This window comes from Carcharodon carcharias, chromosome 11 (assembly GCF_017639515.1).
Source record: "Carcharodon carcharias isolate sCarCar2 chromosome 11, sCarCar2.pri, whole genome shotgun sequence".
Lineage (NCBI taxonomy): Eukaryota > Metazoa > Chordata > Chondrichthyes > Lamniformes > Lamnidae > Carcharodon > Carcharodon carcharias.
Window position 1 is genome coordinate 151,926,476 of NC_054477.1, and position 1,153,433 is coordinate 153,079,908.

At 43.2% G+C, this 1,153,433-nt stretch overlaps 1 protein-coding gene across 4 annotated transcripts; it reads left to right on the top strand.

Moving 5' to 3' along the window:
- Positions 1-348,970: 348,970 nt before the first annotated feature.
- Positions 348,971-895,800, top strand: LOC121284082 (dachshund homolog 1-like). Of its 4 annotated transcripts, none has more exons than XM_041199130.1 (12): positions 348,971-349,931; positions 549,839-549,954; positions 612,303-612,467; positions 770,202-770,357; positions 772,966-773,138; positions 784,957-785,092; positions 790,255-790,389; positions 866,616-866,761; positions 869,464-869,611; positions 869,765-869,908; positions 870,214-870,282; positions 892,541-895,800. In XM_041199130.1, the coding sequence occupies exons 1-12, from the start codon at positions 349,348-349,350 to the stop codon at positions 892,576-892,578; spliced, it is 2,010 nt and encodes a 669-aa protein (XP_041055064.1). In that variant the 5' UTR covers positions 348,971-349,347; the 3' UTR covers positions 892,579-895,800. The 4 variants fall into 4 exon arrangements, with proteins under 4 accessions (XP_041055064.1, XP_041055065.1, XP_041055066.1 ...); XM_041199131.1 differs by having other exon boundaries at positions 612,321-612,467; XM_041199132.1 differs by lacking the exon at positions 790,255-790,389.
- The last annotated feature ends 257,633 nt before the right edge of the window (positions 895,801-1,153,433 follow it).

The following is a 1,153,433-nucleotide window of genomic DNA, read 5'->3' on the forward strand; positions in this document are numbered from 1 at the left end:
AGGCATAACCTCCCAACTTTTGTATTCAATTCTCCTTGCAATAAATGATAATGTTTTATTAGCTTTCCTAATCACTTGCTGTAACTGCATAATGGTCTTTTGCAATTCATGCACCAGGCCACCAAGATCTCTCCGCATCTCAGAGCTCTGTAATCTCTCACCATTTAGATCATATTCTTCTTTTTTATTTATCCTGCCAAACTGGACAATTTCACATTTTCCCACATTATACTCCATTTGCCAGTCACTTAACCTATCTATATCTTTTTGTAGCCTCCTTATGTCCTCTTCACAACTAACTTTCCTACTTATCTTTGTGTCTTCAGCAAATTTGGCAACCACCCCATCCATCCCTTCATCCAAATAATTTATATAAATTATAAACAGTTGAGGTCCCAGCACTCTTCCCTGTGGCACACCACTCATTACATCTTGCCAACCTGAAAAAGCCCCACTTATGCCTATTCTCTGCTTCCTGTTCACCAGCCAATCTTCTATCCAAGCCAAAATTTTACCCCGTGTGCCATGAGCTTTTATTTTCCGCAATAACCTTTAATCAAATGCCTTCTCGAAGCCAAGTATAATACATCCACCAGTTCCCCTTTAGCCACAGCACATGTTACTTCCTCAAAGAACTTCAATAACTTGGTTAAACATGATTTCCCTTTTACAAAACCATGCCGACTCTGCCTGGTTACCTTGAACTTATCCAAGTGCCCTGCTACAGCTTCTTTAATAATAGTTTCTAACATTTTCCCTATGACAGATGTTAAGCTAACTGGCCTGTAGTTCCCCACTTCCTCTCTCCATCCATTTTTGCATAATGGAGTTACATTTGCTAACTTCCAATCTAATGGTAGGAAAAGTGATCCTCAAAGATCTTTGGTGGGCAGGGCCTTCTATTGAGAGCTCTCCTCCTCCTCCTCCTTCTGTGCATAAGCAAAGCACCCCTGTCTGCTGCTTGTGCTTCACTTCCATCTCATGGTGCAACCCAGGAGGAATTGTGACCGAAGCCCCATCACTGAACCAGGGTTTCTGCTGACAGGGCAGAAAGCTCCTCTGACCTCCATGTTAGGATCTAGCACCACTCCCTTGAAAAGGCAAAAAAGCTGGCTGAACACTCCTAGGAACACCAACACATTGCTTCCACAAACTCTGCACCAGTAAAAAATGAGTCAAAAGCACTTCAGCTGCAAGTTGATTGTTTATCCCTTTAATAACACAGGCTGGGGCTGGTTCCCTCATGCAGCTAAACACATGTTCAAGATTTTTTTTAAACTCAGCCCAGCTGAACAGTGAAAAGTGTGAAGAAAATATTAGTCCATAATGACACTAACCTAGTCCCAAAGAAATGCTCCACATAAACACATGTTCAACTGGGACTGATTATGAGAGGGAGTTAAGTGGACCCGCATGATCCAAATTGGAGATTGTGAGCCAAATTAACCTGAGAGGCGGTGCAAGTGTTATGGGCACTATTATTTCACTTTAGGGCTTACATTGAACTGACACCAGCCCAATATCACAACCAATAAATCCAAATGAGAATGTCTTTCTGAAAATTATGCACTGGCTGGTTCATTAACTATTTAAAGTCACAGTTAGTCAAATGCAAGTATGCAAATCCACACTTTGGTATATTTTTATAGATAAATTGCATGTACAACCAAATTCTTATTATATTTCAATCTTTACTGATAAAGCCTACAGTAGTATAACTATTCCTTTTTTTATTCAAGTATATATTTATAAGCAAAAAAAACTATTCCATCTGTAAGATTCCTTGGAATCATATCGATAAATTCCTCTCTGCAGATTTACTGTTTTCGGTCTGGTGTTTTTCTTTGAACTGTCCTAAATCAAAGAGCATTTAACAAAATAAAAGCAAAATACTGCGGATGCTGGAAATCTGAAACAAAACCAAAAATAGCTGGAAAACCTCAGCAGGTCTGACAGCATCTGCGGAGAGGAAGACAGAGTTAACATTTCAAGTCTGAATGACTTCATCAGAACATCTTGGCATTTAGCAAAACATGGAAATTCTGAATTCATAGTACGATCTTTACCAAATTGTAAATCAATAGCATCTGATATAAATATTTTTGAAACTAGTTACTTCAATGTTCCAAAATCATGATAGATTTTCTCCATGTATATGGTGCTGTTGCCTTTGTACCTTCCTTTCTTCATAGTAAACTTGTTAATTTATCATGAAAAATTATGAAATCTTAAATAACAAACTTTTGAGGAGGGTAACATAATGAAATATATCACAGAGATTTCGAGCATGTCACTTACTGAAGAGTATTGCTCATTATTACATGAGGCATATCGTGAAGAATTATTAACTGGGGTACTTGCCACAAGATGAAATGTATCAGTTGGAGTGTTAGAAGATAGTGGACCAGTTGTCCACTTAAGAAGGTTCTCAGCTGACGTAGGCCTGAATGGTGACATTCTGTTTTTTTCTGGAAGACAAATGCTGGAGTAAGTAGAATCTGCCTCACATTCACTATGGTAACTGGACTTTGTGAAACAGGCAAGTGTTTTGTACTGTTCTTGTGTTCCTGCGCTCCTTTGGTTAAAGCCAAAATGTACACCAGCATCACAATTAACAGTGATGTAACCCAAGCAGCCATGCTGGTAACTTTTTTTGTTGCACTGAGGATGCTAGACATTGTAGAAAAGGAAGGCCATAAGCAAAACCCTGCTACACATGTACAATAAAGTGAAGGATTTTAAAAAGCATCTTCCCAGGAAAGGGGGTAGAATTGACAAATTAGTGCTTTCAATACAGACCTTTTTATGATGGGTTTGGGGATGGAGTTAAGCTCATTTGGCTTGATTTTCCAAATAAAAACGGATGGAAAATAGTGTAGGATGTGTTGATCTGCACTCATGAATTTCCAATGTGCACTCTAGTTACACAAAGCGCAGAACTAGAAGTGTTAATTCAAAAAGTTTGCATCATATATATATGTAGATACATGGTAGAATCTCAGCACGAATGTGCTTTATGTGACTACTTGCTTTACTTTAACTTTCTGCATTGACATGTTAACTGCGGCAGCATCAGTGTGGTATTAAAAAGGTCTGAGAACCTTAACTACTTTAAATAATTATAATTATTCCTGGTTTTATGGAGTCATCAAAGTTTGTCTTAAAACACAAGACAAAGGTTGAGACAATAATGTACAGACATTGGTAAGAAGGTGATGCTTTGCTTGGTGAAGCGATAAACTCGCCATCTAACAGGTCTCCAACACTTAGCAAGGTGACCAAAGGCACTAACAAAATGACCAATAAACTGGGAGGAAAAGTGCCATCAATAACAGTGTACCTGGTGTTTAATGCCTACATATGAAATGCAGCGCACAGAAAGCATATTAATATTGAGGTTGTTCCAAAATGCCTAGTGTCAAATACCTCTTTAGTTCATTCTGAGCATTCTGAAGCATTCTAGAGATTGTATCAGCTGGACCTGGACAATTTTTCCTGAGGCAAGTGTATTGATGGTTACAGAATGAAGGAGAATAGATGGAGTTGATATACAAATCAGCTATGATCTAATTGAATGGCAGAGCAGGCTTGAGGGGCTGAATGGCCTCCACTTGTTCCTATTATAGTTGCTAGCTTCCAGGCCTCCAGAATTCTGTTTGTCTTACTGATCTTGATCATGACAATTGTAATACTGTGGGGTAAAAATGCATCACCTACAAGGTGTCCCTTGAAAACAGGACAACCATTTTCTCAACACAAGGAGAGAAATGGAAAATCATTGATGAAAATAGGAACCAAATCCCTGTTTTTCATTTTGTTTATTTCTCCACTCTTTACAGAATATTGGCCAGGGGACCTCTTGATTAAAAAGAGAACTCCTTCCAGTCTGGGAGCACCATATCTTACTATATATGACATGGTACCTGTACCTGTATCTTTCACAATCTAAATAGCAGCTCAGCTCAGCAATATTCCTGTAGCTACATTGAGCTTCTTAACCAGGCTACTAGACCCAGCTTGAAAAACATTATTTTGGCTGCAGTAACACAAAGCTCCCACATGGAGGAGTTTGGATGAAGTCATTGAGAATTTATTAAGTTAGTGTAATGTCTATCTGCTGTTTTGATTCTGCCATTTATCCATTTTCTAATCAATATTTCTCAATGATTATGCTCACTAAGGTGATATAAGTTAACATTTCAAAATAGTTATACTTGGCATTAACTTGATACCAAAAATAATAAGGTATTTCATTTTGGTACACTGATGTCCTTCAGTTGGATAAACACAAGGGTTTTGTTTTTAACTGGGGGTGCATTTGGGACTGGTGTGGGCTGGGGAGGAGGGGGCAGTGGAATGGGAGCCGTCCCAGAGGGATCTCAGCATGAAGCCAGTGCCATTTTAGCTTCAAAGCAGGTCTCATTTAAATAATCTGGGACAGTCTCCCAAAGGAAACGAGCAGCACTGACGGCAGGGCCTGGTAGGAGTAGAAAATCGTGTCAGGAGTGTTACAATGCCAGGGTCAAAGAAATGTTCCTCTGCACAACCTCAGCTTTGGGCCAGGGCTTTGGCACCCAGTGCCAGGGAAATGAAAGGCTGCTGGGAAGGCCCAATGATTCCTTATGGGGCCTGGTGGTACGGGAGGCCTCTTCTGACCCTTGCCTACAGCGGGAGCCTTGGCCTACTCCAAAGTCGGTCACAATATGATGTCGCTGGGCAGGAACAGAGTGGCTTTAGGCGGGCAAGTGAACTCGGCCAAATCAACTCTCCCCACGTGCCATTCTTGCTTGGCAAAGTGGAGTGGGGAGTGGGGATGGTGGGCTTGGGGTTAAAATGGAGATCAAAATATCACTTAAAAAAAAACATGCTTTTATAGATTGGGGGCTTTGTCCAATTTTACTCTCAAAATATTTTGCATGTTAGCAGAGGCAAGATCTGCTTAAGAAAGAGTCCTGCTGGTTTCCGAAGGGCAGTTGCGACAGTAAGTTATTTTTAACTGAATAAATCAGTGTGGTTTTAATGGACTTCTTCATCCATTTTGTAATAGCATTTGCTATTTTTAGTATCAATGGCCATCAACTTAAATTCCTTGATATTAAGTACCATCTGCCATTCATCTGTCCAGTTGCTACATCCCTGCAGATCTCTTTCAATTTTATCTTTCTCTAATGTTCTGTGATTACACATAACTTGGCATCATCTGAAGCCTTTGCCATTCTACTTTTAGTAACATCAGCCACAAATGTTAATTCATTGCATTGGTCACTACTGTCCAATACAAACCTCTGCTATTGACCCCAACTTTGTGTTTCTAAATATTTACCCAATTTAAATTTCTGTACTTGATCTAACTAAGGGCATCTTAGAAATCAAGTTACATGAATTGAACATGTACCAAATTTGTTTACAGCATCATAGCACTTCAGTAAGTTTATCGTACACTGGTTCTCACACTCATTTTGCCTTGTAATTATTGGCTTCATTTTTGTTAAGTGGGCTTCCTTTATAACAGGAACCAATATTCAACTACAGATGACTGGCTAAAGAGCTTATATTTCCCCAGATCATTGCTTCTAACCTTTCGCAAAAATTTGAGTAGCGATCATTTTGACTACCAATCCTGTGCGCAATGAGCAGTGAAACATTCATGTTACAACTCCCCTTCTCCTGCACTCATTTCCTGAAGCACTTTTGAATGCATTCCATCTGGTCCTGATGCTTTAAGGATATTCAAGTACTTTTTAATGACTGTTGCAACAATAACTTCCAGTTTTGCCATCCAAACATCTGCCCAAGCTGTATTAACATAGTAGAAAAGAGTGTATATAGCCTTGTGGAGCTTGGCAGCTGTCTGATGTTGGTAGTGATTCAGTTGAGAAGGGCAGTGTCTTCGTAGGCGTGCACCATATTTTGTATGCCAATTAGAGAGTGAGAACTGGTGGGTACGCATTCATCAAGTCATAAAGTTATAGAGTCATTCACTCAAACTCTTGCAATCTAGTGGAGGGAGCGTGTGTGTAACTTGGCTGATACTGGCTTCAGAACCTCATTATGTCTTCTGAATGCCATCCAAGAATGAAAACCATGGCAACACTCATTAAGCCAGTGATGTCACATAAACACTTTCACAAAATGCCAGGCTACAGGGTTGCCTTAAAATCGCCAGATTCATTTTCACACATAGGAGTTAATCAATTAGCATAATCTGCTTATAGAAAAGGAAAATAATATTTGTGCTTCATATTTAAAGCATTTCATTCTCCAAACACCTTCTCTGTCAATACAGGTTTCACTGGATCTTTCAGTTACATAACCCTGGTTCTTCTTTGTTGAAAAATAAAACTGATAGCTCAGAACAAAGCCCATCAAAGGGCTTTATAGATAATAAAAAACTCCAAACCTGTTGAGTGAGCTCAAGTTGAACAATCAATAAGGAACCCATAGTGCTTTTTTGGATGCCAGTGCTGAGAGTAAGGATCTAATGTCGGAGTCACTAGAGAAAAGAAAAGGGCCAAAAAAAAGTATGCTGACAAGTCGAGGGGCCCAGATTTCAGTACTTAAATTTGTATACCCTGCCAAAAGCCATCAAAAGGGCAATCAAATTCAAACAAAGTAAATTTTAAGGTTTTGAGAAGTATGTTGCAAAATGGTAGCATTAAGTATGCAGATTTGTTGCTTGGAAACAGGAGATCATTTTTTTCCAAACTCCGTATTCATTGTTCCAATGTCCCCAATTACACTTGAACACATTAGATTATGGGGAAGACTATCAAGATCCCAATATTCTGACATTGAGGCAGCTGAGGAGCCAATGCATTCTTCCATTTTTGACCTCAATGCATTAATTATCTTTACCATGATGGTGAAGTATGTGGTAAAATGGCAATGGGGGGGATCTATTTTTCGAGGTAACCCTAATAGATTGGTTACCAAAAAGTAGGAGGCCTTAACCAGCAAATTAAACAGGATTTTGAAATACTCCTTTTTTATTCTGGAGCACAAAATTGAGGCAGACACTCCCGGTTCAGTACTGCAGGAGTACTGCTCTGTTGGGAGTATTGTTAAACAGAGGTCCCATCTGCCTTCTCAGGTGGATGTACAAGGCCCCACATGGAAACATTTGACGAAGAACAGAGGAGATCTGCCTTATATCCTGGTCAATATTTATCCCTCAACCCACACCGATAAAGACGACCTGATCATCATCAAGTTGCCATTTGTGGGAGCTTGCTGTGCACAAATCCACTGCCGCATTTCCTACCTTATGCCAGCAACTGCGCCCCAAAACTATTTAATTGCTTGTAAAGACACTTAAGTTATGAGGAAAGATTGGAGAATTTGGGACTGTTTTCCTTAGAGAGGAGAAGGCTCCGAGGAGATTTAATAGAAGTTTTCAAGATCATGAAGGGCCTGCACAGGGTAGATAGGGAGAAACTGCTCCCGCTCGTAAAAGGATCGAAAGCCAGAGGGACACAGTTTTCAACTATTTTGCAAAAGAAGCAAGGGCGAGGTGAGAAAGAACTTTTTCACACAGCGAGTAGTTAGGGTTCGGAATGTGCTGCCTGGAAGTGTGGTGGAGGCAGGTTCAACTGAGGCATTCAAGAGGGCACTGGATGATTATTTAAACAGAAACATTGTGCAGGGCTATGGGGAATAGGCAGGAGATTGGCACTAAGCTAAAATGCTCAGAGAGCTGGTGCAGACACGATGGGCTGAATGGCCTCCTTCTGCACTGTAACAATTCCGTGATTCTGTAAAGTGCATTGGGATATCCTGAGTTTGCTCAAAGCACTAAATAAATGCAAGTCCTCTCTTTATCTTTTTCATTGACTCGTTCTTTCATTCTGGGATCCTTGACTTTCAATTTATCACTTTCTCTCAGGGCGGCGAAGAATGTGGCGCTAGTCAAATCTGCTTTCTGGGGGAGAAAAGCATGGCAGAAATCCATGCGGACCAAAGGGTTTCCATCCTGTGCTGAGTTGCCTAATTTCAGCTATTATATAATGCATGTATCATAAACGACTTGAGCATTATAAGGGAGGGAGGGAGAAAAAAATTGAAAAAAAATGTAGAGTATGGGCTGCATTTTATGTGGCCCCCCCGGGCACGTTTTGGTTGGGCGGGGGGGGCATATAAAATTGGTAGGATGGCTAGCCTACCACCTTCTGACCCACCTCCAAGCTGACCCCTATAATTCGCTAGGTGGGGGCGGGCAACGAGATCAGCAGCCCACCCTCCATATGTAAATAAATAATAGGTCAATTTGGCTTGTTCGCAAGTCTACTGACCTGGATAACACTCTGCCCACACCATAATATTGCTGGCACAGACAGGTGAGCAGGAGCGGGCAGGCTGTTTTCTTATGGCCTACATGATAAAGGGCGGGAAGGAAGAAGGGGCATCTTATTTTAGTTGGGGCGGGGGTGGGGGGGGGAGTGCCCTACGCGCATCGGGAACACATTCCGATAATGTCACCTTCTGCGCTGCCTGCACTCCAAAACCTGGCCCCCACCCACCTCTCATCCCTCCCAGGGCTCAAAGACCCTTCCCCGCCCTAAAACCCTGAGAATTACCCTTTCTGGGCCAGCCATGCTTTGTCCTCCTTCCTGCAGTCCCAGCAGCACCACCACAGATTGGCTGGCAGCTCCTGAGGGTGGGACTACCTCCCACCGAGGGGCAGAAGTCCCACTCAACCAATTTAGCCCACCCCCCCCCCCCCCACCCCCCCAGCTGCTTGTTCCAGTCACGTCAGCTTCTGGGGGGTGGGGTGAGCAGTCGGCCCCTCCCCCCGCATCCCTCCTCCCCCCGCACCCCTCTCCCCACCACCCCCCCCCCCCCACCCACCCCCACCCCCGCCATAAATGCAGCCCTATGTCTGGCAGGTGAGAAGACAATAGGACTTGAGTCTGGTTTGCTCCATTACTGAGTAACCTGGCTACAATAAATAGGCAGGCGCTTGTAAAAGTGACCAAGTGGATGAATTAATGCAGGGCTACCTAAAGTGATGGAGTTCTAAAAGTCAGTGCCTTCAGGAACAAAAGAAAAATCAAAACCAAGCTCAACATTCGAACTTTGGACTCAAGGGCTAAATTTCTAGCTGTTAATTTTGGACAAGGGCTACCCAGGCAGGAGAGTTTGTGTGTGAAGCTCTGGGAACTGGCATTGATGTAGTGTCCTGAAGACCCAGCAGTGATTTTTTTTAATAAACTTGGTTTCAGTGAAAGTAAATCTTTTGCTGTTACTCTGAGCACAATCTTGAAACAGATTGACAGCCTGGCTATATTTCTCCGATACAGTGATAGGAGGACCCTGGTGTGGTAGCCTGTTCCCGTCAAATGCACTATTTACAGGACAAACTGACTCACGTAGCTTATGAATAGTTCTCCCTCTGTACATGTTTTTTAAAGAACAAACTCACTTATTCTGGCAAAACATCTTCAACAATGGCGCATCAGGGATTGCTACTCTTTTAATTAAGGATTGCTCTGGGCAAACCTTTTAGTGGCTCTGAAGTCACAATGCCCTTCAGTATGATGTTTCTTTGAAATGAAGTGAATAATTCATGCCTACTGTTTCCCTGACAGGCATCGATATTTTCTTGCCTCCAATCAGGGAGAGAAATATCTTTACCTGTCTCTGATTTAACTGTCAAAACCAAGAGACATCAGCATCTGTGGCTTGAAGACAGAACGAATGTGCATTTATATAGCACCATTCAGAACCACAGGATTCCCCAAAGAGTCTAAGGATCCTTGATGAGTTCCTGCAGTGCATCTTGTAGATGGTACACACTGCTGCCACTGTGCACTGGTGGTGGAGGTAGTGAATGTTTGTGGAAGGGGGGCCAATCAAGCAGACTGCTTTTTCCTGGATGGTGTCAAGCTTCTTGATGTTGTTGGAGTCATAGCCATCTAGGCAAGCAGAGAGTATTCCAAAGCACTCCTGACTTGTGCCTTGTAGATGGTGGACAGGCATTGAGGAATAAGGAGGTGAGTTACTTGCAGCAGCATTCCTAGCCTCTGATCTGCTCTTGTAACCACAATATTTATGTGGCTAGTCCAGTTCAGTTTCTGGACAATAGTAGCCCCAGAATGTTGATAGTGGGGGATTCAGCAATGTGATGCCACTGAATATCAAGGGACGATGGTTAGATTCTGTCTTGTTGGAGATGGTCACTGCCTGGTACTTGTGTGGCACAAATGTTATTGCCACTTGTCAGCCCAAGCCTGGATATTGTCCAGGTCTTTCTATATTTGGACATGGACTGCTTCAGTATCTGAGGAGTTGTGAATGGAGCTGAACATTGTGCAATCATCAGCAAACATCCCCACTTCTTACAATATGATGGAAGGATGAAAATTGATGAAGCGGCTGAAGATGGTTGGGCCTAGGATACTACCATAAGGAACTCCTGCAATGATGTCCTGGAACTGAGATGATTGACTTCCAACAGTGACAACCTTTTTTCCTTTGTGCTATGTGTGACCCTGACCAGCGGATAGTTTTCCCCCTGATTCCCATTGACTCCAGTTTTGCTAGGGCTCCTTGATGCCACACTCGGTCAAATGCTGCCTCGTTGTCAAGGGCAGTCACTCGTACCTCACCTCGGGAATTCAGCTCTTTTTGAACCAAGGCTGCAATGAGATCAGAAGCTGAGTGGACCTGGCGGAACCCAAACTGAGTGTCAGTGAACAGGTTATTGTTAAGCAAGTGCCGCTTGATAGCACTGTAGATGTCCCCTTCCATCACTTTACTGATGATGGAGAGTAGACTGATGGGGTAGTAACTGTCTGGGTTTGATTTGTCTTGCTTTTTGTATATAGGACACACTTGGGCAATTTTCCACGTTGCCAAGTAGATGCCAGTGTTGTAGCTGTATTGGAACAGCTTAGCAAGGGGCGCAACAAATTCTGGAGCACAAGTCTTTAGTACTATTGCCGGATATTGTTAGGGCCCATAGCCTTTGAAATATTCCAGTGCCTTCAGCCATTTCTTGATATCACGTGAAGTAAATCGAATTGGCAGAAGACTGGCACCTGTGATGCTGGGGACCTCCGGAGGAGGCCGAGATGGATCATCCACTCAGCACTTCTGGCTGAAGATGGTTGAAAATGTTTCAGCCTTATCTTTTGTGCTGCTGTGCTGGGCTCCTCCATCACTGAGGGTGGGAACACTTGTGGAGCCTCCTCCTCCAGTGAATTGTTTAATTGTCCACCACCATTCATGACTGTATGTGGCAGGAATGCAGAGCTTAGATCTGATCTGTTGGTTGCAGAATCACTTAGCTCTGTCTATCACTTGCTGCTTATGCTGTCTGGCATGCAAGTAGTCCTGTGGTGTAGCTTCACTAGGTTGACACCTCATTTTTAGATATGCCTGGTGCTGCTCCTGGCATGCACTCCTGCACTCTTCATTAAACCATGGGTGATCCCCTGGCTTGGTGGTAATGGTAGAGTGGGGGATATGCAGGGATATGATGTTACAGGTCGTGATTGAGTACAATTCTGCTGCTGCTGCTGCTGCTGATAGTCTCCAGTGCATCTTGGTTGCCCAGTATTGGGTTGCTGGATCTGTTTGAAATCTATCCCACTTGGCACAGTGATTGTGCCAAATCGATGGAGGATATCCTCAATGTGAAGAGGGGACTTTGTCTCCACAAGGACTGTGCAATGGTCACTCCTACCGATACTGTCATGGACAGATGAATCTGCAGCTGGCAGTTTGGTGAGGATGAGGTCAAGTATGTTTTTCTCTCTTGTTGATTCCCTCACTACCTGCCACAGACTGAGTCTAGCAGCTATGCCCTTTAGGACTCAGCCAGCTTGGTCTATGTTGGTGCTACCAAGTTACATTTGGTGATAGACATTGAAGTTCCCCATCCAGAGTACATTCTGTGCCCCTGCCAGCCTTGGTGCTCCCTCCAAGTAGTTTTCAACATGGAGGAGCACTGATTCATCAGGGGGGCAGTACATGGTAATCAGCAGGAGGTTTCCTTGTCCATGTTTGACCTGATGCCATGAGACTTCATGGGCTCTGGAGTCGATGCTGAGGAATCCCAGGGCAACTCGCTCCCAACTTTAAACCACTGTGCCACCATCTCTGCTGGGTCTGTCCTGCTGGTGGGACAGGATATACCCAGGGATGGTGATGGTGGTGTCTGAGACATTATCAGTAAGGTATGATTCCATGAGTATGACTATGTCAGGTTGTTGCTTGACTTGTCTGTGAGTCAGCTCTCCCAATTTTGGAACTAGCCCCCAGATGTTAGTAAGAAGGACTTCGCAGGGTTGACATGGCTGCGTTTGCCATTGTTGTTTCTGATGCCTAAGTCGATGCCGAGTGGTCGGTCCGGTTTCATTCCTTATAGACTTTGTAGAGGTTTGATACAACTGAGTGGCTTGCCAGGCAATTTCGGAGGGCATTTAAGAGTCAACCACATTGCTGTCAGTCTGGAGTCACATGTAGGCCAGACCAGGTGAGGATGATAGATTTCCTTCCTTAAAGGACATTAGTGAACCAGATGGGTTTTTGTCACAATCGACAATTGTTTCATGGTCATCATTAGACCTTTAATTCCTGATTTTTATTGAATTAAAATTCTACCATCTGCCATTTGAACCCGGGTCCCCAGAGCATTACCCTGGGTCTCTGGATTCCTAGTCCAATGACAATACCACTACGCCATCGCCTCCTTTTCACTGCTGACCCACCAGGCCAAAGTGGGCCAGCAACGGAAAGAAAGATACTTCCCAAAGGCACAGGCCTTGCAAAAAGGCCTCTGACACTTTGACCCTCTCTGAGATGGATTTTTAATTGTCTTCATAGCCAGCTTGGCTGTCTTTGAGCTTCATCAAAGTTCCCTCCATCTGGTTTTCAAATAACCAATTATTACCAAGAGATAGATCAGTTTCTGCATTCTGGACAATGTTGGGTAATTCAATGAATCTTGCCTCTCTCTCTTTCCCTATGCTTACGACCCATCATTTTTAAATCTCTAACTCTGATTTTAATAGAAGTCGTACAGACAGGGTCCTTGGGGAGACAGAAAAGTGTCTGGCCCTCCATAGAGTGAGGCCTGAAAAATTGCAATTCCAGAGCGTTATTGACTTGGGCCCTGTCTGCCTCCTGTCCAGACCAATGAAAAACACAATTCTGTCAGCAGACGGGAATGGGATTTTGGGCAGCATGAGTCCACCATTGTGAACCCAAAGGGACTATCACTCAATCCCTATCAGATGTACCCCTGGAAGTATGGGAACCATGGTTACCATCTGTCCTGGGATGTTCCTCGGTTTTAACAACATAATAGATTAAACGTGTTAACGTTTGATTCTATAAAGATGGGGGTATGGGACTAGCTGAGTTGCTCTTGCAGAGAGCTGGCATGAAGACAGTGGGCTGACTGGTCTCCTTCTGTACTGTGACTATTCTATGTTTCCATGGGAATCGTCGCGGGCAGGATGGAAAATTAGACGGGCCACCCAGAGGTCCGTTGACTTCAGGCGGAAATTTCCGGTCCTGCAGTAATTGGGACTGGAAAATCCCAGCCTATGATTCCAAAGAAGAATTAGGTTGCCCACACTAGGGCTTGCTTAATGGATTTGTACTCTCGCACAGAGTTTCACATGCCACCATCAGTGCACGCCATCAGTGCATGTCAGGAGTTTGGGAGAACAGGTCAAGGTGGCTAGCTTTAACTTAAATGGTTAGAAAATCCAGCAAGGCAAGCTGACACCTGATATGTTCCAGTAGACAATGCCCTATGCTGGGAGTGCAATTTTAAAAATAATTTGTTCATGGGGTGTGGGCATCGCTTGTTGCCCATCCCTAATCACCCTTCATTGCAGTTAAGAGTCAACCATACTGCTGTGGGTCTGGAGTCACTTCGATGATAGTTTCATGATCACCATTACTGAGACTAATTTTTGATGTTTAATTTTGTAAATCTGTAGTAGAAATTTAGATCACTGTTTGGGGTTAATTTATCTTTTATGTAAATCATTGTGGTGAACGTTGTAATTCATTCTGGAGAATGCCATCAGCTGTTTTTACCCTGGTCCTTCTCACTTCCCTATTTTGAACTCTCCAGGGTATCTCACTTAACTCTGGTTGCCATTCATTGGTCTAATCCCTGGAGCAGTGGCAGGATTGTCTTATGTGGAGAGATTGGAGACGGGGCCTATATTATCTCGGGTTTTGAAGAATGAGAAGTGATCTCGTTCAAATTTACAAAATTTTTACAGGGTGTGACAGGGTAGATGTCCTTAGGATGTTTCCCCTGGATGGTGAGTCTAGAACCAGGGCACGGTCTCAGAATAGGGGGCAAGCCATTTAAGACTGGGATGAGAAGGAATTTCTTCACACAGCAGGTGGCGAGTCTTTGGAATTCTCGACCCCAGAGGACTGTGGAAGCTCAATCATTGGATATGTTCAAGATAGAAATCTAGATACTAATGACACCAAAGGATATGGAGATAGTGGGGAAAAATGATGTGGAGGCTGGATGATCAGCCATGATCTGTTTGAATGGCAAAGCAGGTTTGACTGGCCAAATGACCTACTCCTGCTTTATTTCATATGTTCCATTCACCCACTTCTGCTTCCCAGCTCCTGTTTCTTGTCTTCAGTGACTGATGAACCTACTTCTCAATCGGTTGCCTTATCCATGAGAATATATAATGCAGAGCCAGTGACTATACCATTTAAGCTCAAGTCAGAAGTGTGCTTGAATACTCATCATTTGCCTAGGTAGGTACAGTTGGAGGAACACTAAAGAAACTTGACTCCTCCCAGGGGAGAGCAGTTGGGTTAGTTGACACCCCTGTCGCAGGACTCAATCTGTCCTTCACCAGTGCATTATGTACTGCAGCATCTCATCCAGATGACTTCAAAGCCACTGTCCTCCTCTATGACTGTCACTCAGGAGGAAAACAGCAGCAATGGATATGGGAACACCATCACTTCCAAGGCACACAGCGACATGACTTGACCATAGATTGCCTTTCATTCAGAATCACCGGGACAATCTCCTGGATAATGCCCTGTGGGCACCACCAGCACAAGCACCACAGTGGTTTAAGAAGGGAGCCCAGCAAGACGTCAGGACAAGCAGGGACAGTCAATAAATGCAGCCTTTCCAGGATTTCCAAAATTATTTGTAGGAAGCTGGATGACAGAAACTGTTTATGTCTTGGTAATAGTATCTTTCCTGATTGCTTTCATCTATAAAGCAAGTCAGAGTTAAGGAGGTTGTTATAAGAATTTTATATGTGAATGATATAGTCAGGCCATTCCTTGTGACACCAGTCACCTACTTATTGTCCTTCAATTTTATTTTTAAATCTCTAAAATTAAGAAGGTTGATGGATATCACATTACAATTTAATATAATTTAATATAATTCATATAAATATGGTGTTTAAAAGTCGGAGTAATTGACTTATACTTGGGTACATTGTTCTTCCCAAGAATATTAAAAAATACATGTGTACTGAACATTTACTATTAACTGCAAACAAATCCAGGCTACAAACTAGTTCATATTCATTATATAAAACTTCTAAAGACAGGAAATTAGTCTCAATACAAAGGCCCACGATCAACTTTTCGAAAAAATAAACCCATAGAATGATTACAGTCACCGCAGAGAATGACAAGTATTATCAACAAAAATTAATCTGGCACATCTTTTAGTGAACTCAATTAATAATGTGCAACAACGGGGCTCCTTTCTCAGATGAAAATTAATTAGTGGAGGTAAGGTCACTTGGAGACTCTGACATCACTCATCAGAAGACTCTGGCAGCTCTAATTATTTGTCTTCCAGGCTTGGGTGATCAGAAATTATTGCAATACCTGAGCAATGTTTCGAAAAAGCTTTGTGCAAACCTTTTTTTTTAATTAGAGCTGGTATTTGATTAATACTGAGGAGGCATTCGGAGCAATCTCTTATCATGAGTGACTGCTACATTTTGGGTAATCTTACTGTGAAAGCAGGTCACTGACCCACCACTCAACTCTTTCTATCTCCTTTCTCATCTTTTTCTCCATTTCTTCCTTTCATCTTTTTTTCACGAGCTCTTTCATCAGGTTTTGTCAGCATTTCTGATGGGGGTGAAGTTTGATGGGTGGGGAGGGGAGAGGCAATGGTGGACAGTGGGTTTGCTGGTTGCTGAAGCAATGTCCTGTAACAAACTCAGCCTTATGTTCACAGATAATCACAACACCAAGGAAGATTACCAGACTTTCATTTCATGCGCTTTGCAACAAATAATTGGCCTTTGCAAATTTCTTTTTGGGGTTGATTTGAGAAGTGCCATGAGGCATAGAAAGTTCCAAGAAGAAGCTCTTTTATATGAAATAACTTTCGATGAAGAGATTTTTAACTTTTCTTTGCAATGAAATGAGATAGAGTGCGAGATTTTTCCATAATGAAACTTGGGGCAGAATTTCACCCATGTCGGATGGGGGCAGGCGGGAAGCTGACCGCGGCCCGCGATTTCACGCTAGCCGGACAATTAAGACCCGCCCAGTGTGAAACGCTGAGTGGCAGCGCTGCCTGTGTGGGCGGGCGAGGAGAGCGAGCGGGGCGAGGAGAGCGAGCGGGGCGAGTGCCCGAGTGCACGCTTCACAATCTCCCTGAGGCACAGAGCTTCCTCAAGGAGATGAAGCGTTTTTAAAAAAAAAAATAAAGATTTGAAAAATGTAATAACACATGTCCCCTCATGAGCAGGGACATGTTAGTAATTCAATTTAAAAACTTTTATTTTATCTTTATTTGCTTTTGGAAACTTCACCTCGTTGGTGGATGAGGTTTTCAAAAAAAATGTAAAGGGCGCTTCGCCTTTTCGCCAGCCCACCGAACGCAAGGTTGGACGGGCAGCGAAAAATTTCAGTTAATTGATTCATTAATGGCCTTACTGGACCTTTTAATTGTCGGTGGGCTTGTTGCCAACTCCAGCACTGGCCCACTGAATGACATATCGCGCGACTGCGTGCTGATGTCAGCACGCTGAGCTGACTTCATCGTGCATCATTTCACACTCAAGGGAGATTTTGCCCTTGGACATTTTGAATTTGATCATTGAAAACTTCAAAATGTATGAAGAGTGTTAGAGGCCTATTATAACTTCCAAAAGAAATATAAGGAAACACTTCCATTTAAGTAATGCCTCTCATGACCTCAAGACTTTATCCCAAAGCACTTCACAGCCAATGGAGTCCTTTTGAAGTGTCGTCACTGCTGTAATGTGGGATATGCAGTAGCTAATTTACTCACCAACAGCAAAGTGATCACGATCTGATCACCTGCTTAATAGTGTTAATTAAGGGCTAAACATTGTCCAGGATATTGGGGAGAGAAGTTCCCTAATCTTCTTTGAAATTCTGCTACGTGACCTTTTACATCACCTGAGAAAGCAATAGTTTAATGTCTCATCCGAAAGACAGTGTAGCGCTCTCTCAGTACTGTGCGCATATATACCCACGCATATATATATATATATATATAAAACTTTAATGCAGTTACGGGTGAAGTAATCTTCGGCTGCTGTTGTCTCTGCATTGTGGATGATTCCAATGAATAGAGACCTCAGCTCTTAGCACCTCCGTTTTAACGGCCTCAGCTGCACTCTCTGCAAGTCTAACGACATCAATTCAAATTACCAGCAAATTAACGGAGCAACACTTTAAACCTGAGAGCAGATTTGATCCAAATAGTCTTTAAATGCCATTTCTGTTCCTATTAACCTACAGATCTGTGTGGTGGAAATTTTAATGCAGCTGTTCTAAAATACAGGGTGTTAATGGCTGAATTGTGACAGCACAATTCATGATGATTTATGATTCTGTGTATAACTTGATTACTCCACTGCTGACTCTGAATACTATTTCAATTAGTGCACTGAAGGTCACTTCTGAAATATCCCTCTATAATCTATTCCTATTAACACTAATACACAGACTATCCAAATCTTTTCACCCTTGTTGATTCAAATCATCTGCAGCTCTAACAATAGACATGTTTACAGATTTACCAGTTTCGACATCTTCACAGATGTTCGCATTGAATCACTTATTAAGTTTCATTACTGGCTGCGGTATGATATGCTTCTTAAAGGTACCATTCCGAGAATGAGCAGATTCCTTCAATCCACAAGCATTTCGCGTGAATGCAGGCTGAGTTAGAAGCACTTGGTTAGGATATTGTTCCCATATGTCATTAAAGTTCGCCGGATGCTACCAGCCAATAAGCAAAACGCTACAAGCATTTGGATGGTTTGAATGTCACCTTATTCTGACAAAGCCACAGGGCAGAACTTTACCAGCGGTGGGAAAGGAGGCGCGTGGTGAGGGGACTCCTGTATAATAACAGACACCTACGTCAGGACAGCTCCAAGATGGCAGGCAATCTGCATAATTAAAGGCCCTGTGAAGAATGACACCACCCCTGACATTTTGTCAATGGTGGGGCAGCACCTGCTGCTCGTAGAAGTCTCCAGCTTCAAGGAGGCGGTTTTCCTGCAGATCAGGAGACCATCGGAGCCAGAGGCCCCATGGCCTAAAGAGCAGGTAGAGGGCATGGAGGGAAGCTCCATGACCCCCGTGATCTCCTAGAGGGGTGTTCCCCAAGGATGAGCATGCTCTTCCCCCCTCTCGGCCTGAATTTTAACTTGTGCTCACCTCCACCTTGAGGCCTCACCCCCCCCAAGATCTTTTACCTGCACCAGCAGTTCCCACCTCTCCTGTTGGCGCTGCTGAGGTTTTGCAGCTGCTGGCCCTCTAATTGGGGCTGGTGGGGTCGAGAGTCCTCCTGCCATCCTTACTTTGATAGTGTACCCACAGGCAGCCAATTAGGAGGCTGATTGCTGTAAAATTACCAAGGCAGTCCTACTGCTGCCAAGTGAAGCTTTAGGATTGCGTTTCAGTCCGCGGTCGGGGTCCTAAAGCCTGCGGTAAAATTCAGCCGACAATGTAAACTGTGGCTCAGTTAGTAGCACTTTCTTCTTCGAGTTCAAGGGTTGCGGGTTCAAGTCTCACTCCAGGACTTGAGCCCAAAAATCAAGGCTGACACTTAAGTGAAGGACTGACGGGAAACTGCACTGTCAGGGGTGCTATCATTTGGATCAGTCATTAAACAGAGGCCCTGTCTGTCCTCACAGGTGGACATAAAAGATTCCATGGCCCTATTTCGAAGAAGTGCTGGGGGGGTGGGGGGGGGTGGTGTTATCCCAAATGTCCTGCTCACCACTTATCCCTCGACCAACATCCCAAAAATAACAGATTAGCTGGTGATTACTGCATTGCTGTTTATGGGAGTTTGCTGTGTGCAAAATGGCTGTCGTGTTTTTTATCTTACAATGGTGACCATACTTCAAAGTACTTCAGTGGCTGTATAACACTTTGGGTTGCCCTGTGGCTGTGAAAGGCACTATATAAATGAAAGTCTTTCTTTTTTCTTTCAAAAGATTCCAAAACCTCCAGACAGACTGCTGGGATTTCAGCCTCCCTATCGCCCAAATATATCCTTTACTGCTCAAGATTTTCAACATGGTCTTCCTGTCATCATTGATAATGGGGTAACATAAGGATAATACACCTTTACTACATGTAAAAGAGAGTACTGGACAAATTAACTGTGTCTACCATCTACAAGATGCACTGCAGGAATTCACCGAGGCTCCTTAGACAGCACCTTCCAAACCCACGATCACTGCCACCTAGAAGGACAAAGGTAACACCTGGAAGTTCCCGTCCAAGCCAGTCATCATCCTGACCTGGAAATATATCCCTGTTCCTTCACTGTCGCTGGGTCAAAATCCAGGAACTCCCTCCCTAACAGCACTGTGGGTGTACCCACACCACATGGACTGCAGCGGTTCAAGAAGGCAGCTCACCACCACCTTCTCAAGGGCAACTAGGGATGGGCAATAAATGCTGGCCCAGCCAGCGAAGCCCACATCCCATGAATGAATTTTTAAAAAACATCAGCAAATATGGATTAAATTTTTACAAACTTCATGAGTACTTAACTCTTGCAGGACTGTGCCTTATTCTAAAACACTAGCATATCACCATAACAACCAACTGGTGATCTGATTATTATCATGTTGCTGTTTATGGGAGCTTGCTGTGCTCAATTTGGCAGCTGCATTGTGCTGTTCAGGCTGTACAAGTGAAAGTGACAGCTGGGATCCAGTGACGACATCTGGGGCTGAAATGCACATATTTAAAAGCATTTTGCTTCCTTTGAGCAGCTGTCCCTGCACCCTCTCTAGGATAGTGGGTGAAAATCTGAACCGGTCAATACTTCACACTGCACAAATCACATGACCAATTTTAATTGCTCATTTGCTTGGTTTCCACTAGTTTCAGTCCATCTAGTTCACAAAGCCACCATCAACACCCTGGGGGTTATAATCGACCAGAAACTCAACTGGACCAGCCACGTAAATATTGTGTCTGCAAGGGCAGGTCAGAGGCTGAGAATTCTGCGCACAGTAACTCACCTCCTGACTCCCCAAAACCTGTCCACCATCTACAAGGCGCAAGTCAGGATTTAAAAAAAAATTCTTTCACAGGATGTGGGCATCATTGGCTAGGCCTACATTTATTGTCCATCCCTAATTACCCTTCAGAAGGTAGTAGTGAGCTGCCTTCTTGAACCACTGCAGTCTACGTGTGTTGTAGGAACACCCGCAGTGCTGTTAGGAAGGGAGTTCCAGGATTTCCAAGCCCAGTGACAGTGAAGGAATGATGATATAATTCCAAGTCAGGATGGTGTGTGACTTGGAGGGGAACTTGCAGGTGATGATGTTCCCATGCCCTTGTCCTTCTAGATGGTGGAGGTTGCAGGTTTGGAAGGTGCTGTCGATGGGCCTCGGTGAGTTGCTGCACTGATCTTGTAAATGGTACACCTTGCTGCCATGGCTTGTCAGTGGTGGAAGGAGTGAATATTGAAGGTGGTGGATGGCGTCAAGTTTCTTGTGTATTGTTGGTGCTGCACTCATCCAGGTAACTGGAGAGCATTCCATCACACTCCTGACTCAAGCCTTGCAGATGGTGGACAGGCTTTGGTGAGATAGGAGTTGAGTTACTCTCTGCAGGATTCCCAGCCTTTGGCTTGTTCTTGTAGCCACAGTATTTATATGGCTAGTCCGGTTCAGTTTCTGATCATGGCAACCAAGTGATGTTGATAGTGGGGGATTCAGCGATGTTAATGCCATTGAATGTCAAGGGGAAATGGTTAGGTTCTCTCTTGATGAAGATGGTCACTGCCTGACACTTGTGTCTTATGAATGTTATTTGCCACATATCACCCAAGCCTGAATATTGTCCAGGTCTTACCACATATGGACACGGACTGCTTCCAGTTTGATGGAATACTCTCCACTTGTCCGGGATAAGTGCAGCTTCAATAATACTCAAGGAACACCATCCAGGACAGAGCAGCCTGCTTGATCGGCATCTCATCCACCACCTTATGTATTCATTCCCTTCACCACAGCGCACAGTGGCAGCATTGTGTGGTACCATTTACCTGATGCACTGCAGCAATTTTCCAAGGCTCCTTCGACAACACCTTCCAAACTTGTACCCCCTGCCACCTCGGAGAATAAGGGCAACAGATGCATGGGAACACCACCACCTGCAAGTTCCCCTCCAAGTCAATGATCCTGATTTGTAACTATAGTGCTGTTCTTTCACTGTCGATGGGTCAAAATCCTAAAACTCCCTTCCTAACAGCACTGTGAGTGCACTTAAACCAGATGGGTTGCAGTGGTTCAAGAAAGCACCTCACCACCACCTTCTTAAGTGCAATTAGGGATGGGCAATAAATGTTGGCCTTGCCATTGATGCCCACATCCGAGGAACAAATTGAAAAAAATATTTTCTTGGTACATTTATAGCTTAAAGAACCTCAGAAAGGCTTAAGGGCCTTGATCATTTTAATTTAGAACACAGCACAGCTGATGAAGTTCTATAAAATAATTAAAGGATTACCGTTAAATATATGAGGGAGGAACATGAGTTTAAACTATGCATGAGTAGGATTAGATTGGATATTAGGCAATTCTTCTTTTATCAGACAATAGTGAGCATCTGGAATGCTTTGATGTGTTGGGTCCTGTCCCTGCTAGCAAGAGCAGGATCGGTTCTCGGCTAGGACAGAGATTGTATCATGTAGAAGCTAAGGGGGTCATTTAACAGAGGAAGAAAACAAATGGATGAGATTGGGTCATGCTGGACGTCCTCACAACTGGAGTATTGGTGCCCAATCCTGAGCATCACACTTTAGGGAGGATGTGAAGGCAGTAGAGAGGGTGCAGAAAAGATTCAGAAGATTCTAGGGATGAGGAACTTCAAGTTGCACGGATTGATAGAGTAGAGAAGCTGGTGCTGTTCTCCTCAGAGAAGAGAGGGGATTTGATAGAGGTGTTCAAAATCCTGAAGAGTCTGGACAGAGTAGGTAGAGAGAAACTGTTTCTATTGGCAGAAGGGTTGAGAACCAGAGGGCACTGATTTAAGGTAATTGGCAAAAAATCAATGGCGACATGAGGAAAGAACCTCTTATGTTGCGAGTAGATAGGACCTGGAATGCTCTGCCTGAGAGTATGATGGATGCAGGTTCAATTGTGTAATTATCTGAAGAGAAAAAGTAAATTAGAGGGCTATGGGGATAAGGTGGCAGAATGGGGCTAGCTGAGCTACTCTTGCAGAGACCTAGTCTGGACATGATGGGCTGAAAGGCCTCCATCTATATTGTAAGCATTCCATCATTTTATGATTCTACGATCAAAGTGTTAAAAATCAAATTCCCAACCAAAACCTGTCTCAAACCCGAGTATTCCTACTTTTGGAATTTGGTGGTTGGGTTTACCGATCCTCAGGAAACCCAGCAGCTACATCCAGATGAGGACTGTGAGTCGGATCCAGGAGGTGAGATACTTTCCACCTACTTGCTGGATTCAGGCAATGTGGGGATTGCCCATGGTTGGGCCAATCCCTGCAATCAGGCCTTCCCCACGAGGCGTCTGACTTTACTCCCATCAACCTGATCCCCTAACCCCAGGGCACTGAGATCCTGCAACACACAGCCCAACAACTTCCCCACCTCCCACTCCCCCAACCTTCACCTCTTCCTCCTCAGCCCTCTGATCCCCTTTCCAGGTCTCCAACCTCCAAGGCTTCAGACCTCCCCCCAGGACCCTGGAAGGGGCAGTGCCATCCAAATTCCCCACAAACTCAACCATGTATGGGGTATTAAATGTTATATGCTTCCTTAAATCCAGTTTAGCTGTTGGGTCTGATCTAATTCTATTTGCACAATTTACTTCTAAGAATCAGTTAGCTACCACATCATCAACTCTCTTCATTACCTTAATAACCTGACTCATATTTCCGTTCAATCTTCTTTATTTAATGTGTGTATAATTTAAGTTCCTTGAATTTATCTTCACAACAAAGAGCCCCGGATCCAAGAATCATTCATCTTCTGCTCTTGTGCTCTCTGTGGTGTATCTACTGCCTTTTGGAGGTAAAGTGACCAGAACTAAATGTGATTTTTAAATGATAGTTTTACTAATGAGTTACAGAGAGTTGTTATAACTGATTTTGGAACCTAGGCCAGGATTTTTCCTATGGTGGGCAGGCTGGGGTGGGAACAGGCAGGGTCAGGTGTGGAGTCGATCGCTGCCTGTGATTGGCTCCGTGTGGCTATTTTACATGAGTGGGTCAGTTAAGGCCCGCCCGGCATAATACGCAGCTGGTAGCGCTCAACGCTACCTCAACACATGTGCGCGAAAGAGCACGGAAATCCCTGCCTCAGGAAGATTGAATGGATATTAAAATAATTAAAGAATTGATTAAAAAATTTATTTAAACATGTCCCCTCATGTGACAAAAACAGAATTACCTGGAAAAACTCAGCAGGTCTGGCAGCATCGTCGGAGAAGAAAAGAGTTGATGTTTCGAGTCCTCATGACCCTTCGACAGACCCTTCTGAGTTTTTCCAGGTAATTCTGTTTTTGTTTTGGATTTCCAGCATCCGCAGTTTTTTGTTTTTATCCCCTCATGTGGCTGTGGCTGGGGACATGTTTTTATGTTTATGAAAATTAATCAATTTATTTAACAAAAGCTTCAGGAAACCTCAGCCCACCCATGGATGAGGTTTCCTGAAAAAATGTGAAGGCCGCTTGGGCTTTGCACCTGCCTGTCAACCTTAAGGTTGAATGGGCAGCATTGTCAAGTGGCTCAATTGATTTATTAATGTGCTTAATAGGCCATTTAAATTTCGACGGGCCCGCAGCTGACTCCGGTGTGCATCCGCCGAACAAAATATCGCGATGGCGTGCGAAGATGTTGGGACGCATGCCCGATGCCATCGCGCGCCGGTATGTCGGGCCCACCCCCCCGACCACCGACCGGAAAATTCTGCCCATAGGATTGTGAGCAGGCCCTTCAGTCCCTCAAGCCTGCTCTGCCGTTCAATTAGATCATGGCCGATCTGTATCTTAACTCCATCTACCTGCCTTAGTGTCATATCCCTTAGTACCATTACCTAATAAAAAATCCACCAATCTAAGATCTGAAGATTTTAATTGAATCTGCATCCACCACACTCTCAGGCAGAGCATTCCAGGTCCTATCTACTCTCAACATTAAAGCTTCGTTCCTCATGTCGCCATTGGTTTTTTGCCAATCACCTTAAATTGGTGCCTCTGGTTCTTGACCCTTTTGCCAATGGGAACAGTTTCTCCCTATTTACTCTGTCCAGGCTCTTCATGATTTTGAATACCCCATTTATGTCTACTTGGGGTTGAGGTTGCCAGAATTTTATTATCTTTTAGGTAAAGGAGTGTGTCCAGGCATCACCATGAACTGGCCTAGCTCTTACTTTAAGTTTATGTCCCTTGTTCTGGACTCCATGAATAGAGGAAATAGTTTCTCTCTGTCTTTCATATCAACTCCCTTAATCAACTTAAACACTTCAATTGGATGATCTCTTAATCTTATGCATTTGAGTGAATGCAAGCCTAGACCATGTAGCCTATCTTCATAACTTAATCCTTTTAGCCTTGGTATCAGTATAGTTTGACTTCTTCTGTGCATCGTATCTCACATTGTAAACTCAGCTATGGGGCTGAATTTAACATAGAGGGGGCCAGTGTACATTTTTTTCACTGACAATCAGATCTATTTCATATTGAGGTATATGACTTGTTTTTAGTTCCACGGTGAGGGGGAGCATCCTAAGCAACACAAGGGTGGCAGATAGGAAACGGATTTCAATATGGACAATTATGAGGCGTTCTGCTCTGGACCTGAAAAGGATAGAACAGAGTACTTTCTAAATGTTGGAAAGCTGTAAACAGCGGAGGCTCAAAGAGACCTGGGAGTCCATGCACGATGGTCATGAAAATAATCACCAACCTTCTGCTGCCTTCTTAGATCGTCAGAGCTTTTCCTAAGCCCCCATTACTTAAAGTCTGCCAACCATAGCTCTTTTCCTGTGTGGAGCTTCTTTCTCTGCACCTAGCTCGTTCTTCTTAACTGGAACCTCTCCCTGACCCTTCCCTGGGCTGCTTCCCTGAATATGGTGTCCCATCCCTGGGTCACATGACCCCATTTTCGAGCCGTTTCCTTTTTTTTGTGTGGGGGCACTGGGTCCATCCTTGACCAGAAGGATCACAAAATGCCGAATTATTCATGCGCTGCCTGCTGCTGCACGTGTGCAAAGTTGCTGAGGCATTCTGGGAGTTGTGCTTCCAACCATGTCCGCCCACCAACCACCGCACCCCCCCCACCCCTCCCCCCCCCCCGACCCCTTCACCAATAAGGTAAGTTTGGATCTTGTGACACAACCCCCTGGTGAAAATTGGATCTGTTCGAAGGCAGCTTTGCTTTTACATGTGCAGCTGACTCCGTGAACCAAGGATGTGCAAACTACAACTGTCCCTCGTTCCCCCTCCCCCACCCCACCACCAGTGAAAATGGTGGGTGCCCCATATTCAGGGAAGCATCCCAGGCAGGGGTCAGGAAGAGGTCCCAATGGAGGAGCCCCAGGCAGGGACAGGGAGAGGGGACAAGGGAGAGGTCTCAGTTAAGAAGAAAGAGAGAGGAGCAGAGAAAGAAGCTCCACACAGTAAAAGCGCTGCGGATGGCAGACTTTAAGTAACAGAGGGGCTTAGGAAAAGCTCTGAAGATCTAAGAAGGCAGCAGAACGTTGGTGATTATTTTAATAACCATCGTGCAGGCCTAGCCCTGAACGCAAGCCTTTAGTTTCAACCCAGCAACACTGGTACATTGAGAGCTCCAGTGTAGAGAGGGAGTATGGCAGAGAATCATTAAGTCATTCACGGCGAGTTCAGACGGTTTAAGTGCCAGATTAGAAATAAATCCACCTGCTCTGGAAATAGGCAGCTCATGAGGTCTGTGAGTGGAGGCCTGCATAACAAAATCTTTTCAGAAAATCTCATGATAATTATGTGTGCCACTGACAAAAGCTAGCTTTGAAAATCTAATAAGAAAATTGAAAGTGATCCATGAAGGAGGTGAAATGATGTCCCAGTCACTTTAACTCCTTTTTCCCAATGAAGTGCCTAACTTGGCTAAATGGCACCTCTGTATATAGGTACTTTATGACATGATTTTTAATAACTGTTGATAGAGGATAAGTGCTAGATCACAAACCAGCATTTTTGGGACGTAAAGCCATGGAGTGGTTCTAACTGCAAATCTCCAGAGAACAGGGTTATATCAGCCGCAACATGAATAGTTTATTTTCTATAAGCCAGTGCAGCCTGCAGAATGTTAGGCCAAAAAACAGCTTAAATTTGATGGCATTTTGAGGCAGATTGATAAGTGTGAATTTGGCAGGGGACTACCAAGTGACACAAATATCATTATGTGAGACTGACTGGAATCATTAAGAATTCAAGGGAAAAAAATAACAATGTTAAATGAGGGTGATCGTTTACAAAAAAAATCCTGACTGTCCTGCTAGTTTGAAGCACAAGCACCCGGCAGGAGGTTAGTGGAAGCCTAAGGTGGAGCAGTTAACCCAAAGCTTTATATACACAGCTATTGCGTAAATAAACTCACAAAAACCCCTTCGACATAGCATCTTCCAAACCTGCAACTGCTACCACCTAGAAGGACAGGGGCAACAAATCCATGGGAACACTGCCGCCTGCAAGTTCCCCTTCATCACCCTGATTTGGAACTATAAAGCTGTTCCTTCACTGTTGCTGGGCCAAAATCCTGGAACTTCCATCCTAACAGCACCACATAGACTTCAGTGGTTCAAGAAAGTGGCTCACCATTACTTTGTCAAGGGCACTTAGCAATGAGCGACAAATGCTGACCTTGTCAACGATGCTGTTGTCCCATGGAAGAACGCTGAAAAAATATAATATCAACAGGGATAACCAATCTCCCAATAATTTCACCAATTCCTGAAACAAGTCTGAGCACTTCTGAGCTGTGGTCTGGTGTTCCTACTCCTTAAGGTAAAAACCCATGTTACCATCATCATGAACTATAAAAAGTGTGCAGTTATTTTTGCTGCTACTACAATCAAGCAGACTGGGCTATAAATGCCAAGACCATGGCTTTGAAATTTACTGGTGAGCAGGAATGCTGCAAAGCCAATGATAGATCTGTCCATGAAGTGGGAAGGCTTGACCAGTCCTACATGTCACTTGCCAACTCCCCGACCAAAGTGGTTAGGAAATCAGTGGGCACCAGCCACCCACCTGATCAAATAGAGCCAATTATTGGCTGTCACCTTGGATCCAGAGGAAATGCTCCCCAGTAATAAGGTAAATGAATAGCTGGGGTGGCGTATGGTTCGGGGTGGGGACTGTGTTGCGAGGTGGAGGAAGAAAGCCCCAGTCACTCAGGCAGGGCTTCCTGGTAAAGAGGCCCAAAGTTTCCTTGTGGTGCTTATCCTCCTCTTGGTCAACTTTAGAATCAAAACTCAACTTCTGAGGAAGAGTAACTTTCAATGTGAAACACTGGGCTGGATTTTCACTGAGTCAGGATGACTTGGGAGCCTTTTCAAAATGGCGGCCAGGACACGGTTCTGGCATTACCAATCCATTCCTGGAAACTATGGTTTTTGGGAATACCTTTTAAGGGTGAGGGTTGGTTTAGGTCAAATGCACACACCCTGTTCTCCTGGCCTGGCTGCCTCCATTGCGGGGTTAGGCATGTCCTGGCCCTCTGCAATTTTCATGGAGTTGGGTCAGGTTTTCAATAATCTGCATGAGGAGACATTTTAAAATGTATGTCCAAGAGGTCCTCCTCATGCCCCCTCATACAAAGGTATCCCACCAAACAATCCCTATGGCCTCCATGTCAAGGTGTGCCCCCCCAAACAACCCTTATGACCCCTCATTCTCCCATCCAAACTATGCCCATCCACCTACCACCATGGTTCCTCATGCTCCCTATACCATGTCATGCAGAACCATGCCCGTTGACCTACTATAAACTGCAAACAACCAATGAACCCTATGGTTACAGAAGGATGTGTAAAAAAAGCTTTAGAGGTAATTGTAATTCATTCATAACTTCCCACTATATTTTAAAAAAAGTCCTTTTACTAGAGAGCAATAAAAGTGTCAATCATCCAGACCCTTTAAAGTTTCAATAGCTGAAATGCAAGCACTTGTAACCTCTTAACCTTATGTTAATAAACCTTGTACAACTAACAGCAGAGATAAGAGATGGGGAGCTGATCATTGCACAATGGTGAGATTTGCATATTTAAAGAGCACCCTGCTTCACGGTGATGTCTACTCTCCCTGAAATTTGAAGCGGAAATTGATCAGACCTGCCTGGGGAAATTATGGGTAAGTGGAAGCAATTCTGAGAAGGTTTACCAGGCTGATTCCTGGGATGAAGGGATGTCTTTTCAGGAAAGGCTGGGCAAGTTGGGCCTTTCCTCATTGGAGTTTAAACGATCGAGAGGTAATCTTATTAAAACATATAAGATTCTGAAGGGGCTTGACAGGGTATATACTGAGAGGATGTTTCCCCTCCTGGGGGAAACTAGGACTATTGGGCACAGTTTAAAATAGTCCCCCATTTAATACAGGGGGAGGAGGAATATTTTTCCTCAGAGGGTTATTAATCTTTGGAATTCTCTGTCACAGAGAGCAGCGGAAGCTGGGTCATTGAATATGATATATGTTGAATTGGACAACAGTTTGATCTACAAGGAATTCACTGGTTATGGGAGGCAGGCAGGGAAGTTGGAAGTTATCACAATCAGATCAGCCAGGCTCTTATTAAATGTAGAACAGGCTCGAGGGGCTGAATGGCCTACTCCTGCTCCTATTTTTTTATGACCTTAAGCTCCCTGCTCTATTTTAAGTGCTCGTTGGTCCTATCTGATTAAAATCTGTACAAATGCTCTTCATAGGAAGTATGAATGCACTATTAGCTACAGTTGATTCTGCATCAACGAAGATGAGGTGCTGTACACAATGATTTGGTGCAATATCCAACTCTTTAAAGCTCCATTTTGTTTCCTATACATTCTATTTAAAGCATGGGATAATATTCAGTCTACCCTGACCTGTAAATCCAAACTGAATCCAATTACCAAAGCATTACATTACCACCTGCTGTGAACCAGGATTTACACTAGCTGCTACCAGACTGCCTGCCACAGCATCAGTGGCCTATTAGGCAGCACAGGAGGCTGGTGGGAACTGTAATAAGATTACTCGTACCAGCCACAGTTAAATCTGTTTGCTTTGGAGCTGATTTTATATTGGCAGCTGGTGGCAAGAGTTTTAACGCTGATTTAAAGATTGCCTGAAATAAAGTGGTAACATTTACATGCTATCCACTTTGAATTGTAGATAAAAACATACCAGGCCGAAACACAGAATTCCCATCCATCAAATTATTTCCCATTTACATAAATTACGGCACATCAAATTCACATTTTCACAAGAAGCTGATTATAGTAAAACCATTGCTTGCTATGACCTAAAGCACCAGCATATGATGGAAATAAATTTTTCCACACATTACAACTTCCACAAAAGGATCACATTTATTGACTTTTTTTATAATAGAACATTTTGTGCCTTTTATTTGAGACTGTATTGGAATGAAAGGCATAATTTAACTGCTTTGAGGTGAGGATGTAATGCTGTCAAATAATATTAAGAGGGAACTGATTAATGTAGTCTGGAATAAGTAGCTCCCTATTGGCCAATGATGTGGTCCTTCTGGCTTAAGGTCATCAAAGTGTTAGCTGGGGCTCAGTGAGTAGACCTCTTGCCTCTGAGTCAGAAGGTTGCAGGTTCAGGTCTTGCTCCAGAGATATGTGTGTGCAATTTGGATTGGCATGGCAGTGTAGCACTGAGGGAAGGCTGCACTGCTGGAGGTGCTGTCTTTTGCATGAGTCACATGTCCTTTCAAATGAATGTGAAAAAAAAACCCATGGCACTATTTGAAGCATTCTTCCCAGTGTCCTGGTGAATAATTATCCCTCAGCCAACATCGCCAAAGCAGATTACCTAGCCTCCATCATTGCTGTTTGTGGTACCTTGGCTGCAGAGTTTCCTACATTATAGCAGCGACTACTCTTCAAAAGCACTTTATTGGCTGTGAAACACTTTGGGACATCTTGTGGTCACGAAAGGTGCTATATATATGCAAGTACACCAAAAGTAAACCATGTGGTGTATGGTGAGCTGTTTTTAACCCAATTGGCTTATGATTCAATACATTGAAACAATTTTGGTGTAAAAGTTTGAAAGCACTTCCTGGTTATAGCATTACTTCTTGTATAGCTTATATTACAGAAAGAATTGGTAATCCCAGTGAGGCTAACATGTTGGTCGGACTTCGATGAATTTTGACACTGTTTGAAATATCCTTGCTAAGTTTGAATGAACAGTTTTTGACAGATCAGGTTATTGAATTTTCAAATGCCACAATCACATGGAACATGACTGCACGTGAGGGTGTCCTTTCAACTGAATCTGGGAAAAAAACCAGGTAACAACAAATGCCTACCTCTCCCCATTAAAAAAAAGGCTTGTAAAGAATCTTGTCAACTCAATGGAAAGTATGGTTTCTTGATTTTAGCTGTATAATCTTAAGAAAATTAACTTTGAGATTTTCTGCTCTATTCCATTAATAAAAGCACTTATTTCTCAATTATTTGCTCTACTACAATTGCCAACATAATCGAGGACTATTTTCTTGTGCAGTCAGGTGCTTCAAACAGAACTAATTGGAAGGAGAAGTAAAGTCATTAATGGTGCACCAGTATGCTTTTATCATTGCATGAACTACAAGAAAATGACTACCACTTAGTATTTTAAATGTCTGTTTCCATGCAACTGAAATGGTGACCTAGCTGTTACAGACACAGGAGAGGTAGGGAGACGTGGGAGAGATCATTTATATTCATGCCACTCATCAGCTGAATAAACCATGACATTTTTGTTTTTTTCGTTATCAGGAACAAATAAGGTTAAAGGAATAAAATTATAACCAAACTTTCAATCGCCTGGCTGAGGTGACATTACGCTTATTAAAAAACTCTGCACCATTCCCCAAACCTCCAGTACTTATCGAGCTCAATCCCTGTAATGTTCTCCAGCCCTACAGTCCTACACAAACTTTGAGCTCCTCCAGTTCTGGCTCCTTATGCATCCTGATTTTCCTTGCTCTACCACTGGTGGCCATGCCTTCAGTAGCCTCAGGTCCTAAAACCTAGAATTTACTCGCTAAACCTGTCAGTGCCTCTATCTCTTGCTTTCTTCCTTTAAGACGCTCCTTGAAACCTACCCCTTTGACCAGGCATTTTGTCACCTGCCCTGCTATATCCTTATGTGGCCCCGTGTCAAATTTTGTTTGATATCCCTCTGTTGAAGCACCTTGGGATGTATTACTAGGTTAAAGGCGCTATATAAAAGCAACCTGTTGTTGGTGCAAAAGCAAAATACTGCAGATGCTCGAAATCAGAAATGAAAACTGCAAATTCTGGTACTAGTCAGCAGGTCAGGCAGCATCTGTGGAGAGAAGAACAGAATTAACTTTTCAGCTCTGTGACCTTTCATCAGGATTCAGTTGCCCTAAGGTAGCGGCACTTGGGATAAATACACACAACAAGCGGGTGAGATGAAGGGAAAGGACCACAATGAAAGCAATGTTAAATAAACTCAGACACTTAAAAAATTCCTGGAATAATCTCAGAAAAAGGCTGCTCCAAAACTCAGATAATGAAGTTAGCGATACTGACAGAATTCTGAGGCAAAGCTGGCAGATCAAAGGTTCTGGCCTAACTGGGTGACCACTGCTTTGATTGATCCTTGTAACTCTTGCTATTGCCTGAAGGAATCCTTTGATGCAACTGCTTCTGTTTCAGACTGTTTCTTCCCTGTAATTACTTGATATTTTAGCTAACATGAGCCAAGTTGGTGATTTGTTAAAGAAAGACTTGCATTTATATTGCAATTTTCATGTTCTCAGGATGTACCAAAGTGCTTTACAGCCAATGAACCACTTTTTGAAATGTAGTCAGTGTTGTGATGTAGGAAATGTAGCAGCCAATTACTGCACAGCAAGCTCCCACAAACAGCAATGTGATAATGACCAGATAATCTGTTTTCCTGCTGATGTTGATTGAGGGATAAATACTGGCCCTAGGTGCTGTGGTGTATTGAAAATTGCATTGTGTTACCAACTGAGCCACAACTGACACCTTGCTAATGTATGTTAGTTGGAGCCAAATTACAGAGTTATGATCCCCACACACTGTTATTGCCCAGACTGTTGCTGACAGTTCCTGCTCACAGAAGTGGACAATACAAGCCAGGAAGTGATCATTTTGATTGACATTTAAAGCATCTCTTACAATGCTTCCTCACTGCTGCACTCAAATGTCAGCAAAGACTTTGTGATCAAGTGTGGGGATTGAACCCATGACCTACTGGCCTGGAGGCGAAAAAGCCACCGGTGAGCAAAGGCAGGCACCTTGCGTGGCATTTTGGTGGGTGCAGATAATCAACATTTGCTGGCTGATCATCATAGTATACCAACTTTCATGAGAAACACAGCATGCTGTGACTGTCTTGTTTCTGAAGTATAATGGTTAGTCAGCGCTGTATTCTCCGAAATGATCCTTGTTCTGAGTTGGAAAGTTCGCAAGCACTAATCCTCTGGCAAGGTAAGATTATGTTCACCACGGTCCACAGATGTTGGTATACAGGTGGAAGCAGATGGGGATAAGTCATACCTGACGTACCTTCAAGGGCTTTTCTCTTAGTACAAACACGTATGGCAGAAGATCCTTTTTAAGCAACCCATTGATGCTGCTACTGATGACGGTAAAAGTTGAAACAATTGGCGGAAATCCTCATAAGAAACTAAATGCCAGCGAAAAGGGATAAGGAACAGGCCAGAAATTACTGAACAAATTTCAGGATTAAATGCTCTTCAATTTGGTTCCATTATACTTCTGAATGGCTAACAATTTATATTCATGGTTATCATGTGGCCAGAGTAGATGCTGGGAATTGAAGTGCATGGTGTCATTGCATTTTGCTTCAGCTGGGAATTTCCTACACTTCGTTGCATTTCTGTCAGAAATCCAAGCTATGGATGGCCGAAATTTGGAACTCCCTTTCCCCAAAAGGCTGTGTGTCCTGGGTTAATTGAAATGTTCAAGACTGAAGCCAATAGATTTTTATTTGGTAAGTGCATCAAAGGAAATGAAACATAGACGATTAAATGGAGTTGAGGTACTGACCAGCCATGACCTAATACATTGGTCAAACAGATCGTGGTCAATCTCCGCCAGATGACATAATCTACCGAGCTAGTATAACCTACTAAGCTAGCAACTTCTTCAAAAGCTCAACCAAATTGATAAGGCGCAGGGTGGAATCATCCCAGATTTGTACTGTTTTGTAGCAGGTGTGAAAAAGGACGTTTTACCCGCTGGCTGCAATGGCGGCTTTTCGTGCCGTATCATCCAATCCTGCCTCATTAATTATGCAGCTACAGGAAACATGCCGTCTCACTGGTGGGCAGACTCGGATTTGCCCGCCATGTTGTCACCCCACCGTTTCTTCAATGCTGGGCGCCATATTTAAAGTGCGCACACACCTTCTCAATGCTTGCAGTCCAGGAGGGCACCAGTGAAGACATGGCCTCAAAAGCCAAGAAGAGTGCAGCCCCCCCAATTCAGTGACGCATTCCAGGGACACCTTTTGGATACCATGGAGGCCTGCCGCAATGTCCTCTAGCCTTGGTCTGGCAGCAGGAGGCCCATCAGTCTCACCATTCCAGCTTGGGAGGGGGTGGCAGAGGTGGTCAGTGCCAATGCTGCACACAAGAGGTTGGCCATCCAGTGCGGAAAACGGATGGATGATCTCATCTGTGTCACCAGGGTATGGCAACCATTTATCACTCTAAACTCACAAGGCCATTCACACATTCACTGGCATCTCACTCACTGCCAGCTCAAGGGACACCACCACTCACTCTCTCACACACATACTCTCACATGCTCATCTGGCCTCAACTCCTCTGCAGACTGCCCCCTCAGCCTTCACCATCTTGAGGCCACTTGCACAGTTCAACATGTGTCCCCACACACACCCTGGGAAATCCTCCTTCCCCAATACAACCCTTGTCCTGCAGCGCCTTCCCTTGCCTGAGGCCACTTCTCCCCCTTCCCCAAGCAAGCCGTGCAGCTGTTGAAAAGCCGCTCCCGCCTTACAGTTGGCCTGGTAGATAAAGACTGGCCCTAGAGTCCCCCTGAAAGTGATATGGTGCTACCTGCGAAGCCTGGCACTAATGACCGCGAGTGCTCACCTGAAGAAAAGTAGGCAAACATACCTGGAAGTCCCGAGCGAAATGCAGCTTGACAGGTTCACGGCGCTTATGTACAATTGTGAAACACGTTGGCGTACAATCACACCGACGTGCCCGGTTGATCCAGCGTGGGGGAATGATCCAGCGAGCAGGGCTTATAAGGTCATGCAGATGTATTAAGAAGACATTACCGATGTCCAGCGTCAGGAAACACAGGCCCACCTTTGGCGGGCAGAGCGGATGGTCACAAACTGGTTTCACAACATTGCGAAACTGATGTTTGGCCTTCCCACCATATTGCCCGCTCACGCCTGCCATGACGCCCAATGCCAACGAGGATGAATAATTCCGTCCGCAGTCTTTTCTTTCAAGACGCCATGTTGAGTGACTCTGACAGCTATTCTCTACTCGGGCGACCATACAGAACCCGATATGTGAGATCGGGGAATTATCTTATGAGGAAAGGCTGGACAGGCTGGGCCTGTATCCACTGGAGTTTAGAAAAATGAGAGGTGACCTCACTGAAACATATAAGACCATAAGGGGACTTGACAGGTTGAATGCTGAGAGGATGTTTCCCCTTGTGGGAGAAATCAGAACTAGTGGACAGAGTTTAAAAATAAGGGGTCTCCCATTTAAACGGAGATAAGGAGATATTTTTTCTCTCATCGGGCCATTCTGTTCCCCAGAGAGAGGTAGAGGCAATGTCATTGAATATTTTTAAAGGCAAAGGTAGATAGATTCTTGACTAATAAGGGAGTTAAAGGTTATCAGGGGTAGGCAAGAAAGTGGTGTTGAGGCCACAATCAGATCAGCCATGATCTTATTGAATGACTGAGTAGGCTCAAAAAGAGTAATGGCCCACTCCTGCTCTTAATTTGTACGTTCGCTTGTAAGGTAGAAATTTGTATGCACTAGGCCAATTGTACATTCCGCATAGCGTACCAGTTTGGCAGTGGGGCAGCCTGTGCTTGGTTTCGGCAGGTGTTCGTCCTCCTGGCTAATTTGTGGGGCTGCTTTTATTAATAACTACCAGTAGATATTTGAAAGAAAGGTTAGGCCCCTTGGATATGTAAATTGGGGGGCCTATCTTCTGTTAAAGGACCCCTGTTGGAAATTTGGCAGTGAAGAGTGCGGCAGGTGTGTTCACTTATAACATGTCCCTACTCATGTGACAGAGTCACATGAGGGGACATGTTTTATAACATTTCTCACATCTTTTTCTTGGAAAACTCAGTCTTCTTCAGTGTCCCCGACAGTTGTCAACGTGAGATATTAAAATTATTTTCCCTGGCCCTGCAGCAGCTCCGAAGACCATTGTAGCCCCCATCCCCTTCCTTGATCATCACCTGATCACCTCCTTCCCTACATCACCTCTTCCCATCTGATTGTCTCTTTGACTCCTCCCTCAATCTACCTGCAGTTTGCTGCTTTCTGAAATTTATATCTACTTCGCTAGTGAGCTGCCTGGGGATGTGCAGTAGGTGGCTGCAGCTCAATGATCTAATTTAAATAAGGCTTAAGGCCTGATTTTGATTGGGCCCCAGGACTTCTAGATCACAAGAGCATAAGAAATAGGAGCAGGAGTAGGTTATTTGGCCTGTCGAGCCTGTTCAGCCATTCAATAAGATCATGGCGAATCTGACGGGAATGGGACATAAGAGTAGTGACATTTTACTGCAGTTGTACAGGGCATTGATGAGACCACCTTTGAAGCACAGTGTACAACTGTGGCCTCCTTACTAAAGAAAGGATGCAATCGCATTAGGAGCTTAGAAAAGGCTCACTCGACTCATTCCTGGGATGAAGGGCTTATATTATGAGGAAAGGTTGGACAGGTTGGGCCTATACCCATTGGAGTTTAGAAGAATGAGAGGTGATCTTATTGAAACATATAGGGCAAAGTTTTTACCTCAGCAGGCGGGCAGGCGCCCAACCTGCCTGTGCACAAGATGATGCACGTTGATGTTGGGCCAGTGTCCCGTCAACGCGCAGTCATGCAATACTTCAGTCAGCGGACGCGCGCAGGAATTGGTAGCGTGCCCGCCGATAAGTAAAAGGCCTGTTAAGGCCATTAAAGTCCCAATTAAGTTAAATTTTTCACTGCCCATCCAACCTTACGGGACGAGGTTTCCAACATCAAATAAAAATAAAATAAAATATTTTAAATTTCACTTATAACATGTCCCTATTCATGTGACAGAGTCACATGAGGGAACATGTTTTATAACATTTCTCACGTCCTTATTATTTAAAAAAAAAACTCTTCATCTTCCCGAGGCAGCTCTGTGCTTCGGGGAGATTCTCAAGCGTGCACTCGAGCGCATGAGTGAAGTCTGTGCTCGTCCCGCTCACCCTCCTCTCCCCTGCCACCCTGCACAGGCAGCGCTGAGCACTGCTGCTCATGTTTCATGCCAGGTGGGTATTAACTGGCCTCAATCGCGGGTGGTGGGCAGCTTCCGGACCACCCCTGCCTGACCTGCCAAGCCCACCTGACAAGGGTTAAATTCTGCCCATAAGATCCTGAGGAGACTTGACAGAGTGGATGCTAAGAGGGATTTCTCCCCTTGTGGGAGAGACTAGAACTAGGGGGCACAGTTTAAAAATAAGGGGTCTCCCATTTAATTTGGAGATGAGGAAAATGTTTTTCTCTCAGAGGGTCATCAGTCCATGGAATTGTCCTCCCCAGAGAGCAGTGGAGGCATGGTCTTCGAATATTTTTAAGGCAGAGGTATTGATTGACAAAGGACTCAAAGAATACAGGAGGGTAGAGTTGAGGCCACGATCAGATCAGCCACGATCTTATCAAATGGCAGAGCAGGCTCAAGGGGCTGAATGGCTTACTCCTGCTCCTAATTCATATGTTAGTTAAAAACTGTCTAACTCAGCCTTGAAGACATTCAATGACCCATCCTCCACAGCTCTCTGGGTAAGAGAATCCTGACGATTAACAATACAATTTCCACCTCAACATTCCTTATGATCCCTCGAGCGTCTTGCTTGAATTGAAGTCAAACTAATGGGCCCACGGTTCTCTGATTCTGACTTGTTCCAAAATCTAAAACATTTAGTTTAAATATAGTGGGGTTTTTTCTAAAGTTGTGCCACCTGCGCAGCCTGAGCAAAACTTCAGTACAATTTTACTGAGTTTGGGCAATTCACACACTTTCATTAGAAATCCTCCATCGCTGGAAAACTGGGAACATGTTCCTGTCATTGCAAATTAGACCAGCATTACTAATAAATGGAATAAATTGCCAAACACTGACGGTCAATTTTAAAACAAACCTCTTTCTTTTCTCTGTGATGGTTTGTTATTACGCACAACTGATGTACATGATGTGTACAGCTTGTTTAAAAAAAAAAGGCTTTTTCTTGAACAACGTTGACAGCCTGTTTAAATGTTTGTATTCAGGTGAGGGGTCTCAGCTTGTATTCAATTCGAATGTTGTGATTTTAACTCGAGTGCGAACTAGATAGCCACAAGCAAAGATGCACACGCGAAGTTAGCAGTCAAAACCATTGGCCCAGAATATTAAGGATTTTTCAGTTCACGTGTCTTTACAGAAATATTTGCTGGCATTGAAAGGGACACTCTGACTGCAGTTGTAAGATCTATCTTATTTAAAGAGTACAGTTGCACATCTAACTGTGCTGAAGGTTATTTGTAGACTGAAGGTCTTTTCTTGTCAAGAGATGATGAATACCGTGTGCATAGAGAGAAGAGCATTGGGCCCTGCATTAACCGGAAAAGCCACTGATCTGTGAATAACTTAAAAAAGAAAACCTGAAGATTAGCAGTGTTGCTTTTTAAAATGATCCATCAAATTCAACTAGCACATCCATAGAGATGAATCATCTGCAGCCTTTGATTTGTACTGAAAAGAGAATCCTCATCTTTTTTCGTTAAGGAAATATAAACACAAACAAAAATATAAAAGCAAAGACCTCTGTCTGCTTCCTGCACTTCTTGAGGATTATATTTCATAGGTATATCATTTCTCCTTTCTTTCATCTAATCTGAAGAGTATTGGATTGTAGAATCAATCTTCTTCCTAAAGCTTTTTTCCATTTATAGGAATTCTCCTGTGTGTAGCTTTAGCTTTACAATGCACTGCGGGATACTTCCACAGCTTGTTTGAGAGCTCAGGAGCAAGAGAACTCAATGGGAATCAGTGCGACTCACATTATAACTTATGCTTTACTTCAACAGTGGAATAGGAGAATGCCTGTTCGAATCTTACGTAAACACTTGAAATTTGCATTCCAACATTCAGAATGGGCTTGACTTTAGGGGCTGTGTTTCACACATTCATTGTCTAACTTCTTTGCCAGTTCCATTGGAAAGTTGAGCTGGCATTATAATGAACAAGCAGTGGGCACCTACAACAGAGGGCAAGAACACAAATCAGTGTTAGCTGGCACTAACTGTACCCAACTGGGCTATTTTCTTATTCCATTTCATAGTACAAAATTGAAGATTGCTAAGACAAATAATGCAGATAGGGTGCTAAACCACCTTTGTTCAAATAAACAAAAGAAAATGAGGGAAAATTTATTCTCCCGTATTCATTCAGTAGAGCAATGCAATCAGAAAACAAATCTGGTGTTACTCTGAGGGTGCAAATAACATTGGGATCCTTGAATTTCTGTCACTTTGGCCCCTCTTTACATGCACAGAATGTTTGCATGGATCGAAAACTAGAGATGTAGCTTTAGTAGAATAGACAGATTTCTTTCATTATTCTCTTCTTATATTCTGGCAAGTCATCTAGTTGAATGAATAAGATCAAGAGTTCCATTTTATGTTCTGTCAGAATTGAAGAAAATACCCCCTTTCATTCTTACAGTTGATTCCACTAATAGCTAAAGTTCAGTCAACTTTTGTTTCTAGTGATTTAACAATCCACTGACCATTTCTCACAACAGTAACATTTTGGTTTCAAATCAGTCTGTGTGATATTAAATTTGCAATGAATATGATCATATGTTTGTATAAAATTGCTCTGTCCACTATTTTAATCAACGATGTTAACCCACCTGAGATACAAATAGATGAAATTTGGAAGTCTCCAGTATTAATAATATACAATATGATTTGGGCTGTAAGTGGTAAGTAACATTTGTGCCACACAAGTGCCAGGCAATGACCATTTCCAGCAAAGTAAAACCTAACCATCTCCCCTGATGTCCAATGGCATTACCATTGCAGAATCCCCTACTGTCAACATCCTGGGGGTTGACATTGACTAGAAACTGAACTGGACTGACCATTTCAATACTGTGTCTACAATAGCAGGCCAGAGGCTGGGAATTCTGCAGGAGTAACTCATCTTCTGATTCCCGAAAGCATGTCCAATATCTAAAGGCACAAGACAGGAGTGTGATGGAATACTCTCCACTTGGCCTGGATGAGAGCAGCTCCAACAATGCTCAAGCAGCTCAACACTGTCAGTGATGAAGCAGCCTGCTTTACCCCATCCACCCACTTTAAATATTCACTCCCCCCACCACCGATGTACAGTAGTAGCAGCAGTGTGTACCATCTACAAGATGCACTGCAGCAACACACTATGGCTCCTTTGACAGCATCTTCCAAACCCAGGACCTCTATCACCGAGAAGGGAAAGGACAGCAGACTCATGGGAACACCACCACATGCAAGTTCCTCTCCAAGCCACATATGCTCCTGACTTTGAACAATATCATCTTCCTTTATCCTATATCGTCCCTTCCCAGATGCATCAAAATCCTGGGAATTCTTTAGGAGCAGCACTATGAGAATACATACACCACACTGACTGCAGAAGTTCAAGAAGCTAGTTCACCACCACCTTCAGAAGGACAATCAAGAATGGGACAGTAAGCGCTGGGCTTGTCGGCAATGCTCACCCATGAATGAATACATTCATGAATGCAAAAAAAATGTCCTTGGTTGCTATTTACCCAAAGCAGATTAAAAAAATGGACAAGGACAGTTTGTGTATTGGGGATGATTTGTACTCAAGCTGGATTTTTGTGATGTGGAGGCTGAAGTGGATGCAAAGTGTCTGCTGTTTTAATTCCTGGTCCTCGCTAATGTAATTCGACAATGACCCCTGCCTGAAGCCGGTGGGAATGATGTCACCGAGGTTTGGTGGGGCAATAGGAGTAAGGCTGAAGGCTAGGGATGGGGTTTGTCAGTTTGGAGGAATGTTGGGGGACACTGTGGTCAGTGGAGTGGGGAGATGCAAGGTAATTTTGTCGAGCCATGAGGAAAGTTTCTTCTCAACCTGGCCCACAAGGACCCTTTTTGTAAAGAAAAACACTGCACCTGTGCCTGAAGTGGCCGAAAACCTTGTCATAGCTGGAGGGCATGAAATCATGTGCCTTTTAGTTGGCCTAGGTCCCCGTGACATCATCAGGATGCAGCATTACCATCTAAATTTGGCCCCTGCTCCACTGTGATGTGTGACTTTCCCATCTCTTAATTTGGGCAAGTTAAATGATATGGCAAGGTGGGGAGGGGGAGTGCGGGTGAAGTTGGTAGGTGCTGGAAAAATTCCAGAAGCCCTAGGAGCATTATAATCATCCACCACATCATCTGCCTGTTCCTTTTTACTCATTGATGGGATGTGGGCATTACTGACTAGGCCAGCATTTATTGCCCATCCCTAAATGCACATTTAAGAGTCAACCACGTTGCTGGGGTCTGGACTCACATGTAGGCCAGACCAGGTAAGAATGGTAGATTTCCTTCCCTAAAGGGCATTAGTGAACCAGATGGATTTTTATGACAATTGTTTCATGGTCATTATCAGACTTTTAATTCCAGATTTTTATTGAATTCAAATTCCACCATCTGCCATGGTGGGATTTGAACTCCAGAGCATTACCCTGGGTCTCTAGATTACCAGTCCAGTGACAATGCCACTATGCCACCACCCCCACTGAACAGAGGTGGGGGAGGTGCTGGGAATGAAGTTGGGAGAGGTGGGGAAGGGAATGGGTTCAGAATCAGCTCCCATTGAATCAACTTCAAACTGTCCCCCGCTTTCTTAAAATTTCGAATTGGTGTTTAACTGACCACTGACATCACGATTAGTAAAACGTGTAAATGGGATCAAACATCAACCGACAAGCTGACACTTTCATCGTTGACCCAAATGATGTGCTGTATAGCTGTTTCAGTATAATTATTTCCATTAGAAGCTGTTCAAAATATCAATTTTGATTTTAAAATTGGACTATAATGCAGAAACATTTAATAAGCAAGCTATGTATTTAAATCTGGGAACTAAATACATTGTCACCGTACACCCTGGTTAGTAAATCATTTGCTGATGTTTACTACGGATCTCTTTAGAATTGTTAATTTTATATTAGTTGTGTTGAATTGTATGCAGGTGGTGGGCATTAACCTGTGCTCCTTTGATTTGATCTGAGTTCAGTGGGATGCCTGAGGTGGTGGCTGCGACAAAGGGTGGTGCGTCCCGCAAGGCGGCGAAACAGTCGCTGACTAAAGTCACCGAGAAGCCGTCCAAGAAGCGGAAGAAATCTCATAAGCAGAGCTATTCCACTTACGTGTACAGGGTGCTGACCCAGGTCCACCCTTCCATCAGGATCCCGCCCAACGCCATGAGCATTATAAACTCCTTCGTTGTTAACATTTTTGAGCACATCATCTACGAGGCCTCACACCTCATTCACGACAAGTGCCACGTCATCTGGGCCAGGGAGATCAAGAACAGCGTCCACCTTACGCTGCCAGGGGAACTGGCCAAAAACGCCATCTCCAAAGGCACAAAAGTGGTCACCAAATACACTAACTCCATTTAGGTCAATCGTTCTAAAGATTATAAATAGAGGCAAACTGATTCTGTGCTGATTGGGTTAGGTGGTGCATGTTTGTAAGGTGCAGCTATGAAAGTAAAAGCTTATAAAGTGTAATGATTGGCTCCAGTTCTATCCTCCGGAGCCTGTCTTTCTGGAATAGAACAACAGTTACTGACTGTTCCTGTTTAAGACAAGTGATGTGACAATCTTTATGAGTAGTGGACCAACTAGATCTTGAAAACATTTTGCCAAGAGACCTATTTCTAATGTAACCAGCACCAAGTCCCAATAATGACTTCTATTCACAAAGATTTCTCAACCTGGTACATCAAAGTTTTCTCACATGTATTTCCCCCACAAATTGTGCCTTTTCACCAAATGATCTTTTCAAGTTAATGCTATCAGGTAGCATATTGTACAATATGCAGTTTAATGCTAACTAAACTATGTCCCACTGTATTAATAAGAAAGAAAGGACTTCTTATAGCACCTTTCGTGACCACAGGATGGTCCCAAAACGCTTCATAGCCAATGCAGTACTTTTGAATTGCAATCACTGGAGAACGCAGGAAAGTCAGTGGCTGCCAGATTACGCACTCTGAAAGCAATATGGTGGATGATCTGTTTTAGTGATATTTGAGGGATGACTATTTGTATCAACCACATCTACAAATTCTGATCTTGTCCAAGCCTTACTTTGAACCCCAGGGAATCGCTTTCTTTCAGCGATGAGATGGAAATTGTTTTCTAGATTTCTTGTAAGGGATGGAGTCACGTGTAAAGGTGAGCATCAAAGGTCTTAGTTGGCTGTAATTAGTCTGAAGTTATCTCTTCTTTGATAGGAATCTGATCCTGAGTTTTAATTAGTATTTCACACAATCACAGAATCACAAAATCACACAGTGCATAAGAAGCCCTTCGGCCCATCAAGTCTGCACCGATACGTGACAAACACTCAAGCGCTTGCATTTTAGTTAATGCTCATTACTAATGCTTTTACAAACTAACCTTTAAACATTACAATAAAAGCAAAAAACTGCGGATGCTGGAAATCCCAAACAAAAACAGAAATACCTGGAAAAACCCTGCAGATCTGGCAGCATCTGCGGAGAGGGACACAGTTAATGTTTCAAGTCCGAATGACTCTTCAACAGAAGTAAGTAAAAATAGAAGAGAGGTGAAATATAAGTTTACTTAAGGGGGGGGTGGGACAAGTAGAGCTGGATAGAGGGCCAGTGATAGGTGGAGATAGCCAAAAGATGTCACAGACAAAAAGACAAAGAGGTGTTGAAGGCTCCTCTCACCCACTCTAACCTGTCTCTCTCTGAACTTGCTGCACTCCGCTCTCTCAGGTCCAACCCTGACATTGACATCAAACCCGCTGACAAGGGTGGTGCTGTTGTTGTCTGGCACACTGCCCTCTACCTCACAGAGGCTGAGCATCAACTTGCAGACACTTCCTCCTACCTCCCCTTGGACCATGACCCCACTGCTGAACATCAAGCCATTGTTTCCAGTACTGATACTGACCTCATCTCCTTTGGAGATCTTCCTTCCACAGCTTCCAACCTGATAGTCTCCCAGCCTCGGACGGCCCGCTTCTACCTCCTACTCAAAATCCACAAACAGGACTCTCGCGGCAGAACATTCGTGTCAGCCTGTTCCTGCCCCACAGAACTCATTTCTTGCTATCTTGACTCCATTCCCTCTCCCCTTGTCCAGTCCCTTCCCACCTACATCCGTGATTCCTCTGACACCCTACATCATATCAACAATTTCCAGTTCACTGGCCCCAACCGCCTCCTCTTCACCATGGACATCCAATCCCTCTACACCTCCATCCCCCACCAGGATGGTCTGATGGCTCTCCGCTTCTTCCTCGAACAGAGGCCCAAACAATCCCCATCCACCACTACTCTCGTCTGTCTGGCTGAACTTGTTCTCACCCTGAACAATTCCTCCTTAAACTCGTCTCACTTCCTCCAAATAAAAGGTGTGGCTATGGGTACCCGCATGGGCTCCAGTTATGGGGTATGTGGAACATTCCTTGTTCCAGCCCTACTCCAGCTCCCTCCCACAACTCTTTCTCCGATACATCGATGATTGCTTTGGTGCTGCTTCATGCTCTCATCTGGACTTGGAAAAATTTATTAATTTTGCTTCCAATTTCCACCCCTCCATCATTTTCATATGGTCCATCTCTGACACTTCCCTTCCCTTCCTTGACCTCTCTGTCTCAATTTCTGGTGATAGACTGTCCACCAATATCCATTTCAAGCCTACCGACTCCCACAGCTACCTCAACTACAGCTCCTCACACCCCGCTTCCTGTAAGGACTCCATCCCATTCTCTCAGTTCCTTCGCCTCCGTCGCATCTGTTCTGATGATGCCACTTTCAAAATCAGTTCCTCTGACTTGTCTTCCTTCTTCCTTAACCGAGGTTTTCCACCCACGGTCGTTGACAGGGCCCTCAACCGTGTCCGGCCCATCTCCCGCGCATCTGCCCTCACACCTCCCTCTCCCTCCCAGAAATATGATAGGGTCCCCCTTGTCCTCACCTATCACCCCACCAGCCTCCGCATTCAAAGGATCATCCTCCGCCATTTCTGCCAACTCCAAAATGATGCCACCACCAAACACATCTTCCCTTCACCCCCCCCGGCAACATTCCGCAGGGATCGTTCCCTCCAGGACACCCTGGTCCTCTCCTCCATCACCCCTACACCTCAACCCCCTGCCTCAGCACCTTCCCATGCAACCACAGAAGGTGCAACACCTGCCCCTTTACTTGCCCTCTCCTCACCGTCCAAGGGCCCAAACTCTCCTTTCAAGTGAAGCAGCATTTCACTTGCTTTTCCCTCAATTTAGTCTACTGCATTCGTTGCTCCCAATGCGGTTTCCTCTACATTGGAGAGACCAAACGCAGACTGGGTGACCGCTTTGCAGAACACGTTCGGTCTGTCCGCAAGCATTACCCAGACCTCCCTGTTGCTTGCCATTTCAACACTTCACCCTGCTCTCATGCCCACATGTCCGTCCTTGGCCTGCTGCATTGTTCCAGTGAAGCTCAACACAAACTGAAGGAACAGCAGCTCATCTTCCGACTAGGCACTTTATAGCCTTCCGGACTGAATATTGAGTTCAACAATTTTAGATCATGAACTCTCTCTTCCATTCCCCCCCTTTTCCAATCCCGCCTTTTTTTCCAATAATTTATTTAGATATTGTTTTTCACACCTATTTCCATTATTTTAAAATGTATTTCCATCCCTTGTTTTATCTCTACCTTTTAGCCTTTTTTGATTCCTTCACTCCACCCCACCCCCACTAGGGCTATCTGTACCTTGCTTGTCTTGCTTTCTACCCTTAATTAGCACATTCCTTAGATAATATCACCACCTTCAACACCTCTTTGTCCTTTTGTCTGTGACATCTTTTGGCTATCTCCACCTATCACTGGCCGTCTATCCAGCTCTACATTTCCCACCCCCCCCCCACCCCCCTTAAACCAACTTATATTTCACCTCTCTTCTATTATTACTTAGTTCTGTTGAAGGGTTCTTTGGACTCGAAACGTTCCTCTCCGCAGATGCTGTCAGATCTGCTGAGTTTTTCGAGGTATTTTTGATTTTGCTTTAAACATTAAAAGTCCTCACAGTCTTTTGTTCCTGCAGCAGCATATACCACTGTATTCATTCTTATTTGTCATTGGTTTGGATTCAAGCCTCAAGGGCATTTCTACATAAAATGCCTTGTTATCAATGATACTTTCCTGTTCCTGGCTTTCTTCCATTTACTTGATATATCCCTGAGTAGAGCAAGCCATCAAGATGAGAACATTAGTGCAATAACAAATTTAATTGTGCTTATCAGTGGAGGTAAACACTTAAAAAAGACATGACCTTCACACAACAATATTGTTTTTAATTCCAACACAATAATGGGATGCCTTCCATTTATATCCTTCATATATGAAACACAAATTCAATTTACCTAACCCATCCAATGAATGCAAAATCCATCAATTATTTTGGCAGAATTTTATCAACAAATGTCTTAGCAAAATGTAGGCTTTAAGCGTTGGTCTCCTCAAAATGTTTCTAATGGAAAAATATGCAAGCTGTTCAAGGTCTTGTCATTGCATTGAAAAAAAAACAAAAATTGATTCTTACTTCCTACCGAAGTCTTTCTGTGCATTTTGCTCTCTTAATTTCTCTCTAAAGAATATAATCAACCCTTTACATGTTCTTTTTATGTCTCTGTACCTCTTTTTGCCATCAATTCTTTTTGACATGCAGCCTTTCTTTCTCATACCTAAGCCTGTTCTATTGATCTCCTCTCTCCTGTATATTTCTCATTGTGTTTGTATGCATTTTGCACATGATTTAATGGATTGGAGTTTAACTTCTTGATTGCTGGCAGCTTGGGGAGTCCAGCAGTGTGTGGGGAACTTGAACGTTTCAGCGCAGTGTTTGGCAGTGGCTTTTTAACCTAGCCCCTGCATTTGCATTAGGTTTTTGGATTTCCTGACCAAGTAGCATGAGTGGGTAGGATGATGACCTCAATTTCAGCTGGAATATTGGAAAGGACCCTGGCTGGGATGACCCTCGATGGGATCCCCAGAATCAAAAGAGCACGAAACTGCAGCAATGGACTCCCAACAATGCAAGGCAGTCGACCTCACTACACTGAGGTGATGCTGTTGACTGTATCGGTCCACAGGAAGAAATCCGCCAAGGGGAGTAAGAACGCATGGTTGGAAATGGCTGAGGAGATCAGCAGCATGAATGTGATGCCATGTTCCTGGGTACAGTGCTGGAAGATGTGTAATGAATGACCTGATCAGGAAAGGTGAGTACAATAACTACATCCTGCTATGTACATTGTACCAACCCCCTTAATCTCAGGGGAGACAATGGAATAGTAGCAACCGGACTAATAATCCAGAGATCCAGGCTAGTGCTCTGGAGGGCCAGGGTTCAAATCCCAACATTGCAGCTGATGGAATTTGAACTCAATTAATAAATCTGAAATATAAAGCTGGTCTCAGTAACAGTGACTATGACAACTATCAGCCATTGTCATAAAAACCTACCTGGTTCACTAATGCCCTTTAGGGAAGGAAATCTGCCATCCTTAACTGATCTGTGACTCCAGGCCCACAGCAATGTGGTTGACTCTTAACTGCCCTCTGAAGTGGCCTAACAAACCACTGACTTTGATGGCAATCAAGGGTGGGCAATAAATTCTGTCCTTGCCAGCAATGCCATATCCCATGGAGGAAGGAAAAAAATCTCTACCTTCCCAAGTTTACTCTTCTAAAACGCTTGTCATTCCACTTACCTTACAGATACACCCATTCCTCTCTCTCTATGCACTACTTTACATCTCCATCTCAACATCCACCACTGACACTCACTCTCATCTTAATGATGACAGAATTAAATATTGCACAGCCGCATGGCATTCAACACCCACACCTGTTGACTTGATGTCAGCCGCCAGTGAAATATGATCACATGCAATAAAGTAACACCTTTTTATCTTGACAGTTCCAAGTCAAGTCTTTCATCCCCCACAGGTCCATCAAGTGTTCTGTAGGCGATGGTACATGAGCAGGATGAAGGTCCTTCAGAGGAGGGCAATTACTTTGAGAATGCCTAGTCAAAGGACTCACTGCAGACTGTCCACCCATTCAGATACACGTACCTTGGAGGGACTGTCAATATGGGCAGTTGGGTTCTCATAATGTGCCTCACAATGCGAAATCAGAAGGAATACAGAATTTTTCTGATTGTTCGTGACAGAGTTTTGCTGTGGCTCATTTGGTAGCACCGTTGCCTCTGACGCAGGAGGTTCTTGGTTCAAGTGCCACTCAGAGCTTAAGCACAAAAGTGAGGGCTGAGGTGTTGTCTTTCAGATGAGAAGCTAAACTGAAGCCCCATCTGCCTGCTTGGGTCCATGTAACTGATTTCATGATGCCATTTTGAAGGCAAACAGGGGAGATAGCCTGATGCCCTGACCGATATTTATCTCTCAACCAACATCACAAAAACAGATTATCCGGTGATTATCACATTGCTGCTTGTGGCATATTGGCTGCCACGTTTCTGACATTGCAACAGCGATTATGCTTCATTGGCTGTAGAGCATTTTGGATGTCCAGTGGTTGTGAAAAGTGCTATATAAATGCAAGTTTTTATTTTTATTTGCTTTGGAAACCAGAGAAGAATTGCTAGGATCTGAGTGGGGGAAGAGTAGAGTATTGCTATTGAACAACATTTCAAGTTTGAGGACAATGCACAGACTTACTCAATGTCAGTTGCAGATCGGTCAATTTCCTGTGCGTAGATCTTGCTGCTTCTCTGTTTTAGTTCGTACAAACAATCTGTACAGAACTCAGCAAATCAATAGACTTGAGTTCTGACAAGTATTCAGTAACCTAAACTGTTAATTCTGTTTTTCTCTCTCCAGAGAAGCCACCTGGCCTGCTGAATATTTCCAGCAGGTTTCTGTTTTCAAATGAACAGATTTGTTGGTCCCAAGTTTGAGGAAGCCTGCCTTGCCACTTAAAACCTGTACAACTGGCAGCAGGATCAGACTGTGGGAAATGGAACTGGGAGCCAGGAGAGCAGCAGAGAATGCAGTGGGAGAATGGATCTAAAGACAGTAAAAGCAGCAAGGATTAAAAACTGCAGAGTACTTGGAACCAGAATTGTTCCCAAAACCATCAGAGGAAGGGGCAGAATGTTAGCAGTAGGTATGTCTCTTGGTGAAAATGGTACTGAACTGCCCATAATGGGCCCAGGAAAAAAAAAAATTGAAGTACAGCTGCGGACAATGCAATGGGTTTTTATGGGATCAGGGCACAGCTGGGATGCTTGGATGGATGTGGAAGTGAATGGAGCAGTAACCAGGTCAAATAGTGAAGCTCAAGTATGGAAAGATTAGATGCTTGCAGACTTGGTAAAAGGACCATGTTTAAAGATTCAGAGAGGGGTTCAGGAACCATTTGAGGTAACTGAAAACTTGTAAAAAAAATATTTTTCTCGCAATCTCATTGATCAGATGCTTAGCATGGCTCTATCTGTCTCCTTACGGAATCACTACAATCTTGCAACCATAACCTTTTATAGACAGGCAGAAATTAATTTTGTATCATTTGTGAAAAAGTTCCAAATAAGAAGCACATGAAATATTGAAACACTTAAATAACAGTTACCCTTTGGAAGTATAGGCACATGTTGGTCTTTCGATTGCATAGAAAATCAAAGGCCAATACTGCCATAATACATTTCAGATGGAGCTCTCCTTTGTCAGTCCAGAAACTTGTAATTCTTATAAACACTTATAACCAGACCACCTTGAACATTGGGTGGAACTTTCTGTGCCCGCAGGCGTGGGCGTGATCGGTGGTGTGAGCGGACAATATGGCGTGATCGGTTTTATGGTTGGCGATCATCCACTCAGCCCGCCAATGGTGGGCCGCACTTCCTGTCATCGGGCATCGGGAACCTCATTGTAATACATCAGCATGTCATTATCAGGCCAGCCCACTGGAATCGGTCCACCCCCCACCCCCCCACCACAACCCCACTGGGTCGTCCATCCACGTTGGCAGGAAAGCACGCCGACGTGTTTCACAACAGCACATAAAAGGTGTGCACTTTGCGGCCTGCACTTTGAGGGGAACTTGGAGGGGAGTACACGGTAACGTTGTGCAGTGCTCACCTGATGGACTTAAAGATTGAGGGGCTCTGGGAGGGGTCAGGGTTAAGGGCAGCCCTGGCGTTGAGGCGACTGGTGCTGGTGGCAGGGGTGGGGAAGGGGGGGGCAAGGGCAGCCCTGCCATTGAATATAGCGCACAAGCATTTGGGGTGAGGCGGTAGGAAGGGCGAGGGAATTGGCTATGCATTAGGGAAACCTGTATAAAGTGACCATTCCTCTGTAACTGAGACAGTTCAGGCGCAGCCACAATGACATGATTGGGGTCGGGATCCTAGCTTACCTGCCCACTCAAGCAATGCAGAGGCATCAAAGTGCCACCAAGTGCTCCAAAGCAATCCCCCCCTGCCCCTCATGAGCATTTTAGTGGACTGCAGAACAGTTGGATGACTGCACATGTTGTACAATCTCCTTGCTAAAGCTGCCCATAGAGCAGTCATTGATGGAGCTGCTCACAGCCCTTTGCAATGTCATCATTCCAATTTGGACCAGTCTCCCCCATGGTTCAAGCTAACAGGGCAGCCTTGCAGCGCACTAATCTCTGGCCATTCAAGTGGTGGCCAACACTCTCCAGGAAGCATTAAGGGGCTGTCACACTTAACCAGGACAGGTTCTTAGTACACCCAGGCTAACCACGTGTCTCTCTCTTTCATCCTGCAAGAGGAGTACATCAGGATCATGGAGCCTGGAGAACTAGCTGTATGCTTGATGACCTACAGAGCGTGAAGATGATGGAGGAGAGTGACTGAGGCTCCTGGCTGTGCAGAGGCAGGAGCAGCAATCTCAGGGAGAAGGGGTGACTGGGGCTCTCACACACGCCACCCAGGAGCCACAGCGAGCCATCGCTGGTCGGTGCCTAGCAACACTCAGTCTATAGATGACCGAGAACCAGCGTTGCTGAAGACTGAGCATGTCTAGGGAACTGGTCAGTCACATCTGCCAATTACTGCAGGATTTGGAACCATGGGGACATGGAGGGCATCCACTGTTAGTGGCTGTGAAAGTGACCTCGGTGCTCAATTTCTACACCAGTGGCTCCTTTCAGGGATCCTCAGGTGACCTCTGTGGGATATCACAAACCTCCACCCACAAATGCATCCATGAGGTCACAGATGCCATCATTGTGAGGGCACACAACTTTGTGCGTTTTGCCTGGGACTAGGACAGCCAGGATGCAAAAGCGATTGGATTTGCCCAGATCTCAGGTTTCTCACAGGTGCAGGGTGCGATTGACTGCACTCACATGAAGCTCAGATCTCCGTCGCAACACACGGTTGACTACATCAATCGCAAGGGGTTCCATTCGCTGAACGTGCAGCTCGTGTACGACCACCAGAAACACAGGTCTGCGCAGGGTTTCCAGGGACCGTGCACGACTCCTACATTCTTAGTCGGTCACAGATCCCTGGAGTCTTCCAGGGTCTGCAGAAGCTGCAGGGTTGGCTCCTCGGGGATAAGGGCTACCTGTAGAGACTGTGACTGATGATAACCGTAGGGCGGCCTCAGACTGCAGCCGAGCGACAATTTAAAGAGGCTCATGCTGCAGCTCACAACTTGATAGAACAGACCATTGGGTTCTGAAGATGCAGTTTCGGTGCCTGGACCGGTCTGGTGGAGCCCTGCAATATAGTCCACAGAGAGTGTCACGCATCATTGTCGTCTGCTGCTCCCTTTACAACCTGGCGCTCCAACGGGGAGACGAGCTGGCTGAGGGGGAGATAGAGGAGCTGCATGATGGAGATAAGGGCGAGGAGGTCCTCGGAGGTGACAATGACAGGAATGAGGCCCTTGCACTGGCTAGGTGAGTCAGGCACACTCGGGAGGCCCTCATTGCTGCTAGATTTGTGGAGGATGATGACAACATGCAGGTCCTCACATCGCAGCTGTGAATGTTTGTCTCCAGTCTGACTTATGGCAGCGTGAATATCTTCTATGAGAATGCTCCTGTCATGGAGATACAGTGGAAGCTCTAATAGTTGCTCAATTGCAGGAGGATGATGATGACCTGCAGTGAGGACACTCCATAAATCTTCACATAACCTCTGAGAATGTCTGACTCCTGTGTGGCCGAGGGCAGCTCGCTTGCGCTTTGTGATCAGGGTCATATCATAGAGACGCAGCCATGAAACTGTAGAAACATCTGATCCTTGGCCTGCCTTCAGCACCTGTCCCCTTCAGGAGCACAGCGTCACTGGTCACAGATGCTGAAGAGATGGGGACCAGCCACTTCTCAGAAGTGCTGAGAGTACCCAGAGAGAATGATGGAACTCTGTGACACCAGCCCACAACATTCTGGCAGCAATGACAAGCACCATCAAGTAATGTTTCCAGGAAGTGTGAGGCCGAACCATCACTTTGGTCTGTAGGTTGCACAGAGCACAGGGAAGAGGCCCTGAACTGAGATACCTGTGTTTATCTTGTGCCAAAAGGTTTCATATTTGAGTGACAAGAACACTGCTCATCAGAACAAGGAGCCATAGGCAGGGAGACATTCTTGGGAGTTTATTGACAATAATGAATAGTAAGCACAAGTGATTAACACCCATGCCCAGGCTGTGCAACTAATTCTCCTTAATTTTCCTATCCGTGGTGCTATATCTTGTTGCTTCCCGGATATCCACGGTGGAGATAGAGGCAGGCTGCAGACTGCGACGCCCTGTCTGTGATGACCTTGGCAGGCGTTCTCTGGAGGGTTGAGACCTGGAGAGCCTCGGCCTGTTTTCAGGGCCCTGCTGTGTGACAGTGGTGTACTCCTCAGCCTGTGGAGCTGGAGCTACTGAGGTCACAGGAAGAGGGGAGTCCGATGGGCTGGACACTCTTGGAGTCACCTGGATGGATGGGCCCGGAGTGTGCACCTGCTGATCGTCCTCCCTCTGGGTGCCTTGGGGCCCCAGGCTGACTCCTTGAGGAGAAGGGGTAGCTGGAGTCAGATGCAGTTGAGACTGCACAGTAGTGCAGAAGCGCAGTCCTGGATGAAGGTCTCCATTGCGGCCACCATCCTACCAGTGTTGACCTCAGTGCATTGCCATGCCGGCGCTATCATCTCAGAGTGAAGGAGGACCGACTTCTCCAACGCGCCTTGCAATCTGAGGAGTGCAGCAGACATCCCTTCCTGATGTTCCCAAGCTTGCCTTTGCAGCTCCATCAACTATGACATGACCGAGTCTGAAGGTTCTTCATCTGACTCAGACTCAGCAATGTTCTGGCCTCCAGCAGTCCTCCGAGTGCCAAAAACCTGGGAAGTCCCTGCCTCCACCTGCTGTGGATCAGACAGTGAAATGTGCCCACCAGATTGTGATCCCAGGGCTATTCTAAAGCTGGGTCCCACCAGTGTGTGTGTCTCTGCGCTGGTAGAGGGTAAGGGTGAGCGCTGTGACAGTTCTTCAGGGAGGGTGCTCCAGATTCCTCTCCAGAGGTTTCTTCAGAGTTGATTGGAGACTCTGGATTGTGGACTCCATTGGCTGTTTGGCAGATGTAACACTGGAAGCAAGGGGAAATAATCAATGCATGTCAATCGCCTGTGAAACAGGACACATCAGTCACAGCATGGTTGTCTGATGGATGTTGTACTGCTGGACCCTCACTTGGCAGAGCATCGCCGACCTCACCATCAGCACAGGAACGGTCCAGATCCTCACCCAGCCAACTGGGTGGTCTGTTTTCAAAGTCCATGAGGACCCTGATTTTGGGCATTCTACCACCGGTCTGCGACCTCTTCCTCTTGCTGTGTGCCAGCTTGTGCTGCATGAATAGAGATGGAGGAAGTCTAAGCAGGATGCCTGCTAGGCCAGGTGATAAGTATGCCTGGCATGTATGGGTGGTGGGTGGTCCCACGGACAGGATGAGGACAAAGACAGTGAGCATGAGAGGGTGAATGGTGAGTTCCCTTGAACCGGCAGTGAGTGAGGGTCCTGTGGATGTGTGATGGGTTTGTGAGTGTGTGAATTGAGGGTAATGAAAAGAGTGACTTACCCTGGTGGAATGGAGGAGATCATTCATTCTTTTGCAGCACTGGGTGGCTGTCCTCTTTTGAAGGGCATAGGCACTGACCACCACTGCCACTGCCTCCTAAGCCGGGTTAGTGCTGTTGCTGCCCATCCTACGGCCAGAGTATGGGTAGAGGACATCCCGGTGGGCCTCCACAGCATCCAAAAGGTGTTCCAGTGACGCGTTGCTGAACCTGGGGGCTGGAGTCTTCTTCAGTTTCAGGGCCATGTCTGCCATGCAGCAGTGGTGGGGCTGGAAGCACTGGGATGTCCGCTTGTGGCTGGACTTTAAACATTGCGCTTGGCGTGATGCAGCTGTGGGGTGATGGTGGGTGGGCAGGCGAATGAGACCCCGCTTGCCATGGAACCGGAATGTTTCCCGGGAATGCATAAATAATGTGGTGGGTAGTCAATTGAATTAATCAAAGGCCTATTGAGGCTTATTGAAGGAGGCCAACTACGATTTTCCAGTTGGTCTCCAGGTCCCTGCATGCGGCGGGGGTCAGTTTAGCTGCCAGGAGGTAGCCTTCCCGTGGCATACCAGGGGTAGTTGGGAGACAATGCTCCATGCAGACTTAGAGACCCTTGCCTGCCTGGGTTTAGCAGTAGCCATAGGATGCCCTGTAAAAGGGATTGATCTCCTCTGTACTGTAGTACCTGGCTGCAAATAAGGCCATTTATTATTTTGAGTTTGAAGAAGTTGGAGAGAGGGCGCCTCTGTTTTGAAGTACCCTCTCTCTCACTTACCTGCCACAGCTGCTTTCAAACTGGGGAGTCTCCTGTTGGCCCTTCAGCTTCAGAAGCCTGCTCGCCATTGCACAGTGAGACTGCCTTCTGGCTAATAATTGGCCAATCATGGAAAATCAGAGGTAAGGGTCTGTTTCCCACATACCGTGCAAGGTTTCCAAACCCCATTTGAGCTTGACAGTGGAGTTCAGGAACCCGAGGGAAAATTCTGCCCAACAGAGTTCTGGTTTGGATTGTAATAATGGCACACGGTAAGATTTAATGCATGCTAATGTTTCTTGATTGCTTGTTGACTTGATTGCTTGTTAAGTTGGTAAGGCAAACGTGTGCTATAAAGTTGTGTAAATCAAAATTTATGCCCACTGGTATGATGGCAGATCAGTATGCAGTGGTATTTAAATATATCATCAATTACCCTACTTTCACTCCGGCTGCTATCTTTCATCCACTGGGGCAGAATTTTCTACTTGTCGAACAGGCGCATGCCTGACCCGAGCGAGTGTAAAGTGACGCGCGATATTTCAGTTGACGGGCACGCGTGGGAGTTGGCTGTAGGTCTGCCGACAATTAACAGGCCTATTAAGGCCATTAAAAATCTAACTGGATTAAATTTTTCGCTGCCCATCCAACCTTACGGTCGGCGGGCAGGCAAAAAGGCCAAGCGGCCTTTGCATTTTTTTTTGTGAAACCTCGTCCAGGGGCCGGATGAGGTTTCGATCCATCATTTAAAAAAAAAAAAATTTTCATGCTAATTTCTAACGCATCGCTTTTAATCATTTTTAAATTCTTTATTTTTAATTTTTTATATCTCCGGCTCCCTGAGGCAGTTCAGTGCCTCAGGTGGTTTTTCCTGTGCGCACTTGCGCGCATACAGAAAGTTCCCCACTAGCACCCCCCCCCCCCCCCCCCCCCCCCCCCCCAATGAACCCGCCCGATGAGGGCATAATCCTGGTGTTGGTGTAATTGATAATTGCAATTATCAGACTACCCCAGGGAATCTATCCTCTGCCCTTTCTGACCTTTCGAGTGAAGCAACCAGACCACCTTTCTACGATCGTTAATTAGTCGACCACCAACTGTATAACAAAAGCAAAATACTGCGGGTGCTGGAAATCTGAAATAAAAACAGAAAATGCTGGAGAAAGCTCAGCAGATCTGGCAGCGTCTGTGGAGAGAGAGAGAGAGAGAAAAACAGAGAGCGGAGTTTAATGGCCCTGCCATGGCACAGGCGGTGTCGGAAAACACGGCGAGCTGTCCAAAGGTCCACTGGGCAGAATTTAGCCCTCGATGGGCGGGTGGGCCCCACCGGCTCGGCGGCGGGCGGAGAGCCGAACTCCGCCGCCGAAACGGGCCCCGTCGCCATTTTGAGTGGGTGGGCCGCCCGACAGGAAGCGCTATGTGCTTCTTGTGCGGGGAGTGGGGGAGGGAGTCCCCATCTGTTAAAGTACGCTCTTTCACCCATGCACGCAAGATGGGACATGTTAATAAATATGACATAAACTTTATTAAAGTTTTTAAAAACGGACATGAAACCTCATCCCGCCGGTGGATGAGGCTCCTGGCCTGCCCGCCAGCCTTAAGGTTGGACGGGCTGCGTCTTTAATTACCTTAATTATCCTGTCGACGGCCTCAATTGGCCATTGACCGGTCAGCGGGCGGACAGCTGATCGCGCTGTGCCCCCACCTTCCTGAATATTTAAATGGGGCGGAATGGCATCGGGGGTTCCCTCTGACGTCATCCCGCGTCATTTTCGTGTCGGCGAGTGGGCCCCGCCCCCAACTCACCGACGGAAAAGTTCTGGCCATTGACTTCGGCAGGACTGGAAAATCCTGCCGGCGGGAAGGGCTGTAAAATTCCACCCAGAGTTAATGTTTTGAGTCCAGTACAACTCTTCTTCGGGGTACTACTGTGTGTTCTGTCAGTAATGCCTTTTCTATAGCTTTCTTTTGGTGATAATTCATCAGTCTCCCCTATCTTACTTACATGTGAGGTGACAGGTGTTTCTTCACGGGAGTGAGGGGGGGGTGCGGAGTGGGGGGAGGTGGTAAAAAAGCACACTGGTTGAGGCTTCATCAGCAGTGGAGTTTTCAACATTTCCTAAACTTTCAAAATAGGAATTAAATCTCCTGATGACTGACTTGATCTTAAAAAGACGACTTAATGCTCATCATGCAGGTAGTGTGCAAACAACCCAAGCCACGGGTATTGAATAGCGGAGCAGGCTTGAGGGGCTGAATGGCCTACTCCTGCCCCTATTTCTTATGTTCTTACGTTCAAATTGGTATAGACGTAAGCAGATTAGGGAGGTAAACAAGTGGCTGAAGGAGTGGTGTGGGAAAGAGAGGCTCCAGTTCTAATGAAGAGTCATACGGACTCGAAACGTTAACTGTCTTCCTCTCCGCAGATGCTGTCAGACCTGCTGAGTTTTCCCAGCTTTATTTGTTTTTGTTTCAGATTTCTAGCATCCGCAGTATTTTGCTTTTATCCATTTCATGGGACACTTGCTCCAGTAGCAGGATAGAAAGGAGCTGTATCATTGTGGAAAATCTCCACCTGAACTCAGCTGGAACCAGGATAAATAGGGCTATAAATAAATAGACAACAAGTAAATTGGGGGCAGGGAGGGCTCATGCAGGTGGAAGAGACAGTATAAACGGCAGTCTGGAAAAGAAACAAAAGGAAAGAGAGTAGAGTAAGAGTCAAAAGTTATGCTTCAGGCACTGCAAGTGAAGGGAAAACTAAAAGATGTAAAATTATTAAACTAGAAGAGAGAAATAGGGAATTTGTGAGTGAAACATCAGAGCTAGAGAACAGGTAGTGCTTGTGGGTTTAATAAGCATTCTTTATACAAACATGTGGAGTATAAGGAACAAATTGAATGAATTTCAGGCACAGATTAAATCTGGAGGATATGAGATGGTAGACATAATGGAGGTATTGTTGCAAGATGATCAGGTCTATGAACTAAACGTACCAGGTTATAAGGTCTACATAAATATGGGTTCACCTTGTTCACTAATATCCTTTAGGGAGGGAAATCTACCATCCTTACCTGGTCTGGCCTACATGCGACTCCAGAGCCACAGTAACATGGTTGACTCTTAACTACCCTCTGAAATGGCCTAGCAAGCACTCATTTCAAGAGCAATTAGGGATAGACAATAAATGCTGGCCTTGCCAGCGATGCTCACATCCTATAAAAGAATATTTTTTTAAAAATGGGGAGAATGGTAGAGAGGAGAAGTAACCTTAATGATTGAGGATAAAATCACTTCCATGATTAGAGAGGATATAATAAGAGGAAAGAAGGTAGTGGAGACGAACTGGGTAGAATTATGAAATAAAGTAATGATTTAAGACTGCAGCAAGAGTTGTGCATAGGACTCCTGGTAGCACCTGTGAAGTGGTAGCTTGTATAATTGCTGAGATTGGACAAGCCTGTAGTAAAGGCAAAGCATTTTTAATGGGAGGTTTGAACTTCCATATAGATTGGGGTAAGCAGACTTGCATATGTCAGAAAGTGAATTTCCTGAGTGTTTGTCGGATCATTTTCTGCAGCAATATGTTCCAGAACTAACAAGGGGATAGGCCATATTAGATTCAGTAACTTGCAATGAGGCATATTGAGTTAACAGCCTAATGGTGGGTGAACATTTATCTAGTGTTTGAAAGGAAGAAACATGAAACAGCTACTAAGCTTCTGGATTCAGGTAAGGCTGCCTTCAGTGGATGGGACAGAGACTTGGGCAAACCTGTTAATGGGTAAAATGACAGAAGATCAGTGGGAAGTATTCAAAGAAAATTTTAATGTGATACAGAACCAGTTTATACCCTTAAAGGGCAGAAGACCTATTTGCCAAAAGTGACAGCTACGGACAGCTGAAGAGGTAAGAGACAACATAAAATTATGTTAACTGGTGCATTCTCCATGGCAACACCTCTACCAATCAGAGCCCACTTGCCAACCAGTAAGCACCATCTTCTCATGCAATATAAATTGTTCCCTTTACATGTGGTCTTTTAGCGAATTGTCCGCATGAATGTAAGACAAAAAGCTTTGACAACATGTGCCTTTTTTTCAGCAATACTCAAGTCCTGTACCACCAAATGACTATATGCGTATAAAAATGCAAAAAAATTGAACAGATCCTGGTGAATGGGAAAGATACAAAGAGCAGCAAAATGTGACAAAAAGATGGCACAGGTTATAGAAAGGGAGTACCCAAAGAAACTTGCCAGAGATATCCAAATCAGGACAAGAAAAGTTTTACAATTACATTCAGAAAAAAGAGGGTGGTCAGAGGCAATGTTGGCTGCTTGAAAGCTAATGATGGTGATGTTGATGATAACCAAATGGCCAACATGCTGAATAATTGCTTTGGATCACTATTTACAGCAGAGGAAGAGGTCAGTCTGCCAGATATCCTGAGGAAATTATTGAATCAGGGACAGGGGCTCAACAAAATTAATGGAAACAAGATAACAGTAATTGAGAAATTAATGGCACTAAAGAACAACAAATCCCCAGGGCCATTCTCTTTCCATCCCAGCGTTTTAAATGGAGGAGTTGAGAACATGTTAGATGCCTTAACCATAACCTTCCAAAATTCTCTCGATTCATGAGGGAGAATTTTACTGGTGGGGGGTGGGAGGTGGGTGGGAGGGGGCTTTTCCTCAACCTCCCCCGACACCGTCCCAAAGAAAAGTTGGTCAGCAGCTTACCAACCTTAAACCGAGCTGGCCCACAGATAGTACACTACGGACAGCCTTAATGATTTTAGAGTGGGACTTCCATCCCTCAGGCACAGGAAGTCCAGCCCTCAAGAGCTGCCAGCCAATCAGACTGGCCGGCAGCTGAGTGCCCCCGGCAGCACCAGAACGCACTAGTGGGTGCTACTGGCGCCACAAGAGGGTCCTGAGAAGAAGATCCATGAATATCGGGATTCAAGGTAAGTCTGGGTCTTTTGGTTGGGGGGTGCTGGTGGGGGGGATCTTTGTATTTAGGGCAGGGGAGGTGGAAAGAGGCCCTTAAGGGCTAATATGCCTAAGGCTGTGTGGGCTGGCTGATACCTTACCCACCCACTGTAATATGGGAGGCAGATCGGGGGGGTTGGTGGGAGGGCGGGGGTGGGGTTGGGGGCAAGAAGTTAGTGGGCTGGCCACCCACTTTATTATATGCGTACCCTGCCTTCAAATACACCAGTGGGGTCAGGGGGAGGGGCATAACGTTCTCCCACAGGAACAAATCCTTTGGCTTGGAAAATTGTGCATGTTACTCTGCTACTTATGAAAGGTGAAAGAGGGAAACTAGAGAATTACAGACCAATTAGCTTAATATCTGCTGTCAGGAAATTACCAGAGTCTATAATTAAGGATTGGATGACTGAATTCATTGAACATTTTCAGCTGATCAGAGGGACCCAGCATGGATTTGTAAAGGATATGTCATGTTTGAACTCTGATTGAATATTTTGAAGAAGTGGCTAAAGTAGTGGACAGGGGGAATGTTTTTGGACGCTATTTATATGAACTTCCAGAAGATATTTGACAAAGTCTCCACAAGAGACTGTTAGCTAAAGTTGGAGCTCATGGATTTGAAGGCAAATTATTGGTCCGGTTGCCAAATTGGCTGAGCAGCAGGAGACGAAGGATAGGGGTAATGGGCAGGAATTCCGATTGGCAGGTGACTAATGGCGTCCCGCATGGATCAATGTTAGAGCACTTACATATTCCAAAATCTATCCTTGCCTCATCTGCCAGTTTTCCTGAGGGCAGCCAGGGTTGAATATGACAGATTAAATGTCAGGCTCTCGGCCTCATAATAATATGTAAATAGTGAACTAGGGAACATGGTGGCTGTCTGTCTCCTGTCCTGTCTCCGTTGAACTGGAAATGCGCAGAATCGGGTCGGCTTTAAGGCTTTAAAAAGTTTAAGGCTTTAAAAAGTTTTACATCTCACCTGACCCCAATCTGCCTGTTTCTTGGGGTTAACATTATTAAACAGGGATGTTAAGAAAGAAAAACTTCCATTTAGATGGCCCTTTATTATCCCTTTCAGAATCATCTCAAAAACGTTTATGTTCATTGAATTACATTTAAGTGCAGCCATTATTGTTAGGTTGGCAAATGAGATAGTCATTTGGCACACAGCAATATGACACAAACAACAATGAACTGTTTTTTTTAAATCGTGGTTGAGGGCAAAATGTTTCCAAGGCTCCTGTGAATCCATCAGTCTCTTTGAGTTAGTGCTGTCTGATTTTTAAGACCACTGGAAAAGTCAGAAAGAACTTGAATTGAGCCTCTCATTAGAAGATCATTCCTCCAACCATTTGGCACTCCCTCAGTGCTACACTGGAATGCAAGCACAGATTTTAAAAGCCGAAGTCTGTCATTCACGGCTCAGTTCATCGCACTTTTGCCTCTGAGTCACAAGGTCGTGGATTCAAGTCCCACCCTAGGTCTTGAGCAGAACAGTCTAGGCTGACACTCCAGTGGAAGTATTGAGGGAATGCAACAGTGTCAAAGGTGGCCTCTTTCGGGTGAGATGTTAAATCGAAGCATCATCTGCCTTCTCAGGTGGATGTAAAAGATCGCATGGCATGATCTCGAAAACAACAGGGGAGTTATCCCTGGTGTTTTGGCAAATTGTGGTGCCTCATTTAACATCCCAAAAGCAGATAATCTGGCCATTATCACATTGCTGTTTGTGGTAGCTTGCTGTACACAAATTGACTCCTATGTTTCCTGCATTACAACAGTGACTACATTTTAAAATTATAGTGCTTTGATACACCCTTAAGCCATAAAAGGTGCTATATAATTGCAAGTCTTTTATTATTCTCATAATTCTTCCAAAGGTAATATCTTGTGGTGTATGAAATCTGGGCTCCCATCCAATGCTTTTTCACCTGGTTTTTATTTTTCTCATTGATCCAAGGGCACTGGGCCTATTTGTAGTGCGTTACCTTTGGCCTAGCTATATTAGTTAACTTTGAAGCAGGCCTGTTCGGCTCTGTATGGCTTTGTTACATATTATTAGCAGGATTTTACGTGTTGGCGAGTGGGGGCGGGGCCTGCTTGCCGATGCATAAAATGAGGCATGGTGATGTTGGGGGGAACTCCCGATGTCACTGCACCCCATTTAAATTTTCAGGGAGGCAGGAGAGCAGCAAAATCAGTTGCGCGCACACCAACCTGCCAATGGCCAATTGAGGCCATTGACAGGGTCAATTAAGTAGGGTCAACCTTAAGGTTGGCGGGCAGGCCAGGAGCCCCAGCAGGAACTAGAAAAGACATGAAACCTCATCCACAGGCAGGATGAGGTTTCATGTAGGCTTTAAAATATTTTAATAAAGGTTTTGTAAAAATTATGGATATGTCCCAACTCATGTGACATTGGTCAGGGGTCATGTTAGGGAAATTTTATTTTTCTATTTTTTTTATCTTTTTTACGTTTACAGCTGATTTCCCTGAGGCTGCACTTAGCCTCAGGGAGATGAGTGTTCTCTTTTGTCCACATGTGTGAAAGAGCGCACTCTCGATTTTGGGATTCTGCCCTGCCCGCACAGGGAGCGCATAGCACTTCCGTGCAGACATCATGCTGGGCGGGCCAATTAAGGCCAATTAAGGCCTGCCCACGTAAAATGGCTGTGCGCCTCTGATCGGGGGCGCCGACCGGAAGCACGCCTGTACCCACCCTCCCTTCAACATCTCCCCCGACGGGGGGGAAATTCAGCCCTATGTTTCCAATTAAATCATGAGCGCACTAAACTCTTTAATCTTTGAAGAGATTTAATTTGACTTGACCAAATCAGCAGTGCTGACTCTGTAGTGATGCTGCTGAACTGCATCAAACCAAGCTTAGAAGTGCTCATGTCAAACCATACAATATGGAGGGCTCCATACATCACAAGTTAACATTCTTACGGTAAACAATCTGATAAGTTGGCAAGACAAAAGCTAAATACTGCAGATGCTGGAAACCTGAAATAAAAACAAAAATGTTGCAAATACTCAGCTGGTCTGGCAGCATCTGTGGAGAGAGAAGCAGAGTTAATGATTCAGGCTGATGACCTTTCAGCAAGACTCATTCCGATAGCTAAGGCTAACTTTAGCTATTATGACAGTCCTAACACTATCATGTAGAAGTGTTGCTTCCACAGCCATCAGATACAACACCGCCAAATGAAACTTAATTGACTCACATATGTTACTTCTTCCTTTCATAGTAGGTAGGCATTCAGCTATTTGCTGCAGACTCCTTCAGCTTCATGTTTTAAAAAATAGTTAAGTTTCACTTCTCCATTATTACACGCCTAATTTAATTTGATAATGTGGAAGTTTTTTTTAATGTTTGCATTATCAGTAATTATTATTAACCTCTTTGCAGATCTTTGTTGCTGCTTCACCTCCAAGTTGTCCTCCCTCAGCTAAGGGTATTCAATGCTGTAGACAAAAGGCTTCTTCCCACTTGTTGTCATTTGGCTACAAATGAGGTTAGCTCTAGGGAAAGGGGTACCTTTCTCCCACCATGCCATGGGCACAACTGCTTCTAGTCTCCTCTCAACCAACAGACTTTTCAAAAACCTCTGAACCAGCAAAATCCTCACATTGCAAATAGTTCCTTCATACACAGACTCTCAGTGCTCTGCTTCCTTGTATTTGGAATGATATATGCAACATATGCACTAGGTAATTGAAACACCTTGTCCAGAAAGATACATGTTAGCAGCATTGCCATTTAATTTTGTAAGTGGATGGGTTGAGTATGCTCGCTACCTTCAGTAAAAGGAATAGCAAGTAGCAAGTTAGCACAAAATTAAATGCTGAAGGACACCTATCACTACAGACTCTGTGTAGTGCATTTTTAGTACATAATAAAGCTACTGTATGACTGACACTGGGGGTTATTGGAATTACAATAATATGGAATGAATAACTACTGAACAGAAAAATTAACAGCACAACAATGCATGTACTTGACTTTTTAAGATGCAATATAGGCACAGTTTATGGAGTGATGGCTGCAGTTATTTAGGAACATATTTATTGGGAATTGCATATACCTAGGAGGCACATTGCAGTGCATCAGCACAAATTGTTCTCCTTAATTTCATCAGTGTCTGTAAATGAAAAATAATGATGCTGACACACATGATTAAGGGTGAAAAATGTAGATTATTCTAATTACTTCCCTAAAAACGAAAACGTGATCTAGGTGGCCCTCCTATTATTTAGAACTATTAGATAAACCAGAAAGAAAAATTTTATTTCAGTCAGACTCAGAAGAGAAGTTAGAATCTTTTTGTGATAATGTTCTGTTCAGCTGGGAATTTATTGCTATGCATAATTATGCAAATGTGATTGCAATTAAGCATGAGATCTGTTGTAGGCTTCTGTAAATTTATTGCAAAGCTGGCATCTGCATTACTCATGATGAATTTTGGCAGTACTTATTTGGAGGTGCAATGACATTCAAAAATGGTCAGACGCAAAGGACTATTCTGTACATCAATTAATTTTCTTTACATACCCTAGGTATAATATTATAAGTAATAGGTAGCTATCTTAAAACTCAATTTCAATTATTATTGTATGTAACATAGACAATGCTTATCCTTTTGTCTCTCGCTTCCTTATAGGAATGTGTTTCTCAAGCTATGCTACATTTAATGCTTTTTAATGTAAGCATGTGCAAGTTATAGCTATATAATGACACAAAGTCTGCATCCTTGAAAGAGATACATAGTTATCAAATGCATTGTATTGAATATGTTGTCCTGATCTTGAAGTATAATTCATGAATGATGAAGTCACATTTGAATGAAGTGGTTCTGGGTCAGGAGTGAGAAATGTTCAGCATTCAGAGCTGCTCCCATTTACAGTATGCCTTATTCTTTTAAAGCGACGGTGTCATCTCCTTATATTTATTTGCCTGTGGCTTCATAAAATGATTTGTTTTGACACTTTTAACCGCAGTATATACTCTTGAGGAAAACAGTAAAGGTATGAAGATGTGATCAGGTAATGCAGTGCGTGTGGCTTGGCATTCCAAGGGTTGCTTCATTAATTGTCATGTATTGTACCCATGGCTGTGTCACACCAGGGTTGCTCTTTTAATGAACAGATGTGATATCCCATGTGTGTTATCTAACAACTCTACAGACCACACACAAGTTATAAATAGAAATACCCATCAGCAAGCAAAAAATGGACATTTCGTTATACACTCTGCGGTAATTATTAACCCATGAACTGCTACAAAACATGCCCTTCAGGGCAAATATCCAAAATACTTTTGGAAGTAATGGCCTTATGTCAATCTCATCAAGGGACCTTGTATTCCCAGTGCATAACAAAAGGAAACAAATATCTACTATCATTTCTCGATAAATCCAAGTAACATCTTAATGATAAATTTTGATTTTATTAAGAAATGTTAATATTGATCAAAGGATGTACATTAGGACAAATAGTTGTGTCATCATAGGCCTTTATTACAAAAGGTAGAATGGACTTCTGTAAAAATAAAATCTTATTGGACAATAGGAATGAAAGCAGAAGTAATTTGATAAACTGATTTGGCCCAGTAACTAATTTTGGGTTAAACTGCCAGTTCCTAATTTTGTCCAGTTTGGCCCATTTTGAAGTCTTGTTGTCCCCATTAACAACATATCAGGTAACTATAAAATGCAGAGTGATACATTAGTGTACTATGTATTGGTGCTGTTGGTATCCACCACGGGTGGTTTTAGTGGAAGAAACGCCAGCCCCTACCCTCTGCTTGTCCGATTCCACATAAGTAGCTTGAGATTACAAGCTTAGGGGAGTATAGAATTGCTTATCTATATCTTCAGTCTGTGGCAGCTATGTGTCCACTCTTTTCCTGATGTGTGGTGGTGTAATCAGTCCAGGGCATGGAAGGAGTCTGCAGCTAGTGTTTGGAGCATATGGGTTAATTTGTCTGTTTCCCATGCCATAATAAGAAGGGAGATAGATCCTGACAGCCTAAGAATTTTTACATGAGCAGCTAAGGCAATTTGAAATCTTCTAAGCAGACATTGAAATAAGGAACTTGAAACCTAAGTGCTCACTCCTACAAAGCCACCTAAGATCACTGTGGAACAGTACAATGAAAAACACATCATGTGTTTATAAGATTCTTTATAAGTCACATTCGTGTCACACAGCTCAAACAAGAGAGAATTTAACCATCTCCCCATGATATTCAATGGCACTACCACCACTGAAGCCCCCACCAGCAACATCATGGGAGTTACCATTGGAACTTAATTGGACTAGCCATATAAATGCTGGAGCTGCAAAAGCAGGTCATAGGCTGGGAACTCTGTGGCAAGTAACTCAGACCCTGACTCTCCAAAAGACTGTCCACCATCTGCAAGGCACAAGTCAAGAGTGTGATGGAATACTTTTCACTTGTCTGGATGAGTTCAGCTCCAACAACACTCAAGAATCTCGACATCAATGAGGACAAAGCAGCCCACTTCGATTGACACCCTATCCAGTACTTTAAACATTCACTGCCTCCACTACTGGCACACGCTGGCAGCAGTGTGTACCATTCACAAGATGCACCACTGGAACTCGCCAAGGCTCCTCAATAGCACCTTCCAAACCCACAAACTCTACTGTCTAGAAGGACAAGGGCAGCCAGCTCGTGGGAACACCACCACCTGCAACTTCCCCTCCAAATCCCACACCATCCTGACATGAAACAACATCACCATTCCCCCACTGTCACTGGGTCAAAATCCTGGAACTCCCTTCCTAACAGCATGGTGACTGTACCTGCACTACATGGACTGCAGTGGTTCAAGAAGGCAGCTCACCACCACCTTCTCAAGGGCAATTAAGGATGGGCAATAAATGCTGACCAAGCCAGTGCACCCTCCTGCCAGGAATGAATTAAAAAAAGGTTATGAAGAAACTTTACTGTGTCAATGCATTTAGTGAATTAGAAAAAAAAAATCCAAGGAGAAAGTTTCCCTGAGCATCCTTGAAAGAAATAGCAACAAGTTAAAATAACAAATATATGAATTGAAGGTAACATCATGTGAACACCAGTAACATAAACAGACCACTCAAGCTGCTGGTTTGCACTGTTATATTTCCTGAACTCCCTGGTGAAGTTCCAGTCACACTGCTGACCTCTCAGCTCATTTGACCTGCTGAATGTGCCTCTAAGGTATTTTCAACCATTCACTTGAATGGCATTAAAATGATCCCATCTCCGTTACAGATATAAAAGTGAACTTGATGTTTAAGACAGAAGTAAGGATGTACTCATTGTGTGATAGGTGGTGATGTCAAGTATTTCTTAGCGCAAAGAAGCATGAATGATGCCTTTGCTGTGTCACTGCCTGTGTAGCTCTGGTATTCTGGTGTGAGTGAGTGTCTAGTTAGCTTTTGGACTGATGTAGCACTGATAGAGCTGATGGCGGGGATGCAGGAAGCTCTAGGCTGCATGTTTTCCTCTGACTGAAAAATAGTCATAGATCAGCCAACTTGTTTTATCGGCAGAATTTTCCCATAATGAAACGAAGTCCAGTGGCAGGTGGTTTTGGCAGCACCCAGCCCGCTGTCGTAATGGTGGCAACTTGCACTCGGATTCTGCGCTTAGAGCCTCATTAATTATTCAGAGGTGTGTATCGGTCTGAATGACCTGGTGGGTCAGGACCTGATTTATCCACCAGCCGCCAGCCAGTGGATTCGAAGGTCCGGGCACCACGTTTAAAGGCCAGTCCAACACACAACCTCACTCTCTCCAGCCCACCAGAGATGCCTGGCAGCCAGAGAGTCTGAACAGGGAGGCAGCACCCCGCTTCATGCACCAGGCCCTCCAGGACTTAACCAGAGGGGCGCAGGCACACAGGCAAGTGCCCTATCCCAGGAGTGGCTGCAGGAGGCGCAGCAGCCTCACCTCTCCAGCCTGGGAGACCATCGCAGAGTGGGCCAACATGGCTGGTACCTGTGCCCGAAGTGCCACCCAGTGCAGGAAGAGGATGAATGATTGCGGGACAAATGCAGATGTACACGGCATTGCCCCTCACTCATTTGTAAATAGGAGACTGTTGTAGGGGTGGCACAAGTACATATTTTTCAAGCCAACATAATATTTACACTGGGTAAGGAATTTGCAAGTCCAGTCTTTCAGGTGGTTTCCTGGTACATGTGGAATGTCGCAGCTCCAAAACTTCAGATTCTTTGTCAGGAACCTCCCTTTCTGACGTTGCCTGAACATCAGGTGCTTCGGTGGGCACTTGCAGCTCTGTATCCTCAACCCTTACAGGAACATCAGACATGTCAGCCCTGGGTTGGAGTATCCTCAACAGGAAACACAGACCCAGTCTTTGTCACTGGTGGAACCAAATCTTAGTGATTTGTCTCTCTCTTCCTTAAATGATCCACATGTTTCCAGATGATCTGGCCTTCCACCTCCTTGTGGTAAGAGAGAGGTCCAGTCACCACTTTGGTCCTTCTCCAAAGTTCTTCACGTATACTGTCTCTCCCACTGTAAATTACCTCTCACGACTATGCCAGTCATGTCTAGCTTTCTGGCTAACCCTGACTCCTTTCCACCTTCTCCTCAAAATTCAGCATTATTAAGCTCAGTCTCATCCTGAGACGACATTTCAACAATAACGCTACAGGTGTGACACCTGTTGGTATGGGAGGGGTAGTCCTGTAATGAAAAATAAAGCATGCTAGCTTGGTTGCTAAGGAATCTCCAGTTAGCTTTTTCATGCCTGCTTTAAATGTTTGAACCATCATTTCGGCCAGTCCGTTTGAGGAAGGGTGGTATGGTGCAGTTTTTACGTGCATGATACCATTGACACTGACACTCGTAAATGCTGTGCCATTTTCAGAATCGACTACTTCTGGTAGTCTGCAAATGGCAAAACTTTCTCAATTGTGCAGTTGACATTGGTGACTTCGCCTCATATATGTCCAACCATTTTGAATGGGCATTGACAATGAGCAGGACATTGTTCCCAGGAAAGGTCCCACGTAGTCAATCTGTAACCGCACCCAGGGTCTACCTGGTCACTCCCATGGATATAATGGAGCTGTCACTGGCAACTTTTGCAGTTCTGACATTGCTCTCAATGCTTCACCAAACTCTCTACTTTGCCATCCATCCCAGGCCACCATGGATAGTTGCATGCTATGGTCTTCATTCAGGAAAATCGTGGATGTGCGCTGTGTAGTTCAATTAACAGTTGCTCTCTCCCCTTTGGAGGAACTATCGCTCGTGTTTCTCACAATAAGATGCCATCCTGGCTGGTTATTTCATGTCTTCTGTTGAAGTACGGTTTCATTTCATCAGATATGGGCTCCTGTGACCAATCATGTAGCACTTGTTCTCATACAGGTAGGACTGGGTCCCAACTTGTCCAGACTCTGATCTGTCGAGAATATCTCGGTGAGGAATCTAAAAAATTTAACAGTAAAACAAGTTCCTGTGGGACTGGGACATGCTTATCACTTTCTTGTAAAGGCAAATGACTAAGGGCATTGGCATTTGTGATTTGATTGCGAGACTTATGTACGAAAGTGCATTCATATGCTGCCAGAATTAAAGCCCATTGTTGTATTGTTGCTGAGGCTGTGGGTGGTATAACCTTGTCCTCACTAAACAATCCTAGCAATGGTTTGTGGTCAGAAACAATTATAAAATGGTGGTCGTGTACGTACTGGTGAAATTTCTTGACACCAAAGATGATGGACAGGCCTCTCTTTTCCTATCAGCGAGTCTCCCTTTTCCGCTGTGGTGAGCGTTCTTGATATGTAACCTATTGGCTGTTAAATGTCATCATCCATCCAATGAGAGAGCACTGCTCTCAATCCATAAGGAGATGCATCACATGTCAGCATCAATTCTTTTGTCTGGTCATAATGCACTAAAGGATTGGACGAGTGCAACAATTGTTTCACCTTTAAAGCTTCTTTCTGGGACGCCTCCCAAGACCAACATTAGTTCTTTTTGAGTAGAGAATGCAGGGGGGCCAGCACTGTAGGAAAATTGGGTCAGAACCACACATAATAATTGATAATTTCTTGGAATGATTTGAGCAATGAGGCATACTTTGGCGCAGGTGCCTCTCTTGTGGCTCTCACTTTCTCCTCAACCGAGTGGAGGCCCTGTGAATCTACCTGGTGACCCAAATAGATTACCTCCCTCGCTTGGAACTTGCACTTTTCTTCTTTTAAACGCACTCCAGCTTGCAAGAAACGTTTTAAGAAGACTTCTTCTAAGTTTGCCAAATGGTCTTTTTCAGTAAATCCTGTCACCAATACATTGTCTAAATAGACTACAACCTGGGGCAGTCCCTGCAGTAAGATTTCCATTGTTCTCTGAAAGATGGCTTTGAAGATACCAAAAGGCAATGGTGTATATAGGTACACACCTTTGTGGGTATTAACTGTGTCAAATTCCTGTGAGGCATTATCCAGCTCTAGTTGTTGATAAGCATGACTCATGCCAAGCTTTGTGTACGCTGTCTCTCCTACCAGCTTGGCATACAGGCCTTTGATTTTTGGAAAGGAGTGCCTGTGTAATTTAGCTACTTTATTAACAGCCAGTTTGTAGTCTCCACAAATTCGGACACTTTGGTCAGGTTTAAGGACGGGGACAGTGTGTGCTGCCCATTCTGAGAACTACACAGGTTGTATTACGCCCTGTCTCTCTAGTCTGTCCAGCTCAGTGTCGACTTTTTCTCGCAGTGTGTATTGTACCGGTCTCACCTTCATGAAGCGAGGGATTACTTGCGAAGTAGCTCTGGGAGCCCACTTACTCTCAACTGGAAAATTTCAGACCAACCTAACTTAATCTCCTTTAACCAATTTCACCCCAGGAGGCTTGGCCCTTCAACTGCTACCACCATCAAGGGTAGCTTTGCTGATTGACTTCCATGGTGGACAGTTACTCTGCTTGTGCCTTTTACTTGAATATACTCACCCATGTATGCTTTTAGCTTGGCAGCTGTTTCTTCTAAACTTAATTGATGTTCACCATTATTCGGATATCTGAAGGTATGTTCCCCAGTTACTGTAATGGAAGCTCCTGTGTCCACTTCCATTCTAACAGGTTTGACATTTACTTTCACTGAGACAAATATTGGTTTGTCTTTCCAACTTCCGGATTAAAGTTTACAAGCCTGTTTGAATCTTTCCTTCCATTGCCTCATCATATGTCCATTCCTGTGACACCAATAGCATCTGATCTTTATAAACTGCAAACCACTAAAAGACTGCCTGTTTCCACCTCTATTAAAATCATTCTTTGATTTTGCTGCTAAGTTATTTTTCTTTAATTCTTTGGCTTGCAGGAACTGTTTTCTGCTTCTCGGCAGAGTCTTGCATTTTCTCGTCCTTTTTGGCTGGGGTTTCCAGCCCGATGTGGAGGGTGGCACCATTTTGTGCACCCTGTATGGCTTTTGAATCTCTTGCTGCGCTTTCCATAGCTAATGCCATCTCTAGCGCCTTCATGAAATCCAAATTTACTTCAGACAATAATCTTTCTGAATCGTGTCCTCATTCACACCACATGTTAAAGGATCTGTATTGAACTCCCAATGCTGTGTTAGCTGCTTCAAGTTTGCCATATAACATGCACTTGTCTCACCTGGGGTTCTATTTCACAAATTAAACCTGAACCTTTGCATCATTAGTGAGGGCTTTGTTTGATAATGACCCTTCACGATGTCGACCAATTCATCAAAATTTTTCGCATCTGGTGCATTGGGTGCCATCAAACTTTGGATCAAACTATAGGTTTTACTCCCACAAGTACTTAAGAGGACTGCCTGTTTCTTCTCTTCCTCCATAATCCCGTGTGCTTGAAAGAAGGATGTGAGGCATTCTATGTATTCAGACCAATCATCTGTGGCTGGATTAAAAGGATCAATTCTCCCAAATTGTGGCATTTTGAGAGAGGATGACTATTTCAATTATAATGGTGCTTGCTATTTACAAATATTAGACGATGTACTGTGCCAATTTTTTTTTAACTTGATTTCTTCTGTTCAATCCTGTTTCATCCTCATTACCAGTTTGTTGTAAGGGTGGCCGAGTTGCTATTATTGATAATAGAGTTGGAGCTGCAGACACTTCTTAGGTGGAAGCATTGGGCAGAATTTTGCCCTTGATGGGTGGGTGGGCCTCACTGGCTCGGTGGTGGACGAGCAGCCGATTGACACCACCAAAGCGGGCCCCGCTGCCATTTTAAGTGGGCGGGCCACCTGATGGGAAGCACTTTGCACTTCCTGTGCAGGGTGGGGGAGGGGTGTGGGGGGGAGCTAAGGATTCCCCAACTCTCAAAGTGCGCTCTTTTGCGTCATTTTCGTGTCGGCGAGTGGGCCCCGTCCCCAACTCGCCGACAGAAAAATTCTGGCCATTATGTTTATTTACAGTACTCTCAGCAGCAACTACACAAACATACTTTCAACTCCAACTCTATCTCTAGCCTAAAACAAAAACAGAATTACCTGGAAAAACTCAGCAGGTCTGGCCGCATCGGTGGAGAAGAAAAGAGTTGACGTTTCGAGTCCTCATGACCCTTCGACAGAACTTGCGTTCGAGTCCAAGAAAGAGTTGAAATATAAGCTGGTTTAAGGTGTGTTTGTGGGGGGCGGAGAGATAGAGAGACAAAGAGGTGGAGGGGGGGGTGGGGGTGTAGGTTGTAGGGACAAACAAGCAGTGATAAAAGCAGATCATCAAAAGATGTCAACGACAATAGTACAATAGAACACATAGGTGTTAAAATTAAAGTTGGTGATATTATCTAAACGAATGTGCTAATTAAGAATGGATGGTAGGGCACTCAAGGTATAGCTCTAGCGGGTTTTTTTTTATAATGGAAATAGGTGGGAAAAGGAAAATCTTTATAATTTATTGGAAAAAAAAGGGAAGGGGGAAACAGAAAGGGGGTGGGGATGGGGGAGGGAGCTTACGACCTAAAGTTGTTGAATTCAATATTGAGTCCGGAAGGCTGTAAATTCCCTAGTCGGAAGATGAGGTGTTGTTCCTCCAGTTTGCGTTGGGCTTCACTGGAACAATGCAGCAAGCCAAGGACAGACATGTGGGCAAGAGAGCAGGGTGGAGTGTTGAAATGGCAAGCGACAGGGAGGTTTGGGTCATTCTTGCGGACAGACCGCAGGTGTTCTGCAAAGCGGTCGCCCAGTTTACGTTTGGTCTCTCCAATGTAGAGGAGACCACATTGGGAGCAACGGATGCAGTAGACTAAGTTGGGGGAAATGCAAGTGAAATGCTGTTTCACTTGAAAGGAGTGTTTGGGTCCTTGGACGGTGAGGAGAGAGGAAGTGAAGGGGCAGGTGTTGCATCTTTTGCGTGGGCATGGGGTGGTGCCATAGGAGGGGGTTGAGGAGTAGGGGGTGATGGAGGAGTGGACCAGGGTGTCCCGGAGGGAGCAATCCCTACGGAATGCCGATAAGGGGAGTGAAGGGAAGATGTGTTTGGTGGTGGCATCATGCTGGAACATTCCTTGTTGCAGTCCTACTCCGGCCCCCTTCCACAACTCTTTCTCCGGTACATCGATGATTACTTCGGTGCCGCTTCATGCTCTCGTCAGGACTTGGAAAAATGTATTAATTTTGCTTCCAATCTCCACCCCTCCATCATTTTCACGTGGTCCATCTCTGACACTTCCCTTCCCTTCCTTGACCTCTCTGTCTCAATCTCTGGTGATAGACTGTCCACCAATATCCATTACAAACCCACCGACTCCCACAGCTATCTCGACTACAGCTCCTCACACCCTGCTTCCTGTAAGGACTCCATCCCATTCTCTCAGTTCCTTCGCCTCCGTCGCATCTGTTCCGATGATGCTACCTTCAAAAACAGTTCCTCTGACATGTCCTCCTTCTTCCTTAACCGAGGTTTTCCACCCACGGTCGTTGACAGGGCCCTCAACCGTGTCCGGCCCATCTCCCGCGCATCCGCCCTCACGCCTTCTCCTCCCTCCCAGAAACATGATAGGGTCCCCCTTGTCCTCACTTATCACCCCACCAGCCTCCGCATTCAAAGGATCATCCTCCGCCATTTCCGCCAACTCCAGCATGATGCCACCACCAAACACATCTTCCCTTCACTCCCCTTATCGGCATTCCATAGGGATCGCTCCCTCCGGGACACCCTGGTCCACTCCTCCATCACCCCCTACTCCTCAACCCCCTCCTATGGCACCATCCCATGCCCACGCAAAAGATGCAACACCTGCCCCTTCACTTCCTCTCTCCTCACCGTCCAAGGACCCAAACACTCCTTTCAAGTGAAACAGCATTTCACTTGCATTTCCCCCAACTTAGTCTACTGCATCCGTTGCTCCCAATGTGGTCTCCTCTACATTGGAGAGACCAAACGTAAACTGGGCGACCGCTTTGCAGAACACCTGCGGTCTGTCCGCAAGAATGACCCAAACCTCCCTGTCGCTTGCCATTTCAACACTCCACCCTGCTCTCTTGCCCACATGTCTGTCCTTGGCTTGCTGCATTGTTCCAGTGAAGCCCAACGCAAACTGGAGGAACAACACCTCATCTTCCGACTAGGGACTTTACAGCCTTCCGGACTCAATATTGAATTCAACAACTTTAGGTCGTAAGCTCCCTCCCCCATCCCCACCCCCTTTCTGTTTCCCCCTTCCCTTTTTTTTCCAATAAATTATAAAGATTTTCCTTTTCCCACCTATTTCCATTATATAAAAAAAACCCCACTAGAGCTATACCTTGAGTGCCCTACCATCCATTCTTAATTAGCACATTCGTTTAGATAATATCACCAACTTTAATTTTAACACCTATGTGTTCTATTGTACTATTGTCGTTGACATCTTTTGATGATCTGCTTCTATCACTGCTTGTTTGTCCCTACAACCTACACCCCCGTCCCCCCTCCACCTCTTTGTCTCTCTATCTCTCCGCCCCCCACACACACACCTTAAACCAGCTTATATTTCAACTCTTTCTTGGACTCAAACGCAAGTTCTGTCAAAGGGTCATGAGGACTCAAAACGTCAACTCTTTTCTTCTCCGCCGATGCTGCCAGACCTGCTGAGTTTTTCCAGGTAATTCTGTTTTTGTTTTGGATTTCCAGCATCCGCAGTTTTTTTGTTTTTATCTCTGTGCTTAATTGACTGCCACTGCTTTTCAAGAAATGCCTACCTCCTTGAAGAAGTTCTGTTCCTCTCTGCGACAAGATTTCCGTATCTCTCTGTTGTCTTGCTCACCTTCTTTGCTTTCCATTTCCCTCCTAGTGTTTGATAAGGTGTTTACTAAAACCCGCTTTCACAGCCATATCTCCTTTCTCAGTGACTGTCTCCGTCTCCGACTTACCCCACGTGGATTTCAACTGAAATTCCACCCCTCATGTTTCGAACCCACCCAGGATTACAGGTACCTCCGGGACATAAAACATTTCTCGGACTGCTGTTCCCGTCACATTCTGAAATCCACACTCAGTGCCATGCGCCGCCATATGAACACACTCGACCTCTCCCTCCAGCAGCACCGCCATACCCTTTTTCAAAGCTGCGCGTGCCCCCAGTTTCATTTTATCCTTCGGCTCATCCGACGCCTCAACAAGAAACTTTTTCTCTTTCTCTCAAGTGCTAAGGAACGCAAGCTACAACAACTCATCGACACCAACACCCATCTAGGACCCCCCACCCCTGCCTGTTCCTCCGTCCCCACCCTTTCTTCCAATCCCAACCCCAGCCGTGTATTCACTATACCCCCTGACCTTCCCCTCTCCGATGCTGAACGTTCAGTGCTCAGCAAAGGATTTAGTTTCATACCCTTACGCCCTCACCTCAATGAATTTCGGGCTCGGCATGATACTGAACTCTTCTTCCGCCGTCTTTGTCTCCGGGCTCACTTCTTTGGGCAGGAGTCCTTTCCCAGTTCAACGGATCCTTTTACCCATCTCCAATATTCTCCCTCCACCTGGACCCCTCTCTCTGGATTCTTACCTTCTCTCGATCTTTTCATTGAGAACTGTCGGCGCGACATTAGTCGTCTCAATTTCTCTGCTCCTCTCACCCATTCTAACCTGTCTCTCTCTGAACTTACTGCACTCCATTCTCTCAGGTCCAACCCTGACATTGTCATCAAACCCGCTGACAAGGGTGGTGCTGTTGTTGTCTGGCGCACTGACCTCTACCTCGCGGAGGCTGAGCGTCAACTCACAGACACTTCCTCCTACCTCTCCCTGGACCATGACCCCACCACTGAACATCAAGCCATTGTTTCCAGGACTGTCACTGACCTCATCTCCTCTGGGGATCTCCCTCCCACAGCTTCCAACCTGATAGTCGCCCAACCTCGGATGGCCCGCTTCTATCTCCTACCCAAAATCCACAAACAGAACTGCCCCGGTAGACCGATCCTCTCAGCTTGCTCCTGCCCCACAGAACTCATTTCTCGTTATCTTGACTCCCTTCTCTCTCCCCTTGTCCAGTCCCTTCCCACCTACATCCGTGATTCCTCTGACACCTTACGTCACATCAACAATTTCCAGTTTCCTGGCCCCAACCGCTTACTCTTCACCATGGACGTCCAATCCCTCTACACCTCCATCCCCCACCAGGATGGTCTGAGGGCCCTTAGCTTCTTCCTCGAACAGAGGCCCGAACAATCCCCATCCACCACTACTCTCCTCCGTCTGGCTGAACTTGTTCTCACACTGAACAATTTCTCCTTCAACTCCTCTCACTTCCTCCAAACAAAAGGTGTGGCTATGGGTACCCGCATGAGCCCCAGCTATGCCTGTCTCTTTATGGGGTATGTGGAACATTCCTTGTTGCAGTCCTACTCCGGCCCCCTTCCACAACTCTTTCTCCGGTACATCGATGATTACTTCGGTGCCGCTTCATGCTCTCGTCAGGACTTGGAAAAATGTATTAATTTTGCTTCCAATCTCCACCCCTCCATCATTTTCACGTGGTCCATCTCTGACACTTCCCTTCCCTTCCTTGACCTCTCTGTCTCAATCTCTGGTGATAGACTGTCCACCAATATCCATTACAAACCCACCGACTCCCACAGCTACCTCGACTACAGCTCCTCACACCCTGCTTCCTGTAAGGACTCCATCCCATTCTCTCAGTTCCTTCGCCTCCGTCGCATCTGTTCCGATGATGCTACCTTCAAAAACAGTTCCTCTGAAATGTCCTCCTTCTTCCTTAACCGAGGTTTTCCACCCACGGTCGTTGACAGGGCCCTCAACCGTGTCCAGCCCATCCCCCGCGCATCCACCCTCACGCCTTCTCCTCCCTCCCAGAAACATGATAGGGTCCCCCTTGTCCTCACTTATCACCCCACCAGCCTCCGCATTCAAAGGATCATCCTCCGCCATTTTCGCCAACTCCAGCATGATGCCACCACCAAACACATCTTCCCTTCACTCCCCTTATCGGCATTCCGTAGGGATTGCTCCCTCCGGGACACCCTGGTCCACTCCTCCATCACCCCCTACTCCTCAACCCCCTCCTATGGCACCACCCCATGCCCACGCAAAAGATGCAACACCTGCCCCTTCACTTCCTCTCTCCTCACCGTCCAAGGACCCAAACACTCCTTTCAAGTGAAACAGCATTTCACTTGCATTTCCCCCAACTTAGTCTACTGCATCCGTTGCTCCCAATGTGGTCTCCTCTACATTGGAGAGACCAAACGTAAACTGGGCGACCGCTTTGCAGAACACCTGCGGTCTGTCCGCAAGAATGACCCAAACCTCCCTGTCGCTTGCCATTTCAACACTCCACCCTGCTCTCTTGCCCACATTGTCTGTCCTTGGCTTGCTGCATTGTTCCAGTGAAGCCTAACGCAAACTGGAGGAACAACACCTCATCTTCCGACTAGGGACTTTACAGCCTTCCGGACTCAATATTGAATTCAACAACTTTAGGTCGTAAGCTCCCTCCCCCATCCCCACCCCCTTTCTGTTTCCCCCTTCCCTTTTTTTTCCAATAAATTACAAAGATTTTCCTTTTCCCACCTATTTCCATTATAAAAAAAAAACCCACTAGAGCTATACCTTGAGTGCCCTACCATCCATTCTTAATTAGCACATTCGTTTAGATAATATCACCAACTTTAATTTTAACACCTATGTGTTCTATTGTACTATTGTCGTTGACATCTTTTGATGATCTGCTTCTATCACTGCTTGTTTGTCCCTACAACCTACACCCCCGTCCCCCCTCCACCTCTTTGTCTCTCTATCTCTCCGCCCCCCACACACACACCTTAAACCAGCTTATATTTCAACTCTTTCTTGGACTCAAACGCAAGTTCTGTCAAAGGGTCATGAGGACTCGAAACGTCAACTCTTTTCTTCTCCGCCGATGCTGCCAGACCTGCTGAGTTTTTCCAGGTAATTCTGTTTTTGTTTTGGATTTCCAGCATCCACAGTTTTTTTGTTTTTATCTCTATCTCTAGCCTGTCTGCTGAGGTAGTCCACGCTACTCTCCTATTGGTTACTACAGATCATGTGATCTTTCTTAACAAGCATCATTCTTAAAGGTACATTGCACACTAAATAAATCTATAATTACTACAGAGACTCTTGGCTGATAAACCCTAGGTCTGGTGAGTCACCGCCGTTGTTGAGGTCTCTTCTCCTGACACTCCTGTTCGTGCTGTGACTCTGCTTCACCATGCCCCTCCTACTGAAGCTGTGTGCAGAGTCACCTCTCCTTCCTTCACCTCCTCCCTTGCATTAGGACCATGGCAAAGGCAGCATTGAGCCCTGGATCCATATCTGCTTTTGCCTTCTTTCTGAAAGGAAACATTGAAGACATTAATGATTTAGGTGCTAGAAAGCGAAGCTCAGAAGGTGACACATTTGGAGACTGTAAGGGTTCATAGTTTTTCCTGACGTGCTTGCATGACGGCTGATGCTATCTTGTCTCTGAGACACTAGCATACACATTGAGGTGACCAAGATGGCATCACAGATGTAACATCTTGAACCCTGTGTGGGATGCTAAAGCTTCAGTGAGATGAGTGACCCAACCTAGCTCTGTGCTCCAATCTCTGATGTGGCATATTAATGACCAATCAGTTGCTCATGGTCAGTGAGCGGATGACCTTTGGCCCATTAGAAGCATCACATCTGGTGAACACGTGACAGGCCTTCATTGATGGAATGTCACAAATGATACAGCTGTGTCTCCCTCACTATTGCCTGCATTCCCAAATTCTACATTCCAATGTGTTAATCTTAAGATGCAGCGACTGTGATGTGTAGCCACTGAGTTTTGAGTAGCCCTTTAACAGCGCTAATGAAGCCATTTGTTTTCAGTGGCTTTCATCGCAAGGAGGTCTTCCTCCTTTCTTTCTAAGCAGACTCCTGCTCGCTCATGCAGCAACAAGATGGTGACCCTAGAAAGGCACCCATAATGTTCGCCCTTCCCTCTCAGTGCCATCGCAGAGCTTTCCGTCCTCCTTGCCCCCATTGTGTTTGTCAGCCTGACCCTTGCCTCACAGCCCTTCCCCAGCTGAAGTGCTGGTCTCTGAAAGTGGAGGCCTGCATGAGTACCACAGCACAGCAGTGTTCCTGGGGACAATGAAAACATAAGAGAAGGAGCAGTCCAACCCTACAGCCCCAACAGAGTGGTGACCATTGCAACAAAACCGGCGCAGCTCTATGGTAGGTATGTTCTACTCAGCTCGAAGTTACCGGTGAGCTGAGGTCTGACTTGCACACACCACTGTCGTGACGGAAGGCTGGAAGGCGTGGCAAAATTCAGGCAAGCATTTTAATGAGCGTTAATGTTTTAATGAGCATTCATGACATGCTAATGAATGCGAATGGAATTCGCACCGCTAGTTGGCGGGATAACTGACCCGCCATGAACAGACCATCGGGAGAATTGCAACTTGTTTTTAACGATGGCAGATTTGAGACTTTTTGCCTGCTGCTGGATTCTCCACTCCCGCCCGCCACAAAACCCACCACGGGTGGGATGGGAAAATTCCGGCCATAGAAGCACTAATTTCTTTTTGTTTTCTCTCCCTCTCTGCAAACCCTGTATCTTAACTCCGTGTGGTTTCACAACCACCAACCATCATCTAGCATCCCACCCAAGTTGCCAATCATTCTATAATATATAAAAGTGTAAGAAATAAAAACTGGAGTAGGCCATTCACCTCTTTAAGCCTTCTCTGCCATTCAACAAGATCATGGTTGATTTTCTACCTCAACTCTACCTTCCCACACTATCCCTGTTTTATATTTTATCATTTGGATCCAAGATAACACACCAGCCCTACGTGTGCAGGGACTTTATTCACAAAGGTTTTGCACCATGTTTGCACCATGCTTCTATCCCTGGTTTCGAGGGGCTGTATTTTACAGTTTTTGGTGGAGCGGGGGAATGGCGGCTGAACTGCTTCAGCGCCCACCCTACCTCCTCCCACCCCCCCTCCCAGAAGGGAAGTTTTTGACAGTCGACACACCCGAAAGAAGCCACCCCCCCGCAGCCCATAATACGCTGCGGGTGGGCTAAGCTGGGTGCTAGCAGGATTTATGCCACTCCTCAGTGGGAGGAAGCCCCTCTCTCAAGAGCTGGCCAGTCAATCAGAACGGGAGCAGTGGGCACTGTCAGGACTCCAAGCAGGCCCATGGTGAAGAGAAGTTAGATGCTGGAGCCAGCCAAGTTTGGGCAGCTAAGGATTGGGTAGGCTAGGGAGAGGATGAAGAAGGTCTGGTGCTGGTTTTGGAGGCCAGGTGGGAGGGGACGGAGGGATGGTAATATTTTGGGGCGGGTACCCTGATGTGCACACGGCACCCCCAAAGGATGTACCCCCTTTCCTTCCTGCCTTTTAAATGCTTATGTTTAGAAAAATAGCCTCCCACTCCCCCCTGCTTGCCCGTGCCAATCGAAATATGGCGTGGGCAGTGTATTATCCAGGTCAATTTTCTAGTTAACAGGCTCAATTGACCCTTAGTTATTTACTTAAAAATAGCAGGTGGGCTGCCGATTTCAGCGCCCACCAAACTACCGGGTTATTGGGGACAGTTTAGGGGGGGTCGGATGGTGGTGGACTTGTTACCTGTTGCATTTTACATGCTCCCCCTCACCCCCCTGCTGAAAACACACCGAGTGGTGGGTGGGGGGGTTGGGGGTGCATAACAGGAATTTCTTTTCACCTCGGCCCTATGTGGCCGACCTATTATTCTGAGACGATGACTCTTATTTCTAGATTCCCCAGCCACTGCAAACAACCTCCTGGCATCTACCCTGTCAAGCTTCTGAATAATCTCATGTGCTTTAATTAGATCACCTCTCATTCTTTTAAACTCCACGGACTATAGGCCTAGTCTATTCCATCTCTCCTCATTGGACAATCTCCTCATCTCTGGAACCAGTTGGCTGAATATATATATTTGGATTGGATCTGGTTTGGATGCACTCAGTGATGCTTGAATAGGTAGTATGTGATGATCACATCTGCATAGAAGTTTACAGTACTAAAGGAGGCCATTCTGCTCATTACGTCCATGTGATAATTTCCCAAAACTTAATCAAAGCACAAAAATTCAAATGCCTCAGGTCCTGCAAATCTGAAATAAAAACAGAAAGCAACAGAAATGCCTGGCAAGTCTGGTAACCTCTACGGGAGGAAGCACAAAAGTTAATGTTTCAGGTCATAATGACCCTTTGTCAGAACTGAAAGATGCTGTAGAGACACTATACTGATTCCTCTTAGAGTATTATTCTTACCTCTGCTCCAAATATTTAACCACTATTCTTTTTAAAGGTGTAATGGCCTCTTGTTTTAAATACTCTCTTTGACAAAGTATGCCATACTCTAACAACTCTGAAAAATAAAAGAGGCAAAAACTATATTGGGTTTAATTTTTATGAGTTTGGCACATATGGAAACTCACTCAAGGTGAATTCCTGGAAATGGCTCCACTGAGGCACCATAGTTCAGGTCAAATGCCACATATGTCAAATTAGAATAAGGAAAATAGTGGCACAGCCCCAAAATACAGTGAAGTAGGTGTATTGGATGAATAGCAATGCTTACTCGCCAGTAAAATTCTTAAAATATAAGGCATGTCCTGCTGCACCAGTGTAATGTTTGAATTTCTACATTTCTTATCCATCTGGTCTTTGTGGGTGAACTTGCTGATCAGTGTTACTTATTGTTGAATTACATATTATATTGCAATTATATGAAAGATTACAGAGTTCTGAGATTCTTCTCAGTTTCTTCACTGTTGCTTGGTCAAAATCCTGGATCTCCATCCCCAACAGCACTGTGGTTGTACCCTATATCACATGGACTGCAGTGGTTCAAAAAGGTGGCTCACTACCACCTCCTCAAGGGCAATTAGGGATGGGCGATAAATGCTGTCCTTGCCAGTGATGCCCTCATCCCATGAATGAATAGAAAAAAATTCCAAGGGATCTGGGTGTCCTAGCGAATGAATTGCAAAAGGCTAGTATGCAGATACAGCAAGTAATGAGGGAAGCTAATAAAATGTCTTCATTTATTATGAGGGGAATTGAATACAGAAACAGGGAGGTTATGCTTCAGTTGTACAGGACACTGGCGAGACCATATCTGGATACTGTGTACAGTATTGGTCTCCTTATTTAAGAAAGGATGTAAATATATTAGGAGCAGCTCAGAGAAGGTTTATTAGACTAATACCAGGAATAAGTGGATTGTCTTATGAGGAAAGGTTAAACAGGCTAGCCTGTATCCACTGGAGTTTAGAAGAGTAAGGTGACTTGATTAAATCCTTTAAGATCCTGAGTGGTCTTGACAGGGTGGATGTGGAGAGGGTGTTTCCCCTGGTGGGAGAATCTATAACTAGAGGTCACTGTTTAGCAATAAGGGGTTGCTCATTTGAGACAGAGATTTGGAGAATTTTTTTCTCTCAGTGGCTAGTGAGTCTTTGGAACACCCTTCCTCAAAAAGCAGTGGAAGTAGAGTCTTTGAATATTTTTCAGGTAGAGGTAAATAAGTTCTTGATAAACAAGGGGGTGAAAGCTTATCAGGATTATGCAGGTGGTTACAATCAGATCAGCAGTGATCTCATTGAATGGCGGTGCTGGCTCGATGTACCGAGTGGCCTACTCCTGCTCCTAATTTGTATGTTTGTATACAATTTCCCGTTGGAGCCTTATGCTCACCAAATGTCAGGTTGGCACTGTCCAAATGCATTTCACTTCGGACTTACAGCCATAAAAATGGAAAAAAAAAGACTTGCATTTATTTAGCGCCTTTCATGACCACAGGACTCCCAAAGTGCTTTACATACAATGAAATATGTTAGAAATGTAGTCACTGTTGTAATGCAGGAAACACAGCAGCCAGTTAGCACACAGCAAGCTCCCACAAACAGCAATATGATAATGACCAGCTGGTCTGTTTTTGTGAAGTTGATTGGGGGTAAATATTGTTCAGGGCACAGAGGATAACTCCCCTAGTTTTCTTCAAAATAGTGCTGTGGGATCTTTTACATCTACATGAAATTGTAGGTGAAGCCTCAGTTTAACACCTCTTCGAAAGACAGCACTTCTAACAGTGCAGCACACCGTCAGTACCACACTCGAGTGTCAGCTTCAATTTTTGTGCTCAAGTCTTGAAGTAGGACTTGAATCCACAACAATAAGAGAAGCAAAACTTGACACCAGTAAATAAGTTGGATTTAAATCAAGGTCTTAGAACCAGAGAGATAGTGGGGTCCATTCTGTGATTCCTGGAATGACTTTTCTTGTTCCCCTAAGATGGAAAGTTACCTCCCTAGACAAAATGTTACCTCGTTCAATACAAACTTCAATACTAACATCACATGGAGTTTGCACTGAAAGAGTTAACGCTTTGGGATTGTACATTTGTCACATATTTGGTTGATGTATTCAAGTGAAAAACCTCTTCACTATTTTGACAAAACCATTAACCTGTTTAAAGTACAATAATCTTTAGTCTAGAGATTAATTAATTAATCAATATCTTTAAAAAATCCTTACAAATAACATTGCATAAAGTTGTACTGTTTTAACCGTTAAGCACCCAGCAGAAGTATTTTCATCAAATTAATTTCAGTTACGGAAGTAAGCGCTTTTTGTGTCAAATATACTTTTTGGTTTAACCACACAATATTTCTAATCTAAACAAACCACCAACCTGAATTGGGTTTGTTCCTAACTATTTGAAATTTGCAGTGTTGGACTGCACAACTTTGGTCTAGTGTCAACCTGTAAGTCACATGTTCTCGCTTTTTTTCAATTGATGGAAAGCAAGCAAACACCTCATATAATGTCTTTGACCACTGGAGATAAGGACAAGTAGTCGGATGTATTAGAACATATGAACTGCAATGGGAAAAATTAGAGCGAAGAAGAAACAAATGGAACCTTGTATATGAAAAAGACCAATAGGAGAAACGTGTGGGACTGAGCTTTAATCAGCATGTTTGTATGGTATCCATAAACTACTCTGATGGCTTAAGATATTATTCAAATATTTTGAAACTGTTTCAGCCTTGAACACATGATCCACTCTCTACTATTCTCTGACATGTCTAAATTGGAAAGTCAGAAATACCCGAATCCGAGGTCAATGATTGTGAGTGGGCAAATAATGGTGAGTTTCTAGAACTTTCTCTATGATCACTGGATTACCTAGCTTAGAGCAAATATTAAAGGTGATCATTTATTTGTCAACTGATGTTCCATCCAAAGATCAATCCTGTATTCATTTTACACTTGCTATTGAAGAAACACAATAAGAGTATAGGAAAGTAAAATAAAGCCTATGGCACCTGACAGTGATTCTATAAATAACTTTTCTGTCATGTACACAGAAGCTTAAGATATTAATCTTATAAAAAAGGTGTATGCTCACCCATGTAATTTGAAGTTGTTGGAGTGTATTTGTGCAGTGACATTGATGACCGGTGAACTACTACTGAGTTCTGTCTCCTGATTGACCAGAACCCAGAGTTGAATAATGGGGTTCAGCAGTGTAAATATGTATCAAATACTGTTGATATTGTTAGGACCATGTGAAGAGGGGTAAAATATGACTCCCCCATCTTACACCCCAAGCCTGGCCATAACAGGGTTTGTTGAGGATTTAGAAGAATGAAGGAATTTTACTCAATGTTTGTGTTTAACTATTTACCCACTGACAGGCTTCCTTGAGGTTTAAAACGAAAAGGGTTAGATTTTATTGAGTTAAAAGCCCACCCAGGTAAAGATCGCAAAATATTTTAAAAAGTAAATCCACATTTCTCGAACTTTTGCTATCCACATTCACACAAGCATGAAAAATGTACCAGTTATACTGTAGGTAGTTACTTTCTTAGCCAAATTGAGGTTCAATGCTAAAAGATAAAGAAATTGAGAGTTCACTGTTTGAGAGTCCTTGGGTGCATCACTGTGGCTGTGGCAGAGATTTTTCCAAGTTGCTTTAGACTCCAGGAGTTGAATTGAAGCTCATGTAACTGCAATTGCCAGAAACAATTTCCTTTTAATCCATAATCCGTCTCTCCCAGAAGTCAGTGCGTTTTGCACCTGAGATTCCTTTCGATGGAAAATTCACTATCTTCGTGCTGGATTTTTAAACTATAAGAAATAGGACCTTAACTTGGGAGAGGAGAGAACAGAGCTCCTACTGCTCCATTGGCAGTTTTTCCAGACTACTCACATTGTTTTCAGCTTGCATGCCATTTTAAAGAGATTTCAAAATGGTTACTTTTAGTCACATGACTGCTCTTCCCCCATAATAATTTCAGAAGGTGTTTGTTTATCTGATACCTGAATGATTTTATTTCATGACCGGGTTTCTGAATGGATCTTGTAATGCCCCACCCCTGAAGAGACATTATCCACTTGGTGAGATAGGAAGCCATATCTCCATATAGCCATTGTTCTAGCAGACTTTCAACTCTGCTGGAAAGGTAGTCTTATAGAAATGTAAATGCTGTGCTAAGAATATTTCAGTAGATCCCTTGAAATGGTTCTTGACATCCTCAGGTGTGAAATTCCAGAGAAAGATGCACGCATGAATTGTATTCTACATTGGAAATTTATAGAAACTGGTCACTGGCAATACCAGACATCAAGTCATTTATGGCAGCCATCTTTAGTCAGCATCTTCTCTTGTCTTTAAAAAGTCCTTTTTAAACAGTTCAACATTTTTTTGGTCAGCCAGTGAAATGACAGAGTATTGCAAAAAAGGCTTTGCATCTTGGGCTCATCAGGATTCTTTGCAAGGGGAAAGAACGATTTGTACTCTCTGTGAAGAGAGTGCTGATTGGTTGGCATGTGGACTCTGGTAGAGGTGTTGCCATGGAGAATGCACCAGTGATGGTGACTGACAGTTAACATTAAATTGCAGATTAATATTACTCATGTGCAAGGCACATCATCGTGACAATATAGATTAGAATTGCAAAAGACAATTGCAGTAGAACCCACAAGCGCTATCATATTTACAGAGGGAGCTAATTAATATTAGCTAGGTAGGGATGGTCACTGTTGGTTTCTGAGCTGCTTAGACTATCGGAACATCAAGAAACTGACTGGTCTGCAACCCATCATTTAACTTGAATGATATTCAATAAGTTTCAGGAGTTCTGTTTGATTTGCCTTCGGAAGATGGGGAATATGTTTGCAGAAATTTTCATCAGCAGGTGATGTGGATGAGGAAGAAATCATGATAATGTAAATAATATATGATCTACTGAGGTATTGTGTTTGATGGACAAAATTAACTTATTTCACATCCAATGTCTTATATTCTTGCAGTAGCAGAATTACTGTAGGAAATTGATTTTAAAAATTACTTATCAACATTTTGTACATCTGTGGTTCATGGAGGCAGTTGTACATGGAAAAATGCAGCTGCCTTCAAACAGATTCAATTTTGACTAGTGGGATGTCCAAATACAACTTGTGGCCTTTATACTTTTTCAGAAGAAAGTCTAAAGCTGCTGGAGTTATTTGGAGAGAGAGGGTACCCTTTTGGATAGGTCCGGGAACACCTTTGGGAGAGGTCAAGTGCCCTTTGGGATTGATAAAATTAGACATGAATGCATGTAAGATGTAGATAAACTCATTGGAATTGTCAAGCTGTCAAGGCATTTAAATCTCCTGGCTATTAAATGTTTTTTAAAAATACATTCTGCAGTTTTTAAAAAAAATCAGTGCTTGATATTTTACTCTGCCTGCTTCCATAAGCCTGAGAGCTATCATGACAGCATTTATGCTGCATGACTGATTTCACAACCTGTAATATCATTATCACAGTGGGGTGCCTGTCAGTTCACAGTTTGATTGACAGCTCCAAGTGGTTATAAAGTCTTTTGATGTGGGGTTGTGAATAAAAATGCTTGTTTTGTGGCGGATTATGTACTTGAATGAAATGTTTGTATTTATAAGGAATTATGTAGTTGAAAGTGTGTAAATGTAATAAGTGGGCTTTTATGAATGAAAGTGTTTCTTTTAGAAAAGGAAGTCTGCACTAGACGTTTAGAGCTTTATTTTATTTCATCTCAGCATGAGTCCTGAGGTCTGCCCATAGTGGACACTGGGTGAGTTGGCATGCAGGGTGTGAGGGCCAAGGCTGGCAGGTGAGTCCATGAGTTGGTACTAAGTTGGCATAGTGGCTATAAATGGCCTGGGGGTGGTGGGTAGAGGGGAATAGTTTGGCACGGAGGGTATTAGGGGCCATAGGGGATGGAGAGAGGGGCACAGATTGACATAGAGGGTATGAGGAGCCATTGGGGTGAGTGAGGGACATAAGGTGCACGGATTGGGTATGGAGAGCGATGGGGTCGGTGAGGGGTTTGAAGGGTGAGCACTGGAGGCTTTTCTTTTGCAGTGTATCAAGTCCTGGATCACCGAATTGGGACTTTTAAATATCTTGTCTCTGCCACTCGGCAATCCCTGCTTCTGTGACCAAACTCTTTCCGGGGCCGGCGGACTTGACTCCTGTTAGCCACCACCCCTCCCCCAGCACCTGAAAATGAGACAGTCCAGGGCACTTCATCTCAAGTCAAGTTGGGGAGTTGGGAATTTTCCTGCCTCTGTGCAACTGACCCTGGAGTGAAAATGTGGCCCAAAGTGAATGCTCTACTTAGCTTCATATTTATCCCCAGATTTAACAACTAAGATAGAACTGTGTCATAGAGCTTACTGTCACATAGACACTAATCTCATTTACATAAGGCACAGGCCACGGGTTTAAAGCTTCTTAGCGTTTCACAACTTTTCTGGGCTTTATTTCCATTGAGGGGCAAAGATGGACAAAAGAAAAGTTGCTGTAAGTAAGCAAGACTGGTAGAAAGAGGCAATGGAGTTTTCTTCCGTTTTCACCTCTACTTGGTCCACTTTACGAATGGTAGTGAACAAAAAGACTTCTTGAAGTAGTCAACCACAAATTCATTCATTTGGTTGTATGCATAATTCCTTTCTTTTCTATATTCATAAATGCCTCTCCTACCCGTCTATAGAGCGGTAGACTGCACTCTGCAGGTTCATTCATTGAGCACATGAGCTGTCCCTAGAAATTATGCCTGTTTAAGGAGTCAGGTTGGGGACAAGAACTTATTTACAGAACTGTAGCCATATCTCCCCTCCATCCACCAATGTTTTTGGCTGGCTAACCCTTCAACTTGAAATAGCATCATACACTTCAGTAAAGCTATCTAACCCTGCCTTAATACGGTCTGTAAAACAGGATTTGAGAAACCTTTAGCGGGTCACTTCAGCTAGGATTTACACACTCCAACAGCTGGGTGAGTGAAATATTTATTATTTATGCTAATTATCTGCCAAATTAAGTGCTTGAGAACTGTGAAAGCAGCATTATTACAGATGGGTCCCGATTAGCTGATATCCTTTCATTAACGCTAATGGATTTAGATTGAATAAAAAAAAAACCTTAGAAGCAAAATGGCGCATACCTGCCATTTTCAATTGGGCTCCTTGTCTTGTACAATACAGGGAAAGAATTAGTCTGATTGCTACATCCTAAACTCATTCTTTATGATGTTGTGACACATGGCAACCACAGCAATTCTTTCCCCATAAAGAAAAATAACCTTTTGTTAAAAAAAAAACAAAATATGCACAAGAATACAAGAACTAGGAGCGGGAGTAGACCACACGGCCCATTGAGCCTGCTCCGCCATTCATTGTGATCGTGGATGATCTTGGGCTTCAGCTCCATTTTGGATTGAAGGGCCAAGCATCAAAAAACCACAATTTAGGGCTAAATATTGGTGGATGGAGGGAAAATATAGCTACAGCTCTGTGAATAAGTCCTCGTCCCCAACCTGACTCCCTAATCCTGGCAAAATTTCTGGGGACAGCTCATGTGCTCAGTGAATGAGCCTGCAGAGTACAAGTCTACCACTCTACAGATGGGTCGGAGAAGCAGGTATGAACATAGAAAAGAAAGAAATTGCACATACAACCAAATGAATTAATTTGTGGTTGATTACCTCAAGCAGTCTTTTTGTTCGCTAACATTTGTAAACATGTTTACATATGGACCAAGTAGAGGTGAAAACAGAAGAAAACTCCATAGCCTCATTCTACCAGTCTTGCTTACTCACATCAACTTTTCTTTAGTTCATCTTTGCCCCTGGATGAAAATAAAGCCCAGAAAAGTTGTGAAACACTAACAAGTTTTAAACTTGTGGCCTCTACCTATGTAAATGAGATTAGATGCCTATGTGACAGGAAACCCCATAACATAGTTCTATTTCAATTTCTTTGTTAAATCTGGGGATAAATATGAAGCTAAGTAGAGTATTCACATTGGGCCAAATTTTCTTGCCTGCTCCCCATAATCCCTTAATTCCCTGAGATACCAAAAGTCTGTCTTTCCTAGTCTTATATGTATTCAACGGTGGAGTATCCACAACCCCCTGGGGTAGTGAATTCCAAAGTTTCACAACCTTTTGAGAGAGGTAATTTCACTTACACTTATATGTAATCATCTGTAATATCCTTGCACGATTTGTGTATGGGGCATACAATTTGATAATTAGAGCGATTGCAATTCAGTGATTTACAATTGGCAAATTCAAAAAACAATGAATTATTTCAGATGTCAAACAAATGGCAATGCTCCAGGGCTGCACCCTAAACAGGGCTGTTTCCTCAGACTCGAGGCAGTGGGCTTGGAGGGGGTGGGGCTGGGAAAATAGTGAGGAGCCATGTTGGGATAGCTTCCCAGCACAGCCCCACCGCCATATGCAAGTTTCCCCAGCTGAGTTGGCTGTCTGCTGAATGGTGGCGGGCAGCCCATTTAAATAATTAAAACTCCTATTGAGGATGATTTTCTCAGGCTACCGACAGCAGGGGAGCCATTCCCTGCCTCATCTGGAGGTTATCAATTTCATGAAGGCAACCTGCCTGCAGCTGTCTGGAAGGGCCATTGGAGCTGGAGGCTCCGGGCCTCAAAGAGAGGGCCGTGAGCATGGCAAGGCAACCCCAATGGGCCATCTGGAGGGGCCTGGCTACATGGCCCCTCTAATCTTTGGTTGAATACTCAACTGCCTGGGGGCATCTCAAAAGGCCCTTGAGTTCTCTGAGCTGCCTCCGTAGCGTGCACTGCTCCTTCTGCCGCTACCAATGCTTCAAAGCTGCTGGCCCTCTTTAATTGGCCAATTATGCCTCCAGAGCATTTGTGGAGCCGGTTCCACTGCTGGTTCCTGTGTGCCAGGTATCTTATCGTAGGTTTGTGAATTTCCTTAATCTTTCATAAAATAATTTTATCATTATTTTTATTAGTGGTGATCGTTTGAGGGTTGTGAGTAATTCTGGTTTCAGTCGGTGATAACATTGAAGTTTTCACTCTTCCAGCCAGGTTTGATTATTTATTGGTAGGTTAATAGGTGTCAGCCCGTGAGGATTTATTGACCAATTGTGAATTGTTGTAAAGCAAGAGTGTTATCTGTGATTCAGTGAGCTAATGATTGGCTAAAATTTATTTTCCGCACCATAATTGACCAATAATGAACTTAACACATGGGTAATCTCATTGTGATTGTTTTGGCCTAAAATAACGTGAAATATTAAAATAGACAATAAAGTAATGTAATGAAATATATAGCTATTTTAATTCAATTTTAAAAATTATTTTAAAAGCAAAATGCTGCTGAAGCTGGAAATCTGAAATAAAAATAGAAAATGCAAGTAAAACTCAGCAGGTCTGGCAGCATCTGTGGAGATAAAAGCAGGGTTAATGTTTTGAGTCCATATGACTCCTCTTCAGAGCTAAAGAGAAGTAGGAATGTGATGTATTTATACTATTTAAGAGGAGGCAGAGCAGGTGGAGCTAAATAAAGAGTCAGGGATAGCTTGGAGCTCAGGAGAGAGATTGACAAAGTTGTCATGGACCAAGACAAAGGGTGTGTTAATGGTAGTGTTAAAGACTAGAGAGGTGCTGATAGTGGCATAAAGGTAAGATAGCAGAATGTGTTAATAGCAGAACAAGAGTCAGTGCTCTGCGAAAGCACAACATAGAAACAAGTGACAGATGGCCTTGTTGGGGTGCTGGAGGTGAGGGGGGAGATGCGGGGTGAGGTAGTTGTTGGTTGGGGTGAAAGGATAAAAAAGAGAGGGTATAAAAAAAAATAGAAAGTAAAAAATTATTTTTAAAAAATGAATAAATATATAAAAATAAATAAATAAAAATTAATACAAACATTGGATTAAAAAGGAAGTACAAATGGAGCAGCGAGTTCATGGTCTGACATTGTTGAACTCAGTGTTAAGTCTGAAAGGCTGTAAGGTGCCTAATTGGAAGATGAGGTGCTGTTCCTCCAATTTGCATTAGGCTTCACTGGAACATTGCAGCAGACCAAGGACAGACATGTGGGCATGAGAGCAGGCTGGGGTATTGAAATGGCAAGCAACAGGAAGGTCTGGGTCATATTTGTAGACTGAGCGAAGGTGTTCCGCAAAACGTCCACCCAGTCTGTGTTTAGTCTCCGCAATGTAGAGGAGACCACATTGGGAGCAGCGAATACAGTAGACCAAATTGAAGGAGGTGCAAGTGAAGCGGTTTCACCTGAAAGGAGTGTTTGGGGCCTTGGATGGTGAGGAGGGAGGAGGTAAAGGGTTAGGTGTTGCACCCTCTGCGATTGCATGGGAAGGTGCCGTGGGAAGGGAATGAGAAGTTGGGATTCATGGAGGAGAGGACAAGGGTGTCATGAAGTGAACACTATCTACGGAATGCTGATGGGGTGGGAGGGGGGGGAAGGGGAAGATTTGTTTGGTGGTGGCATCATGTTGCAAATGGTGGAGGATGATCCTTTGAATGCAGAGGCTGATGGGGTGAAAAGTGAGGACAAGGGGGACCCTATCATGGTTCTGGGAGGGACAGTAAGGGGTGAGGGCAGAGATGTAGGAGATGGGTTGGATACGGTTAAGGGTCCTGTCAACCACAGTGTGGCGGAGGGAGTGGGGGTGGGGGGTGGAATCCCTTGGTTAAGGAAGAAGGAAGACATGTCAGAAGGGCCATTTTGGAAGATAGCATCATCGGAACAGATGCAACTGAGGTGGAGGAACTGGAAGAATAGGATGGAGCCCTTACAGGAAGCAGGGTGTGAGGAGCTGTAGCCGAGGTAGCTGTGGAAGTTAATTGGCTTTTAATGAATATTGATAGATAGTCTATCACCAGAAATGGAGTCAGAGAGGTCAAGGAAGAGAAAGGAAGTGTCGGAGATGAACCATGTGAAGATGAGAGTGGGGCGGAAATTGGAACTAAAATCAATAAATATTTTCAGGCCCAGACGAAAGCATGAAGCGGCACTGATACATTCGCCAATGGGTTGAGAAAAGAGTTGTGGGAGGGGGCCTGAGTAGGACTGGATAAGGAATGTTCCACACACCTCAAAAAAGACAGACATAACTGGGGCCCTTTTGGGTACCCTTAGCTATACCTTTTATTTGGAGGAAGTGAAAGAAGTTAAAGGAGAAATTGTTCAGTGAGAGAACAAATTTAGGCAGGTGGAGGAGCATGGTGGTGGATGGGGATTTTTCAGTCCTTTGCTATCACAGAGCGCTGGCCCTTGTTCTGCTATATTATCTTTATGCCACTCTCAGCACCTTATTTAGTCGCTAACACTACCGTTAACACTCCGTTTGTCTTGTATCCATGACTCCTTTGTCAAATTTCTCCTTAGCTCCTGCCTATTGCCAACCTTCTATTTTGCTCCACCTGCTCCACTCCCTCTTAAACAGTATAAAATCCATCACATTCCTACTTCTCTTTAGCTCTGAAGAAGGGTCATACAGACTCAAAACCTTAACGCTGTTTCTCTCTCCACAGATGCTGCCAGACCTGCTGAGTTTTTCCAGCATTTTCCATTTTTATTAAGGAAGGACCAGATTGCCTCTCGACATGACTCATTCTGGACAAAATGAAAGATTGAACCACAATTGGTGACAGATGGAAGTGAATGGCCTCTATCTTAAAACGCTTTCTGACATCCCATTGTGTCGCGATGATTGTCTCAAACCCCCAGAAATGTTAACCCACAACACAGGATGTGAAGTAAACATAAACACCACCTCTGATTTGGAAAAGGACCTGAACTGGTGAAAAGCTATGCTTTTGTCTAGTCTTGAGAATCAACTAAGAGCTGTTTGGAAATAATCATCAGTCATCAGTCATTAGTTGGTCAGACCACGAACTAGCTGCAAATCATCAAGCAGCCAAGGAAATTAACAGCAATGCCTTGAAAGCAGGAGATCCCAAAAGAGGGAAGGCACACCCAACCTATTCCACTTAAAAGTTTGCCTGAGAATCAACCTCCTAGCTATGTAACTGCAACAACCTTCACAACCAACTGCTGTGAACTCTTCACTTTACCAGGCCCTCCCTTCAACTTTAAAGCATCAAAGAAACAATGGGTCTGCGACACAGGCCACTGGAGATCATAAACCAGAATCTGAAATACTTGTAATTTGTATAAGCACATGACCTCTGTCTTTATGTAATCTTTGTGTGTGTGTATGTATTTGAGAGAGAGAGAGAGAAAGAGGGAGAGAATGTATCTGACATTGTGCTTAATTCAAGGTAAATGTGTGAGAATAAATAGCCTCATTTTTTCAGCTCACACAAACTTGCTGCTGAATTATTTAATTGGAATGCAAGCTTCAAAGGTAAGAAAACACACATCCCTTTCCATACAAAACATACTGATCATGCACAGTAGGAGACCACATACATTCTGCCCAGAGGGCAGACAGAACCTTGACTTAACGTCTCCTCCAAAAGATGACACAATCGACAATGCAGAGCTCTCCCTTAGCAGTGCACTGGAGTGTTTGTCCAGATTATGTGCAGAAATCCTCAGGAGTTGGGACATTTCATGACAGCCTTGTGAGCTGAGAATGTTACCACCGAGAACAGTGTAATGGCACTTTCATTGTGGTCTAAAAGGCTTGGCACAATCCACTTGCCCCATAACTGAAACAAAAAACTACAGAGGTGAAGAATGTGTTTTTAGCTTATTGTTGTATTATCTCCTTTGAGACTAATATAAAAGAAGCCGAACGGTAGGCAAAGAAGTTGAACACATTGCTTTAATGGAGACCTGTTGATGCTTCAGCTTACATGTGTTAACTGACTGTGCAGGTGAACGGGACCACATGATATGGCGTCACTTCCTGTGATGACATACAGATTAGCATAAACATATATTTAAATGATTATATTTAACATCATGACAAAAAAGATTATTGCAATACTTATCTGCGTAATAAGTTAGGAATTGAGATGTACCTTTAATTGTTGGTTCTCTAACATGGATTGCTTCTTACAATATGCGTTACAAAGAAATGCCTCTGTTGTAGGAATGGTTTTGCATGCTAATTATATCCCATATCTTCGAGAAATAAGGCTATAAATCTCTTTTTGTATGAAAAAGGAAGGCATGGTGGATGTTAGAATTCTTTTATCAATGTCATTTAGTTTCCCTGCTTTATAAAAGGTAGTTTATTTCAGCTGCATAGAAACTAAATAATGCCCAACCTCACCTGAACCTTTCATTATTGAATTCCATTCATTACCATAGCATAATAGACGTGTTCCTCACCAGAAATCCAAAATACTTCTCACTAAAAAGTGTGAGATAACAGCAATGAGAATGCAGGAATGCACAGCTTTCAACTGTAGGACTTGAGTTCATTGGAGTCAACTGAAAATAGCAGGGAATCATATTGCAGTGGCAGTAATGGCCCTTTAATACTTCACAAGTTTGATGATCCAGCTGCAGTGAGTGCAATTGTTAGCAAATGTGTTTGAATGTCAGAACAGCTAATGCTCAGGATTGGAGCCATACATTGCAGGTGGGTAAGAACTGCCTCCAAGCATATGAAGCAGATGTAAAGAATGATAATACGCCTCGGTGGGCCTTTTGCAGCTTGCTAAGAGAGCCACAGAGAGTGGATGTGGTCTGATGGCATGGCTGTGTAACAGGAAGGAGAGAAGAGCCTAAGACAGGGGCCAAAAAAATAAAGATATAAGTACTGCTCACCGGCCTAGTGTGCAGCCAAAACACAGAATGGCACTGAGAAAATTTAAATTACAGAGGGCATGGTTGAGATATGTTTTGGTTATATGCCTAGGACAACAATAAAAAACGATCATGTGAATGAAATCATTTAACACTTTGGCACTCAATTACTTAATAAACAATAGTTAAACTCATTCTGAAGTGACAAATCCTACTTGATCCAACTACTTGGCATTTTTGCAGTGACATCCAAAGTGAACTGTAAGAAGCCCAACAAGGTGGTCTACATTTCCAAAAGACATTTAATTTCCACACAAATGTTTATTAGTTAACTCAAAATAATGGAGAGCCAGGGTAAGTCATAGGAATAGATTTTTTAAAAAATGGTGGAAGTGTTCAGAGCAATTTTAAACAGAGACAAATTTTTCATTGCGGCTTTCTTCTGACATTCTACTACTCTCTGCTTGCCTATCTTTTCACTATCATTAACAAAAACAGGATTATTAGGTTGTAGATATAGGAATGTAGGAACATAGGACATTGAAACATAGAAACATAGGACATGGGGACAGGAGTAGGCCCTCTGAACCAGCTCCACCATTAGCTAAGATCATGGCTGATCTGGCTTTGGTCCCAACTTCACTTTCCTGTCTGCCCCCATAACCCTTGATTCTCTTGTCAATCAAAAATCTCTCTAACTCAGCCTTGAATAAATTCAATGACCCAGCCTCTATTGTTTTCTGGGGAAGAGAAGTCCACAGACTAATGACCCTCTGAGGGAAAAAAAAGTTTCCTCAACTCCATCTTGAAAGGGAGACCTCTTATTCTTAAACTGTGCAACCAGCTGGTATCCATCCTTTCAAGTCCCCTCTGGATTCAATGGGTAAAGATACAATCTTTCAACTTTTCTTCATAAGGTAAGCCTTTCATCCCAGGAATGAGTTGAATGAACCTTCTCTGAATGGCTTCTAACACAATTGTATCAGTTTTCAAATAAGGAGATGAAATTATATCAGTTTTCAAATAAGGAGATGAAAACTGTACACAGTATTCCAGATGTGGTCTCACCAAACCTCCGTGTAGCTGCAGTAGAACATTACTTTTATATTCCGTTCCCTTTGCAATAAACGTCAACATTCCATGTGCCTTCCTAATCACTTTCTGTACCTGCATACTAACATTTTGTGATTCATGTACCAGGACATCCTGAACCCTCTGTACCACCGAGCTCTGCAGTCTCTCTCCATTTAAATGGCATACTGTTTTTCTAACCTTCCTGCCAAAGTGAACAAGTTCATATTTTCCCACATTATACTCCTAGTGCCAAATTTTTGCCTGCTCACTTAACCCATCGATATCCTTTTGTAAATTCTTTACCTCCTCTTGACAACTTACTTTCATATCTTGGTGTCTTCGGCCAAATTCATCTCCCATGCATTTGCTTCCTTCATCCAAGTCATTGCTATAGATTGTAAATAGTTGAGGCCCCAGCACTGATCCCTGTGGCACCTTACCAGTTACAGCTTGTCAACAAGAAAAGACCCATTTATTCCTACTTTCTGTTTCCTGTTAGCTAACCAACCATTTATCCATGTTAATATGGTACCCCCTACACCATGAGCTCTTATTTTGTGTAATGATATGACACCTTATCAAATGCCTTTTGGAAATACAAGTACACTCCATATGCAGTTTCCCCTTTATCCGCCTTGCTTATAACTTCCTCAAAGAACTTAAATGGTTAGCATGATTTCCCTTTCACAAAACCATGTTGACCCTGCCTGATTCCATTATGATTTTCTAAGTAATCTGCTGTAACCTCCTTAATAATGGGTTCCTGCAATTTTGCTATGATATACGTTTAAGCTAACTAGTCTATAGTTTCCTACTTTCTGTCTCCCTGCTTTCTTGAATAAAGGGGCAGAATTTTGCCCTTGATGGGCAGGTGGGCCCCACCGGCTTGGCGGCGGGCGGGCAGCCGATTGCTGCCACCGAAACGAGTCCCGCTGCCATTTTGAGTGGGCTGGCCAAATAAGCCCTGCCCAACGGGCCAGCCAGCGGGAAGCGCTATGCACTTCCTGTGCGGTGGGGCGGGGGGGGGGTGGGGGGGTGTGGGGGGAGGGACTCTCCAACTATCAAAGCTCCCTGAAATTAAGTGCTGTCTCAGGGAGAGCGCTGAAAGTTTTATAAACTTAAAAAATAGAAAAATAAAAAAATTATTAACATGTCCCCCTCATGTGACATTGTCACACGAGATGGGTCACGTTAATAAATATCACATAAAGTTTATTAAAGTTTTTTAAAACAGACATGAAACCTCATCCCACCAGTGGATGAGGTTTCATGTTTTATCAGAAGCCCACTGGGGCTTCTGGCCTGCCCGCCAGCCTTATGGTTGGATGGGCAGGGCCTTTGATTGGCTTAATTATCCTGTCAATGTCCTCAGTTGGCCATTGACAGGTCGGTGGGTGGACAGCTGATTTTGCAGTCCGCCCGCCTTCCTGAATATTTAAATGGGGCGGGATGGCGTCGGGGGTTCCTCCTGACATCATCCCGCGTCATTTTCGTGTCGGTGAGCAGGCCCAGCCCCCCAACTCACCGACGGAAAAATTCTGGCCAAGGTGTTACATTTGCTATTTTCCAATCTGCTAGAACCCATCAAGAATCTAAGGAATTTTGGAAGATTATAACCAATGCTCTATTTTCTTTGCAGCCGCTTCTTCTAAAGCCCAAGGATGCAGGTCATGTGGTCCCAGGGACTTGTCAACCTTTAGGTCTAATAGTTTACCCAGCACCTTTTCCCTGGTGATGGTTATTGTTTTAAGTTCCTCCCTCTCTTTCTCCTCTTGATTTTCAAGTACCTTTGAGAAGTTTTCTAGTGTTGGCCAGGGGCTGCAGCCGAACAGTTAAGAGAGAATTGACCCTTCTCCTCTTTGTACTAAGCCAATAACCGTTATCGGTGACCTCCGGCAACACTAGGTCTTCTGTAGTGAAGACAGACACAAAATACCTGTTCAACAACTCCAGCATTTCCTTTTTTTCCATTATCAATTCCCCAGCCTCATTTCCTGGAGGACCAACACTAGCTTTAGTTCTTCTTTTCCTATGTAAATGCTTGTGGAAACTCTTACTATCTGTTTTTATATTACTAGTTAGCACTCTCTCATACTTTACCTTCTCCCTCTTTATTTTTTTTTTGGTCATTCTTTGTTGGTTCTTAAAATCTGAGCAATTTTCTGACTTAACACTAATATTTACAGATTTGTAGTGTTTCTTTCAATTTGATTCTATCCTTAACTTTCTAATTCAGCCACAAATGATGCATTCTTCTCAAAGACTTTTAATTATCAATTGATACATTTTTGTTCTGCAATATTAAATATCTCCTTAAAAGTCTGCCACTACATCTCTACTGTCCTTTCCTTTTGACCTAGTTTCTCAGTTGACTTTAACTCACTCTGCCTTGATACCCTTATAATTACTTATATTCACATTTTTAAAAAAATCGTCTTAGACCCCATTTCTCACCGTCAAACTGGACATGAAATTCTATCATGTTATGATTGCTGTCACTTAGAGGCTCTGTTACCATGAAATTATTGATTAATCCTGTCTCATTGCACATTGCCAGGTCTAGAACAACCTGCTCCCTGGTTGACTTTAGAACGTACTGCTATAAGAAATAGTCTTGAATACAATCTATGAACTCATTTTCCAGGCTACCTTTTCCAATCTGATCTGCCCAATCTATAGGTAAGTTAAAGTCACCCATGATTATTGTGGTATCTTTCTTAAATGCCCCATTTAATTATTCCTGTATATTGTGTCCTACAATGTAGCTACTGTTAAGGGAGCTATAAATTACTCCCACAAGTGACCTCTTATTTTTCCTATTCTTTATCGCTATCCAAACCAATTCTAGATCTGGCTCTTCTGAACTAAGGTAATCTCTCAATACTGTTCTAGTGACATCCTTAATTAACAGAGCTACTCCACCATCTTTTTCCTTGCTTCCTGCATTTTCAAAATGTCAAATACCCTTCAATACTCAGTTACCAGTCTTGGTCCCCTTGCAGCTATGTCTCTGTAATGGCTATCAGGATATACATATTTATTACATATTGTTCTGCTATTAACACCTTCTGCTGTTTTATCTTTATGCCACTATCAACATCTTCTTTACTCTTTACCACCACCATTAACACTCCTTTTGTCTTATGTCTATGACATCTTTGTCAATCCCTCCTTAGCTGTCACCTATCATTGACCTTCTATCTTGTTCCACCTGCTCCACTCCCTCTTAAACAGTATAAAATCCATCACATCCCATTTCTACTTCTCTTCAGCTCTGAAGAAGTTATGCGGACTCAATATGTTAGCCCTGTTTCTGCCTCGACAAATGTTGCCAGACCTGCTTAGTTTTTCCAGCATTTTCTGTTTTAATTTCAGATTTTCAGCATCTGCAGTATTTTCCTTTTATTATACATATTTATTCATATTTGTGCTAACAATTCATCCATTTTATTATGAATGCTGCGCACATTCAGATACAGAACCTTTAACTCTGTCTTTTTTTAACATTTTTGCAATCTCTGGCCTTATGGGCTGGTGCACTCTTAAGTTTGTTTTGCTCTGTCCCTTTCTGCCACACTCCGGTTATCATTACCCAAACCTGTACCCTACTATATTATCTAATTGTTTCCCTTTGATATACCACATCTTATCTCACATGATCCCTTCCATCCACCATTTAGTTTAAATCCCTCTTTGCCTACCAGCTTAAACATACAATTCACCAGAACACTGGTCCCAGAACGGTTCAGGTGAAGACCTTCCCAACAGTACTGCTCCCACTTTCCCCAGGACTGGTGCCAGTGCCCCATCAATCAAAACCCATTTCTCCCACATCAACCTTTGAGCCACACATTCACCTCTTTAATCCTATTTACCCTATCCCAATTTGCTAGTGACTCAGGTAATAATCCAGAGAGTATTACCTTTGAGGTCCTCCTTTTTAATTTAGCCCTTAACTGCTCAGACTCCCTATGTAAATCCTCTTTCCTAGTCCTATCGATGTTGTTGGTACCCATGTAAACCATGACAACTGAATGCTCCCCCTCCCATTGCAAGTTGCTTTCTGGTCCAGAGCAGATGTCCCGAAACCTGTCACTGAGCAGACAACTCAGCCTTTTGGACTCTTGCTCTCGGCTGCAAAGAACTGTGTTTATGCCCTGACTATACCATCTCCTACTACCACTACATTCCTATTTTCTCAAATGGCTTGAGTAATATTTTTGGTCCAGATTCTCTAATAGTAATCTTCATTCTGCAGAATTATTACACTGCTTGACATTAATAGTCATGATTGTTAATTGCTCTTACCCGCAAATACCTGTCTAAAATTGATCAATATCTACTCATTTGTTCCTTACACATCAATATATTGGTGGCTAAAATGTTGATGACTAGACCTCTCCACGATACTTAAGTATGTTTTAGCAGAAGTACCAACTTGATGGTGATGGAATTACATTGTCCTTGGAATCAACTTCTGGCATCATGCATTTTCAAACAAATTTGGAATTGCCGTCATTTCATTGTCACGTAAACGTGACAGGGCAATGACAGTAGTAAACTGTCGGTAAAAAACACTTTTTTTGAGGAGTTTAAAATTTAGTAACTCATTAATAGTCTTTCCAAATACTTTAATGGAAGTATCGGCAGTAAACCGTCAGGTCATAGAACATAGAGCATGCAAAGTAGAACTAACCAGTGAATAATAATTAAAGGAAGAACTTTCATTTATACATCTTCTGTGCCTCAAAAGATTCTACATCTAAAGAATTGCCTTTGACGTGCGTTCACTGTTGCTCTTTAAGGAAACGTAGCACTAATTTGCACAAAGTGCCACCAACGACAATTGAGTTAAATGGCCAGTTTGTCTGTTTTTTTTGTTGGTTGCAGCTGAGGGAAGTATTTGGGACTAATCTCTACCTTTCGTTGAATAGTCCCATGAATCTTTTGCAACCAGCTGAACAAGCAGACGGGGCTTTGATTTTGCATCTTCTCTGATGGATAGGACTTTGGAAAATGCAGTACGCCTTTCTGGGCATGTAGCGCTGTGCAGCATCCCTCAGGATGGAGGTATTGGCTTTGGAAAGGGTGCAGCTCATATTCAACAAAATGCTACCACGGCTGAAAGGGTTGAACTCTGAGGATAGGGTGCACAGACTTGACTTGTATTCTCTTGCGTATAGAAGACTTTTATTTATTTATTCATTCATTCATTCATTTGTGTTCTGCCTGAAGGCAGGTCCTTAGCTCTTTGCTGGGGCTTCATCCTGAGTGGCTTTCTTGGCAGTTTTTTTCAGTGCTAGTTTGCCATTGCCTTCGATTTATAGAAGATTAAGGATGATCTATTTGAGGCGATTAAGGTGATTGAATAATTTAATAGGTTAGATAGAATGAAAGCATTTCATCTGCTGAGGGAGACCAGAACAATGGCTGCATCTACCAGTTATAACAAGCAGCATAAATCCAAATGATCCTTGATCTAGCAATTTGCTGTCAGATTATATGCCCTAGATTTTCAGAGAGTTGTGGAGGCTCCACAGCTTATCCAAAATGCACTAGGAACCTACCCCCATTTCTGACACATCCTGCTTTTGCTGGAAGGGAAAAGGGGTGGAACGTGACTCACCTGAAATCAACAAGGCCAATGGAACTCAGTGCTGAATTCAAACAGATCCTTTTATCGCTGGAGAGAGGTCCTTAGTTCATGACTTATGAATTTTTAGAATAGACGTAAATGCTCATGAAGGGTGGAACTGTCAAGCTGTCAAGTTTAAATTCTCTGCCCTTTAAATTTTGAAAAAAAAAGCCTGTCTGTGCCTTTGAGTTGAAAAAAAATCTGTGCTGCAGTTTCACTAAATGTTTGTTGACATAACCCAAAGTGCTGTCATTATAGCATTGCGGAAAAAAAGAGACAGTTTTGTAAAAGTTTTTTGTCTGGCACTCATCAGGACATTTCACAAAATATGTCGTCTATGAATTCCAGTGCCAGTGTGATGCTAGATGTGTAGGCAGTACATCCCAAAGACTGGCAGACTGTATCAAATGGCAAGTCCCTTCCTCTGATCACAATGGGCAACATACGGACTGTATCCAATCCGCCTGTGCTTGCAAAAATCAAAACGCAGTGTCCAACATAAGATGTGATTCTGCGATTGGACAACATTTGCTAAATATTCCTCAGTGTGCTAAGAATTACGCTGACAACCAATTTAAGATTGTCAGTAAGGCTCGCAGTGTGGTGCATTTGCATGTGCTGGAAGCCACATATATTAATACACAGGGCTCAGTTTTTTGCAGGCAGAAAGAGCAGTTGCAAAGAAATTGTGGGAGGTGAGTGAGAGAATGATGGGACTGATTTAACCACTAAAGTGCTGTCAATATTCTGCTAGGCTATTACCTGAAATGCAAGCAGATGTTTTGCCTGAATTATTGCCTAACTGAATTAAAAAGTTGCTGTGTGCATGAAAAGCAGTTGTTATACCAGCAAGCACTGCCCGTTTAAATTTGCAGTTGCACGGAATGATGTGCTAAAGTAATGTTGTACCTATTTCAGCTAAACAAAATAAGTGACAGCCACTTGCTGGTTCATTCTTCATGCCAACTTATGCCAATCCATTCCTCTTTGTCCTTACACCCTCTATGCCAACTCATCCAGTATCCACCATGGACAGAACTCAGGAGCATGCTGAGATGAAACAAAATAAAGTTCAAAGTATTTATTACAGGTTCCACTATCTGAAAAAAACTCATTCATAAAAGCCCATTCAGTACAGTTAAATACCCTCAAGTGCTTAATCCGCAATAAGAGTCAAGCTGAATGGTTTAAATTTCAAACAATGCTTGGCAGTTAACTGTAAGTCACCATCAACTGGTACATTCTCCATGACAATGCTGCTACCAAACAGAGTGAACTTGCCAACCAGTCAGCACCCTCTTCTCATACAGTATAAATTTGTGCCTCCCTTGGATTTGTATTCTTGTGAAATGTCCTGATGAGTGCTTGATGAAAAGCTTTGACAAAAATGTCCCTTTTATCAGCAATACTCAAGTCTTATTACAAAATGACCATTATAGCATTATCATTACTTGACAGCTTTTACAACCTTCCATTATCACAGTGGGGGGCTGTAAATTCATAGTTTGCTCGACAACTCCAAGAGTTTATTAAAGGGTTAGCTCTCTTTGATGTGGGATTATGAATACAAATGTTTATTTTTATTGCGGATTAATACTTGAGGGTATTTAAATGTATTGAATGGGCTTTTATGAATGAGTTTTTTTTAGATAGTGGAACCTGTAATAAATACTTTGAACTTTATTTTGTTTCATCTCAGCATGCTCCTGAGTTCTGTCCATGGTGGATACTGGGTGAGTTGGCATAGAGGGTATAAGGACAAAGAGGAATGGATTGGCATAAGTTGGCACGAAGTTAACATAAGGCTATAAGGAGTCATGGGGATGAGTGGTGGATAGGTTGCCATGGAGGGTATTAGGGCCATTGGGATGAGTGGACAGGCATGGAGGGTATGAGGCGTGATGAGGGATGATGGAGTTGGCAAAGAGGGTATGAGGGACCATTGGGATTCAGTAGATGGGCATACTTTGGCATGGATAATATGGATGAGGCATGGAGAGTGGGTGAGTGTGAGGGGGTGTGAAGGGGTGAGGGCTAGAGGGCCTAACAACACAACTGGACCAAATCCCAGGGAGCTGGTCTTTTTAACTAGCTTGCCTCGTCATCTAAGCACTCAACTTTCTCTGTGGTTGCCTCTGATCTGCATCTGAGATGGCAGGCCCATCTCCAGCATACACCTGTCCCCCCAAAACAAAGACCCCACTATTCAAGTCACTTTGTCCTGTGACAGGTGTGGTAAGCTGGGAGATTTCCTGACACTGTGCACACTCACCTCAGGAGTGAAAATCCAGGTCTATGTCTCCATTTCTACTCCATTTTGAGCTGATTTCCACACACTGAACTGGCTCAGCACGTAAAAGCAAACATGATCCAAAAAGAATCTCATCCATACTAGGAATGCACACAATCTTATTTGCTTCGAAATCTATTTTTTTCTCTAATCACTAACATTAATAAATGGTGGCAAGCAATAAGTGGGTAAATCAAATGGGAGATCTGAAGCCAAAGAAAAATGTAGAAACAGTTTCCCATGTCCATTTGTGAACATCTTGGATGTCTAATGGTTATAGTCAGAGAGAACCATTTTTCTCATCGAGCTCCACCGTTGGCTGCACGTTACCTTTTCTTCCCAAGAGTTGTGAATAGCTGATCTACTGAAGTGGCGACAGTTCGATTGAAGGCAATCCATGAGCTTAATGTTTCCCTTTCCCATGTAATCCTCCCAGTCAGAAACAGCCTGCTAGGCACCCATTGATCCTTTTACAATAGCAACCAGTCAATCATACAATGAACCACTTGTAATTTATTGGTAGGTAAGGAAAGGAAGATCTTATGAATAGTGAGGAAAGAGTTAAAGTCATGTCTCAATGAAAGGTGTCCCCAGTGAAGAATGTCTAAGCACAGTTCTGCATATCAGCAAACACTTTGGTGAGTATGGGAATTGAAAAAAAAAAATTAGCAAATGAACCCTATGTTCTTCAGCCCTTAGGCATTCCGTTTGTGTGATGCAGTGGGTGATTTTGCTTGTTCTCCTAAAACTTCTCCTCTGTATTGCCTAAGGCTTATCTCTGCATATCAAAGAAGTCTGGTGCAACCTGTCCAAATTGATGTCTCTCTGATATCCCGGGGAGATTTGAAATTCATTGCATTTATAATACCACTGGCTTAAAGGCACAAGCTGCACTGCACACATCATTGTCAATTATAAGTTAAATATCTCATTACAAAGCAATGCCTCTCACTAGTTGCTCGCGACTATTGCAAACTGGAGTAATTGGCTTCTTGGAGGCACAGCTAGTGCTTTACAACATTGTCCTGGAGTACAGCCCCTTGCGCCTCTGACTGTGGAACCCACAGCTGCCCCGTTTTTAAACAAATAGCTCCAGGGAGGATTATCTTTAAACTACTCTGTTTACCCCATAGCCGCTTTTCAACCACAGGCTGGGTCTCAGGGGAACGACCTAAATGCACCGTTCTTTTGAATTAATGTCTAAGTAATGAAGTTGGTCTCCCTGCAAACTGACTGGAAAAACATAAGGTTCTGGTATTTTGCATAATGATAGTTTTGTCAGTGTCTATGTGCAAAGTACTCGAGCACAAGGAACGTATCCATGCAATTTATATATTAAATAGGTTGGCTTACAATCACAGTTCATTTGTGCATAAACTTGTGAAATTATGAGCTATAACTGGAGTCTTTTAAGCACTATATCTTAGCAAACCACTTTGGTGTATATCAACCTCTTGGGCCACATATAATGTTTACTATCCATGCTCCTACAGAGAGTGTTAAAAAGATGATTGGATAGAAAAAGAGAATGCAATATTCATTATGTACATGGATTTTCATAAAAGATATTCAATAAGGCATCCTTCAGGAGAAGGTTGTAATGAACATCAAATGTGTACTATCAGAGGTCATGTAGCAGATGGCTAGAAATTAGCCTGATGGTCAGGAAATAAAGAGTTAGGATGCACTACTTGGGTTGAAGAGTACTTGGAAGTGCTGTACTCCAGTGCCAATCAATGTTATGTCCAGTTTTGTTCTAAGTTTTATACATGATTAAGACTTGAACATAGAATGCACAATATTGACATCTGACCACACAGAAGTAGAAGGAACACCAAAAGGACTGTAAAAATACATCAGGAGGATAGAGATACATCAAAGGAATTGGCACATGCAATTGAACATGGACAGTTTTTGGTATCCTAAAAATGGATAGGATATTAAAACCATTGAGATCTGGAACAGGAACCCTATCCTCCTTTTCATATCCTTCTCTGCTCCAGTGACAATAGTTCCAGTAGTCTAAGTCGCTCCTCAGATCTAAAGCTTGCAGTTCCTGGCATTTTCTTGATGAATTGCCTGTTCCCAAGTCCAAGACTAGGATGATAGCTGAGCCAGACTAGCATAATTTTGCTTAGTAGAAGTCGGGATGATGGTTGGAACTGTCTTTAGTACCCCTGGGTGAGACAAAACACAGGGGTGGCCAACGGCCATGGATCTGCACCCTAGCTTTCGGAGAGAAGGAGACCTAGGGATAGGCAAAGTAAATCTACCCAGGAAGGCAAAGAAGAAGCTGGATTTGGCAATGAGACAAATAAAACCTTTTACTTCAAGGACCACAGAAATGTTATAAGCACCCACCACCAAACTGTCAAAGGTAGTTTAATGTCAGCTAGTCTGAAAATAGGCCACACAACATCTTGAGCTCAATCATGCTGATGGCACTTTAGGTCGGCCCACTCATACTGACACACATGTGCTGCAGGCTTATATTGAGCAGACACTCCGGTTATCCTGGTGCTCAAGCAAAGCCTTTTCTACTGGATACTTTGTATAAGCCTGGTGAAATCCCACAAATGTTGTCAGAATATCCAGCACAAATCACATTGCAATTGGCTTGCTCTTGACTGGGCGGAGATGGTTGGAATTGAAATTAATTCTGACAATTCTCTGTGGTCCTGAGTTCACATTACAGAACCTCAAAATTGGTGTAAATTATAATTCCCTTCTATGAGCCCATGTGGTAGATTGTGTTAATAATATTGTGTTTTGGAGCCATATCAGTACAGCAGGAGTTCGCTTTCAGTTTGCAGTTGAGGTGCATTAAGCAATACCAAATGCTCCCAAACCTGAAAATGGTTGGCTGGTGACATCAATGAATAGTTTTTTAGAAATGCTATCTCTTACATTGTGAATGCTAGTGTGTGTATATATGTAGGGAGATATCTCTATTTCTCTTCCTATGTTACTCTAGTTATCTATCTTTCTATCTACACCCACACACACATGCACACACACACACATGCGCACACCCGCGCACACACACACGCACACACAGGAACGCGCACGTGCACATGCGCACATGCACAAAGAGACACATGTAGACTAATTGACCATAGTAAAATATCAGCTTTGTACCAACAAAGGAAGAAATAATTTGAACTGGTGGGTATAATATTAATAAGAAACAAGGATGTCATTAAAGCTGCTGGGAAGATTAGGTCATCCCGTTGTTGTGGTGCAGGGAGTGCTCTGTGGGAAAGAAGATCAGATATTCCCTGTGTGCAATTTCCAGACCAGTGCTTCCAGCAAAGAATAGCTCTCAATGTTGGTTATTACCCAATGGTGAATCAATATTGTGTCATGCCCAGGACAGGCTTGAAGGTGTTACAAACTTTAAAGCTACATTTTTTAAAAAGTGGACACCAAAGGCTGTTTAAGCTGGCTGTAGCATATCATGTGACTTAGTAGGGCTCAGCTCCAGACAGTCTTGAGACTCAAGCAAATACCTAATTAAAATATGGACAATCACAGCTACTTGTGAAACTCACACACCTCATTGTTAAGGATGGTCTGTCAATAGAAAGGACCATAAAATACCAGTGACTCATCCTTCTGCTTCACCATGGACAATAGAGACATCAAAAATTAATGGGGGCTAGAAAAATATGAAATGGATCTCATCAACATTTCAATGTATTGTGATGTCTCCTCATCCAAAAGACAAAGTCTGTCTGTTTGAAACTCTCAGGGCATGAAAATCCACAACACAAGATGTTTACTGGTCTAACACACCACTTTATTTGGCAAAGGACTTTAGACTTGAAAAAGGTCACATGGATAAGGTAGCCATGTTTGTTACTTGCTTTTAAGAGTAACATCAGAAGTTGTTCTGGAACAGATACCATAAGAAACACCACGTAAGCCATCAAATCAGCTGCAAGACAACTACACAGCCAATGTAACATACAGCCTGTTCCAATTTCAAGTTCATCTGGAAGCTGATCTCCTAGAAATTCAGCTACAAGAAGCCTCGCAGCTTACTGAGAATCCTCTGCCTTTACAAGAACTCCACTCCAGCCAAAGCATCAAAGCATCCAAGAAACTACAGGCCGGCTACAAAAAAGACTGAAATAATTCCAGATTGTGATCGTATTTTTTTTTCTTAATCTCTATCTAATCTTTGTGTGTGTAAGACGTCACATTTAAATCTCCGGGGCAAGTGTGTGATAATAAACAATCTTTTTTATTTTTAAATTCACAAAAGATTGCTGCTGGAAATCATTTAATTTTGGACAAATCACTCTGAAGGTAAGAAAACACACTAATCTCACACATTAAACCACTTTGAGCATGGAAACTAATAAAATACATAAACTTTGCCCATGACATGTTGGATGCTGCAGTCTGGGATCAAGTTATTATAAGGGAGCCAAATCTGACATTAAAGAAATTGTAAGTAGGAGGGAAAAGTAACATAAAGTCAAATTTGTTGAAACGAAACACAAGCAGTAAGCTTTGTGAGTAGTAACAATAGAAAATAAGCTGGCCACTTTTGATGTGAAAGCTTTTTTGAAAGAGGACGGTTTGACTTGGCAAAAAAATAGCATTCCTAAACATAGAACAGCTAAAAACTGTAGCTAAGCAGGTAGAACTTAATATATGAAATAAAGCATGGAGACCTGATGTACTAAAGATGCTGCCCAAATATTTGGCCCTCACCCCAGTTTTGGAACAGGTAGAAGAAACAGAACCTGAAACACAGCTAACCAAAATTCACCCAGAAGTGCAGAGACTAGAGTTAGAGTTTCAGGCAAGGAAGGATAAAGAAAAGAGAGAAGCCCAGGAGGAATGGGAAGCAAGGGAATTCCAAGAGAAATAAGAGGAATGTGCTTTCCAGCTAGTAAAGTTTGAGAGAGAGTTACAGGCACAGAAAGATAGGGAATTGAGACAGAATGCAGTAGTTAGGCTAAACCTGACTTTACCTAGTGGCAATTTAAATACCTTTCGCCCAGAGACAAATTTTGATTTCCTGAAGCATTCCTGATTTGTCCACAAGTTTGAAGAGGAAGATATGGAAACTTTCTTTACAGCCTTTTGGCTGTAGAAACTGGCAGCTCAATTACAATGGCCAACAAGAGTTTTTGGACACTCCTAACACAAGGCCAGCTAGTCAGAAAACTCCATAAGGTTTATCCCATTGTGTCTTGTTGACCACTCTGCTAGTTACCATCAGATAAAGGCTGCTATTCTCAGTGCATATGAATCAGGGGCATACCATCAACAATTGTGGAACTCCTGTAACCTTACTGGAATTTGAAAGAATTAAACAATTCTCTTTTGACTGTGAAGGGTTAAGAGAAATAGTGCTGCTAGACAAACTTAAAAACTGTTTCCCATAAAGCCTCAGAACTCACATTGAGGAACAAAGCATTTCCAGAATCAGGGACATAGCTATCATGCCTGATGACTGCGATTTAACCCATAAACCTCTAAACCAAAATGAGATTGGATCTAGCTACTCTTCCAGCAAATGAAAGGTAAAAAGCTTTCATTTTTGAAATAGACTTCTGAGGAATGGAGGGTAGAGAAGACAGGGTACATCAATCCCCAGGGAGAGAAGACAGGCTACATCAATCCCCAACTTTAAAAGAAAGAGCCTGGAAGGTAAACCAGCAGAACCACATCCTGCTTGCTTCCAGTGTGGCAAACCAGGCCACATAAAAGAGAACTATTGGTTGACCAAGAAACCAATGGGGCTGGGGGCGGGGGGAGGGAATTGCAGTCAGAACCATGTCCATAGCCTTGAAAGTACCAGGCCCAGGCGCAAATGGACATGGGGTGGGACAAGGTACCTACCAAGGCTTATTGCACAAGGGGACAATGACTCTTTCTGCATCACAAGCTCCCAGGAAAGAAACAACTATTTTCTGAGACACAGAGTGTTTTCAAACACTGCTTGTAGCGAAGTTTGCTGATTTGCCATCCGAAAGTAGGGCAAACACCATCGTGCTGGTAGAGAGGCTTACTGGCACATGTTTAAAGATTCCCCTAGTAAAAATTCACCTACAGAGTAAGGGGGTCACTAGGGTAGTGGGGGTTATGCCAGGCTTACTGACAGGGAGAAAAGACCAATTATAAAAACAAAAAAACTGCGGATGCTGGAAATCCAAAACAAAAACAGAATTACCTGGAAAAACTCAGCAGGTCTGGCAGCATTGGCGGAGAAGAAAAGAGTTGACGTTTCGAGTCCTCATGACCCTTCGACAGAACTTGCGTTCGAGTCCAAGAAAGAGTTGAAATAAGTTCAACTCTTTCTTGGACTCGAACGCAAGTTCTGTCGAAGGGTCATGAGGACTCGAAACGTCAACTCTTTTCTTCTCCGCCGATGCTGCCAGACCTGCTGAGTTTTTCCAGGTAATTCTGTTTTTGAAAAGACCAATTGTTGGGAAATAACTTGGTGGGACTCCAGGTACCGTGTCCAGGGGGTCAAATACGGTCCACAGGGACTGGGGAAACAGTAGGGAGCCAGAAGAAAAGCTATTCAGCTGCAGAAAGCCGAAGAAGATCATAACATCCTACAGGAAATGATAGAGCCAATAAGGATTTAGGAACTAGAAGAAAAGCCTGAAAACTTCCTGGAGGCCAGGAGGGAGTCTTCTGAAACAAAAGGAAGGACCTATGGAATTTAAAATCGATGAAAGAGCTGAATCAGAGGTCTGGTTAGCAGACATCTTCTTTCCAGATTTAAATAGGGACAGAGGAAGTTCCCAAACCAGCAGACAGGCAGTGAGGGAGGTGCCTCACCCAGTTGAAGTGCCACAAGGCACTTCGGAAAGCAGAAGCTGGCCAGCTACCTGTGGGCAGTAGTGTTCCAAAACATATGGGGCAGATTGGGGACCAGCCTCTCCCTAAGTAACAGAAACGGGAAGGTCAGTATCCCGTAAGATAAGCCGCAATTATTGAAGGCACAAGGGAAGTAAAGTACAACTAGCTCAGGATTAATCACAGAACCATCAAGAAATCAGGTTCAAAACTTAAATCCGCCAGAACTTAGAAGTTCAAATTCCAAGGCCACTGACAATAGGATGAAAGGGGAGAACCCAGGCACTTCACAGGGGTCTAAAAACAATACACCCCTTGCCATTACCTCGAAAGACAAATCATCAGTGGACTAGGATAGAAATTAACAGGCTCATGGATTATGGAAACAGCCATAAAAGGGTTAAGAGCTTTGCAGACATCACAGCAAAGCAGGCGCAATAATTTACCTCTTAAAAGCTTCAAACAAAGTACAGCCTGGTGAAACTTGACCTTCACCTAGGGCACAGCATGGAGTCTGAACTTTCCTTAACTGTTAACTGTTTTGAGACTCATATATCTAATAGTGTCACCTTCCTGAAATTTTGTGTACAGCCATTAGTAGACATTCACCAGTTAAAAAGTAACTGAAACCTGTAAGAAAAGGAAATGTGACAGAGGACACTGTAACAGTGCTGAGTTGCTGGGTATGACTATCTGAGTATACGTGGAGACTGGATACATATATAGATTCTCTTGCTCCGCAGGAAAACCATGTTAAAAAATGTTATAGAATTCAATTTTCCCCATGGGATGGAGGCATGTCATGCCTAGTACAGACATTAATATATTACAAACTTTAAATCTATATATATATTTAAAAGTGGACACCAAAAGTTGATGGCTGTAGCATATTGTGTGATTTGGCAGTACTCAGCTCCAGGCAGTCCTGAAACTCAAGCAATTGCTTATTTAAAATATGAAGAATCACAGCCATATGTGAAATTCACATATTCCTTTGTTAAAGATGGAGTGTCAACAGAACGGACAATAACAATACAGCAAACTCATCTTTCAGATTCATCATGGACAATAGGGACATGGAAACTCTTGGGTTCTAGATGAATATGAAATGGATCTCATTGATTTCTCATTGTATTGTAATGGCTCCTCATTCCAAACACAAAGATCTTGGCTGTGTGAAACTCTCAAGCTCTGAAAATCCATAACACGGGATGTTTAACGATCTAACACATCATCTTATTTGGAAAAGGGCTTTGGACTTGTAACAGGTCACATGGGTAAGGCAGCCATGTTTGCTACCTGCTTTTAAAAATTACAGAAGCTGTTCGAGAACAGATACCATCCGGAACACCATCTAAGCCATCAAGCCAGCTGCAAGTCAACTACACAGCCAACGCACTATACAGATATACCTTAGAAGTGGGAGAAAAACTCTTCTCCCCAATTTGTTTTGAAGTTCACCTGAGAGCTGACCTCCTGGCAATTCAACTACAAGAAACCTCTTGCTTACTGAGAATCCTCTGCTTTTACAAGACCTCCACTCCAGCTAAAGCATCAATTCATCCAAGAAACTACTGACCTGCTACAAAAGAGACTGAAACAATTCCAGATTGTAATCGTATTGTTTCCTATCTTCATCTGTATCTAATCTTTGTGTGTGAGATATAGCATGTGTTAAAAAACTTTGGGCCTTCAACTTCCACAGAACGGTAACCAGAGTCAGATTGCCACTCCACTCCTACTTTTTAATCTTGAAATCTTTCGGATCCTTTCTCCCCCAACCTTCCGGCTCAGGCCAGGTGAGAACTACACAGGGTAGCACATTTCTGGGGCCTCCTGTTGAAAGGTTCAGAGTCGGACATAAGGAGGCAACGCCCCCTTTTTTACAACACCGGCTGCTGTAAATCAGGTGAGTTTAAAGGTCCAGCCACTTTCAAGCCAGGAAGAAGGTAGAAGGGGGCGGGGTCAGGCACTCGGAGGTGGGATTGGGCACTCTGGGGGGCATTGGGCACTTAGGGAGGGCCATCAGTCAGGAAAGGGGGTCTCTGGCAATTGGGTGAGGGGTGCGGGCACTTGGGGGTTCGGACAGTCGGGGAAGGGTGTTGGATAGTTGGAAGTGGTGGGGGGGTTGGCCTGTCAGTGTAGGGGGGAGGGTTGGGCAGTCGGCGGGGGCAGGGGAGGTTGGGTTGGATCAGGTCAATTCAGGCCTGGGGCGGTGTTTGGGGGAAGTCCCGGAGATGTCGTACAGGGATATAGGGAATAGTAGTCGGGGGTGGGGGTGGGGGGGTGTGGGGAGGGGGGGAAGGGGGACGGGGTGAGGGGGGGCGGTGGGGGAGTCCAGTGGAGACAAATCCTGTTGGGGGGGTAGGTGGGGGTGGGAGGGGAGTCCTGTGGTGGTTAGTCTGGAAGGTTGGGGAGTTCCACTGGGGGTGTAGTCGGGGGGCAGGGGATGCTGGGGGAGTCTCATGGAGAGGGTAGTCAGGGGGTGGAGGTAGTTGGGGTGTGGGGGGGACTCCTGGAGGATCAGAGGTTCAGGGATGTGGGAGGAGTCCCATGCGGGTCATCGGTGTGGGTTTGCACAACAGTTACCCAGAAACTAAAACTGATTTTAATTCTTCTAACATTTTCTGGATAACTATTGATGTAAGACAGCCAGAACCATCCAAGGCTTGCAAGTTAAATCGCATTTTCGGATGGGACCCAGTGCAGGGCAATTGCCCATCAGGAGTTTGCACTTTCTAGGCAATTGATGTGTAAATCTTAACTGGGAACTTCTGAGGGGCAGCTAGGAGTGGTGGGGGGGGGGGCAGTTCTCCAGTGCATCTTAGGGTACCCCCTGAGTTACACTGCCTTGGAGTTTGGATGTTACAGTCCCTTTGACTACGGACGACGATATTACACATGAACTCTGTCCATGACAGTTTCAAGCTATCTTTGACATTTATACAGCACAATCTACTAAATCCCCCTTTTAAATATATTTAAAGGTAGGAGAAAAATGGGGCCTAAAATCGCCAATTTCATGGGGTTATACCCTTCTCCCCAAAGATGCCTGAAAATGGTCATATTGGCCTCGAACAATTTTCAGGTTTCAGGGCAGTTGCCTGATATAAGTGTTAGGCCTCCTTGCATCCACTAATGAAAGGGACTAATGCCCCTTAGTGCCCCTCAGCAGTCCTGATGGCCGCTGCCAGCTATGGTCGACCAACCCCCCCCCAACCTTTCCTGCTACTCCAGAACCACTGGCCTGTACTTGCTGCATGATCAGCCCCTCTCGCCCATTATCCAGATCCCTTCTGACCTGCATTTGCCCCAAGAGCCATTGCTAGCGAGGCAAGCAGTTTGAAATTGGTTGTCTGAAATGGACAGGCTGTCTGCGGGGGTGCCACTGGCTGCAGCCACTGTGTTTAGGTTAGGCCCAAGGTCCAAGTCAGGTGGACAGGAGGGGCCTCCCTGGTTAAGCCGTGTGTGCTTAAGGGTGATGATAAAAATTCACAAATTCCGTATTCAACATATTTCAAAAATTCAACTCGGCTAAATAAATAATTCATGATAATAGTCTTAAATATTGAGATGCAACTTGATCTCCATCACAATTTACATTACCAGACATGTAGTTGCATGACTTTTTACCTCCAACCACAACCTCCCATCCCAGTGAAACGCTTTTATTTTCTATCTCCAATATCTTTGTAACTATTGAACGGAACCACTTAAAGAAAATGAGAATTTTTTTAATGCTGCTGTGATTCCCGTCCCAAGTTGCTTGTAACAGTGTCCAGGGACTTGATCTTTAATTCTTGGAGTCTTCAAGACAATCCTGGAAGGTTAACAGACAGACGCTTGCCGGGTGGGCTGATTACCCACTTTCCCATCCTATCTGCATTCTTGTGATTTCTGGGACCGGATTTTGAATCTGGAGTTGGGAACCGAACCAATGCCGGGATAATTTCTGGGACCAGACCCCATACCACACAAGCGTCACTTCCCTTGTGCGATGCAGTTGTCAAATTTAAGTGCCCTGATTGGGCCGAAAGTGAGCTCGACGCCCAATTAGTGGCACCGAGCATCGTCAGGAAGCAGGAGCTGCCTGCTGAACACGGGCAGCAAATGCAGTGGGCAGCCATGATGGAGCTTGCCGTTTGCCTTGCAGAAGAGAGGAGGCAGTAGAGCGGTAGGCCAGCAGCCTAACCATGCATAAAAGTGGTCAAATGGCCAAAGGAAAGTTCGGCACGTGATCGGGAGCAAGATTGCCAAAATCCCAAAATGTTTCTACATAAAAAACCGCTTAACCTCTGGCTGTATAGAACCCGACTGCTGTGGATTAATGTGTACCAGGCTGTTTGGGTTTGGTGCTTTACAAATTGAAAATCATTTTCTCACCCTCCTTGCCTGTTAACGAACTCTTCAAAGAGATTAACAGGCTGTTAATTGGAGGTGAGTGAGTTTCCTCACCCCATTTTGAAAATCCCACCTCATCCTGGGGGCACTGGGATTCTGGCATGCAATCCAGGAGCACTATTTTCAATCCGTGCCCACTCCTGTTCCGGTCACCCAAGGACTAATTGAAAATCCAGGTTCTTCTGACCAATTAGCTCCCTTTACCTACCAGAGCCTCCACATAGCCTCTCTCTTTGTTTCCACCCCCCCACCCCGTGACCACCCACCCATTGAACTGAGTATTCCCTGGGTTAAAGTAAAACAAAATTGGCCTTGATTATCCTGGTTACTGTGAAGAAACAATGGCTGGGATTTTGTCAATGTGTCATTCTCGATGTCATAACCGGAATTGTGTGCCACTTCCATTTTCTTTCTTTCAGCCCTTTTCCACGTGACTATAATTAAAATTCTAAATGCCAGCAGAATGCCTGCAAAACACTTGCAATCTAATGGCAGGGGAAAGCTTTTCTTTGGTGAAAGCTGCTGTCCGCAGATGATACTGCATCTAGGGACAGCCTATTAAAGCGCCTCCTGGTCAAACAGAGAGGCTGTACTTCACGGCCCACAACCTTCCTTCCCAACTGTATTGTTATTAGCACAAGACTTGAGATCTCAAAGATGGCACAAAATTAAATTTCACTTGTAAATATTTCACATTATGTCCATTCCACTTTATTCATGTGTGCATCATCATTATTTGTTGAGACCAGCTTAGTCAGAGAGCTAAATGTACTGGCACGCATCGTGGTTGGAACACATTAACGGTTACAGGGGAGTTCGGGGCATTTCCTTTATTTACTGCGGAAGAAACAGTGCTGTGTTTTCTTTTGTTCACTCTTAATTGAATGTTCATATCTCTGCCCAGTGTTGTACTCACCACTCTGTGGGACATGGCTGAACTCGCAGGTTCAGCTGGCTCTCCCTCCTGTGCATTGTAAAGGATGTTGTCAACAGGGATCATTGAGATGTTATAGGTGAACTCAAAGCCTTGGTAAAAGACTCTGCCAGACTACACCCTGAGGTGGACCCACATGTGGACAGTACTGACACCGCCCTTTAGGCCCCTCATTTTCTTACCTTGACTGACCATCCACACCAGCCGCCCACACGCAGGACGCCAGGCCCTTCTCACACGACTCCTCAATGCCACCGACCCCACCCTCTGTCCTCCCCTGGATCCCTCTTCCACTCCTCCATGCCATCAACTCCTGTCCAAGAGCCCCTCAGCACTGACTTACCCTTGCTGGTCCCAAGCCTCCATGCAAGAGTCCGTTCTCCTGCTCCCCTCCCTTGTGCTGTAGAATTAAACAAGGAAACTTATCCACTGACCTTATGCACAACTGTACAAAGCTGACTGCTGCACACCACTTTAAATTATTGTTGTGAACTGGGTGCCGCCTGATTCTTGTGCACCGGTGACTTTATCTGGAAGGTAGGACAGGATTTTAAAAAAGTTTTATGCTAATGAGTACCCATGATGTGCCAATGTATTACAAGCGGGAACCTGCCACAGGCCCACATAATGCTCACATGCTGCAAACACGCTGCTGAGTTTATCTCTGCCTCTCAACCCGCTGTCAGGAAATCAAAATTTCCCATCCCTCCTAATTAATTCACCCCACCCTCTACCTTTCCCACCCTGCAGGGTTCCAAAAATCTACCTCCTGCCAATGTCACTACTATTCTGACACTCTAAGGGCAGAATCATTCCAGATTTGCACCAAGTGCAGTCGCGGGACACGTAAATCAACGACTTACCTGCCTGACACAATGGCAGCTTTTCAGGCCATATCGTCCCAAACCTGCTCCATTAATTATGCATTCCCAGAAACAGGTCGTTTCCATGGTGGGCGGGCTCCGATTCGCCTGCCGCACTGTCACCTCACCGCTTCATCACATCAGGCACCACATTTAAAGTGCTTCCAGCCCAGGACTGCAGCAAAGAAGACATGTCCCCTCCGAAAGGCAGCCCTCGAGTGCCTTTTGGACGCCGCTGTGATGTCCTCTATCCCGGCTCTGGCCTCAGGAGGGGCAGCTACATTACCACTCTGGCTTGGTAGGCAATGGCAGTGGTGGTCATTGCCAATGCTGCACAGAAGAGGTTGGCTATCCATTGCAGATAGAGGATGAATGATCTCATCCATGCAACAAGGATATGGCAACCATCTCATCACTCTAAACTCACACATTCAAGCGCATCACACATTCACTGGCATCTCACTCACTGCCACCTCAAGGGACATCACCACTCACTCTCTCACACACACCCTCACATCTCCATCTGGCCTCATCTCCTCTGGAGACTGCCTCCTCAGCCCTCACCATCTTGAGGCCACTTGCACAGATCAACATGTGCCCCCACACACACCCTGGGATACCCTCCTTCCCCAGTACAGCTCTCAGCCTGCAGCCTCTTCCCTTGCTTGAGGCCACTTCTCCCCCTTCCCCAAGCAAGACCTTGCCCTGCAGCAGTTGAAAAGCCACCCACATATGGCATCTGGTAGGTAGAGACCTACCCGTGATGCCCCCTAAAAGTAATGTGGTGCTGTCTGTGAAGCCTGGCGCTGATGACTGTGAGTGCTGCCTGAAGCAAGGTAGGCAAACAAACCTTGAAGTCATGAACGAAGTGCAGCCCACCAAGTGCAAGCCTCATATATGCTGTTGTGAAACACGTTGGTGTGTCTTCCCGTCAACGTGGGTGGGATCCAGCGGGGGTGGGATGAGCACGTCGGACTGGCCTTATAATGATATGCTGATGTATTACAGTGAGGCTCCTGACGTCCAATGGCAGGGAATGCGGCCCGCCACTGGTGGGTGGAGCGGCTGATTGCAAACTGGTTTCATGCCGTAGTGAAACTGATTTTTGGCCTTCTTGCCATATTGTCTGCTCACGCCACTGAACATGCCTGAAACCGGCGGGCACGGGAAACCCCGGTCCAAGTGTTTAAGCACTTCTACATTGTTCTTTAAGGCGCAGAGACACAATAATGGATCGAACTGTTGCTCAAAGAATTGGCTTTCTGCTCTGCTACCGCACTTGCAAGTAACAATGGTGATCATGACAATGATGATGTAATTAAAAAGCTTACAAGATTACCAGACCTACACATTTCATGTTCTAAATCCTGTTTGAGTCAAGCAAGACATGATCACATCAAAGGCAGCAGCATGTGGATTTTCTACACTATTAACTCGTAATTAAGGAACTTGTCTTTGCCTCATTCTGCAGTTACTTAGTCCATGTGTGTCACCAAACCAATTATTAACACACTGTTGAGATATCTCTTCTCACATAAAAGTGTTTGAGGATTTTTGCATGTACTTCCTTCCACCACCACCACCACCACCACCACCACCACCACCACCACCACCCCCCACCGCGCACCACCCCCCCCCCCCCGCCACAACCCCAGTAAGAAAAATTCTGAAATGGCTATCAAGTATTGATCATAAAAGAATCATGTCTAAAGTCTTACTTATTCATTTTATTATGATCGGTGTTCAGGAAAAAAATGAAATTATGAACAATAGCATGCCAATTTTCAGAATGAGAGCCACAGATGAGATTGAAGCTTTTAACCACATTTTACATACTCAAAACTTGAGTGGCCTAATTATGTTCAATGAGTCCTGATCCCTGCTACCCCTAACCTCCATAGGGAATTGGTAAATGTTTGATCAGAAGAATACTTATCCCATTTTTATTTCACGGCCGTGTGCACCATTTCCTCCGGGAAAACTGTCATTAGGTTATTAGAAAGAAAATGGAGCTGGTACAAGCCACTTGGGCTCAAGCAGAATCCCACAACAGTTTCGGTTTGAGGTACGTTGACACAATCTCGAGATTTGATAGATAATAAATAGAGAAATGATGTCCAATAATTGTATAAGCTTCTGAATTTGGGTAGACTAAGAGACACAAAATTTGATTGAAACCTTGTAAATACATTTTTGTGACTATCTTGATGCACTTAACAAAGTAAGCAGAGCATTGGGTACTTCGGGAAGCAGACCTTTGAGTGCACCTCGTAAGTATCTACTACTGTTAAGTGGACTTTTTGCATTGTTTCACTGAAAATCAGGGTGTTTTGCTGCATGATTGGTCAAATACTTGGGATAATATACTGTTTTCTGAATAATTTGGGTTTCAGGATCTTTTGTCAAGCAACAACACACTTCATTGACAATACAATCATATAGAAAATTATCTCTACTTACAGGTTGTGACTGATGTTGGGATATAAAAAAACAAATGACTTGCATTTCTGTAGCACCTTACCCATCCTCGGGATTTCCCAAGGCACATCTCAATCGATGGATTCCTTTGAAGTGCAGTCACAATGGTTATGTGGGGATCAATGGTGCGTGCACAGTGAGGTCCCCACAAGCAATAAAATAAATTAATCATGGGGAAATCTGCTTTCCATCCTAAGCCCAATCAATTGTAAAATTAAAAAAATAGCTTTTGAAACATTTGTTATCAATGCTTTATCCAGACTTTCTTTTCCTTGTACTTGTTTGGAAAAAAGTTTCATAACATCAGGTAATCCCTTCAAGAGTACCATGAGGCAGGCACATAACCCAGTCCCAGTCTCAAAACACTTAGCTGAGTGGCTTTTGACTTTTAACTAAACCTGTGGGTTATAAGCGGATAAATGCTTAACATGCTTGCGTGAGATCATTTTTAACTGTGAAAGCAACAGAGGAACGGCATTAACTTTTGTATATTGATATTCCTACAGTGTCATTTGAGGACTTTTATGCCCTGGGATTGGTTTTGAAGATGGTTGCATGAGATCGACAGCCAGAATTTTACGTTGTTTGAGCGAGTGCATGCCCGACCCGACAGAGCACGAAATCACGCAAGAAGACGTCGGGCGCAAGTCCCGATATCATCGCGCGTTCACGTGATATTCCACTCAGCAGGCCTGCACGGCGGTCAGAAGCACGCCCGCCGACAATTAAATGGGCAATTAAGCCCATTTAGGAGTCAAATGAAAGTGATTTTACGTGGCCCATCCACGTTTACAGTTGGCGGACGGGCCAATCGGCCAGGAGGGCTTCACGTTTTGGCTACAACCTCTATCCGGGGAGGGATTAAGTGTCCGGGGTGAAGTATAGTAAAAAAAGATGTCTGTTGACTGAGGTTTTTTTTTTGAGTTCTGCTGTCAGGTGTTTGAATGTGTTGCACAGACACAGTTTGCTGCGTTCTTTTTCTCCTCATTTCATCTGCCCGGCTCTTCAGCTCCCCGAGGCAGCTCCGCGGCAGCTGTCTGTCTTCAGGCAGCTCGTAAAAAGCCCCCGCCCGCAACGTCACTTTTCTTGGCACCAGCCCTCTTCCCACAGCACCCCTGACAGCGCCAAGCCTTTCTTAGTGCAAACGCGCTGTTAATTGGCCAGCCAGTGCAAAATTGCGTTGGGGGGGGGGTTGCTGATTGCGACCGGAAGTGATTTTCCCGCCCACTTCCGAGCCCACTGATTGAGTGTGCCCGACGAGCACAAGATTCAGGCCATAGAATGCTACAGCACAGAAGGAGGCCATTTGGCCCATCACGGCTGTGTTGGCTGCTTGGAAGAGCTATCCAACCTAATCCCAGCCCAACACAAAAGCAAAATGTTGTAGGTGTGGGAAATCTGAAATAAATGCTGGAAATACTCAGCAGGTCAGGCAGCAGAGAAACAGAGTTAATGGGGTGGATTTAACCCTCGCCAATGGGTTTGATGGCCGCCAGCCATCCCACCTCCCACCCCGACCCTAATGGGCTTGTTAAACTCAGGTGTTGGTCTGTCCACTGCTTACCCACCCGCACCTGTGCCCACGCCAATTATACCAAAGACGGAGGTAATTGAGGCCCTAAAGCAGGTAATTAATGCCCTCTTAAAGGCCTCATCCTGCTGCTGCCAAGATTTAAACCAGCAGTGGGAGAAGCCTGTGCTAAGGCCAAAGCCTATCCTAGTCCGGCAGGTTTCCCTATACTGGCTGGTGGTGGGTGGGAGGCGTTCACCCTAATGAGTGCCCTGGGCCCATTGGAGGGCTCATGCCAAGGTTTTAGTCCCTGCATGGCCTCTCAAACCCCAGCCTGCCACCCCCTCACCCCATCACGACCCAGCGCCCCCCCCTCGTCAGGACCTGCCAGCCAGGGATTCGGCGAGACCCCCAAACGCATCCCCAAATCCTGACCCAACCCTGCAGGCCCCTCTGCCCAAACCACTGGAGAGTTTCTCGCCTCCAGTTGGCTTGCAGCTCTCTGAGGCAGGACTTCCTGATCCAGAAGGAAGGAAGTCCTGTCTCAATCAGCCAGCATTCTCCTCAGCAGGCTCCCCCCTGGCTTTTTAGGGGGCTGGGGGTTGTTGGTGAGGGGTGGGGGGGTGGGGGGTGGAGGGGGGTGTTGGTGACAAGGAATCTGGTGCCTTGTATAATTCAGCCCAATGTTTCCAGACTGTGCCCTTTCCTCAGAACTATTGGTCCCTTGCTCTTTTCCCCATGGCCCTGTAATTTTCTTTCCTTCGGGTGTTCTTTTTCTGAATGTTACCATTGGATCTTCTTCCACGACCCCTTCAGCCACAGTCATAGAAGCATAAGACTAAAGTTTATGGTGGGGGGCACCCCTCTGCTGGGCATGAAAGTGGTAGGGACCCTGCTCCAGTGGGCAGCAGGACTCGGGGGCACCATATTGCTGGTGGCAGCCAATTAAAAGGGGCCACTGGACCATCATCCAAATGAGGATGGTGGCCCCCCCCCCCCCCCCCACCCAAGAGCTGCCAGTCCAATCAGGGGGCTGGTACTTCAGCAGCCTCAGCAGTGCCAATGTTGATGGTAGCCATCGCTGAGGCTGCAACTTCAGGATGAATTCTGCTCAACAGCGAGGAACCCTTGAAAAGTCAGTAGATTTTGTGCAGTAAGATGGGGCTGGCCATTGCTGCCAGAGGGCCATGGAGTGCCCCTAAAAGAGGGTTCCCCCCCACTCCTTGGAACCCATGCTCGGTGGGTGGGGGGGAAGGGGGAACTGGCTCTTAATTAGCCACTTAATTGATGGAATTGGCTGCACAGTGGGATATGCCATGACATAAAAGCAATGTGCCATGGTGGCGGGAATACATCAGACGTCCATCCTGATGCCTTCCTTTGTTATAGTGCCAGCCATCCCACCTCCCAGAGTGACCCTAATGGGCTGTGAAAATTCAACCCATAGAGTCTTTCCGGCACAGAATAAGGCCATTCTGCCCACCAAGTCCATGTTGGTTTTCTGTTGAGCCAAACAACCAATCCCATTTCCCTGCTCGATTCACAAAGCCCTGCAAGTGTACTTCCCTAAAATTCTTTTTGAAATCATTCATCATCTCTGCTTCAGATCACAACCTGATGTATAAAAAAGCTTTTCCTCAAGCAGCCTCTGGTTATTTTGCCAATCACCTTAAATCTGTGTCATCTGTTTACCGATACTTTCGCTCCTGGAAATAGTTTCTCCTTATTTATTCTATTAAAACCATTCTTGTTTATTTACTGATTTATATACATCTCAGTACTCTATGACAGAATCACAGTGCAGAAGAGGCCCTTCGGCCCATCGAGTCTGCACCAACACGTGAGAAACACCTGACCTACCTACCTAATCCCATTTACCAGCACTTGGCCCATAGCCTTGAATGTTATGATGTGCCAAGTGCTCATCCAGGTACTCTTTAAAGGATGTGAGGCAACCCGCATCCACCACCCTCCCAGGCAGTGCATTCCAGACCATCACCACCCTCTGGGTAAAAATGTTTTTCCTCACATCCCCCCTAAACCTCCTGCCCCTCACCTTGAACTTATGCCCCCTTGTGACTGACCCTTCAACTAAGAGGAACAGCTGTTCCCTATCCATCCTGTCCATGCCCCTCATAATCTTGTACACCTCGATCATGTCACCCCTCAGTCTTCTCTGCTCCAACGAAAACAACCCAAGTCTATCCAACCTCTCTTCATAACTTAAATGTTTCATCCCAGGCAACATCCTGGTGAATCTCCTCTGCACCCCCTCCAGTGCAATCACATCCTTCCTATAATGTGGCAACTAGAACTGCGCACACTACTCCAGCTGTGGCCTCACCAAGGTTCTATACAACTCTAAACGAGGTTGTACTTCTGCTTCCCACCAGGTCGCCGTTTCTTAGTCATGTGACATTGCATCGCAGTTACATCAATAGCTACAGCAGTATCAGGTGCTTCTGATGTTAACCCTTTAATCTACAGTTAGTTGGCTACTCACAGATGTGTCAAACAAGTGACAGAGGCCTCATTTCCAAAGTGTAATATAATCATTTCTTTCCCTGTGGAATGGAAGCATCAGTTTACCAGGGCCCAGAACTATTTCCAGACCTATAAATTACACAGGATAATAAATGATATTTGCATCCTGAATTTGCAATCCATTAAACTTGCTCAGTACCTATTGATATACAAAAGAACAAAATCTCTCATGTTGTCCCAGACACTTTACATTCAAGGAAGCACTTTAAACCCAAAATCAGTGCTGTAATGTTGGAGACACAGCAGCCAATTTACACATGGCGAGGCCCTAGAAACAGCAATGTGAAAATGACCAGAAGATCTGTTATTCCTTGATAAAAACAAAAAAACTGCGGATGCTGGAAATCCAAAACAAAAACAGAATTACCTGGAAAAACTCAGCAGGTCTGGCAGCATCGGCGGAGAAGAAAAGAGTTGACGTTTCGAGTCCTCATGACCCTTCGACAGAACTTGCGTTCGAGTCCAAGTTATTCCTTGATGTTGATTCAGGGATAAACATTGGAAGAATTCCACTGATCTTCTTCATAATAGTACCGCAGAATTTTTTGTGCCACACCTGAGGGAGCAGATGGGACCTTGCTTAATGTCTCATTCAAAAGACAGCACCCCTGCAAGTATTGCACTGGAGCATCAACCCAGATTTTGCACTCAAGTGGGACTTGATCTCATGAACTATCTGACTCAGAAGTGAGAGTGGTATGTATTGAGCCAAAGCTGACACTTCAGGCAGGCTAGATTTTGAGGAATTTTGGCTAACATTATTCATAGATCTATCCCTACAGAGGAATTGATGCTCGTGCAAATCAGTGAAAACATAAACATTGGGAAAATAATTGCACATTGATAGAAAGTACTTACAGATCATCAACTTCACCAACATTGAAAATGGAAACAAAGTGAAATAAAAACTTCAACTGGGAATTATTCCAAATAACAGAGCAATAAAAATAATTATACCGATGTTGATATAGGTATAACCTATGCAGATTGAAACCAGCTATACTTCTGTTCTCCAATTGTACCATAATCATAAAATAATTCCACTTTAACAATTAAAAACTGAGACTTTTAAAACTGGAAATAAAACAAATGATAAGGACAGTTAACACTTAAGGCAAACTAAATGCCTGCACTTCATTGTTAATTGCTATTTTAAAATGAATCCTTATTTCTTTTGGCAAGAACATTTACCAGGAATTAATTGATTTACAGTTAATTGAGCAACTTAAATAGTTGCAAGGCCTGTAAATTAATCACTTTTAATAGATGTGCAGTGTACCAGATTACTTGGCAATTCAGTATAAATTTGCTTTGTAAATGAGAAAACAATTGCATCCACAATAAAGCCTGATATTTGGATTATTTTTGTTGTGTGGTCTCATTCTTTACTGTAGTCAGGATTTCTTTGAAGTAGCTGATTGCACAGCTTTGTAAGAACTAATAGATCTTTCTAAGGCAGTCTCACATAAAGTTGAAGCAGAGAGAGCATAGCATCTCAGTGGTAATGGAAAATTAATAATAGATACAGGCGGCATTACATTCAGGAGCAGCAATTAATTCTTCCCATCACATAACAATGCCAGAAGCAGATCAAACAGCATTGCGTTTACATTAGGAACCCAGGATTCATCTTCAGTAAATGGCGTGCATTCTATTCCAAACAAGCACTCCTCTTTTGATTACTGAATGCCATCACTGTCATTAATCGCTTATAGTGAGTGAAAAAATGAAAATCTCTCTAAATGGGGATGATTGTACCATTTAATTAAATTGTCAATTAGCTTAATGATAAAATTAATACATAAACGTAAAACTCTTTATATGTGAGGTACAGCACTTGAAAGAGTATTATTGGCAACCCATTTACTCGTAATATTTTCTCTCTAGTTTGCTTTTAACACGTTAGATATTAAGTTTGTATCTTTACTTGTTCTTTTTGATAGTTTTGATAAACCACAGGTGAGTGTGTGCATTTGCGCATATACTCTATGTGTTTTTGATAGTTTGAGAATTTTAGTACTACACCTCTGATCGCAGGATGAGTTGATTCAAAATAGAAGGATGCAAAGGCAGGAGTAGGTCTTCCAAATAGCAACAAGGACAGCTGGACTCACTAACTATTATTAGTCTTTTCCCTCCCACTAATTATAATAGGCTTCCAGCATGGCATTTGGAAGGGAAAAAAAATCAACAGGATTGCAAAAAAAAAAATGTTTGAAAGGAAATCAAGGAAGTCATGTATATGCACTGCACAAGTGCCAGGCAATGACCATCTGCAACAAGACAGAAACTAACCAGCTCCCCTTGACAGTCAATGGCATTACCATCACTGTGTCCCTCACTATCAGCATTCTGGGTCTCAACCATCACTCCTAGGCTCAACCACCTTCAGCTGCTTCATCAATGACTTTTCTTCCATCATAAGGTCAGAAGTGGGGATGTTCGCTGATGATTACACAATATTCAGCACTATTCACAACTTCTCAGATATTGAAGCGGTCCATATCCAAATGCAGCAAGACCTGCACAATATCCAGGCTTGGGCTGACAAGTGGCAAGTAACCTTTGCACCACAGAAGTGTCAGGCAATGACCACCTCCAACAAGAGAGAATCCAACATTGCCCCTTGACATTCAATGGCATTACCATCGCTGAATCCCCCACTACCAACATCCAGGGGGATTACCATTGACCAGAAACTGAACTGGACTAGCCATATAAATATTGTGGTTACAAGAAAAGGTCAGAGGCTAGGAATCCTGTGGTGAGTGACTCCCAAAAGCCTGTCCACCAACTACAAAGCAAAGGTTCAGAGTGTGGTGGAATACTCTCCAATTGCATGGATGAGCGCAGCTCCAACAACACTCAGGAAGCACGACACCATCCAAGACAAAGCAACCCGCATGATTGATACCTCACCTATAAACATTATTCACTCCCTCCACCACTGTCGCACAAGGGCAGCAGTGCATACCATCTTCAAGGATGTTCTGTAGGGATTCACCAAGGCTTCTTCGACAGTACCGTCCAAATCTACAACTGCCACCATCTAGAAGGACAAGGGCAGCAGACACTTGGAAACACCAATACCTGGAAGTTCTCCTCCAAGTCAATCAGCATTCTGACTTGGAAATATATCACCGTTCCTTCATTGTCGCTGGGTCAAGATCCTGGAACTCACTCCCTAACAGCACAGTGGGTGTACCTATACCAGATGAATTGCAGCAGTTCAAGAAGGCTGCTCACCACCAGCTTCTCAAGGGGCAATTAGGGATGGGCAATCAATGCTGGCTTAGCCAGTGATGCCCACATCCTGCAAAAGAACATATTAAAAAATTATGTAGAGTCTTTCACAATCACCAGATGTCTCAAAGCTCCTTAAAGCCACTTTTGAAGTGTAATCACTTTTGAAATGTATAAAACACAGCAGTCAATTTGTACGCAGCAAGCTCCCACAAGCAGCAATATGATAGTGACTGTTTTAATGATGTTAATTGAGGGATAACTATTGACAAAGGCAGCAGGGATAATTTCCCTACTCTTTGAAATAGTGCCATAGGTTCTTTTACATCCAACTGAGCAGGGAGATTGGACCTCAGTTTAACATATCAAGCAATCTGGGAAAAGCAGGACTTAAATAATTCTTTTTTATGAGTTTCAACATTTCTGGAAGCTTAACAAGATACATAGTAGTTTGAATTAAAGTAGGAATTTAGAACACCCTTTTAATCTTAAGAGCAAAATCAGTATATATTAAGGGACAAAAAGGTTAGTAATATAATGGACATTAATTACTGTACTATTCATTGTTGTTAGTAAAATTATGATACCAAGATTATACCAGCTCACTAGCAATGATGCACATGTCTGTAGACTAAGTAAGGAAACAAACCTGCATGAGAGCAGATCAGTGTGAGAAGGGCAGTGGCAGCGAGAGATAAAAAGGTAAAAAGATAAAAACCGGTAGCAGAGAGCCCCTTTGACCTGTTTCTATCTATCAGAGCCAAAGTGTAACATCAAAGGAAAACAGGTAAGGTGATTGGCTGGTTTCGCTTCTGTGTCTCTTATGATCAGTCAAGTGGTTTAAATCAGGTGATGTTATTACAGCTGAAGAGTACAGTTAAGAAATTCACTTTTAAAATATTTAATATCCAAATTAATTAATTGAATAGAATAGAGATGGCTGGGCAGTCGATGTGTTGCAACTGTAGTATATGGGAGCTGGTGGACGTCGGTGTGTGACCACATGGCGACCACATCTGCAGCAAGCGTTGGCTGCTTGAGGAACATAGGCTCAGAGTTGATGAGCTGGAGTCCGAGCTGTGGACACTGCAAAACATCAGGGAGGGGGAGGGTTACCTGGACAGTGTGTTTCAGGAGACAGTCACACCCCTTAGATTAATTATATCAAATTTGGACCATGGGCAGGGACAGGAGGGTATGACTGTGAGTGAGGCAGGTAAGGTGGTCCAGAATTTAGCTTTGGAGGAACCTCAGCCAGTGCCCTTGCCCAATCGCTATGAGGTTCTTGTTCCCGGTGTGGATGAGGGCACAGACTGCAGGGAGCACTGGCACCAGTAATGGGGAAGGAGGGAACCATTCCATTGGGCTAGGCTTCACTGAACCATGCTGGTATCAGTGTCCTGGCAAACGGTATAACGAGGGTTGTATATAGGACTTTAAACTAATTAGTCGGCAGGGGGGTGGGTTTAATTGAAGGGAAGTTTAAAAAATCAAAAAGAAACAAGGGAGCAGAGGTGCAGGGTTGTGAGGAGGTGAACAATAATCAAAGTGTGACAGGAAGAGACAGAAAATATAAGCAGAAGAGTGCAGCAAAAATCAGAACCAGAATGAGAAATAATGGTAAAAAGTCAAAGCTTAAGGCTCTTTAACTGAATGCACATAGCATTTGTAACAGGATAGATGAGTTGATGGCACAAATAGAAATAAATAAATATGACTTGATAGCTATTGCAGAGATGTGGTTGCAGGGTGACCAAGACTGAAAGCTCAATATTCAAGGGTGTTTGACATTTCAGAAAAATATGCAAAAAAGAAAAGGACGTGGGGTAGCTTTGTTAATAAAGGAAGGTATCAGTGCAGTTGTGAGTAGTGACATAGGTGCAATTGATTGTGAGTGGAATCAGTTTGGGTGGAAATAAGGAATAGTAACGGGAAGAAGTCACGTGCGAGAGTCATCTATAGGTCCCCAAAGAGTTGCCTCACGATAGGACAAAGTATAAATTGGGAAATAATGGAGGTGTGTAAGAAGGGCGCTACAATTGCCATGGGCAATTTTAACCTGCATATTGACTGGGTAAATCAGATTGGCAGGGGTAACATGGAAGACGAATTTGCAGAGTGCATCAGGGATTGTTGCTTAGAGCAGTACATTGCAGAACCTACCCGGGAACAGGCTATTTTAGATCTAGCAATGTGTAATGAGGTGGGTTTAATAAGAAATATCGTAGTTAAGGATCCTTCAGGGAGTAGCGATTAGAATATGGTAGAATTTCAATTTCAGTTTGAGAGCAAGCAACTTGCGTCTCAAACCAGTGTCCTCAACTTAAATAAGGGCAATTACAGAGGTATGAAGAAAGAGTTGTCTAAAGTGGCCTTGGAAAATAGAGTATGGGGAAGGTCAGTGGATGAGCAGTGGCAGATATTTAAGCAGATATCTCATAATGCTCAGCTAAAATTTATCCTGCTCAAAAAGAAGGATTCGATGAGAAGGATGAACCACCCATGGTTAACAAAGGTGGTCAAGGAGAGCATCCAATCAAAAACTACGGTATACAGAGTGGTGAAAACTAGAGGTAGGCCAGAGGATTGGGAATTTTCTAGGAACCAGCATCGGATAACTATAAAGCTAATAAAGAGGGAGAAAATTGATTATGAAAGTAAATTGGTAAGAAATATAAAAACAAACAGCAAGAGCTTCTACTGGTATATAAAAAGAAAGAGAGTACTAAAATGAGCGTGGGACCCTTGGAGAATGCGACTGGAGAATTGATAATGGGGGACAGGGAAATGGCAGATAATTTAAACCAATATTTTGCATCGATCTTCACGTTGGAGGACACTATAAACATCCCAAATAAGCAAGATAAGTCAGATAAGCAAGGACTTAAGGGAGGAAAGATCTTGTAACAGTCTCTATCACGAGGGAAAAGTATTTGACAAACTAATGGGACTAAAGGCAGACAAATCACCAGAACCTGATGGCCTGCATTCAAGGGTTTTAAAGGAAGCGGCTGCAGAGATAGTGGAGGCATTGGTCGAAATATTCCAGAACTCACTGGATTCCAGGAGGGTCCCAGCAGATTGGAAAACTCCAATGTGACGGCCCTGTTCAAGAAGGGAGGGAGACAAAAAACCCAACATCTGTCATTGTGAAAATGCTAGAGTCCATTATTAAGGAAGAAATAGGACATTTAGAAAAGCTTAACACAATCAGAGTCAACGTGGTATTGTGAAAGGGAAATCATGTTTAACAAATTTGCTAGAGTTCTTTGAGGATATAACAAGCAGAGTTGATAAAGGAGAACTGGTAGATGTAGTGTACTTGGATTTCCAGAAAGCATTTGATAAGGTGCCACATAAAAGGTTATTGCACAAGATAGGAGGCCGCGATATTGGGGACAATCTTTTAGCATGGATTAAGGATTGGTTAACACACAGAAGACAGAGAATCGGGATTAATGGGCCTTTTTCAGGTTGGAAAGATATAACTAGTGGAGTGCCACAACGATCAGTACTAGGGCCTTAATTATTTACTATCTATATTAATGTCTTGGAGGAGGGGGCAGTGTGTAATGTATCCAAATTCACTGATGATACAAAAATAGGTGGGAAGGTATGTTATGATGAGGACATAAGGAATCTGCAAGAGGATATAGATATGTTGAGTGAATGGACAAAACCTTGGCAGATGGAGTTTTACATAGGAAAGTGTGAGGTAATGCACTTTGGTAGGAAGAATCAAAAGGCAGACTATTATTAAACTGGAGAGAGATCCAAAATATTAAAGCACAGAGGGATCTGGGTGTTCTTGTGCATGAAACACAAAAAGTGAGCATGCAGATGCAGCAAGTAATTTAGAAGACAAATGGAATTTTGGCCTGTATTGCTAAGGTGTTGGAATTTAAAAATAGGGAAGTCTTGTTACAACAGTACAGGGTATTGGTGGGGCCACACCCAGAGTACTGTGTACAGTTTTGGTCCCTGTATTTAAGGAAGGATATACGGGCATTGGAGGCAATTGAAAAGAGATTCACTAGGCTGATTCCTGGGATGAAGGGGTTCACTTATCAAGAACGGCTAAACAGTTTAGGCCTTTATTCATTAGAGGTTAGAAGAATGAAGGGTGATCTTATTGAAATGTACAAGGTTCTGAGGGGGCTTGACAGGGTAAATGTTGATGTTGAGAAGATGTTTCTATTAGTGGGGGAATCATGAACTCAGGGACATGGTTACAGAATAAGAGGACACTCATTTAAAACTGAGATGCAAAGGAATTTCTTCTCTCAAAGGGTAGTGAATGTCTGGAATTCTCTACCCCAGAGAGTTGTGGTGGCCAGATCACTGAAAGTATTTAAAGAGGAGGTAGTTAGATTTTTGAAATATCAGGGAGTTGAGGGCTATGAGGAGGGTGAAAGCCCGCCATTGCTGCAAGCAGGTAAAGTGTCCCTCTTCCCACCCGCTACTGCACTTTGTGCAAATCTGGGACGATTCCGCCCTGGGGGAATATGAAAAATAACAATAATGCCCCACCGCCTCCACCATCAAAGTAATCTTTTGAAGTCAGTGTACATTAAGGCCGGGAGAATGTGTAATCGGCGGCTGACCCGATATTGCGCGAAGTCGAAATTGTCTCCACGGAATCAGAAAATGCAGCTTTTCCTATTCTGACACATTTCTAACATACAAAGTTAGAGGCCAGTGGCCAAGATATTCCAATCGGCTGTTGATTAATACTGTCAGAGTGGACTTTAGCCTGCGGTGTAAAAGCTCCAAAATATTAAATCAAATTGCAGGGTTGTCGTTGCTTGCTTTTGAATTAACTCTGCCTGCTTTCATTCCCTTCAACATCACAAAATAGAGACGCACTTTTTTTTAACCACAAATATCACAAGTCTGTTCCGCTACAACAACAGCTTATATTTGTATCGAGCCTTTAATGTAATAAAATGGCACTTCACAGTAGAATCATAAAACAAAACATGACACCACGCTATCTAAGGAGATATCAATTGCACCATACAACGGAATGGTTTACGTCACCAGTCCTGTCATAAACATCTTGCCATTAACTACAACCTGCGTTTATATAGCACCTTTTAATGCAGTAAAACGCCCCATGGCACTTCACAGAAGCATTACCAAACATGACTTGATACTAAGGGAAATAAGGAGATAGCGGGACAGCTTTGTCAAAGAGCTAGGCTTTAAGGGGTGTCTTATAGGAAGACATAGAGGTTGAGAGATAGAGGTGTTTAAGGAGGGAATTGCTCAGCACCAGGCCTACGCAGCCTGGGAAGGCCTTCAGCCGGGGACTGGTGGAGCAATTAAGATCAGAGCTGCCCAAGAGTTTAGAGTTGGAGGGGGGCAGAGAGCCTGAGGGGTGCAAGGCTGGAGGAGGTTAGAGAGCTAGGCAAGAGAAAAACCACGGAGGGATTTGCGAACGCGGAAAGTTTTAAAATTGAGGCAATGCTCAGCCGGGAGCCAATGTTGATCAGTGAGCACAGGGGTGCTGGATGAATAGGTTTGGTGCATCCATATCACGGGTTCTGAGTAATCTGAGAGAGAGAGAAGTGCTTCAGCACCTTACTTTCCTCACTGAGGTGTACATTCCTGCCTTAACAGCACCAGACGCACAGGAAACCTGCGGGTGTTTCTGATTGATACAAGGTATAATTTTCACTCCCATCTCAGGTTTTGATGAAATGTAGGCAAACACACCAGGCACTGCGAACAAAAGTCAAACACTTTGAGTGCTGGAAACCTGAAATAAAAATAGAAAATTCTGGAAACACTCAGCTGGTTCAGCAACATCTGTGGAGAGAGAAACGAGAGTTAATGATCCAGGGTTTGTGATAGCAATGAAAGAGGATATCAGCGTTCACTATCTGAAGCTGTTGAACTCAGTGATGAGGTCAGAAGGTTACACTCCTGCCAAAGCTGGAAATAAAGCCATCCTTTCAGGGTTACAGGAATATGTTAGTCCTTTATCTGAACACTTCAAAAACTCCAAACAGAGCCTGTATATAAATCTTTGCCATGTGAATTGATGAAGCAACATCAATTTTCGACTGCTGGCTAAGCTGTTTAAGAAATGGATGAGCAACAGAGGACAATCTCCTGGGCACCTTGGTACCCGCTTGCCTGCCTGATTCAATCCTCTCAGCAGCCCTGTACGTGGGCAACAAGCACAGGTGGGTGTCTCTGTTAAAGGTGCAAACCGGGATTTAATGCATGGCCATCATCATACACCGATGGAAGGGTGCCGACAGTGACAGTAATAGGGCCCCAGTTACAATCCATAATGAACAGAGCATGCGGCTTGCATGCTCATCCCTGTTATACTGAGTATTGAGTGACCTGAAGGGGACCGCTAGTGAGGCTGCCCAGGAAATGATACACTTTTAGGGGTGATTTGAATTCAGCAGGATTTGAGAGGGCAGATGGCTTAAATCCTCGCAGATTTCACTCCCTCTGGCCATGATTTCTACTGGGCAGCTTTTAGTAGTCAGCCAAGTCGCCTGAATTAGGGCCCTAACATGCAATTGGGACCCCAAAGTGATAACTGAACTCCAGCCAACACCCGGCTCAGTAACACCCAGGTGGGATTGGTCCCTCAGAACCAGCGAAGCAGTGCCTGACAGGGACACTTAGCTGCAGGTAATCGGAGCATGAACATTGTGTGCCATTGTGCTCATTGAGTTTGGCAAGAGTGCTTCCAGCTTAAGATTGTTTCTTTCATGATACCTTTTGCTTTGTTCCCTTCAACGAACTCTACCTGTCAATTATTGCCAATTTTGAGGTAGATGGAGAGACAGTTGGAAGCAAGAGGAGCAGCAGTAGCAGCCGTAGCCTGCAGCACAAGAAGCAACTAGATCTGTTAGGGTATCGTGGCTAGGGTGGGGGTCACTGCTCAATAAAGGCCTTACCCAGGCTGCAGGCTCCATTGGCCAAGAGTCACTGGACATCACAAAGTAGCAGGATGTCAGGAGGCTGCACTTCACTAGTCAAGCTGCTACTGACCTCTGCAGTCTCTTGCATCAGGGCTTATTGCCTGCTGGACTCGGGGCAGAGGTGGGGGTAGGGATGAAGGAGGGGCATGCTTTGCCAGTGGCTGTTAAGCATACTACCACCCTTAACTTCTGCCATTGGATCCTTCCAGTTTACTACAGAGGCCTCTCCCTGTTTGCAGCACCAAGCTACATCAGGCAGGATACCAAATTGTTTGCCAGGGCTAACCATCATATCACCTTCTCCATTTCCCTCACTTCCGCCCTCAGCCCTTCCTCTCCCTTCCAGAACCAAGATAGGGTTCCCCTTGTTCTCACTTCCCACTCCACAAGCCTCTGCATTCAAAGGATTATTCTCTGCCATTTCCAGCATAATGCTACTACCTAATACATCTTCTCCCTTCCCCTCCCCTCGCCTGTCAGCATTCCAAAGGAACTTATCCCTTCATGACATCCTGACTCACTCCTCTATTACCACCAGCACCTCAGCCACTTTCCATGGCACCTTCTCAGGAGGCCCCTTTACCTCCTCACTATCCAAGGCCCCAAACATTCCTTCTACATGAAGCGATTTAATCTACTTTGCTACACATAATTCAGTCTCCTCTACATTGGGAACAAAATACAGACTGGGTGATCGCTTTTGGAAATACCTTCAATCAGTCCGCAAGCACGACCCTGACTTTCCTGTTGCTTGCCATTTCAATTCACCATCTTGCTCTCAGGCTCACATTTCTGTCCTCAGTCTGGGGCAATGTTCCAGTGAAGATCAGCGCAAACTGGAGGAACAGCACCTCATCTTCTGGTTAGGCAATTTACAGCCTCCTGGACTCAACATTGAGTTCAACAGCTTCAGACCATGAACTGTATCCTCCATCTTGGACTTTTCTTCCCAAGTGCCAGCCTATATCTTATTTGCATGTTTTGTTTTCAGACAGCGCTGAATTTTATTCCGTTATTAACACATTCTGCTACTTTGCTTTCAGACAGCGCTGACATTTATTTTGCTATTAACACCCACTCTGGTGTTGTTCCTTTACTATGACCATTACCACTCCCTTCACCTTTTGTTCTGTGACAACTTTGATATTTAATTTCTCCGCCCTATAACCTATTTCTGACCTTCCCTTTTACCCCACCTGACCCTCCCCACTTTCTTGACAGGATAGAACCCATCACATTTCTGCTTTTCTTCAGCCCCAAAGAAAGGTCATATTGGATTCGAAACGTTAATTCAGTTTACCTCTCCACAGATGCTGCCAGATCTGCTGAGCTTTCAAGTACTTCCTTTCTTTTATTTTGACGCTGTTGCAAAACTACATAATGTTGGTACACCATATGTCTGGCTACAGTCCATACTGTAATCCAACACATTCTCAATGAGATAGGTCACCTGCTTGCCAAACAATTACTTTTTCCATGGGTGTTCAATGACAGTTCACCATGCCAGTTTACCATATATTTTATGGGGAGGCAATGAACTAGTTAGCATTCATTTTCTGTTGCTATTTATACCATAGGCCAGGAGAAAGGCAGATGCATCTCTCCTGGTGTGTTTACCAGGAATTCTCCTTTACTCTTTAAGTGTTTGTTAAGGCCATGTTTGCCACGCCATTCGTCAATAATGAAAAATGGGATCAATGCTCATTTTTCATTGTAACTAGCTACCAATTGACTAAATTGAAAGAATACAGAACTTTGAAACATGCTTCCTGGGACATATGTTTGTTAGTGGTCATTGAAAAATGATGCAATAATAATCCTGACCAGTATTTATCTCTTGTATATTTTATATATCTCAGAGCAATGCGGAGATGACATTAGTTTCTAAGTGTGCAACAGGTTTATTTACAACAGTCTTAAAATAGCTCTGCAATCACAAAATGTCTGCACTCATGCTTACAGCTGAGCTTCTAGTAGTTTCTGTGGTATCTGTTTACTTCGCTTTGAGTCCACACCCAGGATTAACAAATCAAGCATAGTGAGCATAGATTAGTTAACAGACTCTCATTACCAAGCTTAGAACAATTGAACAACACGTGATCCTACAACCAAAACCTCAAAACAGATTATCTGGCCATGGTCAGGTTGCAGTTTGTGGGCCCTCAGTGTTTGTAGGAGTTTGCTGTGTGCAAATTGGTTGCCAAATTCTATAAATTGCAACAGTTATTACACTTCAAAAGTACTTCATTGGCTGAAAAGTGTTTTGGGATGTCCTGAGGTTAAAAAAGGTACTCTAGAAAGGTAAATCTTTTCTTTCTTTCATTAAGGCTTCTCTAACAGTTAACAAACTATAACCGGTATCAATAATGAAACAGCATAAAAATCTAGGTATGAAGTGTACAATCTATATTACAAATTCCATTCCTCTGTACATACCAATAAACTCTGTTACGGAGAAACACAAGCAGATGATTGTATGGGAAGAATATGCAAAGCATAAGGATGTGTCACTGAAATTACCATTGATTTCAGCCACTTGGATGCTCTGGAAGGTGGAGGACAGGATTGTGGATGGCGTGGGAGAGGTGATCAGGGTAGGTGTGGTGGTAACAATTGGGAGAGAGTTGAGGTGATTACTGCTGGGGCTGTCGGGTGGGGGGGAATGTTGATCTGGCAGTTAGGGAGAGGGAAGCCAAAAACATTGATCAGGAATCCGTGCCGGTGTTGATTGGTATGGGTATGAATGTTGGCTGGCAGTGGCAGGTAGACTTAATGTGGCGATGAGAGGAATACTCCTGTAGCTACATTAATTTTTTTTTTAACATACATGCCTCTCTGGTGACAACCTCCAGTGGTCCTTTTAAGGACTACTAGCTAGATCACATGTAGACCAAGGTTTCCTGATCACAGCCAGCCCAGTGCTGGCTGTGTTCACCTGCTTGGTAAAATAGCCATCAAGCAGGCTCGGGCCTCTTATTTGTGTTTGCAAAGGGCCGTAAAGCCTATTTCAGGTATGGGCTCTTTTGGTGCTTCCACCAGCATAGTGGCATTACACGCCATATTGTTCGCTTTGGCACACATTTGACCCCTGAAAAATTAAGGCTGCATTTTCAAATTTATAGGCCTATAAGCTTTCAGCCTGCATGCAAATATGGTGAACTTTAATGTAAATATCGAGAGCCACAAATATATTTTGAAATCGCACATGCAGTCCAGTTCCCTTGGAGTGGAAGGGTATGAATCGTACTGAAAGCTCACCGCACAGCCAGTCACCGACCCCGGTCATTGGGGTCAAGAGTCAAGTGATAATGAGGCAAAGCCTCACAGCGAGGGGGATAACATCGGATGAAGTTCAGTTCCTCTCATGCACCATCCAATATCAAAGGGCAGAGAAAAGGTCATTGCTAAGTCCTCTTGATAGTGAGTGAGGAACTAAATTTAAAAAAAGACAGGAGATAAATAAATTGAATGAAAGACACACAAAATGAATATTATATTGCTGTACCTTTGCTGCGGTTAATTGTGAAGTGGGGTACTTAAGGTACATATCAATCTAGAACTGGCATTTTAATTTCAATGTCAGATTCCACTCGCAGAAAAGGGAAATCATTCACAGCAATGAAAATGGAAAAAGGGGACATTCGTCAATAATAAGCCCTGGCAGCACATTAGACAATTGATTAATAGAGTGCTTAACTGAGATTTTCATAAATATGTCTCTCCCTGCTAAATGAAATGTGCAGAAAACATTTCGGTATTGCTTGTTCCAACATCTGAAATGTTATATAAATATTAACACAGCCTGACTATCAAAGATAATTTCCTCCAACATTAACATTACCGTATCCTCTACATTATCCTAAGTAGATTCAAACCTTCTTTAATTCAACCCCGCACAATATTCTTTCACTTATCTCAGCATGCTTAGAAAATTTGCAAGTATTAAATATAGTTTGAAAAAAAATGCTGATTTATTTGATTTTATCTTTTCTTCCGCTCATAGATTCTCTCCATGTCAAAGCCAAGAAGATTGATTAAATTGGATCTCTATGCCTGACTGCTAGGAAGAGTGTGATAGGGATTCTGTGGTAACGATTGCTCGGACTTCTTCCCCACAAATATGGAAGAAACCGGGAGGCACCTGCTGCTTCCTTTCTGCAGGTTGGCTGAGAAAATAAACTCACTGTGTGGGCAATAAGAGGCAGCCTACCACTTTGCCGCAGCAAACTGGTTGTCAATGTTTTGCATTACCACATAACTCATGCCGTTCTTAATTTCTCCTCGCGCGGTTCTTATTTTCTCCACCTCACACTTAATTTTCTGTGTCACATTAATCTTCTGATGTATGTCACCTACGACACTGCCAGCTACAACTCCATAGAAAAAGTCAACAGCCACATAGGCCTGGAATGTTATAACCCCAAAAAGCACAAATTCACTTGTTGCAGGTACATCACTTTCTCTATTGACGTGTGCTATAGAAATAGAAAAATCATGATCTTCAGATGGGCTACCTCTTCAAGGATGGGTAAGAAAGTGGAAATACCTGGAATATTGTCCCAAAGTATCCTATTTTGTGTTTACTACTGCTATTCATCTCTGTCTTCTTCCCATTTCATTCCCCATAAGCAAGTTGTGAGTAGACTTCCACCAGTACTATTCAGACTTGTCCTTGGAATTTCTCCCCTCTATTGTGAGGAAGGAATCCTGCTTCATATTTCTCACCAATGCACAGATCAGTCCAAACATTTGCCAGTGTGGTTTTCGTGGTGTGTTAACAGTTCACCCAGAGAGGCCAAGTTGCTGTGGCAACATGCATTTTTATGTGCTTGTTGTAGTCTGGGGCTATGGATTGTGATGGTAGAGGCGTCATTATTTTTTCCATCACATGGCTAACCAGGAATCCCTCCTACTGCCTGCCATTAGCATGTGTTGAAAGGATTTGGAGGTTGACACTCAACCTTTTTCACCTCCTTAATACACCTTCATTGACCACCAAGTCCTGCAGTGGGACTCAAACACAGAGTCTCTGGCTTGGAGGCAGGGATGCTACCCACTACACCACAAGACCTCCACTCATCAGTGTAAGGATCCCATATCCCACCACTGTGTGGAAACTGTCAAGGTACAGACTATAAACCAAGATGGGTTGGAGGTTGAAATGCTTGAGAATATTTCAAAACAACAGAAAATATTTTTCAATTTGCTTTGAGAAAAACACAGTTGTTATCTTTTGACACCAGACTGCCAGAACTTATACAGTAGTATATGCACCCTAAACTCTGTCTTAGTAAAGGAATCAGGTAAAAATATGCTATATTGTACCCCAGGGATTCAATCCTTGGTCTGGGTAGAGATAGTGGACCAGTGGATGGGTTTTGAATGGGTTAAAATCAGGCTCAACTAATCACAGCAGTGTGTTACTGAGCGTATTGTATTCTGTATCAGCACCTTGAGCTAGACAGGGTAAATTTCCTTCAGGGTCCCCACTCCTTCTTGCTGTCTACTGATCCCTGCTGGAAGCAAGTGTTGGGTTCAAGCAAGACTGTGTTGGCCCATAACGGTCTGCTTCTTGAGATTCAGTCTCCAGGCTCACAATATAAGGAACGCTCTCTTGCCGGAGGCATGCTCTTGCAGATCATCATGAGTTGCCAAGCTTCAGGAACAGAGCAACAGGAGGGTAAAAAACAAAGGGAAGACCAGAGGAGGAAATTGCCTAAATAAGTAATCACAGACTCTTACAAAGGAGGAGTATTGTGGTAGAAAAAAAATGGATCTTTTTGAGACATGAGCAGCTATTAATAGTAATGCCTTTTATATAAGCTCATCTTGCGATACAGTTGAATGAACGAGTATATTGATTTTTTTCTTCCCTCCTTGACAGTGCTGCAGTGTAAATGGAAAATATCAGACTTGGCAATCACTTAAATCATGCGAAAATTTCATAGACTGAGGAGTACTTTTGTGTGTCCCCAAATGACCAAATAGAAAGATTTCTACGTTTCTCCAGATGTGCTCTTTGACAGCTGGGGAGAACAAACCTCTTTCTGTTCTTTGTAATAAGCCAGCAATTCTTTAGCCGAAGCCTGATCCAATGCTTTTTCTGTCACAAACTGAAAGAAGATGGAAGACCTGGACTTGTATAAATGGCCTTGCCGAACCATCAGTCTTTTAGCTGTGCAAGGCGGCTGTGCCATTTACATTAGTTTGCGCACCAAATAAAATTGAAGTAAGTTAGCTGTGACCTTGGCTTTGACAGTTCAAGTAGAAATGAACTGTACTGACAACAGAATCGCACAGTGACAAATTTGTCAACTTTGTTCCTTCCCAACCTACACAACATTCGGAATCATTTTGAGAGTGCTTTTTATTTGTTTGGATTTTTTTTTTTGTTTGGTCCAGTGAAATTCTGGCTAAATCTAGGCACTGACATAACATTTAAGATAATTGGCAGAAATGCCAAAGGAGCGATTAAGGAATATTTATTAAAAAAAAAACCCAGTATGGTGGCATCTGTCCACCTGGGAAACCGACGGACTGTGCCCAGGGTGTATGTCACTTCTGGACTGAACACCACCTGATGTGGCTGTAGAGGCCGATTCGTGACTGGTCAGTCCCTTCTGCAGCTGGCACAGGATGAATGGCGTCGACCCGAGGTCGGCTAATGCTTTCTCCTTCCGCCAGGCTCTCTTTTCCGCCATCTGCTCATTTCTTTTTTCCCTTGCTTTTTCCACTCCCTTCCTGACTGCTTGTCTCCAAGTTCTCCCGTCAGCAGCAAGAACAACTCCGATCCCGGTCAGCTTGAAGTCTTGCTTGCAGAAGTCCATGTATGGCAGACGTAGGCGACCTGTCGATCTCAGGTCGATAGCAAGTTCACTCCAGAGCTTGTCTTTGGAGATGTGGCCGTCATCCATTCAGCTCACGTGACCCAGCCAGCAGAGATACCACGGACTCAAGAGGGTAAAAATGCTGGGGGTTCCTGCATACTTCCATATTCGGCACTCAGCCTTGCCAGGAGATGACCAATATTCATCTGAGGCAGCAGAGGTGGAAGCTGTTCAGCCGCTTTTCTTGGCTTGCATAAGTTGTCCATGCCTCACTGCTGTAGAGGGTGCTGCTGAGAAAACAAGCCTGGTACACAAGCCTTTGTATTTTCGGCTAGTTTGCTGTTCATCCACTCTCGCCTTCTGAACTTTGACATGACAGCAGCAGCCTTGGCAATCCTGGTGCTGATTTCAGCATCAAGGGACAGATTGCTGGTAATTATTCATCCAAGGTATGTGAAGCTGTTGACCACCTCCAGAGTGAAATTGCTAATGTTGATGTAAGGTGGAGTCGCTACGTCCTGGCCCATATCTTTGGTCTTCCTGACACTGATTATTGGTCCAAACTTCTCATAGGCCTTGGAGAGCTGATCTACAACCCAGCAAATTGTTTTGATTTGGAAGGCATGTTGGAAGATGATTCAACGGTAACTTTCAGCAGGGAGTTGGATAAATACTTGACGGGCAAACATTCATGGAGAAATCGAGAAAGGGCAAGGTACTAATTGAAAAATTTTTTCAAAGAGCTGGCACAGGTATGATGGTCCTTCTGTACTTTATTGTTCTATTATTCTATGGCTTACAGTTATCAAATATTCCCTTCTCTTATTTTGTATCTGCCACCTGTTGCTGAACAGTGCATTGATGGCCTTTTGCCTCTAATGTTTTTCCCTGTCCTTATTGCAGAGCGTAGAATAGAACCATAGAATCATAGAATGGTTACAGCACTAAAGGAGGCCATTTGGCCTGTTGTGCCTTTGCTGGCTCTCGGAAGGAGCAATTTGCTTAGTGCTATTCCCCTGCCTTCTCCCTTTAGCCCTACATTCTTCCTTTTCAGATAACAATGCAATTCCCTCATGAATGCCTTGATTGAACCTGCCTCTACCACACTCGCAGGCTGTGTATTCCAGATCTTAACCACTCACTGCATAAAATAACTTTTTCTCATATCTCCATTGCTTCTTTTGCCAATTACCTTAAATCTGTGCCCTTTGGTTCTCAATCCTTCCACTAATGGATGGTTTCTCTCTATCTATCCTTTCTATATCCCTCATGATTCTGAATACCTCCAACGAATCTCTTCTCAATCTTCTCTTTTCCAAGGTGAACAGTCCCAACTTCTCCAATCTATCCACGTAGCTGGACTTCCTCATCCCTTGAACCATCCTCATGAATCTTTCTCGCACCCTGTCTAATGCCTTCACATTCTTACTAAATTGTGGTGCCCAGAACTGAATGCTATACTCCAATTGAGGCCATACATGTTTAATATAATGCCATTGTTTTTGTACTCTATGCCTCTATTGCTAAAGCCCAGGACGTTGTATGCTTTATTAACCTGTCCTCCCAGCTTCATTGATTTATGCACATTACACCCAGGTTGCCCTGCTCCTCCACCCCCTTTAAAATTGTACTTTTTTCCCTTACTGCTGTCCTCACAGTACATGCTGGGGAAGTCAGGAGGAATTCTTTCCTGACTATTGTTTGAATTCTTTATTAAAAATGAGACATTCTGGCTTATTCCACAACAATCCTTTCGTCCAACGGTGATCATTTTTATTTTTTAAAGTTCATTTTAGGGAATGCGTGTATCGCTGGCTATGCCAACATTTATTACCCATCCCGATTGCCCTTGAGAAGGTGGTGGTGAGCTGCCTTCTTGAACCGCTGCAGTCCATGTGGTGTAGGTACACCCACAGTGCTGTTAGGGAGGGTGTTCCAGGATTTTGACCCAGCGACAGTGTTTGGATTTGTAAGGTGCTGTCGAAGGGGCCTTGATGAGTTTCTGTAGTGTATCTTGTAGATGGTACACACTGCTGCCACTGTTCATCGATGATCGAGGGTGTAAATGTAGATGTGATGCCAAATAAGTGGGCTGCTTTGTCCTGGATGGTGTCAAGCTTTTGAGTGTTGTTGGAGCTGCGCTCATCCAGGCAAGTGGAGAGTATTCCATCACACTCCTGACTTGTGCTTTGTAGGTGGTGGAAAGGACATGGGAAGTCAGGAGGTGAATTACTCACTGCAGGATTCCTACCCTCTGACCTGCTCTTGTAGCCACAGTATTCATATGGCTAGTCCAGTTCAGTTTCTGGTCAATGATAACCGCTAGGATGTTGATAGTGGGGGAGTCAGTGATGGTAATGGCATTGAATGTCATGAGGCGATGGTTGGATTTTCTCCTGTTGGAGATGGTCATTGCCTGGCACTTGTGTGGCGTGTATGTTACTTGCCACTTGTCAGCCCAAACCTGGATATTGTCCAGGTCTTGCTGCATTTGGACACAGACTACTTCAGTATCTGAGGAGTTACAAATTTTGCTGAACATAATCACCAGCGAACATCCTCACTTCTGGCCTTATGATGAAGGGAAGGTCATTGATGAAGCAGCTGAAGGTGGTTGGGCCTAGGACACTACCCTGAGGAACTCCTGCAGTGATGTCCTGAAACTAAGAAGATTGACCTCTAACAACCACAATCATCTTCCTTCGTGCTAGGCATGACTCCAATCAGTGTTTTCCCCCGATTCTAAGTTCTCCAGTTTTGCTCAGGCCCCTTGATGACACACACGGTCAAATGCTATCTTGATGTCAAGGGCAGTCACTCTCACTTCACCACTGGAGTTCAGTTCTTTTGTCCATGTTTTAACCAAGATTGTAATGAGTTCAGAAGCTGAGTGACCCTGGCGGAACCCAAAGTGAGCGTCAGTAAACAGGTTTATTGTTAAGCAAGTGCTGCTTGATAACACTGTTGATGATCCCTTCCATCCCTTCATTGGTGATCAAGAGTAGACTGATGGGGTGGTAATTGACTGGGTTAAATTTGTCCTGCTTTTTGTGTACAGGGTGTTCTTGGACAATTTTCCACGTTGTCGGGTAGATTCCAATGTTGTAGCTGTACTGGAACAGCTTGACTAGAGGCGCAGCATGCTTTGGAGCACAAGTTTTCAGTATTATTGCTGAAATATGGCCAGGGCCCATAGCTTTTTCAGTATCCAATGCTTTCAGCCATTTCTTGATATCACGTGGAGTGAATCGATTAGGCTGAAGAATGGCATCAGTATGCTGGGGACTTCTAGAGAAGGCCAAAATGGACCATCCACTCGGCACTTCTGACTGAAGATTGTTGCGAATGCTTCATCCTTATCTTTTGCACTGACGTGCTGGGCTCCTCCATCATTAAGGCTGGGGATATTTGTGGAGCCTCCTCCTTCAGTGAGTTGTTTAATTATCCATGACCATTCATGACTGGGCATGGGGAGAAAAGTGGAAAAGTTACATTTTTTGTCAATTTGTATGAGGGTTGGTCACTATGCTACTTTAAATAGGCTATAGGACTATTAATACTGCACTTTAAGTTCCTCAATGATGCAATTAATATATGACTAGTGGCAGCTGCCCTTACATGTAAAAAAATCACTCCGTGTAACTTAGACATCATGTTATTACTGATAGCTAACACTGAGGGATAAAGCTGTCTGTCTGTGGGAAATCATTCCCATGCATTAGTTGAAGACTTACCATGGCTTGTGCAGGGAAATGCCTTGGAGCAAGCTTTTTCCCCTCAGTGGGACTATCCTTGTCAAAATGCAAGATGCTTTCACAGGACTCCATCCTCAGCTCTAGAACTGTGAGCCAATGATTGAACAGTTCTGAGATGTGGGGACTTCTTCAACAACCACATTTACAAGATATCATGATGACAACATCTAGGTTTGGGCTAATAAGCATCAAGTAACAGTCATGCCATGACAAGTGTGAGACAATGAGCATTCCAACAAGAGAGATGCTGATAGTGGTACGACACTATCTGCTATCTTACCTTTATGCCACTATGAGCATCTTCTTTAGTCTTTAACACTACCATTAACATGCCCTTTGTTCTGTGCCCATGACATCTCCTTAACCACCATCTATCCCAGACCCTCTATTTTGCCCCGCTTGCTCCACTCCCTCTTAAACGGTGTAAAATCCATCACATTTCTACTTCTCTTTAGCTCTGAAGAAGAGTCATACGGACTCAAAACGTTAACTGTTGCTCTCTCAACAGACGCTGCTGGATGCACCGTGTTTTTCCAGCCTTTTCTGCTTTTATTTTATATTTGCGTAAGAGAGAACCTCATCTTGTCTGGACATTTACCAAGCCCTCCCAGGTCAGGTACAGTACAACAACTGTTCCTTCTGTACTGATTTTGCAACTTAGTCCTAACCTTAGAAAATCTGAATACCATTTTCAGTACAAACAGCCTGTAACCTTGCTGATGAGCTTGCCAATTTTACTGCTAAAGTGGGACAGTTATAAAGCTCCCACCAGGAACTAGATCAGACTTTCCAAGCTTATATCGTACACAACTATCAGATGGAAACAATTTTCATCCCATAAGTATGGCTGGATTTCAACCTAGAGGGAAAACACCAGAGTTTAATTCATTGCAACACCTGGTCTAATTTTTTTCTCAGTGCCATCTGCCTGGCATGCTGAATGCGGGGTCATGTCTGATTGGCATCAACAGAAATCATTCCAGAAAAAATAATGCACCGTAGCTTTTAGTTTGCCTTCTGTATCAGCCTCTAAGGACATCTCTGTTGCATACCAAAGTCAGAAGTGATGCAAAGAAAGAGAAGCAGACAAAGTGAAAGAACACTAAGAAAACTGAACAGATGGCTTCCTGTACCACACACACCAAATGATTCCACATGAAGCTTTTGATGAAGTCGCCAACCCATTAATGTAAAGTCACTTCTGATGTAAGGAAATGCATCTTGCAATCATTATTGTTTTATTGTTCAGCTCCATGTGCAAAACCGTGCAATTCACAATGTGGACATAATTTATATTTGTGTAATCTGAAAGGTAAACCAATGTATCCAATAACTTGAATTTGACTCTTGGGGTTCTTAGGCTCAAGTCATTTTGATGGCATGGGTGTGGATCCCATTCTGTCACTATGTTGTATGATTGTGTGTTGTCTTATAAAGAGGCCTAGAGGTCTGCATGGTTGAACAGTAAATACTTACTAATAACACAGAACTATATACATATGTACAGTCCTGACTAAGTGCTATTTTCATGCCGACTTCTGCCAGACTCACCACTACACTCTACTACACCCATGTGGCTCTCTACATCATAAATTGGCTGTTCCCCCAGGCCCACATTAATCCCTATCGTCCTGAACAACTTAATTAGCTTGAATTTGACTAGTGGGGTTAAGAAGAGGAGGTTGGTGGCAGTGCATATACTGACTCATTCTTTGACCTGCTAATTACAGCAACTACAGCATCACTCTTACCTGTGATATTTGGTACCTACAATGTCATTTTGGCTGCCAATGTCAGATTTGTGACTTATGGCCTAAGCAAAGCTGAGAACAAAACAAATTACAATACAAGATATTCTACAAACTAAAAAACACCAAATATACCCATCCCACATTGCTCTTGTTTCCTATTGAAGAAAAATTGTAAGTTAAATTTAAGAATTCAAGATTTAAAGTAAAATACTAGGGAACTGCAAAGTACAGCAAATAAGATGTTGTTCACTGAAAAATGTGCAAGTATCTCTCTTTCTAACATTTAACATATGTGACATTTCAGCACTTCCCTTTGTTATGAAATGTCTGGTATGGATTTGCAAATATTGGCATTTCAGAAATTCTGACACAGAGGTTGAAGCCATATAAGAAAAACCTTTCACACAACAAGCTTGATCCTCCAGGGGCTGACATCATGTGAGGACCAGCCCTTCGTGTGAGTGCTCTCCATGGCTGGGTGTCAGCTATGGCTCAGTTACTGGCACACTTGCCCCTGTGTTACATGGTTTCTGGGTTCAAGTCCCACTCCAGGGATTGAGAACAAAGGCCAAGGCTGCAACTCCAGGGCAGGACGGAGGGAATGCTGGCCCCATCTGCCTACAGGTACATGTAAAAGATCCCAATTGCTATTTTGTAGAAGAGGAGAGCTACCCCTGGTGTCCTGGCCAAAATTTCACAACATCAACATCAAATTTGTTGAGTGAAAATTAGTTGCCATGTTTCATACATTATAACAGTGACTGCACTTCAAAAATGACTTCATTGGCTGTAAAGCTTTGAGGTTTCTGTTGGTCGTGAAAAAACACTACATAACTGCATGTCTTGCTTTTGTTTCTTTTTCATGTGCATAGACCTCACACAAGCAGTGCCTCTGGGATGTAGTCAGTTCTCTTGTTTATTACAATAAAGAGCACTATGCTTAGAGGTTTCGATTGACTGCCAATTTTTAGTGACTATTCTGCCAACCTGATCTGCAGATTTGTTTCAAATGCTAGAGTATCCAGTCCGAGCATTAAACTTCATCTTTATTGCACAACAAATAATTAAATAATAATGTTATTTCTAGTTACAAAGTGCATAAACTTGGGCTTGGTGTGGTACAGAATATAATTCTGTTGGGACACCCCCAATTTACAATCAGGTTCATGCCAGTATCAGTGCAAATCTGGCACCAGATAGATTACATAACACCCTGGTATACCACTTCTGGAATCATTTACACTTTCTATAATAGACAGGAGAGGAGTGTTCTGGGTCTCCACTCCTGTTCTGTATGCTCAAGTATAACAGTTAATGCCTCACTGGCCAACCTAGATAAACGTACAATTTATTATCCCACTCCCATCTACTCAAATTGGGTACCTATGCATATCTTTTTTTTGAATAAGAGCTAGCAGTGGTTATGCTTTGGTGTTCCATGGACTATTGAATTTTAGACCATTTTCATTAGGCGGTCTGTGCTATCATGAAATGCTCAACAGCTAAGCACCTCAGCAAGATCCGATATGCACTTTCCAGAGGTTAGAAAATGCCGCAAGCCAATGTAAAGTGAAACTGCCTTGAACCCAACATTTGCAGAAGCCATTTTACATTGCCAGTTCAAACAAATTTGGGACAGCACCAGGGGCACACTGGTCCATTCTGGGGGCAGATAACTAAAGACAGTTAGGGGATACCAGTCGCAAATGTGGGTAGCATATGGACATGGCAATCAGAAATCTGGAGCAGCAGAACTTCACGCCAACTAATATCTCATTTCAATGTGCCTTTGAAAACACGAAATTCAGCATTTCAAAACAATTCCTGCTGCCAAGGAATTTTAACAAAAAAAAAATCTTTTTCCCTAAGGCTCAGCTATAGTTGTCAGTTAGCCCCACGCAATTGAGATGCAGAAAGCCACATAGTCAGACTGAGAGACCGTCATAAACCCAATAAGGAAAACTTGCACATTCATAAAGAAAATCTGAAATGGCCCATGTTTGGGGCAAAAACAGAAGATGCTGGAAAAACTCAGCAGGTCTAACAGCATCTGTGGAGAAAAAAAAGAGTTAACATTTCGAGTCTTTATGACTCTTCAGAGCATGTTTGGGGCACTCAGGTGCCAGTGTGAATCAGGTCTTATTCTTCAAAACAGCGATGCCCATGTTATGAAGTGTGCCAGGCAGATCAAATCCATGAGGCAAACTTGATCATGCGATCACAACGGTTTTGTAATTAATTTATTTCGAGATGCGTGCCCTGAATTCTGAAATAATAAGTCCACCAAGACTTCAGAGATTTTTTTAGAAAACTAAATTAAACATTTATTAACAAAAGCACATACATAGGTCTACAAATTACTACTATAATAACTCCTTAAACCCCTAATTAACCTGGCTTCTAGTTACACCCCCATTAAGGCAACGGTAAAAAAAAGGTTTTAAACAGATCCAGGCAAGTCAACACAATGCCCTGGATAGTAGAATTCAAAGTAGCTTTTCCCAGCTTTGGTTTCTGTAGACAGCAGGCTTAATGCACAAATACTGGAGGCTTCTCACACTTGTGTTAGATCTTACAATGCCTTCTCTGACATATGGCCTCATTCTCTTTTACATATGTTTCTCCCTAATCATATAAATCCCATTGCTCCCATATGTCTTTGGAACTTTACCTTTCTCATAAAATAAACCTTTTCATGGAAATAAACAGACTGCTTCGCCTAGCTTAACTTTGAAATTCAAACTGCCCTGATTTATCTAAAAATGTAAATTCTCCTCACCTTACATTCTAGGACCTCAGCCATGTTTACATCTTCAGCATTTCAAACCTAGCTTCTTTTGATGAATTAAAGCCTCCAGACCAGCTGTCACCAATTCAATTAAACCACACACACACACACACACACACACACACACACAGAAACTCTCCAAACCCCACAATTAACCTGCTTATACAATAAATCTCTGCTTCTGTATTGCTTTTAACACTGCAATATTATGAGGATTATTGTACTTTCATGGCACCCAATTGTCAAACTGAAAAGTATAGTATCATTTTTGGCATTAGAGTGGTCTTAATGCTTTTTTTTCTTTTCAAACCAAGCTCTGATTTAGTTGAGCTGTCATTTTGTCGAGTTTTAACAAAAATATTCTCTGCTTCTGTATTGCTTTTAACACTGCAATATTTAGCCCTAACCAGTTTTACCAGTGGGGAACATATTTGCTTGTTTATACCTTTATAACCATCGTCAATCCAGGTTTTAGAAGACTAGATTTTACAACCATGTCATTGTAACTGAATGCCGTTCTTGATCTGACCTTCCTCTGTTTGTCTAACACTGCAATTTTCACATTTGTTTTATCATAGTCACTTCGTGTATCCTGCTGCCTGCTTCACTATTAAAGCTGCATGTGCTTATTAGCCAGACATTTTCCAGCATACATTCCTAATCACAGCCTTTTGTTTGTCACTTCCTCCATTTTCTTTACAGTAATCTCTAGCTGCATATGTTCTTCCTTATTCCCCTCTCTCTAATCGCCTCTCAGCACTCTAAAGCTCCCTATGCACACTCCATTATCTATTTCTTTCAACTTTTGTCCACTTGAACTAAGTTATTATTTTTTATATTGTCATCAGGACCAATTGAACTGTGGGTCATTTGTTTCTGATGTTATTGTTTCTTAACTAAATATCTCATACAAAGTCTCTTTGTATTACATCACCTATTAACTTAGTTCCTGTTTTATTATGTACCTCTGATGTTCTAAAAAGTATGATAGCATAGAAAAAAAAAATAAATGATGTGTGTGGTTTAGGCTTGCTAACAGTTTTGCACAATTCTTGTACTTCAACAGAACTTGACTACACACTGAAGTATTGAATTGGTTATTCTAACTAATCTGTATAAGCACAGATAGCCTAATGTTCATCCATTGGAGATAGAAATATTGCATATAATTCAGAACATGATCCACCCCTGCCTTTGCCCCTCCCAACAAGATTCTCCTCCACCCTAGCTCTTAAACTGCATCTTTCTCTACTTTCTCCTGTCCCCCCTCACACCCCTCCCCGAGCTCAATCTGTTCTGCCCCTTGACCTATTCCCATAGAAATGCAGAGCACCCAACTTTCCTTCCTGGCTCCCACACCAACTGACATTGTAAACAGGTCCCTCTCATCAGAAGCTGTTCCACCACATTTCAAAACTATTGCCATTATCAAGACTAAAAGTACCCAATCTGCTTGACACCATGCACTTTCCATATCAGTGTCATCATCAAAGGCATAATATAAAGATCCATATGTATGTTGATCACATCCTGCTCTATGACACCACCACCTCTCTACCTCACCACTAAATCTCTACCTCACTATCAACCCTCTTCCTAACCACAGACTATCTACCTCAGCACCTACTCTCTACCTCACCGCCTACTCTCAATCTCAGCACCTACTCCCTACCTCAGCACCTACTCTATACCTCAACACCAACTCTCAACCTCAGCACCTACTCCCTACCTCAGCACCTACTCTATACCTCAACACCAACTCTCAACCTCAACACGTACTCTCTACCTCAGCACCAACTCTCAACTTCAGCACCTACTCTCTACCACAGCACCTACTCCCTATCTCAGCGCCAACTCTCAACCTCAGCACCTGCTCGCTACTTCAGCACCAACTGTCTACCTCAACACCAACTCTCAACCTCAGCACCTACTTTCTACCTCAGCACCTACTCTCTACCAAGACACCTACTCTCTACCTCAGCGCCAACTCTCAACCTCAGCACCTACCCTCTGCGTCAGCACCAACTCTCTACCTCTACATCAACTCTCAACCTCAGCACCAAATCTCAACCTCAACACCAACTCTCAACCTCAATACCAACTCTCAACTCAGCACCTACCCTCTACCTCAGAGCCAACTCCCTAGCTCAGCACCTATTCTCTACCTCACCATTAATTAGCCGATGATTGTACAATGTTCAGCACCATTCATGACTCCTCAGGTACTGAAGCAGTCCCTATTCAAATGCAGCAAGGCCTGCCACAGCATCCAGGCTTGGGCTGACAGGCGACGAGTAACATTTGCATCGCACAAGCCCCAGGCAATGACCATCTCCAACTGGAGAGAACTTAACCATTGCACCTTGACATTCAATGGCATTACCATTGCTGAATCCCCCATTATCAACATCCTGGGGGTTACCATTGAACAAAAACTGAACTGAACTCGCCATATTAAAACTGTGGCAACAAGATCAGGTCAGATACTAGGAATCCTGTGACGAGTAGCTCAACTCCTGACTCCCCAAAGCCTTTTCACCATCTACAAGGCACAAGTCCAGAATGTAATGGAATACTCTACACTTGCCTGGATGAGTGCAGATCCAACAATGCTCAAGAAGCTTGATGCTATTCAGGGCAAAGCAGCCTACTTGAAAAGCACCCCATCAACAAGCATTCAATCATTTCACCACTGACTCACAGTGGTAGCAGTGTGTACCATCTGCAAGATGCTCTGCAGGAACTCAACAAGGCTTCTTAGGCAGCACCTTCCAAACCCATGACTGCTACCATGTAGAAGGTCAAGACAGCAGACAGTTGGGAACACCACCACCTGGAAGTTCACCTCCAAGTCATTCATCATCCTGACTTGGAAATATATCGCCGTTCCTTCACTGTCGCTGGGTCAAACTCCTGAAACTCCCTGCCTAACAGCACTGTGGGTGTCCCTACATCACATGGACTGCAGTGGTTCCAGAAGGCAGCTCACCACCACCTTCTCAAGGGCAATTAGGGATGGGAAATAAATGCTGGCCCAGCCAACGAGTCCCACAATGGATAAGAAAAAACTCTCTAGTGCCATCCATTGCCTCTGGATGTCTGATGTCCAGCACCGATGTTTGATTGACATAAGCTGGGATATCCCATTACATTATGATGCTGTGAGCCTGGCTAGAGATAGCCATTACAATTTTTTGTTCCATTAGTTGTGCATTATTCCCAGTTTGAGGTGATTTGATGTGGAAGTGGGTTTTATTGAGAATGTAACTGATGAAAGCTGGAGCTGACATGTCTTTCTCTCTGACAGGTGAGGGAAACAAACTTGTTTCTTCACTGAACTTCCTAATAGCTGTATATCCATTGGGTCTTAATTTTTTCCAGGTGGTGGGTATTAATTGGTGATTCACCTGTGCTACATGTATTTAATATTGGGACAGAATGCAAGAGGTGTTGTTAGTTGGAAGCGCAGGATAATTGACAATGTTCACCCGTCCCTCATTTCCTGACAATGCTCAACCCTCCCTCACATCTCCACCTATGCTCATCCCTCTCTCAACCCAACAATGTTCACCTCTCCCTCACTCCTCGCTTACCCTGCCAATGCTCACCCCTCCCTCACTCTTGACAACGTTCACTGCTCACTTATCCCTACAATGCTCACCAGCCCCCCGACGATGCTCACCCCTCCCTCAGCCCTCCCTCACCCCTCCATCACCCCTAACAATTGTCATCCCTGCATTTCCCCAACAATGCTCACCCCTCCCAAACCCCTGACAATGCTCACCCCTGCTTCATCCCAACAGTGCTCACCCCTCCTTCACCCACATCAATGCTCACCCCCCGACAATGTTCAATCCCTGACAATGCCCAAATTCCCCCTTACCTCCTGACAACACTCACTCCTCCCTCACCCACTGCCAACAGTCACCCCTTCCTCACCCCTGACAATTCTCATCCCTGCCTTGCCCTCTGACAATGCTCACCCCTGCCTCGCCCTCTGACAATGCTCACCCCTCCCTCACTCCCTGACAATTCCCACCCCTGCCTCACCCATGACAATTCGCACCCCTTCCTCACACCCCCGACAATGTTCACCCTTCCCTCACGCCCCCAACAATGCTCAACCCCCCTCTCACACCCCTGAAAATGCTCACCCCTCCTTCACACTCAATAACGCTCATCCGTCCCTTATCCCAACAATGCTTAATCCTCCCTTACCTCCTGACATTGTCCACCCCTACCCCACCCTGGTGCCGCTCACCCCTCCCTCAACCCCCCTGACAATATTCAGCCTGTCCTCAACCCCTGACAATGCTCACCCCTCCCTTATCCCAACAATGCTCACTCCTCCCTCACCCCCAACAATGCTTACCCCTCCCTCACCCCTGATAATGCTCAACCCTCCCTCATACCCCAACAAAGCTCATCCTCCTTTAACCCAGCCACCCACCCTGATCCAGCGACAATGAAGGGACATCGACATAGTTCTAGTTCAGGATGGTGTGTTGCTTGGAGGGTGGTGTTCCCAATCATCTTTTGCCATTGTCCTTCTAGGCAGTAGAGACCGCAGTATTGGAAGGTGCTGTCGAAGGAGCCTTAGTAAGTTTCTGCTGTGCATCTTATATATAGTACAAAATGCTGCCACTCTGCACCAGTGGTGAAAGGAGTGAATGTTTAGGTTGGTGGATAGGGTGCCAATCAAACTGGATGTTTTGTCCTGGATGGTGTTGAGTTTCTCGAGTGTTGTCGGAGCTGCACTCATCCAGGGAAGTGGAGAGTATTCCATCACACTCCTGACTTGTGCCTTTCAGATGATGGACAGGTTTTGGAGTGTCAGGAGGTGAGTCACATCACAGAATTCTCAGCCTCTGACCTGCTTTTGTAGTCACCGTATTTATATGGCTGGTCAAGTTCAGGTTTGTGGTCAATGGTAGCCCATAGGATATTGATAGTGGGGGAATTCAGTGGTGGTAATGTCATTGAATGTCAAGGGGAGGTGGTTAGAGTCACTGTTAATGGAGATGGTCACTGCCTGGTACTTGTGTGGCACAAATGTTACTTGCCACTTATCAGCCCAAGCCTGAATGTTGTCCAGATCTTCTGCATATGACACAGACTGCTTCAGTATTTAAGGAGTTGTGAATATTGTACTGTGCAATCATCAGCGAACATCTCTACTTCTGACTTTATGATGGAGGGAAGATCACTGATGAAGCGGCTGAATGTTGCTGTTCGCTATGTCCAATTTGACTGTCATGTTTCCTACACTGCAACAATTCAAAAGTACTTAATTGGTTATAAATTGCTTTGGGACATTCTAAGGTCATGAAGGGCACTTTATAAATGCAAGTGTTTCTTTCTTTATCAAGATGGGAACTTTACCGTTAATTAATGACAGATCAATAGCATAATAGCAATTCATTACAGTGCAGCAGCTATTTTCTGTTGGCTGGTGTAAGTCTGATATTTGTCTAAAAGATGCCTAATGGGAAATAAGAGTGCGGACTATATGGAAACTGGAAACCTCCAATCATAAATGTCCATGACAGCACCCTCAATCTACTGCCGGGTATGAGATTCTCACTAATAACAGTTTTACAGTTATTGTATGATCTTTTCTCAACATCTTTTTAACCATGCAACCTTTTCTTTGAAAAATCTCTGTAACACTATTTTGACTATTTTGATAGCTTCACAGCTGTTCATTAACAATGATCAAACACTGTGAGTATAAGAAGAAATGTATCCTATCCTGATTAAAAAGACGCAGTCCATTTTTCAGAATAAGGTCACAGTAAAAATTATCAATATTAGTGAGAATGACTATAGTGAGCAGTTCGGCTAAAAATATGGATTGTGTTTTAAAATCAAATCTCAAAATATTTGCAGCAGTACAAACTCAGCTGTGTGCTGCTGTTTATGAGCTTATTAATACCAATAATGTTAATTATTTAACATGGAAATAAATCTCCTATTATACATTTTCTAATTTCAGGTTAAATAAAATATGTCTTGTTCTGTTTGTGCTTAGCAGGTAACTGAAGATCAATAAGACCAATTATTGAAAAGGGTAACTATTTATCTTGCCATTAAGACTGCAAAATTGATTTCCAATGCTTTTCATTTTCCACATTTAGATTAATCTTGCACCATTTTGTAAACATTTTTCATTATGACACTCAGTCAAATCTACAGCAAAGACCATCACGTTGTTAAATGTCAGACATCTTCTTTCCAGCCACCATTTTACAGTATAAACAGCTAGAAATAGATGTTACATCATTTTTAAAATGCAATATCAATCGGTAATTTCTGTGTATAAATATTTCCCTATGTTTTGAAATCTGTATCCTCTAAAGTATGTGTGAGGGAAAAAAAGAAATACAGGGCTAGAGAGGAAAGGGAAGTTGACGTAGGAGGTCAGTTGTGAACTTATTGAATGGTGGAGAAGGCTCAAGGGGCCATATATGGCCTATTCCAGTTCCTATTTCTTACGTTCTCACTTGCTGGCAGCTTTAATCAGTGTCATAACGTACTGTTGGGGATAGTAATTAGGGATAATTGTCAAGCCGAACGGAAACCCATGATCTGAATTAAACAATTTCAGATATATGCTTGGCCAGTAACATTTGGCTTAATTTGGACCATTTGGATCCTTATAATAATGGTGCAAGGCAAAACCAGATAATTTGTGTGCATCACATATTTTATTGTCCCAATTTCCTCAGTAATAACTTCCTACTCAAACTTCAGCTCATGGATAAAACCACTTAATTATATGCATATTTAAGTGTCACTGTGTTTATCAACCTTCTTTAGCTTGCTGAAGCTAATGTATTAGATATGTAGAGCAGATTAAACTGTGCTCAAGCACATGGTGCAGAACATGTTGTTTTGACTTGTTTATTAGTAAAGCAGAAAAACTGTGATTTCTAAAGCTATATTTGTTGAATGCTGCTTATTGAACAGTTCAATATCATTTTAGTTGTTTTCTGCTATAAAGTGTGAAAAGTACAGTAAAACTAGGCTAATGTATTTCAGAACATTGCTGAAACATTTAATGCCATCAAGTAATACCTTTACATAGAAGCAGAAGCAGGTATTCAATTCCTCAAGCATGTTCTACCATTCAATGAAGCCATGACTGATCTGTGGCTTTAGAATTATATTTGTATAAATATTTGCGTGTGAATATATGCTGAAAAAAACATAAAATATAGGAGCATGAGTAGGCCTTTTGGCCCTTAGAGCCTGCTCCATCATTCAATACAATCATGGATGACCTCCTACTTAAATTCCACCTCCCTGTACTTTCCCCTTAATTCCCTTAATATTGAAAAATCTATCAATCTCCATCTTAAATGTGCTCAATAATTGAGTAACCACAGCTCTCTGGGATAGGGAATTCGAAGGATTCACAACATTTTTGAGTGAAAAAAATTTCTCTTCATCTCAGTCCTAAATGGCCAACCAACCACATATTCTGAGATTGTGACCCCTATTCTAAACTCCCCAGCCAGAGGAAACATCCTTCCAGCAGCTACTCTATCAAGCCCTCTTAAGAATTTTATGTTTCAATGAGATCAACTCATAATGTTCTAAATTCCAGGGAATATAATACCAATCTAATCAGACTCTCCTCATATGACAATCCCTTCATCCCAGGGGCCAGTCTATTGAACTTTTATTGCACTCCCTCCAAGGCTAGTATATTCTTCCTTAGGTAGGGAGACCAAGCCTGTACACAGTAACTTCAAATCTGGTCTCACCAAGGATCTATGCAATTGCAATAAGGCTTCTTTACTCTTGTACTCTAATCCCTTTGCAATGAAAGCTAACTTACAATTTGCATGTTAAACAAGGGTAAACACAGGTAGAAATGATAGAATGCTGGGTGAAATATGTTGATTTCTGAGCTTCTTAGAGCCATGTCATATCGAAGAGGGCAACATGACAAGGACATATGATATATGATAAAAGGTTAACGTGTATTCTAACCTTTTAGTTTGGAGACAAGCAATCGTGACTTTAGCCACTGAGCTGCAATGATGTTTGTCAGCTACATGGGCATGGGAAGTGAATGTCTTAATTTCTGTATTACTGTATCAGTCACTTAAGTATAACTTAGTGTTAAGGTGTGATATGTTGTGCAAAGAGATACAACCTCCTCGGTGAACTGTGATTTGGCATTGCAACCTAAACCCACAAAATATGAATTTACACATTTCCTTGGCAAGTGTATGACAAACTGTAGCTACAACAAATCTTTTAGTTAAACAGCCCATTGTTATATTATCAATATATTTCGTTCAGATTGCATTTAGAAGTATTTTAAAGGTAATTAATCAACTTAACAACCTCTTTCTTCATAATCACTATATTTTGTCTGAACGTCATTGCTGTAAATCTGTGCCTGCTAATTAAAATGGAGATCTATTAGCAAGTACACAAATTAAGTTCTGTCATTGGGATTGCTTTGACTATTGGTCATTTCTAAATGCCTTTTTAATCCCCTAATTTATATATTAAAATGCAATAGCTTTACGGTTTTAATCACTCTGGGATCAAATTTATCATTAGCAACAGGAAACCAGATGGTATAATTTTGATTTACCGGAGTTAAGCATGAATTAATGTACTGAGTGCCGATAATGAATACATCAAACCTGATATAGCCGAATCTCATCAATCTGGCATATTGAATTAATAATACACACTATGCACGGACTGAACATAATCTCATACACAACTGAAAAGCAATTTATTATAATACAACATCGTAATGTTTTCGGTCCTACTTTTGGGACAGTGTTTAATCATCTTTTTCAACCAACAGTCCAGTAAAAAATAATATAAACACAATAGCATTATGGACAAAAAGACTTTGAGCAGTTACTGTACCCCAGCCTACTGTTGACCCTTTTTTCTGGTGCTGAACCTAATCTAAGACTAAATGTAAACCTGCGATCAGTTAGCACTGTTGCAGGAGAGTTTAGTGCCAGGAACTAATGACATCAAATCTACTGAATAATTGATGAAACCAATAACATTCTCTGCGCTGACAACTACTTTGCGCTATTCATCCCCGCAGTCTAAATTGATTGGGTTTTAAATTTTTGCTTGTCGGCATTTTTTGCGTAGCTGTTTGGTAAACCCTTTTGTGGTTAAATAAAAACAAGTGAACAACAAAATAAATATGAGAAAAAGACCACCAGATTCTCGCAAAAACATTCCTAGGAGCATACCTTGAGAGAGATATTTAATTTCACTTATATTTAAGCAGGGTGCAGTGGTTAGCCAAATCCTCTTTTGGAACTTGCATGAGACCCGCTGATGGGAAATATTTCCACTTTTTATGTTACTTATGATCCAGCAATCCTATTTATTTGTGACTCCTGGTCAGCTATGTTACCAAAATAGTGTCCCAACTTGACAATTAAAGAAAGGGCAGGTGGAAATGTGCAATATTGCCCCATCTGCAAAATAGAAAATAGTACATATGGGCAAGATTTTTCAGGTGTCAGTGCTTCCTGCCCTGCCATTGGGGAACATGTCCCCTCTGGTCACGGCGGACCCTCAGTGAGGACCGTTGGTTGGCTGGAGACAGGACTTCCGCCCCTTCACTCAATCTGATTGGCCAGCAGCTCTGCAGTCCCAGCAGCTCCAGCACCAGCAGTGGCCAGAACTGGGACTACAATCAGTCGCCTGATTCAAAGGGCTGAATTTTGGCACTTGAGTCAGGAAATTTCCCAACTCAGCAAACCCGAATCAAGAGAAAGTGCCCTGAACTGTTGGATTTTCATTTGGGGAGAGGGGGGTTGCTAACTGGAGTCAGGCCCGCCAACCCGGGAAACAGTGTGGAGGTGACCACAAGAGGTGGCCACAGGGGCAGCCGGGTGCTAAGGTGGGCTGGATAAAAGGCCTACCGTGGTGTTCTGGGACTTTGTCCCAGTTGTAAGAAAAAGAGTAAACAAAAAAACAGCCATCTAGCCCTCATCCCTCACAGCCCCTAATCCTGCACCCACCCCCCCCTCATCCTGCACCCCCCACCCCCCACCCCCACCATGGTGCTTTATAGCCCCATGCCAACTTATGCCAAACCAGGACCCCACCCACCATCCTTTGCCATTACACCCTCCTTGCCAAGTCACCCAGTATCCGCCCTGGGCAGACCTCGGGGGCCATGCTGAGATGAAATGAAATAAAAGCCGGAACTTCCTAGCCCCATTGGCGTCGGGCATCATGGTGGGGGGGGGGGGGGGGGTGGGGGGGTGGGGGGGGCGCGGAGGGAGGGGAGGACAACACAATATGGCGAGAAAGCAAAAAATCGGTTTTACGCTGTCATTAAATTGGTTTGCAATCTGTCAAAGTCCGGCCGCATTTCCCGGCACTGCACATTGGGAACGTCATTTTAATACATTAGCATCTAATTTCAGCCCTGCTTGCCCAGCAGTATACCTCATGGCTTACAGAGATCAGAAGAGAAGGAGAAGAAGAGAGTGGCAGAGGGACCGGGCTCAGCAAAGGGAGGAACACCACCTCAAGATGACGGATGGCAGGGCTTGCTGCGCATCGCAGCTGAAGATCTAGAGACAGCCATTACTCATAGGTGCCGAGCTAGACCCAGGGTCTTTAGACGGCGCTTGTCATGTCTGCAGATGACAGACAACCTGTGTCGCCGAAGACTGCACATGTCTAGGGAACTGGTCAGTCACATACGCTGCCCGCTGTAGGATTTGGTGCCACGAAGACATGGAGGGCATCCACTGCCAGTGGCCATGAAAGTGACCGCAGGGCTCAATTTTTACATCTGTGGCTCCTTTCAGGGCTCCACAGGTGCCCTGTGCATGAAGGCTTGTGAGATCCCACACAAGTGCATCCAGGAAGTCACGGACGCAAACTTCACGTAGGCACAGAACTTTGTGCATTTTGCCCAGGATCAGGAAAGCCAGGAAGCTAGAATGCTGGGGTTTGTGCAGATCTCAGGTTTTCCATAGGTGCAGGATGCCATTGACTGCGTTCAGATCTCCCTGGCAACAAGCAGTCAACTATATCAACTGCAAGGGCTTCCACTCGCTGAATGTTCAGCTGGTGTGCGACCATGACAAACACATCCTACAGGTCTGCGCACGATTCCCAGGGAGCATCCACAAATCCTACATTCTTAGCAAGTATTGGATCCACGACATCTTTCAGGGTCCAGAGAGGCTGCAGGGTTGGCTCCACAGGGACAAGTGCTACCCAGAGAGAATGTGGCTCACAACGCCTGTGCAGCAGCCCCAGACAGCAGCAAAGCGACAATGAAAATCACCATCGAGGTGCAGGCATCACTAATGAGTCCAGTGAGTGTGAAGCGGATCTTCATTTTGGTCTGAAAGTTACACATTTCACAGGGAAGAGGCCCTGGACTGAGACACCTGCCTTTCTTGTATAGGGATCAAGGTTTCACATCTGAATGACATGACACTGCTCATCAGAACAAAGAACCATTGGCAAGGAGATATTTTTGGGACTTTATTTGCAATAATGAATGTTTTGTACAAATGATTAACACCCATGCCCAGGCTGTGCAACCTAAATAGCCAAGTCGTTATGGTACTGGGTTTGTAACCCCAAGATCAAGAGTTCAAATCTCACAATGGCAAACTGTAAAGCAATGTAACTTCATCTGAAACAGATGGAAACGGGTTTGTACTCAAAAGAGTTACATCTCCTTAACCTTCCTAACTCTGCCGTTATGTCTTGGTGCTCCCCAACATCCACAGCGGAGTTGGAGGCAGCCAGCTGACTGCCATGCCCTTTCTGTGATGACCTTGGCGGACATCCTCTGGAGGGCCGAGACCAGGAGGGCCCCTAGTTGCTTTCGTGGTCCTGCTGTGTGGCAGTGGCACCCTCCTTGGCCTGTGGAGCTGGAGCTGCTGGGGTCACAGGAAGAGGGGATTCGGATGGCCGGACACTCCTGGAGTCATCTAGGCAGATGGCCCCAGGATATGCACCTGCTGATCCTCCTCCCTATGGGTCCCAACGGCCCCTGGCTGACTCCTTGAGGAGAAGGGGAATATGGAGTGAGATTGGGCTGCCCCACACCCCTCTCACATACACACTGTTGGTGGCCAACTATCACGTCAGCAATGGAGTTTTGCCTGCACAGCAGTGCAAGAGCAATGTCCTGGACCAAAGTCCCAATGAGGACAGCCATCCTACCAGTGGTGACCTCAGTGGATTGGCATGCCAGCGCTATCACCTCAGACTGAAGGCAGATGGATTTCTCCATTGTCCCTTGCAATCTGAGGACATCCCTTCCTGATGTTCCTGAGTTTGCCGTTGCAGCTCCAGCAAATGAGAACTACAGAGGATCCTCATCTGGCTCAGGCTCAGCAAATTTCTGGCCTCCAGAAATTCTCTGAGTGCCGGACACCTGGGAAGACCCTGCCTCCACCTGCTGTGGATCAGACAGTGTGATGTACTCACCAAGTTGTGACCCTACTCTAGAACTACGTCCAACCAAGGTGTGTGCCTTTGCACTGGCGAAGGGTGTGGGTCAGCGCTGTGATGGGTCTTCAGTTAGGGTGTTATCAGATTCTTCTTCCAAGATGCCTTCAGAGCTTGAGATGAGGACCTGGCTTGTGGATCCCGTCGGCTGCTTCCCAGATGTGCCTGCAAAAGCAAGGAGAGATAATGAGTGCAAGGCAGGGGACTGCGGAATTGGGGAACCGACTCACAGCATGGTTGTCTGATGGACATTGCACTGCTGGATCCTCGCCTGGTGGAGCAACACCGACCTCACCATCAGCACAGGAATGGTCCAGGTCATCGCCAGCCAGCTGGATGGCTCTGTTTTCAAAGTTTGTGAGGACCTTGATGTCAGGCATTCCTCCACCGGTCTGCGACCTCTCCCTTTTGTTGAGTGCCAGCTTGTCCTGCATGAACACAGATGGAGAGAGAGTAAGCAGGATGTCTGCTAGGCCGGATGAGAAGGATGCCTGGCATGTGTTGGTTGGGAGTGGTGCTACGGAGGGGATGAGGGCATGATCTACAGGGCAGATGAAGGTGTGTGTGAGAGAATGAATGGTAATATCACTTGAATTGGCAGCGAGTGAGATCCCTGTGGATGTGTGATGGGTTAGTGAGTGTGTGACTTGAGAGTGATGAGAAGAGTGTCTTACCCTGGCGGAACGGAGGAGATCATTCCACCTCTTTTGGCACTGGGGGCTGTCCTCTTTTGCAGGGCATTGGTGCTGACCACCACTACCACCGCTTCCCATGCTGGATTGGTGACCTTGCTTGCAGGTCCTCGCCCAGAGCTGGGGTAGCGAACTTCGCAGCGGGCCTCCACTGTGTTCAATACATGCCTGAGGGAGGGGGCTGGTAAATTTATGGACAGCATGTTTCCTTCCTTGAGCAGCTATGACTTTCCAGCAGCTTCGGATCCCTTACAGAGTCCTAGTCCTGTGCAGGAGCGCCCTTTAAATATGGCACCCAGGTTACTGAAGACCTGAGGTAATGGTGAGGCAGGCGAATTGGGCCACCCCGCCAGCGATCTGGTGTGTTTCCCAGGAATGCATTATTAATGGGACAGGACACGCCGGGAATGGGACGATTTGGCACGAAAACCCACATTGCAACTGATGGGTAAAACGTCTGTTTTCCTGCCCCTACTGCATTTGGTGAAAATGTGGGATAATTCTGCTCAAAGTTCTAAGAATCTATTATGGACTGTTTTATATAAAAAGAACACTCTCATTGGTAAAAGACCATTCGATACATTTAAATTCATTCAAGTACTTTATGCCTTATAAAAACAAACCAATCTATTCATAGCCCCACATCAAACACAGCTGATCTATTTATAACCACTTAGAATTGTTAGTCAAACTATGAACTTACATGCCTCCCGCTGTGATAATGATAGGTTGTGGAAGCAGTCAAGCTATAATATTAACCCTCATAATTAAGTCAACAAAGTGACATTGCAAGAACCTTTTTTTTCAACCCGGAGGCTTTTTCTTACATCAAATATTTAAAGAGCAGGGGATTTAAATAGCTTGACAGTTCCACAATCTTTATCCATTTTTATGCACGTTAAATCATGCCTACTCTTAACAATCTCAAAGAGGTCTTGACCTCTACCAAATGATACCTGACCCCTGCCAAAGGACACCTTACCTCTCTAAATGACTCTGGCATGTTTAGACTTTTCCCTCAAATGTGTAAAGTCCATGATTCATGTTTCAGAAACTTGGGTGACTGAAATTGCTTCTAAGCGAAGGCAGCTGCACTTTTAAATGAGCTGAAGCTGGATCTTTACCTGTTATGGTAACTGCATCTATGATCCCTTCCTATCCACAAAAGGGGACTTTGTAGATAATTACTCTGCTGCAAATGTTTTGGTGCTGTAAGCAGTCAAGTTGGAGTAAGCTTTGACTTAGGAACAGAAGTCAAACCCAAATAAATGAAGACTTGGACTTTTATATTTAACTACACTGAGGTATATCCCAGTTTAGATCTGGACAAGTTGCCAAATCAGGCATCGATTTATAACGTGGGCTGTTTTTGCACACAGAGGGTGATTAGATAATGGAATATTTCATCACGTGGTTTTTGAGGAGCAAGCTATGACTTCAATTTAAAGAGAATTAGGATAAGTCTTTGGAAAGGAAGAAGAATAGCAGGAGTTAGCAGTCAAATGGCCTCGTTCTGTGTTTTAATTTCTATGATGCTACGAATTCATCAGCCAGGTGTTACAAAATTGTTTCTCATATCACGTACACAGATCAGCTCATTATCTCAAAATCAATATGCTGTGGTTGCTGGCAATCTGAAATGAAAACACTGAATGATAGAAATACTCAGCAGGTTAGGTAGCCTCTGTCGAGAGAGAAATAAAGAGAAACAGGGCAGGTTTATGCTCCCCCAGGAGCAGGTGAGCAGGCATAAAATTGGGCATAACATCATGGGTGTCTTTGCCAGTGCCTCTCCAGCTGCCCCTGACCCCACCACAATTTTACGTGCAGTAGTGGAGGCATTGGGCAGCTCTCCAGCCCTTCAGCCACTTGAGGCCCTGAAGTGGCCAACTGATGGCCACTTAAAGACCTCTTCCTGCTCCACCGAAGTTTTCCCTGAGACAAGTGGAGGAGGGTGCCAAGTTTGAAACGTCTCGGGCTATGGGGGGGCGGGCAGTGGGGAGGCAGGTGGGCCCTCTCCAAATGTCTGGTCCCCCCTTGGGTTTCCCCTCTCATACTGTCCTGAGCACCCTGGCCCGCATCATCTTCGACCCCTCGCTAGGATCTCCAAGCCTGGCTCCCACCAAACTCAACAGCCACCTACCCTGCCCACTTACCTCCCCATCTGGTAATCTTCGATGGGGACTGGGTGCAGCCACAGCAGCGGCTGCTGCTCCCAATGGGGCTACTGGGACCAGAGAGCTGCCGGCTCTGACTGGCTGGAGGCTCTCAGAAATGGGACTACCCTCCTGGTGGGAGTGGGGGGTGGAAGTCTTACCTTGAGCTAATTAACACCCCTCCGAACAGTAAATGGCTGTTGGAGCAGAGTGTGGTTCGCTACCAACATTTTCACTGGGATGGGGGCAGTGGGAATCCCAGCTCCACGTAAAATCCTGCCCAAAATTTCAGGTCGATAAGCTCTCGTCAGGAAACCTATCATGATGGACTCTAATTATTCTTGCTGAGATCTGTCTGTGATAATTAAAATGACAGCTTGCACCGTATGAAAAATGATGGAAAATACTAAAGGACCACAAGGTTGGCAACCCATCAAGGGGGATTTTGAGTATGTGGAATCATTTCACATTGTAATGCATACCAAGCCTGTTTTGGAATTGGTTAGACATTTCTCAGCTTGTGACTAAGCTCAATGAGAAACCATGGCTGACTCACAGTTATATAACCCCAGTCAAGATCTTGCTTAAAAATTAATTATCTAATCAGCAAGCCTCTACAAATTCATGTACCACTGCCTTTCCCATTTGCCTATTGTCACTCATACTGAAATAAATACTTTTGGGCATTTTCTTACCCACTTTACTTTTGTGTATCTGTTAAAATATAATTATATGCTCCCTAAGAAGGAAAATGTCAGTATATTGCTATTACAGTGTGAAATACAGCATATTCTGGTATGTTTGCTATTTTCTACAGTGCATAACAATTCAGCACTCTCTCCATTATTTACAAAGCAGATTTAGTATTATTGCTGCTTTCTACAAAGTATATTTCTGTATTAGTTATGTCTTCTATAGCTATTATAGGAACTTGTTTAATACTATTTACTATATCATGGTACTCCTTCATGTATCATTAGCAATGCAGAGGAAATTCACTTGTAATATTGTAAAATGACAGAAACTGTGTAATACTGTATCTGTGACATTAGCATCACCTTTCCTGTTTCATTCTTTGGTGTCACACTGTAATCATCACACTTATAATATTTTTCATAAAACACAGTTCTGTATTGTTTGGTCCCCCTCAAGAGGAAGATGTGGCAGAGATTCTTCCTACTTGCCTCCCAATGACCCTGCTAACCACACTCTTGATGGGTAGGGTGGCCATTGTTGGACATGCAGTGAGAAGCTCACAAGCCTTGTGTAGTTTATTTTTATTCTTTCACAAGATGTGGGGCATCGCTGTCTAGACCAGCAATTTCAATGATACTCCAGCAATATTAAGCCTTTTTGCTAACCTACAACTGCCTTCGGCAAAAACGGGTTTTGTCCTCCTTGGGGAATTTACTGGCGGGCAGGGGGTGGGGGGGGGTTAGTGGGGGGGGAGCTCTATTCAGCACTCCAGGTCAAGTAAACCAACACTGGAGTAGAAATTGATTTGAGAGAGTTTTCAGGTGCTGGAAATGGAAGCCCATGTTTCTCGCCTTTGGGCCTCATTGTAGCCACAAAGCCTCAAAATCTTGGAGATCCAGACCTTCATCATCATTAAAGTCATTGGAAGGAGGCTTATTATTCATTCATGGGATGTGGGCATCGCTGGCTAGGCCAGCATTTATTTCCCATCCCTAATTGTTCAGTACTCTTCAAAATATAAAACTGGGGGTTTACTGTTAATTGCCTAATGCAACACACGTGGATTTAATGCCACAAAAAAAGTCAAAATCAAGAAAACTTAAGTAGAACAATTAGCATTATTACAATTCCATTGGAACAGTGTGTGTGTGTGTGTGTGTGTATGTGTGTGTGTGTGTGTGCGTGTTCGTGTGTGCATGTGTGTATTATTTCATTGCCATCTCATTGCAGTTACCTTTTGAGTTAGTGGGGCAGTGTCGGCATGGTGTAACGGTCAATGGGGGCCGTGAGTGTGGTGTGCAGGGCAATAGGCAAAATTTAAACTTTTTTGTTTCCTCTGTAGGGCTGGTGGAATGGAAGAAACTATACAGAGCATTCAGGGGCATGCTCCATGTCTTTGTGAATATTGCATAGAGCCCTGAAACAAAGCCCCTCTTTGCATATTTAAATTGGGCCAACACTCTGTTCAGGTGGCCTCCAGGGTTGCCTAAAAACAGCAAGGGCTAATATGACATCAGCTACGCTGCAATTACAGTTTAGGTGGAGGGCCTTACGCCCAGAAATTGGGTAAATGTTTTGCTTGTTTTATGCTCAATTAATGGCCACAATGCAGAGCCAGTTGTCACCCAATCTATTTGTACAAATTGCTTTTTACTGTTGGCTGGTCCTGCTGGAGTATTGTCATGAGTTTCTTCCTAGGCCTGAAACTTGGCTAACCAAAAAACTCATAGTCCAAGTAAAATACATTGCTTGCAACCCCATGGTTTGTACTTCTGAAGACCTGGATCACACCCTCCCACATGCTTATTTTCTTTAATGAAAGTAGATTCAATCTCTGAATCTTCCCCCAGTAATGAAATCACCTATATTGTTCCTCTTTACTCTACTAAAAATAATCACAGAATTAAATACTTTGCCAATCATGTAAGCAAAGCTAAGATAATCAATTGACCTCAAGATACATTGGCTCAGATCTTCCAATTTCCGAATGGTCGTACCCCAGAGGTACTACCCAAGGTGCACTGGGGGATCCCTCGGAGGTCCCCACGCACTGATTACATGGGAATTTCCTGGAAAGCTTGAATTTCCAGGAAAAGGAAGGATGAGCAATTACCCTGCATTTAGATCCCTCTGAAACTCTGAGTTAAAGTCGGAGACTGCAGGTGGTTCTGACTTGCTTATCAGAATAGTTACCCTGGAAGTTAGAAAGATTGAAACCAGTTCTAGCTCCTGGGTAATGATACAACTGACATCCCCACCCACCAATTCCCTCTGAGGAGGCCTGGCTTGGAAGTCCGGACACAAAATGTGGAGCTCCGGTGCAAGGTCTGTAAATGGAGTAGTGTGGCTGTCCGATAGTGATTGCCATACCTTGGAAGATTTTCCCCAATGTTGGTCCTCAATGGTCTGGGAACTAATCTGGGTCCATTTTCTGCCTCAGACTCGCCAAGCTGTGACCAGAGAGTGCCTGAAACAAGAGGATTGAGGATCAATGAAAATTGGTCCTCAGGTCATAGAGTCATAGTCATAGGGTCATAGAGGCCTACAAGCACAGAAAAAGGCCCTTTGGCCCATTGAGTCTGCACCAGTCAAACAAGTACCTAACTATTCTAATGCCATTTTCCAGCACTAGGCCCATTGGCCATGGCATCGCAAGTGCACATCCAAATACTTCTTAAATATTATGATGGTTTCTGCCTCTACCACCCTTTCAGGCAGTGAGTTCCAGGTTCCCACCACCCTCTGAGTGAAAAAATTCTTCCTCACATCCCCTCTAAACCTCCTTCCCCTTACCTTAAATCTATGCCCCCTGGTTATTGATCCCTCCACCAAGGGGAAAAGTTCCTTCCAGGTCTCGTCAAACCCATTCAGGGCTAGTGGTGCCTCTGCAGCTGAGACAAGGCATCAATGTCAGGTATATCCAGGGGAAGGGGGCAAGGGATTTGAGTGGAATATTGTGGGGCCTGATTGCCACTCCTGATTGTCAATGGGAATTCACCTGCCCACGTGTCTCCACGTGATGGGTTTTCAATATTTCTTAATGTATCCAGATTTAGTGACAACCAGGGCCACTGAAAAATCCAGTTCTTGTTTCGCTCATTGTCAATTAATCTACCAAGTACCCTTAAAAAAGGGGTTCTATGGATTTAGGAGTGGGACCAGTGCCTGCACAGACTAGATATGGGCCCTCCCACTGCAAACCTTGCACGTTTTGCACCTAGTTTTGTCTGAACAAAATGCATACCAATTTCTACCCCAATGATCTTTGTTGATAATAGTTTTATTTTGATCCCGTGCTTTAAGTGGATCATACCAGAAATATTTTCCATTTCCACCCTTGATAATGGATACCCTTACATCATGTACAAGAATTTCATATTCCAACATGAACTACTTTGCATTTATGTTTGCATTCAGATCAACTGGCAGATTCCTTAGTGCATTTGTTTATTTGGATTGGTTCTCTTTTAATGACAGCAGTCTTATTCATACTCATCGCATTACCACATAGGCTAGTGTCATTGACAAAAGTAACAGAAGTAGATCCAAGAACTTAGCGCTGCAGTAATTTGTTGTTTTTGCCCATCTAAGCAAGCTTTTTACCACACGTTATCACTTTCTACTATGAAGCCAGGTTTCAATTTAACTAGTTAATTTAATACTAGTTCCATGAGATGCGAATTTCTTTCAACACCACAAATGTGGGATTTTTTTCAAATGCTTCCCAGGCTAAGTAAATTATACCTATCCATTAGTGTAGCTACCTCTTCCAAAGAACTCCTGTGCATTAATGAAGTGGAATTGGCCTGTTCAAAGACTACTCCTTACGTGATTTGTGCTCTTTAGGTAAAGCATGAAAAACTCTTTCTCTCTAGATAAACATAAATTGTATTGCATAAAACACTCTCCAACATCACCATACTATTAATGTTAGATTAACTGGCCTATAATTTGCAGCTTAATGTCTCATTCCCTCTGTTGAACATCAGCATAAGTTTTTCCATGCTCCCACTCTTAAGTTTTTGACACTTTAATCACATAAAATGCAGTCTCGCCAAATGCTTTATTCATTTCGTTGAAGCTTCTAGATGTGTCTATCCAGGCCAGCTACATTATAGATACTTAAAGAGAGAATTTCTGCTTGACTGGTGTACAGGAATGAATAGACAGAGATATTTTGGGCTGGGCTGGACAGTTTCCACTAAAGCAGTATGTCAGTCCTTTAATTCCTTGAATTTCTTCACAACACATAACAAACCTGTAGCATTTTTGATTTTGCTATAAAGCCTATGTAATGGATTTTTGATTGAATTATTTCTCAATGGTCACGTTATGTAAAAGATATACTTTATGGTTTGATATGGTGTAGACATTAAGATGTGCTTGTGAATGGTCTTATTTAATATGTGGATTCATGTGGAACAAAAGATGGTTTATTATGCTAATGTTAGTTGAGTATAGAGCCATGAGTAGCATTCTATCCAACAGTGTCCCTGATAACTGTGTGGATAAATATCAATTCTGTAAGATTGCAGGTCATCAGCTTGAAAGAATATTAGAGATCTTAATTGTCCAACAAATAACCTTGGTATCTGGAAACCCATTAATGTCTAAATATAGTTGAGGAATACCATCTTGAGCGTTTTTATTTCTGCATCCTCAGTTGTGAAGCTATAAGGCCGATTCCCCAGCTGAGCACATCCAGAGAGGAGCAGCATTCACAGGGAGCACCCATATAAACCAAGAACAATAGGAATGTGTAAGGAAGCTGTAGTAGCAGGTAGCCACAACAGAAGAAAAGAAATCTTGTCAAGGATCAGTTTAATGCTGAATATCAGAAGGTATGTCATTGTCCTTGATATTCTGAGAACAGTGAAGCCTGCAAATTATTGAGAGTCTACCATTTTATTTACCTGTTTAATGGTCAATAAATCTGTCCGCTAGTTTAGAGTTTAAATTATAGTCTGAAGGAATGTTTATTCTCTGTCTTCCAAAGTCAAGGGCATCACACAGTGGCAGAAAATGCATACAGTAAGCAGGCCAATATACAGTGATAGGGGTTCGGTGTTAAATTCCTGGTGCTACATTTACCTCCATACTGGGCAAATATATTACATAACGGGATACATTTTCCTTAAGCGAATGGTCAGTAACACTGAATCAAAAAAGGAGCTGGAGTAAAGACCCAAAATGAAACAATCTGATTTAGTGACCTCATCATGTTTCTGATTCCCGAGTCAAAGTAACTGGATCAGAAATTTTCACAATCTTCAGCTGTGAATCCAGTTAAGGCGCCTGTAGTTTCTTGGTCCTCTATAATATGTCTATTATACGTGATCCCTTGTTGGCTATTATAGGTGTAAGAGGTGAAAAGTAATGTTGACTTATTGATTTTCTGACAAAATACGGCTCTGTGGAAATATTTTATAGCAATCACGATGGCTAGTTAAGAAAGCCATATAAAGTATAAGTGTTTGATATTAAAGCAGTTGTTCAGCCAACTTGCAGGTCTGAGTGAGGCAAATCAAATAATAGGTCGCACTGTCCCTACAAAATCAAGAAATTTAGCTTCCATCAAAATGTAGTAAAGCACAATATATACGGAAGTATATTTAATGATCTAGGTCATTAAATACTCTGAGTTTATACTGAAAGTGAAGAAATTGTAGCAATTTTGGGAGCTGGGGAAAATGCAGAGTAACATTTTGCATTTATGCATGGATAAATGAAGACTTATCATTCTGCTAAGTTTTGTTTCAATTTTGCTTTCCGGAATTATCTTTACAACCCCATTGCGATAACAACTGATGTGTTAAGTAGCAGTTATAAGTTTGCTTTGTTGCAGCACTGGAATGCATATGGAGCTGTGAGAGAGCTGTAATGTCCAAGCACCACGGGGCTGAATTTAACCATGGGTTTCAGGGCCCCGAAGTTGGGGCTAAGCCTCACGCTTGCCGGCAGCAGGGCCATCACAGTGATTTTCCCAGAGGCAGCCACATAATTGACCACCTCCCGGCCTGCCAACCAAGTGGGTGGGCTTCTGATGCTGCCGGCTCAATCAGAGGGCTTCAACATGGAGGTGCCCTATAAAATATTGAGGATGGTCAAGCAGACGGGCCCTTCCAGTCGGAGGAGAAACCTCTCCAGATTATTGACCGGGGCCCCGAGGGTTGTCTTCCCTCCCCATGGCCCTCTCTTTAGGGGTAGAGGCACTGGCTCCGACTGCCACCTGGGCTGGCGCTGGTAGGCTGTCCCCATGAAGCCGGTAGTCTCCGCAAGGGGCAGTGGGCTCCCTGCCACCGGCAGGAAGCTAGCAACCCAGAGAAATTGCTCTAATTAGGCACTTAATTACTTAATTGGCTGCCTGCCACCATTCCAGTTCCCAACCCTCGGGAGGGAAATTTTCCTGGTGGACGGACTGTAAAGGGGAGCTGTACTAATGTGGCTCTCCACTATTTTTCCACCCCTGAACCCCATCGCCCCCCACCCACCGCCCCACCCCCACCACCACCCTGGCTCCAAGCCAGCCATCAGGAGACTGGTAAAATTCTATCCATGGGGCTGCATCTTCTGGTCAGCGAGCAGGGGGCGGGGCCCACTCGCCGACACGTAAAATGACACGGGGTGACGTTGGGCGGGCTTCCCGAGACCACCCTGCGTCATTTACGTTTTCAGGTCGGCAGGCGCGGAGCTGAGTCGGCTGTGTGCCCGCCGATCTGTCAACGGCTACTTAAGGCCATTGATAAATTAATTTAAGTAATCAATGGACCCGACCATCCAACCTTAAGGTTGGCGGATAGGCCGGGAGCCCTGGCGGGCTTCAGAATAAACATGAATCCTCATCCACGGGCGGGATGAGATTTCATGAGGGTATTAGAATTTGTATGAAATGTCTAAATAAAAGAAATTGTCATGTCCCAGCTTATGTGATACGCAAGGGGACATGTCAGTAATTTTTTTCTCTCATCGTTATTGAAACCTGAGCTTTGCCTCAGGGAGATCTGTGCCCTCTTTCGTGAAAGAGTGCGCTCCCAGCTGAGGGAATCCCCCCCTCGCCCGCACTGGGAAAGCATAGCACCCGCTGGTGGATGTCACGCTGTGGAGGCTTTGATTGGCCCGCCCATGTAAAATGGCGGCATGCCCCCAACCGGGGGCGGGGGGGGGGGGTGCAATCGGGAACCCGCCCTCCTGAGCCCGTTCCCGCACAGCTCCCCCAACGGGGGAAAAATCCTGCCCATAGTGAGTGTCATCAGATTGTTATGCAAGAGCCCTCAGTCAGTGTAAAACTGATCCAGAGCCAGCTTTATGTACATACTTATATACTTTGTCCATCTGCTTAGCGAGGGGAAACACTGCTTAACCTTTCCTTGGCTGATTTCCTCATCCTGTCAAACATTTTCCTCATTTGCTCCCAGGTCCTTTGGATATTGAAGAGCATAGTCATCCTTTGTGAGATGTCTTCCCATACGGCTGACTTTGTACTGTGAACAGGGTGCCTTGAATACGAGAAAAGGATAGTCCTTTCTTTATCCATATGTTGTTGGGTGAACTTCATAGATCCATCAATGAATGGAGGTGTTCAACAAAACCTTTGACCAGATTTGGGGCCAGACATTTTCTGAAGGCCTAACAAGGACAACAGTAGCAAACTTTAAGAGTTGCTGAGCACAATTTTGTACACTCCATTTTAACAGGCATAATCCAAACAGCAGTTTACCATGGTGACCCTTTATAAAACATTAATTTGGCCTCCACTGGAGTATTGTGATTGATGCTGGACATCACACTTCAGGAAGGATGGGAAGACACTAGAGAGGATGCAGAAACGATTTACTAGAATAATTCCAGGGATGAAGATCTTCAGCTACGAGGATAGACCTGAGAAAACTAGGGTTGTACTTTCTGGAGAAGACAAAGCTGAGAGGAGATTTGATGGAGGTGTTCAAGATGAGGGGGTCTGGACAAAGTAGATAAGGAGAAACTGTTACCATTGGTGGAAGGGTCGAGAATCAGAGGGTGCTGATTTACAAATGATTGGCATAAGAACCGACAGCACCATAAGGAAAAACATTTTTGCACAACAAGTGGTTAGGATCTGAAATGCACTGCAGCAGTGTGGTGGTGGAGGCAGATTCAATCGTGGCTTTCAAGCAGAACTGGATCATTATCTGAAGAGGAACAAAACTTGCAGGGTTCCAAAAAAAGGGTGGATATGTGGAACTAGCTGAGTTGCTCTTGCAGAGAGCCAGCATGGATGTTGAAGGGTTGAATGGCCTCCTATTGTGCACTAATCATTTTACGATCCTATGAGTAACTAATAAGGCTGGTGCTGAAAAATCACTAAAGGTTACCGATTTAAAAATATAAAAGCGTAATGTTCACAGCACTCACATTTATAGAAAAACAACCATAAAGTATAATTTCAGTCCACCTGGCATCCCCTGAGCAAAAGAATGTCACAGCACACCCTCAAAGCAAAATGCGAAATGCTATACACCCAGTGAATTATTTTTGAAATGCAGTGGCCATTGTTTTGTTGGCATTTGATCACTTTGCATATAACCAAATCCCACAAGCAGCAGGTCAGATGTTAGACCAGTTATTCTGTTTTTGATGGAGTTAGATGGGGTGGAATGTCGGCTCGGACGTCGAGGGAACTCCACACTGTTCGTTGAACAGTGCCTTGGACTTTATACATCGGCGTAAAGTGCTGAAGCAGATAAACAGGGCCTGAGTTTGATGTCTCATTCACAAGACACTTGCTTCAGTGACGTGCTTACGTGTTAGGCTAGAACATTCGTTCAAATCTTGTGGTAGGGCTTGAATCCATAACACTTGCCATTGACTGACCAGAGCTGAAATGTAAAAATAAAATGAAATGGTCACGTGTTCGGTATCAGCAATTTCAACCATTCTGTTCCTAAGCTAATCATAAATATGTTACAGTTCTTGCTTTGAAAAAAGTTACATCATCAGTCATAAAGATCTCCTCTGGCAGACCAAGGGGACTGCTAATAGCAAATGTACTTCATGAAACATCTTTAGAACATAATGCAATCCCTATAGTCTATGCATTTACAATTGTGAAATTAGTCCCTAGTATTAAATATTCACCCTTTTTTGAACAAAATATAGCCCAGCGTTAATCTATAAATTCAGAATGAAAAGCTACTAAAATGTTTGAAAGAAGTCATAGTTGGCTAATTAATAATGTTATGATCCCTGTGGGGAAACCATAAAGCAAAATGATCAAATTCACTAAATGATCCCCAGAAGAAGAATTTATCAATAGGATTTCACTTTTTGTAACTTTTACTTCAACTCAAATCGGGACCAACATAAATTAAGCATGAATTAACAGGTAAATTTCACTGGCAGTGAGGTGCTGGGATGGGGGTCCTCTGAACATTGCAGTCCATATTTTAAATTGTTAACATTTTGTTATTTTTCAAGACCTGCCTTACCAGTCAATATAACAAACCATGAGCACCTACATCACTCCCTGCAGACATGTCACGCTACATAGCTCCACAATATGCTGCCATTTATCCAGGCAAGGTAGGTCAGAAGTCATTTTGACGTCCAAGATTCAAGGGTATGCTTATCATCAGCAAGGTACACTGCTACAAACCCTCCCTCCTTCGAGTCATGTCAGTCCTGAAAATGTAACTTTCTAGAGTTCCTCTTCAACCAATAACACCTCGGTTCATGGTTTGGCCACTTCTGGGAAAACACCCAGTTCATTGGCATCTCCCAACTATTCAGAAAGCTTTTCAGGCATTAGACCTTTTTAACCAGCTGGCATGTTGTCTTCAAGAGTCCTTATGTCTCTCTTTCGGCCAAATAGAAAAAACTGACACCTTCCTGAGAGTGATTTGCTTCTTCTCCTCACAAGGATTATCTGGCCAGAATTGGTTGCAATGACAGGGAGCCTCTTTGTCATTGCAAAAATGGAGGAGTCCAAATCCTGAAGTCCGACGCCGGAACATGGCACCGACCATTTTAACGGGGGCAGGTTGGGATTTGTGTGTGCTCATTTTGTGGAAGCAGCTGCCTATATAAAACAAGAGCTGCCTTCAGTCATGTCTGATTTTAGTTAGCCAGGAGTGGGAAAAAAATGTGCAAATTAGACCTGCTAGGAGGGGGTCTAAACTTTGCAGAGTCCTTGGAGAGGTAGGGTACCCCTATAGATATGGTCTCAGGACACCTTTCCAACTACCCTTTGGGAGAGGTCATCTGCCCTTTTGGAGAGTTAAGCTCCCCTGTTTATATCTGTCCTTTGTGTCTGCACATCTCCTTTGTGTCTGGCCGCAGGGTGCCCACATCTTAACTTCCTTCCTTTTGGTAGTGGCAGTGTGTCCTTTGGAATTGTTAAAAGTGGACATGAATGTGCATAAAAAGTGCATAAACTCATTGGAACTGCCAAAAGGAACTGTTAAAAACACCTATAAAGCTGTCAATGCATTTAAAACTCCTACCATTTAAATCTTTGAAAAAATTGTGTGCAGCTTTTAAAAATCATTTCTTGCTATTTCACTCTTTCTGTTGACATAAACCTGAGGGTCATCATCACTGGGTTTGTGCTGCATGACTGATTTCACAACCTTCCATTATCATAGTGGGTTGCCTACCATTTCACAGTTTGATTGGCAGCCACAAGTGATAATAGACTCTTTGAAGTGGGATTATGTATTCCATTGTTTGTTGTTATTAAGGGATTAAGCACTTGAAAGAAATGTTTATTTTTATAAGGGATTATGTTACTGAAGGAATGCACATGTAGTGAATGGGTTTTTATGAAGTTTTCTTTTAAAACAATAGCTGCATTAGGCACTTAGAAATTTATTTTATTTAACCTTAGTGTGAGTCCTGAAGATATGATGGATACAGGGTGAGTTGCCTTGGAGGGTGTAAGGGCAAAAGGTGGTGGGTGGGGAGGAATGGGTTGGCATGAGTTGACATCATTTTGGGGCTACCCACCATGAGAGGTGGGCAGAGGGGCATATGTTGGCAGGGAGAGTGTGAGAGGCCATGGGGATGGGTGAGGGGCATGAGGTGGCATGGGTTGGCATGCATGGGCATGGGGAGTGTGTGGAAGGTGAGGGGGTATGAGAGATGAGAGCTTGGGGGCTCTTTTATTGTTTTTTTTTAAAAATTCCACACCGTGCCAGTGTATCGAGGCAGGCTTTCTGTCCAGCCTGCCTCTGCACACAGCAACCTCTGCATTCATTCTGGAGTCACCCACTATGACTTCCATTTTCACCTGCATCTCCAGACCAAAAATTCAACCTTCCAGGGCATTTTCTCCTTGGCTGGGTTTGCGAAGGTGGGAATTGTCCTGACTGTTCTCCTGACTTGGAAGCAAAAACTTAAGTCTCAGTGTTGCTGTTTCTGCCTTTGTCTACTTTCTCTTTTTGCCTGCATCTGGACCTTCACCCTTCAGCTTCCCTGTTTATAGCTGTCCTTTGTGTCTGCACGTCTCCTTTGTGTCTGGCCGCAGGGTGCCCACATCTTAACTTCCTTCCTTTTGGTACTGCTTCCGCGTCAAATGTTGCCAGGTCACATGGACCAGTATTTCTTATCATCCAAGAAAATTACAATTTTTAAGAATCCTTTCACAGGGTGTGGGCATCACTGGCTAGACCAGCATTTATTGACCATCCCTAATTACCCTTGAGAACGTGATGGTAAATCACGTTCTTTAATTGTTACAGTCCACGTCATGTAGGTACAACCACAGTGCTGTTAGGAACGAAGATTCAGGATTTTTACCCAGCAACAGTGAAGGAACAGTGATATAGTTCCAAAACAGGATGGTGTGTGGCTTGAAGAGGAACTTGCAAGTGGTGGTGTTCCCACACATCTGCAGCCAATGCAGGTCACAGGTTTGGATCACTTTACAGTCGATGCAAACTCTTAAAAGTCCTTTACAAACATTCTTAAAAACAATTACTAATTCCCTCAACAAATTTTTCTTAACTGTGTCAAAGGTCATTGTAGTAAAGAAAATGAATGCTGATTTCAATAATGGATTTATGAACCCAAAATAGCAAAACTGGACAGTGAATTCTAATCGACTTCAGTGTTTATTCACTCTACTGACCTGGCAATATAAAGATAAAATTTCTTGGTGGCAATTGTCGCTCGGTACTGGGCACCATTCCTTTCCCCATCTCATGTACACTGTGATTCATCTGGTGAAACCCTTCTCAATATCTGCATCCTCCAGGGTACGTGAAACTGTGCTGCTGGTTGCAAACAATGGTGACAGTGCCGAGGAGCAGTGTGGCATTGGGTTTCTCTGGGCCACTGACAATGTTTCCAGGCTTTTAGAGTACTGACTTCAAGAGACACTTTAAAACAGCTTTGTATTAGGAACAACAGCTGACCTGGCCATTGGGCCCTTCCTTTTCCCTCCTCTTCTGCCCTCAGAGAGGCAGGCATCATTCGAATTTTCCAGGCGCCTTTTGGGATGGACACCACTGGTGCCTCACTACAGAGACCATCACGTCCCTCCATCCATATAGATGGCCCCAGAACGCAGGTTGGACAATTCGTTCTGGGGCCATCCATAAGACCATAAGACATAGGAGCAGAAATTAGGCCCTTCGGCCCATCGAGTCTGCTCCGGCATTCAATCATGGCTGATAAGTTTCTCAACCCCATTCTCCCGCCTTCTCCCCGTAACCTTTGATCCTCTTACCAATCAAGAACCTATTTGTCTCCGTCTTAAATACACTCAATGACCTGGCCTCCACAGCCTTCTGTGGCAATGAATTCCATAGATTCACCACTCTCTGGCTAAAGAAGTTTCTCCTCATCTCTGTTCTAAAAGGTCTTCCCTTTACTCTGAGGCTGTGCCCTCGGGTCCTAGTCTCTCCTACTAATGGAAACATCTTCCCCACGTCCACTCTATCCAGGCCTTTCAGTATTCTGTAAGTTTCAATCAGGCCCCTCCTCATCCTTCTAAACTCCATTGAGTATAGACCCAGAGTCCTCAAACGTTCCTCATATATTAAGCCTTTCATTCCTGGGATCCTCCTGGGATCTTTTCAGGGCCAGAACATTCTTCCTGAGATACGGGGCCCAAAATTGCTCACAATATTCTAAATGTGGTCTGACCAAAACCTTATAAAGCTTCAGCAGCATAGCCCTACTTTTATATTCTAGTCCTCTCGAAATAAATGCCAACATTGCATTTGCCTTCCTAACTACTGCGTCAACCTGCAAGTTAACCTTAAGAGAATCGTGGACTAGGAATTCCAAGTCCCTTTGCACTCCAGATTTCTGAATTCTCTCCCCATTTAGAAAATAGTCTATGCCTCTATTCTTCCTACCAAAGTGCATGACATTACACTTCCCCATGTTGTATTCCATCAACCACTTCTTTGCCCATTCTCCTAACCTGTCCAAATCATTCTACAGCCTCCCCGCCTCCTCAATACTACCTATCTTTGTATCATCTGCAAACTTAGCCAGGATGCCCTCAGTTCCTTCATCTAGATTATTAATGTATAAAGTGAAAAGTTGTGGTCCCAACACTGAGCCCTGCAGAACTCCACGAATCACCGGCCGCCATCCTGAGAAGGACCCCCTTATCCCCACTCTCTGCCTTCTACCAGAAAGCCAATCTTCTATCCATGCTAGCATCTTGCCTCGAACACCATGGGCTCTTATCTTACTGAGCAGCCTCCTGTGCGGCACCTTGTCAAAGGCCTCCTGGAAGTCCAAGTAGATAACATCCATTGACTCTCCTTTGTCTAACCTACTCATTACCTCCTCAAAGAATTTTAACAGATTTGTCAAGCATGACCTCCCCTTGATGAAACCATGCTGACTTTGCCCTATTTTACCATGCACTTCCAAGTATTCTGAAATCTCATCCTTAATAATGGACTCTAAAATCTTACCAACGACCAAGGTCAGGCTAATCAGCCTGTAATTTCCCGTCTTTTGCCCCACTCCCTTCTTAAACAGTTGGGTTACATTAGTGATTTTCCAGTCCTCTGGGACCCTCCCTGACTTGAGTGATTCCTGAAAGATCACCACTAACGCCTCCACTATCTTTTCAGCTATCTCCTTCAGAACTCTGGGGTGTAATCCATCTGGTCCAGGTGATTTATCCACCTTCAGACCTTTCAGTTTTCCTAGCACCTTCTTCTTGGTAATGGCCACCATACTCACCTCTGCCCCCCGACTCTTTTGAACTTTGGGAATGTTACTCCTGTCTTCCACTGTGAAGACTGACTCAAAGTACCTATTCAGTTCCTCTGCCATTTCTTTATTCCCCACTACTACTTCTCCAGCGTCATTTTCCAGTGGCCCAATGTCCACTTTTGCCTCTCTCTTGCCCTTTGTATAGCTAAAAAAAACTCTTGCAATCTTCTTTTATATTACTGGCTAGTTTACCCTCATACTTAATCTTCTCCCTCCTTATTTCTTTTTTAGTTGTCCTCTGTTGGTCTTTGTAGGCTTCCCAATCCCCTGGTTTCCCACAGCTCTTTGCCGCATTGTATGCTTTCTCTTTAGCTTTTATGCTGTTCCTGACTTCCCTTGTCAGCCAAGGTTGCCTCGTCCTCCCTTTAGTATGCCTCTTCTTCCCAGGGATGAATTTTTTCTCTGTCTCCCAGATTACTCCCAGAAACTCCTGCCATTGCTGTTACACTGTCTTTCCTGCTAGGCTCATCTACCAATCAATTCTGGCCAGCTCCTCCCTCATGCCTCTGTAGTTGCCTTTATTCAGCTGTAATACCGTTACATCTGATTCCAGCTTTTTCCTTTCAAATTGCAAGGTAAATTCTAGCATATTATGGTCACTTCCTCCTAAGGGTTCCTTCACCTTAAGCTCCCTTATCAAATCTGCCTCATTACACATCACTAAATCTAGAATTGCCTGTTCCCTTATGGGCTCCACCACAAGCTGCTCCAAAAAGCCATCTCCATTCCTTTTCTTGGGATCCACTACCAACCTGACTTTCCCAGTCTACCTGCATATTTAAATCCCCCATGATCACTGTAACCTTGCCTTTCTTACACACCTTTTCTATCTCCTGGTGTATCTTGTGCCCCACATCCTTACTACTGTTCAGAGGTCTGTACATAATTCCCATTATGGTTTTTTCACCTTTGCGGTTCCTCAACTCTACCCACACAGATTCTACATCCATCATTTCTTACTATCGATTTAATTTCATTTCTTACTAACAAAGCAACCCCACCCCCTCTGCCAACCTGCCTATCTTTTCGATAGGATGTATATCCTTGGATATTTAGCTTCCAGTCCTGATTCCCTTACAGCCATGTCTCCGTGATGCCCACCACATCCATATGAACAGGGGGTGGTGATGGTCCCTGTAAAGATATGCCAATGGTGTTCATCCCAAAAGGGCAGAGATTTGGTCCACTCTACCATTTTCCCCCTGCCAGAGAGACCTAATAGGAATTTCATGGCCTTGGCTTGATGTGGTTAAAATGTAAATATATATATTTTGACTGACAAATTTCATGGGCAGAAATATGGTTTACACTGGTGTGGTGTGAGAATTGAATTTCTAAGGTACAGCCTGATATCATTCTGTCTGTACGTCAACTCATTGACTTAATCAAAATGAGCTGCTATGGACAACTTCAATAGAATTTTTTTTTGCCCAAGGAATAAAAGGTATAAAACACAAATCTTTCAGTGACTAGCAATACTGATACAATGCTGCAGCATGTTTAACTGTTTTCAGCTCTTATCATCAGGTTGCTAATGTATTATGAGGTAGATTTGAAGAATGCTCATAGCACAGAGGTTTAACCAAGAAGAGTACATATTGATTATTTGAGCACAAAAGCCTGCCCATCCTGATATTATTACAGTTCTATTAAACTACCATCCAAAGGAGGGCAATTCTGTTAATGCACATATCCCTTGAGAGTGTACTGGAATGTCAGGCTAGATTATTCACTCTAGTTCTAAAGCGTGCTTGGAGCTCACAGCCTTCCAACACACTGGTGTAACCCTCATAACTCAAATACATTTAGCTGCCTTGGCCTTAAGCCCTGGATTTCCCTCCCTAAACCTCTGCACATTTCTACTTCTCTCTGCTCCTTTAACATGCTCCTTAAACCTACCTTTTTTACCAAACTCGTTTTAATACCTCCTTTTGCGGCTCAGTGGCAAATTTTGTTTGATAACACCCCTGTGAAGCAATTGCGGCCTTTTACTACATTAAAAGCACTATTTAAATCTGTTGGTGACCCTCATCAATAGGTAGTGCAGTTAGAGATGGAGGTGAGGAGGAATTTCTTCCCTGAGAAGATCATTAACCTTTGGAATTCTCAACCTGAAAGAGCAATGAAGGCTGCGCCATTGAATATATTCTAGGCGTGTTAGACAGATTTAGTCAAGGATTATGGAGGGCTGGCTGGAAAGTGGAGAAGGCCATGATCAGATAACCATGATCTTACTGAATGGTGGAGTGGGCTCCAAGTGTCAAATGGCCTATGCCTGTTCCTATTTGTGGTGTTCTTATATTTGTCCCAGTCTTCCTGTAAACTGTGTTCGTGCAGACAGTGAGGGAGGGTGAGCTCAGGATTACTGTGTTTCTTGTTAATGGCTCAGTAGCCTAATGTTGATATTTGAACAATGGTCACCATATTGAGGTATGAGGTGGTTGCATGTGCTGTGGAACTGCACCACAAAATGAGTCATTACTTTGACAGCGAATGTAATAATAACGTTTAAATGCTGACCACTTTTTGAAATTTGGTCCTTAATCAACTGGACATGAACCACAATCATATAATTTTAAACTCACAGTTCTAAAATTAAAACTAGTGACTGTCACCAAAAAAAAAACACATAATTTTAGAGAAGCAAATCTCTGTAACCTAATAAGCAAAATTGGCCTCTTTTGTTTGATGTCTTCTCTGTTATGTTACTCAGTCATGGAATCATAGAATGATACAGTGCAGGAGGAGGCTATTTTGCTCTTCGCATCTGCACCATCTCTTTTGAAGAGTAATCCAGTTAGTTCCGTGGCCCTGATCTCTTCCCACATCCCTGCAAGTTTTTATGCTTCAAGTGATTACCCAATTCCTTTGTGGAAGCTACTATTGAATCTGCTTCACTAGCCTTACAGGTGCATTGCACCAACAAAAATGTGCTTCCTCATGGTTCTTTTGACAATTACTTTAAATCCATGCCCTTTGGTTATCAGCGCCGCTACCGTCAGAAACTGTTTCTCTTTATTTGCTCTATCCAAACCCTTCATGATTTTAAACAATTCTGTCAGATCTCCTCTTTTCTGCTCTAAAGAGAACAGAGCAACCCCAGCTGCTCCAGTTTGTCCACATATCCGTAATCCCTCACCTGTGGGACAACTCTAGTAAATCTCTTCTGTACCAAAGCCTTCGCATCCTTCCTAAAGTGGCACCCAGAATTAGCTACAATACTCCAGCTGAGGCCAAACTAGTGTTAATCTCAATATTACCCCAATAATTGGGGTAAATGATGTTCCTGTCTGAGCGCTCAAAGCAAAGTCTGCCTGATGGAACTGCTAGAGCCCAAAGCTGCTTTGCCAGCTATTGCAATGAACTCGCATTCAGTAAGGATCTAGTGGAATGGCTGCTAACTCTCCTGGGACCTGATTACACTGGATCCCAGACTTACCAAGGAGTTTCTGCCTAGCCTAAGTGTCTGAATTTACTTCCCCTCATTTTAATTAAACATTTTAATTTCACATCTTTACAAAAGGGGACCAAACATAACCGTTTCTGGGGACATCTGACCATCCTCTTCACTGGCCTGCACAATAAGGTTGTATATTGTGGCATCCTCCATGCAGCCGGGCATCTGGTGTCCCACTTTAAATGAAGTGACCACCCATTGGCCTCACGGACCCCAGTGCCAGATGTTGAGAGTGGGTGCAATCCCTATGTTTGTGGCCTAAGCATTTTGAGGCCCACAGAGACTACTGGACATCATAGAAATCTGTGGGAATTAGTCTGCTTCATATTTTCACATCTCTGCAGATTTTATCGAAGCTGCTATAAAATCATTAACATCTGTATTATGTTTCTTCAGACCGCACCACTATCTGCCCATATTATGCTTCTGGCACACTCGAATACATACCTAGTGGTTTAGAATATTTAAAACCCAAGAACATGATTTTCAATGCCAAATAGCTTTGAGAACTAGAAATCGAGCTAAAATATTTAAGGTTATCTGCTACGTCTGCAGTCTGTCATTCATTTTCTTTCAGTTCCACTACACTTAAGTGTCCTTTCCAAGGTTTCATGTTGCAAATACAATTCAGGTTATGTTTTTCTTTAAATTCTCCCATAAATGAAGACAATTTTACTTGGAGATTGCTTCCATGTCAGGTGTTGATCACCATGTGCCCCTCAACTGACTTCATGATGCGAATCTATTTATCACAGACTCGCAGGACTTTTCCTCAGTGTCAATAAATCATTGAATTCACAGATAAATTATTGATTCTTTAAAATAACTTATTTACTGTCTGTACATTACTACAGATGTTTAAGCAAAACAAGATGAGAGAACAATGCACCACTACAATTTATTAAACAGCAGACTGCGACTAACAAATACACTTTGATCAGCATGAATGGAGCACTTCCTGGCCGTTTTGTTTGCCAGTTCACAGTCGTGAAACTAAACTGCTGTGACAGGGCTTCATCCTTTTTCAAGCAAAAATACAGTTCTAAACAAGAAAATGCTTGTGCGGAAAAGTGGATCCTCAGCTGGTAGATTAATAAATAAAATGAATGTAGACATAAAAATGTGAAATTTCTTAAAAGGAAACTATACTCAAAGGGGGGTGTCATCCTTATTCTTTGATTAGTATCTTTTGTTCTCCTTTCTTCTCTGATTACAGTTCTCTGCTTTTGTCAGGTTTGTAGATAACACTGCAAAAGTCTATTTAAAGATGAATTGACAGGGCCAGCTCAACCACAATGTGAAGCCATTTCAGATTTTCTCCCAGGCTTACAGACCACTAGGTTCCCCCGACCATGCACTGTAACTTCAATAGCGCTATGGTTTGAGGGACAAATTTGTACTGAAACCAGCACAGGTGCCTCGCTTTTAATAGCAAATTGAGGCCTGTGCTCACTTCAGGGCCCCAAAATAGCCCTGAAAATTTAACAGTAGTCCCAAAGCTCCTTCTGTTGCACCGCATCATTGTTGCATTTGTTCTATGACTGTAAATCGAGCACAATGATTTATGTATTATGCCTCTGAGATATGCAGAGATGACACCAGTTCCTGTCTAAACATGAGTTTTATTTGCAGTGCATTACCGGCTTGACAAATAGCAATGGCACAGAGAACAGTCAAATATCAAACAATTGAATACAACTGTTCTAAGATGTTTGCTCCATTGCTAAATTCATCAGGGCTATTTTTAGACCAGGAAATGAACACAGGCCTCAAATTGTGACTGAAATGAGTGTCCTGCACCAGTTCTAGTTCAAATTTGTCCCTTATCTTTTAGTCCCATTAAAGTTGCAGTACAAGGTAGGGAGAGCCCCTTTGTCCATTTGTAATCCCTTCATACAATTTTTCCCTGGATACCGACAAAGACAATGATGGAACAACATCAGCTTTACTGAGCCTTTTAATTAGTTTATTGCTCCATTTTGTAACCTGAATGCTATTCTTAGAAGTTTAACATCATTGGTGTAATCCTCTGGGAAAGACATTAAACTGTGAAAAATGTTTCAAATGACCTTGTAATCAGATTCAAACAACAGGAATAACTTGAATGAACAGGTTCTTAAAGGGATATTGTACTCATCTGAATCCCCAGAAAATGATAAAGTGAGATGGTTATTATATTTTGGGGCACATAGACTCTCTTTGTTTCTGTGCTTTGCGCTTTAAAGCTTCTGGTCAGAAACAGGCTTGAAAAATGATTTTTTTTAATACTTGCCCATACAAGAGCATCAGGCAGACATATGGGAGCGACAGCTGATTCAGACACTGTGGCTTGGTGCTTTCACTTTTCAGTCATGCTCACTTTAATATCTTTCACCGGCGGACAATTGAAATATCATCACCTATAGTTACTTCATCATAGTGCTGCAGAGCCATTTACCAAACTGGACAGAACCATTTTAGAACAATTAGTTCAGCATCTCTAAAGTCTACCAAACTCTCCCTGTGTCGTTGCATCATATAGTTAAGTTGATATTATTTTGTGACATCTGTATATTCAAAAGTAGTAATGATCTGCCTAAGGGCAGGTTTCTGCTCATTTCTCTATGCCCTGGGGTCTTGCACTTTCCTTTTCAGTTGCTCCTAGGAGCCTCCCATCTTCAATTTTACTGAGCAATAAGCAATATGACTAGGGAAAAGAATGGTGGATTCCCATTGCCTTCCTCATGTGCACCTAAGAGGAAACACAAGTCCTCTTCCTGATGGATCCTCCACTTGTAAGCAGCCGTAATCCCTTGAGGTGTCTGTTCTTCCACTATATCACCAAAAGTCTGTTTGTTCTCCTGTTGGCCAGATATGGCTTGTAAATCTGAACCCGGGATACCTCGGCCTGGGGTGACTCACAAAATGGCAGCGAAGACCACTCTTTGAGGCCTCAAATGGCCCTGTTATTTTGTAAATATCTTTACATAAATGCCGTCTGTTGTGATATTGTTTGGTATGTATCATCACAGGAAGTGATGCAAGTTAACATTTGATATTGTAGTTAGAAGGAGGTCTTGTGGCGCATTGGGTAACGTCGCTGCCCCTGAGCCAGAAGCTCCAGTTTCAACCTGTAAATCCTTCCAACGTACATCAATGGCAAGCAGTGAGAACCGGAGAGATTCCTGATCAGCCATCTGATGGAAAGAATGTTGGAGCCTCAACCAACATTATCAATAGCTCCAAGCTCCAACATGCATGTAAAAGTGTGTTTCCATAGCAGCTCAGAATCCCTGTGGGCTCGTTTAGCTGGACGGCCGATATGGATCAAATTGGTCCCAACCGCATAGAGTTCAATCCTTGGTCTGGCTGGAATGGATTTGGGGTGCCTCTTTGCCCTACCTGTGGTGGAAATCGCAGTGCTGTGGGTTGGACCTGCCTTTGGGCGGGCAGAGAACTAAAGAAAATAGTAGTTGGAACAATGCTGATCAGTAGGTAACAAGTGAGTGAAAAGCTCTCCTGGAATCTTGCTATTCTTCAATAAAGAACCCTTTTGTTTAGATCACCAATCATTGTCAGAGTGTTTGTGTAAATAACCAATACTTTTCTACTGAGAACTTGCGTTATTAAGAACCATTACTTTTTAATGGCTTTAACATTCATACTGTTTCGGGATAGGCAAACAATGGCCTATAGACCACATATGGCCTCCGCGAACTTTGCATATCGCCCTCGAGCTGCATTGCATCTGTAAAGACTTGTCGGGGGATTTCAGAAAATATTCTGAATTCAAGAATTGGAGACTTTGAGGCGGGAAGAAACTAAGATCACCTGCTTTTATCTGTGTAGACTGACCTTTAATGAATGACCACAGGAAACGATCCAAGCTAAGCCAAGCATCAGTGACCAGAGGCAGGAGTTCTGTGAGGTGGAAATGGAGTGCTACTGCCATTTGAGCAGGAGAAGTGGACATGGAGGAGGAGTGAGAGCAGCATCAAGATTTAGAAGGTAAGTAACCCTCTGATTGTCTGCTGATTTCTGCTGACTTCGTGTTAAACACTGGAACAGATTGAACTGACGTGGTTTAAAGTGTCAGTGGGCATAGTATAGATAGGTAATAAACTCTACCAGTAAAAATGCCAATCAAATATTTTCATTGCTCTGGTAAACTTTTATGTTGTTCTTAGTCCAAGGGTTTATTGATCAATGATTATTTCATCCCTATCCATAACACAGAAAAGCACACTGGGGGAGGAGGGGTGGAGATGAAACCTCATACCTGTAAATAAATCCTGTTTTTTTTAAAAGCTTAATTAAAATACTCCAAGTTTAAATATAGCGTGTTCATATCATGAATATTGTACAGATTTATAATGAGGGGCCTATGAATTGCTAATCTAATCTAACTAGTTAACTAAACTAAGAATGGTTCATCGTACAGTAAATGCCACAACAAATTTCAATAGTAGCTGTTATTAACACAACTCATTACTTTGCGCATGGCCCTTAATAGCTGACCAAACTTTGTTAAGTGGCCCGTCCAGCCATTTGATTGCCCACCCCCGCTGCAGATGAATTTATCAATCCAGTGTACTTGCTTATTTATCATCAGTCTTAATCTTTGCCATATTCCATAAAGTCTGCTGCTGTGTGCTGAGATTGATTTCCACTTTGGCCCAGAATTTGTTGGGGAACTAAGGTGAGTTAATGTCCTTGAAGGTCTGAAGGACACTGGCCATCAGCCGTTTTCTGAGGGTCAGGGGAAATGTAGCCTGCATGTATTTTGAATCGGCAGTGTGCTATGTTGTAGTTCTTTACCACATCGTCCACAAGGCCATTAGTACAAAGTGCAATGCTAAAATGTGGGTATGCTTATGCATTTGAAAAGAAAATCGGCAGCTACTGAAGTGTTGTGCATTGTCCCTCAAACTAATGTCGTTAAAATGCATTTGTAAGGCAGCATTGTAAAATTAGACAAAGCGTGAGCACACCCACTGGGAAATGTGTTTCCTTTTTTATCCCTGGCATGCTCCTAGATTCTGGTTTTAGGAGAAACAGCTTTCAGTTTTTCTGCTCTTTTAACCCAGGCTGCTCCTGCTCTATTCTTCAAAAACAAATGCTCCCCTATTTCAAAAAGTATGATCTCCGCCAGGCGCCCCCTGCAAAAGGAAGTTACAGCTTACAACTGAGCTATGGCAATGGCAAGCGGTGAAAGCAGGAGAGATGCCTGGTCAAGCCATCTGATGGAAAGAACATTGGAGCCTCAGCCATCACGATCAATAGCTCCAGGCTACAACATGTATGTAAAGATAAAAGCAAAAAACTGCGGATGCTGGAAATTAAAATCAAAAACAAAAATACAGGCCTGTCCGCCATTGGGTTAACACCAACGACAGTGGGATGAGCCCTTCAGTGGTCATTAAGGGCTTCAACTGGCAATGGGAAGGGCCATCCCACCCCTGGCTTAATTCTGGTGGAGGCAGGAAGGCGGTGGAGTTCAGGCATGCCACTCGCCACTAATTAACTGCCCTTCACGCCACCAAACACGCCATGAGAGAGGCCATAAAATTCCACCCTCGGAGGGATAAAAAAAAATAGGAAAATAATGACTTTCTTATTTAATAATTCTTAGTTCTTAGAATTACAGTGGGTGGAATTTTCCGTGCCTGTTAGCGTCATGATGGGTGTGAGCAGACAATATGGCAGGAAGGCCAAAAATCAATTTCATGACGTTGTGAAACATTTTGTAATTGTCCGCTCCACCCCGTCAATAGTGGGCCACCTTCCCCATCGCCAGACGCTGGGAATTTCATTTTAATGCATCTGCATATTATTATAAGCCCTGCTCGCCAGAATCATCCCTCCCACCCCCACGTTGGCTCATCCAGGCATATCGCTCAGAACTCCAAGATTTGTTTGTCCGTCTGTTTCTTTGTTTGCTTGCTTCGGGCAGTGCTTTTGGTCATCGGCGCCAAGCTTCACAGGCAGCACCACATCACTTTTAGGGGAGCTCATGGGCAGGTCTCTATCCACCAGACCGGCGTAAGGCCTTCCAACGGCTGCAGGACTAGGGTTTACTTGGGGAAGGGGGGTACCTCAGAGTGTGTGTGGGGCAGGTGTTGATCTGGCTTTACAATGGTGAGGAGTTAGTGTCCAGAGGAAATGAGGCCAGATGGAGATGTGAGCGTGTGCATGAGAGAGTGAGTGGTGATGTCCCTTGAGCTGGCAATGAGTGAGATGCTAGTGGGTGTGTGATGGGTTTGTGAGTGTGTGAGTTTAGAGTGATGAGATGGCTGCCTTACCCTGGCGGGACAGATGAGAGCCTTCAACCTCTTTCTGCAATGAACCACCACTGACACCACCTCCCAAGCCAGAGTGGTGACACTGATGGGCCTCCTTCAGCCAGAGCCGGGGTAGAGGACATCGTGGCAGGCTTCAACCATGTCCAGAAGGCATTCCAGGGATGCGTCATTGAATCAGGGGCTTAAGTCGTCTTGCCTTTCGGAGCCATGTCTTCTGTGCAGCAGTCCTCAGCTGGAAGCACTGAGAGATGTGCATACGGCTGCACTTTAAATATGGTGCTCAACATGAGGAAGCGGTGTGGTGATGGCATGGTGGGTGAATCGGAGGCTGCGTGCCAGCGGAAATCTTGTTGGAGAGAAGAGCAGTGCTTCTTCAAGGTAGGCGTTCCTGGAAGGGAAGTGACAGTCAATTAAACATTAAGATAAAAGCAAAATACAGCAGATGCTGGAAATCTGAAACAAAAACAAATATTGCTGGAGAAACTCAGCAGGTCTGACAGCATCTGTGGAGAAAAAGGCAAGAAATTCCCACTTGTCTCTTTTGCCCTGTTCACCTTCATTGCTTTCCATTTCCCTCCTTGTATTTGACAAGGTGTTTACTAAAACTCACTTTCAAAGCTATATTTCCTTCCTCAGTGACTGTCTCCATCTCCGACTTACCCCACGTGGATTCCAACTGAAGTTCCATCCCTCATGGTTTGAATCCATCTAGACTCACAGGTATCTCTGGGACATACAATGCTCCTTGGACTGCTGTTTTCATCGCATCCTAAGATCCACACTCAGTGCCATGCGCCATCATATGAATACACTTGACCTCTCCCTCCAGCAGCACCAACTCACCCTATCTCTAAGCTGTCCTTGCCCCCAGTTTCATTTAATTCTTCATCTGATCCGACGCCTTAATAAGAAACTTTGTCTCTTTCTTTCAGGTGCTAAGGAATGCAAGCTTCAACAACTCATTGATACCAATGCCCATCCAGGACCCTCCACCCCTTCCCTTCCCTCTGACCCCATCCGATCTTCTAATCCCAGCCCCAGCCGTGTATTCACCATACCCCCTGACCTTCCCCTCTCTGATGCTGAATGTTCAGTACAAAGCAAAGGACTCAGTTTCATACCCTTACGCCCTCATCTCAGTGAATTCCAGGCTCGGCACGATGCTGAATACTTCTTCCGCCACCTTTGTTATTTCTTTAGGCAGAACTCCTCCTCCTGTTCAATGGATCCTTTCACCCGCCTCCAGTATTCTCCCTCCACCTGGACCCCTCCACCTGGCGTCTTACCTGCTTTTGATCTTTTCATTGACAACTGTCGGCATGACATCAGCCATCTCAATTTCTCTGCTCCTCTCACCCACACTAACCTGTCTCCTTCTGAACTTGCCACACTCCGTTCTCTCAGGTCCAACCCTGACTTTGTTATCAAACCTGCCAACAAGGGTGGTGCTGTTGTTGTCTGGTGCACTGACCTCTACCTTGCAGATGCCGACGCCAACTCGCAGACACTTCCTCCTACCTCTCTCTGGACCATGACCCCACCACCGAACATCAAGCCATTGTTTCCAGGACTGTCAATGACCTCATCTCCTCTGGAGATCTTTCCTCTATGGTTTCCAACCCCAGTCTCCCAACCTTGGACTGCCCGCTTCTACCTCCTCCCCAAAATCCACAAACGGTACTATCCCAGTAGACCAATCGTATCAACCTTTTCCTGCCCCACAGAACTCATTTCTTCCTATCTTCACTCCATTCTCTCTTCACTTGCACTTCCCTCAGTTTAGTCTACTGCATTTGCTGCTCCTAATACGGTTTCCTCTACATTGGAGAGACCAAACTTTGTGGAACACCTTCGGTCTGTCCGCAAGTATCACCCAGACCTCCCTGTCGCTTGCCATTTCAACACTCCATCCTGCTCTCTTGCCCACATGTCCATTCTTGGCCTGCTGCATTGTTCCAGTGAAGCTCAACACAAACTGGAGGAACAGCACCTCATCTTCCGATTGACTGAATATTGACTTCAGCAGTTTCAGATCATGAACTCTCTCTTCCACCCTCACCCCTTTTTGATTACTTTTTTCAAATATTAATTTTATAATTTATATATTTATACATATTTTTCCCCCACCTATCTCTAACATTATTATTTATAAAATGTATTCCCATTCATTGTTTTATCCCCACCATTTGGCCTATTTTGATCTTTTCTCCCACACCGTCCCCTCTCTCACCCCACCCCACTCGGATCATCTGTCACTTGCTCATTCTGCTTTCTACTCTGAATGTCACCGTTCTCACCTCCTTTAGCCAGTATCATCACTGTCAACCCCCCTTCAACCTTTTGTTTTTGACATCTTTTGCAATCTCTCCTTTGCCTCCCCCTATCACTGGCCTTCTATCCGGCTTCAGCTGTCCCACCCACCCTTAAAAAGTATAAATTTCACCAGATTTTTACTTCTCTTTAGTTCTGAAGAAGAGTCACATGGACTTGAAACGTTAACTCTGTCTTTCTCTCCACAGATGCTATCGGACCTGCTGAGTTTTTCCGGCGATTTTTGTGTTTGTTTTATTATTTTGCCCACTTAAGATGTTGAGGGATGGATATCTACAATAGATAAATGACAACCACATCATTCAACATGTCACTGGAAGTTTATTAAATCCCAAGGCAAGGAAAGACATTTTTGAACAAATAAGGAATTGGAGCACAGTGATGACAATTATCTGAGATATGAGTGCTGGAATAATCCTGGATTAGAATGTTGGCAAACACCCAATAATGTAACAGTTGAAGACAGGAAGTTGAGCTTTGAGAGTCCAGGGTTGAGCTTTCCTTCAGCAAAAGATAATATCCAAGGAATCTACCTGAGATGAGAGGGTTGTCCTATGATGAGAGGCTGAGTACATTAGGCCCATGTTCTCTGGAATTTGGAAGAATGAGAGGTGATCTCACTTAATTGTACAGGATCCTGATGGAGCTTGACTGTGCAGACACTGAGAGGTTCTTTCCTCTGGCTAGAGAATTCACAACATGGGGCCATGATGTGATGATGAGAGGTCTATCATTTAGGGCTGAGGTGAGGAAAAATTGCTTCACTCAAAGAGTTGTGAATCTCTGGAATTCTCTATCTCAGGGGGTCCTGGATACACCATTATTGAATATATTTAAAACTGAGATAGACAGATTTTTGGCTTCTCAGGGAATCAAGGGATTATGGGGAAATGGGTAGGAAAATGGAGTTAATGTTGATGATCAGTGATGATCATATTGAATGGCAGAGCAGTGTCAATCTGGTCTACTCCTCCTATTTCTTATGTTCCTACACTAATCACTCACTTTTACACCAGTGACGTCCTCGCTACTCTGCATGGTAAATTCTCTGATAAGATGTGCTCCACAGTGCTGTCCTAGAAAGTTACATCCCCAGTGATGTGTACTCCTGCCCCAGGCTGAAAGAGCACCTTGCTCCATAATAATTTTATTGCTTGGGGAAAAGCAAGGTGGGGAATTGTGTGGTATCAGCCTGGCCTAAAGCTTATAAAGTTACTTAGCAATTTGCATTTGGCTCATCTTACCAGGCATTTTCTCAGTCAGCTTTTAAAGAGTTTGGAGGTATTCATAGGAAATATGCAAATTGACATGTACATCCAGATCACGAGGTTGCACCTCTGAGTTACTCTATTCTATAGGTATTGGGAAATCCATAAACATAGGGCACACTCAGACCACAAAGGGTTGATCGGCGCTTCCACGCCCATTGAGGTATCGAGGACAAGACTCTGACTTTGCAACAAGGATATCTACTTAGATTTAGCAGCTTTGATTCTTATGCAGTTGCACTCTTGACCAAGCCGCAAGTGGCTACAACAGTGACACCACATCCAACCATCACCAGTGGGTCCTGGGATTTGATAGCGCTCTGCAATATCACACGCTCTCAGGCGAAACTTGCCGAGGGTAGCCAACATCTATTGCTGTTGATAATAGAAGGGTTGGCGCATTGAGTATCTTCCTGTTAATCATTGGCACCAAAATCAAAACAGCAAAGCACCTGATAAATAAGTGGTGTAACTTTGATGAGAAGGAGATTGTGACCAGCCACCAAAGCAAGGTTTTAAGACAGTACGGGTCATGTTTTCCCCTTTGCAAAGGAAATATTACTTATTTAACATACTTAAATGAAGTTGTAGAATAGAACATGTGATTGGCAAATGTACTTCAAAATAGATGATGGTAGATTTTGATAGGAAGTATAAGGAGGTCACATCCTTCTTGGAAAGAAGTATCTAAAAGTATGTTATAGAGTTGATCTTCCAGGCAGCTTTTCTGGGTGCAGGCCTTTAACTTTATTTACAAGACAGCAGCAGCAACATGAGTGCATCTAACTCTATAACTAAAGAACCTTCCCCTAGAGGTTCCCTGCTCTGCTAATTCATTGGTTTACACACATCATGTGACCTTACAACACAGGATTATTCTTAAAGCTTCAGTCCTACGCTTATCAAAACTATAATTACTACAAAGTGGCTGAGGAACAGAGAGATTTGTGGTTATAGCGACCACTAAAAATAGTGACAAAAGCCATAAACCAAGCAAATAAAGCACTGAGGTTCATTTCTATTGGGTTTTAATTGAAAAGGAGAAAGGTTATGTTAAATTTGTATTGAACTTTAGTTAGATCACACTCGGAGTTACTGTGAACAGTTCTGGCCTTCATATTATAAAAATGACAAAGGAGCACAGGAAAAGATCCAGAAAAGATGTGCTAGAATTATACCAGGAAAGATAGAAAAGGCTGGGTCTCGTTTCTCAAGAAGGGAGAAGACTGAGAGGTGACCTGATAGAGGTTTTCAAGATTACAAAGGGATTTGAAAGTGTAGATGCAGAGAAGATGTTTCCATTTGCAGGTGACACCAGAGCTAGGGGCCATAAATTTAGGATCACTGTCAATAAATCCAATAGGGTATTCAGGAGAAACCTCTGGCAAGAGGCTGCTTATAATGTGGAACTCACTACCACGGGGAGTAGTTGAGCTGAATAGCATAGATGTAGTCATGGGGAAGCTAGATAAGTGCACAAAGAAGGAATAGTAGGATAGGTTGATGGAATTCAATACAGAGGGGTGAGGGGAGGCTTGAGTGGAGCATAAACATCGGCTTGGATTAGTTGGGCTGAATGGCCTGTTTCTGAGATGTGAATACTGTACAATGTGCTACTTAAGCTAAGGCTCAATATATTGACTAAAATTATATGTAACTGAAAGATGTGCTGTTGAAGAGAAACTAAACATCAAGTCAGCAATTTCAATAGATCTGTAAAATGTATGCACTGATGCGTTCATGAATGCATCTTTGTAATGCACCACAATTCATGATGACTTAATACAAGGTGATGCAAGGTAAAAGCTAAACTGTGTCTCAAAACAATTGTGTTGCTAATACTGAACAAACCGTAACTCAGGGAATGCTTAAAAAAGATATCGTAAATCCATTTGTCATGTCATTATCTGGAATATAAGTGTGTACTATTTGTCCTCTCTGACATAGCAACATTTTAGGATGGAGCACGTTAATAAAGCTTATAAGAACATAAATGGGATTCTAGGCTTTTAAGTTCAATAGCAAAGAGATAATACTCAGGCCATTCAAATTATTAATTAGACCATGGTTAAAAACTAAAAGCTGATACCGCATTCTCTGTTTGGAGGGCGATCTTCTGCTATTGCTGCATGTGTCATGAAATTAACATATTTCTTCTAATATATTATTGGAGTTTATTGTAAAATTGGTTTATGCGGTGAGTGTGGATGGTTGTCTGTGCAGCTGACTTAATTGAATTAGAGTCAGATAGACAGCAAGCTTGAAATTGTCAAAAGAGGTTAGGGGTAAAAGGCATTTCAAATGCTAATGAGTAAACATGGATAAGGTCTTGGCATGTAGGGTGTGAAGGAAATATTCATTTTTAGGTAAGTGAAGGGTTGTTTAGATTTCAAAGTGATGATGAGTTGTTTACAACTAACAAGATAAGCAAGGCCAAGCCGTATGTTTATTTTTCCCAAAGGCACTGACCATAATGGCAATATGAAAAATTTTTATATGATGGCAAAAGTAAATTTCCAAAGACATATCAAACAATGGAACTTACTGATTAAAGAGAGAGAAACATATATAAAGAGAATGGAAGGCTACGCTGGGTGGGGGCAATGTAAAATCTAAAAGGATCATATAAAACAGCCTTGGGGAAGCCTCCAGCCATTTTTGCCAAAGTCTGCCGTGTCCAGTAGCCAAAGGTAGAGGAAAACCTTTGGAATTCCACTGTCAAGAGGGTGCTGTGGTAAACTTGCTAGCTTGCTATTTAAATTTAAAATCTATTTTGGACTGTTGACTTAAAGCAGGTGTGTCATTGGGAGTCAGGCTAATTAGGAATTTTGGGATTTGTTATGTATTAGATAACTGTAATCTTATGTTTGTGCTTGAAATCTTTTCTTTTGTTAATAAATGCTTTAATTTAGTTTTTAAAATCCCTAAAGGTCTTAGTGGACTCATAACTCCTGAATTCAGTGCACAAACCTTCTCATAATAAATACAAGTTGCAAAACTGTTGTTGGCACCTACAGCATGGCCAAGTTTCCCTTGTGGATTTGGTCTGTCTGGCACACCTTGCCTGCCACATCATAACAATGGAATCAGGTGGGTAGCTCTCTCCCTGCGTAGTTGCCTCTGAACTCCTGGTTCCATGGTGGGAGTGTTGGGGGAGTGGGGGGGTGGGGTGGTGTGGGGGGAGGGAGGTAAGCAGTTTCATTTTTTAAGGCATACATAGACCTGCAAAATTATGATAATGTCCTCAAGATGATGTGCCACCACTAAAAGTTAGCTTGCTGTCTCTGTACAAATTGCATTTTAACTTGACAGAACACAACACTCTGTATGTTAGAGCCAGGGTTGCCAACTCTGGGTGGGAGTATTCCTGGAGGTTTCATCACATGACCTACCACCTTGAATTGTCTCACTCCCCACACTCCTGCCCTTGGTCCATCCTTTAGCCTCCCCACAGCCAATTGGAAAACAAATAGATTCTTTGATACCCATCTGATTAATCTTGGCTGTCTTTAAACAGATCTTTTACCACCACCCCTCCCCATCTCCAATATCCCTACAACTAATAAATGAAAATGTTCAAGGAAAATGAAAATAACACTGTTCTTTTTACTATCCCTATGCTTTTTCTCCCTGGTTTCTCACAGCATTGTCCTAGAGACAATTCATTTAATTGCCAGGAAGCACTCTAGGATAATCTGAGAGAGTTGGCAAACATAGCTGGAGCCAGGCTGCTGTGGTACTGAGGGAGTGCAGCACTGTTGTAGGTGCCATCTTTTGGATGAGGCGTTAAGCCATGGACCCACCTGCTCCCTCATGTGAACACTATTCTGAAAAATAGCAGGGGATTTATCCTTAGTATACTGGCCAAGGTTTATCCCTCCATGAGCATAGCTAAAACCAGCTTAATCACATTTCTGTTTGTGGGACCTTCACAATGTCTCAACGAGCTTTACAGCCAATGAAGTACTTTTTGAAGAGTAGTCGCTGTTGTAATGCACCAAAATGCAGCAGTCAATTTGAGCACAGCAAGCTCCCACGGGCAGCATTGTGATAATGACCAAATACTCTGATTTACTGATGTTGATTGAAGGACAAATATTGGGCAGGACATTGGAGATATCTCCCCTGCTCATCTTCAAAATAGTGCCATGGGACCTATAACATCTGCCTAAGAGAAAAGCCAGGGACTTGATTTCATTCGAAAAATTCTGACAGGGCAGCACTTTCTTGGTACTGCACTGGAGTGTCACCTTAGGTTTTTGTGCTCAGGATCTGAGTGAGACCTGAACCCACAACCTTCTGACACAGAGACGAGAGATAACAGTGTGGAGTAAAGAGAAATGAACACAGGCAAAAGAAAAAAATACAAACAACTGATATATCCGTAAGTGCAAGTATCATCGATACTAAATCTGTTGTAAGTCTATTTGAACGCACAGTAGAAATCCATAATTGGCAGGTGAAGGAAGGGTGACATGCAACATTACATCAAGTCATTGCTGCACACCAAAATGTAAATTGGATATAATAGAACAGAACAAATAAAGCCACGATGAATATTTTCGCAGTTCTAGTCAAAGTCCCAGCTGCCAGTCAAACAAACTTCACTGGCACCAGCTGTGATATCATGTGTTAATATCCACAGTGAAATTAGTTTGGGCAGTCTCAATCCAGTTCCTATGGATGCCTGTCCCTATCACAATTATGCTCATAATCCCACTCATAATTCAGCAATAATTGAGCATTCTCAATTGGACAGGTCATAAAAAGATATACGATGTGTAAAAGGAGAATATTAAAATGAAACCAAAGCTAGGTTTTTACAACTTGCAACTCCAACAACTTATTTCTCCCAAAGTTTACTAATAGAGTTTTGAAATGCAGAAGTTGCTTGTTCTCATGTCAAGGTGCCTCTAGAAACAGTAGACGTCTGAAGAAACTTGGAGGTCCAGGTACATAGATCATTCATGGGAACACCATGGCCTGCAAGTTTCCCTCCAAGCCACTCCTAACTCAGAACTCTATCTTCATTCCTTCACTGTCACTGGATCAAAATCCTGGAACTCCCTTCCTAACAGCACTGTGGGTGTACCTACACTGCATGGATGGCAGCAGTTCAAGAATGGGACTCACCATCACCTTCTCAAGGGCAACTAGGCCTGGGCAATAAATATTAGCCTTGGATGGATTATGACATTTGTATAACAGCACAAGCGGTAAAGGTCATTTTAATGATCACTCGGTTGAGATCACAAACATCTCCGAGTTGCTTCTCATCGATGTTGGAGCAAAAATATCTATTTTGAGCGACAAACACTACCGACAGTATTTTTTGCAACTTTCTCTCACTCCTGCGACGGACATTCTTCAAGCTTACGATGATTTCGATTTTGGGAACAATCACAGTTCCAGTGCATTAAAAAAGCATCACCCTAGACAGGTTCACATTCTACGTAGCCAAAGGCACAACCTTATTGGGTAAACCTTATCGATAAGATTGGAATCGAACTTGAAGACTCTACCAGAGCACACAATAATGTGATCAACGATGCAGACTATACACACCGGCAACTTTCCTTATTTACTGGATTTGCAAGATTAAGGTCATGCACTTTGTGTCGACACATCAATTCCACTAGTTTCACTAGATTGGTAAAGGTTTCCCTTTGCAATCCATGCTGAAGTGTCACAGGTGCTGAAACAATTAGAAGCAAACAGTATCATTGAGGAAATCAACTCATCAATGTGGATATTGAACCTAATCAAACGCAAAAATGATGACCTAATGCATTTGCCTTAAGGCTAACAAAGTTATCATTCTAATCAAGTATCCACTTCCTACAGTCCAAGAACTATCAGCATCATTTCATGACTCCAAAGTCTTCACAAAGCTCGGCATGCAACGGAGCTAGCTTCAGATACTACTAGTAGAGCAAAGCTAATATCTTACAGCTTTTGGTATTCAGAAGGTGTATTTAAGGACTGCAGAATGCCCTATGGACTAACTTTATCACCTAGTGCATTTCAGAAGATCGTTTTTTCAGCCTTGTCAGATGACGAGGGCGAATTGACTCAATGACATTGTTGTCCATGGAAGAGACAAAGCAAAACTTGAATAACAGTTATCAGAGGTGCTCATTTGACTTGGACAATACAGTTTGATGCTCAACAAGGAAAAATGCACATTCGCGGCACGAGAAATTGACTTTCTAGGATACAGAATGATAGTGGCTGGGGTAAAGCATGCACATGACTACATCAAAGCCATTCATGCACTTCCAGCCCCAGCTAACATGCAAGAGTTGGCATTGTTCCAACTTTTATCACAAATTCATTCCTAAGCATGCAAAGATTATGGAGCCTCTTCAGGAGCTACTGTGCAAAGATGCACAATGAGAATGGACAATTGTACAGCAAACAACGTTTGACACACTAAAGATGAAGCTAGCGTCTCCGCCAGTCCTTGCACATTTCAACCCACATGCAGAAACGTATGCAACAACAGACGTATCAGGAAATGCGATAGAAGCTGTGCTCCCTCAGTAAATTGAAGGAAGTGAACAATCAATTTCTTATACATCATGCCCATTGTCAGAAACTGAACACAAATACTCTACTGGAGAGTGGAAAGCACTAGCCTGCATCTACACATGTGAACCTTGGCACGTGTATCTCTATGGTATAAAGTTCACATCCCACCAAGCAATGACTGCATTGTTAGACACATCAGGATCTGTTCATCTGCATCTCTGCATCTACGGGTGGTCAGACCGTCTTCATTATTCCAACTTCAAGGTCGAGTATCTCAAAGGTTCACACAACAGAATTGATCACGTGGAATCACAACCTCAAATTCGCAGATCTAAGCATAGCCGTTATAGAGCTTCATATCTCAAAGACTATTTCTTTGCTTAGAGAAAACTGACAAACTGAAGTGATTCGATGTCCATGTGCTGTTTAGGATGATTGAATTTAAAATAAGGGTCGGAATTTTCCGTGCCCGTTGACATCGAGCATCATGGTGGGTGTGAGTGGACACTGCGACAGGAAAGCCAAAAATAGATTTCACGCCGTCATGAAACCAGTTTACAATTGTCTGCTCTGCCTGTCAATGGCAGGCCGTGTTTCCCGCTGTCACACATTGGAAACTTCATTGTAATACATCTACATATCATTATAAGCCCTGCTTGCCAGAATCAGCCCCCTCCCCCCGCCCCCACCCCTCCACCACGCTGGATCACCTGAGCATGCTGGCATGATGTGTTTCACAACTGAACATAAGCAACATGCACTTGGTGAGCCGATGAGCTTCACTTCATTCAGGACCTTGACGTTTGTTTGCCTACCTTGCTTCGAACAGCGCTCACGGTCAAAGACCTACCCTTGAGCTCCCCTAAAAGTGATGTGGTGGTGTCTGTGAATCCAGGCACTGATGACTGCGAGTGTTGACTGAAGCAAGGTAGGCAAACAAACCGGAAGTCTCGAGCGAAATGTAGCATGTCAAGTGCATGCCTTATATATACTATTCTGAAATGTGTTGGCATGTTTTCCCGCTGATGTGTGGGAATGAACCAGTTGGGGCAGAAGGGGGTGTTGAGTCCGACAGGCTGACCTTATAATGATAAGCTGATGTATTACAATGAGGTTCTCGATGTACGATGGCGGGAAATTGGCCTGCCATTGGCGGGCTGAGTGGACGATTGCAAACTGGTTTCATGCTGTTGTGAAACCAATAGCACCATGTAGTCCTCTCACACCACCAAACACACCTGACATCAGTGGGCATGGAAAATCCCAGCCTAAGTATCTATTTCATACCACAATATTGAGAAAAAACCTCTCATTGATAAAAACCCATTCAGTATATTTAAATCCATTGAAATACTTAATCCCTGATAAAAATAAACATTTATATTCATAGCCCTACATTAAAGACAACTAATCTCTTTATAACCTTTGGAATTATCAGTCAAACTGTGAACAGGTCCAGCACTGTGATAATATGTTGTGAAAGCAACAAAGCAGCACTAAGTCTATAATGATAGCCTGCGGGTTTATGTCAACAAACAACTACTGAAATTCCAAGAATCATTTTTTGTTCAACTGGTGGTTCTTTCCAAAACTTAAAGGGCAGAGCATTTAACTGACATGACTGTTTGACAGTTCCATACACCTCATCCACTTTTTTATGCACATTTATGTCTACTCTTAATAATCCCAAAAGGGTAGTTGACGTCTCCCAAAGGAGTATGTGACCTCTCCAAAAGGGTACCAATGATCTCCAGAAGGATACATTACCTCTCCAAATAACTCCAGTAGGTTTAGACCTTGCATTCAAATGTGCAAAACTCACGAGTTTCAGAAACCTGGGTGATCAAAATTGCTTTTGTTTGAAGGCATAGCCACTGCCTCCTGGAACTGCAGATGTGCAAAATACATCCCACCCTGTACCCCCTCCATAAAAATGGTGGCTGCTAGATCCAGGGGAGGGACTTTGAGCCCTGTCACCATTTTGGCTAAGGCACAGAGCCCTTCCTGCCTTGTGAAAATTCAGGCCATAGCGTTCAATTGTTCAGTTGTTGTGTGTTTGATTGTGAGTGTGTTTACTATTGATGTCCATAGTGTTTGATTAGTTAAGCTTGGGTATGGACTCAGAGAAAAGTAAACAAACTGTAGCAGTTGCTGGAAGCTAGGGCTGTAAGCATGGAGCAGACACTTTAAAGTACTGTGAATGAATTCCTGTTACACACTTAAGCTGGTGTAAATCTAAAATTCAGGCAGGCACTTCACACCATTTGCTGATCCTTATTTTAAATAGTTGAAAAGTCAGGTGAAATGCATGCTTTGGTTTCTAATGTATGTTTCTGGTGAAAAAGGTTCCCTCCTGGAGCACGAATTGAAAAATGATCATGCACTTTTGATTTGACTATTCAGCAGTACAATGTTGCTTAACATAATCATTAACAAGTAAAAAATATGTTCCTTTCAAGTCTTCACATGTGCAGGGCTAGGACTTTTTAAAGCAGCACTTTCTGTGAGGGAATAGTTTACTTTCACTTGTTTCACCACATGGCAATGCTTTTTACACATGCCTACCTTTTGGCTAAAATAGGCCAGTCCACAGACCTATCCTGAGGTAGAAAATGACAGCATCACTTGTCTATTCTAGATGTCTACTACAATTGGGCAACACTTGTTGAACAATCCTGACTGCGCTAATTGCTACTCTTACAACCAATTTAAGATAATCAGTTGAGCTCGTAACATGGCTCATTTACAGTTTCTATAAGTGACATACATTCATACATATGGACCCATTCTCTGCAAACAAAGGGAATAAAAGGAAGAGCTTTGTTCCTTTTTTGAATTACCCGGGAGCTTTGGGCGCCTATAGTTCCCTGTAGCTTTCTCCATAGCATCGCCTTGACCAATCGGAGTGGACTTGCCAATCAATCAGCATCCTTTTTTCCCTCCTGCAGTATAAATTGTTGTGATCATTTGAAATTTGGTATTCTTGTGTTTGTCCTGATGAGCGCAAGATGAATATTATCAGCAACATGTCTCTCTTGTCTGCAATATCCAAGTGCCAGTGTCTGAAAACATGCATTACATCACAGCTCCTATGGCTCATGTCATATTTTCTTTAGATCCAGTGCTTTCAGTTGTGTGTTTGTATCACTTAGCCATTGGCCTGTGCTTTATAAGCTCAAATAAATGAAGAAAATGGAATCATTGGTGACCCTTTTCTTTGATAAGGCCCCCCTCCCCATAGCCTCCAATGCCCTTCCCACTGAAATGAATGAGAAGTGGAGAATAATGGGTGCTGTTGGCGTGAAGAGATGATCAGTACTGAAGGCAGTGGGTTTCTCTGCTTACAATATTGAAGCAAGCTGCAATAATTCCAAATTTAGGGTTGGCTTTCTACCTGAGCTCAGTAAACGTACTGGCCAAAAAGGGACTGATGAGCAGTAGATTTTGTTGAGCAGCCACAGTCTTTAATCTCTTTGTCATTGCCTCTGATATTCCAGTAGGTGCCATTAGCATTTGTTTTGGCATAATGCTGAAAGGTTCTAAGATTAATCTTTTCTGAAATGCAGTAGGAATTTAAAAAAAAAATTTTTTTGAGATGCAAATTTTGACATTTGCCACTTATATCCCAGATCTGTTTATAGACTGTAAAACTGTGCATACCATTAACTGAGAGCAAGTGAAACAACAATGTTTACGCAAATACACTTGGATATAATAAAAATCTGATTTATCGTCCCATATAATAAAAGTTTTACTAGCTTTGATTTATGGCATGTGCTGTCATTAATTTTCATGAATCTAGTCAATGCATTTTATAGAGTTTCCTTTGTGTTGTGTTTTGAACAGTACCAGGATTAAGACCTACACAGACGCAACCTCCACAAGAGAGCTCTCCCCCAACTGCCTCCCTAGCACCCCCACCCCTCCCCCCCACCGAAACTGTGTCAGCAGTTTTTTTTATACCTTTCAAGTCAACTTTTTGAAATCTATTAGCATTCTTAATTGCATCAGTGCAGTCGTTCATTCCAACTGGCAAAATACCCAGTAGTCATATCATTTCCATTTTTTAAGACTGCAGATATGCAATGGGAGATTTAAGTCCAAAAGCTAAATCATTCCGCAGTGTGCCAAGTGTGCAGTTAAGTTTCCTGTGGAAGACGATAACTGCTTTGCCCTGATTACTTTCTTAAGGGGAAAAAACAAAGACCCAAGCAAATACTGATTAAAGCAATTAAAACTTTCCCCTGCTTTTAAAAGTAGCTGAGGTTCTTTGGGAGCTGTCTGCTGCGTGTACAGAGCTTCAAATTAGACAATAGCACAATGGGATGGAATCTGTCATGCATTCTGTTTACTGTAGACATGCTGGCTACTTAGTTGAAACAAGACACAAAGGCATATACATGATCATCACATTAGCATGAATCCATTTTGCATATTCAAGCTTTACATAACCCCAGGAACGGCATCCGTTCAGTGTTGAGATACCCCAAGAAGAATGTGATCCCCTTCAACCGATTTTTGAAATGAAATCTCATTCCCTAATCCCACCCATCCCCGTCAATTTCTCCATGGAGCATCCTTAATTTTCTGAGGATCACTGAACTGCGGCAAGCACTGCAATTTTAGTACCAGGCATGGTGAGGAGGCAGGTCCCAAGTTTAACTCAGCTGGAACAGGGACTGAACCCAGCCCTGGTGGTGTTATTCTGAACCCTGTGCTAGCCATCTAACCAACTGATCTAACCAGTATAAAAGCAAAAAAACTGTGGATGCTGGAAATCCAAAACAAAAACAAAAATACCTGGAAAAACTCAGCAGGTCTGGCAGCATCTACGGAGAGGAGCACAGTGAACATTTCAAGTCTGAATGACCCTTCAACAGAACTAAGTAAAAATAGAAGAGAGGTGAAATATAAGCTGGTTTAAAGGGTGGGGGGGGCGGTGTTGGTGGGGAGGGAGGGTAGAGCTGGATAGAGGGCCAGTGATAGGTGGAGATAACCAAAATATGTCACTGACAAAAGGACAACGAGGTATTGAAGGTGGTGATATTATCTAAAGGAATGTGCTAATTAAGGGTAGAAAGCAGGACAAGCAAGGTACCGATAGCCCTAGTGGGGGTGGGGTGGGGGGAAGGGATCGAAATAGGCTAAAAGGTAGAGATAAAACAATGGATGGGAATACACTTAAAAATAATGGAAGTAGGTGGGAAAATAAAAATCTATATAAATTATTGGAAAAAACAAAAAGGAGGGGGAAAATTGGAAAGGGGGTGGGGAGGAGGAGAGAGTTCATGATCTAAAATTGTTGAACTCAATATTCAGTCCATCGAAACGTTACCTGTGTTCCTCTCCATAGATGCTGCCAGACCTGCTGAGTTTTTCCAGGTATTTTTGATCTAACCAGTACCCCTCCCAACAAATTAATGAATAAACTTAAGGGCTACAGAATAGCTCCTTAATGTCCGCGATGACTTTCCACCAATAGTTAAAATGTTTCGGATATATAGAGGCTTGTCAGAACCTCCTACATCACATCCCCAACCAAAACAGAAAAGGGGCTACTGCAAATGCTTTTCTCTTTTATCAGAAAGTTAGAATTATATTTATCTCCATCAGAATTATTTTTTTCTCTCTCTCTCACCCACAACAGCTGCACACTTGTTTCTTTTGTGAATGTATAGTTATATTGCAGTGGAAAAACACCCAATGCGAACTCACAAGTGCCGTAAGTCCAAAAACTAGCGAGATATAGAACGTTGGCATTCGAATAATCTGACGATACCAGACAATAAATTTAAAACGATGCTGATAACATGAGCAATTGGACAAACACTATCTGTATAGCTGCCATGAATAGTTTAACAATTAATAACGATGCAAACTGCATAGCAGGGTGAGTTGGCATACTGCCTTTCCATTCGCAAAAAGTCAGTTTAAATCCAGGGGGATTGATGAGATGACCAAAACACTGAGGACATTTCTAGAGAGTTAGAATTGAAAAGCTGAGGAATTATGTCAAACTTATGTAGAGCCTTGGTTTGACCACACTTGGAATTCAGTGAAAATTCTTGTCTCTGTGTTATGAAAAGGATGTGGAGACATTGGGAAAGGTATAAAAAAAGATTCACTGCATGAGTGGGTACCAAAACTCAAGAGTTTATATCTATCAGGAAAGGTTGAACAGGCTGGGCTGATTTTGCCAGAAAAGAAAACACTAACCAATTTCCCGCGAGTGATCTTCAGGATTATGAAAGGGTTTGATAGAGAACATGATTCTTGTAGATGAGACCAGAACCAGGGATCATAAATATAAAAGTCAATAATAATAATAATAATAATAATCATTCAGGAGCAATATCTTTACCTGGAGATTGGAAAATAGAACTTGCTACGACAGGAAATAGCTGAGGTGAATAGCATATCTAGCTTCACTTTAAATTCATCTAAGTACAAGGGAGAAAGTAATAGAAGGGTTGATAGGGCTAGATGAAAGTAAACAGGCAGAGGCTTGTGTGAAGCATATATCCCAAAATGGACCAGCTAGGCTTGATGGCTTGTTTTTGGCAATCACCGTCAGATTGCCAGCCCCCTCCTTTTTACTCACTCTAGGCTGGAGCTGCACATTTTTCACATGGACCTTTGACCAGGACCTGCTGAGAAATGTGTAGCATTACCGGTCTGGGAGTCCCTTCTGTGCAGGGCAGCAGTGTCAGAGGAAATGGAGCCATGCCCCCTTTTTACAGCACTAGCTGCCATAAGCCGGTAAGTTTAAACGCCCCAGCCACTTTGACAGAAGAGGAGCTAAGTTTGTAAGGTAAGTGCTTAAGGGGGTTAGGGTACCCAGGTGGGTGTGAGTGGGAAGTAGTCGGGGGGGGAGGGGGAGGGAGGGTGGGCAAGTGGTTGGGAGGGTTTGGGTGATCAGAGAGGTGGGGGTAGTCAGGGTGTGGGGGGGGTAGTTGGGGGTAGGGGGTTAGTCGGGCGCCGGGGGATAGTTGGGGTGTGGGGGGTAGTTCGGGGTGAGGGGGATGGTTGGAGGGGGTCATGTGGGAGGTTAGTTGGAGGGTGGGTTCTAGTCGGGGTAGTTGGGTGGGGGTGAAAGAGTCAGGAGGTAGGGGGGATAATTGTGGGTTAGTCAGGTAGTCGGGGGGATAGTCAGGGCGGGGGATAGTTGGGTGGTCAGGGAGGAATAGTGGGGGTGGGGGGGGTGGTAATCGCTACTCCAGTAGGGGGCTGGGTGGGGTGGGGGTGGTCAGTAGTATAGTCACCCAGGGGTTAGAAGTGATTTTAAACCTTCTAACTTTTCCTGGGTACCTATTCAGCTAAGAGAGTCAGAACCATCTGAAGCCTCTGATCTAAATTGGAGTTTTGGATGTTCCAGGCACAGGGTAATTGCCCAGCAGAAGTTTAAATGTCCCGGGCAATCTCCATGAAGTTCTTGGATGGTGACTTCCTTGGGGTCTCCCAGCGCATCTTCCGGGGTACTTCCGGTGTACAACACCACCCCTCCCACACCCACCCACCCCCGCCGCCCTCCCCCCCCACCCCTCTTCCTCCCCCCACCTGGGAAACAATATCTCTGGGCCAATATTTTGAGTTGTTTCTCTCCATTGATACTGGCTAAGGGGAGTTACAGTTTCTCCAACAGTCATTTTTGGGTGTATAATACACACCCATGTCCACATTTCAATCTTCAGAATTACTCAAATTCCAGTTTTATTTTTATGTTGTTCTGTTTGCTTAGTGGAATTCAGTGCCACCAGCATTTAGAAAGATCAACTCTCAACATTACTCCACTAGTGATGTAATGGTGCTGTGAACTGATCGTTTTGCAAAGCACTAAATGCAAATAGACAAACACAGAAACATTAAATTAAAAAAAATGGAAATATTAATGGGGCCTAGCAGAGGAGGGCCAGTCCCTGGAATATCCATTGCTGCTCATTTACTTTTCTTTTATTAAATAGTAACCCAAATCAATTTAAACATTAATCTTATTCATACCAATCAATACAAACCTCGTACATGCCATGATTCAATTCTGTGCAGCGATCCTTTTTTTCTCTCATTCCCTTTTAGGTTCAGTGTTTCAAATGAGATCAAAACTCTTTCAATTTTCTCCCAAACAGATTCCAATTTTTAAATTAATGCGATAATCCACAGTGAAGAATTTGTGCTAATTCTACTTTCCTCCAAAATTAATACATTAGGCAATTTAGAAAGATCAGCGCTCTAAAATGAGCAATATTGCTTTTGTTTATATTAATTCTATTTACTTCAGAGCCAAGCTAACATGGAATGAAAATATATCTTAAATTTGGCAGAACCAACCCTTACTCATATGTCCTGGCACTCCTCATTCAATCCTCCATCCAGGTTTCTGTCTAACCTATGTGAAGATGGGTTTTTAAAAATATTTTGGGGAATATGGTGATATTCTGTAAAGAAGGATGTGTGTGTGTGTGTGTGTGTGTGTGTGTGTGTCCATGATTAATTCAACTGGCGGTAAAGCTAGTAAAGATAGCTTGTCTGTGGGAACTAAGAGATAAAAGGGTAAACATGCTAGATGCATGCATTTGTAATGACAGTCCCTGGTTAAGTTGGATTTCAAGTAAATAGGTTGGGCAGAATTTTGCCCTTGGTGGGCGTGCAGGCCTCACCGGCTTGGCAGCGGGTGGACAGCCGATTCCTGCTGCTGAAACAGGGCCCACCGCCATATTGAGTGGGTGGGCCAATTTAAGACCCACCCAGCGGCCTTCCCGTGCAGGGGGGGAGGGAATCCCCAGCTGTCAAAGTGCACTCTTTCGTGCATGCGCGTGAGAGAGCGCACTGCTCCATGAGACTAAGTGCTGTCTCAGGGAGATTAGTGAGATTAGCACAAAAGTTAAAAAATAGAAAAATAAAATTATTATTAACATGTCCCCCTCATGTGAAAATGTCACATGAGATGGGACATGTTAATAAAAACGACATAAACTTTATTAACCTTTTAAAAAACAGACATGAAACCTCATCCCGCCAGTGGATGAGGTTTCATGTATTATCAGAAGCCCGCTGGGGCTCCTGGCCTGCCCGCCAGCCTTAAGGTTGGACAGGCAGGTCTTTAATGATCTTAATTAGCCTGTCAATGGCCTCAATTGGCCATTGACAGGTCGGCGGGCGGACAGCTGATTTCGCTGTCCACACACTTTCCTAAAAATTTAAAGGGTCCGGGATGACATCAGGGGTTCCCCCGACATCATTCCGTGTCATTTTCCCATTGACGAGTGGGTTCCACCCCCAAATCGCCAACCGGAAAATTCTGGCCTTTGGGTTTGAAATTTATACTAGGTGATAAGTAGGGACTTGACTTTACAGCTGTTAAATTTCAAAGGGGGGTTTAGGAATGACAAGGGACCTTTATACAACTTACAAAGGTTTCCAAGTAAACAAGGGAAAGTTATTAAAATTTACTTGACCCAAAAGTGGAGGCAATAGGAAAACATGAAAGGTTTGTATGTTATGGAAAAGTTGAGCTCAAAGAGGAGCTTAGGACAATGGAATCTAAGATGAAAGAGGCAAAGGGTATTTAAGGAAAGATGTGGAGCTTAGTTGTGTGAATGTGTGTAAGTTGTGAATTTGAAGCAGCCACTGAGTTTTCAAGCCAGAGAAGTCTTTGTTTTCAGAAAGAAGACTGATTCTGAACCTTTCTTTTGGATTTCCACAGCAGAGTGGAAGAGAGTGAGAAGTCGTTTGGCATCCCTTTTACTAAAGTGACAGCAATTATTGCCTTGGCTAATGTCACTGGATTTTTATGGTTAAAAATCTGTAAGGGAACTGTTGCCAAGTAGTTTACTTGTGTGCTCTGATCAAGAGGATTTTTTGGGAGGGATGTTTTGTAAAACTGTCTTTATTGTGTAACTTTAATTGTGAGCGCTTAAGTTTTTTTTTTCTTCGTGTTAATAAATCTTTTACTTTGAAAAATCCTAAAAATGTTACTGGAATTCTATGCCTCTGGGATCAGTAGTTCTTTCGCTCATTTTCAAAATACCAAAAAAAAGGTTATGATCAGTAAGACAAGTTTCCCTCTGGGATTTGGCTTGCTCAGCAAATAACATCAGCTGTGGCCATAACACTAAAAATAATTGGAGTAGAGTTTGGGTGCAAAGGGGAAATTGTGCCAAAAATGTGCTTGAGATGGTGGACTTCAGATTACACTTCAAGTTTACACTAAAATTAATTAGCATGATCACAAATGTAAAACCTTCCACGAACGAGCACAATCAGGCTGTGGAAGAGAACATAATGATTTATTTCTTTTCATTCCCTTAACTTATACTTGTAGCACACTGAACAAAATCAGAAATAACATCCTGTGTGACTGACTCCTCTCTCCTTATCATCTCTGTCTCCATCAACTACTCCATCCTCCTTCAATCCCTCTCGTCTATAATTCACCCTCACTGCATTTCTGTCTCCTGATTCTGCTCTTAGCTGATGCAGGGCAGATATTACATTGCTGCCTGTTTAGTGAGGGACTTCTTGCCCCAACTTGCATTGTCCCAGATCTGCACAGTGGCCTTAATGACTGGTTTAAACTTTACAAAAATTATCTTATGGGTGCTTATGCACACTAGTAGTTTGCAACTATGATCCAACAGATAATTGTTAATGTGAACAGTAGAAATTTAATACTAGAAAGATCATGTTTTTTCAGGTAATCTTAACTTTTATTTATTTCACTGAACATACTTGTATACCTTAAATATTTTTCTATATGCCTTATAAGAAATGATTTAAGGTATATCATAAAAAGCTGGAAGTATAGCTAAACCTGGATTTATAAAAACATCCCATTATGAAAATAGTTAAATTTAATTGAGACATGAACAATATTACAATGATAAGAGAGGAAAGCAAATTTGCTTTAAAATTATAGATAGATCTCAAAAAATAGGCACAGCACTCTTAACCAAAAGAAAAGTCAAAATTACGTTGGCAGTTGGAAAGTATACATGTTCTGAAGTCTTACACGATACTTTCTGGGGCACACTTATTAGTGACCAAAGAATCCATTATGCTTTAATAGTTGTGTTTCAGGAATTTAACGTATGCCATTGAGATTTTGTTTGGTGGGGGGGTGGGGGGGTGGGGGGGGCGAAATTTTGCACTCATCACGGCAGTAAATGTTAACATTGTGGAATGGATCACTTTGGATTATAGGCACTCAGTTCTAGAATGCAGCACTTTCAGATCAGGAACAACGTGGCCAACTTCAAAGCAAAGCTCCCAAACTGTGCCTTAACCATCAGATCAGAGGAACATCTCCATTAAATTTTGTGAAGTTTTAACCAGGGCCACCAATGTGAATGCTTCCACTTGCAACATTTCTAAAGCTTTTATCAGTGAGATTGCTAATTTGGTGACGATTTAAGGACAATCTTGAGCTTTCCCGTTCATGAAAGGTATAGGAATTCCACCCTGTAGCCCCACTCATAAACTGCATCCTAGAAAACCATCACAAAATTATTATATTCTATGAAGCTACATAGCTGTGAAATAGACTTATTGGAATTTACCATTAGAATCTATCATTGTGCCAATGATGCAAATTTAAATTAACATTACAAGAGACGATAACTATGACAAGTGCTGGTCGGTAAGGTTGGCCGTAAGGTAAGGGAAGGCTTTACAAAATTATCCAAAAGCTTACTTGCTAAAACTCTATTATTTCATTACTAATGGTACTATGCAATCATTCCTCCTTCACTTGGTTATGAGCAATCACACACCGAAAGCCAGAAGAATATGAAAAAAATAAACTTAATTATTATACAATTGGGGACCATTAAAGTCAAATTCAGTGCCAATTTAAAAACTCAAATTAATTACTCGAGAAAATCAGTTGTGGAGGTGGTGGGGAGGCGGGAGGGGAGTGGTGGGAATTGGACCCCAAAAAAACTTTGGAAGCAAAGTCAGAGAAAATTGGTTTAACAGACGGTTCAGAATGTTCAGCAGTAATAATAATGAGACAGCAGTGTTCGCCATTTTTACTGCACTGAAGTGAATGCAACTTTCGGCAGTTAAACACAATAATCAAGCAAGATAAAGGCAAAATATTGCAGATGAAAACCAGGCAGTTGCTGTGGGTGATATTCTGCTTCACCACGGTGTGCTGTTACAGTCTTCACAGATTTATTTAGAAATCACTGAATTGTCATTATCCTCAGCTATATATACACTATTGTCACTAAGAAGAAATTATGAAATTACGGGTGGAATCATGCCTAAGTGCGGGTTTTCATGCTGTATCATCTGAATCATGCCTCATTAATTATGCATTCCCAGGAAACACACCATTTCGCTGGCAGGCGGCCTCCCATTCGCCATCACCTCACCGCTTCCTCAAGCTGGGCGCCATGTTTAAAGTGCAGCCATGCGCATACCTCTCAGTGCTTCCAGCCCAGGACTGCAGCACAGAAGACAGGACCGCCAAAGGCAAGAAGATTGCAGCCCCTGATTCAGTGACACATCCCTGGAGTGCCTTCAGGACACCGTTGGAGCCTGTCACGATGTCCTCTACCCCCCGCTCTGCCTGCAGGAGGCCCATCAGTGTCACCACTCCTGCTTGGGAGGTGGTGTCAGTGGGGGCCAGTGTCAACATTGCACTGAAGAAGTTCATCATCCAGTGCAGGAGGAGGATGAATGATCTCATCCATGCCACCAGGGTAAGGCAACCATCTCATCCCTTTAAACTCTCACACTCACAATCCCATTGCACATTCACTGGCATCTCACTCACTGCCAGCTCAAGGGACATCACCACTCACTCTCTCACACATACCCTCACATCTCCATCTGGCCTCATGTCCTTTGGAGACTTACTCCTCAGCCCTCACCCTCTTGAGCCACTTGCACAGATCAAAATGTGTCCCCACACACAACCTGGGATACCCACCTACCCCAGTATAACCCGAGCCCTGCAGCATCTTCTGTTGTCTGAGGCCACTTGTTCCCCCTTGTCCAAGCAAGCCATAGCCCTGCAACCATTGAAAAGCCATCCCCTCCTTATGGGTGGTCTCATAAGTAGAGATCTGCCCATGATCCCACCCCCAAAAGTAAATTGGTTCTGCCTGCAAAGCCTGGCACTGATGACCACGAGTGCTGTCCGAAGTAAGGTAGACAAACAAACTTTAAAGTCTTGAGTGAAATGCAGCTTGCCAGGTGCATGTTGCTTATGTTCAGTGTGAAACAGCATGCTGACATGCCCGGGTCATCCACCATAGGGGGGATGATTCTGGTAAGCGGGGCTTATGATAATATGCAGATATACGAAAATAAAGTTCCTGATGTCCGATGGTGGGAAAGGTGGCCTGCCATTGATGGGCAGGGTGGATGATCGCAAACTGGTTTCATAACTTGTGAATTTTTGGCCTTCCCGCCCTATTGTTGGCTCACGCCCACCATGACACCCGATGCCAACAGGCACGGAAAATTCCGCCCTATGTTTCATTCAATGAAGAGTTACTGAGTGTTTTATGGAATATTAAGCCATAATTACAGATGAGCAACCCTCTCAATCCTTGACAAACTAATATTACAATAGTGGAGTCTTATTCTCTCAGGTGAACATTTAAAAAGTATAGACCTTCAATAAGATAAGTTTAGATTTTTTAAATTTAATGATATTTATGTTTTTCCCTTAGTCCCACATGTATGTCCCAATCTTTATTTTGCTTTGTGGTACAATGGTTTAAATGTGATTTATATTCCCTTCTTTTTACTTTCTGTTTTGCCATCTATGAGAATCCTTCTGTCTGATTGGTTGATCAGTCTGCCTGCTGCCAGCCCTGTTGCTGGATGCCCCAAATCCACTGGAGAAGGCACCAAATTCAAACTGACACCCAAAAAGAGGAAGTCCACACTATAGAGCCTGTTAAATCTTTATGGGCAGCTTTTGCGATGTTGGTGGCGAGTGCTAACCCTTCGCTACTGACTGCAAAATCCAGGCAATTACATTTTATTTTGAACATAGCCAAAAATAAAGAAAGCAAACAGGGACTTAAAAATACAGTCAAGCCAGAGGAAAACCCCTTGATATTTGCAGATTTCACAGGCAACACTTATATGGGGCTCACTATCAAACACTTCCTTAGCCCCTAGGTAGGTTTATTTTTAAATTGAAGGGCCTGTCCTTTTTTGGTTTAGCCCCTGGCACTTGGTGTTGGAATGCCAAAATGATTTGTACCATACGTGAGGAAGAGTTGTGGTATTGCTTCTAGTGACCAGCACCTGAGTGTGACTGGAATCAGCACTTAAAGGCCTCATGGGACTATCAGCATCATAACTGTGCTTGTATGCAGCTGTCCTTACTCCATAACTTAACTGGAAATGGAAGGTAGATGTCTGTTGCTGAGTAAAGAATATAATCCCCACTCCCACTCAAGATCTAACAAAAAACACCCCGCCTTCTTTTGAAAAGAAGACCCTAATTTTGTGCTGCCTCTTCTGCCAACAAATGGTGTCCAGACATGTATGAGCATCACACCATATTGCCACTGTGCAACATGTGCCAATATTAAAGGTGCAAGAGGTTGGACCTGATTTTTTTTGTTCATAAATGTAGGAAATTTCACACAAGAAAAGGCAGGAGATTGGTACTAGTTTAAAATGTTCAGGGAACCAGTGCAGACATGATGGGCCAAATGGCCTCCTTCTACACCATAACAATTCTGTGATTTGGGGAGTGGGTGGGAGGTGGGGTGGGGAAGGATTCTCCTTCAAATTCAGCTGGCTATTTTGATATTTTTTTCACCAATTCACCTGATGGGATAGGTCTCATTTTAATTATCTCCCATCATATTGTGCTATCAACTGGTTGAGGCACCTTCAGAAGGCCAAAGGTCTGCTTGTTCACACACCAAGTGGAGTGGTATATCTTTATGATTCTTCTGTTGAAAGAAGATAACAGGTGAATATTAGTAGCTAAGCTCCTTCAATTTTATGGCCATTTAATAAAAAAAAATAAAATTCCATGGATGAGATATCTTAAAGCACTGTTTGAAACTGCTTTTAAAGATGTAGGGAAAAATGTAAAATTGTATAAGGGTCAGGAAACTCTGACCCGATTTCTTTTGGTCCCCTAGTTAAACAGAGATCTAACATATTCCTGTCCTGTGAAGCCTACTACTTGATCTAATTGGCGAATGTTGATTAAGTTTGTTAGGAACATAAAGGCTGAGTTCATATTCTCCAGAAATGTTGCATTCTGGTAACTTGACCATTCTAAATCACAATCACAAGTATTCAGTTTACTTAAGCTATCTCTTTCATTTATGCAGTACAGTCAAACTTTGCTCAGCCTAATCTCAGTGGAAATGACAGGTGGTGAAATGTCCGCAGTCAACAAAAAGACTAGCCAAGCACGTACTAGATAAAGCTCTGAAAGACAAATAATGTTCCGAGGCATTGTCAGCTTGTGCTTTATCTCGCAGTAATAGTAAAGACAAGTAGAAGTAAATGCAGTGAGCTGAAACTTTCTAAACCATTCCAATCCTGCACATTTTGAATCATCGGTGACAATGTTGGCTTTGGCATGTTAATAGTTGTGCATCAGATAACGTAACAAGACTGCAATATCTGAATTTGCTGAATCTGTGTTTGAATATGAGAGGAGATAGCTGGCTCCTTCTTTGATTCATTTGAGAACTGCAGCGCACATTGTTTGGCACATTATTCTTCTACAGTTATCCTTTTTAATTATATAGCGAGAGTTGTTTGCCTGTTTGAAGCCGCCTGCAGATTTGTTTTGGGTGGTGAGGGAGCTATGTTTTGAGAATCTTGATGACAAAAGATAAGGAACATGTTTACTCAAAACAATCTGAATATACCCTAGGTTTCTTCTGGTCATGTGCTTGACTCTGGCGCTTTGAACCTCATCTTCAGTCATCTCGCAACATCTGTCTCAAAACAAGGGATGGAATTCAGTAATGCTAAAGGTTTGGATGTTTCCAAACATAAGAAGGAACTTATCTCACTATGCTACTGAGAGAATGGTACAGTGCACTCAACAACGTATCAGTTCAGCAGATTATTATTTTCATTTTTTTCTAACATTTGGCATATTATACAAGTCATACAATTATTATATGTTGACTTCAATGGAAATTTATACCAGGTGTGACATAAAGCCAGCATTGCACCCAATCATTCCACACACCCAACTGGAGGGATAGGATAAAACTTCGCACCCCACCCCACCCCACCACCCCCCCTCTCATTGAATAGGATGTAAAATCAGTGTTCCTGTGGGATTATCACACAGCGGGCGGAAATTAATGGTTGACGCGAGAGCCTGTCCACTGGTTGGAGAGCCAGCGGCAACTCTACCGTGGCCCTTCCTGTGGCACCCCCAATGAGACTAAAAGCCAATCAAGTACCTACCTGGTTGGCAACAGGATTCCCAGGGCCTAAATGACAGATGTCCTACCTCTGAGAGCTGTTAGCCAATCAGAGGCTGGCAGATCTACAGTGTCAGTCATGCCATAGGAAGCGGTGGCCATTTTTGTCACTGTGGCCAATTTCTCAGGGGAGCAGCAGCCATGGAGCCCCGAAACACAGGTAAGTGAGGGGGCATGCTGGGGCCTGTCAGTCAGGCCCCGGTGAGGGGAGAAAGAAGTGATGGCTTAGAGGGCAAGGGAATCTTCTTGCAGAGACGAATCTCTCCATTTGTCACAGGGTTCCTGAGCAGGAGGCACTCGCCCACACCTACCCCCCCTCCCCCTCCCACAACACACTCAGGCTGCAGGTAGGTTCTCTAGGGACTTGGCATGGGCCCCCTGCCCCTGGTAGAATACCAGCGATGGCAGGCTGAGGCAATTAAGTAGCTCTACACCCTGCACCATTAAGCACTTCCCCCCACTCCCGCACTGACCACCCCCCCCCTCCCAACCCCACCTCTCCACCCCCCACCCACCACCCACCACCCCCCCCCCCCCCCAAAAAAAAAAAAAAAAAAATTCTCCACAGGCTCCTGGCCTAATCCTGGGCAAGGCATTAAATCCCAGCTAGTGAGTTACATTAAAATTGCCCCCATTGAGTGCACAATTGCAAGATTTAAACGTTGTTATTGTTCTTAAGCTGAATAATTTTTCATAATCCAATAGTCAAACAGGTCAATTCCAGCATAGTTGACTTGGTACAAATTCACATAAGCATTTTTAGGTTTAGGTTTAGAAATTTAAGACACGAGTTGTCATGAAAGGATGGATTTTCCTCCAAAATCATTTTTATTTCTGAATCAGAATCTGCTTCATCGTGGAAAGCTTTGTTCACAGTTGGGAATATTTATGTAAATGTTGTAACCTGTTCCTTTCAAAATTATGGCCTTAAAATAATGCTGTGTGCTTGCCTGCCTGAAATTTCTCTTTCCACTACTTAAACAGGACCATTAACCAATCGATTTCAACTGAATTAATGCTTCAGTTTCAGTAGCAGAAAGGAGAGTTTCAGATTAATGCATTGTTAATTTCTCACCATTCAATTCCTGGGCTTAAGTTTTATGATGTAACTTATACATTTTGCAATATCTGAAAGCTGGGCAATGAGTAATATGTAGAGGTGAAATTCCTCAATCCATGGCCAGAAGCTTCTGCTCAGCATGTGGGGGTGGGCCCCACTCGCTGACACGTAAAATGGCGTGCGCCCCAAGGTCACTGCGCGTCATTCTGCTCTTCCGTTCGGCGGGCACGCACCGGAGTCGGCTACGCACCCGCTGAACTGTCAAAGGCCTGTTAAGGTCATTAATTATACAATTAACCCTATTGAGAAAGTTGGTGTCATCCATCCGAACTCAATTCAGATGCATATGGTGTGAGTTTGATTCCTGCCCATCCAACGTTAATGTTGGAGGGCAGGCGAAGAGTCCAGGCAGCCTTCGCATTTTGCACGGAACTTCGTCCAGGGGTGGGGATGAGGTTTCACAAAGGTTTCGTTAATTGAATAAAAATTTTTATGAAAATTCATGAACATGTCCCAACTCATGAGACACTGTCACATGAGGGGACACGGCTAAATAATTTTATTTTTTTTTATTTTTTGCAAGTTTATCACTGAAGTTAATCTCCCTGAGGTACGGAGCTGTCTCAGGGAGATTTCTGCACTCTTTCGCCTGCGTGCGCGTCAATCGGCTCCGTGCCTATCCGCACCCACTCCCCCATGTCTCTCTCTTCATAACTGGAGAAGTCAGCATTGGGCACAAAAATGGGAGCTCCTATTTTGTACTCCCACCAACTATTTCAGTACATTCTCCGCTCCTCTCTGAGAAATCATTGGCTGGGCTGAGTAATTTCCTGTATGCTTTGTGTATGTGTTGGAAAGCAGAAGCGGAATTCATCATGTTTCATTACAGTCCTTGAGGAGGCCCAAAACAATTGCAATGTTATTTTAAATAGTTTTCTTTCCATTCTTAATCAGATTTATTGGCCCAAGACTATTTGACAATCTTATAAAAGCTGCTAGAGGTCTTGGATATACACAATTCAGCAAAAAAATGGAATAAAGCAAATGGAGATTTTGGGTTACTAATGTTGAGCATTTGCAATTCAGAAACATTTCTGACATACCAAGCCATTACATAAAATATACAGAACTGAAACAGGCCATTCAGCTGAACAATCCATTCTGGTGTTGATGCTCTCCATGTTAGCCTCCTCCCATCCTTCCTCATCTGAATCTATCAGCATAACTCTCTATTCCCTTCTCCCTCATGCGCTTATCTAGTTTCCCATTAAATTTACTTATGCTACTCACCCCAACTACTCTCTGTGGTAACAATTTCCACATTCTTACCACTCTCCGGGTAAATAAGCTTCTTCTGAGTCCTTGTTTGTTTCCTTGGTGACTATCCTCTATTGATGACATCTATTTTTGCTCTTCCTCACGAGTGGAAACATTTGGTCCATGTTTATCCTATCAAAATCTTTCGTCATTTCAAAGACCTCTATTCGGTAAGCCTTCGGCCTTTTCTTTTCAAAAGAAAATACCTCCACCTTCTCATCCTTTCCTGATAGGTATAACTTTGCAGCTCTATTATCATCCTTGTAAATCTTTTATGCACCCTCTCTAGTGCCTCTATGTCCTTTTTATAATATGTTGACCAGAACTGCACATAATACTCCTAGCGTGGCCTAACCAAGGTTCAGTGTAAGATTTGAATAACTTCTTTACTTTTCAATTCCATCTTTCTAGAAATGAACCCTAGTGTTTGGCTTGCTTTTATTGTGGCTTTAATGACCTGCACTGCAATAGTATTAATTATTGGAGATACTGCAGATATCTGAAATACTGATCCAAAGATTTTAGAGACTAGATTCTGAGCAAAACAGGATCATGGTGAAAATTCATAATCTCTGCCTTTTCACCTTGTGCAAATTTCCCTTCCACAGTCTAACTTTAGTGCTCCAATGTTTGACAATGCCAGAGATGTTACAGATTGATTCAGAATGCCACTAAACGCTGTGCACAAAATTGATTAACATTCCATGCTGATCATGAACAGGGTACATCTAAAACAAATCTCAATAGGCAGAAACATGACCTGCAATTTATTTCTCTGCATGTAAACACACCCTTTAATAATTCCAGCCAAGGTGAATTGCAATTTGAACAATTTTCCCCCTGCTAATTTTTTTTTGTAACACGTTGATCAATTTGATTAAGAACAACTGCTAAAAAAAAATACATTGCATTTTACTTTAGTGGCTCACATTGCAGTGTAAAGGGTTTAATGTGGATATGTAAATGAGACAGTTTGCATCATGTTGGGGAAGTGATGTAAGATCACATGACTATCATGAGCAGGTTCTCTTTGGCAGCCTCATGGCAAGGATGGAGTCTCAATCTAGATGTAGTTATTCTTTGTTATGTTTTGAATAAAGTTGATCTCAGAAGAATCCAACAATAGTCATTAACAACAGCTCGAACACGAGAATATTAGACACGCAGGCCATAATAAAGCACGCCGAATACTAGTGAGCAATGGCTAAAGCCAGTATTGGGTGGAGTTGATTACAAAATTGCAATATAGGTTTGGACGTAGAAGAATAATTTGGTTTCTTCCTTCCTAGTGCCTTACCTTGCAGCATCTAGCTGCATAGCTATTGTTTCAATATGTGACATCAGGGACATTGCTGGCCTCAGCTTTCCAGTTCACACCAGGAATGCAGATCAGGAAATTGCACGCCCTGTGCTTTTTCCACCCAGTAATCGACAAAAATTATATGCTAAGCGTGCACAATCACCCAGTATGTGCTTCCAACACATGCCAGGAGAGCTGAAGTAGAAACTTGCCCCTACAATGCCATAATTCAGTATGCTTGAACAATATAAGCAGGAAAGTAGCACAAACTAAAGCTAAGATTGCTCTGTAAGCAGCTAATCAGAGGTCAGCAATTTAAAATCATTGGCAAAAGATCTAGAAAAGAGACGAGGAGAAATGTTTTCAGAGCTCTGAAGAAGAGTCATATGGACTCGAAATGTTAACTCTGTTTCTCTCTCCACAGATGCTGCCAGAGTTTTTCCAGCATTTTCTTTTTTTATTTCACTGGATTTTTTTTGTTCCTGTTCCATGGTTCAACATCTGGGCTACAGTGAAATTACTATTGATAACATTATATGAATGATTAATACTTTGCATGACCTCCCTGTTGTGAATTGCACGAACACATGCTCAGCTAAGGCAGTCATTATTGAAGTACTTCATTTACACCTCCTCAACAGAGAGGGCAGTATAACAAAAGGCTTTGGTATTGCAATATATTATGGGGAGAATTTTCTCCCGGTTGGGGGTGCTGATCGGGAGCGGGCATGGTTGGGCGTGCAGCCAATCACCTCCTGCGATTGGCTGTGCACCGCCATTTTACAATTAAGGCCCGCCCAGCGTGACGTGCACCTGGAAGAACTGAGCGCTCCCTGTGCGGGTAGGGGGGGAGTAGGCTGAGCCGGGGCCTGCAATCTTTCACGCATGCTCGTGAAAGAGCGCAGAAATCTCCCTAAGGCACAGAGCTGCCTCAGGGAGTTTAATTTAATTATGCAAAGTTTAAATAAAGACAAAAAAATTCACACATGTCCCCTCATGTGATAGTGTCACATGAGCTTGGGTATGTCAATGAATTTTAATACAAAAATTTATTTGATTTATAAATCCTTCATGAAACCTTATCCCGCCCGTGGATGAGGTTTCATGATAAATGCAAAGGCCGCCTGGGCTCTTCGCCTGCCCCACAACCTTAAGGTTGGACAGGCAGCTCCTTTAATTCTCTTAATTAGTTTTTTAAAGGCCTTAATAGGCCTTGGACAGTTTGGCGGGCGCACAGCTGACTCTGGTGCACACTCGCCAAACTGAAAATTGGAATGACATGCAGTGACGTGGGGACGCACGCCCGACATCACCACGCGTCTTTTTACGCGTCAGCAAGCGGGGCCCATCCCGGCACACTGACCCGAAGATTTCTGGCCTACGTTTCCTCTGTCTACTGTTTTGGTGGTTGTGTTAATCTATTTAAAATAAATGAATTAACATCTCTGGTTAAAATAAAATCAGATAGGAATAAGTCAAACAAATGCATTAAATGTTTAGACATCAATATCCCAAAAATAATTTTTGTGATTAGATGACCTAAGTGCTGGTTCAAGATCATTTAGTAAACAAGACATGGGATGACAACAAAAAGAGTGGATATAATTTAATCATTGCTTTTTCTAAGAACAAAATTTTAAATTCACTTTGAAATAGTTTCCAGCTCCTTCACTCCTCTTCTTGTCACTTCAGATGTAACCCATGTCATGTTACAAGTCGCATTGACTAAATTGTTGGCAGGAGTTGCTACTACTGTTGAAATTATTTTGGTTCTGGTTTGATTCAAGGCCAAAAAGATCAATAACACAGGTTATTAAGTACATAAGGGCATTATTATTGAAGTGCCAGTTCAAAGCAACATTTACTATAAGTTTAAAGCTTCCACTATTGAACTCGGTTCTCCAAGATAAACACACACTTTGTAGGATTCAGTCACCTGTCCACATCGAATAACTGATCAGGTGCCAAAAAACACATATATAGTTAAAACCACTATGTACATGGAACATTCAGTAGCCAAATTATTATCTCTTAATTTGCTCATACCTTTTTGGTGGGACAATAAAAGTTCTGATTCTTGCAATCCATCAGAGACACAACCCAAGATTTTCTGTCAAGTTATGCTGGTTCCTAGCTATAATTCAAAGTCATAAAGGCAGGAATTTCTTCAGGGGCTGCTGCTTCTGTTCCTCTGCCACTTGAAGGAATTGGAATGTGGAAAGTGCTTGCCCATGTATGGGTGTGTGCATTGTGATCATGCATATAGGGTTCTGCCATTATGTTGTGTCATTTTCACCATTCTGTTGCTGGCACAAGAGGGGCCTGTTCGACTCTGACAACCAACCGTGAAATAGTTAGTGAAGGGACCATGGTTACACTTGGTTAAACACCTATTTTCTTTTCTTTTGCAGGCAGCTCATGGACTGTCAGCCATGCTTTGCTACAGCAGGCATTCCATAGTTAATCCTTAACCGAGGTTTTCCACCCACGGTCGTTGACAGGGCCCTCAACCGTGTCCGGCCCATCTCCCACGCATCCGCCCTCACACCTTCCTCTCCCTCCCAGAACCATGATAGGGTCCCCCTTGTCCTCACTTATCACCCCACCAGCCTCTGCATTCAAAGGATCATCCTCCGCCATTTCCGCCAACTCCAGCATGATGCCACCACTAAACACATCTTCCCTTCACTCGCCCCCCTGTCAGCATTCCGTAGGGACTGTTCCCTCTGGGACACCCTGGTCCACTCCTCCATCACCCACTACAACTCAACCCCCTCCCACGGCATCTTCCCATGCAACCGCAGAAGGTGCAACACCTGCCCCTTTACTTGCCCCCTCCTCAACGTCCAAGGGCCCAAACACTCCTTTCAAGGGAAGCAGAGCTTCACTTGCACTTCCCTCAATTTAGTCTACTGCATTCATTGCTCCCAATGCGGTCTCCTCTACATTGGAGAGACCAAACGTAAACTGGGTGACCGCTTTGTGGAACACCTTCAGTCTGTCCGCAAGAATGACCCAAACCTCCCTGTCGCTTGCCATTTCAACACTCCACCCTGGTCTCATGCCCACATGTCCATCCTTGGCCTGTTGCAATGTTCCAGTGAAGCTCGAGAAACAGCACCTCATCTTCCGATTAGGCACTTCCGGACTTAACACTGAGTTCAACAACTCCAGATCATGAACTCTCTCCTCCATCCCCACCCCCTCTCCGATCCCCCTTTTTTCTAATAACTTATATTTTTTTTAATATATTTTTTTCCCATCTATTCCTATTATTATTTTTAAATTTATTTCCATCCATTGTTTTATCTCTTTTAGCCCATTTCGATCCCTTCCCCCTATCCCACCCCCACTAGGGCCATCTGTCACTTGCTCGTCCTGCTTTCTACCCTTAATGTCCCCATTAGCACATCCTTTAGCCAGTATCACCACCATCAACACCCCTTTGTCCTTTTGTCTATGACATCTTTGGCAATCTCTTCTTTGCCTCCACCTATCACTGGCCCTCTATCCAGCTCCACCTGTCCCACCCCTCCTCAAACAGCTCATATTTCATCTTATTTCTATTTCTCTTTAGTTCTGATGAAGAGTCACACAGACTCGAAACGTTAACTGTCTTCCTTTCCACAGATGCTTTCAGACCTGCTGAGCTTTTCAAGCTATTTTTGTTTTCATTTCAAATTTCCAGCATCCGCAGTATTTTGCTTTTATCCCATAGCTAATGTCTGCCCTACCTTTCCAGCCTGTCTTCCTAGCAGAGGCCAGGGAATCCACGTACAAATGAAGATCACCATGATATTACGATATCGCCCAGAGACTGTGGTGCACCCTTCAGGCAATCCTTGTCGTACTGAAAGTGCACTGGCATTTCTTACAAGTTGTAAACTCCAGTTGCACATTCTTCATGATACATCTTTGAACCGACAACAAAAGGGAGCAACCGTGCCATTCTGACGGGCTGACCCTTTGTCATTTATTGCCTTCTTTGCCCTTATAGCCTCTTCTTACATCAAACAGAACTCCCACAGCCAAATTCGATACTAGAGCTCCCCCAACCCCAAATCTCTGTCCCTCTTTCATGACATGTACTCTTTTCCCTCTTAACTTTATATTAAGCCTAGTTATTCCCACACTACCACCATGAACAAGGAAACTCTTGTAGCACCTTGCTTACATTGCTGGATGACACAGAAGAGAGAGCTTGTTTTGTAGCAATGCTTCTTTTGCCCCCGCCCTCCAAATTTTCATTTTCTTTTGTAACCTCATTTCTCTATTTTTCACCAAAGCTACAGATGGCTGGCATTTAATTTTTCCACTCTTGTTTTTCCTACGCAGCAAATGAGCTGTTTTATCTTTCCCTCGTGTGCCGGCGTAGAAATTAAGAGCCAGCATATAATGTCATTCTCCATTTTCCTGTGAAGAAGGGGAACAAAAGGCTCGAGATGAAAGATAGATGACCCATCATATAAACAGGCTTTTTACTCTGCCCTTGGCGTGGTTTGGGATTCTGTGGCCATTGTTCCTACGAGAAAAACTTGGACATAAGCAATGGCAATGTGTTTTGGGCAGAAGTTTGCCTGATGGGGAATAGTTTACCCAGTGAACCTCAGATTGTAATGACTTACGCAGGCAGACAAGAGCTACATAGAACATATAACGCAAATTAGGCTATTCGGCCAACTTGACCATACCAGTGTATATGCTCTACATGATCCTTCCTCCAACTACCCCATTTTATCTAATAATATTGTTCTATTCCTTTCTCCCTCATGTGTTTATCTAATGTTCCCTTAAATACAGCTATGCTGTTCACCTGAATAATTCCTTGTGGTAGCAAGTTCCACATTTGAACAATGCTCTTGGTAAAGAAGTTCCTCCTGAATTCCTATTGGACTTATTGGTGCAGACTTATTATTTATGGTCTCCTCTACAAGTGGAAGCATCTCTTCTATGTCTAGTCTATCAAACCCTTTCATAGTCATGAAGACCTCGATCAGGTCATCCTCTCAACCATCTCTTTTCTGGGAAAAAGAAGCGAATTAAAACTGCGATGCGCAATTGTTTTGCGCAGATTCCAAATAATGGCCCATTTATTGGGAATATTTGGTCACTCATGTGGCATCCAGCAGCTTGGGGTGGATAAATTTCTTTGCTGTCTGATGTATTTAAAGGGTTACTTTTAAAGAATTAACGCCAACACCAAAGTTCTGCCAAATAAGGCAGCAGAAAAGGTGCGTAGGAAGTAAAGTGGTAGTGAGACTGAGAAGGGAATTAAGGGAGCAGAAAGAATGTGAGGGAGAAATAACTTCCGTATTACTGGTAAGACAGATCACACAACAAATCCATGGCCTGAACCTTGGGCTTGTCGGGCATGTGCCATTGGCAGATTGGCAGGCCCAAAACACACTTCACACTTCCAGTTGCAATCGCTCCCCCCCACTCCCCGCCACCAGCCCCCCCCCCCTACCCCCACTGAATGCAATTTCACGCTGGCTGGCCAATTAACAGCCAGCCAGCGTGAAATGCGCACTGAGAAAGGCTCAGTGCTGTCAGGGGGAGGGGGGGGGGTGCGGTGCGGGAAGAGGGCAGGTGCCAAGAAAAGTCAGGGTGCCGGCGAGCGCTTCTAATGAGCTTCCTGAAGGCAGACAGCTGCTGTGGAGCTGCCTCAGTGAGCTGCAGACCCGGACAAATTAAATGGGAAGGAGAAAATGCAACTAAGTGTGTCTATGCAGCACATTCAAGCACCTGACAGCAGAACTCAAAAAAACCTCAGTCCCCAGACACCTTTTTTTAATTATATTTTGCCCTGGACGTTTCCTCCCAGCCTGGATCAAGGTTGTAGCAAAAGCGTGAAGGCCGCCTGGCTGATTGACCCGTCCACCAAACTATAAAAGTGGATGGGCCATGTAAAATCACAGTTAGTTGGCTCTTTAATGAAATTAATTGTCAGCGGGCGCGCTTCCCACCAAGCGAAATATCGTGCGAGTTGCGTCGATGTTGGGATGCGGACCTGACGTCTTCTCGTGTGATTTCCCGCTCTGTTGGGTGGGGCGTGCACCCGCACAAGCGATGTAATATTCTGGCCCATCTTTCTTTGTCAGGGTAGAAGCCTCCCAAGTGGACCAACATGCGCTGTCTCTTTATTTTTGCAACAGCTTCGAATCACGAATATGAAATTGCTCCAAGTAGCTTTCGCTGTGCTCGCTTCTCTGCTACAATGGAATAAAGCAACTAATAGGCAATGACGTCTTGTCTACTGTCTCCCTTTGGAAAGATAAAAGGAGCGCATTTGTTTAAGACATAACGATGTAATCCACATCATAAAGGAATTTCATTGTTACACTCCTGGGGTCCCATTACAACACGAGTTTGTACAGGATGGTGGGAGTCAACACATCTTTTCAAAAACAGCAGAAAGCTAGGTTCTTTCTTTGGATCTCCATAAAACTGTGGAATTTCTTGCTTTTATTGCAGACCCAAACGTGGTTCTAACGTAGTTCAGCTTGTCTTTTCCTCTTTTTATGCTTTGTTTTTTATTTGTTCTTGAGGTTTGTTCTTATTCGTAGGACGTGGACACCATTGGTAAAGCTGGTGTTTATTGCTCACCTCTTATTGCCCTTGAGAAGTTGGTAATGAGCCACCTTCTTCAATGCAACTGAATGGCTTGTCAGGCCATTTCAGAGGGCAGTTACGAGTCAATTATATTGCTGTGCGTTTGGAGTCACATGTAGGCCAGAACAGGTAAGGACAGCAGATTTCCTTCCCTCAAGGAAATTAGTGAATCAGACGGGCTTTTCATGACAATTTCATGATCACCATTACTGATACTAGGTTTTTAAGCCAGATTTATTGAATTAATTCAATTCAAAGTTCTTCAGCTGCCATTGTGGAAATTTGAACTCCTTTCTTTGGATATTTAAGCCAAGCCTCCTGATTACTAGTCCAGTACAGTAGTCACCATGCTACAGTACCACATATGTAGACAACATGTGACAACAACATACCTATTGCTCATTCTTATTATCCTAAGGACATGAAGGTGGACTTTCTTCCTAAGCTGCTTGTGGTGATGGCGCTCCCACAATGGTGATAGAGAATTCCAGAATATTACAATGAGGGAATGGTGGTATATGTCCAAGTCAAGATGGTTTATTGTTAGTGTTCCCATGACATTGCTACTCATCTTTCTCTGGAGTAGATATCACTAAGGAGGAAACTGCCACCAAAGTAAGTTTGCTGAGTTGCAGAGCATTCCATCACACTTCTGACTTGAACCTTGTGGAGAAGCTTTGAGGAACAGGAGTTATCCTGCTCTCGCAGCCATGGTGTTTGGTATGTGGTGTCTCAAGTCAATGATAATGTCCGAGATGTTGATAATGAGGTTACAAGTAATGATGGTGATACTGAAGGCCAAGAGAAATAACTGTACTTTCTTCTTTTCAGGACAGTCAGTACGTTGCATGAGTAATACCAGTTGCTTGTCACCCAAGCCTGGGTGTTAGCAACAACCTAGTGTAACTTGGCAAGGGCAGCTTCAATGTCAAAAGTGCTGGGAATAGAGCTGAATGTTATGAATCTATCATCATTCAGCCCGGTTCTTGACCTGTTAATGGAAGAAAGGTCATTGGCGAAGCAGTTGAAGATGGTTGACCCAAGAATGATTCCCAGAAAAACTCCTGCTGTAATGTCTTGTGGCTAAGGTGCATTACAATTCCCATAGAGACGGATGGCATTGAGAAATAGATTTGAACTTCCTGTTAATAGCTGAAAAGGATGACACAGCAAGATTTCACATTTTAAAACTTTACTTGTAAGAAATCACTAAAACACGAATGACTAAATACTACTTTTATAGATCAATTTACACTTTAAACTACAGCGAAGATGGTCCCCCTTTTATACTTATCACAAATTGCACTGTCCATGGGCTTACTACAGTCCTTACAGCAAGAGGTCTACTGTTGCTCCCAGGTTCCATAGGTTTGTATTTCGCCATTTTGCTGAGTAGTAACATCGAGTGACCATCTCCAGGCACTTTCCTTAGTTTCCAGAGAGTTTCCTAAATTCACTACTAACTATCAATCCTTTCCCGATTATTCTACCCTCTGGTCACACCAAGATGAACCTATTGGAATCCTTTGATAGTTGCCGGATGTGTTTCTTCGGATAGAGAGTTTTTCCCTCCTGCATCCAGTTGTGGTGGCTCGCAATGCCAAGTGGTCTCTCTCTGTTGATCACATAAAAACTGCTGTCTGTCTGTGGTATTCATTGATTTGTAGGGATGCCTGTTAGCTGATCTCAAAAAATCACTTCCCTTACGCACTTTTCCATAGCATGTGAAACACATTAGCCTTGCATCCTGTTAGAAATACTGATTAGTTATTCTTGATGCCAACTGTCATCATGGAAGCAAATGGACAGTTTACAGCACAGCTGTTTACAGCCGGATACTTTCAACACTTTCTGGGACTGTGGGACACTCAGACTCTACCCATTATGTACTTAGAAAATGTGGCCATTGTCTCCAACATGAACACCTTAACAGTAACACAATATGGGTCTCCCTTTGATCTTTAACTACCCCAGATCTGTTGTCAAGCAGACTTCAGAATAGGTCACATGATCTCCTCCTTTTACTTTAAATTGAAGACACAGTTCCATAACAACCTTATAAACTTCATAATTGTAACAGGTGATTGGCCTCAAAAAACCTACGGCTTCTTCCCAGACCAACTATAGTTGGTATGACTGCAGCCACCAGACGATATTTCCTTTGAGCACCATTGATCTCCAATTTGATCAATTTTCTTGCTATTATTCTCAATCAAATGCTCATTGACATTGAGGGTATTTGTTCTCATCTCTCCTTTAGGATTCAGCTCTTGAATCCACTCTGCATCCAGATTGTGCTGATACAGAAAAGAATAACATTATAGGGAAGATTTAACAATGGTCCAGATTTTATGATAGCAATGGCTTTGTTGTCATTATTCCTCTGAAAATGAGAGCAACTTCCGGAATCCACACATGTGCCAATAAACACAGAAATACAGAAGCTGCTGTCGGTAATGTTTTGTTTTTCCATTAGGTCCACTGTTGAAATCCCCCCACACTGCAATCAAGTAGAAATCACTGAACTGATTAAAACTTGCACTTTTACGCTATTTGTTTTGTTGAATGAGGTGTAACTGAATTTTTAATGGTACATTAACTATGTAATTACTCCTGAACAGTTTACATGTCCTGAAAATGGATTTTATATATCTGGAATGTCAAGTTTCTCCACTATGAAAAAAATATACTTTTTAAATAGTTTGTTTGAATGTTTGTTAACATTTCATCTTCTAACTTAAGTGATGTGCATGTCCCAATTTCACTCTGTAAAACTGTACTGAAAGGTGGACAATTTAGTGGTGTTTGTTTCCTGGTTTGCTGCCTGTAAGAATACTTCAATGTGATTAGCTGCTTCCCTTGCTTGATGACATCACAGTTGGATGTCTGGAGATCCCCTTGACTCAGTGTCAGTTTCAAATTGATGTTGGGAAAGGGGAAATCCAAACCGGAGTGAATGTTATATCTTTGTAGATGGATTTTCACAAAGTTAGCTGTGAGCTGACTGCAAAATCCAGACCAATGTTATGAATGTTGAATTTTACAAGGCAGTTATGTATTAAGATGTTTTCCTTAGAAATAGAATGTTCTCATTAGGGGTGGGGGGGTTGGTGGTCATAGTAAACCTCTGCCCATAGACAGGCTCATGTAATCTGGTTGTCATGGGAAAGAAACCTAAACTGAAACCTATTGAAAATCAAGTGAAAGTTTTCATGCCTTGACACAATATCTTACAGTAAGAGGTCAACTGCTCTGGGAGATGGGTATAAGGGCATAGAGAGAGAAAGAGAGAGATAAAAGTAACTACTGCTGTGAAGAGCAGGGACAGACTGTTTCCGTGTTATCAACTACGCAGGATGCTGGTGAGAGCTAGTTCTCTGCTTGAAAGGAAGAAGACAGAACGAATGGAACTTCTGGAGCCTGAAGGAACAAGGAGTGGCCATGGTGGGCCTCACTCATGGAAGCTTATTCTGAGTATTCTGAGGAATACTCAGGCTGAGTGGAATGATTTTTGAAGGTCACTATAAGATTCAACCTGGTAGTGGCAGGGAGAAGTGAGCCCACTGGAAAGCTGGGAGTAACTTAATCATGCATTGCTGCAGATCTACCAGAAGTGTGGTGCACAGAAAAAGGAGTTGTAAGATGTATCTTAAACTACATCAATTAGTTAATGCATAAGTACCTTTTCTTCTGTTTGGTGTATTAGTTACCTGTGTAAGTAATGTTTTATATATGTAGATTTGAGTTTGCATTTTTCAGTAATACTCTGAAAACAAGAACAGTTGTCCTTTGGTTATTTCCATTGATCACTGAGAATTACATCTCTTTTAAAAAAGTTATCAGTCCCTGCAGAGATTGTAACACCTACACAACTAACAGAAAGCCATAATAGACTACTACTTATTGTAAGATAGAAATCCTTGCAATGGTCTACAATATTCTATAACCTGGATCAATAGTTAAACAGCCACCAACACATTAATCAATACTGCTTCCCACAGTTGCGGTGAAACACCATAATGTAATGCATGATTTATTTTGTGTATACAAAGTCTGTGTCTGTATATACAATGACTGCAGTGGTTTCAGATAATAGAAAAATAACAGTATTTTAAATTGTTTATTTCTAACCCTTGACTTAAAAAATATATTTTAAACCGTTTTTCATTTTAATTTTTTTGCATCAAGTGCTTATATACTATTTTGGAATAGCATGGGTAAATTTTTAACCCAACTCTGCCTTGTGACTTGGAATATTTGATTGAAAGTGGTCCCAGAAGCTTAATTTATTTGCAATGTCGATTGACCATAACTCTTTGATGAGGCTGTTACTTAAATAGTTGTTTAAATTCAATGTTCCTCCTCCTTTAGGTACCATGCCCTCTTAGACAACCATGGACATCTATTGGATTGGTCATGATTATGCTGAGCAAAATACAGTGGTTCCCTGTTGCCTTCGCAAGGAAACTTCCCATTCTTAGGCATAATGGAAAGATTTACAAGCTGATAATCAACCCATTGGGCTACGTAATGAACATACTTTTCATAGCCATCAAGTCCTGATGTGGGATTTGAACTCGGAGTTTGGGCTAGAGGTAGGGATGCTACCACTGCACTACAAGACTCAGAAGTATCATTTGCAGTTGCAAATGGAAAACTGAGTCACTCCAGTTTTTCCAGTCTAGCATAATTTCATGGGTCATGGTTTCAACTGGGCTATATAATAGCCATTGGAGCATGTGCACATTATCACTTTTCTCCTTAACATTTACACAGTCATACAGTGTTTTCTGTGTTAACATTTCATGTATGCTATTCAGGATGCATTATTTAATACCTAAACCTGGCTCCTATTCGTCAGCTTTTCTGTGATTCTCAGTCAAAAAAATGTCTTCTACAGCTTTTTCATTCAGTGTCTTTGCTTTTGGACAGGGTTCGCCTGGATTTTGCATTCAACAGTCTCAAAGTTCAATGTGACTGATTATTTGAATTAAATATTAATCCAAGCAATACAATTGCAAAACAATGTTGTCGATTTACATGTCAGGAATTAGTGCCCAGTTCGAGTTTGCGTGTAGAATGATTAAAATCGTTCAGTTAGGAGTGAAAACACAGATAGGAAGGACAATTCAGAATTCATTTCCAATTCAGCTAATACTTTAAAAAAAAAATTGTACAAGACGTAGCTTTTCCTTCTGCAGCTATCGTCAATCTGGGGGCTCTTCTCTTAAACATAGCCTAGGTTTTGCATTTGCAGGCTGATAATCAACCTTTTTGGATCCATTACGAATGCACCTTCCTTAGCCACCAAGTCCTGAAGGAACTTGAACCTGGAACTTCTGGTCCAGAGGTAGGGGTGCTACCATGAATCTTACAGTGACCTTCAAAAGTCATTCCACTCATCCTGATTATTCCTCAGAATAGACTTCTACCAATAAGACCCTTAATATATAAGGGACTCTTTAATATAAAACCAAAGTACTGCGGATGATGGAAATCTGAAATAAAAACAGAAAACACAGGTAAAACTCAGCAGGTCTGTCAGCATTAGTGGAGAGAGAAGCAGAGTCACCATGTTGAGCCCATATGACTCTTCTTCAGGGCTAAAGAGGACTCCTTGTTCCTTAAGTCTTCAAAAGTCCTATCTGTTCTGTCCTCTTTCTGGACCATTGGCAAGAGCAGAAAGGTGAAAGATAGATTCTGAGCACTTCACAGTATCTTTACAGTGCAGATGGAGGCCATCTGGTCCATTGAGTGCACCGGACGTGGGGTGAGGACCTGAAAATTCACCCAACAATGGGGTTCCAGTCCCAAAATAAAAATCTGACACCTCAAGTTTCATTAAGCAACTGAATCATCCACGCTCTGGAGGATCCCAGCTTTGATCCCTATATTGTGACTAGTTGGCTGATATAAGTTGAGCTGGTGGATTGAAACCTGCATTTGGCCTCAGCACCAAAATTCAGGAGAAGACTATCAGCCAGAGCTCGGGCAGAACTTCTTGCCAGAAGCAATGAGCGAATGCTGTGAAATATAAAGGGAGGTGCAGTGGTTAGTAACCCAGGAATGATCTGGAATTACATTCCAGGCTTTGAGTACAAATTTAATGTTAAATGCCTTGGAGTTTGTGTTTGCCTATAAGGAGTCCAGAATTGGTATGGTTACTGATGCCCTGTAAGGCTAGTTCTGAAACTGTCAATGCAGGGTTTGTGAGGAATCTCATGGGTACTGCTCCCTTCCTGAATTTGCTATAGGGATATAGCTGATCTGAGTTCACACCTGGAAAAAGCTAGTTGCCATGTTTGTCCATTAGCTTCTGTTTCTATTTTAGGGTCATAGAATCATAGAGTTTTACAGCACGGAAAGAGGCCCTTCAGCCCATCGTGTCCATGCAGGTCATCAAGCCCCTATCTACTCTAGTCCCATTTTCCAGCACTTGGCCTGTAGCCTTGTATGCTATGGCATTTCAAGTGCTCATCTAAACACTTCTTAAATGTTGTGAAGGTTCCTGCCTCTACCACCCTTTCAGGCAGTGAGTTCCAGATACTCTCCACCCTCTGGGTGAAAAACATTTTCCTCAAATCCCCTCTAAACTTTCTGCCCCTTACCTTAAATCTATCCCCCCTGGTTATTGACCCCTCCATTAAGAGGAAAAGTTTCTTCCTATCTATCCTAACTATGCCCCTCATTATTTTATACACCTCAAGCAGGTTCCCTCTCAGCCATCACTGCTCTAAAGAAAACAACCTTTCAAAAAAAACACAACAATTTTAGAAAAACCCTAATATTTGTTTGGAGTACTGGACATATTGCACATAGGTCTTAACCATTTTACTTTAAAAGTAGAAATAAGGATACGAAAGCAAAACATTGGGGATACTGGAAACATGAAATACGAACAGAAAATGCTGCTCAGCAGGTCGGGAAGTATCTGTGGAGAGAGAAACAGGATTAATGTTTCAGGCCTGTGAACGTTCATCAGAACTGGCTCAAATTAGAGATGAAATATTTGAGCAAGGGAGAGGAAGGGAAGCAGAACAAAAGGGAAGATCATTGATAATGTGGAGGAAAGGAGAGATTAAATGACTAAAGGTTTCATGGTGCAAAAGCCAAAGGGAGTGGTAATGGGGCAAGTAAAGAATCAAAAGATGTATGTAGATGAGGTGTGAATGGCTGTATACCAGCTGCCAGAATGCAAAGTAAAGTGATTAAGAAAGAAACAAGAGAAGAAGCTGAACTAGTGAAAAAAGACATGAAACAAGATGGTGTAGTATAAAGGGTTAACAGACGGGATATGCTAATGTATGATATAGATGATGATGTACCACTGACACTAATCAGTCATGTGTTAGACTCTCAAGAGGTTAGATTCGTGCCTAAGAGCTTCATGCCTACTCTGTAAACTGTTTAGAAGTAGCACTAATAAACAAGTGCTAAGCAGGTACCAGACCAATCTCAGAACTTGCTGGCAGTACGAACATAAGAACATACAAATTAGGAGCAGGTGTAGAGGAGGCCACTCGGCTGCTTGAGCCAGCTCCGCCATTCATTAATATCATGGCTGACCTGAAGGTAGCCTAAACCTCATATACCTGCCTACCCCCGATAATCTTTCACCCCCTTGTAAATCAAGAACCAAGTGAAACATCGGTGTCATCAAAGGAACCATAGAGTGAAGAAGCAGTTCAATAAATTTTGGTGGTAGAAGGAAGCACGCTGGAGAGAGGTAATGATGGCCTTACTGAGTGAGCAGTCACTACTCTTGCCTGCCAGTTTGATTGCCATGAGTGTCCGCAGAGAAGCCAGAAGTGGGAGTTATGGTAACACCATTTTATCCAGTACAAAATAGTGTCAGATTTTCAAAATTCAAGTTAATTCCTTTTGTTATGCAATAGGTCCAGTAGCAGACGACATTCTTCAGAAGGGGTGTGCAGGAGTCCACTGCGAATTTAAATCCAATATTAAAGCCTGAGACATCTTTATTAGTCTGAAGCAAAATTTAGTAATTGAAAGAGCACATGTTAGCCAGCGCTCGCAACGACCTGGGGGAATCGATTGAATTATTTCTAACAAACCTATATCACTTAGTTAGTTCTTTAGAATACAGGGCGCTGAAGGACAAGCTAATCCATGATCGCATAGTCATGGCTGCTCGGGATGAAAACTCTCCAACTCTCTGCAGGCCAAAGATGATTTTACGTTGGATAATGCAGTCCAGTATGCAAGGCAGGCTGGGGTTTGAGCATTTAACTGGGCTATAATTTATGGAGAAACTGAGGCTTCACATGAATCTGTAGTTGGGTAGGCCCCACAGGCAACGGCCCCACCCAGACGAGAGGCCACCAGACAAACTGAAAGGGCAGGAAACTCCACGCTAGCAGCCATTTTGAGATGTTTACATTGTGGCACAAAAAACCCAGTACAGACAGCAAGACTGCCCTGCAGGAGGGCGTGAAATGCTTCAAGTGTGGCAAAAATGCACATGTCAAGTGTTTCTGCAAATCCAGCAATTTTAAATGAAGTCACAGATCAACAAATATTTATGAAACATATTCCTTCCAAGAAGTCGGAAGTCCAGGAAATGCCAGCCCTGCAGAGTTCCCGGGGGGGAAGTATATAGTTTTAATCCAGACTACTGGTCAGTTGCAGTCCAAGTTCAAGGCTTCAATGCTTCTTTTAAAATTGATACTGGAGCAGCTGTTAACATATTAGCAGATAACCTCAATCGGCTTCAGCCAATGACCCCTTATCCATCAGGCATCAAGTTACAAGGTCCAGAAAGCACTGAGCTTTAAATTAAAGGCAGGATTATTGCTCCCCTTAGCTACAAGTGTGACAGGTCATTGATTCTCTCTGTGCTCTTCACAATCAACATATATCCTTGTTGAGTGGTGATGATAGCATACTTTTAGGAATCCTAGAAAAAATAGATGATGCTTATCATTTAAAAAACTTGCTGTCCTTTGTGCAACAACCTTCAACATTTTATTTGGAAGCAGTAGAAATTCAGCCTTCAGCTGCTGATGAAGTTTTTGCGCTCAGGAGTAAGTTCCTTTCTTTCACAGAGACACCAACCACTAGACCCAGGGCGAAGGTGGAAGTTATGGATCTTTCAGTAAGGCCAGAAGTGGTGGATACAGAAGGCACTGCAGTGGACGCTGACCATTCCCAAGAAGACCTGCTGGACCTGAATTGGCTCTTCCTAGAGAGAGTGAGGGGGAAGAATCCCTTGCAGTACTGAGTGATGTCTTGGAGGTTGAGGTCTAAGAGAATGATTTGTCTTTCCAGTTGATGGATGCAGCTTACAGAGCCTGTGTTGTCTTTTTAGGAGAATCAGCTGTGGTTTTAGTGGCTGAGCAGCATTCAGATTTTAATTTCATTGAACCTACAGATGTATGGCTTACTTTATCCCCTGTTGTTCATGAAGAGTCTTCTACCAAGAGTGCTTGGCCTGAGTTCAAGTTAGAGCCCATAGAGGATCACACTATTAGAGAGCTGCTACCTTCCCAGGGCGAAAGTCAATTGACATCCATGCTTCAGCTGCAGAGGAAAGTCTTCCTCTGTTCAGAGCTTGAGGTCAGCACGGAAGCTGCAAGCAGAACCTTTAGTACTTCTGAAGCTACAGAATCCTGTACAGCAATCATATCCCCGAGTTGATTACCTACAGGAAATTCCTCACATTACAGAAGTGAGGCTGTCTTCTCTCAATGTTCAGGAATTCTTCCCATTGCCCAGAGTGGAGCAACCTCTGGGTTAGTAATCCAGAGGCCCAGGCTAATGATCTGGGGATGTGGGTTCCAATCCTACCAAGGCAGCTGGTGGAATTTAAATTCAGTGAATACATCTGGAAGTGAAAGTCAGGCCGGAATTTTCAGACCCGGGTTGGCGTCAGGTGTCATGGTAGTTGGGGAGAGGGACACTATGGTGGGAAAGTCAAAAATAGGTTTCACATCGCCGTGAAAACAGTTTGCGATCGTCCACTCCGCCTGTCAGTGCTGGGCTGCCTTTCCCGCCGTCCAACGTCGGGAACCTAATTTCAATGTATTTGCATCTCATCATCTTGCCTGCCTGCCGGAATCGTCCCTCCATGTCAAATTTACCTCCCACGTCCACATGACATCGGAACAACGTGATTCACAACAACATTTAAAAGGTGCTGCACCTGGTGAGGGGAACTCAGAGATGGGTGCACAGTGACGTTGCACAGTGCTCGCGCAAGAGTCGCCCATTCGATTTCAACGAAGAGGCGCTGCGTGTTCAGGCGAGGGCACAGGCAAGCCGCTTTTCCCCGGCTGGCTGACAATGCGGTGTCGAGGTAAGGGCTGCACTGCGGTTGGGACAAGGTGCAGGGGGAGGTGCAAGGCAGCACAGTCTGCTGGTGTGCTCAAGCAGATGTGAGGGGTGTGGAGGGAAGCAACCATACATTAGGGGAACCTTGTATAAAGTGACCATTCTCCCGTAGCTGAGACAGTTCAGCATTGATATGATTGGAGTTGGGCCTCTAACTTATCTGACCACTCTAGCAATGCAAATGCTCCTCAACTTTTTACGCAGATGACAGATTAACAAGCGTTTTAGGGGGCTGCAGAACAATTGGACGAGAGCAAGTTGTACAATCTCCTTGCTAAAACTGGCCATGGAGCAGCCACTGGTGGAGGTTCTCATAGCCCCTTGCAATGTCTTCATTAAGGTTTGGATTGGTCTCCCCCATAGTTCAAGCTAACAGTGCAACCTTGTGGGTTAGGAGAATGCCTGCACCTGAGCTGAGAACACAGCTTGCAGTTCAGTGGGTGAAGCTGCCGCTAATTAGTCAGGTGGAGTGGGGCAGAGGTGAGTCAGGTTTCGGGCAGCCATATACTGCACTAAACCTTGGCCTTCCAAATGATGGCCAGCACTCTCCAGCATGCGTTAAGCGGCCTTCAGACTTAACCAAGAGAGGTTCTTAGTACACGAATGCTAACCCGCGCCGCTTTATCTTTCATCCGGCGGGAGGATTTCATCAGGAGCACGGAGCCTGGAGAACTAGCTGCATGCCTCGTGGTATACAGGGAGTGGAGACAAAGGAAAAGAAAGCAATAGAGGTGCCTGGCTGGGCAGGAGAGGAGCAGCATCCTCAAGGAGAAGGAGCAGCTGCAGCTCCTGTGTGTGTTGACACCGAGCTGGATCCAGGGTCTATGGACGGCGCTTGTCATTCCTGTAGATGACCGAGAACCAGAGTTGCCGAAGACTACGCATGTCCAGGGAGCTAGTTGGTCACATATGCCACCTACTGCAGGATTTGGTGCCATGGGGACTTGGAGGGCAACCACTGCCAGGGCCTTGAAAGTGACCGCAGTGCTCAATTTTTACGCCAGTGGCTCCTTCCAGGGCTCCACAGGTGAGCTCTGTGGGATCTCACAAGCCTCCACGCACAAGTGTATCCAGGAGGTCAAGGACGCCATATTCACGAAGTCACACAACTTTCTGCAATTTGCCTGGGATCAGGAAAGCCAGGAAGCAAGAGCGCAGGTATTTGTGCAGATCTCAGGTTTTCCACTGGTGGAGGGTGCCATCGACTGCATTCATCTGGCGCTTAGATCTTGGTGGCAACAAGCGGTGCAGTAAGTGAACTGCAAGGGCTTCCATCCACTGAATGTTCAGCTGGTGTGTGATCACAACAAACACATCCTGCAGGTCTGCCTATGATTCACAGAGAGTGCCCACGACTCCTACATTCTCAGTAGGTCTCGGATCCCTTCCAGGGTCCATAGAGGCTGCAGGGTTGGCTCCTCAGGGACAAGTGCTAGCTGCAGAGGATGTGACTAATGTTGCCCATGCGGCAGCCTGAGAGTGCAGCAGAGAGAAGGTACAACGAGGCTCATGCTGCAACTTGCACTTCGGTGGAGCAAACACTGGAGATGCTGAAGATGAGGTCTGGACCATTCTTATGGAGCCCTGCAAGACAGTTCACAGAGGCTGTCACACATCATCATTGCCTGCCGTGCTTTTCACAGCCAGGCACTGCAATGGGCTGAGGAGCTGCCTGAGGATGAGATGAAGGAGCTGCACGTTTCCTCCGATAAGGAGAAAATCGACAGAGATGGGAGTGAGGAGGTCCTCGAAGATGATGGCGATGTGGTCATCGCGTAGCCCAGGTGAGGCAGACATGCTCAGGCGGTCCTCATAGCCGCTAGATTCATGGAGAATGATGATGACATGCAGTGAGGACACTCCAGAGGTCCTCACATTGCATCTGTGAATGTTTGACTCCTGTCTGGCTGATGACAGTGCAATGTGCTCACCAATTTGTGACCCCCTGGGCTACTCTAGAGCTAGGTGCCAACGAGGTGTGTGTCCCTGTGCTGGTGGTGGGTGTGTCTTCAATTAGGATGTCATCAGATTCTTCTTCCAAAGTGTCTTAGGACCTGGATCATGGACCCCCTCGCCTGCTTCCCAGGTGTGCCTGCAAAACCAAGGAGAGATAATTAGTGCATGGTGGGGGACAGTGGAACAGGGGGACTGACTCACAGCATAGTTGTCTGATAGATGTTGCACTGCTGGATCCTCACTTGGTTGAATACCACCGACATCACCATCAGCCCAGGAATGGTCCAGATCATCGTCAGCTATTTTCAAAGTCTGTTAGGATCTTGATGTCAGACATTCCTCCACCAGTCTGTGACCTCTCCCTTTTGTTGTGTGCCAGATTGTCTGACATGAAGACAGATAAAGTGTAAGCAGGACACCTGCCAGGCCAGATAAGAAGGATACCTGGCATGTGTCGGCGGTGAGTGGTGCCATGGACACGTTGACATGAACTGTAGGGCAGATGAAGGTGTGTGTGAGAGAGAGCGAATGGTGATGTTCCTTGAACTGACAGTGTGGTGAGATCTGTCAGGAAGATACGATAGTTCTCATAATGTTATTGGAACTTATTGTAAAGTAGAGTAATAGTGGGATGTGTGTATGCGTCTATATGTGTCTGTGTGTGTGTGTGAGACTTATTTGAATTAGAGGCAGCTTACTCTGGGTGCTTTGATGTAAGAAGAGAAGTTAGGTTTGACATGTTAATTAGGGGGAAGTTTAGAAACACAGGTGTCAAGGGAATATTGCATTTTTAAATAAACCAAACTGGATTGTTTTCAAAAGAGGGAGTGAAATGTATCACCTGGCCAGGTGAAGTTTAGAAAGAGTGTGTTTATTTTTCCCAAAGATTACTGGTAAAACTTAGTGCTGTGAGAGATGTTTATTATCGGAAATATAAAATCCAAAGACATAGTCAAACTGTGGGAATTTTCATTCAAAGGGGAAAATATGTATAAAGGAGCGAAGGCTGTGTGTAAGGGTAAGTAGTCTAAGATTCAACAAATGTGAAAAGCCTTCAGCATCTATTCATCATACTGCTGCCTTCAGGGACTGAAGTTAAGAGAATTCACTTTGCATTCGATCATTCAGGGTATAGCTTACTTTGGCTGGGTCTTTTAAGTTCTATATGCTTTACTGTTGCCTTAACAAAGGTATAACTGGGAGATTAACTAAGGGATTTAAAAATTATTACAGCAGTAACTTATAGACATAAATATATACACTTACAATCTTTTCTTTTATTAATAAATGTTTAATTTAGTTTCATAAAAACTTCTCAAGGCTTGGTGGTCTTATTATTACTGAATTCAAAGCCCGCATCACGAAACATACAAATTGAAAATTGGTTGTGACAGTTGTTTCAAGTTTCCCTCTGGGATTTGAACAGCTCAACATTTACCATCTGCTGTGTCATACAGGTCCCTGTGGCTGTGTGATGGGCTTGTAAGTGCTGATAGTGATGAGAAGAGTGAATTATTCTTGCGGAACGGTGGAGATCATTCATCCTCTTTCCACATTGGGTGGCTGTCCTCTTTTGCAGGGCATTGGTGCTGACCACCACATCCACCGCCTCTCATGCTGGAGTTGTCACCTTGCCTGCTGGTCTTCACCCAGGCCAGGGTAGAAAACATTGCAGCAGACCTCCACCGCATCCAGCAGGTGCTTGAGGGAGGCGTCGTTAAATTTGGGGGCAGCATGTTTCCTCCCTTTGGCAGCCATGACTTTCCAGCAGCTTTCAATGCCTTAGAGAAAGCTAGCTCTGTGCAGGGGCTCCCTTTAAGCATGGCGCCCAGATTACTGTAGGCCAGAGTTGATGGCAGGGCAGGCAAATCAGAGGCCACCCCACCACCAACCCGGCGTGTTTCCCCGGGAATGCATTATTAATGAGGCGGGGCATGCCAGGAATGGGACGATACAACGTGAAAAGGTGTCATTGCAGACGGCGGGTAAAACATCCTTTTTCCCGTCTGCTGCTGCATTTAGTGCAAATCTGGATGGTTCAGCCCTTGGTCTTAGTAATGGTGACCATGAAACTATCATAAATTGTTGTAAAAACCCATCTGGTTCACTAATGTCCTTTACGGAATGAAATCAGCCGTCTTTATGTGTTCTGGCCTACATGTGACTCCAAACTCACAACAATGTGATTCACTCTTAACTTCCCACTGAAATGGGCTAGCAAGCTGTTTCAAGGGCAATTAGGGAAGGGCAAAAAATGCTGCCTTTACCAGTGATGCCCACATCCTATGAAAGAATAAAGAAAAAAAATCCTTGAACAGACAAAAGTGTGGTTCTCTTCCTACTGCCTGCAGGAAGTAGACAGTCCTCTTGGAAAATCATCTCTTCTTCTTTTCCTGACAGTCTGACAGGAAGTTGGTTGTTTTCCATTGTTATTTAAGTTCACTGGAATCACAGACCTTCAATGTCTTTTCAATTTCTGACACAGCAGTGAGCGACACAGCTGTGACCCCCCTTTCCAAGAGTTGAAGATCATTCCTCTCCTGAAACCTCTTCCCACAGTCCTTCAAGGGCACAACAAGTTCCTCAGTGTTCTGCGTTCTTCCCTTCTAGTCCCAGGGGGTCCAAAGTTCAATTCCGTTCAGTCTTCCCTTTTGAATCAGTCTTTCATTGAAAAGTCTTCATTGTGCTTACAGTTCAGTAATCCTGCAACCTACACTCTGCTTCCCAGCTACGCTGACAGTAATGCTGCTAGTGTTGTCCTATTCTGTAGTTGATGAGGTCCTACCAGAAGAAAACCCTTATATACCCAAGCGTTCTTCCCTCAAGGGAAGAGAATACTAAGAGAGATTGAATTACCTCGCACTGTGACTTGGGGAGGGGAAGAGTGGGAGTTGAATAGAATCTGTGGTTATAAAAAGAAAACGCAATGTAAAAAGACATAGGCCGGAATTTTCTGTCCCTGTTGGTGTCGGGCATTATGGCAGACGTGAGCAGACAACATGGTGGGAAACCCAAAAATCAATTTCACAATGTTGCGAAACCCATTTGCAATCGTCTGCTTCACCCGTCAATGGTGGGCCATGTTTCCCAAAGCCTGATGTCGGGAATGTTATTTAATACTTCTGGATATAATTATAATCCCTGCCCACCAGAATCACCACCACACATTGGATCATCAGGGCACGTTGTCATGATTGACAACTGTACAAAAGCAAAGTGCGCCTGTTGAGCTGCACTTCGCTCAGGACTTCGAGGTTCGTTGCCTACCTTGTTTTGGGCAGCGCTCGTAATCATCAACGGCAGGCTTCGCTGGCAGCACCACATCACTTTTAGAGGTCTAATGGGCAGGTCTCTACCTACCAGACCAGCCATAAGGAGGGGTGGCTTTTCAACAGCTGCAGGGCTAGGTCTTGTTTGGGGAAAGGGGAGAAGTGGCCTCAGGCAAGGGAAGAGGCTGCAGGGTGAGGGCTGCAGTTTAGATATGGCACCTGGAGTGAGGAAACAGTGCGGTAACACCATGGCAGGCGATTCAGAGGCCATCTGTCAGCAAGATGGCGAGTTCCCTGTAGCTGCATAATTAATGAGGCATGAAAAGCCGCCATTGCGGCTAGCAGGTAAAACATCCTTTTTCCCAGCCACTACCGCACTTAGTCCAAATCTGGGACAATTCCACCAATATTTTCATGTTGTTGTAAGTAAGATAACATACTTGGGAGAGGTATAACATAAAGGGTTAACAAATGGGATATGCCAATGTATGACATAGATGATAATTTAGCACTGACACTCATCAGTCATGTGTTGGACTCTCTCTCCCCCCTCTGCCTCTGAGAGAGAGAGAGAGAGGTTGGAATCGTGCCTAATAGCTACATGCCGACTCAGTAACCAGTTTAGAAGTAGTACAAATATACAATTGTTAAGCAGATACCAGAGTACGTCTATGGTCTGTATAAGGATCAAGTCCCACGGCTATGGTCCAAGACAGAAGGATCTAATCTTAGAATAGACAGGGGCCGATGTTATGATCTAAGATCGTTGAACTCCACTGTTGTATCCCGAAGGTTGTAAGTTGTCAAGTTGAAAGATGAAGTACTGTTCCTCTATGAGCCTTATTGGAACACTGTAGCAAGCCAAGGTTAGAAAGATCAGAATGGGAGCAAGGTAGAGAATTGAAATGACAAGCGACCGGAAGCTCAGGATCATGTTTGTGGACTGAATGGAGGTTTTTTGCAAAGTAGTCACCTAGTCTGTATTTGATCTCCCTATTGTAGGGAAGACCACATAGTGAGGAGCCAGTGCAGTAATATAGGATAAATGCTATGATGGAAATCTTAAATAAAAACAGAAAATGCTGGAAAAACTCAGCAGGTCTGACAGCATCTGTGGAGAGAGAAACAGAGTTAATGTTTTGAGTCCGTATGACACTTCTTCAGAGCTCTGAAGAAGAGTCATACGGGCTCAAAACATTAACTCGGTTTCTCTCTCCACAGGTGCTGTCAGACCTGCTGAGTTTTTCCAGCATTTCCTGTTTTATTATATTATAGAGGATAAATGTTTGCTTTCTATTTGCTTATGGAGGAGGATATAGAAAAGGCACCTAGTAATAGCTGCGGGTGTACCTATGCCACAAGGACTGCAACGGTTCAAGAAGGCAGCTCACCACCACCTTCTCAAGGGCAATTAGGGATGGGCATTAAACGCTGGCCCAGCCAGCAATGCTCACATCCCAAAAATAAATAAGAAAAAAAATTGCCCTTCTGAACAGAATAGCTGAGACCAGGAACAAATCACCTTATAACTGACTAAACATACTGCCATCAGCTTGGAGCTGAACTGGAGCTATCAAATATGATTGTTATGTAACATTAAGGGCAAAGATTGGTACTTGCGTAGTTCCTCCCGCAAATCATACGGTTTCTGCGTGTAAAATCAATAATATAAAGTGTTAAATCAACGCAGAATTAATTTGCTGTCTTTAGATCCTTTAAGATCAATTCTTCAAGATTTCATGAATCTAAGTGGTCCGATTTTGAATATAATTGAGTCAATTACTACCACAGAAAAGATCGTCACAGTGAGCTCAATATGTGTATTCGAAGTGAACCCTAAGTTAGGACAGTTTTCAAACATACGCTTATTGTCGAGGAGTCTCTAACATCGTGGCTTGAACAAAGAATTGGACGCGTTATGTTGGACAATTGTAGCTCAAGTTTGATTTTAATAGGGCAAGGCAATCTTGTCAATGAAACTTGCTGTCCACCTTGGAAAGAAGGGTATGACGGTCGTTGCAAAAGGTGCTTAGCCAAAGTAGCATGGTCAGCTGCAAGAGGGAACAATCGGCAAGAGGTTGATCATTCACTGGGTGTTCGTATGTATGATTTCTTGTAACATATTTGTGGCTAATGGTTGTATGGCTAACAGGTATATTGTAATAGGTGAATTGTATTGCTAACTAGTATTTACATCAAGTCTAGCAAAGACATCAATGTTTAACTTGAGCTTTGAGTTTTTTTTTCCTTATTTCTCGTAATTCTCCTGTTCCAACCGTCACGGGCGAAAGGTTACTTCTTATGGCTCAAGTGGGTGAAGATCAATCCTATAAAGTCACAAGATTCTGCATGAACTGAACTCTTCTCTCTATAAAAGATATAATTTCACTGCAATGTGGACTGTAGATTGGCTGCCAAAATTAAACCATTTAGCCGTTGCTTTATAGGCTTTTTTGACCAAGTGATTGTCCTACTCTCCCGATTCAACATTCTGAGGGATACGAACTGCGAAGTGCTGGGAAACACGCAGCACAATATGGCAGCGCCTGTGGAGGGAAACAGGGTTATTGTTTCAGGTCACCAGAATGGGAAAAGTCAGAGACGTAGCAGGTTTTGAGCAAGGGTTGGGTGGGACGAGGAAAAACGGAAGGTAGGAGAGATTGAAATGACGGAAGAGCCAATCTTCGGGATGGGGCAAGGAAAGAAAAAAAGCAAAAGGTGTCCCTGGGGCAGGTGTGCTGCTGACTCAAAGAGAAAAAAAAACACAAGAAGCAGAGAAAATGAAACAAAACGGAGCAGGGATTAGGGTCTGAAATTGTTGAACTCGATGCTGTGTCTGGAAGGCCGTGAAGTGCCTAAACTGAAAGACGAGGTGCAGCTCCTCACGTTTATAAGCAATGTAAGCTTCAGGAACAGCACCTCATCTTTCCATTAGGCACTTCACGGCCTTCCAGACTCAGCAACGAGTTCAACAATTCCAGACCCTAATCTCTGCTCCGTTTTCTTTCATTTTCTCTGCTCGTTGCGATTTCCGCCCCCCCCCCACTTTCAGTCACCTGCCCCAGGAACACCTTCTGTTTCTTTGTTTCTTTCCTTGCCCCATCCCGAAGATTGGCTCTTCCGTCATTTCAATCTCTCCTACCTTTCGCCAAGTCACGGACCTTCCATTTTTCGTCATCCCACCAGGCCCTTGCTCAAAACCTGTTACGTCTCTGACTTTTCCCATTCCGGTGAAAGCTCATCGACCTGCCACGTTCACTCTGTTTCCCTCTCCACAAACACTACCATGACCTGCTGAGTATTTCCAGCTAGCACTTTCCCTTTTTGATTCAGACTTCTAGCATCCGCCGTTCTCACCGCTTTGCAACATTATGAGGGGGTTTAGTTAGTGGAGATGGGGAGAAGCTGTTTCCATTTGCAGGACGTTCAAAAGCCAGAGGGGACAGATTTAAGATAACCAGGAAAAGTGGAGCCTTCTTTTACACATAACAGGTTATGATCGGGAATGCAGTATTTGGGAAAGCTGGTGGAATTACTGAGGCCCAAGCACTGATCCATTCAGTACCTGCTGGTTACCCCCAAAATGACCCATTTGTTCCTATTCTTTTCTCCGTTAACCAGTCCTCAACCTATGCTAATATTTTGCCCTCAACTCTAATTTTGTGGGAGAGCCTCTTATGTGGCAGCTTTTTAATGCTGTCTGAAACTCCAAATGCACTACATCCACTGGTTTCCCCTTTTCTACTCTGCTAGTTGCAACCATAAATCCATGTTGATGTGTCCTTATCGAGCTATGATTCTTTAAGTGCTCTGTTACTGTCCCTAATAATTGAGTCTAACATTTGCCCATGATCTGAGACCTGAGCCTCCTAATTTTGGCACATTTCTACTGAAAATGTCTGTCCTACACACCTATTCCAACACCTTTTGTCCCTAAGTACTTTGAGTGACTGTGGATGCTTTGTTAGGAATGGCTGGTGGCTCAGTCCAAGTTTGACTAACAGAGGCTGCAAATGCTGCCTGGTCCCTATGGCAACATCTCAGATCTGGGCCTTAATCCCCAGCTCCACCTTAAATGGTTACAAGCAGCTGGCAGGTCTTATATAAGGGGCATGACCCAGGGCCACACAATGAGAACCAGGATAACACAGAAACTGCAAGCGTGGATAAAACACAGCAAGGGGGTGCAATCTGTGCACTTGTGTCTGAGAGTGTGACTAGAGAAGAGATGAAGCCAAGGGCGGTGATAAAATGCATCAAAATCTTCAGAAGATATCAAAGAGGCATCGTTTTCAATAAGAATAATTTAGTTCAAGTATTAAAATGTATAGTAAAATGAATAGTTTAGCGGAGGAGCCATCGTCTTAAACTTCAAGTAGATTGATAAAATGGACCCTACTATGAATTTATTTTCAGCTACTGTGGAGAAGATAATTGCTGAAACTGATGAAGTCAAAAACCATCCGTCAAATAGAAGAGAGGATCACTTCAAGCAAAAACCATGTGCAACAGAGAGCTGTGCACACCACCTTAGAGCGGCTGCTGAAAGTTTACTCAACACAGTGGCATGTCGGCGAGGGTATGCCTTGAAATATCATGGGGACTCAGCTTGGAAGGCTAGTGCAGCACTCTGTAGATTATTCACTCCCAGTTCAACAGATGGCCCTGGACCCTGCCTACATCATCCTGTCCAACCAATTATCATCTGAAGGCGCCAATCTGGATCAGCACCAGGAACTGTTAGGTGTTCTGCAAACACTCCAAGAAACAGCCAGTGAACCTGCTCAAATGTCGTTGCACTTATTGTTAATGATCAGATATTCTGTTGTGCCCTAAATAAAAAAAAACCTGGATCTCACACAACTGACTTGACAACTATCAACAGTTTATCGCAAGAGAAAGGGCAAATTTGCTTGACCAACCTTATTGGATTTTTTTGTGGAGGTAACAGAGAGAGGAACTGGAGAGGGTGCAGGGAAAATGTACAAGGAGGATATCAGGAATACACCAGGATACAAATCAAGAAAGAATTGACAGTCTGGGTCTCCTTTCTTTTGAAATTCAGCCTGGTGGGGTGGGTTGGTCTCGGGGGCGGGGGGGTGGGGGGGTGGGGGGGGGGTGGTGGTGTTGGGTGGGCGGGAGGGGTGTGAAAATCCTTCTACTGGATGACCTGCAGCTGCTGCACTGCCCAGGCCAGCAGGGAGGACCTCCAGGCCTTCCTGGAATGCTGTCCCTCTCACCCCACCACCACCTCCATACCCCCCACCCCCCCCCCAAACCACCCCCACTCTGCTACTGTTAGTCACCCAAAATGGCTCCTACTGCCCGCGGGGACCAGCTGGAAAATCTCAGTTGGCCTCCATTAACAGGCCTTAGTAGGCCATTAATGACCTTAATCAATCACCTCAACCCTTGCCGCCCTCGATCCCTCTCGGGGAAGTGCCCGGGAACAGAACGGAGCCATGGGACCATCACACAGGCCAGTGGCCTAATTCCTTGTACTTGCTCACTTCCGTCTCGGTCCCTGGTTGGGCCTAAAATTCAATCTCCTGGTGTTAGTGCAGTATGCCAGAACGAAGCAATTTAACCACTACTATTATTGCTCAGGCAAGGTGATCTAGCACAAACACAAGCCATATACAGAAAGGAAATGATGGAAGGTGTAGAAAATGACTATTACCTAGTGGAGGTATGTTCAAATGAACCGTATATTAGTACTCTGTTGGAAATAGCAGTAGAAGACAATGACAATTGGTTTGAAATTGTTGGTATCAGTATGTGAGACCCCCAGCAAATCACTCAACCTCATACCTCGGCACTTTTTCTTTATAACATCATCAAGCAATGAAAAATGCTGACTCGAGGCATAGGTCTGACTATGTTTGAATGTCTTGGACAGTTGGTAACGTATGATTCATATTGACTTTACTTAGAAAAGCTGGTATTAATTCATACATTGAGCCAAATTATGATTTTATTATTTCCAATGACTTGGATAGCCATAACACATATAGCAAGAGTTCCATACTGGAATGCTTGTTTGTAGTTTGTTTATTATAGTTTAATCCTTATGATCCATTGGACATAGTCTTAAAGTTGAATAAACCATGATTATAATTATTTTTGTAACAATTGAAGTTTACATACCATTGGAGCTTGAATGATATGACTCATTAGAGAGATGTGGAAACTCATAACACTGCAGTGAGTTTGCATTATTCTACCTGATTAGTTGTTTAATGTGCTTGTACTTACATGAGTGATTGCACTATTATGTATTAAAGCAAAGGCCACTCCCTCATGCTACTTCAACCTATACACTGTGTCTCCTATTCTTTCTTTCATTTAAGGCAAATACAGCCCATCATCACCGCCTTCCCTTACTCACCTTGCAGACACTTGCCAGCACTTCAGTCAGAGTTGAAATCGGCAGGCACTGTTGTGTCTGCTGAGGCAGGCCTTTAATTCTGCCCACTCAAGGGTCAGCCCTCCTCTGTTTCCACCTCCACTGCCTCATTAGGTGGCAGACCCATCCCTATGCACATTAAGGCCCTGGTTCTGGTTCCAGTTTCCCGATGCTATTCAGTATTTCTTGGCCACATTCCATTCCTTTCCTAAAAGGGTGGTCAAGTGACTTGCTCCCATGGTCTCTCAATGTCACTCTTGAGCCAGTTGTTAAGAGATACCTGCACCAGTGAACCAGGGATAGCTCACCCTCTGGTTGTTCCTCCCTTCCTGTGGAAAAACACCCGAGATCACCAATTAGTGTCTCCTCTTCCTGGAGTGACTGATACTAGCTAACTCACCGAGCAGGAAATTGTGAGCTTCTGTGCCACAGAATATTGGAGCATATATACTCTGTGCGATTCAAATGCCTGTGATTTGACAATTTAATTTGTCTAGTGAGGATTCTAGCTGCCTCTAGCATAACTCACTGAAAGCAGCTCCTGATCCTGCGGTTGAAAGGAGTTCTGAATCAAACAAAAATCCATACAGCCAAGTGACCTATAATACAGGAAATCAACAATTTATATAGTCATAATTAGAGCTACTCCAGTGGACTTCACACTGTGCCATTGAAAACAGCAAGTTGATCAAATATGAGAAAATTCTCTTTAGTTGTTGGCAGGCAAATTAATTGTGGTAATGTGCTCTTACATTGACTCTTGTTAACTTGCATCAGAGAAATAGGATCCGTGTGTAAGCTCCTCACACTTAAATTGCCATATCTAGGTTCCTGATTTCATCAGCAGAACTACGACACTACAAGAAGATGGATTCTGTCATCAGGAGGTGGGATCCAGTGTTAGATTAGTAAATACAATCAGCCACAGCTTACAGAATGCCAGTGCTCTCCAGCAGTCCAGTTAGTGTAAATGTAGAATTGCCTAGAGACATTCTACCGATTTCTCAGCCTTGACCCAGGCATCAGTAGGTTCAGTCCAGTTGACCCTGCTCTCTACCATCTTGAGTCAAGCAACAGTCTGACGTGGTCATACTCATGGAATTATACCTATGTTCCAGGCTTCTCCATCGCCTTGCCTGAGTATCTCCTGTCCCACCAGCAGGACAGACCCACCAGATGTGGTGGCACAGTGATATACAGTCAAGATGGAGTGGCCCTGGGGGTCCTGAACATTGACACCAGGCCTCACGAAGTTTCTGGGATCAGGTCAAACATGGACAAGGAAACCTCCTGCTGATTGCCATCTAGCAATCTCAATCAGTGATTCCTCCGTGTCAGACACCATTTGGCAGAAGCATTATGGGTACCAAGGGTACACAATGTAGCCTGGGTGGGAGAATTCAAAGCCCATCAGCACCAGTGGTTTGGTAGTATCACCATTGGCTGAGCCGGCCAACCCTGAAAGATGTAGCTGCCAGACTGGACTGGAGGTAGGTGTTGAGAGAACAAGGGGAAAAACCTTCACTACATAGCTTTAGAGAGCATTACATCGTACTTAAAGTACAGGCACAGGCCATTATGCCCAGTAGGTCCATGTTGATGCTTATATTCCACATTAGCTTCACTCCGTTCTACTTCACCTAAGCTCATTGATATGACCTTCTACTTCTTGCTCACTTGTGTGTTTATCTAGCTTCCCCTTAAATGCATCTCTGCTATTCACCTTAACTACTCCTTATTGCAGTGAGTGCCACATTCTAACCAATCTCTGGATAAAGAAGTATCTCCTGAATTTCCTGCTGGATTTATTAGTAACCATGTAATATCGATCCTAGTTCTGGTCTCCCCACAGCAGTCCTCACTAATCTACATGTCACAGCTGTATCTGTCCATGACAGTACTGATAGAAGAGACTGCTACATAGTCCTTGTGGAGACAAAGTCCTTGTGGAGACAAAGTCCCGTCTTCACAATGAGGATGGGCTGAATGGCCTCCTTCTGGGCTAGATAATTCTATGATCCTGGTTGCTGCCAGTAAAATGTCGATGCTGGTGGCGCACAAATAATACTGTTACTGTTATAATGCTCCATGCTATTATTAATTATTTTTTTATACTGTGGCTCCCCCGACCCCACTGCTTACAACGCTTTAAATTGCTTGTGGGCTCCTTAATAATCATTGTGATTTTTTAATCAGAATGTATATTCAGGGGCTTTGATATGCAAAAATAGCCATTGAATATTGTATAATGTTTCTGAAGTAAAACTTGCTTCTGCAGAGTGCTAATCTTGCTGATCTGAAAATAGGCATGCCACCCTGCATTGAGAAGTGATGGACATAGCTGGCTTTGCTTCCGTGTTCTTTGCATAGACAGGTGAAAGACGTTTTTTTTTTTCTTTTTGTTTAATGTCATCCATAATCAAGTTTGACCTTTTAAGTCTGCTTGTCATCAGAAACAATTGTTTAAATCTTCCTCTTATTGTGCGGCCTCCTTTCACAAATTTATATATAAACTGGGACAAGTCCAGCTAACTGGGATGAAAATTGTTGCGTGTTAGAGTGGGTAAACATTGTAAAGTTCAATGTCAAACCTCTGTTGCCACTCGGTCCCCGGGCGAGGTCTGCCAATTTGTTAACTTCCCCAATGGGACCCCAATTTGGTTATGCTCCCAGGCGAGGAGGAATGAGCTGGCTCCCCTCCTTTATTCAACTCCCTTGGTTGGTCGCAACAAGGTTAATTTAAAAGAGATCCCACCCCCCGTGGATACCTTTTCCTAGTCCTAATCTATGTTTGTTTTAGAAAGCTTTACTGAGTCAAAGAAAGAGTAAGTTTATTAGTTACTAAAAACCCGAGGAAAATAATAAAAATGCAACACACATACACACAGATCAGAAATGAGAAGTTAAGAGTCAAAAAATAAAAGTTAAAAATGATATATGAATCAGTCTTTGGCTTGTCTGTCAGACATAGATGGTGATACATTTCAGCTGTCAAGCTGGGTGATTCCGGTAGCTGACTTTGGCAGTCGAGCAGTTGGTTTGGAGATACTTGGTTCTGCAGGCTGGCTAAAGAAGCTGTCCTATTTCCTTTTTGATTGTGGCTTTGCTGAATTGCCTCCAGCAACAGAGAGAGAGGGAGAGAGACTTTGCCTGCAACTGCAGGGATGACTAGTTGACCTTCTATGCTGTCACTCTCACAGCATACTAGCACTGCTCTGCAGCTAGCTTTTTAAACCCATTTTTCCCCTGTGCATTCCTGTAAGGGAAAAAAAAACATTGCCTTGCCCCCAGAGTCTGTTTTCTTTGATCTCTGACCATTTTACATTCACATTCTGAGATATAAATCAACACGAGATGGAGTTTAGATGCCTGTTGCGACGTGGTAATCAGTCTTTTGTCTCTGCAACCACAGGAGATTAAATTTTAGTCTTTTGCATCTTTTCTATCTCCCTTTTAAGCATCTCTGCTTGAAGAAGGCCATGACACCTTTTCAGGTGTGACATTCCATTATCTCTCAGGACAGGTGTGTCAGTATAATCTACATAGGAATTTTCCAGAAAGTGGTCACTTTACATTATCAGCCATCTTTTGCTCAGTGTCCTTGTTTATATTTCTTTAGAAACACACACAGATTCCTTAACAAGTTCAGTATGCCGGTAAATAATTTGTGGTTGTAATTGGCTTTTATGACACAACCTTGAATACTTCTATCTTTAATATTTTGCTTCTATGATAGAACACTGTGCAATGTGGCTGTAGGAATACTTACCACGCTGTACAGTTTCTTCATGTTGTCCGTATACTAGATCCAAGAAAAAAATCCAAGTCAGCTTGGCAGTTGTCTAATGTAGCAGCTTAAATATAGGAACATAGGAACTAGGAACAGGAGTAGTCCATTTGGCCCCTCAAGACTGCTTTGCCATTCAACTAGATTATGGCTGATCATCCACCTCAGCACCATTTCCCCGCACTATTCCCATATCCCCTGGCATCTTTAATATCTTGAAATCTATCTATCTCTGTCTTGAATATATTCAATAATATATGATATATATGAAATATATGTAATATACTCCTAATTCCTATTTTCCTACATAAATTTGCTATCATATTTTAAATAACTCTATCAAGCTACACTGGCTAGTCCCTTTCAGTTGGGACTCAGTTGGTAGCACTTTTGTTTCTGAGTTACGAGGTTCTGGGTTCAAATCCCTCTTCAGGGCTTGAGCACATACATGATGGCTAATACCTCAGTGCAATACTGAGGGAGTGCTGCACTGCACTGCTGGAGGAGCTGTCTTTCAGATGAAACATTAAACTGCCTGCTCGGATGAATATAAAAGAGCCCATGACAATATTCTGAAGAAGGGCAGGGAGTTATCCTAGGTGCCCTGGCCAATATTCATTCCTCAATCAACTTCTCAAATACAGATTATCTGTTCATTATCATTGCTGTTTGTGGGAGCTTTCTGCGTGCAAACTGGTTGCCACATATCCCACATTACAGCAGTGACCACACTTCAGAAGTACTTCTTTGGCTGTAAAGTGCTTTGAGAGGTCTGGTAGTCATGGTATAAATGCAAGTCTTTCTATTTTTTCTCTGGATTTAATGTGCAAATCACAATAAATAAGTGAAAAGTAATTTAGTCATTCCCAGTCAATGATTTTTTTCATGGCCCAGCAGCAACTGGGAGTATAGATAGCTTGACTGAGCTGGATGGTTGGAGATGGGAAGTCACACGATGAAACCTCCAGGAATAGGATCAACCAGAGTTGGCAACACTTAACACATGGACAGATTTTCGGTTTTGCACTCACCTGATTTTCTTGTCTCTTGACTAGCAGGTCTAAAGCAGGCGACGACCGTGATATCGTCCATTTTCCACCACTGTCTATGGCTAATTTCACCTCCAGTGTTTTATGACCATGCAGTTTGCTTATTGGTGAAAATAGAAAATGCTGCATAACGTGCATCTTCCTCAGGTGCTGGGTGAAATATTACATTGTAAGCTTTGGACCTAAATGAGCCCTGATCAGGTAGTGATGGATCAGAGCATTTAAAAGAAAGCCACCTTGAAGCTGCAGCATCATAGCTAAGGCGGCAGACATTGCTGCCAGGGGTCCCCTCTGTGGGCCATGGGGCAGCATGCAGGATGCTGCCCACCCCCCCCCACCCCCCCCGGCCCCGGGAAACCACCTCCAGAGTTTACCTGGATGGGGGCAGGAAGTGGCCCTTAATTGGTCCCTTAAGTGGTTCAATTGACTGCCAGATGGGCAGCTGTGCTACCAGAGTTCCCACCGTTGGTAATGCGCCATGGCAACGGGAAGGCGTCGGCCCCTCATAGCACCCGCCCGACTCTTTCCTCCACCATATTACCAGCCGTCTGACCTCCCAGGCCTTTGGGAGAATCCACGCCATTGTCTTAATACAGTTTTGAGAACTCTTGGCAGTTGCTGTATGGAGCAGTGGTTTGCAAAATGAAGTCCCCCCACCTCCCCCCCCCCCCCACCCCCCCACCTCCCACCACCTCCCAGGGCCTGAATTTGAGCTCAGTTTAATTGCATGGCGGTATCTTTTTTGCCACTAGGACAGGGAGGCCACATGTCCCATCCCTCAGTTCTGATATCCTTTCTGTTATTGAGCAGAAAATATTCACCTGGATCAACTAATTTCAAAAGAAGGGGAGTGTTTTCACCTGCAATAATGGGACGGATTCTGAATGGAAACAGCAAAGGCCAACAAAACCTTTTTAAGATCAAAACAGAATTGAAACTTCTAGCTACTAGGCCTGTTTTGTAATGTTATTCCTGTCTAAAAATCTGAGTGCCCCTCAGGCTCTAAAATTACTCTTAGCAGGCAGATCTAAAGCAAATTATACCATAAAAGCTGATGGCTCCGTTGTTTGTTTATATAACAGGCATTAATATAACAGGCTAGAATCTTCCAGCCCCAATGTGGAGGGTCCGGCAAGCCATTGACATCGGTTGTTCTGGGAGACCCCACTGGCCTGAGGGACTGGAGAATGCCAGCCTAAGTTTTTATAAATTCATTCATGGGGTGTGGATGTCGCTGGTTAGGCCAGCATTCATTGCCCACCCCTAATTGCGCTTGAGAAGGTGGTGGTGAGCCGCCTTCCTGAACCGTCTGCAGTCCGTGTGGTGTAGGTGCACCCACAGTGTTGTTTGGGAGGGATTTCCTGGATTTTGACCCAGTAGCAGTGAAAGAATGGCGATATAGTTCCAAGCCACGCATGAAGATCTGGATCTCTTAGTAGATGTTGCAGAAATGAGAGTGGAAGCTGTATTAATTCATTAATTAACTTGTATTCTAAGTGACCACAATAATTGCAAAATTGTATTAGCCTGATGTATTCTGCTTTGAAGTGATGACAACAATCAAAGTGTACATCGGGATATTGGCAAAACATTGCTGCATGTTGGTTTAAACCTCAGTGTATTTGTTTTTAAGAACCCACTGCTTCTGGTTAATCTAACTGTTTACATGTTTCATTATGATTCGTGCCTTTTTCCAAATTAAAGAACAGCCTCATCGAGTTCCTATCAACCAATAGAGTTCAGGGCCGTTAGGTTTAGAAATGTACCAAGATTTTCCTGTGGGAATGGGAATGGGCAGGCTAGATGGACCAAAGATCTATTGCTGCCTGCAATTATGACTATGATCATATTGCATCCCAGCCATTAATGCCACCACAGTGCATCATTATCTGCAAGTGACAGGTGGCTTTGTGGACTCAAAGTCAACGCATTATATGTGTCCTTGTCTGCAAGTATTAAAACTATGTTGTTATATGCTGGTGATGGAATTTTCCAGTAAATCAGTTACCAATTATTGTTTGATCAATTTGCAATGACTTTATAATTGGAACAGCTTCATGCATCAACAGCATGGAGTACACTTACCATTGACCTTTCCTGAAAATTGTTGTTCAGTTAAAAACAGAGCAAGAACAATGAATCCACCCTTTAAAATTGGTGCAACCTACAAATGACATGTAGGTTGAATTGTCTTATAATGTAATCAAAGGAAGAAAGGCTTGCATTTAAATAGCACCTTTCACAACCTCAGGAAATCCTAAAACATTTTACAGGCATCAAAATAGGTTTGAAGTTTACTAAATGTTCTAGTGCAGGAAATGCAGCAGGCAGTTTGCATACAGCATGGTTCCACAAACAGCAACGTGATAATGGCCAGTTAATCTGTTCTTTATGATGTTGATTGAAGAATAAATATTGGCCAGGACATCATGGATCTGTACTTTACTCTTCTTCAAAATAGGGTCATGGGACACTTCCAATCACCTGAGAGAGCAGACAGGTTTAACATCTCATTTGAAAAACAGTACCTCTGACAATGCAGCAAGCCTCAGTACTGGACTTGAAAGTCAGCCTTGATTTTCGTACTCAAGTCTCTGGAGTAGGACTTGAGCCCATAATTTGCTGTCTTTAAAGGCTAGAGTGCTACCAACTGAACTATGGCTGACACAGAAATTTATTAAAGGGTCCAGGTCTTACAGCAATTCACCAGTCATCCCATTCTGAACAATGGGGTAGATTTTCCCTCCGTACAGTTTTCAAGTGGTTGGCCAGCCACTCTCTTAGTACTGGTGGCAGGCTGTGTACATTTTTGGTGGGCAATGGTTGTAAAAATAATGCCCCTAGGGCAACCTACTCACTCTGGGCTTCCATAGCAGGATGAAATGTGGGATTCAGTCAGTGTGCAGGTAAAGTCAACACACTTCATGATGGGGTGCATCACATATAATTGAACTGTGAGATGCGTTTTATTGCTTTTAATGGGCTCAAAAATGGAATAATAATATTCCGATCTTTGCTGTACGATATCAGTTTGACCATAACTGAATTACGACTCTATATAGTCATTACAAATTCACAATAATTTATACTAGGTTTTTATAATACATAAGAACTTAATATGAACTCATTTATACTGAAACTATTTCAAGTTATAAAATGTTCAATTAATTTACATATAATGAAATAAAATAAACCTCCTAGAGATAGGGTAGATTCAAGCTGTAAATCATGTTTAATTCTTCCTCTGTCCTTGTAGAAAACTACTGACAGCAAATTTTGGATTTTCACTTTCAACTGCACATGTGCAGATTCCAGAATTTGCTGTTACTTTCAGAGGAGTAGTGATGGCAAACCCTGACAGTTTCACCACCATTACAACTGCAAAATCTGGCCCATTATTGTTCATTGTTGTTAAATGAGCATTCCAAAGAAAGAAAGGTTTAGCTAGCAGGCTAAAACTCCCCTTCTCTTTTGTGTGAATGGATATATGTGAAAAGAAACCCATAATGTTTGCGATTTCTGCTCTACTGAATTTATGGCAATCCGATTTGCAGGTCCTAGATAATGAAATAATATTTGGTGCGATGTAGATCCATCAGAAAATACAAACAAATGTTTATCTTTATTTAATAGCAAGCGCATACAATATTAAGAAGTAAATATTGATGTACAGTATTTTGCCAAGTGTTGTTATTCATTTGTGAGACAGAATGTCAAAAGACTACTTTGACCACGATTGGTACTACAACTGGAACTGAGCCTGTCCTTCTTCAACAGTCTCACATTTTACTTTCCAACACTGGATAGTCTTTAGGAGAACACCTGGCTCATTTTTCACCGTCATACTTCGTCAACACTGAGATCAAGTGTAAAGTCTCACAACAAGATCACCAACTCAGTGCAGGATACGGTCCAGATTTCCGCTCTTGGGTCGGGTCTGCAGAGTTGGGAGAATTTCCGGCAGTTCCTTGACGGCTTGAGAGTTATTTGACAGCTTTGACACTTCCAACAAATTTATGCAGCTAGTCCAGTTATCGCCACTGACCAGCTATATCATAAGCTGCTTGAGGGACTTTGCGTCCCTTCCTTCAGAGAAACCATTTAATTTTTCCTCTCATCTTGATGTCTTTTCTCTAGCTGCATGTGAGGTGCATGAGGGGAAATCTCAATGTAGATTTAATTGATTAGTCACCTCGAAGGAACCTTACTTGGAGGCTTGCATTTCATTTCGTAAAGCTGAAATAGACAGGGCAGAATTTTTCCGTTGGCGGGCCCCACAGGCATGCACATAAAATGACATGTGGTGACGTTGGGCGAGTGTCCCATCACCCTGCGCCATCGCAATATTTCGTTGGGCGGGTGCATGATAATCTACTATGTGCGCCTGCCATTAATTAACGGGCCACTTAAGGCCCTTGAGGAGCCAATCAACCGCAATTTTTTGGGGCCCGTGCAGTCTTCGAATCATTGCACGGGTGTAATGGGCAGGCGGGTAGGACACGTTTGTATAAACCTCATCCACAGGTGGGATAAGAGGGCTCAGTGAGGTCATGAGTGTGCTCTGTCACATATTGATATTTCAAAGTTATTGATACTTGTCTGTGCGATCTGCAATACTTCAAAACGCAGACCAGCTGCTTGGTCTGGACTCACAACCTTCAGGTCAGCACTCTGCAGTGAGGAATCTTTTTTTGGGCCTGCATGTTTCAGGAAGCCTTCCCTTAGCCTGGGAATGGGAGCTGAGCTCTCCACTGGAGGCACCTCCTCTGAGAGGAAGGGAGGCCTAGAAGGGGGAGGAGGCCAAGAGTGCACATTCAGCCTCCAGGGGAGCCCCCTTTGGGAGGTCAGGTGCAGGCACAAGGGGCGCAGGGCCAAGAGGTTGGCCAAGGTGGAAGGGGCTGCCGAAGACGCCACTACCCTGCTGCCAGGGTATACAGGCGGCGAAGCTGCTACCTCAATATGACTGAGGTGCAGTGTCGAAGGAGGCTCCATCTCGCAAGGGAGACAGTCAACTATATCTGTCAGGTGATTGGACCTGAGATCTCCCCTAACTGTGTGGGTGGACACCCCATGCCAGTGGCTCTAAAGGTCACAGCTGCCCTCAACTTCTATGCTTCTGGCTCTTTCCAGGGTTCGGTGGGTGATCTTTGCGGTGTCCCCCAATCAGCTGTCCACACTTGTGTCAAGCAGATTACAGACGCTCTGTTCAGGCGTGCATTGACATTCGTCCACTTCCGCTGTGACTAGGCAAGCCAGACACAGTGAGCCAGAGGCTTCATGGCCATTGCTGTCTTCCCCCGTATCCAGCGGGTGAGCCCGGTGCCTTTGTCAACAGGAAGGGCTTCCACTCCATGAACATGCAGATAGTGTGTGATCACAGGATGCTGATTCTACAAGTCTGTGCAAGGTAACCAGGCAGCTTCCACGATGCCTACATCCTCAGACACTCCCAAATGCCGGGGCTCTTCAGTGCTCCAGCCCGGCTGGATGGTTGGCTGTTGGGTGACAGGGGCTATCCCCTCAGAAGGTGGCTCATGACACCTCTCCACCATCCAAGAACAGAAGCTGAGCAGCGGTACAATAGGAGCCACGGCACCACAAGGGCTGTGGTGGAGAGAGCCATTGGGCCTCTCAAGATGCACTTCCGATGCCTGGACTGCTCAGGGGGCGCAATCCAGTAACCCCCAGATCATGTGTCGGTGATAGTGGTTGCATGCTGCGCTCTCCATAATCTTGCGCTGGAGAGGGGGAGCGCAGTGGACGATGAAGACATTGATTCAGTGGCTGCGGCTGCACACAATGAGTCCAGCAGTGAGTCCAAGGATGTGCATGCACAGGGAAATACTGAGGGGGTAGACGCTGACCCAGGCATACTGCAAGGAGGCAGGGACACCCGGGAGGCTTTAATCCAATGAACCTTCAGCAAGCACACCACAGAAGGACCTCCAGACAAGCCTGGGCTGTAGGCCCCATACTCGATACCTGAGTGCAAAATCTGCCTGGTTAGGAACATTAATTAAGGTCCTTGTTAATGAATGCCCCATAAAGCACTCATTACATTATTGGAAACCATCCACCTGCGGAACAAAAGAGGCAACAAACCTCAGCCATGGTGACATGTCTGAATTTAATATTGCAACCAAAGTAACTTAATGAAACAAAATGAAAAAGCTGTTAAAAATCACACCAACTCATAAAGATCTCATTGCGATCCAACACAAAAGCACCAGTGAGAAACCCGTGGTGTTCCTAAGGTGCTTTATGTTTATGTTTTTGGGTGTTAAGTGTTGGTGTTGCCCCCTTTCCGGGAGTGGCTTGTGAGACAGCCTGCTAACTCTGCTGTCCTGTTGGCCTCGATGACCTTGGCGGTCGTCCTCTGGCCCATGGAGCCTGTGCTGGCACAGCCTGGGAGGGAGCTGCCAGTTCCACAGCTGGCATCTCCCCAGTCATCGCAGCCTCACTGGATGCAACAGTCACTGGCAGAGGGGCAGACAAGCTGCCGCCCTCAACCAGAGCTCCCTAAGAGGTGCCCACAAAGACAACAGGCAGCTGCTGTGCCAACATGAGGTCACTTCGGACCTCCCTGCTCACCATGGATGGATGGGCACTGGGCTGGGAAACTTGGTGCCCAGACCATCTCCCCACACTGGCACTGACCAGCTGAGGTCAATGCTGTTGTGAGGACTTGCTGGTCCGAGTGCATCCACAAGAAACTTTGATTGGTCTCCTGGAGGAGGCTCTCCACGAGAGTCACTAATCTCTCCATGGAGAACGCATGTCGCTCGGAAAGGTGGCTCAATGCTTTGGTGATTGTCCACATAGACTCCTCAATCACGGACACAAAGCTTCATGTACCTCCCCCAGATGCTCCCACACACCCGGCCACATTTCCTGCAGCTGCTACGTCGTGGATGACTCCAGAGGCACATCATCAGGCACCGACTGAGCATGTGCCTGGTCCCCTGCAATCCTCCGACTGCTGGTGCCATGGGCACTCTTTGTCTCCGCCAGCTTCTCCAGCGACTGTGAAGTGCCCTCACCGCTGTGCCCTGGGACACTAGCCGATGTTCCAATTCCCACCGAGGTGCTAGTATGTGCGCTGGTGCCTGCCTGGCAGAGATGGTGTGACACTGGTGAGCCTTCAGGGCCCTCAGGTGTGAGAGGTGCTGCTCCTCCTCCCGGCCCTGCTCAGCTGATGCTGAAAGGAAGAACAAGGACATTGGATCAGTTAACGTGGAGACAATGTCAATGTGCATCCCTGTCCCCCGGATCATTATGCGCTCATCCTTCCATAAGCAATGGTCAAGCCATGTTGCAAACTTCAATCACTGAACATTCAGCACTGCCATGGCTGTTGGGAGAACAATGGTGACCTCAGTGCTGGGCAAACATACCTGCCCGTGGTACCCCAGCCAACACTGGTGGACCTGGGCACATGGTGCCTCTCCAAATCTAGGGCCTCCTGCTCGAAGCGGCTGAGAATGGCTAACTGGGCCGGCCCACCGCCAGTCCTCACCCGCTCGGCGGCATTATGTACATTCTCCTCCTGAGAAGGAGAGAAGAGCATTGATTATGCTAATTGTACCTGGACTCTTTGCGGGCGGCCCACCCCAACCAGAGTGGGACATTGCAGGGCTACAGTGCCTCCTCACCCCACTGCTGCCAAACACTCACACAAAGATGCCAGGCTTGTCCTCCCCCTCGCCCACCATCCACTTGGCCAAATGCTGCCGACATCACATTAGGTACCACATGGTCTAATCTTCCATGGCAAGAGGCGCAAGCACGTGGAGCGCAGAAGGCAGCAGATCGATCGATGCCACGCCATCTTGAAGCTCCCCTTCCAGCATCTCATCACCCTGACTTTGACATGTCCTGGAGTTCCAGCACTGCGCCCAGGTGCAGCTCCTCCAGGTTGCCCCCAATACAATAATGTGGGTCTCAGTGTACCACATGCTGCGGGGGCGGAACCCATCTCTTCACCACCCTCTCAGGGTGACCTCAGCATGGGCAATATCTGCTGGCCCACCCAGTGAAGGACACATGCTGTCAATGATTCAATGCAGTCACTACACTCAGACTTTGGTGGGGGGGGTGGTGGGGGGGGGTGGGGGGGGGGGGGGGGGGGGGGGGGGCACCTGGGGGGGAAAGCCTACCTGCTGGGTTAAGTGACCAATGCCAACATGGTACTCACCCTTCCTGAGTGCAAGAGGTTGTTGAAGCGCTTGTGACACTGGGTCGAGGTGCGCCGCACCACATCGCCGGAGCTCACCACCCCCGCCAGCTCCTCTCAGGCACGTTTGGTCATGTGGGGGAGGGGCCTCCTCCTCCCATCCTGGGGTAACAGGACCTCCCGCTGTGCTGCTACCTCCTCAAGGAGGGCAGCAAGGCAATCATCGGAAAAACGAGGGGCACAGTGCCCCCCTGCCCTGCCCTCCTGCCTGGACTACTCACCAGCAGCACTCTGGGGAGCCCTTCCACAGGCCATAATTCACAGCCTTGGAAAGGCTGCGGCAACTTTTTAAAACAGGCCGCCGGGTCACCATTGGACATGGCAGTCATTGCAGTCCCACTGCCGCCCACCCACTCCCGCTGTCCTTGGGAGCCACGATTCACGCTGGGCGGGCCTTAATTGGCCTGCCTGCTTAAAATGATCAGGTCCACACCCGCCCGCACCCGGTTCCTGGGAGTGCCCCCCAGCCAGCCAGAAAATTCTGCCCCTAATCTTCACAAGTACAGCATGCAGTGATGAACAGCAATGATAATACATTGCTATTGTCAATTTTATCATCGCTGGACTAGCATGAACTATCTGAAGCCATCAGTAGTTAGGTTGGTTAGGAGCACTATATGCTGGAACACTCACCATGCACTATGGGGTGAGAGGATATCAATTTACACCAACAACTTTCCCTGTTACTGAATACTCAATCCGAACTACAAGGACCAACTTGAGGTCATAATAGATTGATAAAATGTAAACATTTCTGGGCTAATCTTCTAAGTTCTACTGGGTGCCTAGGGATAGAATTCATAGCATCGTAAAGCACTAAAAGAGGCCACTCAGCCCATTGTGTTTGTGACAACTCCTTGAAAGAGCTATCCAATTAGTCTCACCCTCCAGTTCTTTCCCCATTTGTATTTCCTACAAATTCTTCCTTTTCAAGTAGATATCCATTTCCGTTGACAGAAATTTCAGACCAAGTCACTAGCCTTGAGAGTCCATGAGACAATACAGAAGAGATTTACCAGAACGAAGGATTTTAGCTACAAGGTTAGGATGGAAAAGCTGGTGTTATTCTCCTTGGAGCAAAGGAGATTTGATCGAAGTGTGCAAGAGTATGACAGTGTGGACGTGGTAGACAAAGAGAAACTTTTTCCATTAGCCAATTGGACAAGGTTTAAGGTTTTGGGAAAGGGATACAGGGAAATGTGAGGAAGAACCTTTGTATGCAATAAATGGTAATGACCTGAAACACTCTGTCTACAAGGCTAGCAAAAGCAAAGATGGTCAATGTTTTCAAAAGGAAAGTGAATTGGCATTTGAGGGAAACAGACTTGCACAGGGATAGAGCAGGGGTATGGGATTGACTGGCTTGCTGTACAGAGAGGCGGCATGGACTCAATGGGATGGATTGCCTCATTCCATGGGGAATGGCTTTAAGAATATACGACCTGCCTTCCAAGCTAAAGACCACCTATTGTTCGAGATGACCAGGGAATAGGAAATAAAAATGTCAGAACTAGGAAGTAAATCAGTGGTTGATTTAGAACTATAGAACAGGTGTTATTGGATTAACATCAGTTGCCTTTGCCTTTTTCTTCAAGCATTCCCACAAAGTGGGTGATAATGTTTCTGCAGATAGAAAGGATCTCCATCTTTGTGAAAATGGCTCCTGGGTCGGAGTCCAGAGATCCTGCAACCCCCGCACCACCCCCCACCCACTGAACCCAATTGCCACCATTTTCATGGGCGGGCGGGAAGGGGTTGGATGGGGGGGGGGGGTTGAACTTTGCACACCCATGATTCACGGAGGCAGTTACACGTGTTAAATTACAGCTGCCTTCAGGCCAATCTGATTTTCACAAGAAGAGGATGGGAAATAAAACTTGTGTACATTAGATCTGGTAGGTGAATGTCTAAACTTACCAGAGCTCTTGGGAGACGTAAGGTACTTTTTCAATGTGGCCCCAGGACACCTTTGGGAGAGGTCAGATTTCCATTAGGAGAGGTAAGATACATTTTTGGAGAGGCAAGGTATTCTTTTGAATTGCTAAAATTAGACATGAAAGTGTGTAAAAATTGGATAAACCCAGTGGAACTATCAAGCTCAATGCAACTGTCAAGGGAGATGTCAAAGGAACAATCAAGGGAGCTTTCAAGGAAACAGTCAAGGGAGCTATCAAGCTGTCAAGACATTTAAATCTCTTGTTCTTTAAACATTTGAAAAAAAAACTGTGCTTGCTATTTTACTCTGTATGTTGACATTAAGCTAACAGTTACCATTATAGGATTAGTGCTATATGACTAAGTTCACACTATATCATTATCACAATTGAGTGCCTGCTGGTTCATAGTTTGATAGACATCTCCAAGTGCTTATAAGGTCTTTGAAATGGGATCATAATTAAAATTTCTTGTTTTCATAAGGGATTAAAGAGTTAATTGCAGTGAATGGGTATTTATCAATGAGAGTGTTTTTTTTAAAATACATACTCATCAATAGACACTTAAGAACTTTACTTAATATTAGCATGGGTCCTAAGGTCTGCCCATGATGGATACTGGGTAAGTTGGTCTGCCCATGATGGATACTGGGTGAGTTGGCATGCCCATGGTGGATACTGGGTGAGTTGGCATGCAGGTTATAAGGGAAAAGGGTGGTGTTTTTTTTTATTCATTCACAGGATGTGAGCTTCACTGGCTGGGCCAGCATTTATTGCCTATGCCTAGTTCCCCTTGAGAAGGTGGTGGTGAGCTGCCAATGGTTGGCAAGAGTTGGAATTAAGTTGGAGTAGGGGCTATAAATGGCCATGGTAGTGGGTAGAAGGGTATAGATTAGCATGGAGGGCATCAAGGGCAATGGGGGAGGTGAGTGGATGTCATGAATGGGGTGCCATGGATGGGGCATGAGGGGTGTGAGGGTTGAGCACTAGAGGGATGTTTTTTGTCTGGTCTTTTACTCATAGTTGGGACAAAATGCCGGATTGTGGAGGCCGGCCTTTCGCCCAGCCCATTTCCATGTCCTACAGCCCCTGCGCTGCCCCATGAGCACTTTCTGGGGGCAGCAGGCCCAACTCCTGTAAAACCCGCCTCTCCAGGATGAAAATCAGAACTTCCGGACACTTTCTCAGGAGTTGAGATTGTGGAGCTGTGAATTCTCCTGACTCCACGCACCCGACATGAGAGCGTAAATTCAATCCACGCTGTCTTAATTGAACTTAAAACAGAATACTTCAACGGCAATGTGCAACAGATCAACTGCATTGAAGTGGAAACCACATTATTCCCTTGGGGCCACCTATTCAATGCACAGCTCCTACACCCATTCAGCTGCAGTTTTGCGAAGGAGCTTACAGAATTGTTGCGTGGGGATTCACATTGTAAAATTCAGCGGATTAAATCACTTACTAAATGCAGATAATTTCTGCAGCACTGGATTTAATAATTCCCACTAGATATGCAACTCTTCACGAAACAGTTTCCTCCCTTGTAACATCTGCTCAATGATTCTCCAAGTCTCCAATGGCAAATGCAACATGATTAGGGTTTTATATAAAGTTACTGTAATTTGAAGCTGGAATCAGAAGGAGAAAAAAAAATGCAATTTGCATTTTGGAGTTGAAATTGTGCACGTTCAAATGGTTATTGAGATGTAGTTGTTGGTTTTACTTTCAGGAAGGAAATATTGTACCATGCCCCAGATTCATAACCTTCATAAAATTTGTCTGATAGCTGCAACAGGACATTTCGCTAATTAAACGAGATGCAGAAATGCCACCATTATTGAATGCATTTCCTACAATCCGCAACAAATGTCCTCCTTGGTCTGCAATTGAAATGTGATTGTTTTTAATCAATCAAAGGGGTCAAAGAGCAGCTTCTGTCTACGTTTTTAATGGAGAGGTCAAGTGGGATTCATTTAAATCATTCTGGCTGCCTGTGCATAAGAACAACAGCCTCTCTCAATGGCAATGTAATTACTTGTATTCATCCAGCTTCTCTGTTAATTCAGTAGGTCATAAATTCCAGTTTAGTTCAATCGTGGCTGGCTGGTTTAAAAAATACTATTCACACATCGTGATTGTTTTAAAGAGGCATGTGTTTAATTGGTGCAGTTTGTCATGGATTCCAGTTGTGACGGTTTTTCTGTAACATAGTACATGAAGCTTGCATCTCAACCTGTTGATGAAGTATTTGGACTTATGCTCTGGTTTAAAAGACACGGTGATATCCCATTATAAGGTGTTTATAGTGTCCTTTGCAAACTGCAAACTTTCGATTTTTCCTACATTCGTCAGAGATTTAAACCCTGATGACCTCTGTTGTTAGTGCCCTCATACAAATCTGTGGAAGCCAATTGCAGTGAAATGTCGAACAATTTTTCTATATGATACATGTCCCATTTTGCATATTATGTTGTTTTAACATGCACTTCAAAGGAATACCTTCTGGATGAAAGAAAAAATGGATTTCCAGTTATCCCAAAGCATCAATCAAGTTTCTCCAGTAAATAAATTATATATATTTTCCAAATGTTTCTTGTAAATTTCTTCCTATCTTGCTTTGAATAAGCTTCCTGGAATGCCATCACCTGCAAGTTCCCCCGCCAAGCCACACATCATCCTGATTTGGAACTATATCACCATTCCTTCACTGTCGCTGGGTCAAAATCCTGGAACTCCCTTCCTAACAGCACTGTAGGTGTTACCTACACCACATGGACTGCAGAAGCTCACCACCACATTCTCAAGAACAGTTAGGGATGGGCAACAAATGCTGGCCTAGCCAATGTTGCTCACATCTTGTGAAAGAATACATAAAAAAAAACTACTTTCTGATCGAGGCAAGTTACTGGGGATATTTTCAATACATCACATTTTCAGCCATTATTTTTGTCTAATTCTTGAAAGTGTCAAAGGACATTCACTATAACATCACTGTAATAGTTGATAGCTATTATGGACTGTGCAGGTCCCAACATGCTGCCCGCAGTCTCTCACAGGGTCACCACCACTACCCCCACCCCACTCCCTCTACCCTGAAGAATCGAAGTAACCTGTACGCGAATGGATTACTCCCTCATTCACTCCCTTTGCGATGTTGGCAGAGAAAGCAGGAAAGGGAGCCTTGGCTCCTTTTCACCTTCCAATTATGATGCTCCATCACTGCTGCAGCTAGTATCAGCGAGTTCAACACAGACTGACATTGGTACCTTCCACATCTGCACAATTAGGCCACTTAGTACTTACCTAATCTATCATGAAAGCTACTCTCTGTAAAAGTGTGGACATACTGGAAGTATCAGCCGTGGCTCAGTCGGTAACACCCTTACCTCTGAGTCAGAAGATGGTGGGTTTAACTTTGACTCATGGACTTCAGCTCAAAATCTAGGCTGACAGCCCATTGCAGTACTGTATTGAGGGAGTACTGTGCTGTGGAGGTGTTGTCTTTCAGATGAGATATTAAACTAAATAAAGGTCCTGTCTGCTTTTTCAGATTGTTGTGAAAGACCCCACAGCACAATTTCAAAGAACAGGAGGAGAATTCTCCCTGGTACCCCAGCCAACATTCTTTGCCCAATCAACACCTAAAAACAGATCCAATCATTAACACATTGCTGCTTGTAGGACTTTGCTGTGTGCAAATTGGCTACCACAGTTGCTACATTACAACTATACTTCAGAAGTACGTCATTGGCTGTAAAGCATTTGGGACATCTTGTGGTTGTGAAAAGAGGTATATAAGTACCCGAGTGTCTTTCTTTCATATGTTGTTGTATTGCAGCACTGAGTACTAAATACATCAATGTGTTGTTGCACAGACCCATGTATGTGTGATGCTTTTAATTTGCTACTAGCTGATTGTTTACGGCCACAGAAGCTGCTTCATAATTTGCAAATAACGTGGAATGAGTTGGTTTGGATACAGAATCGTCCTTGACTATTCACTCAGATGCTAAAGCAAAATACCCTGGATGCTGGAAATCTGAAATTAAAAACAGAAAATGCTGGAAATATCCAGCAAGTTTCGTAGCATCTCAGGCTGATGACCTTTCATCACAGCTGGTCTGATGAAAGGTCATTGACCTGAAATGTTCGCTCTGTTTCCCTCTTGATTATTCACCCTCTATCTTAGGGCGCTTCCCAACATGCCAAAATCTGCTAATATGCACACGATTCATAATCCCTTCAGTCAAAGAAGCAAAATGTGATTTTATAGAACTTATTGATATGCTTGCACAAGTCATGTCAGAACAACTAATCCTTCAGAGTGAACAGCACGTCACATCAACAACTCAAAGCTCAATCGTAGCACCAGCCCTGCTGTGAAACAAACTGATCAAAGGCAGAATATAACGGTCAATTTACAGAAATAGAAGTAAATATCCTGAAGTGACTTCAAGGCAGAATTGAAAACCTGAGTGTTACAATCATCGAGAGCTTTTTTCTTACATCATCATCTGAACCGTAGGCATTCCAAATATTCATTGTTCTGTACAAAAACGGCTGGTCTCTAATGCTAGAGAAAAATTTTCACTTGGCCACAAATAGGGTCCAGCAGATATATTGATTTAATTAACAGCAACCTACTTGTTGCTTTTTCTGGGTACAGTTTGTGGATGTATGCATTATATGCTAATAAGGAATATTAAATTGATTAAGCAATCCTGTGGCAGTGTGAGTCTTTGAGCACCTTGCCGCTCGTAGCACGGATAACAGACCTAGCATTATGGAACATAGAAACATAGAAATATAGAAACTAGGAGCAGGAGTAGGCCATTCGGCCCTTTGAGCCTGCTCCGCCATTCATTATGATCATGGCTGATCATCCAACTCAATAGCCTGCTCCTGCTTTCTCCCCATATCCTTTGATCCCTTTCGCCCCAACAGCTATATCTAACTCCTCCTTGAAAACATACAATGTTTTGGTCTCAACTACTTTCTGTGGTAATGAATTCCACAGGCTCACCACTCTCTGGGTGAAGAAATTTCTCCTCATCTCAGTCCTAAATGGTCTACCCCATATCCTGCATAATGTTCCATAATGCTAGGTCTGTTATCCATGCTATGAGCGGCAAGGTGCTCAAAGACTCACACTGCCACAGGATTTGCAGGCTGTGACCCCTGGTTCTGGACTCCCCCACCATCGGGAACATCCTTCCTGCATCTACCCTGTTTAGTCCTGTTAGAATTTTATAGGTTTCTATGAGATCCCCCCTCATGCTTCTGAACTCTAGCGAATATAATCCAAATCGACTCAATCTCTCCTCATATGTCAGTCCCGCTATCCCAGGACTCAGTCAGGTAAACCTTCACTGCACTTCCTCTATAGCAAGAACATCCTTCCTCAGATAAGGAGATCAAAATTGCACACGATATTCCAGCTGTGGTCTCATCAAGGCCCTGTACAATTGCAGCAAGACATCCCTGTTCCTGTACTTGAATCCTCTGGCTATGAAGGCCAACATACCATTTGCCTTCTTTACCACCTGCTGCACCTGCATGCTTATCTTCAGCGACTGGTGTACAAAGACACCCAGGTCTTGTAGCACATTCCCCTCTCTCAATATATAGCCATTCAGATAATAATCTGCCTTCTGTTTTTGCTACCAAAATGGATAACCTCACATTTATCCACATTATACTGCATCTGCCATGCATTTGCCCACTCACTCAGCTTGTCCAAGTCACACTGAAGCATCTCTGCATCCTCCTCACAGCTCACCCTCCCAACCAGCTTTGTGTCATTGGCATGAAGAGCAGTTTGCATATTTTATAACGTCTTTCACAGCTTCAGGATGGTCCCAAAGCAATTTACAGCTAATTTAGTATTTTTGAAGAGTAGTCACGGTTGTAATGTAGGAAAGCTGACAGCTAGTTTGCACACAGCAAGATCCCAGTAAGAGCATTGTGATGATACCCAGGTATTCTTTTTTCAGTGATGTTAGTTGAAGGAAAAATACAGGCCAGGACATTGGGGAAAGAGCCTCCCCTGCTCTTTTCCTTATGAAGCATGGCAGTTAATTAGCACGGCATTGAGGCACACCTAGTGCACGCTGAGTGGAATGTTTGGAATGCATCAGGCCACCATTAAAACGGTCCTGTTACCGAAGAGGGAATATTGACTACATTTGTCCAAAGACATACTGCTGTACTCGAAGATGCACCTTTAAAAATCCTGCTGCGGGAGATCTTGCTCAGAATGGTGCGTGCCTACTTGTGACAAGCCACCGCCAAGAACATTACAGACAGAGGCTGGGGAAAGAATTAATTTGGTTGCCCCACAACTCTTCAGCAGTCATACCAGTGTCCTGTTATTAGCCATGGAAAATAGCCGAGATGAGGTTGCACCAGGCCCCACCATCCACATATCACTTGAGGCCAGCAAGTGGAGGTGTGCCAGTCTCGACACTGTCAGAAGTCTGCACCATCAAAGGGCTCCATGCCATGGAAGCACATGGAGAGGATTGTGGTAGATCAGTGGCGCAAGCGCTTAACTAAAGCTGTCATTCATCAAAGCTAGACTAAGGCCTCTACTAACTGATAGGTAAGTTCGGCAGACGTCGCTGCTCTTGTGGACCAAGGTTAAATCCTGCAATTGATTGAGGGCTGGTTCTACCTGCATTGCTGTATTTCATCTTGGCTGGGCAAAATTGAATAAGGTGCAGCAGACCACAATAACTTTTAATATTTTGGTCAGGATACAATGCTCAGGATCCTTATGATCAACTGTGCATCTAAACAATTCTTCAACACCCTGATGGCCTATTCCAACAAACTATTGTAGCCAAGTGCACTTCACTGAGGTCACTCCAGTTGATGTCGGGATACATGACAACTATCTCTGAAGTTCAGGTGGCAAGAAAAATTAAAGCGGCAGCCACCTTTGCAGTCACTGCCACAGACGCCCTTGTTTGGGCAATGGTTTATAGATCTTGCCCTTGAAGACGGTGTAGTCCTATAATGTGCCAGGATCTTCCTTAGATCTGCTCCCACTCTGGCACTGAAACATCAGGGCTTCCACTGCACTTCCAATGAAAATACAATAGCTCCAAGGGAATTCCAACTTTCCTAGCTTCTTTGTGAATTATACCCAATATGTTTTTCTTGGATATGTTGAGCTACAGTTATATTGACCAGTGTGCCAGGTTACATAGTGAGGGCAGTTATGTCTAGCACAGGTAAGGTATAAATGCATTTTTCTTGCATGCTTCCTTTGATTCTTTGCTCCTGTCTCTCGAAGCAGCAGATGGAATCAGATAGCCATGAATACTTTTAAGTGTCTGGACAATGAAAGTACCATTGTCAATCACCATTGATGGGGGATAGGGTGCAGTTGTAAGAAAGTAATAGTTGCTTCAAAAGTGGAATGAAGTAAACAGACCTTTTAAAACTACTTTTCTAGTAATCTGATTCTAACATTTGCTAAGAAGACTTGCCTTTAGAAAGACTTACTTAGAGGCTTCCTTGTGTCTGATGACACATGAGGCAGACAAAGCATGTGCTTATGTTCCATGACTAGTTTTTCCTGCTGCAGGTCACCAGCCTGTCACCAGAAGCTGCAGCTTGAAGGGTGCCAGTCCACATCAACACGGCTAACCAGGTGACTCTCCCACTCTGACTACCTGCCATATGTGCATTGGAGGGATTTGCAGATTGATAATCAACCGGTATGGCCCCGTTATACATCTTCTTGGCCTTCAAGTCCTGGGGTCGAATTTTCCGCTCAGCATGCGGGCGCACTTCGGAGACGCTCGAGCGTGAAATAGTGCGCGATAATGTCGGGCGAGTGTCCCGACATCATCGCGCACTCGCAATATTTCGGTCAACTCTCAGCGCTGCCAACTCTCGCGCGTGCCTGCCAACAATCAGGAGGGCTATTAAGGCCATTAAAGTAGCAATTGACAGCGATTTTTCACTGCCTGCCCAACGCTACAGTCGGCGGGTGGGCGGATCTGACAGGCGGACTTTGCCTTTTTGATGAAACCTCATCCAGGGGCGGGATGAGGTTTCCACTGAGATAAAAACAAAAAAACTGCAGATGCTGGAAATCCAAAACAAAAACAGAATTACCTGGAAAAACTCAGCAGGTCTGGCAGCATCGGCGGAGAAGAAAAGAGTTGACGTTTCGAGTCCTCATGACCCTTCGACAGAACTCAGTTCTGTCGAAGGGTCATGAGGACTCGAAACGTCAACTCTTTTCTTCTCCGCCGATGCTGCCAGACCTGCTGAGTTTTTCCAGGTAATTCTGTTTTTGTTTTTGATGAGGTTTCCGCTATTAATTTAAAAAAAATAAAAATGTTTGGGCAGAATTTTCATCATCTATTTGGCCGTGTGAGTGAATCTGATGTGTGGACGTTTTTTTTCTGCAGTTTCAAATCTTTATTGATTGGCTTTAAATTCTTCAGCTCCCTGAGGCAACTCTCTCTGCCTTCAGGGAGCTTTCATTGCGCGCTCCCCGCGCCCACACATACTTCAGCACTCACCCTCCTCCTGCCCCCACCCCAGCAGCGCTAAGCCTTTCAGCGCGCGTTTCACGCTGGCTATTGGCCAGCCAGCATGAAATCGCGGTCGGCTGTCCATTCCCCGGCTGCTCTGGGGCCTGACAAGAGTGGCCGCCCACTGACCCAAAAATTCTACCCCCGGGGTGGGATTCCAACCATGAGCATTTGGCTCAGAAGTGGGGACGCTACCCACTGGGCCACAAGATTTCTTCCCTTTTGGTAGAGAGGGCCTAAAAATTGCAGATCGTTTCCATTTTACCAGTTCCTATTTTAGATGGGTGTTGCATGACAGGGGTGCATTCCACAAACTCTGACCACGTTATTGGGCCATCAGTTTATCTGAAATATTTTGAGCCCCTCAATGAGCTTAGAGCATGAGGTGCAAAGGCTTTTTAGTGTCATATGGGCCCAGATATTGGCCAATATTTTTCCTATGGCAGGTGGGCTGGACAATGGGCTCCACGCCGCCATTTTACACGGGCAGGCCAATTAAGGCCCGCTGAGCATAATACACGGCCGGTAGCGCTGAGTGCTACCTCTGCGGGCCGGGGGGGGGGGGGGAGGAAGAGGGAGAGTCGGGGCCAACGCTCTTGCGCGCAAGCGCGCTAAAGAGCGCAGCAATCTCCCTGAGGCATGGAGCTGCCCCAGGGGGATTGAATGGATATTAAAATATTTGAATAAATGATTTTAAAACTTGTTTAAATCTCTTGTCACATGAGCTGGGACATGTTTTAATATTGGTGAAATTTTATTTATTTATTTAATAAAAGCTTCAGGAAACCTCATCCCGCCCGTGGATGAGATTTCCTAAAAAATATGAAGGCCGCTTGGGCTTTTCGCCTGCCCGCCAACCTTAAGGTTGGACGGGAAGCAATAATTGCTTTCTTAATGGCCTTAAGAGGCCGTTTACATTTCGGCAGGCACGCAGCAGACTCTGGCGGGCGCCCGCTGAATGAAATATGTCAGGACACACGCCCGACTTCACAGCACATTATTTTACACGTAGGCGTGTCGGGTCCACCCTTGCACGCCAATGGAAAAATCCTGCCCATTGTGGCGAAGGAACGAATGCTGCTCGCGGTTCTCTACACTGACAGTAACTGGTTGTTATCAGGCATCTGATCCAGTACAGCGCCTCCCACAGGAGAACTGTGGCATGTGTGAGCTGGGAAGCAACAATATGGCTCTTCAGCCAATCATATTGAAGAATTCTCACTGAGGCACGCAAAATCCAACCCAAGAAGTATAAATCAGATTTAAATTGTGCACAGAAAGCAAAATAAATAGAGGGATGAAACGCGAGATTAAAAGAGACAGAAAGAAAAAGTAAAGATAATTTTTTTTAAAATCACCAATTAAAGCACAAATTAAAATTCTGATGCTTGTAAAATTAGCGTTTAGGTGCCAGGGAGATTCTTTGCAAGTTTCTATCCAACTTACTCCATAGTTTTAGTGAAAGCTGATAGCCTCTATTATTACCAGCATAAAATCTGGGTCAAACACTTACTGGTCTCAGCATGGAAGTATGCAGAACAGGCCTAAAGATAGAGGACCCATTAATCCGGATCACAGGCATTCAACAGGCATTCATGTACCCAGTGGGCCTCTCGCCCACTGATTCAGCCCCGATATTTTTGTAGAAGTTTAATTGTATAAACAGACAATATTGAAATGAACCATAAGGATGGCATCCAGGGGAGAATCTTTAGCTTGGTGGGCAGGTGTGCTCCCGACCTGATCGGCCACAAAAATTGCGCGAGGTGACGTCAGGCGAGCGTCCGGACGCCACCCCCCCTCCCCCCTCCCCCCACGATATTTCGGTCGGCGGGGACGTGCGAGTGTCGTCAACAATTAAGAAGACAATTAAAGTATTAAAGTTGTTAAAGCTCAATTATCCCTGATTTTTTTGTGGCCCGTCCAACCTTACGGCTGGTGGATGGGCGAGTCTGCCAGGCGGACTTTGCATTTTTACTGAAACCTCATCCAAGGGTGGGATGAGGTTTCCATTTCTAGACGAAAGAAAAAGAAGGACCAATGGACCAATGTGACCAGATCACTGACTGTAACGCTTGGACATTTTTTTTCGCGATTTTAAATACTTTATTTAATTTTTTTTTGAAGTCTTCAGCTCCCTGGGGCGTCTCGCTGCCTTCAGGGAGCGTTTAGTCTGTACTGGCCCGCCCTTACGTCCACGCCCACCCTCCTTCCACCCCCGCCCGGCAGCGCCGAGCATTTCGGTGCGTGCTTCACGCTGGCTGGCCGGTAATTGGCCAGCCAGCGGGAAATCGCAGTCAGGGGGCCCATCGCGGTCGGTGGTCCAATCCCCAGCTGATCCTGGACCCCGCTGACCGTACCCGCTGGCCCACTGACCTGAAAATTCTGCCCCCCAGTCACCGATGTCGTCACAACAAGGTCCTGCAGGCAGGTATTTAACATCCTTGACACAGTTTCACCCGGGTTTTATTTGGACTAAATTAACAACGTGGCTTTGCTATTTAGTCAACATCGGACCTGTGTGGATACCCAAGAAATAGTCTGAAGTCTGAGTTCATCGATCATCCAACCCATCATCGGTTTTTAAGCACAGGGTACGTTACTGCCATTTATTCACTCACTGAAAATGTTTGGCTTCAGTTAAATATTTTTTACTTTAAAAGTTACATTTTGTTACATACTGTGTTTTTTTTTAACTGATATTATGTCCATCTGTGAGTCTATATTTTCACAAGAACTCACAAGATACCCTTTGCCCATATTTCAGCATTCAAATGGGATGTGTTTAAATTATTTATGTAACTTAAGTATTGTGTAGGTATAAAAATAAACAAGCTGAGCTTCCAGTCCTCACCACTCCATCTCAAAGACGGCCCACTTTCATCTCTGTAACATCACTCACCTCTAGCCCTGTCTCAGGGGAGGTAGTGGTGTAGTGGTGTTGCCACTGGACTGGTAATCTAGCGTCCCAGGCTAAAGCTCTGGTGAACCTGGGTTCAAACAACAGTTGGTGGAATTTGAATTCAGTATTTTTAAAAATCTGGAATTAAAAGTCTAATGATGACCATGAAGCCACTGTTGATTGTTATAAAAACCCATCTGGCTCACTAATGCCCTTTAAGAATATCTGCCATTTTTACCAGATCTGGCCTACGTGTGACTCCAGACCTGTTGACTCTTAAAATGCCCTCTGACCAAGGCCAATTAAGAGCGGGCAATAAATCCTGGCCTAGCCAGTGAATGAATAAAAAAATAAACCATCTGTCAATGAAACCCTTGTACAATAAGTATTTGTTACATATCCAGACTAGACTATCCCAATGGTGTCCCCCCAGTTGCCCATTCTCCATCCTTTGTAAGCCTCAACACACCCAGAATTCCTGTCCCATGTCCTACCCTGCATTAAATCCCACTCATCCATCATTCATATCCTTGCTGACTTACATTAACCCCCAGTCCAAAATTCTCGCCCTTGAGGTTAGATCCCTTTTGAGGACTCGAAACGTCAACTCTTTTCTTCTCCGCCGATGCTGCCAGACCTGCTGAGTTTTTCCAGGTAATTCTGTTTTTGTGTTAGATCCCTTGATGGTCTCAACTCTCCCTACCTCTATAATTTTCTTCAGCTGTACAACCTCCCTGCCCCTACCAAAATCTCAATTCTTCTTATTCTGATCTTTTGTACCAACCCCAGCACTGCACCCCCCCCCCCCAATCCCACCCCCCCACCATTCCCCCCAACCTTTGGCCCACAATTGTGACCGTGCCACCAGCTTATGCTGTGGAACACCCACGCACCTGCCAAACATTTTCACCTCTCCACCACCGCTCCTCCTTTAAAATGCCTCTTAAAACCCATCTCGTTCAATGTTCACAGTGGTGTGAAATGATTTGTGATGGCTTCAATGTTAAAGTGCATAAATACACGTTGCCGTTGACTAGGGCCATATTACTATACATCACTACCTTAATCATAAAAATAGGATCCATATTAAATGGATGTGGCCTTCACAAAAAGCTGTTTGTTAGGCAAGGAATAGTACTGCTACCCTACACTCCTGGCAAAGTCTCACACTTGCAGGGAGCACTAAAGGTAAATGGCATTTGCTTTCCTATGCATGTTGCTATAATCTATGTCTGAATCTAGAGACTAATTGATTTTGTCTCATTTTTCATCCATGGGCTGAAATTATTTGTCCACTTTTCCTTTTATTTCAGTGGCTATTTTTCTGTTTACAACTTTGTCCTTGCCGTAGCTCCATGGCCCTTTATTACCACCTTTTTGATGTTATTAAGCCTCTTTCTACAGTCCACTAGATTGCGTTTGATTTCTGAAAGGTTATTTATATTGTGGATGCTGATAGCCCTAGCCATTTCGAGAATCAGTAACTGTAGTTAAATAGCTTTCGGCACTCATGATATCTTCTCTCTTTTAATGAATTCCTTCGGTACAATTTGAAGCTTGTGCTCTCTGAAACGTGACTTAGATCTTAGTGTGGTTGAGTGAGTCATTTTCGTTCTGTTACATCACAACAGAATAAGTTACACTCGTTAACAAAGGTCAGGCAGGTCAGTTCCAGTTGTTAATCTATTTAATATGTATTATTACATCTTGTGTTCCATTGGGTGGTTTAACTTGCAGTTAACATGCAGAAAAGCGGAAAATGGCATTTTAACAATTGAATAGTAACTGTGGGTAATTACCATGCGTTAACTGCCCAAATAGTCTTAACGGCTACAGACTGGAAGATCCAGCGGCCTTTTTTTAAAAAATTAAAGCGCTGTAGATGAGACTCAACTTAAAAAGAACAAACTGGAAACATAAAACCAAAGCGCTGGACGTTGCACACATTGATATCAAGAATTAGCATATATCAAAGATCACTGCATGTTTTTATTAAAATCATACAATTAAATATTCAACTAATGAAGACTGCTGTTTGAAGGATCTTGGTTGCGGCAAATATATTGGCCAGGCTATACTCCAGCCCTTTATCAAAATAATGCCATGAGACATTTTACACCCACCTGGGAGCCTTACTTTTAAATCTCATCTGAAAGGTGGCATCTCCAACAGTGTAGCAGTCCCTCGGAAGTACACTGGAGTATCATTCTGGATCATGTACACTAGTCTCCAGTGTGGGATTTGAACCCACAGCCTTCTGGCTGAGAGCTACTTCCGAGCCACAACTGCATCTTGAGGAATGCAAGCTTGCCTGTGGTGATGCAGATGTACTAACAGCAAGAGAGCCATTTGATGCTTCTAAATGGTTTAGAAGGAGGAGAATTTAGCTGGAGAGTGAGGGACAGCTGTGCAAAATAGCTAAATATCAGCAGCACTAAATCGGTTTTATTTGCAGGGCTGGGGAAGCAGTTGTAGTCCGATGTCATGGTTAACAATTCGTTTGCCAGCTTCAGCTGATGCAGTATGAATGGTTCTGATGCCACCAGGAATGGATCTGTCGGGGCAGGAGTTCAGTATATGGATGATGGCCTGACTTGAATGGTCACAGTCACAGTTTGAGCTGCCCCTCATGTTCCACTTGAGGAGCAAGTGGCCACACTTTCCCTGGCCCGCCCTCAAGTGGTTGAGGCTTGTCCAGATATTCAGTGGAAGGTTGAAACCTGAGACTTCACCACGTGGGTCAGTTACCAGGTCTCACCTAGCGCCATTTGCAGTCAACCAGGAGGTGCGCCGTTGGGAGGTGGAGCTGTCAGCAGTTTGTAAGGTATAGAATTGGATCCAGAAGGGCCTGCAGGATTTCAGATGAGTGTGCTTTCTCTTTTTTTTGAGGTCCCGTGCCAACGGGAATGGTTCGCTAACTGTCAGCCGGTGCTGTCCTTTGAAGCAGATGTTTTCTCAGGAAGTCCGACACGTGCTAGCACAGAATGCCACTCGAGCTGTGATGGTCTCAATGTCGGCCCTGTGAAGAGGATCTTACAGGTGCAAAGAAGATAACACTGTCAAACTAAAGGATTGCCTAGACGAAATGGGCACCAATTCTCAAAAACCCGCATCTCGACCTGGATTGACTGGTCTGATGCTCCTCATTACAGAAAGGATGTAATTACATTAGAGAGGGTACAGGGCAGATTAACCAGGATGTCGCCAGGACTGGAAAATTGCAGCTATGAGGAAAGATTGGAGAGGCTGGGGTTGTACTCCTTGAATCAGAGGAAGCTGAGGGGAGATTTGAATGAGGTGCACAAAATTATGAAAGGCCTAGAGTGGATGAGAAGGGCCTATTTGCCTTAGCAGAAAGGTCAGTGACTAGAGGGCATATATTTAAAGTAATTGGTAGAAGGATTAGAGGAGGGATGAGGTTTTCACCCAGAGGTTTATAGGGATCTGGCACTCAATGCCTGATGAGGTAGTAGAGGCAGAAACCCTAAACTCATTTAAAAGGTGACTGGATATGCACCTCAAGTGCCGTAACCTACAGGGCTACGGGCCAAATGCTAGAAACTGGGTTTAGGCTGGTGACTCGTTTTCCAGCCAAAGTTGACATAATGGGCCGACTGGCCTCTTTCTGTGCCTTAAACTTCTATTATTTCGATGATTCTATGCTGGATCTTGCTGAAGTAACAGAGTTTGCGTTGATACAGGGCTCCAGTTGCCTCCCAACTGGAGCAATAAAAGGTAAAGTAACTAATTCTTGAAATTATCCCTATCAGGTGTCTGTGAGGTCCAATAGGCATCAGCATTGAAAACAGAGGTAAGATTAATTGCCACTGGCACGGCATGGCAGATGTTTGACTGTCACTGGGGCTCTGCAAGGACCAGTGCCAACTCAGTTATAATCTCCCTGCTGAGCCTGTCCTTCCTAAAGCACTGATTCTCTGCCCTGTCCAGGAACCAAAGCTTTTTGGAACTTTGTTGCCTGATTTAATATTTACTACAACTCATGAGCCTCCCTGGCACCAACCACTACTACTACAGATGCCTGCAAAGCTTGTCCATAATTGTCACTAATGCTTGATCTGAAATTACATTAAATAATATCCAGTAGTACTCTCCTAGCTGTGGAATGCTATTTTAATTACTTATATATGACCTTTAACAATTCCTTAACAAATTCCAGCAATCTTTTCTGCAACTTTAATAACATATTTCTATTTTTCAGAAGGATAATTGGAGAATGTAAAATTAATCCATTGCCATTTCACCAGTCATTCCAACATTCCTTAATTGTATCTACTTTGCATAAAATTTCCCAAATGTTGGCCCTGAGTTTTCTATTCCAGAAAGCCATACTGTGAAGGATAGAACTGCAGCCTAATCTTTAATTACTTTTTAAGCTTTTATTTAGTGAGATGGACATAACAAACATGCACCTCCTAATCCAACAACTACAATTTCAGTCTGCTCCTATTTATAGGAGCACAAGTGAATCCCCGGTTAATGTCCCACCACCTGAAAACAATTAAACACCCAATTAATTTACAATTAGCACTAGGAGTCTAGAAATAGGAATATGTAAATATATTTTTGCTGTATTAGGTGTGTGAGAATAGCTGTCTAAACTAGTCATTACTCAAGATCATAACTAACAATAACTGAGCAAACTGAGACTAAACAATCAACAAAATCATGCATTCAAGTTTCAAAGCTTTAATCACAAATGATTCAATGTGTTGATTGCAATTAAAAAAAACTATTTTATTAAGCAATGTTCTTCTGATCCTTTACAAGCAGCAAAAACAAGTATTAATTTCCTGTTGGTTGAAACTGAGATTATCATTGCATCCATTGACTGGCAAGCGCATTGTTCTTTTTAATCTGTTACGATCCCAATAGAGACCTATAGCTTTAAAAAGAGATTCAAGTTTCCAGTTGACAAGTGAAAGAATGGCATGACAGGATTTCACATTTTAAAACTTTTACTGTAACAAACGATTAAAAGTATTAATGAAACAGTATTTTCTTTTTTAGGCATCTTGAACTTTAAAACACAGAGAGGAACCTTCTCCTTTTATACTTATTTTACATTTCTCACTCCAAAGAATTATTGGCTGTTTATTGAACAGATAGGTATACGTTGGCATGGAGAGTGTGTGAGGACATGAGGGTGGTCAGGGGAGCATAGGTTTGCATAGAGAGTATGAGGGGACATGAAGGTGGGAAGAGGGGCATGACATGACATGGAGGGTATGAGGGACAGGCAGAGGGCATAGGTTGGCATGGAGGGTGTGAGAGGCTGTGTCCATAGTTTGGCATGGGTTGTCATGGAGAGTGTATGGGGGGATTAAGGGGAGTAAGAGGTGAGGGCTGGAGGGAAGTTTTATGGTTCCCTGTGTTTTTAAAAAAACCTTCAATACAGTGCTGGTGCACAGAGACAGGTCTTCCACCCAGCTTTTCTCCATACCGGGCACCCTCCAGGCACATTCTGGGGTTGCCCTGACCAACTCGTAATATAGCCCACCACCCCAGAATGAAAATCTGATGTTTGGCCAGGCAATTTTTAGAAGTCAGGTACATGGAGCTGGGAAATCTCCCGACCCCTGTACACCTGACACACAGTCAAAGAGCTAGGCCTATATCTCAAAAGTTAATAGACAGATTTCAACAAAACTTGGTGCACAGATTGGGTATAGTCCAAAGAAGCGCTGATTAGTATTTGGCAAAGATGTGGATCTGGATCTAGGTCCTGGAATTTTTTAAAGGGCCCATTAACATTGGCAGATAGGGTGAATTGTTTTTTTAAAAGAATATAGTGGGTTGTTTTATTTAGAATGTTGTTGATTGTTTTAGAATGTTGTAGTTCATCTCAGCTGCTGAAGTGGAATTAGTCACAGCTGTCAAAATGTGAGCAGAATTTTCAGAGCAGGTTGTTGGATGTGGATTGGCCTGAAGCCTTCTCAGTGAGATGGAAGCTCTCAATAAATGTATTTTTTTTCAGCTTTGTTGTTACAGAGCACCAACCAGGCAGGGAAAAGATATTATTTTTCCACCCAAATTAGGAATATATTACCTTGCAATCATGAACTGTTGAATTAATTCTATGGAATGGCCTATGGTGCTTGCATTTTATTTATTAGTGCATTTGTACATACAAGTTACAAGAAAAGTCAAGAATCTATGTGACAGAATAATTATACAGGGTTTATTTTTAAAAATTGTTTGGGATTCTGGTATTATTTATGTCAATGTAAATGGTGGTTGTTCTGAAGATTAAGAAACACCTTTCTACATTTGATGCAGGGTGAAGGGCATCAAATGCTTCTTCCAAGTGTTGCATTAAAGAGGCCCAAGTTGCACTTTGATCCATAAAGTCACGGGCTTGTTTGTTAATCATCGTAACTCTTGCCTAGATATTTGTTGAGGTCTCTAGTTATGCAGGCATAAAGCAGGCACCAGAGCGTTCAATAAGGCAGGCACGCTGCACGTGCATATTTCTCACTACCACATTAGGAAAGCCTCCAGTACTGGAGTCCAGACCCACAGAACAGAAGCTCTAACTAGTTTAAATGAATTTCACCAGTGATTCTGGGAATGGGCACATGAAACTCAGTTTAATATGGAAAACCTTGGGAGTTTTGTGCCTTGCAATTGACCTCACAGACGCTATGCTACGAGCCTCAAACCCATTTACCAACAAAAAATGCTTTTTGATGATGCATAACCATTTAAGCTGTACTCCCATCCCCCAACCACCCCATCAGTGACAAGCTCACAATTGGAGGCAGAAACACCCACAAGAGCTTGACTTTTATTATTTAATTGAAGCTGACACTGGAACATTTGCTGGGTCAGCACTGGTTCATTAGAGTGAGGACTGGAAATGAAAAGCTGTAAAAGTGACCATAAAGCTATCAAATTATCATAAAAACCCAACTGATTCACTTATGTTCTTTAGGGAAGAAAACCTGCTGTCCTTACCCGAGCTGGTCCTACACAATGTCATTGACTCTTAATCATTACTCTGAAATGGTCTAGCAAGACACTTAGTTGTATCAAAGAATGTGGAACTGCAGCAGTTCAATGAGACAGCCTCCCTTCACTTTCACTAGGGCAACTAACAGTAAAAATGGACAATAAATGCCAACCTCATCGACAATGTCCACATGCGTAGACTGAATTTTTTAAAAATCAATCCGATTCTTGGTTTCACGAAATTTGTGTATCAACTCTAAATTTAACAGTGATGGAGTTTGAAAGCAAACAATTGTTTTCTAATTCTGTTTTATTCCAATTTTCTCCATCCCTAAACGTAAGCAAGCAAAGGACATTTAAAGCGAATGTTTTTCAATTAATGCACTATTGATCATACATCAGATCATAATCAGTCACAAAAATCAATGTTTACTTGTACAGCAACTTTCACCGTTTTTACTTTAAATATCTACAAATCCTAGGCAAATGCCAATATGGGGAGATAGACTCACAATTCATTGTGAGCACTGCTTGGAAGTCAAGCAGTTCAAAATGATAAAAGTCAGTGTAATGCAACGCAGCACAATTGCAGTTTAATGCTTTAAGTGGAGGACAGTGATGAAATTAATCTCTTGCCACAGCATTTCCAATTCTCGAGTTTACTTGAGAAAGGAATCCTTTGCGGCAACAAATCCAAATCAAGATACTCACGTTTCAGCTAAATTTCTTTCCGCTAGAGTGGGAGCAATAAAGCTCCTTGTGAACATCCTCAGCAGGAGGCATTTGAAAAGTGCTGTTGTATCAGTAGCTTTTATGTATTGGTTAACTGTACTCTGGAGACCTGCAAACTATGTATTAATATAGCAAGCAATCTCAGTGTGGGAATCTCATAATTCTGGTTCATGGACTATAAGGTTATTGATTTTGCAATTAAACCATACAGCATTAAGAAAATACATAGTATCCAGCTTACGACAAGAGATCTATTGCAGCACAAAAAGAATAACGTCACCTTTTGCTTTCCCCTGATTACAGTTTGCTTAATGTCTGGTAGAATTGCTGGATTGAAAAGTTTACGAAACCTCAAGGAGATATAAGATCGTCTTCTCATGAAACATGCAGAAAATTTTTGTACAGAAATGTCTGCTCACCAAATTCTATTTAATAGCGGGAACAGATAATCCATATATGGTTATTCCTTGCCACGTTTAATACAATTTAGCTTCTTTTTTGCACCTAATAAGGGTTAGACAGCACACTTGTACATTAGCATTTACATAGGAAATTTGTCAGCCACCAAATTGAGTGTCTGCTGTTTTATGTACAGCAGATCTGCCAAAGGCAGATGTTCACTCAAATGCCATGGTCATTTCAAGGACTTTGAAGCAACGTTGTCATGTTAACCATACCAAATATCATTTGGTTACATGATAATCGCAACATGTGTGCAAACACTCTTGTTTGCTATTCCACTATCGCATAGTAACTCTTTTTTACCCCCAGTATAGTCATAAAAATGCATAGTGCGGTATTGTAACGTACAGAAGACACTGAACAGTATCGCAATTCACCATCAATAATAGCCTGGAGTTCAGTGAAATTCTTAGTCATGAAAGTCATACTCAATAAAATATTAAGTTTTGCAAAACAACTTTAATTAATTTATCAGTGAAAATAAATAAATAAACAAATTGCCTACAACTGTGACTACATTTCAAAAGTACTTCATTGGTTGTAAAGCATTATGGGACGTATTGATGTAATGAAAGGCACAGTAAAAATGTAAGTCTTTCTTTTTAGAAATTATCTACAATGGTGGAGATTGTGAAGCAATCATATGACATCATTAGAACATTAGGTCACTTTCCCGATTCTTACACTGGATTACCTCCCTGCATATTGCCAACAACCACTCAGTAGCTTTTAAATATTTTGACATTTCATATACTTAACAATTGCTTTACAATGTGACTTTTAACATGTGCAGACTGCACAGCTACTTGAAGAGCTGCCACACTGATTTCTACAATAATCAAAACTACCTCTAGTGGGTAACTAACCATTATGATAACAGTAGATAACTATTTGAATGCTGTAAAAGTAATAGTGATTGTGTGGAGGAAGAGAGAGTGACAGCTCTACATTTTCCACATTGATTATATAGTAGACTATAAATAATGCATCTGACAATATGGTGCTTCACTGGGGATGATGCACAATTTATGACAAAATAGGACAACAGCTGGAACGGTAGCAAGTGAAAAATAAATCAAAGAGCTTTTAAGAACAGGCACATCAATATCAAATTTTCTTTTCCACATTTTATTAAATCTTATTGTAACAAGGTTAACAAACGTTAATCAGACAGATATTTAAAGATTGCCCAAGGTCATCTGATACTTAAAAAAAAAAATCTTACGAATTTAATGTTCTTGAAGTGAATGATGGTACTAATTAACAATCTTTACATGCTGTCTGTAAAACTCTTATTTACAATTTCTGTTGTTGCTGGATTAATAAATTATGCCGTATGATAACTGACATTCCAAAATATAAATTAAAGAATTACTTCAATTAGATTGATCTAACATTTAAATTGTCAAATGCAATAATAAAATTGGTATTTTGTTAAAAAAAACTTAGGCTGATGTGGAACATATGGGGACTGTTTAAAGACTTGCTATGAGGCTACATGTTTGTTCAGTTAATTTTTCCGTTGCATAAGCAAGAATTAAGGTTTGAAAAGAAACCTATAAATAAAAGATGGCAAAAGACATAGGATACAATGTTCTGAAGATTTTAGCTGTTGTGTTAATCAAACAGAGACCAATCTGCCTCTGAAAGAACTAAGTAAAATACTGGGGATAATTTTCTCCCCATCGGGGGGATTGGGCGGGACCGGATGGGCATGCACACAGCCAATCACTGCCTGCGATCGGCTGCGTGCCACCATTTTACATGGGCGGGCCAATTAAGGCCCACCGAGCATGACGCGCATCGGGAAGTGCTGGGCCCTCCCTGTGTAGGCGGGGGAGTAGGCGGAGTCGGGGCCTGCACTCCATCGCGCACGCACGCAAAAGAGCGCAGGAATCTCCCTGAAGCATACAGCTGCCTCAGGGACATGATTCGATTTTGAAAAATTTTAATAAAGGACAATAAAATTTAAAGACATGCCCCGTCGTGTGACAGCGTCACATGAGCTGGGACATGTCTATGAATTTTATTAAAAATTTCTATCAATGTTTTAAAGCCTTCATGAAGCCTCATCCCGCCCGTGGATGAGGTTGCATGTTAAATGCGAAGGCCGCCTGGGCTCTTCGCCTGCCCACCCCCCCCCCACCCCCCCCACCCCCCCCACCCCCCCCCCACCCCCCCCGCCCCCCCCCCCAACCTTAAGGTTCGATGGGCAGCTCAGTTAATTATTTCAATTGGAACTTAAAGGCCCTTAATAGGCCTTTGACAGTTTGTCGCGGGCACAACCCGCTGAACTGAATATCTGAATGACACGCGGTGACATTGGGACCCACGCCCAACATCACCACATGTTATTTTATGTCATGCGTGCCTGCCCGCTCCCGCCTAACCCCCCCAACAGGGAGAAAATTCTCCCCAATATTTTATCTAGTTCTTTCAGAGGCAGATTGGTCACTATTTGATTAACACAACGCCTAAAATCTTCAGAACATTGTATCCTATGTCATTCAGCCCCGCTCGCCGACCCAAGGACTTGTGCCCATTAAAAAGACTCAAATCCAATCCATTCTGACAGAATGAAAAGGTTAAATAAAGTTAGGGAATTGTTCAAAATGCAGTGCAGGTCAGGCAGCATCTGTGGGGAGAGAAGTATTAACATTTCAGATCGATGACCTTTCATCAGGATCAGAATGGGATGAAAGCCTTCATCTCTTGGCAGTGTCTTCTTTAAGATGAATTTGGATAGTCATAATCAAGGTACTCGTGCGTGCAAATTCACAGCACAAGACACCCCATGGTTTGCAGGAATAGATATTGACAGTCTCAATTAGCAGATAGGACAACAGTGAAAGTATCATATTTAGTTGCTTGGTAGTACAGAACTTGACTATTGCTGAAAAAAGAGACATGTTGTCGAAGCTTTTTGTCTTGCACTCATCAGAAACAGGTGCAAGAATGCCAAATTTAAAAGGGAACAGCAATTTATACTGCATAACAAAAGGGGTACTGATTGATTGGCAAGTCAGCTCCGATTGGTCAAGGCATTGCCATGGCCAATGCATCAGGGAGCAGGTTCCTTCGGCTGTTTGCAATAAGCAGAGTACTGACCATACTCAACCAATCCGTGCTTGCAAAACTCAGAACATAATGTCTAATGTTAGATGTGATTCTGCGATTGGACAACACTTCCTGAACAATCCCAAATGTGTTTAGAATTACACTAACAACCAATTTAAGAGTATCAGCTGGGCTTGCAATGTGGCTCACTTATGCTTGATGGAGGCATATGTAGGGACCATCCTCTGCGGGCAAAAGAAATATGTGAGACATTGCGCCTCTTTTGAATAAACAAAGGCATGTGGGAGGGGCCGCAATAGCTCCTTGGTGTTCTTCTGAGATTGACATTAAAGCACATTCATCCAGAATTTCCTATTTTCTTGACAAAACCTCTTACCTGTATATCTCTGAGTTGATGATTTATTTTTCATAACCTTGATGTGCCCAGTATGGCTACATATGACATATTAACCAGCATATAGGGCAGGATTTTATGCGTTGGCGAGCGGGGGCTGGGCCTGCTCACCGACATGTCAAATGACCCGCGGTGACATTGGGCGGAACTCCCGATGTCACCGCGCCCCATTTAAATTTTCAGATAGGTGGGTGCTGAGCGAAATTAGTTGCGCGCCCGCTGACCTGTCAATGGCCAACTGAGGCCATTGACAGAGTCAGTTGAGTATTTAAAGGACCTGCCTGTCCAACCTTAAGCTTGACGGGCAGGCCAGGAGCCCCGGTGGGAAGTAGAAAAAGCACGAAATCTCATCCACGGGCGGGAAGAGGTTTCATGCAGGTTTTTAAAAATTTTAATAAAGTTTTTGTAAAAATTATGGACATGTCCCAACTCATGTGACAGGGTCACATGAGGGGACATGTTAGGGAAATTTTATTTTTCTATTTTTACCTTTTTTACATTTAGAGCCGAACTCCCTGAGGCAGCACTCAGCCTCAGGGAGATGAATGCGCTCTTCCGTGCGCATGTCCGAAAGATCACACTCTCAGGTTTAGGGATTTCCCCCATCCCCCCCCTCCTCCCCCACCCGCACAGAGAACGCACAGCGCTTCTGTGTGGACATCACGCTGGGCAGGCCTTAACTGGCCCGCCCACGTAAAATGGCGCCATGCCCCCAATCGGGGACGCCGATTGGAAGTGCGCCTGTGCGCCCGCCCGCCCTTCAACTTCACCCCCTGACGGGGGGAAAATTCAGCCCATAAAGCCTACTTCTAGAACAAGATCTTGTTACACAACTGATCATGTTTGACTCTCAGGTTATCTTGAAATAAATTGAGTGAAATGGTTCAAATACATTTCAGTTAGAACCTGCAACAATCACAGAGACAAGAACATGATTTAATCTAATGTGTCCTTAAACATGGGCCACTCAAATCAAAGGACACTATTCTCATCCACATCCCCACCCAAGTCCCCTCACTGTGGCGTTCCTTAAGCATGTGCATATAAATGTTGTTCCTGATTAGTCTTTTGTTTGTGAAAATTTCCCATTGAGTGTCACCCTATTAGATCACATTCCACTGATTGAACTACAGGGTTTGCGTAACACAATTGGCTGACAGAAATAAAAAGAATGAAATATTATGGGTTGGGAGTGGTGGCATTTAATAAGTCAGCGGATTATGTTGCATGTTTTAGCGACGATTCCAAACCAGTTACTTACTTCACAAGACTGGCACTGTACTGGAGACAGAATTGGAGCAGAGATAGTATTTCAGTTCCATCAAAACAGATTAAGTCAATGGGTGAGGTCAAAATATTGTTTCAATGAAACAGAGACAAAATAGAAATTGTTTTGTAGCAAAGTGAGGCTTGCTCTTGTTAAGGACCTTGTCCAACCTCATTGTGGTGGGAATTGATAATGCTAGAGGCAGTGGGAGATTTACCTATGTTGTGCTCAGTCCAGCTACTATATAATAGAATATTCTAGTTGTGCTTCAGGAATGCAAGTATTTTTTTAGCACAACCAAATCTTGATTCCTTACTGTGAACAAATGTTTTTTCTCTTTAAAAGCATCCAAATGCCTTAACTGTCCTGGTCTATCATTCAGCCCCACTTCACACCACAAATGATGGAACTTTTGAAGTTGCCAGATAAATGGCCTGTAAAACAGAAATGTCCTTAGGAGATAGTTAAGCATTTATTTTTAGACAAGGTGCAATCACTGGGGAGATAATGGTCTTGAAATTTGATTATGTTGCATTAGTTTTCCAAGCATATAAGCGTATGGGTCCAACATGTCAGGCGGTGTGGGGCCACTCATTTTGCACCAGAAAGGCACTGCACGCTACAGTGGTTTGGGTTGCTCCTTCAGTGCCCAGAGTGCACGTTGAAAGTATTAAAAGGACTGATTAATATCATAAAATAAGTGTCCTGAAGGACCCCCTTTGTCAAAATAGTATGCCTGACTTTTCCTGTGATAAAGCTCACCCGGTAAATCATGGCACCAACAGTCAGAAAGGTTCCTGCTATTTAAAGGGCTCACACAGGCTGGTTTCTGGTTTGGCCCCTCAGGTTGTTGATTACCCGCTGCGCCTCCAGTTGGTCAATTTTCTACATTCCATAAATGAATGCTGAATTCAAGGAACAACCTTGTGCTGGTGCTTGATGGCTTTTGTCTGCTTTGGAAACAGTTTATTTCAACTGGGGGTACGGTAGAATAGTGATAATGTTAGTTGACTAGTAATCCAGAGGCCCAGCAACATGAGCTTCAATTGCTTTGAAACTGCAATTCTACAAGCGTTGAAATTATCTGATGTCTTGGATGAAACTAATATTCTTAAATCACTGAATACCTTTCCGTTCTTCATGCAGTTTATTGTGAACGACGGCAGAAATGCTCGATTGGCTCCAGGTCAAGCAGCCCCTCAATTTTAAAATATTCTTCTTTTCAAAGCCTTTCATGAGCTTGTTCCTCCCTAGTTCTGTAATTTCCTCCAGCCTCTTAATCCTCTGAGACGTCAGTGTTTATCGAATTAAAAAAAAATATTCTTCTACAATATGTGGGTGTCACTGACTAGGCCTGCATTTATAGCCCATCCCTACTTTCCCTTGAGAAGGTGTTGCTAAGCCACTTTCTTGAACCACGTGGTGTAGGTACATTACAGTGCTGTTTGAGAGGGAGTTCCAGTCTTTTGACCCAGTGACAGTGAAGGACCAGCAATATGGTTCCAAGTCAAGATGGTGTGTGGCTCGGAGGAGAACTTGCATGTGGTGGTGTTCCCACCTGTCTGCTGCCCTTGTCCTTCTAGGCGGTAGAGGTCGTAGGTTTGGAAGGTGCTGTTGAGGTAGGCTTGATGAGTTGCTGCAGCGCATATTATAGATGGTTCATAATGCTGCCACTGTGCATCAGTAGTAGAGGGAATAAATATTGAAGGTGGTGGATGGGGTGACAATCAAGCGGGCTCTTTTGTCCTGGATGGTGTCGAGCTTCTTGAGTGTTGTTGGAGCTTCACTCATCTGGGAAAGTGAGTATTCCATCGCACTCCTGATTTGTGCCTTGTAATTGGTAGACAGCCTCTGGAGTGTCAGGAGGTGAATTAATCAGCCTCTATCCTGCTCTTGCAGCCACAGCATTTATATGGCTGGTTTAGGTAAGTTTCTGGTCAGTGGTAACCCCCAGGGTGTTAATTATGACATCTTGAGCATCCCGATTTTAATCGCTCCACCATTTGTGATCGTCGCCTTCAGTTGCCAAAGCCTGAAATTCCCTCCTAAACCTCTCCAACTCTCTACCTCATTTTTTTTTTTGCTTTCAGACGTTCCTGAAAACCTACCTCTCTGACCAAATTTTTTACCATCTGTCCAAATATCACCTTCTGTGACTCAGTGGTCAAATCATGCTCATCTGACATGCCAAGCAATTTTTTTTATTACATTAAAGGTGCCATATAAATAACAGTTGTGGTTATTATTGAAATAAAGAACAGAATAGCAATCATTATAATGAAAAACTCAAAATCCTGCTGGATCTATTAAAGTGCCCCACTGAGCTACTTGAAGGGTTAGGGATATTCCTTGAACACTTTCTAACCATTTTCATTTTAATCTCTTGGAGATACCCTGTTATTCTTCCTTAACTGAGAGCAATCAACAGGAGATCTGAAGACGCTCACTAAAAGAGCACTTTCAATTAAAACCTTTCTGCCATCCCAAGTTAAAGGAGGACTGTGTACATGCAGAAACATCTTCCCATTTTTCCAGACTTTACACATAAATCTTTCATAATACATTGTGTTCACAAAAGCTAATTAAGGGAGTGTTTAGCTTCCACACGAGACCCCTACAGGCAAATTGCAAGGCCCGATTAGGCCCTGCTGTGCCAAATTGCATGACACTTATTTAATGTAACAATAATCCTGCCTAAACAAGCCTTGCAATATGATACAAACCAGCAAACATGATGAAAAGCTGAAGGTAGAGCATCAGAATTGAAGTAATGAGGAAAATGGAATAAAATACAGTCGTCATTTACAAGCAATTGATCTAATTAATCAACAATTACTTTAGCAAGCTACATTCTATACCTGCAAACCGGAACAAAGAATTTCTCTCGTATCGCTAAACCTTTCACAGTTGCCTGAAGAATTTTTTTTATATTTCCTGCAGTGTCCAGTTCATATTTAAAGCATGTTCTTGGGCAGCATTTTCACGTTGGCAAACGGGGGCGGGGCCCGCTCGCTGACATGTAAAATGATGCGCGGTGACGTCGGGCGAGTGTCCCGGTGTCACCGCGCATCATTTAGATTTTCAGTTTGGCAGGCGCGCAGCCGACTTGGCCAGCCAAACCATCAAAGGCCTATTAAGGCCATTTAAAACCTAATTAACTCAATTTAATGAGCTGCCCGTCCAACCTTAAGGTTGTCGGGCAGGCGAAGAGCCCAGGCGGCCTTTGCGTTTATCATGAAACCTCATCCACGGGCGGGATGAGGTTTCATGAAGCATTTTAAAATCTAATAAAAATTTATACATTTATTCTTTGACATGTCCCAGCTCATGTGATAATGTCACATGAGGGGACATGTTTTAAAAACCTTTATTTAAAAGTTGAACATGGAAACAAATCTCCCTGAGGCACCTCCGTGTCTCAGGGAGATCTCTGCGCTCTTTTGCGTGCATGAGCGAAAGTGTGCAGGGAACCATTCAGGGAATCCCCACCCCCTGCCTGCACAGGGAATGTACAGCACGTGCGTCGCGTAAAATGGTGGAGCGTGCCTGCCCCGCCCACCCCCGTACAAACCCCTCCCCCCCCTCCCCTCCGACAGGGGGAAATTTCTGGCCCTTGGACAACTCAACAAATACATTAAAATATCGAAGTGTGCATTTGTAATATAAACACACAAACTGCATTTGTCTTGTGCATAGGACTGCCTGCACACACATTGACAACTTGTTCAATGCACCATTATTGATCCAACATTTCCTTTACTTATTTTATGCATCCACATGCACTCTGTGCCCAAGCAGAGGCTATAATTTTTGGATCATGCCCCCTGCTCTTGGGCTCCGCAATCAGTGGATTGAAGTGCGTCTATGTAGTTAAGCATTTTTTTGTGAAGGTACGTTTCCAGCCCATGTTCCAACCAAGCTCAGGAGGGTAGATAAGGGACCTGTTTCTGGGCTTCCAGCATATCCGCTCTGACACACCCAATAGCAAGTGTCCAAAGACAATCCAATGACCTTCCCTACAGTTACTATTTCGACTGATTGCGGAGCCTAAAGAGCAGGGAGTATGATCCAAAAATTATAGCCACTTCTTTCGAGAGTGAAATTAGGAAACACTTCTTTATGCAATGGATGCAGAAGTTTGGAACTCTCTTCCACAAAAAGTGACTGATGCTTGATCAATTGTTAATTTTAAAACTGAGTTTGAAGAGATCCTTTCTCTAAACCAAAGATACTAAGGAATATAGGGAAAAGGTGGGTACTATGAAGTTAGTTTGCCGATCATCCATGATCTCACTGAATGGTACAACCCTCTCAAGGGGCTAAGTGGCTTCCTCCTGTTCCTATATGTTCCCTGTCTGAAAGCATGAAACAGAGAGTGAGAAATTCCCAGAAGCAACAACGCATAGCAATCCACAATGTGGGAGGTCATAGAAGAATGTCAAGTCCCACCACTTTGCTGTACATTGGCATATTAGAGAACTCCTGGAATCATGAATACAGCACATGAGTCCATTCAAACTGCCGTGCCTGTGTCGGCTTTTTAAGAAAGACATCCATTACTTCCAACCCCCTGCTGTTTCTCCATAGCCCTGGACATCGTCTTCCTTCAAGTATTTATCCAATTCACTTTTGCAAGTTATTCTTGAATCTACTTCCGCCATCTTTTCAGCTGAGCATTCCAAATCACAACGCACTGTGTAAAAAATATTTCTTCATGTCAGCTCTGCTTCTTTTGCCAGTCACCTCAAATCTGTGTTCTCTCATTACCGACCTTCCACCACTGAAAATGATTCCTCCTTATTCACTCTTATCAAAACTCTTCATGATTTTGACTAACTCTATCAAATCTCTCCTTAACCTTCTCTGTTCTAAGGAGAACTGTTGTGATATAGCTTTGTAGTGCATGCAGTTTAAAATATTGATTAAAATACTGCTGAATATGTAAGTAGTTTGGTCTGCATCATCGCTGGTAGTTGGAACAGTGTTAATTAGCAGGCAACATGTGTATGAAGAGCTCTCCTGGGCTCCTGTTATTCTTCAATAAAGAATCCTTTGGTAAGATTACCAATCATTGGCCTAGCGCTTGGTACATTTCTGTTAAAAGCCAATAACACAATAAGAACAAGCCCAGGTTCCCCAATCTCTCCACATAAGTTAAATCCCTCATCCCTGGTACCATTCTAATAAATCACTTTGGCACCCTGCCCCACTTTTATGCCTCACCAAATCGACATTTCATAAAAATGCAAAGGATTACCTTCCCTTCTCAACTCCGTGTGTAGATGTTTACTGTGCATAGATGTCAGTCTGCATTCAGACATGAGCCTTACATGAGCCTTCAAATAGAAATTTTCATTGGAAAGTTTTTTTAAAATCAGAGGATCTATTGGGAACAATCACATCAGTGGTTGCAACTGATCAGAGTACACTGACGTTTCCAGTGCAGGAAACTGTTGTTCAGAAACATCAATTATCCAGAACTTTTTTGGAGCAGAACCAAACTACTCCCAGGCATCACGTTAGTACACTCCTTTCAGAGATGCAGTATTTAGATAGTAATTTTTAAAATTTATTTTTGTTGTTGTGGACAGGGGAGGAGAGATAAACTGAAACTCCCAATCCCTCTTCTTTACTTTCCATAATGAGCATGGTTTTGGAAAGAGGGGTGTATGCACCCATTGTGCCCCATTGTGTAAGTAGTCAATTTGAATAACAGCAGCAAGCTTTTGTGGGTTTAAATAAAGAGGATTCTTTATTCACACATTCATACCCAAAGTCTATCCACTTCACATTAATCACTCAGTGCTCAGCACTCACACACACACACACAGACAGACACACACACACACACAAACACACATGCTCGAGTTAAAGAGAATAGGGCACTTTTACAAGTGTAGACAAAATATTAGTTCATAGTTCACATGTCTGAATGTCGCAGGAGAACAGTTGTTGTGACCTGGTAGAGAAAAGAGTCTTTTAAATTCTTGAGTTGTAGTTTAAATGAATTAAAATTGCTAGACTCAAATATCAGGATTATTGCAGGATTCCCTTGAAAAGATGGCTTCTCAGCTGATCATGGAGTCGGCTTCTTGGGGCTTTCTTACCAGGAGGTCATGCTTTGTACTGGTGGACATTTTGGAGAGAAAAGGAATCAGGTTTATAGCCTTCTAAGATTTGCATAGCCTCCAGGTGCTTAAAGGCAAAGATGTCCCTGCCATTTTACTGCTGCTGTTCTACAGCTTTTGGTGGTCTCTGTAAACTGCCCTAAAAGCCTCTTCTTTTAAAGGATGACCAACATGGCCATGTGCCATCTGGCCCTTCAGAGCTGTCTTCCAAATATGATGTTGGAATTCAAACCTGGTCTTTGTGTTTGCAGACAACCCCCTGGGGTTTTGAGACAATCATCATCTTGGTCTCAGAATGACATTTAAGTCAGAAAGGCAGTCAGGATGGTTTCAGCATGTGGGGATTGTTATGTCATTAAGACATGAAAGAAATACAAACTATGTACATAAGATATTATTCTTTTTGCTATTTTAAAATGGGCTTTTGCTGAACCACGAGATGGCTGCTCCAGGTCACATGACTCACAAGATTGGCCATCTGTTCTAGAAGTTTCCAACAGAGATTACAAGAACAAAAGTGTTCCACTCTCATCCTTGTGGAATCTCCCACCCCATTGTAAGGCCACATTATAATAATGAAACTGGACGACTAACAGGTGAACTTATTCCCCCAGCTGGGATGATAACAAAGACAGAAACATTGAAACTCTTTATACCTGAAGAAGTGTTAACAGTCACCATTTTACTCCTAAGGGGAAGAATAGATTTTGGATAGAAGGACAGAAATTGCCTTCGGGGCTGCAATTAACTCATTAATGGGTCATGTCACATGACCCCATGCTTCTAGCCTTTTGGATCATTTTAATATTACCGTTCTAACCACACAACTCAGACTGCTGCTTTAACACCAATGGGAAAGAACTCCAGCAGATCTTCAGGCTGACCAAGCAGCCAACCACCATCGATCAACTCCTCGAAACATGTTTGACTTTCAAAGTCTCTGATCATCACCTACCAAGCGGTCTAAGCACAGAAATCCCATCATGCTGCATCATCATTCATTTCAAGGATTTTCATGTCGCTGTCTCCAGCCAGAAACTTAGCTGGGTTGAACTCCACCATGAAGGAAACACCCTCTGGACTTTGACCTCTCGAATTTTGGAAATCACATGAACTAGGATTCATTTCTATGGTTCTTTTACTGTTGTTGCCCATAGTTGTTAACCTTCCTCTTTTCTATTCTCCCCTCCTCCACCTTATTGTATGTTTGTGTGTGTGTGTGTGCGTGTGTGTGTGTGTGTCTGTGTGTGAGAGTGAGGCTGTGAACATTCCCCCTCCCCCCCACCCCCAACTCCCGGGTTTGAATGTGGATAAACTAACCTTCTGAGTTAATCATCATATGAGGTTGCTGCGAGTTACTTTGGAATTGGATCACACAAGCTGAGGGTTTGGGGAAAAACATTACATACGACTTTAAAACTAATTCAAAACCACCTCTGCTTATGGACAGACAGAGAAAGGATAGAGAAGTTCCTTTTCTCTCTCTCCTGTCCATAACTGTATTCACATCTCTTTAATCCTGAATGTCCCTTTGTCCTGTCAAGGCAGTCGGGCAGTGTTTTCTGGGATTCACAGACTGAGGGTCAGGTGACCCTTCAGACTACAAGTGTCCAGGTTCAAAAGTAAGACATTCCCAGAAGCTTCCACACGAACACAATCCATATTTGAAATTATGAATAGGACATGCTCCACTGGGCATGACTGCCTTATAATGTTTTACCACTGCTCTATGCTTCAGGTAAATATTTATATCTATAGTCTTCACACACTTGTGATTAGACATCCTAACGTCATTCCATAATCAAGAAAATTCCAAAACCCAGAAATGACTTGGTCCCACATATTCCGGACTGGAGAGGTAACAGTATATTAGTATTTGCTTGTTTATTGTGCGTAAAGGTATTATATCGAGGATTTTTCTATTTCTGTTGTCTGTTAATATGGAGAAAGAAACAGGCTGCCTAAGTGAAACATATAGTTTACATAGCCTGCAAAAGTACAGTACATCATTACAATGATCAATGGGAGCTGACGGTAGATAGAATGTAACTTTAATTTTGTCAGCTATGTTTAATATGAATAAATCTTCAAAGTTGCTACTAAATGTCACTATTCTGATGATCACTTGGAGAAACGATAAAATCAGAGTGTGTGGTAATTGGAAATGTCATGCTACTGAAGCTTAGGGTTAATGCATATTATAAGGGGTAATGCACAGCCAGCTCCTGAAATTGACCAGACCTGTGCTAAACAATTACTGAGGGTAATTAATGGAGTGACTGTGGGGTTAGCGCCTTGGCCCTCAGCAATCTCTCACCTTAAAAGGCAAATAGGCACAAATGACAAGATCAGTTAAAGGGAGTTAGAGAAAAGTGGAAAAAAAGTCTTAACGCTTTAATTTAAAAAAAAAATTGGCTTGATTGCATGGTTTCAATTATACTTGTTTCCCCTTGTGGGAGAGACCAGACTAGGGGACACAGATCAAAAATAAGGGGTCTCCGATTTAAGACGGGGACAAGGAGAATTTTTTTTCTCTCTGAGGGTCATGAGTCAGTGGAACTCTCTTCTCCAGAGAGCGGCAGCAGCAGGGTCATAGAGGTAGATAGGCTCTTGACTAACAAGGGAGTCAAAGGGGACCGGGGGGTAGGCAGGAAAGTGGTGTTGGGGCCACAGTTGGATCAGCCAAGATCTGATTGAACAGTCGAGCAGGATCAAGGAAGGCAAAAGGCCCATTCCTGCTCCTAATTCAAATGTTCATACTGACAGCGCCTCAGTGTTAAAGCTTAGGAAATGTCACATTTTAAAGTGTGAAATTAATTGAATTATATGGCAATTATTTTTTGCTTATTAATAGATTCTCTTAGATTTTTCGAGATTGGCAGCTACTTTCATAGCAGACACCCAGGATATTAATGTCAACAGTGCCTCTGTTAGCTTGCTTTCCTTAGAACAAAACACTCAGCTCACCAAACACACAACTCATTTTATTACACAAAACCTCTCTCTTGAAAAGACCTGCAAGATTGGGTGAGATTCTGTCTAGTTGTCCAAATTTTTCTTTTGGAAACAGACCCAGTTTTTACAGCAACCTCTTTTTGAAATACAGCCGTACTTTTTAATTTGAGTGGATATTTATAGGATTCTTAGTGTTTTACCATTCTTACAGGACAGAAAATAGAGCAGTTATTGGTATCAGTTGGTTAAACTAGGTCCACGATAATTTAGTAGATAATTCTTTCCGAAGGTGACTTGAGAATAATCTTTTGATGCATTATTCCATGGGGTTTTCTTCTGGCTGCGTGGGCTTCAATTGGCTGTTTTTACACCTCACAATAACTTTACCTCTCTGGCCGGAATTTTCCAGCCGCGTTGGCTTCAGGTGTCATTGGCTGGCGGTGGGGGAGGGGTTGGTGGTGGTGGGTGCAGTATGGTGAGAAAGCCAAAAATTCAGTTTTACACCGTCATGAAACCAGTTTGCGATCGTCCGCTCCGTCCGTCAATGGCAGTCCGCCACATTTCAGGAATGTCATTATACTACACGTGCATCTAATTACAAACCCTGCTCGCTGGCATCACCCCCCACCACCCCCCCCACCACGCTCCCCCCGCCCCACCACAGTGTCACATTTAACGCCCACGTGGGCGTGACTTCAGTGCTTCACGACTGCCTTTAAAAGTCGTGCAGCTGGAGGCCTGAACTTCGAGGGGAACTTGGAGGTGAGGGCGCACAAACTTGCGAAGTGCTCGCGAGCATCGCCCGTAGGACATAAAGGGAGAGGCGCATTCACGGGGAGATGCAGGCAAACCGCTTTTTCCCAGCTGGCTTTCAGTGCGGTGCTGGGGCAAGGGCTCCAGTGTGGGTCAGACCGGAGTGGCGGTGGTGGGGGGGGGGTGGAGGCTGGGTTTGTGGGGGGGGGGTGGTTAGGGTCAGACAGGCTGAAAGAAATACTCAAGCACGTGCCTTGGGGTTTGGGGGGTGGGGTGAGGGAAGGATGGTGACGGAAACAGCCACGCACTTGGAAAAACTTGTCAAAAGTGAGCATTCTTCCACAGCTGAGACCGTTCAGCTGCAGCTCCATGATGGCTGGAGTTGGGCCTCTGAAGCTTTACTGCCCACTCAAGTAATGCAAGAGCATGAAAGTACCATCAAATGCTCCAGGACTTTTCACGCTTCCGGTGCATACTGCAAATGAATGTGTGTTTTATGGGGCAGAAGAGTAACTGGCTGACTGGGCAAGTTGTACAATCCCCTTGCGAAAAGTGGCCAAGGCACAGTCACTGGTGGAGGTGCTCAGAGCCCCTTGCAATTTCTTTATTAAGGTTTGGACCAGTATCCATTATGGTTCAAGCTAACAGTGCAGCCTTGCAGTGCAGGTTAGGAGAAGGCCTGACCCTGAGCTGAGAGCACAGCATTCAGTCCAGTGGCCGAAGCTGCCACCTATCAGTCAAGTGGAGTGGGATGGAAGTGGGTGGGGTTTTGGACAGCCAATGAAGCACACTACACACTGGGCATCCAAGTGGTGTCCAGCACTCTCCAGCATGCATGAAAGAGCCTTCAGACTTAACCAAGAGATGTTCTTCGTACACCCATGCTAATTCAGGAATCTCTATCTTTGATCCTGCAGGAGGATAATATCAGGAAATGGATCCTGGTGATTTAGCAATGTACCTTATGGCTTACAGACACCAGAGTAGAAGAAGAAGTGTTCAGCGGAGACGCCTGGCTCAGCAAAGGGAGGAGCACCTCCCTCAAAATGAAGGGGCAGCAGCGCCTGCTGTACACACAGTTTAAGAGCCACAGCGAGCCATGGCTCGTAGGCACCTCACTAGACCCAGGGTCTATAGACTGTGCCTGTCATTCCTGCAGATGACTGGGAACGAGTGTTGCCAAATACTGCACGTGTCCAGGGAACTGATCGGTCACATATGCCACCTGCTGCAGGATCTGGCGCCATGGGGACACGGAGGGCACCCACTGCCAGTGGCCGTGAAAATGACCGCAGCGCTCAATTTTTATGCCAGTGACTCCTCCCAGGCGCCACTGGTGAGCTGTGCCAGATCTCGCAAGCCTCCATGCACAAGCGTACCCGGGAGGTCACAGATGCCATCTTCGTGAAGGCACAGAACTTTGTGCATTTTGCCTGGGATCAGGAAAGCCAGGAAGCAAGAGCGCTGGGATTTGCGCAGATCTCAGATTTTCCACAGGTGCAGGGTGCCATCGACTGCACTCAGGTGATGCTTAGATCTCCATCGCAACAAACGGTCAACTACATCATCTGGAAGGACTTGCACTCGCTGAATATTCAGCTGGTGTGCAACCACCATAAACACATCCTACAGGCCTGTGCATGATTCCCATGGAGCCTCCACGACTCATGTCCCTTAGCAGGCCTCAGATCCCTGGCATCTTCCAGGGTCCAGAGAGCCTGCAGGATGGGCTCTTCGGGGACAAGGGCTACCCGCAGAGGACATGGTTGATGATGCCTGTGCAGTGGCCTCAGACTGCAGCAGAGCGATGGTACAATGCACTTATGCTATGACCCGGACTTTGGTGGAGCAAACGATAGGCATTTTGAAAATGAGGTTCCGATGCCCAGACAGATCTGGAGGAGCACCGCAATACAGTCCCCTGGGGGTGTTGCACATCATCATCAATCACTGCGAGCTCCACAAGCTGGTGCTGCAAAGGGGGGAGGACCTGGCTGAGGAGGAGATGGAGGAGTTGCACATATCCTCTGATGAGGAGGACATCAAAGAGGATGACAGTGATGAAGTCCTTGAAGGCAAGGGTGCCGGAGATGAGGCCATCTCACTGGCCAGATGAGGCAAGCACGTTGGGAGGCCCTCATACTGTAAGACAGGTGGAGGATGATGACGAGATGCAGTGAGGACAGTCCTCACCTTGTATCTGTGAACATTTGACTCCTGTGTGACTGATGGCAATGCACATTCCCTCATTGCTCAGACAATGCAGCGGAGATCCTAATAGTTGCTATATTCCAGGAGGATGATGAGGAACTGCAATGAGGACACTCCATAGGTCTTCACATAGCCTCTGAGAATGTCTGACTCCTATCCAGCTGAGGTTAGCTCACTTGTACTCTGTGATCAGGGTCATATCATGGAGTTACAGCCTGATCCTTTGTCCAACTTCAGTACCTGAACCCTTTAGGAGCACAGCGTCACCAGTCACAGATGCTGAAGAGATGGGGGACCAGCCCCACCTTAAGATGCTGAGAGCACACAGAGACAATGACGGAACTCTGTGATGCCTGGCCACGATATTTTGGCAGCAACAACAACCATTGAGGAGCAGGTATTACTAATGTGTCCAATGAGTGTGAAGCTGGACCATCACTTTGGTCTGAAGGTTACACACTGCACAGGAAGGGGCTCTGGACTGAAGCGCCTGCCTTTATCTTGTGCAGAAAGGTTTCACACCTGAGTGACAAGGAGCTATGGGCAAAGAGACCTTCTTGGGAGTTTATTGACAATATTGAACATTAAGTACAAGTGATGAACACCCATGACCAGGCTGTGCAACTACATCTTCTTAACCTTCCTAACCATGCCTTGGTGCTCCACCGACTTCCACAGTGGAGGTGGAGACAGCCTGCTGACTGCTATACCCTGTCTATGGTGACGTTAGCGGGCATCCTCTGGAGGGCCCCAACCTGCTTTCAGGGTCCTGCTATGTGGCAGTGGCACCCTCCTTGGCCTATGAAGCCAGAGCTGCTGGGGTCACAGGAAAAGGGGATTCATATGGGCCAAACACTCCCGGAACCACCTGAATGGATGACCCCGGGGTGTGCACCTGCTAATCCTCCTCCCTCTGGGTGTCCAAGGGCCCTTGACTGACTCCTTGAGAAGAAGGGGAGGATGGAGTGAGATCAACCTGCCCCATACCCCTCTTGCGTTGACACTGTCGGAGACTAACAATGGCGTCAGCAATGGAGTTCAGCCCGTGCAACAGCAGTGCAGGGCCGAAGTCCTGGACCAAGGTATCCATGGCAGCCAACATCGTACCAGTGTTGACCTTGGTGCATTGGCAAGCCTGTGCTATCATCTCAGCCTGAGTCGTGCCTTGCAATCTGAGGAGTTCAGCAGACATCCCTTTCTGATATTCCTGAGCTTGCCTTTGCAGCTCCAGCAACTGTGACATGACCAAGTCCAGAGGCTCCTCAACTGACTTGGACCCAGCAGATTTCTGGCCTCCAGTAGTCCTCTGAGTGCCAGAAACCTGCTGCCACCTTCTGTGGATTAGGGAGTGCAATGTGCTCACCAGATTATGACCCGAGGCTACTCTAGAACTAGGACCTACTGAGGTGTGTGTGTCTCTGCGCTGGTGGAGGGTGCGGGTGAGCACTGTGACAGGACTTCAATGAGGGTGTCATCAGATTCTTCTTTCTGCCTTCGGGGTTCAAGTCAAGGACCTGGATCATGGACCTCCTCGGCTGCTTCCCAAGGAGAAATAATTATTGCATGGCAGGGACTGTGGAACAGGGGGACTGGCTCGCAGCATGGTTGTCTGATGGATGTTGCACTGCTGTGTCCTCACTTGGTTGAGTACTGCCGACCTTACCGTCAGCACAGGAATGGCCCAGATCATCATCGGCCAGCTAGATGGCTCTACTTTCAAAGTCTGTTAGGGTCTTGGTGTTGGGCATTCCTCCACCAGTCTGCGGCCTCTCCCTCTTGTTGTGTGGCAGCTTGTCCTGCATGAACACAGTTGGGGAGAGTGTAAGCAGGGTGCCTGCCTGGCCAGATGAGAAGGATGCCTGGCATGTGTGGGTGGTGAGTGGTGCCATGGACAGGATGAGGATATGATCCACAGGTCAGATGAAGGTGGGTGTGAGGGAGTGAATGGTGATGTCCCTTGAACTGGCAGTGAGTAAGATCCCTGTGGATGTGTGATGGGTTTGTGAGTGTGTGGGTTGAGAGTGATGAGAAGCCTGATAGAACAGAGGAGATCATTCATCCTCTTTTGACATTGGGGGCTGTCCTCTTTTGCAGGGCATTGGCACTGACCACCACTGCCACTGCCTCCCATGCTGGACTGGTGACCTTGCTTGTTGATCTTCGCCCGGAGCTGGGGTAGAGGACTTGCAGCGGGTCTCCACAGCATCCATCCAGCGCTCAAGGGTGGCATCACTAAATTTGGGGGCAGCATTTTTCTTCCCTTTGGCAGCCATGACTTTGCAGCAGCTTCTGATCCCTTAGAGAGTGCTAGCTCTGTGCAGGGTGCCCGGATTACTGAAGGCCTGAGATGACATCAGGGTGGGCGAATCATTAAATGCATAATAACAACTTTAGCTGTGATGGCGCACTGGAGAAGCCTCAATTGCCACATACCCTGGTCTAGATTTTATGCTGGGAGTGGGTTGGAAGGTTGGCATAAAATTGGGCGCTATGCCATGGGTCCCATTTCTGGCGTTTACCCATTCCCCCTGCCCTTGTTGCAATATTACACAAGGTGGGCAAAGCATCATGCAGCCTCCCCACTTGTGGGTCAAAAGAGGCCACAACTGCACCCCCTGGTGGGCAGAGGACCACACCTAGCGGAAAACCCAGTGGCTTTTACTGTGCAGGCTGGTGGCAGGCAGAGCTTCCTGTGTTTACTCTACCCATCTTTGGCCCCATTGTGGTGCTCCCCCGGTTTCCCTTCCCCCATGGTTTATTCACCTAGCCTCTCACTCCCCTCACTGGAGCCTGCCTTCCAGGCCTCTGTGATACCCACCCACACTTACCTTTATGTCTGGTTCCAGTGATGAGCTGTTGGTGATTGAGTGCAGTCCCAGCAGTGGCCACCACTCCCACCCCTAAATGCCCTTGAACTGAGAGGCTTGCTGGACCATTTCAGAGTCAACTTGTGGATCTGGAGTCACATGTAGGCCGGACAGCAGATTTCCTTCCCTAAACGACATCAGTGAACTAGGTGGGTTTTTATGACAATTGATGATAGCTTTGTGGTCACCTTTACTGAAATTAACTTTCAATTCCAAATTTTATTAATTGCATTTAAATTCCACCAGTTGCCAAGGTGGGATTTGAATCCATGTCCCAGAGCATTACCTTTGGATTACTAGTCCAGTGACATTGCAATTGTCCCCCCATATCACTGGAGCACCTTGGTAGGCCTTCCAGTACCTTGAATAATTATTTGTGTGAGGTAAACAGTTTTCCTTTCATGGCTGTGCTCTGGAAGTCTGCACCTCTGTCCTCCTCAGCAAAGCTGGGAGAGAATCTTCCCTTCTGCAGAGTCATGTTATAGGTTGACTTTGGTGCCAATATTGGCTGCTACTCACTAGTGCCAGGCATATGTTACCATGTGCGGACTCCTTTAACTCATTTTTGCATATCAATCACTGTGCTGGTTCTTCATCAGAAGGATTGTCCTACTCTCAGATATATCTTCTTATGCAGAATCTTGCTGTTGAGAAGGAGCTAAAGAAAAAGGGGACGAGGGTTAATCTGGCACTGATAGGCTGCACAGTGGCAGAGGACAGACTTCACAATGCAGCTTGCTGTTGACAACCTGCTTGAATGTTTGTTTTTCTGAGCAACAGAAAGGGGTGCAAGTAATAATCAAAGACCCGGTTCAGAAAAGACCCAAAAGCCTCAAAGTCTACAGTGTGGGCAGCAGTTGAGGGGCCACTGATGTCGAGAGCTTGCAGCTCCGCTTGGAGACAATCATGATGTTGTATGTTCCAGCCCCTAGTCTTATTCCCCCCTCTTGTGCTGTGCTCTATGTTCTCCTTCAGAAAGGGTTAATGAGAGGCTACCGAAAAGGAGGGTGCACATGTGAAAGGTTTCACCTTGTGCATATGCTGAGCGGTAGAAAATGCAACATGCAAGCTGGGTGGAGAGGTATCAAATGGAAACTAAATGGCTGGAGTGTGAAGTGAAGAAGTAGTCATCAGAGGAGTGCTTTGTTCTGCAATTGCTACCATGTGAGAAAAGAGTTAGTAGCTACAGTGAAAGCAATAGCAAGGGATAAGTGTGTATTTAGACTGAGAATAAGAGGTGGCAGACGACCAATGTAATGGGTGGTGAAGGATGTGTTACAGAGGAGAGAATTATTCAGACTGCTGAGGGGGAACTGTTTTTGGAGTCATTGAGAGAGACAAAGAAATGAAGAGTTGTACTCACCACTTACTCTTGTTCCTTTTGTTAGATCATTGAAAACTTTCCTGCAGTGCACCCAGATCCCAAGGTGTGGTGCTCTTAGAGATGATGATCTTAACAACCTCCCTTTAGGCCTGGTGATGTGTCATTTTTGAGTTTTTCATTCCCATTCCTCTGACAGAGAACTTTCCACTTCGCCCTCACCTCCTTCTCCAGGGAAGCTTCAGAAAACCTTGGTGTTGCTTAATTTGACTCATCTTACTTGCATTTTACAGCACTAAAAGACACCAAAAGTCAGCGAAGTGACTATGACCTCCCTTTAAGAGGTGCATGTCCGCTTTAAGTAGATCTCTGGATCCCTCCTGTTCCTAACTAGCTTAGGAACCAATAGTGTTGTAAATCCCTATGAAATGTGTTCTTGGAGAGGCCTGCTCCTAAATCAGAAGCCTGAGGCTATTCCTGGAGCACTCTGCTGCAGCTTGAATTATTGGGTTGGGTCACAGAGTGACAGGATTGTTACAGTGCAGGAGGGGGCCATTCAGCCCATCATGCCTGCACCGGCTCTCCGAATGAGCAATTTACTTTGAGCCATTCTCCTGCCTTCTCCCCGTAACTCAGAAATCCTTCCTTTTCAGGTAACAGTCTAATTCTCTTTTGAGTGCTTCGACTGAACCTGCCCCAAACTCAATCTCAGGCTGTACATTTTTTTTATTCTTTCATGGGATGTGGGTGCCATTAAGACCAGCACTTGTGTCCCATCCCAAATCTCCCCCCTGCCAAACTGAGTGGCTTGCTCGGCCATCCCAGAGGGTCACCAAGGGTGACGTTTACACGTAACGGTTTTGGTTTCTCTTTATAAAGCTGCTGTCCATACCAATAAGAGCAAACCATCCCCTTTGTTAATTTGGCCTCAGATTGTAGTAAAGAATCACTCCACTTTGGCTCTATGTTGAAAGAGCGCATTAGAAATTCCCTCAACTCCTTGCAGTCCAGGAAGGGAAAAATACAAAAACCTATGTAGTAACTGAATACATCTTCCGTACAAAATCAACTTAAACCATCAATTTTTTCAGACCTTTTCTGAAGTAAATGATGTAATTAACAACGTACAAGGCAATTGTTCTTCTTTTAATGGAATTTACATTTATTTTTTTAAATCTAGGTCTTTTCAAGGTACCTGTCATTCCAGCAATCAGTCTCCTTCCAGGTAAAGTATGTATCCTTTAAATTATGCTAAGGTAATTATTCTGACAAAAAGAAAATTGAGTCTTATATTCATGTTTATTGCATGTTACATGTTCACATGTATGACAAGTGAAACTTTCACAAATGCCAAATTTCATCATGGATGTTGGATCTTTTCTACTGTATTCTAAACAGTTGCAGCAGCTGCCTCTCTTTTACCTGTTTAATCTGAGAAATCAGATAACTACGATTCTTCATATCGATAGACTTGGGTAAGGAAAATATATTCATTAGTTATCTGGGCATCAATTAAAAAATTTTCTGTGGAGAGATTGCTGACGAAATTTATAAAGAAGGATATGAACTATACTCCCCTGCTGCTTCTGGACCCTGACTTCAGTGTCAAATGGGGGTCAGAAGCATGCACTGTGAGGGGAACATTCACACGGGGGTGATTCTCTCCCAGCTGGTCAGTTAGTGGCTGGAGGGCAGGTTCCCGATCCAATTAAGGATGTCAGGCTGATTCCTGAAGCTGAACGGCTAATCGTCCAACACTGACGAAATAAAAGCTTGTTTTTCCATGTAAGAGAGAGAGAGATGGGGTGTCTCAAAATGGAAGTGCCCACTCACCAATTTTTTTTCAACCTTTAAACTAAAAAATCCCCTCAGCAACTGGGTCACCATTATGGAGGGGGAGTCCTTCCTCAGAGCAGCCACAGGTCACAGCTGAAACCAAGCAGGCAAGGGAGGACTGCAACTGGAGGACATTCGATTGGAGGACAGGAATAAAGAAGTCTTGCTACAATTGAACAGGGCTTTGGTGAGACCACATCTGGAATACTGTGTGTGGGTTTGGTCTCCACATTTACGGAAGGATATACTTGTGTTGGAGGCATGTTAAGTGCAGGTTCGCTAAATTGCTCCCTGTGATAAGGGGATTGTTCTCCGCTGAGATGCTGAGTAAATTGAACCTTTACTCTCTGGAGTTTAGAAAAATGAGAAGTGATCTCATTAAACCATACAAGATTCTAAGAAGGCTTGATAGGGTAGAGGCTGAGCGATTGTTTCCGCTGGACTAATTCACAGGGGCACAGTCTCAGGATCAGGGGCCAATCATTTAGAACTGAGGTGAGGAGAAATTGCTTCACTCGAAGGGTTGTGAATCATTGAAATTCTCTACCCCAGATGGTTGTGGATGCTCCATCATTGAATACATTTAAGGTTGGGATAGAGAACTTTTTGGTCTCTTGGGGAATCAAGGGATATGAAGAGTGGGCAAGAAAGTGGAGTTAAAAGCCCATGATCAACCATGACCATACTGAATGGTGGAGCAGGCTCAATGGGCCATAGGTCTACTCCTGCTCCTATTTCTTGTGTTCTTGTGTCCAGGCAACTGGACTGTTTCTCAACTCCTCAGGGGGCCCTAGAAGCCATCTGGAAAATTCCAGTCAGCCTCTGACAGTAGACCTTCAACCATTGTTAAGTGGCCATCAGCCCCTTGCGCGTGGGTAGCCCTGCCGTCTTCAATCCCAACTCCAGGAAAATGACCCAGGGATAGGATTGAGCTGGCAACCTGGCAAGCTGGCTGGCAGCACGAATTTTTGCAACCCAGTCCTCACATACTTGGGGGGTGGGGGTGGGGGGTGGGGGTGGAGGGGGTAAAATTCCTGCCCTTGGGATACATGTTCTATGCCTATCACACTTCCTGTGCACACTTTGGTTAATTAGACCAAATTCCTGCATCACACATATTGACTACAATTTCCAATTCATAAAACAGTGACGATTGGAACTTAAGGGCTAGACCAAGTACCAATCAGGCATAGCAAACAGAAATGAAAATGAACAAGTAGCAATTTCAAAAAAAATTTCCAATCAAAATCAGCAATCAACAATGGCTACCATTGACTGGGAACGGAAGGGAAGCCAAAGCAAATTGATTGTGTTCCTTTAGAAAACTTTCAGCCACCACCTTATTTTCTTTCCTAAGGTAGAAGTTGTAGCCAAATGGAAATGACATTTGTAACATAATAATAATAATAATAATAATACCAAGATAACAATTTTTACAAGGATAGGAGTGAACTCACCTTTGAAGTGATATTTGCTGCATTTGCAATGGGTTTAGCTCCGTCTTCTTCAGAGGCCAGTGCATGGTGAGATGCCTGCTGATTCACAGATCCATCACTGTCACCCAAAGAGCCTAATCGCAGCAGGCCACAGTTCCCAACATGCACCTCGTGTTTGGTTTTCTCTGCAACTAGTAATCTGCTCACGAAATCAAGCTTGGCTTTGCAGCATGATGATGCAATTTCATTAGTGGATCATTAATCACAGTGAGGAACCATTCAAAGAGGAAATTCTGTTCTAACGTCCACTGTACCATCAAGATGTTATCGTGTCCTGCAAGCACCAGGTTCCCCTCACTATCTTATTTTGAACTCAAAATGCTCTCATGACTAAAATCTGTCCAAGCTCGTGGTAACAGTCGCAAATGCAGAACCAGAAAATCTGTCCAGATAACAAGAAACAGATCATACAAATCTCCATGTTGGAATCCTGGATATCTGAAAATCCCATTGATTTATAACAAAAGGACACAACTAACAATATGGTGCATTCTCCTAGTTCACATCGGCAGCAGGGAGTACCAGACACTGCCAGGAAATTTTGGGCCTTATGCCTGAGATTTCCTGATTTGTTCAGCCAGCCAGTGAAGTTCTGGCTGCTAGCTTGTAAGCAGGAAATTGGTGCAAGAAGTAAGTACTTACTGAATTGGCTGTCAGCCTTAGATAATACTGAATCAAGGTCTTTTGTAACTGGTTAATTTTCAATGCAGTGTTTTAACATCCCTATATTTTCACTTTTGTATCATGACATATTTTGTCAATAGCAGTTAGTTTTTATTGGTTCCAATCTAGTTTGTGTATCAGCCTATCCATTTTAATGTTTTGCTTTTCTTCTGTGATCTGTTTAGTTTCCATTTGATTTTGAAGTGGTATTTTTCATTCCTTATTTTTTCCCTCCCCATCTTCTCCACTCCACCCCTGAAGGCATTGGCGTAGGCTGAGATAATTTCCATGATTCCACAGATCTTGTGTGCCTCCAATACCTCTTAGCCCTCCATGTAAAACCAAAACAGTGAATACCAGTTGCTTATTTGACCATGGAATCACCAGAGCCAAGCCCAGTACTACCCTCATGTCACATCCACACATGCACACTAATGTGAAGCTGCACCGCTAAGTATAAAATAACCTAGTATACAGGCATGGGCTCATTATAACTAAGTAATTGCTTCTGGTTGGTAAAGTGATGATTTATATTTAGGGAACATTAGAAATTCCGGTTAGTAGAGAATTCCGGTTGGCAGTGTGCCGGATAACACAAAGTCAACTGCAGTACCAGAGAACTGGTGGGCAGCTTGTATAGCTCCTAATGTCAAGAAGGGAGATAGAACTAATCCAGTAAACTGAATTCCAGTTTGATTAAAATCAATAGTACAAGAGGGTACAATGATCTTTGCTGAAAGATCAGATTACAAAGAATCTAGGGATGGTGATATTTTCCCTAAAAGCAGACTGGATTTCTTAAAGGCAGTTCATGTTTAACCAACCTTATTGAAATTGTTGAAGAAATAGCAGAGTGGATAATGGCTATGCATTAAAAGTAGTATACATGGACTTCAGAAGGCTGTCAATGAGCTACCACATAAGACACTCATGACAAAGTTCAGGGAAAATTGTGTCAGGGGTCAGCTAGCAGAATGGTTTGAAATATGTCATCAGAACAGAGTATAGGTCTTAATGGAAGTTTCTTAAATTGGAGAAAATGGTGTCCCACATTAATCCATGCTGGGATTATTGTTGTTGTCATAGATGATTTGGACTCAGGAATTGGATTGAACAGATTAGCACTGTTATTTCTTGAAAAGAGAAGACTGAGAGGAGACATGATAGAGGCCCTGAAGCTTAAGAAGGTAATTAATTACAGACCAAAAAGTCTACTCTCAACAAAGTGATGGAAAGCATCGTTGACAGTGCTATCAAGCAGTACTTACACAGCAGTAACCTGCTCACTGACACTCAGTTTGGGTACCACAAGAGCCACTCAGATCCTGACCTCATTAAGCCTTGGCCCAAACATGGACCAAAGAACAGAATTCCAGAGGTGAGGTGGGACTGACTACAAGGCTACATTTGACCAGGTGTGGCATCAAGGAGTCCTAGAAAAACTGAAGCCAATGGGAATCAGGGGGAAAACTCTCCAGTGGTTGGAGTCATACCTAGCCCAAGGGAAGACGGTTGTGGTTGTTGAAAGTCAATCATCTGAGCCCTGGGAGATCGCTGCTGGAGTTCTTTAGGGTTGTGTCCTAGCCCCAACCATCTTCAACTTTTTCATCAATGACCTTCCCTCTATTAGAAGTGGGGATGTTCGCTGATGGTTGCACAATGTTCAGCACCATTCGCAGCTCCTCAGGTACTGAAGCAGTCTGTGTCCATATGCAGCAAGACCTGAGCAATATCCAGGCTTGGGGTGACAAGTGGCAAGTAACATTCGTGCCACATAAGTGCCAGGCAATGACCTTCTCCAACAGGAGAGAATCTAACTATCTCCCCATGACATTCAATGGCATTACTCTTGCTGAATCACCCACCATCAACATCCTGGGGGTTACCATTGACCAGAAACTGAACTGGACTAGCCATATAAATGCTGTGGCTACAAGAGCAGGTCAGAGACTGGGAATTCTATGGCAAGTAACTCAGCTCCTGACTCCCCAAAGCCTGTCCACCATCTACAAGGCACAAGTCAGGAATGTAATAGAATACTCTCCAACTGCCTGGATGAGTGCAGCTCCAAAAACTTTCAAGGAGCTCAACACCATCCAGGCCAAAGCAACCCACTTGACTGACACCACCTTCAACATTCATTCCCTTCACCAACAACACACAGTGGCAGCAGTGTGTACCATCTACAAGATGCATTGCAACAGCTCACCAAGGTTCCTTCAACAAAAACTTGCCAAACTCGCAACCTTGATCACCCAGAAGGGCAAGGGCAGCAGATACATGGAAACACTACCACCTGCAGGTTCCCCTCTCAACCACACACCATCCTGGCTTGGAACCATGTGGAGAAATTTTCACTTGGCAGGCGGGCACGTGCCCGGCCCACCCAAGCGTGAAATGACACACATTGACGTTGGCCGAGCGTGCCGATGTCAATGCAGTCGCGCAATAGTTCGGTCGGCAGGCACACGCCAGAGTCTACAGGATGTCCGCCAACAATTATAAGGCCTATCAAGGCCATTGTGTAATTAATTACATTAAAATTTTCGCTGTCTGTCCAACCTAACGGTTGGCGGGCATGTGAGAACGCCAATCGGCCTTTGCATTTTTTTGGAAACCTCATCCGTGGCGGGATGAAGTTTCCAAAAGCAAATAAAAATAAAATAAAAACTTTAATTTTTCATTAATAACATGACAGAGTCACATGAGGAGGCTTGTTTCATTACATTTTTATTATATCTCTTCATTTCTCTGAGACAGCCCTGTGCCTCAGGGAGATTATGCAGCACTCACTTGCGTGTATGCGTGAAGTTCGTGTTCAGCCCACTAGTCCTCCTCCCCCCACCCTGCATAGACAGCGTTCAGTGCTGCTGCTCGCGTTTCATGCTGGGCTGGCCTTAATCGGCCCACCAGCGTGAAATTGTGGTCCAGTCCTGATCACGGGCAGCAGGCAGCTTCCCAATTGCCTCCACCTGCTCCCTCCCCACCCCATGCCGAGCACCCCTGTCAAGGGCAAAATTCTGCCCTATATCTCTGTTCCTTCACTGTCGCTGGGTCAAATTCATGGAACTCCCTCCCTAACAGCACTGCGGGTGTATCTACACCACCTGGACTGCAGCGGTTCAAGAAGCGTCACCACCACCTTCTCAAGGGCAATTAGGGATGGAAAATAAATGCTGGTCTAGCCTGTGATGCCTGCATCCCATGAACGAATAAATTAAAAAAACAGGTTGCACGTGGAGAAACCTTTTCCACTTGTGCATAAATCAAAAACAAGGTTTATATATAAGACTGCCACAAGCAGATCAAATATAGGGCTTAGGGGGAACGTATTTACACAGAAAATGTAGAACTCACTGCCCCATGAAGTGGTTGAAGGAAATAGCATTGACACATTTAAGGGAGCCTTGATTTATACATGAGATGCAATGGAATAGGGGGATATTGGGGTAGGGTGGAAAGACATAATTAGATTGGGAAAGGCAGAGTATAAGCATTGGCATAGACCAATCGGGCTGAATGGCTTGTTTCTGCACCGTAGATTTTATTGAGATAAAATTAGATAGATTGGTAGATTGATGAGGGCAAGGGTCTTCTGTTGGTTTTCTCAATAACTGCTGCAAGCCTAGTCTGGCAGATATGTCTTCCAGGGCTTGGCCAGATTGGTCAATAGCAAGGCCACTGATCTTGCTCTTGGTGATGGGCATTGGAGTCCCCCACTCAGAGGTTCCACCACAATCTGTAACCTTGTCACCTGCATTTCCCTCACTCTACCATGACCATCAAGCCAGGTAACCAACCTTGGTTAATGAAGCACACAGAAGGAGCAGAACCAGGTGATCAGGATGGCCAAGGCAGGAAGCAGTTGAATCAATAAAGCCTCCTTGAAACAAAATGTAACAAAGAAAACTTTGTTCCATTGAAGAACGTGTCTGAATTTGTCACTGCCTTATTCTCATGCCCCCTTCCCAACAACCTACCTAAGCTAGGTAGCTGAATTATAGCGGATCGTTTTAACCCAGCTCTGTTGGTAGGAATCCAGTGGGTTTTGGGTGGATTTGCTGGTGGTGGGTTTGCTGGATTTATATCAGCCAGTATTAATCTCCATTGCATTTATCTCACCAGTTTTGTGGGGGCTCTATATTAATGTACTTACTTTAGTCAGTCTCTCTGCTTTGGGTTTGCAAGATGTAAAGAAAATATAATGGGACTTTCCTAAAGATAATTAGTGATGGAGAACTTATATTGCCTAATGCACCTCAAAAAGGTTCAATTCTGAGTCAACACTGAGGTAAACAATGCTATCAGGTAGACTGTTTTGAAACTTCAACATGGTATTAACTTGAAGTACAGCATTCCAGCCAAATACACTTCATCACGAGTAGTGCTTCTGTCAGTCAAGAATGTAATTGAGAATTTCAAGTGTCTTGTGAAAAAAGTTTTTGAATCTCCTTTTGATTAGAAGTAAAAGACATTGAATGTACTTTTTTAGAAAGCTAATTCTATTTTGATTGCATTCCAGGTACAAATTTGTTTTATCAAATATAGAGTCTGAAGTATTAAGTTTTGCTCGCACTCCCCTAACATGTGAACTGATATGCTGGTCAAGGGTTCACGTTGGTTTTTGCCCAGCAGCTCATGTGTCTTGGAATACAATCAACTTATATACATTATAAACAACATGATGGGACAACCTTTAGTGAAACACTTCCTTTGGATCATCCTCCAGAACTGACACTATTGTCAAGTTTGCTGGAAATGTTTTTGTGTGAAACTTGCTGATGTTTTTTCTTTCCTCCAATAAGAGAGAGGGAGGTCTGTTAAAGGCACTAATTCCATTTGTCCAAATTTTGTCCGATCATATTGTATATAATGTATAAATCCATGGCCCTTACCATTTATAACAACGGCAGCAGACACATGGGATCACCAAACTGTAAGCTATACACCATCCTGGCTTGGAACTACATAAAGTGTCTCACCACCACCTTCTTGAGTGTAGTTGTGCATTGGGCAACAAATCCTGGTCTTGCCTCTGACGCTCACACCCCATGAATGAATAAGAAAGAATAAAAGCCAATAAAAAAAGAAAAAAATCTTGCATTTTATATAGCGCTTTTCATAATCTCAAGATATTCCAAAGTATTTTACAACCAATGAAGTACTTTTTGATGTTTTATCAGTGCTGTAATGTAAGAAATGTTGCTGCCAATCTTTGCATAGCAAGGTCTTACTAAGAGTATTGAGTAAATGATCATATAATTTGGTCTTTAATTATACCCAGGGGTAAATAGGAGGAGAATGAGTCAGACTAAAGTGTGTGCATTGATTGTCAGAGACTAAAAGGAAATGTAGAAGGTTGGGGGGGGGGCGGCATTGTGAGTACAGTATCTGCAGGTGTGAGAAGAAAATAATCAAGATGAGAAGTAAGATTCTTACTTTGACAACTCTTGTGAGGCCATTGAACTTTTTCTTGAATTGTAGCCATGTCCTGGGAAGCTGCTGGCATTGACTTCCTCTTCCCATTGGCAACAGATGTGTTGGCTGGAGGGCTTTCTGATGGCCTGGTCCAGGGTCTCCAAAGTTGCATCCAAGGACATGAGTGCACGCTCTAGACCTTTCAAAGCTACACAGCATTTCAATATCTCAATTTTAAATTTATCATTCTTGTTTTCAAATCTCTCCATGGCCTTGCCTCTCCTGTAATCTCCTTCGCCCATAACCCTCAGACAAATCTGTTCTCCTCGAATTTTGGTCACTCTTAAGCATCCCCAATTTTAATTGTTCCTCCATTGGTGGCCGTACCTTCAGGTGCCTAAGCTGCAAGCTCTGAAATACCCTCCTTACACCTTTTGGCCCCTCTATCTCTCTCTCTGCCTTTAAGACATTCCTTCAAATTTACCTCTTGGACCAAATTTTTGATCATCTGTCCAAATATCTCCTTATGTGTCTCAGTTTGTTTTATAATGCTCCTGTGAAACACCTTGGGATTTTTTTTTATTATATTGGTAAAAATGCTATGCAAATACAAGTTTAGGTTGTTATTGTTATCTGCAACTAGAATGCCACTTCTCTTTACGAGATGCTGGCTGTCTTTAAACTGTGTCAGTGAAGCTCAATTTTGTGACCTTCCTTCCCCCATCCCAGGAGTACAGTCAATGGACAGCCCAGGTAGCTCAGCCAATCTGGTTCATTATATTTTAATACAGTTCCTGAGACCACATGAATGTCGTATGCGGTATGCGAATATTTTCCCTGTGCGACCATTTCCATGCAGCTTGGAACTTCTGTGTCTACAGTCCCAATTCCACAGATCAGTGATTAGTGGGAACACAGTGTACTCGCTTGGGTTACTCATTTGTCAAGTTCATTTCCATTTGCGCATTTCTGAAATTCCTGGGATTTTTTTGAGGTTACTCATAAAGATCAATAACTTTTATTTGTTTCCCTGTCGCTGTATTGCATATGAGCAATGCCTCAACATATCCAGTAGATTCCCCTCCGGAATTTCATGGTGGAAGTTGGGCTCCAGGATGTGATCACATGATTGAGACGTCATTAAATGCACATGTCATCATGCAATCTGTTCAAGGACGTCACAAACACACTCAACTTGAGATCCACTGGGATCAGGGAGAATCTGATCTTTAAAGGTGATCAGTAGGCTGAAATCAATGTTTACCAATCCATTAGCTACAGAAAAATCTCAGAATTTCTCAGTGACAATCAATAAAAAACTGATTTTACAGGTATCTGTGTATAGTATGGAGAAATTGAAAGGTGACACAAATATTTAGTTGTGCCCAATCAAGCCATACTTCTGGTCTAATTAACTGTAGGCAGTTCACCTAGGTTTGTGGATATAAAGCAGCGGTATTTCTGCACCCTGTCTGTGACGATCATGCCAATCATAAATCAACCAAAACTGACCCACAACACGAACCAATAGATACAAAAAAAACAGTCACTTGCATTGTGTAGCACTTTTAATGGTGTAAGATGTCCCAGGGTACTGCATAACAGTGTTATCACACGAAAACTGACAGCATGCCACATAAAGTTATTACGACATGTGATCAAAAACTTGTTCAAAGAGGTAGTTTTTAAGGAGTATCTTTAAGGAGGAGAGAGAGAGGCAGAAAGGTGAATGTTAAGAGAGTCATTTCCACAACTTAGGGCCATAGGCAGCTGAAGGTAGAATTCAGAGAATCAAGGATAAAGAAAAGGTCAGGCTTGGAGGAATGCAAAGTCTCTGTAAGGTTATAGGGCTGGAGAGGTCACATAGTTAGGAAGGGATTTGGCTACAAGTGCGAGAAGTTAAAATTTAAGGTGTTGTCGCACCGGAAGCCAATGCAGGCAAATATGTCCAGGGATAACAGGTGAACGGGATTTAGTGTGGGTTAGGATGCACGCAGAAGTGTTTTTGATGAGCTGCTGAAGTTAATGGAAGAACGAAAATGAGACCCTCAACTCTGACAACTGACAATTCAATAATACCCTGAATATGAAATGTGAAAACAAATAGTTACACTGAAAGTGCAGTAGGTTACAAGTGTGTTATAAATTTAGCTGCAAGTATACTCAGCATTCCAATGTTCCATCGCTTGTTTTGAAACATCTGATTTTAAAAAATTATTCGTTCGTGGGATGTGGCATCGCTGGTTAGGCCAGCATTTATTGCCCATCCCTAATTGCTCTTGAGAAGGTGGTGGTGAGCTGCCTTCTTGAACCGCTGCAGTCCATGTGGTGTAGGTACACCACAGTGCTGTTAGGGAGGGGGCTCCCGGATTTTGACCCGCGACAGTGAAGGAATGGCGATATAGTTCCAAGTCAGGATGGTGACTGAATTAAAGAACATAGAAACTGTTAGATGAAAAAGATCCAAGGCCTATGAAGTCTGCCGCCTATCATCCTGGTACAACAATACATGGAGTTGTTGATTAATCAGGGTTGTCAATTTAGAAATGAGCGTAGGTGGGCGAAAGATTTATTTTCCAGACAGGCCGCAGACACACAAAAATAATAATTTGAACCTTGTATTTGGTTCATTGGCAAAAACTTTGCAGCCTACTAATAGTTAGCTTGTGTTAATGGAGCATTGCTACCTCATGAACGTTGTGCTTTGAGTACGGTCACCAGTCTGGGAATGAGGTTTCAGCACCGAATAATTATTCTTTAATTATAGATATTTTAAATATTAAAATAACACAGTTGTCCATACTTCAATCCAACTCTGCAATGATCCAATTCCTTCCACTGGGAATTTAACCCATCTGTGGCGACTATTATTTCAGATCCAGCATCTGTTTCCCTGTACTTTTCAGTTCAACAACTAGGTCAACTTACATTTAAATTTCACACTCCTCTGCTGTGTATGAGCTGAATATACTTTGGGGTCCAGGGTGTGAGCTAGGATTGGATGTATCCACCAGGACAACTTAATGTCTATTAGTTGGAGAGGATGGGAGCTGAGTGGAGGAATCTGCCTGATTGCACCAGGAACTTAGCGAGGTAGACCAACATCTGAATTGCTGTTTATTTTATCCCTCGCCATGAATCACTCACTTAAATATTGGTTTCAGTCATGCTGCAATTAATATTATTATTTAAGCTATAATTATCATTTTTATTCATGGAAATTAATGTTTTTTAATCACACTTCAGTGAACTACTGAGCTTAATCATACTACAGCTAATAGCTTAATCACAATGAACTGTTTAAATTCCTAGAACCTTCTGTGCAGTCTGAGTTCAGTTGAATCTCTCACTCAGCTGTCTTCTGCTTCACCAAATGTCCCACAAAACCGGAAAGCCATGTAGTGTATCTGCTGAAGAACTGAGTGGTGCTGGCTAACTGGATGACCTCTGAGGAGCAGAGACAAAGTGGTAATAAATCGTTTAATTAACAATATCAAATTACGGAGAGACAACAGCTAACGATCTTTCACCTTCAAGCCTTTAAGACACCAGAATCATATAAGAAACACCATTGCTTAGATGGGAAGGCATCCAGTCCAGGAACGCACTTCATTTCTTCAAAGACAATGGAGCATACAATGTGGTTCTAAAACAACACCGGTGGGACCTCCAGTCCTGGGGTGCTATTTGTCTCTGCATGAATATGCAAGGCCAGTTTGTTTCCATAGCTTGGCATTGGGAGGGGGGGTGTGGCAGTGGGTATGAGGGGTCATGAGAATAGGTGGAAGGGCAGAGCTAGGCAATGGGGGCAAGAGGGTTTATAAGGAATGGATGGGGGGGGGCGCTGAGCTGGCATGGATGGGGCATGTGGAGTATGTGGGTGGGGGTAAGTGGGTGTGAAGGCAGAGAGCCAGAGGACCTTTGTGTTTTTACCTGAGCTGGAACAAAGTCCCACAGCACCAAGATGGGCCTTTTAAAGAGCCCACCTCCACAGCCTGCAGCCACTGTGGTTGCCTTCGATTTTTTTTCCTGGGTGGGCTGGCACAACTCAAGCCCACATCCACATCCCCCAGCAATGAAAATCCCGCCTTTGTAGTCACTTCCTTCCAACGTGGGGTAAGCCTAGAATTTTCCTGACTCCCACCCCCTGCCCCAAGGATGAAATTCCAGGCCTTAGGTTCTGGTAGGAGCACACAATCAGAAAATCACCCGGTCATCTAGTGAATTCACACAAATGAATTTTGGATTTGATTGATCTTAGCTAAACATATTGGATTGCTTAATCTCAAATATGATCGAACCCCACTCCGACTGCAGGACTATATGTTAATTCCATCAACAATCTATTGTATGGAATTGGCCCTCTCTAGTTATTGAAAGGTGCATTCTTAATCTCCTTTCCCTTTTAACTGTGCCCACAATAGCACACATCATGCTTCCAACTCTTGTTTAATGCCTATTCATTGTCGTGTGATGCAGAGAGACATGTTGAAACAGTGTTGTTATAACCGAACAGGATAAGATATCACCACTGACATTAAATTTAAATTAGAAAGCTCAGAGATCAAAGAACTAAACAGGTCTCTTAAAGGATATTATTTCAAGACTTCCAACTTGCGAGGAAATTAAGATTATTTACTAGTGAAAAGTATTTTAGAAATTAGATGCATTCTCAGATTCCTGACAACTGAAACTGAGTAAGCAAGTTCAAACTTAATGCACATTCAATACTCTTTATGGAGGATGCAAATTTCAATGGTTTCGCTTTGGCGTTGATTCAGCTCTGAAAGTATATCACTAAACTGTATGATATATGAGCAGAATTATGGTGGAGACACATTGATGGATGATATAATAGTGTGGAATTCATCCAAAGAAGAACATGACAATAGACTTCATAAAGAATTTGAAGTTACCAGAAGATTCAACCTGAAATTTAAAAAAAAGACAAATGTGCATTTGGAGTCGCTGAACTGACATTTGTGGATGACATGTTGACTAATGAAGGCATTAAAACTGACAATATAAAGGCCTTAGCTATTGTCCATGGTGAATGAAAGACACACGAAGATTCCTAGGTGTGGGTAATCGTTTGAGCCAATTCATATCTAATCATTTGGAAAAGCTACTACCTCTTTTATTCGACTATTAGAAAAGACTACTGAATGAAGCTGGGAGGGATAGGTTAAAGAGGTTGTTCACTGTAAGAACTAGCATAGAATCAACAACTCTCGAAGACCTTTAGAAAATTTCAGCGAATGCTACATGCTACAGCACGGAATGAGGCTATGTGGCCCATTGTGGGCAAGTTGGCAAAGAGCTATCCAATTTTTCCTACTCCCTGCTCTTTCCCCATAGCCCTGCAATTATTTTCCTTTTAAGTATATACTCAATTACCTTTCATAAGTTACTGTAGAAACTGCTTTCAGGCACTGTATTCCTGATCATAACAACTCGCTGAGTAAAAATACTTCTCTTCAACTCCCACCCAGCTTTTTTGACAATGATTTTACATAGAAACATAGAAACTAGGAGCAGGAGTAGGCCATTCAGCCCTTCAAGCCTGCTCCACCATTCATTATGATCATGGCTGATTGTCCAACTCAATAGCCTGCTCCTGCTTTCTCCCCATATCCTTTGATCCCTTTTGGCCTAAGAGCTATATCTAAGAACTTCTTGAAAACATACAATGTTTTGGCCTCAACTACTTTCTGTGGTAGTGAATTCCACAGGCTCATCACTCCCTGGGTGAAGAAATTTCTCCTCATTTCAGTTCTAAATGGTCTAACTCGTATCCTCACAGACTGTGACCCCTGGTTCTGGACTCCCCCACCATCGGGAACATCATTCCTGCATCTACCCTGTCTAGTCCTGTTTGAATTTTATAGGTTTCTGTGAGATCCCCCCTCATTCTTCTGAACCCCAGCGAATATAATCCTAACCGACTCAATTTTAAACCTGAGCCCCCAGTTTACCAACTCTCCTGCCAGTTGGTTTCTCCCTATCTAAATTGTCAAAACCCCTCATAATTTTGAACGCTCCCGTTAAATCTCTCCTTAACCTTCTCTATTGTAAAGAGAACAATCATGGATACAACATGGATGCTACTGTAAAATGATTGTGTTAATGCAGAGATTCCAAGCACAGAAAAGAACAACATCAGATCAAGCAAGGGTTTTATTCTTCATAAATATGCACCACCACTTCCAGGACAGAAACGTGTTATCGTGTGCCTTAGAAATCACACCAAAAGCGGATGGGCAGAGAAAAGTACAGCAGTGACTCAAAACCGGAAATGTCAGGAAAAAGGCCAGGCTGGATTTCGGACCTTGCCGGGTTTCCAACCAAGAGGTTCAGACCATGGGTAGTTCAGGTCAAGTCAGGTTGGGCGGGGTCAAGGGCCGTTTGGAGCAAGGGAGTAGCCTGGTGCCCAAGTAGCAGAGCAGATAAGGTCTGATGCCACACCATGCCAATGTAGCACCTAGCTGAATTGTCTAAGTAAGTTTGATTTTTTTTTTATTTTACTCAATTAAAATTGATGCGCGGCTCATTCTAAAAATGTCTGGTTTTCAGACAACTCCAGTTTTTTGACAGCGGATTTGAGACACTACACTGTATCATCAAAGCCATTGTCAGGTGCAGCTAATGGGAAGAGAAGCCAGAAGAGGCCCAAAGAAATACATGTTTAATTTTTTTTTTAGTTTCCTTGTGGTGTCCTTATTAAGGCCTCCCCTGCCCCGCGGTTGGTCATTAGGCACACTGGAAACCACCTCCACCCCCACCTCATCCCACCAACCACGCATCCTTCCTCTCCACCCCCCCACCACCACCCCTGCCCCCACATGCCTGAGTGCTGGGAACTGTTTCTTTAGTCTTTTCCAATGGGGACCTGTCATCTGACATTCTGGCCTCCATCCAGCTGTCACTTCCCATGGATTTGAGCCAACAACTGACCAAGCACATGCAAATCACACCCAGGCGTTAACATCACCCGCACTTCATACTGTCGAGGTCAGTGAGAGTTGCAGCTTTCCCCGGCCCTGGCCCACCCTTATTTTCACCTTGAGCTGAAATCGAGTCTTGTATGTTTATACGTACAAACTGTTTTAAAATGTTAACTTTTTCAGAAGAAAAATGCCTTTTAGTAAATCACTCGCACTTCATTCTTACAAATTGTGATGACAATTCAACCCATCAAAGTAACATATTCCAGACTTTGTGTCATGCTCTATTTAACAGTTTATGCAAAAACTATCAGTGGCAAGGACTGTTTTAATTTGATATCCATCTCATTGTAAAACAATGGGAAGTAAAAAAAAAAAAAAAATCGCTTGGTATTTACACGACACACATTCTCATGCTATAAATGCACCCTAAAGGATGTAGAAAGAAAAGCAATTGTTATCATTGGTATATGAATGTTGCCAACAAAAATTGTAATCAGAAGCGGTGAAGGTCTCTCTGTTCCTTACCATTGTCTCTGAAGGGCAAAGTTTTTATGTGCTACCTTGCGCTGCTATGGACTCATTTTTGTTAAAGCTAATGTTTCAAAAACAGAACCACAGATCTGATTCTTAAAGACTGAATTTTTTGTACTTTTGTGCAAGTTTGTTTCAAACTGTTGAATGGAATGTCTCCCTTTAGGAACGGAGCATCCCCAGGTCAGTTACAATGTGGCCTGTATTGTGTTTTATACCTTGGAGATATGCAGAGATGACATACACCACATTCTATGTTTGAACAGGACTTTACTGCGAACATTTTGTAAAAGCAGCCAAAAGCTTCCAACTTATTTTCAGTTTGCGCCTCTCTGTTAACACACCCATGGGTCTGACTAACAGCACACAGCACAGAGAATAGTAAACAAACACACACAATCAAACACTGAGCAATTGAACACAATAGCCTGGATGCAAAGTAAAGCTCCCTCAACCACTTTCATAAAATATGCCTTAATCGCATGCTCAGGACAGTAGCGTTAAGGTACATTCACAACAGCCTAGATTCCCTTCACTTCAATTCTAGCCATTCCTCTGGCTTCTCCTGTAAATGACAAAGGTAGGTAGGAAAGTAAGACACAAAGATTCTGCAAGGGGATATAGGTATGTTAAGTGAGTGGCAAAAAATGTGGGAAAATATGAGGTTGGCCACCTTGGTGGGAAAAATAGAGAAGCAGAAAATTATTCAAATGGAGAGACAGTCCAGAATGCTGTGGTACAGAGGGATCTGGGACTCCTTGTACATGAATCATGAAAGGTTAACATGCAGGTACAGCAAGCAATTAAGAAGGTCAATGAAAAGTTAACCTTTATTGCAAGGAGGTTGGAGTATCAAAGTACGGAAGTCTTAGTCAGCATGTAACAAGCCCAACAAGAGGGGGTGCAATTCTAGATTTGCCTTAGGAAATGAACCTGGGCAAGTGGGCAAAGTAGCAGTTGGGGACCATTTTGGAGATAGTAACATAATACTGTTAGATTTAACATCATTTTGAAAAAGTACAAAGATAGAACAGGTGTGAAAGTTCTAAATTGGGGGAAGACAAATTTTACGAAGCTCAGAGGTGAGCTGGCGAGAGTGGACTGGATACAGCTATTAGAAGGGAAAGCAACGTCAAATCACTGAGAGGTATTCAAAAGCAAGATTCCACGGACACAGTGTAGACGTGTCCCCACAAAAACAAAGGGTGATACTGACAAATCTAGAGCCCCCTGGTTATCCAGAAGCAAACTGTCCAAGATAAAGCATAAAAAGAAAGCCGATGACAGTCACAAAAGACTTAATACTGTAGAAAGCCTAGAGAAGCATAGAAAGTACAGGGGTGAAGTAAAAATGGAAATTAGGTAAACAAAGAGAGGAAGGGAAAAATTATTGGCAGGTAAAATCACAGAAAACCCAAAGATGTTTTACCAGTACACTAAGAGCAAGAGAATAGCTAAGGAAAGGGTAGGGCCGATCAGAGATGCACATGGTAATTTGTGCGCTGATGCTGAAGATGTGGGCAGGGTTCTCAATGAGTACTTTGTCTCTGTCTTCACTAAGGAGAGGGATGATGCAGACATTCTAGTTAATGAGGAGGACTGTGAAACATTAGATACAATAAACATAGTGAGAGAGGAAGTACTGGAATGGCTGACATCTTTGAAGGTGAATAATTCACCAGGGCCAGATGGATTGTATCCCAGGCTGTTTTAGGGAGGAAATAACAGATGATCTGAGGATCATTTTCCTGTACCAGAGGATTAGAGATCTGCAAATGTTGTACCATTATTTAAAAAGGGTGCAAAGGATAGGCCAGAAAATTATAGACCAGCCAGTCTGACCTCAATGGTGGGCAAACTATTGGAATCAATTGTGAGAGATGGGATAAACTGTCACTTAGAAAGACACAGGTTGATCAGGGACAGTCAGCATTGTTTTTTTATGGGAAGATCATGTCTTACTAACTTAATAGAATTTTTTGAGGAAGTAACAAGGAGGATTGATGAGGGGAGCGCAGTGGATGTTGTCTACATGGATTTTAGTAAGATATTTGACAAGGTCCCTCATGGCAGACTGGTTAGAAAAGTGAGATCACATGGAATCCAGGGGAAGGTGGCACGCTGGATCCAAAATTGGCTCAACAACAGGAAACAAAAGGTAATGGTCGATGGTTGCTTTTGTGAATGGAAAACAGTTTCCAGTGGTGTTCCATAGGCCTAGGCCTTTGCTTTTTGTTGTATATATTTGGACATAAATGTGGGAGGTATGATTGGGAAATTTGCAGATGACACAAAAATTAGCCATGTAGCTGATAATGAAGAGGTTAGCTGTTGTCTCCAGAACGATATCAATGGTTTGGTTGAGTGGGCAGAAAAGTGGAATTCAATCCAAAAAAGTGTGAAGCAATGCATTTGGGGAGGGCAAACCAAGTGTTATGATGCCGCAGATAATTTGTGCCAGGTGGATCAAATCCATGAGGGAAATTCGATCCTGCTATCATAACAGTTTTGCAATTTGTATTTATTTTGAGATGCATTCCATGAATTCAGCAGTAATAAGTCCACCAAGACTTAAGAGTTTTTTGAGAAAGCTAAATTAAACATTTATTAACAAAAGAAAAAATTTCAAGCACATACATAGGTCTACAAATTATAATAATTCCTAAAACCCCTAATTAACCTCGCTTCTAGTTACACCCCTGTTAAGGCAATGGTAAAAAAAAAGGTTTTAAACAGATCCAGGCAAGTCAACACAATATCCTGGACAGTAGAATTCAAAGTGGCTTTTCCCTGCTTCGGTTTCTATAGACAACAACTTAATGCACAAATACTGGATGCTTTTTGCACTTCTGGTAGATCTTACAATGCCTTCCCTAATACATAGCCCCATTCTCCTTTATACATGTTACTTCCCTTTAATGTAAATCCCATTGTTCCCATGTGTCTTTGGAACTTTACCTTTCTCATAATATAAATCTTTTCATGGTGCTAATATTATCAGTAACCTTTGGCCAAAATAAACACACTGCCTTGCCTAGGTTCTCTGGCTAAATGTAACATCCTACCATCTCTGTGAAATTCAGACTACCCTGATTTATCAAAAAATGCAAATTCTACTCAGCTCACATTCTAAGACTTCAGCCATGTTTGCATATTTAGCATTTCAAACCTAGAATCTTTTGATGAGTCGAAGCCTCCAGACCAGCTGTCTCCAGTTCAGTTAAATCCCACACACACACACAGAAACTATCCAAACCTCGTTATTAAACTACTTTTACAATAAATCACAATAATTTTTTGAGAATTATTATACTTTCATGACACAAAGCTTTCTTTTATTCATGGATCTGTATAAGATGCTGGTTAGGCCACAGCTGGAATTTTGTGTACAGTTCTAGTCACCACATTACAGGAAGGACATAATAGCTCTGGAGAGAGTATGGAAAAGACTTACAAAAATGCTGCCAGGTCTTGAAAATTGCAGCCTTGAGGAAAGATTGGATAGGCTAGGGTTGTTTTCCTTAGAGCAGAGAGGGCTGAAGAGTGACCTAATTGACGTGTACAAAATTATGAGGGGCCTAAATAAGGTAAACCATAAAAGTTGTTTCCCTTAGCTGAGGGGTCAATTACCAGGGAGTGTAGATTTAAGGTGATTGGTAGAAGGATTAGATGGGACATGAGGAAAAACTTTTTCACCCAGAGGGTGGTGGGCATCTGGAATTCACTGTCTAAATTGGGGGTTGAGGCTGAAACACTCAGCTCATTTAAAAGGTACTTGGATCTGCATCTGAAGCGCTATAACCTGCAAGGCTACTGATCAGGTGCTGGGAAGTGGGATTAAAGTGAACGGTTAGTTTCTTTTTCATCTTTTTCTGGCCGACACAGAGGAGGTGGGCTGAATGGCCTCTTTCTGTGCTGTAACTTTTCTATAGCTCTATGGTGCCAAACAGACCATTGGTGAGGCCACAACTGGAGAAATGAGTACAGTTTTGGTCTCCTTACTTAAGGCTGATGTTATGGGCCAGAGATGAGATTAATTTAAACAACTCTGGTTTCTCCTCTCACTACCCATCTGTAAACAGAAAGGCTTTTTTGATTTTTGATTTCCCCCTTTATAGTGGTGGTGTATTTTCCCCAACCCATCAGTTTTGGAGTTATCCAACACTCTATTAATAACCCCACAGCCAAATTGAGATAAGATAAATAAGAAGGTTAGTTTATTATACACACACACAAAACATGGGAAAGGGGTTTCGCAATGTCCACCCATTTTTACACTTATTCAATAAAAGAGGGAGAAGGGAAAGAAAGGAGTACAGGGCAAGACCATGATAAAAAAGAAGAGTTATGGTCTCACGTGAGTCCAGAGCCCAGAATCAAAAGTCCAGTTCCTTCAGCGGTTAGCAGACTGAACTGTTGCAGAGTGATCCAACTTTCCAGATTTGAGGACTTCCATGATGGGAGAAGGCACGTAGAGATGAATTAGTCTTGATGGCACAGATACAGAAATTCCAAAGTTCCACTTGTTCACAGTGTAGATGAGGGCTAGGCATATCACCTGGACAGAGTTCTTTCTGCTACTACCTGTTAGATAATAAAATTGTAGGCCGAGGCAGGCTGCTTGCCTGGAGTCCTGCTTCTCTTCTGAGGTCAAACAGGGACTGAAGATAAAATTCAAAAGCTGTATAATTAAAGGAATTCCAACAGTTCAAATCTCGATCATGTGACAGGGTGGTTTTTTTGGGTCAAGATATTCAGCTAACGAGGTGCCTGGTTGAAACCCATTGTGTTTTGGAGACGATAATGGTTGGGCCATTAGCACAACGTTGGAGACTAGGAGTCATAAATAGCTCCACCTTTCTTCGTAGCTGGCTGGTGCAAACTTGTCATCTACGAATCCCTTGTGTTGGCTTGGCTGGAATGTTTATACAATACAAGTCACATTCCAGGATGATGAGGGAGCTTTTGTCCATTGGAACAGCTTAAAATCTTCCAGGAACCAGCATGTAATCAGCTGCAGCTATTTTTATCAGCCCAACAATTGTCCATTTTGAAAAACAGAAAAAATAGTTTTACAAAGTAGCCAGGCTGACATTGATATATATATATATATATATTCTTCCTGTCCCTGGATGGGCAACTGACATATTTACATTGGAGACATTTCAGGGAAGATTCACTAGGTTGATTTCTGGGATTAAGGGGTTGTCTTTTGAGAAACAGTTGAACAAATTGGGCCTATAATTCATTGGGATTTAGAAGAATGAGTGGTGATTTTGTTGAAATATATAAGATTCTGAGGGGAGCTGATAGGGCAGGTGCTAAGAGGATGTTTTCCCTTTGTGGAAGAATCTAGAACTGGGAGCAAAGTTTCAAAATAAGGGGTCTCCCATTTAAGATGGAGATGAAGAGGAATTTATTCTCCCAGAGGGTCATTAATCCTTGAAATTCTCTACCCCTGAGGGTAGTGGAGACTGTGGTCAATGAATATATTCAAGGCTGAGTTAGACAGATCTTTGATCTGCAAGCTGGGAGTCAACGATTATGAGGGACAGGGAGGAAAGCGGAGCAAAGGCCACAATCTGATCCATCGTGATCTTATTATCGGACTTGAGGGATGAAATGGCCTATCCCTGCTCCTATTTCTTATGTCCTTTTCTTTTTTATTTTCTTTATTCTTTCTTGGGATGTGGGTGTCACTGACAAGGCCAACATTTGTTGCCATCCCTAATTGCCCCTGAACTGAGTGGCTTGTTAGGACTTTTCAGTGGGCAGTTAAGGGCCAGCCATTGTAGATCTGGAGTCACATGTAGGCCAGACCAGGTAAAGAGAGCAGATTCCCTTCCCTAAAGGGCACATAGCAAACCAGGTGGGTTTTTACAACAATCAATGCTAGTTTCATGATCACCATTACTAAGACCAGCTTTCAATTCCAGATTTTATTAATTGAAATAAAATTCTACGAGTTGCCATTTGAACCCAAGTCACTGGAGCATTAGCCTGGACCTCTGGATTACCAGTCCAGTAACATTACCAGTATGCCACCATCTCCCTTGGGTGTTATGACCTAACCAATGAAAGAGTGGCAATTCAAGGGTTAAATATTACTGAACCAACATCTAAAATTAACAACCCTTTACCTCATATCAACAGGAAACTGATCGAACTATAAAAGTGAAATATGGAGCTCTCTTAATGTCTTTTGGCAAATGCAGTGTCTGATTAACATGGAGCCATGCAGACCAGGGAAATCCCAAGTTCAGTTGCTGGGCTGTGCGATGTTAACTACAGTTGACTTCAGTGAACATGGCCTTGGCAGAGGGAATCAGCCTCACATCCAGTTACTGCTTTTGGAATATATACAAATGTGAACAGGTCAGAGGGTATGAATCCTGTGATGAGTAACTCACTTCCTGAATCCCCAAAGCCTGTCTGCCATCTACAAGGCACAGGTCAGGAGTGTGAATACTCCCCGCTGGCCTGAACGAATGCAGCTCCCACAACATTCAAGAAGCTTGACACCATTCAGGACAAAGCAGGCCGCTTGATTGGCGCCACATCCACAAACATTCACTCCCTCCATCACCGACGTATAGTAGCAGCAGTATGTACCATCTACAAGATGCACTGCAGGAATTCACCAAGGTCCTTCCACAGTATTTCCAAACCCACATTCACTATCATTTAGAAGGACAAGGGCAGCAGATAGATGGGAACACCACCACCTGGAAGTTCCTCTCCAAGTCACTTACCATCCTGGGTTGGAAATATATTGCCGTTCCTTCACTGTCACTAGGTCAAAATCCTGGAACTCCCTTCCTAACAGCACCATGGGTGTACCTACACCACATGGACTGAGGCGGTTCAAGAAGGCAATTCACCATCACCTTCTCAAGGATAACTAGGGATGGGCAATAAAATGCTGGCCCAGCCAGCAACCCACACATACCATGAATGAATTAAAAAAATTAAAGTGAAGAAAGGATTGACCTTGACTGTGATGATCCCTATAGTTATCAGTTAACACTCTCCAGACTCTCACATGAAGAATGGCCAATTCGGTGAGGTGCCAACCGTTGGCTTGAATCCTGGGAACAACACACCAGATGAGACATAGGTCATTCTGCTCTTCAATCGTCAGTGCTGTGTTTCACACCTGAAAAACGAGACGCAACAGAATCCAAATCATAGCCCTGTGTTTGTCGGAGCACAAGGAAAGTAATACCAGCAGGAGTAAAGCTCCCCAAAATATTACACATCAGGTAAACTGTAGAACAATCCCACTGCAATTAGTCCTGAGTTGGGAAATTTCCTCAGAGCTGCTCTCGCTCCATTACTGCAACTTTACACATGCAAACAAGATTTGAGCCTCCTTTGTCCCTTTGTTTTGTGTCCATGACATCTTTGTCAATTTCTCCTGAGCTCTCACCTATCCCTGACCTTCTATTCTGCTCCACCTGCTTCATCCCCTCTCAAACAGTATCAGATCCATTGCATTTCTACCTCTCTTTAGCTCTGAAGAAGAGTCACAACAGACTGAAAATGCTAACTCTGTTTCTCTCTCCATAGGTGCTGCCAGACCTGCTGAGTTTTTCCATCATTTTCTGTTTTTATTTTAAGATTTGCACCCCACTTCCACCAAAGCTAAATCAGCAGAACAGGAGTGGCACCAGAAAAATTCCCAAGCCTCTTGGTTTCAATGTCACTACCTCCCAAAATTAAGTCTCTATCTGTATTCTGTTACCGATTGACTGAAAAAAAAACACAAGGCAGCGTGGTAACCTGAGGTGTAATACACCTTTAAAAGACTATGAGCAGATTGACCATGTGACTGCAAGACCCAATCGCTGTGTAGCACAGGCTACCATGTTAATGCTAATGTTAGTCTAAAGTAGGGTCTGGATGGAGAAGCGTACATCATGTTAATGCTCTGTTGTTTGTGTAAATTAATAGTATGTCTAATACAAGTGAAAGGTATATGCAAGATTCTAGTGCAATACGGAGTCCAGTCTGCTAACCTACCCTTGATAGTGGTAGCAGGGGAGGGTCCAAGTCTACTTGGTTGGAACTGGCTTCGGGAAATAAAATTGGAGTGGACTGAGATTTTCCAACTCAGAATGAAAGATCCACAAAAATTGTTACAGAAATATGCTCCTGTATTTAAGGAAGAGCTCTGGAAGATTCAGGGGCTGCAAGCCAAAATCCACTTGGAGCCCAGAGCAAACCCCAGATATTTGAAGGCGAGGCCAGTCCCCTATGCATTACGAGAGAAAGCTGATGTTGAATTAGACATACTGGAAACGCTGGGAGTCTTACAACCTGCACAATTTTCCAAATGGGCAATGGCCATAGTTCCAGTACTGAAGCCTGACCAGAGTGTATGAGTATGTGGGGATCACAAGTTGACCATTAACAAAGTGGCCAGACTTGATAGGCATCCTATACCAAACATTTATGAATTGTACTCCCAGCTGGCAGGGGGAACCGCATATAAGAAACCCGACATGAGCCACGCTTACCAGCAAGGCGAGCTAGAAAAAGCCTCTCAGGTTTTTGTGACTATCAACACACATCGGGGGTTATACCCGTATACCAGGTTACCCTTTGGAGTCTCATCGGCTTGTGTCAGTTTCAAACAGACTGTGGAAAATTTTCTCCAAGGTCTACCCCATGTGGTAATTTATCTCGATTATGTCTTAGTAACAGGACTAACTAAGAACACCTGGCTAACTTGGAGGAGTTATTGAAGCATTTCTCACAAGCTAGAGTACGCTTGAATCGGGAAAAATGTATCTTCTAAGCAAAAGAAGTGATTTACCTGGGCCACAGAGTCAACTCACAGGGCCTTCACCCAGTAGAAAACAAGGTGAGAGTTATGTGTGAGGCACCAAAACATGCCATGGAACTCAGGTCTTTCTTGGGAATGATTAACTACTATGGTCATTTTCTCCCAAATTTGTTGACAGTGCTGGCTCCATAATATGGGTCACTCAAGAAAAACCACAGGTGGACTTGGCAAGCCCCACAACAACAAGCTTTTATGATGGTAAAGCAGTTACTACATTCATCAGCTCTGTTGGTACATTTTGACACAAGCAAAGAATTGGTTTTAACATGCGATGCACCCCCTTACGGAGTAGGGGCAGCACTCTCCCACCGGATGGCGGATGGCTCTGAACGGCCCATTGGCTACATTTCAAGAACACTTAGTGAGGCAGAATGAAAATATTCACAAATAGAAAAAGAAGGCTTATCCACCATGTTTGGCGTTAAGAAATTCCACCAATACATAACATGATCGCCACTTCACCATAGTATCCAACCATAAGCCATCAGTAGACTTGTTTGGGGAAGAAAAGGCAATATCCCCAATCGCCCTGGCATACATCCAATGGCGGGCGCTGTTTCTAGCTGCTTACGAGTATACTTTTATCCACAGGCCAGGAAGCCAGATTGCCAATGCTGATGTGCTAAGCTGATTACCGCTGAAGGATAGCAATGTGAATGTCACCATCTCTCAAGAACTTGTCTTGTTATTAAAGTTTCTGGATTCATCACCAGTGAATGCCAAACAGATCAGAAAATGGACCAACTGCGATCCAACTTTGTCTCATGTCAGGGAACAAGCCTTGCAGGGATGGTCTAACGAGCCAAAGTTAGGGGAAATGAAGCCCTATTTTAACAGAAGAAAAGAGGTCACCTGCCAGGATAGCATCTTACTGTGGGGAGTGAGGGTCATTCTGCCTTTCAGAGGAACCATTATTGATAGAATTGCATAGCGCTCACCCCAGCATTTCCAGAATGAAAATGTTGGCCCGCAGCTACTTATAGTGGCCAGGGATGGACACTGAGATCGAAAACATGGTCAAGAGCTGCATGCAGTGACAATGGGTGCAGAAAATGCCTCCTTCTGCCTCACTGCATCCTTGGGATTGGATCCGCCTCCACATTGACTACGTGGGGCCTTTTTTGGGCACAATGTTTCTCTTACTAATCGACTCCCACTCCAAATGAATGGATGTTTATGAGGTGAGATCACCCACATCTGCCGACACCATAGACAGATTGCATCAGATTTTCACAATGCATGGCTTGCCATAGATAATAGTGTCTGAGATAATAGGGAACAGCATTCACTAGCAGGGAATTCCAAAGATTTACAACTCTCAATGGCATAACACGTGTCAAGACCTCACCTTACCACCCTGCTTCCAATGGGCTGGCTAAGAGGGCGTTCCAGACCTTCAAGGCCAGAATGAAAAAAATTAAAGGGGGACTCTATAGCAACAAAGTTATCATGTTTCCTGCTCGGCTACAGAACCACACCACATACATCCACTGGCATTACCCCCGCAGAGTTATTAATGAAGAGACGTCTCAAGACACAGTTAAGCCTCATAAAGCCAAATTTAGGAGGGAGGGTAGAGAGAAGTCAGAAGGCCCAGAAAAATGAACACGATTATCATTGGACATGAAAAAAACTTCACTGTAGGGGAAGCTTTTTTTTACAAAGATCTTTGGAGATGGGCCCAATGGCTATCAGGTGAAGTCAGTGCAGTGACAGGAGCCCTGTCCTATCATATCTTGTTTGAACGTCTGATAATCAGGAGGCACATAGATCACCTCAGGAAACGGGAAACAGATCTACAAGAAAAGATGTGCCACGCATTCGCTTTGGAGTCTACACCACAGCTGTAGTACTAGTGCTTTGGAAGTACCTGCAGAAGCTGTTGAGCCTGAGAGAGTCGAAGAGACAAACTTACAGGTTCCGAATGGGGAACCCAGTGGACAGGTAACTCCTGAGAGGGAGGCCTCAGATAAAACATCCCAAGTTGTAGGACTATGACGGTCGACACATTTGAAAAAGCCTCCAGAGAGACTGAATTTGTAAATAGTTCATTTTTGTAAATAGTTAATATATTGTAAAATCTACTTTCAAGTTCAGGGAAGGAATGTGGTAATCTGAGGTGTAATAGACCTTCAAAGACTGTAATCACATGACTTCAAGACCCAGTCGCTGTGTAGTGTTAGTCTGGAGTAGGGTCTGGTTGCACACATCATGTTAATGCTCTGTTGTTTGTGTAAATAAATAGTATGTGCGTCATTTCATATTGGTCTCTGCATCTGCTGTATATTGTAATCAACTCACCTGCCAATGGATAAGTCTGCAACCAATTCATGAGCAAAGTGAACCATAGTCAAAATATAACAGGCAGCTAAAGTATAAAAATATTACCATCACAACATCAGATGGATCAAAGGAATAAAATGAATCTGTGGCCACACTATGGAACTGCAAGTAAAGCATGTACTAAGATTTTTAAGATGATATTGGAATGTCCATAGCACATTTAACCAGCAACAGCTGATACAATGGCTTTTAGGCCTTTTTTTTATTAGCCTACATTTGTCAACTGACTTAATATTATTTCTTCATTAGTACACTAAAGTTTACGCAAAGGAGCACCAGAGAATATTCAGCTTGATTCCTGTTTGCTCTGTCTTTATTTTTCCGGTTCCAACCTGACAATCCGTCAATCAAAGGTACCTAAACCACATAAAATGGAACTGGAGTTTCATCAACATTAGTTCAAAAATAACCATGCAAAGACAGATAAAGAACTTTCTCCAAATCTCAACTGGGCGATAGGGTTAAAACAACCAATGACGAAATGTCTCATCCAAAAAGGGTAATCTATCTTTTTTTTTGAGGTGCCAGCTGACCTCCTGTTGCTTCCAGCACTTTCTGATCTTATTTCAGAATTCCAGATTTTCTTCTTGCCTCACATTCTAGCATGAGACATATCTCTCCATTTGCCTCCTCCTCATTCCATCACATTCTTTTAAACAGACAGCTGGAACCATTGTAAACTTAAGTTGTTGCCGTCAGTTATTTCTGCTGTAACATGTTCTGGGCATAGAATTTCTGAGCAGTTAACCAGAGCGTTTCTTTATATGTATCACGATTGCCTTTAGCACTCTCTTGATAATATTGTGCTGCACTGCAGTCAGCTGTCAATTTACCTCATAAGCCTGCAAAGCTACTGAAAACAGTAAACAGTACCTCAAAATGTCTATCTTCTGTCAGCCCTTATTTTATTGCAGTCATCAGCTGTGGAGGGATATTTTTATTCAGCAGCAGACCAGCAACAGGCTAAAAATAATTGAAAAACAGTGGTTGATATGAAACTTGTCTGCAACTTACCTTGCTTTATTCAATGGTGTAATGGGACGCAGCTAGAATTGAGGAAAATGTTTCACAAAATAGGCTGCGATACTTGTTGAAAGGTCCAGTGGGGTCCGTGCTAGAGTATCAAAGTTCATGCACAGATTTGCCCAATGGCTCGCCTTATGCATGTTGCAGCAACTGTGCTGTAGTAGGTGATTGTTAAACTTGTACCTGAACCTCTTGCAGCAAGAAACAGAGCTCTAGCTTAATGAGATAAAAACAAAAAAACTGCGGATGCTGGAAATCCAAAAAAAAACAGAATTACCTGGAAAAACTCAGCAGGTCTGGCAGCATCGGCGGAGAAGAAAAGAGTTGACGTTTCGAGTCCTCGTGACCTCTTGAAGGGTCATGAGGACTCGAAACGTCAACTCTTTTCTTCTCTGCCGATGCTGCCAGACCTGCTGAGTTTTTCCAGGTAATTCTGTTTTTGTTCTAGCTTAATGAGAGTATCTTCAGGGGAAATGGCATGTAATGATTTGCTGCCAGCAACTCTAAGTAGGCTTTCGGAACCGACACAGAGTGTTAAAGTCTAAGCAACTCCAGTATTCCATATATAAATGTGTAAACATGTGTTATTAGTTGCTGACAGCCTCTACTACGATCTTCTGGGGAACTGACAAGACTGGCCACATCTCTGACCTAATGTGAAAAATACCTTTTCAGCTCAGCTTTGTTTTTCCACGGTCCAAAGTGGATTTGGCACTTGGAATCATAGAAGGGTTACAGCACAGGAGTCGGCCATTCAGCCCGTCACGTCCATGCTGGCTCCCTGCAAGATCAATTCAGCTGGTTCCACTCCCTTGCCTTTTCCCTGTGACCCTGCAAATGTTTTCTCTTCAGAGAAGTGTCCACATCCCTCTAGAAAGCCACGATTGAATTTGCCTTTAGCATATCCTCAGGTACTAGGTTCCAGATCCGAAATAAAAAGTTTATTTCCTCATGTCGGGCTTTCTCCTTTTGCCATTTCCCTTAAGTTAGTGTCCTCCGCCGATGGGAACAAATTCACCCCATCTACTGTCCAGGCCCCTCATGATTTTGTCACCCCTATCAAATCTCCTCTCAGCTTTCTCTTCTCTAAGGAGGACAGCTCCAGCTTCTCCAATCTATCCACATAACTAAAGTGCCCCGTCCCTGGAACCAGTCTCATAAATCTTTTCTGCACCCCCTCTAATGCCTTCACCTCCTTCCCTAAATTGTGTTGCCCAGAAGTGGACACAATACGCCAGTTGAGAACAGTCCAGTGTTTTATAAAGGTTCGGCATAACTTCCTTGATTTTGTACCCTACGCCTCTATTTATAAAGATCCAAGATCTAGTATGCTTTATCACTTTCTCAACCTGCCCTACTGCCTTCAACAATTTCTGCACATATGCCCCCAGGTTCCATTGCTCCTGCACCCCTTTAGAATTGTACCCTTTATTTTATACTTCCTGTCCTCGTTTTTCCCACCAAAATGTATCACATCACACTTCCCAAGGAAATTTCATCTGCTACATTTCCACTCATTTCACCAGCTTGCCTTTGTCCCTTTGAAGTCTATTACTGTCTTCCTAATGGCTCACACTACTCCCAAGTTTTGGGTCATCTGCAAATTTTGAAATTACGTTCTGTACACATCCAAGTCTCGGGCTGGGATTTTCCAGCCCTGTCATGGTGGGACCCACTGCTGGAGATTCGGTGGCCCAGTCAAAAGCCCATTGACTTTCAGTGCAAGCGGATGATCAGCTGACGAGCAGGGCCGGAAAACCCTTCCCAAGGTCATTAATATAGATCAAGAAAAGCAGTGGTCGTCATTCCAACCCCCTGGGGAACCCCATTATACACCTTCCTCCAGCCCAAAAACAAACGTTCGCCACTACCCTCTGCTTCCTGCCATGCAGCCAGCTTTGTATTCACGCTCCTGCCGTCCTATTTATTCCATGGGCTTTAACTTTGTTGACATGCCTGTTATGTGGCCCTTTATTAAACATATTTTGGGAAGTGTACAAGGCATCAACCATATTACCCTCATCAATTCTCTCCAATGCCGCATCAAAAAAATGGTAAACATAATTTACTGTTAACAAATGTGTGCTGGTTTCCTTTAGGTAATCCACATTTGCCCAAGTGAGTGTTAATTTTGTCCCAGGTTATTATTCTAAAAGCTTTACCATCATTAAGGTTAAGCTGACTGGCTCGTAGCTCCTGGGTTTATACTTGAACCCCTTTTGGAATGAGGGTGTAACATTTTAAACTCTGCAGTTTCTCTGGCACAATCCATGTACCTAAGAAGCATTAGAAGATTATTGCAAGGGCTTCCACAATTTCAACCTTTACTTCACTTATTATACTTTGATACACCTCGAACAGTCCTGGTGATTTATTAACCTTAAGTGTATCCATCCTTTCTAATAACTTCTCTTTATCAATTTTTATCCCCCTCTAGTGTTTCAACTACCTCCTCTTTCACTATGACTTTAGCAGCACCTTCTTCCTTGGTATAAACAGGCGCAAAGTATTCATTTAGTATCATATCCATGTCTTCTGCATCCATGTATAAATCCCCTTTTTGATCCATAATCCATCCTCCGACTACTCTTTTACCATTTGTATGCCTATAGAAGTCTTCTGTATTCTCTTGTATTTTAGCTGCCAGTCTCTTCTCATACTCCCTCTTTGCTTCTATTATTTATTTTCCACTTCCCCTCTTAATCTTCTATATTCAGCCTATTCTCACTTCTATTAACAATCTGGCATCTTTCATATGCACTTTTTTTGCTACATCTTGTTCTCTATCTCTTTACTTATTCAGGGAACTCTGCATTACTTTCCTGCCTTTCCATGTAATGGGAATGTACCTCAACTACACCCAAACCATGCCCTCTTTCAAGGCAGCCCATTGTTTCATTGCAGTTTTGCCTGCCAATTTTGATTCCAAGGTAAGTGCTTTTCTTTAAAAAAGTCCCTGCGTGAAACAGATTCACTTATGCAGATGTGAATTAATCTGTCCCTGCATCCATTTTAAAGTTTAAGGGACAGAAATTCACAGGTAATCATTTTCAAGCTTGCAGGAAACAGGAATTATTTCTGTAATATAGTTATTTCCAGCTCCCAAGCTTATTTCCAAATTATTTACATTGTAAAACTTGCATTTTAACCACTTATTATATTGGTGGGCTGTTCCTTCTCCCATGGCTTTGTTTGCTGTGCCATATCACTTCAGTCTTTCCCCTCATTTTATCTATTACGATGACGATTATGCTTCAAAAAGTACTTCATTGGATGCAAAGTGCTTTGGGATGCCCTGAGGTTGTGAAAGGCGCTATATAAATATAAGTCTTTGTCTCTTCCTCTCTTTCTTTCCTGCTCTGGCTGGGATTTTCCAGCCCCACTGTGGTGGGATCTTGCTAAAGGGAACAACGAGCCAGCCAAAAGTCCATTGACTCTCGGCGGGACCAAAAGATCCCGGTGGTGGGCAGGGATGGAAAATCCCGGCCTCTCTTTCTTCCTTTCTCAACAGTAACTGTCCTATCACTCGAGTTTATTAGATTGAGACTGGCATCTGGGGAGTGAAATCTGGACAAAGGTCCACTACCAATGTACCTTATTACTGTAGAGAGCTTCACACTTAGGTAGCTGACTTTTAGTGTTAGGATGGAGCATGTGGGATGTGTCTGACTTTTACTAAGATTAAAACCATATGCGCCCTTGTAAAGAAGGTCTGGAAAGCAGTGCATTTTTTTTTGTTTGGGGTACATCCCAATTAGCTCCATGACCCAGGGTTCTGTACTCTACAGGCATTACCCAGAGACACACACCAAGACAAACATCAGGACTGGAGGACTATCAACTCGGTGAAAGATGCTCTTTGGCCTGCACAAAATTTGCTGGTCTTCCAATGCGTGGAGCTGTCCACAACTGAGTGTTGCAGATTGGAACATTCCAAGGTTCAGGACTACCCACTCAGGGACTCGCTGAAGCTTGGGGCAGCCACCGCAAAGGCTCAACGGGGAAAGGCCACAACCTAAGGCCCTCCCACCATTTACACATGTTCAAGCCTCTTAGTGCTGCTTGGAATGTATACACCGGGAAATGTTTGATATGAAATGTAAGTATACATGGTAAATGTAACCTGTAATTGTAACTGTAATGAGAGTCCGTCAGAGTGCCAGATACTGTACTGAAAGATATTGAACTGTTCTGAACTTTATATAAGGCTCAATTTGAACTGTTATGTACTTTTATAAAATTTATGAATAAAGTATACTTTTTGGGAAAAAATATAGAAGGTAAGCATTAAAGGTGCCCAAGAGATTGATTGGAGTCATATTAGGTCCTGTGTTAATTCAGAACCGTGCAAAATGTTCCTCTGGTATGTTTTTACATCATCTGGTTTCAGCATTCTTGTCAGTCGGAACAGGACCCAGTTCCAGGCCCACTACACGATTTACATATTGATGCATAAACAACTCCTTTGTACTGGCAAGGAATGATCAGTGTAATCCTACAGTCTGTATTTCAATAAAATAGTGACATTCATCGGAGTGATGTTTTTTGACAATCTGTGCAAGAACAAATTGTCACAAACTGACTGATTAAGTCTAAAGCTTAAATGAAGAGATTGAAACATGTCACAATGGCAGTTTTACCATTTGTTTAGAGGTATAGTCCATCATATATGTTTTGATTACACAACAGCTTCTCTTGGACGTCATTTATTCATTTGTGTGCCCTGGGACTAATTTCCTACTCTACTTAGTCTGTAGAGCTGCCTCAATTAATGCACTGAAAACAGTATATTTTAATAATGAGTCATTTGGCTAGCTTTATTTTATCTCAGTACCTTGTTAGTCCTATAATTAAAAAATACATTTTACAATTTGCAATACAAGGAACTTAAGTGTTGCTAATAGCTAGATGTTTCATAGCATATCAAAATAGAAAAACAAATATATATATATATATATACACATATATATATATAGCCTGAAGGATCAATTGGTGCAGTTTTCTGCTACTTTTGCCTTGGTTAACGAAAATGATAACACAGCTCCAGAGTGAATTCCGATTTGAATCCCGAATGGAGTGGAGTGAGACCCAAAGAGAAAGGCTGCCTCAAACCACTTGAGTTTAAAACCAGGTAAAGTCTAAATCTAACTGCGGGATCAAACCAGGATATCAAATTACTCAGCTGGTCGGTTATACTTCCTGGACATTCTCTAAATTTAAGCAGAGTCTTTTTAAGAAAAAAATATTCCTTGAAACCAAACTTTTCCTGCCTGCACTCTCTAAGTATGCTGCTGGCTGGTGAGCGGCACCTTTGTACATTCCCACATAGAGGTCTTTTTTGATGGTCATATCTTTTAGTAGAGGTCTTGCCAGTTGTGTGTTTCCCTCGGCACCGAGGGACCTCTGAGTGGTCAATGTGAGGTAACCACAGCAACAGGGTCAAGAAGCTAGAAATATTAACTTACCCTGCAAGAACACCTTAAACTGTATGCTATTGCCAGTAATTGTTTTAACCCCTGCTGACATAATCTTAAGATGGTGGACAAATGTCCTGGAAAAGGGTAAACCACTTCAGATGGGAAGCAATGATGTGCTTTCTGTGTTTGCAATGGCCTACACTACGGGCGTCTACCTAAATAAGGTTGTCAACATCATTTGGATGTATTTCTGGAGCCTTAAACTACCCCCAAACTCCTGAAATTGGTCCATCTACCAGGCAGCCTGCCTTCCCACACCAATTGAAAAGCAAACAGGTACTTTGATATCTGATTGGATTCTTCTTGACTGTCAGTCAAACAATGCTTTTCCCCCCAATCTACAATATTTTTTATAATTAATGGTTGAAATTGCTCGAAGAAAATGAAGAAGAAGCACTTTTTCCAATGCTCCTCTGATGTTTCCCCTGGGTCTGCTCACAGCAGTATGCTGGAGATTAATCTTCAATTCCTGATGACTCCAGGACATTCCTGGGGTGTTGGCAACCCTATGCCAACATCATGCGAGCTCTGTCAACTCTTTTGAGGGTGAAAGGTAGTTTTCTTTTAATCTATAAAACAACAACATTCTAAGCGTTAGTAAAATCACCTTTTAGGACCATGTTCTATGAAATGCTCATTGTAAAATTTGACCTTCATGACTTATAATATTGGCAGCAGGTTTGAGTCGGAAAGTCAAGAGCCTGGCCGTTGATTTACAAGGTATCAAACTTTCCAATCAGTGATATGGGTGTAAATGCTGCTGCCATGTTGCCAACATATGTTGGCCCAATATAATATTTAAATCCCATTAAAAGAGTCCCATGCTAAATTCCATGTCTTCAGCCAGACCTCTGCATGAGCTTCACTCAAATGGGCCCTGGGAACTGGTTTGTTCTTTGGAGTGGTGGCAGGGAGAACGGGGTGGAATCCCACACTTCAGAGGAGGAGTAGGAAAGTGCTGGGGGACCACAAAAGGCAGGTGCAATGACTCATGAGGTGTGTTGGCCACATCTGTTACTACCCCAGGAATGGCTCTAACAGACTCCTTCACATCTATCTGAACATCTCAGAGCAGAACTATCTTTGCTGCCTTTACTTCATAAGACACATAATTGCAGCATCTACTGCACACTGATCTGCAGGCACAACCTGAATCCCTCCTGTACAATTGAACGTTCATGCCATATCATCCTTCCTACTAATTAAGGGGACATGAATCACATCACACACATTTATTAATTGAATAACAATACTATATTTGTGAGGTGCAACTTTTTTATTGCTTTGAGGAATGAAGACATCAGTTGGACAGACTAAAAACAAAAAAACTGCGGATGCTGGAAATCCAAAACAAAAACAGAATTACCTGGAAAAACTCAGCAGGTCTGGCAGCATCGGCGGAGAAGGAAAGAGTTGACGTTTCGACAGAACTTATATTTTGGGTAGAAGGTAGAAGCGGGCCATCCGAGGTTGGGCGACTATCAGGTTGGAAGCTGTGGGAGGGAGATCCCCAGAGGAGATGAGGTCACTGACAGTCCTGGAAACAATGGCTCGATGTTCAGTGGTGGGGTCATGGTCCAGGGAGAGGTAGGAGGAAGTGTCTGTGAGTTGACGCTCAGCCTCCGCGAGGTAGAGGTCAGTGCGCCGGACAACAACAGCACCACCCTTGTCAGCGGGTTTGATGACAATGTCAGGGTTGGACCTGAGAGAATGGAGTGCAGTAAGTTCAGAGAGAGAGAGATTAGAATGGGTGAGAGGAGCAGAGAAATTGAGACGACTAATGTCGCGCTGACAGTTCTCAATGAAAAGATCAAGAGAAGGTAAGAGTCCAGAGGGAGGGGTCCAGGTGGAGGGAGAATATTGGAGGTGGGTGAAAGGATCCGTTGAACGGGGAGAGGACTCCTGCCCAAAGAAGTGAGCCCGGAGACGAAGACGGCGGAAGAAGAGTTCAGCATCATGCCGAGCCCGAAATTCATTGAGGTGAGGGCGTAAGGGTATGAAACTAAGTCCTTTGCTGAGCACTGAACGTTCAGCATCGGAGAGGGGAAGGTCAGGGGGTATAGTGAATGCACGGTTGGGGCTGGGATTGGAAGATGGGGTGGGGACGGAGGGACAGGCAGGGGTGGAGTGTCCTAGATGGGTGTTGGTGTCGATGAGTTGTTGGAGCTTGTGTTCCTTAGCACTTGAGAGAAAGAGAAAAAGTTTCTTGTTGAGGCGTCGGATGAGACGAAGAATAAAATGAAACTAGGGGCGCGCGCAGCTTTGAAAAAGGGTATGGCGGTGCTGCTGGAGGGAGAGGTCGAGTGTGTTCATATGGCGGCGCATGGCACTGAGTGTGGATCTCAGAATGTGACGGGAACAGCAGTCCGAGAAACGTTTTATGTCCCGGAGATACCTGTAATCCTGGGTGGGTTCGAAACACGAGGGGTGGAATTTCAGTTGAAATCCATGTGGGGTAAGTCGGAGATGGGGACAGTCACTGAGAAAGCAGATATGGCTGTGAAAGCGGGTTTTAGTAAACACCTTGTCAAACACCAGGAGAGAAATGGAAAGCAATGAAGGTGAGCAAGGCAAAAGAGAGATACGGAAATCTTGTCGCAGAGACGAGCAGAACTTCTTCAAGGAGGTAGGCATTTCTTGAAGAGCAGTGGCAGTCAATTAAACACAGAGATAAAAACAAAAAAACTGCGGATGCTGGAAATCCTGCTGGAAAAACTCAGCAGGTCTGGCAGCATCGGCGGAGAAGAAAAGAGTTGACGTTTTGAGTCCTCATGACCCTTCGACAGAACTTTAACAGTTGGACAGGCTCCTCAGCTGTCACAGGGCTCTCTTCATTGAAAAGAGTCACATATGGTAGCCATATGGGCATTGGGGCTCTTGTTTATAAACACCAAAGTTATCACTATCAGAAAGAGTTTTCAGTCAATTAATGTTCAGATGATATCTGACCACAGAAATATAATTGTACACATCAGTTGCCATTATCCTGGAACAGCCACAATGTCATTGTTGTCCAGCGATGTTAGATTAGAAGGAAGGGGTGTGAGAAAAAAGTTAAATCAGAGGAAGCAGTCAGGAAATATAAAAGGAGTTTGATGAAACTGGCAAAAAGGCAGGTCAGTGGTAGAAAAAATTCAATGAGGACAAGTGTTTATTTATTCTTTCATGGGATGTGGGCATTGCTGGCTATGCCAACACTTATTGTCCATCCCCAGTTGCCCTTGAGAAGGTGGTGGTGAACTGCCTTCTTGAACCACTGCAGTCCATGTGGTGTTGGTACACACACAGTACTGTTAGGAAGGGAGTTCCAGGATTTTGATCCAGTGATAGTGAAGGAACAGAGAAATAGTTCCAAGTTAGGATGGTGTGTGGCTTGGAGGGGAACTTGCAGGTGGCGGTGTTCCCATGCATTTGCTGCCCTAGTCCTTCAAGGCAGGAGAGGTCACAGGTTTGGAAGATGCTGTTGGAAGAGCCTTGATGAATTGCTGCAGTGCACCTTGTAGATGGTACATACTGCTTACACTGCAAGTGTAAAATATTAGATATTGGAAGGAAATAAATTGATGTTACAGGTACAGTATGGATGGTGCAGAAATAACTAAGATTGAAGTTGAAAGAGTCTGGGGTAGTGATAGTTATCATATTTAACATGGTCAACAACTATAAATCATAAAATGAATGGAATAATTAATTATTTCAAGGGATTGGTTGACAATAAATTGGAAGGTGTGCTACTCAGCTTCCAGCTCCAGTACTGGGCTCAATGTTAATCAAAAGACAACAGGGGAACCTCCAAACCATGCATGGAAGAGATATGAGGCTGATTCCTGACATCAAAGTATTACAGTGCAAGGTAACACAAGCTTTGAAAGAGACAATTGAGAGGAGACTACATAGAAATACACATGACATTGAATGGTATAGATAACAACTTTCAGTTACTTTTAATATAATACATTCCAAGGTGCTTCACGGGAATGACTATATTGACATAAGGAGACAAAAGGACGGGTAGCCAAAACCATACTCAATGAAGTAGGTTTCTAACAGCACTGTGGGTGTACCCACACCACAGGGACTGCAGCGGTTCAAGAAGGCAGCTCACTGCCACCTTCTCAAGGGCAATTAAGGATGGGCAATAAACACTGGCCCAGCCAGCGATGCCCACATTTCATGAAAGAGCTTTTTAAAAAGGGGCATCTTAAAGGAGACTGGAGAATTAGAAAGGTGGAGATGTTTAGGGAGAGATTTTCAGAGGTTACAGCCCTGCGCTGAAGGCCCAGTTACCAATGGTGAAGTGATGAAAATTGGGGGTGCACAACAGGCCATAATTGGATGGACAAGGAGTCACATAGCGACTTAGGGCTGAAGACAATTACAGAGATGGGGGAGGGGTGGTGAGGTCATGGATGGATTTGATAACAAGGATGAGAATTTAAAAACGGAGGCTTTGCCAGAACGGATATTGTTAAAGGTTATCGAGCACATGGTTAATGGGTGAACAAAACCTTGGTCAGCAGTTGCACACAGGTGAGTTGGGAGATGAACAGCAGATCAGATTAATCCAGAGCACTCTTTCAAGGGAGAATAAAAAAAACAGGGAACAATAGGTTAAATTTGATGAAATTAAGGACATTTTAGGGACTGTTTGTTTACTCACGGAATGATGTACTTTCGAGAATGGTGTTTGGGGTTGGAGGGTGAAGGTAAAAACCTTGGATTTAACCATTACACATTTAGATAACTTGATAAGGAATTTGTATGGTTTCTCTATTTGCTTGTTGGACCAAGATGAAACAAATAGTTGAGTTTATCTTGTGTGTGTCACATTTTAATCCGAATCTAAACAGCTCGCTAAAATAAAAGATGCTCATTAATCAAATCTATGTTATAAAATTGTCTAATTTTCTCTTGGCTAATGTGACTTGCATGAGTTTTATCAAATAAAATGGAATACTCCGGGCATCTGAAAGATTTTGCAAACATGTATTTTTAAAATAATGGGCACAAAGGGAACAGTTATTACCCTTGTCCTGTAGAGGTCGCTTTTATCTCATCATTATGTTTCAGCCTCTCTTTAGGAATCAAACGGACAGCAAAATAAAATCCGGAATCAATTATTTCAGAAAATTACACCTTGGGAGATATATGACATTCGTTTCAGAAATATCACTTTTTTAACATGTCTTGTGAAAAGTAATATGTGAAAAAACTAACGTGCAACAAAAGTTAAAACAGGCAAAAAGTAATGATATCCATTTAAAAAAAACGCTTTTTAAATTGATTATAAACAGCAAAATGTAACAGGAATTAAAACTTTAAAGTTTAGCACTAGCACATTGTAAGAGTGTTTTATAATAAAAACGATTGAAATGCAAACAAAATAACGGGGCAAATGTTCTTCAGCATACAGACTACAAAGTGAGACCTCTGAATAAACGAGCAGAAACGCATCAATTGACTACCTGAGAGTGGATGGACTTTCCTAAGAAATGGGCGCTGACGAACTCATAAAAATCGGGAGGTTGGACAATGGAGAAGGTAATGTCGAAAAGGCTTGAGACGTGATTTCAAATTCAGCAGAGCTCTGTTTAGTATGATTAATTCTCGAGAAAGGTCGCTTCGTTGCAAGCGATAAAAGGGAAAATAAAATCAATAAACTCCCTCGTGTTTGTTTACTGTTTAATGCATTCGATGGTGCCTGCAAGTGTCTCACTTTCCTTTCACCAGAACACCAAGACTGAGACTTCGGGACCTCTTGGGGCTACGAAAACGAGACACCTTCTACCATTGTGTGTGTGTGTGTGTGTGTGTGTGCACTTTTTAATTATTACAGCTTTGCAGTGTTCCTGTCACTTGCAAAGTTGCCCCTGTAAATATGCACATTGTTCTCATTGTACAAGGAACGAGTCAGCATTAATTCGACTGCTGTCTGCTGTACAGAGTTAGAACTCGGTTCTGCTGACCCTGATCTTTAGTGGCCGGTCTTGGTCAATGAAGGAACAGCTCAACCATGTGTTCACCAAAGGTCATTTTTCTTTATCCCATGCCACGTAAAATTAGACTGATTAGGGGTTTTCAAAGCTAATTTCTTGCTGACTGCAGTGTTCGGAAATCTGTAAAGCCCGAGAATTATAATCTTTCATAGGAAGTGGTCACAGCGGATCAAATTTAAATTGACACATCTCCATCCTTGAATGTTCCTGCTTTAAAGGCAGCATTAAACCTCAAAAAATTGCGTCGACTTCACTCCAATAAACGCCTTCCTTTTAAACCTAAAACCTGCTTCTTTGGAAAAGTTTACACGCGTCGGGTTACAGTTATCTGCCCCTTTTACCAGCCCCGCTCCTGGATCGGTCATTTGTCCAGGAAACTGATTTTGAAACCGACGAGAAAATTACCTCGAAAGCGCTGTAGTTAGGGACAGAAAACGATGAGGTAACAGTCCCAGCTTTGAGCAATCAGCTCAAAACAGTCGTGAATCACGTCTGCAAATTGGAAATTAAAGAAATCTCCCGTTTTAATGAGAACCGGGGAGGGGGGGTGGACAGAAAAAAACGTCCAGGAAGATCGTATCCATTCTCTATTTCGTTTAATTTCTCGTTCAGTCTATGTCAGGTATGAATCCTGGCCGCTCAGGGAGTTGTGCTGAATTCTAACATCTCTACAGCCCAGGCAGCTGGTGCATGCTGATGAAACTGACAAGCAGCGACCAGATCCTTCAGGGACGTGTCGAGACAAGATGGACCTGTTCACAAAATGTGTCTTTTTATTTGTTTGCCCGCTGATCTGCCACAAATGCTGGAGATGGAAAAATTAACATGTTCTTTCACTCTTGTCGATTACCTTCACTTTCTCTGAAAGTTAATGATGCCTTTGTAGAAAACACTTTTTTTTAAAAAAGCCCTCTTATTGTGCATTGTTATCTGCAGTTTGCAGTGTTCCTGCGAATTAATGATCAATTTAACCATTTATATATATGTGTGTGTGTGTGTGTGTGTGTGTGTGTTTACGTTAAATACACATTTACTCGCAGTGTGATTGGTTAATGTTTATTGCCTGTTAAGAACCAAATATCCAGATTGCAATGCTCACAAAGATCCTTAACAAGTGTCGTGCTGGTCAACGGCTCGTGAATGCACTCTTGACTAAATAAATGACAAAATTATCTACTTGCATGGTCAATGAGTAACTGTGATTTTATTAATGAATTAACGATGGAAATTATTTATTGACAGAGCATTTTTGGTAGAGCATGACTGAAAGTGATGGAAGATTGAATAGGAAATATGTTCCACTGGTTAAAACAAATGTCCTTCCCACTTCAGCAATAAAGATAGAACCTCATTTCCAGCATCCGCAGTGTTTTTTTTTCGCTTTTATTTTTGTTTTATCCATTAGGAGGAGCTTAGTCACTTAACATTGCCGAGTGTGACTTGCGACCTTCCCCGAGCGAGCAAGCGCGCGTCAGACCCGGACACAAATGAGTATACTGTAGGTGTCAGTGGCTACTTTAGGAAAAACGCTCAACGAAACATTTCACTTCCTTTGCTGACTTTACCTCCTCCCTGAGTTCCTGTCAACGAGTCAGCAGCATTCAACCCGTGCAGTCAAACGGTGTGTGTGCTGCACTTTATTTTTCATATTGTAACTGCCAACCTAAATAACTCTGAATTTGCGACCAGCCTCATATCAGTGAGATTAGTGCGTATTGGTGTGGGGGTGTGTGTGTGTGTGAGAGGGGGGGGGGGGGGGGGGGTGGGGGGGGGGGGGAGAGCGCGATAGACCCACAACAGTAGCACAAGATTGTGCATCCTGAGGCCATGATGTTGTTGTCTGACTGAAGAAGCGTGTGCTTGAAGTGTTGGCGGGATAACTTAAAAAGCAAGTTAAAGCCTTTATCCCTCAGTTTCTGGCTTGTTCCGCAAAGCGGTGCAGTTCTAATTTCTCGCCCGCGACTCAGCTGCTATTGCTCCATCTTCCGACCGACGACAATTCCGCACACCGGGAAGGCCGCGATCTGTGCGGCTGAGTGTGCAAAAGCCGTATGATTTGTGCCTGCTGTGGCGCGGGTTAAATGTGTGCTGTTTTTATTTACTGCTTCTGTCGATATGGTGAACGCTGCCTGCTTTGTCAGACCCACCTCGGGTCTTCATCTGCATATCTGCGGTCAACACGGCTTTTATTTTTAATATCCCTTCCACATGAATTGAAATGCAAGTTCTGGAAGTGCCCTGGCTTCAATTAAAAGCAAACACAATTACAGTGGGTCGTGCTTGGAATACAAGTTCGACACTTGCATCTATTAATCATGAAATCTTCCCGGACGCTATTTAAATGAACTTCAAGTTTGACTGTCAGCTGCAGTGGGAGCTTTAAGCCATGTTTATTCACAGCTCCTGATCTCACAATGTGCAGCCCTGTTGTCTAAAGGACACTCGTTTTTTTTGGGCCACATATAAACAAGCCGACCCTCTCCAATCTAATCATTCCGTTATTGGAAAGCAAAAAGTAACACTTGTATAGGGGCGGGTGGACGGATGGGGTGGGGGGAAAGACTTGTTGAAAAAAGGGATCTGTGAAACTTTTCTGTCCTAACTGTCAAATTAGGAGCATCAAACATGTTTCATTTTTGGGGATTCCCCCCGCCCCCATCCCTTGACTAAATTTAAACGACTTGTCGCACTTAACCAGCCGCTGCTGTATTCCCAATACCTTAAATTGTGAGGCTGTTGCAATGAGCAGTTTTATCCAAATCTCGGAACTCCAAACAAAAGCTGTTTGTGCAAGACCTGGCGTTCTACAAGCTGTCCCATTGGAGATTGGAAACTGCGATTAGGCTTTGTCAAGGACAATAGCAAACGGACAAATTGAAGCCGTTGTCTCAGAGTCTCTGAATTTTAAATGATCTTATTGATCTATTATTTGTGTGTGTGTGTGTGTATGTGTGTGTGTATGGCCATCGCCGTTTCCGCACTCGAAAGGCTGGCAAATTCTTTATGTTGAAATGTCATTTGTGGCCACCGTTTTATCTAATAAACCATTAAGATGGGGGAAGGAAAGTAAATATCTTTCATTTTGACTGCAAATTAAATTTCATTTGACTTGGGTTTTTTTTTGCGTGTGTGTGTGTGTGGCCGGGATGATTACCCCCTCTCCGCACTGTGAAAACCAGCAATTTGGGATCAGCTCCCCCGTTTAATTCGAGAGAGGGGACAAGGCTGCACTGTAAACAATTTGCTCCTTCTGTGAGCATGTCGTTTCGTTTCTGCCTCAAACTTTCCCCCCTGAACCACGTCTCTTCCCAGCAAGGTGTATTTCAAAGCAACACTTGCACACTTAATTGTGGTCACCGGAGGATCAGAGAGCGGATTTGCACAAGGGAACAAAAAACAAAACTGGTGTAAATTCTATTGTGCTGGTGCTGACCGCATGAATGCCATTTGATTCCTATGCTACACAGAATATCTGCACATTCCGGAATCGATCTTGTGCAGTTATTTGCTTGATTCGATTGTGTGTGTGTGTGTGTGTGTGTGTGTGTGTTAATCGTTAAGAAAATGCCTTGGCCGAGGTACAATTTCCATACGGAGGGCCACTAACCGTAAAAAAAAGTCTGACCTATTTGTTCTGTCCTGGTGTGTTTTTAATAACTTTGGTATTTCTTTGTGTTTCCATATAGAATGACAGGGGTGGGGGCGGGGTGGGGGTGGTTGTGTATTGTTTAATCCCTAGGTCTGAACAGAGATTTCTCGAATTAAAGACTTACTTTAATCAGTAAAGTTGCGTGTTTTCCCCCTGTTATTAGGGAAGCCTTCAATATACAACTGAATGGGGAGCAATTCGTCCCACCGATATATTGGTGATGTAAGAGTGACTAATATGCAGGATCGCTCTAAGATCTAGGTAGACACACACATACCACCCTTGCTAAACCGAGGGCGTGGGGGGGGGGGGGGGGGGGGTGCACAGTGTATAAGGAATCTATTGTAGCTCCAAAGTTGATCTGCTGATTTCCTCCTGATGTTTAGCAATGATGCTGTCAACGCATTGAGAGTGGGGAAATGAACTGCTTTAATTTATTGGATGTCAGTGGGATGAGGGGCGTTTTCAGTTTGACTGGAGTGTAAGTTTGGGGGTGGTGGGGGTGAAGGTTAACATTCCGGAATCTGCTCCACGGCTCTTCTGATGATGTTCGGTGGGGAGATTTCCAATACCTGAGCCACTGCCGCCTGGCAAGTTGATCTCTCTCGGTTCCCACTGCAGGCTGCAGTTAAGCAGATGGGAGAAGCGATTTATGGTCAACTTGCCCTCGTTTTGGCTTGGCAGGGCTCGCTGTGTCCAGCGCTGCTGGGTCCGAGAAGGAGCGTCTGTGCCTCCCCCCTCCCTCCCTCCCTCCCTCCCTCTCTCTCACTCACTCGGTGCGAGTAGGAAAGGGGGTGCTATTTGATATATTCCTGGCTGGAAAGTTAATTGCTCCGCCCCCGGGATACCGTGTGACATGTCATTTCTCCTTTTGATGTTTATGTGTGTGTTATGTGTGTGTTTGTCCGACAGTGTTTCTCCTTCCCTCCGCTCCTGTATAGAGAAATAACAATAATAATAACTTCAGCGGGTCAGTGGTGGACTGTAAGGACAGGAGACAACTTTGGCCAGCCACAGAACCCACCTTGAGTTATTTTTTTTTTGTTCATGAGCGTGTGTTGATTTTTATTTTGCTAAGAGGAGAACACCGTGGGGAATTTGTCTGTCTGTCTCTCTCTCTCTCTTTTCAATTTCTCTATGTGCCAGCGACCATGGCCGTCCCGGTTGCTCTGATGCCACCAGCCCCGGTGAATCAGACTCCAATCTCGGCCCCTTCATCCTCCTCCTGCTCCTCCTCGTCGTCCTCCTCGTCGTCCCCCGCGATCTCCTCGATCTCGGCTTCCTCGGCGGCTGGAGCGGCAGGGTCGACAGGGCAGAGTCTGTTCCGGGCGGACGGCAGCAGCAGCGGCGGCGGCGGCGGCGGCGGCGGCAGCAGCAGCAACAACAACAACAACAAGCCGGTTTATTCCACGCCGTCCCCGGTGGAGAACACCCCGCAGAACAACGAGTGCAAGATGGTCGAGCTGCGAGGGGCTAAGGTGGCCTCGTTCACCGTGGACGGACACGAGCTGATCTGCCTGCCGCAAGCGTTCGACCTCTTCCTCAAGCACCTGGTCGGCGGGCTGCACACCGTCTACACCAAGTTAAAGAGGCTGGATATAACGCCCGTGGTCTGCAACGTGGAGCAAGTTCGCATTCTGAGGGGGCTGGGCGCCATCCAGCCCGGGGTCAACCGCTGTAAGCTCATCTCCAGGAAGGACTTTGAGATCCTCTACAATGACTGCACCAACGCCAGGTAAGAGGTGCCAAGCAAAGCAGGCAGGGGAGGGCAGAGAGAGGAGAGGAAAGGAGAGGGAGGGAGGGAGTGGGGTGGGGGGTGGGTGGGGTGGTGGTGGTGGTGGATAAGAGTGACCAGTGCACGGGCTGGAAACCATGGCCAGGCGCAAGGTTGGGGGGGGCGGGGGGGGGGTGCAAGATCAGCCTCCACTTTTATCAACTCGCCCCTTCGCTGCCTCCGCACCACCCCTGTCAACTTGCCCCCCATCCACCCATCTACCCAGCCAGCCAGCCAGCCAGCCAGCCAGCCCTGCCAAGTGAAAGTTTTTTTGCACTCTTATTTTTCGAAGCAGCCCCAATATTAACGTTCAGCAAAAGCCAGAGCGAAGTTTTATTTTTAAAAGTCTGTGACACGTTGGGGATGTTGTGTTTCTTGTTGTTATCCTTCACTCACGAACCCCCGAGTATCTTCAATACCTTAAATTGTGAGCATGTCGTGACGAGGAGTGACAAAGATTAAAGTTTAGGTGGCTCCCCTAGATTGTACTCCCCCACCCCCACTCTCTCCCCACCCTCAGAACAACCCCCAACTCTTCTCCAATCGGACGCTTTCACTCTGAAAGCGAGAGTTTCCAAACGGGAGTTTAAGTCCCTCTCCCCGGCGATTTCACTGCACCCTCGGTAGGTTCAACCAGCTCTGGGCAAACCCCGTCAAAGCCTGCCCCGGGGTTTCTGTGGCTGCGGGTCTGTACTCATTCTAACGCGCCACCTGTTCGGTCTCTCCGCCTTTCCTCGTCTGTGTAACCAGTCCTGGCGACTAACGTATCATTACTGATATATTGATATATGCACGTTTAAAAAGACACGCTCCTGGGGTTTAGTTCTTCCAGATTACAGAATACATCAGGCTCAGGCTGCGGATCTCGCCGGTTAACACCTGCTGATCATGTCAGAGAGCCTAAAGTGAGGTGATATTGGCGATCCCACTAGGCAGTGCAAGTGCCTCTGCTCGGATAGGAAGGGTATATAGTAACCAGCAGTGATCTATTTTTAGATGGGATCCACCTGAGTGGATTTTCTGAAAACTTCGACCCGATGTTGAAAGATTAAAGTTTAGTCAGAGACACTCTTCCGATCCAAGTGTCTGCATTTGCTTTAAACCTCATGCTGTTGTGCGAGGGACAAGCTCAGTCTGCAGTCCTGAAACTTCGCAATAGTACAGTGCTCTTTAAAAATAAACTAACTTGTATCAAGTTTAAAGCAGAGTCAAACCCAAATGATAACTTTAGTCCCTGTGTGTGTGAGTGTGTGTGTGTTTCCCCTTCTAAACAAATAAGCTAAGTTATAAGAAAGGCTAAACAGGTGATTCTCAACCTATCTTACTGAGAATTTCACATTGATCTGTAGCTACTGTAGCGCCGATTCATTGTATCTCTCTCACACATGTGCCTTAGGACGATAAACTGTTCCATACAATTCCTTGGACAAGGGCGTATGTGCATGCAACTGCCCCCCGCCCCCACCCCAGCCCCACCACCCTCTAGACAGGCAAGACTAACTTTCATGTCAGCCCCTGTTCCAGGAAACCCAAAATTGCACACATGATGCATTCTATAGTTAATAAGCCTTGAAATCTTTCACAGAATATTGTCTCTACGGTTTTTTTTAGTCATCTCAATTCAGCCCTCCTAAGGTTCAATCTTACAAAAGGATTCAATGTATTACCAGCCCTTGGGTAATTATTAGTCACATCAGTTTAAAGGGAGATAAGGTGTAATTGGCAAAACCTCTTGCTTTTATACCCTACTACTAAACAAGAGATTTTCATGAATAGACATTTCAACTAATACATAAAAAAATGAGTGTACCCTCACTTACATGATGTGTTCTAAAATAACAGGCTGTACCAGATGGCTGCAAACAATTGTGCTTTTACACCGCCCGTTAATAGTTTTACTTTGATCTTTTTACGCTTTAGAATATATGGCACATCATTGAGTTCTTACATGTACGTTGTACTGTGCTCTTTAATGATCCATATCAATTTAAAAGAGAGTCTTGCTGTATCACATGTTGCAAGGGCAACATTCACAACACCCACATTGATAACTCATTCTTTGCCCTCATCAGGTTTCTGTTGATTTAAAGTAATCGAACCAGCTTCCGTGTTTTTTTTTCTGTAAGCTAACTTTTGCAACAACAGGCTGAATTCATATTTTAAAGGAATATTAGAGTTAAAATAACATCTGTTACCTACTATCACTTAGCCTGATATGTTTTAGTCTATCTGAAGGATCCATCAGTGAATTAGAAGTGTTGGTGTATTTTCTAATACAATGTAGTCCAGTGTTCAGAAGCATGATCTCATCCTATGAAAGAGTTACTTTAAAATATGTTACCTTGGCAACACCCTTGCTAAAAGCTATCATAGCTTTGTTATATGTAAGGTTAAATAGATTAATCTTAACCTATCTTACTGAGAATTTCACATTGATTTGAAGTTACTGTGGTATGGCTCTACTGGTTTTAAACTGAGAATTAAAAGTAAGGTTCTTTGTAGAAAGAAAATGTTGCATTACACAGTTTTAAAAGCAATCAAATCTTAGAGAACTTATACTCATCAGACAAGGTTACAACACCCTGTTTAGCCACCTTTGTCATTTAATACTCATTGATGCATAAAGAGGTGCAGAGTCAATCTACCCTTCAGATGGTCAAAACAGTTAATGCAGTGGAATTATTAAAATGCTTCATGGACCAGTGACTACTGTTTCAAAAACCACAACTTTACCCACCTCCTGTTGACAACAGTATTCACTTTTTTTGTTGTATATAACTTTGTGATTTCTTTAGATCCAGTGATAGAGCATAAAATGTTTACTGAATGAATGGGGAATCTTTATCCGCCATGAGTGCCACATGCATTACTTTATATGACAACAAACTTAACCTCAATGCAATAATATGGGATGTGATTGGTGCTAGCGAACACATAATTGATTGATGAAATATTTTTAAAATTATCATTTTAAATGTTCATAAAAAGATCTTATTATCACCGACTACAGCTTTATATCTTCATGATCATTAAATCTTTGGGTAGTCGAATGGCTCTGCAAGTTTTAAAGCAGTGTTGTACACAAGGACCCTCACATGGAATTGGTCTGTTTAGTATTTTAATATATGCCATTATTGGCTGTTACATTGTTAAAGTGCACAAATCATTTTTTAATCAGGGTTAATTTTTAACACCAGAGGTATAACACTTAAATTAGAACATTTTCTGGAATGATATAATCTTGTTCTAAAGCAATACATTATAGCATTGTTCAAATCGAATATTCTGCACACGTTACTTGAATAGATAAATGCATAATCAAAAGTATCAATATTCTTTGATCATGTATGTGAGCTTGAACAGAATGCATCATATGGTATTTAACTGGTGAAGCAAATTGTACACTACCCATTGATTGGGTCCAGAAATTATACTTTATTTAAGGTGCATAATATATATATTGTACAAGTTTTGTCTCATTAGTAAAGTGATATCCAAGGTTATTATACATATTGATATTAGTTCTTGACTTCAATACTATACATTTCCATGTGAACTATTTTTCTTTTGGTCTACAATTTTCAAATTATACCTCTTATGTATACAATAAATTCTAAGGAAGCCAAATTATATATTTGCTGAATTTCTGTCCTGAAACTTTCAGAATATCTTTAAACCCTTCACTTGGGTTCTCCATATAATTTCAAATTTATGAAGTTGATGTCTGGGACTTTGTAATGTCTCACATTACTGAGTAAATTGATAATCAATGCACAGAACAGGCAGGGACTATCCATATGGACTAACAAATGAAAATTTGTTTCCACATCATGTTTTGCTATTAAATAAATGTTACTGTTATCCATTATCACATCCTACATTATAAGCACAAGCATTTTATATCCTTTACTCACAAAAATAGTGCTGCATTATGATTTGAACAGTGAGGTATAAACATTTCAAATCCTTCTGCTTATCAAAAGTGTGCATGTTTTCTTCTTAAAAGCAATTTCTAAAGGATTACTTTGTTTAAAAGGGAAGGTGAACAATTTTAGTGAAAACCAAATCAAAGCAACACAATGTCCAGTGCATAGTGCATAAAGCCTAAGTAGGCACCAGAACAGGAGTTTCCCATTAAACAGATTTGATGGCATGAGTTGAACTTCTATGAGAAATGCATTATATTAAGTGGCAGACCACAAAGGGAAGATTTTTCATTATATCTAACTGAGGCTTACAGGTTTATCTAATTTTTCACGTGTGATCCAGTGTGTTGCTCAGATTTGTCATTCTACAAGGGAGAAGTGAAATAACATTCCATGGATTGATACGTGTAATGATACCCTGAAGTGTGTTACTCTTTCAAGCCTGCTAACTACACAGAGTCTGGTTTATTATAAAGGTGAATGAGGTAATAAACTAAAACAGAGATTTGTTTTTCATGTGCAACTTTTTTTTGCTGATAATGTGACCAGATGCTCTGTAGGTTTCCTGCGCTCAGTTCAGGATCTCAAAATGAGAAAAGGGGTAAGAAGGATATACTTGCGATATTAATGGCAGCATTATTGAAACGAGACGCTATATTTTATGCTGTCACTTGAATGCGACATAAATTGACATATTATTGTAAAACAGATATTGGAAGGGGAGCTGTGTTTATGATTAAAGAAACCACAACTGACATTGGGAAGCAATTAAGTCATAACTTTGAGTTACTGCTTGATCCCACATGCTGGAGTCTTATCTGATTGATAGCAACCCAGTTTGATGCAGGAACAAAGAATACCTTTTAAAATAATAAAGGTAAAATGAAAGTTTGGAAAGTTGAACTACAGAATAAACAAAACTTACTGCGGTTAAACTCTGAAACTGTCGAGCACACATAGGATATGAACAGCCATAATTTGTTAATAAGGACTATGATGCCCTGCTGATACAAAGCTCGTCATGCCAACAAATATTTGAACAGACTGAAGGACTGCCTTGCATAGTGAAGTCCTCTTTTATAATGTTTACTGGAGTTGACCTTAACTTATTCTCTGTGATTTCTGAAATAATCCACTTTATTGTTTCTTTTTGTGTCCAAAGTAAGCAGTTGCTTCCAGAAAGCGCAATGGGAATGTATCTGATGTCAAAGGATTTGCTTAATTCCTTTGGAACAAGCAAAGGTATTGCTACATTCCATATTTCAACTAAATGGGCTTTACAATAACATGCTTTGGGAACCATCATACCATGCGTAGGGAAAATGCGACGAGGAACATTGAGAGTGAAAGATTTCTGAGGTCTTGAGTCCAAAGAACTAAAGTGTCAGGAAGTTTTTACGTGACTTTTTTTTACTGAAGTTGAGCGAGGACCAAGTCCCTTAAAAGTTGCTTTCAGATTGTAGAACAAACATTTATTTTATAAACCCTAATAAAAGCTATCTGTTGTCATCAAAAAGCTGGAGTCTTAAGGGCCACGCTTTTGATCATATCAGCTGAGAATAATCAGCATCCACAATTTAATATACATACTTCCAAAGTCTGATCATTTCAAAGTGAAGTGCATTTAGATTAGAATCAGCACTGGAACAATAATGAGGTATTGAGCAATAGGGGAACTGTAATTCTGACATAATACTTGTAATAAAACTCTACGTGTGTGTATGTGGGGGTGGGCCGGCCGATCTTAAAGGCAGTGATACATGGGAGTTTAATGGCAGTAAGGTGCTTAGCTAATACTGGAACACACAGGCCTGTAATTGCCTTTCAAAGCACCTGGTAGTGGCTGTGTCAGATTGAAATCTATCACTTTCACAATCGCTCTGAACTAGTTCACTGCTGAAAATGCAGGCGTCCACATAATAGGAATTAAAGGCATCTTCTGTCAGAGGGTGAATGGTCTGGATCCTCCCGTTTGTAACAGGTTTTAGGTAGCTATTCCCCTTTCGGGGGAGGGGGGGGGGGGGTGCTGCCAACTCATTTGTTGTTTGAGATGGCAGTTGGTGTCATCCGATAGCTTGACAGCGATATGCAACTGCTGTCTGGAAGTGTCATCAAGAGGTCATGGTTTTTAAGTAGCGTTTCAAATCATATCACTTCGAGATTAAAGGGACCACATCCTTTCTGCTGGTCTGTACAGGGTGGCGTCCCCAGCTACCAAAAATTTAAACAAAAATTCTATTGTCCTACGTCGTTATCTCGTGTAAGGTTTCCGAAGAAGTCATAATGGCCTCGAAACAATAACTCCGTTTCTCTCTCCGCTAACGCTGCCAGGCCTGCTGAGTTTTTTTCCCCAGCACTTCCTGGTTTTCAGTTATTTTTAAAACCGTCAGACAGACAATATGAGAGTACTTATACAGCCTTGGCTTAAAATGCCACACCTGCTTGGGGATTGAGACTTCAAAACTGGAAATGTTCTTCGGGGACTTGCAATGTTAAATCAGGTGAACCAAAACTTGAATAAAACGATCAAATCGCTGTCAAGGCCACCCCGTGACTAAAGCACGATTCCCCAGCAACCCTTCCACCCCCACACCCAACCCCGTCAGGCCAACCTCTGAACTGAAGCAATTATTTGATCGTAAATCGACTATAACCAGAAAATTGCGTTCTGCGCCCGAAAGTACAGTTATACCAGTCCTAAGTTCGTCAACTTTGCGTTGGTTGCCTTACTTTATGTGAAGGCACAACTTTACTTAAAAGGGCCGAAAATGAGGAGAGGTCAGTGTTCAAGAAGAGGGTAGGGGTAGTGGGGGTGGGGGGTGGGGGTGATGTGGGGAATGGGCAGGAATAATGCCACTGTGGTCATATGATATTGTTGCTTTGAACTGATTCTATTCTCCCTTCAGTCTCGCAACATGCAGAGTTGAATGAATCTTCACAGGAAAGGGGGTGGGGGGTGTTGCGGGTTATGGGGAAGGCACTTGTCCGATGTGCATTTCACATCAACAGTCTAGTGGGGTTGCATTTGTTCTGGTGAGAGAAAGAAGAATCGGAGGAAGGGGGAACCAAAGGCAACTCCCCCCAACGCCCCCCCCCCCCCCTCTGCCTGATCCATGCAGATGTTTATTTTATGAGGAAGCTGTGTGTGTGTGTGTGTGTGTGTGTGTGTGTGTATGTCGCCCATGGGAATCGCTGGATCAGATTCAGATCATTTCGAGTGGAAATGGGTGCTAAGATACCAGTCACCCAGCAACCGCATCCAAGCGGGAATTGGGATAATAATAACTTCAAAAAGGGACGGCATAAGGCTGATCAGGGTGGGAACCAAACTGCAGGGAAAAATGAGACAGTGCAGAATTCACTCAAGTGGCCTTAATGCCAATTAAGGCAAAATGGCGCAGTCTGGGCCAGTGGAATGATTTTTTTTTAAAAATCGCTTCGTAGTTTTGAGCTCGACCTCTTAGTAGACAGCTCTGAAAACAAACATCTCCACGGAGTCTTTAAACATGGTCCCTGCTGTTACTGTGTTAACTGTGCTGCACTTTTCGGAAATAGAGACTGATACAATTGATATTTACAAATACAGCTTGCCTATGTTACAAAGTAGATAGAACTGAAGCCATAACAGCGTGTAACTTTATTCTTCTAAGTGGACTGCATTACTATTCAGCTTCAAGCTGCGGTGCACAATCCTTTCTGGTAGCGGTGAAATGGGTTAATACTTACCTCCAAGTGTTTACTGTCTCACAAAGCCGCCACTAACCCTGTGCTTCAATGAGACACAAGACCCGTGGTCGGTGCTACCTTTAAAGAGACAGTGCTTCCCAGCCGCCCCTCCCTCCTCCTTTTCCAATCTGTTTAGGCTGCGATTCACGCCCATGAATAATCCAAACAGCATCAGCAGTACCTTTTTATCATGCAACGACCTTCTCAAAATGTCCAATACACTGTCTTTAACGACTCAGTTGATGGGCTGTGAAATAATATTTCGGGGGGGGGGGGGGGGGGGGGGGGAGAGATGGGAAGATGACTGCTAATTGCATTGTAATATTACTGTCATGTTTTTTTTTGAATGTATTACTTCTGGAGACTGAATTAGTGAATAATCAATTGCAATGGCTGAAGGCAGATTCTGCTGGTGTTTCAAACTCGCTTAAACCAGGAGGCGAGATAAAATGTGTACAAATGTGTAGAACGGACCTGGATTATTTGATGGGGGGTGTTGCACCCCCCCCCCCAAAAAAAATACATCTACATGATACTCCCTTTTACTTCTCTATCGTAATGCTTCCTCCACATAGCTTGACATCCGAAAAGACTTGAAGGAGACAGGACTCGGGTCTTAGTTCGACTTATGTTTAATATGATCACGTACAGAAATTGATTTTCTTCAGGAATTAATTAATTTTTCATATCGCCCTAAGCTGCAGTTAAAAAGAGTGCACACTTGCCTGTTTTTTTTGCAGAAATATTGCCTAATCATATTAATACGATCGCCCGAAGGATGGAAAGATAATTGTACAAACGCATTTGGAAATATGTATCACTGAGTATTTATGATTAAATTATGCAAATCGCCCATCTCCCGTCCTTTCCAGCCCCAGATTCTCTAATTAGGATTGATATGCTGAATGGATGTTGCTCAATCTAGATACAAGCATGACCAAAAAGCATAAAATTGGAAATGACAGGGCTGGAATTTAAGAAAGTAATTCCCCAATTCCTTTGCAGACTTGAGTGGTGTGGGCTAGCTACAGGAAGGAATGTCCCAGTGACCTGTCATTGTCAGCAGCCATTGTTAGCAGTGGGTAGTCAAGTCACTTTCTAGCTCTGCCGGCTCCTGCTTCCCATCTGCGACCCTGATGAATTGCCGTGTTTAATACATTTCAGCTTTTGTCTGACTGTCTTGCGGGGGAAAAAGGACAGACTCAGTCACGAGTTACAGCGGCGATTACAGACACAGCTCCGCTCCTTCTCTCTCTCTCTCTCTCTCTCATACACACATGTAAAAGCCTGGGAAGGTGAAACTCGGCCCTCGGCTGATTGGCTTTGGAGCAACGCGCGTCGACCCCGGTGTTAACCCTTCATTTTTTTTTTTGAAACGTGCAAGAAAGTAAGAGAAGGAGCTTGTCAGCGGAGAGCTCGGAGGGGTTATTAACGACCTGCAGACCGGCCGGCCAGTGCTCCGGCAATGCTTTGCCCTACAGCCCCACTCGCTGCTGAATAGATCGCCTCCAACGGCAGTTTCTTTTGAAGTTTGTGCTCTGCAATCTCGAATGGATCTGAGAATATCTCGACATAAAAGGGGGAGGGGTGCGGGTGTTGTCTGGGTAACAGAGGGAGAAACTTGGTTCCTCTCGCTGAAATATTCAAAGCTCCTGTTTACCTTATAAACTTTACTAAGCATACTGTCAAAGACAATGGTGTGAATAGATTCTGTTGCATCTACAAATTGCTAAAAGTCTTAACTAGGGAGATTTTGCCTGTCTACTCGCTCTTACCCTGCTGTATAAACAGAAGCTCCATATGGTTAACACAGTAAATGCTGCGATTAGCGCTATAAAGGCGAAAGCTGTACAAACATCTCATTCAGGAGGGCTGAAGACGGCTGGAGTGATCCCTGGTAATAGAGTTACGAAGGCCAGGTTTGGTCACTTCTGAAACATCTAGCCGGCGCACGCGCACACCAGCCTTATTTGATCCGAAAAAAGAAAATGATGAAAATGTGAGTCCTGGAGAGAGGGAAGTAAAAAAAAATATATATAAAAATATATATAACGTGTCCGTTTCTTAAACAGCCCGATGCCATTGGCTGAAATGACAACAGCTTACAGGATGATTTAGAAAACTTGGTGCCCTTGCTTCCCATTGGATCTGACCATCAAGTTACTTGGACAGTTGCCATTCGGTTATTGGGGCTGCCTTTGCCAGGCCGCACTCTCAAGGGTGGAGTTTTTACACTAAATGCCTCGGTGCGCCTGGGCAATAATGATGGAGCCTTTCCAGCCACTGACCAAGTCGGGGTGGGGGATATTGAAGTGCTGTCTGATAATGGAAGCCTTCAGTAGACCCACCAACCCCCTCCCCTCCTCCTCCTCCTCCTCACACCATCTACATGTGCATATCCGCCAGTGGGGAGGGGGTGCGGGGTGGGTTTCTCAAAGGGTGCTGCGGGTCTGGCTACCACCCGGGAGCATTGAAACTCCTCCAACAGCATGAAATTCCGAAGGAAATGTCCGGCTTTTTGCGGTGGGGGGGGGGGGGGGGGGTCTCTAATATGTGGGCTACAGCAATTTAAGGATTTTGAAAGATAGAGTTCCCTAAAGCCATTGCTCCAGATGATCAGAAGGTCCACTGCAATTGTCATCGTAACATACAAATACTTACATTTGACAAGGGAACGATTATGACGTTGGATAAGATGTACTAATATTGACTCGTATAAGCATATGAAGGAATCCGCCATCTAATTGTACGGCTGTTTTATCCGTGTACATTACAATAGCTACCATATTTCCCACTAGCAATTACTTGCTAATGAGCAGTCCTACTTGTGTAATAATTATGAAAATAGCACGAATAGATGATATGAACACCAGCTGTAGAGAGAATGGACATCTCCGCCACCGCTCATAACAAGCTAGTGCAGTTATGCAGTTATTAATGAAATCCAGGATATTAGTGAATGTTGGGGGCGGCCAGAAAGTTTTCTGGAGCTTGCAAATTGCAATGATGACCTTGGGAGGAGGGGGCAGAGAAACGCGATCTCATATTTTAACAACATTAATAATCGTAATGGGAGAAAAAGAACGTGGTTGTTTAATGACACGATAGAAGGTCTGGATAGCTATTTTTTTTTTAAATACTCAGCAAGTTAGAAGCGAGAGCCTGACATCAAATCGTTTAATACGTCAAAACGAATGCGAACGGAAGAAAAATGCTTAAGCAATCTTTTGAAAGTGCAATGGGGAATAACAAAAAATAAAACATGATAAATAAAAAAAAAAAGTCTCCAGTCATCATTCCCCAGTGCTCTGGAGAGCTGCTTAGATGGACTTTCTGCAAAGCTTAATGCTGTCCCATCGGAGATTTCAGTCCCGGCTTGGTAAATATAACGTGAAATGTATCGCTGGGAAATCAACAGCAGAAGTTTAAAAAGGTTCACATGATCCTTCAAGGCCATCATTTAGCCGAGTGATTTATCTCGTGTCGTCCGCGGACTGCAGAATCTAGATTGGTTATTCTGAATGGAGAGTGAATTAAATTGAGCTGACATGACATGCCAATAAGCATTGTTTCATTATTGAAGCGGAATTCATTTTTGGAGCCCAATGATTTATTGCATGATTTGCAATTATGAGCAGATGACCTAGTTCTTTGGAGGAGAACACAAATGATTTTTCATGGCTCAAAACATTTTTTTTTTTGAGACCTAGCTTTTTCCTATTACGTTTTCTTTCGGGGAAAGAAATCTGCGGCTTTAGTTGGTTCAGTTTTGAAGGAGTCTCAGTGACACATGGGGGGGGGGGGGGGGGGGGGCGGGCGGTGGGAAAGGTGAAGTGGAGCCATATGAATTCCGACAGGGCCTTAAATGGAAGCATTGCGCCAAAGGGTAGTATCGTACAACATTGTTTTGCCAAATGTTCTACAAAACGACAGGCTAATACGAGAAGGAAATAGAAAATATTTAGACTCCCTACATGGTTTATTAAGGGGGCGTACAAAATGGAGATGCTTTCGAACACGTGAGGAAAGAGTAACGTGATTGGTTAAGGACATGGGCACCAAGGGATTTCATGCCTGACATTTTTTTTCATGTAGGATGTCTTAAGAGTCGCCTTGGTACTATGTCAGTCCCCACATCATATATTCTCAATGCGAAACAGTTGAAAAATAATCCAATGAGGTCAGTTTCTGGGTGTGAGACGGAGTGCTGGGTAGAGCTCAAAATAGTTCAGTGGATCTTCTAAATGGTTTTCAAGATTGTCCAGCCACAGAAGTAAATATAAGAGCCAGCTCGACCACCCACTTTCCATGTGCTGAGAGTAGCAATATGAAATACCCTGACAGGGAAGAAAAACAAAACCTCCTGCAGCCAGAATTCGTTTCCTTTGTATTAAAACAAAATATTCATTTTACAGCTTCTCGGTGTTTAAGCAATTAAAGAATCGTCACCGACCTTATAATTTTGCTCTTGGAATTAGAAAGGAGGTCTCACTTTCTCAAAGACCTCAAAAAGTTCTGGAGATCAAATAGGGCTTATTACAGACTAAAGAGAGTTTTGGATTCAGGTTTAAAGAGGGTTGTCAGTCTTTCATTGAATTTATGTCAGCCAGGGATGGTTTGTGGTGTTTGGTTTCCCACAATAATACTGAGACAGTGAAAGAAAGATTCAAATTTTACAACGCTTTTCAGAAGTTGTAATGTAGGAAACGTGGCAGCCATTTTTACACAGCAAGCTCCCACAAACAGCAATAGTGATGTTGATTAAGGGATTAACATTGGACAGGATACCAGCAATACCTCTTCTGCTCTGCTTGGAAACAATGCCATGGGATCTTTTGCATCCACCCACCCAAGAGGTGTAAGACAGGTCTTCGGATGAATGTCTCAACTGAAAGAGGGCACCTCCAAACAATACAGCACCTCTTCAGTACTGCACTGGAGTGTCAGCCTTGATTTTTGTGCTCAAGTCCTGGAGTAGGGCTTGAACCCAGAATCTTGTGAGTCAGGAGTGAGAGTGCTACCAACTAAAACACAGCTGTCGCACAAGATGGTTGAAATAAATTCAGCTGGAACACTCAGTCCCTGTTACCTCTACTAATCTTCAAAGGTCTCCTCTAAACCAGCATCTTCCCCAAGTTTTGTATTGCCTCCACTACTCTGTTACAACTGCTCCATCACTCTAAAGGCTTTAGGACATTTACAATATTAAAGGCCCTCTATAAATCTAGCTTGTCCTTTGCAGACAGTTGGCATGCCTAGTTAAAAAATCATTTCTATTTCTCAGCTTGTGTTATGAGGGTGACTGGACAAAGATGGTGTCTGACTTCTTTTACAAAGACTATGTAACTTTTAATTGTTATTCAAAGAACTTGAATATTACAAACACATTAGGGCAAATATTGTGTAAAATGAATTATTAAATCCAAGACTTTCTATATATGAATGCTTACTGATAAAGCATTACTAATTTCTAAATAAATCAACAACCCATTACATTAAAAAGGGTACCCTTAAACAGAGATCCAAAGCAGACAGTCATTAAAGGAAGACACTTGTCTCCATGTGACAGTATTGCTTAGTTATGCAACCTGATGTGGGAAGACTAGCAAATTAATTTCTGTTGGACGTGTGCATTAGAAAACGTAAATTTTGCTTGCTGACTGCCTCGACAACAGGGCCTCAAAGCAGTCACTCTTCATTGTTCCTAAGGAGCTGGCTGAGTAATTGTACAGGCAGAGTGAAAAGAAGCACAGCTCTGTAACCAACCAACCCCCCCCCCCCCCCCCCCCCCCCCCCCCCCCCCCCCATACACCCCCCCTCCACATCTACAAAACAAAGTCATTTTAATTAACAGAAGAGGACAAAATTGGTCAAAGGTTTCTCTCTGTTGAACAGTGCTAAATACTTCGGGAAAATGTCACCCATTGTTAACTGTAGCCATTGCACAATGGAAAGTTGTGGAAGACACCACAACAATGCATTAAAATCACACAACTGGTATGGAGTAACGTTTGTGGAATAGGAGCAATGTCTGCTTGGAGAAAATGACAGCCTAAACCAAAGTGTGCTCTTGAATACTTTTAATATTGTTTGCTTTGTCAGACATCCACTTGCCACTCACCTCACTTGCGAGTTTCATTTCATCTCCTCTCACACAAAGGCTTTTCCAGTAGAAATTCTTTTCACCTGGTTTCTAAAATGCAGTAATAATAGGCTTGAATGTTGCATTGAAAGTTAGTACTAAGGTTGCATGTTGCAAAGATAAAACAACTTCTTAAATTCTTACAGACAGCAAATTAGATGCATTAAGTGCCCTCAGTCTTTGCCAAGACGAGGGTCCTTTACTGACCTCAGGAGGTTCAGAGATAAAAACAAAAAAACTGCGGATGCTGGAAATCCAAAACAAAAACAGAATTACCTGGAAAAACTCAGCAGGTCTGGCAGCATCGGCGGAGAAGAAAAGAGTTGACGTTTCGAGTCCTCATGAGGACTCGAAACGTCAACTCTTTTCTTCTCCGCCGATGCTGCCAGACCTGCTGAGTTTTTCCAGGTAATTCTGTTTTTGTTCAGGAGGTTCAGACCCTGGAATGTGCACTCTCTGTCAGTGAGTATTCATTTCCCAGGACACCTCAATGTTTGTTGGACAATTTATGAATTTTCCATATAGAACTGGGAGGTATGTAGCTCTGTGTGGAGAGGACCTTCACTTGAACCACACCATTACTGTTTCTGCTGACATTTAAACCTCTTAGTGTGGAGAGGACTCAGCTCTGCAACATACCTTTAAGACGGAGGACAAGTGCTTCTAAGTGCTGTCATAAAATTATAGTTGCTGGAGTTGCTGAATATACTGCCAGCTGCTTTGAAAATTTGCCATCACTTAACCTTTCTTAATGGCTGGTTTCAGATACTCAGAGTGGGGTAGGGCTAAAATTACAGTGTATTTTCTTGGATATTTGGTAAGCATGCTTTTAAATCTGAAGTAGAAGCTCACTGCTCCCATTGAGTCTCTGTGATAATTGAATTAAGTAAGTGATTGTAAATCTTCACACTTTTCTCATCTACGGATCCAAAGCCTACCATTGCACCCTGTTTGTAACCTTGCTTCCATTTTTTAGGTGACCCAAGTACATCAAACATCTACCCATGATGCCTAATGTCATTATTTTGGCATAGGAGCCAATGGTAGAGCAACATAGTAAACACATCCACCATTTTAACAGAAAAATACACTTATTCAAGCCTTGAGTACCAAGTCATACCCTTGTCTCTGAGTTGCAAGTTGTGGCTTTATGCTTCATCTCCCAGTTTGATCTTATAATCTCACTGACACAGTAATACATTATCAAGGGTATGCTGCAATGTCAAAGATGATGTGCTGTAGATGTGGCATTGAACTGAGGCCATGTCTATCTCTTCTGGTGTTTCAGGAGGGCATTAAAGATCTGAATCACTATTTAAAACAGGAACAGGTCTGTTGGCCAATATTTCTCCTGTGGCTAATATCCCCAAGAAGAAAAAAACAGTCATTCATTGGATTTTGAGACAGGTTTAAGGTTCAGCATGGTTGCTGTGTTCATCCATATAATAGCAGTTATTGTACATCAGAAGTAATTAATTGCTTGAAGCACTTTGAAATGGTTTGATCTGATAAAACCCTAAATAAAATCAAACATTATTATTTTTGTCTGATTCAACTGATCAGTTTTGAGTTATTTGAATTTTCTTGGAATTTCAATGACCATTTGTATCTTATAGGCAGCCTAAATTTCTGTTTGGTTTACTTAGCGTTTTGAAATGGATCACACAGGAATGGTTCTTGAATAGAAAACGTTAGATGAACCATAAGGTTTTCAAATAGGTAAAGCATATGATGTTTATTTTGGTACAAAGATGACATGGTCACATGACAATTTGACCAATTGATTTGTTGTTGCGGCTGAACTGACAAAACTGGCAGATTTTATATTACGCGAGCAGTCTGTTTTTTTTAAAACAAAATACCCAAAACACAACTGTTAATTCTTTGGATCTAAAGCTGGGCTATTATTTCCAAGAAAACTCATCATAGATTCCAGATTTCCTTGAGCTTTTCAGTGCCAATGATCCACAAAGAAGGACAAGTTGAGAAAGTTTGCTAGGCTGTTTGATGTAATGCTACAAATGATGGCATATTCGTATTGATTTTTTTTCCCAAATTGGTATCCGATCCTTGATCAAAGGAGACAACATATAAAACCAGTCAATAATTATAAATATTCAGAATTAGTTCTCTTTATTTTATTAACTTCCATTGTGTAAATGCTTGACGGGCAAATCATGCAGTGGAGGAAAAATGTTAAATTAATTAACCTGAATAAATGGAGAAGAGGTGTAGCACTGGGAGGACAGCCTTTTCTTAAAGCTTTCTTATAGTGTCTAATGGTAAAAGTACCTGTCGGTAAATATGACAGATTTTCTGAACCACAATTTGTTGTCCTACAGTTAATCTGGACCATGAGACAACACTTTAAGGAGTTAAAAAGTTTGTCAAATCTTGTAACTTTCCTAATTGCGCAGCAGTTAACACAACCCTTATTTTAGATGGGTCAAAGTATGTACTATAGTGGTGGAAGGTTGATGCTGCGCTAATTTACGGTTTTCCTTTAACCTCCCCTACAGCCGCAATAACAACTCCGTTTAGCTCTGAGCGCTGATAAACCTAACTAGATTATCTTTACTTACTTGGCTTAATTCACCAATGATAAACGCACATGCAATTCAAGAGCCAACATTTCGATTGATCTTAACTTGTGTGAGTCGGTAAAAGCTTGTCATTGAAGCATGCACTTGTTAGGGTAGGACTCTGACAAATTTTTGATTTATTTTTCAGAACAAAATTAAAACCTGGAGCTGATTCAAGCTTTTGCTTTGCCATTGAGTGAGGGAATATTAATTTTAATGGTCTGGTTTTGATTCAAATTGGGCAATATTCTGGAGCTCATGCTTCTGTGCTGGGTAATTCACTCAAACTTATTTTGGACGTCACCCAGGCCTAAGGCAAAAATTTCCCTTCCTCTTGGTTGAAGTTCCTAAACGAAATGAGTGCAGATATTAGCAATCCATTTCCTGATAGCTATGAATCCACAATAGCACACACCTACTTGTGATTCAGCATTGATTCAATTGGGCAATTTCAGTGAGAGAGAAAAAATAATGATATGTGTGTGGAAATGAAAATATTACATCAGTGTTGTGTGAATGTTTTTATGAGTTTGGGAGCTTAGGCATTGTTGTATCTGCATCTAGTAGTATTAGCTGATTGAAGAAGTGAAAATTGAAAATGTTTCAATTCCTGATGCTGTCATCTCTCACTTTAAGAATATCACTGATCTAGAGTATCACATTATCTTGAGAAGGGGAAGGGAAATCAAATAGTCATTTTGGTATTAGATAAATCAGCCATTTACAGAATGTTGATTCTCAGTAACTGCAGAACAAAGGTACATTTCTATACCAGGGTATTACCACGATGGATAGTTTATTCTGCCAAACTTAATTTATCCCAGAATGGAGCTCATACTTATTTGGAGATGAACTTTGTAATCTGAGGTGTTCTGTCTTGCTTCCATCGTAAATAATTTTTCCTAAAAGTCCAATTCATTTTAGCACTCCAATTTCATTTTGAAAACAATGGAATAAACTGGAAAGGGCATTTTGTGAAATGACTGCAGTATTTATCAGCTCTGTCCTGCTTAGTTGTCATTTGCCGTTGGCTAATGGAAATCTCATATAATTGTCTTTCTATTTTTGTGTTAAGTTAAAATTCAGTTGGACTAACATAAGAGCAATTCATGTAGATAATGTGGTGTGTCAGAAATGCTTGTGTGATGACAGACATCCCACAGTGTTGTCACAGCAGGAAGACATCAGTTAAAGTAACAGATACGGCCCTTATATAAAGTGTGGTCAGCAGTATGGACAGGGTTTCACAAGATTATAAATCACCCCAGGGTCGCTTCTTTCCCACCAGAAGGACTGGGCTGTTGTTTTATTATTGTAATCTAATAAGTGAAGCAAGCAGGGGACAAAATGAGCCTGTTGCCCTGACCTTCGCTTGGCTTTCTTTGAAAGTAAAGTGTACAGTTACCTTTCCTCTGATGTTGTGTAGGTTAATGTACAAAGGGGTTGCTTTGATGCCAGTTGCTCTCTCATGACACAAGGAGAGAGTAAGAGCCCATAACATTTCCATTTGTTGTCTGAGGAGACTTGCTTGGGAAAACGATAAACCCTATCATAAAATCCCATTTGAGAAAATACAAAATGAAAGCAGCTCCACTGGCACAACTTGGGGGAAAAATGGTATTGTGCAAGCATGAACAAGAATTGGAATGCACTGATGTCATGGTTACAGGAGACTTTTTAACGGATATGTTTTCTAAAATTGTTATCTTGGTATTAAAATACATATGATTTTGTTTTAAGAGCTCTATTATCTAATGTTTGGGTTGCGTTATAATTATAAATGATTCTGCAGGAAAAGTGATTGTTGGAGGCTGTGGATAAACATAGTCTTCAGCGATCTTTAAATGTATCGACCAAACAAAGTTTTTTTCTACAAATGTAAACTCAAGAGCTACTTTAGCACATGACTTTGCTTTGCACATGGAAAGATTATGACAGAATCCTATGCCCTTGCTTAGTATTCCCAGGATAGTACATTTAAAAAAAATAATTTTAGTCAACAGTACAATTCCTCACAGAAAATATTTGACCAAATAATATGGCCCATAAACTCTTGACTTCAGTTTGAATCATGTAGAGTGACAGGGAAGACTGTGTCTATTTATTTTTTCTCAGCGAAACTGCTTTTTGAGAAAGTATGGGGTTGAGTAAAATGTGGTTTGTCTTTAGTTTTTCTCAGCGTATTAAAATTTCAAGCCTTATCTGCTCAGCTTTGACTGTCAAATGGGTTATGTTGGGAGTCAAACTGACCCCTGGAGATAAACTCTGTCAGATGTTAGGGTGATTTATTAAATTCAGATTTGTGCAAAGCACTTTAACGTTGAGAGAATGAAAATACATTGCAGGTGGCTGACAGCTCGAGGCAAAATTTGTGCTAAATTGCAAACTCCAAAGGCAAATGAGACAAAAAGCAAGGAGGAAAATTGTTAGATTTCAGCAGTTTGTTGTGGGATGAAGTTGAAAATTGCTTGATCTAAAAATTGGCGCATATCATGATCAGTTTTTTTATAGAAATAGCATCCTTTCTATTTATTCGGAGCCTTTCAAAGAGGTGGTGTCTTTTTTTTTAAAAGCACCACTGCTGTTCCATTTTTTTGAAGTTGCTACCTGTACATCTTTCTAGTGGCGGTCTGGTAGTCGTTCACAATAGACTGGTTCAGCTTCTTAAGAGTTTCAGTGCTGACGTCCAAACTCAAGTTGCTCACCAGCTTAATTTTGCAAGCCTCAGCTAGGCCACTAGATGGAGCACTGTATGATAGAGGAGGGCTTCACCACACAGGGGGCAAGGGCACACTCATTCTGGTCATGGGCCAAAGGCCTATCTGCTCCAGTGAGTGCTGAGAGTTGTTGAAGAGAGATTTAGCACATAAATCTACTTGTAGTTAACCGTGCGGGAAAGCAACTGTAACACTGAAAGTACAGTCTTCAAAAAGTTACTAATATATTGATTGCTCCTTGGTTAGGAGCCTGGTTTTGAGTTTAGAGTGCTTGCTGGAACAACCCATTACAATGTCCAAAGTGTGGTGTTATATGATAGTGATGCTGAGATTTTTTTTTTAAATCCATTTCATTTTAAAGAGAGGAACTGCTTTTTCTTTATTTTCCAATATAGCTATTACATCTAAGACAAAATTAAGCCAAATGGGACATGGGAGAAAATGTTCAGGGTTCTTGCCCTGCTAAAGCTTTAGCCTGCCCTTTCATTAAAATTCCCAGATGCAATATATTTAATAATAATTTCCCTAAATTGGCTCTCTAATCCCCAAGTCTGAGTTCCAATATCCGAGCTAATATTTGTGAGTTTTGCTTTGACTCTGGGTTCTCAGAAAAGGAAATTTTAAATATGACCATTGAACACGATGAATAGATTTTTAAACTTCAGCATATAAACACTGTTACACTATGCAGAAAAGAACAAAGCCTCATAAATATCTGAAAGAAGGCATTTTCTCTGCACCCTCAGTGGCTCAGCGAGTTTATCTGGTGGGTAGCTGAACCATCTGGGTCAAGAAGATCCCAAATTTGATTCCTGAGCAAGTGTCACACTCATTGAGGTTTCTTGAGTTACTAGGCTGCTCGTCACCCAGTAGCTGTACTGGTAGAATGTTGAGCTCGCAACAAGATGGTCACGAGTTTGAACTGTAGCTGTGGCTATTATTTAAACTCTATTCTCTTTCAAGCAGCTGGAGATGGAGCAGTGGCCAGGAGTGGAAGAAAAATTATAAGGATGCATAAAAAATTTAAAATGGGATTGAGAGTAGAAGAATCACAGAATCACGGAGTCACACAGTGCAGAAGAGGCCCTTTGGCTCATCGAGTCTGCACCGACACGTGAGAAACACCTGACCTACCTACCGAATCCCATTTACCAGCACTTGGCCCATAGCCTCGAATGTTATGACATGCCAAGTGCTCATCCAGGTACTTTCTAAAGGATGTGAGGCAACCCGCCTCCACCACCCGCCCTGGCAGCACATTCCAGACCGTCACCACCCTCTGGGTAAAAAAGTTTTCCTCACATCCCCCCTAAACCTCCTGCCCCTCACCTTGAACTTGTGTCCCCGTGTAACTGACCCTTCAACTAAGGGGAACAGCTGGTCCCTAGCCACTCATAATCTTGTACACCTTGATCAGGTCGCCCCTCAGTCTTCTCTGCTGCAATGGAAACAACCCAAGTCCATCCAACCTCTCTTCATAATTTAAATGTTTACTTTTTGTTTTCTATTTTCCTCTCCATTTCTGCAAGAGCTGATTCCTTTGCTGGGATATGGTCCCAGAAAGTCTTATCCAACAGGCGATTCTTCGTTTGTGAGGCTAGGTAGAAAGCGTTGGTAGATTTTTTTCTTTTGTGGAGAGAGTGGGTGCTGACATCACAACTGAGCCCAACTTCAACCTCTGCCTCCATCCACAGATGTACACTTCCAGGATTGGCTGCTGGATTCCGGTGCCCTCTCATTAATAAGAAAATCCTGTGGCCCAACTGTAACATCTGTATTAACTGAGATTAGTTAACACAGGGATCAAACCTGGCATGATCTTGGCCTAGATGGTTCAGCTGTTCAATGGATATACTCACTGAGCCATTGAGGGAGCAGAGCAAATGCTTCTTTCAGGATATGGATAACCTTGTTCTGTAATCACCAAACAAATGGTTTCAATATTTTCTCTAAAATATATAGAGCTCTGCAGAAACATTCATTCAACGTTTGCCAGGATGCAAGAAAGGGCTACACTCGACATTGAACCTTATTTTATTTCCAAGAATATTGGAGCATGTTATTCGACTGGTAATCCACAAGCAAGGATGAGTAATCTAGAGATGAGTTCAAATTCCACCATGGCATATGGGGAATTTAAATTTAATGTTTAAGGAATCTAGGGCCAGATTTTCACTATCGGGAAATTGGGAAATTTCCCAACTTGGCAGATCCACCTCGGTTTAAAGCACCCAGCCATGCACAATTTTTGCTCAGGTTGTGGGGGAGGTGGGTTGGGTGCCGGATAGAGTGGGGCCCGCTGACCAAGGAATCAATCCTAAGTGGCCACAGGGGCAGGCAAGTGCCATGGTTGGGTGGTTAGAGGGCCTGCTGAGAGAAAAAAAATCAGTTCAGAAATAGCTTTGAAAAAGTACCTGCTGTTCCGACAACTGGATGAAAGGGTCAATCAGACAGGCCATTACATTATCAATAGCAGAGGCTTCAAGCATTTCACATCTCTTTATCTTGTCCAAGTAAACATTGAGACATTGACAAAAGAAGTCACTGAAAGATCAACTTATTTTAGCCACTTAAAGATGTCAATCAAGTAAAGTCAACAATTCACTTCACTTATCAAAACACATTTCCTGTTGAGCTAATGCTTTTGTTCATTTGGGCTCTCAACCAAGCATGAATAATGAGGGCAGGTGGGCTATGGGGAATGTCTGAGGGGCATGTATTGGCATGGAGGGTATGGCAGAGGGTATGGAGGGGGGTGGGGGCAGAGCATGGGCAAGCCTTTTTACCTTGCCTTTTAAAAGGGTCCGGAATCCAGACTGTGGTTCACAAGCATGAGTCATGGAGAAGCTGGCCTGATTCCATGAAAATTGTGGTGGGCTAAGAGATGACTATCCCCGTAATGGAGCCAGTCAGGTCAGGAACGCAGGGTGCAGGCTCGTTACCTGCACCTTTATCCCATGCTGGCAAAAATTGCAATCTCTGGGAATGGGAATCCCAGACTCTGGTCCCCTCCACCATTCTTAAGTAGCTCTGGAGTTTTTTTGACCCCATGGAAATCCAACCCCGAGTATCAGTAATGGAGACCGTGGAACTGTAGGATTGTTGTAAAAAACCAACTGGTTCACTCATGGCATTTATGGAAGGACCTTGCTGTTCTTATTCATTCTGCCCTATATATGAGTCTATGCCCATAGTAATGTGGTTGACTTTAACTCCACTCCTGAATGGTCTTGCAAACCAATAAGACAGCCCACTGCCAACATCTCAAGGGCAATTAGGAATTCGGAATAAATGTTGGTCTTTCCAGTGATGCTCACATTCCATGAATAAATAAATAAAATGTGCAGCTGTCGAATAGAATTATTACTGTCTTTTGACAGTTATGAATATCTTCTGACTGCATTTGTATATCTGTGCTGTAGCAAAAATAACACCCCTTTTTGAACTAGATATCCAGGAATTTCCTATGGCTTCCCAGTTTCCTTCTGCTTTGTATTAGGACTGGAAATATAGAGGAAGTTGTTTGGGATGTTATGACAGAAAACATCCCACGTGTTGAAAGCTACCATTTGGGCATCCGGCGCTCCAAGGGTGACGGGACCTGTTCTCCCTCTCCTGCAAAACAAAATCTCTCAAGCTAATTCGATGTCTTTTGCTGGTTACTGTCTGTCTGTATCAGTGCCGCATTGCTGTGAGGTAAACAAGTCACGCAGGGGTAGATCCGGTGTCCGTTCTAGGATTCCCACTTCTCAGGGCAGATCTTGTGAGGTAGACTGTCTGCTCACAAAGTTTTCCGTAAGGATGTTGCACAGACTCACGTTGATATGGTTACGTTGAAGTGAATATTCTGGATGAGAAAACAATCTTTAGAGGTGAGCAAGCTACTCATTTGCAAGGAATCACCAACATCCCATTTTCTTAAATATAATAATAACCTCTTCATAATAACATTGAAGAATTCACACCTACTCTTTAACTTAGTCACTATGAGCGACATGATGCCTCAGCGCAAGGAGAAAAACCCAAAGTGACACCATCTGAGCAATGAAATGAATTCGATGCTGGCTATCATTTTAAACTGATTTAAATTGATCTGAATTAGATTTATCCACAGAGTGTTGGACCTAGGGCAGATAGGGATTTAGATCAATCTGCTTTAAGCCTAAACTCAAAACCATCTGTTACACGGAACTTAAATTGATCTTAAAAATGCTGATGTGCAGACATAGCACTGCAGAATATGATTACTGTATGAAGCAACAGATCACCTCTCAGCAGCTGAGACCAGACACAGACCTGAGTATTGAACACTTTGCTTTTTTCTCTCTCTCAGCAAGACAATGGCAACATTCGTGAATTCATATGGAAATTATTGTCGTGCTGGAGCCGAAATTGTCAGTTAGCAAAGAAAGCAAGTCTGACTGGTGGTGTTCAGGCATTAAAATTAAATAACACACCATTTTGAACAGGCACAAAATAAACCTTTTATTGCATGCGTGTGCAACTTTATACCAGCCACACTGATGAATATTACATCAGTTCAAATGTAAACCAAAAGCATTCACGTTAAAATCAAATTGATACTAAATAAATGAACAACAGATTGAATCTCATGCAAATAACAATCTCAGTTCATGATACACCTATTTGTTTTTATTTGAAGGTAAACATCATCTTTATATTTTTACCCTCTGGGACGTGTATTGCTTTTGAGACTGATTCTGGGCTGCTGTGAACTAGCTAGTGGACACTTGCATGTAAGTTGGCTAGAAATGACTGTTCCTCTGTTACTTTCTCCTTGTCCTCCTCAGGGTAACACTGGAATAACAGTAAACTTATCAGCTTTGGGGAAGGAACATGTGTCCCGGTGTTTCATAGCACCATACATTGATACAGGAATGAGCCTGTAGATCCATTTGAGGCTATTGCAAAGAATACTTATTGGGACTTGTTATACTGTCAGTTTGCTGTTGGCAATAAGGTTGTCAACCTTCCAGCACTGTCTTGAAGTTAAAATTAATCTCCTGGGCACTGCTGCATGCAACCTGGGAAAAAAATCATAAGTGTACTTGTAAAAGAAAAGTGTTTCCTTTTCCTTTTCTTTGAAGATTTTTGTTTAGTTGTAAAAATGTTGGAGATGGGAGGAACATTGTTTGAATTGACAGCCAAGAATCACTCAATTGGGGAATGAACAGTCTGTTAGCTTTACATTTAGGCATGGGAATTTGGCAAACCAGCGGGTGAATATGTTGGGCAGCCAATGGCAATGCTCGGGGCTGAGCGGTGTGATTGGAGGAAGGGGGTCATGTGATGAAACCTCCAGGAATATGTCCAGCCGGAGTTGGCAACCTGAGTAAGCAGAGCCTACATAACAGAAATCAGAAGATGTGGCTTCAGCTAGAACGGGAAGAGCAGAGTTCTCATTGAGCGAGTATTGTTGGGTTTCACTTAGAAATGGCGGCAACACTCTTCAACTCAGGGCAAGTGAAGGGGAACAGAAAGAGCTAATATGATCAGGAGTCTACTGCAGGGCCATACCTCTTAACAGAATATCAAATGAACAAAATTTTATACTCTCCTGGAAAGGTGAAAGTAGAAAATTACTAGATGTACAATTTATAGGAAGAAGTGGAGGGGAACCTTGGTGCATGTGATGTCATTACAAATTTTTCATTGCCATTATCACCATGTCAGCAGATCATGTCTGGTTTAGCTAGCGCTACCCATATAAATGTTGGCTGAATACAGATGTTAGTTTCTGATGATGACACAACCAAAGTAGAAGAAAAAAATCGAAGGATAGGACACTGTTTTACAATGTTTATATTTGCTTTCAAACCCCTCAGTGACCTAATCACTACACATTTTCTATAATTTCCTTCAGTTCTACAAACCTTTGAAAACTCTGAGCTCCTCCAAATCTGGCCTCTTGCCAGATTTTCGTTGCTCCACCATTGGTGGCCCATCTCTTCAACCGCTTAGGCCCCAAGCCCTGGGATTCCCTCCTTAAGCCTTTCCAACACTCTTACCTTTCTCTTTCCACCTTTGAAACTTAACATTTTGACCAAGCTTTTGGTCATCAGTCCTTATATCTACTTAAGTTTCTTGTTGCAAAACTTTGTTTAATCATCCCTTCGAAGTGACTTGGGATGTTTTGCTACCTTAAAGGTGCTATATAAGAAGTTGCTGTTGTTGACAGATTTGATATTTGTGATTTCAGTCACACACACACACACATGGAATTATGAATCTCAGCAATATCATCATGAAGACCAAGCGCTTCCTTTCAAAATGAAGGAAAATTGGGAAGAAAATCAACTGACGTTCCTCTTGTAACTTTCCAAGTCACCGATTATGAAGCGACATTCAAATAAATCTTTGAATAGGTGCAAAAATGCTGGAATGACATTGTATGTCAGTCAGCATATCTCAAGAGAAAAGGTCAGCTGCTTACTTGTCGGCTATGTACCCTGAAAAGAGACATACGCCCAAAACTTCAACATCCTATTTATTGTCTTTACCTATGCCATTGACCTGACATCCATCTCCATCATTTCTGTTTGCATTTCAAGAAACCTCCAGCGCTTTGCTGTTCTCTTTATGTCGTGTGGCCCTGGAGTTTGATAGGTGGAGATGTGTGGTGCATGGAAGAGAAATTATATATTATACCATAAGTACAAGACAGCTGCGTGAGGAAGTACTCAGGAAGTAGGGATGCATTTCATGGTTACAATTAGAAAATCAATTTACTTTTCTTTAACCAATTTTTTCAGCAGGCGTGCTTTAATAGGCATTCACTTTTATGTAACAGATCTTGAATATAAAGCATGGAAAAACATCTGTACTATAATTGCTTGTAACAACTTCATATTTCTATATTCTCTTAAAAAATAAACATTAAAAAGAAATCAAGATATAACTAAGACAAGACAAGACAAGTTAGTATATTTTGTACAAGAGCCAAGCATTAAAGATGCTGGGAATCTAAAATAGAAACAGAAAATGCTGAAATTGCTCAGCAGGTCTTGGCCCTGAAACACTGGGTGGAATTTTATTCTCCCCGTGGTGGTGGGCTGGATGCAGGGGGTCTGTTTAATGGGGAGGTAAGGTGCAGTGTAGAGACTCTGTTGCCTTCCCGCCTCTCCTTGATTAAGTTGCGGGCAGGAAGGCTCATGGATGGCCTTCTCACCCGAATGTGAAGCGCCTCATCTGTTTTTTTATTCATTCACGGGATGTGGGCTTCGCTAGCATTTATTGCCCATCTTTTGTTGCCCTTGAGAAGGTGGTGGTGAGCTGCCTTCTTGAAATGCTGCAGTCCATGTGGCGTAGGTACACCCACCGTGCTGTCAGGAAGGGAGTTCCAGGATTTTGACCCAGTGAAAGCGAAGGAACGGCAATATATTTCCAAGTCAGGATGATGAGTGGCTTGGAGTGGAATTTCCAGGTGGTGGTGTTCCCATGTATCTGCTGCCTTTGACCTTCTAAGTGGTACTGGTCATGGGTTTGGAAGATGCTGTCTAAGGAGCCTTGGTGAGCTCCTGCAGTGCATCTTGTAGATGGTACACACTGCTGCTACTGTGCATCGGTGGTGGAGGGAGAGAATGTTTGTTGATGTGGTGTCAATCAGGCAGACTACTTTGTCCTGGACGGTGTCCAGCTTTTTCAGTGTTGTAGGAGCTACACACATCCAGGCAAGTGGGGAATATTCCATCACATCCCTGACTTGTGCCTTGTAGATGGTGGACAGGCTGTGGGGAGTCAAGAAGCAAGTTACTTGTCGCACGATTCCTAGCATCTGACCTGCTCTTGTAGCCACAGTATTTATATGGCTAGTCCAGTTCAGTTTCTGGTCAATGGTAACCCCCCAGGATATTGATAATGGGGGATTCAGTGATGGCAATGCCACTGAACATCAAAGGGCGATGGTCAGATTCTGTCTTGTTGGAGATGGTCATTTCCTGGCACCTGTGTGGCGCAAATGTTACTTGCCACTTGTCAGCCCAAGCCTGGATATTGTCCAGGTCTTGCTTCATTTGGACATGGACTGCTTCAGTATCTGAGGAGTCGTGAATGGTGGTGAGCATTGTGCAATCATCAGCGAACATCCCCACTTCTGACCTTATGTTGGAAGGAAGGTCATTGATGAAGCAGCTGAAGATGGTTGGGCCCAGGACACTACCCTGAGGAACTCCTGCAGTGATGCGGGAGGTGATGGCATAGTGGTATTGTTGATGGTATGTAACCAGTGGTGGATGGTGGCCACAATATGAGTCCAACCTGCCAGGCAAATCCTGGTAGGTATGCCTGCAGCGTGGTAGGGGCAGTCAATGTTGATTGGAGATAGGGCCAATCACAGTTGAAGACATCTGCCTGCCCTAAATACTAATTCCCCTCCCCACCCACTTTCACTGGGTCTTCCCTACCTGACCCCAGTGAAGCTGCCCCACTTACCATACTCTTGGGGCTCCATTGCCAATCCTCTGCCTGTGCCCCCCTGTAGTATCGGCAATAGCTGCTCCCAGTGGCACTGCTGGTACTGGAGAGCTGCCAGCCTCTGATTTGGCCGGTAGCTCAGGGGCAAGAAACTTCTCCTGAGGATGACAGGGATTTGATTCTGAGCAGGTAAGTGCCTAAATGGCATTAAATTGGGTGGCATGGGATGGGGAGGGTGGGGACGGGGGTGGAACAGGCGCGGCTGGTTTGCCACAGGTTCTCCTGGTGGATGGACTCACCGCCGCAAGTATTAAATTCTGATCATTAACTCTGTTTTTGTCTTCATAGATGATGCCAGACCTGTTGAATATTTGCAGGGTTTTCTGCTTTCCTTTAATATATGCTCTAGTAATTTGTAGGCCTCCATTAATTAAACTTCTGGTTCAAACAGCATTCGCAATGATGGAGTGGTGAGATGCTCAGTTTATTGCACTTGTCACCTAGCCACCCAGAGCAACAACAGCATGCATTTATGTAGCATCTTTCACATAGTAAAATGCCTCAAAGTGATTCGGAGGAAAATTAGACCCCGAGCCACGGAAGGAGATATTAGACCAAATGACCAAAAGCTTGGTCAAAAAGGCATGTTTCAAGGAGCATCTTAAAGGAGGAAAGGGAGGTAACGAAGACTTAAGGTTTAGAGAGGGAATTCGAGAGCTTGGGGCCCAGAGAGAGAGGAAGGCACGAACATCAATGGTGGGGCAAAGAAAATCACGGATGCTCGAAGAAGCCAGAATTAGAGGAGCACAGGTGAGATCCCAGAGGCTATAATCCACTGTTTTCCAGACATATACCTGTCCCCCATGCATTTCATAACATAAATCTCGGAGGAAGAAGGCAAAGCTTAAAGCTGCTGATTGAGAGAGGAACTCGGAAGCTTTGATTTATCATCTCTGACATCAGCTGCTCTCTTAGAAACAAAATGAAACTAATCTGCACCGAAGGACTATGATGTAAACATCACTTTGATTATTAGCAACAAACCATTAAATTCTGGTGCAAGTCCCATTTAAACCATAGGTTTCAATCACGGGGCTGCATTTCAGACGGCAAATGCAGCTCGTGAGGTAACGGATGAAGAGCCTGTGGATCGGTATCTCCGACAAGCTGTAATTAAAGAGACTGTTTGCAAGGTTACACAGAAGGTGTTTTGTAGTTATTAAAACTGAGATCTGTGGAACATCCTCAGAAATGTGCATGCCCCTGGGCAGGTCTTAAAACTATTGCTCTTTAAGCAGTGTATTCGGCTGCTGATTGATTATTCTCTGTTCCCTTTTATAAAAAAAATCACCCTTTTCAGGAAAGAATTGGAGGGACCCTCGCCTGCACATGTGCTTGTGTGCAAGCATGTGCATACTTGTTTGTGCACGTGCCTGCACACATGGTTACGTGTGTCCGAGCGAGTGCTTGGATATCTGCTTGTGAGTGTGTTTGCATTTGCGGGATTTCGTGTGCATTTGTGTGCGTAGGTGAGTGTGTGTTGCATTCTCATGTGCACATGGCTGCATGTGGAGGGGATGTGCACATGTGGGTACATAGCGCATGTGTGAGAGTGCATGTGCATTGGCACGAGTGCTTGCACATGTGTGTGCATTTGCATATGCTCACAGTAATCCGCACACACGCACATGAGGCTGAATTTCATTTCGCAAGCACTAACTAATGTGAAGGTGATCCCAGGATATTCCAATCCAGGACTTTGGATCAAATTTTTCTGGGAGAATTTCCAATGGAGCAAAAAGTGCTGAAACCCAACGCCTGTGAACAATTCAGCGTGCACCAAGAAAGAACTTGTGCTCACACCCAGAGATTTCACACACACTTCACAATGACCTCTCATCACGTGGAAATTTCCTGTCTTTCATTTTTGAATGGTGTTTATGACAAAGCGCAGAAGAGGCAGACGTTACAGAAAATGTGCAGTGCAGAAATAGGCCATTCGACTCAACTGATACTTGTGCTTCACAAAAGCCTCTATCCATCCATCTTCATCTAACCCTATTGGCAAAACTTTCTCATTTTTAACCAAAGTGCCTGTTTATTCAGGTATGACAGTCCGTCAGGCCAGGGGTAAGGGTAGAAAGATACTGGTCCCCATATTTTTCGTGCAAGAGTTCCCGAGTTCAAAACATCGATTTTTACTGGTTATGATAAAAGAATCTGATGAATATGGTTGAGATTCAGGAGTCTACAGCTTGTTCGGGATGGATTAATGTCATAATGGAGCACCGAACTAACCGGGAAGGGGCTGGGGCAAGGTGATGAGGAGGGTTGGCGAGTGGTGGCCGGGTTGGGGGGAGGGTGGCAGAGGTTGAGATCCTCCTGGTACATTCTTGTTAAAAGTTTTAAGTATCTGAACTTTGAGAGTCTCAGGACCCTGAATAGTGGCATCAGCCACATTGGCTCTTGTCATAAGTAGCCAAAAATAAGAATCGACAGACGGAAAGTGCTTACACAAGTAGTTATCAAAAAAATTAGAAACCCTGAAGTGATTTTTTATTGGTTTATTAAAATACTGCCTCCTTTGCATTAACAGTGCCACACTCTTTGATTAAACTACGTTGAGAAGATTAGTAAATTGAAAGGAAAGTTCATGGTGTCACATTTGGTTTTCAAATACTTTATTAGTTCCGAGCTTTGCAGGAGGAAGTTTCAATGATGATTTTGCAGGAACTACTTAAAGAAAGCTTTTGATACCTTTTAGGTTAAAATAAAAGTAAAAGCTGATTTCTTATTAACTGGTACCTGTCTTTCCATTCCCCCACACAGCAGCCCCCCCCATCCCCCGCAGTTAACGTTCACGCAGGCTATTCACAAAATAGGTTGTTCAGGATACACTTGTAAAAGTTCAATGCAGTCTGAATGCTTGGAATAAGTATGCACTTAATAGAACATAAGAACATAAGAAATAGGGGCTGGAGTAGGCCATTTAGCCCTTTGACCCTGCTGCACCATTCAGTAAGTTCATGGCTATTTTTTAATCCTCAACTCCACCTACCCCCATTGTTCCCATATTTGTTAGCTCCCTCAGCACTCAATAATCCATCGACTGGAAATACTCAATGACTGAGAATCCAGAACTCTCTTGGGTAGAGAATTCCAAAGACTCTCAACCCCCTGAGTGAAGAAATTTTTCCTCATCTCATTCTTTATTCTGAGACTGTGACCCCATGTTCTACACTCCCCAGCCAGGGGAGTCTCAGCATCTACCCTGTTGAGCCTCTTAAGAATTTTATATACTTCAAATGGATCATGTCTCATTCTTCTCAACTCTAGGGAATATGGACCTAGTCTCCTCAATCTACTCTCAGAAGACCAATCCCAGGAACCAGTCTAATGAACCTTTGTTACACCCTCAGGAATGTGTCTTTTCTTCAGTAAAGAAATCAAAACTGCATGCAGTATGCCAGCTAGCCTCACCAAAACCCTGTCAAATTGGGGATAATAGATAAAAGAAACACACCATATGCTGGAAAACACTCAGCAGGCCAGACAGTATCAGTGGAGAGCAATAGGGTTAAATCTCCAGCTCTATGACCTTCCATCAAACAACCATGCTGAAAGTTTGACGACCTGAAATGTTGGCCAGGATTTTCCAGTCCCCTCTGGGATGCGGGATGGGAGGTAGGGAGTCAGGGTTTCAGGGGTGGTTGGGGGAGGAAGTCAGTGAAATCGCGGGGAGCCACATCGGATCGGTTTCCCTATGCGGTCCTGCCAAGGGGGCATTTTCCCAGTGCCGAGGTCAGAAGCAGAGACTGCCCATTCCTAGGAGATCCGCGGTTGATTATCATACTTAACGGCCCAATTAATGGTCATTGTATGTGCTGTCATCTCACTGAACCCCCTGCAACTGCCCCCCCCACCATTGCATGCTGAGGTAGCCCTCTAAATGGAGGTATACTCCCTGCGGTAGGACGAGGTCGGGGTCAGGCACGATGGCGCGTAGAGGGAGCCATTGCCACAAAAGCCTGGCCCCCACAGCCTCGACAGTTTCCCCGGCGGGGATTCCCCTCAACCACTTGGTCCCGTGATTTATTCATTTTATTTTTGCTCACTTGTCCAAGGCCTCCTGCCTGCCTCAGCGGCGACCACCTCTCCCGGTGGCATTGCCAGCCCTCTGATTAAGGTGGCAGCGTAAGGAGCCTCCCCACCTTCCTAACTGGACAGCAAGCCTGCAGGCAGCCAATTAGGAAGCCGCCAGCGGTAAGTCAAATTGCCCCAAGCAGGCCCAGCTACCGGTAAGTGCAGGCTTGGGACTCGCTTTTTACTGCGATGTTGGGCCCCTAACACCCGTGGTAAAATTCAGGCTATTTTGAATTTGTTTCTCTCCCCAAAGGTGCTGCTTGAGCTGCTGAGTAATTCCAGTGTTTTCTGTTTCTGATTCAGGCTTCCAGTATGTGTAGTACTTTGCTTGTTTGAGAAAATAATTCAACAGATGATAGATAGGACTCTGCAGTTCTGATTTTCTAATCTCCTAAATGCATCCCTGATGATCAGAATTGATGGATTACAATTAGAAAGTTCACTGAAGCACCTATGCTGCTTTTTGATTGAATTATTCCACAGATACTGTTATCAAGGAGTACGCATTATCAGGTCTTGGCTAGAGAAACAGCATCCTAATGAAAGCATATTGACCTGGAACGTTAACTCTGTCTTTCTCTCCATGGAGGCTGCAAGTCCTGCTGTGTAGTTCCAGCACTTTCTGTTTTTATTTCAGATTTCCAAGATTCGCAGTATTTAGCTTTTGTCAAGTCTCGACTCTTGGGTTGCCACTAAAGCTAAGCTTCAATTAAAAGATCACAAAGATGATAATATGCTACGGTGTATTGCTGGGCTTCACATGAGGTGAATGGCAGGATCAGAATGCCCCAGAGTGTATGAGTGTATGAGTTTTTTGTCGTGTCACAGACTTATCCATTGAATTGTACAACTCTGATATACACTTTAGTTGAAGTGATGTTTTTGGTGCATATTGCAAAACAAAGGTAGGGTTTTAGTTGCTTTAAATCTAGGAGCTAATTTAGGTCAAAACTAATTAGCTCCTTTTGACTCAGGACATTTCTCACAATTGTAAAATTGAATGAACGATGATGGCAAGCAAACACTAACAAGAGCTTGTGGAAATGCGACTCTGTGTCATTTGGTCTTAGTCTGCCAGGCTTCTGAGGGCCCAATAGGATTTAGCTTAGCAATCTATATGGATTGTTATGGCTTCTTGTAGTCATTTAGAATCCGAGCAGTGATCAGCATGATATGGACAGATTTGCTAGTGCTGATCTGGCTTTGTCCAGACTCCTCTCCGGAGATGTCCATCCAGTGTCACATTTGACAGGAGCTTTTGCTGCTTGACTGGCCTTCTGAAACTGTATGGAGATTCTGAGATGTCTCTTTGTGAAGGGAGGCTAAATAAAAGGAGATTAGGCTAATTAAACTGACGCCAGTCAAAAGGCTCTGACAGAAACTACTTTGGCTTGTTGTCCATTTGATAGCTTGCATTGTTATGTTCTGTTTCTGATACCAGAAAAATAATTTATTTCAGTGACATTTGATTATGTTAAGAAGGTCTATAAGACTGAGGGGTTCCGCTTTGAATATAGCCAGCAATCTGGGCACAAACTGTGCTCAAAATTGTGCTGGTTTTCCAAGTTGGACTTTTGTTCAAGTGCCCACACCAACCCATTGATATATCACCCACTGTTAAATCCCATGAACCTATGCAATCAAGCAGCATTTTACAGCATTTCTTTTTACATTAAAAAATATTCCTTGTTTTATTTAAGAGTGGTGACCTAATGGGTTTATTGCAAACAAATAACCGTTTTAATCAGAATGTCAATTAACCTGATTTTACTAAACTGAATTTGACTTAAAAGCTATACACAAGCATTTACATAGGTGTACGGTAGTCAGTTCTTAGTAAATTAAAAGAGCATAATACCTAAAAGCTTTTAAAAGGTGCCTATTAGCATCCTTGAACCTAAAGGAAAAGCTTAATTTTAAGAGCTTTTTCAAAGGGCTGCAATTGGATGCAATTAGCAGAAATTCGCAATGGGGGTGTGGCCAGTTTTGAGGGCGGGACCAATTTCCAACGCAATATCTTTTAAATAAGTGCAAAATATCACGATTTGCCAAAGGTAATAACGTGCACTTGAAATTCCTCAATCTTTTCCACTGTTTTAGACATTTTGAGGTGAATTGAATTGCCGAGTGGAAAGCCCAGGCTTATCATTTAACTGTTACGTACAAAATCACCTTTGGAAGTAATATAGATTTGTTCTTAAGTGATTATTCCAAAAAGAAGAGAAGCTCAAAGTGACCTGATGGGCCAGTAAACACAGGCTCTGTGAACAAAAAAATAACAGTTTTGTGGGTAATTATGAACCTTAAAATCACAGGACTGTGCAGCATTGAGATGTGCGATCTCTGAGAATATGACTGTTAATCGGTCACTAATTACGGCCAAAGACACTTCCCCCGTTTTTTGTTTAGAGGAACCACAGCCCCCCGTCGAATAATGTATTCATAATGCAAACCCTCTCACAACAGTTTCAGTCTGTCTTGATTGATGCCACTTAATTGCTATTGCTGGATGCATCTGTCTCTCGTGGACTCTGTCTTTACAGACAATCTCATTTGGTCAATAGCAAAGCAACCTCAGTGGTCTTATTAAATATCTGCAGCTCAAACTAGCTGTGCTCTCCGCTGAACATATGCAAGTATAGGAGTGGGAGTAAATGTCAATGTTACATTCGTTAGGTCTTTAAGATTATGAAAGGGTTTGATGGGAAGATCTTTCCACTTGTGAGGGAGACCAACACTAGATGTCATAAATAGTCACAAATAAATTGAATAGGGAATTCAGAAAAAAATTATTCTTTTCTGTGCTCTTTCATGGGACGTGGGCATTGTTGGCAAGGCTAACATTTGTTGCCCATCCCTAATGGCCCTTGAGAAGGTAATGGTGAGCCGCCTTCTTGAACCACTGTAGTCCATCTGGTGTATGTACACTCACAAAACTGTTAGGAAGGGAGTTCAAGGATTTGGACCCATTGACAGTGAAGGAATGGCGATGTAGTTCCAAGTCAGGATGGTGTGTGGTTTGGAGGGGAACTTGCCGTTGGTGGTGTTCCCATATGCATCTGCTGCTCTTGTTCTTCAAGGTGGTAGAGATCACAGGCTTGGAAGGTGCTGCCTAAGGAGCCTTGCTGAGTTGCTGGAATGCATCTTGTATATAGCACACACTGCTGCCACTGTGTGTCGGTGGTGGAGTGAATGAATGTTTAGGTTGGTGGATTAAGTGCTGACCAAGAAAGCTGCTTTGTCCTGGATGGTGTCAAGCATCATGAGTGTTGTGAGAGCTGCACTCATTCAGGAAAATGGGGAGTATTCCATTACACTCCTGACTTGTGCCTTGTAGATGGTGGACAGGCTTTGGGGAATCAGGAAGTAAATTACTCGCCACAGAATTTCCAGTCTCTGCCCTGCTCTTGTAGCCACAGTATTTATATGGCTAGTCCAGTTCAGTTTCTGATCAATGATAACCTCAGAATGTTGTTAGTGTTTTATACAGAAAGTGGTTTGAATGTGGAAATCACTACCACAAAGAATAGTTGAGGTGAATAATATTGAAGCATTTAAGCAGAAACTAGATAAACACAGGAGGGAGACAGGAATAGTGGTTTACTGTTAAGTGTTAGATGAAGTACAGTGGGAGGTGGCTTATGTAGAGTATAAGCACCAGCATATAAGTGTTGGGTTGAGTGGTCTTTCCCTGTGCTGTAAGTACCCCGTAATTTTATGTAATAAGCTCTATAAGGAAAGAAGTTCTATAGAATTATAAAAATGTTTTTAGTATTGCTGAGAAAGAACTCATGTCGAAGCATTTCATCTTGCACTCTTTAGGACATTTGCAAGAATACCAGGTGTAAAGGGAACAAGAATTTATACTTCATGAGAAGAGAGTGCTGATTGGTTGGCAAGTGGACTGTGATTGGTAGAGGCGATGCCATGGAGAATGCACTAGTTAACTGATGATTGATAGTTACCTGCCAAGCTTTGCTTAAATTCAAGCCAAGCAGGTTCACTCTGATTGGTCACAGTGGTGCCCTGAGGAATGAACCAGAGAGTGGCTGTCACCTATTTTGTTCAGTTGAAACAGGTGCAATAATCAAGCCAGGATGTAGGTAAACACTTGTTTTTATTTTCAAAGTTCATCAACAAACTTGGCTAATTACCAAAGAACATTCTGACTATGTTTAAATTTTAAACTATTTAGACCTTCATACAGTTGGCATATTTGTTTACAAGCAGAATGACAGCACAATGAAGTGAATCTGAGTGTTGGTTCTGTGGTTTTTTTTCAATACGAGCCAGGGAGTAGCTCTATGACATTGATATTAGTATGATTGGCAGGACTCAAACTCCAGAGTTAAACAAACATCTTGGGCCGGATTTTGGCTATCGAAGTGTCGGAAAATTTCCTGACTCTTTGCACTGACCTCAGTTAAAAGTGCCCTGAAACATGGGATTTTCGCTGTGGAGTTGGGGGCGGTGGGGGGGGGGGGGGGGGGGGGCGGTGGGGACGGTTGTGGGGAAGGGAGGCCGGGGTACAGATTCAGGCTTGGGCAGCCGACACTAGAAGCTGAGCTTAGCTGGCCATGGGAGTGGGCAAGTGCCACTGCAGGCTGGTTAGAAAGCCTGCATTCATTCTCTGGGACTTTGTCCCAGTTGATTTAGAAGTTGCTAAGTCCTCTATTCCCCACCCTTCACACCCCCCTAACCCCATCATACAACTGACCCACCACCAATGGCCCTTCATACCCTTCATGCCAATATGATGCCAATTCAAACCCCACCCACACCCCCCCTCTCAAACCCTCCATGCTAACTCCATGGCCACTAAAGCAGTATCCACCATGGGAAGACCTCAGGAGCCATTTGGAGATAAGGAAAAATAAACTTCCAACAATCTAATGCATCTCTCATTCCTACACAATTGATGGTGGGGGCAAAAAAGCACCCATTCCTAAAATTCTTTCAAATTCTTTTAAATCTCCTGAAGTGGTTAATATCTGATGAAAACAAACAAATTTCCAATTAGTCATCACATCAAAGGCAGCTAATCTTTTAGTAGCCTCTTTAAGCCATCAATCAAACTGTGAACTCAGAACCGCCTGCTAAGATAATTAAAGCTTTTGAAACTCAGCCACTGATTCATAATATAATGATGACCCTTGGGGAACGAAAGAGCTCTATTGAAACTGCGTGACCCGATGCTACTTTGTTTTCTAACCTCCACCTTTCAGTCAAAGCAGTTCAGCAGAGGGTTTCTTTTTAACTCTCACTGACAGCAGAATTCTTTTTCTAAATTTAAAGAGCAGGGCATTTAAAAACAACTTAAGATTGTGACAGTTATAAGGATTGTATCTGCCCTTCAAGAGTGTTTACATCTACTCCATCAAAATGGGGCATTTTCAAACTCAGCACTAAGTTCAAATGGCCCTGCTGAGTTTGAGTTTCTTGCTTGTGTGATTCATAGCCCACCCCCTTCCAATTTTTTTATCGATGGTGGATGTCAGAAATGGGGGTAGGACTTCCACATTTGGGAGCCCCCGCACCCACTGTTTGTAAAGATCAGCCAAGTCTTCTCAATATATGTATACATATTTCATACTTTATTCAGCTGTGCATCATGTGATAGGTTTTTAACTGTTTTAGCAAAATTAAATTATGAAAGCACGCGACAAAGTAAATGGAAGCAGACTGTTTGCAGTAGTTCAGGGGTTCAGCATAAGGAGACACAGATACAAAATCAAAACAGAGCAGAAGAACCTTCTTTACACAGATAATTGGGAGTGGTACATGGATATGACCTATCTCTGGAAGTGAGAATTAGTGATTGTTTCTGCTTCAATGTCAACATTCCAGTTTAGATTATATAGGCAGTTGACAGAAGAGGAGCTGGAAGGATATGAGCACAAGGTGGTTAAGTATGATTAGGACCACATGCATGGAGAATGAATGCCAAAATGAACCTGTTGAGCTGAATGGTCTGTGTCCATGTTGTAACTTTGCAAAGTCACATAGAAATACAAAGATGTTCTACATCAGTTACACCATAAATAGATCAGTGGGTTGTGAGTAGCACCCTCATTTATAATGTTAAGGGAGCAGGGCTTTCAAATGTTTCAGCAGCTTCTGGCTGTTACCAGGCTGCTCCCAGCTAGTATTCTGAAAGTATTAAGCAGAGTTACAAGAGGTGACCAGGAGGTACCATAAGTGCACATGTGTCACTTTAATAATGCTTCGGATTATGGCACAATTTGGTAGACTGTACTTCTCCTTTAACTGGTAATAATGTGATTGACAAATCATCTAAAAATAGACGTGTCTGTTTGGTCAGTATCAGATAATGAGTACTTCACGGATAAGCAGATTTTCTTTCTATCTCTTCCTTCGATGGTTGAAATGTGAATACAGTGAAGTACATTGACTAGATCACATTCAGCTGGGCATCATGTGATAAATTTCGAAATGGTAGCATAGACACTTTATAAAAAGGGACAGGTTAGTAATTTAGTCACATATCCGTGAGGACATATATTTTTTAATTAGTGTTTGCTGGACCTGAATGCTTAATGTGGGTAAAGTAATATTTGCATTGTACAAAAATTACAGCAACATCCTTATATGAGGAGCATTTTACTTTCCAGCACAGGTAACACAGTGATGACTTCCACTTGATAACTTTGCAATGGACAATGATGCACAACCCTGATGATTCCTCTCCCACTTCTAAAGAAAATCACAAAGGCTCTCCCGTTGCTATTACTTTAACTAGTAGTACAAAGAAATTGTGTAGTGAAAAGCTAAGATAATCAGACAGAAAAGTAAGTGATCTTATTACTTTTGTCCTTCTGTTGCATCAAGAATGGTGATAAAATGACTTCTAGTGAGATTTAATCATAAAAACAAAAAAACTGCGGATGCTGGAACTCCAAAACAAAAACAGGAATACCTGAAAAACTCAGCAGGTCTGGCAGCATTGGCGGAGAAGAGCAAAGTTGACGTTTCGAGTCATCATGACCCTTCAACAGAACTAAGTAGAAATAGGAAAGGGGTGAAATATAAGCTAGTATAAGGGGGGGTGGTGGTGATGGGGAAGGGTGTTGGTGGTTGTTGGGACAAGCAAGCAGTGATAGGAGGAGATAACCAAAAGATGTCACAGACAAAAGAACAAAGAGGTGTTGAAGGTGGTGATATTATCTAAAAGAATGTGCTAATTAAGATTGGAGAGCAGGACAAGGAAGGTAGCTCTAGTGGGGATGGGGTGAAATAGGTGATGGATGGAATACATTTAACAATAATGGAAATAGGTGGGAAAAGAAAAATCGATATAAATTATTGGAAAAAAAAACAAAAGGGAGGGGGAAGAAACAGAAAGGGGGTGGGGATGGAGGAGGGAGTTCAAGATCTAAAGTTGTTGAACTCAATATTCAGTCTGGAAGGCTGTAAAGTGCCTAGTCGGAAGATGAGGTGCTGTTCCTCCAGTTTGATGATAATCAATTTGAGATATTAAAAGGTGTGGCCTTATCCATTTTTGACTGTATTAAGATAAGATATTGGTTGGCCAATTCCAGCCTCATCATTCACATAATTAACTCGTCATCTGTGTCTTGCAATCATGAAATATAGTACCATTACCATTGTCAGATCCCCCACCACCAACATTCTGGAGGCTCACCATTGACCAGAAATTTAACTGGGCCAGCCACTCAAATGCATGTGTGTGACTCACCTCCTGGCTCCCCAAAGCCTTTCCACTTTCTACAAGGCATAAATCAAGAGTGTGATGAGTGAGTGAGGTTCCAACAGCAATCAAGAAACATAACACCATCACAGGATAAAGCTGCCTGTTTGAGTGGTACCCATCCACCAACCTAGATATTCATTCCTTCCACCACTGGCTGCAGTACAGTGGCTGCAGCATCTACCATGTATAAAAGGTAGCCTCATCTACTTGCCAAGACTTCTTCGACAGCACCTTCCATACTGCAACCTCACCATCTAAAAGGACAAGGGCAGCATGGGAACATCAAAACCTGCAAATTCGCTTCAAGTCACACACCGTCCTGACTTGGAAGTATATTTTCAATCATTCTTCATCCCTGGGTCAAAATCCTGGAACAATGCCTTGACAGCGATGGTCACATCCTGTGAATGAGTAAAAAGAAACGATTCAGTCCTGTTCATCATCATAAGTATTGATCTCTTGTTAAGCTTCTGATATCTACATATCCTGGAATGAAAAGCTACCACACTAAAAACTGCACGTGTCCAAACAAACTGTATATCACCATTTGTAACCTGATTGCAGAGAAAGCTTTAATTTATTTATCTCTGTTAAGTATCCCTCACCTTTGAGAAGATACATGGTCAAGCAGCAATGATGATTCTGGAGATTAGGCATTTAATCTTTGTGGAAAGGTGAAATGTGTTGGGTTTGTCTTCTTTAAATAGTGACTTCAACTTGATCAAATAATGTTTTTAAAATCATAGCAAGAATTGATAATGTTATCCAAGAAAACTTTCACTGTGGTGAAGAGTTTAAATACCAGGGCATGCACTAAAAAAACTAGGACGTTATGATTAAGAAGGGATGTCCTGTAAAGTTAGGCTGAACCTGTTCACATTTGGACTAAATTAATAGATGTGGTAACTACCATGGACATTTTAAATAGAATTATAGAATGGGTACAGCACAGAAGGAGGCCATTTGGCCCTTGATGTCTGTGCTAGTACTCTGGAAGACCAACTCAGTTAGTTTCTCCCCCCTGCCCTTTACCCATACCCCTGCAATTTTTTTCTCTTCAGATAACTATCCAATTCCCTTTGGAAAGCCACAACTGAATCTGCCTCCACCACACCCTCAGGCAGTGTAACCCAGACCCTAACCGCTCACCCCATAAAAACAACTTGTCCACATGTCGCCTTTGGTTCTTGATCACCTTAAATCAGTTTTTGAGTCTTCCAATGGGAGCAGTTTCTCTCTAGCTACTCTGTCCAGATCCCTCATGATTTCGAACATCTTGATCAAATCTCCTCTCAACCTTCTCTTCTTGAAGCCCCAGCTTCCCCAGCCTATTCACGTAACTGAAATCCCTCAACCCTTGGACCTCGCTCTCTAAAGCCTTCACGCCCTTCCTAAAATGTGTGGTGCCTAGAATTTGACACACTACTCCAGCTGAGGCTGAACCAATGTTTTATAAAGGCTCACCATATTCCCCTTGCTTTTGTACTCTGTGCCTTTATTTATAAAACCCAGGATTCTGTACGTCTGATTGACCACTTTCTCAACCTGCCCTGTCACCTCCAATGTTTTGTGCACATGCACTCCCATATTTCTCTGCTCCTTCACCCCTTTTAGAATTGTATTGCCACTCCTCATTCTTCCCACCATTCTGCCCATCATTTTACAGTATTAAATTTCATCAGCCACACTGTCCACCCATTTCTGCAGCTTGTCTATCCTCCTACAGTTTGCAATGCTTTCTGGTCTTGTGTTATGTGCAAAATTTGAAATTCTGCCCTGCACACGGAAGTCTAGGTCGTTACTATAGATCGTGAAAAGCAGTACTGACCCCTAGGGAACCCCACAGTGTAGCTGCCTCCAGTCTGAAAAACAACCATTCACCACTCCTCTCAGATCACTGTCACTTAGCCAACTTTGTATCTGTACTGCCATGTCCCATTTCTTCCATGGGTTTTGAATTTGCCAAAGCGTCTGTTATGTGACACTTTATCAAACCTCTTTTGGAAGCCCATGTACATCACATCAATCCTCATCAACTCTCTCTGTCACCTTCATCAAAAGACTCTTGCTCTTACGCAGTCCCTATGGGTTGAGGATGACTTGCTTTCACTCCAGCCTGATGGGTTCTAATAAGTCCAATGTACGATCTGCAGATTCTACCACATGCGGGGCAGGTGGTGCTTGAGAGGTTGGGTAGAAGGGTTATTTGGGGTTTGTGCATTCCCTCTGATTCCTTGACTTTACCTATGTGTGTACCCGATGAAACATCTCAATGTGTTCTGTGCTTTCCCGAATAGCACTTCTCCATTTTGGCCAGTCACAAGCCAGGGTCTCCCATGAGTCAGCAGGGAAATTTGACCTCTTCAGGGATGTTTTGAGGGCATCCCTGAAGAGTTTCCGTTGCCCTTCTGGGAGTCTCCTGCTGTGACCAAGTTCTGAGTAGGGCAGTTGCTTTGGGAGTCCAGTGTCAGGCATATGGATGACATGTCCTGCCCAGTGGAGCTGGTTGGGCACAGGGTGACCAAGCAGGAGGGAGCGACCCCTGCAGGTCACTGGCAGCCTGTCAGGGTTTGCCGGGTGGCTTGCCCACATGGCATGCCCTCCCCTGCACCCCAGGCTGAGGCCCTTGAGAGGCCCATAATTGGCTTCTGTGTGGGAAAGTCATCCTCAACCCTTCCCACCCTGGACTTAATTGACAGTTTTCGTGAAGGTGACAGGCTCTTTACCCTTGCACCTTCCCGCCCATTAAATGGCCTCCCAGACTGCTCCAGGATGTTGTGGGAGGTAGGGGGAGATGGTGGGGGGAGGGGGAGAGGGGGCATTAAATTCTGCCCAACATTTCCAAAAGCTTCCCCACTATCGAGGTTAAGACTGGCCTGTAAAAGTTAGGTTTATCCTTACAACTCTTTTTGAGCAAGCGTGTGACATCTGCAATTCTCCAATTTCTCTGGAATGATCCCTGTATCTAAGAAGGATTGGAAGATTATTGCCAGGGCTACTGCAGTTTCAACATTTACTTTCCTCAGTGTACTCTGATACATCTTATCCAGTCCTGGTGATTTCAACTTGAAGTACAGCCAGCCTTTATCATGTTTTATCTCATCCAATTTCTCAGCTTCCTCCTTTTCCACTATGGCTTTGGCAGCATCTCCTTCCTTGGTAACTTAGTGCCTCAGAATTGCCCTTCTTGCATAAATTCCTTTCTTGGTTGCCAGTTGGCCCCCTTTTACTAATTATATATCTATGGAAGATGTTTGTCTTCCCTTCTGTATTAGCTGCCAGTCTCTCCTCATACTGTCACTTTTCATCATTTATTACTTTATTCACTTCCTCTCTGATTTCCTATATTCAGCCTGGTTCTCACTTGTATTGTATTATCAATCTAACATCTACCAGACAAATCCTTCTTTTTCTTTTGCTTCATCTTACTGTCTTTCTCTTTCGTTATCTAGAGAAGTCTGGCTTTGCTTGTCCTCCCTTTTCCCATCTTGGGAAAGAACACTGACAGTACCCAAGCCATCTCTTCTTTAAAGGCAGCCCATTGTTCCATTACACGTTTTGCTTGCCAACCTTTGATTCGAGACCAATGGAAAAAAGGAGTAGCTTTTTGGCCTGAAAACCATCCAAAAATATTTAATGTTCCTGCAGTGATTTCCCAAAAACAAAAAGGATACTTTTATTTTTCAATTGCCTGTGCACAGCATAATTTGGCTTGTGTGGGACGTCAGTTTTGTGCCCTTTCTTCTGATCTCTCTGTCTAAAGCAAAAGAGGTTTGACAAACTTTTGTTCACTATAAGCAGTGACCTTTTAATGGCAGGACACTGAACTGGAAAAGTCAAGGGGTATAATCACACATTTATTATACTTTGTTTCCCTCACCCCCATTATTAACACGAATATGAGATTATTGCTTTCTTCCCTATTATGTTTCTGAGGTTGTGTTATCATGTAGTATGTCCTTGAAAAGCTGATGTGTATAAACGTTCAGTCGTGGTGTTCTATTTCCATTTCTCCCGCATGCTGTGGAAACAAATTTGGATTGACCTAAATTGAGGGGAAGTGTAACTTAAGCTGCTCCTACAATCTGCGACCCCGGGCAATGCAAAACGCAGGTTTATTAAAGAACCAAACAGGAGGTCAGCTCAGCCAGGCCTATGCCTAATGTTCTCTTCCTTCTGATTTCGCCTTCTGCTAGACTTCCTTTGTCTCCTCAACATGGCTGCTCCCCGATTTCTTTTTGAGATTTTTTTTTCCCTCTTGCAGCATCTACATCTGATTCCAAAAATATAAATAGTTTGGACTCTGGGGACAGCAGAGCATTTTTCACATGCAAAATCGTGTTTGTATTTCCAATGGGATTACAAACAATTGAAATAATTCTGAATGACGGAATCAGTCAACTTAAGTCCCTGTTCTACAATTAGAACAGTACTTAACCTGGTACAGGCCAGGCGCCGAAGCCTACTGACTGATCCCATTGAAGATAGAGTCGATCTAGATTTAAAGGCATTTCAACTACTCACTGTGGCTTGTGGCAAGAAATATACCAATGAAAAGAACTGTGGTCGTTTTTGCGGCTGCTTTTACATAAATGACTTGTTTCAGTTGACCAGGATTCTTGTCTCTGAGTCAGAAGATTAAGGATTCAAGCCCAATGCCAGATACTTAAGCACAATATCCAGGTTGACACTCAGTGCAGGGCTGCACTGTTGGAGGTGCTGTGTTCTGGATGAGATGTTAAGCCTTTCCTTTTGGGTGGGCATAAGAGATCCCTTGGCACTATTTCAAACAAGAGCAGAGCTCTTCTGTGATCATGGCTAACAAAATATCTGTTTGTGGAATCTTGCTGTGCACAAATTGGGCATTCCCTACATTACAACAGTGACTACACTTCAAAAGTATTTATTTATTCTTTCACGGGGTGTGGGCATCGTTGGCAAGGTCAGCATTTGTTCCCCATCCCTAATTGCCCCTTGAACTGAGCGGCTTGCTGAGGGCATTTCAGAGGGCATTTAAGAGTCAACCACATTGCTGTGGGTCTGGAGTCACATGTACGCCAGACCAGGTAAGGATGGCAGATTTCCTTCCCTAAAGGACATCAGTGAACTAGATGAGTTTTTACAACGCCTGACAATAGCTTCATGGTCACCAACACAGATGCCAGTTTTCAAGTCCATATTTTATGAATTGAATTTAAATTCAAGCAACATTACCACTACTCCACCATCTCCCCCAAAGCCATCATTGGCTGCAAAGCATTTTGGTACATTCTGAGGTCGTGAAAGGTGCTATATAAATGCAGGATTTTCTTGCTTACTGTTTTTGCACCCTGTTTAATCTTTAAAGATATGCACTTGTTTTTATGACTGTGAAAGCAATGGCCTGGGGTGACTATTAAAGAGACAACTACCTTTTTGTTGGCCGCATGCTACAAAGAAATATAAATCAAACCTCTTCAATATTCACTTTTACTTTAACTGTCATAAAGTTCAAGGCATTTTAATTATATCTAGTCAAGATGACAGTTGTACTGCTGAAATCAGCTCTCATCTTTATTTATGGTTCCATAAACATTATCATGTAGCAATCAAACTAATTTGCTTTTCAAAGTGAAGACATGCAAGCAGGCTTGAGCACTGGTGAGGGGGAGGGAGCAGAAAACGATGCAATATGAGGAGATTTAATCTTTAATAACACAGGGAAGCATTTCGTAGAATCTCAACAAGCCAAAGGATCAGGAAATTGTCCTTTACATTTAAAGCTTGCTCCCCTGTTACAGTGCAGTGTGACCTCGAATACAACGTCTGCATTATGACGTATATACCACGGTGTAACCTAACCCCGCACTGTCATGAAACATCTCACTGTGAAGACTTGCATTACAGCAACAGCTTCTACATCCATCCCCATAAATTAATAATTAGCCTTACATACACTAGCACTTTAACCAGCTGCATTGAGATGAATGTGAGGCATGTGACAGAGCTTACTTGTGGCAAAGCTGGACATCTGGCTTGTCAAAATAGTTTAAAAGGAAACTGTGTAAAAATAGAAAATGAACTAAAGGCTTCCTTATTTACAACTGAGATGATAAGTTATTTCGAGTTTTGTGCCGGGAGGAGAGAAAAAAAAGCAGAATACATTTGCTTAAAAAAGCAGACAGTGCAGGGGATTAAAACGCTCTCTAATCAGATAGAAATGGCTTGGCCACTTGATTAGGGCTGATTTCCACCATCTGGTGATACTTAGGGAGGAGCTACCCTTGCTCATTGAACACTGTAGCTGCTTAATTTGTGCAGTTCCTAGACATTTAAAGCTCTCTGCAAGCAAATTAACAAGAGGGGGGTTAGCGTAATAATGGAGTGCTTCAGGTTTTGTTCATGCAGACAGATGGATGGAGTGAGCTCAGACTGAATTCAGTCTTAATTGCATTGTGTCATTTAAAATTCTATCTGCTCCGTGTGTTTTGTTTACAGGTTCTGAATCCAAAAACCTTGGAAGTTTCAATGCAAAGTGAGACAAAGCACTGTGTAATGCTCTACGACTAGGTATTCATTACCGCTGTTTGCCCTGGAGGCGAGAATGTTCGAAAGGGCATAGAATTATTGTGTATGGGGCATTGCACACGGAGCCGGAATGTTATCCACTCCAAAAGTGTTGATTTAAATCAAATTAGCAGCTTGGAAAAGTGGTGAGATGAACTTAAAATTTGCCTGGCGGTACAGTTTTGGAAGAAGGTCACTTTACAAAGAGACAGTATCCGTTTTTTACACCTCTCTCCACTTCCCAAACCCGCCAAGGCTATGCTTAACAAAAAAGAAAAATAATTTGAGCTCATTTAGGTGATCGATTGAAATAAATACATATGTTTAGCTCACAAATTCTGAACGTGCCCCAGTGCAAAATTATTTGGTGCCACAAGAAATTTATTCTACAGCAACCCCTAGTTCCAGCAACACATTCCGAGCACTTGTTAGGTGCATGAAACTCCACCCCAACCTCTTAATGAAGTGCACAAGGAAAGAAACCACTGTGTTATATTTGGCACCAATCTCACTTGTTTATGCATTGTTAAATTTAAATCGCCTCATTTATACCTGTTCTAATGAATGAAATTATTTTTTGAAATTACATTGAACCACAATCAGCAGAAAGATATCCAGCCTGATTGCACTGAGACTTTATAAAACAGGCTGCAAACATTTTGCCAAATTGAAGAGACACCCCTGTACGTTCCAAGTGACCCGCTAAACAGTAATCAGAGACAAACAGCAAAGACAAAAACAAGACAGTGAAAATAATAAAGTACTACCTCACAAAGGAAAGGACAGAAATGGTACATTATTTATAGGAATTAAAAAATAATGTTCTGCAAATGGGAGTGTATTTGTGATTGAGTGAGCAGGTCTTGAGGCTGACAAAAGCTGACTGGGATTTGCTATATCTCCCAGTGTATATTCTGGGTCTGCAGATTTGGAATAGTTGTGAAAGATAGTGAAAAAAGGCTTAAGGTGCATTGCATGAAGCGTTTTTTGCTTGAGTTTTTTTTTGCCTGGTGATGACAGAAAGTGAAGAACAGGTGTTGCTAAGGAGATTCAAACATCTAGGTTATTGATCTGTTGTTTTCAGATTTTGATTCCAGATGTCCTTTGCACAGTACTGTGCAATAAAATGGTTTAAATTTGGACAGCACCCTGTCAGACAGCAGTACCATCTTCCAGACTCTGTTTTGTTTCGTGTGTGATATGTTTGACAGGCCAGCCTGCACACAGTGCCTTTACAAAACAGGAGAATTAACAGCAAGTCTTTCAATAAGCCAGTGCGTTTGTTTCCTTGAAGGATTTTAGGGCGTAAAGCAATCAATTAATGGTGTGCAAACAATCAGCAGAAACAAAATCTGAAACAGAAGCCTGGCATCGTGGCTGATCTTTGCCTTAAGCTCCCAAGGCCTGGGCAAGCAACATTTCATTAAAGATCCTGGTCCTTCTATAAACATGAGCCTCTTTGTCTGCATTAATTCAAGATTGGATCAAAGTTTCTGAACCAGCAAATATTCCGGGTCACATGACCAGGGCACGCTGTAGCAATGGTCATAAAATAAGACAAATTGTGGGGTTTTTTTTTCATTGCAATGTGCACTTGGCAGATTTTTTTCCCCCCTGGAATTAGTTTATTTCTGAGGAAAGAAGCAACTTAAGAATAAAACATTCATGCATTAAGAAGCAGGGTGTTTGGTCAGGAGCAATACCTTTCACAGGGAGAGAGTGCTGCAGGAAGACAAGTGACATTCTTCTGTAGCAGCAATTTTAGATGGACAAATTACAGTCAGGAAAATTTCCTGACTCTGTAAAATGAGCAATGATGACATCTGTGGATGCAGGTCTGTTCATATCTTTGTGAAGCCTTTGGGGAAATAAATATCTCTGAACATTCGGTGAAATGAAGCTCACTTAATAAATCAAACTGACACAATAACACTTCTGGCACATGACTCTCTCCCTCGCTCCGCCACTCCCCCCCCTTCCCAGCAGTACCTACTGTCTCTATTCTTGCACCACCAAATGCTGCATCTCTACAGGCGTCTGAATCAACAGAAACACAGAGAAAATTTATTGAGAGCCACTTCTGTTTGTGAGGGACATTAGTTGTTAAGCAGGCTGAGACGATAATGACTTTTGACCCTTTAAGCACTGAGCAGGTTGGTGCAGCTCCTGGTCCTGGGTAACCACTTCGCTCAAACTGTACTGCACATCGGGGCTATCACATGTAGGGGATAGGGGAAGGAAGGGGACATCCTGGGCACTTGGTTAAATGGAAAAGTGAGAGACTTTTTTTAGGCTGTCTGTGTTTACACACGTTAAAGCAATGATGCAACAAAGTCAATTTTCAGCCCCCAACCCCCGCATAACCTGAATATGTGTTATAGCTCACCAGCATCTTAAGCTCCTAAAACACGGCAGAAAAACAGTTTTCGTGATGATGTCTTTTAACTGTTTACATTACATGAAGGTTGATACATTTGGATTTTTTAACCAAGTGCTGGACCTAATGGAAAACCATGGTGTTAATATACGATGACTGAGCCGGTTACCTGGGGACTGGAACAGTTTTTGTGCAAACGGTGCTTAAAGTGTCAAATGTCATTATCATTTCAGCTTCCTTAGCCACTGACATTCTCACAAAACAGAAATGGCTCTCAATGAATTCTTCCTGTGTTTCTGTGCCGATTTGATTCGGGTGCCTGTAGAGACACACATCGTAGCTGATTAAACCCGGGTACGCCCAGTATTTGTTTCTGTGCACATGAAAGCAAGGATGAGGTGTCTACCTTGCTCCGTGACTTAGTTAATATGAAACATCTTGAAAGCTGAGCTCTACTGGGAGCCAAATTCTGGACTTCAATTTTATTCTCTTAACCTTTGACTGGATTAAAAATCTTAATATTCATGAGACATTTCCCCAACCCACTCCAATTTCCTTTAATACTGTTTTTGTAAATGGCAGCAAGGATGCAGCAGTTCAAGAAGCACCTTCTCAAGGACAACTCGGGGCGAGCAGTAAATGCTGGCCTAACCAACGACATCCGGTGAAAGAATAAATTTTTTAAAAGCTGGTGTTTGACTTTGGGGGTGGTGACTGACCTCCTTTTCTGTCCTATCACCTCTGGGATTTAAATTTGAGAGCAGAAACTGGTCACCAAACAAGGTAACCTCCCAGCAAGCACAGATCGACTAGGCTTTGGGATATGTGCTAAGCCACACTTTGCATTTGCACTGGCACGGATTTTACTTGCACCTGTGTGTTCATGATGAGTCCATCTATGTAATAATTGTTCTTGTTCAATTAATGTGTTTACAGTTCACTGTAAGTTCCTAGTAAGTAAGCAACTGTTACTAAGAGTTCATGTTTGGTCAGATTTACAGCCCATTTACTCAGTCAAGGTCGGGCACTTTTCTACATCTTTGGTACAGTCAAGAAATTTGGCTGGTTATTTATCAGTGTTGATAAAGGGGAGGGTTGTCAGTGATGACAAATGGACCATTTTTGCATTCTTTGGTACCTGGTATCAGCAGTGAACAGGTCAAGTATAACATGGGTTAGATCTTGATTAAGACAACCTCCACTGCAACTTATTACTGGATGATCAATTGTTCCCATACTTCTCGAATGCATCTTTGGAAAGACCTTCAGCAAGAGTTCCTTTCCTATTCTTGTTATAGAAATTGTGAATTTTCGATGACAGCAGTTTAGTTCCAGTACTGCTCTCAATCACATGTAAGCTGAGCTGTCCATACATATTTTTAAATAAGAGTTGGTACAGGCAAAAAATGGTTTTGTTACAGAAAGTCCTTTCAACCCATTTGCTAAAATTGGACCCATTAAGTTAATTAGAATAAACTGCACATGTGATTTTTAAAACAAGCCTGTATGGCAATTAGTTTATGATGAAAATGTTGACTTCTGTTGAACCATTTCTGTAGTTAATACACACAAAGTCAATACTGAAAGCTGGGACAAAGTTATCTAAATACTTTTGTGGCATTGCTGGTAATCTGTAAATACATTAAAATAGATTTCCTTAAAGGGCCAATATGGCCCCATTGGGAAACGTGCTTCCCATGCTGTCATACAGCGGTAATCACACTGCACTGTCAATCAGGAACTTTCTCATAGTAGCAAGTAGTCCACCTGATGTAAAAATAAAAGAAAGGCTTATATTTATATAGCACCGTTCATGACATCAGGATGCCCACAAAGCATTTCACATCCAGTGAACTGCTTTTGAAGTGCACTCACTGTTGTGATGTAGGAAATGTGGCAGCCAATTTGTGCATAGCAAGCCCCCACAATCTGCAATGTGATAATGACTCGATAATCTGTTGTTGTGACGTTGGCTGAGGAATAAATATTGGCCAGGGCACTGAGAAGAACTTCCCGGCTTTTCTTCAATGCATTGCCATGGGATCTGTGTGTCCATTTGCACTTCATTTTAATGTCTCGTCTGAAAGCTGACGCCCTGGTGCAGCACTGGAGTGTCAACATTGATTTTTGTGCTCAAGTTCCTGAAATGGGACTTGAACACACAATTCCCTTGTTTGGTTTTATTAAAAATACTTGTTTCCCAAACCAGTAGTTGTGACCTGTGGCCTAATGCTTTCATGTGTAATTGATTGCCATGTTGCATTCTCCAATCCTTCCCCGATTTATTTACAGCACCTTTTAGGATAATTAGAGGAGAACAGTTTTTTTTTAAAGGAGCTCTTGTCTTCACAAAAGATGCCATTTGGCAGACTTCAGGGTGAAGAAGCGAAATATGTACCAATTTTTGGCAAGGTAGCATCACATGGAAGTGACACAATGATGCCTTTGTATGCAATTTACACCATTGTGTTGTGATGTTTCTCCTGAGTTTGCTCGCAACAGTGTCCAGGAGATTAATCTTTAATTCCTGGAGACTCCAGGACAATCATTGAGAGTTGGCAGCCTTCCTGTGAGCTAAAGGAATGTTGGCCGGGTTGGGCAGCTCATCCTCTAATGGTGTCATGGGACCTCTAATGTTCACTTAAATTGCTGGAACCTAAGTTTAACATTCTGTCCAATGCACAGCACCTCTGACAAAAAAAAAAGCACTTGAGTATCAGCATAGTTTATGCGTCCAAGTCTTGGATAGGGGCTTGAGCCTTTTCACTCAAAGGGGAAATTGCTACCAGCTGAGAACAAATTATACTTTCAACTTTTCACTCACTTGGGTCCAGATAGAACAGGGAGCTAGAACAGTGCCAAGCATAATAATTATTAATCCTTTCTGAATGAAAGAATTTCTTTTTATGGGTAACACAAAAAAAATGTTGCGACTTGTCTTTTTAGCTTCAATAGGATTTGAGATTTAACAGAAACTTTATTGCCTATTTTCTCTCCATTTCATCATCTCTCCTGAAGGTCTAACTTATTGCTGAAGTATGATTCCTCCAGTACCAGCTACCCTCTGTTATCCTGCCCAAGTGGCCAGTATTTGCGTTTGAACGTTGACGGTGAGTTACGGTTGCCATCTCTCCAGTATTGGCCTGGAGTCTCTAGGAATTGAACATTTATCTTCAAGATATTGCTGTCAGCAAAATAAGTGGTGCTTTTATTTTCATCTCCTTTGAACATTTATTAGTTTTACAAACAGTGGAGGTGGTGGGTGGGTGGGGGCGGGGGGAGCTGTTTGACTGACAGTTAAGAATCATCCATTTGGAAATGAAGACTTTTTTCACTTCCCAATTGGCTTGGGAAGCTGGGCTGCTGTTAGGATGGGCATGTTGGACAATTGAGGATGGGGGCGGGGTGATTGGAGGCTTAAGGTCAATTGATGAGATCTCCAGGAATACATGCGATCAAATTCATTCTCTGCTATTTTAGATGATAGGTTAGAGAGGTACATATGCAAGATGACACAAAGATGGGTGGCATTGTAAATTGTTTAGACTGAAGCATAAAATTACAAAGGGATATTAATAGGTTAAGTGAATGGGCAAAACTGTGGGAAAATGGAATTCATTGTAGGTAAGTGTGAGGCTATCCATTTTGGACCTATACAGGATAGAAAAGACTGGTGAAAAGTCAGAAACAATGGAGATTCAGAGACTTGTAGCTCCATGCACATGGATAGTCAGTGTCTTATTAATTATATTGTTAGTGTTTGTTAATGTCATATCAATTATATTGTTAAGGTTAAGAGGAACAGATGATGGTATTAATTGTCTTGGAGCACATATAAATAGGGGATAGCTTGGACACTGGGTGGAGGAAGAGGAGAGTTGTGAGACTGAACAATTCAATAAAATCTCTTATTAAAGAAAAGCTCTATGTCTTGGTTTCAGCTTTACCAATTGGCTTAGATCCTTTAACATAGATCCTATTAACATAGATCATTAAAATGCCATGTACAGGTACAATAAATAAACAAAAAGGCTAATGACACTCTAGCCTTTATATCTGGAAGACGAAGGTAAAAGCTATACAAAGCCCTGGCTAAATCACACCTCGAGAAACGTGAACATTTCTGGGCACCACACTTCATGATGTTGAAATTGGCCTTGGAGTGAGTACAGCATATATTTACTAGAATGATGCCTGGACTCCAAGGGTTAAATTACGAGGTGATGTTACACAAATTAAAGATATAGTCTCTGGAAGTGAGAAGGTTGGGGGTGATTTGATCAAAGTTTTCCAAGATATTAAGGAGAATTCATAGGGTAGATAGAGAGAAACTATTTCTGCTGGTTGGGGTGACTAAGAATAGGTGGCATTGTCTAAACTTTAGAACTGGATCTTTCAGGGGTGAAGTTAGGAAACACTTCTACACACAAATGCTGGTGGAAGTTTGGAACTCTCTTCTGCAGATAAAAGTTGATGCTAGTTCCATTGTTAATGTTAAACCTGAGTTTACTGGGTTTTTGTTAGGCAAAGGTATTAAGGCATGTGGAACAAAGATAGCTAGATGGAGTAAGAATGCACATCAGCCATGGTCTCACTGAATTGCAGAACAGGCTCCAGGGGATGAATGGCCTCCTCCTATTCCCATGTTCCAAAATTGTCCAGATGGTTTCAATTGGAGTCACTGGTAACAGTCAAATGGAAAGCCTGATCTAATTGTGCAGTTAATTGTGTGAACTGCATTGAGGCGTTTCAACATTGTGATAAGGTCCTATGTTAATGCATATATTTTTCACCCTCTATCCCAGGACACAACAAATGGTCCAATGTCTACTCTTGGTGAGGCAAAAGAAGCAACTTTAAACTTTGATGATGTTGGAAAAACAAAACTCAGTGGAAAGGAAACTCCGTATTGGGATGAATAATAGGGAGCTGGACCACTAGTGCCAGTTTCCATCTACCAGCACCCCTCACCCTGTACTAAAGTTGAATATTGCTCCCACAGAACCAGATAAAATAAATATTCCTAGCATTGTGGCTCAATTACTCACTGGTAAACTCAGTGTGTTAAGCAGTTGTGGTTTCTTTATGAGAAACAGTACACTGGGTTGGAATTTACTGGAAAAATAAACCATACACACTTTCAGTAACGTTCAAGTTGGTGAGCCAGTTCATGGACTTAGCACACCTGTGAGCTGTGAAACTCCAGAACTCGCTGTTGGTTTACATTTTCCATCCTTTGCCTCATACAATCAGCATCTTGCTGTTAACCTCCCTTTTATTTTTAAGAACTTGCTGAAATTATACTTTAGTTGCCCATTAAACTCACTGCAGATGTCTTCAACAATAATTGTGAATAACTGCCAAATGACATAACTGGTCCACAAACTGAACAACGTTAATTGTGGTGTCTCAATCCTTCAGCTAGTGAATTGTTATTGGAGATTTTTAAAAATGCCAAACTTAATTTAATTTAAATTGTTTTTTTCTTTTTGTCTTTTTTCTTCTCTCATAATCCATTCTTCCTTTCCCTCCCTTTATTTCTTTTTCTGCGCCTGATTTGACTCTAAATCATCCTATTTCCTTCCTCGTCATTCCTCTGCTTCTCAATCCTTAAATCTCATTGGTTAAGGGTGATAGGCTATTGTCCACATTGTTCACCAAGATTCCAGTTGTCCCGTTGCCCTTGCCCTGCTGTTATCTGCTTGTATTTTCAGCAAGTAACAAAGTAAAAACATTTCAAGCTGAAGCATGCAGGAATAAATCTAAGGAAGATATGAGATGCCCCACTCCTCCTCATTGTGTTTGTAAAATCTTTGTGTTACAATTTATTTTCTCAAAAAATACTGTGTAGACAGGGTGACCAATAGGCCACGGGATACAAAGAAAATGAGTTAGCAAGCTCACGGGATAAATTGGCCTTTTATCTGTTCAGCCACTCACTTCTCTATATTGTCCCGGATTTTGCAGTCTGTGTCGAAGAAATGACACTTGCCCCTGACCTTGAGAAAAGATCTGACGATCTCTGCTCCATTGTTTTCCTCTTGAACCTGGCACCAAGTCGAGTGAACCTTCAGCCTCTTCCAGATGCAATGCCAGCAAGGAGGGAAGCAGCCTGCTGCATTGAAGCATTGTCACAGAGGGCTAAGCAGGATGTTAAAAATACTGAACACCTTCTACCTTTGATTTATTATTTCAGATAGCAAAATAAATGATTATCATTGGATTTCAGTTAATAATTAACTTGGTGCCAAAAACAAGTCAACCTAGAATGTGAACACAATACCTTATGTTGGGAATTTCATCCTTCAATCTCTCCATCTTTCTATATCTCTCCCCTCAGCATTAAGATATTCCTACCTGTTCAACAAACTTTAGGTTTTCTGCCCTATTATCTCCTTATCTTGGTGCTGAATATGTTTGATAATGTTCCTATCAAGCGACTTGGGATGTTTTATGATGTTAAAGGCATTATGCAAATGCAAGTTTTTGTCCAACTGATATTCCCCAAGGTTACATGCTCTTAAAATTAGATATTGGGCAGTGCAGGTACAATCATAAATTTAAGGGGCTCAGGTTGCTTACTGCACTTACCAGGACAACTGCACCTTGAGGGAATGTTGAAAGCAGACCCTGAACTTCTAACAGTGCCATGATTTCTTTCTGTGACATGCTTTAATTGCCTTTGAGTGTTTTTGTATTTAAAGTTCGGAAACTTATGTTGACAGGCATTTTGAAAATAAACCCATGTCCTCCCATTTCCATATGGTTCATTATACTGAAAAAAAAAATAATTTTTGATCCTATTTGCACAAGTCAGGTTCATTGAAAAGGCCCTGTTAAATTGTGATAACCCATTTAATTCCAGAAAATGGCATCTTATATGCCTGTAATTTTTTTCTTTGCAAGTGATGACTTAATTATCAATTGTAAGTGTATCCAAACTTGAGTAGTTCCAAACTGGGCCAGATTTGAACTTTTCCAAAGACACCACCTCAGCCCAGTACAGATGAACATGCCCACATCACAAGTTAATCCAGTGAAAAGTACATTTAACCCATTTACCGAAGTCAGGTCTAAAATGTAAGCAGCTAAAGTTTCAAATTATTAGTATTTGTGCTGCTATGAACTATTGACCAAGCTCATTCTGAGATGCTAGAAAAAATGCTGGAGATTTAGCACTGGCAATCTGATAGTTGTGTTATATCCTATCTTATTAAAGTGGTTTCTGCCTCAATTAACTGTAATGATGTCTCTCTCTCACTGCGCTACTTTGCTTCCAGCACACTTAGAATTCTATAAAGATGTTACCACACCCCTAAACTGGGAGGATTTCAAATTTTAATATTTCCCTTAAGAAGAAGACCGAATTTTAGAGTTTAGACTAACGAGAATGTCGGCAGATGAAAATCTTGGTTATGCTCATTTCCCATTCACCTTTCACTCCTGCAGTTTACGATGACAGCCTTTGAGGGACTGTTGAAGGCTTCTAAATCAGCTACAGTGGCTCAGAAAGGGTTGCCAACCCTCCAGGACAGGCCCAGAGTCTCCCAGAATTGAAGATCAATCTCCAGGTTGCTGCTGTGTGCAATTGTGGAGGAAAGTCATCGGATCATTAAAAAATATTGTTTTTTATTTTGTAATTTTCTAGAAACATTTCACTTTACCAGATATAGTGGTATTGAAAATGGGGGGGGGAATGGTTATTTGACCAATAGTCAAGCATCATCCAATTGGGGAATGAGTCTTTTTGCTTTCCAATTGGTGTAGGAAGACAATGTGTCACGAGGATAGATGTGTTGACTGACTAAAGGCTGGAGCATGGGGTAGGTCATGTGATGAAACTCCAGGAATACATTTAATCACAGCTGGCAACACTTGGCCCAGATTTTTACTCCCAGGTCAGATTTGTAGAGACAGGAGAATTCCCAGCTCTGCAAACCTGACTGATTAAAAATGGTCGCCTACATGTTTTCATTCTGGGTTTGGGGGAGGGTGGGTGGATGCTGGGTTGGGGTTGGGGTGCAGGCTGGATTGAAAGTCAGGCCTGCCACTCCCAGAGTGAGTGCGGAGGCTGCCGGGTGTGGAGAAGGGCTGGGAGGAAGGCCTGCTTCCGTGCTCAGGCACTGTGTTGAATTGATTTTAAAAAAAGAATGAAACAAAAGAACAACCCTCCAGCCCTCACCCCCCACACACACTCCGCATGCCCAATCCATGCTAACTTAAGCCACCTCATGCCCCACCCACCCCCAGGGTCCCTCATATCCCCATGTCCTTCTACCAATTCCCCATCACCTTTTATAGCCCCTATGACTACTTAGTGCCAACCCATGCCCCACCCACCATCCTTTCCCTTCATGCTAGCTCAACTTAGTATGCTTTGACAGTTCTTTGACAGCTTGACAGTTCTTTGACAGCCTGACAGTTTTAATGAGTTTGCGCACTTTTAACGCACAATCATGTTTATTAATGCATAATTCTAAAGGATACCTTACCTCTCCCAAAGGTGTCTCTGAACTAGATCCATGGGGGTACCTTACCCCCAAAAAGGAATACCCTGGCTATCCAAAGGAATCCACCAATTTCAGACCTCATACCTCATCTAATGGTGAAGATGTGGGCAAGGTCCTCAATGAGTACTTTGTCTCTCTGTCTTCATTAAGGAAAGGGATGATGTAGACATTCTAGTTAAAGAAAAGAGTGTGAAATATTACATACAATAAGCATAATGAGAGAGGAAGTATGGAGGGACTAACATCTTAGAAGGTATATCACCAGGGCTTGATGGACTGTCTTCCAGGCTATTAAAGGAAATCAGGGAGGAAATAACGGATGCTCTGGAGATCACTTCCCAATCCTCACTAGATACAGGCAAGGTACCAGATGATTGGAGGTCTGTGAATGATGTACCAATATTTAAAAAGGGTATGAGGGAAAGGCCAGAAAATTATAGGCCAATCAGTCTGACTTCAGTGGTGGGTAAGTTATTAGAATCAATTCTGAGGGACAGGATAAATTGTTACTTAGGCATGAATTGATGAGGGATGATCAGCATGGTTTTGTTAGGGGAACATCATGTCTTACTAATTTAATAGAATGTTTTGAGGAAGTAACAAGGAGGATTGATGAGGGTAGTGCAGTGGATGTTGTCTACATGGATGTTAGTAAGGCATTTGACAAGGTCCCACATGGCAGACTGGTCAGAAAGATGAGATCACATGGGATACAGGAGAAGGTGGCAGGCTGGATCCAAAATTTACTTAGCGACAGGAAACAAAGGGTAATGATCGACGGATGCATTTGCAAATAATATAGCGGTTTCCAGTGGAATTCAACAGGGCTCACTGTTTTATATATTAATGATTTGGACTTAAATGTGGGAGGCATGATTGGGAAATTTGCAGATGATAAAAAATTGGCCGAGTAGTTGATGGTTAAGAGGATAACTGTTGTCTCCAGAATTATATCAATGGTTTGGTTGATTGGGAGCAAAAGTGGTAAATAGAATTCAATTTGGAAAAGTTTGAGGTAATGCATTTGGGGAGGGCAAACAAACCTAATGAATATTCAATAAATGGGGGGATATCGAGAGAGAGGTTGAGGAAGTGAAAGACCTTGACGTGTAAGCCCACAGGTCCCTGAAGGTGGCTGGACAGGTGGATAAGGTGGTAAAGAAAGCATATGGAATGGTTTTCTTTGTTGGACAAGGTATTGAGTACCAAAGCAGGGACGTAATGCTAGAACTGTACAAAATGCAAATTAAGCCACAGCTGTAATTTTGTGTACAGTTCTGGTCACCACATTACAGGAAGGGCACAATTGCTCTGGAGATAGTACAGAGGAGATTTACTAGAATGTTGCCAGGGCTTGAAAATTGTAGCTTTGGGGAAGATTGAACAGGCTAGGATTATTTTTCTTAGAACAGAGGAGACCTAATTGAGGTGTACAAAATTATGAGGGGCCTAGATAGGGTAGACAGGAAAGACCTGTTTCCCCTAGCTGAGGGGTCAATTCTCAGGGGGCATAGATTTAAGGTGATTGGTAGAAGGATTAGAGGGGACAGGAGGAAAAAGGTGATGGACTTCTGGAATTCCCTGCATAAGTTGGTGTTGAGGCTGAAACACTCAGCTCATTTAAAAGGTACCTGGATCAGCACCTGAAGCGCTGTAACCTGCAAGGCTACGGACCAGATTCTGGGAAGTGGGATTAAAAATGAGCGGCTAGTTTCTTTTTTTTGGCAGGCGCAGACATGATGGGTTGAATGGCCTCATTCTGTGCCGTAGCTGACCACAAAACAATTACAGGGGCATATGTTGACATTGAGTGAGGATAGGGTAGGACATGGCTCTCTGGTTTCCATCCGCACTTCCCAGCCCCAAGCCCAACCCTGCCCACCTACCAATGAGTGAATATTGGACTAATGAAGATCTTACAGGCATAAGATGGAGGTTAGCATGCATGGACTATGCCAAAGTATAAGTCAGTGCTAGCTGTTGGAAAGAACTATCCAATAAGTCCTCCTTGCTCTTTCACCATAGCATTTTTGTCTCCTTCAAGTATTTATTCAATTCCATTTTGAAAGTTTCAGTTGCATCTGCTGCCACCATCCTCTCAGGTAATGGATTACAGGTACAATTCACTGCATAATCTTTTTCCTCATGTCGCCTCTGGTTCTTTTACCAATTTTTTCACAACTGCAGCCTGTGGCAAGAGCAGAGGGGAGAAGAAAAGGGGAAAAAAACATCAGGACCAACAACCTGAACCACTCTACAAACCCAACTTCGCAAAATAAAGGTCAAAATTACAGTGAAGGAACAGGCAGCAGCCTTTTATTACACAGACCTACAAACTTTCTGCGTGAAATTTTGAATTGGAACTTGGTTTGATTAGAGAGCCATTTCGGGGCAGTGGCCTCTACAAGGGACCCGTGACCAATTTGGACATGATAAGCAATAGTGTGTCTCCTTAACCGAGCGAGTTGAATTGTTTTTGAGCAGCGCAGAGTATGAATGAAGAAATGTAAGCTAGATGGTAAATTTAGTGCCAAATCATGTACAGAAAGCAAAATAAAGGAGTGAAGAAATATGGAATTGAGAGAGATATAAAAGAGACAAAGTGTAAGTTAAAAAAAAGTTACATTATTTTTATTTTTAAAAGTCTTTAACAGTAATTAAAATATAAAGGAATGAGAATCTCGCTTGTAAATGTTGGCCTTCACTGCAAGAGGATTTGAGTCCAGAAGTAGGGATGTCTTATTGCAGTTACACAAGGCCACACCTGGGGCAGAATTTTACAACAGCGGGATTTTATGTTCCCGCTGTCGTCAATGGGATTTATAACGGCCGCTGCATTTTATGGCCCCATCCCCACTGAAACAGGGCTGTAAAATTCTGCCCCTGGAGTATTGCGTGCAGTTTTGATCTCCCTACCTAAGAAAGGATATACTTGTCATAGAGGGAGTGCAGCGAAGGTTCACTAGGCTGATACCGGGGATGGCAGGATTGTCGTAGGAGAAGAGATTGGTTCGACTGGGCCTGTATTCACTAGAGTTTAGAAGAATGAGAGGGGATCTGATTGAAACTTATAAAATTCTAACAGGGCTAGACAGAATAGATGCAAGGAGAATGTTTCCCCTGGTTGAGGAGTCTAGAACAGTCTCAGGATACAGGGGAGGCCATTTAGGACTGAGATGAGGAAGAATTTCTTTACTCAGAGAGGGTGGTCAACCTCTGGAATTCTATGCCACAGAAGGCTGTGGAGACCGGGCCACTGAGTGTATTCAAGAAAGAGATTGATAATTTTTTGGATATTAGGAGCATCATGGGGTATGGGGAGAAAGCAGGAATATGGCATTGAGATAGAGGATCAGCCATGATCATACTGAATGGTCTACTCCTGCTGCTAGTTTCTATGTTAATTTTCAGTGCCAGGGAGGTTGCCTGGCAGTAATTAAAACTTATCATGGTGTTAAAAGGGTACTTACACTAGAATGGACAAATTCTAACTTATCCTGGCAAGTTTAGTGGGCGTCTACCACGAGAGTACAGCAACCTCAGTCTGCTTAATGTGTTTCAATACGGAGTCTCCTGGCGAGATACCAGTGTACTGGAGGAGCAGGGCGACTCGGCTAGCAACTTCCTGCTTTCTGTGTAACTGCATGTGTGTAGTCACTGGAAGTTGCTGTCCGATTTGCACTTTAATAACGCTGAGTGCTGTTAGCCTCACTGTTATTTTTAACCACAAAATCCAGGTCAATATAAATAAACCTAGCAGAGCGTGGACCTCCCTGGCAGCCTGGTGATTGGGAAACGACAAACAAAGTTACGGAAGACAAAGGGAAATGAAAAGTGAATTGACAGACAAAATTGCCTGTGCTGCGTTTAGTAATTAGCTTTTAACAAGACACATGCCATCCTTGTTGCAGTTAATGAAGCAAAGACGTGGCACTGAATGTGAGGTGCAGCTGGCATGATCAAACTTATTTGTTTTCCTGAGGTCCAGAGAAATTCCCATCTCAGAGCCTTGCGCACCATGCCCCTTATCTCTGTTTGCTCAGTTGTTTGTAATATTGCATACTGAAAGAATTTCAATAGCTTGTACCATGAAATCATTTGTTATCCTTCATCAGCTACACTGGCCTGCTGAATTGTGAAGTAACCCAGGCCTTTAGCCTCCACATGGAGCAATTCATAAAGTATGGAATAAATATATTGTTTGTCTTTTCTGCAAACATAGAAAGAAATGTCAAACTTCATGGCATCATAAATCCAACTGGTTTTCGAGATCTTAAGTAGTCATCTTTTGAGATTCTCACTGTCACAGACTCTGAGAAACCCATTTTGTTTTGTTTTTTGTATCTGAGTCTGTTATTAGCTTTAAATAGGAGCTCAATAACAAAAAAAGCCAGAGAATTTGATTGCATTGTTTACGTCTGCACAATTGTCTAATTCAGTTGCAGTTTGTCGTGAGGAAGTACTATTTTCATGTTTCCCAGGCTGCTTGTATAAGCAGTTGCTGAAGTTCCCAAATCAGTGTGGGGAAGAAGTACAGCATAGGGAATGAGAGCCTCTTGTGAGCGTACTCTAGTTTTATCTTTCACAACTAAAAAGGTCAGCTCTTCCTTTCAAAAACTATGCGCTATACAGATGACAAAATGAAAATAAGGATTAGTGAGGGCTGTGGTGTTTATGAACCAAGTTCCCCAGCTCTGAATACCTGTGATTTGGGATGCCAATTTGAGTTTATCTCCCTTTGTTTTTGTTACTGTAATATCCTTTTCAATACGGAGATTCTCACAGTGATCGGGAAATAAAAACGTGCATGTACTGTTATGAACTTGCAAAATTCACCAGCTGGTCCATCAAACTAGGACAGTTGGAGCATCATGAGTAAAGGCTTCCCCCTTCTTCAAAATACTGTCCCCCGCCCTCCTTCTCCACCCTGGCCCACAGCCATCTAATCTCCTGGGAGGAGGCAGGTCAGAGGCTGGGAATCCTAACGCCACAAAGCCCATCCACCAACTGCTATTCAGGAGTGTGAGGGAATACTCTCCACTTGACTGGATGAGTGCAGCTCCAACAACACTCAAGAAGCTCAACACCATCCAGGACAAAGCAGTCGCTTAATTGGCACCCCATCCACAAACACGCACTCCCTCCATCACCGACGCACAGTGGCAGCAGTGTACAATTTACAAGATGCACTGTAGGAGCTCACCAAGCCTTAGACAGCACCTTCCAAACTCATGACCACCACCACATAGAAGGACGAGGGCAGCGGACACATGGGAACACCACCACCTGAAAGTTCCCCTCCAAGCCACTCACCATCCTGACTTGGAAATATATCGACGTTGCTTCATTGTTGCTGGGTCAAAATCCTGGAACTCCCTTCCTAACAGCACTGTGGGTGTACCTGTACTGTTATGAACATGCAAAATTCACCAGCTGGTCCACCAAACTAGGACAGTTGGAGCATCACGACTGTCACAGTTCAAGAAGGCAGCTCACCACCAACTTCTCAAGGGCAATTAGGGATGGGCAATAAATGCTGGTTAGCCAGTGATGCCCACATCTGTGAATGAATAAGAAGTCAAAAACAGAGAAATCTCAGGGCCAGTTAGGGAAAAAATGTTAAATTATTATTATGATTTTTACCATGTTACTTATTTACATTACTGAGCAATGCAGAGAATATTTGCTGCATGTTTGCAAATGCATTTATCCATGGTCTAGCCGATGGGTTGGCATTATTCTAACTGGGTTATGGTTACTTTGTCTAGATACTTGGCAGAGTGATGGATACTGGGAGTTGCCCATTGAAACAAAGCATGAACTGGGAGTTTACAATTTAAAGTAAATAAAGAAAGAAATTACATTTACATAGCACCTTTGACAATCTCAGGTCACCACAAAGCGCTTTGCAGCCAATTTAGTCCTTCTGAAAGTGTCATCACTGTTGTAATGTTGAAAAACGTGTCAGCCAATTTGTGCACAGCAAGCGGCAATGAGATAATTGTTGTTTGAGGGATGAATATTGGCTTAGGGATCCCATTCTCTTCATAGGAAAATGCCATGGAATCTTTTCTGTCCACTTTAGTTTAATGTCGCACTTCTGACAGTACAGCACCCCTTCAGTACGACTCTGAAGTTTCAAGCAATGGTTATGAACTGTCAAGTGGCACTTGACCCCATGACCTCCTAACCCAGAGGCACAAGAGCTGTCACTGCACTGAGTTACACCAAATAATTTGCATTTCATTCATAGCAGAGCTCTTATGATTGGATGAGCACCAAGCCTTTTACTGGGTGGACATGTTAATTAGTGCAACTAGTGAAAAAATCAGATGGATCATTGTTTACAGCAGTGATTGTGCACAGGTTAACAGAAGCTGATATTATGTTTGTTGCGCAAGTGACATTGTTTAAAATGGCCCTGAATGGTTACATGTATCGATTTAATATCTCTGAGATGTTAGACAGACAGCAGTTAATTTCACATTTACCAGCTTCATTTGGTTTTCTGACTCCTTGTGTTGTGGTATTCCCACATTTTTCTGTTAAGTCTTCTCTCATTGTCTGACTTTGTTTGCTGAAATGCTGTAGTCATAAATATTTTAAATCAATACTTTAAATGTTTTTCAAATATTGCTCTAGTGGAGTTGCTTAACTAAGCATGAAGTCACTTCATGTACTTAAATTTTAAATATTGGTCTCATAATCGTAAATTTTAAATATTGCTTTTGATAGAAAGTTATTTCCATTTAGAACAGATTATATAATCACTCCATTTGTAATTTGCAATTTTTTTCACTCTTAAAATGCTTACATAGAACTACATAGCATTGCACAGAAATTAGCCATTCAATTCAACAGGTTTATTCTTCATGTGGGCCTCTTCCCACCCCTCTTCATCGAACCCAGTCAGCATAACTTTGAATTCATTTGTCCCTCATGTGTTTACCTAGCATCTCCTTAAAGGCATCTATGCTGTTTGCTTCAACCACTTGAGTTCCACATTCTAAGCATTCTCTGGGTAAAAAAAAGTTTCCCCTGAATTCCCAATTGGATTTATTAGTGTATCTTATATTTGTGGCCTCTGCTTTTGATCTTCTCCTTATCTTCACTATGTCTACCCTATCCAATGCTTTCACAATCTTAAAGATATCTTTATCAGATCACCTGAGAGAAGAGGGGACTAGATAGAGTGGATAGGATAAAATTGTTTCCCTTGGTGGAGAATTCTAGAACCAGGGGACATAGATTCAAGATAAGTGGCAGAAGGTGTATAGGTGACATGAGGGAGAACTTTTTTACGCAGAGGGTAGTGGTGTCTGGAATTCGCTGCCCAAGTTGGTGTTTGAGACAGAAACTCTAAACTCTTTTAAAAAGTAACAAAAACAGAATTACCTGGAAAAACTCAGCAGGTCTGGCAGCATCGGCGGAGAAAAGAGTTGACGTTTCGAGTCCTCGTGACCCTTCAACATGCATATAGAAGACCTTAGGATTCCCTTTTATGTTCACTGCCAGCCTCTTTTCATGCTCTATCCTTGCTTTTCTTATTAGTTTCTTCACTTCACCTGTGCTCCTTCTATATTCAGCCTGATTCTCCACTGTATTTTCTACCTGACATCTGTTGTATGTGCATTTCTTCCTTTTCATCTTTACCTCTATCTCTCTCGTTATCCAAGATACTCTGGATTTATTTGTCCTACCTTTCCCCTTCAAGGGAATATACCTTGACATTGCCTGTAATACTTTTTCTTTGAAGGTGGTCCATTGTTCAGCCACTGTCTTTTCTGGCAACATTTGATTCCAATACACTCAACTCAGATGCATTCTCATCCCATTGAAATTGGCTTCCCCCCAATTAATTATCCTTGCTCTAGATTGTTCTCTGTCCTTTTTCATGATTAACCTAAACCTGGGCCAGAAATTTCCCCCCATCGGTGGGGGCGGGTGCAAACCCGATTGGGGGACACGCCGCCATTTTATGTGGGCGGGCCAATTAAGGCCCACCCAGTGTGATGCTCGCCCGGAAGTGCTGAGCGCTCCCTGTGCAGGCGGGGGTGGGGATTCCCTGAGAGGATCCCTGTGGTCTTTCATGCATGCACGCGGAAGAGTGCAGAGATCTCCCTGAGGCACCTCTGTGCCTCAGGGAGATTTGTTTCAGTGCTAAAGTTCTAAATAAAGGTAAAACCCTGCCCGTGGATGAGGCTTCATGAAAAATGCGAAGGCCGCCTGGGCTCTTCGCTTGCCCGCCAACCTTAAGGTTGGACGGGCAGCTCAGTAAATTGAATTAATTAGGTTTTAAATGGCCTTAACAGGCCTTTGACAGTTTGGTGGGTGCACAGCCAACTCAGCTGCCCGCCCGCCAAACTGAAAATCTAAATGACGTGCAGTGACATCGGGACGCCTGCCCGACATCACCATGTGTCATTTTGCGCGTTGGCGAGCAGGCCCTGCCCCCGCTCGCCGACGGGAAAATTCTTCCCCGGTACACTAGAAGGACTTAAAATTGAGAGGAGGGAGGCGTTGGAAAGCCTATCTTTACTTAAAATAGATATGGCAACTGGACCGTTCCCAGTCTCACTCCTTCTCATGCTTTTTTAACTCTCCGACATCACTCTCGGTCTCGCCTCTTCTCGCATTCTTTTAACTCCCTGACTCCGCTGTCAGATTCACTCCTTCTCACACTCTTTTAACTCTCCGGCTCCCCTTTCGAGAAGGAAATCTGCCATCCTTACACAGCCTGGCCTACATGTGAGTCCAGATCTGCAGCAATCTGGCTGAGTCTTAACTGCCCTCTTGAAATAAGCCAAATAAGCCAATCAGCTCAATGGCAACTAGGGAATGGCCAACAAATGCTGGCCATGGCAGTGATGCCCATATCCCATGAAAGAATAAATTTTAAAAAACCCATTGCCTAGTTTTCTATTTTAATGGCCTTATTGCGATATAATCTGCATTGCTATATGATTTGTATATCTGTATCCCCAAAATCCCTCTGCTCCTCTGCCTATTTAAACTCTTATCTTCGGAGGAAGGACATCCTTGTTTTCCCTCCCAAAATGTACCACCTTACCATCTGTAATAAAGTTTATAAGCCAATTATACATCCAGACTGCAAGTTTATCAACGCTTTCTTGCGCTTTGTCAGAGTTCTCTTCTATATTGACTATCGTCCCAATTTGGTGTCATCTGCAATGCTTTGAAATTGTACTTTTAATTCCCGAGTCCAAGTCATTTATTCAAACAGCAACAATATACATTTATGGTGAATGACAGAGGTCCCAGAACTGATCATTATGGAACCCCCACTCCCACCTTTTGCTCCACCTTGGTGGAGATTTTGAACTCTTTTCTCAAGAAATATGTTATGCCAGAAAGATGTTTTGTATAACAAGCCCAGAAGAAAGTTGGGGTTGGGTAAGGCTTGTGCATTGAGATCAATTAGGGTGACATTGAGGGAGGGGAAGTGATGCAATGATTGACCCCATAGTCAAATGTTGACATATCAATGATAATATTGGGTGCGCCTTAGATACTCCCTCAGGTTGGTGTCATTGACCTCCCCCAGAAGTAGACCTGCATCCCTTAAGATCAGGAGTTTACTCTTGCTTCATAAGATCAAGGTGTACAATAGCATAACCCAGGGTTGTAACAATTAGATTCCCTTACAAGGTCCTTTGTTAGGTACTCTGATTACTACTTACTGTGATGCACTCTGATACGAATCCTTTGGCTGATTTGTTTTACAGTCAGCAAAGGAACCTATAGAGTAATAATTATAAGGTATTTTACTATACTTCAGTCCCTCCTCATAACTAAGAATCATTACTTAAGCACTGCAAAGTCAGAGAGAACTGTCTAAATAACATTTTATTTTAGACAGTGTCACAATTGAATCAGATTAAGCCTTGCACCATGGTCCTGGCTGACTCTGTTCTTAAGATACATTCATGTATAACTTGCGTACCTCTCTCCATAGATCTTACCAACTGACCCTAAGCATGTGAGACCTTGTTTCTTTTTAGTCCTTCTCTTTGGAAATGCAATAGTTTGACACCTGACTTCTTCCATGGGTTGACCAATAGGATGGCCGTTTAATTTGCATCCTGTCTTATAAAACTCAGAAAGATGAGGCATTCCAATCTCTAAAATGTGAATATTTGCTGGGCAGATACTTTGTCTGGTTTTTGATCTACACCCCCAGCATGTGGATACACTGCAACTCTAACAACTTGAAAGCATATTTTAGCGTAAATTACACTTTCTGTGCCAAAGTGGTTGAAAATTCTGGAATGTAACATTTACTGTAGGATGCAGGGGGAAGAAAAAGTCTCCAAATTGAGAAAGAAAAAAAATCAGCATGCAAGAGCCAAGCAGGATGTGCCAAGTGACCTCCTCCTGAGTTGCATGATTTTAAGCCAAGAGCCTAAAAAAAATTAGGACTGTTCTTTCCTCAGGGAAGACAAAATTGTGGCATTCGGCACATCTCCTGTCTCCATGGTGTCATTGTCCTTTCAGAGATATTTCTTTTCATTTGCTAGACTCTAAACTGACTTTTACGTGGTTCACAAAGGCAGTGCTGAGCACATCTATTCTTCTTCCCGTAACTGTGCCTTTTTACATCAGCACCCGCTGGGCCCAGTCTTTCACATCAATAAACCCGCTGAAGGAGCTATGTTTACTGTAAGTCGTGGCCTGTTTACTTTGCTGTTAACCCCTCCGAGATGTAATGGAGTGATGACTCAATTTACCAAATTGCTTCAAATGTTCAGTTCCTTCCGTGTGTGTGTGTGTGTGTTTACCTTCCCTTCTGCTAAGGTACTTCACAATACTTCATACATGCTCTGCAAAATTACAATATGCAGTCTCTCATGAAAAGATTTAAGTTGAGATGGCACTTAGTAGTCTAGGACAGATTGGTTATTAAGACAGATGCAGATTTTTATTTTCTCTGGCCAGAGTGGGTAAGTGGAGTTTTTGGAGTGGATAAGAGTCGTCATTGACATAAATGAGTCTAATAGTAATTTGAAGGCTAGTAAATCAGCAGTTAGTGTCAACTGTGGCTCAGTTAGTAGCACTCTCATGTTTGGATTACAAAGTTCTGGGTTCAATTCCCACTCCAGGGCTTAAGTATAAAAATCAAGTACCGAGAGAGTGCTGCACTGTCAGAGGTGCTGCCTTTCAGATGAAACATTAAGCCAATTACACATGCCTGCTCGGTTAGATGTAAAAGATCCCATGCCACTATTTCACCGAAGAGCTGGAAAGTTATTGGTCTGGGCTAATATTTATCCCTCAATCAACATCACAAAAGACAATTATCTGGTCATTATCACATGGCTTGTTGTGTGAGCTTGCTGTGTACAAATTGGTTGCCATACTTCCTATGCTACAACAGCGACCACACTTTAAAAGTACTTAATTGGCTTAAGGTGCTTTAAGATGTCCGGTGGTCATGAAAAGATCTAGATTAATTCAAGTCTTTCTTCATTTTACCTGTCTTAAGTAAATATTTGACCCATCACAGTGCAAGCTGTGTCAACCAGAAAAGTCTTGAATCTACTGGATCATGAGTAGGCCTGTATCTTAAATTGGGAATTTATCTTGTTTCTGACAACACGGTTCCCACTTTATTAGCGGATAAAATCATTTACTAGGTGGCAACAATATTGTAAAGGCTATTTTTCTCCCCCTTCTGACAGATAATATCATTTTCAGGCAATGCCTTATTTTAAAAATTCTTATTCTTGCATTCAAATGCCTCTATGGCCTTATCCCAATCTCTGTAACCTCCTCCAGCTCTACAACCCTCTGAGATCTCTGTGGTTGTCCAGTTTGGCCTCTTACTCATCCTCAATTATAATCACTCCAGCATTGGCATGCCTGAGCCCTGAGCTCTGGAATTCCCTTCCTAAACCTCTCTGCCTCTCCACCTCTCTCCCTTCCTTTAATGCTCCCTAAAACCTAACTCTTTGACCAAACTTTGGTCACCCACCCTAATATCTCCCTAATGCTCTTGTGAAGCAGCTTGGGATGTTATATTATGCTAGAAGTGCTATATAAATACAAGTTTTTTGTACGACAGTAGGCAAGATTTTCCAGTCTTGCCCACAGTGGGAATCATCACAGAAGATTCGATGGACCAGCAAAAGGTCCATTGACTTTGGGAGGGAATTTCCAGTCTCACAGCAGGTGGGACTGGAAAATCTCACCCAATGCGCCAATGGCAGTGACTCAACAAGTAGGCTTATCAGCTCAATCAATGTATGGGTCAGTTACCAGTGTAGGTTCCAGCAACTTCTCCTTTATTCTGTCTGCACTTAAGCAGTGACCATCCTAAAATAGGCATGAACATTTTAGTATTTATCTACAATTGTGACTATTCTTTCTGATATTTAGCAATTGATTATCATTTTCTCTAAAAATAGTGAATCTCACATCATGTACATTATCACACATGTATGGTGTAGAATGGGTTGCTTGCTGACCATCCATTGTGACACCTTGAGCCAGAAAAAGAAAGGAGTAAGTATAATTGATTAAAAAGTGATTTAATGTTGTCCTCTTGCATTTAGTATCATCTTTCATAACTTCAAGTGTCCCAAAGCACTTTACAGCAATAAGCTACTTTTAAAGTATAGTTACTGTTGTAACATAAGAAACAAGTAAAGAGGGCACTCAGTAGAGTGCATACTTCCGCCAAGCTGTCTTAACTCAAAGTGGTCACAATTCCGCAACTCTTTCTTTGCCTTGCCTGGTTGATGCTTTGTAAATACAAAGCTGAAAAGAAGTATTTTTCTAAGAGCTTCCATCACACTGAAGTGGCATCAGGCCAATCCACATCCAACAACGTACTCTGAAAACTCTGCTCACATTTTGACAGCTGTGACAAATTCCACCACAACAGCTGAGACAAACCATAACGTTCTAAATCAAACAACCCACAACTTAAAAAAAATCAATTCACCTAACACCGAGTATTAATGGATTGTTAAAAACAAATTCTACTATCTGGATCTACATCTTTACCAAAAATTAACCAGTTCTCCTTTGGTCCATACCTTACCCGTGGACCAAGTTTTGTTGAAATATGTCCATTAGCTTTTGAAATATATTGTTTACAGACAAACAATTAATAAACAGGGGTGAAAATATTACCTCTGCCCACCTTCACTGGCAAAAGTAATGATGCAGTCAGTGTTGCACAAGCCAAGATTCCACAAAAAGCAATGAGATAATGATAATGGTGGAGGGGTAAATGTTGGACAAGACAATAGGGAGAACCCACCGACATTCTCTGAAATGAGAACTTTTATGTCTACCTGAGAGTGCAGATGGGGCCTTGGTTTAAAGCCTCTAAAAGATGGCACCTTCGACAGTACTGCATTCTCTCTCTCCTGCACTGGAGTGTCGGCCTGGATTTTGTACTCAAGTTTCTGGAATGAACCTTCAATTTTCTGACTCAGAATTGAGAGTGTTATCAACTGGTTCACGGCTGACTGCTTCAAATGATGTTTAGAAACTGTTTGCTCTTGTGGCTTACATCACTTGAATTCCTCTGCCTTGAAATCTATTATTCTTTGCAACAATAATGTGCATGTTGACTAAGGTTGATTTTGGCTTCCCTGCAGTAATTGCCGCTTTGCCTCCAGAACACTAATATGAACCAAACTGAATTGATGTTGGTATTGATTGATATTTCTTATGTTGGTGTGCAAAGATTCACTTGTAATGATGTAGATTATGGGGGAAGAAAAATCATTCAACCCATAAAGCTTGTTCATGCCTCAGACCATACATAGTCTGTCCTCTTCAGCATTCTTCTCAATCCACCCAGCCTACTGCTACAGATTGACATCCGAGAAGCCCAATGGAATTTCTTCCAATCCCCTACAAAGACAACTGAGAAAATTGCAGCATGTTAATTCAACAATGCAACTGATGTATAATGCTAACTAATATAAAAACAAAAAAACTGCGGATGCTGGAAATCCAGAACAAAAACAAAATTACCTGGAAAAACTCAGCAGGTTTGGCAGCATTGGCGGAGAAGAAAAGAGTTGACGTTTCGAGTCCTCATGACCCTTCGACAGAACTAGAGGTGTCTCAGTCATAGAACCATAGAACCATAGAAAAGTTACAGCACAGAAGGAGGCCATTTGACCCATCTTGTCCATGCCAGCCCGAGGACACCCAGGTCCCTTTTCTAATCCCACCTTCCTGCACTCGGCCCATAGCCCTGCATCTTACAGCACTTTAGGTGCACATCCAGGTACTTTTAAAAAGAGTTTAAAGTTTCTGCCTCTACCACCAACTTGGGCAGTGAATTCCAGAAACCCACTACCCTGTACGTAAAAAATGTTCTTCCTCATGTCCCCCCTACACCTTCTGCCACTTATCTTGAATCTATGTCCCCTGATCATGATTCCAGGAGCAAGGATCATTGTATTTCAAAGTAGATTTGATCATCTTCATTTATCTTTAACTCTACAGTTGTCAATCCCATTATTTTTTAAAACAATTAATCAAATCCATGCTTAATTTAAATTGGGATCTCTTCCACGTGATTTGCAGGGGAATCAATTTTACTCCCTAGTTTTTATTCAAGTCTGTTATTGCTTTCATGTCCTTTAGTTCTGCAATCACATGCTAAGTCAGAAGTCATCGTCTAGATTTTTACACACCATCAATGCCTTCCCCATTCTGGGAATGGGCTGGCAGGTAAGGGGGGTGGTGCATAAAATTGGATGGGATGACACCTACTCGCTCTGCTGGTATTTGGGGGGTAGCTGGCAGGCGACTCATCTGCCCTTGGACCAATTGAGGCCTTAAAATGGCCAATTTTTTGACACTCTAGGGTCTCTTCACAGCACTGCTGTTGTACCCTGATGGCCTGCTTACTGACCCTGGTGAGCCTGCCCCACTCACCTTAGCCCCAGGCCTCCAGCGATTGTTCCTGCTCTGGGGCCTATTGCAGTGCCAGCATGTGGCCGTTGCTCGTCGTAGCACTGCTGGGCCCTGAAGAGCTACTGGACATTTGATTGTCTGGCAGCTCTGAGAGGTGGGACATTCTGTCTCAGAGGGGCAGAATCCATGACTTCAGGCAACTAATTGCTTGAGCCTTGTAAAATTCAGTCATAGTTTCCAGGCAGGCAGTTGTGAGCTCATCCCTGACTTTCCAGCTGGTGAGCAGGGCACTGCCTCAATTGTTAAATGCTGGCCCATATCGACATAATCCAGTGGCTTTTATGATCTGAATTGTGTTATCCATCAACATTTACAAGCAATAAGGTGATAAGATCTGTAAATTCCTGGATAGTCTAGAAATTCAGCATTTATGTGCCTTCATAGTAGGCTGCCACATAATATTCTAAATATGGCTTTACCAATGAGTTATGAAAGAGGGATTTCTCTTAGATGAGAAATAGCAATGGGAGGATGGTCCATTTTGGTGGCTGGGCCTTATTGACAGTTCTGCTGCTCAGCTGCCCTTCTGAAATGGGTGCATGCCCTGAGGCAGCTCGCTGGTGCTGCGTCTATGGTGATCAGATGGTACTGGAGTTTTCAGGCGGACAGTTAGGTAAGTCGCGTGGAGGATGGGGTAGACATCTGGGGTGATAGCACCCCAAACTTTCACGAAGGGGGTCTGGTGCAGTGATCCTGCCCCTGTGGACCCCACAAAGATTCACTTTATACTTACCTTACTGGTGGCCCAACAGGAGGCAGTTAAGCAGCAACATAGAGTTTATAGCCCTTTTCCCCAACCAGTCTCTTGACAGTGTTCATGCTCCACGCAAACCTCCTCGCACATAATTCATCTAACTGTATGAACACGACCTTCTTTTCCTGTCTCCCTCATGTACTAAATGCATCTATACTATTTGTCTCAGCCACTCCACGTGATAGAATAGCACAGGATTTTATTATATACATGAAGCTCCTGTCTGGATCAGGCCAGTGCCAAATTACTTCAGAAAACAAAGAAGCCATTGAATGAGAAATAAGTGGGAAGGATATCGTTTAGATTTTAACTCGAGTTTCACTGCTTTCTGCTCGGTAAAGTGAGCTAAAATCCCCCCTAAAGAATGAAAACACAGATGTGCATCCCAGTACATGGTTAACATTTTTGATTAAAACTTCAAATTGAGTGAATAATGACCACTGAATCACCTTTTTCCTTAAAATTTGTTGCCCATCCCTAATTGCCCTTGACCTAAGTGGCTTGCTGGGCCATTTCAGAGGGCAATTAAGAGTCAACCACATTATTGTGGGTTTGGAGTCACAGGTAGGCCAGACCAGGTAAAGATGGCAGATTTCCTTCCGTAAAGGAACATTAATGAACCGGATGAGTTTTTACAACAAATGATGATAAAGTCACCATTACTGAAACCAGCTTTATATTCCAGATTTATTAATTAAATTTAAATTCCACAAAAACAAAGTATTTCAGATGCTTGAAATCTAAAAGCAAAGTAGAGAATGTTGGAAAGACTCAGCAGATCGGACAATACCTATGGAGATAAAGTTGACATGTGGGGTTCAAAACCAACAGCTGCTTACGTTTATTTTAACATTCGAAGCCATCCCAAGGCGTTTCACAGAAGCATAATTAGACAGAAAAAGATACTACATGAAAGTTGTCTGCTGTCCTTCAATTTGTGAATGACACTAACAAGGGTCGCGAGTTTCTGCCATTTTCTTCATGTGACTGAACAGGCCAGTTCTCAGTCCATAGATCTTTAGGCACAGGGGCAAGGTGTGCCACGAGGTGGTGGGATCCAGAGTGCAGGGTTTGCTTCCTTTTCTTTTCTTCTCTGCTGCTACCCTGCCTCATCATTAAGACGTTGTGACTCAAAGCGCGATGCAGCTTGATGGCCAAGTTGTCTCCTTTTCCAACGATTGGTAGCAAGCTCCTCCCGGACATTAGCGTCAATACTACCATGCTTCAAGGAGAGCTTCAGCTCCTCTTTGAAGTGTTTTCTGTGTCCTCCCCTGGAATGTTGGCCATTTGAGAGTCAAGAAAACGGGGGCCAGGCGGAGGAAGGGCTTTTTGGTCATCCAGAAACAGTGTCCAGTGCATCAGAGTTGATTTTGCAGGAGTTTTGCCTGAAAGCTTGTGGAGCTTGCTTCAAGAAGAACACAATCATTTGTTCGATGGTCCTCCATTGAATCCGGAGTATGCAGCAGAGGCATTGCTGATGAAATTTCTCTAGCCCTTATGTCTAGCTGATATATAGTCCAGGTCTCACCGCAGTACAGGAGGGTGACGACAACTGCTCTGTACATTAGGACTTTTGTTGACTGTTGGAGGTTGTTGTTATCACACGCTCGCTGCCATAGCTTGTGAAAGGCTGAGCTGGCACAGCTGATCCGATGTTGAATCTCCTTGTCAATTGGTGGCCTTTTGAGAGAGGCAGCTGCCATGCTATGGGCAGCGCTCAACATATTTCAGAGTCTGTCTTTCAACATATAATGGGAGGTGGAATATTTGGCTGACCAAGTGTGGCTTAATATCAGTTGTTCTGGCAACATTCAAGGGCGAGCCGAGTTTCTTGCATGCAGAATTGAAGGGATCAAGAGTGGCTTGCGAATCTAGTGCAGGGTCGGCATCCACAAACTGTAGATCATATACATCTATGGTGGTCAGTTTGGTTTTGGCATGGAGGCAACTGAGGTTAAAGAGTTTTCCATCTAGGTGGTTTTTAATGCTGACAGCAGAGGGCAGTTGATCCTTGTTGAGATGAATAGCCACTGCCCGGTAGTTTGTATATAGTATGGGTGCTATCAAACAGACTTGCTTGACAATGGTCTGGATTTTGAAGGAGGCTGTTTCGGACCTCCTGCTCAAGCCATACATCACCAGGCAATTACAGGATTGCGATGAAGTTTCTTGGACATCCTAATCATTGGAGCATAATCCATAGAGCCTTGCAATTAACTGAGTCATATGCTTTGGTCAGGTCGATGAATGCAATGAAGAATTCCTCGTGGTGTTCCCAACATTATTCTTGGATTTGTCTGGCAACAAAGACCACGGGCTGAATGTTTGGCTCGGCGAGCGGGGGTGGGGCCTGCTCGCCAAGGCATAAAATGACGTGGGGCAATGTTGGGCTTGTGTCCTGACGTCACCACGCGTCAGTTAGGTTTTCAGTTTGGCGGGTACGCACTGGAGTCGGCTGCGCGCCCGCCAAACTGTCAAAGGCCTGTTAAGGCCATTAATGAACTAATTAAGCCAATTGAGAAAGCTGCCCATCCAACCTTAAGGTTAGCGGGGGGCAGGCAAAGAGCCCAGGCGGCCTTCACATTTTTCATGGAACCTCATCCACGGGCGGGATGAGGTTTTATGAATGATTTAAAGCTTTCAGAAATTTTTTCATTAAAATTAATAGTTTCACATGAGGGGATATGTCATAAAATTTTTTACAACACTCTATTAGACTGTTTAAACTTAAAACTAATTTCCGAGGCACCTCTGTGCCTCAGGGGGATTTCTGCGCTCTTTCACGCACATGTGCAGAAGGGCGCACTCCGACTCCGGCAACCTCCCCCCAGCCCACACAGGGAGTGCTCAGTGCCTCCGGGCGCGCGTCACGCCAATTAAGGCCTGCCCGTGTGAATTGGCTGTGCCCACACGATCGGGGGCGCCCATAGGCTCTGCGCCCACCCGTGCCCACCCTTGCACAATCCCACCTCCAGCCCCTCCCTCCCACTCCCGATAGGGGAGAAAATTTGTTGGGGGTTCCTCTGGAAAGTCTGAAGTTTCACTGTGTGTTTCTGGGAGGATTTCCTCAGTTGCAGGAAATAGGTAATTCGAGAGAATGTGTGTCAGGATTTTCTCTGTTATGGATAAAAGGAAAATACCTCAATCGTTTCCACAGTGTGATTTATCTCCCTTTTGAGGATAATTATAATTGTCGTGTTCCTGAAATCCCAAACCTGTAGGATGAGTTTGTGGAGTCCTGATATGAGCAAAAGCCCACAGCTTTGAAGGCCTAAGCTGGAATATCATTGAGACTGCAGGCTTTGTTCTTTGTCAATCTTTTGATTGTTTGCTGCAGCTCTCCCATTGGTGGTGGCTCTGGAGCAGAACCATTTGGAAAAACAGCGTAGGAAAAACCATTGCAACCTGTCTCCTCCTGCTGACCAAATGTGTTCAACATGGCCTCATTAAACAATCACCCTCTTCTGCCAGAAGGACAAATACAAAACCACATTGGAAGCATCGTCGATCAAAGCGTTGATACCTCCTGGTTTATGTCATTGTTCAGGTCAAAGATCTAAGCGATGTCTGTATCATGTGATCTGTCAGGGGACTGATGCCTGCTGAACTGATGATCGACTTGTTCGATCTGTGATGAACATCCACCTAGCACCAAGCATCACAAGGCCCAAAACTCCAAGAGGAGGAAGGTCAATGCCTCAGCCTTAAAGCAGCCAAAGAGAGGAATTCCAAATGCAGCTCACAACCAATCTGGAAAATCTTCACACATCCAGCTCAATCCTAGAGCAGTGGGATCACATAAAGTCAGCTATACCAGGCTCCTGTGCCCATTTGGTTTGAGCATCATTGGCACTAGGACTGTTTTGATGAAAACTATGCTGAAATATGTGACCTCTTAGAACAAAAGTGAGCAGCCTTCATTGCCTGGCAGAACCACCCAAGGTCACAAGTTGAGAAGGCAACATTCCAATAGCTCAAGGTTGACTGAGGGGGTGGTAGAGGCAGGGACCCTCACATTTAAGAAATATTTAGATGAGCATTTGAAATGCCATAGCATACAGGGCTATGGGCCAAGTTTTGGAAAATGGGATTAGAATAGATAGGTGCGTGATGGCTGGCACAGACATGATGGGTTGAAGGGCCTGTTTCTGTGATGTATTACTCCATGACTCTATGACTTCCAAAGCCAAATTCAGAAGATAAAGGACATGTGATGGGAAGAGAATGCGAGATCCAACAGTATGCTGACCATCATGACATACAAAGCCTTTCTGAAGCCACCAGAGCCATCTATAGACCTAGGGCAAATGGACTAAATCCCCTTTGTTCACAGGGTGATGTTTCTCTGCTATCCATCAATGCTAGAAAGAACATTGCCAACAACTTCCCAACCATGAATCCATAATGCCAGCTGATACTCTCCAGGCTATCCTCCACCATCGATCGGAGGGATACATCAAAATAGAAGATATTAAAAAATGGGTTTTAAGGAGCATCCTAAAGGAGAAGAGAGAGAAGGAGAGGCAGAGAGGTGTGGGGAGGAAATCCTACAGCAAGCAGCCTAACTAGCTGAAGATTTGGACTCTTCAACAAAAACACTCTTTGAACCTACTTCAGACTTGGAACTTCTTGAAACTCCTTCACCTCTCTCTCCCAACTTTTAACAGTCCCATCAAAACCTACTTCTTTCAACAGTGCTTCTCCTAACTCTCACACTATCATTCAGCATCTGTTTGTTTTCAGCCTGGAGGGCCTGGCAATTGTTCTTTTATGTAATTAGAAATGAGAGCTCTTTTCATTGCCCTACCTCTCTAACCACCTCCAGCGATCTCTGCAACTCCTCCAATTCTGGCCTCTTGCGCACCCCCAATTTTAATTGCTGCACCATTGACTGCCATGCCTTCAACTGCCTAGACCCAAATCTGAGGAAATCCTTCCCTACGCACTCAGCCCTCTCTCCTCCCTTTGAAATGCTTCTTAAAACCTACTCTTTGACATGTTCTAATATCTCCTTATATGGACAACCACTCCTGTGAAGTGTCTTGTGATGTTTCACCGTGCAATGAAGGTGCCAAATAAATGCAAGTTGATGCTAAAAATAGTGCCCATTTTACTGGCCTTTCCCCCCACCATGGTGAAGTCTCTAATCACTGTGCTGTGTTAGCGAACAATAACTAATTTCTGTCTTTATAAATTTCCCCACCTGAAGGAGCAAGATAGAGGCTTTGCAGCAAAAACAGTTAACAAACTATGGAACAATGTTTTCATTGGCCTCCTGAGAAAGTGTGAATACTAAGAACCTAAAATCAATCAGCCTTGATAAAAGAACTGTTAACAATTAAAAGGAAGAAATGAAATGTATGTTTGTTTGAAAAAGGTAATAAAATATATCACCAACTAAAAGAACAAGGTTCTGTTCAGATAGTTTAGTCTTATTTCATCTATCATCGTTAATAAGTTTTTATCTCTAAAATTAAATCAGGTTAACTTGCTAAAGTTGCACCAGTTTGCCTTACTTCTTCTGGTTGCACATGCACCGTCTTCTATTTATTGTACTTGTAGCATGTTTTTCATTTCTGCTTTTTAAATTACCTTATAACCCCATCCCTCACTAAGGGCTATGCCTCAAGTTATCAAATCATTTTACATTCTGGTCAGCATGTGAACACTTCATGGAAATGGCCATTCTTTGTATGTGAGGACTATGTAGACAAACTATCCGACTGACCATACTGCACCCCCACTAACCTGACTCTATCTTCATGTTGTGCCTATAAATTTGTCCAATCTGAAGGGAAAATCTGGAGCAAATCTAGGCTAATTTATCGTTTCCATTGTCCACTGGGACTGCTGTCAATTGTAGGACTCTTAATATTGCCGCAGCTGAAACCACCTATCTTAGGACAACCCAGGAGCTGAACCGTGGACATTCTGTCTATTGCGTAGTGGAAGACAATGGAGAACGCTATTGTCTGCCCAAGTTTTGAGGAGATTTGTGGTCTATAATTTAATCCTCCTTTTTATTTTTCTATTAATATACTCCCCTTCCCTTTGATTCCTTGTGGGGGGAACAATTCCAAGGGGATCACTTGCCTTTTGTACCTTGTCTAGGTGGTCATTCTTTAAGTGCGACTCCAGGCATTGAATGTTAGCAGCTGAGAATGAACGTGTCCTCATGACCTCAACCACACACATTGTAACAGGAGGCACAGGATAGTGATCAGTATTGGATATGCTGCCTGTATTTCTTGTTCCACCTTCCCAAGTCTTAGGATAGTATGAACAATGACCATCTTGGCTGTGAACTGTTAGCTCAGCACAGACTCACCTTAAACATGGGATCATCCTAACCTAGATTTTTCACCTGAGTCATTTGGTCAATATTGTCTTGTTTGGAGATAGGAAGAATTAAAAAAAATATATACATATATATATAGATTTTATTTCTTCTCGTAACCAAGGACATCTATTTGAAGGTTCTCTTTGGTATTATTTCATTGCTGTGCTGTCATTCAAGTGGGCATATCCCTCCCCACCTTGATCTTTCTCCATAAGACCCATGCTTTTAATATAACGTCACAACAACTAGTATTTATACAGCAAATGTTAACATGGTAAAATATCCCAAGGCCCTTCACAGGAGCATTGGCAAACAATGTTTGACACAGAAACACGTAGGCCAGAATTTTGATGTTGGCGTGTTGGGGCAGGCCAAGCACACCGATGCGTAAAATGACACGCAGTGACGTTGGGCATGCCTACTGATGTCACCGTGCGTCATTTAGGTCTTTTGTTCGGCGGCCGCACACCAGAGGCTCCCACCAAACTGTCAAAGGCCTGTTAAGGCCATTAGGAAACTAATTTAGACAGTTGACAGTAATGCCCATCCAACCTTAAGGTTGGCGGGCAGGCGAAGAGCCCAAACGGCCTTTGCGTTTTTCAGGAAGCCTCATCCACAGGCGGGATGAGGTTTCCTGAAGGTTTTATTAAATAAATAATTTTTTCTTCACAATTCATAAACGTGTCCCAGCTCATATGACAGAGGACATGTCTAAATAATTTTAATCTTTCTTTATTTAAAACTTTCAAGGTGAACTTAATCTCTCTGAGACAGTTCCATGCCTCAGGGAGATTTCTGCACTCTTTTGCGCGCATGTATGAAAGAGCGCAGGCCCTGACTCTCCCTCCTCCCTCTGCAGGCACAAGTAGTACTGAGTGCTACCGACCGTGCATCACGCTGGGCGGGCCTTAATTGGCCCGTCCACATAAAATGGTGGCGATCGGCTCCGCGGCTGCCTGCGCCCGCTCATGACCGGCCCGCCCAACAGGCAGAAATTTCTGCCCATAAGGAAATATTAAGACAGAGGATGAGTCACAGAGGTAGGCTTTAAGGAGTGTCTTCAAAGAGGAGGGTGAGGTTGGAAGGTGCAGATGTTTAGGGAGGGAATTTCAGAGCTGAAGCTCCGAAGACATGACTGCCAAGGACTGAGAGGAGGGCAAGAGATCTAGAAGGGTTGTAGGGTTGGGGCAGATTACAGAGATAGGGAAGGGTCACAGATTGAATATGATCAATCTTGCTTTCACAAGCAGGTTTGTTTAGCTCCAACCCTTGCTTGTGGAAAAGCACAATTAAGAGACATTTCAGATTGAAGCATTTTCTTCACAAAGGCATTGTGGTAGTGTAATTGGTAGTGTAAATTTTTAAGTGTGTGTTGCTATTGCTGTGGGCTTCCCTGCAGTTGGAAAAAAGTATTTTAATCAGCTCCAAGCTTTTAATATACAAAATGCTTTCAGGTTAGCACAATAAATGAACGGCTTCCTCGCATATAAAATACTGTTCCCTACAGAAGAGAAAAAAAAATCAGGCATTGAAATCCTGCTGTGTCTATAATACTCACACTAACATTTAGGGCTTATAGACTCAATTATAATAACATTGCTGGCCAAATACCTGTAATTAAATTCAAGAGTGTATGGCTTCCTTCAGGAATACAGAAATCTAAGTCACTCCGAATCTTTTTCAATGGCTGGGTTAGTTAGTAACATGCAGAGGATTAGATACATTATTATTTGAAGGAGAACAAAGATGTAATAAAAAATGAACAAGTACTTGCTGACTTGTAGCTGTTTTTGCTCTCCATATTTCACTTTGGTTCCAACAATGGTGCACAACAAAGCCCTTTGGTTTTGTGGTTGTATGTCTTGATGCAAGTGGTTTATTATTACAGTATGGTTTCTTATTTAAGGTTTAAAATGATTAAGACCCTCTTCTTTTTCACCTCAAACTCAACTTAGGAGTTCAACATTAGAATGATATTTTCCCTTCACTTCAACCTCTGTAAGCACAGTACCATGTTGGGATATAGCCTAAAAAAATGATTGTCGCTCCCAGTGTGGAACTTCGCTCGGCTGGAGAGGAAATCAAGCCATCCACACAGAGGTCAATGTGGTTGATTTGTTATTTCTACGTTTCTAATTTTTAAAATTTTCATAGTCAGAAGCGCAGCAACTTGGCTGTGCTGCCCTCTCAGTTAATACTTGTGATGCTAATTCACTAAATTTGCCCTGTTGTTCCATGGGCAGAAACAGCCCTCCAGTGCCTGATGCAAGTGGCCTTTCATAACAGCTACTTAGTTATGGTATTGGTAGAACATCTGATTTTGGGAGACATTGCAGAGAAGGCACATCTAGCTGATCTCATTTTGCATCTCCTTTACATCCATTTGTGTGTACCTTGCACCTTGAGTCCACTGTAACAGCTAGGAAATAAGCCCCACCCACCCCACCAGTCCAAGGACAATAAGATCAATTATATGAGTCCCAATGCTACCTATAAGCATTGAATGTGGGACTTTTGTGATATAATGGCTCATTAACTTCACATATACTTATGTACTGAGCTAACAGTGAAGCCACAAAGTAATTATTTTTAATGACATAAAAAATATAGAATTTTCTAAAACCTTGCGTTGTAATTTGGGATTTTCCCTTTGAATTTTCATCCTCAGCTGAAGAGAATGAGACTCACTGATTTCTACATTTTTATGGATTTCTGATGAAATAGAGCAAAGAGCATCTTGTGTAACCTAGCTTGTTAAAATGGCTGAACTTCTTTAAATTTAATTCAGCAAGGACTGGGCAATGCACGATGTCAGTGGGGAAAGTATAGATGGGAGGTGGAGTTGCAGCATGGTTGTAGAGGTGGCAGCAAGGCAATAGATAGTTTCAAACTCATGGATCAGAATTTAAATTCGAGCAAGTGTGGGGACCAGCAGCCAGTGTCAGTCAACGGGAACAGTAATGATGGGCTGCACAGGGATTTAGGATGAGCTGAAGTTTTTGGGAAACAGAGGCAGGCCAGGAGAGCTTTGAAGTTACTGAGTTTAGAGGTGACAAACACATGGTTAAGAGATTGGGCAACATGTGTGTGTGGAGTCGGGTGACATTAAAGAAGTGGAAGTAAATGGTCTTTGTGACTGATTTGTTTGCCCCTGCAGAAAAGATTTCGATTCATGCAGAAGAAAGATCCCAGATTCCACTTACTGAAGAGTGCGCATCATTCTAACAAAATTATTCAAAATATATTGCAAGCAGGACATCTAAGAATCCACCTCCTAGTCTTGTGATGAACTACCAATCAGCTAATTAGATGTCTGATTTGCTTGCCTTAAAGAGGTCATAACCTTTTAATTGGGTAAAATTGGCTCTATTGGAAGTACCAGACTTTAGGCACCATTCACATTTAATTGCATCATGAATTTGGCGCTAGGACCTACTGAATACATCTCATATCTCTGTGCACTTGCCCATTCATTCAGCATTTTTCATATTTGATCCTTCACCTCATATTTTCCAGTTCTCTCATCTTTTTCAAAAAAATTAAGTTTTCCAGAGGAAAATTTGGAATGCCACTGATCAAAGACTGATGCATTTATGTATTTAATATATTACTTATGTATTTGAAATCCTCATCCATATCCTTGTTACCTCTAGGCTTGACTATTCCAATACACTACTGACCAGCCTCCCCAATCTAGCCTCCACAAACTTGATGTCACTGGAAACTCTGCTGCCCTCACCCAACTCCCCTTAAGTCCCACCTGCCCCTCTTTCCTGTGCTGACTGACTTACATTGTCCCTTAGTTAAGCAACACCTACATTTTAAATTTCTCATCCTTGTTTTCAAATGCCACTCCTATCTCTAATCTCCTACAGCCATACAGCTCCTCAAGATCCCTGGTCTCCACCCCTCCCTAAATATCTCCACCTCTACCCCTCTTTCCTCCTTTAAGATGTTCCTTAAAACATATCTCTTTGAGCAAGCCTTTGGCGATCTGGCCTAACATCTCCTTCTGTGGTTCAGTGTCAAATTTTGTTTGCTAATGCTTTAAAGCACCTTGTAGCATTTTTATTTTGTTAAAAGGTGCTATGTAAATATATAATTTAGGGGGAACAGTGATAATGTCACTGGACTAGCAATCCAAAGGTCCAAGTTAATGCTCTGGGGGCATGGGTTCAAATCCCACCACAGCAGCTGGTGGAATTTACATTCAATTAGTGAAAAAAAAGCTCGAATTAAAAACTCGTCTCAGAAACTATTATCGACTTGCTATAAAAACCTGTTTGATTCAGTAATGTCGTTTAGGGAAGGAAACCTGCTATTCTTACCTGGATTGGCCTACATATGACTCCAGATCCACAATAATGTGGTTGACTCTCAACTGCCCACTGAAATGGCCTAAAACACTCAGTTCAAGGGCAATTAGGGATGGGCAACAAATATTGGCCTTGCCAGCAATTCCCACACATCTCATGAAAGAAAAAAGAAAATAAATGCAAGTTGTTATTTATACTTACAATAATTAACCTGTAACTAAAATTCCAATTGTGGTTTCTCTGCGTTAAAGAATACAACAGTATTATCATTTTCCCACAGGATGCAATTGATGTCCGTGTAAAAAAATTTTTTTTTGGTGACATTTAAAGACAATTCTCTGATTCACGCTGAAATAATTTCGACACGCTCACAGGGTTTGTTCACTTAATCAGGGAAACAAAAAAAATATATATAGCATCTCATTGTTTTCTTATTTAGAGAGAGAAGTTGTCACCTAAACTGGAGGAATTCTTCGGCAGGCTATGTTCCAAAAAAAAAGCCTGCAGCCTGTTATGTTGGCTGGTGAGAAAATTTACACTGTGGGAAATAATGTACGAATTGAAATATGGATTCTTTGCAGCGGGCTTAGTACTCATTAGGATCTGTTTTCAAATGAATCTATTTTAGCAGCATTAAGACAAAATACTGCAGATGTTGAAGATCTGAAGTAAAAACAGGAAATGTTGGAAACGCTAAGCAGGTCAGATTGTATTTGTGGAGAGAGAAAAAGGGTTTGGAACTGGAGGAGGCCATTTGACCCTCGAGCCTGCTTCACCGTTCACTTTTGGCTGATCTTTTACATCAACTCCACCTTCCTGCACTGCCCTTAAATTCCCTCAGTATTTTTTCTTTATTCATTCACGGGATGTGGGCTTCACTGGCTGGGCCAGCATTTATTGCCCATCTCTAGATGCCCTTGAGAAGTTGGTGGTGAGTTGCCTTCTTGAACCGCTGCAGTCCATGTGGTGTAGGTACACCCACAGTGCTGTTAGGAAGGGAGTTCCAGGATTTTGACCCAGTGACAGTGAAGGAACGGTGATATATTTCCAAGGTAGGATGGTGAGTGACTTTGAGAGGAATTTCTACGTGGTGGTGTTTTCATCTATCTACTGCCATTGACCTCCTAGATGGTAGTGGTCGTGGGTTTGGAAGGTGCTGTCGAAGGAGCCTTGGTGAATTCCTGAAGTGCATCTTGTAGATGGTACACACTGCTGCTACTGTGCATTGGTGGTGGAAGAAGTGAATGTTATGGATGTGGTGCCAATCAAACAGGCTGCTTGAGTGTTGTTGGAGCTGCTCTCATCCAGGCAAGTGGAGAGTATTTCATCACACTCCTGATTTGTGCCTTATAGATGGTGGACAGGCTTTGGGGATTCAGGAGGCAAGTTACTCACCACAGGATTCCTAGCCTCTCACCTGGTCTTGTAGCCACAGTATTTATATGGCTAGTCCAGTTCAGTTTCTGGTCAGTGTTAACCCCCCAGGATGTTGATAATGGGGGATTCAGTGATGGTAATGCCATTGAACATCAAGGGATGATCCAACTGTTGGATTCTCTCTTGTTGGAGATGGTCATTGCCTGACCCTTGTGTGGCTCGAATGTTACTTGCCACTTGTCAGCTCAAGCCTGAATATTGTCCAGATTTGCTGCATTTGGATATGGACATGTCCAAAAATCTCTCTCTTTCTGCCTTGAATATACTCAATGATTGAACTTCCAGAGCTCTCTGTGAAAGAGAATTCCAAGATTCACAATGTTCTGTTAAATTTCTCCTCATCCCAGTCCTAAATGACCAACTCCCAATTCTGAGACTGTGACCCTGTGTTCTAGATTTCCCAGCCACAGGAAACAACCACTCAGTATCTACCCTGCGAAGCCCCTTAAGAGTTTTATATGATTCAATTAGATCACCTCTCATTCTTCTAAACTTGAGCGAATGTGGGTCTAGTCTACACAATCTCTTCTCATAGGCCAATCCTCTCATCTCACGAACTAGTCGAGTGAACATTTGTTGCGCATCCTCTAGAGCGAGTATGTCCTTCCTTAGGTAGGGAGACCAAAACTGTGCACAATACTCCATTTGTGGCCTCACCAATGCCCCATATAGTTTTCTTTACTCTTGTACTCCAGTTCCTTTATAATAAAACTTAACATACCATTTGCCTTCCTAACTGTTTGCTGTACCTGCATGTTAAGTTTCTGTGTGATTCATGTAAAAGGGCATCCAGATTCCTCTGAATGCAAACATGTCCCAATCAAAAAAAATTCTTCATTTTTGCTGCAAAAGTAGACAACCTAACGCTCTGTTTACCTTTCATTTATCTATTTACTTTAGTTCTAAAATGGTCAGGAAGGATTCATGTCACCAACATAGCCAATGGATGTTTATGACTGGGATTTACTGAAGTAGATCAGAGATGTTTTAACTCGTATTTTGCACTTTGTGAGAGATTTGAGGTGAAAATGCAGTTTGAAAGTTAATTATTCAAATTTCTTATCATTTCTGACCTGCAAACAGGCTAGGCCATGGGTGAGCTATCTGGCCCAGTGCTGATGGAAAAATGATACCATTTATCAAAACTATTATTAGCCAGCATTTGTTTGCAAAATCAATTCTGACAGCACAGAGTACAGCATGCAGAAATAGTTTCATCTTGTATGCGTGGCCTCAATATAAATTGTCTCTTCAGCAGATGAGAGGCTATAGGGGAGGGCATTCTGTTTTCTGTCTGTAGCAAGATTGTTTTCCTGCGATTGATGAAACAGTGGGCATCTTCCCCAGTTGAGACACTTGGGGACATTGTTTGCAGCTCTTCTCCAAGTGTGGGGGTGGAGTGCTGATCAGACAATCAGGTGGGAGAGTCACATGGGGTTGCTAGCCCTCCTGGAGTGTCCAGGAATTAAAGTTTAATCTCCTGGATGCTGTGAGCAACACTCTGGTGAAAAATCAAAGTGGCAATTAAAAAAGAAAAAAATTGTATTCAGAAAAAGCATTTCTTTGAGCATTGTTCATTACTTATGAAGATATTGGAATTGAGAAGAAAGGCTGTTTGACTGGCAGTCAAGAATCATCTATTCGAGTAATGAAGTGTCTGTTTTGCTGTCCAGTTAGTTTGGGAAGGCACTAATATGGGCGTGTTGGAGGGCCAATGGTGTGAGTATGGAGGTGGGGAGGCTTAGAGGCAGGAGGTCAAGTGATGACAGCTCCAGGAATGGGCCCAACCAAAGCTGGCAGCCTTTTAGCACTCCTGATTCATGGCGCTCCTGATTTTGTCCAGTAACTTCATATAAAAGGCCAAGGCCAGAATCTTCGGGTCGCCCTGGGGGGGGGGGGGGGGGGCCTTGATCGCTGGCACGTAAAATGACACGCAGTGACATCGGGCGTGTGTCCCGACATCACCGTGCGTCATCCTGATCTTCAGTTCAGTGGGCAGGTACCAGGGTCGGCTGCACACCCGCCAAACTGTCAAAGGCCTATTAAGGCCGCTTAAATATCAATTCAAGGAACTAACAGAGCTGCCCGTCCAACCTTAAGGTTGTCGGGCAGGCAAAGAGCCCAGGCGGCCTTCGCATTTATCATGAAATCTCATCCACGGGTGGGATGAGATTTCATGAAGGCTTTTAAAGTTTAATAAAAATTTTAAATAAAATCCATAGACAAACCCCAGCTCATGTGACACTGTCACATGGTGGGGACATGTCTTAAATTTTTTTTTTTTTATTTAAATTTTTCTAAATCAAACTAATCTTCCTGAGGCAGATCCATGCCTCAGGGAGATTTCTGTGCTCTTTCGCCTGCATGAAAATTCTCCCCTAAGTGATACCAACCTGGCTGTGCGAAATTGGATTATTCTTTCCACAGCAGCGGTATATTTTGCCACCCCCAAACTGAACAGGACACTTGGAGCCACCCAACACTAAGATGACATATAAGTAGCTCCAGGTCTATTGCCGAAGCGGTTATGGTGGAAGTTGTTGAGTTGGTAAAATGGGAATGGCACACAAGAAGCGTACTGCACTTAAATCTGCATCAGTATGGTCTTTCTTCCTTTATAATGTAATCATATTACTACAATAAACATTCCAAAGATGACATTGGACCAAACCGTATCAGGCAGCAACCGTAACAGCTTCATCGCTAATTAAGATTTTTATTTTCAATCCAACACATTAATACCTTGATGATTTAGTAAATATGGAAAATTATTCATAAAATATATCCGCTGTGCATTTTTTTCCCTGAAATTGGACTTTCCCTCTTCATTTTCTTTCAATAACTGCTTGGCCAGATAAACAAAATCTCTTAATATCACATTTTTGCTTCATTTCTCCATGAGGACAACACCATATATATTACTGCCGTTATAGCATATGAAAGTGTCTCAAGGTGTCTCACGGGTGTTCTGACGTAGCAGGTGATGTGCGCCAGATGGACTAAATCCATAAGGGAAACTTGGCCACGCTATCACACCAGTTTGCAATCTGTATTTATTACTAGAAGATTTGTGCACTGAATTCAGCAGTATTAAGTCCACTAACACCTTTAGCAATTTTAAAAACTAAATTAAAACACTTATTAACAAAAGAAAATATTTCAGGTACATACAATAGATTACAGCTACTTAATACTATAACAAATCCCAAAATTCCTAATTAACCTGACTCCCAACTATACACCCTCTTTAAGGCAACAATCCAAAATAGATTTTAAATTTTAATAGCAAGCCAGCAAATTTACCACAGCACTCACTTGACAGTGGAATTCCAAAGGCTTTCCTCCACCTTGGTTACTGGACATAGCAGACTTCTGCTAAAGTGGCTGGAGGCTTCCCCAAGATTGTTTTACATGGTCCTCTTCGACCCTATATGGCCCCACACCATAGCCTTCCATTCTCTTTATATGTTTTTCTCTTTTTAATCAGTGAATTCCATTGTTTTATATGTCTTTGGAAATTTATTTTTCCCATAACATAAAAATCTTTCGTGTTGCCAATATGGTCAGTACCTTTTGGAAAAACACACTGCTTGGCCTTGCTTATCATGTTAGTTGTAAACATCCTATCATCCCTTTGAAGCCTAAACAACCCCTTGTCTACAAGTGCAAATTTCTTTCTCACCCTACATGCTAAGACCTTATCCTTGTTTACTCATTAGCATTTCAAATGCCTTTTACCCCTAACTTCTTTTGATAATTTCAAATTTGCAGCCCATCTGACTCGAATTCAATTAAACCAGCTACACAGATGACCATCTGTACTCACATCCGTAAGCCTACTTCACAATAAGGTAATGAAAAAAAATATATTAATTTCATGACACAGGGAGCATTATCAAACAAAACCTGACACGAGGCCACATAAAAAGATTTAAGGACAGCTGATTAAAAACTTAGGGCAGGGTTTTTCAGCCGGGGGTGGGCCCGACACGCTGACGTGTAAAATGGCGCGTAATGGCATCAGGCGTGTGTCCCGATGTCATTGCACAGTCCTGCGATATTTGGTTCGGCGAGCGCGCGCTGGAGTCGGCTATGCGCCGGTGGAGATATAAACAGCCTATTAAGGCCATTAACAAAGCAATTATTGTAATTGTTAACACTGCCCGTCCAACCTTAAGCTTGGTGGCCAAGCGAAAAGCCCAAACAGCCTTCACGTTTTTGAGGAAACCTCACCCACGAGCGGGCTGAGGTTTCCCAAAGCTTTTAAGGATTAAATTTTTTTTAAATGTTCATAAATATAAAAACATGCCCCATCTCATGTGACACGGTCACATGAGAAGACGTGCTTAAATACATTTTTAAACCTTTTGTTTAATAATTTTAATAGCGACTCAATCTCCCTGAGGCAGCTCCGTGCCTCAGGGAGATTGAAGCGCCCTTTCGCGCGCATGTGTGATAGAGGGCTGGCTCCGACTCTCCCCCTCCCCCAATCCCCCCCCCTCCCCCCCACCACCCCCCTCCGCCCGCACAGGTGGCATTGAGCGCTACGGCTCACGTATTACGCAAGGCAGGCCATCATTGGCCCGTCTGCGTAAAATGGCGGGGCGGAGCCAATCACGGGTGGCGATTGGCTCGGCACTGCCACCCTGCCCGCTCCCGTTGTGCACCCCACCGCCCCCCCGCCCACCGTGTGAAAAATCCTGCCCAGGGAGGGTTGAGGCCAGGAATGGAATTGGGAAACAAAGATGAGGATTTTAAAATTGAAGCATTGCCACTGGGAGGAAATGTAAATCAGCAAGGATAGGGGTGATGGGTGAATGGGACCTGGTGCGTATTTCAGGCTGCACTTTATGTTAAATATTGTAAAATATAACTAGAATGTTTGATTAGAATCCACTAACTATTAGCCTACCTAAAATTCACTTTCAGAAGGCTATTACTATCGTGAAGAAATCAATTACAACTGATAAAGAGGATTTGTCACACAGATGACATGGTGTAAACAACATCAAAATGTGTAATTTAGACTTCTTCCTGGCTATAAAAACATCAATCCCAGTTAAAGAGGAAACTGTTCACTTTAAAAAAAAAATAAAATCCACAATATATCGGTGACAGGTAACCTGAATTGCTAAACTGTATATGGTAACAATATAGCAAGAATTCAGCAACATCAATCATATCAATTTTGGCATCTCTTTCAAGACACATACAACAAGCTACCAGTTGCTGCCAAGTTGAGGGATCCTCTTTGCCTTCACTGGAGAGCATTGATCACAGCTACCTGAATTCAACAATCAACTATAGAATCATACAGCACAGAAGGAGGCTATTTGGCTCATCCTTCAAATGTCAGAAACCTTGACCCATCAAACGTGGGTATTTGAAGTCGAGGGTTAAATAGGAAAATGCACAATATACCCAAGAATTGTGGGATCTGGCTAGCTGAACTGCTCACTCCATGTAGTCCAATGTGAGGTCAAACTTCTGAATCAGCTTTCCATCTAGAGTCTGAAAATAATCCCCAAGCTTGGGTATCTTTTTTCCAATCTAGGCTCTGTATATATGAGATTTAATATTTATGTTTAAGATAAAAGTTTATTTATCACACAAGCTGGAGCTAAGTCTCCTTAAACGACGCCTTTTTCAATCTATGCTTAGGTTATACTGAGAGCTCTATAGGCTGCCTAATCTTGCTGTTCAGAGTAACCTCTGAACAAACATAACTGACAATCAATGCTGAAAATCGTCGCTCAACTTATCTTGCTGCAAGCAAGACGTGTCTTTCATTTTCTACTGTGTTTGCATTATTCACTTGAATGCACCGTGTGAAAATACGAATGCATGTCATAAATTTGAATATTTTGACAAACAAGGTTTAAGCAGTTCCAGAAGTGACAATGCAATGGCTCCCCTCAACACCACCCCCCCCCCACCCCCACCTCTCCCTTTCTTCTTTTACATCCCTGTGGGAGCTTTAATTGCATCTGCTTTTTCACAGTGACTGGCTAAGGAGTGTCTTACCTCCCTGCTGATGTTTTAGTTTTTCAGCTGTATTAATCCGTGAAGGAGAATTCCCCCACCCCCTTCCCTCGGTCTTGAGGGATCAGCCCCGGCAATAAAAGAGCTGGAATGAAGTATTGTCCGTGACTACACCTCAGAGTCACAGTCAGAGCATCAAGCAGGAAAATGCATGACTAACTACAAGACCAGTGACATGGCTTTAGCCAGTTCAGTGGAAGAGGCCTTGCCACAGGTTAATGTTATTTGTCATGATCAGACTGTTGCTGGGGAGGGAAAATGGAAATATGCCCTCTATCAGAAATTGAAAGGTGGGAAAGTATCAAAAAAGTTCTTAAGATTTTCAGATTTTAATGTCTGATAACAAAAATGTATAGTATTTCTATGTATTTAACAAGAGTGTTATTTTCCTGTCATCTGAATGTATAGGTCCAGATATTGCAGCAATGGTGCTTGCTGCTGACTGATATATATTGCCAGTCTGTTGTATATTTTTATATCCCTGGAGCAATGCAGAGATGCCACCAGTTTCTAAACATGCGCAAGGTTTATTCACGAGAATTTTAAAATATCTCTACAATGTCTGCACTCATGCTTAAAGTTCAGCTTCTAGTAGCTTCAGTGGTGTCTGTTTACTTTAGCTGTCTGAGTCAACACCCAAGCTTAACCAAGCACAATGAGCATAGATCAGTTATCAGACTCTCACAATCGAATACTATTGAACACTACACTGAACTTGACTAAAGCTATCCACAAAGGTTTAATGATCTCCTGGTGTGGATTTCCCTTTTCCCAGTGTCAGTTTGAATCTGGAACTAAGTCAAGGGGATCTCCAGGCATCCAGCAGCAATCATGTCATCAAGCAGGGTAGGCAAACAGCCAATCACATTGAAGTATCCTCACACATGCAGCAAACCAGGAAGTAAAAACTACTCTCTTCATTTTTAATTTTTAAATGTTATGGGTAGTGAATTAAATGATTGGAGCAAACACATGGGATTAAGGTAGAAGTTAAATATCATAAATGTTAAAAGATTGTTTTTGAAAAGGTGGAATTTCTTATTATAATGGAGAAATTTGAAATCCAACAATATAACATTGATCTTTCAGGACCTTTGAGGATATTCAACACTATTTTATGTACTTAGGACGCCGATAAAAACTCAATTACACCTCATTCAATAAGGTGTAACTTTTCTTAATGACACTAAGAGCTTAAGAGTACATGTCCTGGTCTGTTCAGTGATTTCTAATCGATTGCAGCTTGGGTGGGACCTTTGGAGAAGCATAGTGTCACTGACAGCAACTCCTGGATTTCTGCATTCAGTTGGGCATTGCAGAGTCCAGAAATTGCATTTCAGTTTCAAGAAGTAATGTTGGTGGAGGCTGATGGCTTTGCTGTCATTGCTACAGTAAAATCTGAGCCAATATAATTTTGGACTGACGTCATGAAGTAAAGCTTCTCCCTCGGAGTGACAGTGTGGGGGACAATTTTCAGATTTAATGGTGGTATTGTGGAACCCGTACAAACTCCAGTAAAACTAACTGGACTTCTCTCAGAGATTGTATGTTAATAAACTACACATTTGCGTATATCCATCAATATGTTAACAACTTTTACTCTGGGTGCACTTCTTGTAAGCTTCACACCTACTTCCTGTAACACTTTTCTGTCACATTTGGGTACGTCATTGCCATTGACATAGAGAAGCACAAACTCTATGTAGTAAACACTCTAAATGAATTGAGTACAAGTGTTTCATCAGTAAATGGATGAACTGTGGCATTGGTCATAGTGAGAGGATAAGATATTTGGGAGGTGCAGTTGGTTTGTAGCTATTTAGGAGGTCATTGACAGTAACTTAGAGAGAGACTAGTTGTTCAGCATGTTGTGTAATTTGAGCTGAGGAGTGAACAGTGAAGAAATAGGAAGGCATAAGTAGGTAGTTAAGGAGAGCAGTGTATAATTGTTGGCAGTCAGGAATTAGTGGAGTTGGCATTGCATTTGAAATGAGCAAGAGTTAGATGTGAGAATTTGACTTGATGATTAGAGTGAGTGGGAGGTTAGGCAGAGAGTACTTGGCATTTAGGGGAGAGACTGCGTATGGGTGATAATTAATAATTTGAAGTGTACTGGGGACTGTACTTAGGGATAGAGTGAGCTGGTTGGTGGGTAGGTAATGGCCAGGGGAGGGTGATAGAGATTTAGATTTTAGTGGGTAATTGGGAACTGGTAGTAGGTACTTGGGTGGTGATATGTTGTGTGGGATGAAAGGGGTGGCGAAATGACTGGCCTAGTGTTCAGTTGTTCTGTGCTTGATTCTGTGACTCTGTTTACTATTGATGCTCACTGTGCACGATTGGTTAAGCCTGGTTTTGGACTCAGAGAAAAGTAAGCAAAGCTGTAGTAAGAGCTGGATGCCAGAGTGAGAATCAGGTTGCAGACCAGATGTAGTAATCATGGAGACTCTGCGGACATTTAAAAATGGCAGATGGTACCTGGATCCAGAAGTTCTGCCCCCATTTCTGGCAGATCCTATTTTCGCTAGTAGGGAAAGTGGGGGACAGTGTGAAGCACACCTGTGTGAATTACAAATTGGCTGGGTCATTAAAACTACTCACGGGACAAGCGGATCTGATTTTCACTCCAGAAATGGTCTCAATCTGCAGTGTGCATTCCATGACTTTGTGGTGAAGATGTAAATGCTTGTGAAGGGCAGATTAGGAATATAGAACTGTCAAGCTGTCAAGTTATTTAAATCCCCTGCCCTTTAAAATTAAATGAAAACTGCCAGCCTCAGTCACCCTGCCTGTGAGAGTAAAAATTAATTGGTGCTAGCAGGCCTAATAGATGTTTGTTGACATAAACCTAAGAACTATTATTATAGCATTATTACTGCTTGATTGTTTCTACAACCTGTCATTATCACAGTGGAGGGCTGTTGGAGCAAGAGCCCTTTAAACAGTGGCAGAACATCTGGCAGTGGTTGCAGGAGTGAGGCAGAGAATTGGGAGGAGTGGAACAGAGCAGGAGGTGCCGGGGAGCAAAGCAGAGCCGAAGGGGAGGCAGAGAATGCTAGAAGATGATACTGAAGACTTGTGCTCCAGAACTGGCTGCAGCCCTAGCCAAGTTGGTCCAGCGCAGCAATCTATCCGGCAATGGGGAAAATTGACCAGGTATGTCCTCTGCACAAAAAGCAGGACAAATCTAACCCAGCCAATTACTGTCCCATCAGTCTACTCTTGGTCATCAGTAAAGCGATGGAAGTGCTATCAAGTAGCACTTGCTTAGAAATAAGCTGCTCACTGATGCTCAGTTTGAGTTCTGCCAGGATCACTCAGCTCCTGACCTCATTACAGCTTTGGTTCAAACATGGACAAAAGATTTGAACTCCTGAGGTGAGATGAGAGTGACTGTCCTTGATATCAATGCCGCATTTGACCGAGTGTGGTATCAAGGAGTCCTAGCAAAATTGGAGTCAATGGAAATCAGGGGGAAATCTCTCCACTAGTTGGAGTCATACCCAGCAGAAAGGAAGATGGTTGTGGTTGTTGGAAGCCAATTAATTCAATTCCAGGACATCACTGCAGGGGTTCCTCAGGGTAGTGTCCTCACCCCAACCATCTTCATCAATGACCTTCCTTGCTTCATAACGTCAGAAGTGGGGATATTCGCTGATGATTGCACAATGTTCAGCACCATTCGCGATTCCTCAGATACTGAAGCAGTCCATGTCCAGTCCAGCAAGACCTGGACTATACCTAGGCTTGGGCTCACAAGTGGTAATTAACATTTGCACCACACAACTGCCGGGCGATAACCATTTCCAACAAAAGAGAATCTAACTGTCATCCCTTGACATTCAATGGCATTACCATCACTGAATCCTCAACTATCAACGTCCTAGGGGTTACCATTGACCAGAAGTTGAACTAGACTAGTCATATAAATACTGTGGCTACAAGAGCAGGTCAGAGACTAGGAATCGTGCGATGAGTAACTCACCTCCTGACTCCTCACATTCTGTTCACCATATACAAGGCACAAGTGAAGAATGTGATGGAATACTCCCCACTTGCCTGGATGAGTGCAGCTCCCACAACACTCAAGAAGCTTGAACCTTCCAGGACAAAGCAGCCCAATTGATTGGTACCCCATCCACAAACATTCACTACCTCCACTACCGACACACTGTGGCAGCAGTGTGTATCATCTACAAGATGCACTGCAGGACCAGGGCTCCTTAGACAGCAACTTCCAAACCCATGACTGCTACTATCTAGGAGGACAAGGGCAGCAGACACATGGGGAAGAATTTTTTCCCCGTCAGGGGGGGTTGTATGGGGGCAGGCACGGGTGGGTGTGCAGCTGATCGGCACCCCCGATCAGCTGGGTGCTGCCATTTTATGTGGGTGGGCCAATTAAGGCCCACCCAGCATGACATGTGCCCAGGAGCGCTGTCCGTTCCCTGTGTGGGTGGGGGGAGTAGGCTGAGTTGGGGAATGCGCTCTTTCGTGCATGCAACTCAGATGCGTACCTGCCAAACTGAAAATCCGACTGACATGCGGTGACATCGGAATGCATGCCAGACATCACCCCGTGCCATTTTATGTCTCAGCGAGTGGTCCCTGCCCTTGTCTGCTGAGCTGAAGATTCTACCCATGGGAACACCACCATCAGGAAGTTCCCCTCCAAGCCTCACACCATCCTGATTGGGAAATATATCGCCGTTCCTTCACAGTCACTGGGTCAAAATCCTGGAACTCCCTTCCTAACAGCACTGTAGGTGTACCTACACCACATGGACTGCAGCCGTTCTAAAAAGCCAACTCACCACCACCACCTTAAGGGCAATAAATGCTGGCCTAGCCAGCGACACCCACATCCCATGAACAAATGAAAAGAAGAGTTGCTGGAAATCAGGAGCAGCAGAAAGTCATGAGCAAACAGGGAAACCTTGGAGATTCCAGGGAGGCCCATAAGGTACCAGAGACAACAGCATGTAGTGGCGAAGGGCTGAAATGCAACACAATCAACACATAAATTAAATATAAACTTAAATGAAAAGAATTGGCTGCAATGAAAAAGATATATCTTAGCCGCATGAAAATTGGTTATCTAAAAGGGTGGGGTGGATTTGTGTTCGCTTACCTCAGTGGCACCAGTTTTAAGAGGCCTGGGCCCTCGCTTTGAGAATCCAAACACAGGGTTATTGGAAATTGGTAAATCACCCTGTCCAGGTGGAATTCATCCTTGGTCACTGAATGTAGCACAGGTAGAAATGGCAGAGGAATTGGTCACAATATTTCAGTTCTAATTGAATGCAGCAGTCGTGCTGGTGGATTGGAGGTTTGCTAATTGTGTACCGTTACTCAAACCTGGAAACTGCAGCCTGTCATTGGTAATTGGAGAAGTTAGTGGAAACCATTATGAACAAAATCATCTTTTCTTTGGAATGGTATATTTTAGTCAAATGGATTTAATAAAGACAAATTGTGTTTAACTAACTTAATTGAATTCTTTGAGGGAACAAACAAGCAGGATGGACTGAATTGCTCCCTTTTCAGCAAATTTGCAAAACTCGAAGCACTTTCAGTGACTTGTTGAGGCAAGCATTACAGGTCAGTGGTCAGCTTAACATTGGAAATCCTATAGGAGTGCCATCTACTGGCATTACAGGGAAAGACGCAACACTACCGATGGACATTTTAACGTCAGGTTCTCCATAGAAATGTTTACATAGGACTCTTCCCAACCCATGTACTTATAGTAATATACTTGAAAATGTAACATGATCTCAAGCATTTGATTTTCCCTCTAACATTAAAGTCATTTATCACCATGGATAATATTTATATGCAGGAAGGTCATTAAAGCATATTTAGTACGTATCTTTAGGAACTGAAGTTTTCTATCTTGCCTTTATACGTTCTGTACTACGACTTTGCAGTTTTATTCATGCTCCACCTTTGTATTCTTTATTTTAAGGTGATGCAATTTGTTTTGGATCTTCATATATACGTGCATATGAAATAGGAGCAGATGTAGGCCATTGTGCCCCCTGAGCCTGCTCTGCCATTCAATAAGATCATGGCTGGGCTGTTTGTATTTCTAATTCCACATTCCCATTTACCTTTGATTCCCTTGTCTAACGAGAATCTATTCAACCTCGGCCTTAAATGTATCCAGTGGCCCCGCCTCCACCGCCTTCTGGGGCGGAGAGTTCTAAAGTCGCACAACTGTCTGGGAGAATAAAGTTTCTCCTCATCTCTTTCCTAAAAGGGCGCCCCCTAATCTTAAAATAGTGCCCCCTAGTTCTGGACTCACCCACAAGAGGAAACATCAATTAGTTGAAACAGAGCACTCTGTCACTGACTAGTGACCATGCGTGGCTGATTTGCGACACATATTTAAAGTCTGACTTCATAACAAAAATTACAAGGGCTTGTGGATGGTTAAAATAGCATGTTCAATACTGACATTCAAGCTTCTCATTTAAAATTCTGCCCCTCCACATTTGAATTTATAAAGTTTTTGCTGATTAAGCAATTTAAGCAACAATTTTTCTGGTGGTTCATCAATTGTACTTACGCTTAAAAAAGCAGTTCTGCCTCAAAGCTTTCATAGTGCTTCCTGGGAGATGGTAGCCGTTGGAGGAATCGACCCTATTTGCACCATTGGTTGCTTCAGCTTTGGGGATACTGTCCCCTGTTTATGTTGCAGACAGGGAAACCCATTTCTATCTCTTGACTTCTGTATAGTTGAAAACGCTCCAAAGCTATGAGTTTTTTGGGGAGGTGACTCATTCCATGCGACTGTTAAGTCTTCAGTCCGGTGATGAAGAAAATGCCTGACCAGCAAAGTAACAATCTCTTAATGAACAAGTGTTATGGACTTTGCAGTAGATTACAGAGTTCATTGGGGAATCCTGTCAAGGCTCCTCTAGTGATGCCTAGTCGGGAAATTATGGACTCCACCTTATTTGCTGCCCGTTTAAATTAGTGGATGGTGAATCTGAAGCTGAAGGGCCATAGGTTCTCACTCTATGTGTCTCTTCTTGTCAGGAGTGTTTAACTGGGGAAATCAGCCTGAACAAGCAATATTTGTCTCCCTGTGACTCTGAATTGGGAAAGTGAGCGAAAAAATAATATTCAGTAAGTTATGAAGCAACAGGAAGAAACACAGTCAATGGTCACTCATCTGTGTTGCCTCATCTGTGGCTCACTCTCTCCTCTCAAGGAGAAGGTTGTGTGTCCTAGTTCCGCTCCAGAGACTTGAGCACAAAACCGAGGCTGACATTCCCAGTGCAATGCTGAGGGAGTGCCACAGAGCCAAAGGTGCCAACTTCTGGATGCTGTGTTAAACCGAGGAGCCCGCCACCCTCTCCGGTCACCGTAAGAGATCCTGTGGCACCTTTTCGAAAAAGAAGGGGATATCCTGACCAATATTTATCCCTTACCCAACAACACTTCAGGGGGAGAAAAAGATTGTCTGGTCGTGATCACATGTTGTCTATGGAGGCTTGCTGTGTGCAAATTGGCTGCCCAAGCTTTTACTTGACAACATCTCCAAAGGTATTTAATTGGCTGTTATGTGCTGTGAAATCTCTTTCATGGTCCATGAAAGGCGCTACATAAATGCAAGTTCTTTATTTCTTTGCACCTCAGCATAAGTTCCTCAAGTCCTTTTTTCTTCTCAGCACCTACCAGTTTCATCTGATGTGTGACTCGTCCTTGTTAGAGGTGTTTACAAGTGCATTCAGTTGTTATGCTATTTAACAAAACTGGAAAGGGTTTTGCAGGAGGCCCCTGGTTTCAGCGACAAACAGGTTAAAAAGGAACCCCCCACCCCCACCCCCCCAACCTCCCAAACTCACCGAATCTCATTTTTAGCCGCAGTAACCCTGAGATTGGCATGTACTTTTTGTATCCGTCTTGTAACCTGTGACAAAGTGAGATGCAGGAAGGACAGGGGAGAGACATTTAGGTTTATTAAGAAATCGACTTGCAATGCCGTGGCTGACAGGGATGTGCTGATGCAGCTTTCACACAGGCTCCTGCCCATCTGAGAACCCGGCGTCTGCATTGTGTGGGACAAAAGTGGCCGGAATTCCCCCCCACCCCACCCTCCGACGAGACTTTATCGGAGTTGCCTCTCCATTTACCCAGCGCTAACCTACAGATAACCTTTCTGATCCAAAGAAAGAAACAGCTGAGCTGAGACGCAGCATTCATTCAGAGTGTGTGGAAAGTGTATCGGAAATCTATGACGATTATGGCTGTGTAAAGTGCACCTACACTGCTGACATAGATACACTGGGGTTTTCATTTGTGTGTTTACAAAGAGCTCGCCTGCACAAGCCTGTATTTCTCACATCTCCCCACTCTATTCTTTCAGGAATATTGGAACATTGATGGGAAACGTTCCTGTACATGTCACTTTTTAACTGCCTATATAAGAATATCCAATAACATGCATTACTCCTAAAGTGTCAATTCGGCGAGTCAACAATTTAAAAGGTTTTCATATCTTTTATTAAAATCTCTTTTGCCTGCTCCCTCAGTGTCTCAATGAGCTTAAACTGTGTGTAAACCAAGCTTTGCACAGCACAGTCTCTACTTCAGTGTTCAGACTATGTTGAGTTAGCTGACATTAGTTGGCCTGGATTAAGTAAAAATGATATAGCTAGCTGGACTTTGCTCCGATCTTAGCTCATCTGCTGTCGAAACCCTCCTCCATGCCTTCATTACTTCTAGATTCGACCGGTCCAATGCACTCCTGGCTGGTCTCCTACATTCTGCCCTCAGTAAACTTGAGGCCATCCAAACCTCTGCTGCCCGTTTCTTAAATGCCACCCAGAAGCAAATTGTGCATTGAAGTGGCCAATTAAAGGGCCCTTTCTGCTGCTGCCGGCATTTTACCAGCGGTAGGTGGACCTCCATCACGCAGGAAGAATGCCTGGTGAACCCTGGTGGCCTCTAAGTAGGTTTGAAGGTGGGTCCTTCTTGATTTGGCACTCTGTGGCCCACAGAGAGGTGTTCTCCCCCCCCCCCCCCCGCCACCAAACCCCTGCCGCCAACAATGGCCACCCTCATGGCAACCCCCCACCCCTCCCCCACTGCCCTCATCACCCCAGCAACCCCTGCCCCATCCTCCAAACCAGGGCCTGCCTGACTGGCCCCGGTGATCCCAGATCATTTAGTTACAAGGGCTCTGTTCACTGCTGTGTCCTCTACGCTGGGTGCAGTCCCAGCAGTGGCCAATGCTTCCAGTGGAGCTGCTGAGACCGGAACGCTGCAGGCCCTCTTTCAAAGCCACAGGAGTCCCGGGGGTAACCAATTAGTTGTTAGATGGGCCTAAAATGTGGCCCGGGGTCCACATGATAACATTAGTTGCTGTCCCAGATTTAAACCTAAAAAAAAATAATTCCAAGCTCTTGCCTTGATTTCTATAACGTTTCCAAATCTCCACTACAGTTTGTTCTTATGGAATGTATTTAACATTAAACAACATCCCATGCAGCTTTAAAGCCACCATCATTCAAAAAACAGATGTAGTTTGTGAATTTGTAACGCTAATTGGTTTGTGACTTGATTTTTGTTAGATCTTTACCTGTGGTCCAGGCTACATTTCCTCTGTTTCCTGGCTTGTTAAAATCCTTCAATGGTATCTTCTTTGATTGAAATTAACACTGAAATGAGTCTCGTTTGGTCTTCAATTACTAATCCACTGCATCAGAGGGAAACAATGAAATGCCGAGTTTTGGTAGCTTTAAAATTCAGCTGCGGGACTTTCAGTGTGAGTGAGAAATACCTACAGCTTCCTTGAATTGCATTGTTCAGATGTGCCACTTACAAACAAGTGAAGTGCATCACAATTTCAGGTCACTTGGGCTTTTGTCTTGTTGATTATCTCTTATTGATAAAGCACATTTTTGCTCTCACCTCAGATGTAGAAAACAGCATTGGTGGTAAGTACTAGTGAGCAGAGCAAGTCAAAGGCTAAGATAAGAGGAAAGCTATTGCCACTGGGAGCACGGAAGGGAGTCATGAGGTGACTGGGAGCATGCTCAGAGTCAAGAGCATTTCAGACGTTAGACATGATAGCATTCATTCTCCGATTTTCTTTGCTCTCAATGATGGGAAACGCCCAAAACCGACTCCTCCATCTGCACTACCTGGATACGGGAGTCAATTTGAATCAGTTTGAGCCTGGATGTGCTCTCCATCAGTCTGTTTGAAGTTGATTAACAAGAAATGCCACAAACTAGGTGGGGGGGAGGGTGGGGGGGGAGGGGGGTGGGGAGGGTGGGTTTTGCAGGGGGTGAATGTGGTGGACTTTGTACACCCCTTGTCTAGCATTGAGCAAATGTATATGCTGTTGCATTTTGTCTGACTGGATGGATGATGAGTTGTTGTTCTGGGGTTTAATTTACTCTGGTAGCTCACTGGTTAAGGGCATGGAGGAAAATTCCTTTGTGTGCTATTTTAAAATCAAAGTAAACTATTTAATGGCTGCATTAAAATAGTCCACAAAGGAATTTAACATAGATGTGTTAACCAGAGCATAACATGTTACCAGAGGAAATTAAAGCCTTCCCTGGTGTCTTCTGAGTCTAAACTGTAAAACTCATTCCACACGTGGATTATTGCCACCGTTGTTTTATGTTGAAAACTATCCCATAAGGACTGGTGTGAATGTCTCAGTGAGATCAGGGCAGTGGAGTGCCCCGTTGACACACAGATAAAGTTGGGATTTTGATGCCTGGCGTGCACAATGCTGGCCTTGTCAGAAACAGAGGCCGGACTTTGTCGCTCCCGTTGGCGACAGGCGTGATTGGACATTATGGCGAGAAGGCCAAAAATCGGTTTTACGCCACCGTGAAGCCGGTTTGCGATCGTCCGCTCGGCCCCGTCAATGGTGGGCCCCGTTTCCCACCGCCGCATACCAGGAACCTATTTTCAATACTTTAGCATCTTATTACAAGCCCTGCTCACTGGTTCCCCCCCACCCCCCACCCCACCCCCCACACTGGATCATCCAGGCACATGCCGACATTGCAGCTGATGGGTAAAATGTCTTTTTTCACACCCATTACCGCACTTAGTGTGGGATCGTCTCATGTTTGCTCCGTGGTAGCCACTTGAGCAGCCTGCAGCCCAGAATTGGGCTGAGCAGGTGAGTTATTTTTGTTTCCTAAAGGGTGGGAGGAGAAGCCCGGTGCTCCTCTGACTCCCCGGGTCTCTCCCGAAGCATCGTAGCCCCCCCCACCCCCCACTCCCCCCAGCCAAACTCCCTGATGGCGATCACGTTCGTACCCTGACCTCCCCAAGCCACACACCTGACTACCTGGTTGCCCCCATCGGTAGCCCTCTGCCACGTTCACCCCGCTCCTGCCCTCTAGCCTCATGATAATCAGGCCTGCACTATGGTAATGAGGCCTGGGAGTTAAAATAACCCAGGCCTCACGGGCCACGAGCTGGAGCTCTCGTTTGTACGTACTGAGAGAGACACATTTCATCCCATCAGGTAGTCTGGTCATCAATGGTGAATAATGATTCAGTTCCCAAAGATACCTGGAGTTATTTCAAAAAGAAATATTCTTTCTTGGCTCAGCTTTTTATTAAAATGAAGTCAAATACAAAATAACCCTAATAGGAACACAAATACTGCTTAAGTTTTCTAGTTCCCAAAACCTTGAACTAATCTCATTGTAGACTCAAAAATGCTGGAGTTTCAACAAGCGTATTTCTTGCAGCTCTCCATGTGGTTGGTGGACTGATATGCTGTTGCTGGGCATATGACTACAGTGCGACTGTGAATATGGCACCCTGGATATACATTCACAAAACAATTAGTTTCTAACCCTTTATGAATAATATAATTATATAACAACTATGGAATATGGAAAGCCTGCTATGCACTCTAGGCATTGAACACAATCCACTTTATCCTCTAAGTGCAGATCCTCCAACATTTTCCCCCATACCTAGATGCCCTTCAAAATACTGACAGCCCTGCCCCTTGTGAAGAAATTCAATAATCATGGTTACTTTATGTAGTATAAGGATGTTTGGCATAGCAAAGCTTAATGTGGGACTGGAGAATAGTACAGCGCACAGTGTGATGTAAATGTTCACATGACAATGGGCCTAGATCAGTCTAAGAGTATGTGGAGACCTGTGTAGAAGTAATCATGGAGTTGGCTCATAGTTTGGTCTGTACTTCGTACATATGTGTATAGTTGTGTGTTACCTGTTTCTTCCTGTTGCTCCATAACTTACTGAATATTATTTTCTCACTCACTCACTTTTCCAATTCAAGGTTGCGGGGAGTCGAGCCTATCCCGACAGGTAGTGGATGCCAGGGGCAGGATATACCCAGGATGGGACGTCAGTCCATCACAGTGTACAAACGCACACTGAGGGGCAATTTACCTTAGCGCACCTTTGGAAAGTGGGAGGAAACCAGAGCACCCAGTGGAAACCCACGCAGACACGGGGAGAACGTGCAAACTCCACACAGACAGACACCCGAGGTCAGGATCAAACCCAAGTCCTTGCAGCTGTGAGGCAGCAGCACTAACCACTGCGCCACCATGCTGCCTCCATATTATTTTTCAATTGTGGTAAATTTAGTCAGGCAGATTGTGAGAGTTTTATTCTGTCTGTCCCTGTTTTATCTCATGCGATTGATCCCAACCTTACATGACAACCTTACAAAGCAAGGAAACATTCTATTCCTCTGTCTCGACACCTTTTATTTGGCATTTTGGAAAGCATAAAATTCCCTAACACTCACAAAAAAGTAAAGATTGGATGCTAAAAACCATATCAAAACCTCCAGAAACAGCTGCAGAAAAATGTAGGACACTGAGAATCCTAGTCCTGGAATGTGCACAGCAAGAACTCAGCTGACTTATTCCTAGACCAATCGTGAGTTTGTGATAGACCATTCTGAGCTCATTTCCTTGCCAAACAGTAAAATAAAATAAATTGAATTCAGTTGCTTAAGCTCCCCAGTGTGAACAGAAACTGGTTCATTGTTGAGTGGAGTTATTTTAAACCATTTGTTTCCTTCTCCCGATGCTTGGCTTGTTTCAGGGAAATGCCATGTCTAACACTGACTCCAAGTGAGAGGAATGAGTTTGAGAAAGGTAGAATGAGTTCCAAAGGTTCTTTTGTATGGAGGTTGGGAAGGCCAGCAACAGCTTAATGGGAGATTGCTGCTGTTTGAAATGGGACAAAGGGGACTGGAATTGCTTGGTGCATCACAATGGTATATAACACACAAAAAAACGCAAATCATGCTTTTTGGCATTCATATCATACAGTATTTAGAGTTATCAAACTAACATGTATGTATACCCCTGCATTGCCATTCCTGTGTCTGTGGCTGGAGGACTCTTGCACACATCACGCAAGCATGATTTTAGGACAATTCCCATTTCAGGATTCAGAGAGTGGTTGGGAAGCCATCTCTGTTGTGCTGCCTGAACACTTTGATGAGTTTACAGCCTGGCCATGACTCCCAGCTTTCCATCGTTCGCTCATTTACTCAGCTGGGTGACTGTGAAATGCCACTTTTATGCCGTGAGCGAGAAACACTGTGGAACTGAAGAGTGACAAAATCTTAAGCAAGTTGTACAGGTTGTCCCTCAGTGTGTGGTAAGCAAGAGCCCTTGAAGATTCAATTTCTAGTACATAAAATCATCATTTAAATTGTTTTCTACTTTAATACCAGGGGTGAAATATCTCTAGATGTTCCCTGTAGACATGTGAATGTTTTTTTTCTTATAAATACATAATTTTTTGTCATTGTCAAGATGTATTCTTTCTACCTGGCTCATACAAAAAGCTTGCTAGTGTTAAAAGCGAATTACCATATCATTTACATCAAGCTCTGCACAAAGTATAATAAAAATCAAATACTAATTTCTGAGCCATCAATACATTCTCTGTACAGTTGGGATAAAAATTACACTGATATGCAGATGATAATAGCAGCATCTTCTCTCCACTCTAAAGGCACTGGTAAAGTAGACCAGTTTATTCAATGTCATTTGAAGCAGGGTTGCGTTTCCTTACACAATTGCCGACATGAGCTGAGGTAGGTGTAGAGCAGAGGCTGGATACTTGCATAAAGGAGAGCAATTCCCAATTGCTTTTCTACACTTGGTTAACAAACTTCCTTTGAGGAAAGAAAGATTTGCATTTATATAGCATCTTTCACAACCTCATGATGTTCCAAAGTGCTTTACAGCCAATAAAGTACATCTGTAGTGTATTGTATGAAAGCCAGTATTCAATTTGAACAGAACAAGTCTCCCACAAATACCAATGTGATAATGACCAGATAATCTGTTATTTTGCCGTTGGGTGAGGGATACACATTGCCCAAGGCACCAAGGAAGAACTTCTCTGCTTTTCGTAAAGAGTGTCAGAGTCATTATGACACAGAAGGAGGCCATTCAGCTCATCAATTTCATGCAGGCTCTCTGCAAAGCAAACCAGTCAGTCCCATTCCCCACTCTATTCCTTTTTCCCTCAAATGTCCATCTAATTTCCTTTTGAAATCAAGGACTGTCCCTGCTTCCACCGCCCTGGTAGGTAGCGAATGCCAGGTCATTATCATTCACTGTTTAAAAACGTTCTTCCTCACATCCCTGCTGTATCTCTTGCCCCAAACTGTAAACCCATGTCCCCTGGTCCTTGTTACCATCAACTAATGCAAACAGTTTTTCTTTGTCTACTTTATCTAAATTTGACATTATCTTGTACACTTCCGTCAGAGGTCCATGGAGAACAAGTCCAGCTTCTCCAACCTAAGCTTGTGGCTAAAATCCCTCAACCATAAAACCATTCTGGTAAACCTCCTTTGTACCCTTTCAAAGACCGTCACATCCTTCCCAGAGTATAGTAACCAGAGCTGAATGCCATATTCTAGTTGTAGCCTAATCAGAGCTTTATAAAGATTCGGCACAAGTTCTCTGCTTTTGTATTCAATTAATGAAGCTCAAGATCCCATATGCTTTGCTAACTACTCTCTCAATATGTCCTGCCACATTCAAAGGTCTATGCACATGCATCCCAGATCCATCTGTCCTTACATACTCTTTAGAACTGTGCCATTAACTATACATTAGCTCTCCATTTGCCCTTCTGCAAAAATGCATCACCTCTCACTTCTTCATATTAAACCCCATCTATCACTTGTCTGCCCATTCTGCTAGCCTATTGTGTCCTGTTGTAGTCAATTGCTATCATTGTCACTGTTTGCTGCATCTTCATGTTTGGTATCTTGGGCACATTTTGAAATTTTACCCTATATTCCAAAATCCATGTGTCATCCACTTTTACATCTGTTTGAGAGGTCTAAGGTTTGATCTAAAAGGAAACATCTCCAACAGCACAGCCCTGCATCGAAATATCAAGCTAGATTTTATTTGCAAGTCCTTGGGTGAGACCTGAACCCATGACCTGCTGGGTCCAAGGCAAAGAGCGATATATGGAGAGGAGGAAGTAAAGAAAGAAAGACTAGCATTTATTTAGCACCATCCACAACCTCAGGATGTCCCAAAGTGGTTTACGTGCAATGATGTATACCTGAAAGTAAAGGCCTGTCTGCTTGTATATCCTCTCATCCGTCATTAGTGCAGGGAAAGAAAGTAAAGTACAGGATTGAAAGAAGCTTCGGAGTGCCTTTTTAATGAAGCCAAGGGATATTTTTGAGTTACTGACCCAGGATTAATCCCAGGCTTCCCTCTGAGATTCTGAAAAGGTTTTTTTTCTATATCTATATTTTTTTCAGATTGAGCAACAGTCAAAGTGTTCTGGAAGTATGTGGAAGTTTGACATCCCTGAATAAGTAATACGGATATTTATCAGTGTGAATAGCTGCAGAAGTAGGTAAAACAAAAACAGAATTACCTGGAAAAACTCAGCAGGTCTGGCAGCATCGACGGAGAAGAAGAGTTGACGTTTTGAACTAGTTCTGTCGTAGGGTCATGAGGACTCGAAACGTCAACTCTTTTCTTCTCCGCCGATGCTGCCAGACCTGCTGAGTTTTTCCAAGTAATTCTGTTTTTGTTTTGGATTTCCAGCATCCGCAGTTTTTTTTGTTTTTATCTCTGCAGAAGTAGGTGATGTCTTTGATTGATGCTCTGCCTCCTTTGGAGCAGAATTTGACACTGGCGGGATTTTACAGTCCTGCCAAAGTCAATGGACTTTTGAACAGCTCGCCGCATTTTACGGACCCGCCCCTGCCACGAAAGGGCCATAAATTTCCGCACTTTTGTGATTTCCCCTGACTTTTTAAAATGGGACAAGGAGGGCAGATGAACCAACTTAATGGATGCTCCCATCTCCGAGTTAACCCGTTCAAGCTGCTGATGTCTACACAGCGCAATGGTTAGGGAAATTGATTTGGCGCTTCATATCAATTCCTATATATTTCTATATTTACCTTGGCGTTTCAAAGTATGACAATTGTGCATAAAAAGTATCAAAGGCCGTGGAAGTGCTGGCATCAGAGTGATAGCAAATCGTGAATCGTAACATATCAGTTACCTGAACTCCAGGCAACCAGCGATTTTGAGTTACGTGTAGAAATGAATTCCATCATTTTTCTTTATAGGACTATGGACCACCATCACTGACACAGACTTCCGTTCTTGAGCTAGCTTGTTCGGCAATTTGTCTGGTAAACAAAGAGGAGTAAATAAAACTTGAGTTATGGCAACTGAAGCTCAGTCACGATGTCTGTGAAAAATTGATTGCATGCAATGTTTATGCATATATGTGTATAATATGCCTAGTTTTTTCTCTCTGTCTCATTTTAAAGAAAGCTGTTCAAAAGAGCGGTGCCATCATACCTGACTTCAGGCATCGATCCCTTTCTGAGCACATGGTCCCAAAGTAACGTCAAACAGTATCGTCAGGCTGTGCACTCACTGCCAATAGCTCATAAAACATAATGACTGAACATTATCCCTCTCACGCTCTCTCTCTCTCTCTTTCTCTGCATGTAGCTACTCCTGCCAGGAGATCTGCTGACATGGTGTATCATGCTCGTCTGTCTTGTGCCATCCTCAGACATCCACTGTAGCTCATCAGCAGTTACTCTGTGATGTGTGTCATCCCACTATGCTCAAGTTTTTCTGCTGAGCTCCACTTTGCCCCCTGGAAGAGACCTCTGTAGCTTTTCAGGTCCGATGAAATGGCCGAAATACTGAGATTTTCTTTTCTGGATATCACTTTATAGAGATATTTTTGCCCTTGCTATTTCAAGCACCTCTTCATTTATCTGTGGAATTTTAAACATACGTTTTAGTATCCACATTTCAAAGGCCTCTATTTTCTTCCTCAGATCTTTATTTATTGTCCAGATTTCTGAGGCATATAGGAAAATGGAAAGACTGTACCATACAGGGAGTATTAGCACCGTTAGAAGTTTGGTTAGCTAACAGGAAGCAGAGAGTCAGGGATAAGTGGGTCTTTTTTGGGTTGGAAAGCTGTAGTTAGTGGAGTGCCTCAGGTATCAGTGCTGGGCCCTCAACTATTTACAATCTACATCAATGACTTGGATGAAGGGACTGAATGTATGGTAGCTAAATTTGCTGATGGCACTAAGACAGGTAGGAAAGGGGGTAGAGAATCTGCAAAGGGATATAGATATGTTAAGTGAATAGGCATAAACGTGGCAGATGGGGTATAATATGGGAAAATGTGAACTTGTCCATTTTGGCAGGAAGAATAGAAAATCAGTATACTATTTAAATGGGGAGAGACCGCAGAACTTGGTGGTACAGAGGGATCTGGCTGTACTGGTACATGAATCGGGAAAAGTTAGTATGCGGGTACAAAATTAGGAAGGCAAATGGAATGTTGTCATTTATTGCAAGAGGAATGGAACATAAAAATAGGGATGTTTTGCTAGAGTCGACCAGGGCCTTGGTGAGACCACAAATAGAGTTCTGTGCATAGTTTTGGTCTCCTTTGTAAAAAAAGATATAATTGCATTAGAAACTGTACAGAGAAGGTTCACTCAACTCATTCCTGGGATGAAGGGGTTATCTTATGAAGAGAAGTTGAACAGATTGCCCTATACCCATTGAGAGGTGATGTTGTTAAAACATATAAGATCCTGGCTTGCTAGGGTGGATACCAGGAGGAAGTTTCCTCTTGTGAGGGAGACTTGGGAGAGAATTTTCCCCCTGTCAGTGGGGTTGTGCGGAGGTGGACACGGACCCAATCGTCACCCCATGATTGGGTCCAAGCGCTCCCTGTGCGGGTGGGGGAGGGTTCCCTGAGTCGGGAGTGTGCTCTTTCGCGCGCAGAGTTGCCTCAGGGAGATAAGCTTTTAAGTTTTCAAAATTTTAATAAAGAGAAACAAAATTTAAGACATGTCCCCTCATGCGACAGGGTCACATGAGCTGGGATATGTCAATGAACTTTAATGAAAAAATTGATTTAATTTATAAACCCTTCATGTAACCTCACCCCGCTCGTGGATGAGGTTGCATGAAAAATGCGAAGGCCACCTGGGCTCTTTGCCTGCACCCCGACCTTAAGGTTGGATGGGCAGCTTTCCCAATAGCCTTAATTAGTTAATTAATGGCCTTAACAGACCTTTGACAGTTCGGCAGGAGCACTGCCGAGTTGGCTGCCTGCCCGCCGAACTGAAGGTCTAAATGACGCGCAGTGACTTCAGGATGCACGCCGGCCGTCACTCCGTGTCATTTTACGCCTCGGCGAACGGTCCCTGCCCCCGCTCGCCGAGCTGAAAATTCTCCCCTTGATGTAGGAGGCACAGTTTAAGGATAAGAGGTCTCCCTTTTAAGACGGAGCTGAGGAAATGTTTTTTCTGAGTGTCGTTTGTCTGTGGAATTCTATTCTGCAGAAAGCAGTGGAGGCTGTGTCATCGAATTTATTCAAGGGAGAGTTAGATAGATTTTTGATAGACAAGAGAGTCAAGGGTTATTGGAGGGTGGGTGAGGAGGGTGGGGGGGATGCAGACAGTAAAGTGGGATTGAGACCACAAACTGATTGGCTATGACCTTATTGAGCATGGAGCAGGCTCGAAGGGCTGAATGACCTATTCCTGCTCCTAAGTCCTATGTTCCTATGTTTGTAATGTAGCATCTTGTTACAAGCTTGAGTTTTCTCATTGTAAACACATTCCTCATTTTCACAAAATTACTTCTCTATCTCTATCCTGCCTTTTGCATCACAGCTACCATCTTCTGTTATCATTTGTCTTAAGTAGACAAACTTAACTTGTTTCTCAAAGTACAAGGGCAGGTAAATAAACCATGGGCAACATCCCCCCCCCCCACCCCCCCCCCACCCAGTTGGGGTGAGGGTGCCGTCATTTTGCGTGGGCAGGCCAATTAAGACCCGCCCAGCGTGACGTCCACCAGGAAGGCTCTCTGTGCGGGCAGAGGGGGTGATTTCCCTTAGCCGGGACTGCACTGTTTTGTGCATGGTGCGTGAAAGAGCGCACTCATCTCCCTGAGGCAAAGTGCCGCTTCAGAGAGATCGTCTCTGATTTGAAACTTTAAATAAAGGTATTTTAAAAATTTCCCTGCCATGTTCTCTCATGTGAAACTGTCACATGAGTTGGGACATGTCCATAACTTTTATTGAAAGCTTTAATAAAAATTTAAAGACCCTCATGAAATCTCATCCCGCCCATGGATGAGGTTTCATGCTTTTTCTGAGGCCCGCCTAGGCTCCTGGCCTGCCAGCCAACATTAAGGTCGGACGGGCAGGTCCATCAATGAGGTTAATTAGTTTTTTAATGGCCTTATTAGGCCAAACTGACGTTCGGGACGCACACCCAATGTACCCCCGTGTCATTTTACGCATCGGTGAGCAGGCCCTGCACCCGCTTGCCGACCAGCAGATGTTGCCCCATAGAAAGGCCAACAGCAAGAAGTGAGCTTTACAAACGGAGAATTAGAGTATAAGCATAAAGGAGTGATAATCTATTGTACAAAATTTTCAGATGCAGCTGGTGTGCTGTTTTGGGCAGAGCATGATAAAGAGGATACTAAAGCCATAGAGAGCATACAACCAGAACACACCAGTAAGGTGACAGGGAAGGCAAACTATATTCACAAGAAGAGATTTGAAATGTTGAAACTATTTCAACTGGTTTGGAGAGGGGTCAGAGATTTAATAGAATTTGTTTTAAATTATGAAGGTTTTTGATGGAGTGAATGGGGGAAGATTTTTTGTCATGTTGTAGAGTTCATAAGCAGGGTCACCAATTTAATATTGTCACTCGGAATGTGGAGGGAATTTAAGATACAATGGGGAAGTTCGAGCATGGAGTACTCTACCATAAGGACTTTTGAGGCACGGATTGTCACACGAGAAGAAATTGGACAAATATTTGTAGCAGATGAAGATGGAGGACTATAGGGGAGAAAGCTGCCCATTGGAATTATTTTGGGATTTTTCTAACAAAGAGCATCTAGCAGAGGCAGCTCAGTGTTCCCCTTCTGCTGTAAGGTCCTATTGGTCTGTGGAGAATGGCAGTTTATAGAGCCGGTCTTGCCCATCCTCGGACATCTGCTTTTATAAATTGCTGGACTGGAGCCTTCACCGATACCGGTGACTCGTGCAGTACAACGCTTTGCAAATTGTGAAGATTATATTGAGCAGAGTTGATCCTGCAGTGTACAAGACTAAGGTTTCCAAGAAGTCTTAAAATTTATGTTAGCTCCTTAACACGCCATCAGTGCAACAAATTATATCATTGGCCTTTTAAAAGCTATACATTTGTACACCCATAAACATCCTTGCACAGTATATGGAAACTTCATGGTGGCAAAGTGTAAATAAATGCAAGTTTGAGAGTCTCTGGGATTCCTTTATGAAATCGTTGCGAAGAATGTAATTATTTTTGCTGTTCAAAGAAGCACTGACCTGCTTCCAGAAGAGTTCTCTAAAACACGATTGAAATTACACTCAAACCAAACTTGAGACTGTTTTCAAAAAATTGACTTAAAAGAAATTTTGATCCAGGTAAAGGAATACTTTTCACTTGAAGATCAGGGCAAAAGCATTTTTTTTTCCAAATGTTCAAAAGGCAGTAAGTAGTGATTAAAATAGCAATGTGAAATGCTGTGAGATTAAAGTGATGCTAATGATAACTGAAAGAAGAAAAGGGCAAGCTATATTTTAATCCCTGAGAGAATGGTTAATGACTTCTATTGCCTGAGATTAAACTAAACCTGTCTCATCAGCTCTTTCTACTGAGCAAAAAAGCTTTCCTCACTTCAATGTATTAAAGTCTGTTTTAAGGTTTGCATTTAACCGTAGAGACTCTTAGAGGCTACACAAAATACATTGGTCAGATTTCTTGAGCGATTGTGTTCCTTTTGTGTGCCAGGGGTCTGCTCTTGGTTTCATAAAGTATTTATCTTGCGAGCTAACAAAAATAATTAGAAATGCGAAGGATTAAAGCAAAAAGCTTTTTTTTCTAGCTTGAAACATTTCAGCTGTATGAAGACCAGATATCAGTAAAGACAAAGGCTCAGTTAGATTTGCTGACATATCTTAAAGAATGTTTTTATGTTAGAGGTGTCTGCACCATTTGAAAGAACCAGTTCATGTGTAATGTACTGCTTTCCAGCTTCAGGACATCCCAAGGACTATTACTTGGCTAAAATCAAAGAACTGCAGATGCTGGAAACTACTATTACTTGGCTGTTGGTTAAACACACTCCCAGTTCTATTGAAAGGTTTTCTTTCATTTCCATGGAAAACCTTTCATTTACCCCCAGATGCGTTCTTTAATAATTAAACTGAAAGAAGTGTGTTAAGCTGCATTAGGGAACAATGTTAATAATAATTCCTGTGTGGTTTATGTTATTGCCCAGCAATGGACAAGGAAGAATGCTGCAGATGTTCAAAATATATATTTTTCAAAAAATGTGTTTGTTTTAATTATGTGACTACTGCACTGAAATCTGACAGGACATTTACATTGCTATATTTGGAGAAGAACGTTATGTTATAAAGTTGAGTGCAGTGATTTGTCAATGTTGCAACACATTTAACGCTAGCTGTCTCAGCAAATAAAAACAATTGGTTGCATTAATTTGTTTGCTACTGAAAATTCAGTGAATGGTGTCATTTTTGCTGCCTGATTTTTGGTAATAACATGCAGCTTGAGATGGGAGTAGGGTATGTCATACTGCTTTGTGAAGGTAAAAGAAGTTATTTACTGAAGCTATTATTAATTTAAAGTGGTAGTTCAGTTGAGAACAAACTCTTGGGGCAGAATTCTTCTCTCGTCAGGTGGGCGTGCGCCCGACCCGAGCGAGAGTAAAATAGTACGCGATGGCGTCAGGTGAGCATACCGACGCCATTGCACACTCTCGCGATATTTCGCTCGGCGGGATGCATGCGAGAGGTAGCAGCGCGCCCGCTGACAATTAAGAGGCCTGCTAAGACCCTTAATCAATTAATTAAATCGGATTTTCCGCTGCCCGTCTAACCGTTTGGTTGGCGGGTGGGCAAAAAGGTCAAGCAGCCTTTGGATTTTTGAGGAGACCTCATGCACAGGCGGGATGAGGTTTCCGATGTTAGTTAAAAATAAAATTAAAATGTTTAAATCTTATTCATGACACCTCCCTGCACATGTGACAGAGTCGCTTGAGGGGACATGTTCACCTTATTTTTTTTAAATCTTTAATTGCACTGTTATAAATCTTCAGCTCCCTGGGGCTCGAGCGCAAACTTCCACGCTCGCCCTCCTCCCGCCCCCACCCTGCCAGCGCTCAGTGTTGCAGTGCACGATTCACGCTGGCAGGCCACTAATTGGCCAGCCAGCGTACAATCGCGGCTGGGGCCCGATCGCGGGCAGCAGTCGGTTTCACAACCACTCCCGCGCCCGCCCACCCGACAAGGGCAAAATTCAGCCCTTGGTCTCTTTATGAAAATGTAGCCCATGATCAGCAGAGGCAAGTGGACTGAGCACCATGGCAAACGTTTCTGATCAGTTTCAAAAAGACCGTTTTGTTACATGTAACATTATTGGAAATCAAAGTTGCACACCTTTGAACACACTTCAAGTGATACTTATTCTAATTTTCTCGCAAGCTTTTCAAAAATTTAATCTCTGTAGTTAATTTTTACAAGCTGTAGGCATAATAAGGGTGGCCAATTTCATGCAGTTGAAAAGTAAATCACACCATCAGAATACTTTTTTGAAAATCAAACACCTGCAGGGAATTATTATGGACTATGTATGCTTTTGATCAATGGGAGAAGGGAGAGTTGCAGTGGAGAGGGGGGTGGGGGGTGGGGGGGGGGTGGTGTAGGAGAGTTCCCCAGGCTGTTGTTTCCAGCAAAATACTTAAATGAGAAGCCAGAAATCCTGAACCTAGGAATTTTGCACTATGTCTATAACATTGCTCACGGAAAGAAAACTGAGGAAATTTCCCCTATTTTTGTTTTTTTATGAGAAGCGCCATTTAGGGTTTCAGTGTTCACTGAACCGGATTAATTGGGAGCTTGGAACACATTAGGGCGAGATTTTCCAGCTCCCCCCATGGCCGGGATCGTCCACCCCCCCTGAAAGTCGATGGGCTGTTGGAGGGGCCGCCAAATCTCCCACAGAGTGCCTTACCATGACGGGGCTGGAAATTCTTTACAATGGGCTATTTCCTTGAATAGACCATTTCAACAGTGCATGCGAGCTGGTCCAGCTACCTCACATTGTCAAGTTCAATGATTCTTTGACAGCATTGCCTCCCAGCGATGGCATACAGTCCAACCGAGAAAATCTGCAAAAGCAGGAAACAATTTCACAAATGATAGCGTAATGGTTATATTATGTGGTTTGTCATCCAGAGACCTGAGCTAAAGGTCTGGAGGCACGAGTTCAAATCCTACCATAGCAGCAAGGGAGTTTAAATTCCATCAGGAGTCAGCATGGGGGACTATAAGAAACACAGCTGAAGAAATTTGCTGTGTGGTGTCCTGGTACAACCTGAGGACATGTGGGCACTACCTAAGCAATAGAGATTAATAACACGCATGCAACTAGGTGGACAATTCAATGACAAGAAATCAGTGGAAGCGAAAAAAAATAAGGAAAAATGGAAATAGTCATTTGGTCGTACAGAACATGGGCAGGATCATCCGGCCGGTGAGTGGGGGTGGGGCCCCCTCGCCAATGTGTAAAATTACGTGGGATGGCATTGGGTGGAACTTCCGACATCACCCCATGTCATTTCCATTTTCAGGTCAACGGGGGCACAGCCGGTGAACTGCTCGCCCGCCAACCTGTCAATGGCCTATTGAGACCATTGGAAAAGTAATTAACATCATTAATGGACCTGTCCGTCCAACCTTAAGGTTGGCGGGCAGGCTGGGAGCCCTGGCGGACTTCAGAAAAAGCACGAAACCTCATCCACGGGCGGGACGAGGTTTCTTGAGGGTATTTACATTTTTAATAAAGGTTTCAATAAAAGTTATGGACATGTCCCAACTCATGTGACAGTGTCACATGAGGGGACATGTCGGGGAAATTTTTCTATTATTTGTATAACAATTTTTAATTGGGAGCCGATCTACTGAGGCAACACTTAGCCTCAAGGAGATCAGTGCAGCCTTGGCTGAGGGAATTCCCCCCCCCCACCTGCACAGGGAATGCACAGCACTTCCTGTAAGATGTCACACAGAGCAGGCCTTAATTGGCCTGCCCATGTAAAATGGTGGCAGCCATTGCTCACTCCTGCACTTCCACCCCAACCGGGGGAAAATTTTTCCCCTTGGGTATCACTGAAGAAGACACATGTTAGAGCTTTTTGTCTTGAACTCATGAGGACATTTGCTAAAATATCAAATGTAGAGGGAACAACAATTTATACTTCATGAGAAGAGAGTGCTGCTTGGTAAGTGGATTCTGATTGGTAGAGTGTTCTGACTGAGCAGTTGGTAAAGCTGAGTTATTTAAAAATTCCAGAGGGAAACTTTAAACAACTGTAATAACCTATATTTTTAAGTGGTATGTGTGAGATGCAATTCTAAATTCAGGAATCAGACCACCAGTTCTCAAGAGGTTTTATATTAAACTAAATGAAACATTTTATTAAGTTACAACACAGTGAACACATATACATGGCTACAAATTACTGCTATCATACCTTTTAACAAATTCCCAAACTAATCTCCATTAAGGCAACAGCAACTCATAGACTTAACCAAATGCCTGGGAAAGCATTTCCACCTTATGAATTCAAAATGAGGTTCTTTTCACTTTGGTTCCTGTGGAGGCAGTTGTAGGTTTACAGCTGCTTTGATCTTACATTGCCTCTGCCCTGCACACATGAAAACTGCTATCAGCTACATCCAGCACATCTCATTGAATGTAACTTCTCATTGTATCACCAGCCTCTTTGAACTCCACCTCTTCTAACAATAAAACCCCTTTCATTGCACCAATTTTATTAGTAATATAAACACATTGCTTGGTCTCTCCTAGCTAGGTGCCAGATTGCATCCGAATTCTTGAATGGTCTATTCAAAAAATGCAAATACACTCTACCTTTATTACATTTCAAAACTAGTACACATCAAAGCACTCAGACTAGCTGGCTTTAATCCAATTAAGACACACCCACAGACTAAACCTATTTTTAAAAGAAAAATAATTTCCAATAATATTAATACATTAATAGCTTCATGAGATAGAGACATTGCCAAGGGAATGCACCATTTAACTGACGACTCACAGTTAACTGCTGAGCTTTGTTTAAAGCCAAACCAGGCATGTTGACTTTGATTAGTCAAGGCATTGCCCTGAGGAATGAACCAGAGAATAGCAGTCGCCTATTTTGTTTAGTTGAAGCAGGCATAATGGTGTACTTGTTCTTTCTGTCTGCAAAAGAATAGCTGTTCACAATAGACAAGGTACTGACCATTACTATCAGCCTGTGCTTGCAAAATTCAAAACACAAGCGTCCACCATTCGATGTGATTCTGTGATTGGACAACATTTGCTAAACAATCCTGAGTGTGCTGAGAATTACGCTGACAATAAGTGATCAGTCAGGCTCACAGTATGGCTCACTTACACGTACTAGAAGCTGAATATATCAATGCGCAGAGCCCTGTTCTTTGCAGACAAAAAGAACATCTACACACATTGCTTCTGTTTCACCTGAACAAAATAGGTGACAGCCATTCTCTGGTTCATTCACCAAGGCTGATAGTAATGGTCAGTGCCTTGTCTATTGCGAACAGCCTATGCGGACAGAAAGAACAAGTATACCATTACGCCTGCTTCAACTGAACATAATAGGCAATAGCCATTCTCTGGTTCATACCCCAGGGCAATGCCTTGACCAATCAGAGTCAAGCTGCCTGGGTTGGATTTAAACAAAGCTTTGCAGTTAACTGTAAGTTATCAGTTAACTGGTGCATTCTCCATGACAATGTCTGCACCAATCAGATTCCTCTTACCAATCAGCACTCTCTCCTCATGAAGTATAAACTGTGGTTCCCTTCACATTTGGTATTCTTGTGAATGTCCTGATGAGTGCAAGACAAACAGCTTCGATATGTGTCTTTTTTCAAAAAATGGAAATTAAAAATTTATTGTAATTATTTATAATCATTCCAATTGTGAATAGAATTCTAATTCTGAGATACTTTTGTGACAACATTAATTTAAAATTTACAAGATACTGGCAAAATTGTTTGTCTCCCATTCAAGCTACAGGCAATGTTGTTTGCATCTTATTCAACTTACAGGCAGAGTTGCTTGTCTCCCCTTCAAGCCACAATCAAAGCTGCTCTTCATCCATTCTAAAGATAGGTGAAGTTGTTTGTCTCTCATCCAGGTTACAGGCAAAGTTGCTTGTTTCCCACTTAAGCTACCATAACAGAATGAAAATTCATGGTGGTTTATACACAGGTGTATGCCACCTTTGGTACTTCTATCTTGCTCTTGGCTCTGTGGTTACCAGGAGCCCAGGTAGCCGTCAATGGTGGGAGTGGATGAAGCCTGTAATGCTGTGAGACTGGGAAAACCTTTGGAATGAAAGAAATTTAACAGATCTGTACTTTACACCTACACATTGGAGATGAGACAACAACGAGCTACTGAATTTAAAAAGAATAACAAGTTGTAATAAAGTATTTTTTCTTTTGTCTTGAATTGAGTGCTCCTTAACATGGGGGATATAAAGTTTAGAGAATTTACACTTTTTATACCCATTGTTAGCTTTGAGCAATCCCAGGTCAGACGTAATGCAAAATAAAGCTCCTTATTCAAAAATGAAACACTGTGGATGCTGGAAATCTAAATTAAAAACAGAAAATGCTGGAAATACTCAACAGGTCAGGCAGCATCTGTGGAGAGGGAAACATTTCAGGTCAATGGTCTTTCATCAGAACTAAAAATCTGAAATGTTAACTCCAAGGCCAGAATTTTATCATCGGTGAGTTGGGGACAGGGCCCGCTCGCCGACATGAAAATGTTGCGGGATGATGTTGGGAGGAACCCCAGATGTCATCCCGCCCTACTTAAATATTCAGGAAGGCGGGCAGACAGTGAAATCAGCTGTCTACCCACCGACCTGTCAATGGCCAATTGAGGACATTGACAGGGTAGTTAACCCAACTAAAGGCCCTGCCCGTCTAAATTAAGGTTGGTGGGCAAGCCAAGAACCCCAGCGGGCTTCTGAAAAAGCATGAAACCTCATCCACTGGCAGGATGAGTTTTCATGTCTGTTTTTAAAAAGTTTAATAAAGTTTCTGTGCTTCTTATTAACATGTCCCATCTCGTGTGACATTGTCACATGAGGGGCACATGTTAATAATTTATTTATTTTTCTATTTTTGATGTTTATAAAGTTTTCAGCGCTCTCCCTGAGACAATGAGACCGTTGAATAAAAAGGGGATAATTCCTCCTTGTGCCATGTTTAACAAAATTGTAAACCTGTTCTTTATAAATTGTTTTATGATTTTGTTACATGTATCACATAAGGGAATTTTGCTCCCCCATCTCTCTTTCTGTCCTTCATGTGCTTCAATCCTAACCTCTCCTATTTTTACAATAAGGCATGTCCCTTTTGTAAACTAGCTTGCAGGAAACCTCAAATAATCCTAATTAGTATGTATTTGTAGGTCGTCTTCTGCTGTAGCCTCTACTGAGAATGCTACAGTGTTTTGCAGCACTTGTGAAAGCCCAGGTGTATTTGTTCTCTGACTAGGCTGGAAGGGTGTGGCTGAAAGATGATTTGACATTTTTTTTGTACAGTGACTTTGCTTTATTTTTACATATGCTCAGCACAAGCTGCGAGTGTGTGGGCTAGTCAAGGAGTCTTGTATGAGTGATGAACACTGTTACTGAGAGTGGAATCCAGAACATTTTAGTTATGTCGTTTCATTATTCACTTTGGGCTAAGAGTAACAGAGACATGGGCCTGCATTTAAGCCCCTGCCGTCTGAGGAGTTGGCAAGGAACACTCCCCACCCCCCAACCCCCCACCAACACCCCCCCAACCACCCCCCCCCCTGCTGACTCCAGGAGCCCCAGTGCCAATTTATGCACTAGCAAGCATTGATTGGCACATAAGGTAGGACTTCTGCCATCACTCAGGAGGAAGTCTAGCCTTGGAGAGCTGCTGACCAATCAGATTGGCTGGCAGCTCTCCAGTCACTCCAGTAACAGCGCTGCAGTGGCTGGAAGAGGCGCTGCAGGGAGCTGCTTGGAATGAAGTCCAGGGACCTGGAGGACAGCTAAAGTGGCAGGGCTCCCAGGGTGGGGAGGGTAGACAACATCTTGGGGGGGTTGTGAGGCAGGTGATTGGGATCTCAGGGGATAGGCCAGGGTGGGGAGGGGGGTGTTGGGAGCTGGAGGTCACCTGGCCCTAGGCCTCCAGTCAGAAGGAGCTTTCTGATGGAGGCACTCCCCCCACTTCCTGCCTGAGATTTAATTCAATTTATTTCCAGGTTCCCCCTCCTCCCCCTGAGCTGTCATCCACCCACCGGCCTAAAAATTGAAGCTGGTGTGGAAAAGACCCTTAAGCGACCATTAAGTGATCCCACCATAAAATCACTATGTGATGATGGGAACCTGGAGGGAATCCCATCCGTGCAATTTCACGCTCCCCCATCCACAGAATCCACAGGTGGTGGGAGAGCTTAAAATTCTGGCCATGGGTACACTTTCCTCCAGTCACTACAGCAAGCAAAGAAGTTGGTGCAAGTATGAAATGGGAAAACCCTGTCTTTTACACGCACTGCAGCCTTTTAGCAGTGATCAGAGCAAACAATATGTGCCAGAACGTTAAAACCGGCAAAGAGGTCTCTGACCTGCTGAACTCACTTGCCGTTTGTCTCAGTTAATAATGACATGAGTGTTCATGTCTTCACTTCTTGATCCAAATTTAGACTTGCTCAAAAAAACCCTAAATCCACACTTCAAATATTTGTGTTGCAGGTGACAGAACACTCATCGTATCGCAAATTACCTGGTGACAAAAATTTGCATTAATATTGCGCCTTTAACCTCCCAAGGCACTCCTAGAGCAATTATCAAACAACCTTTGACTCCAAGTCACATAAAGAGATATTTAAGTAGGTGACCAATAACTAGGCCAAAGTGGCAGGCTTTAAAGCAAAGTTTTGAAATGGCAGTGCCACAGTAGAGTTATAGGGGCAAAGCTTCAACGCGCCAAGCCAAAATTCCCATTGAGCCAGCAGAAGCGTCTCGCATAAGTAGCCATATTAAGTATTTTGAGTATAATATTTAAGAAGAGAATGTTCAATATTTTATTTTCTGAGGGGGCAGATCAGTTAATACTGAAGGAGCACAGAGTAATGCAAGAATTTGCATGTGCGGACTATAAACCCCACTTCAACTACTTAATGATTGTATGCATGTGGTCTCTTCAAGGAATTCAGAATTTTTCATTTCTTGTCTTATTCTGACTTTCACTTATGCAATGGAACAAACAAACTGTTTGATGGTCACGATCTTTTGGTTTGAGTGTATCCGTGACTCTAGTATGTTGTGAAAGTGAACTGCTGTGAAACGCCACACCCCTTCGTTCACTGGGCTGTCAGTGCGGTGCTAGTCCTAGAAGGCTGGGAGCCTCCTGGGACATTTTGTTATCTTTGCATTGGTGATGCAAATGGCTTGACCAGAACTGTGCAAATGAACCAGTGCCATTTAGATGTTGAGTGCATGTTGACTGCCTGATGCCAGTGCAGCCTCTGCGATTTATCTGAATGCTGTTGGACTCACTGAGCCCAGGTCATATTGAATGCTGAGGCCTGCTTTCAGTACCAGCCTCGTAACTTAGAAAACACCTGAAAAAGATGTTTATTGAAATAGGCCTGTTTCTATCCCGCTGCATGGGGACCATGCTGATAAAGTTCAGCATTAAATCAGCCTTGCTTGCATGGGAGGCAACATGCATTAAGCATTTCCAAATTAGCTGTTCCACAAAAAGTTAATACTTGGTAACTAACGTGAGCAAAACTCCCATTACTTGGAGCAACTAGGAATAACGCCAAGACTTTGTACTTGATTGCACTGGGATTTCACCAGTTTAACTTGGGAGCAGGGTTTTGTAGAGAAGATGCATTGAATGGTGTTGATGAGAGAGGAAATGGTAGCAGAAAAGCTACAGAGTAAAACGTGTGAGATAGGGTTGGGTAGGAGCTGGGAGATCAGGAAGGCAGGGAGGAGACGGGGGCTGGGGAGTTATGCAGAGAGTCCCAAACTTTGAGCCAAAATTAGTCTATTGGAATAGTGACAGTAGTAGGAAGCATGCTTCCTAATTATAACCCTAAATGATCACAGACCATTTTGCCATGAACAACGACTGTACCATTTGGTTCAGACTTCTAAAGCCAGTGATTGCAAACCTGGCGGACATAATCTCTCAGTTATGCTGTAATATGTATTTTGATGACTTACATGTTCAACAGAGAACCTCAAGCTCTTCATTATTACCATCTCACCAGTGTGAACAGCAGGCATAAGCCCATCTTTATTTGTGGTCACACATGTTGCCCTAAGCTTACGCAGTTAAGATGTATTTACAAGGGCTGTGGAGCCTGAAGTGCTTTGAGGTGCTGGCAACAACATGATTGGTTAAGGTCGCCATAGAAACCGATTAGCTTTCATTTCTGTGACAGTGTCAAGTGTATTGTACTACAGCCATAAATTGTACTTTAGGAAAGGTTCTGACAAAACAGTGCAATGGGGCCAGGGAGCCTTCAAAAGCTGAACAGAAGACGCCTTTGCAAACTGCAAAATATGAGATAACAAGCGTCAGTGTAAAACATCCTCAGTGGCAGTTGTTTAAAGACAACAAATGATGTATGAATAACACTTGAAAGGTTAGCAGAGAATACATGGGGCTTTCTGACAATGGGTGTTTGTCACATGCAGAATGCAAAACAATATGTAATAATTTACAATGCATCACTATGGTAACAATAACTCATGGCATAATTTTTCTCCTCTTGATGGAAGGACCTAGCCTGATTTAAAGGGCAGTGCCAGACTTGATGGTCAAAAGTATCTGACACATGGACCCTGGTTGGTGCAATGTAGATGATGGGAACTGTAACATCTGGATAATAAAGGATAGAAGACGTTTCTGAAGAACAGAGCAATGATCGTAAAAAAGCAGCTTCCCCCAATATTGAATGATCCAAAAATGCGCCAGAAATACCTGCAGTCTACTTGTATGTTTAAGGCCATATTATCATGCTCCAAACCATCTCCTGTTTGAAGGCCATAATTTTTGGGCTTGTCAGTCAGAAATTCCTGATACCACCAGCTATCCCCCCGCCACTGCCCCACCACCCAACCCCCCTCCACCTCTTGAAGATGCACCATAACTGAACATGAGGTAATTGAGATCAACTGTATTTTTCACAAATGTGCTGATCAAGAAATTGCTAACTCTTGACTTTCTGTCTACTCTTCGGTCACATGCACCTGACAAAGAGAAAAACAGTTGGAGCTGCGGAGGAGAGTGGAGAAGGATCTTTCAATCTGCGCACAGTAGGCAAAGTGTTAAAAGGCCTAGAAAAACATTATTTCATCATGTCTGTTCCATTAGAATTCACTTGGGTGGCTGAGAAAATGGTTTATAGATCCAAGAGGGGAGTACAAGTAAAAACATTCCATGCTTTTCATGTGTGATAAATTCCCCAAACTCATTTCTCACATCTCTGGGATATAAATAACAATCGGGGAGGGATGGGAGTGTTAAGAAGAAGCAGGCCACGGGTTTTGTCTGTAAACAATCCTTTTAGTATTGTGAACTAATTAAATGTTAAATATTATTTACACTTATGTGCACGAGGGCATGCTTTCAGATCCAACTAAAAAGAGCGGATTTTGCAAACTCAGCATTGCCAGTGTTGTCAGCAGTTGGCTGAGATGAAATTAATCTTTAGTTTTCTGTCAATAAGCAGTGAGGGAGGACGGCAAAACATAACAAAGTAGAAGCGCAGAAAATGCGCTGGAAATTATGGCGTGGCTCCTTAATCCTTGATGGGCACCGGCAAAATGCTTCGTTCAGTGAATATGGCAAATAGAAATGTTTTATAATTCTGGCTCTGACTTGTGGAATAACACTCTAAATGGAGAAGGTGTGTGGCATGTATTTTAAAATCATTAAAGAGCATTTGGCAGTGTGTGCGATATATATAGGTTTCAGAGTGGTATAGCCCTGAGGGATTTTTTTTTGTGTGTGTGTGTGCACTAGAGAATTCAGAATTGTGGGAGAGCATCTCTCCATCAGGTGAAGGGTTTGCAATTTTTCTACAAGCAAATTGGGAAAGAACATGATTTTTCCCCATAGTGTTACCAGCCTTCCAGATTGCCCTGGAGTCAGCCGACATTAAAGATAATCTCCAGGACACTACTGCAGTTAATCAGAGAGAAAAATAGTAGGGGAATTTTTTTTGAAATGTATTTTTCTAATTGCCTTTGAACACTAGAAGTAGTGAGATGGGAGCAAAGGCAGGTTAACTGGGTAGGATGATAGACAGTGGAAAGTCACATCTGAAAACCTCCAGGAATATGGTCAACCAGAATTGGTAATTGTAGACCAAAAACCCACAAAACCTAATATTCTACTTGGAATTTTAATTACTGTTTGAGATCAGCTAACTTGCAACAAACCCAGGGCATATCTGGTTCACCTTTGGAAGAAGGGCCTATTGATGTTTGAGATTGTTGAACTTGTGGAGTAGTTTGCATTTCACATATTTGGTCTGTGTGGCTTAGTTCCCCTGTGGGAAATACATTGGTCTCCTAAATAATGGATGGAAAGAAAAATTAAAGACTTGCATTTGCATGGTGCCTATCACAATCTCCTCAGATGCCTCAAATAGCACTTCACCTGCGTTGGATTACTGTGCAATGTGATTGTTATTTAGGCAAACAGCAGCAGCCATTATGCTCAAAGCAAGCTCCAGTGAAAAGCAATGAGGTAACTGGCCAGTTAATCAGCTTTTGGAGGCACATGTTGAAGAAGGAATGATGTCCAGAACTCTGGTGAATTCCAAATTATTCTTTCAATAGTTTAACAGGATGTTTAGTGTCAACCTGAATCACTAGAGTTGGAAGAAGAACATCTCACATGAAAGATGGGGTGACAGAGGAACAACAAGAATGATATAAGTGTCAATGTATTGATCGTGAAGACTTTATTCTGTTTTGACCCAATATTTACACAGGCGCACTCTTCAGGAAGGGTTGCTGAGTAACTGCTTAGACTAAGAGAAAAAACAAGAGAAATATCAAAATAAATATCGTGAGTGTGAACTCACAAGAGATGTTCCTCAAGAAGGAATGTATGAGACATGTAGGTATTTTGCAGTTATCCCTTAAAAACAGCTTTTCGGGCTCAGCTAGAATGGCCTCTCATTTATGGCTACCTGGGCTCATTCGGGAATCCAATCTTGCTCAGTTTATTTCTTGATATCCATTTTCAGTTGGTTTAAAAACTTACCAAACTACAAACCAATGTAGCTCCAGTTTAATCAACTATATTACCCAAATTTATTCTCAACTTTAAGTTGGTCTTTCCTTTTTAAATTTCTGATCTCATTGGATTTTTAAACAGTTTTTTTATTTCAGAAAGTCAGTTATTTTTATTTAGCATCTTGTTTCTACCCCCCTCCCACCCACTATTCTGCTTGTCAGCTATGTCTCAGCAGGTAACACAATTAACTTTGAATCACAAGGGTTGGGATTTTCCAGCCCTATCTGCCATCTTCTGGTCCTGCCGAAAGTCAATGGACTTCTGGCTGGCCTGTCGCATCCCAGCCAAGGTTTTGGGTTCAAGTGCAGTTTTTTTTAATGAGATGTTAAACAAGGGTCCCATCTGCCTGATCGAGTGGATGTAAAAGATCCCATGGCACTGTGTCAAAGAAGTGCAGGGGAGTTATTATCCTGGCCAATACTTATCCCTCAATCAACTTCACAAAAAGCAAATTATCTGGTCCAGGACAAAGCTTGATTGACACCCACCCACAAATATTCATTCCCTCCACGATGGACACACAATGGCATCAGTGTGTACCATCTACAAGATGCACTGCAGGACTGCACCAAGACTCCCCAAACAGCAACTTCCAAACCCATGACTGCTACCATCTAGAAGGACAAGGGCAGCAGGCACATGGGAACATCACCGCCTACCAGTTCTCCTCCAAACCACACATCACCCTGACTTGGAAATATATCACCGTTCCTTCACTGTCACTGGGTCAAAATCCTGGAACTCCCCCCCTAACAGCACTGTGGGTGTACCTACACCATATGGACTGCAGTGGTTCAAGAAGGCAGCTCACCACCACCTTCTCAAGGGCAACTAGGGATGGGCAATAAATGCTGTCTTAGCCAACGATGCGCACATCCCATGAATGATTATAATTAAAACATTATCACATTGCTATTTGTGGGAGTTTGCTGAGTGCAAATTGACTGTTGCATTTCTTACATTAATAATAATGAGTCTTTGAGAAGTACTTCATTGGCTGTAAAGCACTTTGATATGTCCAATGGTTATGAAAAGTGCTGTATAAAAACAAGTCTTTCTTTTTTCCCACTTATGATCTCACATGTTGCTGCCAGTTTTCACTGAATGCTTTCTTTGCACAAAGCTGGCTCTTGCCCCCACTCATGTACTGATCTTCACTGTCATTAACACAGAGCCTTGGACATCTCATGAGCCTAGTGTAGATTCAGTTTACCAACAGCTTCGCCATATTCCTTGATGTATTACCAGCGGCCTCTTGCCTTCAATCAGGCTGCCCGCACCCTCTTGCCATTGGCTCACCCAACACGTCCATTCTCACGGTGCCCCGCCTTTCCACACCAACTGGAACATTAACCTAATCTTCATTACCTAATTGAATGACTCTTGACTCTTGGCTGAATAGCCTTTCCTAATTTCCAGTTAATTTTTGTAGCTGGTAAACAAAAATGTTCACCAAAATGAAAAGAAACACAATTTTTTAATGTCCCTAGGATTTTTCTCCTAGGTTGCCCGAAGTAGTGTCCTGGAATTTAATGTTTAATTCCTAGACCATCCAGAGCAACCCTGAATGGTTGGCAACCCTCTGTCAGATAACTTAATATAAAAACAAAATGCTGCGGATGCTGGAAATCAAAAATAAAAAGAGAAAAAGCTGGGAAAAACCCAGCAGGTCTGGCAGCATCTGTAGCGAGAGAAACAGTATTAATGTTTTGAGTCCAATATGACGTCTTTGGAACTGTCTCTCGTTCTGCAGAAGAGTCATATTAGACTCGAAACGTTGAATCTGTTTCTCTCTCCCCAGATGCTGCCAGACCTGCTGAGGTTTTCTGGCATTTTCTGTTTTTATTTTATATTAACTTCCAACACAATAGTCATTTTGGTCAAGGTTAGAAGAGATTAAGTAGAAATTTTCTTGGGAGCATTTTTTCTCTTGGTTTTGGTTGTAGATAAATGAATTGAGTTGGAAGTAGTGTCAGTGGTGGTTGTCTGATGAACGTTTGACAGCTTAAAGGCTTCATATGCTGCCTCTTGCACTGTGAGACTCCTTCTTAATGTGGGAGTTTTAGTTGGCCTGATTATGACTGCGACAAAACCACTGACGACATGTTATGGAAAGCAAAATTGCAAGAAGAAATTTATGGTCTGTACAATGAGAAAGTGGGGGGAGGGGGAGGGAAGGCATCAGAGAAATGACCCCTGATTCAAATCTTCATTGCTTTTCCAAGTGGTATGAGAAACAAGGAAGGAGTTGACAGGATATGTCACACTAATATTTAATCCATCTGGTCATACAATCCCATTCTGAATAGAGTTAGGCTGAAATGTAAGTGATGATCAGGATTTTTTTTTTGAATGGGTTCTCTGTTGGGTGGCTCCTCAATAGTACTGTGCCTTTTAAAAAGAAACCCTATTGTGGCTAATAGCTTCCATTTTTGTGCTTAACTGCTGACAGAAAGTTGTTACTTTCCGCTGAGGCTCAATAGTATCTTTGTGCTAAATCACTGCTGTACAATAGGGGGCATGCCCATTCTACACCCCCTTTCCAGTCACACTGAAGACCCCTAAGCCTAGCCGCTCTTGTTAGGGAATTTGTGGCTTGGAGGTGAGGTACAATCCAATATTGGACAAAGGGGTAAAAAAATATCAGAGGCTATGTCAACAAAATCAGAGGGTATGTCAACCAGTTCCACTCTGTCCTCCCAGCAAGTGGTACTGCAGTGATCAAAGACTTCAGATAAAAGGCCTTATTTCTGCTCTCTATGTTGTGACAGGGGTGAGGAAAGAGAGGCCAATTAAATAAATAGCTTCTAAAAAGTATGGGAAATCCTGTCTCTATAAACCTCCAGCTGGGAATTGGTTTTTAAAAATGGGGACTTCATTAAGACAACTGTTTGTGCCATGCCATAAGATTAAGCGGCAGTGTAAATCTTATATTTGAATTTGTGACCTGTATTCCAACAGATATTGTGCTCAACTGCAATATGTTTGCTTTTGCTTTTATATTATATTATGTTTCTGGTATTTTGCTGTTGATCATTGTACAAGACCAGTCTCTGTGTGTCCTGCCACTTTCAAAGTGGGTCTGGCCCTGCACTGGTGGGCATGTGCCCATTTCATTTTCCTTGGGCTCTGCCCTATGGCAATGGTCTCCTGTCCCATCACAAAGTGACTTTGGGAAGTGGAGGGATGGAGAAAGTAGGGGAGGGAAGGAGGGAGGAAGTTTCAGAAAGGGGTAGGGGAGGGAAGGGGGAGGGAGAAGAAGGCGAGGAGAGAAGGAAAAATTGGAGGGCAAGTCAATGGGGAGGGACCATACTCTTGTTCACCTCAAATTGAACAGCTGCCTGTCTCACCATATGATAATAATTCGCATCATTTGGTGTCTAAAGAATCAAAAAGAATGGAAAACAAGAGTTACATAGGAGCAAATTGAGCATTAATTGTACAGCTAGGGGAACAAAACTTTCAGAAATAGAAATCTCAAGAACAGAAAACATTCTACCCTAAATTGCCAGGTTCTCTTAAGTAAAGTTCCGTATTATCCTTTCAGAAAAAAAACAAGCTACTGAGCAACCCCACCAAAAATGAAGCAGTTTGGACTTCAGAACTTATCCTGCGCTCGTTAGAAGAGGGAAATGTTCAATGTTCCATCACTAGATTATTTCCTTTTAGCTTCTCTTTATACCACCCAGAGTCTGGGCGATGTATAATTCAGGCTAACCGTGCATAAAGCTGTTAATTTCACTCTTGATTAGGAATCTGTTGTGGCATCTCATGGGTTTAGCATATCTATAGCCTCTCATTCCTTCTGTTTTTCTCACCCTCCTTGCATTTTAAAAAAAAGTCGGCCACTTCCTCACGCTTTTTGCCCTTGACAAATGGACGAAGGACAAGAAATCTGTCGTGATTAATGGTCAAGGAACACCAAGTGTCTTCTATCATCTTTCTTGCTTGCCTTTATTTAAATTGATAACGCGTTTTTGGCGAAATGGCGTATTTCTGGTTAATAAAAGAAGCACAGCACTGCCCACTCTCCTTTGGAAAGTCAAAGTTGAACAGCGAACAAAAGGTGACAGAGCTGTAATCATTTTCTTTCTTCCCCTCCACTGGCCCCTTTCCCTTTTCTCTAACTTTTCTCTACTATTCCCCCTTTCAACCCCCTCCCCCTGCTTCATTAGATTGGCTGAATGTTTATTTGAAATTGTAATGAAATATTTACTTTATATTGCCATAAGGATTAGCAGAGATAATTGACTGAAGTCTGCTTCAGAATTTTGGTTATAATAGGGCCCCTCTTGTTTGAATACAGACTCAGTGTGATGGGGGTGGGTGGGGGGGGGGGGGGGGGTGGTTGCAGTGACTGCGTGTGTATGTTCGTTTCTGCCTGTCAGTTGCTCTCCACATGTTGCTCTTTCTTCTGGAGATAAGTGGGCCTAACGCTGAACAAATAGTGGAAATGAGAATCCACTGAGAATCATTCGCTTCTCGTTTTCCCATGGCAGATTGATAGGCGCCCAGTCACAAACCCAACCCCCTTGCACCACCCACCTCCTGCCCCCCCCACTACCACCACCACCTCACCACACCCCCAACCCCCTTTAGCAAAATTATTTTGTCACAGAGAGCAAATCCAATTGAACAGTCCCCCCCCCCCCCACCCCCACCAGGATGGTAAAGGAACACCAGTTGTCAAAATCAGCAAATATAATGAAAGGGACCGAGTGGAATAAATTGGCATCAGGTGCAGCACTCTGTGTATGATAGGCTGCAGCATTGTGTCCGGTAGACATTCAGCGATTTCAAATATAATGGGAGAAATTAATGCAAATGAGAGGATGGAATTGAAATGTATTTTAATGCAGATTCGTGGGGACCTGGTGAAAGCTTGATAACAAGTTGCTCCAGGAAAAAGACTACATTGTGCCGGGTCATTTTTTTCCCATTTCTTGTCACTTGTGCTTTATAAGGGTCCATTGTTCTCTTAAGTAAACTCTTTTAAACTATTGACATTACTCATTTATTTGAATTTCAGATGGGTTTTTTCCCTCCTCTTTTCTGCTGACACTGTTGCCACAGGAGATCTGGGAAAACATTAATAGCAGGAGAACAGGGGGTCTCTTTGCAACACAAGATGAAATCATTAAGTGTAATGTCGCTGCTGTCCGTGCCTCATTATAGACCGCATTCCAGGCAATAAACTGTACATTTTCACAAGTAGATTCCTGGCTACATGAATTACTCTGGGCCTGGGACAGTTCAATGCGACATGGTGCGTTACATTGACAACGAAGAATGCAGCCGTTAAACATCGTTCCATTTATGGGTACTTCATTAGTTGGCCACTTTTCATTTCTTTTGCTTCCCCTATCTCTGGCTTTCCTGCCATCACATTGTGAAGGGAGTCGAAAACCTTTGACATATGCAGCGCTCAGTCACCGTGACTGCCCCATCATCACTCGTGTGCTATTGTCATGTTGCCATGTGCCAGAGCATGCCTGTGTCACAGTGTCCATGTGTCATGGCTGCGAGATGAGTCCGTCTAAACTATCCTGCCAGTGGAAAATAAATTTTCCCTGAACCCTGCAATAAAAACTTCTTTCTGACAATTTCATTTAAATAGAGGATGTGAACTGCATAATAAACAAACGAGTCCATCTGCCTGTTGGGGTAAATATTGCATCTAGTGGGAATCTGGCAGCACATTTTCTACTCAAAACATAATAAAACATTGTCTTATAAACACTGGGCTTACTGACTAGTTGATTTGATGCGTTATCAAATCTCAAAGTCCCAAATTTTGCGGGAAAACTTATACTCACTGACCAAAATGTTGAAGAATGTAATCTGTGTTTAGACACAAGTTTCATTTTTAATAGAAAAGCCTTCTTTTGTCTCTGTGGCACACAGTAGTAGACTTTTAGCTTTCCTCCTGGGCACATTACTACCATTTAGAAGGACAAGGGCAGCAGGCAGATGGGAACACCACCACCTGGAAGTTTCCCTCAGCGTCCTGACTTAGAAATATATCGCAGTTCCTTCACTGTCACTGGGTCAAAATCCTGAAACTCCCTCCCTAAGAGCACTGTGGGTGTAATACACCACAGGAACGGCAGCAGTTAAAGAAGGCAGCTCACTACTGCCTTCTCAAGAGCAATTAGGGATGGGCAACAAATGCTGGCCCAGCCAGCGACGCCCACATCCCATGAATGAATAAAAAAAACACTACTGCAGATGTAGGTAGGCTGCCTGTTACATATCTGCCCTGGTTTCCATCTCACCTAAAGTCGATGGATAGTAAAGCTGGGCAGTCTATCTGCAAACCTGCACAGCAAGTTGAACATCCATCCCACGAATTCATGCAGGTAGCAAGGAAGTTGTAGAATAGCTTCATGCAAGACCTTCACTGTTCCTGGTTCAGAGTTCCAGGCAATTTCCCCTAGGTAATCTCTCCCAGTAGCACTTGGAAATTGGAGGTACATGGGAATTATTTTGCCCTCTCCACACTCCTCCCACCCCAACCTTCCGCCACAACCTTGCTCCATCCCTATTCTGCCTTTGATCCCACAGGGGGAGTATCGCTCTTGGCAGAGCATCCTTCTGCCAACAGTGACTTCTCATAATGGCTACGCTGGGATGGGGAGCTCGATATGTGGGAATTCATAACCAAGCTTTGAGCTTTTACACCATGGTGCAGCATGTGGTGTGTTTGGCCAACCATGACATTTTCTTAACAAACAAGTAAGACCTGGGAATAAGTAGTTACAATTTCAATGGGAATGCAAGAGTGCAGGCCGTTCAGCCCCTCAAGCCTGCTCCACCATTCAAGTACACAATTGATGCTAGTCAATGTGCCATCATCTAACGCAAACACGCCCTGTGACACCCAAGCCTGATGGAATAGTTTAGAACCTTTGTCAAATGCCAAGCACCTGGTTATGGCCTGTCCAGAGGAAGATAGGCAGTGAGTTTCTAACAGGTGTTCTCCGGTAGCCAGAATTCAACACAGCGGAGTTACAAATCAAACACAGCAGAGTAGGGGTAGGCCCGATTACCCGCACCTTTCAAAAGAGACAGTTTTGTGTTACAGCAAAAGGGTTGTGCAGCCGAAAGGTGAGGGAATGAGTCTGCACAAGTGGTGCAAGAACCCATCAGCCAGTGGACTGATAAAAGCAAAGCCAGCCACTCAAGTCACTGAAGCAATGGTTAGATGCTGCCACAGGAAAACTAAGACCCATCGTCTTGGTATCACGAAATGGCAAAATTGAGCGAGTGAGAGGGTGGAATTTTAAGGCCCCCTCGCGGTGGAGGTGGAGCTGCAAAAAGCGGGGCGAGCAGTCCAAAGGCCCAGTGGCTTCGGTGGGACTGGAAGATCCTGCCAGCGGGAGGGGCCATAAAATTCCGTCCAGAGGGCCTGCTTCATCCAAAGCCTCCATATCAAAGGCAACAGGGCAGCTGGATATTGTTATTCTGCAGCGCAAAGCTTTCGAGTTGCGAGCTGTGCAAGAGCTGTTGGTCCACACAGGTTGGTGCTCCTCCTTAAACAAGCAGAACAATCACTTTTAGAGAGTGATTTTTCCTTGAAGCAGTGATTGATAGAAATGTGAGTGGATGAGGTTCACGGCTGTGGTAACATAAACACAGCAATCTGTTTGCTTTTTCTCAAATCTTGTTCCTACATGCTCATCACAGTATTCTGAAGAGCGAAAGGAAGTACTTTGCAACCTCTGCATTTTGCAGACAAGGGGCCGGAGGACAATCTGTACATTTTTCCAGAATATTGGGCAATGATCTGTAGAAAAGGGGGGATGAGGGTGATAAAGTTGGAGACAGTTCAAAGTATTTGTAACCATGTGTTTAAAAGCAGGAGAGAATGGGGGATAGTAGCACAGCACTGGAAAGACTAACGGGAGAGAGGGATCCTTTACTGGATCCAGAGGATTAATAATCCTGGGTTGTATGGAAATAGAGAGGTGTAATAATCCTGTCCAAAGGTAGAGAGATTAGTTCTGTCCTGCAAAGGAAAATGGGTAATAATCTTGTGCAATAGGCAGATGGATTAATAATTCTGAATTACATGAAAAAGCAGAGATTAATAACTCTGTACTATAAATAAGGAAAGTAGATGATGATCCTATATTGTATGCAAAGGAAGGGAGTAATGATCCGATATTGTCCAAGAGGAGGTTTGGGTAGTAACGCTACAGTATAGAAGGAGATGTGTTAACAATCTTGTACAATATGAAGGACAGGAATAAATAACCTTGCGCTTTATAGAAGGAAGGGATAGTTCTACATATAGTGCTCGGTATATTTAGCATCTCATGCTTCTTACTCCATTTCTAGTTATATGTGTAAATGTGCAGAACATGTAGAATGGCAGGGGCAGAGTGCATTAACAAGCACCATGTCCTGGACAGATGAAACACGCCGGACCAGAGTTTCACAAAATCAGGCCAACTCCAGAGGCCTTTGAAAATAGTGGGCCAAACCCAATTCAGGGATTCCTGCCCCCATTCCCGGCACTGGCAATTTTTGCTGGATAAGGGAGCGGCTAGCAGGCCTGCACCCTGCACTCCTGACCTGGCTGGCTCCTTTGCAGGGTTGGGCACCTCATACCCACCCACAATTGTCATGGAGTCCAGCCCGAATATTGAGGACTCACGGCTCACAGGCCCTCAGAGGAGTCGTGAACCATAGTTTGGATTCGGGAACCTTTTGAAAATTAAGTTTAAAAACATTTGCCTGTACCCCCTTATATCCCCCTTGCACCCTCAATGCCCCTTCCATGCCCCTCACCCAGCATGCAATGTGTACCATATGAGCCATATAATAACAATGGCAAGCTGTGAAATGCTTATAAAAACAGCACCCATTCAGAAATTTGTTTTTCAGAAAAAGCTGCCCTAACAACACTATAGAAGTGTCAATTGGACAGAATAATTATAGTGCCAGTAACAGAAACTTTACTTCACTTCAAACTTCTTAATCTTATCCAAATAAATATACAGACATTGAAAAAAACTAATCAAAGAAAGAATAATCTATTATAACCTCATAAAGATATCAATCAATCAAAGCTAACACTCCACTTATGCCTGTAAAAACAGAACCCCTGCTAAACTAATCCATTAGTCAATTGTGGAGATCAGCCAAGCATTCCTAATGAGGCTACCTAGAGAAACAGGTGTCTAGCATGGGAGATAGGAGGGGGAATGGGCAGTAGGTGTGTGTGGCAAGAGGGTGGGGTGTGAGGGCTAGAGTGCTTAACAATCTTCCCAGAGGACCGAGACAAGCCTTCTATCTGGCTTGCTTCAGCACTCGCACATGTCTGTGGTCACCTCCAAACTGCTTCTGGCATTGGCAGGCCTGACTCGATCTCGCCCCTGCCTCCCTGGAATGAAAATAGTGTGCGTGGGGGCCATTTATATGGAGACGGGTCAGCTGGGTCAGGAAATCTCTCGACTCTAACTTCCCACCGCATTAGCAAAAACCTGGCCTGCTATATCTGAATTCACAATGTTATTTTCCACCGTGGGTCATATTCATTTTTATGAATTGATTATTCGTATTTTAAAAGGAGGATCATCTGGGTTTTCTGTAATCAGTCAATTTTGACTTTGTACGATTTGTTTCTGTAATCCGACTCTCCCTAAGGAAAGTAATCTTTTCATTGTAAAAGAACTGTTGATACAAGTGAAGTGACCTGGGCTATTCAGAGAGAGGGCAAAGTTTGGGTCAGACAGGAAGAATTCCTACAGTGTAGTCAGCTTCAAATGATTTTCCTGTGCATAGTAATCTATAAAATATATGGGAATCACAATAACTGGGAGAGGATTTTTTTAAAAGTGCAGGTGTATGAGCATCAGATGGGGCAAGGGTCAGGTTGGCTGAGACATTCCTTGAAGAAGCAGAACAACTTGAGTTTCTCCAAAGACAGAAAATGTCAGAAAGATTGAGCAGGTCCAGCAGTACCTGTGGGAGAGAAACAGAGTTAATGGGCTAGATTTTCATGAGACTCCATGGAGAGGTGAAAATGCCAGCCAGGGTCCTGATTCTGGAAATTCCTGACCCCATTCCCAAGGTTTCTGATCTTCAGGGGTGCATTTTCAGGATATGGGTTTGTTTGGGTCGCAAGCCCGCACCTTGCACTCCTGATCAGCTGGTCCCATTGTGGAGATAGGCATGTCCTAGTCCTCTGCAATATTCATGGAGTCGGGCCAGCTTTTCAAAGAGTCTTGGCTCCAGCACCTCATAGAGATAATGAAACATAGTCTGCATGAAAGGTAAGTTCAAAAGGTCCTCCCCATGACCCCTATGCCAAGGAATGCCCTCCGCCCACCCCCATGGCCCCTCATGCCCCCATATCAAGCTATGGCACTTCCGTGCCTATTTTCCCACTATATACCATATAGAACCAATGAACCTTACAGTGACATTCATTGATGACTCTCCACTTTCTTAAAACTATGGGCCGATAAAAGTTAATCATCCAGACCTTTAAAGTATCAATAGTTGAAATTGTAAGCACTTAAAACTTTTTTTTATCTTGTGTAAATAAACATTGTGCGATTGACAGAAGTGATCAAAGAGCCAGAGGTGTCAAGCAATATTTTGCTTGGGGCTTGGGTGTTTCAGTACTCTAATGGATGTATGGGCTCTGAGCCAAGCTTCACTGTGCATTCTTGACTGAGAACAAAGACATGGGCCCTGATTAATCTATTTTTTTCCTCCACTTGAGCAGTGGAAGAAAATACTTTATTTTTCACTACAACCATTGTCATCTAGTAACCAGTGGCAAAATTATTAGAGAAGATGATGACCAAATAAGTGCCTGTTGTTCTGGAATTGTTCACGACCCATCTTGAATCACGGTTAAATCTGTAGATTGCATTCAAAGCAGTTGAATACAGTCTGTTGCTAAATTATCTTTTTGCACAAAAGAAAGTGATTGCGTAACATCTGTCGTTGCTGACTTCCCAACTGTGATATGTGTAGTCTGAGTTTAAGTGAGTGCTTCTTTCATTTATGCATGTTGAACGAGTCAGAGTCCATCCCTCTAAAACCATTGTTAAAATGAAAAACATAGTGCCTTGAATTTGGTTACCTGCTGTGTCTTTGAACAGGGCAAGCCCTTCATTTTCTGTTTCACTGGGATGCAGCCCTTACACAAAGACCCAAACAAACACTTGGTCAGATAGTTTAAAGTCACTGCACTCCCTATTCAAAGAGAGTCAGCCATTGCTCTGTCCTGGGATTCTCGTTCAGTGTTCGTTCTTGCTTGGGGATTAGATTCTAAATGTTTGTAAACTCAGGAAAGTTGCGAAATCAACTTCTGAGTTCTATCTTCATGCTTCACAAACTGGAAATATATCCTTTTTCTTTCAGATGAGTGATTAAACCGAATACCTTTCTTTCCCATTCAGATGAATGTAAAAATAGCCCATTGCTCCTATTTTGAAGAAAAGTTGGGATGTTCTCCCTGGTGTCCTAAGGCCCAATGTTTAATCCTCAACCAAAATCGCTACACACAGATTATCTGTGCACAAATTAGTGACTAGTCTTCAAAAATGTATTGTAAAGCAGTTTGAGATGTCATGTAAATGCTAGTTCGTTCTTTGTGTTCAGATCTCTCCATGGCCTGGCCCTTCCCCATTTCTGTAATCTCCTCCAGCCCTGCAACTTTCTGAGCTTCCTGCGTTCCTCCAATTCTGGCCTTTTGCACATCCCCGATTTTCTATGCCCCGTCATTGATGACCGTGCCTTCAGCTGACTAAGCTCTGAACGCTGGAATTTCCTCTTCCTAAACATCTCTGCTCTCCTCTATTGCTCCTTGAAACCTATCCTTTGAGTAAGTTTCTGGTCACCTGCCAAGATGTCTCCTGATGTGGTTCGGTGTCAAATCTGTAAACTCGGTTCAGACACGATGGGCCGAATGGCCCCCTTCTATGCCGTTAAAATGCTGTGATTCTGTGAACCTGTGTTTGATAGCATTCCTTTGAAGTGCCTTGGGACTTTCCACTATGGTCAAAGGTGCTACATAAATGCAAGCCATTGTTGTTATAAGAAATATCCACACCATCAGCAAAGCTTGCGAGGGTCAGATTCTTAGAACTGCCCCGAATGAATCCGTTCACAATATAAATAAAGCCAATGTAGATACACTGCTGAGCCAGTGGATTTGGTGTGGGGGGGGGGCGGGCGCGGGGATGGTGGTTGTGGTGATACAGGCAAAAAGAAAAAGCTGTAACAGATTTGCTGTTGTCTGAAAGTTACAGAATGTTGATTAATGTGTGAGATAATGGACTTGGGAAATGAGTAAACACTCCTGTGCTCCCTGCTTTGTGCTTGAATGATTTGATGACAAGGGCAGAGCAAGGTGAGAATTTAACAGGATTGCCGAAAAAGCAGGATGGAGTGAAGCATGACTGAGCATAGCAACAACATTTTCCGAGTGGGAGGCTTTAACTTAATAAAAGAAAAAGTGGAAGTTTTTAGAACACGTATAATTAAAATAGCTCAGGGGAATACAGCATAATTTCTCTTGTAAGTCTATGCAGATTTAATTTGCAGCTTTAAAGCGTCTTTCAGGCTACCCAGAATGATACCAGTTTAAAAGACTGTAGGGAACAATCACAAGTTTCAATTACTTCAACGCATTTTAGCAGTTCAAATATATTTTAGGTGTTTAATAGATAAGAGCCCATGTCATTCTTTGTTTTAATTTACTTCTTTTTGTCTGTTCAATGGATTGTAACCTGCTTAGATACAGAAAGTGGGACTGCGCTTGTCGAAATGTATTTGTAGAGAGCCTTGGTTAGACTGCACCTGGAGTATTCTGTACAGTTTTGGTCTCCTTATCTACTGCCATTGAAGGAGTGCAATTAAGGTTCACCAGACTAATCCCTGGGATATGGCCAGATTGTCTTATGAAGAGAGATCAAGGAGACTGGATCTGTATTCCCTCGAGTTTTGAAGAAGGAGAGGTGATCTCATTGAAACTTACAAAATTCTAACAGGGTGTGACAGGGTAGATGTGGATAGGATGTTTCCCCTGGCTGGTGAATCTAGAACCAGGGTACACAGTCTCAGAATAGGGGGCAGGCCATTTAAGGCTGAGATGAGGAGAAATTTGTTTAGCGTGATGTATCTTTGGAATTTCCTATCGCAAAGGGGCTGTGGAAGCTCAATCACTGAGCATGCTCAAGACAGAAATCAATAGATTTCTGAATACTAATGACATCAAGGGAGGTCGAGTGGGAAAGTGCCATTAAGGTAGATGATCAGCCTTGATCTAATTGAATGGCAGAGCAGGCTTGATGGGCCAAATGGCCTACTCCTGCTCCTATGTTCCGACCTTCCTAATTGTTCTTCTAGTCCCTTAAAAAAAAAACTTGAATATTTGCAAGGGTAATAAGAGTGAGGTTCACTGTACAATGTTCTGAGTTTTCAGGGAGTAACTGTGAAGTTCTACCTCTTGGTTTGTGTTCAGTGTAAATAGTTCCAGTAGATCTTAGAAACGTGCCAACAACCTACATATACAATGCCCTGTATATCCCAATATGCTTTACAGTGGGAAATAATGGACAGTGAGCAGGATGCAAGGGAGAAGCTAGAACAGGTGTCTTGAGGCATTCTTGACATTTTGAGGACAGTTTGAAGGAATGAAGAGTGAAGCAAAGGGATTTGGGAAAATATATTTTGCAGTGTGCAACATCATTACTGTGCCACCTATGGTGGAACAGAGGAGCAGGGGGAACATGTAGACCAGAACTTGAAGAATATAAGATGTTGGGCTGAGGGAGATTGTAGAAGTACTTTTTAGAGAAGCTATGGAGGAATTTGAAGAACAGGACAAAGTCAGAGTGCGCAGGGACCAGGAATTGTGAAAGTGGCATCTCCTAATATCGCCTTATGTGGCTTGGTGTCTTACTTTGTATTATAATGCTCCTATGAAGCGCCTTGAGGTGTTTCATTACATCAAAAGAGCTGTATACATACAAATTGTTGTTGGGTGATGGATATGGAATTTGGTCTGGATTTGGATAGGAGGTCTGAATGAGTTAAATGTGTGTATACGGCTGTCGCACTGGACAAATCAATCCTTGAGATCTTCTTGAAGATACAGGTAGGGGTTCAGCTGGAGAACAGCAGGAGTAAGGCTCCAATCTTCGGGAGATGGGAATTAGCGATCTTGGTGATGGATCAGAAGTGTCTTTGGGCTCAACCCCGAGTGAACAGCTGAGGGTGGAAATACGATTGGCCCTTACTGCAGGAAGACTCCGGCAGAAGACAACTTGGATTGGTTTAATCCAGCTGATGCGATTTGGAGACAGTTCCAATTCATTCTGCGCTCGCACATTGAACAGCAGAGTATTAATTGTGAAATGCAGGTGGAGGCAGAGGAACAGTGTGAAGTTTCATCAATGCTCTCAGGAAATGGAATCCATGTTTGCAGATGGTGTGACTGAGTGTCAATATATAGATGAGGAATAGAAGCTACCCAAGGATGAAGCCTTGGGCACACTGGAGATGAAATTATAAACCTGAAGGGGGGAGACATTGTAGGAGGTGAACCAATTGTGTCAAGACGGATAGGTACGCAAACAGGTGAAAATAGTGTTACAGTATTTTATGTAAAATTACAATTGATGGCCTGAGAAAAGAGGCGCAGGATGGAGATAAGCACACAGCCTCGGGATGAAGATTCATGTTACTAGCTGCTTTGCTGGCCTCAACCTGCTCCAAAGGCGGGATCCCAGACAGCAGTGCTATACCCACTCGAATTTTCCAGTCAGTTTTCAGGCCCCCCCCAAAGGACGGGGAACAGGCCAAGCTACCAGCTCGAAGAATTGCCTCCCCATAATGATGCTGGCTGTCGAGGGAATTAAAGGTTTAAAAAGTTGGAGAAAGGGTGCTTCCATCTTGAGGTGTCTTCTCTCTACCTTACCTGGAAAGGCAAGTTTTCACTTCTTCTGTGCTTGAGAGCATCCTATTGGCCTTCCTGCTTTGAGAGCCCACCCACCATCCTTAATTGAACATCGAGTCTGCCCTAGCTCTGGACACTGCCCAATCCAGGGAAAATCAATGCCAGTTTCCCACAACGTGCGGGCTTCTGACCCTCATTTGACCCCAACAGAAGCATCCTTTACTCCGTGGGGAAAACCATGCCTGATCGATGTCAACTATGGCTTGGTGATAGCAACCTCACCCCTAGGTCAGGATAGGATTGTGGGTTCAAGTTCCACTCTGGGAACCTGAGCACAAAATTTAGGCTGACACTCCAGTACAGCAGTGAGGGAGTGCTGCACTGTCAGAAGGGGTGTCTTTCAGATGAAATGTAGAACTAAGGTTGCCCCCTGAGGTGGACTATTTAGAAGAAGTGACACTTATCCTTTGACCAATCATTGGGTTATTTTCACACTGCTGTGTGTGGAACCATGCTGTGTGTATATTGGTCTCCACACTTCTTGGTTTACAGCAGTGGCTACACTTCAAAAGCATTTCTTTGGCTGTAAAGCACTTTGTGAAGTGCTGAGAAATATGCAATGTAAGGGCAAGTCTTTCTTTACATGTTTTTGTGAAGTTTTATTTCAACCTGCTATGCATAAGTGAGGAGGATTGATGTGGTGGCACATGTTATAATGCAGTAAGTGGTGGAAGGAGCAATGGTTCTCTGTTACCATCTCTGGATCGTAATATTGTTTAACTAGATATTACACAACAAAAGTGACACTCTAGATTGTAGGGATAGTGAGGCTCACTTAGGGGAATGACTTGTGACCCCCAGGAGAATATCAGATGTAAATCTGTAAATTGTGACTGAGCCTTCAGGGTAGTTTTAATCCTACATGGAAAGCAGGCATGTTGGCAGTTATAATCACCTAACTTACCAAACTGTCTTTGAGCTGCTGGAAGCTGACAGGTTTGTTTCGTTTAACCTCCTGAGCTCATGGCAAGGATTTCTGCTCAAAGTCAGAAGCGTCCTTTTTAATATAGGCATGTGGGGTCACACACACACACACACACACAAATAATCACACACACACACAGTTTCATTTAAAAGAAGGAAGATTTAAAGGAATATCATAATTCCTGCAAATTTGTCAAACTTTGAGGTACTGATTTCAAGCTTGTAACATAACTTTATTCATATTAGAAATTTTAATTTTGTCAACAATGACAACTATCTCTTTTAGCCTCTATTGCTTCCCAAAAATAAAATGCTTCCTTCTTTAAAAGAAAGAGGAGTCGGTGCAACAGTTTTGCACTCGTCAGAACATACAAATATGGAAAGATTTGATACAGCTGTTTGAAATCATGTGAGGTTTTGATAGAGTAAATACAGTTGGCAAAGGCAGAAGGGTTGGTAACCAGGGAACACAGAGTTAGGGTGATTTTTGAACTTCTTTCATGGGATGTGAGCATCGCTGGCTAGGCCAGCATTTGTTTCCCATCATTAATTGCCCTTGAGAAGGTGGTGATGAGCCACCTCCTTGAACCGCTGGGGAAGGAGGGAGTTCCAGGATTTTGACGCAGCAACAGTGAAGGAATGGCGATATATTTCCAAGTCAGGATGTTGTGTGGCTTGGAGGGGAACTTGCAGTGTTCCTATGCGTCTGCTGCCCTTGTCCTTCTAGGTGGTGGAGGTCGTGAGTTTGGATGGTGCTGTCAAAGGAGCCTTCGTGAGTTTCTGCAGTGCATCTTGTAGATGATACACATTGCTGCCACTGTACATCGGTAGTGGAGGGAGTGAATGTTTAAGGTGGTGGATCGGGTGTCAATCAAGTGCTGCTTCGTCCTGGATGGTGTTGAGCTTCTTGAGTGTTGTTGGAGCTGCACTCATGCAGGTAAGTTGAAAGTATTCCATCACACTCCTGACAAGTCTTGTAGATGGTGGACAGGTAATGGAGAGTTATTTGCCTCAGAATTCCCAGCCTCTGACCTGCTCTTGTAACCACAGTAGTTATATGGCTAGTCCAGTTCAGTTTCTGGTCAATGGTAAACCCCAGAATGGTGATTGGCAAAAGAATCAGAGGCGACATGAGGGAAACATTTTTTAAGTGGCATGTTGTTGTGCTCAGGAATGCATTGCCTGAAAGAGCAGTAAAAGCGGATTCAATAGGACCTTTCAAACAGAAATTGAATGAAAACTCAGAAGGGGAAACAATTGCAGGGGAAAGAGCAGGAGAGTGGCGCTATCTCTTTCAAAGAAGTGGCACAAGGCAAGTGGCCTCATTCTGTGCTGGGCATTCTATGGCCAGGATATTAATAGTGGGAGATTCGGCTGCCCAGCCAAAAGTCCATTGACTTTTCGCAGGATCCCAGTTGCAGGTGGGGCCAGAAAATCCCGCCCGACAATTCTATATTTCTATCATGTCATTTACCCCCATAAGTCTTGCTGGAAACACAATAATACAACTTGCACATTTGTAATTTATATGTGGTTCCCCCGTGGCCTATTTAACTTTTCATCCTTTAGACATTGCCTTCTGATTATTTGCAGTTTTATTTTGCAAGATCTTTGGGAGGTTTATTTACCATTATATGACTTGCCTTTGGCCTTTTTATAGAAAATTCCCATTGCGAGGATCTCAGTGTCCTGGATTCAGAAAACTTGTAATGAAATCCACTGAATACATCAATGAAATTTTCAATAAGTGTGTTTTTTTTCAATATTGCTTGATTTCCATAATTAACCAAAACGTTGGCAGTGATTTCCTCAGCATAGCCCATTATGTGAAACCCTCCATTTCCGATTGCCTGCAAATTGCATTTCTTTTTGTCTTGCTCACGGCAATACACACCAAGAAACTTTTCCCGACAACCTATGCAAATTAACACACTTTATCTGACATTGGAGTATTTTGTGCCTATCAGTCTCTAATCAAACACTAGCAAGTTTGTCGCGGGATGAAAAAAGCAATTCTTTTAATAGCATTAAACGAACCATGAGGATTCACTTCTTAATGGTTCCTTTACCAGTTGCAGCTGTGTAGCTGTTGCTTGTGCTGAAGCACAAATTTGTTTTCCAAGGAGATAGATGCAGATTCCAAATTCTTTGGCTATTTATTTGATACATATAAACACACATGCCAAGATTCAGAATGTGAAGAAAATGGGTTTCCTAGTTTGGTGTGTTTCCCAATGTACATAAATACGATGTAATGTACCCCATATTTACTCATTTAAATTTGTGTATTTTTTAAAGGACTATTAACTGTTTTTATTTGCTAATTGAACTGTGGATTAAGCAATGCATTACATTAAACCAGAACAAATTTGGTTTTGCAAATGATGCACAGTTTTTTCCAATGATGAATCTGTCAAATTTTAGTTAATATTTATCTTCAAGTCTCATTGGGTCCCAACAGCAATAACCTACATTTATATACTGCCTTAAATGTAATAAAGCATCCCCAAGGCACCACACAGTCCGTTATTGTGAGTTTATCTTGGGATTCATTGGTTTCTTACTCTTGAAGAGAACTTGCAGGAGGCAATGGTCTTTTGTTCAAAAACATTTATCCACCTGCTAACTATTTACAAAGGTTAAATAAGACCAAGACATAGCTGGAGCTACTCTCTGAGATGATTCACACTCACCTCCTCTCAGTGAGTGATCACTGTGACATGGCTCCTTACGTACCTGCTCAGTATCTATCTTTAGAGTTAACCCTTTACTCTAGACACAAGAACTTTTTGAAACAAAATATGATACTGAGCCACAGAGGAGATATTAGGGCAGACAACCAAGCTTTGTCAAAGAGGTGGGCTTTAAGGAATGCCTTAAGGGAGGAAAGCAAGTTAAAGAGGCAACTGGGGCTTGGGGACTAGACAACTGAAGACACAACCACCAATGGTGGAGGGATGAAAGAGTTCAGAATTAGAGGAGTGCAGATATCTCAAAGGGTTGTGGGGCTGGGGAAGATTACAGAGATAAGGAGGGGTGAGGCCATAGGGGAATTTGAAAACAAGGATAAGAATATTTAAATTGAGATGTTGCTTGACCCTGAACCAATGTAGGTCAGCAAGTACAGGGTTAATAGGGGAACGGCCTTTATTGCGATTTAGGACATGGGAGGCAGAGCTTTGGATAGCCTCAAGTTTGCAGGGGGAGCGAGGGTGGAATGTGGGAGACCAACCAACAGTGCATTGGAATAGCCTCAAGTTTAGAGGTAATGAAGGCAGGAATGAAGGTTTCAGCAGCAGGTGAGCTGAGATGATTCAAAGTTGGGCGATGTTACGGAGATGCAAATAGACGGTTTTAGTGATGGCACGAATATGAGGTTGGAATCTTATCTTGGGGTCGAATGTGACACCAAGATATTTAATTGGAGGAAATGTTTACTCATCCAGCTCTGGATTTCAGGCAAGCAGTCCAATAATTTAGCAACAAAAGTGTGGGAGGTGAGGGCTAGTGGGTGGGAGATGGGGTCTCTGGGCTGAGGGGCATATGGGAGATGGGGATTTTTGTCAGAGGCAGTGGGTGGTAGGACAGTGGGCATCTTAGACCAGAGGATGGGAGATTGGGAGTTGGGTCTTCTGTAGGGCTGGTTTCCCTGAGTGCACCCCATGGTGTTGCATGCTGCCAGAGGATAAGCCAATATGCAATTGTCAAGGAGACTTTAGGCACTTCATTTGCAAATGCAGAGGGCCTAATTCCTGGATAAATGATGTTCCTTGTTTGTCCTTACCCAATCAGGCTGTATATGGGTGCTTGCTTAACCTGCCCAACGTTTTGGGCTTTAGTAGGCCTTATAGCACCTGAAAAATGGAGGTTACCCAACCCATTTCTAGATCCATAAAATAGTAGTTAGGTTGCAATCTGATTTCTTGTACACCAAGACGGACCTTGCCACTGGATGCAATACAGCATGAGCCTTAGGTGACAACTACAGACTGTCAGACATTTACAATTGCCATTTCTTTAAATAATTATCACTTTGTCATAGTGTGGGACTTTAGCTTAAAAAGGTCAGGAAGGAAGAAGGAAAAAAATTCCTTTTATATTCTGCCCCATCACGTCTCCCAAACATTGTGAGTCAGCTCACGTACAATGAATTGGAATCACTGTCACCGTCATGCTGGCAAACGTGCCAGTCATTCTGTGCATAAGCAAAGCTCCATAAATAGAAAAGACCTTTGGTAGTAATTTTTTTTAGGGGTATGTCAGCCAAAGCAGTGGGAGAATTCCCTGTCCCTCTCTGAAATGGGGTCATGGGAGCCAGTGCTTACTTCAGGCGCAGGCAGTTTTTAAAGATAAAACTACCCTTCCACGGGCAGTGGGTGTCACTGGCGAGGCCAGCATTTGTTGCCCATCCCTCACTAGCCCATGGCTCACTCGGCCATTTCAGGGGGCAGTTAAGAGTCAACCACATTGCTGTGGGTCTGGAATCGCACGTAGGAGACCAGGTTAGGATGGCTGATTTCCTTCCTTTAGGGACATTAGTGAACCAGATGGGTTTTTACTATAAAGCAACAATAATTTTATGGTTACAATTAGCTTCAAATTCCAGATTAAAAAAAAAAATGTATTTAAATTTCATTAGTTGTCATGGTGGGACTCAAATCCACATCCTCTGAGCTTTAGCCTGGGCCTTATAATTATTAGTCCAGTGATATTCCCACCTATGCCACTGTCTCCTCCTAAGGTGATAGCTGTGGGACTAGCTACTCAAAAGACCCTTCCCCAGATTTCTATTCCATTGAAGTCAGTGGGAAGGAATTTTGGCCACAGCACATAGGGGACCTGTCTACAACCTGCCTGTGCCTAAAGTCCAAATTACCCGTCTTGGCACCTTTTACCTGTACAGTCAGTTTAATGTCTCATCTGAAGTCACAAACCATCTTTCCTAATTGCTTGCATCTGATGCAAAAATTAATAAGTTGGTAATTATGGTTGCATGTGCACAATGGGTAATTAATGAGCAGGCAAGCCTAGATTTAGTAATTGTTCTCAATGAGCGCAGCAGGACTTTCACAACACTGTGATAACTAGTCATAGCACCGATTTCAACTATGATTCAGTATAGTATTTGTAAATACAAGGCTAAATCACAATCACACTCTGCCACTAAGGACAAAACAATATGGTACACATACCTCTGCTTCACAAACATTTTATTTTCCTAAGCTTTCTGTTAACAATTCGATAGAAAATATCAAATCCCTTCCAAAGAAAGAACAAAGCCTATGTAGATGCTGGAACACAGGAAAAAAAACCCCCAGACAACGCTGGAAATACTGAACAGGTCAGGCAGCGTGAGTGGAGAGAAAAAAAACGAGTTAACATTTCAGAGCATTCTGATGAAGGATCATTGGCCTGAAATGTTAACTCTTGCTTCTTTCTCCACAGGTGCCCCCAGTCCTGCTGAATATTTCCAGGGTTTTCTGTTTTCTCATCCCTTCTCAAGATTTTTTTTCACTAATTTTCACTCTGGCACTCAGTACAAGCTACAATATTTATGAGCTTTCTTTTGGTTCATTATGGTTGGCAAAAAAGATGCTGGGCAGTCATAGAATCAAAGGGACAGCACAGAAGGGGCCATTTGGTCCATTATGATATTTCTATTTCTTCTACTTTCAATCCTTCCTCAGGCTGAGGTAGTCCAGTATTCTGCTGCTGGCTTGAGTTCATTGGGAAACAATTCACCTTTGCTCATCCATTGAGCATCCATAAAAGCTATTTTAGCATCCTGTGTGAACAGACGGTGCTTGATTCTGGCTCACTGAGATCTTTTGACACAACGCAAGACATCTTGTTCCAATTGAGTAAAGATGCATGTCTTCCTATAATGGTCAGTCATCCTCATGTGAAGGAAATAAAAGGTCTTGTAAAATTACCAGACCCTCAGATGGTCAATGACAGCAATACAGTGACTGTGAATATCAGCTGAAAACACTGCTGGAAACAACTGGTGTTTAAAATGAACTCCAAAGCATAAAAAGTAGGGCAAGGATTGGTTTCCTTTTAGCCTTTTTCCATTTTGGTAAATTACATCATTTTCTTTTGTCTCTTCACTACATGCTCGGCTGAGAAGGTGGGCAGGAGACCTGCTGTTGGCTCCTCTGATTCTGCATGGACTTGGAGGCAGTATTTGAGAAAGCGATGTGGGCTGATTGTCCCTCCATTTTACTTTCTTTGTGAGCCAGTGGCTGTGTTTTACTCTGACGCCTGCATGGCATAATCACTGGCATGAGTCTGCTTCTAGGCATGTTGGCGCCATACCACTTTGACACCCTTACCACACCGCATAATCTAAGCTAACACTCCATTGCAATACTGAGGGAACACTGTACTGTCGGAGCGCTGTCGTCTTATAAATGAGACGGACGGTTAACCAGGGATCTGCCTTCCCTTCTCAGGTGGATGTATAACCCGCCTCTTTTTTGGGGAAGAACAGGTGACCCAGCCAATATTTATGCCAAATCTAAGGACAATAAAGCAGATTATCTGGTCATGTGTCCCGTTGCTGATTCTGGGACCTTGCTGTGCACTGCCTCATTACAACAGTGTCTATGGGCGGGATCTGCTGGACCCACCAGCAGCAGGAACCTTGGCTGGCGGGAGGGCTACTTAATTTGGCATGAGGCGAGAAACCAATTTCCCAACAGCAGGATAGACTTCAGGAATTAAGTTCTCAGGGCTTTAAAGGCAGGTCAAGCATCCTGATGAACGATGTTGGGAAGGCCTTTTGCGTGCATTAGCAAATCATGCACGCTCAGTGAAAGGCCACCTCGCCGCAATTTATCTCCCCCTTCAAATTAAGTTACTCACCAGCGTGTAATTGGAATGTTCATTTTTACGACTGTGCATAAGTAGCGTGCACCTGGCGAGACTTCTCCCATGATTGACGGTGAGTTGCCGCTGCATTGTCCTTTTTGGGGGGAGTGTCTGTAAAGACCAGCCTGTGCACGAGACCAGGCGGTGGCAGTGCAAGTTGCGTGGAGGATGACCAAGGAAGGGTTAGCGGGGAGGGCTGGAGCTGCAGACATGCAAACGTGAAGGGGATAGTGCAGGCTGTCTGGGTGCCCTTTAATTAGGGCACCTGGGCCTTCGGGAGTGATGATGGGGATGGTGGCTCCATCTCTGCCCCCGCCCCACCCTCTGTCACGAGAATCGGCGAGCTCTTTGTGGCTGCATGTTTAATGAGCTGAACAGTACAAGGTCGTGCGTGGTCAGCCACTCAGCCCAGTGGAAATCACCCCCACTTCCACGCCCACCTCCGAACTTAGGCTGCAGAATGGAAGATTCCGGCCTATAGTGCAAAAGTACTTCATTGCCTGTAAAAGGTCTAGTAAGACATGATATTAAAGCATGTACTTTCTTTTCTCATTTAATGATAATTCCAATGATGAAGAGTTTAATTTGCCACTGTGCCTCTCCCATACATTGTTGTGAATTTATGCAAGAAACAGGCTAACAAAATTAGCAATTGGGAGCAACACGATTGTGACAAAATGATTTAAGGGTGATTTTGGGAGCGTTTGTATTTTAACAAGGGACACATTTGCTGGCCTAATTTGAAAAGTATACTGTTCGCTGGAGGGATTATAGTAAATCGGATATCAAATGTCAACCTTTAGTCATTTTTAATGCTGGGATTTCCTGGCCCCATCCACTTGCTGGGATCACCCAGTCCCGCCGATAGTCAATGGGCTTTGGCTGGCCCACTGCACCCGCTGCGGAGGATCCAGCCATGGTGGGGCCAGAAAATCCCAGCCTCAGTTCCATTAGCTCAGTCATAGGAGTTCAAAAATCAAAACAAATGTGAGGCCTCTGGATATAAAGGGCAGAATTTTACATCCGACGCGCAGGCGTGTGCCCGACATGCTGGAGGGTAATATGACGCCGGGCGTGCGTCCTGTCGCCATTGCGCTGTCTCGCGATATTTCATCCGGCGGACGCGTGGCAGAGTTGTCTGTGCGGCCGCTGAAAATTGAAAGGCCTGTAAAGGCCATTAACAAACTAATTAACAACCTAACAGATCGTGGGCAGCTGAAAAGGCCAAGCGGCCTTTACGTTTTTTAGGAAACCTCATCCACGAGCGGGATGAGGTTTCCTGAAGCTATTACAGAGTAAATAAAAAAAGTTTCATTTGAACTTAAAACATGTCCCATCTCACGCGACACGGTCACATGAGGGGATATGTTTCATTGTGTTTTTCTGCTCTTTATTAATTTTTTTTTCAAAAAGCGCTTCAATCTCCCTGAGGCACGGAGCTGCTTCAGAGAGATTGTAGCGTTGTTCCGCACGTATGCGCAAGCTGCGCGCTAGGCCCGGCTCTCCCTCCTCCCCCTGCCAGCACAGGCAGCACAGGGTGGGCCTTAAATGGCCCGCCCACGTGAAACCGCGGTGTGGAGTCGCTCGCGGTGTAGCGGTCGGCCCGCTCCTGTTGAGCCCGCCCGACAAATGGAAAGTCCTGGCCAAAGTGTATTAACAATGTCATGCTTCAAATGGCCTAACGTCTTAAATTTTTTTTTAACTTTATCCCAGGGAAAACCAAAGGAGTAGATTTGTCCAAACAAAACTCCAAGTTGATGGAAATGCTATGTTATTCTGACCACAACTGTTTCGTAATGCTGCCTTCTATCATTAGTGCGTCCTTAACTAGAAACAGGATCACAGTCCTCTGGGGGATTGTTCTCTGACTTGATCAAGTCTTCGTACATTGCAGCTCCTCTGGAGCCACATCTGAAGAAAATGCTGTTGTTTCTAGTGAGCAGTGTGACACATGATACTGTTCCCCTGCCGGACCAGACTGATGGTGGTCTCCTCACTGTCTTGCACTTGCAAAATCAGCTGTGTTGCTCAGCCACCATTTTTTGCTGGATTCTCCAGCTCTTAAAAAAAAAACCCATGCTCATCTTGCGTTTCATCTTTCCGATTAAGTCCTTTTCATACCTCTGCAGAAACCCAGCTGTCTTTTATCCTCAATTTCCCCATGCATAACAGAATTAAAAGCTTGTTAGTCAAAGGAACAATACATTTCTCTTCACGCTTGTTCCTACAGTTTTTCAGACTTTCCAACTAGACGTGGGAAAACATTTATACCGACGCTGTAATATATGGTTTGCTTTGAAATTCAATATTTCTTTTGCAGTGGAGTCATAAGATCTAAATTCAAATATACAAATGGCCCCTTGGACTTAACGGTTCAATGATTAACGCCCTCCCCCCACCCCTACTTTCCGTCCAGAATGTCCGCTCATTCATAAATAAGGCTCTTGGCATCCATGGCCTTCATATTAACAACCAAGCTTTGCCTCATTGCAATGTTGTTTTGCCTTTTACTGGGGATGATACATTCAATCACCTGTCCCAACCACAGTGAAGGATTGGTCCTTATTGCCAAATTGCTCTTTTATCTCTTTCCCCCTCCTCCTCTTGTACATTCTCCACCTGTGAGTACCGCACCTTGCTACACCCCATTTGCCCTCCTCCACCTCTCCAAGCCCCACTTTATAGTTTCTCAGTAAGGCATCGTCCCTCCTCTCCCCACCCCGCACCCCACCCCCACCTCATCCCGCACCCACCCCACACCCACCCCCACCCCACCTCCAGCCTTTTTCCACTGAATCATACCACAGCCCTGTCAGGGAAGGAGGAAAATGGCACTGGAAGAGAAAAGGAGAATCCACAGTATCCAAGCTTAAGGGCTCTTCAACCCAACTCACCCCCTCAAGAAGAGAAATGGAGAAAAGTAGCAATTCTCCAGCACTGCCAGAGTTTCCCACAATTAACACATTTTTAAAAATTGCAAACGAGGAATACATTTTGGTGGTATATAGCTCTTTGACTAATAAATCAGCAAAATATTTTACCAGCAAAATATTTTACCATTAAATAATATTTGGTATAATTGCACAAGTTTTAAATTTTACCTGTCATGATAGAGAAGTGTGTTCAGGATAGTTCGAGGATAGTTTGTTACCAAGAGGTCACCACGTTAAGACTATCATTTTTGTGTCAGGGTGCAAAATGATGCCATTGTTCCCACGGGTTGTTTTCAATTAAAACTGTTATGATGAAAACTTGGATAACATTTAGTATTAGCACTGAAAAAAGTCTTTAAACATATTTTTATGATTTTCTTCAAGCAGTAAACTGAAGAGATCTTTGCTCTCCGCTGTGTGTTAAACATGAGTGTGTAGAGTATTGACATGTGTTGTATGTTGGAGACCCAAGAACATCACATTGTGAAACTAACCAGGGAACAGACTATTTTAGATCTTGCCTTGAGTAATGAAACAGGATAATTAGCAATTTCATAGTACGAGATTGTCTGGGAAGAGTAATCATAATATCAAAGGATTTCACACTAAGTTTGAGAATAACGTTCTTAAGGTTGAAGCTAAAGTATTAAGCTTAAATAAAGCCAATTACGTCGATATGGGGGGCGGGGGCGGGGGAGGGGTTGAGCTGAGCAAGGTAGATTGGGAATCAGATCAAATGGTATGATGTTAGATAAACAATGGTGAATATTTGAAGAAATATTTCATATTTCTTAATAGATACATCTTTTGGTGGGAAATAAAATCTTCACAGGAAAAGTGATCCATCCATGGCTAACTAAAAAGGTTAAGTATAGTATTAGATTAAAAACAGGGACTCATAACTTTGCCAAGAAGAATAACAAGCCCAAGGATTGGTAATATATGAGCATGGATAGAGGATTGGTAGTTAAAATGCAGAAAACAGAAAGTAGGAATAAACGGGCCTTTTCTGGATGGTAGACTGTTGCTAGTGGAGTGCCACAATGTTCAGTGCTGGGGCCACAGATATTTAAAATCTATTTCAGTGAAGGGACTGAGTGTAATGTATCCAAGTTTACTGATGATACAAAGCTAGGCAGGAAAATATGCTCTGGGGAGGACACAAGGAAGCTGCAAAGGGATATAAACAGATTAAATGAGTGGGCAAGAGGTGGTAGATGGGATATATTGTGGGAAAATATGAGGCTGTTCACTTTAGAGTAAGAACAGGAAACTAGAATATTTTTTAAACAGTGGGAAACTATTAAACATATGGTATGCGGAGGGATTTGAATGTCTTTGTATATGGAACAGGAAGTTAACGTACAGGTACAACAAACAATTAGGAAGGCAAATTATATGTTGACCTTTATTGCTATGGGGGATTGGAGTACAAAAGTAAGAGATCTTTGCTGCAATTGTACTGGGCTTTGGTGAGACCCATACCTTATTGTGTACAGTTTTTATCTCCATGCCTAACGAAAGACAAACTTGCCTGAGAGGTGGTGCAACAAAGGTTCACTAAATTAATTCCTGGGATGAGAGTGTCGTGCTGTGAGGAGAGATTGAGTTGAATCATCCTATACTCTCTGGACTTCAGAAGAATCAGAGATGATCTCATTGAAACATATAAGGTTCTAAGAAGGCTTGACAAAGTAGGTGCAGGGAGGTTGATTCCCTGGCTGAATAGTCTGGACCTAGGGTGTTTAATCTCAGGTTAAGGAGTCAACCATTTAGGCCTGAGATGAAGATAAATTTCTTCACTCAAAGGGACGTGAATCTTTGGAATTCTCTACCCGAGAGGACTATGGATGCCCAGTCATTGAGTATATTTCAGGCTAATAGATTTTTTGGATCTAAAGGAATCGAGTGATATGGGGAGCGGGCCGGGAAATGAAGCTGAGATTAAAGACCAGCCATGGTCCTATTGAATGGTGGAGCAGGCTCGAGGAGCCATGTGGCCAAAACCTGCTCCTATTTCTTATGTTCTTATGTTGTACCATTTTCACGGTGAGCCACAGGTTCATAGTTCCTCACATCACTTCCTCACATAGTTTAACTGTGCCTTTAGAGGGAGATCCCGATTAGAAGCTGTGAGGAGAAATATTTGGAGGGAATGTCACTGTTGCGAAGCTCCTCACAGGCAATTCATTACTGACCAATGGTTGGTAGGATTAGGTTAAGTAAATGTTAGCTTGACCAGAAATTTCAAGTATTGTTTAACTTTTATTTTAGCAAAAGCAGTTTATGGATCCCCTTTATTCATTTTATATTCATCTTTCAAATTCACAAGCTAGCAGAGTTAACAAGTGTGCCTTTGTACCAGGAAAGGCTTTGGGGAGATCATTTGACCAGACTGCCTGAAACATTAGATACTCAGACCGTCACTTCCCTGGTTGTGAGCCAGATTTGGATATTTTTACACAATATCTTCGAACAATACCTCAATTAAAAGTTTCAGACTGTCTGCATCCTGAATGTTTTATTAAACCAGAAGATGTTGTGTTCTTTTTGGATACACTATCGATGATGAGTTTGTTTATGATTATGAACTTGCTTCCAAATTGATAAAAGTGCATTTCTACAGCAGAGCAGTTAAAGGAAATTTATTTAATTAATCCAAACGCTTCAGCTTTGAGTCACCATTGCTTTCTAGGCCCGGTACCAACGATCAGCACCACCAAATTTTATATTCTCATTGTCTAGACAATACATTCATCCACAGCAATGCTAACACATTACTTTCAACGTCATACAAATTGCTGTGCTTTTTTCTCTCAAGATTATGGCCCTGAAATGACACCATGGGAACATGTTGACCCATTTATTTAAAATGGGTTAGTACTTCATTAACATAACAGAGGAGTTCATTTCAAATGGTTATGTTAGATATTTGTTTGGACACTAATTTTCCAGGGAGTAATTTCAGGGCCTATATTGCATGTTATTCCAAAGGAAAGGTAAAACGTTGTGAAAAAAAGAGACACAGAGAATCAGGACATTTAAATGTAAATTGAGTTTCTTCTTAAAATACAGGCCTAGTCGACCCAGTGAAAAAGAATTAATTGTTAAAATTGGCATTGAATGGGCATTAGAGTGGTCCGTTGCAGCAGTCTGTAGTAACTATTTGGATTTCAGTAATCTGTTTAATTTGAATAGGGAGGAAATTCTTGTTAAAATTAAAAGATACAACAACAATAATCAGTGCAAAATTTCAGAAAGGCAAAATCTGTTTAGATAGAAACCATTGAATAAAGTCTGCCTCATTAGGAAGACCACACTATGCCAACCTCATTAGAGTTGATCCAGTACTAATGTGCACTGGAAATGGATTGTTAGACACTGGTGAGAAAGCTACTACATAATCATCACAAATAGTTTCTCAGCCCTCCATGCCAAAAGGTAATCTTTGTGTTTCTAACACGGTGGCCACTTTTCTGTGTTTGTATGTTAGTTTTTCAAACGTTAACAATGAATAATCTGGGAATATTACTGTGCGTGTATTGATAATCATGCACAGCCATGCATGACTAAATTCCTAGTGATGGTGAAAAAGATGTGGGGTTAAACAATGGCCGGAATTTTCCGGTCCCGGTGGCTTCGGGCATCGTGGCTGGTGGAAAGGGGGGCAATAGGGCAAAAAGGCCAAAAATTGGCTTCACACCGTCGTGAAGCCAGTTCGCAATTGTTCGATCCACCCGTCAATGGAGGGCTGTGTTTCCCGCTGCCATACGTCCGGAGCCTAAATTCAATACTTTAGCACCTCATTATAAGCCCTGCTTGCCGGAATCATCCCCCCACGCTGCATCATTCGGGCACGTCAGCATTGATTGGAGGCCAACATGTTTCACAACTGTACATAAGCAAACTGCACCCTGGCGAGCTGCACTTCACGCGTATCTTCAAGGTTTGTTTACCTACTTTGCTTCGGGCAGCACTCATGGTCATTAGCACCAGGCTTTGCAGGCAGCACCACATCGCTTTTAGGGTGACTCACGGGCAGGTCTCTACCTACCAGAGCATCCATAAGCCGGGGGGGGGGGGGGTTGCTTTTCAACAGCTGCAGGGTTGGGCTTGCTTGGGGAAAGGGAAGAAGTGGCTTCAGGCAAGGGAAGAGGCTGCATGATGAGGACTTTACTGGGGAAGGGGGATATCCCCAGGTGTGTGTGAAAGTGGCCTCAAGATCGTGAGGTCTGTGGAGGCAATCTTCAGAGGAGATGAGGCCAGATGGAGATGTGATTGTGTGTGTGAGAGAGTGAGTGGTGATGTCCCTTGAGCTGGCAGTGAGTGAGATGCCAGTGAATGTGTGATGGCCTTGTGAGTGTGTGAGTTTAGCGTGATAAGATGGTTGCCTTACCCTAGTGGCATGGATGAGATCATGCATCCGTCTCTGCACTGGATGGCTGACCTCTTGTGTGCAGCATTGGCACTGACCACCTCTGCCACTGCCTCCCAAGCTGGAGCGGTGGGACAGATGGGCCTCCTGTGGCCAGAGGGGGATAGAAGACATCATGGCGGGCCTCCACAACACCCAGAAGCTGTTGCAGGGATGGGTCTGAATTGGGGGCTGCACTCAACTGGGCTTTTGGAGCCATGTCTTCACCGGAGCAGTCCTGGGCTGCAAGCATTGAGAAGTGTGCGTGCGGCTGCAGTTTAAATTTGGCGCCCTGCATGAGGAAGTGGCGAGGTAACAGCATGGCAGGCAAATCGGAGGCCGCCTGCCAGAGAAATGGCATGTTTCCTGTAGCTGCATAATTAATGAGGCGGGAATGGGACAATAAGGCGCGAATTGCAGCCGGCGGGTCAAACAACTTTTTTTCCACCCACTACCGCACTTCATGCAAATCTGGGATGTCCCGCCAAATATTATCATGATGACACAACAGGGACATAGGGATAGGAGACAGCCATTTAGCCCCTCGAGTCTTTTCCATCATTCGATGAAATTATGGCAGATCTGTGACCTAACTCCATATATCTACCTTTGTCCCATATCCCCCAGCACTTTGGGTTGAACAGAGATCTATCAGTATGAGATTTAAAATGAACAAATAGCATTGCTGCTGTTTGAGGAAGAGAGTTTCAAAGTTCCACCACTCTTTGCACGTAGAAGTGTTTCCTAACTTCACCCTGAAAGACCTGGCTCTAACATTTATTTAGGCTGTGCCCCCTAATCCTACACTCCCCAAACAGCAGCATTGAATTATATTGAATAATTTAAGGAGAAGGACAGAGGAAGCAGAGCTAAATTATTACTTCAGTTCAGTATGAGTAAAGCACACCCCATCGGTAATGCACCATGCAGCCAAACCTTTAATTCTGATCCTGCAGGGAAATATTGATCGAGTAAAGTTGTGCCATATTGGAATTATCTATCACGGTATCCAAATATACCGTAATTTCTCTAGCGTTTCTTAGTTACTGGTGTTATGTCCAATATACGCATTAAGATATTACAAATTCTAAAGCTGTATTTTTTAAAAGTGGACACCAAAAGCTGTTTAAGTGGCTGTAGTATATCACATGACTTGGCAGTATTCAGCTCCAGACAGTCCTGCAACTCAAGCAAATACTCAGTCAAAATATGGACAATCACAGCCGCTTGTGAAATTCACACACCCATTGTTAAGGATGGACTGTCAACAAGAAAGACCATAACAGACCAACTGACTCAACTTTCTTGCTTCACCACGGGCAATCGAGACATGGGGGCAGGATTTTCCGGCCCTATCACGGGTGGGACCTGCCATGGACCAGGCAGCACCCCAGCCAGAAGTCCATTGACTTGCGCCGGGACCGGAAGATCCTGGCAGCGGGTGGGTGCAGAAAATCCCGCCTATGGAAACTCAATGGGTTCTAGACAAATATGAAATGGATCCCATTGACCTTTCCTTTTATTGTGATGGCCCCTCATCCCAAACACAAAGATCCTGGCTTCTCTGAAATTCTCTGGGTGCTAAAAGCCACAGCATAGGATGTTTACCAGCTAATGCCCTATCTTGTTTGGAAAAGGATTTTGAACTTGTCACAGGTCACATGTATAAGGAAGACATTTTTCTTACCTGCTCTTAAAAATAACATAAGCTGTTCTGGAACAGATAGCATCAGAAAAACCATCTGAAAAGCCATTAAACCAGCTGTAAGACAAATACGCAGCCAAGGTAATATACAGCTATAATTTGAAGGTGAGAGAAGGACTCCCCTGTCAACTTGTTCCAACTTCAAGTTCACTTGAGAGCCAAGCTCCTGGCAATTCAACTACAAGAAGCCTCACGGTTTACTGAGAATCCTCTGCTTTTACAAGACTCCAGCTAAAGCATTAATTCATCTAAGAAACTATATGCCTGCTATGAAAGAGACTGAAATAATTCCAGAATGTAACTGTATTGTTTTCCCCTTCATCTGTATCTGATCTTCATGTGCGTGACAGTGTGAGTGAGATGTTGCGTATAAACCCCTAGGGCAAATGTGTGATACTAAATAATTTTATTTATTTTTAAATTCATAAAAGCTTTCTGCTGGAATCATTTAAATTTGGGCCAACCACTCTGAGGGTAAGAAAACACACTAACCCCACACATTAAAACATTTTGATCAGGGACAACAGCAAAACACACAAATTCTGGCAGGAACACTGGATGCGATGTGGAGGATACATTACTGTATGTCCCAATGCCTTGAACATGTATTATCTAGTGGATTTTTTCCTCAAAAAAGAAAGGGCACTACCCCAATTAAAAGTACTGAGATGGTTCAGCATGGCTTTTAAACCATACTTTGAAATGTATGGCTGATCTTTGCAATTGCTTACAAACATATAATGGCTATTACATACCTAGAGCAATTTCTAAAAAAAATGTTCGGCTGTTTTTCTGCCGTTATTCTGCTCCCTGTTCCCTCTTGGTTTCCACCAAATTTGGTGTACCCATTAATTTTTTTGTAACTAATATGGTGCGACAGTGACCTGCTCTCAGGATTCTACCCATCTTGCAGCTTAAGTAGGCTGATCAGAAATACATTTAACCAGCAATGAGCTGGCTTTTTCCTCTGTTACTTTTCTCTGATCTGTGGTGACATGCTTCACCTTCTGAACAGAGGTCATTTTAGTGTCAAATGGAAATACAGGACAGGACAAGTAGTCTGATGGACATACCTACCAATGCAAGTTGGGTGTACCCATTGCTCATTCTTAACACAGCAGAGCACTTCAGCGCAAAACTGGATTGGATGGAGGTGATGTGTAACACAAATACAACTATAGTGCTTCATAACTTAACCCTAAAGCTGTTTTTTTTCATGATTACCCCTTTCTAACATGAAGACATTACTGAGTCCCAAGGTTGCTTTTTTTGGTGGCTTTACATGGAGGTGCATTTTAGAATGCAATACAGGAGAACCTGAGCAATCAGACGAACAGCTAACTATAAAATATCACATGACCAGATTGCAGAACCTTCCACCAGGCACATGTTCAAGAACCGAACGGAACCAACCTGACCGTGGGATGGCACGGAAGGTTGCTGAAGGTTGTAACGACTTTAACCAGTATATAAATTCTTCCTTTACTATGTATTTTAACAGATAATTGGGATATAAAAAAAGTTCTTGTGAAGCAATGGTTTTCATTCTGTGGTCGAAATGGCTTCCTTTTAAATCAAAATGAAGGGAAAACTTGTTTCCTTCCTTTTGAAGAACAGCTGATTGCTGAGAGCAGTTCTATTCTGATGAAGCGATGTGACTAATTTTATCCCCTAAATGCATTTAGGCGCTGTCAGGCAGACTGGTTTTGCAAGTGAACATGCAACGTGATGGTATTATAGTAAACAGCACTTAAGCACAGCTGGCAGAATTGATCAGGGCCATATTAGAACGAATTTCAGCAGATGACTGGAACAGCAGAAACAATAACTGAATATGCAAACAGTTTCTAACAGCAAATACTCAGGGGATCTGGCACCATTATTTCCGACTTTGAAGAGGGAAAAGAGTGCAAATTTGTAACCTTCTCCTATACAAAAAAGGTTCTGGGTATTGTGTAGGCATCTGCCTGTGATTATACTGTCATAGTTAGCAATTCTAAACTGTTAACTCCATTGACTTTATTTACAATTCATTAATTATTAAAAAGGAAAGAATATAAACATTAGATAATTTCTGTTTATAAAGACATGCCTGAGAATCACAAGGCCTCAAACCAATCAATATTAATCAGAAAGGATTTCCTGTTGAACTCAAATGCAAAGGCACATTAATTGTCTCTATTTCGAAAATCTGTTTTCTTTCTGTTTCCTGTGAGTGTTAGCTGATTACATGCTTGAACACAAAGAGATATTTTCGCTTTAGTTAAAATAAGCCAAAAGGGGAACTGTAATAAATCTCAGTTTAAAATATGGTGATTTGGGACTCATGATTTCCTGATTATCAGGGATGAATGTAAGTTGCTGCAAATATTCTTCCGCACTTAAAAATAATCATTTAAGTTAATTGTGTACAATTGTGTGGTCAAAGCATGGCCTCACCTATTGGGTGTGCGTATTTGGGAATTTGGGCCTGAGGTCTGACCAATGCTGTGACTATTAAATTAAACGAATAGAAATTTGTGAGGAGTCCAAATCCCTGATACATAAGGAAAAGGTTGTGCAGCCTTCTTCAAATCTCCTCCTCAGCAAATAATTTCCGAATCTTGACTTGGTGAATAAGCTGGATGTACATTTTAGATTGTGCTGTCGATCGTATACAAATATTTAAGGTTAGGAATTCTTATGCTTGCACCTGAAATAGTACAGATTTTAAATAAACCCAGTTCTGATTAAAGGTCATCGCCCTGAAACGTTAATTCTGTTTTTCTCTCCACAGATGCTGCCTGACCTGCTGAGTTTTTCCAGCATTTTCTGTTCTTAATTCAGGTTTCCAGCACCATTTGCAGTTTTTAGGTTTTATATGAATTTTAATGCAGCATTTAACTTCATTCATATCATTGAAGATTGATTTCTTACAGAAACTTTGATCCAGTATAATAAGATTAAGTAATCCTGCTGAAAAGAGAGACATGTTGTTGAAGATTTTCATCATGCAGTCATCAGGACAAATGCAAGAATGCCATATTTCTCCATGGCAACTCGTTGGCCAACCAGACTCCACTTGTCAACCAATCAGCGTCCTTTTCTTCTACAGTGTAAATTGTTGCGATTGTCTGAAATTTGGCATTCTTGTGCTTGTCCTGATGAGCGCAGGATGGAGAGCTTCAGCAACATGTCTCTCTTTTCAGAATTATTCAAGTTCTATCCTACCAATCGACTGATTAAGTTACCTGAAAGTTCATTCATTGAGGACGCATAAAATGAGGCACAGATTAGAAGCTACATGTTCCGTCACGACATGAATGGAACTAAATTTTGGATGGGGGCACACAACAGGTCACCGGTGAGATACAACATCTAAATTCCAGACTGCGAATTTTAAAACAACTGCAAGCAGTCCTGTGTGGTTACCCCGATCACTAAATGCTCACGAGACATTATTGGGCTTCGCACATGCAAAGTTCTTGATTTCAGGTTGCCGTTGACATGTATAACACGGCTGCGCACAGGCTTGAGTTTTCCAGCTGCTGCGCTTCTCACCCAAACAGCTGGCAGCATGACACACAATCTTTATATGCATTCCGACCCTAATCAACTTTTTCCAACCCAAACGCTTAAATGCCATCCTTTGTTTGGCAGTCGAAATGTTGGGCCTGCCTAACGTTGGGGTTAATGTCGAGCCTTCGATACAAATCTCCTCATGCCCTCATTCACTTTCTAAAGCCAGGATGCTTGGATGTCTTCACCTACTTTAGGACCCCAGAAGATTCCTTACAGCGTAAGCACTTTGAAGTTTTGACGGAAATCAGCACAGGGTCACTAATGGAAATCCTTGGCCCCATCGCAGGCGGGACCCGCCCAGGGCAAGGTGGCGTTCCAGCCAGAAGCCCTTTGACTTGCGGCGGGACTGGAAGATCCTGCTGGTGGGTGGGTGTGGAAAATCCCTCCCCTTGTATCTAACAGTTAAGGGAGACATTTTTTTATACAAATTGGTGCACCCCTTTTGCAATAAAAGAACATCCTGGGAATTTGGGCATCAAGATCAATGCATCCCGCACAATGCTTTGCTTATTAATTGACAATTGGGAGAAAGTTGCGCAGGGTGCACATTCCCCCAGGCCAATGAGAACAGAAGGCTGAGGGGGTGACCTAATAGGGGCCTTCAACGTTCTGAAAGGCTTTGAGAAAGCAGAGAGAATGTTTCCGCTTGTGGGGGAGAGCGTAGCTAAAGGCCATCAAAATGAGGCAGTCACCAAGAAATCCTGCAGGGAATTCAGAAGACATTGTGTCACCCGTGGAGTGGTGAGAATGTGGAACCCCTACCACAGAGAGTGGTTCAAGCCAAATAGTATAGGTACATTTAAGAGGAAGGTAGGCGAGCATATGAGGGAGAAGGGAACAATGTGTTACAATGATAGATTTATATGAGGAAAAATGGGAGGAGATTAGAGTGGAGCATGAACACTGGCAGGGACTGCCAGTTGGGCTGAATGGCCTGTTTCTGTGTCAATATCCTGTAAATGTATTGCCACTATCCTTTCCCTTTGCATAATACCCTACACTGGGAGGTTTATCCTATTTTTCCCTGCATAAAGTTACTGCCTGTTCGCTGCCCTCCACTGAGGTTAGACTTTTAAACTGGTTGAGGCCAGTAGACCCAAAGTCAGCACATTTTGTACCTGTTCCAAAAGGGCTCCAAACATGAGGGAGCCTTCACCTAAGTCAATGCTTTCCCCCAGTGCTGTTTACCGCTTCCAGGGCAGTCAGTTTTCACTGATCCTTCTCAAGGTTGTAAATCGAGGCAACCTCTAGCTCTCTCGGCCTAGCCAAGTTGGCTGTCTGGAAACTGTAATTTGAACATTTTGTCTTGTTGCTACAAAAGCCTTGGGTGATAACAGCAAGAAGAAATGCATCACCTCGCATCATTCCTGAAGCAGAGAGAAGTTATTGCTATCTTTCAGCCTCTTGAATATTGGAGCATTTCAGGAACCTTCAATGTCAAAAGCCTTCCATCCTCACTTTATTGAACTTCAGATGGTTTGGGACAAGCACTGTGGTAGTTTGTAGCCATAACAGCTGCAGATCTATTTCCTCCCACTTGGATCTGGAGCACTATTTCTGCTAATGAGTAACAGATAACTAAAAGCCTTAGCTTTTAGATTTAAATTATCCAATCAGAAAACTGGATTTTTGATTCAGTTGATTCGATTGAGTGGTTTGGTCCATCAGATGACCAATATTGGGTTGAGCTATTATTTGATTGCAGTGTTGATTGAGAAAAAAAGGGGGAAAAAAAGAGATTGGCATTTATATAACACCTTTCACATATCGAAACATAGCATCCAATTTTCACTCAATCAGCTCCCACAAACAGCAATGTGGCCATGGGCAGATGACCTGCTTTTTAGTGACGTTGATTGAGGGATAAACAATGTTCAGGACACTGGAGTTAATTCCCCTGCTCCTCTTTGCAATGATGTCATGGGATTTTGCACATCCACCTGAGAAGGTCCACTGGACTTCGGTTTAACGTCTTATTCAAAAGCACCCCTCAGTACTGCACTGGAGTGTCAGCCTTGATTTTGGTGCTCAGGTCCTGAAGTGGGATTTGAAGCCACAACCTTCTGCCTCAGAGAAGCCTTCTGCAAGAGGGAGTTGTGCCCGTTTTAAGAAAATGGCAAAACATAAGGAAATAAGAGAGAGAGTCAGAAGTTGAAAATTACCCTTATTGTCTTGTTGCAGTATTTATCTTACTTATCAGCATCCAAACTATCCGTGGAAAAACAGGCCGTAAAACAGTTGCCAATTAGCTCAGATTTTCTTGGCAGAGGAACCAGTGACATTTGGACTGTGGGTAGCTGTATTGGATAAACCTCCTTATTTCCCCAGCTGTTGCTGTTCCCAAGCAGGGATCAGCTCTGTGCATCCTCCAGCTACAGGAAGCTCTTAGGCTCCACAGTCAGGGGGAATAAAGAACTTTACAACTGCAACCCCCTTTCAATCACTAGTTTCCATTAAATGCTTCAGAATCAGTCCAATGTCTTGTTTCACCATTCTCAGGATCACGCTGTTTAGCAGAACAGGTGGTACAGATTGCGAGAAATGAAATAATGTGCCTTTATTTTATAGGAAGGAAAATTCTTTTGCCATTGCAACACAGCTTGGACCAATTCTAATAGACAGCTCATGCTGGGAAACATTGGAACTAAAAATCTGTCTACAATCAGAGGGAAAAAATTGTTGAAGATAAGTTTTAGTAATATTTTACAAACAAAACACTGATTTATTGGGGGTTGTTAATGTCAAGTGAGGCACTGGGAGAGGAATATGTTGATTTTGCTTCTAGTTAGAAAGTTCCATTTAATAATGTGTATAAATGATTATATTGTTCTGGTTACACTTTTTTCCAGGGTGAGTTGCAGTAGTCACAACTTTATATTCTTCTCCTGAGATATATTTCCAGTGCGATACAAATGTGTGGAAATTTGTGCAACCGTGCTTTAACTAATGCTGAGAGAGCTTGCAATATCTTCTCACACCTTCCAATATAAAGAGTACTAGTTAATATAGAAGGAAGGCTGGGTCTGATGAGTAGCAATATGCCAAACACTTGTCAAAAAAGATTTCATTTGCTCCATTCCCAGCAAAATCAGAAAGCTGTTCGAAAGTAAGTGTTGTGCGATTTCGTAGGGATGCCAGTCAGAGGCAAATCAGCACAAAAATTTGCTTGCGATATTGGTACACTTATGGCAGAGAAACAGTTCCCCACAACAAAAACAGAATTACCTGGAAAAACTCAGCAGGTCTGGCAGCATCGGCGGAGAAGAAAAGAGTTGCTGTTTCGAGTCCTCATGACCCTTCGACCGAACTGATGCCTGATAACTAGCTCTTATCGCTGCCGTGGGACACCAGGGGCAGAATATTATGCTCCGCCTGCGGGCGCGTGCCCGACATGCTCGAGCGTAAAATTACGCGGGATGATGTCGGACGTTCATCCCAACGTCATTGCGCAGTCTCGCGATATTTCATTTGGTGGGCGCACGCCAGTGTAGGCTGCCCGCCTGCCGATAATTAAAGGGCCTATTGAGGCCATTAACAATCTAATTAAATTCAAATTTACGCTGCCCCATCCAAGCGGCCTTTACGTTTTTTAGGAAACCTCATCCACGAGTGGGATGAGGTTTCCTAAAGCAAATAAACATTAAATAAAAACTTTAATTTTGAATTAAAAACATGTCCCACCTCATGTGACAGTGATTTTTATTCTCTTCATTTTTTTTTTACACAGCGCTTCAATCTCCCGAGACAGCTCTGTGCCTCAGGGAGACTGAAGCGCTCTTTCTCATGCATGCCTGAACTCCTCGCTAGGCCCGGCTCTCCTCCCCCCACCCGCACAGGCAGCGCTCAGCTGCTCACGATCCACGCAGGGCGGGCCTTAGTTGGCCTGCTCACGTAAAATCGCAGTGCGGAGCCGATTGCAAGCGGCAGTCCCCCGCCGAGCACCCCCGCCAAGGGCAAAATCCTGCCCCAGATTTATTATCAGTGATTTGCGTAGCAATTCACCTGGAGCTGTTTGTCTGCAGGGTGCAATAGTTGCGGTGAAGCGTTTTGGACGGCTATTTGCTGATGGTCACCAGTTGGCAATCAAAGATGTAACCCAAACTACTGGTGGCTAAGAACCAATGGGCAACTTTTGTTGCATGTACCACCAACTAAAGCAAGCATGCAGTAGAATCCTATCTGTGGTGTGCTGATGATCTATCATATTGAATAAGAATTCCTTTGGCAAAAGATACATTTATGTCAAATCATGAAGAGGATTGTACGAAGCTGAATGAAAAAAAACTAATTGTGCAACACTCCTTTCATAAGTTTCAGATTTAAATGTATTTTTAAAGTGTATATTGAGTTTCCAATTTGTTTCCTTTCTGTTTATCAGAACTATTCTTTGAAAAATAAATTTTCTGTCCTTATTGTAATTGAGAGCTAAGTGAGTTCTTGTCCATGTAAAAATACAGGAAGATATTTTAAAACTTTTAGTTGGAAAACATGACCTTATCCATTAAGGACTTGCTTCATTTTGTACATGAGAAGATCGTGCATCTAAAGAAAAATGCACATCAAGCTATTCAACATAAGGGACACCATGAGCAATGTCTCCAATTCTTATTAGTAGTGCATAATGGTCCAAATGTTGTAGGAGTGGGGCATCTCATAGTTTGAGCCATTAGGCAGACCTATTCCTGCACCCTTCAGCACAAATATAATTTGTGCCATAACTGCATGGAAGTCTGAACTGTTAACAACGCTGCAAGGGTATCTGGGACTTTGAATGATGGGACCAATAGTCTATTGCCTTAACCCATGAGATTTTGGGATTGAGAGAAGAAAGCAGGAATGACTGAGTCTCCGTAGGATGATGAATTAGAGTTAAATTAGGTACAGAAAGAGAAATAAAGTGAGGGAAAGAGAGACTGCTGAAGGGAGAAAAAGGAGACAAAGGTGAGGCAAGAAAAAAAGATTTAAAAAATTAAAAATTTCACATTTTTGAACTTGTAACTCTCCAAGAAGCATTCTCTGCATGTGAGAATAAGACGCAACCGTTTAAACTGTTTACTACCTGGCTGGAGAGATTGGTTGTCATTGCATTAATAATTATAACATCGCTAAAAGGGTACTTACTCTGATAAGTATGAGCCCTAACCTTCTGCAGTGAGTTCAATGGGCAATTAATATGCAAATCCAGCAAGTCCTTAGAAATAACAGGGCGTCTAAGGGTGAGATACCATTTGTGCAAATGAAATCTACTACCAATTCTGGAGATTCACAACTCAGATCAATTCTTTTAATCCCTTGAACTTGCTGGCTGATTTGTGCATTGTGAACTTGCTGTTATTTTTGCAGCAATAATTGACCCAATGGATTGAAATTTATTTAATATTATATTAATCCTACTCTTCATGTCGCTGGTACATCTGTTACTTCACCCGATGGTTTTAATTTATGACACAAGCATCACATTCCACACCTTTTTACGCAGAGGGTTGTTATGATCTGGAATACAAAGGGTGGTGGAAGCACACTCAATAATAACTTTGCAAAAGGAACTGGGTAGGTGCTTGAAGTGAGAAAAATATTGCTTCCAAGTTCAGTATTATGGATTTGCACAGTCCAAGTGAAGATCTTGAAAATGCTGATTGATGAGCTTGAGAAAATAGTGGGAAGTGGGGTTAATTAGTGAGTTCTTTCAAAGAGCTGGCACTAGCATGATGGGCCTAATGGCCTCCTTCTATGCAAGTTCATTGCATAATTCTATAAACTTTCTATATGTTTTTTTGCGATGAGTGACCATTAAGATTATGTCATATCCGACTTAAAATATTCTGAAAGCTTTTGAGTTCTCGGGCTGAATTGTAATTATTGAGAGATGCATTATTGTCAAAGGGGGAGTTTAGTCTGCATTAGCAATTCAGAGAAGAAGGTTATACGCGTGAGCTGTTTAACTATCCGCATCACTAGATATTCGCTGATTATTTTATTTGTGCTTGGATGCCACACGGTGGTTTCACTGGTTTGATTCAGTTTAGAAAGGAGGCAGGTGCTCATGTACTGACAGATCCATTGCCATATGCACCAGACAAGAGGAAGAATCTGATTCCAGGATGGATTCAAGGCAGTTTCTGTGGAAGGCTCGCAACTGAGCCTTCTTGAGGCTCTAGCCCATAAGTAATCTTGGACCACAGCCCCTGAGTTTTCATGGGAGTTTCTGCTGCTGCAGCGTACCTACCGTGCCAGAGGTACAATGGAAATCTCATCTATACCCTTCTGCTGTTAAAGTTCGTGCTCGTACAGCAGAAGCCTGAAGAGATGCAGGGCCAGAAAGAAAAAAAAAAGCAGTAAAAGCTGGGGAATAAGAATACTGGTCCGAACTGGTCTTGTATACCTTAAGATGGAACACCAGTAAAAAAAAAAATTGGGAAATAAGAGCACTGGTCCAAACTATTTTTTCCTTCAGGGTAGGCTGGAATTCTCCAGCCCCGCTGTGGTGGGACCCCCCAGAGGGAGGGGGTGCAGTAGGCCAGCCAAAAGGCCCATTGACTTTTGGCGGAACCGGAAGACCCTGGTGGCAGACGGGGCCGGAAAATCCTGGCTGCGTTCTTTTTCCCTGTGAAATATCTTTGCCCGTCTTTGTCTCAGGCTGATTTCCCGAACCATTGATCAGTGGCAGTAGAGCCAGTGTCCGCCAGTGCCCAAGATCCATATTGTTACACTTTCAGTGGGCTTTTCTGGACAGCAACAAGGCAAAAAGAACCCCAAGTGGCTTTGCCTTCTTTAAGCCGGGCCAGTGAGGTTAATTGTAAGACGCTACCATGGCCCAGCTAAGATCAGCGGAATGCCATTCACTGGGGATGATCAAACCTGTGGCCTCCTGGGCCTATATGTCTTGTCGCTAAGTTCATCTAACAACTGGGCCATTAAAGATTGCCCCTAAAATTATTTCATCTTGTGACTTCAGAGAGCTAGATGCAAAATATGCTGCGCATTGAGTGCATATGCTCGAACCGGTAGTGGATTTTGGTAAACTGGGAAATTAGGTTTCCACGTTTTGCTTTTAAAATTCTGAGAGAACACCCGGTTATAATTAATGCAACATTTAAGATATATATCACACATTGCTCCAAAACTCCAAAACAAGACTGGTGAGACGAAACATGAAAGGACGCTGTTACATTTTGATATGGAGAGCACACAGACCGAAGCTTAGAGCACTTTGCTTGTCAAAGGTTTGTAATGAAGGGATAAAGATTACAGCAAGCTAACAGGAGACGTTTGGAGGAAAGTTTGCAAGTGCGCGTGACAGCCTATGCTCTCTCTCTCTCCCCCTCATTTCAAATGTTGGCAGAGTAGCAGTCAGCTCCAAGGGAAATGTGGTGCTTTCATACTTGAGTAATTGATGAATTGTATGCAATATGCAAATGAGAATACATAAATCTTATGAATGACAGCTTAATTTATGTGAGCCTTAATGAATGCAGGATTAGATTTTAATTAAATATCCTCAAAGGCACCCTGACTTGTAAGTTTTTTTTCTGGCCTTCTTTTTGAAGACTTGTTCCACATTTAATGGATTTTGTGAAAAGTAAAAGAGAAGATCAGTCAAAACAGGTTATTCAGAATTGCTTTTTGCTTTAATGAGATTCAGTGTTGCCTGTTGTTTGAGTAGACAAGTATTTAATAGCTATCAAAAATCAGATCTACATAAAAAAATGCGCTTTCTTATTTTTCTGCCAAATTCCTTATGAGCTTTGTTACATCAAAGAAACAGCATGTGAATATTATTGTAAAAATACTATATTTCTTTCACTCCAGTAGGAGTCACATCTTGAACACAGTGCAAGAGGATTTTCTTCCAAAGGCCATAAATGCCATATGGAATCATGTGGGATTTTTGCCAATTAGGATTTCCTATAGGATATTTCTGCAGAAGAACAATAGAACCACATTGTGTTTTTGAATGTATGCATTCGTGAGCGCAATGTTTCATTCTTGTGGCACCGCTTTCAATATGCTGCCGGATATCAGCCTGTTTAATGTTGTTTTACCCTGGTGTGACAGCAAGCCCAGTGGAATAGTCATCTGCTAGATTGCACACAAACACCTGAGCCCTATTTGAAGAAAAGAACTCCATTCAGTGAGGATGGCATAATAACCTATATCTGCAAAATGATATACATGCCTGCAAAAAGATGTAAATAAAAAGGATGTGCGGGGAGAGGAACCATGCAGATTATCAGAGTGGCAAGGATAACCAGGGCTACTTTTGACTTACATCTCGTTGTTACTGCCTGTTCCAGATAAACCAGCTGAATACTGGTGATGGGATCATGAATTATCGATAAACTTGACTGTGGCCAGAAGCAGACAGCATGGGCAGGGCTCTCTAATTTTTTTCTAAGTCTCTGTATCCCTTGCAAGTGTTGCAAATTAACAGGATGTAATGACACATCCCCTAGCCAGCCCAGGTAGAAGCAGCTGTCTTTGTCCCGTTGTTTTTTTTTAAAATTGAATATTTTTCATTTGATGTCTCCAGTTGCCTTTAAAAGAACAAGACTCTGACTGCAGGATAAAAAAGGGAAGTCTCTTTGGACAGTGGTAAAGAACATTTCTTTACACATAGGCCCGTCTGATAATCCAGCCTCAATTCTGTGGATGTTCCTGCATCCTGACAGTTGTGAGAGATGGATGATTGATAATACGTTCGTTTCTGCTGAGTGTAAATCAACAGTTTGATAGGGCTGTCACAGCATGTGCTGATGAACACACACTACATTGCATAACATCTTGCTCAAAGAGACAGTATCCCTTTAAACCTGCCCTGGCAGCGATAATAGTTCAGTTCATTCAAATCTGTAATCTACATAATATAACCTTTTAAAACACTTCAATCTTCTTTAGGAATTCAACATATACCCTTCTTGATTTCAAACCAAGTTTTATTGCTATTTGCTATACATTAAATGAGCATAGACCCAAGATTATCTAGTAACCACTCATACTGGTGGTGTTTATTTCCAACCTACTGACATGCAATAGGATTGAGTTCTACATGTGATGGTCTTAAGTGTGTTCATGCTTTGATTTCCATCAGTGCCTGAAATGGAACACTGCCTAATTTTATCTTCTATTGCCATCTCTTCTGTAGGCTGATCAGAACTGGAACTTGCACTGACTAGTGTAGAATGATCTCTAGCATTAGATTATTATTAGCTACCAGAGGAGGGGTTTGAGTCTTTGGTAATGGTTATGTCACCCTTTTCCAGTGGGAGTGCCTTCATATTCTGATAACAGGACTGTATGGCTATGCTGATGTGGAGGTGTGCTCTGAATGAATTGCCAAATCTGAACAAGTGCTACCTTTTCTTATGGCTTGTGAAGCAGAGGTTCTCAAACCAGATCCTGCAAAACTTTAGGGGTCTGTAAGAAACTTTCTGGAGCATCTGCAAACTGAAGTCCTTCTTGAACAGGGCCAGTCTTGAGGGTGGGAAACATGGGCACCCAGAGGCAGGTTTGGTGTGAGCTGGGAGGTGGGAGCAGAGTGCGGCCGCCAAATGAAGGCAGCGCGCGTGAAAGAGAGTGGCTTGAAGATCGCCATTTCAGGACGTAATACAGAAATAAATATCTGTAAGTGTCTGTAAGTAAATATCCGCCATCTTAAACGCATTATTGAAACACTCCTTATATGCAGTACTTCCATATTATGAGTATTATAATTTAGGATGTGGGGGTGCCGTGGGTGTGGTCCATGGTTACCAATCTAATCCTAACAGGTCCTTCAACCAAAAAACCTTGGGAACCACGGATTTAGCTTTTTTATTCCTTCATTCATGGGATGTGGATGTTGCTGGCATGATAAGCACTTATTGCCCATCCCTAATTGCCCTTGTGAAGGTGATGGTGAATCGCCTTCTTGAACCGCTGCAGTCCATCTGGTGACTGCACTGGTGGGAAATGGGGCGGCGGCATGCATAGCATTGCTGTGGGGAGACATGGAATGGAGGACAGGGGTGAGATTTTTACTCATTCAAAAACCACCCCCTTTCACGGTGTTTAAAATTGGGCCCTGCGTGCCCCCCTGCAGGACCATAAAGGTGGGTGAGTGAGGCATGTGCTCCCTCACACCTCCTAGTGGCCAGCTTTCAGGGATGCATCAGTGCAGGCCTTCCGACATGTCCTCTCAATTGGGCTTCAGGCAACTCAAGACAGCGGTGGGGCCAGAAGAAGAGGTGTCTCTCAGAAAAATACAGCCCAAGTACTATCCGAATTATTTGTTTATTGTTGATGAGAAATTGCGCAGAGACACTGATGTCATCTTAAAGCCAAAGGCTGGAAGAATTCTGCACCGCCAATCAAACTCTAAAGTCATTCGGTTTTAAGATATTACCTATTCCTGTGTGAGGCCATAATCACATACACACATTGTAAGTGCCAACATTGATTCTGCAGTGCCTCTTCATTCAATCACAGAGGCAAGAGCTAGTTATGGATTTAATAACGTATTTCACATGTGAGCTCTCAGTTTTACTGTTCCAGATACAAGCACAATGCTTGTTTTGTAAATTTAAAACCATTTAATGCTCACCTGCTTTTAAAAACCAAACTGCTGATTCCGCTAACATTTCAATTTGTACTAACCAGTGTTGAATTCAGTAACCCAGATCAAAAAGATTCCAGATTCAGACCCCCCACTCTCCACTGAAGTAGCTGATTTTAGAAGGGCTGGCAGAGAATGCCTGACACTTGGTCTTGATGCTCCTTGACCCCTGTCAAAGAAGTGTGCAGATGGCAGGTGAGAAAGATCAGGATCAAGCTTAGCTGTGAGGCATTCCATAAGGAATGACACTTGGGTTGGAGTTGGGGTAAATGTTCCAAGCCAATGGGACTTTTCCTACTTTACCGGATAAGGCCGGTGGATCACAAGAAATGGTGTGCTTGTACAATTTTGGACTCTGGTGTAAGCTGCATTTGCAAAAACCATACAAGAGTTTAATTAATCTGGTCAGTTTGACGTTCACCTGCTCTGGCCTGTCTTCAGAGCGTCACACAACACTTGCGTCCTGCACTTATCCTGTCCATATAAAATGGGTGTCAGAGGTGATTCGTGTTATGGCTTTGCAGGAAGAAGATTCTTCGAGGTGTAATCTTTGAAATTAGATTGCCACAGCCAAAGTTATGAAAACGGATTTAGCATTCATTGGAACTCAATTCAGGATTTTTTGGGTGGAGGATGCCAGCTGAAGGATGCCAGGCACTTTCACTCGCACCTGTTCCATACCCATTATTACCCTGGGCCCATGATTGCAGGTTCAGGCATTTTTAGCTAGGACCTTGTTAATAAAAACTGTCTTCAATAATGCTAAAAAGAGAATCATGTTGCCAAAACTGTATTCACATGATATGACTCACCAGGAATGATTGTACAAAGTTACACCACCTGCTGAAGATAAACCTAATGATCGTCTTAGCCATACGAATGGCACCAGCTGTTGCTGTCAGTGTCACCACTACCCTCATATATGCCATGGAGTTAGTCTAGGCTAGCACAAGGGGCATCTGCAACACCAGTCAAGTGGCAGTGCAGAGATAAACCTAGCAGGTGCTTTGTTTATGAAGGCAAACATCTATATTGCTTTTCCCCAGGGAAAAGCGACATTAGAATGGTAGGATTTCCCCAAAGCTCATGACATTATTGATGGTACCTATGCAGCCATCTAGATGCTAAACTTAATAGCATGGCATTCATGAACCACCAGTTCTGTCAATGTGTAAGACACTAGTGACTAGCTATACAGATCATAATTCCCAGACAGTAGCATAGCTTTTTAAAATTTTGAAGCCCGTCTTCGGGGGGCAAACTGGAGCAATGGCTGACAGAAAACCAGCAGGTCCCATTTTGTCTGAATCCCTGGGCTCTGCTGCTGAAAAAGGGATGTGGGTCTGTCCTCTAATCAGCAGCTTCCTGCTTCTCCACTCGGTGTTCTCACTCGCATGTGATCTTCCCTCCTTCACTGTACTCTTTGGTGGCCATCATACCTCTGACCAAGATGCTTGTGGGTTTGAGCCCCCAGACCCCACCATTACACGGACCTAAGTACAAAATCTAGGCTGATGGTTCAGTGCAGTGCTGAGGGAATTCTGCATCACCAGAGGTGTCTTCTTTCAGATGCAACGTTAAACCAATGTCTGTCTGTTCAGATGGATGTAACACCTTTGTCAAGAGATGAATTGATGAGTTGCAGCCAGTATTTGTGCCTCTACGCTGCATTATTGACACGGTAATTATTCAAAGGAGTGCGAGGCAGTATGAATGCTTTGCATGGGACAGCAATCAATATTAATAGGGCATGAGTAAACACTTGATGTCACACAAATTTTACCCATCCTATACCAGTATCTATAGGTGACAGAGGCTGCACTGATGTACTGTATCCCCTCTTGACCTAGGCATTCTTGACCACTCTCCTGTGTGGGCTACGAAAGAGAGCAACTTCCCCCACCTCCCGCATGTTTTACAGCCATTGCATCCAAGACAATGCTCAATAATAACAGTTCAGAATGTAGAAGGAGTGCCGGAATTGTTTGACAGCAAGCGACGATCCTTCTCTTCTCAAGGTGCTTTAAATAGTTGTGTTATTGCCTCATGTCCTGCTCCTGAATCTGTGCTGTCCCTCTGATGGGTGAACTATAGATCAAAAATATTGCCACTCAAAAGATGTTTTAAGATTGGCCGTTCACTTCTTGGCCAGGTAAAAATCCTGCACTGGCAACATTCTGTCCCATCTGAGGCCATCTGAGAAAATCTATTTTTTTGCTGTTGTGGTCCACAACGACACAAAGGAGGATAGATCTTCAGAAGGTGGATTGAAGAAAATTGGCATTTGAGCCATTGAGCAGGAAGGAGATAAACTGACATCAGTAGAAAACTAGTTGACCCACATTGCTTCAGCAATCATATCCTTTTTAGCTGTGCGCATATTAATTCAGTGGCCTCACTCTCCCGCGTGTCATAGGTCATTTCAATCTTAAAATCATTTCCGGAAGTTTATTTCGGTTGGAAATTCTTACCTCTGCTGTCTAGACTCACAATTAAAGTGACTGCTGGTCTCTCATTGTCCTCAATTACAGGAAAATCAAACTGAAGAATAGAAATAGAGGGGCTAATGTTAACCAAACTCACCGAGCAGGATTCCCACAGGTTCAGGTTGATCATGGGGCCCAGTATCACTGCACTGGATTTCAGTGGAAAATAAAATTGGGTGGGCTGCAGGACAGTTGTCCTGAAGGACAGTTGAAGTTAAAATTCCTTCGGCAGAAGCTGGTTATCGCTAATATAGTGTAAACAAAGGGCTGAAGGCGCTGGATACAGCAAAGGCCAAGAGCCTGGACAATATCCCTCAGTACTGAAGGTTTGTGCACCAGAACTAGCCACACTGCTAGCTAAGCTGTTCCAGTACAGCTACAACATGGGCAACTGCCTGACGAAGTGGAAAATTTGCCCTGTCCACAAAAAGCAGGACAAATCTAATCTGGCCAATTATAGCTCCATCATTTTATACCCAAAGCAATGGAAGGTGTTGTTAACAGTGCGATCAACTGGCTCTTAACTCAGCAATAGGGTAGTTAGTTCAGTTTGGGTCGACGGGGGGTGTGGGGGTGTTGTTTGGAGGCTGGGGTGGGGTGTTAGTTATGCTGCTCCATTCAGTTGCGCCGGTTAATCCCTTAGTTATTCCAGAGATTAAACTGTGCAATATTCAAGGGTAAGTATCGATGTAAGGCCCGCATATCTGGCCCAAGTCTCTGACTCTGAGCTCAAGGTTGGAGACATTTGTGGAGGGTTCTGGGCAGTGCAAATCAGCGCATAAGAAGTTTAAACTTCCCAGGTAATTACAATGCATGCATGTGCTGCAGGACCTGTGCAGGGTCCGATGCACAATACAGCCTGAAGCTCTGAACATGAATTTGCTTTGACCTGTGGGCTAAATGTCCCACATGCAATGCTCATTCACTCTTTCCCCTTGAGCAATTGTATTTCTAACTATGAAGCAGTTACCGATAACTTGTGCATGTCTACGTGATCCATGGTTAGATACTGGACCTACAACATGTCTGTGGGGGTGCCAGTTAGCTCAGTTGGCTAGATGGCTAGCTTGTGGATCAGATTAACACCAAAGCATGGGATTTGATCCCTGTTCTAGTTGAAGCAGGCTTGGGGCCTGCATCCTTGCCTTAGCCATAGTAAAAAAAAAATCACTGCACTTTGCTGTGGTTTGATGAATAATCACCAAGGACCCTGCCTTCAGGCAGAGAACTCAAGAAGAGGAGCATGTCTGCATACATTTTCAAAGCATCCTTTGAAACTAAAGTTGTTTAAGTTCCCATCTGTGTGTGCTGAGCAACTCTGTTTTCAAGTTGTCATTGGCTTTCTTTTTCTCTCGCATGTCCTCGTCTAACCTAATTCGATCATCTGAGACAACATAGTTTATCAATGGTGAAGCTTTGGGGTAAAAATGAAAAGTTGAATTCAGCCTTTTCTGACAAAGTACAGCCAATTATTCTTGACAATTTTTGTTGCTGACCTCTACAATGTTGTCGATACCCATCCGAGAGGGTGTCTCAAGAGTGTTTACGGTACGCTTATTGACTCTATAGACGAGGTGCTGGTATTCCAGAAAGAAGCATGAGGTGACAATAGATTAATCCAATTAGTGTCCAGTTCTACTTCAGAACTTATTACAGACTGAACCACCACACTTTGTATTGATAAAGTGAATATTCAAATACTCCGTTCTGCTGAAGGGTCACGAGGACTCGAAACGTCGACTCTTTTCTTCTCCACCGATGCTGCCAGACCTGCTGAGTTTTTCCAGGTAATTCTGTTTTTGTTTTGAATATTCAATGGGTTTGTTTTAAACTTCTATGGTGTCGTTAAAGCACAGGACACTAAAAGGAGTCAGTTAATTCATTAACTGTTAATTAATAACAGTATGCTAAACTTTCTCTCTCAGTAAAATCCTAATTTGCTCCCTCATGATATCAATTTTGGATTTTCATTTGAAGCAAGTGCCTTTAATTATCACCCTTAGTGTGAAAATGCAGGGAATGTCGATATATGTTGGGGGAGGTATGTTTTGCTGTATAATGATCTAGATTGTTATTCATCAGGTGAGATCAGGTGTTATTCTGCTCTTAATTCAACGTGGAAATTTTTTTGTAAGACAATTTGAATAAGTTAAATGAGTTGAGTTAATTATTATCGCAGAGCAATATTAGATTCCAAGTTATTTCTAAATTGGAATTTGCTATGTCAGTCACCATTTTAGTTGTGTAGAAATAATGATGACCATAGCATCCTACAGCACAGAATGAGGCCATTCAGCCCATAGTGAGTTTGCCAGCTCTTTGCTCTTTGAATAAATAAAATGATTTGGGTTCTTATCCAATACCATCATTAAATTTTGACCGACAACACCAAAACAGATTATTTATATCATTTTCTGGCTTATTGTAGACAAGTTGACTCTTATTTTTTAAAAACAAAAAACTGCGGATGCTGGAAATCCAAATCAAAAACAGAATTACCTGGAAAAACTCAGTAGGTCTGGCACCATCGGCGGAGAAGAAAAGAGTTGACGTTTCGAGTCCTCATGACCCTTCAGCAGAACTTATGCCTATATAACTATTGTGGCTTGCCACAAAAGGGAAACTAGGGTGCAGAGGACTGGGGTGCAGAGGCCAACACACCTGTACAATCTTGCTTCTGTATGGATAGAAAATTTTATGAGATTTAGCTGTGTTCTGTGTACTCCTGCACTGTGGAGCTCTGTGCCGGGTGCTCTAAATAAAATGGCGTCATTAAATCTTCCATTGAAAAAAAAATTAAGGCTTGAATTCTTCAGAAAACTGGGTCTTACTTCCTGCCATCTGAAGAGTGGGCAGGGAATACATCCCCATCGACTCCAAATACCCTGCAGCCACTTCACACTGGAATGAGCGTCAGTTGGCTGCAGGCGGGATTTCTGCTGCTCACTGGGGAGGAAGTCCCGCCTTAGAGAGCTGCCAGCCAACCTGATTGGCCGGCAGCTCTCCAGTCCCTGCGACAGCGCTGCAGTGGACAGAAGAAGAAATGCAGGAGGATGTCGGAGCCTGGGCACCGGAGGCCGACGTAAGTTCAAGGGGTCTCAGGGCAGTGAGGGGAAGGAAGGCCTTGGGAGGAGGAGCGGGACGCAAAGGGGGCAATCGGGATCTTGGGGGGAGAAGCCTTGACGGGGAGGTCCGGAGGCCACCGGATCTTAAGGGGAGAGGGATGGGGGCATCCTCAGTCAGAACGGGGCTTATGATGGAAGTGCTTCCCCCCACCCCCGAACCCCCACCAACCCTCACCTGCCGCACCAGCCCCCCCACCCCGCTTCCCACCCGGGATCGAACTCTGTTCTTTTCAGGGCATCCCCCATGGGTATTCAATCCTCCTGTAAGCCTATAATTGAGGCTGGATGGGAAATGACTCTTAAGTGGCCACTTAAGGGTCTCAATTGGGATAAGGGTGGGCTTCCAGTCCAAGGCCCGAAGGGTATCCCATCACTTTAATTTCACGCTGCTCCCGCCTAAAATCCCACCAGTGGGTGGGGGGTTGGGGGGGGTGGGGGAGTGTAAAATTCTGGCCTAAGGCTCTGGGCAATGCGGAAGCCCTTCTTCCAACTGATTGATGCTGTGTTTGAACGTAGCGGAGAGAAATTCCTCCATGTTTCTGTTGGTTTTGCATCCAAATTCCAGCTTGTGTTTTTCACTATCTTTTACACTCATTCAGATTCGATTCCTCTGAATCAGGCCTCACCTACAAAACTCACCACTTGTCCAGGCCAAGATTGTGCGATTGTGCGATTCCGCCAATTGGCCGGGCTAGTGAAGGCTCTTTAAATTGCGCTAATTTTCTCCCATGCAGAGGCACCAGTACCGTACATTTTAAAAAGTTTTTTTTTTAAATATCAAAATGTATTTAATTTACTTAGAAACAGACTAGTGTATGCCAAGGAAACTTAAAATGATTTAGTGCAGTTATTTTTAAAGTCGTTCACAGTTCACAGTAAATCAGATTACTCACAAGTGGAAGATTGACAACATTATTTCAAGGACTTATTTTTTGCCGATAGGCCCACTTTTCTGTATTAGCAAAACTGTACCAGGTTACCAAATACATCAAGGAATAAACATTTTAATGGGGAAAAAATTTCATTCCCCTTGCCCTGCCCAATTGTGTGTTTTATGGCAGATTTTATGTCTGTGATTATGCAAATAAATTTTAGCAGAAACCTGAAGCTTAACCTAGCCATCAAAATTTCAAACGCATTTTGGGTGTAATTTCCCAATTCCGCCCAAAGTGAAACTCTAGCCCTTCATCCCTATTTGCTCAGATTTCCCAATTCCTTTGTTCTCCTCCCTTCAATGATCAGGTTCTCCCATTTAGCCCCCTGATCCCCTGAACAGATTGCATATGGTCTTTATTAACACCTTTTTAAGGAGGCTGTAACTTTTACTGAAGAGTGCTTTTCCATTTTAATCCTTGCATCCTTGTGTTAAAAGATAACTGATTTGAACTATATCTTGGCACGATGTAATTGAAACACACTTGCCCTATATGACCCAAGGCTGTCGGTGTCCAAGGAACAGAATTCTGCACACAAAATGTGTAATAGCTATTATTGTTTGTGTGTGTGTGTGCATGTCTGTGTAATAGCTTCTATTTTATGTATGTTTGTATGTGTGTGCGTGTCTGTATGCATATATGTGTCTGTGTAGTGTGTCTGTGTGTATAAACGTGTGTGTATGCGTGCGTGGTATTTGTGAGTGTGTTTGTATGTGCATGTGTGTGTCTGTGTGTATGTAATGGCTTTTATTGTTTGTGTGTGTTTGTATGTGTGTGTGTCTGTGTTTATATGCGTGTGTTTGTAAATGTGTGTGTTTCTGGATGTGTGTGTGTGTGTGTGTGTGTGTGAGAGAGAGAACGTGTTTGTGTGAGAGTGTGTGCGTGTTTGTATGTGTGTATGTGTGTATGTGTGTGTGTGTGAGAGAGAACATGTTTGTGTGAAAGAGTGTGTGCGTGTTTGTATGTGTGTGTGTGTTTGTGTTTGTATATGTGTCTGTGCATGTATTTGTATATGTGTGTGTATGCTTTTTCTCTGGGCTATGACAATAATTGGGATTGCTTCCATTTCTGGTCAGAGTTTCTGCAAACTAATCAATAAAGCATGAACCGTTATCTGTTGTTAAAAAATAAAAATAAACTGGAGATAATGCTTCAGTTAGAAGTTGATGCTGGATGACAAATAGCTACCTTGTAAATTTATTTGCTTACGGTAGAGTGAGATAACATAGGAAACAATGATGGAATACTCGGTGAAAGATTTACAGAGATAATGGGCAGAATTTTCTGGCAGGGGTGCGGGTGACAGAGCTTGCACGCCAGCGCTTAAAATGTCGCGCGAGCATCCCGATGTCAGCGCGCAGTATTGCGATATTTCGGTCGGGGGTCGCGCTATGCAGTGGGATGCGCGCCCGCGTTAATTAAAGGCCTCGCTAAGGCCCTTAACTTGCCAATCGTCGACGATTTTGAGGGGCCCGTGCGAACTTCGGCTCGGCGCACGGGCCCAATGGGCAGACAGGTAGGTGATTTTTTTTTTACAAACCTCATCCAGTGGCGGGATGAGGTTCGATAGCGGTTTTAAAAACGCTTAATAAAGTTTTTGTTTATTTCATTAACATGTCCCATCTCGTGTGACATTTTCACACGAGGGGGACGTGTTAATTGATTTTTTATTGTTCTGTTTTTCATATTTGCCAACCTTTCAGCGATCTCCCTGAGGCAGCACTTTGCCCCGGGGAGATGTGTGCTCTGACAGATGGGGATTCCGCATCCCCCACCCCCCCCACCCCCAACCCCCACCACTACCACCCCCGCACAGGAAACGCATAGCGCTTCCCGTCGAGCGGCCCGCTGGACAGGCCTTAATTGGCCCGCCCATTTAAAATGGCGGCGGGGCCCGTTTTGGCGGTGGACAGGCAGCCAATCGCCGCTGCCGAGCCGGTGGGGCCCGCACACCCATCAAAGGCAAAATTCTGCCCAATGGCTAGTCCTGTTGGATTGGAAAGTTTCCTTTTGCAGCTGTGCTAACAATTCCAAGGAGAATATTCACAAAGTAAACACATTAAAGGTGAATGTAGCATTGCTTGGTCAGTCGTTTTGAAATGTGAAACAGTTTTGGGTACTAATGTGCTACAGTCCTGAGGAAGTGCTGTACTGATGGAGGTGCTGTCTTGAGATGTTAAACTGAGGCCTCATCTACCCTCTCAGTACACAAGAGATCCCAAGGCACTCTTCTGAAGAACAGCAGAGGATCTTCTTCCCCCAGTGTCCTGGCCAGGCAAATGTTAACATCAGTGAAACAGATAACCTGGTCATGATCACATTGCTGATTGTGAGAGCTGTCTGTGTGCAAATTGACTGCTCCATTTCCTACATTACATCACTTCATTGGCTGTTAAGCACTTTGGGACATCCCGACATTGCGGAATGCACCTTAGAAATAGAAATCTTCCTTGACTGCAATGGTAAACTATGATTTAGCTTTCTTAATGAATTGTCAATTCTGAGCAGACTGAGCTGGGGTGTTGGGGGTAAAGTTGACTGCCCAATAAGAGATGAGGTGCTCCTTCAAAACAAAGAATGATAAAACTGGTGCAGGTTCTCTTGTTGAACCAGGCGACTATTGAGAGGGACTGGAGAGGGCAGGCTGCGGCTGTTGTGTTTAACAGTGAAAAGATGCATGGGTGCCCCAAAATATGGGAAGAATATAGAAAATGATCCAGTAAAATTGGATGTGTAAAGCTGGGAGTTCTTAAGCTAGTTTCTTCATAAACTGAATAGTTTACCTCATGCTTCTCATGCAGTGACAAAACAAATTAGACTAAACCCTGCATTAAGCAGTCGCCCATGGGAATGAGAACAAGTGTCTGATTAAAATGTGAGTGGCTTTATAATTCAGCTTTGGTTGCGAAAGCCATTCCAGATCTATTCCAAACCTAAACTATAGTCTCTGTTCCTTAGTCCCTATATGAGTCAGTGCTGTGATTTCTGGAAGGAATTGTGTCACATAGCCTCAAGGGACTTTAGAACTGCAGTGATTTCAACTTAATCAAAATTCAAAAAATGCTGGAAATGCTCAGCACCTGAGGAGGGAGAAACAAAACTGGCTTTTTATGTTGGTGGCTTTTCATCAGTTGTAGCACCAGCCATTTTTCCTCCTCTCTCCCCACCATCTAGGGTCTCAAACACTCTTTCCAGGTGAAACAGCAGTACACTTGCGCTGTTTTCAATTTAGCATTCTGCTCTCGCTGCTCATGACGTAGTCTCCTTTACCTTCAGGAGCCCAAAGGTGGATTTCAGTGCTCGCCACGGTGGGTCAGTCCACCAGCTGGAGAGCTGTCGACAATTTTGCTGCAGCTGTTCCTGGGAGCCTCACTGGGGTTAAGTCTCAATCAGGTCGGGATTGCCAGCTCCACCACTTTCCCACCAATCCTCCTGATGTTGGGCGAAGGTCCTGCCTCAGGGGTCTTCCGGCCTATCTGAGGGGACAGTGAGAATGGTGGGCACTGCCCGTACTCTGCTGGGGCCTACCAGATGGATCGTTGCTGCAACAAGGTGAACGGGGGAGGGATTGCTGGGGCCAGTCAAGATGGCCCTGGCAAGCGGGAGAGGGAGAGAGGTTGTTGTCAGGGGCAGGAGATGACTCCTGAGGGTACCTCCACCACTGGATTCCCGAGTAGGAGGGATCCGTTTCCCAGTGTGTAGCCATAACTACCAAGGATTACCTGGCGGTTTGCTCATGCATAACCCCCCATATGCTGGTTAAATACCAGTGACAGTGGGATGATGCCCTTAAGTGGTCAATCTTGACACTTCCAACCCTTGAATCAAAGGGTGGGGGTGGGCAGGAAGGTGATGGGGTCTCCACCCAGCACCTTCATGTCCCATTATATAGCACCTCAGCCTCCCAGCCCACTCCTGGGGGGGCGGCGGCGGTGTTGGGGGTGGGAGTCGGGGGGGAGGGGGGGTGGAGTTGGGGGGAGTGCAGACTGCCCCGAATGCAGATTGGTTGACTGCTTTGTGGAACAGCTCTGTTCAAGGTGTAAGCATGACCCTGAGCTTCTGGTCATTTGGCATTTCAATTCTCTGTCACACTCTCACTTTGACCTCCCTGCCCTTGACCTCCTACACTGTTCAAATGAAGCTCAGACTAATGGCAAGAAACATCAACTGATCTTTCGATTATGCACTTTGCAGCCTTCTGCACTCAACACTGAGTTCAACTATTTCAGATCATCACCACTGCTCCAATTTTTCCAGACAGCAGTTGTTGGTTGTTATTCTGTTATTTCCGACTTACACCTCATCTGGATTGTTCTCTTGTGTCTTCACCTTTGAATCAGCTTTGATTCATTAAGAAATATAGTGGAATTCTTCAACATCCTATTTGCATAGAATTAATTTAGCCATTACGCACTGCCATCTCCTTTTGCCTTGCACCATCATCCCTTTTGTCATTTAATCTCTCGCCAACCAGCCTATCACAGCCCTACCTTCTTACCCACCCCTACACTGCCTCTGTACTTGCTTAAAACATCTCCAACTTTCTCTGGTTCTGACAAAGATCACAGGCCTGAAACTTTAGCTTTGCTTCTCTCTCTCCCCAGGTGCTGCCTTATCTGCTAAGCATTTCCAGCATTTTCTGCTTTTATTTCGGGTTTCCAGAATCCGCAATACTTGGCCTTTGTAATTGAAATTCAGACTTGGCTGCATAGATCAGCTCATTTGATGTTGCCAGTTTGTGCAGTTTAGACTCTGCATGTTTCAGGATCCTCCAGCCCACGTGGAAATAATGCTTTATGGTAATTTTCACCACATGAAAAATGGCACGTGTTACAAGTTAGCACCAGGAAATAATCCTGCAATTTAGACAATGCACTTACCATTCATATTGCCTGTTTATACATGCTAAACCTGAAGTAAATCCGGCTTCAGGCTTAGTTTAAGTAGTGCACTTCAGACCAGCAGTGCGTAGTGGCTAAATTAACTCTGTGCAAATAGGACCTTGAAGAATTCCACTATATTTCTTAATGAATCAAAGCTACATGGTGATAGAAATCCCTTCACAGGGATTTGATGCTTCTTGCGCAATTACACAGTAGTCTTGTTATATGAATATTAGGATGCCAATTTTCAAAGCTTTTCATTTAAGGGAAACATAATGGGGGTGGAAGCTTATGTGACAGGTCCAAGGAAAGACTGGAAGAGTTTGTAAAGAATGGGTGTTCCAGAGCGTTTTACCACAGGGGCGTTGTTTTAAATATAACTCGGACACACATTATGAAGGCATTATATGAACACGATAGACAGTGCTTTATGAACCATTGCTCTGGGAATTCTTAACGCTCTGTAACAGGAGCTTTACTCTACATTTATTGTGTTCTATGCTTTGCGTGAAATAATGGTGTTGTGTAGAGATATTATTATATCAATGCATATTTACCTAGTAACACTTGGTTTGACAGTGTGAGGGAAGCTCTGAATTGTGTCTAAAGTGCAGTATCCTGAACAGGGCAGTACGTGATGGTCTATGTAATGTGCGCTCACTCTTATGTACGTGTTTAGAAGTGGGTACTAGAATATCTGATGGGCAATGCAGAGGAAACTCTAAGCCACATATAAGGTGTGATACATTGGACCTGGGAATAGTTGGTGAAAATGTCCAATTATTTGGTAGTGCCAGGATTCATTACATGGTCACAAAATCTAATATAGGAGCAGAATTTTGCCATCGGCGAGCAGGGGGAGGGGCCCGTGTGACGACACGTAAAATGATGCGGGATGACATCGGACGGAACCCCTGACATCATCCCGCCCCATTTACATTTTCAGGAAGGTGGGGATGCAGCAAAATCAGCTGCGGGCCCGCTGACCTGTCAATGGCCAATTGAGGCCATTGACAGGATCATTTAAACAATTAAAGGACCTGCCTGTCCAACCTTAAGGCTGGCGGGCAGGCCAGGAGCCCCAGCGGGAAGTAGAAAAAAATATGAAACCTCATCCACTGGCGGGATGAGGTTTCATGCAGGGTGTTAAAAATTTTAACAAAGTTAATCTGTAAATTATGAACATGTCCCATCTCATGTGAGGGGGACATGTTAGGGAATTTTTTTTCTATTTTTAATATTTTTCAAGTGGAAGCGATCTCCCTGAGGCTGCACTTAGCCTCAGGGAGATGTGCGCTCTTTTATGCGCATGCGTGAAAGAGCGCACTCTTTCTTTTCAGGGAATCCCCCCCCCCTCCCCGCTCGCATATCCCGCCGGACGTCACGATGGACAGGCCTTAATTGGCCCGCCTATGTAAAATGGCGGTGCAGCCCGCTTCTCTGGCAGGGATCGGCTGTCATAGAAACCAATCTGTTTCCATTCCCATATGAATGATTGGAAGTGAGAAATGTGCTGTTTCCAGAATGGATGGCTGGTCTGAAATGCCAGCTTGGTGTCCGGCTGCCAAGTGAAATCCTGCCCTCTTTGTTTGAATGCTCCAAATGTCTCCTGTTTACAGAGAGTAGAAGAGGAGGAGCCACTCAAAGTGCATGATTCTCCTTAAACTGAAGGGAAAATGTCTTAACTCCCAGCAACTTTATCCAGTTAATCTCTTCACAAGGCAATTCAATAGATCGACTGGTCTTGATGGGAATTTTCAATGGATGATTGAATTGCCTCTGCTGGATGATCCATCTGATGGTTAACCTAGTTTACAGTTATTACATTTATGGAAAAAAAATCTCCTAATTATTATACAAAGGGAAAAAAATGGCTTATTTAGCGCCTTTCTCAATTTCATGATGTCGCAAGGTGCTGGACAGTCAATGAAGTACTTATGGAGTGTAATTGGATGGTTCAGAGCTCCTCTTCCAGCTAATGCTGTGTGGTCTATTGTGCCCACCTGAGAGGGTAGATGCGGTCTTTGTTCATCTCATATGAAAGACAGCACCCCCAACAGTGCAGCACTCCCTCAAAACTGCACAGGAGTGCCAGTTTAGATTTTGTTGGCTCAAGTCTCAGGAGTGGAAGTCATACCCACAAATGTTTTGACCTGGAGGTAAGCATGCTACCCACCGTGCCACAGCTGCCACTACAGATGCTGGTGACTATTTTTTTTTTGGGAATGAACGTTAGCAGTGTCTTTTCAGTGTTGGGGTGAAACGCCTTCACAATGAATCCTTGCAACCAAGTATTTGTGATAACGTGATTTGCCACCTAGTCCTGAAGTGCTGTTGGCCACTGCTCTTGTTTGATCAGCCAGCCTGTCACACAAATTACAGTTGAGATTGAGGGTTGGATTCCTGCCGTTCAGCTGCTGAAAACCCTGAACGTTGGGTGCCCTAACATTGGCCGATCCATAGATAGGAAAGCAGTGGGAATCTTGCCATTGCTCTGGATTGGTAAACTACATATTACCAAGTTAAACCCCTTGCCGTACTCCTTATCTTGTACCTCTGTACTTAAGCTCTCTGCACATGGGATAAGTGGGATGCGTACCTATAGAGAAAGAAGAGATGGTTTTCACTTTCACGGGTGATGGAAAACTGGCAGCAGTGGATCTATGTTACACCTGTCAACGACCCCCCTTTGAATTGCCTTTCTGCTGAAGTCAATGCAAAAGTGAAAATGACCTTCAGAGAGTGTACTTTGCAAATGACAAATTCCATAAGGATGAATTTCTCAGTAATTTAGTTTGGAGACTCTCAAGCATGGAGATGTGTTTCCCCCACACAAATCAGACAGGAGGCTAATGTTAAAAAAATATTGATCGATTATCACCATTGGAGCTCCTGAGTATATCATATTAGATTATAACCCAGCTATAATTAGTCTCTATTATCCATTCCCATATTTTAAGTTTCCAAAATGACCATAAAAGGCCACAATAACTTCCTTGTTGATATTACGGGCCGGGTCAGGAGTGTGCGCGCATTGAAAATCGCGCTCAGATGGCATTTCAGTCTTCTGACACCTCCGTGATGCGCTGGAATTTTCAAAGGAAGGTGGGGGAGGGGAGCAGGCAACTCGCACGCTTCCAGTTAACTTGCTGTTAAGCTCATTGAAGAGCTTGTTAACTGGCCAGAGAGAGACAGAATCAAATTTTCAAAGTCAATAAAGGGAAGCGCAAATGGCCTGGGACATGTTAGTACGCAGCTGTTGGGTGCACAGTGGGAGCCGCTATTGATTGTGGCTGCTGATGAAAAATCTTGTTTAAAAAATGAATAGTCAAACTGAGGTGCTCAAGCAGCTGCACAAGGCTGGCATCGCATGAGTACCTGATGAGCATTTGGGCACTTGTGGGGACCATAGGCTGCTCACCCCCTCTTGTCCTCTCAGTTCCATTCCTCCGGCAATGGCAAGCCCAGAAACGACTATCATTTGCCTTTTAAAATCACCTCTCAAAACTAATCCCCGCCTGCGCTCCAAGCCTGCCAGCCCTTACTGGGTGCTGATCTCACCTCCGTGCCAAGTAGGATCTTCTTCATTGAAAATGACTGATGCTGATGCACTGCAGGGTCAAGAATCGGAAATGGCCCAGACATCGGGTTCTCGGCCCTCGACTAAGAATTCGGGCCCACGTTTTGTATACCAGTTGCCTTAATTTAGAAGAGTGACCACAATTATTTTGTTCAGGTATCTAGTCACAAAGATTGGAATAGCCTGTAGCTGTAGTCAAATTAATGGACAATTAGCTGACTGTTATCCCTTCTTTTCTTTACAGAGACAGGGTGGGAGTGGGGGGGGGGGGTGCGTGCTTCTTATTCCCGCACTTTCAGTAACGGTTGAATAATTTATCAACATGGAAAATACCAATTATGACTTTTTGCTGGTTCCTTTGGATGACATAATTATGATTTAAAACATGGATTAGCTGTGTGTATTTTCTGGTAGTTCAAAGCCTGTGTGCACAGTTCTCTTTCATTGATCATTCTACCTAATTGTAGTGCCCTTTTAAAAAGAATTTAAAAAAGCACATTGAAAAAGAATTGCGAGTGATTAATTGATGCAGTCTATCTTTCTCTAATGACAATGACTTTGTTGTGTTGAAATTAGGAATGTAATTGAGTGTAGTTGCTCTTTAATCTGATTGCTTTACCAGTAGTTTGTGTGATGGTATCAGGTTTTAGCCTGTATTGCTGGGTCAACATGGGCCCAGTCCATTAAAGGAGCAAGGTTCAACAAAAGTTCGCACTCTATTGTTTCACCATGGTTACAAAACAAGAAAGGAGAAATCCTGCATTTCTAACCTACTGTTGCAATGGGCCCTGGAGGTACCTAAGCTTGTTATTGTTCAAAAATTAAAACCAGAAATGTAAACCTCACAATTATCTTCCGAGTAAACAGATGACTGTCCTTCACTTGCTACATAAGCAGTGCACAGATGTTCTGAGTTGAATCTAATGTCAATAAGTTAAAAGCATATATTTGTTCCATTTTATCCTGGCCACCTTTAATAATGTTTAAACAGCGGGCACCCTAGTCAATTGGATATTAGCATAATACCGTTCAATAATACGCCAATGTTGCCTTATGTGTACATTGGTTGTAAAACTTTAATCAGATTATTTATAGGACGGAAAATTGCAGTGTCTTTCAGCTGTTCTTGCAAAGTATCCTTTATCCGTAAATCCTAAAAACGAAAACATCCAAAAACTGCCCTTGTTTGAACCTCATTCACCTTTAACATGGGAAGTCTAGTTGTTTGTCTACTCTGTTTACTGCTTGTCTGCACTGTTTTTGTGGCGAATATGTCAAAAAGAAACTTATTACAGGTACTCTATTTATTATTCAGTGATACATCTTACTTTTCTAGCCATTTTATTCACTTTAGACTATAGCTAGCCTAAGTTTATACATGGCATCCAAAAACTGAAATTATCTGAAATCTGAAATGCAATCAACCCTGAGTATTTCAGATAAAGGATACTCAACCTGTATGGGCCTATATCAATATTCCATTATAGATCAATAAATCCCATACATTGCTTGTGTGAAACTGATGGCAAGTATAGTCCTCTTGCCTGAAGGCTGTTGTGAAGTTTTTGGGACAGAAACAGTTACATAAGAACACAAGAAATAGGAGCAGGCATAGGCCATTCAGTTCTTAGAGTCTGCTCCGTCAGTCAATATGATCATGGCTGATTTGATGTGGCCTTAACTCCACTTCCCTGCCGATCCCCCTTTCCTCCCTTGACTCACTTGCCAATCAAAAATCTGTCTAACAAAAGTTTATATTCAGCCAGCGACAATTAGAATTAGAAGTGCATGAGCTGTTAAACATGAATCCATTATTATTTCTTCCTAGCAGACTCCCTTTGCTGGTACTTGTACCGTCAAGTGGACAAAATACGCTGTGCAATTTTTAATACACTACATGTTTTCGCAAGTTTATATTCAAAATTGTTGAACTACATTTGTAGGGTAGAGTTCTAGAAAAGCAGGATTATCTACAGCATTCCGGGACGGGAGTGGTGGGAGAAATGCGTTGTCTTGGAAAGGTGGCAGCCCAAAGGCATGTTGGGATGGTGTGCTTTGAAACCTCAACCTCTTGCATTCTCTTCTTGACTAGCAGAGTGAGTTTTTGACCGGAATGATATGTGCTTTTCAAAGAGTGAAAAGGCCCTCTCCAATGGAACTGTTGACAATTACATAATACAGCAAGCAGCTCCTGTGTGATTTTTTTTAATGAGTCTATTTTAAAAAGGAGTCATTTATCCGTGAAGATGCTTCTTACACTTGTGACGGAGGCCATTTTAATGTTTGAATCCTAAAGCCATGTGACATAGTTTGTGACCAGTTCCAATGACCAGACACTATTCGTTTACTGAAGTAAATATCAAAATAACCACAGATTAAATGATACAAGCTGTGTAATGTGATTGGCCTGCAGTGATATCATGCTCCCTGGTGATCAGTCATTGGGTGAATTATTTTCCATGTCACAATTTCTCATGAATATATACTTCACTTATCAGAGTCCTTTCCTGCATTATAAATGTTCATGAGCATCATGACAAGGTTCAGAGTGTCAGGGTTTATAGCGTGAGAACTTTCTGCATCAAAGTGAGGAAATAAGAAAAGGGAAAATAGCTGGAAAGACAGACGTATTGCCAAAGTTTTTCATTTTCCACTCATCAGGACAAATGCAAGAGTGCCAAATTTCAAACAATCACAACACCACAGGAGAAAAGGGTGCTGATTGGTTGACAAGTTGACCCTGACTGGCTCAGACTGTTGCCGTGGGAAAATGAAAATGAAAGGACAGAGAAGTGGATTGTTTCATGGCAAGAAATATCTTGCCAGTGGTTGCAACTGTAGCTTATTTTGGTACCATGAGATAAGGTCACTCCTATTGCCCGCCCACTTGGTGTTGAACTATGTAAGCACATCTTTTTCTAACCCTAGGATGCCTGCAGAAGGGCTGAAACACCTAAGCAGAATGGATTAATGGTCAAAATGGTTGTATAGTCAGATCAGAGTGCAGTATTTTCTTTCCAAATAGCAAATAAATCATAAAAAGTGGTTAATAATTCAACAGTTAGATATCCTGTAAAAGAAACCTAAAGCCTCTCCAGCATCATCTTGCATTTATATAGTCCCTTTCATACTTAATTGGCACTTCATAGGAGCGATTATCAAGCAAAATTTGACAATGAAGGGGATATCAGGACAGGGGGATGTAGCTTTAAAATGGGTGTCTTAAAGGAGACAGAGGCATAGAGGTTTAGGGAGAAATTTCTAGAGTTTAAGACCTCAGCAGCTGAAAGCTTTGTGGGTAAATAGATGGCTTTGTAGGTGAATAGATGGCTTTGTGTGGCATTAGTCATATTGATCAGGAAAAACCTAGATGTGTGTAGTAATTATGGTTTTATTTAGTGTGTAATGTACCTTTAAGAATAATACGTGTTAGGCAAGATCACGTGATCTGTAGCAACCAATAGGAGAGTAGTGCGGGCTACCTCAGCCATCAGTGCAGGGATGGAGTTGGAGTTGAAAGCACAGGTGTAGTTGCTGCTGAGTATATTGTAAATAAACTTAATGGCCAGAAACTTACTTGTGTTGGGTGGGCTGGGCGGGAGCAGGCAGGGGCAGCCGAGGAGCCAATCGCCACAAGCGATCGGCTGCGTGCCGCCATTTTACGTGGGCGAGCCAATTAAGGCCAGCCCAGTGTGAAGCACGGCTGGTAGCGCTCTGCTACCTGTGTGGGCAGGGCGGGGGGGTGGGGTGGGGGGTGAGGAGGGAGATTCGGGGCCTGCACTCTTTCGTGCTTGCGCGCAAAAGAGCAACGAAATCTCTCTGAGGCACAGAGCTGCCTCAGGGAAATTAAGTACATATTGAAATCTTTTAATGAAGAAAGAGAAAAATTATTTAGTCCTGTCGCCTCATGTGACAGTGTCGCACATGAGCTGGGACACGTTTGTCAGTTTAGCAAAATGTATTTATTTTATTAAACCTTCAGGAAACCGCATCCGGCCCGTGGATGAGGTTTCCTGAAAAACGTGAAGGCCGCTTGGGCTCTTCGCCTGCCCGCCAACCTGCAGCACTGTTAGTTATCTAAATTACTTTCCTGATGGCCTTAATAGGCCTTTGACAGTTGGGTGGGCACACAGCCACCTCCGGCGCGTGCCCACCGAACAAAAGATCTAAATGACGCTCGGTGACATCAGGACGTATGCCCAACATCACATTGCGCCATTTTGCATGTCGGTGTGTCGGACCCACCCCCGCGAGCTGACGGCAATATTCTGGCCAACGTTTCCACTCAAGGAGTGTCTGCAGATCAACTCTTTCACTAATAGTACAACTCGGCCACCCTACGGCAACGTGTTTGATGGGCTCTATTGAGCCAGTTGATCTGAACTGAGGGGATGGTTGAGACATTGGAATATGTCTCAGTCCCACTGGATTGTGGAGTGGAAAAAGAACAGCCAGACTTTCCACGCCTGATCCCCAATCAATGGTTCCTGCTGGATGTACACGCTCGGATGCCTCTGGAACCCATAGCCACTCAGCAACTCACCGTCCAGTGTCACACATGAAGAATGGTTGAGATTTTGGATCTTTTCCAATGCCTCTGCTGAATCACATTCCAGGGCTCTGATGCTTACAGAGAAGTGAATGTGGATTCAACGGGACCTCATTTTCGCTTTCTTACTTTGCTTCCTACCTTGGAAGCCAGCCAGGTTGACAGGATGACCAGCTGCTGGGAGGAAAGACCGACAATCAAAGGCTGTAGCTGGGGATCCTTGGGGACGGCTACTGGAAACCAGGAAAGGTAAGGGATTGGTGGGGTGGGGGAATACGGTATGTTCCAGCAATCGGAAGGGAGGAGAAACTGGGAGAGAAGACAGATTGGTGAGGGTGGGGAGCGGGGAGCCAGTTGATATGTGACAGACGATTTGCTTGAGAGGCTGGGGCAGGGATGATGGGGTGGGGGAATAAGCACTGCTACTCTTTGTGAGCCAAAAAGAATATTATAATCAGCCCTCATCTGTTGGATCCGGCTGCTCCCCACCTCCTTTTAGCTGCCGGGATTAGCGAATCCTTGGAAACCTGGCCAATTGGCATAATCTTCAAACAGCTGCCAAAATACCAGGAAGGGTGCCTCATTTAGATATTATAATGCAGGACCCCTCTCTCCAGAGCGGACAACAGCACAATTAAACAGGAAGTTAGCCCATTAGCACTGCACTGGTGATGGTTTTCGCAAATTACCAATTTAAATATCCCCTTCTCCAAATCCGTTCCTGCCCACCATCGGTGGATGGGGAGGGAGTTCGGTTAAAATTTATCCCCCATGAGTCAGCGCCTTCAAGAGTGCGGGAAGAAGCACGTTTTGCTAAAATAGAATTACAACTGAAAAATGCATCAAAACATTAAGTTTACCAATATGCACGTATTTCAGCAAATATTTTTCACTGGCTGCTGAGAGGTAGAAAATTTCCATCCCTGTATTTTTCTTATTAAGCAACGGTGCCTTGTTTGTTTTGGCTTCTCCCTTTTTTTAAGCCATTTGAAATGGTCAATCACTTCTGCAGGTGCTATAAGAAAGGAAATGCGTGCGTTTTCATGAAAATAATGATGGAAACTCAGTGCTCCGAGTGTTATATGTTCTACAGAGAGGTCAGGTGCAGACTTCTGAAGGGAACAAAGTGTGTTGTTTGTCCATTACTGTCTGAAGTATAATGGGAATTGCAACAATAGCCATTGTAAATGTTCACTGCATACAGTTCCTTTAATCTTTAATTACCTCTACAATCAGATTACCTATGCAGCAGGACAATACATAAGTTATAAATTATCATAAATTTATGTTTGCTGATGTTTTGTAGACCACTGTAGTTTAGCTGTAAAAATAAACCTTGCCTTGTACTGTACTTTCAAAGCCCTGGCGTTGAGCAATTCTGGACCGGTGGCTATATAAGCTTTACAGTAAAATGAAATTTGCCAATGTACTTCCTTCTCTTGAAGGCATTGGCTCCTTCAGTCACTCATTGGATAAGCTTCGTGAATTATCTGGGGTTATGGTGTTCCTTCTAAGAGCTTAACCCAACAGGAGCACATATTGTGGGCTGGATTTTAAGGGGCGCAGTGGTCCCCTCCCGCACCCCCCCCCCGCCTCCCCAACCCCAGCTAAATGATAAGGGGGGCGGTGGGGGGAGCCTGCTCACATTCACAATAGTTGCCCCATAACAAATTTTATACCAGGGGCAGTGTTAATTGCTTTAAAGCGAGACTTCCACCCCTTTCTCAGGAGGAAGTCCGGCCTAAGAGAGTTGCCGGCCAATCCGATTGGATGGCGATTCTGTAGTCCCAGCAGCGCCACTAGGAGTGGTGGACACTACTCATACTACAGGCAGTCCCACAATGCAGGGGAGACCAGCTAAGCCCGAGGAGAGGGGTCTTGGTGAGGGGTGTGATGGGGGTGGGGGACTGGGTTCAAGAGGCCAGGGAGGTGGGGGGGAGGGTTGGCGGATCCTTGACACCCACAAAGGAGGCCTCTTCCTCTAGCCTGACACCAGCCCGTGCAGCTAAACCTGCCAGGCTTCCCACATGGCGTTCCCCCTCCAGAGGTGGACAAAAAAAACCCAAGACTGATGCTCCAGTGCAGCGCTGAGGGAGTACTGTACTGTCCAAGATGCCGTCTTTCAGAGGAGACATGAAACCAAGGCCTTTTTCCCATTTCAGCAGCACGTAGAGAATCCCATAGCACTATTCTCAAAGAAGAACAAGGAAGTTATCATCAGTGCCCTGAACAATATTTCTGCCTCAATCAACATCATAAAAATAGAATATCTGGTCATTATCACGTTTTTTTTTAAGCACAAACTGGCTGTTGTGTTTTCTACATTACAACATTAAAAAATTCCTTCATTGGCTATAAAGCACTTTGGGATGTCCAGTGTGATAGGCACTACATGAATGCAATTCTTCCTGAAAATTCTGCGCAAACGTTTTGATACCAATATTATCCAGGAAGAAAGTGTTAACAGCCAAATGATTAAGAACAGTGTTTTTGTGGACATAACTAGGAGCCCTCTTCCTGCCCTGATTAATAGTAAAATATTCAGTGTGGCTGCAACGAATATATATAGGGACCACCCGTAGAGTCAAAGGTTGGCGGGTATCACTGAGGAGTGTTAACTGGCTGGTGAATCAGCCAATCTGATTGGCCGGCAGCTCTGTGGTTCCAGCAGCGCCAGAGGTAGCAGTGACCAGGACTGGGATTACAAGCAGTCACCAGGTTTTAAGTCCTGGAGCCCATAAGTGAGAAGGTGTTGGGGGGGCGGTGGGGGGGGGGTGGGGGGGGGGACTCATGGCGGGGAGGGGAGGTACGGCTTATAGCAGGGATGAGTGCCTTGATGAAGAGGCTGGAGGGGAGGGGGCACCTGCACGGGGCAGGCACTGGGGGGAGGCGCCCTATGTGGAAAAAGGGGCCTTGAGTGCACCCCCAGCCCCCCCTTCACATATGAGTCCCGAACAGGGTGACCTGCCAAGCTTCTCCCCTGCCCCTGAACAGCTTCCACCAGTTTCACATTGAGGCCGGGTGGGAAGCAGCCCTTAAGTGGCCAATTAAGTGGCAGCCCTAGGCCTCATCCCCCCTGCCATTTAAAATTACAGAAGGGCCATCTGGGGAATTTCATGCCCCCGTTTGCCCCAGCTCATGCGGGACTGTAAAAATTTTCCCATGGAATTTTTAGTAAGCGTATTTTGTGACTATGAACCTGGACTAACGTACATAATCAGAAGGTTCTGGGTTCCAGTCCCACTCCGGGAACTTGAGCACATAACCTAAGCTGATACTCCAGTGCATTATTGAGAGGGTGCCACACTGCCGGAGATATATACCTTTCGGCTGAAATGTTTGAGGCCCTACATCAAGACAAAAGCAAAATACTGCAGCTGCTGAAAATCGGATATGAAAATTACTGACCTGACAGCAGCTGTGAAGGGCGGAACAGAATTACGTTTCAGGTCGATGATTGTCCATCGGAAGTGGAAAACGTTAGCGATGTAACAGATTTTAAGCAAGTAAGGTGGGGAAAAAGGGGAGGGAGGGGGAGAACAAAAGGGGAGGTCTGTGATAGGGTGGAAGAGATTAAATGACAAAAGGGATGATGGTGCAAGGTTAAAGAGGATGATAATGAAACAAGTAAAGGAACGAAAGAAACATCATTGTCTACCCTCCCAGGTGGATGTGAAATATCCCACAACACTTCTTCGAAGAGGAGCAGGGGAGTTTCCCCCCGGTGTACTGGTCTGTCGTTATGTGTGGGGCAAGTTTGTTATGCAGAGGGTAGTGGGTGTCTGGAATTCGCTGCCAGAGGAGGTGGTGGAAGCAGGTAAGATAGTAGTGTTTAAGAGGCAGCTTGACAAATACATGAATAGGATGGGAATAGAGGGACACGGACCCCGAAGTGCAAAATGTTTTAGTTGATGGGGCAATATGATTGGCACAGGCTTGGAGGGCCGAAGGGCCTGTTCCTGTGCTGTACTTTGTTCTTTGTTCTTTGTTATCTCCCAACCAACATCACTAAATAGCCCTACAGACAGAAGTTGCCCAAGCTGCTGACCATTTCCAGCATTTTCTGTTTCCGTTTCGGATTTTTGACGCAGCAGTAAGTTGCTTTTGTATCACAAGAACAAATGATCTTTTTGTTATCCTGTTGCTGTTTGTGGGCGCTCGCTGTGAGCAGCTTGGCTGCCACACCTCCTACAGCAGTGAGTACAAACTTGTGCGCGAACATACGAATTAGGAGCAGGAGCAGGCCGCTGCACTTCAAAAAACACTCCATTAACCGTAAAGCGCTTTGGGCATCCTGAGGCCAAGTGAGGCACTGTAGAAGTCCAGACTCTTTCTTTCACCTAGGATAATTAATTCTGTTGTTTAATCTTTCCTTAAATAACAACTCGTGCAAAGCTTTCCTCTGAATTTGACTTGGTAGTGAAACCTTAAAGTTACGTATAACAAACTCAGTCATGGGTTTGCGATATGTAGTGACCTTAAAAACCCTTCCACCGCGATTGTAAAGAGCAAGAAACTACTCAGGGACTACCCATGGCAGCAACTGAAAAGTGCAACAAGGAGAAGGTGGAACTCGATAGAAGAAAGGTGATCATCACAAAGAATATCAATCTTGATAATAAATGATTACTGAAGGTTTGATATAGGCCATGGCTCAATTGTCAAGGGCTTAAGGACCAGATGAACCACACGGAGTGAAACTCGGAGCAGCTTTAATGTGATACAGAACCATTATGCACTCTTAGTCCCACAGGTTTACTTCTCTTGTGGCCTGAAATTTAAAAAGAGGAACATTAAATTCAGTGCTGAGCATGCGAGTCTTTTTCTTGACAAGATAATCGTACCCTCATGGGGATTGACAAGTGTTTTTCACACAGGCGACTATAAGCAGGGTCTTCTTTTTGCTTTTCTCAAACAATGCATGCTCTAAATGCATCATAAATCATGACTGTATACGTTCTTCCCCAAACAGCACCTTACGTTGATTTTTTTTTTTGGTGAATGGCCCTTGATGCTTTGCAAAATTAATGTCTTACCTCCGAACTTCACCCCAACAGATATTTCGCTTCTGCCGCTGCTTTGAGGCAGTCTCCGATTGATATTATGATTTATAATACACTTTAAATGTTTATCATCCTCTGGAAGCCATAGCACTTATACTTAGGATGGAAATGATATCATGAGCATGTTCAGAAACATGTAAAGTGATACTGCAGTACTTCAGGTTGTGGCACATTTGAGTCAATAAAATATTCATAACGCAAACTTGTCTTCATGACCTTTATTAGAATTACTGTAAAACAGGATACTTACAGGCATGAAGTTTTACCTTGTGTGGAGTCATTTTGGTTGTTTATTCAAGGCTGCAGGGTAGGGAAACCACAACAATTATTATTTTCTCTGCATTTATTCAATGGCCATGAATGGCAACAGAAAGATTCCAGTAGCAAAACCGGGAGAATATGGGGTGATTTTTCTTCCATGTTTCACAAACCAGCATTAAAGAATAGGTCTGGCGATGGTAATTTAGTGGTGTTGATTTCAGCTGACTGTCAGGGAGAGTGTTGGTTTCTATCTGTTGTTTTTGAAAAAATTGGAATGGAGTGTCATGAGAAAAGATCTTCATTTTCTTCAGATCAAACCTGCTGGCTTTGATTCACACTGTTGAAAATCTGTCGCAACTTTTACCTGATTTGCCTTTCACCTAAAGAAGATGGCTATTTTCCTTCAAACGTGTGTGAAAGGAGAAGCAGTTTGATAATTCTTGGTGCATATTAGATGTCGATAACACCAGTTTGACTACTCAGGCATTAATTAGCCTTTGTGTTCTGCTCTGATCAGTCACACCCTCAGGTCAGGGCATGGCTCAATTTCTTTTACAATTCTTATTTGGCCTTCAACTGCCTTTAAACATTTTTTTTATTCTTTCATGGGATGTTGGCATCGCTGACAAGGCCAGCATTTTGTTGCCCATCCCTAATTGCCCTTAAAGTGAGAGGCTTGCCAGATCATTTAAGAGGGCAGTAAACACTCAACCACGTCGCTGTGGGTCTGGAGTCACATGTAGGCCAGATCTGGTAAGGATGGCAGATTTCCTTCCCTAAAGGGCATTAGCAAACCAAATGGGTCTTGACAACAATGAATGATAGTTTCGTGGTCACAATTACTGAGACGAGCGCATATTCTAGATTTATTAATTGAATTTGAATTCCATCAGCTGTCGCAGCGGGATTTGAACCCATGTTCCCCAGAGTATTCATCTGGTTCTCTGGATTACTAGCCCAGTGACAGTACCACTGCTCCACACACCACCATCTCCCCTTAATCCTGTAACACTTCATCAAGACATGACATTATCTTTTTGTCCTGACTCCTAAAATTGTGGGAGCCAAGTGCTCCCGAGCAAAATTATTATGGGGGGGGAGTTTTCTCCCTGTCGGGTGGACCGGTCGGGAGCGGGCGCAGAGCTGATTGCCACCTGTCATCGGCTGCGTGCCGCCATTTTGTGTGGACGGGCTGATTATGGCCTGCCCAGCGTGACGCTCACCCAGAAGCGCTCAGCGCAACCTGTGTGGGCTTGGGGGGGAGGGGGGGGGGGGTGTGGAGGGAGTCAGGGCCTGCGCTCTTTCACGCATGCACGCAAAAGAGCGCAGAAATCTCCCTTAGACACGGAGCTGGTTCAGGAAGATTAAGCTCAGTTATAAGGATGGCAAAAAAATAAACTAAAATAATTCAGACATGTCCCCTTATCTGACAGTGTGACATGGGCTGGGACATGTTTATGAATTTTCATGAAAAAATTTATTTAGTTAACAAATACTTCATGAAACTTCATCCCACTCGTGGATGGGGTTTCATGAAAAATGCAAAGGCCACCTGGGATCTTCACCTGCCCGACAAGCTTAAGGTTGGTCAGGCAGCCCTGACAATCACTTTAATTTGTCTTTTAATGGTCTTAACAGGCCTTTGACAGTTCGGAGGGCACGCAGCCGATTCCAGGCGCGGTGATGTCGGGTTACGCACACCGTGCGTTATTTTACGCGTCAGCGTGCAGGGACTCGCCCTGCACACCAAACAGAAGATTCTGCCCATGGTGAAAATAATAGTATCTGTCTGAGGGCTGGTCCTCTGCTCATTTCTCCATTCCTCATGGACCTGGACCTTCCTCTTCAGTTACTCATAGGAGCCTCCCATTTTCAATTTCAAGTTATCTAACATCATTCTCTTTCTTCCTCTTGGTTACATCCCTCTAACCTTCTTTCAGTCACTTCATGCAGCCAGTTCTCATGCCTTGGAATATGGCCAATCCAACCTTGTTGCCTTCTGTTGATGATATTATGAACAATCTCTCTGAAGGCGGAGGGACATGTTAGTGGGGTGGTAAAAAAAAGCATATGGGACACTTGCCTTTATCAATCGAGGCATAGATTACAAAAGTAGGGAGGTCATGTTGGAGTTGTATAGAACCTTGGTGAGGCCACAGCTGGAATACTGTGTGCAGTTCTGGTTGCCACATTATAGGAAGGATGTGATTGCACTGGAGGGGGTGCAGAGGTGATTCAGCAGGATGTTGCCTGGGATGAAACATTTAAGTTATGAAGAGAGGTTGGATAGACTTGGGTTGTTTTCGTTGGAGCAGAGAAGACTGAGGGGCGACCTGATCGAGGTGTACAAGATTATGAGGGGCATGGACAGGCTGGATAGGGAGCAGCTGTTCCCCTTAGTTGAAGGGTCAGTCACAAGGGGGCATAAGTTCAAGGTGAGGGGCAGGAGGTTTAGGAGGGATGTGAGGAAAAACTTTTTTACCCAGAGGGTTCTGATGATCTGGAATGTGCAGCCTGGGAGGGTGGTGGAAGCGGGTTGCCTCACATCATTTAAACAGTACCTGGATGAGTACTTGGCACGTCATAACATTCAAGGCTATGGGCCAAGTGCTGGTAAATGGGGTTAGGTAGGTAGGTCAGGTGTTTCTCACACATCAGTGCAGACTCGATGGGCCGAAGGGCCTCTTCTGCACTGTGTGATTCTGTGATTCTGTGAACAATCTTGCCTCCTCCAATGCCTTGAGAACTTGTTCATTACTCTCATGTTCTCTCCAACTGACCAGCTTCATCATCCTCCAGAACTATGTTTCACAACTCCCAGTTTTTGGATATTTGCTTTTCTCAAGGTCCACGTTTCAGCCCTGCATGACAATACACCCCAAATCAGGCTTGACAATTATTTTCTTTACTGTTATGCTGAGCAATTCTTTTCGTTTGGAGAATTCATTCTTTGCCGTTGCTATTGTAGCTCAGATTTCTTTATGGCAGTAACCATCTCCTGACAAGATGCTTCACAGGCACTGATGTTGTAAAACCTGTTCCAGCTGTTGACCATTTATCTACTTTCTTATCGTTATTTCTTCCGGTTGTCAAAGTAAGAGGCTAAATGGTGAAGGCAGAGAGATTTTTAGATGACCAAGTCTTAGTGACTAGCACAGGGTATTAATGGACAGAATGAATGAAGTGGTGAAAGCTTCTGGAGTGAAAATTAATGTAAAAAAATGATTATATTTGAGGACTAATAATTGAGATTGGCAGACAGGATTTTAAAAAAAATTGGCACGGGGAAGAATTGCTTTGCGAATAGCAGAACTTGTAAACATCCTCTTGTATACATTTCTGATATTATTACATAATTGCAGTTCTTCTGTTATTTTATCTTTAGACTTGGATTTGGTTGTAACCTGTTCTCACCGGCAGTAAATAGCGACAGCAGATTGTTTGCCCAGTGATGCACCCCACCCGATTCTCTTCCTCTCTTTGAAGCCGATGTGTCTTGTCCAGCGAGAGCAGCTTAAAACTGACCTCTCAAAAGATTACATAAATAACATAGCCTCAGCAAATGTTAATGTGTACCTGTGCACGCATATATATGTGCAATATATTTAATTGCTTTCCACCCAAAAACCTAGCTTAATGGCAGTGGATTTTGGTCATTTATGCCAGTCCATTACTGTAAGAGTTTTAGCCAGGAGGCAGCAGCAACTGTTAGAAAAGCTGATCGTAAAGAGTAAACCCCCCAATCCCCCACCTCCTCATTCATTTTCTTCCTCCTCCTAGCTAATTGTTGGATTAGAAAGTGGGGACAAATCTCCTAGAGCTGACATTGCCTTTTAATTTCCTGCAGAATCCTAAAATAGCATTCATTTAAACTACTACACATATTTGGCTTTTAAAAATCCCATAAATCAATATCAAGCTAACTGCAGTAATTATTACAAGTTAGAGCATAATTTTCAAGCTGAAAGCTCCATGTCGAATTTTAGCATATGCAAACTAGGCAATTCTAACATGTATAGATATTAATATTGAGAATCAGGTAACGAGATACGAGCTATGAATAATGCATTAACAGTGGCTGATCTTTATGAAAGAAATGAATTCAGCATGTAATCTAATTAGTAAAGGCAGTCTATTACATCTAGAGAAAAAGCAATCGTCCTTGAAATAAGTTTATTTACAATCTCTCCCAGCACTTTCAACAACTTCAAAAATGTTGCTAACTGATGTGGAATGCTCACTGAATTGAGATGTGTTTTTTTTTTAAATATTACTCTCTTTCTCCCCAGTTCCAGGCCAGGAAGACCTCCCAAACGATCCCAGAGTGTTACGTCGCCAGAGAACTCCCACATCGTGCCACACACTGTCCCTGGACTAATGTCTCCAGGAATGATCCCACCTACAGGTAACTGGCTTTTCAAGAGAATAATCTTTGCCTTGTGTGCATGGTTGCCTTGAATTACGTGCGAGTGCCCAGGTAGAAGGGCAGGCCCTTCATGTTTGCCTGAGATCGGCATGAAATTAAATAACGCAAACGTTCCCTTTTGTTGTGGCGTGTGGATTCCTTCCATGCCCACTGTCAGCGATGATTATTAGAATTTCTTTAATTGCTTACACTTTGTGCTAGCTTTCCCCTGCTATTGCGAGGCTTTCTCGCAATAAACCACAACCCCACCCACCCCCCCTTCTCTCCCCGCCACCGTCCTCCCATTTGGGAGGGATCGCTGCTTCAGGAAGTTGCAGGAGATGTTAAAGTGTCCCAATGGGGATCCTTTTCTGAATGTTCAGTTGTGGAACTGAGGCAATTGGAGCAGGAAAGTCACAGGCCTGGGTCCTGCTCTATGGCGGGTTAAATGGTCTCAGTCCCAAGTATAGCTATAATTCACTTCAGTGTTCCTGTGCTACATAGGGAAAGGGGAGAGAAACGGCTTGTCTTCTTAGCCCTGATCAGTGTCCCCACTGGACAGAAAGTGAGATAACAGATTGAGACTCAGCAGTGGAGTTTTCAGGGTTTGAATGATCTGGTGACTCTCAACGTCTCCACTCACACATATGGGGCAGAATTTTACGGCAGTGGGATTTTACGTTCCTCCTGAACTCAGTGGGGTTTGGAATGTCTCGCCGCATTTAATGGCCTCGTCCCCACGGAAACGGGGCCGTAGAATTCTGCCCACGAAGAATGACTGCTTGGGCAAAGTAATCGCAAATAGTATCAGCTGTGACTCAGTTGTTAGCATACTTGCTTCTGTGTTGGAAGGTTATGAGTTCAAACTCCACTCCATGACCAAAGTGTAAAAATCTAGGCCGACGGTCTAGTGGAGTGCTGCACTGTCACAGGTTCTGTCTTTTGGATTAGGTGTTAAACCACGGCTCCATTTCCCCTCTCAGATGGACGTGAAAGATCCCATGGCACAATTTTGAAGAAAAGGAGGGGAGTTATAGACACTGAGGTGTCCTGGCCAATAGCCATCTCTTAATCAACATGACAAAAACAAATTATCAGGTCATCTCACCTTCCTTTTTGTGGGAGCTTGCTGTGCACAAATTGGCTGCCCTATTTCCTACATTTCCTGCAGTGACTGCACTTCAGAAGTAATTAATCGTTTGTGTAGTGTTTTGGGGACAGCCTGAAATTGTGAAAGGCGCTATATAAATGCAAATATTTCTTTTGACAGACAGTGCCTGTTGAACTGTGCTTCAGCATGACAGGCAAAGAGGAGAGTAATGCAAAAGAGAGAAATTAAACCCTTTTAAAGGCAACCCAAATACTCCAATGTTAAGTGTACACATTCAGCTAAATGAGCAAAAATTGTGTTACAAGAAATTCAATTTGCTACTTTTGAAAATTCCTCAACCTTGCTTGAGGGAGCTCCCCAAGGTGCTGGGTGACTTTTAGCTCTTACGGCTCGAGATCACTTGCAAGGTTGAATGGAAATAACTTAATAGTCATCTTGTTGTGTTTGTGAAAGCATTGCAAATAGTGTCCTACTTTGGTGCTGAATGGCGCCAGTTTGCTATTGGGATATCTATGCCAGCTAAAGAGCCACAAGTCGGGGCAAGGGGAGAAACCGAACCCCCAGGGCAAGGGTGAATTTGGCTGCCAACTCTGGAAAGTTAGGTAGTTTTTTATTTCATGCTTCCAAGCAACAAATGGATGCCAGTAACTAGGCCCTGGCTGAATGTCAGTGGTGTGTTGATAGCTCCACTGCTGTGTTAAACAGAATGCCCGTTATATCACTGGTGGAAGATCTTCAAAATCAATGTAAATATAACAACATATAAGCCAGATGCTTTATTTTTAATCTGTGAAGTGGAGTAAGTGCGCTCAGTTTGAAAGAATATAATTCCCTGCCCATGCTTTGAACGCTTTGGTTATGACTTTGCACTTGTTGTAATGTTGTCAGGGGGGTTTCAATTGATTTTGTTTTTTAAGAGTCACCCCCATATCATGGGCGGCACTTGTGAAAAACAATTGAAAGCAACTATTAAATAGGTTTTCAGTTTTATAGTAAGAAGAAGAGGAAAGAAGGGGCAGAGGTTAATGCCCCCTCCAAGGCAGGTTTGGAGGCAGGGAGTATTTCATGGGGTGAGAGGGTGTGGTTTGGGGACCCTGTTGCCTTCTGCAGCTGATTAAGTCTGGGCTGTCCTCCTGCCCAGATTCCAATTGAGACTCTTAATTGGGTGATTAATACCCATTTAAGGGCCTCGTTCCACCGCTGCCAGTGTTCAACCAGCAGCCGGTGGGGGAGTCATCGTCCAGGGAACCCGGAGAGCACACTCGGTCAGCTTTGCTTGCGGGTTCCTCGTTGGACCTTGAGTATCTGATCGAGGGACCCGGCATTGGGAAGTCAACCCTTGCCCTTGCCTCCGACCCTCTTCACCCATCGCCCACCCTCCCAACACCCAACGACCCCCACCCGGGTTGCACCCTCAGTCATCTATGGCCTCGGGTCCCTTATTGATCCTGGGCCTCTGGTGGGTGCATTGAAAGCAGCGGTGTTGCTGACAGCAACGGTGAGCTGCTGGCCTCTTTGGCAGGCACTCAATACGAAGGGCATTGCCCAATGGAGGCAACGTGGGGCTTCTGCCAGAGCTCCAGCCAGTAGGCAAGACCCCTGTCGCAAACATTAAATTTAGCCCATGGAGTTCCACAGTTTTGAGACCCTGCATAGGAATGAATTCACTAGGAGCGAGCGTATTGAGTCTCGGGTTGGGGTTTTCAAAGGGCCACAGGGTCTGAAGCGGGTAGGTGCTGCCGTTGAAAATCACAGACCTGGAGGTCGTGTCGGAATCCTGACACTTCCAGGATGGCCTCAAGGTTTCAGTTGGCCAGCGGGAGGGTGGGGGTGGGGGAGCGAGGGAGCGGGAAAGTAGTTTTGCTTCCAGTTAGTGATCCAGCTCTTTGAAGAGCTTGTCAATCCTGAAACGGAATGAGATTTTGAACATTTTTGCTGGTGAACCCGCACAGTTTTGCATTGGTCAGTGCACAGCTGTTGGTCTGGCGAGATGACTTGGGTAACTTGCTTTACACAACTGTTAACTTTTAATCAGTGGGTCCAATGAGTGCTGGAGCGAGCACCGTTCCTACCTACCTTTGAGGACGACTCGTTGCTCTAATCACCAAGGCAGTGGCAGCCCCTAACTTGGCTGCCACCTGCCATTGCCCCTGGTGCCAGGTGGGCAGTTCCTGCCTCTAGGATGGCTCTCGGTGCCTCTCATTGGACGCTGAGCTCACCTCCTGCCCAATCCAGCTATTTGCATTTGGCAGTCACATCTCGAGCGGGGTCAAGAGCCAAAATTCATTTGGGTGTCAGGTTCCCAGCCCCGCACTGAAAATCCGGCCCTTGAATTCAACTGAAGAAGGGTATAGGGGGAAGGACGAGTGTAGGTTATGAATTGTAAAATAATAAAATATTTTGCAATAACCTGCATTTTAATATGCTGCTTTGCAAATTTACAAAACATTGACTTTACCATGTCACAGGGAAGAAAAGAAGATGCAACTCTGACAACTAAATATGTTTGTCAGTGTGTTAGAAGATTAAATAATTGGTTTAATTTCCAAATTATGAACCGAGGGAATAAAATGCCAGTCAATGTCCAAGCTTAATATATATTTTAGATGCTTTTTTTTTGTGCAAAATGTTTTGGGAATTATTATTTTTATCTCCTCACGTTGCAAGGCAATGATGAAAGACATTAGTCGGGAGACACACTTGAAAAGGAGTACTCAGCCAGTATTGCATGATTGCTGAGCTTTCTGCAAGAGGAAAGGTCGGCGGGAATCTGAGCGACTGATGAAACAAGGCCAAGAGAGAGGGGAGGAATGTTTAAACTGTGTGTGCCACACCAAGTGCCCTTTTAAAAACTCCAGTATACCAAGGGGACAAATTCATTGAGTTGTTGATTCCCTCACAGCACACACAAAAGTCATACGCTTGATTCCAGCAAATCATTAATGCCTCCTCCCTTGAGTAATGTTGATATTACCTTCTTGAGAAACAGCATTGATATTTGTTGCAGAATTGCTGGAACATTTTTATATGTTACGATCAATTGTATGGCCCTGAGGAGAGCCTTTCCACAAACCCAATCCTATAGAAATGCCTGGGGCTGGTTATGAGCAGTGCACAAATATTGCCTGTGGACAGGGTATTTGCTTTTGTATACCATGGAAATTGCACATGATGTCAAGGTCTCTGATATTGAAGTTGACATTGAAGATGCGAAAGAAAATAGAAGTACACAGCCTAATTGCGTGCTACCATGGTTCTTATGTGTTTTGGTCATTGTTTCACCATGCTTGGGTTGAGTGCATTTATTGAAGTTTAAAACAGGTATCATCATATCTATGTTGACACAAAATAAATGGAGAAAATATTGGGAACCTTTGGCAACCCAGTCAGCGACTGAAAGCTAGGGACCAATGACATTAACATTTTGGGCCCGACTCCAGTAGAAATCCTAAAGTTATAGGATCCACCTTACCAACTAGCAATACGTCCCCAGATTTGTCCACAACAGTAACACGCAGCAAGAATTTGTTCATAGGCATGATATTTCTAAGTCATAAGGTTCTGGGTTCAAGTCCCACTCCAGGGCTTGCCTACAAAAAACTTCAAAAAGCCGGTACACCAGTGCTGCACTGTGAGAGGGCGATGTCTTTTGGTTAAGGCGTTAAACCTGAGGCCCCATCCACCTGTTTGGGTCGGTGGATAAGATTCCATGGCACTATTTCAAAGAACAGTAGGGGAGTTATCCCCGGTGTCCTGGCCAATATTTAGCCCTCAAACCAACGTCACAAAAACGGATTAGCTGGCCATTATCAAATTGCTGTTTCTGGGAGTTTCCTGAGTGCATATTAGCTGCCACAGTTCCTACATTACAACAGTGACCACACTTCAAAAAGGACGTAATTGGCTGTAGTGCACTTTAAGATGGCTGGTGCTTGTGAAAAGTGCTATTTAAATGCAAATCTTTCCTTTCATTAAATTCAAGGGCAGGATTTTGTCCTTGGCGGGGGTGCTCAGCGGGGGCAGTTGGAAAGCCGACCTCTGCCCGCGATCGGCTCCGCACTGCGATTTCACACAAGCAGGCCAATTAAGGCCCGCCCTATGTAGATCGTGATTGGCAGCGCTGAGCACTGCCTGTGTGGGGAGGGGGGTGGTGGTGAGGAGGGAGACCGGGGCCTAGCACGCAGTTGGCGCATGCACGAGAGAGAGCGTTTCAATCTCCCTGAGGCACGGAGCTGCTTCAGGGAGATCGATGCGCTGTTTAAAAAAATAATAAAGACAGTAAAAAATTTAATAAAACATGTCCCCTCATGTGACAAGAGATGCGACATGTTTTTAATTCCCAAATAAAAGTTTTTAAATGTTTATTTGCTTTAGGAAACCTCATCCCGCCCGTGGATGAGGTTTCCTAAAATATGTAAAGGTCGCTTGGCCTTTTCACCCGCCTGCCAACCGTTAGGTTGGATGGGTAGCGTAGATTTAAATTTAATTAGATTGTTAATGGCCTTAATAGGCCTTATAATTATCAGCAAGCGCACAGCCGACTCGGATGTAATATTCTGCCCTAAAGAATGAAGAGTCTTGTGGGGTGCAAAAAAACTGCGTGCTACAATTTTCCATATGTTCTCAAGTGAAGCTCTGTATCAGCGACACTAATTTGTAAAATTATAGAATCATGCAACACAGGAGGGGGCTGTTTGACCCACTGTGCCTGTACTGGTTTACTGATAGAGCTGCCCAATTAATCTCAATCCCCTGCTCTTTCCCCATAGCCTTGCACTGTATTTCCTTTCCAAGTACTGCATATATCTTATTCCCCTTTGGAAGTTACTATTTTATCTTTGCAAAAGGCAGTCCGTTCCAGATCATAACATCTCATTGCTTAAAACAACTGTCTCCTCGTCTCATGTGAAAGTTGCAGATATTTACAGATCAGCCTTCTGGAGGGCTGATGAAAATAGGGGAGAGAATCATAGATCTGTGATTCAGATTTCCAAAATGTACTTTTTTTTTGGGTGGGGTGGGGGGATGTTTTGACTTTACAGGAGGGTGGGCTAGGTAGGCGGGGGGGGTGGGTGGGGGGGGGGTCAGTGGTTAAATTCACCAAAAAACAAACCTGACCCTACCCCATTCACTTCTGGTTTTACCCAGGCTGGGTTGAGGTAGGGCAGATAAATAACCTGCCCTTCAGAGGCAGGTTCATATTTTAAGTATTTTAATGAGGCTGCTCGCCCTAAATTTTTGCCGATTTCCACTTTTAATGGCCACAGCCATATTTTCCAAGGCTCAGGAAATGCATCAGCTAAGGGAGGTCAGATCTATGAGGGTAGGTTACTTTCCAGCACTTCTTGTGGGCCAGGAGGAGCAGGAGTGCTTCTCCCCAAACTGATCTCCCCGAAGGTAACTTGCTACCCTCCCCACGATGGTGCGACCCCGCCAGCCCCATAATCTCCTCAAGTCCTCTTGTGTCTGCTTTCTCCCCTCTCACTGGCCTCTGACCTCCCTGAGGCCTTTCCTTTCCCTCCCTCCTTTCCTCTCTTTAGTACATCCCATCCAACAGCTTCGCAAATTGCCCAGCTGCAGACTCAAAAACACATGCAAGAAACTTAAATGAAGTCCTGACATTAAATCCTCCACCTGCTACGACCACCCCATCCCCAAATCCCCCCGCCCCACCTTTATGTATGGACATGGGCGAGCACCTGTACTGTACCAACTAAGGGTTAAAATATATTCAGCATCACCTGATGTCAGGTTGGAGGCTGAAGGATGACATCAATTAACATTATCTTGTGGTGTTAGAACCTCTGGTATTCGTTTCAATTTCTTTGGATTTTTTTGGTAGCATTAAATATGAATTTTATTAGTTCTCTCTGTCATTCTTATGCTGAAAAAAAATAAAATTAGGTGTGAATAATAACAGAGTAATTACTTATCGTGCTGTTTCATTGCTACTCCACATTTAAATGAATCTGCAGGACAGGCTATATTTAATACAATTTTCTACACAGTTACCAATTCCAGGGAACTCAATTCTCTTTTCCCTCTGGTTCGTGCCTTTCTTCAATATGTAACAATGCAGCTCTGTACCTATGTTGGAAGTTGTTTTGTTGGAGTCAGTGACTTCTTTTAGATACAGTCGGCTGCAATTGGCCACCATCAAGATTTGACCTTGTCAATCATTTTGTGTTAAAACAACTGCGAAATCCATGGGGGACCGAAAACTAATTCTGTATGTAAAAGCAGTTTCGAGCAAGCCAGCTATTGGTCTTGAGTCCATTCCCATAATCGATTCTTTCAGATTTATTCTGCAAGGGGCCTTGCAATGGATTCACATTCCTGGGAACTTGCTGCCCACAATCGAGGGTGGTGGAAGCAGAGACAACCCACAATTTCAAAAGGAAATTGGATGGGCACTTGAGGGAAATAAGCTTGCGGAGTGACAGGAATACAGTGGGGGAATGGGACTGACTGGATTGCTCCCCGCCGAGAGCTGGCATAGACTTGGTGGGCTGAATAGCCTCCTTCTGTGCTGTAAATGACTCTATGGGCGGAATCTTCCTGGTCCCACCAACAGTAGGAAACTTGGGGGGCAAAAAATCAGTTTCCCGATGGCTGGATGAATTTCAGGAAATAGGTTTTCGGGGTTTTAAAGGCGGATTAAAGGTGGGTCGAACTTCCTGACAAACAATTTTGGGAAGCCCTTTTGCATGCATTAGCAAGTCGTGCACACTCATTAAAAGGCCAGAATTAAGTCCCCTCTCCAAATTAAGTTCCCCGCCAGCGAGAAAATCAAACGTAAGTTGACATGCACCCATCAAAGTAAACTTCTGCCCATATTAACGGTGAGTTGCCACTGAATTGTCCCCTTTGGGGAGTGTCTGTAAATGCCAGCCCATACTTGAGACCGGGTGGTGGCAAGTTGCACAGAGGATGACCAAAGAAGGGTTAGCAGGGGAGAGGTGGAGCAGTGGCGGGGCTAAGGTGGAAGGGAGAGTGCAGGCTGACCGGGTGCCCTTTACATATGGCGCCCAGACCTTCGACCCCAGGAGGTGATGGCCAGGACAGCGACTCCCTGCCTGCACCCCCCCTTTACCCCTGCAAGAACCGGCGAGCTCCTCACAGATGCATATATAGTGAGATGAACAGTGCGAGAAAACGGGTGGTCAGCCATCCCACCCCACAATTGGGAATCGCTCCCAATTCCATGCCTGCCACCAAACCTAGACTCCAGGATGGAAGATTCTGGCTGTGACTATATAAAATCAGAAACTCAGCTGGACGTTGGAAAGGACTAACATGGTCAAAGTTCACTGAAACTCTTCAGCTCATTGACTTCTTCACTGACCAACACCTTGTGGGAAACAGCTGATTCATCTTTTACATTAGGAGACATAGTGATGAATCCTAGAGAGTGCCTATTGTTTTCATATTTGGTTTCAAGTATTTCCAGATGTCTCTTAATCCATGGAATGCAAGGCATTTGGTTGTGACCTCAGAAGATGGTCTGGTATGTTTAGGAAATGCTGATGCAGCTCTGCACACACTGACTGTCACTGCAAAAATGGTGGAGATTGTTGGCATTAACTCCCAATTCTGAAACTAAACAAACCATCCATTTGAATACAGTGCCTCAAAGTGTAGACAGCAAATGGGAAAGGTTTTCTGGGGTTAGATAAGAAAATAAAAAATAAGGAACATGAGTAGACCATACGACACCTCGAACCAGCTTAGCCATTCATTATAATCGTGGCTAGGTTGCCAACCCTCCAGGATTGGCCTTGAGTCTCCAGGAATTGAAAATCAATCCCAAGGACACTGCTGTGTACATCCCTGGAGAAACAATATCGGGACATGAAAAACATATTGCTTTTCTTTTGTCATTTTCTTTGAACATTTATCTTTACCAGACATAAAAAAAATTGAAAATGGGGGGGGAAAAATGGCTGTTTGGCTGACAGTCAAGCATCATCCAGTTGGGTAATGAATCTTTTTGCTTTCCTACTGGCATAAGAAGGCAGTACGTCACAAGGATGGATGTATTGGCTGACTAATGGCTCGAGTGTGGGGACAAGTCACGTGATGAAACCTCCAGGAATACACTTAATCACATTTGGCAACCCTAGTCACAGCTACTCCCTGGGCTCAACTTCACACCCACTCCCCAGATCCCTTGATTCCCAGAGAGATCAATAATTTATCTATCCCAGCCTTGAATATACTCAATGATGGAGCATCCATAACCTTCTGAGGCAAAGAATTCCAAAGAATCACAACCTTTGGGTGAAAAAATTTCTCCTTATCTCAGTCCCAAATGATTGACCTCTTACCCTGAGACTGTGACCTTGTGTTTCAGATCCCCCAGTCAGGGGAAACAACACCTCAGTGTCTGCCACGATAATCCCCTTCAAAATCTTGTATGTTTCAATGAGATCACCTGTATTATATAGAATTATTAATAAGGATAGCCTAGTATTGTCTGTGAGAAGTTAAATATCCAGTCTTTTGTTTTTTGCATCTGCTTTACAAGCAGTTTAGATCAAGTCAATCTGAAGGGAAAGTAATATTACCAATGGGCGGTGGTCTCTCCTCAGGGCAGAAAGTAACCATGGCTTGTAGTCATGCTGTGGTTATGAACCTGATACGAATGTGCAGCCAGCTTCAAAACAGACGTCAGGAGGAGGGAGAAAGCCCACTCTAGAATACATTTTAATGCAGAATTTATGATAGTCCTTACTGTGTAAATTTGAGCTCATCACAAGCTCTGTACCTGTATCCTAAATCGCGCTAACCCCACCTTTGCCCATCAAACTCATGCTTACTGATCTACACAGGCTCCAGGTTCGGCAATACCTACATTTTAAACTGCTCATCCTTGTTTTAAAATCCCTCCGTAATCTTTCCCTTCCCTTCTCTGTAACTTCCCCCAGCCCTCTGAGATCTCTGTGATTCTCCAATTCCGGCCTCTTGTGCATCCCTGATTTCCATATTGCCTACAGCTGCCTAGGCCTGAAGCTGTGGAATTCCCACCTTAAACCTCTCTACGTCTCTTTCCTCCTTTAATATGTTCCTTAAGACCTATCTCCTTGTCTAAGCTTTTGGTCAACCTGTCTTAATAGCTCCATATATGGCTCAGTGTTAGATTTTGTTTGATAATTGCTCCAGTGAAGTGTCTTGGGGTATTTGACTAAAATGACCTGGAATTGAAAGCTAGTCTCAGTAATGGTGACTGTGAAACTATCATTGATTGCTGTAAAAATTCATCTGGTTCACTAAAGTCCTTTAGGAAAGGAAATCTGCCGTCCTTACCCGGTCTGGCCGACATGTGACTCCAGACCCACAGCAATATACTTGACCCTTAACTGCCCTCTTGAAATGTCCATTTGATTCAAGGGCAGTTAGGGATGGGCAACAAATGCTAGCCTTGGCAGCAATGCCCACATCCCATGAAAGAATAAAAAAGACAGTCGCTTGAGTTGTTGTTGGTCTGTCTTCAGGTTTAAAGAACCTCCAATTTCTGCCCATTGGAGTAAGTGTCTCAGAACCCTATAGCTAATGGAACATAAAAAATTGGCAGCATTGCTGATTTGCTACAGCCAGAGGGGATGCAGGGAATTAAGGTACCTTATTATATATCCGTGTTACATTTGTGTGATTGTGTAGGCTTAAGCCTTATTTATGCTCAGAGACATAGTTGACAACCATACATCCTTTCAGTGAAGCTGCTCAATATACATTAATGCAGCCTAATATATAATTGGGACTCTCGCCAACAAGTGGTAGAAATGAGACTGCTGTCGCTTTGAAGAAAAATAGCAACCAAATGTTTTGCCTTCTGTCTTCACATTTATGCTCTTAAAATACTTGCACACCAAGACAAACATCAACCACAGCTGGAGCATCATCAATTCGGTGAAAGACGCTCTTTGGTCTGCCCGAAACTTATTGGTCTTTCAGTGCAAAGAGTTGTCCACGACTGAGTGTTGCAGACTGGCACATCCCGAGGTCCTGGACTACGTGCTGTGGGATGCACTAAAGCTTAAGACAGCCACTGCAGAGGTGCAGTGGGGAAAGGTTGCTGTCTAAGGTCTTACAGCTGTAGTGCACCCAGCAGTTGGAAACTGTATAGAACCCTCAGGCTGTATGACTTACATTGAATGTCTACAATAGATATTACTTGTACCACTATTGTATTGAAGCACCTCAGAGTACAACATCCTCTATGTAGAAAATTTGAATATCATAGCACTTTCTGTAATAACTATTTTGAAATGTTTTGTAATGTTCTTTCAGATATTTTAAGAATAAAGTATATTTTTTGCAAAAAAAACCTTCTTTAAATAACAAGCTTTAAAATGGTTCTGAGTTGAAAACGGAGCTAAAAAATCTGGTAAATGAAAATAAATACATGTGTGAATGTGCTGGTGCCGCTGTGATTTCTTTCTAAGCATTTCTTTGTCACTTGTTATTTCTATTTTGCCACAATGACAACAGAAGGCCATTGCGCCAGAATGAAATGGTCTCCCATTGCTGGAGAAAGTTTTCTGTGGGTAAGACCAGCTGAATTTGAAGTGGTAACAGAATCCTTTCTTCCACATAGCCCTAAGATGCGAAGCAATAAAAGTAGTCTGAAAGAGAGACAAAGGCCATATTCTCACCAAAGAGGATTAGGATTCCTTTTCCAAACCAGCAATCACAAGCTTAAACAAGTATTAAGGCTGAAGGAAGAGAAATTTAAGATTAACCATAGGATATACCACAGCTTGCTCATCCACAAAGATGGCTTCCAACAATGGTCGAGAATACTGGAGAGTCTGTAGTGAGCAAGGCACATCCTGTACATTTTGTAGTTATGTGCTAAGTTTAAAGCCTGTTATCTAAAGGGATTATATGATGTCCTAAAGGTTCCTGAACACTTCATTGAGTCAAGTCCAGTTCGATGATGTGTTTCTCTCAGATTCCAACATAGGGGGAAGCTTGAGTTTCTTTCTAGTCGCCTTTTGTTGTTTGTTCCCTTGATATTTAAACATGTGGCGAGGTGAAAGCTGCGTAGAGTCCTATCCAGGAAAATCATGGACTCTTTGAGGATGTAGCAGGATAATTTCTTTTAAGTATAAGGTTTTCGAAGGTCATTTTGCACGTGAACAACAGGTGGCCAGCAATTGAAAATTGCGAGAGATAAGTTGACTTTCCCCATTATTTCCAAGTTCTGCCCGATAGAATTTCCAGGCGACCCCGTAAATGAAACAGGTAACAAGCTGCTTAAAAAATACAGATTGAGTTACTATGCTGTAGAATCCTAATTGCAATTTTTATTTAAAATGGGTGGAGCGTGGACTATCCATGCTCCACCCATTTGTACCAGACACCGGACGGCTTTAGGCACAGTACTTCACAGGACTGCTGTCGGCCAGTCAGAAAGTAGCCCCTAAAGTATTTTATATTTCTTTTTAGACACAAAACAAAAACCTACTTCTGTTTCAGATCTGCCCCTTCAGGAGGGATCACCTACACCTTACCCAGAACCACCTGGCCAATATTCCATCCCCTCAGAACTGGTGAGCTGCAACCAGCAAATGATCCCAGTGGATGTTACTCAGTGGTACCTAAAACCATGTTAATGAGATCTCAAAATGTCTCTGGTTTCATGCTGACAAGTGTGGGCAGAATGCCTGCTGGGCTGACGTTGTGCCTGTTTTGGCCACGGTTGAGATTCACCTCCTGTTATCCATTCCTGCTACATTGCCAGCAGCTGTTCAGAATGCCACATATTGTGCGCACAAGTTACTTCTAAAGCTCAGGTGGCACAATCAAAACCAACAAGTGTCGATGAAGTGGGAAAGCATGGCAGGACAGTCTTAACGTCACTGCCACTCCTTGGTATCAGACTCCAGGGCCAGTCACTATCTAAGCCTCTCAAAGCTGTTCATTATCCCCATGTACCAAGTGCAGCAGTGGATACGCATTATGTGCTGTGAATGTATTAATGCATGTGTTGTAATCAAAAACTAATAGGTGGTGATCTCACTCAGTACCAGCCAAATGGCAGATGTGGGAGAATAGAATTTTCCTACTGGCATTGTAGGAGGTGCTTGGGTTTGGTTTAAGACAAACCTGGAGGGAAGTTGAAGCTTAATGCTGATTTTGGTTTGCACTACCATTGTCAGAAATGGTGGCAATTGTGTACAAAAAGGATTCCATCCTCACATTGACATCAGCTGAATAAAATTGAGAAATAATTTCCATGCAAAAGGATTATCTCTTGTTGGAAATTAATTTGAAAGAGATCACTTGAGCGTGATGTTGCGGGGACAGTTCAGTATTGAAGGTGGTGGTGCCGTTTGCTCTTCTTCTGTTTTCCTTTCGCAATGTTGAAACAATAGAATTAATGGGCACGTTGCACTGGCTCAGGACCCAGTGCAGCAACGATCCCTGAAAACAAGGCCAAAGTTGCAGGTCACTCTGAACCTTAGTGCAGTTTGCAAAGGGTCCATATCTCATGCCAAGACATTCGCTTGCACCATTTTACAGTTACCCCAAACACAAATTCCTTTATGCCTATGATTGCCAGAATAATGCAGCAGTCATTAAATTGTGTATGGAAAATCATATACTTTAATTATAAAAGACTGCACATAGAGTACTAATCACAGTATTTGTCATGCTAATATATAGAGCTTCAGTTTATTCAACAGACTGTAGAACTTGTCTACATTGGTTAATATAATCTGTCCAGGACAATTTGAAAGTTCATCTATGATTCTTGTTTTCTCCCTTCCATTTTTTTAATTGCTAACTCTTTGCTCTAAATAATGTCATCTTCTATTAAAGAGGTACATCACAAATCAGTGCAGCAAAATTACCTGAGGCACATTGCCGTCTTCATGCAACACATCACATGCCCAATCAAGCACTTCCTCTCAAGAAGCCTCAGAGCTATCCATCTGCAATTTGTACATAGGAAACTTGTCTTCTCCCTAATTGATAATGTTCAAGATTTTTGCATTTGCCACCAGTGGTGAAATACCTCTTGCAAATATTCAGGCAGCAAGCGTGCTTGTTTAATCATGAATGCAATTATGGTCCAAATCCGATAAGATCATTTGGACATGGGGAATATTATGAAAAGCAATACTCAATCTTATCGGTTCTGTGACCTTATTGTTCCCCGTTGTGTGGGGATAAAATAGAATTTTGATAATGTATGATTGAAAGTAATTTGTGCTGTTAATGCGCAAGATCCTATCAGGATTTGGGCATTGGCTATTTTTTTGTGAAGAGCAGTAATTCCATTTGCAGTTGACAAAACAAACATCGTGACCAATGCTTTGCATCTTTGCAGCCTGGGCTTGTTGAATCTGGTTGAGCGATAAAGAAAATTTCCTTTCATCCCATTTGCCAAATATGTCCCAGCTACTTGAGTTATTGATTCTATTGATATTCAAAAGAAGTTTCTAGAAAAATGCGACTTGTGGACATTATTCTCAAACGTCCAATTCAGAGCAGCATTCTTAAAGATGTGGCATTCTTAAAGACTGGGGAGGGGAAATTTAATGCCTTCCCCTGCTGCAAGTTTGGCGGTGGGGCGGGAGTATTTAATCAGGTGGGAGGGTGGTAGATGGGGACCCTGCCACCTTCCTGCCTACACCTAATTATGCCTGTGGTGGAAAGGCCCGTGGTCAGTCTTCCTGCCTTGCCACCAATTGAGGCTCTTAAGTGGGAAATTAATGCCTACATATGGGCCTCATCCACCCACCAGTGGTATTCAACCATTGATAGGTCGGGAGGGGGGGGGGGATCGCTAGTCATGCGAGGATCATGCCAAGGAAAACTGTGAGGGGCTGCTTGCTGGCTCCCAGGAGGCCGGTTGGGGTGTCTCTCATTCCTGATCGAGGGGCCTGGCATCAGGGCTGGGGGTGGTGGGAGGAGGGGGCTGCTGAGAGCCCCCTCCAGGGTCCTTGATCTGCTGTCCAGTTAAGAGCCTGAGTGGCACTTAATTTGCTGAGCCTTCCCTAAAAGAAGCAACATGGAGCTCTCGTCAGCTCTCAAGCTGGCGGACGAGACTCCCATCACCTCCATTAAATCTAGCCCATTGGCTCCAAGATGTGCAGAGAGATGGGGAGGCAGAACATAAGAAATAGGAGCAGGGCTAGACCATACAGCCCCTCAACCATGCTCTGCTATTCAAAATGACCATGGCTGGCCATGAGCTTTAACTCCACGTTCCCACTCGTTCCCCAGGTCCCTCAACTCCCTGAGTGGAGGAGTGGGGGACTATATTTGCAGCAAGGTGACGATGGTCGCGGAGAGCTTGTAAATTCAGTGATCATGGAGAACCTGCCGAATTTAACAGCAGCACCAGGTTATCATTTTTTTACTCAATTTTCTTCCAGGCAGCTTGCCAGACTATTGGGGTGGGGGGAGGGAGTGGGTGGGTGGAGGAGGGAGGGAGTGGTTGGGATGGTAATTTGGTGGGGGGGTGGTGGGAGGTTGTTTGAATGTAACAGGTGATTTGTTTAAGAAGCCAGGGGAAATATTCCTGCTCCACAAAATCTCTTTAATGGAGTATAGGAAGGTTCTATATGTGCCTCGGCTTAGTTGGTGCACCTTTGATTCTAAATCACAAGGCTATGTGTTCAAGTCCCACTCCAGGGTATGACCGCAATAAATAAAGGTGATATATAGTGTAGTACTGAGGGAGCACTGCACTGTTGGAGGTTCCATCTTTCAGATGAGACGTTAACCCAAGGCCCCATCTGCCTGCTTGTTTGTAAAAAATCCCATAGCACAATTTTGAGGAAGAGCAGGGGATTTATCCTCACTATCCTGGGCAAATATTTATCCCTCAATCAACATCACAAAAACAGATTATCTGGTCAGTATCACATTGCTGTTTGTGGGGTCTTGCTGAGTGACTACACTTCAAAAAGTACTTGGATGTAGAGCATTTGGAGATGTCCAGTGGCTGTGTAGATATAAATGCAAGTCTTTATTTTCTTTTTTGCATATCAGTTTTGGCAGCGATAGGTTGCAATTCCACCAGCACTGTTCTAGATGGATGAACAGGAATTCATTTGTAGTTGACACATTGAACATTGTGACCAGAGAGCGGTGGCTTTGTAGCATGCACTCTTTGAATTTGGTTGAGCTATAAGGAACATTTGTTTTTATTCCATTTGCCAAACACATCCCTGCTGTCAGAGTTATAGATTATGCTGACAGTCAGCTGAACGAAAAGGCTAAAAGATCCTTATCTCGGATTGCCACCAACCTTTGCAGAGTTAACAATGTGTGTCCAGTAAGGCCTGAGAGGATTGGTTATTTAGTAACTCCCTTATTATGGGAATATTTTGATTGGCGATGCATGACTCCCCACCCACAACACCCCCCCCACCACCCCGCCACCCCCCGCCACCTCCTCGCCAACAGCCTGTGGCTGCGTGAAACAGGGTGGCGAAGACTTTGCCAATGGGAATGGACCGCACAAAAAGAAACTGCTCCTGATAAATTGCCAATATCAGATTGGCGATAAGGACCAGTGGATGTGCCGCTGCCATGGTCACCGCTGGGGAAAACAATAGCATATTGGCTTATAAAATTATACGCTGCCATATTAAGGTGGAACTGGTTTGATAGAAGTAACTGTAGGTTAATCTTTTTTTCCTCCATTAGCTCAGCACTGGGGTCTACAGCGACAACAATAACTATTTATAGAGCACCGATATGTCCCAAGGCACTTCCTAGGGAGGGTGTCACACAAAATGTGATACAGCCCAGGAGAGCTTTGTGCCCAATTAAAAGAATGGAAAAGTGAGATTGAGATTTGGAGGTATTGATATTGATTCTCAGTTTTGTTTAATATGGCTGCAAAAAGGAGTAGAGTTTAAATTTGATATCAAACTATACTGGAGTATCCCAGATTGGGGGTGGGGAGGGTTGGGGGGAAATGGGGTGAGAGCTTGCCAGATAGTTAAATTGATCCCAGGAGTACACGTCTATCTGTGTTGATGAGCTGACCCAAAGAGTTTGTGGATACCAGCTACGATAGCATGATGGAAAAAAAATAATGCAGTCTGGACATTACAGGGTTACAGTTTGAGATAAAAAGAAAGAATTTGCACTTACTTGGAGCCGTGGGGTGGAATTTTACCACCCCTCCTGCCAGCGGGATTTTCCATATCTGCCAAAGCCAATGGACTATTGAACAGCTCGCCCCATTTTCCGGCCATGATGGGGACTGTAAAATCCCGCCCATGGAGTCATAACGGTATAGAAGGAGGACACTCAGCCCAACAGGGCTATGGCAATATATATATATAATATATACATATATATATAGTGCCTTTCATGGCTTCAGGATGAACCAAAGCACTTTACAGGCAGTGAAGTGCTTCTTGAAGTGTAGGCTCCTTTGTAAGAAGTACATGGCCAGCTCCCATACACCTGGGACAGACCAGATGATTATGCAGTTCAAGCTGAGAGGTAGAAAATAAAGTAGGGAGCTAATAAGGATAGATTTAGAGAGAGAGAGAGTGCGAGGGAGCATGTAATGGAAAATGAATGGAGAAAACAAGCAAATCCACAGAAGGTGGTCTCTTAATAAACATGGTTCTTGGGCATTTGGTTTGCATACAGTAAATTATTCCAACTTTACTAGGTTTAAATGGGCACCTGTAAAGGAGCTGCCCTTTGGTAATATGTGATTCGATGAGGGTAATCTTTCTGTCTGAAACTATTGCAATTTTGAGTATTCTCAGAATAAAGTTAGATTATTTAGCCAGCCAAATTTAATGATAATATTTAAATTGTTCACTCTGTATTGCAATTGGCTTCAGTTTGCCCTATTTGAACAAGCCAAATGACTCTCTGGAGTTATATATAATGCAAATTTTTTTGTGCGTAAAGAACACGCAGGATTGTGCTAATTGCTGTTATCTCTGTTGTCTTTGCTAAGAGTCCAAAGTGTATTCCACAACGTTAGAAAAAAAGTACAATATTGCAGACACTTGAAATTTGGAATTAAAACAGACAATTCTGAAAGTACCGCAGGTCGGACCACAGCTGTGCAGAGAGAAACAAAGTGAATGGCCGGATTTTACTGTTTGGGCTGCAATCCCGACTTCGGCCTGAATTCTGGATCGGGAACCCAGAAGTGGCCATGGCAGGACATTGCTCACGAACTTCCCAGCCAAGTCACAAGTGCCCGCGGAAGCCCTGCCCAATTAAAGATGGTGGGCGGACCAGGGAAGCAGAAGACTCAATCAAAGGGCCCATTGGTGATGTGGGCCGGCACCCCCATAAGGAAAGGTGGGCGCTGCTGAGACAAGCAGGAGGCTGCAAGGGTGCCCCAAGATTTGGAGGCAGCATCATAAAAACTGACGCGTGGCCACAGTTATCAGGCCATCATTGTGGAAACCCCTCCACGGTACAGCCTATGGCCGTGACTGTAGCCTTTCCTTCCAGCGGGTCCCTGGTGTTGTGATGGTGAGGTGACGTTAATGACCCCCTGGAGGCTGCCGCTGGTTCAATTCCAGGGGAGCTCGTCCGCCATCGGTGAAATCCTGGTGGTCTTATCATCTTTCTCCAATTGGCTCATTAATGAGCCTAATTGGTTATATGTCATTGCCAGGTGGGTAGCCTCTGCTGCGTTAACCCTGCATTGGGTAACCAGCCGGACACACTATACTCCGACTTTGCTTTCTGCCCTGGCTCCTAGCCTGTCACAGTAAAATTCAGCTCAATAGGACAGGATAATGAGCTTTCATCAGACCTGTATGTAGCCATTCTGGGGAGTGCTTTAAATCAGCACCTTACAAGAAAAAAGCAAAAAGATTAATATTACCTCAAACTAATAGAACTTGGCTCCTGCTTGATTTGCAGCGTTACCCTGTTGCTGAGCCCCATAGATCAGGCAGTCCCCAGGTTATTGTAGAATTAGTGCTGCATGACTGACTTAATGGTAGTGTACGGGCACCGCAACTGATAACAGAGTGCCTGGGTCACAGAGGGGAAACTGGGCCAGGGTTCCTACTCCTAATTGAGTGCATGCATCAATCTTGCCTGGCAGTTGAATGGCTTGCCAACACTTGGTGCCAGGGCTTCTGTGTGAATGATGGCCATCCATGCAAGGTACCAATGGGTGAAGAGTGCCTACGAAACTGTACATCAACACCTTCAGGAGGGAGAGGGGAAAACCCGTGGGGAAAATAAATTGAACATTTCAAGTATGATAAGTCAGATATTGTGCAACTCGGCTACTTCCCTTCATAGTCGCAGATGTGTTGGATCCACAATGAAAGAGTTGCAAACAAATGTTAATGATCAGCTTAGTTCCAACGTAAATCGATGCACTGACATGCTGAGAAAGAGCAATGTGGCTCCTTGTCTGCATTTTTCAGGGCAGTGAGATTTTAGTCTTCAATCCATTCTTACTGGAGGGGGAAGTGCTGAGCAAACTCAAGCACTTTTCCCACAGGGAGGAAGTAAATAGTTAGAGGGAGATTAACCTGTGATCTTTCTGAGCTCCCCTTCAATGTGCCTCAAGAGCCAAACGTTCGGCAATAAGTTGCCTCACTCCATTTCGAGTTAGACAGTACAGTGCACGGCAAAGAAAAGTAGGATGTAGAGGGGAAGGGAGTAGGTTTCATCTCCACACCAACTCGCTTCTCCAGGAAAACAAACGACATGGCCACAGCCAAAATGCTAAGCTATTTTGCTTAGCAGTTGACAAATGCTGTTATATTTAACACTCAGCTGAGCAAGATGTTTCTGCATAAACAGGGGGTGCTCAGCCCATTGGCTGAAGCACTGCGGTTTTCTTGATTGTTAAAAAAACCTTTTTAATCTTATCTCCAGCTGTTGAGTCATACCTGTTTCATTGTAAGTGGCACAATTTTGGTGTTTACGTCCTCAGAGCTGCAACCACAGCTGTGGAGACATTGACACACTCCTGGCAATAGATCTTGCTGCACACTTTAAGCAGATGCTTTAATCCTGCACTTTCTGTGGGATTTAACTCCATTCCATCAATTCTTCATGACAAGGCTTATTAAGACCACAAATTTCGGATATTTTTGTTAATCCTCAGCTGTTTGTAACACTCCTCTTATTTTGTGGCAGTTGATACCAACAGCATTAAACATTTGATGATGCCTCCAGTTTGCGGGAAATGCATTTGCCAAACAGTAACACAAACATCTAGAGCCTTTTGGGCCCCATTTATCAGCTCCACAATTCAGATGATTTGCAACTTTTGCCCTCAGAGGATTCCACAGTGTTTATTTACTGAATCTATAGTGTTTATCCCGGATCTGTCAATAAAATATTCCTCAGGATGTTTAGCTAAGGGAATTTTCTTGCTTGGGGTTCCAGGCCAATGTCTGGTTTTGACCATCGGAGTTAACATTGGGATTTTTAGCTTGAGCAGCAAGTTCATTCTTGAGCAGCAAGTACCATCAACGTTTATTAGTGCTCAACAAAACGGACCTTATTTGAATAGAGTTTGCACTGACCACCAGGGCTCTAAAGTAACCAATACAATTACAGTGATTATAACAGGTTGTGTCAGAAGCTACTGTCATGATGTGCTAGAGGGGCAAATGAGTAAAATACAACCTAAACATCCGAACCCCACGGGACATAATCATACAGTGGAAATGGATTAATTATTTCAAAGTGTAGGGGATAATTCATCCATGGGGTGGGGAGGCAGGGGGTGGGGGGGATTCACCATGTAGGAAGCCTGGATATCAAAACCTATTGTATTTACTTGCAGGCTCCCAGGGTGGTGGTGGGCAGGGTCCCTGTTCAAAGGCACTCAGTGCCTGATTGAGGTATCCAGCGATGGGTGCCTGATTGAGGTATCCAGCAATGGGTGCCCCCCCCACCCCCCCACCCACTCCCCACCCGCCCCCCCCCCACCACGGAAGCCAGCCTCCTACCCTTGCTGCTGACCCCCTCCCCCCACCTTTCCCATGACCCACTTCCCGCCCAATACCCACCTGTGGCCTGGGAACCTCAGCAACCCTTGGCCTTGGGTGGGGGTGCAATGCCGGCAGACGCCAGCGCTCCCCGGGTGGCGCTGCCTTCAGCAACAGCTGCCAGGTCCCTCTGGTTGGCCGGCAGTTCTCGGGGGCATGGGGGCTGTATTTCTAACTGGGAACACCCAGTTCAGTGGCTGAGAGGCACTCAACATGGCGGGCCTTTCTGAAAGGAGGCAACGCTGAGTTCTACAGCAGCTGAGACCCCTGTCCCCTCCATTAAATGTTGCCCTTGAAATGGGCAGATTCAAAGCAGATTGAGTTTCTGTTTTCAGATGTTTTGCACTTCAACTGCTGACGTGACCCAGCTCACTCATTTTTGGGAGTTTTGAGCTCATAAATTCCATTGCAATTCCAATGAATCTGTGACAATGGAGTGAGAGAAACCCCAAGGAAACTCATCCCCACTATCTCTGCCCTGGGTTGAAAATATTTACCCACACTTCACTAAAGAAGCTATAACGAATTTTAGTCTCAATCGCTCCATGTGTAAACACACTCCAGAACAGCTCTTTGCAAAAAGGGATTTCTCCTAAGCCCTCTCCTCACTCTCTCAGTGTTTATTTTACATTGATGTCCCCTCAGCACTGCCTCCCAGACCAAAGGAAATAGTGGAATGGTGGTTCCTGTTGAAACACTTCAGGATTTTAAAATCCTCGATTAAATTTCTACGTTGTCTCTTCTACTCCACTGAAAATGATCCCCGTGACTGAAGTGCACCTTCATAAACATAGTTTCCCATCCCTGGCATCATCCTGCTTAATCCACACTCTGGCTCTATCAACACGTGCAGTGTCTGTAGGTTGACAAGTCTTTCTGCAGTTAGGGAAAAAAGTTTTTCAGAGGTTTTCCTTATGAGACTACACCTATTCAATAAGATTTCCTGATGAGTCAAGTTACACATAGCTTTTGGAAATATTGAGCTTGATGAGCTAAATACCTTTTCTGTTCCTTCTTATCTTCCATTTCTGTTCACCTCCATCAACTACAGTAAATATTGTGCCTGATGCTTCAGTCATGTAACAAGTTATAAATAAATTAATATTATTTTGAAAGCTTATACAGAAATGTCATTTTTGGCAAAGATATATTTGCTTAATATGTTTAACAATATTAAATTAACAACAGATGCCTTGACACAGTAGCAGCCATGTGTACCATCTACAAGATGCACTATAGAAACTCCTCCTATTCCCTTCTTCACCTCATACAATTATCTGACTTCCTTTAAGTGCAACTTATGTTTCAGACTTAAAGCCTGAATGTCCTGACAGTGTGGTATAATGTGGATCTGCGAGTGGAGTGACAAACAGTTGAACGTTGAACAATTCAACGTTGAAAACATTCCATTTGGGAAGTACACCTAAAGCACAGCAATAAATCATTTAAGTATTTTGGTGATGGGAGAGGGAAAGGCTAGTGTTATCTATTGTTTTGTTATCATAAATATCTGTAAATAGCTGGGATCTAATGTGTTATGTGAAAGTATTCCAGGGGGCCACATTTCACGGCTCACATGATGTATAACAGAACTAGTTCAATCCAGTCCTTCTACTAAACAGACAGCATGGCAAAAGTAAACATAAAGGGTTTCTGATCTTTCCAAGCTTAAAGTGTGATTATTAACAACATCTGGGAAAAAAAGACAACAAGAAAACATAACATGGTGGCAGCAAGTGTCTGTGAGTAAACCTAAAGCATTTTAAATTAATTTAGTGCTGACTTGGAAAATTGGCTCCCATGGTCTGGGTGGTACTTAAGTAGCTATCAGCAGGTAAATAATTATAGCTTAGAGTAGCCTACACATTATCAATAGCAGAATAAGTGTACAACACTTGCATTTCCACTTTCTATTACAGATCAATCATTGGTTTTCAACTGGTGGGTCCCAAACTGGAGAAAACTCCAAGTAGATTAAGGGGAGTCCCTAAGGTGTCTGTCTCCATCTCTCTAAATGTTTGCCCTTTTCTGTGTGTTTTTTTCTCTTTTTAACAAAATATTGGTATGGATTTTCTAGTAGCAATGATGGCGAAACTATCAGTGCTCACTGTCACTACTCCTCTGAAATTGATGGCAACTCCTGGAGTCCACAAACACACAGTTAAATATAGAAATCCAGAAGCTGCTGCCAGTGAATCTACACTGCTCTGTTGAAGTCCCCTTAGTCTGTGATCAAGTAGAAATCACTGAACTGATGAGAGCTTGCCCCTTTTTGCTATTAATCTTGCTGTAAAAACATTTGAAAAAAATTACACCTTGTTGGGATGAGGTGTAACTGGGTTTTACTAACTTCATATTTACTAACTTCATATTTACTAATGAACAGCCCCACTGGCCCTGAAAAACTAATCTTATATGAGTAGAATGTGAAATTTCTCCATTACAATAAAACAAATAACATCTTATTTAAAAAAAAAACCCTTTTTTGAAAAAAATGCTTATTTTTTTTTAGATTCTACTTTAAGTCCACATGTCTGTCCAATCATTTATTTCATTTTGTATAAAATTGAATTAAAAGTGAAAAATAACCTGTGCATTTTACTTCCTGGTTTGCTGCCTGTGGAAATACTTTAATATGATTGGCCACTTACCCTGATTGATGACATCTCTGCTACAAGATGCCCAGAAGTTCCCTTGAATACCGCCAGATACAAACTAACATCGGAAAATAGGAAATCCACTCCACAGAGTTGCTACATCATTGTGAATGTCTTTCTTTGAGGGTGCGTTGTTGCTTCACTGCTGACCTCAAAATACTGGTCATTATTCTTAAAGATATGCTTTGTGTTTATCAGATGAGGTATATTTGGGCAGGGGTTGATTCCCCTTTGACATATCCTCTGTCAGCATCAGAAACAGCACAGCCCAATTCAAAGTTTCCTCTGTGCTTCACCAATTATTGTCCTCAGCCATAACTGTAAAAGTGTGCCAGTGGTGATGTTTTCCAGTACAGCAAATTCTCTGAGTGAGATTGCCAAATTGGGAGCAATTTAGTGCTGTCAGTCTGTGCCCATTAACAACTGGAATGAATTGTGAAAGATTATTCCATGTTGGATAGTTAGTGGGCAAAGAAGTAAATCGTTCCATCAGTCTGGACTACAAATGTACACATCATTGTCCAAGAGGTGAATTAATACTCATCATTGACTCACAAGTGAAAAATTAGTGGGGGTAAAATATAACCTTGCGGGGGGTAGTGTATTTTTGCATTTATTAATATTGAGTTTTTTTTTTGCTGTTACTTGCACAAACCTGTAAATAAGGTGGACAGAGCTTGAATTTGGTTTGCAGTGATATTGTCGAAATACAGCAGAGAGAACATAAGACGCTTTTATGTTCATTCAGTAAATGCCCAAAGCATCCTACTTAAACAGTTATATCCCGTCTGTCTGACTGCGACCCTCCTTAACATTGAGCAGGTGACTCAATTAAACATAAATCAGGCATAAATGCCCTACATGGGACAGAGTAGTAAATCAAGCAAATTATCAAATGGCAAAACTGATTTTGTGCTTTGGGCAATGGGAGCTGCCAGCACTTATACATCAAAACTTCACTCAGTGTAAGATTGATTTTATTTTATTTTGTTTATTTTAATTCCCTACAGCAAGCTGCATTTATGAACTGAAAATCTGTCAGCATTACTAGGGTCCCTTGAAATGATTTTTATTCTTCTGTGTCCAGTCATAGGCCATCTGACTGGATTCTGTTTCACAACAGAAGCTATTTGTGGCAAGCTACCATTTTAGGAATAGTTTTGAGAATGGAAGAGTACTTTTAATAAATGGCAGCAGTTTAAGTTACAAAGGGGGTGAGATTCTTCTTTGACCCCAATGCCAAAGAAAATTGGGTGAACAGCACAGCAAACAGCAAATTACCCGTTTTGCTCCCCCATTGTCACCACTGTTCTCTCTCTATTTAGAATCATGGAATTTTGCAGTGCAGAAGGAGCCCATTCAGCCCATTAAGTCCATGTTAGCTCAATCCCAAACTGATCCCACTGTCGGGTTCTCTTCCCCAAGCCCTGTATCATTCTCTGCTTCGCATGCTGATTTCATCGCATTCCCTTAAAAAATTCAATGATTTCTGCCTAAACAGTTCATTGTTGTAAAGGATTTCATGGTCTAATGGCACTCTGTATTAAGATGTTCCTTCAAAATTCTCACCTCGCTCTCTTAGCGATGACGTTCCATTGATGACTGCCTATCAATGCCTGCCTAACCAAAGGAAATAGTCCACTTTATTTATTTAATCAAAATCCTTCATAATTTAAAAGGGAAACTTCTATTAAGTATCCTCCTGACCTTCTCTGCTCTAGTGGAAACTAAAGTCCCAATATCTCAAGTCACTTCTTACAGCTGTACTTTCCCAACCTTAGATTATTGGTGTACCTAAGTTAAAGGGGCCGATTAGCTCAGTTGGCTAGATGGTTAGCATGTGGTTCAGACAACATTGTGGGCTCAATTCCTGTTCTGGCTGAGATAGACTTGGGACCTGCCTCCTTGACCTACCCCTGATAGTACAAGGCAATGGCACACCACCACTGAGGGGAAAAGTAAAACTGTCTAGGAAACAGCTCAGGATGAAACATCAGCAGACCAGGAACCAAGGACCTTCCCTCAGGTAGAGCACACATGATGATGTTCTAAGTTATAGGGCATTTCTTGGCGGTAATGTCCTCTATGTAATGGGATGCTTTAAACGTCACACAGCACTCAAACTGTGACGTAACTTAAATGCGCAAAATTATTTTTAATTTGAGTGAATCTGTAATTCATTGGTTTTAAACCATTTAAATAGTTGCAATCACAAGGGCTGATATTATTTAGCATAAAATTTGCTTAATGTTTTGAGCTGCTACTGACTCCACTGAAATGATCCCTGGTGACTTATGTACAGAAACCACCTTAAAAATAGATAGAAATGTTTGCATTTATGTAGCACCTTTTATGACCTCAGAACATCCCAAAGTACTTTATAGTTAATGATGCACTTTTGAAGCACAACCCCTATGGGGTTGGTTAGCTCCTTTGACTGGACAGTTGCTTTGTAAGGCAGAATGATGCCAACAATTCCTGTACCAGCTGAGATCATCCATGAAGGCCCAGCCTTCTCAAACTTACCTGAGATATGGTTAAACTCACCAGTTGTCTCTCTCCAATGAGAAAGCAGCCTATGGTCCTCTGACTATGGTGACTTTCATTTCATAGGAAATACGATAGCCAATTTGCACATAGTAAGGCCCCACAAACAATAATGTACTAATTACCAGATAATTTTAATGATGTTGATTAAGGGCCAGAACAATGGGGAGACCTCCCCTCCTCTTCTTCAAAATGGTGCATTTGGGTATTTTCGGGCCCCCCTAAGATGGTGCCTTTTTTTTGTTCATTCATGGGGTGTGGGCATCGCTGGCTAGGCAAACATTTATTGCCCATCCCTAATTGCCCTTGAGAAGGTGGTGGTGAGCTGCTTTCTTGAACCCACAGTGCTGTTGGGGAGAAAATTCCAAGATTTTGCCCCAGTGACTGTGAAGGAACAGTGATATATTTCCAGGTCAGGATGGTGTGTGGTTTTGAGGGGAATTTCCAGGCAGTGGTGTTCCTATGCACCTGCTGCTCTTGCCCTTCTAGATAGTAGTGGTCGTGCATTTGGAAGGTGCTGTCTAAGGAGACTTGGTGAGCTCCTGCAGTGCACCTTGTGGATGGTGCACACTGCAAACACTGTGCATTGGTGGTAGAGGGAGTTAATGCTTGTGGATGAGGTGCCAATTAAGCGGGCTTTGTCATGGATGGTGTCAAGCTTCTTGAGTGTTGTTGCAGCTTCACTCATCCAGGCAAATGGAGAGTATTCCATCACACTCCTGATTTGTGCCTTGTAGATAGTGGACAGGCTTTGGGAAGTCAGGAGATCAGTCATTTGTCACAGGATTCCTAACCTCTGACCTGCTCTTGTAGCCACAGTATTTATATGGCTAGTCCAGTTCAGTTTCTGGTCAATGGTAACCCACCAGGATGTTGATAGAGGGGGATTCAGCCATTGAGTGCCAAGGGGCTAGATTCTCTTTTGTTTGAGATGGTCATTGCCTGGCACTTGTGTGGCACCAATATTACTTGCCACTTGTCAGCCCAAACCTGGATATTGTCCAGGTCTTGCTGCATTAGGACATGGTCTGCTTCAGTATCTAAGGAGTCGCGAATGGTGCTAAAAATTGTTCAATCATCAGCGAACATCCCCACTTCTGACCTTATGATGGAAGGAAGGACATTGATGAAGCAGCTGAAGGTAGTCGGGCCGAAGGCACGGCCGTGAGGAACTCCTTCCGTGATGTCCTGGAACTGAGATGAGATAATCTCATATTTGTTTCAAATAACGATCAAAGTTCACCTAACACTTTGTTCTACAATGGTCCGATTGGCATGACAGCCTTGTTTCAGCTCAGTTAAGACAAGATGAATGCACACAAATTCTTGGAGAATGTTGACTTGGAATGATTCCATTTTTTGAATTTCTGTGTCACTGTAAAATAATGAAGATTACTCATGCTCCCCTTCCTCCAACCTTTCAAAGAAAATTACAGCTTTTGAAGAATTGGAGAACATTGTCTCTTGCTTCCTACTTAGGACTTAGATGCCTTGATGAAATATTACTCAGTATCTGCACCACATCCACCCCCAATAGAGAATGAAGAACAAAAATGCTTTGCAGAAATCATGATTACATATTCAGCGAAACCGGGCAGGTACATTAAAATATACCTTACATGCGTAGTGAAGCTACCTGAAATGCAGTGCTAATAAACCTTTTGAAAAATGCAGTGTTTAATTCTTGAAGTTTTCTGGACTTTTCCTTCAAAGATATCTGCTTTTCTAATTCTGGCCTCTTGAGCATGCCCAATTTTAATTGCTCCACCATTGGTAGCCACACTCTTTTAGTTGCTTGGGGTCTAAGCTCTGCAATGCACCAGCACTACCACCCCTCCCCCACAACAATTCTCTGTCACTCTAAGTCACTTTCCTCCCTTAAGACACTCCTTAAAACCTATCTTTTGACCAAGTTTTTGACATCCGACGTAATGGCCTGTATCTTAAGATCTCTGCATTGTTGGAGACTGGACGTACCCCACAAGATGCACTTGGTGATCCTGTGGAAGTCCTGATGCAATAACTCTGTGGGAATTGTCCAGAAAGTTTGGCCTTCTGATGGGCAAGTCACCTGCTGCCTGGGACTCTCCAAATATTCCTTTGACTCTGAGTTACTACCCTACCCACTTGAAACCCTACCCGCCTGCCTCCTTATTCAGCTGCCTCCCTACCCACCTGCACCCTACCGACCTACCACCCAACTCTGCTGACACCCTACCCACTTATCTCACCCACTCTACTCACTTGCCTCCCCCCCATCCTACCCACTTACACACCTACACACCCGCCCATTCACTCATACAGCCAATCGCTAACACACTGAAAAGCTATTTAAATGGACCAAAGCTTCTCAGTGTGCGAGGGAACTTTCACCAGAAGACCAAAGCTAATGCAGTAAAAAGAGGATCTGGCCTATCTCCCCCTCCACCCTCCCCCCCACCCCCTCTCCACCCGCCCCCTCACCGCTGACTATCCAGCGCTATGAGGAAGGGGTCCGATGGAAGATCGTTCTGCTTTCTGAAGAAGTGGGATCGGAAGACCCAGCCTGAAATGCAGAGCTCCACTGGGGTGCAGGAAAGTGGAGCTGAGACCCAGCGGTGATTGGCACTCCTCTGAAGATTGAGGTCAACATTTCTTCATGCAGCTCAGCATCGTAGTTTGTTTTATAACGCTCCTGTGAACTGCCTGGCACATTTTATGACATTAAAGGCTCTGTATAAACATAAGTTATTGATGCTTTCTTTCAAGGAACACCCAAATTTTGCAATCAGTCCAATTCAGAAAGTACCTGGTTTGAAAATTTATTTGGCACCCATTCCAAAATTTCTCTAAAAATGCGGAGGGAACAAAACAAATGCAATTTTATTTTTGAACACAGAGGAGCTTGATCGTGTTTTTACAGCAAAAGAAAACCTGAAGCTCATTATGTTTTGAAGTTGAGTTTAACAAAATTATAATCTCTGAAGCTGCAGTATCAAATGTATCTGTAGGTGATTCCACATTTAACAGCTCACTAATCACTATCTGATAAATCTAGCAAGTGTTACTGTCAAACTCTATCCTAAGCTCGTTAAGGAGCAATAAACTGCCTTTTGTTACCTCCCAATGCTGCTTGCAGTGCCATCTGCTGCATGGAGTCTAAAGGAAGACAAGTGTTTGTGATGTATACTTAGAATTAATGAATTATGATACATGTTTAAAAATGTTATGTATATTTGTTGATGAGTGTGCAAATCTGTCAAAAATCATTCACTCTGTCGGAATAGTTGAGCTGATCATTTCTGAGATTTTGGATAGTATAGGATTTGCACAGATGAACGATGGGCGAAAGCTTGTTTTGTAACTGGAGCTTATGCAATGAAAAACATCATTACTTCTTTAAGATTCATTGGCTAATGGTTAATTAATTACACTTGTAAACTGCAAATGTTATTCGGTGCCCAAATAACAAACCCCTTCTATGCCTTCAAATGGATATTGATGGCGTTATGAGATAATGACAACAACAACTTGCATTTATATAGCACCTTTGACAGAATGCCATATCTCTGGATGCTTCACCGAAGAACTGCAAAATAAAATTTGACACCAAGCCAAATATTGAGGCATTTTGGCAAATAACCGAAAGCTTGGTCAAAGAGGTAGGTTATCGGGAGGGTCCTGAAGGAGGAAAGATAAGTAGAGAGGCAGAGGGAAAAATTCCAGCACTTAAGGCAGCTGAAAGCAATACCACCAATGGTGGAACAATTAAAATTGAGGACATTCAAGTGGCCAGAATGAAGGAACACAAACATCTTGGAAAGTTGTGAGGCTGGAGGAGATTACAGAGATAAGGAGGAAATTGAGGCAATGGAGAGATTTGAAAACAAGGATCAGAATTTTAAAATTGACGTGTTGCTTAAATGAAAGGCATTGTAGGCCAAGGAGCACAGGGCTGATAGGTGATTGGGGTTTGGTACAGGTTAGAACATGGGAAGCAGAATTTTGGGTGACCTCAAGTTTATGAAGGATAGGATGTGGGAGGCTGGAGGGAATGCATTGGAATAGTGCAGTGGAGAGGTAACAAAGGTATAGACAAAGGTTTCAGCAGCAGATGAGCTGAGGCATGAGTGGAGCCTGATGGTGTTACTTAAGTGGGGAGGCAGTGGCGTTGTGGTATTGTCACTGGATTAGTAATGCAGAGACCCAGGATAATGCTCTGGGGACCTGGGTTTGAAACCCACCAAGGTGGATGGTGGAATTTGAATTCAATAAAAAAATTTAAGTCCGATGATGACCAAGAAACCATTGTCAATTGTTGTAAAAACCCACCTGGTTCATTAATGTCCTGTGCAAAGTCTATGGGCCCTGACAACATCCAGAACTGGCTGTGCCCCTAGCCAAGCTTTCCAGTACAACTACAACACTGGCATCTACCTGCCTATGTGGAAAATTGCCCAGGTATGTCCTGTACACAAAAGGCAGGACAAATCCAACCCAGCCAATTACTTCACCATCATCAGTAATGGAAGGGGTCATCAACAGTGCTATCAAGCAGAACTTGCTGAGCAATAACCTGCTCACTGATGCCCAGTTTGGATTCCGCCAGGGCCACTCAGCTCCTGAGCTCATTACAGCCTTGGTTCAAACATGGACAAAAGAGCTGAACTCCTGAGGTGAGGTGAGAATGACTACCCTTAACATCAAGAAAGCATTTAACTGAGTGGCATTTAGCAAAACTGGAGTCAGTGGGAATCACTCTCCGTTGGTTGGAGTCATACCTATTACAAAGGAAGGTGGTTGTTGGAGATCTGTCATCTCAGCTCCAAGACATCACTGCAGGAGTTCCTCAGGGTAGTGTCCTCGGCCCAACCATCTTCAGCTGCTTCATCAATGAGCTTCCTTCCATCATTAGGTCAGAAGTGGGGCTGTTCGCTGATGATTGCACAATGTTCAGCACCATTCGTGACTCCTCAGATACTGAAACAGTCCATGTCCAAATGCAGCAAGACCTGGACAATATCCAGGCTTGGGCTGACAAGTAACAAGTAACATTCATGTCAGGCAATGACCATCTCCAACAAGAGAGAATCCAACCATCGCCCCTTGATGTTCAATGGCATTGCCATCATTGAATCCCCCACTGTCAACATCCTGGGGGGTTACCATTGTACTGGATCAGCCATATAAATACTGCAGGTCTGAGGCTAGGAATCATTGCAACGAATATACTCACTTCCTGACTTCCTAAAGCCTGTCCACCATCTACAAGGCACAAGTCAGGAGTGTGATGGAATACTCCCCACTTGCCTGGATGAGTGCAGCTCCTACAACACTCAAGCAGCTGGTCACCATCCAGGGCAAAGCAATCTGCTTGATTGGCACCACATCCACAAGCATTCACTCCCTCCACCACTGACGCACAGTAGCAGCATTGTGTATCATCTACAAGATGCACTGCAGGGTTTCACCAAGGCTCCTTCAACCAAACCTTCCAAATCCATGACCACTACCATCTAGAAATACAAGGGCAATAGATGGATAGGAGCACCAACACCTGGAAGTTCCCTGCTAAGTCACTCACCATTCTGACTTGGAAATATGTCACCGTTCCTTTACTGTCGCTGGGTCAAAATCCTGGAACTCCCTTCCTAACAGCACTGTGGGTGCACCTACACCACAGGGACTGCAGGTTCAAGAAGGCAGCTCACCACCACCTTCTCAAGGGCAACTAGGGATGGGCAATAAATGCTGGCCCAGCCAGCGACACCCACATCCCGTGAATGAATTAAAAAGAAAGTGAAAATAGGCAGTTTTAGTGATACCATGGATATATGGTTGGAAGCAGATCTCGTGGTCAAATACAACACTTAGGCTGTGAACAGTCTGGTTCAGCCTCAACGAGCTGCCAGGGATAGGGTTGGGGTCAGTGGCTAGGGAATGAAGCTTGTAGATGTGACCAAAGACAGTGGTGACAAGACCATAAGGTGAAAATGACAATCATTTGAGTGACCAAAGAATATGAGGTAAGTTATTGAGCCATAGTTTTCTGTCAAAATATTGGTGTTTGCAGTTATTTGTATGCTCATGGTTCAGGAATGTGGTTAAACTCAAATATCTGCCCAAGATGTATCACTCTGCTAGTAGATTCACAGAAACATGTCCCGCCTGCCTCACCATGGAAATATATTGAAAGGCATGAAGTTGTTGCATTTGCAAGGTAGGTATGAAATAATCTCACCATAAAATTTAAGTCTTGTCCGTTTACTTCTAAGTACGCTTAATTAAGTGATATGTGTTAATTAATGCTAATTAAGCTCTATAGCACTGGAAATTAACTATTACAGATATGGACTCTTATTCCTTAAGGTTTTAATTGTTGTTGGAGATTTTTTAAAAGTAACTTTTTAATTTCTACATTTTAAAATTTTCTGCCTTCTGTCATTTTTCTTTTTCTTAATTCAATCTTTCTTTACCTTTTTTTTACCTCTTTCAGTATTGATTTGACATTGAATCTACCCACTCTAATTTACACTTCCTTCTCCATCCTCATTCTGTTAGTTCCACACACTTTCAATCTAATTGGATAAGGCAATACCCATTCACTTGCTTTGTTTACTTAGTTCCCAAATACCAATTTTCCCTCAATGCAATGTTATCAACTCACAGCAACTTGCCAAGCAAAAAATTAAAAAATTTAGACATGCAATATGAGAAGTCTGACAAATGACAGATCCCATTAGGTACTCTGTTACAGCAAAATTATGGCATTTTTTTTCAGAGGACAAATGAAATGAAAACAGTGTTTTCATTTATCCTCAGGAAATAGATGATAAAGAGCAGCCAAAAGTGTTTATTGCCTGCCTCTAATGCCTAAGGGTGTTAAGATTCAACCAAACCTTGTGGAATTGGCCTTCCCCACCCTATCACTATACAGTGCTCCAAGATCTCAGTGCTCCTCCAATTTTGACCTCTTGTCTAACTCTATCTTAGTCACACCACCATTGGCAGCTAGCCTTTCTTTATTTTGCACAAGTGAGATTTTAGTTTGTACTGCATTATTCTGGGTGATGGGATCATACTGCTTTCTTATATGTAGCTTATAACCTAACATTTTATTTAATTTCACGATGCATCATGGATTGAAAGGCCTGATTTCTTGGGCTGGATTTTGCCTGTCGAGGTGTGTAACCCGAGTTGGGAAATTTTCCAACTCACTGAACCTGCCTCAGTAAAAGGTACCCCTGAACATGCAAATTTCACTCTGGAATTGGGGGGGTGTGGGTCTTGTCTGTGTGTGGTGGGTGCGGGACAGAGTCAAGCCACCAACTCCACAAGTGGAGCATAGGTGACCATGGGGGTGGGCAATTGCCAAGGTGGACTGATTAGAATGTCCACATCAGTTCTCTTTGACTGTTTGTACTGGTTGCTTGTGGTTGTTAGGCTCTCTAGCCCTTGCCCCTTTTACCCCTACCCACCCCCCATGACCCCACATAGCCTCCATGCCAACTCAATGCTAAATCATGCCCCCTCATACCCTCCATGCCAACTCCATAGCCACTCAACTAGTGTCCACCATAGACAAATCTCAGCAGCCATGAAAAAGATAAACTTCTAATAATCTAATAATCTCTCACTTCTGTAAATTTGATAGTAGAAAAAATTATAATTTATAGAAGCTATTCAAAGCTTCTAAATCTCAAGTGGTTAATCATTTATAAAAAAACAAAAACATCTATTTCATTAACCACATCCAAGAGAGCTAAACCTCTAATAGCTTCTTTAAGCTGTCAATAAAACTGTGAACTCACAACACTCTGCTGAGATAATTGTAGCTTTTGAAACTCAGCCACACTTTCATAATAGCCTTTTGGGGCAATTTCACTAAAGAGCTCTATTGAAACTGCACCACCAGGTGCTACTTTTTTTCTAACCCAAGCCTGTCTATCAAAGCAGTCTAGGAGCTACAGCCTGTTTTTGTTTCAAGTTTAAAGAGCGGGACATTTAAAAAACTTGAGCTCATGACAGTTATATAGAATATATCTGCCCTTTAAGAGCATTTATATCAGCTCCATAACAGTTATATATTCTGTCCTTCAAGAGCGTTTATATCTACTCCATCAACTCCTGACTCTCTCACTGCAGGTCAAGGCTCTTGCAATCCTACCACCGAAAAGATTTTCGGCCCGAATTGGAAGTGATACTTTTGACTCCGGGTCCCACCCAGCATTTTTAAAGGTCTGAGGAGTCTTTCTGACTCTGGAAAAAATATCTGGCTCCCGATTGCCAGTCTAGTACCATAACCAGAAAGCTACCATATACTCAGTAACATTGGGTCCTCTCTGCAGCAGTGAGACTAATAGTTTGGCGTTGGTAATTTTTTTGGATCACCACTGCAGTTTCTATGTTCCTGTCTGTGCTACTGATAAGCCTGTTTGAACAGTGGGAAATAGTTACGCTCAGAAAGACAATACTGAATAATTTGATTTGAGCTTTGCATTCAGAGGGGAGCCATATGATCTCTACGGATGAAAAAATTAAGCAAAAGACAATATAGTTAAGTGTTGTATTACTTTTGAATTCCCATTGATTGCATTGCAGCTGACTGCTGTGCGGTGTCACTACGAATTACTATTTTAAAGATGAACCTTTTGAAAAACTAGCAAATGGTTAGCCTGCCTGGGAGTTCTTTACAAAAATAAATAGCAGAAAATACAGGGAACAATAGTAGAACAAGATCAATGATATCATTCACTGTTCAACCACCAGCTGAGAAAGACTCCAATCAATAAGAAATTGCCATTGTTATACCACAGTGATTAAAATCCATAGATAGAGATGATGATTAAACCTCCCAGCACCTGTCCCCTGGTATTGGATCTCTGCCTCACTTATGTCAGACCATAATTGCAGCAAGGACGTAAATTTCTGCAAGATTATTTCTGTTCCAACAGCATGCACAACCCAATAATCCTTAGGAAATATGCATAGTAAGCCTGCCGGAAAATTATTGTCTTGCCAGTAAGAGCCAGCAGGAAGATACCTTTGGGACCAGCAGAAAGCTGATTTAATACAATCACTATGAATTCTGGCATTTTTTGCTACTTGTAGATCTGTTTAGCTATAGGGAAAAATAACTGTCATTTTCCCTCTCTTAACATCACTAATATTTATTTCAGCACACAGCTCACAGGCCTTAATTCGGGAGGTTCTAACATCAGAGACTGGTTTGTTGTTATCCGTCATTTGTAACTGTCATTGCCTGCAGATAAGGGAATGGCAGGAAGGACTAGGAATTAGTAACAGTGGATATAAAGTTGCCGATTCTATTTGGACATATTCCTGGTGGTTTCACCACATGGTCTTCTGCCTCCGACCACTCCAACCCCCCCCCCCCCCAGTGTCGCCACTGGTTGCCCCACACACTCCTACCCATGATGAACTGTCTTCCCAAAACAATCAGGAAGCAAATAGAGGCTTTATGGCTCGATTGGATGATTATTGGGTGTCAGTCAGACAGCCTTTCCCTCCACCCGCTACCCCAACCCCCCCCTCCCCCACCCCACCCCACCTCACGTCTGGTATCTTGATAACCAGCAAATGAAAAGTGCTCAAAGAAAATGCAAAATCAGGCACAATTTTTAGTGGCCCTATGACTTGTCTCCTGACATTGCTTGTAGAAGTGTCCTAGAAATTAATCTTTAATTCCTAGATACTCCAAGGTAATCCTGGAGAGAGGCAACCCTTTATAATCTGTTACCTTTACTGTCATTATGTCCAAGGCTGCAATAACACTGCATTTAAAAGATATGTATATATATTATATAATGGGATATATATATATGATGGGATATTATACCTAGGACTCATTTCCAGTGTTCTATTGTTAATGCCAAAGTTCTGAAACAGAATGTTTTACAGTTAAACATGAGCAGACAATGAGTAAACCAAGCAAAGAAAAACAACAAAAAAAATTGCTGGCTTCCTTAAAACAAGTGGATGCAAATGTAGTGTGGTTTTCCATTTCAAATCAGTGCAATAAGCCTGAACAAATGGCTGTTGAAGGCAAGTGATTACTTAATCCTGGTTCTAGTTAAACATTTGCAGGTGTTGTTGAAATGTGTCTCTAGTAAGCTGTGCGGCTGCCTCACAATGCACTTTAGAACATTTTGTTGCTATTTTAAGTACTTAGTCATTTTGTAAGCCCCTCAGTGATAAAGAGCAGGCTGTTATTTGATCGTCTTTAATGACAACTCCTCCTGCTCAAACTCCTCTTGTCTCCTTTGATTTAATGTTGGAAGATCAGGGAAGTTTAATTTTTAATCAGCATAGATGGCTTACTCGGGATTGCTGAGTCTTGAAGGATGCAGCCTCTGGTGAGTGTACTTCTACAGGCCTTGACAACAACTTGCATCTATATAGTTCCTTCGATGGCGTCAAACACTCCAAGGCACTGCACAGGAACTTCATCAAACAAAATTTCACACCGAACCACATGACCGATTGCTTGGTCAAATTGGTAGGTTTTACAGGCCGTCTTAATGAAAGAGAGAGTGGCGTAGGGAGGGAATTCCAGAGTGTCAGGCCTATATATCTGAAAGCACGGCCACCACTGGTGGAGTATGACAGAAAAGGAGTGGGGGGTGTTTGGGGGGTGGAGGGGGTGGTGGTGCGCACGAGGCCAGAATTTTGAGAACCAGATATCTTGCAGGGGTGGAGTGGTTTGCGGAGATAGGGGGGGTGGAGTGGTTTGCGGAGATAGGGAGGGCTGAGGCCATGGAGGCATTCGAAAAGAAGGACAGGAATTTTAAAATCCGAGCATTGCTCAACCGGGAGCCGAACGAAGTTAGGATGCACAGGCATGATGAATGAACGGGTCTTAGCATGAGTTAGAATATGGGCAGCAGAGCTTTGGGCCGATTTTGATGGCTTGAGTGTTTTGTCCTTTTTCTCTAGTACATTGGTAAGTAAATGATTGTCCTGGTGCATCGGAAGCAGCCTGTGTCTCGGCCAATACATTCCTTGGCTAAAAGTTGGATGCCGGAGTTTGCTTCCTTAAAAATAATGAGGTGACTTTTATTCATTGAAGACAATCTGCATTTAAAATCCCAGGAGTTTCAATAGATCTGATGCCATCAAAACATGTGGAATGCTGTTCCTATTAGTCTGGGAGGCAGACTCCCACTGATTTTAATAAGACCAGACGAGACAGGGGAGAAGATTAGTTTTAAAAACAAATAAAGCTCCTACAAAATTATTCTGATATTTGCAGAGCTGCACTTTAAAGTTAATGAGTTATGATGTGTATAATAATGGATACCAAACAGTGATTACAGGAGGGTGATCTAATGAAAGGGTTTAACTGAAGTAATAAGCCCCAAAACACTGGGCAATTAGCCCAGCTATAATACTCTTAATTTTATGATGAGGGTTCACTCTGTTTTAATTTATTATGTTGACGATTTTGTACCTGTGCGGTGTTCTGTCCTAAACAAAAACAACCTCCAAAAGGATGAAAATCAGCCAGTTCAGGGAGAAAAGCTGAAAATGTGAGAAATGTACAGCAAGGCTTCCAAGGGCTCAGAGTTAGACTAGAGAGGTCAACAGGCTAGGTTCTTTGGCTCAGTGAGGTCTTCAAGGCCGTGACCAGAATTTGACACAAATGCGGTGGCGCCGCTCCCCTTGGCTGAAATGTCAGAGGCACGCCCCTCTCCACATGGTTTGGAAGCCCCGGCCTGATTGGACGGTCATCAGGCCGTTAGTCGGCCCGGGGTGAGACTTCGGCCCCCATTCGGGAGGAAGTCCCGCCTCTGAGAGCTGCCAGAATCGGATGGCATCAGCCTGGCAGTTCGCCAGTCCCAGCAGTGCCACCAAGAGTGGTGACCACTGCTCAGACTGTAGCCAGTTCCCAATGACAATTCTCACCAAGTGAATGGGTGGGGTGGGGTGGGAGGGTGGCGGGGTCGGGTTGTCGGGGGGAGGTAGGGTTTGTGTGGTTGGTTGGTGGCGGGGGGGTGAGTGGAGGCTGGCTTTCATTGGGCCAGTCTGGCAGGCCCCAGTTAGGGAAATTGGTGGGGGCCGGGAGGGCATCATCGAGATGGCACTGTGGAGGAAACTCAAGCATGGGTGGGGTGAACTGTAGATGGGGTCTCTGTTGGGTACATGGTGCTCAAGCATGAGGGCACCCCACCCAACCCTCCCAGCCTGAAGCCCTGGTGGTCTCTTCACATGGCATGGGCACCCCCATCCCAAACATTGGTAAAATACCATCAGCACTGGGAAGAGGCCATTAATTGGCTACATAAGGGTCTCAATTGGCCGAGGGCTGGGTAGAGTGCCCGGTGTCTCCATGCTGCTGTTAAAATGCCAGTGGAGGTGGGTAGGCACAGCACCCTCAAAATGCCATCCAATTTTATGCCTCCTGTCCTGCCTGCTAGCCCAGTCCTAGATTGAGGTCTGGGAGGGGCCCAATGAAAGGGTTTGGTAGACTTAGAGAATATATTTGTACTTGAGGGGGAGAGCAGAAGTTAGGGCCATAAATATAAGATAGTCACTTTAATAAATCCAATAGCAAATTCAGGAAAACTTCTTTACCCAGGGATGGTTAGAATGTGAAGCTTGCTCACACAGGGATTATTTGAGGTGGATAGCAAAGGGGAAGCTAGATAACCATGTAAGGAAGAAAGGATTGAAAGGATATGTTGACAGGTTTAGATGAGGAGCATAAATACCAGTATGGACCTGTTGGGTCGAATGGCTTGTTTCTTTGATGTAAATACTTTGTAATAGATCTCTGAAGGCGGAGGGGCATGTCAATGGGGTGGTGAAAAAGGCATATGGGACACTTGCCTTTATCAATCGAGGCATAGATTACAAAAGTAGGGAGGTCATTTTGGAGTTGTATAGAACCTTGGTGAGGGCACAGCTGGAGTACTGTGCGCAGTTCTGGTTGCCACATTATAGGAAGGATGTGATTGCACTGGAGGGGGTGCAGAAGATATTCACCAGGATGTTGCCTGGGATGAAACATTTAAGTTATGAAGAGAGGTTGGATAGACTTGGGTTGTTTTCGTTGGAGCAGAGAAGACTGAGGGGCGACCTGATCGAGGTGTACAAGATTATGAGGGGCATGGACAGGCTGGATAGGGAGCAGCTGTTCCCCTTAGTTGATGGGTCAGTCAGAAGGGGGCATAAGTTCAAGGTGAGGGGCAGGAGGTTTAGGGGGGATGTGAGGAAAAACTTTTTTACCCAGAGGGTGGTGACGGGCTGGACTGCACTGCCTGGGAGGGTGGTGGAGGCGGGTTGCCTCACGTCCTTTAAAAAGTGCCTGGATGAGCACTTGGCACATCATAACATTCAAGGCTATGGGCCAAGTGCGGGTAAATGGGATTAGGTAGGTAGGTCAGGTGTCTCTCTCGTGTCGGTGCAGACTCGATGGGCCAAAGGGCCTCTTCTGCACTGTGATTTTGTAGGGGAAGAGGTGCTCTTTGCATTTTTCCTTGCTATCCAACTTCTTAATATTCTGTAAGATGTCAGATGTCGATCCTCATTATAACGGTGTTCTGATGAAGTGGATACACCCATTACATCGACCTGCCATCCACTCTCTCCCCTAGTGCTACGATACTTGCTGCGCACCCTCAGCATCCTGTGACTCTTAAGACAATAGAAGGTAGCGAAAGTCTGACCTAAAGTCTGAAGTTACAAAAGTCCAGCTTTCAACAGGGCTGCAGAGCACTTGGGAGAAGGATGAGATACTGGGCTAATTTTCATGTACACACTGGGTAAGGTTTCCCAGTGTGGGTTTGACACTTAGTAAATTACGCTCACAGCTCCTGGTACTTTAGCTGAGCTTGACTGGACAGTTTAGGCAGCAAAAGATGGAGCAGTCAAAGGGGAATGAAGAGGCTAAGTTGATGTGGTGAGTAAAAATGAAGTCAGGATCAGTCTTGGTTTTAGGATGGAGGTGATCATTCAGTCTGCATTTGGTATTCCCAATGTGACCAGCGAGTAGGTTGGTAAAAGTGCCACATAGAAGAAGTTTTTCAGGCCTTGGACAATGGTGTAGGAAGAGAGAAAATGTATGACATAATTGTACGGGAAAGTGACAGGAGAAGAGCAGGTTGAGGTGATAGAAGAATAACCCAGAGGGGAAAAGTCCCTTGTGAAAGAACAATAAGGAGAGATATGAAGAGAAGATGTACTGGGTGGAATGGAATGGAAGAAGATGACTGACCAAATAAAATAACGGGATCACAGAATTGTTACAGTACAGACGGAAGCCATTTGGCCTGTTGTGTGTGCGCCAGCTCTCTGTTGGAGTAATTTACCTCATGTCACACCCCCGCCTTCTCCCCGTCATCCAGCACATTCCTCCTTTTCAGAAAATAACCCAGTTCCCTCTTGAAGGTCTCAGTTGATCCTTCACCAACCACACCCTCAGACAGTGCATTCCCATTCTTAACTACTCGCTATGTGAAGAAATTTTTCGTCATGTCACATTCCTTCTTATGCCAATAACCTTAAATCTGTGCCCTCCCATTCTAGAACCTTCCACCAGTGGGAACAGTCTCCCTATCTATTCTGTCCAGACCCCAGATGATTTTGAATCTATCAAATCCATTCTCAACCTTTTCCGAGAAGAACAGTCCCAACTTCTCCAATCCAGCTGCGTAGCTAAAGTTCATTACCCCAGCGCCATTTTCTGAATCTTTTCTATGCCCTCCCTCATGTCTTCACATCTTTCCTGGAGTGTGTCCCAAGAAGTGGACGAAATACTCCAGTTGTGGCTGAACCAGGGTATTACACAAGTTTAACATAACTTCTTTGCTTTTACACTCTTTCCCCACTCTTTCCCATGTTAATAAAGCCGAGCATGTTGTATGCTTTACTAACTGGTCTCTCAACCTGTCCTGACATCTTCTGAGATTACTGAGATGAATGGGTTAGAAGGTGGCCCCTGTTGTTGCTGAGAGGAGGAATGCAGATTGAAAGCTTATGTACAGAAAGTAGGTCAGGCACGCTCAAGTAATATAGCCAAGGAGAAACATCTTCGGAGGGAAGAAAGGAGAATATTTCACAACCTCCAGTGTGGAAAGTGGAACGACTGGACAGGGATTTGAAAGAGATAAACAGGCCCTGGTTAAAAATGGGATGGAGTCTTCAGGGGGAATAGGCTTGGAAGAAACATCACCTCAGTGGTTGTGGGAGTCAGTGGGCTTGTAATAAATGTCCATGCAATGTTGTGGAATGATGAGACGGGAGGCCAGAATAGTTCAAACAAAATGGGATCAGCTTTAATGTGCCAGGGTGTGAGTGTGGAATTCCTCGAAAAGCAGTAAATACCGAGAAACTGGAGAATGTAACTCAAATATTTAACAATATGAAAATACAGGGTGTCTGATATGTTCCACTGGCTGATCAGGTATTCATATCAAGGCACATGAACTGTGGCAATTGAATATCTCTGAAATGAGTTTGGGCCATTTCAGTTCTACTCCTTAGTGGAGATGGTTCGCAGGTGAAATGAAAATGTGACACCCTAAAGTTGGAGTTGTTCTTCCGAAATGAGACCTTTAAAGGCTTTTAGAAGTCTTCTTTCAAGGCTAAAGAAGCTGTGTTCGATTAGTGAATGCTTATACACTGACTGAATTAGGAAAATTCTCCAGTGTGGTCCCATTTTGCCCTGTTTTAACGTCAAAACCCACCAAAAATGTCATAAGCCATACATACAATGATGGGTGCAAGTTTTGATAAAGTCTGGTTTAGACCTGACCCATCTGTGTATGCTTGCTTGTATATCATAACACTCTTTCTCTCCCATGGAGAATAGGTGTGGAGTGATGGAAGGATTTGCAGGCTGAACAATAACCTGTTGAACTGTCTCATCACTACCCCTTCCTTGGCCAACAAGCCCTAGAGTGAGATTCGAACCTAGACCTTCTAGCTCAGAGGCAGGCGAGCTATCAGCCAGACCCCAAGTGTTCCCATGTGAAGGGGGATCTGCAGATTCAGCACAAGCCATCAACTAGAATCTATTAGGCTTAAGGCTTATTTTACAATTGATCCAGTCACACCTGACTGCGTAACCATGGCCAGGATTTTCCATGCATCGGGCAGGCTTGGCGGGAGCGGAGTTGACCGCTGCCCACGATTGGCTCGGCACCGCGATATCACGCGGGTGTGCCAGTTAAGGCCTGCCCAGCGTGGATCAAGAGCGGTAGCGCTGAGCATTACCTGTGCGGGCAAGGGGAGGAGGGAGAGTCTGGTCCAGCGCTCTTTCACATGCATGCGCACAAAGGAGTGCTTCAATCCCTCTGAGGCATGGAGCTGCCTCACGGAGATTGAAGCACTTTTTAAAGGAGTTATTAAAAACATTAAAAATTTAATGAAAAATGTCCCCTCATGTGACTGTGTCACATGAGATGGGACATGTTTTTATTTTCAAAATAAAGTTCTTATATAATCAGTATTAGCTTTAGGAAAACCATATCCCGCTCGTGGATGAGGTTTCCTTAAAAACGTAAGGGTCGCTTGGCCTTTTCGCCTACCCACGAACTGTTGGGCTGGACGGCAGCGTAAATTTGGAATTAATTAGTATGTTACTGGCCTTAATGGGCCGTTCAATTATTGGCGGGCACACAGCCGACTCCAGCGTGCACCCGCCAAACGAAATATCGCGAGACAGCGTGATGACATCAGGACGCACGCCCGACATCATTGCGCGTCATTTTACATTTCGGTGTGTCAGGCCCACCCCCGCATGCCGAATATAAAATTCTGCCCCAACTTTATTTAAAACTCTACCACTTAATGTTGATTTAAAACACATCTTTTGCAATTGAAAATGCCTTTAATTGCCCCTTTCTCTAACACTTTTTCTATGTTGAGGTCTGACAGGTGATTTGCACAGACGGTGTGCAATTTTTAAACTAATTTATGTGCACACAGTTGTTACACTGCAGAAGGAGGCCATTTGGCCCATTGTGTCAGCTCCGGCTCTCCGAATGAGTAAACTCCCCAGTGCCGTTCCCCCATCTTTTCTCATAACCCTACACATTCTTCCTGTTCAGAAGCAGTCTAATTCCCTTTTGAAGGCTTCGGTTGAACCTGCCTCCAACACATTCAGACATTTCAGACCCTAACCACTCACTGCGTGAAAGTCTTTCCCCCTTGTGTTGCTTTTGCTTCTTTTGCCAATTGCTTTAAATCTGTGTCCTCTTGGCCTCGATCCTTTCACGAATGGGAACAGTTCCTCCCTATGTATTCTGTCCAGACCCCTCGTGGCTTTGAATACCTTGATCAAATCTCCTCTCAGCTTTCTTTTCTCCGTGTAAAACAGTCCTAACCTCTCCAGTAATAAAAACAGAAAGTGCTGGAAAAAATGAGCAGGTCTAGCAGCATCTGTGGAGGCAGATGTTTCGAGTCCAACTCGATTCTTCTTCAGAACAATAACTTATCCAAACTATTTTCATAACTGAAGTTTCTTATCCCTGGAACCATTCTCACCAATCTTTTCTGCATCTTGCAAGTAATATGCAGCACTACGTTTTGGTTATGGGTGGGGGGGGGGGGGGCGGTGGTGAAGCTTGGACTTGATGTGATAGGATGCGGAGGGAATTGTGTTTAGAACTTTGAATGAGTGCAACTACAGAGTGGCAGCACTTGCAGTTGTCTTTTAACCCTGTTTGTCTGATCATGTCCCTGAATGAATGGATTACCAAAACCGGAGAGCCTAGTGATTTACTGAGTGCAGCAGAGCCACAATTCCTTTGCACTGAATGCTATACAAATGTGTGGGAAATCAAAGTGCCAAAAGAGGCTTTGCAAAAGGGTGCCGTCGTTTTGATAAGTTTGATGCGGCTTTATTTAACCAAAGGGTGTGGTGTCAAATAACAGTTCTGTTATCTCTGCAACGTCTGCATATTGTTCAAAGTTTTCCCTGACAGATTATTACTTGTGGTAATGGTATTGCACCCATGAATATGGTACGGACATTGTTGCATGCCAAATAGGGAGTACACTGGTTGCTTAAGACTATGCTTAGTTGGTAGCACTCTCACATCTGAGTCACAAGGTTCTGATTCAAGTCCCATTCCAGGGCTTGAGCGTAAAATTCTAGGCCAACGCTCCTGTGCAGTACTCAGGGGTGCTGTCCTCTTGGAGGTGCTGTAATTTGGATGAAATATTAAGCAGAGACCCCAACTGCCTGATCAGATGGATGTAAAAGATCGCATTGCACTATTTCGAAGAATTGGAGGAGCGTTCGCCCTCATGTCCTGGCCAATATTTATCCCTCAATCGACAGAAGAACAAATTATCTGATCATTATCACATTGCTGTTTGTGGGAGCTTGCTGTGTGCAAATTGGCTGCTATGTTTCCTACGTTACAACAGTGGCCACATTTCAAAAGTACTTAATTGCCTGAAAAGCACTTTAGGATGTCCGGTGGTCACAAAAAATGCTATATAAACTCAAGTGCTGCTGACAACATCAACAGCAGTACAAACCCTGAGTGAGTAAAAGCATGTCATCAATTCATCAGTGCATAACATAAAGTGGCTGTGTTAAAATAGAGATTATCCCACTACTGACTATGAATCCTTGGAAAATGATGACATTGTAATCATTAACCTATCAAGCAGGATATCATTTTGGAAAGTCTTGATCATCCAATTTTGTGTTGACACCTTTTTGCAGCCAAAAATGAAGCAGAATAGTTCTGTCCTTTATCAACTTCATGGGGCAGAATTTTACGACCCATTTGCTGCAGAGCCGTAAAATGCGGCAAGCCATTCAAAAGTCCACTGACTTTAGTGGGACCATAAAATCTGGCAGGCATAAAATTCCACCCCATGTTCTACAATAAAGTAACAGGCATTCTGGGATCTACTGGCAATAAACCAATCTTGGAATTCAGGCAATGGGTCTGAAGTATTTTCATTTAACTGTAATCACTTATGATCTCATCTGAGCTACTCTGCTGAATTTCTCTCTTGGAGATCTTCCTGGACTTGTGCCCAAATACACTGCGCACAGTGACTAGTGGAAAACTGGGCAAGTTCCCTGATCCATCCAATTTTCTGATGTTCACTACCTGGGTGATTCCAGTATCTCCTCTCAATTTACCATTTGCAGCATTTTTGGGGAGGCAGTGGCAAAGTGGTATTGTCACTAGACTGGTATTCCAGAGACCCAGTGTAATGCTCTGGGGACCAGGGTTCAAATCCCACCATGACAGATGGAAAAAATTGAATTCGATAAAAATCTGGAATTAAAAGTCTGATGATTACCATCAAACCATTGTCGATTGTTGTAAAAATCCAACTGGTTCACTAAACCTTTAGGGAACCATCCTTACCTGGTCTGGCCTACACATGACTCCAGACCCACAGTTGACTCTTAAATGCCCTCTGAACGAGGACAATTAGGGATGTGAAATAAATGCTGGCCTAGCATCCCATGAGAATAAATAAACGCTAAATCATAAAAACATGTACAGCAAACATGAAAAAATTTTCAATAGTACCAACAGAAATACTCCACAAATCAGGCTTGTAGCCTGTGGAGGGAGAAACAGAGTTAACGTTGCAAGTCAATGACCATTCATCAGAACTGGAAATAGTTAGAGATGTATCGGGTTTTGAGCAAGGGGATGGTGGGACAAGGACAAAAGGTCCGTAATAGGATGGAAGACAGGAGAGGTGAAAGACAGAACAGGGCCAAAGGGAATGGAGATGGGGCAAGTAAAGAAATAAAATAAAACAAAAGATTTGCCTAGAGCAGGTGTGCTGCTGACTGAAAGCAAAAATATGAGAAAAATGGAAACATGCAAAGAAACAGAATCAAAATGGAGGGGTGGAGTTTATGGTCTGAACTCAATGTTGGATCCAGAATGCTCTAAAGTGCCTAATCAAAATATGAGGTGTTGTTCCTCAAACTTTCATTGAGCTTCACTGGAACAGTGCAGCAGACCAAGGACAGAGATGTCAGCATGAGAGAAAGGTGGAGAATTAAAATGACAGGGCAGCGGAAGCTCAGAATCACAGCTTACTGAGTGGAGGTGTTCCGCAAAGCAGTCACTCAATCTGTGTTTGGTCACCCCATTGTAGAGGAGATCACATTGTGAGCAGTGAGTACAGTAGGCTAAATTGGAAAACTTCTTCTGACCAGTATGTAATTTATCCCGTACTAAACTATCACAAAGCTCTACTTTCCATAATTTATGTAAGTTTTCATCTTCAAGCAAAGCCAAGTAGCTTTAATACCTTCATTGCTTAAATGGGAATTTTCTTTTAAACTAAACTGTCATGTAAACCTAATATGTCAGAAATGGAGATGTCACACGTGCCAACTTCCTCAACTCAGTGAAGCCGACAAACAGCTTTGAAATAGCTGACACAGCTCTTAAGAAGGTGACAGCTCAAAGATAAAACATGCGCCTGAAAAACAGCCCTGCCATGTCCAAGGCCACTGCTCCAAGGTGACTGAATAAGCCAAATTTCCCTTTTATTCCACCGGATTTCAGTCAGTGCTTTGGCATCACATTTCCACAAATTTGTTTCTTTTTCTGTGAGAGCTATTTGCAGGAAAAGTGCAGCAGGCACAGGTGAATGCCACCACCACTAAATTCCCCTGGAACCCAGCACCCTGACCAAGAAATGTATCACCGTTCCTTCATTGTCAGTGGAACTATAGGTGGGGTGCTACATTCCCACTAAGTTGTACGGGTTTGCAGCCATGCAGTAGCCTGGAAGTTACCAAACAGGTCTTGTTCCGTGATAAATAACACACATATTTAAAGGGACAGGAGGCTGAAGAAGAGTCATACAGACTCGAAACATTAACTCTATTTCTCTCTCCACAGATGCTGCAGAGCTACTGAGTTTTTCCAGCACTTCCTGTTTTTATTTCAGGTTTCCGGCATCTGCAGTATTTTGCTTTCATGCTTAAAGCAGGATCTTGCCAGTTTCAGGTGGGTGCCCTTTCTCTTGCCCAGGTAAAAATATAAGATTGAGGGAATGAAGTGGGATGTTACATTGGATCGGATCAGGATGGAATTCCTCTGTGTATTTTATTGTTCCCACAGGTAAAGCCAAATGGTTTCATGCCTTTTCCTGTGTGCCATTGTAACTAACAGAGGAAACTTTTCCTTTGATGTACTCCCCCACCCCTAGTGCTATTGTTTCTTTATTTCCTCTTATTATGAGGGTTAACAAAAGCAGTGGAGTGACTTGCAGAGGACATGACCGACACCCAAATAGATACAGCTTGGTCTGTGCACTATTTGTAGAAAGTTGGTTTGTGCATTTGGATGAAATTTGTGTGTGTGCCTGACTTTGGTATAACCAGTGCTGAAATTACATCCAAGCGATGTACATATTTTAAAAAAATTTATATATAAATAAATATATATAAAATATTTGCATTTTGTATCACCTTTCATGACCTCAGCACACCTCAAAGTGCTTTATAATCAATGAAGTACTTTTGAAGTTTAGACAATGTTGCAATAGGGCAAAGGTGGCAGCCAATTTTCTCACAGCAAGCTCCCACAAACAGCACTGTGATAATGGCCAGGTAACTTGTTTAAGTGGCTGAGGGATAAACATTGGTCAGGACACTGCTCTTCTTCGATACCCACCTCATGGGGGAGACGGGGGCTTGGTTTAATTGCTCATCCGAAAGATGACACCTCCAAAAGTGCAGCACTCCCTCGGTATTTCGCCAGGAGTGTTATCCGAGGTTATGTGTTCAAATCTCTGGAGTAGGGCTTAAATTCACAACTTTCTGGCTCAGAGCTTTAAGAGTGTGACCAGCAAAGCCAACAGGTCGCACAGGTTTGCTTTGTGCACAGGTGTATAAGTCAGTGTACTTTAACTTTGGTGTTGATTCTTGTCTGGCTCTGCTCCCTTGAAATGCCTTGGGAAACCTTTCTACGTTAGTGGCGTTATGTAAGAGCAAATGATTTTTGAGGTTGTTTAATATTCAATTTGCTAACAGTATGTATCAGCCCGATTCTTGATATATTATCAGGAAAAGATAGTTTGCAGTCTTGTGGTAGTGTACACATATTTGATTGATAGGAACACAACTCAAATGGCTGCGGAAGTTAAGGGGCAATTTTGACTACGGATTACATTGGGCAGGCTGTGAGCCTGACTGGGAGGGCCAGTCGAACTGGATAATGCCTGTTAACCTGTTTGCAAACAGATAGATTCATGCTTACTTGTGAATTTGCCAGATTCTTGTAGAATTGGAGTTGAGTCATAGGCTGGATCTTGGCAGAGTTGGGAACATTCCGTGGACCTCTAAAAATGTGGACCCGAACCCAATTTTGGGATTCCAGTTCCCATTCCCGGCACCCCTGATTTTCATAAGTACCGGATCTGGACCTGGCCAGCTCCATTGCTGGGCTATGGGTCTTCCAGACCTCTGCAATTTTCATGGACTCAGGCCGACTGTTCAATGAATCGTGGTTCACAGCCTCTCAGAGGTATCGTGAGCCATAGTCTGGATGAGGGAGCCTTTTGAAATGTAAATTCAAAAGTTCTTACCCATGCTCCCCCCCACCATGCTAACCTATGGCCCTCCACACAACCCGGATGGCCACTCATGCTCTCCATGCCAATCTGTTCCCCTCCAAATACCCCACATGGCCACTCACACTCTCTATGCCATCGTATAGCACTTCAATGTCCTTTTACCCTGGCCAGGATTTTCCGGCCCTGGTGTGGCAGGTCCCGCCGCAGTGGATACAGTGAGCCAGCCAGAAGTCCATTGGCTTCAGCAGGACTGGAGGATCCTGCCAGTGGTCGGAGCCAGAAAATCCCACCCCCCTCTATGCACTCAATAGAGAACAGATGAACTCTAAGGCAACAATGTGATGTGTGAAAAGGCTTTAAAAAACAATAATTCATTCATAACTTTCTTACAAAAAACTCCTTTTACTACAGCCCTATAAACATGTCAATCAAGCAGCCTTTTAAAGTATCAGTAACAGAAAGTGCAAGCACTTGACACCTCTTTATCTTGTGTAGATAAACATTGAGCAATTGAGAAATAGGTCTAAGGGAGAAAGCTGTCAATCAAACAGCGTTTTCCCTTGCTGCTTCAACAGACTAATGGGTGCTTGGGCACTCAGCCAAGAATGTATAACAACCAGTGTCCCCAAATCATTAGCCTAGGCCTCTGAGTTACTACTCTAGTGACGTTAGCACTATGCTACTGTTCCTGCATTTACAAACTAATGTAGGCTCTTAAAGATCTCTGAAAATGGCATCTTAAATGGAATGAAAGTGGACACAGCAGACATGCTCTAAACGCAATGAAGCGTGTAATATCCAACATTTTTTTTATTCATTCATGGGATGTGGATGTCACTGGCTAGATTAGCACTTATTGCTTGTTGCTTGCTTGCTTTGAAATGGAACAAATGGCTGGATTGATCATTTCTGCATTTGCATGCCTATAACATTTCCCTGAAGATGTGTGACCTATTGAATTTGGTGAGAGGGCTACTGCTTACAATTGGGAGAAATAGTTGCTGAATCGAAAAGGACATTTTCATTTGTTAGGTTTCTTTCTAACCGAATGTCACCTCCATGTTTAAGGTGGTTTCCCAACAGCTCCAGAAGTCTACATTGCTTCATACAACATAAGGAACCAAAAGATAATCAGTCTTTTGTCTTTTCCTTGGCTGGAGTTTGAGATGAAATGCAATGTCAGTTTTAAGGATTGAAAATGGGTGTCATTCAAGGTTGCTTTTCTCATTGTCCAGCAACAGCTGAAAGGAACCTTCAATGAAAATGTATTAACTGTTTCATGGCCTCAGGGAATAATACCTCGTTTATTATCAGTCTCTTGGCTGTTTTTCTTCTGCCTTTGGGGCAAAAAATGATCTTGTAAGATAATACTTACTGAAGCAAAACCTTTGTCCCCTTGCTGAGCTTGTGCTCCATTAATAAGTTTGGTAAGACAATTGTGTGGGGCTGCGCCTGACCTAAGGTTGGACATTAAGTGAGTAACCCAGGTGGCTAGCTGCTGGTTTAAAGAAAACCATTGTTTCCCTGGGCAGTTGAGAAAAATTGACAGAACGATTTGGAAAAGAAAATAAACTGCACTTAAATAATATTTGCTCAGCGAAATGTATTTAAATTGTCAAAAGACAGACATTCATTTTGTACAGTTTTAGCAGGGGAACAACAACACACCTTTGATCTTCTTCACTGATTTTGTGAAGGGTGCTTGTGTCCTGAAATGACTTTTCCTACCAGGAAATGGACTGAAATCTAATATTAGGTATTGCTATTTCTTGGCTGCCTGATTATGCTTTGCCAGGTAGTTGGGATGTGTGCGTTTGCTCTGTGTGCACGTCTGTGTGTGCACGTGCGTGTGTGTATGTGGGGTGTGTGTAGTGAGCATGGTGTACATGGTGAGCACAGTGTGCATCTGTGTGCATCTGTATGCACGGGTGCGCGTGTGCGCCTGTGTCTGCATGAGTGTGTGTGTGCATCTGTGCACCTCTGTGTATGGCTGTGTGTGTAACATTTAAAAAATCTTGGAGATAAATTGTTTGTAAAACAAAATGCTACAGTCAGCGGGCTGAACAGGCTGCTGGTTTCCCAAGAGGTCTAAAGGGTGGAGAAATGTGCTTTGTCCTTTAACAACAGAGTCAAGGTATATGAATTGTGACTGTCTACATGATTGAACTTTCAATCCTCTGAAATGTAACTGCAGTAGTTAGACATGCTGTCTCTTACACATGGAACAAAACTGATCTCTGTTCTTTACACATTGAATTTACAATTTTCAGCAACAAGCGTAACTTTTTGGGGTTTTTTGAAGGCCTGTCATCCATGGTTTTCCCAATTGGTTTTCTACCCCCACCCTGCTTTGATTCCTCCAGGTTGAGCACCCCCTGCAGTTAAGAAATTGAGTGCATGCCATGTGCCGAGGATTATGAGCTGGATCCTACCTAAATCAGCCTATCAGCAGGCAAATAACTGTGTCCTGATGATCTAGCACCACCCTTTGCTCAGTGATCAGTACCTCCACCAGCCTTCTCCTTCCCTCATCTCTCCTGTGAGGAGTTCTAGGCACCACACCTTAGAATGGTTATATTGGCTTTGGAGGGTAGGCACCAGAGATTTGCTAGAATGATACCTAAGCTCTCAGGGACTAAGTTAGAAAGAGAGATTATATGAACTAGGGTCCAGCTGTTAACTTTAAAACTGAGGTTGATAGCTTTTTTTTCTTTTTTTTTATGAAGGAATAGGGGACAAAAACAGGAATGTTGAGTTGGGTCACAGATCAGCCATTATCTCATTGAATGGCAGAAGGCTTCAGGTTTAAATGCCCTTCTCATGTTCCTATGTTCCACACACACACACACACACACACACACACACACACACACACACACACACAATCATGCCTATCAGCAACTTAGCAGACTGGGACTTGTACTCTACTCCTAAATAGTTAGAGGGAGAGGAGGCATGTCAATGCTGCTGTGTCTGGCACAGCAAGGCCTAGAACTTCCTCAGATTTCATTGCTGTTGCTTCTTTAACTAAAAAGAACTGCTCTCACCAGTGAGAGTTACAAAAAAGTTTCCTGGATCTGCTTATTTGCATTCCCATTGGAACCTAGAAGCATGAGTAGACTATTCAGCCCCTCAAGTTTTATTTTCCAGCCATTCAATTAGATCAGGGTTGATCTGTAACTTAAATCCATCTACCTACCTAAGTTCCATAATCGTTAATACCCTTGCCCAATAAAATTCTCTCAACCTCAGTTTTGAAATTTTCAGTTGACCCCCAACCTCAACAGCATTTCAGGGGAGAGTACTCCAGATTTCCACTATCCTTTGTGTGAAGTACTTCCTGGCATTAAGTCTGAATGACGTAGTTCTAACTATAAGGTCCTGCCCTCATATTCTGGACATCCCTATCTGAAGGAATAGTTTCTCCTCATCTACCCTGTCAAATCATTTAACACCTCAATTATATCACCCCTTAATCATCTATACTTAAGGGATGCAAGCCTGTAGCATGGCCTCATAATTTAACTCTTTCAGTCCAAGGTATCATTCTGGTGAATCAATTCTCCAAGATCAATATCTCCATCCTGTGGTGTGGTGGCCTGAATAGTATTCCAATTATCGTTTTCCAGAACTTTATACAACTGCACCATAATGTCCACTCGTCTGCATTCTGCTGGTGTAGACATTACTGTAAAACTTATTTCAATAGGTGTAGTGAGCAGCTGACCAACCCAGTGGGTCAATTCCCTCAGGTCATCTCCTGTTCTGGCTCCATATTCCCTTAAGAGATGGATTAAGTCTAGTATTGGAGGACTATTAACCAAATGTGTTTGCCTTGGAGGCTGGGGATTCCCTGCTTAGGACCTTTCCATGTACTCTTAACAGTCAATGCATCATCTCTCAAACATTACATACTAAAGCGCCCCTATCATTGATACTTTTACACCCAGCAGAAAAATCAAGGAGGCAATAAAAAAAGGAGTCTTTTAATCTATTTTCTATTTTCTGCTTGTCTACCAGTTAGAAAACTATTGGATGTAGATTTTTTTAAAAATGGCTTGTTGACTGGCAGTCAGAAATCATCCAATGAGTTAATGAAGTGTCCAATCATTTTCCAATTGACTGGGAAGGCATTGCATCATGAGGATGGACATGTTAGGTGACCAATGGTAGGAGCATTGAGCGGGTCAGTTGGTGGCAGGAAGTGACCTGTGAAGCCTCCAAGTTACGTCCAAGAATTGCCAACACTCTCAGAAACATGGGGCAGGAGCCCATTAAAATGAATCTACTGTGACACAGCAACTGCAAACAATAAATTCTGTTTGGCGATGCTTTGATGCTAAAATCAGGCTCTCGGGACACATGGGAAGGAGCGCAAAAACATGTGTTTCAAAGGGAAATAGATTTTACACAGTTAGATCTTTGCCTCAAGGCAGGCGGGGTAAAGTTTTTTTTGTCTTTGATCAAAACTAAAACCAAACTAGACATGAGGAAGGAGAGAACTCAAGAAATTAAAAAGAGTAACAAAGTCACACAAGTAATGCTTATGAAAAGAAGATAAGGTTTAAAGTGGAAAAATGCAGTGGAGAACAGAATTAGGAGGGGAAATAATAAAGTCACAGAATCAGAAAAGGATGATGGAGGAAAGAGAGAATGAACCATCAAATCAAAAGTCTCTCCTGCCACCCTCTACATCCCCCTAACCGCTGTCACCCCGGTGCCTAATGGTTTCAGGGATAACTCACTGTCTGACTCAATAGACAAACTAATCCACACTAGACAAGAAGTCCGGCTTCATTACAATAAATCATCCCAACTCCTGCCTGACACCTGGCTGGATTGGTTAAGCGGCCAGTGGGCATGAGCAGGAATTTGCCGGAAGAGACCACAAGCAGTTATCCATGGGAAGCATTCCTACTCCATCTGACCCTTGAGGGGTCCAAAGAGAATAAAGCTTTTAATACTTACTAAGGACCATCCTGTAGTGGCTCTGCTGCCAGTGGAGCACCAAAAGTGTTAATGTTCTGTGACCTCTGCATCTTGAGCAAGCCCACTTTTAGCAGGAGCCTCATCCAGGGCCTGAATCACAGCCCTCCCATTGTTTTTATTTCTCTTTAAATCAACCCGTAAGAGTCTATTAACGACTGACAAGACAAAATATTTGAGAATTGGATAATATAGTGGATCCATGTCAAGGAGGGTTGCACAGTTTCAATTATCCTCAATTCCTGTCTGATCTTGTGGCCCCTCAGTTCAGGTGTGAACATCTTAACTGAGTACAGCCCACCCACTAGAAAACTAAAATTGCCACATTTGCATGTCTAATTGTGAGGAGTTCAGCATTTTACTTAGAAACTAATATTTTTATTCCAGAAAGAGAAATTCTAAGTTTAGTGTTTTTTTTTAATCTGTTTTTTGCATTAAATCATCACAAGATTTACAGACACTGGTTCATTTAAACCCGGCGAGTAAACCTGGCATTTTTACTTCTCCCACATTGGCCTGGATTTTACCCACCCGTGCCAGTGGGTTTCAAAGTGCAGGGGCACGTTAAATCCAGAGGATGGCCCCCCCCGCCCATCCTCAATTTGCCTGAAATTTTATGGGGAGCAAGGAAAGTGTCCCCCACCCCCAAAGGTCATTTTCCATGCTTTTAACCCTCCTCCCAGCCTTTTGAACGTAACCCCCCCTTCGCCCATTTTGCCGGGACTCTGGGCCCCGGACTTACCTGCATTCCTCAGCGTGGTGGGACTGCCGGCAGTCCCAAGCCGCGGTCAATGCACCCACCTGGCTCTGTTGGGACTACAGAGCTGCCGGCCAATGCGTTCGGGAGCAGAGTTAGTTGCTGTAAATAAATTGGCTCTTGGTTCTCCAAGATGGGACTTCCTCTCAAGGTAGAGGCGAAAGTCTCACCTTAAAGCAATTAACGCTGCTCCCAGCATTAAACTGCTGCAGGGCAACTGTCGGGATTGTGGGCGGGCTTTCCCCTAATTTTTGAGCAGGGGTGGGGCTGGAAATATGGCGATCACAGCGCCCCATAAGATCCAGCCTGTTGTTTCGTAGGCTAGGATTTTACATTGGCTGGGCGGGCTTGGCGGAAGTGAGTGGGGGCAGTCATGGAGCGGCCTGCGATTGGCTCCGTACCGCGATGTCACGTGGGCGGGCCAATTAAGGCCCACCCAGCCTGGATCGCGAGTGGTAGCGCTCATGTGCGGGAGGGGGGGAGGAGGGAGAGTTGGGTCCAGCGCTCTTTCGCACTTCAATCCTTCTGAGGCATGGAGCTTGTTTTTAAAAAAAAATGAATAAATACATTAAAAGTTCATTGAAACATGTCCCATCTCATGTGACTGTTTTTATTTTTCAAAGGAAGTTTTTATTTAAAATTTGTCATAGCTTTAGGAAACCTCATCCCGCTCATGGATGAGGGTTCCTACAAAATGTAAAGGTCGCTTGGCCCTTTTCGCTTGCCCGCCAACCGTTAGGTTGGACGGGCGGCGTAAATTTGAAGCTAATTAGTTTGTTAATGGCCCTAAAAGGTCTTTCAATCATCGGCAGGCATGCAGCCGACGCCCACCGAGCAAAATATCGCGAGACAGGGTGATGACGTTGGGACGCACGCCCGATGTCATCGTGCATCATACTACAGTCCGGTCTGCCGGGCACACGTCTGCAGAATGTAAAATTCTGCCCATAGATTTTTTTTTTGCAGGTGCCAATGCCAACTTCCTTTCAGACAATGTTACCTGTTGAAACATGGAGCCGATTGTCTTTTTAACTGCACTTAACTCATTGTAGATGGGTGGTGGCCAGGGAAGAAGCATCGCAAAGGTTGTTTATCCTCAAGGAATGGCTACTCAAGGAACTAAATTGGAAATGGCTCAGGTGATTATAGCATTGCGAGCATAGCTGAAGCTGGTGTTTAGTGCTGACATCATGGTTTTCAGGTGATGATTTTGAGAGGTCAATTTAAGGTCATATTCTTGTCCACGAAGATGACTACAAAGAAATTACATCCTACCTTAATCCTTCTGAATTATAGACCCTAATAAGTGAGAAACAATACATTCTGGTTTCTTTTGCACAACACTGTGTGAGTTCTGTCGAAGGGTCATGAGGACTCAAAACGTCAACTCTTTTCTTCTCCACCGATGCTGCCAGACATGCTGAGTTTTTCCAGGTAATTCTGTTTTTGTACCGTGTGTACCCTGTTCTCTCGATGGTAAGATGGGCCACTGTGAATGATGTTCGGCAACTTAGTAGCAATAATTTGCATTTAAATGGTGTTCTAAGGACAAGAGAGAGCTAGAGAGGCAGAGCGGTTTAGGAAGGGAATTCCAAAGTTCAGGGCTAGGCAAGTAAAGCCATAGTTGCCCACGTTGAAATGAAGAGAATTGGAAATGTAGGAGAAGCCAGAATTGGAGGAGCAGAGAGATCTCTGAGATCTGCAGGACTGAGCAAGGTTACATAGACAGAGAGAGGAGAATGTAGGTCAGGGAGCTCTGGGGTGATGGATGGACTGGCCTTAGTGCAAGTAAGGATACAGGCACCAGAGTTTTGGACAAGCTCAAGTTTAGGGGTTGGGGTACAAGGTGGAAAAGAAAAGACATCCATTTCAACACCGCCTTTCATTATCTCAGCTACCGTAATTATAGCCACTGGATTAAATGCCTCAAAATTAATCTGCTGCCTATACAGCTTAAGAGTACCGTGTTCGGTTCCTTCTGAGAGCGATGCACAGAGTCTCACATGATGACTCCTGGAGAAGGTTCGGCTTCATTCAGAGACTCAGGACACGGGGACATAACCTTAAAATTAGAGCTAGGCTGTGCTTCAGCAGTGAGTCAGAGGAAACTTCTTCACGCAGAGGGGCTGTGAAAACCTGGAACCCTCTCTCCCAAAAGCTAGAGGGCGGTTGAAAATTTCGGAACTGAGATCGCTAGATCTTTAGGCAAGGGTTTGAAGGGTTACAAATTCGGGTAGATGGAGTTAAAGTACGGATCAGCCATGAACCCTTTGCTCTACCTCGTATCCTTTATTCTGCAGAAATGCAACAGGCTAATGTAAAACACTTGATCGAAGTACAGAAATTGATATTCATGGGCGAAACAAATCAACAGCATGTCACTTCCAGAGTGCTGCACTAGTTACAGACTCAGTATTTAAATGACCCCTGCACACTGCTATTTTCTGCGTTTATCTGTTAGAATGCAAACAAGCTTTTAAATGATGTGCCCCTTCTTTCCAACTGGAAAATCAGCTTCACACCATCTGCCTATCAGATGTTTAGAAACTAGGGCTGCGTATTAATGCCACATGCTTTTTTTTTCTCCTCCCCCTCCCCCATGTCTGTAGCCACACCACTCGTGCTGCTAATAGCAGTCTCTGAGTCATGTCGCCGAAATGCTTTCGATGGCTGAGTGATGAGATATTTATAAAACTGATAAATCTCTGAATTAACAGGAGTCGGAACACCAGACTTTATCCAATAAGCAGTTTCTTAGAGGACCTTTCTAGACTTCTGTCAGATGTCATTTTGATAAAGGCGAGTCTGTCTCTGCCTTCTAGTCCTTGGCTATGTTTTCCCTTGTTTGCACAGCCTGACTTGCTTGAGACTCTCGGTTTGCTCATTTAAAGGCATAGAAGCCTAGAATTACTTTATTAATTCCCCCCCCACCCCCAGTGTGTTTTGGAAATAAAGAAGTGTTTTGTTCACTGCTCATCTGATTTCTAGATTGCTCAATTCACAGCACTGTCACATGATTATCACAGAGGTTAGCTGAGAATTGACACCAAGATGCTGCAGGAAAAGCAATAGTCGAGCTAATTTTCTTCTAATGTTGTGCAATATGACATCCTCATAGGCCGAGCCCATGTTTGGGCCCGCCCAGTTTAAAGGGACCACAGATCTGGGACGTTCATCCATTGATTTCAGAGTGATCACAGGTTGCAGGGCAATGTATCCCACCACCAAACCCTCCACCATCACCAACCTAAGTTTGCCGCCAGTGTGGCTTGTCACTAGGAACGACAGATCATGGAACTGACTCTTCAATTCATCACCACTTAGTGCTTTCAGTGACAGGATGTTCAACAGCTTAAAATACTCCATACGTAAAAGAAAGGACAGACACTTAAAATTGAATTTTTTTGTCAGTTGTTTTCTTCAGGCCAAGCAAGACTTTGTCTACTATGTGTAGCCTAAATCCGATATGCCCAGTATTACAAAGCACAGAAACAGGCTATCTGGTCCAACTTGTCTATGTTAGTACTTGTGCTCCACACAAGCATCCTTCCACCCCTCTTTCCCTAACCTGATCAGTATAATCATTTATTCTTTTCCTCCTCCTGTGCTTATCTAACTTCCCTTTATACACGACACTGAAACCCTACTGACAATACCTGCACTGATTCATCAAAGAAAAACATCTTCCATTGGCATTATGTTATAATGATAAAAAGATATTTAAAGCCGTTTTCAGTAATTAATTAAAGTACACTCCTGTTAAGAATTATTTTTCTCCCCAGTTCAAAATGCAAAAGTGTTCAAAAAGGACACACACGTCAGGGGCAGAATATTGCACTCGTCGGGCAGGCCCGCGCCTAACCCAGAAGAGTGTAAAATGACGCGTGATGATGTCAGGCAAGCATCCCAATGTCATCGTGCACTTGCGCGACATTTGGAGTTGGCAGCACGCCTGCCGACAATTAATGGGCCTATTAAGGCCATTAAAGATCTAATAAATGAAATCTTTCGCTCCCTTCCAACTCTACGGCTTGGTCGGGGGGAGGGGGTGGGGTGGGGGTGGGGGGGGTTGTTGGTGGTTGGGTGTTGGGGGGGGGTGCGGGGGGGTGGTGTGGTGGTGGTGGGGGGGGAGGTGGCGGGGACGAAAAGGCCAAGTGGCCTTTGGGCTTTTCTGTGAAGCCTCATCCACGTGCGGGTTAAGGTTTCGATCAGTGATTTAAATAAAAATAAACATTTTTCAAATTAGCTTGCGACAAGTCGCATCTCATGTTATTAACATTTTTAAATTATTTGTTTGTTTATTTTCAAAAATCTTCATCTTGTTGAGGCAGCTCGGTGCCTCAGGGAGATTTTACTGCACGCACCCGTTCTCATAGGTGAAGTTCCGCGCTCACCACCCCGCCCCTTCCCCCCAATACACAGGCAGCACTGAGCGCCGCAGCGCGCGATTCACACCATTAGTTGGCCAGCCAGCGTAAAATGGCGGCCGCAGCCCGATCGTGGGCAGCAGTCCGAATTGCAGCTCCTGCCGCTTGCCCCCCGCCGAGCCGGCCCGGCGACCGGAAAATCCTGGCCCAGGCGCATAATGAAGACTTAGCATTGCCAAACCAGGGATGACATCATCACATGACCTCATGCACCCAACCGACCACCTCTACCCTTCTGCGATTGGGCGCCCAACATGTCCGGACTCATGACGGACGGTGCTCCCAGCCAATTGGAAAGTCCATTAGCCGATTGACTGACAAGTGGAGTATCATCCAAACTGCCTGTTTTCCATGTCCGATGTTTTTACAATTAATAAACAAAAGAGAATTTTCTCAGAGTAGTGTCAGTAATTTGTAATTCTTGGGGATTTTTGCAGGGTTGGCAGCCCTATAAAGACCTGCACCAGTTATGCTGGGGAATCTTTTTGCACTTTCTTCCCTCATTTGGCGGTAGCCGTTGCAATAGCATTTACCTTGCTGACCACGTTCTAACCTCTGCTTTTGTTACAAAAGTACTATGAGCTTAAGACACTGGGCTCTGCTCCTCAATCACGACTTTTGGTTCTTAGATCGCAGCCTTGTGCATTGGAGATAGTGGTGGCGGGGTAGGGAGATGGGAAGGGAGGAGGAAGTGAGAGGCCCTGTAACTTTAATTCTGCAATTAGGATTTTTATATTAAATTCTATATGTTAGAACCTGAACATTAGAGACATGCTCTTGTGTTGAAAGCCATACATGAAACTTGCATCTTTTAGAACGTGTATAGCAATCTCTAGTAGCTTGAGGGTATTGCTAATAAAATGTCTGGAGACGATCATATTAATTTGCATACTCCATCAAGGAACTTATTTATGCAAGTAGTGGTGACTAATGTAATCAGACAAGTGTTGTTGTAGTGGCATATCTCAAAAGGATTTGATTGTAGGTATGTGAAATAAACTATTCATGGTTGCTAACCCTCTAGGCTTGTTCAGGTCAATCTCAGGAGAAAAATCATTGAGAGAATGAAAACCGGTGTGTTTGCTTTCGGTTTCCATTCCGTTAGCGATAAGAATATCAGAGATGGGAGCGAGGGAAAATGGTTGTTTGACTGGGCAGCTAGAGCTGGGAGTTCATGTGATAAAACCTCCAGGAATATGTCAACACAGGGTTGGCAACAGCTAGTGCGGTGCATTTTACAAGTTTTTACTGTCAGCAGTTGGGCTGTTGACTCCAAAGTGCTTCCCAAGCCATCTAAGCTGTATTAATAGATCTCAGCCAGGTTAGTGGTAATAAGGGAGTTGAAATGAGGCCCCCTGGTTTGGAGGGTGTAAACTCCACTCCTGATCACCTGCTGCTAATCACGGCTCAAGAGCCAACAAGATTGGTCTCGTTTTATAGCCACGACACTCCTTCCCCACTCTCACCACAGAGTTGAGTGAAAGACCTGCTGGAGCTCATTGTCAAGGCATTGCATGTAATGAATGGCCACTTGGTGATACTGGAGAGTGTTTGGGGCCCTTTATCCAACAAGGACTGCATATCATGATGAGACTGGGGGAAGTTTGAAAGAGGAAAAAGAGCGTGTAAATATATGATTAACAGTGGGATTCCGTGTCATGTTATATAATATACGTGGACAGCATAGATGATTAAATTTTGCCTGTAACATGATCAGCCCTAAGCTGCCATTGGAGCATGAAAGTGTTAAGCTGATTGTCCTGGTAAGTATAATGCAGCAAGAGGTAAATTCAGATCGGCATTCTGGCTTGTGCGTGATTTATATTTGAGAACCAGGAAGTAAATTTTGCAGAACTTTTCCTCAGAGGATGAACAGGGTGGAACTGTGACTGTGAGGAGGATGGATTGTGCATCTTCTTTGGAAGAATCATGAACGAAACATCCCTGGCTCATTACCATTGTGATGATTATAGCCCCCAAGTCAGACAATGGAGGTGTACATATCATTGTTTCCACTGGTTCATTTTACCACTAGTGATGTCAGTGCTCAAATTAGATGCATTAATCATCAGACTATCGCCAACAATAGGTTGTTTAAGAGAAAAAAATGACTGTGTATATGTGTATGTTTCAGAGATTTATAAAGCTCCTATTAGCCAGCTTGTTTACGAATGGGATATCCTTCTAACTTCTAATTCAAAACATAAGGCAACATGGAATGGTAAGATGACACATGCTTCCAAGCTGCCTCAGACTTAATCATAAGAGCTACACTTAGCTCAAGTACTACAAGGAGGTTCTCCATTGGCTGCCTGATACATGCTTCAATTTTCTTGGCAACAGGTGATTTGCATCTGTCATCGACAACCAGCCCGACGTGAATCTCCAACTTCACAGCCTGGGCCAAGTAAATGAGAAGGTCATGGAGTGGGGGCATTCAATTGCAAAACACAGATGGAGCAGTAAACTCCATATAGACTTCATTCTTAGACACTTCCTTCATTCCAGATACAAATTCATGACGAACATCCAAGTAGGGTTTCACAGATGAAAGAACGTCAGATGTAAGTGCATTGATTGGTTTGGATGGGTAGTGACAAATTTCTAATGCTCTCCTCCCTCCTTTATCCTTGGGGGTAGTGATTCATGTCTATATCTGGGTTGAGGGTGACGGCAGGATTCCGATATTTCACCAAAGTGGTCTCCTTCGCCTGTGATCTTGAGGTTGAGTGTTACCTGATGACTTTGCTATGAAGGAGCATTACAAGAACAATAGCTTGCATTTACATAGCGCCTTTAATGTAGTAAAACATCTCCAGGTACTTCAGAAGACTAGTTATCAAGCAAAAGTTGACACCAAGTCATATAAGGAGATATTAATATAGATTACTAAATACTTGATCAAAAGAGGTAAGTTTCAAGAAGCATCTTAAAGGAATAAAGTGAGAGATAGAGAGCCGGAGAGATTTAAGGAGGGAGTTCCAGAACCTTAAGCCTAAGCAGCTGAAGGGATGGCTGGATGGGGCAATTAAAATTGGGCATGGTCAAGAGGCCAGACCTGGAGGAACCCAGAGACCTCGGAGGGTTCTGGGGCTGAAGGAGATTATGGAGATAGAGATGAGCAAAGCTATGGAGGGGTTTGAAAACAAGGGTGAGAATTTTAAATCTGAGGCATTGTTGGACCAGGAGCCAACGAAGGGTCAGAGAACACAGGAGTGATGGGTGAACAAGTTAGGATACAGTCGGCAGAGTTTTGGACGAGCGGAAGTTTATGTAGTTTAATATACACCATCATAGGCTAATCTTAGAAGTGTTTGCCTATTTCACTATGTATCTCTTTTTGTCTCATCGTCTCTTTATCAGGTCTCACGGCGGCAGCAGCAGCCGCAGCAGCAGCAGCTACCAATGCCGCCATAGCAGAGGCCATGAAGGCGAAGAAGATCAAACTAGAAGCCATGAACAGCTTCCACGGTAACAGTAACCAGCATGGTACAGAGTCTGAAAATGGTGACATGAACTCCAGTATCGGTGAGTTCCCTCAAAAAATGATCTACAAATTAAGGGTCCCACACATGTTAATATCAGGCAAAAACAAAACGTAGACACAAGAATAAAAATCACATTTTTGCAAATACTGTGACATTGCCAATTTCGCATAGGCCTTGCTGAACACTTACTAGAGTTGCCACTGGGCCCATTTGATTGGACTGGTACGTTGCACACAAAGGCCCAGAATTTCCTGGAAGTAATTTTCTGGCAGTCTCAGAGTAACTACAGCATCAGCACAGAGTTGTTCCACTTTTCTTTCCTGGGAAAATTTGCAAATAAATGATTTACACTGGTTTTACACTGAAACAACCAATATGCACGATTGCCCCAGACATTTGCATTGTTGCCCAGTCTCATTCGCTGAAACCCCACTTGGCTTCTTAAAATAGCTCTGCTCACATGCAGAAACTCAGGGCCTATATTTTTCAGTCCCACCAGAGGCAGATATCGTCAACTGATTTTGGCCGCTCTCCAAATTTCCCCATCCCGTCCGCGACGAATCCCGCGGCTGGCGGGACCGGAATTGATGGCCAAAAGTACAGGAACACTTGTCGTTGCTAGTTTTTTTGTCGATTTCTTTACCGGTTGTTTTTAGCAGTTTCATTTACATGTTATTTCTCCTTACGCATAGCCGCACTGAATTTTCTATACCTTTGAATGCTTTTTTATGGCATCATTATGTATTCCATTACAAAAGAGGAAAGCTGACGATTGCATTTTCCCAAACATGCTGTGCTTTACATGCACAAATGATGGCTTCAAGCTTTAACCCGATTGCTTGTTTCTGTTGATTTTCACTTGGCCTATGCTGGTTTTTACATCGCGGCGAATGTTGATGCGATTCAGGAAATTTGGGTGTAAGATCGCTGTTAAAAACCAGGGGTGGAATTCATGGCAGGGGCGAGGCCATAAAATGCAACGAGCTGTTCAAATGCCAGTTGACTTCAGTGAGGACTGTGAAATCCCACCGGCGTAACATTCACCTCATGCATTATTCCCATGTCAGTAGATTCCAGAAAATTCCAGATCAATAAGCTTTTCTTTTTAATGCACTTCTGTGTAGAATAATGTGGAATCATTAATAAATGTAAAACTCCTCAGATTCTTTAAGTTTATTTTAATGTCCGTCATTAGCAATGCAAAGCTCACGGTTCAAACAGTGATTCCACCCTTCACTCCGCCACCACCCCCCCACCACCCACCCCCTCCCCATCCCTTTCTATCCAACTCAAGGTCAGACTTTGGACTTAAAACAGTATAACTTTGAAGATTCTAGGCTCTGTCATCCTGTAAATAGATTGTTGTTGGATGAGATGGCAAATACTTTTATAAATAATTCCTGATAACTCTATTACCCAATATCAAAAATTTACTCGCCACATTTTACAGCCCCGACTCCACCACAATGGGAAGATTTGGAGAGCGGCCAAAAGTCAACTGGTATTTATTGGGCCTTACAGGAGAACTCATAACAGTTTAAGAAGGCAGGGCTGGTACAGGAATTGAACCCATGCTGTTGGCATCACACCTGCATTACAAACCAGCCAGCTGAGCTAACGGAGTCTCTCCAAATCAAGCTCCTATTGCCTGCCTTCACGTGTTAATCCCTGTTTAGAACTGTGGGCAGAGGCCTGAATGTGGGCATCTGACGCCTCAAAACCAGACAGCTCCGGGCAATTAGGACTTGTCAGCCTAGGTTGATGGCTGACCAAAGAGAAGGAAAACTCTGATTTTCAACCCTCAGCTGTGGATGCAAATAACAATGTCTTCATCGGCTGACAGCACAGACCAGACTGGGTGATAATGTGAAAGACAGATGAAGGTCTCCAGCTTGTTTGGCAGCTCATCTAGATGTATGGGAGGCAGGGGCATAGTGGTATTTTGCTAGATTGATAATCCAGAGACCCAGGGTAATGCTCTGGGGACCTGGGTTCGAATCCCACCAGGAATTTGAATAAAAATCTGGAATTAAAAGTCCAATGATGACCATGAAACCATGTTGTAAAACCCATCTGATTCACTAATGTCCTTTGGGGAAGTAAATCTGCTGTCCTTACCCGGTCAGGAAAACTGATTTTTTTCTTACCTGGTCTGGCCTACATGTGACTCCAGACCCATACCAATGTGGTTGGCACTTAAATGCCCTCAAAGGAGCAACACCCACATCCCAAGGATGAATAAATTTAAAAAAAGGACAACTTAAAACCTGCATCCTTGTGACACTTATTGCACCAGTGCAGCATTAGCTGCCTCGTATGAGAGAGTGGGAAGGGCTCTGCACTTAAATATACTCAATATTTAGTTTGTTCAGCAAACCAAATCAACCAGCCCCAGAGCCTTCGTTATCCAGGCACTGAGGTTAATCCTGGTACCCTGATCATAGCGAGCAGCTAACTTTACACAGATCAGTGGCTGGACCTGTGGCCTTTTGGCTCTTCATTTAGGGAAGGAAACCTGCATCCTTACCTGGTCTGGCCTACATGTGACTCCAGACCCACAGCAATGTGACTGATTCTTAAATGCCCTCTGAACAAGGGAAGTTAGGGATGGGTAATAAATGCTGGCTTAGCCAGCGGTGCCCACATCCCATGAACGAATTTTTAAAAAAGATATTCATTAAATTTGCTGAGCCATTGGAATCGATGACTCAGGTTCGGTGAGAAGGAAAGAACAGCATTTGTAAGGTCTGGTTGACTGGTCTAATGTGAGAGAAGATGGGATAGAATCTTGTGTAAATGTTAGTCAAGATCGAGTACAATCCAATGTCAAGAAGAGGTGAAAACTCAACTCCCTTGAACTCAAAACACAGCCTTCTTTCTTAACACCACAATGAGCATGATGGCAGAGACTGATGGTGCAATTTTCTGGTCCTGCCTGCTGGTGGGGTTTACTGGTGCCGCCAATGCCATTAGACTTTTGGCTGACTTGCCGCATTCACCATGATGGAACCGGAAAATCCCAGCCTTAATAAAATGCACTGCCCATGAAATTACCACCATTTAATTTGGCAAGAATGTTTTTTATTCATTCATGGGATGTGGGCTTGGCTGGCTGGGCCAGCATTTATTGCCCACCCCTAATTGTCCTTGAGAAGGTGGTGGTGAGCTGCCTTCTTGAACTACTGCAGTCCGTGTGGTGTAAGTACATCCATGGTACTGTTAGGAAGGGAGTTCCAGGATTTTGACCCAGCGACAATGAAGGAACAGCGATGTATTTCCAAGTCAGATTTGTGAGTGACTTGGAGGGGAACTTCCAGATGGTGGTGTTCCTATCTCTCTGCTGCCCTTGTCCTTCTAGATGGTAGTGGTCGTGGGTTTGGAAGGTGCTGCTGAAGGAGCCTTGGGTGAATTCCTGCAATGCATTTTGTAGATGGTATACACTGCTGCAATTGTGCATCAGTGGTGGAGGGAGTGAATGTTTGTGGATGTGGTGCCAACCAAGTGGGCTGCTTTGTCCTAGACGGTGTCAAGCTTCTTGAATGTTATGGGAGCTGCATTCATCCAGGCAAGTGAGGAGTATTACCTGCCCCACCTGGACGACTGTGCATGATTTTGTTCGCCGCCTTATGAAAATGATATTCAAAATTGACAAGGGCCTACCAAGTTGAGAGCTAGGGTTAGGCACTTGAAATGTAAAGAGAGGCTGCAGGAATGTTTACACTGGAGAGGAGAAGGATCAATTGTGATTTACAATAGCAAAAGGTAAAGAGAGGATAAATATTTAACATATTCACAGATCCTACAACAAAATTACACAACCTTAAGATTAGAAGTGAGAAGACAAAAAGACAATTTAGATTTAATTATTTTATGTTGAAGGTGATGAAAGTGGAGAATGGCTGGCAAGGGATGAAAGATCGTATCGGCAACTTCTAGAGAATTAAATTTATGACCCAATAAAAATTATTACTAGTGGGGTATGATAGGTGCTTTGGGATATGTTTCCAAGATACTGGAACTTGTCTGATGGTTCTGTGCATTCCAATGTCCTTACGTTCCCATCATAGATGCATATGTTAATGAATCACCACCAGGAGAATGCCAAGCCTAGCAATGGGTTTAACACCTCATTCAAAAGATGGCACCTCTACCAGTGCAGCACTCCCTCAGTGTCAGCCTAGATTTTGTGCGCAAGTCTCTAGAAAGGGATTTGAACCCACAAATTCGTGGCTTAGAGGCGAGAGTACCACTACTGTGTGCTTGTCGTAATGGCATAATTGTGTATAATGGTGATTGTTTGATTATCCACCACAAAACCAAGCTTCATCATTGTGTAAACTAACAGAAATGCATATATCCCCCACAAAACAGCTTGCCTTCCAGCCCACAAGACGTTGGCAGCCGAACAGACAAGACAAATTGGTGGTTGTTACTAATGCATTTATGTTGACTAGTTGCTTTTGTAGCCAGAACTGCAGTTGTACCGACCATTAAGACAGTTTGTTCAATATTAAAGGAAGAGCTTATGGGTTTTCAGAACCTATAAAATGGAGAGTAGGCCATCTACACCCTCTGGAGCTGAATATCCTGTCGAGCCCATCCAGGGTTCAGAGTCAGAGCTTCAGGCCCCACTCACAGGGATGTCCACTGTAGGCCTCCAACCTTGACTCAAAACAGGAATGTTGTCACTAAGCAATGGGTATGAAGCATGGGAAAGGAACTAAGCCAATAGCTCCTTCAGAAAGCCAACACATGAATGATAGTCCAAATGGCCTCGTCTTTACAATGTAACTCCAATAATGACAAAACAGCCATTTTACATGCCATATTCTGAATTTCCTGGTTTTTGATGGACCCCTCAGCATCAAAGTTCATGTTAAAAATTTGTTGTCTGTCATGCATGATTTTTCGACCATTATCCCAAGTGGTCTGAAAATGTTGTGGAGGGTTGAACTATAATTTCCAACATGCCCTTGATGGGCCAACCTCCCTGCAGAAAGCCCAAAGGCAGATATCTACCCCTTCCTGCAAAAACTAATGCTCTTTCCCAGCGGACAGAGCTCTATGAGCCTTTTGCCATCTCATGTAATCCCTGCTATCAGGAAGTGAGGGAAGGCTGAGTCATTGTCCTCTGCACTGACAACCTGCTGTTCAGAAAGTATGACCACCTAGATTATCACTTCTTTTCATTATTGCTTTAATGCTGCTTCATGATTTTCCAACTGGACGTGTCTTTTGAGGTACATGTAAATTTGTAACTTCACTGTGTGATATTAGCAAAGTGTGTTTGTACGAAATTTCTCCATCTGCTTGTTCAATTTAACTGAGCTTTTGACCAATTCAAAGCAAACCAGGTTATTGGCTTCATTAAAGTAGCAAGCAAATGCATTTTACAAAGAGCAGGTGGAAGTGTTTGCCACCAATACTGCATGACCAACGTGTGCAGATATGGAGGTGGGAGCAGAGTGAAGCCGGATGAGATGAATTTGAACTCCCACAGAAATGGATATATAGCTTTGCTTCCGCAAGGGGATGAACCTATCAACTAAGCTAGGAAGCAAACATCAACTGACTGAAGCAGACAGGCTTCAAGTGACAGGAAAGCCCCAGGAGAAAGTGTCCTGACTTTGATGGTCACAAAGCTAGTCTTACTGGATGACCATGTCATATAAATTGATGTTGCTGGACTATCTGATCATCAGTGAAAATAGTATTCTTGTTTCATAAGCTCCTATGAATAGAAGGAGGTTATTCAGCCTCTTGAGCATATTGCTATTAAATTAGATAATGGCTGATCAGCACATGAACCCTGTACCCAACTTGGCCCCACTGCCCTTTATAGCTTGCCGAACAAATGATCATATTTTGAAATTTTCAATTGACCCCCACCCCACCCCCAAGCTTCAAGAGCATTCTTTTTGACAGAAGAGAATTCCAGATTTCCACTACACTTTGTTAGAAGAAATGCTTCCTGAAATTAACCCTGAACAGCTCTGATTTTCACCAGAGGAAGTAGGATAGAGAGAAACTATCAAATGCTTTAACAACCTCTTAATCTTCTACACTCAAAGGAATACAAGTCTAGCCTGTGCAACCTCTCCCTTACATTTGAACTTTTCTTCTTGATTCCCTTCCTGCATCTAATGATGCATGAGGCAGGCAAAGCACATGCTTACATCTGATCCGTAGCTAGCTTTCCTGGGACAGGTTGCAGGCCTGTCACCAGAGGCTGTAGTTTGAGGGGCATCACACCACACCAAGCACAGCTGACCCAGGAGACTCTCCCACTCTTAACTACCTGTCATTGGGTATAGCAGAAGGATTTACAGGTTGATAATCAACCTGTTTGGCCATGTTATGAATGCAACTTCCTCAGTCATCAGGCCCCGAAGTGGGACTTGAACCCGGAGCTTCTAGCTCAGAGGCAGGGATGCTATCCACTGCACCACAGCAAGTCCTTTTAACTCTTTTAGCCTTGTTAAATTTCAGGGAATCTGTGCTACGCCCCTGCTCAGGCCAACATACCTTGTCTCAGGTGCAGCATGCAGAAATGAATGCGGTGCTCCAGTTTCTTTTAGGGAGCACAGATTATCAACTGGTACAACAATTAATGAATATTAAGTCCCTTTTCTGAAATGATTTCTTGTTATTTCATTGTGTTAATTTCTGGCTTTCTGTCATGTCTTAAGCTATGCTGTAGTAAGTACGATGATTCAATTCTACCTCTTACCGTCAGGATTAATGCAGCAACACGGGCTTGAGATAACCAATCAATCATAGCAGACACACCTAAAAGCTCCTAACCTCCTGGAATGTTGTACAATGAAAGGCTCTGGGAAGCTCCTATGTTCTTTGCTCTGGAATTATAGATTTCACATTTGAACAGGGTAGGTCAGCGACAGTAGCTGGAAGCGGACAAATTAAATATTAACCAATATTAAGTAGTGTTAAGTGGGAAAAATGGCATAATTATGGTGTTTGAGACTATCCTTAAATCAGAAAATGCCATTGCTTAAACTTCCAGTTGTTCCTGGCCACCCAAGCAGCATTGCTGTGGCATGTCACTGGTACAGTTGCTGGTTCTGGTTGGGTGCATTCACCCTCTTGTCTGAATCTCCACCCTCTCCCTTCACAACCAGATTCCTGCCATTGGTCACCTGACATATCCATCCTCGTGCTGTCCCAATTTCCCTGGATGGTTCTTGGCTCTTGGCCCATCAACTGTTATCGTCCTCCTCCGAACAATACCCCAGCCCATTTCTAATATTTTTACAATGAATAAAGAGAAGTGTTCAATGAGAGTAACATTATAATTTTTCTCCAGGATTGCTGGAAGTAGTGTCCATGAGCTCAATTCTCATAGCACCAGGCCATTCTTGGAGGGTTGACAACCCTAATCGCTGGTGCCAACTAACCTCACACTCAACATCCAGAAAGATACATCCACCCACTAGTGTTGCAAAGGTCACTTCATTCATTTCTTCTACTCAGGTGAAAAAGCCCTCTTCAACATTCAATGCAGTCTGTGACTTTTAATCTTGCACTTACGGTAACCAATAATTACTTGTGAATGGAAGGCTGGTGTATGCAGGACAGATAATCAGATAGTGTTTAATAGATTGGTTTGGTTGGGGTTCCAAAACCAAATTTTCCCAACATCTGTTATTACAGTTAGCACTTTAATGGCCCTAAGTTAGCTGTTAAATGTCTTGGTAGCGCTACAACAGACCGTGCTGGCTGAGCCCTAAAGGACGTCGCTGCTGGACTGGGTCTGCATTAGATGGTGAGGGAACCAACAAGAGGGAAAAACACACTTGACCTCATCCTCACCAACCTGCCTGCCGCAGATGCATCTGTCCATGACAGTATCAATAGGAGTGACCACCACACAGTCGTTGTGGAGACAAAGTCCCATCTCACACTAAAGATACCTACCATCATGTTGTGTGGCACTACCACCATGCTAAATGGGATAGATTTCGAACAGATCTAGCAATTGAAGACTGAGCAACCATGTGGCACTGTGGGCCATCCACAGCAGCAGAATTGTACATAATCACAATCTGTAACATGATAGCTCTGCATACGCACCCCCCCCCCCCCCACTCTACTATTACCATCAAGCTAGGGGATCAATCCTGGTTCAATGAAAAGTGCAGATGGGCATGCAAAGAGCAGCACCAGGCATACCTAAAAATGAGGTGTCAGTCTGGAGAAGCTACAACACAGAACTACTTGTGTTCCAAACAGTAAAAGCAGCAAGTGATAGACAGAGTTAAGCAATCCTACAACCAATGGATCAGATCCAAGCTCTGCAGTCCTACCACAAACGGTTGTGAATGGTGGTGGACAATTAAACATCTCACTGGAGGAGGAAGCTCCACAAATATCCCCATCCTCAATGATGAGGGAGCCCAGAACATCAGTGCAAAAGATAAGGTTGAAGCATTTGCAACAATCTTCAGCCAAAAGTGCTGAGTGTATGGCCAGGATTTTATGGCCCCTCCTGCCCAAAGGGATATTCCAGTTCTTCCGAACTGAATGAAGATTTAAACAGTTCTCCGCATTTGCCAGGGAGAGATGCGCTGTGGCGAGGCCATAAAATCCTGGCCTATGATCCATTTTCGTGTCCTCCGGAGGTCCCCAGCATCACAGGTGTCAGTCTTCAGCCAATTCGATTCGCTCCACATGATATCAAAAAATGGCTGAAGGCACTGGATACTGCAAAGGCTACGGGCCCTGAAAATATTCCGACAATAGGGCTGTAGACTTGTGCTCCAGAACTTGCCAGGCCCCTCGTCAAGCTTTTCCAGTACAGCTACAACACTGGCATCTACCCAGCTATGTGGACAATTGCCCAGATATGTCCTCTACACAAAAAACAGGACAAATTCGACCTGGCCAATTACCATCCCACCAGTGTACTCTCGATCATCAGTAAAGTAATGGAAGGGGTCATCAACTGTGCTATCAAGCAGCACTTGATTAGCAATAACCTGCTCACTGATGCTCAGTTTGGGCTCCACCAGGGCCGCTCAGCTCCTGACCTCATTACAGCCTTTTTCAAATGTGGACGAAAGAGTTGAACTCCATAGGTGAGGCGGGAGTGACTGCCCTTGATATCAAGGCAGCATTTGACCAAGTGTGGCATCAAGGAACTCTAGCAAAACTGGAGTCAATGGGAATCGGGGGAAAACTCTCCACTGGTTGGAGGCATACCTAGCACAAAGGAAGATGGTTTTGGTTGTTGGATGTCAATCATCTCAGTTCCAGGACATCACTGCAGGAGTTTCTTAGGGTAATGTCCTAGGCCCAACTGTCTTCAGCTGCTTCATCAGTGACCTTCCTTCCATCATAAGGTCAAAAGTGGAGATGTTCACTGATGATTGCACAATGTTCAGCACCATTCATGACTCCTCAGATACTGAAGCAGTGCATGTCCCTTTGTCTTGACAATTTCCAGGCTTAGGCTGACAAGTGCCAGGTAACATTCACTCCACACAAGTGCCAGCCAATGACCATCTCCCTCCAACAAGAGAAAATCTAACCATTGCCTCTTGACATTCGATGGCATTACTGTCATTGAATCCTCCACCATCAACATCCTGCGGGGGTTACTATTGCCTGAAAACTGAACTGGATTAGCCATATAAATACTGTGGCTATACAAGAGCAGGTCAGAGGCTAGGAACTCTATGGCAAGTAACTCACCTCCTGACTCCCCAAAGCCTGTCCACTAATTACAAGTCGCAGTCAGGAGTGTGGTGGAATACTCTCCACTTGCCTTGATGAGTGCAGCTCCAACCACACTCAAGAAGCTTGACACCATCCAGGACAAAGCAACCCTCTTGATTGGCACCTCATCCACAAACATTCACTCCCTCCACTACCAATGTACAATAACAGCAGTGTTTACCATCTACAAGATGCACTGCAAGAGCTCACCAAGGCTGCTTAGGCAGCACCTTCCAAACCCATGACCACTACCATCTAGAAGGACAAGTGCAGGAGAGAGATGGGAATACCACCACCTGGAGGTTCCCCTCCTAGCCACTCACCATCCTGACTTGGAAATATATTGCCGTTCCTTTACTGTCACTGGGTAAAAATCCTGGAACGCCCTCCCTAACAGCACTGTGGGTGTACCTACACCACATGGAGTGCAGCCGTTCAAGAATGCAGCTCACCACCGCCTTCTCAAGGGCAATTAGGGATGGGCAATAAATGCTGGCCTAGCTAGCGACACCCACATCAAACGAATGAATAAAAATGAGTCTTTCATTGCAGAAATATGATACCGTGCTTTTTTTTGGTTCAGAATTGTACCTTTACTGTGTGCAATGGGAGAATGGTCAGGCATGCTTTGGTTTTAGTTCAGTCATGATTCTTCTGCACTTTATTGGGGAGGAAGCAACCTAGCAAACATACATCAGTTATCGGATATAGGTTGAAGAATCCATTGTCACATTCTTAGTTTTTACTCAGCCTGCTTTTCTGCTTTTCAATTCAATGTCAATTGCTTGAATGCTTCCCTTCCATCTGATCTGGAACAGTGTGACTGAAGTGAGATATGGGAGACCTGTTGCAAGGTCTCGTTTTGTTTTAGACATTCAGATTGCTATATTGGAATGCTGCACGTGAACCACAGTATTACATAGAACCAAATAGAAATGGCAACAGGCCATTTTGCCCAACATGTCTATACTGGTGCTTACCCTTCGCACAAACCTCATCCCACCCTTCTTCAATATGGATTCATGCCTGTGACAAAGCCTGATAAATGGATGTATTCAATTCCCCTACGTAAAAATAATCTCATCAGAAGAACATAGTGGTAAAGCCACCTCATTTTACAATAATGTTCCTTCCTATATGGAAATGTAAAACACAATCTCCTATATGTGCTTTCCATATAGATGTGTGGCGATTAGGTGTACATATTTCTATACAGTGTGTTTTGTTATTCAGATTGTTAATGGCTCATCAAATTAATGTGGACAACAAAAGTTTGTTTGGGTTGAATAATAGGGTTAAAATGATTCACAGACATCTAAAGATCTTGGAGAATAGGGTGGCTCAATAAATTCAAGGGATTAGCACACTGCCTTTCATCCCCAAGTAGATAAGTGGCAGTTGGCCCTCACCAATTGATGGCTGTGGTGTTAAACCCAACCCATTACTAGTGGGTTTGACTCCACAACACAGACCTATCCACAAAAAATAATGGATTGACGTTAAACTTACTTCTTATGCTAGGCTGGCAGAAGGATGGTTGGTGTGAGAACAGAAGTACCATCCTTACACCATAAGGTATATCTTTCTGACATTTGGTTAATGTGTATTGTTGGGATGGAAAAGAAGTTACAAACCAAGGAACAGCTGAGCTTGGGTGACACCACATGGAAGTGATCTACCACCCCTGAATGGGAACCAAAATCCTACACTCCAAAAATTATAAAGTCAGTCAGACATCCTGAATCTATTTATCACTTCCTTATGCAACAAGCTGAATCTGACTATATTGAGCCCTGTTGCTGCAAATAGATCAGACAATCCACAATATTAGCTCATGCCATTCAATACACGCATACCTCTAATGTGATTCACTGAATTTGCTTCTGTGTTTTACTTTTGCTGCTCAATACGCATCTCCTCTGCACTTGTGACAATTTTTTTGCTTTTTTTTCTTGCTTCATGTTCTTTTTATAGTGTCCATCAGTTGATTTATGCTTGCAGAAGTAAAAAATGAGAGCTGGAACCCCTTGGGTGTTAGTGTGAAGATGAAAAGGAAAATGGCATTAACTCGGGCAATCAGAAGAGATTTCCTGATAAGGATGAGGGGCGGGAGAGGAGGAGGAGAAGTGGGGGATGGTAGGGTGGGGTGGGGTCACAGGTTTGCTGGGTGATCGAGATCAATCTCTGTTTGGGGTAACAAAATAAGGTGCCAGGACACCCGTGATTGTATTGACACAAACTGGGTCAGGAATGAAAAATAAAACATTGTCAACTCATCTCACACTCACAAAGGAGTTAATCTAGTGAGGGTTCCTTTCATCGGCAGTGTCATACATGCGATATGTAATAACAAGAATGGATCAAATCTCAGCCGAAATCTGCAATGGGGGAGGACTTTGTCCCACATCATGAATAGCTGGAGCTTTTTCCGGTATTAAAAAGAGCCAACATCATCACTGCTTCTCTCTCCTGAATTAAGACGTTGCTTAAAACCGACCTCTTTTACTGAGCAAAAACAAAAACAAAAATACCTGGAACAACTCAGCAGGTCTGGCAGCATCGGTGGAGAGGAACACAGTTAACGTTTCGAGTCCGAATGACCCTTCAGCGGAACCTGTTCTGTTGAAGGGTCATGAGGACTCGAAACATCAATTGTGCTCCTCTGCACAGATGCTGTCAGACCTGCTGAATTTTTCCAGGTATTTTTGTTTCTGTTTTTTGTTTTGGATTTCCAGCATCCGCAGTTCTTTGCTTTTATCTCTTTTACTGAGCTTTTGGGCCACCTGTCCGACAGCTCTATATCTGAGTTGGAAAAGCCACGATATCAATGCACGTCGTTTTATTAAACCTTATAAAAACAAAATCAAATAACAGCTGTATATTTCATAGATTTGTGGAGGTGCACGGTGGGTTACTTTGTGACAGCAGGGGCAGTTGCAAATTCTTTCACTGCCACCACTAACTGAAAATAGTGATAGCTGGCTGACATCGTTTCTTTTTTCATGCAACTTGGGTTTCAGCAGCCCCCTGAAACCTCATAAAGCGATTATTCTTCATGGACATGCCCAGCAATCCACGGATCAGTTTGTGGCGCTCTTATCTCTGAGTCAGGGGCTTATGGATTCAAGTCCCACTCCAGAGACTTGAGCACAAAGATCTTGGCTGGCAGTCTGAGGGATTACTGAGGGAGTGCAGCACTTTTGGAGGTGCCACCTTTCAAATTAAATTGAGACCTCATTTGCTCTCTACTGGGTGGATGCAGTAGATGCCATGGTGTTATTTTGAAGAATGGCGGAGGACTTCTCCCCAATGCCCTGACAATATTTATCTTAAATCAATATCAGCAAAACAAATTATCTGGTCATTATCTCAATGCTGCTTGGGGGAGCTTGCTGTGCACACATTGACTGTGTGCAAATTGGCTGCTGTGTTTCCTATAGTATAATGGTTACTACATTTCAAAAGCACTTCATTTGTTGTAAAGTGCTTTGGGATGTCCAGGGTTTCTGTTCACCCCTTCCCTATCCCAGGGCTATGAAACCAATTGTATCAGGCCTACTGCTTGGACTAGCCAAATCAGCACAGCATGTCAAGTGTGTAACATACCTGCTTTGTGTGACTCCGTATCACACCATGAGTGGTAGAGTAGAGGAGTTTTAATCAAAAACATTAACTATGCCTGGCCAGCCTTGCATGTTCAACCCTCTATAAACATAAGGTCATCCTAAGTTCTGGTGTCCATGTCCTAATTCTGTTCACCCATTACTCCTGTTGTCACTGACCTTCATTGGCTCCGGCTTAAGTAACACCTCAATTTTAAAATTTTCATTTTTCTTTTCAAATCCCTCCATGGCCTAATCCCTTTCTATGTCTGTAATCGCCTCCAGACCCCCACATCCCTCCGTGATATCTGCGCTCTTCCAAATCTGCTCTTTTGGGAATTCCCGGTTTTAATCGCTCCACCAACCTTTTTCCGCCAAGGCTGTAAGTGCTGGAATTCTGCCCCTCTACCTCTTTACTTCTCTTTCCCCCTTTAACACTCACCTTAAAACCCGCCTCTTTGACCAAACTTTTAATCACCTGCCCTGACGTCTCCTTGTGTGACTCAGTGCCAAATTTTGTTTATAACACTTGTGTGTGGCGCTTTGGATGTGAGCTTTAATAGAAAATGTGTTACCAGAAAACTGCATCAATGCAATTGTCCCCAGACGGATACAATTGTTGAGATGTAGTTTGCGGAAAGATTTCTACATTGGGCCTGACAGTTGCGGATCAGGGCGGAATTCCATCTGACATCATGTGTTGAATGTTGTCAAGTCGCAGAGAATTCGCTATAAAGTTCTCATTATTTGCCTGGTGAGCTCATCACTTTGTAACCGTTTCCTGTAGCTTGTATATCAAACAATCTTGCTCATTCGGGGTAAATGGAAGTGAACAGCAAAGTTTAAAGCTGAAGTAAAATAACACAGTGCGAATGGGTGGGAGTGACAGCTCTGGAGAGGTCACAATAGTGGCAGTGCACGGTGTGGGAACAGTTGGTAGCCCAAAGCCAACAGTGTGTGGAAATTAGAGTTGGAAGGCAGAGAGGTGAAAGGGGGAGAGTCACCAAAGTGATAACAGTGGAGACTTGTTTCAAAATGGGAGAGAATGTAACTAAGTGCCCGGAGTGATACCTCACTATGGATTGGTGTTGGCCCAGCTTGTTTCTCAGTGAACCGCTCAGTGAACTCGTTACTGTGAGTTCTGCTTAAACCATCACGTATATTCTTTTCAACTGAGTTCCATTGTGACCAATATCACAGCACTCATAAACCCTTGGGTATGCTAACAATTAAACAAAGCGATACGTGCAGCCTGAAAAAAAAAAATGTCTGGCTGAACCTTTTGGTGGAAAATTTGTTAAGGAAGTTGGGACAGAGAAGCTGTTACTGCAGATAAGCGAGCAGATAGGGTCAGACTAATCGCCTGAGCTGAGATCCACTGATTAACAGAGTGCGGTCATGCCAATGAAGCTAATAGGAAACTGTTTTATCTCTTCCCTTTCACACTGTAACCTTGAGCCGCTGCCTCCAAGCAGCATTATAATTCTAGTAAATGAGCCACTGAAGGCACAGAAAGTGAGGCATTAGCACTTTGGGTAAAATATATGGCCGTGGTGCCTTCTCTCTTTCATCCACAACCAATTGGACTATTTTACTTTAATATTTACTTGCTAGGATGAGATGCTCGTCTGCATGATGAAGAATGGCCTGCCTGTGGCGTTTGAAGGTGACCTGTCAGTCGGAATGGACAAATCTCCCGCTTCGTGAAATGTACAAAATAAATCATTAAAGCAGGCAGCCGCATGGTCCCGGATTTAAATCACCTCAGATTTATTATTGGAATTAATGTTTCGTTTGGCCATCGAAATGGAGGGTGAGAAAAATGATGAGCACTGGAGGGGCCTCAATACTCGAGCTGTCCTACTATTGATTACCAGCAATGTCTTGGTGATCTCTTGTTTATATCAAGCGCTGCCCTTGTGACGGATTTGCTGATCTGAACTAATGACTTCCAGATAAGGTGCGAGAGATGCGTTTTGTGTCACAGTCGACTGGGCCTGACAGCAGCACAAAGGACATTCGAATGTACACCTTAGAACTTTGAAAGCAGAGCCTGCAAGGTTCAGAACTTTGCAATGCGTTAATACTGCAGAGTAGATTTTGTTTTTTTTTTAATTTAAACGGCATCAAAAGGCAAGCAGGTTCTTAAAAAGATAAAATACAAAACAGAAGTGCTATTCTGTTTCACGGTGCCTCAACTGCCTAACCAAACACTAGGATATGTGTTAATTTAGCTGTTCAATTTGGACCTCTCAACCACAGCCCCCTTGAGGTAATAATGAACAGGCTGTCGAATGCACTTACAGCGTTTGAGATGAAAGCTTGTATGTTTATTCGCTGCAGCCAACAAAGAAATGGACGCATAGTTAGGAATGTTCCTCCAGTTTTTCCTGAGTTTGGTTGCCTTTACTAAACTGAGCTAGGATAATGTTCACGGTCTATTCTCATACAGGAATAGGGGTCATTCAGGTGAGGTATGAAAAGTCTGGTTGCTGATCACCACGGGTGGCTGTACCTTCAACTCTCTAGGCCCTAAACACTGAAATTCTCTTCCTACACCTCCCCGCCTCCCTACCTCTTTCTTCCTTTAACAGACTCCTCAAAACCTATCTCTTACCAAACTTTTTGTCATCCAGCCTGATATCTCCTAATGTGGTTCAGTGCCAAATGCTGTTTGATAATGCTCTTGTAAAGCATCTTGGGATGTTTTATTTCAGTAAAGGTGCTATATAAATGTAAGTTGTTATTGGTATTTGCAGTACTTCAGAGAGGAAACCAGAAAATCTTGGGTTTCCTTAGTGCACAGTTCTTGTCCATTAATAGCACCAGGATGGTAAAAGATTATGTGGCCACATTTTCTGCTTGAATTAGAGGGAGTTCTAAGGTCAGGGAGCTGACAGCAAGCTTCCCTGATCCATAGTACCTGCCTGTCCACAGCTATACCCCAATTTCGGGCCATCCTATAATGTATGTGTGCCATGAACTAGATTATATTACATAAACATAAACAACAGCACAACTTATTGTTCTTGTTGATTGGGATGAGGGGGTCAGAGTGGGGCTTGGGTGTGCGCGAGGAAGTAAACTGCTCAACTCATTACAGGACCAGTGTTATTGGCATTCAAAAAGAATCCTACACTCCCAACGAGAATCCCCCACTTGAGAAGATCAGAGGCTGGTGGTAGGGTTGGGCCGTTCTCTGGCCCATCATTTGCCTTGAGCTTGGAAGGTGAGATTGGTGATATAAAGCTCGTACCTTCTTGAGTACTCGTGAGGTGGTGTACACCATCCGAACTGATCCATTGCATTCTTGGCCCAGATTGTTCACTTGTGTAATACCAGATCAACTGATGTCTTGTTAAAGTGATTTCATCAGTGTGATTAAGTAAAGCCTGTGTACAAGTGTTGACCTTTGCTTGGCATTTTGTGAACATCAAAGTCATGTCACTGTTGGGACTGTGGTAGGTGCCAACAGAAGGTGTAATTTATTCTTGTGCTATTTCTGCTATGCATTGTGATTAAAGAGAAATGAAACACAGTGACCCATTCATACATCCTAACGATTTGCATTATGTTATTTCATTTGATTTTGGAATCAGCCTTTAGCTTAATGGCAGCGTTATCATCTCTGAGTCAGATAGCTGCAGAGTTCAAAGCCCACTCCAGACAGTCATGGCAAGTTCTAGCTCTGAACTCTGGGTTGGCATCCAGCGAGTAATTCACGTCTGGTGGGTGAGAGTGTCCTTCCCCACCTTATTATAGGGGTTGTGGCATCCCATTAAACCCCATCAAACTAACCACCCTATCAGCTGGTAGAAAGATGATTATGGCTAGGGAATGAGCACTCATTGTTAAACAGCCTGAAATCTTGTCCAATAAATCAAATAATTCTCCGAGGGAAGAGATTGAAGAGACAAAGACACAAGCTTTCCGTCCCTTTTATTTCACCCTTGGTACAAGAAAGACTAATTTTTAGTGGCCCTGTTAAACTTTCTGGGTTCCTGCATTGCCATCTCTTATGTTCTCAGAGCTTTCTAGAAATTTTGGACAGACATCAAAAAATGTGATAGACAATGAGAGTTGATTGACGAACAATGTAGTGCCAACAGCTCCAAAGTGACTAATTTCACTAATGTTAATAGTAGAATAAGGGGCACATGAGGAGACAGGTGACTACACCGGAGTGAGAAGGAGAACAAGTGAGTAGCAAATTAGGTTCACATGGGAATTTGATGCACAGGGGGAAAGAGGTGTAATATATGCAGGAATTATTCTAAGTTAATTGAGAAAGTAATTAAATTAAGCTAACTAAACAACATAAGAGAGCCTATAAAGCAGTGGGAGTTCAGAGAGAGAGAGAGAGAGACAGTCCATAAAACAGCAGAGAGAGCAAACCAGGAGTTTACAGATAAAATCTATTCAGTGACATCACAGGAGTCCCATAGGTTGACTGGATGTTAAGTATTGGCCTTTCCAGACTCGGCACAGAGGAGATGATTGGTGAGTGACAGGTGAGTTAGTATAATTATACCATGCTGTAGTAAACACTTTATATAAAGTTTAAGGTATGTGAGTGCAGCCCAGCCATGTGGAATGTGCATCTTGCAGGATGTGGGAAGTCGTGCGACTACATCTGCAGGAACTGTCACCAGCTGCCGAAACTTGAGTTCTGGGTTACGGAACTTGAATGGCAGCTGGAATCACTGTGGTGCATCCGCAAGGCTGAGGATTATGTGGATAGCGTGCCTAGGGAGGTAGTCACATAGTACACATATGTAGTACATAGGCAGAGAGGGAATGGGTGACCACCAGAGTATCTAAGAGAAACAGGCAAGAGTGCAGAAATCCCCTGAGGCTGTCTCACTCTCTAAATGTTTTTCCATTTTGGATACTAGTGAGCGAGATGGTTCCTCGGAGAACTGTAGCAAGAGCCAAGTTCGTGGCACCAGAGGTGGCTCAGCTGCACTGGAGGGGAGGAGGAAGATTGGAAGTCCTATAGTGGTAGGGGATTCCCTAGTTAGGGGAGCAGACAGGCATTACTGTGTCCATAGACGTGATTCCAAGATGTTATGTTGCCTCCCTGGTACCAGGGCTAAGGCTGTCACCAAACAGCTGCTGGACATTCTATTGGGGGAGGGTGAACAGCCAGGTCATAGTCCACTTTGGAATCAATGATATCAGTAGGAAAAGGGATGAGTTCCTGAAAGCAGGTTTTAAGGAGTTAGGAAGTGAATTAAGAATCAGAACCTCAAGAGCAGCAATCTCAGGATTACTCCCAGTGCCACATGCTAGTCAGCATAAGAATATGAAGATTGAACAGTTCAACATGTTTTTGGAGAAATGGAGTAGGAGGGAGGGCTTTAGATTTCTGAGGCATTGGGACCAGTTCTGGGGCAGGTGGGGCCAGTGCAAGAAGGAGAGTTTACACCTTAACAGGACTGGGATGAATGTACTCATGGGGAGATTTGCTATTGCTGCTGGGGCGGTTTTAAACTGGATTGGCAGGGGGATGGAAACCTGAGGGGACATTCAGAGTGGAGTGGAGAGGAACTGGCAGTAGGAAGTAGTGAAGTATTAACTGATAAAGAGGATACATCAGAGAGTAGTATCAAGGTAGATAGAATACTTAGAGAGTTTTATTGAATTAGAGTAGGCAACAGTAAGTCATTAGATGGTGTCAGGGTAAGGGGGAATGTGAAAAAAAAGCCTAAATCAGGGCTAATGTGCATGTGTGTAAATGCACACAGTGGTTTTAATAAGATTGGTGAACTATAGGCACAGGTTGACAAATGGAGTTATGATGTTATTGCTATTACAGAGGCCTGGCTCAAAGGAAGGCAGGACTGGGCATTAAATATTCCTGGGTACAAGGTGTTTAGGAGAAACAGGAAAGGAAGAAAAGGGGGAGAGGGAATGGCAGTGTTGATTAAAGATAGCATTACAGTTATGGAGAGAAAGGATATTCCAGAGTGGCCAAGCTGGAATCTCTCTGGCTAGAGGCAAGGAATGAAAAAAGTGCAATAGCATTGATCGGTGTAATGTATAGACCACTAACCAGTGGAAGGGATATAAAGAAACAAATCTGCAAAGAAATTACAAGAAATTGCAAGAATTATAGAGCAATCATAATGGCATATTTCAATTATCCAAATATAGACTGGGATAGGAATACTGCAAAGGAACAAGAGGGGCGAGAGCTCCTGGAATGCGTTCAAGATAATTTTCTGCAGTGGTATGTTTCCAATCCAACAAGGGGGCAAGTACTGTTGGACCTGGTTCTGGGGAATGAGTTGGCCCAAGTGAATCAAATATCAGTGGGAGAGCATTTAGGGAACAGTGACCATTGTATCATAAGGTTTAGGTTGGCCATGGCAAAGGACAAGGAACAATCCAGAGCAGGGATAATTAATTAGGGGAAAGCCAACTTTGATGAGATGAGATTGCATCAGATGCAACAGATCTGAATGACAGATGTCATGTAGAACATACAATGGAGAATCAGGCTGAATATAGAAGAAACAGAGGGGAAGTGAAAAAAACTATTAAAAGCAAGCAGAGAGCATGAAAAGAGACTGGTAACTAATATAAAATGGAATCTCAAGGCCTTCTATAAGCATATAAATAATAAAAGGGTGGTAAAAGAAAGAGTAGGTCCGATTAGGGATAAAAATAGGGACTCGCACGTAGAGGCAGGTGAAATAATGGAGATATTAAACAAATATTTTGCATCTGTCTTTACAAAGGAAGAAGATGCTGCCCAGGCTGAGGTGACAGAAGGTAACTGGTACACTAGAAGAACTTATAATTGATAAAGAGGAAGTGTTTGAAAGGCTATCTTTACTTAAAATTGATAAAATACCAGCACCAGATGAGATGCATCCAAGGGTACTGAGGGAAGTGAGAGTGGAAATTGTGGAGGCACTAGTGATAATCTTCCAGTCATCCTTAGACACAAGGGTGGTGCTAGAGGGCTGGAGAACTACGAATGTTACACCCTTGTTCAAAAAAGTGTTGCAAGGATAAAGCCAGCAACTACAGACCAGTTAGTTTGACTTCAGTGGTAGGGAAACATCTGGAAACTATAGTTCGGGACAAAATCAATAGTCACTTAGACAAGTGCAGGATAATTAAGTAAAGCCAGCAGGGATTCATTAAGGGAAAATCATGTTTAACTAATTTGCTGAAGTTTTTTACGGAGGTAACAAAGGAGGTTGATAAGGGCAATGCTGCTGACGTGGTGTACATGGATTTTCAAAATGCGATTGATAGAGTGTCACACAACAGAATTGTGAGCAAAATTCTAGCTCATGGAATAAAAGGAAAAGTAGGCACTTGGATAAGAAATTGGCTGAGTGACAGGAAACAAAGAGTACTTGAGCATTGCTGAAAAAAGAGCCATGTCGAAGCTTTTCGTCTCGGCCACATCAGGACACTTCGAATGAAAATACCAATATAAGAGGAAAAATACAATTTATGTCATATGAGAAGGGAGGGCTGATTGGTTGGCAAGTGGACTTTGATTGATAGAGGCATTTCCATGGAGAATCGCCAGTTGATGGTGGCTGACAGTTAACTGCCAAACATCGTTTGAAATTTAAACCAGGTTGTTTGACCCCAATTGGCCAAGGCATTGCCTGAGGAATGAGTCAAAGAGTAGTGGTTAATGAACCTTTTTCAGATTGGAAGAAGGCTTGTAGTGGAGTTCCCCGGGGTCAGTGCTGGGACTCTTGCTTTTCCTGACATATATTAATGACCTAAACAGTGGTGTTTAGGGTATGGGTTTGAAATTTTCAGATGATACGAAGACTGGAAATGTTGTCATTTGTGATGAGGATAGTCTTGAACTTCAAAAGGACATATATATGTTGATGGATTGGGCAGACAGGTAGCAGATGAAGTTCAATGCAGAGAAGTGTGAGGCAATTCATTTTGGCAGGAAGAATATGGAGAGACAGTGTAAAATAAAGGGAGAAACTCTAAAGGAGGTGCAGGAACAGAGAGACATCGGTATTTATGTGCATAAGTCATTGAAGATGGCAGGGTATGTCGAGAGACCAGTTAGTAAATCATATATTATCTTAGGCTTTATTAATACAGGCATTGAGTACAGGAGTATGGAGGTCATACTGAACTTGTATAAGACACTAGTTAGGCCTCATCTGGAGTACTGCATCCAGTTCTGGGCACCAAACTTGAGGAAGGAGAGGAAGACATTGGAGAGAGTACAGAGGGGATTCACAAGAATGATTCCCGGGATGAAGAACCATAGCTATGAGGACAGATTTAAGAGGTTGGGACTGTTTTCCTTGGAGAAAATAAGGCTGAGAGGAGACTTGATAGGGGTATTCAAGATCAATGGTCCATGGGCAGGGTAAATTGTGAGAAACTGTTCCCACTCAAGGGAGCACCAAGAACCAGAGGGCATAGATTCAAAATAATTGGTAGAAGGAGTAAAAGTGTTGAGACAAAAAAGAAAATCACCCAGATGGTGGTTGGAGTCTGGAAGAAACCTTCTGAGAGGGTGGTGGAGGCAGGTTCGTTCAAAGTATTCAAAAAGGAATTGGACAGCTATCTGAAAAGAAAGAATGTGCAAGATTATGGGGATAAGGTAGGGGAGTGGGTTTAGGCAGAATGCTCTTTCAGAGAGCCAGTGCAGATTCAATGGGCCGAATGGCCTCCTTCTGCACTGTAAAGATTCTGTGAAGCTTGGAACCATCCTAACCTCAACTTTAAATAACAACTTGCATTTATATAATGCCTTTAACATAAAAAATGGTTTCAAGGCAGTTTCAAACAAAATTTGGCGCCAGACACATAAGGAGATATTACACCAGGTGACCAAAACCTTGATAGGTACAAAAGAGTGAGAAGGCAAGCGAGGTAGGGAGCTGAGAATTCCAGATCTTAGGGTCTAGGCAGCTGAACATGTGGCCCCAAATGGTGGAGTGATTAAAATCAGAAATTTTCAGAAGACTGCACTTGGAGCACAGTCTTCCTGGGGTCTGTAAGGCTAGAGGAGATCACAGAGATAGGGAGAAGGAGGCAATGGAGAGATTTGAAAATAAGGGTGACAATTTTAAAATTGAGGCATTACTTAACCAAGAACTAATGAAGGTCAGTGAGCACAGGGGAGCTGAGGGACTTGGTACAAGTTAGGACAAAGACAGCAGAGCTCTGAATGGCTTCAAGTTTGCGGTGGGTAGAACAAGACAGGCTGGCCAAGAGTGCATTAGAATAATCAAGTGTAGAGACAGAAAAGGAGAGTTTCAGCAGCATATGAGCTAAATCAAGTTCACAGTCGGGTGATGTTAGGGAGGTGGAATTAGGCATCTTAGTGATTGTGCGTGTATGTGGTAGGAAGCTCATCTCATGTCGTGAAGGTTGGGAACAGTCTGGTTCTGCCTCAGCCAGTTACCAGGGAGAGGACTAGCATAAAGGGAAAGGGAACAGAGTCTATGGTGAGGACTGATGACAATAGCTTCTGTTTTCTGAATATTAAATTGGACAAAATTTCTGTGCATCCAATGGATGTCAGGCAAGCAATCTGACAATTTAGAGACAAGAGGTTGAGAGAGGTGGCGGTGTCATCAGCGCATGTGTGGACACTGATGCTGTGGTTTCCAGTGATGTTGCCAGGTGACAGTATGTAGATGAGTAATAAGGAGGGATGAAGGACATATCCTTGGGGAACACCAGTGGGAATGGTGCAGAATCAGGAAGAGAAGCCATTGCAGCTGATATTCTGGTCACGTGGCTAGATGAATAAGAATAGAACCAAGGCGGCCATTCAAAAATCCATTGGGTTCTGCAGGACCGTGAAATCCTGCCATCATAAAATTCTGCTCTCAGTATGTGCAGACCCACCCAACTGGATGCAATGGAGAAGGCGTTGAAGCAGAATTTTATAGTCAACCACATTAAAGGCTGCAAACAGCTCGAGAAGGATGAGGAGAGATAATTTGCCTCTGTCACAGTCAACTAGAATGTCATTTTACAGTAACAATTCCTGTACTAGTTAACACACAACCATTTGAAAAATACTTCCACCTTAAGTTTTCTTACCCGTTGGATCCAAGTGGCTGCTAAATAATTGTGTTTAACTCCTTAAAGATTTGAGTAGTTTTTCACCTGCTCAATGGAAATTAAAAAGTCAGGTTGACATTAGTCACAGGTCCAACGTTGTTTTCTGGAGTCCAGGCCAATTCACGCAGTATTTGTTTGTGTCCAGTTTGCATGAGAGTTCACAACGGGTGGAATTTGGATTATGGCAAGGGTTTATACATTTAATGTATATCATTCATGTAAAACTGGGCTAGAGAAATAGGGTCATGATGTATACTGACGTAATCCAGTGTTATTTTTTAAGTGATGCATTCTTTCCTCGTTTCAAATGACACTTTGATACTATATTTACAATTAAATTACAAAATCTATGCCAACTTGAGAAGCAGAATTGGTTGCATCATTGAAGGTTTACTGAAGTAGAGACTGAAGCCTGGATTTCCACTCCTGGGTTGGGAGCGCAGTGTTGGGACATTTCCCAGGACAAAGTGCCCCATAAAATGGGATTTTCATTCCAGGGTGGTGGGGTCCTCTGGAAGTCAATCCGGAATAATTTCGGAGGCTGCTAGTGCGGAGGCGGGCTTGACACGGTGTTGAAGTATAAACAAAAAATCAATAAAACATAAAACATCTCTCACACCCCTTTAACTCACATACACACTCCATGCTCCATCCATGTCAACCCATGCCCTCCATCCATCTCATGGCCCCTCATACCCTCTCTGCCACTTCATGCCCCTCTGCCTACTCCCCAAGGCCTCTCACACTCTCCATGTCACCTGATGCCCTTTTTCCCATCCCATGGCCCTTTATAGCCCCTCTGCCAATTCAGTGCCAACTTGTGCCAACCTTTGCACCCCACCAATCACCCTTTGCCCTTACACCCCCATTGTCAACTCACCTAGTATCCACCATGGGTAGAACTCAGGAACCACACTGAGATGAAATAATATAAAGTTCTAAATGTCTATTGCAGACTATTTATTTCCAAAACATGCTCATTAATAAAAACCCATTTACTACATTTACATTCCTATATTACATAATCCCTTATAAAAACAAATATTTCATTCAAGAGCATAATCACTTTTAAGAACAGACATTTCATTCAAAGCATTGGAATCATAATCTCATATCAGAGAGTCTATGACGACCCGGAGCTGACAAACTATGAAATGACAGGCACCCTTTGTGATGAAAGAAGGTTGTGAAATCAGTCCTGCAGCACAAATCCAGTCATGGTTGCCGTCATGCTTATGTTAACAGACAGAGTGAAAGAACAAGCAATGTTTTTTTTAAGCACTCCAGACTTTTCTTTCAAAGATTTAAAGGGCAGAAGTTTTAAATGCCTTCACGGCTTGATAGTTGCCTTTGACGGTTCATTTTGACATTTTGATGTTTACTTCTGACAGATGCTTCTGACAGTTGCCTTTGATAGTTGCTTCTGATCATTGATTTGATAGTTCTTTTTGTCACTTTCATACACCTGGTTCATCAAAATTAGACATGATTGGAGGAGCTGCTGATTTATGTGGGCAGCTGTCTCCGTAAAACATCTGCAAAATGTGACCCATACCCTTTCCCACCCCTGCGAAAATGGTAGATGCCATGTTCAAGTGCAGGACTTCTGATTTTCAGCCTCTTCTGCCATTTTTACAATGACAGAGGGGGTCTCCATCATTGCCGAAATCTAGGCCTGGGTTGCTGGGAGATGAAAAACTGAGGTGACAGCACCACCCCTGGCAGGAAGGTGTAATGACAGTGTGACGATTTGCTGCAGACCTTTATCATTATAAATGGTGACCTAGGAACTTGCGATAAAATAAGTCAATAAGAATTCCAAGGATCTTTATGAAACACCATGACATCAAACCTTATTCAAGAAATAGGAGTGCATTTTATGAATTAATGTTCCCACAGCAGCTTTTTTTTGTGCTAGGAATATATATTGGCAACTCAGTCGAGCGAGGTCAGAAGCATGGCACGATTTTCCATCCTCTAAGTTTAATCGATAGCAGACCTTACATGGCACGCTGACCCCTGATATGAGCTCCCACCTTGCAAACCTCTACACCTGGAGTAGCTTTTGGTAGAGATCCCACACAGCTGAAGTGAAGAACTTCAAATCGAATGATCGGCGGTGTATCCTATAGAATTTTCTGGGTTTTTTTGTATAGGGAAGAATTTTACATTTGGCATGTAGGGGTGGGCCTGACAGGCTGGAATGTTAAATGATGCACAATGACTTCGGGCGTGTGTCCTGACGTCATCGCGCTATCTTGCGCTATTTTGTTCGGGGGGGGGGGGCATGCACCAATAATTGAAAGGCCTATTAAGGCCAGTAACGTATTAATTAACTCCAAATTTACGCTGCCGTCCAACCTACAGGTTGGCGGGAAGGCGAAAAGGCCAAGCGGCCTTTACGTTTTTTAGGAAACCTCATCCAAGAGCGGGATGAGGTTTCCTAAAGCTAATACTGATTATATAAGAAATTTATTTTGAAAATAAAAACATGTCCCATCTCATGCGACACAGTCACATGAGGGGACATGTTTCATTAAATTTTTAACTTTTTTAATAACTTCTTTAAAAAGCGCTTCAATCTCCCTGAGGCACGGAACTGCCTCAGGGGGATTGAAGTGCTCTTTCGCGCGCCGGACCCAACTCTCCCTCCTCCCCCCACCCGCACAGGTAGCGCTCAGTGTTACCGCTTGCCATCTTAGCTGGGTGGGCCTTAATTGGCCTGCCCGTGTGAAATTGCGGGGCGCAGCCAATCACGGGCAGCGATCGGCTCTGCAACCACACCCACATACTCCCGCCGAGCCTGCCCAACCAATCCTGGCCATATATCTTACATGCTTTGCCAATGGTTATAAATGGGTGAGAGAACTATAATTATTAGGCTATATTAAACTTGCTGTGATGTTCTGCAGCCTTGTATATTTAATAATATTCAGAGCAAGGTTTTTGTGGTTTTGTTTCAGGCCTTACTCTGCATGGAAAAGCATACATTTGGGATGTTGCAAAGATATTAGCTTTATTAACTTCTTGGAACATGTGCTCATTTATCTATTGTGCAAAATAATGCCTCTGTGTGAGGTTTACTGACAGAAAGTGGAGAGATTTACAAGTGAATTTTGAGGAAATGTAGGTTTCTGCTGTTCTTAATTAAAAGGAACTTGCATTTATATAGTGCTTCTCATGTCCTCAGGATGTCCCAAGGAGCTTTGTAGCCAATGAGGTATTCTTGAAGTGTAATCACTGTTATAATGGAGGAAGTTAATTATTGGGGGAGATAGTGGTAATGCCATTGGCTCAGAGGTTCAGGTTAATGCTCCAAAGACGTGGGTTCAAAACCCACCATGGCAGCTGATGGAATTTAAACTTAATTAATAAATGTGGAATATCAAGCTAGTCTCAGTAATGGTGACCATAAAACTGTCATCAATTATTGTAAAAAATAACCCAGCTGGTTCACGAATGCCCTGTAGGGAGGGAAATCTGCCATCCTTACCTGGTCTGGCCTACCTGTGGCTCCAGACCCACAGCAATGTGGTTGGCACTTAACTGCCCCCTGAAATGGCCGATCAAGCCACTCAGTTCAAGGGCAATTAGGGATGGGCAACAGATGCTGGCCTTGCCAGTGACACCCACACCCCATGAAAGAATAAAAGAAAACCTCCCTGAAACTCCTTCCAGCAAGCCAAACACAAGATATGACATAGACGGTGCATTTGCAGTGACTTCAACAGATGGCTATTGTCAACAGCGTGGCCATTTTCTTTTTAACAGCACCTGTCTGCTGAGCCTAAGAAAACTGAATTAATTTTACAGGGGAAAAAAATGGACATCCCAGAGAAAGGTGGAAAAAAAAAGAAGCAAAATTTCAGGCCATGGAACAAGGCTTGGCACTTTCACACTTAATTCCCTGCCTTGCTGATGTTAATGAACCTGAAATCCTCACCGTAATTAGATGTGGGAATTGCTTGTATTTTCAAGCAGATGATGCTGTTATAATGAAGCAAGTGACAGGGAATTTAAGCCCGTCTACCGTACTCATTTTGTGTCAGTTTAAAAAGGCTGAGGAGAAGTTTTAAGAAAGCAATTTGGCTTTCCATAAAAGGAGCTCAGTTAAACCCTGTGAGAGGTGGCAGTGATTGAGCAAGTAACACATGGCACATCACAAGCAGGAATTAACTGTGAAACAAATGGCAGCCACTGTGGATGCTGGGAAATGATGGGGAAGTTGGGGGGGGGTTGGGTGGAGGGAGAGGAGACGATGCTGCAGGGAACGGTGTTAGTTGACGTGCTCATTCTGCCTGCCCTGTTGCCTGAGAAGGCCAAGGCTCCAGAGAAGGTTCCGGATTGAGTGCACAGCTGTAACTGCTGATGAGCTAATTGCTCCTTATCTCTCAGTCCCATTCATCTTCATTTTTTACCAATTACTGGGAATTATCAGTGTTCTCAGATGGATCTGAGAGTTAATCCTTTTGCCTTTTTGGTTCAACTCACAGTTTCCGTCAACTGATTTCTTAGCAGGCATATGGGGGTTAATAGACAGAGTGCAGCCCCACTTTACAGACTTGTACAACTCAATATTATAGCTTAATCTGACTTTCTGCATGCTTTACTTATATTTACTTAATTATTTTTAAGAGTGTTCAACTCCTTTTCTCTACCTAATGCTCTTGTGCAGTCTGCTTCTCTACAATGGATCTTGAAGTGACAGCTGCCGGGGCTTTAAGTGACGCCGCTCTGCTTTTTGTTTGCTCCAGCTGTACTGGGTGTTGGGAGTCAGGCAGAGGGTCACCTCCACCGCTTTGCCAAATGCACCTACCCCACATCCTCATGACGCTCCACCTGGTGGCCCGTTTGAGAACTGACAGAGCTCACCCACCTGAGGCAGGTGAATGATGAGCAACGTGTGGGCCTTGGAATTAACCTTTAAAAGTCAAGCCCTCAACTGGGTGAGTCAGAAGCCTGGCTGAGCTAATTATTTGTGGGGCCTGCATCCTTTCTGAGAGCCGGCAAAGATTTATTTCGCGCGGGAAAGGACATTTTTCCTCCATTTTATACAATGTCTCAATTAACTGGCTGGGAACTTTGAACATTTTCAAGGATGTAGGTTCTGATTTTTGGGTAGTTAGCTCCAAATTTACATGGTCGGAATCCAAAAGGGAGAAGGGGCTGATTTAATTATGAAGAAAATAAGGGTAATTATTAATATTTATGTGAATAAATAATTAGCGTAGAGTAGCATATATGAGAGGGCTTTGGTCTCATAACCAATTTAAGAGGGGGACATACATACCTTAACTGAATATTTTCCTCCTCACCCATTAACCCGATATTTTAAATGGATATTACCCGCCATGACTTTCAAAGAAAAGAGATACTTTGGGAACACATACCCTCCCTGAGCTCCTCAACTGCTAATTAAAGAGTGTCCTGTCTTTTTAATCATTAAGTCACACACACACACACACACACACACACACACACACACAAAATAGAATGCATCACACGACACAAGCAAAAGGACAAATATGCGTAAGAAGAATACCAACGGTCATCCACTTTCAGCTGCTAGTTCCATACATTTAAAAATGTGTTCAGTATCCTGCCTACAAGATGAGCAGAACCATTTTACTTGCAGGGAGGTAAGAGTCAGCATGAAGTCAATTAAATTTACCCAAAATGGGCAAACTCAGAATTCACCCAAATTGCTCCCACTTCAGATCAGAGTCTCACTTGTTGCTATTTCGAGGTCCACCCCTGCTTATTGTTCAAGAATAAAACTGTGATATCAATATATTTATAAGGAATGGAAAATTTTCACACTAAAACATGGAAAGTTTAGTCTCCTCTGCCCTGGCTTTTCCCCACCCGCAAATCGCCAAGCCCTCCTTGGGCATCTTATCTGAGTGATGAGGCAAGTTCCTTCAGTTCTAGCATTGTGCTCTTTCTCACCAGCCTGATGCTGCTGTTGCTTCTCATCTGTTTTGGGCAGATGACTGACTCTGTCTGTACAATTGGGGCCAGGAGATAACTCTGGTTGGATGTATTCTTGGAGGTTTCATTGCATGACCTTCTGCCTCTCGCCACCCCACCCCAGGTTCCCACCATTGGCCAGCCAACACACCCATGCTTGTATTGCCCCTCCTTCCCACAGCTAATTGGAAAGTGAACAGATCCTTCAAGATCTGATTGGAGGATTCTTGACTGTTAGTCAATGAGCCTCTATCCACCAGCCCGTGAAGGTTTGCAAATAAACACCACAGAACGAATCATTGCAACTCCTATTAGTTGTGAATCTTGGTGTCAAGCCACTGCTCCTGGTGTTGAGTAAAACACTCAGGAAAATGGGAGACTGCCGGTGTGGATTAATTGCAGAAATTAATGCATTAACGCTGTTGGACTGGGGTCTAAACAGTGAACCCTAAACAGTGAACCCTTACAGCTTGAGTCCAGTTAAAAATAGTAACTCGATGAAACAATCGACTGCAGTTCCCAACATCCCCAGTTTAATTCCAGTGAATGTTCCAGAGGAGGAGTTGGTAACTTTACCCATTGCCGCACAAATAAGGTCCTGGCATCTTTTATTGGGGCTTCTCCCCCTCTTTCCTGTCAGGAAGTGGCAGAAACAAATGTGATCATTGCCTGCCCACCAGCACCAGGTGAATTATGCCATTGGATACCCTGCCTGGGTTGACTCTCAAGGGTCTTGCGATTGGGAATGTCGGGGGGGTGGGGGTGGGGGGTGGGGGGGGTGGGGGGGAGCGCGTGCATCTGTCTGCTCACCCTCATCCCCTCTGGGTCCCCAACCCTCTGTTTCACCTCGGTTTCTGATGCTGCTCCCCACTCGGGCAATTGCGTTAAAATTGCAGAAGAAAAATACCACAGACGTTGAAAACCTGAAATAAAAAACGAAAATGCTGGCAGTAGTCAGCAGATTAGGCAATGTCTGTGGTGAGAGAAACAGAGTTAACTTTTCAGGTTGTGACCTTTCATCGGAACACGAGAAGGACAAGGGCAGCTCTGATGAAAGGTCACAGCCTGAAACATTAACTCTGTTTCTCTCGCCACAGATGTTCCCAAACCTGTTGAGTATTTCCAGAATTTTCTCAGAGGGTTAAAATTTGCAGTCATCTCCTGATTGATATCATCGGATCCAATGTGCATATGTAAAAACACCCTCCAGCTTCGGGCAGCAATCTTTTCTGTTTGAGGAAAATGCCAGGCCTGATTTCTTGTGAAGAGGAACTGTAATCAGACCAGGCTATTTACTTAAAGCTAGTTTATTTACAATATGTACGATATGTACAAAGTTGTTACTGAGAAGGCACATCTCCTCTAAGAGTTGCCTGTGGGATGTGCAGAGTCTCTGGCGGATGACTGACTGATGTCAGTGATACATCATAATCTGCATCTGTTGCCCTCAGTGAGGGTAGCTGATGGGTCTCAGTGGCAGACCACCCATTATATTTACCTTTGTGGAAGAAACAAATCAGCCAGTGGCTTTCAGTGCGGCTTTTGACCAGGTCACAGCTCAGTGGATATGATGTTCACTGTGACCAGGTTGCAGTGGATATGATGTTCACTGTGACTAGGTTGCAGTGGATATAATGTTCACTATGACCAGGTTGTAGCTCAGTGGATATGATGTTCACTGTGACCAGGATGTAGCACAGTGGATATGATGTTCACTGTGACCAGGATGCAGTGGATATGATGTTCACTGTGACCAGGATGCAGTGGATAAGATGTTCACTATGACCAGGTCACAGCACAGTGGATATGATGTTCACTGTGACCAGGCTGCAGCACATTGGATATGATGTTCACTGTGTCCAGGCTGCAGTGGATATGATGTTCACTGTGTCAAGGTCGCAGCACAGTGGATATGATGTTCACTGTGACCAGGTTGCAGCACAGTGAATATGATGTTCACTGTGACTGGGTCTCAGCTCAGTGGATATGATGTTCACTGTGACCAGGCTGCAGCACAGTGGATATGATGGTCACTGTGACCAGGCTGCAGTACAGTGGATATGATGTTCACTGTGACCAGGTCACAGCTCAGTGAATATGATGTTCACTGTGACCAGGTTGCAGTGGATATGATGTTCACTGTGACCAGGCTGCAGTACAGTGGATATGATGTTCACTGTGACTAGGTCACAGCTCAGTGAATATGATATTCACTGTGACCAGGTCACAGCTCAGTGAATATGATGTTCACTGTGACCAGGTCACAGCTCAGTGAATATGATGTTCACTGTGACCAGGTCACAGCTCAGTGAATATGATGTTCACTGTGTCCAGGTCACAGCTCAGTGGATATGATGTTCACTGTGACCAGGTTGCAGTGGATATGATGTTCACTGTGACCAGGTTGCAGTGGATATGATGTTCACTGTGACCAGGTTGCAGTGGATATGATGTTCACTGTGTCAAGGTCGCAGCACAGTGGATATGATGTTCACTGTGTCCAGTTGGCAGCACAGTGGATATGATGTTCACTGTGTCCAGGCTGCAGTGGATATGATGTTCACTGTGACCAGGCTGCAGTGGATATGATGTTCACTGTGACCAGGTCACAGCTCAGTGGATATGATGTTCACTGTGACCAGGTCACAGCTCAGTGGATATGATGTTCACTGTGTCCAGGTCACAGCTCAGTGGATATGATGTTCACTGTGACCAGGTCACAGCTCAGTGGATATGATGTTCACTGTGTCCAGGTCACAGCTCAGTGGATATGATGTTCACTGTGACCAGGTGGCAGCTCAGTGGATATGATGTTCACTGTGAGGCAAATCCAAGAAAAATGCCTCAAGCAGAAAATGACCCTTTACTTCATTTTCATTGACCTTGCGAAGGCCTTTGGCACAGTCAACAGGAAGGCTCTCCGACCAATCCTAGGAGCATGTGGTTGTCCAAAAAAAAAATTGTCAAGATCATACAGCTGTTCCATGATGGAATGACAGACCAGGTTCTTTTAAATAGCAAATCATCAGCTTCCTTTGCGACCTCGAACAGAGTGAAGCAGGGCTGCGTTCTAGCACCGCTCCTTTTTAGCCTGTTCTTCACCTGTGCCTTTAGCCATGCTATCAAGGATCTTGGGGAGGGATTCTGTCTCTGACATCATCTTGACGGTTCACTATTTGACCTACACATCTCAGTGCAAAATCCTTTTCACTAATGATTGTGCCTTAATAGCTCACAAAACGAGAAGTTTCCAGACCATGTCAATACATGATTTTCAGAGGCTTCAAAGCTGTTTGGATTGACCATCAGTCTTGGAAAGACGGAGGTACTACACCAGCCCTTGCCAAATTCCAGCATTGTTCAGCCAGACATCTCCATCGATGATATAAAGCTGAAGAATGTTGACGGCTCCAAAAACCTTGGAACCATAATCTCCCACAATGGTTTGCTTGATAATGAGATATCAGCAAGGCGAGGCAGGCACTCGGAAGGCTTCACATCAGAGTAATAAACCACCGTGGTATTATTTGCCCACAAAGATCAAGATGTACAATGCTCTTGTCATTACTTCCCGCCTCTATGGCTGTCAGTCCTGGACTTAATACCGCAAACGCATAAGGCAGTTGGAACAATTTCACATGCATAATCTTCACTCCATCCTCGACATCTGCTGGCAAGACCGGATCACAAACCCCAAAATCTTAGACCGAGCCCAGGCAACAAGCATTGAGGCAATGCTCCTGTGCCCAACTGCACTGGATAGGGCATGTAATCAGAATGGAGGACCATCGCAATCCGAGGCAGCTGCTGTATGGAGAGCTGGCATCTGGCAAAAGAAATCAAGGTCGGCCACACAAGTGCTACAAGGACTTGCTTTAGGGAGATCTGAAGTGGTCCGGCAGCAAACCTAATAAGCTGGAAGAATCAGTGTGAGAAGGAACTCGGCTGGAGAGCCTTGATCCATAGAGCTTCTGTCACCTTTGAAAAGGATCGGCGTCAACAACTTATTGCTGCCTGTGAACTACATCGTAGAGCAGCACCTATCCATGTCACAACATATGAGTTCCAATGCCCCAACTGTTTCCGACTCTGTGCTTCCAGCCTGGGACTACATAACCATCCACAGGTTCATCGTTGATGAATCTGCGCATGCGTCATCTTCTTCGAACTCGAAGGACAACCATCATCATCATCGTCTGTTAACCCTTTATACTACAATTTCCATCAATTGCCAGAGTCAGCTCCCAGTGCCATTAGGACAAGCCAGTAACCTGGTTTATTTTGACTGCCTAGCCTTCTGGCTTCCACAGGGTGGGCGAGCTTACAGTCACATCCCAAGTTTATATTGCAAGATTATCTTAAACTAGCTTGTGAACTGTAGGCTCCCAGAGGAGGAACCAAGCTAACTTTAAAGCAGCGTAGATAGTGTAAGTTGTCCAGTTAAGTGCATGACGGTTACTTTGAATTCAGTTATCAGTGTTGAAACACTAAAGCACGCCAAGTCGGTGAAAGATCATTTGAAGCAGCTAGGTTCTGTTCATCAAACTGAGTTATTGAAAATCATCACAGGAAGAGTAAACTTGTTAACATCCACACTTAGGAAATGACTGCAAAGAAGCAAAGAAGTACATTATTATAAAAAGTAACATGTAAAAGGATGGCTGGACATTTCTGGCTCTGTTGGCATTGGGCGTCATGGTGAGTGGGGGTGACAACATGGCGAGAAGGCCAACAATCAGTTTCTCGCTGTCGTGAAACGAGATTGCGATCGGCGGCTCCACCTGTCAACGACAGGCCGCGTTTCCCACCACCACGAAAACTTAACTTCAATACTTTAGCATCTCATTTTCAGCCTTGCTCACTGGAATCATTGGCATGACCCCAGTGCTGGATCATCCAGGCACGCTGGCATGCAGTAATGCTGATGCGTTTTAGAATGGTACATAAGCGACGTGCACCTGGTGAGCTGCGCTTCTCACGGGACTTCGAAGTTTGCTTGCCTACCTTGCTTCGGCAGCACTCACGGGCATCAGTCCCAGTGCAAGGGAGAGCCACGTCACCTTTAGAGGAGCTCTCGGGCAGGCCTCTACCTACCAGCCCAGCCACAAGGCAGGGGTGGCTTTTCAATGGCTGCAGGGCTAGGGCTTGCTTGGGGAAGGGAGAGGAGTGGCCTCAGGCAAGGGAAGAGGTTGCAGGGAGAGGGTTGCACTGGGGAAGAGGGGTATCCCAGGGTATGTGTGGGGGCACACGTTGATCTGTGCAAGTGGTCTTAAGATGGTGAGGGCTGAGGAGGCAGTCTCCAGAGGAGATGAGGCCAGATGGAGAGGTGAGGGTGTGTGTGAGAGAGAGTGAGTGGTGATGTCCCTTGACATGGCAGTGAGTAAGAAGCCAATGGATGTGTTTTGGGCTTGTGAGTGTATGATTTTAGAATAGTATAATTACCCTGGTGGTATGGATGAGATCATTCACCTATTTTCTGCGCTAGATGGCTGATGTCTTGTGTGCAGCATTGGTGCTGACCACTTTTGCCATCACCTCCCAAGCTGCAGTGGTGAGACTGATGGGCCTCATGCAGACAGACCGGGGGGGTAGCGGACACCATGTAGGGCCTCCACAGCATCCAGAAGGCATCCCAAGGATGCGTCACTGAATCGAGGGGGCTGCACTCTTCTTGACTCTTGGGGCCATGTCTTCACTGGAGTAATCCAAGGCTGCAAGCATTGAGAAGTGTGCATTCAGCTGCAGTTTAAATATGGCGACCTGCATGAAGAAGCGGTGAGGTAACCGCATGGTGGACAAATTGGAGCTCTCGCGCCAGCGAGACGGCCTGTTTCCTGCGGCTGTATAATTAATGAGGTGGAAATAGGAGGATAAGGCGTGAAAACCCGCCATTGCAGCCGTCAGGTAAACGACTCTTTTCCAGCCCGCTAACGCACTTTGTGCAAATCTGGGGCAATTCCGCCCAATGGCTTAATATTAGATTGTGACTCAATATTTTTGCTACTTGAGGAGTGATCTCTCTGGCAATCCCTCATGTCAAAGATGTTTCTTTACAGATGGCTGGGCTTAAGTGAGATGTCAGTGTTGGCTGTGGGTTTGCAAATAGCTTATCAACCCTACTTTAACCTTACAGGCTTTCACAGAGTGAGGACATTTAGTTGTTGACCGGTAGAGACGATGGTGTATTTTTGGCTCAAGCAGCCACTCTTATTTTCTGTCTCTCTTGCCGTTCTTTCTCACTGGCTGCTCTTGTTGATCGAATGGCATTGACACCATCTTTGATGAGGGATTGCCATTTTGGTCATCTGCTTCCGATATATTCATGTTAATAGAGCAGACCTTCATGGAGGCTTTGAGAATGTGTTTGAAATGTTTCCTCTGGCTCCTATGTGAATGGGAACCCTGGTGTTGCTTTGCACAAAGCGCTTATTTGGGCAGCCTTGAGTTGGGCATTCTGACAACCTCACCTACCTTCCTCGGCTGATGTAGATTAACATGGCTTCTGTACCAAATATATCAAATCCAGCTCAGATTCATGGTGAGGTGTTAGAAAATGTCCCTCATTTCCCACACCTTGGACACTATCAATCCATAAATGCTGACATTGATGAGGAGGTACAAAACCGAATCCAATGTGCTATCTCAGCCCATGGTAAATTATGTACTCAAGTTTTTGAGAATCTATTGGGTAACATTTTTCCCCACGATTCTCTTCAGTGCTGAAGCTTGGACAACTCACAGACATCATATCAAAGCCTAAGGACAATGTCATCAATGCTCTCTTCGATGGAACTTGTGAATCTAGTGGGAGGACGAAAGAACTAACATGAACATCCTCCAAGCCACAGATATGCCAAGCACAGAGAGCATAATAATCCCAGTGTGAATGTAAAACTGTATTATATCAGCCTTTAATGATTGAAGTAAGATCTTATGGAGACATAGGATAGTCCAGTCCCAATAGCAATTACTGACTGGGAAATGCTGTTTGTCTCTCATGTATTATTGAAAGCTTATCTCAAACTCAAACAAGAATGTATATTTTTGAGAGTATCATGTTTGAATGAGATTTGGAACTCATGCAAGGAGGTGATCTAAGATTTGAGAAATCATCTAGAGTGATAACATTTAAAAAGATCCAAAAATGACATTGACCCTGCCAGGCATGTCCCTCTCACCTTTCTTGCATTCAACCTACCTGACGTTCTGAAAGAATCCTTACATTTAATCTCACCATATATAGTTCTATCTTAATAGTCTCAGACCTGACCTATATTTCCTTGCCTGCAAACATTCCAATTAAGCTTTTAAATGCATTTTTTGCAATGTAAAATGGAATGTATACATTTATAATAGGAGTTCCTATGTCAACAGTTGGCTGCCATAGTGTAGATGGCAGCTACTCTGATTGGCTCCTGCAGAAAAGCCTAATTTACAACAACCTTAAGGCCTTTATTTTCAGGCGCATGCCATTGGTGCGCTTCTCGGTTCACATTGATTGTCAGCATGAGACTGTTGTTTTGGAAAGGGGGCATCACTGCCTGTACTAGAAATAGGAGAGTAACTTACTGGTCAGATTTACAGGGCCCCATCATGCAAAACAGCGATTGCTTTTACTCATATGTACGATGACACAAAAGATCCACGAGTCTTATGAAAAAAATCATCAATGCTAAAGCCTTCTGACTGTGTTTCTATTTATCATAAGCCCCTTGTTGATGGTTTCAGAATCCAATACAATGCTTTGGTATTGCTGTGAGATATTAGAATAGAGAAGCTGGGATTGTTCTCCTTAGAGCAGGGAAGGTTAAGGGGAGATTTATTTAGAAGTATTCAAAATATTGAATGTTTTGATAGAGTAAATAAGGAGAAACTGTTTCCACTGGCAGTGGGGTCAATAACTAGAGAATACAGATTTAAGGTATTTAACAGAAGAGCCAGAGGCGACATGAGAAAAATTTTTTTAATGCAGTGAATTGTTGTGATCTGAAATACACTGCCTGTAAGGGCAGGAGAAGCAGATTCAATAATAACTTTCAAAGGGGAATTGGATCTTGAAGGGGAAAGTTTTCCAGGGCTATGGGGGAAAGAGGGAGGGCAATAGGAGTAATTCCCCCCTAAGAGCCAGTACAGTCACAATGGGTCAAATGCTGCCTTCTGTGCTGTATCATTCTACAATTAGAGTTAATGTTACACCGCGTTTACCAGCTACCAATCCCAGGTCCCATTAGAGATTGTGCCTCTTTAACAAAGGACGGGTCTGTCATTTAATGGATCTGTGGCATATTGTCGGGCGTTCATTGCTGTTCGTTTTATTCCTGTGTCCCAGCAGAATCAGCAAAGACTGTTGATTTTTTTTTTAAAAAAGGATCCCTGCTGTTGAAAGGTAATGAGGTTAGTAACAGTTTTATTGCCAGCCAAATAACATCCCTTTTAAATGTCTTTTCTGTTGAACCGAAAGATTGCAGGTACAAAGAGAAAGACTTTCGTTATTTTTTTAATCAATTCTCCTTCAGAAATTATATATTATTATTTAATGCCTCTGCAGCAGGCCTGAAAGAACATTATAAAGAATGGATTGAAAGTGAAGTGCCTCCTCCTTGCAGATACGGATCTGTTTGGTCACAGGCAGTAACAGCTGTCATCTCAGCCACACTGCTGTGATTTAATTAGGCTGTTTATGTCCTTTCTAATAATAATCCTGTCTCTGTGAAAGGGCAAATGTGGCAAGGATTTTTTTTTCCATTGCTGTTGCATATTGAGGAATCTGGCCTACATCTGATACACAGAGGAAAGGCCATAATGCAGAATGGAATCACTATTCCAGTCACTTCAAATGGCTGATGGATTGCATGGAGGAAGAGGGTGCTTATTTCCTAAGGGGTTATGCAGAGGCCAGGGAGCGTGAACCAGATTGAGTTGTAAGAACGAGAAGTGCTAATAGATACCTATATTCTGTGAAATGCTTTTAATTAATACAGTTTAACCATCTTTAAGCTTCTCACAATAATACAATAAAGTGAAGCCAGTTTAACTGTGTTTTACTTTACATAAGTGCATTGGCTCAAATCTTGCTGGAAAAGTAATGGTGAGTTCATGGCACACGCTATTATTAATGTGCAAATCGGCCAGAAAATTCAGGCGCAGGCAGCATTATGTCGTGAGTCGCGAATCTTCAGAGCTTGATTTGCATTGTTCCATTTTGTTTTGTACAGACAATATCTTGTCCTGAGCAGTCTGGTTGGTTTTAAGAACTTGCTGTATTAAACTTGAACTAAACCGGCTGCAGAACAATAAGGCATGTACTTAATACTGTCAGTAATTTCTTTCCACTCGTGATAATTGTTACTGCAATGCCAATCAACTTCTTTGGATCAGAAAGAGAACAAGTTAAACTGTTATGTTTTATTCCTGCAGGTAATAAATTCTTAAGATATTTAAAAGTTTTTAAAGTTTAATTTTTTTTTCTTACTTTTCTTTTCTGTTTCCTTCTCTCTCACTTACTCCACCTTCCCTTTCCCTCTTTATTTCTCTTTCGGGAAAATCATACCTGATTTTACTCTAATTCACCCTATTTCTGTCTCTTTCCTCTTTTCCAACAAGTTAAATTTCCAGCTAGATTTTGGCCCATACTTCCATTTAAAAAATACACCATCTGCACTTTATTGTATTCCTTTCTCACTCCTTAAATCTCCTTGATTAAAGAAATAGGCTGTTGGTGCTGTCCTTCTCTAAGATCCCCAATGCCCCATTATCAGCTCGCGCTTCCAGTGAGTTATGGGGTGAAGGAATTGAGTTGAAGGGTGAAGGAAATTGTCTAACAGTGCACATTGTACATTGCCTCATTCCAGCAAGATTTGGGCTAGTCGAGATGTGCATACCTTACTATTAAAAACCTTGCATACAAGTATGCCTTTCCTGCAAGTGTCATATTTATTTCCTGCAGCAGGTTTTCCTTCTCACTATTTCTGTTCACCTTTCATGCCTGTAAAACCTGCTGATCACACTTAAAAACAATAGCTATTTATTCTATTTATCTGCCTTTAGGTCTTCAGAGCTCTGTCCTCGAGGGGTGGTGTTGTTACCCACTGAGCCATATTACACGGTGTGGCCTCTGACTTACTCTCTTTTTCCCACTGCCACTTCTCACAACCCACTCTGAGCACCAATGCCTTTACCAACACCCTTCGCAGACAATCCCCAAACTCAACGGTTGCTTCCTCCCTCTTTGACATCCATCCCTGTTGCCCTCTTGACCTGTCTCAGCTGTGATTACTTCCTTAAGATTTACTTTATTCAGACGTTCTGTTCGGTGCTGTTTAATGGAAGAGCTTGATGAGAGTTTTATCTCTTGGAAAATCTATGTATTCTTGTGCATGCTCTCTGTTGGCCAGGGGGTGTTTGAACAAACCATGTCCTTTCATGGTCTTTCTAAGCTGCCACTTAAACTTCAAATGTTGCTTTAAAAAAGAAAGGCTTGCATTTATGAAGTGCCTTTCATCACCTCAGACATCGAAAGTGCCTTATAGCCAATGCAGTACTTCTGAAGTGTAGTCATTGTAATGCAGGGAACACAGTGGACAATTTGTGCACAGCAAGCTCCCACAAACAGCAATGCAATGCATGGCTATTAATTTGTCTTTGTGATCCTGAGTGAGGGATCAATGTTGGCCAGGACACAAAGGGGAATTGCCCTTCTCTTCCCAAAAGTAGTGCTGTCAGATCTTTTACATCCACCTAAGAGCTAGGGCAGATACTTGGTTTAAATTAAGGCAGAGGTGGATAGATTCTTGGTAAGCAGGGGGGTGATAGGTTATCGGGGGTATGTGAGATGCAGATTTGAGGCTACTGTCAGATCGGCCATGATCTTATTAAATGACAGAAAAGGCACGAGGGGCCGAATGGCCTACTCTTCCTGCTTGTTCGTATGTTAAATGTTATCTGAAAGACAGCATATGTGACAGTGCAGCATCCCCTCAGTACTGCACTGAAAATGCCCACCTTTTGCGCTCAAGCCCCTGAAGTGGGACTTGGACCGACAGCTTTCCGACACAGAGGCAAAAGTACTACCAACTGAGTCACGGCTGACACCAATATTGTTAGTGCCTTTATCATCAACTGAGAAAGATTGACTAACATCTGTGGTCTTCCTTCCATTCTCAGTAGGTTAAGATTGAAATATTGGGACACTTTGAGACTTGGCTAGAGAGATGAAATTCTGACACACTGAGGCAGAGCAGCAGGAACAATTGTAACGTTTTGGGGTTGGCCTGCCTGTGCTGCCTGAGCAGGTTTTTCTGCAAAGCTGTACCACAGCCAAGTGGAGCCCCCCACGCAAAAGCTCAGAATGAAACTTTGCGATTGTGTGGAATAACAATGATTAGGCTCTTTTTTTTCCTACTGTTCTCTATTGTCACACCTTCCTATTCCTAATGCCTCCTCCAGCCCTATGTGACCTCTGCACTCTTCTAATTCTGGCTTCTTGTTCATCCTCATTTCCCTTCCCCTCCACCATTGGCAGCCAGAGCATTGGCTGGATTTTCTGGTCCTGCCCAACATGGGATTGGAAATTCCTTCCCGAGGTCAATGGAACTTTTTGCTGGTCTGTCAAATTTTCCATCCCACCTGCGATGATTGCCACGGCAGGTGGGACTGGAAAATCCCAGCCTTGAATTCTCTTGGCTGTAACTTTTGAGATTCCTTCACTATCTCTCTCTCTTCATTTAAGACGGTCCTTAAATTCTACCTCCTTGACAAACTGTTGGTCATCTATCCTAATATCTCCTTATGCAGATTGCCATCAAAGTGTGCATGAACACACTTCCCTTGGGATATTTTACCATCTTAAACGAACCATGTGGGCTGGATTTTATGTAGCTCTCTGGGAGGAGCTGGGATGTGGTGGTGGGGGGGATCGGGGGAGGGGTGGGGAAATGACAAGCTAAGGCGGGGCAGTGGAGTGCACATGGTCTTCCAACCGTTATGGCATTGTACCAGCACTAGGGAAGCCAGAAAAGGCCCTCCCACTTAGAAGTCAATTGAGCCACTTAAGTGGTTACTTAAGGGCCTAATACTGCTGCCACTGGCATCTTAACAGCGATGAGTGAGCCTTCTGCCATGTGGGGAAACTGCCCCGTGAACACAAGTGGCCTCGGATTGGAGGGGTCCCTCATAATTTGGCCCACGAAGGGGTACCTTGGCGGAAATGGCCTCCCCCTGTGGTGACACCCCCAACCATCCCCACCCATGACCCTTAGCAAATAGTACCCTTCGTGGGGCCTGCCTGATTTGTGACCAGAGACCCCACTCGCCTAGTTAAGATGCTGGCATCCATTTCTGCTTCCTTTCACCTGGGTGAGGTACCAGCAATGGGCATTGCTCTCAGTGGCGCTGCTGAGATTGATGAGCCGCCTTTTGAAAGGATGGGTGCCCCAAAGGCAACTTTGTTGCCAGACATGTCTTAAATGCAACCCGGGGCTCCACCTAATAGCCAAGGTGGAGTTTCCCCAGCTTCCCTGCCCATTGTCGGGTCCATCGCTGCCCGGACTAAATATAGCCCAATAAATGGAAGTTGCTGTTCTTGTAATAGGGGTTCTCCTTAAACATGAGATAGTGACTTTCAAACGGACAGGTATGAGACCTGGACCTCTTGTGCTACTCCTAATAAATACAGGAGAGTTAGTAGAAATGGTCAGTTTTGGACGAACAGATCTATCTAAAACTGCCCTGGTTTTCAGATACTGCCTAATGTGGTAGCGAGTTCCAGTATTTTTGGCTTTTGGCCTGGAGATTGTGGTCAATGAAAAAGTAAAGGCGCTCGTCACTGACCTCAAAGTAAGCCTCGCTGTGAGATCTACTGATGTCTCTTATGAGAGTTTCACCTCTATCGCCCTGCAGTGACACTGCAATGGTTTGAAACATTATAAACTGCAGTTCCATGCTGGGAATTCCTAATGATGGCATAAAACTGTCTAAGCAGCCAATCACATTAAAGGATTTTAACAGACAGACAGGAAAGAAAAAAGCAGTAAAAGAAAATCACTTTTAATTTTTTTTTTACATAGAACAAGTTCAAGATTGAGACATACACATGGGGTGAAGTTAGAAGCTAGAACATCATGAGAAATCTTCTAAAAAATGATTTTAAAAGTTTTCAGAAACTAATTAATCAGAATGGAAATATTTAACAACCTTGCACAAATGTAAGAATATTTTCTCACAGCAGTTCTGTTGTTCAGCAGTAGTTTTTACTCATATCACAAAGCCCAGTTACACCTGATTGAACAAGGTGGAACTTTTCTACAGGGTCTCCAACGGCGATGTGGGAGTGGGAAAGTTGACGTTCTCACTAACTTCAATGATTGCCAGCTCTGGGACGGGGTTTACATCTCAGCCTGTGCCAGAGCCCCCGAGTGACAAACTGCAACTTCAGGATTTCCACACTAATTTGCGGATGCTCGACCTCCCAAAGTTGCCGTCAGTTTCAGAAGGACAACGACGGTAAAGCCAAACAGTTCATAATCAACCACCACCCACCCCTGCAAAGTTCAGGCTGATGTTCAACATGCATTTGGGGAGACAGACCATGGAAGGAAGAATCCCATTAGTCCAATCCCCTACTCCTTTTCTCACAGTCCTGTGATTTCCTGAACTTTTCAAGTATATATCCATTTCTCTCTAGAAAGTCACTATTGTATCTGTTTCCAACACCCTCTCAGGTAAAGAATCCCAAATCATAACCACTCACTGTGTGGAAAAAAAAAATCCTCTCTCTCCTCTTTTTTTGCCAATTACCTTAAATCTTTGTCCTCTGGTTACCGACCCTGCTGCAAGTGGGAACTGTGCCCTCTTATTTACTCTATTAAAACACTTAGAAACATAGAAACTAGGAGCAGGAGTAGGCCATTCAGCCCTTCGAGCCTGCTCCACCATTCATTATGATCATGGCTGATCATCCAACTCAATAGCCTGCTCCCACTTTCTCCCCATAACCTTTGATCCCTTTCGCCCCAAGAGCTATATCTAACTCTTCCTTGAAAGCATACAATGTTTTGGTCTCAACTACTTTCTGTGGTAACGAATTTCACAGGCTCACCACTCTCTGGGTGAAGAAATTTCTCCTCTTCTCAGTCCTAAATGGTCTACCCCATATCCTCAGACTGTGACCCCCAGTTCTGGATTCCCCCACCATCGGGAACATCCTTCCTGTCTAATCCTGTTAGAATTTTATAGGTTTCTATGAGATCCCCCCTCATTCTTCTGAACTCCAGTGAATATAATCCTAATCGACTCAATCTGTCCTAATATGTCAGTCCCGCCATCCCAGAAATCAGTCTGGTAAACCTTCACTGCACTCCCTCTATAGCAAGAACATCCTTCCTCAGATAAGGAGACCAAAACTGCACAAAATATTCCAGGTGTGGTCTCGCCAAGGCCCTGTACAATTGCAGCAAGACATCCCTGTTCCTGCACTCGAATCCTCTGGCTATGAAGGCTAACATATTATTTGCCTTCTTTACCTGCATGCTTACCTTAAGTGCACCCAGGTCTCGTTGCACATTCCCCTCTCTCAATTTATGGCCATTCTGAACACCACTAATAAATCTCACCTTAAATTTAACTTTATAAAGTAACTAAGCCAAGACTTATAAAAGATTATTAAAAAAACAGCTATAAAGGAAAACAAATAGGAGATTAAGGTTTACTTATTTCACTCCGAGTAAAGAGATGTGTTACTGTTTACATGCAAAATCCAGTCTTAGCTTAAACCTGATCGGGAACGCATTAGATAAAAATGTTTAGTGCAGTTTCTGCCATCAGTGTTTGTATAAGGTGCAGCACAAAGCACAAGACAGAGAGCTCAAGGACATTTCTGCTTCAGATTCCCATGACACTTTCAGCTGTATTGTGAATGTTATCAGGAAGCACTTCATGTCCCGCAGTACATATGGGAAAGCTGTAAACAGCTGTCAGAAAGCGGGCTTCTCTGCTGTGCCCATTTAAAGCCAGAAATATCTCGAAGCCTGCCCTATTTATCAGTGGTGTCCCCTAAAATGCTACAACGCACTTGCAAACTAATGGGCATTTCAAAGAATGGGTCACTTTGCACCGGATCAGTAGGCTTTTGCTGTATTTGCACCGGTATAACAGAAATAAGAGTCACATGCACAAAAACACTTGCGATTACCACTCGGCACAAGTGCCCAGGTTGCAGCATAGACGCTTGCTTTTTCAAAGAGAAAATGCTAATATTTTGAATCACTGCAGAGGCAAGTATGCAAATGTCAAATAAAATGTTTATTCCAGATCAGATTGTAGCATCTTCCAACAGACACAGTGCTGTATTAATTTGATCTGCAGAGGACAAGAATATTGCATTTGCAAGAAAGGGTGGCACTTGAATCTTTGCACCAATATAACAAGAGTTGCTGTCAAGTTTATAGATACCTAGCCTGAATACCTCAGAGAACGTTTCTAACCTAATATCCTATCTTTGTTCTATAAAAACATTACAGAAATTTAACTCCCATCCATTGTCTTCAAACTCTAATTCAACCTGATTTTGCATCTGCCAAGGGCATTCATCTTTGTTTTACAAGGTAATATAATGTGTTATGGTAAATTATGCTATCTTAAGTTTTAATTAGGTTACACATATTCAATATAATGGCATGTTTGTTGTTCCAAGGTAACCAGAACATCTAATGTGATCAGCAAACATGCCTTGTTTAATTCTACAATTTTCCTGATACCTTTTGATAAGAATAGTATAAGATATATTTTGATCAAGACAAGAAAAATGCATTTCCCAAAATTAATGCTACATTGAGTTAAAAGGGATTCAGGTTAAAAAAAAGGAAAAGTGATTCTTTTTCTCGGTACATTGATAACGTGACTCTTTTTCTCGGTACATTGATAACTGTAACAGTGCCCTCGTCGGCACCTGGAAAAATGTATCAATTTTACTTCCAATTCCCATCCCTCTCTCACCTTCACACGGTCCATCTCCGACACTTCCCTTCGCCTCCTTGACCTCTCTGTCTCCATTTCTGGTGATAGGCTGTCTCCCAATATTCATTAAAAGCCCATCGGCTCCCACAGTTACCTTGACTACAGCTCCTCATACTCAGTTTCCTGTAAGGACTCAATCCCATTCTCTCAGTTCCTCCACCTCCGTCACATCTGTTCTGATCATGCCACCTTCCAAAATGCTTCTGACATGTCTTCCTTTTTCCTTAACTGAGTGCTCCCCCCACACGGTGGTTGACAGGGTCCTCAACCGTGTCCAACCCATCTCCCACACCTCTGCTCTCACCCCTTTGTCTCCCTCCCAGAACCATGATAGGTTCCCCCTTGTCCTCACTTTTCACCCCACCAGCCTCCTCATTCGAAGGATTATCTTCTGCAATTTCCGCCAACTCCAGCATGATGCCACCACCAAATGCATCTTCCCCTCAACTGTCCCCTGTCAGCATTCCGTAGGGACCCTTCCCTCCGTGACACCATGGTCCACTCCTCCATCACCCACAACTCCTCACCCCCTTCACACAGCATCTCCCCATGCAATCGCAGAAGGTGTAACACCTGCCCCTTTACCTCCTCCCTCTTCACCGCCCAAGGCTCCAAGCACTCCTTGCAGGTGAAGCATCTCCTTCAATTTGGTCTATTGTATTCGCTACTCCCAATGTGGTGTCCTCTACACTGGGGAGACTAAATGCAGACTACGTGACCACTTTGCGGAACACCTTCACTCAGTCCGCAAGCATGACCCAGACCTTCTTGCCGCTTGCCATTTCAACACACCATCCTGGTCTCACACCCACATGTCCATCCTTGGCCTGGGGCAATGTTGCAGTGAAGCCCAACGCAAACCGAGGGAATGGCACTTCATCTTCTGATTAGGCACTTTACAGCCTTCTGGACTTAACATTGAGTTCAACAACTTCAGATCATGAACTCTCTCCTCCATTTCTACTCCTTTTTTAATCCAATTATTATTATTACTATTTTAATTTTAATTTTTATTTCTATTATTTATTTTCATTTTTTATTTATTAATTTTTATTTATTTATCCATTTTTAAAATCCTTTTCCCCCCATCCGACACCTCCGCACCCCACAGGGCCATCTGTCACTTGTTTCTATGTCGTGCTTTCACAGAGCACCTTTGTTCTGCTATTAACACATTCTGCCACTATCAGCACCTTCTTTACTTTTTACCACTACCATTAACTCTCCCTTTGTCCTGTATCCAGGACATCTTTGTCAATCTTTCCTTAGCTCCCGCTTATCCCAGACCTTCTATCCAGCTTCACCTGCTCCCCCTCTCTTAAACAGTATAAAATCCATCACATTTCTATTTCTCTTTAACTCTGAAGAAGTCACACAGACTTGAAATGTTAACTCTGTTTCTCGCTCCACAGATGCTGCCTGACCTGCTGAGTTTTTCCAGCATTTTCTGTTTTTATTTCAGATTTCCAGCATCTGCAATGTTTTGCCTTCATATTATGGAAAAGTTACTCCCTGCTTGACCACTGAGGTCCAGAATATTTTGAACGTTGGGTTTGTCCATTGGAATTATCTCTGATTCTTTCAGCAATGTATGTGCAGGAGTTCCTCAGTCAAAGCATAAAACCTGAATGGAAAGAGTTAAACCCAGTTTTATAATGAAAAGTCCAAATTTGGCAAGGTTCAGAGCACTTTATATTTTATTACGTTGCTTGCTTTCAGAATAATGGCATTATGCTATGCAATCCACTGTGTAAGCTTAACAGTACCCCCTGATCTTTCCCAAAATAAGTGACTTTATTTTCTTTATCTATTTTATACTTGCATTGGTTTATTTGTTCTTCTGTGGCACTAGAATGTTCTCAGGCTACTTTCATGGTTGTTCAATGATATTCCGACATGATATTCATGTCGGTTTAAGGACAAGGGTTCCCCTGACCTCTCGAAGTCCAGAGACAAGGATATCCAGGATTGCCATTAGTCTACCAGTTTCTGCTAGTCTAGTGGTAACAATACCTCTAACTCATGTCAGCCTAATGGCAGGCTATCTTATACACATGCTGATCTAGCGGCAGCAATTCCTCTAACTTTTGTCAATTTAGTGGCGGAGATATCTTTAAGTCTCGTCCATCTAGTCATAGGGATACCTCTGAATGCTGTTAAACCGCTGGTAGGTGTACCTCCAACACTTATCAGCCTAGTGATAGGGATACATCCAAAACCTGTAGACTGACAAAAGTTAGAGGTAGACTTAGTAATGTAATGTGTCTGGAAGATGGGGGCAATCAGGTATCCAGGATGTGCCAATGGTGGCACAGGCACTTACTGGACCCATGCAGACATCATGTCCACTTACTTCAGAAACTGTGGTAAAGCCGCTGCTAATGTGGTGCTGAGGTTATGGGGTGCAGTGGTGCAATCCAAGGATGCTTCTGGGATCACTGCCCTCATGCTTTCACGGCCAAAGTGAAATTGCAGCATGCAGCAATAGATATGTTTTGTCACCCTCTCAAGGAAGCAGCAGCTTTTATTTAAGTACCAGAAAAATGATGGCTTTGTACTTGAGATCTATGGAGTTTTTTTCATTAGAAGCTTTTCATGTAAAACACCGACAACAACTTATATCATCCAGGTCAGCCTTATTAGGGATATCAATCCTGAACAAGTAGAAAATTAAGTATTATAATGAAGTTAAAAAAATGACTGCCTCATATGAGGCAATAAATCAAAGGTTCATAAATGACTCAAACTTTGTTCATCAACATTACAAAGCATCATTCAGTACCTGCATTATATTTCACTCTCAGTGTGTTATCCTGTAAATAATGCCCAGCCATTGGGATACAACATACATTTTCATATCAACATCCTGTATAAATGGAACAGGTGGTGCTGCGGGACATTTTTATGAGATATGATTGGTGCTTAAAATTTCCTATTCTAGTGCTTTGATAGCAAGTAAGAACTTTAAATGGTAAACACTCAGAGTGAGATTACTCAATACGCCAATTTAGCTTTCACAAAGCAGTGTGCAGAAAATGAAATAGAAGAACATCACTTTCTATTGCTCAACTTTATTTGCAACACTGCAAAGTCATACATCATTTTGTGAATGTTTCCAGGTCAGCTATGGCCCTACAGTTTCTGACAGCACCTGGATGATAAATGTTCTGACCAGGTCTGCAGTAAAATAGTATCGTAATGTCTGCAGGTATTGAAAGCTCTTATTAGCTGCCTAATCTTTTTCAGGAGATCTCCTATTTATTTTGTAAAATGGAACATGTATTAACATTTCAGTTCTCAAGACCCTGATACAATCAACATACATCAAGGCAGCATTCAACCAAGTGTGTTACCAAGGAGTTTGAGCAAAATTGAAGTCAGTGAGTATCAGTGGAAAGCACCCCACTGGCTAGAGACAGATCTGGCATTAAGGAAGATGGTTGTGGTTGTTGGAGGCCAACCTCAGGCCCAGGACATTACTGCAGGTGTTCCTCAGGGCTGTGTCCTGAGCCCAACTGTCCTAAACTACTTCCTGGCATCATAAACCGTGAAATGCAACTGTGAACTGATGATTGCACACTGTTCTCCATTCATAGGTTGTCAGATAATGAAGCAGTCTATAGCTACATGCATCAAAATCAGACTTAGGATGATAAACGGCGAGGAACATTCATGCTACACAAGTGCCAGATAATGACCATGTCCAACAAGTGCCTATCCACCTCCACATGACATTCAATGACAGTACCATCACCAAGTCCCCCAGCATCAACAGCCTGGTGTCACCATTGATCAGAAACTCAATTGGAGCAGGCGTATAAGTTCTGTGACAACCTCCTATCAGCTGCAGTAGAGTATCGTATGGTGAATGGCCCAGCCTTTGATACCCCAAAGCCTTTTCACTACCTATAAGGTATGTCAGCAATGTGATGAAATTTTCTCCTCTTGCCTGGATGGGTGGAGCTATAAGAAACCTCGAGAAGCTCAGCACCATCCAGAACAAAACAATCAGTTTGATTGGAACCTCATCCATTAGCTAAAATGTTCACACCTTCCACCAATCATGGCTGCAGTGTGTACTATCACAGACTTTGTTTGCCATCTGTGGTAGGGACCTGTGGGTGGTGTCTTTTAGAATGAGAGGCCTGGTGCGCAGCAGGTCTTGCACTGTTTTGGTGGGGCATTGCCTGGTTTCAATGGTCAGGCGAGCCCTTATAATTGAGGACAGCACACTACTGTAACATTTCGTCTGCCTTCACAGCCATCAGCCGATTGGCCTCTGAAGAATTTTGTTGCGGGAGGACTAATTGAATGGTGGCCCCTGTTTGTTATGCCACAAGTTTTTGCAAGATATATTTATGGGGGTTTTGAACATTCTACCTCACCCCAACGTAAACACCCTGTGACTGTGGTCCATAATTGCTTATTCATCAGCAGAGATCCTGCTTTTTTGCAGTTAGCCTCCATATCTGGAGGTTGTCTGGCTATCTGCCTCCTGTCAATGCTGTTGGTAGCTGCAGCTCACCCCAACATAGAATATATATCCAGCTCAGGTACAGGCCTTTCAGCCCAACCAGCCCATGCTAATGTTTATGCTTCATTTAGGCCTTCAGGATGCACTACAGCAAGGCTTCTTCAGTAGCACTTCCCAAATCCACACATCCATCACCTTGAATAGTGAGGGCAGAAGGTATGTGGAAACACACCACCTCCAGTTTCCTCAAGTTCTGTCGAAGGGTCATGAGGACTCGAAACGTCAACTCTTTTCTTCTCCGCCGATGCTGCCAGACCTGCTGAGTTTTTCCAGGTCATTCTGTTTTTGTTTTGGATTTCCAGCATCCGCAGTTTTTTTGTTTTTACCTCCAGTTTCCTCTCCATGTGACAGACCATTCAAGAAGACAACTGATCACCACCACCTCAGGTCAATTAGGGATGTGTAATAAATACCAGCCTTGCCAATGATGCCTATATCCCAAGAATTAATTTCAATAAAACACTTTCTACCTTCATCCTATTCAAGTTTTCAAGCACTGTTCATTAAGTAGTTGTATCTGGCTTTAGTCAAATGCAATGCTGTATTTCACACTTTAAAAGAAAGACATACATTTCTATAGGCCCTTTCATAATCTCAGGACGTCAGAAAGTGCTTTACTGCCATCAAAGTATTTTGAAGTGTAGTAACGTAGAAATCTTGTACACCCTTTCTCCAAAGTGTTACAATCCCAGCTGGTGTTAATACTGAACAATTCAGATCCTAGAGTGAAACCTGGCTTGATAGATCCTAACATGTTTTTTTAGAAACTATGGAGTAAGTTACTGAACAAATTCACAGGAGTCAGCAGATGAGATTTTAACACAAAGCATAAAACATTTATTAAACAAGAAAAATGGACTATACTACACCTGGCAAAAAAGTTGGAAAGATCTCAATACAAACACAAGAAAATGATTCAAATATTCACTATTCCTTCACCCTCGTGATATCTTTACAGGCACATACAAATTCGGTAAGATAAACCAATTCACCAGATCTATTTTATACTCTAATATTCAGGGCGAGTGTGCAGTACAATATGAAACAAGCGGCAAAATGTGGACAGACACTGCACACTCCAAAGTAAATGACAGATGTGGCCCAAGCAGATTCTACAGAGAGAACTCCTCCCCTACCCCCCACCCCATCCACCCCACCACCACCCCCCACCCCCCCTGCCCCGCCTCCATTGTGTGGGGGTGTGCATGAGCAGGTACTGCCATTTTACAGGGGTGGGCCAATTAAGGCCCGCCCAGTGTGATCTGTGCCCGGAAACGCTGAGCGCTTCCTGTGCGGGTGTGGCGGAGGATGGGGGTGGTTCCCTGAGTTGGGAGTGCGCTCTTTTACACATATGAGATGCCTCAGGGAGACAAATTTTAAGTTTTAAAAATTTTAATAAAATAGAAATTAAGACTTGTCCCCTCCTGTGATTCTCAATAAATTGAGATTCTCAATAAATAATGAGCAATTGGGCAAGGTGTTTGAGGGCAAGTGTCATTAATGGAACTGTACCCAAGCAAGCAGTCAATGGTGAAAACTAGTGTGCCTGTATTTCATTTCCTAAGCTTGATCTGTGAGCCAGTCATGAATCTTGCCCTTCTTTTACAACCTTTTCCCAAAGGCATTAATCATTGTATTTATGGAAAGAGTGTTCCATTTGCTGATTATCCATGCATTCTCTCAAAACTTGACATTTTAAGTGTTGAAAGTAATGCTACCCACTATAGCCGGTCATACAAATAAATCACAAGGGGACTACTCCATGTTGCAACATTATCGGACCCTAAGCTCTTCATTTGAGCACAGGTGAAATACTGCAAAACAAAAAAGTACAGTTTCTGGTGTTGAAGAACAATATAGAATATTTAACTGACCAGCATTGTGCATGTCAGTGACAGGCCACAAATCATTAAAAAAAAATCATTGATTATGAGAAGCAGAAAACGTTCTAAATGCACTGTTGGCTCCTCAGCATTTGTAATGCTAGGTTAATGCTTTGAATGTCGTCCCTCACCAGACCGGATTACAAGCGACCATTTTCAATGCAACTACACTCCTACTTTAATATTCAAAAACCACAATGACTGACGACACAATTTCTGCTTACTCATAAGAGTGAGTACAATACAGTACTTAGCCTTAGCACTGTTAATGCCCTGAGGAAGATAATGAGGCCCAGTGGCATCTAAGGCTTTCAATCAACCTCTATTGGTGATTTATAAACACTCCTTGTTTATAAAAGGCTATATGCAGAATCTAATTCTGCATGTGGATGTAGGTTAATGAAAGCTAGTATAGAAATTGGTCCTATAGAAAGTGAGCCTGGGGGATTAATAATGGAAACTACGAAGATGGCAGGTGAATTGAACAGGTGCTTTGCATTGCTCTTCACTATAAAGGGTATGAGTAACATCCCAGAAATAGCTGTAAATCAGGAAGTGGAAGGGAGGGAGGAATTCTGGAAAATTCCAATCATCAGGGAAGTGATTCTGAGCAAATTGTTGGGGCTGAGGGCTGACAAGTCCTTGGGTCCTATTGGACTTCATCCTAGGGTCTTAAAAGAAGTGGCTACTGAGATAGTTGATGCGTTGGCTTTAATTTTCCAAAATTCCTAGATTCAAGGAAGGTTCCATTAGATTGGAAAATAGCAAATGTTACTTCTTTATTCAAAAAGGGAGGGAGACAGAAAGCAGGAAACTACAGGCCAGTTAACTTAACATCTGTCATAGGGAAAATGTTAGAAGCTATTATTAAATATGTTATGGCAGGGCACATGGAAAAATTTAGGGTAATCAGGCAGAGTCATCATGGTTTTGTGGAAGGGAAATCATGTTTAATCAATTTATTGGAGTCCTTTGAAGAAGTAAAGAACGCTGTGGAAAAGGGGGAACCAGGGGATATACTGTATTTGGATTTCCATAAGGCATTTGAGAAGGGGTAATATATTAGCATGGATAAAAGATTGGCTAGCTAACAAGAAACAGAAGGTAGGCATAAATGGGTCTCTTCCTGGTTGGCAATGTAACAAGTGGGGTGCCACAGGAATCAGCGCTGGGGCCTCAACTTTTTACAATTTATATGAATGACCTGGGTGCAGGGACCGAAGGTGTGGCTGCTAAATTTGCTGATGACACAAAGCTAGCTGGATAGTAAGATGTGAAGAGAACACAAGGAGGCTACAAAGGGATACAGATAGGTTAATTGAGCAGGCAAAGACCTGGCAAATGGAGTAAAATATGGGAAAGTGTGAAATTGTCCATTTTGGCAGGAAAAATAAAAAGGAAGCACATTATATAAATGGTGAGAGATTGCAGAGCTCTGAGATGCAGAGGGATCTGGGTGTCCTAGTGCATGAATTGCAAAAAGGCTATGTATTTAAGCAGGAAAAACAAGTAATTAAGAAAGCTAATAGAATTTATTGCGAGGGGAATTGAATACAAAAGTAGGGAGGTTATGCTTCAGTTATACAGGGCATTGGTGAGACCACATCTGAAGTACTGTATACAATATTGGTCTTTTTATTTAAGGAAAGATGTAAATGCATTGGAAGCAGTTCAGAGAAAGATTACTCGAATAATACCTGGAATGGGCGGGTTGTCTTATGAGGAAAGGTTGGACAGGCTGGGCTTGTATCCACTGAAATTTAGAAGAGTAAGAGGTCACTTGATTGATACCTTTAAGACCCTGAGGGGTCTTAACAGGGTTGAAGTGGTGAGGATGTTTCCTCTTGTGGGAGAATCTAGTTCTAGGCGCCACTGTTTGAAAATAAGGGGTCGCCCATTTAGGACAGAGATGAGGAGAAACTTTTTCTCTCAGAAGCTAGTGAGTTTTTGGAACACTCTTCCTCAAAGAGCAGTGGAAGCAGAGTCTCTGAATATTTTTAAGGCAGAGGTAGATAGACTCTTGATTAGCAAGAGGGTGAAAAGTTATTGAGGGTAGGCGGGAATGTGGAGTTGAGGTTACAATCAGATCAACCATGATCTCATTGAATGGCGGAGCAGGCTCGAGGGGCCGAGTGGCCTACTGCTGCTCCCAATTCATACGTTCATAAATATTGGCCGAGAGGGTGGGACCTGTCGGGGCGGAACTTGGCCTGCCAACAAAAAGCCCATCGACTTTTGGTGGGAATTTCCGGTCCCACCTCGGCCATTAAGTCTGCTTAGAAACTTTTCATCATCCTTGGAGTCCAGTTCATTTGTAGCTTCGGAGTTTGGCAAATAAGGTAACTGATAACTGAAACTTCACCGTGTTGAATAATGCAGCTTTAATCTTTGGCTGTACTGTAGGTTATTATAATTTTTTTTAAAAATCTGGCAAGAAAAATTATAGCACATTCTTTTACAGTTCGCGACTCATTGTATAAATAGTAACAATTTGTGCCACTTTGCATAAATGACCAAGTGTAGAACTCCCAAGCGAAATATGATATCTATTAATCATAATGTTTGACTGGTGCTGCAATGCCGCAGCAATGCACCTATCTTAGGCACTGTTCTCCTGTTCTGATCCAGGACCAATGGAGTTTACGGAATCACACTGGATGTAATTTTAGATGTTTTGTGTTGATTTGCTGAGTTTAAGGTAGTTAGTCTGCCACTTAAGGCGGAATTCTATGGTCCCGCCAAATTCAATGGACTTCCGAACAGATCATTGTGTTTTATGGCCCCAGCCCCGTCACGATGGGGCTGTAAAATTCCGCCCATAGTCTGTAGAGGGCACACTCCTAGATAATGTGCACCATCTTTCAACGAGTGCACAAGGAGTTTGTACTGAGGCCCCAGCGGTGGAGGTTAGGTACACAGGGGCCCTGGCCCATCCTGAATCTGTTTGGCAAGGACCACTCTCGCCATGGTAGGTCAAAGCCTGCCATACAACAGATGGGGTTTATCACAATGAACTTGCTAATGACTTCCCATGTTGCCCATTCCTTGATCCAAAGTATGCCTCCTGCCAGGTCTTGCTCAGGAAGGGTGATCCGTATGGGACGCTGAGATGGAAAGTAGGCAGTAGGTGGGTTGAACAGGTCGTCATGGAGTGAGCTTCAGCCCAGATGGTTTCAACCAGCTTGTGGGTTTTTGTCAGAAGCTGGTTGAAACCATCTGGGCTGCAACTCACTTACCTTGATCTCCATGGTGACCTGTCTCACAATCAACCTCTCCCTTAAAATTGAAACTTTACAAGAGTTTCTTAGTCAAAATTCTAAGTTTAGTAAAGCGCCAAGACTTCTCTGCTCGTATTAATGGAGTTCTTTTGCACTATCAATGACCCTTTTGAATATTTAACATTAACGCAAATAACAACTAACAGAATTTGACTTGAAAAATAAAATAATGATGAATTTATCTTAACACATGGCAAAGGAACATTAACGTTTAATCTACCTTTGAAAGGAGATTTGCGATTAAATATTTCTGTTACATTTTGAATTTGCCACTTTGGCCGTGAAAAAGTGGCCCATAAATATGTAACCCTCCCCAGGGCCTTACGGCAAGGAGCATATCATGATTTTGTGCCCAGTGTTGCTAAACTTCAAGTGATGGGAAACACATTGTATAAGCTTATTTCTTTATTTACACCTTCATATTTTATTCCAGCCTTACTAGAACGGATGTATTGTTCACTTGATGCCATTTTTGGTGGGAAATTTTGGAAATGCTATTTAGTTGCACATGACCAGCAGACTGATTCCCTGTTTAATTTTCCTTTCCACTTGTCAAAGTCATTGATGAGCAAATTCAGGCCCATAATGTCACACACATGGAAATTGGACATGATGGGATGGAGTGGATATAATTCCTCCTGTTAATAATTTTAGCAGGGAGAAAAACAAGTTTGGAAAATAAAGTCTTTTGCCAAAATTCTCAACACAAGGATTTCATCTTCAATGTTTTCCCAACAGTATGCAATTCTCTCAGTGTCATCTTTTACTGAAAAGAACAAATGCATCTCAAGACTAATTGATTGTTTTTGAACATTTAAACCTGTCAAAGCTGAAGAAGTATTTTCTTCAGAACATCCACGATGTTCTCACTTTCTTGTGTTCTCTTTGCTGTGTGTCACGCTGAACTGTGTCCTTTCATAACTGAATTGACACCAGCACAGACTCTCGGCAAAACAAAGACAAAACACAAAGATCATAGATTTGAAAAGGAAGAGTATCTTCAGTGAGCCTTGTTAAAACAGGCATGTAAAGCTGAGGTGTTTAGTGGCAAAGCAGAATCACACTCGGGAGGCAGCTGCATCTTCTAGGTGCTTTTTAGTTATGACTATTGTTATGATCCCAGTGGAGACGAACAAACTAAACAAAAACAAATTTACCAAAGAGAAAACCAAGGGGCACTATTTCACTTTTTATAACTTTTACCTTAACAATCAAACCAACATTTGCATAAATTGAATATGAATTAACTGGCAAATTGCAGTCAATATAAACTATAAATTATATATTAAGTAGGAGATACAACTAAGATAGATCTCACAAAAGTGCTGGGCAGTCCACTTAGCATATATAACATTAATGTCAGCCACAATATCTTTCAAAGCACTGAATCTCCTCAGGCAGAATTCCAGCTCCTTTTCTTCGAGGATTTAGCATCTGATCCTGAGCTGAGAGCAGCACCCAAACAATGCTAGGATCGCAGGCACGGTCTTCATTAAAATGGTGCATGTCTGAAGAGCCTCCTTAACTCTGCTCATGACATTCTTGATGGCATGCATCTCCCCTGTGCACTGTATGGCTGGTGCTGGTCAGTCAATTCCTTTAAAATAACTGAAGCAGAGGCAGTAACTTTATTTTCCTTTATACCTGCTCCCAGTAACAGCCCTTGTGTTCCTCCAGCCTGCCTGCTCTGTACCACTGGGTCTCAGCTCGGGTGGCTCTGTGTCTTTTTTTCTGGTTTCAATCAGTTTCGGTTTCCCCCAGGAACCTGCAGTTTCTGTTTCTATTTCTGTTTCCATTTTAGTTTCCCTAGAAAACTGAAGGTTCAGTTTCCCTTTCAGTTAGTGTCTGATCCAAAATCTACAAGCTTTGAAACCATGGATCCCATCGCACTACGTTTAGAAAAATGTGGAAAATCTGTAGAATACTTTTCACTTTGAATGAATGTACTTCTTGTCCTTAATATCCACATATATATAAAAGTAGCTCAGTATCACCAAAAGGATGGGGCACAAAGTTATGGGATCATGCTTGCAGCTAGGGATTTTCATACACGGAACTCCTATTGTCATCTGGAACATTAATGGTAGGGAAATGCTAACAGACTTGCCAGCAGTATTTGAGGATCTGCAGCCTGCATATTTTACTGTGACTGTTTACAGAGGAGACCTGGAGAAGGCTACCTGAATCCCTTCTTTGATTAAAATGGTGTGGCAGGCAGGGTGATCTAAAAACAGAAAATAAAGAAACTAAGTTAAAGGATAAAGGTGGAAGAAGGCAACCTGCGAGGAAGAAATCTGCTTTTCTAGAGCTATAGTTGAATTTAAGTTTACAGAGTTCAAGGGCTGTGACTAGGATTAGTGTGACAAGCAGCTGTTTCTATGAGCCCACACGCATTTGCCATATTGTTATGTGTGTGCATGTGTTTTTATTGTCTAGTGTAACAATTTTTTTTTTTTTGTTTTTAATGCACCACTCATGATCAATTTTCAATGCTTTAGTGCAATGTAGTCACTGCCTGGCCAGAATCTGTGAATTGATCATTTGGTTTTGCTGCTTGTTCTCAGATCTTAAAATCGTAAATCATCTTCAGATCAATACAACAGCAGCCTTGGTCTATGTTATTGTGAAAACATCATCCATAACGGAATTGGAAAATTCTTACTATTAAAGATCTTTGTGTTCTTCATTCAAAACATTTCAGCCTGAGGTCTCTATGTAGAAGCTCTCGAAGAACTAGAAAATAACACCCTGTATATAGAAAAGCAGCTCATGTCTCCTTACATGAAAATCAACAGTCGGCCTGAGAAGGAGTGATTATGAGATATGACCAAAAATTTGGCCAAAGACTGGGGAGTCTAAGTAGGAGCTTGAAAGAGGAGAACAGGCAAATGGAGTGAATTCAAGAGAATAGGACTGGGCTGACTGAAGACACTGCCAGCACTAATGGGGCAAAGGGCAGGAGAGATACACAGTGTGACTGGAGACATTGAAAGGCTGGAGGAAGTTTCAGAGTTAGTAAGAGCCAAGTCCATGAAAGGCTTTAATTACCATGATGAGAATGTTAACTTCCAAGTGTTGATCAAGACTGGGAACCAATGTAAGTCAGGAAAGATTGGAATGATAGCTGAGCAGGACTAAGCATTGTGCTCAAGGGGTTTAGAGAGGAATGGGGTATTGGAGATAAAATGGTAGATAGTGAGGAAAGAGGAGTCTAGGCTTGTTTTTTGAGGAGGAGGCATGATGGTGGCCACCAAGGGCAGCCGACAATGACCATGGAGAGGGAGCTGTTTACAATATCATCTAAAACCAGGAAGGGTAGTTTGTGGTCAAGACTGTAATGGAAATGTGACTGAGTGATGAGGAAATAGGTTTCATGGATAAGATTAGTTTAGGAAGGCTGGGGAAACTGTTAAGAGACAAGGGATCAGGGCTGAACTACGGATAGACCATTAGTCGTCATCGGGTTTTGAGGAATGATGGATTATATCTGAATTACATTTGTTAATCTGGTATATGTTGATCCTACAGGAATGTTGTGCTTCATTATGAGGTTATCAGGCTCCATTGAACTCAATGAATAATATTGGGCGGGTGCAAAATTAGAAATGCACCCAATCCCCTTGGTTTCCCACCCAATCCCCTAGGTTTCCCACTCAACCAGTTAGTGTTAAAATTACCACCATTGTTTAAATTAGATGCATTAAGGAAGAACAGAGCTACATGTATGATTATGGCAGTGCAGATTTAGGTTAGATGCCAGAATGATTGGCTTCATGGGCAAAGGGAAGAGGGAAGCAGTAGAGGGAGTTGAATGGATGATTTCTATATTGAAGATGAAGGCATCCATTAGCTCCTTTCACTTAATACAAATGAGGGTAAAGGGGGAAGGGATGAAGGCTTTATGGAGTCAGTTGGTAGCAGTGAAAAGGAGTCTGGCCTTATCTTTGCTCTCTAGGATGATGTTAGAATAGTGAGCCAGTTTTGCAGATGTGGTAGAGTCTTGACAGAGCTTGATATGGTAAAATAGATATGGTGATGGGTGGTGAAGCCAGTTACGTGTCATGTTTGTGTCCCTTGGATTTGAGGGAATGAAGGTGGACATTCATAGTCAGTCAAAGGAAAATTTAGACCAATGTTGTGAACCTAATGAAGCTTTGACAATTCCACTAGTCACCGTTGAATTTTGAGGAATGATGGAATATAGCTGAATTACATCTGTTTATCTGGAATATGTTAATTCTACAGGCAAGTGTGCTTCATTATGAGGTTATCAGGTTGAATTTGTCCAGTAGTCACAATTGAGGAAGAATTGGCTCGATCACTGTTGATGAAAAGAGATCCTGGTATTCATATAGCACCTTGGCATGTTCCTCCAAGTGCTAAAAAATGTATTATGATTGAAAAGTTGTCACTATTACATTGGCAAACAAAGCAGCTATTCTGCACACAACATAATAGTGAGCCGAATGACGTGTTGGCCAGTTTTTGTATTGCATTGTTTGAGAGAAGAATGCTGATGAGAACATCAGGAATATTTCCTGCTGTTCTTCAAATAGTATTCTTTTTAACACTTAGCAGGCAGTATAACGGACCAACGGGATCTTGGCTGAATATCTCATTTAACAATACAGCATTCTCTCTTTACCATCCTAGCCTGTATTACGCACCCAAGTCCTGATGTGAGGATCAAGCACCCAAGCTCCTAAAGCAGACGCTACTGTCCTACTAACTGAGTGTCAGAGAGGTGGACATCAGCTAATAATCACTATCCAATAACCCCTTTTGCAAACATATGTACGCGTGTGTGTCTGTATGGGCAGAATTTTACGCCAGAGGGATTTTATGGAGCTCTGAACAACTTGCCCCATTGTAAGGCCCTGTCCCCGCTCCCTCCCCCGCCGTGACAGGGCCATAAAATTCCGCCCTATGTGCATGTTTCTGTGTGTGTGTGTGTCTGTGTGTGAGTCGGTCTGTGTGTGTGAAGTGAGGGATTGGTTTAGTGTATCCCCTTGTCAACATTGTCCTTGTATACAAGACTTTGGGTAGGCCTGACTCAGATTACCATGTCCAGTGTAGGTCTCCTCATGCTGGGAAACGTATAGACTTTGTACACCCCAAAGGAGGCCCACTAGAATGATACTCAGTTTGAAATACCTTAAGTATCCATATAGAATTAATTAGCTGGGCCTATTAACTTCTGAGGTACATAGATTCTGATGCTGTCTGAATAAATGTGACTGTGGCCCAGATTTCCATCCCTTGGCAGATGCACAGAGTCAGGAAATTCCCCAGCTCTGTGACCCTGACCTTTAAAAATGTCCGTCCACAGTTTGGATTTTCGGACGGTGAGACAAGGGCTGAAGTAGCAGCCGGGGCAGGCGACCCTGGAATGAGTGTGGAGGCTGCTGGGTGTTGAGGTGGGCTGGGTGGATGGCCTGTCCCTATTCACTGGCACAGTGTTAAATAAATTTAAATGTAGATTAAAACAAAAAACATCTCTCGAACCCTCACTTCTCAGCCCCCTCACCAACCCCACAAACTCCCTATGTCCTACTCATGCTAACCTATGCCAACCCATGTCCTTCTACCTACCCCTCAAATGGCCCATCATACCCCCTATGCAACCCATGCCCCCACCCACTACCCTTTACCCTTACCCACTCCATTGCCAACTCACCTCGTACCCTTGGACATTTCCTTGATATCTTTGACACTTCCTTGACAACTTTGACACCTCCTTGACAGTTCCCTGACAGTGGGACAGTTCCATGAGAGTTCTTTGACAGCTTAAAAATTTCTTGACAGCTGGAAAGATCTATGACAGATTAATATGTCCAACATGTCTCTGCACAAAAAGTGCATAATCGTGTTAAATTTTAACAATCCCAAAGTGTGCTTTACCTCTCCAAGAGGTGCCCAGGGACACTATCCAAAGGGCTATCCAAATGACTCCACCAAGTTCAGACCTCCTATGAAGAAGAGTCATATGGACTTGAAACGTTAACTCTGTTTCTCTCTCCACAGATGCTGCCAGACCTGCTGAGTTTTCCCGGCATTTTTTGTTTTTATTTCAGATTTCCAGCATCTGCAGTATTTTGCTTTCACTAGGCCTCCTCTTACCTGTTCTAGTCAGCAGACTCAGGGTTTCACATTCCTGGCCTGCCAAAATCCTATTTAGTAGAGGCGGCTGGTGATTTCAATGGCCAGCTGCCTTCACGAATTGTGCATGTGTGAACCCCAGCCTGACTCCAGTCCCGCCCCAATGAAGGTGGAAAATGCCAGGTTCAGGGGCAAGACTTGGAATTGTTTGCCATTCCTGGGATTTTCTCCATAATGGAGAGGCTCCGTTGTGGCAAAAATTTGGGCCTATGTTTGTATTGACAGGCTGGGGGGAATTTTGCCCAACTTTCTAGCTGGGTGGACAACTGGGATCAAGTGGAATGCTGATTTTACACCCCATGCCCCCCCCCTGCCCCTCCCCTAAGCCCCACAATTTTAACCCATCCTGCCAGTCAGGAAGCTGATAGGATTGGGTGCAATGTTGGTTTGTACACCCTGTCTGATTTTATTCTCCATTGAAGTCAATGAATAATATAGGGTGGGTGTAAAATTAGCATTCCACCCAATCCCCTGGGTTTCCCACTCAACCAGTTGGTGTTAACATTTCCCCAATTGTTTCAATTTGATATATTAAGGCAGACCAGAGTTATGTGTTTAATTATGTCAGTGCGGATTTGGGTTTGATGCCAGGAAGATTTTTTTGTCTGAGAGGATAGTAAAGCTAGGGGCAAGTTGCCAGATATTACAGTGGGCGCTAATTTGGTGCATTCCTTCAGAAGGGGTTGCAATCACTTCCTGGCTGGGATGGAGATTATGGCATACCAAAGATATGTGGAATACTAAGTAATATAAATATGATCCAATTGATCTCCTGGAGCAGCTTTGATTGCAGAAGATGACTTGGGAGGAATATTCCACATTTTTTCCCCATGGTAGCATCGTGGTAATATAACCAGACTAGTAATCCAAAGGCTCAGGCTGATGGTCTGAAGACACAGGTTCAAATCCCATCACGGCCATTCATGAATAAGTCTGGAATATAAAACCAATCTCAGCAATGGTGACCATGACAGCTATCATCAATTGTAATGTCTTTTAGGGAAGGAATCTGCTGTCCTTACCTTGTCTGGCCTACATGTGACTCCAGACCTACAGTGATGTTGTTGAATCTTAACTGCTCTCTGAAAAGGCCTAGTAAGCCACTCATTTCAAGAATAACTAAGGATGGCCATCCAATGCTGGCCTTGCCAGTGATGCCCACCTTCCATGAAAGAATAAAGAAAGATTAATTTGCCTTGGAGATTTCATCTTTTTTGTTTGCTTCTCCTAGATTACATTGGCAGCAAAAGAATTGTTGTGAATCATGATACTTAAGGCATCACAACTTTGTGGAGTGGATTAAATTGACCAGTTGGTCTTTGTCTGCCCTTCATTTGTTGTCTGCCTGTCTGTCTGCTGAAAATCATTTCAATGAATAACAATCATTAAACTACCGTTTAACTACTTCAGGATCATCCTGAACAGCAAAGATAACCCTTGATTTCTCTTCTCCACTCCTAACTTTCCTTCTCACTTTCAAAATCGACAACATGATTCTTCATCTCAACTTTTGAGTTTAATTCTATGAAGAACTTGCTTGAGGTTCCTCAAGCCCATTTCACGTAAGATCATTGTTATTGTTTTCAAATCCCTCCATGACCTTGCCCCTGTGTGTGGTAGTTCCTCCAGCCCTACAACTCGCCAAGATCTTTCCAATTCTTCCAATTCTGGCCTCTTACGTATCCTGATTTTCTTCATTCCACCATTGGCAGCCGTGCCTTCAGCTACCTAAGCCTTCAGCTCTAGAATTTCCTTCCTAAACCTTTCTGCCTCTTTTCCTTTCTCATTCTTCAAGATCTGCTTAAAACCTACCTCCTTGACCAAGCTTGTGTTGACTTGTCCTTTTATCTCCTTCTGTGTCTCGGTATGAAATGTTGTTTGATAATCGCTCCTGTGAAGCACCTTGGGACGTTTTAATCTGTTATGATATTTTGTAAATGTAAGTTGTTATTGCAGTGATCAACTATTCATTTGCAGGGTACAGCTGCCATCTTAGTTTGCCAAGATATACTTCATAACAATTGATCACAATTTTCTAAGGAAACTTTGAAAAAAAAGCTTCAGCATGTTAAAAAAAATAGTCAGATCTAATTTCTGATATAGTGCAGCCTTTTACAGTCAGATAATGTGATCAGTTACAGTATAAAATTATCCCTTGAAGATTTCTGGTTATTAATGTGCAGTTCTATCAATTCAAATCAAGTGCTTCCTGAGTAAAATTATTTGCCTCTTAGGAATAATCTGATTTTGTCATCAAAACTGACCCCATTAGATCAAAAACTTACAATAATTTAAAATATAGTTTATAAATGGCTATTGCAACTAAGTACAATGCAAAGGCAGTGTTAGTGGTTGTCTTTATGCTTAACATCTAATGAGTACGTCACTTGTGCCGAAGATCAGTTTTTAATTTTGACAATTGTCACAGGGTCATTGAGGGCCAGGATGTCAGAGACAAATGAAGATATGGCCCCTTTAAGAACTTCCCCTTTAAGAGCTTTCCCTTTAAAGATAATTGCAGCTCTATTGTGAGTGCCTAGCATCGGAGAAGGCTTCCCCAGCCAGGTGAGCATAAAAGGGAGTTTCTGTTTGTAAAGAAATGGGGGGCTGGAATTTCAGGCCCCACTGGGGCCAGGATCGAAGCTAAAAATAGCCTTTCATGTTGGCGTACTAATTCCCTGAATCCATCCTACCTCTGGACTGTTTTTGTTGTGGGTGGGGAGGTTGGCAGTGCTATTTGCCCACGTTTGGTGGATAGTCCCACCTCATCAAGAGCTTCATTGTGACCACTGAGATGAGGTTGACTGCAGGTAGTAGGGTTTGATTTAGGTACCTGGAGGTAGCTACTCAGAGACAAGCTGGGGGACCAGTACTCCAGGGAGGCCCGCCTGGTTAGAGGAAAAGCCAGAGGCTAGTTCTGTAGAGGAGTGTTCCCTGACCTTCAAAGTGGTGGCCTGGCTGCAAAATCCATCTTCCAATTTAATTTTTAAAAATGTAAGAGAGAGGGTACCTCCACTTTGAAGTGCCCTCTACCTTACTTGTCTTCTTTGGAGCCTGCTGCTCCTTTCAAGGTGGAAAGCTTTGACCTGCAAGCTTCAAGAGCCTGCTCTCCTTAATTGGACACAGAGCCTGCCTCCACACCCCTGTGAAAATCCCAATGTGTGACTGTTTCCCTAGGGGCAGATTCAGCACCTAGAAACAGTTTCAACTTCTTCCAAACCCCCAGGGCTCTGAGGTTATGGGAAACGGTTAGCGTTTAAATCCTGTGTCACTTTGTCAGAATTTCAGAAGACAAGCATTTGTTCATTCTGATTGGAAGATGCATGCCAGTAAAACTTTGTGCCTCAAGTTAAGTGCAGCAAGCTCCCTTTGATAGTTCTCTGACCTGAAAACATTTGTATGATTGAGAGCTGAAGGTTAATGTGGTAAAACAGCTGATGAATACCAATTGTGTTTTGAAACACTCCAGTCATTTTTTTAAAACTCATCAAACTTATTAACACTGCTGCAATTGTGAATCAATCTAATCATGTGGAAGGTAGGATTGGAAGATTACAGAATTATTTTCCATCAGTTGACCTATGACTTTAGTTATGATAGGCTTGTGGCCTGCTGCACTTTCAGCTGATCATTGTTTTCACGTGTCATAAGATGTAGATCCAGGCCTGTATTCCAGATATAGGCTTTCCTGAAACTATTTTCAAGGTTGGTATGCATGGCACAGACTCTCATTCAGGTTTTGCTTCATTTTTGTTTTCAAGTGGTTGCCATTTTGTCACGGTGATCTTTTGCAAAATGGGATTATTTTCTGGGGCAAGTTCCATTTCTGAATGACTGTAATCAATGTCTGTAAATGTTGCACCTCATGAATTTAGTGTTGATTACAGCTGAATATATTTGGCATTGATTGAAACATCCAATGATAGCTTCTCTGATTTTTAAAAAATTCATTCATGGGATGTGGGGGTCGCTGCAAGGCCAGCATTTATTGTCCATCCCTAATGCCCTTGAAGGTGCTGGTGAGCTGCCTTCTCAAATTGTTGCAGTCCATGTGGTGTTGGAATACTCAGTGCTGTTAGGGAGGGAGTTCCAGGATTTTGACCCAGCGACAGTGAAGGAACAGCGATATATTTCCAAGTCAGGACGGTGAGTGGCTTGGAGGGGAACTTCCAGGTGGTGGTGATCCCATGTGTCTACTGCCCTTGTCTTTCAAGATGGTAGCAGTCATAGGTTTGAAAGATGCTGTCTGGAAGGCTTGGTGAGTTCCTACAGAGCATCTTGAACATGGTACACACTACTGCCACTGTGCGTCAGTAGTGGCGTAACGGTTTGTGGATAGGTTGCCAATCAAGTGAGCTGCTTCGTCCTGGATGGTGTTGAGCTTCTTGAGTGTTGTTGGGGCTGCATTCATCCACGCAAGTGGAGAGTATTCCATCACAGTCCTGACTTGTGACAGCTCAGTGTGTGGCTGAATAGTGCAACTGAACAGCAGAACCATTCAGCTCAATTAAGCTCCAGCTCCGATCCAGATTTCCTGTGTTAATCGACCTCTGCTGGTGAGGTGGCAAAGGTCTTACATTTTACCTCTGCACACTTTGAAAGGAAGCAGAACATTAGTCAGAGTTTCTGCACCTGATCGCTATGTCTGAGCCGGCTGATATTCATGAGAGCGGATTTTGATTGAAGTTGTGCTACTTGCACTGAATTTCTGCAAGGTTACTCCCAGTCAGCCATCTTAAGGTAGGCAGGAAGGAGATTGGAGGACTTCACATAAATGGGATTTTTGCTGAAATTACAATGGTCAGTTGGGAGAATGTGCTAGGAAGTTCACAGCATCAAACCTCTCTACTGGGAATATCTTTCAACTGTAATGTCAGTGCTCTTCTGTGTTGCTACAATTCTGGCCTCTTGTGCATTCCCAATTTTCTTTGCTCCACCATTGTCACATTGCCTTCAGTCATCTAGGCCCTAAACTCCCAAACTAAATCTCTCCACCTTTCTATCTCCCTCTCTTCCTTAAGTCACCCCTTAAAACTACCTCTTTGACCAAGCTTTTAGTCACCTGTCCGAATATCTCCTTGCATGGCTGAGTGTCAAGTTGCATCTGCAAAAACGTTTTTCTGAAGCATTTTAAAGTTAAAGGTGCCATATAAACGAAGTTGTTGTTGCTAGGGGCTGAAACTTCCAAACCGGAGGGAGAAATATATAACCATACAGTATTTGTGAAGATAATCATCTGGATTTTGTATTAAAAGTAATGGTGACGCTATTGGCACTCCACGGGCTGTGGTGTTATAAAACTTTGCTGATAGGCTTAGCATTGAAATAAAAGCAACAGCTGAAGTAAGGGGAGCTATTAGTTATCCACTAAATGCATTCAAAAGTTCAGGTTTGGAAAGGTGCATTTAGGATTAAGTGAATTTTTAATTGCATGGTAAGTGATTATTTCTTCCAAACAACCTCTCAGGCCCTGAAAATTTAATTTTACAAACATGGGTCACTCTCCTTCAGAAGTTAATTGTTATTTGAGACTTTTTAATTTGAAATTTTGTCAGTTTTCCCTCTCTCATCTCTACTTCTTAATTCTCTCTCAGCATAATCTAAAGCTAACTTCTGCTTCCTTATTTATGTTTCCTTATTTAAACACTGCTTGGTTGAGTGAGGATTCTGATTGAAGAACCTTACTCTTTTTCTTGTCCTGCTCACAGATGCCCTGTAGAAGGCAAAACGTTGGACCAGCTGCCAGATTAGAGCAAGCACAAGTCTCCACTCAAAGCCCCAAAAAAAACATTTTGGGCAGCTGCCAATGAGCTGAACAATGAGTGGTGTTCCTTCGCTGCTGACCGCGAAATCTGGTCCATTGTATTTTGTGGCTGAGTGGACATTCTACTCTTTTTCAACACTGGTATCTAAGCTAACTGCGCTATGCAACTAGTGATTTGTTCACTTTAACATTATGTTTGCTACTACACAGATATACAAGTGTAGATTTCATGGAACCCCGGGGTTGCCGACAGGGTCTGGCTCATTGTGATCAAGGAGTGGGGTGTCAGACTCTGACCTTCATGCCCAATCTGCAGAGCTCCCAATTTTCTGATTATTAACTATTGACTGGACAAATGGATGTCCCACAAATTTGAAGAACTGTTCTTCAAGCCTGATTATCCAATGCAGGTGGATTTGTTCAAATTTACCCTATAAAATTAATCCTCTTCTGGTTTCATCGTGTCTCAGTTAGAAGCTGCAACCTAATTAGGAGATTTTTGGAAACTACTTGCCTCAGCTTTTTGATTCCACAACATCCTCATTCATAAACTCTTCATTAGGGTTACATTATCAGTGGACATGTTTGCCGACAATCTTATTGGATAATTGTTGTAGATCTAATGCACTTTCTATTGTCAGACCTGAAGAATGAATATCTAGCTTGTTTTCATTTATTAATGACTGACTAATTGACTAAGATAATAGTGAGACTAAAAAACTGCAAATGAATGGAGTTTAATGTAGTGCTGGTTGTCAGGAAGATATAATAATTTTCATAATGTTATTGGAATTTATTGTAAAATACAGTAATAATGGAGTGTGTGTTTATATAGCTGGTCTGAAGGCTTTGCTGTAACAGAAGATAAGCTAGGTTTGAAATGTTAAGTTGGTAAACATAGGTGTAAAGGGAATATTTGCATTTTTAAATAAACCAGACTGGATTGATTTCAGAGGAGGGTTGAAATGTTTCACCTAGCCAGGAGCTGTTAAGAAACAGTGTGTTTATTTTTCCCAAAGATTACTGGTAAACATGGTAATATGAGAGTTTTTTTTATTATTAGAGGTAAAGTCCAAAGACATAGTGAAACAATGGGAATTTGCATTCAAAGAGGAAAATATGTTTAATGGAGAGAAGGCAGTATGTAAGGGAGGGCATTCTAAGATCTAACAAATGTGAAAAACCTCCAACATCTAAGTCTCAAGCTGCTGTTCATAAAGAACTGAAGTTAAGAAAACTCACTTTGCATTTGACAGTTTCAGGGTATTGTGTGTTACTTTGCCTGGGTCTTTTTAAAATTACTGTTGCCTTCACAAAAGGATAACTATGAGTTAGATTAGCTATGGGATTTAGAAGTTATTGTAATAATAATTTGTAGATCTATGTATGTACTTAAAATCATTTCTTCTATTAAAAAGGGCTTAATTTAGTTTTGTAAAAAAATGACTCAGAAGTCTTATTACTACTGAATTCAAGGCATGCATCTCAAAATATATACAAATTGCAAAACAGTTGTAGCAACTGTTTCAAGTTTCCCTCTAGGACTTAAGCAGCTCAGCATTTACCATTGGCTGTGCCATAACACCGGTTATGGTTAGGTTTGCTTCATAGAATAGGTGTGACCTCATTTGCAATGCAAAGAAGCAAATGTGACAACGGAGTGAAAACTCATAATTAATTAAACATCATATTCGTTGATTAATGGTGTCAACTAAAGCAACAAACTATTTTTAAAATTTAATGGCATAATGCAAGATAGCCATATAATTACTGTGAAGGACTTGAGCATATTTATTTTGGAATAAATGTCCGTTACAGTGATGGTACTTTTTATAACTGCTCGAAGAGTATATTTTATGGTCCTAGTGCTGGGGTAGTAGAACAGAAATGCTATAAATTTTCCTTTTGTGAGGATTAGGATGGGCTGCTCCAGCAGCCTCTGATCTTTCAGGGTCTGCTTTGATCAACCCTTTCCAACTCTTACACAAGACTGAAATGAGGAGCTTTTGCAAGGGGAGACGGGCAAGGAATAATGCTAAAGGTATTCCTGGTAGGACTGCAGGCCAGATGAAAGGTATGTTACTGTATAGGAAGGCAAAATCTTTTGTCACATGGGAGTATTTTTCTTTTGGTTTTTCAAAAAATAATGCAAGGGAAAACAATTGCCTCAAAAAACCTTTGGATGAAATTTGTACGAATACATTAAATGTAATTCTCATTTCAGTGAAAAATTGTCAAGCCAGATCTATCCATATTCCTGTAGTACACATATGTTCAAGCTGTAACTTACAACTGAATGCTTTGGTATACTGATACCTTCAAAAAGGTTTCTTACACCAAACCCACCAGCATGACATATAGTCCTTAACTGACTTATAGGGTGGACTGAGATTGGGCACATGCATTCCTTCAACCCAAGAAATGTTCTCTGCTTACTGGACAAACCTAACGCTTAATATAATGAAAGACACACAAAGTGAAAGTGGGCTCAAACATTAAAAGCCTTTTGCTGCTTGAAGAAAGTCAACACGGAGAACACTGCATATTATAAGCACCAGAAGAAAGTCGGAGATTGATCACCCAATCTCCAGTTGGTCCTATCCCACTCATACGTCTGGCTCCACATCTCATGCATACCCAACTTGGCATATAACCAACCAGGCAAACACTACTTACAGCATCTTACTCTGTGAAAAGCCTCTTCAGAACCCAGAATTTCCTTTTGCTGTCACTGTAGACCTGAAGGAGCAGCCTGTCAGCACTGCCCATGTCTCTAGGGGGTTGGTAAAAAGTACCTCAGAATCTGGCATAGTGGTATTGTCACTGGTAATCTAGACACCCTGGGTAATGCTCTGGGGACCTTGGTTCAAATCCCACTATGGCAGATGGGGGGAATTTGAGTTCTGTAAAAATCTGGAATTTAAAGTCCAATAATGACCATTGTTGATTAATGTAAAAAGCCATCTGGCTCACTAATGGAACCAGAAGGATGGAAATCTGCCATCCCCACCTGGTCTGGCCTACATGTGACTCCAGATCCAAAGTAATGTAGTTGCCTTTGAAATGGTCTAGCAAGCCACTCAGTTGTATCAAATTGCTACAAAGTCAATAAAAAGTAATGAAACTGGCCAGACCACCCAGCATCGACCTAGGCACTGGAAATGACAATGCAAACCCAGCCCTTTTGATCCTGTAAAGTCCTCCTTATTAACATCTGGGGTCCTGTGCCAAAGTTGGGAGTGCTGTCTCTCAGATTAGTCAAGCAACAGCCTGACATGTCATACTCACAGAATCATTCCTCAAGTATCATGTCCCAGACACCAGCATCACCATCCCTGGGTATGTCCTGTCCCACTGGCAGGACAGACCTAGCAGAGCTGCTGGAACGGTGGTTTACAGTCTGGAGGGAGTTGCCCTGGGAGTCCTCAGCATCAACTCTGGACCCCATGAAGCCTCATAGCATCAGGTCAAACATGGGCAAGGAAACCTGTTGATTACCACATTCCCTCAGCTGATGAATCAATACTCTTTCACGATGAAAACCACTTGGAAGAAGCACTGAGGGTGGCAAGGGTGCAGAATGTACTCTGGGTGGGGGACTTCAATGTCTATCACTAAGAGTGGCTTTGTAGCACCACCACAGACCAAGCTGGCTAGGAAGAAGAAGCACACTAAAGGGACGATTAGGCAACCATGGCTGACGAGGGAAGTCAGGGGCAGCATAAAAGCTAAAGAGAAAGCATACAATGTGGTGAAGAACAGTGGGAATCCAGGGGATTGGGAAGCCTACAAAGACCAACAGAGGACAACTAAAAAAGAAATAAGGAGGGAGAAGATTAAATATGAGGGTAAACTAGCCAGTAATATAAAAGAAGATTGCAAGAGTGTTTTTTTAGATATATAAAGGGTAAAAGTGAAAATTGGGCCACTGGAAAATGACGCTGGAGAAGTAGTAGTGGGGCACAAAGAAATAGAGGAGGAACTAAATAGGTACTTTGCGTCAGTCTTCACAGTGGAAGACATGAGTGACATCCCCAAAGTTCAAGAGAGTCGGGGGTAGAGGTAAGTATGATGGCTATTACCAAAGAGAACGTGCTAGGAAAACTGAAAGATCTGAAGGTGGATAAATCACCTGGACCAGATGGATTACACCCCAGAGTTCTGAAGGAGATAGCTGAAGAGATAGTGGAGGCGTTAGTGGTGATCTTTCAGGAATCACTGGAGTCAGAGAGGGTCCCAGAGGACTGGAAAATCGCTAATGTAACCCCCCTGTTTAAGAAGGGAGTGAGGCAAAAGATGGGAAATTACAGGCCGATTAGCCTGACCTCGGTCGTTGGTAAGACTTTAGCATCCATTATTAAGGATGATTTTTCAGAATACTTGGAAGTGCATTGTAAAATCGGGCAAAGCCAGCATGGTTTCATCAAGGGGAGGTCATGCCAGACAAATCTGTTAGAATTCTTTGAGGAGGTAATGAGTAGGTTAGACAAAGGAGAGCCCATGGATGTTATCTACTTGGACTTCCAGAAGGCCTTTGACAAGGTGCCGCACAGGAGGCTGCTCAGTAAGATAAGAGCCCATGGTGTTAGAGGCAAGGTACTAGCATGGATAGAAGATTGACTGTCTGGCTGGAGGCAGAGAGTGGGGATAAGGGTGTCCTTCTCAGGATGGCAGCCAGTGACTAGTGGAGTTCCGCAGGGGTCAGTGTTGGGACCATAACTTTTCACTTTATACATTAATGATCTAAATAAAGGAACTGAGGGCATCCTGGCTAATTTTGCAGAAGATACAAAGATAGGTGGAGGGACAGATAGTATTGAGGAGGCGGGGAGGCTGCAGAAGGATTTGGACAGGTTAGGAGAATGGGCAAAGAAGTGGTAGATGGAATACAACGTGGGCAAGTGTGAGGTCATGCACTTTGGTAGGAAGAATAGAGGCATAGACTATTTTCTAAATGGGAAGAGAATTCAGAAATCTGGAGTGCAAAGGGACTTGGGAGTCCTAGTCCAGGATTCTCTTAAGGTTAACTTGCAGGTTGAGTCGGTAGTTAGGAAGGCAAATGCAATGTTGGCATTTATTTCGAGAGGACTAGAATATAAAAGCAGGCATGTGCTGCTGAGGCTTTATAAGGCTCTGGTCAGACCACATTTAGAATATTGTGAGCAATTTTGGGCCCCGTAACTCAGGAAGGATGCTGGCCCTGGAGAGGGTCCAGAGGAGGTTCACGAGAATGATCCCAGGAATGAAAGGCTTAACATATGAGGAACATTTGAGGACTCTGGGTCTATACTCAATGGAGTTTAGAAGGATGAGGGAGGATCTGATTGAAACTTACAGAATACTGAAAGCCTGGATTGAGTGGACGTGGGGAAGATGTTTCCATTAGTAGCAGAGACTAGGACCCGAGGGCACAGCCTCAGAGTAAAAGGAAGACCTTTTAGAACAGAGATGAGGAGAAACTTCTTTAGCCAGAGAGTGGTGAATCTATGGAATTTATTGCCACAGAAGGCTGTGGAGGCCAGGTCATTGAGTGTATTTAAGACCGAGACAGATAGGTTCTTGATTGGTAAGGGGATCAAAGAGAATGGGGTTGAGAAACTTATCAGCCATGATTGAATGGCAGAGCAGACTTGATGGGCCGAAGGGCCTAATTTCTGCTCCTTTGTCTTATGGTTTTATGGTCTTATGACTGAGTCCCAAAGGACAGAGTTGCTAGAGTGGGTCTGCAACAGTTGGTGAGGGAACCAACAAGAGGGAAAGACGTACTTGACCTCATCCTCAGCAACCTGCCTGCCATAGATGCACCTGTCCATGACAGTACTGGCAAGAGTCACCATTGCACAGTCGTTATGGAGACAAAGTCCATCTTCACATTGAGGATGTGACCATGTTGTGTGGCACTACCACCGTGCTAAATGGAATAGATTTTGAGCAGACCTAGCAAATCAAGACTAGGCTTCCATGAGGCGCTGGGGGCTATCAGCAGCAGTAGAATTGTACTCAAACACAATCTGTAAGCTCATGGCCCAGCATATCCCCTACACTACCATTAGCACCAAGGTAAGGGAGCAGCCCTGGTTCAATGATGACTGCAGGAGGGCGTGCAAGGAGCAGCACAAGGTATACCAAAAAATCAGGGGTGAACCTGGTGAAGCTACAAAACAGGACTACCAGTGTGCCAAACAGCATAAGCAACAATTGATAGACAGAGCTAAGTAATTCCACAGCCAATGGATCGGATCTAAGCCCTGCAGTCCAGCCACATCCAGCTGTGAATAGTGGTGGACAATTAAACAACTCGCTGGAGGAGGAGGCTCCATAAACATCCCCATCCTCCATGATGGAGGAGTGCAGCACATCAGTGTAAAAGATCACACTAAAGCATTGGCAATAACCTTCAGCCAGAAGTGCTGAGTAGATGATCCATCTCGGCGTCCTCCAGAGGTCCCCAGCATCACACATGTCAGTCTTCAGCCAATTTGATTCACCCCATATGATATCAAGAAACAGCTGAAGGCACTGGATACTGCAAAGACTATGGGCCCTATAATATTCCGATAATAGAACTGAAGACTTGTGCTCCAGAACTTGCCATGCCCCTAGCCAAGTTGTTCTACTTCAGCTACAACACAGGCATCTACCCGGCAATGTGGAACATTGCCCAGGTATGTCCTGTACACAAAGCAGGATAAATCCAACCTGGCCAATTACTGCCCCATCAGTCTACTCTCGATCATCAGTAAAGTGATTGAAGGGGTCATCAATAGTGCCATCAAGTGGTGCTTGCTTAGCAATAACCTACTCACCGACACCCAGTTTAGGTTCCGCCGGGCTCACTCAGTTTCTGACCTCATTACAGCCTTAGTTCAAACGTGGGAAAAAAGCTGAACTGCAGAAGTGAACTGAGAGTGACTGCCCCTGACATCAAGGTAGCATTTGACCGAGTGTGGCATCAAGGAGTCTTAAGAAAAATTGAGTCAACAGGAAGCAGGGGGGAAACTCTCCGCTGGTTGCAGTTATACCTAGCACAAAGGAAGATGGTTGTGGTTGTTGGAGGTAAATCATCTGAGTTCCAGGACGTCACTGCAGGAGTTCCTTAGGGTAGTGTCCTGGGCCCAACCATCTTCAGCTGCTTCATCAGTGACCTTCCCTCCATCATAAGGTCAGGAGTGGGGATGTTCACTGATGATTGCACAATGTTCAGCACCATTTGCAACTCCTCAGATACTGAAGCAGTCCATGTCCAAATGCAGCAAGACCTGGATAATATCCAAGCAGGAGCTGAAAAGTGGCAAGTAACATTTGCACCACACCAGTGCCAGGCAATGCCATCTCCAACAAGTGAGAATCTAACCATCGCCCCTTGACATTCAATGGCATTACCATCGCTGAATTCCCTGCTATCAACATCCTGGGGGTTACCAATGACCAGAAACTGGACTGGACTAGCCATATAAATAGTGTGGCTACAAGAGCAGGTCAGAGGTTTGGAATCCTGCATCGAGTAATTCACCTCCTGACTCCACAAAGCCTGTCCACCATCTACAAGGCACAAGTCAGAAGTGTGACAGAATAATTTCTGCTTGCCTGGATGAGCTCCAGCAACGCTCAAGAAGCTTGATACCATCCAAGACAAAGCAGCCCAATTTATTGGCAACCCTTCCACAAACATGCACTCCGTCCACCACCGACGCACAGTGGCAGCAGTATGTTCCATCTACAAGATGCACTGCAGAAACTCACCAAGGTTCCTTAGGCAGCAGCTTCCAAGCCCATGACTGCTACCATCTAGAAGGACAAGGGCAGCAGATACATGGGAACTCCACCGCCCAAAAGTTCCCCTCCAAGCCACTCACTTGGAAATATATTGCCACTCCTTCATTGTTGCTAAGTCAAAATCCTGGAACTCCCTCCCTCGTAGCACTTTGAGTGCACCTTCACCACATGGACTGGAGCAGTTCAAGAAGGCAGCTTACCTTCCCAAGGGCAATAAATTCTGGTGATGCTTACACACCGTGAAAGAATAAATTTTAAAAAAGTCTTGTTCCAGGATCTCGAGCTAAGAGAAATTGAGGTGTTATGAAGAGGTTTACTTCAATGTAAATTGATAGTTACAACCATTACCCCATTCAATCATGGAACAAATAACATTTCTTTTTTTTGTCATTCTACCCCAGACAGTATCAATAGTTACTGCTCAGATGTAAAAGCAATCAAGTTTGATCCAGGGCTTGTTAAGTAAATCTGTTTTTAGCCAGATTATTTTGAAATGGTGAAATCAAAAAAGAACTTCATCCCGTATCTATAAATAAAGATGATGGCTGTTTCCTCCAGTGCTGTCGTTGATGAATTTGACTGATTTATTTACAATACCATGACCCCCATGACTAGACCTAGATCAGCAAAAGACAGTGACAAATAGGGACCTTGATTCTTGCAGTATGAAAATTGAGCTCTGTATAGGTCAATGAAGAGGGAAATTGTCTTTTTAATCAATCACACCAAACTGTAACTGTTGCGTTCCATTGATTGTTGAATCTAGTAATTCGTTGTCTGTCTGTCTGCCTGTGTCTCTCTATCTCTCTCTCTATCTTTAGCTGTCATGCCTTTTAAGTGATGAAGAAAGATGCAGGTAATAAACTTTGAACCCTGACCTTTCACTTGGGTCTAAAAACCCCATACAGTGATGATCTCCCATTCACCCTATCAAACATCTTGCTGATCTGGAATTAGTTAAATATGGTTCTTCTCATTTTATAAATGACAAACAATGGGAGTCATTTTAACTTTGAGTGACTGACTCCCATGAATGTGAACAGTGGGAGAGATGTGTACTGAGCAGCCGGTCCAGTTTAACTTGTTTTGTACTAATGGCTGATGTTAAATGACCCCTCATGTGATGAAACTGCCCCAAATGTGTCACAATAAGGCAGCAATCTTGCTCTGGGAGGATGGAAGGATTGAATATAGGGAACGTGAACAAGATAAGTTACAACCAGGGGCAGCAGAGGAGACGATTTCTATTCTATTTGACCTGTGTGATTCCCAGGGTCAATGGGAAAAAATTGGCTTTTTTTTTTGTTGCCTATAAATTCCATAAAAATAGACTATTTTCTTTATCTCTGTGGAATCTACCTAATCCCAAGCTTTAAAATGAAATTTAAAAGCAAAGGGATTGCATGAAGTGGGCTTTTGGAGACAGATTACAAAATTGAGCCAGGAATACTGCACTGTAAATGATTGCTAAATAAAAAAGGCTCTCTTACCATGAGCTTTGCATGTTTATGGATGCTCAGTTATTGTGTTTTTCTTCATAAACTGCTAGAGGCTTTATTCAATGTAAGGTTTGAAGTTTATTACTTAATTATTTTACTTTATTGCCTCATTGTTATATCTAATATATTTGGCTTTATTAGCACAAGATGTATCACAGAAAAAAATTGAATTAAAATGTTACATGAATAAATACATTTTAAAATGTTTTATATTCAAACAGATTAACCTGCATGAGGCATAGAAACAGCAGTAGGTCATTCAGCCCCTCCATCCTATTCTGCCATTCAATTAAGTGTGACTGATCTGTATCTTAACACTTTTTACCCAGCTTGGTCCTGTAACCCTTAATATGCTTGTCTAATGAAAAACTATCTTTCTCAGTTGACCCTTGGCCTCACCATTTTAGGAGAGAGTTCCAAATTTCTAAGGATGAGGATGATTTGTTAGATTTTTTGCAGAACGGTATTTTACGTACCGTTTGTTTATTTGCTACAACATTTGGATTAATATGAAGCTGAGCTAGTCATGAACTGATGGAAAGTGGGTCAATTTAATGTCTTGTTGATATCTAATAAAAGTCCCAAATGCCTGCATTATCACCTCCTTGAGCCTTTGTAAAGGAAAATGTATGCTTATCTGATCCTTTTTGACAATGAATTTGGATGTGAACTCCTCCAGGCTTATCGCAGATTTCATAAAAATTCCCGTAAGATTTTGCTGACATTTTTGACTGATTTCTTATGTCTGGTAATAACCTGCCTCACTGCCTCAGTTCTATTACTGATAGAAAGTGGCTAATGTTAAGGCTACCATCATCTCTCACCTTAATGATCAAGCTTCGTACCAAATATGTCAGTGAAAGAACTTAGCTGTTGCATGTGGATGTTAAAGGATCCATATTTAAAAAAAGTAAGCTATCATTTGATGCACAGTTAAACCTGTATTTAACAATCACTTTCAGGCTTCAAACAAGCTAACTATATTCCAACAGTATGACAGCATTTAAACATTGCTCTTTTATTAATGCCATTGTGAGGACTTCATCATCTAATGCTGTCCCAAAGTGATAAACCATACCTCTGCAACTAAGGCACTTCACAGCAGTATTATAGTTCTAGACTAAAATGTCCTATTCCCAACTTGACCATGCGAGCACTGTGAAGCATTGACCTTGCCTCTAAACTTGTTGCTTCATTCAGGCCTAGGTAACACTGATAGCTGTTATAAGACAGCTGCTTAATCTTGGTGCTGGTCCTGTTTAATTGAACTCTTTCGAGTACAAACCTGTTTCCATCTGTTTCAGATGAAGTCACATTGTTCCATAGTTGGCCATTGTGAGATTTGAACTCTTGATCTGTTTCAGATGAAGTTACATTGTTCCATAGTTTGCCATTGTGAGATTTGAACTCTTGATCTTAGGGTTACAAACCCAGTACCATAACCACTTGGCTATTTAGGCCAAGCAAAATTAAGCAATACTCCTGCTCCTAAGTCCTATGGACAGAATTTTATGGCCCCATCTGTTTCAGATGAAGTTACATTGTTCTATAGTTTGCCATTGTGAGATTTGAACTCTTGATGTTGAGCGAGCGTCCCAACGTCATCTCATCTGTTTCAGATGAAGTTACATTGTTTCATAGTTTGCCATTGTGAGATTTGAACTCTTGACCTTGGGGTTACAAGCCCAGTACCATAACCACTTGGCTACTTAGGCCAAGCCCGATATCACCATGTTCAATGTAACTCTTTCGAGTACAAACCCGTTTCCATCTGTTTCAGATGAAGTTACATTGTTTCATAGTTTGCCATTGTGAGATTTGAACTCTTGATACTCTTTTGAGTAAACCTGTTTCCATCTGTTTCAGATGAAGTTACATTGTTTCATAGTTTGCCATTGTGAGATTTGAACTCTTGATCTTGGGGTTACAAACCCAGTACCATAACCACTTGGCTATTTAAGCCAAGCTAAAGACGGGGTAAGTGCCACCTGATCCCACTGTCGGAGGAATCATTGTTTTAAAGTTTGCCATTGTGAGATTTGAACTCTTGATCTTAGGGTTACAAACCCAGTACCATAACCACTTGGCTAGTTAGGCCAAGCTTCCTGTTTAATTGAAGGAGACATTGGTTGATTCAGGAGATAATTGGCTGCTGAATCAGGTTGACCACATGGACAGGCCAAAGCTGCAATCATTACACCTTGATTGTTGAGTCAAACAAAGGCAATGTTTAAATTGCATAAAGTCCTCTGGAAGACATCAATGGGATCATCGACAGTCCACAGAATATTTAGAATAGAAAACGCAGTTAGCATCAATAATAAACAGACTCTCATCATCAAACACATAACAATTGGACACTACAATATGTTCCTTCACTTTCGCACTCCTGTGTGTCAGCCATGCCTTAGGAGCACTCTCACTTTTGAGTCACAAGATCCTGGTTCAAGTCCTACTCCAGTCTTGAGCACAAAGATCAAGGCTGCACTGCAGTACCGAGGGAGTGCTGCACTGTTGGAGGTGCCATCTTTTGGATGAAACATTAAACCGAGGTCCTATCTGTCAGCGTACATAAGGAGATATTAAGATAGGTGACCAAAAGCTTAGTCAAAAATATAAGTTTCAAGGAGCACCTTAAAGCTTTTACACTAGGTATTACAACGTTTTATTTTTCCACTGTGTGAAAAAGCTTAGCTGCCTTTAGATTTTTAACAGCTTCTTAATAATTAACGCAATGTTACTTATGCATTCCTATTTACGTTGTGTGTCATTATTTTCACCTGTTGTATAAAAGGATGCACAGTGGGTGTTCATTGGAATTAGAGTATTTATAGTCTGATTGTGAGTCACAGATTATAACATTTTGTTTAGCTTCCGAATAAATTGCTTCTCTCAGCAGTCTCGACTGTATGGATTCTATTTATGAGCTGTGGCTGCAATGCTCTGAATTAATATGCAGTATTATGCTAGGAAGTTTACTGTTATTCTATAATTGATGTTGACTGCAGAATTGTTAATATTGTGATTCTACTACCAAACAATCTGACAATTAAAATGTATAATAATTTATATCATATTGATAGTTGGTCTCTCATGGCATCATTCACAGAGAAAATAAAATAAAACTTGTCCTCTCATTCTGGAATTGCTTGCTTCATACTATTTGATTCATTGTCTGACTTTGTCCTTTTATTTGTCTTTTACACTTTTTGTTTCTTTCTTTCTCCTGTGTATTGTATATTTTGGATCTGTGCAGAGCTTAGACTAGTTCCTATGTGTGTAGTAGGTTTTAAAATGTCTGTTCCATGCTTACAGTTCTTGCTTACAGCTCTTTCTACAGCTTTGTTTACTTTTTTCTGAGTCCACACCCAAGCTTAACTAATTGAGCACAGTTAGCATCAATAGTAAACAGACTCATAATCAAATACAGAACAATTGAACACTGCAATATCGTTCTTCACTTTCCCACCCCTGTGTGTCAGCCATGCCTCAGTTGGTAGCACTTTCACTTCTGAGACACAAGTTCCTGGGTTCAAGCCCAGGTCTTGAACACAAAAATCAAGGCTGACACATCACTGCAGTGCTGCAGTTTTGGAGGTGTCATCTTTTGGATGAAACATTAAACTGAGGTCCTATCTGCTAGTGCATACAAGAAGATATTAAGACAGGTAGCCAAAAGCTTAGTCAAAAATGTAAGTTTAAAGGTGGAGAGATAAATGTTTGTCCTGTGGGTTTAAAAGCCATCAGAAGGTCATGGTTGATTAACTTTTCATTATGATCCAGCTATTATTTATTAAGAAATCAGCCTTAAAGGTATATTTATCAAGTGAAGTTTGGTTTAAACAGAAGGTTTTCATCCAAATGTAATTGACATGTAGACTTAGTTAAAATGGCCCTTCTAGAAGAAGTCAAGAATCATAACAATTTTTGGAAGAAGGAGCCTGTTCAGACCTCATACACACATTTCATGTTTGGTCTTCAGCTGATACTGTCAATGGTAATCCCGTCCTCCTTCTCTGCTCTTGTATCATTTTCTCATAATCTTCCCTTTGCAAACCGTTACATTCATGCAGGTTAGAAAAAGCCTTTTTTCCCAATATTTTTTCATGTAACCTCAAACTAGCAGGAAAAGTGTAAAAACCCAACAATTTAATTGGATTTGGGTTAGATGTAATTTACCCAATTAAATGTCCATTATGACAAATCTAGATTTTAAAAAAGAATGAGACAGATTTTTGATTGACAAGGGAGTCAAGGTTGTGGCGTGGGTGTGCTGGTGGTGAAAGCGCAGCTAAGTCCACAATCAGATCAACCATGCAACCTTGATCTTATTGAATGGCGGAGCAGGTTTGATGACCCGAATTGCCTAATTCTGCTCCTAGATCTTATGATCTCATATATTTAATACTTAGGACTCCCTTTTCCACATGGTTTTATCTTGTTACTCATTTATTCCTTCAGTTACAGGAAAACTTTGAGTTGAACATTACATTGCATGCCTAATAGCAAATGGTTCAAAAGAAAATCTTTTGTTATTTTTAATTGAGCTATTGACCCATCGGGGACAATTTTCTCCCCGCCGGGCGAGCCGGTCGGGAGTGGGTGAGGGCGGACGCAGAACCGAACACCGCCTGCGATCGGCTGTGCGCTGCCATTTTACGTGGGTGGGCCGATTAAGGCCCACCCCAGCATGACGCCCACCCGGAAACGCTCAGCGCTACCTGTGCGGGCAGGGGGAGGAGGGAGAGTCTGGGCCTGCACTCTTTCACATGCATGTGCGTGCAAGAGCGCAGAAACCTCCCTGAGGCAGCTCTGTGCCTCAGGGAGATAAATTTCATTATGAAAAATTGAAAAAGAGGATTTAAAAAATTATTCAGACATGTCCCCTCATGTGACAGTGTCACATAACCTGGGACATGTTTATGAATTTTGATAATTTTTATTTCATTAATAAATCCTGGATGAAACCTCATCCCGCCTGTGGATGAGGTTCTACGAAAAATGCGAAGGCCGCCTGGGCTCTTCGCCTGCCCCCCAACCTTAAGGTTGGACGGGCAGCCCTGACAAGTACTTTAATTCGTTCATTAATGACCTTAACAGACCTCTGACACGTCGGGCGCGCAGCCGACTCCGGTGCACACCCACCGAACTGAAGATCGGAATGGTGGGCGGTGATGTTGGGACGCACGCCCAATGTCACCGTGTGTCATTTTATGCGTCGGTGTGCGGGGCCCGCCCACATTCGCCGAACAGAAGGTTCTGCCCATTATGTTTTAAACAGATTAATGACACAATTAAAATAGCGGGATAGAGGAATTTGACAAAAATGTGCAAATGCATTCAGTATTAAATCTGCAGAATGCAATCTCCTCGAGAAAGGATAGATTGATTTCTCAACACTACTCTTGTAGAACTGGAGTTCATGGTAATCACCCATAGGCAATTCTACAGAATTGAACCATTTTATTCTCAGTTGCCTCATGTCTCCTTCTTGACAGGCTGACAAGTGCTAACATTGGTCTTTTCCATGAAGTTGAATTGTGGTACTTCATAGGAAGTCATGAAATACTGTTAACATTCCCCTGAGTGAGGATGATCCAGTTACTCAAAAGTGACATAGTCACAAGTGAACTCCTGTATAAAGTGGAGACTTCTGAGTGGGGATAACCTGGGAATTTTATGATTTTTGCAGATTTCCTTCCTCTCTCCTGTAAAATATCGTTCATGTAAAATGGTGTTGCATGTGCTTGCTTTATTACGAGAGCTACTTTCAGTGTGTGAAAATGACCTGTACTGTGAGCATACTGATGTGAATTGTATCATGGAGAGTGCTTTTTTCTCTTGGAAAATCATGGATATTGTCATAGAAATTACACTTTGTGTGATCAAAAGGCAAGTGCTGTCACAGGCGGCTAAAGGGAAAATGAGAATGGATGAGAGCTTGAGTGAATTATAGTTTTCTCACAACTTCAGATCATGCAAAACTATAGCAACGTAGTCTATTCCTAACACTCAGGTACATTTTCAATGAAAACAACTGTTTCTGTGATTAAAACAAGTTTTGAATGTCATGACTTTTTTCAATACGTACCTTTGGAAATATGGCAGTAGGTTTGCCCTTTTCAGGCAGCTGCTAATTCTATCACAATGCCCAGCTTATTTTGAGGGGCGGGTTTTTAACATAGGAATGGCAGAAAATGAGAACTCCGAGGCAACCTGCTGACCACGGGGCCTGGAAAAGGTAGGCCCGAGAGCTGGAGAGAGTCCATTCCTTCAGCTGGCCGGTGGGAGGCAATGGTTGCTGAGTAGGGTTGCCTGCATTCCAGGATTGGCCTGGAGTTCTCAGGAATTGAAAGTTAATCTCCAGGATGCTGCTGTGTGCAATCATGGAAAAAAGATCAATGGAACATTAAAAAATTAAGTTTCCTAAAATTTTCTTTGAACATTTCTCTTCACCAGACTTAAAAATATTGAAAATAGGTGAAATAAAAAGGCTGTGTGTTTGACAGACAAACATCATCCAATTGGGTAATTTGCTTTCCAATTGGCATAGGAAGGTAGTACATCACAAGTATGGATGTGTTGGGCAATGAATGATCGTGGGTGCAAATCATTTAATGATACCTCCAGGAATACATTTAATCACAGTTGGCAACCCTAGTGTTAAGGGTCTCCTGCTATGGTTGTAACCCGGTTTCTTTTTGTGGAACCAAAGCACGAAACTTTGAGTCTCTTCTGTGCCGGACCTTTAGCTGGGACTGTGTGGAGCGTATGTGTCCTGAGATGACATTCGAGGTTCCATTTACATCATAGGACCCCGATTTGAATGGTAAAGGGGCTACTGCCTGACACAGGCAGACTGTCTGGTCACCCAGCAGTAGGTCCTTGGGAAAATAACCTGCAACCTCCTTCTGCAGGAATGGTCACACCCCATCATTTTGGGGACATCATTATCCTCTTTCTGTCAGAACCAAAGTCTTCTCCCATAATTTCACTTCAACTGTGTGGATGTTACAGAGAACTTGTTCTGCGGAAGAGGATAAAAACAATTTCTGAATAAGAACAAGTTTAATACATGCCCAGGCCACTTACTGGTGAGTTTAGTTAGCGCAGTGGTGATAGTGCTAAAAGGATGGAACATTTGTCTACTTTTGTGTGTAGGCAGTGCCAGTATCAATCACCAGAGTGAGCATTATCAGAAATAGATTGAAGGACCTTTCACTCTGCCTAAATAATGCATGTATACCAGCCAATCTAACACACATTTCTGTCACTGGAGCTTCCCTGCTCCCACATGGTCTAGCCTGAGTTCATCAGTAAATTGACAATTCTGCCTCATTGTACCACCCTTCTCAATTGTCTAATGCCTTACAGGCTGTTTAAGGATGTTCTTCGGCATCAATGTGTTTGCAAATGGAACATTTAAGAGCCATCAACCTTCTCAGCCTTGTTTGCATGCTTGGCAATTATAACATATATCATCTTTTGCAGATTCTCTGACACGCAATGAGAGATGGCAAAAAGGTTGAGATTAAACACTTTGCTTTGGTGCTGGCACAGGCTGATGAATAATTAGCATTTGATGTTTTTGTAAAGCTAAAATGTTGGCCCAGTGCAGCATAGAATCATATTAAGTATAGTCAATCTGTTTGGAACGATTTCCTTCAACACTGATATTGAAGTACTGTTGAACTATACCAGTATTCTTAAGCAACAATGAATGATGAGGCATGAAGAATTAGTTTCTTTTTAACCGAGGCAATGATTAGTTTGGCACAAAAAGATTCTCAAGCACAAACAAATTGCTGCCTAGCTTAAAAAAATGCAAATGTACAGACGCTTTATCATTCATTATTGCCATTAGATTAGTAAGTTGGAAAGAATATCATTACAAAAACATAATGTAAGGAATAATGATTTACATAGTCACCCTACTTTCAGGAAATAATAATTAGAAATCAAGGAAACCAGGATTCTTCTTAAGTTTATATCCCAGAAGGAAAAGACAGTTCAGACCAGTACTCCTAGTTCTCAGTTTTTACTGGTATTCCATTTTAAGGTATACAAACCCAGTATTCTTATTTCCTAGCTTTTACTGTTTTTTATCGTTCTGGGATATAAGGGCTTTTATAACACTGTTTGTTGATGCATAGTCATCTATTGTTCCAACACTGGTCCTTCACCTCCAGTTTTGATAACTTAGTTGCATTGTGGCATACTTTGCAAATTCTGTGATAAACATATTGTCAACAGGGACATTGGTGCATGTTGGTGTGGTGTAAATAGTCTATCACTATTTTTCATCAACCTCACTAATGGTTTCCAATTTTTTTGCTCATAAATACATTTTCAGTGCATTCCAGATGACCACATATTATTGCTTGGTGGGTAATTGGCCCTGGTCTAAGGAAAGGAAAATCAGCTCAGTTCAAACCTTTCTTTTCTCCCGATTAAATTTTTGTGCTGATTAAGTTAAATGCTGGGCTTCAAACTCTTTTAAATCCAAGCACTCAAAGTGAGCGTGTCAATCAGCCAAGTCACACATAGCACAGCCAGATACTGAATAAAGCACCCCTCCATCATTTTCACATGGTCCATCTCTGACACTTCCCTTCCCTTCCTTGACCTCTCTGTCTCAATTTCTGGTGATAGACTGTCCACCAATATCCATTCCAAGCCTACCGACTCCCACAGCTACCTCGACTACAGCTCCTCACACCCCGCTTCCTGTAAGGACTCCATCCCATTCTCTCAGTTCCTTCGCCTCCGTCGCATCTGTTCTGATGATGCCACTTTCAAAAATAGTTCCTCTGACATGTCTTCCTTCTTCCTTAACCGAGGTTTTCCACCTTTTAGCCTGTTTTGATTACTTCATCCCACCCGCACTAGGGCTATTTGTACCTTGCTTGTCCTGCTTTCTACCCTTAATTAGCACATTCCTTAGATAATATCACCACCTTCAACACCTCTTTGTCCTTTTGTCTGTGACATCTTTTGGCTATCTCCACCTATCACAGGCATTTATCCAGCTGTACTTGTCCCACCCTCCCTTAAACCAGCTTATATTTCACCTCTCTTCTATTTTTACTTAGTTCTGTTGAAGAGTCATAAGGACTCCGCAGATGCTGCCAGACCTGCTGAGTTTTTCCAGGTATTTTTATTTTTATTTTTGTACTAAGTAAAGCTCCTTCTGTCTGCCCACTCCTAAACTTAAAAGAGCTACAGCATCAGAATGACATTCTTTTTTTCATTTGCACAAGCATTTGCTATCCTCTCAAATAAGATAGATAATGAGTTGCCATTTAGGGGGATAGTCCTTATGTAATAGGTTCATGTTTGCTAACAACTGGTGCTGAGATTTTCTAAACTCATTTAAGGTAGGATCCTGACAACCAGTAGAAAGAGGAGATTTCATATCCTTTACTTTTGCTGGATTTGAAGTCAAATTCTAAAGGTGAAAAGTTGATCCCCTACTCCTACACCAATTTCCCCAAAGTTCTCACTTCTTGCTCATGTGTAATGATCAGTATTATGAAGTATCTGTGCATTCAGGTGAGATTAGGAGCACTGTCAGCAGTTGTGGTCTCAGCTAAATAGCTGCAGCATTTGCTGTTCTGGCTCCCACTTGAAGAATGCCCATTTGAGCTCGGTATTGGGAATCCTCATTACGTCTGCTGCAAATACCTTCCTGGTTCATGATGACAACACCTCCAGTAAGTGGGTCCCACATCCCTTTGTATGCCAGAGCAAATTCACACTGCCCAGTAATCTACCTGTACAACAGTAACAACAGTGTGATCCAAGTTGACATTTTCACACATGGCCCATGTATCTCTCCTATCAAAGGTGGGACTTGAACATACCTGTTGAGATCAGGCCAGATTCAGAAATGCCCCCAGCACATGGTTTAGATACAGTAATAATCGGGGCATGACAACTGCTGTTCTTTTCCCCCGAATAAAATTTATTTGAATTTGGGGGAATTTATCTCTGAAGCTTACGTTATTGAAATAGTTTCGATAATACTGGGGGAAGGATGGCTGTCAGGATGATGTTGAGCTGGAAGGACTTTTTCAGACGCAATCTTGTGGTTGGTTTTCCTGGTGGCTGAGCTTGTGAATCCATCATCTGATGTAGCCTCAAAGGCCAGGAAGCTTCCAGCTTCAACGATCTATGTTTACTGAGCTAATCATTTCCATTATAGGCTTCAACAACTGAACTCAGAGCACCCAGGTGAGAGTTGGTGGTAGGATGGGGATCAGTCAGTTAGGGTTCCTATCTTATTATCCAGTGAATTCTATCAGATGATGAATGTCAGCTTAGGCTGTGAACAAGGACCGTTTAGACGTCAACTCTTTTCTTCTCCGCCGATGCTGCCAGACCTGCTGAGTTTTTCCAGGTAATTCTGTTTTTGTTTTGGATTTCCAGCATCCGCAGTTTTTTTGTTTTTATCTCCGTTTAGACTCTCGGCTGACGATGGCAGGTGAAACACTGAATGGCCATCCCCTCTAATTGTATCTCCGCTCACATGAGGAGGAAGAAACTGGGGGGTGGGGGGGGGGAAATAATTGTTTTTTTTTCAAATTACACACTCCTTATATTTATCAGAATTAGCTTTCAGCAAGCACAGTCTGATTACTTTGCTTCTGATTAATTAAAATTTCAGTCAATAACTGCACAATCAATCATCAGTTAATCAACTCATCATTATATCCAAGGTGTAATGGACTCCTTGCAGCACAGGTTTAATTTGTAACACATCAGTAAATTTACAATCCTCTGTGATGTGGAGTCAACCAGTTTATACCTCACTCTGAATCTTAAACAAAAGTAAGTCCAATAATTGAATCCATGTAAATACCCTACTTAACAGTTAACTAAGTGACTAGTATTTGTTTAACTAAGTTTGATTGATCCCAAACCATTGCAGCTTTATGCCTTCTTGCATTCAATTAAATCCCATTACCATTTCCTTAACATCACCAAACTCTTGAACTGTGCACATACATATTTCAAATGCAATGTAATCAACATGTGTATGTACTCACAGGATTTGCATTTTCAGCAAACATCCTTTTTATACAGCTCATTACTCATGCTTTTGTAATTCATCTAATGGAGCTTTAGGCTTGTTGCCTGAAAAGCTGATTCCTTTTTTGTGGAATCTCAGCCACACTGGGCAGCATGGTAATGCCGTTCCTGGAACAGGAAGCAGGCACTTCTGCTCTTTTGCTTTTTGCAAATTACAATGAAAATTTAATGTGCCAGTGGCACACACAGGAGACACGTGATCACACGGTGGGGGAAGGTTTTCAGTTGTGAAACCTGCCATCACCTGACAAAAAGCAGCCGGTACAGGCGGACTATGAAAGAGCCTCCTGAGCAAACACAGGGAGGCTCTTCATCATGGCCACAATGTCCCTGCCCAGCTCCATTGCCATTAACACAAGCACAAAGGACATGGGTGCTTTTCAAAATTAAATCTCACTTCTAAATATTTCATATTACATTTGTTTCACTTTATTTATGGGTGCATCATTGCTATTTGTTGAAACTAGACTAGTGAGAGGGCTAAATGTGCTCAAGGTTGGCACTTATTGGTTAAAGGGGATTTAGGGACATTTCCTTTATTGCAGAAGAAACAATGTGTTTTTTGTTCACTCTTAATTAATTGTTCATGTTAGTGTTGTACTCGCCACTCTGTGGGACACAGTTGAACTTGCAGGCTCAGCTGGCCCTCCCTTCTATGTACTGTAAAGGACCTTGTCCAAGATCATTCTATGCAGGGATAATTGAAATATTGTAGGTGAGCGCAGAGCCCTGTAAGTTCGCTGCCAACCAGCACCCTGAGATGGACCCACATATGGACCCTACTAACACTGCCCTTTAGGCCCCTCATTTCCTTATCTTGACTAACTATTCCCAGGTCACCAGGCCCCATCCATTTCACTCCCCCATGTCCCCGATGCCACCACACCCACACCACTGACTCACCCTAGCCAGCCCCGAGCCCCCATGCAAGCTGCCATCCCCTGCTCCCCTCCCTTGTATTGAAGAGTTTGACAAGGAAAACTATTGATCTCAGACACGACTGCACAAAGCCAACTGTTGCATGCCACTTCTAAAAGAGTGTGGACCAGGTGACATGAGATTCTCATGCATCTCTGACTTTATGATGAAGGCATGTTGTAATGACAAAAAGCTTTAATATAATAAACATTCATGATGTGCAGATGTATCATAAGTAGGAATCTGCCACAGGAAGGCATGAGCCCTGACCTGCCCAAGACCTGCTGCTGACTTAATCTGTAAATCCAAACCCACCATCAAGAAAGTCACCTCTCCGACCATATTTCCTGCTCTTGCTGGCCCCATAAAATTCACCTCCCACCTTCCCACCCTCACCGTTAGCCATAAAATACAGTATTGGAGTAGAGTTTCCACTTGTTATATCGATACAATCCGAACAGAATTGGCTAACAATTGCAAAAAATCTGAATGCTTAACTTAGGTGAGTTGCGCCTAAAAGCAATTTTATTCCTGGTGTCCACTATCATTTACACTGGTTTAAGATTCCATTTTACTGGATCAGCTCCCAAGGCCAAATCTGGTTTGGGAAGACTCTACAAATTGCACTCAGTATCCAAGGCATTAAGGCACGAGTTGACAGGTTTTAAAATCTAATTGTTGTATGTTCAGTAGGTCTCGCTAAGAGGTTCTGAATCTTGTATGATTGAACATTGTGTTTATTGATAACACATAACTATGTACATATATACAGGGTATAGCCCAAGCTGTGAGCCAACTCCATGCTTGCTTCTACACAGGTCCCTGTCCAGCCCACTCTAGTCTCAGGTCATGTGTGTCTTTGCATCACTCTGTGGGCAGTAATGTTCCCCAGTCCCACATTAAGCCTTGCTATGCCAGATATACTACAATTATCAAAGAATAATTCATTTATTTAGAAACCGACTGGTGCACACCAAGGAAGCTATTAAACCAATCAGCAAAAGTTTTTTAAAGACACTTTCACCGGTTTTAAATTGGGTTGCTCACAGGTAGACGATTGGGCACTACTTAAAAAATGTTCATTTCTTGCTGATGAACCCATTTTCAGTTGTTAATAAAATTGCAGTAGGTTACTACTTTTTCACCCATGTCAGGCGGGCTTGGCAGGGGCAGGCGGGGGCTGTCGGGGTCAGAAGGTGATTTCACGCTGGCGGGCTAATTATGGCCTGCCCAGCGTGAAACATGAGCGGCGGCGCTCAGCGCTGCCTGTGTGGGGGCTGGAAGGAGGGCGAGTGGGAAACTTTGTGCATGCGCGCGAGTGGTTGCTTCATAATCTCCCTGAGGCACTGAGCTGCTTCAGGGAGATGAGTTATATAAAAAATAATAAAGGAAATAAAAATGTAATGAAACGTATCCCCTCATGTGACTCTTGCATGAGCAGTGACATGTTATTAATTAAGTTTTTAAATTTTTATTTTATTTATATTTGCTTCAGGAAACCTTATCCCGCCCGTGGGGTTTGTAAGGCTGGACGGGCAGTGGAAAATTCAACTTAATTGATAATTTAATGGCCTTAACCGGCCTCTAAATTGTTGGCGGGCACGCTGCTGACTCCGGTGCGCGTCCGCCAAATGAAATATCGCAAAATTGCACATTGATGGCAGGACCCTCGCCCGACGTCAATGCGCATCATTGTACGCTCGAGTGGGTCAGGTGTGCACCCGCCCGCCAATCTAAAAATCTTACCCTTAGATACACAAGCAGTACATTTTCATGGAAGGAGACAAAAAGGTACAATTATATTCAATTAGATTTCCCGATTGCTAATTCTTGGAAGATTTTAGTTTTGTGCCTATGCAAATGAATTTTAGTAGAAATTTGAAGTTTGACTTTAATCAGTGTAATTTGGGTGCGATTTTCTGATTGTGCCCAGAGTGGGAAGCTCTACCCTATTATCTTAACACAGATTAAAGCAATCATCAACTGAAGATAAACCAGCTAGCAAAATAAACTGTTCCTTTAAAATGTGTCAATTTAGAAAAAGGAAATCTTGACAGCCAGTATTTTGAAGGTGAGGATTGCATAGAGTCACTTCCATTAATAAAATATTTTCACAGAGAATTAAAAGGACCCCAAGTAGGAAGCCAAGCGTTTGTGTTCTTTCATTTTTGTACAATTAATTTTCACAAATGAAATACCAATTAGATTAAAGTTTAATGAAATACAGTTAAGCAGAAGAGGGAGATGAACCTGCTTATTTCGACTCCCTTTGTAATCAAATGTTTGTAGAGCTTTTACAATGCCCCTGACAGTATCCATGTTTGTAAGACTTTGATTGGAATGTACACAGAGGCATCTGGTTGCATTTAGTTTTTACTGTCGTACTTGTTTGATTTGCACGAAGCAGAGCGAGAGATTTAGGTCTTGTTCTGTGGGCAAAGGGAACGCAAGTCTTGTGAAAGATATCCAGCAATCAAGCGACACTGTACTGCATGTTTAAAATACTGCTAGAGGGGAAAGAAAGTTGAATTTTAATAAAGTATAGTGAACAACATTGAGGAGTTGAAGAGTGATTTAACTTCCGCTGACGAGATATTTTGCACCTGAATTGTGTGAGCAAGTGATTTGCATTAATGAGATGAAATACACTCAAATGACACAAATTTGTGCATAACCCAAAAGTAAAGCAGCCTAATCCAATGACCCTTAAAGTAATGGCATTATTGCTGATGCTTCAATGAATAAAAATGGCAAACTATGAAACAATGTAACTTCATCTGAAACAGATGGAAACGGGCTTGTACTCAAAAGAGTTACATTAGCCAAGTGGTTATGGTACTGGGTTTGTAACCCCAAGATCAAGAGTTCAAATCTTACAATGACAAATTATGAAACGATGTAACTTCATCTGAAACAGATGGAAACGGGTTTGTACTCGAAAGAGTTACATCGTTATGATGTGCAGCTCCTGTTTATAGAAGAGATGGGCCTCGGTGGCTCCTTGCAGGCGTTGCCTGTCTTTGGCTTGGCCTAAATAGCCAGGTGGTTATGGTACTGGGTTTGTAACCCCATGATCAAGAGTTCAAATCTCACAATGGCAAACTATGAAACAATGTAACTTCATCTGAAACAGATGGAAACAGGTTTACTCAAAAGAGTATCAAGAGTTCAATGAATAAAATACCAACTCCATCATTTAAACCATTTAAAGTAGGTTTAGAAATCACACAAGCTTCAGCTGGCCAAAATCTCCTTTTTGGTTTGTAGCCGAGACATGCTCTAGTTAATTATGGGCTAAAAAATACAATATTCACCAATACATGTAGGAGCTGCCTCCTTGGCAGTGTATTACGGAGCACTAGGACATATATTCTTCATTCTACAGCTCATTGGGTGTGACTTTTGCAGGAGCTTCTCTATGTTCATTACCCCCCCATATCCATACATTCCTTATCATTACCACAGCCCTTCAGTTATTATGGAATCTTAAAGTCGAATGAATCATGTGTCCTGATCTCTATGGCTGAGATAGCTGTAGTGACACCAATCTACAAATATTTAATGTACTCTTTCTGCAGCAGTCGAGTGTATGATCTTTGATCTGATTAATCAAATCAATATTAATCCAATCGATAGCAATCATTTATTAATCAGATCAATACTAATCAGATATCATCAATAATAATCAAATATTAATCTGATATTGGATATTAATATTGGATCAATATTTGATCTGACATCTGATTAATATTGATCTGATTAATAAATTATCGCTATCAATTGAATTCATATTCAGTTAATATCAATGTGATTAATATCTGCATTATTCAGCCAAGAGAAGTAGATCCAAATGGTTCTTCATGTTTTCAGTTGTTGAGTGAATGCAGTGGTACCACATTGACCTAGTTTCACACCCATTTTTCTTTCTTTATGCCAATAGAAAAAAGAAAAAAAATTGGCAAAACTGAAAAAAAAATAAATGCCAAGACATACATAAAGCCTGGTAAAAATGGCATGTTATAGTTAGTGGGAGATCTGGTTTCTCTGATTACCAACCAGGTAGAAAGCTTGAAAATTATCCCCATTATCTTGTATACAAAATTGCTTGGCTAATTAGTTGTTTATTTATTAACTTCAGTGGTGTCCAATGTTTATTTCAATGTCTGATATATTTAACAATTTTCTTTAAACTTACATTTCAAATATCTTTTATTGTAGCTTGTTTATTGAACTATTAAAAAGTAGGAAGAAAATTGTTCTTTAACTTTTTGTATAGGAGTAGTAAAGAAATTCTTTCTATCAGAATTGTTTGCAAACGACTTATTTTCTTGTTCTTTGTCGTCTGGTTGCACAATTGCTTCTCCAAGAAGGTCATTCCATCAGTTGTAAATAGAAATATTGGTCTTGACTGTCCACTTTGTGTTATTTCGGCATCAGCAGTAACCTGTTTCACTCATGCTCAAACAAAGTTGATCAGAAAATCTAGACTATGTTGAAACTGCTGCTCTTTACTATTGCATTTTATTACAACTTCATAAAATGGCTCCTGAGATTCTCTTGTCTTCTCTTTTCTCCCATTTTGTCTATGACGGCTGACTTTGTTTGATGGGTTCAGATGATGCATGGTGCCAGGGAGTAACTGAATTAAACCCCAGATTTGAGTTAACCTTGAATTGAGGACTCTCTTGCTTTGGATGTTCATGAAACAAAACTAGAGTCCAGCAAGCCAAGATCCACTCTTAGACGTCTTGAGGAATTCTTATTCAAATTAGTTGAATAGATAAAAGGATACAAGAGCATTTTTTTCTGCATTAAGCACTTACTTTAAACAAGTTAATACTATGACTGAACTAATTATTAAAAACCTGCAAAAGGAAAATATAGTACAATCTATATTGCAATGCCCACTGAATCAGTCACCTATTCAACATGTCCACCCGTTATGTTTATCGTCATTGTAAAAATATTTTAAAGGTGTCAACTTTGACCTCTGAGTCAGAAGGCCCTGGACTCAAGTCCTACTCCAGAGAATTTAGGTTGATCATCCAGGGTATTAACAAGTGAATGCTGCACTGTGGGAAGTGTTCTGCTTAGTCATGCTAGGTTCTCAGTGATTTAATTAGTGGTCCTTAAAGGGACTACTGAAGAAAGCTCAGATAAAGGAAAAAAGATAAAGTTATATATTACCTGTCATGACCCCTGGATGTCTCAAAGCACCTTACAGCCAATTAAGTACTTTTAAAACATTGTCACTGTTGTAATGCAGGAAACATGGCAGCCAATTTACACACAGTAAGCTCCCACAACCAGCAATGCAATAATGAACAAGTAAGCTGTTTTTGGGATGTTAAGGGATGCTGGCTAGGACACCAGGGAGAACACAATTGCTCTTCTTTGAAGTAGGTCCATGTGATCTTTTACATCCACCTGAGAGGGCATATAGGGCCCCAGATTAATGTCTCACCCAAAAGATAGCATCTCCAACAGAGCAGCATCCCTCAGTAATGCACTGGGAGTGCCAACCTAGGTATTTGTGCTGTAGCGCTGGAGTGAGACTTGAACCCAGAACTTTCAGATTCAGAGGTGAAAATGCTACCAACTGGGCCACTGCTGGCATGCAAAAGCCTAATAGTTATAAGTTTTATAATTGTGGGCCTAGGAAAGGCTAGAGTTAAAGGAGGTGCATTGTCCCCCTCATCCCCCCCAAAAAAAATTCCTCCTTCCCTAATGCAACCTCCTAGCTTACTCCACTGGTAGGGCTGGTAGAATTGCTGCCTTACCCCACCAGAGAGTTGCTGTGATGTTGGGCACTTGTTTGGTCCTACTGCCTCACTGAGGGCAAAAGGAAGAATATTTCTTCTGCTTATAGCAAACAGCAAAAAGTCAAAATCTTTCCTGATACATTTTAAATCTGCATAGTACTGATGGGGTTGAATCTGTTTTGTGCCTGTGCCATTGCTGGGGTTGTGTTATACCCAACTAAACTGTTGCACCCACACACTTAACCTCCAATATATTCAGTTTCTTCAACATCAGTGAGACACTGGGCTGGGTTCTTGCATCCAAGGAAGATAGGCGGGTTGGTAAATTTTCCAGCACCTGCCTCAGGAAAAAGTGCCCTGAATAGCACGGAGGGGGCAGTTGGTGGGGGGTGGTGGGGGTGGTATGAGATAGAGTCGGGCCTGCTGCCCTCTGACACAGATCCGAGGCAGCCATAGGGGCTGCCAACTGCCAAGGAGAGCTGGTTAAAAGGACTAACCCCGTTCTCTGGGATGCTGTCTTGGCTGTTTTGTTAAGCTTTAGGCCCTCTGGCCCTCACCCCTCATACCCCTTCAACTCCCCACCTACCCTAAAGGCCCCTCATGCCAACCCATACCACCTACCAAGATGAATTAAAATAAAGTTCTAAATATCTATTACAGAGTTCACGATATAAAAGACTACCATTCATGAAAGCCTATTCAATGTACTTAAATCCCACCAAGTACTTAATTCCTAATGAAAACAAACATTTGGATACAAAGCTCCACATCAAAGACAGATAATCCTTTAATAACCTAAAAGCAAAATACTGCAGATGCTGGAAATCTGACATAAAAACAGAAAATGCTGGGAAAACTCAAAAGGTCTGACAGCATCTGCAGAGAGAGAAACAGAGTTAACATTTCAAATCTGTATGATCCTTCTTTAATAACCTTTTTGAATTGTCAAACTAAGAACAGTTTCCTCCACGTGAGTTTTGAGACAAATGAGTTTCACTAAGAAATTGGTAAGTGTGGCTTTGGTCTTGAGTTCAGATGGGGGTGTTTCTCCATGAGAGATGCTGACCAAGGAGGGCAGTAGATGATTCGATTGACAGTTTGACTGGCCATCCTCCAGACTCCAAGCTGGGGGAGGGTCAGAGCTGAAGTCCTTGGCTTCCTGTCTAGCTGGAATATACAATCGAGAGGAGCTAGGAATAGAAGCCACATTGGCTCCTCAGAGAGCAACAGTTGCTTTCTTAAGCTGACAGACCTGCTAATTTCAGAGAATATCTGCTCAGAAAAGCATACTTAGTTTGGTAACATGTACAATGTGGCATGCTTTGCCTTCTATGTTACAAGGGCCATTATGAAATAAATTAAAATTCACTGGAAATGTTATTCCTGTGCATTCATATATTATTTGTGATTTACAATTAGCCTTGTGTCATAGAGTATATATCAGTCTAAATTTCAGAAGATGGGAGAATTGCATGCGAGGGCACGTGCAGAATTACAGTATCCAGTTCACATAACTAGGGGTTCCATTGACATGACCCCTGGGTCATGCTATCATATGACTAGATATTGGGAAATAAAGGTAACTTCTTATCATAGGCAACTTGGGATTCACTTACAGGGAAGATCAATGGTACTAAACTTAAGTGGATAACTAATGGAGACCTGAAATGTGTAATACTTCCTTTGGGAAAATAGTGGCTAGTACTGTTGTTGCTGTAGTTTTCTGATTATATGGCTAGATTTCAGCTGTTTTTCCACCACCTTTTTTTTTCTAGTTTTGACAAGTGTTCTTTCCCTCTTTTTATTTCTGTTCCATCCATCACCTTAAACATTCACTCCCTCCACCACTAGTGCACCATGGCATCAATGTGTACCATCTACAAGATGCACTGCAGCAACTCATCAAGGCTCCTTCGACAGCACCTCCTAAACCTGTGGCCTTTATTATGTACAAGGACAAAGGCAGCAAGTTCATGGGAACACCATCACTGCCAATCCATCCTGATACGTCCACATAAGAGGCATTCATCTATTGTCGCTGTATCAAAATCCTGGCACTCCTCACCCAGTAGCACAGTGGAAGCACTTTCAATACACAGATGGCACCTACTCAAGGGCAACAAAGGAAGGGCATTAAATGCTGACCCTGCCTGTAAAAGCCACGTAGTGAGAATAAATAAATATCTCAAGGGCACTAATTCATACCATGGTGCAGGAATTGTGGATACTAAACATACTTTTTGGTAGCTTGCTGAAGTGGCCATTCTTGACAACCAGGCAGTCAGTGGCTATAGGCTTCAACTAGGATGAGCTACAGCAATAGTTGTGAATTTGAGTATGAGATCCATGTTTCCTGCACCTCAGCAAACTGGTTGAACATACACATTAGACATGCAAAAGGCAGGGCACATGGGATAAAAAGTGAAATCAATAACAAACAGTTGCCTATAGAAGCTCTAGTCACATTACAGGGATAGGACAAAATGAATAGTTACACTAATTGAATAATTGTTTCTGAATGTGATGGTTCATGACCTTGTTTCAGAAGTTAGGTGAAAATTTATTGTTGATTTGCGGTCTCCTCTACATTGGAGACACTAAACGCAGACTGGGTGACTGCTTTGTGGAACACCTTCGGTCTGTCCGCAAGCATGACCCAGACCTCTCTGTCGCTTGCCATTTCAACACACCACCATGCTCTCATGTCCATATGTCCATCCTTGGCTTGCTGCAATGTTCCAGTGAAGTGTTCCAATGCAAACTGGAGGAACAGCACCTCATCTTCTGACCAGGCACTTTACAGCCTTCCAGACTTAACATTGAGCTCAACAACTTCAGATCATGAACTCTTTCCTCCATCCCCATCCCTTTTTGATCCCCTTTTTTTCAAGTATTTATTTTTTAATTTTTATATATATATTTTCTTTTCCTGCCTATTTCTATTATTATTATTCTTAAATTATTCCCATTCATTGTTTTATCCTCACCTTTTAGCCTTTTTCGATATTTTTTCCCACTCCATCCACTTTTCCATTCCATCCCCACTAGAGCCATCTGTCACTTGCTCGTCCTGCTTTCTACTTTTGATATCACCATTAGCACCTCCTTTAGCCAGTATCACCACCATCAACACCCCTTCGACCTTTTGTTTATGACATATTTTGCGATCTCTCCTTTTCCTCCATCCATCGCTGACCTTCTATCCAGCTTCACCTGTCCAAGCCCTCTTAAACAGTATATATTTGACCACATTTTTACTTCTCTTTAGTTCTGAAGAAGAGTCATATGTACTTGAAACGTTAACTCTATATTTCTCTCCAGAGATGCTGTCAGACCTGCTGAGTTTTTCCAGCAATTTTTGTTTTTGTTTTAGATTTCCAGCATCTGCAGTATTTTGCTTTTATTTATTGTTGATGCTGTCCTGGGCTTTTTATTAACCCAAGATATTATGTTGCTTTTATTGATGACAAAATGTATATTAATGTGTAAAATAATACCTCAGGTTTCACTAAATTTCTCTCCATTTCGTGATACCAGCTCAGCTGCATTTATTAATAGGCCTTCATAGATTTCCTCTGATGCCCATTGCCAGAGTTACCTGTAACAGGTGATTTACAGCATTATTCACTATACAAAGAGTAAAATTATGACCTGTATTAATCTGCCTTTATCAGGACATTTTTAAAATTTGTTTTTGGGATGTGGATGTTGCTGGCCAGGCCAGCATTTATTTCCCAACCCTATTTGCCCTTGAGAAAGTGTTGGTGAGCAACCTTCTTGAACTGCTGCAGTCCATGTGGTGTCGGTACACCCACAGTGCTGTTAGGGAGGGAGTTCCAGGATTCTGATCCAGTGACAGTGAAGGAACGGCGATATATTTTCAAGTCAGGATGGTGTGTGGCTTGGAAGGGTACTTGCAGGTGGTGGTGTTCCCACTCATTTGCTGCCCTTGTCCTTTGAGGTAGTAGATGTTGTGGTTTGAAGGTGCTGTTGAAGGAGCCTTGGTGAGTTGTTGCAGCACATCTTATGGATGGTACACACTGCTGTTACTGTGTGCACTGCTCACGGAGGGAGTGAATGTTTAAGGAGGTGGATGGGCTGCTGCTCAAGTGGGCCGTAATGCCTTGGATGCTGTCAAGCTTCTTGAGCTTGTTGGAGCTGCACCTACCCAGGCAAGTGGAGAGTAAGCCATCACACTCCTGACTTGTGCCTTGTAGAGAATGGGAAAGGCTTCGGGGAGTCAGGAGGTGAGTTACTATGTTTTTTCCTACCAGAATTATGAATGAAGATGCTATTGTAATTTTGGGCTCCTCAGTTTCAAAAAGCCATATACTAACTCTGGTTGATGACTGACATGTCAGTAAGTTCTGAAAGCACCCATGGAACTATGATGGTTTGATTGTATGAACAAACTAAACTTCTGATTTAAATCTAAGAGAGTTTGCTGCGAGTTACTTAAAAAATTGACTACACAAACCAAGGAATAAGTGCCACGGCCTATTATAAACAAAAAAACCCCGCTCCAGCTCACTGACAGACGGTGGGATAAATAAAGGAGTTTTGTTTTGCCCCTTCTGTCCATAATATTACCAAAGTCTTATAGATTGAATTATTGGCTAGAACTGAGGGGTTTGGCTGATCAGGAGAGAATGAAGCAGCTTGTTTTTGTCTGACCTCTTGTTGACCCCTCTTGTCTCGCCCACATGAGCACCAGTTTTGAGCACAAATGATTCTCATGGTTATTTGACCATGGAATTGTCTTAGTCACCTATGCACACTTTGCATCAGGGGTCAGTGAGTTCCAATCAAAATATCATTTGGATTTGTTTTTCTCCTCGGTAACTGAATGACATTTTTAGTGCCCTGAATGAGATTAGTTACTGCAACACAAACTTGGGATCATAACCAAGACCGTTCCTAGTCCTTAGCTGGCCACTTCCACACTTGCTGCCCAGTAAGGATGGATGGCTGCTGATGCTGCAGGCCCAATAAGAAGCCAGCAACCCAACTGGGAGAGGTGGTTACTGCTGAGGTGAGCATGAGGGCACCTCAACATGGAGTTGCCAGCATTGAAGTTATAAATGAAAAGGCCTGAAGCTGGTAGATATGATGGGTTGGAGGAGAAGCCACTCCGCAGGCCTAGCCTATTCAAGAATTGGCCGTTTGCCTTTCAGCTCTGAGGTCCCATTATTGGGGGGCAAAAAGCCTCCAACTCTGATCGTCCCCCTGGCCTGCCACTGAGAGACCACCTCAACAGAGCCAGTGGCCTCCACCTTCAGGGGTGGGGTGAGGGAGGGGTGGAGATGTGGAGGGGTGCGGGGCATGGTGGTGGTGTGGGGGATTGGCGTGCTTTGGCATTGGTTAAATACCAGTGCTGGCACAAAATAGCCCCTAGGTGGGGCCTTTAGTGAACGACTTGGCTGCCTGCCCCTGTGGAGTGGGCTGCCAACCTGGTTCCAGATTTTCCCCTTTACATCCCCCAGAGAAAGGAATGCCTCAACCCTAAATCCAATCCCGCCTCCACAGGGCTGGGAAAATCCAGCCTCTTGACTAAGTATCACACCACAAACTTTATTTACTCACTGATCCGTCAGGGAATCTTCTGGCATTCATTCTACAACCGTAATCTGACCTCTGGGTTAGGTTGCCATCGTGGAATCGCTACATGGCTGCTGGTATTTTTCCTAATGGGGGTATATTTTACATTGGTTATATGTCTGTTCTGGTAATCACTCAGACTATCATGTCATCAATCCGTGTCAATGCTTGAGAATACTGAATGAGATTGAGAAGTAATTTGCAGTTTGCCACCAGAAAATTGTTCTGATCACCTGTTGTAAAAGTATCTTTTTTTAAATGCAACATATACTTAAATTCCTAAATCAATAGAGTTTACAAGTAGACAGCAATGCACACACTAAGCAGTGCTGTTGGAAACAGGATTGTGTATTGTGCTGTGGAGTATTGCTTGCGCTGTGAGAGTAGGAAGGGATGTTAGTGATGGAATACCTTTTACAAAGGCTTACTTACAGAATACCCAAGGGAGAAAGTGTAAGGAAACTGAGGAAGTGAGTACAAGTTTTCACCACCCACCTGGAGCTCAACACTTCCAGCACCCCCTCCCCCCCCCCGCCGCCCCCATGAACAAGGCAAAAAAGGCAGAAAACCCCAGGGCAGGAGATCACCTTTAGCCTCTTTGTAAAGGGTAATAATGCAAGGTAGGTTCTTGATAAGCTAAGGGGCGAAAGGTTATTGATGGTAGGCGATAAGATCTGCCATAAAATTACTGAATGGTGTAGCAGGCTCTTGGGCTGAGTGGTCTACCCCTGCCCCTAATTGGCATGTTTGTAAGTATGTGTAACACTGGCTGAAATCAGTACATTCTGCATAAACCATAACTCAGGTTTGGGACATATACTGTGTTATTCAAACTGTTCAAAGCATTTAGCCATTGAACAGATATTCATTTGCAAAGATACATGTTTAATTTTGTTCACAGTTGTACCAATAAAGTTGGTCCAATAAAGATGTGCAGTTGGCCTGTATCAGGTGTATAGTTTAGTCAAACTCAAGCTGTCTTTAGTGTGGGATCTGAGGGTTTAGTTAAAGAAGCTTTTCTCAAATGCTTTGCTCTTTGAAGTACGAAATAAGTTATTTTACCCTAACTAGCCTTCCAAATATAACCAGTGTTGCATGCTAGGAGAGTGACCCCTGCATGCAGAAAGTCAATGTGTGTGTGTGTGCAAATGAGAGAATATTTATGTGGAGAGGAAGCCACAGCAAGTGGATATATCATAAGCTAAGAAAGTAATTCTGCTACAATGGTGGCACTAAAAAGAAAGACTTTAGATCTAGAAGTGCTTCATTAGCCACTTGTGTACAAGACAAAGGAGCTCAGTCATGTGGTTCAAAACCATCTCGGGACTAATTTTCCACAACATAAACCCTATGTATCCTTTATTTCCTGTTAAATGTAGACTGAAAGATTGAGCTTGTCTTGCATTTTGTGCAATATGTAAACTATTCTCCATTACGTGCTCGGCTTCTATAGCAGCACCGCTATTGAGTTGAAGCTAACAACAAGGAAACTTGACTTGTCATTGATTTTTAGATTCCACTTTCTCCGAAGTAACGCCATGAATAAAAATTAAAACCGCAAGTGAATGAGGAGTTTTGGTCTCCTTACCTAAGAAAGGACATACAGACTTTGGAGGGGGTAATTCCTAAACTGTTTCCTGGGGTGAGGGGATTGTCCTATGAAAAAACATGGGCCTGAATTTTTCCCTCCACTTGTGTGTGCGGGCGATCGGCGCTCCCGCCCGAGATTGGCAGCCATGCACTGGCTGGCCAATTAACAGCCGCCCAGCGGGAAACTCGTTCTGAGAGGGCCAGCACTGCGGGGTTGGGTAAGAACAGGGTGAGCGCCTCCATGGAGTGAGCTGTGGGAGGGGAGGTTTGAAAGGACAGAAGGGAGGATACAGTGAAGGTCATGGAGAGGGGTTTTGGGAGATTTTGTTGTGGCGAGTCCGTTAGTACCTCTTTAAGGATAGAAGCATCCTTATTTACTTAAGATATGAGCAATATGGTTCACAGAAAAAATGAGAGTCCACTTATACAAGAAATGTATACCCCTACATCCACAGTCCTCACTTCTGAGCCTTATATCCCACCCTGGGTTTAGAAAGTGCAAATTGGGCATTCCCCACATGCCTGTTCAGCCCATGTCCTGACCGTAAGGCACACGAGCCTCTTAAAATCACAATCCATTGACTACTTGATTGCCTAAATTGGCCCTTTAATTAACATCGGAGAGGGTGGTGGGGGGTGTGGGGGGTGGTGGGGGCAGGGGGTATGGGGGGAGGGTGAGGGGGGCATGGGGGGGGGTGCCTACCGACATTTGGCCACGCCCACCCAGTGAACTATCGCAATGTGGTGAGATGACATCAAGAACACCTCCCAAAGTCTGCACACTCTCTGTTCCACAGGATGTTGGGAGTGCTGGGCAACTGCACGGGCACCATGAAGTTCAGGCCATTGAGTAGGCCAGACCTATATTCCCTGGAGTTCAAGAAAATGAGAGGTGATCTCATTGAAACATCTAAAATTCTTAAGGAGCTTGACAGGGTAGATGCTCGGAGGTCTCGAACTAGCGAGGTCACAGTTTTAGAATAAGGGGTCGACCATTAGAAGTGAAGTAAGGAGACATTTCTTCACTCAAAGGGTTGAGAATCTTTGGAATTCTCTACCCCAGAGAGCTGTAGAACGCACAATCATTGAGTATGTTGAAAATAGAGGTCAACAGACTTTTTGGATAATAAGGGAAAAGAGGATTATGGGGATGGTGTGGGAAGGTGTTGCGAGCCAGAAGATCAGCCATGATCTTATCGAATGGCAGTGCAGATTCAAAGGCTCAAATGACCTACTCCTGCTCCTGCCCTTATGAAAACTTAAATGAAAGGGAAAATACTGGAAGTTCATTTTTGCTACACACTTGAAATATTATCCTGTTCTTTTATTAAACACGTTAGGCGTGCTGCATATTTACAGTATTTTTTTGGTGCAGTTTCACAGACTCTTTGAAAGCTATAGGCAAACTCAACGATGCAGTGGAGTCACGTTGAATAGGAACATCAGTCAAAGAATAGGGCCTTTTGTGCAATGCCTGTTCGCTGGACTCGACCAGCAAAGGCTCCGTTCCAGGAGTGGATCCTGACCGAAATTTCCCTCCAGCACCTATCGACGCCAGGGAAGTAAACCCACCTGCACCAGAGATTGAGGATTAATTTGATTTTTGGGGTGGGGGAGCGGGGTGTGTACAAAGCACAGACTGGTTGGTGTGGTGCCAGATGTAAGTGTTTTTAAATTGGGAGTTCCCAATTAAGAAAATTATTTTTCTTAAAAGCCATTTTAGGGGTGTAGCTTTGGTAATGAAATCTGATGTAAAAGTCACAGACATGCTTTGAACAGTTTGAGTATGAAGTGTGTCTAAATTACAAGTGAAATGTCCTGTAAAGCATAGGATTGGAACAAAGCAACCCACTTGTTAGGTACTCCATCAACAAACATTCACTCCCTCCACCACCGACACACAGCAGCAGCAGTGTGTACCATCTAGAAGCTGCACTGCAGGAACTCACCACAACTCCTTCGACAGCACCTTCCAAGCCCGTGACTGCTACCATCTGGAAGGACAAGGGCAGCAGACGTATGGGAACACCACCGCCTGGAAGTTCCCCTCCAAGTCACTCACCCATCCTGAATTGGAAATATATCACCGTTCCTTTGCGCTCGCTGGATCAAAATCCTGGATCTCCCTATCAGCACTGTGGGTGTAGCTACACCACGTGGACTGCAGCGGTTCAAGAAGGAAGCTCATCACCACCTTCTCAAGGGCAACTGGGGGTGGGCAATAAATGCTGGCCCATCCCATCAATGAATAAAAAAAAACCTTACAGCTCTGAAGAAGGTCATTTGGCCCATCATGCCAGAAGATTCCTCCTTTGTGCTGAGTTAGTTGATTGTAGCAGCTGAGGCCAGTGCTGCTGCGGCAGGTAGGGGGAATATAAGATAAGTTCGCAATGTCTCTTCCGCAGCTTCCTCTAGGTGTATGCATGTGTGGACATGGAGCGAGGATAGTATTGGGCTGCACTGTAATCACTTCCGTGGGGATGTAGCCCACTGATTCCTGGGTTCACACTTCAAGAATGCCTCCTTGAAGTGTTAAACAACTTAAACTGGTCCCTTAGTGCCCCAGATTAGAAGTTTTCATGCTCCAGTTTAAATCTCCCCATGGCCTAACCTCCTTCACCACAGCAACCACCCACCCCTAATCTCTGACTTCCTGACTCCAACCTCTTGTGCGCTCCACCAACAACAACGTGCACTTATATTGCACATTTAACATTGCACCCCATGGCACTAAACGAGAGAAATGAATAAAAACATTTTTTTGACACTGAGTCACAGAAGGAGAAATCAGGGAAGATGACCATAAGTTTGATCAAAGAGAAGAGAGGGGCAGAGACGTTTGGGAAGGAATTACAGGGCTTGGGGACAAGGCAGCTGAAAGCACAACGGCTAATGGTGGAGTGTCTAAAAACTTGCTGACTTTGCCTCTAACCACGTGCGTCAGAGGCTGTGCCATAATCCCCCTGAACCCCTTTGTTTGGAGAAATGCCTATGTGCACTGTTGCTTTTGTGCATTGTGGCTTGCCATTGTCATGTGACCTCTGACATCATTTTTGTAAATGAAGATTATAGGGCAGTAGCCATTTTACACACCACATGGAACACTGGTCGATAATCTGGAAAGAGCAGATTTCCTGATAGCTGCCCCCCTCACCAAAGAATGGTGTTGAATGGTGTAACCCCAGAGAGAGGAAGTGTACCTTAAAATAAATAAGTGTCATGCTATTGTGGTGAACAACATACACCTCAGCAGAGAGTGGGATAACTTCCGGGTCAGTTGAATAACTGTTCATCATTCATTCAGGAAGGCAACTCGAGGTGGAGTTGGAAAGTAAACAGTTTTATATAGCTTTCAGTGTGAAAGCAAACCTCTCAAGTTATAAATGAAAACTGAAACGTGACAGTCCCATGCAATGACTGTATCAGACAACTTAATAATTCCAGTAAAATGAACTGCCCTGTTATGTGTTGTATCTGACATGCATCCTTTGACATGTTGTATGTGTGATTTGTTTACCCCTTGGGCAAGCAGCAGTAAGTAGCATTTAACTGAGATATGTCCTCTGCAAATATCAAGTAAACAAGTGTACTGAACCCCAATATTTTCTGATGTCCCCCAATCAGATGCCCTTTTCACTCTAAGTTGTGTCTTTTACCCGGGTAGAATCTTCTCAGCCCTGCACAGGTGAGTTTGAAGTTGGGACCAAGAGCAAATTGTGAGAGCCATGCCATGGGTCGGCTCTTGACACATCCCTGTCTCTGCGAAACCTTGCCGGAGGCAGATGCTCAACAGCTGTGGCAGAGAGTCAATTAGGGCCACTTGAGGGCCTAATTGGGTCAAGATGACCGACTGTCGGGATGTTCTAGACATTGGGTGGTCCCCTGCTAAGGTTGAAGCCAAACGGATACCTGGAGGCCTACTCCCGGTGGCAGGCCAAAGAGCCAGTTTTACCTCTTCCCATCCCTGAGCTATTGGGATCAGAGGGTTACAGCCGTGGCCACAAGTAATCCTGTGGAGCCACAGCCTGCTAGCTGTGGCCATTCTTCATTTTTAAAGTTCCCACACAGTTCCAGAGAGTGCCTCCACTTTGAGGCGCCCTCGCTGTCTCCTACCTGCTTCAGCAGCGCCGTCCTCTCGCAGTGGGGCTGCCGGACATCTGCACCTCTGGATGTCCTGATTGAGCCTCCCACCTTAGGGAACCCACCCACCATCCTTAATTGGGCGCTGAAGGCAGAGGAAGCCTCCTAATTGGTTGCCTCCGAGAGCATTGCGCAGTCGGGTGGAACGCAGATGCCATCGGGGTCAGGACTCGGAGGCTGCCCTTCGAAAAGCTGCAGATTCCGCCCAAGGTTTCAGGTTGCTGACCTCTCATCAAACTTAAGGATGCAACAGGATTTAAACAGGTACAGAGGCAGTGAGGGGTGGGAGGAGAGGAAAGAACAAAAGGGAAGGCCTGAAGAGGAACTCCACAGATCCTGCCTGACCTGCTGAGTATTTCCAGCACTTTACGTTTTTATTTCAGATATCTGTAGTGTTTTGCTTTCATACGAGAAGAGCTGTGGTGCACTTCATTGACAAATTCTGAACTTGAGTTAGTTAAGTTTTATGTGGACAGCCCCAGATACACTGGGGAATGACTGATAAATGGCTTTACCTTGAAGGACTTGATTTGGGAGCTTTCTGCTTGAAACAGCACAATGTTCAAAACCTTGGAATAGTGCAAATTGATTTCTTCAATCAGTCTGATGCCTGCAATTTCCCTGGTATAGCTGAGATCAAGGCCTTCAAGTTAGTTCGATATCTTCCTTGGTACACGACTGGTGGCATTCTTCAAATGTCCCGCTGCCTTCTATTCACGGGAACAACACAAATTGTCTCTCCTGTCACTATGAGATTACAGTCACTGCCACTGGGAGTCATCTCTTCTTCTTTTCCTGGTTTTTTCAAAGTTGCAAACTGGGCCCAAGCAGACAGCAGCCGCAAATTCCTAATTAGCTGTCGGTGCTGCTGTGTGTTATAGCCTCTTCACTCGATCAGGACTGATTCTTCTCAATTGAATTTAAAGACACAGCTTTCAGCCAATACACTGTTATTGAGTTCCGGATACTGTACAAAATAGAGCTGCCATTGTTTCAAAGCGCAGAGGGGTACAGAATGTTTCACTGTCAGCAGAAGCGTTCATTTCACTTTGTGTAATACAATCTTTATCCACAGAGAGTTTAGAAAGCTAGCTGGAAAACATAGCTATGCTACACTTCCCGGGAAGGTTGCAGCGGTTAGCTACTGATTACTGTACTTTGTGCTTACATAAAAACAGGAGGCCATTCAGCCCCTCAAGCCTATCCTACCATAGAATGAAACCATGGCTACTCTGTGTCCTAACTCCATCCACCCACCTTGGTTCCACATCCATTAGTACCATTGACTAGCAAAAATTGATCGATCGCATATTTAAAATTATTGGTTGAGCTAGCATCATCTGTTCTTTTCTGGGAGAGAGTTTGACACTTCTCACATCTTTTGCATGAAGAAATGTTTCCTCGGTGGTCTGGCTCTGATACTGAGGGTGTTTCCCCTTGTTCGAGACTCCTCCACCAATGGAATATGTTTCTCTCCACCTGCCCTGCCAATTCCTTTCTTTTGTATGAAACGTGGCTCTTGGTTTTCAAACCTTTTTTATAGGTAGAGGCACACCTCATTGCTTCAAGAATGATACCTGTGGCTGGGAACTTCCGCGGGAAATTCAGCAGCCCGGCCAAAAGCCCATTGAATTTTGGCAGGACCGGATGATGCCCCATGTTTTAAATCCTGGATGTGTTATTTAGTCCTCATCTGGAGTACTGTGTCCAGTTCTGGGCGCCATACTTGAGGAAGGATGTGACGGCATTGGAGAGAGTACAGAGGAGAATGTTTCCAGGGATAAACAGCTATAGCTTTGAGGATAGATTGGAGAGATTGACTTTCTTTTCCTCGGAGCAAAGAGGAGACTTGGTAGACATGTTCAAGATCCTGAGGGGTATGGACAGGGTAAACAGTGAGAAACTATCCCCACTCAAGAGAACATCAAGAACTAGAGGGCACAGGTTCAAAATAATAAGCAAAAGGAGTAGAAGTGATGTGAGGATTTTTTTTTTTAACCCAGAAAGTGGTTGGAGTCTGGAACGAGCTTCCTGAAAGGGTGGTGGAGGCGGGTTCAATCGAGGTATTCAACATGGAATTGGATTGCCACCTGAAAAGAGAGACCATGCAAGATTACGGGGATTAGGCAGGGGAGTGGGATTGGGTAGAATGCTCTTTCAGAGAACCAGTGCAGACTTGATGGGCTGAATGGCTTCCTTCTGCACTGTAAAAATTCTGTGAAATTAGTTCAAAGGATTGCTTTGCTAATGACACGAAGGATTTCATTTCATCCATTCTCTTTGAGGTATATGTGCCAACGTCCTGGACATGATTTAGTTGGACAATTAATGTAAAATTAGAGGAACAAGTTAATTCTGTTTGTTTATTAAATTAAAATGCTTTTTATCAGATTTTAATTAATGATCAGAATTCTAAATGTTTAGTCTCGAGTGAATTTATTTTAAACAACTCTGCATAGGTTGTCAACTGTGCGGACGCTATTATTTTTCATGTGGAGAATTCTACAGTGGTGACACTACATGTGCAGAAATAAAGTATCTGCACAGGCTCACATGTGGCATCGTAAGTTTTGTCACTGTATATACAATTTGTGATAAAACAACCAGAAAGTCCCAAGTTTGATTCCTATTCATTCCTGAGTTGGACCTCCATTTTAGACATGTTACAATGTCCTCAACACCTCTGGTTTGAGGAAAGCAAAATACATGCACTCCTGTTTTCTGTTCAGCAACTCTGGCTATAAGAGAGAGTGAGTGTATGGACATTAGCTGAAGCCAGACTAGAGTGTACATGTGAAACCCTTTCCCTAGTCTAATGATGGAATAGCTTGCTAATACTCACCATCAATACTCGCCCATCAACAGTGACCATTTGTATGTGGTGTTCGTGAGTGCGCCCAGTACCTTTGGAACTGCTCTATTGCTACAGGGTCAGAAGAGGAAATAAATATTTGCAGAGAAAATTGGTTTGAAAACCTATGGTAACTATGGTTTAATGTAATGTGTAGTACACCTTTAAGAAGAACGTTATAAAGGAAGTTCACATGATCTTATGTAACCAATAGAGGAGTAGTGCGGGCTACCCCAGTAGTCAGTGGTCTGAGTTTGTAATCAGAAGTATGGAGACAGGGTTTGAGTTAAAAGCACACAAGTGTAGCTGCTGAGTATCTTTATAAATAAACAGAATATATTTCACCTAAGGGCTGTCCGCTGATCAACTGTACCAACTCGGCCATCCCAAAACAAGCGTGTAACCCGGATCACTAAGTCCCAACAAGCTGGTGACCAGGATCCTACAAAACCAAAGAAAGATGAAGAGTCATACGGACTCAAAACGTTAACTCAGTCTTTCTCTCCACAGATGCTGTCAGGCCTGCTGAGTTTTTTCCACCAATTTTTGTTTTTGTTTCAGATTTCCAACATCTGCAGTATTTTGCCTAAACCAAAGTAAGGCTTCATAGTTCTATCACAATACAGAGGTTTCATCACAGTAACGATTCATCAATTTTGGGAAAATTTCCAGACTGTTACAGGAGGCAGGGCTTTTTTTTTTAAATAGAAGACATATGAAATCCTAATTATTTACTAAAGGAATGAAGCCACAGGATTCGTCAGTTTTACACAGAAGAGTTTTTAACTATTCCAGAATCAACAAAACAAACACTAAATACCATCTATCCTATACTCCAACATCCAGAATTAACATGAGTTAAACATGAATTAAGAGGCATATTGTGGTCAAATATAGACTATAAATTGGACGTTAAATGGCAGACACAACTAAGACAGATCTTACGAATTGACTCAGCCCACTCAGATTTTAGTGATCGCAGTGAGTCGCAAAGTCCCTCAAACTCTGTCTTCCATACAAGGAACTTCATTTTCTCTCCTCCTAGGAGCTAGTCTGATCCCCCGCTGACCACAGTGAACAACTAACTGGAGCTCCACAGGCTCCAGCTTCACCACAAATGGCACACGTCTGCAGAACCTGCTCAACTTGGTCTGGAAGGGGTAAACCCACCAATGTTATTTTCCAGTAACAGAAACAGCAACTTATTCTCAGCTTCTGGATCTGGGCACAGCCTTCCTCAGTTCCCTTCAGTCTGATGGACTGCATTAGTGGACTCAACAACTGCTACTGCACAGCTTGATCTAATATGTCCTTTTATGTCTTTCACCAAGAAAACCTCAGATTGCTCCTGATTTCCTTAGAGACTGGGAAGTTCAGTTTCATTTCCAGGTTTACCGTTTCTGCTTCCCTTTCAGTTTCGTTCTCAGGTCAGCTTCAGTTATGAGGTCGGGTCTGCCTCAAAAACATAATTTTAAAAATATAGATTCCCTCACAAGAGTGCTGCACTACCTTCTTCAGTGAGCTTCAAATATCATTAACCAAAGGTGCAGATAGAGTTATAGTGTTTCAGAGATCGTTCTCATCCTTAAAAGGGAATGTATGTTGGAACTTTCAATTTAGGCAGAGATGTAGAGCGGATAATATTCAATTCACCACCTATTACTCGAGTCACCTGATTTTCCTTTCTCATGACTTTGATATTGTGCATTTTGCAACCTTGCTGCAGTTGTACTTTTTGTCTGTATTGTTTAAAATGTTTCTGAAGCAAGAATTTGCATGTGTTAGATTTGTCTCATTGGGAGCTCACACCTTTGAGTCAGAAAGTTGCGGGTTCAATTCCCAGCCCAGAAGGAAACAACTGTTCAGCTGTTGTTCCATTTTCAGGTATACAAGATCAGTTTGGACCAGTGTTCTTATTTCCCAGTTTTTACTGTTTTTTTTCCCCCTTCTGGGGCTTGAGGGATTTAAGCCTAAAATCTAGACTGACGCTCCAGTGCAGTAGAGGGGGAGCGTTACACTGTTAGAGGTGCCATTCTTCAGATGAGTGCATAGACCGAGTCCCTTTCTGTCCCCTCAGGTAGAAGTAAATGGTCCCATTGTACTACTTCAAAGAAGAGCAGGGGATTTCTCCCTGGTGTCCTGGTGATGTTTAATCCTCAGCCAACATAACAAAAACAACCTCCCTGCTCATTATCATATTGCTGTGCACAGGAGTTTTCTGAGTGTGAATTGGCAGCCACATTTCCTATCTTAAAACAGTAACTATATTTCAAAAGTTACTTGATTGGCTGTAAAGCATTTTAGGATGTCCTGAAATTGTGAAAGGCATGATACAAGTGTAAGTTCTTTCCCTCTCTGCATTTTCAGTACTATCTCACAGGATTGCATTGTTTAGGTCAAAAAACCTATTCAGGAGTAACAGCTGCTGTGGCTTTTCTATCACAAAATGCACATTTTTAATTAGCTCCACACCTTACCAAAAGCAATTCTGCTCCCAAGTAGAAGAGCTTCACTATCAAGCCACATAAATGATATTACAGATGAGAGAAACAGAAGGCAGGATGTGTGTCTAGGGAAAGCGGGTTAAGGAGAAAAGAAGGTTGATGCTTTGTCTAGAAACACTATAGACATTAAAGTAATCAAAGGAGTGTGTTTTTCATGTCTCAGCACTGGCTTTTTGCTGTTCACTGGTGTCAGAATTTGCTTTTAAATTACTACCCTCTAATATAGGATAAATTTCTGAAATCTGTAATGTTTGCGTCAGGGTTTATTTTATATAAAGTTGGATAATTGTTCTAAGTAACCATGTTTTGGTAACAGACTCTGGTTGCTGTTGTAAGACTCTCTTTTTGGAGCTGTCATTTCAGTTTGTACTAGAGATAATGCTGCAAACTTTTACCATGTACTCTTTCATATGCAGCAGTTTTTACACTTTAGAGCTAGTTTATTTTTCTTTCCATGAAATTATTGTGCTGTTTATATCACCGATTTACAAATGTTATACCCTTTGTAAAGAATGATGTTGTCTTGGTAAAATATTCTAAAAGACAGTCGGCAAATTAGAGATAAAATTCAAAAAGGGGGATTTTCCACTTCAAAATGTTTTGCTCCAATACAAAAACGGAAATCCAAAATCTTTTGCTTTGTTCTCAACAACTTTTTGTTGAAAACTCTTTCAAGGACATCATTGGGGGAACTGGTTTGGAGGACGCACTGATCATGACAGAGAGAATGAGCTCAATTAACATTAGTGGAAATACTCATTAAACCAAGAGTGATTCAATAATGGTCTCATTTCAACTCTTTGCGCATTTATTTGTGTGCTTGTGTGCATGAATTGACTGCCCTTGCCTGTCAACATTCCCAACTCCTTTAAAGTCAATCCCCTCACTATAATAGTGAAATGAGTTCCAGTGAGGCACTGTTAGCTTAATCATGGGCAGGTTTGCACTGGCTGTGGCTTTCCAACACACTGATTATGCTTTTGGAAGACAGGCCCCTTCCATCTTTAGGACACGGCAATTTGCTGAGTGTGCATTAGAGGATTGTTAGGACTATAAGGTCAGAGCTGGGGATGTTTACCGATGATTGCACAGTGTTCAGTACCATTCACAACTCCTCAGATACTGAAACCATCCATGTCCATACGCAGCAAGACCTGCACAATACTGAGGCTTGGGCTGACAAATGGAAATTAACATTCACACCACAGAAGTGCCAGGCAATGACTCGCCAACAAGTGAGAATCTAATCATCTCCCCTTGATATTCAATAGCATTACCATTGCTGAATCCCCCACTATCAACATTGTGGGTGTGACCATTGACCAGAAACTGAAGTGGACCAGCCATATAAATAGTTAGCTACAAGAGCAGATCAGTGACTGGGAATTCTGAGGTGAATAACTCATCTCCTGACTCCCCAAAGGCTGTCCACCATCTACAAGTCAGGAGTGTATTGGAATACTCTCCACTTGCCTGGATGAGTGCAGATCTAACAGTAGTCAAGAAGCTCGACACCATCCAGAACAAAGCAGCCCTCTTTATTGGCACCCTAACCACCAATTAGACATTCCCTCCCTCCATCACTGATGCACAGTGGCAGCAGTATGTACCATCTACAAGATGCACTGCAGCAACTCATCAATGTTCCTTCCAAAACCATGACTTCTACCACCTAGAAGGACAAGGACAGCAGGTGCATGAGATTACCACCACCTATAAGTTCCCTTCCAAGCCACAGACCATCCTGATTTGGAATTACATCACCGCTCCTTCACTGGATCTAAATCCAGTAATTTCCTCTCCCTAACAGCACCGTGAGTGTATTTATATCACATGGACTGCAGCAGTTCATGAAGGTGGCTCACCACCATCTTCTCAATGGCAATTAGGGATGGGCAATAAATGTTGGCCTAGCCAGCGACACCCACATCCCATGAAAGAATGAAAAAAGGGCTTGAAACAAGGATCAGTGGTTGAGAGTGTAAACATTGGAGAGCACATCTAAACAAAACTACTGAATTGTGAGACTGTCAGTGTCTAATTCACAGAAGAGGTGTCCTGAATGAGATTGCAGCCTCAGGTGCTAGTTACATTTTTGGTTTTATAAACTGTTGCAAGGTTATCTTTCTATAAATTTTGATTTTAATTAATAAAACTATGAATAGTATATATTAAATGATGATTGATGTGGTGAAAAATAATTAAAATGATTTAACTCTAGACAGGTCATTACTGATACAAAGGGCAGGATTTTTGTGGGGTTAGGAAGACCGCACAGACTTTTAAAGGTGGCAGGTGGGATCTGGATGTGGAAACCCTGCCCCCATTTCCAGCAGATCCTATTTTTGTCAGCAGGGGAAGGGGGCAGGGTATGATTCACACAGATGGGAAAGCTGAATTCAGCAGACCATTTGAGCTTAGTACTGAGTTCAAACAGGCTCCATTTTGGCTATTCCAAGGGCCTTTACCTGCACTATGGGAGTCATAAACTTCTTGAGTAGATGTAAACACCCTTGAAGGGCTGATTAGGACTGCTAAGTGTCATGATCTTTTTTTTTTAATCCCCTGCTCTTTCAATTTGAAAATAAAAAGGTTTAAGCTGTCAGTGAGAATTAAAGTAACACAGCCTGCTGGACTACTTTGATTTACAGGCCATCTGGTGTAGGTTAGCAAAAGAAATTACCACCTGTTCCACAGTTTATTCCACTGTTTAAATAGAGTGACATTTCCCAAGGGCTGTTATTATGTCATCATGAATGCTTGGCTAGTTTCAAAGTTACAAAGCATTATCTCAGCAGGAGGGTTCTGAGTTCACAGTTTGATCATTTAAAGAGGCTATTAAAGCATCAGCTGTCTTTGGTGTAGCCACTGAATAGAAGTGGATTTTTCATAACAGATTAACCACATGAGGAGATAGGCTTCATAAATCAGATTTTTTTCACAATCAAGTGTGTATGAGTGAGGGCTGTATTAGATTGTTAGAAGTTTATTCTTTCTTCATCTCCAGGTGGCTTCTGAGGTCTGCCCATGGGTGAGTGGCTATGGAAGTGTCATGGGGTATGAGAGGGCATGGGGATATGAGTTGGCATAGAGGTGGATTGAGGGTATGGTGGCTGACGGCTAGTGGGCCCAACAGCATCTAAAACAACAGGGATAAAGTCCCAGAGAACCAGCCCACCTCAGCATTCATTCGCCCCTGTGGCTTCCTGATGTCTGCTTCCAGGGTCAATAGGTGCGACTCGATCCTGCCCTGCCTCCTCGGAGCAAAATTTGTGCCTAATACTTTAGCTGGTTATATATAGATAGATGGCTATAATAGTCACTCACAGCCCACACCACATTATTTATACTGACTGACTGACTGAATCTAGCTCCCTGGTCCAGTCTCTACTTTTTCAATGGATTGAGCGCAGGGTGTTTTTGGGCAACTTTATGAGGCATCTGAGGGCACAACTGACAACATTGTCACTTTTTAGGTTAGGATCAAACTTAAATATTATCCAGCTAAAATAATGTGAAATGATTTCTTTCAGAAAAAGAGGAGGAGGCCCTTCAGCCCCTCTTGGTCTACTCTGCCATTTAATTCGATCATGGCTGATGTATCTCAACTCCATCTCCCTGCACGGACTCCAGATCACATTAGCCTTTACTTATCAAAAATTGATCAATCCAGTATTGAAGTTTTTAATTGATCCCCAACCTCTTTGTGGGGCGGTGAGGGGTGGTGTGGGGTGGTGGTTTGGGGGGCGGGGGATAAAGTTCCAGATTTCCTCGATACTTTGTGCTTCTTGACATTAACTGATTTAGTTTTAGCTTGAGATTTAAGTTAACACCCCCTTGTTCCAGTACTACCACCATCTCCCCACCCCCTACCCACAAATCAGAAGGAATAGTTTCTCGCTATCGACTCTATCAATTTATTTAATCACCTTAAACACCTCAATTAAATCACCGCTTAATCCTCTATACTCAAGAGAATAATCTATGAAACCTGCCCTTACAATTTAACACCCTCAGCCCCATTATTATTCTGGTCAATCTGCGCTGCACTCCCTCCTAGGCCAATATGCAGTCAGACCAGCCTCCAATGTTTTGGAAGTGGAAAATGCATAAATGACTTTACTGGAGCAGTTTAAGGAACAATATAGACTTGGCATTGAAGTCGCAGACATCATACTCATGGTTGAACTGGTTTACCAAGAGGAAGTACACGGGGGAAGACGAGAGATGAGCACCCAGCTTATAAGGGGAGCTTTTTCTTTCACCTGTGCCATTCACAATTAAGCTTGGAGCAAAAGTCTGCAAGGAAGGCCAGGGAAGAATGTATATTTTCCCTCCTTTATGAGCAAGGTAAATACCTATGACAGGCAACTTCATTAGATGGCCATGGACATGTACTTTGCTGGTTAAATGATAGACTTTTACTGGAGGGCATCTGCTGACTGTCCCGCCCCCTCTCTCCCCACCATCCTGATCAATTACAGTTGGCATCAGTGTTTGTGGTGAGCTTCTCCTGGATATAATAGGACAGAAAGGCTGCTGTGGCAAAGGATTTTCCCTCCTTTTTTTCCCCCTCTGCTTTTAGACTGCAAACTATAAATCATTCTCGTGAAGAGATAATGAAGTAGCAAACGGATGCAACTTTAATTCTTGTCAGGGGAAATGTTCAATATTTGCTGAAATAATGTGATGGGAGAGGGCCAAAGGTTCCAGGTTAGAAAAACTGCCCTGATTGGAGGCTTCATTGTGGAGAGAATGATGGATGGGCACTGAGTTGTTTGAAGAGGAGGAGGTGGAGAGGAACAAAAATAAAGTAGAAAAAATGTAATTGATTTGTTTCTGTAGAACAGGAGGAAGCTCTGTTTGCTCAGCAATGTTTGAGGTCTGGTGGGTCTGTTGGTTAATTCAGTGTGGGCTGCAGGCTTACTTACCGACTAGATGGAAGGCCAAACAGAGAGTTGTTTGCTCTGAAGATTGCACAGCAGCACAGAAACAATTATATTCAAGCTGGAAATGAAGAATTTGTCAGTGAGCAACAAAAGGCTATTACAGAGAGGTGGAACGCACCGAGAAATGGGACTTGTGCCTTCAAGATGACTCACAGGGGCTGATCTCGGACAGTTAGGGCTGCTCAAATGGAATTTGTGGCTTACGTAACTGAGTATTCTGCAATTTTTTTTTTTATTCAATAGAGGACAAAATACTAACATTGCCGAGCTTAAGCTATTTAATTGCAGAAGTACTTCAACTCATTCGCAGTCGTACTGTTTGCTCTAATTTTTTTTAGAATCAAAGGTTCGCAATTGGTGCACTGTTTCCACTTTGGCTGCAGCCCATGAGCCGGATGCAGATTGCTCTAGTTTTAAGAAGCGTTTTCCATTCCTCGTTTTACCACTCAACTAATTTGCATATCTTGCCAAATGTAAAGCCTTCCAGCGGACAGTGTTTTAGAATGTGATTTTTTTTTTTCAAAAATGGCATTCAAAGAAAATTCCTTGATGTATGTAAGAGTGATGTCTTAGTGCAGTTTGTTTGATACCACTAAAATGGGTCTATCGCAAAAAAAAACATTTTTAATGACTGCCTAATCCCCCACCTGTGAATCACTCAGTTTTAAATAACTGGAAATGACTTTAAAGGAAGTATACAGAGTAGTTTTCTAATTTCTTTGGTGTACGGTAGTCAGTTTCTTATAAAATTTTAAATAAATATTGTATAGTTTTTAAATGGTCCCTATTAGTGTCCTTGTACCTTTAACAAAAAACAATTTAATTCTTGGAGACTCCTCAAAGGCATGCAAATGGGCGCAATTAGTGGAATTCTCAATGGCGATGAATTTGGTCAGGGGGTGTAGCAAATTTTTAAAATTCACTCAAACTATTGCAGAAACTCTATTTGCATTGGATATAATTTGCCCGTAAAATTCCTCCATCTATTGGCTAGGATTTTCCCCTCGGTAATTTGGGGGCGGGGCCCACTTGCCGACGGGAAAATGACACAAAATGATGTCGGGAGGAACCCCCAAAGTCATCCCGGTCCCTTTGAATTTTCAGGAAGGCGGGCGGACAGCGAAATCAGCTGTCTGCCCGCCAACCTGTCAATGGCCAATTGAGGCCATTGACAGGCTAATTAACCTTGTTAAAGGCCCTGCCCGTCCAAGCTAAAGGCTGGCGGGCAGGCCAGGAGCCCCAGCGGGTTCCAGATTATTCATGAAACTTCATCCACTGGCGGGATGAGGTTTCATGTCCATTTTTTAAAAATTTAATAAAGTTTATGTGTTTCTTATTAACACGTCCCATCTCATGTGACATTGTCACATGAGGGGGACATGTTAATAATATTAATATTTCTCTATTTATTTACTTTTCTTACCTGTCACTAATCTCCCTGAGACAGGACTTTGCCTCAGGGAGCAGTGCGCACTTTGACAGATGGGGAATCCCTCCCCCCACCCCCCCCCGCACAGGAAATGCATAGCACTTCCTGTCGAGCAGGCCGCTGGGCGGGCCTTAATTGGCCCGCCCACTCAAAATGGCGGCGGGCCCCGTTTCAATGGTGGGGACTGGCTGTCTGCCCGCCACCGAGCTGGTGGGGCCCACACAACATCCGAGGGCAAAATTCTGCCCATTGCGTTGGTTTGGTTGATTTCAAACAGGCTGGAAAAAGCAGTGCAACTGCACAGAAACTCCAGGTCCTAATGTATAAATCATTATAGTAATTACCACAATCTCTTATTTTCCCAGCCTCTATTTATGTTGTGTTTTATTTTATTTTCCTCTGTCGAACCTTTTTGACAGAGAATTAAGTACAATGAAAACAAAAGCTTTCACATCACAAATATATACGATAAACCAGGAGCTCCCAAGCAGTGAACCGCAATCCCCACTGGGGTCACATGGCATTCATTTCTGCCTTTCAGCCCATGGCCCCAGTGGCGACTGTCGAGGGTAGACTCTGGCCGTTCAGTTCAGCGTTCTGATTGGATAATTGGGGACTTGCATAAATGCCTCATGGTGGAGGAGGTACATTGCACATTGTGGTGATTGTCAGCGCAGTCCTGGGATTGGCTCTGGCAGCCTCAGTTCTGAGGCCCTATCACAGTCTTCAAAATGGTTATGGTCAAGACCATTGGATTTGAACTGAATTACGGTGATGACACTGGGTACACAAAGAAATACACAGATATTACCAGAGGCCACCTGTCCCAAACAGTCCATGTTGGCATTTACCCTCACATAAGCAGTAATCTTAATCACATTTACCTGGCTACTTCCACATCCCTTTAGCATCTCTCCACCACCAGGGCAATCTAAAGTTGAATGTTGACATAGAAACTAGGGGCAGGAGTAGGCCATTTGGCTCTTTGAGCTTGCTCCGCCATTCATTATGATCATGGCTGATCATCCAACTCAATAGCCTGCTCCCGCTTTCTCCCCGTACTCTTTGATCCCTTTTGCCCCAAGGGCTATATCTAACTCCTTCTTGAAAGCCTACAATGTTTTGGTCTCAACTACTTTCTGTGGTGATGAATTCCACAGGCTCATCACTCTCTGGGTGAAGAAATTTCTCCTCATCTCAGTCCTAAATGGTCTACCCCATATCCTCAGACTGTGACCCCTGGTTCTGGACTCCCCCATCATCGGGAACATCATTCCTGCATCTATCCTGTCTAGTCCTGTTAGAATTTTATAGGTTTCTATGAGATCCCCCCCTCATTCTTCTGAACTTCAGCGAATATAATCCTAATTGACTCAATCCCTCCTCATCTGTCAGTCCTGCCATCCCAGGACATAGTTTTTGCATCACTCACTAATCCTGGAAGTAAAACTTGCTCCTTCTCAATTCTCTGTGCAAAGAAGCTTTTCATGCTCCCTGTTCTAAATCCCTTATGTCTGATCTTGTGTTATATGGGCCTCTCGATCCAGTTCCTCCTCCTGCTGGAAAGTTTGCTTCTATCTACCCTGTCCGTTTTTTCGTAATTGTTAACAATTCCATCGTATTTCCCTTTAGCCTACATTGTTTAACAAAACAAAGGCCCAATTTTTCAATTCTTCCTTCATATTTTCCCTCATATATTTGTGTGCTTATTGTATTTCCTCACAACAAATAGTACCTGGTGAATCTGCATTTTCCCCTCTCTTATGCTACAATGTCCTCCCAAAGGTGCGGAGTCCAAGACTGCACACATTATTCTGATGGAGCTCTTATAAACATTTTATGTAGACTCACCATAACCTCCTGGTTTTTATACTCCCCCCACCTTGTGATAAATCCTAAGCAGCCTCTTCCCTTGTAAGCACCCTGTGCCCCACATGTATGATTACAAAAATGTCATAAAATAACTTATAGGAAGTAAGTTGAAAAAAGTTCAGTGATATAGTGACACTGTAATAGATATCCCTTTGAGTTTATAATTCAGAGTGACTTCTGTTTAATAACTTAAAGAGAAGTGGGGCAGGCAATCACTATAACATCTCCCCATGATTAACATCATTCCCTCAAGGGTGCGATAAAAGGCTCTCACTTAGGTCTTGCGTGCCACACTTTCAGTGATCTTTTATTGCTGCTAACATACAGTGAAATGCTTGCACTCATTCTCACTCTTTCAAAATTGACTCACGGTTCTCACAAACTCTCCTCAGGGCACTTTCAACATCCCATAAAAATCTTCTCATGCCGACATGTAAAAGTTGAAGGCTGATGTGCACCCGGCTCCGTTTGCAAGCCTGCACATATGTGAAAAACACACGCCAGCAATCAAACACATCTCTAGCTAATACGAAATACTACGAGTGATGGAAATCTGAAACCTCCACAGAAAATGGTGGAAAAGCTCAGCAAGCCATGCAGCATCGGTGGAGAGAACCAGCATTAGGGAGGTGTGACAGTCTTTTAAGCAAGTACAGAGGCAGGGGAAGTGGGGGGAGGAAAGAGTAAAAGGGCGAAGGTCTGTGATAGATTGGAGGAAGGAGTGATTTAATGAACAGCAGAATTATTGCCGGCACCAGCAGCCCAAAACAAAATGAAAAAGGGGAGCAGTAGCTATGAACTGAAATTGTTGAACCTGATAGTTGAGTGCGGGAGGCTATCAAGCGCCTAATTGAAAGATGACGTACTGTCCCTTGAGTTTTCGTTAAACTTAATTAGAACAGTATAGGAGCTGGACAAGGCGGGAGTGGCATGACAAATTAAAATGGCAGTGACCGGAACCTCAAGCTCACACTTGAAGACTGGGAGATTGGCTTTCCCCAGTGTAGCAAAGACCACATTGTGCACCATTATTGGAATATGCTAAATTGAAAGAAGTAGAAGTATATTACTGTTTCACCTGGAAAGAGTTTGAGGCCCTGAATGGTGGGAAGGGAGGAGACGTTGTAGGTGTTGCATCTCCGGTTTATGCACAGGAAAATGTAATAGGAGGGGGAAGGAGTGTTGACTGTGACTGGGTGGACCAGGGTGTCACCAGCTGAACACTCCATTTGGAATGCTAAAAGGTGGTGGGAGAGGACAATGTGCTTGGTATTGGCGAAATGCTGGAGGCGACAGAAATGGGGAAGAATGATCTGTCCAATGCAGAGGCTGCTGGAGTGGATGGTGAGGACAAGACAAACCCTATTGTGGAGAAGGTGGTGGGAGCAGGAATGAGTGCAAAATGGTGGTAAATGGGATGAACATTGTCGAGGGCCTTGACAGCCACTTTTGGAGTGGTGGGGGCTATTCCATGTTGAGGAGAAAGGAGGACATATTGGAAATATTTATGTGAAGGGTAACATCATCAGAACAAATGCAATAGAGACTGAGAAATGGAGAATATAGAATTGAGACCTTACAGGAACCAGTGTGGGAAGAAGTATATTCAGAGCACCTCTGGAAGCCAGTGAGGTTATAGTAGACCCGGGTTGTTGACAGTCTATACCAGTTTCACGGACAGAATGTATGTGCTCTTGTACTCTCTTACTGTCTGTAATCAATAGGTCTTATGTGGAAAGAGGTGTTTCTTTTCTTAGCCTTGTAGTGTCTATTCCAATTAAATAATTTAGCAGCAAGCTTTTGTGAGTTAAAATAAGGAAGGTTATTTATTCTCACACATGCTGAATTAATGCAACATTGCACACTTAGTCTCATGTATGCACATGTATGCACGATCACATGTACACACACAGACACAGATTGGATACAGATAAAGATAGTGCACTTTTACAGAATACAGTTAATCCAGTCTCTGATTTATGATTTCCAGTCCCCCGTATGGCAGAACTGTGGTTTCTTGAATGGATTCAATGATTTAAAGTTGAAGTGAGGGTCTTGCAACCTGCTGTGAACCCTTCACTTTACGAGGTTTCTTGTAGTTGAATATCTAGGAGGTTGGCTCTCAAGTGAAATTAGAAACTGGAACAGGTTAAGTACTTTGGCTGCTTGATGACTTGCACTAGTTTTCGACTCTGGTTCTCAGACAGGCTGGCAGCTGATGGTTTTGATGAATCTGCTGAGTCCTAGGGTATTAAAGGTGCATTTCTGAACCCAGTTTCAATCACATGACTGCTGGGTTAACACTTCTGAGGCTCACCTAGTGTACTTTGGATGGAGGAAGCCATCATCTCACAATGGGAAGTTGAAGCCTCCAATCTTCCCTTTTGCCAAGTATGAAATATGAAGATGGGTGGTCTGGAAACTCCATAGTCTGTGGCTGTTGGCTTATCCTTAAACAATGAGATGTGTGAATTCCACAAATGGCTGTGAGGTACCCTCACCTATGTCCATATTTAATTAGGTATTTACCAGAGACTTGATGCTGCCTATAGTCCAAATGCCAAAAGGCATGATTTGTGGAAGCCAACTTAACAGCTTGTTTGTGTCCAATTTTTATAAGGTATTGAGTTAAAGTCATAATGGACCATAACTGCAAAGCTCTGGGGCAATGTATACTGGGGTGGTATATGCCAAAGATGTGCTAGGGAGCCACCCTGGATGTTTCCAGGTAAGAATTGGACAGCAATTGCCCAGGAAGTGCAAACTTCCGATGGGCAATTGCCCTGCACTGGGAACCATCCAAAAATGTGATATAAGTTGCAAACTTCAGATGATTCTGACTGTGTTACAGCAACAATCACCCAGAAAAAGGTTTGAAGAGTTAAAACCACTTTTAGCTTCTGGATAACTATAGTACTGACACACCCTGACTGCTCACGGGACTCACTGACCACACCCCACACCCCCCCCCCAATCATCTTCATCATCCTCCCTAACTCCCGTGCCAATGGGACACCTCCCCTACAGCTACCACCCCTAGACTCCCTCCCCAACCTCCCATGGGAGTAATCCCTGATCCCTCCCCCATGAAGCTCCCCACCCCTCAAATACTGCCCTCATCTACCCTCTGCACTACCCCCACCCCCCACCCCCCTCCCCACCAGGCCTGAGCCAACTTACCTCCCAAACCCCCAGACCCAACGGCCCCCGACTCACGCTCCCACCCCAGGCCTGACCTGAGTCCCCCGCACAGGGCCAATTCACCTCCAACCCGTACTCCGGGCCTGACCTGATTCCCTCCCCCAGTTCCCCCCTGCAAGCCCGGCCCATCTCCTGACTCCGCCCCATCCCCCCAGGCCCCAGACCCGACCCAACTTGACCTGACCCCCCACCCCCTGCCCCAAATCCTACCCACTTAACCTTATGCACTTATCTTCTCCCTGGCTTTTCAAAGGTCTTTAACCTTGGCTGGAACTTTAAACTAACTTGGTTTACAGCAGGTAGTGCTGTTTAAAAAAAAAGGGCGTGACTTAATTACCTGTAACCGAGCTGCCTTCAACACTAGGCCCTGGGAGCATGCTGCGTGACACAAATCTCACCCGGACTGAGTTGGAAGGTCAGGTGCAATATGAGCAGCCGGATTTCAAGATAAGTAACTAGGAGCGGAGGGCTTTTCCAACACAGTTGCCACTCCACTGGAAGTTACGGGCCATTACGACTGAACTGGGCATGACACCAGAAGTGGAGACAGAAGTCGAGGAAGGGAAGAGTCAGAGATGGTGAGGTACAAATGTGAGGTGATATTCCTCACTCACTCGTAGCGTGGAATCATACAGAATAAAACGAGACCATTCAGCCCATTGTGCCTGTGCTAGCTCTGTGGAAATGCTGGCCAATTGGTCCCAAGCTCCTGCTCCTATCCAATAGCCCTGCAAATTTGTAAAAATTCTCATATACAATTGGACTTCAAAGGTCCATCTGGTCTATAGCAGTGTAAACAATGCAGACTTTGAATTAAAACCTAGAGTGAATGGAATCATGCCAAGTCATAATGTAAATGTGGTATTCATTAGCATATTAATGAGACTATAAGAAGCAAGACCAAAGATTTTTTCAAAATACTTACCTCAGCCAGCCTGTTGATTTATTAAAGGTAATTCCAATAGGCTAGAAAGCACCCTGTGGAGTATTGTAATAAGAATGCATATTTCTCCAGTCCACTAGCTTAATAAAGGTATTCAGCTATTTTTGGATTAAAACCTCTTGGTAAAATTGTTAACAAAGGAGTTTTAAGTGAGTGCATTCAAAGTTTGTTCAGGCTAATGTTCCTAGCTGAGTGGAAATTCAACTTGTTCCATGGAATTATGTCATTTTACAGTGTTCGTCCATAAGGTTTAACTTTAAAGGTGCAATATAAAAACGAGTTGTTGCTGTTGTCCAAGAAGGAATACAGAATATATGGAGCCCTAAAGAAATGTAAATTCAATTCTGAATAAGGAATTCACGCAGGTAAAAAAAAACACTGCAGTAAATTGATTAAAGTAACAGGTGCTCAGAGTGAAGATTTTTATAATTCACTTGAATTTATAAAGCACCTTTTCGTGACCTCAGTACATCCCCAGGTGCTTTTCAGCCACTAAGGTACTTTTTGAAGTGTAGTCACTGTTGTAATTGTCTCTACCTGATAAGAGTGAATCTATTACAGATAATCTTGTCTTCTCTCATGGGACCCTGAATGTTTGGAATTTTTAGGTCAAAATTAGCAGAACATAGACAAGCACAAGATTGGGATCTGGGCAAGCATGGAAGTTGGAGAACTATCTAAAGGTGACATTGAAAGGGGCTAAAGGTATTAGTAAACTCAGATACTTAATCATTATGGTTCTGCAAAGGCAGAGGAACATTCAAAGTCTACTGAGTACATTTTACGTGGCTGTCCTGGCCAAAAATCCTCAGTTGATGGCAGAGTGGATAACATTGGACAGGGAGGTCAGCATGAACAATTCAAGATTTGAACATCGCCGACGCATAAAATGATGGGTGATGTCGGGCGGAACTCCCGATGTCACCGCGCCCCATTTAAATTTTCAGGAAGGTGAGGGCGCAGCAAAATCAGCTGTGCGCCTGCCGACCTGTCAATGGCCAATTGAGGCCATTGACAGAGCCACTTAATTAATTAATGGACCTGCCCGTCCAACCTTAAGCTTGGCGGGCGGGCAGGCCAGGAACCCCGGCGGGAATTAGAAAAAGCACAAAACTTCATCCACGGAAGGGATGAAGTTTCATGTAGGTTTTAAAGAATTTTTATTAAAGTTTTTAAAAAAAACTATGGACATGTCCCAACTCATGTGACAGTGTAAAATCCTGTCCAGAGTTTATTTTTGAAGGGGCTCACTGGAAGAGTACTGGGGAGAGGAGTCTAGGGCAGGAGATTCTGTCACTACCTCCTGCACCTGTTGTTCCCACATCCTGAATTTTTTTCACTTAAATGTTGCAGGGCCTGGCTCTGCCTGCAGATCAGCTATAGATGCATCTCCAAGGGAAAGCTGCAGCAACTTAGCCCCCGGTTAAGATGCCACCTGGCCATTTTTATGGCATAAAACCCTGACTGGCATCAGGGGGCCCCTCATCCACCGATTGGCGATAGTCAGAAAGGGCGCAAAAGTGTTGCTTCATGAGCGGGCAAGTAACCCGTTTGTTTTAACTTCTCAGTCACTTTCTGCTGGGTCGGTCAATTTAAAATTGTCCCTTTGTAATCTGTGCGTGTGCAGTTTTGGAAGACTGCAATGTCCTAGCCTGGGATTTTCCAGTCCCACCTGCCGAGGGGATCGTCATGGGCCTGATGGAAAATTTGACAGCAAAAGGCCTGTTGACTATCGTGGACCTGAAATTCCTGCCCCAGACTTCTCTTTCACTAGTTGGATCACAGAACAAGAGATTGCTGTCTCAACAATCAGCTGTATTCCAGAGCTTCAGTTCATTGGATACCAGAGAGGATGACCAATTATCCACAAACCAGATAGTAATCCGATCACAACATTATCATGTTAATTCTGATTGGTTCAGTCACGGAAAGCATTTTGTACAAAAAAAGAGCTCCTTTTATAGTTACTATGATCTGACCCATTACGTTGCCCACGTCCTAACATGCACAAAATCCCATTCATCCATCACCCCTGTGCTTGCTGACTTACATTGACACCCAGTCAAGCAACATCTTGATTTTAAAATTCTAATCCTTGCTTTCAAATCCCCCCATGGCCTTGCTCCTTCCTATCCCTATAATCTCCTCCAACCTCACAAATCTCTGCACTCCATTAATTCTGGCCTCTTGAGCATCCCCAATTTGAATTGCTTCACCATCGATGGTGTGCTTTTTTGTTGCCTAAGTCCTAAGGTTTGAAGTACCTTCCCTAACCTTCTCTGCCTCTTTACCTCTCCTTCCTTTAAGACGCTTCTTAAAAGCCAAGCTTTGACCAAGTTTTTGGTCATCTGACCTAATGTCTCTGTATGTGGCTCACTGTCATGTTCTGTTTTATAATGCTTTCCTGAAGCACCTTGGGATATTTTATTGTATTAAAAGTATTATATAAACCTGAGTTGTTATTTAAAAATACTTTCCCCTTCCTCTTAAAACTGGAAGCAAGGCAAGTGTCCAATCCCATTTCACTTTGCTTGAATGGGATGGCTTGCTGAACAGAATAATTGCTCCAGGCCATCAATATGCTTGCAGTGCATTGGAAAGAGTGTGTGGTGTAGTTTCAAATTTTATTCATGTCTTCACACTGTTGTGTAGGTGCTTCGCATAAAAAGAATTCTTCTTCATTGAATCTGCAATAGAGGTGATTAAACTGATTTTCATTTTCTTTTTCCATACATTGAAAACAAAGTTAAAGCTACACATGGCAAAGAATGATGTGACATCCTGTCGTGAGACAAGTCCTTTTACCTTGGGCTCTAAGGGGTGGGACTTGATTAGTAGACAGACTATAGACATACTCTGGTATCTACTTATCACTTGTTTATTAGTTCTACATCTAAACAGGTTACAGAGTAAGCACATCACTGCTAGGCACGATTCTAACCTCTCTCTCGCTGGTCTAATGCGTGACTGACTGGCTGTCAATAGTACATCATTATATACGTCATACATTAGCATATGCCACCAGTTAACCCATTATACTACATCTCCCATCAAGTATGCTATCTTACTTTCAGCAACAACATGAAACTATATCTTTAACTATTTACATCCAACTCCTACTCTTCCCCTCCCCAAGTCACAGTCCTGGGGGATTCAATCTCCCACAGTATTCTTGACGCTTAAGGAAGATGTTTTGGAGGCAGGAGGGTTTTCCTCTGAATCTCGTAGCACATCATCATCTTTAGAATAGAACAACACTTTAGCGGCATTTCTGTCAACATAGCTGGGAAGCAGAGTGTAGGTTGCATGATGACTGAACTGCAAGGACAGTGAAGACTTTTCAATGAAAGACTGATTTGAAAAGGAAAACTGAAAAGAATTGAATTTTAGGCCCTCTGGAACTAGAAGAGAAGAACTCTGGACAATGAGGAATTGTTGCTCCCTTGAAGTATTAAGGGAAAGACCTTCAGAAGAAGAATGACTTTCAACTCCAGGGAAGACTGTCACAGTAGTGTCATTCACTGCTGCATCAGAGACTGAAAAGATATTGAAACTCTGAGATTTCAATAAACTTTGACGATGAAGGAAAAAATGACCAACTTCCTGTGAGACTGTCAGGAAAAGAAGAAGAGGTGATTTCCCAATTATTTTCCAGGAGGACTATTTACATTGTGTAGGTAGTGGTAAGAGAGCCATACTTGTCTCTGTATGAGGTTGCTCCACTATGAGCAATGGGAAGAATTGCTTCTTGATGCCTCTTGATGACCTAAACAATATCCAGGCTTGGGCTGACAAATGGCAAGTTACATCTGTGCCACACAAAGTGCCAGGTAATGACCATCTCCAACAAGAGAGAATCTAACCATCACTCCTTCGTATTCAATGGTATTATCATGGCTGAATCCCCCACTATCAACATCCTGGGGGTTACAATAGACCAGAAACTGATCTGGACTAATCACATAAATATGGTGCCTACAGGAGCAGGTCAGAAGCTAGGAATCCTGCAGTGAATAACTCACCTCCTGACTTATCAAAGCCTGTCCACCATCTGCAAGGCTCAAGTCAGGAGTGTGATGGAATACTCTCCACTTCCCTGGATGAGTGAAGCTGCAAAAACACTCAAGAAGCTTGACATCATCCAGGACAAAGCAGCCCATTTGATTTGCAGCCCATCCACAAACATTCACTCCCTACACCACTGACACACGGTGTTAGCAGTGTTTACCCTCTACAAAATGCATTTCAGGAAACCCCCAAGGTTTCTTAGGCAGCACATTCCAAATGCACAGCTGCTACCATCTCAAAGGACAAGGGCAGCAGACAAGTTGAAACACCCCACCTGGAAGTTCCTCTTCAAGTCACTCACCATCCTAACTTGGAAATATATTGCTGATTCTTCACTGCCCCTGGGTCAAAATCCTGGAACTCCATCTCACAGCACTTTAGGCGTTCAGGTCTTGATGTAGCAATTCTTCCCATTGTTCATAGTGGAGCAACCTCATACAGAGAGAAGTATGGCTCTCTTACCACTGCCTACAGAACATAAATGGTCATCGTGGAAAATAATTGGGAATTCACCACTTCTTTTCCTGGACTGCAGCGGTTCAAGAAGGCAGCTCGCCACCACCTTCTCAAGGGCAATTAAGGATGGGCAATAAATGCTGGTCTAGCCAGTGATGCCCTAAAATGAATTTTAAAAAAGGCAACATCATCTTCTGTAATGAGATAAATTTCCTGTAGACAGTCAACTCGGGGATACGATTGCTGTGCAGGATTCTGTAGCTTCAGAAGTGCTAAAGATTCTGCTGCAGCTTCTGTGCTGACCTCCAGCTATGAACAGAGGAAGATTTTCTGCTGGGTCTGAAGTATGGCTCTCAATTGACTTTAATCCTGGGAAGGTAGCAGCTCTCTAATAGTGTGATACTCTATGGGCTCTAACTTGAACTCAGGCCAAGCACTCTCGGTGGAAGACTCTTCGTGAACAACAGAAGATAAAGTAAGCCATACCTCTGTAGATTCAATGAATCTAAACCCTGAATGCTGCTCAGCCACTAAATCCACAGCTGATTCTCCTAAAAATACAACACAGAGTTCATAAGGTACATCCGTCAACTGGAAGGACGAATCATCCTCTTAGACCTTCAGCCCCAAGACATCATTCAGTACTGCAAGAGATTCTTCCCCCTCACTCTCTCCAGGAAGAGCCAATTCAGGTCCAGCAGGTCCTGGGGATGTCACCATTTGCCGCAGTGGCCCCTGCATGTGCCATCTCTGGCTTTACTTCGTGAAGAACTGAGAGATTCATAACTTCCACCTCCACCCTGGATCTAGTGGTTGGTGTCTCTGTGAGAGAAAGGAACTTACTGCTGAGTGTAAAAACTTCCTCAGCTTCTGAAGGCTGAATTTCTACTGCTTCATAATAAAAGGTTGAAGGTTGTTTCATGAAAGATAGTGAGCTGTTTGAATGATAAGCATATTCTGTTTTTTCTAAGATTCCTAGAAGTATGCCATCATCACCACTCAATAAGAATGTGCATTGATTGTGAAGAAGATGGAGAGAATCAATGATCTGTCATCCCCTGTAGCTAAGAGGAACAATAATCCTGCCTTTGATTGGAAATTCAATGCCACCTGGACCTTGTAACTTGGTGTCTGATGGATTGTTAGGAAATAGGGATAGTTTAAGTAAGTTATATTTGTATTTTATGGGTATTATGAATGAGTTTTAGCCTTAAAGTTTAAGTTTGATTTACATTTCTGCATTTGTGGATTAAGAAAGGTCAAATTTAATTTTAGCTTCACTTTAAAAGGTGTCTGCATTACTATTGAGAGTTTTATGATTGTTGCAGCAAAGTTAAACAACCAAGAGTAAAAAAAACTGGGCCATTGCCTAGAAACATGAGTCCAGAGAGGTAGGCTCCACCCACCCACACACATGCACACACACACACATACACACACACACACAAAGAAGGAACTAGAAACAGCAGTTTTATTTGGAAGCTGTTTGAGTTCAGTTGGTTTTGAAAGCTGTTGGGAGAGACTGGAGCAAAGGGGACAGATAGTCCCAAGCTTAATAAAAGACCACAAAATCCAGGGGAGTAGAAAAGGAGCAAGTCCAAAGAAGACCTTGTAGTCAAAGGAAGGACAGGAACCCAGAAAATGCCCTGTTAAGTGAAGTTAAGAGTGAGGGCCAGAGAGAAAGTCTCCAAGCTTCAGGTTTACAGAGACAAAAGCTGCAGAAAACAGATTTAAAGAAAGAACAGTTTGCAAGAGGCCAGAAGGTCCAAAGAGATGGCTGAAGGTCTGTAACTCCTTGCTATGGACATGTGAAGCAATGGTACTGTTGACAGCTGAGTCAGTGAGAGACAGTGTGTAGAGGAAAGCTTGAATGCATGTGATGAACTGGGAAGAGGAACATCAAAAGGAGAGTTTGAAACCCTGGGGGTGAACCCTTGCGGAAGGTATCTGAGAGAAAGCATCGGTTTGGGAGATTGGAAACTCTTGTGTGAAAGATGGAGTTCAGTGAGACTGACTGACTGGCTTATGGCGCGACAAGCGTCTGGGGGGAGTTGAGGAGAGATCCATAGCATTTGGTTGAGGTGGCATCTGTCACTTGGTTTTAGAGTGCGGTCTGTTTGACCACAGGTCGCCTATTGGTTTACATGGATTGTGTACTTACTGTGAACCTTGGAGTATAAGATAATTTTTGTCACTTGTGATATCCTTACAAATCTGCATATACCTGTAAAGGTATAGTTGCGGGTGAAGGAGTATTGTAATATAGTTGATCTTTTCTTGTTTAATAAATGTTATGCTTTTGTTAAAAGGTCATTAGCTGACTCTGCTGATTCTGTTCAGTAGCCCCCCCCCCCCTCCATGTATTTAAACAAACAAATAAAAGTTAGGATCTATCAAGCTGTGTTCACCCTGGGATCAGACTTGTCTAGTGGTGACCTGAGCGGGGATCATAACTGATTGAAGAGTCATTGGCTGAAGCCAGTCGAGGTCATCTACTAATATGTTAACAGCAGCTCCAGTATCAATTCTAAACGTTGTATCGGAGCCTTGAACTTGGTCATCTGAGCTAATATCTCCTTTATGTGGCTCAGTGTCATAATTTGTTTTTTAATGCTGCTCTGAAGCACCTTGGTGTGTTTGATTGTATTAAAAGTGCCATATAAACATAAGTTTTTAAAAGTGGAAGCAAAGCTATTGTCCAATCCAATTTCACCTTACTTGAATGGGAGGAGGGGGAGAGGGTGGGGAAGAGGGGGTCATGGGGGTGGCACAGTCTTGCTGAACAGAATAATCGATTCAGGCCATCCATATGCTAGCAATGTATTGGAAAGAGCGCGTGGTGTAGCTTAATTTTTTAAAATCTCTTCACACTGTTGTGTAGGTGCACCACATGAAAAGGATTCTTCTTCATTGAATTTGCAAGGTAGAGGTGACTAAACAGACTTTCATTTTCTTTTTCAATACATTGAAAACTAAATTAAGCCTCATGCAACAAAAAATGATGCAACATCCTTCCTAACACTGCAGCCATTTCATTAGTATTTTTAATAAAGAATACCTTCCCACCAAGTCACTATTCCACTGCACGGCAGAAAAAAAGCCTTGTCTCCTTTTATATATATCAATGATAAATTTCTAAACAAAACTGGTGCTGCTCAGTTAATGCTTTTATTTGCTTAGATGCTTTAAGTTTAATTTGGCAAGACAAAAGCATTGGATCCAATGAATGGACCGCTACTGGCGCATTCAGTGTGCACTTTCAAATTAGAGTTGACAATTGCAAATATACACCAACCAACACAGTAATAAAATCAATACACATTTTTCCCTGAGGGACCACTATTTACTGTTAGCATTGCCATTTGCTTAAATGGATGGCATTTATGCCTGAAGAAAGCTTGTAAGTACTACTCACCATGCTTTAACTAAACAACGATTGTTGGAGCTACGCAGGAGAAAATCCTTTCTTTTTATTTGCAGGCCTGTCAAAGCTGTGGCATCTCTATAGTCTTTGTTAATGGCTTTCATGTTTGTCTTGTTTAGAGACATTTTTTTTCACAAACACTACAATCCTTTTCAAGTATTTTGCACCTGCTGAGGCTTAGGTGTCACTTTATATCAAGATCTAGTTTTGCATACAGGTTGTTTTCAAAAGGACTGAGCTTGTATATGTAGTGGGGTGGTAGCAGAGGTGTTTGGCAGGGAATATTTGGCCAACATAAAATAAGAAATGGGGATGTTCACTGATGATTGCACAGTGTTAGGTAATATTCACAACTGCTCAGATAATGAAGCAGTCTGTGCCCTTATTCAACAAGGCCTGGACAACATGCAGGCTTGGGCTTTTAAGTGGCAAGTAACATTGGTGCCACACAAGTGCCAGGCAATGACCATCCATAACACAAATCCACCCTTGCCGTTCAACACAATTACCATTACTAAATCCCCCACCATCAACATCTTGGGGGTTACCATTGACCAGAGACGATAACTCCTAAAAGGCTGTCCACCATCTAAAAGGTACAAGTAAGGAATGTGCTGGAGTATGCTCCACTTGCCTGGATGAGTGCAATTCCAGCAACTCCAACAACACTCAAGAAGCTCAACACCATCCAAGATAAAGCAGTCCGCTGGATCAAAACCCATCCACCACCTTAAACATCCACTTCCTTTACTACTGGCACAGAGTGGCAGCAATGCTTACCATTTACAAGATGCACTGCAGTAACTTGCCAAGGCTCCTTTGACAGCACCTTCCAAAGCTGCAACATCTTCTAGCTTCAAGAACAAGGGCAGCACATGCTTGGGAACACCACAAACTGCAGGTTCCCCTCCATGTCACTCACCATCCAGACTTCACAGTCACTGTGTCAAAAATCCCTCCTAACAGCATTGGGTGTACCAATATACCACATGGACTTCAAGAAGATGGCTCTCCACCGCCTTCACAAGGAAAATTAGGAATGGACAAAAAATTCTGGCCTTGCTAGTGACATTCGCATCCGATGAATGAATAAATAAGGAACAAAAACAGAATTACCTGGAAAAACTCAGCAGGTCTGGAAGCATCGGCAGAGAAGAAAAGAGTTGACGTTTCGAGTCCTCATGACCCTTTTTGTTTTTATCTCTGTGAATAAATAAGGATATTGGTTCTGTCTCATATGCTATTCAGGACATAAGATACTCACCATCATTTTAACAGTGGGTCAAATCCCTGAGCTGATTAGGCATAGCCGGTCTTGCTAAATTGGTCTACTTTGTACCTGTTTTATGTTTGAAAAGCAGGTGTAACACACCCACAAATTTCTACCTCGTAGTGAAGTAGGATGAAAATCCACAGCCCTGTTTCATTTAAAAGAAGACCTGCTTCTGGCATGAAGAAATTCAACAAATTCTTATATTTCAATATTGACATGGCACATTCTTCATCAAGAAGATATACGGCAAGGCTTTTCTTTAACTGTTCATTTCTCAATCTGTTATGACACGGAGATGATGTGTGCCATGTGGATCAAATCCACAAAGGAAACTTTTCACGGGGTCACAATTGTCTCTCAATTCCAGTTTTATCTTCCTGCAGTAGTGCGGCCCTATATCGCTTGCGTCAATGGCCAACTTAAAATGCTTGGCATAATTGGGTACTGCCAAAGCTGGTGTCATAGTCAATACAGTTTTTAAACTGTCAAATGTCCTCTGACACTCCTTTGTCCATTGAAACTTCTTGATCTTTTTTAATAGTTCGGTCAATGGAGCAACCTCACCGCTAAAATTTGGTACAAATTTCGGTAAATACCACTCATGCCCGGAAATCTCAAGGCTTCTCGTTTTGTTGTAGGCTCAGGGAAATCTATGATAGCTTTGAATTTCACACCTCTCGGAGCTACTTAACCATGTCCAATGGTATGGCCTAGATATGTAAAACTTGCGCTTTTGAAAATTCACTTTTAGCCAAGTTCATCACCAAATTAGCTCCTGGTAGTCGATGAAATAATTCTTCCAGATGTTGTAAATGCTCGTCCCATGTTTGACTGAAAACTAACAAGTCATCAATATAAACAGCGCAATTGCTCAGTCCTGCAACTACTTTGTTGGACAGTTTTTGAAATGTTGTGGGTGCATTTTCCATACTAAATGGCATGACTTTGAATTGATATAGTCCAACTGGCATCACATAAGCCGATATCTCCTTTGCGCTCTCCGATAACGACACTTGCCGATATCCTCTCAGCAAGTCAATCTTTGTAATAAACTTTGGTTGTTTCACTTTCTCAATGCAATCTTCCAATCGTGGCATGGGATATGAATCCGCTTTTGTCACTGCATTCACTGTTTGATAGACCACACACAGTGGCCAGAATTGTTCCCTCGTCCGGTTGGCTCAGCGGGGGCGGTTGGGAAGACAACCATCGCCCGCGATCGGCTCCGCTTCACACAAGTGGGCCAATGAAGGCCTGCCTTGCGTGGATCGCGAGTGGCAGCACTCAGCAATACCTGTGCAGGTGGGGGGGGGAAGAGGGAGAGTGGGCCTGACACGCAGTTCACGCATGTGCGTGAAAGAGCGCTTCAATCCCCGGAGCTGCCTCAGGGAGATTGAAGCGCTTTTTAAAGAAATCATTAAAGACAGTAAAAAACTTTTAAAAATGTCCCCTCATATGACTGTCACGTGAACTGGGGCATGTTTTTTAATTCAAAAATAAAGTTTCCAGTTATTGTTTATTTGTTTTATGAAACCTCATCCTGCTCGTGGATGAGGTTTCCTAAAAAATGTGAAGGCCGCTTGGCCTTTTTGCCCACCCGCCAACTGTTAGGTTGGACGGACAGCGTTTATTTGGCTTTAATTAGCTAGTTAATGGCCTTAATAGGCCTTTCAATTATTGGCAGGTGCGTAGCTGATTCTGGCGCGTGCCCGCCGAATGAAATATCGTGCAAGTGCACAATGACGTAGGGACGCACGCCTGATGTCATCGCACATCATATTATGCTTGGGCGTGTCGGGTGGACGCCCGCGTGCTGAACGTACATAAAGTTCTGGCCAGTGTTTGTGTTCCATCTGGTTTTGGTACCATCACAACAGGTGAACTCCAGTTACTGCAACTAGACCCAATGAGGTCATTTTGAAGCATGAACTCAAGTCACTTCTGTACTTTTGATAACTTTGCTGGATTTAACCTAAAAGGATTTTTGCCCTCTGCACTCACATCATCTATAACTAAATTTGTCCTCCCCAGCTTATTCTCACACAGAGCTTTGTGTGACTGCAATAGCTTTTCCAAATCACTTTGACACTTGTCTGGAAGATAACCCAATATTACATTTAAATTTTCAAGTACCCCCTCATTATCCAATTTTATTAGAGGAAAATCAATTTCAGAATCCCTCATTTCCACCTCTTTTTCCTTATCTACCACCACTAATACCTCGTTTAGGCCCTCTTCCCTGTCAAAGTATGTTTTAACCATATTTACATGACACACACTCTGCTCTCTCCTATATGGAATATTTATTAAGTAATTTACCCCTCAGTTTCTTTTCAATCCTGTAAGGCCCAATAAACCTTGCATTTAACAAGCCACCCAGTACTGGTAACAGAACTAACACTTTTTGTCCCCAGTAACAAAACTATGAGCTTCTGGCTCTGCCGTCTGCCTTCACTTTCATCACTTACTGTGATAACTTTAAACATTCCCTAGCTAACTCACATGCTCTGTCTAATCTTTTTCTGAAGTTTGATACATAGTCCAGGAGAGTAGTTTCTGAATTTTGACCTACCAATTTCTCATAATCAATTTCAGTGGTCCCCTTCCCTCATTACCATAGACTAATTCACAAGGACTAAATCCAGTCAATGCATTAGGAGCATACCTGTCAGCAAATAACAAGAATCCTCTCCCCAGTCCTGTAGATAGTCTTGACTATATGCCCTCATCATAGTTTTTAAAGTTTGATGTCATTTTTCCAAAGCCCCTTATGACTCCAGATGATAAGCTGTTGACTTAAACTGTTTTATCACCACACTGTTCATTATTTCCTTAAATAGCTGTGACATGAAATTTAACTCTTGCTATGCTTGAATTTCTTTAGGTAAACTATATCTATTATTGTCAGGAAGTACTGATTTCCACTTTTCATCTTAGGGAGGGGTCTGACACAATCAATCATGACACGAGTAGAAGGTTCTTCAACTGCTTGAAATGGAATTAGAGGTGCTGGCTTAATCACTGTTTGTGGTTCCCCCATCACCTGACCTGTTTTCCACTTATTCTTTAAATTTACCTTGCACAATGGAACAGGTTTAGCATCTCCATGAACCCTACTTATTATCACCTCTTCCTGCAATACCCCATCTGAACAACAAATGTCACTATCCCACCACATTAAGGATTGACTAGCCCCTGTGTCTCTTAAAATTTTAATATTTTTACCCACTCCACCCTTTACACATGGAAAGACTTCCCCTTCACCTATAAAATCTTTAAACATTTCTGCAACCTGCTCCTCAGAACACCCTTGGGTAAATTGTGAACATACTCCCACTTCTGTACTTATCACTGATTTTTCCTGTTTTATCTGTACACAAACCACTGTTTTTTCCCTTTGCCTGAACGTTAGAACCCACAGCATTTTTACTTGCTGAACTTTTCTGCATCCCAATAACCCCAACAGATCTTCCCTGTAGTTTCAACAAACTGACTTCACTGGCTGAATTTTCCCCCCATTAGGCGGGCAGAAATTGATGGGTGGGCTCGTACAAGTGCACTTCTGATTGGCACTCCCGATTGGAGGCGCGCCGCCATTTTACATGGGCGGGCCAATTAAGGCCCGCCCAGTGTGCTGGCTGCACAGAAGTGCTATGCACTCCCTGTGCGCGTGAGGGGGGGGGGGGGGGGGTGATTCACAAAATCAAGAGTGCGCTCTTTCGCGCATGCACACAAAAGAGCTCACTCATCTCCCTGAGGCTAAGTGCTGCCTCAGGGAGATCGGCTCTAAATGTAAAAAAAGACAAAAATTGAAAAATAAAATTTCCCTTACATGTTCCCTCATGTGACAATGTCACATGAGTTGGGACGTTTCCATAATTTTTACAAAATTGGCCATTGACAGGTCGGTAGGGGCGCAGCTGATTTTGCTGCGCTCCCGCCTTCCTGAAAATTTAAATTGGATGCGGTGACATAGGCAGCTCCCCCCCCAATGTCACCATGCGTCATTTTACACGTCGGCGAGCGGGCCCCACCCTCGCTCGCCGACAAGTAAAATTCTGCCCCGTGTGTCCAACTTTATTACAATGAAAACACCTCAATTTTCAAGTGTCATTTCTACCCTCAGCATCTTCCTTTTTTAGTCTGAGAATAAACTTCCTGGGAATTTCCATCTCCTCCTTCTCTTCCCTGACTACCCACCTTCCTTTCACCTTCCCACTTTCGATCCTTCTCTGAGTTAAAAGTGTAATGAAAGAAAGGATTAGAACTATGAACTAATTATCATCAGCTATTTCTGCTGTTTGTCTGACCGTTTTAACTCGCTGTTCCTCTACGTGAGTTCTCACTACCGAAGGAATTGAATCTTTAAATTCTTCGAAGAGAATTACTTCTCTAAGAGCTGCATGTGTCATCTCTCTTTTTAATGCCTGTATCCAGCAGTCAAAATTATTTTGTTTTATTCTCTCAAACTCAATATAAGTTTGCCCAGGCTGTTTTCTTATATTCCTAAATTTCTGTCTGTATGCCTCAGCAATCAAATCATGTGCACTCAAAATAACCTTTTTTTTAACCACATCATAGCCCACTGACATTTCTTCTAACAGCGAAGCATAAATCTCATGTGCATTACCCATTAACCTAGATTGTAACAACAATGTCCAATTTTCTTGTGGCCATTTCATCTGTTTAGTTATTTTCTCAAATGAAGTAAAGGATGCCTTCATATCTCTTTCTTCAAACTTTGGAAGAGCTGGCACAAATTTAACCATCTCCCCAATTGGGTTTTAGGTTAATATTTTTTCATCATCAGAACTTTCCTCAGCACCTGATGTCTCTTTTATAAAGTCCAGCTTGTTAAAGTCGATACTCTCTGTCTCTTTCCTTCTCTCTTTCCTCCACTGTTAACTTCTCCCCCTGGAGATCAAGTTTTCGCATTTTCATTTCTTTTTTAAATAATCTCTCTTTTTCCTTTTCTTTATCTGCTGCCTCTAGTTTCAGTTTTTTTTTCCATTTACAATTTTTTTTCTTTTGCCTCCAATTCAAGTTTTTTCAGTTCCTTTGCTTATTCAAATTCCAGCTTCTTCATTTCTAACTGAAGTCTCGGTACCACCAGCTGTGACTCACTAGTGTCAGGTATCACTTCCAACTTCAAATGCTGTGCTATACCTTCAACCATGTCTGCTTTCTTTGCTCCTACAGCTAACCTCAACAGCAACTTATCCACCAACTCTGTTAACTTACCCTTAAATATTTTTTCTAACACAATCAGAGTTACATCTTCTACTTCCAAAAATGTTTTAGCCATGGGTACAGCAATTTTTTCAGTCTCACTCCTTTACAAATCCCTCACACTAACTCCTGAATTCAAAATGCTTCCCATACACGTAACCTTAAGATTCATGAACTCCAAACCAATCAAGGATTTCAAATATCCTGCAAAGAGCCCCCAATTTGGTATGACATGGCAGATGATGTGTGCCAGGCAGATCAAATCCATGAGGGAAACTTGATCACGCAGTCACAAAGGTTTTATAATTTATACTTTATTTGGAGATGCATGCCCTGAATTCAGTAGTAATAAGTCCACCAATACTTGAGATTTTTTAGAAAACTAAAACATTTATTAACAAAATAAAAGATTTTAAGCACATACATAGGTCTACAAATTACTACTATTATAACTCCTAAAACCCCTAATTAATCTGGCTTCCAGTTATACCCTCATTAAGGCAACAGTTTAAAAAATAGATTTTAAGCAGATGCCTGCAAGTTACCACAATACCCTGGTCAGTAGAAATAAAAATGGCTTACCTCAGCTTCAGTTTCTGTAGACAGCAAGCTTAATGCACAAATACTGGAGGCTTTTCACACTTCTGTTAGACCTCACAATGCCTTCCCTGACACATAACCCCTTCTCTTTTATACATGTTTCTCCCTTTTAATGTAAGTCCCATTGGTCCCCTTTGCCTTTGGAATGTTACCTTTCTCATAATGTAAATCTTTTCAAGGTGCTAATATTATCAGTAACCTTTGGGAAAAATAAGCACACTGCTTGGCCTAGCTTCTCTGACTAGGTGTAACATCCTACCATCTCTTTGAAATTCAAACTACCCTGATTTATCTATAAATGCAAACTCCTCACCTCACATTCTAAGATTTCAGCCATGTTTATGTATTTAGCATTTCAAATCTATCTTCTTTTGATGAGTCAAAGTCTCCAGACCAGCTGTCTCCAATTCAATTAAATCCAACACAGACACACATACACACACACTATTCAAACCTATTAACCTACTTTTATAGTAAATCACAAGAATATTATGAGAATTGCTATACTTTTGTGACAAAATGCACAAACATGCTGGAATAATTTGTATCAAAATGTGTCAGTGCATTGCAAAACTGTTGTGGTGTGATTGCACACGATGCTATCATAGCTGTAATAGTCGACAGCTATTCAGGTGCATTTACTACATAGGCAAAAAGACATTGCTTCTTTGAAGAAGTTACACCAGATTGATTCTTAGGCCTTTCAAAGTTTACAGAACACTAAATGCCACCCTCAAGCCCTTCTGTTTGTGCATTGAATGATATAAGATTTCTAAAATTCAACATTTTAAGGTAGTCTGCTCTCAAAAAATGACTTGTATTTGTATAGCATCTTTCGTGACCTTAGGATATCCAAAGTGTTTTACAGCCAATGAAATCATTTTGAATGTAGTCACACTATTGTAATGCAAGAATTGGGGCAGTCAATTTGAGCATAGCAAGCTTCCACAAGCAGCAGTGTGATAATGAACAGAAAATCTGTTTTTATACTTTTGAGGGTTAAGTATTCACCAAGACACTGGGGAGAATTATTTTTTTTTCTTTGATCTAGTGCCATGGGATATTTTACATCCACCTGAGAGGGCGAATAAGACCTTGATTTAAGGTCGCATCCAAAATACAGCAGCTCTGACAGTTCAGCACTCCCTCAGTAATGCACTGGGAGTATCAGCCTAGATCATGACCTCCAGTTGCTGGAGTGAAACCTGAACCCACAACCTCCTGCCTCAGAGGTGAGACTGCTACCACTGAACCTCAGCGCATACTAAGTAGCTGGTACCCCCTTTTCAGTATGGCACAGGAGCAGCTGTAGCAGTGTGGTTATTGTGCCATGTAGATGTATCTAAGAATATGATATTTATAGTTGTTTGGTAGAACATAACTTGAGTCTTGCTGAAAAAAGACATTTTGTTAAAGCTTTTTGTCTTGCACTCATCAGGACAATCACAAGAATACCAATGTCAGAGGAAGTAACAACCTTATACTGTATGAGAAGAGAGTTCTGGCAAGTGGACTCTGATTAGTAGAAGCATTCCTGCGATTGTCCTGATGAGTGCAAGATGAAAAGCTTCGACAAAATGTCTTTTTCCAGCAATACTCAGTAGGATACTTCCAAAGCTAAAGATGCAAAAATGAGATGAAAGCACTTAAGCAACATTAAAGGTTTGGAATTTAAAAGCTTGTAGATAGTAAGGTGGCATTAGGAATCAAAGGCTCAGGGTGGTAAGGAGTTCCACATTTCTGTAGACTTGTGCAGGGCGCTCATTTCAACAGAATAATGTTCTGGGGAGGAAAAAGGTTGTGCAGAATTGGAGCATTGAAGGACATAAGAAAGAAATAGATCAACATCATAGGAACATAGGAGAAGGCCATTCAGTCCCTCAAACCTGTTCCGACATTCACTTAGATGATAGCCAATTTGCATCGTAACGCTATTTACACCCCTTAGCCCTTTGCCTAACAAAAATCTATTGATCTAAGTTTTCAAATTTTCAGTTGACTTCCAGCTTCAAAATGGTTTCTACCCTGACCACACTTGTCCTGATACAAAACACTACTGTACATTCTTTGCACAATAAAAATCAGGTAAAACTGCCCAGCATTCACAAGCAGTTAAAGTTTCCATTTTCTTCCTATTGTTTCAAGTTTCAGTGCTTGTTTTTCTCTTGTACCAAATGCAACATCTGCTTTCTTTTGGTTGCATTTTTAGTCCGACTTTCAATAAGGCAAGTTACTCTTAGTTTGAGTGTCATGCCTAGAATAGGGCTTGTATGTGAGCTATTAATTGAGTCTAACAGTGAGCTGTAATTGATACAGAATCACGATTCGTCAAGAGCTGTAATAACAAGGTAATGCCATTTCTTTTTAATCTCCTTGCACTCCCTTCTTAGATGTTTTCTCATCAAAATTAATTCTGTTGTAGGTTGGTAAGGTAGCTTTCTTATGGAAATTAATCATTTTTCAGGCTTTTACTTTCAAGGCTTAATACCTACCTATAAATCAATGGCATGTAATAGAAGGCTTTTCTTTTTTGTGTTCAAGGTTCTTCAAAAGCAAATTCAAAAGAATCTCCAAAGAGACACTCTAATTGCACAGAAAGCAATGCCAAATATCAGGATATGCAAGGAGATATTTTTTGAATTCCCCTTCGGGTTGACAATGTTTTCAATATCTGAAGTTGATACTCTGCGGTATGTCTGGTCTTCTTTGTAATATATCCCCCAGGCTGGGTTATTCTTTGAGTGAGCAAGGAAAATTGAATGGTAAATAACAATTCTGTGGCATTTTTCCTTTCAATGTCAGTGTTCACTATACAAACATTACAGTTGAAGACTATCACACCAGGCCATTTACATGAGGGCCACTAGTTTGCCTTGCAGGAACATAGGAACAGGAGTGCCCCATTCAGCCCCTCGAGCCTGTGCTGCCATTCAGTTAGATCATGGCTTATCTGTATCTTACAGATGCCCCCAATCACAGTGTGCTTCTTGGGGGAGGGGGGAAGAGATTTCTAGGTGTCCACAACTGTTGTGTGAGGAAGAGCTTCTTGATATCATCCAAAATCATCCTAGATCCAATTTGCAGATTATACCTCTTTCTTTTACAATCCCCAGCCCGATAAAATAGTTAAAAGCAAAATACTGTGAATGCTAGAAATCTGAAATAGAAAAAAGAAAATGCTGGAAAGACTCAGCAGGTCTGGCAGCATCTGTGGAGACAGAAACAGAGTTAACATTTCGAGTCCGTATGACTCTTCTTCATAACTCTGAAGAAGAGTCATACGGATTTGAAACATTAACTCTGTTTCTCTCTCCACAGCTGCTGCCAGACCTGCTGAGTTTTTCCAAGAAAATTATTTTGCTGTATCTAGATTAGCCTATGCAACTTTCCCCCTTTACCACTTACCCCAAATGTCATATGGCCCTGGTCTCCATTCTGTTTTAATTACATCCTTTATATAACAAATTTTTAAGAGATAACTTTTACGTTACATATTTGATACATGCTGTAGGTTGATCTTAAAGGCTGGCAATCTCCATTTGTCTTGTTCCATGTTGTAAGAGGTTCAAAGACCAGACAATAAAATTCGGATAAGGAGACACTTGATGGAGTGGTATTAGGACAACTTATTAAGCGGCAAAAGTTATACTTAACAAAAGAAGGCGGTCGATATCCTAGTTTAGGTGGTTCTTGCTTCCCACTAACTCCAGTGGTTGCAAATGGCTTATGACCTTCTGTTCTTCTTTCTCTCTGTATGTCTTCTTCAAATCTGTGCAAATAACTTCTCCAAGTTCATTCTTTTTAGCCCCTGCAGGCAGGGCTCTTCCTATGCTGTTGTGTTCTGATCTTGTTACCTGTCTGTCAATGCATACATTAACTGTCAATTGTGATCACGACCGATGGTCACGACTCTTAATAATTGCAACCCAAATAGCATATCCTTAACACACAAACAATCTGTCCATACATGTGGTTCTCATTATCTCAAGCCATGCAAGCAGTACTCACACATCTAAAATAATCCGTCATCTACCAGGAATTCATACAAAATACACAAAAATAATTCATCAAAAAGTATAAAGACACAAAAAATCATAAAAAGGTTTGCGTTTCCTGCAATGCCAATCCTGAAGACGAATTCCCCTCCGGCACCAATTACCAGGCAATAGTTGGAATCCATTTTGCTCAACCTAATGCTGTTTTAGATTTAAAAGCAAAATAAAACAACTGAAGTTGAAATAACATCACAGAATGGTTAAGGCATAGAAGGAGGACATTCAGCCCATCATTCCCATGCTGGTTCTTTGAAGGAACAACTCAACTAGTCCCACTCCCCTGCCTTTTCCTCTTAGCCCTGCAAAGTACGTCCTTTCAAGTCTTCGGAACTTGCTAAACTTCTAAAGAGATGGTGTTATTTAGGTTATTGATGATTATGGACACGGAGTTGGAATGCTTTTTTAAATTCTGGGCAGCGAGTGACTGAAAATAAAATAAATCATAATCTTATTATCCACTCCCCCAAATTATTGTAGTTTATATATACTTAGCTCTCCAAAAGGGATCAGTGCAAATTTTACCAGTTTTAGCTCTAATGAAGTTGTAATTAGAATAAAGCTAGAAATACAGAAAGGTGAACTGTATGAACTCAAATGATTTATGGCTGAAGTATTAACTTTGTAAAAGATAATTCAATCCTTGATTCATAATGAGTCAAAGAATAATGAATAATTAAACCATATGCATTGTACATCATGGATGTAACTTGTATTGAGATTTGTTTAGGCATGCTGGGCCAATTCTGAGCAACTTTATTTCCCTGTTAGGCATACCCATCTCTTTTTTATTCCCTGTCTGTTCTGCTCTGTGGGTCACCTTGTAACTGATCTAATAATGTATAAATTAAATAAAAAGGTGATGAGGCACTATGAAAAGCTGACAGCAATGCTGCACTGCGGATATTCTCATAAAAGACGGAGGGGTCTTTTGAGGAGGGTAGAAGTGGAATCCGATTTGATAGGAACTTTCAAAAGGCAATTTAACATGATCTGGGAGAGGCCTAATTTGCAGGGTTATAGGAGAAAAAGCGAGGGTACGGGGCTAAACCAGACAGCTCTTTCAAAGAGCTGGCACAGGTACAATAGGACAGAGGGCTCCTTTCTGTGCTGCAGGATCCTGAGCTTCTGTTCTATGATTCCTTCTTTCCTCTCCTGTTCAGTCTTCTGCCATTTTCTGGTTGAGTCATGTTCCCATAAACAACCTCTGTTCTTGGCAATCCTGCCCATTTCTTCTTGCACCCTCGAATAATTACCTCCCCTTCATATTTTGAAAGCATTGGAGGAGAAATTGATCCCTGTTGTATCCATTTTCTGGGCGGCAAATTCAAAGCAAAGGAGTACAAATTTCCACTTGGCTGTGTCCCACATCACAAGGCTACTTGAAGTATTCCTGATGTCTTGTTGGCCATAATGATTTTCAGGCATTGCAGGGTGCAGTCATAATCTGGTAGGTGCCCCTTGCACATATTAATCAGGGACCACTTATCTTCAAGTGCATGGGCGCAATGGGTCGAATAGCCGTCTGCTGCCCTGGATGAACCTATGTGGATTGAGGAGGAGGAGAAGTGGCTCCACAACACTCCAAGTCTGTGTTAACCTGCCTTACCCCATCCCAGCCTAAATTGGAAATCTTCAAACCAGCGAGCTACCTCTAAAGGCACAACTACTGCCGACAGCTCCGCCAGTTAGTACTGAAATGCTGCCTGAGGAGTAACTTTGGGGTGATTCTCAAGCTCCCCTCCCCAAGCTGTTTCATCTCCACCAATGCAGGCTACTCAAGTTCTCCCTCAAATTGGCGCCTTGCCAGGACAGAAAGGCATGGACGCTGGCTGCCCTCCGGTATCTGATCCAAGGATTCATAACTTTTTGTACGAGGCGACGAACTGCGCACCGGCAACTGATTCGGAAAGGGGGAGGGAAGAGGAATTAAAAACCCTGGCCCAACATCTATGCCCTCGCACACATCCCAGCAGATTCTGTTGGATAGGGATCAGCAGCTGGAATGGTGACTCTGCTCCTAAATTCCAAGCCATGAGATCAATTATAAGACTATTGCCATGGCCCCAGCTCAGAACAGGACATTTAGCACAGATTAAGAGGCAAACCTTTTCAGTTTATATGCTACAGTTACTCTGTGATCTTATCAACTAAATGGTTTTCCAAGTGTAACCTTATATGTTAAGTACAGTACAATCTTTATTATCTGGCATGCATGAGGAATGGGTGGTGCCAGTTAATTAAAATGTTAGTTAACGGAGAGTTCCATTCACCAGTGGAATACAGCTCAATACTTGTAGCATGAACTAATATGCAAATGCCAGTGCTCAGGAAGTAAAGAACAGTATTCTTTTTACTTCTAATCTTTGACAGTACATTAAAACATAAATTTAAGTCTACAGGCATGGGTTGCGGATAACTTTGCAATTGCTTTCCATTGGTAAAGTAATGATTCGTACTAGGGGAACATCTGAAATTCCGGTTGGTAGAGTGCCAGATGACACATAGTTTGCTGTAGTAAGGAAGTAATTGACTGAGGGGGGCGGGGGGGGGGGAGCATATTCCTGCAATAGCGACAGACGGAATCATTCGTTCTTGACGGGTGTCCTGCTGCCTGAAAAATTGGTGAGACAGCCGTGCTGACTCTGAGGAGGAAGGCCCACCGTTACTTCTAGCCATCAGGCAGTTAAGTGGACCTTCGATGGGCCTTCCTCCAGACTGAGGACCCTGGAAGACAACTTCCAGCCTATCGAGAGCTGCCAGCCAATCAGCGGCTGGCAGGTCTTGCACTCAGCAGCACCGCGGAGGAGTCTGTGGCTGCTGCAGGAACAACACCCCCAGAGTCCAAATCGTGGAGTTACCCAGGAAGAAGATAAGTGCTGCTGGGGGTTGGGAGTTTTGCAGGGTGGGGGTCACGGGGAGACAGGGGCTATGGGAGTAGACAGCAAGGACATGGGGGTGGCTGCTGACATGTCCATGTCCATGATCATGTCCCATGTCCATGATCATGCACAGATTAGTGCAGATTGAGGGACCCCTCCCCTTTCACCCATTCAGCTGACACGCAGCCCACGAGTTTAAGCAATCGGCAGGCCCACCTGGAGGGAGATTACAGCGGAGTTGGTAAGAGGTGCTTAAACGGTTATTAATTGGCCACTTAAAGGACTGAAGTAGAGGTGGGATGGGGAGGTCGACCATGGGTCTTCCTGCCCAGAACTTACCCAACACTTTCCTGCCTCCACTGGAAGTATCAGTCCCGACGCCAACCTGTCAAATTTTCAGGCCCGCCTACTTCCTTCCTTGTCTCGGGGGTGTGGGGGGGGGAGGGGGGGGGGTGTGGAGGTCTAGTGTTGCCAACTCTCCAGGATTGATCTGGAGTCTTCAGGAATTGAAGATCAATCTCCAGGACACTACTAAGTGCAGTCCTGGAGAAAAATCATCGGGGCATGAAAAAATATTGTTTTTTTTGTCATTTTCTTTGGACATTCCTCTTTATCAGATATAAAAATATCGAACATTGGAAACAAAGGCTTTTTGGCTGACAGTCTACCTAACTGGTTGATGCCTATGAGTCTTTTTACTTTCCAGTTGTTGTAAGAAGGCAGTGCATCATAAGGATGGATGTGCTGGCTGACTAATGGCTGGAGCATTGGGGCAAGTCATGTGATGAAACCTTCAGGAATGCATTTAATCACAGTTGGCAACCCTGGAGGGGGGGCAGAAGATTCCAGCCAACATCTGGTATTTATAGGGCACCTTCAACACAGTAAAATGTCCCAAGGTGGCTTCACAGTCAGTCAATCAAACAATATATGACACCAAGCCACATATTAAAATAGGTAACTCAGTCAAAGGAGCAGGTTTTAAGTACTGTCTTAAAGGAGGAGAGAGAGGTAATGAGGCAGAGAAGTTTAGAGAAGGACCTCAGTAACCATGAAACTATCAACAATTATTGTAAAAACCCATCTATTTCACTAATGACCTTTAGGGAAGGAAATCTGCCCTTCCTTGCCTAGTCTGGCCTCCATGTGACACCAATTTGATTGACTCTTAACGCTCTCAAAGGGCAGTTCAGGATGGGTAACAAATACTGCCCTTTGCCTGTGATGTCCACATCTCATGAACAAATGAAAAAAATCTGAAAGCATTACCGCCAATAGTGGAGTGTAGAAAATCGGGTATGTGCATGAGACCAGATTTTGGAGGAATATAGTGTCCTTGGATCCCGTGCTGATTCATTCGCTATGAACCCAGAAAGGTCTCAACCTCTGGTTTGAGCTGCACCAATTGCTTTCACCAAGGACTCTACTTTTGTCATTGTCCCTCGATTTGGAAATAAAAGTATCAGCCGGGATTAATGCTCCTGGTCACTCTCCAGTGAGCTGCGATAGGCAGAAGTGTGGATGTCAAATTGGGCTTATCAGCGATTCCACAAATTGTTGAACAGCTTTCCAAAACGCACTTACCCTCTTGCAAGAAGAATGATTGGGTGTGAGAGAGGTGTCAGTCTGCAGCCGGCATCTGTGGAAGGAGCTTGAAAAAATTGGAGGGAAAGAGTTAAAGGAAAATTATCTTCCAACACAAATCTAAATGAGGCCTGTCATGTGACTCATGGGTTTGGCTAATGGACAAAGATTCCAATTCCTAAGAAAGCTGTCTAAGTGAAATGCCAAACTGCCACCAGTTAGCTTTTTGAAGGAAATATGCAACTGTTTAATCAGATTAAAACAGAATCCTATTTATCACCCTGGTTACATAGGGCTGAATTTAATGTTGATTGGGCAGGCACGTGCCTGACCTGATCAGGCATGAAAACGCGCGAGGTGACATTGGGTGAGCATCATCGCGCACTTACGCGACATTTTGCTCGGCGGGCGCACACAAAAGTCAGAAGCGCGCCTGCCGACAATTAAGAGGGCAATTAAGCCCATTAATGGCGCAAATGCCTGCTGTTTTTCATTGCCCGTCCAACCTTACGGTTGGCGGACAGGCAAATCAGGCAGGCAGCCTTTACATTTTCATGAAACCTCGTCCAAGGGCGGGATGAGGTTTCTATTAAGAAATGAAATAAAAATCCATGAGCAGCGTTTTTGTCATCCATGTTTTCAGGTGCCTGATTGTGATGCTCAGACATTTTTTTTTCTGCTCTCTCAAACCTCATTGGAACGTTTTTCGGATCTGCAGCCCCTCCGAGGCAGCTGTCTGCCTTCAGAGAGCTTTCTCTCAGCGCTCGCCAGCGCGCCTGCGTTGAAGTCATCGCACCCCCCCCCCCCCCCCCCCCCCCCCACCCCAACCACCCTCACCCCAGCAGCGCCGAGCTGTTTGGCGCGTTCTTCCCACCGGCTGGCCGTTAATTGGCCAGCCAGCGTGAAATCGCAGTCGGGGTCCAATTGCCATCCAGCGGTCGGTTTCCTGGCCAATCCCCGGCCTGCCGGTCGCACCCACCCACCGCGCTAAAAATTCAGGCCATGGTGTTGGTAACATGCTCTCTTGGAAAACCAAAATGGTCACACATCTTTCCCAAGCACATTAAGTCTGAAGCGTGGCTTTGTGTTGCGCTTTATGGAAAGTAGCGTTAATCGATGTGCCCAGTTAAAATGATAGAAGCACATTGAAAAGGCAGATCTGTAGGTTTCAGATGCATTTGGACAGTTTTCTGCAAAGCTTAGAGATTCGTTCAGAGCAGGACTAAACAAATTAAAATGTAATCCCTGCAAATTTTTTAATAAACTATTTTAATAGCAGTGAGTAAATAAAAATGGCAGGGTTATTTAAAGCTCCTCTTAGATCAAAATAATCTATCATAGTGTGGAGGGTGTAGGAAGGGGGTCTGCATTTAAAAAACCAATTAAAATATGTGATGCCTTGTAATTATATAAATTCTACATTAATTACAATTTAATGAATAAGTTTGGGGGCTACATTTTATATATTATTCAAATTCATATACTCTAGGGGTATCAATAATTCATTGCACATAAAGGCCAAACTAATTTATTTATTCAGAAAAAAATTAGGATTCGTGCTTTTCTTTCGAACAATGAAGACTCAGCATAAATAGAGCTTCTTAGGATACAGCTGGCCTCTCTTCCCTGTGAGAGACCCATTGAATGTTCACCTGATGTATATGAAGATTGACACTGAACTTAACATGCAAACATGAAGCTTGGGAGACATCAATGCCATTGGAATAATGATCTAGACATGGCATAAGCAAGTCTAAAGCAAATCCCTGTGCCTACATATACCCTTTTGTTAGTCGAATGTTAAAGCTGATCTGAAACCAATCAGCATGAGCTTAAAAAACATCTTGTTCATATTTTAAAACTTATTTTCGGCTTCTGCATTGATCAAGCGACTTGCATTTCTATTTTCCTCACACTGGGAGTCTCGTGGTTCCCTACAGAATGTTGAGCAGCCAGTTGTTGAACAGGAGGGGCAAAATGGAAGAGGAGTGGGGTTAGGGGCAAGGGGTGAAGGTGGAAGAAGAGAACAGTTGAAGGGAAGGGCTTTTAGGATGTTTTTTTAATCCTGGGAAGATAATCTTGAGGTGAAGATGCTAAGGGAGTCAGTTACAGAAGATGGAGGCATGAAGGCTAAAAAATAGCTCCAGATGGTTGGGCAGAGGAAGCAGGGGCCAACAAATTAAGCTAGTGTCAAAGGAGCAGAGAGTGCCAGCAAGGACGTGCAATTGGAGTGGCTGGCTGAGTTAGGGAGGGTTGTGGCCATAGAGGGATCTGAAGTTGGAGGGGGAGCCAGCAATGACAGGACAAGGGTCATGATGTGGATGAGCAAACAGTTCATGACATTTTGGGTGACGTGTAAAAGAAAAGTGGTGGAAGGGAGGCTGACAAGGAGAATTCTGGAGAAGCCCAGTCTCAGGATAATAGGCTTCACCAGCACAAGGACAGAGATAATGGTGGAGAAAAGCAAAAGTTCACAAGTAAAAGTAAACAGCCTTTGGTAATGGATTGGATGAAGGGCTGGACCTTGAGATCTCAGAGAATGTGAAATTTCCCCTTTCATGGGCTGAGCTGAGCTGGAGATCACAGCAAGAGGAATTGAAAAAGTCTTGTCTAGAGATGCACAGGCGTTTGTAAGAGACAAAGAGTTTTGCCACTATTTATTTGGAGGACATTTCGGTTTATCCCAGTATTGATGTTGGATAGCGAGTTCAAGAGATCTAGCTCCATTGCAAGCAGCTAGTCTTTAATAGTCTCAATTTAAAACCAGATGTTGCATCTGTGCACAGCTATTGGTCTTTCTTTCCTACGTAAATCTCATCTGCTTCTCATTTTATTTATTATGCCATGGGATTTGGGCACTGCTGGCTAGGCCAGCATTTTTTGTCCATCCCCAATTGCCTTTGAACTGAATGGCTTGTTTGGCCATTTCAGAGGGCATTTAAGAGTCAACCACATTACTGTGGGTCTGGAATCACGTATAGGCCAGACCATGTAAGGATGGCAGATTTCCTTCCCTAAAGGGCATTAGTAAACAAGATGAGTTTTTATGACAATCGATGATGGTTTCATGATCACCATTACTGAATTTATTAATTGAAGTTAAATTCCACCAGCCGCTGTAGTGGGATTTGAACCCATGGCCCCTGAGGATTAGCCTGGGTCTCTGGATTTCTAGTGGAAGACATTACCTCTACACCACCATCGTCCTCCTGACGAAGAGCAAGACAACAGAGCATTTTTTTTTTATTTGGACCATACTTGGGTTTCGTCCCCTTAAGGTTATTGCTGTACCATATGCAGAGGATGAATTGCCTGCCAATTTCCAATATTTACTGTTAGTAGTGGGGAGGGCTTTTTTTTGTGAAGTATAATGACATCTTTTAGACTTCCAGCTATGATCTTGTACAAAGTAGAGAGGAACCAAATACATCCTCAGAGGTTGACTAGCAGTGGGAGGCGATGGTGATGTCGCTAGACTAGTGATCCAGAAATCCAGGATAACTCTCTGGGAACCTGGGTTTGAATCCTGCCAGGGCAGGTGGTGGAACTTGAATTCAATAAAAATCTGGAATTAAAAGTCTAATGATGACCACGAAACCATTGCCGATTAGTGTAAAAACCCGTCTGGTTCACTAATGTCTTTTAGGGAAGGAAATCTGCTGTCTTTACCTGGTCTGACCTACATGTAACTCCAGACTCACAGCAATGTGGTTGACTCTTAAATGCCCTCTGAACTAGGGCAACTAGGGATGGGTAATGCTGGCCTGGCATAAATGTATAAGAAAACACACTGGTGTGCATGGACTTCCTCTGTTTTTCTGCTATTATGATTCCACCCTTGATGAGGCTGCATTTATATTAAACATTCAAAGTTGGTGGGCCATGACCTGACTTTGACAGGGAATGATTGGAGACCCCTTAGCGGACCAGTCTAGAATTCTGTGCCACCTAACTCCAGCGGACCTTCACAAGATTTGTGCTTAAATGCGCTTGGAGTGTGGAAAGCCCATTCCACTGTCTCGAGACATTCAAAATATACAGCTGGGAGTGGAGCTTTGCACAAACATATAAACACATGCACACAGTGTTCAATCCTGCGCAGGAGCCAGAGTGTTCAAACAAGACACTGCCTCTTCACAAGCCTGGCATCAATAGTGATAGAATAACATACTGAAAGAGTTAAGGCAGAATCAACAAACTGTCTAACAGGAGATTGCATTGCATCTTCTCTCTTAAGAGTGCAAGCTCTAAGTGTTTAGGTAAAATGAATTTAATCCATTTGCCTTGAAATTCTTTCAATTGGGATTTTTGAAGTTTTGATATGAATCTCATTCGTATAAAATATCATATTTATCCAAAATTATGCTCCCAGGTAGAGCCACACCTGTGGTCAGTTATATCGGCTATTGTCAAACTGCTGCCGGTGTTTTCCCAATCTGCTCTGGTAGTACACATGGGTCCTCACCAGGAGCACGACGTCAAAAAAACACCATGGGCAGAATTTTCCGCATGTCAGTCGGGCGTATTCCCAACCCGAACAAGCGTAAAATGACGCGCAATGAGGTCAGGCGAACATCCTGACATCACCGCGCACCCGCCAACAATTAACAGGCCCATTAAGGCCATTAACAATCCAATTGAATTAAAACTTTCACTGCCCATCCAACCTTATGGTTAGCGGGCAGGCAAAAAGGCCAAGCGGCCTTTGGATTTTTTTGCAAAATCTCATCCACAGGCGGGGTGAGGTTTCGATCGGTCATCTTAAAAAATAAATAAGTAAATTTCATACTAATTTCTAACATGTCCCTGCTCATGTGACAGTGAGGGGACTTGTTTTTTAACACCTTAAAATTCTTAATTTTAATTTTCCATATCTTCATCTCCCTAAGACTGCTCTGTGCCCTCTTGCCCCTCTTCCCCACCCTCCACACAGGCAGCGCTGAGCGCTGCAGCGTGCGTTTCATGCTGGGTGGGTCTTAATCGGCCCACCCAGCATGAAATCACAGTCGGGCCCCAATCACAGGCAATGGTCGGCTTCCCAACCACTCCCGCCTGACCAGCCGAACAAGGGGCAAAATTGAGGCCCGTGTGTGTGAATGTTTACATTGTAGCTTCTCCTATAATGCTTTTTGTAATGGAAATGAGTCTTTAATTTTGCAAGCAGCTTTCTTCGTTAATATTTTGGTTTGGAATTGCAACCCATGGGGCAGAACCTTCAGCTCAGCGAGCGGGGGTGGGGCCTGCTCGCTGAGACATAAAATGATGTTCGGTGATGTCGGGCGTGCATCCCAGCGTCACCGCGCATCATTCCGATTTTCAGTTGGGCGGCTGTGCACCCGAGTCGGCTGCGCGCCCGTCGAACTGTCAAAGGCCTATTAAGGCCAGTAATCTATTAAGTAAAACAATAAACTGAGCTGCCCGTCCAACCTTAAGGTTGGTGGGGAGGTGAAGAGCCCAGGCGGAACTTCGTATTTTTCATGGAATCGGGATGAGGTTTCATGAAGGTTTTTAAAGGTTTGAAAAGATTTTTAATCAAATTCATAGACATGTCCCAGCTCGTGTGACAGTTTCACATGAGACAACATGTCCTAATTTTTTTTTTTCCCTTTATTCAAATTTTAAAAACCTAAACTAATCTCCCTGAGGCAGTTCTGTGCCTCAGGGAGATTTCTGCGCTCTTTCGCAAGCATGCACAAAAGAGCGCAGGCCCTGACTCAGCCTCCTCCCCCCGCCCGCACAGGGAGCGCTCAGTGTTTCCGGGCGTGCGTCACACTGGGCGGGCCATAATTGCCCCGCCCACATAAAATGGCGGCACCCAGCTGATCGCAGGCGGCGATCGACTGCGCACGCCCACACCCGCTCCCGCACAACCCTCCCCCTCCCCAATGAGGAGAAAATTCTCCCCGTGAGAATAAAATCACCTTGCTACAGGGCTTTGGCGAGGCCACATCTGGAGTAGTGTGTGCAGTCTTGGTCTCCACATTTAAGAAAGGATATACTTGCATTGGAGGCAGCACAGCGCGGGTTCACAAAATTGATCCCTGGGATGAGGGGGCTATCCTATGATGAGAGGCGAAGTAAATTGGGCTTATATTATCTGGAGTTTAGAAGAATGAGAGGCAATCTCATTGATATCTCCAAATATTGAAGAGTCTTGATAGGATAGACACTGAGAGATCGTGTCCGTCGGTCGGGGAGTCTAAAACATGGGGGCAGAGTCCGCTGGATAAGGGGCCAATTATTTAGGACTAAGATGAGTAGAAATTACTTCAGTTTCTGATCTCCCCCCTGTAGCTTTCTATTTCTGCAGATGTTGCCGTGTTCTTTGTGAATATGAGGGCTTTGAGACCAGAAAGCAACAAAGGAACAAATCCAAACCAAACAAGTGTGTATCTAGTAAATAAGGACAGTTAAGCTCCTGTGTTTTAAACTGCATGACGGATAATGAATATCTGGTGGGAGTTGGTTGAAACGAAGCCATAATTTATTTGTGGGTGGGAAGGGGTTAGGTTTAACATTTAATAAAATCATGAAATCATTGAACCTTGAGATTAATTTTAAGTCTCAGAAAGGTTTCATTGCGTAGCCTCTGTTTTAAATGGATCCATTCCACAATAATTGGGAGACCTCAAAAGAGTACATATGGAGACTTGCGCAAGAGAATATGCAAGTACAAGTTACAGGCTGTTGTGCTTTCTTTCCATTCCTGGTCTTGATCTTGCACACAGCACAAATTCAACAGCAGTTCATAGACCCCAGCAAAACAACATTTGTCACTGTCACATCAACATATTTATTGGTATCAACCAGAGTGCAAGTTAAACATCAGCAAAAATCTGCTTTATAATGTTGGCATTGAATGGAAAGTGTAGAAATTCTGGCCGGCTGTAGGGTGGAGTTTGGGATGAAAACTGTCTCACCATATTTTTTCCCTTACCTGCCCTCACAATTCCAACTGTGGGTGGGAGTGGAGGAGGAGTGGCCTCTTGTCTACTTCCCACTTTCTTTTACCCCATCATCATCAGGGCCATGCCTTCAGCTGCCTGGGCCCCAATCTCTGGAATTCCATCCTAAACCTTTCCACCTCGTAACTTCTCAATCCTCTTTCAGACCCTCTTTAGATCCGATTGGTTTGACCAAGTCTCTGTTCTGCTCACCCTAAAGGCTGCTCCTTTGAATCGGTGCCAAATTTTGCCTGATAACATGCCTGTGATTCACCTTGGGATATTTGTGACATTGAAAGTGCTATGTTAGTTCTTGAGTATTGCTGAAAAAAGAGACATGCTGTCAAAGATTTTTGTCTTGCACTCATCAGGACAGACACAACACCAAATTTCAAAAGGAGCAACAATTTATACCGCATAAGAGTGATAATCAGTCGGGCTTGCAATGTGGCTCATTTACACTTGCTAGAAGCTACATATATTCATACACAGGGACCTCTCCTCTGCATGCCAAAGGAACCTGTCCAGACATTTCCTTTTTTGAATTAAAAACATAGAGGACAATCATTCCCTGGTGTACCTCCATGGCAACAAGGCGAACAATCAGAGTCAACTTGCCAACCAGTCAGCACCATTTTCTCATGCAGGGTAAATTGTTGCTCCCTTGGAAATTTGGCAGTCTTGCATCTGTCCTGATGAGTGAAAGGTGAAAGCTTTGGCAGCAAGCCACTTTCGCCGGTCATGTCAAAGTGCTATATAAGTTGTTGTTGTAAGTGGTGTGAGCCCCCAACCTATGACGTAAATAGCCATCCCACCCCAGGTTTAGGGTAGGCTCAGGCAGAAGTTCTGCTCCACCTCACTTCCGACATCAGAGCGAGATTCTGAATGTCCATGCTTAAAATGTCCGCTTACTTAAAAACACATAAACAAGAAGTTAGCTTGTGCTGGATTGAGCTGCTGCCTTATGAACATGCAGAGATTAGTGTTTTGTACAACTTGTTCCAGTCCTATCATTGTTAATTTATGGGTTTCTGTCTGTAACTCAGAATGTTAGATTTGCTGTATAATAATGAGCGTAATCTCTACTCTAAATTAATCTATAGCCTATTCATTTTTAAAGCGGGTTATCACAGAGCAGTTCATAGTTAATATTCATTAAGGCTCCCAACATACTTTATACAGACTGGTTTTATCTGTATTAAGTCTTAATTCATATTAAATCTAAATTAATAGGTTTTGTGTCGCTGGAACTCGTAGGCAATTTGGTTTCATTAAAAGCCAGTAAAATAGACATATACTGTTGATGTGGATTTAAGTCGATCTGCTGTACAGATGCAATTTAGGCAGTAGACTTGAACAAAACTGGAAATTAGCACATTTAGTATTCTCAAGACATAAATACACATCGTTTTGTATGAAGTGTCTACCTTACTGGAATGTTAATGCTGATTAATAAATGGCAGGTCCAACTTTTCGCTTCAATGAAGACAAACTGGCATCTCCGAAAAATTGGGGGAGAAATTAGGCTCATTTTGTGGGCAGAAGATTGATGGGGTAGGAGTGTGGTGGGCTGACAATGAAGGATCAATTGTGCGGGGGCAATGTCCCATGCCCTAAGAACACCTTAAATTTCTCTGGCACCATAATGGCCTTGGATCATATTCAGGCAGCTACCTAAATGTTAGGTCCCTTATTTACATTAATGAGGGTGCTTAATGTTTGCTCAAGGGCTTCTTCCAAAAATTGGACAGCACTGAGCAGTCGGACCCTGTTGGAAAAAAATAGCTTTTTCCAATGCCAGCCTTAGCCAGCTCAGCAGGTTTACCTTGGGGTTGTATCATACTGTGCACTTCAGGAGCCTTCAGCACTAATGCTGTACCTAATTCAATATAAAGGCAGCCAAAGAACCAGTGGGATCCAGGAAGGGGAAGATGAAAATCAAAGTGGCTCATTCTCTGCTAGAGTTTCCTATTAACGTTAATTGCTCCCAGCGTGAGCTGAGCCTATGAAAGTGGTAAGTAAGACACATGTTCCTCAATCTCATTTGGAAAAGTAAAATGATATGACTGATAATTACAAATTAAGCAAAATAATAAGATTGCAGTGGTTTACTTTCTGAAACTCTAGGCATTTTCGTATCCAGTAAACTCTGTAGATAAATGGCAACAATTATTCAAATTGTGCATTTAGCAGGCAAATAATTGAAAGAAAAAACAAGCACACGTGTTTTTGGTTGAAAGGGTGGGTTCTCACCAATCACCTTTGTTTAAACAATGTTTAGTGTTCTTTTTGGTGACTGAGGCAGTCAACAGTGGATGAGATACTGACCTGTGAAGCCTCTTTCTCTGTTAATTTTTTTAACCGTGTTAGTTTTTGGTTGAATAATAAGTCCTGATAACATTACTGGGATCATTAGTCTGGGGTAGTTATGAGTCCCATGGTGCCAGTGAGCTGACTATCACTCACAGTGATATTGTTAACCTTGCAGTTGAGTTGTGTCTGTGTGCACACTTACTCGTGTGCAGTCGTGTTTCTTAAGGCAGGTGCCTCACAATGTTGGGCTCACGTGATGCTCTGAGTCAAGGATGCTCAATCAAAAAAAAACATAAGAATCAGCAGATGGACAGAAATAAACAAAAGCAAAGGAATGCAAACTCTTGACAACGGCTTGACGTTCAAGGAGGGACTCTGCTCCTGACAACCGGGTAGATATTTTTCTTGGTTGGGAGGGTAATGGTAATCCAGCAGAGTGGATCACCACCTTGTTATCAATTACAACTGAATTATTTACCTAGAGAACAGTTAGATTATGGGGCTCGCTATAAGGAGTGGTTGAGGGTAACAGCATAGCTGTGTTTATGGAGAGGAAAGATTGTTAATGGAGAAGAAAGATAAATACATGAGGGGGAAAAGAGTAGGAGGTTATGCTGATAGGGTTAGCTGAATTAGGGTGGGAGGAGGCATGTGTGGAGCTTATGCAACAGCGTGGAGCAGTTCGGTCAAATGTCCTGTTTCTTGCTATAACTATGTAATTTTTGTCCCAATGATATGAATGAGATGGAGATCAAACAGGTTCTAACCCCTCAAGATTACTCCTCCCACAACCCCCCCACCCCAAACAAGGTTTCCAACTCCATCTGCAGCGCCCAGGCCTCTGATCACTCCAGACAGTCCATTGATCCTCCACCTCGGGCTTCCCAGCTACCTCCCCACCCGCAAGCCCCCCTCCCCCAGCCCGCCACCTCCTCCTTCACCCCCATCCAATACCCACCACCACCAGGTCTCCAAGCTCCCCACAAAACTTCCGGTACCTATTATCTAACACCTTCCACTCCCCTGCTCCCGCTTAAGTCTCCAATTTATCCCCACTGGGGCCTCAGAGACTCCCCTCACTAGCAGCACTCCAACTTGCCACCCCTACTTCCCCCTCCACATTTCCCTCCTCCCCCACTCCCAATGCCCTCTTCCCAGTCCTCCAAGATCTGATCAGCCAATGAGCTGTTCATTAATGATCCTTCAACCTGACTGGTTAAGAATTGACTCACACCAGCTCCCACGTACTGTGTAAAGGATTCTGCGCTGTTTGGATGTTTGGTTGACAGGAATTGCTGTGCCTTTGTGGACAAGTGCCAGTATAACGATCGATTGGCAATGTTCCTTCAGGGCTCAGTGCAAAATCTATCTGAACTTGAGCTGGTCTCCAAATAAGTGGTTTAAACCAGAGTTGATACTGCGAGAATTTTGATGGGTACAACTGGTAGAAATATTTTACTCTGCACATAATGTCCTGGGGCCAAGTCCCATTTGATCGTCTCTGCAGTTGTCCAGGAAGCTGTTATTCTGGATATTCTGCAAAAATAAAAAAAAAAAGGTTTTGCACCTTATGGGGAAAGGCAGGATGGACAACGGGCATTGCTTGCCTCACTGCTGCTTGGCTGTCACTTCCCCGCTGGCTGATCGTAAATCGGAAGCTGCTGCTGCGCCTTCCCTCTGTTCAACCCCGGGGAAGGATGGTGGGTGTTGAGCAGCTGACAACAGTAGGAAATTGGGCAGAGGACAAAGGAAAGAATGCTGATGAAGGCCAACTCACTCACAATGTGTTCTCTTTCCTATCCTACAGGTAGCAGCGATGGCTCCTGGGATAAGGAGAAACTGCAGTCTCCCACTGCCCCATCCACACAGGGCTCTGTCAGTCTTCCTCCCCTCTCCAGCCAGCACAACCTCGCAGTAAACCACTCCCTCAACTCCCTCCAGCAGAACCACTTAATACCCAATGGTGAGGACAACTTTCTGGGCCATCAGATGTCCTTGTGTATGCCATTTTTTTTTTCAACCAAACCCCATGTTGGGTAAGAATGCTGAATAAGCGTAAAATGAAACATGTGTTGCAGACCGTTTTGTATCTCGCCTAAGTCAAAGGTTGCTAGCACCTGTTTAATCACATTAAAGCAATGGCACCTGGGAGGTATTCGTTACACAAATAAAAATCAGAAATCAAATCATGCTTTAAAAGAGCAAGTTTGAAGTCGGTGCAAAATACTTGTTTTATCAAGCAAGGCTGCACCTATACCCTTCGATTAATGCTGACCAATTATTTCAGCATCATGGTGCACCCTGTGCTAATACCTTTCAGCATTGACTTGTAAGGATGGAGGAGCAAGTGAGAGGATGTATGGTTCCGGATGGCGTGAATTTATTTTTAATTGCAACTTTTGTCTCTATTTACTGCCAGTATAATTAATTTTTAGGGGAGAATTTTCCCCCTGTTAGGGGGGGGGTTTGTGCGGGGGGAGTTTTGTGTGGGGGGGGGCGGGTGGGAACTGGCGCAAATCTCAGGGAATACCCCCCCCGCCTGCACAGAGACTGCACAGCGCTTCCGGGCAAGCGTCATGATGGGCAGCCTTTGGCCCACCCTCGTAAAATGGCGGTGTGGCCTTGATCAGGGGTGCCAATCAGGTTAGCACCCACCCACCCCAGAAAACCCCCCCAACCGGTGGGTGGGGGGGAATCTTTGCCAATGAGTCTTGGAACCAGGAACCTGAGCTCATGGTTGCGAAATGAAGATGACAAACAGCTTTGGTGGGGCTGCAAAACGGGTGGGAGCAGGTCAGCAGCCGTTTCACGCCACTAACAATCTCGAATATAACCCTCACAGTGCTTTTTAACTTATCAATGAATTACTAGTATACTATAATGAATCATTATGTAATATATTCACAATTTATTCTTGGGCTTTACTATCGATAAAATAACAAGTATTATATCAAGCCATTCAAATTGGTAAGGATGTTCCCAGAAAATAATTAGTACTTGAAGTTCGAATATTCAGTTTACCTGAAATACAGGTAGCAATTGGGACAGAAGCAAAATATTGTAGATGCTATAAATCTGAAATAAAAACAAAAAATGCTGGACATATTCAGCAGGTCATGCCGCATCTGTGGAGAGAGAAACACAGTTAACGTTTCCGGGTTGATGACCTTTCAGGGGTAGGTTTGGATGATCTCATCGACTGAGATTGACATTCATGTAGTGGACATTAACTTCCTACAGCCTCTGATGCACTCGCAAGCTGTGTTTATTTTTCTGATGGCTGTGCACTTCTTAAGCTTTCTGAGTTTGCATGTTGCAAACTCTTTCATTGGGCTTCAAAGCTTCCATAATTGCTGGCAGTACATGTACAAGGTTACCTGCATTGCTCTGTGTGGGTTGAACTAAGACACCATTAGAACTCCTAAGTCCTCAAATAATATAAAATAAAGGATACAACTCCAAAGCGGGTTCTGCGGGTGCATAAGTGATTGAAGGTGACAGGACAGACTGGGAGCGCGGTTATAAAAGCGTACAGCATCCTAGACTTTGGTAATAAGGGCAAGAGCAAGCAGGTTATGTCGAACTTGTATAAAACATTGGCTGGAATTTTCCAGCGCCCACTCCCCCCCACAATCGCGCCCCCTCCCCCCCACCACCGGCCCCTCCCCCAACCGCGCCCCCTCCCCCCCCATCACCGCCCCACCCCCACCCCGTGGTGAGGCCAGCAAGCCATTGAAATCTCTGTTCACATCGGCAGGACCGGAACATCCCACACACGTGAGGGGCTGGAAAATTCCAGCCATCAGTTCGGCCTCGCCTGAAGTGTCGTGTTCAGTTCTGGATGCTGCGCTTTAGGTAAGATGCGTAGGCATTGGAGGGAGTGCAGAAAAGATTCACGAAAATGATTTCAGGGATGAGAAATTTAAGTTATGAAGATAGACTGGAGAAGCTGGGGACTATTTTCCTTGGAGGAAAGAAGGCTGAGAGGGGATTTGATAGAGTTATTCCAACTCATAAGCACATTTACCTTAACAGCAGGTAGTTACCTTAATAACGAACAGAGTAGATAGAGAGAAACTGTGTCCAATCATAAAAGGATCGAGAATGAGAGGATACAGATTTAAGGTAATTAGGGAAATGACAGAACTTTTTTCATGGAGCAAGTAGTTAGATTCTGGAATGCACTGCCTCACATTGTAGTGGAGGCAGGTTCAATTGAGGCATTCAGACTGTTATTTGCAAAGGAACAATGCACAGGGTTACAGGGAGAAAGCGGGAGAATGGCACTAAGTAAATTGCTCATTTGGAGAGCTGCTGCAGACATGATGGGCTGAATGGTCCCATTCTGCGCAGTAACTACTCAATGAATGTTAGAGGGTATTTTATATCTTAAGCAGGCAGACATGTGAGCATGGGGATGAGCAGCAACAAAGTCAAAAGAGAAATATAACATTTATATTTATATATTTGTATATGGAATACCTGATTGAAGCATTTTTGCTAATCTACTTTGTATCCAGAATCAGTTGCACAAACCATTCTTGAAATCACTGAAATGATTTCTCTTTCAGGTCTGGAGCTGCCCTTCATGATGATGCCCCATCCACTCATTCCTGTCAGCCTACCTCCGGCATCGGTTACCATGGCTATGAGCCAGATGAACCACCTTACCACTATCGCTAATATGGCAGCTGCAGCCCAAGTGCAAAGTCCCCCTTCCAGGATGGAAACCTCAGTTATTAAGGTAAACGTGTACAGCTACAATTGTGGTAATTGACTAATCACGTAGATCATTGCTGAAAAAAAGAACCATGCTGTTAAATCATCAGGACAGATTCACAAGAATACCAGTTGTAAAGGGAACAACAGTTGATACTGCATGAGAAAGAAAGTGCTGATTGGTTGTCAGGTGCAGTCTGATTGTTTAAGGTGTTGCCGTGGAGAATGCACCATGGAACTGTTAACTGCCAAGCTTTTGTTTAAATTAAAACCAGGCAGGTACCGACACTGGTCACGGCATTGCCATGGGGAATGAACCAAGGAATGGCTGCACTCCAGCACCCCCACCCCACCCCACCCCACCCCACCTCACCTCACTTCACAAACCTTTTGTTTGGTTGCAAAAGGTGCTTTGCAGACAGATGGAGCACTTCACGCATTGTATCTTTTTCAACTAAACAAAAGCTTGGTGGGGTGGGGTGGGGGTGCTGGGGTGCAGCCATTACCTGGTTCATTCTACATGGCAATGCCTTGACCGATTAGAGTTGATCTGCCTGGTTTAGTTTGAATTTAAACAAAAGCTTGGCAGTTAACTGTTCTTTGGTGAATTCTCCATAGCAACGCTTCTACCAATCAGACTCCACTTGTCAACCAATCAGCTTCTCATGCAGTATAAATTGTTGTTCCCTTTACAGATGACATTCTTGCAAATCTGTCTTGATGTGTTCAAGAAAAGCTTTGACAGCATGCCTCTTTGTCAGCAATAATCAAGTTCTAAACTACCAAACACCTAATCATGTAGATGGTGCCAACATTCAGTTGAAAGGGTGTTATCCTACTGTTCTGGGCAATATCTTGGATTGGGCTAAGATGTTAATAAGGGCAGTATCCAGGTCAATGCAAATAATGAGAATTCCATAACTTGTACATATTCCTATTGTTTAAGCAGGTTCATTATTAGGGAGATATTTTCCACCATTGACCAACTTTAGGGAAAATTAATTGGGCGCAAGTAGAATTTTTACATATTCACCGCTCCTTTCTTTCAATAAATTGAGAAAATGTCAGACAGTTTATCCTTAAATCTCTAAAGATTTCCACTGAGGTAGCTCCCTGAGTTGTCTCAATCAGTTACGGAGATGTATGAACCAGGTAGACCTAAGGTTTCACACATAGTCTGTGCTAAGTTAGCTGACCTCCATTAAGGAGGAAGTGCTGCAGTGCTCCTAGTTTTGAGGTGAGGGGAACTGGCCAAGGCTCCTGCTTTTCTTGGGTGTGCAAGTCTGCAAGCATTTAGTGAGGATAGGGTTGGAAGCAGCCACAATGTCCAGAGTCCATACTCCTGGCAAAAATTATGACTCAAAATTCTGCTGGAATTCTACTCATCCCTTGCCTGAGCTCCATTGGGAGACAGTGAACCCTCCAGGGAAACATCACAGATGGCTGAAAACCATTCGCCTAGGTATGTTGTCACACTACCACAGGAGGAGGGAAACATCCTTGTGGAATTGCTGGAGCAGAGGAAAGAAAATCAACAATAGACGGAAAACTAAATACATCGGTCATAATTAAATAGCCTAATGGATGATACAGGCATGCATAAGGGATGTTTCCTGTTTGTCCTTACCAAAAATGGTGGACAATATACTTACTAACTACCATTTTATGACTTTAGGAGATTACGTTGTTCCTGAAAAATGGGTGCAAGGGAGCCCAATTGATCCACCAATCCACACTTGAGTAGAATAGCTAATGTGGAACCTTGTCATTCTGATGCAGGCTTTATTCTTTTCAGGTCAGATTGCTGAAGCTGAATTTCATTGTCATATGCCCCTCACCCCCCTCCTTTACTTGCCTCCAGCTGCACATTTCCTTACTCAACACTTTATTACATTTAAGATTAGCTTGCAAATAAAAGAACTGCTCCGTTTTGGCAGCTGTGTTCCCGTGCCATGTTTTGATTCATAAGAGCAGAGAACGAGATGCAGAAGTCATCCAGCCTGATTCACGGTGGTCCGGATTAAATTGGACATGTAGCAAATTGGACATACAGCACTGAAATGTCTGATCCATGCCCTAGTTAATGCAGGCTCCACATTCGATGTTGGTATGCAGAATTTCTCTTTAATTGTGATTGAGCCCACGCTAAAGTCACACTGCAACACTTTATGTAATGTGTATGCGGAAGGGGAGCATGCGTGAGATGAGAATTACAAATGTGCAGCATTGCGCAATATATAAATACACAGTAACTAATATTGGGCTGTTCCGCAAGTGAATAAGACCTCCCTATCCCATATGAGTTTGTCATTTATGATTAATGAACCCTTTATTACTTGCAGAATAAACTGTGTTAATTCACTGTATCATAGGAATGTAGTGGAGCAGCATTGCGCAGGGCTTAATAAAATATGACAAGGATTGGTCCAAAAGCAATGGGGTTGGTTTTAACCCTAGCTGTCTGGTGTAAATCTGGCGGAAGGTGGATAGACAGTTCAAATCAACCATGTGACTCACCAGCCAATGTCCCACCTAAATCAGTTAGCCTGTTCCTTTGGGCAGGCAGTAAATGCACTTACTTGAGCTTAGTGATGTTTTATTTACATGTGCAGACTGAGATACGATAACATCATTGTGGCCCAAGTCTGAAACTGATGGTAAGTCATGGACCTGAATCGTGGGGCTGGATTTTTGCTTTGGGGTCAGAACCCCAATATTGGGGTCAAATGTGGGTACCAGCCCCGCACCCATGTCAGAAATGGTTACCCGACAAGATTTTTGATGAGTTGCCCAATTGGTAGCCAGAGGCCGGGCTTGCCATCCAATTAAAGACGGAAGACAGCTTCCTGAGACTGGAGGGCCAATAGGAGGCCCACAAGTAATGACACAGGAGTGCTTGCTGAAGACCAAGTTAAAGAAAAATTGGTTTTGACCATGGCCACAGCTGCTAGGCCATGATAATTGAGGGACATACCTTCTCTGGATAGCCAGGATCCTATGGCATGGCCTGACAGCCATGGTGGGTGTGGGGAGCTTATCAGAGGGATGAAGAACTGCCCCCACCCTATTTGCCACACGGAGGCTGCCTCATCTCAGCAGACGTGTTTCGGCCGTTGTGTGGGGCCCACCTGCTGACTGGAAAATTCCAGTCTGTGTGGAAGTGGAGCCTTAATAGGCACCTAATTACCTCCAATTGGCTACTGTTCCACTCCTGTGCAAAATTAATATTTGTTCAAAATTAATATTTGGTCTCAGGCAAATATCCCACATGTTGCAACTATGCTTCTGAAGCTGCAGAAGCTTGTTTTAAGTGACAGGCCACCTATCCCACAATTAAGACCCAGAGACAGGGTCAGAGCATTAATTCTCACCTCCCCGAGCCCCCGTCCCCCGAATGCCGTCGTCCTGCCAATTTTCTCACCTCAGTGTTAACTACTTATTGGAGTTTGTTTACACGGGATCCGTCACCTTCCAATATTTCGCCATTATCAACATGCGAAGTTAAGACTGTGAGCATTGATTTTAACCCTCAGGGTTTCAGGTGGGCGGGGAACAGAATGAGTACAAAAGACCCTCCCAGACCTACATGTCAGGCTGCAGGTATATAAGCTCCCTGGCCTCTTCAATATACCTCCCAACAGTGAACCAGAGCCCAAGTTCAGGGAGCTGCAGGCTGCCAACCTAAGGTAACCTCGATGGTGAGCAATTAAAGGTGAGGAGGTCTTTGGCTTCAGGACAAGGAAGGCCATGACTTTCCTTGTGGGACCTGGATATCGCTCCTCCTTTCTGACAACAAAGCAAGAAAGATTTCCACTTACTCTTGGAAGGGTCTCTTCTTCTTCCCAATAGCACTGGTGGCTTCAATGCTTAGGCCCCTAGCTCAAGTGAAATCCCATCCCATTGACGTCCTGGCACTCAGGTTGCCTACTCTGGTTGGAAGTGTCCCTGGAGGCTTCATCACATCACCTTCCAGCTCCATCCACACCGCCCAGTTCAGCAGGTTGCTTTTTATCCGACTCCCAATATTTTTCTAACTAACAAATGGGAAAGAAAGTGAGCGCCCAACATTTTAAAAGCCCCAGGGGCTTTTCTCCCTGGTTACTGGCAGCAGCATTCTGGAAATCTATTCTTAATTCCTGGAAACTCCAGGGCCATCCAGGAGAGTGGCAACATTTAATGGGACCTGGATTTGTATACATTTATGATGCTCCCTCCAAATTATTTTTTTTTATTTGCTCATGGGATGTGGGCGTCGCTGGCTAGGCCAACATTTATTGCCCATCCCTAACTGCCCTTGTTCATAGAGCATTTAAGAGTCAACCACATTGCTGTGGGTCTGGAGTCACCTGTAGGCCAGACCAGGTAAGGGTTGTAGATTTCCTTCCTTAAAGGGCATTAGCGAGCCAGATGGGTTTTTATGACAATCTGCAACTGTTTCATGATCGTCATCAGCTTTTGAATTCCAAATTTTCAAGTATCACTATCTGCCATGGTGGGATTCAAACCTGGGTCCCCAGAGCATTACCCTAGGCTTTCCAGAATGCTAGTCAGTAACAATACCACTATGCCACCAGCTCCCCTGTGCACATCTAAAATGGCGGCCGGCAAGAAGCCGGGTTGAAAGCCCGAAGACTCTGTTTTAATGACCCCCTGGAATTTCTCCCAGTGGACAGTGCAGTATTCAATTGTTCTCCAATTGTGAATCTGGTAACTGATCTATGCTCACTGTACTTGATTAGTTAAGCTTGGGTGTGGCTTCTAAGCAAAGTAAACAGACACCATAGGCGGCACGAGAAGCTGAGCTGTGAGCATGAGTGCAGCCATATTGTGATTGCAGGGATACTTTGAAACTATTGTAAATAAATCTGTTGCACACTTAGAAACTAGTGCCATCTCAGCATTGCTTCGAGCTATATAAAATGCACAAGAGTCAGGATGCATTAGAATACTCTTGCTCCCAGCTATTCACAATAATGGAGAGCATGCTTCAGCCTGACCAGCACCATGTGTTTGTGTATGCGTGAAAGCCAAATGAGCTCTTCCTCCAGAACCTGAGGTTCAGCTTCACCACCCCAGATTAGCTAATTTGGCACAAGACTAGGATCATCCTATTTCCTGCCAAAGTTGCTTGCAGCATTTGGCCGCCTGTTTTCCATTTTTTGTGCTTATTGCTGTCATGAGCTTTGCATTAATATTGAGTACTTTTCACAACATTTGGACTAACAGTGAATTAGTCATTGGACACAGGAACTTTGAGTGCAATCAGCAACCTTGGGCTCAAATTTCTCTCAAAGTTGCACTAGTTTTCCGCAATGAATTTATGGTTCGAGTTTCTCCCCAAACCTATTTGCGTAATCAGGAAAGAAAACCTTCCATAACTCCAGTAGAATGGGCAGCATATTAAAGAGCAATTAGGCTTTTTTTTTTGCATTCATGAATATTCCTTGATGTATTTTAGAGCAGTAGTTCTAGTGCTGTTTTATTAATACAGCTGAGATTAGGTTTATCACAAATGATCAATATTAACAAGAGTTTCTAATCCACTACCTGTAAGTAACCTGATTTTAACTCACTGAAGGTGACTTTGAAATACTATACTGAGCCATTTGCTTGTTACATTGATATACAGTAGGCAGTTCCTCTGTTAATTAAAGAATGAACATTTAAAAGTGTCCAAAAAAGTGTCCGAAGAATGTTTGATGACTCTGGGTCTATACTCGATGGAGTTTAGAAGGATGAGGGGGGATCTGATTGAAACTTACAGAATACTGAAAGGCCTGGATAGAGTGGACGTGGGGAAGATGTTTCCATTAGTAGGAGGGACTAGGACTCGAGGGCACAGCTTTAGAGTAAAGGGAAGACCTTTTAGAACACAGATGAGGAGAAACTTCTTTAGCCAGAGAGTGGTGAATCAATGGAATTCATTGCCACAGAAGGCTGTGGAGGCCAGGTCATTGAGTGTATTTCAGACCGAGATAGATAGGTTCTTGATTGGTAAGGGAATCAAAGGTTACGTGGAGAAGGCGGGAGAATGGGGTTGAGAAACTTATCAGCCATGACTGAATGACGGAGCAGACTCAATGGGCTGAATGGCCTAATTTCTGCTCCTATGTCTTATGGTCTTATGGTCTTGTATTGTCCTAGTGCCTTTTAAAACAAAAGCTTAGGCCGGGATTTTCTGGCCCCGCCTTGGCGGGACCACCGGCAGCCGAGCCAAAAGTCTGTTGACTTTCGGTGGGATCGGGTGATCTTGGCGGTGGATGGGGCCAGAAAATCCCATCCTTAATTTAGCAGAATTAGCTACAGTTAGCAGAAGCTTGCAGTGGCAACGAATTCCATCAGGGATGTGACCAGTTTGTGGGCAGGGCCAGTGTCTTGCGCGGTGTTTAAAACCATCACTCAAACCCATGGAAACTCGAACGGCATTTAATATACCCCACTCCTTTACGCAGCTTTGGCAAATTTTCAGGCAAATTGCCTTTTGGAAACTCCAAATTTCAGAATAGGCAGAGTACAGACTATACACAACCAGCCCATGCTTGCAAAACACAAAACAAAATGTCTATTGTTAGATGTGATTCTGCGATTAGGCAGCACTTACCAAATAATCCTGAGTGCACTAATAGCTACACCAACAACTAATTTAAGGTAATCAATTGAGCTTGTAACTTGGCTCATTGATACTTTCTGGAAGTGATGTACATTTATACACGGGAGCCCGTTCTCTGCAAGCAAAAAGAATCTGGTCAAGCCTTGTGCCTTTTTTTGAATTGTAGAGGAGTTGGAGAGCCTATAGCTCCCCGTTGCTTTCTCCATGGCAATGCCTTGACCAATTAGAGTTGACTTGCCAACCAATCAGTACCCTTTTCTCTGGCAGTATAAATTGTTGCAATCGTATGAAATTTGGCACCCTTGTGTTTGTCCTGATGAGTGCAAGATGAAAAAATTCAACAGCATGTCTCATTTTTTAACAATGTTCAAACTGAAATGTTTTTATTTTGATCCCGAATTTTCTGACTTCATTCCTGCTACACCATGATATGCTGGGAAAGCACGTTTTGTTTTTGGAAGTGCTTGAGCAAGCGCTCACTCTTTGTCTAAGTCAGGCACTCGTGAGATGTCGTTCTGTCTGTGGGAATGTGCAACTACCCAGGGCGACTGGGAGTTACAGAAGAAACAGGAAGGCAGATGTAACCCGGAGGGGCAAATTGTGGCAGCTACAAACTGCAATAATAGTGACAACGGTGACCTAAAAATAGGCTTTGCACCCTTTGCCTTTCAACATCTGCCTGGTGCAGGCAGGCTTGTTAACAATATGGGATACTAAGATGTACTGGCAACAAATACTTTGGGTGCAATTCTAAGCTGCCCCAATCCCACCACCACAACAAAACAGCAGACAGGAGAAGGCCTGGGGAGAGGCTTAAAAATAAAAATGTGGTGACATATAACCCCAAACCATCGAGTACATGTCAGCCCCCATTTTTACAGTGCAGCTTGCCTGCTGTGCGAGTGTCCAGGTCTCGTTAGGCGGGGCACGTCATTATAATAGTTCAACCTGATGTCCATGGTGTAGTTTGAAGATGATTTTAATTTAGCGCCTGCGGGATGGGTTTCCCAAGGCTCAGGAGGTTCCGTTGCAGAAGAGAAGTGTGAGCAGCCAGATCCAGCAGCTGAGTACTTTTTGGAGAATGTTTCTGGGCCAGGAACAGCTGAAGTGCTTTCCTCCAAAGAACCATGAACCCGATCCCCAAGATCCTTGGCTGCGGCCTTCTGTTGATTTTCCTGCCTGACAATCTGTCTGGCTGCCGGCTGTGTGTGTGTGTGTGTGTGTGTGTGTGTGTGTGTGTGTGTGTGTGTGTGTGTGTGTGTGTGTTGGGGGGGGTGGGGGGGTGCAGTATAGAAATTGCGATGAGATCCTGCCTTCAAATTTATCAAAATCCCTGTGTTCTCACCTGCCCCCACCACCAGCTCCCTCTCCCAAACATGCTCTCTTCCCGCCTCCCCATAAATATCATGGCCTTTATTCCTTTTAAGCAAGGATTGCATTCTTTTCAGAGTCATGCCAGTGGGAATTAGGACCTGGGGTTGGGGGTGGGCATGGTGGATTGGAGTTCCTGGGGACCTGGGGTGGTGGGAAGGCTTTAATTGAAAGGATCTACTTCCAGTTGACAGCTTGCTTATAACAGACCTTAAGCTGCTTTTCATACTTGCTCAGTGAGAGCAGCCTCCTTTGGGCAACACTGACATATTTGCAATTGGTGGCCTTCAGTGGCTGGGCTCTGCTTTTATATGAGTGTGAAACTAGTGTGAAACCACTAGTGTCAACTCATTATTAACCTGCATTCCTGAAGGATGATGTGCATGTGATATGCATCCCAAGGAGGGAAACCCCTGCCTCTGCAGTTACACGTTCTAGGAGATAATTTTCCATTTTTTTTCTTCCTCATTCGATGGAGTTTTTGGCCGACCCTTTAGTGCTTGCACTCATCACACCCAAATTTCCTGGTCTCCACACCCACATTTCCAAGATGTTCTGCCGGCGAGGGTGAAGCTCCACACATGAACACAAATTAATAAATGTACCCGCAGAGTGTAAAAAGGTTGTAGATTGGAGGTGGAGGAAACTGTTGATCTTAAGGGGGTCTATTTTTATTTGCATAGTGCAGGAAGAGGATAATATACCATATAATCAAAGAAAATTTACAATGAATCAAGGACTGGAACTTAACTTAAACTAGAGAATAGTATTAGCAAAAGTAATGGCATGAAAGACTTGACAAAAATGGTTTGATCTTAAAGGGAAGAGGTGAGGAAATTACAGATACCTTACCAACTATCTTCTGAAGCCCTCTTGATTCAGGAGTTGCCTCTCTTGATTGGAAGGTTTAAATGATTTTGGAAAAGTGACAGGGAGAAACCAGGAAACCGTAGACTGTTGGTCTAACATCTTGTGGGGAAGTTATTGGAAACAATAGTTAAAAACAGAGTGACTGAGCAATTAGAGAAATTTGAGCTGATTAGGGAAAGCTAATCTGGATTTGTAAAATGTAATCTCCAATGAAGTTAATTAATTTCTTTGGGATGTAACTAAAGCCATACATCAGAGATATTTATGGATGTCAAAGATATGGTCTTCCAGAGGCTTCCGAAAAGTTTCCATATAAGAAACTGTTAGCTACCATTAGAGCTGATGGAATTGAAGGCACATTTTGTGCTGGTTAGGAGATCGGTGAGGCAGTAGACGACAGAGAGCGAGGATAATGGATATGTGCTCAAATTGGAAAGAAGTGACTAATTGTGTCCCACAAGTCTGTGCTGGTGCCTTAACTGATCACTATATTCATTAATGACTTGAACAACATAATAAAAAGCCATATATCCAAGTTTGCTAATAGCACAAAGAAGATTGGTGTTACAATAAGAATTGTAGATGGGACCATAAAATTACAAAGAGACATCAATTGATAAGTGAGTGGGCAAAACTGTTGCAGATGCATTCCTGTGCTGGTATAAGTGAGGTCATCTATCTTGGACCAAAAATGACAGATCCGAGTATAATTTTAAACAGTGGGAAGCTAGGAACGATGTACGTGCAGACATTTAAGGGTCCATGTACAAAGATTAGGTACAAACTAATAATCAAAATGGCTAATGGAATGTTAATAACTAGAAGGCTTGAATGTAAAGCGGGGGGAGGGGGGAGCTTTTTTTACAGCAATACCAGTTTCTGGTTAAATCACATCTATACTGTTTACAGTTTTGGGAACTGTGCTTTAGAAAGGATATATTGGCTTTGGAGGGAGAGCAGCAAGTTCACCGGAATGTTACCACAGGTCGGATTTTCTCATAAAAGACAGAAAACTGGAAGTGGGTTCAATTCCAAAACTGACAGTGATCTTCCATTGTTCGGGGCCTCAGCTAGGGTGAGGGGTAGGTCTGCCATCCAATTAAGCTGCCTGGACCTGGGAATGGAAGTGGGCCAGCTCCGGAGTGGGCATTATGAAAGGGCACCTGTGAAACAGCTCTACAAGTGTTCCTACGTCTGACACGGTAGAATTTCTGCTTTCAAACCACATGACCAGCCAATCATTAACATATACAGTTTTCTTGATAAACTCCCTCCTGCCTTTCCCAAACCCAATATTCTAGAGAACATTGCTGTGAATCCTCTATATTGTCGGTTAAGGCAATCCTTATGTGTATGATATTATTATCTCTTCCTCTGTATTGACCCTACATGGACTATCATTGTATGCCTCTTCCTGCACCTTCACTATCCCTTCCACCCTTCCCTCATTGTGTGCAGCGCTAAATAAGGAAAGTATCTTATACCATGCCACTAACCTTCATAAAGTTTCCTTCCTTTCTGACTCGCCTTCAACTTGATACGTGCCTGCCCTCACTGTGCTCGAAGGCTAAAGGCACCTTTAGGCTGAGCCACCTCCACCAGTGTTCAAAATCACCTTAAATTGGCACTCTTAATAAGCCCTTAAATTGTTTAACTGGTCTGTTAATAGGTGCTGGTCAGCATCGGGGCCTGCACTCGCCCCTGTCCTCACGGAAGCCACAAATGACAGAAACAGAGACAGGACTTAAGGTCCCTTAAGGATCTATTTTTCTGCCTGCTTCTGTCCCAGCCCCGATCCTGATGGAAAGATCTGGCCTCAGGACTCCAAGGGTTAGATTATGTGGAGAGATTACATCAACTCAGTTTGTGTTACCTGGAAGATTAAAAAAATCCAAGGGGTAACTTGTTTGGGGTGTTTCGCATTATGAAACAAATTGATAGGGTGGATTTAGAGCAACCTGTTCTTCTGCTGGTGGGCCAAGGTGACACATTAAAATCTGAGCCAGGTTACCCAGGAGGGGAGTAACCTCTTCATGCAAAGTGTGGAACTCACCCACAAAAAGCTGTAGTTGTAAACTCAATTGATCATTTTAAATCTGAGATTGATTGATTTTTTTCTTGCTAGACATGGGTCTAAAAGGGATATGGAGCCATGGAGAGTGGATGGAACTAAGATATAGGTCAGCCATAAAACTGAATGCTGGAATTGGCTTGAGGGGTCTTGTTAGTTTAGGGGGGATGGGGTGGATAGGATAGGGTGGAGTGAAGCCGGGCAGACGCCCTGCTTATTAGTTATTATATCAGTCGGGGTCTTCTCCCACTTTGGTCAATGGGTCATTTGCTATGTTTGAGGAGAGCGGGAGGAAAGGCTTTTCTGCTGAATGCGAACAAATTCAGATTGCTGGGTTTTGCATTTTTAAGGGCAGAGACTGAAAATGACTCTTTGTATCTGATTAACATGCGTCCCACGCAGGCACTGTGTGTTTCAATCACCTATTTACTGAGGAGAAAGCTGCACTTGTCACAGAGGGGGAGAGGCACCTGATGCTATTTTGCCTTTACATCACCTGTATTATAGCTGTAACTAGTGCAAAACAGCCCTCTGTGGCAATAACAATTTGAGTAGTATTTGGCCTCCTGTGCACAGAGATCCACCCATTGCGTAGTGTTCTGCTCAGTGTGATGCAGAAACAGTGGTATTAACCTGCATTTTCGTAAGGTGATGCCGGTGTCCAACTGGCACCTGTAGTCTCTCACTATTGGGTTCCAACCATTTAAATGACATACACAAAAAGCTTTAGATTTGATGCCATTCAAACCCTGTGACTACATTTAGTGCCTTGCATTAGATCTTATTATCTAGCGATTTATTGGTCCTTCCATCAGTCTCCCCCCGCCACCCCTTCTCAGAGCTTGAGTTTTCTAATTCTGATGGAGCATCTGTATCACTCACCTTGTCCTTGTTTCAAACCTTTCCTGCTGTTGTTTGTAGGAACGTGTTCCTGACAGCCCTTCACCTGCTCCGTCCCTGGAAGATGGCCGCCGGCCAGGGAGTCATCCTTCTTCCCATCGGAGCAGCAGCGTGTCGAGTTCACCAGCCCGGACTGAGAGCTCCTCTGATAGAATCCGTGAGTTCCGCCTACTGATATTTTCGACTGTAAATTTTTCATCTGGCTAACTTATTAAAGAATATTTCAAATGCAGTATGTGGGTTTAAAGGGCATGAGTGAAGGAAGATCAACACTGTAATAAAAAAATGAATGAGAATACATATTCTGAAGCAATATACAAAGGTGCAAATGTACTTCAAATGGTTACTGTATGTTGCAGTTGAATCTGAAAGTAATTTTTTGTTGATTTTCTACCTTCCTCCTTTCCTCATTGACTGGGGGGATGTGGTTCCATTATCCTGCCCATTGCTCATTTGTGGCCTTATACATAAAGGGATGTATTTCCTTGTCTCCCCCAATTCTCATAAGAACATAACATGGTAGGAGGCTCAATAGTAGGGGAACAGACAGGCATTTATGTGGCTGTAGACGTGACTCCAGGTTAGTGTGTTGTCTCCCTGGTGCCAGGGTCAAGGATGTCACTGAATGGCTGCAGGGCATTCTGAAGGGGGAGGGCAAACAGACAGAGATCGTGGTACATATTGGTACCAGTGACATAGGTAGAAAGAGGGATCAGGTCCTACAAACAGAATTTAGGGAGCTAGGAAGCAGGTTAAAAAACAAGACCTCAAAAAGTAATAATCTCTGGATTACTTTCAGTGCCACGCGCTATTGAGTATAGAATTAGGAGGTTAGTCCAGATGAATGCTTGGCTAGACAGATGGTGCAGGAGGGAGGGCTTTAGTTTTCTGGGATCTTGGGACCATTTCTGGGTCCTGTGGGACCTGTACAAAGCAGATGGGTTGCACCTGAACTGGAATGGGACCAATAGTCTTGCGGGGAGGTTTGCTAGTGCTGTTAGGGAAGGTTTAACTTGGCAGGGGGATGGGATCCTTAGAGGAGGTTCAGCAGAGGGAGATGCACAGCCAAAATTAGAAGAGAAAGCAAGTGAGTCTGGAAGGCATAGAAATTAAAGGTCAGTTAAGGCACAGGGATTTTGGCAAGGTTGGATGGTATTTATTTTAATGCAAGGAGTCTGACGAATGAGGCAGATGAGTTGAGGGCACAAATTAACACATGGAAGTATGATGTCATTGTTGTCACAGAGATATGGTTGAGAGAAAGGCAGGATTGGCAGCTCAATCTTCCAGGATATCGGGTCTTCAGGCGAGACAGGAAAGGAGGTAAAAGAGGAAGGGGTATTGCAATATTGATCAAGGAATCAATTACAGCAGTAAGGAGGGATGACGACATCTAAGAAGGCTCCTCAAATGAAGCCATATGGGTGGAACTGAAAAACAAAAAAGGAGCAATCACATTGCTGGGAGCGTACTATAGGCCCCCACACAGTCAGAAAGAAAAAGAAGAGCAGATATGTAGGCAAATTTCAGAGAAGTGTAAAAATTATAGGGTAGTAATAGTGGGGGATTTCAACTTCCCCAACATTAACTGGGTTAGTTGTAGTGTGATAGGTTTAGAGGAAGCAGAATTCTTCTAATGCATCCAGGAGAGCTTTTTAAGCCAGTACGGAAAAGGTCCTACAAGAGAGGTCCTGGACTTAATTTTAGGGAATGAAGCTAGGCAAGGTGTCAGTGGGGGAACATTTTGCAGATAGTGACCATAACTCCGTTAGATTCAAGGTTGCTATGGAAAAGGACAAGGATGGGCCAGAAATCAGAGTTCTAAATTGGGGGAAGGTCAATTGTAATAAAATCAGATATGATTTGGCCAGAGTGGACTGGGAACAGCTACTTTTAGGTAAATCTGCATCAGAGGAGTGGGACTTATTCAAGAAGGAAATAGGGAGAGTACAGGGCCAACATATTCCAGTAAAGATAAAGGGTGGGACCAACAAATCCAGGGAACCCTGGATGTCGATGGATATACAGGATTGGATAAAGAGAAAAAGGGAGGCTTATGGAAGATACCAAGGGCTCAAAACAGTGGAAGCCCTAAAGGAGCATAGAATGTGTAGGGGGGATCTTAAAAAGGAAATTAAGAGAACAAAAAGGGGGCATGAAGAAACATTGGCAGGTAAAGTAAAGGAAAATCCAAAGTTATTTTACAAGTACATTAAGAGAAGAGGATAACTAGGGAAAGAGTAGGGCCCATTAAAGACTATAGTGGTAATTTGTGTGTGGAGCCAGAAGACATAGGTAGGGTTCTAAATGAATACTTTGTCTTGGCATTCACACGTGAGGGGGACGACGTGAGTATGGAAATCAGACAGAAGGACTGTGATATAATTAGAGAAATTATCATAGAAAGGGAGGAAGCTCTAAGTGGTCTGGCAGGCTTAAAAGTAGATAAACCTCCTTGCTCGGATGAAATGTATCCCAGTTGAGTGAGGCAAGGGAGGAGATAGCAGGGGCGCTGCCAATAATTTTCAATACCTCTCTGGCCACAAGAGAGGTGCCAGAGGACTGGAGGACAGCCAATGTGGTACCGTTATTCAAGAAGGGAGGAAGGGATAAACCAGGGAACTACAGGCCAGTCAGTCTAACCTCAGTGGTGGGGAAATTGTTGGAAGCAATTCTGAGGGACAGAATTAATCTACACTTGGAGAGGCAGGGATTAATCAAGGACAGTCAGCATGGTTTTGTTAAGGGGAGGTCATGTTTGACCAACTTGGTCGAATTTTTCAAAGAGGTGACCAGGTGTGTAGATGAGGGCAATGCATTTGATGTAGTCTACTTGGACTTCAGCAAGGCTTTTGATAAAGTCCCACATGGGAGACTGATAATGAAGGTAAGAGCCCATGGGATCCAAGGCAATTTGATAAATTGGATCCAGAATTGGCTGAGTGGCAGGAAGCAGAGGGTGATGGTCTTGGGGGTGTTTTTGTGACTGGATGCCTGTGTCCAGTGGGGTTCCACAGAGATTGGTGTTGGATCTCTTGCTGTTTTGTAGTATATATAAATGATTTAGGCTTGAATGTAGGAGGGTTGATCAGTAAGTTCGCGGATGACACGAAAATTGGTGGGGTGGTAAATAGTGAGGAGGATAGCCTTAGATTACAGGAGGATATAGACAGGCTGGTCAGATGGGCTGATCAGTGGCAAATGGAATTTAATCCTGATAAGTGTGAGATGATGCACTTGGGCAGGACAAACAAAGGCACAGGATTACACGATGAATGGTAGGACCCTGGGAAGTACTGAGGGTCAGAGGGACTTTGGTGTGCATGTCCACCAGTCTCTTAAGGTAGCGGGACAGGTAGATAAGGTGGTTAAGAAGGCATATGGGATACTTGCCTTTATTAGCTGAGGCAAAGGATATAAGAGCAGGGAGGTTATGCTGGAATTGTATAAAACGCTGGTTAGGCCACAGCTAGAGTATTGCGTGCAGTTCTGGATTTGGCATTATAGGAAGGATGTGATTGCACTAGAGAGAGTGCAGAAGAGATTTACCAGGATGTTGCCTGGGCTGGAGAGTTTTAGTTATGAAAAGAGATTGGATAGACTGGGGTTATTTTCCCTGGAGCAGAGGAGATTGAGGGGGGACACGATTGAGGTGTATAAAATTATGAGGGGCATAGATAGTGTGGACAGGAAGGAACTTTTCCCCTTGGTGGAGGGATCAATAACCAGGGGGCATAGATTTAAGGTAAGGGGCAGGAGGTTTAGAGGAGATGTGACGAAGAATTTTTTCACCCGGAGGATGGTGGGAATCTGGAACTCACTGCCTGAAAGGGTGGTAGAGGCAGAAACCCTCGTAACATTTAAGAGATATTTGGATGTGCACTTGCGATGCCATGGCATACAAGACTATGGGCCTAGTGCTGGTAAATGGGATTAAAGTAGTTAGGTACTTGTTTGACTGGTGCAGACTCAATGGGCTGAAGGGCCTTCTTCTGTGCTGTAGACCTCTAGGACTCTATGAGAAATAGGTATTGGAGTAGACCATTTGGCCTTCAAACCTGCTTTACCATTCAATTCGATCATGGCTGATCTGATCGTGGCCTGAACTTTCCTGTCTGCCCCCTCTAACCCTTGACTTGATCCCTTGTCAATCAAAAATCTATCTAACTCAGCCTTGAAGAATGACCCAACCTCCACAGCTCTCTGTGACATAAAATTCCAAAGGCTGATGAACCAGAGAGAAGAAATTCCTCCTCCTCTCCATCATACATGGGAAACCGCAGTCTGAAACTGTGTCCTCTGGTTCTAAATTCCCCCACAAGGGCAAATATCATCTCAGCATCTACTCTGTCAAACCCCCTCAGAATGCTGGATCGGAATGGTGCACCTACTTTCCCCAGGTGGCAAAGGTCAAGAAAATCTACCTATTGAAATGTCAACAGGACTACTTGACACTTGAGACTGGGAGCTGTGCTTGATCCTCTTCTTACATGATAGACTTAGGAATTTTCCAGGAGAATATACTATTTAGCTTCAAAGAACAGGAACCCTGTCTGATTGTTCTCCTCGCTAGCCTAGAGGCGCTGAGCCAACTATAGCTCCCAAGTTGTGGCTCCAGCTGAGAACTGGGTATCAAACATGGAACCTTACAGTCTCAGTACCCACTACTTAGCCAATGGGAAAGTTTGCCATTGATTTAATTGCAACGATCTCTGGGTTCATGAACAATGCAATCTGGAAGTCTTTTTCCAGAAGCAGGCTCTTAGACATAAAACAAGTAAGGCTTCCACCAGTTGTCGAAGTGCAATGTGGTATTGCAACATTATGCAATGGAACCAGCAGTATGTGGATACAGCCTTTCAATTAGGAGACCTTTCAATAACGTACATAAAGAAAACAAGATATAATGTTAACATTATTTTTATTCTCCATTTCTGTTGAGCGGTTTTATGAATACTTACGTTTGAATAGTGGGTCCTGATGACCCCATTGGGCAATTGGCTTGACCAGAATTCTGAGCACAAGAAATAAAATGATTGCTGAATAATTGCTTCACTACCAATATCAACCCAGCTTTTGTTACACTACATCCCAACAGTGCCATCAGCACCTACAATTTGTGTGAAACTGAAAACTGGCAGACGTACACTTAACATTGTGTTTGTTAAATTTAAATCTTAAGTGCAAGGACTTGTTTATATCAACTCATTCTAAGCAGATAGTGCCAAACAGGATCTAGGAATGAAAGTGTATTCCTGAAACTCCCTTGTCTTATCCTGCATGGTTACTGAAAAGTAAATTGTTTGCTTTAACTGATAGCTGTCCATCAGAATGGATTGTCAATTAACCAGACCCTCCTGGGGTTGTCCCCCACTATCCTACCTGGCCCCAAGGAAGGAGATCTTGCTTGTCATGATGGAGGACATGAAGCGAAAAGGATGCACACTGAAAAAGGTAAAATATCCACTACATCTGATGTGTGTTTCAGCGTTCACTGCAGTAAATACTCAGGCAGATTCCTTTACTGGTGATCAATGAAGAATGACTTATTTTCACGTTGTCACAGCATTTATATCTGCTCGGTTCTAAACCCCAGCAACAATTTTTATTAACCTACGTCTTTTTCCTGCACCTTTCAGCTTGAGGGGTTCTTGCGCTGCTAATTACCAGCCTTAACTTTCTGCGGCCAGTTTAATGGGCAATTAATGTGTAAGTCTGAACTATACAAATGTAGAGTATGCGATGTTATCGACCAGGAAGTTCTGGAGGTCTGCAACTCTCTTAATCCTCTGAACTTGCTGATTTTTTGTCTTAACACACCATTGTTCTTCCAGCAAACATTGGACCCATTATAATCTGTGATCCACCTCTAAGTAATTCTCTTTAACAGAGTAAATTCATTTAATATTCACAGCATGTAGTGCTTTATGCAGAGGTGCTTGTTTCTGTAAGTAGACTGGGATTGTGGAGACTGGAGACTGTCGTTGTACCCAGTCTGAAGAACAGAAACTCCAATGGACTCAGCACCCTCGGCCAATGTCATCGCCTGTCACTTTCATGCTCAATCGGGTCGGGAGCATGCAGACCAGCCGAGCTAAAAATTCTGCCCAAAATGCTTAGCGCTTTTTTTAAAATTACAATTAATTCTATTGTATTAATTACCTCACGTGTTTCCCATACCCTCGGACTGACTTTACCAGTTTGCAGATAACTCGTCCTCTGATAAAAGGCCAAAATGGCATAAAACAGAACTCTTTTTTTTTTGGATAGTACTCTCCCATCCTTCCCTCCTGAAAGTATCAAGACCTGGTAGTGAACAGCGCAAAGCTGTCTGCTGTAAATACCACATAAGCAAGAGACTGTTTTTCAATGTGAGTTTTGGGAAATGAAGACAATGAGATCATCACAGCTAAATCTAATCACCTGTTAGCCGCATGTATGTTCTTTGTTCGGGCACTATTTGGTCTACTAAGCCCTCAATATGGCGGGCAGAAAATTGCTGCAAATTTCTGGTCAGATGTGCTCTGTCCACCAGAGGAAAAGAAACAGATATCCACGAGGGCCCCATTACAAAATTAGTTTGCTCTAATACTGCTTCTCTCAGGAAAAGCAGACTTCGGACCAGCGGTTACCGAGCTTGAATGTGGAGCTAGGAGGAATAGAATTGTTCCAACCTGTGCCACATTTAAAGAACGCAGGCTGCTGCTCTTCCTTCCCCGATCTTGGCCACACACACACCGACATGGTCTCTTACTTCCTCACCTACTGTGGCTCAGTGAGTATAGCGCTGTCACCTCTTCGAAGGATGTGTGTTCAAGACCCTGCCCAGAGACATGAACGCACAAACCTAGGTTAACAATCCACTGAACTGCTGAGGGAGTGCTGCACTGTTGGGGGTGCCACCCTTCAGATGAGACATGAAACCAAGGCTCTCTTTGTTCTCAAGTGGACAGGGAAGACCCCATGGTGCTATTTCCAAGAAGAGTCAGAGAATTAACCTCGTGTCCTGGAGAATATTTATCCCTCAATCAACTTTACTAAAACAGGATATCTGATTATCACAATGCTGTTTGTGGAAGCTTGGTGTGCACAAATTGGCTGCCATATTTCCTACATTACAACAGTGACTAGACTTCAAAAATACTTCACTGGCTGTAAAGCGCTTTCGGACATCCTGAGGTCATGAAAGGCTTCAACCTCCAATCTCTAACCCCCGCTCCCCTCACCATAGGAAACTGGACAGACCAAAGTCACTCTCAGGATCTTTCAATAGTGAATGAATGGAACACATGAAATCATTTGTCATTCTCCGAAAATTAACAATATTTTTTGCTGCCTACTACGGTGATAATTCAAACACATGAACGCCAATACTAAAACCTTGTTAGAATTGTGAGAATTAGCACTGGACACATAGCATCCTAATTCAGTAAAATAGTCATTTTCCCCCCCACACACTGTGAAGGATCATAAATGCAACAATATGTAAGTCATTTTTATTGAATGTTCGTGTAGAGCATTTTAAGTGAATATAAAGTCATACACGAATGCTTAACTGTAATGCTGTTGCACATTATTACCAATTAGGATTCTGTTCCTAAAAAAAGTAATTAATTCTCAGCCAGTTGAAACCTTTAAAGAGAAAGGTGATTAAGAGTTACATAAGAACTTAATAAGTAAGAGCAGGAATGGATCATTTGGCCCCTCAAGCCTGCTTAGCTATTCAATACGATCGTGGCTGATCTGTTGCTTCAATTCCACCTTCTTTCCGACTCCCTGTATCCCTTGATTCACTGAGAGATCAGGAACCTGTCTATCTCAGTTTCGAATATACTCAATGATGGAGCATGTACAATTATTTAGGGGACACATTTCCAAATATTCATAATCCTGAGTGAAGAAATTTCTCCTCGTCTCAGCCTCAAATCTTCAACCCCTTATCGTGAGGTTGTGCTACCATGTTCCAGAATCCCCATGCAGGGGAAACAACCCCTGAGTGCCTGCCCTCTCAAGCCCCTTCAGAATCTTCTATGGGCATTTCGCTTAGATCATCTCTCATCCTTCAAAATACCAGAGAGTACAGGCCTAATTTACTCTGTTTCTCATGATAGGACAACCCTCTTATCCCAGGAACCAATCAAGTGAACCTTCACTGTCCTGTCTCCAAGGCAAGCATATCCTTCCTTAGATATGGAGACCAAAACAGCACACATTATTCCAAGGTGTGGTCTGACCAAAACCCTATACAGTTGTAGCACGAGTTCTTTATTCTTGTGCTTCATCCCCTTGTAATTTAGGCCAACATGCCAATTGCCTTTCCAATTGCTTGCTTTGTCTGCATGCTATCTTTCTGTGTTTCTTGAACTGGTACATACAAGTCTCTCTGAACATCAGAATGTCGAAGTTTTACACCTTTTGCAAAAATTTTTTTCTACTATAGTGAATAACCATACACTTTCACATATTATACTCCAACTGCCACCTTCTTACCCACTCATTTAATTTAGTCTATATCTCTTTGCAGTCTCTCTGTGCCCTCCTCACAGCCTACCTTCCCACCCAACTGTGTATTGTAAGCAAATTTAGATACAGTGCTCTCAGTCTTTTTATCTAATTGATTAATATAGATTGTAAATAACTGAGGCCCTAGTGCTGATCCTTGCGGCACTCCACTAGTTACAGCCTGCTGTTACGGCACAGCCGATGGTAAACGCTGAGTTGTTCAAATCCCAGAGGGAAACTTGAAACAGCTGCCACAACTTGTTTTGCAATTTGTATAAATTTCGAGGTGTGTGCTTTGAATTCAGTAGTAATAAGTTCATCAAGTCTTATCAGTGTTTTTACAAAGCTAGATTAAACATTTATTACTCAGAGAAATGATTTTAAAGTACATACATATGCCTACAAATCACTACTATAATAACTTCTAAATCCCCTACTTGATCTAACTCCCAGTTACACTTTTGTTAAGGCAACAGTAAGACACACAGATTTTAAAAGACCCAGGCAAAGAAACACGATACCCTGGCAATCCAATTCAAAGTGAGTCTTCTTAACTTCAGTACTTTGTAGACAGCAGCTTGAGGCATAGATACTAAAGGCTTTTCACACTTGTTAAAATTCTAAAATGCCTACCCTTATACACAGCCTTCACTCCTTTATACATATGTTCACCTTTGAATGTAAATTCCCATTGTTTCAATATGTCTTTGGACTCTACCTTTCTGATAATAAAAATCTCTCATAGTACTAAGTTTTACCAGTAATCTTTGGGAAAAATAGACACACTGTTTCTTACTTTTCCTGGCTAGGTGCTATATTTCACTCATTCTCCTTGAATCCAAACTGGTCTGTTTTTTTTTAAATGCAAATGTTCCCTTTGCCTCTTACATTTTAAACTTCACCCATATTTACCAACTTAACATTTCAAACCTAGCTCACCTTTTGTTACATCAAAGCCTCCACACCAGCTGACTTTAATCCACTTAAGTCTCTTTCGCTCTCTCTCTCTCTCTCTCACATACACACACACATACCACTATTTTACAATAAAATCTAATAACATTATGAGAATTATTATATCTTCTGACACTGCTAACTTGAAAATTCCCTACCTATCCTTACTCTCTGCTTCCTGTCCATTGACCAATCTCTATCCATGCTAACATATGACTCCCAACTCCATGGCCAGAATTTTATGCTCTCCCACTGGTGGGATTTTAGGCAGGTGGGGAGGGGGAGGAGAGCATAAAATTGAAGGGACGGGATCCCCTCTAGGTTCCAACCTACCCCGAACACACAGCAATTTTACACTGGGATGGACAAGATCTGGGATGGGAAGTCTGCCCTTACCCCAATTGAGGCCCTTAAGTGGCAAATTACTGGCCACTTAAGGGCTGTTTCCCACCCAGCCTCAATGTTTAGGCTGGTGGGAGGATTGATGTTACATGGGGGAAACCCAAAAACGAACATGAGTTGCATCTTGGGTGGGAAGGGGACAGGGTGCCTCCATCAGAAGCTCCCTTCATGAAGTTGGGCATCCCCCCGCCCCCCTGCCCTGCCCTGCCCTGCCCCCCCCTTAAGGTGTGGTGGACTCCAGACCATCATTACCTCACCGCACTCTGGCCTCTCCCCCGAGATCCTGATTGCCCCCTCTGCATCCCCCCCAAGACCTTCCCTACCCTCGCTGCCCTGGGATCCCTTGAATTTACCTGGGCCTCCGGTGCCCGGACTCAGGCTCCGATGTTGTAATGGTGGCTTAGCTGTACTATTAGTGATAGAGTTGAACTGCAGAAACTTCTTGGTGGAAACATTAAGCTTATTTACTAGCAACTGCACGTGGGCTTTCAACTCCAACTCTATCTCTGCACTGACTGCTGAGGTAGCCCATGTTACTCTCCTATTGGTTACTACAGATCATGTGATCTTCCCTAGCAAGTATTCTTCTTAAAGGTACATTACACACTAAATAAAACCACAATTACTGCAGACGTCCTCCTGCTTTTCTTCTTTTTCCACTGCACCACTGTCACTGTAGGGACTGAAGAGTTGCCAGCCAATCAGATTGGCCGGCTGCTCCCTAAGGCGGGACTTCCTCCTAAGTGAGGGGCAGAAGTCCTGCCTGCAGCCACTTAACACTAATTCAAGTGTGAAATGGCTGCAGGGCACCCAGAGTCCCCGCTAACTCTCCGGATAGCAGGAAGTGAGACCCCCACCATCCGAAAAATTCAGGCCCACGAGCCTTTACCTTGCATATTAAACTTTTGAGTAGCACCTTTACCATAATGGAGATAATAATAGAACTGTTCTATCCATGTAGGAATTACAAAGGAAATACCAGAACCTGTGTTAGGATGGAAGGCCCATGATCAAACTAGATATTTATGGACTGTCAGAGAAAAATGTGTTTGGTGGGTTGAAAGGCCTATTCTGATTCCAAGCTTTCTTGTTTTCATATGAACACTAGGGTGAATGTTCACTAATTATATTCAGTACTGCAAATTGTAACCTTTATGAGTGGAAAAACAGTAAAGATAAAATCCTATTTCGAAATGTATGATTTCACTGTGACATGACAAAGCAAGCCCTCGACTGCTTGTTAAAATGCTTTTCAGTTAAAAGCTTACTCCAAGTATGAAACTTCATCCAGCCATGAGTTAAGATAAATATCTCCGCTTACAATCCGGGCCATAGTTCATCATATTTTACCTGGTTAGTCTCACTTGTGGAGATACTTATCAAATAACATTGGAATACCAACGAAGTTGCATTCCATTGGCTGGACGAAAAGAGGCCATGAACCACAATGCATTCTAGGTGTGTTTTCTCATGTACAAAACACCTTCTAATAAATTAGCTCCAGTGCTTGCAAGTTCTAAAAAAAAATGTGTTTTCACTGGTATAATCTTATTTCATTAGCTTGGGTTTTTGCCAAAATGGTTTTCTGCCAAAGACAATGAAATCTAAGCTATTCCTCAGCCCGTTGGGTCTTCCTGGCTGTAGTTCTGAAGGGTAATTTTGGGAGGTGAGTGTCCTGGCTTCCATTATTGCTGGACGGAAGCATGGGTCCCAAAACAGGCCTTACAGTGTTATCTCTGACCAACACTTCCAACTTGTGAGAAGGCATGTCGGGAATATAGCCTTGAAAAGTGAAATCTCCAGAACTAGCTTCAATCTCCATTGGTGTAAACACACACCGGCTTATGTCTCAAACCATTTGAAATTTTCAATCTGCTCCAATCTCTGGATCATAAAAATCGCTCATAGATTGCATCTTTTATTGTAGTATCTCAACATGCATCACACTGTGGATCTCCTCAAAGTTATATTCAAACTAAAATAAGCCCGGAATTTTCCGGCCCTGCTGGTCTTGGCCGCCATGGTGGCAGGAGGGGTGGACAATACAGCCAAAGTTTAGCTTCCGCCTTGCTGAAATCAGATTACGATTGTCTGCTCCACCTGTCAATGGCGGGCCATGTTTCCCGCTGCTGCACATCGGGAACCTAATTTCAATACTTTAGCATCTCATTATCGGACCTGCTCGCTGGAATCATCCCTCCGCACTGGATTATCTGGACACATTGGCGTGATTGCACACCGTTGTGTTTCACAACTGTACATAAGCGATATGCTCCTGGTGAACTGCATTTCGCTCGGGACTTTGAGGTTTGTTTGCCTACTATGCTTTGGGCAGCACTCGTGGTCATCAGTGTCAGGCTTTGCAAGCAGTACCCCACATCACTTTTAGGGGGCCTCATGGGCAGGCCTCTACTTACCAGACTAGCCGTCAGGCGAGGGTGACCTTTCAATGACTGCAGGGCTAGGGCTTGCTTGGGGAAGCAGGAGAAGTGGCCTCAGGCAAGGAAAGAAGCTGCAGAGCAAGGGCTGTACTGGGGAAGGGGTGTATCCCAGGGTGTGTGTGGGGACACATGTTGATCTGTGCAAATGGCCTCAAGATGGTGAGGGCTGAGGAGGCAGTCTCCAGAGGAGATGAGGCCAGATGGAGGTGTGAAGGTGTGTGTAAGAGAGTGAGTGTGTGATGTCCCTTGAGCTGGCAGTGAGTGAGATGCCAGTGAATGTGTGATGGCCTTGTGAGTATGTGAGTTTAGGGTGATGAGATGGTTGTCTTACCCTGGCAGCACGGATGAGATCATTCATCCATTTTCTGCACTGGATGGCTGACCTTTAGTGTGCAACATTGGCACTGACCACCTTTACCACTGCCTCCCAAGCCGGAGTGGTGACACTGATGGGCCTCCTGCAGCCAGAGCGGGGGTAAAAGACATTGTGGTGGGCCTCCACGGCATCCAGAAGGCGTCCCAGGGATACGTCACTGAATCAGGGGCCTGCATTCTTCTTGGCTTTTGGAGCCATGTCTTCATCGTGCACTCTTGGGCTGCAAGCATTGAGAAGCGTGGTGTGGCTACAGTTTAAATATGGTGCCCGGCATGAGGAAGCAGCGGGGTAACAGCATGGCAGGCAAATCAGAGGCCGCCCGGCAGCAAGACGGCATGTTTCCTGTGGCTGAATAATTAGTGAGACGGGAGTGGAACGATACGGCATAAAAACCCGCCATTGCGGCTGGCGGGTAAAACAACGTTTCTTCCCGCCCACTACCACACTTTGTGCAACGATTGTAATGATTCTGCCCTCAGATTCCAGCATTAAACCACCCACCTCTCCTGGGCTCACTCAACTGATAAGGAATATTTATAAAAGCCAAATACTGCGGATGCTGGAAACCTGAAACATAAACAGAAAATGCTGGGAAAACTCAGCAGGTCTGACAGCATCTGTGGAGAGAGGGAAACATAGTTAACACTTCGAGTCCATATGGCCTCTGAAGAAGGGACATATGGACTTGAAACGTTAACTTTGTTTTTCTCTCTCCACAGATGCTGTCAGACCTGCTGAGTTTTTCTAGCATTTTCTGTTTTTGATAAGGAATGTTCCTTGCCTAAAGCACCCCATTTGGGAATGCAGGATATGGTGAGTTTTAATGCTTTGCTCTCGACTGATGCTTGGTAAAATGTGGAGAGAGCAATTTAACTCTTAGCTTGAAGTCATTATCTTCAGAGGAAAACTGTAGGCTCCCATTAACCATTATCTGACCTGCTTTTTGTTGACGAGCAATGGAACAATGAGAAAACAACTTGGGATGGGTTGGAAAACACTCACATGCCAGTATATGAAGAAATGCACCTTCAGTTACACAAGAGATTGAGTCATTTAGCAACAGAAAGAGTATTTGTCTTGAACGTTGATGTATTTGGAGGCAAAAAGGTACAAATCCAAGACTACGATACACCAGAACACTTAGCCAAAAGAATAGGATGTTCTTTCCGTTGTTATAGTTTGTCTCTCATCCTGAGGTCCACTTGCCTACGTGACTGGCCGATGGGACAGACTCATAGGGCTAGATTTGACATTCATGGGGTTGGGGGAGCGTACTGCTCTCATCACTGCCCACCCCCCTCCTGCACTCCGTTGCAAGATTCGGCCAATAGCCGATTGCACATGAAAGAAGCCCGCCCTGTAGCTGTAACATACTGCCAGCGGGCTAAAGCAGCAGAGATTGGGACTTCCACCCCTCAGCGGTATGAAACCTGGCCCTTGAGAGCTACCAGTTCTAGCAGACTAAGCCAGAACTCAGTACATGAGTGATTGCTTCAAGGGCTGTAAGCAGGCCCATGGATGAAGAAGACGTAGATGCAGGAGAGAGCAAGACAGGGATGTTGGACAGAGAGGGAATGGGAAGGCCAGGGAGCGGAGTACAGGTGGGTGGGTTTTGGCAGCCAGGCAGGGGAGAACAAAGGGCAGGGGTGTGGTACCATATTTGGGTAGGGGGCAGGTGCCCCCAATGCACACAGGGCAGACCCCAATGGATGTCCTACCACCTTCCTTCCTGCCTTTTAAGCAGTTTCCTGTACATACTGCCTGCTCACTCCTGCATGCCAACCATTTTATGGTATGGGCAGTGTATTATTCTAGTCAATTGGTTTGGTAACAAGTCGAATTGACTGTTATTTATTTTAAAATGGCAGCAGTCCACCCACCTACCATGTTATGGGGGACAGTTCAGGGGTGGGTGGGAAGATAGAGGGCTTGCCAGCCCTCGTGTTTTATGTGCCCCTGTGTCGAATAGGTGGCACGGTAAAATCCAGCCCATGGTGTGATCCCAGGCAGCACCAAACCTCCCAGGCATGAATCTTTCTTCTGCTTTCCCTCATACTTTAGCCCTTCCTTGGAGAGAGGGTTATCACTTGCAGTTGTGGTCTTGACTCACTCGGTGCAGGAGCTAGTTTTTGCACCTTGCTTCCTCCTGATCTGCAAGAAAAATGGTTGGCAAATAGGTGGCAGTGACACAACTCATTTTACACCCTTTGCCATCAATGCCTTGGAAAATTGGCACAGTGTAAAATGACTGGTACAAAATCACTGCCACCTTTCCCTGCCCAGTGGCAATAGTTCAAAGCAACACCACTTTATTATATAAACCTAATTGTCTTGGGTAAGCGACACAAGATTTTGAGCAGAAGTTTCCCTATGCATACAACCTTTAGGACTCATTCTTACCGAAGCCCCCATTACTACTTTGTGAATTTCATAGAATGGTTACAGGGCCGAAGGAGGCCATTTGGTCCATTATGTATATGCCAGCTCTTTGTAAGAGCAACTCACCGATTCCCCATTACCTGCCTTTTTCTGAGCTCCACAAACCTATCTCTCCAGGTAATTAGCCGATTCCCTTTGAAAACCACAACTGAATCTGTCTCTGCCACACTGTCAGGCAGTGTACTCTGGATCCTAACCAATAACTGCATAAAAATGCTTTCCCTCATGTCTCCTCTTGTTCTTTTACCAATCACCTTAAATCCGTGTCCTCTGGTTCTCGACCTATCCAGCAATGGGAATGGTTTCTCCCCATCTACTCTGTCAAGACCACTCATGATTTTGAACACCTCTATCAAATCTCCTCCCAACCTTCTTTAAGTAGAACAATGCTAATCTCTTCTCCAATCTATCCACATAACAGACTTCTCTCACCCCCAGCACCATTCTCTTAAATCTTTTCTGCACCCTCTCTGAAGCCTTCAAATCCTTCCTAAAGTGTAGTGCCCAGAATTGGACACAATACCTTAGTTGAGGCCAAACCAGTATTTTATAAAGGTTCACCCGAATTCTTTGTTTTTCCAATTTCAGCAATTAAGTAGCTATTTTTAGAGGTTCATAAAGTTTGCTCTCAAGTCTGTGTAGAGTTAAGAGGATGTCAGCTACAGCAATAATTGAGGGGCTATAATTGAGCATAACACTCATGACAGGTCGAAGGTCAAATCAACTAGGGCGACAATCCTTCAGCACTACTTGGTAATCCCTGATGGAGAGTGCTCATCTGGATGTCAGTTGAACATAACTTGAGACCCCCTTGGGCTGTTTCCAATGATCATTGACAAGGTTGCACAAAAGTTGTACATTGAGTTTGGTACCCAAGGTTCTGCTGGCATCAGTGAAATCATATCCCATCATCAGTCAGGAAAGAAGAGGCCAACAAAAAAGAAAAACATAGAAACACAGAAATGCCACAATGCAGATGGAGGCCATTCAGCTCATCGTGTCTGCCCTGGTTCTCCAAATGAGCAATTCACCGCCATTCTCCCAGCTTCTCCCCATAACCCCGCACATTTCTTCCTTTTTAGATAACTGCTTTTAAAATTCCCTTTTGAATGCTTCAGTTGAATCTGCCTCTACCACACTCTTAGACAGTGTATTCCAGACCTTAACCAGTTGCTGCGTGAAGAAGTTTTTCTTTATGTTGCTTTAGTTTCTTTTACCATTTACTTTAAATTTGTGTTCTCTCTTTCTCGATCCTTTCAAGCATGGGGACAGTTTTTTCCCATAATATACCCAGACCCCTGATTTTGAATACATCTGCCAAGTCTCCCCTCAGCCCCCTTCTCTCCAAGGAAAACAGTCCCAGCTTCTCCCATCCATCTACATAACTGAAGTTCTTGATCTCTGGAACCATCCTTATGAATCTTTTCTAATGCCCTCTTTCCAATGCCTTTACATCCTTCCTAAAGTGCAGCACCCAAAACTGGACGCAATGCTCCAGCTGAGGCTGAACTGTGTCCAATACAAGTTTAACTTCGGCCCAGACCTCTTGGTCTCCCAATGGTTGTGCCCGGAGTTCACTGGAAGATTTGCTGGGGAACCCTTCAGAAGTTCCAGCGCAAGGACTCCACGGGAATTGCCCAGGAAGTATCAACTTCTGATGGGCAATTTTCCACTTCTGAAACCCTTGAGTTAGAGTCAGAGACTTTGGCTGGTTCCGACTCACTTATTAGAACATTTATCCTGGAAATACTAGAAGGATTAAAACCATTCCTAACTCCTGGGTAACTATACTACTGATAACCCCCTACCCTGACCCGCCAACTCCCCCCAACTCCTGTAACTACCCCATCCCGATCCCCCGACTATACCTCTAACAACTCCCTGACTCTTTTGCTTACCCCTCAGCTTTATCCCCTGACCTCCAACCCTTTGACTATTCACCCAACTACCCCCGAATATCTCCCTGACTCCCCCAACCCCCAGACTCACCCCTGACCCTCCAACTAACCTCCAACACCTGCCTCCCCCCAATCCTCAGACTCACCCCGACCTCCGACTATCCTATTGACAACCTGGCCACCCTGCTGACCACCCCCCCACCAACCAACTGACTACACCCCCTACCACATAGCTACCCTCCCCCTCACCTACATACTAACCACCCTACCTCCTCATCAGCATACCATCCCTTCTCTCCATAGCTTCTCAAAGTGACTTTGGGACCTTTAAACTTATTAGAATACGGCAGCTAGTGCCATAAAAAGAGGGCGTGGCTTGGTCTCCCCTGACTATCCTGCACTACGAGGGAGGACTCTATATATCCACATTTCTAATGAGGCCTAGTTCGCAACCCTGGGCGAGAAGAGCAGAGCTCTGGTGCAAATGAAGTAAATAGGAGCGGAGTGACAATCCAATGCTGATTGCTACTGCTCGGAAGATTTGGCCCATAACCTCCTCATTCTTGAACTCTCTGCCCCTTTACCAAGCGTAGGGTACTGCCTGCTTTATTAACCACTCTCTCAGCCTGTCCTGTCACCTTCAATGATTTATGTATATATACACCCAGGTCCCTCTGCTCCTGCATCCCTTTTAGAAGTCTGCCTTTTAGTTTATATTGCCTATCCGTGTTTTTCCTACCAAAATGAATCATTTCGCATTTCTCTGCTTTGAGCGTCATCTACTACCTTCTATTTCACCAACTTGTCTATGTCTATGTGAAGTCCTACACTGTCCTCCTTCATAACATATTAATATCTATCAGGAGAAACAAGGGTCCTAATGCTGACCCCTGGGAACTCCACTACAAACCTTCCTCCAGCCTGAAAAACACCCATTACTCACTACTCTTTCCTGACACTCTGCTAATTTTGTATCCATGTTGCTACTGTCCCTTTTTGCCATGAGCTATAACTTTGCTCACAAGTCTGATGTGTGGAAGTCCATGTACACCACATCAACTGCATTGCCTTCATCAACCCTCTCTCTTACCTCTTCAAAAAACTCCAGCAAAATAGTTCAACATGATTTTCCCTTAAGAGATCCATGCTGACTTTCTTTAACCATATGTGCCCATGTGACTATTAATTTTGTCCTGAATTATTGTTTCTAGAAGATTCCCCACCATCAAAGTTAAACCGACTGGCCTGTAGTTACTACGTGGAGCAATGACTTAGCAATGCATCATGTTTTCTTGATGTGTGAATTATCCAGAAACTTATGGCAAAGCAGTGCCACTCTGTGAATTGTGAATCACCACAAGTTGCTGGATGATTTGCACAGTGCCACCTTTACCTGTGGAAAAATGAAATCTCGTACTTAACCTCCCCATGGGTTGCTTGAAGTGGTTTGCATGCACATGAATTTTCCATTACGCTCACCATGGAAAGTTATGTCCAGTACTTAACGGCGTAAGTAATATTTTAAAGAAGTGGTAATTGTTAACGACTGACAATCAACCTCTCAGGCTCAGCAGGTGACCAATTAAAAGTGTGGCATATCATTCCTGTGAGTAGTGAATTATTGTTGGAGTTTGTCACACTTAGATTTAGAAAAAAAAGGAAATTTCTTATATTTCCTTTTTACCTTCATTCAATCTGCCTTTTCCTCTCTTTAATTTTCTTTCTGTACCTGATTTCACAGTAAATTAATCTAGTCTAATCATGTCTCCTTTTCAGTCCCCCCCCCCACCCTGTTTATTTCTCAGTCTTTAAATGCCTTTAGTTAAGGAGACAAACCACTCATTCCATTATTTACTAAGGTCTCAGATATCCTGTTGCCCTTGCCACACTGTTAGCAGCTGATATTTTAAGCAAATTACAGTGCAGTGAATAGTGCAGATATTTGGGAATAAAGAACTGTAGCTATGAGGATAGATTGGAGAGGTTGGGACTCTTCATTGGAGAAAAGAAGGCTGAGAGGAGACTTGATAGGGGTATTCAAGATCCTGAGGAGTATGCACAGGGTAATTAGTGAGAAACTTTCCATTCAAGGGAACATCAAGAACTAGAGGCCACAGATTCAAAATGGTTGGCAAAAATAGTAAAAGTGATGCGAGGAAAACTTTTTCACCCAGAGAGTGGTTGGATTCTGGAACAAACTTCCTGAGAGGGTGGTGGAGGCATGCTCCATCAAAGTATTCAAAAGGAAATTGGGTTGCTATCTGAAAAGAAAGAATGTGCAAGGTTACCGGGATAAGGCTGGGGGTTGGGGTGGGGTGGGGTGGGGTGGGATGGTGGGTGGGTTGTGGGGGGGTGGGGGGGTGGGGGGGGGGGGGGGGGGCTAGGTAGAATGCTCCTTCAGAGAGCTAGTGCAGACTCAATGGGCTGAATGGTCTCCTTCTGCACTGTAAAGATTCTGTGAAGTCTAACAAGGCACAGCAAAATATGCCTGAGTCCATCACAATATGGATCATTCTAATTTCCTTCTGCTAAACAGTTATGAGGAATCTATTAGGGTTTCCTATTTTCCATCCATACGCTCTTGACTGCTCTGAACATTAGTTACCGTATAACCTAATTATAAAAATTGATATGGTTTGTAGAATTTAGTCAGTGTAAGGTAATTGAAGTAATTCCCTGAGTAAACACCACATGACTGAAAGCGTTCTTGTGGGATTTCATTATTTTCCTCCAGCCTCACGGCCAAATGATTATTCAAACATTTTCTTGTTGATAATAGTGCTAAGCATGTTTACAGTTTAGAATAACCGAAACTGTTTCGGCAGAAGAGTGTACCTTTAAAAAGAAAACATAGTTTTGCCTTTGTGTTTTTTTTAAGATTAATTCATTAATGCAAAGGACGGCAAGTAAATTGCTTAGCAATTTGCTGAGGATGAATTAACGAACAGATCTTCATCCCGCTCCCAGAGTGGAAATTTTCGCAATAACCTCCGACCTCTTTTCTGGCAGGTTGTTTAGGATGTTTTTCCTTAGTTTGGAGGTTTTCATTAGTCTAATGAGTACTGTGGAAGGGCAAGCAGTTAGGACAACTTACAGTGGATTGCTATCATAACAAATGAAGCAATTTGAATAACATGTATGGGCTTATGCAAAAGGTTATACAACAGGATCTGCAGTTGACTACATTAGACCAACTAATAAATAAAGTAATCCCGATAAGAGGGTGTTGTTGGTTGATAAAATTCATAATTTACACACACAACTGTAAGGAGATGATACATTGTTGTGCAATCCATGGCAACAGAAAGCATTTTATGCTTATGAGTCCCTCTGACCTTTCGTCCATTCATCCTAGTACATTTAACCTAACACCGGATATATAACTAGATTCAATCACCAGAATATGGGGGACCAGAAGAGTGAGATAGGTTAACCATCAGATACATTCATACTTCCCTTAATGATTTTATCAACATGGCTCTGGTGTTTTTCCAGCTGCCCTTTGAGTTGACTGCAAACATCATAATTAAACATTCTCAAAATGTTTTGTTATAGCAACTGCGGATAAGTGTGTGTGATGTAAACAGTAGAAGGTTCCATGATTGTTATTTGTGCAAAGATTAAAAGGAAAAGAGCCCAGGAATTTGTGTTGAGTTAACCAATCTGAGCCAGGGTGTTGGCAGAGGCCCTTTGATTGGCTTGAAGGCCTTCTCAACCGGTAATAGTGATGAATGGGGGGAGAGGGGAATTGACTTGGGTGCCTACTGCTGACCATTAGTCTCCAACCCCTGTCGAAGTGTGTGTAATAATTGCAGGTGAACCTGCTTAAAACTTGTGTGTTAGCCTAGATATCATGGGTCATTTGGGGGTGAGAAATCTACAATTGGGTTATCAATTCTTGTGGAACATTTGTCCAGTGAGGAATGGAAACCATCAGCTTAGGAGGGAATGGAGATCTCAAATTGGGAAAAATAGTGAGAACCAACACTTGAAAAGAAACATTGGTAGAAATATCTGCTCTGTCAGGGAATGTATAATATCTGTGCTGAGTCAGTCTGACTGGGGAATGATGTGGGAAATATGCTGTTTGCTAATGGTGAGCAGAGCCTGATATCAGACATGACAGAAATTGAACTTTGCGTATCAGTGTTAATAGGATCCATGCCATTTGATGAAGTTGAAACCGAGGCCCAGAACTTTTTTTTTTATAGAGTTTATTGACTTTGTTCAGTCTCACAGCTCTCCTCTCACACACCTAGCGAAAAAATTTTTCCCTCGTTGGGCAAGTGTGGGAGTGGGCGCGGGCAGGCCCACCTCCGATCGGCGCCCCGCCATTATATGCGGGTGGGCCAATTAAGGCCTGCCCAGCGTGACGTCCGCCAGGAAGCGTAAGCACTCCCTGTGTGGGTGGGGGTGGATTCCCTCAGCCAGGAGTGCACTGTTTTGTGCATGTACGCAAAAGAGCGCACTGGTCTCCCTGAGGTAAAGTGCTGCCTCAGGGAGATCAGCTCCAATTTAAAACTTTTATTAAACACGTTTAAAAATTTTCCCTGCCATGTCCCCACATGTGGCACAGTCACATAAAAAACATAAGTTTTATTGAAATCTTTCTTAAAGATTTAAATACCCTCATGGAATCTCATCCCGCCCGTGGATGAGGTTTCATGCTTTTTCCGAAGCCCACCAGGGCTCTTGGCCTGCCCGCCAACCTTAAGTTTGGACGGGCAGGTCCATTAATGACTATAATTACTTTTTCAATGGCCTCAATAGGAAATGATGTGGGGTAACGTCTGGAGTTCCACCCGATGTCATATCGCGTCATTTTACGTGTCGGCAAGCGGGCCCTGCCCCCGCTTGCTGACCGGAAGATCCTGCCCCTAGTGTCCCAGTTGTCCCCTATTTATATGTTCTCAAAGTGCTGAATTAAACAATGCCCTTCACCTGTGCATCCTATCGATATAATTAACATACCATTAACAATCAGTATTTGGTAATTCTTTACCACACAATCCACTCTCTGATTAATGTTGTAGCTGTGAATATGACAGCCAAGTGGTGATAGTACTGATGTAGCAATCCGGAGTTTGTGATTTTTATGAATTTGAATTCAATAACTTGGTCTTTTGTGGGCTAGCACAAGGAAATAATGATGAAAGCTGTCGGTCTGTCATTAAAAGAAGAAATGGTTCATTAATGTCCTTCAGGGATGGGATCCTTGCACCCTGCTAAGTCTGACCTACATGTGACTCCAGTCATGCATTGCATGATTGGCCTTATACAAGATACTGGAAAGCCAGTAGTAAGTGTTCAGCCAAGTGCCTAGCATTAGCTAGGCTGCTCGAGTCCAGAGAGCCTGTAGTAAACCACAGGTCTCATTCTCAGTGAAGAAGCTATGCTCTATGAGATGACCGGTCATGCATCATCTTTCTAATATGATTATCAGACATGAATCTTGCCCCTGCCCTACAATATGCAATGTTAAGTGGGCAGAAGTAACACCATTGTTAGTTAGCCAGGCCTATGACATGTGTTCAGTTGGTAAATATTGTATGATATTGTTAATATTTGATTGATGGTCTATTAACTAATGCTAGTTCTCTAGAACTAGTTCTTCTTAACCTGGTGAAGTTGGTAGGCCATAATTCAGAGAGGGTCCAAATCTTTGTTTTGCCTCAAAATTCAATAGATCAGCATTTAGGCAATCTCCTACAGCAGGAAATGCTCTCAGAAGCAGTAACTACTCAGCTGGGACATTCACACCCTGATCTGGATGGAATTACAGAACAAATGCAGGACATGTTGGACAATCCTGCACATTCATACTTAGCGAGCTGAAAAGATTTAAAGGACAAATAAATAGGTTGCATGTTGATTTAAATCCATGGAAGCCATTCGATGACAACATTCACTGACAGTTTAGGGAATGTTTTCTTCCCATTGTGTGTAGAGAATAGTAAATTAGGCTGCTATAAAAATGGACTTCTGCTTTCCAGCAGCTTATCCTTTGGAGATTTGAGCCCTTGAGGTAACTGCATTTCATTGCACTTTATAACATTATTTTTAGTGCATTTGATTGCCAGAAAACAGAAGCTAATGAAGATTTGTTGAAATGCTTGCACCGAAACTATTTTCATGTTATAATTACAGGATGGATTAGTTTTACAAAGTAAAATATTTCATCATTGTTAAGTGTAATAAGAATATTTCTATTTAAATGTCATCAAATGACTGGCTTTATGATAATTGATTATATTTGTAGCATGAAATATACCCTCTTTAAACAATCACAGAAGCTGTAAGTTGCTTTCCCCCTGGAAGCGAGTCAAATTGCAATCAACAGTCTGAAGCAAATTTCCTTATTGGAATCACTGATTTCTCATATTTCAAGATTGTGTCATAATTTATAATTCAGCCCTTTTATCAAAGACTAGAACTCTGTGCCTTTTATTCTTGGATATTGGAGAGATGGTGGCCCGATGAGTGCTGCCAAGTGGAGGCAAGCATTCTCTGCCCGGTAGCCCTCCTGTGTTTTTGTTTTTGATGGCAATCATGGAAACAATTCTGGACATTTGGTTCGGTGTTTGGGTGCAGTGTCTGGATTTTATTTTTTTGCTTTTTCTTTCCTCATAATTCCTTCTCCAATGTTCTCCACTTCTTGCCTCTGTTGAAGACTTTGACTGTTTTGCTGTGACCTAGGGTATCTTGCTCAGGAGGCAAGTATTTATCCATCAGTCTGAATCATGTGCCAGAAGACTACTCGATTATGGAGAGATTAACAGTTGAGTCTTACCCTGTCGTCTGATATATTATGGACTTGGGAAAGTTGATAACCATAAATCCTGGGGACATATGTGAGTTGGCAGAGGTCATGTAGAATTTGACAGTGTAAATGGAGGCCATTCAGCCCATTGTGCTTGCCCCAGCACACTGAAAGATCCCAATCCCCTATCCTTTTCCCCATACCCAATATAATCGCAGACTTGGCAATACTTTAATAAGTGACATTTCGCTTTTCCACAGTTTAGTAGAATTTTCAAACACTGTGGCTATTAAGCCTTGAGGTTCATATTGAATAGCTGCTGTAAGGGAACTTGCCAGCACGATACTAAGAGTAGCAAAAACATAGAGGATGAAATTCAACCTTGACAGGGACGCAGAACTGGCAATAACACTATGGCTGCCCAGCACCCTGCTCGGTTGTGCTTTTCATGAATGAAGGGCTGGACTCTGTCTGCTACTGCTCATCTTGTAACCTCCACATTGGATTTTTCTCCTATATAATCAATATTAAGTCACAGAGATACTTACAGAAAGATAAGCCTTTTTATTGTGCCAACTTGTGTGACATGCTTTTTGTTTGGCCATCTTAGGCTGCAGTGAAACTTACACAGTTGCATAGGTAATATACCATACACATATATCAGGCTCTGTTGCACAGGAGAATTAAATTGAGTTGAGCAGAAGACCAAGTGGAAAGATCAATTGCATCCATGTGAGAGGAGATGCAAAATATCTTTCTTTATGTTGGTTTAATATTTTATGACAAGGGTCAGAAGCTGCTTTTACGTAGGCAAAATTAAATCACTTCACATGACCAATTGTTCCTAACTGGCATTAACACTCCCCGGTTGAGTTTGTAATTCAGTAGTTTAATCTCAAGCATTCATCAGTAATGCAATTTTTGGGGTTTTTTTGTTATCAGATGCCAAGTGTCTGGTTTGCTGAGATGACAACTTAAAAATACCACATTGCAGCTATGGGTCAGCAGAGTCAGTTTAAAGTATAAACTTTATATTTTAAATCTGTTTTGCCTTTGTTGCGTGGCCTTATTTCAGCAACAGCAACATGCATCTACATAACAGTTTCAACATTCTTGGAGAGGTAAGGTTTGATCAGGGATAGTCAGTGTGGCTTTGTCAGAGGAAGGTCATGCCTAACAAATTTGATTGAATTTTTTGAGGTGACCAGGTGTGTAGATGAGGGTAGTGCAGTTGATGTAGTTTATATGGATTTCAGCAAAGCCTTTGACAAGGTCCCACATGGGAGACTTATAAAGAAGGCAAATGCACATGAGATACAGGGTGGTTTGGTAAGGTGGATTCATCATTGGTTTAGTTGTAGGAGACAGAGGGTGATGACAGAAGGATGCTTTAGTGACTGGAAGCCAGTGTCCAGTGGGGTACCACAGGGATCCGTGCTGGGTCCCCTATTATTCATCATTTATATAAACAACATCAATGACTACGTTGGGGGGGTAGGAGTACTAAGTTTGCAGATGACACAAAGATTGGCCGGGTGGTTAACAGTGAGGTTGAGTGTCTTGGGCTGCAGGAAGATATAGACGAGATGGTCAAATGAGTAGATAAGTGGCAAGTGGAATTTAACCCTGGAGAGTGTGAGGTGATACACTTTGGAAGGTGTAATTTGACAAGGAAGTATTCAATGAACGGCATGACACTAGGAAGTTCTGAGGAACAAAGGGACCTTGGCGTGTGTGTCCATAGATCTCTGAAGGCAGAGGGACATGTTAGTGGGGTGGTGAAAAAGGCATATGGGACACTTGCCATTATCAATCAAGGCATAGATTACAAAAGTAGGGAGATCATGTTGGGGTTGTATAGAACCTTGGTGAGGCCACAGTTGGAGTACTGTGTGCCGTTCTGGTCACCACATTATAGGAAGGATGTGATTACACTGGAGGGGATGCAGAGGAGATTCACCAGGATGCCTGGGATGAAACATTCAAGTTATGAAGAGAGGTTGGATAGACTTGGGTTGTTTTCGTTGGAGCAGAGAAGACTGAAAGGCGACCTGATCAAGGTGTACAAGATTATGAGGGACCATGGACAGGTGGATAGGAAGCAGCTGTTCCCCTTAGTTGAAGGATCAGTCACAAGGGGGCATAAGTTCAAGGTGAGGGGCAGTAGGTTTAGGGGGGATGTGGGGAAAATCTTTTTTACCCAGAGGGTGGTGACGGTCTGGAATGTGCTGTCTGGGAGGGTGGTGGAGGTGGGTTGCCTCACATCCTTTAAAAAATACCTGGATGAGCATTTGGCACATCATAGCATTCGAGGCTATGGGCCAAGTGCGGGTAAATGGGATTAGGTAAGTAGGTCAGGTGTTTCTCACGTGTCGGTGCAGACTCGATGGGCTGAAGGGCCTCTTCCACACTGTGTGAGCGCTGTGTGATTCTCTGAAGGCCCTATGTGCTTCAAAAAAGCACAATTAAAAACAAAAACAGGTAGTCAATGTGTAAGATGTTGTGGGGGATGATCCAAAGCTTGTTCAAAGTGTTTTTTTTAAGTATTGGTAGGGGGAGGCCGAGGAGATTAGTAAGGGAACTCAAGTGCATGGAGCCTTAGCCACTGAAAGCAAGACAGCCAGTGATGGCACTAAGAGAGGGAAAGGCAGTAAAACAGGTTTGAGTCTGGTGGGGGAGTGAGATGGGGGAGGGGACTTGGTGCAGTTGTAAGGCTGGAGGACTTTACAAAGATGGAGATGGGTGAGGGCCATGATAAGATTTAAACAAAAAGCCAAGAACTTTAAATTATAACTAATGAAAGACTGAGGGCCAATGTGACTCAACAAGAACAGAGACTTGGTACGGTAGATAATGCTAGCAGCAGAATTTCCAGTGAGTTAAAGTTTATAGAAATGGGAGAATGGGAGACCGGTGAAGATTATACTAGAATAATCAAGTTGACAAAACCATGGATGAGGGTTTCAGCAGAAGATTGGGTGTGATAGGATGGAACAAGGGATATTATGGAGGAGGGAGTGTTTATGATGGAGAGGATTGTTTTGGAAGATCCACTTGAGCTCAACTGGCTTGGTAATGGTTGAGAATGATGACTTTGGTCTTCCTATGTTTAACAGGAGGAAATTGCAGCTTGTTCAAGGCTGGAGTAAGCAGTCTGGCAACACCAAAGCACTGAAGGCATATTGAGAGGTGGTGGAGAAATGGGGCTGAGCGCTAGCACCAGGAATGCGGTAGTTGGTCCTATATCAGTGGATAATATTGCCAAGTGAGAGCATGTGGGTGAAAAAGAGGAGTGAGGTGGGTGGCGGGGTGGGGGGGGGGGGGGGGTGGGGGGTGGTGTGTGTGCGGGGGGGGTGGTGGTTTCCATAGATTAAGTACTGTATGGGGTCCTCCTGCATTTGTAAAACGTTTGACAAAATTCACTTGCACATTGGGCGCGCACACAACATAGACACAATTAATTTTGTTTTTGTACCGGACAGGGCAGTTTCTGGGAGAGGTACTGGGCCACTAGATGGAAGTACGTGCAATAGTCCTGTTGATACCCCTGGTCTTAAAGCTTTGCACAAACATATAAATGAGACAGAACATTGAAAGCAAGGCAGCCGCTTTGTTCCAGGGCTCACAATAATGATAACATTAGATTGTAAGACTCATTTCTTCCCCGAGTCAATTTGTAAGTTATGTGCCAATTGCAGCTCTGAAAGCTCTGCTGCTCCATCACTGTTGTGAAAATTTGTATTGTTAGGTATTATCACAGCAATCAGGGTAATCAATGCATTGACTCATCATGACTCATTTGTAACAACTACCATTGCCAGCTTTTCTAAGCATGTATCTCACTAGATTTGTGCTGCCTTTGTAATAATGCTTCACACTCTATCAAGCCAGAGGAAAATAACATGGTACATAAATCCAACTGAGGTAGACTTGTCTCACATCAAATAGCTACAGGATCCAAAGTTTAAGGGAGGTTTGTGTTGAGAACTGAAATTGCTTGATGTTGCGGGGCAGAAGCTGTATAATTTTAAGTTAGTGGACTGTTATGTGGGATGTAAGTCAGAAACGCTAAATGTAAACCATGCTAAAATACATACTCAATCCTGGTGGATCGAGGTGCTAGCACTGACTTAAGCCTATAGAAAAGCGAGACAAGTTTGCTGAACAACTCGTGAAAGCAGGAAGTGGTTCAGTTCAAAATGGACAACAGCAAGTCGGGCATGACACATGAATTATCAGCTCATTAATATTCTTCCATCCAAGATCATGTTCACTTTCATGCCCTCTGCAAGTCTATTTTTATCATGAAAACTGCCTATTAGCAGATGTCATACTGTAAATGCACCCTGTCACAAGTTATCAAGGCTTCTTCTGTAAAATAGTTGCTGCTGTCCACCACCAAGTATGAACCCTGTACTTGGAACGATGGACTACCAGTCAAAAGCTATGTACCACTTACTGCCTGGTTACATATTTTTTTCCAATTATTTACTGTTGCTGATGGCTGCTGTACTGGCTAACACATATTTTAATCTTTTTTTGACAATGAAAAATGTACTTTGTATTAAGTTGACAGTTTTTTTAGCATTAACATCCAAAAGCAAAATCCAAGCCAAACAGCTGAGAATATTCCAATGAGCACCAGTGCTAGGCATACACTGGAGCTACAAAATACAAAGAAATAACAGTGGAACGGTCTGTCAGTAGCAAAGAGGTGAAATCCATTACCTTCTGTAGCCATTAGTAGAGATTACAGTGAAACATTGGCTGCATATGTAGGCATCTGCATAATGTCTAATGGGTTGACTATACATATGTTAAGGTGCAACACTGAAATATCTGTGGCCAGTGCCCCTCATGTGTTTTACAGATGTAAGCTTTTGTGGTAGTATCATTGGCTATAAATGAGGTATATAATTCATTACAGGGTCATTTCCTGTCTTAATTTCTGAGGTAGACTAAGCAACGGGAGATTTATTTGCTTAAAATGTACGTTATCAGCACCAGAATTGAGTTATACCCACCATAGCTTGTTCTGTGGCTGAAGAAGGAAGCCTAATTCACATGTCCTAAAGATGTTTTGCTTAAAATATTCCAGCCATTTGTTACTCAATAGATATGCTTTGATTACTGTGATTAAGCAGTTAATATTTAGCAGGTGATACAGTGACTTTGTTGACAACATATTTGCAATGCTTACATGAGTTGGTTTCTGGCAAAAACATTTTGGAATTGTAGTTAAACGGACCAATGAGTTGGTCAAAATGCAGGAGTATGGTATCTTTATTCAAATCTTGCAAGAAAAACATTCTGGTTTCCTGTCCTACAGTAAGCCAAGTGAGCCACTGGGCTCAAATTTATAGCAATCTGCCACATTATAGGAACTCTTAGTACATGTAATATTGGACATAACCAAAATACTGTGGATGCTGAAAATTTGAAATATAAACAGAAAATGCAGGAAATATTCAGCAGGCCAGGCAACATCTGTGGAGAGAGAAAAATAATGTTAACAGGCAGACTCTTCTGCTCTGAAGCCTAAAAGGAGCAAAGAAAGCAGTGATTCCATGCTCAGCCTTCACTCCACCCTACACCCCTTCCATTCTTTGCCTGCTTCCAGGTTCCAATCTTCTTGCAGCTTTTGCTACCGGTACCCCCAATATGAATGAAGTTATGAGCAGTCACCAAGAAAGCGAAAGCAGCATTGACTGATCTCAAAGTTGTGGAGGAAATGAAGCTCGCCAGGTGCATGCCACTTATATACATTTGTAAAAGTGAACGTTCTAATTTCTGACTGGCGGGGAACTTAATTTGATGGGGTGGGGGGTCTTAATTACAGCAAGGTAGTCTTTTAATAAGCATGCATGACACGCTAATACATGCAAAAGACTGCTCGACATTATTTAAAATCCCAGGGGTAAAATTCCAAAAGTTCATCCCGATGCCGGGCGACTGATTTTTGACCTCATGCCAAATTAAGGTCCCCCACCCATCGTGCTTCCCACTGCTGGTGGGACCAGAAGATTCCACCCAATATTTCAAGTCACTGACCTTTTGATATAATTGCAGAGTTATTTAGCTTTTAAATCGTATAGTATGTCCAGAACCAAATCTAATTTCTAATTGTCATCCATGTTATTCAATGTATTCATCAATGAGGCTTTCAGTCATAAATAGAGATCCAAGTGACATTACCAGATATTTCTGAAAATATCTTTCCCTCATTTTGTCTTGGATGTTTTGTCATTCCTGCGAACAGAAGAATGATGGAAACATGCTTACACATTTTACTGTGGGAATGGTCGATCACCATTACATTCACAAGGAATACTTGGTACCTACTGTCCATCTAGACTCAACCCCACAATTATCAACTGACTGATGCCAATTAATGAAAGCCCTCCTCAGGGGGAATATAAAGAATGTCTCTTCAGGGTGAAGAAACCTTGGTGACAGGAAAGTTAAACTGCTCCAGATAACCATACAAAGCTTTAATGAGTATGATGGTTCTGGTTGAACAAGTAGACATGTCTGACATTCAGCAAACTACTTTTTCAGGGTGCTGGTTCATTAGGTCTCATTCCCATTTTCCCCTTTTGCCATAAATTCACCTCACAATTTCATCAAGGGACCAAAGGAAGTTCTTCTGTGTATTGCTGAGGCACCTGCTGCTAAGTTCCTTCTTGTAATCCAGCATCACTTGTGACATAAAGGTCAGCAATGTTTGTTGTCTGTACGTGAAGTGAACAATTCTCGCTGGAATGACTGATTTACATAAGCTCACATCACAAAAATGCCCCTGATTCCCAAGACTCCTAAGACTTTTGACAATCTCACCTGAAAGGATTCATCGGAGTTTTAGTGTGGGAAATGGGAGAAAAAAAGGCCAGGCTGATTTGGTTTGGGATAGCTTTGGGGCTGATGCACATTGATTGGGAACAGGATTCGATGGTTTATTCTGCATCAGAAAGTAAGTGCACACTTCCAAGGTTTAGCTTCTTTGTGAAACCAAAGTACTTTGCACTGATAATGGACTTGAGCTACATGTCAAGTGTCAGAGCCTAAATAGCTACAAAGAGAAGTAGAGTAAGATGCCCTCCTCCTGGGAATCTTACCTTTCTTTCCAAGCCCTGTTGCTGGATTCAGGTTCATTTATTATTACAACTGCAGCATTGGTGCAAGGCAAAAGCACTTTATTGAAATGCTACAATTAAAATGTGAATCTGCACATCCTTTACTGAACCTCACTTGTGCATACTTTTTAATCTGGGTGCCTGAAACAAGATGTCTATTTTTCAGCAGGAACATTCCTTGGTTTGAGAGAAGAAAATTCACTAAAGAAAAAGTAAAAATGAGAATATCATTCCCATTCACTCAGTTGAGCTGCAGCCTTTTATTAATCACTGATTTGTTTTACTCACGTAATCTGGGGTTTGTTGAGTCCTGAATTTGGATGCTTTGTTGCCAATAGTATCGTACTATTGTGCAAGTCTGTCCAAGTTTACTTACACTGTGGTAATGAAATGTCACTGCTGCCATGTTGAAGATGGCATCAAAGTCATATTCTATGTCTTTAACCCTGTAATAAGAAAAGAGTAAACCCATACAGGGCAGGGCTGGGTATCAATACTCAAGTCATATTTTGCACTATTGATGACCAAATTCATTGTAATGTAAGATACCATTTGCTCTGCACGACTCTCAAAAGTTCTGACAAATTTACTCATGTAAGCATTCAATATAGATTTTCAGGAATAGCCCACAGCACTTAACTGTATTTAGTAACTGCCAAAGAAAAATCACATTTCATTAAATAGTGCATAGAATTGCACTTTTCATTGGCAGACGATAGCAATAGTACAAAATGTTTCTAAATATAGCAATCTTCAATAGTTGTCAGTATTAATTAATTGTACTTCTTGCTTTGAGTAACACAATGGTTTGAAGAAATTAAGCAAGGGATAACTCAGCTGATAAAATTTAGAATATGATAGATCCCTCAATTAAGATCTGTTTAGTTCCTCCTTGTGTAAGTACAAGATGTCTGGAAAAATATTATTTCAAACACGTGAAGTATAATTTCAACTTTCAATTTTATGAAATAACTGGTAGCTTGGAATGAAAATTCTCACTTAAACCAATTGAATAAACAGGATTATGGAGTTCTGAGCCTAACACAGTGAAGGTATTCAGACTGCTTGATAAATACTGAGAGGAAAGATCGAGGAGTCTATGACAAATTTACAGATCGTCAAATTAACATCTTATATACCCCACCTTAAAATCACAATGCTCTTTCTGTTGTTTTCTCGCCTGTATAAAATTAACATGGCAGTTTTATTTTTAATTCCAATTCTATGCTGGCAGTGGATAACATTGTTGGTGCCAATTGCAAATGTGCTCAAGAACCAAATCGAGTTGTGATTATTGGAAGATTCTACGTCTTTTGTTTACTTTGGCGAGGATTTTACGGCCCCTCCCGCCCAGCGGGATATTATAGCCCACCGAACTGTATGGAGATTTAAATGGCTTGCCTAATCCGCCAGAGAGAGACACACCGCGGTGGGGCCATATAATCCTGGCCTATGTGGCCAAATTTCTGCTTTATCAAACATGTTTCATTAATTTGGTGACTTTCCGTTTCCTCATTCTAACAATTACTGCTCCAACTTTTTCAGTTGCATATTGTCGATTCCATTTCTTACTAACTTTTCTAAGCTGTTGGTAGCTCTCAGTGCTAGATCACATGCATTCTTTCAATAAAACTACTGAATAACTTGGTGGGCAAATGCATTCCCTCGTGATTGAACTGGGCTATACAGGCACTTGTTTTGTTTTCCAGTTTATGCTAGGCTAACTGATCTTGGCTGGAATTGGTAATGACATTCTGCTTAATGCCCTTCCTCCTTTGTGAACATTTGCAACCTTGGGTAGCTCTCTTTGTGTGTGAGACATAACACTTCTCAGAAGGCATTAGTAAATATTTGACAGTTCATATCTATTTCTTTTGTCAGCACATGCAACAACTAATTCATTTTGAAGCTCTCACAAAAGAATACTTTACGAGGAAATACATTTAGTCCACTCCATTGGGAAGTGGAGCTTCCCCATACAGCTAATGAAGATGCTGATCCCTCGTGAGGAAAATGCTTTTACAAGACATAAGTGAATTTGGGAATAAAATGTATTGAAGAGTCAGTTTGAATTCAGAAAAAAAAAAGTGAACTAAGAAAGGTCTTTGTTGATGGCAAAATTCTTAAATTGAAATGAGCATAACATCAAATTAGTTGCAAGAAATGGTTTATAATAGTGTAGCAGGGGAGGCAGTTAATAAGCTCATTAATGCATTGATCCAAGCACTCTGTGGTTGCATCACAAGGCAATGGGAAATTTGAAGAAATGTCAGATTGAATTTGTACTGTGAGGACAATGAAGTAGAATCTGTACTGGTGAAACCATTGCCATATTTACAGGTATGATAGAAGTTAATAAGAAGCCAGACAAGGCTTTGCTATTATCAGATAAACAGCTACAATGGTGATGCCCCTTGCATTTGCACAAGCTCAAAAATAGAATTGCACAATTTATATGAAAATTGCTATTTGTAATCTGCTGGTTCTGGTTGTTTATTAACTGAATTATATCATGCAGAAGCAATTTATCACAGTCAAATTTGGGGAATAATTCTGAGACACAAATTGATCAGATTTCTTGAATGAAAATTGGTGATCTAAGTGTTGATGCAAGGAGAGTAATCATTGGATTAAGCAAATATTGTTTGTGGCTGACATTATAGACAAAATCATAAATTTTATAATGATTAGAGCAGATGTCAGCAAATTATGCCACTAGTCAAAGCACATAACACATTGTCCATTCAAAAGTGTACCAAACATCAACAGCATGAGATAGGCTAGAGGAATGATCTGTTTCACAGGTTATTTTTAAGCCAGTTGATAAAGTTTTTATATAAATAGAATGATTTAAGGGTTGTTTTGCTTAATAGAAGCTGACACTCCTTCAGGTCAGTGTATCTTACCCAGTTAAACGTAATTTTATAGCTGTCCCAATTAGTTCAGTCAAAGGCACTGCGTGATGAAGATCCCAAGTCCAATTTGTGCTCCATGTTGTGTTAGTTGATCTCAGCCAAGGCAATGTAAGAAATACAGCAATTGGCTTCAACATCTCAGGACTAGGGAGGAGAAAAATCAACAAGACTTCCTGCTCCTGATTGCTCCCTATTGATTTCTCCTGGAAAGTGTAGATGTGTGGCTGAGAATGTAACTGGCCATGGTTGAAATATCCCCTGTGGTCAGGTTTACTCATGAAGAATGTTTCCTTGGATATGGATCGGAAGGACTGCTGGCATTCAAGTAAGCTGGGGTTTATACTTACAGGGCTAAGGAGAAAATAGACCAAAATAATGATTTCTATAATAAAGAAAGACTTACATTTACATGGCACCTTTTATGATCATGGGACATCCCATGCATTTCACAGCCAATAAAGCACCTTTGAAGTGTAGGCCCAGTTGAAATTTAGAAAACGCAGCAGCCAATTTGCACATAGCAAGCTCCCACAAGCAGTAATGTGAAAATGACCAGCTCATCTGTTTTTGTGATGTTGTTTGAAGGATAAATATTGGCCAGGACCACTAGAGATAAGTCTCCTGCTCTTCTTTGAAATCATACCACGGGGGACTTTTACATCAACCAGAGAGGGAAGGCAGAGCATTGTCTAATTGTCTATATCTAAAGTCAGACTTTGGCTTTCAACTGAATAACCATTTTGGCTGGGATTTTCCACCCCACCCCCCCCCCACCCAGCCCCCAAACTTAGTGGTTGGCCTCGTCGCAGGGGGGATGGGAAAATTTGGAGAGCGGCCAATTGACTTTTGGTCACTCTCCAAATTTTCCCATCATGCCTGCAATGATGCCCATCATTGGTGGGGCCAGAAAGTCCCGCCCTTGTTTCCTTTTTAATTAAGAAACTTCAGTGCTCAATACAGGCCAAATACCAAGGTGGAAAATAGTTGGAGGCAAGGCCAGAAATTGTGCTTAGCTGAAGCCAAACCTGTTTCCTTATTGGATTATACTGAGTTGAATGTTCTGGAAACTAAAATTCATGTTGAAAGCTAGTGGGAGATAGTTAATCATGGAAGGCAAGTGAAATGAAGTTATTTACTTTGGATTAAGCAAATCTAAACAGACTCCTGTTATCCTGTAGAAACAGAGCTTAAGAATGCTAAATTATCTTTGGCAGCTTACAGCGTATGAACAAGTTTTCCAGCACATGACACATTCAAGAATGATTGTACATAATGTTGGTAAAGCTGAAGTGTGCAGATCTCAACTGTGCAACTGATTTCCCTTTATTTTTTTAGAATGTTTGAGGGCACATGTACATTAAATATAGTGAGGCATGATAACTCAATTGTTTAAGGAGGGATAGAAGTTTTTTTTTCAAATAATTATTTTCTTGTGCCAATTTTCATACTGCTCCTCTACTCTTGAAGAAGTTAACTCCTTGTTAGTCAATAGATCCACAGGCAGTAATTGCACATTTACTATGTGTTCTCATTGATAGTGAATTTTGTCAGGTCAACTTGGGGCGAGAGAAGACCCTTTCCTCAGCTAACTTCACATGTACACTTTCAGGAGAGTTTCAGGATTGCAATCAGGAGTGAAAACCTATGGCAATTGTTTCTGTCGTCAATGTAAGATTGCTGAGTATGCCTCTAGCTCAACATAGGCCAGGGACTGAACATAGGCCTTTCATATATGCCTGGCTGAGCTGGATAAACCTGCAGAGCCAAAGGATGTACCTGGAAGCATTGCGTTTATCCACGGTAGACGGTAGAAGGGCATTTTAATATTGCTGATCTAACACTGACACTCAGAAACTCATAACCTCTGAACACTTCTTCCCTTTTTCGCCCATATTAGTCGTAATTGGGGATGCTGAACCTCTGATTCCATTAACCGGCGGAACTACGGAATATGGTGCATTTCTATGCCTTGTTCAGTGGACAGTGGTCGTGTACTTGTACATTTTATAGTGAGTTGTAAGCCCAATACACAACTTGTCGGAGCTCATGGTAGCTGTTGTCCACCACTCAAGCCTGTACTTGTCAGTTGTGTAATGACCAACTAATACTATCCTTCTTGGGATTGAGAGGGAAGGGGTAGCAGGTAAGCAAGGCCTATTTTGAGTTCTGTTTTGCTCCAAGTCAAGTGTCTGGGACTGAATCAGCTTCCAGTGCAGACTCCATAATCCAATTCCTGAGAGGCAGCCCAGGTTACAAGTCACAATTGACCAATCAAAGCATATCACTGGATGCTGGAATTCTTCTCAGTTGGCTCCATATGATCATACAGAAGGAGGTAACTTGCTGTGAAGGTAATTCTATTTCTGGCACACTGTCTTCACAGACAAAACATTAGCTTTATTCCTACACGCACTTGGGGACCCTTAATTTTGGCCATTATGCCTACCTGTGCTTACACTAATTGGAGACAGTTAAGTGCAGTATGTTCCAAGTGAAAGAGAATGTACAGTCCATGGGGAAGGATTTCTACTATTAGAAAATAGATACACAAAGAGCATGTTTAATTTTCTGAACAGTAGAAATATTTCTATCAATTGCGCCTCCAGCTGGGTGAATTGATCTGTAATTTTGTTTAGAGACTCTTGACTATATTAAAAATGTCCTTACATGTCGGATGTTACATTGATCAAAGAAAAAAAGTTAGCTTGAACACTGTTGTTTCTGCACCACGTCAATGATAAACCCAGTGGAATTCTCTTCCAAAACCTTTATTTTGTCTGCATTCAAATATCTATCAAAAAATACTACTTTTATAAATATTGTTCCTGTCTTTCTATTTGGACTTCTTTACTTTCTGTTTGGTCCATCTCTCCCTCTTGTAAACTACCATGACATGCTTTTTTAATATGAGATCATTGTATAATAAATAGTGCCAGCACCACTGTGGATTGGGAAGGGACTGTGTGTGAGGAACTTCCAGCTGATGTCACCACATGTTACACTATCAATCTCCAAAATACAAGCTGTTGATCTAGAATTTATGATGAGAATATTAGTTAGGCTATCAGTGTACTCCAGCCTAATGAAGGAACTTTGACAACAACCTCTGGGGCATGAGCTCTTGCAGTTAAATGCAGAAATCCACACGTTGCTGTCAGAGATACCCTACAAGGTGTGCTGTTGTAGCCCTCACTGAGAGACTCCACACTAAGATGACTGCAGGGGTGCAAACTTGATGGGCAGAATTTTGCCTTTGATGGGCAGGCGGGCCACACCGGCTCGGTGGCGGGCGGGCAGCCGATCGCCACTGCCGAAACAGGCCCTACCGCCATTTTGAGTGGGAGGACCAATTAAGGCCTGCCCAGCGGGCTGCCCGACAGGAAGCGCTATGTGCTTCCTGTGCAGGGTGAGGGGGGGGGGGAGGGGGGGTGGAGGGATTCCTCATCTGTCAAAGTGCGCTCTTTCACGCATGTGCACGAAAGAGCACACATCGCCCTGAGACAAAGTCCTGTCTCCTCCTGTCAAGGTTTATTAACTTCAATAATAGAAAAATTAAAAAATTATTAATATGTCTCCCTCATGTGACAATGTCACACGAGATGGGACATGTTAATAAATATGACAAAAACTTTATTAAAGATTTTTTAAACAGACGTGAAACCTCATCCCGCCGGTGGATGAGGTTTCATGTATTATCAGAAACCTGCTGGGGCTCCTGGCCTGCCCGCCAGCCTTAAGGTTGGACGGGCAGGTTCTTTAAGTGGCTTAAATATCCTGTCAATGGCCTCAATTGGCCATTGACATGTTGGCAGGTGGATAGCTGATTTCTCTGTCCACCTGCCTTCCTGAATATTTAAATGGGGTGGGATGAAGTCAGAGGCTCCCCCTGACATCATCCTGTGTCATTTCCCATCGGCGAGCGGGCCCCGCCCCCAACTCACCCTCGGAAAAATTCAGGCCAATGTATTTGTCCACAAGTTTCATTGGAAATGTTCAGGCAAATGCAGTCAGGAGGAAGTGAGTTTTTAATATTGTGGTAAGTGAAAATTACTCTTGAACAACCTCTCTGGCTTGAAAAAATAATTTTACAACTATGGAGTCTCAATCCCTCAGAAAAGAATTTAGTGTTGGATGTGTTTTACTTTATCTTTATATCCTTTTTTAAAAAATCTCTCTTTTAGCCCCATCTGTATTTCACTTTCTGTACATCATTTAAATCTAAATGCATACTTACAGCTTTATTCTTCCTGGTTTGGACTTTGTGTGTCTCAGTGAAGATGTTTCGATCCAGTTGATTGAAGAAACTTGCTGTCACGTGCCCTGTTGATATATGCCATAGATCCCCTGTCAAAGGCACTGGGCTGGAAAAGTTGCCACATCAGGAAAAAACTCCACTGACAAACCCATGAAACATGCCTGGACAGGTGTCAGCGAGATGATTGCTGAATGATGATTCCTCGCCATTGAGAGTAAAATCTGGGCTAATATGTCAAAATCCAAAACACATGTAATCCCACACCCACTAGATTTGCTGATAATTCTGTGCTGTGGGGCTGGATCTACCAGGAATTAAGTTAAAGCTGCCCGACTTCATTCCACATTATATTACATTTTTTTTTATTGAATTCAGTAAGAGTCTATAAAAATGGATAATGTGCCTTCTAAGATCAGTAATGCAGGATAAGGTCCAATGTGCAGAAACATAGAAAATCACTTTTTTAGTTTAAATTACATTCTCTGAATAAACTGCTCACGCTTGGAACCTCCTAAGCTGATCATATCTGTTCTTGTGGCCCCACCAGTGTTGGTTGGTTCATCTTGAACTGATAATGTAAAATGTAAATAAAATACGGCAACAGAAGAACTGCATAGCCTTTACAATGTGAGGCCTTGATCTTCTGTTGGGGTTAGAGAGATTACAGTGCGAAGGAGTAAAACAGGTGCAGGACATTTGATACCATTACTTGTGCTGAACAAATTACACGCTCTCTTTTTCTCTCCTTGGGCCTCATGGTGTTTCCGGAATTTTCTTAGAAATTTCAAAAACCGTGTAACGAGGAAATAAAAAGCAGAAAATACTTGATCTGCCTGTTAGGTAGGACCACAGGAAGAGTAGATGAGAAGAATAGGAAGCAAATTGAGACACACATGGGTACGTGCAATAAAAGTTACTCTGTGGTTCACTGGGGATCGAGCGGAGATTTTCTCTGACACAATGTAGCAAGTTATTGGATTGGAAACCCTTTGCAGTCATGACTTATGCTCTCTCTTAATATTATTGAAGTCTGACTAAGCCTTGTTAAGTCTCCATCTCATTTACCAGCTGCAACTATCATGCAAAGTTCAAAGGATACCAATGTTCTTGGACTTTCTTGTTATCTTCTCTTTCAATGATAGTACTTTCAATTTCCTGACAGGTCAATTGAATTTACATGTAGCCTCAATAAAATCTGTTGAACCACAGACAGAATATATGATTCCGGTTACATATATATGAAGAAAAGCACAAAGCCTTTAATGACGTCAGATAAACTGGTTCAAATTCTCTGCTTAAGACAGGATACTTTAAATATGCAATTCAGAACTCGACATGCTCATATTTCTATACATCTGGAGGGATATCACTTACTTTACACATAGACCGTAGCTTCTCAGATCTCATTGTGATACACATTGTCACCAAATTGAGAGTGTAGGTTAGCAACCTACACTGAAGCAGTGCAACCTATTGGATGTAACTGTCAATGGAGTCCCAATCCCTTATCCTTCTCTATCTCATGTTGCTATATTTGTTTCTTAGCTTGTCTCTGGTTTTCTATCCATACATCTCTCCTGTATATTTCTATAGGGAGCCACTGCACCCTGGTTCCTCGCTCAAGTGTCCATTCTTTATTTGTCAATCTGGACAGTGAATGCAACTGTGGGCCATTACATTGGAACCCAATTCTGTTCTTCCCCAACAAACATACATCTATTTCCAGATATCAGTTAAGTACATGAACCCTCACCATCTCTTACTAACCCCATCCTAAACCCAGGGGTGAATAAAATGAATTGTTTCAGCTCTAATCCAACTCTGCCTGAGCTCAACAAGTTGAACATGATGTCTTGGACAAAATTTATGAGTTTTCTTGCTGTCCGTGATCAACGTGTTTTGTCCGTGAGGTAAGGTGCACATATTCTCTTACACTCAGATCGATTGTCCCAAATTAAATAATTCCAGCAGCAAGATTTTTTGTTGGTCTTAGAGTAAAGAAGTTATATAATAGCCCCCACTTTCCTTGGAGATTTAAAATGTGACATCTCACTCACTCATATCACACACGCACAATCACTTAGGGCAGAATTTTCCCCCCATCAGGGGGGGAGTTCAGGAACGGGCGCGTGGAGGCGCGCCTCCGATTGGAGCCCCCGATCAGGGATGCGCCGCTATTTTACGTGGGTGCACCGCTATTTTACGCGGGTGGGCCAATTAAGGCCCACCCAGCATGACGTTCGCCAGGACTCCCTGTATGGGTGGAGGGGATTCACTGAGCTGAGAGTATGCTCTTCACGCACATGCGCATGAAAGAACGCACTCATCTCCCTGAGGCTAAGTGCTGCCTCAGAGAGATCGGCTCCACATTTAAAAATGCTAAAAACAGAAAAATAAAATTTCCCTGACATGCCCCCTCATGTGACACTGTCCAGCACTTTTAGCTAAACTTTTATTAAATTTTTAAAAACCTACATGAAACCTCATCCCGCCCATGGATGAGGTTCCACGCTTTCTCTGAAGCCCGCCAGGGCTCCCGGCCTGACTGCCAACCATGAGGTTGGATGAGCAGCCCTGTCAATTATCTAAATTGTTTTATTAATGGCCTCAATTGGCTGTTGATAGGTTGGCGGGTGATTTGGCTGAGGCCCCACCGACCTGAAAATTGAAATGACGCGGGGTGACCTCGGGAGTTCCGCCCGATGTCATCCCACATTGTTTTACGTGTCGACGAGCGGGCCCCGCCCCCTGCTCGCCAACCAGGAACTCCTGACCTCACACAAAGATCAGATACAGATTGGAAAAAATAACATGATTACAAAGGAGAGTTGTCTTAGTCTTTTTTTGTGGCAGGCTTGTAGTTTCTTAGTTGAACTGATGCTTTAGTTGGAGGGTAAGTCTGTACAGCAAAGAATTTTCATTAAACCGCAAAGCTTTGTGCAATCGACTTTGCAGGAGATAGGTTCTCAGGTGAACTTGAAGTTGAAACAGGTTGGGGAAGAGTCCTACCACGTTTAAGGTATTGCTGTTTATTACCTTGGCTGTTTATTTGATACTCAGTGGATTCTATAGCTGTCTGATGGAATCAGATGGAATTCTCTCTCTACTCCATCTCTTGCTGTTTTTAAAGCAGACAGAAGATTTGACTATGCCCACCATATGCCTTGTACAAGTTCTTTGTCCGAAGAAAGATGGTGTGTTGGTTACCCATCCCTTGTTGTTGCTGGACACTTTGAAATTCATCCTGTTTAGTTTGGATGAGGGACCATATGGAAGGTCGACGTGATGCATTTCGCATCATCGAGCACAAATTGAGTTTCGATGTTTCATTTGTCCATGGTGAAACAGAAAAAACAGGTTGACTGGAATGCTATGGTCCTTTTAGTTGACAGTCCATCCTTAAACAAATGGATGTGTGAATTTCCAGGATGGCTGTGAATATTCATTTTTAATTAGGTATTTGCTTGAGGCTCAGGACTGCCTAGCTCAGAGTTTTAGAGTTCACATGATTTGCAGTGGCCATTTGAATAGACTGTTTGGGCAGAATCGTCCTTGCCCATTGGCGTTGGGTGTGTTCAGTGGTGTGAACGGACAATATGGTGAAAAAGCCAAAAATCAGTTTCACAATGTTGTGAAACCAGTTTGCGATCGTCCACTTCGCCCGGCGATGGTGAGCCACGTTTCCCACCATTGGACATCGGGAACCTCATTGAAAGACATCTGCATACCATTATAAGCCCAGCCTGCCGGAATGGTTCCCGCCACCCCACCACCACCACCACTGGATCATCCTCCCACTCATGCCGACGTGTTTTACAACAGTATATAAAAGGTGTACGCTTGGCGGGCTGCACTTTGAGGGGAACTTGGAGGTGAGTACATGTTGCAGGGTGCTCGCCCAGGTCACCTGTTGGATTTCAAAGCAGAGTGGACAAGGAAAGCAGCCATGCATTAGGGAAAACTTGTATAAAGTGACCATAGTGGAGTCGGATCTCTAGTTTCTCTGCACACTCAAGCAACACAGAGGCATCAAAGTGCCATCAAGTGCTCCAGAGCTCTTCACCCCTCAGGCACAGACTGCAAACTAATGAGCATTTTAGTAGACTGCAGATCAGTTGGACGACTGGGTACATTGTACAATCTCCTTGCTAAAGCTGGGCCATGGAGCAGTCACTGCTGGAGCTGCTCACAGCCCCTTGCAATGTCATCATCCTGGTTTGGACCAGTCTACCCCATGATTCAAGCTAAAAGTGCGGCCTTGCAGTGTGGGTTAGGAGAATGACTGTACCTGAGCTGAGAGCACAGCATGTAGTCCAGTAGGCAAAGCTGCTGCCAATCAGTTGGGATGGGGTGGAGGTTGATGGGGTTTCAGGCAGCCATGCAGCACACTAAGCTCTGGCCATCCAAGTGGTGGCCAGCCCTCTCTGGAATGCATTAAGGGGCCTTCAAACTTAACCAGACATGTTTTTAGGGCACCTGTGCTAACCCACACATTTCTCCCTTTCATCCTGCAGGAGGAGTACATCTGGATCATGAAGCCTGATGAACTAGCTGTATGCCTCATGGCATTCCTGCAGATGGCCAAGAATCAGTGTCGCCGAAGACTGCACATGTCTAGTGAACTGGTTGGTCACATCAGCCAGTTACTGCAGATTTGGTGCCATGGGGACATGGAGGGCATCCACTGTCAGTGGCCGTGAAAGTGACCACGGTGCTCAATTTCTACACCAGTGGCTCCTTTCAGGGCTCCACAGGTGACCTCTGTGGGATATCACAAGCCTCCACCTGCAAATGCATCCAGGGGGTCACAGATGTCATCTTTGTGAGGGCACGCTACCTTGTGCTTGGGTCCAGGTTAGCCAGGTTGCAAGAGCGATTGGATTTGCCCAGATCTCGGGTTTCCCACAAGTGAAGGATGTGATTGACTGCACTCACGTGGTGCTCAGATCTCTGTCGGACCACATGCTCAACTATATCAACCGCAAGGGACTCCATTCGCTGAATGTGCAGCTGGTGTGTGACCACCACAAACACATCCTGCAGGTCTGTGCATGGTTTCCAGAGAGTGTGTGCGACTCCTACATTCTCAGTCGGCCACAGGTCCCTGAAGTCTTCCAGGGTCCACAGAAGCTGCAGGGTTGGCTCCTCGGGGACAAAGGCTACACACAGAGGACGTGGCTGATGACACCCATGCGGTGGCCTCAGACTGCAACAGAGCAAAGGTATCACGAGGGTCATGCAGCAGCTCTCAGCTTAGTGGAGCAGACTATCGGGAAGTTCCAGTGCCTGGACCGGTCTGGTAGTGCCCTGCAATATAGTCCACAGAAGGTGTCACATGTCATCATCATCTATTATGCCATTTACAATCTGGCACTGCAATGGGGAGAGGAGCTGGCTGAGGAGTGGCAGGAGCTGGAGGTCTCCTCCGATGAATACAATGCCGATGGGGATGAGGCCCTCACACTGGCTAGGTGAGGCAGATGCACTCGAGAGGCCCTTGTAGCTGCTAGATTTGTGGAGAATGATGACAACATGCAGTGAGGAGACACCATAAATCTTTACATGGCATCTCTGAATGTTTGACTCCAGTCTGGCTTATGGCAGTGCACATACCCTCTGTGACAATGCTCCTGTCATGGAGATGCAGTGTGACCCTAATAGTCGCTCGATTGCAAGAGGCTGATGATGACAACATGCAGTGAGGACACTCCATACATCTTCACATCGCCCCTGAGAATGTCTGACTCCTGAGGGCAGTTTGCTTGCGCTTTGTGATCAGCGTTATATCATACAGACGCAGCCGTCAAACTTGAAAAGCGTGTGATTCTTTGTCTGCCTTCAGCATCTGACCCCTTCAGGAGCACAGTGTCACTGGCCACAGATGCTGAAGAGATGAGGGCCAGCCCCACCTTAAAGGCGCTGAGATCACATCGAGAGAATGACGGAACTCTGTTATGCCTGCCCACTACATTCTCGCAGCAATGACAAGCACTATCGAGGTGCAGGCATCAGTAATGCATCCAGGGAGTGTGAGGCCGGACAATCACTTTGGTCTGAAGGCTGCACAAAGCACAGGGAAGAGGCCCTGGACTGAAACACCTGCCTTTATCTTGTGCAGAAAGGCTTCACATCTGAGTGACACGAGCACTGCTCATCAGGACAAGGAGCCACAGACAGGGAGACATTCTTGGGAGTTTATTGACAATAGTGAACAGAATGTACAAGTGAATAACACCCGTGCCCAGACTGTGCAACTTCATCTTAACTTTCGCCCGATTGTTTGTCCCTCTTCCGTGGCTACGTTCGTGGCCGGATGTCTTTGGAAAAGGAGCATGCGGTGTCTGCTGGCACACTCGAGGCCTTCCGTGCCCAATGGGCACCGCAGGGACTGGGGTGTTTTATTGACCCCTTTTATCACATTTTGGTTTAAAAGTTGTAAGTTTCCTTTAAACTTTGTTTTTGGTTTTACAGCTGACCTAAATTAGGGGCTGTGCCTGATTTATCCTTAATTTTGTTAATTTAGTTTAATTGTTTTAACTCAAAAAGAGTTACATCTTAACTTTCGCCCGATTGTTTGTCCCTCTTCCGCGGCTACGTTCGCGGCCGGGTGTCCCTGGAGAGGGAGCACGCGGTGTCTGCCGGCACTCTCGAGGCCTTCCATGCTCGGTGGGCACCGCGGGGACTGGGGTGCTTTATTGACCCCTTTAATCACGTTTTGGTTTAAAGTTTGTAAGTTTCCTTTAAACTTTGTCTTTAGTTTTACAGCTGACCTGAATTAGGGGCTGTGCTTGATTTATCCTAATTTTGTTAATTTAGTTTAATTGTTTTAACTTGAAAGAGTTACACCTTAACTTTCCTAACCCCCTGCCTCTATGTCTTGGTGCTCCCTGGATATCCACCATGGAGGTGGAGGCATCCTGCTATCTGCTATGCCCTATCTGTGATGACCTTGGCAGATGACCTCTGGAGGGCCAAGACCTGGAGGGCCCCGGCCTGCTTTCAGGGTCCTGCTGTGTGGCAGTGGCACCCTCGTCAGCCTGTGGGGCTGGAGCTGCTGAGGTCACAGGAAGGGAGGATTCAGATGGACCGGACACTCCCAGAGTCAACCGGATGGATGGCCCGGAGGGGTTTGGGTACACCTGATGATCCTCTTCCCTATAGGTGCCCAAGGGCCCCTGGCTGACTCCTTGAGGAGCAGCCGCCATCCTGCCAGTGTTGACCTCGGTGCATTGGCATGGCGGCGCTATCATCCCAGTCTGAAAATGGACGGAATCCTCCATCGTGCCTTGGCAATCTGAGGAATGCAGCGACATCCCTTCCTGTTGTTCCTGAGCTTGCCTTTGCAGCTCCAGCAACTGTGACATGACCGAGTCCAGAAACTTGTCATCTGACTCGGACTCAGCAACGTTCTGTCCTCCAGCAGTCCTCCGAGTGCCGGGGACCTGGGAAGTCCCTGCCTCCACCACCTGCTGCGGATTAGAAAGTGCGATATGCTCATCAGATTGTGATCCCGAGGCTACTGTAAAGCTAGGTCCTACTGAGGTGTGTGTCTCTGTGCTGCTGGAGGGTGTGGGTGAGCGCTGTGATGGGATTTCAATGAGCGTGAATCCAGATTCCTCTTCAGGGGTTTTTTCGGGACTTGATTTGATGCCCTGGGTCGTGGACTCCATCGACTGTTTCCCAGATGTGCCTGCAGAAGCAAGGGGAGTTAATTAGTGCAGGCATTGGCCCGTGAAACAGGACATGTCACTCACAGCATAGTGGTCTGATGGATCTTGCACGGCTGGACCCTCACTTGGTAGAGCAGCACCAACCTCACCATCAGCCCAGGAATGGTCCAGGTCCTCACTGGCCAGCTGGATGGCTCTGTCTTCAGGACCTTGATTTCAGGCATTCTTCAAACATCATTTTACCTGCCCGCTATCGTACTTAGTGCAAATCTGGGATGATTGCACCCTTTGTGTTCAAAATTTTAAAATATTGTCTGAAAGTTCATAATATTCTGGAGCACGGCAATGGACTGAGATTGAAAATTATCTTAATTTTTTACTCTGGTACTCATAAATAATTTGATCTGTCAAACATACAGAAATGTTTACTGTATAGTACTTATGGACATATAAATTCCCTTGAAAATACTGTACTTTCTGCATGAAAGGATATGGTCACCTTTTGCAGGAGTTTTTCATCTGAAAAGTTAGCCTGTGAAGCAAGCCAATAAAGTGTAGCATCCTTTTGCGGAAGAAGCCTTGCATTTTGTAGCAATATCTGTGCACAAACTACAAGCCCTGATGGAATTGTTTTCAGGGAAGAAAAGGATAATTGAGCTTAGTCCATCTGAGTTTTTTATGTATTCAATTTGGCATCTTCAGTGTGGCTTTTCATGTATACAGTGGGACACCACATTCAGTTCTATAAGCAATGACCAGCAAAGAGCTCCATGGCAAGAAACAGAATCAGTCACTTTGGAATACGTCTCTGAGTAAACATGACTTTGAATTTTTCACAACCTGACTTTCAGCTGACTATAGTACAGTAAAGTTTAGTAACGAGCCAGGAATACTAATCTGTGATGATACAACTCCAGAATTCAGATCCAAATGTGAAGGTCAAATAAATGAGGCTGCTGTTCAGTTGGGTAGATCCTGCAATAGATCGTCAAGGAATTGAACACACATTCTGCTTCATTATTAGAAAACCAGCATTCGCAGCATTCAGCTGTAGGGAATCAGGAACCTATCAGTGGATCATGAAGCAAGTAGACTCATCATAATAACTGGCATTTATATAGCACCTTTAAAGCAGAAACACGTCCAAGGTAGTTCACTGGAGTGTTATCAAACAGAATTTGACACTGCCTCATGAAAGGAGATATTAGGACAAGTGACAAAAAGCTTGGTCAAAGAAGTAAGGTTTAAGGAATGTGTTAAAGGAGGAGGGAGAGGTGGAGGAGCATATGAAGGGAGTTCCAGAACTTGTCACCTCAGCAGAAGTCACCAACAATGAAGCGATGAAAATCTGGGATGCATAAGAGGCCGGAACTGGTAGAGCACAGAGATCTCAGAGGGTTGTAGGGCTGGGTAAGGTCACAGAGACGATAGGCGCAAGGCCATGAAGAGATTTGAAAGGAAGGATGGAAATTATTAAAGTGCGGCATTGCTAGACTGGGAGGCAATTTAAGTTAGTGAGCGGAGGGATAATGGTTGAATAGAATATTGGATAACTAATTGTACACTGACTATGGAATCACCAAACATTATACTGGCAAATCAGTCATGTGCCCAACAGTGAAGAACAAAAATAAATTTACTTACATTTGTGTAGCGCCTTTCACATCCTCAAGCCTTCCAGTTACTGTTGCTACCTGGGCAAATGTGAATAAAGGATTCTTAATCACTACTTAAGGTGGTCTTGGAGTCAAGATAGCACACACAAAATTTAGTAGCTTAATCTCACCACAGAGAAGAAATGCCACAGTTGGGAATCACATAAAAATTGCAGTATACCATCTACCTGTGATGACTTCTTACTAATGACAGTGTATGCAATGAATAATCATGAAAGAGCAAGGTGTGCTTATACACATTAACAAATTCTCTCTTTGCATCTGTACACAGCATTTTTAAAGAAATACTTTGAGCTCAGTCTACAGAATGGAAATACCTATTTAATTATTATCTAATTCATCCTAATTTACACTTGGGGTGTACTTAGATGTTATTTCTATTCCTTGCTCTGTAGACCCATTATCTACTGGCTTATTTATGTATTGTTGTGTCTCTCTCTATCTGCTCCATTTTTTTCACATGACTGTCGCACTTGTCCTCTTGACCTGTATCTAATTTTCCAAGTTTTGAATATGTATCAAGAGTGTCAGTTGAACCTCTGTCATATTTAACCTAATGACTGCACTAGGCGGCTGTTGAGGCACGGAGGGGTTGACAGGCAAATAGAGGGTTTTATTCTTCTTATTCATCCCTAGCCCAATGCCCAAAGTGGGATGAGGGTGCTGGATAACAGAACGGAATGCAACGGAAGGTCGACCAGCGCTTTGTCCTGGTAACTGTTCAGTTTTAGTTAAACTCCAGCTATGCTCTCCTGCAAACTCGGGGGCTCTGAACCTACATCAACCTTCTGTTGAATGTTCTCTGGCCTTAGGTATGTCCTTGGGGAGAGAGTGTGCACCCAAAATTGGGCAAACATAAATGCTACTCACATGGGTTCCTGAGTACTGTGGTTCAGGGATGGTTAAACAAATTAATTGTTTTGGTGCAACAGGTGCATAGAAACCAATCTTGCTTGAAGTTGAAATGAAAACATTAGTGTTACTAGGGCAGTAGGTAAAACATTATATCAAAGGGATATTCCTGTCTTGTAAATTTTTTTTTGAATTACCAGTTTAGTAACTGAAGGATAATTATCTATATCATGATGATATAATTGCAACATCAATCATATTTGCAACTGCACTTCATTTTTCATTTAATTTTAAGACCAGGTTTTAAAAAATAATCTAATTTCCTAAGGTTGCTGTGGTGATCAACATTTCTGACCAGCAACAAAGTTTATGGAACGTGGTGTTCCTGGCTGTTGCAGAATTTGCCTGAAACCTTCTCAACTGAGGCTGCAAGATCTATTTAATAGATGACTGAACTCTGCTGCTTACGTGCCACACACACATAAAGTTCTTGCACACATAAGCAAGTTGCCTTCCCACTGAACACAATAACATGAATAAGTTGCAGCACTTTTTGTGTCTTCCTTTTTCACTAGTTGCTCGGCATAATATTACGAACAAAAATGCTAATGACAACAAAAGCAAAAATCAATTCAAACACTGATGTGCAGCACCTTGTACCAAGGTTGGTTCCTGCTTGTGCAAGTTAATGCATTCTGAACGGCAGCTACTGAAAAAGACAGCACCTTCACTAAAAAGAGTTTGTCATTTTTTTTTCCACTGGCTGACAGACACACACAAAAAAAACTATGAAGTAAACCCTGTTGAATCTATCACTCTGTCACGGGGAAGTGAGGAAAGGCGAATTGAGATCGCTGTAATATATAAAAAAAAGTAACACTTTCTGGGTCCTATCCTTGAAGACAGCACTGCTTTAATACTTTATTATTCAATAAAACAATTATCAACAGTGATTATCCCATTTATTCCACAGTTCATACAGCCCCCTTTTTCTGAAGTTTCATGTTTTCCAAAGTATACACGTTTGCTCACTGCTCTTGTTAAAATTTAAGTGCTATGTCACTGGAAAGTAATTCAAAGTGACTGTATGATTAAACAGCTTTGATTTGCATTTCAACAGGAAAAACAGGGCAAAAGACCTCCTATATTTAAAAGTCCTCACTCATATGTTACATTTATTTCTCACACCACTGAATGTGACATAATCTTTTGCTATCAATGCCTTTCTTTTCGGTTGGAGCCCATCTCTTAAAATCACATACCTGTTCATTACATCTATTTTCCCTACCCATATCAGTGCAACCAACCATTTGCTATTCATTATGTAAAGTATGTCTCTTCTTTACATAATATATCCTGGTATATACAGAGAATGTGGTGTGTTCAGCAGTTTATCATATGCCATTTGCAATATGGCTTTAAAAATATTCTAGAGTATTTCAGATACACATCATTGCTGAGGCTGTTCCTCGTCAGAACTTTAAAGTTATATATTTCACAAGACTACAACATTTAATTTAACTCTCAGATTGCTTGAAATTCATAACTATGAAAACAATCTTCCTTTCATTTTAGATTTGAGATGGGTAAGTCACAATCGTTGATACAGTCTGTGTTGCTCTCTGATAATCATGTCGTAAAATAGCAAAGATCTTGTCACAATTATTAACCTTTTAATGTCACAGTGTGTCATTGAAATATTGCCAAGAGCTGTTGGTAATGGTTTTTACAGTAAATGAACAAAACTGAAGGGCAATTTATGGGAGAACTAAAAGGCACTAGAGTTGGAGAGTTGGAATGTCATCTGAATTCTTTGAAGAGATGAATGCCTTATGATCACTCCGATGTATAATTTGTTATTGTATAATCATTCTCAGATGCTCCTAGATATCTATTTATTATGTCCTAATCCAGTTTGCTTATCTATTCTTCTGCAATCACTCTCAAAATCCCTTATTCCCTCTGTAATTATTCTTCGATGTCTATTATTTCTTTTGTCATTCTTCCTCGCTATCTCTCATTCACTCCCAGGTATTATCAGTTATTCTCCAAGCACCCCCAAGTTTCCATCATTCTCCCTCTAATCAATCTCACTTGTAATTCCTAAATTACTCCCAGGTATGTTGGCTATTCCTTAATCATTCGCAGACATTTACCATTCCCACTGTGCAAATCGACTTTGATGACATTTATGACATACGATACTTACTGCGAGTATGGTTGTTTATCCTGTTACTTAAAGAATCAATACTTCACACAATTGAAATCAAAAATGATAATTCATACGTGCAAATTAACATCATGTCAAATGGCATCATGTGCTGTTCCAGAATGAGTTTATAAGTGTACAGATGAACCAACTAGGCACAAGATGCCCACTGAATAAAGGAAATCTCTCCCGAGGAACACTGAGCCTGTCGATTGCTTCATTGCCATGTGCAAAGGTTAAAGGGACCACAGAGAACCATTCTGGTCCAAACAACTTTCCTTGACTTGAGTTCCACGTGAGTCATTTTCTTGCCCACTGCAAGACCTCTGCTTCGATTCTTACACGCTCAGTGTCCATGCTACGTTCTCCACACCTCGCTCACATCTATGGGATTTCAACTTTTCATCATCACTAGAAAATGGCCTTAACTCACTAACACCAGTGAGATATACATGCTAGAAAAAAAAATTGGCAGAAGACAAAGAATAATTTTATGTATTGGGGGAAGTGGAATCCTAATGAGGATATATGGATATGACATTTGGATAACACAGTAATTGCTTAAATGATATGGACTAATAATGCATACTGCTGATAATTGTTATTAATTTAATCAATGAGGGAGTCTGAAATTAGGGGTCATAAATGTAAGATAGTCATTAATAAATCCAATTGGGAATTCAGGAGAAACTTCTTTACTCAGATACTGATGAGAATGTAACTCATTACTACAAGGAATAGTTGAAGCTAACACCATTGATGCATTTAAGGGGAAGCTAGATAAACATATGAAGGAGAAAGGTATAGAAGGATATGTTGATAGGGTGAGAATAGCAGGATATGCTGATAGGGTGAGAATAGAAGGATATGCTGATAGGGTGAGAATAGAAGGATATACTGGTAGGGTGAGAATAGCAGGATATACCGATAGGATGAGAATAGAAGGATATGCTAATAGGGTGAGAATAAAAAGATAATGCTGATAGTGTGAGATGAAGTAGTCAGACAGAAGGCTCATTGGGAGTTGGGAGCATAAACCAACTGGGCTGAATGGCCTATTTGTGCTCTAATTCTGTCACTCAGCTGAGAACACCTGAATGGTTGTGAAGTTGATGATGTCGGAAAGACTTGGCTGCTATACTCTGCAATCTGCAATGCTTGCAGTTCTGTTTCACTTTCAAAGAAAACTGCAGTGCTTAGTGTTTGCCACCCATCTCACTTAGCTGTACTATGAACCTATTTACCTGTATGAGCTTGCCAGCCCAAGGGAGGGTGGAGGAGGATCCATGCCAGAACATTAATGCACATGTCCACAAGTGGGGCAGCATTGTGAAATCTGCTCCATTATATGTCAGCACAATAACAAAGGAGGACTAAATTTGCTTATTTACCTTTTTACAGGTAACATTTACATATGAAAGATCTTCACTGGTTACGAAGTGCTTTGGGATGTCTTGAGCATGTGAGAGGCATTATATAAATGCAAGTGCTTTTTTAATGCTCACTTGCAGGGGTAGTGATAGGTTATTGAGAGAGGATGATTGGGAGAGAAAAGGTAATTATTATTATTAATTATTCCACACACAAATGCACTTCATTTCAATCAAACTTGGGAAAATTTTGATAGTCCCCATCTCTCCCTTTCCTCAAGGAATATTAAACCCGTCCCAAGATTCTGCTGCCTACTCATTTAAAGGGGAATTATGTCAGGAAAGTAAATGAGAGAAATCTGTTGATGAATTTTAAGAAGTTACTTAAAAGGTGAGACGTGTGACTTGCGATTATTTATCACTTTTCACAACGTTGAGCTCCTAAAAATTTCTGCAATTTTCAAGACCATATTTTCAATAGAAACTGCATGATTGCTTGTTTGATCTGATTTGTAAAGCTAAGAAAAAAAAACTCCAGTTATATTGCAGATTGTTTCCTGTTTCATTGTGTTCTCTAGCATGCCTATCCATCTATACTCTGTTAAGGTAGCTGTCCTAAAGGCCCCACAGGATACAAATGGGCTAACACAAAAAAAAAGACAAAATAACAGTCACTTTTGTTAAAGATTACGATTTAAGAAAAGTAAGTTTCCTAAGGCTCTCCCTTCACTCCAGACATTTTGCAGTTGGAGGAATTTGTTCTTTTTCTTATGATCTAGATTGTTTTATCAAAATTACTGTAGCTGTTGAAAAACTGAATATGACGAATTGGGAGTGAGTTACCATTGAAACACAGGGAATGTTTAGCTGTCATTCACTTTTATCTGTCCCTGCTCTGGGTAGAACGCAAACCAACCAAAGCAAGGAAATGAATGATGATAATTGTAATGGTCTGAAGTGGATTGAAGGCACTATTGCTCAACAATAACAACAAAAAAAAAACTCCCTGTAGCTTTCAATGTTAACGCTGCAGGCAGCGTAAAAGGAGGGGTTTGTTGGGGGGGGGGGAGGCTTATGCAGTATGGATGTGGGGCAGATTTAACACGGGTGCAGATCAGCTTGGAAACATATAGGAAGCAAGATAAATTAACTGTTTAAAAGAGGCAAAATGCGGGCTGTGTAATTCAACACCTGCTTTAGAAAGTATCAAGCAAAAATAATCCTTTGATTATTTACATATGTGCAGTGCAAGTCAACAGTGTCTAAATAACAAATCTGCTAAACGTGATTCTTGGCCCTTTCCGCGATTTTTCATTAGTGCTTACAAAATCCATTTTAACGGTTTTCTCCCACACACCTTCTCCCTCAGGCCCATCCAAACCAAATTTCACAGCCAGCCTCTGTAGCTTTTGAAATGGAAAAATGGTTTCAAATCACTGGCAGAGCTTAATGACTTCTGACTGCTGAGAAATGTTAATTTAAGCCAGACCAAATGTTCCTCAGCTGCAAATATTTGGTGTTGTTCACTGGGAACTGGGAAGATTTATGAGAGCCCGGTGGCAAAGACTCTACACTCACATGCTTTACATTACAATTGTTTCACATATTAGTGGATAAAAGGCTGTCGGAGAGGGGTGGGGGGGGAGAGCATTCAACAAAAAGCAACACAGCCTAAAAGGAATAGGGATCAGAGAAAGGCAGCTGTGAGGGATGCATTTTGCAGCTTGCATCTTTCTGCTGCTGAAAATTCTCACTATAGTGCAGAATAAATCGGCTATTTATTTGTCAATCTATATATTGTTTGTGATCTCACAGGCTCTAGTCATGTCTTAAAGATCCGTTTTATTGTGTTGATTGGAATGTTGATAATTCTCTGATGGCTGCTACACTGAACAACAGTTTCATTTGGCCGATCATTTTCTTTTCTGTCTCTCAATGAATATAACAGAGTGCTTTTGTCTTGCTGAACATGAGATCTTTGATAACCTTTTGCAAACTATTTGTTCTCATTTTCTGGGATATGGATAAGTTTGCCGCTTGTTGCCTTCTCTTATTCCTCTGGCGTTAGCAGTGACTCATGTCATGCAAGCGGCCGCCTTTCATTTGGAGTGGGTATTAGCCCCCTGTTTTACCACAAGCAGACCAGTCCAATCCAGTACTTGGCAATCATCCTGAGATGAACACTTTTTAGCCTGGATCAGTGCTTGCGATCAGAAGTAGAAATCCGGACTGATTTCCCCCAATTCCTCACCTCATTAATTTAGGAAGACCTGAAGCAAATAAAGCCATTGTCAAAAACTCTTACCTGTACACATCAGGGTTTTTTTTAAATTGAATTTAAATTCATGGCAATGGTATTACTGAGCATTTGGCTCTTCTCGTGACCACGGAATAGATTTAGATACTGCAGATGACAGGATTACTGGGCGGATTTCTGCCCTCTAGTTGGGTAGCTCAAGTCGGGAAATTTCTGGATTTCTGGGAAATACTTCCCTGAACATTGCGATTTTCTTTATGTCGGGGGGAGGCTTCTAGTGCGAGATGAAGTCAAGCCTGATGCCCCCACATGCAGAATGGATGCGGCCACAGGGGCTGCTGAGTGCCAAGGCAGACTGTTTAAAACAGGCTCTGTTCTCTGTGCTTCATCCCAGTTGTTTTGTTAAATATTAGGCCCACTTAGCCCTCGCCCCTCACCCTCCCACCCAATACCCATTGCCCCTTATATCCCATTGTAAACTCATGGCACTTCGATGATCATTCACCCAGTATACAGTCTGTACAGATCCTGCAAATCCAATGGCATGTGTGGAACTGCTTAAAAAAAGTTTTAATTTTCTTTTTTTAAAAAACTGCTGTTATTACAACCCTATTAAAATCTCAATCAACCAGACCTTTAAAATATCAATAACAGAAATGATAAACACTTGACACCTCTTTACCTCGTATAAATAAACACTCAGCCATTGAAAAAAATATTCTTCTTCTGCGCACCTTCTGTGCATGTGTCAAGGTTTTAAATAGATCAAATGGGGGAGGCAGTGAAAGAACAAAAGGGAAGGCCTGTGATAAGGCAGAAGACAGCAGACATAAAATGACAAAAGAGTTGCTGATGGTAATGGGACAAGTAAAGAACCAAAAGATGCATCCAGAGGAGGGGTGAATGGCAGAATAATGAACAGCTTTGTCCAAGAGCAAATTCAGGAGAGAAACAAGATTAATTCAGACACATACAAAGAAAAGGAAACTAAATGGGAGCAGAGGTTACTGTCTGAAATCATTGAACTCAATGTTGAATCCAGAAGGATGTAAGTCCTAATTGAATGATCAGGTGCTGTCCCTTGAGCTAGCATAGAGCTTTGGTAGAACACTGCAACAGGCTGAGAATGGAGAGGTCAACATGAGACCAATGTAGAGAATTATACAAACAGGCCACCAGGAACTTGGGATCATGATTGCAGACTGAACGGTGGTATTCGGCAAAATGGTCATGCAAACTGTGTTTGAGCTCCCCAGTATAGAATGGACCATATTGTGAGCAGCTAATACAGTATGCCAAATTGGAAAAAAGTACACTTAAATCACTGTTTCACCTGGAAGGAGTGCTTGGGCCCTTGGGCAGTGAGGAGGAAGAAGATAAAAGGGCAGGTATTGTATCTCCTGTGCTTGCATGGCAAAGTGCCACGGGAAGCAGACAGGATGTAAGTGATGATTGAGGAATGGACTAGTGTTACAGAGGGAAAGATCCTTTCAGAATGCTGAAAGAGGACAAGAAGGGGAGGTGCATTTGGTGGTGGCATCACACTGGAGATGGCAGATGATCTGTTGAGTACAGAGGCTGGTGGCATGGAAGTTGAGGGGAAGGAGACCCTTACCATGAGTCTGAGGGGAAGGGGTGGGATGAGCAGAAGAGGAGGCAATGGGTCGTACACAGTCGAGGGCCTTGTGAGCCAAAGTGGGAGTGGAATTCTCAGTTAGGGAAAAAGGAAGACATATGTAAGTGTTAGTGTGGAAGGTTGCACCGTCAGAATAGATGCAATGGAATCAGAGGAATTGGGAGAATGGAATGGAGTCCTTACAAGAAGCAGGGTTTCCTGATATCAGGCCACATACAAAATTATTTTTATTTGAAGGGACAGGTGACCAGTGTTAATGCTTGTGAGTTGGAAAGCTGAAGATCCACCAAAGCTGCTTTAAAGCTCTTGGAGGTTCAGATGAAGTATCTGAGGTGAATTAGCCCTCCGGTTTATTCGCTCTGTGTTTGAGGAAATTTTCAGCATCTTCCTCTCCATATGCAGCTCAGCTGAAGATAAGGTCTGGTTCATGTTGTCACGTCCACAATGGTCATTTATATTCAAGGCTCATCAATGAGTAGCCACTGGAGCAAAGTGTCTACTGTCCCTTGAGCCTTAGCCCAATGGAGAAGCTATGATCTCAGAAGTAGGAAAGGGAATAATTGGTGGAGAAAACTGTAAGAAAAGAAAGCTGAAGAATCTCCAGGCATTTGGGATAGTGACTCACAGCGATAGTAGCAGGCACTCTGAGCTGTGAAGAAATAGGGGTGAACTTTTATCCATTAAAACATACTTCCCCCTCCCCATTTTAGCCTTCTCAAAGCAGTACATTGATAGGCCCTGCAGGTAATATCTACAGGGTCAACAAAAAACTGTGCAAAAGCTCAAGTGGTTATTGAGAGTCTGCGTGCTAACAAGACTTCAATAGTCTTCATCACTGCAGTTTACAGTGGGTTCTAGTAATGGGGAGCCCTGGGTTGCTAATGGTGCTGGTGAACATGCACTCCCACAATAATTCCTTATTTCTTAATAGCGGAGCTAAGCTGTACATCAGAAAGGGGTGAATTTCTGGCAGGTTTTTCCCACTCCTTTATCTTACCTTTAGAGGTGAGGCATGGGAATCCTCGAAAAAACATTGTTTAAGGAGAGCAAGTGGGAGAGACTCCACAGACCTTCACTCCCAATCTTGTTGTAAACGGAGCCAATTATAATAAATCAATAATTATAATCATTTCAAGTTGCCCATGATGCAAAAGTATAGAAAAGGCCAAAGTGGATAATCTTATTGATATTGAGTTTCATGTATTGCACGGGAGAAGAATTTATTTTAAGGGGTGGTACACAGAAACATCTCTATGTCTGGGACCTCACTCATCCAATGCCAGCAACGAGATGAAAAATATAACAGCAAAATTGGCCACAGTGGATTCTGGTCAGTACACTACCTCAGGTATCCATGTATCTCTACCAAGGGATCATCTGTCCAGTCAGTGTCTTAGGAGCTAACCTGTAACCCTGGCTTCAATTTGGACATTATTCCTTCTGACTTTGGTCCCTGCTAGAAATTAGTTACCATCCGCACAGTATCTACCCTGGCAATTTGTACAGCTGGCAGGTTTTATTCAGAGGCAAAGGGTTATGGAAAAGCCTCCCGTCTACCTTGGGAGGGATTTATAACCTTTTATCATTTCAAGGTTAAAGGCAGAAGTTAATTAATAGCCTTCCAGTTAATGGAAAAGTTCATTTAAAGGGAGCGTTTGCTTAGGTCTCATTGAATTCCTAGTACATTCCACAGTGTTTACTTAACAGGGCTGATTGATTAAAAAGAATATTTTGTTAATGTGAGGAATTAGCATTACTGTTAGATTTGGGGAGGCAAAATTGGAAAAGTCTTGTTTTTTTTTAAAATGACCAGTGTTGACCACTTGGTTCATTCAAGGTCAAAAAATTCATTTCATGGGAGGCATGAATGGATAACGATGATTTAAGTAGCCTTTATAGGGCTGTTCAACTGGAGTTGGAAATATTTAAGTAGGCCCTAGTGTATGATCCTGAAGAAGTGACGTAAATATTCTGAAATTTCTATGGAATTTGGTAGGGAATTTGTACATTGGCTGAATATTTCCCAAAAAGTTTGGTTCAAGGTTGTGAAGGAATTTTAGGGAGGATGAGGATTATGAAGTTGATTTTGGGAACCAGTTATGTTAACTACACAATGCATACATTAAGCAGTCTCTGAAAGCTGAAATTGCAGATTTGCCCGAGTGAAAATTTTCTGATAAGTCAACACGGTAACATTTCAATGAAGCTCTCGAAACACATTTTCCAATTCGAACAGAAAGTGAGTGTGGCAGAAAATTCCACTTTAAGGAAGAATCCTAACAGAGTATTTTCCATTGTTGGGTGTCTTCCATGCCTCACAATATTCCCAGATTGAGTGAAAGGAAGACAAAACAAATATTGCGCAGTCACTCTTTAAATTATTAATTTATTCTAATTTAAATATGGACAGTTTTTCCCATTTCAGTATTTTGATATAAGGAAATCCATTCCTCTGATTCTGGATTACTGCCCAACTCCCACCCCATCCATTCGATCATCAGAGGCAGTTCTTCCTATCATAACGTCACTTGGAATTGTGTTATAAGACCATTTTGCCTTGTTACTTTCTCTCTGTCTCTCTCTCCCAAAGGCCAATCTTTCAACTCTGCCTTTCCATTGCTTCAACAATGGCCTCCATCCCTTAGTTATTTAATTTTTTTCTCATTCTCCTGTTCTTTTTGTCTCTTCACAGAGATTTTTCTTTACATAAGCAATATTATATAAATATAAGTTACTGTATATACTCAAGTGGTATCTCAAATAAAAGTTGACCCTGACTTTTGGCCAAAAAATTCTAGCTCTTTCTACTTTACACCCTCCTGCACCTCTTTTGTAGACCACCTCTCTCCCTCCCGCTGAATCTCCTCCTACTCGCCAGCCTCTGCCCAACTCTCCTGCTCATTTTCTCCAAACCCTCACTGTGAGTGAGGGCTCAGGAGAGGGGCAGCGAGAGGGAGGAAGTGAGCAAAAAGCTGCGAGTAGCAAGAGTGGGGCAGGCAAATGGTGAGTGGGAGAGAGTCTTGAGGGGTGGGAGAGGCTGTTCCAAAATGGCACTGATCAGGTCATGCTTTATAGTGACGTTGTACAAAAATGTCACTGAGCCAAAGAAGGAGACATCAGGAGCAGTGATTAATAGCTTCGACAAAGAACTAGGGTTTAAGGAGGGCCTTAAAACAGGAAAGGAAGGTGGGAAGGTTTAGTGAAGGAGTTTCAAAGCTCATGGATTGAAAGGTTTAATGCCAGGGCGTAAGGTGACAAAGTATAGATATTTTCAAAGAGATGTCCAAAGAGTTGAGGCTTCATGTATTCTTCTTCAGGTGCTATGATTTACAATGTCAATAATCATGGCTCACCAACTTTCACGGCCCTTGATATCAGCCAACGGCTTGGTGTTGATCTCGAACCTTGTACCTGTTCTGCTTCATAAGCTCTTGGTGTATTTCCTCCTTTGTCTCCATCTTGTTTGGCTACTCTCAATTTGCCCAGACACTACCAGATGTTCTAGCTTCTCTCTCCTTAGTATGTGCCCAATGAATTGTAATTGTCTCTTGGTGATTGTGTTAAGGGTGGCTGAGTTGTATTATTAATGATAAAGTTGAGCTGCAGACACTTCTTGGATGGAAACATTAAGTGTATTTACAATGTACTCAGCAGCAACTAAACGTTTGCTTTCAACTGAAACTCTATCTCCACACTGACTGCTGTGATAGCCCACGCTACTCTCCTATTGGTTCCTGCAGATCTTGTGATCTTCCTTAACAAGTATTATTCTTAAAGGTACATTACACACTAAATAAAGCCATAATTACTACAGTGATCATATGTAAAAGTTCTGTGCCTACATTCCTCAAAGTCTCCTCATTAGTTGTGTGTGTTGCCCAACAAATCCCCATTATACGTCTCAGAAACCACATCTCTATTGCCTTCAATTTATCTTCCATTGTCTTGCTAATATTCAAACTTTCATATCCATATAGTAATGTTGACCAGATGTAGCATCTTAGTATAATCTTTTTCTGCTTTCCATAGAGATATTCTTATTTAATGTATGAAAGAACAGTTAATGATGGTGAAGCAGACATGCTGAAAAAGGAACAGGAACCCCATAGTTGAGCAGCAGAAGGAACATGCAAAGGTGTAGGGCTGGAGGGGTTTACTCAGGTTGATAGTTGGAGTTGGAAATAAGGATAAGGATCTTCAGTCAATCCACTGCTGTGTTGTGGATAGGTGGACCAAAAAGCACAAATGATGAGTGCGGGATTCTGAAAAAGTTAGGTTTCTGGAGATTGGAAATCTGAGGAGTTTGTTGATGAAATTGAATCTTGAAGTGAAGGAACTGTGGGTTAATATCTGAGCAGTGGTAAGGAAAAGGTAGCATAGAACAGGCAGTGTTTCAAAGGTGGAAGAATGTGATCTTGGCAAAAGAAATCAGATGTGGAATAAAAAGTTTAGCTGGAGTTTGAATTGGAAGCCAAGGTTCCACAGCTCTGAATACAGCCTGACTTGGCAATTGGGAATGGAGTCATGGCCAGAAGTTGGGAGAGGTGATGGCATACTGGTATTGTCACTGAACTAGTAATCCAGAGACCCAGGATAATACTCTGGGGACCCAGGTTTGAGTCCCCCCATTAAATAGTGGAATTTGAATTCAATAAAAATCTTGAATTAAAAGTTTAATGTCTAAAAGGCTATAAACCCATCTCAGGATAAGTGATTGGCCACTTAAGTCTGAGATGAGAAGACACTTCTTCACGTAAAGGGTTATGAATCATTGGCATCCTTCCATCCTTACTTGGTCTGGCCTACATGTGACTCCAGACTCAAAGTGGTTGACTCTTAACTGCCCTCTGAAATGGCCTAGCAAGCTACTCAGTTGTATCAAACCACTAAAAAGAAAAGTCTGAGAGGAATGGAACCGGACAGACCACCGTCATCGTACTTACACCACATGGATGTAGTGGTTCAAGGAGGTGGCTCACCACCACCTTCCCAAGGGCAATTAGGAATGGGCAATAAATGCTGGCCTAGCCAGCAGTGCCCTCATCCCATTGTAAAGGGCAATATTAACTTATCTTAAACTTTACTCTGAATGTTAAAGGGATCAATTTGAATTATGGAGCCTCATCCCTTCAGCTGGTAAACTGTACTTAGAGATATAAAGCTATGTAGCGAGCATAACGATAAAGCCACTGGATAGTTTGGTGGGCTTGGAAAGTCAATTTAATTGTTCAGGCCAACTCTGCACTTGTGTATATTGCTAAAAGGTAGCATGAAAATGATCTAGAGTGAGAGGCTGAAGATGGAGCTCTGAGCACACCAGGGGTGGTGATCTATGCACCGAAGTTCAAAGCGATGCAGTGATTGTGCTGAGCTGGGCCTGAGTGCTGAGGAGATGGACAGTGGTGGAGTAGAACGGAATGCCTATTGTGGCAATGCAGTTGTATTGTAAAAGAAAGATTGGATGAAGAGAGAGAGGAAAAGAAGAGGCAGAAAGGAAAAGTTTTTTTAAAGAAGTTAAAATTTAAAATTTGACAGTCTTTATATTTCAGTTTACCATCTGAAGGGATGAGGCTCCATAATTCAAACTGATCCCTTTAACATTTAGGAAAAGCAAGCAATTAGGAAGGCAAATGGAATGTTAGCCTTCACTGCGAGAAGGTGGACTATAAGAGTAATGATGTCTTGTTGCAATCAAGACCACACCTGGAATACTGAAAACAGCGTTGGTCTCTTTAATGATTTTCATGCCTTCGAGGAGGTGCAACAAAAGTTCACTAGATTGATTCCCGGGATGAAAGAGTTCTCCTGTGAGGAGAGATTAAGTAGAATAGGCCTATATTCTCTGGAGTTTAGAAGAAAAAGAGGTGATCTCAACAAAATTTATACAGTTTTTTTGGCGGACTTGACAGGTAGATTATGAGAGGCTGTTTTAGCTGGCTGGAGCTTGAGGGTCATCATCACAGGATAAGTGATTGGCCATTTAGGACTGAGATGAGAAGACATTTCTTCACTTAGAGGGCAATGAATCATTGGAATTCTCTATCCTGGAGGGCTGTGGGTGCTCAGACAATGAGTATATTTACGAATGAGATTGATAAATTTTTGGGCACTAAGGTATTCAAAGGATATGGGGGTTGAGGGGGGTAGATGAAATTACGTAAAAGTTCAACCATGATCGATTGAAAGGCAGGGAAGCTCAAGGATACATACCTCAATCTTAAGTTCTTCCTGGGCCAGGGAGGGTGATTAGTACTGCATTCACAGTTATGTTGTTAAACAGGTAGTTATAGTGTTAATTAACTTCCTCTGGTGAGTTTAATGTTCAAGTAATGTGCAAATCTAATAAATTCTAAAAAGTAATGGGAACGGTGAGGTTAGATGATGATTATGCAAAAAGCAAACAGCAGCATGGCATAAATAGACTAACAAGTTCAAGCGATTCACAACTCTCAGCATATCTCTTCATCCCTTGAATCTCCTGTCTGATTAGCATGATGTAATGGTGTGCATTATTAACACAGCATTATTTTTCCAGCAAGATCTGGACCATTAAAATTGGAGATAATACGAAAGTGTGCCAAATGTGTCTTAACTCGCAACAAGTCCCATTTCCCTATCACTCCTGGCCCACATTGGTTCTTGGTCAAGCAATGCCTTGATATTAAAATTCTCATCCCTCAAATCCCTCCTTGACCTCGCCCTCCCCACCCATCTCGATAATCTTCACCAGCCACACAACACTCTAAGTTATCTGCACTCCTCCAATTCTGGCTTCTGACACATCTCTGGGGATTTTAATTGCTCCACTGTTGGTGGCTGTTCTTTCAGTTGCCAAGGCCCCAAGCTCTACCTCTCCATCTCTCTACCACCCTTTCCTTCTTTAAGAGAGTCCTTAAGACCTAGCTCTTTGTTTTAGCTAATATCTCCCAATGTGGCTTGACGTCATATGGCCAACATTTTATGGCCCCCTCCTGCCTGGCTGGATATTACAGTCCCGATGACCTGAATGGAGACTTAAATGGCTTGCAGTATCCGCTGGGGGAGACATGCCCCGTCCAGGCTGTAAAACCCTGGCCTATGTTTTCTAATGCTTGTGTAAAACACCTTGGGACATGTTATGATGTTCAAGGTGCTATATAAAAACAAGTTGTAGCTGTTGCATTATTCGATGAAAATCTGTGAAAATGTGAAAAACCACGTGAGCACATGGTAAACTTGCTGGGGTAGAGCTTCTGCCTAGGGCGCAATTACTGATCCAAGCGCAAATTGCGCTCGGAATTGCATTAGCTTGAGAAGCATGTTTCTTTTCATGAATCTCCATTCAAACACTCAATCTGTCATGATCCCGGGCAATCAGGCAGTGTTTTATAAGGTTGTTTTCCAAAAAAAGAGCAAATTGCTTTCAAAATATTCCTCGATATAATTGAGTGGTAACTTGGCGCAGTTCGATTAATACAGCTGAAAATGGGGTTTTCACCAAAAAAATGATCACATCTTTAACTGCAGTGCCAATCCAACACCTCGTAGACTCACGATAGCACAGAAGGAGGCTATTCGGCCCATCAGGTCCATGCCAGAACATGCCTGTGGGTAACCCAAATATAAATAATGGAAAGTGAATTCTAAAATCTATATGGCACCCACAGCAGCGCAGAAGTAGCAGAAACTCACAGTGACGGTGAATTCGATCTGGAGGCAGGGCCAGCTTTCAGCACATATCTTTGAAACTCACGTGAAACAGCATGGGGAAATGAGTTAAGCTGGGATGTAATGTGCGCTTAAAATTCGGCAATTTTTTTTTATTAGTTCGGTCAATCACAGGGAATTGCATTGAAAAAGACGGTGCAGCTGAACTGAATCACTTGGCCACTGTATAAATACAGGATTTACATTCAATAATATAAAAGGTATATTGCTAGAAACTGCAAAAGGAACTGTGCTAGCTAGACAGATGTAACAGTGAAGTTACAATAGCCCCAGAATAAGAAATCAGCTGATAAGATGCAAACTGTACCAAGTTCCTCAGTTCCCTGTTGCTTTGAATGTTTAGCAAGAAGTAAAGGGGAATGTTGAAAATTCAGAGATGCTGACACGTTATCCGATGGATTGTCCAACATTTTGTAAAAATTTTGTATCTTCCGTTCATTGTCCCTAAAGAAAATGAATTTCTCCTCCCACTTTGCAGAGTAAGCTGGTCAATTATTTACACTTGGGTGTGACATTTCGAAAGAGCTAGTATCTTGACTGTTAGCTGAGGAAAACTGTGGAAAGGAGCCCTTTATTATTTTGCTGTGTCAGGTCATACATAAAGCTTTGCAACATGGGCACAGCCTGACAAAGCTCTGACTTTTCAATATGAACGTGAGACACTAAAGCTTTTCTCTCCAAGGTCTATTAGGCAGCATCTGATCTGTCCCTCAACTCCATTTACCCACTTTTGCTCCTTATCTGTTGGTACTGTTACGTAACAAAACTCCATCGATTTGATCTCTTGAAAATTTTTGTTGACCCGACACCTATTTTGGGGGGGAGAATCTTTCCAGATTTCCATTACCGTTAGCAAAATCAGGGAAAAAAAACTAGTGCTAATTTCAAGATTATGCCTCACTTGTTCTGCATTGCCCCACACACACACACACACACACACACACACACACACACACACCGCCCCCCCCCCCCATCCCCCCCAACCGCCCACAACCCCCACCCCAAAGGAACTAGTTACTCTGGGTGGGATTTTCCGGTCTCGCACGCCCCGGGGGGTGTCGCAGGTGGGATGGAAAATTTGATGGACTGTTGACTTTGGGCGGGAATTTCACCAGACCAGAAGCTCCCACTCTGTGTGTCCACCCCATTGATTCCCTTAATCACCTTGATTATATCACCCCTAAACATTCTCAACTTAAGAGAATACATACCAATTTGGCTCACAATTTATCCCTTTAAACGTCAGTAACATCTGCACTGTACTACCGTCCGAGTTCAATCTCTCCTTCCTGAGGTATAAAGCTGAACACAGTACTCCAGATAGGAACTGGCCAAGGCTCCGTGGGACTAATGTCCATCTTCCTCACTTTACATTCCAACCCGTTTAACACTACTGTTGCATTGCATTAAATATGATTGGTCTTGACTACAACTTATAAAAATGCATGATAAATCAAAGAGCACTTTGCAAAAAGAATTTATTTTGCTCCTTTGTACTCTGTGCTAACATGAAAATTATGTTCCCTTTTAATTTGTCATTTTACTTAACGACAGCTAAAATGGTACAAAAGCAAAATGCTGCAGCTGCTGGAAATCTAAAATAAAAACCAAAAATGCTGGAAATACTCTTCTGCATCGGGAGAAGCAGAGTTATGTTTCATGTCTGTGACCTTCCATCAGAACTGACCTGAAATATTATTCTCTCACCACAGGTGCTGCCAGACCCACTGAGTACTTTCCAGCATTGCATTTTCCAGCATTATGTGTACAGTTAATCTGGTGATGGCTAGAGCAGTATATAATTAGCAAACAGGAAATTCCTCTCTGTTTCCCCAGGAGCTTACAGCACTGCCTTTGGGACTAGACCTGTAACACAATACACTCAAGGACTGACATTGACAGCAGGTCCACGGTATTCCATCATACAAGGTTCTGGACCTATAGAGACTGGATGGGATTGAAGATTCATATTTTTGTAGAGTTTGTAAGTTGGAGCTGCATTTACGACAAGCTCCAAGGAGCTCTCGTAGATGTCCGAATTGTGGTTAGAAAATAAACAGGGAGAACTGTGCCTTATAGGAGCTACATCGCCACTTGAGCATCACCGCTCTTAACTGGATTCTTAATTAGAACGCAGAAATGTCTTCAGATGAGATGCTCCTGTGGAGTTTTCATCCCAGGATCTTCAAAAGCAAAACACCAATAGCAGCAAAGCTCGGTGCCTGTTGCTGGGGCACTTGTGGACATGGCCAGAGCTCTCAGCCTCCTCATATAGATCAGCAACATGACTTTAACACTATGTCCAGGAGTCTCCAGGTGTTTCATAGGAAACAATTGTTTGGCGAAGATCCTGAGCCAAAAATAGGAGGTCCAAGAATATGTCCTTGTCGCAGTTGCATATAAGATCGCTCCTCCCCTCTAAGAAATTTAGCACACTGGCACTGCAACATATTGAAAAAAATGTTTCCATTGGTAAGAGACCCTACAACATAAATGAGATATTAGAGTTGCCCCTATAATCCTGATTGGAATGATCTCCTTGCACCGCCACCTCCCACAACACCCCACCCACCCCACCCTTAGTAAATATATTATTTTTTGTAGAAAAATAGTGAAGTAAATCCAGAGAAAGCTTCTAGTAAATTGGAGGGGCTGCAAATTGGCTGTCCTGCCCTCCACATCGGATATTCTAATCTGCTTTCCTGTCAACTGAAGCCCGGGCTCATAGACACCAAGGTATAAAGTTTACCTTGTCAAATACCTTTGGCTTGCTGGCTCTGTACAAAATCTGTCATAGTTGGTAAATCGACCAGTTTCACTCAGATTGGGGCAACTTTAACTTGGGTAATGGTGATGGGTGGTGGAGGAGGTTGCGGTATGTTTGGAGGAGGCAGAAGCACTGGACAGAAGGGAACCCACCTGTAGAGCTCAGCATAAGGCCCGGGCCATTTTGACTCCTGCTCCTCTGAAGAATAAAGCAGAACAGTATCCAGGAGTGACATCGGTATCAGCAGTGGGGAAGAAAGAAAGTAGAGATGGCAGCCTGAGGTCACCAGGCATCTAAGGTCGTCATCATGAACTCAGCATTGAAAGAGAGAATTGGCAGCAAGGAAGGATAAACAAAGCCGGGCCTGGATTGGGTCGAGGGCCTCTTCCAAGGTTTGAGGGGCAGGAGGGGGGAGGGTGCACTGGGCAGGGGGGTGGTGGGGGGCAGGTTTGAACACCAACCCTTCCTGATCTACAAAGGTCCCACAGAAAAGTTGCACTTTTTATATTGGTCTCTTCTGACCATTCCACAACTCCCATTGTGGTACAATGTGCCAGAGTTGGGCCTTTTTGCAGGCCTCCCAAATCCAGAATTTAAAAGGCCATTGCATGAATGCCAATGACATCATTGAGTGGAGACTGTCCAATGGGTAAGATAGGCCCCCAGTGTGCCAGATAGGGGTGGCCCTGTTGCCTGTTATGAGCTGAATTAAGATGGTTGAGGTGGGGCTTAAATAAGTGTGGAGCCCTGTGCGATCTTTTGACAATTTAACCTTTAACCACACCTGCCCAATTCTTGTGGACAGGGATTTAAAATATAACTGCGTTATTTCAGTTATAATAGGGTCTGAAATGACATTAAGTTCATTCAGTGTTAATCCAGAAAAAGTTAAAGTTACTGGTCAAGTTTATCCTCATTTTTCCAGTTGAGGGATTTATCAGAGTCACTCCTGGGGCCTCTGGTACTTTTTACATAGAAACTACAATGTCATAACAGGCCATTAAGCCCATCTGGTCTATGCCAATGCTTATGCAGGGCAAGGCAATGGAGGAACCGAGAAACAAGGATGAGAATTCTTAAATTAATAGCAGAGAGCCAATGTAGATCAGCGAGCACTGGGGTGATGGGCAAATAGGACCCGATAGAAGCTATACCTCTCAGACCTGGCTAATTAAGTGGTCAGGAGCAGCCACAGTGTATTTAGAGATTTGCTGTTCAGTGACCAGTGAGATAAGCCTCTGATATGTATGGCTGCCAAAATAAGGGAACACACTCACGCACGAGTTTTCGCCCCTGATCTGGGGTGGCAGGTTTCTCTGGGAGTGGGCTGGGTGACCCCAGAATGAATGCGGAGGCAGGATGGGTGAAAAGTCCACCTCAGTGCACTGGCACTTCTTCAAAGATTTCTCAAAGAGCATTAAAACAAAGAGCAGCACTCACACACACCCTCTCCCGCCGCCCCCCACCCCCCACCCGGCAAACACACACACATACTCGCCATGGTCCATCCATTCTAACTCATGCCCTCTATCCACCCCATAACTTGTCATACCCTCCATGCCAAATGATGCCCCTATACTTAGCCCCATAATCAGTCATGCCCTCAATACCATGCTATAGCCTCTATGCCAACTTAGTGGAAACCCATGCCCCTATCCACCACCCTCTGCCTTTACATCCTCAATGCCAACTGAACCAGTATTGACAATGAGCAGACCTCAGGAGTCATGCTGAGATCAAATAAAATAAAGTTCTAAGTGTCTATTGCAGACTTTATTTTTTTAAAGTACTTTCTGATTCATACTACATTTACATTCCTTCAACCATGTTATTCTATAAAAGAACAAACATTTCATTCAATTGTATTATCCCTTAAAAAAAAACAAGCAATGGAATTCATAGACCGACTTCAAAGATTCTATAACCACTTGGAGCTGTCAACTAATCTGTGAAATGGAAGGCACGCTACTGTGACAATGAAAGGTTGTGAAACCAGTTATGCAGCACAAATCTAGTAATTATAACCTGCAGACTTATGCCAACATACAGAATGAAATAGCAAGCAATTACTTTTTTAACAGTTCAGTTTTTTTTCCCAAAGATTTAAAGGACAGGGGTTTTAAATGCCTTGACAGCTTGACCATTGGTTTTGACACTTTTGAAAATTTTGACAGTTCCTCTCGACAATTCTCTTGACAGTTCCAATATGTTTATGCCCTTTTTCTATACATTCATGTCCACTTTTAACAATCCCAAAGGGCAGCTTACTTCTCCCAAAGTTGTCCTGGGACCATATCTAAAGGTGCCTCTCCAAAAAGGTGCCCCAAATGACTCTGCAAAGTTTAGACTTGCTTCTACCAGGTCCAACTTGCACACATCGTATTTCCCACTCCTGGTTAATGAAAATCTGTCACAACTGGAGGCAGCTGCTGTCCATAAAATGCGCATGCACAAATCCCAACCTGGACCCATTTCTGCCCCCACAAAAATGGTTTGGGGGTGGGACTTCTGTATTTCAGCCTCTTCCACCATTTTTGCAACAACAGAGAGGCTCTCCATCTGTGAAAATTCAAGCCAAACACGCATGCACACGTGTTCACATATACACACACACTCACACTCACACACACTCTCACACTCACGCACACGCACATGCACACATGACGCTCATAGTAAATTAACGTAAGTTAGACATTTTTTTGAATGGTCAGCATGGACTTAATTAAAACAGACTCTGGGCCTAAAATGTGTTTCTTACTTTCAATGATTCCTGTAACATTTTAACAGATATTAGCTGCCAATTTATACATTTACTTTGGGCTGTTAAGAAACCAAAATTAAACCTTGAAAAATCACAACGTAGTAAAAAGAAAGATGGAATGAGCTTTCATCTCGCTCATTACAGCCGAGGCTTTCAAGTAAGGCCAGGGTTAGATTGGCTCTTATCCACTTCAAATGTGAAGTGGTTGAATACAGGAATTAATGTTGCTGCTCATTAGCAGCCACCATTGGTTTCCTTCAGCAAAGTTGTCATTTCATAAACCACTATCAAAATAATTCAGCTTAAATTCTTAAAATGTAGGACTTGAACAGGGAAAACAACATTTTGCTTAATTTTTCTTTAACCTTTTTTATAAACTTGTGCCTCATAGTAAGGGCTGAATACAGTACAGCGAACATAGGCCTAAACAGGCCCAGGATGGGCTGAAGATCACAGGCTACACACACGCGCACACGAGCACACGCACACGCACAGACACACACACAAACACACATGCGCTAAGCACCACATTACAAAATACAAGTCAAATACAGTTGCTGGTATAAGTCCAATATTTATACAGGTGACCACAGTCAGGTGAGTGAAAAGCTGTGCTCCAGAATCTATGCTATATTTGCATTATTCCATAGAATTACTGTATTCCCATCTGTTGGGTCACAGCTAAAAGAGAGAAGCTTGCTTCTGTTGCAGAGACCTCATGGGACTTCTCTCCTCCATTTCTCTCTGTCCTTATCTCTTTATTCCTCTTTCTCTCCAATGCATCTCCTGTACTTCAAGAATTTATCGGGAGATTTTAACCCCTCCACATCCAAAGTTAAGCTCAAGGAGGTTGATTTTCCATCCTGTTCCTGCTCAGGATCCTTGATGGTTTCCGGATTGGGGTGGGAAAACAGCTAGCAGAGAGGCAGAAAGCTGCTACAGCAACAGAATGTGAAACTTGCTTTTTAAGTAGGCTATTGCAACATTGGAGGAAGCTGACAGACTGGGCAAGAAGGACAGCAGCAAGTGCCAAAGGAAGAGCAGCCAACATCGGGAACTTTGGATGTTCTCCCAACAAAAATGCAATAAGGGGAGGGGGGAAGTGTGATCTGTTTCGGACCCACCGAGCATGTCATATGCCACTGTGGAGAGAAGTCACTGTGACAGTGAATGGTACCTGCTTAACTCCCCAGCATTCCTTTCCAGTGTAGCAAGAGTTTTAATGTCCTCACCAGGACAGTAAAGGCAAGCTGCTGGAGGGGGTGTTGCGGGGGTGGTGTTCGGAGCCCGGAAGATGGGAGAGGCGCTGTGGTGGTTGGAACTCTGGGGTTGGGGGGGAGGGGGTCGGACTTCTGGTGGGGGTCGGACCTCTAGTGGGGGTGTAGGACCTTGCTGGGGAGGGTGGAGGTGAGGGGTGGTTGGGTGGGGTCAGCCCTTCTTGGAGTAAGGGGTGGGTGTTCAGATCAGGTCAAATATGCAAGGGGACAGGTTGGTTTGGACCGGGCAGGTCGGGTTGTGGGGGAGTCGGGCCTCGGGGGACCAGCTCTGTGATGGGGGGGTGGGTGTTGATGAGGTTTGGGGTTTGGACATGGGTGTGTGGGGTGGGGCGGGTGTCAGGTTGGGCTTGGGTGTTATTGGGTCGGAGAGGGGTGTTGGATTGGTTCGTGGGGGTGGGAGGGATGAGTATGGGGTGGTTGGGGGTTGGCAGTTAGGGATAGGGTCAGCTCAGGCCTGTGGGGGTGGGGCTGGGGAATGAGAGTTGGGTTGGGTGTGATGAAAGGGGTCAGGTTGGGGGTTGGATATTGTGGGGGGGTGGGGGGGTGTTTGAGCCTTGGGTGGGTGTGGGGGTGAGTCCAGCCCCCGGGTGGCAGGAATTCCATGGGGAATCAGGGGGGTGAGATACATCATGGGAGGGATGGTTAGGCAGGGGGTGGGTAGAGGGAGTCCCATGGGGGAGTCGTGATTGTAAGGTGAGTCCTGTGGGGGTGGGAGGGGGGGGGTTTGGTCTTGCATCTTACAATAGTTACCTAGAAGTTAGAAGAGGTTTTAATTCTTCTAACTTTCTCTGAGCAACCCAGTCAGAACCATTTGAAATTTGCTATTTAAATTGCATTTTTGGATGATTCCCAATGCAGGGCACATGCCCAGAGGAAGTTTGGGCTATGAAGTTCCAAGAGGTGCTCTCCAGCGCATCTTTGGGGTACCCCACCCAATCCGATGCTGGGAAGCTTGGAAGTTCTGGTCCCACGTCCCCATCATTGTCTTTCCTCCTGTTCTTGGTTTGCTTCTATCTTGAGGACATAAATAAAAAGCCATAGTGAACCATATTATAAGGAGTGAAAGAAGGATTTATGTTGATTATGGAGAAATATGATAGAAGTGTTTGAAATTGTGAAAGAATGAATGGGGTAGATAGAATCAGAGTGTTTCTAGTAGTTAAGGGTTCTAGACCAAGGGACTTTTTTTTTACTCGTTCATCAGATTTGGGCGTCGCTGACTAGGCCCGCATTTATTGCCTGTCCGAAATTGCGAACTTAAGAACTGACTGGCTTGCAAGGCCATTTCAGGGGGCATTTAAGAGTCAACCACATTGCTGTGGGTCTGGAGTCACATGTAAACTAGACCAGTTAAGGATGGCAGATTTCCTTCCCTGAAGGATATTAGTGAACCAGATGAGTTTTTAAAACAATCAACAATGGTTTCATGGTCATCATTAGAGATTTAATTCCCAGATATAGATATTTATATAAGGTATAGATATATAGATATAAGATTTAAATCTGAGATTCAGAGCAAAGACAATCCTCTTTGTACAAGATTGTGAGGCTGTGGATTTCATGTGTGTGTTTAACGATTATAATTGACATGGATTGGCTGGGTGATTGGAGATGTTAAAAGGATATGGAATAGATGACTTTCCAGTCATGTGGAGTGTAAATGGCAACATGGACAGGTTGGACTGAATGGCTTGTAATTTCTATGAAAGTGAAATAGATTTGGGTAATCTGGATTCAGTTCTTGGGTGTAGGTTAGGGTTGGACAAAAAAAACAATCTTGCTGGCCTAGCCAGCCACATCCCATAAAATATTTAAGAGGGCTTTGTAGTTGTTTCAAACAAAGTGACACTTGACTGCACATCTTACCTAGATTCATTTGCCATCTGTAAAATGAAACAGACAATTGGGTCATACTGGGCTTTATCCCACTAAATATTCCAGCTTTCCTTCATAAAGATGGAAGTGTTATTGAAGGCACAGTTAACCAAAAGGCGCAACTTCCAGTTCAGATCATGCATTGCTAAACCCAGCTACACTGTTGTATAATTCGATACTGGGTAGTGTTAGATAATCAGGCCGCTCACAGAAATGACCAATTACTGTTGTACCTGAAAAAAATACCTAAGGCAGATCTGAAATTTCTCACAGGCACACTCTATTCTGCATTTAATTTGTCCTGCCCTTATCTGCAAGTGCTGATTGCTGACACTTGGTGCAAAGAGGTGAGAAAACATTTCTATCCCAAAGCGTGGATATCCTCACTCCTTTTATCAGCAGATGTATCTTGCTCAGCCAAAAAATAAATATTTAAAGCTTTCACAAGAGCCTCTAAATGATACCAGGTACCAGACAAAACGATGGGAAGCATGCTTGTCTTTTTCTGCAACAAAAAGGCTATTATCGCTTGGCAAGAAGAGAAATGTTTGTGTGCTACTTCCCTGCCTTTTCACAGATCGATCCTTGCAACAACATGCCTGCCTTGTGAGGAACAGTGGTTGATTGCCTACAGAGAGGGGCCTCTTGTGTAGATCAATATCATTACCAATGTTCATTGCACTTAATGATGCAAATTTAAATCAGTGATTTATTGATGGGGTCCGTGCATTTTTACTTCGAATCTCAGCGCTTGGTAGATCTGGTGACAAAAACGACTAGCAATTGAATGGACTGCCGTTCACAACCTGATCCTATGAAACATAGGGGGTGGGGGGGTGGGGGTTGGAGGGGTTGTGGGGCAAGGTTGGGGTGGGGGGGCACACGAGCATCTTTGAGTTGATTAGACTGAAACTTTCCACAGGCACTGTCAAAGGCAGTAAATAGGCTTGTTTTTTGGTTAATGACAGCACACTGCTACAGCTGGGATTGTTTAATATTTTACGAGTCTTACTTTGTTTGGCTCTGAATGATCTCGGGCAGTCAAGGATTTATGAAACATGTTTTTTTTTGCAGCCCATCTGTGATTTCCTATCTTTTGTGGCCTTGAGAATATGTTTAAATTTATTAAAGAGAAGCAAAGGCTCATTATTTCAAAGTAGCGCCAAAGTGACACCGTGAATTGGTTATTAATGGGAAGGCACTGCCATAGGGCGGTTGGAATTTAATGATATCCTCCAAGAAAATATGAGAGTGTCACTTTCTGAAAAGTCATGCTAAATGTCAGCTTTTAAAGTCACGTTGCTAATTTTCTGCTATGGCACAGTAATGTTTTCTATAGCATTTAAGAAACATGGACCACTGCATTTTGCCGATTATCCCCTCGCCTTCTCGAGCAGTGCAAATGTACTTGCGCAGCCTGTCATTTAATCTCTAAATGTACTGAATGAAAAAATAACAAATCTCTCTTCACACCCAGTTGAGATGGTTTGTAAGTTCCTGCTCCCCACCAAAATGCTTTGCCTACCCACATGCAAATATATCAGCCTCCATATATTTTCTGCTAGACCTAGTAGGCGCTTTTTAACCAGTGTCTCAATAGTGGCTTGATTTTTTTAAAATCATTGTTACTTGTCTTTTCTGCTCAGTTTAAACCTAGCCTAGCTACTTACTAACCTTCTGCCTCACAGGAAAAGTCAATCTATTCAATGGTTTTTATTCTGTTGATTATTTTTATATTTGTCTTGTTGAATGACAGCAGTGCTAGGGACTGGAACATTTTCACTTTGATTAAAAGGTGAGACAGCTAGGAGCAGGTAAGCTTGTTAAAGGACAGCGTGGGCTGAGGTTGAGGCTGTCGGTGGATTTCATAGAAGTGTTCAACATCACAAGGAGTCTAGGCAGAGTGAAACCTTTCCCACTGGCAGAAGGGTTGAGAACCAGAAGACACTGATTTAAAGTGATTGGCGCAAAAAGAACATCATTGGCATGAGAAAAAGCTTCTCTACAGAGCGTATGGTTGGAATCTGGAATGCACTGCCTGAGAGTGTGGTGGAGGGAGATTCAATCGTGGCTTTAGAAGGGAATTGGGGAATGAAGGGAAAATGTTTTCAAGGTTACAGGCAAAGGGTTGAGTTGCTTATGCAGAAAGCCAGCACTGACACAAGGGACCAAATGGCCGTGTTCCATTTGTAACCATTTTCTGATTCTATGATTTTACAATTCTTATTTGCCAACTGCAGTCAGAGAAATCACTAAGAAAGGTATTATTGATCTTGTACGCTCATTGATCTATATTGCAAATTCCGACTATGTCAATTAGTGAAGCTGACTTAATTGTTTTCGCTGCCATTTGAAATGAATGGTTACGCAAAATGCACATTGAAGAATGCATTAATCAAACAGCCTCAACTTGAAAGTGAAGCTGTAAATTTTTAACTCACTTTGTGAAGCATTGGAAGGTCAGAGGAAACAGCAATAAAATTCATTCTTTCCCTTCACAATTTGAGGATGGAACCAGGCTGGTGACACCTTGGCATCATCATGTTATATAAAGCTGAATCCGCATCAACTCTGAAGTAAGAAGTAGGTATACACGAGTGCCGGCAGAGAACCGAACATGTTTCCTGCTTTGCACCACATGCTTTGCTCTGCATGGCTCCGTGTTGTATGTACTACAGAATCCATCAACTTTTAGTGAGTTTTTTTTTGGATGCCGAAGCTAACGGATTTACATTCTGCATTTCATCCCCCTGGCCATTGGACCATACCGCATTTCATTCCACTGTAGGCCACAAAAAAATGGTTACTGTAGATTTCGTTTCAGGTGGGGCATGGTTTGTGATAACATGACAGCCTTAGCCATAGAAAGCAAGACAAGGGAACTCTTTAAAGAAGCCCTTGAAGCTTCTACAGAATTAGCAAATGACATTCTGGAGCAGAGGTCCTGAAAGAAAAGGCTGCATGTGTAAGCTGAAAATGACTTAATAAAAGGGTTAACAGCAGCTCAAAAAGTACCAAAGTTAATTGTACCCACTAACAATCCAGGGCTACAATAACTGAGAGTTACACAGCTATATGAGAATCCTGACACATCGTGCATTGACATTTGAATCCCAGAGCCTTCAGTTCAAAGATACACACCGCAATATTGAGACAAAGATATTTCCAGTGCCCCACAATGGTTTGCTATGTGTTAGCAGTGACAGATTTTTCATTATCATTTGCCATAGTTTATACATTGACTCATTCCTTCTTTGACTGGCCCTTTTAACAGTAAAACCTCACAATGAGAGCGGAGACAATTAATCCGAAGGTTATTTATCAATGCCAAGAACTGTCAGGGTTCCCTCTTGTAACCAACGGAAAAGCAATTTTGCATTATGCCATTTCATTCCGAATACATTGTATTTACAGATCTGCATTGCTTTTTGCTGCCTATTACCAGGTGAAAGAGTTGTGACTGAGATGTTGTTTGTGACACAGGTGACCTGTTAGGATTTGATAAGTATTTTACTGCAGAGCAACCGAAGGGTTGTCACATCTGTTGTTGGCAGAAGAGATGGAAAAAATAACCTGGAAATGAGGCGTTTGATTTTTCTGGTTCCTACACTCAAGCATCTGTTGCTATAATTAAGTGGCGCTCAATGATTGCAAACTGATGGTCAAATAAACATGCACACAACTCTCTGAATTACCAGCATAGAATCTTCTGTTCTTAAAGCAACGAGGGAAACAAATACAATCACTTCAGCTGGAACAGAAGGACAACTTTTTTTTTTGATGGCAGCTGCTTGACTTTAATAATTAACTTTCCCAGAAGATTGAACTGTTTGTATAATTAATCACTAACTTAGAATTGTAAGAGAGAAGTTGGCATTGGCTAGCAATGGGACAACTGTCAATTCAAGACAGCTCAGTTTCATTTTAACCAGGGTTTTAAATAGTAAACCATTGCAGGTCTGCTTAAACTGTCAACCTATTAAACAACTCGCCCTTGATTGAGAATGTGTAAGGATCAAGAGGTGGAAAGAGCTGGCTGCTTGAAGCAGACATTCCACTTTATAGATTTTTATCGAACAACTTATATACTGAATTTTCAAGCGAGATAAAATTACTTGTTCATTAACTGTGAAAGCTGTATACACCGGCAGACAAAAAAAAAATCCCACCACGTAAATGATTCCTCTTTAGTATTCAGCACTGTCTATAGTGGTAAAATGAATGAGAATGGAAAAATAATTACAATCAACGCTCTCATTATTCTGCACAAATGGATGTACAACAAGAGAATCTGTTTTTTTAAACAATTGTCAGGTAAATAGAATACCTCTCTGCATGCCCAGACTGACAGGCTAATCAGTAATTTTGCAGCGATGCTATGGCAGTCGCACTAACTGGGATGTGGTGGCTCTTTGCAAGCACCTCAAGACTACTGGCCTCACAAACTCTGTTAACACAAGTGACAAAATAAACATACGTGAAGTACAGCATCACTAGTATAAGAGGAATTGCAATTCAGATACGCCTTCTGAATCAAAGTTATTAATCTTCATAGTAACAACCTGTGATGGTTTAATAGGATTGAAATATCAAATATATGTAATATAAACTAATTCAAATATTATATAATAACATGTTACATATACACTATATATATATATTTTATATATATAATATATATATATATAGCAAGATATAAATAATGGATATTCTGCATTTTTAAACATTTTTAGTGCACATGTGTATAAATCAAACTATAAATAAGGGAGTTCAGACTTTGTTTTAATAATTTCAGTGGCACTTTCTTGCTTTCATCTCTTAAAGGGAAGCAGTTCCATCTTTTAAATCCCATATTAGTCAATGACTGATATTCTAGAACTGGTAACTAAATGCTTACAGTCTATGTGCAGATGCTGGGATTATCTCCAATGTTTTCACTCAATCTGCTGTAGAAATACATGGAATAAATAGTATAAACTAATTAACATAGCACCAGCTGTTGCCACTGTTTGGCAAGCATCTGCAGATCGGGAGCCACAGTATTTTCTTCCCTGTAATTTGGTTTGCAGTGGGATCGTAATATTGCAGGCTTTAGAATGTAACTTAAGAACCATTGGCTTTTTGCAAACTATTACCTAGCGGACGGCTATGTGTATGAGTTTGTGTGTGTGAGTGTGTAAGCAGTTATTATTGCAGATGGAACAGATGGCAGATGTATAATTGTGAAAATTGATAGATGGGATGTGATGTCATTGCTTAGTCTTACTGGAGGAATAGTTTTTTTCTGGGGGATGGTGGCACAGCTGACCTCTTGAGTTTTGGCCTGCACTAATCTTAATTTTTAATTCTTAACTCCTTTGACACGTTGTTCATGATTTAAAATGTGTTGCTTGTATCCTTTTGTGTCACAGCTTAACCTTTGTGTCACAGAGAATTTTTTTAATGAATTGCTTAAAAAAAACTTAGAGATTCTCACTATTGCACACAATAAATATTGGGCTGTATTTTGCTTGTTCTAATTCAATGATATTTGCAATTCTAACTGATTGCCTTGAGATTCAATTGCTGTAAAGCTAAAAATAATCATTTGTATGAAGCTTGGTGTACCTCTTAACCTGATACAGCATTGAAGAAAGATAAATACAATATATGCATTGATTAAAATGTATTCATTAGAAATCTAAACTGAGAGGTAAAGTTTCCTTTGTGAAATTGAGCTGTTCTTTACAGGATCTAACAGATGTACTGTTTCTGTCCAGCAGAGAATATCAGAAATCAGTTTATTTATCTTAGTGCTGTATTTAGAGTGTTATGATTGTAGAAAGGACAAATAGTAATCTGAAGCATTGCCAGTTTCAAATGGTGTGAGAGCTTATAATAAAATATGTAACTCTACACTTTTTTTTTAAATGAAAGGCAAAAATGTACAAAAGACAAAAAAAAATGCAATGACCTTGAGCAGACAGAAAGCAGCACCAACATTTCATCTAAGCCGTCCGGCTGTTAAGAATGGATTCTTACTGTTCTGGACTTGAACTCCAGTGCCAGAACTTGGGGCATACTGTGTGGAGAGGATAAAATATTAATGTAAGGTAAATGAGTGCTTGCTGAGCTGACCATGCCATATGGCCCTGGTAGTAGAAACAGTACGCTGGCCAGCCTCAGCTTGCCATATGGAGTGGGTGGATAAGAGAGAAGGGCAAAGCCTGGACCAAGCTGAGATCACCATATGGGCTGGGTGGAGTAACCTGTGAGCTGGCTGCTGCAAACACATCTGCACGCTGATGCATCTCGAACAGAATGTGCACAAACATGTATAAATAATAGAAACCATAAAAATTAATAAAGAAAAGATAGCCTGATGGTTCAGATTAAAGTAGGTGAGTTCTGCTTTTCATCGCTCCTTTCCAGAAGTGACGACGCCCACATAAAAGATGAATAATCAAAGTGAGCTGGAGTCTGTTAAAGGGTAACATCAATCATTTATAGTACTGACATTTTTGCATTGCATTTAACATATGGTATACAAGAAGACTTTACAATAGTATGTGAAAGATAGACAAAAGAACTTGTTTCATTAATTATTTTACATAAGAAGTATTAATAATATATTGTCAATTTTGCACCAAAAGATAGTTTTGATTTGAGCTGATATCTACCTTATTTATGCCGTCTATTATAGATGAGCACAGTGCTTATTCCTCCCTCTCTGCACCCGGTTAATTTATGTATATTTTGAATGGAAAGACCTGAAAGGTGCATATGGTTCTCCTTTCAGTTTTAAAAAGAAACTTGCACATACTTGTACAGTAAAAACTTGAGGGTATTTAAGAAACAGCAAATCAGCAATAAGAATCATCAAAGCTGACATGCAACCTACATAAGTGGGAGCTGCTAACGTACTTCAGTAGTAAAGTCTACATGCCTGCTGCGTTCCATGATTGTTTGGAAGGTTTGAAGAAAAGATTTTGAAAGGATGCATGACCCCTGATTGACTGCTTTCGCTCTGATGGGGTTACAGCAGGAGTAGTAAGTGTGTTAGGGGTACAGCTAAAATTAGAACCAGGTCTTAGGTACATCCGTTCTTGTCCGTCCAGCAGACTTAACTGGAATGGTCCCAAAGAAGAGTCATATTGGATTCGAAATGTTAACTCCATTCCTCTCTCCACAGATATTTCCAGACCTGCTGAGTTTTTTAACAGCACTTTCTATTTTTATTACAGATCTCCAGTATCCACAGTATTTTGCTTTTATTATACTGGAATGGCCTCGTAAGTGTGAGGTTGAGTCATAAGGGTGACTGGTGGATGAAGACCATGGTTGGAGCCTTGATCTTCCTACAATTGGGCATCCCTATAATCTCAATGTTCAAGCAATCCAGTGTGTACTCTCTATGAGTATAACTGTTGAGGCTAGTCATACTGGCAGACCCAGCAGTGGATGTCAAGACCACATAAAAGTTCAGGTTGGGATCTTGTCCTGTGTGACCTTGAATTTTTGCCATCAAATTTTAAACAATGTTTAAAGGTACCCCATTTCAAAAGAAGGGACAAGTATTCCTTACTTCTGGGGACCCTTGATAACCCTCCTTTGAAAGCTCTGTCACTGATCATTCCAACTTCTCCCCACCTCCTCCCACACGCATAGCACTGCCAGCTTATATGGTATGTGCCTGAGATAGACATCTAGAGGGACAAGGCCCTCATTTATTGTAGGCAAATTAGGGAACACCTCATTGATCCTGGGAAGATCACCATGGTCAGCAATGAGTTCCTGGTGGGTGTGATCCTGGCTTTCGCTCTGAACATCACCATAGATTTTTTGGGTCACAAGCTTTCAGAAGCTGAGAGGCAGAGTAGAATAATCTTTTTTGAATTGAGTGTCATTTGCTTTATTGTACATCAATAGTTCAGTTGCTTTTTTGTTTCACTTTGTTCTTGCATGTTCTTCGCAAAAATTGTCAGTATTGAAGGAAAAAAACTTTAAATGAATTGGCCTCATCTCAAGTTGAAGTTTGGACCAAACATAAGACATGGACATGGAACATAGAAATCTAGAACACAAGTTACATTAGCTGAGTCCAGATTTGTCCCTTTTATGTTCCTTCTGATTATCTGTATTGCAGCATTTTTTAATTGATTCTTGAGATGTGAGCATTGCTGTCAAGGCCAGCACTTATTGCCCATCCGGAATCGCCTTTCAGAAGGTTGTGCTGCAGCTTCTTGAACTGTTGCAGTTGTGGAGTAGGTACACCCACAGTGCCTTTTCCTGCATTGGTTTGATACAGCTAGGTGGCATGCTGGGTCATTCAGAGGGTAGCTAAGAGTCAACCAAATTTCGTGAAAAGTTGGGGTGAAGCACGTCACAATTTCAACAAACAGGAAATTTGCTTTTATGGACTGGGATAGGACTTTGCTAACTTTACCTTCAAGTGAAATAGAGTGTTCCAGTTGCACCTAACATTGGTTCCAAAGCTCTGGCCAAGAACATGCAGCATTATATCTTGTGATGTTTTGATGGCAGCTAAGATTGACATATGAACTGATTGACCTCCATCTTGGGCTCTCTTTTATCAGTTGAACGATCAAACCAATTTCTCCATCCACCTCTTAGGAGCATCCTTTAACTAAAAGGTTTTGGGATTTTTCTACACGTAAAGGTCATTCGATTCTATTCTTGTATCCCAGTATTGGCAGTCACATATTAGTTGTCTTCCATTGCTTTCATATTGATTGATGCAAAATTCTTTAATCTCAGCGGGGTGCCATTTAGCTATTTAGTTTCTACCGCTTTTGTTGTGTTTAATTAGTGACTATTGGATTCTGGGGCAGTAGAAACCCCTTTGAAAGCTGAAAATTGCTGTAAGCGATGTTGCCATAGGAACGTTTAAAACATTTGTGCCAGAATTCTCTTTCTGCCACTTTAATGGTGAAGTTAAGCCACCTATTTTAAACGAGTTGCCGGCCACATTATAATAGCATAGAGAAGCTTGACACAAGCATATTCAGTGTTTATACGATAACATCAACAATAGTAATTCCAGACTTGGGAATGCACTTTGTGCAGTAGACAGAAAGAAAATCCATGCATGTGGATGTGATTTTTGAGTTGGAGCTAGAGCTGTGGAATCTGCCTGAAAACTTAAGCGGGCTGAATTCTACAGTATCGGCATCCAATATTATTACAGAATTGACATGTAATATGAAGACAGTGTTCGTTTTTCTCTGATTTTATCAAGAATAACTAGTCAACACTACCCGAGCTGCAGGCAAATGCAATAGATTAATGTGGAATTATCTAATTTTGCACTCTACAGTGGATCCTCTTGCCAAAGAATTGAATATTATTTCCTTTGCATATAAGCAGAGTTAATGGCCTGATTTTAACTTATTCAAACCCCATTTACTTAGCAGTTAACAGCAGTGCCAATATCTTCCACACAACAGTCAACAAAATAGACCTCTGTCAAAAACAAATCTCTTGATTGTTTTGGAAATTGTTGGAAGTTAACAAAATAGACAACCATTTAATATTTCTGTTGTGCACAGATGAGGTCCTGATGTCCACTCCAACCACAAGGGAATGTTTTGAGAAGCTTTCCCTGGCTGGCCAGCATCTACCTCCAGGTTTTCCAACTCCTCTCCTCTTCCCTGATGGACTTTCCTCCATAGAAACTCTTCTGACGAATATCCAGGTAAGTGCAATGTACAGGTGCAGATACATTCTGTGTCTTCTAGTGTAGCTGTTGTCAGTAACCAGCATGATTGACACACAGTCAAATGGAAAGCAAAATGGGCATGGAAGCGGAATGGAAACAGCATTGCCAGAAATGCAATACAAGTATTTCCAAAAGCAAGACTAATTACTTATAATTTGTGAATGATGGTCAATTAATCCATGAATATATAGATAGTTTTCATATCCGTTTACAAGTTTCTTACATTCGGCCCATTGTACCTGTGTCGGCTGTTAGAGCTATCCCATTAGTCCTACTCCTTACCTTTTACCTTAAACTGTACAATTTTCTATTTCCAGGATTAACTAATTCCCATTGAAAGTTACTACTGAATTTGCTTCCAGCGCCCTTTTAGCCATTGCATTCCAGATCATAGCAACTCGCCATGTTAAAAATAATTCTCCTCTTTTCTCTGTTTGTTCTTTGTCAGCTACTTTAAATCTGTGACCTTTGGTTGCTAGCCCTCCAGCCAGTGGGAACAGTTTCTCCCCATCTACTCTATCAAAATCTGTTATAATTTTTAATACTTCTATTAAATCTCCTATAAACCTTCCCTACACTCCATTATTGCTTTGTTATTTACAACACCTGTACCACAAACTTTGTTCATAGAACCATAAAACCATAGAAAAGTTATGATGCAGAAAGAGGCCATTCAGCCCGTTGTGTTTGTGCCGGCCAAGAGAGAGAAAAAAAGAAACTAGCTGCCCATTTTTATTCCCACTTTCCAGCTGCAGGTTACAGCACTTCAGGTGCAGATCTGGGTACCTTTTAAATGTTGTTCACTTGAATGTATTTTTTTTCTCTCAAGTGGATGATTGCTGTAGCCATCAATTTTTAACTTTGCCATCACTACAGCTAGTCAGTATGTGTAAAATATTTTCAGAGTTGCCTTACCTGATAGAAAAAGTTGTTATTATTATAATTTGACATATGCAAGAGTAATTCAATGCGAAGCAAGTGCCACCTACTGGAAGTGATGATTGGAACTGTATATTTATAAGTTTGTTATAATTTACTGGAAACGGGACTACTTTAAAATAAAATTTCAAAATACTGACCAAAAGTATCAGCTCATATGTTGCAACCCTTGATGCATCTGAAACATATGTTTGGTGCTTTGCTAGAATTGTTTTGCATTGAGCTAGGTGACTCAAAGTACAAAAGGACATTGGGCATGTCCTAGGTGTTCCTCAAAATTGGTTCATAAATACAACTCAATGATACAGCTTTCTGTGTATCTTCTTTGTAAGCTGAATCTTTTGAAAGAATCATCTTTTTAAATTTGTGGAATGTGGGGGTTGCTGACAAAGCTACCATTAATGGCCCATCCCTGGTAGCACTGAGCATTAATGTAGGGCCTTCTCCTTGAAACCCTGCTGTCCAGTGGCGTCTCCCACCATGGCATTGGATGACGAACTCCAGGATATTCAGTGCCGGTGAAGCAACTCTTGCATATGTGTCCAAGTCAGGATAGTTTGTAACCTGCGGGACAACTTAGAGTTGACAGATGGCGTTCCACTCAGCAAAATTTGGTTCAGTGGGTAAATGCACTGCACAAAAAGGCGCTGAGTCATATCGATCAAATTGACACCTGATTCAATTCTTGGCCTGAGCTTATCCCTTTGCTCTCCACTGCAGTGGAGAATGGGATTTGGGAGGGACACAGTTGGCTTCAATGCCTTTTGAATAGTGAAACAGAGTAATGAAGCCAATATCATCGATCACTATCCGGGAATCAAGGACGTGCTTCCAAACATTGAGAGAGGAAGACTGGATTTAATGGTGAGGTCATTGAACATTGTCATATGATGTTCAATAAAACTCATTCTTTGGCCTCACATATTAATTGAAAGTAAAAGATTAACTAATTAGCGATCCACTGGAAGCCATGGAACTGCACCAAACATCAGTAGCTACTTTCAGGAGAGACGGGGAGGAAAAAAGGGGAGCATACTGGTGATATTTTATTTCCTATAATATAATCAGCTGGATATTTTTGTTAAAAACAAAAAACTGCGGATGCTGGAAATCCAAAACAAAAACAGAATTACCTGGAAAAACTCAGCAGGTTTGGCAGCATCGGCGGAGAAGAAAAGAGTTGACGTTTCGAGTCCTCATGACCCTTCAACAGAACTGTTCTGTTGAAGGGTCATGAGGACTCAAAACATCAACTCTTTTCTTCTCCGCCGATGCTGCCAGACCTGCTGAGTTTTTCCAGGTAATTCTGTTTTTGTTTTGGATATTTTTGTTGCCTGTTGGAACATGGGGTAATGGTGACTAAATGGCTGTTGTGAACGAATTAAAACACAATTAAATAGCAATGCAGAGCTTCCTAATGTTCAATGTTGCCTATTATTGTAAAACTGGGAAAAAAAACTTTATCCTTAAAAGTGTGAATTTTCATGAATTAATTTGTAGCCTTTTAAAACCAAGACAAGCAAATTGGTGTTGAATTCAATTCAATTTTCCGAGAGCCACCGGGAAACAGAGTAAAACTGCCAGAACTAATTTCTCTTGTTGCTCCGAAAAGCTGTCAATGCAAGAAGACGTTTGCTGAGACTTCTTGTCATGATCTTAAACCTAGGTTTCTGGCACAGGCACTTTGAATGATTTGCTAATGGCGTTTTGTTGTTCTCTGATTTGCTTGTTGCGAACAGGGGCTACTGAAGGTTGCCATAGACAACGCCAGGGCCCAGGAGAAGCAGGTGCAACATGAAAAGACAGAGTTGAAGATGGAATTGTTCAGGGAGCGGGAGATGAGGGAAAGCTTGGAGAAGCAGTTAGCTGTGGAGCAGAAAAACAGAGGTGAGTGAGTAGAAGACAGAAACATTGCATGTGCTCCTGACAGAGAGAGAGAGAGAGAGAAAGAAAGAGAAAGGGAAGCAATACAAGGTGAAACAACATGGCCTTCCTATACAAAAAAATTGACACCAACCTGTTACTGTGTCTCTCTTCCAGCAATAATTCAGAAACGGTTAAAGAAAGAAAAGAAAGCAAAAAGGAAATTACAGGAAGCACTTGAATTCGAAACCAAGCGACGAGAACAAGCAGAGCAGGCGTTAAAACAAGCTGCCTCTGCAGACAATCTTAGGGTCCTGAACGGTAAGTGCATGTAAATGACCTGTGATTGAATCTCATGAAACGATGTGGGCTCTTGTCACTTATCAATGCACAATAAACTTTGACAGAGGCTCTAGTCACTTTGCATTCAGATTGCAGAGCAGGCTGATTAAAGCATTGATAGCAGGAGAAACCGAGCAGTATAATAGACTGAGATTTCAAAAATAAAATAATGACAATAATTGCTTGGTCCCATGCGTCAACGTGAAATAAGTGGTGAGAACATATTTTGTCCAAGTACCCAATTTGAAAAGTGAACTCAGTGCTCTGATCTTTCCCATTGTTAGATTCGGTGACCCAAGAGATGGAAGCTGACCGCAGCACTGGACGAACAGATGCTGAAAGGACAATACAAGGTACTTGACAGCAATGGTTATAAATCTGGCTCATGTGCCATACATTTTGCTTAGCTTCAGCTTGTTATTCAAGCATGCAGGTTTCCAGCTGGGCCACATTAAAACACGCTTTGGCAAGGTCAATCTTAGTCTGAATGTTTACACATAGTCTGCGCATTGATCCAGATTTAAAAAAAAACTTTTCTTTAAAAGTCAATTGGACTCTTTTGATTTTTTAGGATTAAGGATGTACTTAAGTTAATTATAAGCCACATGAAGCTTTACCTGTTTAGAGAAATCAGATCATAGAATCCATGTAATAATTCAAACTCAGTAAGGCACCCGTAATAAGGTGTGCGATTGTAATTGTGTGTCTTTGGCCTCAAAGTTTTATTTTCCCTTGCCTGAATGATCACCTCTGACCATCTCATTGTTTTGATGCTTGACTTCCCTCGCCATTTACAAGCCAATCCTTGCCTCAGAAACGTGGTCGGAATTTCCCGGCCCCTCCCGCCGGGCGGGGGTCTTCCGGTCCCGCCGCAGCGAGCGGACATTTGATTGGCTGGCTGCGTTTTACGGCCCCGCCCTCTCCGCAACGGGGTCCAGAAAATTCTGCCGGTAAGAGCAGCTTGCACATGCGTGCTGAAGATGTTCTGGAAAACTGGGTGTGATGTAACGTGGGCCTGCACTCAATCTGCTGATCCGTGCTCTCATCGAGGGGCACAGCGTTTGATTATTAGGTAGAGGCAAACTTGCAGTTGACTAGTTTGTTACTTTTATTTTAGTTCAAAGGACTCATTTGTTTTGAACTTTTAGATATAATGGAGGACGACGTTCCAATTGTAGTTTAGTTCCCACAGCCCACCCTCTGCCTATCCCAAATTCAGAACTGGCGACTCAACCGTGCAGACAGATTGGAGTAGATTTTCATCTTCATCTCGTAGGCGAGGATCTGGCAGGACAGATTACCAGGCCTTTATAAAACTCACCTGATTTTCATTCTGTTTATTCACTCACAAGTTTACCAGCCAGCAGGCAAATTCTAAAATCTGCCTCGTTGTCTTTGTAGTAGACATGAAAGGCTGAATTTTTGCGTTATTTTGCTGCGCAGTTTGAGCTGGAAGAGTATGTAGTATGGGGAAAGGCAGTGCTACACTCTAGTCCCTAAGGATCAGTAGCCAAAACATTCCACCTATATATGACAGCGGTGTGTAAGTTGTATTCAAATGTTACCGAGACGACAAACATCATTTCCAAAATCTCTGCAATCTCCTTCAGCTTTACAACCCTCCGATCTGCATTTTGCTCAGTTCTGGCCTTCTTGGCATCCGTGGTTTTAATTACTTCCTCATTGGCAGCCGTGCCTTTAGCTGCCTTGGCCCTGAGCCCTGGAACTCCTTCCCTTTACCTCTTTGCCTCCTTTCTCTCCTTCTTAAGGTTGCTCCTTAAAACCTAGCTCTTATCCAAGCTTTCAGTCACATGTCTTAATATCTCCTTACCGAGGGTTCAGTGTCAAGTTTTGTTTGACACCACTCTTGTGAAGTGGCTTGAGATATTTTACTAAGGTGCTATATAAATACAAATGTATAGGTGGTGTTTATTCTCCCTAGCGTTTATCCATAGAGAATGAAAAATACCATCCCTGTGACTACTTATTAATTAATGCAGATCTGTGAACCATCCTACTCTTTTGTACCATGTTTTCCCTTGGTGCCCTGGGATGGAGTACCATTTCTGTCAGATTCTCCTACTTCTTAGTGCTCCTTCAGTGACAGGAAGGTGACTAGCAGATGAATTATTACACGGGGTCTTTGGAAAAGGAGGGGACCCTTACCTCAGACCAACTGAGACCCAGGTGGAGTCAGCTAGAGTTTGACTCTCATCTGCTACTGCAAAGGCACCCAGACCCTACAGGCATACATTGCTTATGTTAATCTTACTGCCCTTTACCTATCTGGTGCATGGCACAAGAAACAGTCAGAGATTACCATCTTGATGCCAACTTTTCTGTTCAGTTCACTTGGTGTCAGCCTTGGATCAGTAGCAATGCCTTAATCTGGAGGTTGTGGGTCTAAACACTCCCCCAGAGACCTAGGCACATATTCCAGATTGACTCTCGGGTATAGTACTCAAGGAGAGGTGCTTCTTTTTCCCTGTTTGAGACTGAGGCCTTGTACACTTTCTCAGGTTGACTTAAAAGATGCCATGGCAGTGTCCAAAGAAGAATGATGAAGAATTCTCCCTACCAGATTGCCCAATATTTATCCACCAACCAACACCACTAAAATGGATAAATATCATTGCTGTTTGTGGGACCTTGCTGTGTATAGATTGGGTGCTGGATTACAACAGTGGTTAAACTTCAAACATACTTCAATGACTGATTGACTTTGAGATTGTAAGAGGCATGATATGTTGTTTCTTCTTTCATCTTAAACTAGCCTGAAACTTCCCTGGCCCAATTTTTAAAAATTCTTTTATGGGATGTGGGCATTGCTGGCAAGGCCAGCATTTATTGCCCATCCCCAATTGCCCTTGAGAGGGTGGTGGTGAGCTGCATTCTTGAACGGCTACTCTGGTGACCAAATCTTCTGCCAATGTGGGCCTAACATTTGCCAGTGATGCAAAGTGAAATTTTCAAGACTGAATAAGTAGGTTTTTGTTAGGTATGGGTATCAACAGATATGAAACAAAGAACACGAAGAAAGACTTCCATTCATATAGTGTCTTCCACAATCTCAGGACATCCTATGTGCTTTACAGCCTATGAAGTACTTTTGAAGTGTAGTTCTAATATAGGAATGTGTCAACCAATTTGCACGCAGAAAACTCCCACGAACAGCAATGTGATAATGGCCAGATAATCTGTTTTTGTGATGTTGATTGAGGGATAAATATTGGCCCAGACCCTGAGGACAACTCCCCTGCTCTTCTTTGAATAGTGCGATGGGAACCCACCTGAGAGAGCAGACAGGGCCCCACTTTAATGTCCCTTCCAAACGATCGTATTGGAGTACAATATTGTACTGCATTGTACAGTAGTGGACTGTCCGCCTAGGTTTTTGTGCTCAAGTCCTGGAGAGGGACTTGAACCCGGAACCTTGTGACTCAGAGGTACGAATGTCACCAGCTGAGCCACAGCTGACAAGGGCAAGTGCATCACAGAGTCACAGAATTGATCGGTGTAGGAGGAGGCCATTTGGCCTATCATGTCTGCACTGGCTCTCTCAGCATTTTAACTTAGTGCCAATCTCCTGCCTTTTCCCCATAACCCTGCACATTGTTTCTATTTAAATAATCATCCAATGCCCTCTTGAATGCCTCAGTTAAACCTGCCTCTGCCACACTTCCAGGCTGGAATGGAGCTGAGCTACAGAGCAGCCACTATCTGATTGACAGAAACAGACTTGAGAGGCTGAATGGCCTACTCCTGCTACTATTGTCCCATGCCCCTCAATATTCATTGTTTGTAACTGTGCTGGTGCATTCACCCACCTTTTTAATACCCTTCAGCACTGACTTTGCAGATTCTGGTGGTTGTAATCATGGTATCATCAATGGGCGAGGCACAGAGAAATTTTGGGCTTGCAATATTTCTCCATCAGGCAGCTTTATGGTGTAATTTTCTAATTAGTGCAAAGGAATGATTTGAAAAGATTGGCCGGCACTATTCCAATTACATGACAATACAAAATATTTACCTTCAAAGTTGCAATAAAAACTCCACTGGCCTGTGAATGCTGCTTTTACATGGCCCTGCCCATGCTTTGCATGTCAAAACATTTATCTAATTGTCAGCATTCTACATTTTAACCACTTCAGTTTGAAAAAAAATATCCAGCACCTGACACTCCCCGCTTCCTCCATCCACCTCCCCTCTTGACCGTCTTCACTTTATTTCATTCACAGGATAACATTATCACAAATGTATTCCTTTAATGTCATCTCAGCTCCACTTATTCTGACACCTTTGATCCATTTGTTAGCCATCATTCATTTTCATGGGGGGGAAAGAATCTTCGTATTATAATGTCACCTTTCAAGGGAAGGTGAGATCAGTATGGTAATGAGCTGTAACTGATGCCAAGAGGCAAGAAAGAAAAGTGCAGGTGCAAAGTGTTTTATATACTGCCCCCGGGGTATCTATAAATCAAAGCTGAGGTGGAAATGCTTTGTTGCAGGCTGACAATGATGTCACTTTTTATTACCATTGTATCCACAGTGACTGAGTTCGAGGCAGCCAGCAGTTGGGCAAGTTTCTCCTTTTACTTTCAATTAACTGAGATGTTTGAAGAGCCAGCGCAATTCGATATACACCATTTAACTCAGCTAATTCAGGCTCAATCAAATAAAGGTGCGATCATTTTAAATTGTGTCGAAGGGGTAGATTTTCAACTCAACCAGTAAACGCGCCCCCCCACCCCCCCCCCACCACCACCGAGGCATTGCAGTTTAGCTTCCCATTTTCTCTTTATTTATCTTTCTATCTACCTTTCTTTCTGTCAATCTCTATCTCTCCAACCACCTATTGTCGCATCGCATGACTCAGCCCCTGCTCAAACTTATTTTCCACAGCAGCCCTCATCCATGCCTTTGTTTATCCCCAGTGCTCCCCTGGGTGCACCCTCTGTAACCTTGATCCAAAACTCTGTTGTCCTCCAAAATTTATCACTTGACTAACATCGCCAAAAAAGAGTTCAGGTTATGAGGTCATTACCACATTGCTGTTTGTGGGAGCTTGCTGTGCACAAATTGGCTGCCAAGTTTCCTACATTACAACAGTGACTGCGCTTCCAAAATATTTCATTCTCGGTAAAGCGCTTTGGGGCATCTTTAGGCCGCTACATAAATGCAAATCTTTCTTCCCTTTGGCCTGTATCCTATCTTGCACCAAATCCCATTTACCCATCATCTCCGTGCTCACTAACTTACAGTGGCTGCTGGTCTGGCAACATCCTGATTTTTTAAACATTCTCGTCCTTGATTTCAAATTCCTTCATGGCCCCACCCCTCCCTATCACAGTAACTTCCTCCAACACCCATCACTCCCTCCCTCTCACAGTTACCTCCTTCAACACCCCCACCCCTCTCCCTCTCACAGTCACCTCCTCCAACCTGCATCCCCCTCCCTATCGCAGTAATCTCCTCAAACCCCCACCCCCTCTTCTTATCACAGTCATCTCCTCAAAACACCCACCACCCCCTCCCTCTCACAGTAACCTCCTCCAACCTTCCGTCACCCCCTCCCTCTCACAGTAACCTCCTCCAACCCTCTGCCACCCCCGCCCTCTCACAGTAACCTCCTCCAACCTTCCGTCACTCCCTCTCACAGTAACCTCCTCCAACCCTCCGTCACTCCCTCCCTCTCACAGTAACCTCCTCCAACCCTCTGCCACCCCTTCCCTCTCACAGTAACCTCCTCCAACCCTCCACCACTCCCTTCCTCTCATAGTAACCTCCTCCAACCTTCCATCACTTCCTCCCTCTCACAGTAACTTCCTCCAACCCTTCACCACCCCCTCCCTCTCACAGTAACCTCCTCCAACCTTCCGTCACTCCCTCCGTCCCACAGTAATCTCCTCCAACCCTCCACCACTCCCTCCCTTTCACAGTAACCTCCTCCAACCTTCTGCCACTCCCTCCCTCCCACAGTAATCTCCTCCAACCCTCCACCACTCCCTCCCTTTCACAGTAAACTCCTCCAACCTTCCGTCACTCCTTTCCTCTCACAGTAATCTCCTCCAACCCTCTTCCACCCCCTCCCTCTCATGGTAACTTCCTTCAACCTTCCGTCACTCCCTCCCTCCCACAGTAACCTCCTCCAACCCCCAAGACCCTCTGAGATCCTCATGCTTCTCCAATCCTGATCTCTGGCACACCCCCTAAAGGGCCAATCAATTCCCACTTAAAAGCCTCATCCTGCCACCGCTGGGATTTAACCAGCAGCAAGGGAGACCCACGCCAAGCAGCCAGTCTCCTCATTGCCCGAATGCAGTACCGGCATAGCTGGTACTGGAGAGCTGCTGGAATCTGATTGGCTAACAGCTCTCTGAGGTGGGATTCCTGTGCCTGGGGGAAAGAAATCCTGCCTACAGTCTATCAACTGACCGTTAAATAGCTGTAGGGAAGCCATCCTTCTCCTGGTTGGTTGCTCAGTAAAATCCACCTCTCTGTGTCAGAGAAACGCACTCAAGAATGTGACCATGATAAATTGCTCCCACAGCCTTTTTCATTTGTATTTGTTCATTTGTAGTTGCCTTTAGGCAACAGATTGTTGGTTCCATGTTAGATCATTTTTAAACCTCCAGTGATGTTGCTCATGACTAGACCAAGTCTTGAAAACCCATCCTGTGAAGCGTCCAGTTTTTTCAAATATTAATTAGGTTTTCAGGGGTACCTCCATTTGAGGCGCCCTCACACTCTCCTCCCTGCCTCAGTAGTGCCCACATCAGTTGGTGGGGCAGCTGTCTGTTCGTTGCTGTGGGCTCTCCAATTGAGTCTCCTGCCTCAGGAACCCACCCATCCTTAACTGGACAGCAAATGTGGTGGGGACCTCCCTAACTGGCCACCTCCAGGAAGATTCCAACTGTCAGCAACACATCTGACCCGTGTGGGGTCAGGACTCTGAAATAGTCCTGAAGCCTGAAATTTTTCAAATGGGCATTAAATTCTACCCATTGCATCAAGACTTAGGTCAGCATTGTTACTTAGTGGTTTCAATGCCAGAAGCATTAAATCTGTTTATTCCCTTCCTATTATTTATGGCACCCAATATATGTTAATTTATTGCCAGGCTGTCATGTGAGTTGGATTGTTAAGGAATACTCTCTCACGCACTTAGGAGTTCATCAAAAGAGACTTGGAAATGGCCAGCAGCCAGGTGACATTCCCAACCCTGGTCAGAAGCCCCAAACCCTAATGAGAAGGTTTACAATATATAGAGGGAACTTAATTTCACACATTTAGTTGCATTACTGTCAGCAACCTATGTAAAGTAAAGCACATTAATGCATTTCATCCATACCTGTATCAAGCACTTGGAAGTGGGGTAAAACATAGCATCGTATGAAACCTTCACTTTGGGCGATGTTTACAGGGGGGCATGAGTTGGCACTAAGTTGGCATAGGGGCTTTAAGGGGCCATGGGGGTGGGTGAGGGGACATGGGTTATTATGAGTTCTCACTTTATCCTAACAATATACTTCATCCCCAAATCCACCAGTGTAGCAAGTTTTCCATATCTGAAATGAATCTCACTGACTTAATGAATAAATTAGCAGCGTTTGTTGTGCTGTCAGCCCATGATCACTAGGAATTAGTTTGGGGGCACTACCAATCTATAACCTCAATTCGGCCCATGTTTGAACCCAAATTCCAGAGATGAAAGGCCACTGCCTATTGCACCACCCAGAGCTCCACTTTCACACATTTATAACAATAACTAATTCCACAGATATGATTATCAATCTTTTTTTCAGAATTGTGTATTTTTTAATTTGTCTCTGATGATACTTCTGGCTGTATAGCCTGACCTTATTGAGGAAGCAAAATGGCAGCCAAAAGTAATGTGTAATAAAGATTGTTGACATTGTTGGCTTGTTTTGTCATAGCTGGTGGTTCCAGATTGCACAGTTAAAAACATTGCACGTGATTTGATTCGGCAGTCTTTATGGTGCTTGCTTCGAGTCGATTAAGCCCCTTCCAAAATCTAAGCAGTGAAAGGAACTATTTTGAGTATTTTTATATCTGTCAGTGGGATATTAGACTCATTTGGCACGGCTAACAACAGAAAATGTTTATTTGGGTCATTTGTGGTCTTGTAGCGAGTTTTGAATGTTATTACAGTAGGGAGAGTTTCCTGGTCTAAGACTGCTAATTATATTTAGATTGATGTTTTCTGCTAGTGAAATATGGTTGTAACTTTAGTGATTATGTATAGGTTCATTAATACAATGTTGGGTTGCCAATATTCATTGGCACGTTGAGAGCATCATTTCATGGAAATCAGATACTTTTCCACAGAGAAAATGGTTCTGGCCGTCCTTAACTGGATGAGCACCCACTATGAACACTAATTGGCCAACTGGTCAAAAATCCAGACACTCATTTCCTGATCAGCAACCCATCCACCGGCTTGAACTCCCTCCACCGCCTGCGTGCTGTAGCTACGGTGTGCCTCCAACTACTGAAAGGACTGCAGCAACTAACAAAAACTTCTTCAGCAGCAGCGTTCAAAGCCATGATCTCTACCAGCCAGAAGCTCCGATACTCAGTTCTCCTTCAAGTCAACCAGCATTGTGATTTGGACACATGGATTTCTGTTCCTTCATCAGCGTCAGATCAAATTCCTGAAACCCCATAATTAACAGCATTAATTGTGGAATTAACCTTCACCAGGAGTGTTGCGACATTCCAAGAAAGGATCTGCCATCAGGGATGGGCATTAAGTTTTGGCCTGTTCAGCAGTGCCACCATCTAGCATATTGATAAATAAAGTAAGATGTCTATTACCTGCTTTAGGTGGCCACCAGAGGTGCCTGAAAAATCATGCAGCCAATCTGAGGTTGGAGATTTTTCAGGGCCCCTTGAAGTGTTTCGAGGTGATTTGTTTCCCAAACTTGGGCAGAGCTGGACCAATTCCTTCCCCCTCCTCTCGCATCAAGAATGACAACTTGGGCAGAATCTTGTTGGGACATCAGGGGTCTCGCCTGGCAGCTGGAGAGCCAGTGAGTGACCCACGCCGCCTCTTTTTGGCATGGCACTCTGAACCACAAGCCAATCAGGCAGTGGTGAGGCCAGCGGTGGGCCTTCCCATGGAATCAAAACCCTGGGGGTGGAAGACTCACCCACTGAGAACTGCCGGCCAATCAGAGGCCAGCCGTTTTTGTGCTCAGCAACGCCACAGAGGAGGCAGTGGCTGCTGCAGGAAAAACACCCACTGGAGTCCCAGGGTCACAGACTGACCCAGGATCCCAGGCCATAGCTATGTACTGTGGGGTGGGGAGGAGTTTCATAGGATGGCGGTCACTAGGAGAGGAGTGTGGGGGTGTCAGCAGCAAGTGTAGGGTGGCTTTCAGCCACCACCCTCCTCTCTCCTTCCCAATGCCAAGTCCCTTGATCGGATTTTGATACCAGTAGCAGCGGGATGAGTCCCCTTAAGTGGTCATTAAGTGGCCACTTGAGCTCTCAATAGGTGGCGAGGCAGAAAGGTTGATCATGGACCCCCACCCCCCCCGCCCCAGAGCTTAATTCTGGAGGAGGCAAGAAGGTGGCAGGGTTCTAGTATGCCACCATCCACCTTCCTGCCCCCAAGCCCACCAGCAGCAAGAGCAGAACATTCGTCCTTTGACTCAGATACCTGCTGATTGTATTCCAACATGAGTCAATACCTTTGCAGAGTGCTCTTAAGACTCTAGAATGGGGCTTGAACCCCAAAACCTTCTGAGAGAGAGTGCACTGAGCCAAGGCTGATACACATGCCCACTGTCTCTTAAGGCATTGTTTCCCATTGTCTCTTAAGGCATTGTTTCCTTACAAGGCTGGCAAGTTAGTTGCTTCCCAATGAAAGTTAAATTCACCTTTGGAGTCAGACCCAGCCAAACAATTAATTCCATAATCCAGACTGGCACTCCAATTCAGTACCGAAGGAGCACTGTCAAAGGATTCAACTGCCTACTTAAGTAAATGTCAGAATTCTCCTTACATGATTTAAAGTAGAGCAGGGGAGGGCAGGTGCCCCTTCATATCTTTTTTGACAAATATTTATTCCTCAACCAAATTCACTGAAACAGACTATCAAGTCATTATCACATCACTGTTTGTGGGAGCATGCTGTGTATAAATTGGCTGCTTTGTTACCTCCAGTACAACAGTGACTGAACTCCAAAGACATGCACACATTGTTTGCAAAGTGCTTTGAGACACCCTAAGGTTGTTGAAAGTTGCTATATAAACGCAAGTGTTTTCTTTCAAAAAGGAAAAATTCTCACCAGGCTAATGCAATAGTCTTTGGATCGGGAACACAGTTTCGATCCCTGGGCTGACAGATTTCGCTCAGTGCTGGGGATTCGGAGTGAATAATCTCACACTCTTTCCATATGAGAATTTGGTTGAAGTCCAAGTGTAAATTGATAGCAAACAAATTTACAACTGTGGCTTTAACATGGTTTCTGAAGCAAGTGGGACACTTGACAACACAATTTAAAAAAAATAGTAGAGGTCTGTGTACATCAGACTGAAAATGTAAGATTTTTTTGAGGAAGTTTACTATTGATAAACTTGCCCAGAAACTTACATGGGCCTGTGGAATAAAATGTAATGCAATCCCCTCTAATGGGAGCCGACAGAACAAATAGTAACTCCTTTTAGGATTTTATTCCTCTCTTTTGTCTTGCTTGACAGTAGTAACATAGAATTTTTATCAGGCAACAGGGTTTTGTTACCACAGTTAATTAAAGCTACACTGCACAGTTAATATGTGGTCTAAGGCTTCTAAGCTGGTGTTTCCTTATACTTAGGACTCCAAAAGCCCTCCTGCGTAAAATAAGCTGTGTAAATATGCCTGAATTGAAACTGAGACCAGTAAACCTCCCATTGTTTTCTTTTAATAAAATGTTCAACCCCCCCCCCCCCTTTACAGATTACCACACAATGCACAGGAACCAAACATCACACACTTATTACCCTTTCTCCTTTTTTTTTGGCACTGCCATTTTGGTGCTTAACAATTCATCAGACCCGTGTAATCAATTGCCGGCAAGTTTGGACGAACAAAAACAGAAGGTGCAATTTATTGTCGGCGTTAGCAGAAAGGTTGAAAGAAAACATCAATGTTCTATAGTGTAAAGGTTGCTGTTAGATAAAGATTTACATCTGTGCCTTGCACATTAATTGCTGAGCATTGTCCCATACTAAGAGGCATGGGCTGTAGGCAGTTTTATAAACTCCATATAGCAGTGACCTCGAACCTTTAGAAATGTATTAAAAATATGACACCGCCAATAAGGACTCTTAATTTAGACATGTACTACTTTATCACGGTCACTGTGACAGGGGACAGAACATAGACCCAGTGCAATAATGTTTTTGCACTGTTAAAACTGCATTAATGAGAACATCATTTTGGGGAACTAATTATTTCTATTTGTCTTGTGTCATGCTTTATAATTCCACTATATTAGCACAGGCAAAGCAAATTAATTGCTTTTGCAGAAGTTGAATCATTTCCAAGAATGAGTGCAAATTCACTTCCAGGCTCTTAATTACTGGCAGTGCATTGTGTCAGAAAATTCTGTTGATCTTCCCCACAGCACCTGGAATAGATCTACATTATATAAATGTGTATGTATTCATATTATTTTAACAGAGCCGATTGTTTATTTTTTTTAACATTTGAGTGGGGCTGCTTTCCTAGCATTGGTCACATACCCAATTAAAGGACTCATCACTTAAAGGGTTAACTGCAGTGGGGAAAAAAAGAACAAATCTCATCGAAGCAAAAAGGCAGTAATTAATGCCTCCCTTAATTGTCTTCATAAAATATTTGCATGTGTCTAATTTGCATAATGTGCATGTATTAATTAATCTTTCAAAGGTATTTTATGCTGAAAGAGGCCAAAACCATTTTTTTGTTTTATTCAACATCTAATTGAATATTTATTCTTTCTTTAAAGAATATTTACAGCATTCAATGGCCCTGGTTCTGTTCTATTTTTTTTTCACGAATAGCACTGAGAACAGCAGAATTGTAAATTATTTTATTCAGCTGAATATTGCACATGAGTGTTCCCTCATATAGTTGCAGAGGATGCTTAATAGATCACGCAGCATTCTCTTTCTGTCTCTCTGTCTCTCTCACTCTGTCTATTCCAAATTGTTTCTAAATTTACCCAGGCCCCAGTAAATTCCTCCCCTGTTGCATAACACACAGCTTGAACTTTATTGTGAAACATTGGTGGGAAAGGTAAGAGAGACCAACTGCAGCTCAGAGCTGGGTTTGACTAATTAAATGGCGTTACAATTCATATTACAAATAATTAATTTTTTTTTAAACTTAGAACACGGCAAGTATCCCTTTTAATTGGCCTCCATAGACTATTTTAAGCTATTGAAAGTGTATTAAGCTCTTCCATGAAGGAGGTCCCTACAATGATTCAAGCTGGGACTCATCTTTTCCCTCTGACAGTGCTAACCTTGTGGAAGCTGGTGACATTTACAAATGAGTGGATTCTGCTTTTCGGGGGTGCAGTGAAATAGTCAACGCTGACCATTTTCTCCCTTTCAAACAAATACAAGGAGCAGTGGGAAAAGCTTAATGTATGTTAATGGTTTGCTGCAGTGTTAGTATTGGGGAGCGGCACAACTTCAGCACCATTCTCCAGCATAGACTTTCTCATTCACCTTTGAAGAAAATAATATTAACCTACACTCCGGTTTGGACTGCTATCCTGAAACTCTCATAGACTTTTCCCTTTCCCTGTGGGCTGTGAAAAAAAACTATCTGCAAAGTTATGATATTTTTCAGTCAATTTACTCTGTGGGAATAAAAATGTCAGGTAGGCAACTGTGAGCTTTTAATGCCTTAATAAAAGTTGTTGTCTGAAGATGATAGGAAAGAGAGTCACATAGACCTATTTTCATGCATATTATTTGTCAGGTTGCTCCTGGTCTTTCCTGGCGTAGCTTTCTCTCTCTATACAATATTGACAACTTTCATTTATATGGCCTTAAGAAATAAAGCGTCCCATGGCACTTCACAGGAGTGTCATTAAACAAAATTTGACATTGAGACACAGGAGAAGACAGTAGCACTGACAAGCAAAGTCTTGGTCGAATGAGTAGGTTTTAAGAATTGTCTTAAAGGAGAAAAGAGAGTTAGAGAGATGGAAGGCTTTTTGGGAGGGAGAAGGAGCGAGGCCACGGAGGGATATGAAAACCATGATGAGAATTTAAAAATCGAGGCACTGTTTAATCAGGAGCCAGTGTATGTCACCGAGCACAGCAATGATGGGTTGACAGGACTTGGCGTGTACAAGGACACAGGCAGCAGAGTTTTGGGTGACCTCAAGTTTACAAAGGTTGAATGTGGGAACGTAGGAAGGAAAGATCATTTTTGCTAGTTTTAGTCATGACTAACCTAGGGATGTGCTTTTGTATGGTACTATTCATTTAGCCTGTGCTTGACTCCCAGATACCCCTCATCCTGCTCTATAACCTCAAAGATGGAACACGCCATTATTCCACAGCACTTTTCTCAATTGTAATTTCTTCCATTAGCAGATGAGAAAATCAGCAATAAGCAAAAGTCATTCAATAACAACAACAACTCATATTTATATAGCTTCTTCAACATCCCAAGATACTTCAAGGGAGTATTATCATATCATTTGACACAGGAGATATTAGGACAGGTGACCAAAAACTTGATCAAAGAGTTAAGTTTTAAGGGGTGTCTTAAAGGGGGAAAGACTCATGGAGTGATGTAGGGAAGGGAATTTCTGAGTTTAATGCCTCAGCAGCTTCAGGCATAGCAACCAATGGAGGAGCGGAAAAAAAATCAGTTGCAAAAGAGGCCAAAAATTAAGGAACGTAGAGATCTTGGAGGGTTGGGGCTGCTGGAAGTTACAGAGATAGGGAGCAACTCATTGTAGTCTATTGTCCTTCCATACTACCTCAATCCTCCAACATGTCCTGTATGTATCTAGCCATAGTCCCAAAGGAGCATAGGCATCTCTCTCCATTAGAGAGAGACATCTTGGCTACTTGTAGCTTGAGGGGTGCCACTCTGAAAGTATGGCGCAAGGCGTCAAGGCAGGTCCTCCATGAATTGCCATAGCTGGTATAGGAATTGAACCTGCTCTGTTGGCATCATTTTGCATCTCACTCTAGCCAGCTGAGCTAACTGATGTGCTTAAATACATACATTTAAATGTATTTAAGATATAAGATAACCACTGGGTCAAAATCCTGGAATTCCTTCCCTAACAGCACTGTGGGTGTACCTACACCACATGGCCTGCAGCGGTTCAAGAAGGCAACTCACCACCACCTTCTCAAAGGCAATTAGGGATGGGCAATAAATGCTGGCCTAGCCAACTTTAAATGAATAAAAAATATAAGGAACATGGTAACATTCAAAACACATATATCTTTTGCAAAGCTACAATGATCAATCAACAAAACAGCCCGTACTTAAGTTTAGAAATTACTGCCAGTATTCTTTTTAAATTCTTTCATGGGATTGTTGGCAAGGCCAGCATTTGCCCTTGAACTGACCTTGTTAGGTTATTTCAGAGGGCAGTTAAGAGTCAACAACATTGCTGTGGGCTGGAGTCAAATGTCAGCCAGACCAGGTAAGGGTGGCAAATTTCCTTCCCTAAAAAAAAATTAGTGAATCAGACAATCAATGATAGTTTTATGGTCACCATCATTGAGACTAGCTTTCAATTCCAGATTTATTTACTGAATTCAAATTCCACCAGCTGCCATGGTGGGATTTGAACCCATCTCACCAGAGCATTAGCCTGGGTCTCTGGATTACTAGTCCAGCAACATTGCCACTATGCCACCATCTCCCCAACTAATAGTAATATCAGTGGATAAATGCTAAATATATTGCTACAACACTCCACTGTTGGTATTTTAACAGAAATGTTAACCCGTTTAAAAGACAGAAAACATCGACAAATGATTCACCTGATAATTCTGCAAGTATTAATTTCTACCTTTTAAGTTCCTTGGATAAATATTTCAATAATTCTATCTCACATTATTTATGAAAAGCTATGCTAAAAATTTCTGATGAACTGTGATTGTATCTTCTAAACATTTCGATAAAATTGAAATGTGCAGATTTATCCCAGAGTTCAACATAAGCGCCTGCCATAATAATTCCTAACTTTAGGTTAGGGGAAATTAGCCCAAGATGTTAAGGTGGGCAAACTCTAATGTTTTAGCTCAAAATCTATGATATGGCAGATGTGATGTGATTATCAATAATTTTATAAGAATATATGGCACTATCAAAATCAGAATGTGACTCTAATAGTGGGAATTATACATTTTTAATTACAGCACATTAATGCCCTCTCTATCATTTTCATTTGGGTGTAGAGCACCTCAATCTTGAGTTCAAAATACCAAACAATTAACACTTTGATTCTGGGTATTTGAACCTGAAAATCTGTTCTGGTCTGATGACATGATATTTAAAGCCCATGTTGGCAGGTCAAAGTTTCTTTTTAACTCCACATTCTCTCACATTTCCTGAATACCTTATAAGGGGACAGTGAATGCGCATTGAAACAGAGGAAGATGAGCTGCTATTGCGAGAGAGAACTGAGTGGTGGGATTACTTTTTAGATTCCTCTAACTAAGGCAGACTGAAAGACAAGCCTGGATTTTCACCACTGTTGCCAGCCCCACTGATTTTTGGGCAAATCTGAGGTGACCAGGAGTGTAAATTTGCTTTGGAGTTCTGCCCTTCCATGCTTAAGTGCACCATTTCCCATAAACCATGGTTTGCACCTTTACAACACTGCATCCAAGCAGTCCACTTTAAAATTATGCCAACTTGTGCTGAATAATGGACAGTTTTGTAACAGGGTGCCAGGGGTGAGGGTGAGTGGTGAGGGGGGCAGTGGGCATGCTGATTTGGATTGGGTTGAGGCTGCCTAAAGTCATTTTACAGCCATCAAAGAAAGAAGGGTTTCACCTCATCAATCTTTGCTCAATTAATTCCAAATTTTTAGATGTGAGAAAACAGCATATTTTTGCCATTCCTGGTTTGGGAGCACAGAATTGGTAAACTTACCCAACAGTCGCTGGATTTTTCTACAATTGACCGCTAATTTCCCACTTGTGTTCATGACGGTACCTCAGACACCTGGAGTAACAGGCACTGTTGTAGCTTGCAAAGCCAGTAACAGCCTGCGGCCAAGTGAACAAAAGAACCACCTATGTTGAAGCATGGACACAAGGTTAAATTCACTAATTCTTTGCTGCCAATGGGAAGAAATCGGACAGATTGGAGAACTGGCTTAGTTTGGATTAGTCTTTGGGACTTTGACAGAATGTTATCTTACAGGGGCTTAGCAACTCAGTGTGACGTGCCTATGATTTAAAATAATGGTGAGAATGAACTTGGCAAAGAGAATGACTGATCGGGGAAGGCCTTGTATCATTTTCGTCACAGTCTAGCCGGATTACATCATTACATTGCACGCTTCCAAACCAACAAAATGAAACTTTGCCTGTTGCTTTTCTGTGTGTGTTATAGCTCCATCGCCAAACCTTGCTTTGTTTAAGCACAGCTCCATGCTACACCAGTGCCTTAACTTCTATAATGGTTAGTCCTCAGCTCGACAGCGGGAACCACACTGACAAAGCCCACCCACCCATGGCTGGCTGACATAAGTGCTGGCAGTCACTGGGTGTTGTGGTAGCTTAAGGTTCCAGCCCTAGTCACTGTTCTGCCTGGCAAATTTTCAACCTTCTTCCTTGCCCACAAAAGACACATCAGTGACAGAAGATTGTGCAACGCAATATCACACATCGCAGGACAATGAGACAAAAGGCTACAAAACAGTAGAACAGAAACAATGCTGAGCTCAAGTATCGCAGATTCTGGCCTGCAGGTGTTTTGAAATAGTAAGACAAGTGTGTCATGAAAGCTACCTTTGGTTTATAAAAGTATCTATTGTGTAAAGGCTCCATTGAACAGCTTACATTGTTTCTGAAATGACAGCCTCATTTTTTTGTTGCATAAATGAGAGCCTATTTCCATTAATCACTAATTACTCAATTATAAGAGTTACAGCAGTCTGTAAGGCTAATTCATCTTTCAGAAAATTTGGATCAAATTAATTAAAAGCCATACACGTACTTTGCATTTGGCATTTTACTTGAACAGAGCATAACTTGGATGCACACATCCACTTGTATACCGCATGTTATAATCCAACTGTTAGCAGTTTGAAAGCTTAGTGAATAGAATGTGGTATGAGTAGTGTAACTGTGAAATAACCTCACTATTACACACTGTGGAAGCATTGTGTGGCCTCAGTTATAAAATTCTGCACTAAGAGCTAACTAAAGGACTCATTGACCTGTTCCTATACTAGACCTGGACTGACAATGGTATCAAAGGTACTTAAACAAGGCCCAGGATAGCTCTTATCCAAAACGCCCATTATAGATCATGGCTGCCCCACAGTCATTTCATGCTCGAATGCGCGTCTTCCGCCCCTCACTCAAGAGGAAGTCCTGCCAGAGCTACATCTGATTGGCTGTCAGCTCGCGAGTCCCTGTAGCGACAGGAGCTGCAGTGGACAGAAGAGTAAGTTCTTCAACATGCCAGAGCCCAAGTCCCGAGACTGGGCAGAAAGGTAAGTTTTGGGGGTCCCAGGATGGGGAGGGTAGGGAAGGGTTTGGGGGGTGGAAAGTGGGTGTTTGGGGTGTTGGGAGAGGCTGCAGTGGAAGGGGGTGGGGGAGGGGGGTCCAGCAGCCACCGGATCTTAAGGGGGTGGGCGGCGCCTGAAGTCAGGAAGGGGCTTCTGATGGAGGCCACCCCAACTTCTTGCCCGAGGCCTAAGCCTGATCATTTTCAGGCTTTCCCCCATGCCAGGTTAATACCTATCGCCAGCCTAAAAATTTGAGGCTGAGCAGGAAATGGCCTTTAAGCGGCCAGTAATTGGACACTTAAGGGCCTCAACTGGGGCAAGGGTGGGCATCCTGTCCGAGGCCTTGCCCGCCCCAGCTTAAAATCACTGTGAGGTCAGGACAGGCGGGAACCCAGAGGGAATCCCAGTCCTTCAATTTCACGCTCCCCCTGCCTAAAAACCTGCCGGCAGGGGAGTGTGAAATTCAGGCCATTGTGTATCTGTCTGGATGTGTGAAAGTAAATGTTTCTTATCAATACACAGAATTACACATAATATGCAGCACAGAAAATGCTCCAGTCAAGTCTCCTTCCATTCTTCCCCCTCTATCTACCAGCATTTCCTTCTTCTTCACTTGCTTATCTGACTTACCCTTAAATGCATCTATACTGTACGCACCTCAATTGCTCCATGTGATAGCGATTTTGCTATTCTCACAGTTTATAAGGAAGTTTCTCCTGTTTCCTTATTTGATTTCTTGGTGACTGCAACAATTGTTGTCCTCTACTTTTGCTAACATGACATTGACCTTTTAGGGCAAAATGGCAGAGGCTCTACTCCCAGTGTGGAGACTTGTTCGATGAAGGAGCAGATTAAGTAATCAGGGTGGACTGAGGAATCTGTGCGGATTGAGGTATCACTGCTCTCCAGTCCGAACTCTCATCAAGTAAGACTCCACGCCAAGAGCACAATCTGTGATGATGTACCCCAGTATCTCTTTTTAGAAAACTCCAGCTCCCAAACTGAACCTGAATTGTCCAACAAAGAAACCATTCAGTCAAGATGAGCGTCCGGCCACTCATCAAGGCAGAGTTAAACCTCCCCTTCAGTTTCGATTTCAAAATACTTTCTTGTTTTGATTTTAGATTATTTCCACCATTTAGGCTAAATTTCGATTTCATGATTGTCAGGTGCCACCCCCATCCATCCATAACACAAGAAAAAAGTCCTGCCATAAATTGTGAGGTAGGCTTCATGTGCTGTTCTTTTCTGGTACTTTCCTCGAGAACAGAAATTTATTCCAACCAGGAAAAGAGCATTTAATTTTAAACCTTGTGCAGTGCTATCAGTTAACAAATAGATCCCTTGATACCCAATTTCGAGTTTGCTACCTGGCAATGTTACGAAATTGTGAAATGCAATCCTCAATACGCCGAGCAGATTTGCTATCTTGTGCAATAAAAATGCAATTTAGATTTTGTTACTGTAAAACAATGGTCTCCACAATCAGTTCAAGAGTCATTCAAGAGAACCGCATTTATTGTTCAAGTGTGCAGTGAGATTCGTTGGGTCACACCCTATTTTATTTTTGAAAAAATCGTCTCATCCTTTAATGAATTTTGCACAGCATCCCTGTGCTGGTGCTTGAATTTAAAAAAAATCACAAGAATGCAATGCCTTGGAGGCTTACAGCAAACTATTTTAGTTAGTCCTACTGCTGTCTTTTCTTGGAATTGCTTAGATTTTGTTGACAAAAGGTGCAACAACAGTAGCCAAGCTCGCAAGGTAAGAGAAAATGCTCCTTAAAAAAAAACTGGACCAGCTATTCGTCGTGCACTGTTCAGTGACATGTCCTTTGACTGGCTATTTATAAAGTTTGCAACATACTTTCGGTGTCAAATGTAATCTTGACGGAGACATGAAACTTTGGGGTGGTTCCCTGCTGTGACATAACTCTTAAACATTTTCCCATGCTAAAAGTTACACCCCCATTCGCTATGTTTCCTGCCTAATTCCAGAGCACTCTTTTGTGCCTTCCTGTCTATGTCTCTATCTAAAATTCCTAATGGCTTAAAAGCAAACACAAAATTTGTTTTTACAATCCTGCTCATCTCTAATTAGCTGCTTCCTGTTTTAAGTAATCTAAATAAAAGGGATTAGGAATTTGTAACAGATGCTCCCCGATGTTTGTTTGCTTTTTATTTTGACTTCTCCCGGCTGTGTTATCAGCGCCTGATGGAACATTACCACTTGTTTGTCATCAACTTCTTTTGTGTCCTTATAAAAAAAAACGATTAGCCCATCAGGTTAAAGCATGACTGTGAAATGAATTATGCCTTTTTTTTCCCCTCCCCCTTCTAGGCACAGTAGCATTTAAAAATAAACCACAGCTTTCGGATACATTAAAATGAGTCATACTAGGCCTAATAGATGCTGTAAAAGGCTGTAGGACAAGTGAGGTCATATGCGTTCAGACCAGCACGTAGGCCTGATCTTTCAAATGGACAGAACGCATCTTCCATTCCAGGTGTTAGTGAAAGACACTAGTTAACTCTGACCTCTTGCACATCCCCACCACCCCGCCCCATACAATTTCTATCACTTCACCATTGGTGGACATGTCTTCAGCTGCTTGGGCCCTAATAGCTGGAGTTCTCTCCCTAAGCTTCTCTGCTTCTCCACCTCTCTTTTCTTTTAAGATGCCCCTTAAAACCCACCCTTTTTTTTTGGTCACCTGTCCGAAATTCTCTTTATGTGCTTCGTGTCAAACTTTGTTTGTCAGCTGCTCCTGTGAAGCAATTTGTGATGCAATGTTGTGTAATAAAATAAAAAGCTCCCAGAAAGAACCCATTGGTTAAAAAGCTGGAAATTCAGCTTATGAGGTATTTTTTTTTTCACTGAGTACTGCTTTTATTTCACGCTGGTTGGCTGTAAACTCTGATATGACTGAAATTCTAATGTAAAAAGCTAAAGGGCCTTATCTGTTCTAGTCATGGCAGGTGGGATATATTTTATACTTGACACCTTAAAGGCAAGATACATTCATCCATCTGTTAGGAGCATTATGCAAACATGCTGATAGAGGGTACATTAGCTTTAATACAGGACCCAGTGACAGCAGATTAAACCTCACTATTCTGGAGTGGAGTGTCTGACAAATCTATCAGTAAATGCATTTCTGCAGTAGTCTTCTAAATATTCAAATACTTTTAGATAAAGCAGTTTATTCTGTACTTGAACACTGAAATAGTAACACTGATTGAGAATAACAGATTGATGTGGTGTCAAATGAAAAAAAAACAATCAAGGTATCCTCATGTACCATAAACCACGATAGAGGTTTGATTGTCAACAAAACTTATTTCTAGTTGCACTTCAAAAGAGGAAAGAAATTGCAGAGCTATGGGGAAAGGGCAGGGGTGTCGGACTAATCAGCTAGTCTTTCGGAGAGCTGGCACAGGTGTGATGAGCTAAATTACCTCGTTGTGTACCCCTGCCTACCATATTATTCTACAATTCTCAAAAAGAACCTTGGCCTAAATAGCCAAGTGGTTATGGTACTGGGCTTATAACCCCAAAATCAAGAGTTCAAATCTCACCATGGCAAACTATGAAACAATGTAACTTCATCTGAAACAGATGGAAACGTGTTTGTACTCAAAAGAGTTACAATTCTCAAAAAGAGTTACCGTCACTTATGTATTTACTGTCGAGAATTTGAAGGAATGTCCTTGCCTTCAATGCAAAACCGACTCTGCTTATTATGGGGTGTTGCAGCCCTGTACAGCACAAAACAATTACCACTCTAGGGAGAAACAAAGTCATTTTATTTTTTGGAACACAGTGCAGTTTTAAACATCTTTACTGTAACAATAGGTCGTGCCCAGCGATGAAGAGAAAGCTCTTCCACTTTGTAATTACTTGTGTGGTGCCAGTTGTCAAGGTCTGTTTCCTTTCTGATCTTCCTTCTCCCATGGACCTGGTATAGACTCAACACGGAAACACAAATTGCTGGAAAAGCTCAGCAGGTCTGACAGCATCTGTGGAGAGAGAGAGAGACAGAGTTAACGTTTCAAGTCCGTATGACTTCTTCAGAACTGCTATAGAGTCGGCTTCAGTTAAACTTGTCAGGCAGGTCCCATATTTCAGTCAGACCAGGAAAGAAGCTGACAGCTTCTCCTCTCCTTCTCACATGGCATTTTTCTACCTCGGTCTGTGCCTTCTAGCTACAATACAATCCTGTTGACAGCTTTTATTTTCACCTCTTTCTCCCACCGCCCCCCCCCCCCCCCGCTTCCACCGCAGTTCCCAAAATTTTTCATCATTGAAGACATTGATTTACACTGGGTTGGAGTTCCACAGAGACCAGAGACCAGCCCCTAACTGCAATCAACTCGATTTCAATGTCTGTGAGTTTTGGCAGATGGCATGGCCATGCCATTATGATCAAGACATCACAGATAAGCACAAACATGCCCTCACCTGATGGACAGCTACAAACACCTTTCTGCCCAGCTCATTGAACAGTGGTCAGGAGCAGGAACTCTGACCGCATTTAGCCGTCTTCTGACCCAGTGGGGCTGATTTTAACCCATTCGGAACCCATCCACTCGCAAAGAGTTCAAATCTGGCCCATTGTTGCTGATGCCATTGAATCGTCTCCATTATCACCATTGGGTGTATAAGTGTAAACTTGAACTCTAAAGAATCTATCCCAAATTAGTGAAAATTAGGGAACGCTGCATGCCTCTGTCAGCAGATATATTCAAAAGGGTGGAGGTCACTGCTGGAAATTCTCCCCCATTTGTTGGTCTACATAGAGTAACACTTTATAAACGCTGAAACTGGGTCTATATATTGTTGATTAAATTTAGGTCACCAGTTTGTGTTTTTTTTTTCAGATGGAAGGATGTATCTGAAGTCATCTGTCATGTACTGAGATAACTGCAGTAACACGCCACATGACACAAAAAGACAATTAGGAACATGAAAGAAACAATGTAAAAAAAAAAGACAAAATACTGTCCTCTACGAACAAGCGGGTTAACTGCGCTTTCGAGACAGCTTTACCCAGTCTGCATAACTGTTACTGTGTCATCCATGAAATGTTTGATGTATTACGACGAGAGTCCTCTCACAACAACTGACTTCGATGGAAGAACTCTGAAGCAGACACTGTTGCTGAACTAGAAACAACCAAACTCAAATAGTGACTACATTCAGGAGGTCACTGCTGGCAGGCATACGTGAATAAATGGCTCAAACATGAGCTTTGTGCTTTTTCTTTTGGACTAAATTATGACCAGTGCTGACAAGTACAATGTTAAGCACATCACGCAAAAAAAAATACTCACCAGTAGTCAAAAAGAAGCGAACAAACTTTTCTTTTTAATGTTTGTTATTCCCCCCTCTCTCTTTTTATTCTTATCATTGCTGTGTTTCAACCCAGCAAGAAAGCTTCCGAACTTTTCTTTCCTGAACTCAAAGGAATTTAACTGATAGAACTGAGAGGTTATTAAAAAGCAAACACTACATCACTGTTGTGCAGATGCGTGTTTCAACTGGGGAAAGAGAGAAAGCCACATTGCGTATTCAGGCAAGACTTATGGAAGATAAAACTGGCATTGAGATTTCTCAGCTTTAGGAAGCAAAATTAAAATAAAAACACACAGTAAACAAAAGTGAATGTAAGTTGTTTTAAAAGTCACAAAAAATATACATTTGTGCACTCCACCCTGACATATATCTGTGAATACTGTTTGCTTCTTTCAGCCAAACTACTGGTCGTGTGTATATATGACACAGGGAGTAATGTGTATGCAGTAGATTATTAGAGAATAAAACTACACTACTTTTGAAATTTAGATGCTGATATGTTTTGTCACTCTATTTGTTCCAGAAACTGCAATTTTTTTGTGATGAAGCTCATTAACAAAGCATGCAGGCATGTAAATATTTGTTCTCAAGTCACAGTATTACTGATCGGGATCCTTGGTGTCTGCTGTGCGCCTCTGCAAAATCAGCACGGTGGGTCGAAAGTTCCTCTCTGCCTGCCACTCATGTGAAGAGAGCTTGTCACTAACTCTCTGATACAGAACTGATGATATTAATTAAGATTTGTGGCGGTTGCAGTGAGTTGGATCAAAATGCCACAGAAATGTTTCTCATTTTTTTTAATTATTATTTTTGCGTCACCTTGAGGCGTTACTCTTCAAAAAAAATAGGAACTTTGCAACACTTGATGTAACAGTTGAAAAAAACCTAGCTGAGTGGTGAGTTAAAAGTCTGTACTCTCCCTGTGTAATAGGGAAGGATGGTTATGTGTAATTATCACTGTCTTTGATAAACTGTGTGTTCACCTTTGTGCAAATAATTGGAAGTAAACTCCAACACCGTGCTAATTTGCTAGTGTAGCTTTTTCTCTTCATTTTGCCTTTGTTCACTGCCATGCTAACCCTGAAAAGACTGTCTTTGCAAAGAAAAAACAAATGGCCACTGTTGACTACAGTGCAAAGGGAATAAGTCAAACTGTACAGTATTGTACCTTGCAATTTTTCTTGGTCATTGGTGAACTTTGAACCATCAGATCAGACAAGCTGATAGGTGTTACAGGGCCTTCAGAATTCTTTCAAGTTCACAAATTGATTTAAAAAAAAATCTTTCCCTTGCCAAAGGATCTATTTGACTGGCCTTGTGAAATCTGGTTGCGTCCACCAAGCATTTTTTTTTTAGCAAGGGCGTAAGAATAAGAAGAGATGTATTGAACTTGAAATCACAGCTCAGAAATATAAGATTATGCAGCAGTATAGGAAAGAACAAAAATGACCAAAGTTGTTATGAACCTGACAACAGCTTGTTTTCCGCATGGAAACAAGGCACCTAGATTTTTGAAATGGCATTTCTGAATTAACCAGATCCTGAAATCTTGGAAGCAAGATATCCTTGGAATATACAAATAAGTCGGCATGAGGCTTTGTATTCAGGTGGTGATTATGGGATGACAGATATCTGAAAGAAAAGATGATGTGCAAGCTTAGCACCCATGTAATGATTGAAGGCATTATCTGGCAGGTGAAGGGATACAAATTTTCCCTTGCCCTCCCACTACTGTGCAGACATAGCATCTCAAGAGTTGCAAAAGGGAGAATGAGAAAGGGTGCCCCTTGTTTTTCTAGCAGCGATGGTCTTGAAAGGGTTAACAGCTGTCTTGACGTGCATTCTGGTAAGGAAAGCAAACTTAATTGTCCATGCGATCTTTCTTTTAAGACGAGAGAAAAAATATTAAAACTCTTACCGAGCATTTGTTGTTCCTCAGCTCCTTGCATAGAGTCTTTACTTTAACGTAGATCACCCTGGGACAATTACCAATCAGGACATTTTCCATTCTCTCATAGATTTAGTGCAATTGTGGTGACTCGCATTTCAACAGTTAACATGCTACTGTCAAGACATTAGACAAACCATATTCTGCCAATCTAAATCAGACATTCCCACATTCCAGTTGGCACATGACACAAGTGGCTGGCACTTTGATGGTTAATAGCCTATCATCTTTTGTTGAGCTGTTTGAGATGCCAAATACTTTGGTTTTGAAAACAGAAGTGAAAAGGATAAAAAGGAAGCTTATAGGAACCCAATTACTAGAGAAGGTTTCAAAGGAAAGAATATTTTAGAATATTATTGCAAGTTTTCAAGGAAAAAAGTCATAAGAAGGTTGTGCTGTAGTCTTTTTTTAATTACCCCCAGTTCTGTTGTTTATTAAACTCTGTTCATTGACTCTCAATACAATACATTTTCCCGTTATTGTTTATATACTTTTTATCTCAAGCATTTTAATGTTTAGCTATCCTGTATTATAACCACATTTGTGCTCTATGCAAGCCCTTGGAACAGAACACACTCATCTTCAACTAAGACATACGAAAATTGTCTATTTTTATCTATATATTTAAAGTTTTCTAAAAAAAAAGGTTATTACGAATTTTGTTGTACAAAATCTGTACAAAAAAAATCTGTTTTTACATCATAATGCAAGAAATCAAGATTTTTCTATGGTAGCTTAGTTATTTGAGCCTGGTTTAAATGTGAGAACCACGTTTACTGTATTGTATTTAATTTTCTTTCTTTTCAACAATCTGCTAATAAAATTGTCTGAAATCTCCATATGATGTCCACAAACTTATTGTTTCCTTCCATCGAGCCCTCAGACAACTTCTGCAGCACATTTAAAGATATGTGCCATGGCTGAACCCATTCCAGTAAGTACGGTGTTAGCCGAACACAAAGGACAATTCCAGAGCTGTGGGAAAAGGGCAGGAGAGTGGGACTAATTTCGGGAGCATTTTCATAGAACCGGCACCAATATCATAGGCTGAATGGCCTCCATCGGTGCTGTCTGATTCTATGACATGAAATAATGGTAGGTTCGCCATCTAGTTTTCCTTTATGATTAGACTTGTTAAACTGCAGGCACTGATTTTGAGTTAAACTGCTGGCTGTGCCTTTTTTCCTCTTATGCATGCATGAAGCTCCGGTTTCTGGTGACCAGATGTTGCCCGGCCTTTAATGTTGGTGAAAAGTTGATTGGACACACTGCTCACTTGCTAACGCTAAAATGATTTACAATGAATTTTTAAAGCAGGATTTCCTTGAGATTCCCTGACATTTTTTTTGCAAATTCGAGGCCCAGTCAATTTGCTAAACCTCTTGTATCTTCACAGGACCCTTGAGTTGCATTTATAATGGGCATGCCTCCTGACTCAGGTGGTAATTCCCCGTTATTTTCGGTGTTCCATCTCTCCATCTCGGATGGACAGGGGGCCCTAAAACTACCCGTAACTCAAGTCAGGTTGGGAATATTTAGGAACTTGGAAGCAGGAGTAGGCCATTCAATCCTTTCAAGCCTGCTCCACCATTCAGTTAAATTATGGCTGATCTTCTACCTCAAGGCCACAAACTATCCCCAAATCCCTTGATATTTTTATTATCTAGACATTTATTGATCTCTGCTTTGAACTTACTCAATGATTGAGCCTTCACAGCCCTCTGGGGTAGAGAATTCCAAAGATTCGCCACCCTCTGAATGGAAAGATTCCTCCTCACCTGAGTCCTAAATGGCCTCCCTCTTATTCTGAGGCAGTGTCCCCTGGTTCTAGACCCTACAACCAGAGACAACATCCTTTCTGCATCGACCTTGCCAAGCCCAGTAAGAATTCTGTATGTTTCAATGAGATCACCTCTCATTTTTCTGACTCTAGAGAACACAGGTCTAGTTTCCTCAATCTCTCCTCATAGTACAATCCCGCCATCTTGGGGATCAATCTGGTGAATCTTTGTTGCACTCCCCTATGGCAAGTATATCCTTTCTTAGGTAAGGAGACCAAAACTGTAAACAATATTCCTGGTGCGTTCTCATCATAGCTCTATACAACTGCAGCAATTTATTATGTTTCACTCTTGCCATGACCTTCCATTTAATCTTTTGTTTGAATGACCACACAAAATAAGGAATCTGCTATTTGTAAATAGTTAAATGGTTCTGGTAATTTATTTTGCATTGGTACTTTGATATCTGTGGTGGGTTGCTTGTGTTACTTGCTAGGAGGGCTGCGTACTACATGCTCAGTTGCTGAAATGTACATCTTGCACACTGTCTGAAGGCAAGCTCTTCCTGCTTAGTTATTTATTACTAGTCATTTGGTAGTACAGAGCTTGAGGATTGCTGAAAAAAGAGACATGCTATCGAAGTTTTTCCTCTTGTACTCATCAGGACAGCTTGCAAAAAGGGAACAACCATTTATACTGCATGAGAAGAGAGTGCTGATCAGTTGCCAAGTGGACTTTGATTGGTAGAGACATTGCCATGAAGAATGCAACAGGGAACAGTTAACTGCTACATTTTTTTTCTAAATTCAAACCAGGCAGCTTGAGTCTGGTCAAGGCACTGCTAGGGGACAGCTATTCCCTAGTTCATTCCCCATGGCAATGCCTTGAAACTAAGTTTAAATTTGAACAAAAGCTTGGCAGTTAACTGTTCCCTACTGTATTCTCCATGACAATGTCTCTACCGATCAGAGTCCACTTATGAACCAATCAGCACCCTCTTCTCATGAAGTATAAACAGTTTTCCCCTTTACTGTTGGTATTTCTTGTAGGCTATCCTAATGAGTGCAAGATGAAAAGCTTCGATAGCCTTTCGCTTTTTTGCAGTAATACTCTAGTTACTTATTCCTCATCCTGTTGATCTAATTGAGATGGAAAAATGCATTCCCTTTTGTCACTATTATACTTAATAAGCTGGGCTTCCTTTTGGCTCTGTCCAAGTGGGTCAGCCTAGATATACTGTCTGAACTGTAAGTGGCTACCATTTTCCTTCTTCCTTTCGTGAATCCATTGATGCAGTTTGAGCACGTTTCTATTACATCACCGGTTTGTTCAGTGAGTACATATGTAGACATTCAAAAGGGAGTTGGACAAATTCCGGGAGGGAGTTGATATTGCACACCAAAAGTTGGTGGGATGTTGACTAAGATACACCCTGATCATTGCTATCTCCTGGCTCTTGTTTTAATATAAGAACACTGTAACACAAGATGGCTGGCAACAGCATTTCTGCACATGTGCACTGCTCCTTGGAAATCCAATGTTGTCACTATGCTGTGCCCAGCATGCCAGGGTCACATTACACATGTGCCAATGATGTCACTGCATGCGGGTGGTAGTGAAGGCAGGAGGATTGCGCATGCGCAAATTTTAAAATTTGGCATTCTTTTAAGCCGTAGAGAGAGAAGAAGGCCTGCTGTCTTTCCCCCTCTCTCTGTTTCTCCACCGGCAGGCTCTCCGCAAGGTCACAACAGAAGAGACTACTGAACAGCGCAACCGAGTCAACAATGGGCATTTAAAGGAGGAAAGAGAGGTGAGGAGGCAGAGAGGTTTAGGGAGGGAATTCCATAGTTCGGGGTTGGGGCAGCTGAGACAACGGTCACCAATAGGGGAATGATTAAAATCAGGGTTGCTCAAGAGGCCAGAATTAGAGGTGTGCAGATATCTCAGAGGGTTGTGGGACAGGAGATTACAGTGATAGGGAGAGCATGGCCATGAAGGGATTTGAAAACTAGGATGAGAATTTTAAAATTCAGGTGTTGATTAAACAGGAGCCAAGGTAGGCCAGCAGGCACAGGGTTCATGGATGAACAGGACTTGGTGTGGATTAGGACATGGAAAGCAGAGTTCAAATGAACTCAGCTTTAATGGATAGTGGAAGGTGGGAGACACGCCACAATAGCATTGGAATAGTCAAGTCTAAAGGTAACAAAGGCATGGATGAGGGTTTCAGCACCACATGAGGTGGGGCGGAGTTGGGTGTTGTTACAGAGGTGGAAGCGGGCAGTCTTGGTGGTGGAGGGCCTATGTGGTCGGGAACTCATTTTGGGGGTCAAACAACACAATGGAACATTTTAATCCCCATTTACACATGAAATTTGCATGAAGAACTCTTTTGGTCTGAAGAGTTCCTCCCTTTGCTGGTGGTAACAAAATTATGCACATGCTTTTTGCAGCATGCTTACAGCTTAGTTACAAATAGTGAGCAGAATTCTTCCCATCTGGTTTTCCGAAGTGTTAATGGGGGTGAAGGTTTTCATGGGCTGTTAGCATATAAAGGCAGATAATAAATTAGGAGCTGGTTTTACATGGGCCGCAAAGTGATGAATTAGCTGACAGGCATGAAGAGGCCATTGGAAATGTTGCAGCACAAATTAGAAATAAAAACAGTAAAGGTTGGAAACTCTCAGCAGGTCAGGCAGCATCTGGAGAAAGAAAACGAAACCCTTCAGGTCAATGACCTTCCTGTTTTTGTTTCTGATTTCCAGCATCTGCAATATTTTTTAAAATTTTACTCTTGCAAGGGACGTGGGCATCAGAGGAAAGGCCAGCTTTGCTGCCCATCCCTTGGACTGGTCTGCTAGAGCAGTTAAGAGCCATCCACATTGCTGTGGGTCTGGAGTCACATGTAGGCCAGACCAGGACAAGAGATTTCCTTCCCTGTGAAAGTGAACCAGATGGGATTTTATGACAAACCATGATAGTTTCACAGTCACCAGCACTGAGAGACTAGTTTTACCAATTCCAGAATTCATTAATTGGTGCTATGGTGGGATTTGAACCCATGTCCCTAGAGTTAGGCTGGGGTACCAGATTACTAGTCCAGTGAAATTACACTACACCACCATCTCCCCTGGCATGAATTGGGATTTATATATTAGTGTGGGAGAGTCAGGGTGGAATTAGGAGATGGTTTACAAAGAAAATGTCTTGGCTGAGACGGGTGTTAAATTGGGAGGAAGGATTTGCGAGAGTGGAGGAGTAGTGGCAGACAAGCCATTGGCCTGAATTTTGAGCATCTCCTGCACTTGTTTGTGTTCAACAATTAATCTCACAAGTGAAGTTGGAGAATGCAGAGAAAGAAGATTGGGTTGCCTTGCTTTCTGGAGTTACAGGAGAGCTGATTGTTTAGAATGAGTGTTTGTACTATCTGAAGCTGTCAAACTGGACTCACTGAAGTTTTATGTTCTATAGTTCATGATGACTTCACATAAATTTGGCTTTTGTAGTAGGGCCAATGGTGGATTGGGAGACTTTCCGAGAATTGTCACCTTGCTGTGGTGGAGAGGCTTGCGTGTCCCAGCGAACCTGAGAGCGATGCCGTCTGGAGCACATGCTCCTGGTAGGGTCTCCCACGGCGGTAAGGTTGAGGGGGAGGTTCCAGGCAAAGAATGATCCAAGAAGTCCTCAATGGTAGAGCAGGCGGAGGAGGGCTGTGGCCTCAACAGCTGCGAACGCTCGTGGGGGGGGCGGGGGGGGGGGGGGGGGGGTGGTGGGGGGGAGGCTGCAACGGGGAAGTAGCCCCAGTCATCGTAGTCTGCCAGGCCACTGAACCCAGCCACCAACCGCCAAGACCCTGTGGAACCCGGCTGCGCACTGGAGTTCCCATGTTAAACTACGGCAGGTTCAGGCCTCTGTCAGGTGAAAAGCCCTGTGGCGATGGCGGATTGGCGACAGGGGCAGGGCTGTGATACCTGGACGCCCCCCCCAGCCAGGATTGTGCACGCAGGTGGAGGATGTGTGGCAGTCATCGGGCACCTGTGCCGGGACAAGGGTGCCTTTCAGCAGCTGCACCTGTGGCTGAGCAGCCCTCTCTCTGCGCACCAACGTGCCCCACTGCAGAAGGACATGTGCATTCGGAACTAGGCTCCTCAGTCATCCGAAGCCTCAAGAAGCCTGACAGACATCATCCTTGATTCCGAGGGACTGCCCACAGGAGACGGCGTGGGATCTGGTGGTGATGAGGAAGTCAGGGTGAAGTCAATGCAGTTCTGGAGTAGATCGCAGGTGTTGGCACTGACCCAGAGGAGAGGGAATTAGGGCTTGTGGTATTTCTAAGGAGGTTGAGGGATGTTTCTTACCCCCCGAAGGACAGGATGATAAGGTGGGAGAATATGGTCCTGTCAGTGATTGAGAGGGTGAGCTTTCGTGTAAAGTCAAAGATTCACCCATGGTCATGGATGGAAGAGTTTCTGTGGAGCAGAAGATTGAGAGATGTGAGGAGGTTGTTGAATTCAGAAGAGACAGGGCAAGGTAATTTTAGCATCGGGTTTAAGTTGCCAGAGATGAGGAGGCAATCGGCACAGAGCGTGGTTGAGAAGAGGAGAGAAAATAATTCAGAAAGGAAGGTACTGAATAGCCAATGGGATAGGAGGTTATAAACAATGGGGATTTTGTAGCAGTGGTAATAAAGAGTGACGTTGCTGAGTAAAAGGAAAGGTCAAAATTACAACCAAAGGGCTGAATTTTCTGGTGGGCATTAGAACCGTGATCTCGTGCCCATATGGGTGTTCCGAGCCTGTACATGTTGTCAAAGCACCCTCCAGAGCAATCTACTGGGAGGTGGCCTCTACCTGGTTACCTTTGGTGATGTCAGGCTGGCAGCCCACCAGGTGAGGTGGATGATGCCAAGGCAGGCAAACGCGAGGGCACCTCAACACGGAGGCACCCTCAGCTTCCTGCACTGAAGTTAAAAGTTAAAATGTCTGAGGCTGATAGTGCCTTCAGTGTGGACTAGGAAACCCCTTCAAAGATGGGGCTATGGCCTTTCATCCCTAGGCTCTGTTGTAGGAGCATAGAGAGCCTCTGGCTCCATTGACCCCAGGGGCCTGCCACTGGGAGACTACCTCGATTGAACTGGCGGCCTCCACAACCAGTGAAGAGCTACTCTGATATGGACTGGCACTGGCACAAAATGGCCCATAAGTGGGGTTTTAGTTGGATTAATTATGAGTCCATCTCTGTGGAGCAGCAGCTGACCTGGTTCCTAGCCCATCCCTCAGAGCCATTCCAATGTTGCTCCTTTCTATTTTCCCAGTCATGCTCCCCTTCTGCACACCCCACCCTCCCCAATGCAGCCCCCCCAATAGACACACACACACACACACACACACACACATCGAACCTAATCTCTACTGGGGAAATCCAGCCCAAAGTGTACCACTCAGGAAGAATACATTAATGTTGGAGGGGGTGCAGTGTAGGGTCACCAAAATAGTGTTGAGAGTAAAACGGTTAAACTATGAGAATAGGTGCACATATTTGTTCAGGTGTCTAAAATTATAGAAGTATTTTACAGGGTAGATGAAGAACAAGGGAGAATTCAGGTGTTCAGGCCATTCAAAGTGAAAACAACAAGTATTATTTCACACAAAGGGTATGGAAAATTGGATCTCACTCTCCGCCAAATCCCATGGATGCTGGATTATTTGAAGTTGTCAAAACTGAGATTGAAAATTTGTTTGTCAGGTAAAGGTATCAAAGATATGCATCAAAGTAGGGTGGATGGATTGAGGTGCAGGTCAACCATGATCTAATTGGATGGCAGAATAAGCTTGCGGGGCTGAATGCCCTACTTCTATTCTTCTATTCCGCAGTCTGCATAGGGATTCCAGTGGGGAACAGGGTAGATCATATAGGGCCTGATTCTTAACTCAAGTTAAGTTCAACTCAAGTAGGGGAGAAGGTGGGATAGTGGTGATGTTGCTGGGCATCTAGTAAAACTGAGGCTCAAGCTAATCCTCTGGGGACACAGGTTCAAAATCGCACCATGGCAGCTGATGGAATTTAAATTCAATTCAAATAATCTGGAATTGAAAGCTGGTCAGTAGCTGTAACCGTGGCTCTGATTTTCCGGACCCGTCAGGATCGGGACAGAAAATTTGTCGAACCAGGGAAACCATCCACTGACTTCGGTAGGAATTTTCAGAGGCCCAAGAAACCATCATCAGTTGTTGTAAAAGCCCATCTGGTTTGCTAATGCCCTTTAGGGAAAGAAATCTACCATTTTCACCCGGTCTGGCCTACATGTCCACAGCAATATGGTTGACTCTTAACTGCTCTCAAGGGCAATTAGGGATGAGCAACAAATGCTAGCCTTACCCGCACCTACATCCTATGAAGGGGGAAAGAAAGATTGGGGTTTGAGTGAGTTGTAGCCTGCAAAGGCACTTTCAATGAAACTTTCAGTGAGCCAGATTTCAATCAAGTTAGAACAAGTGAACGTTCAGTCCAGGATAGATACGAGCCTGGGATAACGGCTCCCAAGAGTTCAGCTGGGAAATAGTAATGGACAAGATATCAACATGAACATATTATAGTGGATCAGGAAGAAGGTTAGGGATATAAGTGTCCAAAATTGGGAAGAGGAAGGATAGAGATGAGGTAGAGAAGCATGTAGGGGAGAGAGAAGATAGATGGAGAGGCAGAGGAATTTGGATTTGGGGCAGGAATTGGTATGTGCAACCAATAGCTATAACAGTTGAAGGGAGTTTGGGAATGTTTTGCTTGGTACTTCCAAGTGACGGCCTTACAGAGTAATGATGATGATGATGAAGTGGGCTGCTCTGAGGCTCTTCACAGTGGTTGATTATATTACGAAACCCTACAATCCACAATTTAAGCAGTATGTCTTTTGGAATTGAAACAAGGGAATTTTATTTTGGAATGCTGGAGTTTCCCAATTTCTATTGTTTATTCTGTCGCCCTGTGACTCTCTAGCAATTCGCATCCCTCAACTCCTTAATGTTGTACTGTTTGTTTAAGTACATAGTCACAGAAGATTTCCTCTGTGCATTGGTTGTGGCAAAATCATAAATCCATTCTTTACAGGCAAGTTTACAATTTCACTACAGCAGAGAAGGCTCTCCATATATTTTGCGAAGCAGCCTATTGCTAATATTTTCCTCTGCACATTAGTTTAACAAATTTATAATGGCATTTGCAAACATCATTAAAATTAATGGGTAAAATATTGAGATATATTCACGAATGTCCTATCATTGTGAAAAATTACATTCAATCCGACTTGTTTGGAGCTTGTTGGAAATGACCTGAACCACCTCTTAAAATGCTCCGTTTTTCTTTAACCACAAAAACTCCAGCTCTGAAAAATGTTTGCAAAATCCATTTAAAAGCAAGATACTGAATTAACAATGATTCATTTGTGCACACTGGACTCTGTTTCCCAATTTAAATGCTGATGCTAAGCAATGCTAACAACTGTGGATAAATTAATGCTTACCTTTTGAATTAGAACCCAGGGGTGTTAATTTAAGGGAGGACACTTCTTAAAAAAAATAAACAACCCAGCACATGATAAATCATGCGAGCAGAGAAATTATTTTTGCTAATGATCTTTAAAATCACCGCTGCAAACAAAGATACAGCACAACTTACTCAGTGAAACCGAGAGTTCCACATCTTTTGTTAGCAGTTTATTATCAATCCCAGAAAGGGTTCTTCACAACTCCAGGGAACAATTGTCCATTAAATTAACCGTGAGCTTTAGCAACCAAAAGCCTTTTAGCACATGTTTTTCCAAATGAGACTAATGACCGCACAAAGCCTATCCTTTGTGATCCAGTTTACTGCAGACCTGCATTGTTGCATTTTAAAAACCTAAGCATTTTCTTCCCTTTTTTTTTGCTAGTCCTCCAAATAATCAAGGCTACTGGCCATTCAGTGACTCTTTACCAATTGACCATTCTTGTGTGAGCCTGCTGGATGCCAGTTAACTGCCCTACTGGGGTTAGCCCTCATTATCCTCACTCACTTTCCACCAGGATTCTCTCAATTGAGAACCAAATGATTTTGGGGTACAAGGGGAATCAATGGACATGGGGATAGGGAGAGAAAATGGGATTCATGTAAAAGTTCAGCCATCATCTTATTGGACATTGGTGAGGGCTCGAGAGACCATACTGTCCTCTGCTCTCACTCCTTATTCTAACCTGACTATATTTCCCCCTTTTGCTTTTTGCTTTTATCTGTGCTCCTCTCTGCAGATGCTGCCAGATCAGCTGAGTTTTTCCAGTTATTTTTGTTTTTGTTTTATATTTCCCCCTTTCCTAGCTTATTAATCCTGAGACTAGACCGGACATTTTCAATGTTTACATTCAATGGGTCATCTGAATTTTAAATAAACATTTCTTATCTACCCCACCCTCAACACACACACCCAGAGGGTATATTGGCTTAAGACTGATAGGAATCCAAGGAAGGCAGAGATGTTAGAGATTGGTTCACAATGGGTTAAGTCTGAGGCAGTTTACATGATACCATAAGATTGGAAGGATATTTAGTTACTGTGGGAGGCTTAAAACAACAGAAGTCAGCTATTTGCAATGGCAGGAGAACAATGCACTCAGGATTTGTGTACATTCAAATGCTATTTTCTTGAGATGAATTACTGCGGGGCAAAACAGCATAAAAGCATACTCGATAGTTCTTGTTAAACAAGCACATTTTCCATAATTGTACTGCCAGCTAAGCAAGCTGCTTGCATTTAGATGATTTATTTATGTACATTTCTGTATTTATGATGCTGTTATTCGTGTTTTTATTTCTGTTTTCCATTCACGAGACAAGGAAAGGAATCATTCACCTCCTCAATTAGATGTCTGATCTCGGCTAAGACAAAAGGATTTTGGATGAGCTCTTCTCTTTGCAAAATAAGTTTAGCATTAAGAAGGATCATGGCAAATATTAGCTTAAGCCTATTTACATTCTGAAGTTCAATATATTTGTATTGCGTAACAGGAGCAAAATAGAAACAGCTGTATGAAATGGTATTTTATTTCCTCATGTTAAAATATTTTACCTGCTTTTGAGATACAAATTAACCAGTCACATATACTAACCCAATAAAACCCTTACATAAGCTCCAGTGATATGATAAAGTAACTCCTTTATTTGAGCCACAAGCCTAAAGTCTGCAGTTGATCTGTAACAGGTACCTCATTACAAATCAGCATGGAAAAAAATAGAATCAATGTTGAAACAAAAATTTGTCTTGTAAGCAATCTGGAGTGAAATGTGTTGACACAGCAGACATAGCATTCTGTAAAGCCATTTCTGCATGCTTTTCAAGCACAGCCATCTCGAGCTGGAAGAGATGAATAATTGACTGATTACTGCATAATTCAACATACTGTTGTAAAAATTCAAGGTCTGGCAAATTTGAAGCTTCTTTTTTATTGAGACTGAGGTTAAAGTTTCAATCAACCTTGAAGTAAAGCTCTTCAAAAAAGGCAGGGATTAATTATTTATTCTAGATTTATTTATTTCTGCAATACAAAGGGTTTCTTTTTACATTTAAAAAAAAACTTTCTTAAAGCAGACCCTACCCACCCCCCACAAACTCCATCACTGTTCCATCGCCTTGTTGGGCTCTTGACTCCAGGCAGTGGAAGCTGTTGGCTCATATGTCAAAATGTGTCAGAATTTAAAATGGTAGAACTGGCATTCAACAGCAATTGGCTTTTCAATCAATAATGCAATCAATATATTTCACAGATATTTTCCCATATCTAAATTACTCCGCCTAGATGATGTACACTGAGTGAGTGTTTTTAGAATTCAATAGAGTGTACTGCCAGAGGACGTTTGATATTGTTGTTCTACTTCAAGGTGCTTTGCAGCTTGGATTTGCTTGCTGTGTGTTTTAAAGATCAGCAAATATTGATGGATTTTTGTATATGCAGCCATCTTGCCTTCCCTTCTTCTTCCATTTAAAATTGTCCACAATGACATCTCCATCCCCACATTCATTCCTTCGGCACATCTTCAACTCCCATCTCCATGCACAGATAAACATTAGGAAGTGCACCACTTGAAGACAAGAGGGTGTTGGTTCTCTCTACAGACGCATTACACCATCACCACTAAACATCCACTCTCCCTCCCGTGTAATCTCCACCCCCCCATCCCAACACACAAAGTCAATTAATCTGATAAAGACCTAAATATAACTCTGGCATTATTGGTATACCGAGGCATCAGTAGCTAATAGGACCAATCTATTGAATGTGGAACAATCCTCCTAACCGTTATACCAATTACACCTTTACACAAAAGCTTTGAATTCTTCAGAAGTGAGGCTCGGAGTTCTTTTAGCAAAGTTTTTGGCCATCTCTTTTTAAACATGTGAATTGATAAAAGTATCAAATCATAGCCAAGTGCTTTACCCAACTCTTCTACCTCTTATTCCATCACTCTAAGCATTGAATTGTGTACCAAAACCAATTGTACATAAATATCTGCATTTGCAATTAGATCTCAAAATGCCATGGTGTATGACACCCTTTAAGTAGCTGGGTGATTTTTTTTGTGGTTTGGTGTTTTCAGAATGGATATTACGGTGGTCTGAAACCAATTCATCAGCCAATGTGTCAGTTTTGTAACATCTACAGCGGAAGTAATATTTGCTTTTGCATTGAGGGAAAATGCTACTGTCACACGTGCAAATTTACTTTTGTGTTTGCACAGGCAAGGGTATCGTTTTATATACATTTTTTTGCATTAGAGGCAATTTTCTACAGATTTGTGCATGCAGAGAATTGTTGAATATGGTTATTTTTGCAACTCATGAATACCTTAATTATTAGCACAACCAGCCATTTTGGCCATCTTTGTCAGTTATTGCAGATAAATTACATGCTGTAACAAAATCTGTTAGAACCAAACTTTAAGTGTGTGCAAGCTATAGAAATATGACTAGGCATGCTGCAACACTGAACTGCAGGAAAAGTGTATCAGAACTTTGCTTCCTGGAGATGTTGAGACAGACTATACAAGAGCAGAAAGAAGGATGAAAGATATTCTATAGTTTGTATCAGCCTTGAATACAGATCCACTTAGTTTATTGCAGATGCACTTTGATTGCAAGATACTGACATAAGTTGCATTTGCAACATGGGGTCTGCATGGCTTAATATACATGGTAACTTGTATTATTGATCTTTATCAAGGAGCTTAGACTGGGGCAATCTGAGAGACAGAGAGTGGACATGTTGTCAGTGGATATTATTTTTCAGAGAGGGTATAGTTTGAATAGAGCTATAGGTCTTTCCTGCTTCAGGTGTTGTGGATCCTGCTCTGGATGGTTGGTACATGAGCAACACAGGAAGTGTTTCAGGGTGCTGACCGGGGAACCTGATTGTGAAGGATTTCTACCTGTTTGGCCCCAGAGAGGACATAATAGGGCAGGTTTTATAAATGTGACACTCCCAGCACTTTGCCTTACCTGTCCAGAGTGCATTTAAAGAATTCATGGGCGGGCTCCCCATAATGTTTCTTCCATTTATTTTAACGGGTGCAAAATTGGGGATATTTTCCATTGTCCAATCAAGGAGGACAAGACATTGCATTGGGAGTGTGTATCCATACAATTTACGACAGTGTCTCAAATCTTTTCTTTTACCAGGGGTTTCTTTGGGCAATATGCTAATTGTATCGCTAGGCGAACAGTTCTTGGTTTCTATCAAAAATTGTAAGTTTTGTTTCAATTCTATGTTGAGCAAACTTTCCCTGGTAGCACTGAAAGGTTTTTCTCCTTATCATCCCATATGAAAATGTGTTAGCCAGATAGCAACTGGTTTGCTCTAGATGGCTGGTGGGTGATCTATTCAGCTCTTACAATGGATCAGCAACAGGAATACTGATAGTTTCATGAAGTGGAGTCTTTGGGCTAATAGATTGCACATATGTACACCTTCACGAAATCCCTTTTTGCAATCAGTTGGAAGGGTTGCAGTCTGTCAATATTGTCATTGGCATCCTTCAATCTGCATAAGATGGTGGACATGTAGCAAATTAAATCCTTCGGGGGTTGGCTTTTTTTATATTGCAAGATATGAGCATTGTGCCATATTGCCCTCTCTGTTTGGGAGGTGTTGAAGAGTTGGTGAAAATTTGTGGTGTGTCTCAGAAAGGGAAATGATCCAACCAAGCTCCCCTCTATTCCATAATCAAATACAAGAGAACTTTGAGAACAAGTACATGTTAATTTTTTTTTGCAGTGGAAGGTAAAGAGTGTTTTGTTATGGCCGATAGCTATAGCAAGTGGATAAATGTTGAGTCAATGCCCAATACTACAAATACCTAAATGTTTGAGGTTTTGAGAATTTGCTTTGAAATTGATTGGTTGCCGAAGGTGTTGGTATCAGATAATGGCCCACAGTTTCTGTCAGAAACGTTTGAAATATTTCTGAGTAAGAATGGAGCCAAACATTCTCTAATGCCACCATATCATCCATCATCAGATGGTGCTGCTGAAAGAAGTGTACAGATTGGGAAGAGATCTTTGCAGAAGCATTTGCTAGGTGACAAGCTAAGTAGAAATTTCAATGTTTCTCTTGAACAGCAGCTAGACAATTTCCTGTTCTCTGGCAGAATAACTCCACAGTCTACAACAGGTTGCTCACCTTATGAGTTAGTATTTAAACACACTCTAAGGACAAGCCTGACATCAATAGCAAAGTAAGAGAAAAGTATGATGACCCAAATGCTGGGAAAAGTCTGCATTTTCTTTAAAACCAAAGTGGACTTGGGAGTATTCTGAAAGAGGGTTAATTGGTTTCCTGATTACGACATAACTCCAAGAAATTCCCATGTAACCGGATGTTGCCATAGGGATGAACAGCTAAGAAGTAAAGGGTAAATAGAAAGTTAATTGCAGTGAAGTTGCGTTCCAGTCTGTGTTTTCTGTTTAGTAGTTTGGAGCACACTGAGAATTCAGGTGAGGGAAAATAAACAAGGGTGGAATTTTACACTGGTGGGATTTTACCATCCTGGCAAAGTCAATGGACTTTTGAAAGGCTTGCTCCCAGTCCAGCCATGACCAAAATTCTGTCTGAAAGGAGCAGTTTTCTATTTGGCTGTTTTAGAATAGATATTGGTGCTGAAAGAAGACTCTGAGAATAGAACAGAGGCTGTGTTACCATGTGTGTATTACAATTGGAAAAGGCAGGGAGAAGATGGGAAAGTGATTTTGAATTGGATGAAGACCCACAAAGACCCACAGTTGTTGTTTCAGTGTTGCCAGAGCCCACCTGACCATTTAAAGGAAAGGGATAAAGGAGTTCCTGGGGATTCTATGCCATCAGGAATGTTGTGTTCCAAGTGAAAGAGAGTTTGTAGATGTGTACCTTGTCAGCATTAACCGTGTGTGGGAAAATTGAATGGAAGAAAGCTGCTGGTGAAAGCGACTCAAGGGCCAAAATGTTTGCATAGGAAATGAGAAATCCTACATAGTTGAAGCCATGTTGAAAAGACTGAAATTACATGTGGTACCACACTTGTGCAGGAGGTAATACAAGTGCTCATAGCTACTTGTTTTGGAAGTCTTTGTTGTATGGACTATATGAAGTGAAACACGTTGCTATTTGAAATATCCTTCATTTGTTAATTAATATTTGAATTATGTTGATTTTAATTGGTTTGTTGCAGTCAAAATTTTAAAAAGTGATATCCTGTCCAGTGGCGTTCTTTCCATCGGTATCATGGAGATTCCTTTCATTTTGAAAAGGCTATCGGTCTCTACAGAAATCATAACACAAGACAAAGTGAAGATGAGTCATGAGGCATGACAATTTGAGGGTTCACTGCTGGTCAGAAGGTCACGGTGAAAAACCACTGAGATGATGATAAGTATGTGATTGGAGTTGTTGTAAAGAGACAAACTGCATTCACATATCTAGTGAAGATTGGAGAGAGACTCCGCCATGTCATGTAGATCATTTGCTTGGAAGAGGAAATCTGACAAAGGGAGAGCATGATAAACCTCCTATAATCCAAATTCCTCTTCCAGTCCAAAGTGAAAGTCAGAAAGAAAACAAATGTCAAAAAGAAACTGAAAGCTTACTGGTATTATGGCACCCATCTATAGAGCAAAGTGAGTCAGCGTCTTTGATTAAGACAAATCAATTGTCACAGGCCTAAACATTAAGTGGGATTGAGAGTCAAAGTCAAAGTTCAGATTTGTTCTTTTCATTTTTTTCTTGTCAAGTGATGATATTTTTGTTAGAGGCATACTGGTGTTAAAGAAAAATATTTTTGTTTACATGTAAATTACTCTGCTAGTATCTGTCATAGATGTTTTGGTTGCGATTACAATAAAAATAAGTAGGAACCCTACTTTTCAGGTATTATTGATGTTGATTGACTCATATTGTGTTCTGAGAGCATATCTACATGTACCATTTCATATTTTAATGAGTGATTTGTTTTTTTTTTAAGTGGGGAGTGTAGTATATTTGCAAGATCTAAGCATTTTATTATATTGCCCTCTCTGCTGCCATCTTTGTTGAGGGAGTGTAAATAAGGTTAGTTCAATAATGGCTGCCTGCTGTGAGTCCACATATTAATCTTTTATCAGTGCAATATAACAGATGGGATAACTTCATATGGTGCAATTTTGCTGAAGACTGAGGAGACCAGTACATGAGAGGCAGGTTCTGCCCCAAGTACTGCATATGAAGTGGTTATCAGGTATTGTTATGGTTTGTTGTTTTCAGTATTGGTGCCTGTTACCTAGCCATTGTAGCCACTTGGTGGTGCATGCTGGCCCACATGTGATGTCACCATTTTCCTCTATCATGGGCTGGTGCCTCCCGAATCGATGTTTAGGGCCTTCTTGTCAAGCTTGCAAGCATCCTCGAAACAGAGCATTGGGCGTCCTACTGGCCATCTGGCTCCAACTATCTCCCCATATAAAAAATCCTCAGGTACTTGATCATCGTCCATTCTGCGAACATACACAAACCAATGATATCATCTTTGCTTAATGAGCATCAACATGCTTGGGAGTTTTGCCTTTGAGAGGAGTGTTGCATTTATGATTTTGTCCTTCCATGATGCGCCCAGAATGTGTCGCAAACTGTAAAAATGAATGTTGTTGAGCTTCCCTTCTTGATAGCCATTGTTGAGTAACTCCCAATGATCCTGTCATAGTACATTCATTCTGTCCCAGCCATTAAGCCCCAGGTGCATAGGAATAGAAAGGCTCATGTATAAAGTTTTCACCAAGAAGAGGAGTCAAATCCCTTTCTCTTATTTCTTACTGAATTTGGCTTCCCCTCCAGCCCCCCAGACAGGCAACAACATTCAGAGCTTGCTTTTATAGAAGACCTTTAACATAAAAGAAGTCCCAAGGTGCTTCACAGACACAGAACCAGGAAAATAAGACAATCGCAGCCCCCCACCCCCCTCCACACCCCCCCCACCCCCACCTCCGTCGGAGGGGTGGGGGGAAGTTCAGGAGTGGCCACGCCTCCGATCGGCACCCTCAATCGGGGGCGTGCCGCCATTTTACGTGGGCGGGCCAATTAAGGCCTGCCCAGCGTAACGTCCACCAGGAAGCACTATGCACGCCCTGTGTGGGCGGGGAGGGGGGGGGGGGTGGATTCCCTGAGCTGGAAGTGTGCTCTTTTGCGCATAGAGCGCACTCATCTCCCTGAGGCTAAGTGCTGCCTCGGGGAGATCGACTCCACAATAAAAAATCTTAAAAACAGGAAAAAAAGATTCCCTGACATGTCCCCTCATGTGACACTGTCCATCACTTTTAAATACACCTTTATTAAGTTTTTAAAAACCTACATGAAATCTCATCCCCCCCGTGGATGAGGTTTCATGCTCTTTCCAATGCCGTCCAGGGCTCCTGGCCTGCCCACCAACCTTAAGGTTGGATGGGTAGGTCCATTAATTACTTCAATTACTTTGTCAATGACCACCGACCTGAACATTGAAATGAGGCGGGGTGAAGTCGGGAGTTCTGCCCGATGTCATCCTGAGTCATTTTACGCATTGGTGAGCACCTCCCCCCTTCCGCTCACTAACAGGGAAATCCTGGCCATGGTTACACTGGTAGGTAGAAGAAGAGTCCAGCCACACGTTTGATGGTGAATCTGTTATGGAGGAAAAATGTAAACCCAGGAATAGGCAGCGAATATAAAGTATACGTGTTTGTCAAAGTGCCAGGAGCAATAAAGGTTTTCTAAAGGAATAAATCTCAAGATCTGATTTATAGACTTCGTTATATCATGTTTTAACTTCCAAATGAGGTCAATATAGAGAAGAAACTCCTCTACACTTCAACTGGTTAAGGCAATGAGTAACTGAATTGCTGTGCAAAGCAGCAATGTCCCCAGTTTCATCTCTGACTGTGCCCCATTGACTAATTTCTATTGTGGTGGCATTAGTCTTGTCGCAATTGGCCTCATTATCCTGGGTTAGGGAGGGGGAAAATCAGTTCGTATTTGCTTTCGTGCCAGCTGTCTTAAGGTCTTTTCATGAAAGTGTGCATGTCAGGACATCAGGTGAGAACAGGATCGGCCAGAGCTATAACACCTTCCATTACCTCAAACACCTTTGCTGGGGCAAATTTCGCATTTCTCCCTCAGTGGTGTTATATGTTGTTTTGTTGTGCAGGACCGATGTTAAGCCTTTGCTTTTTCATGATTTAAACCATTGTTGTTGTAGTTAATTTAATACCACTAGGTCCAATATTTAGCAATCAGACACTGAATACTTCTTCAAAACGATTGACCATTTAAGCTTTCGCTTTTCTTTTCCTTTTACAGTAAGACACTGGGCAACTTATTCCCAGAAGTGTGGATCAAGCATATTGGAATCAGTCAGATGTTAGAGTGAAGGATGGAGATGTTGATGGTAACCCTATAGGTTTCAATGGATGACTGGATTTCAATTTTTCATGACGGATGATTTTTAATAGAAAATGAATTTAAAAAATAATTTATACTAAAATTGGTTAGACGCAGCTGCTACAGATTGGATAGCTTTGGCAGAAGTTGATTAGTTCGCTGACCGGGAAGTATGAGTTTCTGTCCTGATAAAGCAGCATTTATGGCTTGTAGTGACAAGTAAAGAACACATTACAGGAAACAGTGCTTCATCTTTTTTATAGCTTTTGCTACCTACCAAAAAAAAGAGTTCAGCTTGCAGCACTAAACGATGCAGCCTCCTCTCAGTGCATTGCTGCTATGGAGTTTAATTGATTTTTAAAAAATCTATCAAGAAGTTAATCATTTGCCCTACTTAACTCAATTATTTCTAATTGAAAGTGCACATTCAGTCACATTTTCCATGGAGGCCAGCTTAACCCTTAATTTCCTCTGCACAATCTTTGCTTTGTTCCTACAAAGAGAGAGAAAAAAAGACATTAAATTCTACAGCGTCCAGTTAACCTGGAAAGATTATTACAATTGCAGTTGATTTAGTCACAAAATGCTCTTTATTTCTGTTGTCCAGGAATTTACTTTTTCTAATTGTTTGGAGAAGTTCCACTCTCAGCTAAGGGTAGCACTCTTGCCTCTGGGTTAGATGGTTGTGGTTTTTAAGCTCTTCTCCAGGCATTTGAGTGCATAATCTTGGCAAGTGTTTCAGTGCGGTACTGTATTGTTGAGGTGCTGTCTCTTGGATGAAATGTTTAATATCTTTCGGGAGCATGTGAAAGATTGTGATTACTTTTCGAAGAAGAATAGTGGATTTGTCTTAACCAAAAATTATCTCCCAACCAACATCATAAACTATTTAATCAGTCATGAAGTGTTTACATTTTCAAAAGCACTTCATTGCCTGTGAAGCATGTTGAGCCTTCTTGAAGATAAGAAAGATAACATGTAAATTCTTTCTTTAATGGAATCATGAGTTTTTTTATAAATGACACCAGCTATGCAAGTCTGTAGTTTTTAAAATATACCTATTTTAAATAGTTTCAAGTCAAAAATGATGAAGGACAAAAATGTCCTTGAGAGCTTGTTACTTTTATCTGAATCATATACTGAGGGAAAAAAAATCTATGGGTGACTACTAAACAATAGATTTAAAATGCAATGTAATCTAAGTTGACTGATTATTTAACTCCAGCACTAAGCCTTCATTCAGAAAGCTGGGAGTCGAATTTGTGCTTCAGTTGACAGTACTAGCTATTTCTCCAATGGATGAATTACGCTGTTTGAGAAGGTGCCAGATGGAGTACTTAATCTCTGGGGTAAAAAGAAAATAAAAATTGGTTAGGTGACCAATCCCTCTGAACAGAATTGTGGAGTAATTACGGTCCATTATCCGAGCTGAAATAAGACTGTGTACGGAAACATGGAGGGAAGGGAAGGAAAATATCGAGACCAGTTCATTTATAAAGCAATCAGAATTGTAGGTTTATTAACACTGTAAATAAAATTGAAAGAAGGGGTAGGCAGTCATGTCTATTATTCCCAAAATGAATTACAACCACTGAAGATTCAAACACTTTGATTGATAAATGTCATCTGATTTTCAGCATTGGATTGATGCATTAAATTGAGAAATATTGCTTATAATGCATAATATAAATGATAATACCTAAAAAGACATTATGCACTTTCTTCTTTAATATGTCTCTTGTTGTGTTTCTCACTTTGCAGCTTCTATTACACTTGATGATGACGACGGAGGTGCTGTAGCCTAATAGGGCAAACAGAATTTCTGATTTTGATGGATTTGAAGGCATATTGCTCCACTTGATAGAGCCTTTAGTAATGTTAACAGTGCATTAAACGAAAATTCAGTGTGTTTATCCGGGAAATGTGAATGTGTAGCCTCAGACAGAATATTTTGGAAAGAAAAATGGGTTGGCCCTATAGATTTAGCTCACGACACATCAATAAACATGTCTGCAAATGGACATTAAGTGGAATTGATCATAGTATTTACATACTATTTCTAAATCATAGTGAAGAATAAGCCGATTCTGAAGAAAGCATAGGTAAAAAGTCAACTCCTGGACACCCATTTTTAATCTGTAAAATTGACATTAGTTCTCCGAATTTCACACGCCCATCTCTTATACCATTTTAAGGGACATGTGCCCCATGTCAGCCATAGTTCAGTCGGAAACACTCTCTAAGTTAGAAAGTTGTCAGTTCCAGTCCAACTCCACAACGTGAGCACAGAAATCTGGGGTGACACTCCAGTGCGGTATAGAGGGAGTGCTGCACTCTTGTGTCTTTCAGATGAAATGTTAAAAGTATGTCTTCTCAGGTGGATGTGAAAGCTCCCACGGCACTATTTCAAAGAAGAGCAGGAAATATATCCAAGGCATCCTGGCCAATAGTTATCCTTCAATCAACATCACACAAAAAAAATCTGATCATTATCACATTGCTGTTTGTGGGCGCTGATGTGAAAATTAGTTGCTGCTTTTCCAAAGTTGCAACAGTGACTACACATCAAAAGTACTTCATTGACTGGAAAGTGTTTGGACATCCCAACATTATTGAAGACACCAATTAGGTGTAAGTCTTTTTTATTGCAGCATTCAGTTAAGTGCAATTTATTTGCCTAGGGTCTCCATCTGAAACCAATAATGAAGACCCTGAGCTCATTTTTATAACCCTATCACCTTCATCCATTCTCTAAAACCAACCAACAAATCCTGGGTATGAACGGTCTGGATGGACTCTGACCCAGTGGTATTTAAAGGAATTGACAGTTGCATTTATTGACCCCCACCTACTTCATACCTGTTTTGGGACGGAAGTTGAATTTCTTCCCCACCCCACTCCCCCCACAACTCTGGTTCAAAGGCGCCTTCGAAGACTACGTAGATGTCAGCCGTGTGTGAGAGAAGTGAATGGCTTCATTTAACGGAAGATAGAGGTAATGCTGCCTAATCAGAACAAACCATTATATATTAGCGAAACTGCGGAAACAGGATCATGCAACACGAGGGCAAGCTACATTATTTAAATTAACATTTTGCAAGCATGAACATGAAGGGCCAGTGAGAGGGTGGATGTGGGGTGGGGGTGTTGGTGGAATCAGAGCTAAGATGGTCCGCATTTATTCAACCTGAAGTAATTATTAATTTATGCTTGTCTACAGTCTTAATGAAAGCGAGAGCTGAGAGGAATGAATGGGAAGAGATAATGTGCCATGAAATTGTGTTTCAACATGAAACAGGAGTTACCTTTTCTTTCTCGACTCTCTCTTGAACCTGGCAATAGTGTTTCAGCTTTGCGTTGATCAAAACCTGGAGAATGCAGAGAGACTGAGTGAGAGGCGAGAATGAAATTAAAAAAAAATAAAAACACACACACACACGATATGAACTGGAATCTTATGGGATTTTTTTGCTTCTTTGTTTAATGGCTGTGTCATAGCTGCCGAACGAATGTTGCTGTGCAGAAAAGCATGTCAGCTATTAACCTTTCCCCAGCCCATCAACTTTACTTTGCAATTTTGCCTGTGAACCATTAGAATACCCTGAAGAAATGACTTTCCAATTAAAGCGGATCTTTGAGAACAGCGCCTTTTTTTTATCTCTGACTCCTAGTGTTCTTTATTCCAATAATTTAAATTGGAATTGATTTTTCAATTTGAGCCTCGAATGCAACAGACATGCATCCAGCAAAGGCCGAATGGAGTTGCAGGGCTGAAAGATGTGTCACAGTGAAAAGCATCCCATAAATTCACAGGGTCCTGACTTTTTAATGCATTCTTTTCTCTCTCGCTGCTTTCGCCCACCAGACAACAGACTTCCAGAGCACCATCGACACGCTGCGAGCGAGCACCTGGCGGAGCTGTGAACCCCCCCCCCCCCCCCGCCGCTCACTTTCACTGGTGATTTTTTTATTTTGTAGGCTGGTTTTCTTCTGAAGTGAAGTATGAAGCGGTTATGTTCCAAGTTTTTCGTTGCCACAGCTAGGAATCAATAAAACGTTAGGCTAATGTTTATTTTCTATCTGCGACGGGGTGTAAAGATTCTGCAAACATTTTAGGTTTCCTTGGCTAGAAAGTCCTTGGCTAGACCACATACAGGAGTCTCTGTGTGAAATAAGGTTGGTGGTGAGAGCTGGGATATCCGTGCGCAAGGTATGCCTTGCCCTCCAGAATATTGGTTAAAAGACCCCAGTATAAACGTCCAGGGACCCACATATGAAACCGGCTTTTACGAATGCCTGGGCTCGTACATTCACAATCACCATGTCTATAGAGGCCGTCATGACCAGCAGTCCTCAATGGGATCATTGGATGCCCTGCCAATAAGGTAAATGGAGCGATCCATCCTAACTCCACAGCAGTCTTAAAAGGTAGTTGCAAGCTCTAGGTCCCATGTACTTTATTGCAGCTGTACAGAGGTGAGGGCCTTGGTGGAATATCGTGTACAGCTTCGATCTCTCTATTTAACAAAAAAAATAATTGTATTGGAAACAGTTCAGGGAAGCTCCACTCAACTCATTCCTGGGATGAAGAAAGGTTGAGCAGGTTGGGCCTGTATCCTTTGGAATTTAGAAGAATAGGAGGTGATCTTATTGAAAATTTAAAAATCCTGAGGGAACTTGATAGTGTGGATACTGGGCAATGGTTCCTCTTGCGGGAGAAACTAGTCGGGGGGCTGTTGTGTCTCTTATAGTCTGCTGCCACCATATGTGTTAAGAACTCAAGGGATCTGTCTCTGCTATCTATGCTAATCAAGATATTGAGACTGATGAGTGTACTGGTTGAACACAATTACATGATGTTTATAACTAGCAACAACTATATACAGCTCTGCACAGGCCTTGATCTAACCTGGGTCCTAACAATTACATAGGCTGAATATTTGAGTATATGCCTAGATTATTATGTTACACCAAAGTGAACACCTGCAGTGGAGATCACAGGCAATAGTGAACATCTAAGATGGAGGTTGTACTTTTATCGTCAGCTTTACACACGGTGATGTCGTAATGATGTCTCTCTGCAGTTCCATATAGGTACATGTCATTGTCTGTATTTGCACACACCATTTCACAACATCCCCCTTTTCCTGTTTGATAAAAAGAAAAACTTTGTGAGAACATTCATAACAGCAAATATCAGGCATATCAAGATTGAGTCACGTTATAGAGTCTTAATACATGAACGGCGTATGACATGACCGAATCTTGTTCTCGTGTAGTTTTTCAGGGTGCTATGTTGTGCTCTATGGTTGTGCATTCACAGCTTATGTTCCTTGGCTGTTCACTACAGGATCACCTTGTCGTACAGTGTTGGTACTTGTGTGGTCCTCTGCGGCTGAGAAAACACTGTGTCTGAGTCAGCCTCAGTCTGATTCGTCGGTGGTTCAGCATGCACAAAGTGAATGTGCCAATGGTTCCTTCTAAGGATCTGACTGTTTGGCATCTCAACCTCTTATGACCATGGCAGTCCACTTTCACAGTACCTTTCCTTGTATCCACATGTTTGTGTGTTTTTTTTTTCAGGGGATCTGGGTGTCACTGGCTGGGTCTGTATTTATTGCCCATCCCTAATAGCCTTGGGAAGGTGGTGATGGGCTGCTTTATTGAACCACTGCAGTCCATGTGGTGTAGGTACACCCAGCGTGCTGTTAGGAAAGAAGTTCCAGGATTTTGACTCAGCGATAGTGCAGGAACAGCAATATATTCCCAAATCAGGATGGTGAGTGACTTAGAGGGGAACTTCCAGATGGTGGTATTCCCATCTATCTGTTGCCCTTGTCCTTCTAGATCGTAGTAGTCGTGGGTTTGGAAGGTGCTGTCAAAGGAGTCTTGGTGAATTCCTACAGTGCATCTTGTAGATGGTATGCACTGCTGTTACTGTGTGTCAGTGGTGGAGGGAGTGAATGTTTGTAGATGCGGTGCCAATCAAACGGACTGCTTTGTCCTGGATGGTGTCAAGCTTCTTGAGTGTTGTGGGAGTTGCACTCATCCAGGCAAGTGGGGTGTATTCCATCACACTCCTGACTTGTGCCTTGTAGATGGTGGACAGGATCTGGGGAGTCAGGAGGTGAGTTACTCATCGCAGGATTCCTAACCTCTGACCTGCTCTTGTTGCCACAGTATTTATAAGGCTAGTCCAGTACAGTTTCTGGTCAATGGTAAACCCCAGGATGTTGATAGTGGGAGATTCAGTGATGATGCCATTGAAAGTCAAGGGGGGATGTTTAGGTTCTCTTGTTCGAGATGGTCATTGCCTGGCACTTGTGTGGCGTGAATGTTACTTGCCGTTTGTCAGCCCAAACCTGGATATTGTCCAGGTCTTGCTGCATTTGGACATGGACTGCTTCAGTATCTGAGGAGTCGTGAATGGTGCTGAACATTGTGCAATCATCAGCGAACATCCCCACTTCTGGCCTTATGATGGAAGGAAGGTCATTGATGAAGCATCTGAAGATGGTCACTGCCTTGAGGAACTCCTGCAGTGATGTCCTGGAGCTGAAATAGCTAACTTCCAATAACCACAACCACATACCTTTTGTGCTAGGTATGACTCCAGCCAGTGGAGTGTTTCCCCCCTGATTCCCATTGACTCCAGTTTTGCTAGAGTCCTTAATGCCACACTCAGTCAAATGCAGCCTTAATTTCAAGGGCAGTCACTCTAACCTCACCTCGGGAATTCAGCTCTTTGGTCCATGTTTGAACCAAGGTTGTATTGAAGTCAGGAGCTGAGTGGCCCTGGCAGAACCCAAACTGGGCGTCAGTGAGCAGGTTATTGTTAAGCAAGTATCACTTGATAGCACTGTGGTTGACCCCTTCCATCACTTTCCTGATGATCTAGAGTAGACTGATGGGGCGATAATTGGCTGGATGCTGGATTGGATTTGTCCTGCTTTTTGTGTACAGGACATACCTTGGCAATTTTCCACATAGCTGGGTAGATGCCAGTGTTGTAGCTGTACTGAATCAACTACAACACTGTCAGTTGGTGATCCGTTATGTGAACACTTTGACCTGCATTTAACTGTGTTAACGGTTTTGCTCTCTGGTTGTGCTGTTGGGACACCCTCTCTCTCCGTTCTAATAGAATATCATGAGCTTCCATCTGGATTAGGAGTAGATGGGATGAGAGAGTGGTACGGACCTGAATTCCAAACATCAAATTGGTGGGTGAGGGTAAATCGTCTCCCTGTTTTGTGGCACAAAGATTGAGCATGGCGATTCAGAAATCCTGTTAGTTGCCTTACACTTCAGAAATGTTACCTTGACCATCTTGATGGTCCATCCTGTTAACCTGTTGGACTGAGGGTACAGTGGGGAAGAGGTGATGTGTTTCACACCCCACTTTGTGCACATGTCCTGGAAGTGTCGTCCTGTATATTGAAGACCGTTGTCTGAGACAGTGGTTTCAGGTGCACCAAACATGCTGAAAATCACCGTGAGTTTGTCAAAAACTGTAAAGCTGGTGGTGTCCTTGAACTGGCGAATGAAAGGGAATTTGTTAAAGTAGTCTGTTAGCAAGATGTAATCTTTGCTGTCTAGATGGTATAAAGAACATATTTTTAAATTTTTTTTCTTGGACTGTGGCTTTAAAAACTACCATGGCTGCAGCTTGAGTTCAATGGAGCAGGAAGAAGAAAATCTACAGTGTTGCTATCCTGGAACAGTGTGTGCCAGGTTGGACAGAATGGTGCTGGAAAGGAGACATGGTTTAAGAGGGAACTGCCTAGTGATGACATTTTGATTGGCTCCTGACCAAGTGGCCAGGTTCTGTGTGAGGATAGTGCAATAGATCAGCTCCTGGCCTGAAAAGAGGAGAGACCTGAAACCTCTCTCTCTCTCTCCCTCTTTCTCCTGTGTTTTGTAAAACTCCAGTAATCTTGCCATAGTAGCTAGCTGGCTATTCCGCACTTTGCTGTATCCTACTTTCTCTGAGAAGCCCCTGTCAGGAGGAAAAGGGGAAAAATCACCAATAGAGACATTAAAAACAAGTTTTAACCAGACAGTCACAGAACTGCAAGGGCTGGGAGGCCACCACGTGTCAGCCACAACAACCTGCAAGAAATTTGGTAGAAAGCAATCAAAGCCAGCCCATCTAATCCAGATTGGTGCTATTGAACTGTTTTATTTCACCCTTAAAATCCATGGTGTGTGTGCGTAAAATGAGGTAGAGTTTTGATTATAGACTTACAGGTTAGCAGGGCTCGTCCGGGATATTTTGGAATAAACGACAATGGTAAGTATAAAAGCTAATAGGAAATGCCAGGTCAGGAGGAGATGTCCCTGACAATTTTACAAGGGACTCCGAAAGCCAGGTTAATTGAATTGGCAAGTAAGTTAAGAGGAGGATTGCTTGCCAAAGCTAGGAAGGCAGAGATAATTGAAGAGACAACACAGCATTTAAAACTGGAAGGAATACCTGAGAGATTGTATTCTCCAAGGGGTGGTTCATTGGAATGGGTGCAAATTCAGTTGCAAATGCAAAAATTAGAACCAGAGGCAGCAGAAAGAGAAAGGGCATTCCAAAGGGAACAAGCAAAATGGCAGGAGAGAGAAAGAAAGATGGAAATGCAAAACTTGGTCTCTAGAAGGAATTAGAAATGGTAAGATTAGAAAATGAGGAAAGAGAAAAAGAGAGAGACAGAGAATTCCAGCTTAGAATGCTGGTAGTTTAAGAAAAGAGACACCAGGAGGTAAGACAGAACATATGTTCAGATCAGAATCCAGTGGGGAGATGTTTAAATTTGTACAAGCGCTTCCAAAATTTGAAGAAAGAGATGTTGAAGCATTCTTTGTTTCATTTGAGAAGATAGCTAAACAGATGAATTGGCCAAAGACAAACTGGACATTTGCCCATGCAGAGCAAATTGGCGGGGAGAGCACAAGAAATTTATGCTTCACTGTCCAGGGATTATGATGTGGCGAAAAAGGCCATTTTGAGTGCATTTCAGTTGGTCCCTGAAACATACAGACAAAAGTTTCCAAATTTAAAGAAACAGCATGGGCAAACTTACATTGAATTTGAAAGGCTTAAACAAAGCAGTTTTGGCAGGTGGATATGAGCATTAGGAGTTTAAACTACCTATGAAGTTCTCAGAGTCACCATTCTCTGAGAAGAATTTAAAAACTCCCTACCTTCTGTAATAAGAACCGCTGTGGAAGACCAAAGGGTTGCAACTGCCAGACAGGCAGCAGTAATGGCTGACGATTATGAGCTGGTCCATAAAACCAAACCTTTTTTTCCATCGCCCCCATAAATTTGAAAAGGATGGAAAGTGGGAGAGTGAAAGGAAGGCAAGCAGCCAGGGTAAAGAATGGATAGCTGCGAATACTTTGAGATCTCCTCCCCAGATCAGGAAGGAAGGTTCTGAGGGTGGAGGTGAAACTCAAACACTGAAGTGTAGCCACTGTAATAAAGTGGGGCACATTTGTTCAGAAGGCTGGAAGTTGTGAGGGAAGCCAAAGGGACTTATTGGAGTTCATAAGAGTGAGCCCGAAAAGGGAACTCAAAAAGAAAATGCCACGGATCAAATTGTAGCTTTAACTACAAATAAGGATCTGGGGGTAAACACTGCTGTGAATGCAGGCAAAGTGAATAAGGTAGATGAGAGATATAAAGGGTTTTTATCTAAAGGGAAGATAACCCCTTTTTCATCAAATGATGCAGTTAAACTATATTAAGGGACACAGGAGCTACTCAAACTCTTTTGCTGGAGAAGGACCTAGTTTTCCCTCCAGAGAGTTCAATGAAAGCTAAAATATTGGCAAATGGGATAAGTGGAGAGTATATCCCGGTTCTGTTGTACAAAGTGAAATTGGAATGTGATTTGTTGTCTGGATCGGTGGTTGTAGGAGTGGTTAAGAAACTACCTGTTGATGGAGTGGGTTTACTCTTGGGGAATGATTTGGCAGGAGTGAAGGTTATAGCTTCGCCAATAATCACAGCAAGTCTGAAAGAGGCTAAAGAGATGGGAGCAGTTACAAGAACGAGTTCCTGGTATTTTACCATGTATGGTGACCAGAACAATGGCTAAACAAAGCCCATCACCAGAGGTCAACGGAATACCACGAGCAAATGTTAGAGTAGCTGAAACCTTAAGGATGAGGATAATTCAAAGGAAGTGTTTGGCATGTCTTCATTAATTGAGGCTCAGAAAGTATATCTAGAGTTAAACAAGTTAGCACAGTCAGCTCACACTGAAGTTGAGGCTGAAGGAGTTCCGGAGTTCTGATGAGGAAGTGGAGACACCCTCACAGACCCACAGATGAGGAATGGACTGTTGTTCATCAGAAAGTATGCCCAAATATTGTAAGGAGACATTGCAAGTAGCACATGAGATTCCCGTGGCAGGACATGTAGGAATATGGAAAATCTAAACATCGATTAAATAGGCATTTTACCTGGCCAAGACTTCACAAAGACCTAGTGCAATTTTGAAGAATGTGTCATACATGTCAGGTATTAGGTAGACTTCAACATGTAATCAAACCAGCATCTTTAATACCCATACCAGTTTTTGTAGAACCATTTGTCAGGTATTAGTAGATTGTATAGGACCATTGCCCAAAACAAAAGATCCTGACAATCGTGGATATAATAACCCGATTTCCAGAAGCTATTCCTTTAAGGATGATTACAGCTAAGGTGGTAGTAGAAAAGTTAATTCAGGTTTTCACTCGTTATGGCCTACCGATTGAAATACAATCTGACCAAAGTTCTAACTTCGTGTCTAAAGTTTTCCAGGATATAATCAGCAGTTTGGGTATCAAACAAAAGTCTATCGCTTATCACCCACGGATACAGGGAGCTTTAGAGAGATACCATCAGACTCTCAAAACCATGATTAAGACCTATTGCCATGAATACCTAAAGGATTGGGACAAAGGATGAGATTTCTTACAATTTGCTACCAGAGATTCTCCCAGTAAATCTACTGGATTTAGTCCATTCAAATTGATCTATGGTCATGAAATAAGAGATCCTGTAAAATTGATTTAAAAAAAAACTTCCTGAAGCCGAAAGATGAATTCTCCATGTTGGATTACCTGTCCATGTTCCTGGAAAGACTTACAGGAGTGTGTAAAGTAGCACAGAGCATTTAAAAATCTCTCAAGCCAGAATGAAAGAATGGGCAAACATGCTACAACTTGAACATTCCAAGCAGGAGACAAAGTCATGGTATTATTACCTTTGCAGGGTGAACCCCTGAAAGTGAAATTCTGTGGCCCCTACAAGATAGTTAGGAGGGTCAGCGCAGTGACTTATCTGATAGATACTCCTGAGCATAGGAAGAAGAAATGGTTTTGTCACATAAACATGTTGAAGCAGTATCATCGCAGAAAAGATGATCAGAAAGAGCAAGTGTGCCAGTTGGTAGGAGTAGTGGAGAATGACAAAGACAGTAAAAGTCAGGTAGAAGGAGAAATCGACAATGCACAAAGTGAACCGCCTACGACTCAACTAGCCAATATGAAAATAATGGGGCAGTGAGACACTGTTCTCGTATTTACAGGAAGGACCAAGGGAAGATTTAATAAGGTTACTTAGGAAGCATAAGGAGATTTGTAGGGACACACCTGGATGTACTACGTTAACTAAACATGATGTGGACGTAGAGACTCAGTGCTGATGAAAAAACACCCATATCAGTTGAGTCCGGAAAAATGAGCTCAGTAGAAACAGAGATCAAATATATGGTAGAAAATAAATTGATCGAGCCCAGCCTAGGCAGCTGGAGTTCACCAGTCATGTCGGTTCCTAAGCCGGATGGATCCATTAGATTTTGCGTGGATTACAGGAAAGTGAATGTAGCAATGAGGATAAACTCTAGCCAAGGAATTGGGTATGAAGATTCCATTGATATGGTGGGCAGTGCCTCATTTTGTTCTAAAATTGATCTATCGAAGGGGCACTGACAAGTGCCATTAACATCAAAGGCTAAAGAAATATCTGCCTTTGTTACACCAAGTGGGTTGTATCAATGTCTAATCATGCCCTTTGGGTTTAAAAACAGCCCAGCTACATTCCGGAGACCTATGAATTGAGTCGTGGCTGAAGCACCTAACTGGTTTATTTAGATGATGTCGTAATATAGAGCAACACATGGGAAGAACATGTAAGGCAGTTAGAGAACCTGTTTAAACAATTGCAATTAGCTGGCTTAGACACGAATCTGGCCAAAAGCAAATTTGCAAAAGCAAGGGTAACTTACCCATGTCACACTTCCAGACAAGGGCAGGTGTTGCCAAGAACAGCAAAAGTGAATGCACTAATGGAATTTCCCATTTCTAAAACCAAATGGGAAATTATGAGGTTTCTGGGAACGTTTGGGCTTTATAGCAAGTTTGTGCCTAATTTCAGCACAATAGCAGTACTTCGCACCAATCTCTTAGGAAAAGAGGCAAAAGTGGTATGGTCAGCAGAATGCCAAGCAGCCTTTGAGAAGCTGAAGGCCGCCCCTGACTTTTCCAAACTTTTTAAAATGGTGGTTGACACTAGTAACTTGAGGGTAGGAGCAGTTCTATAACAAGATGATTAAATTAGGGATGGGGAAGCTGGTGGGGTATTTTCTAAGAAACTAAATCAATATCAGCGGGAGTGCTCTAAAGTCGAAAAGGAAAAGAAACATAGAAACTAGGGGCAGGAGTAGGCCATTTGGCCCTTCAAGCCTGCTCCACCATTCCATATGATCATAGCTGATCCTCTATCTCAACATCATATTCCCGCTTTCTCTCCATATCTCTAGATGCCCCTCATATCAAAAAATGTATCAATTTCTTTCATGAATACATTCAGTGACTCGGCCTCCACAGCCTTCTGTGGTAGAGAATTCCACAGGTTGAGTGAAGAAATGTTTCCTCATCTCAGCCCTAAATGACCTGCCCCGTATCCTGAGACTGTGGCCCCTGGTTCTAGACTCCTCAATCAGAGGAAACATCCCCTAGTCTGTCTAGCCCTGTTAGAATTTTATACGTTTCAATCAGATCCCCTCTCATTCTTCCAAACTCTAGTGAATACAAGTCCAATCTCTCCTCATATAACAGTCCTGCCATTCCCAGTATCAGACTAGTGAATCTTCGCTGTAATTCCTCTATGGCAAATATAACCTTTCTCTCTTCACATATTTAGAGAAACTTTTACAGTCAGTTTTTAGGTTCGTTGCAAGTTTACTCTCAAACCCCATTTTCCCCTTCTTGATCAATCTTTTTGTCCACTTTTGCTGAATTGTAAACTGCTCCCAATTCTCGGGCTTGCTGCTTTTTATGGCAATTTTATATGTCTCCTCTTTGGATCTAATACTATCCCTAATTTCTTTTTTAAGCCATGGTTGAGTCACCTTTCCTATTTTTTGCACCTGACAGGAATGAATAATTGTTGTAATTCATGCATACGTTCCTTAAATATTAGCCATTGCCTACCCACTGTCAACCCTTTTAGTAAGGTTCCCCAATCCACCATTGCCAACTGGTGCCTCATACCTTCATAGTTCCCTTTATTTAGATTCAGGACCCTAGTTTCAGATTCAACTTCTTTACTCTTCATCCTAACGAATTATTCTATAATTTTATGGTCACTCTTCCCCAAGGAACCCCACACAACAAGATTGTTAATTAATCCTTTCTCATTGCACGATACCTAGTCTAGGATATCCTGCTCTCTCGTTGGTTCCTCAGTGTATTGGTCTAAAAAACCGTCATGTACACACTCCAGGAAATCCTCCTTCACAGTATTATTGCTAGTTTGGTTTGTCCAATCTATATGTAGATTAAAGTCACCCATGATTACAGACGTACCCTTATTGCATGGGTCTCTGATCTCTTGCTTAATGTCTTCCCTTACATCTCCATTACTGTTTGGGAGCTTATTGACAACCCCCATCAATGTTTTCTGCCCCTTGTTGTTTCTTATCTCCAGCAAAACTCATTCACACCATGATTTCCTGAGCCAATATCCTTCCTCACTATCGCATTGATTTCCTCCTTTACTAACAGTGCTACCCCACCTCCTTTCCCTATTTGTCTGTCCTTCCTAAATACTCCTGGATGTTCAGTTCACCCTTTCCCTTACCTGAATATGAATTATAAAAGCAGTGATCTTGGAAATATAAAATGTTTTTTCGTATGACACTTTATTGTACACTATTAATAATTACATTATTATTTAGCCAAATGCACTAAGTGAAGGATAGCTACCTAATATAAATTAGATGTATAAAGTCAAACTGAGTTACTTACAGAATAGCTAGACTCCAGGTGTGCTTGCTGGGTGAATTTCCCAATCATTTCCATTATGGCCAGATTATGTCGCCACTAAATTGAGCCGTTAATATTGGGCATGAGGACACTTGTCTGTAGAGATGCAATAAAGGCATCTTCTATTTTCTATCAGCAAGAGAAGCAGAACCCCACCATTCCGATGGACAGAAGTCCTTCCCCCAGTCCTTAGACGATGAACGAGGGACTAGGGGGCGGACTCGGAAGAGATCCCAGAGAGGAGGTAAGGGCCCTAGTTTACAGTCCCATTATTGAGGGACTGGACTGGGGAAGACTCAGAAGAGGTCGGGAGGGGAAGCACCCTTGGCCACAGACATAGTGTCTGACTGCCCCAGGGCCTTCTCCTCTCCTACCGGCCTCATCTCTAAATCCCGAAGTCCTCTTGAATTAACATTTCAAAAAAATATGAATTACATTTCCCTATGTTTTTCCCAGTTTCCTTCTACATTTAAAGTTCTAAGTTTGCAAAAGGAACTTTAAAAGCAACCTGTGTGCACTTTGATTAAAATACACTCAATGCAGAACTAATCTAACCCTCTATCAAAACATAATCCAAAGGATTTGCACAATGCACATTCATAACCCCTTTAACGCTAGCGGATTATGTTACTGTTAATGTATCACATACCCTGTGATGAAATGCATTTTTTTAAATCGTTTTCATCTTTTTAACTCTGGCATTGTAGTTTCTTCAACGCTTTGAAGTTTATGCCCAAGACGATAACAAGGGAACACTAATCTACACTGAGCATAATCCGCTGGCATTCATTGAGAAGTTTAAAACTCGAAATGCGAGGCTGTTTAGATGGAGCCTTTTGCTTCAACCATTGAATGTTAAGATTGTTCACATTGCCGATAAATATAATGTGATTGCGATGCATTGTTACAAATGTAACTTACTGAAATCAGTTAATACTTAAGATGGTATAAGGGGGAAAGATGGATGAATGAGTGTAAATCTCGTTTGTTGTTAATGTATCACATACCCTGTGATGAAATGCATTTTTTAAGACGTGTTTCATCTTTTTAAGGATGGAGGCATGAAAAGAACATATTTTTATTTTTTCTTGGACTGTGGCTTTAAAAACTACCATGGCTGCAGTTTAAAAGAGATGTTCAATGGACCATGAAGAAGAAAATCTACAATGTTGCTATCATGGAACAGTGTGTGCCAGGTTGGACAGAATGGTGCTGGAAAGGAGACTTGGCTTAAGAGGGAACTGCCTAGTGATGGCATTTTGATTGGCTCCTGACCAAGTGGCCAGGTTCTGTGTGAGGATCGTGCAATAGATCAGCTCCCAGCCTGACAAGAGGAGAGACCTGAAACTTCTCTCTCCTGTGTTTTGTAAGACTCCAGTAATCCTGCCATAGTAGCTAGCTGGCTAATCCGCACATCACTGTATCCTACTTTCTCTGAGAAACCCCTGTCAGGAGGAAAAGGGGAAAAATCACCAATAGAAATATTAAAAGCAAGTTTTAACCAGAGAACCACAGACTGCAAGTGCTGGGAGACCACCATGTATCAGCCGCAACAACCTGCAAGGATTTAGAAGAAAGCAAACAAAGTTAACCCACCTAATCCTGAATTCTGGATTGGTGTTATTGAACTGTTTAATCTCACCCTTAAAATCCATGTGTGTGTATGGGGGTTTAAGAAAGGGTAGAGTTTAAGTTATAGACTTAAAAGTTAGCAGTTCATATTTCTTTCTTTTGCCACTGATTACAGACATTATTTGATAAAAAAATATTTATTTAAGTTTCAAACCTGGTGCTCATATTCTTTTAACCTAAATTAAATAGTTAGGGTAAAATTGGGGCATTTTGGTGGTCTGATTAAACTTCTCACATTTGTCTCCGCTCGAGGTCAGTAGGGCTTGATATTACACCACACTATCCCCAGTGAGTTGTGACAGTGGAATAAATCAGTGGATATTTTCGACCATGGGACAGAGGCGATTTCATGTGGTAACAATGGCTCTCTGCCCTGCTGTGGTTAGTGCATCTGTCAGGTATGGCAAGTCTGTGTCAATTGTCAATGTCCTTATTAATTCCTAGCCAATAAACTGATTCTCTGGCAAGGTGTTATGTTCATTCTGTGTCTATGTGTCTGATTTGTAGGTGACTTAACATGGTTTGAAGCATTGCCTGAGGTACGAGGACTTGCTTGCCTTTGAATATCATATTCTTTAGATGCCCAGTTCATCTCTGCAGTGCCAAAATGATTGGATACTTTTGTGAACATCCTTGATGTGATCAGGCCAACCTGAGATAATAACTTGCTTCAGCTGTTGAAACTGTGGATGGTCTTGGGTGGCCTGTTGATTCATTTAACTTGACCTTGCCTGAAATGGATCAAGTTGATGTGGAGATTGAATATGAGGTAGAGGACAATATTGTCCACATGGAGGTCTAGAGGCACCTCTTTGTTGACTGGATTGGGTAACTGACTCAGGATATCAGAGGTTACCTGTGTGTCTCTTTATGGAGTCAGTGCCTCCTTCAGTGCTTTCCTGTGCAGTGGTAGTGGCCTCTACCACATTATGGGTAGTAGACCTGAGCATGTCACTGCACGCTGGAAAACCAATGATTGTCAAGCCACTGGTTCCCACAACATAAAAAATCTTTGGTGTTCACCTGGATCTTTCATATTGGCACATCACGATACAATGCCAATGTATGAGCCGGCAGACCTGTTGTAGGCGGTAAGCCCGTTAGATGTTGACTGGACAATGCCATGCCATTGTCCCGTGCGTGTGGTGTTGAGAACATGCAATGGCAAGATTTTGGCTGACAAGGGAGTCCAGCGTTATGGGCTGGGGTGGGGGTGCAGATGGGAAAGTCAAGTTGAGACCACAACCAGATCAGCCATGATCTTATTGAATGGTGGAGCAGGCTTGAAGGGCCAAATGGCCTCTTCCTGCTCCTGAGTCCTCTGTTCCCTTCACTTTCAATACCCCTTCTGTTCTTTTGCTCCCTTCTCTCACGATTGTCTCCACCCTGGCATCTGAGAGTGCGGCCAGTCCAACTTCATCCTTGCAGATTGGCAAACTGCTTCCGGGTGCTTAATTGGCAACTGCAGCTTATTTGAAATACACTGATGAGGTCTTGGGCCGCTGGCTTCTGGACTGCACTGCCTCTGTCAGACCTGAAAATGGACCAAAACAAATTTCTGCCCCTTTTTGTTCATTCCCCCTAGATTCCTCCTTTCCTCCCTGAAGATGCTGACTCTTGCTGGGGTTCAGCACCATGCTTTCTGGCAACTCTTCTGTACTTTGCCCAAGTGGCATTTCTCAACAGCTCTCTGTAGACAATTGGTAATGAGAGATTATTAAATGTGAGTGGCATTACAATGGAGTTTGTTCCCATCTATCATATTTTGGGAATTTTTAGCCATTTTATTTCAACCAAAAGCACCCTTTTTATCTAATGCATTATTTCCTCAGAAGTTGAAAAAACACTTCATCTAGTCAAAAGCAGGACAATATGTCAAATAGAATTTTTTTCCTCCAGGGACAAATGATGACTAGTTAACTAGCTAAACCTCACTCCCATTGTGTTGAGTCCTTCCAGACCCGCAACCTCTACCATCGAGAAGGACAAGGGCAGCAGATACATGGGAACAACGCCACCTGCAAGTTTTCCTCCAAACCACACACCATCCTGACTTGGAACTACATCATCGTTCATTCACTGTCACGGAGTCAAATCCTAGGACCCCCTTCTCAATAGCACTGTGGGTGTAACTATATACCACATGGATTTCAGCAGCTGGAGAAGGCAGCCCACCACCACTTCTCAAGGGCAATTAGGGAAGGGCAATAAATGCTGGCCTAGCCAGTGATACCCACATCCCATGAAAGAAAAAAGGGGAAAAATCCCTGTCCTCTATGAACAGAGTAGGAGCTAACAAACAGCACCAGAGAGTCTTTTATTCCAAAACAGTAAACTGGGGTGGGAAGTAAGATTTTTAAACAGGGAATTTATGGGAGAAGCTCATACCGAGGAACAAAATAAAGCATCTATATTTGTGACACCATAATATACATATATACAAATGTTACTGGGTAACAATCAGGAGTGGATACTTTACCTAATTTTATTCCCCCATCAAAGGATGCTGAGGCTATTTGTTGGCGCTGACTGAGACTTTTGCTGAGATCTTAGCATCATCTGAGGATTGAACCTATGATCTGCCAGGGCTGTTTGAGTCACAATTTGGCCAGCCACATTCTAACCTACTAAGCAAAGATGGTCAAAGCCTCTGAATTACAAGCTAAAAACTGTTTTGCAATGTATTGCAGCTGTGGATATACATACAACAAATAAATATATATTTTGCACTTGCAGCATCCAAAACAAGTCAATTGAAGTATAAGCTCATTTGGCTATTGTGCTGGTTCAGTGAGATTCACTACTGAGTTCGCTGAGGCATTTGCATTAGAATAGACCTCAGTGCTCCATAGGGAAGGAAGATTGGTCAGAAGCTCTATTCCTGATTAACAATCATTGGTGGAAGTGAATATGAGTGAATATAATGTGAGAACAGTATCATGTTCGGTTGTGATGCACCCCTCCCTACATTGACACATATGGTCAAGACCAGCATCTTGTCATGAGCTACTTGGACAAGGTGACCAGTGCTTGTGCAACCATAGCCCAACATCTTGAGGAAAAGACAGACATAATTGACAGACAATGACCTGAAAATAAGCAAAAGAAGTGGGTGGAATTAAATGGTGCCAGCTTTCCTGACCTCTGCCCAAGTAAGAACCCCAATTCTGGGTTTGAGGAGGATGCAAATTGGACCATGTCGGAACAAAGAGAAAGTGAAGTTGTTGACCTGAAAATTAAACTTCATAAGGGTCTAAAGAATGGAGTTCATGTTGCGTAATTACCCCAGAACACTTACAAAGTATTTCTTTTTTTCGATGGGAGATCTTTTATGTCTTCTGTCCTTTTGTTTAAGAATTGCAGTGACCTCATTTTAGAGGCTTAAATTCTTAGTGATACAGCCTTGCACACAAGATCAAAAGAAAAATAGAAAAAGAAAATAGAAAATTTGTGCAAACAAATGACATTATCTTCGAAACCAAATACAGTCCGATACAGTATTAGGAAGTAAATGTTACTTTCAGTGCATATAGACATGTTTGTGCAGCAGTACACCTTTTAGTTATGGTCAAATTGAAAAACAGCCTCATTAACACAAATTGCACGTTAGTATACATGTCTTAACAATGACAACTTGTATTTATACTGGGCCTTTAACATAACAAACTTTTCAAAGCACTTCACAGTGACATTATAAAACCAACTAAGGCATCATAAGGAGATATCAGAACAGACGACCAAAAGCTTGGTCAAAGAGGTTAGCTGAAAGAAGCGTCTTAAAGGATGAAAGGGAGATAGAGAGGGAACTCCAGAGCTGGGGCCCAGCCACCTGAAGGCACACCCATCAATGGAGGACCGATGATCAAGAGGCCAGAATTAAAGAGTGTATTTATCTCAGAGGGTTGTGGTGCTGGTCGAGATTACAGAATTATGGAAGGTCGAAGCTACTAGAGATTTGAAAACAAGGATACAAATTTTAAAATCAAGGAATTGTTCAACTGAGAACCAGTATAGGTCAGAGAGCACAGGAGTAATAGCTGAACACGATTTGTTGCAAATAAGGACATGGGCGGCAGAGTTTTGGCTGACCTCCAGTTTACAGAGGGCAGAATGTGGGAAGTCAGCCAAAAGTGCATTGAAATAGTCGAGTCTGGAGGTAACAAAGGCATGGATGAGGGTTTCAGCAGCGGATAAGCTGAGGTGGGATGGAGTCAGGGAATGTTGCAGAGGGTGAGCTAGGTGGCTTTTGTGATGGTGTGGATGTGTGGTTGAAAGCTCACCTCAGCATCACATAATATGCAATAAACTACACTAAACATTGAAAAATTGTTCAAAACACGTAAAGACCTTCCGCTCATGTACCACAACTGGAATACCAGACATTATTAAAGATTAGGGATACGGCTTTAAAGAAATGTTAAGGGACGTCACAGGCAGATTAAATGCAGAAACTTGATGGATTGTACCAGCTCAGAAGAACCTGCCATTGGGGGTTTGCAATTTGTGTGAGGAGAATGGTTGCAGTGAGATTAAGGGTTATTCTGGTGCCTGTGAGAGAGATTTTGTTTTGCTCGGGTAAAACGTAATTATTGGTAAATGTGAGACTGTTCTGGCAGCATGGGGTTGGGAGCAAGGTGAATTTGAGAGCTATGGGAGGGAAGAAAAGTTTTCATGACATTACATGAAAACTGCTGTGGAACCAGAGATTAAATATTGAGTTTTAAAAGTTTATATTGTCCATAATAAGAGTGTGCATGTATGCTGTTCCTAAGTATTTTTGCTGCTTTTGATGGGACTTAAGCTAGCACATATGTGGAGATCGTACTCGGTTTAAAAAATAAGATGACAGCAAATTCTACCATGGTAAGTGTTCCTGTAGTTGAGCTGTGTATCAGTACACGATTCAATCCTTCATCACTTTAGATATTTGCTGACATAACAACAATCACTGTCTTCAAAATAATTTCAGCTGTGAAGTATTTGAAACATGTTAGTATGATGAGGCTCCAGGATCAGACCTGTAGTCCAGTTTGAATTCTATACAAACAAATGGGTTTTGACTTTTCAGATTCTGAAGGGGGTTTTATAGGATGGACGCTGGGAGATTGTTTCCGCTGGTCGGAGAATCTAAAACATAGGGGGGGGTCGCAGCCTCAGGATAAGGGGCCGAGCATTTAAGACTGAGATGAGGAGAAATTACTTCACTCAAAGGGTTGTGAATATTTGGAATTCTCTACCCCTGAGGCCTGTGGATGCTCCATTGTTGAATACACTTAAGACTGGGATATACAGATTTTTGGTCCTTGTGAATCAACAGATATGGGGAGTGGGTGGGAAAGTGTTGAGGCCCAAAATCAGCTATGATCATATTAAATGGCAGAGCAGGCTCAGTTGGTCATATGGCCTACTCCTATTTAGTGTGTTCTTGAATGAATTAAAATCCCTATAGAATCATAGAATGGCTCAGCACAGAAAGAGGCCACTTGGCTCATTGTGCCTTTAGATCTATCCAATTAGCCCGACTGTCCTGCTATGTCCACATAGTCCTTCAAATTTCAACTTTTCAAGTACTTATCCACTTCCCTTTGAAAATGACTATTGAACCCACGTCCATCAGCCATTCAGGCAGTGCATTCCAGATCATGGACTGAATTTTCTGGTTGGGGGGGAGGGGAGTGGGTGCGGGCAGGTGCAGACCCGATTGCCGCCCACGGTCAGGTCCGCATCACCATTTTATGCGGGTGGGCCAATTAAGGTCCGCCCAGCATAATGCGTGACTCCTGAGGACAGCGGGAATGGGCGGGCGGCGGTGGGAGCGCATTGTCGCCGGGTCCAATGGCGACCCGGCGGCCTATTTATATGAAGCGCTGGCAGCCTTTTCAAGGCTGCTCACAACGGTAAGTGGAAGGGTTCACCAGAGGGCTTCTGGTGGGCAGGCCAGGGTGGAGGGTAGGGCAGCGGGACAGGCCAGGCCAGAGAGTAGGGCATGGGGCTAGTGTGCCCCTCGTTTTTCGGATGACTGCCTTGCTGCCCTCCTTGAGGAGGTGGCAGCACAGCGGGAGGTGCTTGTCCCCCATGATGGGTGGAGGAGGCCCGCCCACATGACAAAACGTGCCTGGGAGGAGGTGTCAGAGGTGGTGAGATCCCGCGACGTGGTGTGGCGCACCTGGAACCGGTGTCGCAAGCGCTTCAATGACTTGTTGCTCTCTGGCAGGGCAAGTACCATGTTGGCATTGGTCATTTAACCCAGCAGGTCGGCTTACCACCCCCCCCCCCCCCCGCCCCACCAAGTCTAAGTGTAGTGACTGCATTGAATTATTGATGGCATTTGTCCTTTGCTGCGTGGGCCAGCAGATATTGCCCATGCTGAGGTCAGCCTGAGAGGGTGATAAAGAGATGTGTATTGCCCCTGCAGCCTGGTTTGGGGGCAACCTGGAGGAGTTGCACCTATGCGCTGTGCTTGAACTGTAGGACATGTCCAACCCAGGGTGATGAGATGCTGGGAGGGGAGCTTCAAGGTGATGTGACAATGAACCATCTTCTGTGCTCTAAGCTCCACATGCTTGTGCCTCCTTGCTATGGAAGGATATACCGTGTGGTGCCTAATGTGATGTAGGCAGCATGTGGCCAAGGTAGGGGGCAGTGGCGGGGTGGGGAGCAGGCCTAGCATCTTTGTGTGAGTGTTCGGCAGCAGCGGGGTGAGGAGGCTCTGGAGCCCTGCAATGTCCCACTCTGGTTGGGGTGGGCCGTGCGCGAAGAGAATCCAGGTACAATTAGCACTAATCAATGCTTGACTCTCATTTTCAGGCGAAGAAGCTCAACGTGACAGAGCGTGTGAGGACTGGTGGCGGCTAGGCGCAGATCACCATTCTTAGCTGCTTTGAGCAGAACGCCCTGGATCTGGAGAGGTGCCATGCGCCAAGGTCCACTGGTGTTGGTGAGGCTGGAGTGCCATGGCCAGGTAGATGGGCCAAAGGGCCTTTTTCTGTGCTGTATACCTCTGACTTTGACTCTGACTCTATTTATGCCCAACAGAGAGGGCAGTATTGTTCTCCCAACAGCCATGGCAGTGCTGAATGTTAAGTGATTTAATTTTGCAACATGGCTTAACCATTTGCTTATGGAAGAATGAGCGCATAATGATCCGGGGGACAGGGATGCACATTGACATTGTCTTCACGTTAACTGATCCAATGTCCTTGTTCTTCCTTTCAGCATCAGCAGAGCAGGGCCGGGAGGAGGAGCAGCAGAGGCCCCCTCTCACACCTGAGGGCCCTGAAGTCTCACCAGCATCACACCATCTCTGCTAGGCAGGCACCAGCACAGACACTAGCATCTCGGTGGGAATTCGAACATCGACTAGTATCCTGGGGCACAGCAGTGAGGGCTCTTCATGGTTGCTGGAGGAACTCGCAGAGACAGAGAGTGCCCATGGCACCAGCAGTCGGAGGACTGCAGGGGACCAGGCACATGCTCAGTTGGTGCCTGATGATGTGCCTCTGGAGTCGTCCGCGACACAGCAGGGACAGGAAATGCAGCTGGGTGTGTGGGAGCATCTGGGGGAGATACATGAGGCTATGCTTGGCTTGGTGTCCGTGGTGGAGGAGTCTATGTGGATGATCACTGAAGCAATGAGCCACATGTCTGAGCGATGTGCGTCCTCTATGGGGAGAATGGTGACTCTCGTGGAGAGGCTACTCCAGGAGATCCATCAGGTCTTCCTGGGGGTGATCTCTGACCAGCAAGCCCTCACATCAACATTGACCTCAGCTGGTCAGTGCCAGTGTGGGAGATGGTCTGGGCATCAAGTTTCCCAGCTCAGTGCCCATCCATCCACGGTGAACAGTGAGGTTGAAGTGACCTCACGTCAGCACAGCAGCTGCTTGTCGTCTCTCAGCGTACTCCGGATGAGGGCAGCAGCTCCTCCGCCCCTCTCCCAGTGACTGTACCACCTGGTGCGGCTGCGATGACTGGGGAGATGCGAGCTGTGGAACTGGCAGCTCCCTCCCAGGCGGGGCCAGCACTGGCTCCATGGGCCAGAGGACAACCACCAAGGCCAACAGGACAGCAGAGTCAGCAGGCTGTCTCAGACACCACTCCCAGCGATGGGGCAGCGCCAAGACGTAGCATCCGGAAATGAAAACATAAGGCACCTTAGGCACACCACGGGTTTTTCACTGGTGCCTTTGTGTTAGCCTGAGATGAGGTCCTTATGATTTGTTTTGATTTATAACACTATTCTCTTTTATTTGGAATAAGTTAGTTTGCTTGACATATTAAATTCAGATAGGTCACCATGGCTGAGAGTGCCTCTTTTCTTCTGCATGTGTATGGTTTCCAAAACTGTAAAGAGTGCTTTGCTGGACATTCAGCTTTATTAACGAGGCCCTTAGTGACTGTTTCTAACCTGGCAGATTTGTACTTAGGTGTCAAGTATGGAGCCCACAGCCCAGGCTTGTCCTTGAGGTCCATCTGTGGTGTGCTAGCTGAAGGTTCATCGGATTAATGCCTCCTTGGTGTCCCTGCCTCCCTGGAGTAGAGTATGCCCGGGTCAGTGTCTCCCCTGTCAGCATTCTCCTGTGTGTGCTTATCCTCAGACTCACTGCTGGACTCATCGTGTGCAGCCGCAGCCACTGCATCTACGTCTTCATCATTCACTGCATCCCCCCCTTTCCAGCGCAAGATTGTGGAGAGCGCAGCAGACAACCACTATCACTGACACATGACCTGGGGGTACTGGAGTGTGATCCCTGAGCGGTCCAGGCATCGGAAGCGCATCTTGAGAAGACCGATGGCTCTCTTCACCACAGCCCTTGTGGTGCCCTGGCTCCTATTGTACCGCTGCTCAGCTTCTGTTCTTGGATGGCGGAGAGGCATCATGAGCCACCTTCTGAGGGGATAGCCCTTGTCACCCAGCAGCCATCCATCTAGCCGGGCTGGAGCACTGAAGAGCCCCAGCACCTGGGAGTGTCTGAGAATGTAGGCGTCGTGGGAGCTGCCTGGGTACCTTGCACAGACTTGTAGAATCAGCATCCTGTGATCACACACTATCTGCACGTTCATGGAGTGGAAGGCCTTCCTGTTGACAAAGGCATCGGGCTCACCTGCTGGCGCCTTGATGGCCACATGTGTACAGTCTATAGCACCCTGGACACGCGGGAAGCCAGCAATGGCCGCGAAGCCTCTGGCTTGCTCTGTCTGACTTGCCTGGTCCTAACAGAAGTGGATGAAAGTCAATGCACACCTGGACAGAGTGTATTTAACCTGCTTGACACAAGTGTGGACAGCTGATTGGGAGACTCTGCAAAGATCACCCACCGAGCCCTGGAAGGAGCCAGAGGCACAGAGGTTGAGGGCAGCTGTGACCTTCAGAGCCACTGGCATGGGGTGTCCACCTACACAGTTAGCGGAGATCTCAGGCCCTATCATCTAACAGATAAAGTTGACTGTCTCCCTGCGGCATCCCTGCGGCACTGCACCTCAGACTTATTGAGGTGGCTGCTTCGCTGCCTGTATATACTGGCAGCAGGATAGTGGTGTCTTCTGCGGCCCCTTGCGCATTGGGCTACCTCTTGTCCCTGTGCCCCGTGTGCCTGTGCCTGTCCTCCCAAAGGTGGCTCCCCTGGAGGCTGAATGTGCACTCCTGGCCTCCTCCCCCTTCTCACCCTCCCTTCCTCCTCAGAGGAGCTGCCCCTCCAGTGGACAGTTCAGCCCCCATTCTCAGGCTCAGCGAAGGCTTCCTGAAACGTGCAGGCCCAGAAAAAGTTACTCACTGCGAGAGTGCTGACCTGAAGGCTTAGAGTCCAGGAAAAGCAGCTGGTATATGTTTTGAAGTATCGCAGATCACACAGGCAAGTCTCAAAAACTTGTAGAAATAAATACTTGACTGTGCACACTCGCGACCCCACTGAGCCCTCTTACCCAGCCCGTGGATGAGGCTAATACAAATGTGTCCTACACTCCTGCCCATTGCACCGGTGCGCCAACCCAAAGATTTGCATGGGTACCGAAAAATCAGCGTCGATTGATGAGTCCGGGGCCTTAAGTGGCCCGTTAGTTAATGGCGGGCGCGCATCAAACATCATGGCGCACCCGCCCAGCGAAATATCGCGATGGCGCACGGTGACATTGGGACTCTTGCCCGACGTCACCGCGCGTCATTTTGCGTGTGGATGTGCGGGGCCCGCCCGCCCCCACAAGCCAATGGGCAAATTCTGCCCCATAATAATTTTCAGCATGAAAACGTATCCTCCTCATCTTCCCCCCTGACTTTTTTTTTGGACAACTATTTTGAATTTATGTCCATTGGTTACTGATTCTCCTGCCAGTGGAGAGACAGGTTTTTCTCCATGGGGAGTTTATGAAACCATGCTTTTGGGAGCATGCTTTGCTGCTGGAAATGCATGTTGGGAGTACAAAGGCGTGCTAACCGGGATTTTTCAACCTCAATCGACAGAAAGCCACAGAAGCAGGTGCTCAAATTCCTAAAACCTAGTCCTGGAGGCTCCCCCTGTAGAAACGCAGTTTTTAAAAAAAAATTGCCCAACATGATTATAAGTAATAAATGTCCTTATTATGAATCACAGAACAGAATTAGTAAGCGTTTGCACATTTTTTTTGAAGGAGTGTAAAGTTTCCAATGTGATCTGATTCCGCTTTTATCATTATTATTGATGTACTCTCAGAAATGTTTGTTTCGGAAGAGGACCCTGAAAAGGAAATAATTCTGATGTATGACACAAAGCGATTGCCGCTCGCATTGATCTCGCTTAATGTGCTGTTGCTTCATCAGCCTTTTATCTCTCTTTCCCAATATGTCAATAAGGGAAGAGGGACGACTGTTTCTCAAGGATTTAATGTGATTTTTACTTAGGCATTACCTGTTGAAGGAAAGCCTCGTTACAAACGCATGCATCGTTGCAAATGGCTTTCACTTTGCTCAGAACGGGGTATAAAAAAAAAGCTGTCCTCTTTAAATGTAATGACCCAAGGTGAATGCAAGCCAGATGTTTCGCTGGTTTGCAAAACTAATCTGTTCTTGCTGATTTTTGAACGCCGTTGATATAACGAGCAGTTATTGCTTCCTTCGAGCAGCAAAAACGTTCTCAGGTCACGTTCTTGGTAATTTACGAAAGAGCTGCTAGTGTATTGCATTGAAGAACGTTTTGAGGTGCTTAGAAGCATTGCTTGACTCAGTCGCATTTCTGTCTGTGGCTGTCATGTTAACAAGGAAATTATTTTGCAGTGATTTTTTTTTAGTTTTGTTTTGGTATGGGTCTATGCTGTTTAGTTCAGTTTGTATACTAGCGCTATTATCTATAAGATCAAGAGTACCTTGTGACTGTTGTAAGTAGAAATGGGATGGGGCAGAGCAGACCACTGCCATTTGTGCCTCCAACTAACTCTAACAGTATCTTCAAAATGTAAATAACAAAGAAACACAATTTCTAACGCAGTAATAGAGATTAATCTTGGGACAATTAAGTCTCGAGGGAAAACCTTTTTCCACTGGGTTTAATTGTCCCAAGATGAATGTATACGATTGTGGCTTATGAGAGGCAATCTTCGTTTCTTGTCTCTTAACGGTGGCCTTTACTCCCTGGCCTCCAGCCTTGTTACATTCTTCTAGCCCTTTGGCACATATCATCAAGCCCTTAGGCTTCTTCATGACAATCCACAGATTGATAGTCACTCTGAATCTTCACAGGAATGTCACCTTGGTTAAAAGAGTTGTGAGAGGATTTTTCAACTCGCTGTTGCCTATCGCCTTCAAAAAATGAGAATGACACCCTCAGAAGCTGTGAAAAGAAATGGTTAGTGGTGAAAGTCAATTGTATATCGTTGCGAATGTTCGGTCTCTCAATGCGGCACCAGGATGTAATGCAGATTGGGGGGGTGCTCAGTCAGTGATAAAGGAGAAGAAGATGGCTGTAAGGTCAAACACCCTGTAACGTGAACTTTTGACTTTCCATCTGCAACTGCTCTGGTTCTCTCTGCACTTCCACACAGACATATAAGGGGAATCTACTTGCTGCATGAGGGAGAAAGGGATAGAAAGTTATGCTGAAAGGGTAAGATGAAGTAAGGTGAGAGGAGGCTTGTGTGGAGTATAAGACTGGTCAGAGCTCTGACCAATCAGCTTGTTTCAGTGTTGTAACTTTGATGCGATTTTAAGGCTGGTTTCCCAATCCTCTCTTTGTCCTTCTGTGAACGTTCGTCATGCAAGGGGAAAGACAGCACATTATGTCATTTGGTGTGGCAGAGTTGTGAACACCTGGATGTGAGGGTTGAATAATTTGGTTGGCACCATGAAGTAGCATCAGATTTGTTCAAGAGAGGGCATTAATTGTTAAATGGCAGAGTTCTGAAGTGGCAGCAGGAGGAGGAACACTGATTAACTGTCGAAGTGGGGGGAGTGGATTTTTTTTCTCCGTAGTGCAGCTTGTCCTCTGAGTCCAGTACATCTGTATTCCCTTGATCCATTCTTAAAGTTTTTTTTTAAGTGCCTATGATGTAACTGAACGGAAATGAAATGTTTGGTGGGAGAACCAGTCTGGGTAATATTGGGAACAAATGCATTGGTGTTTGTGTAGGAAATGTGTTTTGCCCACTATGTGGGGGTAGATGGTGGCGTAGTGGTAATGTCACTGGACTAGTAATCCACTGGACCCAAGCCAATGATCTGGGACATATAACAGCTTCAAATCCCAGCACAGCAGTTGGTGAAATTTAAATTCATAAAATTCAGTAATAAAGACCTGGGGCAGAATCTTCTAGTCGGTACGCATAAAATGATGCATGATGACATCGGGTGTGCGTTCTGACATCATGCACCGTTACAGTATCTCATTCGGCAGGCACACACTACAGTTGGCTGAACACCCACCAAAATGTAAACGGCCTATTAAGACCGCTAAGTAATCAGTTGAGCCACTTGAGAACACTGTCCATCCAACCTTAAGGTGGAAAGCCCAAACAGTCTTTACCTTTTTCAGGAAACCTCATCCACAGGTGGGAAGCCTTTATAAAGTAATTAAGTAAATTTTCATAAATATAAAAACATGTTCCCACTCACGTGACACATGAGGAGACATGTTTAAATAAATGTTAAAGTCAATTATTTTATTATAATATATATTTTCAGTCTCCCTGGGGTAGCCCTGTGCCCCAGGGAGATTGCTGCGCTCATTTGTGCGCAGGCACGTGAAAGAGCGCAGGCCCCGACTCTCTCTCCTAACCCCCACCCCCCACAGGTGCTACTGGCCACGTATTACGCTGGGTTGGCCTTAATTGGCCCCCCTGCGTAAAATGGTGGGGTGGAGCCGATCATGGGTGGCGATTAGCTCCACACCCACCCCCACCCGCCCGCCATAGGGAAAATCCTGCCCCGGGAATATTAAATAATCTCAGTAATGATGATCATGAAGCAATTGTCATAATAACTCCTCTGGTTCACTAATGTCTTTTAGGGAAGGAAATCTGCCATCCTTGCCCAGTCTGGCCCACATGTGACTTCAAACCAACTGCAAAGTGGTTCATTCTTGACTGCCCTCTGAAATGACCTAGCAAACCACTCAGTTCGAGGATAATTAGGGATGGGCAACAAATGCTGACCTGGCCAGTGATGCCCACATCCCATGAAAGAATAAAGAAAATAACAATTTGTCCGAAGGTTATTTTTGGAGGCAAATGTTAAATTGTGTGTAAGTAATTTAGAGTTGTTCAAGTAAGTATAATTCTGGCATTATCCATTTGTGTATGGCATATTTGGACAGCAAAGATCGAAGATGCAAACTGTTATACAGCGATATTAATGATTGTTTACAAATCGATACAAGTATTGCTTGAAAAAAAGAGACATGCTGTTGAAGCTTTTCGTCTTGCACTCATCAGGGTAGATTCTCAAGGATACCAAATCTCAAAGGGAATAACTATTTATACTGCAAGAGGAGAAGGGTGCTGATTGGTTGGCTAGAGCACTCTATTTGGTAGAGTCATTGCCATGGAGAATGCACTAGGGAACAGTTAACTGCCAAACTTATGTTCAATGTAAGTGAACATAAAGCATGGAATAGGGTTCCCTATTAAGCCTATTTCTTCCTCAAATACCAAACTGCTGCTGCTGCTTGTAGTTACTGCTGACAGGAAATCTGCTGTCAGGATGTATCACACTCAGCCGTCTTGCGCCATCTTCACAGATCCACTGTAGCTCGTCTGCAACCACCCTGTGATGTCCATCGCCCAATTACACCCACTTTGACCCCTCTTTCCGTTGCCCTCCACTTTGTCCCCTAGAAGAGATCTCTATAGCTTTTTAGCTTTGATCAAATGGCTGAAATGCTGACATTTTCTTTTCTGAATGCCAAAGCTTGTCCACCATCTACAAGGCATAAGTCAGGAGTGTGATGGAATACTCCCCACTTGGCTGGATAAGTGCAGCTCCCACAACACTCAAGAAGCTTGACACTGTCCAGGACAAAGCAGCCCACTTGATTGGCACCACATCCATAAACGTTCACTTCCTCCCCCACCGACGCAGCAGTATGTACCATCTACAAGATGCACTGCAAGAATTCACCAAGGCTCCTTGGACAACTCCTTCCAAGCCCATGACCACTACCATCTAGAAGGACAAGGGCAGCAGATAGATGGGAACACCACCACTGGAAGTTCCCCTCCAAATTACTCACCATCCTGACTTGGAAATATATTGCCGTTCCTTCACTGTCGCTGGGTCAAAATCCTGGAACTACTTTCCTAACAGCACTGCGGGTGTACCTACATCACAAGGACTGCAGCGGTTCAAGAGGCAGCTCAGCACCACCTTCTCAAGGGCAACTAGGGATGGGCAATAAATGCTGGCCCAGCCAGTGACACCCACATCTTGTGAATGAAAGATCATTTTAGTGATCTTTTTCCTCTTACTATTTCAAGCGCCTCTTCGTTTGTCTTGTAGAATTTTAAAGGTATATTTTAACATTCACATTTCAAAGGCCTCTATATTTTCTTTCACTCATCTTTATTTATTGTCCAGGTTTCTGAGCCGTGCAGGACAGTGGAAAGAATGCAGCATTTTGAGTTTTTTCCTTGAAACAAGCTTGAGTTTTCTTGTTCTAAACACATCCTTCATCGTCAACAAACAATCCTTTCTAAAGCTATCATGTTGCAAATGTGTAGATTGGCTAAGCTGATTTAAAACAAAGTTCAGATGTGATTGCTTTTCACATTATCAAAGGGTTGATTTTTTCCCCTGGAGGTTAGTTTGGTTCACTGATTTAAATTGCTAATAGCTACAATTGCAGGGGTCCTTGTGAATAGAATGAGGGAAGTTATTGATCACTGTGAATGTCACAAAAATAAACATTAAAAATATCTTCAGCTGGTTTTTGAGCCATTCGTTAGGTCTACAGATGGGCAGAACAGGCTCCACACATCTGTACCTGAAAGTAGCACTTGGGGTCCTTGTGGCTTTTAGTGAGTGTCACAGAAAAACACTTGAGAGAATTTTATCCCCGTTGAGGGGTTGGTTGGGAGTGGGCGATGGCAGGCACACAGCCTATTGCCGCCCGTGATCGGCTGGGCGCCGCCATTTTACGCGGGTGGGCCAATTAAGGCCTGCCCAGCGTGACGCGCACCCGGAAGCGCTGAGTGCTGCCTGTGCGGGCGGGGAGGAGGAGGCTGAGTCGGGGCCTGCGCTCTGTCGTGCCTGCTTGCAAAAGAGCGCAGAAATCTCCCTGAGGCACAGAGCTGCCTCAGGGAGATTAGTTTGATCTTTTAAAAATTTTAATAAAAAAAAAAAATTTTAAGACATGTCCCTTCGTGTGACAGTGACACATGAGCTGGGATGTGACAATGAATTTTATTAAAAATTTTCATTAAACTTTTAAAAAAAAACCTTCATGAAACCTCATCCCACCCGTGGATGAGGTTTCATGATAAATGCGAAGGCCGCCTGAGCTCTTCACCTGCCCCCCGACAACCTTAAGGTTGGACGGGCAGCTCTGTTAGTTATTTTAATTGGAATTTAAATGGCCTTAATAGGCCTTTGACAGGTCGGCGGGAACTGAGGATCTGAACGACGTGCAGTGATGCTGGGACACACGCCCGACATCACCACATGTCATTTTACGCATCGGCGAACGGGGGACTCGCTGACCCGAAGATTCTGGCCTAAGGGACCAGCGATGAAAACCACTGTTTGATGCCTTATCTAAGATGTCCTGGTTAGGCCACAAAGCAAAATATTGGTTGGAAGGAACACAACTTCACAATAATATGAGCTCGTGTCTGCAGCCAGCCATTTTAAAGCCCTATGTTATTTATGCGTGTTTCGCAAATTTCTTAGGTTAATTCAAGTGCAGAACATCCCTGAGGGATAAACAGGAGTGGATCCTTATTGCTACTAAATCAACAGAGTAATTGACACCCAGGGCTGATTTTTTATTTGTGGGGTGGGGAAAACATGGTGGCGTGGAGGGGTGAGGGAGAATGAAGGCCTAACAGCTTCTAAAACAACTGAGGCAACGTCTCAGAAGACCAAGTTGGGCCTTCTAACCAGCCCGCCTTTTCACTCACCCGCCCCTGTGGCCCCCTCACATCTGTTTCTGGGGTCAGTGGGCCCAACTCAATCCTGCCGCTGCCTCCCTGGAGCAAAAATTGGACCTAACGGGTCTGCTGGGTCAGGAAATTTCCCAACTCGAGCTACCCACCTTGCTGGCAAAAACCTCGCTCCCCAGTATCAATTAACAACGTTTACTTGTTTTTATGCAACACACACGATTATAAGTAAGGAATCACTTGGCGTCATGTGTTATCACACGCATATTTTGCTGCATGATCTCGTACTAAGGTAACATTTTTAACGGATGCAGAGTTTTAGTTTTCACCAGCCCCCGTCATTCCCATTTGCATTCAGTTGGAACACTGGCACAGAGACCCACAGGTATAATGATAAGCAACATGCAATTGTCCAAAAGCAAGTCACCTGCAAACAATACAAATCCACTAATCTTCCATCTAGTTTGTGAAGCAGATGGGTTATGTTCACATTAAAGGGACGGTGCCTTCAAGAAATAAAATGTGTGGTAAGGCTTTTTGGTTGGTAACGGGGCAGGAGGAGATGAGCCATGAGTTAATTTCTGCACAATTTAACTCCCCCCACCCACCCCCACAAACGCACAAACACACACATACAATTTAATAAGAGTGGTAAAAGATTCCTCAATCATGGCAATGTGCCAGTACCATAGAAGATTCATTGGACAGGATTTTACTGGACGCTGGGAGATGGTGAAGGGGGGTTGGGGGTAGGGGGTGGGCAAGGGGGGTGTGGGGGAGAGGGGGTGGGTGAGGGGGGTGTGGGGGAGCGGGTGCGCAAAATATTGAGGGGAACCATTTCGGAACCGCATCACATTTCCACTTCTCCTTACCTCAGAAGAGGAGTCATACGGACTCGAAGCCTTAATTCTGTTTCTCTCTCTCTCTCTCTCTCTCTCCACCGGTGCTGTAGACCTGCTGAGCTTTTCCCAGCATTTTCTGATTTTGTTTCGGAGCTGCTTCCTGACCGAGTCCTGCCATTGGGAAATCAGACAGGCTGTCCCCCATAAGGGAGACAGGCAGCTAACTTAAATACGTAAAGGCCCTATTGAGGGCTGTTTTACCAGGCCATCAGAATTTTGCCTGGTGAAGACGCCACGAGCTAAATTGAGGCGGCCTCCCAGCGGTAGCCTGAGGTGGGTGGGAATGGGGGAAGACATTCCTCAAGCAGGGATGGGGAGGGCCACAGGCAGGGAAGGCAGCACCGGCAGCCCTCACAATATCCCTGGAGTGACTCGGCCCTGGAATTTTTAAAACGAGCACCTTCTTGCCTAACTTCTGTAGGCTCCAGTTCCCCCCCCCCCTTGCCTGCCTCAGTAGTGGCCACTGTTCCAGGTTGCGCTGCTGAGCTGCCGGCCCTCTGGGCCACCAGCCCTCGGCTGCAAGCTGTTGTCCTTGGGGGGGCAAAGCCGGGGTCAGCCACTGACACCCATAAAATTCATGAGGGGGTGGGGGTGTGGGGTGTGGGGTGGCGGGTTCCTGCTGCCATCCCATGTCAGTTACAGGTATATTCTGCTGATGTTGGGTTATCCACCCGGTAAAATTCAGGCCATTGAATGAATGGATATTGGGCTGTAGAAATAAGAGCAAACCACTCAGCACAAATTTTGAGCAGTCCACTAGAATTAGTTTAGCACTGTCCGTAATGATTATTGGCAGTCTAACTGGCAGTCAATGAACTTGTGTAATGATTCTGCAAGAGTTTGATTAAGGTCCAGCTATTTATGTGATCAACTTTACTTAAGGTAACCCTTGTGTGTTGCTTTCAGGAACATAAGAACAGGAGAAGGCCATTCAGCCCCTCAAATCTGTTCTGCCAATCAGCGAGATCATGGTTGATCTGTATCTTAACTCTATCCATCGGGCTTTGTTTTTATACCTTTGTCTAGCAAAAATCTATTGATTCTAGATTTAAAATTACTTGTTTAGATAATACATCCTGCTTTTTGTCTGAGAGTTCCACATTTCTACTGTCCTTTGAATGAAGAAGCATTCCTTACTTTCCCTCCTGAGTGGCCTGGCTTCTGATTTTGAGGTTGCTCCCCCTTTTTCCCAGCACTGGGAAAGATTTATCCATACGTATCCCATTGGTTCCTTTCAAAATCCTAAAAACCTCAATCGAATCAACTCTTAACCTTCTTTCCTCCAGGGAACACAAACCTAGTGCAGAATCTTCCACTCTGAAGTCTAATTTCAGTAGCGGGCATGGTAGTGGGAGTGACTGCTGCTTGGGGGGTGGGGGGGCGGCTGGTGGGGGGGCGGGGGGGTGGTGGGGGGTGTGGTGGTAGTGTGGCAGAATGGCTGAACACATGCGACCTTTCACTGTTTAGCTCATTACTTGTGCATAGCACAGCGAATCTCATGGCAGGGGGCAGGCAGGAAGTTGCCATCCCTGCTGTTATCTCATGGGGTTGAAGGTCTGGGCGCCATATTCAGAGGCCACTTGGACAGCCTGGACTATCCCTTCTACCAGCCACTGTTCCTCCCTTGCCCGCTAACCCTTCCTTCCTTCCTTGATCATGCTCCATGCAACTTGCACTGCCACCACCTGGTCTCCAGCACAGGCTGGCATTTACAGACGCTCCCCAAAGAGGGCAAATGCAGCCGCAACTCACCGATAATCGTGGAAAAAGTGAAGCTCGCCAAGTGCCCTCCACTTTTATACAGCCATCAAAGTGAAAGTTCTAATTTTAATTTGGCAGGAGAGCTTAATCCCAGCGAGTTTCCCCTTAATGACCAATCGTGACATGCTAATGCATGGATAAAGGGCTTCCTGACATTGTTTGTTGGGAAGCTCAACCCGCCCCTAACCTGCCTTTAATGTCCCGAGTCCAAAATTCCTGCAGTTCATCCCGACATTGGGAAACTGATTTTTGGCCTCACGCCAAATTAGGTTCCCACCGCCTGCCTGCTGCTTCCCACTGCTGGCAGGACCGGAAGATTCTGCCCGTCGGTTATGTAACCGAACCCTTGAAGCCCTGGTAACATTCTTGTGAATCCTCACTCACTCTGTCTAAGTCCAACATATAAAGGTCATCGCCTTTTTCGGCAGTCCTCAGGATTGAGGATGACTTGCTTCCGCTTCGATTCGATGGCTTCTGAGTTTGTGGATAAGACCAATGCACGATCTGCAGACTCTGTCACTTGTGGGAAGCTGGTGCTTGAAGAGTTGGGCTGATGAGTTGTTTGGAGGCTTGTGCGCTCCCTCCAACACCACGACTTCACCTTTTGCATCCTTCCGACAAAGTCTCTCACTGTGTCCCGATCGAACCTTCCCCATTTTAGTTGGTCACGAGCCAGGGATGTCCACGAGTCAGTAGGGATGTTTGACCTCAGGGACGCTTTGAGGAGATCCCTAAAGCGTTTCCTCTGTCGTCCTGGGAATCTCCTGCCAAGACCAAGTTCCAAGTAGACCTGTTATTCTGAGTATCTGGTGAGAGGCACGTGAACGACTTTCCCCGCCCAGCGGAGCTGGTTTTGAAGAATTCGCACCTTGATGCTGGGCGAGGATGCTGCTGTTAGATTGCCTTTCTTGACAATGTATTGCTGATGTGGTCTAACCAGAGCTTTGCATTGCTGGAACAAAGCTTCCACCCCTCTACGTTTGAATCCTCTAGTTATAAAGGCTAATATTCTATTTACAGCAAGGTTTTTCCTCCATCCTTGCACTGTCATCTGGGGATCCCATAAGGACTTTTCCTTGAATCTCCCTACTCTCTTATTCATTCCCATACCTCCTGTTGGTGGTCTCATTTGCAGGTCCAGTTTCAGTTTCTACAGGCCAGAACTTCCACAGAGTGGCAATCCAAGTCAGATTGCCACTCCGCTCCTACTTTCATACCTGAAATTTTTTTTGATCCCATCTTGCCTAACCTTCCGTCCAGGTCGGGTGAGATCTGGGCAGGGCAGTAAGCCCCCAAGGCCTAGCGTCGATGGTAGCTCAGCCTGATGCAAAGTGCCCACACCCCCATTTTACAGTACCTGCTGCCGTGAGGCAGGTAAGTTGAAGGTCCAGCCAATTTTAAAGAACCTTGACAGGCCAGGGAGAAGGTAAGTGTATAAGATAATTGGGTAGGTTTTGGTTTAGGAGTGGGGGAGATTTTTTGGGGGATTTGGGTTGGGTTGTTGCCTTGGTTGGGGGGTGCGGCATTAGTTAGGTCGGACTTTGTTGGGGGAGGGGGGGGGTTTCGGGTTGGCCTTGGCTTGGTTCGGCTTGGGCCCCTGCAGGGGGCAGATGAGGGTCGGGTCAGGCTAGGCTTCGGGGGAAGTTGGATCAGGTCGGGCCTGGTTGGGTTGGTGGGGGGGTATGGGTGGTTAAAGTCAGGAGTCGTGCCTTGGGGGGGTGTGGGGGAAGGGGCAGGGGGCGGCAAAGGGAAGTATCTTAGTGGTGGGGGAGAATCCCATGGGCTGCGGAGTCTTCATGTGGCTGGGGAGTCCCTGTGGGGGCAGTCCTTTGGGGATTTGGGTGTGAGGGCAGTTCTCTGGGGGATGGGGGGAGGGGTTGGTGTGGGCCTGTACAATCGTCACACACAAGCTAAAAATGTTTTAATCCTTCTAACTTTTTCTGGGTATCTGTTGATATAATACAGTCGGAACCATCCAAATTTTGCAATTAAAATCACTTTTTCGCTTGGTTCCTTCCAGGCAATTGCCGTGCAAACTTTACCAGGGAACTTCCAAAGGGGATTCCCTAGTGCATCTGTGGGGTACACCCCCAGTTACACTGCCCTGGGGCTTGGAAGTTATGGCTCGACATGTCTACCAAGAACACTGAGATCTTAGCCAGTTCTTCCAGTCATTTGATTATCATTGTGATGTCAAATGGCTTGGCTCTCATGAGTGTTAACTGTCTTCAATTCAATATTGGGGATGGTGAAGCCATTTTGTTCAACCACTGCCACAAACTTCACTCCCTTACTGCTGATTCTATCCCCTTCCATGATTAGTGTCTTAATTTGAACTGGACAATTCAAAACCATGCTATCCTATTCCATCATGAGCCAAGTTTCAGTGCCTACATCCTCTCCATCATAAAAAAAACCACATCATAAAAAAAAACACTTACTTTGGTCTCCAAAACATTGTGTCTCTTCACCTCAACCACAGCTTCTCCACCACTGAAACCCTAATATATAGCTTTATCGCTTGAAGACCCAATTGCTTGAATGTTCTCCTTGCTGGCCTCCCATTATAATCTCCAACCTGTCCAAAATCTGCTGTATCTTACCATTTCCTCAAAACCTCATCCTTGATATATATTGCTTTCCAGTCTCTCAAAACATTGGAGGCGCAATTGGTCAACAGCAGCAGCGCCTGCAATTGAAAAGAAAATTGGACACAGTATTAAACAATGTTCTGATTCATTAGCAGCCCTGGTTTGCACTACCAAGATCGAAAAATTTCACTCCCATAAAATTGAAATCTTTGTCCTCCTCTTTCCTTCCCTTGATGGCATCATCCTGCCTCATCCTTGCTACCTCCTCCAGTCCTGTTGAATGCTGTTGTCCTCTCACTCTGCTTTATTCTGTATCTTTCCTCCCTTCACTTCCTAACCTTCAACATGGGTTTCTAAGCTCTGGAAGTCTTCCTCAGTTCTAATGCCACTATTTATGCAAAATGAAAGCATACTCAGGAACAGTTTTTCCTACCTCAGATGGCTGCATATTGTGGGACAATTTTCAACTTTTAAAGGCAGCATTAATCATAGAATTATAGAGTGGTTACAGCACTGAAGGATGTCATTCTTCCCATTGTGCCCATGCTGTCTCTCTGTGAGGAAAACTCAGCAAGTCCCAGTTCCCCGCCATCTCCCAATAGCCCTGCACATTATTTTTTTTCAGGCACTTATCCAGTCCCCTTTTGAAATTCACAATTGAACCTGCCTCCAAGACACTCTTAGGCAGTGCATTTCAGATCCTAAACCTATCACCGTATAGATAAACTTTTCCCCATGTTACCATTGTTCCTTTTGCCAATTACCTTAAATCGGTGCCCTCTGACTCTCGACCCTTCCACTAATAGGCCCAGTTCCTCCCTGTCTGCTCTGTCTAGACCCTTCTTGATTTTGAATTCCCCTATTAAATCTATACTCAGCCTTGTCTTCCTTAAGGAGGGAAATCCCAGCTTCTCCAATCTATCCTCTTAACAGAAGTCCCCCATTGCTGGAACCATTCTCATAATCCTCGCTAAAGAATTCACAACCTTCCAAAAGTGTGGTGTCTAGAATTGGACACAATTCTCCAGCTGAGGCCGAACCAGTGCTTCATAAAGGTTCACCATAACGTCCTTGTTTCTGTATTCTGTTTAGAAAGCCCAGGATCCCATTTGCCTTTGGTTGATCTTGCCATGTTTCAAGCTATATTATAAAGTTGGACTATCTCCGCATAAAATGAATAGCTAACCAGAAATTCTAATTCGTCAACTTAAATAATATCACTAACATTTTGACAACATTCATCAACTGTGCTGTTGAGAGCCCCTATAAATAGTTATATTTTTCCTCACTCTTTGGCTAATTTATCAAATATAAACACTCCATAATCTTGGATTAAGAGATTCATGGGGCGTTAACCTGTTTTTTTCACTTATGCTATCTTCCTTGTTATATCCTTTTTAACATTTGTTTGTGGGACTATTATTTCTGCGTATATTGATTATCAGTTAATATTATCTCCATACCTGGCTTCTGTTCCTCTTCTTTTTTAATAGTAATGATATTGCACTAGCTAATTGTGCTTCCCAGCCTTTAAATTAGCTGCTCACCTCGACTCCAGGGACATCCTGCCCGCCATATACATCTTCCTGTTTCTCCAGAACATGCTGTATAAGGATGGTCAGTGAAAACAAGCTTTGCAAGTTGGATGTCGGGTATGTCAGCATAGTTTTTCACATTTCGCACTGAATTAACAAACTTGTCACCATTTATGTTGGTTAAATGTATTCTTAGCTGCTTGAGAAGTACTTAACGGATTATTATTCCAGATACAACATCCCTGTCTACTCCCATTTGTGAACTAATTTTGTACAAAATTGCCCAGAGCAAAATGGCATGCCCTCACTGTTTTGATTGGGGGTCATTATTATGAATTCCTTTTGTGGTGTAAAACCTATATGAAGGTTTAAAATAAAAACACATGTTCACAAGGGGATTTTTTTTTTTTCTCTTTTTGTGTTACCAACTGTATGGGCCACTAATGTAATGTATAGAAATGGGTTTTGAATAGACCCAGAAAGACACTGCATACAAGGAGATAGGTGATGTCAAACCTGGAATGGTCGATATTTGGGCTGAATCCAAAATCTTTGAGAGCAAACCTGCCAAGGAGAAATTTAGATTGTTAGTTTATTTATTCTGTTTTCCCCCTTAAAACAGACCTTGCCCATTGCAAAGGTTTTGCCTGGCCTATTTGAATTGGTTCTGTTCCAATTGGCTTGCTTTTCTGCTTTCAAATCACTCCGGAGTCTACTTGCTCTAATAAATTACATAACAGAAACAGGTAAGTAATACCAGGAATACAGTTTCTGTACAGAATAATGATCTTTGTGTATAGCTTGTTTTCAATTACTTATGTTGATTGCTAGTTTAAATTCTTAATTGGCATTGGTTACAGAGAAAAATATTATCCCTTTCACCTTGGGTGATTATTTTCAAAGTTCTTGTAGTAACAACCATGGATAATTATTAATCACTTGGTTATAGCCAGTGATTATTATCGTTTCCCAGTAATTATTCATGGATTCAGCTGAAGCTGGGCTGTGTGATGATACATTAAATTGATTGGCCTATTAGCTGGTGATGTACAAAGGTAAAAGATACAAGCCTGAAAATTATGCTGTGTGGTATTATTGAACGCATGTTTACCATGTTCTTCTCAAATCCCTTCATCTGTTATTTTAACAGAGGTGTTAGTTCAATTAAAATGAAGAGGTTAACAGCTCCATTAATGCAACAGACAGAAGAATTTGCTACGAATGCATTAAGCTTTAGTAGAATAATGCACTGTGTAATTTTCAGAATATACACTATTGGGACTGGAATTGCGCAATAAACACCATATTGTACCTGGCTAACAGTAGTGAGCAATATTACAAGTAGGTAGTAGGAATAAATGCTAGTAGAATTGGTAAGTTGTCCTATTTCAGGTGCATATGTAATATATATGATTGCAACAGTAGTGTCAAACAATATTTGTATTCTGATGATGTTGTCGGCTGTCTGTCCAGAAATATCCTTTCAGATGTGCACCCAAAGCAGTACATGTGGTGCAGCTGTATCACGCAATTTGGATGGGTAAATGGTATCCACTCTCGATTACCTGGTTTAAGTGCTAATGAGATTTTTTAAAAAAGGGAAAGTCAGTGGGCTGTAACTTCCAGCGAGCATCGGAAAGTGCTGGCCCGCAGGCATTAGAAGAAATAAATGCACACTTACCTGACCTTGAAAGTTACGTTGCCACTTCCATTCACCAGAGCTACTTAGGGCCTGCATGGAAAGACTCTTTGCAGGCCCCAGCAAAGTGTAGCTCTGGAGGGTCCAAGGAGGCCATTCCCCCTTTTTTTACAGCGCTTGCTGCCGTAAAGTAGGTAAGTTTAAAGGGCCAGGGAAATTTAAAGTCCAGGAGAAGGTAAGTGTTTAAGTAAGTGGATAGGATTCAGAGGTGGGGTGGGGGCTTCTGGGATCTTTGGGTTGTCCAGGGGGTCGGGAGTGGGAGTGCGTCAGTCGGAAGTCCAGTGGGGGGGGGGGGGGGTGAGCTGAAATCCGGGGGTAGTGGGGCGGGTGGTCGGAAGTCGTTGGGGGTGGTCTGGGTGTGGGGGGGGAGTACTTGGAGGTTCGGTGGGGTGAGGTCAGATGTCTGGGGGGTGGGGGGGTTGGTTTGGTGGGGACTGAGGTCCGGGGTGGGGTTGGAGGTCCGGTGAAGGGTGGGGGATGTCGGAGGTCCAGGGGTGGGTTGGAGGTCCGGTGAGGGGTTGGGGGGGCTTGGCGTGGCTCAGAGGTCTGGTGCGGGAGTTAGAGGTCCAGGGGTTTGTGGGGAGCCCAAGGTCCAGGGGGTTGGGGGTGGGGTTGTCAGAGGTCAGGGAGTGGGGAGTTGGGGGAATGGGGGATTGAAGGTCGGTGGGGAGGGGTGCGGGGATTGGAGGTTGGGGGTTGGGGGGTGGGCAAGTCGGGTGTGGGGGTGGTCTGGGTCTTTACAATAGTTACCCAGAAGTTAGAAGAGGTTTTAATTCTTCTAACCTTTCCTGAGTATCTATTGGTGTAACCCTGGCGTTAACGACTTTAACTGCATTTTCAGATGGTTCCCAGCACAGTGCAATTATCCAGCGGAAGTATGCACTTCTGGGAAACCCTTGCCTTGGAACATCCAAGAGGCATTCCTCAGCACATCTTTGGGGTACCCCCCCAAATCCGATGCTGGGATGCTCGGAAGTTATGGCTCATTATGTCACGACATTATCTCCATTTCCAGGGCTGGAGCATGGTCCCCAATGGGACAGAACTCTAACCGTCTGATATCCCTAGGAATCATGCAGGAAACCCTGTTTAAAATTTCATCAACACTCTATTAGGCTTTTGGTCCTAAGCCACCTCTTCCACCCCTGTGTATCAGTGGTATTCCTCAATTCTGGCATCAAAGTGGCCAAGCACAATGGTAAAAAGTTAAAATATTGATGTATGCAACAGAATTTTCCAGGCCCATTGGAGATGGCCTTGAAGGCAAGAGAGCTGCAATACGGTAGGGGAAGGCATGAGAAGGGGAGCTCGATACCTTCAGCGCCCAAACGAGTTGGCTGCCCACCAGACGGCTGGCAAAGCCAATTAGGAGCCAATTCCTGCTTGGGAGGGCTCACTGCCAAGTAGCGGAGATTGCCACGGAAACACTTGTGACTTCCCAGTGATTTCCTGGTGGTGGGATCTATTTATGGGCAGGTCACAGCCCATGTAGGGCCTCTCAGGGCCAATGTCCATGATGCGGAAATGGCACCACCAGTGCCCCACAGCCACCACACCCCGCTCCTGATCACCAGGGTCTTCTTGCCTGGCTCCAGCACCCTCCCCAAAATCTACTGGCTCTTCAAGCATGCCTTAGCATTGAGGCGCCTTCATCCTGGAGCTGCAGCCTCAACACTGGCCACCATTGGCAGTGGCGCTACTGAGCTGCTGGCCCTCTGAATATGCCTGCAGCTGTAGGGGGCAAACTCCCCTCCTCAAATTGGGCAATGGCCAGTTAATTGGCCACCAACAACAAATGCACCCAGGGTTCCACAGCTGTCTGGAGTTGGGTTGCCGCCTGCTTTCAAGTCTGCAGTGGACTCCCAGGTTAGCCGAAAATGTCAACCCACGCTCTTCTAATGTCAGGACCAAAAACTGTCTGGGTGCGGAAAATGTCTAAATAATCTTTCTTGCAAGTTCTGACATACTTCGATCTATAAGTTCCTTCCAAACAATTGTACAACTTTAAAGTGGAAAGAAGACACATTTGCAACCAGATAATGCATTGACTAATAGTAACAGTGCTGGGCACATGCAGGTCATATCCATTCCTTGCCTGGAAAGGGAGGTATTTAACTTAAATTGCATTTGCATTAGGTGAGTGGACAAGAACATCCACTCACTCAGTTGCTGTTTAGTTTATTGTGCGTGGGATCAGGGGTATATATTATTCTCTTTATATTCATCATTACAAAGGACGAGCCAACCTAAGAGGAAGATCAGTAGAAAATAAGAAGGTTTTCATTGTTACAATGCATTTGGCTGCTATAATGTACATGAATGGGGAGAAAGCAGTTTTTGCTCATGAGAGGCTATTCAGGCCTTGTGAATCAGTCAATAGCACCATTCTGCAGAACATCATGAGATGGAGGGCATGTGGGGAAGAAAGGTAACAGGTAGTAAGAGGTATGGTGGATGGGAAAATAAACCACTTCAGAAGTTAGTCAGTGATTGAGAACATTTTCAGATCACCACGGCTTTCACAGAGTATAATCATATGAAATTAAACTAACCTCATTGTTTATCGTTATAATTTTACAGGATGTTAATGCTTTAACCATCTCCACAATATTTATTTTTCCTTTACTATCTGTTGAAAGGTTTCAGAAGAACCAATGAAATTCCAAAATTTCCGAGCGTTTTCAGCAGTACTTGAGTTTCAGAATTACCAAAGACATTGCCACTTCTCCCTCTTCCAATCCAAATCCATCCACATTTTTGAACCACTTGAACTACCATCATGCACAGATTTGATCATTGGTATGGAACCTTAAAATATAAAGTATTGCTGTTTATTGCTAAAAACATTTACATGTTGAATAATAACCGTGTGATTGTAAAGTGAAACAGAAGAAGAGCCCCATAGAAAACAATGCAGAGTACCAGTTACAACATCTTCCAAACATTGCCATCATCAGGCATAACGTCAGGAAAATGATCTCTGTCTTATGTAGTAAAACATTTTGCGGTTCTTTTGATGTTGCGAAACTCTTTGCGCTGTTTGATATCACATCAGCATGCATCAAAGCTCTGGCTGGAAATGTTGGGCAGAATCTCCTGTGCCCACTGGTATCAGGCGCCGTGAGTGGACAATATGTTGAGAAGGCCAAAAATCGGTTTCACGATGTCGTGAAACTAGCTTGCGATCGTCCGCACAGCCCGTCGATGGTGGGCCACGTTTTCCTTGTTACAATACTTCTGCATATCATTATAAGGCCAGCCAGCTGGATGAGGTCAGAGGTTTTGGGCAGCTGTGCAGTGCACTAAACTCTGGTCATCCAAGTGGTGGTCAGTGCTCTCCGGAATGTATTAAGGGGCCTTCAGACTTAACTGAGAGAGGCTCTTAATATACCCAAGCTAATCCACACATCTGTCTTTCATCCTGCAGGAGGGTACATTAGGAGCATGGAGCCTGGTGAACTGGCTGTATGCCTTGTGGCTTACAGAGAGTGAAGATGACGGAGAAGAGAGCGATGGAGGTGCCTAGCTGCATTGAGGGAGGAGTAGCATCTTCAGGAAGAATGGGTGGCTGTGGTACCCACACATACTGCTGAAGAGCCACAGTGAGCACTCGTTCAGCGCCTAGCTAGACCCAGGGTCTATAGATGCCACCTTTCATTCCTGCAGCTGACTGATAATCAGCTTTGCGGAAGACTGGCATGTCTAGGGGAGCTGATTGGTCACATCTGCCAGCTATGCAGGATTTGGCACCACAGGGACATGGAGGGCATTCACTGCCAGTGGCTGTGAAAGTGACTGGAGCGCTTAATTTTTGTGCCAGTGGCTCATTTCAGGGCTCCACCAGTGACCTCTGTGGGGTATCACAAGCCTCCACCCACAAATACATCTATGAGGTCACGGATGCCATCTTCTTGAGGGCACACAATTTTGTGCATTTTGCCCAGGACAAGAGAGCCAGGATGCAAGAGTGATTGGATTTGCCCACATCTCGGGTTTCTCAAAGCTGCTTGGTATGATCGATTGCACTCACGTGGTGCTCAGGTCTCTGTCGCAATGAGGGGTCGACTGTGTCAATTGCCAGGGCTTCCATTCGCTGAATGTGCAGTTGGTGTGTGACCACCACAAACGCATCTTGCAGGCCTGCGCACGTCTTCCAGGGAATGTCCACGCCTCCTACACTCTCAGTCAATCACAGATGCCTGATGTCTTCCAAAGTCCACAGAGGCTGCAGGGTTGGCTCCTCGGGTCAAGGGCTACCCGTAGAGGATGTGGCTGATGACCATCGGGATGCTGAAAATGAGGTTCCGGTGCCTGGACTGGTTTGGTGCTGACCTGCAATATAGTCCATAGAGGTTGTCACACATCGTCATCGCCTGCTGCGCCTTTTACAACCTGGTGCTGCAATGGGGAGAGGAGCTGGCTGAGGAGGAGATGGAGGATCTGGAGGTCTTGTCTGATAAGAAGGATGTCGACAGTGATAAGGGTGAGGAGGTCCTCGAAGGTGACGATGACGGTGATGAGGCCGTTGCATTGGCCAGACGAGGCAGGCACACTCGGGAGGCCCTCATAGCTGCTAAATTTGTGGAGGATGATGACTACATGCAGTGAGGAGACACCGTAGATCCTCACATTGCATCTATGAACGTTTGACTCCAGTCTGGCTTATGGCAGCGCACATACCCTCTGTGATAATGCTTCTGTCATGGAGACGTAGTGGAGGCCCTAATACCCGTTGGATTGCAGGAGGATGATGACAACATGCAGTGAGGACAATCCATAAATCTTCACAAAGCCTCTGAGAATGTCTGACTCCTGTCTGGCCGAGGGCAGCTCGCTTGCGCTTTGTGATCAGGGTCATGTCATATAGAGATGCAGCCATGAAACTGTAGAAGCACCTGATCCTTTGTCAGCCTTCAGCACCTGAGCCCTTCAGGGGCACAGTGTTATTGAAGAAATGGGGGCCAGCGCCACGTTAAAGGTGCTGAGAGCACAGAGAGAGAATGACGGAACTCTCTGGAGCCTGCCCACTACATTCTGGCAGAAACACAAACACCGTTGAGATGCAGGCATCAGTAATATGTCCAGGGAATGTGAGGCTGGATGATCACTTTGGCCTGAAGGCTGCACAAAGCATAGGGAAGGGGCCCTGGACTGAGACACCTGCCTTTATCTTGTGCAGAAAGGTTTCACGTCTGAGTGACATAAACACTGCTCATCAGAACAAGGAGCAATAGGCAGGGAGACATTCTAGAGAGTTTATTTACAATAGTGGACATTATGCATAAGTGATTAACACCCATGCCCAGGCTCCAAAAGAGTTACATCTTCTTAACCTTCCTAACCCTGCCGCTACGTCTTGGTGCTCCCCGGACATCCACAGCGGAGGTGGAGGCAGCCTGCTGACTGCTTCGCCCTGTCTGTGATGATCTTGGCGGGTGTCCTTTGGAGGGCTGAGACCTGGAAGGGCCCAGCTTTCAGGGTCCTCCTGTATGGCAGTGGCACCCTCCTCGGCCTGAGGGGATTTGGATGGGCTGGATACCCCTGGAGTCACCTGGGTGGCTGGCCACAGGGGCTACACCTGCTGATAATCCTCTCTATTGGTGTTCAAGGGCCCCAGGTTACTCCTTGAAGAGAAGGGGTAGCTGGATTGAGATCAAACTGCCCCGCACCCCTCTTGCATATACACTGTTGGAGGTCAACTATGACGTCAGTGATAGAGTTGAGTCCATGCAGCAGTGCAGGAGCAACATCTGGACCAAGGTCTCCATGGCAGTTACCATCCTGCCAGTGTTGACCTCGGTGCATTGGCATGCCAGCACCATCACTTCAGGCGGAAGGACTCCTCCATCGTGCCTTGCAATCCGAGGAGTGTAGCGGACATCCCTTCCTGATGTTCCCGAGCTTGCCTTTGCAGCTCCAGCAACTGTGACATGACCGAGTCCAGAGGCTCGTCATCTGACTCGTACTCGGCAAATTTCTGTCCTCCAGCAGTCCTCCGAGTGCCAACACCTGGGAAGTCCCTGCCTCCACCACCTGCTGTGGATCAGAAAGTGCGATATGCTCACCAGATTGTGATCCTGAGGCTTCTGTAAAGCTAGGTCACATCGAGGTGTGTGTCTCTGCACTGGTGGAGGGTGTAGGTGAGCACTGTGATGGGTCTTAAGGGAGGGTTTCAGCAGATTCCTCTTCTGAGCTTCCCTCAGGGCTTGACTGAAGGCCCTTGGTCGTGGACTCTCTTGACAGTTTCCCAGATGTGCCTGTGAAAGCAAGGGAGATAATTAGTGCATGGCAGTGGCCTGTGAAACAGCACACATCACTCACAGCATGGTTATCTGATGAATGTTGCACTGCTGGACCCTCACTTGGTAGTCCAGCGCCAACCTCACCATCAGCACAGGACCAGTCTGGATCCTCACTGACCAGTTGGTTGTCTCTGAGGACCTTGATTTCAGGCATTCCTCCACAGGTCTGTGACTTCTCATCTTGTTGTGTGTCAGCTTGTCCTGCGTGAATAAAGATGGAGACAGTATAAGCAGGATGCTGGCCAGGCCAGATGGTAAATATGTCTGGCATGTGTGGGTGGTGAGTAGTCCCATGGATGGGATGAGGACAATGAAGGTGAGTGTATGTTAGAGTGAATGGTGATGTCCCTTGAACTGGCAGTGAGTGAGTGCCCTGTGGATGGGTGATGAGTTTGTGACTGTGTGAGTTAGAGGTGATGAGAAGAGTGACTTACCCTGGCAGAACAGAGGAGATCATCCGCTTGTGGCACTGGGTGACTGTCCTCTTTTGCAGGGTGTTGGTGCTGACCAACACTGCCACCACCTCCCAAACCAGATTAGTGATGTTGCTGCCCATCCTGCAGCCAGAAGGGGGTAGAAGGAGGACATCATGGTAAGCCTCCATTACATCCAAAAGGCGCATGAGGGATGCGTTATTGAACCTGGGGGTTCCAGCTTCTTCCTTTCGGGGCCATGTCTGCTGTGCAGCAGGTGGTGGGCTGGAAGCACTGAGAGAAGTGCGTGCGGGGCTGCACTTTAACTATGATGCCCGGTGTGATGAAGTGGCGAGGTGATGGTGTGATGTGTGAATGCCAGCCCACCTGCTATGGAAACGGCGTGTTTCCCGGGAATGAATAATTAACGTGGCAGGTTTGGGATGCTACAGTGGGAGAAGCCGCCATTGCGGCCGGCGGGTAAAGCGACATTTTATCCGCCCACTACTGCATTGTAAAATTCTAGAATACTGCTATTTGTATTTAAGGAAACCTCCATGACCTCACTCGATATAATTCAGCTCCATTGAGATAAATGTGCCAACCTCTGAAAGAACTGATCGATCAGGCCATTGTGATGGATGGTGGGATCCTCCACAACTAATCAAAGTGGAGAATTTTGAAATCAATTTTGTCCTTGTGGCCGATATACTTCCCTCCATTGAAATAAAAATTGGGAAAAGTGTAAACTGAGCTGTTCCCTCACTATTACCTGCATTAAACCATCACACAAAGTCAAGATCTACCCTCAGGTGTTCACAGAAACCAAGGTAATGGTACACCATAATACTTTAAAATGTGCTCTTTGAAACTTCAAAGCATCTACTTTCTTATCCTAAGTACCATTTAAAAATAAATACAATTATATAATTGAAAAGCATAGTCTTTTAAATTAATACTTTTGGTAAGCTTAATCTGAAATATATTTCAAAGTCGTTCACTAAATAAGTATATTAAAGACAGAATAAGGAATAAATTATTGCTAGCGATAATAGCAGATTAATGTTTTATGACATTTCTCTAACTGCTATTTTACCCAGCAGTATTAACCCATTTATTTTACCGTAAAACCTGGTTTGACTTATACTATCATGTGGGTAGAGCATTTGAAAGGTTTATCATACCAAGATTTTCACCGCCTAGACACTTGATGGATGGCTGTGTTTCAGAGTAAAAACAATTGCAATCTACTATTTGTCATAGGCTTTAGATGTCTCTGAATGTTCACTTAGAAATTGCTGGATAAAAGAGCTGAACTTCCCAGGTGAGCTGAGAGTGACTGCCCTTGACATCAAGGTGGCATTCGACCGAGTGTGGCATCAAGGAGCCGTAGCAAAACTGGAGTCAATGGGAATCAGGGGGAGAAAACTCCACTGGTTGGAGTCATACCTAGCACAAAGGAAGATGGTTGTGGTTGTTGGAAGTCAGTCATTTCAACTCCAGGACATTACTGCAGGAGTTCCTCAGGGTAGTGTCCAAGGCCCAACCATCTTCAGCTGCTTCACCAATGACCTCCTTTCCATCATAAGGTCAGAAGTGGGGATGTTCGCTGATGATTACGCAATGTTCAGCACCATTCGCAACTCCTCAGATACTGAAGCAGTCCATGTCCAAATGCAACAAGACCTCGACAATATCCAGGCTTGGGCTGACAAGTGGCAAGTAACACTTGCGCTACACATGTGTCAGGCAATGCCCATCTCCAACAAGAGAGAATCCAACCAACGTCCCTTGATGTTCAATGGCATTACCATCACTGAATCCCCCACTATCAACATCCTGGGGGTGTTACCATTGACCAGAAACTGAACTGGACTAGCCACATAAATGTTGTGGTGACAAGAGCAGGACAGAGGCTAGGAATCCTGTGACAGGTAACTTGCCTCCTGACTCCCCAAAGCCTGTTCACCATCTATAAAGCACAAGCTAGGAGTGTGATAGAATACTCCCCACTTGCCTGGATGAGTGCAGCTCCTACAACACTGAAGAAGCTGGACACTATCCAGGACAAAGCAGCCCACTTGATTGGCACCACATCCACAAATATTCACTCCTTCCACCACCAACACACAGTAACAGCTGTGTGGACCATCTACAAGAGGCACCGCAGGAATTCATCAAGGCTCCTTAGAAAGCACCTTCCAAACCCACGACCACTACCTTGAAGGACAAGGGCAGCAAATAGGTGGGAACACCACCACCTGGAAGTTCCCTTCCAAATCACTCATCGTCCTGACTTGGTAATATATTGCCATTCCTTCACTGTCGCTGGGTCAAAATCCTGGAACTTCTGGGTGTACTGTGGGTATACCTACATCACATGGAATGCAACGGTTCAAGAAGGCAGCTCACCACCACCTTCTCAAGAGCAACTAGGGATGGGTAATAAATGCTGTCCCAGCCAGCGAAGCCCACATCCCATGAATGAATAAAAAAAAATTGCTGTAACTGAGAAATGACAAAGCATTTCAAAGCCTTTTGGCAGGTATAGCAAGACACTTATGGTAAGTATTTGAGTATTTTATGGCTTCTGTTTGTGCCCTTTAATGCCCAGGCATGAGTGTTTGTGAATAAAACCAATATTCTATTATAATGGATGTGATAATTGGACACTTGGATAATAATGATATGATTGGGCATAGTTAACACGGATTTATGAATGGGAAATCATGTTTGATAAACATATTGGAGTTTTTTGAGGATGTTACTAATAAAATTGATAAAGGGGAGTTGGTGGATGTAGTATGTTTGAATTTTCAGAAGGCTTTTGATAAAGGCCCCCGCAGGAGGTTTGCAATGACTTGACAGACTGGACAAGTTTCAACAAGAAACAGATTAACTTTATTACAGAGAGCTTTTCAGCTGCTACATGCTCGATCAGGACTCTTATCAGGAAGCCCCACCCACAGATTTCCCACACTTAGGGCTTATTGGTCAGAGCTTCCCAGGAACCTGATGGACAGCAGGAAAGGCTATACCCTCAGCTACTACATTTCCTCCCCCCTAGTTTTTTTATTACAGTTTCTATTTACAGGGAAACATTTGAATATCCAACAACATATGCATATATACAGCTTCTGGCAATTAAAGATCAAGTACCTGAGGTGCTCTTCCACTTGAGCTTCCTCAACAGGGTCGACAGGATCTGGAACTGCAACATGAGATACATCATTAAAAAGTGGGAGTGGCATTTCAGGGTTTAGCAACTCAATAGAGACATTGGGCATGTCTGTTCTAGGTCAGTCTGTCACCTCAGGGATTGACAGTTCAACATTAATCACAGGCGGAAAAGTTGGTTGTTGGAATGTCTCTCTAGCATGAATATGATCCATATGCTTACGAATGATTCTATCTTCAACTTGCATTTGGAAAGGCAATGGACCAGTCCCTGGTAAAATGGTTCCAGGAACCCAACAACATCCACCGCCGAAGTTTCGCACAAGTACTGTGTCACCTACACTCTCACACTTTGCTGTGCATATTAAGATTCAATTTTTCATTACTCTGATTTTGCTCTACCTTCCCCTCTAAATGTGGAAACACCAGGCTTAACCGTGTGTGTAGGCAGCATTTCATCAATAATTCAGACGGTCTTGAACCAATAGTCAAATGTAGTGCTGTGCAATAATTGAGAAGAAAGTGGGAAATTTGAGTTTCTAAAATACCTTCTGATAACCTCTTCATATCAGATTTGAAAATTTGTACAGCTCTCTCAGCTAAACCATTCGATGAGGGATGGTAAGGGACTGTTTTAATATATCTGATTCCATTCAGATTCACAAATTTCTGAAACCCTGTGCTGGTAAAGGCTGTACTGTTATCAGAAATGACAATTTCAGGTAAGCCATGTATGCTAAAACAGTGACGCAGATTCTCAATAGTTGCGCTCGATGTTGGCGATTTGACTTCATATTCACCGATCCATTTAGAACGTGCGTCTACAATCAACAAAAATATGGTACCTAAGAATGGTCCCACGTAATCGATATGTAGTCTATTCCAGCGTCAGCCAGGCCACTCTCACGGATGCAGTGGAGCTGAAACTGGCAACTTTTGTTGTTGCTGACACTGGAGACAGTGCTTGACCATGCTTTCAATGTCACTGTCAATGCCTGACCACCAGATATATCTTCGTGCAAGCATTTTCATCTTCAATATGCTTGGATGCGCACTATGAAGTTCTGTCAAGAATGGTTCTCTACCTTGTGATGGGATGACAACTCTTGATCCCCAAAACAAAATTCCATCTTGACAGCATAATTCTGTGTTTCCAGCATGGAATGATCTCAAATCTTGAGATACAGGCAAATTTGACCATCCTTGCAAAGCAAAGTCTCTGATTTTTGACAACATTGGATCTCTGTTCGTCCAATTTCTAATTTGCTTAGCGCACACAGTCGAAGAATCCAAGAAATTCAGTAATAGCATAACTTCTTGAGCATGTACCATGCTACCTGATAACGGGAGATGACTAAGCATGTCTGCATTTGCAATGTGTAAGCCAGGGCATAAAAGTATACTCATACACAGATAATGTCAGAGCCCAATGTTGTATTCTTGCTGACGCTATTGGCAGAATGACCTTATCCTCTCTGAATAAACCCATTAATGGTTTTGAGAATTCGCGAAACATAGCCACTGGGCCTTTCTGATCCATTTTCCATTCTATGTGATAACATGGCCCCGACACCAGGATGAGACGCATCACATGTTAATGTCAACTATTTCGATGGGTCTTAGTATACCAATAAACACGACGAATGCGATGAATGCAACAGGTATTTACATTCACAAAAGCTTCTTCCTGTTGTGAATTCCACAACCAACAGTGATTTTTTTTTTAACAGCAAGTGTAATGGTGCGCAATGCAGTTAATAAGTTAGTCAAGAAGTCGCAATAGTAGTTGATCATATCCAGGAAGGACTTGAGTTAGATTGCAATGGATGGTGAGGGTGCATCTTTCATTGTCCGGACTTTCTCTTCCACCCTGTGACCCAGATAAATAACTTCTGGTGCATGAAATATGCATTTTTCCTTCTTTAACCACACACCGACTTCCATGAAGCTCCTTAACACCTTCTCCAGTTTGGCCAAGTATTCGGTCTCGCTTGACCCTGTGATTAGAACATCATTTAGGTATACTACCACATGGAGAAATCCTTGCAAAATACTCTCCATTGTTCTCTGGAAGATAGCGCATGCAAACGATACTCTAAAGCGTAGGCTAGTGTACAGATAAATACCTTTGTGTGTGTTAATAGTCACATATTCTCTCAGCTTGCTATCCAGCTCTAACTGTTGGTAGGCATGACTCATATACCAAATTGGATAAGACTTGCCTCCAGCCAGCTTTGCATATAAGTCGTCTTTCCTTGGGATGGGGTACTTGACTAGTTTTGCTGCCTTATTTATGGCAATTTATAGTCCCCACAAATGCATATGGTTTGATCAGGCTTAACCACTGGAACTATGGGTGCTGCCCATTCTGAGAATTGGACAGGTTGGATGATGCCCAGCTTTACTAACCAGTACAGTTCTGCATCCACTTTCCCCTTCAACATATAAGGCACAGGTCTGGCCTTAAAGAAATGTGTTGTCACCTGAGGATCTATATATATCTTGGCCTGCACACCTTTTAATTTCCTTAATTCATTTTGAAAAACCGTGCTATATTTCCTTAACAGTTCAGGAACTCCTCCTGTTTTCAGGTGAAGTATCTCAGACCAGTCAAGCTTGATCTTCTGTAACCAGTTTTGGCCTAAAAGACTGGGTCCTTCTCCTTTCACTATTATCACAGCCACTTGGCTGTTTGATGTCTTTAAGATACTGGTACTGTGGCGCTGCCCTTTTACCTGAATATATTCTCCAGCGTATGTCTTTAATTTAGCGGTTGTCCACTCTAGGTTAATTGGCAGTCTACCTTCATTAAAGTATTGAAAGTGTGCTGTCCCACCACTGTAGTTGAGACATCTGTATCCACCTGCATTATTAGGGGCTTCTCATTAGCTTGGATTGTGACAGTGATAGGTTCGTTTTTCACCGTGGTTTCATTATACAGAGAATAAATGTTGGTGTCGGCAACTTCAGGTTCTGCTGTATTCTTTAATTTAGTTATGTTGGTTTGCTGCTTTATGGGCTGTCTCAACTTTTTTTATTCATTCACGGGATGTGGGCTTCGCTGGTTGGGTCAGCATTTATTGCCAATCCCAGTTGCCCTTGAGAAGGTGGTGGTGAGCTGCCTTCTTGAACCGCTGCAACCCATGTGGTGTAGGTACACCCACCGTGCTGTTAGGGAGGGAGTTCCAGGATTTTGACCCAGTGACAGTGAAGGAACGGCGATATATTTCCAAGTCAGGATAGTGAATGAATTGGAGGAGAACTTCCAGATGGTGGTGTTCCCATCTATCTGCTGCCCTTGTCCTTCTAGATGGTAGTGGTGTGGGTTTGAAAGGTGCTTTCTAAGGAGCCTTGGTGAATTCCTGCAGCGCATCTTGTAGATTGTACACACTGCTGCTACTGTGCGTCAGTGGTGGAAGGAGTGAATATTTGTGGATGTAGTGCCAATCAAGTGGGCTGCTTTGTCATGCGTGGTGTCAAGCTTCTTGAGTGTTGTGGGGGCTGCACTCATCCAGGCAAGTGGGGAGTATTCCATTACACTCCTGACTTGTGCCTTGTAGATGGTGGACTTGCTTTGGGGAATCAGGAGGTGAGTTCCTCATTGCAGGATTCCTTGACTCTGACCTGCTCTTGTAGCTACAGTATTTATATGGCTAGTCCAGTTCAGTTTCTGGTCAATGGTAACCCCCAGGATGTTGATAGTGGGAGATTCAGTGATGGTAATGCTATTCAACATCAAGGGGCGAAGGTTAGATTCTCTTTTGTTGGAGATGGTCATTGACTGGCACTTGTGTGGCACGAATGTTACTTGCCACTTGTCAGCCCAAGCCTGGATATTGTCCAGGTCTTGTTGCATTTGGACATGGAATGCGTCAGTATCTGAGGAGTCGCGAATGGTGCTGAACATTGTGCAATCATCAGCGAACATCTCTTCTTCTGACCTTATGATGAAAGTGAGGACATTGATGAAGCAGTTGAAGCTGGCTGGGCTGAGGACTCTACCCTGACGAGCTCCTGCAGTGATGCCCTGGAGCTGAGATGACTGACCTCCAACAACCACAGCCATTTTCCTTTGTGCAGTTACGACTCCAACCAGTGGAGAGTTTTCCCTTGATTCCCATTGACTCCAGTTTTGCTAGGGCTCCTTGATGCCACACTCGGTCAAATGCATTCTTGATGTTAAGGTCCCTTCACCTCATCTCGGGAGTTCAGCTCTTTTGTCCATGTTTGAACCAAGGCTGTAATGAGGTCAGCAGCTGAGTACCCTGGCAGAACCCAAACTGGGCGTCATGAGTATGTTATTGCTAAGCAATTGCCACTTGATAGCACTGTTGATGGCCTGTTCTATTATTTTTCTGATGATCGAAAGTAGATTGATGGGTGATAATTGGATAACCCTTCTCAGCTGTGGATCAGGTTGGATTTGTCCTGCTTTTTGTGTACAGGGCCAACCTGGGCAATTTTCTACATAACCAGTGTTGTAGCTGTACTGGAACAGCTTGACTAGGGGCACGGCCCACTCTGGAGCACAAGTCTTCAGTATTATTCCTGGAATATTGTCAGGCCCCACAGCCATTTCTTGATATCACATGGAGCGAATCAAATTAGCTGAAGACTGGCATCTGTGATGCTGGGGACCTACGGGGGAGGCATTTCCTTACTATGTGACCTTTCTTATGGCTGTACCTCCTTGAATTTACAGGTGTCTGGTCCATGGTCACCTTCACATCTTTAACAACTTAAACTTGGAGTCGCTGCTGAAGTGTTTTCACTGGGCCTTTTCATATTTCTAACAGTGGACGTCATCTCTCGCTGCGATACTGTGAGTCTGTTTTTGCATCGTGCTCGGCGGTAGCTTCCTGCGCCATGTTGCATATGTCGCAAAGCCTACAAGTCTCTCGCAGCAGTTTCCACGGCGAGGGAGATTTCTAGGGCCCGCTTAAAATTGATGTTGGCCTCATCGAGTAAATGGTGTTGTATGGTGTTGTCCTTAACTCCACAAACTAATTGGTCACGCGACGTATCACTTAATGTGTCCCCGAAGTCGCAGTGGTTTTGTCAACTGCGTAAGGTTGACGACAAAGGTTGCGGTGGACTCTCCTGGGGCCCTAACTGTGGAATTAAATTTAAAACGCAGCATTATTACGGACGGCTTCGAATGGAAGTGCGATTTCATGAGGTCCACTAATCCATTATGGGACTTAGAATTGGGCCCGCTTGGGGCCGTCAGGTTATGAACGAGGTTATGTTGCTTTCTGCTTTTCTTCTGCGGTAATTTCATTTGCTACGAAACGAAAACCAAGGCGCCCAACATACTGGCTTCAGTCTTTCATAGCCACGTCATAAGGGTCAATTTTGCCGAAGTGTGGCATGACTGGTGAGCAGTCTTTTTTTTCTCTTAAGATTCGATGTACTCAGGGTAACAAGGCGAGGTGCAGCATCCGAGCTATTTTATCTTCGTCGCCAAATGTGATGACTTGATGGACTGGACAGGTTTCAACAAGAAACAGATAAACTTTATTACAGAGAACTTTTTCAGCTGCTGCATGCTCGATCAGGACTCTCGTCAGGAAGCCCAATCCCCCAGATTCCCCGCGCTTAGGGCCCATTGGTCAGAGCTTTCCAGAACATCACCTGACCCCTGATAGACAGCAGGAAAGGCTATACCCTCAGTTACTACAAGGTTGGTTAGCAAAATTAAACCACATGGGATTAGAGGTAATATACTGGTATGGATTAAGGATTGGCTAACAGGTAGAAACAGAGGTTAGGAATAAATGGGTCATTCTCATGTTGTTGGACTGTGACTAGTGGTGTACCAGACAGATCAGTACTTGGGCCCCAGCTGTTCACAAATGTATATCAATGATTTGGGTGTCTGAAAGAAATGCACTATTTCCAGATGACACAAAGCTAGTTGGGAATGTGTGTTGTGAGGAAGATACAAAGTGGCTTCAAGAGGATTTGGACAGACTGAATGAGTGGGTAACAGTATGGCAGATGAAATGTGGAAAAATGTGAGATTATCCTCTTTGGTAGAAGGGACAGATGCGCAGAGCGTTTCTTAAATGGTAAAAGATTAGAAAGCTTAGAGATGCAAAGGGACCTAGTTGACCTGGTCAATAAGTCAGTGACAGCTAGCTTACAGGTGCAGGAAGCAATTAGGAAGGCTAATGGTATGTTGGTCTTTATCGCAAGAGGGTTTAAGTACAGGAGTAGTGAAGTTTTGCTTCAATTGTATAGAAACTTGGTTAGGCTGCACCTGGGGTACTGTGTGCAGTTTTGGTCCCCCTACCTTAGGAAGGATATTATTGCACAATGAAGGCTCACCAGACTTGTCCCAGGGATGATGGGACTATCCTATGAAGAGGGATTGGGGAAACTGGGCCTGTATTCTCGAGAGTTTCAAAGAATGAGAGGTGATCTCATTGGAAACCTACAAAATAATTACAGGGATAGACAGGGTAGATGCAGGTAAGATGTTTCCCCAGGTTAGGGAGTCTAGAACCAGGGGACAACATTTCAAGAAAAGGGGGAAGCCACTTAGGACTGTGATGAGAGGAATTTGTGAATCTTTGGAATTCTCTACCACAGTGGGCTATGGAATCTCAGACATTGGGCAGAATTTAGCCCTCGATTGGCGGGTGGGCCTCACCGGCTCGGTGGAGAGAGGGCAGCCGAACTCCGCCACCGAAACGGGCCCCGCCGCCATTTTGAGTGGGCGGGCCAATTAAGGCCCACCCAGCGGCCTGCCCGACGGGAAGCGCTTTGTGCTTCCTGTGTGTGGGGGAGGGGTGGAGGGATTCCCCAACTGTCAAAGTGCGCTCTTTTATGCATGCGTGCACTGCTCCCTGAGACTAAGTGCTGCCTCGGAGATTGGTAACAGTTTAAAAAACCTCAAAAATAGAAAAATAAAAAAAACTATTAACATGTCCCCCTCGTGTGACAATGTCACGCGAGATGGGACACGTTACTAAATATGACATAAAGTTGAATAAAGATTTTTAAATCAGACAAGAAACCTCATCCCGTCTTAAGGTTGGACGGGCAGGGCCTTTATTTGGGTTAATTATCCTGTCAATGGCCTCAATTGTCCATTGAAAGGTCGGCGGACAGACAGCTGATTTCGTTGTCCACCCGCCTTCCTGAAGATTTAAATGGGGCGGGATGACATCGGGGGTTCCTCCCGACATTATCCCGCGTCATTTTCCCATCGGCGAGCGGGCCCCGCCCCCAAATTGCCAACGGGAAAATTCTGGCCATTGAGTATGTTTAAAGCAGGGATTGACAGATTTCTAAATAAAGGGATATGGGGATATTGTGGGAAAAGGGCATTGAAGTGGATGGTCAGCCACGATCGTATTGAATGGCGGAGCAGGCTCGATGGGCTGAATGGCCTACTCCTGCTCCTATGATCTTATGAATACTTTCAATAGTGCACATGCCTCCCTGTGACTCCATCTATATATCATCTCCTAGGGAGTCTCAGATCACTTCCCTTTTTGCAACTAAAGCCATAGGTGTAAAGTTAACCATTAGACTCGGAAGCCTGGATGTGCTAGCAACTGAAATGTGTCAAACAGTTAGATGGCAAGTTCCAGCGCTCATTGTCAGGGGAGCATTGGAAAGTATTTAGTGGAAGACTCGAAGGTACAGCCATGGAGAAAGATATGACAATCATCTGAAGTGTGAAGGCAGGATGAGTACTGCAAAATGTTGGCAAACATGAAGCACGATGGCCATTAGAGGCATCAAAGATGTGCCGAGTATACAGCAAATGAGAGATTATTATGTTTTTGCAATGAATTTTCAGATTTTAAACACTTCCTTGTACATTACATAAAACACAGCTGTTACACTTAATAGGGGGACATGTATAAATATTGGGATTTAATTGATTTATCAATTTAAAACATTTGGCAGTTTAGAAATACTTTGCATTTTTAAAACATTGGCATTGTGCAAACACTTGAGAACCTAGAAAATTGTGTTGACACAGAGGTTCTAAAGAAGGGATTGTATTCGGTGTACAAAATTATGAGGGGTCTAGATAGGGTAGGCAAGAAAGACTTGTTTCCCCTAGCTGAGGGGTCAGTTCTCAGTGGGGCATAGATTTAAGGTGATTGGTAGAAGGATTAGAGGGGACAGGAAGAAAAACCTTTTCATCCAGAGGGCGATGGGTGCCTGGAATTCACTGCCTAAATTGGTGGTCGAAGCTGAAACACTCAAATCATTTAAGAGGTACTTGGACCAACATCTGAAGTGCTGGAACCTGCAAGGCCTCAGACCAGGTGCTGGAAAGTGGGATTAAAATGAGCGGCTAGTTTCTTTTTTTTCTCTTTTTGGCTGGCGGAGACACAATGGGATGAATGGCCTCTTTCTCCACCGTAACCTTTTTATGGTTCTGTGGCATGATGAGATGGAATCGAATTGGCAGCTACCAAAATCTGGGATCCAGTAGCTGGCTTTACTGTAGTCCAGGTCAGAATGAGTCAGAAGGTTGTGGGGTCAAGTCTCACTCCAGAGACTCAAGCACACAATCCAAGCTAACATTTTCATTCAGTATTGAGGAAGTGCTGCACTGTCAGAGGTGTCAACTTTCAGATGAGGTTAATCTGAGGCTCCATCTGCCTTCTCAATTGATAACAAATATCCTATGTTATAATTTTGAGAGCAGCAGGGGAGTTCCCCCCAGTGTCCTGGCTAATATTTTATCCCTCAATCAGATTATCTGGTCATTATCACATTGCTTTTTGTGGGAGCTTGCTGTCTACACATTGGCTGTTATATTTCCTACCTTACAACAGTGACCACACTTCGAAAGTACTTCATTTACTATAAAGCACCTTGCGATATCCTGAGGTTACGAAACATGCTATGTATAAATGCGCATCTTTCTTCTTACTGATGAGTCAGCTTGGTCAAGGGGAAATTGAACTAAGATCACTCCTTTATTCCTGGATAAATATCTATCAGATGTTTGTGATGGTGGGGTAAGGTTTTTGCTTGAGAATGGACTATGCACAGTCTCCTATTTAGTTCCCTAATACACGGAGCAAGGGCACTACTGTGCAGATTATTTCTTGAGAATAATGCTGTGGAAAATTAAACAGATCTTGAAACTGTTTCTAAAAATTTCCCTTCAGTTTGCACTTTAATTTTTCACAAAATAACAAAAGATGACTATAGAGGTGATATTCATCTGCTAATAATCCTAGAATTCCTACCTTTCTCCATATTTAATGACCATTTAAGCAAATGGTAGGAGTACAGAGCTTAGCATGATAATGGAATAATTTGAAGCACAACAAAATATTTGACAGTTTTGACTACTTATTGAACGAAAAAGAAACAAAATTAGAGTTGACACTTTAAAACAAGTCACATTTGCTGATTTTGCTAGTGTTCTCATTATCTGTGACCTTCATTTCCTTAATGTTGTCCTCATTCATGGTACACCTATGTGTTCCTCACAAGCAGTTTTAGTTAATCTCTGTAGACACGCCTTTATGTGGATAGCTCAATATACATTGATCACTGATCTATTCCCTCACCTCAGTTATGTGTTTAAAAGTAATGTTATTTCTCTCGTTCCTTGAAACCCTTCCCCAGAATATTTTAAACTTTAAAGTGACTCATTATTATTATGGTCTCCAAAAGCAGTCAAGTTATGAGATAGACAAAGAAGGCTTTTAATTACAGTTTGTCCTTCAGACTGGTTTTGTACATCGTTACAAATTTGCGTGCAAGAATTTAAAAGAAAAAATCTGCTACATTTTGGTGCAGCATTAATTATACACAGGTAGCGAAAAATGCTAACTTTCAGCCGCTGACCTAAGGGCCTGAGCTGGAAGTAGAAAGCAGTGCATGGTGCATTGTACTTGCTGCACAAGAGTTTTGAGATCTCTGATTGCAAAACTGATTCTTCATGCAGGCAATATAATTATGTCAGCTGCTTTCAAAAGGCACATTTCCTTATTACAATTCTGATACAACCTTCTGTTGAAATTAACTATATATTCTGCTAAGTGTTCCAGCAAATAGGATATAAACCAAAGAGAAATAGGATGTATTAAGCACTGTGCAGTTGAGTTATAGCCATAAATTGTATTCTCTCGCTCCTTACCATGAATTCTCATCAATATTAGTGCCTTTTATCCATTTTATCTCAGCTGCATATTAATAACCTGCAGTTCCAATGACCTACACAGCATAAACTGTTTTTTATTCATTAACTGTGCTCTCAAGTGAAGCACAATCAAAGGACTCATCCTTCCTCAACAGCTTGGATCAATATGCCAAAGGCCAAGGGAAATATCTGCAACAAATGGATATATCCATCGATAAAAGTGAAAAAAGGCAAAATAAGCCTTCCCATCAATTAAAATGAAAGAGCTCGACCCACCAATCCTCTTTATGACAAATTTCAAAAATGAAGCAGGCGGTGTTTCGGGGAATTTGGTCAGATGTGTTAAAAATTGAAATTCACATCCCTTTTTCTCTGATTAGGAAATTAATTTATGCAAAGATTTCATTAAAATTTAGCATGCTCCTGCAGTTTATTGAAACCAACTCAATCAATAAAAAAATTATGCGTAGAAAATTCATGTAATACTGGGGGACAATACATAAAAATAACAGGTTATATTTTAACTGATGAAACTCATAACTTTGAGCCTTTTACTAATAAATGAAGAATATTATTTAAGACGGAAATAACTATTACCAACTAAAGAATGTTGCTTTATGGTTCCCATGAAAGTACTGTTCTCTGCGGCCTAAAGATGGCTTAACTATGCAAAGCCAATAGTAAATAAACCTAGTTTTTGCTGCACATTTGCTGAAATTACAATAAAATGATGATAGATTCATACTTGTACCGAAATTAGACTCATGGAGGAACTCCATCTACTGGTGCTCAGGATGCAATAGCGACAAAAAGAAAAGAAGCAGTGTTAGCCTTGAGGAATAGCCACAATCTAACTCCCGTGTTATTTTATTATTTTACCCGAGACTTTGATGATACAAGCAACATTCCTATTATGGAAAGCGATAAAATAACTGACACTGGTCCTTTCATATTATAAAATTGTTGCTGTGATTATTGTCAAGTCACATCATACAGACAGCTTTGATGAGATATTGTTTACAAGAGCGAACGATAGTCAAAATGGTGGTGAATATATTTTACTTACAATCACAAATTGCAAGCAAATAGCTTCAATAAAAAAATTGTATATGGTATTTTCGATGTGATCAACAGAACTCAAATATCATTGTTTATATTTATGCCTTAAAAAATAGGTCCTAACTGCAATGTTGAGGAAATGCTGGAATGGAAATTGCTCTGTGTAATACCAGCCCAGATTTTGCTGGGGTTAGTTGCCTGGCAGTGAGTGGTTACTTAAACATTTCCCCCCAGCCTTCAGGTTGAAAAACTTTTAGCTGCAAGTTGCTAGGCGTGCAAACCGATAAGAGTGCAATGAGGAAAATGCAGCATCTGGGATGTCAGATCAACTTTCCCTCTCCTTTACCAATAGTTTCAAGGATCGAGAAAGGAACGGCAGAAGTGTTGAAAAGTAAATAGGGCGAATTAGAGTCAGATTGCGTGCAGAAAGAGAAATATAGGGTGATATTTTAACCCATTCAAAACACAACCCCATGTGTCAAAATCAGGCCCATAGAGTGGAAAGGAAAGATTGGATTAAGAGAGAGGGGAAAACAAAGAGAAAGGCAAAGTCAGACTTTTTTAACTTTAAAAATCTCTTTATGCAGCACAGTTTCAGTTGTCCTTTTTCTGGGTTAGAGAGGTTGAGTGCAATTGCAGGGAGATAAGTCTTATAATTAAATTTCATAATTAAACAGATACTTATGCTGTTAAGTACAAGCCTTAACTTTGTGTGACAGATGCAATTGGTAATGATTGAGCAAATGTAGAAACTATTTGCAACTCACAGGGAGGTTGAGGGCAAGTTGCTGTTTTCATGTCAGCAAATTTTTGGCAATTTGCAATTCGATGTAAAGTTCAATGTAACCATCAGCAATGACATTTCGATATTCTTAGAGTGCTGAACATACAAAGCTAAAAGATCTCAGGACGGCTGCCTGTCTACATAAGTGTATAAGTGGTTTGGATGTGTGAGTTTTAGGAGGAACTCAGCAAGGCAGCACTGCTGGATTGAAACCTCATTAGATGGGAATGCAGGCCAGAGAATCAGGAGTATTGGCCTGATTCTTTGAAGGAGTGGCAACAATTGTTGCACCAATGCTGTTTTCTTGCAGCAAGCCAGATCTTGGCTAGGACTTCCGATCCCAGCTTCTGCAGAAAAACCTAGAATGCAAGTGCTTCTTCTTAGCAGTGGATTATTGGGGAAAACAAGCCGTGCCCCCTTTTTGACGGCAGTAGCTGCCATAAAGAGTTTACATGTCCCAAAGCTTCTTTGAAAAGCTATGGAGAGAAGGTTAGGGGGTAGGGCGGGTGAGGTAAGGAGGTAGTGTGCGAAAGGTAAATGGGTAGGATGGCAGCTGGGTGAGGTGGGGTAAATGGGTAAGGGGTGAGGGAGTAGAGTGGTAAATAGGCTGCGGTAAATGTGTAAAGGTGAGGGCGTAGGTTGGCAACTAGGGTGAGGTAAATGAGTAAGGGGTGAGGGGGTAGGGTGGCAGCTGGGTGGGGTGGTGAGGTCAGGTCAAGTTGGGTTGCGGGGGTGGAGGGGCGGGATGTCAGGTGTTGGATGGTGGGGGATAGTTGGGTTGAGGTGTGGGGAAGTAGTTGGGTGTTGGGAACTAGCGAGGTCAGGGCATCGTGGGGTGAGTTGGGTGGTGGAGGCTAGTCAGATTGGATTGGGGGGGCAGTTGGGTGATCTGGGCTGTGTTAAGGGGTCAAGCAGGGAGTCGGTGGGTTCAGTTCTACAGTTACCCAGGAGTTAGACTGGAATTTTTCTAACATTTCCTGGCTAAGTAAGTCAGAACTGTCCGAGGTCTCTGAATCTTACTCAGAGCTTGAGACTTTTTTGGAGGGTCCTAGGGAGCTGGGGAATTCCCAGTTGGAAGTTCAATTCCAATGGAGTCAGTGTGAAGAAAACCCTAAGTCAATGGGGCCATTTGAACTCAGTGCTGAGTTCAAACCGACCTCAGTTTGTCTGTTGCAAGGACCTTATGCTGCAGTGTGGAAGTCAAAAATTGATGGTGTAGACCTAAGTGCTCTTGAGGGGCTGTTAAGGTCTGAGTATCATGATCTGAAGTTTTTTAAATGCCCCACTCTTTTAACATAAAGGAAAGGTTAAAGCAGTCACTGAGAGTTAAAAAAAAAAACTCTGCTGGACTGCTTTGATTGACAGGCTATCTGGTGTAGGTTAGAAAATAACAGAGTTCTTTGTCTTCCAAAAGGCTATTGTTATGTCCTTCCGAATGCTTGGCTGAGTTTCAAAAGCTACAATAATCTCAGCAAGGGTTTCTGAGTTCACAGTTTGACAGTTTAAAGAGGCTATTAAATGTCTTTGATGTGAGGTTTGAATAGAAGTTTTTGTTTTCATAAAAGATTAACTATATGAGACTTAAAAGCTTTGAAAGGATTTCATGGATGGGAGTTTTTTCACCATCAAGCATGTATAAGTGAGAACAGTATTAGATTGTTAGAGGTTTTTTGTTTCTTCTTATCTCCACAGGGCCCCTGACATCTGTCCATAGTTGAAACTGTGTGTGACAATGGAGAAGGCATGCGGGCTATGAGGGGGAATAGGGGAGGTGGCATGGGTGTGGGTGGGGCATGGGTTGGCATTAAGCCTGCATGGGGGCTATGCAGGTGCTTAGTGGTGGGTGGTGGTCAGGGGTGAGGGCTAGAGAGCCTCACAGCTTCAAAAACAACTAGGACAAAGTGCCAGAGAACTGAGGCTGGCCTTCTAACCAGCCTGCCTTGGCATGAAGTCGATCATAATCCTAACCTCTTTTTGGGACTACTCCGGATCAGGTGTACTCCTTGGATGATCATTTTCACTTAAGGGTGAGGAAGGCAGGCCTCACCGACACTTAAATGAATCTGAAGAATTGATCTGACTCTTCCTTAAGGAAAGGAACCACCAGAGAATATTACCATCCTCCAGATAGCCTTTTTAAACATGTTTTAGCCAGATTATAGCAACCTGGATATTATAAGGGTCCAGACATCTCCCAATAATGAACCTCTCTGCTGAAGAGTATACAGAGATGGGTTCTCGAGTTTGGACACAGAAGACTATATGAGGCAATATATTTTCTAAATTATATAAAAGTTTATTAAGGAACCAAACATGCAATTCATATTTGATGGTAAATCAATCGCAACATTGATAATTCTAGGAAAATAAAGTATATTCTGGTTTCTATTAGAGAGAAATAATGTTAGAGGTATTTAAGATATCTATCAATATTTAAAATAGTATTTACCTTCATTCCCTGAGTAGTAAGTCACAGAGTCTAGCAAGATGCCTGCAAACCAATTAAGGGGGTAACTATTATTGCTACACTGCAGCTTCTATACCTTTACCTTGAAAGATGCTGGAGTGAATCTTAAAAATCTAAAAATCCCACCTGTGGTTTATATATTTATACTATAAGAGAGATGAACTAGCAGGAAGAATGTTGAGCATACATGGTGGACAACATTCTTTGTTTCAGTTAACATCCTTCATTTTAGTCAACATCCTTCAAGCAAACAGGATACTGAGAAGGGCAGATGGTGGTTACTTTCTTGCTACACACAGTTTTTGGGATTTGGTTGACAAGTGATTTACAGATACCCTTAAGGCTATCCATTGCTAGGCTGTGGTATCTTGCAATTTTACAAATGCCATGCTGGGGTGATGTAGAGGCCAGGTCCTTTTTTCTTTAGGAACTGCCTTGTGTTAGAAGATATACCATATTCAGTGCCACAGGATGTTGTTGCCCTTGAGCACACATCTATGCCCAGGCATGTTTATAAACATCTGAACCTTTGTCCAGCAGATGAACTCTGCTTTTAATGTTTAATTCCTACTTCATAGGAGAATCACTCTTTTTAATCTTATAACTCAGTATTTATACCTGGATTCCTTCACAGGTACTCATCCGTTCCTGTGTCCGCCAACAATCTACTTCTAGGGTCAGTAGGCCCAACTCTATCCCAACCCTGCCCCCACCCCCTGAGAGAAATATGCGACTCCCTGAAACCACCTCTGTTAAAAATTGCACAGGATCGTGCAATGTTTTCTTCCGGGGTGAGGGGTGGGGGCAGGGTTGGGATAGAGTTTGGCCCACCGAGCCTGGTGTCAATGTAATTAAGTTGTTTCTTTAAGGCTTTCTTGGCTCTCTTCTTGAGAGCCGATTTCTTCTCATCAACCATCTTCAGTTTCAGACACATTGGACTTTGACAACCTGCTTGTTGACTGGCAATTACATTGTTAAAAACAACTGTTTCTTAAAAGAGGTGATGGGTATGGTTCACTCATCAAAATAGTATAAATGGGTACAGCTGTAACACCCTGGTGGGGGAAGGGATTGGAAAAGCTTGTATTGAAGAGCTATTTTGAGAATAAATCAGCTTGAGGTGAAAGAGTAGTTTTGGACTGTTTCTTCCATGACAAGCACTTTATTGTGAGTAACACCTGGAAATCTCCTGGTTCAAGCTCCCCACCTTGGAAGCAAATCCAGCCCTTGTGTTGCTTATATTGCTTCTCTGAATCTTATCACAATTCCAAAAGGTAATGGCAGAATCTCAGGAGAATGTAAAAGAAAAATAATCTTAAAATGGCAACAGGTCATTTGATCCATGTAGCTTGTCCCTCCTGGTGGAACATCAGGAATGTGCACTCATAGACTCCCAATGCATTTGATCTCTGGAAAGAAGAATAACTATCACTGAAAGTTTTAAAAACATAATATAACTAACATAAAAATTAAGTTAATGAAAAAGTCCTCATAAATGCTACTTATATATTTATCTATCTTGTTCAGTTTAAGTGGTAATAAGAATTCTTCATACACCAATAAATTAATGCTGTTAACATTCTTTTATGGTTTTGTAAAATTATTATTTGCAGATCAGTGTTACCATATTGAATGTTACTGAGTAATCATGACATTTCCATGGGCAATGGTTTTAAAATGCTTATAATAACATTATACTTATAGAGCATTTCATACTGGAATAGAGTTTTCCATTAATGAACACTGGAAATTTATTGCTTTGCATTTATTCATATCTAAAAATGGCCTTGAATCCTTGTTAATGATTAAATATAATTTACAATGGTGTTGTATTTTAAAGGATGAGATCAAAAATTTGAAGCCAGGTGCTGTATATATAATCTGTCTGCATTTCTTTTTGAACTTCCCTACTATAAGTTCTTTTGTCTGCACTAGTTATGGTGGCTGTCTATGTAAACTTCCTCCTGCTTATCCAAGTGTTGTAGCACCACCAATGGAAGAAAAGTGTAATTATTGCATGAAAGGCCTTCTAGACGATTTCCCATATCAAGGTTGTTATAGGAATGTTTTGTGGAAAAAAAAATAAGAACAACATATGTGCATGAGTGTGTAAAATAGGGACTGCACTAAGTTTTCACATGCTGACCCAATGTTTCCTTGCTTTCTAACCCCACTTTACTTGGAGAATACACCAAGGGGAGAATTTTCTCCCTGTGGGGTGGGCTGGTTGGGAGCATTCGTGGGCGATCGGTTGCGCGCTGCCATTTTACATGGGTGGGCCAATTTCCACAAAAGAGCGCAGAATATATTGAGAATTTTTAATAAAGAAAGTTAAAAATCACTTACACATCTCCCCTCATGTGACAGTGTCACATGAGCTGGGACATGTTTAAGCAGCTGAAGTCATGGGTGCCAGAAGTGGACCAATTGGAATTGGAAATTCTTAAGAGGCCAAAATTAGATGAACGCAGGTATCTGGGAGGGTTGTTCAGCTGGAGGAGATTTTAGGGATAGGGAGGGGCAAGGCCATGGAAAAATTTGAGAACAGTTTGCCCTCTGTGCAACGCTATGGAAGATCAATATTTGTTGATTTCCCATGGCATTGACATGGAGCATTTTTAACTTGACCTGCACATTGGAAAACTGAAGGGATCAGCTATAACCATAGCTTTACACACTGACTGATGTTACTCCCTTTAGATTCAGGAAGTGTAAAACCAGCACATCACTCAATCCTGTGGGTTTTCCACCTTACATCTTTGGTTAAAATTACTAGGTCAGAGAATCTGGCTACTTTTTTCCTTCTTACTTCATGTTGCCTTTACTTACCTCTTCCCTGTCTCTGCCTCTCTTTCTTTCTCTCTGTTGCTTGTCTTCTTACTGCATTTTTTTTGGATTGCTCGCTCTCTTTTCTTTGAATTATTGCCCTATTCTTTTCTTTTGGGAAGGAGATTGATAATAGTTTACTGGGAGGGGAGATAGAGCTGTGCTTGGCATGGGAGCTGTGGTGTGTGTGATCTGCTATATCTTGTTTGCCAGATCTCCTGTGACCATTCGTCCCCTACGCTCCTTGCTTGCATTGACTGCCCCACCTCTTCACTTTTTTCTAATCACCCAGCAGTACTCCTACTTCTTTCTTCCATGAACTACCCCCTATATCCTCCCTTTCCCTTGATCTGCTGCCGCTCATCCAATCCTTAAACGTCCAATCAGTCCCACTTATTCTCCCCGTAGGTGGATGATTCAAGGTCTCAGGTGCCTTTCACCCTCAACCAGTTTTTCTCTCATTAATTCTCTCCCTTCCTGTTCAAAGGGGCTTTAGTTTTTAGGCACTGCCTATAGCTCAGGAGCCCTAGTGAGGCCTGAAGAAACTTTAACTCTTGAGCCTCATCTGCCAAAGCCTTGTTAAATCTGGCAGAGAATAGCAGGAGGGAGCAAGATGTTGGGTGGCAGGAGAGACCCGTTATGGATAAAGAACAGTTAGCTCTTCTCTGATCCTGACATTTTCCCCACTGTTACTTGAGGGGAAGCCACAATATCTTCAGTTAAAATCGCTGCCTGCCCTTGATTTCAGTATATTTGTTTGTAAGGAAGGCATACCCTTCTGGCTTTTCCCAGTTGTCCCTGTTGACTGCACATAAGAGTAACTTAAGATTGTAATAGATGGGAAGATAATGGGGTCAACATGGTTCACAGCCACCTCTATTTAATCTGCTCACCTGTTCGACTGGCAGGGTTAAAACTGCCCCTTTTCCTTTTTTTTCAGAATCTAGATTGTAGTTTTGTCAGTGTAATAAAATTAGAGGGAGGAAAATAAGCAGCATGTCTGCTTTTCTCCCATTTGTCTTTCTCCTACTGTCCCTCTCCCACTGTCTCAGAAATGTTAGAAAATAGAATTTCTATCTAACAGGTGTAAGTAATTAGAATTGATCTTTTGTAGCTGTGAACAAAGGCAGAGATGAGATCATTACTTGGTTTTAGCATTCAACTGTTCTCTTTTGAAAATTGAAGTAACATTGAATAGACAAAGGCTCTTTCTCTCTCTCTTCCTTACCAACCATCACTTCCCTCTGCTACCCTAGTGTGTGCATTTCTCTCTGTCTCACACACAATTCTATCTCACTTTCTCAAGTTCACAAAACAAAGAAAAAGCTATGGTAATGAGAATATAGTCATTTCTCTCTGTCTCTCTCTCCGTCTCCTTCTGTCTCTCTCCCTACTGTTCAAACCTTTAATGCCGGACATTATAAATTTCAGTTACTAAAAAAAGTAATGACAAGGCATCTCAGAAAGTTTTAGGAGTGATTTATGGGAATCTGATGCCCATATTGTGTAATCTAATTGTTAAGTGTTACAGAGGCAAGGTCCATTATAGTTTTAGACATAATGGAAAAGGTTGATGCATAAAATGTAACAGAAATGTAACAACAATTTGATTTTCATATTACTCCTTTGTTATAGGAAACTAGAGCAATGTAACAAGTGTTATCACATGTACGCTAACAATATCGAGCTCCACCTCACAGCCACTTCTCTTGATCCCTCTGTCTTCACTAAACTTTCAGATTATTTATCAGACATGCAGCATTGGGTGAGCAGAAATTCCCTCCAACTAAATGTTGGCAAAACAGAAGCCATTTTCTTTGCTCTCCATCATATTTTGTTTCCTGCCACTGACTCCATCTTTCTCCTTGGCAACTGCCTGTGGCTGAATCCAAATTGTGGGGCAGGATCTTGCCCTTGGATGGTGGGCAGGCCCTACCGGCTTGGTGGCAGATGGGCAGTTAACCCCCGCCACTGAAACGGGGCCCGCCGCCATTTTGAGTGGGTGGACCAATTAAGGCCCGCCCAGCAGCATCCCCGACAGGAAGCGCTATGCGGAGGGGGAAGGGATTCCCCATCTGACAAAGTCCTGTCTCAGGGGGACCAGTGACAGTCTGAAAAACTTCAAAAATTAAAAAAATATTAATATGTCCCCCTCATGTGACAATGTCACACGAGATGAGACATGTTAATAAAGACCACATAAACTTTATTAATTTAAAAAAATACGGACATGAAACCTCATCCCGCCAGCGGATGAAGTTTCATCAATAATCTGGAACCCGCTGGGGCTCCTGGCCTGCCCGCCAGCCTTAAGCTTAGACGGGCAGGTCATTAATTACTTTAAACAGCCTGTCAAAGGCCTCAATTGGCCATTGACAGGTCGGCAGGTGGACAGCTGATTTCGCTGTCCGCTTGCCTCCCTAAAAATTGAAATGGCCCGGGATGGCATTGGGGATTCCTCCCGACGTCATTTTCCCCTCAGCGAGTGGGCCCCGCCCCCCAAATCGCCGAGGGGAAAACCCTGTTGGCTGTGGTGTTATAATTGTAGAGATGAGCCTCTGATCACATATCACGTTATAACTAAGTCTCCCACTTGCACCTCTGCAACATCATCTGACTCAGCTATTATCTTAGTTTATTTGCTGCTGAAACCTTCATCCATGACTTTGTTACCTCTAACTTGACTATTCCAATGCTTTACTGCCCAGCCTCCCTAGTTCTACCCTCCACGAACTTGATGTCATTCAAAACTCTGCTGCCCCTGTCCTAACTCTCAACTGGTCCTGTTCACCCTTCTCCCCCATGCTTGCTGACCTTTCTTGGCTCCCAATTAATCAATGCCTCATCTTGGTTTCCAAATGCTTCCATGGCCTCACCCCTCCCTGTCTCTGTAATGTGCTCCAGCCTACAGCTCCCTGAGATCTCTGCACCCCTGCAATTCTGACTGCTTGGGCATTTGCAATTTTAATCACTCCACCCTCGGCACCGTGCCTTCAGCTGCCCAGACCCTAAGCTCTTTAATTTCCTCCCTAAATTTCTCCACCTCTTTCCTCCTTTAAGGTGCTCCATAAAACCTGCCTCTTTGATTGAGCTTTTGATCACTTGCCCTAGGGTCTCCATGCATGGCTCAGCATCAAATTTTGTTTCATAACACTTGCAAAGTCCCTTGGGGCATTTTATTACATTAAAGGTGCTAGGTAACTGCAAGTCGTTGGGTTAGTAATGATGCCTAATAAATAAACGTTGAGTTAGCATGATTACATTTAGATCCATATTTCTCTTTAATGAGAGTGAATTAAGCAGTATGTTGGAATTCTGTATTTGCATTTGCATTGTGCTTGAAAACAAGTTGTGCTTAATTCTAATTCTCTTAATGTTATGCTGTCAGTGTCAGCCATGGTTCGGTTGATAGGACTCTTGCCTCTGAGTCTGAGTCCAAACCAGGGGTAGAATTTTCAGTTCGGCTTGCAGGTGCGAGAAATATATCGCGTTGATGTTGGCCAAGCGTGCCGAGATCAATGCGCACCCTCGCGATAATTCGCTAGCTGGGCACGCGATGGAGACAGAGGCATGCCCGCCATTAATTAAGTGGCAAGTTAAGGCCTTTGAAACACCAATTGTCTCGGAGTTTACATGGCCCACATGATTTTCAGGACGTCGCACAGGCTAAACCGGCAGGCGGGCAGGCCACATCTTCAAAAACCTCATCCACGGGTGGGATAAGAGGGGTGAGTGGATTTGTTAATGTGAGTAGTTTCTAATTTACCTTACAACTTGCTGCTGCTTACTTGTGTGAACAGGACATCTTCAAGTTGCCTCAGAGCTGCTTGGACAGAAATAAGAGTTCAGGATCCAGTGATGTTTCCAAGCCCTCGGAGGATTCATACCACTTGGGGCTTCCAGGTATCAGGTAGCTTTCCCTTACCTTGGGAATGGGGATTATGGTCTCCGCTGGAGGCACCTCCTCTGAAGTGGAAGAGAGGGCTGGAAGGGAGAGGAGGCCAGGTGTCCCGGTTCAGCCTGTGGCCAGCAGATCAGCCGGGTTCCTTTGTCAATAAGAAGGGAAACCAATTCATGAACGTGCAGATAGTGTGATCACAGGATGCTGATTCTGCAAGTCTGTGCAAGGTACCCAGGCAGCTCCCATGGCACTTACATCCTCAGACACTCCCAGATGCCGGGACTCTTCAGTGCTCCGGCCTGGCTGGATGGATGGCTGCTGGGTGACAAGGGCTATCCCCTCAGAAGGTGGCTCATGACGCCTCCCTGCCATCCAAAAACAGAGGCCGAGCAGCGGTACAATAGGAGCCATGGCACCACAAGGGCTGTGGTAGAGAGAACCATCAGTCTTCTCAAGATGCGCTGCCGATTCCTAGACCATTCATGGAGCGCACAGATCGTGTGTCACTGACAGTGATTGCTCTCCACAATCTGGCACTGGAAAGGGGGGACTCAGTGGAGGAAGAAGATCATGACACAGCCGCTCAGGCAGCGGATGATGAGCTTGGTAGTGAGTCTAAGGACGAGCACGGTGAGGAGAACGCTGAGGGCATAGACGCAGACCTGGGTAACCTCCAGGAGGCAGGGACACCCAGGAGGCTTTGGTCTAATGCTCCTTCAGCTAGCCTATCAAATAAGAACCACCACCACATGCCAGGGCTGTAGGCTCCACACTTGATACCTGACAGGATCATTTGCTTGGTGAACAATATGCACAATGTGCCATTTCAATAAAGTTTAATTAGAAACAAGTCACTCATAACATCATGGGTTACCCTGCAACTGCAGAACACATGAAGCACCCAGAGGCTTGTTGTACAAAAACACAGTTATGGTGCCTGGCATACATTATACACATTGAGAGGTATTATCCATCACACCAATGAACAATTAATGTAAAAGTGGGGGAAACAAACATCACCCATGATGAGACCAAGTTGTGATTAAGATGCATTAAGTTTGCACTTGTGGGTGCTGCATCAAGTTGCTCCCTTTTTCTGTCACCGGCAATGGAGACTGCTTGCTCACTCTGCTGTCCTGTTGGCCTTGGTGACCTTGGTGGATGTCCTCTGGCCCATGGAGCCTTTGCTGGCTGGGAGGGTGCTGCCAGTTCCACAGCTGGCATCTCCCCAGTCGCCGCAGCCTCATCGGATGCCATGGTCACTGGCAGAGGGGTGGAGCAGCTGCTGCCTTCATCCAGAGCGCCCTGAGAGGAGCCCGCAGGGCTGACAGGCAGATCGTGCTCCCTGCTCACTATTGATGGATGGGCACCTAGCTGGGATACTGGGTGCCCAATCCATCTCCCACAATGACACTGACCAGCTGAGGTCATTGCCGCTGTGAGGGCTTGCAGGTCCGAGCGCATCCCCAGGAAGCTCTGATTGTTCTCCTGGAGCAGCCTCTCCATGAGAGTCGCCACCCTCTCCATGGGGGAGGCAGTGCGCTCGGCCATGAGGGTCATTGCATTGCTCACGCTCTGCAAGGACTCCTCCACAGCAGATAACATGGCACGCATTCCCTCATGTATCTCCCCCAGATCCTCCCACGCACCCTGCTAGACTTCCAGCGTCTGCTGCCTCAGGGACAACTCCAGAGGCCACTGACTGAGCATATTCCTGGTCTCCAGCAGTCGATTGCCAGCACCCTGGGCACACTCTGCCTCCACCTGTACTTCAAGTGGCTGTGAAGTGCCCTCACCAATGTGCACCAAGATGCTAGCCGCTGGTCTAATGCTCATGGAGGTGTTGGTATCTGCGCTGGTGCCTGCTTGGCAGAGAGGGTGTGATGCAGGTGCGTTGTGATGGGTGCTGTCCTCAGGCGGGCCTTTGGGCTCCTCACCCTGATGGGCTGCTGGTGAGCCTGAAAGGAAGAACAAGGACATGTCATTAGTTGAAGTCATTACACTGTTACTGTGCGTGCCTGGCACCCGGATGAAACAGAGACATGTGTCAGGTGTCCTTGTCTTTCCATTGTCAATTCCAGTTTCGAGCCTCACATCAATATAGAGACTACACTGGAATGGTTGCAATTACAGACATTCTAACCTCAGTACACTGTACTCTTACCTCCCTCTGGCACCCCAACCTCACACCGGCTGCTTGACTTAGGCGCGTGGTGCCTTTCCAGCTCCTGGGACTCTTGCTCATATTGAGTGAAGATGAGTAGGTGGAACGGTCCTCCACTGGTCCACAACCTCTCTGCATTGTTATGGGATGTCTTCTCCTGAAAGGACAGAGGAGAATCGAATAGTCCACCCTCTACCAGCAGCGCCTTTGTATCCTGGCCAACCTCTCCTGAGGAAAACCCACAGGGCTCAGTCAATTCGTGACCCTGGATCCGCAAGACACTCGTTGCAAGCAGCCAGGGCTCAACCCCTTGCTCAGATGCTACCTCATTGACATTTTCCATTCACACTGTAAGACCGCAGAGGTCCAAGGGCAGGGGCGGGGGGGGGGTGGCGGTGGTGGGAAGCTCTTTCCTGTTCTGCAAAGTGAGCCATGCCAAACACGGTACTCACCCTTCCTGATCGCAGTTGACCGTTAAAGCGCTTCTACCACTGCACCCATGTGCGGCTCACCATGTCGTGGCCTTTGACCCTCGATGCCAACTCCTCCCAGGCCCTTTTGGTGAGGTTGAGGGATGGGGGTGCCTCCCCCTCCCGTCCCTGGGGACAAGGCTTTCTCCCCTCGCTGCCACCTCCTCCAGGAGGGCAGCGAGACACTCAGCAGAGAAATGTGGGGCTGAATGCCTCACCGGCCTACCCTCCCGGCTGCCGTGTCCACTCGCAACGCTGTCCATCACGAGGTCAACATCCTTCGCTGGCAGCCTTCCAATGGCTGCCATGGCCGTATTTGAATCGGCCACCAGGTCACCATTGGACCCGGTGGACATTGAGCACCCGCCCCTACTCGCTCATTCAGCATCTGCGTCTTACTCAGGGTGGGCCTTAATTGGGCCCGGAGCTGATCACGTGAGGTGGTCAGGTGCCCGAATACCCCCTCCGAGTCTGCCCGTCAAGGGAAAAATTCTGTCCCAGGACTTGAGCACAAATAGTTGGTTAGACACTCGAAGGCGGTGCTGAGGGAGTGCTGCAGGATCAGAGGTGCTTTCTTTCAGGTGAGTCGTTAAACCAAGGCCTGCCTGCCCTCTGAGGTGGACTTATAAAAATCCCTTGACGTTATTTTGAGGAAGAGCATGGGAATTACCCCTGCTGCTGTGTTCAATATTTGTCTTTAATCAACATCACGAAAACAGTTTATCTGATCATTATCACGTTGCTGATTTGGGGAACTTGCTGTGTGCTTATTTGTTGCTGTGTTTTCTAGGCTTCAACAGTGATTACACTTCAAAAGTACTTCATTGCCTTTAGCGCATTTTTGGACATCCTGTCGTTGTGAAAGGTGCTATATAAGTACACGCCCTTTTTTTTATTTTTACGAAGCAGTCAAAGATAATCTAGAAGACAGAACCAAGGTAATGTTGCCTTGGAATGCATTTATCCGATTTTAACACAACCATCACCGAATTTAGATCAAACATGAATAGAATTAAAATAAGCTATGGATTTAAAATCAAAATGAGTTGTTCTAGATGCATTTGGAGATGTAGCCTATTCAGTTAAAATTGCTTTATGCTAATGAACTTTTGTTCACTTATCTTCTAAATATATTCCTGCAGTTTAGATGGAGAAGCACAATTACTGTTGCTATCCAAGCACAGCTAATGTACAAAGTACAGTACTTAACATAAAGCTGCAAATGTCAGTCAATAAAGTACAATCACTAAAACTTAGAATTGGTTAATTCAGTATTGCTTTCATTTCTTGTAATGAGGCAATGTTGGTATAAAAGTGGAAAGATTCTTTCTTTCTCCGATTCAAGCAATGCTAGGAGTGCAATAACAAAGATTAATGTACTTGACTTAAACAATGGAGTTTCTACACCATTTATTCATGTACACATAATCGATATCCACACACACACATGGAAACATGGTTACAGCCTCATCTGTCTTGCATGAAAACCTTCACAAAGATGCATCCGTTTAGCAATGCAAATACACACAGGTAAGCTAGTTATTCTGCATAATTTGTTCCAATGACAACAGCACCTCCACTATACCAGGTATATTATACAAGACAAATATTGCAGACCACCTTTTGACTATTCGATCTAATATGTGTGAAGACTTCTCTTGCCCTTGCGTTCACCCTCCTTACATTATTGCAGAAATTTAAGAACTCCAGGAAACAGCACAGAAATAATTGTGCTTGAAAGGTCCTAGTGGGAATTTTAGTTGTCTGGCCATCGAGCTTCCTTGATGTAAGGGGATGGCTCACATCGAGCTGCAATGCAGGAACTGCATCTCTGGTTAATTCATCAGGTCAGAAGTTTGAATATTTCCTATGCCTGCGACATTTAACTATTATCTGGCCAGCTGCATACGTTTAGCATTTGACTCTATACTTAACCCTATGTGTACATTTTCCTTTGCTGATACAATTGAAAGGGATTTTATTAAACCGGGGAGATTTAGGATGATGGTTTAGTAAAAACCGGTTTTGTTTAACTTTACGCACAGAGCAAAGTTTTGCCCACTTTTATATTAAATTCATAATAGGTGCTGACCACACATCAAATCATTATTACTAACTTTTAACCTCTAGGGCTGAAGGAGTGGGAGTGTCCATTTTACAGGCTTTCACTCGCATGGCCATGTGGATTGTCTGCATTGTAGCCTGCTGCATGGGATGCATACAGTGCTCTCAGTAACCATTTTCTATGCAGTAAAAAGGAGCCAATCCTGCCCAACATTTTACCATCGCACTTGTGTGATATCTGTATAATCTCCAGTAACGAATGGAAACCAGAAGTGTTTGGGGGCATTTTCTTTTATGTACTATTGTCCTTTGCTCTTTGTAACTTGCATCTCATCTAATTGCTTAACCACTTGTTCCCCGCTGCAATTATTATAACTTTGTATCTTGCGTACGGTAAATATGAGGTACTGTCAAGCCAGGTATGTTGCACTTTTTGGTGATGTCTTTTTTTGCCCATCAATTTAGAGATAAAAATACTTTGAGAAGAGCAGGCTGTCTAATTCCCTCCCTAGCTATTTTATATAAGAAAAGTGCTGAAAGTCAAAGTAAATCATAGGGCTTAATTTTCTGATTGGCGGGTTGTGGGGGGGTGGGGTGGGTGGTGTCGCAGAGCGGTAATAGGGCATATCGGATCGTCGCCCACGATTGGGTCTGCGCTGCTATTTTTCGCGGGCGGGCCAATTAAGGCCCACCCACCATACTTCACAACTCCCGTGCGTAGGGAGTGGGTGGGCGGCTGTGGGCCCGCTCAGACTGCTGGGTCCAATGGTGACCCTGCGGCCTGTATAAAGGAAGGCCTGGCAGCCTCAGAAAGGCTGCTCACAATGGCTGGGCAAAGGGCTCTGCAGAGGGGCAATTGAGGTGACGCACGTCCAGAGGGTAGTCCATCAGGGCAGGCCAGGATGGAGGGTAGTCCATCAGGGTAGGCCAGGATGGAGGGTAGTCCATCTGGGCAGGCCAGTCCAGGGGTAGTCCATCGGGGCAGGCCAGGCTGGGGGTAGTCCATCGGGTCAGGCTGGGCCTGAGGGTAGTCCATCGGGCAGGCCAGGCCGGAGAGTAGTCCATCGGGGCAGGCCAGGCCTGAGGGTAGTCCATCGGGGCAGGCCAGGCCTGAGGGTAGTCCATCGGGGCAGGCCAGGCCTGAGGGTAGTCCATCGGGGCAGGCCAGGCCGGAGGGTAGTCCATCGGGGCAGGCCAGGCCGGAGGGTAGGGCAGGGGTGCTAGTGTGTCCCTCGTTTTCCTGATGACTGCCTTGCTACCCCCCTTGAGGAGGTGGCAGCACGGCAGGTGGTGCTGGTTCCCTAGGATGGGAGGAGGAGGCTCCCCCACATGACAAAACGTGCCTAGAAGTAGGTGGTGAGCTCCCGCGACATGGTGCCGCGCACCTGGATCCAGTGTCGCAAGCGCTTCAATAACTTCTTGCGCTCTGGAATGGTGAGGACAATGTTGGCATTAGTCACTTAACCCAGCAGGTCGGCTTTCCCCCCTGCTGCTCCCCCTTTCCCCCAAAGAAGCCTGAGCGTAATGACTGCATTGAGTCATTGACGGCATGCGCTCTTTGCTGGGCAGGCCAGCAGATATTGCCCATGCCCGAGGTCACCTTGAGAGGGTAATGAAGAGATGGGTTCTGCGCCCGCAGCATGTGGTACACTGAGACCCACATGACTGTTTTGGGGGCAGCCTGGCAGTGCTGGAACTGCAGGACATGTCAAAGTCAGGGTGATGAGATACTGGGAGGGGAGCTTCAAGGTGGCGTGGCATCGAACCATCTGCTGCCTTCTGTGCTCCACGTGCTTGTGCCTCCTTGCTATGGAAGGATAGACCGTGTGGTGCCTAATGTGATGTAGGCAGCATGTGGCCAAGGAGGGGGGGAGTTGGGGGATGTGGTGTGGAGCAGGCCTAGCATCTTTGTGTGAGTGTTCGGCAGCAGTGGGTTGAGGAGGCTCTGGAGTCCTGCAATGTCCCACTCTGGTTGGGGTGGGCCCTGTGCGAACAGAGTCCATCTACAATTTGCACAAATCAATGCTCGACTCTCATTTTCAGGAGACGAATGCTCATAACGCTGCCGAGCGTGTGAGGACTGGCAGCGGCCAGGCGTAGTTGGCCATTCTCAGCTTGTTTGAGCAGGAGGCCCTGGATTTGGAGAGGCGCCATGCACCCAGGTCCACTGCTATCGGTGAGGCTGGGGTGCTACGGCCAGGTATGTTTGACCAGCAGTGAGGTCAGCATTGTTCTCCCAACAGCCATGGCAGTGATGAATGTTCAGTGATTGAAGTTTGCAGCATGGTTTGACCATTGCTTGTGGAAGGATGAGCGCATAATGATCTGGGGGACAGGGATGCACAATTACATTGTCTCTACATTAACTGATCCACTGTCCTTGTTCTTCCTTTCAGCATCAGTCGGAGGACTGCAGGTGACCAGGTTCAGTCAGTGCCTGATGATGAGCCTCTGGAGTCGTCCGCGACACAGCAGGGACAGGAAATGCGGCTGGGGTGTGGGAGCATCTGGGGGAGATACATGAGGCTATGCTTGGCTTGGTGTCTGTGGTGGAGGAGTCAACGCGGACGATCACTGAAGCAATGAGCTACATGTCCAAGCACCATGCGCCCTTCATGGAGAGAGTGGTGACTCTCATGGAGAAACTACTCCAGGAGACCCATCAGGGCTTCTGGGGATGCACTCTGACCAGCAACCCTCACATCAGCATTGACCTCAGCTGGTCAGTGCCAGTGTGAGAGGTGGTCTGGACACCACGTTTCTCAGGTTGGTGCCCATCCATCCACGGTGAGCAGGGAGGTCTGAAGCGACCGCATGTTGGCGCAGCAGCTGCTGGCATCTTTGCGGGCTCCTCTCAGGACCCTCCAGATGAGGGCCGCAGCTCCTCTGCCCCTCTCCCAGTGACCGTACCATCCAGTGAGGCTGTGGCGAATGGGGAGGTAACATTTGTGGAACAGGCAGCTCCCTCCCAGGCGGGGCCAGCATAGGCTCCATGGTCCAGAGGACAACCGCCAAGGTCATCGAGGCCAACAGGACAGCAGAGTCAGCAGGCTGTCTCAGATACCACTCCAAGCGATGGGGCAGCACCAAGACCTAGCACCTGGAAACGTAAACATAAGGCACCTTAGGCACACCATGGGCTTCTCACTGCTGCTTTTGTGTTGGCCCGAGATGAGGTCTTTATGATTTGCTTTGAATTGGAACACCATTGTCATTTTTTGGCTTAAGTTTCTTTGCTTGTCATATTTAACTCAAATATGTCACCATGGTTGTCTGCGACCCCTTCCGCCTTGGTCTGCCTCTTGGCCCTGCGCCCCTTGTGCCTGAGCCTGTCCTCCCAAAGGTGGCGCCCCTGGAGGCTGAATGTGCACTCCTGGCCTCCTCCTCATTCTAGCCCTCCCTTCCTCCTCGGAGGAGCTGCCTCCAGTGGAAAGTTCAGCTCCCATTCCCAGGCTAAGGGAAGGCTTCCTGAAACCTGCAGGCCCAGAAAAGATTCCACACTGCAGAGTGCTGACCTGAGGGTTAAGAGTCCAGACAAAGCAGCTGGTATATGTTTTGAAGTACTGCAGATCACACAGGCAAGTTTCAAAAATCAATATTTGAGAGAGCACACTCGCGACCCCAGTGATCCCTCTTATCCCGCCCGTGGATGAGGTTTATACAAATGTGTCCTACCCGCCTGCCCGTTGCACCCGTGCGCCGACCTGAAGACTGCAAGGGCGCTGAAAAATCGGCGTCAATTGGTGAGTCAAGGGCCTTAAGTGGCCCGCCCAACGAAATATCACGATGGCGCGTGGTGACATCGGTACGCTTGCCCGGCATCACCATGTGTCATTTTACATGTGGATATACAGGCACCCCCCCCACCTCCACACGCCAACAGGAAAATTCTGCTCATGAGGATTAATGAGTTTTGATCAGATTCATCATAATATTTTCTTAATCAAGTTGATTAATATTGTATTTATATTGCTCATCTGCAATGATTATGAAACGATTCTGAAACAACGTAAAAGTAACCATTCTTGCACAAGTTATATTGAGGATTATAATACTCTGCCAATGGAATTTCCCCTCACCTCTTAGGGGGTATCTGCAAATGGACCAATGCAAAAAACGTCAGTGCAGACATCTGCTCAGCCTGTCCATGGCCAGAACATATGACGGTATATAACATTCACTGTTGCTACCATTTTGTTTTTTTGCCTTTGGCACAGGTAAACGCTCGCCGCTTCAGGCGATGCTCGGTGAATGCCAGAGATGTCAGTTATTTATTAAATCCAAGCACTCTCCAGCTGAGCATCAGCACTATCATATAAATGGAGCATTCATTTTGCTTTTGCTGAGAGTGAGCCACAGTCACTGTGAAAGGTGACATATCCTCAATTAATACTTCATCACTTCTCGGGGATTCAAGAGTGTACATTAGAGAAATAGGCATGTGCAATGTTTTTGGAGCATGTCATTAAAATAAAAAGAATCAATGTTCAAAAGCAGACTCCTGTGAAACATAAGCTTCAATGGGGTTTAAATCAGCCAGTTTACTCTGAAATGTTGTCCTTTTAATGTTCATTGTCTAAAAGTAAATGAAGCCATCATCCAATGCAATGATGTGCAGCAGAAGTGCTATATAATGTGATGACCAGGTGAAGAGGAGTGAACTGGCTGTCCTTTATTCAGCCTCCATGGTTGGTCACAACAGAAGTTTAAATTTCTTTTCCACGAGGATATGCCTTTCCTGAATCCACATGTATTTATTATTTAATAAGGAACCAATCAAACAAGGTTTTCTTGAGTCAAAGAAAGAGCAAATTCATTAGCCACCAAACCCAAGGGGGAAAAAAAGGAACGTTAGAGTCCAATAAGAAAAGATTAAGAGTATACGGCTAAGTGCCCTTTGATTGTCCTTGCTTGTCTTACATTGTTAAACATTGTGGCCAATTTAGCTCAGCTCGTTTCTTGGATGCAGTCAGATGTAGAAGATGTTGCAATTCTTATGAGATCTCAGTTCGTTGGTAGATTAATTTACTTGTTCCAACAGGGAGAGGTCTTCAGCCTTCCTCTCCTGTTGAAGTCGCTTGCAAAAAAACCTCTGCTCTGATGACCTCCCCCTGGCTTGGTAAACCAGTTCTTAAAGCCCTGTTGACTGTATATTCCAGAGGAATTTGATTGCCATGACTGCTGTAGTCATTCTGTTGTGAAACAGGTAATCACGTTTTTGATGTCTCACCTCTCAAACTTCTGACCAGTTTCAAGATAGTGAAAGCCATCAGGAGATGGCAGCCTTTCACACTCCTCAGGAAGAGTGGGGGAGGGGTGGGGGGTTGAGTGCCTGATCCCACTTGGGTTGAGTGCAATTAGAGCAAAATACTGCGGATGCTGGAAATCTGAAACAGAAACAGAAAATGCCGGAAAGGCTCAGCAGGCCTATCAGTGTTTGTGGAGAGAAAAACAGAGTTAACATTTCGAGTCCGTATGACCCTTCTTCAGAGCTGAAGCTGAAGAAGAGCCATGTGGACTTGAAACGTTAACTCTGTTTTTCTCGCCACAGATGCTGTTAGACCTGATGAGTTTTTTCCGGTATTTTCTGTTTCTGTTGGGTGGAGTGCAAGTTGTATTCTGACTGGCTAGCAGACCCCCATTGTCTTAACAAGATTACAGTTTATTTAAATCCAGCGCTTTGCATTTTACTATCTCTTCCTTTAGACAGTGAGTTTCGATGGATCTGTAAATTACCCGAAAGGTCCTTGTCTTCACACTCCCTTGGGTGTTTTGTTTGCTTTTCTCACCTTCAACTTGGAAGGTGGCCTTGCATTTTTACATAGTTTGTCCTGTCTCGTTTCAAATTGCAAAATTTCCAGTCAGTTGAATGTTTGAAAACCATATTTTCAAAAATAAAGGGATAAAGCCTCACGACAATAAATACATAAATGCAGAGATGTTTCCACTTGAGTGAGATCAGCACTATTTGTCATAAACATAAGGTAGTCACTAATAAATCCATTAGGGAACTCAGGAGAAACCACTTTACCCAAAGCGTGGTCAGAATGTGCAACACGTGGGCCACATGTACTTGAGGTAAATAGAATAGGTGCATATAAGGGGGAGTTGGATAAACAAGTGGGAGAAAGGAATCGAGGGATATGTTGATGGGTTGAGATAAAGGAAGTTGGGAGAATGTTCATGCGGAGCACAAATGCCAGTATGGAACAGTTGGGCTGAATGGCCTGTTTCTGTGCAGTAAATTCTATGCATTATAATCTTTTTGTTTTTGCATGATGTCTTGTGGTTTCACTGAGAAGATTCCAGCAGTTACACAAGGCGGCTGATGGCTCAGTCAATGGCTGAAGGCACAAGGTGTAACTACATGGACCAACAACTCAAGAATTCCTTATGGATCCTAGAAGTTTTGGGTTGTTTCAACACTTCATTTATCCCACAGCAAGAAACAAAAGAGAAGAACATTCCCAATGCTGGAGATATCCAATGAAAACCTGAAAACTACTCAGCAGGTCTACACCCTGTTTTTTGTCTTTACAGATAAAGTTCGTAAATAACAATCATGCCACGAAAGTGCCAATCAATGCCCATCTCCAACAAGAGAGAATTTAAACATCTCCCCTTGTTATTCAATGGCATTATCATCACTGAATCCCTCACTGCTAACATCCTGGGGCGTTGCCAAACTCTAACACTTAGAAGGAGAAAGACAGTAGACAGATGAGAACACCATACCTGTAAATTCTCCTCCAAGTCGCACACCATTCTGATTTGGAACTATATTACTATCCCTTCACTGTCATTGGGTCAAAATCCTGGTACTCTCTCCCTAACAGCACTGCGGGCATACACCTGCACCACATGGACTGCAATGGTTCGAGAAGACAGCTGAACACCACCTTGCAGGGGCAATTTGGGATGGTCAGTAAATGCTGGCCTTGCCAGAGATACCCACATCCCATGAATGAACAAAGGAAAAACTATTGTATCTGCCGTGAACTTACCACACTTTTATTCCTCTTTTTTATCTTTCTTGGTGTAAGGTGTGTGCGTGTTATTAAAAGCAGGAGGTCATTGTTCCAAAATGAGCACACCGCCAGGAAAGAAAGGTTGAATTGGAAGGTCTGCAATCAATGGCAACAACTTTCATTTGTATAACACCTTTGATGTAGTAAAATGCCTCCAGGTGCTTCACAGGTAGTGTTATCAGACAAAATTTGACACTCAGCTTTGGAATACTTTACCACCAGGAGTGTTTCCTTTTAAGGCAAAATTTGTCAAAGGTGATACATGACGATCGGAGGTTGGGGTGGATGGGTTAGGGGGGTGGGGATGGCAGGGGGAGCAGTGCACTGGGATTATTTTTGATTGCCCTAGTAGAGAGTTGGCACAGAAATGGTCTTTCTGTAATTGAAATGTCAATGACTCTGTTGTTCTACAGACTTAGATTAATCTCTTTATGTGTCAAATTTTGGCTGTAACACTCATGTGAAGTGCCTTGGGATGTTTTATTACCTTAAAGATACCAAGGAAATGCAAATTGCTGTTCCCAGTGTCTCGACTACGGAGCTGGGATTAAATCAATTAATAAAACAATTTGATCTTAATTGGCTTCAAAACAGCTGACTAGGCATTCGTTTGTTTTTGGTCAGTTAGGGAGAGATATATTCTTTATTAATATGGAAGATTTTTTCAACAATTTACAGCATTGTCCTAAACAATTTGTGGGAACACCGTCATTTGGAGGATCTCCTCCAATCCACTCACCATCCTGATTTGGGAATATATCGTCGTTCCTTCACTGTCCCTGGGTCAAAGCCCTGGAACTCCCTTCACCACATGGACTGCAGCGGTTCAAGAAGGCAGCTCACCACCACCTCCTCAAGGGCAACTAGGGATGGGCAATAAAAGCTGGCCTAGCCAGTGATGCCCACACCCTGTGAATGAATTAAAAAAATTATACATGCAGTAGGGATGTAGCTATAAATAGCAAAGAGTTTCAAATTTCCTGTTAGTAGCATTAAATCTAATTGGATGATTTCCTGTGTAATCCATATCTAGAAATAATGCTGAGAGGTAAGTTTAAATACTGCGACCAATATTTCGCTGGCTGAAAAGTCAGGGGTGATCCTGTCTCTACCGGCCTTGGAAGCCATGACTCTATTTTACGTGGCTTAGGCAATTAGTTGCCTGAAGTTGTGGTTTCCAGCCTCCTGGGTAAAGATGTCCTGCCTCCAAGAGCTGTTGGCCGATGAAATAGTCAGCAGCTCTTCATTCCCAGCAGCACCACCAGGAGTGGTGGCCACTGCCGGGACTGCAGCAGTGGCTGGGCCAGTGACACTGGAGCAAGCTAGTTCAGTTGAGCCATGGCACGTGACACCAAGCTTCGTATTGAAAGATCGCGTGCTTTCCTGCTAGCGGCTCTGGGTGCAAACAAAGTCTTCCACACCTGAGGCATATTTGCTAGTTTTAGAATCCAGCTTCTGGCTGAAAACATCTCTTGTTAGAACTAGTGCGCAAGTGAAAATGAGCGAGGCTTTTAAATGGAGATTGGCCTTGCCGTTGTGCATTGCACTGCAAAGTTAGACCAGATTGAAGGGTTATGTAATCTTGTGACCCACAAAGCCTTGGTTCAGTTTTTATAAGAAAATAAGGCAGTAATATCATTGAAAGAAAAGTGCTGACTTCAAGTGCTGTGTTGACAACTGTGGCTGGACACGTCCGGGAGGTGTCTTCACAATGATGTCCTACTTTCAAGTGCCCCTCCCCCAGACTCCTGCCATTGGTCACGCAACATATCAATGATCATGAATTCCTGTCCTCCCAAGGCTTTTCAATGTTCTGCTGGTTTTGACTTTTGAAAATTTGGTCACTCTACCCCTGTGCCAGGTTATTGAGGTCGGGGTGGGGGGGGTGCGGGGCCTGCTCGCCGACACGTAAAATGTTGTGAGATGATGTCGGGCGGAACTCCCGACTTCACCCTGTGCCATTTTAATTTTCAGGTCGGTGGGGGCTCAGCCGAATCAGCTGTGCACCCGCTGACCTGTCAACGGCCTACTGAGGCCATTTAAAAACTAATTGAAACTGGTTAATGGACCTTAAGGTTGGCGGTCAGGCCAGGAGCCCTGGCGGGCGTCCGAAAAAGCATGAAACCTCATCCACGGGCGAGATGAGGTTTCATGTAGGTTTTCAAAAATTTAATAAAACTTAGATTGAAAGTGATGGACATGTCTCAACACGTGTGACAGTGTCACATGAGGGGGCATGTCAGGGAAATTTTATTTCTCTACATTTACCATTTTTAAATTTGGTGCCGATCTCCCTGAGGCAGCACTTAGCCTCAGGGAGATGAGTCGCTCTTTCACGCACATGTGTGAAAGAGCGCACTCTCGGCTGAGGGAATCCCCCCCCCCCCGCCTTCATAGGGAGCACATAGCTCTTCCTGGCGGACATCACACTGGGCACGCTTTAATTGGCCCTTCCACGTAAAATGGCGGCGCACACCCAAAAGGGGCGCTGATCGGAGGCACGCCCGTATGTGCTCAGTCCTGAATTTCACCCCCCCCCCCCTCCCCCACCTAAGCATTACAGCTTAGGAAGGATATATTGGCTTTGGAGAGAGTGCAGTGTAGATTTACCAGAATGATAGCTTAACCCTCACTGTCCAGCTATCGGGAGAAATTACACAAACTAGGGTTATATTTCCTGAGTTTAGAAGGTTAAGGGCTGATTTGATTGAAATTTTCAAGGGCAGAATGTTACGCTTGGCGTGTGGGTGTGCACCTGCCACGTAAAAAGACGTGCGATGATGTTGGGCGTGCGTCCTGATGTCATCGCATTGTCTCGCGATATTTCTGTCGGTAGGTGTGCGCTGGGTCCAACTGTGCACCGGCCAATAATTAAAGGGCCTATTAAGGCCATTAGCAATCTAACTAAATCCAAATTTATGCTGCACAACCAACCTAACGATTGGTGGGTGGGCGAAAAGGCCAAGCGGCCTTTACGTTTTTCAGGAAACATCATCCACGAGCGGGATGAGGTTTCCCAAAGCAAATAAACATTAAATAAAAACTTTATTTTTGAATTAAAAGCATGTCCCAGCTCGTGAGGGGACATGTGTTAGCAAATTTTTATTCTCTTCATTTTTGAAGGGCTCTTTCTCGCACATGTGCGAACTGTGCGCTAGGCCCGGCTCTCCCTCCTCCACCAGCCCGCACAGGCAGTGCTCAGCGCTGCCGCTCGCGATCCAGGCAGGGTGGGCCTTAATTGGCCCGCCCACGTGAAATCATGGTGCGGAACCGATCGCGGGCGGCAGTCGGCTTCCCGACCACCCACCGTTAAGGGCAAAATCCTGCCCCAAGATATTAAGGGGAGTTGATGGGGTAGATTGGGGAGGTTAGGACCAGGAGAAAAAGGACAACAATTAGAGCCAGGCATTTCAGGAGTGAAAAATGGGAAACACACCAGGTAATATAGGTTTGCAACTCCTTTCTGCAAATTACATTTGATGGAAGATGAACTGTTAATTTTAGATCTGAGGTTGGCAGATTTTTGATAAACTAAGGCATAAAGGGTTATGGCACAAAGGGGCTGAATTTTCCGTTCATCAGGCGGGCATAGCTGACCCAATCCCGGGTGGGCGCAGACCATTTTGGGTGGGCGGGCCAATTAAGGCCTGTCCAACGTGACGTCCGCAGGGAAGCGCTATGCACTCCCTGTGTGGGCGGGGGGTGGGGGAATGCCTAAAATTGAGAGTGCGCACGAAAGAGCGCACTCATCTCCCTAAGGGTAAGCGCAGCCTCATGGAGATTGGCTCTACTGTCAACCATATTAAAAATAGAAAAAAAAAATTCCCTTACATGTCCCCTCATGTGACAATGTCACATGAGATGGGACAGGTTCATAATTTCCATAACAGCTTTATTAAAATTTTTAAAACCTTACATGAAACCTCATCCCGCCGCTGGATGAGGTTTCATGTTTTCTCTACTTCCCGCCGGGGCTGTTGGCCTGCCCGCCGACCTTAAGGTTGGACGGGCAGATCCATTAATTACTTAATTATCCTGTCATTGGCCTCATTTGGTCATTGACAGGTCGGCGGGCGCACAGCTGATTTTGCTGCCTTCCTGAAAATTTAAATGGGGCAGGGTGATGTCGGGGGTTCTGCTTGACATCATCCTGCATCATTTTACGCGTCAGCGAGCAGTCCCTGCCTCCGCTTGGCGACGGTAAATTCCTGCCCATGGAGTTTGTTTGTAAATCGACCATGATCACATTGAATGGTGGAACAAACACGGGGAGTTACATGGTCAACTTCTGTTCCTATTCCTAATTTTGGGAGGACCTACCACCTGAAGGATCCTACTTCGAGCCACGCTTCAACATGGCAGGTTACCCAGAATGACATTGGATCCTAACCAGCACCGCCCTGTCTTCAGTAACCCAAGAGAGCTCTCAGCAGCAATTGCTACTAAATATGAGAAGAGGTGGCTGGTTTCCATTGCTATCATGTACCAATAATTAGGAGTTACAAAAGTGAGGTTGGTTTTGAAAATGTAACCTATTCTGGAGTCTTTCACTTCAAAAAGTGAAATATCATGTGTCAGATATTTGAAATGGTCAGCTGCATCAGAATAACTCCTTACCGTCATGTATTTAGTGGTGTAAAAGGTGTGATTATAGGCCAGCTCCTGGTGACTACGGTTGGTCTTTTTAACCAATTTCTCTAATGTGTATGCAACAACCAAACATGGTCTTGGACCATGCTGTTAATGCAGATATCCTTTCAAATGTCAATAATTCTTTCAATGCAATGAGTCATTTCCCTTCTTAATATAGGGTCTGGTCTGTTTCTCTTCACTAGATGTCTTATCATTGATCATTCTTAACCTGTCCCATTTTCAAAATGATGATAGCCTTATAATGAAGAACCTGAGAAAGTGAATATTGAACAATTATCAAGGGAGATGTGAACAAAAGTTATTAATTGACTTTGGACTAGCCAGAAACTGAAAATGTTTTTGTGATTAAGCGTTTTATAGATAATAAAGTTGAACTTAACAATGGTCGATCGTCATGAACATAAAGTACTTGTCAGACTTCAGAATCTTTACTATTATGGACATGCATTTAGTAGCAGTTATTGTATAAATTTTCAATTATCAGTGATTTCTAAAGATATCCTTCACTGGCTAGTGTCTGAAGGTTCAAAAGACATATTGCCTTTTAAAGTACAATACCATCAAGATTTGTATTAATTTTTTTCATTATTTTGAATGTGTAGAGATGGGAGGGCATCATCACTATCTTTGCTTTTCAATGGTCTTTTTATATGCTGTCCTAATTAAAATATATCCATACATTTATTCTTTTCAATGGCATTTGCCTCACACAGCAGTTTTGAAATGCTGAAAGAGAAACAGTAAAATGCTGGAAATGTTCAGCAGGTCTGGCAGCATCTGGAGTGAGAAACAGAGTTAACGTTTCGAGTCTGTGTGACCCTTCTTCAGAGCTAAGGAAACGGTGTTGATCTCCCTATCAGTGATGATGATGACCTTGGTCTTTTGACACCACTCTATTGTCTGATTTGTTCTTGGGGTGTGGGTAATGTTGACAAAGCGATGTTTATTGCACGTTCTTGGTCACCCTGACATGATGTTGATGGACTTAAGGCTGGTAACGTTACTTCCATAATGCTGCTAAGTAAGGAATTTCAAGGTGCTGATCCAGTAACGGTGAAGGAATGGCAATTTTAGTCCTGGTGCCAAAGATTCATTGTTATATAACTTTCGGATGAGACCCTGAACTGAAGTTGTAGCCTGCTGAGCGGACGTAAAATATCACTATTTGAAAGAAGTGCCCTCGTCGATATTTATCCCTTCTAAAATCCAAAAAAAAAACAGTTCATTTTCACGCTGCCTGATGGGCTTTGCTTAGTGCAAGTTGGATGCCACTTTTCCTACATTATAACATTGACTGGCTTTCTTTCTTTAACATTGTTAAAGGATACATTGTGGGTTTCAAAGTAAAATAAGCAAGTCTCACTTACATACGCCAAGCAGTTCATTTATAGTTTTGGAGCAGATCATTTGAGTACTTTTAATTAACTTAATCCACACAATGGGAAGTTAACACTGGCATCGACCATGATTAAGTTCAGGGATACGGTGGAATGTCTCATGGATATGGGTAGTAGATATGTCATTTAGCATTTAACAGGAGTTTACACTTATACAGCTCCCTTAAGGCAAAAAAAAGTCCCACGTGATTCACAGCTGGGAACAAAACCTGACCAGAAAGATTATATCCAATTTGCAATCACATTCAGTGGGTGTAGGATGGCACCTTACTTATTACCTCCTGTTAGCACTACTATTCAAACCTTGTGACTCACTTGCAATAATAAACAGTGTAGAACACTTTAAAAACATCTTATTAATGAAGTCAGTATAATTTTGATATAATAGTTCTAATTGTGTTCCCACCTGTTTGGTTCTTTAGTTCTTTTCACTTCTACTGTTAAGCTGGTGACAAGATATTTACACATTCACCTACTAATGCAGTGATTGCTTCTGTTACTCTATGTATGAATGAATGCTTCAATAAATGTTTGTTCAGAAGGTTCGAAATGAATAGCTCCTGACTGCCTTTTTGTTGGATTGTGATAATGATCTTATCACATGTTTTCACTCGAAGGTGACTGCCCATAGAAATGGGAAATATTAGCAGGGTGAGTTTGAATACACAAACATCAAAGCAAGTTATTCTTTCAAGGGATGTGGGCGTCACTGACTAGGCCAGCATTTGTTGCCCATGCCTAATTGCTCTTGAGGTGGTGGTGAGCCACCTTCTTGAACCGCTGCAGTCCATGTGATGCAGATATACCCACTGTGCTGTTAGGGAGGAAGTTCCAAGATTTTGATCCAGTAACAGTGAAGAAACAGTGCTCCCACTTAGCACTTCTGGCTGAAGATGGTTGCAAATACTTCAGAACTTATCTTCATTCCAAACTTTTGTACGTGACTCTATTGTAAATTTCCTTTCCATGTTTTATAGCTGATCCAAGTGCAGTCCTGTCATTGATAGACTAGCTAGATAGGGATTTCTGCCTAAGCATAGGAGACAAATAGAAAAGAAGGAGTGAGTGCTTTATTTATATTAGCTGGATGTCATTGTACAACTGATGAAGTACTATTATTTTGAATTCCAGTCACTGTTGCAATATAGGAAATGTAGCCGCCAATTTTCACACCGCAAAGTGCCACAAACAGTGACGTGGTAACGGCCAGATAATCTGTTTTAGTGATGCTGTTGAGGGAGACGAGTTGATCAGGATACAAGGGAGTTCCCCTGCTATTCCTTAAATGAGGCCATGGGTCCACTTGAGGAGTCAGACAGGGCTTCGGTTTAACACCTCAACCAAACAAAGGTACTTTAACTGTGCAACAAGGTTTCAATGTTTTTAGTCATTCATGGGGTGTGGGAATCGCTGGCCGGCATTTATTGTCCTTCTGCAATCACACTTGAGAGGGTAGTGGTGAGCTGCCTTCTTGAACTGCTGCAGTCCATGTGGTGCAGAAGCACCTACAGTGCTGTTAGGAAAGGTGTTCCAGGATCTTGACCCAGCAACAATGAAGGAATGGTGACATAGTTCCAAGTCAAGATGGTATGTGACTTGGAGTGGAACTTGCAGATGGTGAAATTCCCAAGCACCTACTGCCCTTGTCCTTCCAGGTGGTAGAGGTCACACAGGTTTGGAAGGTGTATGGAACATTCCCTCAGTACTGCACTGAAGCCAATGTGCTCCAATTTGTGGAGTGGTGCTTATATGAAAACTGATCAGTACAAACTGCTCTGTGAGAACTGTTTGAGCCATACACTTGAATGATTCTTAAGTGCTTATGTCCGAAGTCTTCATTCACAGCAGTCCTTAATCCTAAGTCAAAGAAAATTCCCAATTGCACTTGTTTATTTTTATTTATTTATATTATTCATCAAAATGATGTCAGGGATGAAAGGCTTAAATTGTCTGGACTGGTTCCAGGGACGAGGCACGTATCCCCTTACATATAGAGGAGTAAGTGGAGACCTAATTTAAATATTTCAGATGATATCTGATAGATTAGATGGATCAAAACTATTTCTTCTGGTGTGTGGAGTCAAGAAAAAGAGTGCATAACCTTAAAACAAGAGCAAGACTGTTCAGATGCGATGTCGGGAAGCACTTCTTCAAAGGGTAGTGTAAAACTGAACACTCTTCCTCCATTTAAGCCTTTGAGGCTGGATTTTAATTGAACATTTCAAAACTGAGATTAACCAACAAAATTCTATCAATGACATTAAGGGTTGTGGGACCAAAACGGTAAGATGGAGTTACAATACAGATCAGCAATGATTTAATTTAATGGTGGAACAAGCTCAAGGGGCTGAATGGCTACTCTTGTTCCTACGTTTCTGCACGTGGGATTGCCAAATTTGTGGCTCCTGGACCTTGGTGTTTTTAGTGGTCTTCATTGAATTTCAGAGCGAAGCTGGGGCTAAAAGGTAACATGGGCAACGATAACTGAACTTTCAACACTTTCCCAGGAGCTCACATTCTTTGAGTTTTAAGTGCAAAGTGGAAATCCTGTTCCGCTAAATCGGAAATGTAGGCTGGCACTGACTGTTGTTTCCTCACTATTCCTGTTTGGAAAATAACCCCTGAAAGGACCTGCCTCTGTCATCTGTAAGGGCCATAAATGAACCGGATCTGTGTAACCTCAAGTTAAACTTAAAGGGTGCACGTCCATACCGCACAGTGGTCTGAAATCTGGCATTATTTACGACTGATCTCCACAGAGGCCAGGGTGGCTGATTTGCAATACAGAAAACGTCATAGTTATGTAACAAAGTTGGGGATAGAGTACATTTTTGAGGGAAAGCTGAGGGAGCTTAGCCTCCGACCTGCAAACCTCGATTCTGTCGCCACCTGTCAGACCCGGAGAAGTGTCGTGCTGCTACAGTGATGGCCCTCACCTCTAAGCCCACTCCAGTATCGTGAATAACCCAGTTCACTAACTGTTGCAGAAATTACATAGTGATGTTTAAGTGAATGTTGATTCCTATGACTCATCCTTTGTGAGCAGTAAAATGACTCTTTAAATGCAGTTAATATGGTTCCTAATAGCTGGTGTGTTTATTCATTATGCAGCCCAAAGTCAAGTTATACAGAAAGTTTGATGTTCCGGTTTGAACTCTGATTTGACAATGGCTTTTATTTGTTTTCATAGCAATAAGGCCATTCTACTTAAAGCTCTCTTGACTTAGTTCTTGCTTTTACTGTTTTAAATATTTCAGGGAATCTAGCTCGATTTGTCTCCTTTTCCTTTTTCCATACAGTAGTTCTGAATAAAAGTATTAGAACCTCCCATAAACATGTTTGAAATTTACAATAATATTCTCAGATGCTGGACAACACACTTTTCCTTTCAAACGTACTTAAATTACAAAACCCAAAATGAGGACTTGAGGTGAATAGCTCAATAAATGAGATAATACATAAATAATAAACACTTTCAGTCGTCAATCCTTTTTCTAGGACTATTGAACTACAGTACTATTCTATGTAAGTTTTTAAAAAAAACATCATTTTTCATTATATAATCAAAATATGTGATGATTTCATAAAATGTGTATGTGAATACAAGTGATTGAAAATACAATTATTTAAAAAAGCAGGGTAATTTTCAACTTGATGCCAATTTTAGTTGTAACAATTTGATAACTTATCCTAGTACATTTGGATTCTATGCTTTATTAGTTTGAAAATGCTCCTTATTATTGCGATAGGTTTAGTAGCCAAATAAGCCCAAGGTACCAAAACATTGGTGAGGTAATGTCTAAATTTCAAACATTAATAACCCAGTTGTCCCTCAGTTGTTGCTCTGAGCAGTTCTGTCTTGTTCCTGATTGTTCAGCATCTTCTCCAGTTTCGTCATGCAAGGATTGGGACGGAGCTAACCTTCGTAGCAATGAAACTTAGATGTGTACATGGTAAATGCATGTGAAATATAAACATGTTCCAACAAAGACCAACTTATTCATTTATCTTTACATATGTGCGATGCAGTGCAAGCCTCCTGCCGCCTCAGACAGCACGTCTTTAACACACAGGCCATCATAGCCCATTGAAAGTTTCGCCATATAATTTTCTTATTGGATTCTCAACCTAGTGCATTCACATTTTTTGAGGCTAGTATAAATATATGTATACATGCACCTATTTTCTAAAGCATTGCACATGTGTACATTCGTATCTACACTTCCTGAAAAATCATTCAGGTATCAAAAAAAAACTTCTTTTATCTATTTCCTATGACCTATCTTAATTACTAATTATAAAAATATTAGAGATTGCGTGGGAGAAAATCTATTTGACTATGAGAGTGTCTGTTTGCTTTCCAATTGGCTGTAGGAAGGCAGTGCTCCAGGAGGATGGACCAATGGGGGAATGGTCTGACACAGGAGGTCATGTGATGAAACCTCCAGGAATGCACTCAGCCAGACCTACCAGCTGTAACTCCATGCTCTGCACCCAGCAAAAGAGCAAAGTTGCTGACAGTGTAGGACCTGGATTTAGATTATTTTACCGAACATTGTGTCACTGTTGGGCAGGAGAGCTGGCCAACTTAAAATTGGGAGGGCCTTGGGTGGCAAGTGAAGAGTATTTTTTTTCTCTAAAAAGCATGCATTCAATTCTGATCACACTGTAAAGCAGGGAAGTCAGCAGATGAAAAATCACTCCCAAGATCTATTGCGATATCCTCGGATGGGGAATAAGTACAGGAGCAAACACAATAACATGTAAAATTGGCAAATAGCCCTATTCCTCAGATTGAGAAAGCTTCATTTCTGCTTTCAGTGGGGTTTTTTTTCCCCACCTTAGAATATGTAGATTGTAGTACAAGGGGTTCGTTACTGTATCTCATTAGCATGTCACGGTTGTACTCCAGCACAGGAAGTGATGCAGCGTTTCATGCTCTTGCTCTCTCTTGTTGAATCTCATGGTAAAGATGTAAACACAGTAAGTGATGTTCCAATAAAATTAATGTCTTCCTTACCTCAGCAGGCCCTGTAAATATTCTGTGCTAGCACAATGTGACCAAGAACATTATATAGATGATAAGTAATTTTCATTTATTGTGAAAATAAACAGCGAATTCATTCTGTGATACTTCCCCATTACCAGTAAAAGCACATAGCCAGAGTTGTTAAGAATACTTTTACATCTTTAGAAAATGAATAGAGACTGTGGCAAAACTAACTTGTTTAGTGAATGCAACCCAATTGTCCTTTTGCTGTTCCATTACTTTAAGACATAAATAAGCACTCTGAAGGAACATCTATTTGAAATAAGAGCTTTACAAAACCTTTTCTATCGCTATTATATTTTCAACACGTCAAAAAATCACAATCACCTTTATGACAACATCCCATTTTTCACATTGGTCAGTGTGATGCTTTATTTTAATTCATCCACTGTAGCTGAATACATTTCTTGTGTATTTGCACATGTAACTTACCAAAAAAACAGAAAAATGCAGATCCTTACACATTGACTAGGAAGTACAAGGAAAATGGAAAATAGCAAAGGAGTTGAGATAGGAGCAAATTCACCCCAGCAGACAGCTTCCAAAGATGGGAGTGCATAACAGGATTTCAGGCATCCTCCATTTCCAATACACTTTCTTCTACATGAAGTTCTGTCCTGAACCATATCATATGCCCCATATAAAAACCCTTTCTATGATGAACGCTTTTATGTTGACATCCCACTTATATTAGGAAAGAAGTGGAGTCCCACTTCTGATATATTATTACCAAATACTTAACCAGAATGTCAACATCCAACATAAATTCTAGCACACTTAATGCAACAAATGTTTACACCCCTAATAGAATTAAAGGACTTCTTTTGTTATCACTTATGTCAACAGGCCCTTATCTTAGCATGTAATGTGTGTGTGTGGCATGTGTCAAGGAAGCAATAAAGCTTATTAAACCTATAAATTAACCGTGTTACGAGTGTGATCATAGTTCATTGCTCTTCATTTACTTAAGATGGACACTGCCATAAACATAGATTTGACCTGGGAACGCCTGAGGATAAATATCACGTAATTCAAAGCAATTGGCGTGGAAAGCCTGGAGAAGAATTCTACAAATTTCTTTTCGTGGGACACAACCTTTATACAGCTGGACACATAAAGATAAAGTAGAAAGCAGGGATGTCAGCATAGCAGATGATTTACAAAATGTCCAGATGTCCAAATATATGCAATGCTAACTAATTTCGACAAATTAGAATGGCCCTTAACGTTTTTGACCTTAAGTGGCAAGGATTGTACTATAGTCATGTGGAAACCAATACTGATCAGGCTTTTTAAAATGTATTTCTTACTCTGCCATCTCTTTTTATGTCCCCTCTTGACCTGAAGATGTCGATGGATATGTTTCCTGGCAATAGTTATCCTCTGTTTCCTCGTCAAATGAACGTTTTTAATGTGATCCTAGAGGGTCCTTGTCGGTAAGCTATTGCATTGCAGAGGGAATCACAGCCAGCTAAACCTACCTTCATATAGTATGTCCACATGTGGGGCCGGATTTTGTGGCCACAAATCAGGCGGGCCGAATCCTGCTCCCCCCCCCACCACACTTGTGTAAAGTACGTTGTGATGACGATGGGTCGGCAATATGATGCCATCATGTCATCTCCGATATTACAGAAGGTTTGGAAATTGGAAGCCCACCCACCATTTTGAGATGACCAATTAGCAAGCTATTCAACTTGTTAAAGATGCCATTTTCCGTTGCCCACACCATTTTTTTTGGGTGTCACATAGCAAAACGTTTGGGAGTGCTTTACAGCATTAATGAGGGGATGGTGCAATGGGACCATGGCTGCATGTAGCAGCAGAGTCAGCTGCTGAAGGTAGCAGCATGTGTATGGTTTTTGACTTCATTTATTCACTGTTTTGAACTTGCCATAATAAATAAGGAGAGATTGAGATGGCAGTGGCCTTTAAATTGGTATCCATGACTGACTTCCTCAGCATTACCCCTCTCCTGCATGATGTCCCAATTTAGACCCCCGACTGGGCAGACAGGCCCCCTTCGTACTGTTAACTGGCCTTTCGCGCTTGATTTTCCAGCCTTAAATAGTAGGGACGGGAGCAAGTGAACCATTCGCTCTCTGTTCCACCTCCCAGCTCCTGCCAAAAACCATAAAATCCAACCCATGAACACCTTGCAGCTGGAGTAACTGGCTCAGAAGTGGGAGCAGTAACAGTGAATGGTTTATTTTCCATTCCCTGACACAGACGCACTAAAACCAATTGTAGAACTTCTATTAAACCATCCCAGTCGAACTTAGCTAACTGGTACAGACCAGGAATAGAAACTGTTGAGCGTGAAATTGGGTAGCATGAATACTACGACTTTGGGAATTATACACTGCTGTTCATATGTACAAAAACATACACATCACACACAATAAGACAGTGAAAATAGAGAGAGAGGAGAAGTCACAATTACTTATGTGAGTGATTAACGGTAAGCATATAGCAGGCAGGAAACAAGGTAGATGGGGTAAGATATTAACGTCATGGGGAAGATGTAGCAGTAGTGCCACTGGACTAGTAATCCAAAGACCCAAGTTAATGGTCTGGGAACATGGGTTCAAATCCTACCATGGCAGCTGGTGGAATTTAAATTCAACTAATAAAATCTGGAATTGAAAGCTAGTCTCAGTAACGGTGACCATGAAACTATCATTGATTGGTGTAATCACTGGTTCAGTGATGTCCTTTAGGGACAGAAATCGGTCATCCTTACCTGGTCTGGCCTACGTGTGGCTCCAGACCCACAGCAATCTAGTTCATGCTTAACTACCCTCTGAAATGGCCCAGCAAGCCATTCAGTTCAAGGGTAGTTAGGGATGGGCAAGAAATGCTGGCCTTGCCAGTGACGTCCACATCCCAAGAAAGAATTTAAAGGAAGATGTAACAGAATTCGACTTGTGGATTTCCTTGAATTCAAATTGAATTATTACATTTTACTGTAAGGGGAAAGTTAGTTTTAAAAGAACTTTGAGAACTTTTCTGAATCTCTTCACGATAAAGAGCTTGATCTGGCTCACGCCCCTGTTTACAGCATTTTATTAATTTACAATGTTTGTTGCTTGTACACATCCATATTTCCGGTTTCTTTGATCAGTAGGATATGATCATCTACACAACAGTGATGACCTGAAAAGTGAGACCAGAATGAGCTGTGTGAGAGGTGAAGAAATGGAAATGAACATTAGGGATGTCAATACCAAGTTTGAAATCAAACATAACAAGGAATTTACAAAAAAAAGCATTTGAGACAACTATCATAGTTTCAAACCTTAAAACAAGCAAGCTTTGTACTTAATTCCAAAGCCTATTGAAGTAATATTGAATTGAGAGATGCCAAACTGGAATCTAACAGCATCATTAAGAGACTTGCATTCAGTTATCATATAGCATGATGAACCCCTCTGGAACAGGGAAAGAGTAACATAGCTACTACAATATCAATTTCTGGTGAGAAATTAATTGACCCTGTTTATAAGTAAAATTGTAGCTTGTGTAGTAGAAAAGTTTAATTCTAACTGTGATGTGGTAATGAGACACACTGAGTGATGCAATGTCACATGATCTTGCTCTCTCTTGTGGACCTCATGGTAAGAAAGCCAGCGTAAGTTGTTTCCTAACAAAGTTAACATTTTCCTTACCTCTGAGTGCTCTGTAAATATTCTTGCGGGAGAATTCTTCCCCTATTGGGGGTGTTATGCGGTGGAGGGAGTGGGGTGATGGGGGCAGGGGCGGGCACCGCCATTTTATGTGGGCTGTCCAATTAAGGCCCGCCCAGTGTGACGTGTGCCCAGAAGCGCTGAGCGTTCCCTGTACAGGCGGGATGGGGGGGTTCCTTGAGTCGGGGCCCGCGCTCTGAGCTGCCTCAGGGAGATTATTTTAAGTTTTAAAAATTTAAATAAAGAAAAGAAAAATATTTAAGACATGTCCCCTCGCGTGACAGTGTCACATGAGCTGGGAGATGTCAATGAATTTTTATAAAGATTTTCATTCAATTTATAAACACTTCTTGAAACCTCATCCCGCCCGTGGATGAGGTTCCGTGATAAATATGAAGGCCGCCTGGGCTCTTCACCTGCCCGACCACCTTAAGGTTGGACGGGCAGCTCAGTTTATTAGTTTAATTGATATTTGAATGACCTTAATAGGCCTTTGACAGGTTGGCGGGTGTGCAGCTGACTCGGCTGCGTGCCCGCCAAACTGAAAATCTAAATGATGCGGGGTGACATCAGGACACACGCCCGCCCAACATCACCGCCTGTCATTTTAAGCGTTGGCGGCTTGCTGACCAGAAAATTCTGGCCTTGGGCTTGTTGTGCCAACATATTATTATGGCTTGCAGTCACAAAATCACAGCTGCGTTCCATGTAACTTGTCCATGGTAAGCTGTTCCATTATTGCAGCCAATGTGAGCGTAGGTGAAATGAGGCCAGCTAACTATTAAAGCCATAATCATGCACTTAATCAGTATTTAAGGGTTCAACGTTTGGTACATCAGTTGAGAATTGAATAAGGCCTATCAGCATTAGCAGCTACTAAGCAACAATGCAAAGTGTAGTGCATGGGTAAAGCTCCGACATTACATGCAGCCTCGCTAATGCAACAGAGGATAAACAAATTTGAGACATCTGGCCAGCTAACAAATGTCACACTGCAGATGGCAAACTTGGAAGGTTCTGACTGATAGTAAGGATGCTTTCCAAAGCAGCCAGCAAATCTAGATTGAAAGGTATATAAAGCCATAAAAGATATGTCTTTGTCATTTATTTAAACAAACAACAAAAGGAATGTGCATTTATATAACATACTTAAATGTTCCAAGGCACTTCACAGGAGCGATGTCAAATAAAATTTGACATTAAGCCATGTAAGGAGATATTTGAGTGGCTGATCAAAAACTTGCTCAAAGAGCTAGACTTTAAGGAGCTTCTTGAAGGAAGAAAGAGAGATGGGGAGGTTAAGGAAAGGTATTCCAGGGCTTAGGGCCTTAGCAATTGAAGGAATGGCCACCATTGTTGGAGTGATTAAAATCGGGGGGTGCTCAAGAGGTCACAGGGATTTTGGAGGTTTGTGGGTCTGGAGGGGGTTACAGGGATAGGGGTGGGGAGCTGAGGTCATGGAGGAATTTGAAAACAAGAATGAGAATTTTAAATTTGAAGCATTGTCAGACTGGATCAATGAGTACATGGGTGAACGGAATTGAATATGAATTAGGAAATGAGCAGCAGAGTTTTGGATGAGCTCAGGCTTTTGAAGGGCGAATGGGAAACTGGCCATGAAAGTAATGGAATATATCAAATCTGCAAGTAACAAAAGGGAAAGCTGTAAATAGAAAGACTGACATTATTATCAAGCCTTTCATAACCACAGGAGGTGCCAAAGAGCAATTACAGCCAATTAATTACTTTTGAAGTGTAGACATTGTTGTAACATAGAAAACATAGCAGCAAATTTGTGGTAGACTGGGCCTCAGTTTAACATCTCAGCCGAAAGTCAGCACCTCCAACAAGGCAGCATTCCTTCACTAAGGCATTGGAGGATAGGAATTTGAATCCACAACCCTCTGACTCAGATGCAAGAGTGCTACTCCGTGAGCCACAGTTGGCATTGTGAAATAAAGAAAATATCTAGACACCAACTCGGAGGTCCTGTAGCATGCTAATTCCATCATTGATAAGCCAATGACTTCTGCACTGGCTCGGCCAAGTTCACTGGACGGATGATGGCCGTATACCCAAAGAACCTCTGTACAGTGAACTGGCCACTGGGTCATGACCTCGCAGGCATTCATACCTCCGCAACAAGGAAACCTGCAAACAAGATACGAAGGTAGCGGACATTGACACTGACACCTGGGAGACAGTCACTCATGGCTGTGATCTCTAGAGGTTGGCTATTTGGAAGGGCATTGGAAGAGGTGAGCAGAAATGGGAAAACTAGGCTGGACAGGTAGAGGCAAAAAACAGCAAATTGTGCACCACCTTAGCACACTTACTTCATCTGCAGAAATTACGAAAGAGACTGCCATGCCAGAGCGGAGCTCCTGAGCCACACCGGGTGATGTTTAAAGGTGGGGATGAGATTTTTTTTTCCCTCAGATGGTCGTGAGTCTTTGGAACTCCCTTCCCCAGAGAGTGTTGGGGTCAGGTTTAAGATAGCATGAGTCGGTGCTGCTGGAGGGAGAGGTCGAGTATGTGCATATGGCGAATATTTTTAAGGCAGAGATAGCTAGATGCTTGACCAATAAGGAAGTCAATGGTTATCAGGAGTATGTGGGAATATGAATTGGCAGCCACAATCAGATCAGCCATAATCTTATTGAGTGGCGGAGCAGGCTCAAGGGGGCCAAACGGCCTACCCCTGCTCCTAATTCGTATAGTTCATATGTTCATATTTATAAGTTGACCACAACAGTGCAACCCAGCATCTTAGGACATGGAGGGCTGCCACTACCAAAATCCAGAACAGGAAACAGTTAAATGATTTTGATCAGAAAGGCTACAAACATTGTACCCAAATCCACAGTTGCAGGTATTGAAGTAAATTATAAGAGGGGTTGTTTCCTTTGTTACCAACCAGGATCTAGCAAAGCAGCACAGGTGGATCTGTGATGGGTCAAAATTTGCACTCAACACTTTTTCTTTGGTAATGTGCTCAGAGTGGTTTCAAACCGTGGAACCTCTTTTATTCACAGGTATCTGGTAGGTAGCACAAAAGAAAACAAGAATAGTGGGAAAAAAGGGTTAACTGAAAGGAAAATATTACATTATTCAAGTAGGTGGGTAGAGTTCTGCACAAGTCTTGTTTTTAGCTATTTCACATAACACTAAAATATTATTGCAGAGGTAGAAAGCAAGATACAAGTTAGTTTAAATGCCGATGCTGGACATTTGAAATAAAAACAGAAAACACTGGAAAAACTCAGCAGATCTGGCAACATCTGTGAAGAGAGAAACAGAGTTAATGTTTCGAATCCAATCTGACTCTTCATTGCAAAAGTCAGACTCGTCTCTGAAGAAGAGTCTGTTTCTCTCTACAAAGGAGAGTCATATTGGATTCAACGTTAACTCTGTTTCTTTCTCCACTGATGCCACCAGACCTGCTGAGTTTTTCCAGAATTTTCTGTTTTTATTTCAGATTTCCAGCATCTGCTGTATTTTGCTTTTATTTTAGCGTTTAATTCACTGCCACTTCTCTTCCAAGAATGCTGTTCTTTGAAGTTCTGCTCTTTCCTTTGATGGGACTTCCATTTGTCTCTTTCATATTCACCTTCATTGCTTTCCATTTCCCTCCTGGTGTTTGATGTTTACCAAAACTCACTTTCACCCACATTTCCTTCCTCAGTGACTGACTTCAGCTCTGACTTACCCCACATGGATTCCAATTGATGTTCCATCCTTTCAAATCCACCTAGGATTACAGGTATCTTCGAGACAGACAGTAGTCCTCGGACTGCTGTTCTTGCCACATCCCGCGATCTACACTAAATGCCATGTGCCGCCATATGTACACACTCAACCTCTCCCTCCAACAGCACCAACTCATCCTATCTTAAAGCTGTCCTTGTCCACAGTTCCATTTCATTCTTCGTCTCATCGGATGCCTTAACAAACTTTTTCTCTTCCTTTCAGGTGTTAAGGAACACAAGCTCTGACAACTTATTGGTAGCAATGCCCCTCCGGATCCTTCCTTGCCTTCACTTCCCTCTGACCCCATCCCTTCTTCTAACCCCAGCCCTTGCCATGTATTCACTATACTCTCTGACCTACCTCTCTCTGATGTTGAATGATGTGTGCTTGGCAGAGGACTGTTTTATCCCCTTACGCCCCCACCTCACTATAATTTGAGCTCAGCACACTGTTGAACTCTGCTTCAGTCACTTTCGCCCCCGTGCTCTCTTCTTTGGGGAGGATTCTTTTACCCACCCACCCCCCCCTCCCCAACAGACCCTTTCACTTGCCTCCAGTATGCTCCCTTTACCTAGACCCTTCCCTCTGGCCTCTTACCTGCTCTTGATCTTTACATTGAGAACTGTCTACATGACATCAGCCATCTTAATTTCTTTGCTCCTCTCTCCCACTGTAACCTGTCTCCCTCTGAACTTGCTGCACTCCACTCTCTCAGGTCCAACCCAGACATTGTTATCAAACAGGGCTCTGAAAAAGGGTCACATTGGACTCTATGTTAACTCTGTTTTTCTCTCCACAGATGCTGCCAGACCTGCTGAGTTTTTCCAGCGTTTTCTGTTTTTATTATGCAGTTTAGTTTAACTGTCCTTCCATTTTGTGTTTTGATCTATGCTATAAAGCCCCTAATTGAGTGGGGAGGAGGACTCTTGCCCAAAGAAGTGAGCACGGAAATGAAAGCGATGGTAGAAGAGTTCAACATCGTGCTGAGCTCAAAATTCATTGAGGTGGGGGCGTAAGGGGATAAAATGGAATCCTTTGCTGAGCACAGATCATTCAACATCAGAGAGTGGTAGGCCAGAGGATATAATGAATACAAAGCAAGAGCTGGGGTTAGAAGATGGGATGGGGTCAGAGGGAAGGGGAGGCAAGGGAGGATCCGGAAGGGCGTTGGTGCCAATAAGTTGTTGGAGTTTGCGTTCCTTAACACCGGAAAGGAGGAGAAAAAGTTTCTTCTGAAGGTATCAGATGAGATAAAGAATGAAATGGAGCTGTTGCTGAGGAATGCTTTAATATAGGATGAGTTGGTGCTGCTGGAGTGAGAGGCTGAGCGTGCAAATATGATGGTGTGTGGCACTGAGTGTAGATCTGTGAGAACAGCAGTCCGAGGGACATTGTGTATGTCTTGGAGATACCTACAATCCTGGGTGGATTCGAAACATGAAGAATGTTTATTAGATACCTGTAGATTGCATTCAATCACCCTTGCTTGCTTGCATAATGTGGGTGAATCTTCCACTCAGATTTTTGGTTTTTAAACAACATAGAAGGTTTCTTAATTGAGTAGCTGTCTGCCTTGTACATTACAATTGACAATGTGCTAGTGTTAATGAGGCTTTCAGTTGAGAAGCAAGGACATGGTTACACACACAAGCACTGCAGAAAGTGTATCTTTTATGAATGCTCTCCCTAATGCCCTAAAATCATTGAGGAGACAAAATCTAAAGATTCCAAAGTGATGTGTTGTAGCGAACTTAGAGACCGGTGCAGGTAACAATCAGCTATGGATTAGAGGCTTTGTGTGAGGATAATGAGTACTACTTTTTGCACTGTGGGCAACATGCAGAACTGACTTTGAATAGTACCATGTGTGCAGCAGCACGTGTCTGTTTCTCATGCTAATGCCAGCACCAAGCTCTGCAAAAGGTGTCAGTCAGAAGGTGCTGTTGAAGTTGTACTTCCCCCTGGATCAAGAACACAAGGCATTCCTGAAAAAATCTGGTAGATATTCAACAGTAGAAGAAAAGCAATCAGATGCAAGTAATAAGAATCAGAATGCTAAAATAACACACCTTTCGGGCAGACTATATGCCTACCTCTTCTATTGGAAACACATGTGAAAGTAGTTCATAGCATAGATCTCATTGTAGGCCATCACTTCATAAAAAGTAAATTTATGGCAGTGCGCCATGATTAATACAATAAGCACCCATGACCTCAGTGGATCGTTGCTATTTCATAGATTCGTAGAATAGTACAGAACAGAAAAAAAGTCAATCTGCCAACTGAGTCGTTTAATTAGTTCCCACACCCCCACTCTTTCCATGATCCCTGCAATATTTTCCCCTTCAGGAATTTATCCAATTCTCTTTTAAAGACTACTTTTTTGCCATGAAAAGACGATTACAGCCACAGATTACTTATGGGCATATCGAACTTTTGAAGGAAGACGTGTATTTTTAAAGAAATACAAGCAAGGACACTGAGCAAAAGATGGCTGATAATGTAAAGTGACCACTTTCTGAAAAATCTTATGTGGATTATACTGATAAACTTGCCCTGGGAGAACATGGAATGTCGCACCTGAAAATGTGTCATGGCCTTCTTCAGGCAGAGACACTTGAAAGGAAGATAGGAAAGATGCAGATGACTGAACTTTAATCTCCTGTGGCTGTGGAGACAAAAGACTGATTAACACATCTCAGCGGGCATCTAAAATCCACCTCGTGTTTATTTATATCTCAGAATGTATAAAATGTCTGGAGGTGAAAGAAAACAGACTGTTAGGGACAAGTCATGTTTTTTTTTCCTTACAAGAATACAGAGGGAAAAGTGTTATTGTGAAATTTTATTTCATAATCCTCTTGAAGATTGGAGTATTGTGTCCAGTTCTGATGCTGCACCTTAGGAAGAATGTGAAGGCGTTGGAGAGAGGTACAGAAAATATTTACAAGAATGGTTCCAAGGATGAGGAGCTCGAGTTGAATTCAGTTATGTGGATACATTGGAGAAACTGGGGCTGTTCTCCTTAAAGAAGACAAGATTAAGAGGAGATAGTAGTGTTCAAAATCACAGGGAGTCTAGACAAGAGATAGCGAGAAACTGTTCCCATTAGTGGAGGGTTTGAGAACCAGAGGGCACTGATTTTAATTGACTGGCAAAAATAACAATGGTGACATGAGGAAAATCTTTTTTATGCAGCAAGTGGCTTGTATCTGGAATCATCGCCTAAGAGTGAGGTGGAGGCAGATTCACTCATGGTTTTTAAACAATAATTGGATTATCATCTGAAGAAAGCAAAATTGGAGGGCTATGGCGAAATGACAGAGGAAGTGGGAGTTGGTTTTGCAGAGAGCTGGCATGAACACAATTGTCTGAAAGGCCTCCTTCTGTGCTGTGACTATTTCTGTGCTGTGACCATTTCTGTGCTGTGACCATTTTATGACTGGCAGTTTCTCAACAGTGAGTACATATGCAAAAAATAAATTAAAAATACACTTTGCCATCGTAAAAAAAAAGCTCAATGCAACATATGTCTGACAACATCATTGTAAATGTGCACACGGTCACTGGCAAAGACCCTGGTCATGATCTAATTTTGTTCACAATATTATTCTCAGCTAGATATTATCAACAGGCGATATTTAGTTATTAGTGTAGCAATGTTGAACACCGACATGAGAAGATGTTCTCTAGTCAGTATTTCCAGTGGAATCATAAACTAATGTTCTTCTGAAATATTTAGCAGGCCTTCCTGTTAAGCCTTCAGCTGTCCAAGCCTCAAGCAATGGCATTTCTTTCCTAAACCTCTCTGTCTCTCTACTTCTTTCACACACTTTAAGACGCTCCTTAATATCAACCTCTTTGACAAAGCTTTTGGTCACTTGTCCTACTGTCTCTCTATGTGGCTGTGTGTCAAATTTTGACAGATAGTGCTCCTGTGATAAGCTTTGGGACTAACAGCATACAGTTAAGAATGTTGTATAAAGGCAAATTGTTCTTGTTATATTTATCTACTATGGTCGTACACTTAATGATGCAAAGATATTATGTAAGCTAGTGTCCTCTGTATTACCAGATCTGACCATGCATTCAACACTTTGTCCCTGATCTCCCATCAGTTTTAGTGGTCAGATACAAAATAAACCACAGCTGAGTTTAACGTTTGCTTTTCACTGTATTTTACACTTCTAGGGAAATGGCAAACAATTGTTTGTTAACAAAAAGGTTCATTTTATAGCAGGAACATGCTAATAAATGCCACTACTGGCATTGCAACCAATGGATGACAATGTGCCCTCCTCCTGGAATTTTTGGGAATGATTATGGGCAACATTTTCCCCCCCGTTGGGGGGGGAAGTGCGGAAGCGGGCGCGGGCAAGCTGCCCTCCAATCGGCGCCGCCATTTTACGTGAGCAGGCCAATTAAGGTCCGCCCAGCGTGGACGTCCGCACAGAAGTGCTGTGCGCTCCCTATGCGGCTGGGGGGACTGCCAAATGTGCAAGTGTGCTCCCTCATGCATGCACGTGAAGGAGCGCTCCGATCTCCCTGAGACTAAGTGCTGCCTCAGGGAGATCGGTTCCCAAAGTGAAAAAGTTATTCTGTCGAAAATTTCATTAACCGTCCATGTCCCCTCAAGTAACAATGTCACATGAGTTGGGACATGGACATAACTTAAAATAAGAGTGAATCTTAGTTTTTGAATTCAGTCATGAACCCTCATCCCACCCGTGGATGAGGTTTCATGCTTTTTCAGGTGGCCACCAGCTTAAATTTGGACGGGCTGGTCCACTAATTGGCTTAATTGTTTTTTGAATGGCCTCAATAGGCTGTTGACACGTCGGCAGGTGCACAGCTGACTTGGCTGCGCCCCCGCCGGCCTGAAAATGGAAATGACACGGGATGACACGGGGAGTTCCGCCCAACATCATCCCGCGTCATTTTCACGCGTCGGCGAGTGGGCCCTGCCCCCACTCACTGACAGGAAAATCCTTCCCTATGTTCCCTTTTCCTGCATTGCTATTCCTGGAATTTCCCTGGTTATCCCTAAATTCTTTTTACGTGTTTCGCCTCTGGATGCTGGAATGGGAATATTGTTAATCTGAATAGCTCTCTCGTAGACTCACCTCAGCCAAGTGCGCCTTAACATAATGGAATGACCGATACACATTTTAAACACCCTACAATTAATGATTTAGGAATAGATATCACTAAAATAAAATTCAACACCTCTTTCTTGCCTGCAAGTCCGGGGTTGTCAAAGCCTTTTAGTCAATGCTTTATTTCTTTGGCAACATTTATTCTCCACCTTTAGAAGAAAGTTCCTGGAGGATACAGTGACACTGTCAGTGCCAGCAGCTGAATCGCATCATGTGAGGCCGAGGGACCTCCTTTATTCTGGCTGTGCGGAAGGATTAATGAGATAGTTCCCTGTCCCGGCTTAAGTCTGATCAATGGACAGATGAATACCAACTGCAGCGGCCCCAAAACAATAAAGCAGAGAAAGTCTGCACTCATAATTTCTAACAAATTAGAGCAGTCCATGTGTGTTTAATCTCATCTGGACTTTAGCACTACATTGTACTGTGGTTCATATTGGAAAATAATTAGGGACCCTACCTGTGTAAAAATGACAGTAATTTTGCCTGGGTACGCTAATATATTTGGCACAGTGGAGTTTAATATTTTAGTATCAGTGTCAAAGTGACAGTTCAAGGTCACTGAATAAATACGCTGCAAGACTCAATGATTTCTTTTCAATCCATTATAAAGTACTCTGGCCTTGCAAGCCAAATTGTCCTCTTTGCACTATTTTTGGTGTGGTTTTGTTTATTTAAAATTACTGTTTGGCTTAGTCTACAAAATAAGAACCACAAATAAGCAAGGCATGAGTAAAATGAATAATACAACATCACAAAAACTGAAGCACATCACTAACTGGATGCACATTGTAATGGGGACAGCTGCTCTGCTCAATATATTGTTGAACTCCTTTGAACTCTTGCATTTCTTTTTGGTAAAATCATTTATGCCCTGGAAAGGATGTTAAAATTGTAGCTGTGCAAAATCAAGCTTCTGTGCATATATAATATTGTAGAAAGGAATAAGGATTAGACATCGAGGGGATTTGAACATGGATTCAGGGTGATCCCATGAACTTTAGAAGTTTAAATACTGGGCTGGACTGGGTGGATTGGATTAACTGAAACTTTTTAAATCCCTTCACATTGCAAGTGGCCATCAACCACTAAGGGCAATAATAAAAATTATGATTTATGTTACTTTGGAACAGGAACTGATTGAAATACAGTACCACCCCAGCATAAAGCTTCACAACGTTCACAGTCAGCATATTCAAAATTCAACAGTGCTAGCAAAGAGAACTCTTGAGTGCTTCTTCTTAATGACTCCTCACAGAATTTCAAATCATCAGGAACATGTCTTCTGTTGCGGTTCAGGTGAACCAGGAAAAATGCAAAATTCACAAAAGGAAGTGTCACCATATGGCTTCCAATGCAAATTTACAAGCATTTTCAGCAGAATAATTTACCTTTGAGCAAGACAGGTTTTTTTTTTGAAGAAATGAAGTGGGGGAATAACATGATGAAGTGAGAAACAAAATGTTCCTGTAATTAATTACAGATCAATTTCTCAGAAACCTTGAGCAACAGCATCGCTGTTTTGGGTGCAGCTGAGCGATCAGCAGTGGTACAGATCCCACTAGCAATCGTTAGCACCGACGTTGGGCACAAAATTGATGTAAAATTGAGTAAGTCCACCATGTAAAGTCAAAACGTGAAATATTATACAAGCGTGCTGAAAGGGAAGCACACAGGAATTGTGACCATTTGCGCAAACTGTGCATATGGGGTTCCATTGGCATATTCCAAGTCACTTTCAATATGATTTTGCCTACACTTTATTATATTCAGCTCTAGATTGGCCCAGGACTGCGTACCCCTTTTCACTGCCACCTGGATCTTCCTGACTTGGGTCAGGGATTTCTGTTGTGGAATACTGGCTGGGATTTTCTGGCCCCGCCATGGTTGATGGGGGGGGGGGGGGGGGGCAGTGGTTGAGGGGGGGGGGCGGAATGTGGCGGCCCAGCCAAAAGTCCATTGACTTTCAGTGGGACCAGACAGTCCTGGCGGCGAGCGGGGCTGGAGAATCCTGCCCGATAGTCTGGCAAGTGTTAGAGCGGTGGAGGGTATTCACCAAAGAGTGGAGGGTATTCCTGTTGGCTGAGGAGTACACCATGCTGGAAATGCATTCAAGTCTATTTCTTGGCTAAAAAAAAATTATTGACTTTATCACCAATTTGAAATTAGTAAAAGGAATGTATAATACAGTTAGGAAGTATCTGCATTTTTCTTTTCGAGATGCCAGTGCCCGTGCAGTCTATTTTAACAGGGAGCACTTGGTCACAGAGACGGAGGAGGAAGTCTGCAACTCGCTCCCCCTGAAGGCCCAAAATGCCATGATAGTTGGAACTTTCAATGCTGACATCAATATTTTTTTGTTGGGTAAGGGTTTCAAGAAATGTGGAGCAAAGGGGGAGATGGTGGCATAGTGGATTAGCTTATCCAGAGGTCCAGGCTAATGCTCTGGGTGCCGGTGGGGGGGTGGGGGAGGGGTGGGGGGGCGGGTGCGGTGCACAGGTTCAAATCCCACCACAGCAGCTTAATAAAGTCTAGAGTTGAAAGCTATTGGCCATGAAACTGTCATTGATTGTCATAAAAACCCATCTGGTTCACTGGTGTCCTTTAGGGAAGGAGATCTGCCATCACAGCCTGGCCTCCATGTGACTGCCTACAGCAATGTGGTTGACTCTTCGCTGCCCTCTGAAATGGCCTTGGAAGGGCAATTAGGGATGAGCAACAAATGCTGGCCTTGTCACTGACATTTCATATCCTATGAAAGAATTAAAAAGACGCAGGCCAATGGAGTTGAGACACAAATCAGCCATGATCTGACTGAAAGACAGAGCAGGGTCAAGTTGCTGAATGGTGTACTCCTGTTCCTAACCTCTCAATGTTGATTCACTCTGCCTGAAGCCTTGTGGCGACAAATACCTTCATCAGAATAGCCCTGTTTAAAAAAAACTTGAGTGCCACACACCATCTGGTAGTATAAACTCTGGTGAAAAATTGCCTTTTAGAACAACAACGATTGTAAGAATTTTATAAATGACTCTAATTTCAGTGGGCACAGCGGCATTTTGGTGAAGGGAGTGATAATGATTAAGGATTGGTGCTAAGTCTATTGTTCCACTTTAAATTGTGCATAACTTAAGTTGTCTTTATTCAAATATAAAGAAAATGGCACTCACCTGGGAATGATTGCCAGACTGTAACCTAATTGAAGGAGGATAGTTGATGTCTCAGGCTGCATTTGCTAGCCTTGAGCAGTTTATAATATTACCTGAGCTTGCAGATCAGATTACTGCTTTGAAATATTCCAAGTACCTGTTATTGTTCTGATATATACCACAAATTTCTAGGGTGATTTTAATCAGTTTTTATCTCAATAACATCTCCCATTGTAGTGCCACACATAAAAGCTAAATTGTTGGTTGGTTCCAGTTACTCTGGAGTGAATTGTCTGCCTGTCTCATCCATTTACATGTATCAACCAGTTTATTGACTAAACTTTAGTTGAGAACAACTCAGTAACTGATCTTGAGTTAATGCTTAATTGATGTGTGATTACACTCACGTTGAATGATTAACCATTTCATTAAGTCAAATGAGTTTGGGTTAATTTATCAATGACTACATTGCATTGATTGGTAAAAAATCTGAAAAATTATTGTATGCTATATTAATATTCTACTATTTTCAACTTATATTCACCCAATTTCCCATTCCCTTCTCATTAACATCATCTAAGATTCTTTGGTTGATGAAACCTATGGAATATTTAATATATTTGCTGATATAAATAGTATAAAAAGTTCCAATGGTTTTCTTGGGTAAATTCTGTGCTTATATAAATAAGTTATTTAAAAGATGACAAAGAATAAAAGCAACACCTTGTTCCCACTGTAATCATTTTAATGGCACATCTGTCACATAGATGTCAGGACTCCCAGTGATATGACATTTACATTACACAAAATGGATCGGTTAGAAATCTGCCAAAGTAAAAGTCACAAACACCTTCCAGTAATGATGGTGATAAATCAGAGCCCAGGCTCGGTGAGTACGGGTCGGAAGAGCGAATATATAAATTGTATGTTTCTGAGATTGACCTTTGCTCTAAAAATGCAAATAGTCATTGTAAGGGAGAGGGCGAGAAAGCAGGTTTATTTTGACATATTGGCATCTTTAAGTCACGTCAGTATGTCAGGAGAGACTCTAGCTTTAAATCAACAGCTTACTGTAAATGCACTGAATTTTTATTGGTTCTTTGTTACGAACACTGTGCAGCCTAAAAATGAAATTCCTTGTATTCCTTGCAGCAAGACAATTTTATTGGCAGTAATTTAAATACAACCTGCATAGCACTCAATATTGATAATATCGAGACAAATCTCTGCTTGCAATTTGGAATTCTGTCAGTTCCTTGGGCTTTAATCCACTGAGTTCCAAAATGTACTTTGTGAAATCTTTTCTTGTGCTATAGTTTGAGATTCTAAAGCTGGAATGCTACAGAGAGTTTAATGTGTTGTACACGCCTGTATATGTATGTGTCTGTTTGTGTATCTTCGTATTTATGTGAGTGTGTGTATTTGTGTGCTTTTATCCTGTACATGTGTATTCTTGTGCCTGTAACTGTGTGAATGTATGTGCGTGTGCATCTTTGCATGTATGTATTTGTCTGCCTGTATCTGTAGGTGTATGTACGGGTGGAATCTTGGGGAAACGCTGGAGGTCTTAGCCCCTGGCTCTCCAGCTGATGGGAGACGCTCTTTGTTTCTTTTCAGGAAAGCCTGCCGCATCTTGTTCCATTCAGGCACTTGATAGGCCAGTGGAGGGCCTTCCCCCAGGACCAAAGACCTTGGGGGAAGACTTCCTGCCCACTGAGAGTTGCCAGCCAATCAGAGGCTGAGAGCTCTATTGAAGAGCAGCGTCACCAGGGAAGTGATGGCTGTTGCCGGTACAACACCCACCCAAGGCCTAGGATCGTCACTGGATCCCAGGCCAGAAGTGAGAGATAGTGGGAGATGGGGCATGGGGCTGGGGGTTTAGGGGGGGTCAGCAGCAAGAACAGGGGGTTGCTTTCAGCGGCCTTCCCTTTCCTGTGCCAGGTCCCTCAGTTATGCACTGAGTGCCTTTGAGAGAAGGACCTCTGTCCCTCCACCCCCCCCCAACCCTCGCCTTGAGATTGCAAGCAGCTCTAGCAGGGTTTGCTCACTGTGAGTCCCCCCCGCTGGGTTAATACCAGCAACAGCGGGATAAGACCCTTAAGTGGGCATTAATTGTCATCCATAGGCCTTCTTGCCATGCACTTAACCAGAGTGGAGACGGGAGTGGTGGCAGGGTCCTGAAATGCCACCCACATCTGATTCAGTACCACCCCTGCCACCAAACTCACCACGGGAGAGGGCAAAATATTCGCCGTGTGTGTGTGTGTGTGTGTGTATTTGGGCTGGATTTTATACTCCCCCACGGTGGGTTGATTACGTCCAGCGAGCAGCCTGCCCAACCCTGCCCTCACTACAATTCTACCAGCAGTGATGGTGGCATTGGCTGGCCTGCCCACCAGTGGACCAATTGGTGCCCTTCAGTAACAATTAATTCCCACTTAAGGTTAAGGGCCTCTTCCTGCTGCCGCCAGTGTTTAACTGCAAGCGGGAAAGGCTTAAGCCAGTGCCCAGCCCGACGGCTTTCCTTGCATGGGGTGGTGATGATCAAGGGGTTGGGGATCCCTCCTTAATGAGCCCATCGGAGGGCCACCCCCCCCACCCCCCCACCCCACAATGTTTTACGCCCACACCTCACCCCGGTTTACGCACCCCTTTTGGCCTCCCAAACCCCAGACTCTATCCCAAACAAATAATGCTGGAAAAACTCAGCAGGTCTGACATCATCTGTGGGGAGAGAAACTGGGTTAATGCTTCGAGTCCGTATGACCCTTCTTTATACGGACTCGAAACGTCAACTCTGTTTCTTTCTCCACAGAGGCTGTCAGACTTGCTGAGTTTTTCCAGCATTTTCTGTTTTTGTTTCCTATTTCCAGCATCTGGAGTGTTTTGCTTTTATCCCCAGACTCCATTCCCTGGGTGGAGGTCTCCCAGTGAGACCCCCAAACACTGACCCAAATCCTGATCCAACATCACACGCCTCTGTCCTGGACACTTGCTGGCCTCTGACTGGCCAGCAGGTCCCTGAGGCGGGACTTCCTGATTGAGTGTCAGAAATCCCGCCTCCAGTCTATTGACGACCAACTGACCATTAAAAGGCTGCGGGGCAGATAGTGCTTCCCTTGGTGGGCTGCCCCCTGACCTAGTCAGTGGGGTGGGGAATCGGTCATCTTGTATAATTCTTGTGGATGGGTATTTGTGCATGTGTGTGTGTGTACGTTTGTGTGTGTGTATATGTGTGTACTTTGTGCTTGTATGTGTGTACTTTGTGTGTGTGTGTACTTATGTGTGTGTGAATTTATGTGTGGGTCTGTGTGCGCGCATGTGCGTGCGTGTGTACGTGTGTGTGTGTACGTGTGTGTGTGTGAATTTATGTGTGGGTCTGTGTGTCCGCATGTGCGTGCATGTGTACATGTGTGTGTGTGTGTGAATTTATGTGTGGGTCTGTGTGCGCACGTGCGTGAATTTATCTGTGGGTCCGTGTGCGTGCATGTATATGTGTGTGTATTTGTGTATGTGTGCGTGCGTGCGTGTGTGCATGTCTGTATTTGCCCACCTGTTTCTGTGAATATCTGTCTAAAGCCGTTCTGAATCAAACAGAAAAGCGCCATCTGCTGTCCACAATTATGCTGCTGAACCTGTAACATTTCTGATTCAAAACATTAACTTATAATCCAAAGCTGCTTCTTGCTCCAGTTATATCGCTGAACACCTTCCACCCGATGTGATTTAGTGATGAAGCTAGCTCCTGTTGTCGAAGTGCTGCGTTGTATTACAAGGTGGATTCATAAACAGCAGGAAACCTACAAACATCATTCGTGCACAATTAGTGTTTGCAGTTTTGCCTGTCTAGCTAGGCTCTTTCCTAATATTAGGGGAAAATCGGTACAACCCAGTGATGTGGAAAGTTAGTTTGCGTGCATGGCTGCTTTGGGTTGTTAGGTCAGCATGTTTGTGGCGAGACTGAAGATGGCGGATCTGGCCTAAAGGCCATGAACTTTGTAGCCAGTGAAATATTCTGCCAAAGTGGTCCTCTACGATGGGAGCGTTTCGTACTTTTTAGGGTTGTAGGGCTGCCATCCCAGTTGCTACAAGGGGAGCATCAGCATTAACTCCCTTTCAGAGTTGCTGCTGCCATCTGGACATCAAAGCTACACAGATGTTTGATTTGTTTTCATGGTGCTCAGGTTACTTCTCCTGGTGCATGGTAAAGACATCATTGAACGAAAACTGGTCCAGAAACGAGGGAATGTCCTACGATGTAAGTTTTTAAAAAAATTCATTCATGGGATGTGCGCTTCACTGGCTGGGCTAGCAAATGGATCAGAAATAGTCAGAGCCTGCGCACTGCACACTCTGACCAATCCTGTGGTCAATGGAACCCAAGAGACCTGTTGGAGGTAAGTGTTGGATTATGTTATTGGGCCAGCCAGAACATAGGACTTAGGAGCAGGAGGAGGTCATTGGGCCCTTAGAGCATTCTCCGCCATTCAATAAGATAATGGCTCAACAGGTTGTGGTCTCAACTCCATTTTCCTATCTGTACCCCCCATAACCCTTGACTCACTTGTCTATTATAAAATCCATCTAACTCAGCCTTGAATAAATTCAATGACCCAGCCTCTACTGCTTTCTGGGAATGAGAATTTCACAGACCAATGACCCTGTAAGGGAAAAAAAAAATATCTTTGTCTCCATCTTAAAAGTTTATTCCTAAACTGTGTCCCCTAGTTCTAGTCTCTCCCATAATGGGAAACATCTTCCCCGTATCCACCCTATCAAGTCCCCTCAGGATCTTATATGTTTCAATAATGTGGCTTTTCACTCTTCTAAACTGCAATGGATGTAGGCCCAGCCTGTTCAGCCTGGAGGTAGGCTTGCCAATTCTGGATGGGGCATGTCCTGGAGGTTTTCTCACCTGACCTCTCAACCTGACCCCTTCCCCCCAGGGTCCCAACATCGGTCCAACCTCCTGGTGAGATGCCTTCCCATGACCAATTGTGAAGGGAACAGACTTTTGGTTACCTGATTGGATGAACCTTGACCTTTAGTCAGACAGCTTTACCCTGTCTCTGATACTTTCTGGACTAATGAAACAAAATGTTCAAGGAAACTCCATGCTTGCTGGGCAGCCATGTCCTTCAGCTTAATCTTCAATTCCTGTAGACTCCAGGGCAATTCTGGAGGGTTGGCAACATCTATATGCGGGGTGGGGTGGGGTAGGGTGGGGTGGGTGAAGGGGGCAACAGGAATGTTCTTCTAAGGTTCACCAAAATGAAATGTGGAGCCACTGCCTCCACAGAACACCTTACCTTCTGCGATCGTGACTCAATCCACCCCACAATGTGGTGGCAGACACCCTGGCCTAATCCTGAGGCTTCAATTCAGAGAGCTACATCGGAGACACTTCTTTGGCTCCCTCCAGCTCACCTGTCAAGTTTAAATGAGACCAGGGCCTTGAGGCAGGGACTGGGTGGGAGGGCCTCTTGACCATTGAAACAGATGGCTGACCACCTCAACTTGTGGGAGATGGTGGCACAGTGGTAATGGTCACTGGACTGGTAATCAAGAGGCCCAGGCTAATACTCTGGGTGTATGAGTTCAAATCCCATCATGGCAACTGGTGGAAATTAAAATCAATTAATAAATATGGAATATAAAGCTAGCCTCAGTGATGGTGACCATGAAACTACCATCAATTGCCCATCTTGTTCACTAATGCCCTTTAGGGAAGAAAATCTGCCATATCCTTATCTGGTCTGGCCTACATGCAACTGCAGACCCACAGCAAAATGGTTATCTGTTAACTGCCCTCTGAAATGGCTGGGAAACCACTCAGTTCAAGCACAATTAGGGATGGGCAACTAATACTGGCCTTGCCAGCGATGCTCATGTCCCCATGAAAGAACAAAGGGGGAAAAAAAATCTTTCATCACAATTCCTAGAAGGACAAAGTAAAGTGCAACTTGGACAATAAGGGGACTAAGAGTTATCAGGATAGGATGGATAAGTGGAATTGTAGTAGAAGATTAGCACTGATCACATTGAATGGCTGAATTTGCTGAATTGTCCACTCCTGTTCCTATTTGCAATTCATATTCTTATGTAGTTTTTTCCAAGCTGCAGAAAGTGTGTCCCTGGCATAGAAGTGGCCTTCTAATTGACTTCACGATATTATAACAATTAAACTATTGGCCTTAAAGGGACAGGCCAAGCTCCATGATTCTGCCTCCAAGTAGCAGATTGATACATTTTGCATTATTGTGCATAAAGCATCACATTCTCCAATGGTGACTCGTCAGCACCTTCATGGGGAACCTGTACTTGTTCCTCACCAGTCCGTGTAACATTATGGGCTGTAACTTCTGTCATGTGGATATCACAGTCAGCTTGCCATTCCGCTCCTATTTACTTACAATGGAATGCAGCCACACATATCTCACCTGACCTTCAGACTCAGGCCAGGGGAGAACAGTGTAGTGTAGTGGGTTCCCAGGCCTTGCATCGAGGCAGGAGAGCCGAAGGTAAGGAAGACATGGCCCCCTTTTTTTTTTAATGGCACTAGCTGCCGTAGAGCACGTATGCTTAAAGGTCCATCCACTTTGGGAAGCCAGGGGGAAAGGAACTGTGTAAGGTTAGTGGGTAGGATTGGGAGGGTGGGCTGCATTGGGGGGGTGGGGGTGGGGGTGGGGGGGGGGGGGGGGGGGGTGGGGGGGAAGAGTGACCGGGGAATAGGGGTGGGTGATTGGGTGATGAGTGGGGGGCAGGGAGGGTTGACAGATGTTGTGGGGTATTTGGGGGCTGGGGTGGGTAGTCGGGGGTGTGGGCGTAGTTGGGAGGGCGGATGGGTTAGTTGGGGGTACTGGGGGGTGTAGGGCGTAGTTGGGTGGTTTCTGGGATAGTCAGGGTGTTCTGAGAGGAGTTGTGGGATAGTCGGGGGTGTGGGGGGTAGTCAGAGAGTTGCAGGAATAGTCAATGAGTTGTGGTGGGTCAGAGTGCAGTTGGGGGTTGGGGGAGTAGTTGGGTTGAGGAGGGTGGGGGTAGTCATGGAGCCCTGCGCAGGGTCTGGGGGAGGTGTCTGTACTATAGTTACTCAGAAGTTAGAAGTGGTTTGAATTCTTCTAACTCTTTTTCTGGATGACTATTACTGTAAGACAGTCAGAGCTATCCGAAGTTTGCGATTTAACTCTTGAGTTCCGGATGGTTCCCAGTGCAGGACAAATGCTCAATGTGAGTTTGAACTTCCTGGGTAATTGTGTTGGGACTTCCGGAGGGGGTGGGGGGGTTTCACGGTGTGGGGGGTGGGGGGGGGGCGTTCTTGGTGCATCTTTGGCATACCCCCCAACCCTCCCCAGCCCTGCCGGGTATGACACCCTGGAGCTTGGAATGATGGGCTGATACATAGAAGACTTCAATCAGTCTCATATTTTATAATCAAGAAAGAAAGATTAGTCATAACTTTAGTTATTACTATTGTTCACTCTTCACCTTCAAGATAGCTTAAGTATATATTAACACTGTAAAGAGAGTCATTCACAGGGTGATTACCAATCAGTCATACCTTACAGCCTACAAAGGGAAATGTGATTCTTTTTTATATATTTTTACATAATTGCCATTCAATTGGGTTCAGCAAAAGATCTGCTGAACAGCTTTACTGGTGTACTTTGTATTCATTTTTTTGTAATCAGACAATGTAACGTTATTCTCAAATGTGACAGCAGAGAGGTGGTCCATTATTCCTTTCACGACGATGAAGAAAATGACAGTCAGGACAGAAATGAAGAGGAACTTCGTCAAAGGATTGTGAAATGTTGAAGTTCTTCACCCAGAGACTTGTGGATGTTCAGTCATTGAGTATATTCAAGGCAGAGGTCGACAGATTTTTGGATACTGAATGAATGAGGGAATATGGGGACAATGCGGGAAGTTGGAGCTGAGGTTATGCATCAGCCATGATCTTATTGAATAGCAGAGCAGCCTTGAAGGGCTGGATGGCCTACAATGCTTCTACTTCTTAAGTCTTTTCTGTTAAAAAAAAAGTTATTTTATGTCTAGTTTAAAATGACCCTGTCTTTTAATAACCAAGTGTGTACAGCTATTGACTGTGAAGCATGTGCAAGGGTATGGGGAAAAGGCAGAGCAGGACTAAGCAAATACAGCGTTAATTTTCAGTGGTCAAAATGTGGCATGTTCCTGAATTTCTGATATCACAGAATCAATCTTAAAGGCACAGAAGGAGACCATTCGCCCATCATGTCTGCACCGGCTCTCCAAATGAGCGTTATGACTTTGTGTCATTGCCCTGCCTTTTTGCTGTACCCTTGCACATTGTTTCTATTCAAATAACCATCTAATGCCCACTTGAATGCCTCGATTGAACCTGCCTCCATCACACTTCCAGGCAGTGGATTCCAGACCCGAATCACTCGTTGTGCGCGCAAGTTTTTTTCTCATGTCACACTTGCCTCTTTTGCAAATCACTTTAAGTCTGTGCCCTCTTGTTCTTGATCCTTTTAGGAGCGGGAACAGCTTCTCCCTATCTACTCTGTCCAGCATCTCTATCAAATCTCCTTTTGGCTGCCTTCTCTCCAAGGAGAACAGTCTCAACCTCTCCAATCTATCCTCATAGCTCAATTAAAGCTGATATGCACTATCATTGGCTCCAATGAAGAACAAAATCAGGAAATGATTCTTTGACCATCTGACACAATAGAGGATTATTTATCCCACAAAATATTTCTGATTGGTTGGGATAAATGTAAAACATTTCTGATCTGCCTTAACTTCCTTGGGTTAGGAGGTGGAAATCAGCCAGTAATCTGCTTCTATTATTGAGCGCTAGTGCACCGCAACTGAGGCTAATTGTTCTCAGAAATTTTAGTCAATTTTTCCCTCTTTACTTATTGTTTTGATTGCTATTTTTATATCTGGGCAATAACACACATGCTGGTGATTAATTTACAGTACAAATTATGCCAGTTGAAATAATGCATAAAGTCCATTCTATGCCTCAAAACAGTTCAGCAGACCACAGAACTATGTAACTGCTTTCATCGTTGAGGTTGGACAATCGTTTTTTCCCTTTCACTCTGTCTGCCTCCTGTAGCCATCTCTTGTTTTCACAAGCGCTCCATTTATTTCGCCTCACCTCCTGCCCATTTTTAAAAATTAATTCATGGGGCGTGGGTGCCGCTGGCAAGGCCAGCACTTATTGCCCACCCCAAATTGCCCTTGAAGGTGGTGGTGAGCTATCCTCTTGCAGACAAAAGAATGGCTTATTAGGCCATTTCAGAGGGCACTTAAGAGTCAAACTGTGGGTCTGGAGTTACATATAGGTCAGACTGGGTAAGGTCAGCAAATTTCTCTCCCGAAAGAACCAGATGGGCTTTTCAACAATACTATATTTCATGGTCACCATTACTGATACCAGATTTTTAATTCCAGATTTATTTAATTAACTAAATTTAAATTCAGTCTCACTCTCTTTCAGCATGATGATCACTAGTGGGCTGATTTTCCTTTTCCTCGGACCTGGGGAATATTCAGTTCCTTGGTTCAGCCCAATTGAATGCAAAAGTATGGAGTTTTATATAGGGCACTCAGTTATATAGGGCACTAGTGAGACCACATCTGGAGTACTGTGTACAGTCTTGGTCATCTTATTTAAGGAAGGATGTAAATGCGTTGGAAGCAGTTCAGAGAAGATTTACCAGACTAATACCTGGAATAGGTATTTGGAATAGGAATTTGTTCTTTTTTTCCTTTGTCTGTGACATCTTTTGATTATCTGCTCCTATCACTGCTTGCTTGTCCCTACAAGCACACCACCCTCCTCCACTTCTCCCCCCCTCCACCCCCACCCCCCCCACCCCAACCCACCCCCCGCTTTAAACCAGTTTATATTTCACCCCTCTCCTTGGATTCACCCAGTTCTGCTGAAGGGTCATGAGGACTCGAAACGTCAACTCTTTTCTTCTCCGCCGATGCTGCCAGACCTGCTGAGTTTTTCCAGGTAATTCTGTTTTTGACTTGGAATAGGTGGGTTGTCTTATGAGGAAAGGTTGGACAGACTAGACTTGTATCTGCAATAGCTTAGCAGACTTAAAGGTGACTTGATTGAAACATTTGGATCTTGAGGGGTCTTGACAGGTGGATATGGAGCGGATGTTTCTTCTTGTGGGAGAATCTAAAACTGGGGGTCACTGTTAAAAATAAGGGGTTGCCCGCTTAAAACAGAGATGAAGTGAATTTTTTTCCCTCAGAGGGTCGTGAGTCTTTGGAACTCTCTTCCTGAAAAGGTGGTGGAAGCAGAGTCTTTGAATATTTTTAAGGCAGAGGTGGATAGATTCTTGGTAAGCAAAGGGGTGATACATTATTGGGGGTAGCTGGGATGCAGATTTTAGATCAGCCATAATCTTATTAACTGGCAGAGCAGGCTTGAGGGGCTGAATGGCCTATTCCTACTCCTTGTTCATATGTTCGTAAACAGGGGTGGTGGTCCTTCATGGCAAGGCTCTGGTTCCACCACACCATCCTGGGATTTTCAGGTCTTCTCCGCGTTAAGAGGCTAAACCTTACCGAAGTGGGGCATCTTATGGCATTCACTGCTCATTAAAATTTATCCTGCTTCCAACCGGTCAAATATAATTGACATTGTACCGTGCTGTATGTTGAGCTGATAGTGGCACAGTGACAGCAAAGGAGCAGCAGGGACCTTAGGCTGTGAACCATGTTGTTTAATATCTCTGTAACCAGTGCGATTTAAGAATTGAGAAAGAAACAATGCAACTGTAGAGAAGGAAATGCATGAATTAGTAAAGTCAGGTTCAGAGAGAGAAATAAAGAAAGGGAAAGAGATATTGGAGTAAGAAAGATGAGAGAAATACAAAAAAGACAAAGGAAAAGGAAGGAAAACAGTAATATTTAAAATCTCTCAGCATTTACTGCTGACAGAATTGAGACTCAACGGTTAAATTGTTCCCTTTCTGGGCCAGAGAGGTTGATTATTGTAGTAATTATGGTTTTATGTAGTGTGTAATGTATCTTCAAGAATAATACCTGTTGAGGACGATCACATGATCTGTAATAACCAGTAGGAGAATACTGTGGACTACTTCAGTCGGTTTAGAGATAGAGTTGGAGTTGAAAGCACCCACGTAGTTGCTGCTGAGTGCATTATAAATAAACTTTTTCCACCCACGAAGTGTCTGTAGGTCAACTCTGTTATTTGAGTATAAAACAGGATTGAACAGAAGAAATCAAGTTAAAAAGAAATCAGCACTGCACCTCGCCCAGTGATTATAAATAGCAAGCTCCTTGAGAATTGAAGAAGTTATCCTCTCTCAAATGCCAAAATTTGGGAGAGTTGATCCTTTTGAACCAGCCATAGACGATTGGCCTCAATACATAGAATACTTAACGTTCTTTATTTCAAGCGAACAAGATTACGGGGGAAGAGAAAAAGTGAGCAATCCTCTTGAGTAACTTGTGGGAGCAAAACCTACAGCCTGATTCAAGGTTTGATGGCACCCAGTGCCTCAGATTCGGAGAATTTCGATGGATAGGTGAACCTCATGTGGGGTCACTTTTAACCTAAGCCCTCAGCCACGATACAGAGGTTCAGGTTTAATTCACAAAATAGAGCCCAGGTGAGACAATTGCAAGCTAGGTGGCACATTTGAAGCAGCTAATGGAACATTGTGAGCTCAGTACAACTCTGAACGACATGCTCAGTTTCGTTTGTGGTGTGAAAGAGGACACTATTCAGAAAATATTATTGCCTGAAGTGAATCTGAATTTCAAGAAGGCACCAGAGATAGTTCTGGCCATGGAAAGCACAGTAAGAGATTCAAAAGCAATGCAGGGTGGGCAAAATGAGACCACCCTTTACACCCTCAGCCAAAAAAGACGCGATAAAGCGAGACTCTGCTGGGGAGCGGGGGACAGCCGCCACTAGCCGAAGAAGAAAGAGAAACAACTCAGCAGTGAAACTGAAGAATAATTTTAATAGAGGTGGAAAGTCAGTCTTTTAGTGATTAGCAGTTTAAAGAAATCAAATGCTGCTATTGTCACAGAAATGGACATATGATGAGGTGATGCAAGGAAAGATTCAAGCAGGCTTGTAAACAAAAGAAGAAGCCCAATGAAATCTACAACGTAGAAGAGTCTGAAATAACAAATTCAGACATTTGCTCGTTGTTTACTCTGAAAGTTGAAAAGCCAGAACCAATATCTGTCACAGTGAAAGTAAATGTCAAGCCTGTTAGAATGGAAGTGGACACAAGAGCTTCCACCACAGTAACTGGGGAACATACCTTCAGGTATCTGAATAATGGTGAACATCAATTAAGTTTCGAAGAAACAGTCGCCAAGCTAAAAATATATATACAGATGAAGACAGTCAAATAAAAGTCATAAGCAGAGTAACTGTCCATTATGGAAGCCAATAGGCAAAGCTACCCTTGATGGAGGTAACAGGTGAAGGGCTAAGCCTCCTGGGGTGAAACTGGTTAAAGGAGATTAAGTTAGAATGGCATGAAATTTTCCAGTTGAGAGTAAGTGGGCTACCAGAGCTACTTAGAAAATACGGCACCGTCTTTAGGGACAGACTGGGGAATAACCAAGGCCTGCAGGCTAAGATACATGTAGATCCAGAAGCAACCCCTCACTTCATGAAGGCAAGACCAGTGCCATATGCCCTGTGAGAAAAAGTCAACATTAAAGCGAACAGACAAGAGAAACTGAGCGTTATTCAACCTGTTCAATTCTCAGAATTGTCAGCATGCATAGTCCCCATCCTTAAACCCGACCAAAGCGTCCGAATTTGTGGAGACTACAAACTGATGGTTAATAGAGTAGCTAAGCTAAACAGATAACCCATTCCAGAAATCCAAGACCTGTATGCCAAGCTGGCAGGAGGGTCAATGTACATAAAGCTTGACATGAGTCATGCTTATCAACAACTAGAGTTGGATAATGTCTCCTGGGAACTTGTCACAATTAGTATCCACAAAGGGTTGTACCAATATACACCTTTGCCTTTCAGTGTCTTCTCCGCTTGTGCCATCTTTCAGGGAACAATGGAAAGCTTACTGCAGGGACTGCCCCAGGTTGTAGTCTATTTTGATGATGTACTGGTGGCAGGATTCACTGAAAAAGAGCATTTGGCAAACTTTGAAGAAGTCTTAAAATGTTTCTTGCAAGCTGGAGTGCATTTTTAAAAAAAATATGCATGTTCCAAGCGAAGGAGGTAATCTATTTGGGTCACCGGGTAGATTCACAGGGCCGGTTGAGGAGAAAGTGAGAGCCATAAGAGAGGCCCTTGCGCCAAGGTATGCCTCAGAGCTCAAATCGTTCCTAGAAATGATCAATTATTATGGACGGTTCTTACCCAATTTGTCTACAGTGCTGGCCCCCCCTGCATTCTCTACTCAAAAAGAACTAACGTTGGTCTTGGGAGGTGCCCCAGAAAGAAGCTTTCATAAAGGTGAAACAATTGTTGCACTCGTCCAATCTATTAATGCATTATGACCAGACAAAAGAATTGATGCTGACATTTGACGCATCTCCCTACATTCCGTGCTTTCTCATTAGATGGACGATAGGTTATATATCAAGAACGCTCACCACAGCGGAAAAGGGAGACTCGCTGATAGGAAAAGAGAGGCCTGTCCATCATCTTTGGTGTCAAGAAATTTCACCAGTATGTACATGGCCACCATTTTATAATAGTTTCAGACCATAAACCATTGCTAGGGTTGTTTAGTGAGGACAAGGCTATACCACTCACAGCCTCGGCAAGATTACAATGATGGGCTTTAATTCTGGCAGCCTATGAATGCACTTTCATACATAGGCCTCGCAATCAAATCGCAAATGCCGACGCCCTTAGTTGTTTGCCTTTACAAGAAAACGATAAGCACGCCCCAGTTCCACAGGAACTTGTTTTACTGTTAAATTTCTTAGATTCCTCACTGAAAGATCAGAGAATGGAGAAATCTGGACCCAGTCCTATCTCAGGTATGAAAACAAATGCTACATGGTTGGTCACAGGAGATTGTATCTGATGAACTGAAACCATACTTCAACAGAAGACATGAAATAACCAGCCAGGATGGCATCTTATTGTGGGGAGCATGAGTGATAGTTCCTCCAAAGGGAAGGGAGCCACTTTCAATTGAACTACACAGCGCACATCCAGGAATTTCTGGAATGAAGACCATAGCATGCAGCTATCAATGGTGGCCTGGGATAGATGGCGAAATAGAGAGTTTAGTAAAGCACTGTGTGCAATGTCAGCAACTGCAAGAGTTGCCAGTGGCAGCTCCATTACACCCACTGGAGTGGCCAGGTAGACCCTGGGTGCAGTTACACAATGATTATGTTGGGCCTATCCTGATAACAATGATTCTGCTCGTTAGCGATGCCCATTCCAAATGATTGAACAGTGGCAGAATCGGACAGAGTCAGCATGGATTTATGAAAGGGAAATCATGCTTGACAAATCTACTGGAATTTTTCGAGGATGTAACTAGTAGAGTTGATGAGGGGGAGCCAGTGGATGTGGTTTATTTGGACATTCAGAAGGCTTTCGACAAAGTCCCACCTAAGAGATTGGCATGTAAAATTAAAGTGCATGGGATTGGGGGTAGTGTATTGAGATGGATAGAAAACTGGTTGGCAGACAGGAAACAGAGTTGGAATAAACAGGTCTTTTTCTGAATGGCAGGCAGTGACTAGTTGGGTACTGCAGGAATCAGTGCTTGGACACCAGTTATTCACAATATATATTCATGATTTAGATGAGGGAATTAAATGTAATATCTCCAAATTTGCAGATGACACAAAGCTGGGTGGGAGGGTGAGCTGTGAGGAGGATGCAGAGATGCTTCAGTGTGATTTGGACATGCTGAGTGAGTGGGCAAATGCATGGCAGATGCAGAATAATGTGGATAAATGTGAGATTTTCCATTTTGGTAGCAAAAACAGGAAGGCAGCTTATTATTGGAATGGCTATAAATTGAGAGAGGGGAATGTGCAATGAGACCTGGGTGTTCTTGTACACCAGTTGTTGAAGGTAAGCATGCAGGTGCTGCAGGCGGTAAAGAAAGCAAATAGCCAGAGAATTTGAGTACAGGAGCAGGGATGTCTTGCTGCAATTGTACAGGGCCTTGGTGAGACCATACCTGGAATACTGTGTGCAGTTTTGGTCTTCTTATCTGAGGAAGGATGTTCTTGCTAAAGAGGGAGTGCTGTGAAGGTTTACTCGACTGATTCCTGGGATGGCGGGATTGAGATATGAGGAGAGATTGAGTCGATTAGAATTATATTCGCTGGAGTTTAGAAGAATGAGGGGGGATCTCATAGAAACCTATAAAATTCTAACTGGACTAGACAGGGTTGATACAGGAAGGATGTTCCCGATGGTGAGGGAGTCCAGAACCAGGGGTCACAGTCTGAGGATATGGGGTAGACCATTTATGAATGAGATGAGAAATTTCTTCACCCAGAGAGTGGTGAGCCTGTGGAATTCATCACCACAGAAAGTAGTTGAGACCAAAACATTGTATGCTTTCAAGAAGGAGTTAGATATAGCTCTTGGAGTGAATGGGATCAAAGAGTATGGGGAGAAAGCGGGAGCAGGTTATTGAGTTGGATGATCAGCCATGATCATAATGAATGGCGGAGCAGGCTCGAAGGGCTGAATGGCCTACTCCTGCTCCTAGTTTCTATGTTTACATGAGGTGAAGTCACCAATGTCGGCTGCTACAGTTGAGAAACTACGTTAGAGTTTTGCCATTCATGGATTACCAGAAGTAGTCGTTTCTGATAATGGCACGACATTTACGAAATTCATTGCTGAATTTCAATGGTTTATCAGCCTCAATGGTATCACTCGTGAAAACTGTACTGTACCACTCTTCTTCAAACAGACTGGCCAAAATGGCACTTCAAACATTCTAGGCAGGCATGAGAAAGCTAAATGGTGATTTCTTGGCAACCAAGCTAGCACACTCTCTTTTTCATTACAGAACACCCCTCACACAATGATCGGTGTCACACCTGCCGAGTCATTGTTGAAAAACCATCTCGAGACGAGGTTGAGCTTAATAATTCCGAATTTAGAGAGGAAGGTGGAAAGGAGTCGGGGAAGCCAGAAAACTAGACATGACTGGCATAGTTGTGAGAGGAAATTTACCATGGGAGAGCCAGTATACGTGAAAAACTTTGGGGAAGGACCAAAGTGGTTACTGGGTGAAATACATGTGGTGACTGGACCTCTATCTTACCATGTGGAGGTGGAAGGCCGAATCATTCATAAACATATGGACCATTTAAGGAAGAGAGAGACAAATCACCAAGATTTGATTCCACCAGTGATCATGACCCGGTTAGCGTTTCCTGTTGAGGATATTCAACCCAGAACTGACATGTCTGATGCTCCTGTAAGAGTTGAGGATACAGAACTGCAAGTGCCCACCGAAGCACCTGCTGTTCAGGCAACTCTGGAAAAAGAGGTTCCTGACAAAGAATCTGAAATTGTGGAGCTGCAGCATTCCACATGTACCAGGAAACCACCTGAAAGACTGAACTTGTAAATTCCTTACCCAGTGTAAATATTATGTTGTCTTGAAAAAAATGTACTTGTAAGTATAATATGTATCACCGAGTTAAAGGGGGCGGAATGTAGTAATTATAGTTTTATGTACCGTTCAGAATAATACTTATAGGGAAGATCACATGATTTGTAGTAACCAATGGGATACCTCAGCAGTTAGTGTAGAGATACAGTTGGAGTTGAAAGCACATGTGTAGTTGCTGCTGAGTATATTGTCAATAAACTTATTGTTTCTACCGAAGAAGTGTTTGCAAGTCAACTCTATTGTTAATATTACAACTTGGCCAACCTGCAATGATTAGCATTGCATTAACAATTATCACACTGTTAAAAACTACTGACACTGTTAATTCTGAGCCCTAACTTTTTGCAGCAAGTTCAACGGACAATCAATTTGCAAATTTCTTAAAATGTAGTCGACAGCGAGATGTTTGTGCAAAGCAGTATAAGTTGACCAGCAAGTTCTGGAGATTTGCATCTCATAGTGTATTTCTTAACCCCTGAAATTGTTGCCCTAATTGCATTGTTAATGCGCAGTTGTTCATCTAGGAAGCTTTGGCCTAGTGTAATTGCCCCTGCCTCTGGAATGGGGCTGGGTAGAGGCATCTCCAGCAGCAGCCGGAGGACACAGATATCAGCGGCCTGGTGCAAAGCAGCTCCTGCAAGATCAGTGCATTTCCCCTTATTGCAACACAATTCATTCCGATATTGTGTGACAGCATTAACTTAAAGCTACAGGTTCCAATTTACTGCTGCTCCTTGATGTGCACCAGGAGTACATATCCCAACATTTCACCTTCCCAGATTGTAAGTGTGACATTCGTTACATTTCCCTAGTTGCCTTGAGAAGATGATCGTGGATCTCCTTAATTAAATAGTATGGATGCATTGAAAGGAAGTTAGATGAGCATATGAGGGAGAAAGGAATAGAAGGGTAGAGGGTGAGAGAAGGCTCATGTGGAACATAAATACCAGCATTGAGCAGTTGGGACAAATGACCTGCTTCCGCGCTGTAAATACGATGGGTGGACACTACCGTGCCCGCTGGCGTTGGGCATGTTTGGCAGCATGAGTGGACAATATGGCGAGAAGGCCATAAACCGGTTTTGCAACGTTGTGAAACCAGTTTGCAATCATATGCTCTGCCCATCAATGGCGGCCCGCGTTTCCTGCTGTCGGACATCAGGAACCTCATTTTAATATAGCTGCATATCATTATAAGCCCTGCTCGCTGGAATCATCCCCCCCTCCCACCAACGCCGGATCATCTTGGCACGTTGGCATGTTTCACAACAGAAAACAGTAAATTGTAAATGAACTTAATGTTTGCACCTAAGAAATTTCTGCAGATCAACTCTATCATTAATAGTACAACTCGGCCACCGTACAACAATTAGCATGGCGTTAACAATTAGCACACTGAACCTGGCGAGCTGCACTTCGCTCAGGACTTTGAGGTCTGTCTACTTTGCTTCAGGCAGCACTCACTGGCATCAGCGCCAGGCAGCACCACATCACTTTTAGGGAGCTCACTTACAAGACCAGTCATGAGGTGGGGGTGCATTTTCAATGGCTGCAGGGCAATGGCTTTCTTAGGGAAGGGGGTGAAGTGGGTTCAGGCAAGGGAAGAGGCTGCAGGGCGAGGGCTGTGCTGGGGAAGGGGGTAACCTAGTGTGTGTGTGTGTGTGTGTCTGTGTGTGTGGGGACACATGTTGATCTGTGCATGTGGCATCAAGAGGGTGAGGGCTGGGGAGGCAGCCTCCAGAGCCCAGATGGAGAGGTGAGGGTGTGTGTGAGACAGTGAGTGGTGATGTTCCTTGAGCTGGCAGTGAGTGAGATGCCAGTCGAGCTTGTGAGTGTGTGAGTTTAGAGTGATGTGATTGTTGTCTTATCCTGGTGGCATGGATGAGATCATTCATCCCTCTTTCTCCACTGGATGGCCAACCACTTCTGTGCAGCATTAGCACTGATTACCTCTGCCTCCACCTTCCAAGCAGGAAGGATGAGCCTTCTGTGGCCAGAGCTGAGGTAGAGGACATCACGGTGGGCGTCAATGGTGTCCGGAAGGCATCCAAAGGATGCGTCACTGAATTGGGGGTGGGGGGGGGGTTGCATTCTTCTTGGCTTTTGGGGCCACTCTTCACTGGTGCTCTCCTGGGCTGGAAGCACAGAGGCGTGTGCGTGGCTACATTTTAAATGTGGCGCCTGGCATGAGGAAGCTGCGAGGTGATGGGTATAGAGGACGAGTCGGCGGCCACCTGCCAGCAAAACGGCATATTTCCCAGGAATGCATGATTAATAAAGTGGAATTGGGATGACACGGCACAAAAACCCGTCATTGCGGCCGGTGGGTGAAGCGTCCTTTTTCCCACCCGCTACCACGCTTGGGGCAGAATCGTCCCAAATTTGCACTATATTATATTTTTCAAGACGAGTTAGTTTGAAGCTGTTTGATATCACTGAGTGGTTTGCTTGGACACTTCACGGGGCAGTTAAGGATCAAATAGGTTTGAATATATTGGCACTGTCACTTTGGGTGCAATCAGCAATCTGGACACAAATTGCGCTTGAAATTGTCCTGTTTTTCCAAAGTGAAGTTAGGGAAGACAAGCTCAACATCAAATCTTCCATGAACTAGCACAATCAGGCTGCGTAATAGGATGCAATTTTCTATTTTTTCACCTTCTGTTAAAAAGTGCTCCTTGATATATTTCAGAACGGTAACTTGACACAGTTTGATTTAATATGGTTGACAAAGGGCTTATCACAAAAAAAAAGCATGTTTGATAATACCCAGTTCCATTGCCTATGAGGAATCTGACTTCAAATCACTGAAAATGACTTCAAAAAATTAGACTGTACCATTTACTTGTTCACTAGTGTACACTACTCAGTTCCACTGTAAATTAAATATCTTCTGCTGTATAAAAAGTTCTAAAACTTGCGCCTTTGCATCTAATAAAACCAGCTTAATTTGAAGATGGGCTGCAAACAGAAGCTATTGACTGAAGCTTGCCAAGCTCAATATTTTGATCTGGGGGTGTGGTCATTCTGTGGGCGGCACAGGCTTCCAGCTCACTGCTTTTTAAATCAACATTAAAGATCGCAGAAACTCAATTTATATTTGATGTGATGTGTTTAAAATTTCCTCATCATTTGATGCTGGCTTTGTCGACTTCAGGCAAATTAACCAACGGAAGTTCTAGGCCATTGATATGAATATACATGATATTTTTTTTAAAATCCTTCTCATATGCATACATGCTACGATTGGAAAACTAACCATTCAGCCCAAACGATCCATACCGTTTTAAGCATTTATGACTTTAGCTTCCATGTGAAACTTGCACAGGGCAAATTGCACAGAAAATACATTGTGCAGTCAAGGGATAATCAATTGTAGGAAGTCAAGGAAGAAATAAACCAGAGCAGATCACTGTGAAAAGGAAAGTCTGCTGTCAGCTTTAATTAGATTAATGCATTAGAACTTTTGACCACAACAGAATTTTGTCTGATCTGTTCTTTGTATAAAACATCTCAGATAACCACAGCTGAAGTCATTGTAGTAGTAATTTGGGGAAGAGGGTGGGTGGTTGTAGAGTGGGGGAAATCACCTTGCCATCCTAAATACATGTCACATTCTTTATTCAGTTAAGTAAGGATTAGATTGGCAGTCTTTTTACATGAAAGTAACAGTAAAGCTATTACCTTCAACTTTTAATGGGTAACTGTGTACATCTCCTCTTTCAGTACAAATAGACTGACAGCTGATCTCGCATAAATCCACAGTATTCTGTTACCAACAATCTGCTTGTCAGCTTTAGGCTGTTTTCAAATATTCAAAATTAAACAGCCAGCAATCTTTCCCTCGCCCTCTGTACAAATGCTAATTGACATAAAAAAGGAATAATCTGTGAGCAGGTTACTGCAGAAATTGTGGTAAAGGAACTAATAAAACAACATAGAAAAATTCAATAAATATTAAAAATGACCACCATCAGAAAGTAGCTGCAGAAATGGAAACAGCTGTGATTTGAAAAAAAAAATAACATTTGTTTTAAATCTAGAAACTTCTTTGGTCAGAAAGAGAAGCAAATCTAAATTTAAGCTCAACGATTGTGTTCTGATCCTTCATCACATGTGCATAATCTACAACAAAGTCATAGCATCACTTCTGTTGTTTCCATAGATTTTTCCAATTAATAGCCTGTCTTATTAGGGCAAACAGGATTTGTAAGTGGAAGGAATGTCTAATTATATCGCCATTTGATAACCATAAATCTTGTTATTCTTTAATTGTTGCTTTTAACTCTTTTGGAAAACTGTGCACAGCTAAGCGCTTTCTTTCTGTTGTACGTGCAGCGGCTGAGTTAACATTCCTGTTTCAGCTAGCACTTCTGGACATTTGGATGAGAGCCGAGAAGAATGTGCTGCGTGTGGAAGGTAAAATTCTTCTAAGTCTCAAATTGGCATTATTGAATTTCTGACAATGGTAACAGAAGATTTGCCAGCTTATTTCTGAGAGAGCAAAAGAGCTTCTGCATTATTTATATGCACTAATGGTGTTGCATTGCTTTCTGTGTGGAAACCTCAAAATACTGATGCCATAACAGAGAACCCACTCAGTTCCGACCCTTCTTCGCTATGTGATAACATGCGATTCATTTCACTTCTGTCAAAAATATTTTATTTTTTAAAAAAGCTCCTATTTCTTTTGCCCCCTATTTTTTCATTAATATTTCAGACATTTTTTTGACGATATGATCATTAAAAAAGTCACATAATGAAATTGATTTTAAGTCATATTAAAACAATAGGAGCCAAAATGAAAGCATTTTAGTGGTTAAGCACATTGTAGGACTGCAGCTATTTAAGGATGTTGCATGCATTGTGGATCATGCCTCAAGAGTGGCTGAATCTCTCTACTAATATTGTATTTAGTAGTAAACATACCGAAACACGCCACTCTGCTAAAATATAATGATTTTGTTAAAAATTCATTCATGGGAAGTGGGCATCATTGGCCAGGCCAGCATTTATTGCCCATCCCTAATTGCCCTTGTTCAGAATTATTTAAAAGTCAACCACATTGCTGTGGGTCTGGAATCACATTTAGGCCAGACAAGGCAAGGACAGCAGATTTCCTTCCCTAGAGGACATTAGTGAACCAGATGGGTTTTTACAACAATTGCTTTATGGTCATCATTGCACTTTTAATTTGTTGAATTCAAAAACCACCATCTGGCATGGTGGGATTTGAACCACAGGTCCCCAGAGCATTACCCTGGATCTCAGGATTACTAGTCTAGTGACAACACCATTACACCATCACCTCCCTGAGATGAAAAATATATTGCTGTTACTTCACTGTCGCTGGGTCAAAATCCTGTTATACAATTTCTTATACAAATAATTAAAAACCACTAAGCATGGTTTCCTACAGAAGCAAATGCACAATGCATTGACTATTATGATTCAAGATGGCCAGGAGAATTGAATGCAGGGGCATGACTAAAACTTATTCCCTATTTGTGCAGTCCTTCCAAAATTCCTCTACTGGAGGTGGGTGGAGAACAATAGAAAGGAGGACATTTTGGCAAGGCATCCCACACTATGTTCCCATATGTCAAGTACAGGATTCAGGGAGAGGGATGAATCTGTTATATGGGTGTGCTGGGAAATGACAGGTAGATATTAATGTAGATAAATGTAAGCTAATGTAAGTTGGAACTAGAAACAACAATCTATGTCTGTTCACTGTCAAACATGGAAAAGGGAAATGAAATGGAAGTAATTACTGCGCATTCACTAGAAGTAATTAGTGCACTTGGCTGTAATGCATAATACATTATTCCAGCCTTCCAGAGATCAATGGCAATGTTACATTTCTAATACTGTGTAATAGCTTAGCCTGAAAAAGACATTGCTGTCTTGGAGAGTGCAGTGTTTAATGGTTCAATTGTTCTGGGTTTGATTATGCTAGTCTGTTAGCTGATCATTTTACGCTTGCTTGATTGCTTAAGCCTGTGGAGCTAATGAGTTAAGAAATCGATGTATGTTCCAGAAAGTTGCTGCAAAGAACATGTGTGTTGGAAATCCTTAAGTTCTGAGATGTTTTCAAGTTCTGGAAATAAGCTGTTTGGATTTATAACTAGAAGCAGCTCTGTATTCTTCTGAGATAAATAAGCTATACAATGACACCATGAATACATGACAAAAATTGGTCAGGAGGATGGTTGAAAATTTTTTTTAACTTTACCAGATCCAGAACCATTTCTTTCATCGCCTGGCCATGGGAGTGAGGAATTCAGGGTTCATGACCTACATTCTTGCTAAGGGGATGGACAGACCAGATTTGGCAGCAATTCATAAGAAAGTGAAACTCGTACATTGTCCCTGAGCAGAAGGCCAGCGAATATTTGAGCCGCTCACGGAAGATACATCTACATTTGATATGGTAGTAAATACTCTCGAAAAATACTTCGGGCCAAATGAAAGTGTGATGATCGATCAATATATATTCTGCCAGAGATGTCAGAGAATGGTAAGCCCAGCAAACAAAATGCAGCAGCATTGTGGCAACTGGCTTCTACGTGTAAATTTGGTACACTAACCAATGAATTTGCGAACAATTAATTGAAAAGACTTTGATTGCACAAATTAGGGAGTGTTGCCTCATGGAGGATGATGACATAACTTGGAAAAAGCCATGAATTTGCCTGTCCAAATCGAATCTGCCAAGTTAAATTCAAAGAGGCTGCTTGGGAATGCACCCTCCTTAGACTCAGGTTTGCAGACACAGCCTACCCAACCAGCTCAAGCCCATAGACCATGGGCAAGGAGACTTCAGCAATCACATCAACACATGCCCCAACATGGCCAGATAACTTCAAAACTGTGCCCAAGCTGTGGAAACGCTCACAATGAGTCACAATGTCATGTCCAGCTTGAGGGAAAAAGTGCAACTCATGCTTCAGGTGAAATCATTTTGCAAAGTGTGTAGGTCATTGAAGAAGAAGACGTCATCCGCTTGATGTGTGGGAGAGTTTCTTCCTGGAAATGGCATGCCTATACTGTCACAAAGGTGAAGTACCAGATCACTAAGGAATGCAATCCTAGTTGAAAAGGAATTATTCACAAAACTGTGTACGAGGACCACAAAAAGACACACTCAGAAGAGAGACTATTCCAATGTGAGGAGTGCAAGGTTTTGTTTTGGACTCCCTTCCCCCTGCAAGGACATCTGCTGATACACAACAGTGAATAGACTTTCACTCATAAAGACACATTCTGAAGAGAAGGATATTTGTCCACATTGTGGCCGGAAATTTGCTGACAATAAAAAATTACATGTGCACATTTGGCGAATGTCCTACCAGTGCCCCTACCATGAAAAAGCTTTCAGCAAAATATATAGTTTAAAGATGCATATTAGAAACACACACAGGAAAAAACTTCACCAGTGCTCAGGATGTAACAAGGCTTTAGTCAGAAGGGGGGCTTAGATGAAACATAAGAGGACAGCATCCAAGCTTATGATAAGTCATAACTTTCATATGCCACTGACCATTCTTAAGCCATCAAAACTAGTTAACAAGAATGCCACAGCAAATGAAGATGAAAACGCAAAGCGACATGGTGAAGCAGAAGCATACTTAAACAAATAAAAGCTGCAAGGGAACCACGATCTGAGTTTGGAGATTGGGTTCAAATCAAATGGCCAAATCATGACCAAAAACTTGCATCATCTCTATCAGGCCCAAAGCAGATCAAGTGATTGCTCAATACCAATGCTTATCTGATGGATAGTGAGATGCTTGATGGTGAGCAGATCGGGTCATTTCAAGCACAGTGATTATGAGGATACTTTTCCTTTCTCTAATGAATGATGTTGATCCTCTGCCTCATCAAGCTGATCACACAGAGCCGCAACAACAAATTTGTAGATCTAATCGCAGATTGAAGAGATCTCCGTGTCTCGAAGACTATTTCGGTACTTGGAGAAAACCGACAAGTTGAACTGTAAGAAATGATAAGATTGTTATTTAGAATGATTTAATTGAAAACAAGGTCTTTAGTTAAGAGGGAAAAGTGTAGTGTTCAGTTGTTCTGAGTTTAATTATGTTAGTCTGATAACTGATCCTTGTACACTTGCTCGATTGCTTAAGCCTGTGGGTAGAGCTCACATGTCAAGAAATCTATGAATGTTCTAGAAAGGATCTGGGGTTCCTTGCAAAGAACATGTTTGTTGGAAGTCCTGTAAGTTCTGAGGTGTTTTAAAGTTCTGTAAATAAGCTATTTTATAACTAGAATCATCTCTACATTGCTCTGTGATAAATAAGATATGAAGCAACCCAGTGAATACATAACAGAGAGGGTTCAGAGGAGAGTGACCAGTTTGGTACCAGGAGTTAAGGCTTCAAGTTATGAAGGGAAATTCAGATCTGGATTTATTTTCATTGGGGAAAACAAGATGGAGGAGCCATGATCAAGGAATAGAAGTTGCAGAGGTACTTTAAGTCTTTGCCTTAAACTGTGAAGGTAGAATGAGAAGACACATATGCAAAATTAAGAAGCATCAGCCAAGTCTCCGGATCAGGGAAATAATTCTTCTGGGGTATTTCAACTGTGGAAAAAACTTCTAGTAAAAACAATTCCCGATGAGCTAATTAAAATATTCAAAACAAGTTAAATAAGAAAAGGATAAAAGGTTATAGGGACTATTAAAGACAGTGATAGGCATAAGTTCACATTGCTGAAGTAACCGTGTTATTAGTGGAGGGAGAAGGCTAAAGTTAAGTTGTCGAGATGCCAGAATGAATATTCTGAAAGTTTCTGGTTGCTGTTGGAGGTCAGAAAGAACCTTCCTACTGGATTTCAAATAAGCTGAGGAGAGTCAATGACAGTACAAGTTTTGCTTGCTGTTTTGAAAGAAGGAAATTTGAATACCTAATGGCGACACTTTTGATTCCATACTTTCATATTTCTCTTGTATTCAATTTGTAGACAGGAAACTTCTATCATATTACACCCTTTCTTTCTTTCGTATTTGCTTGATAGCTATTTGAAAATCTTTTTTGCAAGATTGTGGAAGTGGGGAAGGGATGTGCATTGTATGAACGTAACTTAATTTTCCCTCAGGAAATGGCTGTTAATAACTCTTATCAGATGACTGGTTTCTATAATTTAAATTAATCGATGAAGAGTAATTTATATTCGGTATATGATGGCATTGTTAATGGCCAGTAAAAGGCAAAAATCCTAACTCCTTAGTTTAACGGGGACTACATTCCTATTATTAAATCAAACATGTTGTAGCATGAAAATGCGGATTTGGAGAACCTCAATCCAAAGTTGAAATGCAAGTTGGTTGTTGAATGAGACATCATCGGAGCCTTAGAAGCAATGTTTATACTACATTATGGAGCTCATAACATCAACCTTCATATTCATCCTTCAAGGAGCTTAGGAACAGACAATTCCAATTTTACACTAAGTCACTGATAACATTCTGAGAAACAACTATCCATCAAGTGCCACTTGGGAACTTGAAGAATAAAAAGTTATAAACAGGCCTGGTTCCACGTGGGCCTTTGCTGATTGACACCACTGCGCTGTTCATACTCGAGTGAGATCTGAGGCTCCTCGGACCTCACCATTCGTATGCAGGCTGAACGTGGATGCTCTGGAATATCGAGGCCATTGTCTATGAAATAGAAGTGTTTGATGCACAATTTCCATTGCCTTTTGAAAAACTGCCGGATTATCTGCATTGTTCAGATTGCACCTCGCGTGCTATAAGAAATTGATGTGCAGAATAGCCAATTATACTCAATATTAACCTATACATTTTATTGTACTTATAAGGACAGGAGTTCGGGACACAGAGCTAAAAATAGGGAAAAGATCTAATTTGAGGAACTGCCCCCTATTTAAAAATTCCTTTATTTATTTTGACAATTTAATTCAAGTCTGTATTTATTCCTTCAATGTATTTATGCAAGGGGTGTTTTCTTTTTGCAATGTCGTGCTGCTGGTGCCCTTTAGTGCTATCCTAAACTACTAACCAGCATCTTAACTATAGTATACTCCTCCAACTTACATATTCAAAAGGTTTTACTGCCTGACTGAAGTGGGTGTTCAGGCTACCCAGTGGTAAACCTGGGCGACCACTGTAGCAATGGTAGGAATTGGGAGGGAGGGAGGGGGGGTGGAGGGAAGGTGGATGGCATCGCTCCGCACTGTTTTCTGGCATTATTGCCCCATTTCTACTGGGCAGGAGGCCTCAAGGCTGCCCACTACCTCTCTGAGGAATTGAACTAAGTCCATCTTTGTCTGTACATGTACTTTGGTTCGTAATAATGGAGAACTGCAAGCCTCTGTTGGTGTAATCTGATGCCCTTGACAACCATTTATTCATCACCCTTATAATTTTTCTTTGGATAGCAGAAGAAAAGGTCTTCAGAATGCAAAATAAAAAAAATATAGGTTGGTAGCAAGCAAGTGGCGATCCAACTTTTATCCCACAACCCTTCTTCAGCCACAGAGCTGACCCAGGAGAAAATGACTGAATGGCATGGGCCATCACAATTCCCAGCTAGAGCGGAAATGATTAGATAATACCTCGACCAATCACAGTTGGAGACCACTCGCTACTTCAAGTGAAGGAGATTGATTTTTCACATAACTGGTAATATGTAGCTATGATCCATCTATTGCATTTTGCTGGGGAAATAATCAATTTGTATGATGTAACTATCCTCTACTCATTGTATTCTGCTGGAGAAATAGTCCTGCTTTTATTGGGGGAGACTGTTGTAGTTTTGCACACAGATTCTGTTTACCGCAGTTCATAGAGGTACTTTGTTAAATAGACTCTATTTGTTCCGTAAATAGACTGTTCTAGTGCACTGTTAAAATAACATATGGTTGTTGTAAGTGTGCTGTTTAAATAAACCCTGTTTGTTATAGTGCACTGTTTAAATAGACCCTGTTTGCTGTTTGATGGAGTGTGTTGTTCAAATAGATTCTGTTTGCTGTTTGCTATAATGTGCATTTGAATAGAGTATGTTGTAGTGCTTTTGTTTAAAATAGGTTCTGTTTGTTGTAGTGCTCTGTTGAAATAGATTTTGGTTGTTTATTGTGTTGTTTATACAGATTCTGTTTGTTTTAGTGCTCTATTTAAATAGAGTCTGTTTGATCCGTAAATTGAATATGCTTGTTTTAAAATAGACTGCTTGATATGAGTCCTACCATAAACCCTGCCCTGTCTCTAACTCATTGGCTAGCACAATGGTGGCAAATGATACACTGAGGGACTTTTAAAAAAGCAAAAATATCAGTTGAAAACAAATGAAATTTTAAATTCATTCATGGGATGTGGGCTTTGCTGGCTGGGCCAGCATTTTTTGCCCATCCCTAGTTGCCCTTGAGAAGGTGGTGCTGAGCTGTCTTCTTGAACCACTGCAGTCCATATGGTGTAGGTACACCCACCTAAGAAGGTAGTTCCAGGATTTTTACCCAGCGACAGTGAAGGAACGGCGATATATTTCCAAGTCAGGATGGTGAGTGACTTGAAGGGGAACTTACAGGTGGTGGTGTTCCCATCTACTTGCTGCCCTTGTTTTCTAGATGGTAGCGGTCGTGGATTTGGAAGGTGCCGTCTGAGGAGCCTTGGTGGCTTCCCGCAGAGCATCTTGTAGATGGTACACACCGCTGCTACTGTCCCTCGGTAGTGGAGGGAGTGAATGTTTGTGGATGTGGTGCTAATCAATCGGGTTGCTTTGTCCTGGATGACATCAAGCTTCTTCAGACTTGAAAAGTTTACCATACAGTGGCAGGCTGTTCTTTTCAATAAGTTTGTATTGGAAGGCACAGCCTAGTTACATGCGACAGACAATTGCTTTGGGTAAAAGAGTCTACATCTACCTTAAAGGTTGGAATGCCATCTGACTGACATCAATTTAAGGCATTTTAGGTAGTACAGAACTTGAGTATTGCTGAATACCTTTCATCAAAGCTTTTTGTCCTGCACTCATCAGGACAATTCGCAAGAATACCAAATGTAAAGGGAACAACAATTTATACTGTATGAAATGAGGGTGCTGACTGGTTGGCAAGTAAACTCTGATGGTAGAGGCAATGCCATGGAGAATGTACCAGTTGATGGTGACTGAAGTTAACTGCCAAGTATTGTTGGCAATTTAAACCAGGCGGCTTGACTCTGATTGATTGGTCAAGGCATTGCCCTGAGGAATGAACCAGCAAATTACTGACACTTTTTTTTTAGCTGAAACAGGCTCAATGTGTGTACATGTTCTTTCTGTCTACAAAGAACAGGGCCCTGTGTATTAATATATGTAGCTTCCAGTATACACAAATGCATCACATTGCAAGCTCAACTAACAATCTTAAACTGGTTGTCAATGTAATTTGTAGCACATTGAGGATTATTTAGCAAATGTTGTCCAATTGTGGAATCACATATAATATTGCACTCTGTTTTGAGTTTTGCGAGCAAGGGCTGGTTGGGCACAGTCCGTACCTTGTCCGTTGTGAACAGCAGAAGGGATATGCTGTTTGATACAATCCACCAGTCTTTGGGGCATACAGTCTACATACCTAGCATCACACTGGCACTGAAATTCATATACCACATTACTCATTTATGTGATAGGCTGAATGTCTTTTTGGCTTGATGGCAGCATCCTGTTAGTGATGAACACCACTCGTGTTGCTATTGCGCAGTAGCAGTGTGAAACAGCTAGCTTCACCTGTTACTCAAATTTTTGAGATACCTTGCCCTTTCAGGCTATTCTGAGGTAAACTGGGCACTTTTCAGGGCCAAATATGAGGCCTTAGGCCTGTTGATGAGTTTGCACGATATTCAGGGCAAAATGATCTGATCAGGGTAGCCATTATCCTGCAGGATGTCTTTGCACCCTATTTCGGCATCAAGCTTGCATGGTGAGCAAATGCCCCAGACCCTATTTACAAGGTTGCCAGTAAGGCCAGTCTTAAAGTACGTGGAACTGTAAGAATCCCAATGCGCATATTGACCAGTGAAGGTAGGTTTGCAGTAGACCATGGTAGAATATCCCCTGGCAGATTTCACAATTAACCGTCAAGGAAAGGGTGTTCATTTGACTACTTCATTTCAAAGGTGAACTTGAGCGCACGATGGAGCCCATTAAGAAAATTATTACATGTAGCTGCAGATTTAAATATAGCAAACATATCATCCATATATTGGATATATGCAAGGGGTAGGAAGTTAGGTGTCATTCCATCGATGACACATTTCTCATGGAACCCAACAAAAATGTTTGCGAGAGCTGGGTCTGGAGGGGATCCCATGACAACGCCATCTATTTGGACATACATGATGTTACAACTGAACTCAACTGCGTGAGTGGCTGAGTTCATAAATTCAATGAATACTGATTCACACAACAGTGGCGGGTCTAGATCGCCATGATATAGTGCTGCAGTGCAAATATCAATGGCTTTTTTAAGTGGAACATTGGTGAATAGGCTAACAATGTCAAATGAGCACATGGACACAGCCTTGCTATCAATATGCAAGTTTACTTGCCAACCAATCAGTACCCTCTTCTCGTGTAGCATAAATTGTTGTTCCCCTTACATTTGGTAAGTCTCATGAATTGTCTTGATGCGTGCAAGATGAAAAGCTTCAACAAAAAATGTCTCTCTTCGACATCACTTATGTTATATTAACAAATTGAAATAAAGCTTACTGAGCAGGACTTAAAACGCCTTCCCTTCTTGACCCAGGAAATCTCGGCATGGTCATTGTGGACGGAGAATAGTTAATAACCTTCCTGCTTTGATACAAATGAATTGTATCTGTTTGTGGGTCCCAACCTCACCTGAAAATTCTTCCTCATGCACCTCAACTTAATTTCTAGTGTAATCAGTTCTGCTACCATCTAGGGTGGCTGTGTGTTATCCGAAATATTTTAAATAAGATCAATTGGGAAATTATTGTCGGAAATTGCAAAGAAAACATTCACTGATGGAGAAGTCTCCACCATGGTACATTTGCCTTGAGAAATCAAATATTGAAAATTGTTGTCTCTTCTCTTGTTTGTACATGGTCACACAGAACTTGACAAAATCAATCTTTGTTAGTCGTGGTTCTGCATCGTTTGATGATTCCCGGTGATATTTGCATGATTTTTACTATACTGCTACTGCCTGTCGCTTAACTTTCTTTCATGCATTTCATTACCTTGTCAAACCTCCTGATAGACAAAATGAGACTTCATCTGCAAAATGCCATCTGAAGTTCATAGTTTATTAAATGTCACGGTCAGGTTAGCTTCCATTCAGAACGAGAATGAAATTTCTGACGTTGGTTTAAGCACTGAAATTAAAACACCAGACATAACAAAGGGAGTTTTCCAGAGCCAGTGGTGGTGGGATTGGAGGGGGATGGTGGAGGGGGAGTGGGAAAATGACAAAAGATGCCATTGGGCTGGTGAGTTGTTGTGCTCCCACCTCCTTTCATCATTCTCAGGGGAGGATAGGGAGTGAAGCTGGGAACTTCCAAATCTGAGGCGGGAAGGATAATGCTGGAAGATCAGAGTGTGGGTTTTGGCATTAAGATTAAACCACTCTCCTGTCATGCCTGCCTGACATCCTGGATCCTCTTAATGCACTGCCTCCAGGTTGGAGGGACCATGCTCTTTCTGCCGGCTTCCTTGTTCACTTCCATCCCCACCTCAGTGGTTGGAGAGGTCACCCTCTTCTTGGAAGAGCTCACTTCTCTACAATCACTCAGATCCTGCAGTAGGACCTCTAAGCAAGAGTGAGAGATCCAGGGGAGCCGCTTTTCCAAGTCTTCTCATCTCTCCTGTGTGTTCTTCAGGCTAAAGTAAAAATAACTGCTGTCGAGCTTCCCTGAAACATGCCACAGTTGCATTAAATAGAAATCATTCCTCTGACAAAATGGCTGCCCACCTTCTCTAATGGCTCAGGGAGCCCAGAGGAGGGTCTTGATCGGTTGCCTCCCAGATAGAGCAACCAGAATACCTGCTGTTGCTACAACCTGATTCCCGACCTAAAAATGGTCCTTATGTTTCATTAAAACTAAGACGCTAAGATTCCAGCCAACATCTGTACAGCATTTGCAAGCTTATAGCATACATCACATTTGCCAATTATTTTGTTCCATAATCAAATAGAACTTTGAAGATGTATTCAGTAAGGCTAGATTTTCTAGTTGTCATGTAGCAAAGCTAGAATCATCAACATTAATAAATTAGGTTTATAGAGTGTGTTTAATGTCTCAAGCTGCTTCAAAAGGACATAATAAAACCAATGATGACAATGAGCTGCATAAGGATGGATATTAGGATAGGTGACTAAAGTCTGGGCAGAGGTAGGCTTTATGGAATGTCTTAAAAGAGGAAAAAGAGATGTTTAGGGAGGAAATTCCAGAGGTTAGGTTCCTGACAGCTGAAGGTGCAGCCACCAATGTTGGGGAATTAAAATCAGGGATGCTCAAGAGGCTAGCTAACTCAGACAGTTGTGGGGCTGGAGGTGATTACCAGAGTGGGGAGGCTATGGAGGGATTTAACCAGGAGCCAGTGTGGGTCACCAAGCACAAAGGGACTTGGTGCGAGTTAGGACATACACAGCAGAATTTTGGATGACCTCAAGTCTACGGAGGGTAGAATATGGGAGGTCGGCTGTGAATACATCAGAATAGCCAAGGCTTGAGGTAACAAAGGCAAGGATGACGATTTCAGCAGCAGATGAGCTGAGGCAGGGGCGAAGTTAGACAATGTCAGGGAGATGAAAATAAATGGCCTTAATGAAGGTGCTGAGGTGGATGTTGAGTGATAGTGAGATTAAACTTGATGATGCATTCTGCCACAATTTAAAAGGCTGAAGTCTTATCCAGGATCACACATTACTTGGGTAAAAACAGAAAACACTGGAAATGCTCAATAAGTCCGGCAGCATCTGGAAGTACAGTGTTAACATATCAGATCAATGAACTTTCATCAGAAATGGAAAAAGTTAGAAATGTAACAGGTTTTAAGCAAGTACAGAGGCAGGAAAAGGGAGGAAAGAACTTCTGTGAGTAGCTCTGTGATAGGCTGAATGACAGAAGTGATCAAATGATAAAAGGATAATGGTGGAAGACAAATAGGGATGATAATAAGAGATACACAAAGAAACTAAAGATGGCTCCAGAGGCAGTGTAAATGGGGCAAAAGCTAAATCCTTACTACAGCTGCCACCCAAAGACAAAAGCATGAAACGCACAAAAGAAAGAGAAATGGGGGCAGTGCCATATCTGAAATTGTTGAACACAATGTTGAGTCCAGAAAGGTGTAAAGCGCCTGACTACAAGTAGCTTATATTAAGCAACAACATAGGAGGCTGAGGATGAGGTCACATTGGGAGTGGACTGTAAATTAAAATGACAAGTGCCGGGGAGCTTGGGATCACGCTTGCGAGCTGAACGGAAGTGTCCCACAATGGGGTCAACCAGTCTGCATTTGGCCCTTCTGATATTGAGGGGACTGCATCATGAGCAGTGAACGCAATACATTAAGTTGAAGAAGTATAAGTAAATCGCTGTTTTAACTGGAGTTTAAAATTCGATCAGACCGTACTTTTGATGAAAAGATCAAATTGTTTCTCCCCCTTGGTTTAGTTAATCATATTCTTCCTTTGATCAATAGAAACTGACTTGTTCCATTGTGAAGATGTGTTTGTTGCAGATGTGCAGAATTAACTTGCTTATAGAATTAAATGGAGACTCAGGCTACCCCTATGACATTAATTTCACTGTGGTAAATAGTATCACAATGTAACTTGGATTTTGTGCTAATTGTTATGGTAAATTGGATACATCAAAGCCACAAAAGTAGTGTTGAGCTTGTTTCTGGGATTGTGTGCCTGAAGGAGTTGATATGTGTTTGTTTTGATATCTAAGAGGTGTTAAGTAGTGAACTTGAAACAATATAGGAGTTTTAAACATAATTATTTTTACTTTGTGAAAGTTCTGAGAGAAACAAATGGAGAAGATAAAAAGGGATGTTGATTTTCCTTTGCTCTAGCAAGAATGTTTTACATTTTTTAGCAGAGACTCATGTCTTCAATCAGGAATCATTCATACCAAGTGTCCCTGGCCCATTACAGAATTCCATGTTTCAAATGGAATTCCTGAGCACGTTGCATTGGTGAATGAGGGCACGGGTAGCCAATTGTGTGAAGAAGGGGTGCCCATCGGCCTGAATTGGAAAAACTGAGAGTCTAGGGATAATCTGGAGCTGGAGCTTTAGAGGGATAAAGAGCAGAATTTTCTGAGCCAGGAACCAGTGCATGTGGGGTGGGAAAGACTTTGGGTCAGGATCATGACATCATCCTGCGCTCTTCTGGCTTTCCCTTGGGGCAGATTGAAGCAAGCAGGGAACAAACTTAGATCTGTCAGGTGAGTCATTAGGAAGCGGTTGAGGTAGGTAAGAAGGCAACCAAGATCTATTTTAACCATGAATACTGGATCTCCCAGCCAGGGGAGCTATTTCCTGAAATGTCAGCGACTTACCTGAAACACCAAGGTGAGTGCGCGGCAGGAAGAGCTTCTTTGGTGAAACTGACAGGCTGGGAAGCCTTTAATCAGTTAAACTGAAGAGTTCCAGCCATGGCCACTGAGAGACTCCTGTTCAAAGCAATTCTCTCAGAGAGTGCTTTCGCTGTGTGACAGGTGATTGTCAACCTTGAAAGGTGCTTCACCTGTCTAGCACTTCACTCACTTTCAGCACACTACACTGCTGCCAGATTTTAACACCACATGGGAGTAGATTTTTGCAGCTGCGCTTTCCACCTCTGCTAAGGTTCAAAAGCAGAGGTCACACCACCACCAACGGCTCCAGCAGCAGCAACACCACCAGCAGCACTAGCTACCTTCTCCTTAGTCAAATGCTGCCCCTCCATGGGGCAGTTATGATGAACACTGACAATTGACTGGAAGGAATGAGACTTCAAGCACAATGGGGATGATGTCATCCCAGAATCGCACTAAGTGCAGTAGTGGACGTGAAAAATGAAGCTTTACCCGCCGGCCGCAATGGCGGGTTTTCACACCATATCATCCGCTTCCTGCCTCATTAATTATGCAGCCACAGGAAACACCCGGTCTCGCTGGTGGGTGGCCTCTGAATCACCCACCAAACCGTCACCTCACCCTTTCCTCATTCTGGATGCTATATTTAAACTGCAGCCATGCACACAGTTTTCAATGCTTGCAGCCCAGGACTGTTCCAGTGAAGACATGGCCCTGAACGACAAGAAGAGTTCAGTGACTGGTCACTTGCCTGCATTTTGGAGGCTGACCACGATGTCCTCTACCCGCACTCTGGCAACAATCTAACCACTCCGGATTGGGAAGCAGTATCAGTGTGGTCAGTGCCAACACTGTACAAAAGAGGTTGGCCATCCAGTGCGGAAAGGAGATGAATGATCTCATCCGTGCTGCCAGGGTAAGGCAACCATCTCATCACTCTAAACTCACACACTCACAAACCCATCACACGTTCACTGGCATCTCACTCACTGCCAGCTCAGGGGACATCACCACTCACTCTGTCAGGCACACAATTACATCTCCACCTGGACTCACCACTCACACTCTCTCTCACACACACACACAATCACATCTCCATCTGGCCTCATCTCCTCTGGAGACTGCCTCCACAGACCATCTTGAGGCCACTTGCACAGACCAACATGTGCCCATCCACACACCCGGTATACCCCACTTCCTCACTACTGCACCGCTCCTCCTCCTCTTCCCCCCACACCTCATCCCTTGCCTGAGGTCACTTCTTCCCCTTCCCCAGACAGCCCCAGCCCTGCAGCCATTGAAAAGCCACCCCTGCCTTACACCTGGTCTGGTGGGTAGAGACCTGCCCGTGAACCAACCTAAAAGTGATGCTGTGCTATCTGTGAAGCCTGGTTCTGATGACCATGAGTGCTGCCCGAAGCAAGGTAGGCAGACAAACCCCGAAGTTCCGAGTGAAGTGCAGCTCGCCAGGTGCGCTTCGCTTATGTACAGTTGTGAAACCCGTGGGTGTCCAATCACGCTGATGTGCCGGAATGATCCAATGGGGTGAGGGGGGAGGGGGATGATTCTGGTGAGCAGGGCTTATAACAAGACTCCAAAGTATTGAGATTAGGATCCCAATGAGCGGCAGTGGGAAACGCAGCCCGCCATTGACCCGTGAATTGGAAGATCGCAAACTGGTTTTATGATGGCGTGAAACCGATTTTTGTGATCTCCCGATATTTTCCGCCCCCAACCCACTATAACGCAAATGGGGGCGGACAATTCCACCCAATGTCCACAGACAGAGCGAGTCAACCTACTCTATTTTTGAGCACCAGTACCTCAGGAAGCTTAGGTTGTCGTGGCAGGTTGCTGCTGATATCTGCATCCTCGTGTTGCTGGACCACTTCCCAAGGAACTAGGTGAAACATGCATTGCCAGTGGCTGACAAGGTAGCTGTCACTGGAAGAATAGTACTGCACAGAAGGAGGCTATTCAGCCCATCAAGTCTGTGCCAGCTCAATTGATGACCATTTCAGTTAGTCACAGATCCTCACACTTTCCCCATATCACTACAATATTTTTACATTGAAGTATTTATCCAAATCCCTTTTTAAGGCTACTTTTGAATCTGTATCCACTACACTATCCCAAATTGTAATCACTCATTGTATGGAAGCTTTTCCACGTGTTACCTCTAGTTCTCCTGGCCAATCACCTTAAATATGTATCATCCAATTATCAACCCTTCAACTGTTGGAAACAGGTTCTCTTTAGTTAATCTATCTGAAGCCCTCGTGATTTTACACACCCCTGCCCAACCTTTCCTTAATCTTTTCTGCTTAAAAAGGGTAACCCCCATGTTCTCTAGTCTCTCTGTGTAACTGATCCCGCATCCCTTGATGGTTCTTATTATCAGAAGTATGATTTGGCATGGGCTTTATTAAACATTTTGAGCAGATGAAAAAAAAGCGAGCTACTTGTAGTTGCAACTTTATTCTTCCAGCATATGCAACTATTTCTTCAAATGGTAGTAAAGGAAGTCAATTGTGTATAAAACTGAATATTCCAACAGTGAAAGATTATACACAGAAAAACTTAGGAAAGATGATAATAGCAGAGTACAGGAGGTATATAAAATACAATAGGCTGTACCAAGAAATATCCTTAAATTTGGCAATTTGGTAATTATAAAATAATGTTTAGAACTGGAATTTTTAAAACCCAGAACAAAGCCAGAACTTCAAAACCTGCAACAGATGAAAGGGCTTTCATTTCATTTCATTCCTCAGAAGAATGCCATAAACAGTACTTGTATTCTGTTCCAGCTCCAATTGGAGCAGTGTACTTAAGAAAGGACAAATCTTTCATCAAACAACCTGACATCATGCCCTTAGAGTTATGAATTCTAATAATAGCTCTTTTTTAAAAAATCAAACACATCTTCAGTGGAGAAAAAGGTTACGGGCCTTGAACATGGGGAGGTTCTCGTTTCTCCGTAGAATAAATTTAGCCAGTTTGTCAGAACAACTTTAATCAACTTTCCTACTGAATGCAAACACAATAAAACAGCAAAAAAAAAATCTAATCAGCATTCTGGTAGCTCCATTCCTTCATAAGCGTTTCTACTTTACAGCTGGCCAGAAGAGTTGACAGACTTGTGGGCTAATCCACTGCTTTCTTCAGATCCCTGTAATTTTATTTCTGATAAAATGAGGTAACCCTGTCAAGATTTAACTGAAACAACACTTTAACCAGGAGACAGTGTTGATGTTTCTCTGCATTGCTAGTGAATGGCTTTGCCTGTGTGTTAACCAGCAATGTTGAACGCAGCTATTACACGTTATTCATAAACATGACTTGAAAATTAATATCTACTCATTTGCATTTTGTGCATGTGCCAGGTATTGAACTTTGTCACAATCTGCTTTAATGTTAGGAAACATCTATAACAGACTCAGATTGACAAACCAATATTTCTCCATAAATTGTTAATAGGCGACTAATTAAGAAGCAATTCAAGAATCAGGTTGAGATCAATCTGGATTGAGTTTGTAAAAAAATGTGAACATGGAAGAAGGAGTACTTGTGAAGTAATGATTGGAGTGCCTCTGTAAAATTGATGTTGGATAGTAGCAATAACATTACAGAAAAATAATTCCGGTTTTTCCAATTTTTAAATCAATGTGTGACCACGGTCTGCATTGCAAAAAATTGAGAGAAATACTCAAACAAAATAGACTTTGTAAATGGTAGCATAGTAACATGTTGTTATTTTGTACTCTTCATCTACTTTAGACAATGTCTTGTAACAGTTGACATGAGGTTTTAAGTTACGGACCATTTGTGCCTTGTTAGAGACAGAACAAGAAGCCAGCAGATTCACAATTGCTACTGTCGACTGCAGCCTATAAGAAGACCACTGAAGTATTGAAAAACCCTCCCAAAAACGGGGGTCGACTTATACGCCGAGTGTAACATTTGGACCACAGGTATTGGCGTGGACTGCCATTTGGAAATGTGAAAAAAACATAATAGTGGTAATTCAAGTTAAAGCAATGTGTCATATTTTATTTAGTGAAATAATTCCACAAGGATAGTTTGAACTGTAATCATAAAATTTAAAAAAAATCCCCATCAAACTCATTGCCTTCAGCATCCAATGCAAAGAGTTCTTGGAATTCATTGTGAGGCCCTTTGGCTATGGCACCACTTTGGGATCCCACTCTGGATCAGATGCAGTTTTAGAATCATCCCTCCATGGCAAATCCTCTCTCTCTCCATCCATTGATTTGGATATTCCACATTTAAAAAAAATTCATTTCAGGGATGTGGGTGTCACTGGCTGGACCAGCATTTATTGCCCATCCCTAATTGCCCTTGAGAAGGTGGTGCTGAGCTGCCTTCTTGAACTGCTGCAGTCCACATGGTGTAGGTACATCCACAGTGCTGTTAGGGATGGAGTTCCAGGATTTTGACCCAGCAACGGTGAAGTATCAATGATATATTTTTAACTCGGGAAGTTGATGGCGTTGTGGTATTGTCGCTGGACTAATGATCAATAGACCCAGGGTAATGATCTGGGGACCCAGGTTTGAATCCCGCCATGGCAGACGGTGGCCAAGTTTGGCCATGTCTTGTTTGGCCTAGTCACAGACTAGCCAAGCAACAGCCTAACATAGTCATCCTCACAGAATCATACCTGACAGAAAGGTATGGACAGCACCACCACTGCCATCCCTGGGTATGTCCCAGCAGGACAGACCCAGCAGAGGTGGAGGCACAATGGTACAGAGTTGGGAGGGAGTTGCCCTGGGAGTCCTCAGCATCAGCTCCAGACCCCATTAAGTCTCATGGCATCAGGTCAAACATGGGCAAGGAAACCCCCTGTTCATTAGCACGTACCACCTTCCCTCAGCTGATGAATCAGTGCTCCTCCATGTTGAACACCACTTGGAGGAATCACTGAGGGTGGCAAGGGCACAAAATGTACTCTGGGACTTCAACATCCTCCACCAAAAGTGGCTGGGTAGCACCACCACTGACCAACTGGCTGAGTCCTAAATGACATAGCTGCTAGACTGGGTCTGCAGCAGGTGGGGAGGGAACCAACAAGATGGAAAAACATACTTGACCTCATCCTCACCAATCTGCCTGCTGCACATGCAGCTGTCCATGACAGTGTCGGTAAGCGTCACCAGCGCACAGTTGTTGTGGCAACAAAGTCCCACCTTCACATTGAGGATACCCTCCATCGTGCTGTGTGCCACTACTACCGTTCTAAATGGGATAGATTTCAAACAGATCTAGCAACTCAACACTGGGCATCCATGAGGCACTGTGAGCCATCAGCAGCAGCAGAATTGTACTCGAACACAATCTGTAACCTCATGGCCCGGCATAACCCTCACTCAACCATTACCACCAAGCCAGGGGATCAACCCTGGTTTAATGAAGAGTGCAGGAGGGCATGCCAGGAGCAGCCCCAGGCCTACTTAAAAATGAGGTGTCAGCCTAGTGAACCTATAACACAGGACTACTTGTGTGCCAAACAGCATAAGCAGCAAGTGATAGACAGGGCTAAGCGATCTAACAACCAACAGATCAGATCTAAGCTCTGCAGTCCTGCCACATCCAGTCGTGAATTGTGGTGGACAACTAAACACCTCACTGGAGGAGGAGACTCCACAAATATCCCCATCTCAATGATGGAGGAACCCAGCATATCAGTGTAAAAGATAAGGCTGAAGCATTTGCTACAATCTTCAGCCAGAATTGCTGAGTGGATGATCCATCTTGGCCTCCTTCAGAGGTGATCAGCATCACAGATGCCAGTCTTCAGCCAATTCAATTCACTCCATGTGATATCAAGAAACAGTCATATGAAGTCATTACACACAAAGGTGCAATGTTAAGGCACAATCAATGACAAATGAGATCCATTCCAGCTCCTCAACCACCGTACAGTCCGATTGCATCTAGGACAAGATCCCAAATGCAACCAGGAACAACATCCAAGAATGAGAATCACACAAAACACTGTGAGCAATTAAAGAAATTTCCAGACAAGGTTACCATCCATAGATCTGGGTGTACCAGTAGATTATCTTTCCATTTTAGAGACTCAAAAATTCATCAGTTCTATGCTCTTATATAATGGTAACTAAACATGGAAATGTGAATAGTATTACTTCTTTGGAAAGTGGGGGAGAGTATCTTTAAAAAGAGAGGGGATGTTATAATATGCCTTTAAGGGATATCAAAATGACATCACTAGAGGGGAAATGTGTCATGTGCATTTAGTCTTAGTTTTACTTTTGCTCTTGAGCAGAGCATACACACACAGCTCTGAAACTTTCCAGCTTTATACCTATGTATAACTTTTCTCATGTGTCTATTCTTAATAAATAAACCTACAATGTGTCTACCTAATCCATTTTGACCAATTTGTGCCTGGTATCCTGTACAGTAAATAAGACCAACGTACTATATCATTATAATAACACAGCAGACGTAAACATGTATTTTGGCATGTTAAACAAGGGGTCATCTTATATGTTGGCTCAACACATACACTGTGATTTATGGTATGCATTGAGTGTAAGACAAGTAGCTGCTGTAAGTTGCTACATTGGCCCCAAACTTCCATAGAGTGGAAATCAAGGGGGTGGGGTGTTAGGTGGGTAGGTGGGTGGGGTGACAGCATGGCAGGTGGGTAGGGTGGTACATGGATAGGGTGGTAGGATGACAGGTGGTGAGACAGCAAGGTGGTAGGTGGTGAGACAGCAGGGTGGTAGGTGGTGAGACAGCAGGGTGGTACATGGATAGGGTGGTAGGATGACAGGTGGTGAGACAGCAGGGTGGTTGGTGGTGAGACAGCAGGGTGGTAAGTGGATAGGGTGGTAGGATGACAGGTGGTGAGACAGCAGGGTGGTAGGTGGTTATGATAGTAGTGGGTAGGGTGGGAGGCATTCAGAATGAGTGAAAGATATCAAATTATTTTTTAATGTGCAACTAATTTCTAACCCAATTTTTAAAAAATTGGTGGCAAACACCGAATGGCGAAGAGAATTAGAATTATCGATTCTGAATGTACAGGACTGTTTTACAAGCAGACACTGAAGGAAATGAAAACATTTGAACCCCAAAAAAAGTTTCGTCCAATTCCAGGGGCAGGATCTTCTGGCTGACGGGCGGGTGGTGGAGCCCACATGCCAGCGCTTAAAATATCGCGCGAGCGTCCCGACATCAGCGTGCGGCATCGCGGTATTTCGTTCGGCGGGACACGCGCCCGCCTTTAATTAAAGGCCTGGTTAAGGCCCTCAACTCACCGATCGACCAGGATTTTGAGGGGCCCGTGCGAGCTTGGGGTCGGCGCATGGGCCCCAACGGGCAGGCGGGTGGGTGATTTTTTTTTATTTACAAAACTCATCCAGTGGCGGGATGAGGTTTGATAGCGGAATTATAAAATTGTAATAAAGTTGGGGAATCCCTCCCCGCCCGCGCAGGAAGTGGCCCGCCCACTTAAAATGGCGGCGGGGCCTGCCCACTTAAAATGGCGGCGGGGCCTGTTTCGGCAGCAGCGACCGGCTGCTTGCCCGCCCGTCAAGGGCAAAATTCTGCCCCATGTGTTTTGCAGCTAAGTATCTAAACCAGGCTTGTCCGACCTTTCACTCGGTTGGGTGGGTGGGGGAGGGGGAGGGGGAGAGGGTAGTTGGGGGGGGGGGGGGGGGGGGGCGGGCAGGGGGAGGGGGAGAGGGTGGGTGGGCGGGGAGGGGGACACATTTCCATTTGCTTCTCACTCAAGGGGCTGATGAGCACATTTCGGAAAGAGAAGGTTTGGCACAACATTAAACTCAATTTCACAAAAAACTTGTGCTATAAAGAAAAGAAACAGCTTACAGAGCAAAAATAACGCAATGTCAAGGCCACAAATTGTTAAGTTTTTTTTAAAAAAAGAGTAATTAATAAAAATGGCCAGAGTGTGAGAGGGTTAGAGTGTGTGTGTGCTCGACTCATTCCCAGGGCGGAATTTTACAACCCCTCCCACCAGCAGGATTTTCCGGTCCCGTCAAAGTCAATGGGCTTTTGAATGGCTTGCCACATTTTACAGCCCCGCCCCCACTGAGACAGGGCCATAAAATTCCACCTCCAGTCTCGGTGTTCACTCAACCCTCATCCACTGTGAGAGTGGGTCTAAGTATGTGCTGGTGTGCGGTGGTGAGAATGAGTGAGAAACTTGAGACTGGGAATAAGGTGAACACACACTCTCACTCATATACATGCATGCATGCACACATCCCCCCCCCCCCCCCCCCCCCACACACACACACTCACTCTCACATTTACTTTCTCTCACTCCCACACACACACACACACACACTTCCTCTCACTCCCACATGCACACACTTACACATTCCCACACACATACACAGTCTCACACTCTCACACACACTCTCACTCACCCTCTCTTACTCACACACACACACACCCACTTTCTCTCACTCCCACACACTCTCACTCTCACTCACCCAGACACACCAGGCCAACCTATTCCCCACCCCCTCCTCTAACCCCGGACTCTGCAGCATCTCACTCCCAGGTCTTGCAGCCAGCCTCTCCTTCCCGGGGCCTTGGGCACACTCTCTCTCTTTCTCTCTCTCTTTCTCTCTCTCTCTCCCTCTCTTTCTCTCGTCCCTCCCCCCCACCCCACCCCACCCCACCCCACCTGAAAGAAAACCTCTTTCCCCCCAGCAAACTCACCACTGCTGGTGGTTCCTGCTCCTCCAGTCACAGACTGCTTGTCTCCTGCATTTGACTTACAAGTGAGTCAATCAGCAGCAATCGCGGGAGAGGAGCGGCCTGTGATTGGAGGAGCAGCTCATTGCATAATTTTCTACTCCAACTTATCTGTTCGACCTGCATTTTGACAATTGGTTCCTGGGGCTCCGGAGAGGGGCTTCAGGGATTGGATGAGGACCATGGGTTGGACAAGCCTGAGCTGAATGGATCAATCCCTGATCCTGTACTTTTTTTGTTTGACTGGATCATGCTCTATTTGACTGTACCATCCACAAAAAGAGAATAATTTAAAACACAAAATTAAATTATTAAGTACTAGGAATGCAGCCACTGTACAAATTTGCAAATCAATTATTTAAAATGTACCATTCCCAGCAAAAAAAATAACCGGAGCTTGCAAGTAATTTAATCAGCAATTTAAGAGAATGGGGAACAATTAGGAGATTACATTGTATTTCCTTAAACTGCTTGCGTTTATTATAATGCCTTTTTTTAAAAGAAACAACTCATCCAGAGCAGCTGGTCAGAGTTGCTACACTACTTACCACTATTTGAAAATTCCTAGCCGTCTTTGGTTTGAGACCGATGAAGACGGAACCTGACACAGAGCTTGTTTGAAACAAGATCGAAAACTTCTTTTTTGGGAGCAATGAATCGTCAGCTTTGTGTGGGGCTGTCGCAGTGAAACGTGACTCTCTGTGGTCATAGGAACAGGGGAACACAGGAGCAGGGGTGGGCCATTTGGCCCATTGAACTAGATCATGGTCGATCATCTACCTTAATGCCATCTTCCTCCGCCATCCCCATATCCATTGATATCATTAGTATCCAGAAATTTATCAGTTTCTGTCTTGAATATGCTCAATGATTGAGCTTCCACAGCCCTTTGGGGTAGATAACTGCAATGATTCATCACCAGCTGAGAGAAGAAGTTCCTCCTCACCTTGATCCTAAATGACCTGCCCCTTATCCTGAAACTGTGCCCTTTGGTTTTAGACTCACCAGCCGGGGGAAACATCCTATCTACATCTACCCTCTCATGCCCTATGAGAATTCTGTAAGTTTCTGTGAGATCACCTCTCATTTTTTGAAACTCTAGAGCATACAGGCCCCATTTCCTCAATCTCTCCTTATAAGACAATCCCACCATCCCAGCGATTAGTCTGGTGAACCTCCATTGTACTCCCTCCATGGCAAGTATATCCTTCCTTAGATAAGGAGACCAAAACTGTACACAATGCTCCAGGTGCAGTCTAACCAAAGCTCTAGACAATTGTAAGAGGTATGTTCATTTACTCTTGGTCGCTGTTTTGCTCCACTTCTGGCTCCTGCAGTTCCTCCATTTACACCAAGCATTACACATGTGAGAGCAGCATGGAATGGGACTTGAACCCGGAACCTTGTTATTCAGGTGCATGTGCGCTATCAGCTGTTCCGCAGCTGACAGAATAAGACCGAGAGTTAAGAAGATCATCTCTTGATTGAGTATCTGTAATAAAACACAGAAGAAAAATATCTTCCGAGGTGGTAGCACACCTGAAAGAGGATGGGGAAGCGCATGTTTCATGACGATTATTCCTATAAATCTCCAAAATCAAAGGTTACAAACTCAGAGTGGGGAAAAAAAATCACTGAACCATTCACCTGGATTTTTGAATAGGAAGTGAATGCAGAAATAATATTTTGAGAGCAATGTTGATATTACTGTTGTTTCTATCTTGGTGTTAGATTGGCTCTTTTGGTAGGACTCTCTGGGCTGGATTTTCTCATGGGCTTTGGAACCAAATGAAGACCCTGTGCCCGCACTAATTGGCAACAAAACTGGCTCAGCAGTTGTCTTTTGGGGAGGCGGGGAGACCATCTAATGACTGCCTCTGGGCTTGTCTTCCCATTAAGGATAGCTGGCGGCTTTCCCATGCTGTAGGCCCAGAGGGCTGAAAGCCCTGGAGCCGTGGCAGCCTCACAGGGAGAGGTGGATGCTGTTGAGGCTTGCCGGCATGATTGAGGCACTCTGGGAGGTATGAATCAGCAGCCAAAATTGAGGGCAACTTAGAGCAGTGGAAAAGCCCCTCCAGAGGGATTGTTTGGACCGCGGTGGCCTTTCCTGCCTGTAGCCGTGTCATTGGGACATGCAGCATCCTGCAATGACGGCTTCCTGGCCTGCTGCAATGGGAGGCGGCTTCTTTTGAGCACTCATTCTCTGCTTGTGGCAAAATGCTGGCTGCAAAGTCAACCATTAATTGGGGCCTTAACCGTTGTAATTCACCGCACCCCCCCCCCGCCACTGCGGAGCAGGCAACAACCCTAATCTGAGCCCGCTCCTGGGAATGCCCGCTGGTCAGGGGAGTGCATCGGAAGCTGCCCCGAAGTGGTCGCCAACACCCCTAACACCATTTTCCGGGCAACCCCCCTCCCTGCCCCCAAGCTCCCGACTGCAGAGCTGGGAAAATTCAGGCCTTTGAGTCAGAAGGTGTTGTTCAAGCTCCACTACTGACTTTACTGTTAGGGAAGACTCCCAGTGTCCGGGTGAATATTTCCTTTTATTATTCTTTCACGGGACATGGGCATCACCGACTAGGCCAAAATTTTTTATTGGCCACCCCTAATTGCCCTTGAGAAGGTGGTGGTGAACCACCACCTTGAACTGCTGCATTCCATATAGTACTGTTGGGCAGAGCGTTCCAGGATTTCTACCCAGAGACAGTGAAGGAACAGTGATATCGTTCCTGGCCAGGATGGCATGTGTCTTGGGAGGGGAACTTGCAGCTGGTGGTGTTCCCAGGCTGCCCTTGCCTGTCTAGTTGGTCGAGGTTGTGAATTTGGAAGGTGCTGTTGAAGGAGCCTCGTCGAATCGCCGCAGTACATCTTGTAAATAGTACACACTGCTGTCACTGTGCATTGGTGATGGAGGGAGTGAATGTTAAAGATGATGGATGGGGTGCCAATCAAGTCCTGGATGGTGTCAACCTTCTTGAGTGTTGAAACTACATTTGTCCAGGCAAGTGGAAAGTTTTCCATCACACTCCTGACTTCTGTCTTTAAATGTTGGATAGGCTTTGGGCAGCCAGGAGGTGAGTTACTCAGTGCAGAATTCCCACCCTCTGACGTGCTTTTGTAGCAACATTATTTATATGGTTAGTCCTGTTCAGTTTCTGGTCAATGCTGATCTCAGGATGTTGGTAGAGGACAATTCAGCACTGGTCATGCCATTGAATGTCAAGTGGTGATAGTCAGTGGTGGTAGTGACGTGAATGTTACTTTCCACTTCTCAGCCCAAGTCTGGATATTGTCCAGGTCTTGCTGCATTTGGACACAGACTGCTTCAGTATCTGAGGAGAAATGAATGGTGCTGAACTTTGTGCAATCATCAGCGAACATCCCCACTTCTGACCTTATGATGGAAGGAAGCAGCTGAAGACAGTTGGGCCGAGGACAATACTCTGAGGAACTCCTGCAGTGATGTCCTGGAGCTGAGATGATTGGCCTCCAAAAACCTCAACCATCTCCCTTTGTGCTAGTCATGACTCCAACCAGCAGAGAGCTTTCCTCCTGATTCCCAATGACTTCAGTTTTGCTAGTGTTCCTTGATGCCACACTCAGTCAAATGCTGCCTTGATGTCAAGGGTAGTCACTCTCATCTCCCCTCTTGAGTTTAGGTCTTATATCCGTGTTTGAACCAAGGTTAAGGTCAGGAGCTGAGTGCCCCAGGTAAATCCAAACTGAGCATCAGTGAGCAGTTGTTGCTGTGTTAGTGTCACTTGCTAGCAGTGTCGATGACCTCTTCCATCACTTTGCTGATGATTAAGGGGAGGCTGGTTGTATTGGTCTTGCCTTTTTGTGGACAGGGCATATTTGAGCAACTTTCCACATTTTCGGGTTAATGCCAGTGTTGAAGGTGGACAGGAATAGCTTGGTGGGGGGTGCAGCTCGTTCTGGAACACATTCTTCAGTGCCAGAATGTCGTCAGGATCCAAAGCCGTTGCCATATCCAGTGCTTTCAGCCGTTTCTTGATATCATGTGAAATGAATCGAGTTTGTGCAGAACAAGGTTCCATGAAATGAGTGGTTTTGGTTAAGGTTTGAGTTCCACCAGGGCCACTCAGCTCCTGAACTCATTACAGCCTTACTCCAAGGACAAAAGAGCTGAACTCCAGAGGTGAGGTGAGAGTGACTACCCTTGACATCAAGGCAGCATTTGACAGAGTGTGGCATCAAGGAACCACAGCAAAACTGGAATCAATGGGAATCCATTATCAACATCCTGAGGGTTACCATTGACCAGAAACTGAACTGGACTAGCCATATAAAAATAATGAGGCTATAAGAGCAGGTCAGAGGCTGGGAATTCTGCAGTGAGTAACTCACCTCCTGCATCCCCAAAGCCTGTCCACCATCTACAAGGCAGAAGTCAGGAGTGTGATGGAATAGCCTTTACCTGCCTGGATGAGTGTAGCTTCAACAACACTTAAAAAGCTCAACTTAATCCAGAATTTGATTGGCACTCCATCCATCACCTTAAACATTCTCTCCCTCCACCACTGATGCGCAGTGGCAGCAGTATATACTGTATACAAGATATACTGCAGCAACTCGCCAAGGTTCCTTCGATAGCACCTGCCAAACACATAACCTCTACAAGCTACAAGATCAAGGGCAGCGGATGCATGGGAGCATCACCACCTGCAAGTTCCTCTCCAATCCGCACATCATCCTGACTTGGAAATATATCGCCATTCCTTCATTGTCGCTGGGTCAAAATCCTGGAATTCTCTCATTAACAGCACTGTGGGTGTACCTACACCACATGGACTACAATGGTTTAAGAAGGTGGCCCATCATCACCTTCAAAGGCATTAGGAATGACCAACAAATTCTGGCATTGCCATTGACGTTCATATGCCAAGAATAGTAAATAATTGCTGAGTTTCAAAATTGATCCATTGGTTGGTTATAAAGCAATTTGCCTTGTTGAGCCAATATGAAAGGTGCCTGAATAAACTATAATTCTTACTTTGTTCAATAAATCTACTTTCTCGTTATAGTCTGATATTTGGTCAGATATTTTGATGCTCTGTCAATATTTTAGAGATATGTAAACAATCCATTAACCAATGGAACTTTTAAAAGTTTTGCTGTTCATTATTCTGAAAACACAACCAAAGTCTCCATTGATATTGGTCTAGTGAAGAACCTTTCAAAGCCATTACGAGTTAAGAATTTTGGCTGAACAGCACAACTCTGTTCCCAACAATGGCAATGGCTACTCCAGATGTTGTTGAATCAGGCCTAGGTGGGTTCGGGGTTGGCAAGGCTCATTAGGAGCCTTGTTAAGGGGAAGTAATGAAGGCCGACTGGTGTTTTAATATGAGAGCAAAAAAGTATTACTGGAAGGTGCTAGTGCCATAGTTAGGCCTACAAACCCTCTCTACCTGCCTGGGTGGGATTACAGCCAAAGGTTGCCCTGTAGAGAGATTCCACACCCTTCACAGCGGTGGCCTGGCTGCTTTCCATACTTTTTAATTAAATATTTTAAAAAGTGGCTGAGAGGACTCATTCTTGTCTAAGTGTCCTCTTAGTTCCTTACCGCTTATTAGAGCTGGGTGCTTCTCTGATTGCACCCCACCCCCCCCCCAACCCCCCCCCCACAATGAGAGTCCACCCATTGCCCTTAATTGGCAGGGAACCTGTCTCCACGTCAAGTAAGGGGGTGCCCTGGTAAAAATTCCAACCAGTGACTGCTTAATTCCGCCTCCGCTGGGAGGCAGGTTCGTGCCTGGGATCGGTAAACAGGCCTGACTGCTGTTCCCTGCCACCATAGAAAACATTCAGCTCCCTATCTGTGAAAGTAACCTAAAACGCAAACGGATGGGAAAGGGAAATTAAGCTTTGAGGAGGGATCACAGAGACAAGGGAATCTTCTGGTCGGCATGCAGGGGAGGGGCCTTGCTCGCCGACGCGTAAAATGACGCGCGGTGATGTCAGGCGTGCGTCCTGATGTCACCGCGCATCATTCCAATCTTCAGTTCAGCGGGCGCACACCAGATTCGGCTGCGCGCCCGCTGGACTGTCCAACCTTAAGAACCCAGGCGGCCTTCGCATTTTGCACGGAACCTCATCCACGGGTGGGATGCGGCTCCATGAAGAGTTTGTAAATCAAATAAAACTTATCATTAAAATTCCTTGGCGTGTCCCAGCTCATGTGACATTAGCAGATGAGGGGACATGTCCGACTAAACTATTAAAATCTTTTTTTTCAGATTTTCACAGTGACATTAAAATCCCTGAGGCAGCTCCGTGCCCCAGAGATTTCTGCTCTCTTTTGCGAGCATGCGCGAAGGAGCACAGGCCCTGACTGTCCCTGCTCCCTCCTCCCCTCCCGCCCGCACAGGGAGTGCCCGTCACACTGGGCGGGCTTTAATTGGCCTGCCAAAGTAAAATGGCGGCGATCGGCTCCGCACCCACCCTCGCCTGCTCCCGCTCCCGCTCAGCAACCCACCTCACCCCGGATGGGGAGAAAATTCTCCCCATAGCCACGTGAAGTGGGTGGGTGAGAATGTGCCATAATACGGAGAAGTGTGAAGTTCTCCGCCATGTTAGGAAGAACAATAGAAGCAGAATATGTTTTAAAAGGGCGATAGACTGGGAAATTCTGGTACTGTGATGGATGTGGGTGCCCTTGTACATGAATCATAGAACCTTAACATGCAAATTGCAGTAATTAGGAAAACAAATGATACATAAGCCTTTATTGAAAAGGGATTGGAGAAAAGAGTAAAAAATTATTACAGTAATTTTGTAGGGTCTTGGCGAGACCACGTCTTATACAGTTTTGGTCTCCTTACCTAAGGAACGATATACTTGCCCAAGAGGGAGTGCAACGATAGTTCAGCAAGAATAATTTCTGGGATGATAGCATTGTCCAATGAGGAGAGATTGAGCAGACCAGGCCTGAATCTCCTAGAGTTTAGAAGGGTGAGAGGTGATTTCATTGAAACACAAAAATACTTAAGGGGCTTGACAGGGGAGATGCTGACATTTATTTGCCTGGTTGGGGAAATCTTGAACTGCAGTCCAGGATGAGGAGTCAGCCATTTAGGATTGAGATGAGGAGAAGCCTTTTCACTCGGAGGGCTGTGAATCTTTGGAATTCTCTATACCTTGGAGACCAGTGGGTGCTCAGTTGTTGAGTGCATTAAATATATTGATGCAAGCACACATGAAAAATCTCAGATGGAATATTTAGATTGTTTTCGTTAATTTTGCTACCTGCTCAATACTCGACAATGTGACTTTGTTGCATAATAATTTTAGCTTTATTGCCAGTTGTAGAGTTCCTAGGGTTTAAAAAGCAATTATCTTGTGTGAACTAAAAATTCCATTTATCAATTTCAGATTAGTTCACCTACTATTGGTAAGCTTTCATATCATTCATATCATCGCCATGACAATTATAACCTCAACCACGTTCTAATCAATTATTTAACAATTGTTTAAAAATATCATGGTTGAACATTTAAAATAAAATTTTTTGTGGCCATGCTATCTGGTTAATTATGGTTTTCTGCATTGCTGCATCATCCATATGTGTGCAATGATCATTAAAATTACATGAAATGGGACTTGTAAACATTGTGGGAAAGGGCTTCCACTCAAATGTGCAGTTTTTTCAGCTCAAATGAGTGAAATTGGTGTAATTGGAGCAAAATATTGTGGAATTTTTAAGTGCAATTTGCAGTTAGTACAACCCAAGTTTCAGCATTCTTTTGCACTAATTTTAACATAGTACTGCCCACAACACTGGCTACACCCCCAGGGTGAATTAATCACCACTGCCAGTTTGCAGACCTTAACAAAATGTCCGATGCTGGGAACAGTGTTGGGAAACCGACATGCTGTCTGGCGCAGGCTTTTTTCAGCCCCATCCATTTCAGTTCCTACTCTCAGCAGGGCCCAAAAATTCAGTCCTTGTCAGCTGCTGGTGATGCGTGCCCACCTGCTCCACTGGGGAGGGAAGTCTTGCTCCAGGAGGTTGCAGATGTCAACAGTGATCTGCAGAGAGAGCCTGAGCCTCCTCAGGCATTGGTGCCCGGACATGTGGAGAGAGCTGAACCCCTGCCTGTCGACCCTGTGTTGGCGGGGTCTGCTCCTTCGAGCTAGGTGTGGAGGGACAACATGTGGTTGAGGAGAAGGCAGCTGGTGTTGCCCCCTGCTGCTGCTGCTGGAGCCATTGGCAGTGGTATGGCCTCTGCCCTTGAACCATCAGCAGGGAAGTATAGTTGAAGGCGAGTGAGTGCTACTTAGGTGAAGTGCCTCCCAAGAAGTTGTCAATTACCTGCCAATGGTAGAACTCTCTGAGAGAAGAAGAATGAGAGCAGCAGTCTCTCACTGGCCACAGCTGGAGCTCTTGAATTTCACTGATCAAAGACTTCCCAAACTATTAGCTTCACTGAAGAAGCTCTTCTCGCTGTCCACTTGTCTTGGTGATCCTGGCAAATTGCTGACAGGTCTCCTGGCTGGGTGATCCAGTTTTCAGGGTTAAAACAGGCCTTAATTGCCTTCTTAGCCACCTCAACCATTTCTTAATGGACTTACCCAACAGATCCAAGTGGTTTCTCCGCTTGCTTTCCCAGGGTGGTATGTGGACCTGATGTCAGTTTTCCACCTCATGTGGACTGGAGCCCCCCTCCACCTGTCTGCGTAAATTCAGCCTGTTAACTCTGTTTCTCTCTCCACGGATGCTGCCTGAGTGTTCTCTAGCATTTTCTGCTTTTATTCCACAACTATAAAGCGTTGAATCTGCTCCCAGCCAAGGACTCGGTTGGCGAATTGAGGCTACAGTGCTTTTGTTGCTTTTACCACTTGAGTTTGCACTGAGCATTGGCTGCACCATGGACGGTAAGAATCACAGCATCAGGGCTTACAGGCTAACCAATGTGAATATAGGCAGAGCCCAACCTTTAATATTCTGGACAATATCATCTAAATTATCCACCCCTTTTGAATTAAAGACATGGTGAACCTTCTACTTCCATTACAGTCCATGCATTGAAGGTGTTCCAATGATGGGCAGGGAATTCCAGAAACTTGACTCAGCGACAATGAAGTCATGAGTTCCTTTATTTCATAGTCTGCAGCTCAAAGTATCAGAGCAAAGCTGAAGACTCTGCTCCTTTGAAACAGCTGGTCTGGTAACTATACAGCCATTAAAATGTCAACATCTCTCCTTATTAATCCTTATGAAATCCTATTATGTTGACTGAAGGCCATTAGAAGGTATTTCTTCTTCTATTCTGTCTTATTAACACAATACACACTTAATAAAAAATAGATTAATAGTTCCAACTTCCAGCACATTGCAACTGTTCCAAATTATTAATTGCTTAGCTAACTACCTTGTAATTTGGTGACTGCTAAAATTTACTTGCCTAAAGATCATACATATATCTCCAAAAACTCTTCTGAGCTGTCTGTTTTAATACGTTGTTACTTGTTTAGCTTTCTGAGTGTCAGAATGAAGAAATATGAAGCCAGGGTAAAGGAAAACTAAAAGCGCTGCATGTAAGGAGAATATTAAAAATGCTTTTAAGAAAACGGGTATTTACTTGTGGTTTTCAGTGAGATGGTTGTGCCTGCTTGTAATTTTGTGCCCTTTCTTAAAGGTTTTAAAATGTTCCCTCACTTGAACAAGACTCAACCTACCTGCCCACTGCCAGCCCTGTAACTGTGGCTCTTCCTGGCAATCTATCTACCATTCTTAGTTCTCCTCCATGTGCATTCCCCTCTGACATGAGACAGCCAGCCCACCCTGCTCCACATGTGTGGTGGCTGTACTCTGCTTCTGCATCAAGCATGCCTTTGACCATCACTCATTTGCATACTCCTGATGAAAGTGCCCTGAGTAAGATGTTATACATCATTTCACAGACTCCTGGAAAGTATTTACAGATCCCCAGGGTTATGTGGACCCAAGTTTGTGAACCATGTCATAGAGGGGCAGACCCAGCAATGAGTCCATCTCAGTTATACCTGTGACCGATTTACATTACAGCAGACACTGGTAATAACGGTACATAGAGTAAATTCAATAGAAATGCTTGAAATTATTCCAGAAAGAGACTTTCAAAACAATTCGATACATTCAAGTAGTGGATTTGCTTGTGAACAGTTTAACAACAACAAATGTTGATGTGCCTAATACATGTGTCAGGTTTGAGATGGATCTACCCCCAAAAACTGGATGAAAATAATCACTAGTATTGAGCTTCTTTATGGTATTCCATAATTTCATAAGTGGTTTTTCTATTGAAATGCTTGATATGACCCTTGTGAACCAACCCGCAAGGCGCTTGATGGTTTGGTTCAAAACTGAAATGACGCAAAGTGCAACATTCAAAACCACAGCAAATGTTGACTTTATTTCCTCTATGTAAATGTTGAACAATAATTTTCACTTCAAAAAAAAACCCAACCACAATGTAGTGTGGCTGTAAAACTCACTTTGAAGTCAAGTTTCCATGAGTGTGAAACACAGTTAGCATAGTCCACCACAAACTTCTTTTCAAATATCTGCGCATCTAAAATACCTATTTCCTCCCATTAACCTGCTACTCGTTGCTGAGGAGGGAAAGGGAGTGGGAAAGAGGAAGTGTGCCGCCTCAAGTGCCTAAGTGCTTGGGCAGCTGCTCACTCTTGGACAGCCTCAGCCAAGTCGTGTGGCACAACTTGCATTCGCCGTGACCGCCTTGCACAAAGTCAGCTGCTGCTTGTTGGCTTACTCTTCCCCCGGCCATGGCGTCCTAAGTAAGCACGTTCACGTTATTTTGGCGTTCCCCCTATAAAGTCCGGACAGCTCCCCAGGTGCCTGCAAACCCCCAGTTTGAGAAATGCTCCTTTACAACATAGCAATAAATCCAAATACTTGGACTTGGAGGTTCCCCTTGTATTTTTTTTAAAAGTTCGAATTATGTCCTGCGCAAATTGAGTTTCCGCCTCTTTTTTTTGCATCAGTTTTTTTTTAAAAGTCACAATGGAAGCTGGACCCGCGAAACTGGCCACGCCCTAGGGTGAATTAATCGTCATTCTGAGGTCCCGACAGTTGTGCTCATTTGTGCAGCGCCTTCGAGGATGTTCTGAAAATGAAGTGATTCTTTTTGAGACAAAAAGGACAACAATAGGCACGTTTTAAAAGCTTTCAGATATAAATTATTTTAATTTACTAAGAAACTAATCGCTGTACACCAATGTAACTAACAAATGATCCAGCACAGGTTTCTTTTAAAATCATCTTGAGTTTTTCTGCAGTTGGTGGACCGGACTGATTAAAAATGCTTCTTTTTAAGTTGAACCCATGTTCAGCTGCATAAATAAAGCAGCAGGAAGTTACCACTTTTAATTAAGAAGCTAAGAACATAAGAGATAGGAGCAGGAGTAGACCATACAGCCCATCGAGCCTGCTCCGCCATTCAGTATGATCAAGGCTGATCTTGGGCTTCAACTCCATTTTCCTGCCAGCTCCCCCATAACCCTTGATTCCCTGAGAGATCAAAAATGTGAATGTTTCAGCCTTAAAAGTATTCATTGATGGAGTATCCATAACTCTCTTGTATACAGAATTCCTAAGTTTCACAACCATTTGAATGGAGAAATTCTTCGTCGTCTCTCTCCTTTCCTCATTTAGCTTTTTCCTTGTTACATGGGGTAGCCACAATGGTGGTTGATCACCCTTGATGGATTGGGCAGATGGTTTTACAGCCAGATCTCCTTCATGCTGCTGCACTTATCCATTTAGCTGAGCTGCAGGGGACCAGCACTGATAAATGCTGACTTTCATGCCCCGGGGATTGGGTTCTTTTGTGGCCAATAAATCCTGGGGCTGTATTTTACGTGCTCCCTACCAGATGTGTTTTAGGCGAGGTGAGGAGCATGTACAAAAGGGTGGGTGGCCATCCCACCACTATCCCACCCATTCCCCAGCTCCACACCGCCCCCCCCCCCCAGCATTGGTCCTTTGGCACTCCACTGGTCACAGCCTGTCAACTTGAAAATGCCCCATTTATCCCTACTCTCTATTTCTTGTCTGTTAAACAATCCTTTATACCTTGCTAATATATTACCCCCAAAATCCAATATGCCCGCATCTTACGTTTTAATCTTTTGTGTGGCACTTTATCAAATGACTTTTGGGAATCCAAGTATGCTACATCTACTGGTTCCCCTTTATCAGCCTTACTAGTTATATCCTCAAAAAGGTCTAATAAATTTGTCAAACATATATATCATGTACCATTTTGAAAGCAAACTCGTTTTTAAAATGTTGTCCGATTGTGCTGATTCATGGCAGATTTTAGGTTCAGTGATATGCAAATGAATGAATCAAAGGACCATAGTCATCTCTCTCCTTTAGGGAGAAACAATTGGTTATATATTGCTTGGGGGCAGCAGCCTCCGTGGGCAGAATTTTGCCCTTGGCATCTGAGATTGGCAGGAGCGGGCAGGGACGGTTGGGAAGCCGACCGCTGCCCGTGATCGACAGCGCACTGCGATTTCACGCTGGTGAGCCAATTAAGGCCCGCCCAGCGTGATACGCGAGCGGCATGGGTGAGCACTGCATGTGCGGGCAGGGTTAGGAGGGCAAGCAAGCCTAGCACAAACTTCACTTATGTGTACAAAAGAGCATTGAATAATGTCCCACTGTCACATGAGCAGGAACATGTTTTTAATTAAAAATTAACTTTTTATTTCATTTGTATTTGATTTTGGAAACTCATCCCGCCCTTGGATGAGGTTTCCAAAAAAAAATGCCAAAGCTGATTGGCCTTTTCACCTGCCCATTAACTGTTAGGTTGAACGGGCAGTGAAAAATTAAGCACAATTGATATCTTAACGGCCTTAATAGGCCTTTTAATTGTCAGCGGGTGCGCTGCCCATTCCGGCATGTGCCCGCTGACAGAACTATCACACGACTGTGCATTGGCATCGGCACGCTCGGCCGACATCATCGTGCACCATTTCACGCTCGGTCAGGTTGGGCACGTGCCCGCCCGCCCGCCCGCCCGCCCAGCTAAAAATCCTGCCCCATGTGTCAACATTTTGAGGTTTCACATGCTTGCTGATTCAAATTAAATTTTGCTTGTACATTCTTTCTTCTCTTCTGGATTTTTTACCATCATCTGTGAGTGGTGAACATCGTGTTGGTTCAGCTAGTGATCACTCCTCATGATTGCTTTCTTGCATGAAGCTTGGAGGCTTGCATCAAGCTGAATAGTGTCACATTCCTGATCAGTCCTCTCACACTATTAAATCCATCAGTGAAGTGACCACCTCTGGCTGAGACTTCTGTTCAGTCACTGTAGTGATTGCTCACCTTCTCTACAAGGGTGAAAAATCTATTTCTTGGATGTGCTACTAACTGCTAAACTATGGCAATCGCAGCTCTGGGTCTGTTGCATTTGGTTCAAAACCATTTGCTAAATTTGACAAACAAATTGCTAAGTTATCTGCATTTAACAACAGAAAAGCAATTTTAGAATTTCTGTTACCCGGAATGTTTATCGCTGTGTTTACCAAATTAAGAGTGTTGTTTATAGTGCAATATTTTTCACAAAGATCTAAATTTAAGCAATAAAATATTAAATGTAGTGAAATTTAAGCCGGTTTAATAACTCAAAAATGAGATCAATGGCTTTTTAGTTTTGGAGGGAATGCAACAGTAACAGTTTAGATCCGAGATAAAATAATTAAGAATATTTCTCTCTATGTATCAAGTAACATATACTTTCAGCATTGGACGAAGTCCAGTTTTTTCCTAGTTTTTCATTAGCTTATGTAGCTTCAATTAGAAAATGTGAAGCCACCCTCAATGTTGATCAATGTATTTTGAAGGACTAAAAAAGCCTTGAAGAATATGACGCGTTTGCCGTGAAATAGTTTAGGTTCCAGTTTTCAAGAATCTATTCCAAACACTTAAGCGAATGAATTCTGCAAATAGGTGCCAGAAGTAATTCACAGTCTGTGCTTTGCACAGATAACCAAAATACCTTATGATTTATAGTTTGCAAATTAAAAGAATATCCTTCTCTAAGCTTTGCCTTTGAATTTATTGGGAGCAAAGCACTTTTAAAGAATATTCTGCTCCAGCTTCAAAGAGAACCAACTGTAATGCTGTGCACCAGGGTTGATCGCAAACAGACACATGTCCCACTGAAAAGAAAATATACCTCACAGACCATATGTGATTAAGCACAAGTCCATTAGGCTGTTTAAGTGCTTTTATTTGCCTTCTAGATTTTGTTTTATTCCAATGGAAAAAGTGAAATTTTTGCCTTGTAGAAAAAACCAAACTTATCTCAACCAGAACTGAACAAAGTTTGGGTTTGACTCAAAATCATCAAACCAGAGTCAGATTATCTCAGTTTTTTTTATTTTGCCCATATGTGCGCTCATTCCTACAGAGTGGGTAATCTCACACATTGTACATTTTGGTTTTACTTTGGCATGATACAGACTGCAAAATAATGAACAATTTCTGAAAGCAGTCCAATTTCAGACCTCCTGACTCCAAAGGGCTAACTCAAATTATTTTCCCTGTTAAAAAATGTACAGTACAGCAATAAAGAAAAAGTTACTAAAAAAAAACACTATAAAAATCTGAATCACTTTTCTAAAAAGGAAATCTTTTGCTGGTGAAATAGCACAGCTTCCTAAACGTACTTTGGACTGCATCATGTTAGATTTAGTCCAGCTTGAATAATTGCTCTGTTGTTATCTGAACATTCTTCAGATATGCACTAATCTGTTTTCTTTCCTGTTTCCTTCCTAATAAACACTTACTGCAGTTAACAAAATGAGAGCACAATGCAGTTCTGCTTGTCTTCCAAGATCCATTATAATGAATCACAATGCACACTTATTGATTTTTGCCCATTATAGCACCATGATTGGCTGCATAATGTTTGATGGGAACTAATTAGGTAGCAGATGCAGTTTTCTTTCCCCATTTTGCAGATTAAGCTTTTTTTTAATAAAATATTTTTGCGATATTTCATCTCCTAACTTTTTTTCCTGAAACAGCATCTCAAAAGATCTCTCAGACTGCATAGATGGTAGATAAGTTGGAAGCATTAAATTCTTCTTGAAACACACACTGACTCATTTTGTTTGTAATTGCTTAATGACTACATACTTACAAAGTAGGAATTAATAATTGTCTTCAACATTCTTCATCTGGGCCTTGATAACTGAAGAATGCTTGTAATGCTGTCTGACGGATTCCGTACAGCCACTTTTTCGATGCTTAGTGAAAGCAAATTAATCAATTCCCAAACGAATAACACCTAAAATTAATTCCTATCTAGTCTGCCTGTCATCCATTTTCCATCTGAAATACTTAATTTGTTTTTCCTGAGATTTGAGAAATGATTATACTGCAGCAGTCACTGAACAACACTGTTTCATTAGAATTTGGGGCCAATTCTATTCACAAACTATCAATATCTCCGCTACTTACTCTAACCCCATTGATGTGGATGAATTTACCCATTGATGAGAACAAATATGATGGGCGTTGGGTAATTGGAGTAGTTTAAGCTTTGTGCTACTTTTGGACCTTGAATTATCACTTGTTCGCAACACAACCTTGTCAATGTACCAGCTTTAACTAATGATCATTGATGGGAAAATGAAACTGATTATGCAGCACCTTACTCCAAAGTCAAGCACTTGTAAAACAATTCAGTCTTACTTCATTTTGCAGTTAATCCTCTTTCAATCCAAATTGTACCAATGTATACTCTTTGTCCACAAGCCTGTCACTTTCATTTGCTGCATTGCTTCCCCTCTGCGTGTTTTTATACTACAACAGCTTAAGTGTGACTCATCAAAGAACATTATCTTTAAAGGACAATCAATGCACATAGGAAGACATGATTCCTTTGTAGCCTGCAAATGATACAATGAGGATTAATTGTCTATTCCAGGCCCAGAAACCAGGGTAATCCTTGGCAGTTAGGTAATTCATCATCTCATCACAGGTGGTCAAGAACACTCATACCCATTGTGGTGAGGATAATTCCATTCCTGTTGCCATGGCTTGAAGCATCGGCAGAGAATACATTAAAAGAAGTGGGGTTAAATTGACAGGCCAGCTGGCAAATCCTTGTATGGGATGGCATTAGATGCTTCCGAGGTCAGATTTAAGAGAAAAGGGAGACAGGGAACAGTCGGGATTTGAGCAAGAAAATGCAAGGCACAGTCTTCATCTGGGTAAGTCAAGAATGCAGGAAATAGGGATGGATTTTATGGTAACTGGTGAAGGAATGCCAGCCACTTGTTGTACTTCAACAGGGGTTCCTGTTAGTCAAATATTAGAAATCCATGTTTCATTCTACAGGGGGCGTGAGACCCACATGAACAGGGTAAGCAACTGGGGCCTGGATTTTTGCCATGACAGAGAGGCTCTCTGTCATTGCAAAAACCCAGGAAATGGGCGAAATTTCTAAGTCCTGTTCCCAAATCTAGCATTTCCCATCTTTGCGGGAGCAGGACTGGAGGCGGGCCCAGGTTTGCACATGCGTGATTCACGGAGGCAGCTGGCCATTTAAATCATCAGCTGCCTCCACTGACTTCCACTTTTAAAACCCTAGCTGCATGAATCCCGGAGTGCACACAGCAGACCAGGTAAGAGGAGGCCTGAACCTGACAGATTCCTTGGATAGCTAGAGTGCCCCTCTGGAGAAGCAAGGTACCCTTTTGGATAGGGTCTTGGGACACCTTTGCAGAGGTAAGACATCCTTTAGGAAAGGTAAGGCACCCTTTGGGATTGTTAGAATTAAACATCATTATGCACTTTTTGCGCACAAATTCATTGGAACTATCAAGCTGCCCAGAACATGTCAAGCTGTCAAGGAACTGACATGCTGTTGAGGAAGTGTCAAAGGATACTAGGTGAGCTAACATGGAGAGCATAAAGGAAAAGGGAGGTGGGTATGGGGTGGCATGAGTTGGCACTAAGTTGGTATAGGGTGTTTGAGGGGCCTTTGGGGTGGATAGAGGGGCATGGGCTGAAATAGGAGTATGAGGAGCTAGGGGGTGGGTGGCCAGTATGGATTGGCATACTTTGGCATGGATGGGGCATTGGGAGTGTTTGGGTTTGAGAGGTTGACAGGGTGAGGGCTGGAGGGATGTTTTTGTTTTTTTTATTTTAACACAATGCCGGAGCACAGAGGCAGGCCTTGCATCCAGCCTACCTCTGCACCTGGCAGCCTCTGCACTCATTCTGCGGTCACCCAACCTGACTCCTATTTCAGCCTGTCACCATCCCCCAACCAAAATCTGACCTGCAAGCCGACATTTTTAAAGTTCAGGTTCACTGAGCTGGAAATCTCCCGACTCTGCAAACCCAACCTGGGGACAAAAACCTGGGCCTGAGTGTCTCCTTAACCAATAACGTTGAAGAATCGTTGATACTTAGGTTCTGAACCATGAAGTGTTAGTTACAATATTGAATTGTGTCGAATCAAATACAGAAAACAACATAAAGTGAGTGAGAGCTTAAATTATTGAGGGAGATGAAAAGAGACAAGAAGAAATTGTAAAAAAAAAACCCTTTTAAATCTCCAACAAGAATCAGGAATGAAATTCCACATTTGTTAAAGTTCTTTTTCATGCCAGATAGGTTGTTTTGCAGTAGTTGAGACTTACTACATCATTGAATGGATATTTATATGAGAAAAGACAAGTCCTAACTTTGCCTGCTGTGTTTAATGCATGTATATCAGGTACATCAGCTTCACACTGTTCCATGAATTTGAATGGTAAGTCTCCTGTCAAGATACCATTCTCATGCATCTTTTGGAGGAGCAAGGTTAAATGGGCAGCAACTTACTGATTCCAGCATTTAGCGACATATATGCAGTTGCTGGAAGTTGTTGTCCAATTTACACTTTAATAATATTAACATTATTAGCTGCACCTTTACTTTAAATGCAAAATTTGGCCCAATATCTTGGTGACCAGCAAACCAGCAATTGAGAACAAGTTGGAAATGTATTGAAAGGGGACTACATGGAAGTATGAGGGAATGGAGCAAAATAATGAGATTGAGGAGGGAAGTTGTCATTCATCATTTTGGTTTAATAGCAAACTGAATAAAAGACTGAAAAAAATGAAAAGGGTTAATTATTCTGGTACAACATATATGGAAAATTGGAATATAAAACCATGAATATAGCTTGTTGACCTCCATGCTCTCATCAAATGAGGCATTCTTGTGAAATTTATTCCTCAACCTTGTCACATTTCCTGTTTTACTTTCATCACTCATGCCTCAGTGCCCCAATTTTTTAAATCTTTCTGGTGGTCATGAGGATCCAGTTCTTTTGGTGACCATAATGGAGCTGGTGCATCAACTTGCTTCTCCCAGTAATATCAGCTCAATATGGTTTATTAACGTGCTTTAGGGAAGGAAATCAGCCATCCTTACCTGGCCTGGCCTCCGTGTGACTCTGGACCCATAAAGATGTGTCCGACTCTTAACTGCCCTCTGAGGTGGCCTAGCAAGCCACTCATTTAAAGAGCAATTAGGGATGGTCAACAAATGCTGACCTTGCCAGTGACACCCACATCCCATGAAAGAATAAAAAAATATGGGCGGAATCAGCCATACCGGTGGAAAAGGTGGATGAATTTTAAATGTAAGTGAATCTAACACCACTTACGTTCTTATTTCCTGCCATCTTTTACACTGGTTTAAAACTTAATTTGCCTCAACCAGGCCAGACTCTAAAATTGACCAAAACAAAAACAGAATTACCTGGAAAAACTCAGCAGGTCTGGCAGCATCGGCGGAGAAGAAAAGAGTTGACGCTTCGAGTCCTCATGACCCTTCAACAGAACTTGAGTTCGAGTCCAAGAAAAAGTTGAAATATAAGCTGGTTTAAGGTGGGGGGGGTGGGGGTGTGGGGGGGGAAGAGAGAGAGAGAGAGAGAAGTGGAGGGGGTTGGTGTGGCTGTGGGGACAAACAAGCAGTGATAGAAGCAGATCATCAAAAGATGTCACAAACAACAGGACAAAAGAACACATAGGTGTTAAAGTTGGTGATATTATCTAAACCAATGTGCTAATTAAGAATGGATGGTAGGGCACTCAAGGTATAGCTCTAGTGGGGGTGGGGAGAGCATAAAAGATTTAAAAATATTTAAAAATAATGGAAATAGGTGGGAAAAGAAAAATCTATATAATTTATTGGAAAAAAACAAAAGGAAGGGGGAAACAGAAAGGGGGTGGGGATGGAGGGGGGAACTCAAGTCCTAAAGTTGTTGAATTCAATATTCAGTCCGGAAGGCTGTAAAGTGCCTAGTTGGAAGATGAGGTGTTGTTCCTCCAGTTTGCGTTGGGCTTCACTGGAACAATGCAGCAAGCCAAGGACAGACATGTGGGTAAGAGAGCAGGGTGGAGTGTTAAAATGGCAAGCGACAAGGAGGTTTGGGTCATTCTTGCGGACAGACCGCAGGTGTTCTGCAAAGCGGTTGCCCAGTTTACGTTTGTTCTGTCCAATGTAGAGGAGACCACATTGGGAGCAACGAATGCAGTAGACTAAGTTGGGGGAAATGCAAGTGAAATGCTGCTTCACTTGAAAAGAGTGTTTGGGCCCTTGGACAGTGAGGAGAGAGGAAGTGAAGGGGCAGGTGTTGCATCTTTTGCGTGGGCATGGGGTGGTGCCGTATTGAATTCAACAACTTTAGGTTTTGAGCTCCCCACTCCATCCCCACCCCCTTTCTGTTTCCCCCTTCCTTTTGTTTTTTTCCAATAAATTATACAGATTTTTCTTTTCCCACCTATTTCCATTATTTTTAAATCTTTTATGCTCTCCCCACCCCCACTAGAGCTATACCTTGAGTGCCCTACCATCCATTCTTAATTATCACATTCGTTTAGATAATATCACCAACTTTAACACCTATGTGTTCTTTTGTCCTGTTGTTTGTGACATCTTTTGATGATCTGCTTCTATCACTGCTTGTTTGTCCCTACAACCACACCAACCCCCTCCGCTTCTCTCTCTCTCTCTCTCTCCTCCCCCCCCACCTTAAACCAGCTTATATTTCAACTCCTTCTTGGACTCGAACTCAAGTTCTGTCGAAGGGTCATGAGGACTCGAAACGTCAACTCTTTTCTTCTCCGCTGATGCTGCCAGACCTGCTGAGTTTTTCCAGGTAATTCTGTTTTTGTTTTGGATTTCCAGCATCCGCAGTTTTTTTGTTTTTGTTTTTATCTCTAAAATTGACCATGAACCCAGATTGACATTGTGAGATTACGCTGCTTTAGGAAGGCTCTTCAAATTGCCTTCATTTTCTTAGGTACACAGGCACACGTGGGTCCTTTTAAAAGATTTTTAAAAAATATCAATAAAGATTTAGTTCAATAAGAAACTGACTAGTGTTCTCCAAAGAAATTATTAAATAGTTCAGTATAGTTTTTTTTTAAGTCACTTTCAGTAATTTTAATCCAGGGCACTCGCAGGTGAAGGACTGGACACCCTTAGTAAAATAATAATTTTTGGCGATAAACCCTTTTTCAGCAGTATTAGTAAAACAACATCTGATTACCACTCTTAAGTCTGTCAAAGAATACTTTCATTGGAAAAAAACATAATTACATTCTATTGTGCTGCCCTGGTTCACGGAAGATTTTACATTGGTGGTTTTGTAAGTTAATTTTAAGCTTGAAGCCTAACAAGTATCCAGTATATTTTGGCATAATGGATGCCCAAAGTGAAAAATCTGCCCAGGGACGTTTTAACCCCAGCAGAGCATGGTGGAAACCACAGTTCCCATGATGCATCTCTGTCTGACAAATCCTTGGTTCACTTGCCTTGTGTACTTGGTTGTCACATGATGTGCCTTGGTTAGAATGCACTCTGTACATTGTCGTTTGAGAGGAGGAAGGTGAAAACCTTATGCTGCACGGCTCTTGTCAGACTGAGGCCTCCTCTGCCTGCTTGGGTGGATGTAAATGATCCCATGGCATTATGTTAAAGAAGAGCAGGTGAGTTGTCCCTGGTGGACTGGCCAATATTTATCCTAAATTTAACTATCCGATAAACTTATCCGATATTTACCCTCTAAAGGCGTCAAGGGATATGGGGAGAGTGCAAGAGTACAGCATTTAGATAGAGGATCAGTCATGATCATATTGAATGGCAGAGCAGGCTTGAAGGGCCAAATGACCTACTTCCATTCCTATTTTCTATGCTTCTATCCCTCAATCAATATTACAAAAGCAGATTATCTGGTCATTATTACATTTTTATTAGATTCATTAGGCTGATTCCTTGGATGAACCAGTGTCTTATGAGGAAAGGTAGAGCATGTTGGGCCTATGCTCATTGGAGTTTAGCGGAATGAGAGATGATCTTATTGAAATATATAAAATTCTGAAATGGCTTGACAGGGTAGATGCTGAGAGGAAGTTTCCCCCAGGAGGGGGAAACTAGGACTACTGGGCACAGTTTAAAAATAAGGGGCCTCCCATTTAAGATAGAGATGAGCAGGAAGTTCTTCCCTTAGATGGTTTTTAAGCTTTGGAATTCTCTTCCCCAGAGAACAGTGGAGACTGAGTCATTGAATATATTCAAGGCAGAGTGAGACAGATTTTTGATCGACAAGAGAGTCAAGGGTTATGTGGGGCAGGCAGGAAAGTGGAGTTAAGGCCACAATTGTAACAGCCATAATCTTATTGAATAGCAGAGCAGGCTTGATGGGCTGAATGGCCTACCCTTGCTCCTTCTTCTTCTGATCTTATTATCTTACTGCTGTTTGTGGGAGTTTGCTGTGCAGAAATTGACTGCCATGTTTCCTGTGTTACAACAGTGACTACACTTCAAAAGTACTTCATTGGCTGAAAGCACTTTGCGATGTCTGACCAGTGGTCCTGAAAAATGCTACATAAATGCAAGTCTTTCTTTTTATCCACATAAATCAATTTTGTTTACATTAACTGGACATGCTGGGTCCTTAGCTCCTGTGATATCTCCATCTCTCGGAGAGAAGCAGTCTCTGTGTTGTAAATTTCTTGGAGCTCTTTCTAACACTAGATTATTAATATTATGGGCAAAGTTAATTACCTTAGCATGAATGCTTTATCTTTGATGTGTTTTTTGCACCATAAATATTACTCATGAAGTTTCATGTGTGACTGGACAATAAATTCAAATGCTGGCTGAAGTCTCACTTTAAAACAATGAGTAATCTGATTCATTCAGATAGCAATGTTAGGATTGGTTGTTTTCTCTGAGGGACCCTGCCTAGATCTTTTTTCAGCAAATTATTGTTATTTGGTTCCTTATTTGCACTAATCAGAAAAAAACTTGACTTTCATCTCACGTGGACACATTTAATGTGATATCCCCAAACACTTCTTAGACTGAACTTTGTTGGAAAAAGATAATGATTATCATGCCACACACCATTATGAATATATACATTGGCCAGCAAGTTCAGAGGGTTAAGAGATATCCCATGAGTTGAATATTCACAGCACCTGCAAGTTGATTTATGCTGCTTTATGATTTGTCTCAAACAAGTAGTACATTGCCCTTGATTTCCCATTATTTTGAGAACTTGCTGGTTTTGCACATAAACTACCCACTAAACCTATCATAGAGAGCTAAGTCTGGGAATTAGTAGTGTAAGTATATTTTTAACAATGTGGTAATTGTTAATGTAACTCCAATAAACCTCTCTGAGCCAGAACGGGAACAATTTATACCAATCAATCCCATTTCCGTATGTAGCAAATTGTTGTTAGAGATTTTTAATATGCAAGATTTTTAAAAGTTTATTCATATTTTTATTTGTTGTTGCTTTTTTCTCTCTTCATCCAATCTTTATTTCCCTCTCTTTATTTCTCTTTCTAAACCCAACTGCATTTTAATTCACCCTATTTCCCCTTTTATTGTTTGTCTGTTTCTTTCTCAATCCAGAAGAATTATTGCTACAGAGATATACAGTTGGCTGCAGCATACTCTGGGATCTTCATTGTCCTTACCACCACATTCCCTGCAAGTTACAAAACTAATTCAAGCTGAATAATTCAAGGCGCATGGAAATTCTAGCTAAATTCAACATATTCCATCCTACTGCATTGATGGCCATAGACACATTCATTCTCCATCTGCATTCTGTTAAAATGATGTTTCTTTCCAAATGAGGTTTAAGCATTGCAGTTTTGAAATGCCATCAAGGTTGGCCACCTGTAATAATATGCAAAATTATACTGTGAACCTCCCACTCTTCCTAAAAAAAAGTAAACCTTTTGTATAATAAACCAGACAATAATACTAAACACAAAATGATTCTTTGTTGGCCATACTTGGTGGCAATCTTGGGAATTCTGAGCGACAATACTCAAATGTCCTTTGGAAAGAAGTAGAATTTTTCCAGGATGTAGACCGAGTCACACGTGTGCCTATGGACATTGATATTAAGTCCTTGAAATAATGAATCTCTTTGAATTGAGTGATATAGTCATTGAAGCTAAAGATTCTTAATGAGACAGATTGAAATTCCAGATTTAATTTACTTCAGCACTCAATTAATGTCCCTGTGCTCTGGTTCAGCTGATAAACCTTGGAGTTGTTAAGTGAATCCACCACTTGCTATAATTTGTGCTGAATATCTCAAGCTGTCAACTACAAGGACATTAAGAACTAGCCTGTGTTAGCCAGAAACTTTTTTCATTGTTATCAGCACAAAAGCTGTTAATTGAATTGGTCAGAAAATATTTAGGTGACTCACCTCGGAACATAAACCAATGCAGGAAAGCAAAGTTAAAATCAACTTGTAACAAAGAATAATCAGTGTAAACTTATATAGTAGCGGAGATGTTTTCTGGATTGAGACACACTTAATGATTGAAAATCTAGAGAGAGCTTGCTAATCCTGTTCTGGTGAAAGGTCGCTTGACCTTAAAAGTTGGTCAGAATGTTCCGCTCCCACCCGCCTATCGAGAGGAGGCCAAAATTTGGTTTTACGTCATCGTTCATGATTGTGTGCTGCAGCGTTCAATGGTGGGCTGGATTTCCCACTTCAGCATGTCAGACACATTATTTCAATATATTTGCACCTTATTACAAAGACTGCTCACCAGAATCATCCCTCCACGGTGGATCATCAGGGCACATCGGCATGCAATTAGAACGACACATTTTACAACGGTATATAAGCGACGAGCACCTGGCAACCTGCACGTCACTTGGGACTTCGAGGTTTGTTCGCCTACAATGCATTGCACAATGCTCACGGTAATCAGCACCAGACTTTGCAGGCAGCACTACATCGCTTTCAGGTGGTTGTCACAAGCAAGTCTCCACCTACAAGACTAGGGGTGAGTCTCTTAATGGGCTGCAGGGCTAGGGCTCCACTGGGGAAAAGGGAGAACTGGCCTACTTCTTTCTACTTCTTTCCAATGGACGTTTGAGGCATTGTCACTCAGAATTCCCAAGATTGCCATCAAGAATGGCCAACAAAGAATCATGGAAGGGGTTACAGGGCAAGGGCCTCACTGGGGAGGCATGAGTGGGGAAGGTTGCACTCAGACACATTACTGGGGATGGTGCGGGCAGTTAAGCGTCTTCAGCAGCAGGATGGGGAGAGAGTATGTTACAGAATGACATAAGCCACTTGGGGTCAGAATGGGAGGAGCACTGAGTGAAGAAGTGCCTCCGTTTACATTGGTGAGCTTGCAAAGACTGTCCTTGTCCCAGTCCAGGGAGGGGGAGGTCATGTCAGGCCAGTCTCAGTTGTGCCCAGGATCTTGTGTGCAGGGCATTGCCATAACATCATGTACCTTGGTCCATGGGGTTTCTGGCATCATACTTGGGCCACAGATGACATGCTGAGTCAGAGGAGGCATCTGCAGCCTGCAGATGGGGAGAAGGTGTTGTGGAGGCATCCAGAGGTTTTGGGATGGGGTATATGTTTACCTGTGCCTCAAAATGGGGAGGCTTGAATTCTATACGGGGCATAGGCATGTCCACATCAACATGTTCGGGGGCTAATAAACAGATATTCACCACAATCACAATGGGATCAAGTATGTGGGGGAGGATTGAGAGATCTTGGAGGAAAGGAAACCTGAACATTAAGCTCCTCTGGGCTGATGGAGGGTGGTGGTTTCCACATTCTCAAAGGGATGGGCCAATCCCCTGCTCTGGCAGTGAGACCTCAGCACCACCATCTTCCACCCTGCAGCAATGGCAAAGTAGAAAATTAAAATGAGGAGAAGCTGTGCTGGAGAGAGCCCTGTAGGCAGGTTGGAGGACAGGTGCATGCACCGGGCTGGAAGGCGGGTGGGGGTGGAGGGGTGGGGGGGGGTGGAGGGGTGGGGGGGATGGGGGGTGGGGGGGTGGGGGGGGGAGGGGGGGGTGTGGAAGGGCACAATTAAAAGGCCACCCAGTTGAACTGTGCATTCCCAAAATGAGTAGAGGTTCACAGCTTAGACATGCTAGGAGCCTTTAAATGACAACGCAGAAAATCAGGAGAGTGAAGCTATGATGTGCATTCATGCAAGACTAATCCAGCAAAGTGGCACCAGTCAGTCTCCTTATATTATGTTAACCCCTTGTTCACAGTGTGGAGATTCCCCAGAGTGATAATAAGTTCTTGAGAAACTGGGCGCCTGGACAGGCTTCGGATGCATTTTAAGATCGTGGCGCTGGCAGCTTCACAGAAGAGAAGCCTCAGGCCCCCCCTCAAATAATCTCAGTTCCTCATTAAACATTTCTCCTCATGTGTAGGATTAGAGTGCAGTGAATGAGGGCCCCAGTGCCTGGGCTGAAAGCAGCACATTTAAGTGCCTGGCCAAAGCAATCTCATAGCAGTCAGTCATGTAAAGGGGGGAGGAGGGGGTGGTGGAAGGAGCACCGTGAAACACACCCTGCACTGGCCAGGATCTCAGTGGCGAATAGTTTCTGACACTCGAACAAAGCCCTTGAACCCACATTCACTGATGAGTCATTGACCATTACAGGCTGATGCTGACTCATCCCTGTTTCTGATTGAGGCTACAGTGAAGGGACCATCAGGAAGCTGGAGCCTGGGCTTATTGCTGCTGCATAATCACATACAGGCAGCAGAGAAGGAGGAGAAGATTACAATGGGGGAGCCTGGCTTGCCAAAGTGGGGAACAAAACCCTCAAGAGAAAGGGGCAGCAGAACTCGCATGTCTTATCTGCAGATGAGTGAGAGACAATGTCGCTGATGCCTCCGCATGTCCAGGGATCTGATGACTCAAATTTGCCATATCCTCCAGGAATTGGCGCCATGGGAACTGGGAAGGTATCCATTGCCAGTGACTCTGAAAGTAACCGCCGCACTCAACTTCTATGCCAGTGGCTCCTCCCAGGGTTTCTCAGGGGGCCTTGCGGGATCGCTCAGGCATCCACACACAAATGCATACACGAGGTGACAGATGCCCCGTTTTGAAAGGTCCCACAATTATGTCAACTTTGACAGAGATCAAGCAAGCCAGGATGCCAAAGATCTGGGCTTTGCACAGATTTCCGGATTCTCACAGGTGCAGTGTGTCATCGACTGCACTTGTAGTTATAAAAGCTCCCTGGCAACAGGCACAGCAACACATGAACATGAAATGCTACTACTCGCTCAACATACAGCCAATTTCCAACCTTTGGAAGCTGCCCGGGCAAAGTCAGCATGGTTTCATCAAGGGGAGGTCATGCCTGACAAATCTGTTAGAATTCTTTGAGGAGGTAATGAGTAGGTTAGACAAAGGAGAGCCAATGGATGTTAACTACTTGGACTTCCAGAAGGCCTTTGACAATGTGCCGCACAGGAGGCTGCTCAGTAAGATAAGAGCCCATGGTGTTAGAGGCGAGGTACTAGCATGGATAGAAGATTGGCTGTCTGGCAGGAGGCAGAGAGTGGGGATAAGGGGGTCCTTCTCAGGATGGCGGCTGGTGGCAAGTGGAGTTCGGCAGGGGTCAATGTTGGGTCCACAACTTTTCACTTTATACATTAATGATCTAGATGAAGGAACTGAGGGCATCCTGGCTAAGTTTGCAGATGATACAAAGATAGGTGGAGGGAGAGGTAGTATTGAGGAGGCAGGGAGGCTGCAGAAGGATTTGGACAGGTTAGGAGAATGGGCAAAGAAGTGGCAGATGGAATACAACGTGGGCAAGTGTGAGGTCATGCACTTTGGTAGGAAGAATAGAGGCATAGACTATGTTCTAAATGGGGAGAGAATTCAGAAATCTGGAGTGCAAAGGGACTTGGGAGTCCTAGTCCAGGATTCTCTTAAGGTTAACTTGCAGGTTGAGTCAGTGGTTAGGAAGGCAAATGCAATGTTGACATTTATTTCGAGAGGACTAGAATATAAAAGGGATGTGCTGCTGAGGTTTTATAAGGCTCTGGTCAGACCACATTTAGAATATTGTGAGCAATTTTGGGCCCCGCATCTCAGGAAGGAAGTGCTGGCCCTGGAGAGGGTCCAGAGGAGGTTCACGAGAATGATCCCAGGAATGAAAGGCTTAATATATGAGGAACGTTTGAGGACTCTGGGTCTATACTTGATGGAGATTAGAAGGATGGAGGGGGGATCTTATTGAAACTTACAGAATACTGAAAGGCCTGGATAGAGTGGATATGGGGAAGATGTTTCCATTAGTCAGAGAGACTAGGACCCGAGGGCACAGCCTCAGAGTAAAGGGAAGACGTTTTAGAACAGAGATGAGGAGAAACTTCTTTAGCCAGAAAGTGGTGAATCTATGGAATTCATTGCCACAGAAGGCTGTGGAGGCCAGTTCATTGAGTGTATTTAAGACAGAGATAGATAGGTTCTTGATTGGTAAGGGGCTCAAAGGTTATGGGGAGAAGGCGAGAGAATGGCATTGAGAAACTTATCAGCCATGATTGAATGTCGGAGCAGACTCGATGGGCCGAATGGTCTAATTTCTGCTCCTATGTCTTATGGTCTTATGATCATGCAGTTTTGCGCCAGATACCCAAGAAGCGTCCATCACTCATACATCTCAAGTAGATCTTAGATCCTGGACATCTTCAAAGGACAACACAGGATCCAGGGTTTGTTCCTCAGTGACAAAGGGTACCCGCAAAGGACGTGGCTGATGACACTTGTGCAGTGGCCACAGAATCATGCAGAGAGAAGGTACAATGATGCTCATGCTGCTATCCAAACATTGGTGGAGCAGACCACAGGCATCTTAAGGATGTGATTCTGATGTCTGGATGGATCTGGTGGATCACTCCAGTACACTCCCCAGAAGGCCTCACAGATCATTGTGGCTTGCTGTGCACTGGCACTGCAAAGGGGGGAGGACTTGCCAGATGCCGACATGAAGGAGCTGCACCTCTTCCCCCGATGAGGAGGACATCGAAGGGGATGAGGGCATTGAGTTTGAGGAAGCCAAGGCTGCAGGAGAAGAGGCCATAGTATGGACCAGACAAGGCTGGTGTGTGTGTGTGAGGCCCTCATAGCCACCAGATCCATGAGGAGGATGACGGGTTGCAATGAGTACTCTCTTGGACAAGTGGTCTCCATCATGGGCCAACATGAGCAGCAGCGTTGCTATTCCTCTGATATCACCCATGCACCTCAATATGAGAGTGAATAATTACACATCAGGCTCACATTGTCCTGATCCTATGAAGGATGATGAACCCTCAGAGTGTGTGTCCTTGCTGAGATGAGATGCCTACTGGAGGAGGGAGTCCCGGCATCAGACATAAGAAGGTGCTGCCTCTTTAACCATCCCACTCGCTTTGGCAACCTACAAGAGCCCCGAGCTGTTCCACTATCCTCAGTGGGCTCGTAGCTGTATACCTTCAATCTGACAAACTCCTCAAGGAGACCCATCTCCAGCAACGGGACAACGCATTCTGTGTAACCTCGATGGTGAACCTGACAGGTGACACTTGGGCCAAGGCAGCCGAGGACATGCATCTAATCTGAGATGGTGCGATCCTCGGTGTCACCTTCTCTATCACATTCACATCCAGCACTCTCAGTTAAGGATGCTGGCCTGTTTTAACCTCACCTCACTACGCATGTGGACTACCTGAGGATGAGGACATTCAATCACTTGCATGCCAAACATGAAAATGCCTCCTCTTTAGGACACATATTGTGCCCTCATGGCTAAGCCTGGCCCTTGCAAACTCCAAAACGCTCAGACACCATGAAGTCATCAAGGTCACGAGTCATTGCTAATAAAGAGCACACTTCAGCTTCAGTACATACTCAGTCCTGTCCCAGTGCTCCCCTGAACATTGCCTAAAGCTAATGATGTGTGCTTCTGGAGCATGCTCAAAGGCTCTGTTGACTGTCAGCAATCACCATTTGCAATTAGCATCATTTGTCTTGGCGAGTGCTTAGGTGATGGAACACACAGCGCTGCATCCCAACAATATAACAAGAGCCTTGAGGCCGCAATACAGACAATTACAGATTGAGAAATGATCAAGGCTATAGGCTCGACTGCCAGGGCAATAATGTGGCTGAGAGGGGCACAGCTTTGGCACCTTAAGGTGACAAGGCCCTCCCACTTATTGGTCAGCTTAGCAGACGTACACTCAAAGTCGGAAACACAGTTAGTAGACAGGAGTGCACATGAGCTCGAGTAAGGGCTCATAGCATGAAAACCCTGCTGGATGACAGAGAGCACATGGAGAAGAGTCATAAATCATCCAACTCCATGTGTTAACACATCTCTCCTTGTACACCACACCTTCACCTTTCAAGAATGCAGATGAGATAGGAGAACACCGCTGCCTCAATCTTACACAGCCAAGAATAAACATGACATGACCCTGCAAAGCACGTGAACGAGGTTCCTTCCACAAGGGAACTTAACATTAGGGTCGAGACATCACTGATTTCGAGAATGGTCTGAAAAAAGGGCAGACACTGTGGTGATATGAAACCACACTACATAGACCAGAAGCCCATGATGGCGACATCTGCAATGAGGGACCGTGGACCTGATTGACAGCAACACAGCTCATCATAAAAAGAAGGCATACACAAGAGGAGATGTGAAATAGGTGTGACTCTATTTATATTTGTGAACATTATATACACGTTCTGAACACCTGTTGTTCTTCTAAATTTTTTTGATCCTCCTAACCCTACTGCTACATCTGGGTGCTTCCCTGACATCCACAGTGCAGGAGCAGGCAGCCCGCTGACTGCCACGCCCCAGTGTCAGTGATGACTTTGGCAGGCGGCCTCTGGGGAACCGAGACCTGGAGGGCCCCGGCCTGCTTTGGGTGTCCTCCTGTGGGGCGAGTGCCCCCTCCTCGGCCTGCGGAGCTGGAGGTGATGGGGTCACAGGAAGAGGGGATTGGGATCGGCTAGACACTCCTGGAGTCAACTGGCTGGAGCGCCTTGGGGTGTCCAGCTGCTGGTCTTCCCCCTCAATAGGTGCCAGAGGGCCCTCGGCTGACTCCTTGAGGAGAAGGGGCAGCTGGTGTGAGATTGAGGTGCCCCACCCCCCTGTCTCGCGTAGCCAATGGTTGATGCCATTAATAGCTACAGCGATGGAGAGCTGCTCCTGTAGCATTGCAGGACCCATGTCTCCATGGTGGCCACCATCCTATCAGTTTTGGCCTCAATGCGTTGGCATGCCAGCACTATCACCTGAGACCGAATGCAGATGATGTCCCCCATCGTCTATTGCAAACTGAAGAACGTAGCTGACATTCCCTCCTCATGTTCCCGTGATTGTCGCTAGCTACAGCAGGCGGGCAGAACGCCATTTTTAACACCTGCTGCCGCATTTAGAACACTAAGGGGAAAATTCCACCCTTCAAACCTGTTTCTCTCCAAAAATGCTGCCTGACCTGCTGAGTTTTCCCAGCAATTTTTTTGTTTCCATTGTTAATCCTGATGGGTGATTCCTTTTAGCCCTTTTCAGAAATCCTCAAGGATTTAAAATCTTTCCTTAAAATGTGTCCTATTTTAGGATGTTATGTTGTTACAACCAAGAACACAGCTCAACACAATTATAACGAAGATCTTATACTGTTCTGTAAAGAGGTGATTTGATCAAGAAAATCATGGATTACTGTGCTATGCTCAATAGTTAAAATAAAGCATGTGCGGGGGCTTCTGTATGAGTTCTCCCTAGTTATTAGGATAAATTTGAATTAAAAAATGCTGAGCATAAGTATGTTGTACTCATAGCCACTTCAGAGTGCTGTTCTCAATCTTCTACACTGATTTACAAGCCCATTCATGGAACACAGTCCCCGCCCCTAGAGCTGGGCACAACTCCGGTGTTTCTGATAATTGCATCCCTCAGGTGTGTTCATCACATTGTGGCCAAAATAATGGCGCACTTGCACTCATGGTGACATAGGATGGTGAGTCTTTGGAATTCTCTACAACAGTGGGCTGTAAGAGCTCAATCATTGAGCATGTTCAAGACAGAAATCAATAGATATCTGGATACCAATGGCATCAGGAGATATGGGGGTAGTGGGCAAAAAATGGCGGAGTGGTAGATGATCAGCCATGATCTGTCTGAATGGTAGAGCAGGCTTGACAGGCCAAACGGCCTGCTCCTACTCTTAAGTTCCGATGTTCCTGTGGATTCAGTGTCAAGCACCCGCAATGACCAGCAGCCAGTTGAAGCCAGGTTTGTTTCTCCTGCTGCTGCAATTACTTGAAATTCAGTCTAAAAACAGTCAATTTATAGCAGAACTGGACACCCCATTTGTGGCCGGCCTCAATTAACTGCTGGTCTCATGTCTTGTTTGTCAAGAACAGACCAAGGCAGTCAATTGAAACCAATTTAAAAGTAAGACCAAGAGCATTAAATATGTTGGTTGAAGATGGCTTATTTCTTGGCACTCCCACTCTTCTTTGCATTGCCTGAGTCATGTATCGATTTTGAGTGACCATGCCGCTCAATTGTACTGATTCACGGGAGGCTTGACGTTTAAGGTTGAGCTAATGAGTCTCCATGGGGATTTGAGCGTAACTTCACCTCAGCAAGACTGGTGCTATGTTCAGTGATCTCTGGGTGCATTTTGTCAAACAGGTCCCCAGCAGAAGTCCACACCCATGTATCTATTCAATTCAGAACTTCACAGGGCAAATTTCAGGGCCTTTTTGGTATCTTACCTAATTATGGGGAGTCTAATTAAACCATATGGTCATTTTACATTCTGCCTAAATTAACCTTCTGTCTCCTTTTTTTTGCATTCAGTATCAGTGCTTCTTGCTGATCTTACACTGTCAGCAAAATTCATGGCATGAGGAAACTCAGTAGTACTCCCCTGACCAGCATACACATTTTAGCTCTGTTACTACACATACAGAGCTTCATATCATGCACACTGAGCGGCTGCTCAGGGAGCTCTTTTCATTTCTAAATTGCTTTTATTGTGGAATGATCTTGCTTAAGTAATACGCTCCTGATTCAGCAAAGTTTGTGCGATCAGTGATGTATATGGATGTATATGATGTATATATATGATGTAGTTGGAGAAAGCAGGGGAGGTGTCCCTATTCACTAGCCCATTATCCCTTTGGGTTTGGGCACTGAAATGGCTTGAATTTTCCTTTCTGTCCTCATGAACATATTTCGCCGATTAAATCATTGTTAGGAAGTATGCCAAACACTCCTGCCATCTTTAGTTTTGTGATCATTCCTACCGCTTTTTAACAGCTAAAATAGAATGTTAAATGTATGTTTACATTCCCCGAGGAGGAATGAGCAGAAATAGAAGCGATGGCACATCCAGATTTATCTTTACATGTAAAAGCTTTTGCTCTGCTATGAGCAGTGCCTCTCAAAAACTGTCACACCAGTGGCTCCATCATGATTTGTTAAGAAGCTATCTCGTTCTTTACAGTATTGTTCTACAATGTATATTCATCTGTTCTGTATCCTAACTATCTATAGGGGTAACATTTACTCCCTCTGCTCTGGGAAAAGACAAATTTTGAATTAGATCCTTGTTCCCCCTGTCATAAATTTGTTGGTTGTGCTGTCGAACAGGATGCAGAGAACCACAGAAACCAAATGGAGGAACAGTAAAAGCATTATCAACAGCACCGAGCCTGCAGGATTTTGTTTCAGCAACATAAAGAACTGTTAGTTGTCCAAATTTATAATATATCAATAAGATCTGTGTTATTATCTCATGACTTATAAAGGAAAGCAATGTCAATTGTCAGGAAAGCTGATAAGAACATGACAGCCCAAAAATGAAACCACTTTGTTCACTGTTTGCATTGTTAACTGATTGAGCGGATGCCGAGTATGTTTGTCTGGAAATTGCTTCGACTCAAACCTAGCTGGAACTGCAAGCTGCTGTGTGCCAAACCTGACGAGCAAAAGGGCCCCACAAAACCCATCCCCTAAATTACATTGCCAGTAGGCAACTGGCGTGCTGGTGACACCAACTGCATCTCAACTGGCAGCACGTTCGACAGGAGGAAAGTGAAGGTCAGCCGGCTGCGATGCTATCATTGGGTCTACCCTGAATCTGAGAGGGGAGTGGGGTTGTGGCGGGGTTTGAATGGGGAATTGTGAGACCGATTGTGGGAAGCCTTGGGCGGGGTGGGGGGACACTTGCTCCTTCTGGCTCCGCATTTGGGTAAATCGAAGAAAATGTATTTCACTCTTTTGCGATAACCTCCAGCTGATGCTGTTTTGTCCGAGAGTCATAGGGAATCAGAGTCCTTACGGCACAGAAGGATGACATTCTGCTTTTGGCGCTGTCCGTTTGAGATAACTGCAGCTGTCGTGTTGCAGTCAGTTGGGGACGTCTATGAAAAGGGGTCTGTAGTCAGCAGTGGGCCCAGATTTGCTGTGGCAATGGGCCTAATGCCCAATTCAGCCAAGCACTCTAACTAATGTGACGTGCAGCACATCCCTAACAAGGATTGAGTGACCCATGCATGCACCCCCTGTCATGTCGAACGCTTCAGTGCCTGTTTGTTGCCTGAAAACCTTGGCTGCCTGATCCAGTTTCTGCTCTCTCATGTCAGAACAGTTGCACATGGTCAAGTTCCTGATGAAATAACAGGGTAAATTTTCTCCTTCACCATCTGGTCGATAATCCAGTGGAACAGACCCCACTGAGCCATTGTAGAAACAGGAGGTGATAGAAATAGAATTAGCTGGGTTATATAACGGGCCGGCATTGACTCCACCGGGCGAGTTCTAATGAAAGGTCATTGCCCTAACACATTAACTCTGGTTTGTTTCTCTCTCCACAGATGCTGCCTGACCTGCTGTGTGTTCCCAGGATTTACTTTTTTTTTAATGTCCCCACCAGACTGCTATCCGGGCAGTGAATGAAAATTTCCCCCAGCCGGGCTACATTTCTTTGCCTTTTTATGCTGTGCGATGCCAACGAAAACAACGGGCTGGGTTTTCATCCTCGAGGTGGGTAGCGAACGTTGGAAAAATTCCTAGCCTGACCCGCCACTTGCCTCAGGAGATAGCGCCAGGAAAGATGGGATTCTCATTCTGGGTGGGGAGTGGGGGGTTGGTGGTGGGTTGAGTGCTGCAGTCTGGCCAGCAGACCTGTGAAAAAAATGTGGAGCCAGCCACAGGGGCTGTCGGGTGCTGAGGCAGGCTGTTTAAAAGGCCCACATCAGTGATGTGGGACTTCGTCCTGGTTATAAATGAAATAAATAAGGCCCTCTAGCCTTCACCCCTCATGTTATCTTACCCCGCCCCCCCATACACTTCCCATGTCCCATCCATGCCACCATATGTCCCCCCACCCACCCCCATGGCCCCTCATTCCCCCATGCCATGCCCTTCACCTACCCCTTCATGCCAAGGTATGCCCCCCCCCCCCCACCCACTCCCCCATATGGTCCTCCATACCCTCCATGCAAAGGTATGTCACCTAACCCATCCACACCTTATGGCCCCTCAGGCCCCCAATGCCTAGCTACTGGAATGAATTTCTGGGCTCTCAACCAAGAATGCATAATGAGGCTGGGCCGAGAGCCCAGGAATCTATCAGACTGTTGAAACAGCTGACCCCCCAGGGAAAACATTGCTTGATTGACAATCTGGCTCTCTGATCTAGTCTGTCAATTTCACAATGTTTATTTAGATAAGATAGAGAGGTTTCAAGTGCTTGCAGTTTCTGCTATTTATACTTTAAATAACCTGGATGATTTTCTTTATGAAAATGGAAGGTCATGAATGAATGACTGTTTCTTATAAGCATTTTTTTCTTACACATCCTATTGTCACCTTCGGGTTCATTGGTTCCATACAATGTATGGTAAATGGGCACGGAAGTGGCATGGGGGGGCATGTGGAGGACCTCTTGAACTTACATTTCAAAATGAACCTTCATGCAGACTATAGTTCACGATACCTCTGAGGTACCATGAACCACAACTCTTTGAAAAATCTGCCACTGCTCCATGAAAATTGCAGGGGCTAAGGCGTGCCTATCCCGCAATGGAGCAGTCCAGGTCAGGATTACAGGGTGCGGGCTGGCAACCCGAACCAGCCCGCACCCGTCAAAAGGCGCTACTGAAAATCGGAAACCCAGGAATGGGGTCGGGAATCCTGGAATTGGGCCCCAGCTGCCATCTTTCGCTCCTCCACGGAGTCTCACCGACTTCATGAAAACCCAGCCCAATGAGTCTGAACCAGTGTTAGAGCAAGATTCAGATTTTGATGCTTTGGTTGGAGCATGTTTCATGTGGCGACCAGTTTTCAGAACCGAGATCCAGCGTGGAAGAATGGACCTTTTAATGAAACATAATCAACTTGAAAACAATTTTAATGCTTTATTTTGAAGACATAACATTTTATTTTAACTGTAGACAATTACCTTTGATTTACGTATGCTTAAAATCAATTGTGAAGTTAATTAAGCTGCATGCTTCAGTGATCTGGTTGCAAGAAGAAATTGATATTTACTATTCATGTCAGTTATTGTCAAAATCATACTCTGCATTATTGCAAATCTCAATAAAATCCTCCCTGCAAGGAAGCATCCTTGGAAAATTAAGGTTGCTCCTATTTTGTCTTTGGTAAAAGCAGCATCTTTGACCCTATTCCAAACTTTTCTGCCTTGAGGAGAGTTAAATAAGGATGCATTGTGAACGTGCTACATCAAGATAATATGCACATGAGAGTAACTGGAAATAGCGAACCACGTTATTTCTCGAATTATTTAGAATTTTTAATGAAGAAATGGGTAATTAAGAATTAATTTCAAATTGATTTGTATCTTTAAAATGTGGCATTCCACTTCATGGATTTTAATTAATCTAGGGTGGGTGTTTTGACAAATTGCAAGTGGATTATCCTCTATGTTAAATTGCCAATGAAAAGGTGTCCACCTTTAATTGATATGTGACATCTGTGCAATTCTACTTATAGTTCTGATCTACCTTCAAAGCTGATAGTACAATATTCAGCTTAGTGTTTATTTGAGCAACCCTATGTTCAGATCCAGACCCTGTCAATGAAATGAAGGAAAATAAAGATTTATATAATTATTTATATAATGCCACTTATGACCACCAGACATCCCAAAATGCTTTACATCCAATGAAGTTCTTTTGAAGTGTAGTCACTATTGTAATGTAGGAAATTAAGCAGCCAATTTGTACACAGCAAGCTCTCACAAACAGTAATGTGATAATGACCAGAAAATCTGTTTTTGTGATGTTGATTGAAGGATAAATATTGGCTAGGACAGCAGGTGACACTCCATTCTTCTTCGAAATAGTGCCATAGGATCATGTACCTCCACTTGATGGGGTATCCCATCACATCCAGAAGACATCTCCTCCAACACTGCTGAATTCCCTCGGAACTGCAATTGAATATCAGCCTAGGTTTTTGTGTTTAAATCCTAAAGCGGGACTTGAACTCACAAACCTCTGGCTCAGAGGCAAGAGTGCTACTAACAGAAACACTGCTAGCATGGAAGCACCAAAAAGACCTGGAGTTTTTGCTCCACCACCAAAATGCAGTAGAACCAAATTCCCTAGTGTCCTGCATGCGGGGACATTAAGCCCATGTTGTATTATGGGAATGGAATCACTTAAATACTTAGGGCTGAATTTTGGCAATGACAGAGCGGGTCTCCGGCTTATCCAAAATGGCACTGGGGGCCAGATTCCAGAACTCCCACCCCCAAATCCAGCACCTGCCATTTGGGCCGGGTGGCGGGTACAGGGGGAGGAGGAGGAATGGGGCCAGCTTGTACTTTGCACACCATGGCTCCTGGAGGCAGCTGCACATGTCAAAGTTCAGCTGCCTTCAGTCAGATATAATTTTTTCTTGTGGGATGTCCAGTGCATGACTTGTGCATTTTAGACCTATCAGGAGAAAGTCTAAAATTAGTGGAGCTATTTGGGGAGATAGGATATCCTTTTAGATAGGTCCAAGGACACCTTTGGTACAGGTCAAGTGCCCTTTTGGGTTGTTAAAAGTAGATATGAATGTGCATAAAAAGTGGATAAACTCATCGGAGCTGTCAAGTTGTCAAGGGAGCTGTAAAGTTATCAAGGGAACTCTCAAAGCTCATTGCAGCTGTCAAGGAATTTAAATCTCCTGGCCTTTAAATTTAAAAAAAATACAGTGCTTGCTATTTCATTCCATCTGTTGCCATAAGCCTGAGAGTTAACATTATAGGATTTGTGTGTGACTGATTTCACAATCTATTATTATTACAGTGGAGGGCCTGTCAATTCAGTTTGATTGACAGCTCTAAGTAGTTAGAACCTCCTTTGTGTGGGGCTATGAATACAAATCCTAGTTGTCATAAGGGGTTAAATGGTTGAAGGAATTTAAATGTAGTGACTAGGTTTTATTCAATGAGAGTGTATTTTTTTTAAGTAGTGCATTTATCAATAGACACTTAGAACTTTATTTTATTTACTCTCAGCAAGGGCCCTGAGGTCTGCCTGTGAAGGATACTGGGTGAGATGGAGGGTGTAAGGGCAAAGAAAGGGTAGTTGATGGGGGTCATGAGTTGGCATAGCCCCTTTAAAGGGCCATGAGTGGTGGGTGGAGGGACAAAGGTTGGCATGGAGGGTATGAGGGGCCATGGAGGTGGGTGGGGTGGTATGAGGTAACATGGGTTGGCATGGACAGAGCATGGGGAGCATGTGGGAGTGTGAGAGGGTTTTGAAGGGTGAGGATTGCAGGGCTGTTTTTTGTATTATTGTTTATTTCATAGCTGGAACAAAATAGTGGATCACCGAGGCCAGCCATTCCCACAGCAAACCTCTGCACCCAGCAGTCCCTGTGCCACCTCTGAACTGTTTCTGGGTTCAATGGGCCCAGCTCCCATTAACAGCTGCTCCCACCTCAGAATGAAAATCCGACTATCCGGGGCACTGTCCTCTGGGTTGGGATTGTGGTGCCGGGAATTTTCCCAACTCTGCCATCCCGACCCAGGAGTGAAAATTAGGGTCTTAGGGTGAGTGGCTTATATAGATGGTAGAGAGGCATGTATCCTGAGTGGCAGTCAGAAATTCTCCAGTAGCTGGTATGGTGGGAGAAACCGGAAGGCTTTTGAGTTCAAACCTAATTCTTGAAAGCCTTTTTTGTTTGAAAGACAAGCAATGTTTGTAGAAGAGAAGTTAACTGAAACTGACTCTGCTTGGGATCAGTCACAACAGAAATCACTCCAGCCCTCAGCAAGCCAAGGATCAACTGGGCCTAACTAGAATGCGCTGGCTGGAATTATTAGTCAAGCCTGGGGCCTACCCTCAGGCATGTCTAATTAGTTGTACGATGTAGAAAAGGTGGAGTAAAGAGTGCAGAAGATTCACTCACAATCACCCCAGGATCAAAATTTGGGATCAAACCCCAATTCCATGCCTCCTTCCCTATTAGGGTAAATTCCCTTTCCAGTTCTCCCATCCCCAGAATTCTGGTTCCAAAGTTACTCTGCCAGCTGCAATGGTTGTACGTAAAACAAATTAGAACATTTTTAACTGACAGTTTCAAACTGTTCATAATTTAGCACAGGGTAGGGCTAAAAATAATTCTATCACCCTTTAGATCAAAAGGAGCAGTAGAGCACACAAACTAAAAAAAAAATCCCCTATGAGGATGAGCACATTTTTGGCACAGAGTAAGGAGAACTTCACTTTGGATGGAACCTCTGTTATAAATAACCTGGGACAAGTTGGATGCTGTTACTGGGTGTTAAAAATGGAAATGTTCCATTTTCCAACACTCACCTTAACATTTTCCAAACAGTACTAGTTTTAAAAGATGACAACAGAAGATATGGGTGAGATTTTAACCCATTCAATACCCTCTCATTTATACAGAATTAAAATCAGGCCCTATGAGAATGAGAGATTTTCATTTATATAGCACCTGCCATGATCACTGGGGATCTCAAAGAGCTTTGGAACCAACAAAGTATTTTGAAGTGTTGTCACTGCTGTAATGTAGAAAAAAACTGCAGTGAATTTGCCCACAGCAAGATCCCACAAGGGGCAATGTGATGATGATCATATTATCTGGTTTTGCGATATTAATTGATGGTTAAATATTGGTTAGGACACCAAGGAGAAGTCCCCTTCTCTTATAAATAGTTCATGGGACCTTTCATGTCCACCTCATGTGTGTCCTGAACTATAGGAGGTTCAAACGGTCATAGCCATGCCCCATGCCAAGTTATGGTGATGTAACTTGAGCTGGCAGTGAGCGAGATGCCAGTGAAGGTGTGATGGCCTTGTGAGTGTGTGTGTTTAGAGTGATGAGATGGTTGCCATACCCTGGCAGCACGGATTCGATCATGCATCCTCTTTCTGCACTGGACGGCCAACCTCTTTTGTACAGCGTTGGCACTGACCACCACTGCCTCTGTCACCCAAGCCAGTGCGCGGCTGCAGTTTAGATATGGCACCCGGAGTGAGGGAACGCTGAGGTAACGGCGTGGCGGGCAATTCAGAGGCTGCCCGATAGCGAGACTGTGTTTTCTGTGGCTGTATAATTAATGAGGTGGGAAGCGGATGTTATAGTGCAAGAAACCACCATTGCAGCCAATGGGTAAAATGTCGTTTCTCACACCCTTCTCACACCAGTTTCTCACTACTGCACTTAGTGCAATCCGGGGACGATCCGGCCCCAAGTCTTGGCTCCCACACACGGAAACATGAACTTGGAAAATTTAAAACTGGCTTTTCTTTTTTGTGACACCTCTCATGGTCAAATTGTTTACTGGTGCTCACATTCTGTTCCATCAAGAGTAACCACTTGGATGAAGTGCTACCGAACCTCTACCTTCTATGGAATTGTATCTCTGGATGAGTCGCTGTTGTCAGCAGTGGTGGGATAGGATGAGGAAATGGGAAAAGAAATGATGCCAATTATAAATCCATTCTCGTTTTCTGATTTTCAAGAAAAAAAATCAGAGTTATGCATTGAAGATGGTAAGGCATTTAGGTGTCTTGTGAACAAAATGGCAAGTTTGTGGTGTATTCAAGCAGTAGTCTTCAAAGGGTTAATTCTCTTGAATAATTCTCTGCTTGTATTTGTGGCATAAAATTGGCTTTAGAGGACTAAATGGGAAAGTAATTTAAACAGATCCATGTGGTGGCCTGACTAATTTATGGTGCTGCTGATTTTTGATTATGCTTTATATTGCCTTTTAGGGCCAATCATATTGAATTGACCTATCTATAGAACCTTGGTGAGGCCGCACCTGGAGTATTGTGCGTAGCTTTGGCCTCCTTAGCTCAGGAAGGACATACTGGCCATAGAGGGAGTGCAATGAAGGTTCACCAGACTAATCCCAGGGATGGCAGGATTGTCCTATGAAAGAAGATTGAGGAAACTGGGCCTGCATTCACTAGAGAATAAGAGATGTCATGATAGCAAAGGAAAAACACTGAATTGCACCCAGAAATATTGGACTTTAAAAAATAAGATCTGAGTTTTTAAAATGCACACAAACCACTGGCTGGTATGCTGCAGGGTGACTCCCTAAAAGATAATGGAACACCGCCCTGTTGCCAGACAAAGTACTTCTAAAGACATCCAAAAACTAATTGCTCCCTCCGACTGGTAGAGACAATGGGATATAATGGGAGATGAGTATCATCTCATCAAGAAATCCTGTGAGCAATGCCCAGACAGATTTGTGAATTCGTTTTCCACTTGCAATATACAAAGGAGGGCTTAAAGTGAGCTGAAAATCTGCCCTGGTGTCTGTCTGTGGTGGGTGTTCTGAGAGAGCAGGTGCAGGAAGTTTGACTCAGAAGTAACAACCACACACAGTACCCCTGCAAATCGCCATTTTACAGGTATCCCGATCTCTCTGCCTCTCTACCGAATTCAACTCTACTGGAAATCGAAACCGACTCTTCATCTACCAGAGTCAATTCTACTGGAATCTCAAATTACAACAGCCGCAAATCTCAATCACCTACTCCCTATGAGTCAGGGACTGTTCCATATACCTTTTCCTTCCCCCCACTCACTTCAAGCTAAATTCTTACTTTTAATCTGTATGACTGTATATGCATGTGTTTTATCCTTTCCTGCCTTTGGTAGTTAATAAACTTACTCTTACCTTTAACTCAACAAAGTCTGATCAAATTGGCTCCTTCAAAACCAGAACGATTGGGTCTGGAAAATTGATATCCATGAATGGGATCCTTTTTAAATTAAATCTTGTTGCAACCAACAGAAGTGGTGGTGGGGGGGTGGGGGGGTGTGGTGGGGTGCTGAATAAAGACAGGGAGCCAGGTCATCCCTCCTCACCCGGGGAATAACAATTTGGCCAGGTCCCAGCCAGAAGGTGACAAATTGAGGGGTCTCGCCTGGATCAACAACTTTGGGGAACCTCACCTGGGGTTGGGTCGGAAGAGAGGTAACCCCGTGGAGGTGTTCAAAATTCATACAGGGCTCAATAGGGTAAATGCAGGAGGGATGTTTTTCTTGGTGTGGGTGATGGTGTAGGGTGTTCTTGAATCAGGGGACACAATCTCAGAATAAGGGGTAGGTCATTTGGAATGGTGATGAGGAGGAATTTCTTCAGTCAGAAGGTGGTGAATCTTTGGAATTCTGTACCCCAGAGGGCTGCAGAAGCTCAGTCATTGAGCATGTTCAAAGCAGAAGTCGATAGATTTCTCGATACCAATGACATCAAGGGATACAGTGATAGTGCGAGAAGATGCATTGAGGTAGAAGATCAACCATGATCTAGCTAAATGGCAGAGCAGGCTCAGGGGGCTGAATGGCCTACTCCTGCTCCTATGCCGGTATCCTATTCTCCAGCCACAAAGGCTGTTTGCTCATTAAGCAACAAAGCAAAAAAAGTCTATTGACAGAGCCTATTTAAAAGGCATCGGTATGACCAAGACTACAGAGTGCCCCTGATAAAAGCAGGATGACTTCTCCAGCAGAACGCAGTGAGTGCAGGATATTTGCATTCAGTGTGTAAAATCAATCCCTTACAGTAGTCAGTTACAGCAGTGCAGACTGCATTCTGGAGGGGAAAAGTGGAGTCACTACACGCAGCCATTAAACTCTCACTGTTAGCTTTTGAGAACTTTCTTTAGCTGATTTCAGATAAAGAAAAATGAAACAACCATGACAAATACAAAGCAAAGAAGTAAAAGCAGAAACAGCTGGAACTATTTAGCAGAGCGGGCAGTATCTGAGCAGGGAGAAGCAGAGTCAATTGGCTGAATCAAGCATCTGTGCCAACCACCAGCTGCACCCCTTGCCCCAAACCCCACTCCCCCCAGCTAAAATGTCAGGGGAGATCCACCAAGGGGAAGAATGCTGCCCTGCAGCTATGTAATGGTGAATTGACCAAGAGCTCTTCAGCACTGGCAGCGCCACCATGAGCAGTGACCACTGCCAGTATTGCACATGGGGCATGAGGAAGTGTCCAGCAATGGATCAGAACTTTGTAATTGTTTGGGTGTCATGGAAGAGGTTCAGCTATGGGGGTGGGAGTTGGGGTTTGAGAGGCCATGGTGGGGAGGGTAACATGGGGGGGATTACACCTTGCAGGGAGGGGGGAGTCCTCCGATAGGCTTAGGGGACCAATTAAGATGGAACCCCCACCTCCTACCCACCCACACAGTGAAAGCCGGTGGCGATGGGATGAGAGCCTTAAGTGAGAATTAATTGCCCACTTGAGGATCTCAATTTGCCCAATGCCATCCCTGCCACTGGTAGAATTGCGGTGAGGGCAATGTTGGGCAGTTTGGCAACAGGCAGATTGCCCACTGGATTGAACATGCCCCCCCCTACCCCCCAACAACCACCTTCAAACCCACCAGCAGGGGACCATTAAACTGAGCCCAATGTTTCAGTTCAGTCACCTTACATCAGACCAGGAGAGGTTCGAACTGTAATAGGTTTTAAGAAAGTATAGAGACAGGGATAATGGGGAGGGGAGGAAAGAAAACAAAAAGAGGATGGTCTGTGATTCAGTAGAGCGCAGGAGAGGCAAAAGGAGCTACTAATGGGACAAGTAAGGAAACAAAGTTGAATCTAGTGGAGGTGTAAATGGCAACCACAGAACCATTGTCAGCATCTCTGGTCCAAAAGAAAATGGAAGCAATGGTTATGATTTGAAATTGTTGAACTCATTGTTGAGTCTGGAAGGCTGTAATCAAAAGATGAGATATTGTTCCTCATGTTTGCATTGGGCATCATTGGAACTTTGTAGAACGCCAAGAAGAGAGAAACTGAAGTGGGGGTGGGACGGAGAATAAAAATGGTAGGCAACCAGAAGCTTGGTTTCATGTTTGTGCACTGAATGGAAGAGTTCTGCAAAGGGTTCACCCAATCTATGTTTGGTCTACCCAATGTACAGGATATCACATCATAAGTAATGATTACAGTATATCAAACTGAAAGAAATAGAACTATATCACTGTTTCACCTGGAAGGAGCCTTTGGGGCTCTGGACAGTGTGAGGTAAAAGGGCAGGTGCTGAATCACCTATACTTACACTGAAGCATTGGCAAGGGGAAGGGGGGGAGGGAGGGGAGGGGAGGGCGCATTGCAGGTGATAGAGGTTTAGACTAGAGTGTCACAGCGGAAACAAATGCTGAGAGGGGAGGGGAAGATATGTTTGTTGGTAACATTATGTTGGAGGTGGCCGGATGCCAGAAGATAAATCCGTTGAATGTGGAGGCTGGTGGGATGAAAGATGACGTCAAGGGGAACTCTATTGTGGTCCTAGAGGAAGGGGAAGGGATGAGAGCAGAGTCATAAAGGAGGAAGTGAGATAAGTAAATTATGTAGATTCAGTCTTCTGTGTACATATAGACTGAAAACCATTTATTAATTTGAATAATTCTGACCACCAAGTTATCATCATTCTAACTCTAGCCTCTGATAATTTCTTTGGTACTATCCTGTTGGAGGTGGTGAATGTCCCTGTGTTTCTCCAGGCCCATATGTCCTTCAGACTCACAAGGCTTATTAACCTACGTTAAGAGTGGAATTCAAATTGTAACACTTCTTACTGATTTTCGTCAACCAGGATCAAACAATTCCAGATCAATATGCAGGTGCAGTTCTCCCCCCTAGTTCACATAAATAATCCCATTGCACTTCTCGAAGCAGAATAAGGAAATTCTCCCAGTTTTCTGTTCAATGTTTGTCCTTCGCTTAGGATTACTCTCCTGCCAGTGGGACCGTCCAGTCCCACCGAAGTGAATGGTCATTTGAATGGCTCACCACGTTTTCCACCCAGAGTTTCTGGTCATTGCTATTTGTGGTTGCTATGTTTGCCTTTGCTTCAATAGTAATTACTCTTCAAAGGTATTACATTGGCTGTGAAGCATTTTGGGTCATCCCGAGGACACGAAAGAACCTTAGCAGCAATTGAAAGCTCCTTCCTTCTGTCTTGGACTAGCATATGTAATGTCCTATTACAATCATCCATATAACAGTTACAATCCGGACAATATAATGAAGGCAGAATATGGGTGGTTTGAAAGAGAAGAATAATATGGATGTGAAGTTAGTGTTGTGGTAGGTGGGAGTTGCCATGTGAGTATGCTTTCACTGGCATTGACCACACACATGAGGTCATTAGACTTCATATGACATTGCTTCCAGGTCCTTCGGTCTGGATTCTGGCAGTTGCACTCTAGAGCCACCTGCTCCCAATTCTTCCTGAAGATGGTCCTTGGCAGTCTTCTGGTCCCTTATAAAACCATGGTGCTTCTCCTGCCCACCTCTGGCACTGCAACCATCAACCCCTAACCCTCTGTCTGCCTTGCTGTTTACTTTGCCATCATTTAAATTCCAACAATATTCTTCAGTGCAGCATCCCTTGTAGAGGGACAGCCTGCCTTTAAGAAGAGCAACCTGCCTTTGCTTCTCAAATTCAATACTACCTCAGTAATAGACATTTGTATGGTCATCTAAACTCATTAAAAATCCCCTCTACAGCTTTCCCCTTCCTTTTATTTCAAATTTCTATCCATTTATTTGGGAGTCCACCTGACTTGCATTCTACCCACTGTGAAACCATTTAAACTCTAATAAAATTTTAGGAGCTGGAAATTTTTGAGCTTTGCTTTTTGGAGATTGTGATTCTTGAACTGCCTGTGCAGATCAGAAAATGTGGTGCACCACGTGGTTTCTGAACATTACTATTAGGCTCCCAGTTGAGTGCAAAGGCAACCAGCAGGGTTCAGAATGAGAAAGCAGCACTTGGCCCATTCAACAATGACAGTTGTTCAGATGAGCTGGGTACACCAAATTTTCTGATCTGAACATGCACAGGCTGTTCACAAATCACAATTTCCAAAAAAACAAAGCTCAAGAATTTCCAGCCCCAAAAATTTTATTAAAAGTTAAATGGTTTCATGGTGGGTAGAACGCAAGGTAGGTGGACTCACAAATAAGTGGGTAGAAATGTGAAATAAATGGAGGAAGGCAAAAGCTGTAGAGGGGATTTTTAATGAGCTCAGATGACCACACAGGTGTTTATTTCTGAGGTGGTATTGAATTTGAGAAGCAATGGCAGGTTGACTGTTGTGCTTATGTGGTGGGGTAGTTCACTCAGAGGCCAGAATTTTCCAGGCCCCCATGGCGGGTTCTTCCCCCAGCGGGTTCTGCCATGGTGGGGCCGGTGAGCCATTGTAATCCCCGTTCACATCAGCGAGTTCGAAAGATCCCTCCGTCGTGTATGGACAGGAGAATTGTACCTAAAAAAAGAGTCCAATTTGTTGTAGCAGCATGCATTTTTACATGCATGGAACCAAGGTAGAGGCTCCAACTCTCTTTCAATGACATGGATGACTAGGAATCTACCATTGGCATGTGTTGGAAGGATTTGTAGGTTGATACTTAAACTGTTTGGCTGCTTTATGAATGTGTCTTCCTTGGAAGTGCTGAGGTGGAACACAAATGCACAGCTTCTGGCTCGGAGGTAGGGATCCTATCATCACAAGACTCCTATCATTGCCTCTATACTAATTCTCTAATGTCAATGGGTGTGGAACCAAATGTGATTTATCAGTGGATTCCTAAGAATGCACCAGGGAATTAATGAGATTCCAATGGTTCTGCTTTTTAGTTTGCTCTATACCATAAACAGAATGAACAAATTAGCTATTATGTGACCATCGTTGTGATTTATTCTAGATCAATATATAACATCACATGCCAGATCTTTGACAATTCTTTATCCCCATTTGTTATTTATCAAGCTTTTTGCATGTTTTATTTGCATAGATTTTCTGGTATTACAATCTAACTCCCTTTGTATACTATTCCATGTGTGACTGCAAACTCCTTGCTGCAGCTCCAATCGATAATGTTGATTTGTGATAATGAGGGAATACGTACACCAATCCACAAGAATGCCCGTTAAATAGTCTGATAATTCAGTCGTGCCAATAACAATAAACCCAGCAACAAAACTGGAAAACACCTTTTATTTTCTGTCTTGCCAAAACAACTTTCCTCTAGCCCTTTGTTTTATTTTGTATAATTAAATCCTTTGACAGACTCCCAAAATACTAATTTGCTTCATTCAAGTGAAAAGCAAGGGAAGTTAATTTTTCACTGATCTAGCCAAATATGCCCTTACATGTGTCTCCCTTTGCATTTACTGGTAACTGGCTGAGTAAAATCTTTGCTGGAACATACTATTAATATTTTTTAATAATCACATTGCCTGAAATGATGTTATTATTTCTGATGATCACACGCTGCTTGATCTATTACTGGTCTAGATACCAGGCAATCCACATCAGTTAAGTTCCTTAGGAAACAAACAACTAAGGATTCTCAAAGGACCTTAAAGTCATTTTTGCTGGAAATTCACAGCAAATGTTTTAAGAGGAACTTCAAAAGGGAAAATAAATAATGCCATTATTCTTCACTGATCTTTGCAAACAAAAATAGACTAAAAAATGCAGGCGTTTGACTTCTAAACCACTCTGAATGCTGTTACATTCTCAAAACTTAGTAATATTTTTCAGATGCATAATTATGATGAAGAGCTGGCATCAGGTTGGGAAGCATGTCTAATGCTTTTGCCTCCAGGAAAATAAGTCACTTTTATTGAAGGAGGGACCTATAAAAAGACCCAGCTTATGAAAGAACTTGGCCCTTTGTTTTGTGTGTGTGGTTCAAGCTATCTGATATCTTTCATCTAATGCTACAGTGGACAACAATTTATGGCTCTGCTTATTTTTCAAAAACATATTTTGGTTTTCTCAGCCGGTGATCTGAAATCTAGAGCATGCACGAAAGCATGGATAGAAATTTATTAAATCTGACAAATAGCCTCCCATGTGGAATAGAGGAAATAAAGATTCATTCTATGTGTTTGCGGGATCATTTTGATGAAGGAAAGGCGAATTGAGCATGACGTATTCTGAATCAAATTCAAACCAGCATTTTTACATGAAGACTCATCACATTTTTGTTTCGATCACCTATTGAAGAGGGGACTCAGTTGGGATATTCTACTCTTATACATTATTACTGTCTGCAGTGCATGCACCACAGATCTCACTTCCCTGGTTAGCTGTTAACTAGACAGGAGCCCCTGTGCACAGTAGGTGCAAATTCACATTTATTATCTATTGGCAACTGAAGTGAAGTGAAACTTCTGGTGTAAACAGTGGCAAACCTGCTCTAATTTGACTTCAGAGCATAACTTTGAAGGTTATTTTTGACTTTGAAGATTCAAGCAGATTGCAGGTTGGAGTATTCACATATTAGACTCACTTGAATGGAGCACCCTGAGTCTACTGTCCTTTGCTTGATCTGCGACAAAGGACAGACATACCTGTCTGGGCTGTTAGTTTAGTGCAATCCACCACATTGATTGTATTGGGCCAGAGCAAAGAGCAAAGGAGCTGCCAGAGTGCATTCATTTCAAATCACACTGATCAAATAACATAGTGCAAATTGGTGGAGTGAATCTTACTTATGTGCAGAGTCTCCACATTATGCCCAGGGCACACTTTTCCAATTGAGGAATTGGGTTGTTAAACTTTATGGGACAAATATACCATGTTTAAAAGCCATGTTCATATTTGTACTATGCCTTGCCATTACTTCACTGCTAAGGCAAATTCACAGCATTGCAGCTGCTAGAACTTTTGCAGGGTGACATTTTTCACCATTGTTTTAATAGTTTTGTTTTGGGTTTATTAAAATTAAGTTGAAGTATTCATTGTGATTGGAGATGTCAGGGGAACCAAATTCCTGTGCTCACTTTTCTATTCAAGCATACCAATGTATCTTACAAGTCACTTTACAACACTGAATCCATACCTTTAAAAAGAATCTGCACCTTCAGCTGTGAATATTGATATAGTTCACAAGTAACTATATGGAATCCAGCTGCTTGGAGAATAAATACATGTTAACTAGAGATAGACTTTACATATCAAATAATTCACTGTATATCAGCAAGGCTGTAAAACAAAATCATGTGCTTACACATCAGATGTCAAAGGTTGCTCACAACTTATATATTTCACTACATTTTATGTTGCATCCCAAGAGACTGAAAATCAAAATTGAATAATTAATGCATAGATTTCTGGGTCTGTAATTTGTTGTGACATTAATATAGTCAGTAATGTATTTTCTCAGCCATATACTGTTACAGTCAGGTGAGGCGTGGTGGAATGGATCCCCTCTCTTGCCTTCTCTCGGTTGACCGCAACAGGTATTTTAAAAGAATTCACATGACAACTCAGTGAGCATTTAACTGTTTAAATGCTGCAACTGTAAAAGACACAACAGACAGGTTTTCTGCTGTTTTCAATGAAAAGGAAAAATATATTTATTGTTCTTAACACTCAATAGATAAAAATAAAAATGTTCCAACTCTCTTTCACATATACATTCAAAAGGGTCACATACACACACACAAATAAGTTACAAAGAGGGGAGGGGGATAGTTTTGAGTCCCTAAAGAAGGCCAACCATATACAGATCCTATAGATCAAATACCTGGTTGGTTTCAGGCTGGGTTCGGTGATATTTCTGGATTCCATGTCAAGACAATTTAAAATGTTAACAGACAATCTCTCTTTTCCTCTGGAGTCAGCAGCTGTTTAGTTATGTTGAAGATGCTGCCTGTGGCATTTGACTGGTCAGGTGCAGGCAGGGCACACACTTGCTGAGTGGCTGGAGAGAGCGAGAGGGATTGTGAGCTCTCTCCTAGCTGTTACTAATTCAAGGTCTTTTTGCACTTTGACCCTCAATGCCTCTTTACACAAAGGCTTGCTGTCACATGACTTCTCTTCACAACCTAGCCAGTTACCAAACATGGTCATAACAAGCTCATCCCAAGTCCATTGTTTAAAGTGATTATTTTAAGATGCTCAGTGGGGCTTTTCAATTGGGATCCATTGTCCAAAGTGATTGAGTTTAACAGCTCAGTCCTCATCCACCTGAATAATAAGATTATGCCTGACTGTCTTTGAGTAGTCCTGGAGATGGCAATTCACACTCATTTAAGCTTTTTGTCCTTCGTGGGCTATGTGCAGACAGCCTGACTCAATTCTGGTAGCTTTGTAAATTGCAAGGTATAGTAATGTTCGACCATTTTGAAACCAGCTGTTTAGATTATTTGAGTCTTTTTAAAACTGATGCTATGGCTTCAGCCCACTCGATAGAGTAATTTTTTGAAATAAAACATTATACATTATCTGGAGTAACATTCAGAGTGCAATTCTGCAGAATTACCATGTTGGTTTTTGTTTTAGCGCTTTGCACACCCACTGAATTTCTGTAACCTTGGTTACTGCAAGAGGTTGATTTGGTGACTCCAGTATTTTTTTTCAGTAACGAGAAAAATTAAACTGCAGCAAATAAAATCAGAAAGCATACTATAGACTGTACAAAAAGCATAAGAAAATTAGGTGGGTGGATTAATGGCGCCAGTTTTACATCCCTACCAAAGTTGAAAGTTTTGTCAATTTACTCTTTAGTTGTACGCTAATGCAACTTTTCCAAGATACTATATCAAAAGAAAAAAATGATGGACTTCTATCAGTGGAGGTGGAACCAAACAAAATCATTCCAGATATTCAATTACCAGGTAGATGGTACATAAACCTCAGCTTTCACTGTGGAGAACCTGAATGTTTTATTGGAACTGGTGGCTCTGAGGATTCCTCTGCAGTTGAGTAGGCTTGAGGGATCATATGGTCTACTCCTGCTCCTATTTCTTATGTCCTTATGCTAACGGATCAAGACAATGTACTGCAACATAGGAAGCAGAGAGTCAGGTGAATGCTGTCTCCTTTGTTCATCATTCATGAGAGAAAATATGGAAAATTTTCCCTGGACTGAGGAAGATTGCTAAGATAAGGAAAACGAAAGGGTGCCATTCAGAGCTAGGGCATGGCTGTGTTGCTCATGCGATAAGCATTCAATCTACACTCTGTGTTTACACCTGCAACAGCTTCATAGCAATTGCCACAACCGTCACATCATAGACTTCCCAAATCATGTCACCAAAATGGTTTCTCCAGCTTGGTACCATTTAATGGACATTGGATTTATTTAATTTCCCACAACGTTGGCACTCTATCTCATGAACGCACCATAGGGCTCATCCTTTCACAAAGGGTGAAATGTGGGTCAGTTATTAAGGTGCTTCCCATGTTTTATCAAAACACTGAAAAGCTATTGTTCTCCATTCCAGGGAGAAAGCTGGGTGCAATCAATAGTACAGGCCCTCCTGTTGCTGGCAGTCCAGCCAAATTACACTGCCATTAAGAGTGATGGTGGTGAGTTACAGTTCACTCAGGGGGCTAGATTTTATGGTTGCAAATCAGATGAGCCAACACACTACCCCCGTGCTTACATAAAATATAGTGTGACGACATCTGGCCAGCAATCCAATGTCATCTTGTCGGTCTCAGATATGGCGAAAGGTGAGCAAGTGCTGAAATCAGAATTTTATCTGCCATTTTGCAAAAAACAATTGACAAGCTATTGAGCCTATTAAAGATCCAATTGACAACAATATTTTTGTTACTCCTTCCAATATTTTTTAGTGAGACAAGAAAATGTTTGGGAGTTGTTTACACCAGGTATGAGGAGGTGGTACAAGATTGGATGAAAAGGCTGCAAACGGGACCATGGCTGCTTGTAGAAGCAGAGCTTGCCAATGAAGATAGCAACGTTTGGATGTTATCAAACTTCATTTATTCACTGCCTTTCGGCTGCCTTAACAAACAATGAGAGAGTGAGAGGCTTTAAATTGTTGGCCGTGACCAAATTCCGATTCACGGCATAACCTCTCTCCACCCAATGTCTTGCCTATATGCCCGATTGGGCACAGATTCCCACCAAGCAGCCATCTGATGCCTGATTTGCCAAGCTGAGATGGTGGGGGTGGGAGCTACCACACACGTTCCATTCCACCTCCCTCACCCTGCCGGAAACCGTAAAATCCGGCTGGGGGTCCGAATTGCTGTGGCAACATGCACTTTTATTAGCATGTTGTACGTGTTGTAGAAGTATTGCATGAGGAGGGTATTGAATTTGGGCAGCAATGGCAGGTTTGCTGTTGTGCCTTTGTGGTGTTACAGTTCACTTAGGGAGACCAAGTTACAGTGGCAACATGCATTTTTACACACATGTTGTAGTCTGGAGCTATGGAAAGTGATGGTAGAGGCTCCAACTTTCTTTCCATCACATGGCTGACCAGGAATCTCTCCTGTTCTTACTGCTAGCCATTGGCGTTTGTTGGAAGGATTTGCAGGTTGATACTCAACCTGTTTGGTTGCGTTACATACGTAACTTCCTTGGCCATTATGCCCTGGAGTGGAACTTGAACCTGGGGCTTCTGGCTCAGAGGCAGGAACACCAGCCAATGCACCACAAGACCTCCACCACTAGGAGTAGATCCTCCAAATAACTGATGCAGAAACTACATTTTCTACAGGTGAAGGGAATCCTTGCTGTCCTCTACATGCCCAACAAAGTACACACTTGCTTCAATTTCCTCTTGCAAATGGCTAGCAATCAATCAGGAATTAAAGGCAGCCATATCAATGCCTCTCCAACAAGGAACCATGTTAGACTTGTGTACAATTGGCTGGATATTTAACATTAACAAATGTTCCCTTTCACTCTGTGTGGGGATCTGCTGAGATGAAGATAAATTTCTTCAGTGGGCTGTGAATCTTTGGAATTCTGTACTCCACAGGGCTCTGGTAACTTACTGAGTATATTCAAGATTGAGATCGGTAGCTTTTTGAACACTAGGGGGAATTGAGGGATTTGGGAAGAGACTGGGAAAGTGGAGTTGAGGTGCAAAGTTAACCATGATTGTATTGCATGCAGGGGGCAGGCTAGAGGGGTCATCTGGCCTGCTCCTGCTCCTATATCTTATGTTCTAATGCTGGCAGGAAAGAGGAACACAAGGCAACTGTCATGGCCTTCAGCCCTGCAAGTAAAGGCCTGACACATTCAGGGCATCATAACGGGGCATCAGTGAAGCACTGAGCTCCAGTCATTAGCAGAAAATGGCAGGAAGCAAGCAGCAATCAGATGGGCAGGTGGCATCAGACAAATGGATTCATGCTCTACAAGCACTGACTAATCTGCAGAATTAATTCCTATAGTTTTGTTGAGAATCTTCAGTCCTCCCTCAATAAAATGCAGCACAGTGCTCTCCTGACATCTATATAGTGTCATGCCAGTGGAGGCATAAGGATGTTCCATTTTTTAAAGAAAGAAACTGTATTCCTTTTAAAATGGATCCTGATGAACTGTAGGATGGCTTGCTGAGGGGTCATGTGATTTTTCTTTTCCAAATTCAAGAGCCTAACAAGCTTTCTAGAAAGTTCTAAATTGGATTATAGTGAGCAGGGGTGTCCCTTGAATGGACATGCTTAAACAACACTCTGCTGTGGAATTTAACACTTGCAATTGGCAAGGCTCCCTCCAAAACACTGGAACAATAAACTCCGAAACTCTCTGCCTCTAGGTCTGCCATGTAACAAATGAGACTGATAACACAAAATTAAGTGCTAAAGACCACTATCTACCTTCTAGTGTATATTAATGGCTGTTATTTCTGAGACTGAAACTCCTTCTTCACTATGAAAGATGTTTGTTTGCCTCCCATTGTCTATCAATGGTCATATGATTAAAACTGCCCTCTGATTTTGAAATCCTTTAATCACCAACTGAGAGGGAGGCCGGGCAGCCTGCATAACATCAGCAACAAACATCACAGCTGCAAAGAAAGGCAGTGACATCTTGCCATTTCAAGACCTGTGAGGCATAAAGTCTTTAAAAAGCCTCTTCCAACCAGTTTTGAACAGCTCCGAGCTCATCTGTGAGCAATTGGACCTCTGGTTACAACAGCCATTAGGACCTGTTTACACAACCTGTTGAGCAGTCTTTACATTGAAGAAATCCTGTCTTTAATTGTATCTTTCTTGGAGGTGAGTTGTGTGATTGATGTAGCAATAGACCTTTCAAGGGTGTGTGAATAAGTAATACTGTTTTTTTTTTAAATCCATGAAAGTCTGTTGCTGGTGACTTTGAAATTGACCGCACACTAAAAAGTCACAAAAGTTGATCTCTCTCCCCCGGTCCATAACACTCGGCATATGGCAGGGTCTACCCTGGGAACCTAGCAAGTGCCATGCAGTAACAGGCAGCTCCAGGACAACCCACACAGAAGCTCCAAGATCAGAGAATCCAAGTGTGATGTGATTTTGCTCGTCAATACTCCATAAGTTATTACTGAGACTTAGGCATCAATGTACAAGACATCGTCACTACTGGTTAACAGAGGACATTGTTGGAAGGCTTCACATCTTTTCATGGTAGCCAGGCCTACATGCAGATTCCTTGTCAACCTCAAGAGGCAACCAGCAGTGGGGCACAGCAGGAGGGGAGATGTATGAGAACTTGATTTATCGGGTGATGTCTGATCTGCCTACTCAAGCCAGACCTATCAGAGGAGTGCAGGAAATGCTGGCAGAGGACAGGAGCTGTCTGGAGCGTGGACACCGAGGTACTAGTGGCAGGGCCATCTCACAGCCCAGCACCAACAGGGCATTTGCCACAGGTGAGCCTGAGGGCCTCAGAAAGAAGCAGCAGCACTTGCTCCAGCTAAACTAAAGACAACTAGAAGGGCAAAACGCTAAGGGGGGAATCATCCCAGATTTGCACTAAATGCGGTAGCGGGCTGGTAAAACGACATTTTACCCGTCAACAGTGGTGGTGGGTTTTCACACCGTATCGTCCCAAACCCATCACATTACTTATGCACTGTCGGGAAACATGCCATTGCAATAATGGGCGGGCTCTCATTCGCCTTCTCATTTGCCATCACCTTGCCGCTTCATCATGCCGAGCCCCATATTTAAAGTCCAGCCACGCACAACCCTCTCAGTGTTTTCAACCCACAATTACTGCAGGGGAGATGTCCATGAAAGCGAAAAGACCGCACCCCCCTAGGTTTAATGATGCGTTACTGGAATGCCATTTGGATGCCGTGAAGGCCCACCATCATGTAAAAAAAAACAAAAAACTGCGGATGCTGGAAATCCAAAACAAAAACAGATTTACCTGGAAAAACTCAGCAGGTCTGGCAGCATCGGCGGAGAAGAAAAGAGTTGGCGTTTCAAGTCCTCATGACCCTTCAACAGAACTAGGTAAATCCCAGGAAGGGGTGAAATATAAGCTGGTTCAAGGTGGTGGGGGGGGTGGGGTTAGGTGGGGGGAGAGAAGTGGAGGGGGTTGGTGTGGTTGTAGGCAAAAGCAGTGATAGAAGCAGATCATCAAAAGATGTCACAGACAGCAGAACAAAAGAACACATAGGTGTCGAAGTTGGTGATATTATCTAAACGAATGTGCTAATTAAGAATGGATGGTAGGGCACTCAAGGTATAGCTCTAGTGGGGGTGGGGGGAGCATAAAAGATTTAAAAATAATGGAAATAGGTGGGAAAAAGAAAAATCTATATAACTTATTGCAAAAGAAACAAAAGGAAAGGGGAAGAAACAGAAAGAGGGTGGGGATGGAGGAGGGAGGTCAAGACCCAAAGTTGTTGAATTCAATATTCAGTCCGGAAGGCTGTAAAGTGCCTAGTCAGAAGATGAGGTGTGGGCAAGAGAGCAGGGTGGAGTGTTGAAATAGCAAGCGACAGGGAGGTTTGGGTCATTCTTGCGGACAGACCGCAGGTGTTCTGCAAAGCGGTCACCCAGTTTACGTTTGGTCTCTCCAATGTAGAGGAGACCGCATTGGGAGCAACGAATGCAGTAGACTAAGTTGGGGGAAATGCAAGTGAAATGTTGCTTCACTTGAAAGGAGTGTTTGGACCCTTGGACGGTGAGGAGAGAGGAAGTGAAGGGGCAGGTGTTACATCTTTTGCGTGGGCATGGGATGGTGCCATAGGTGGGGGTTGGGGATTAGGGCGTGATGGAGGAGTGGACCAGGGTGTCCCGGAGGGAACGATCCCTACGGAATGCCGACTGTGGGGGTGAAGGGAAGATGTGTTTGGTAGTGGCATCATGCTGGAGTTGACGGAAATGGCGGAGGATGATCCTTTGAATGCGGAGGCTGGTGGGGTGATAAGTGAGGACAAGAGGGACCCTATCATGTTTCTGGGATGGAGGAGAAGGCGTGAGGGCGGATGCGCGGGAGATGGGCCGGACATGGTTGAGGGCCCTGTCAATGACCGTGGGTGGAAAACCTCGGTTAAGGGAGAAGGAGGACATGTCAGAGGAACTGTTTTTGAAGGTAGCATCATCGGAACAGATGCGACGGAGGCGAAGGAACTGAGAGAATGGGATGGAGTCCTTACAGGAAGCGGGGTATGAGGAGCTGTAGTCGAGGTAGCTGTGGAAGTCGGTGGGTTTGTAATGGATATTGGTGGACAGTCTATCACCAGAGATTGAGACAGCGAGGTCAAGGAAGGGAAGGGAAGTGTCAGAGATGGACCATGTGAACATGATGGAGGGGTGGAGATTGGAAGCAAAATTAATAAATTTTTCCAAGTCCCGACGAGAGCACGAAGCAGCACTGAAGTAATCATCGATATACCGGAGAACGACTTGTGGAAGGGGGCCGGAGTAGGACTGGAACAAGGAATGTTCCACATACCCCATAAAGAGACAGGCATAGCTGGGGCCCATGCGGGTACCCATAGCCACACCTTTTATTTGGAGGAAGTGAGAGGAATTGAAGGAGAAATTGTTCAGTGTGAGAACAAGTTCAGCCAGACGGAGGAGAGTAGTGGTGGATGGGGATTGTTTGGGCCTCTGTTCGAGGAAGAAGCTAAGGGCCCTCAGACCATCCTGGTGGGGGATGGAGGTGTAGAGGGATTGGACGTCCATGGTGAAGAGGAAGAGGTTGGGGCCAGGGAACTGGAAATTGTTGATGTGACGTAAGGTGTCAGAGGAATCACGGATGTAGGTGGGGAGGGACTGGACAAGGGGAGCCCACCATCATGTACTCTATCAGGCCTCTATCATATATCAGAGACATGCATCCACAGGACGGGTAGTGACATCACCAATCCAGCATGGCAGGCAGTGACAGCGGTGGTCAGTGCCAATGCTGCACAGAAGAGTTTGGCCATCCAGTGCAGGAAGAGGATGAATGATCTCATCCATGCCGCCTGGGTAAGGCAACCATCTCATCACTCTGAACTCACACACTCACAAGCCCATTACACATTCAATGGCATCTCACTCACAGCCAGCTCAAGGGACATCATCACCCATTCTTAAAAACATTCCCTCGCATCTCCATCTGGCCTCATGTGCTCTGGAGACTACTTTCTAAGCCCTCACCATCTTGAGGCCACTTGCACAGATCAACATGTGACCCCCACACACACCCTGGGATACCCTCCTTCCCCAGTGCAGCTCTCATCTTGCAGCCTCTTCCCCTGCCTGAGGCCACTTTTCCCCCTTCCCCAAGCAAGCTCTAGCCCTGCAGCCATTGAAAAGCCGCCCACATATGGTAGAGACCTATCCATGAGCTCCCCTAAAAGTGATGTGGTGCTGTCTGTGAAGCCTGGCGCTGATGACTGCGAGTGCTGACCGGAGCAAGGCAGGCAAACAAACCTTGAAGTCCCGAGTGAAGTGCAGCCCGCCAGGTGTGCGTCACTTATGTGCTGTTGTGAAATACGTCTGCGTGTTTTCCCACCAACGTGGGTGGATGATCCAACGGGGGAGGGGGATGAGTCAGGCAGGCTGGCCTCATAATGATATGTTGATATATTACAATGAGGTTCCCGAAGTCCGATGATGGGAAACGTGGCCTGCTGTTGGCGGGCTGAGCGGATGATCGCAAATTGGTTTCACGTTTTCGTGAAACCCATCACGCCACATTGTCCGCTGACACCACCTAGCACGGCCGACGCTGGTGGGCAGGCAAAATCTGGCCTAAGCTTAAACAACACAGGTGCTAAGCTAAGACCAAAGGAAGCCTGGATTGATCTCATCTGCACCAGGCGAGTTACCAGTCTGTGAACATAACCTCAAGAAAGTAACCCTATCCCTTTATTACCCGTTATGGATTGGCACCCGTACTGGTTCTCCAGGTTGCCTGAAGGTATCTCAGATATCGGCAAGGATTTTTTTTTTCTGGCAGTGGGGAGTAAGCCATGACGTTGGGACCATATGCGGGTCCCGGGTCTTCACAGGCGGCCAGTGGGACTGCTGGCTCTCCATGCCGCCAACCTAATCAGAGAGCTGGAAGCTCTGTAGCTTCTGCGGCCACCAAGACGGGTGGGCACTGTTCAGGTTGCAAGGAGAATGAGAGGGTGCCCCCATTTATTGGCATCTTTGGAGGGGAGGTCAAAAATTATTACTTTTACTTGGGATGTGGGCCTCACTGGCAAGGCCTGCATTTATTGCCCACCCATAACTTCTCTTGAACAGATTGGCTTGCTCGGCCATTTCAGAGGGGCATTAAGAGTCAACCACAATGCTGTGCATTTGAAGTTGCATGTCAGCCAGATTAGATAAGGATGGCCGGCTTCCTTCTTTAAAGGAAATTAGTGAACCAGATGGGTTTTTTAGACAACTGATGATGGTTTCAAGGTCACCATTACTGAGACGAGCTTTATATTCTAGATTTATACATTGAATTTAAATTCTACCAGCTGCCATGGCAGGATATGAACCCACATCCCTCAAGGATTAGCCAGGGCCTTGGAATTACTAGTCCAGTGATGTTACAACTACTCCACGATCACTCCTGGTGCTGAGGCCAAGCGGGCAGATGCCAGCAATCGAACGGAAGCCCCACCTACAGTGGTGTCAGGGTCGGGGGGGGGGCGGCCTTTGCAGCCAGGGGTCCCCTCTTTCGGGCCATGGAGTCTCTACATGCAATTACCTTCAACCCCACTCCTGGGAAGCAGCTTGGAGGCTACCTCCATACAGCCAGAGGCCTTCTCACATGACGGGAGCCATTCTGCGGCCAGAGAAATGCCATAAGCTGGATCGTTTATAATCTAAATTGGCCTTCCACCACCAGTTGCCAGGCGGCTGAACCTCTGCCCTTCCCGCTGCTGGTAAACTGGCCCAGCGGCAGGAATGCATGGTAGAGCCATCTCAAAGCAGCTCCCTGGTACTTTCTTGACCCCCACCTCCTAGCTTGCTACCCGGGGGGGGATGCAGGTAACATCTCACTCATCTAATATACAGGACAGGATGAATCCAGGGCCACCGATTGGACAATTCTCACACCTCAGCCTGGGTGAGCATGATCGTAATGCTAGTGTTGGCTTGAGGAATAACTGAATCCTAATGGGCTTCAAGGCAGTAATCAAACTTGAAGTGAATTTCTGCCAAGAATCACAGAATCACAGTGCAGAAGAGGCCCTTCGGCCCATCGAGTCTGCACCGACACGTGAGAAACACCTGACCTACCTACCTAATCCCATTTACCAGCACTTGGCCCATAGCCTTGAATGTTATGACGTACCAAGTGCTCATCCAGGTACTTTTTAAAGGATGTGAGGCAACCCGCCTCCACCATCCTCCCAGGCAGCACATTCCAGACCGTCACTACCCTCTGGGTAAAAAAAGTTTTCCCTCACATCCCCCCCTAAACCTCCTGCTCCTCACCTTGAACTTATGCCCCCTTGTGACTGACCCTTCAACTAAGCAGCATTGTCCTTACCGATAACATCCTGAACTTTTTCAATAGGTTCCCGAAAGTAGTTAACAAAGATGAACAATGACTCTTTTCCACCAAATCGCATAACTTATTCCACATAATCATCAAAGATTTTAGTGATAAATGCATCTGGTTAAAACAACATTGAAAGAACTGCTGAAAGATGCATAAAAGAAACATGGCAGTTCAAGGAGATTATTTCTATTGACATCGCCAATCTTCCTGCTTTGTCCTTCAGGCAAAATTGCCCCACATAGTAGGCGCAGCATAGGAAACAGATTTGCTTTTAATGTTTTACTTAACTGAGAAAATTTTGCATATAATTAGATGTGTCAGGCTGAAAATTAATAATGAATGGCAAATAATCATATTTTCGTAATGAGGCAATCAATTTTAATTATTTGCAAAAGAATTAAAGAAGGCGGCTTACCATTAGTATCTCCTGAAAAAAAAATTATTGCAAAGAGTTATCATAACTTTCATTTATCCTTTTGTTTTTTTGCTGCACATTTTTGACTTTTATTCTCCAATACATTTGCCTCTGAATCAATTGACGTGCTGGTATGTCTCAAAGAATTATTAAAGTCATTGGTGGACGGAGGTGTAAGCATTAAGATCATGGATATAAAGCAGAGTCATTTAATGAAATGTTAATCCAGTCTCTCACGCTACTGGACCCAATAACTCTCCCAAATGCAAATCTTCTAATGATTTGAGCAGGACTCATTTCTTAAATAGATTCAAAAACAGGAATCAAGAAGAGGTAACAATTTGCTGTACAATGATGGACATTACCACGAGTTGTTATCATATCAGGCTTAACTTGTTTGTATCAAGTTCCTTGTTCTATTATTAAACAGAAGAATTATCTGTTCAATTTAATAGCTTACCAGCTTCATAGCTGAGGGAGGAAATTGGTACAGTATAATGCTAATACAGTAGCATTATTAACAACTATTTTAAATAGGTGGGTCACAAAATTCAGTTTTGTAGCATCGCTGATGTCAGCACTATGGAAGCCTGGAACCTGAAAATGGCGGCTGACTACCTCAGGACTCTTCCGATGTGGCCCATGCAGTGCACCATGCTTGTACGGGTGCTAGCGTGGATGTGGGATGCGTACATTGAAAGCATGCATTCAACCGGATGAGGCTTTGGACTGCACCACCTCACCATATGCAGCAGCAGTTTGTGTTGGCTGGCTGACAGGCAACAGCAAAGGCATTGGTGGAGTGACTGTAGTGGTAGCATGAATGCACGGACTCTGAGAGAGGATAGCAGGCTCATTCATCATGCAGCCACTGAAATTCCTGGGGTGGTGCCTCAGCAATGCTAGTAATCTGCTGGGGCATAAACCGCTGGACTGCTGTAAGGCCCTGCAAGTCCCTTTGAGCATTGATAGCCACAGACAAGGTGGCAGCAGTCTACTAGGCTCCACAATGCTGCTAGGCTCCATGCTGAGTGCTGAGGCAGCCAGTCATGCAGGCATTGCTGGACCCAGTGCCGCTGAGGTAAATGAGGTGGTAGCACCAAAGTCGTGAATAGCAGTCCTTGTGCCGAAATAATGGGACAAACTTATTTTTCAGCCAGCCTGTTTTGACGTGGCATTAGTAGCCCCACATCAAGCTGTAATCATTTTGAAACTGGGCTCTTGCAAAGTGTGTGGAGCAGATTGCATGTTACATCAAACTCTACTTTAATAAACATGATCTCAAATGTCGCAAAGAGATACATTGGCTAAGAATTTCCACTTTGGGTCCAACCAGAGATCCGGGTAAAAATTGTACTGAGAATTGCAATTGTTTTCAGCAGTGTTATTTTTGCTCACATTTGCCTGTACTTGATTATTGATGAACTGACAATCTCCCACATACCAGTGAATTCAGGTAGCTTTTTGGAGCTTATCGTTTTAAAATTGTTTTATAATGTATTTCTTTGATACATGTAAGTTTTGTAAGCTGGTGCAGTTTGATTAATATAGCTGCAAATAGGGGTCGATCGCCTAAAATAAGCACTTCAAAGCATACTCTCTAGTCCACCATTTGTGAACTGCCCAATGTTAAACAACTGAAAATAACTTTAAAAACTATACAGAAACATCTAACAGTTCGACTGCTGTGCACGAGTACGCTTCACAATGAGCTGAAGATAAGTAAAAACACTGAAAGCTGCCTGTCGGTGTCCTTGTGCCTAAAGGTTTATTTTAAGCATCTTTTTGAAGACCCACCAATGGGCATAATTAACGTAAACTTGCTGCGGTGATGAATTTGATCTGAAGGAATGGCCAGTATTGGGGGTGGGGTTGGCTTCCAGTGCGAAAGACCATGGAAATTCCAGTTGCACAGTTGTAATTTATGATTGAAATGCTGTGATCTGCTGCATTGGTTTGGTCAAATTCAGGCAAACAGTACTGAGAAAACCAACACAACAAGCAGAAACTCCGGGCTATTCAGTTTATAGACTTAGAAACTCCCATCCATAGCTTTCCCAGAAGGTGATTGTTTAGTTATGACACACTTATCTAGTTGAGGAATTTAAAATGACTAAAAAGGTTAGACAGAGGGAAACTATTTCCTCTGGGAGGGGAGTCCAGACCAAATTAAAAATTGAGCTAGGTTGTTGAAAGACAATGAGAAGTAGCACTTCCTCACATGAAGGGTTGATGGATTTGAGAAACAGTTCAGTTATGGACTAATTGAATAAGACATGAGTGGTTGAATAGTCTACTCATATTCCTATGTCCCTACGATGGCTGAAGAACTGTGGCCCACTTTCTGTAAGAGGACCACATTTCAAAATGTTTTTGCCGCTGGATCCTTCCAGGCAGCCTTGGGGAACCTTTGTTGCCCCTAGTGAGGCAGTAGCACATTACTGTGTTATCTTGACCCTTTGATACTCTAGTCAGGTGACCCTTGCATTTCATTATCATCTCAAAAGGAAAATAGAGAACTAGCAGTCCCAATTTTGTAGATTGGTAGGATTACCATAGGGGCAAGGAGCAATTGATGGAACCCATGAAGGATTGAAAGTGTTGTACAACAACCCTAACCCCCTCAATTTAATTAATAGGAGAGGTTTTCATGCAATAAATGTCCAAATAATGTGTGGTGCCAATCACCTTAGCGTGTACATTAAGGCTTGCTGTCATGATGCTTTCACTGTGTGACAATCCATTATATCAGTGTAATGAATCAGGGTCACATGTTAGAATGGCTGATTGATGATCAGGGCTGACCTTTGCACTCATGGCTTACGATTGCAAGATGCATACACAGGAAAAGAGGAACAATGGCAATAAATAGATTTTATTGAGAAGACCATAGGAATTTTGATATCTTGTTTTGGGTGTCTGGATGAATCTAATAGAATTGTGCAGTGCAGTACAGCCCAGACAGCCTCTAAGATTCATTGCTGCTTGCTGCATAATATCAGGGTTCAGAAATGATTAGTACTTTCTGAAGCTAAAAGGGTGATGACCAAAAATATAAAAGTTGAGGCACACTTAATAAAAGATTGACTCTTAGGCTTCTTTTGTTCTGGGATACTAGTTGCCAACATAGGTCCTCACAAAACCAGTGTAGTAATAAGGGGAGCTGGTGGTGTAGTGCAAATGTCATTATACTCGGAACCCAGACTAATGTTCTGGGGATGTGGGTTCAAATCCTGCCATAACAGCTGGAATATGCAGTTAGTCTCATTAATGGTGACTGTGGCAGCTATTGATAATTGTTGGAAAAGCCCATATGGTATACTAATGTGTTTTTAGGGAAGACATTTGCCATCCTTACCCAGTTTAGTTTACATGTGACTCCAGATCCACAGCAATGTAGTTGAATCTTATCTGCCCTCTGAAATGGTCTTGCAAAGCCTCAGTTCAAGGGCAATTAAGGATGGGCAACAAATGCTGACTTTGCCAGTGGCACCCACATCCAATAAAAGAATAAAGAAAGAATGTCAAACTTCTATCTAAATATTTTTAATTCTCATTGTCCAATTGATGCGTCATTACCCTCTGGAATCCCTCCCTTTCATCAAATTGGCTTCACTTAAATATTATTATAAACGATATAAAATATTTACACTGGGCTATGAATTCAGTGTCAGTCCTATAGACTTAGGAAGATTGTTGTTTTGCGTAGCATCATTCCTAGCTGGCATATGTCGATTTGCCTGCTTCATATTTGTGGAGTTGCGAATGGAATTGAACACTGTGTTAGCATCAGCGAACAACCTTACTTTTTATTTTATGATGGAGGAAAGGTCATTGATAAGCAGCTGAAGATGGTTGGGCCTTCATCTTGGATGTGGGTATCACTGACAATAGCAATATGTTTTGCCAGCCCTTCTTCACCTGAGGAGGTGGCGATGGGCATTCAATCTTTGTAGCACTTTAGCTGCAACCAAGTGGGCCACTCAACCAAGTAGCTACTTCAGGGAACAGTTAAGGTCAAATTGTTCATAGGCTGCTTTCCTCCACCATCATGCCATCCTTCACCTCTACCCTGTCATGAGGCTATGCCCCTTTATTTTTGAAAATATGATTTTTCAACTTTCAACTATCTGGAAATTTGGCCATATGAACTGAAACAGAGCTAACTGCTTAAAAACACATTCTAAGGTGAAGGCAAGAAATAAACAAATCACTCTCCGGGAAGTGTGATGTGTCCTATAATCCAGTCACCCAATGAAACTCATAACTGTCTAAGAAAGGGACATTAAAGATGCAAAGTACTGGATACTGAAACAATGGCTACCATAGACAAACAAGCCCAAAGCCTCTTGTAAATACACAATGGGTGAAGTATTTCAAGGCAAGGCTGCCCAGCCACTTGAGAGGGATTGCAAGTGACACAGGCGGTGTCAAGAAAGTCTTCAGCAGAGGAACACAAGCTGAAGGCTGCTCCCTCTCCCCCCTCTCTCTTCTGGAATAAGTGTGTTGCCCAATTCAAGAAGCCAACTTTACCAGAAACCTGCTAATGAACTGAGATTGAGTAATCATTGCAAAGTCTTCTACATGTGACTGCATCCAAGAAACCAGCTAACCTAAATCAGCTGCAATATTTAAAATCAATATCTCAAAGACAATCAAAGAATATATAACCTTATATTCTTTTACTTTTTTTTATTGGACTCTAACCCCCATATTTCTGATACTTGTGTGTGTGTGTGTGTGTGTGTGTGCCCAAATGACTGCATAACAGTCAAATTCTTGATGTCACATTATATTATTTTCCTCGGGTTTGGTGGTTCATAAATTTGGTCTTTCTTTGACTCAAGGAAACCTTGTTTGATTGACTCCTAGTTGCTCAACTTTAAATATTTAACTACATTTTTATTTGGAAAAAGGCATATGCTCATGAAAAATAAACTTTAACCTTTGTTGTGACCAACTGAGCCATCAAGGGGAGCCAGTTCACACCTTCTCATCTGGTTGCAAGAACCCCTACCACTGAAAAGCTAAGGCATATCTCCAGCATATCACAGCTCAATGTCTCCATGTGCTTCTAGCTGATCTCTCCGCCTTACCCGTTCACGTGCTTTGCAGCTCATTGAAAATACTGCATCCTCACCTGCATAAAATCAAACACTCCAGCTGACCCAAAATTTCTAACTTCCGCTGGCTCCTGTGCCTCTGCTAGTTGACTTCAGAGCTTTTGTTCCTGTTTTCCAATGTCTCCATGACCAGGCTTCACTGTCCGTTTGTTGCCTCCTTCCTTATGCCCCTCAGTGTGCCTGTTTCTTTCCCAATACTGGACTTCGCCTAGTCCCTCTCTCCCCCTACTCTGACCTTGATGGTTGCTTGTTTCAGTCATTATGCTCTAGTCCTCTGAAACTCCCATTCCTATTCCTCCTTAATGGTTTTAAAGAAACACCTGCTCAGAATCCCACCTCCTTTGTTTAAATTGGTGGTCTCAACTCCAAAATTCTTCATGGTTCTTTTTACTCCTTCATCTTGGTAAATAATTGAGTCTTTCTCATGCTTGGGAAAACGTTGTTTTGCAAATGTGAATTGATTTTGGAATTAATCCATTTGGAATAATTGCACTTAACAGGGACTTCAGTTACGTGGAGAGATGAAACAGACTGGAGTAGTTCTCCTTGGAGCGGAGAAGGTTAAGAGGAGATTTGATAGACATGTTCAAAATTATGAATGGTCTTGACAGAGTGAATAAAGTGAAACTGCTCCCAGGAGCGGAAGGATTAACAATCAGATGGCACAGATTTAAGGTGATTGGTAAAAGAAGTAAGAGACAGCTTTTTCTTTAACATAACAAGTTTTTGTGATCTGGAGTGTGCTACCTGAAAGGGTAGTGGAAGCAGATTCAACAACGGCATTCAAAAGAGAATCGGATGAATACTTGAAAGGAAAACTTTTACGGGGCTAAGAGGAAAGAGCAGGTGGATGGTATTAATTAGATAGTTCTACCAAAGAGCCAGCAAAGTCACAATGGGCTGAGTGGCCCCCTTCTGTACTGTATCATTCCATGATTCTATGAATGGACAAAATAACTAGAGCAAAATGTGAAGGAAAAAATAAAAATCAAAAAGTTTACAGCCATTCCGTATAATATACAGCTGAAACAAATTTTCTATTAAAAGTATTACAAATAAAAATGAGTCTTACTACATTTGATTCTTTTATCTGTAGGTATACCTTGAATGACAAACTGATATTTTGGCCAAAAGGTAAAGACATTTTGGGCAGAATGCAGTGAATGCTAGAAATCTGAATTTAAAAATAACAACAGAAATGTTGAAAATACACAATTGGCTGATCAGTGTCAGCAAAAGCAAAAATAAGTTAACATTTCAGGCATGTCCCTTTACCAGAACCCAGAACAAGCGAGATACTGGATGACCTGCTGAGCTTTTCCAGTATTTCCTGTGTTGCTATCGGACAATCTATTGTCTTATTCTCTGCCTTAAATGAGAAATTATCACTGTAAGAAGTTAAATGGCCTGGTAGTCGGTCTACTTGCAATCCAACAGAAGCTGAAATCAGGTCATTTAATCAAGTTATGATCAAGAGGTTAAGAAAATAAGCAGCCAACTAAAATTAACAGGTTCCTTCAAGGTGGACAAGGAACTAAGCTGTGGCAAATTAATCATCCCTTGGATGGATAGGAAATCACCATTGGAGGTTGTGTGATTCATCAATGGCAGAACATTTCAGGGAATATGCGTTCAGTTTAATGTTATACTGTGTATCAGTAAAGTTTCCTTCTGTTTTCTTTTTTCAGGGATTTTCCTACAGAAAAGTGAAAGGAAACTTAAGCTATTGGTTTCAAGTGAGAAAATACAGGGTGCAATCAGGAAGGTAGTCTGGAGGTTGTTGAGGGTTGAATTGTTGAGGGGCTTGCAGCCCCTGTTTGATTATTTGAAGGGATTGCTCCTCAAATTCTGGCTGCACCTCAGCCCCATGTTCCTGATCTTTGGCCACCTGGTGCGGAGTGGGGGGTTGGGGGGGTGGTGGGGGGGGGGAGTGCGAGGAGGGAGGAGGACTTTCTTGTAAGCTTGCTCCCGGGCCTGGCCAAGGTGGCCATTAACAGGTCCAGGCAGCGGGCGGGTGGGTGAGGGGGGTCATCCCTAACTGTCTGTCCCTCTTCCAAGGCCATGTTTGTGGCTGGGTGGCCCAGGAGAAGTTGCCTGCAGTGCCCACTGGTACCCTTGAGGCCTTCCGTGGCCAGTGGGTGCCATGGGGGCTGGAGTGCATTGTAAACCTGGAAACATGATTTTAATTTGATTCTGTAAGCTTCCTTTGATGTTTTCTTTGAGTTAAAGTGCCCCAGCAGGGGCTGTTTACCTCCCTTTTAATTAGTTCATTTTATTGATTTTTTTTGTTTTATTTAAAAGAGAACATAAAGTGGGAGTGCTTGAGGAGTCTGTGTTCCATGCCTATATAGAGCGCCAGAGGATGCATCCCCTGTTTGATTTTTTTGATCATTTGAGGTGGATGATCCTCTAATCCTGGGTTGCACTTCAGTCCCACATTCCTGATCTTTGCCCACCGGGTGCAGAGGGGGTTGGCAGATCAGAGGATCTACTTGTGGGTCTGGTCCAGAGCCTGGCCAACATGCCCGTTGACAGGTCTAGGCAGCAGACCACGGAAGGGTTGTCATAATGTAGACCCTAGTCTACAGCTATGTTCACAACTGGGTGTCCTCGGAAGGGAGCACAGAGTGTCCACCCATATGCTTGAGGCCTTCTGTGGCCAGTGGGTACTGTAGGGGCTGGAGTGTATTGTTAGCCCCAGCAACACCATTTTAATTAAATCAGATAAGATTCCTTTGGAAGTTTTATTTTTTGTTACAGTGCCCCTTTAAGGGGCTGTCAACCCTATTAATAATTTATTCGTTCATTTTATTGGTTATTTACTGGTCTTAAAAGAGCATATAAAAAGGGACTGCTGGGACACTGGAGCATTGGTAGGTAGGAAGGAGACAGAGATATGTAATGCTGAATTCCGTGAGTAAATCTACTATCAAGAGAAGGATCTGTCTCTAATTTCATACTTCACCATCTGGCTTGGATCAGTTTAACACTGGATGGGGAGGAAGGAGGAATGACATCAGCGTCAGTGTTTTGGGAATGAGGGAAAGATAGAGATGCACTTTAGGGGAGAGGGGAAGCAGAGAGCTGTGCTTTGCGAAAGATGTGGCAGGTTAATTTGCTGAAAACCTAAATATTTTTGGGAGGGAAATTCAACATCAGCCTAAATGCCAAACATCCATGAAAGGATCAGCCAGTCATTATAAACTGCATGTTGATATGGTGCTCAGTGCTAAGTGCTAAGTGCAGCAGATTTTCTCTAAGTAAGGATGTGAATGAACCACATTTCACAACAGCCCAACAGTTTCATGGGCATTTTCCTTTTAATGACAATATATATCCGGGTTCCTTTCTTTAAAAACCCCTGAATTCTAATTCCGCAGTGGGATTTGAACTACGTTCTCTGTTGTTAGGACAGATGATGCATGCCAGGCAGATCAAATCCATGAGGGAAACCTGATCATGCGGTCACAATTATGTTGCAATTTGTTTTATTTTGAGATGTATTCCCTCACTTCAGAAGTAATAAGACTACCAAGACTTCAGAGGTTTTTAGAAAACGTAATTAAACATTTATTAACAAAAGCAAAGATTTCAAGCACATACGTAGATCTACAAATTACTACTACAATAACTCCTAAAACTCATAATTAACCTGGCTCCCAGTTACACTCCTGGTAAAGCTACAGTAAAACCAAATAGATTTAAACAGACACAGGCAAAGCAACACCCTGGACAGTGATATTCAAAGTGAGTTTTCTCAGCTTCGGTTCCTGTGGACAGCACCTTGATGCACAGAGGCTGGAGGCTTTTCATACTTGTTAGAGCTTAGAATTCCTTCTCCTCTGACACATAGCCTCATCTCCTTTATACATGTTTCTCCCTTTTTAATGCAAATTCCATTGTCCTGATATGTCTTTGGAACTTTACATTTCTTGTAATATAAATCTTTTCATGGTATTCATATTATCAGTAACCTTTGGGAAAAATAAACGCACTGCTTGGCTGAGTATCTCTGGCTAGGTGTAATATCTGACCATCTCTTTGAAATTCAAACTACCCTAATTTATCTAAAAATGCAAGTTTTCCTCACACTTCACATTCTAAAACTTCAGCCATGTTTATATATTTAGAATTTCAAACCTAGCTTCTTGTTGATGACTCAAAGCCTCCAGACCAGCTGTCTCCAATTCAACTAAAACCCCCACAAACACACACATACACACAGAGAAACTATCCAAACCCCACTATTAACCTACCTTTACAATAAATCATAAAAATATGATGAGACTTATTATATTTTCATGACACAGTTTAGTCCACTAACTCAGTAAAATAACCACCAGGCCACTGTACCCAGTGCGCATGATAACTGTGTGACACACATGAATAAGGAGGCCTATTATTCCTACACTGTGGTAATGAAATACAACTTCTGCCACAATATAATGCATATCAAGCCACACTTATTTGTGTTAATTATGATGGTTTAATTTGGTGCCAGTTAAATGTTACACAGTTCTTTGAAGAAGAGAGATTGTATAGTTGGCTGCTAAGCAGAGCCATTACAGATGACATCTCTTCTCAATCCTGAACCCTAGCAGAGATGCAGTGAGACACATGGGGAACCAACAGATGCTTGAGCAATTCAGGATCAGATTCTTGGACCAGGAGGAGAGAGAGCTGGACAATATTTCTCCAAGAAAATCAGCAGTTTGTCAACAACCTGTTTTAAATTGCCGCTAAATTGTCAAAAGGTAGGCTTGATATCCAGTACTGGGCAAGTGGGAATTTCGTCCAGCTAAATATTGGAAAGACTGAATTCATTGCCTTCATTCTACACCACAAACCATGTTCCCTAGCCCCCAACTCCATCTCTCTCCCTGGCAGCTATCAGAGGCTCAACCGCATTTTTCACAAACTTGGTGTCATATTTGATCCAGAGATAAGCTTCCAGATCACATATTCACACCATCACCAAAACTGCCTAGTTTCATCCCTGTAACATCATCCAGCTCTGCCCCGGCACAGCTCGTCTGGTACTGAAACAGTTACTTCCCCAATTTTTGGCTTTCATTCGTTAATTTTTTAAATAAAATTTGTGTCCATTGAGGTAACCTAAACATTGGTGAAGTAAGCAGTTTTTTTACTTTTGTCTCCTGGTTCCACCTTCATGCACCTAGGTCAGGATTAGTAGTGATCAAGTAAATCTACTTTCACTCTGCCCAGGGTTGTGTCTTTGCACCAACCTCAGACAGAACACTTCCTTACACTAGAGTAAAGATGTTTCCACTTCATAGATGACCCATCATGTGGCCTCTCTGAGAGTGCCAACTCTTTCCAAACCAGGAGACATTTTGTGTGTGAGCACTTGATTAAGAGGTGTTCTAATTGCAGTGTTTACCATGAGTGAAGGAGTTGATAGGGTGGGGAGAGATAAAGTATTTCCTCAGATGGGAGGATTCAGAACAAGATGGCACGATTTTAAAATTAGAGCTGGGTTTCAGTGGTGACCTCAGCGAGTACTTCATACAAAGAGTAATGGAAACCTGGAACACTCTTTCTCAAAAACAGCTATTGAGGTTGGGAGTCAACTGAAAATTTCAAAGTTCAGATTAATAGAATTTTGTTAGGTATTGGCATTAAGGATCAGCGAGTAGATGGCATTACGTTACACAGCAGTCATGATCTAATTGAATGGTGGAACAGGCTCAAACAGCTTAAAGGCAATCTGGAGGCAATGGGTCAGAACTGTTCAAACTCATTTTATATGGGAGGTTATTGCCCAAACAGTCAGATCTTGATTCAGACCCACAGATAAAAGGGCACTGATTTAATTAATTGGGTAAACCAGTTCTCTAAAGGGCATATCTTAAATGTTTGCGTCAATGAGATATGAGGGTAGATTTTCTGAGCTCTTGCCTGTGTAAGTGACCTGGTCCGCAGAGAGTGTAGATCAAAAAATATCAGAGGAGCACACCTGCCACTTATGTTTACAGCCCAACTACCTAACAATGCTCAATTTTAAAGAAAATTGCTTGTAGGGTCGGATATTTTCCAGAAGAGGCAGGATATGCTGCAATTTTTATATTCTGTGCAGCATTGCATCTTCTACTTACACAAGTAGGAATCTTTAACAGCATTAAAAAGAGTAATAATAAAACCAGCAATAATGAAACGAGTTTATTCCCATGGATAAGTAATCTCTGGGTTATCTGGGTGAAGTCCCTTGCCACAAGTGATTAGCATGTTACAATCAAATGTGCCTTCAGAGAGTCCAACAGGAGGAAGACCAAACATCTTATCACTATGGTAACTAATCTGTAAATTGGAGAACATCCTTCTATTTGATTCTAATATAGCTGGTCTAAAGGAATTTTAAAAATATTGCTGTACTTGATGAATGATTTTTTGCAAAAGTGGTGACATTTTGCATCTTAACTGTGTAAATTGGATTGTTAAAATGAAATAGATTGAAAGTTCACTGAAAACAGTATTTGTTTGGCTTTCCTCATCAGCTGTGTTCTCTTGTGTGCTCAGCTATTAATATTTTCAGATCCTGACATAATCTCCTTAAAGTGTATTGGGTTCTTCCTGGAACATAAACAGTAAATGCTGGAAATACTGAGGAGTTCTGGCAGCAGCCATGGAGAGAGTGGGAGAAACAGCTTCAGTCCTGTGGCCTGTTGTAAGGGCTCTTTCTAGGATTTTTGACAGTAGTGGCACCCAGGGAGATAACATGTGCCTCCATCGATCTGGATTTATTGTTCAGCTTTCTGCGCTGTCTGCTGTTGTATCACTTTGACAGCCTGCTGGAAATATTGATACCATTCCCTCCATTTGTTGTATGCTTATGCGCACCACCCCCCCCCCCCCCCCACCTCAATGTGTGAGTGAATCCACTCAAGACAAATGAGGGGGCAGGGACAGTCTTACGGAAAGCAACTCATATGGTTACTTATGACACAGAAGGGGGGCCACTCAGCCCATTGAGTCCATGCTGGCTCCCCATGGAGTGATCCCACTGCCCACTTTATCCTCGTGGCCCTACAAGTTTATTTCCTTCCAGCATCCAATTTCCTTTTGAAATTATTGATTATTTCCACTTGCATCACCTCATGGGTAGCAAGTTCCAGGTCATTACCACTTGTTGCACTAAAAAAAAGTTCTTCCTCACATTTCCCTTGCCTCTCTTGCCCAAAATCTTAAATATGTGTGCCCTAGTCCTTGTACCATCAGCTAATTGCAGAATCACATAATCTTAATGGCACAGAAGGAGGCCATTTAGCCCATCATATCTGCACCGGCTCTCCAAATGAACATTATGACCTAGTGCCATTGCCCTGCCTTTTTGCCATACCCCTGCACATTGTTTCTATTCAAATAATCACCTAATGTCCTCTTGAATGTCTCGATTGAACCTGCCTCTACTGCACTTACAGGCAATGCATTCCATACCTGAACCAATTGCTGTGTGAAAAAGTTTTTTCTCACATCATATTTGCTTCTTTTGCTAATCACTTTAAATCTGTGCCCTCTTGTTCTTGATTCTTTTACAAGCGGGAACAGCTTCTCCCTATCTACTCTGTCCAGCCCCCTCATGATTTTGAACATCTCTCTGAAGTCCCCTCTTAGCCTTCTTCTCTTCAAGGAGAACAGTCCCAACCTCTCCAACCTATCCTCATAGCTGAAGTTTCTCATCCCTGGGACCATTCTTGTAAACCTCTACTGCACTCTCTCCAATGTGTTGACATCCTCCGTATATAGAACTGTACACAATACTCCAGCTGAGGCCTAATGAGTGCCTTATATAAATTCAGCATTACCTCCTTGGTCTTGTGCTCTATGCCCCCATTAATAAAGCCCAGGATACTATATGCTTGATTAACTGCTCTCTACACCTGTCCTGACACCTTCAATGATATATGCACATGTACATCCAGGTCTTTGTGCTCCTGCACCCCTTTCAAAATTTCACCCCTTATTTTATATTGTCTGTCCATTTTCTTCCTACCAAAATCCATCACCTCACACTTCTCCGCATTGAAATTCATCTGCCATCTATCTGTCCACTCCACCAACTTGCCTATGTCTTTTTGAAATTCTACACTATCCCCCTCACAGTTTACAACATTCCCAAGCTTTGTATCATCCGCAAACTTTGAAATTGTCTCCCTGATGGCACATTTGATTGTAACACAACAAGATCTAGATCATTATTATATATCACAAAAAGCAAGGGCCCCAAAATCAGACCCCTGGGGAACTCCACTACAAACCTTCCTCCAGCCAGAAAAATACCCATTGACCATTACTCTCCGCTTCCTATTTTTTAGCCAATTTTGTATCCATGTTGCTACTGTCCCTTTTATTCCATGAGCAATAACTTTTCTCACAAGTCTATTGTGTGGCACTGTATCAAATGCCTTTTGAAAGTCCATGTACACCACATCAACAGCGTTATCCTCATTGACCTTTTACATTATGTCTTCATAAAACTCCAGCAACTCAGTTAAAAATGATTTCCCCTTTAGAAATCTATGCTGGCTCTTCCTTATCAACCCATATTTTTCCATGTGACTATACATTCTATCCCAAATAATTGTTTCTAGAATTTTGCCTACCACTGAAGTTAAACTGACTGGTCTGTATTTGCTGGACTTATCCTTACAACCTTTTTTGAACAAGGGTGTAATGTTTGCAATTCTGCAGTTCTCTGGCACTGAATCTTCCCCTGAATCTAGGGAAGACTGAAAAATTATGACCAATACCCCTGCAATTTCTACTCTTACTTTACTTCAATATCCTTGGATGCATCTTGTCTGGTCCCAGTGCCTTTGTTTAAGTGATGACAGGTTATTCAATACTTCCTCCTGATCGATTTTGAACCCTTCAGTGACAGAGTTTCCTCATCTGTCACCATGGACTGGGTAGCATTTACCTCCTAGGTAAAGACGATGCAAAGTATTTATTTAATACCTCAGCCATGGCCCCTTCATCCATGTATAAATTCCCTCTTAGGTCCCTAATTGGCTCAACTCCTCGTTTTTCCACCCTTTTTATTTATATTCCTATTGAAGACTTTGGGATTCCCCTTTATGTTGGCTGCCAATCTTTTCTCAGAATCCCCCCTTTGCTTCTCTTTGCTTTTTCACCTTCCCTCTGAACCTTCTGTACTCCTCTTGGTTCTCTGTTGTATTTTCTACCTGACACCTGTCATAAGCACAATTTTTCTTTTTTATCTTAATTTCTATCTCCTTTTTCATCCAGGGAGCACTGGATTTGTTTGCCTTACCTTTCCTCTTCGATGGAATATACCTTGACTGTGCCCGACTAATTCTCTTTTGAAGATAGCCCATTATTCAGCTACAGTTTTTCCTGCCCATCTTTTGTTCCAGTCTAACTGGTCCAGGTCCATTCTTGCCCCATCGAAGTCATCTCTCATGCAGTTAGTTATTCTTACACTGGGTTGCCTATTGTTCTTTTCTATCATCATCCTAAAACATACAATAAAATGGTCACAGTCTCCTAAATGTTCCCCTACTGACACTTAATCTACTTGGCCCACCCCATTTCCAAGAACCAGGTCCAACAGTATGTCTTTTCTTGTTGGATTGGACACATACTGCTGTAGAAAATTTTCCTGAACACAATCGAGGAACTTTTGCCCCTCTCAGCCCTTTACATTACTACTGCCCCAGTCTACTTTCGGATAATTAAAACCTCCCATTAAAACTACTCTTTAATATGCTTTATGCATTAATAATGCTTGCATCTCTCTGCAATTTCCCTGCAGATTTGTTATTCAATGTCCTTCTTACAAGTTGTTGGCTTATAGACTACACCAAGCAATGTAATTGCACCCTTTTCGTTCCTTAGCTCTAGTCTAATAGATTCTGTCCTTCTGGAACATCCTCTTTCCCCAGCACTGTAACGCTCTCCTTACCCAACACTGCCACCCCTCCTCCTTTCCTTCCTTTCCTATCCTTTCTGAACACCTTGTACCTGAGAATATTTAACACCCGATTCTGCCCTTCCTTGAGGCAGGTCTCTGTTATCGCCACAGCACCATATTTCCACATGGCAATCTGCGCCTGTAACTTCCCAATTTTATTTACCACACTCCGTGCAATCACATCCTTGCATAGTAACCCTGACTTAGATATTGTTACTTTCTCCCTCACCCCAACTTCACCTATTAACTTACTATTCTCTATTGCAGAATTGTTACAGCACAGAAGGAGGCCATTTAGCCCATCGTATCTCCACCGGCTGTATGTAAGAGTTATTTACCTTGTGCCACTCCCCTGTTTTCTCCCCAAAGCCCTGCACAATCTTCTTTTTCAGGAAAGAACCCAGTTCCCTCTGGATTGCCTCAGGCCACATGGAGTTCTGACTTGATGGAAGTGTTTCTTGTATTTTGCAATGGGTCGCTTACAGCAAACTGAGCAACCACCCATAATTTAAAACATTTAAAGGCTAAAATCATAGAGAGAGTGGGTCAAATTTCACTGCCAATATAACAGTGAGGCGAATGACACTTGCCTGTGTTAGTATGTAAACGGTACAGGAACTTCAGATAAGGAGCAGATGGCACCATTAAATACAAAGTTGTTGCATGGACTGACCAGTAGATTTGTAAAAATTACATTTCACTCTTCTACCGTAAAGATTCATTGAACATCATGAAGTTGTGTATTTGTGCAGTAGATAGGAATTAAATCCACCACAGATATCTAAGGCTAGTAACTGTAAATACAAGCACGCATTTAATGATATGATAAGTGGTAATAACTGTCACTGAACTTCTGTAGGACTGAAAATTAGCTCTTGCATGTTTGAAGTCTCTTTCCTTCAGATTGTGAATTGTTTTAAGAAGATATTAAATACGGCAAAGGTTAGATTTAAAAATAAATCTTACCTGTCATTTCTGTCTCTTTTTTCTCTCTCTTACTCCAATCTTTCTTTTCCTCCCTCATATTAATGCAGCCCCCCCAGGATCATGTGCAGAGGTGGGAGGAGCTTTGTGATCGGGAAGTAAAGTGGAGACCCCGCCAACTTCCTCCGATTTAGCTCAGGGCAGCAGGCACAAGGGCAGCCTTCCTGCCTGGAGGAGAATTGAGGCCCTTCAGGGCTACTTAAATACCAATGGTAGCAGGAGTAGGCCTTTAACCAGTGGCTGGTGGGAGCCCAGACATGCAGGCAATCCACCAAGCAAAACCTGGCGGGTATTCCTGTGGCCTGGTGAGCAAGGCCCCTTCTACTCAGGGAGCCAAAGACCTACTGGAGACATGGGCTCCCCTCGGTGAAGAATCTCACTTGCCCTAAATTCTAACTCCCTTAACCTCTTGTCAGGGCCTCCATGCCTAGCATTGGTGAACTCACCCCACTTACCCTATTCCTGAGGCTCCATCACTGATTCTCTGCCTTGGCCGCACAGCAGCATAATAATGACCATTGCTCCCAATAGCACTGCTGCTCTTGGAGTGCTGCGAGCCTCACATGGGCTGACAGCTCCAGGAGGTGGGATATCCATTTTGCACCAGGATTTCTGGGAGGGACTTCCCCTCACAGGAGCTGGGAACCCAGGCGATGGGAAGGTAAGTGTCCGATTGGGACTTAATCCCATCCAGCCTCCCCAAAATGGCTGCAGTGTGGTAGCCGCCTCTTTTCCAGCTAGTGGATGGGACCCCCCCCCCCCACCCCCCCCACCACCGCCTACCCCCCGCGCCACCCCCCATCCCCACCTGCACCGCACACCACCCCCCCACCACCCCCCCAACCCCCCCAGCCGTGACCATTAAATCTGGGCCCTTCTTTTTTCTTTCTTTACCTCACCTGACATTGCATTCATCTCCTTTAATTCATCCTTCTGCTGTTTATTTCCCAATCCTAAAATCTGATTGTTTAAAGAGCAATCCCTCTGTTGGTTGCCCTGTTCACTCAGATCCCAGGTACCCTCATTCCCCCGCTGCTCACCCTTTCAGAACTTAGCAGGCAAATGTTCTTTGAGTTGATGTCATTAGATGCCCTGTGATGGCAAAATCTGTCCCTTCAAAAGAGCAAAAGGACAAATGCATGTATATCAGCTCAACTGAAGTCACATGGACACCATCTTATGTTATAATTCTTCTTTTTCAGTCCTTGCTTGGAGGCAGCTCCCATCCGCAGCATCGGGATCTCCAAGATGGGTAGGGCAAGGAGGCAGGCCCTGAATCAACCTCAGCCTCAGAATGGGAATTGAACTCCATGCTGTTGGCACCAATCTGTGCACACCAGCCATTCAGCCAACTGGCCGCCCAATTCGCAGTGACAACATACAAATGTTGTGGCCTGGAGCTGTGGATCATGATGGTAGAGGCTGCAATTTCTTTCTGTCACATGGCTGATCAGAAATCTCCCCTGCTCTTACTGCCTGTCATTGGCGTGTGTTGGAAGGATTTACAAGTTGATACTCAGCCTGTTCACCGCATTTTGAATGCACCTCTCTTGGCCATCATGTCCTGAAGTGGGCCTTGAACCCAGAACTTATGGCTCAGAGGCAGAGACTCATTGTGCCACAAGACCTCTTTCTAATGGTATAATCATGAGGTTTACAAGATTGTTATGTTTTGGGGCTGTGTCTTCAAATTAAAGGTAGAACAAAAGAGGCCGTGTGACCTGTTCTGAAGTCTGCCTGACAGTAAGCTTGGGCAGCTTGGTTGATAGCGACCAATAGGAAGGTTTAAAGAGGAGAGGCTGCTTGACTTTGTGAGCTACCACAGCCAGAAGTGGAATGGGGGAGACGGTCTCTAGCTGACGAGATGCACCCCACAGCCATCTAAGTATTCTGAGAAATTTGACCTGGTGTGGCAAAAGGGGAACAATATTTGGGCAAGGCTTTCCTGCTGGTATTAGATTAATGGAAAGCTCCGGAAATTAAGTAAGTGCCTGGATGCGATCACTCGAAGTTACTACAGGGCGAAATAGGGAAATGTGAACCCATTGGAAGCTGGGAGCAACATTGGACTGTTTGTTTAAGGACTGTAATTCCATAGAGAATGTGATGTTTAAGGAGAATGAAAAAGGAACATTCCTTTCTGTGGTTTAAAGTATAAGCCACCTATGAAAATAACGTTTAGTTAAAAATGTTTAGTCATTTGTTACTGTAAAGGTCTTAAAACGTGAATTCTTGACATCACTTTTTCAGCTATTAACTGAACATTCAAATTCCTTTTTAAAAGTTATCAGTCTCTATGGGGATTGTAACACTTATTAGTGATGCATTAATACCAGGCCATGCCATATCACTTACTGAAAAATAAATTATTAACTATTTAGCTAATAGAGGCCAGGCTTTCAATTTTGAACATAACTAGTTTAAGTATCTTTGTTGTGAGTTTTATTAAAATGTACTGGCCTCTTAATCTCTGCATATTTTACTTTGTGATCAGGATATTAAGTGGGATTTTCTTTGGAATTTTTCTCTCCAACTATTTCAAAATTAATTTAATGTATTACATTTTACTGATTATCCTACAAATAGAATTATAATAGACTCCAGCTGTGTAGTGTTAAGAACCTTAATGCCAACAGTAAAGTATCAGACAAGAAAGTGTGAAAATACCTTCCTGGCATGTTGTCAGTGCTTTTATGCTTGTGTAGACTGTGTGACTGCAGAGGTTAACCATGTCCACAACGACCCCTTCAATTGCCTTATTCACGGTTGCAGGTTATAAGGTGGGAATGACTCAGAGCGACGTGATCGTACAAATGCTTCGATACATTTTCACCACATTCCTCCCTTTGCGGTGTAAAAGGCACCAGTGTCCCTATTAAAATATCGGATGGATGAACCTGGTGTTCATGTGTTTATCAGAGGATTATAGAATGGTTACAGCACTGAAGGGGGACATTCAGCCCATGCGTGCACTTGCCACCTTTCTGCAAGAGCAACTCAGCTGGTCCCGCCACCCACCACCCCCCCCCACCCCCGACACTCCCCCACCCACCCACCCAGCCTCCACCCTTTCCCCGTAGCATTTATTTTCTCCCCAGGTGCTTATCTAATTCCCTTTTGAAAGACACAGTTGAATCTGCCTCCACCACATTCTTATGCAGTACATTCCAGATCCTAATTACTTGCTACCTAAAAAAAAAACTTTTTCCTCATTTTATGTATGATCGCAATGCCAACAATCGTCTCCACCCCTATAATGTACAGGTATCAAGTAGCCTTTTCAACAATATTCTTCTGTCCTGATAGATCAGCAACATTTCCTCACCATTTGGATATCTGAGGGCCCATTTTCCTTTGCTTTGTCCAAGGGGACCTCTTTTATGTCCTACAAAAAAAAAGTCAGGAAATAGTTGTGGGGGGTGGTGGGGAGTGGATTCCTATGGCACCAGAGAAGTGATTTTAACCCACTGATCCAGGTGGGAACATGGAGCCACCATTAAAATTGTTTCTGAAAACTTACTGCCCTCTTCCCGTTCGATTCCAGCCCACTGCCACCTTAACTGGTTCCTTTTATTTTAATGTGGTCCAGGAGCTGCTTGAGTCATGTGATAGCCTCATTTATAGATGGATTTTGGAGCCCTTTGATATCTTTAGGATCTCGGAAGCACTTTAACTGCCAACTGAGTAGGGTGCCTGCCAAGGCCATTCTACTCAGTGATACTTTGTCTGCAAGAAAATAGATAGTAAAAAAAGGACTTGCATTTATGTAGCACATTTCACACTCATAGGATGTCCCAAAGTGCTATATAGCCGATGTTGTTTGTTGGATAAATTGGGCCAGGACAATGGCGATAGGTCAAAGGTAATGGGGTGGGATTTTCCACCCTGCCTGCTGCCAGGATCATCCAGCCTTGCCAACATTCAATGGACTTTTGTCTGGGCCGCCAAATATCCATGGAGGGTCCTGCCACGATGGGGCTTGAAAATCCCAGCCTGACAATAGCACTGAAGATTTGTGCTGCAGAATTTGCTGTGCCCCTAGCCAAGCTGCTCCAGTACAGCGACAACACTGGCATCTACACAGCTATGTGGAAAATTGCCCGGGTATGTTTTGTACACAAAAAGCAGGACAAATCAAACCTGGCCAATTATTGCCCCATCAATCTACCCTCGATCATCAATAAAGTCATGGAAAGGGTCACCAACTGTGCCATCAAGTGACACTTGCTTCTGTTCACTGACACTCAGATTGGGTTCTACTAGGGCCACTCAGCTCCTGACCTCATTTCAGCCTTGGTTCAAACATGGGCATAAGAGCTGAACCCCAGAGGTGGGGTGAGAGTGACTGCCCTTGACATCAAGGCTGCATTTAAACAAGTGTGGCACCAAGGAGCCAGTGGCAATCAGTGGGAAAGCTCCCTACTGGTTAGAGTCATACCTAGCATGAAGGAAGATGGTTGTGGTTGTTGGAGTTCAATCATCCCAGTTCCAGGACATCACTGCACTAGTTCCTCAGGGTAGTGTCCTAGGCCCAACCATCTTCAGCTGCTTCATCAATGACCTTCCTTCCATCATCTGGGGGAGATGATGGCATTGTGATATTGTCACTGAATTAGTAATTCAGGGACCCAGGGTAATACTTTGGAGACCTGGGTTCAAATCCCACCGCAGCAGATTGTGGGATTTGAAGTCTAATAATGAAAATGAAACTATTGTCAATTGTTGTAAAAACCCATCTGGTTCACTAATGTCCTTTAGGGAAGGAAATCTGCCATCCTTACTTGATCTGGCCTATATGACTCCAGGTCCACAGCAATGCGGTTGACTCTTACATGCCCTCAGAACAAGGGCAATAAATGCTGGCCTAGCCAGTAATGCCCACATTCATCCCATGAATGAATAAAATATAAGGTCAGAAGTGTGGACGTTTGCTGAAGTTTGCACAATGTTCAGCACCATTCGCAACTGCTCAGATACTGAAGCAGTTCATGTCCAAATGAAGTAACACCTAGACAATTTCCAGGCTTGGGCTGACAAGTGGCAAGTAACATTCATGCCACCAGGCATTGACCATACCCAACAAGAGGGAATGTAACCATTGGCCCTTGACATTCAATGGCATTACCATCACTGAATACCCCAACTGTCAACATCCTTCATGTTACCATTGACCAGAAACTGAACTGGGCTAGCCATATAAGTACTTTGGCTACAAGAGCGGGTCAGAGGCTAAGAATCCTGTGGCAAGTAACTCATCTCCTGACTCCCCAAAGCATGTCCACCGTCTACATTCACAAGTTAGGACTGTGACGGAATATTCTCCGCTTGCCTGGATAAGTGCAGCTCCATTAATACTCAAGAAGTTCAACACCATCCAGGACAAAGCAACCCGCTTGATTGGCACCACATCCACAAACATTTACTCCCTCCACCACTGACACACAGTAGCAGTGTGTACCTTCTCCAAGATGCAACACAGGAACTCACCAAGCCTGTTTCAACAGCACCTTCCAAACCCATGACCACTACTATCTAGCAGGACAAGGACAGCAGACGGATGGGAACACCATCACCTGGAAGATCCCCTCCAAGTCACTCACCATCCCAACTTGGAAATGTATCGCCGTTCCTTCACTGTCACCGGGTCAAAACCCTGGAACTCTCTCCCTACCAATACTGTGTGTACCTACACCACATGGACTGCAGTGGTTCCAGAAGGCCGCTCACCATCACCTTCTCAAGGGCATTTAGGGATGGGCAATAAATGCTGACCCAACCAGTGACACCCACATCCCAAGAATGAATAAAACAAGTCCCCTGCTTTTTTTCAAAATACTGCCATGGGATCTTTGACATTCACTTCAGAAGGCAGACAGGGTGTCAGTTTAATATCTCATCTGAAAGATGGAATCTCTGAGTTGACCTTTAACCCGGAAGCAGTACAATAAGGAACATGTTTAATTTCTTTAAAATGGAAGTGGAATCTGTAATTGTTTTTAAGAATGTTTGAAAAGGACTTTTAAGAGTTTGCATTAATTGTAATTTTCTTGGATAATCACAGAATCACAGAAATTTAACTGTACAGAAGGAGCCCATTCGGCCCATCGTGTCTTCACCGGCTCTCCAAAAGAGCATTATGACCTAGTGCTATTGCCCTACCTTTTTCCCAGACCCCTGCACATTGTTTCTCTTCAAATAATCATCTAATGTCCTCTTGAATGTCTTGATTGAACCAGCCTGCACCACACTTCCAGGCAATGTATTCCAGACCCGAACCACTCGTTGTGCGAAAAACAATTTTCACATCTGCTTCTTTTTCGATGTGAAATATTGGTTCATGTAACATGATGACCGTTAACCTGGAAGCAGTACCAACAGTTAGGAAGTTAAGATACAGATGCCGTGTGGCCAGGCACAAAGGAGAGCTACAAGCAGAGGAGCTGGTGGGTGAAGGGCTAAGTGCAGACATACAGAGATAGCAAACGGAGACAGGAAGAGAATTCTTGTGGGAGAAGAAGCAAATCATTTTCAGGAACAGGTCAGTTTTTTTTTTGTTTTGGGGAACAGGAGACAGGAGCTCTCTCAGGTAATGTGGGAGCTGACTAAAAAGCTGGAAAGCTGTGTGAATAGCTCAGAGATGCTAAAGAGGCTAAGTGTTTTCCCAGAAGTGACCAAACCATGAACTGAGGTGTTATTAATCGGTCAGTTAAAAAGGAACTCTGGAAAGCTACACCATCAGGACTGTCGTAACATGAGGGAGAAAGTCTTCGCAGAAGTTTACTTTGCTGATGATAATCATACCCATAAAATTCAAAGGTGAAAGCCGTTGTTGTATAAGAGTCTTGACTTCATAGTCAAATAAATAAATAAACCCTGCATAAATAAAGAACCACATACTGTGGAACTATGTAGCCACGTAATGCCACATTTGTGCCGGGAGTGATGTGAGTGCTTGTGGTTGCACAAGACATATCTTTGACGTATTAACCATTTAAAGCAAAATTTACCTTTTTATTTGAAGTATCATTTGCCTATTCATGTTTAATTTGTGTTGGTTCAGATTCATGCCAAGTAAAAGCCAACAAAAGTGGAATCTTCTTGCTTATGTCTTCATTTGAGAGTCATTCAGTAAATTTGGTTATTTTGGTTTGTGACTCCCCCACGGGAATTGTAGCACATTCAACAGTGCAGTATTCCCCCAGTAAGGCACTGGAGCATGAGTCTTGATTTTGGTGCTCAAGTCCTGGAGTGGGACTTGAACCTAAAACCTTCTGGCTTTCCTTTCTTGAGATTTCCTTTGTGGGGCCATGATGAGTGAGAATGTTTCTCTGAGACCCATGAGGAAAGTCTGGACCTCTTCTATCCTCCGCTTTCCCACCAGGAACACCTATAGATATTGGGCTTTGTTTCTTGACAAAGGCTCACTCAGATTGAAGGATCTGAGAGAAGTCCAGTTGCAAACTTTTGAAGCTTCAGCAGAATGAGCATCAAACCTGGATTCCCTCCGCTTAGTAGTTTTTTTTTTAAGTTCATTTTACAGGATGTGGGTGTTGCTGGCTGGGCCAGCATTTATTGCCCATCTCTAATTGCCCTTGAGAAGGTGGTGGTGAGCTGCCTTCTTGAACCGCTGCACTCCATGTGGTGCAGGTATACCCACAGTGCTGTTAGGAAGGGAGTTTCAGGAGTTTGACAGAGTGACAGTGAAGGAACGGCTATATATTTCCAAGTCAGGTTGGTGAGTGACTTGGAGGGGAACTTCTAGGTGGTGGTGTTCCCATCTCTCTGCTGCCCTTGTACTTCAAGATGGTAGTGGTCATGGGTTTGGAGGGGGATCCAGGGCCATGGCCATTACCACTGGTGTAGCAGCGAGTGACTTTGCTCTACCCATTTCCAAACATTGGCACCAAACAAGAGGCATTCCAGTGCCAGAGGTACACCAGACCTTTACACCAGAGCTGTTAAAAAGACCTAAACCCAACATTGAGGTTAGGTGCAGTACCCTTCAGGTGCATGCTGCCTGATGTAACTCCAACTGGAGAAGGAAATATGCCTTTAAATATGGAATTGCTTTCCTAAGCCACCCTATTTCCTCTCTCTCTGCTCCTTTAAGACACTGCTTAAAGTCTACATCTCTCAACAAGGTGCTTTTCACTTGTCTCAGTATCTCCTTATTTCTCTGCATTGCCTCTGCCACATCCTCCTGATTCAAGGGGACGACTAGTGAGCAAACACTAGTTTCCTCCTTGAAGCCAGGTCCACAAGCATTCAGGCAAGGTTCCTGCAAAATCAAATTCAATAGACTAGACACTGTGTCTGGATGGCCAAAAACCATCTCCCTCGCCAGGTCCTGTTTACCAGCTCTCAAATGACCAACGTTCCAGGAGAAGACAAAGAAAACACTTCAAAGACACTCTGAAGCTCTCCTTGATGATAGGAGCATTGACATTAATGTCTGGGAGGAGCTTACTACTGGCCTTTCAAAATGGTAAAACTTGTCCATCAAGCTGCATCAGGCTTCGAGTCACAACATCTTAATGATGAGACAGAGTAGCGGCAGAGAAGGAGAGAAAAAGAAGCAAATCCTGCATTCTGGATCATCGGACCTCCTGCCCAGCTGCCCAAATATCTGCAAGTGAAGCATCAGCCTGTTCAGCCAAATGACGACCCATGGCAGAAACCTGCCACCCAGAGTAGATGTCACCCTCGAATCAGGGACAGCCGTTGATGATGGAGCGTGGTGTCAAATTTGTTTCTGATAAAGTTCCTGTGAAATGCCTTGGGATGTTTTACTCCATTATTCTTGGAATGTTTATTACATTTTATAAAAGTAGAATTACGGTCAAAGTTCAGCCCTGACCTTATTGAGTGGCAGAGTAGGCTTGAAAGGCAAAATGGCCTACTCCTGCTGCTACTTATGTTCTTGAAGGCATTATACAAATACATGTTTCATCCTCCTTCCTCCTAGATATTCTGAAAAAAGACATAAGGATGCTTTGCACCTCTACTCTATAACCTCTCACAAGGTTGGCCACATAACTAAACAGTCTAGAACTTCCTCCACATGTTATATTTAATCCATAGGCAAAGCCATTGCAGTTACCCCACAGCCTTGCCTGTGGGATAAAGGTAAAGTGTGGAGAATTTCCATTTGACAATGTTCGGCATATATAATATTATTCTTATTTTGTAACCCAAGATTCAATGGGACTTTATACAGTACACTTGCAGAGCTCATATAACCCACTGCAATGGCACATAACCTAGAAAGCCCTGCAGGCAGGAAACACAAAAGCTGCCCCAGGTGAATAAGTAACATTACAGTTTAGATTTCTGTACAACACCACTGTGGTTCAGGGCACTTGCCAGTGGATTGTGTTGGTAAATATTGGTGTGTGTAGCTTTTAAATAGCATTGAGATTTCATTTAACAGGAACTTAGTTAATGGAGTATATTCCACTTGCTGTGAAGTTTACATATCATAATATTTCTATTTGATTTAATGGTCTCTGCAGGATACACAATAATCATTTCATCTACCCAGATCTAGAATGTTGGGTTAATTTGCACTTTTGTTACCTTAGGGGTGCAAATGCCTCAATGGCATCAATGATTACTGGTCGCATGCAGTCTATTAAAGTAAACATTCCTTACAAACTGAATTATATACTTCCTATTCAGCCTTCAGACATCTTTTATGTCCCATTAACCTTTTACAACATTTGTCTGGCAAATTGCTGTTTCTGTTGGAAGTCCAACTACAAAATACTGCAGTTGATGAATTGATTTGTTTAATTGAGAACTGACTCACTCTTGGAAAATTCACACTTGTTGATGTGGGATCATGTTACCTATGAGAACATAGCAGAGGAAAGGCTTGGAGATCCCACAGAATGTATATGTCCTGCCCTGATGCCTGTAGAGACTGATAACTTAAAAGAAAGAAATTCGAACTTACGATTGACAGTGGAGAGGATGACACAGAAAGATTTCACATTTTAAGACTTTCATTGTAGCAAGC

Bases quoted from the DNA above. Each gene is read 5' to 3' on its own strand.
- LOC121284082 (XM_041199130.1), top strand. From the start codon at position 349,348: ATGGCCGTCCCGGTTGCTCTGATGCCACCAGCCCCGGTGAATCAGACT. The intron at 549,955-612,302 runs GTAACTGGCTTT...TCTCTTTATCAG, and splicing joins AGGAATGATCCCACCTACAG to GTCTCACGGCGGCAGCAGCA. The intron at 773,139-784,956 runs GTAAACGTGTAC...TGTTGTTTGTAG, and splicing joins TGGAAACCTCAGTTATTAAG to GAACGTGTTCCTGACAGCCC.